Source organism: Saccopteryx leptura, chromosome 3, assembly GCF_036850995.1.
Source record: "Saccopteryx leptura isolate mSacLep1 chromosome 3, mSacLep1_pri_phased_curated, whole genome shotgun sequence".
In the NCBI taxonomy this organism is placed as follows: Eukaryota; Metazoa; Chordata; class Mammalia; order Chiroptera; family Emballonuridae; genus Saccopteryx; species Saccopteryx leptura.
In genome coordinates, this window is record NC_089505.1 from 76481881 (window position 1) to 77632425 (window position 1150545).

A 1150545-nucleotide genomic window follows, 5' to 3' on the forward strand; every position below is an offset into this window, starting at 1 on the left:
ACATACACAGAATGACTAAAATATAAAAGCAGAAACACCAAGTGTTGACATAGATGAAGACTTCCAAAGATCCTCAGACACTACTGATGGGAGTGAAAATTATGTAGCCACTCTGGGAACGTGCTTATTGGTATCTTATAAAAGTGAGCAATTCTGAAACAGCCTTGATATTTAAATTATCCAACATTTGCTGGAAATTCTATCATTTCCGTCTTCGTTTGTCTGGACATCATTTTCAAAACTTACAACTCTATTTGTGTGGGTCTATTTCTAGATCTATATTGTACTACATTAATATATGTGTCTCTCCTTTAGCCAGTCTCAAAGTCCTTTTATTACAAAAAACTTAAGGTAGGATTTGAAACATGAACATAAGAGTCCTCCATTCCCACTCAAGTTTCAGATATTTTTTGGTTCTTTTTCTTTTTTATATAAATTTTACAATCAGTTTTTGAATATTTAAAGCATAAATTTGAGGGCCTTGAATGGTTGTTTGAGTGGTAGAACATCAACCTGGCATGTGGATGTCCCAGGTTCAATTCCTAGTCAGGGCACACAGAAGTGATCATCTGCTTCTTTACCTCTCTCATTGCTTCTCTCTTTTTCCCTCCTGCAGCCATGACTTGGTTGATTTGAGTGTGTTGGCCATGGGTTCTCAGTATGGCTCCTTTGAGCCTCTGCCTCAGGCACTAAAAACAGCTTGGTTGTGAGTGGCCCCAAATGGGCAGAGCATTGGCCTCAGACAGGGGTTGCTAGGTAGATTGTGGTAGGAGCTCATGCAGGAGTTGTCTCTGTATTTCTAATCTTTTCACTTATTTTTAATTTTTTAAATTATTTTATTTATTAATTTTAGAGATAAGAGAAAGAGAGAGGAGGGAGAAGCAGGAAACATCAATTTACAGTAATTGATTCCTGTATGTACCTTGACCAGGCAAGCAAGCCTAGGGTTTTGAACTGGAGACCTCAGCATTCCAGGCTGTGCTATACCCATTGTACCACCACAGGTCAGGCTTCTCACTTATTTTTTATTTTTTTGTATTTTTCTGAAGTTGGAAACGGGAGGCAGACTCCTGCATGCGCCCGACCGGGATCTACCCGGCATGCCCACCAGGGGGTGATGCTCTGCCCATCTGGGGCATTGCTCTGTTGCAACCAGGGCCATTCTAGTGCCTGAGGCAGAGGCCATGGAGCCATCCTCAGCACCTGGGCCAACTCTGCTCCAATGGAGCCTTGGCTGCGGCAGGGGAAGAGAGACAGAGAGGAAGGAGAGGGGGAGGGGTGGAGAAGCAGATGGGCACCTCTCTTGTGTGCCCTGGCCGGGAATCGAATCCGGGACTCCTGCATGCCAGGCCGATGCTCTACCACTGAGCCAACCGGCCAGGGCTTCTCACTTATTTTTAAAATATTTTATTTATTAGAGAAAGAAGAGAGTAAAATGGGTCTAGGAGCAAGAAACATCAACCCATAGTAGTTGCTTTTTGTATATGCCTTGACCAGGCAAGCTCAGGGTTTTCAACCAATGAGCTCACCATTCCAGATCAAGGCTTTATCCACTCTACCACTACCGGTCAGGCTCTTCCTCTAACTTTAAAAAAGAAAAATAAAAAAACAACTTGATATGCTTCAATTTAGTGAAATTTTAAATGTCCCTGCCTGATCAGGCACAGTAGATAGAGTGTTGGCCTGAGATACAAAGGACCCAGGTTTGAGACCCTCAAGTTCACCAGTTTGAGTGTGGGATTATAGACATGACCTTCCTCTCGCTGGCTTGAGGCCCAAGGTCACTGGCTTCTTCTATGGAGTCCCCAGTCAAGAAACATATAAGAAAGCAACCAATGAACAACAATTCTTTGCTGCAACAAAGAATTGATGCATCTCATCTCTCTCCCTTCCTGTATGTGTCTCACTCTGTTTCTCTCCCAAACATAAATAAATAAATAAATAAATAAATAAATAAATAAATAAATAAATAAATTTGTCCCTGAAAAAATTCATTTTGGAAAGTGGGAGTGGCTAACTTTCTATACCCTGGAAATATCAGGATTATTACATCATTATAATTCTCAGGTTCATGCACTCAGATATTCCATCCTACACAAGAGAATTTTACATTCTTAACAGGACAGGTATTATTTCACACATGAATATTTCACCGTTATAGGCTACAACCAGGTATAAATAGAATTTTGTCAGTGGGCTCCATCAGTAGGAGGGCTGGGTCAGCTTAATTTTAGTTTATGTTAGTGGATTTTGTCACACTGAAGAAAAAATGAGGCCTCTTTATGTTTAGATGTGGGCCTGATTTCATCAGTGCCAGGATGACTCTATGGGGCCCTAGAATCAGCACCAGGGACAGGTGTACACAGAGTGTTTTCTCTTTTTCCCCAGCTGAGCTGGGTATCCTCCGTTTTTTCCATATCCTCTCACATTTCCATTAACAGGCACCAATTATCACAGCTGTTTGAGATACAAGAACTCTCCTTGAAATCTCCACCTCTATCTTCAGGGTTTTAAGAAACAAGCTCTGTAAATAATTGGTGTGATGAAGGATAAACTCAGAAAGTAGCAAAGTCTTTTCTTTCCCCCTATTTTTACAGAGACAGAGTTAGAGAGAGGGCTAGACAGGGGCAGACAGGAATGGAGAGAGATGAGAAGCATCAATCACTAGTTTTTCATTGCGCGTTGCAACACCTTAGTTGTTCATTGATTGCTTTCTCATATGTGCCTTGACCGCGGGCCTCCAGCAGACCGAGTAACCCCTTGCTTGAGCCAGCAACCTTGGGTCCAAGATGGTGAGCTTTTTGCTCAAACCAGATGAGCCCGTGCTCAAGCTGGCGACCTCGGGGTCTCGAACCTGGTCTTCCACATCCCAGTCCAACGTTCTATCCACTGCGAACCGCCTGGTCAGGCAGAAAGTAGTAAAGTCTTGGTGGAGTCTGTGTCTTCTCTACACTAAGAGGACCTTGGTCCCAACCAGACATGAAGCTTGTCTATGTGACTGAGGGTCTGCAGACCACAAATACTGCATGACCCTGGAACTAAAGGATGGTGTGGGGCTTTTCCTGCCTGTTCATGCATTTTTTATCCCCATTAATTTTCCTCAAAATTTGCTTCTTCACACTCTTCAGTATCATCACACATCAGCACTGTCAGGACCCCACATTGAATCTCAGGACTGTAGAGAAAGAGTTTTCATTGGTCCCTCCTAAACCTTCTACCTGTGGTTCACATTCCAGGTGGCCAGTGTCACTGAACCCCCCCCCCCCCATGATTCCCCAGGATGCACTGAACATACAGTCTATCATTTATGGACCAGGAATGACCTGTGGCTGAGGATGAGTCCTGTCACCTGTGACTTTGAGATACAGCAAGTCACTGGGGTGTGGCCACCATAGGAGTACAAGCTGGGAGAACCACAGTATCTATAGGCTCCAGTGAGAGAGGCATACATCTCGTGAGCCTGCCATGAAGAGTCCTGCCACGTTCCAACATAAGTACTGGATTCCATGTGTCGGGGCGGGTCAGCTCCTCCTCTCCTTCAACAGATGGAAAGTGCCTGATGTGAACAGTGAGCTACATGGGAGAAACATTCTCTCCGGGGCCACCACAGGGCTTCAGTGAACTGGTTGAGCGCAGACTCAACTGCTTGAGCATGGGATTATCAGCTTGAGCATGGGTCAGACATGACCCTGTGGTCACCTGCTTGAGTACAGAGTCACTGGCTCAGCTGGAGCCCCCAGGTAGAGGCACATATGAGAAAGCAATCAATGAACTAAAGTGTCACAATTATTGAGTTGCTGCCTCTCATTTCTCTCCCTTCCTGTTGTCCCTCTCTGTTTCTCACTTAAAATTAAAAAAGTATATATCCTAGATAAAATGAAGACAGAAGGCACTCTCAACCTAGACACAGAGTCAGCTTTATTTGTTTTCCTAATGAACACAAGAAAAAATACAATATATGAGCAATATGCATCAATACACCTCAATATTCCGCAGCAGACCACCTGAAAATGTAAAAACTTCCAAGCTGAGGACCAGTAATAAAACAAAAATAGACACTGTTGCAGGTAATGAATGCAAGACACAAAACATCAGTTGATACATATAAATATGAACGCTGCACACAGTGAGTCTATACCTATGCCAGGAAGCATGGGAAAGCAGTATTCAGTACCTAGTGTTGATAATGGCTGAGTTGATTTTTCAGGGTAGGTGGCGTACATAGCAACCAATATTGAGTAGTTTATACAGATGCAGGTCAGGACACTGTAAGAACCAATAAACTGTGGTGCTTCTACTTTAAACTCTTCCCAGCTGGAATTCCTGCTAAATGGTGACAATCACTTGAAATACACTCAAGGCACAACAGGTGTCAGTGGACATACCTCTGGCCATGCAGTGAACATAGAAAACTTCGTATTCATACACTTATGAAAATGTTTGGATGGACCAGTGCTAAGTGGATAGTGCAGTGACCTGGGGCTCTGACATCCCTGGTTTGAAATCTCATGGTCACCAGCTGGAGTGCAGGATATGATCCCAAGGTTACTGGCTATAGCAAAGGGTCACTGGCTCAGCTTCAGGCCACGGCCAAGGCACAGGTGAGAAGCAATCAATGAACAACTAAAGATGAAACTAGAAGTTGGTGTTTGTCATCTCTCTTCCTTCAGGTCTCTATTTCAAGAAAGAAAAAGGAAAGAAAGAAAGCAAGAATGAAAGAAAGAAGGGAGGGAGGGAGGGAGGGAGGAAGGAAAGAAGTTAAGGAAGTTGGTGCTTGTCATCTCTCTTCCTTCAGGTCTCTCTTTCAAGAAGAAAGAAAGAAAAAAAGAAGGAAGGAAAGAAGAGAAATAAAAAAAAAAAACTCAATCCAAAAGCTGACATGATCTCAGGATTTCTCTAGAAAAAATGACCAACAGTTTGCTACACTCATGACTGAGAATCAACCCTGTTAAGCTTGTTTGTCCTGATTCCACTTCAGTAAAGCAGCAGGTTGTAATGTAACAGAGAGAAACTACAGGACTCTAATGAAAATCGAGACCAAAAAGATTATGGCAATTTTCAAATACACAAATGCCATTCCATTATTTAACAAAAATCCATGTTCACATTAAAAAAACAAAGCGTTCAGTATGAAAACTAGTTGTGCACTACATACTTTGTGAAATATATAATGTAAAATATTCATGAAATTCTGACGTGTCATTGTATTAGAAAGATTCCAAATTCCAAATAAAAATCTTCAGGTCCTGCATGGCCAGAGAGAGAGAGAGAGAGAGAGAGAGAGAGAGATAAAGCAGTGAGATGCTATAGCCATGGCACTTTAAAGGAAAATGGCTGTTATGTCAGGAGCTGAGAATAAAAATGAAGAATCAGAAAGAAACAGGAAATGGAATATAAAACAAAAAAAATTTACTTTAGAGAATGGGGGAGAGAGAGACAAGCAGGAACATTAATCTGTTCCTGCATGTGCCCTGACCAGGGATTGAACCTTTGTGCTTTGGGACAATGTTCTAAAAAACTGAGCCATCCAGGAAGGAATAAAATAAACTTGGTTTTCCCAAATGGAGCCAGTTGTGCGGCATGGGAACAGGCGTCAGCGCTCCACACGCAGTGTTCAGATCAACTCAGCACCCTGGGTGTTAGTCATCTCCCACCTGGTCCCACAGCCTCACTGCTACTGGGATTAATGCCTCTTCATTACAGAGCATCTGTTAGAACAGGGGTCCCCAAACTTTTTACACAGGGAGCCAGTTCACTGGCCCTCAGACCGTTGGAGGGCCGGACTATAAAAAAAACTATGAACAAATCCCTATGCACACTGCACATATTTTAAAGTAAAAAAACAAAACGGGAACAAATACAATATTTAAAATAAAAAACAAGTACATTTAAATCAAGAAACTGACCAGTATTTCAATGGGAACTATGGGCCTACTTTTGGCTAATGAGATGGTCAATGTGCTCCTTTCATTGACCACCAATGAAAGAGGTGCCCCTTCTGGAAGTGCAGCGGGGGCCAGATAAATGGCCTCAGGGGGCCGCATATGGCCTGCGGGCCGTAGTTTGGGGACCCCTGTGTTAGAGTGACCGCACTGTCCTTTGTGTGCTCACTTCATGTAAATGTCAGAAGAACACAGTGAAATGACAGCACCTAGTATTCAGATGAACACATTGGGATAGATAAGGAACTGACTTGAGTGACATCACTTACAAAAAATGAGAATTTTAATACATTAATATAATAGTGTTATCTCCAATAGAAAAATAGGATATACTAAACAAAATGAAAATTCATGTGATCTTAGTGAAATTACCTGCACTCTCCAGGCGATTTTTCTATGCCACTACATTCCATAGAAACCATTTTTAAAATCTCTGAGCCGGTCATATAAGCAACATTCCATGATCAGTGAAACAAGGAAAAACTATGGTAGGTTTTTTTATTAAACAAAGGAAAGTAAAAGAGATCAGTGCTTGTGAGTTTCTCTAACCAACAGTCATGAGTTTTGGAAAATAATAAATGTAAGGAAATGGAATGTACAGCAAATCATTCCCATTATAAATCTGTGAGATTTCTACTTGGCTAGTAATTCATGGGCTTTGTTAAGTTACCTATGTCAATGCATTATTATTTTCCTATCCTCAAGATGTGCACACATATTTCTCTCTCCTTGTACACCTACATTACATCTTCAGGTTACTAATGTAGTTATTGTGCTTTTATGAAACCATGAAATTTTGTATATTTGGGCTCAGGAAAAGGATATGTGAAATAATATATAAGGCTCAAAAATTAACAAGAATTTCCTAATTATACCATATTGGACTACAAGCCTTGGAGCAAATACACAGCACGCCTGTAGTTAATCACGGAGGCCATGGCAGAATGCCAGCAGAGTGGCAGGGCCAACTGTTGCAAATAAACCAAAAAGTGAGGTTTTGGTAAGTTATGCAGAGACCATTTCTAAGGGTGATACATAGTGAAAACCCAGAACTGTGAGAAATTCTGTTGCTCAGAGGAGTGTTGAATAGGTTTGCATAGTGTGTAAAGCTTTCCCATGTCCTTTATATCTGTTAGTTATCCAGTATTATCAGATGTTGAGTAAGATATAAGTGAGGACAAAGACTTTGGAATATATATTGTATTTATACTGCTAAATTCTCTGATGCTCAATGAGGCTTGAATAAAGGTTCAATGTTTTGCCAAATTACTGATATTTTGACTGGTTCTCTCCATCATGAATTCTGCAATGCTGAGCAAGTTTTGAGCACAGGTGAAAAGCTTTGCCACATACTTTATATTTATTTGCAAGGCGCCTCTCTGGTATTTATCCCCTTATTTAGTAAGATGAGATTGGTCATTAAAGGTTTTGCCACAACTTCCATATTTTTAAGGCTTCTCTTGAAGATGAATTCTTAAATGTGTAGTAAGATTCCTCTGTCAAGCAAAGACTTTACCACACACACTACAAATTCAGGGTTTCTGTCCGGTATGAACTCTCTGAGGGTGAGTCAAGTTTGAGGATTGACAAAAAACCTTCCCACATTCTTTTCATTTGTAAGGCTTCTCTCCAGTATGAACTCTCTGATGTTGAGTAAGAATTGATGAACTTCTAAAGGCTTTGCCACATTCTCTACATTGGTATGGTTTGTCTCCTGTGTGAATTCTTTGATGTATAGTAAGAGTTGAGAACTGGTTAAAGGCTTTGCTACAATCTCTGCATTTGTAAGGTCTCGCTCCAGTATGAATTACCTTATGTGCAGTAAGACCTGAGCGGCAGGTAAAGTTTTTTCCACATGCTTCACATTTGTAAGGCTTCTCTCCTGTATGAATTCTCTGATGTTGAGTAAGGTTTGAGGAACAGTTAAAGGCTTTGCCACATTCTCTACATTGATAGGGCTTCTCTCCTGTATGAACTCTCTGATGTTGAGTAAGGTTTGAGGAAAAGCTAAAGGCTTTCCCACATTCTTTACATTTATAAGGTTTCTCACCAGTATGAATTCTTTGATGTTGAATAAGGTGTGATGACTTGCTAAAGGCTTTGCCACATTCTCTGCATTGGTAAGATCTCTCCACTGTGCGACTGCCTGGTCTGGATTGGTAAGGTCTCGCTCCAGTATGAATTACCTCATGTGCAGTAAGACCTGAACGCCAGGTAAAGTCTTTTCCACATGCTTCACATTTGTAAGGCTTCTCTCCTGTATGAATTCTCTGATGTTGAGTAAGGAATGTCAACTGGTTAAAGGCTTTCCCACATTCTATACATTTATATGGCTTTTCTCCAGTATGAAGTCTCCGATGTTTAATAAGGTTTGAGGAAAAGCTAAAGGTTCTGTCACATTCTCTACATTTATAGGGCTTCTCTCCAGTATGAACTCTCTGATGTTTAGTAAGAATTGACGAACTTCTGAAGGCTTTGCCACATTCTCTACATTGGTATGGTTTGTCTCCTGTGTGAATTCTTTGATGTATACTGAGAGTTGAGAAATGGCTAAAGGCTTTGCTACATGCTCTGCATTGGTAAGGTTTCACTCCAGTATGAATTACCTCATGTGCAGTAAGACCTGAACGGCAGGTAAAGTCTTTACCACATGCTTCACATTTGTAAGGCTTCTCTCCACTGTGAATTCTCTGATGTTGAGTAAGGTGAGATGACATACTAAAAGTTTTGCCACATTCTCTACATTGATATGGCTTGTCTCCAATATGCAGCCTACTATGTTGAGTAAGGTTTGAGGAAACGCTAAAGGCTTTCCCACATTCTCTACATTTATAAGGTTTCTCACCGGTATGAACTCTCTGATGTTTTGTAAGAATTGAAGAACTTCTAAAGGCTTTGCCACATTCTCTACATTTGTATGGTTTCTCTCCTGTGTGAATTCTTTGATGTACAGTAAGAGTTGAGGAATGGCTAAAGGCTTTGTCACATTCTCTGCATTTATAAGGTCTTAGTTGGATGTGAATATTTCTCTCATGTAAATTAAGACCTGAATGCCAATGAAATGTTTTACCACATTCTTTATATTTATAAAGTTTATCTCCAGTATGGACTTTTTTAAGTCTACTTACATTGAACATTTCACTGAAAGCTCTCTTACATGAATTGTAAGTGAAAGCTTCCTGCTCAGTATGAATATTCTTATCTTCAGTATGATTTGAAGATTGCTTAAAAGATTTGACACATTTACTTTTTTCATTAGTTTTCTTCACAACATGAATAACATGATGAATATTAGAATGTGACATTTGGTTAAACACTTCTCCATGTTTATAATGGTTTCCTGGAAACGAAGTTTTCTCATTTTGATTAGGAATTGATTCTTGGTGAAAAATTTCCCAATGTTCATTGCATTGATAACTTCTGTCTCCATTATGTGTACTCTGGTAATCATCGAAGATAAAAAGGTCTTTAGTGAAAGGCATAATTTTATTTAACATATACACTTTTCCTTAATAACCATTATGTGATACCTATTAAACCATGATTTTTATATAAAATATGCTCCACATTTATTAAAATTATACACATTGAAATGAAAAAGGACATTATTTCTTGGTGGAAGAATAAGGATTTCTTGTTAAAGACATTGCCAAATTGATCACATTTAAACTTTACATGTGTATCATAAATCTGTTAGAAACCATTGATTGAAATTTTAAACCAACATTTAAAACAAGTCAAATGATGATTTACTCCACAGATTACACAACTTTCCACCTTTCCAGATTTCCGTTCCAAGTATACATATTAGTAAAAATTTTTTCATCTTCATTTTTATAAAACAATTGATATTCAATGTAACTGACTAAAGAGGGAATTTCCCAAATGTGTAATATTTTTAATCTATTTAGAAAACAAAGATTTAATTATAAGTAATTGTCCTGCCCTGGCCAGGTAGCTCAGTTGGTTGGAGCATCATTCTGAAGCACAGAGGTAACTGGTTCGATTCCTGGTCAGGGCACACACAGGAGCAGATCAATTTCTACCTCTAGATTCAATGGAATAAATTTTTAAATTTTTTTTCTTTTTTGGGAAAGGCAGGGAAAGAGAGACAGGAACACAAGGCCCCTCCTGAGGTGCCCTGACTGGCATATCAAACTGGTAATATCCATGCTGCGAGATGACTCTCCAACCAACTGACCTCTCCAACCAGGGTTTAATTTCTTTTTTTATATTCAGAGAGACAGAGAGAGGAAGAGAGAGAGAGAAAGGAGGAAGAAGGAAAGTACTCATTTGTTATTCCACCCAGATGTCCACTCTTTGTCCTTCATTGGGACTGAGTCCACCACCTTGTCAATCCAGGATGATGCTCGTTACCAACTGAGCTAACTGGCAAGAGTGCAATAAACATTTGAAAAAATAAAAATAAAAACTGTTCACTGTGGCTGAAATGCTTCGTTGGTTACAGTGTCATCCAGTATCCAAAAGTTTCCATCTCATTTTTCTGGTCAGGGCACATACAGAATAAAATCAATAATTCTATCCATCACTGTCTCTTTCTCTCTCTTTCTCCTCCACCTATTCTCTAAATAAATAAATAAAAACAAAAAATAATTGCCTCAAGTTAAATCTGTCTGTATTAACATCCTTTCTTCTCACCAGTCTTCCTAAAATTCCAAGGTTTTTATTAAGTGTACATTATTAAAGCCACACTTTCCATATCTTACCAGTATTATTTTAGAGAAGAAATGTTCCATTCCTGGCTTTTGAAACAAAATCTGGTTGTATTCAGATGGCATAGCTGAAAGATACAAAATTAATATTCACCGTTATGCACAAGGTGAACGTATGTAACACACATTATTGACAAAATTAAATTTCGAATACTCCATAGGCAGGTTAAGAGTTCAAAGCAAGACCACAAAAGGTAACAATAAGGAAAAGTCACAAAAGAAAGAAATAAAAACTTGCTTCCATTTCTGACAGTATCTGCTGAAACACCCTGGTACACAATGACTGTATGGTAAGAAAACTCCCAATTCCCAGTTCTTCTCAGGGGAGACAGAGATGACAGTAATGTTTGATTAATGAACTGTTTGCTGCTTCTTGAGAGACCTGTTTCTGTTTCACGTGACGCAGAGTGCCAAGAGAATGGCAATACAAGGTGAATAGACTGTAATGACTACTTAAATAAAGTGAGAAATTGTTCAAACACACAGAGACTGCAGTACCGAAGACAGATATCAAAAACAGAAAGAGTCTCACCAATGGTGGTGCACAGATAAACTGTCAACCTGGGATGCTGAAATTTCAAGTCTGAAATCTCTAGGTCTCTGGCCTGAGCATGAAGTCATTTGGCTTGCATGCAGGCTCAAAAGTTTAAGAGGAAAGTCATCAGGACTGACCAGGCAGTCATGCAGTGGATATAGCATCAGTGAGGGACACCAAGGACCCAGGTTCAAAATCCCATGGTCTATAGCTTGAGACCAAGGTTGCTATCTCAGCTAGAGCCCTTGGACAAGGCACATTTGAGAAAGCAATCAGTGAACAACTAAGGTGCTGCAACTATGAGTTGATGCTGCTCATCTCTCTCACTTCTGTTCTCTCTCTCTCCCTCTAAATAAATAAATTAATTAATAAAAGTTAAAAAGTCCTCTTGGCCCTGGCCGGTTGGCTCAGTGGTAGAGCGTCGGCCTGGCGTGCGGGGGACTTCTAAAGTGCACCATGTAAAGGAACATGCTGAGAAAGCAAACGAAAAACCTCATCCTTGTTTTTCCCTGAAGTAAACTTGAATTAAAGAGCAAAGCCGCTTCCTAAATATGAAGTGCCCAATAATGCTGTATCCCACTTCTTACCAAAGTAGAACAACTCTGCATGTTGTACCAGCACTTGTGAATCCAAACGCACAAATATGACAAAAATCTCATCAAAAAGTGAAAACAGAAAAGGACACGGTCCCGGGCAGCTCTCAGCTGTGTAAGAGAACTGCAGAATGACAGTGATGACGAAAGCAGGTAACAGTGGATACTTTCCTACCTATTGGGCAATATTCTAAGGTTGCTGGTGGCAGTAACTTACTGAAAAACTCTATGAGATACATAGCAACATGAAATTACTTTAACGTGGTCAATTAGAAAATAGAAACTGAAATTTTTTTTTCTTTTGCAAGTGAGAAAGAAAGATAGACAGACTTCCTGCATGCACATCAACTTCGAACCACCCGCATCACCCATGTTGGGGCCAATGCTCGCAACTGAGCTACTTTTAGCACCTGAGGCAGAGACTCCACAAAGCCATCCTCAGTGCCCAGGGCCAATGCATTCAAACCAATTGAGATATGACTGCCAGATGAAAAAAAAAGAGAGAGAAGGGAGGATAGGGATGGAAAAGCAGATGGTCACTTCCCATGTATGCCCAGACCAAAATTAAACCCAGGACATGAACAAACCTAGCTGATGCTCTACCTGGAAGCCAAATGACCAGGGCCCAGATTGCAATTTTTTTTTTTCTAAATCTTCCTGCATGTTTTTTGTTTTTGAATTATTTTTATTTATTTATTCATTTCAGAGAAGAGAGATAGAGAGACAGAGAGAGAAGGAGGGAGGAGCAGCAAGCATCAACTCCCATATGTGCCTTGACTGGGCAAGCCCAGGGTTTCAAACCGGCGACCTCAGTGTTCCAGGTCGACACTTTTATCTGCTGCGCCACCACAGGTCAGGCGGATTGCAAATTTTTAATGATAGTTCATACTAAGCAAAAAAAAAAAAATCATTTTGAAGTGAAACAGAATTAGATTTTTGCACTTTGGTGAGGTGTCTTGTGCTGTGATAAAGTCAGAGTCTACACTCTGTAGGGTCTCGTGGGAAATTTCCACAGGATTAGAAATGAGAACACCTGAAAACATAACATCTCGCTCGACCAAACGGAAGCTCAGTGGATAGAGCATCGGACTGGGACACAGAGGACCCAGATTCGAAACATCAAGTTCTCCAGCTTGTGCATGGGCTCATCTGGTTTGAGCAAAGCTCACCAGCTTGATCTCAAGGTTGCTGTCTTGAGCAAGGGATCACTCGGTCTGCTGTAGCCCCCCCCCCCCCCCCATCAAGACACATATGAGAAAGTAATCAATGAACAACAACTAAAATGCCACAATAAAAAACTGATGCTTCTCATCTCTCTCCCTTTTGGTCTGCCTGTCCCTATCTGTCCCTCTCTTTGTCTCTCTCTGGCTCTGTCACCAACAAAAAAATACATGACATCTCTATGACCAGGTGGTAGGGCAGTGAATTGAGCATCAGACTGGTTTGCAGAAGACCCAAGTTCAAAACGCCAGGGTCATGGCTTGAATGTGGGGTCACCAGCTAGAGCACAGGATCACTGACCTGAGCATGAAATCATAAACATGACACCATGGTTGCTGGCTTGAGCAAGGGGTCACTCAGCAATCAATGAACAACTAAGGTGCCACAATAAAGAATTGATGCTTCTCATCTCTCTCCTTCCTGTCTGTCTGTCTGTCCCTATCTATTCCTCTCTCTCTTTTGCAAAAATAAACACAAAAAACAAAAAATAATAAACATGACAATTGTTTCCAGGTTTCCTGAAATTTCTGCACCCAATTCCAGGATCTTGACCACTTTGTTCATAAATTCCTACAATAGAAAGAAACAGCTTAGCACACATTCCTCAGCTACCTGCACAGGTTTCCTAGGTCCCCACAGCAATGGAAAAGGAGCCAGATAATGGTGGCCCTCAAAGTCCAAGAGGACTTCGGCCCACACTGCTAATGTGATGACGGAGGTTACTGGAGCAAAATCAGGGTCCAGAGAGCATGCAGGAGGACAGGACGTGTTGAAGAGTCCAGCTGTCCCTCTATGACAGCGACAAAAGTAAACTCACTTCTCACAGCTCTTTCCACTGCAGCAGCTTCCCAACCACAGTGTAAGGTCTGGCCGCCTCCCTGACCTTTAGATCTCTCACCTGTGTCATCTGCATCCTCATCCCACCTACCTGGGCAGAAGGATACCGTTTTTTTTCACATCCCAATGCTCCTACACTTGCTCCAAAAGGAGGGCCAGGACTGACTTACAGAAAGCAAGACATGCTTATTTAAATAGGGAACATGAGTTTTGATATAGATTCTCCAATTTCCAATACATTTTCTGCCCAGATGAGAAGATATGGTAAAATATTACAATGTTCTAGAAAATAACATTCTAAGATACTGGTTTCTGATAGCACCTTAGTTGTTCTAGACAACACGTAAGTTTTCAAACACTGACTTCTGATTAATGTGCATCATGAAGCTTTTGTTTCTACACCAGCAAACCCCCATATTTGTTCCCTGACAGCAGAACTCTAAAATCTACCCTGCAAGGCAGAAACACCCACATGATGTTCCCTAATGAAGGAAACAAAAAGCTGCAGGTAGAGAATAAACTCAGGAAGGAAGTCATCCTCACCCAGGGAGACCAGGTTCCTGTAGTTCTCCAACATCACATCCACGTACAGTTTCCGCTGAGCTGGGTCCAGGCATTCCCACTCCTCCTGAGAGAAATCTACAACCACATCCCTGAAGGTCAAAGTCCCCTGAAAGAAAAGACACATTACCAAAGGTTCATGGTCTGAGATAATAATGCCACCTAAGATAAAAACAGGGTTAGGAGAAGTGATTTTGTTTTAGGGCAGTATCCTAAATTACCTGGTAAGATCATTTTCACTCAACTATATATTATTTGTGTATGTGTGTGTGTGAGAGAGAGACAGAGACAGAGAGAAAAGGACAGACAAGTTGGAGATAGGTGAGAAGCATCAAGTCGTAGTTGTGGCACTTTTAGTTGTTCACTGATTGCTTTATCCTAAGTGCCTTGTCTAGGTGGCTCAGGTTGATCCACTGACCCTGGGCTCAAGCAAGTGACCATGGATGGGGTAGTAACTATTATCTCACGCTCAAACCAGTGATCCTGTGTTCAAGCCGGTGACTTCAGGGCTTTGAATCTGGGTTCCCAGTGTCCCTAGTCGATGCTCTATGCACTGCACTACTACCTAGTCAGGGACCAATATTCTCTTTCAAAAAGAAATTTTGTCTTCTTTTGTTTGTTTTTTTCTTTTTCACATAGTAATATTCTCTAATATATTTTCTAACTCTGAGTAACAAGGATGACACATATCCAAAAATGTACTACACAGAATTGACTTTTCAAGAAGATAAATTTTCAAATTAAGGCATCACCGTGACCTGGTAGGTCAGTTGGTTAGAGAATTCGCCTGACAGCCAATGTTGTGGGTTTGATTCCTGGTCAGGGCACATATAAGAATTAACCAATGAATTCATAAATAAGTGAAACAGCAAATTCATGTTTTATCTCTCTCTCTCTGAAATCAGTCACTAACGTTAAGGCATCAACACAGGTGATGCGATTTTTTCAGTGTCGTGTCTGTATCATTTACAAACAGCTGTATATATTTCTCACTGAAAAAGTCATGCTAAATTGGAAGTTTAAGTACCTCTTAAATTTGGACGTGGACAACAGTGAACTGCAGTGTTCTAAAAATGCTGATTTTCATTTGGGAGTTCTGGGATGGGACCTGTGTTTCCAAATGTTTATAATAAGCTCTCTATTTACCAGTGACATCAATGTTTCTGGTCCATGTGCCATACTTCTGAATAGCACAGAGAAAGAAAACACAGGGAAAAATGCATACGTGAGTTTGAGATGAAATTTTAATGGATTTTTTTGCTCTCATAGAATAGGATGCATAGAAACCACAAAATTACTGTATGTAGTCTTAGAAGAAGATAATTCTTCATTTTTTTGTAATACTGTTTTGTGAATTACACATTGAAGGGTATATCTTGAGTTTTACTTCAAACATAATCTACATTTTTTTTTAAAAAAAGAATACAGGCCAATATTCATAAGAAACCACAAACTTTTACAGAAGTTTCTATACAGAAGAAAAACCAGCTGAAATAAAGTTAACCCATTATGCACAAAGACACACATAGGGAAACTAGGTACAATTTAAAAGTGATAGACAATATAATGAAATCAAGATTATTTTGTGATTCCCTATATGTCATGAATCAGTGTGGACAATATCTGTTTTTCATAAACACAGTAGTGAGAACATCCATAATGACAGAAAAAGTAGTTAGAGCTATTGATTTTCATCTCTAATTTCTTTGAAAAATTTTATACACACTCATGGAGAGCTATCTGCTGTGACATTGTAGGCAAACAACATGAATAAGTAAATTATCTGAAAATGATCACAAAGAATAGTAATTTTTTCAAATGTCCATTCACACATACCCCTCATGATCTGTTCTTTAATACTCCCTTTACATAGCAAGTCCTTCTCAACTACCTAGCGCAGGGGTCGGGAACTTATGGCTCACGAGCCAGATGTGGCTCTTTTGATGGCTGCATCTGGCTCACAGACAAATCTTTAATAAAATAAATAATAACATTAAAAATATAAAACATTCTCATGTATTACAATCCATTCATTTCCTACCGCTCATGTTCATGGTTGCGGGTGGCTGGAGCCAATCACAGCTGTCCTCCAGGACAACACCAAATTTTTATTGGATAATGCGTACCGTACACGGGTCACTGTGTGGCTCTCACAGAATTACATTTTAAAATATGTGGCATTCATGGCTCTCTCAGCCAAAAAGGTTCCCGATCCCTGACCTAGTGAGTAAATCTCTTCTAGCTGCTCTTCTCTGTCAGAACTTCCTCAGTTATTTTGACCGGTAGAAAGTGCATTTCCTTAATCCTGTCCCAGAGAGGTGACGCTGCAGCCACATGAAACTACAGCCTACACTCTCTTCTTCACTGATGCCCGAGCCTCTGACCATCCCCATAAGGATATTGGACTGGAAAGCTAATCTGTCACAAAGAGGATGCTTCTGGTATTTGAAAATGGTGAGAATTACTCATGTCTTCAGAGAGCCTGGGATGGAGAGAAGGCACAGAAGGCTCTGGGACAAAGGAGAGAAGTATATAAGATGGTGACCTTGACAATTAAGAAAAAAAATAAGTAAATAAAAACAACCACACTAGACAGTAACTTCAGAAGTAGAGAATTAAACATTTCAGGTCCTAAATCCACGGAAGTTAGGAGGAAAAGCAAACACCGTCTCTGAGCAGGACACATCGCTTACCTGAGAAGCAGCCATTCTGTCCTGGTCCAGCTCCTGCTTGTTTTTGCAGGTGACAGTATGTTGTCGAGTCAAGTCTGCATTTCGAGAATGTGCTGCCACAGGTGTCCACACAGACTCTTTATCCACTTGCACCACAGTCACAAACAGAAGGACCTGGAAATACTGAAAAGACCACACTCTCTTCCTCACTGGAGTCAGCCAACAGTGCTCCTACAGGGAGACCACACTGTATTATTTTCCTGTCTTCACCTGTCTGTCCTCCCTCAGACGTCCACACATTCCCACAGCAATGAGAACAGGCGCTGCTCTCCTGAACACCCAAACCCAACACAACACCCTGTCACCTCCCCTGACCATCCCTGCTCCCCACTCTCACTAATGCATCCCGGGCGTCCTCTCCTCTCTGGAGAATGTCTGTGCCCCCCACTCACCTTTGCCTGTCTCTATTCTAAGCTCCAAGGTCCTGTTTTGCTTCAGAAACTTGTTGCCTGAGTTCATGTAATGCTGGTGGCTGAGACCAGGCAGGTCCACTTTGGATTTGGGCAGACAGTAGACGAAACTGCTTTAATCTGCTCTTTCTCAGTGATCTTTGTGAGTGCTCCAATCTCCATGCATCTGTTAGACCACGGGTCCCCAAACTACGGCTGGGGGGGCCACAAGTGGCCCCCTGAGGCCATTTATCCGGCCCCCGCGGCACTTCTGGAAGAAGCACCTCTTTCACTGGTGGTCATTGAGAAGAGCACATTGACCATCTCATTAGCCAAAAGCAAACCCATAATTCCCATTGAAATACTGGTCAGTTTGTTGATTTAAATTTACTTGTTCTTTATTTTAAATATTGTATTTGTTCCCGTTTTGTTTTTTTACTTTAAAATAAGATATGTGCAGTGTGCATAGGAATTTGTTCATAGTTTTTTTTATAGTCCGGTCCTCCAACGGTCTGAGGGACAGTGAACTGGCCCCCTGTGTAAAAAGTTTGGGGACCCCTGTGTTAGACTCTTCTCCCAGAGCCTGTGTTCCCTGCTGCCCATTCATTTCTCCTGCCCTCCCTCCCCCCCACCCCGCAGGCTGACTCAGAGCTGTTTGTACCTCTGCTGCCTCATCTCTAAGCCTCCCTTTTTGTCCCTACTCGCTCCCCCAGCTCTCCTCCTCTAAGCCTCTCCCTCCTTCTGAAGTGCCCGGTCCTGCGCCCCCACTTCTGCTCATCTGCCCCCTTCCCGCGCCCTTCTCTCCGGGCCCTTCCCTCTCCTCGAGGTTTCTCCCCTTTCTTCCCCTCGCGCTCCTCTCCCAGGTTACTGTCACTCTCCCTGTCGGGGTCCCGTCCCTCCGCACCTCCACGTTGCCGTCTCTTCATGGCCCCTCACTGACCTCTCCTCCCCTCCCGTGTCTCTCTCCGTCCCCTGACCCCTCCCAGCCCCGCTCTGCGCGTCCCCGGGGCCCCTTCGCTGTCGCCGCTCCCACACAGGACTCCCCGCGCGGGGCCGGGGGCTCTTCTGGGGACCCCGCGTTCTCGCCCCGAATCCCCGCCCCATGGAGAGTGTGCTCTTCCTGGACCCTGGCCACTTATTAAAGACCCCTTAGGGGGGTCTCAGGAGGGGGTCCGCAGGTCTCCAGGCCGGAGGGGGGGCGGTCCAGGCTTTACAGGCCGAGAGAGGCTGGGCAGGGGAGGGGCGCACACTGTCCGTCTCCCGGGACTTTAAACAGCGCGGAGGGAGGGGGGCTGCCTCCCTCGGGACCGAGACAGGAAGCCCCGCGGCACGCCAGACGGCGGGGGACACGGGCGGGGCGGCCTCAGAGTTTCCCCGGAAACCGACGCGGAGCCCCCACCCGGCAGCGAAGCGGGCAGGCTCGGGGCCTCTCACCGGGACTCCGCACTCACCACTGGGGGCTCGGGAGCGGGGCTCTTGGCGGCCGCAGCGACCCTCAGGCTCCCCGCGTGCAGAACTGGGGACGGAGAGGGTCAGGTTTAAACCGGAGACTCTTAAAAGACGCCGTATTACCTCGCTAGAGCCGCTTCCCCGTTGAAAGGAAGCTGCGCGTGCGCAGTGCCTCTAAATCAGGGTGGGTGAAACCGCCGGTTGAGAGCTTCAAGCAGTGGGCGGGGCCTTAATACTGACAAGTCAGGCGTGACTACAGCAGGAAAGTGGGAGGGGCCAACACGGTAGTGTCCAGGGCTTTCCTCCTTCCTTTTTCCACACTGATGCATTTTCTTGGTCATTGAATTTGACTAAGGTAATATTTAGTAAGGCTTAAATATCATTACTCATAAAATTTGTAAGATTTTTTCCCCCAGAGCTCAGTTGGTTAGGGTGTCATCCTGATACAAGAAGGTTGCGGTAACCCCAACAGGGCACATATAGGAAGCAAGCAATGAATGTATAAATGAACACAAATCCATGTTTTTATGTCTCTCACCATCCCCACCTTGCCTTAATATCAATCAATAAAAACATTGAGGAACATTTTGATGACACCACAAGGACTGAATGTTGGATAACAACGTTGATACCCACATTTAAGATTTTTCTTAGATACCCCTGACCAAGTTGCTCAATGGAGAGCATCCTCCCAATATGCCAAAGTTGTGGGTTTGAATCCGAATCAGGGCTCTTAGATGAATCAACCAACGAATGTATAAGTAAATGGAACATCAAGGGATTTCTGTCTCTTTCTCTAAATATAATAAAATTTTGTTTATATTCAAATTTCATTTAAAATGAAGACTTCCTTTGGATGATGCTTAATTTTTTTCTAGTAATGGAGTCTTGATTACACACATTACCTTATTCATTATATTATTTTCCCCATTGGGTATCCCTGATACTGTGTGAAAATTTTTCCTGCTGAAAGTCCTTCCAAACTGATTATATTTCTACTGGTTCTATAACTAGTACAACCATGATGTTTCTTTATTAATGAAGACTTGGACTGATCTATGGTGGCGCAGTGGATAAAGCACTGACCTGGTAATGCTGTGGCTGCCAGCTTAAAACCCTGGGCTTGCCTGGTCAAGGCACATATTAGAGTGGATGCTTCCTGTTCCTCCTTCCATTCTTTCTCTTTCTCTGTCTCTCTCTTTCCCCCTCTGTAAAATGAATAAATAAAATCTAAAAGAAATGAATCAATACTTTCCAACGTCATTGCAAATGTTGGGTTTAATAGAAGAGATTCTTTCCAGTTGTGAAAACAAAGAACTATTTTGAAAGATTTGTAACTTGATTATATATATATATATATATATATATATATTACTTATATTACACATAATAGTTTTAATGTCTATGGTTGATTCCGATAGGACTGAAAGTTCAATGTAATGCTTTTGTCAAATCATTATTTTGTGTTGGTTACTAAATATTTTTAAAAATTATATAACATTGGTAATAGATTTGGGGATCTGTGGAATGCAGGTGATAGAGATCATACAGTGCTGTGTAGTATTTCCATCAGCCATGTTGGCATGAAAGACATTTTAGTTGCACACTCAATGAAAGGCAGAAACCACAAGATGAACTGAAAACATGAGGCTAGTGTGTTTCAAAAGGAAAGTTTATTTTAAAAGTGCCTGATTTCAAGTGGGCTGAGACCAGCAAAGGGTGTCAGACCTGAGCTGTGGAAGGCAGCATTAGATATGGGGGTTACAGCAGGCATTTGCTGGCATGGGGTTGCCTGCACCTGGACGTGCTCAAATGAGCATATCACAGTTTGTGGCCTGGTCACTGAGTTGACAATGAGCAGGAGGGAAATTCTGTTGCAGAAACACAAGTTCATTGTGAGGTAGTAGAGGTTAATGAGAGTGGTCCTTTTTGGTGTCCTGGGAAAATTTTGAAGATAACCAAGAGGTCAGGAATGTCCCAGAAACAGCTGGGACTTGGCATCTCTGAGCCTGTGGCTAGGCTTTTACAAACAACTATAGTGAATTAAACTCCCTTAATGGTCAGGTCCCTCCCCAATGTAAGCTTTCTCTGACATTTCTGCAAAGGTAAACTTTTGCCTACGTCTCAAAGTGAAGGCCAGAAAGGCAGTAAGAGAATAGCAGGCAAATTAACTACAACCTCACAGTGGAGGATGAGAATGTTCTGTTTTGAGCCCTAGTGGGAAGTTGAGTGATGGGAATTTCAGCTTTAAAGGGGCTCTGGATCTAAAGGAGCCAACTTAAAGCTAACACTCATGTTCACAGCAAAGAAATATGGGGCAGCTAGAACACTTTATCAAACTCAAAACATTTGGGGAAAGGCCAATTTACAGTGAAAGCTAAGAATTTATTTTGTTTATGGGAAGTTTTGTCGCTTATAAAATGTAGGGGGGAGTGAAATAAACACATTTACAAGAAAGAAAAGACTAATCAATTTGTGCAAAATTTTGACATATGCCTTCCTCTTTTCTCATTATAAAACAGATGTAAATATTTATATTATAAAAGACTTCAAAATTGGCTCTGGCCAGTTAGCTCAGTACGTTAAGAGTGTCATCCTGAAACAACAAGGTTACAAATTTAATTCCGAGTCAGGTCACACATGGAAAGCAAACAAAAAAAAAATGTACAATTGAATGGAACAATAAATGCATGCTTCCTTTCTCTTTCCCCTTTCCTCTCCCTTCCTCTGTCTCTCTCTAAAAAAAAAAATCAATAAAAATTAATCACTGCTGGGAAAGCTCTGGAACATCTTCCCAGAGTGTGCAGGCTGCTAGTCTGATTTCTCTGTCAAGGCACATACAGGAACAGCTCAATGTTACTGTCCCTCACTGTACCTACCTCTCTCAAAAAACCCCAAAAAATCTCATGGTCACTGGCTTGAGCCAAGGTCACTGGGTTGAAGCCAATGTATGGCACCAATACATACAAAGAATAACTAAAATATAAAAGCAGAAACACCATAGGGGTGTGGACCTAAAGATTCTGAAAAAGAGTTGGAAAGATTGTTGTGGAGGGTAAACTGGAAAAGGGAAGGTGATAGATGTGACACTTCCATGGTGTGTGAAGGGTGAAGGCACATTCCATCTTTCATTGACTGGAGACACCAGGGTGTCCTAAGAAATAGTTAGACAAAGTGTAAGGAAAGACAAGCCTGGCAGGACTGTGCCGTACAACCTGCTCCCATAGGAAAGCTCCGATCTCCCTCCTGGCCCTGGAACACAGGTTCTGCTTCTCACAGTTTCCACCTGACTTTGTGTTTCTGTGAGGAGCAGGGTCTCTCTCCATCTTCTGGGGATAAATCTTTGAGTCATTTCTGCATCCTCAGAGCACTGCATTGCTGGTTGTGGTTCACCGCTTTAAACTGTGAAGACTCTTCAAGATTCAGGTAAAATTAACATTCATCAGAGTTTAGTTAGAAGGCAGTAAAACACCCCTGGTTTTACTATCATTGTGGCACCCCTACATCACAAATAATTGAAAAACATGTGAGAAGCCTATTTCTTCTCAAGGTCACATTTCCCTTATTTGTAGCACAGTCATACCAATGCCACCCCTACAAATTGATAAGAATTCACACTACCTGAGATAGGGAAAAGAGGAATCCAGACATTCTGATGGAGATGGAGATGTTAGAGTTTGAGAAACTAAAAAGCAGAGCTACTTTGTGCAATGGAGCAGAAACAGGAATCCAAACTCGAGACCATTCTCATAGTCACCTGAGTCATGACAGACACTTGCCGTGCAGTGAGGAAATCATGGTTTTCCCATCACATGGTTCTTCACTGGGTGTGTCTATGGGACAAGGTGACCTTTCAGGCCTACTTCACACCATTAACAATAATCAATGTGAGATAACTATGGATTAAAATGTGAAGAGAAAAACAGCTATGGTTTTCATAGCAAAAATGTAGAATAATACTTTTATAGCTCTGTGGAATTATAGGTTCCTTAAATAGATACCAAACCCTGAACTTAGTGAAATAAATTTTAAATTGGAATCCACTAAAATTAAGAACTATTCCTCATGAACACAAGCAGTGTGCAAAAAGAAAACCACACAATGGCACACAGTGGGAGAAGATATTAGTTAATACCAAATAAGACAATGGATTGGTACTGAGAACATTTAAGAAATATATGCAAAATTGTAAAATGACAAAAGAAAAAAATAGAAAAAAGCATAGTCTAACATGCAAATTGCAAATATTGATATACAATGTATATTCGCCTTTCAAATGTTCCTAAACTCCAAAATTCATCAGTCAGTAGACATTAATCCACAGCATGATACCAATAGGTACACAGAATGACTAAAGTATAAAAGGAGAAACGCCAACTATTGACAGGGGTGTGGAGTTCTCATCACACATTTGCGATGATAATGATAATGGTGTGGCCACTCAGGGAAAGTGCTTACTGGAATCTTATAAAATTTAGCAATCCTGAAACAGCCTAAATATCCAAATTCTCTAGCAACATTTGATAGAAAATGTATCTTTCCTTTCTTGGTTTGTCTGGGCACCAATGTCAAAACTCAGTTAACTGTATTTGTGTGGGTCTATTTCTAGATCTCTATTGTAGTACGTTCATCTATGTGTCTATCTATTAGCCAATCCCAAAGTCTCTTTATTACAGGAAACTTATGGTAAGATTTGAAATGTGATCATATAAGTCCTCCATTCCAACTGTTGTTTAAGAATTTTTTTGGCTCCTTAAATTCTTTTGCTTTTTCATATAAATTTTGAAATCAGTTTTTCAATATTTAAAACATAAACTTGAGCCTGACTGGTGGTGCAGTGGATAAAGCATCGACCTGGAATGCTGAGGTTGCCAGTTCAAAACCCTGGGCTTGCCTGGTCAAGGCACTTATGGGAGTTGGTGCTTCCTACTCCTCCTCCCCTCCTCTCTCTCTCTCTCTCTCTCTTTCTCTCTATCTATCTATCTCTCTCCTCTAAAATGAATAAAATCTTTAAAAAAAAAAACATAAACTTGAAATGCTTCAATTTAGCGAAGCTTTAAAATAATCCCTGAAAAATTTACTCTAGAAAGTGGAGTTCAGTGGCTATTTCTACCCTAGAAATATTAGGATTTATTACATCATGATAATTCTAAGGTCCAAGCACTTAAATATTCCATCCTACGAAAGAGAATTTTACATTCATAACAGGAAGGGCATTATTTCACACAGAAATATTTCACCTTTATAGGCTATAACTAGGTATGAACATTCTGTCAATGGGATACATCTGTAGGAGGGTTGGTCCAGCTTAACTTCAACTTAGATTCCCAGTGGATTTTGTCACATTGACACAAAAATGGGAGGCCTCTTTACCTTCAGATGTGGGCCTGTTCCCATTAGTGCCAGCAGGACTCTGCAGGGCCCTAGAATCAAAGCCAGAGAAAGGTGCAGGAAGAGAGACTCCTCCCCCCCCCCCCCCCCACCCAGAGCTAGGCATCCTCTGCTTTTTCCATATCCTCACACATGGTACCAACAGGCATCAATTAACACAACTGTTTGAGATAGAAGTACTCTTCTTTAAATCTCCACCTCTATCTTCAGGATATTTTTTTGAGACAGAGAGACGGACAGATAAGAGACAGACCAGAAGGGAGACAGATGAGAAGCATCAATTCTTTGTTGCAGCACCTTAGTTGTTCATTGATTGCTTTCCCATATATCCCTTGACCAGGGAGGAGGGGGTTACAGCAGACCAAGTGACCCCTTGCTCAAGCCAGCGACCTTGAGATCAAGTTGGTGAGCCTTGCTGAAACCAGATGAGCTTGCTCTCAAGTTGGCGACGTCCGGGTTTCAAACCTGGGTCCCCCACGTTCCAGTCCAATGCTCTATCCACTGTGCCACTGCTTGGTCAAGCTAAAAATTTTTCAAAAAGAGAAAATGTTTTTCCCATGAAACTTACTGTGAAGAGAATTGGGCTCCAGTGAGAGATCTAATCACGGACTGTGTACATATAATAGGTTTGAGATAACCGTGCTCATACTTAACTGACCCATCTGGTATGAGTGACTACTCATGAACTCAAATGGAAAACAGTTTGTTGATACCCAGAAACTTATTGTGGAAGGTTATTGTGCAGGTCAGAGTAGCTTTGATGAGAAACTCCAGTAAAGATGTTTCTCTTTTATGTGAACCACTTAATTATTACTTTATCTTTCTCTTCTGAAAATTTGGAAACCCCTTAAGGTTATGTGAAACACCGGGCCCCCAACCAATCTTCTGCCTCAGAGGCAGAAGAGAACAGGATGTCCTTGGGCAAATGCACCCCTGCATAGTCCACATCTGGGGGGTGTGAGGTGATGAACCTCTTTAATACAGATCTCTCTTCTCCCTTGGGAATATATACTGCACCCTCCCTCACAGTTTTCCAAAGCCTTGCGGGGGCCTCAGGAGAGAACGTATTTCTGCCTTGTAGCTCACTGTTCACATCAGGCACTTTCCATCTGTTGAAGGAGGTGGATCTTACCTGCCCCAGCACATGGAATCCAGTATGTATGCCAGAAGAACGTGGCAGGTCTCTTTTCATGACAGGCTCAAGGGACATGTGCATCTGCCATTGGGGCCGGCGGATACTATGGTTCCCCCAGCTCGTACTCTTATGCGGGTCCCAACCCAAGGACTTGCTGTATCCCGAGATCACAGGTGACAGGACTCATCTTTAGCCTCAGCTCAATTCTGGCCCCAAATTATTGACTTCGACTCTTATGTCCAGTGCATCCCTAAGAATCATGAGGGGTGGGGGCATCAGTGACACTGGCCACCTGGAATGTGAACCACAGGCAAAAGGTTTAGGAGGGACCAGTGAGAATTCTCTCTCTCTGCAGTCCCAGAGTTCAAAGTGGGGTCCTGACAGGGCTGATGTGTGATGTGAAGATACTGAAGAGTGTGAAGGACCAAACTTTGAGAAAAAATAATGGGGATAAAAAACACATGAACAGACAAAGCCCTACACTGTCCTCTGGTTTCAGGGTAATGTAGTAATTGTGGTCTGCAGACCCTCGGTCACACGGACAAGCTTTGTGTCTGCTCGAGACCAATGTTTACTTAGTGTAGACAATACACAGAATCCACCAAGACTTGGTTATTTTCTGAGTTTATTCTTCATCACATTAATTATTTTCAGACAGCTTGTCTTTTAAAACCCTGAAAATAGAGGTGGAGATTTACAGGGGAGTCCTTGTATCTCAAACTATTATATTGGAACAGAGAGAAACAGATATTTGTCACACAATTAAATAGTCAAATTAAGAAGTCTCTATTGCAAAAAGCCTGCGAGAGGGGGAGCCTAGTGAAACATGGTACAAAAGCAATAAAACACAATCATTAATTTTGATAACAAGCTCATTAAATTTTACTGACTTTTTATGTTTATCTATATGATCAATTTAAGGAAAAACATTTCTAAACACTAAGATCATAAGACTGAAGACACAGTAATAAATTTTTGTATACCTAAAAAAAAACCCCATTTCTAAACATTCTAAGATTTATGACCCCTGACACATTTGCAATGTGGCAAAAATAGATCCAAGGACTGAAGTAGGGAGTTTTAGAAAAAGTAAGTTCTGGGGTCACTTAGAGTTCAGTATAGAAATAAGCTAAAATAAAGTTACATATGCTAAGAGCCTTTAAAGTTACCTATGCTAAGAGACTTTCTACATTTCAAAACAACTGTAATAATTGGTGCCTGTCGTGGGAATGTGAGAGCATATGGAAAAAGCAGAGGATGCCCAGCTCAGGTGGGAAAAAAGAGAAGAGTTCCTGCGTGCACCTGTCCCTGGTGCTAATTCTAGGGCCCCATAGAGTCATGCTGCACTAATGAAATCAGGCCCATATATCATATGAAGATAAGAGTAAAGAGGCCTCTCATTTTTGTGTCAGTGTGATAAAATCCACTGGGAAGTGAAGCTGAAGCTTAGTAGGCCCAACCCCATACAGATAGATCCTATTTACAAAATTATATTCATACCTGGTTGTAGTTTATAAAGGTGACATATTCCTGTGTGAAATAAAGCCTGTCAAGAATGTAAAATTCTCACATAGGACGGAATTATCTGAGTGCATGAACCTGAGAGTTATAATGATGTAATAATCCTGGTATTTCCAAGGAAGAAAAAGTGAGCCACTCCCACTTTCCAAAGTGATTCTTTTCAGGAACAATTATTTATTTTTATTTTTACTTTTTTAGGGAGATAAACAGTGACAGAGAGTGAGGCAAAGAGAGGGAGAGATAGAGACAAACATACAGAAAAAGAGAGAAATAAGATGCATCAATTCTTCATTGCAGCACCTTAGTTGGTAATTAATTGTTTTTTTTCTTTAAGATTTTATTTATTTATTTTAGAGAAGAGAAAGAGAGAGAGAAGGGAGAGAGGAGCAGGAAGCATCAACTCCCATTTGTGTCTTGATCAGGAAAGCCCAGGGTTTCAAACAGATGACCTCAGTGTCCCAGAGTGATGCTTTATCAACTGCACCACCACAGGTGAAGCCATTGATTGCTTTATTTATTTTTTTATTGTGACAGAGACAGAGAGAGGAACAGATAGGGAAAGACAGTAAGGGAGAGAGATAAGAAGCATCAATTCTTCATTGTGGCACCTTAGTTGTTCATTCTCATATGTGCCTTGACCGGGGAGCTACAGCAGAGCAAGTGACCCTGCGCTCAAGCTGGTGAGCCTTGCTCAAACCAGATGAGCCTCAAGCTGGAAACCTCAGGGTTTCAAACCTGGGTCCTCCGCATCCCAGGCCAGTGCTTCATCCACTGCGCCACTGCCTGGTCAGGCTGATTGCTTTCTTATATGTGCCTTGACTGAGGGCTCCAACTGAGCCAATGACTATTGGTGCAGTGGATATAGCATCAGCCTGGGATGCAGAACACTCAGGTTTGAAACCCCAAAACTGTCAGCTTGTGTACAAGCTCAACTGGCTTGAGCATGGGCTCACCAGCTTGATCACGAGGTCGCTGGCTTGAGTGTGGGATTATATAGTGTGTCCGTAAAGTCATGGTGCACTTTTGACCAGTCACAGGAAAGCAATAAGATGATAGAAATGTGAAATCTGCACCAAATAAAAGGAAAACCCTCTTAGTTTCTGTAGGATGATGTGGCAGCATGTGCACATGTGCAGATGAGTGTAACACTGTGTATACAGCGGAGCAGCCCACGTCCATGCCAGTTGAGATGTGGATGGTACAGAGGAAAGTTCAGTGTGTTCTGTGGCTCACTAAATTAGAATCTGTAACCAAAGTGCAATGTGAATATTGGTGCGTTTATAACAAAGTGCCACCACATAGGATTATCCCACGAATAACTTGGTGGGATATGCAGTTGAAGGAAACCGGCAGTTTGGTGGAGAAACCCCGTTCTGGCAGGCCATCAGTCAGTGACGAGTCTATAGAGGCTATACGAGATAGCTACCTAAGGAGCCCTAAAAAATCTGTGCATGAGTCCACATCAAACTGCACTGAATAGGTATGAAACTGGGAGAGTTTTCCTTTTATTTGGTGCAAATTTCACATTTCTATCATCTTTTGTTGCTTTCCTGTGACCGGTCAAAAGTGCACCATGACTTTATGGACACACTGTAGATGACACCATGGTCAATGGGTTGAAGCCTAACCATCACTGGCTTGAGCTCAACATTGCTGACTTGAGCAAGGGATCACTCACTCTGCTGTAGCCCCCCCCCCTTTCCATCGAGGCACATATGAGAAAGCAATCAATGAAAAACTAAGATGCTGCAATGAATAATGCTCATCTCTTCCTGTCTGTCTGTCCCTGTCTGTCCTTATCTCTGCCTCTGTCAAAACAAACAAAAAGAAAACATCAGGTCTTGAATGTTCCTTCTTTGGTGACTCAAAAGTAAAAATCTCTTGTACAGGGTGGCCACTGGAAGACGGAATGATATAAAACAAAAAACATTTATTTGGAAATAAATTTTGGGGGATACAATTGATGCTGATATAATTCTCTGGGGTTCTCAGTACCCCCAAAATCTGCTGTTTTGTTTGTTGATAAAAATGAACAAGTTACAACTTTTTGAAACCCTTCAGTCTTTCAGTGGCTATCCTATATAAGCTCCCTGTTTCCCTATGTCCACAGTTAAGAAATATGAACTATCATATTTCTGACCACATGGTGTCATAGTGGACAAAGCACCTGGGATGCTGCAAATCCAGGTTCAAAATCCTGAGGTTGTTGGCTTGAGTGTAGACTCACCAGCTTGAGTACAGAGTCACCACATTGAGTGTGGGATCATAGACATAATCCCATGGTTGTTGACTTGAGCCCAAACGTCAATGGGCTAAAGTACAAGACAGCTGGCTTGAGAGGAAGCTTGCTGACATGAGCAAGGGGTCACTGCCTCAGCTGGAGCCCCCAGACAGGGCACATATGAGAAAGTGATCAATGAGCCGTGGCCGAATAGCTCAGTTGGTTTGAGTGTTGTTCCGGAGCACAGATTGTCAGTTTGATTTCCTGGTCAAGGCACACACAGAAGCAGCTCAATATTTCTGCCTCTCTCTCTTCCTGCCTCTGACCCCTCCCCGGAAAAAAGGAAAGATAAAATTATTTGTACCTCTTTCATTCTCAATTAAATAATTTGAAATCACATACACAAAAAGAAAAACAAAGTAATCAGTGATTAACTAAATCAGCACAACTATGAGTTGATGCTTCTCATTTCATCTCTTTCCTTCCTGTCTCTCTCTTGCTAAAATAAAAAATAGAATTTGATATTGGTAGTGTTCTCTATATGTACTTTAAAATATACTCTAATTTTTATAATACAGGGTTTACTTCACTAACTCAAACTAGTTCCTGTTTATGAAATTTTTGAAATATTCAATCATTTTGAAGTTTTTTTGTTCTTATTTTTTTGCTTTTCCTTTTTATTTTACTTTTTTTTTAGAGAGAGAGTTCTTGAGCTGTTCCTGTGAATGTCCTGACAGGGAAATCAATCTAGCAACCTGCACACTCCAGGAAGATAATCCAGAGCTTTCTTGGCAGTGCTTAACTTTTGATTTTTTAGAGGCAAAAAGAGGAAAGGAGAAGGAAGGGGAAAGAGAAAGAAAGTATTTGTTTGTTCTTCCACTCAGTCATGAATTTTTTTTGGTTGCTTCCCACGTGTGCCCTGACTGGGGATCAAACCTGCAATCTTGTTGTTTTGGGACGACACTCTTCATCAACTGAGCTAACTATTCAGGGCCAATTTAGAAGTCTTTCATAATCTAAATATTTGCATGTTTTATAATGAGAAAAGAGGAAGGCATATGTCAAAATTTTGCACCAATGGATTAAATAGTCTTTTCTCTCTTGTAAATACGTTTATTTCACTTCATATATTTTACAAGCAACAAAACTTCCCATAAACAAATTGACTTTCACTGACAATTGGCCTTTCTCCAATGTCATAAGCACCACTACTCCATTTTTTAATTTCCACTTGTATGAAATAATATTTTTTTCACAAAGGCACAGTGAAAGAAGGAAGGGGGAGGGGTGGAGAAGCAAATGTTTGCTTCTCCTGTGGACCCTGATGGGGAATACAACCTGGGACATCCACACACAGGGCGGATGCTCTACCACTGGACAAACTCGCCAAGGTCTTAATTGAAGCATTTATTTTTATTTTAGATTATTAAAAATTATATAGTCCTTGACATTTTTCAGTATTACAGTCATAGAGTGGTATTTTAACTTCCAAATTACATCAATGGCTAGATTTTCCAGGTAGAAAATCAACAAGAAAAGAAAGGTCTCCAATAACACATCAGACAAGATAAATTTGGGCTTAATCAATATATTTCACCCCAAAGCAGAAGTATATACATTCTAGACAAAATGAAGACAGAATGCTCTCTAAACCTAGAGACAGTGTCAGCTTCATCTGTTTTCCTAATGACCACAGGAAAGAAAATAAATCAATATATAAACAATGTGCATCAATCCACCTCAACATTACACACTAGATTACCTGGAAACTGAACAACTCCCACCAAGCCGAGGCCCTGTAGTTTGTGCTGTAACAAAACAATAATTATAAAGACACTATTGCAGGTACTGAGTGCAAGACACAAAACATCTGTAGATGCAATAAACATGAAAACTGCATACAGTGACTCCATAGCAAGCAGGGAGAGCCGTATTCAATACCTAGTTTCTAAAACGCTGTTGATTTTTAGGGTGGACATGTGCATAGGAACTAATATTGAGTAGCTTGACACTGAAAGAGCCAACAAACTTTGATGCTTTTACTTTCAAATTTTCCTACTAGGAATTCCCAGTAATGGTGACAATCACTTGAAATACACTCAAGGCACAATGGGCACCAATGGATCTACTTCTGGCCATGCAGTGAACATAGACAATAACCTTGCATCTAAACACTAAAGAAAATGGTTTGCCTGACAGTTGCTGGTCAACTGGGTAGGCAGCAACCTGGGAAGCTGAGATTTCAGATTCAAAATTCTGAGGTCAGCCTGACCAGGCGGTGGCGCAGTGGATAGAGCATCGGACTGGGATGCAGAGGACCCAGGTTCGAGACCCCGAGGTTGCCAGCTTGGGCGCAGGCTTATCTGGCTTGAGCAAAAAAGCTCACCCAAGCTTAGACCCAAGGTCGCTGGCTTGAGCAAGGGGTTGCTCAGTCTGCTGAAGGCCCACGGTCAAGGCACATATGAGATAGCAATCAATGAACAACTAAGGTGTCGCAACAAAAAACTAATGATTGATGCTTCTCATCTCTCTCCATTCCTATGTCTGTCGCTATCTATCCCTCTCTGTCCCTGCAAGAAAAAAAAAAAAAATCAAAACCCTGAGGTCACAAACTTGAGCATGGGATCATCAACATAATCCCAAGGTTCCCATGGTCACTGGCTTGAGCAAAAAGTCACTGTATCAGCTCCAACCTCAAAGATCATGACACCTATGAAAAACAATCAATGAGCAACTGAAGTAACACAGCTGTATGTTCATGCTTCTTTGCTTGCCCCCTTCCTGTCCCTTTCAAAAAACAAATAGAATAGTAAGAAAATATTTCAATTCAAAGGCTGCTATGATCTCCAGATTTTTCTAGAAAGAATGATCAACAGTTGGCTACATTCATAACTGAGAATCAAACCTGTTCAACTTGCCCTGGTTTCACTTCAGTAAAGCAGAAAGTAGTAACATAAAACTGGGAAAACCTTCAGAACTCTAATAAAAATTGAGAGCAGGAAGATCATCTCAACACACAAATGCCATTTCATCCTAAAAGTAATATTCATATTCAGAGAGTTCAACATAAAATTATGAGTTGTGGGCTACATACTTTGTGAAATATATAATGTAAAATATTCATAAAATTCTGATGTGTCACTGAAATTAGAAGGACTCCAAATTACAAATCAAAACCCCCAGTGCTGGCATGCCCAGGGCAAGGGAGGGAAAGAAGTGAGATGCTCTGGCCACAGCAGCTCAAAGGAGAATGACTATGATTTCTGCAGCTGAGAACAAAAATAAAGATTCTAAAAGAAACAGAAGTGGAAAATAAACTTGATTTTCCTGACTGGAGCCAGTTGTGCAGGCTGGAAAACAGGTGTCAGCGCTCCACATGCAGTGTTCAGGTCAACTCGGCACCCTGTGTCTTAGTCATCTCCCACCTGGCCCTGCAGCCTCACTGCTACTGGGACTCAGGTCTCTTCCTTACGGAGCCTCTGTTAGAGTGACAGCACTGTCCTGTGTGTGTGCACTTCATGTAAATGTCAGAGAAACAGGGTGACAGTGCATAACCTAGTGTTCAGATGAACACACTGGCACAGACAAGGAAATGACTTGCTGTGCTGTGCAGGAGTTGTGGTACAGTTGCAATTATTTATGGATGGATTAGAGGGGGGGAATTTATTATGATTAATAACAAATTAAGTCAACCTGACCAGGCAGTAGCACAGTAGATAGAGTATCCGACTGGGACACAGAGGACCCAGTTTAAAAAACTGAAGGTCACCGGTTTGAGTGCAGGATCATCCAGCTTGAGCATGGGATCATAGACATGACCCTGTGATTAATGGTTTGAGTCCAAAATCACTGACTTGAGCTCAAGGTCACTGGTTCAACTGTATATACCAGTCAAGGCACAGATCAGAAAGCAATCAATGAACAACTAAAGTGCCACAACAAAAAATTGATGCTTCTCATCTCTCTGCCTTCCTGTCTGCATGTCCCTCTCTTTGTCTCTCTTGTTAAAAAAAAAAAGTCAAAATTAAAGTGGTTTTGAACTTATGCAACCTAAAGTAAAATAAAGAAAAAGAATCAACACACAACAAGCTACACAACATCACCAGATGAAGATGCATCAGCCTGGACTCTAGAGGAACAGCTAGTAAAACAATAGACTAAGAGGATAATGGGTATGTACCATCCTCACCAAACCATGGAGGGACACATTACCAGGACAGAAAGCTTCAGCCTGGGCTCCAGAGTTGCCCACCCACCATGTGCATCAACCAGGAAGAGTTCTCTGGAGCTTCAGGGACTCTACCTATATTTATAGGAAAATTTGGGCTGGAGGTTATTAACCTAGGAGCCCTTCATGCATAACCTCTAGGAAGAAAGAAAGGTCAACACATTCTGAAATAATTAACTTGGGCTGGCAATCAAGTAGTAAGAACATCCTTCCTGGCTTCAGGGAAACCTGTCTTGAGACCATTCTTCCTGGATTCAGGGGAAACTGCAGCAGAAAGTCTTATCCCATCCTGAGTAAATGACAAAGTCATCCCTGCAACCATTTTTTGTGACCCTTTTTGTTCATGTTCAATTGAGTTCAAATTTACAGATATATACTGTTTTTCCACACTTAGATGACATCACTTTCACTTACAAAACGTGACAATAATTTTAAAACATTGAAATACTGTTACTCTCCAATGAAAAAAATGGAATACACTAACCAAAATGAAACTTCGTGAGATCTCTGTGAAATTACCTAAATTTTACAGGTGATTTCTGTATGCCACTACACTCCACACAAACCATTCTTAAAATCTGAACAGATCATATTAGGAACATATCATGACCAATGAAACAAAAGAATACTATGGTAGGTTTTATGTGAAACAAATAAAAGTAAAAAGAATAACTGCATTGAGTTTCCCTAACCAAGATTCATGAGTTTTAAGAAAAAAAAACGTAAAAAAAATGCGATGTACAGAAAATCATTCACATTAGAATTCCAGGAGATGTCTACTTGGCTAGTAACTGATCAGCTTTGTCAAAATTACATGTTGATGCCTTATGTCCCTATCCTTCTGAAGATGTGCACACACAATTTTTATTTTTTAGTCCTTTTATTCTTACAATACATCTTCACGTTACTAATGTACATACTGTATTTTTTGTGTATCAAACTATGTAAATTTGTTTAACTGGGCTTGGTCCTGAAACAGTTATGTGAAATAATATATATATATATAAGGTCAGAAGTTAAAAAGAACTTCCTAATTATAGTAGACTGGAGCTTTTTCAATTAGTAAAACTCGTGAAGCAGAGCAGAGTAATACTGGTGGGTGAGTAGCAGTTACAGAGATTACAAGGGAGATGGAAACAGACACGCTTATAACCTCACAAGACCTGGAAGAAAAAGCCAGAATGCCTGTAGTTACTCGTGGAGGCCACGGCAGAATGCCAGGAGAGTAGCAGAACCAAGAGCACATGCCTTTAACAGGATCCATCTACAGACTCCGCGTGATTCTCAAGCTAACTTTAGATTGTTAAAAAATAAACCAAAAGAGTAAGGATTTGGAAAGCTACACAGAGAAGTTATCTAAGGTGAAACATGGTGAAAGCCCTGAGGAGATTCTGTTGCTCACAGGGTGTTGAGTAAGGTTACCATACTGTGTAAAGCTTTCCCATGTTCTTTATGTCTCCTCCTCTTCTATCCAGTATAAGCAGATGTTGAGTAGAATATGAATAAGGACAAAGACTTTGGAACATAAATTACATTTGAAGGTTTCAATGTCTGATGCTCAGTAAGGCTTGAACAAAGGTTAAATGTTGTGCCAAATTACTGACATTTTTCCTGTTCCTCTCCAACATGAATTCTGCAATGTTCAGCAAGTTTTAAGCACAGATAAAAGGCTTTGTCACATTTGCAAGGTGACTCTCTGGTATGTATTCTCATGATAAGGAAGATGAGAGCAGTCATTTAAGGTTTTCCCACACCTCCATATTCATAAGGCTTCTTTTGAGAATGAATTCTATAATCATTAGTAAGATTCCCCTGCCAAATGAAAACCTTGTTACACTACCTACAAATATAAGGTTTCTATCCAGTATGAATTCTCTGATGTCGAGTAAGGTTTGAGGAGCAATTAAAGGCTGTGCCACATTCTCTACATTGATAGGGCTTCTCTCCAGTGTGAATTCTTCGATGCTGAGCAAGGTGAGATGACATTCTAAAGGCTTTGCCACATTCTCTGCATTTGTATGTTTTCTCTCCTGTGTGACATTTTTGATGTACAGTAAGACTTGAGGATTCTCTGTAGGCTTTGCCGCATTCTCTACATTTGTATGGTTTCTCTCCTGTGTGGATTCTTTGATGTATAGTAAGCTGTGAGTTCCGGATAAAGGCTTTGCCACATTCTCTACATGAGTATGGTTTCTCTCCTGTGTGAATTCTTTGATGTACAATTAGCTTTGAATTCTGCATAAAGGTTTTGCCACATTCAAAACATTTATGAGACCTCTGTCCAGCATGAACTCTCTGATGTTTCTTAAGAACTGAGGAACTTTGAAAGGTTTTGCCACATTGTCTGCATTTACATGGTTTCTCTACTGTGTGAGTTCTATGATGCATAGTAAGACTTGAGGATTTTCTAAATGCTTTGCCACAAAGTCTGCATTTGTATGGTTTCTCTCCTGTGTGAGTTCTGTAATGTATAGTAAGAGTTGAGGAATGACTAAAGGCTTTGCCACATTGTCTGCATTTGTATGGTTTCTCTCCTGTGTGAATTCTTTGATGTACAGTAAGGTTTAATTTCCGGATAAAGGTTTTGCCACATTCTAAACATTTATGAGACCTCTCTCCAGTATGAATTCTTTGATGGTTAGTAAGGGTTGAAGAATGGCTAAAGGCTTTGCCACATTCTTTACATTTGTATGGTTTCTCTCCTGTGTGACTTCTCTGGTGTCTAGCAAGAGTTGAGGATTGGGTAAACGCTTTGCCACATTCTCCACATTTGTATGGCCTCTCTCCTCTGTGAGTTCTTTGATGTCCAGTAAGAGTTGAGGAATAGTTAAAGGCTTTGCCACATTCTCTACATTTGTATGGTTTCTCTCCCGTGTGAATTCTTTGATGTATAGTAAACTGTGACATCCACATAAAGGTCTTGCCACATTCTAAACATTTATGAGACCTCTCTCCAGTATGAATTTTCTGATGGTTATAAAGAGTTGAGGAATGGCTAAAGGCTTTGCCACACTGTCTGCATTTGTAAGGCCTCACTTTGATGTGCATATTTCTCTCATGTAAAGTAAGACATGAATGCCAATTAAATGTCTTTACAGATTTTTCATATTTATCAAGTTTTTCTCTACTATGGACTTTCTTAAGTATATATACATTCAATATTTCACTGAAAGCTCTGGTACATAAATTATAAGTGTAAGCTTCCTCCTCAGGATGAATATTCTCATCTTTACTATGATGGGAAGATTGTTTAATAGATTTGACACACTTCCTTTGTTTGTTTGTTATCTCCACAACATGAACGACCTGATGAATATTAGAATGTGACATCTGGTCAAACACTTCTCCATGTTTATAAAGGTTCTCTGAAAATAAAGTTTTCTCATTTTTATTATGAATCGATTCTTGTTTAAATTTCTTCCAATGTTCATTGCATTGATAACTTCTGTCTCCATTATGTGTACTCTGGTAATCATTGAAAATAAAAAACACTTTAGTAAAAGCTATAATTTTATTTAACATGTATACTTATTCCTGGATATCTAGTCTGTGATACCTATTAACCCATACTGGCTGTATAAAATTTGCTCTGACGTTTATGAAAATTATAGACACTGAAATAAAAAACATTTGAAAAACAAATCCAATGAATATTTACTCTACAGATTACACAAGGCCCTAGCTTTTCTAGATTTCCTTTTTAAAAATATATGATAGTAAAAACTAGTTTCTGATCTTCATTTTTTAATTTTTTATTTTATTGAGAAGGGAGGCAGAGAGACAGAGTCCCACACGAGCTCCAACCAGTATCCACCTGGCAAACCTACCCAGGGCAATGCCCTGCCCATCTGGGGCTGTTGCTCAATTCCTCAGAAATGGAGCCATTTTATTAGTGCCTGGAGCAGAGGCTATGGAGCCATTCTGAGTGCCTGAAACCAATGGGTGGAGAAGCAGATGGTTGTTTCTCTTGTGTGCCCTGACTGGGAATCAAATCTGGGACAACCACATGCTTGGCCACTCTACCACTGAGGAGACCAGCCAGGGCCAATCTTTATTTTTAGAAACTAACTGACCTGCAATGTAGCTCACTTAAAGAGGGAGTTTTGTAAATGTGTAATATTTTTGACAAAGAGTTAATCACAAGTAATAGTCCTTCCCTGAGCAGATAGCTAAGTTGGTTAGAGCATCATCCTGAAGGACAGAGGTTGCTGGTTCAATTATCAGTCAAGGCACATAGAGGAGCAGATAGATGTTCCTGTCTCTCTTCACATTTTCCCCTTCCTCTCTTTCAATAAAATGAATAAAATAAGATTTTTCTCTTTTTTGAGGCAGGGAGAGATAGACAGGAACACTGAGCTACTCCTGTATGAGCCTTGACCGGGGAATCAAACCAGCAATGTCTGTGCTCCAGGACAACTCTCCAACCGACCCACCTATCCGGGGAGGGCTTATTTTCTTTTTACTTTCAAAGAGACAGAGGCAGGGAGAGAGAGAGGAACAAGAAGGGAAGCATTTATTTGTTGCTCTGCCCTATTGTCCACTCACTGGCTTCTCCTGTGTGCCCTTATCAGCAATTAAATCCAAAACCTTGTTTCAGGATGATGCTCTTAAACAAATGAGTGTTTAAAAAACCAAAGGAAATAAACATTTAAAAAAATGAATAATAATAATCTTTCCACCATGGCCAAAACACTCCATTGGTTTCAGTGTCATTCTGGTATGCAAAGATTACAGGCTTAATTTCTGTAAGTACACATACAGGAAAAGATCAATGTTTCTGTCACTCTCTCTTTCTCCCCATTCTTCTCTCTAAATATGTAAATAACAACGAAAAAGAATTGCGGCAGGTTAGTTCTGTCCACATAATATCCTTTCTTCTCAGCACTCTTCCTAAATTTCTGAGGCTTTTATTAAGTTTACATTATCAAAACCACACATTCCATATCTTACCAATATTGCTTTAGAGAAGAAATCTTCTATGCCTGAATTTTGTAACAAGGTCTGGTTGTCTTCAGATGGCACAGCTGAGAGATACAAAATAAATGTTCAGTTATCACACAAGGTAAACGGATATACCAGCAAGAATTGACAAAATTACATTTTAAATCCTCCAAGGGTGGGTTAAGAGTTCAAAGCACAAGACCAAGAATAGTAACAATAAAAAAAGTCACATCAGAGGGGAATGAAAACTTACTTTCATTGCTAACAATATCTGCTGAAACACCCAAGCACACAAGGGCGATATGATAAGAACATTCCCAATTACCAGTTTCTTCTCAAGACACACAGAAATGGTGCTGTATGTTCAGTGAACTGGCTGCTTTGCTGCTTCCTGAGAGACTGTTTCTGCTTTGCATGACTGAGTGCCAAGGGAATGGCAGTACATGGTGACTGCACTGTAAAGACCATTTTTTAAAAAGTGAGTAATTGTTCAAGCACACAGAGACTGCAGTCCTGAAGACATATATCAAAAACAGAAACAGCATGACCAGAGCTGATACAGTGAGTAGAAGTGTCAGCCTGGGATGCTGAGGTACCAGATCTCAATCCCTAAGCTCTCAGGCTTCAGCATGACCTCATTTGTCTTGACTGCAGTCTCAAAAGTTTAAGAGCAAGGACACCAGGCCTGACCAGGTGGTGGCACCATGGATAGAGTTTTGGCTGGGATGTTGAGGACCCAGGTTCAAAACCCCAAGGTCGATGGCTTGAGTGCAGGCACACCAGTTTGATCGTGGAGTCACTGGCTGAAGATTGTGGTCGTAGACATGACCTCATGGCTGCTGGCTTGAGCCCAAGGTCACTGGCTCAGATGCAGCTCCACATCAAGGCACATACGAGAATGCAATCAATGAACAACTGAGAAGCCCCAAGTATGAGTTGATGCTTCTCATCTCTCTTTTCATGACTGCTCTCTCTCATTAAAAGAAAAAAAAATACCAAGTTTGCTAGCTTGAGCATGGGAGCATTATGATTCCATGGTACTAGTTTGAGCCCAAGGTCACAGGCTTGAGCTCAAGGTCACAGGCCTGAAGCCCAATGTTGTTGGCCTGAGCAGGGGTCACTGCCTCAGCTGAAGACCCCAAGTCAAGGCACATATAAGAAGTAGTCAGTGAACTAAAGTGACTCAGCTGCAAGTTGATGCTTGTCATCTCTCTCCCTTGCTCTCTCTCACCCTCAGTTAAAAAACAACAACAACAATAAAAGGTTCAGGGTCATTTTAAAATAAAATTAAAAAAAGATCAAGATGTGAACATAAATGAGAAGAAATAAATGGATGATAAAAAAGAATGAAACCACCTGACCTGTGGTGGTACAGTAAAGTATTGACCTGGAATGCCGAGGTTGCCAGTTCAAAACCCAACGCTTACCCAGTCCAGATATATTGAGAAGCAACTACAAGCTGGTGCTTTCCTCTCAGAATGGTCATGAGATATAAAGTGCAGCATGGGGACTATAGTAAATAATACTGTAATAACTATGCTGGGTCCTGGAAATATGACAGGGAATATTTTCAGATTTTTTAAATTACATTAAGGTTTAACCTCTATCCTGTACATATGAAACTAGTTCAAAATAATACTGAATGAAAAAAAAATGCAAACCAAAAACAGAAAATTGATCTCCAGAAGTTTGAAAATTATATAAAAGTTACAGTGATAAAAAATCCTTCTATATAACTATAATTTATAACGAAGTATACCTACAAACAGCAAAGTTTGCATCATGACATTATATAGCAGAAAAACTTCTTAGATAATGCATTCAAATCTTTCAAAAATAAATTTCAAGTATAATTTTAATAAAAACATTTAAATGACATGAGAATTTTTTTTATGGTTTAATGTATTTCAGCTACTCTTACAAAAATGTGTAAGCTGTAATCCACTTCACCAAAAAAAAGAAACCCCTTTATCACTAAAGAAAGCATGAGAAAGTTGTAGAATATGGAAAGACTAATCTTCAAACATTTCAGATTAAGTACACCATGAGAAAGGAACATGATGATAAAGGAAATGAAAAATCTCACTTTTCCCTGAAGTAAACTTAAATTAAGGAACAAAGCCACTTCCTAAATATGAAGTGCCCAATAATGCTGTATCCCTCTTCTTACCATAAAGGAAAAATCCTGCATGTTGCATCAGCATTTGTGGATCCAAAACCACAAATATGACAAAGATCTCATCAAAAAGTGAAAACAGAAAAGGACACAGTCCCGGGCAGCTCTCAGCTGCACAAGAGAACTGCAGAATGACAGTGATGATGAAAGCAGGTAACAGAGGACACTTTCCTACCTGTTGGGCAATACTCTAAGGTCGCCTATGGCAGTAACTTACTGAAAACTCTGAGATACATAGCGTCATGAAATGACTCTAATGTGGACAATTAAAAAATACTACTTGCAATGTTTTTTTTCTTCTTTTCCAAGTGAGAGGAAGGGATAGAGACAGACTCATACATATGCCCCCATGAGATTCATGTGAAAACCTGATTTGGGGTGATGCTCTACTCATCTGGGGCCATACTTCCAACTGAGCTATTTTTAGTTCCTGGGGTGAAGACACCATAGAGCCATCCTCAGCGCCCAGGGACAGTACAGTGTCAGTAATCGAGCCATGGCTGCACAATGGAAAGAGAGAGAAAGAAAGAGAGAGAAGGGGGAAGGGGAAGGTGTAGAAGCAGATAGTCACTTCCCCTGTATGCCTTGAATGGAATTGAACCCAGGACATCCACATGCCAAACTGATGCTCTTTCACTGAGTAAAGTGGCCAGAGTTAAAACCAGAAATTTTTAATGATAGTTCTTTCTAAGGAAAACAACATTTTGAAGTGAAACAATTAGATCTTTTTACTTTGGGGAGATGCGTTGTGTTATGATGAAATCAATTAGTCTACACTCTGAAGGGTCTAGTGGTAACCTCCACAGGATTAGAAATGATAAACCTGAAAACATGACATCTACCCCCAGGTGTCCTGAAATTTCTGCAGCCAATTCTAGGATCTCAACCACCTCCTTTAAAAACTCCAAATGAGCCTAACCAGGCGGTGGCACAGTAGATAGAGCATCGGACTGGGATGCCAAAAACCCAGGTTTAAGATGCCAAGGTCGCCAGCTTGAGTGCGGGCTCATCTGGTTTGAGCAAAATAAAAAATGCTCACCAGCTTGGACCCAAGGTCGCTGGCTTGAGCAAGGAGTTACTCCGTCTGCTGAAGGCCCGCAGTCAAGGCACATATGAGAAAGCAATCAGTGAACAACTAAGGTGTCGCAATGCACAATGAAAAACTAATGATTGATGCTTCTTATCTCTCTGTTCCTGTCTGTCTGTCCCTGTCTATCCCTCTCTCTGATTCTCTGTCTCTGTGAAAAACAAACAAACAAACAAAAAACTCCAAATGAGCCTGACCAGGCATGTCACATTGGATAGAGTGTCAGACTGGGACAAGGAGGACCCAGGTTTGAAACTCCAAGGTCACCAGCTTGAGTGCAGGCTCATCTAGCTTGAGCACAGGTTCATTATCTTGAGCATGGGATAATAGACATGATGCCATGGTCTCTGGCTTGAGCAAAGGGTCACTCCCTCTGCTGTAGCCCCTTGGTCAAGGCACACAATCAATGAACAACTAAGGAACTGCAAGGAAGAATTGATGCTTCTCATCTCTCTCCCTTTCTGTCTGTCTGTCCCTCTCTCTGTCTCTGTCACACAAACAAAAAATTCCAAATGAGAAAAAAGCCGCTTATCATGTAATTCCTCAGTTCAATGCACAGGTTTCCTAGGTCCTCCAAGTAATGAAATAGAAGCCAGATCACAGTGGCCCTCTTAGTCCAAGTGGAGGACCCCGCCCCCACTGCTAATGTAATGATGGGTCACTGGAACAAAAGCAGAGTCCCGAGAGGATGCAGGAACACGGGACGTGTTGGAGATGAGCTGTCCCTCTATGACAGCAACCAGAATAAACCTGGGCTTCTCACAGCCCTTTCCACTGCAGCAGCTTCCCAACCACATTTTTGGGTCTGGTCTCCTCTGTGACATTCAGGTCTCTCACCTGTGTCATCTGCCTTCTCACCCCACCTACCTGGGTGGAAGGATACTGTCTTTTTCCCTTCATATCCCAGAGCTTCTTCATTTGCTTCAAGAAAAGGGCCAGGACTGACTTACAGAGAGCAAGATATGCTTATTAAAAAAGGGAACATGAGTTTTGATATAGATTCTCCAATTTCCAACTAATTTTGTGCCCAGGTGAGAAGTCATGGTACAATATTACAATGTTCTAGAAAATAACTTTCCAAATACTGTTCTCTGATAGCACCCCAGACAACATATAAGTTTTCATACACACTGAGTTACAATTAATGTGCATCATGAAGCCTTTGTTTCTACACCAGCAAACCCCTGTATTTGTTCACTGACGGCAGAACTCTGAAATCTACCCTGCAAGGCAGAAGCTCCCACATAATGTTCACTCTAATGAAGGAAACAAAACACTGCAGGTGGAGAATAAACTCAGGAAGGAAGTCATCCTCACCCAGGGAGACCAGGTTCCTGTAGTTCTCCAACATCACATCCATGTACAGTTTCTGCTGAGCTGGGTCCAGGCATTCCCACTCCTCCTGAGAGAACTCTACAGCCACATCCCTGAAGGTCACATCCCTGAAGGTCAATGGTTTCTGGAAGAAAAACATAATAACAAAGGTCCACAGTCTGAGTTCATAATGTCACTGAACATGAAAACAGGGTTAGAAGTGGTTTTGTCCTAGGAGAAAATGATCCAGTAAGATGATTTTTCCCAGCGATATATATATTTTTATGTGTGTGGGAGAGAGACAAGGACACACAAACTGTTTTGAGACAGATTAGAAGCATCAGCTCATAGGATATAGCCGTTTCAGGCATTCACTGGTTGTTTTCTCATTTGTACCTTGACCTCAGGGCTCGAACTCAGCCAGTGACCCTTTGCTCAAACCAGAGACCTTGGGCTCATGCCAGTGACCATGGAGTACTGTCTATAAACCCATGCTAAAGTCAGGGACCCCGGATTCAAGCCAGTGACCTCAGGGATTTGAATCTGGGTCCTCAGTGTTCTCAGTCAATCAATGCTTTATCCACTGCACCACCACCTGGTCAAGCAACAATATATTCAATATTTCAAAGAAATTTTTATCATCTTTTGCTTTGTTTTTTAAATCTTTCACACACTAATATTCTCTAATGTATTTGCTAACACTGAGTAACAAGGATGATGAATGTCCACAAATGCATTGCACAGACTTGACTTTTCAAGAAGATGAATTTTAAAATTAAGGCATCACCATGATCTGGTAGCTCAGTCGTTCAAAGCTTTGTCCTATATGCCAAGGTCTCAGGTTGGATTCCTGGTCAGGGAACATACAAGAAATCAACCAATGAATTCATAAATAAGTGAAAAAGCAAATTCATGGTTTTCCCTCTCTCTTTTTCTCTCTCCCTCTCTGAAATCAATCACTAAAATGAAGGCATCAACACAGGCATGTGGATCTGTCAGTGCTGTATCTGCATCACTCATGATCAGTTGTGTGTATTTCTTCTTTTTTTTTTCTTTTTTTTTTTCCCGAAGCTGGAAACAGGGAGGCAGTCAGACAGACTCCTGCATGTGCCGGACTGGGATCCACCCGGCACGCCCACCAGGGGGCGATGCTCTGCCCCTCTGGGGTGTCGCTCTGTTGTCATCCAGAGCCATTCTAGCGCCTGAGGCAGAGGCCACAGTGCTATCCTCAGTGCCCGGGCCATCTTTGCTCCAATGGAGCCTCGGCTGCGGGAGGGGAGACAGAGAGGAAGGAGAGGGGGAGGGGTGGAGAAGCAGATGGGCGCTTCTCTTGTGTGCCCTGGCCGGGAATCGACCTGGGACTCCTGCATGCCAGGCCAACGCTCTACCACTGAGCCAACCGGCCAGGGCCTGTGTGTATTTTTCAGCTGGAAAAGTCATGGCAACTTGAAAGTATAAGTACTTCTTCAATTTTGACGTGTAGAACAGTGAACTGCCATTTTCTAAAAATGCTGATTCTGACTCAGGAGTTCTGGGATGGGGCCTGTGTTTCCACACCTCTACCAAGCTCTCTTTTTATCAGTGACACCAATGTCCCCAGTCCACGTGCCACACTCCTGAATAGCACAGAGAAAGAAAACATGAGAAAAATGCATGCATGACTTTGAACTGAAATTTTAATGGAATTTCTTGTTCTCACGGAATAGGATGCATAGCAACCACTAATTTACCACACATAAACTTAGAACAAGATAATTCTTCCCTGGCTGTGAGACTGCTTTGTAAAACCTACAGTGAAAGGTAGACCTTAAGTTTTACTTCAAATTTAATCTATAATTTTTTTAAAAAAAAAGAACACCGACCAATACAGGAAACCTCATAAACATTTATAGAAGTTTCTGTAACTGAGAATCACAAAAACTTCTTAAGGAAGAAGAAAAAGAGCTCAAAAACGTTAACACATTATGCACAGAGACATACATAGGGGAACTAGGTACAATTTAAAAGTGAAAGAAAATATAATGAAATCAATATTATATTGTGATTATGTAGCTTCATAAATCAGTTGTAAATGATACTTGTTTTTTATAACACAGTAGCAAGAACATCCATAATAATAGAAGTTAGAGCTACTTTCTTTTTGTCTGTAATTTCTTTGAAATTGTTATGCACATTCGTGGAGAGCTATCTGCTGTGACACTGTAGGCAAACAACATGAATAAGGAAATTATCTGAAAATGACTACAAAAAATAGTAATTACTGCAAATGTTCATCCACATGTACCCCCCACATTGTGTTAACACTCCTTTTAAATAGCAGGACTTTCTCATCAATCTAATGACCAAGTCTCTTCTAGCTGCTCTTCTCTGTCAAAACTTCCTCAACTCTTCTGACCCCTAGAAGCAGCAGTTCCTTAATGCTGACCCACAGAACTGATGCTGCAGTGACCCGAATATAAAGCTTACATTCCCTTCTTACTGATGTCCAAGCCTCTGACCCATCCTCATAATAATGTTGGACACAGTTGCCCTCCAGGTTGATGTCACAAAGGGAATGTCTCTAATATTTGAAAGCGATTAGAGAGTAATGGCAGCACGAGATACTCTTGATCTTTCCTGTTGAAATTTTATCAAATTGAACAGTTATTACACAGTGAAGTAACCCCAGCTGGGCTCGTGGGTACGCCTGAAGGATCCTCACACTGAATGGACTGAAGGTGTGCCGGGTTGAAAAGGGGGTACAAGATAAAATGCACTTGCAGCCAGCTCTGAAGAGGAGAGAAGCCAGTGTGACCTTTCTTTTTCTCTGCTGCACTGTGGCAAGGAGGGCCATGCTGCCTGGGTTTCGTTTACTGGAAATGGAGAGTGATGCCTGGAGTGCCTGATCCTCCTTTAGATGGGAGAAGCAGAGACTGAGGGACAGAGGGGAAGATGCTGAACTAAGGAGGCAGGGCTGAGCCCAGGGTTGTGGCCATGGTTCCTGTGGTCTGCCTGCAGCCCACCCCCTACACCGAGACAGAGGAAAACAAAGTAAGCCCCCCAGCCTCCCAGATACCAACTCCTTCTCCTCGAGGGTAGGAAGAGTGGCAGTGGCAGACCCCACAGCTAGCTCTCCAGAGCCACTGTTTCCCCTGAGCAACAGAGGTGCTCCATGCCTAGTTCCCTGGTCTGTTGAGATGCAGGGAGGAGTGCCTGGAGACCTGAAATCACCATTGCTAGAGCCTCAAAGTCACAAAACTCTAAAGCCACAAAGCCATCAAGCCACAGAGCTGAAGCTATAATGCCCTCAATATGTGCCACACCCACCAACAACTGCAGCCCTGAGGACATCATTAACAGGAAGGTCGCAGGGGAGTTCTGCCCAAGAATCTCAGAGCCAGAACTTCCAGTACAGCAACACCTACTGGAAGAAAACAGTAACCTCACAAACCTGAAAAACATTTTTTTTCCCATTTATTTCTTTTTCTCAATTTTCTTTTTTCTTTTTTCCTATTCTTCCCATTTGAATTTCATTATCTTTAACTTTTGTATTTTTTATTCTTATTTTTTGTGGATTATTTCTTTTTTCCCTTTTTTTAGTTTTTGCTTGTTTTCTGTGGTTTTTCTTTTCTAATCCTTATTTTTTAAATTTAATAATTATTGCTTTTTAAAAATTTTTAGTTTTCACTTTTTAGTTCTTTCTTGTTAGCGTTCTTAACAATACCACCTCAAATGCCACAAAGGAAGAAATCAAATACCATGGTAACACAAAAAAGATGCAGTTCAGAAAGAAAAGAAAAAATCTCTAGGAAAAACAGTATCAATTACATGAAAACATTAAAGTTGCCTGACCAGGTTGTGGCGCAGTGGATAGAGCATCAAACTGAGATGCAGAAGACCCAGGTTCGAAACCCCAAGGTCCCTGGCTCATCTGGCTTGAGCGTGGGCTCACCAGCTTCAGCATGAGGTTGCTGGCTTGAGCATGGGATCATAGACATGACCCCATGGTTTCTGGCTTGAGCCCAAAGGACACTCACTGGCTAGAAGCCCAAGGTTGCTGGCTTGAGCCAACAGTCATTCATTCTGCTATAGCCCCTCAGTCAAGGCATATATGAGAAAACAATCAATGAACAACTAAAGAGCTGCAACAAAGAGCCACAACAAAGAATTGATGCTTCTCATCTCTCCCCCTCTCTCCTCTCTGTCTGTTCTTGTCTGTCCCTCTCTCCATCTCTCTCTGTCAAAAGAAAAAAAAAACATTGAAATTAAACTGACAGGGAATTCAAAACTGAAGTTATATAAACACTCAATGAGATGTAAGAAAACACTGATAAGCCAATTTAATGAGCTCAAAAAACAAATTAAGGAACAAAAAGACTACTTCAGCAAGGAGATTGAAACTTTAAAAAAGAACCAAACAGAGATGAAAAACTTAATACATGGAATAAAAAATAAGGCAGCAAGTTTCACTAATACAACAGGCCAGAGAGGGGTGAGAATCAGTTATATCAAAGACAGACAACTAGAGATGCTACAGAGGGAAGACAGGCTCATGAATAAAAAAAACAAGAGTGCCACAGGAACTACCTCCATCAGAAAGAGGAATATAAGAATAATGGGCATATCAGAAGAAGAAGAGAGGGAGAAGGGGATGGAGAGCCTACTCAAACAGATAATGGATGAGAACTTCCCAAGCCTATGGAAAGAGTTAGAGCCTCAAACCCAAGGAACAAACACAACGCCGAGGTACTGCAACCCAAACAGACCCACTCCAAGGCACATCGTTATTAAAATTATCAAAAGTCAATGAGAAAGAAAGAATCCCCAAGGCAGCTAGGGAAAACAACAGCAAATAATAACATATAAATGAAGGCTCATTACATTATCATTGGACTTCTCAGCAGAAACTCTATAAAACAGAAGACAGTGGACCCAAACATTTAAAGTACTGAAACAGAGGAATTACCAGCCAAGAATACTAAATCCACCAAAGCTATCCTCTACACATGAAGGAGAAATAAAGGCTTTTGCAGACATAGAGAAGCTGAGGGAATTTATCACCAGGAAACCCCCACTGCGGGAAATACTCAAGGGGGTTATTTAACCAGATACGAAGAACAAAACAAATCAAAATTACAAGTAAATGCTCCAACAAGGTCAAAATAAAAACAAGGATAATCTGACAACAATAACGTAAAAGGTGAGAAGATAAACATCAGCAGTAGGAAAGGAGGATGGAGTGCAGCATTCAAAAGACAATGTAAATATGATAATTTTCTTGTAAATATGACCATTTTCCTCTTAATAATCTAATGATAGCCTGACCAGGGGGTGACATAGTGGATAGAGCATCAGACTGGGATGCAGAGGACCCAGGTTCAAAACCCCAAGGTCGCCAGCTTGAGCATGGGCTTACCTGGTTTGAGCAAGGCTCATCAGGTTGAGCCCTAGGTCGCTGGCTTGAGCAAGTGGTCACTCGGTCTGCTGAAGCCCCCCCCCCCCCCCAGTCAAGGCACATATGAGAAAGCAATCAATGAACAACTAAGGTGCCACAACGAAGAATTGATGCTTGTCAACTCTGTCCCTATCTGTCCCTCTCTCTGTCTTTCTCTCTCTGTCACAGAAAAAAAAATAACAATCTAATGATAACTATCTAAAAAAATTCCACTACTTAAACAAGTAGCTTAAAAAAAGAAGAAACATGGGATAGAAGTGTGAAATACCACCACACAAAAACTGACAAAAAAAAAGAGAAGAAGAATCAAACAAGACACAAAGCTACCAGAAAGCAAAATCTAAAATGGCTATAGAAAATCTTCAACTGTCAATAATTACCTTAAATGCAAATGGACTGAACTATCCAATAAACAGACACAGAGTACCAGATTGGATCAAAAAGCAAAACCAAAACATATGCTGCCTTCAAGAGACACATCTGTGCTGCAAGGACAAAAGCAGACTCAAATGAAAGGTTGGAAAACGATTCTCCAAGCAAATAACAATAAATGAAAAACAGCAGTAGCCACATTCATATCTGATAATGTTGACTTCAAAACAAAGGTAACCAATACAAAAAAACCAAAAAACAAAAAAAACAAAGGTAACCACAGACATAGATCAACATTTTATAATGATAAATGGGACATAGTATCAAGACATAACAATTCTTAATTTATTCTGCTCACAAAAATTAGGGGATATTTTATTCCTTCATATTCATTTTGAAATATTCTCTAATTTTTGTGAGCAGTATATATGCACTAAATCAGAAAGAACCAAAATATATAACACATCTACTAACTGATCTAAAAAAAGAAACAGAGAAATACACAAAGAATACTTGGAGATCTCAACACATCATTGATGCCTTTTGATAGATCATCCAAACAGAAAATCAGTAAAAAATTATCGGCCCCCAGACCTTTAGTGAGGCAGTGAGGAAAGCATTTGACCTGGCATGCTGAGTTTGCTGGTTCAAAACCTTGGGCTTGCCCAGTCAAGGCACATATGGGAAGACACTACTATGGGTTGATGCTTCCCATGTTTCACCCCTCTTTCTCTGCCTCTCTCCCCTCTATCTAAAATCAATAAATAAAATTTAAAAATAAATAAGTAAAAGGAAATCTCACTAGGCAGGAACATCAGAAGTAGAGAACTATAGGTCATAGGTCGTAAATCCACTGAAGTTAGGAGAAAAAGCAAACAGCCTCTGCCCAGGACACATCACTTACCTGAGAAGCAGCCATTCTGTCCTGGTCCGGCTTCTGCTTGTTTTTTCAGGTGACAGTATATTCAGGAGTCAAGTCTGCATTTTGAGAATGTGCCATCACAGGTGTCCACACAGCCCCTTTATCCACTTCCTCCTCAATCAAAGACAGAGGACCTGGAAATGCTGAAAAGGCCACATACTCTTGTCCTTCCACACTGGAGTCAGGACAAAAGTGCTCCTACAGGGAGAACTAATGCTTCTTATCTCTCTCCCTTCCTGTCTGTTTGTTCCTATCTGTCCCTCCGTCACACACACACAAAAAGAAAACACTGCTGAACATTAGATGAACTCACAACACAAGGTTCTGACTGTTAAGAACAGACGTCCTTATCAAGTGGCACTGAAATAGCCTGATATAGTTTACTAAATACCAAGGGCTGTTTCAACATATGATAGACACTAGAAAGGATGCAGGGCTCAGAATTTAAACTTAACATAATATATGTATTTATAAGGAAAATGATATTGAATGTTTTTTAATGTAATGTATTCTATGGTCAAAGTTTTAAAAAGTTGACACTGCCTGATATTTGGCAAAATATTACAAGCTCTGATTATGGCCATGGTCTGTTGGCTCAGTAGTAGAGCATCCTCCCAACGTGTGGAAGTCCCTGATTTGATTCCTAGTCAGGGCACACAGGAGAAGTGACCATCTGATTCTCCACCCCTTTCTTTCTCCTTCCTATCTCTCTCTTACTCTCTTGCAGCCATGGCTCTGATGGAGCAAGCTGGCCACAGGGCTGAGGATGGCTCCATGGCCTCACTGCAGGCATTAAAATAGCAACAGAGCAACAGTCCCAGATGGGTAGAGCACCGCCCCCTAGTGGGATGGCCAGGTGGATCCTGGTCGCTGGGCAGCAGGAGTCCGTCTCTGTACCTTCTGGCTTCTCACTTAAGGGAGAGGAAAAAAATTTTAAGCTCTGGTTATGAGATATCACCAATGATTATTTCAGAAGTTAATAGCTCCTGCAGGAAAGCAGATATTCAACAGACTAAGATTTACCTCAATAAATTCCTTACTGAATTAAATGTGAGATGTGGAATAAAAGAAGTAAATAAATTGGACACTTCACAAAAAGACTCAATTCTTTCTTCTTTGCCCCCACCCCCACCCCCGCTTCTGCTAATCAACCTCCTCCCTGCGCACCCTTCTCTCTGGACCTCTCCCTCTCCTCGGGGTTTCTCCCCTTTCTTCCCCTCGTGCTCCTTTCCCCGGTTACTGTCACTCTCCCCGTCGCGGTCCCGCCCCCCGCACCCTCACGATGCCGTCTCTTTACGGCAGCCCCGCTCTGCGCGTCCCCGGGGCCCCTTCGCTGTCGCCGCTCCCACACAGCCTCCCCGCGCGGGGCCGGGGGCTCTTCTGGGGACCCCGCCTTCTCGCCCCGAATCCCCGCCCCATGGAGAGTGTGCTCTTCCTGCACCCGGGCCTCTTATTAAATGGGGTGGGGTCTCAGGAGGGGGTCCGCAGGTCCCCAGGCCGGAGGAAGGGCAGTCCGGGCTCTACGGGCCGAGAGAGGTCGGGCAGGGGGAGGGGCGCACACTGTCCGTCTCCCGGAACTTTAAACAGCCTGCGACGGGGGGGTGCCCCCTCGGGACCGAGGCAGGAAACCCCGCGGCAGCGGGGTCCCACTACTAACGGCGGGGGACACGGGGCGGGGCGGCCTCAGAGTTTCCCCGGAAACCGACGCGGAGCCCCCGCCCGGCAGCGAAGCGGTCAGGCTCGGGGCCTCTCTCCGGAACTCCGCACTCACCGCTGGGGGCTCGGGAGCGGGGCTCTCGGCGTCCGCAGCGACCCTCAGACTCCCCGTGTGCGGAAATGGGGACGGGGAGGAGCGGGTTTAAACCGAGAAGACTGTCACCAGATCCCAGACCCTTCCTACTGTCGCTTAAAGCAGGGCGGGGGGGGGGGGGGGGGGGGCGGGCGGAGGGAAGACCTGCGCGTGCGCATTGCCTCTAAACTCTAAAGCCGGTAGAATGGGATCATCTGCTGAGCGCTTCCAGCACCGGGCGTGGCCTTAATACCGACCAATCAGAAGTGGTGATAGCACAAAAATGGGAGATGCCGGAAGGCGGTGTGTCCTGGGTTACCCTCCACCTTGCTCACACTTGCTAATTTTTTGTTGTTCATTGAATTTGATTAAGGTAATATTCAGTCTGACCTGTGGTGGCGTATTGGATAAACCGTTGACGTGGAACGCTGAGGGCCGGTTCGAAACCCTGCACTGTGTGGTCAAGGCACATAGGGGAGTTGATGCTTCCTGCTCTTCTCCATCTCTCTCTCCCTCCCTCCCTCTCTCCCTCCTCTGTAAAATTAGTAAATTTATTTTTTAAAAAAGGTAATGTTCAGTAATGCTTAAGTATCATTACTGATAAAATTTGCATGTTTTTTCCCTCAAGGTGAATATAATGAGTCCCTGGCTGGGTAGTTCAGGTGGATAGAATATTGTCCTGATATACTAAGGTTGCAGTAACCCCTATAGGGCACATACAAGAAGAAAGCTATGAATGCACGAACAAGGGGAACAACAAATCTATGTTTTTCTGTCCCTCGCCCCCACCCCTTACCCCACCTAAAAATCAATCAATAAAAGAAAACAATTAAGGAATATTGTGATGGTTCCCCACGGTTTGAATTTTAGATTACGACTTTTTTTATTTATTATTATTATTTTTGTGACAGAGACAGAGAAAGGCACAGATAGGGAAGACAGGAAGGGAGAGAGATGAAAAACATCAATTCTTCACTATGACCTGACAAGGTTGTGGCGCAGTGGATAGAGTGTAGGACTGGGACACAGAGGACCCAGGTTCAAAACCCCGAGGTCTCTGGCTTGAAAACTGAAAGTTCAACATAATGCTTTCATCAAATCATTTCATGCCTTGGCTCCTAGGTGTCTTTTTAAAACTATATAACGTTGGTAAAAGATTTGAGGATCTGTAGAGTGCAGATTTTAGAGTTCATACAGTGCTGTGTAGTATTTCTATCAGCCATGTTGGTATGCACATTTCAGTGTGCACACTTGTGTTCACAAGCAAATAAATACGGCGCTGCTAGAACATTTCATCAAAGTCAAAACATTTAGAGAAAGGCCAATTGTCGAAAGTCAAGAATTCATTTTGTTTTGGGAAGTTTTGTTGCTTGTAAAATTTAGGAAAGAGTAAAATAACCATATTTCCAAGAGTGAAAAGAATATTTAATCAATTGATGCAAAATTTGGACACTCATATCCTTGTTTTCCCATTATAAAACAGTTGCAAGCCTGACCAGGCATTGGCACAGTGGATAGAGTATCAGAATGGGAAGTGGAAGACCCAGGTTTGAAACCCCTTAGGTGGCCAACTTGAGCATGGTCTCATTGAGCTGGGTTCTCTAGCTTGAGAGTGGGATCACTAGCTTGAGTGTGGGATCACAGACATGACCTCATGGTCTCTGGCTTGAGCCCAAAGGTCACTGGCTTGTGCAAGTGGTCACTTGCTCTGCTGAACCTTTCCCCTGCCCCCTCCCCGTCAAGACACATATGAGAAAGCAGTCAATGAACAACTAAGATGCCGCAATGAACAATTGGTGCTTCTCATTTCTCTCCCTTACTGTCTGTCTGTCCCTATTTGTCCCTCTCTCTGATTCTCTCTCTGTCTCTGTCAAAAAAATAAAATAAAACAGAAGCATATAGATCAAGTAAGACTTCAAAATTGACCCTGCCCAGTTAGCTCACTTGGTGAAAAGCATTATCTGGAAACAAGAAGGTTGCACATTTAATCCCTGCTTTGGACACACATGGGAAGCAACCAAAAAAATACATGACTGAATGGAACAACAAAGGCTTCCCTTCCCCCTCCCATATTTCTCTGTTCCTCTGTCTGTCAAGGCATTTTCTGACAGGGGCACTGGAGGATGGAACCAGTAGAACTTCCCCGAGTAAATACAATCTTGGCAGCTGCTTGGGAAATTTTGTAGTCAGTCCTCCAGGGGTCCTCTGCCTAATTTTAAGGCAAAGAATAGGAAAGAAACAAAATGATAGTTCAGAGGATTGTAACTAAAACATTAATCAGACAATAACAGAGAAAGGTGTAACTTTACTAGTATCTGAGTCTCCTAACCATTCTCAAATTCCATTGTTGCTATAACTAGCATTTCAAGTTGACTATGCTGAGATTTCTCTTTTACCTTCTGCCATGTTGTAAGGTGAGAAGAGGAAATAAAACCCTTTAATCCTTGTTCAAACTGCCTTTTCAAAACTTTACCTAGTTGCTCCCCTATAGCAGAATTAAACATTCTGTATGGCCAATAGCCACAGCCACCATCACAGCCGCCTGGTCAATGCAGGTTTGCATTAGATTCGGACAGATGGTAATGAAACAATGGAGCCAAGAATAGGTGGGCCATTACCTTTAATCCTAGCTTGCACCTGGCGGGCAGGTAAAACACACTGGGCTCCAAAACCCACTCATTCAGTGCTCACAAAGCTACTGACTTACCTGAGTTTCCTAGAATCAAAGGTTTCTAGCTCACTGGCCTTATTCACCTCTGTTCCCCATCTCCTTCTCTCTGCACAAACTCTGCATAAACTGGCTTTTCCTTCAGCACTCTGCCATCTTGGCTGCTTCTCCTCTCCTCCACATGGCCTTACTCTGCACTCCTCCCTGCTCTCCGCCCTCCTCCTAGAATGCAATCACTCTTCTCCTGGAACAACATAATCTCTCTTCCTTTTAAAACCTTTTGGCACGAAAGCCCTCCCCCAACACACATTAATACAATCATGCCCATCCCAAGCAATCACCTGGGTGACGGGCTTCCACGTGGGCAGTGTCATCTTTAACAAAGTGAGCATAATATATTTTATCTGCCCAACACATTTCCTCCTCTGGGATCCCTGAGCATACATCCTGAACATATCACAAAAAGCATTCTCATTGAATAAGCATTTGTACAAAAAGGTCCCTCACTTTTGACCCTGTAACATAATTTATACTTTCCCCCCAAATTTTCTCAACTCACTGTGCACACTTGATAACTTTTGTCATCTGCCTTTAGTTTCATTTTCTCATACCCAGGTCCCTGTTCGAGCGCCACCTGCCACAAACCAGCATAATTTGTAATTGTCCAGGTCCTGAGAGAGAATGGTGCAAAAGAAAGAAATATAGAAAAACGGCACCAAGGAAGATGGCAGCGGAGTAGGCAGACGCACAGACACCCAGCTCTCACCACCAAACTGGAACACAAATCAATTTAGGAAAAATCAGCGTGAAAAACCAACTCTGGACTACAAGAACAGCTCTCAAAAACCAAGGAGCAAAGAAGAAGCCATAACAAACCTGGTAGAGAGCACCTGAATCTCCCCTGCTTACAGGAACAAAGGGGGGGGGTGAGGCTGAGAACCCAGAGTGGATCTCACTCCAGAGAAAAGAGCAGAACATTCTGCTCACAGCCACTTGCCTGGCGACCAGGGAGCGAGGTGTGTTGAAAGAACCGGCTTATCTCCCAAGTGGAAAGGAGAGAGGGACAGACTGTGAGGGGCAAAGGAAGGCAGGAGACAACCTAAAAAGCTGACTCATCTGTGTTGGAGGCGGCCATAGCTGGGGGAGGGACTGATCCTTCCACAAAACAGCACTGAATTACTTCCAGATCACAGATCTCCAGACATCTCTCCAGCTCTAATCAGTGCAACAAGACACAGCTGAAAACAAGAAGTGGGGAGGAGGGGCAGTAACTCAGGTCTCCATGGAGATCTGATATTCATCTCCCCCTACTGAAGCTGAGAAAACACCCTGCCCCCAGAGAGATTAGTTGGTGGAAAAGGCCTTCAGAGTCTCAGGTTACACCCATGGCATTCTTGGATACAGTTTCAAGGAAGCCCCCTGCTGAGATCAGTAAACAAGACTATCACCTGTTAAGAAAACAGACAAATCAAGACTTCAAAGCGGCCCAAATCTGAAAGTGGATTACAAATAATAGCTGATACAAACCCAAGAAGACCTAGAAATAACACAATTGAAAACTGGAGGCAGACAACACCAAGCCTAGACTCAACTAGCTCTACAAACAAAACACCCAAACACAGATAATGAGAAGACAAAGAAGTGCAATCCAAATGAAACCACAAGAGAAACCTTCAGGAGATGAACTGAGTGATATGGAAATAATCAAACTTCCAGATGCGGAGTTCAAAATAATGATAGTAAGGATGCTTAGGAATCTTAGAACAACAATGGATGGTCATTATGAACACCTAAATAAAGAAATAGCAAGTATAAAAAAGGATATTGAAATATTAAAAAAGAGTCAGTCGGAGATTGCTGCGGACCAGCGCAGCTCCAAATAACGGTGGGGAATTGAGGAAACACACTTGTCAAAACAAAACCGATGGAACTGGGAGGACTCTTCAAATTGCCTGGCAGTATCTGAGTGCCTCATAGTCCCAGTTCACTTTATTATATAGACCTATGCAAATCAAGGACCCTGATACAAAGTTGCACATCAAAGGCTAAGACAGGAACTCTCCCAAGGCAAAAACAGGATACATTAGTGAAATTTACAAACATCTGAAACAAACAAAGAGTCAGAGGAAGGGCATGTATATTGCTTCCAGCAACCCAAGGAAGCAAGTAGAGTGGGTGCAAATACTCAGCATCAAGGCCAAATATGGAGATGGAGGGGGGAGAACTTAGCCTTTTGCTAAGCCTCGAATCTATAATGGCTTTTTGCCATTAATGGTCCACAACATATCCCCCTTTTCTTTTTAATATGTGTGCTGAGATTTGCACTCATCTGATTTTCTAATTTGGAGGCAGACAGAAAAAATACAGAACAAACACAAAATTAGTATAGCCAATGCTAACAGATACCCAAAACAAGTATACTAATACATCACAGTGATTAAAGCCTTTAAGCAAACTCTTTAAGCTAATACAATAAGAATCTATAAAAGAGTAATGTCCTTAAAGTGTTCACCAAGTCCAAGTTGGCACCAACACACCATTCCAAATCTCTGCAAATGCAACCCAACCCCAGTTCAGCCCATCAAAAACTGTCACAGGAGCAGGAGTCCAGGGAAAATCTATATGGCACTGGAATTGCCGTCACACTTCCGCACTCTGCAGTTAGTGTCAAAATCCCAATGACCGCTGCTCCCAGCTGACAATGACCCAGGTAGACTGGAAAAGCCATCTGCAGCACACATGAAGACGGAGCTTCCGTTTTCTTTAAACTGGAAAGATGAACCCAGGGGTCCTATACTGGAGCTTTACAGCCATGGGGTGGTGAGGAGAACCTTGGGATACACTAAGCCGGGTGGCAGAGGTAAATTTGTAAGTTGGCAAAAAAGGAAAAAAGGAGCTCTGAATTAGGAGTAGGTCCTAGCCTAAAATATGAGTGGGGCATTGAGGCAGGAGGAATAAAGGAAAGACTATATATTAAAGCAGCAGAAAACAGGACTATCAATACCCACAACAGAGATCTTCGAGGGAAGAATAAAAAACCTGAATATTCAGGCAAGACATAATTAAGTGGCCCTTGTGTAAATGAGACCAGTCTACCGGCTACTTGGAAGAAATACCCCAGGCTTGTCCACAGTGTCCAGTTGGAGTGTTGGAGCCTCTGAGGGCATATGCCAAGAGCTAGTATTTTACCTGATCTCCTTTGGGATTTTTCAGCCTCTTGGTACCTTAAAAGCCATGCTCAGAAGATCTCGCTGAGGGGCTGGAGAGTCCCTATCTGCCTATATATCTGTAGCTATTCGGAAAAGGACAAAACAGTGTTATTAGCTGGAATCAAATAAAAATAAAAAGGGGGGTAGTAGTTTGCAGGACAAAAAAATTTGGCATCTCTTGTACATCAGCATTCAAAAGAAACTGTTTGAAGTAAAAAGCATGACAGGGTAGACCTGCAGGAGCTCCAGGACATGACTCCCCTCCTTTCTTTTTATATTATTTACAATTGAATCTTTAAGCAAATGTTAAGCACGCTTTTCAATATTTTGACTTTAAAGATTGCAAGAAATTCTTGACTTTGTTAACTTTTGACAAAAATAAAATAAATGCACCTTTAAGCAACATCCCCACACTTATCAAAACACCCCCTTAATATTAATTAACAAGCACCTTTAAAGAGTACATATCAAAACTGAAAAATCCCAGTGTGATCTTTATTATTCTCCTATAGTAAAAAAAATCTTTACACTTTTGTTATGTGAATCTATGCTGCTTCAAGCCTTTCACTTGTAGCCTGGAGCAGCCTGGCCAAACCAGGAAGTCTTTTGGATCCAAAATGAGCACGCTTTACTTATTCCAAACAAAATTATATTTATATAGGGAAATGAAATTATCCCCATTTTGTTTTCAATACTAGAGCCGGCACTTCCAAAACTATTATCATTATTACTTTTCATGTAAGGACTTAATTCAAGCCTTATAAACAAAGACACTTAGACATTAAACAAAGACTTCACATACAATCACACAAATCAAGAGTGAAACCTGGGGTTTTAGAGATTAAACTATGGCCTGCTTGGTCTTAAGTAGGGCTACCTTAATAGGAATGTAATAAGGATATATACTAAACAGAGATCTCTCTCGAAAAATCTCAAGACAGCTGTATGAGATTTCTGTTCAGCAACACCCAAATCAGGCCCTCCTTTCACCCCCTTTTCAGGCAATGGAGCAGGAAAGAAATAAAATGATCTAAAACATTAAAAAAATTAGATAATAATAATTGAGAAAGGGAAGAGAGTATAGTAAAATAAGTCTTATGCAATTGCTCTTGTGAAGTGAGTCTCTCATCTAGAATCATGGTGTCTCACCAGTCATTCAGGGATCCACCAAGGAGCTTCAGCAGACCTAGGAAAAACACACACATATCCTCAGCCCCATAAGAGAACAGGGTCTGGCCCTTGCCAGATTCCTGTGAGTGGGTCCCTCCATTGCACTTCAGGGAAGGCCCTTCTCACAGGGTTCCAGAGTCTCTTTGATGCTGAATGACCCTGCACATCAGTATTCAAAAAATTTAAAGTAAAAAGAGCATGACAAAGATTTGCAGGAGTTTCCTAATACTTAAGTTGCTATTTGGCTCCTAACTCTGAACACACCTCACAATGCACTAGCCAAATCAGTAAGACTTAAGAATCTACATTCTATTCTATTTAAATTTAAATGAGTGCTCCTTACAAGTTCTAAAAACATTTTATTTTTTCTAAATATTAGAGCCAGCATTTCCAATTTTTGCATGCAAAAAACCCCTTAATTCAGGCCTTAAAAACAGACACATTTTAGACAACATTAAACAAAGACTAAACAGAGACAAGAATTAGACAAACCAGATAAACCAGAGAGAAACCCGGGATTTCAGAGCACATCCAGACCAGAAAGATGCTTGCCTGATATTAGTCAGGGCATTTTCTGACAGAGAGACTGAAGGATGTGACTAAACAAAATCTCCCCAAGAAAATTTGCTCTCGGCAGCTGCTGGGATATTTTCCATAGTTGGATTCAACACAGGTCCCCTGCCTCAACCTCCAGACAAAGAACAAGAAAGTAACAAAATGATAGTTCAGAAGATTGTAGTTAAAACATTAAAGAAAATCAGATCATGACAGAAAAAGCTGTAACTTTCCTAATACCTGAATCTCCTATCCATTCTCAAATTCTACAGTTGCTGTAACTGGCAGCTCAGGTTGACTGTGCTGAGATTTTTCTCCTACCTCAACAGCCCTTTCATGAAAGTCCAACTTCCACAGCAAATAATTACCACCGAAGAGACAAGCACAATCAATGACCTTCCAGTTATTTGGGGGAAGAGCCTTTGTACTAATATCTGATAAACCAAGTGAAAAGGGGGCAGTAGGCCCATACTGAACACAAGCAAGTTTAAGCTCTTTCAGAGTTCTAAAAGGTACAGGTTCATGTTCTCGCACTAGTCTCCCCATATCATCCTGTATTTCTACAACAGGAAAATGGGTAAAGCCATCATTTATTGTTTCCCCTACATTTCAAGCCTGGTCTATAGATTGTTGGAGAGGGGATTTCCCAGATTTTGAGCTATAGACTTTGCAATCAGCCTGATAAGGGAACGGAGGAGCAGAGGGTTGAATGTAGGAAGAAGCTGAGGGCAGCGGAGGCCCCGCGGCTAAGGCACCCATAGCCGCGGATTTTTCATCCCCTCTGTCATCCTCAGACTCCAAGTTATCCTCATATTTACATCCCTCTGTTTCCAGCTCACCCTGATACTCTTTAGACAATGATTTGTCTTCATATGGAAACATTTCTGCATAAAGGTCCCTTATTTTTTACCCTATCTGTCCCATAATCTTTTACTCCCAACTACACTTTCCCCCAAAACTTTCTTTACTCACTGTGCTCACTTCACTTTGGGGAGTTCTGTCACTTTCCTTCAGTTTTAGTTTCCTCGTACTCATACTCAAGTCATCTGTTCGGGTGCCACCTGCCGCGGACCAGCGCGGCTCCAAATAATGGTGGGGAATTGAGGAAACACACTTGTCAAAACAAAACCGATGGAACCGGGAGGACTCTTCAAACTGCCTGGCAGTATCTGAGTGCCTCATAGTCCCAGTTCACTTTATTATATAGACCTATGCAATCAAGGACCCTGATACAAAGTTGCACATCAAAGGCTAAGACAGGAACTCTCCCAAGGCAAAAACAGGATACATTAGTGAAATTTACAAACATCTGAAACAAACAAAGAGTCAGAGGAAGGGCATGTATATTGCTTCCAGCAACCCAAGGAAGCAAGTGGAGTGGATGCAAATACTCAGCATCAAAGCCAAATATGGAGATGGAGGGGGGAGAACTTAGCCTTTTGCTAAGCCTCAAATTTATATTGGCTTTTTGCCATTAATAGTCCACAACAGGAGATGACAAATACAATATCAGAAATGAAGACTACAATGGAAGGAATTAAAAACAGGATGGATAGAGCTGAGGATCGAATCAGCAAGTTGGAGGACAACTTCAATGAAGGCAAGAAAGCAGAGAAGAAAAAAGAAAAGAGACTCAAAAAGTCTGAGGAAACTCTTAGAGAGCTCTGTGGCAACATGAAGAGAAATAACATCCACATCACAGGGGTTCCTGAAGAAGAAGAGAAAGAACAAGGGATAGAGACTTTGTTCAATCATATCATAGCTGAAAACTTCCCTAAATTAATGTAGGAGAAACTCTCACAAGTTCAAGAAGCACAGAGAACTTCATTAAAGAGAAACCCAAAGAAACCTACACCAAGACACATCATAATTAAAATACCAAAGCTAAGTGATAAAGAGAAAATATTAAAAGCTGCAAGAGAATAAAAAGCTATCACCTACAAAGGAGCCCCCATAAGAATGACATCCAACTTCTCAACAGAAACACTCGAGGCCAGAAGGGAATGGCAAGAAATATTCAAAGTAATGCAGAACAAGAATCTACAACCAAGGCTATTTTATCCAGCAAGGCTATCATTTAAAATCTAAGGAGAAATAAAAAGCTTTCCAGACAAAAAACAACTCAAGGAATTCATTACAACCAAACCAGTGCTGCAGGAAATGTTAAGGGGCTTGTTGTAAATAGATCAAAGTGGGAAAAGAATATAGCAAAAAAGGAATACAGCTTTAAAGAATAAAATGGCAATAAACAACTACATATCAATAATAACTTTATATGTAAATGGATTAAATGATCCAATCAAAAGACATAGGGTAGCTGCATGGATAAGAAAACAGAACCAATACATATGCTGTCTACAAGAGACACACCTTAAAACAAAAGATGCACATAGATTGAAGGTAAAAGGATGGAAAAAACCATTTTATGCAAATGGAAATGAAAAAAAAGCTGGGGTAGCAATACTTATATCAGACAAAATGAACTTTAAAACAAAAGATATAGTAAGAGATAAAGAAGGCCACTACATAATGATAAAAAGAGCAATCCAACAGGAAGATATAACTATTATAAATATCTATGCACCTAATATAGGAGCACCTAAATATATAAAGCAGACTTTGATGGATTTAAAGGGCAAGGTCAACAGCAATACTATAATAGTAGGGGATTAAAATACCCCACTAATATCACTAGATAGATCCTCAAGAAAGAAAATTAACAAAGAAACAGCAGACTTAAAGAACACACTAGATCAACTCGATTTAATAGATATCTTCAGAACCTTTCACAATAAAGCAGCAGATTTACATTCTTTTCAAGTATTCATGGTACATTCTCTAGGAAAGACCACATGTTAGGGCACAAAAGTGGTCTCAACAAATTTAAGAAGATTGAAATCATATCAAGCACTTTCTCTGATCACCATGGCATGAAACTAGAAATGAACCACAACAGAAAAGCTCAAAAATTCTCAAACACATGGAAACTAAATAGCAGGGTGTTAAATAACGAATGGATTAAGAATGAGATTAAAGAAGAAATTTAAAAATTCTTAGAAATAAATGACAATGAGCATACAACAAGTCAAAATTTATGAGACACAGCAAAAGCAGTACTGAGAGGGAAGTTCATAGTACTACAGGCACACCTTAAAAAACTAAAAAAAGCTCAAATAAACAACTTAATCCTGCATCTAAAGGAACTAGAAAAAGAACAGCAAGTAAAGCCCAAATGTAGTAGAAGGAAGGAAATAATAAAGATCAGAGCAGAAATAAATGACATACAGACTAAAGAAACAATACAGAGGATCAATGAAACTAGGAGCTGGTTCTTTGAAAAGGTAAACAAGATTGATGAACCTTTAACTAGACTCACCAAGAAAAAAAGAGGACTCAAATAAATAAAATTAGAAATGAGAGTGGAGAAATAACAACTGACACAACAGAAATACAAAATACTGTAAGAAAATACTATGAAGAACTGTATGCCAAAAAACTAGACAACCTAGATGAAATGGACAAATTCCTTGAAACATACAATCTTCCAAAAATCAATCTGGAAGAATCAGAAAACCTAAACAGACCGATTACACCAAATGAGATAGAAACAGTTATCAAAAAACTCCCAACAAAGAAAAGTTCGGGGCCTGATGGCTTCACAACTGAATTCTACCAAATATTCAAAGAAGAACTAACTCTTATCCTTCTCAAGCTACTTCAAAAAATTCAAGAGGAAGGAAGACTTTCAAGCTCCTTATATGAGGTGAGCATAATTCTGATTCCAAAACCAGGCATACACAACACAAAGAAAGAAAATTATAGGCCAATATCTCTGATGAATATAGATGCTAAAATCCTCAACAAAATATTAGCAAACCGAATCCAACAATATATAAAAAAAATCATACACCATGGTCAAGTGGGATTTATTCTGGGGAGGCAAGGCTGGTACAATATGCATAAATCAATCAATGTGATTCATCACATAAACAAAAAGAAGAAGAAAAACCACATGATAATTTCAATAGATGCAGAAAAAACATTTGATAAAATCCAGCACCTATTCATGATCAAAATTCTCAGCAAAGTGGGAATACAGGGAACATACCTCAACATGATAAAAGCCATCTATGACAAACCCACAGCAAACATCATACTCAAAGGGGAAAAATTAAAAGCAATCCCCTTAAGATCAGGAACAAGGCAGGGGTTCCCCTCTTTCACCACTCTTATTCTACATAGTCCTGGAAGTCCTAGCCACAGCAATCAGATAAGAAGAAGAAATAAAAGGCATTCAAGTTGGAAAAGAAGAAGTAAAACTATCATTATTTGCAGATGATATGATATTGTATATAGAAAATCCTAAATTCTCAGTCAAAAAACTACTAGACCTGATAAATGAATTCAGTGAAGTGGCAGGATATAAAATTAATACTCAGAAATCAGAGGCATTTTTATACGCCAACAATGAACAGTCAGAAAGAAAAATTAAGGAAACAATTGCCTTCACTATTGCAACAAATATAAATAAAGTACCTAAGAGTAAATTTAACCAAGGAGACTAAAGACTTGTACTTAGAAAATTATAAAGCATTGATAAAAGAAATCAAGGAAGATACAAACAAGTGGAAGCATATACCGTGCTCACGGTTAGGAAGAATAAACATCATTAAAATGTCTATATTACCCAAAGCAATCTATAAATTCAATGCAATACCAATTAAAATACCAATGACATACTTCAAAGATATAGATCACATATTCCAAAAATTTATATAGAACCAAAAAAGAACACGAAGAGCCTTAGCAATCTTAAAAAAGAAGTTAAATAAAGCGGGAGGTATCACACTTCCTGATATCAAGTTATACTACATGGCCATTGTACTCAAAACAGCCTGGTACTGGCATAAGAACAGGCATATAGATCAATGGAACAGAACAGAGAACCCAGAAATAAACCCACAGCTCTATGGACAACTAATATTTGACAAATGAGGTAAGGAAATGCAATGGAGTAAAAACAGCCTCATTAACAAATGGTGTTAGGAAAATTTGACAGCTACCTGCAAAAAAAATGAAACTAGACCACCAGCTTACACCATTCACAAAAATAAACTCAAAATGGATAAAAGACTTAAATGTAAGCCATGAAACCATAAGCATCTTAGAAGAAAACATAGGCAGTAAGCTCTCTGACATCTCTCGCAGCAATATATTTGCTGATTTATCTCCACGGGGAAGTGAAATAAAAGACAGGATAAATAAATGGGACTATATCAAACTAAAAAGCTTTTGCACAGCTAAAGACATTAAGAACAGAATAAAAAGACAAACTACACAATGGGAGAACATATTTGACAATACATCTGATAAGGGGTTAATAACCAAAATTTATAAAGAACTTGTAAATCTCAACATCAGGAAGATAAATAATCCAATCAAAAAATGAGAAAAAGAAATGAATAGACACTTCTCCAAAGAGGACATGCAGATGGCCAATAGGCATATGAAAAAATGCTCAACATCACTAATCATTAGAGAAATGCAAATTTAAACCACAATGAGATATCACCTCACACTGGTCCGAATGGCGCTCATCAACAAAAAAACACAGAATAAGTGCTGGCGAGGATGTGGAGAAATGGGAACCCTCCTGCACTGCTGGTGGGAATGCAGACTGGTGCAGCCACTGTGGAAAACAGTATGGAGATTCCTCAAGAAATTAAAAATCGAACTGCTTTTTGACCCAGCTATTACCACTTTTAGGAATATACCCCAAGAACATCATAGAACTGCTCCAAAAAGAGAAATATACCCCCATGTTTGTGGCAGCATTGTTCACAATAGTAAAGATCTGGAAACAGCCCAAGTGTCCATCAGAGGACGAGTGGATTAAAAAGCTTTGGTACATATATACTATGGAATACTACTCAGCCATAAGAAATGATGATGTCGGATCATTTACAATAACATGGATGGACCTTGATAACATTATACGGAGTGAAATAAGTAAATCAGAAAAAATTAAGAACTATATGAATCCATACATAGATGGGACATAAAAATGAGACTCAGGCCCTGGCCGGTTGGCTCAGCGGTAGAGCATCGGCCTGGCATGCGGGGGACCCGGGTTCGATTCCCGGCCAGGGCACATAGGAGAAGTGCCCATTTGCTTCTCCACCCCCAACCCCCTCCCACCCTCAACCCCCTCCTTCCTCTCTGTCTCTCTCTTCCCCCCCTGCATCCAAGGCTCCATTGGAGCAAAGATGGCCCAGGCGCTGGGGATGGCTCCTTGGCCTCTGCCCCAGGTGCTAGAGTGGCTCTGGTCGCAGCAGAGCGACACCCAGGAGGGGCAGAGCATCGCTCCCTGGTGGGCAGAGCGTCACCCCTGGTGGGCGTGCTGGGTGGATCCTGGTCGGGCGCATGCGAGAGTCTGTCTGACTGTCTCTCCCCGTTTCCAGCTTCAGAAAAATACAAAAAAAAAAAAAAAAAAGAGACTCAGAGACATGAACAAGAATGTGATGGTAATGGGGGTGGGGGGGTTGGGGGAGAGGAAATGGGGTAAGGAAGGGGAGAGGGGGTGGGGGAGAGGGAGGGCACAAAGTAAACCAGATAGAAGGTGACGGAAGACAATTTGACTTTGGGTGAGGGGTATGCAGCATAATCAAATGTCAAAATAATCGGGAGATGTTTTCTCTCAACATATGTACCCTGATTTATCAATGTCACTGCATTAAATTTAATTAAAAAATAAATAAATTAAAAAAATAAATATAGAAAAAAGAAGTATGGGATTTGGAGGTCTCTGCAAACTGATGGCAAGTCAGTGCAAAAGCAAAGCTTCTAGTTTGCTTTATTACAGGGGTCCCCAAACTACGGCCCACGGGCCACATGCGGCCCTCTGAGGCCATTTATCCGGCCCCTGCCGCACTTCTAGTAGGGGCACCTCTTTCATTCGTGGTCAGTGAGAGGAGCACAGGATGCAGATGTACTGTATGTGGCGGCCCCGCAAAGCACAGCGTTGCTCACGTACAGCAGTACTTCTGGTGACGCGGGAGGCACGCGTCATGGCTCCAGAAGTGAGTCAGTGACAAATATTAAACCGGACATTGACCATCTCACTAGCCAAAAGCAGGCCCATAGTTCCCATTGAAATACTGGTCAGTTTGTTGATTTAAATTTACTTGTTCTTTATTTTAAATATTGTATTTGTTCCCGTTTTGTTTTTTTACTTTAAAATAAGATATGTGCAGTGTGCAAAGGGATTTGCTCATAGTTTTTTTTTTTTACAGTCCGGCCCTCCAACGGTCTGAGGGACAGTGAACTGTCCCCCTGTGTAAAAAGTTTGGGGACCCCTGCTTTATTATATAATGCAGAGCCATATGCAAATAAGGAAGTCTTCTGATACAAAGTCACATATCTGAGACATAAACAGGAATCCTCTTAAGGCAAAAACAGGAATTCTTTTAATGCGTAAACAGGAATCACCCCACCATACATAACTGAAATCAACCAACATCAGAACAAACAAAGGGTGAGAGAAAGAGCATGTATATTGCCTCTAGCACAGAGGTCGGGAAATATTTTGGCTGAGAGGGCCATAAGCGCTGCATATTTTAAAATGTAATTCCATGAGAGCCATACAATGACCCGTGTACATCACGCATTATCCAATAAAAATTTGGTGTTGTGCCGGAGGACAGCTGTGATTGGCTCCAGCCACATGCAACCATGAACATGAGCGGTAGGAAATGAATAGATTGTATTACATGAGAATGTTTTATATTTTTACGTTATTAGCATCAAAACCAGGATAGATGATGGCATTGTATTGTAAATGCAGAGGGGAAGGAGAGTTGGATTCTCTGACCTCCCCCCACACCTGTGAGGAAGCCAGTGATAGCTAGCCAGGTGCAGGAAGAAAAAAGATTAAATTAAACCTTTTTTTATGTTGATGGACCATTTATAGGCATTTGTCCCCGTGGAAACTACCCCTTCCCTCCTGAAAGCTTGTAGTTAATGTATATATATCTCTGAACAAACGAATGGCAGGTGAACACTAGAAAATATAGGAGTATCTTTTAATACGTAGAATGACATTTTTACTATTGTGTTACCTTGTAAGTTTTAATGTGTAGAAAAGTTTTTTATGAGTCCTATAGACAAATGTTATAAATTTGCTAATGAATTTTGTCCCATCCCCCCTTCACCCTTTTCCCAAACCTGTTTAGGTGAAAACAAAGGTTATAAGCTTATGCCGTGATGTCAGGCTTTTTCCCCGCCCATGTATAATTAAGGGTATATAGCCAACCTCTAGAATATTAATCACACACACGATTTGGGACTGCTGCCCCCTGTAAGATATATGTGGCTGACATATTTAATAAATTTCCTCCTTTAATAAAACTTTTCAAAATTTATCTGGACTTGGTGTCTCTACAAGAACCCGAAGAATTGTGGATTGGGTACTTTACAACAAGCTTAAGCCTTAATATGTGAGGACATTTTCAACTTGCCATCTCCTACAACAGTGTGTGGTGTGTGTGTGTGGAGGGGGACAGAGAAAACGTCAGGTACAAAGGTCCTGAGGCAGGACATGCTTCTTCAGCAAGGTAAGCCATGTGACTAGAGCCAAATGAGCAAGAGATAGTCTGTTAGGATGAGAGTCATCCCTGGCCATATGGCATGGTTGGTTAGAGCATTGTTATGATACACAAAAAGTTGTGGGTTCAATCCCCATTCAGGACACATACAGTAACACACTAAAGTTCCTGGCTTTCTTTCCTTCTGTCTCTTTCTTTCTCTCTCTAAAATTGATGAATAACAGTTAAAATATATATAAATTTATTTTTTAAAAGAGACTCAGAGCCTGACCAGGCGGTGGCGCAGTGGATAGAGCATTGGACTGGGATGCCAAGGACCCAGGTTCAAGACCCCGAGGTCGCCAGCTTGAGCGCGGGCTCATTCGGTTTGAGCAAAAGCTCACCAGCTTGGACCCAGGGTTGCTGGCTCAAGCAAGGGGTTACTCGGTCTGCTGAAGGCCCATGGTCAAGGCACATATGAGAAAGCAATCAATGAACAACTAAGGTGTCGCAATGCGGAACAAAAAACTAATGGTTGATGCTTCTCATCTCTCCATTTTTATCTGTCTGTCCCTGTCTGTCCCTCTCTCTCTGTCTCTGTCAAAAAAATAAAAAATAAATAAAAGAGACTCAGAACTGTAGAAGCATCCAATGCCCCAAGGCTTAGGAAGACCCTGCAAGTTCCATCAGTAGAGCGACCTAATCTGATTTAAAGTTTCACATCATCACTCTGACAACAGGTGGATGATTGACTGGAGTGTCTCACCAGTGGAATCAGGGGACACTGTCTCTGTCTCACTGTCTCTGCAGAAGAACAGGCACGATGAAGTTCTCCAGGGAGTGATACACGCCCAGGTGAACCTCTCAAGGTCAAGTCTCAGGCAGGGAATGGCCACCTCTCCTTCCTGCCTGACAGAAAGATTCATAGAGAAGAAAGACAGACAAGCAGAAGGGGACAGGCAGATGGACAGTCAGGTGGGCCCCTTCTTTCTAGGCCTTCAGGCTCCCCCAACCCCAACCATGTTCCATCCCCTCACACTCCCCCTGCTCCAAGCTGCTGCTATTGTCACCCTCCAGAATGTAACCTACACCCAGCTGATCCACTTGGCCCTGAGATAGAAGACAACACCCCCTTCTTCCCCTTCAGAGGAGCCCCCAATGAGCCCAGCATTTATGCTGCTCTGGCCATCCACCAGCCCAGGGAGGACCCAGACAACACATGCCAAGGAGGGGGCCTGGAGGGACCCCAGAAGTCATGGAAGCTGTGCCCATGGACATTCAGCTAGTGACCCCAGCAGTGTGGACACCTGACATGAACCCCCACCAGCTCCTGGGACCCTCTGGGAGTCACCTGATTCTGCAATTGAAGATAAATAATGTCCCTACATTTTTGAACCAAAGCAACAGACTTCTCAATTAATGTATGAACCAAACCAGATGTGAATGTTTTAGATTAAATGATAATGTAAATATTATACATCAAACTATGAAGTGAAAAGTTTAAAAACCATAAAAGAATATATTAGAAAAGAAAAAGCCTTAAAAGATCAATGGCCTAAGTATTATATCATGAATCTAAAAAAAAAAGATTACATTATATGTTTAGTGTGAGGTTGGTTAGCAATGGGGGAAGGTCATGTGGGAACCAGGGAACTTTGGCTGGAACCACCCACATCCATGCCCACAGAAAGAAATGCCCAGGAGCCCTTTGAAAAAGAACAACTGTCTGTCAGCCAAAGAAATTTTGCCATGTCATATCAACTCACCTTCACCTTACTGACCTTATAAATTACCCCCAAACGGGAGAATCTGTGCTACTTCTCTGGCCCCTGTCTTGTGGACCAGAGAACCCTATCCGAGAAGTGCTCTACTAAATAAAGCTTTTATTATTTCACACTTGGTAAATACATACTTCAGATACCTTACATTTGCTGCCAAACCCGGGAGGAGTTTGAAGTCCGAAAGGGACCACTCCTCTTCCTTTCCTTTCTGAGGAAAAACCAAGATCTCCAACTTCTCACCCACTTCAGCACGTGGTATGATAAGTCCCTTGCCCCCAGCCTTCCCTCAGTTCTCTCCACTGATACTCCCGGTCCGTAATCACAGCTGCATCTGGGACCTCTTATCCATTTTGAGTGTGTGTGTGCTTGTGGAGACGTCCTGGACACACACACTCTACCTAACCGTCCGGTGGCCAGAGCTTGAGTTGCAAGATGCCAATTCTCATCTCTAATCACTTCAAGGGCTGAAGCCACGTAGCCATAGAGGCTCAGGAATCTAAACCTGACTTAAAAACATTCCTGGAGTGCCTTATCTGGAATCTCTCCCTCCCTAAAGAAGAAGAAGCTAAACTTCTCACTGTGGCCGGGCCACAATATCCACTGGATAATAGAACCAGGTGGCCTCCTGAAGGGACTTTTTATTTTAACACCCTCACCAATTTAACTATTGCCGAAGTATTGGGAAATGGTCGAAGATCCCTTACATTCAGGGCTTCTAGTATTTGCGCTCCCAGTATTTGTGCTCCCGTCCTAATCTCTGTGCCTCCTGTTCTATGGTGCAGGCCTTTTTTGGCCAGAGAAACCTCAGCTAAACCCTCCAATCCTGATCTTTCCTCCTTCGCCAACCTCCAACTCTCTTCCCCTCCTGATCGACCCCCCGAGGTGCCCCTCTCTTGTGACCCCTCTCTGATCCCTCTGTGGACCTCTTCCACTCCATCCAGGAGCTCCTCCCTTCTCCATAGTGTTCTTAAACCCCTCCCACATCAGGCCCTCCTCCACTGGCCATTGGCCCTCACCAGGGTTTGCAGGGCTCCTGGCCCCACGGCCCAACTTCAATCTTTTTTTTTTTTTTTTTTTCACAGGGACAGAGAAAAAGTCAGAGAGAGGGATAGATAGGGACAGACAGACAGGAAAAGAGAGAGATGAGAAGCATCAATCATCAGTTTTTGGTTGTGACACCTTAGTTGTTCATTGATTGCTTTCTCATATGTGCCCTGACTGTGGGCCTTCAGCAGACTGAGTAACTCCTTGCTCAAGCCAGCAATCTTGGGTCCAAGCTGGTGAGCTTTTGCTCAAGCCAGCAATCTTGGGTCCAAGCTGGTGAGCTTTTGCTCAAGCCAGATGAGCCCGCGCTCAAGCTGGTGACCTCAGGGTCTTGAACCTGGGTCCTTCCTCATCCCAGTTCGACGCTCTATCCACTGCACCACCACCTGGTCAGGCTTCTTTTTTTTTTTTTACAGAGAGAGAGAAAGAGTAGAGAGAGGGATAGATAGAGACAGATAGACAGGAATGAAGAGAGATGAGAAGCATCAATCATTAGTTTTTTTTTTTTTTAATTTTATTTATTCATTCTTAGAGAAGAGAGAAAGAAAGACAGAGAGGGAGAGAGAGAGAGAGAAGAGGGGGAGGAGCTGGAAGCATCAACTCCCATATGTGCCTTGACCAGGCAAGCCCAGGGTTTCGAACCGGCGACCTCAGCATTTCCAGGTCGACGCTTTATCCACTGTGCCACCAGAGGTCAGGCAATCATTAGTTTTTCATTGCGACACCTTAGTTGTTCATTGATTGTTTTCTCATATGTGCCTTGACCGTGGGGCTGCAGCAGATTGAGTAACCCCTTGCTCGAGCCAGCGACCTTGGGTCCAAGCTGGTGAGCTTTGCTCAAACCAGATAAGCCCGTGCTCAAGCTGGCTGCCTCGGGGTCTTGAACCTGGGTACTCTGCATCCCAGTTTGATGCTCTATTCACTGCGCCACTGCCTGGTCAGGCCCAACCCCAATCTTCTGGCAGGAAGGCCTGGCCCTGTCCTGCCTCTGGCTCCGGCATTTCCTGCTGGATCTGGGTGCCGGGCTCCCCAGGAGCCCCCCTTCTCTTATTCTCAACCCATAACTCCCTATTCAAGACCTGATGAATATGGCATTTAAAATTTTTTAAATTGATTTTAATTAGTTCTGTTTACATAGATTCTAGTGTTGCCCCGAATGCATCCCCTCTCCCCTGTATATGGCATTTAAAGTTTTTAATGGTCGGGAGGAAAAGGCGAGGCTGCTCACCAGAGCTGCATGCAGCAGAAGGTGACACTCTAAACCCAGGCTCTGTGGCAGCCCTGAGGCCGGCAGAGCAACAGGGGCAAGGTACAGGAGGTGCCCAACCCATGTCCAGGCAGCAAAAAGGAACCCCACCAGGAGTTTGCTTTAAATATGGCAAGGAGAGTCACTGGGCCCGGCAGTGACCCTGCCCAAGGCCACCCACTATGCCCTGCCCTAACTACAAGCAGCCCAGTCACTGGCAGAGCGATTGCCCCCTTTGGGCAACAGGCTCTTCCTCAGCACCTGCACATGGAGGACAAGCCACCCAAATGGGAGACCAAGCCATCCAGGCGGGCCCATTGCTCGAATTCCTAGGCCTTATGGACGACTGATGCTGCCCAGACTCAGAGACCCCCATCACCCTTGCCAAACCCAGGGTAATGCTACAGGTAGCGGGTAAGTCCATCTCACTTGTTGTGGACACAGGAGCTGCCTTCTCTGTTTTGCCATCACACTCTGGACCTCTAGTTCCCTCACAGGTCTCAGTTATGGGAGTGGATGGGATCCCCTTCTTTTCCCCTTTGCACACCACTTCTAACATGCAGTTTGGATGTAATCCCCTTTTTCACACTCCTTCAGATTCTTACTATCCTCGATCGCATAGGCTTATTTCGACACTAAATTCCCAATTTTGCTCTCTTAGTCAAAACTCCCTCCTCTTACCACATACCTCCCCTTTCTGTCTTTACTCTGCCATCTTCTCAGGGAACACGCAGACTGACCCTTTCTCCCATAGGGAGTCCAGATGAGGCACAGCCAGCAGTCCCCCTCCAGCCAAGAGACAGGGTTCTTCTGAGAGAGCTCCAGCCCAGCTCCCTACAGCCCAGGTGGACAGGACCCCATACGGTAAAATTGACTACTCCTACTGCAGCCAAGCTCTTAGGGCAAACACCTTGGTACTATGTCTCTCACCTCAAGCTTGCCCCCATACAGGACTGCTGGCAGTCGGAACCACTGGGCCCCACCTGTCTTCAGCTCACCAAAAGTTTGGGCCCTGCAGATCCCCCTAGTGCTCCTGTCCCTCCCACTGGGAACCTGCCGCCAGAGTGAGTTAAAGCAGGGAGCAATGCTGTTCAATGAGACTGGCCTGATGGAAGAAAACATCAAGATCCTCAATCATCTGCTAAAGAAACTGCACAAAAACTTCTCCTTCTACAACCTGCTTAACTACTGATAGCAGCCACCCATCCTCATCTGGACTGCCCCTATCCTAGGTCCTTTTTTTTTTTTTTTTTCTTTTTTCTTTTTCTGAAGCTAGAAACGGGGAGAGACAGTTAGACAGACTCCCGCATGCGCCCGACCGGGATCCACCCAGTATGCCCACCAGGGGGCAACGCTCTGCCCACCAGGGGGCGATGCTCTGCCCCTCCGGGGCATCGCTCTGTTGCGACCAGAGCCACTCTAGCGCCTGGGGCAGAGGCCAAGGAGCCATCCCCAGCGCCCAGGCCATCTTTGCTCCAATGGAGCCTTGCTGCAGGAGGGGAAGAGAGAGACAGAGAGGAAGGAGAGGGGGAAGGGTGGAGAAGCAAATGGGTGCTTCTGCTGTGTGCCTTGGCTGGGAATCGAACCCGGGACTTCTGCACACCAGGCCGACGCTCTACCACTGAGCCAACCAGCTAGGGCTTCCTAGGTCCTCTTTTAATTATTAGCATATTACTCATATTTGCTCCTCTTTTAAAAATTCTTGCAAGGCCGCATCCACAAGATTTCTCAAGTCATGATGAAACAGATGCTCCTATACCCATATATGCGACTCCTCTCAAAGCCACCACCTTCTGACCTCCCTTCCCCACGATGCCCCTAACCAGCAAAAGTAGCCAAATGAATAACGGTGCCCCCATCTAACATAAAAGGTTGGAATATGAGGTCGGTTGGCAATGGCGGAAGGTCACATGGGGAACCAGGCCTGGGAACTTTGGCTGGAACCACCCACATCCGTGCCCACAGAAAGAAATGTCCAAGAGCCCTTTGAAAAAGAATGACTGTCTGTCAGCCAATAAAATTTTGCCATGTCATATCAACTCGCCTTCACCCTACCAACACTATAAATTACCCCCAAATGGGAGAATCTCTGCTACTTCTCTGGCTCCTGTCTTGTGGACCAGAGAACCTCATCTGGGAAGCTTTTATTATTCCACACTTGGTAAATATGCCCTTCTTTCTTCCTCGGCGGGGAAATACCTTACATTTAGATCCACAGATGACTGGGCAAGAAAGTCTTGGCGTGTGTACACAATGGAATATAAATCAGCCACAAAAGAAATGAGATCTTTCCATTTGCAACAATGTGGATGGACCCAGAGGGGCTTATGCTGAGTGAAATAATTCAGACAGAAAAAGATTTCACTTATATCTCATATTTTTAAGATTGTCAAAATAAATAAAACAAGACCTATAGAAATGAAGAGCAGGTCCTGGCTCGTTAGCTCAGTCAGATAAGATTGTCGTCCTGAAGCAACAAGGTTGCAGGTTCAACCCCTTGTCTGGGCACACACGGGAAGCAACCAAAAAAATACACGACTGAGTGGAACAACAAGTACTTCCCTTCCCCTCTCTCTTCCTTCTTCTCTCTGTCTAAGAATCAATCAATAAATCAATATTTACACTCTGGGCAGAGAGCTCAGTTGAGGCATTGTCATGTAGTGCTAAGGTTGCCAGTAAAATTCCCCGGTCAGGGCACATGCAGGAGCAGCTCAATGTTCTCTCCCTGCTGCTCTCTAAAAAAGGAAAGAAAGAAAGAAAGAAAGAAAGAAAGAAAGAAAGAAAGAAAGAAAGAAAGAAAGAAAGAAGGAAGGAAGGAAGGAAGGAAGGAAGGAAGGAAGGAAGGAAGGAAGGAAGGAAGGAAGGAAGGAAGGAAGGAAGGAAAGAAAGAAAGAAAGAAAGAAAGAAAGAAAGAAAGAAAGAAAGAAAGAAAGAAAGAAAGAAAGAAAGAAAGAAAGAGGAAGAAAGAAAGAAAACTGAAAAACAAACTGATGGTTGCCCAAGGGGAGGAGGGAGTGAGGATGGTGAAAAGGGGGAGGGAATATGGTCAATAATGTGTTAAGTCCACAAGACAGATGGTTACTGGGCTCACTGTGAGGAGCGTATAGTAAGATACATAAATATAAATTCAGCCCTGTCTGGTTGGCTCAGTGTTAGAGCGTCGGCCTGATGTGCAGGAGTCCCGGGTTCGATTCCCGGCCAGGGCACACAGAAGCAGCACACATCTGCTTCTCCACCCCTCCCCCTCTCCCTCCTCTCTGTCTCTCTCTTCCCCTCCCGCAGCCAAGACTCCATTGGAGCAAAGTTGGCCTGGGGAATGAGGATGGCTCTGGTTGCAATAGAGCGATGCCCCAGATGGGCAGAGCATCGCCCCCTGGTGGGCATGCTGAGTGGATTCCGGTCGGGCGCATGCGGGAGTCTGTCTGACTACCTCCCTGTTTCCAAGTTCAGAGAAATACAAGGGGAAAAAAAAATCAGTGCTGTACATCTGAAACTAATATAATATTGTTTGTCCACTAGATTAAAAAAAATGTTCCGCCTGACCTGTCGTGGCGCAATGGATAAAGCGTCGACCTGGAAATGCTGAGGTCGCCGGTTCAAAACCCTGGGCTTGCCTGGTCAAGGCACATATGGGAGTTGATGCTTCCAGCTCCTCCCCCCCTTCTCTCTCTGTCTCTCTCTCTCTCTCTCTCTCCTCTCTAAAAATGAATAAATAAAAAAAAATGTTCCATTAAAAATAATTTGTAAAAGAATAAACTGCATTCTTTTTCATTATTTTTTTCTGTTTATTGGGTGTCTAGATACAGAAGACCACTGGGATGTGACCAAATTTTGGGGTAATTGCTGTGACAATCATAATATGTGTAGGCCCTCCCATGGAAAGTACTCACAGGGTCCACAGGAAAAGAGCTTGTGAATCACTAACAATAAAACTTGGATTGTATGTATCTGAGCGAGTCAACTGCTCCTCCTTTAGGAGATAGAAAGTGCCCAATGTGAACAATGAGCTACACAAGAGGAACATGTTCCCTCCTGAGGCCATGTTGGTCAAATAAGTTTTTAAATATGATATATGTTTGCTCGCTTATAGTTTACATTGGATGTGAGGGAAAGGTTGTAAGCAGGCAGGGTGGTTATAACCTAAGGCTTATTTTTAAGACTAAGCTTTTCCCCACACCCTTGACTGACTGCACGATGCAGGGTGGTGCATTCTCATGAATAATCCCATATGCCTCAGATAAGTGACTTTGTATCAGAGACTTCCTTGTTTGTATATTAAAGTAAAGGTTTTGATTTCTACAATATAAACTGGGGCAGACTGGGAACTTTCTCTCGGTTCCTGAGATTAGCATTAGAGAGAGAGCAGAGAAAGGCCACGTGGAGTAGAGGAGAAGCAGCCAAGATGGTGGAGTGCTGAAGGAGAAGCTAGTTTGTGCAGAGTTTGTGCAGAGAGAAGGAGATGGGGAAAAGAGGTGAATAAGACTGGTAGAAACCTTTGATTCTAGAAAACTCGGATAAGTCAGTTGCTTTGGGAGCCCTGAATGGAAAGGGAAGTGTTTTCCCACTGTGTGTATTTCTTGCCCACCGGGTGCAAGCTAGGATTAAAGCTAATGGCCCACCAGTTCTTGGCTCCGTTGTTTCATTACTGTCTGTCCGAATTAAATGCGAACCTGCATGGGCCAGGCGGCTGTGATGATGGCCATGGTTACTGGCTTTACAAGCCACCATAGGGCTTCAGTAAACTGAAAGGGAGAGCACAGCACCCACTCCTGAGGGAGGAGGATCTGTGGTCAGGGGGACAATCACCCCACATGCCCCAGGTGTGGATTGTGAGGGGTGTAGTTCCACTTAGGCAACCCTCTGTTCCCTTCTGCCTCTGAGGAGGAGCCCATCATTGGTTGGAGATCCAGTATCTCACTCACCACCAGGAGGAGAGGGGTCACTATGCGCTGACATGTTCCCAGTGGGGTAATATGCACACTGGTACATCCGTGCATGCTGTGAGCCCTTGGAGTTAATAAGGAAGCTGGTCTTGATGCTGCGGTTCGGTGGGACACTGTTTTTCCAGGGCTTAGTGGTGTTCTCCTTATACAGACTGTAGGCATTAGCCTGCCAGGACCCCTCACACCAGATGGTCACAGGGTTCCCCATGGAGATTATGGGGCCTAGGTCAGTCTAAAAGAGGGGTGTTGGGTAAACAAATGTTTTTTAAGTGTGCTCGCTTCTATTGGGGCAGTGCCAAGTGTGGAAGGCTGTGGGTGTTTGCCCTCAGGGAGGGAGATTGCAAATTGCAGGCTGCCTTCCTGCTCCGGAGGGGCCAGTACTTGCTATTGTTTGCTGGAGAAGGGGTTTTCCCCTAGCCTGATTTGCTGAAGGGTTCAGAGAGAGAGTCGAGAGGGTGATTCTGGAGACTGAGTCCAGGTTGTGGAACCGAAGACCATGTCAAGGCTTGGGAGGGCTGATATCCACCTGGCCTGTTTGGTTGGGGAGTGCTGAGACTGGTGGGACCTGAGATGGGAGAAAGGGAAGCAGTCTTCCCTGTTTGCTCATCAGCAGTTAGAAGATTTTAATAAATGGAATGGCCCACCATCTTCTGCCTCCACAGTTGCTTTACTGTCTGCCCAAATCCAGTGAGAACCATAGTGGCAGCCCCTGGCCCAACAAGCGGTTTGGGGAGGACTGCTGGATGAGAATCAGACCTGAAATGTGAGGGGAGCTCTTCTCCACCTTTGTTTCCTAGATGTCACTCCACAGCCCCTCCCACATTAGTCACCATTAATCTGAAACCTGTGTTTCACCAGCTTCTTAGGAAGGTCACTGTGATGACATGGTGTGCCGCAGACCAGCGGGGCTCATAATTCTGGGTCTTGAGTGAGAATGGTGAAGAATTAAGAAAACAGACTCATTAAGAAAAAAGGATGGAATCAGGAGGCCTCTTCAATGCTGATGGCAATATCCCAGTGCCCCATAGCCCCATTTAAAATTGTTTTATTATATAGCCATATGCAAATAAGAAAGTCTTTGATACAAAGTTACACATCTGAGGCAAAAACAGAAACTCTCCCAAGGCATAAACAGGAATCCTCCCCCCCCCATGCATAAGTGAAATCAACCAACATCTGAACAAACAAAGAGTAAGAGGAAGGGCATGTAAATTGCTTCCAGCAACTTAAGCAAGCAAGTGAAGAGGGTGCAAATACTCAGCATCATAGCCAATATGGAGGTGGAAGGGGGAGAATTTAGCCTTTGCTAAGCTTCAAATTTACAAAGGCTTTTTTCCACTTGCAGTCTACAACAGCGGTGGGTCTGGGGGAGAACTCACCTGCCTGTACCTGGTCCCAATGGCCCTGACACAGCCCTAGAAGAGTCCCTGTGACAACCATCCTTCAATCACATATTTAAGCTCCAGGCCCCTGTACTGGGGTCAAATCTGGGGCTGAGCATATCTATCCTCCCTTTGAAGTCCTGCTCCCACTGAACCTCCTCAGTCCTGGAATCTCTCAGGACCAGGACCTGGAGGGTAGGGGACACCTTCCCTTTGTTAGGTTAAAGCTGCAGCTAACTGGAACTCAGGTCACCTGTCCAAAACCTCTGGCTCGCCCAGTCAAAGCACATATGGGAGTTAATGCTTCTTGTTTCTCCTCCTTCTCTCTCTCTCTCTATCTCTCTCCTCTAAAATAAATAAATAAAATCTTAAAAAAGAAAAAAGAAATAAAACTATATGCCTGACCTGTGGTGGCACAGTGGATAAAGTATCAACCTGGAATGCTGAGGTCGCTGGATCAAATCCCTGGGCTTGCATCCTGCTCCTCCCATCCCCCCTTCTCTCTCTCTTTCCCACCTCTCTAAAATCAATCAATCAATCAATAATTTTTTAAAAAGAGAAAATGTTATTTTTCATGGAATTGATTCTGCAGAGTTGTGCTCTATTGAGAGATATAACTGTGGTAGTGTACGTATAATACATTTGAGATGACCATGCTCATACTCAGCTGACCCATGAAGTATGAGAGAGTATTAATGGAGTCAACTTGGAAAACAGTTTGTAGACAACCAGAAACTCATTGTGAAAGGTTGCTGGGCAGGTCAGAGAAGGTTTGATGGGAAACTCTGGTTAAAATGCTTCTCTTTTAAGTATATCACTTAATTACTGCTTTATTTTCTATTCTGAAAATTTGGAAGTCCTATAAAGGTAAGTGAGATACTAGGTCCCCGTCCAAACTTCTGCCTTAGAGGCAGAAGGGTACAGGTTGTCCTCAGGGCAAAATGTTGCATCCACCGGGTATGAGAACAAATGTCGGAGACTTTCAGGAGTTTAGATGTTACTTTATTGGCCAGTTTAACCTGCACAGGGGTGAACTCCCAAGATGTCTGGAGACACATACAAGATGTCTGGAGATGTACTCACAAGGAACTGCAAACGGGAGTCGTGCCTGGTGCTTACAGCTAGGTCCTTAAATATCCTAAGTGAGCAAGCATTATACAGAAGCAGATGTGGCAGTTAGCTATTCGCTAGGGAGGTCACACACAGCATAGCAACAGGGGCCGACATAGCAACAGGGGCCAGGCTAAGTTTAGTGGCGAATTTCAAACATAAACTTCTTTGTTCTCAGCCTCACAGGGGCCCTATCAGCACTCCCTGTTCCTGCTCTTTCAATAGTTACACTTTGGCAGCTACAGCACACCTCCCTGAATCTAACATTCCCCCATCTCTTTTGGGCATAAATCAAACCCTTGATTCTTCATCAGTGGGGAGACTGGTGTAAGGTTGGGATAGAACTATTAACTTTACTACGTCTACCCTCTCCATCATGAATGTAAGGAGCTTATTAAGGATTATTGGTCCAAAGGTAAGAGCCAATAATAATAATAGGAGGGGTCTAGGCCCTGGCTGGTTGGCTCAGCGGTAGAGCGTCGGCCTAGCGTGCGGAGGACCCGGGTTCGATTCCCGGCCAGGGCACACAGGAGAAGCGCCCATTTGCTTCTCCACCCCTCCGCCGCGCTTTCCTCTCTGTCTCTCTCTTCCCCTCCCACAGCCGAGGCTCCATTGGAGCAAAGATGGCCCGGGCGCTGGGGATGGCTCTGTGGCCTCTGCCTCAGGCGCTAGAGTGGCTCTGGTCGCAACATGGCGACGCCCAGGATGGGCAGAGCATCGCCCCCTGGTGGGCAGAGCGTCGCCCCATGGTGGGCGTGCCGGGTGGATCCCGGTCGGGCGCATGTGGGAGTCTGTCTGACTGTCTCTCCCTGTTTCCAGCTTCAGAAAAATGAAAAAAAAAATAATAAAAAAAAATAATAGGAGGGGTCTAGCAATTGCGGATATGAGGGTAGTTAACCAAGGAGAAGTCTTGAACATAGAGGCATATTAGCTAGGGCTGTCTTCTTCTAGGTTCCTATTCTTTAATCTGTTTGCAAGTATCTTGATATTCTCTCTAATTACTCTAGAGTGGTTAGCGTAAAAACAATATTCTTCTCTTAAAGTAGCACACAGTCCTCCTTGCTCAAGGAGGAGGAGGTCTAGCCCTCTCCTATTTGAAAGGCTACCTCGGCTAGGGAGTCTATCTGCTTCTCGAGGTATATTACCTGGTTTAGGTGGACTCCATTGAAATTTACTGACTAGGGTCTCACAACCCTACTTTTCACAAAAATAATCTGAGTGAGACCCGCATATGCAACGCCATTCGGAAGGGGGTTCAGGGCAAGCATAGTGTGGAGTATACCATAAAGCCCTATTTTTCACATTGAGGTTATACCTATTACCTAAGGTGTATGAGCTAGGCATATCATCAGTGAGAGGGTTCCTGGCTGAATCAGAATGTCTCCAAGCTGCTGGTGAATCACAGAACTTGTCTTCAAAGAACTTTGATAAGTCAGCTTGGAGAGTTATAGGGTTGTTATTATCCTAGGTGTTATTCTGTGCTATAACTGTGCCATCTGCTGTCCTGATTAAAACCCATTCCTGCAACTCTAGTCCTTTACTGGGTAAACAATAAAAAGTCATCAGTCCTAAGAGGAGGAGAAGGTGAGCTTTAGAGGCTCTCTAGGGGTCCGCTTGACTTGCCATCTCCGAAATCCTTCGTCGGGTGGTTGGGCTGGCTTCACATGGGAGAGGTGGAACCAGTAGGGCTTTTCAGCTACCTTAATAGCTGTGGGTGTACTCAGGATCACCTGGAATGGTCTATTCTACCGCGGCTCAAGGTTGCTGTGTCTGAGGTTGAGAATCCATACCCACTGTTCAGGCTCCGGTGGCTCCGGTAGTTGGGAGCTGTGTTTCGCATTCGATTGGGCTGATCTCTGGAGGGCCTGCACCTCACTTCTGATGTGCTGCAGGGCCTGTAAGGACTTGAGGAAATTATGATTAGAAATCTCTAGTTCCCCTCTGGTCAATCAAGGTACAAGGGGCACAGGTTGCCCAAATAAGATTTCATAAGGGGTCCATTTATTGAGATAGGGGGTACATCTGATTCTAAAAAGGGCAAAAGGGAGGAGCACAACCTAGTTTTCGCTGGTCTCCCCTCTTAGCTTAATTATAGTTTCCTTCGGAGTCCTGTTCATTCTTTCTACCTGTCCTGAACTTTGGGGCCTATAAATGCAATGCAATTTCCAATTAATACCTAACTTAGTGGCTAATTCTTGGGATATCCTGGATATGAATGCAGGTCCATTGTCTGATCCTAGGGCTAGGGGAATGACATATCTAGGTATGATTTCCCTTAATAAGACTTTGCAAACTGTGGAAGCAGCCTCTCCTCACGTGGGGAATGCTTCTACCTATCCTGAGAAGGTGTCTACTAATACTAATAGATACTTATAACCTGACTTCCTAGGGGTCATCTCTGTGAAATCTATTTCCTACAGTTCTCCTGGAACTTTTCCCTGGTACCTTACAAAGGGGGGTAGCTTCTTATTCTGCGCATTTACTCTGGCACAGATGCTGTACCTCGAGACAATGGAGTGGACAATATCCCTGATGTTGGGCCCTACATAATACTTCCTAATAAGTTGTTCTAGCTTGTTTTGTCCTAGATGGGTACTAGTATGAATATCTCCTACTATTTCTCTTACTATTCCCTGGGGTAAATAGAGCCGGGAGTCAGGAAGCTCTATCTATCCCTGCTGATTTTTCTTCCCTTTCAACTTCATCCCTTCCTGCTCTTCTTCTGGGGAATATCTAGGATCCGGAGGTAGCGTTGGCTTAAGCAGCAATGGCAGAAGGCTTTCTTGTGGCCCAGTGGCTGCCTCTCTTGCAGCTGAGTCTGCTAGGTTGTTACCCTTTACAATAGGAGAGTCCCCTCTCTGGTGTCCTTTGCAGTGAATGATGGCAACTTTGTGGCGTTTAGGAGGGCAAGAATTTCATTGCGATTTTTAATGTCTTTCCCCCCTGCTGTCAGTAAGCCTCTCTCCTTGTATATGGCTCCGTGGACATGGGCAGTGGTGAATGCATATCGGCTGTCAGTGTAGATGTTGGCAATTTTCCCCTCTGCTATCTGTAAGGCTTGGGTTAGTCCTATTAGCTCTGCCCTTTGTGCAAATGTTCCTGCAGGCAGTGCTTTCTGCCACAGGACCTTATTTTCCATGGTCACTGCTGCCCCTGCATGTCGTTGTTCATCCTTAATAAAACTGCTCCCGTCTGTAAAGAGGGTCAGGTCTGCCTTCCCGTATGCTTGATCCCTTAAGTTCAGGCGGGAGCCAGTCACTGTGTCAAGAATTTGTTTGCAACTGTGGACCAAAGTGGAGTCCCATATTGGCAACAGGGTCACTGGGTTCAGGGCAGCAGTTTTGAGGAACTGAACAGATGGAGGGTTCAGCAGCTGAGCCTGATACTGCGTTAGCCGCACATTAGATAGCTACCTGTCAGGAGGTGCTCGCAGCACTTGCTCTACATAGTGTTCCCTAATGACTTTGATGTCCTGCCCTAAAGTCAATTTACTAGCCTCTTTGACTAGTATGAAGGTGGCAGCAAATGCCCTCAGACATGTTGGCCATCCTGAGGCTACAGGATCAAGTTTCTTGGACAGATAGGCAACAGGCCTCTTCCACGGCCCAAGTTCCTGGCTCAGTACCCCTAAAGCTACCCATCCCTTTTCTGCTATAAATAGTTGAAAGGGTTTGGCCAGATCTGGCAGGGCCAAAGCTGGGGCAGCCACTAGGGCCTCTTTAAGCGCTTGGAACGCTTGCTTCTCTTTATCTGTCCATGTGAACTGCTCTTCCTTACCCCTGGTTAGTTCGTGCAGGGGTTTAGCTAGTTCTGCAAAGCCTAATATCCACAGTCGGCAGTATCCTACTGCACCCAGGGTTTCTTTGGGTTTCTCTTTAATGGAGTTCTCTGTGCTTCTTGAACATGTGAGATGTTTTCTTGCCTTAATTGAGGGAAGTTTTCAGCTATGATATGCTTGAACAAAGTCTCTATCCCTTGTTCTTTCTCTTCTTCTTCAGGAACCCCTATGATGTGGATGTTATTAATCTTCATGTTGTCACAGAGCTCTCTTAGAGTTTTCTCAGACTTTTTGAGTTTCTTTTCTTTTTTCTGCTCTGTTTCTGTGCCTTTATTTACCTTGTCCTCTAACTCGCTGATTCGATTCTCCGCTTCATCCATCCTGCTTTTAATTCCTTCCATTGTGTTATTCATTTCTGATATTGTATTTGTCATTTCTGACTGATTCTTTTTTATTATTTCAATGTCCTTTTTTATATTTGCTATCTCTTTATTTAGGTGTTCGTAATGACCATCTATTGTTGTTCTAATATCTTTGAGCATCGTAACAATCATTATTTTCAACTCTGCATCATCTGGTAATTTGGTTATATCTGATTCATTCAGGTCCTTTTCTGGGGATTTCTCTTGATTCATTTTTGTTGCATTTCTCTGCCTTCTCATTTTCTCTGTGTAAAGGAAGGTTTTGGCCACTGGAGTCCACTGGGTGTGGCCTCTGTTTCCTAGGTATGGTCTGTCTGCAAGCCTGCCACCCCCTCTGCTGTTGCTGCCTAGGACGTTCAGGTATGGGTGTTCCTGGTGCCTGCCCACTGGGGCTGTTGCTGTGGTTTCTGCCTCTCATTCATGGGAGTGGTTGTGATCACATGCTTGGGTGTACAAGCCTTGGTGGCCTTGGCCTTTGCCCCTCCCCCGTGGGTGGCATGATGCTCGGCCCTGAGGGCAGTGGTGAGCACCTTTGCTCAGCTGTGGGTCTCCGCCTATTTCCGGGCTATTGCTCTGCCCTTGCAGGAGGAGCCCGCTCGTGAGATGGCTGCAAGTCTTGGCTCCACAGGCCACGTAGGACTGCGTATCCACGCTCAGTAGTGGAACTCTGCCTGTTCTGGGTTTTTGGCTCCACCCCCAGTGAGATTTCACCATGTCATATTAGCTTGACCACCCTTGGGACCCTTTAATTATTTCCCACACGGGTCACCACTTGCGACTTCCCTGGCCTCCATCTTTCCTCAGGGCCAGGGAACCTCGCCGGGCAGGATGCACTCTGTACTAAATAAAGCCTTTTGTTACTCCACACTTCGTGGCTCCAGCCCCTTCCTTCCTTCTCAGCTGGGAAAAATACCTTACATTTTGGTGCCGAAAACCCGGGAGGAGTTTGAAGTCTGCAAGGACCGCTCCTCTTTCCTTCCCCTCTGAGAAAAAAACTAGAATCTCTGACCTTCCACCCACTTCGGTGCACGGTGCGGTAAGTCCCCTGCTTCCAGCCTTCCCCTCAGTTCTTTCCGCCAAGACTCCCTGTCTGAAACTGTAGCTACGTCAGGGCAGTCTTTCTGTTCCGAGTGCATATGCTTGTGGAGATGTCCCAAGCATATCTTTATTTTGTTTTTGTTTTTTTTTTTGTTTGTTTTTTTTTCAGGCACAGAGAGAGAGAGAGAGTCAGAGAGAGGGATAGATAGGGACAGACAGACAGGAACGGAGGGAGATGAGAAGCATCAATCATCAGTTTTTTGTTGCAAGACCTTAGTTGTTCATTGATTGCTTTCTCATATGTGCCTTGACTGCGGGCCTTCAGCAGACAGAGTAACCCCTTGCTTGATCCAGAGACCTTGGGTCCAAGCTGGTGAGCTTTTGCTCAAACCAGGTGAACCTGTGCTCAAGCTGGTGACCTCGGGGTCTCAAACCTGGATCCTCTGCATCCCAGTCCGATGCTCTATGGTTAGGCCCAGGCATCTTCACTTTACCTTATTTGTCCGTGGCCAGAGCTTGAGTTTTAGGATGCTGATACTCAAATCTGACCACTCTGAGGACTGAGGGCGGCTATGGGGGCACAGGAATCTCCCACCCTAAAGAAGAAGAATCTGTTCTTCTTCTCTGCTGTGACCAGGCCACAGAACCCACTGAATTTGCCTCCTGAAGGGACTTTTGGTGTTAACACCCTCACCAATTTAACTATCACCAAAAAAGCTGGGAACTGATTGGAGATCTCTTACATACATGGCTTCTAATTATTCGTGCACCCATCCTTAATCTCTGTGTTGCCTGTTCCACCGTGCAGGACTTTTTCTGGCCAGAGAAACCTCACCTAAAACCTCCACTCCTGATCTTTCCTTCTCCATGGACTCCCAACTCTCTCTCCCTTCTGTCTGACCCCCGGGGGTGCCCTTCTCTTGGGACTTCTCTGGTCCCTCTGTGGACCTCTTTTGTGCTTGGGTCTCTTTCCTTTGAGAGCCCCCTCCCCTCCCTTTGCAAAATTCTGTTTCTTATTCACCACTACCATCTCTCTTTATTTTCCCCTTCTGGGCAGGGGCCCTTTCCTTCTCCACTGTGTTCTTAAACCCCTCCTCCATCAGGCCATTCTCAGCCTGGCATTGGCTCTTACACCGGTTTTCAGGACGTCCAACCCCAATTTTCTTGCAGGAAGTTATGACCCTGTCCTGCCTTTGGCTCCATATAAGCCCCCCTCCTTTTATTCTCAACCCCCCAAACCCCTATCTGGGACCTGTGAACATGGCATTTAAAGTTTTTAATGGTCCTGGCCCTGGCCGGTTGGCTCAGTGGTAGAGCGTCGGCTTGGCATGCAGAAGTCCCGGGTTCAATTCTCGGCTAGGGCACACAGGAGAAGCGCTCATCTGCTTCTCCACCCCTCCCCCTCTCCTTCTTCTCTGTCTCTCTCTTCCCCTCCCGCAGCCGAGGCTCCATTGGAGCAAAGATGGCCCGGGCGCTGGGGATGGCTCTGTGGCCTCTGCCTCAGGTGCTAGAATGGCTCTGGATGCAACAGAGCGATGCCCCAGAGGGGCAGAGCATCGCCTCCTGGTGGGCATGCCGGGTGGATCCCGGTCGGGCACATGCGGGAGTCTGTCTGACTGCCTCCCTGTTTCCAGCTTCGGAAATATGAAAAAAAAAAGTTTTTAATGGTCCCAACTAGTAGAAACAGGCCAAGGCTGTTTGCCAGGCCCTCATGCAGCAGAAGGTAACACTCCAAACCCCAAACTCTTGTGGCAACCCTGAGACCAGCAGAGCCACCAGCAGCTTGCTTTAAGTGTGGCACACAGGATCATTGGTCCTGGCAGGGCCCTTGCCCACGGCTGCCCACTGAGCCCTGCCCTGACTACAAACAGCCTGGTCACTGGCGAAGTGATTGCCCCTTTGTGCAACAGGCTTTTCCTCGGCGCCTCTACATGGAGGACAAGCCGCCTGAATGGGAAGGCCAATGCAGCCAGGTGGGTGCATTGCTCAAGCTTCTGGGACATGGCCTGGACTCAGAGAACTCAGGGTATGCTGCAACAAGTGGGTAAGTCCATTTCATTTCTTGTGGACATGGGGTTACCTTCTCTGTTTTGCCATCACACTCTGGACCTCTAGTTCCCTCATAGGTCTCGGTTATGGGAATGGATGGGACCCCTTCCTTTCCCTTTTTACGCCACTCCTGACATGCAGTTTTGCCTCAAGCTTGCCTCCTTACAGGACCACTGGCAGTTGGAACCACTGGACTCCATCCATCTCCAGTTCACCAAAAGGCTGGACCCTGCAAATCCCCCTATAACTCCTCTTTTTTTTTAAATCCTTACAGGACCTCACCCATGAAATTTCTCCAGTCACGGCCAAACAGATGTTCCTCCTGACACCCCTCAAAACCACGACCTTCCGATCTCCCCCTTCCCACAATGCCCCTAATCAGCAGGAAGTAGCCAGACAAATAAATGGTGCCCCTTTTCTATTTAACACAAAAGGTCAGAGTGTAAGGTCAGTGGATAATGGGAAAGGTCAGACCTGCGAACTTTGTCTAGGACCGCCCACAACCAAGTGCGCCAAAAGAAACTTCCCAGGAACGCTTTGGAAAAATGAGACCGTCTGCCAGCCAGTGAGATTTCACCACATCATATTAGCTCGACCACCCTAGGGACCCTTTAAATATCTCCCACATGGGTCACCACTTGCGACTTCCTTGGCCTCCATCTTTCCTCGGGGCCAGGGAACCTCTCCCAGTGGGATGTGCTGTGTACTAAATAAAGCCTTTTGTTATTCCACACTTCATGGCTCTGGTCCCTTCCTTCCTTCTCGGCGGGGAAAAATACCTTACAACGACATTTTTGCTGGCTTGAGCCCAAAGGTTGCTGGCTCGAGACAAAGGCTGCTGACTTGGGCAAGGGATCACTAACTCAGCTAGAGACCCTGGGTCAAGGCACACATGAGCAAGCAGTTAATGAACAACTAAAGTGCCACAGCTATGAGTTGATGTTTCTTATTTCATCTCTCTCCCTTCCTGTCTGTCTGTCTCTGTCTCTCCCTTTTTCTCTTTCTTTTGCTTAAAAAAACCCACAATTTTTTTTTTTTTGTATTTTTCTGAAGTTGGAGACGGGGAGGCAGTCAGACAGACTCCCGCATGCGCCCGACCAGGGTCCACCCGGCATGCCCACCAGGGGGCAATGCTCCGTCCATCTGGGGCATTGCTTTGTTGCAACCAGAGCCATTCTAGTGCCTGAGGCAGAGGCCACAGAGCCATCCTCAGCGACCGGACAAAGTTTGCTCCAATGGAGCCTTGGCTGCGGGAGGGGAAGAGAGAGACAGAGAGGAAGGAGAGGGGGAGGGGTGGAGAAGCAGATGGGCACTTCTCCTGTGTGCCCTGGCCAGGAATCGAACCCGGGACTCCTGCATGCCAGGCCGATGCTCTACCACTGAGCCAACTGGCCAGGGACAAACCCCCACAATTTGATAGTGATAAACATTGCGTGTTCTGTGTCCTTAAAAATGTTTTGTCTCTTTTTTTATAATACAGGAATTACTTCACTTACTCACCTAGTTCCTGTGTTTATGAAGTTTTTGAAATCTTCAATAATTTTGAGTCCTTTATTTCTTTCCTTCCTTCCTTCCTTCCTTCCTTCCTTCCTTCCTTCCTTCCTTCCTTCCTTCCTTCTTTCCTTCCTTCTTCCCTTTCTTCCTTCTTTCATTCCTTTCTCTTTTTTTTGAGAAAGAGATGGAGAGAGAGACAGTAAGATACAAGAACATTGAGCTGCCCCTGTCTATTTTCTTACTGGGAAATCAAACTGGCAACCTTCATGCTCCAGGACAATGCTTCAGAGCTTTCTGGCCAGGGATTAATTTTTGTTGCTTTTCGGAGAGACAGAGAGAGGAAGGGAGAATGAGAGGAGGGGATGGGAAGCATTTGTTGTTTCATTCGGTCATGTATTTTTTGGTTTCTTCCCATGTATGCCTGGACCAGGAATTGAACTTGCAAACTTGTTGTTTCAGCACGATGCCCTTAACCAAGTGAGCTAACCAGCTAGAGCCAATTTTGAAGTCTTTCATAATCTAAATATTGGCATCTGTTTTATAATGAGAAAAGAGGAAGACATATGTCAAATATTTTTTCAATTGTTTAAACAGTCTTTTCTCTCTTCTAAATATGTTTATTTCACTCCCTCCTAAATTTTAGAAGCAACAAAACTTCCCAAAACAAAATGAATTCTTGAATTTCATTGACAATTGGCCTTCCTCCAAATGTTTTGAGTTTGATAAAACATTCTAGGAGCCCTGTATTTATTTGCTTGTGAACATGAGTGTGCACATGAAATGTCTTTCATACCAACATGGCTGATGGAAATATTACGCAACAGTGTATGAACTTTATAATCTGCATTTCACAGGTCCCCAAATCTTTTACAAACATCAAATAGATTTAAAAAATATATTTAAGAATCATCACATGAAATGATTTGGTGGAAGCATTACATTGAACTTTCAGTACTATCAGAATCAGCCTAAGAGATGAAAACTATTATGTATATTAGCATAATCAGTTAAAAATCTGTAAAAATTGTTTCTTAGTTTTTACACCTGGAAAGAATCTCTCCTGGTGTCAAACTGAAGCTTTTCAATAAAGATAGGAATCTTTTGATCTATTCTTCATTAATGACAAAATATCACAGTTATACCAGTTAGAGAAAAACTATAGAAATATTCAGTTTGGAAGGACTTTCATTAGGAAGAATTTACACATTGGTTAAATAATAAAATATGATCAATAAGAGGATGTATTTAGTCAAGAGACTAACAAAAAATTATTCAGCATCAGTCAATATACATCATGGAAATATTTTTAAATGAGATTTGAATTAAAAAATATATATTGCATTTACAGAGAGAGGAGAGAGAGAGAGAGAGACATCCACTTGGTCAATTTATTTATGCATTCATTTGTTGATTCTTTTTTTGTTCAGTGACAGAGAGAGACAGGAACAGGTAAGAAGAGAGAGAGATGAGAACTATCAATTATTTGTTGAGCTACCTTAGTTGTTCATTAATTTATTTCTCATATCTGCCATGATGGGAGGGGTGTTTTCCAACTGAGGCAGTGGCCCCTTGCTCAAACCAGAGACCTTAGGGTCAAACCAGCGACCTTTGGGCACAAGCCAGTAACCAGGGGTCATGTCTGTGATCCCATGCTCAAACCTGTGACTCTGTGGTCAATTTAGTGAGCTGCCGGGGTCCAGCCCCGGGGGAAAGGATCCAGGGGTCCCACAGGAAGAGACGGCGTCGGCACGAATCGAGTGAGAGAGCCGAATTCTTTTCTTTCTCTTTATTCTCCAGTTAGCATTTACTGCCAGGCATCTCTCTCAAATGCTGGTCTAGCTTTCCTTTTATGCACACCCACTAAGTTACAATCACATGGTATTCAGAATACATTGATTAATCATTGTTTTTGTTTCACTATGGTTACATTTTCTAGGTAACAGTTAATTCATTTCTATAAACTGTAAGTCATTCAAAGTACAATTATACAATAACTTGAACAGCAATAACAATATTGATACAAACTTCCAAAAGGTCAGTACTGATTAATAACTCTACCTTGTCTAGGATACTATTGTCTAGTCAAATTTTATTTATTACTATATTCATACACTAATTAAGTTCTAACTTTACTTTTCTCAGAGTGTTCCACCACCTGCAGGTCAGGTATGCAAGAAGAATGGAAAGTTTCTTTACTCTACCACATGAGAAGGCTAGGGAGGAAAAGTGATGAATTAAGTGAAGGCTGAAAGGTGCTCTGTGTATAGTTACTGTTTCCTACCTATTCATAAGTCACAATCTATTCTTTCTAACATGATTAATAAGAAGAAATTCTCCTACCAACTTAACCGTTTATGAGGGATATCATAGCCAGCCTCTTATGTCTATGAGCCCAGTTCAAGGGGCTTACAGGCTTTTCTGTGGAACTCACACCCTCTGTCTCATTTCCAAAGAAATTACTATGAATCTACAGGGAAAGCACGGTACTATTATCCCTGTGCCATAAATGATAGCACACACCCAGAAAAGGGGGGATATAAGGCCAGATTAATTCAAAAAAGTCAAAAGGGGGAAGTATCGTTGTGCCTCTCCTCCGCGGTGACTTTGTCAACCCGCAGCTGTTAGTCTTCACTGCGGTGACTTTATTAACCAGCAGCCATTGGTCTTCTTCTGCTGTGACTTTGTCAACCAGCAGTTGTGGATCTTCTTCTGCTGTGACCTTGTTAGCCAGCACTAGTGGATCGGCTCCCGACAGTGAGCCCTCACTCAAGCTGGCAACCTCAAGGTTTTGTACCTTGGTCTTCTGTGACCTAGGATAACACTCAAACCACTTTGCCATTACCTGGTCAGGCCATGGGTTGATTCATGTATGTGCCCTGACCAAGGATCAAACCCACAACCTTTGTGTATTGAGAAGACTCTTTAACCCCCTGAGCAACTGGACCACGGCCATCTAGAAAAATCTTACAAACAATATGTGTGTCAACATTCAATCCTTGGGGCATCATCACAATGTTCCTTAATTTTTTTATTGATTGATTTCTAGGAGGGTGTGTAGAAACACAGATATCTTGTGCTCCTCATTTGTGCTTCACTGCTTGCTTCTTGTATGTGCCCTATCAGAGTTACTGCAACATTGGTGTATCAGGGTGAAATTCTTTCTTTTTCTTTTTCTTTTTTTTTTTTTAATAGAGACAGAGAGAGACAGACAGGAGTGAAGAGAGATGAAAAGCATTAATTTTTCTTTGTGGTTCGCTAGTTGTTTGTTGATTACTTTCTCATGTGTGCCTTGAAGGGGGGGCTACAGTGACCCCTTGCTCAAGCCAGTGATCTTGGGCTTCAAGCCAGTGACCTTTGGGCTCAAGCCAGTGACCATGGGGTCATGTCTATGATCCCATGCTCAAGCTAGTGACCATGTGCTCAAGCTGGTGAACCTGTGCTCAAGCCAGATGAGCCATGATCAAGCTGTCCACCTCGGGGTTGTGAACCTGGGTCCTCTACATCCCAGTCCAGTGCTCTATTGACCGTAGCACTTCTTGGTCAGGCAGAATGACATTCTAACCAACTAAACAACTCAGCCAGTAGCTCATTATTATATTAACTTTGGGGGGGGGGAACCATACAAATTTTATGAGTAATTATATTTAAGTCTTACTGAACATTACCTTATTCAAATTCAATGACCAACAAAGTATTATCACCAGTGAGAAAGGTAAAGAGGAGTTTAGAACAACAGGTGTTTGAGCACCTTTCATTTTTTTTTTTTTTTTTTTTGCTGTCTCCACTCCTGATTGGTCAGTTATAAGACCCTGCCCACTCAGAGGCGAATTAAGGTTGGTTGAGGCCCCAGGACAGAAGAAAATATTGGGCCCCTTAAAAAAAAAGGATAAGTAAAAATACATGTTAACCATATTTTTAAATAAAAACTTATGTACTATTGTTTTATTTCCAATAAAATTTGAACATAATATATAATTAATAATAGCATAATAGTAATCACAAACTTGGTGTCATTAAAAAAAGTGTAAAGATGGGGTTTTACAAGACCCTTCAGAAGTCGGAGTCCAAGCCTGACTAGGGGGTGGGGCAGTGGATAGACTGTCAGATTGGGACGCAGAGGACGAAGGTCGGAGGCTCTGAGGTCATCAGCTTGAGTGTGAACTCATCTGTTTTGATCTGGTTTTAGCAAGGCTCACTAGCTTGAGCTCAAGGTCGCTGGCTTGAGCAAAGGGTCACTTGGTCTGCTGCAGTCCCGCCCCCCAAAGGCACATGAGAAAGCAATCAATGAACAACTAAGGTGCTACAACGAAGACTTGATATTTCTCATGTCTCTCCCTTCCTGTTTGTCCTTATCTGTCCCTCTCTGTCTCAAAACAAACAAAAAAAACTCCAAAAATTAGAGGCTCGGGCCAAGCGCCCAGTGCTCCCACCATAAACCCACCTCTTCGCCCACTATTGGAAGAGCTCAGCTGGCAGACCCTCCCACCGAGTTTTAGAGGTAATGCGCACGCGCAGCCCCCCACCCCCGCCCGCCCGGGTACCGGCTGTAGCTAAAGTATCGCGGGATCTGGAGACATCTTCCAGTTTTAAACCTGACCTTCCGCGTCCCCATTCCTGCACGCGGGGAACTTGAGGATCGCTGTGGACACCGAGAACCCCGCTCCCGAGCCCCCAGCGGTAAGTGCGGAGTCCCGGTGAGAGGCCCCGAGCCTGCCCGCTTCGCTGCCCGTATCCCCCCGCCATCGGGCGTGGGACCCCCTCCCCGCCGCAGGGTTTCCTGCCTCGGTTCCGAGGAGGCAGCCACCCCCTCACCCCCCCACTCCCCTCACCCCCCGGGTCCAGGAAGAGCACACTCTCCATGGCGTGGGGATTCGGGGCGAGAACGCGGGGTCACCAGAAGAGCCCCCGGCCCCGCGCGGGGAGGGCTGTGTGGGAGCGGCGACTGCGAAGGGGCCCTGGGGACGCGCAGAGCGGAGCTGGGAGGGGTCAGGGGACGGAGAGAGACGCGGGAGGGGGAGGAGAGGTCAGTGAGGGGCCATAAAGAGACGGCAACGTGGGGGTGCGGGGGGATGGGACCGCGACGGGGAGAGTGACAGTAACCGGGGAGAGGAGCGCGAGGGGGAGAGAGGAGAGAAACCCCGAGGAGAGGGAGGGGCCTGGAGAGAAGGGCGCAGGGAGGGGGCTGGGGAGCATAAGTGGAGGCGCTGGATGGGGCACTTCAGAAGGAGGGAGTGGCTCAGAGGAGGAGAGTTGGGGGAGCGAGTAGGGACAGAGAGGGGGGTTTAGAGATGAGGGAGCTGTTGGAATCTATGGGAGTCCAAAAAGACCACAGTAACAGGCTTTATTGAAAGGAAGAAAGGAATCCTGCCGGGCACTTCTCCCGGGCAGAAGAGCACCAGTACAAGCTAGGGGAACGAATTTATAGGGTAAAAGGAGAGTCTCGAGCAAGTGGGTGTTGAATCAAAAGTCCTGGTATGTCCAGAATGCTTCTCCTAGGGGCGGCTTGCCAGCTTCTTGGAATTCCTCTGTCTCAGGGGCGAATGTCCAGTAGGGTGAGGTCAGACAGATAAGCAGAACATCAAGAGTGCAGTTTGGAATTTACTATCAGGAGCCGTTGGAGAAACAGCTCTGAGTCAGCCTGCAGGGGAGGCAGACACTGGTGGGGGGTGGAAGGGTGGGGACATGCGTGGAGATGGGAACACTCAGATCAGGGAGAAAGAGCACGTTAAGATGAAATAGGTTTCAACAGTTTCACGAAGCAGGTGTAGGGACAGGAGCAGAGAAAATGGGAGAAAAAATAGCGGAGGGGGTGAGGAAAGACAGGAAAGGACGACGGTGTATAGAAACTGGGAAGACACAGAAACAGATCCACAGACAGAAATATGTAGAAGCAGAAAGAAGAGGAACCGGACCTGCTGAATGGTGAGCCAATGGGGTGTGCATGGTTAAGGTGTGATACACGGGTTTATGGCTTTATAAACTATTCAACAGTTGTTGAATTGTCTTAGTTAAAAAGGTTTGAATGGTCCTGGCCGGTTGGCGCAGTGGTAGAGCGTCGGCCTGGCGTGCAGAAGTCCCGGGTTCGATTTCCAGCCAGGGCACACAGGAGAAGCGCCCATCTGCTTCTCCACCCCTCCCCCTCTCCTTCCTCTCTGTCTCTCTCTTCCCCTCCCGCAGCCTAGGCTCCATTGGAGCAAAGATGGCCCGGGTGCTGGGAATGGCTCCTTGGCCTCTGCCCCAGGCGCTAGAGTGGCTCTGGTCACAACAGAGTGACGCCCCCTGGTGGGCGTGCCGGGGGGGGGGGGGGTCCCCGGTCGGGAGCATGTGGGAGTGTCTGACTGTCTCTCCCCGTTACCAGCTTCAGGGAAAAAAAAAAAAAAGATTTGAATGAGAATTACTAATTTTCAATTTCTAAGGCTTGTGAATTTTACGTTTATTTTCTTCCAGTTGCAGCACTTGATCGCTCAGAGTGGTGACACGTGTCATTCATGGGTCTCTTCGCATTTCCTGGGATGGCAAGAGGGAGGGGACCCGGGACAAGAAATGACTGTTAGGACATGATGCTTTTTCAAGAAATATTAAAAGAATTGATTTCCTTTTTGTCTAGTGGCTTTACTTTTTTCATTCTGCATCTCCCATTTAATTCTTTTTCTCAAAAACTTATTGAGATAAATCTTAGTCTGCAGAATATCTGCTTTTCTGTAAATAGTCATTTCATTAACTTCTGAAATAAGAATTGGTGATATTTCATAATGTTAGAGATGAAATTAAACAAGACTCACGGAGATAAAACACTTCGGCAAGGCAACTTTAATAACTTCTGCACAAGGGCGTGCTGCTGCTCTTGAAAGCCTGACAGCAAGCGCATGGGCAGAGGGCAAACACTGCTTTCATCCATAACACAGGCCCTGGGATGCTGGGTCTTGCTCCATTGGCTGCAGTGTTGGCAGTATAATCTTATTCTTACCCTGATTGGCTAATTTAAAGGCTGCACCAAGGTGGAAGGGAGAGATGTGGAGATCATTAACTAGGTAAGGGGGTTGAGGAATGGTTAGGTAACCTGGTCGAAGGGTGCTGGGGGATTGGTAAAGAAATTAGCTTTTTTCTCATTCTATTCCCAGGTCAGAGGAATTAGAATGAAGGGGGTTTGGAAGTTAGTTGAAAAAAAGAACCCGAGTTAAACATTTCCGTCAATAACCTGTGCTTAATAATCTTTGCCAAATATGAATCAATCTCAACATTTAAAACTTTGACCATAGAAGTCATTACATTAAAAAAGATTTAATATCATTTTCTTTTAAAATATATTGCTTCTAGTTTACATTCTGAGCCCTGCATCCTTTCTAGTGTGTGTCATACATTGCAACAGCCATTGATACTTAGCAAACAATTGTTGGGCAGATAAGTTTTAACAAATGCTTTTTAAGTTTGTTCACTTATATTTTGCACTAGCTGTACCCGGCCACATGTTGCTGTGGCTCAGTCTGGTTAAATGGAAAAGAAAGAAAAGAGAAAGTGCACGTTTCTAATATGTTTAATTTCACAATGCTTGTGGATATACAGTATTTTTTGTTGTTCCATTGTCTGTGCAGATATAGAGAGTATCTGGTTTGCTGACTCTAGAACACGCAACATATAATTGTCCATGTGAGAAGCAATCCATGTCTAGATCTAAACCACACAATTCTAAAGATTGGCCCTTGGCCCTGGCCAGTTGGCTCAGCGGTAGAGCGTTGGCCTGGCGTGTGGGGGACCCGGGTTCGATTCCCGGCCAGGGCACACAGGAGAAGCTTCATTTGCTTCTCCACCCCCCCTCCTTCCTCTCTGTCTCTCTCTTCCCCTCCCGCAGCCAAGGCTCCATTGGAGCAAAGATGGCCCGGGCGCTGGGGATGGCTCCTTGGCCTCTGCCCCAGGCGCTAGAGTGGCTCTGGTCGCAAAAGAGCGACACCCCGGAGGGGCAGAGCATCGCCCCCTGGTAGGCATGCCGGGTGGATCCGGGTCGGGCGCATGCGGGAGTCTGTCTGACTGCCTCTCCCCATTTCCAGCTTCAGAAAAAAAAAAAAAAAAAAAAAAGATTGGCCCTGAGCTATGTTGATGTTGATTGCAAACGTCAATCAAATTGGGAATTACAATCTCTTAAATTGAAATGGTGTATCTGTTGGAATCAGGAATGCGAGGAATGAGGACATCTTCACCCTTGAAAAGTCCTGTCAAGATTGTTGCTTCCACGACGTTGCTCATTAATTTTTGACTGCAAGACCTGTGCCATTGCAAAGCTTTGGCTGGTTGATATTTCACAACATGATAATTGGCATGCCGATTTTCAATTGCAGTATGTATGGTGGCATCCCTGGTAGATCCAATGATTCAAAAATTCTGTTGGATAATTAACCGCTTCATCTGCTTCCACAACAGTGTCGACAGACTTGTGACTGCCTCGCTTTGAATGTTAGACTGAATAATATTGTTAAGTTTGTAGACATCTTTGTTCTTGGCCACAAGAATAGCTCATTCACTCAGCCAATCATGATTCTTATAATTGGTTTGAATATTGGGAAATACTTTTTCAACCAGTTCTTATTTTAACATCACTAAATTGCAGAAGTTATGAGGCAATTAAATTTGTCCTGAGGTCAGATCAACTGGCACCTTTCTGTTCCCAATTTCCAGCAATTGATGTGAGAATATCTCAGCTGATTGATCATTTTGCAGCTGGACATGCATATTTGTAGTTGATTTTAACGTCTTTATGTCTTGCCACAAAGTAGAGTATTTCAGGCAAGGATTTATTCATTCGCTGGTGTCGATTGAGGAATTACAGGTAATGTTTGCCTGAAATCTCCTGCAAGCGATATTAATGCATTCCCAAAGGGTCTGATGTATCCACACAAATCTTGCAATGATTGATCAAGAGCCTTGAGCAATTTATTGTGCACCATTGTGCATTCATCCCAGACAATAAGTTTGCATTTCTGCAATACTTTTCCCATGCTGGATGCTTTGGAAATGTTGAACGTGGAGAGTTTCAATGAATTGCATGTTCAATGGCTATTTCAAAGCGGAATGAGCAGTTCTTCCACCTGGTAGCAATGTTGCAGCTATTCTGGATGACGCAAGAGCTAAGGCTCTGTCATTCTGGGATAAAAACACATGTGTATTTGAATGTAACGTTGTGTCAAAATTTCAAAGCAATTGGTGAAGAACTTTCAGAGATTTAAGATTTTGAACAACTGGCCTGACCAGGCGGTTGCGCAGTGGGTAGAGCGTCAGACTGATATGCGGAGGACCCAGGTTCGAGACCTTGGGGTTGCCAGCTTGAGCGCAGGCTCATATGGCTTGAGCAAAAAAAAAAAAAAAAAAAAGCTCACCAGCTTGGACCCAAGGTCACTGGCTCGAGCAAGGGGTTACTTGGTCTGCTGAAGGTCCGCAGTAAAGGCACATAGGAGAAAGCAATCAATGAACAACTAAGGTGTTGTAACCGAAAACTGATGATTGATGCTTCTCATCTCCTTCTGTTCCTGTCTGTCTGTCCCTATCTATCCCTCTCTCTGACTCTCTCTGTCCCTGTTAAAAAAAAAAAAGAAAAGATTTTGAACAAACGAATATTTACATTTTTATTCATATAGATTGACCTGGGCAGGGCCCTGTATGCATTGTCTGTGGAAGGCTGTCCTATTTACCCTCAGGGCAGCAAATTACAGATTACCTCCCTGCTTAGCAGGAGCTTTTGTATTGCTACTGTTTGCTGGAGAAGGGTTTTTTTTACCCAGCCTGTTTTGCAGAGAGGGCAGAAGGAGTGCAGATGTGGAACTGGAGGTGAGGGGCTTTGGGAGCTCCCCTGAAGCTAGTGGAAGAATGCAACAGGGCTTTGGGAGCTCTGAATGAAAGGGAAGTGATGTGCTCGTCAGCTTGTATGAGACTTTAATAAACAGAATGGCCATTTCTTGGCTCCTCTGTTTCTTTACCGTCTGCCCAAATTCAGTGAGAACCTGCACCTGCATGGCTACGAAGGCAGCAGCCCCTGGCCCTACAACAATATTAGCCTATTTCACTGAGCACTTGGTAAGGATGTCTATGATTTTGTGTTGTGAGTTTGTCTAATGTTCAGCAGATTTTTGATCTTTTTTATGATTTGTTGAATTAGTGACTGTGAGCCACCAAGCAGCTGTTCCTCTCAAGTTTCTCTTGTCCGCTCTGAAAACACTGAAGTGTGGCCAGGATTGAACTGAAACTTGGTTTTTATACAGCGCTTCTATACATTGTTAATTTGATGCACATATTTTCATAACTATTGTTCCATGTTTTCACCCTCAAAACCTATACTCATCATTCTTTGTTTTTAAAATAATTTCTGTAACTTTCTGGAAAAGAAAAAGAAATTGTGCCCAGGGAGCAGGTTCTCACAGTGTCCAGAGATCTGAGGGTGCTGTGTCTGATCCCCGTCAGCCAGTGCTGCTGAAAACAGCTCTGAGGGAGCAGTGCAGGCACCGCAGGGACCTAGATAAAGATGCCCTATCCTGGGCCCCACTGCAGACCTGCAGAACCACAGCCTAGAGTGGGGCCCTCATCCCCAAGGGATCTGCATGCTTATTAAAGCTAAACTGTCCTCTCCTGTTTCAGGTTAGATCACATGAGAAGTTTTAAGGAAGAGCATCACCTGCATTCTTCCCAACAGACTTGGAGAGATGCTCTGAGTAGAGTATCATTGTTGTCTTAATGCGCTGCTCCAGGTGACTCCAAGATGAGCCCAGGGTTGAGCAGAAAGTTTCCTTTCAGAGGCTAAAGAAGGACCCTTAGAGTTTAGGAGACAGAAAGAGAGAGGTAAGTGGGGAGGCACAGACATGCTCCAGAGAGGAAAGAGCACCCCCGGGATGCATTAGTGAGAGTGGGGAGCAGGGATGGTCAGGGGAGGTGACAGGGTGTTGTGTTGGGTTTGGGCGTTCAGGAGAGCAGCGCCCGTTCTCATTGCTGTGGGAATGTGTGGACATCTGAGGGAGGACAGACAGGTGAAGACAGGAAAATAGTACAGTGTGGTCTCCCTGTAGGAGCTCATTTGTCCTGACTATTCTGTGAGGAAGGACAGGCGAGCATGGCTTTTTTTTTGCATTTCCAGGTCCTTCTGTCTGTGAGTGTGGTGGAAGTGGGTGAAGGGGCTGTGTGGACACCTGTGGCGGCACATTCTCCAAATGCAGACTTGACTCCTCAACATACTGTCACCTGAGAAAACAAGCAGGAGCTGGACCAGGACAGAATGGCTGCTTCTCAGGTAAGCGATGTGTCCTGGGCAGAGGCTGTGTTTGCTTTTCCTACCCGCAACCTTTCAATCTCGACTTCTGATGTTCCTGCCTAGTGAAGTTGCTTTCATTTACTTTTTTCTTTTCTTTTTTTCTTAGTGTCAAGGTTAGCAGCTTGTGTACATCCCTCCTTTAGCCTCAAAACCTTCTGTGTCTTCTCTCCATCCAGGCTCCCTGAGGGCATGGACAATTCCCACCATGAATTAATACCCTTCCACTACTGGAAACATCCCCTCTGTGACAGACCAACCTGGGAGGGCACCGTGTCCACCATCCCTGTGGGATGGTCAGAGGCTCGGGCATCAGTGAAGAAGGGAGTGTAGGCCGTAGGTTCATGTGGCTGCAGCGTCAGCTCTGTGGGTCAGGATTAAGGAAATGCACCTTCTATGGGTCAGAATAACTGAGGGAGTTCTGACAGAGAAGAGCAGCTAGAAGAGACTTGCTCACTAGTTTGTTGAGAAAGACTCGCTGTTTAAGGGGAGTGTTAAGGAACAGTACCTGGGGGATACATGGGACGGACATTTGAAAAAATTGTAGTTTACATTTGAAGTGAAACTCAAGGTCTATGGTTCACTGTATGTCTCACAAACAGTCTCACAACAAAGGAAGAGTTATGTAGTTCAAAGATTACATATAGTAAATTTTCAGATAGGATTGTTGTTGCTAATAATTCTATTCTGTGAGAACAATAAATTTCATAAAAAAACTTTCACTTCAAAGTTATGTATCAGTTTTTTCCTGTTTTCTTTTTCTGTGATATTCAGAAGTGTGGCCCTGGGAATAGAAACTGGTAATCAGTGAGCTCATTAAACATATGGAAACACAGGCCCCATCCCAGACCTTCTGAGTAAGAATCGGCACTTTTAGAAAACTGCAGTTCAGCCTGACCGGGCGGTGGTGCAATGGATAGAGCTTCAAACTGAGACTTGGAGGAACCAGTTTGAAACCCTGATGTCACTGGCTTGAGTGCGGGATTATCTGACATGAGCATAGGCTCACCATTTTGACCATCGGGTTGCTGGCTCCAGCATGATGACCCTATGGTCACTGGTTTGAGCCCCAAGGTCGCTGGCTTGAACAAGGGGTCACTTGCTCTGCTGTAGCCTCCTGGTCAAGACACATGAGAAAGCAATCAAGGAAAAACTAAGGTGCTACAACGAAGAATTGATGTTTCTCATCTCCCTTCCTTTTTGTCTGTCCCTATCTGTCCCTCTCTGTATCTATCAAAAAAATAATAATAATAAAATGCAGGTCACTGTTGTCCACATCAAAACTGAAGTATTTACACTTCCCACTGACCCTGACTTTTTCAGCCGAGATGTACACACAACTCATTGTGAATGATACAAATCCTCACACCTGTGTTGATACCTTAATTTTATTGATTGATTTAGAGAGAGAGAAAAACATGAATCTGCTGTTTCACTTGTTTCTGCATTCATTGTTTGATTCTTTTATGTGCCCTGACCATGGATCGAGTCTGTAGCCTGGCATATTAGGATAATGCTCGGACTGAGCTACCCAAACAGTGTGATGCCTTAATTTTAAAATTCATATTCCTAGTCAGTTGGCTCAACCATAGAGCATCTACTCAATATGTGGAAATCCTGGATTCAATTCCTGGTCAAGGCACACTGGAGAAGTGACCATTTGCTTCTCTACCATTCCCCCTTCCTTTTCTGTCTCACTCTCTTTTTCTCTTCCCCTCCTACCACCATGGCTTGAATGGCTCTAGCAAGTTGGGACCGGGTGCTGAGGATGGCTCCATGGCCTTGCTTCAGGTTGCCAACAGCAGAACTGCAGCCCTAGATGGGCAGAAGATTGCCTTGTAGGGGCCTGCCAGATGGATCCCGGTCGAGGCACCTGGGGGAGTCTGGTTCTTTGCCTTTCTGCCTCATTTAATTAAAAAATAAATTTATTATTTTTTTTTACAGAGACAGAGAGAGAGTCAGAGTGAGGGATAGACAGGGACAGACAGACAGGAATGGAGAGATGAGAAGCAGCAATCATTAGTTTTTCGTTGCGTATTGTGACACCTTAGTTGTTCATTGATTGCTTTCTCATAAAATTTCTTTTCTTGAAAAATAAAGTCTGTGTAGTGCATTTGCAGACAGGTGCTATCCTCTTTACTCAGTGTTAGAGTTTGTGTTAAAGAATATTACTGGGTGTAATATTTTGGTGAGAGACATAGAACAACAGATAGGTACAGACAGGAAGGGAGAGAGATGAGAAAAATTAATTCTCTGTTAAGGCTCCTTAGTTGTTCATTGATTGCTTTATCATATATGCCTTGATGGGTGGCTGCAGCAGAGTGAGTGACCCCTTGCTCAAGCCAGCAACCTTTGGGCTCAAGCTAGTGACCCATGGGGTCATGTCTATGATCCCATGCTCAAGCTGGTAAGCTCACACTCAAGCCATATGAGCCCACACTTAAGTTGATGACCTTAGGGTTTCAAACCTGGGTCCTCTGCATCCCATTTTGATACTATCTACTGTGCCACCAGGTCAGGCCAAACAGATACATATTTTATTTTGTTTTTTGTTTTGTTTTTTTTATTATTATTATTTTTAATTTTATTTATTCATTTTAGAAAGGAGAGAGAGAGGGAGAGAGAGAGACAGAAAGAGAGAAGGGGGGAGGAGCTGGAAGCATCAACTCCCATATGTGCCTTGACCAGGCAAGCCCAGGGTTTCGAACCGGCAACCTCAGCATTTCCAGGTCGACGCTTTATCCACTGCGCCACCACAGGTCAGGCCAAACAGATACATATTTAAAAAAAAAAACAGTATAGCCTGACCTGTGGTGGCGCAGTGGATAACGCGTTGACCTGGAGATGCTGAGGTCGCCAGTTCGAAACCCTAGGCTTGCCTAGTCAAGGCACATATGGGAGTTGATGCTTCCAGCTCCTCCCCCCTTCTCTCTTTCTGTCTCCCTCCCTCTCTCTCTCCTTTCTAAAAATGAATAAAGAAAAAAAGAAAAAAAAAAAACAGTTTATACTGGGTGAAAATGATCTTAATGAATAATTCAGGAGTCTATCCTAGGCCAAAACCATCACTCCTGTGTTTTCATGTTTGGTGACATTATGAAAAAAAATTTGGCGATTTTTCTTGTCTTTCAGAAGACTTTGACCTTCAGGGATGTGGCTGTGGATTTCTCTCAGGAGGAGTGGGAATGCCTGGTCCCAGCTCAGCGGAAACTGTACGTGGATGTGATGTTGGAGAACTACAGGAACCTGGTCTCCCTGGGTGAGGATGACTTCCTTCCTGAGCTTATTCTGCACCCACAGGGCTTTGTCTCCTTGATTAGGAGAATGTCTCCTTTTGGCTTCTGCCTTGCATGGCTGATTTCAGAGCTGCCCTCAGGGAACTAATATGGGGGCTTGCTGGTGTAGAAAGAAAGGCTTCAGGCCCTGGCCGGTTGGCTCAGCGGTAGAGCGTCAGCCTAGCGTGCGGAGGACCCGGGTTCGATTCCCGGCCAGGGCACACAGGAGAAGCGCCCATTTGCTTCTCCACCCCTCCGCTGTGCTTTCCTCTCTGTCTCTCTCTTCCCCTCCCGCAGCCAAGGCTCCATTGGAGCAAAGATGGCCCGGGCGCTGGGGATGGCTCTGTGGCCTCTGCCTCAGGCGCTAGAGTGGCTCTGGTTGCAACATGGCGACACCCAGGATGGGCAGAGCATCACCCCCTGGTGGGCAGAGTGTCGCCCCCTGGTGGGCGTGCCGGGTGGATCCCAGTCGGGCGCATGCGGGAGTCTGTCTGACTGTCTCTCCCTGTTTCCAGCTTCAGAAAAATGCAAAAAAAAAAAAAAAAAAGAAAGAAAGAAAGGCTTCATACTGTACATTAATTGGAAAGAAGTCAGTGTCTAAAAAATTCAGTGTTTAGAATAATTAAGGTATAACAGAAAATTGTATTTTAAAAAATTAATTTCTACAATATTTTAATATTCTACCATGTCTTGATACTTGGGCATAAACTGAATTGGAAATTGAAGACTGTCAAAATTAATGTTCCCTTTTTTAATAAGCATGTTTTGCTGTTTATAAGTCAGTTTTGGTTCTCTTTTTTTTTTCTTCCTTGTGACAGAGGAAGTGTCAGAGACAGAGAGTAAGGGAGAAAAGGGAGAAATGTCAACTTACAGTTTTGTCACCATAGTTCTGCATTGGTTGCTTCTCGTATGTGCCTTGACTTGAAGGCTCAAGCCGAACCAAGGACCCCTTGCTCCAACCAGTGACCATGGATTCATGTCATGCTCAGGCCCATGATCTTGTGCTCTAGTTAGTGAGCCTGCACTCAAGCCAGTGACTTCGGGGTTTCGAACTTGGGACGTCCGTGTTCCAGGTCAGCACTCTTCAGTGTGCCGCCATGTGTCAGGCTGTTTTGGTTCTCTTTTTGGAGGAAATGTAGGAGCGCTGGGATCAAAGGAAAAAGGACAGTATCCTTCCACCTGGATAAGTGGGATGAGGCAGATCACCCAGATAGATCTAAATGAAAGAATGGAAGCCAGACCTTACAGTGTGGTTGGGAAGCTGCTGCAGTGGAAAGGGCTGTGAGAGGCCCAGATGTATTCCTGTTGTCATAGAGGGACAGCTGGTCTCCAACATGTCCCGTGCTCCTGCGTCCTCTCGGGACTCTGCTTTTGCTCCAGTGACCTCTGTCATCACATTAGCAGTGGGGGCGGGGTCCTCCCTATGGACTGTGAGGGCCGCTGTGGTCTGGCTCCTCTCCATGGCTTTGGAGACTTGGGTAAACCTGTCCAAGAAGCTGAGGAATTGTATGATAAGCTGTTTTTTTCTCATGTAGGAGTTCATGAAGCAAGTGGTTGAGATCCTGGAATCGGCTGCAGAAATTTCAGGAACCCTGGGGACAGATGTCATGTTTTCAGGTTTATCATTTCTAATCCTGGGGAGGTTTCCCTCAAGACCCTACAGAGTGTAGACTCAGTGGTTTCATCACAGCACAAGGCACCTCCCCAAAGTGCGAAGATTAATTCTCTGTTTCACTTCAAACCATCCTTTTGTTTAGTATGAACTACCATTAAAAATTTCCAGTCTATATTTTCTAATCCTCCATGTTAGAGTGTTTTTATGTCTCTGTGTACCTCATAGAGTTCTTCAATAAGTTACTGCCATAGGTGACCTCAGAGTGTTGCCCAGCAGGTAGGAAAGTGTCCACTGTTACCTGCTTTCGTCATCACTGTCATTCTGTAATTCTCTCCTGTCCAGTCCAGAGCTGCCCAGGTCTGTGTCCTATGTGTTTTTACCTTCTGATTAGATCTTTGTCATAGTTGTGCTTTGGGATTCACAAGTGCTGATACAACATGCTGGAATGTTCTTCTGTGGTAAGAACTGGGTTACAGAATTATTAAACATTTTATATTTAGGAAGAGGCTTTGTTCCTTAATTCAGGTTTACTTCAGGCAAAAGCAATGATGATGTTTCTTATTTGCTTTCTCTGCATGCACCTTTTTAATTTATTTTTTCATGTGACGTGAATTTCAACCAATACATTTTGTATAAGAATATTTGAAATATATTAAGCCTAAAAAAATTTCTTATGTTGTTTAAATGTTACTTTATTACAGTTATTCTTTACAGTTATTTCTGAGTGATTTGACTGCATTGTCTTAAGAAATTTTTATAGGTTGAACTCATATAGTATTCAGAATTCTAGGGATAAATTTTCTATTCTCGTTTTCCATTTAGTAGTATTTTTAATTGATTTCAGATGTACATCGTAGTAGTTAGTCCTTCATATACTTTAGAAAGTCTGAAAGTGTTCCCCGTGATATTTTCTATACTCAGCATAATTGTTACAATATTATTGACTGTATTCCCTATGCTGGACTTAAATCCCATGACCATTCTGTAACTATCACTGTGCTTTCTCTATTGCTTCATCTTTTTGACCCAGTCTCTCAACTCCCCTCCCCGCTGGCAGCCATTACTCTGTACCTGTGAGTCTGTTTGTGGTTTGTATATTCATGTATGTTGTCCTTTATTTATTTCCACATTTTTATAAATTGCTTTTAAGTGAGAGAAAGCAAGATAGAGCGACAGACTCCTGCATGTGCCCTGACAGGCATCCACCCGGCAACCCTAGTCTGGGCTGGATGCTGAAATCAATCCACCAATTTCAGTGCCTGTGGGCGACAATTAGACCTACTGAAACATCGTCAGCACCCAAGGCTGACAACCAAACCAATCTGGCGCCTTGCTAGAAGAGAGAGAAGGGAAAGACTGACGGAAGAGATGCAGATGGTCATTTCTCATGTGTGTTCTGACCCTGGTTCAAACCTGGACTTCTGTGTGCCAGGCCAATACTCTATCCATTTAGCTAGCTAGCCAGGGTTACATTGTTCTTTTTATTCTGTATATAAAAAGCCTCATATAGTATATGTTTTTCTCTGCCTCACTTATTTCACTTAGTACAATGTCTTCTATGTGTATATATGCTTACGGAAATGCTAAGATTTCATTCTTTATTAATCCTTTTTTGTCTTCACATTTTTTTTTAAGTGAGACAAGGGAGAGAGATGAGAAACATCAACTTTTATTTGAGACACTTTTTATTGGTACATTGATTGTTTATTATATGTGCCTTGATGAGGGGCCTCCAGCTGAGCCAGTGGCTTCGTGCTCAAGCCAGTGACCCTGGGCTCAAGTTAGCAACCATGGGTTCAAATAGGTGATCCCACGTTCAAGTCGGAAACCTTGTACACGAGCTGGTAAGCCAGAGCTCAAGCTAGATGAGCTGGCACGGAGGCCACACACCACAGAGTTTCAGATCTGGAACCTCAGCATCCCAGGTTGACAGTCCATCTACTGCACTACCACTAGTCTGGGTCTTCATATTTTTTGTCTGTCTTCAGTGCTTCCATCTCTGTATCTGAACAACTACCACTTATTTAGTAGTCAGTACAGTGCATTTACTGTGCACTGCCATTCTCTGCCATTGTGTGCCAGGGTGTTTGAGCAGCTAATATAAGTAATGAAAGCAATTTTTCATCCCTCTCTGATGTGACGTTTCCTCATTGTTACCTTTCTTGTTCTTGCTTTGGACTCCTAACCTGCCCATGGAGTACTCAAAATGTAATTTGTTCAGTAATTTATGGTATATCCATTTGCCTTTGTGCCATAACTGTTAACATTTATTTTGTCTCGGTCAGCTATGCTATTAGAAGACAACCAAACCGTGTTACAAAAAGAGACCATGTTACAAAGAGCAAGAACAGAAGATTTCTTCTGTAAAACAATACTGGTAAGATATGGAATGTGTGGTTTTGATAATGTACACTTAATAAAAGCTTTGAAATTTTAGTAATAGTGTGGTCAGAACAAAATATGTTAATATAGAAAATACTACCTTGGGGCAACTATTTGTTTCTTCTAGAGAAAAGGGTAGAGGGAGAGACAGAGACAGGATCAGACAGAAACATCGATTTGTTTCTATATGTGCCCTGACCGAAATTGAGCTTGAACACTTTGCATATCATGATAACTCTAACCAACTGAGGTATCTGGCCAGGCCATAACAAATATATTGCTCAGAAAAATTCCTGGATATTTCAAAATGAATAAGAAGCAATAAAATATCCCCTAATTTTTATGAGCAGTATATTTTTAATATCTTGTTTCCTAAAGAAGTCAAAATATTAGATATTTGGGAAACTCTTTAAGTCAGTTACATTGGGTATCAATGTGTTTCTATACATGCAGGTCAAAAACTAGTTTTTACTATTAAATTCTGGAAAGGAAATCTGAAAAACCTAGAAATTTATGTAATCTTTGGTGTGACTTATTATTTGATTTGTTTAAAATGTATAGTTGGATTAAACTTTTTCTGTCAATGATTTCTAATACTTAGAGATTTATAATGACATTTAAAATTCAAATGTGATCTATTTGGCAAGGCCTTTAATAAGGAATCTTTCTTCACCAAGAAATAACATTCTTTTGAGCAATGTCTTTAATTTTCATAAATTTGGCAGCATATTTTATACAACTATCATGGTTTAATAGGTATCACAGTATAGTTATTTGAGAATAAGTGTTCATGTGAAATGAAATTATAGCTTGCACTAAAGGCCTTTCTGTCTTCAATGATTACTAGAGTACACATAATGGAGACAGAAGATATCAATACAATGAAGACTGGAAAAACTTTAACCAAGAATCAATTTCAAATCTAAATGAGAAAATTCCATTTCCAGAGAACCATTATAAACATGGAAAAGTGTTTGACCAAGTGTCACATTCCAGTATCCATCAGGTTATTCATATTGTAAAGAAGACAAATGAACAATGTAAATATGTAGAGTCTTTTAAGGAATTTTCAAGTCATACTGAAAATGAGAATATTCATACTGAGGAGAAAGCTTACAATCATCATTCATGTAAAATAGCATTCAGTGAAATTTTCAATATATATAAACTTAGGAAAGTCCATACTGGAGAAAAACTTTATAAATGTAAAGAATGTGGTAAAACATTTAATTGGCATTCAGGTGTTACTTTACATGAGAGAAATATTCACACTGAAGTGAGACCTTACATATGCAGAGACTATGGCAAAGTCTTCAGCTATTCTTCAGCTGTTAGTAACTATCAGAAAATTCATAATGGAAACAGGTCCCATAAATGCATAGGATGTGACAAAACCTTTAGTTGGAACTCACACCTTACTACTTGTCAAAGAATTCACACAGGAGAGAAACCATATAAATGTGGGCAGTGTGGCAAAGCCTTTATCTATTCCTCAATTCTTACTAACCATCAGAGAATTCATATTGGAGAGAGTTCACATAAATGTTTAGAATGTGGCAAAACCTTTACACTGAAGTCAAACCTTACTGTACATCAAAGAATTCACACAGGAGAGAAACCATACAAATGCAGACAGTGTGGCAAAGCCTTTAGCCATTCCTCAACTCTTACTGTACATCAAAGAATTCACACAGGAGAGAGACCATATGAATGCAGACAATGTGGAAAATCCTTTAACTATTCCTCAGCTCTTAATAGACATCAAATAACTCACACAGGAGAGAAACCATATAAATGCAAACAATGTGGCAAATTCTTTAATTATTCTTCAACTCTTAATAGACATCAAAGGACTCACACAGGACAGAAAACATATGAATGTAGACAATGTGGCAAGGCCTTTAAGGATTCCTCAACTCTTACTAGACATCAAAGAACTCACACAGGAGAAAAACCATACAAATGCAGACAATGTAGCAAAGCATTTAGCCAATCCTCAGCTCTTACTATACATCAGAAAATTCACACAGGAGAGAAACCATACAAATGTAGAGAATGTGGCAAAGCCTTTAGCATTTCTTCATCTCTTTCTCTCCATCAGAGAATTCATACTGGAGAGAGGTCTCATAAATGTTTAGAATGTGGAAAAACTTTTATCCAGAACTCACAGCTTACTGTCCATAAAAGAATTCACACAGGAGAGAAACCATACAAATGTAGAGAATGTGGCAAGGCCTTTACTCAATCCTCAACTCTTACTAAACATCAAAGAAGTCACAGAGGAGAGAAACCATACAAATGCAGACAATGTGGCAAAGCCTTTAGCTGTTCCTCAACTTATACTAAGCATCAAAGAATTCATACTGAAGAGAGGTCATATAAATGTTTAGAATGTGGCAAAACCTTTATCCGGAACTCAAACCTTATTGCGCATCAAAGAATTCACACAGGAGAGAAACCATACAAATGTAGACAATGTGGCAAAACCTTTAGCTTTTCCTCAGCTCTTACTATACATCAAAGATGTCACACAGGAGAGGAAGCATACAAATACAGATAATGTGGCAAAGCCTTTAGAAGTTCGTCACGTCTGACTAAACATCAAAGTTCATACTGAAGAGAGGTCTCATAAATGTTTGGAATGTGATAAAACCTTTAGCAATTTCTCATCTTTTTCTCATCATTAGAGAATTCATACTGGAGAGCAGCCTTATAAATGAAGAGAATGTGGCAAAGCCTTTGGCCAGTCTTGAAACTACTCATCACTGCATAGTTTATACTGTATAGAAACCTTACATGGGTAGGGAATGTAATAAGTAATTTTGCTGGGTAGGGGATCTTACTAAACATTGGAGAATTCATTTTCAAGAGATGCCTTATAAATATGGAGGTGTGGCAAAACCTTAAATGACTGATCTCATCTTCCTATACAAGAGAATATGTACCAGAGGGTCACCTTGCAAATTAAAAGTATGTAGCAAAGGCCTGACCAGGTGGTGGCACAGTGGATAGAGTGAGGGACTGGAATGTGGAGGACCCTGGTTTGAGATCCCAAGGTCTCCAGCTTGAGTGCGGGCTCATCTGGTTTCAGCAAGGCTCACCAGCTTGGACCCAAGGTTGCTGGCTTGAGCAAGGGGTTACTCAGTCTGCTGAAGGCCTGCGGTCAAGGCGCATGAGAAAGCAATCAATGAACAACTAAGGTGTCACAACGAAAAAGTAATGATTGATGTTTCTCATCTCTTTGTTCCTGTCTGTCTGTCCCTATCTATCCCTCTCTCTGACTCTCTGTAAAAAAAAAAAAAGAAGAAAAAAAAAATTATGTAGCAAAGCCTTTTTTTTTTTTACCTGTGCTCAAAACTTGCTCAACATTACAGAATTCATGATGGAGAGAAACAGTAAAAATCAGTAATTTGAAAAAGCATTTAATCTTTGTTTAAGCCTCAATGAGCATCAGACAAGTTGTATAAATGCAATTTATGTTCCAAAGTCTGTCTTTTTTCATATCTTAACATCTGATAACACTTAATAATAGTGGACAAAAGAGTAACATATAAAGAACATGGGAAATCTTTACACACTATGCAAACCTTACTTGACACCCGTTAGAAATAGAATTTCTCACACCTTAGGGTTTTCAACATTTATGTCCTTTAGATATCTCTGCATAACTTATGTAAACCTTGCTCTTTTCGTTTATTTTGAACAATCTAAAGCAGGCGACCCCAAACTGCGGCCCCGAGGCCATTTATCCGGCCCCCGCCGCACTTCTGGAAGGGGCACCTCTTTCATTGGTGGTCAGTGAGAGGAGCACTGTATGTGGCGGCCCTCCAACGGTCTGAGCGACAGTGAACTGGCCCCCTGTGTAAAAATTTGGGGACCCCTGATCTAAAATTAGCTAAAGAACCCTGAGGGGTCTGCAGATGAAGCCTATTAAGTCATGTGTTCTGGGTCCTCCTACTCTTTGTTGGCATTCTGCTATAGCCACTATGAGTAGACTATGGCCCTGCTCTATGGATTGTGAGTTATAAGCATGTCTGTTTTCATTTTCTTTGTGGTGTCTTGTGTAACTGCTGCTTACCCTCTGATATTACCATGTTCTGCTTCACAAATTGTAATAAAAAATTCTAGTCAAGTATAATTAGGGAGTTATTTTTAACTTCTGAGCCTATATTTATTATTTAACATATCCTTTTCCTGATTGAGCCACTTAAACAAATTTACATGTTTTGATGTTCAAAAATACAATAGGTGCATTAATAACCTGAAGATATAATGTAGGAGTAAGAGGACTAAGAAATAGGAAATGTATGTACACATCTTCAGAAACATTGGGAAAGAATGCATCAACGTAGGTAGTTTAAAACTGATGAGTTACTAGTCAAGTAGAAATTTGACAGATTTGTAATGTGAATGATTTTTTGTACATTGCATTTATGTACTTTTTATTTCTTAAAACTCATGACTCTTTTGTTAGAGAAACTCACAATGCAGTTTTCCTTTTTATTTTTTTAATATGAAATCCGCCATAGTAATACCTTGTTTCATTGGATGTGAAGTGTTGCTTATATGTTCTCAGAGATTTAAAGAATAGTTTATGTGGAATGTAGTGGCATAGAGAAACCAGCTGGAAAGTGCAGGTGGTTTCACAGAATCACAGGAAGTTTTATTTTGTTTATATCTCACTTTTCCTTAGAGAATAGCATTATTATTTTTTTTAAAGACTATTCATTAGAGAGTAGAGAGAGAGAGACAGAGACACAGAGACAGAAGGAGGGAGGAACGGGAAGCATCAACTCCCATATGTGCCTTGACCAAGCAAGCCCAGGGTTTCAAAACAGTGACCTCAGCATTCCAGGTCAACGCTTTATCCACTGTGCCACTACAGGTCAGGTGAGAATAGCATTATTATATCAATGCTTTAAAGTTCTTACTACATTTTGTTAGTGATCTCTGCCAATGTGGTCATCTGAATATTAGTTAGCATCCTGTTACTATGTTCTTCTGACATTTCCATACACTGAACACAGCCAGGACAGTGCTGTCACTCTTAACAGAGGCTTTATAATGAAAAGACCTGAATCCCACTAGCAGTGATGCTGTAGTACCAGGTGGGAGATGACTAACACCCAGGAGGCTGAGTGGACATGAATTATAAGTATCTGTTCTCCAGCTCCTGAGTAGACATGAGGTATAAGTAGAGGGCAGATGCCTGTTCCTAGGCTGTTCACTGGCTGAACTCAGGACAATCAATTTTGTTTATTTTTCACTTCCTGTTCATTTTTTGATTCTTCATTATTTTTTAGTATTGAGAGATGAGGCAGAGACAAGACTTCTGCATGTGCCCTGATGGCAATCTATTCAGCAAGCCAACTAGGAGGTGATGCTCTGTCCATCAGGGGCATTGCCCCATTGCTCAGCAACTGAGCTCTTACCACCTGAGGTGGAGGCCATGGAGTCATCCTCAGCACCTCAGGCCAACTTGCTCCAATTGAGCCATGGCTGCAGGAAGGGAAGAGAAGGAGGGTTGGAGAAGCAGGTAGGTACCTGTAAGGCTGGTGGTAGGGGCCATGCAGATTTGCATTGCATTCAGGGACACAGTAAAGGAAATATGGAGCCGAAAATTGGTGAGCCATACCAATTAATTGGAAGCTTGTAAACACAAGCAAGCCAAAAGAAGAAAGAATTAAAAATGAAAACCTGCTTTTTACACTAAAGGACAAGAGAGCAGGAAACAAAACAGCACCACACCATTGAGGGAGCAAGATCTCTTCTAACTGACCCTGAGGAGAAGCAGTTATATCCTTACAATAGTGCTGTCATGAACTCATGCACTAATTGCACAAAGTGCTCAAAGCTGGTAAGTCAGTGAGCAAGCCTAACAGCAGTTTACCCCTGTGTGCTTCTCCTTTGTGCCCTGAATGGGAATCAAACCCAGGACATCAACACACAATATGGACACTCGGCCACTGATCCAACTGGCCAGGGCTGGAACTGAAAACTTAATGTAATGTTTTGTCAAATTGTTCCATGCATTGGTTTCTAAATCTCTTTTTAAAAAATATATATGTATATATAAAATAATATTGGTAATAGATTTGGGGACCCATGGAATACAGATTATGGGGATCATTGAGTGTTGTGTATTTAATCAGCCATATTCATGTGAAAGACATGTAGGTGTGCACACATGTTTACAAGCAAATAAATATGGAGTTGGTAGAACTTTTCATCAAACTCAAAACATTTGGAGAAAGGACAATTGTCAGTGAAAGTCAATTTTTTTTTTTTTTTTTTTTTTTTTGCGGGAAGTTTTGTTGCGTGTAAAATTTCCGATGAAGTGAAACAAGAGAGAAAACATCAATTTATTAAAAATTTGGACATATGTCTTTCTGTTTTCTCAGTATAAAACATGCTAATTTTTAGATTATGAATGATTTCGAAATTTAATGATAATATAGTGTGAATTAGTTTTTAAAAAACCCTATTTAAAAAATAGGCTACATTTGAGAGAAATGGCAGCATGATATTCCCAATCTATCTTCTTAAAATTTCAACAAATTCTGCAACTATACACAGAGGAAAAAAACCAGATGAACCTGAAATATACACAACACCAGATAGACAAAGGTATGACTGCATGAGAAGGCGGGCCAAAGATAAAATCTGCTTGTGGAAGAAATAAGCTGGAGGACAGCTTCTCTCTTTCCTCACTGATCTGAGGGAGGAACAGAGGTGGGTGTAACGGTGGTCACACCAAGTGTGCACCCTGGGCCCGGACTTCTGGAGGGCCCCACACAACCCCAACTTTAAACATTTTTCTAATGACACCAGGTTACGGGGCCCAATATTTTCTTCTGTACCTGGGGTCTCAACCAACCTTAATCCACCTCTGGGGAGGAAGGTTCTTTCAAAGTGGGCTCTTTTGGAGCTTGAGCTGGGAGAAGAGGACTGAGGGGAAGGAGCTGAAATAAAGCCAGCAACCAAAACCAGGAACAGTCCAGTTCCCAGTGTTTACTGTACCTGTTCATGATTGCAGGCACTGGGCATGCACAAAGTCTAGGGTACACTTCAAAGATCTGCACATGAATAGCTTGTGGAGATTGGCCCGTGGGATGCAGAGGCACATTAGAGCTGCCCGTGCTGCCAGTGGAGTTTGCCGTGTGTGGCATGGAGCTGTGTTTTGGCTCCCTGCGACACCTGGAGTTTGGCTTCTGTGGTGCGGAGGCATGCTTGATCTGTGATTTGTGCCTCACTTGCTCCTGAGGCTTGGGTACCAGCTTGATGTGCGCAGCCCCTGCCCTGCCTACCCAGGGCTTCACTTTGAGTGGTATTGGAGGAGGGATCAGGCTGTGTCACCCCAGACTCCTGGGACTGCATTGTCCCCCTACCTGTGATAACTGGTGGTTGGAGATTCCCCTCAGCTGAGTTTCCAGGCTATTCTGTGAGACACAGGGGAGCCCATGTACTGGACACCCTGCTCTACGGGGACATGGAGAGGGGCAGCAGAGGCCCCAGGAGGACCCCAGATAGCCATTGCTATAGAGCCGTAAAATTGTAAATTCCTAACAAGCCCCTCCTAACAACACGTTATGACAGTGATGCTGCAGCAGAACTCCGCTGAAGAATCTTGCAGAGGCAAATCTTGTAGTACAGTGTCCTCAGCCAGAAAAAGGAATGTTAGCTCTCAAAAGTGAAGAAAAAAGTACATTTTTTGCTCTTTCTTATTTTCTTCTTTCCTTTTTCTTCTTTTTTTCCCATTTGAATTTCCTTATCCTTAGTTACACTTTTTATTGGTTTTTGTGAAGGTTTCATTTCTGAAAATTTTTTACTTTTTTTTTTTGCCTTTTCTTGTCCTCTATTCTTTTATTCTTTTTCTTTATTTACTCTCAGCTGAACATCATTTTTCATCAAATGATTATATTTTAGATTCACACTTTTTTGTGGCATTTTGCTCATTTTTGACTTTTCACTTTTTTCATTTTTCTCAGTTCCTGCTTCTTGTTACCTGTAGTTTTTGTTCCACTTATCATTTACAGAATTTTTATTTTTTCACTGTATTTTTGTTTTTTTAAAAATAATTTTTCCTAGTGTTATTAACAATACCACTCTCAAATGCCATCAGGGGAAAAGAAATCAAATACGGATATACAAGATAGAGATGTAGCTCAGATATATAAGAAATGTCCAAAAAAAGAATCTCAATTACATGAAAACCTTGGAACTAAATGACAGAGTATTCAAAATTGAAGTTCTAAAAGTAATAAGATACTAGAAAACACTGAAAGGCAATTTAAAGAGTTCAAAAAACAGCTTAATGAACAAAAAGAGTACTTCACCAAGGAAATTCAAACTATAAAAAAGAACCAAACAGAGATGGAAAAACTCAATACATAAACTGAAAAAATGAGATAACAAGCTTAGCTAATAGAATAGACTAGATAATTAGTGACTTTAAAGACAGGCAACTATAAATACTAGAGCAAGAAGAAGAGAGACTCACGAATTTAAAAATATTAGTCCTTCAAGAATTGTCTGACTTTATCAGAAAAAGCAATATAGTAATGTGTATATTAGAAGAGAGGAAAAAGAGAATGGAGAACACATTGAAACAAATAATTAATGAGAACTTCCCAAGCCTGTAGAAAGAGATAGAGCCTCATATCCAAGAAGCAAACAACACCAAGTTACCTCAACCCAAACAGACCTAATCCAAGGCAAACTGTAATGAAATGATCACTAATCAATGACAAAGAAAGAATCTTTGAGGCAGCTAGGGAGAAGAATATAACATAAAGGAAGGGCCATTAAACTGTCATCAGATTTTTCAGCAGAAACTCTACATGCCAGAAGAGAGTAGACCCCAACAGTTAAAGTACTGAAGGAGAACTACCAGCAAACAATACAATATCCATCAAGTCTATCCTTCAAATATGAACGGAAAATGAGAACATCTATAGACATGTAGAAGCTGAACAGATTTATCACCACAAAACCTCCACTACAGGAAATACTAAAGGGGATTATCTGACCAGATACAAAGAACAAAACAAGACAAAACTACAAGTAAAAGCTCCAACAAGACCACAGTAAAAACAAGGAAAATATGTCACAATAACATAAAAGGAGGATAAAGGTCAGGAGTAGCAAAGGAAGATGGAGTGCAGAAGCACTCATGAGATAATGGACTTTAATAAAAAGATAATTTTTCTTTTAATAACCTAATGGTAACCACCCCTGAAAATGCCACTATTGAAACACATAGCTTAAAAAAAGGAAACAGAATAGAAGTACAGAATTCCACCAAACAAAAACAAATAGCAGAAGAACAAAAAAGAACCAAACAAGACACAGAGCTATCAAAAAACAGTATATAAAATGGCAATAGCAAATCCTCAAGTGTTACCTTAAGGAACTGGAAAAAGAAGAACAAAAACAACCCAAAACCAGCCGAAGAAAGGAGATAATAAAAATCAGTGCAGAAATAAATGAAATAGAGAACAGAAAAATATAGAAAAAATTAATAGAACAAGCAGCTGGTTCTTTGAAAAGATCAACAAAATTGACAAAATCTTGGCAAGACTTACCAAGGAAAAAAGAGAGGACTCATATAAACAAAATCCAAAATGAAAGAGGAGAAATCACCACGGACATCATAGATATACAAAGAATTATTGTAGAATATTATGAAAAACTTTATGCCACTAAATTCAACAATCTAGAAGAAATGGATAAATTCCTAGAACAATACAACCTTCCTAGACTGAGTCAAGAAGAAACAGAAAGCCTAAACAGACCAATTAGTAGGGAAGAAATAGAAAAACTATTAAAATCCTCCCCAGACCCTCGCCGGTTGGCTCAGTGGTAGAGCATCGGCCTGGTGTGCAGAAGTCCCAGGTTCGATTCCCGGCCAGGGCACACAGGAGAAGTGCCCATCTGCTTCTCCACCCCTCCCCCTCTCCTTTCTCTCTGTCTCTCTCTTTTTCTCCCACAGCCAAGGCTCCATTGGAGCAAAGATGGCCCAGGTGCTGGGGATGGCTCCATGGCCTCTGCCTCAGGCGCTAAAATGGCTCTGGTCGCAACAGAGCGACGCCTCAGATGGGCAAAGCATCGCCCCCTGGTGGGTGTGCTGGGTGGATCCCGGTCGGGCACATGTGGGAGTCTGTCTGACTCTCTCCCCGTTTCCAGCTTCAGAAAAATACAAAAAAGAAGAAGAAAGAAACCTCCCTAAAAATAAAAGTCCAGGTCCAGACGGTTATACTAGTGAATTCTATCAAACATTCAAAGAAGACTTGGTTCCTATTCTACTCAAAGTCTTCTAAAAAATTGAAGAAGAAGCAATACTTCCAAACACATTTTATGAGGCCAATATAACCCTCATACCAAAACTGGGCAAGGACAGTACAAAAAAAGAAAACTACAGACCAATATCTCTAATGAATACAGATGCTAAAATACTAAACAAAATACCAGAAAATCGAATACAACAACATAATAAAAAAATAATACATCATGATCAAGTGGGATTTATCCCAGAATCTCAAGGATGGTTCAACATATGTAAAACGGTTAACATAATACACCATATCAACAAAACAAAGAACAAAAACCACATGATCTTATCAATAGATGCAGAAAAGGCATTCGATAAAATACAACACAATTTTATGTTTAAGATTCTCAACAAAATGGGTATAGAAGGAAAATATCTCAACATGATAAAAGGCCATATATGATAAACCATCAGCTAACATCATATTAAATGGCAAAAAACTGGAGGCTTTCCTCCTTTAAATCAGGAACAAGACAGGGTTGTCCACTCCACTCTTATTTAATGTGGTGCTAGAGCAGTGTTTCCCAACCTTTTTGTGCCATGCCCCACCTTAACCCTTCTAAAATTGTTATGTCCCCCCCTATGTAGCATACATAATTTTTAACATTAAAAAATTGATTTGTGTTCAGAGTAATGGCAGGGTAGGAAGCGATACCGATAAATCTCCCCCAAAACTCAACAAGATCTTCAACCAGAAACAGAAAAACCTATACTTGGAGCCTCCAGATGCTTCGCAATACACCCAAAGGTATGGTCGAGTGAAAAATTGGCTAAATATATAACCAAACCCCAAAGGAAATAGGGAGTAAGAAATGCTCCGCCTTCCTCACTAACCTAAACAGGGCGGCTTTCTCTGGTAACTGTGAATATAGAAACTGAGGCGGGCAAAGGGGGTGAATAGATCCAGGCCGCGGCACAAACGGCCGAACCAGGCTGTGGCACGGAGAACCAAGCCGAGGAAAAACTGATCCTGTGGCAACCCGGGCAATACAAGCTAACACTTGCGCCAAACCCAAACAAAGAAAGACAAGCGGGGAGGCCATTTTACCCGGTCTCCTGGTCGGCGTGCGCGCAGTTAGTGGGCGAGAGATTTCTTCCTAGGCCCCGGGAGTGGGTGCCCGTGTTGCCCCACGGAGAGGCAGGGTCAGAGGCCTTTCTGTGGGCCGAGGGCAGAGTCTCTGTGCAGCCCCAGCGCCCTGGGAAAGCCACGCACGGGAGGGAGTGAGAACTAATTCCAACGGTGGAGATTTTCCGTGCTGGAGGGGGTTTCACTCAGAGGGAAACGCGGCCGGCCTCATATCCTGGTTTGTGCATGCAGATAGTGAATGAGAGATTCCTCCGAGTGCCTCGGCAGTGCGCGCCCGTGTTATCACACAGAGGGGCAGAGTCAGGGGCCTTTGTGTGGGCCAAAGCGGAATCTCGGGCCGCCCCAGCGCCTTGCAAAAGCCGCGCACGGGGACGGAGCGAGACTCAATTCCAACGCTCCAACTTTTCCCTGCGGTTGGGGGTTTCACTCAGAGCGTGAGACTGCTGGCCGGATATCCTGGTCTGCGCGCGCAGCCAGTGAGTGAGAGTTTCCTCCAAGCGCCCCGGAAGTGGGCACCCGCCTGTGTTACTGGACAGAGTGGCAGACAGAGCCAGAGGTCTTTGAGTGGGCGGAAAGTCCGCCTGATTATGCTAGCAGCTCTGACTGACTGAGCCTTACCCAGAGCCCTGTGCTGAGTGGAAATAGAGTGGGGAGTTGCCAGCTCTTTGAGCCTCTTACTATCCAGGCAGAGGCAGCAGCAACCTCATAGCTGGATTATCAGGCTACTAATTGAGGAAGGAAAGACTAGGAGAAAGGCTCCAGGAACACGGACTCTCTCACTGTCGGAGCCTATAAATGCTAATGAGCCTCGACTGCCAACGAGACTAAAGCACAATACATGACATTGCCATAGAGACTTATCAACAGCAAACCTCTACCTGAGCCTGCCAAAGGGGCAGAACCCAGGGTACAGAATCACCGATCAGGAAGAGGGAGAGAAAAGAAAAAGCAAGAAGATAACCTCTCAAAATCAAGAATAATCTACAGACTTTATAACCTATCCCATTTTATTATATTTGTTCGTTTGTTTCTCTTATCTTCATTCTTGATACTTTTTTTCCTCCTCCAATTTGGCTAACTCTCTGCCGGTCTTACTCTCTCCTCTCCTTGAACTACGCTACCCATAAGTGTTACATCTCCCATTATCTTTTCTCTTCTCTTCCTTTCTCTCAATGAGGGTTGCACTCCAAAACCCTTAACTCTCTCTCTCTCTCTCTCCTTTCTTTTTTCTTCTTTTAGTGGTTCCCTCTTTTTTTCTCTCTCTCTCTTTCTTTTCTCCCTCTATATTAGTTTCTTCCTTTCTCCTTTACATCTCCTCTCATTCAAACCTCAATAACAAACAAATTATCTTATCTGAAACTCAAACTTATGTTTGTGGCATTTTCGGGGGTTTTTACTTCACCTTTTTAACTCACTAGCAGTGCTCCCATCCCTGGCTCTCCATTTTATCTAGTCCTTGTTCCACTAAATACAATAGTAATTTTTTAATTTATCCCCCCATTTTTCCGTTTTCCTCTTATTCCTCTCATCATAACTCTTAGACAACCAACACCTAAAAGCAAATCATTTTATTCTTGACCCAAATTTTTTCCTTATTTGCTTTTTGTGGGTCCATAGGCTTTTTTTTTTTTTTTTTCGTTTTTCTTTTTTTTTCTTTTTTTTTTTTTTTTTGCCCCTTTATTACTTTTCCCCAATTCAGGCCCTCCATCACAGGCATTGTTTGTTATAATTCACAGTTCACCACAAGATTTTCTCAAGAAAGAGGGGAGAGGAGAGGAGAGGAAAAAAGGAGGGGGGAATAATTTCCTTTTTAAAAAATTTTTATTTTATTTTATTTTTATTTTATTATTAATTTTTTTTTACAAAAACAACTCTTTTCGATTTTTTATTTTTTTATTACTTTTTAAAACTTTTTATTCTTTATTAAATCTCATTAATACTATCAACAAAACCACCCTCAGATGCCATTAAGGAAGAGAAAATCGAATATCATGGATACAAAAGAAAGAGAGGTAACACAGCTAGATGAGGAAAAATCTATGGAGAAAAAATTTAATATATTGGAAACCTTGGAGCTAAATGACAGAGAATTCAAGATAGAAATCCTAAAAATCCTCCGAGATATACAAGAAAACACAGAAAGGCAATTTAGGGAGCTCAGAAAACAACTCAATGAACACAAAGAATATATGTCCAAGGAAATTGAAACTATAAAAACAAATCAAACAGAGATGAAAAACTCAATTCACGAGCTGAAAAACGAAGTAACAAGCTTAACTAATAGAACAGGTCAGATAGAAGAGAGGATTAGTGAAATAGAAGACAAGCAACTTGAGGCACAACAGAGAGAAGAAGAAAGAGACTCAAAAATTTAAAAAAATGAGATAGCCCTACAAGAATTATCTGACTCCATCAAAAAGAATAACATAAGAATAATAGGTATATCAGAGGGAGAAGAGAGAGAAAATGGAATGGAGAACATACTCAAACAAATAATAGATGAGAACTTCCCAAGCCTGTGGAAAGAACTAAAGCCTCAAGTTCAAGAAGCAAACAGAACTCCGAGTTTTCTTAACCCCAACAAACCTACTCCAAGGCATATCATAATGAAATTGACACAAACCAACAGCAAAGAAAAAATTCTCAAGGCAGCCAGGGAAAAGAAGAATACAACATATAAAGGAAGGCCCATTAGATTATCATCAGATTTCTCAGCAGAAACTCTACAAGCTAGAAGAGAGTGGACCCCAATATTTAAAGTCCTGAAAGAGAGGAACTTTCAGCCATGAATACTATACCCATCAAAGCTATCCTTCAAATATGAAGGAGAAATAAAAACATTCACAGATACAGAAAAGATGAGGGAATTTATCATCAGAAAACCCCACTCCAGGAATTACTAAAGGGGGTTCTCCAATCAGATACAAAGAACAAAAAAAAAAAAGAGCCACAAATAAAAGCTCCAAGAAGAACACAATAAAACCAAATTTAAACTGTGACAACAAAAAGAAAGAGGGGGAGAAGATGGAGATTAACAGTAGCAAAGGACGATGGAGTGCAAAAGTACTCACAAAATAGTTCGCTACAATGAACAGGGTAGGGACCCTTTTCATTACTCAAAGGTAACCACCATTGAAAAAACCACCACAGAAGCACATGAGATAAAAAAGATAGCAACAGTGGAAAGATGTATGGAATACAACCAAATAAAAACAAAAGATAGAAAAACAAAAGAGAAGGATCAAACAAGACACAAAACTAACAGAAAGCAAGATATAAAATGGCAATAGGGAACTCACAAGTATCAATAATTACACTAAATGTAAACGGATTAAACTCACCAATAAAAAGGCACAGAGTAGCAGAATGGATTAAAAAAGAAAATCCAACTGTATGCTGCCTACAGGAAACTCATCTAAGTAACAAGGATAAAAATAAATTCAAAGTGAAAGGCTGGAAAACAATACTCCAAGCAAATAACATCCAAAAAAAAGCAGGTGTAGCAATACTCATATCGGATAATGCTGACTACAAGTCAGGAAAAGTACTCAGAGACAAAAATGGCCATTTCATAATGGCTAAGGGGACACTGAATCAAGAAAACATAACAATTCTTAATATATATGCACCAAACTAAGGAGCACCAAAATATATAAGACAACTACTTATTGATCTTAAAACAAGAACTGACAAAAACACAATCATACTTGGAGACCTCAATACACCGCTGACGGCTCTAGATCGGTCATCCAAACAGAGAATCAACAAAGACATAGTGGCCTTAAACAAAACACTAGAGCACCTGGATATGATAGACATCTACAGGACATTTCATCCCAAAGTGACTGAGTATACATTTTTCTCCAGTGTACATGGATCATTCTCAAGAATTGACCATATGTTGGGCCACAAAAACATCAGCAAATTCAGAAAAATCGAAGTTGTACCAAGCATATTTTCTGATCATAAAGCCTTGAAACTAGAATTCAACTGCAAAAAAGAGGAAAAAAATCCCACAAAAATGTGGAAACTAAACAACATACTTTTAAAAAATGAATGGGTCAAAGAAGAAATAAGTGCAGAGATCAAAAGATATATACAGACTAATGAAAATGACAATACGACATATCAGAATCTATGGGATGCAGCAAAAGCAGTGATAAGAGGGAAGTTCATATCACTTCAGGCATATATGAACAAACAAGAGAGAGCCCAAGTGAACCACTTAACTTCCCACCTTAAGGAACTAGAAAAAGAAGAACAAAGACAACCCAAAACCAGCCGAAGAAAGGAGATAATAAAAATCAGAGCAGAAATAAATGAATTAGAGAACAGAAAAACTATAGAAAAAATTAATAGAACAAGGAGCTGGTTCTTTGAAAAGATCAACAAAATTGACAAACCCTTGGCAAGACTTACCAAGGAAAAAAGAGAAAGAACTCATATAAACAAAATCCAAAATGAAAGAGGAGAAATCACCACGGACACCGTAGATATACAAAGAATTATTGTAGAATACTATGAAAAACTTTATGCCACTAAATTCAACAACCTAGAAGAAATGGATAAATTCCTAGAACAATACAACCTTCCTAGACTGAGTCAAGAAGCAGAAAGCCTAAACAGACATATCAGTAGAGAAGAAATAGAAAAAACCATTAAAAACCTCCCCCCAAAAAAAGTCCAGGCCCTGACGGCTATACAAGCGAATTTTATCAAACATTCAATTAAGACTTGGTTCCTATTCTACTCACAGTCTTCCAAAAAATTGAAGAAGAAGCAATACTTCCAAACACATTTTATGAAGCCAATATAACCCTCATACCAAAACCAGGCAAGGATGGCACAAAAAAGGAAAACTACAGACCAATATCTCTAATGAATACAGATGCTAAAATACTAAACAAAATACCAGAAAATCGAATACAACAACATATTAAAAAAATAATACATCATGATCAAGTGGGATTCATCCCAGAATCTCAAAGATGGTTCAACATACGTAAAACGGTTAACGTAATACACCATATCAACAAAACAAAGAACAAAAACCACATGATCTTATCAATAGACGCAGAAAAGGCTTTTGATAAAATACAACACAATTTTATGTTTAAGACTCTCAACAAAATGGGTATAGAAGGAAAAATATCTCAACATGATAAAGGCCATATATGATAAACCATCAGCTAACATCATATTAAATGGCACTAAACTGAAGGCTTTCCCCCTTAAATCAGGAACAAGACAGGGTTGTCCACTCTCTCCACTCTTATTTAATGTGGTACTAGAGGTTCTAACCAGAGCAATCAGACAAGACAAAGAAATAAAAGGCATCCATATCGGAAAAGAAGAAGTAAAGGTATCGCTTTTTGCAGATGATATGATCCTATACATCGAAAACCCCAAAGAATCCACAAAAAGACTACTAGAATCAATACGCCAATACAGTAAGGTCGCAGGATACAAAATTAACATACAGAAGTCAATAGCCTTTCTATATGCCAACAATGAAACAACTGAGAAGGAACTCAAAAGAATAATCCCCTTCATGATTGCAACAAAAAAAATAAAATACTTAGGAATAAACATAACAAAGAATGTAAAGGACTTATATAATGAAAACTATAAACCATTGTTAAGGGAAATCGAAAAAGATATAATGAGATGGAAGAATATACCTTGTTCTTGGCTAGGAAGAATAAATATAATCAAGATGGATATATTACCCAAAGCAATATACAAATTTAATGCAATTCCCATCAAACTTCCAATGACGTTTTTTAAAGAAATAGAGCAAAAAATCATCAGATTTATATGGAACTATAAAAAACCCCAAATAGCCAAAGCAATCCTAAAGAAAAAGAATGAAGCTGGGGGCATTACAATACCTGACTTCAAACTCTATTATAGGGCCACGACAATCAAAACAGCATGGTATTGGCAGAAAAATAGACACTCAGACCAATGGAACAGAATAGAAAGTCCAGAAATAGAACCACATATATATAGTCAAATAATTTTTGATAAAGGGGCCAACAACACACAATGGAGAAAAGAAAGCCTCTTCAATAAATGGTGCTGGGAAAACTGGAAAGCCACATGCAAAAGAATGAAACTGGACTACAGTGTCTCCCCCTGTACAAAAATTAACTCAAAATGGATCAAAGATCTAAACATAAGACCTGAAACAATTAAGTACATGGAAGAAGACATAGGTACTCAACTCATGGACCTGGGTTTTAAAGAGCATTTTATGAATTTGACTCCACAGGCAAGAGAAGTGAAGGCAAAAATTAATGAATGGGACTACATCAGACTAAGAAGTTTTTGCTCAGCAAGAGAAACTGACAACAAAATAAACAGAAAGCCAACTAAATGGGAAATGATATTTTCAAAGAACAGCTCAGATAAGGGCCTAATATCCAAAATATACAAAGAACTCATAAAACTCAACAACAAACAAACAATCCAATAAAAAAATGGGAAGAGGATATGAATAGACACTTCTCCCAGGAAGAAATACAAATGGCCAACAGATATATGAAAAGATGCTCATCTCCTTTAGCTATTAGAGAAATGCAAATCAAAACTGCAATGAGATACCACCTCACACCTGTTCGATTAGCTGTTATTAGCAAGACAGGTAATAGCAAATGTTGGAGAGGCTGTGGAGAAAAAGGAACCCTCATACACTGTTGGTGGGAATGTAAAGTAGTACAACCATTATGGAAGAAAGTATGGTGGTTCCTCAAAAAACTGAAAATAGAACTACCTTATGACCCAGCAATCCCTCTACTGGGTATATATCCCCAAAACTCAGAAACATTGATACGTAAAGACACATGCAGCCCCATGTTTATTGCAGCATTGTTCACAGTGGCCAGGACATGGAAACAACCAAAAAGCCCATCAATAGATGACTGGATAAAGAAGATGTGGCACATATACACTATGGAATACTACTCAGCCATAAGAAATGATGACATCGGGACATTTACAGCAAAATGGTGGGATCTTGATAACATGATACGAAGTGAAATAAGTAAATCAGAAAAAACCAGGAACTGTATTCCATACGTAGGTGGGACATAATAGTGAAACTAAGAGACATTGATAAGAGTGTGGTGGTTACGGGGGGGAGGGGGGAATGGGAGAGGGAAAGGGGGTGGGGAGGGGCACAAAGAAAACAAGATAGAAGGTGACAGAGGACAATCTGACTTTGGGTGGTGGGTATGCAATATAATTGAACGACAAGATAACCTGGACTTGTTATCTTTGAATATATGTATCCTGATTTATTGATGTCACCCCATTAAAAAAATAAAATTATTAAAAAAAATTGATTTGTTCAGTTAATAAACATAAATGATAGGTTCTAGGAAGAAATCATTATGAAATTGTTAACAAAACACATTAAGTAAAATTTCAAAACATATAATGAAAAACAGAAATTTAAATTCCAAATAATTTTAATACAGATTTTTCTATATTAATTTATTATTTTAATTTAGTGTGACCCTTGCACTTGATGCTTGCTGCACAGAGATTTTATATTAGGTTCCAATTTGGTTAGCTTTAGTCTCAAGTCTCCATGTTGTGTTATATCCAGCCAATTTCTTTTTTTTACCAGTAAATCATTTACAGCACTAAATCCACATTCAGCTAAAAATGAAGATGGAAACGGTAGCAATAGTTTTCTTTCACATTTGGTTGAATTTGGGTATTTGATTTCTGTTTCCTCACAAAGCCATGCCATTGCTCCTTTGATATTAAATAAAGCTTTAACTGACTCATCAGTTTGCAATTCTGCGAGTTCTTGATACTGCATATTTGATATATCAGACAAATCCACTAACATTGGCTGCATCATCCATGTTGGGAAATCAATTTGTTTAAAATCAGAAAATCTTTCTTTTAAATCAGCTGATATATTCAAATGATTGACAATAACAAGTAAAGCAGTATCAGTTACTTCACATTTTTGGAGCCAATGAAACTGTTTAAAGTTTTTGTTGTTAATATGTTTCTGACATAACTCAATATTGGTAATGAAACCAAATATCTTTGCTTTTGCATCGACAAGAGTTTTATTTGTTCCTTGAAGTTGCTTATTTAATATATTTAGTTTTTCAAAGATATCAGCTAAATAACGCACACATGCTTTCCCATCTATTGTTAACAGATACTTCATTTCAGGTTTGTCACTTAAAAAATCACTAAGAGTATCAAAGAGTTCCATAAATCTTTTCAAACAGTTTCCTTTAGATAGCCATCTTACTTCAGTATGAAGTAAAAGTCTCACATGGTCTTCATTTTGTTCTTCACAAAATAGCTTGAAAAGATGCTCACATTTGGCACTATCTTTAATAGCATTAACACACTTTATTACTGTATGTAATACTTCATTCAGAACAGGCGAGATGTTTTTAGCTACCAAGTTTTCCCTATGAATAACACAATGCACAAGAATCATTTCTGGATTCGCATCTTTCATCAATTTTAAGCAGCCATTTTTCTTGCCCATCATATTGGGAGCACCATCTGCAGCACAAGATGTTATATTTTTCATTGGTATATCATTGACATCTAAGTGGTTTTTTAGCTTATTATATATATCTTTGGAGGTAGTGGTGCTTTCTAATCTTTTACAGAACATTTCTTCAGCAAAATGTCCTTTATCAATATATCTTACGTAAGTTATCAATACTGCCTCACTGTCTCTCAAAGTTGATTCATCCATTTGCAAGGAGAATTTTCTTGTTTTCAGCTTTTCAATAAGTTGTTTTTCAATATCCTCACTCATTTTATCTATTCTTCTGCTAACAGAATTGTTCCTGAGTGGCATAGATTTTACATCTTTGTCATCTTTTTCAAGAACCGTTTTAAGAAATGCTGATATTGACGGTTTTATTAAATTCTCTCCTATAGTGTGATTTTCTCCAGTTTTAGCGATGAATAAAGAAATTTGATAACTAGCCTCAAGAACACGATTATTAGTTGAAGTATGAGCAGTAAATAGAGACTTTAATGTTCTTTTTTCAAAAATTTTCTTTAAAGTTTTAAAGTAACTCAAATCTGAATTAATATGAGCACTATGTTTCACCTTCAAATGCGCCTCAAGACGACCTCGTTTCATTGATTCGTTGGTCAAGCATTGCTGGCATAAAAGACAAAAAGGAATCCGCTCATCGTGAACAGCGGGTATGAACCCAAATTTTAAATATTCCTCCGAATATTGACGAGTATTTTTCTTGCTTGTACCACTCATTTTACTATGGGCTATAATAAAAATAAGATCAATTAAAAACTAATATTAAAATATGTGTTAAAATATATTCAATGTGACATAGAGTAAACGTGTACTAAAAATTCATATTCATTTAAATGTATATAACACATTTACTACACTACCAGCGCAAATCAAAAGGTATCTATATTTTTTCCACTTGACAAAATTTTCTGGAAAGTTATGCTTCTAAAATTAAAATTGTCGTGCATGCACTATTATAGCCCCAATAATATTTATAAAATATTAGTGCTTTCTAGCCCCGATGCAAGAAGGACTTAATAAAGAGTTTAATATTGATAAAAATAAAATCAAATACTTACCAATTATATCTATACAATATATATATGTATATTTATTAAATCAATGAGCTTTTACAACAGTTTTGACTGACACTTATTTCAAATTAACACCAACTGAATGATGTGAAACACTACAGAAGTTGCAATGGGACAATTAGGTGAGAATACCTGCGTTGTTTAGCGAGTTTTTAAAACGTCTGGGGTTCCCCGTGGCAGACGGCACGCTCCGCGGTGAACCCAGGACGAAGTTTATTTGTTGACACCCATCACCCAGTTGGTATTTTGGTCTCGTCAAACGAAATTATACTTAATAATTATTTACCACAATTATTTAAGAATTGCATTTTTTGTTAAATTTGCCACCGATATCCAGCATTGCATTTAAATGGCCCGGGGTGAAAGAGTTAAAGTCGTGTCGAGTCCATTTTCAAATTGTCCCCCTTAACTATCGAATTGCCTCCCTGTGGGGTGTGGGCCCCACGTTGGAAAACACCGTGCTAGAGGTTCTAGCCAGAGCAATCAGACAAGACAAAGAAATAAAAGGCATCCATATCGAAAAAGAAGAAGGAAAGGTATCACTTTTTCCAGATGATATGATCCTATACATTGAAAACCCCAAAGAATCTACAAAAAGACTACTAGAAACAATAAGCCAATACAGTAAGGTCGCAGGATACAAAATTAACATACAAAAGTCCATAGCCTTTCTATATGCCAACAATGAAACATTTGAGAATGAACTCAAAAAATCTTCACGATTGCAACAACAACAACAAAAATACCTAGGAATAAACATAACAAAGAATGTAAAGGACTTATATAATGAAAAATACAAAGCATTGTTAAGGGAAATCGAAAAAGATACAATGAGATAGAAGAATATTCCTTGTTCTTGGATAGGAAGAATAAATATAATCAAGATGGCCATATTACCCAAAGCTAATATACAAATTTAATGCAATTCCCATCAAAATTCCAATGACATTTTTTAAAGAAATGGAACAAAAAATCATCAGATTTATATGGAACTATAAAAAAAAACCAGATAGCTTAAGCAATCCTAAAGAAGAATAATGAAGCTGGAGACATTACAATACCTTACTTCAAACTATATTATAGAGCCACAACAATCAAAACAGCATGGTATTGGCAGAAAAATAGACAGACCAATGGAACAGAATAGAAAGTCCAGAAATAAAACCACATATATATGGTCAAATAATTTTTAATAAAGGGGCCAACAACACACAATGGAGAAAAGAAAGCCTCTTCAACAAATGGTGCTAGGAAAACTGGAAAGCCACATGCAAAAGAATGAAACTCGACTACAGTTTGTCCCCTTGTACTAAAATTAATTCAAAATGGATCAAAGACCTAAATATAAGACCTGAAACAATAAAATACATAGAAGAAGACATAGGTTCTAAACTCATGGACCTGGGTTTTAAAGAGCGTTTTATGAATTTGACTCCAAAGACAAGGGAAGTGAAGGCAAAAATAAATGACATCAGATTAAGAAGTTTTTGCTCAGCAAGAGAAACTGACAACAAAATAGCCAACTAAATGGGAAATGACATTTTCAAACCACAGCTCAGATAAGGGCCTAATATCCAAAATATACAAAGAGTTCATAAAACTCAACAACAAACAAACAAATAATCCAATAAAAAATGGGAGGAGGACATGAACAGACACTTCTCTCAGGAAGAAATACAAATGGCCAACAGATATATGAAAAGATGCTCATCTTCATTAGTTATTAGAGAAATGCAAATCAAAACTGCAATGAGATACCACCTCACACCTGTTAGATTAGCTATTATTAACAAGGCAGGTAATAGCAAATGTTGAAGAGGCTGTGGAGAAAAAGGGACCCTCATTCACTGTTGGTGGGAATGTAAAGTAGTACAACCATTATGGAAGAAAGTATAGTGGTTCCTCAAAAAACTGATAATAGAACTACCTTATGACCCAGCAGTCCCTCTACTGGGTATATACCCCCAAAACTCAGAAACATTGATAACGTAGACACATGTAGCCCCATGTTCATTGTAGCACTGTTGACAGTGGCCAAGACATGGAAATAACCAAAAAACCCTTCAATAGAAGACTGGATAAAGAAGATGTGGCACATATACACTATGGAATACTACTCAGCCATAAGAAATGATGACATCCGATCATTTACAACAAAATGGTGGGATCTTGATAACATCATACTAAGTGAAATAAGGAAATCAGAAAAAATCAAGAACTGCATTATTCCATATGTAGGTGGGACATAAAAAATGAGACTAAGAGACATTGACAAGAGTGTGGTGGTAACGGGGAGGGGGGAGAGGGAAATTGGGAGGGGGAGGGGCACAAAGAAAAGTAGATAGAAGGTGACGGAGGACAATCTGACTTTGGGTGATGGGTATGCAACATAATTGATTGACAAGGTAACCTGGACATGTTTTCTTTGAACATATGTACCCTGATTTATTGATGTCACCCTAGTAAAATTAATTAAAAAAAAAAGAAAATTCTAAGAATATACATAAAAAATCAGTGATAGCAAATGGCATATAGCACAGAAAGCTGACCTCTCCTGAGACCCAACCAGCCTATGGTCTCATCTTTATGGACAAATTTAAAGACAGACAGATTGCCTGTGAAATCCAGTAATGTAGGCTATTAGTTCATTGTTGTGTGCTATGTTTGAGGATTAACATTATTTGTGGTTTACAAGCTTAGCTTTTATGAGCTCTATGTGTGAGTTTAAATAACCACCTCTCAATAAAGTACTAACTTTAAGAACCATGATTTGCTTTAGGCAGCATTGCTCACCTTATACAGTACATACCTGTACTCTAAAGTGTCTATTTTTTTATGTCTTGGTATATGATTCTGTTCCTATACCAATAAGGCCATAGTTGACTTGTAATTACTGAATGTGTTTCACAAGGTGAGCATTATTTTGTATATTTGAAGTCCTATTATTTTGAATATGTGCTTTTGAGAAAGGGAAGTATTTTGTTCTAAAACTTATCCAATGAACTAGTTTTTATGCATAGATGATGATAATAGTTTAAACTTTTAAACTTTATTCAGTGTTATGCATTTTTCCTGTACCTGTACTAAAAAATATAAGAAAGTACATTCCATATTTATACATTCCAGGGTTCACCTGAAGTCTATTTTATAATTACTATTAGTATATTTTTAATGACAAAACTTGCAATTTATACTCTAGGTGCAAATTCATAAACATTTTTCTCATAAACAATCTTCTTCCCAAAGCACATACCTGGATGTGAATGATCTCATGTGTTGTTGCAGGTATTATAACCAAGCAATTCCAAAACTGTTTTTTGGAATTTATCAAATTCCAAAAATTTGGAATTTGATTTGAATTTGATTTATCAATGTCACTCCATTAAAATTAATTTAAAAAAATCCTCAAGTGCTGATAATTACACTAAATGTAAATGGATTAAACTCACCAATAAAGAGACACAGAGTAGCAGACTGGATCCAGAAGCAAACCCCAATTGTATGCTGTCTTCAAGAGATATATCTAAGCTACAAGAATATAAATAGATTCAAACTGAAAGGTTGGAAAACGATTCTCTAAGCAAATTATATCCAAAGAAAAGTAGATGTAGCCATACTCATGTCTGACAATGCTGACTACAAGACAAAAAACATACCCAGACACAAAAACGGTCATTTCATAATGATAAAGGGGACAGTGTATCAAGAAGACATATACTTCTTAGAATCTATGCACCAAACCAGTGAGCAGCAAAATACATAAGACATCTACTAACTGATCTAAAAGTACAATTATACTTGGAGATCTCAATACACTACTGATGGCTTTAGATCATTCAAACAGAAAGTCAATATAGAAATATTGGCCTTAAATGAAACCCTAGAACAAATGGACATAGTAGACACCTACAGGACAGTTTATCCCAGAACATCAGAATATACATTTTTCTCCAGTGTACATGGAACATTCTCAAGAATAAACCACATGCTGGGCCATAAACCTAACATCAACAAACTCAGATAGATTGAAATTATACCAAGCATATTCTCTGACCATAAGGCTTTGAAACTAGAATTCAACTGCAAAAAACTAAATGCACAAAAATGTGCAAATTAAACATACTTATAAAGAATGATTGAGTCAAAGAAGAAATAAATCAAAAGATATAGAAAGACAAACAAAAATGATAGCACAACTTATCAGAATCTCTCAGATGCAGCAAAAGCAGTAATAAGAGAGCCTGGCCAGGCGATGGCTCAGTGCATAGAGTGTCGGACTTGGATGCAGAGGATGCAGGTTCAAGACCCCGAAGTGGCCAGCTTGAGCACGGGCTTATCTGGTTTGAGCAAAGCTCACCAAATTGATCCCAAGGTCGCTGGCTTGAGCAAGGGGTCAATAGGTCTGCCATAGCCCCCAGTCAAGACACAAATGAGAAAGCAATCAGTGAACAACTGAGGGGCCACAATGAAGAATTGATGCTTCTCATCTCACCCTGTCCATCTGTCCCTACCTGTCCCTCTCTCTGTCTCTGTCACACAAAAAAGGAAATCAAGAAAAATTAAGCCCTGGACTGATAGCTCTGGAGTATCATTCTGGGGCACAGAGGTTGTTGGTTTGATTCTCTGGCCAGGAACTATAGATGGGCAGCTTGATGTTTCTGTCTCTCCTGCCTGTCTCTCAAAAAGAAAGAATAAAGGAGGGAAGGTAGGGAGGAAGAAAAGGAAGGGAGGGAGGGAGGGAGGGAGGGAGGAAGGAAGGAAGGAAGGAAGGAAGGAAGGAAGGAAGGAAGGAAGGAAGGAAGGAAGGAAGGAAGGAAACGTACTTCAAAATTATTGAAGATTTTAAAATTTTTATAAACATAAAGAGGAACTAGATTGAGTTAGCAAAGTAACCTTGTATTAAAAAAAATAGATGATACTTTTTTTAGGACACAATACACAATATTTACCACTCAAATGTTTTTTTTTAATGAAAGAGAAACAGAGACAGACGGACAGGAACAAGAGAGATGAAATGAGAAGCAGCAACTCCCTTTTTTTTCAGCTGTGGGGATATCTAATCCTCACCTGTTTTGTAAGGGTGTACTAAAAGCTATAGTTGGGTCTAGCAAAGAGTTGGTTTTATGGTGGTGTTTGCTTGTTGGGATTTGGTCTCTAGCAGAAGACACTTGGCCTCGATAGTCTGGTGGAAGAAGACTATGGCATACCCAGCTACCCATTTCCTTGCTATTTGTAAAGGCTGCCATGAATAAACCAAGTGTGGTCTGCATTAGGCAGAAATTTTTTTTGTGATGTGGGAGGAAAAAAAACGCTCCAAAAATCAAGAATGTCTGAACATGAATGTGTGATGTCTTGATCAGGCAGAGGCAGGAGTGTGGCAAGATTAAGTTTTGTGCATTTGCCTGACCTGTGGTGGCATAGAGCAGTGGTCCCCAACCTTTTTTGGGCCATGGACCGGTTTAATGTCAGAAAATATTTTCATGGACTGGCCTTTAGGGTGGGACGGATAAATGTATCACTGACCCAGACAAGCATCAAGAGTGAGTCTTAGGCAGATGTATCAGAGGGAATCTGGTCATTTTAAAAAAAATAAAACATCGTTCAGACTTAAATATAAATAAAATGGAAATAATGTAAGTTATTTATTCTTTCTCTGTGGACTGGTACCAAATGGCCCACAGACCGGTACCAGTCTGTGGCCTGGGGGTTTGGGACCACTGGCATAGAGGATAAATCATCCAGCTGGAATGCTGAGGTTTTTGGTTCAAAACCCCAGGCTTGCCTGGTCAAGGCACATATAGAAGGTGATGCTTTATGCGCCTCCCCCCTTCTCTCTAAAATGAATAAAATATTTAACAAGTCTTGTACATTTGGCTGAGGTGACATGTGGAGAGCCTATAAAATTTTTTTGAATTTGGGATGAAGTTTGTGTACCTTTGTAAGTTAGTAAGACAGAAAAATTGTGGGGAAAAAGAACTGCTGTTGGTTTTTCAAGTGAGTTTATTGCTCTTCTGTGAGGAATATGGCTGCTGCTAGAGCCCTTAGGCAAGTTGGCCATTCCTTATTACAGGGGTCCCCAAACTTTTTACACAGGGGGCCAGTTCACTATCCCTCAGACCGTTGGAGGGCCAGACTATAAAAAAAACTATGAACAAATCCCTATGCACACTGCACATATCTTATTTTAAAGTAAAAAAACAAAACGGGAACAAATCCAATATTTAAAATAAAGAACAAGTAAATTTAAATCAACAAACTGACCAGTATTTCAGTGGGAACTATGCTCCTCTCACTGACCACCAATGAAAGAGGTGCCCCTTCCGGAAGTGCAGTGGGGGCCAGATAAATGGCCTCAGGGGGCCACATGTGGCCTGCGGGCCATAGTTTGGGGACCCCTGCCTTAACACATTGTGGAGGTATCACAAGAATTCTGTTTGCTGTTCTAAGGCTTGTGTCCAATCCTGAGAATTCTCAGCTTTTCATTGCTGTCATTTAGAGAAATGTGTAACTTTAAATGCAATGGGTATTTAATTTTAAAGTGTAATTTTAACACTTATGTAAAACCTTTTCTGTTCTCATTCAATAGAGACTTACCTGGTCACTGGGTAAAGCTAGCAATAAAGCTACTGGTCTGTAATGTGTTAACAGGAGTCTTGAGTGGCGTTTTAATAAATAGGCAATAACTTGTAGGTCTGGTCTTTGATCTTGATCTGAATTGCTGACAAGTATACCCTCCCCTTCAGTGGGAGGCTGTCTGTGCCTTACAGTGTGCTCCTACAGGAAAGGTAAGCTCTCCATCCTGACCCTGAAATACAGGCTTTACTTCACACACAGTTTCTACCTGACTTTATGTTTCTGTGAGAAACAGGGTCTCCATCTCTTTTGGGTAAATCTTTTGAGTCATTTCTGCCTCTTCAAAGCACTGAGTTCCTGGCTAAGACTCTCCTCTTTAGATTGTTAAGACTCTTCACAATTCAGATAATTTCTTTTTCATTAATCAAACAAAAATTTGTAAACTATTACAAGACACCGAAATGATTCTTTTCTAAATGTTTTTTAAATGAAATTCTGTATATAGTTATATTCATAAGAATAAGTATACTAATCAAGAGTTATACATTAACAGCAAGTCCAAACAGTAACAAAGATATTGTTCTGCAGTCCATATTTTTTTGAGTATCAAAACCCACCAATCTTTTAGTCCTTTTTTTGTACATTATTCTGTGTACACATTCTCTGCGTCTTATTGTTCCCCTGGGTTTTATTTCATTTTCTCTGTGATAGTCTCCACAAATATATATCATTGATTGCTGTTCTGGGGGTTGGACATCCTCTTGGGTGTCCATTGTTGGTCCCCATGTAACACAAAGAAACTCCTCACACTGCACTTCCAAAACTAGGATTCAGATAAAATTAGCATCCCTCAGTCTAGTTGGAAGGCAATAAAACACCTAGTTTTAGTATCTTTGTGGCACCCCCATATCATATATGGTTGAAGGACACTTGAGAAGTGTAGGAGAGAGGTGCAAGCTGACAAGGTGTGGGGGACAAAATCATAAGCTGACATAGTCCTTCCAGCCCATCGCAGCACCTCACCTGCTTAAGTTGCCAAAGGCAATCTTCTCCTTTGTGAAGTTGCTGGTTGAAATGTTTGGTGAGGAATTTTTTGCACTTTTGGGAGAATTCTTGGTTTACTGTAGAAATGTAACTTGGTATCTGAGACCTATTTGTTTTGCAAAAAACTTTGCTCTCTGCCTATAAAATAGTTTTGGAGATACGTTTACTCTTGTAGATCAGCCTACAGAGACCTCTAGTCCCATTCTTCTGTTCATTTCTTAATCCTGTACTTGCACAATTTTGAATTACACTGGTTTGCAGCAGAAAAGCTGACCTCTTTAAGTTGTATTTCCCTCATTTGTAGTCATACTAACACCACCTCCATTCCACTGAGAATTCACAGTGCCTTAGGGGAAAGAATGAACCAAATATTTGGATGAAGATGTTACAGTTTGAGAAATGAAAAAGCAGATACTTCATGCAATGGAGCAAAAATAATCCAGACTCAGACAACTCACATAGTCACCTGAATCATGACACAGAGAAACTTGCAGTGCAGTAGGGAGATCATGTCTTTATATCATGTGATACTGAATTAGGTTTCAAAGGAACAAGGTTACCTTTCATTCCTACTTTACACCATTAACAATAATCAATGTCAGATAAAACTACAGATCAAAATGTGAAGAGAAAATCAATTACAGTTTTTATAGCAAAAGTGTAGAGTATTTTTAGTTCTTTGGAATCACAGGTTTCCTGAAATGGATACCAAGCCCCAAACTTAGTGAAAAAATTGGTAAATTGGAATCCACTGAAAGTAAGAACTGTTCCTCATGAACACCAGCCGGATTGCAAAAATAAAACCACACAATGGGATACAGTGGGAGAAGATATTTGTTAATCCCAAGTGAGACAATGAATTGGTACCGAGAAAAAATAAATATATACAAAAGTATAAAATGACAAAAGTAGAAAAAAAGCAGTCTAACATGCAACTTGCAAACACTGATATACAATGTACATTTGACTTTGAATGTTCCTCAGCACCACATAATTCATCAGACAGTGGACATTAACCTAAAGTAGGGTGCCAATACTAACACAGAAGGACCTAAATATAAAAAAAGAAACACCAGGTGTTGCCATAGGTGTCTATTTCCCATAATTCTCATACACTGGTAATGGGAGTGAAAACAGTGTGGCCACTATGGGAAAGTGCTTACTGGCATCATGTCAAAGTGATCAATTCTAAAACAGCTTTAATATTCAAATTTTCCAGCAAATTTGATGGAAAGTGTATTGATTTTTCTTTGGTTTGTCTGGGCACCATTGTCAAACTCACTTAACTGTATTTGTCTAGGTCTATTTCTAGATTTCTATTGTACTACATCAATCTGTCTATTTTTAGCCAATCCCAAAGTCCCTTTATTACAGTAAACTTATGGAAGATTTGAAATGTGATCATGAGAGTCCTCCATTCTGTTATGTTTCAGATTCTTTTGGCGCTTTACGTTGTTTTTATATACATTTTAGAACCAGTTTTTCAATATCTAAAGCATATACTTGAGATGCTTCAACATAGTGAAGCTTTACAATTGACCCTGAAAAGACTTACTGTGGAAAGTTAGTACTGAATGGCTATTTTTACCATAGATATATCAGAATTACATTATTTTAATTCAAAGTTTCATGCATCTAAATATTCCATCCTAGGAAAGAGAATTTTACATTCTTACCAGGAGAAGCACTATTTCACACAGAAATATTTCACATTTTCGGGCTATGATTAGGTATATTTTGTCAACGGGTTCCATCTGTAGGAGGGTTGGGCCAGCTAAACTTCAGCTTAGACTTCCGTGGATTTTATCACGCTGACATAAAAATGAGAGGCCTCTCTACCTTCAGATATGGGACTGTTTCCATTAGTGCCAGCAGGACTCTATGGGGCCCTAGAAACAGAGCCAGGGACAGACTTTTTTTTTCTCCTCAGCTGGGCATCCTCCACTATTCCCATATCCTCTCACACAACCACAACAGACACCAGTTATCATAATTGTTTGAGCTATACTCTTTACATCTCGACCTCAATATTCAGGAGTTTAAGAAACAAGCTCTCTGTAAATAATTGTTGCAATGAAGGATAGACTCAAAGTAGCCATCTTGGTGGAGTGTGTCTTTTCTATGCTTAGAGGACTCTGGTCCCAGAAAGACATAAACATTGTTCGTGTAACCAAGGGACTGCAAACCACAAATTCTGTGTGACCCAGAAACCAGAGAAAGATTTGGGTCCCTGCCTGCCCATCCATGTGTTTTTTATCTCCATTAATTGTTCTCAAAGATTGGTCCTTCCCACTCATCAGTATCTTCATATCACACACCAGCAGTGTCAGGACCCCACATTGCACTCTCAGACTACAGAGTTCTTAATGGTGCTTCCTAGGCCATCTGCCTGTGGTTCACATTCCAGGTCAGTATCACTGTTAACCCCCATCCCTGCCCTAATTCCCAGAACTGCATTGGAAATACAGTCTAAGTCAATCACTTAGGGCCGAGGAAGGAGCTGAAGCCAAATATGAGACCCATCACCTCTGACCTCAAGGTGTAGCATGTCTCTGGGGTGTGGCCAGCATGGTAGAACCTGGGAGGACCATCTGTATGCCCCAGTGGGAGAAGCACTTGTTTCATGTGCCTGTTAAGGATAGAGACCTGCCATATCTCAGCAAAAATAGTGGTACCTTGACACATGAGCACTTTAAATCATGAGCAATTTGAGACAAGCACTCCCGGGAATCGTTGCTTTAAGTCACAAGTGGATATTTAAATCACGAGCTTCCGCCACCTTCCATAGATGGCCTGCTGAACATTCTGAGAGGAAGAAACAAACTTCGATGGAAAGGTTTTTCCTGAAATGGCCTCTAAGTGAAAGTGAGGAAAGTGTGGCGAAAAAGCCAAGTCAGTGAAGAAAATGATTAAGCAAAGTAAAAAAATAGTAACTAAGTTTAGTGATAGTTACACGTCATACATAGTGTGTTAAATTTTGCAATTAAATGTAGCATTGTGTGCAAAGAGTAAGTTAAGTGATAGCCCACAAAATGAAATCTTCCTGTGCCAGTCTCCTCCCTCTGCCAGCATCTTCGCCTGACCCTGAAGGTAAATACACTTCATAAGCCTGTTTCTTTCTTTACATTCTATTATGTATATATTATATTATTTATAAAGTATATTTTCTTATTTAAAAGCATATAAAAAATTCATGTGGGTTTGGGGGACTAGAACGGATTAATTGCATTTCCATTAAATGGTGAAATTTTGACACACGAGCAAATTGACACAAGCTTGGCCATGAAATTAATTAAACTCGTGTGTCAAGGTACCACTGTACTAGATTCCATGTGTCAAACCTGGTCAGCTCCCAACCTCCTTCAACAGATGGAAAGTGCCTGATGTGAACAGGAAGTTACACGGGAGAAACACGTTCTGTCCTAAGGCCACCACAAGGCTTTAGTGAACTGAGGGGGTGAGTGCAGCACATACTCCCGAGGAAGAAGGGTAATCTGTGTTAAATGGGACCATTACAACACACACTAGAGGTGTGGACTGTGCACAGTCACCCTAAGGACACCATGTTCCCTTTTGACTTTAAGGCAGAGGTTGGCTGGGTTTATTTCACTTACCTTTATGGAATTCCCAAATTTTCAGAAATGAAAGTAAAGCAATTAAGTAGTTCACATAAAAGGGAAGCATCTTTACTGGAGTTTCCTATCAAGCCTGCTCTAACGTGCCCAACAAGTTTCCAGAATGAGTTTCTGGGTATCTACAAACTGTTCTACATACTGACTCCGTTAACAGTCACCTATAACACATGGGTCAGCTAAGTATGAGCATGGTTATCTCAAACCCATTATATGTACACCATCCATGACTGGATCTCTCACTAGAGCATAATTTTCTGCAGAGCATGTTTCATGTAAAATAACATTTTCTCTTATTTTTAAAATGATTTAGATTGTATTTACTCATTTATACAGAGAAGAGAGAAGGGGGAGGAGCAGGAAGCATCAACTCCTTGTGCCTTCACCAGGGAAGCCCACGGCTTTGAACTGGGGACCTGAGTGTTCCCAGGTCGACACCTTATCCATTGTGCCACCACAGGTCAGGTATATTTTCTCTTCTTTAAATAATATTTTTTAAATATTTATTTTAAAAACAGAGAAAAGTAGACAGAGAAGGGAGAAGGGAAGAGCAGGAAGCATCAACTCCCATAGGTGCCCTGACTAGGCAGAATGCCAGAAGCAGAACCCAGAGCACATGCCTTTTATATAATCCATCAGCAGATTGCTCAGTGCTCTCAAGTTAACACTGGATTGTTAAAAATAAACCAAAAATCAAGGATTTGGTAACTTAGGCAGAGAACTCAGCTAAGAGTGTAATATGGTGAAAGCCCTGAGGTTGGAGAAATTCTACTTCTCACAGGGGTATTAAGTAAGGTTTGCATACTGTGTAAAGCTTTCCAATGATCTTTATGTCTGTTACTCTTCTATCCTGTCTTATATGTTGAATAAGATATAAACCAAGAAAGACTTTGGAACAAAAATTGCATTTTAAGGCTTAATTCTTTGATGCTGAAGGAGGCATGAACAAAGGTCTTGCCAAATTACTGACATTTTTACAGTTTCTGTCTATCATGAATTCTGCAATGTTCAGCAAGTTTTCAATGCAGATAAAACGCTTTGTTACGTACTTTACAATTGTAAGGTGCCTCTCTGGTATGTATTCTCTTGTTCAGAAAGGTGAAAGCAGTCATTTCAGGTTTCCCATGGCTTCCATATTTGCATTGCTTCTCCTGATTATTTACTAAGATTCCCCTACCAAGCAAAAAGCTTATTACACTCCCTACAAATGTAAGGTTTAGGTCCAATATAAGCTTTTTGACCATCAGTGATGTTTTAGGACTGGCCAAAGGTTTTGCCACATTTTCTTCATTTGTAAGGCTTGCCTCCAATATGAATCCTCTGATGTCGAGTAAGGTGTGAAGAGCAATTAAAGGCTGCGCCACATTCTTGACATTGATAGGGCTTCTCACCAGTATGAACTCTGTGATGTTTACTAAGATTTGATGAACTTCTAAAAGGTTTGCCACATTCTCTACATTTGTATGGTTTGTCTCCTGTGTGAATTCTTTGATGCATAGTAAGAGCTGAGGAATGGTTAAAGGCTTTGCCGCACTGTCTGCATTTGTATGGTTTTTCCCCTGTGTGAATTCTTTGATGTACAGTAAGCTGTAAGTTCCAGATAAAGGTTTTGCCACATTCTAAACATTTATGAGTCCTCTCTCCAGTATGCGTTCTCTGATGGTTAGTAAGAGTTGACGAATGGCTAAAAGCTTTGCCACATTCTCTACATTTGTATGGTTTCTCTCCTGTGTGAGTTCTTTGATGTATAATAAGAGTTGTGGATTGCCTGAAGGCTTTGCCACATTCTCTACATTTGTATGGTTCTGCTCCTGTGTGCATTCTTTGATGTGTAGTAAACTGTGACATCCACATAAAGGTTTCGCCACATTCTAAACATTTATGAGTTCTCTCTCCAGTATGAATTTTCTGATGGTTAGCAAGAGTTGAGGATTGGGTAAAGGCTTTGCCACATTCTCTACATTTGTATGGTTTCTCTCCTGTGTGACTTCTCTGATGTATGGTAAGAGTTGAGGATTGGGTAAAAGCTTTGCCACATTCTCTACATTTGTATGGTTTCTCTCCTGTGTGACTTCTTTGATGTACAGTAAGCGCTGAAGACTGCCTAAAGGCTTTGCCACATTCTCTACATTTGTATGGTTTCTCTCCAGTGTGAATTCTTTGATGTATAATAAGCTGTGAGTTCCACTTAAAGATTTTGCCACATTGTAAGCATTTCTGAGAAGTTACTCTTGTATGAACTTTCTGATGGTTAATAAAAGTTGAGGAGTGGCTAAAGGATTTACCACATTCAGTGCATTTGTAAGACCTCACTGCACTGTGAATATTTCTTTCATTTGTAGTAAGGCATGAATGCCAATTAAATGTTTTAGCACATTCTTCATATTCATGTTTTCCTTCATTATGGACTGTCTTAAGTCTATTTACATTAAATATTTCACTGAAAGCTCTTGTACATAAATTATAAGTGTAAGCTACCTCCTCAGGATGAATATTCTCATCTTCAGTATGATCTGAAGATTGCTTAAAAGATTTGACACATTTACTTTGTTCATTTGTTATATCCACAAGATGAATAACCTGATGAATATCAGAATGTGACATTTGGTCAGAAACTTTTCCATGTTCATATTGGTCCTTTGGAAATGAAGTTTTCTCATTTTGGTTTTTCCAGTGTTCATTGCATTGGTAACTTCTGTCTCCATTAGGTGTACTCTGGTAATCATTGAAGACAGAAAGGTCTTTAGTGAAAGGTATAATTTCATTTAACATGAACAACAACTACTTTATGATAACTATTGAACCATTTTAACTGTATACAATTTGCTCCAAAATTTATGAATATTATAGACATTGAAATGAAAAAGAGCATTATTTCCTGATGAAAAAATAAGGATGCCTTCTGAAAGGAATTGCTAAATTGATCACATCATAAATCTGTAAATGTTAGAAGGTATTGATTGAAAGTTCAATCTCAGCATTTAAAACAAATCAAATGATCATTTACTCCACATATTACAGAAGTTCTTAACTTTTTTATATTTCCATTTCAAAAATATGTAATAGTAAAGAATAGGTTTTGATCTTAATTTTTTAAAGTATTTTTTTTTATTTTAGCAAGAGGATGGAAGGCTGAGGAACAGATTTCCACATGTGCACCGACTGGGATCCAGCTGGCAAGCCCACCAGGGGCAATGTGCTGTCCATCTGGGGCCACTTGCTCCAGTGCTCAGCAATGACGTCATTTTTTTAGCACCTGGAGGAGAGGTCATGGAACCATTCTTAGCACTGTAGGCCAACTCAGTCAACCAATAGAGCTACGGTTGTGAAAGGGAGAGTGACAGAGAGAGAAAAAGACAGATGGGGAGAGGTAAAGAAGCAGATAATTTTTCTGCCCTGGCTAGACAGCTCAGTTGGTTAGAGCATCATCCCAAACAGAGAGGTTGCTGGTTTGATTCCCAGTTAGGGCATACACAGCAGTGGATCGATGTTTCTTTCTCTCTCCATCTCTTTCTATTATTCTCTTTTGCTAATTCAATGCAATAAGTGCTCTTTTTCTTTTTTGAGAGAGCCAGGGAGAAAGAGACAGGAACTTTGAGCTGCTCCTGTATGAGCCTTGACCTAGGAATCGAACCAGCAACGTCCGAGCTCTGGGACAACTCTCCAACCAAATGACTTCTCCAGGATGGGCTTAATTTCTTTTTTATTTTCAGAGAGACAAAGAGAGGCAGGGAGAGAGAGAGGAGAAAAAAGGGAAGCATTTCTTTGTTGTTAAACCCTGTCATTCACTTATTGGCTGTTTCTCCTGTGTGCCATTACCAGGAATAAAATCTACAACCTTGTTTCAGTACAATACTCTTTTTTTTTTAAACATTTAATTTTTTATTTTTTATAGTGACAGAGAGAGTCAGAGAGAGGGATAGATAGGGACAGACAGACAGGAACGGAGAGAGATGAGAAGCATCAATTATTAGTTTTTCGTTGCGACACCTTAGTTGTTCATTGATTGCTCTCTCATATGTGCCTTGACCATGGGCCTTCAGCAAACCAAGTAACCCCTTGCTTGAGCCAGTGACCTTGGGTCCAAGCTGGTGAGCTTTTTTGCTCAAGCCAGATGAGCCCGCGCTCAAGCTGGCGACCTCGGGGTCTCAAACCTGGGTCCTCCACATCCCAATCCGATGCTCTATCCACTGCGCCACCACCTGGTCAGTCTCAGTACAACAATCTTAACCAACTGAGTAGTTAACAGGCCAGAGTTGAATAAACATTTAAAAAATTAAAAATAATAATTGTCGCACCGTGACCTAAACCCACCATTGGTTTTACTGTCATCCCAGTATGCAAAGACTGTAGGCTCAATCACCATACAGGAAAAGATTAATGTTTCTTTCTGTCACTCTCATTCTTTCCCCATTCCTTTCTAAATAAATAACAATAAAATATAATTTTCCCAGGTTAGTTCTGTTCATATTAAGATCCTTTCTCCTCATCACTTTTCCAAAAATTCCAAGGCTTTCATTAAGTCTACATTATGAAAACCACACCCTCTATATCTTACCAGAATTATTTCAGAGAAGAAATCTTTTGCTCCTGGCTTTTGTACCAAGGTCTGGTTGTCTTCAGATGGCACAACTGAAAGATACAAAATAAATGTCCAGTTAGGACACAGAATAAATGGACAAACCAGCAGTTATTTACAAAATTACATTTAGGTACTCTGCTGGCAGGTTAAATATTCAAAGCAAGACTAAAAAAGGTAACAATTAAAAAAATCACATCAGAGGGGAATGAAAACTTATACTTTAATTACTGACAATATCTGCTGAAACACCCAAGCACACAATAGTACTATGCTGAAAAAATTCCCAATTACCAGTTTCTTTCCAAGAAACACAGAAATGGTGATGCTGTATGTTCCGTGAACTGCTGCTTCACTTCTCCCTGAAAGACTGTTCGTTTTTGATGACAGTGACAAGGAAATAGCAGTATATGATGAATATATAAAGTACTATAAAGTAAAGACTACTTTAAATAACATAACTGTTCAAACACACAGAGACTGCAGTACTGAAGACAAGGATCAAAAACAGAAACAGCATGACCAGTGGTGGTGCAGTGGACAGAGTGTCAACCTGGGATGCTCAGGTACCAGGTCTGAATCTTTGAGGTCTCTGCCCTTAGCCTGAACTCCTTTGGTTTGAGCACAGGCTCAAAAGTTTAAGAGCAAGGTCACCAAGCCTGACCAGGTGGTGGCACAATGAATAGACTGTCAGCCTGACATTTTGAGTACTAAGGTTCTAAACCCCAATGTCCATTGCTAGGGGACAGCAGGGACACCAGTTTGACCTTGAGGTCACTAGCTTATGAGTGGGGTCATAGACAGGACTCCATGGTCTCCAACTTGAGCCCAAGGTCGGTGGCTTGAGCAAGGAGTCACTGGCTCGCCTGCAGCCCCCTGGTGAAGGTACAGATGAGAAAGCAATCCATGAACTAAGGTGCTGCAACTACAAGTTGATGCTTTTCATCTTTCTCCCTTCCTGACCATCTCTCTCTCTCTGTAGAAACAATGGCCACTGCTATGGCCATGCAGGTTCTCACTGGATGGTAAAGGAACTGTGGAGCCAGAAAATGGTGGGCCATCCTGTTTATTCAAGTCTCATTACGGCGGACGAGCAAACAGGCTGGGAAGACCGCTTCCCTCTCAGGGCTCCCCAGCCCACAGGCCAACAGCCTCAGCAGGGCTCCCAAGGCCCTCAGTGCACTCTCTTGCTCTCTCTCTCTCTCTCTCTCTCTGACTTTCTACCAAAACAAGCTGTAGGAAAAAAATCTTTTTCTAGCAAACAATAGCCCCTCCCAAGCAGGAAGGCAATCCTCAATTTGCAATTGCTGCCCTGAGGGCAAGCACCTCAGCCTTCCATAGACTACACACTTGGTACTATCCCATGCCAATGCAAAATACAAGTGAGCAAACCTAACTCACTTATTTCACACCTGATATATATTGGATTGCCCAACATTCTCCCACTTAAAATAAAAAAGAAAGAAAAAAATAATAATATCAAAGTCACCGGCTAGAGCATGGGATCATAATTACATGATAACTAGCTTGAGCCCAAGGCTGCTGGCTTAAGCAAGGTGTCACTGTCTCGGCTGGAGTCCCCCAGTAAAGCACTTATGAGAACGTCAGAGAACAACTAAAGTGACTCTTCTACGAGTTGATGCTTGTCATCTCTCTTTTTGCTATCACTCTTGGTAAAAAAAAACATAACAAGGTAGAATGTCATCTTATGACAAAGAAAAAAAGATCAGGTTCATCTAAAAACAAAGAAGAAATATCAAAGATGTGAATATAAATGTGAAGAAATAAATAGATGATAAAAAAGAATAAAACTGCAGCATTTGCAGAAACATGGACACAGATAGAAGGTATTGTGCTAAGTGAAATAAGTCTGGCAGAGAAACACATGTACCATCTGATGTCAATTATATTTGGAATCTAAAGAATATGAAAGAAACTCACAGGTACAGAGACTAGAGTGATAGCTGACAGAGGGCAGGGGAGTTGGAAGACTACGTCAAAAAGGTAAAGCAGTTTAAAAGAACACATTTGTAGTTACAGAATGGTCCACGGATGTAAAGTTCAGCATGGGGAATACAGTAAATAACAGTTTAATAACTGTGCTTGGTCCTGGAAATATCACGGGGAATACTTTCAGATTTTGTATAGTATATTAAGGTCTAATCACTATCCTGTACATCTGAAATTAGTTCAAAATAATAAATTATGAATTAAAAAAAATGCAAACCAAGAACATAAAGTTTATCTCCAGAAGTTTGAAAATTATATGAAAGTTTCAGTAATAAAAAGTCCTTCTATATAACTAATTTGTAACTGAGTGTACCCTTAAACATCAAAAAGTTTGCATCATGCATGACCAGGAGGTGGCGCAGTGGATAGACCGCTGGACTGGGATGTGGAGGACCCAGGTTCAAGACCCCAAGGTCGCCAGCTTGAGCGAAAGCTCATCTGGTTTAAGCAAGGTTCACCAGCTTGAGCCCAAGGTCGCTGGCTCAAGCAAGGGGTCACTTGGTTTGCTGTAGCCCCCCAGTAAAGGCATACATTAGAAATCAATCAATGAACAACTGAGAAACCTCAAGGAAGAACTGATGTTTGTCATCTCTCTCCCTTCCTGTCTGTCCCTATCTGTCCCTTGCTCTGACTCTGTCTCTCCCACAAAAAAAAAGTTTGCATCATGACATTATACAACAGAAAAATTCCTTAGATAATGCATTCAGATTATTCAAAATTAATTGTAAAGGGTAATTGTAATAAAGACATTTAAATGACACGAGAAATTTTCCATCTTTCAATGTATTTCAGCTATGCTTACAAAAATGTGTAGGCTGTAATCCACTTAAAAAATTTATTTCTAAATAAACAATTCAAAAGCTGTAAAATAAGGAAAGATTTAATCTTTAAACATTTCAGATTAAGTACACCATGATAAAGAAACATGCTGAGAAAGCAAATAAAAAACCTAACCATTTTTCCCTGAAATAAACTTGAATTAACGAACAAAGCCACTTCCTAAAAATGAAGTGCCCAATAATGCTGTATTCCACTTCTTACCAAAAGAGAACAACCCTGCATGTTGTACCGGCACTTTTGAGTCCAAAAGCATAGATCTGACAAAGAGCTCATCAAAAAGTGAAAACAGAAAAAGACACAGTCCCAGGCAGCTCTCAACTGCACAAAAATTACAGAATGACGATGATGATGAAAGCAGGTAACAGTGGACACTTTCCTACCTGCTGGGCAACACTCTAAGGTGGCTTATGGCAGTAACTTATTGAAGGACTCTATGAGATCCATGGAGACATAAAACCCTTTTAACGCAGACAATTAAAAAGTTCAGATTGGAATATTTTATTCTTTTCAAAGTGAGAGGAAGGGCAATAGAGAAACAGATTCATGCATGTGCCCAGATGACATCCACATAAATATCCCCGTCTGGGATTGAGGCTCTACCGATCTGGGGCCATGCTCCCAAGTGAGCTTACTTTAGCGCCCAAGGTAGAGACGTTACAGAGCCATCCTCAGCACCCAGGGACAAACCACTAGAACTAATTGAGCCCTGGCTGCAGGAGGCAAAGAGAGAGAGAGAAAGAGATGAGTGAAGGGGAGGGTGCAGAAGCTTCCCCTGTATAACCTGAATGGTATCAAACCCAGAACATCAACACACCAAGCCAATGCTCTTCCATTGAGCAAAATTGCCAGGCTCCAGAACAAAAACCTTTAGTGATAGTTTATACTAAGTAAAAGAATATTTTAAAGTAAAAAAAAAAAAAATTAGATCTTTGCAGTTTGCAGAGACGCTTTGTGTTGTGATGAAACCACTGAGTCTACATTCTGTAGGGTCTTGAGTAAAACCTCCACAGGATTAGAAATGACAAACCTGAAAACATGACATCTGTCCCCAGGGTTCCTGAGATTTCTGCACCCAGTTTCAAAATCTCAACCACCTCCTTCAAAAACTCCAAATGAGAATAAACAGCTTATCATGTAATTCCTCAGCTAGGTGCACAGGTTTCCCAGGTCCCCAAAGCAACAGAATAGGAGCCAGACCACAGCGGCCCTCAGAGTCCAAGGGGAGGATTTCAGCCCCCACAGCTAATGTGATGACGGAGGTCACTGGAGCAAATGCAGAGTCCTGAGAGGATGCAGGAGCACGGGACGTGTTGGAGACCAGCTGTCCCTCTATGACAACAGGGATACACCTGGGCCTCTCACAGCCCTTTCCACTGCAGCAGCTTCCCAACCACACTGTAAGGTCTGGCCTCCTCCGTGACCTTTAGATCTCTCACCTGTGTCACCTGCCTCCTCATCCCACCTACCTGGCTGGAAGGATACTGTCTTTTTCAATTTACATCCCAGTACTCCTACATTTGCTTCAAAAAGAGAACCAGGACTGACTTACAGTAAGCAAAACATGTTTATTAAAAAAGGGAACAGCCTGACCAGGTGGTGGCGCAGTGGATAGAACGTCGGACTGGGATGCGGAGGACCCAGGTTCGAGACCCCGAGGTCACCATCTTGAGCGCGGGCTCATCTGGTTTGAGCAAAGCTCACCAGCTTGGACCCGTCGCTGGCTCGAGCAAGGGGTTACTCGGTCTGCTGAAGGCCCGCGGTCAAGGCACATATGAGAAAGCAATCAATGAACAACTAAGGTCTTGCAATGAAAAACTGATGATTGATGCTTCTCATCTCTCTCCGTTCCTGTCTGTCTGTCCCTATCTATCCCTCTCTCTGACTCTCTCTGTCTCTGTAAAAAAGAGAAAAAACAATTAAATAAAAAATCAGTATTTAAAAAAAGGGAACATGAATTTTGAATAGTCTCTACAATTTCGAATTAATTTTGTGCCCAGGTGAGAAGATATGGTACAATGTTCTAGAAAATAACTTTTCAGAATACTGTTTTATGATAGCCCTTAATTATTCTAGACAACATGTAAGTTTTCAAACACTGAATTCTGATTAATGTGCATCATGAAGCCTTTGTTTCTATAACAGCACACCGCCACCATATTTGCTTCCAGAGGGAAAATCTCTGAAATCTATCCTGCAAGGCAGAAGCTTCCACATTTCCCTTAACGAGAAAAAACCCTTAAGGTGAAGAATACACTCAGGAAGGAAGTCATCCTCACCCAGGGAGACCAGGTTCCTGTAGTTCTCCAACATCACATCCACGTACAGTTTCCGCTGAACTGGGTCCAGGCATTCCCACTCCTCCTGAGAGAAATCTATGGCCACATCCCTGAATGTCAATAGTTTCTGAAAGAAAGGACACGTTACCTAAGGTCCACAGTCCTAGTTAATAATGTCATCCAATATGAAAACGGTTAGAAGTGGTTTTGTCCTAGAAGAAAATGTCTAGTAAAATCATTTTCACCCAGCAATATATATTTTTCCTCTGTGTGGGAGAGAAAGCCCGAGACAGACAAACTAGCATGAAAGAAAACAGAAGCATCAACTCACAGTTTTAGTTGAAAACAGAGCATCACTTTTAATTGTTCACTGACTGCTTTCTTATATGTGCCTTGACCAGGGGATTCCACCTGAGCCAGTGACCCTATAGTCAAGCCAGGGACCTTGAGCTCATTCCAGCAACCATGGGGTAATGTCCACAAGCCTCCACAGACGCTGGGGACACCGGATTCAAATCAGTGACCTCAGGGCTTCAAACCTGGGTCTTCAGTGTCCCAGGTCAACACTCTATCCACTGTGTCACCACTTGGTTAGGCAGCAATATTCTTCATCAAAAAAATTTCTGTCATCTTTCGTTTTGTTTTTTTAAATCTTCCACACAGTAATATTCTCTAACATATTTTCTAACACTGAGTAAAGAGGATGACATATGTCCACAAATGCACTACACAGACTTAACTTTTCAAGTAGATGAAGTTTTAAATTAAGGCATTACCATGACCTGGTTGCTCAGCTGATTAGAGCATTATCCTGATATGCCAAAATTGCAGGTTTGATTCCTGGTCAGGGCACATAAGAAATCAATCAATAAATTCATAAATAAGTGAAAAACCAAATTCATGGTTCTCTCTCTCTCTCCCCCCAAAATCAATCACTAAAGTTAAGGCATTAACACAGGCATGTGGGTTTGATAGTGTTGTATTTGTGTCATTCCTGAACAGCTGTGTATTATTTTTCAGCTGGAAAAGTCATTGCAAGTTAGAAGCGTAAGTACTTTTTGAATTTGGACATAGACAACAGTGAACTGCAGTTTTCTAAAAATGCTGATTCTCACTCGGGAGTTCTGGGACGGGGATTGTTTCCACATGTTTATCAAGCTCTCTTTTTACCAATGACTCCAATGTCTCCCCTCCACGTGCCACACTCCTGAATAGAAGAAAAGAAAACACCAGGGAAAAATGCATACATGACTTTGAGTTGAAATTTTAATGGAATTTATTATTCTCATGAAATAAGATGCATAGCAACCCCAAATTTACCATACATCATCTTAGAACAAGATAATTCTTTCCTTGCTGAGAGCTTGCTTTGTGAAACATACAGTGAAGAGCAGACCCTAAGGTTTACTTCAAATGTAACCTACAATTATTTAAAGAAAGAAAAAAAAGAAAGAAAAAAATAGAAACTAATGCTGGCCAATACTCAGAAACTGCATAAACATTTATAGAAGTTTCTGTACCTGATAACAATAAAAACATCTTAAGCGCCTGACCAGGTGGTGGCGCAGTGGATAGAGCGTCAGACTGGGATGCGGAAGGACCCAGGTTCGAGACCCCGAGGTCGCCAGCTTGAGCGCAGGCTCATCTGGCTTGAGCAAAGAGCTCACCAGCTTGGACCCAAGGTCGCTGGCTCCAGCAGGGGGTTACTCGGTCTGCTGAAGGCCCACGGTCAAGGCACATGTAAGAAAGCAATCAATGAACAACTAAGAAGTCGCAACGAGAAACTGATGATTGATGCTTCTCATCTCTCTCCGTTCCTGTCTGTCTGTCCCTGTCTATCTCTTCCTCTGTAAAAAATTTAAAAAAAATAAAAAATAAAAAAAACATCTTAAGCAAGAACAAAAAACAGCTCAGACATACATAAAGAAACTAGGTACAATTTAAAAGCGATAGGAAATATAATGAAATCAAGGTTATATTCGTGGAGGGCTATCTGCTGTGACACTGTAGGCAAACAACATGAATAAGGAAAGTATCTGAAAATGATCATAGAAAAAAAGTAATTTTTGAAAATGTCCAACCACATGTACCCCCCACATTCTATTCCTTAATATTCCCTTTACACAGCAAGTCTTTCTCAGCAACCTAGTAAGTACCTTCTAACTGCTCTTCTCTGTCACAACTTCCTCAGGCATTCTGACCCATAGAAGGTGCATTTCCTAAATCCTGCACCGGAGAGCTGATCCTGCAGCTACAATGAACCTAAAGCCTACATTCCTTTCTTCGCTGATAACTGAGCCTCTAACCCAGCCCCAAAGGGATGTTGGACAGGGTGGCCTCCCAGGTTGACCTGTCATAAAAAGGATGTTTCTCGTATTGAACCTAATTCATGGTGGGAATTGTTCATGCGCTCAGGGAGCCTGGATGAGAGAAGGCACAGAAGGCTCTGCGATAAAGAAGTAAAAATAAGCTACTGATATTGACAATTAAAAAAATGAAATTACCTCACTAGAAGGACCTTCAGAAGTAGAGAATTGAGGTTTCAGGTCCTAAACCCACTGAAGTTAGGAGGAAAAGCAAACACAGCCTCTGCCCAGGACACATCACTGACCTGAGAAGCAGCCATTCTGTCCTGGTCCAGCTCCTGCTTGTTTTCTCAGGCGACAGTATGTTGAGGAGTCAAGTCTGCATTTTGAGAATGTGCCACCACAGGTGTCCACACAGCCCCTCTATCCACTTCCACCTCAGTCACAGACAGAAGGACCTGAAAATGGAGAGAAGTCCACGTTCTCCTGTCCTTCCTCACTGAAGAGACAGGACAAAAGTGCTCCTGCAGGGAGACCACACTGTATTATTTTCCTGTCTTCACCTGTCTGTCCTCCCTCAGATGTCCACACATTTCCACAGCAATGAGAACGGGCGCTGCTCTCCTGAACGCCCAAACCCAACACAACACCCTGTCACCTCCCCTGACCATGCCTGCTCCCCACTCTCACTAATGCATCCCGGGCGCTCTCCTCTCTGGAGCATGTCTGCACCCCACTCTCCTTTGCCTGTCTCTTTCCTAAGCTCCAGGTGCTCCTCTTTTGATTTTGAAACTTCTTCCCTGAATCCACTTCTAGTTCTGTGACTTTTAAATAAACTTTCTCTTCTAGAAAACAAAAAACAAATTCAGGAACTTTCCTGATAATTCCTGGGCTCCCCTTAGAATCACCAGGAACAGCTCATTAAAACAACAATCCTGCTCCACCCAGAGTAGCTCTCCCAGTCTGTGGGAGAGGGCTCAGGTGATGTCCTTCTTTAAAGTCCCTCAAGTGATCTAACCCAAAATAAGTGGAGACAGTTTAGCATAAATAAGCACACAGATCCCTTGGGGTGACGGCTCCACTTGAGGTTGTGGTTCTGCAGGTCTGCAGTGGGGCCCAGGATATGGCATCTTTATCTAGGTCCCTGTGGTGCCTGCATTGCTCCCCCAGAGCTGTTTTCAGCAGCACTGCCTGACGGGTACCTGACCCTGCACACCTCACACTTCTGGATACTGTGAGAGCTTGGGATTAAAACTTATTCTAGAAAGACCTGTTCCCTGGTCACAATTCCTCTTATTTTCCAGGAAATTAAAAGAGTTATTTTAAAAACAGAAGATGGTGAACTCATGTTTGAGGCTGAAAACGTGGAAAAGAAGTTAGCTTATAAAAATATGTGCATCAACTAAAATAATAAAGAAATAGTCTGTGAGCAGGTTTTTGCTGGCTCACAGTCACTAATTCAACAAATCACACTGAAAAACAAAAAAAGCTAAACAGCCTGAACAGGCAGTGGCACAGTGGATAGAGCCCAGGACTAGAACGCGGAAGACCCAGCTTTAAAACCCTGAGGTCACTGCCTTGAGTGTGGGGTCATCCAGCTTGAGCGTGTGCTCATCAGCTTGAGCATGGGTTCAGAGACATGACCCCATGATCACTGGCTTGACCCCAATGGTCACTGGCTTGAGCAAGGGGTCGCTCACCCTGCTGTAGCAATCAATGAACAACTAAGGCTGCACAAGAAAGAACTGATGCTTCTCATGTCCCTCCTTTCCTGTCTGTCTGTTCCCATCTGTCCCTCTTTGGCACTTTCTGTGTTACACACACACAAAAAATAATAATTTCAATGATCAAAGTTATAAAAGATGAATCTGCCTCATATTGGGCAAAGAACACTGGCCTTGGCTAGTAGGCTGAGTGGTAGTGGGTCAGCCCGGTGTGTGGAAGTCCCAGGTTCAATTTTTGGCCAGGGCACACAGGAGAAGTGAGCATCTGCTTCTCCACCCCTCCTCCTTCTCTCTCTCCCTTCCCCTACTGCAGCCATGGCTAAAACAGTTTGAGGAAGTTGGCTGGGAGTGCTGAGGATGGCTCAATGGCCTGGCCTCAGGCGCTAAGAAAGTTCAGGTGCCAAGCAACTGAGCAGTGACCACAGATCCACAGAGTATCACCCCAGGGGCCTTGCCCAGGGGTATCCCTGTTGGGGCTTTGGTAGTAGTCTGTCTTTGCTTCCCCTCTTTCACTTAGTAAAAAATAAATAAATAAAATAAAGAATATTAGATGCTGGTTATAAGATATCATCAATGCTTGTTTCAGAAGTTGGTGAAACAGGAAAGCAGATATTCAACAACCTAAGATTTATCCCAATAAGTTTTTCAGAAAAGGAATTAAATTTGAGATGTTGAATGAAAAAGGTAAATCCACTGGCGGAAAAAGAGATGCAATTCTTTGAATAGTCCTTGAAAAAGCATCACATGTTCACAGTCGTTTCTTGTCCCAGAGATCCTCCCACTTGCCATTCCAGGCGATGAGAAAGACCCATGACCTACAGTAGTCACACACCTCAGAGTGAAGAAGGGCTGCAACTGCAAGCAAACAATCATAAAATTCACTAGCTCTATAAACTGCAAATTTGAATATCTCTTCCAATTCATTTTAAGGAAAACAATTCAACAACCTTTAAATAGATTATAAAGCCACAATCCCATGTATCACAACTTAATCATGCATATACCGTCAGATCACCCTTCAGGTCTGTTTTCCCAATCTTCCTGCTTCTATGTACTTCTGTCTATGGATGTTTGCTTCTTCCCTGCTTCTCAGCACCTTAGTTTTTTCCTTTGCTTCCCTTCCCTCGCCCCTGCTCTTTCTCTTTTCTCTATTCCTGTACCAACATCTGTTCTGAGACTCTACAAACCTATTTCTTCTTCAGATGCTCTATCTCCACAATTTTTCCGACTGCTCCCATTATTATGCATGCATCTTAGCATCTTCCTCCACCCTCCCATGGCTGTTTTTGCAGTTTCCCGTTTATCTTTCCTATACCCCCGACTCCGCCGGCGCCCAAGGCTGACTCTCAAAGCTGTTTCTCCCTCGGATCCCTCATCCCTAAACCCCCATTTCTGTCCCTACTCGCTCCCACAAATTTTCTCCTGAGCCACTCCCTCCTTCTGAAGTGCCCCGTCCTGCGCCCCGACTTCTGCTCACCAACCCCCTCCCTGCGCCTTTCTCTCCGGGCCCCTCTCTCTCCTCGGGGTTTCTCCCCTTTCTCCCCCTCGCGCTCCTCTCCCCGGTTACTGTCACTCTCCCCGTCGCGGACCCGCCCCCCGCCCCCCCACGTTGCCGTCTCTTCACGGACCCTCACTGACCTCTCCTCCCCTCCCGTGTCTCTCTCCGTCCCCTGACCCCTCCCAGCCCCGCTCTGCGCGTCCCCGGGGCCCCTTCGCTGTCGCCGCTCCCACACAGCCTCCCCGCGCGGGGCCGGGGGCTCTTCTGGGGACCCCGCGTTCTCGCCCCGAATCCCCGCCCCAAGGAGAGTGTGCTCTTCCTGGGCCCGAACCTCTTAGTAAATGGAGTGGGGGTCTCGGAGGTGGCTGCCCCCTCGGGACCGAGGAAGAAAACTCCGCGGGGGGACACGGGCGGGGAGGCCTCAGTTTCCCCCGAAACCTACACGGAGCCCCCACACGGCAGCGAAGCGGGCAGGCTCGGGGCCTCTCACCGGGACTCCGCACTCACCGCTGGGGGCTCGCGGCGTCCGCAGCGACCCTCAGGCTCCCCTTGTGCAAGAATAGGGACGGAGAGGGTCCCGTTTAAACAGGGAAGACCGCCTCCAGATCCCGCGCGACCTTCGCTACAGCCGCTACCGGGCCGAAAAAATTAAAACTGCGCGTGCGCATCGCCTGTAAATCTCGGCGGGAGGGACCGCCTGTTGAGCGCTTCCAACAGCCGACCCTTAACTCTGACCAATCAAGATGGGAGATAGTGGGAAAAACCCCTGGAGGTTCCAAAACCTGGCGTGTTCTACGTTCCCCTCCACGTTTTTTACCGGTGATAATTCGTTCTTGGTGTAAAGAGAGTGGCCGCCGCCATTGTGGCCTGCTAGATGCAGGTTCACGTTGGATTAGGGCAGATGGTGAAAGAATTGTGGAACCAGAAAATGGTGGGCCAATCGGATTATTAAACTCTCACAACCACCGATGATCAAACAGGGGGAAGAACACCTCTCTTCCTCTCATCCCAGGATCTTAGCAGTCTCAGCACTCCCCAAAAAGGCTGCGCAGAAATCTCACGGTCCCCAATCCTCTCAGCGCTCCATCTCCCTCTCTCCCCCCTCTCCAACCAGAACAGGCTTGGGGAGAAAAATCGTTTTAAACAGTTGCCTCTCCCCACTTAGGCAGGCAGTGTTCATTTTGCAATCTGCTGCCCTGAGGTCAAACACCTGGATGGAGCCTTCCATACACTGCCCCAATTCAAGCAGGCAACCATAAAAAAAAAAAAAATACAATTGTTTACCCACCAGTTGGTCATTGACTTTGACTAAGCTAATACGCATTAAAACTTAAATATCGTTACTAATAAAACTTGGAAAAACCATACAAACTTTATGACTAACGATATTTAAGCCTTACCGAACATTACCTTAGTCAAATTCAATGAGCAACATAAATTATCTTCTGTAATTAAGGTGGAGGGGAGACAAACCGTGCTTTAGCACGACGCATTATTTCCGCTTCTGATTGGTCAGTTTTAAGGCCCCGCCCACTGCTGGAAGTGTTCTGCATGAGTTAGAGGCAATGCGCTCGCGCAGCTTTTTTTTTTTTCCCCGCCCCGGAAGCGGCTGTAGTGAAGGTCACGCGGGATCTGAAGGTGATCTTCCCGGATTAAACCTGACCCTCCCGGTCCCCATTCCTGCACGCGGTGAGCCTGAGGGTCGCTGCGGACGCCGAGAGCCCCGCTCCCGAGCCCCCAGCGGTTTGTGAGGAGTCCCTGTGAGAGGCCCGGAACCTGCCCACTTCGCTGCCGGGTGGGGGCTCCGCGTCGGTTTCCGGGGAAACTGAGGCCGCCCCGCCCGTGTCACCCCGCCGTCGGGCGTGGGACCCCTCCCTGCCGCGGGGTTTCCTGCCTCGGTCCCGAGCCAAGCAGCTCCCCGCCCCCCTGACCTCGGGACCTGCAGACCCCACCCACCCCGGACCAGCACCCCATTTAATAAGAGGCCTGGGTTCAGGAAGAACAAACTCTCCATGGGGCGGGGATTCAGGGCGAGAACGCGAGGTCCTCAGAAGAGACCCCGGCCCCGCGCGGGGAGGGCTATGTGGGAACGGCGACATATTTTCATAGCTAACATCCAAACCTGTGCTTATTATTTTATTTTTTTTGTGACAAACAGTTATAGAAAGACAGGAAGAGAGAAAGATGAGAAGCATCAATTCTTTGTTGCAGCACCTTAGTCATTGATTGCTTTCACATATGTGCCTTGACCGGGGGCTACAGCAGAACAAGTCACCCCTTGGAATTAAGCTGGTGACCTTGGGTTTCGAACCTGGGTCCTCCGCGTCCACTCCAGTGCTCTGTCCATTGCTTAACCACCTGGTCAGGCCATCATTTTTTGTTTTTAAAATAATTTATGCAATTTCTTGGAAAAGAAGGAGTTGTGCTCAGGGAACAAATTCTAGAAGTTGTAGCCCCAGGCCTTCACATTACCCAGAGATCTGATGGTGCTGGGTCTGATACCCCTCAGTCAGTGCTACTTAGAACAGCTCTCCGCAAGCAATGCAGGCAGAACAGTTTTTCAGGAAGCAGTGAAGCATCCAGTTCATGGAACGTACACTATCATTTCTGTGTTCTGTGAGAAGAAACTGGTAATAGGGAATTTTCTTATCATATCGCCATTGTGTGCTTGAATGTTTCAACAAATATTGTCAGTAATGGACGTAAATTTTCATTCCTCACTGATGTGACATTTTTTCACTGCTACCTTTCTTGGTCTTCCTTTAAAATCTTAACCTGCCTTTTGAGTACTAAAAATGCAATTTTGTCAATACTTGCTGGTACATCCATTTACTTTGTGTCATAACTGTGAACATTTATTTTGTATTTTTCAGCTATGCCATCTGAAGGCAACCAGACCTTGTTACAAATTCCAGGCATAGAAGATTTCTTCTCTAAAACAATACTGGTAAGATTTGGAAGGTGTGATTTTTGATAATGTACCTTTAATGAAAGCCTTGGCATTTTAGGAAGAGTGGTGAGAAGAAAGGATGTTAATATGGACATAACTAACCTGTGGCAATTATTTTTTGTTGTTTTTTATTTAGAGACAGAGGAATGGGGAGGAAGAGAGAGAGAGAGATAGTGACAGATAATAACATTAATCTTTTTCTGTATGTGCCCTTACCAGGGACTGAGCCTGCAAACTTTGCATACTGGGATGACAGTAAAACCAACACAGTTTTGGCTATTGTGGGACAATTATTATTAATCTTTATTATATGCGGCTTAAGTGTCTGTTTGTCGCCGATAGCTTATTGGTTGCTTGCATAACTGTACTAGCCAATGGGGTGAAGTTGCCACAGCTGAACACAAATTGAGCAAGTCAGGGGGAAGGTGAACATTTGTTTGCATTGGCAATCATCTGTTTTACATAAAAACTACGTCTTAACGTAATTTCTTTTAAGAATGCCTCCTAGAAAATACAGCACTGAAGAGGAGAGAAAAGGAGCTAAAGCTGCACAAAAACGGCTTTCTCGACAAAAAGAAACCACTGAGCAGAGAAAGACAAGGCTTGCTTCAGTTGCAGAGCAAATGCATCTTTCTCGGCAAAATGAGACTGATGAGCATAGAGAAACAAGGCTTGCCTCAGATGCAAGACAAAAAAGCCTGTCTTGACAAAATGAGTCCCTTGAACAAAGGCAGGAGAGAAATGCAAAAAAAACAACAGAGTAATGCTGACTGAAACGCAAAAAGGATTAAAACAGTTTGTACAAAGAGATCTTTGACATGTGAATTAACATTTTATTATTTAAATCACCTTTATTTATTGAGCTAGCAGTGGCTCTTAAGAAATGTACCACCAGTGGTTTCCTTCATTGCACTCTACTTTAAGCAATTAAGCAAGTAGAAGGGGGAAACCCCGTGGGGCACTAAGCAAAGGGGCGTCCTCGCCGCCTGCCCTGGGTAATTCAGTTTGAATTAGCAGACACCTTTGCACAAATCATTTTAATTACAATTTATAATATCTAGAACAGCGGTCATTTCGTATGACTGCTGGGCTTTCTAGTTTTTTAAATATTTATTTTACTCTGGCCAGTTAATCACTCAGTTGGTTAAGAACATCCTGAAACAACAAGGTTATGGATCTAATCGCTGGTAAGGGCACGCTGGAGAAGCAGCCAATGAGTTGATGACAGGGTAGAATAACAAATGAATGCTTCCCTTTTTCTTCCTCTCTCTTTCCCTGCCTCTCTCTGTCTCTCTTAAAATAATAAAGAAATTAAGCACTACCTGGTTAGGTAGGTTGGTTGGAGAGTTGTCCCGGAGCACAGACGTTGCTGGTTCAATTCCCTGGTCAAGACTCATACAGGAGTAGCTCAATGTTCCTCTCTTTCTCTTCCTGCCTCTCTCAAAACAAAACAGAAAAACATTAATTTTATTGAAAGAGAGAAAGGAAAAGAGGTCGAAAGAGACAGGAACATCGATCTGCTCTAGTATGTGCACTGACCAGGTATCGAACCAGCAACCTCTGTGATTTGGGATAATGCTCTAATGAACTGACCTGTCTGGCCAGGGCAGGACAATTATTTTTGATTAACTCATTGTTTTTGAAATAGGTAAAAAATACTATAGATTTAGGAAACTCTCAAGTCAGCTACATTGTGTATCAGTTACTTTCTAAAAATGAAGATTGCGCCTGACTAGGCAGTGGTGCAGTGGATAGACTGTTGGACTGGGATGCGGAGGACCCAAGTTCAAGACCCCAAGGTTGCCAGCTTGAACGCGAACTCATCTGGTTTGAGCAAAGCTCACCAGCTTGGACCCAAGATCGCTGGCTCAAGCAAGGGATTACTTGGTCTGCTGAAGGCCCACGGTCAAGGCACATATGAGAAAGCAATCAATGAACAACTAAGGTGTCGCAATGAAAAACTAATCATTGATGCTTCTCGTCTCTCTCCGTTCCTGTCTGACCCTATCTATCCCTCTCTTAGACTCTTTCTCTGTCTCTGTAAAAAATAAAAATAAATAAATAATTAAAAAAAATAAAAATAAATAAATAATTAAAAAAATAAAAATGGGCCCTGGCCAGTTGGCTCAGCGGTAGAGCATCGACCTGGCGTGCGGGGAACCCGGGTTTGATTCCCGGCCAGGGCACACAGGGGAAGCGCCCATTTGCTTCTCCACCCCCACCCCCTCCTTCCTCTCTGTCTCTCTCTTCCCCTCCCGCAGCCGAGGCTCCATTAGAGCAAGGATGTCCTGGGCGCTGGGGATGGCTCCTTGGCCTCTGCCCCAGGCGCTAGAGTGGCTCTGGTCTCGGCAGAGCGGCGCCCCCTGGTGGGCAGAGCTTCGCCCCTGGTGGGCGTGCCGGGTGGATCCCGGTCGGGCGCATGCGGGAGTCTGTCTGACTGTCTCTCCCCGTTTCCAGCTTCAGAAAAATACAAAAAATAAATAAAAATAAAAATGAAGGTTGCTCTGGATGTCTCCTGGGCTATCCGCCCAGTGTGTTTATGTTTTGGGTTTGATTCCTGGTCAGGGCACACAGGAGAAGCAACCTCTGCTTCTCCACCCCTCTCCCTCTTGATTTTCTCTCTCGTCTCTCTTTTCCCCTCCCATAGCCATGTCTGGATTGGTCAAGAAGTTAGCCTCAAGCACCGAGGATGGCTTTGTGACCTCTGCTCCAGGCTCTAAAACAATGGCTCCATAGTTGAGCATTAGAGCAATGTCCCCAGATGGGATAAACATAGACTTCTGGTGGTTTTGCCAGGTGAATCCAAGTCACAGCACATTTGGGACTCACTCTCTCTGCCTCCCATCCTCTCACTAAAATAAAATTTAATTTCAAAAATGAAGATTAAAAACTATTCTTTACTATTACATTTACTATTTATCTTTACTATTGTATTTTTGGGGGAAAAATCTGGAAAAGCTAGAAACATGTAACCTGTGGAGTAAATAATCACTTGATTTGTTTTTCACATGCTGTTTTTCATTTTAATGTCTAGTTTTTATAAACTTCAGAGCAAATTTTATACAGTCAAAATGGTTTAATAGGTATTGCAAAGTAGTTATTTGGAAAAAAGTCTACATATTAAATGAAATTATACCTTTCACTAAAGGCTTTTCTATCTCCAATGATTACCAGAGTACACGTAATGGAGACAGAAGTTATGAATGCAATGACCATTGGAAAAACTTTAAACAAGAATCAATTCCTAATGAAAATGAGAAAACTTCATTTCCAGAAAACCATTATGAACAGGGAAAAGTGTTTGACCAGATGTCACATTTTAATATTCATCAGGTGATTCATATTGTGGAGATAACGAACAAAGTAAATTTTTGTGTCAAATCTTTTAAGAAGTCTTCATATCACACTAAAGATGAGAATATTCATATTGAGGAGAAAGCTTACACTTACAATATACATAAGAGAGCTTTCAGTGAAATATTCAAGGTAAATAAACCCAAGAAAGTCCATAGTGGAGAAAAACTTTATAAATGTAAAGAATGTGGTAAATGATTTAATTGGCATTCATGTCTTACTTTACATGAGAGAAGTAGTCACACAAAAATGAGACCTTACTAATACAGAGAATGTGGCAAAGCCTTTATCCATTCCTCAACTCTTATTAACCATCAGAAAATTCATACTGGAGAGAGGTCTCATGTTTAGAATGTGGCAAAACTTTTAACTGGAACTCAAACCTTACTGAACATCAAAGAACTCACAGGAGAGAAACCATACAAATGCAGACAATGTGGAAAAGCCTTTAGAAGTTCGACAGATCTTACTAAACACCGAGAGTTCATACTGGAGAGAGGCCCTAGGAATGTAGAAAGTGTGGCACAGCCTTTAATTGCTCCTCAAACCTTACTTGACATCAGAGAATTCATGCTGGAGAGAAGCCTTGCAAATGTAGAGAATGTAGTAAAGCCTTTTACTCGCCCTGAAATCTTACACATCACCACAGAGTTCATACTGTTATAAAACCTCACATGTAGGGAGTGTAATAAGGTTTTTGTTTGGTAGGGGAATCTTACTAAGCCTTAGAGAATTCATTCTCAAGAGAAGCCTTACAGATATGGAGGTCATTTCTAAACTTTAAATGACGGCTCTCATCTTTCTAAACAAGAGAATACAGAACAGAATCACCCTGTAAATGTAATATATGTGGCAAAGACTTCTTACCTGTGCAAAAAATGGTTCAACATTGCAGCATTCATGATGGAGAGAAGTCGTAAAAATGTGAGCAATTTGGCAAAACATTTAACCTTGTTCAAACTTCATTAAGCATCGACAATTAAACCTTAAAATGCAACTTATGTTCCAGTGTCTTTGTCTTTATTCATATCTTACTCAACATCCGTTAATACTGGATGGAAGAGGAACAAAGAACATGGGAAAGCGTTACACAGTATAGCAACCTTACTCGACAGCCCTTTGAGCAACAGAATTTCTCACATCGCAGGGCTTTCACCATGTATCAACCTTAGATAAGTTCTCTGCATATCTTACCAGATCCTCACTGTTTTGGTGTATTTGTAAAATTCTAAAGTTAGATTGAGAACCCTCAGGAGTCTGCAGGTGGATCCTAGTGAAAGCATGTGCTCTGGGTCCTGCTACTCTCTTCCAGCATTCTGCTGTGCCCTCTATGAGTTGACTACAGGTGTTCTGTGTAGTTCCTCCCAGTCTTAGTTATGAATGTACCTTCAGTGTATTTCAAGTGATTATACCAATAGTAAGAATTACAGGTGGGAAGAGTTTAAAGTGGAAGCACCAGAGTTTGTTTTTTCTTTCACTGTCCTGTCCTGCATTTCATGAGCTGTTTGATAATGTTTTCTTTGCACGCACACTCCTTGAAAATCAAGAGCATTGTAGAAACTTGATAGTGGATACTGCTCTCCTGTGCTACCTGATTAGCTATAGTCTCACTATATACAGTGTTCACATTTATATACATCTATGTTTTGTGTTTTGCACTCGTTAACTGCAACAGTATATTTGTTTTTTTTGTTGTTTTTGTTCCAGGAAAAATGACAGGGCCTCACCTTGATGGGAGTTGTTCCATTTCCCTGTAGTCTAGTGAGGAATGTTGAGGTGTATTGATGCACATTATCTATAAATTAATTTTTTTGTTCTGGTCATTAGGAAAGGGAATCTGATGTCTGTAGGTTTAAAGGGCTTTCTTGTCTTCATTTTGCCTGGAATGTACGTACTTTTTTTACAGATAGGGACAAATGGAGAGAGATGAGAGGCAGAAACTCATAATTGTGGCACTTTATTTCAATTGCTTTTTCTGTGTGTATGTGTATGTGTGACATACAGAGGGACACATAGGAACAGACAGCAAGGAAGGGAGAGATGAGAAACATCAATTCTTTGTTATGGCACCTTTGTTGTTCATTGATTGCTTTATCATATGTGTCTTGATGGAGCTACCGCAGAGCAAGTTACCCCTTACTCAAGCCAGCAATCTTGGGCTGAAGCCTGTTGCCATGGGCTTCAAGCCACTGACCTTTGGGCTCAAGCCAGCGACCGCGGCTTTAGGTCAGTGATGGGCAATCTTTTGAGCTTGGTGTGTCAAAATTCGCCAAAAAACCAAGCATAACTCGAGTGGTGTGTCACTTCAAGAAAATAACCATAATTTTGTAATATTTATAGTTTAAATAACAAAAATGTATAATTGTAAAATATAACTATTTAATAAACCAAAAACTAGTTATCTAACTTACCTGCTTAGTGGCTTTTTTGTTCATCTGTCAGTCAGTTTCTTTTGTTGGTCTTGATATTATTTAACTTGTGTGAGGTGCCGTGAACTAAAATAAGTGAGGGGGAGGGGAAATTTTTTAACTAACCTGCCTATTAGTGACTTTTTTGTTGCTGAATTTCATTGGCTAAATCTTCAATTGAAGATTGGTATTTTGTACACTTCAAGCCCAAGCAAGCGCTACTAACTTCATCTGTCAATCTGTTTCTTGTTGGTTTTGATATTATTTAACGCTGAGAATAAGGTCTCACAAAAGTACGTAGAGGGAAAAAATGTGAGTAAATCCATTGCTATATTTTTCAAGGTGCTAAAAGTGTCTGGTAATCAGTTCCAGGCACTCCAAATTTCCTGTTTTTAGTGGCATTCCTCTTGATTCTCCAAGCGGCACCTTTCCAGATTCTCAAGCTTTGACCTCAAGGTGACAAACACCTGAGCCCAGATGCTATCTTGAAATTCTGCAAGTTGCATCTTATGTAAATTAAGATGGCTGCTGCTATTTCTAATGGCAGGAAATGGCACCCCTAGCACAGGCCCTCGCCTCTCCCAGCCGCCCCCTCACTTATCTCACTAATCATGGTCAATTAGAAATCCATGACACCCCAGAACAGTAGATTGGATGATGGTTGCTGGTAATGGCGATCATAGGGCCCCCAGAGATGCGTCTCCCTCTGGCATTCTGCTGCTCTTTGCTCTGCTGGCTGGAAGTGAGGCCAATGATCCCTAAAGGCCTAACTGGAAGTCCCAGAACTAGACACTCTGTGCTGGAGTTCTGTTGTTTTGGCCTACAGACCTCCGGCACAGAGTGTGTACACTACAGCAAATGTTTTATCCTCAGCTACTGCACCTGGTCGTGCAGGAGCCAAGGATGAAACGTCCTTCTTGACATGTGGCCGCATACTTCTCTGGTATGCGGCCATGTGTCATCAAAAATGGCTATGCGTGTCAGTGCTAACATGTGTGTCATAGGTTTGCTGTCATGGCTTTAGGTCTATGATACCATGCTCAAGCCAACGATTCTGCACTCAAGCTGGTGAGCCCTCACTCAACCCCACGAACATGGGGTTTCAAACCTGGGTCCTTTTGATCCCAGTTTGACCATCTATCCACTGCACCATCACCTGGTCTGGCATCAATTGTTTTATTATATGGGCCTCCACTGAGGGCCTCCAACTGATCCAGTTACTCCTTGCTAAAGCCAACAACTTTTGGGCTCAAGTCAGCAACCTTGGGCTTCAAGCCAGACACCAGGGATTCATGTCTATGATCCCATGTTCAAACCAGGGAGCCTCTGCTGCATCCAGTGGCATCACTGTTTTTTGTTTTGTGTGTGTGTGACAGAGAGAGAGGGACAGATAGGAACAGACAGGAAGGGAGAGAGATGAGAAGCATCAGTTCTTCATTGTGGCATTTTAGTTGTTCATTGATTGCTTTCTTATATGTGCCCTGATCAGGGGACTACAGCAGACTGAGTGACCCCTTGCTTGAGCCAGGAAACTTGGGCTCAAGCTGGTGAGCCTTGCTCAAACCAGATGAGCCCACACTCAAGTTGGCAACCTTGGGGTCTCAAACCTGGGTCCTCCGCATGCTGGTCCAATGCTCTATCTACTGTGCCACCACCTGGTCAGGTGACATCAGGGTTTCTAACTTGGGTCTTCAGCATCCTAGGTTGAGTATCCACTGTGCAACTTCATGATTAGGCTAAAACATATATAGTTCTGCTTTGGGGTAAAATTCTTTGATGAACCTCAAGTTTATCTTATCTAATGTGTCATTTAAAACCACTCTTTCCTTGTTAATTTTCTGCATGTAAGAGCTAGTTATTTATGATCATCAAAGGTAAAAGTTCTGTTTAATGACTGTATAACTGAATTTAGAAATGGTTGCCATAGCAAGGTAGCTTAGTCAATGAAGAGCCTTGTCCTGATGCAAGGTAGTATGTTGACTCCCATCAGGGAACGTAAAGGAGCAGCCTGATGTTCCTGTCTCTTTCTTTTTGCCTCTTAGAAATACAATAAAGTAATATGGCAATAACTGTATGCTTATAAATTATCACATAAAGTAGAAATAAATGCTTCAATCAAAAGTCACAGATTAGCTGAATGGATATGAGAACCAGACCCATACATATTACTATCTACAAGAGATTCTCTTCATATTAGAATACAGAGTGAAGGTAAAGAGAAAATCTCAGCTTGACCTGTGGTGGTGCAGTGGATAAAACTGGAAAGCTGAGGTCACCAGTTCAAAACTCCAGGCTTGCCTACTCAGGGTACATATGGGAGTTGAAGCTTCCTGCTCCTCCCTCCCCTCTTTTATTCTCTCTCCCTCTCTCACTTCTCTTGAAAATAAATTTAAAATATTTTTAAGTAACTACCATAGTTTCCCATATATAAGACACACCCATTTTTAAAATCTTTGGGGTTTAAAAACAGAGTGCATCTTATTCAGTGGTTGTAGTTTTTTACTTGCATTTCCCTGCTTTTCCACACTTGTTTTTGCACTTGTAGATTTTTTTTACTTGCATTTCCTGCTTTTTTTGTGCTCATCTTTGCACTCAGTTTCATACTTGTCACTGGTATATTATGGTAGGTTACATTTTGTCACGTTCTGCCCTGAAATGGCTCTGAAAAACTTTTTGTATACTACTGAATTCAAGTTAAAAGTGATTCGGTTTGCAGAAGTGAATGGAAATTATGCTGCTGAATGTTAAATTTGATCCTCCTCCAACTGAGAAATCAATCCGAGACTGGATATGGGGAGAAGAAATCCTACTGAAAACGCCATGGCAGAAGAAGGCCATGAGAGACAAGTCAGCAAAATGGCCTGCTTTAGAGTGAGAATTGAAGATATCGATTGAAAAGCAAAGGACAATTGGAATTCCTTTGTCGATAAAGATGGTTCACCATGAGGCAAGACGAATTGGTGATGGAAAAGAAGTTACTGATTTCAAAGGAGGACACAATTGGTGCTTCAGGTTCATGAACTGCATGTGTACACACACCAGATTTGCCCAAAAGATGCCTGAAAGCTATGAGTAGAAGGTCCTTGAAATTCGTTTTATCATTCAATGTCAGAAGACACATCAGTTTGAATTGGGAAAGATTGCAAATATGGATGAAATCCCCTTTATTTTGATGTGTATGTATTGGTTCCATACTTGGGCTTCAACCCAGCGACCTTGGTTCAAGCCAGTAACCATGGGATAATTTTTGAGAGAGAAAGGCAGATAGTGAAAGACAGTAGCATGAGCCACAGTGTATATGCCCTGACAGTAAATCAAACTGGCAACCTGCACACTCTAGGATGGTGTTTCCCAACGTGGGGCCCACGCCCCACAGGGGGGCAATTTGATAGTTAAGGGGGGCAATTTGAAAATGGACTCGACACGACTTTAACTCTTTTGCCCCGGGCCATTTAAATGAAATGCTAGATTTCGGTGCCAAATTTAACAAAAAATGCAATTCTTAAATAATTGCGGTAAATAATTATTAAGTATAATTTCATTTGACGAGACCAAAATATCAACTGGGTGATTGGCGTCGTCAAGTAAACTTCGTCCTGGGTTCACCGCGGAGCATGCCATCTGTCGCGGGGAACCCCGGATGTTTTAAAAACTCGCTAAACAACACAGTTATTCTCACCTAATTGGCCCATCGCAACTTCTGTAGTGTTTCACATCATTCAGTTGGTGTTAATTTGAAATAAATGTCAGTCAAAACTGTTGTAAAAGCTCACTGATTTAATAAATATACATACATATATTGTATAGATATAATTGGTAAGCATTTGATTTTATTTTTATCAATATTAAACTCTTTATTAAGTACTTCTTGCATCGGGGCTAGAAAGCACTAATATTTTATAAATATTATTGGGGCTATAATAGTGCATGCACGACAATTTTAATTTTAGAAGCATAACTTTCCAGAAAATTTTGTCAAGTGAAAAAAATATAGATACCTTTTGATTTGCGGTGGTAGTGTAGTAAATGTGTTATATACATTTAAATGAATATGAATTTTTAGTATACGTTTACTCTATGTCACATTGAATATATTTTAACACATATTTTAATATTAGTTTTTAATTGATCTTATTTTTATTATAGCCCATAGTAAAATGAGTGGTGCAAGCAAGAAAAAAAATCATCAATATTCGGAGGAATAGGCCCTGGCCGGTTGGCTCAGCGGTAGAGCGTCGGCCTGGCATGCGGGGGATCCAGGTTCGATTCCTGGCCAGGGCACATAGGAGAAGCACCCATTTGCTTCTCCACTCCCCCCTCCTTCCTCTCTGTCTCTCTCTTCCCCTCCTGCAGCCAAGGCTCCATTGGAGCAAAGATGGCCCGGGCGCTGGGGATGGCTCCTTGGCCTCTGCCCCAGGCGCTAGAGTGGCTCTGGTCGTGACTGGTGGGCAGAACGTCGCCCCTGGTGGGCGTGCCGGGTGGATCCCGGTCGGGCGCATGCGGGAGTCTGTCTGACTGTCTCTCCTCGTTTCCAGCTTCAAAAGAAATAGGAAAAAAAAATATTCGGAGGAATATTTAAAATTTGGGTTCATACCCGCTGTTCATGATGAGCGGATTCCTTTTTGTCTTTTATGCCAGCAATGCTTGACCAACGAATCAATGAAACGAGGTCGTCTTGAGGCGCATTTGAAGGCGAAACATAGTGCTCATATTAATTCAGATTTGAGTTACTTTAAAACTTTAAAGAAAAATTTTGAAAAAAGAACAACATTAAAGTCTATTTACTGCTCATACTTCAACTAATAATCGTGTTCTTGAGGCTAGTTATCAAATTTATTCATCGCTAAAACTGGAGAAAATCACACTATAGGAGAGAATTTAATAAAACCGTCAATATCAGCATTTCTTAAAAACGGTTCTTGAAAAAGATGACAAAGATGTAAAAGCTATGCCACTCAGTAACAATTCTGTTAGCAGAAGAATAGACGAAATGAGTGAGGATATTGAAAAACAACTTATTGAAAAGCTGAAAACAAGAAAATTCTCCTTGCAAAAGGATGAATCAACTTTGAGAGACAATGAGGCAGTATTGATAACTTACGTAAGATATATTGATAAAAGACGTTTTGCTGAAGAAATGTTGTTCTGTAAAAGATTAGAAAGCACCACTACCTCCAAAGATATATATAATAAGCTAAAAAACTACTTAGATGTCAATGATATATCAATGAAAAATATAACATCTTGTGCTGCAGATGGTGCTCCCAATATGATGGGCAAGAAAAATGGCTGCTTAAAATTGATGAAAGATGCGAATCCAGAAATGATTCTTGTGCATTGTGTTATTCATAGGGAAAACTTGGTAGCTAAAAACATCTCTCCTGTTCTGAATGAAGTATTACATACAGTAATAAAGTGTGTTAATGCTATTAAAGCTAGTGCCAAATGTGAGCGTCTTTTCAAGCTATTTTGTGAAGAACAAAATGAAGACCATGTGAGACTTTTACTTCATACTGAAGTAAGATGGCTATCTAAAGGAAACTGTTTGAAAAGATTTATGGAACTGTATGATACTCTTAGTGATTTTTTAAGCGACAAACCTGAAATGATTTAACAATAGATGGTAAAGCATTTGTGAGTTATTTAGCCGATATCTTTGAAAAACTAAATATATTAAATAAGCAACTTCAAGGAATAAATAAAACTTGTCGATGCAAAAGCAAAGATATTTGGTTTCATTACCAATATTGAGTTATGTCAGAAACATTAACAACAAAAACTTTAAACAGTTTCATTGGCTCCAAAAATGTGAAGTAACTGATACCGCTTTACTTGTTATTGTCAATCATTTGAATATATCGGCTGATTTAAAAGAAAGATTTTCTGATTTTAAACAAATTGATTTCCCAACATGGATGATGCAGCCAATGTTAGTGGATTTGTCTGATATACCAATATGCAGTATCAAGAAGAACTCGCAGAATTGCAAAATGATGAGTCAGTTAAAGCTTTATTTAATATCAAAGGAGCGATGGCATGGCTTTGTGAGGAAACAGAAATCAAATACCCAAATTCAACCAAATGTGCAAGAAAACTATTGCTACCATTTCCATCTTCATTTTTAGCTGAATGTGGATTTAGTGCTGTAAATGATTTACTGGTAAAAAAAAGAAATCAGCTGGATATAACACAACATGGAGACTTGAGACTAAAGCTAAGCAAATTGGAACCTAATATAAAATCTCTGCAGCAAGCATAAAGCGCAAGGATCACACTAAATTAAAATAATAATATAGAAAAATCTGTATTAAAATTATTTGAAATTTAAATTTCTGTTTTTCATTATATGTTTTGAAATTTTACTTACTATGTTTTGTTAACAATTTCATAGTGATTTCTTCCTAGAACCTATCATTTATGTCTATTAAGTGAACAAATCAATTTTTTAATGTTAAAAATTATGTATGTTACATAGGGGGGGACATAAAAATTTTAGAAAGGTTAAGGTGGGGCATGGCAAAAAAAGATTGGGAAACACTGCTCTAGGAAGATAATCCAGAGCTTTCCTGCCGTGTTTAACTTTATTAATTTTTTAGATAGAGAGGAAAAGAGAAGGGGAAAATGAAACATTCATTGGTTATTCCACTCAGTCATGCAATTTCTTTTGGTTGTTTCCCATGTGTGCCCTGACCAGGGATTAAACCTGCAACCTTGTTGTTTAAGGACGACAGTTTTAACCAACTGAGCTAACTATTCATGGCTAGTTTTGAAGTATTTTATAATCTAAATATTTGCATCTGTTTTATAATAAGGAAGACATCTAAAATTTTCACCAATTGATTAAATAGTATTTTCTTTCGTAAATATGTTCATTTTATCTCCTCATACATTTTACAAGGAAAAAAACTTCTCATAAACAATGAATTTTGACTTTCACTGAAAATTTGCTGTGAATGCAAGTGTTAGCTTTAAGTTAGCTCCTTTAAGTCCAGAGCCCCTTTAACGTCAAACTCCCCTCATCCAATTTCCCACTAGGGCTCAAAACAGAACAGTCACATCGCCCACTGTAAGATTATAATTTGCTTCCCCTCCTGCTCATCGTCAAGTCAGTGACAAGGCTACAAACCTTGATATGCTAATCTGGGCATGTTCAGGTGCAGGCAGCCCCATACAAGCAACTGCCTGCTTTAAACCCTATACCTAATGCTCCCTTTTGTGGCTCAGGGCAGACACCCTTTACTGGTCTCAGTCTGCTTGTATCCAGGAACTTAAAAAAAAAAATACTGCTTTTGGAACACTCTAGCCTAGTGTTTTCGGTTTGTTTTATGGTTTCTCCCTTTCAACGAGTGTACACACTGAGATGTCTTCAATGCTATCTTGGCTGATAGAAATATTACACAACACTGTATGATCTCCATAATCTGCATTCCACAGAACTCCTAATTTATTATCAATGTTATGTAATTTTTTTGGTTTTTTTATTATTATTATTTTTTACAGAGACAGTCAGTGAGAGGGATAGACAGGGACAGACAGACAGTAATGGAGAGATGAGAAGCATCAATCAGTTTTTTGTTGTGCATTGCAACACTTTAGTTCATTGATTGCTTTCTCATACGTGCCTTGACCGTGGGGCTACAGCAGACCGAGTAACCCCTTGCACGAGCCAGCAACCTTGGGTCCAAGCTGGTAAGCTTTTGCTCTAACCAGATGAGCCCGTGCTCAAGTTGGCGACCTTGGGGTTTCGAACCCGAGTCCTCCGCATCCCAGTCCAATGCTCTATCCACTGCACCACCGCCTGGTCAGGCAATGTTATATAGTTTTTAAAAATATTTAGGAACCAATGAATAAAATGACTTGACAAAAGCATTACATTGAACATTCAGTCCTATCTTAATCAACCACAGAGATGAAAACTTTCATGTATGACATAAGTATATATATAATCAAGTTAAAAATCTGTCAAAATTTTTTTTGTTATCACAGCTGGAAAGAATCTCTTCTGTATCAAGCACAACTTTTGCAATAAAGATAGGAAAGTATTGATTCATTCTCTTTTTTAGATTTTAATTATTTATTTTATTTTTTTTTACAGAGAGTCAGAGAGAGGGATAGACAGATAGAAACAGAGAGAGAAGAGAAGCATCAATCATCAGTTTTTTGTTGTGACACCTTAATTATTCAATGATTGCTTTCTCATATGTGCCTTGACTGTGAGCCTTCAGCAGACTGAGTAACCCCTTGCTCGAGCCAGCGACCTTGGGTCCAAGCTGGTGAGCTTTGCTCAAACCAGATGAGTCTGCACTCAAGCTGGCGATGTCAGGGGTCTCGAATCTGGGCCCTCTGCATCCCAGTCCGCCACTCTATCCACTGTGCCACTGCTTGGTCAGGCTTAATTATTTATTTTAGAGAGAGGAGAGAAAGAGGGGGAGGAGCAGAATGCATCAACTCCCATATGTGCTTTGACCAGGCAAGCCCAGAGTTTTGAACAGTCAACATCAGCATTCCCAGGCTGACAGTTTATCCACTGCGCTACCAAAGATCAGGCCCATTCTTCATTAGTAACCAGTCATCAGTTATACTACTTAGAGAAAAGCTACAAATATAATCAGTTTGGAACAGCTTTCAGCAGGATAAATTTTCACAGAGTTCTGGAATATCCACTGGGGGAAATAATAAAATATAATGAATAAGGTGATGTATTTAATTAAGACTCCAATACATTACTAAAAAATGTTTAAACAGCTGATGAAAATCTTTACTTTTTATACTTACCTGGCAGGGGAGATACCATGATCACGAAGGTGGTTTTCCCAGGGTGAGGCTTATCCATTGCACTCCGGATGTGCTGACCCCTGTGATTTCCCCAAATGTAGGAAACTCAACTGCATAATTTGTGGTAGTGGGGGACTGCGTTCGCGCTCTCCCCTTTAAGAAAAAAAAATCTTTATTTATTTTTATTTTTTTTATTTTTTTGCATTTTTCTGAAGCTGGAAACAGGGAGAGACAGTCAGACAGACTCCCGCATGCGCCCGACCGGGATCCACCCGGCACGCCCACCAGGGGGCGATGCTCTGCCCATCCTGGGCGTCACCATGTTGTGACCAGAGCCACTCTGGCGCCTGAGGCAGAGGCCACAGAGCCATCCCCAGTGCCCGGGCCATCTTTGCTCCAATGGAGCCTTGGCTGCGGGAGGGGAAGAGAGAGACAGAGAGGAAGGCGTGGTGGAGGGGTGGAGAAGCAAATGGGCGCTTCTCCTGTGTGCCCTGGCTGGGAATCGAACCCGGGTCCTCCACACGCTAGGCCGACGCTCTACCGCTGAGCCAACCAGCCAGGGCAAAATCTTTAAATCAGTGATTTTTAACCTTTTTTGAGCTGCGCCACATTTTTTACATTTACAAAATCCTGGGGCACACCACCTACCAAAATGACACAAAATGACACTCTAACACAGTACATATTATACATATAGTTAATAATATAGTTTCTAAATGTATTTATACTCACTTAGTGTGAAACCTGGGCCTGTTTTGATGAACACAAAAGGGATATCCTGGCAGGAATGGTAGAAAGACACACACGAAACTTCCTCAACAGTTCTCAGTCTCTCTCTGTTTTAGTTTTTATCGCAGTCAAACTTGAGAAGCTCAGTTCACATAGATATGTGGTTGAAAATGGGAGCAATGTCAAAATAGCTTTGTTGGCCAGAATGGGGAACTCCTTGGCAACAGATAACCAGAAACTGTCCAAAGTAAGATCAGCAAACTTTAGCTTTAAAGTTAGATAACATTGTGATGCATTGTGATGCACCCTCTGCGGGGGCCTCTTTTAAAAAGAAAAAGGTCAAATATCTATATACACCATCAGGATAGACATAACCAGCTGAGGCTGAGGCTTCTTCTAGTGGTGGCAACATTTACCTCCAGTCCTGACCAGGATTACAAATCATGACCATGGGGAGGAGTAGCAGCTTCAACTACTCGCTGCAGCCACACAATGACAAGTGTGCCGCAGCCCAATCGGGGACCTTCCTAGGTGTGGATGAGAGGCGGCCTACTATTGGTTCATCGCTAGTGGTCAGGATGAATCCTAGAAAGTGATTGGTCAGTGAGCATTTCCTGTGCCTCCACTCTTCCTGTCACTGATAGCTGGAGGGATTGTGAGGCAAATGTTTATGTTTGGATGGAGGTGGCTGGTGGCGGGCTGGATAAATAGCCTCTGTGGGCCGTATCTGGTACGTGGGCCATAGTTTGGGGACTCATGTTTAATTTCCCCACAGCACACCTGACCATGTCTCACGGCACACTAGTGTGCTGCGGCACACTGGTTGAAAAACACTGCTTTAAATGAATAAAGATATTTGAATATAAACAAAATTTTATTTATTGTGTTTAGAGTGAGGGAGAGAAATCTACTTGATGTCCCATTTATTTATATAGGTATTGATCGACTTATGACCTGTGCAACTTACGACCATTCGACTTTACGACCACAATCGCTAGCCACGACTGCTCCGCGTCTGGCAGCGCAAGCGTTGCCCAGCTGGGCGTACGACAGTGCGGACCAGCTTCTGGCAGCACTACCACCTCTGCGTGCACCATTTCAACTGTTAATTCAGACTCAGTACAGCAATTTGTGTTTTGTGTCTTGGATATTTTTCATCAAATCCTTCCCAAGATGTCTACTGAGAGGAAATTGTCTTTGTCTACACCTCAGCCTACCAAGAAGGAAAGAAAGGCCATAGATCTCGACACGAAAATGAAGGTAAAACTTACTAAAGACCTTTCTTTGGAGTGTGAAATGGAAGATGTCGAAGAGTTGCTAGACAAAGAATCTGGAGAAATTACAAATGAAGAGCTAATCGAACTGGAAGAAGAAAGAGTGGTGGAAGAAGAAAGAAGAGAAGCAGAGAAAGAAGAGAAGCCAGAAAGAAAGTTCACCACTAAGGGATTATCAGAAGGTTTATCTTTATTGAATAAACTTATACATTTCGAAGCAATGGACCCAAACATCGAATGATTTGCAAGGATTGAACGGATGGTGTACGATGTGTTTCGTCCATATTGTGAAATTTATGAAGAATAAAAGAAACATACAATTCAGACAAAGTTCACTATGTTTATGAAAAAATCAACTCCGGTAACCCCAACTGCTGCCTCAGATGATGACATCAATGATCCGCAGCCAAGCACCAGTGGCCAATAAAATGTTTTGTACATGTTTATATATTTTGATATGTTTTGCAATTGAGAAAATGTTTCCTATGGTATTTTTTACACCTGTATTTTTGTATGCACCTGTATTTTGTAATTTTGTATGTTTTGCAAATATTAAACCAGTTGTAATGGTAATGCAGTGATATATTTAAACCTGACAAATGTAAAAATAAGAAACAAATGGTGTAGAGATGATACAAATGGCATAAAATGAACAAAGAAAATTATGCTATATAACAATAATGAAAGAAAATTATGGTAAAATATGACTTAAAGATTTTTATAACATCATTTCACAGTACTGTACATATAGCCTACTCAACTTACGACCAAATTGTGTTACGCCCAGTCTGTCAGAATCAATCGTGGTCGTAAGTCGACCACTAGCTGTACATTCATTGGTTAATTCTTGTATGTGTTCTGACCCTGGTTCAAACCCACAACCTTGGCATATTGGGAGGATGCTCTAACCCACTTAGCAACTCAGTCAAGGGTATCTGAGAAAAATCTTACAGGAAATGTGTGTGTCAAAGTTGATATCCAACATTCAATCCTTGGGATGTCATCGAAATGCACCGTAATATTTTTTATTGATTTATATCAAGGCGAGGTGGGGATGGTGAGAGACGGAAAACATGGATTTGTGTTCCCCTTATTCATACATTGATAGCTTGCTTCCTATATGTGCCCTGTTGGGGTTACTGCAATTTTGTTGTATCAGGATGACACTAACCAACTGAGCTCTGGAGAAATAAATCTTTCAAGTTATATGAGTAATGATATTTAAGCCTTACTAAATATTACTTTAGTCAAATTCAATGACCCACAAAAAAAAACAACAACCCACTGCAGCTGTCAAAAACTTCAATCAGTGAGGAAGGTGTCCCCAGGACACAACTGTTTTGGCTCCTCCCATTTTCCTTCTGTCTCCACTCTAGATTGGTCAGTGTTAGGGGCCCACCCAATTCTGGAAGCACTCAGCTTTTGGTCCCTCCTGTCTGTATTTAGGGGCAATGTGCATACACAGCTCAGCTTCTTTCGAACTGAAAGCAGCTGTAGCGAGTTACAAAGAGCAAAAGTCATAGAAAGCACCACCTGGTGCTTCCTGTAAGTGCAGGAATAAAAGTCATGGGCCCAAAAAGTGCACTAATCCAGCCCACCCCCAAAGCCTTGCTTTCTTTGCAGTGTGCTCCAATGGAAGTCGGACTGTGACTGGAACTCTCTAGGTGAGACCCCATCCCTTCCTAGGCTGGCCGGCCCCTCCTTTCTGGAGCTGATAGGCCTGGCCACTGACAACTGCAGGTGCTTTTATTATCACATCTGAGCCTTGAGGAACCTCGATGGTGGCAGGTAGGTACAATTCTTTTCTCATTGACCCGGGCAACCTACTCTGCTTTGCCTGAATGTAGAGATCCCTTAAGGGACTTGGGTATCTCAATTGTGGGAATTAATGGCCAGGTCTCCCAGCCCGTTCCACTGCTCCTCTGTCCTGCTCTTTGGGGGCCCAGACTTTACCTATGTCTTTGTGATTCTGCCCTCATGTCCCACATAGCTCTTAGTATGAGACATCCAGTCAAAGCTACATGCTACCCTTACTTTCAGTACTAACCCTGGGGACATGCCAGACCCTTCGGGGTCAGCTAAGCGCCTACTCTTAAAAGCAGCTGGGAATCATTTATGTTAACCTTCCCTGCCTTTTCCTAGCTCCCTGGTCACCCCTTCAGTGTGGGGTATCAAAACCCCATCTATAGCCTGTCACCATGCCCCAGTTCAGATTAGGGTTAAGGACCCCAATCAGTTCCCACCCCAGCCCCTGCACAATGAGGGTACAATTATTAGCACTCTCGTGTTTGATAACGGACTCCCCTGCCCCACTAATTCCCCCCCCCTTTTTTTTACAGAGACAGAGAGGGATAGATAGGGACAGACAAGAACAGAGAGAGATGAGAAGCATCAATCATCAGTTTTTCGTTGCAACATCTTAATTGTTCATTGATTGCTTTCTCATATGTGCCTTGACCGCGGGACTTCAGCATACTGAGTAACGCCTTGCTCAAGCCAGCAACCTTGGGTCCCAGCTGGTGAGCCTTGCTCAAACCAGATGAGCCCGCGCTCAAGCTGGCAACCTCGGGGTTTGAACCTGGATTTTCCACATCTCAGTCCGACGCTCCATCCACTGTGCCACCACCTGGTCAGGCTAATTCCCCTTTCAATACCCAAATCCTTCCTGTAAAGAAACCTGATGGGTCCTATCGTTTGGTTCAAGACCTCTGTCTTATCAGTAAAGCAGTGCAACCCTTACACTCGGTTTTTCCAACCCATATACTATTGTCTTCCAAATTCCAGCTGGAACCTCCCACTTTGTGGTACTAGACCTAAAAGATGCTTTCTTTACTGTTCCCTTACACCCTAACTCAATACCTCTGCCTTTACCTGGACTGATCCTGACACACACCTATCCCAGCAACTCACCCGGACAGTCCTACCTCAGGGGTTCCGGGATAGTCCTCACCTTTTTGGACAGGAGGCCCTAATGACCTATTTACGGGTTTTAGATTTAGAACCCTTTACCTTTATACAGTACATTGATGATTTACTCCTCTGTAGCCCCTCAGAACAAGACTCAAATAATAAAACTGTCCACCTTATCAACTGCCTTGCAGAACAGAGTTACAGGGTATCTCCCCAAAAGGCACAACTTTGTACCCCAATAGCCACCTACCTGGGTCTAGCCTTCAACCCCACCTCCCGAGGAATTACCCCGGACTGGCTCTCCCTCATGTCTTCCTTGCCAGTCCCCAAAACAAGAGGTCCCTTTATTGGTCTAGCAGGGTATTTCCAATTACGGATTTTTTTTTTGCACTGTTTGCCAAGCCACCAAGAGAAATCTATCAGAACCCATTGACCCAAGAGCTCCCATCAAGACCCATTTTCTCCAGTTAAGACAGCCCCTTATCTTGGCTCCCACTCTAACTCTACCAGACCTCTCTAAGCTATTCATGTTATACACTGATGAATGGCAGGACACCACTGTCAGTCTCTTGGGACAATTAAAAGGTTCCTCACTACAATAGCAGGTCTTTCTAAACAACTGGACCCTACAGACCTAGGCTGGCCTCCTTGTCCAAGAGCATTAGGGACAGCTGCCATCTTCACCCTAGAGAGCCAGAAATTGTAACTCCATAGCTTATTAACAGTCTATTCTCACAACATAAAGGATATGCTTTCCCAGGACCAGACCCAGAGCCTGTCACCCTCCAGGATCCAGCAGTTACATGTTCTCTTCCTGGATTCCCACAGGTCACCCTTGACATCTGCTCACCACTGAATCCAGACACTCTCCTACCCCTGCCCTCCTGTTCTGATCTCCTCTCTTATTTACCGTTTCCTCATCTGACAGACACCCCTCTAACAGAGGCATGTCAGACTTGGTTCACTGATGGTTGCCAGAGGCTGATTAAGGTTGGTTGAGGCCCCAGACACACAAGAAAATATTGGGCCCCTTAAAAAAACTAGAGATGGGGAAAATAAAATTACATGTTAATTATATTTTTAAATAAAAAAGTATTACATACTATTAATGTTAAAGTTTCACTTATGAAACCAACTTGGTGTCATTAAAAAAAAGTGTAAAGTTGGTGTTTGTGGGGCCCTTCAGAAGTCGGGGCCGAGGGCATGTGCCCTGTGCACCTGCCATTAAATCTGCCTCTGATGGCAGCTCGTACTTACACAAGGGAGAACACCATGCAGTTTAATAGCCTCCAGCACAAAAGTCAATAAAGCTTTCACCCTCCATATTGGCACCACCTCTCAGAAGGCTGAGTTAATGGCCCTCACCAGGGTCCTCACCTTACCAAATAGGAAAAAGGTTAAGATTTATACTGATTCTGAGTATGCCTTCCATATCCTCCATTTAAATGTGGCTATCTGGTCTGAATGTGGCTTCCTAACCATAAAAAAACACTTCTATCATCCATGGAAAATTGCCCAGTTCCTGGCTGGTTGGCTCAGCGGTAGACTGTCAGCCCGGCATTTGGAAGTCCCTGGTTTGATTCACAGCCAGGGCACACAGAAGAAGTGCCCATTTGCTTCTCCAACCTTCCCCCACTCCTTCCTCTCTGTCTCTCTTTCCCTCTCACAGCCAAGGATCCATTGGAGCAAAGCTGGCCTGGGTGCTGAGGACGGCTCTGTGGCCTCTGCCTTAGGCACTAGAATGGCTTCAGTTGCAACGGAGCAACGCTCCAGATTTACATAGCATTACCCCCTAGTGGGTTTGCTGGTGAATCCTATTTTGGTGCATGCAGGAGTCTGTCTCTGCCTCCACACTTCTCACTCCAAAAAATACGATAAATGAACGAATGAATAAAGAGAAAATTGCCCAGTGGCTTAGGTCAGCCCATCTTCCTCAGGCCATGGCTCTTATTCACTGCTGCAGTCAGCAGGCTCCCAGCAACCCCACTGCAGCTGTCAATAACTTCCCTGACAGGAGGGCTTGCAGGCTACCCTCCAGCCACTCCAGGGCTAGTTCCTCTTCCTACCCTCATCTCCCCCTTCCTATATCTCAAAAGAACAAGCAGAATATACTGCAGGAGGCTCACAAAACAGGGTCAATGGTTCCTATGTGAAGGCAGCTTTATTTTACCTGAAGCCCAGGCATGACCTGTGGTGGCGCAGTGGATAAAGCATCAACCTGGAAACACTGAGGTTGCCGGTTCAAAACCCTGGCTTGCCTGGTCAAGGCACATATGGGAGTTGATGCTTCCTGCACCTCCCCCTTCTCTCTCTCTCCCCCCCTCTCTAAAATGAATAAATAAAATAAAATAAAAAATTTACCTGAAGCCCAGGCTACTACTATTTTGCCGTCTCAACATAACTCATTTCCTGTTGGGCAATGTCCCCTCTTGCAGCTCTCACGGCCTTTCCTCATCGGCCAACAGCTTTACAAAGGCTTGTAAAACTTGCTTTTCTGTCTCCCCTCACAGGAAACTCAAATCTCCCCCCTTCCCCACTCATCAGGCTCAAGGACACTTTCCTGGCAAGGACTGGCAAGTTGATTTCACCCACATGCCCCTTGACAAGAAAGTACACTTACTAATTTTTGTTGATACCTTCTCAGGATGGGTTGAGGCCTTTCCAACAGCCTCAGAAGGGGCAGACACAGACACGAAGGCAGTGCTGGAACATATTATCCCCTAATTCGGTCTTCCCAACTCTATCCAATCAGACAATGGACCAGCCTTTGTCAGCCGAATCACTCAACAGGCCTCCCATCAAATAGTTCTTACCCCATATAGGCTTCAATCTTCAGGAATGTAGAGAAGGCTAATTCTGTCATTAAGTCCCAGCTAACTAAACTGTCTCAGGAGACCAAGTCATCCTGCACTACCAATCTACCGATGGCCCTCATGTGAATGAGAGCCTCTCCTAGGGCTTCCACCTTTTACAGCCCCTTTGAACTTATGTAAGGTCATGCCTTCTGCCAGGGCTACCTGCAATCCCTGACACGGATGCATTGGGGGACTACCTTCCTCTTTACCCACGCCCTCCTTCGGGAGGCTGCTGATCAGAGAATGCCATCCCCCACTCCCAATACTTTCTCACGGGACAGCCTTGCTGGCACCCAGGTCTTTGTCATCCAGCTGGGACCCTGAGTTAGACCACAACCCAAGTGACAGGACTGCATACAATCGTTGTCAGTCCACCTTCTGCTGTTCTTGTTCAAAGCCTCCCTCATTGAATCATTGCACACGGGTCAAGGTAGTTCCTCATGAGAGCAAACTCTGGAAGTCTCAGGTTAACTACCAACTTCCATTCTTCTGACCCAAACACATAGAGAAGATTCACCATAACTTGTCCAACCTCAAGGATGCATGAAAACCTTTTCTGGTTGTTGACCTTACTCATCCTTTTCTTCCTTTTTTAAAATTTCTGGTTTGCTAGATCCTGCATATTCCCACGGGGCCTAAATTTTGTTAACCATTGTCCATGGTTTTATTTCATTTTGCTCTTCTCACCCTATCTCTCCTTACCACAAAAGCCTCTAACCTTCCCCAGTGGTTCAAAAACACTACCTATAGGATCACTTGGAGGGTGAACAGCAGTTACACTAGAGACTAGAAGGGAGATGGAAACATACACGCTTATAACTCAGAATCCCTGGAGGAACAACCCAGCATGCCTGTGGTGTACTCAGAGAGGCCACGGTAGAATGCCAGAAGAGAGGAGTAGGACTGAGAGCACTTCTTTAATAGGGTCCATCTGTAGACTTTTTGTGGTTTTCAACCTAAATTTAGATTGTAAAAATAAACCAAAAGAGTGAGGATTTGGTAAGTTACACAGAGAAATTATCTAAAGGGCAAGACATGGTGAAAGCCCTGAGGTGAGAAATTCTGTTCCTCACATGGGCGTCTAGTAAGGTTACCATATTGTGTAAAGCTTTCCTATGTTCTTTATGTCTGTTCCTCCTCTATCCAGTACTACCAGGTGTTGAGTAACATTTCAATAAGGACAAAGACTTTGGAACATAAATTACATTTGAAGGTTTAATTGTCTGATACTCAAATAAGGCTTGAACAAAGATTAAATGTTTCGCCAAATCACTGACATTTTTACTGTTTCCATCATGAATTATGAAACCTTGAGTATGTTTTGAGCACAGGTTAAAAAACTATGTCACATACTTTACATTTGCAAGGTGCCTCTCTCATGTATTCTCTTGATAAGGAAGATGAGAGCAGTCATTTAAGGTTTTGCCACAAATTCCATATTCGTAAGGTTTCTTTTGAAAATAAATTCACTAATGTTAAGTAAGATACCCCTACCAAGCAAATACCTTATTCCACTCCCTATAAATGTAAGGTTTTGGTCCAGTTGGAACTCTCTGGTGATAAGTAAGGTCTCAGGACTGGTCAAAGGCTTTGCCACATTCTCTTCATTTGTAAGGCTTCTCTCCAGTGTGAATCCTCTGATGTCAAGTAAGGTTTGAGGAGCAATGAAAGGCTTTGCTACATTCTCTACATTGATAGAGTTTCTCTCCAGTATAAATTCGGTGATGTTGAGTAAGGTGAAATGACTTTCTAAAGGCTTTTCCACATTGTACGCATTTGTATGGTTTCTCTCCTGTGTGAATTTTTTTATGCGCAGTAAGAGCTGAAGAATCATTAAAGGCTTTGCCACATTCTCTGCCTTTGTATGGGTTCTCTCCTCTCTAAGTTCGTTGATGCAGAGCATGAGCTGAAGAATCACTAAAAGCTTTGCCACGTTGTCATTGTCTGCATTTATATGGTTTCTCTCTCGTGTGAATTCTTTGATGTACAGTAAGGTTTGAGTTTCTGTTAAAGGTTTTGCCACAGTCTAAACATTTGTGAGACTTCTCTCCAGTATGAATTCTTTCATGGTAAGAGTTGAGGAATGGCTAAAGGCTTTGCCACATTCTCTACATTTGTATGGTTTCTCTCCAGTATGACTTCTGTGATGGTTAATAAGAGTTGAGGAACAGCTAAAGGCTTTGCCACATTCTCTACATTTGTATGGTTTCTCTCCTGTGTGACTTCTTTGATGTACAGTAAGAGTTGAGGAACAGCTAAAGGCTTTGCCACATTCTCTACATTTGTATGGTTTCTCTCCTGTGTGACTTTTTGATGTCTAGTAAGAGTTGAGGATTGGGGGCCTGACTTGTGGTGGCGCAGTGGATAAAGCATCGACCTGGAAATGCTGAGGTTGCCGGTTTGAAACCCTGAGCTTGCCTGGTCAAGGCACATATGGGAGTTGATGCTTCCAGCTCCTCCCCCCTTCTCTCTCTCTGTTTCTCTCTCTCCCTCTCTCCTCTCTAAAAATGAATAAATAAAATTTTAAAAAAAGAGTTGAGGATTGGGTAAAGGCTTTGCCACATTCTCTACATTTGGATGGTTTCTGTCCCATGTGAATTCTTTGGTGTACAGTAGAATCTGAGATCCTCATAAAGGTTTTATCACATTCTAAACATTTATAAGACCTCTCTCTAGTATAAATTTTCTTATGGTTAAAAGGAGTTGAGGAATAGCTAAAGGCTTTGCCACAGTCTGCATTTGTGAGGTCTCACTTTAGTATGAATATTTCTCTCATGTAAATTAAGACATGAATGCCAATTAAATGACTTATTACATTTTTTATATTTATAAAGTTTTTCTCCACTATGGACTTTAAGTCTATTTACATTGAATGCTTCACTGAAAGCTCTGGTATAAATTATAAGTGTAAGCTTCCTTCTCAGTATAAATATTCTCATTTTCAGTATGATCTGAAGATTGCTTAAAAAATTTGACACATTTACTTTGTTCATTTGTTATCTCAACAACATGAATAACCTGATGATTATTAGAATGTGATGTCTGGTCATTTTTCTGTGTTCATAATGGTTCTCTGGAAATAAAGTTTTCCCATTTTGATTATGAATTGAATCTTCTTCAAAATTTTTCCAATGTTCATTGTATTGATAACTTCTGTCTTCATTATTTGTACTCTGCTAATCATTGAAGATAGAAAAGCCTTTAGTGAAAGTTATAATTTCATTCAACATGTACACTTATTCCCAAGTTACAACTGTGATACCTTTTTTTTTTTATTATTCATTTTAGAGAGGAGAGACAGAGAGAGACAGAGAGGAGAGAGAGACAGGGGGGAGGAGCTGGAAGCATCAACTCCCATATGTGCCTTGACCAGGCAAGCCCAGGGTTTTGAACCGGCGACCTCAGCATTTCCAGGTCGACGCTTTATCCACTGCGCCACCACAGGTCAGGCTGTGATACCTTTTAAACAATGTTAGTTGTATAAAATTTGCTCCAAAGCTAATGAATATTATAGACACTGAAATGAAAAAGATTTTAAAAATAAATCCAAAGATTATTTACTCCAAAGATTACATAAGTTCCTAGCTTTTCCAGATTTCATTTTTAAAAATATGTAATATTAAAAAAATAGTTTATGATCTTCATTTTTTTAATTAATTTTTTTTTATTTTAGTGAGAGGACGGGAGGCAGAGAGATACTCCCCATGTACCCTGACTGGAATAAACCTGGCAAGCCCACCAAGGGGCAATATTCTGCCCATGTGGGGACATTGATGCATTGCTTCATTGCTGAGAAATGGAGCAATTTTTTTACTGACTGGAGAAGAGACCACAGAGCCATCCTCAGTGCCCCAGGCCAACTCACTCAACCAATCCAGCCATGGCTGTGCTAGTGGAAGAGAGAGAAAAGCAAGAGGGCGGTGAGTAAAGAAGCAGATCCTTGTTTTTCCTGTAGGCCCTGACCCAGAATTGAAGCTGGAACATCCACACTCTTGGCCACTCTACCACTGAGGAAACAGGTCAGAGCCAATCTTCATTGTTAGAAATTCACTGATATGCAATGTAACTGACTTAAAGAGGGAGGTTCACAAATGTGTAGTATTTTTTACCTATTTAAAAAACAAAGATTTAATCACAAATAATATTTCTGCCCTGGCCACATAGCTCAGTTGGTTGGAACATCATCCTGAAGCATAGAGGTTGCTGGTTTGATTTCCATCCAGAGCACATACAGGACAGATTAATGTTCTTGTCTCTCTCCACCATTTCCCCTTCCTCTCTTTCAATAAAATCAATGCAATAAGTTTTTTTTCCTTTTTTTAGAAAAGCAAGGAGAGAAAGACAGGAACATTGAGCTGATCATGTATGAGCCTTGAACAGTGAATCAAACCAGCAGTGTCCATGCTCCAGAATAACTTTCCAACCAACTGACCTATCCAGGCAGGACTCAATTTCTTTTTTATTTTCAGAGAGACAGAGAGAGGCAAGGAGAGAGAGAGATGGAAGAAGGGAAGCATTCATTTATTGCTCAATTCTGTTGTCCTTTCATTGGCTGCTTCTCCTGTGTGCCCTTACCAGTGACTAAATCCACAACCTTGTTGTTTCAGGACAACTTTCTTAACCAACTGAGTTCTTAACAGGCCAGAGTGGAATAAACACTTAATTCATAATAATAATAATAATGGTCCCACCATGGTCCATACAGTCAGTTAGTTTCACTATCATCCCAGTCAGGGCACATACAGGAAAAAACCAATGTTTCTGTCTGTCATTGTCTCATCCTCTCTCTCCCCTTTACTTTCTAAATATATAACTAAAAACAAAAAGCAATTGCAGCAGGTTAGTTCTGTCCATATTAATATCCTTTCTTCTCACCACTCTTCCTAAAATTCTGAAGCTTTTATTAAGTTTATATTATCAAAACCTCACCTTCCATATCTTACCAGTATTATTGTAGAAAAAAAAAATTCTATTCCTAGATTCTGTAACAAGGTCTGGTTGTCTTCAGATGGCACAGCTGAAAGATACAAAATAAATGTTCACAGTTATAACACAAGATAAGTGGTCATACCAGCAAGTATTGATCAAATTACATTTTAAGTAAGCCAAAGGCAGGTTAAGAGTTCAAAGCAAGACCAAGAAAAGTAACAATGAAAAAAGTCACACCTGGGAGGAATAAAAACTTGCATCTATTACTGAGAATATCTGCTGCAACACCCAAGTACACAATGTCAATATGATAAGAAAATTCCCAATTACCAGTTTCCTCTGAAGAAACAAAGAAATGCCTGATCAGGTGGTGGTGCAGTGGATAGAGCGTCAGACTGGGATGCGGAAGAAAACCCATGTTTGAGACCCTGAGGTCACCAGCTTGAGCGCGGGCTCATCTGGTTTGAGCAAAAGCTCATCAGCTTGGACCCAAGGTCGCTGGCTCAAGCAAGGGGTTACTCCATCTGCTGTGGCCCTCCCGTCAAGGCACATACGAGAAAGCAATCAATGAACAACTAAGGTGTCACGACAAAAAAACTGATGATTGATGCTTCTCATCTCTCTCTGTTCTTGTCTGTCTGTCCCTGTCTATCCCTCTCTCAGTCTCTGTAAAGAAAGAAAGAAAGAAAGAGAGAGAGAGAGAGAGAGAGAGAGAGAGAGAAAGAAAGAAAGAAAGAAAGAAAGAAAGAAAGAAAGAAAGAAAGAAAGAAAGAAAGAAAGAAAGAAAAAGAAAGAAAGAAAAGAAAGAAAGAAATGACAGTACTGGATGCTCAATGAACTGGGTGCATCAGTGCTTCCTGAATGATTCTTTCTGTTTTCCATTTCACAGAGTGCCAAGAGAATGGCAGGACATAATAAATGCACTGCAAAAACTACTTGAAAAGAATTGTTCAAACACAGAGAATGCAGTACTGAAGAGATATCAAAAACAGAAACAGCATGACCAGTGGTGGTTCAGTGGATAGAGTGTCAATATGGGATGCTAAGGTACCAGGTTTGAATTCCTGAGGTCTTTGGCCTGACCATGAACTCATTTGCCTTAAGTGCAGGCTCTAAAGTTTAAGAGCAAAGACCATGTGGTGGCATAGTCCATAGAGTAGGGGTCAGGAACATATGGCTCGAGAGCCAGATATGGCTCTTCTGATGGCTGCATCTGGCTCGCAGACAAATCTTTAATAAAAAAAATAATGTTAAAAATATAAAACATTCTCATGTATTACAATCCATTCATTTTCTACCGCTCATGTTCATGGTTGCGGGTGGCTGGAGCCAATCACAGCTGTCCTCTGGGACAACACCAGATTTTTATTGGATAATGCATAATGTACACAGGTCGTTGTGAGGTCAGGAAGTAAACTTCCCTCTTTTTAATCAAGTAGCTCGCTAATTGCAGAAACCCTTTTGATGAAGAAGATGGCTAAAAGGAAAAAAGATGAGGAGTATCATACTTTTCAGCATGAATGGACAGAGGAATTCACCTTTGTGGAGAGAGAAGGTTCTGCAGTGTGTCTAATATGCAATAATAAAATTGCATCGATGAGGCCCTGGCTGGTTGGCTCAGTGGTAGAGCATCGGCCTGGCATGCAGAAGTCCCGGGTTTGATTCCCAGCCAGGGCACACAGGAGAAGCGCCCATCTGCTTCTCCACCCCTCCCCCTCTCCTTCCTCTCTGTCTCTCTCTTCCCCTCCCGCAGCTGAGGCTCCATTGGAGCAAAGATGGCCTGGGCGCTGGGGATGGCTCCTTGGCCTCTGCCCCAGACGCTAGAGTGGCTCTGGTTGCAACAGAGCAATGCCCCGGAGGGGCAGAGCATCGCCCCCTGGTGGGCAGAGCGTCGCCCCCTGATGGGCATGCCGGGTGGATCCCCATCGGGCGCTTGCAGGAGTCTGTCTGACTGTCTCTCCCCATTTCCAGCTTCAGAAAAAAAAAATTGCATCGATGAAATGGTCAAATATAAAGCGGCACTTCGACACATGCCATACTACAATTGCATCGAAATATCCAGTGGGGGACAGCAGGAAGAAAGCATGTCAAGAGCTACTGTGCAGAGTGCAAGCTAGTCAGCAGCAACTCCGTGTTTGGACCCAACAAGGTGACTGGAATTCGGCTAGCTTTGCTGGTACTTTAGCAATTGTGAGAAATGGAAAGCCATTCAGAGATGGGGAGTATGCCAAAACATTCATGCTTAATGTTGCCAGTGAACTTTTTGACGACTTTTCAGATAAAGACAAGATAATCAAATGAATAAAAGACATGCCTCTGTCAGCAAGAACTGTTCACAATCATACCATCATAATGGCAAATCAAATTGAGGCAACACAAGTGAAGGACATAAATGCAGCACCATTCTTTTCTCTTGCTTTGGATGAGTCAACAAACATAAGCCATTTATCCCAGTTCAACGTGATTGCAAGGTATGCTGTTGGTAACACACTACGTGAGGAAAGTCTTGCTGTTTTGCTGATGAAAGAGACAACAAGAGGGAGGATTTATTTAACTCTTTCATGAGTTCGCTAAAGAAAAAAATCTACCAATGGATAAACTTATTTCGGTGTGTACTGATGGTGCTCTGTGCATGGTGTGGAAAAACAGAGGATTCGTAGCCCTTCTTTGTGAACATGAAAAGAAACCCATCCTAAGTTTTCACTGCATCCTACATCAGAAGGTACTTTGTGCTCAGATGTGTGGCGAGCAGCTTGGTGAGGTGATGTCGCTGGTCATTCGGGTGGTCAACTTTATTGTTGCCCGAGCTTTAAATGATTGCCAGTTTAAAACACTGCTGAATGAAGTTGGGAATAATTATCCTGGTCTGTTTCTGCACAGCAGTGTGCATTGGTTGTCAAGAGGGAAGGTGCACAGCCATTTCACAGCTTGTCTGAGTGAAATCCAGACTTTTCTTTTCTTCTTCTTCTTCTTTTTTTTTTTTTTTGTATTTTTCTGAAGCTGGAAACGGGGAAAGACAGTCAGACAGACTCCCGCATGCGCCTGACCGGGATCCACCCGGCACGCCCACCAGGGGCGACGCTCTGCCCACCAGGGGGCGATGCTCTGCCCTTCCAGGGCATCGCTCTGCCATGACCAGAGCCACTCTAGCGCCTGGGGCAGAGGCCAAGGAGCCATCCCCAGCGCCTGGGCCATCTTTGCTCCAATGGAGCCTTGGCTGCGGGAGGGGAAGAGAGAGACAGAGAGGAAGGAGGGGGTGGGGGTGGAGAAGCAAATGGGCACTTCTCCTATGTGCCCTGGCCGGGAATCGAACCCGGGTCCCCCGCACGCCAGGCTGACGCTGTACCGCTGAGTCAACCGGCCAGGGCCCAGACTTTTCTTGAAATGAAAAACGTTGAGCATCCTGAGTTAGCTAACACTGTGTGGCTCCTGAAGTTTTAATATCTCGTGGACATGACTGAACATCTGAACCAGCTCAGTGTGAAAATGAAAGGTGTTGGAAATAGTCTTATCCCTTCAACAAGCAGTATTTGCATTTGAAAATAAGCTGGAACTCTCCATCACTGACACTGAAACAGGTCATTTACTACACTTTGAAAAACTGGGAGAGTTTAAAGATGCATGCACAGCAAGTGACCCTGCTCAACATCTTGATCTCCAGCAGCTAGTGGGCTTCACATCTAATCTTCTGCAGTCATTCAAAGTGCACTTTGGAGAATTTCGTGAGCACATTCATCTTTTTAATTTCATCACCCATCCACATGAGTGTGCAGTGGATAGCACCGACCTGAGTTACATCCCGGGTTTCTCCGTCAGAGATTTTGAGCTACAAGCTGGTGACCTGAAGGCCTCAGACATGTCGGTGAATAAGTTCAAGTCACTGAATGAAGATGTGGAAAGACTTGCACGACAGCAAGCAGAGTTGGTAAGCAAACACAAGTGGGGAGAAATGAAAAACAACCCGTGGACCAGCTGATTGTCAAAACTTGGAACATGCTTCCCATCACATACCACACACTGCAGCATGTGAGTATTGCTGTACTGACAATGTTTGGTTCTGCATATGCATGTGAGCAATATTTCTCACATCTAAAGAATGATAGGACCAATCTATGATCATATTTAATGGATGGAAGTCTCAACACCTGCATGAAGCTTAACCTCACCACGTATCAACCAGACTACAAAGCCATCAGCAAAATCATGCAGCACCAGAAGTCGCATTAATGGTAAGAAGTACTTTATTCATCATTGGTTAGCAACAGCATAATGATGAATTGGTTTATTGATGAACATTATTAAAAAGAATTCAGAGACTTATTGTACTTTAAAAGTGTTGGTCTTGGCCCTGGCCAGTTGGCTCAGTGGTAGAGCGTTGGCCTGGTGTGCAGAAGTCCCGGGTTCGATTCCCGGCCAGGGCACACAGGAGAGACGCCCATCTGCTTCTCCACCCCTCCCCCTCTCCTTCCTCTCTGTCTCTCTCTTCCCCTCCTGCAGCGAGGCTCCATTGGAGCAAAGATGGCCCGGGCACTGGGGATGGCTCCTTGGCCTCTGCCCCAGGCGCTAGAGTGGTTCTGGTCGTAGCGGAGTGACGCCCCGGAGGGGCAGAGCATCGCCCCCTGGTGGGCAGAGCGTCGCCCCCTGGTGGGCGTGCCGGGTGGATCCCCGTCGGGTGCATGCAGGAGTCTGTCTGACTGTCTCTCCCCGTTTCCAGCTTTGGAAAAATACAAAAAAAAATAAATAAATAAAAGTGTTGGTCTTACATAAAATGCACAAATTACTTGTATTTAGTGTTAAACATATTGTATGGCTCTCATGGAATTACATTTTAAAATATGTGGTGTGCCTGACCTGTGGTGGCGCAGTGGATCAAGCATCGACCTGGAATGCTGAGGTCGCTGGTTCAAAACCCTGGGCTTGCCTGGTCAAGGCACATATGAGAGTTGATGCTTCCTGCTCCTCCCCCTCTTCTCTCTCTCTCTCTCTCTCTCTCTCTCTCTCTCACATCTCTAAGATGAATAAATAAATAAAAAAAAGAAAGACTTTTTAAAAATAAAATAAAATAAAATGTGGTGTTCATGGCTCTCTCAGCCAAAAAGCTTCCCAACCCCTGCCATAAAGTGTTGGCTAGGATGTTGTGGACCCAGGTTTAAAATCCCAAAATTGCTGTCTAAATCCAGAGCATACCAGTTTGACACAGGTGTCATTGGCTTAAGAGTGAAGTCATATATGTGACCCCATCACTTCAGCCCAAGGTTGGTGGCTTCAGCAAGGAGTCGGTGGCTCAGATGGAGCTTCTCTTCAAGGCATATATAAGTAGTCACTGCACAACTAACTAAAGTGACTCAACTACGAGATGATGCTTGTCATCCCTCTCCCTTGGTCTCTCTCTCTCTCTCAGTTAAAAAAAAAAACAAATGGGAGAGGGTCTTCTTAAAACAAAGAAAAACGGTCAAAGTAATCTTAAAAATATATATATATATAAAGCATGTGATTATAAATGTTAAATAAATGGATGATAAAAAAAATAATGAAACCAGCATTTACAGAAACATGGACACACATAGAAGGTATTGTGCTAAGGAAATAAGACTGGCAGAGAAACACATGTACCGTATGATATCAATTATATTTGGAATCTAAAGAATAATGTAAATGAATAAAAAACTAGAAAGAGACTCACAGGTACAGTGAACAGTGGGATGGCAGCCAGAGGACAAGGGAATAGGAAGACTGGGACAAAAAGGTGAAGCAGTTGAAAAGAACACATTGGTAGTTACAGGCAATGCATTCAAATCATTCAAAAATAACTGTCAAGTATAATCGTAATAAAAACATATTTAAATGACATGAGAAATTTTTTCCGGTGTAATTCAGATACTCTTACAAAAATGCATTGGCTGTAATCCACTTAAAAATGACCTTCATTTCTAAATTAAAAAAGCATTAGAAAGTTTTAAAATATGGACAGATGAATCCTTAAATATTTCAGGTTAAGCATACCATAAGAAAAAGACATGATGAAAAAGCAATTGAAAAACCTCATCATTGCTTTTGCCTGAAATAAACTTGAATTAGGGAACAAAGTTGTTTCCTAAATATGAAGGGCCCAATAATGTTGTATCCCACTTCTTACCAAAGAACAATTCTCCATGTTGTACCAGCATTTGTGAATCCAAAAGCACAAATATGACAATCTCATCAAAAAGTGAAAACAGAAAAAGACACAGTCCTGGGCAGCTCTCAACTGCACCAGAAAGAATTACAGAATGACAGTGATGATGAAAGCAGGTAACAGTGGACACTTTCCCATCTGCTGGGCAGTACTCTAAGGTCACCTATGGCAGTAATATTGAAGAACTCTGAGACACGTAGAGACATGAAATTATTCTAATATGGTCATTAAAAATACAGACTGAAAATATTTTTCTTCTTTTTTTCCAAGTTAAAGAAGGGGAGATAGATAGACTCATGCATGCACCCCGAAGTGATCTACTTGAATACCTCCATCTGGGACTGATGTTTTATCCATCTGGGGCCATGGTTGCAACTCAGCTATTTTTAGCGCTTGAGGTGCAAACACCACAGAGTTATTGTCAATGCCCAGGGATAATACACTGGAACCAAACAAGACATGGCTTCAGAAGGGAAATAGAGAGAGGGTCACTCACTCTGCTGAAGCCCCACATTAAGACCCATAAAAGAAAGCAATCTAAGGACAACTAAGGAACTGCAATGAAGAAATGATGCTTCTTATCTCTCTCCCTTCCTGTCTGTCTGTACCTGTCTGTCCTCTCTCTGTCTCTGTCAAAAATAGCAAAAATGATACATCTGAAAACATGAGATCTGTACCCAATATTTCTGAAATTTCTGAACCCAATTATAGGATCTCAACCACTTCCATCAAGAACTCCAAATGAGAGGCCTGACCTGTGGTGGCGCAGTGAATCAAGGGTCGACCTGGAATGCTGAGATCACCAGTTAAAAAAATCCTGGGCTTGCCTGGTCAAGGCACATATGGGAGTTGATGCTTCTTGCTCCTCTCCCCTTGTCTCTCTCTCTCTTTTCTAAAATGAATAAAAGTAATTAAAAAAAAGCCTCCCAATGAGAAAAAACAGCTTATCATGTAAATCCTCAGGTATGTGCAGAGATTTTCCCAGGTCCCCAAAGTTATGGACAAGGAGCCAGATCATGGCAGCCCTGAGTCCAATGGGAAGACTTGGACCCACTGCTAATGTAATGATGGAGGTCACAAGAGCATAAGCAGAGTCCCAAAAGGATGCAGGAACACGGGACAATTTAGTGACAAGCTGTCCCTCTGACAGCAACCAGGATAAACCTGGGCCTCTCACAGCCCTTTCCACTGCAGCAGCTTCCCAACCACACTGTAAGGTCTGGCTTCCTCCGTGATCTTCAGGTCTCTTACCTGCCTCATCTGCTCCCTCATCCCACCTACCTGGGTGGAAGGATACTGTCATTTTCCTTCCCAGCTCCAATTTCTAATTCATTTTTTGCCTAGGTGAGAAGACATGGTACAATAATGTAGTGTTCTAGAAAATAACTTGCCAAAATACTGTTTTCTGGTAGCACCTTAATCATTCTAGAAAACATGTAGGTTTTCACACACTGAGTTCTAATTAATGTGTATCATGAAGCCTTTGTTTCTACAATAGCAAACCCCCATATTTTTCCCTGAAAACAGAACTCTAAAATCTACCCTGCAAAGCAGAAGCTCCCATGTGATGTTCCCCCTAATGAAGAAAACAAAAAACTACAGGTAGAGAATAAACTCAGGAAGGAAGTCATCCTCACTCAGGGAGACCAGGTTCCTATAGTTCTCCAACATCACATCCATATACAGTTTCTGTTGAGTTGGGTTCAGGCATTCCCACTCCTCCTGAGAGAAATCTACAGCCACATCCCTGAAGGTCACATCCCTGAAGGTTAGTGGTTTCTGGAAGAAAAGACATATTAATGGAGGTCCATGATGTGAGTTTATAATGCCATCCAACATGAAAACAGAAGTGGTTTTGTCCTAGGAGAAAACAATCCAGTAAGATAATTTTCACCCAGCAATATATATACTTTCTGAGTGTGTTTGAGAGAGAAACAGGGTCACACAAACTGGTTTGAGGGAAATAAGAAGCATCAACACAAGTTGTCGCCCTTTTACATTAGTTCTTCATTGACAGCTTTCTGATATGTGCCTTGACTGTGTGGCTGTAGCTGAGCTAGCGACACGTTGCTCAAACAAGCGACTTTTGGGCTCATGCCAGCAACCATGGGGTACTCTCTATAACCCCACTCTCAAGCAACGGACCTTGGGTTTAAGACAGTAACATATGGAATTTGAATCAGGGTCCTCAGTGGTCCAGGTGAGTGTCTTATCTACTGTGCCACTACTGGGTCAGGCAGCAATATTCTTTTTCAAAAAAATTTTTGTCATCTTTTGTTTTCTTATTCTTTCACACAGTAATATTCTCTAACTTACTTTCTAACACTGAGTAACAAGGTTTAAACACATCCATAAATGCACTACACAGACTTGACTTTCCAAAAAGATGAATTTTAAAATTAAGGCATCACCGTGACCTGGTAGGTCAATTGGAAAGAGCATTCTCCTGATATACCAATGTGGCAGGTTCGATTCCTGCCAAGGCACATGCAAAACATTAACCAATTAATAAATAAGTGAAATAGCAAGTTTATGGCTTTTTCCTCTCTCTCTCTCTCTCTCTCTCTCTCTCTCTCAAATTAATAAGTAAAATTAAGGCATCAACACTGGCATGTGGATTTGTCAGTGCTGTATGTGTATCACTCATCAACAGTTGTATATTTGACAGGTGGAAAAATCACGGCAAGTTAGAAATGTAAGTACTTCTTGTATTTTGACGTGGACAACAGTGAACTGCCATTTTCTACAAATGCTGATTCTCACTCAGGAGTTCTGGGATGGGGCCTGTGTTTCCACACAGCTAACAAGCTTCCTTTTTACCAATGATGACAATGTCTGCAATCCACCTGCCATACTCCTGAATAGCACAGAAAAAGAAAACAGAGAAAATGCACACATACCTTTAAACTAAAATTTAAATGGAATTTCTTGTTCTCAAGGAATAGGATGCATAGCAAACACAAATTTACTACATGTAACCTTAGAACAATATATTTTTTCTGTTGTTGTAAAAGTACTCTTTGAAACATACAATGAAGAGTAGACCTTGAGTTTTACTTCAAAACTAATCTACAATTGTTCAAAAAAAGTATAAACACTGTCCAATACTCATAAGAAACCTCATAAACATCTATCGAAGTCTCTATAACTTATAATAACAAAAACTTCTTAAGCAAGAAGAAAAAATAGCTCAAATAATGTTAACATGTTATGCACACAGACATAAATAGAGGAACTAGGTACAATTTGAAAGTAATGGAGCCTGACCTGTGGTGACACAGTGGATAAAGTGTCAACCTGAAATATTGAGGTTGCTTATTCAAAACCCTGGTCTTCCATGGTCAAGGAATATATGTGAGCTCATGCTTAACCCCCTTCGCTCTCCCTTCTCTTTCAGTCTTGCTCTTTCTCTCTCCTCTCTAAAGTGAATAAAAATCTTAAAATAAAAGTGACAGAAAATAAAATGAAATGAAGATATTGTCATACTGTAGTTTCATAAATAAGTTGTGAATAATACTCATTTTTGTGTGTGTGTGTGACAGAGAGATAGATAGGAAAAGAGAAAGATAAGAAGCCTCAATTCTTCATTACAACACCTTCATTGTTCATTGATTGCTTTCACATATGTGCCTTGACTGGGGGGCTACAGCAGACCAAGTGACCTCCTTGATCAAGTTAGCAACCTTGGGCTCAAGCCAGAAATCTTAGGCTTCAAACCAGAGAACTTTGGGTTTAAGCTAAAGACCATGGGAACATGTCTACGATCCCATGCTAATGACAACAACACCGTGGCTCAAGCCAGTGAGCCTGACCAAGTTCAAGCCAGCCACCTAGAGGTTTTGAACCTGGGTCCTCTGTGTCCCAGTCTGACACTCTATCCACTGCACCACTGCCTGGTCAGGTGATATGATACTCATTTTTATAAACACAATAGGAAGAACATTCATAATAATAGAAAGAATTTGAAGCACCACCCATGAATGCACATATAAGAAAGCAATCAATGAACAACTAAGGAGTCACAACAAAGAATTGATGTTTCTCATCTCTCCCTTCTTGACTGTCTGTCCCTACCTATCCCTCTATCTCCATCACACACACACAAGAAAACCTCCCCAAAAATAAAAGTCCAGGACCAGATGGCTATACTAGTGAATTCTACCAATAATTCAAAGATTTGGTTACTATCCACCTCAAATTCTTCCAAAGAACAGAGGAAGCAATACTTCTTGCACAAGCTAGCAAAGAACATGATCACTCTCCCCAAAATGGCCTTCTACCTCCTACTTTTAAAACCTTTTGGCACAAAATCCCTACTGTTGAGGACCAAAAAGCCAACAGGGTTTTTTCAGTTTAGATTTTTGGGGGAACAGAGGTGTGGGGAACTGGCAGTAAGCTGACAGTCTGCCCAACCCCCCACATCATTTGTTCTGTGAAGTTGCAAAAGGCTGTTAAGCTGTGGTGCTGGATTTTTTATACTCATCCTACCCCCCATGTCCCCTGGAAAGACTGGAGGCAAGATTCTTCTATCCTTTGTTTTGTGTAAAGTTAAGATGTTATGTATGGTGGCAGTTTTCTGCACTTGGTAAAGTTCTTGGATTGCCTAGGAAATATGATCAGAGACCTATCTTATTGATTTTCTAATGGCCTATTTTGCCTGATAAATAAAGCAAGAAGCGGTTGTGGAGCGCACTCTGTTCTTGCTATTAGCAATTGCAAAGCCCTCCTGATCCCATCCTTTATTTCTTTAAGCCTATTTTCTTAATTCTGTGCTGTTCCCACTCAGGACTTGGAATTACTAGCTGCACTGGTTTTCAGCAAGTGACGTTCAAACAGGGACTAAGAAAGGGAAAACTATATTGAAAGCAGGTGATGGAACTCTCCAAATGTGTGCAGTAAGTAAAATTTTTGAGTTTGGGGGGAAGAATATAATTGGGAGTAATAAATTATGGGACAGTTAGGGTCAAAAGTGAGGGACCTTTTTTTTTTGTACAAATGTTTTTATTTGAGGAGAAGATGTTGTTTAATCAGAGTGAGCTAGAAACAGAGGGATGTAAATATGAGAAGATCTTGGAGTCTGAGGATGACTCGGAAGATAATAAGGATGTTGCGGCTATGGCTGCCTTAACCATGACACCTCTGCCACCCTCTACTCTTTCTTATGCTTATTGGGTTGCTCCTATGGTCTTTGTCTCAGACCTTTGGAACTTCCTGCTCCAACAAGCTTTAGATCAGGCTCAAAATATAGGGGATACAATGAATGGCTTTGCCTGTTTTCCTGTTGTAGAAAGACAGGACAATCAAGGGAATGTAGTGTGAGAGCATGAACCTCTACCTTTAAAACTGAAAGAATTTAAACTTGCTTGTGCTCAGTATGGGCCTACTGCCCCCCCTTTACACGTGGTTTATTAGATACTATTAGTGCAAAGGCTCTTCCCTCAAATGACTGGAAGGCGATTGCTCATGCCCCTCTCTCCAGGGGTAATTATTTGTTATGGAAATCAGACTTTTATGAAAAGGCTGCTTAGCAGGATGAGAGAAACCTGCAAGAGTAGGTTGCTGTTACTGCTACTATGTTAACTGGAGAAGAACAATATGCCCCTGTGGCGGCTCAATTAGAGTATCAACTAATTACTTATCAAATGATTACCCACATAGCCACATGAAAATGCCAGCCTACTACAGGGCCAAAATGGAGGAATTGAGCAAAACTAGGCAAGATGCTAATAAGCCATTTCAAGAATTTGTTTCACAGCTGATTCAGACAGTTGAACAAATAGTGGTAGACGAAGTAGGAAGGATTTTAGTAAAACAGCAGACAGTTAGCATATGAAAATGCTAATTTTGTTTGCCAGGCTGCACTTCAGCCTCACTGCAAGAAGGGAGATACAGCCTGACCAGGCAGTGGCACAATGGATAGAGCATCGGACTGGGGTGTGGAGGACCCAGGTTCAAGACCCCGAGGTTGCCAGCTTGAGCACAGGCTCATCTGGCTTGAGCAAAGCTTACCAGCTTGGACCCAAGGTCGCTGGCTCGAGCAAGGGGTTACTTGGTCTGCTGAAGGCCCAAGGTCAAGGCACATATGAGAAAGCAATCAATGAACAACTAAGGTGTTGCAATGAAAAACTGATAATTGATGCTTCTCATCTCTTCATTCCTGTCTGTCTGTCCCTATCTATCCCTCTCTCTAACTTTCTCTCTGTCCCTGTAAAAAAAAAAAAAAGAAAAGAAGAAGAAGGGAGATACAGAGGACTATATCAGAATATGCACTGATGTTGGGACTTTGTACATGCAAGGTCTTGCTATTGCCACAGTACTTAAGGGGAGTATTCCAGGACAATACTTTTATAAAAGGCAAAACAAACAAAAGAAGGAAGGTTAGGGAAGTACTTCTGCCTGTGGATCTTGTTTCCAATGTAGGGGTTTAGAACATTTTGGTAGAAATTGCCCTGCTCCCCCTGGATATCAATGTCAGCCTCTCCTTCAAGGGCAGCCAGCTCTTAAAGCTCTGGATTTCTGCCCACTCTGTGGGTGAGGGAAACATTGGGCAAATGAATGTAAGTCTAAGTATACTGAAGAAGGGCAGGTGATTCAGGGAAATCAACAAGGAAGCCTTCCCCATCCCCATGAACTAAGTTTGCAGCTCAGCTAAAATTGAAGTAGGGAAATCTCAGCATAATCAACCTGAACTGCCAGTTGCAGCAGCAATTAGAATTTGAGAATGAATAGGAGATTCAGGTGTTAGGAAAGTTACAGCTTTTTCTGTTATTGTCTAATTTTCTTCAATGTTTTAGCTACAATCCTCTGATCTATCATTTTATTTCTTTCTTATTCTTTGCCTGGAAATTAAGGCAGGGGAAGCCTGTTGGATCTGACTATACAAAATTTCATGCGGCCACCTAAGATTTTTCTCAAGAAAGTTTTGATTACTCTCATCCATCTCTTGTCCCTCTCAAAAAATGCCCTGACTAAAATCAGGCAGGCAACTTTCTAATCTGATTATGCTCTGAAATCCCAGGTTTCTCTCTGGTTTGTCTGGTTCATCTGATTCTGGTTTCTGTTTAGTTTTTGTTTAATGTTGTTTAAAATGTGTGTCTTTTAAGGCCTGAATTAAGTTCTTGCATGCAAAAATTGGAAATGCCGGCTTTAATATTGAAAAAATAAAATGGTTTCATCCCTACATTTTTCTTAAATTGGAACTTGTAAGGCACCCCCATTTAAATAGAATGGAATGTGAATCTCTAAAGACTTGCTAATTTAGTTGAGCTAATGCATCTGTTATTGCTAAGCAACTTTGGTTTTCTCCTTCTCTCTTGACTCACTCAAAAAGCAGTTGCTAAACTGCAAGCTGCCAGGCTTGAATCAGGGTGGATTTGCCTAAAAATGGTGTAAATTTTTGTTTTACAATGGGAAGATAATGAAAGTCATACTAGATTTTTTCGGCCTTATGTGCTCTTTCAATTACCTGTTAATTAAGGGATAGAAATGTTTTGAAAAATACTGGAGTGTTACTTGGAAAAGCAGTTACTATATTTTGTCAGACTTTTAGAATTAACCTGAGGACAGGTATTTCCTTACAATCCTCAGGGTCAAGGCATTAGAAAGTGTGTCCAGCAAATGCTTAAAGGTCAATTATAAGAAATAAGAAAGGGGGAGTCATAATATGGAACTCCTGCAAATCTTCTTTATCATGCTTTTTACTTTAAAATTTTTTAAAATGCTGATGTACAGGGCCATTCAGCAGCCAAGAGACTCTGAAATCCTACAAGGAAAGCCTTCCCTAAAGTATAATGGAGGGACCTGCTCACAAGAATCTGGCAAGGGCCAGACCCTGTTCTACGGGGCCAATGATACATGTGTGTTTTTCCTAGGCTTGCTGAGGCTCCTCAGTGGGTTCCTGAACCTTTGGTGAGACACCATGAGCCAGAATGAGAAACTCACTTTACAAGAGCAATTATATCAGGCTTATTTTACTATGCTCTCATCCCTTTCTCTGTCAAACCTTTCCATCTATCAAATCTTCTTAGCACAGTTCATTCCTTTTTCTCCTGTAAATCCCTACCCTCCTTTATTTGATCCAGCTGATAATGCTGTCCTGTCTTTATCCAATCAGCTCCAGATATAAGGGAAAAGTTTATATAGTCAAAGGAGGATCCTAAAACCTCTCAATGAGATCTTCTGAGCATGGCTTTTATGGACTATAATGACCAAGAGGAACAGGAAAAGACAAAAAGCACAAAGAGAACAGGCAAAATACCAGCTCTTGGCTTATGCCCTTAAAGGCTCCAATGCTCCTAAGGGGCCTCATAAGACTCCATCAGGTCCCTGCTTCAAGAGTGGAAAGAAAGGACATTGGGCTAAAGTCTGTCAGGCTTCTCAGCCCCCACCAGGGTCATGCCCTTGCTGTGGGAAAAGGGACACTGGAAGATAGGCTTCCCCCTCACTCCTCTAAGGGATGGTTCAGTCTCTTCCAGCCCTACCCCAACCACCTCTGACCTAACCTTGCCCAGCCTGCTGGGAATTGCTACTGAAGACTGAAGGTTCACAGGGCCATTGGCCCTATCTCACATCCCCATGAACAAGGCTAGGGTCATCATCCAAGTACCAGGTGAACCAATCTCATTTCTTATAGACACGAGGGCCACTTACTCTGCCTTGCCTGAATATTCGGGTTCTGCTCATCCCTAAAAGATCTCTGTTGTGGGTGTTGATGGTCTTATTTTCCTCCTCATTTGCCATGGATCCACTGCCTTGTTTAATACATAATGTCTCCTTTGCACATTCTTTTCTCCTCCTCCCTCAATTCCCTATGCCTATTTTAAGCCAGAACCTACTCTCCAAATTCACAGCCTCTCTCTCTCTCTTTCTCCTTTTTGCCCACTTCTGTTACGAATTTACCTCTACCACCCAGCATAGTGTATCCCAAGGTTCTCCTCACCACCCCATGACTGCTAAACTCCAGGGAAAGGCCCCCTGGTTTCATCTATCCAGGTTAAAGAAAACAGAAGCTCTATCTCATGTTTCAGATGGCCCTTCCAGTCTACCTGAATCATTGCCAGAAATCCAGTATTGACATTAAGCTTGAGACAAAAGCTTAATGTGCTAGAAGCCGTGGTCATTAGGACTTGGATGCTAGCTGCAGAGTGGAAAGGTGACAACAGTTCCAGTGCCATGCAAACTTTTCCTAAATGTGTGTGACTCTTGCTCCTTGGGACAGTTCTCAGACTGAAGTGGGGTTGGGTTGCATCTATAGATAATGTCAAGCAGTGATGGTGTCAACATGGACTTGGTGAAATTACATTAATATCTTATGGACATTCAAAGCTGCAAAGATTTTATTTTAGATCCTGCTGTATTAGCTAAGAACTTGCTTGATAATCTAAAAGGTTTTAATCCCTTCATTGCATTAAGACACTTGTTTTGGTATCTGTTAATATTGGCTATTTTAATTTTGTGTTTATTTTATATTTTTTCAGTCTGCTTTGAACATGGGAAATTAGATGATTATGATTCACAGCACATGAATTGAAGTTAAAAAATAGAAAAGGGGAATATGTTGGAAACCGAAAAGGCAACAGGGTTTTTGCAGTTTAGATTTTTGGGGGACAGAGGTTTGGGGAACTGGTAGTAAGCTGACAGTCTGCCCAACCCCCACATCATTTGTTCTGAGCAGTTGCAAAAGGCTGTTAAGCTGTGGTGCTGGATTGTTTATACTCATCCTACCCCTATGTCCCCCAGAAAGACTGGAGGCAAGATTCTTCTATCCTTTGTTTTGTGTAAAGTTAAGATGTTATGTATGTTGGTGTTTTTCCACACTTGATAAAATTCTTGGATTGCCTTGGAAATATGATCAGAGATCTCATTGATTTTCTAATGGCCCACTTTGCCCTATAAATAAAGAAAGAAGAAGTTGTGAAGTGCACTCTGTTCTTGCCATCAGTAATTGCAGAGCCCTCCAACCCTGTCCTTTATTTCTTTAAGCCTACTTTTTAAATTCTGTGCTGTTCCCACTCAGGACCTGGAATTACTAGCCACGCTGGTTCACAGCACACTCCCTCAACACTAATTAGCATAACCATGCTCCTTCCAAGCAAGAAGGGCAACTAGCTATATCACATGAGGGCAGCGGACATTTTAACAATAAGAGTGAGAAAAATAACGTTATCTGCCCAATAGGGAGTTATACCCACAAACTCTTGCAATTTTTTTTTTATTATTCTCTTTTTACTTTAACTTTTTGAATATTAATATACATGGCCATTCAGCGGCCAAGAGATTCTGGAATCCAATAAGGAAAGCCTTCCCTGAAGTGCAATAGAAGGACCTGCTCACAGGAATCTGGCAAGGGCCAGACTCCTGTTCTCCAATGGGGCCAAGGATATGTGTGTGGTTTTCCTAGGTCTGCTGAGGCTCCCCGGTGGGTTCCTGAATGTCTGATGAGACACTATGAATCTAGAGAAAGATTCAGTCCCCAGGGTTCAAAAGTCTTTGCCTCTACCCCAGCCTCTAGGCAAGAAGTACCCACCACCAGCCAACCCCAACCTGGGGACAGCTGAAGAAGCTGAAGTCAGAGGGGAAAGAGATGGTTAGGCAACATGGAAGTGAAATGACTCGAGTCAATTTATTGTTGGCTATGTTAGCTGTGGTGACTTGTCAGTCTGCCTCCAAAACGGAATCTAAAAAGTCAGATGAGGCCCTGGCCGGTTGGCTCAGTGGTAGAGTGTCGGCCTGGCGTGCAGGAGTCCCGGGTTTGATTCCTGGCCAGGGCACACAGGAGAAGCACCCATCTGCTTCTCTCCCCCTCCCCCTCTCCTTTCTCTCTGTCTCTCTCTTCCCCTCCTCAGCCAAGGCTCCATTGGAGCAAAGTTGGCTCGGGCGCTGGGGATGGCTCTATGGCCTTTGCCTCAGGCGCTAGAATGGCTCTAGTTGCAACAGAGCAACGCCCTAAATGGGCAGAGCATCACCCCCTGGTGGGCATGCCGGGTGCATCCCAGTTGGGCACATGCGGGAGTCTATCTGCCTCCCCATTTCCAACTTTAGAAAAATACAAAAAAAAAAAAAGTCAGATGAGTGTAAATCTTAGCACACAAATTGAAATTTTAAAAAATAATAAATAAAGAAGATATGTGGAAAACTAAAAGCTGACAGGGTCCTTGCAGTTTAGATTTTTGGGGGACAGAGGTGTGGGGGGCTGGCAGTGAGCTGACAGTGTCCGTGCTGCCCATTATCCTACCTCACTTGCTTGATTAAGTTTCAATAGGTAAAGCACTTCCCCATAACCTCTGGTGGATTAAGTTGCTAGAAGCAATTTACATGCACTTCCTATCAATCTTTGTTTGTTCAACTGTTGTTTTCAATTATGCATGATTGAGAATTCCTGTTTATGCTTTAAGAGGATTTCTATTTATGCCTAAGATGTGTGACTTTGTATTGGATACTTCCTTATTTGGATATGGCTCTGCACTATATAATAAAGTAGACAGAGGGCTTTGCTCTGCTCTGGCTTGCCATTATCTTGCAGAGGCTTCCCAATCCCATACTTAGTTACTCTAAGTTTAGTTATTTATTTTGCCCCATTCTCACTCATGACCTGGACAATGACTAGCCGCATTGGTCTGCAGCACTTGGCCATACAGAACAATTTATGAATTTGACCCCAATGGCAAGGGAAGTAAAGGCAAAAATAAACAAGTATGACCATATCAAACTAAAAAGTTTCTACACAGCAAAAGAAACTGACAGGAAAGCAAAAAGACAGCCAACTATATAGGAGATTATACTTGCAAGCAACAGCTCCTACTTAGGGATTAACATCCAAAATATATAAAGACCTCACAAAACCCAGAAACAAACAAGCAAACAATCCAATTAAAAAATAGGGAGAGCCTGACCTGTGGTGGCTCACTGGGTAAAGTGTCGGCCTGGAATGCTGAGATCACCGGTTTAAAACCTGGGCCTGCCTGGTCAAGGCACGTATGGAAGTTGATGCTTCCTGCTCCTCCTCCCTTTCTCTCTCTCTCTCTCACTCTGTCTCCTCTCTAAAAAATGAATAAATGAATAAATAAATAAATAAAAAGCAATATGGAAATATCTTAAATAACACTTAAAAAAAATAGGGAGAGTGGCCCTGGTTGGTTTCCTCAGTGGTAGAGCATCGACGCAGTATGTGGAAGTCCTGGGTTCATTTCCCAACCAGGCCACACAGGAGTAGCACCCATTTGCTTCTCCACCCCTCCTTCTCTCCTTTCTTTTTCTCTCTCTTCCCCTCCCACAGCCAAGGATCCAATGTAGCCAATGTTGGACTGGGCGCTGAGGATGGCTCCATGGCCTCCACCTCACCTGCTAGAATGGCTCCAGTTGCAATGGAGCAATGCCCCAGATGGGTAGAGCATGACTCCCTAGTGGGCTTGCCAGGTAGATCCCAGTTGGGTGCATGCGGGAGTCTGTCTTTCTGCCTCCCTGCTTCTCACTTCAAAAAATACAACGAAAAATAAATACAATAGGGAAGAGGAACTGAACATACACTCTTAAGAAGACATACATATTGCCAACAGATATATGAAAAGATGCTCATCTTCACTAGCTATTTGAGAAATGCAAATCAAAACTACCTGACACCTCATACCTGTTAGATTGGCTATGTTAAAAAGGATAGGTAATAAGTAGTATTGGAGAGGCTGTAGAAAAAAATGAACCCTTATTCACTGGTGCAAGGAATGTAAACTGGTACAGCCACTGTGGAAGAAAGTATGGAGATGCTCCAAAACATTAAGAATAGAACTACCATGACCCAACAATCCCTCTGCTGGGTATCTACCCCCCAAACTCAAAAACATTTATACATAAAGACACATACAGCCCCATGTTCATTGCCATGTTAGTCACAGTGACCAAGACATGGAAACCAAAGTGTCCTTTGACAGAGGATAGGATAAAAATGATGTGGTACATATATACAATAGAATACTACTCTGCGATAAGAAATGATGATATAGCATCATTTATGACAACATGAATGGACCCTGCGAACATTATGCTGAGAGAAAAAGTGTATCAGCAAAAGCTAATAACTGTTTCCACACACAGGTGGGATATAAAACTGAGACTCATGGACATAGATAAAAGTGGTTACCATGAGGAGGGGGGTGTGGGGAAGGGTATAAAGAGGAAGGACAAGTATAAGGTGACAGAAAATGACTTGATTTGCTTGACCAGGAAGTGGTGCAGTGGATAGAGCGTCAGACTGGGATGTGGAGGACCCAGGTTCGAGACCCCGAGGTCACCAGCTTGAGCACAGGTCATCTGGTTTGAGCAAAAGCTCACCAGCTTGGACCCAAGGTTGCTGGCTTGAGCAAGGAGTTACTCAGTCTGCTAAAGGCCCATGGTCAAGGCACATATGAGAAAGCAATCAATGAACAACTAAGGTGTCGCAACACGCAACAAAAAACTAATGATTGAAGCTTCTCATCTCTTCGTTCCTGTCTGTCTGTCCCTGTCTATCCCTCTCTCTGACTCTGTCTCTAAAAAAAAAGAAAAAGAAAAAAAGAAAAAGAAAATGACTTGACTCCAGGTGATGGGAATTCAACATAATAAATGGTTCAAATGCTGTGGAGGTGTTTATCTGAAACCTATGCACTCTTTTCTTTTTTTTTTCTTTTGAATTTTTCTAAAGTGAGAAGCGGAAAGGCAGAGACAGACTCCCCCATGAGCCCGACCAGGATCCATCCGGCATGCCCTTTAGGGGGCGATGCTCCACCCATCGGGGGTATTGCTCCTTTGCAACTGGAGCTATTCTCACACCTGAGGCAGAGGCCATGGAGTCATCCTCAGCACCCTGGGTAAACTTTTGCTTCAATAAAGCCTTGGATTTAGGAGGGGAAGAGAGAGAGAGAGAAAAAAAAGAGAGGGGGAATGGTGGAGAAGCAGAAGGGCGCTTCTCCTGTGTGCCCTGGCTGGGAAGTGAACCTGGGATTTCCACACACCAGGCCGAGGCCCTACCACTGAGCCAACTGAGCAAGGTGAAACCAATGTACTCTTGTTGATCAATGTCACCATCTTAAACTTAATTTCCTAAATAATAACTTAAAAAAGTGATTAATTCATGATGGAACTTGTTCATGCTCTCATGGAGCCTAGATGGAGAGAATGCACAGAAGCCTGGGGGCAAAGGAGAGAAGTATATAAGCTGCTGACCCTGATAATTGAGAAAAAGAGCCTGGGCCCTGGCCGGATAGCTCAGTAGGTTAGAGCATGATCTTAAAGTTCATAGGTTGCTGGTTTGATCCCTGACAGGGCGCATACAGGAACAGATCAGTGTTGTTGCCTCTCTCTTGCTTTCACCCTGCCTCTATCTAAAATCAATAAAATAAATATTTTTTTTAAAAAAAGAGCAAAAAAGGAAAGCCTGACTGTGGTGGCAGAGTTAATAAATCATCAACCTGGGATGCTGAGGTTGCTGGTTCAAAACCCAGGGCTTGCTGTATCAAGGCACATATGGGAAGCCACTGCTATGACTTGATGCTCCCCACTTTTCCACTCTCTTCCTCTGTCTCTCTCCCCTCTATCTAAAATCAATAAATGGAATTAGCCTGACCAGACAGTGGCACAGTGGATAGAGCGTTTGACTGGGATGTGGAAGACCCAGGTTTAAGACCCCGATGTTCGCCAGCTTGAGTGTGGGCTCATCTGGTTTGAGCAAAAATTCACCAGCTTGGACCCAAGGTCGCTGGCTCAAGCAAGGGGTTACTTGGTCTGCTAAAGGCCCACAGTCAAGGCACATATGAGAGAGCAATCAATGAATAACTAAGGTGTCGCAATGCGCAATGAAAATCTAATGATTGATGCTTCTCATCTCTCTCCGTTTCTGTCTGTCTGTCCCTGTCTATTCCTCACTCTGACTCTCTCTCTGTCTCTGTAAAAAAAAAAAAAAAAAAAAAAAAAAATATATATATATATATATATATATATATATATGGAATTAAAAAACAGTAAGTGGAAACAACCTCACTAGACAGAAACATCAGAAGTAGAGAACTAAAGTTTGCGGGTCCTGAATCCACTGAAGTTAGGAGGAAAAGCAAACACAGCCTCTGTGCTGCTCTCCTGAACGCCCAAACCCAACACAACACCCTGTCACCTCCCCTGACCATCCCTGCTCCCCACTCTCACTAATGCATCCTGGGAGCTCTCCTCTCTGGGGCATGTCTGTGCCCCCCACTCACCTTTGCCTGTGTCTCTCCTAAGATCAAAGGGCTCCTCTTTTACTTCTGAAACTTGTTCCTTGAATCCACTTCTACTTCTGTGACTTTTAAGTAAACTTTCTGTTCTAAAAAACAAACAAACAAAAAAACCCCAAATGAATCAAGGAAGCTTCCTGCTAATCCCTGGGCTCCCCTTAGAATCACCTGCAGCAGCTAATTAAAACAACAATGTTGTTCTACCCAGAGTAGCTCTCCGTCTCTGGAGGAGGGCTCAAGTAATGTCCTTCCTTAAAACTCCTCAAGTGATCTAGTAAAAAAGTAGTAGTGACAGTTTAGCTTTAATATGCATGCAGATCCCATGGAAATGAGGGCTCCACTCGAAGCTGTGGTTCTGAGGGTCTGCAGTGATACCCATGATACGGCATCTTTATCTAGGACCTAGTGGTGACTGTGTTGCTCCCTCACAGCTGTTTTCAGCTGCACTGGCTGACAAGTACCAGGCCAGCACACCTCACCCTTCTGGATACTATGAGAGACTGGGACCTGCCCTCTGGGGACAATTTCTTCTTCTTTTCCAGGCAATTGCAGAAATTATTTTAAAAACAACAAACAATAAATGCTGAAAACATGGAAAAAAGGTTAGCTATGAAAATATGTGCATCAAATTACACAATGAATACATAGGCTCAATAAGAACTAACATTCAGGTACTTCAGTGTTTTCACAGAGTGGACAGGGCGACTTGGAAACAGCTCCATGGTGGCACATAGTCACTAGTTCAACAAATCACATTAAAGAACAGAAAAAGCTGCTGAACGTTAGCCATGCTCATGACACAAAGTTCTGCCTGTTAAGATCATAGACATCTTTACCAAATGTACAGTGAAAGGCCTAAGATCGTTTACTGAGTATGAATGGATGTTTCAAATATGACAGACAGTAGAAAAAAATGCAGGGCTCAGAATGTAAACTAGACACAATATATTTAAAGAAAAAAATATGGAATCTTATTTTTTACACAACAGACAGACAGACAGAGAGAGGAAGGGACACAAAAGGACAGACAGACAGTAAGGAAAACGGAAGCATCAATTCTTTGTTGCAGCAACTTAGTTGTTTACTGTTTGCTTTCTCATATGTACCTTGATGGGAAAAGGGGAGGAGCCCTTCAGCCAAGTCAGCGACTTTGACCTCAAGTCAGCAACCTTCAGATTCAAGCCAGTGAACTTTGGGCTCAAACCAGTGACCATGGAGTCATGTCTATCATCCCATGCTCTAGCAGGTGAGCCCACAATAATCTGGGGCCCTTGATGTTTTGAACCTGAGTCCTCAGAGCCCCAGGGACTCACTCTATTCACTGTGCCATGACATTGTCAGGTAGTATCTTTCTTAATGTAATAATTTTTATGGTCAAAGTTTTAAAGAGTTGAGTCTACCTCATATTGGGCAAAGAATATTGGCCCTGGCCAGTTGGTTCAGGGATACAGCGTTAGCCCTGTGTGTGGAAGTCCCAGGTTCGATTTCCGATCAAGGCACAAAGGAGAAGCGACCATCTGCTTCTCCACCCCTCTCCCTTTTCTTTCTCTCTTACCCTCCTGCAGCAATGGCTCAAATGCTTTGAGGAAGCTGGTCAGGAGAGCTGAGGATGACTCCATGGCTTCCCTCAGGTGCTAAGACAGGTTGCCAAGCAATGGGGTACAGGCCTCAGATGGGCGAAGCATAGCCCCAGGGAGCTTGCCCAGTGGATCCCTGTTGGGGCACTAGCAGGAACCTGTTTTGGCCTTTGCCTGCCTTCCTCTCACTTAATTAAAAAAAAAAAAAAGAATATTAAACACTGGTTATGTGATATCATCAATGCTTATTTCAGAAGTTAATGACTATTTACAGGAAAGCAAATATTCAACAGACTAAGATTTATCTCAATATCAACAAGTTTTTCAGAAAATGAATTCAATATGAGATATAGAATGAAAAAGGGAAACCCATTGGAGAAAAAAAAGACTCAATTCTTTCAATATTCCTTGAAAAGCTTCACATGTTCACAGTCATTTCTTGTTCCAGATCCCCTCCCTATTGCCATCCCAGGAGATGAGAAGAGACCCATGACCTACAGAGAAAGCTCACCCCTTGGAGTGAACAAGGGCTTGAATTAAAAGCAAATGATCAGCCTGGCCAGGTGGTGGTGCAGTGGATAGAGCGTTGGACTGGGATGCAGAGGACCCAGGTTTGAGACCCCCGAGGTCACCAGCTTGAGCATGGGCTCATCTGGTTTGAGCAAAGCTCACCACCTTGGACCCAAAGTTGCTGGCTTGAGCAAGGGATTACTCTGTCTGCTGTAGCCCCACAGTCAAGGCACATATGAGAAAGTAATCAGTGAACAACTGTGTTGCAACGAAACACTAATGATTGATGCTTCTCATCTCTCTTCGTTCCTGTCTGTCCCTATCTATCCCTCTCTCGACTCTCTCTCTGTCTCTGTAAAAATAAATAAGTAAATAAATAAAAAGGAAATGACCATAAAATTCACAAGCCCTATAAACTAAAAATTTGTAATTCTCTTTCAAATCTTTTTAAGTAAAACAATTCAACAACTGTTAACCAGATTACAAAACCACAGGCTTGGTATATCACAACCAAATCATGCACATCCCATCAGCTCAACATGCAGCAGGTTCATGCTCCCTTTTTCCAGCTTCAAGGTACTTCTGTCTATGGGCCTGTTTGTGGCTCTTTCTGGGTCTTGGCACAGTTCCTATTCTGATTCCCCATCCCCCTCCGCTGCTCTTTCTCCCCTTTTCTCTATTCCTGTCCCAACACCGGTTCCGAGAAACTCTTGAAACTTATTTCTTCTTCAGACGCTCTATCTCCACAATGTTTGTGATTGTTCCCATCACCATGGATGCATGTCAGCATCTTTGTCCCCTCCCCACCTCCGCCAAGCCTGTGTCTCCACTGTTTCCCCTGTTCGTATTTCCCATCCCCCGCCCCCTGCAGGATGCCTCTAAGAGCTGTTTCTCCCTCGGCTCCCTCATCCCTAAACCCCCTTTCTATCCCTACTCGTTCCCCCAGCTCTCCTCCTCTGAGCTACTCGCTCCTTCTGAAGTGCCCCGTCCCGCGCCCCGACTTCTGCTCCCCAGCCCCCTCCCTGCGCCCTTCTCTCCGGGCCCCTCCCTCTCCTCAGGGTTTCTCCCTTTTCTTCCCCTCGCGCTCCTTTCCCCGGTTACTGTCACTCTCCTCGTCGCGGTCCCGTCCCCCCCCCCCCGCACCCCCACGTTGCCGTCTCTTCATGGTCCCTCACTGACCTCTCCTCCCCCTCCCGTGTCTCTCTCCGTCCCCTGACCCCTCCCAGCCCCGCTCTGCGCGTCCCGGGGACCCCTTCGCTGTCCCCACTTCCACACAGCCCTCCCCGCATGGAATCTGGTCATTTTTTAAAAAATAAAACATCATAAAAAAAATAAATTAAAAAAATAAAACATCATTCAGACTTAAATGTAAATAAAACGTAAAAAATGTAAGTTATTTATTCTTTCTCTGTGGACCGGTACCAAATGGTCCCCGGACCGTACTGGTTTGCGACCCGAGGGTTGGGGACCACTGTTCTATAGCATTGATAGCGAAGGCAAGCAAGCATTCCACAAGACCCAGAGAGCCACTGCAGCAGCCAAAGCCAGAAAATTTAATTCTTAGTGAACCACAAGAAGGAGAAGCTCTGGCTCCCCCACCTTACATGTTGGAAGGCTTTACCCTTCCACATCTGGCTCCCCATCCACCTCAGAGACTGCTACTGACTCAGGCCTGTCATCGCCAGGTCTATTAAGCCTCACCTGGGCGGGGGTGCTTCTTACCGCTCTGTATGAACCAGGCCCAGGCTCTTCTCCCCTAGCTGGGGAGGCTGTGCTCAAAGACAGGGCCTGAAGTGCAAATGCCTTTGAGAGGAGTAAGAAACACAGTAAAGTAGCTGACAAAATTTATGTCAACAAAGAGGTTGCAAACGGGCAGGAAGATAAGTGCCGAATAAAGAAAAAGAATTCATAGTGGCAGCCCTTCAACAGAAGGGAAAATGAAAATCTCCCTCGTTCAAAAAAGGGAAGAAGAGAGGCAAGGGCAAGAAAGAGCAGTCAGGCAGAGCTCCCCTGCGACGTGATCAGTGTGCCATCTGCCGGGAACCAGTCTTGGAAAAATGAATGTCCCAACCGGAACTAGGGGAAGGTGTGCTTGCCAGCCACCTCCCAAGGGGAAGGCGCGCTGTTCAACATAGCTGGGGAGTCCTTCTTGGACTGAAGGTGACCAGATTCAGGGGCCCCACTGAGCCTATGGTCTCCATGGTGATAAGGAGCAAACAGATGGACTTCCTGATTGATACAGGCGCTAAACACTCAGTGGTGACTCAGCCAATAGTTCTACTCTCCAACCATAAAGTGGACATTGTAGGAGCCACAGGAAAACAGGCAGAACAGGCATTCCGCCTGCCCCATAAGTGTACAATATAAGGTTATAAAGTTATGCGTCAGTTTTGTACATGCCTGACTGTCCAGCACCTCCGCTGGGGCATGATCTGCTAAGCAAACTGAGAGCTACTATCTGTTTTGCTGACAATGGCTGGCTAGACTTGCAGGTGCCTAAGTCTGGGCTTCTTTTAACTCCAGAGAGGAGGAATGGAGAATTTTTGCTACTGAGCCTGGGAAGCCACCCAGGCAGAGGCTAACCCAGAAATGGCCGAGGATATAGGCAGAAGATAATCCCCCCACACACCGGCTGGCAATAAAGCAAGTGCCAGTGTGGATAGAGTTAAAGCCTGAAGCACTGCCTGTTAGCCAAAAACAATACCTGATTCCTAGGGGGCATTAGAAGGAATCCAGGTGCATTTACAGAGGCTAAAGGAGCATGGCATTATTATCCCAGGCCAGTCACCCTGGAATAATCCCACTCCTCTGCTCCCTGTCAGAAAACCAGGGACCAATGATTATTGGCCATTACAGGACTTGAGGGTCATAAATGAGGCAGCAATGACTGCAGCCAACAGTGCCAAATCTGTACACACTCCTAAGCCTCCTCCTTGCTCAAGGCTCATAGTTCACTTGCTTGGACTTAAAATATGACTTTTTAGTACAAGACTGGCTCCTAGGGCCCAGGAACTGTTTGCCTTCCACTGGGAGGACTCAGCTACAGTGGCAAAGACAGTACTCTTGGACTAGGTTCCCGCAAGGGTTCAAGAACTCCCCTGAAAACCTTGGGGACACCCTTGCTCTTGACCGCCACATTGGGTGTGTTTTACTTCAGTACGTGGATGACCTGTTGTTGGCTCACTAGACTCTCCAAGGATGTGCTCAAGCATAGGCTCCCAGCTTGAGCATGAGATCATAGACATGATCCCCTGGTTGATGACTTAAAGCCCAAGGTCGCTGGGTTGAGCAATGAGTCACTGGCTCAGCTGGAGGCCCCCAGTAGAGGCACATATAAGAAAGCAATCAATAAACAACTAAAGTGCTGCAATTACAGGTTGCTGACTCTCATCTTTCTGTCCCCATCTCTTCCCTCTGTCTTAAAATTTAAAAAGGATGTACATTCTAAACAAAATGAAGACAAAATGCTCTCTAAACCTAGAGGCTATGTCAGATTTGTTTTTCTAATGATCACAAGAAAAAAAATTAATGTATGGATAATGTCCTTCAATACACTTCAACATTTCTCACTAGACTACTGGGAAATGGAACAACTCCCATCAAGGTGAGGGCCTGTAATGAAACAAAAGCCATAAAGACACTGTTGCAAGTAGTGAGTGAAAGACACAAAACATCAGTAGATGCATATAAATATGAACGTTGCACACAGTGAGTCTATAGCTATATCAGTAAGCACAGGAGAGCAGTATTCAATATCTAGTTTCTGCGATTTGTACCGATGCAGGATAGGACACAAGAGCCAATAAATTTTGGTGCTTACACTTTAAACTCCTCACACCTGAAATTTCTACTAATGGTGGTAGATCACTTGAAATACACTCAAGGCACAAGTGCTAATGGACATACCTCTTGCCATTCAGTGAACATAGAAAACGTCATGTCCAAACGTGATGTTTTGCCAGACCAGTGCTGGGCAAGTGGGTAGAGCAGTAACATGGGACACTGAGGTCTCTAATTTGGAATCTCATGGCCGCTGGCTAAAGTACAGGTTCATAAACGTGATCCTAAGGTTACTGGCTAATGCAAGGGGTCACTGGCTTGGCTTCAGCCCCTCAGACTGACACACGTGAGAAGCAATCAATAAACTAAAGTGACACAACTACAAGGTGATGCTTCATATCTCACTTCCTTCATGAGAAAGGATGGGAAAATGTTTCAACCCAAGGCTGCCATGATTTCCAGATTTGGCTAGAAAGAATGACCAACACTTGGCTACATTTATAACTGAGAATCAAACCTGTTAAACTTGTTTTGGTTACACTTAAGTAAAGCAGAAGTCAGTAATGTAACACTGAAAAATTCAGGACTGAAATGAAAATTGAGACCAGGAAGATCATTTTAATTCTCAAATATGCAAATGCCATTTTGTTATTTAAGAAATATCCATCTTCACACTAAAAAACAAAGGGTTCAATGTGAAAACATAACTTGTGGGCTACATACTTTGGGAAATAAATGTAAAATATTCATGTAATTCTGATGTTTCACTGTTAGAAAGATTTCAAATTACAAATTAAAACCCACAGATCTTGGATGGCTAAAGAGGGAGAGAGAAAGCAGTGCGATACTATTGCAACAGAACTTTAATGAAGTGGCTCTGATGTCTAAAGCTGAGAAAAAAAATAAAAATGAAAAGAAACAGGAAATGGAAAACAAATTTAATTGAATTTAGAGAGGGAGGAACTTTAATCTGATGCTGCATATGCCCTGACCAGGCATCAAACCTGCAACCTCTGTGCTGGGATGATGCTCTAACCAAATGAGCTATCCAGGAAGGGATAAAACAAATTTTATTTTCCCAAGTTGAGCCAGTTGTGCAGCCTGGGAACAGGTGTCCTCACTTCACATGCAGAGTTCATGTCAACTTGGCACTCTGGGTGTTCATCATCTCCCACCTGGTCCCACAGCCTCACTGCTACTGGGATTCGGGCCTCTTCATTACAGAGCATCTGTTAGAGTGACAGCACTGTCCTGTGTGTTCACTTCATGTAAATGTCAGAAGAACACAGTGATAGGATGTCAACTAGTACTCAGATAAACCCATTGGCAGAGACCAAAAAATTACCTGGATAACATCACTAACAAAGAGAATAATTTAAAAACATTGATATGTTTTCTCCAATGGAAAAATGAAATAATACTAAACAGAATGAAACTTTGTATAATCTCTGTGAAATTACCTGTAATTTCCAGTTGATTTCTCTACGCTACTACACTCTGCACAGAAAGCATCAACACACTGTTGACCGCTTCAGTTAACCCATGATCTCATGCCCAAATGTTGACTACTCATGAGATAACTAGTGTTTTCATGCCCAAATGTTGTTGACCAGTCACAAGGCAACTCGTGTTTGCACTTTCATTACCTATTTCAATTTTTGAAACTCAGGGTAATATAGCATTATTGTGTTTGTGACTCTTCACCCTGACAGTCGAAGTTCAAAAAACAGCACTCTGTTCTATATTCTCACCCAGATTTTTTTTTTTTTTGTATTTTTCTGAAGTTGGAAATGGGGAGGCAGTCAGACAGACTCCCGCATGCACCCGACCGGGATCCACCTGGCATGCCCACCAGGGGGCGATGCTCTGCCCATCTGGGGCACTGCTATGTTGCAACCAGAGCCATTCTAGTGCCTGAGGCAGAGGCCACAGAGCCATCCTCAGCAACCGGGCCATCTTTGCTCCAATGGAGCCTAGGCTGCGGGAGGGGAAGAGAGACAGAGAGGAAGGAGAGGGGGAGGGGTGGAGAAGCAGATGGGCACTTCTCCTGTGTGCCCTGGCTGGGAATCGAACCCGGGACTCCTGCACGCCAGGCTGATGCTCTACCACTGAGCCAACCGGCCAGGGCCTCACCCAGATTTTTTATCTTCTCACTCCTCCAGGCTTGAGCCTGCAAAACTGAAGGTATGGTAAACAAAAACAATCAGTGTCGCACTGTCTACACTTGGACTATCTTCTAACCGCTCACAGATTGAACATACATATCAAAAATATTGTAAAATCTCTGTCATGTTCAGTTTATTATAGGAAAAGTAACTTTTCTTAATATTTAGGTTTTTATCACAATTATAGTATTGCAAAATTTTCAGCCATGACAGATCGTGAAGGTGAAGAACTTATCAATAAATTATATGGGCACTTTATCTGATTGTCCTAGTGATTTTGAAATATATTGTAGTAATGGAGAAATTGATAGATTATCAGAAGACAGTAATGAGGCAGATAGTCCACAAAAATGACAAAAAGAAATATAATAAAATCTGATAGTAAAAGTGATTTTGAAGAAAAGTGAATTGAAAATTGTATTACACCAACTTTGAAGGATTATTCAAATATTTTGAGTGTAACTGCTGACCTTTGTGATCCACAGAACATAAGTAATGGAATTACCTTTTAGTGACAAGATTTTTGATTTAGTTGTTTCTCAAACCAATTTATACCACCATCAAATGGAACAATTTTACAAAAAAATCTACTAAAACTGTACCATGGTTGAAAGTTACCAATACCAATTTAAAGAAGTTTTCTCGGTTTGTTGATATTGATGAGACAAAACAATCACATTTTACTGGTCAATGGAGCATTTGGTTGAAGCTCCAATATTTCCTAAAACTATGAGCAGAAAAAGGTTCGAGCAAATTCTTACACTTTTTTTATCGTAGTGATAATTCACAAAATATATCTAATGAAGACAGACTGTATAAAATTAGGCCTCTTTTGGATTACTTTCTTCTAAAATTTCAGTCTGCATGTACCTAAGCAGGAATTATGCCTAGGTGGAGCAATGATACCACATGGAGGACATATCACCTTCAGAACATATAATCTGGCAAAAATAATAAAACATGGGATTTTAGTGAGAATGCTTTCTGAAAGTGAGAGCGGATACATTTGCAACTTTGAGATGTATTTGGGTGAAGGCAAAAGGCTGCAAGAAACTATATTATCTGTCTTAGAGCCATAACTTTATTCTTGGCATCATGTATACCAGATAATTACTGCAACAGCGTTTCTACAGCTGAAATGTTATTAGAAAAGAAAACGTTAATTTGTGGCACCATAAGAGAAAACCGTGACTTGCCAAAAGTACTAAAAGAAAAGTCAAAGAATATTCAGACAGGAAAAATGACGTTTTTATGGAAAGAACCCATTGTCCTTATAGCATGGAAAGATAAAAGACTAGTGAATATAATATCAACTATCCACGATGCCTCTATGAAAACAACTGGAAAGCAAAAAAGAAATTCTATGAAAGATATAGTTAAACCTGCGTGCACAGACTACAACAAATCCATGAAAGGAGTCAATTTAGCAGACCAATATTTGGCAAACAGCAGTATATTTTGAAAAAAGTATAAGTGGTCTAAAAAAGTAGCATTCTTTCTGATCAATTGTGCTTTATTCAATGCATTCAAAATTTACTGTGATTACAACAGACAAAATAAAATAAGATACAAAAAGTTTCTACTTGAAGTAGCTAGGGAATGGGTATCTGCTGGTTCAAATGAAGGCTGCTCAGAACCTAACACGTCTTCTGGTACTTCTAGAAAAACTTCTTACATTGATTCACTTTTTAGACTTTCAGGGCAACTAAAACACAACATTTTAGAAAAAATAGTCACTGGTGTGTAAAGTGTGCATTTCAAAATGAAAGCACAGTGAAACCAGATATATTTGCAAAACATGTTGCATGCCATTACACATAATGGAGGCTCCATGGCCTCCACCTCACCTGCTAGAATGGCTCCAGTTGCAATGGAGCAACATCCCAGATGGGCAGAGCATCACTCCCTGGTAGGCATGCTGGGTGGATCCCGGTTCGGTGCATGCGGGAGGCTGTCTCTCTGCCTCCCGCTTCTCACTTCAGAAAAATACAAAAGAAATAAACAAAAACTAAAAGAGCGAGACTTTGTTAAGATATGCAGAGAACTTATTTAAGGGCTATACATGGTGAAAGTTCTGATGTGTGAGAAATTCTGTTGCTACCAGAGTTGGCGAGTAAGGTTTGTATACTGTGTAAAGTTTTCTCATGTTCTTTATGTCTGTTCCTCTTCTATGCAGTATTAGTAGATGTTGAGTAAGATATGAATAAGGACAAAGACTTTGGAATATAAATTGCACTTTAAGGCTTAATTCTGATGCTCAGTGAGTCTTGAACAAAGGTTAAATATTTTGTCAAATTACTGATTTTAACTGGTTCTCTCCATCGTAAATTCTGCAATGTTAAGCAAGTTTTCAGCACAAGTAAAAGGCTTTGTCACATACTTTACAATTGCAAGGTATGTATTTGTCTCACAGGTATGTATTCTGTTGTTCAGAAAGATGAAAGAAGACATTTCAGGTTTTTCCACAAACTCCACATTTGTAAGGCTTCTCTTGCAAATGAATTCTCTAGTGTTTAGTAAGATTCCCCTGTCAAGCAAAAACCTTACTACTCCCTACAAATGTAAGGTTTCTTTCCAGCATAAACTCTCTGACTTTGACTAAGGTTTCAGGACTGGCCAAAGGCTTTGCCACATTCACCACACTTAAAGGGCTTCTCACTTTGTAAACCTTCTGATGCTGAGTAAGATTTGATGACCTTTGAAAGGTTTTGTCACATTCTCTACATTTGTATGATTTCTCTCCCATGTGAATTGTTTGATGTACAATAAGCTGTGACTTCCACATAAAGGTTTTTCCAATTTCTAAACATTAATGAGACCTCTCTCCAGTATAAATTTTCTGATGTTCAGTAAGGGTCCCAGAACAACTAAAAGCTTTGCTGTAGTCTCTGCATTTGTAAGGTCTCACTCCAGTATGTGCAGTAAGACCTGGACAGCAGAAAAAGTCCTTGTCACATGATTCACACTTGTATGACTACTCTCTAGTATGAATACTCTGGTATTCAGTAAGGTGTGAGAAAAAGCTAAACACTTTGCCACATTCTCTACATTTTTACAGTTTTTTTTCTATGTGAATTCTTTGATGTATAATAAGCTTTGAGTTCCATATAAAGGTTTTGCCACATTCTAAACATTTATGAGATCTTTCACCAGTATGAACTCTCTGATGATCTTTAAGAGCTGAGGAACTTGTAAAGGTTTTGTCACATTTCAAACATTTATGACACCTCTGACCAGTATGAACTTTCTGATGTTTATTAAGAGCTGATGAACTTCTAAAGGCTTTGCCACATTCTCTACATTTGTATGGTTTCTCTCCTGTGTGAGTTCTTTGATGAATAGTAAGAGTAGAGGAATGGTTAAAAGCTTTGCCACATTGCCTGCATTGGTATGGTTTCTCTCCTGTGTGAATTCTTTGATGTACAGTAAGGTATAATTTCTGGATAAAGGTTTTACCACATTCTAGGCATTTATGAGACCTCTCTCCAGTATGAATTTTCTGATGGTTAGTCAGAGTTGAAGAATGGCTAAAGGCTTTGCCACATTCTCGACATTTGTATGGTTTCTCTCCTGTGTGACTTTTTTGATGCTTAACAAGAGCTGAGGAATCATTAAAGGCTTTGCCACATTGCATGCAATTGTATGGTTTCTCTCCCAAGTGAATTCTTTGATGTACAGTAAGGTGTAATTTCCGGATAAAGTTTTTGCCACATTCTAAACATTTATGAGACCGTTCTCCAGTATGAATTTTCTGATGGTTAGTAAGAGTTGAAGAATGGCTAAAGGCTTTGCCACATTCTTGACATTTGTATGGTTTCTCTCCTGTGTGACTTTTTTGATGTATAGTAAGAGCTGAGGATTGGTTAAACGCTTTGCTACATTGTCTGCATTTGTATGGTTTCTCTCCTGTGTGAGTTCTTTGATGTATAATAAGAGCTGAGGAATAGTTAAAGGCCTTGCCACATTGTCTGCATTCATATGGTTTCTCTCCTGTGTGAATTCTTTGATGTATAAGAAGCTTTGAGTGCCACATAAAGGTTTTTCCACATTCTGAACATTTATGAGACTTCTGTCCAGTATGAATTCTCTGGTGTTCAGTAAGAGTTATGGAATGGCTAAAGGCTTTCCCACATTCTCGACATTTGTAGGGTTTCTCTCCTGTGTGACTTCTTTGATGTATACTAAGAGTTGAGGAACGACAAAAGGCTTTGCCACATTGTCTGCATTTGAATGGTTTCTCTCCTGTGTGAATTCTTTGATGTATAGTAAGCTGTGAGTTCCGCCTAAAGGTTTTTCCACATTCTAAACATCTAGGAGACCTCTCTCCAGTATGAATTCTCTGATGGTTAGTAAGAGTTGAGGAATGGCTAAAGGCTTTGCCACATTGCCCACATTTGAATGGTTTCTCTCCTGTGTGAGTTCTTTGATGTATAATAAGGTGTGAGTTCCACCTAAAGGTTTTATCACATTGTAAACATTTATGAGACCTCTCTCCAATATGAATTTTCTGATGGTTACTAAGAGCTGTGGAATGACAAAAGTCTTTGCCACATTCTCTGCTTTTGTAAGGTCTTACATCAGTGTGAATATTTTTCTCATGTAAAGTAAGACCTGGATGCCAATTAAATATTTTACTATATTCTTGACATTGATCAATTTTTTCTCCAGTATGGGTTTCTCTAAGTCTATTTATATTAAATTTTTCACTGAAAGCTCTCAAATTATAATTGTAAGCTTTGTCCTCAGTATTAATATTCTCATTTTCAATATGATTTGATGATTTCTTAAAAGATTCAACACATTTACATTGTTCATTTGTCTTCTTTACAATATGAATAACCTGATGGATACTGGAATGTGACGTTTGGTCAAACACTTTTCCATGTTTATAATGGTTCTCTGGAAACAGAGTTTTCTCATTTTGATTAGAAATTGATTCTTGGTTAAAGTTTTTCCAGTGTTCATTGTATTGATAATTTATGTTTCCATTTTGTGTACTCTGGTAATCATTAAAGAGAGAAAGGCCTTTAGTGAAAACTATAATTTCATTTAACATAAATACATATTCCCAAATAACTACTCTGTTAAACCTATTATACCATGATTGTTCTATAAAACATGCTGCCAAGTTTATGAAAATTATAGACATTGATATGAAAAAAATGTTATTTCTTGGTGAAGAAGAATTTCTTGTTAATGGTTTTGCCAAATTGATCATATTTGAATTTTAAATGTCATTATAAATCTCTAAATGTTAGAAATCATTGACAGAATGTTTAATCTCACTATACATTTTAAACAAATTAAATGAGTATTCACACTAAAGATTACATACATTTCTACGTTTTTCAGATTTTCTTTCCGGAATTTAATAGTAGTAAAAACTAGTTTTTGATCTTCACATTTAGAAATACATTGATATGCAATTTAAATAACTAAAAGAGGGGGTTTCAAAAAATGTATAATATTTCTGACCTATTTAAAAAACAAGGTTCTAATTAAAAAATATTTGTCATGCCTAGGCCTGATACCTCAGTTGGTTAGAGAGTTACTGCATTATGGAAAGGTTTTAGTCTCAATTTTTGTCAGGGCGCATAGAGAAATAAATCAGTGTTTCTATCTGCCCGTTTCTGTCTCTATATCTCCTTCTAACCCTTTCTCTATAAAAAACAAATAACTGCCCCCAGGTAGTATTTTCCATATTAACAACCTTTCTTTTCAGAAAATTCTTCCTAAAATTCCAAGGCTTTCATTAAGTATACCTTATCAAAACCACACCTTCCATATCTTACCGGTATTGTTTTACAGAAGAAATCTTCTGTTCTTGCTTTCTCTAACATGGTCTGGTTGTCTTCTAATGGCATAACTGAGAGACACAAAATAAATGTTCACAGTTATGGCACAAAGGTGAGTGAACATACCTAAATTGCTGAACAAATTACATTTTGAGTACTCTACAAGCAGGTTAGGAGTCCAAAGCAAGACCAAGAAAGGTAACAATGAGGAAACTCACATCAGAGAGAGATGAAAAGTTGCTTTCATTCTGACAATCTCTGCTCAAATACCCTAGCTCACAACGGCAATATTATAAGAAAATTCCCAATTCCCAGTGACTTCTTAGAAGAGAAAGATGACAGTATTGTGTGTTCAATGAACTGGCTGCTTTTCTGCTTCTTGAGGGTGTTCTTCATGACACAGAGTGCTAAGAGAATGGCAGTACACAGTGAATGCACTGTACTGACTACTAAAATAAGGAATTGTGCCAACACGCAGACTGCAGTACTGAAGACTGATAAAAATAAAAAATGCCAGACCAGTGGTGATGCAGTAGACCAAAGTGTCAACGTGGGATGCTGAGGTCCCAGGTCTGAAACCCCATAGTCTCTGGCCTGAGTGCCAGCTCATCTACCTCGAGCTCTGCCTCACCAACTTGTCTGCAAGGTCACCAAATTGAAAGTGAGATCATCTCTATGATCCCATGGTTGCTAACTTGAGCCCAGAGTCACAGGGTCACCTAGGAGCTCAGCTGAAGCCCCCAGGTCAAGGCACATATAATAAGCAATCAATGTACCAATAAAAAGTGCCTCAAAAAAACCCAAAAAAACAAAAAAAAAGTGCTTCAAATAGGAGTTGATGCTTCTCATCTCTATCCCTGTTGTCTCATAAAAAAAAATTAAAGGGAGCAAAAAAGAGATAAAAAATGTAAATGATAAATGTGAAGATATAAATGGATTAATAAAGAATGAAATCTTAGCATTTGTAAAAGCATAGACACATATAAAATATATTGTGTTAAGGGATATAAGTCAGGTAAAAATATATATACCCATAATGTCATTTATATATGGAATAAAAACAACAATATAACCCTAGCCAGCTAGCCCTCTCTGTCTCTCTCTTCCCCTCCCACAGCCAAGGCTCCATTGAACTAAAGTTGGCCCGGGTGCTGAGGATGGCTCTATGGCCTCCACCTCAGGCACTAGAATGGCTCTGGTTGCAACAGAGCAACACCCCAGATGGGCAGAGCGTCTCTCCCTCGTGGGCATGCTGGGTTGATCCCGGTCAGTCGCATGCGTGAGTCTGTCTCTCTGCTTCCCCGCTCCTCACTTCAGAAAAAGAATTTTTAAAATAAAAATAAAGAAATAACAACATACATGAATCATCACACCACAAACAGACTCACAGGTACAGAGAACAAAGTGATGGCTGCCAGAGGGCAGGGGACTTGAGAAACTGGTTCAAAAAGATGAAGCAATAAAGAACACATTGGAAGTTACAGAGTGGTTATGGGATTTAAGTCCAGCAATGTAGTCAATAATATTGTAACAATTATGCTGTGTACAGGAAACATCACAGGGAACACTTTCACACTTTCGAAAGTATATTAAGGACTAACCACTATGTTGTAAAGCTGAAAGTAATTAAAGGTACTACTGAGCCTGAACAGGTGGTAATGCAGTAGATAGAGCATTGGACTGGGATGCGGAGGACCCAGGTTTGAAACCCTGAGGCAGCCAGCTTGAACATGGGCTCATTTGGCTTCAGCATAAGATCACCAGCTTGAAAGTGGGGTTTCTGGCTTGAGCATGGAATCATAGACATGATCCCATGGTCATTGGCTTGAGGAAGGGATCATTCGCACTCCTGTAGCCACCTGGTCAAGGCACATATGAGAAAGCAATCAATGAATAACTAAGATGCTGCAAAGAAGAACTGATGTTTCTCATCTCTCTCTTCCTGTCTGTTTTTATCTGTCCCTGTCTCTCACTCTGTTTCTGTAAAACAACAACAAAATAAAGCACTACTGAATAAAAGAAAATAAAAAATGAGATTAGAAAATTTATCCCTAGAATTCTGAATACTATATGAGTTTCACTTATAAAAATTTCTTAGACAATGCAGTCAAATCATTCAAATATAACTGTAAAAGATAACTGTAATAAAGTAACATTTAAATGACATGAGAACCTTTTTCAGGCTTAATGTATTTCAACTACTCTTACACAAAATGTATAGGTTGTAATGCACCTCACAGAAAAAAAATAAATGTTCATTTCTAAGTAAAGAAATTTCTAGAAAGTTGTAAAATATTTTAAAAAAACAACGTAGTCTTTCAAATTAAGTACACCATGATAAAGGTACATGTGGAGAAAGCAAGTGAAAAACCTCATCATTGATATCACCTGAAGTTAATTAAGAAACAAAGCCTCTTTCTAAATATAAAATGCTTAATAACTCTGTAACCCACTTCTTACCCCAAACGAATATTCCAGCATGTCATATCAGCACTTGTGAATCCCAAAGTACAACTATGACAAAGATCTAATCAGAAAGTGAAAATCCAGCTTGACCAGGCAGTGGCGCAGTGGACAGAGCATCAGACTGGGACACGGAGGACCCAGGTTCAAAACCCTGAGGTCACCAGCTTGAGTGCGGGCTCATCTGGTTTGAGCAAGGCTCACCATCTTGAACCCAAGGTTGCTGGCTTGATCAAGGGGTCACCCAGTCTGCTGTAGCCCCTCAGTAAAGGCACATATGAGAAAGCAATCAATGAACAACTAAGGTGCCGCAACAAAGAATTGATGCTTCTCATCTCTCTCCCTTCCTGTCTGTCTGTCTTAAAAAGAAAAGAATAAACACAAAAGGACCCAGTCCTGGGCAGCTCTGGACTGGACAGGAGAGAATTACAGAATGACAGTGATGATGAAATAAGGTAACAGTGAACACTTCCATACCTGCTGGGATAAACTCTAGCAGGCATCCCCAAACTATGGCCCGCGGGCCACATGTGGCCCCCTGAAACCATTTATACAGCTACCGCCACACTTCCGGAAAGGGGCACCTCTTTCACTGGTGGTCAGTGAGAGGAGCACTGTATGTGGCGGCCCCCCAACGGTCTGAGGGACAGTGAACTGGCCCCCTGTGTAAAAAGTTTGGGGACCCCTGCGAGAGTCTAAGGTCACCTATGGCAGTAACTTATTGAAGGGCTCTATGAGACACATAGAGACATGAAATACTCTAACATGAAGAATTACGAAACACAGGCTGGAAATTTTTAATGTTAGTTCATAATAAACAAAAGGACATTTTAAAGTGAAACAGAGAATTAGATCTTTGCACTTTGGGGAAGTGCCTTATGTTGTGATGAAACCACCGAGTCTACACTCTCTAGGGTCTCATGAGAAACCTCTACAAAATTAGAAATGATAAACCTGAAAACATGACATCTGTCCCCAAGGTTCCTGAAATTTCTGCAGCCAATTCCAGGATCTCAACCACTTCCTTCATAAACTCTTACATGAGAAAAAACATCTCATACAGTTCCTCAGCTTCATGCACAGGTTTTCCCAGGTCCTCAAAGCCATGGAAGAGGAGCCAATCACAGCGGCCCTCAATCCAAGGGGAGGACCCCGCCCCCACTGCTAATGTGATGACGGAGGTCACTGAAGCAAAAGCAGAGTCCTGAGAGGACGCAGGAGCACAGGACGTGTTGGAGACCAGCTGTCCCTCTATGACAACAGGGATACACCTGGGCCTCTCACAGCCCTTTCCACTGCAGCAGCTTCCCAACCACACTGTAAGGTCTGCCCTCCTCTGTGACCTTTAGATCTCTCTCCTGTGTCATCTGCCTCCTCATCCCACCTACCTGGCTGGAAGGATACTGTTTTTTTTTTTTTCAATTCACATTGCAGAGCTCTTATATTTCCTCCAAAAAGAGAACTCAAACAGCCTGACACATGGTGGCACACTGAAGAGTGCTGATCTAGAACACTGATGTCCCAAGTTCAAAACCCCAAAGTCACTGGCTTGAGTGCAGGCTCACCAGTAGAGCATGAGATTATGGGACTGAGCATGACATGAATCCATGGTCACTGGCTGGAGCAAGTGGTCAGTGGCTCGGCTAGAGCCCCCAGGTTAAGGCACATATGAGAAGCAACCAGTGAAGAACTATGGTGACAGAACTACAAATTGATGTTTCTCACTTCTCTCCCTTATTCTGTCTCAAGAAAAAAAGAAAAAGAAAAAGGACCAGGACTGACTTACAGACAGCATAACACGTTTATTAAGAATGAAAACATAAGTTCTGACAGTTTCAATTTCCAATTTCGTTTATGCCCAGGTGAGGAGACATGGTTGATTATAACAGTATAGAAATTAATATTCCAAAATACAGTTTTCTGCTACACTTTAATTATTCTAGACAACACAGAAGTTTTCAGACACTGACTTCTGATTTATGTACAGCATGAAGCTTTTCTTTCTACACCAGTAAACCCCCATATTAGTTCCCTGAGGGCAGCTCTGAAATCAGCCATGCAAGGCAGAAGCCCAAAGGAGACATTCTCCTAATCAAGGAGACAAAGCCCTGTGAGTGCAGAATAAGCTCCAGAAGGAAGTCATCCTCACCCAGGGAGACCAGGTTCCTGTAGTTCTCCAACATCACATCCACGTACAGTTTCTGCTGAGCTGGGTCCAGGCATTCCCACTCCTCCTGAGAGAAATCCACAGCCACATCCCTGAAGGTCAAAGTCTCCTGAAAAAAAAAAAAGACACATTGTCAAAAGTCATAAGCAGGGTTCATAATGTCACCCTGTAGTGGAATAACGCATTGCATGGCCTTGGATGGGAACACAGTCAACAAGAAAAGAATGTTTTCCCAAGAAAATTGTTTTGTGACTTGAAGGCGGGTCACTGAAACAGGTCTATGTGACTGAAGGCAGTTGCTGGGCTTTTCTCAGTAAAACATTCTCATAAGATTTCTGTACCTTCCAAGGTTATTCCTTAAGATAAGGAGAGGAATGTTATGGGATCCATAGAAGCAATAGCAATTAATGCCTTCTGATATTATGTTGTTACTAAGCTATCTTGCAGGTGCACTCCATGTATTTTTAAGTAAAAGTTACACTTAATGTTATGCCAATTTCTCAGTAAACAAGCTTTTTGAAGTCTTGTGAATAAAATTAGGACACAGCATGAACTCGGGGCCATTTGCCTGAGCGAGCAGGGGTCCTTTGCTAGTCCTTGATGATTTTGTCTATCTCTCTCTCTGTGCCCCTGACTCACAACAACATTTGGGGCCTACTGTGGGGCCTTAAGAAGAGATTGGGAACAGATGGAACCCCGAAAGAGTAAGTTGGATGTGCTGTGTACATGAAACTTTTGGATAACTAGCAAAGTCATGGGAAATTCCCATTCATTACGGGACAATTACGTATTGTACAAATTTTAAAATCCCTTTTAAAAGGGTCTGGGATTCAGATAAAAGACAAGGTTTTGTTACGTCTTTTAAATATTGAATACTATTCAGAAACATTGTTATTAGTATACTCCTGAACATTGTGATCAATTGAATTTGAATGTTTGGCAACAAGTAGGAAAATCTTTAAGCTGTGTTCATCAGCATAGAGATCCACTTGATGCTAAATGTGGGCTGCTTATAATCTTATTGCTACAGCCCTGGACCTTTGCAATCAGATGGAGATTCTGTTAAAGACTTGAGTGAGGTTATTTTTAATGAGCCTGAAGAATTTGATTCAGCACAGAATGAACAGAATAATGACTTGGACAATACTATCTCTGCTTCTGAAGTTACTGATAATGTTAATGAAATTCAGCCATCCACAGGCTTTCATCCCTCTTTCTTAAAAAATGAGGGAGCCCCTATGGATGATGTTGCCTGTCTAAAACATTTATTAAGTAAAGTACAATTTACACTGGAACAACAGGAGAATGGAAATCAGTATACTGCTTATCCTGTTCAAAAGCAAGATATATGTGAGCCTACGGCTCCTCCAATTCAAGGTAAAAAATTAATTGGTACTGGCAGGGGAAGGATTTTTCAATTCCCTAAAATCTCTGAAATGCAACAGGTACTTATGCATCATGATGATTTAGAATCGAATTCTAGTAATTTTTCTGTATCTATTTTCCCAATTATTAGACAGCCTTTTCCTCTTAATGCTCCAGATCCTGGGGGAGGGCATAATATGCAATTTGAATTTACTTTCTTAAAGCTAGTCAAACAATCTGTTGCTACGTATGGACCTCAGTCCACATATGTTCAAGGTATTATCTCTTCCTATTGTAATAATCATTTAGTGATTCCTTTGGATTGGGATTTACTTGCTAGTACGGTTTTGGAACCAGGACAATATTTACAATTCAAATCTTGGTGGAGAGAGGAGGCTTTTCGAATATCTCCCACAAAGGCCAGGAATAATCCCCCCCAGGAGCTACTTTTGAAATGCTCATCGGTGTTGGCGCTTATGCAGCTATGGGACAACAAACTGGTTATCCTGATGCTGTTATGGCTCAGATTAGATCACTTGTCTTAAAGCCTGGATGCAAATTCATGGAGTTGAAGACAAGGAAGAAAAGCTTAAAACTTTACATCAGTTGGTACAAATTCAATTATTAATAGAATTAGGACATATAGAAGAATCATGAAGTCCTTAGAATTCTCTAGTCTTTGTAATAATAAAATAAAAAAATACTAATTTTCTTTGGTGTTTTAGCTACAATCATCTGAGCTATCGTTTTGTTTCTTTCTTATTCTTTGCCTGGAAACTGAGGCAGGAAACATGTGTTGCATCTGACTATAGAAAATATCCCAGCAGCTGCCAAGAGAATTTTCTTGGGGGAATTTTGTTTAGTCTCATCCATCATCAGTCCCTCTGTCAGAAAATGCCCTGATTAAAATCAGGCAGGCATCTTTCTAGTCTGACTGTGCTCTGAAATCCCGGGTTTCTCTTTGGTTTATCTAGTCTGGTTTGTCTGATTCTAATTTGTTTAGTTTTTGTTTGATGTTGTCTAAAATGTGATTTTTTTTAAATTTTATTTATTCATTTTTATTTTTATTTATTCATTTCTAGAGAGGAGAGAGAGAGAGACAGAGAGAGACAGAGAGGAGAGAGAGACAGGGGGAGGAGCTGAAAGCATCAACTCCCATATGTACCTTGACCAGGCAAGTCCAGGATTTCGAACCGGGGACCTCAGCATTTCCAGGTCGACACTTTATCCACTGCGTCACCACAGGTCAGGCTAAAATGTGATTTTTAAGGCCTGAATTGTGTTTATATACAACAATTAAAAATGCTGGCTTTTATATTGAAAAAAGTTTCATCCATATATTTTTTGCTTTAAAATTAGAAATTATAAGGAGCGCTCATTTAAATTTAAATTGAATAGAATATAGATCCTTAAGACTTGCTAATTTAGTTAATACATTGTAAGGTATATTCAAAGTTTGAAATCAAATAAGAATTCAAGTATTAGGATTAAAGTTATATGTTATACTTGTGTTTCTGTGTTGAAAATTGTCTTGTTTGTATGTAAAATATGCTCAAATTTGTAAAACTAAGGAATGAAACAAAATTAAGTCATTTTAAGAATTTATCTCAAGCTGCTTCAGACAGTTGGCTGCTTGTAAGGCAACATCCTGAAAAAGGAGGCACCGAGGAAAGCGGAAATTTAGTTCCTCTGATGCCCTATAATAGACTTAACAATACAAAAGACTTTTAGATATAGAAGCTAATACATCTCTTATTACTAAGCAACATTAGTTTTCTTTTTAGCCCACTTAGGCAGTAGTCACTAAGCTGCATGGCTTAGGAAAAGTCCCTAACAAAGCTCTAAGATTTCTTTTACAATAGGAAAATAACAAGGATCATTTGGCCTCTGATAAAGAAAAACATTTATCTTATAAATAATTAAAAGAGCAACTTTTTAAATTACATTTTTTATACTCTGACAAGGCATTTTTTATACTCACTATGACCAAATTTCTGTCAAAGCTCTTAAAAGAGTTAAAATCGGCTTGCTCCCAGTATAAAACTAACTGTCTTTATACGCAGGAACTGCTATCCTCCTTCATAGGCTCTGAATGGTTTTTTTTTTTTAATTCATTTTAGAGAGGAGAGGGAGAGACAGAGAGAGAGAGAGAGAGAGGAGAGACAGATAGAGAGAAGGGGGGGAGGAGCTGGAAGCATCAACTCCCATATGTGCCTTGACCAGGCAAGCCCAGGGTTTTGAATCAGCGACCTCAGCATTTCCAGGTCGACGCTTTATCCACTGCGCCACCACAGGTCAGGCGGCTCTGAATGTTTTATTTCAAAAAATTTAGAAATGTTGGCCCTGGCTGGTTGGCTCAACGGTAGAGCGTCGGCCTGGCGTGCGGGGGACCCGGGTTTGATTCCCGGCCAGGGCACATAGAAGAAGCACCCAATTGCTTCTCCACCCCCACCCCCTCCTTCCTCTCTGTCTCTCTCTTCCCCTCCCGCAGCCAAGGCTCCATTGGAGCAGAGATGGCCCGGGCGCTGGGGATGGCTCCTTGGCCTCTGCCCCAGGCGCTAGAGTGGCTCTGGTCGCAACAGAGCGACGCCCCGGAGGGGCAGAGCACCGCCCTCTGGTGGGCAGAGCATCGCCCCTGGTGGGCGTGTCGGGTGGATCCCAGTCAGGTGCATGTGGGAGTCTGTCTGACTGTCTCTCCCCGTTTCCAGCTTCAGAAAAAAAAAATTTTTTTAGAAATGTTAGCTTGGACTGTTCTTTCAAAAGCGAGAATTACAATTTATAACTTAGGAAAATCAAGCTTGTATTAAAGCTAATCAAAATGCTAATGCTAACCCTCTTATTAATATTACACAAGATGAATTTTTAAATAGACAGTTTTCTAATTTACAACAGCAATGTAGACAAAATGTAGGGGTGAGGATTTGCTCTTATTTCCACAGATACGGGACTAGTAGATACCTTCCAGAAAATTGAAGCCTCGGCATAAATTAGAAATAGAAAAAAGGAAAATTTGACAATTAAATAAACTTACCTGGGAGGCAAAAAATTTTTTAATTAAGACTAAGACTTCAAAAAACATCATTGACTGTTTCTAGCAATGCTAGCTGTTGTGTCTATAACAATAAGCATAACTAACTATTCTTACTAAGTTTATATTACTTAAATAAGCAATGTTGAATAGTCAGACACTGTATCAACATTATGTAAATCAACCTTTAAAAAAAATTGTTAAAAATATCCTCAATCTTTAATAATCCATTATATAAATGACATATTAATAGCTTATAAAAATAATACTGAACTTCCAATCATCCTTAAAAATGCTTCTAAAACCTTAAATCAGTATAGTTTGATTGTAGTTAAAGACAAAATTCAAACATCCTGTCCTATTAACATTGTTACTGATTCACAATATGTAGAACATACAATTAAACTTATAGAAACTGTTTATATTTCAAATAATGGTTCTAGATTGCACAAATTATTTCAAGAGTTACAATTTTTATTGTAGGAATGAAATTCACCTGTCTATATAACTCACATTTGTTCTCATACAGCTTTACCAGGACCTATGTCTACTACAGATAATAAAGTTAATCAATTACTCATTAGATCAATAAAAATAACTAAGGTTTATACAAAGACTCATACAAATAAAAAATATTTTATGCAAAAATTTAAAATAACCTAGAAAGGCCCTGGCCGGTTGGCTCAGCGGTAGAGCGTCGGCCTGGCGTGCGGGGGACCGGGGTTTGATTCCTGGCCAGGGCACATAGGAGAGGCGCCCATTTGCTTCTCCACACCCCCCTCCTTCCTCTCTGTCTCTCTCTTCCCCTCCCGCAGCCAAGGCTCCATTGGAGCAAAGATGGCCCCCGCTGGGGATGGCTCCTTGGCCTCTGCCCCAGGCACTAGAGTGGCTCTGGTCGCGGCAGAGCGACACCCCGGAGGGGCAGAGCATCGCCCCTGGTTGGCAGAGCATCGCCCCTGGTGGGCGTGCCGGGTGGATCCCGGTCGGGCGCATGTGGGAGTCTGTCTGTCTCTCCCCGTTTCCAGCTTCAGAAAGATACAAAAAACAAACAAACAAACAAACAAAAAACCCTACTGGCCACATACTGAGTTCCTGAGTTGGCTGGTTAGTAAAAATAAAATAACCTAGAAAAAAGCTTGAAATATTGTTAAAAACTGTCCTCAGTATAGTTTTATAAATACTCCTTTATTATCAAGAAAAATGAATCCTAGAGGACAACACAGTAATAACCTATAACAAATAAATATTACTCATATTTCTTCTTTAAAAAAAACTATCTTATGTATGGTTTTATTAATATTTATTCTTCCTTTCAATAGGCCACACCTTTGCCTAAAGAAAAGGCTAATTGTGTCATTCAACATCTTATTGAAGCTTTTAATGTTATAGGCATTCCTAAAGCAATTAAAACTGACAATAGTCATGCCTATACAGCTACTAAATCTCAACAATTCTTAGCATTTTAGAATATTAAACATACTACTAGAATTCCAGATAATCCACAATAACAAGCAATTATTGAACACAGTAATTGCACTCTGAAAAATATGTTACTTAAACAAAAGGGGGGAGAAGAAAGGAGATTATTCCCTAGAATTATGTTACACAAAGTTTTATTTACTTTAAATTTCTTAAATACAGGAGAAGATAACTTGACTGCTGCAGACGTTAGAAGAAAAGTAACAGTTCTAAGATTAATCAACCTATACACTATAAAAGTGAGTTGAATCAATAGGTACCTAGTGTAGTGCAACATTGGGGAAGAGGGTTTGCTTGTGTCATTGCAGAATCCTGTGAAGTCCTTTGGAGTCCTGCTCGCAGAATTAAACTAACAACATGAATAAGAACAATAGATTCTTTCCATATCTGCCCATTGCTGAGATGGAAGAAATGAATTTCAAAAGAAGAATCTTAAAGGTGCTGCTGCTTGGTATGGAAAAGGCTAAAATACCAAGTTGGGTTCAACTTAAAAAGCTGATCTTTAATGGTAAAAATATGCTACATTAGCATTTAATGGTAAAAAAATGCTACTAACCTGTTTTTAGCAATGATTGCTTTGGTAACAATTCCGGTAAGAAGTAGAGCTGAAAATTTTAGTTATTAGGCATATGTTCCTAATCCTCCATTAAGTAGAGCTATTCATCAGAAAAATAGTGCCTTTCCTTTTTTTGTTAATGACTCTAATTGGCTTCTAGGACCTTTTAATGATAGAGGTCCCTTAGCACCTTCGAAAGAAGGTGTAAAATTAAAAAATCATACAACAGGAGTTGAGGAATTACCTATACGTATAGGACATGAGCCACATTGTTTAAACATAGAAGCTCAAGCTTGGCTCTCTATTGTCAAAGATAACAGTAAAGGAGATAAAAAAAAAGTTTGTTACAAGAATATAAATTTAAAAGTAATACATCTGTACATAAAACGTTATAGATTAAAGCCTTCATAGCTCTGCCCAAGTTAAAGGGCAGGGTGCTGATTTAAGGTGGCATAAGAACAATGGTTTAATTACAGCTGGTGGTCAAAGTAATCATACTATCATATGGCATAGAGGAGGGATGTCACCTCGAGCTCCTCATATAAAATTTGGTCCTATACAATATCATTTATGGAAAGTAGCCGTGGCACTTAAACATATGTCAGTGTAGAAAGAAAAAGTCTGGAGAAATTACCCTTCTAATCATATTATGTTAATCTTTAAGAAGAATGAAACACATTTCATATCTGCTTGTGTTAAATTGCTTTATATATTTGTTATAGGTGAAACCAAATAGACAGCTGAAAATTATTCAATAACTTGCAATAAGTGTGCTTTTTATACATGTATTAACTCTTCTATTCTTTTTAATGAAAATAGTCAAAGTCTTTACATTTTAAGAACCTGATTCCAGTACAGATGCATCGGATGTGGCAGGGTTCCCCTTCCATGATGCTGTTACAACATCTTATTAGGTCCTTGAAGCGAACCAAGAGACTGGTTGGACTGATCATCACCATTATTATGGGACTAAGAGCTGTAACCACCGCGGCTGCTGTATCTGGAGTTACATTACATCAAAGTATACAGACTGTGGACTTTGTGCAAAAATGGCATGAAGATTCTGAACTGTGGACTTCTCAATAACGTATAAATAGTAACATTAATACTAAAGTTAATGATTTAGAACAGACTATGATTGTGTTAAGAGATCAAATTGTTAGCCTGCAAAGACAAATTAAGCTAAGATGTGATTAGAATGTAACTACTTTTTGTGTTACCCCTATTTCTTAAAATCGTACTTATTTCCATTAGGAAAATGTTAAAAAACATTTGTTAAATCATGATAATGTAACTAAAGAAATCATGAAATTACAAAGACATATTCATGCAGCTTTTCAAAGAAAATTAGAAATTCTGACAGGTCAACCTATATTAATGGATAATTTATCGCAATTAAATTCTATTAAATATATTAAAGAATTTTGGGGCTCCACTTTATTTATTATTTATTATTTTTATTTATTATTTATTTTTATAATAATATTAATTCTATGCTTTCTTTTATATGTAGTCTGTCAACAAATCAAAGCAAGAGAAATAAGGGATGAATGACAGAAGGCTGTGTTTTCTGTGGTGCTTCATAACATTCAGCATAAACAAAAAGGGGGAAATGTAGTGCAATAACCCATTGCATGGCCTTGGATGGGAACACAGCCAACAAGAAAAGAATGTTTTGCCAAGGAAATTGTTTTGTGACTTGAAGGTGGGTCACTGAAACAGGTCTATGTGACTGAAGGCAGTTGCTGGGCTTTTCTCAGTAAAATATTCTCATAAGATTTCTGTACTTTCCAAGGTTATCCCTTGAGATAAGAGAGGAATGTTATGGGATGCATAGAAGCAATAGCAATTAATGCCTTCTGATATTATGTTGTTACTAAGCTATCTTGCAGGTGCATTCCATGTATTTTTAAGTAAAAGTTACACTTAATGTTATGCCAATTTCTCAGTAAACAAGCTTTTTGAAGTCTTGTGAATAAAATTAGGACACAGCGTGAACTCGGGGCCATTTGCCTGAGTGAGTGGTGGTCCTTTGCTAGTCCATGATGATTTCGTCTGCTGATCTCTCTCTCTGCACCCCCGACTCACAACAACATCACCCAACATGAAAACACAGGAGAGGCGGTTTTTTACCTAGGACAGAATTCTGAATTATCCAGTAAGATCATTTTCACCTAGTAATATTCTCTTTTCTTAAAAGTTTTTGTTTTTGTTCTTTTACACACAGTAATATTTTTATTTTTTTTATACACAGTAATATTCTTTAACATATATTCTAACACTGAGTAAGGAGGATGACACCTGTCCTCAACTGCACAGACTTTACTTTTCAGGAAAATAAATTTTGTTTTACTAAGTTAAGGCAAGGAGGCAGAACAGGCTCCCACACGTGCCCAACGAAAATCCACCTGACAAGCCCCTACCAGGCAATGTTCTGCCCATCTGGGGCGTCTGCTCCATTGCTCGGCAACAAAGCTATTTTAGCACCTGAGATGAGGCCATGGAGACATCCTCAGCACCTGGAATTACCTTGCTAGAACCATTTGAGCCACAAATGCAGGAAGAGAGAGAGAGAGAGAGAGAGAGAGAAAGAAAGAGAGACAGAAAGAGAAGGGAGGAGGAGCAGTGGAGAAGCATATGGTCACTTTTCCTGTGTGCCCTGACTGGGGATTAAACCCAGGACTTTCACACACCAGGCAGATGTTTTTGCACCAAGCTAACCAGCCAAAAAAATAAAATTTAAAATTACGGCAACACCCTGTCCTGGTATCTCAATCAGTTGGAGCATTATCCTAATATGCCAGGTTGCAAGTTCAATCCCCGATCAAGGCAAATACAACCAATGAATGCATAAAGAAGTGAAACAGCAAATTCATGTTTTTCTCTCTCTCTAAATCAGTCAATCAATCAATCAAACAAACAAATGAAGGTATCAACACAGGCACGTGGATTTGTATCATTCACAAGCAGTTGTGCATATTTCTCAGTTGAAACAGGATGAGGTGGAAATGGAAGTCCTTCAATTCTGACACAGACAACAGTGAACTGCACTTTCTAAAAACACTGACTCTTACTCAGGGGCTCTGGGATGGGGCCTGTCCCACCTGTGTAACATGTTCACTTTGTACCAGTGACACCAGTGTCTCTGGTCCCCGTGCCACACTCTGAATAGCACAGGGGAAGAAAACACGAGGGAAAATGCATACATAATTTTAAGCTGAAAATTTTTTATTAAGTTTATTGTTCTCACAGAATAGGATGCCTAGCAACCACAATCCTATGTGAAAATTTACCATACACAATCTTAGAACTAGATAATTCTTACTTTGCTGTGAGACTATTTTGTGAAACAGAGTAGAGGGTAGACCTTGAGTTTTAATTCAAACGTAATCTACAATTTTTGCAATTGTCCATCCACATGTGTCCTCCCTTGTTCTGTTCTTCAACATTGCCTTTAAACTTTATTTATTCATTTTAGAGAAGAGAGAGAGAGAGAGAGAGAGAGAGAGAGAGAGAGAGAAAGGAGGAGCAGAAAGCATCAACTCCCATATGTGCCTTAACCAGGCAAGCCCAGGGCCTTGAACCAGCGTCCTCAGCGTTCCAGGTCGAAGCTTTATCCACTGCGCCACCACAGGTCAGGCAACATTCCCTTTAAATAGCAAGTCTTTCTCAACAACCTAGTGAGCAAGTCTCTTCTAGCTGCTCTTCTCTGTGGGAACTTCTTCAGCTTTTCCTACCTGCAGTTCCGTAATCCTGACCCACAGAGATGATACTACAGTCACATGAACCTAAAGCCTACATTCCCTTCACTGTTGCCCCAGCCTGGGGCCTGTCCTCATAAGGATGTTCAACACAGGTGCCCTCCCAGGTTGATGTCAGTAGAAGGTCATTAATTCACCATGGGAATTATTCACGCCCTCAGGGAGCCTGGATGGAGAGAAGGCACAGAAGGCTCAGGGACAAAAGAGGGAAGTATACAAGCTGCTCATTTTGACAATTTAAAAAAGGAAAAATGAGTAAATAAAACAAACTTCACTGGGCAGGAACAGGAGAAGTAGGGAATTACAATCTTAAATCCAATGAAGTTAGAAGGAAAAGCAAACACAGCCTCTGCCCAGGACACATCACTTACCTGAGAAGCAGCCATTCTGTCCTGGTCTGGCTCCTGCTTGTTTTTTCAGGTGACAATATGTTGAGGAGTCAAGTCTGCATTTGGAGAATGTGCCGCCACAGGTGTCCACACAGCCCCTCTATCCATTTCCACCTCACTCACAGACAGAAGGACCTGGAAATGTTGGAAAGGCCACACTCTCCTGTCCTTCCTCACTGGAGTCAGACAAAAGCGCTCCTGCAGGGTGACTACACTGTATTATTTTCCTGTCTTCACCTGTCTGTCCTCCCTCAGACGTCCACACACTCCCACAGCAATGAGAACGGGCGCTGCTCTCCTGAACGCCCAAACCCAACACAACACCCTGTCACCTCCCCTGACCATCCCTGCTCCCCACTCTCACTAATGCATTCTGGGTGCTCCCCTCTTACCTTTCCCTGTTTCTCTCCTAAGATTCCAGGGTTCCTCTTTTGCCTCTGAAACTTGTTCCCTAAACCCACTTTTACCTCTATGACATTCTAAATAAACTTTTTTTAAAGAACAAAGAAACAAAAATAAATGAAACCCAAAACCTTCCTGTGACTCCCTGGGCTCACCTTGGAAACCACCTGGAGCAGCTCATGAACACACCAATGCTGCTCCACCCAGAGCAGCTCTCCCAGTCTGTAGGAGAGGTCTCAGGTGATGTCCTTCCTTAACAGTCCTCTCAGTTGGTCTAACCCAGGCATGGCCAACACAGGACCTGCGGCCGGATCCGGCCTGCATAATAAGTTTATGCGGCCCGCGATTAAATTTTTAATATTTTCCGCTACTTTAAAATCTCAGCTACTCAGAAGCGGAAGCATCTTTGATTATTGAAAATCGAGATATTTAAGAAGATAGTGATATGTGGAAAAGAATTCTGCGTGTAACTAACTAGGGTTAACTTCCAATAATTGGTTGAATGAATGTGCGATACTTCATTTTTTAAAAAAATTCCATTATAAAGATTTACAACTTTTATACTCGTCTGTACTCGATATGAACTGTTTGATGTTTAGTGGCGATGTGAAAGCCACATTCTTTTAGGCGGAGTTTGCCAGTGCACACCCAAGGTCAAACAATTTGTTATTTTTGTGGTCAAGTGTGCTGAATCAAGTGGCATTGTTAGCATAGACAATTGCTGCAGTTGATAACTGAAAAACGTGTCCAGGCTGTTTGTAAAATGAAATAATTGTTTTATTTGTGATATAACCCCTTCAAGCTCATTCTACTAATTAAATATTGTTTTGATTGATTGCGATAGTTTGGATATTTATACAGTATGTAATTATATTTTTATTAAAATAATACTGTATATTAAATTTTTTTCACTCACTTATTCATAAACAAGTTACATAATAAAATTTTATTTACTTAAATAAATCATTTTTGTATTTAACATTTTTTAATTTTAATATTTTGTCTAGCCCATGAAAAAAGTTTTCTTTCTAATCTGGCCCAGGGGCAAAAACTGTTGGCCACACCTGATCTAACCTGAAACACGTGGTGGGGGGGCAGTTTAGCTTTAATAAGCATGCAGGTCCCTTGGGAATGAGGGCTCCACTCTAAGTTGTGGTTCTGCAGGTCTGCAGTGGGGCTATGGGTCAAATAAGTTTGCAAATATGATGTATGTTTGCTCGCTTATAGTTTGCATTGTGTGTGAGGAACAGGCTGTACAAAGGCAGGGTCCTTATAGCCTAAGGCTTAGTTTTAAGACTAAGCCTTTCTCACCCTTTTAATACTAAGATTGTCTCAACACTAAGCCTTTCTCCACACCCTTGACTGTTGCATGATGTGGGATGGTGCACTCTTATGAGGAATCCCATTATGCCTCAGTAAGTGGCTTTGTATCAGAGACTTCCTTGTTTGTATATTGGATTAAAGGTTTTAATTTCTACACTATAAAATAAGAGAGACCACAGGCTCTCTCAGTTCCTGAAATGAGCATTGCAAGGAGAAGCAGCCAAGATGGTGGAGTGCTGAAGGAGAAGCCAGTTTGTGCAGAAAGAAGGAGATGAGTAACAGAGGTGAATAAGGCTGGTGAGGTAGAAACCTTTGATTCTAGGAAACTCGGATAAGTCAGTGGCTTTGGGAGCCCTGAATGGAAAGGGGAGTGTTTTCCCACTGTGTGTATTTCTCACCCACCCAGTGCGAGCTAGAATTAAAGCTAATGGCCCACCAGTTCTTGGTTTTGTTGTTTCACTACCGTCTATTTGAATCAAATGCAAACCTGCATGGGCCAGGCAGCTGTGATGGTGGCTATGGCTACTGGCTTTACAAGGGCCTATGATACAGCATCTTTATCTAGGTCCCTGTGGTACCTGCATTGCTCCCTCAGCTGTTTTCAGCAGCACTGGCTGATGGGGATCAGACACAGCACTCTCAGACCTCTGAGTACTGTGAGAGCTTGGGAGTAGAACATCTAGAAAGACCTGTTTCCTGGGCACAATTCCTTTTTCTTTTCCAGAAAATTACTAAAATTATTTTTAAAACCAAAAATGATAAATACAGGTTTTGAGGGTAGAAACATGAAAAAATTGTTAGTTATAAAAATATGCATAATAAATTAATGTATAAAAGGGCTGTATAAGAACTAGGTTTCAGGTCAATCCAGGCTGTCCTTCAGTGTTTTCAGAGAGTGGACAGGAGGGACTGGAGAGGAACAGCTGCTTGGTGGCTCACATTAATTCAACAAATTACAAAAATGATGAAAAATCTGAACATCAGAAGAACTCACGACACAAGGTTATGATTTTTAAGATTGTACACATCCTTACCAAGTGCACACTGACATACCCAAATATTGTTTACTAAGTACCAATAGCTGTTTCAACACATGACAGACACTAGAAAAAATGCAGGGCTCAAAATGTAAACTAGAAGCAATATGTTGAAAAGGAAAATGATATGGAATCCTTTTTAGTGTAATGACTTCTACAGTCAAGTTTTAGAAAGCTGAGACTGCCTCATATTTGGCAAAGAATGTTATGCGCTAGTTATGAGGTATCACCAATGTTTATTTCAGAAGTTAATGACTATTTACAGGAAAGCAAATAGTCAACAGACTAAAATTTATCTTAAGTTAAAAAAAAATTAAATGTGAAATGTAGACTTGAAATAGGTAAATCCACTGCATATTTTAAAAAAGCAAAACAAAAAAGATTTTTTTTAACATATCTTGAAAAAGTATCATGTGCTGACAGTGATTTCTTGACCCAGGTCCCCTACCTCTTGTCCCCAGGAGACACGAAGAGACCCATGACTGACACATGTCATCCCTCTGAGTGAACAAGGGCTGCTACTGGAAGCAAATAAGCATAAAATTCACAAGCTGTCAAACTGAGATTGGTAAGTCTCATTCAAATCTTTTTAACTAAAATAATTTAGCGACTGTTAAATAGATTATAAAGCCAGAAGCCCGTGTATCACACTTTAATCATGCACACCCCATGGGCTCACCATTCAGCAGGTCCGGGTTCCCCTTCTTCCTGCTTCTGTGTATTTCTGTCTGTGGATCTGTTTCTGTCTCTTCCCAGATTCTCTGCACCTTCGTCCTTTCCTGTCTTTCCCCACACCCCTCCCCCGCTCTTTCTCTCATTTTCTCTGTTCCTGTCCCTACACCTGCTTCCTAAAACTCTTGAAACCTATTTCACCTTAACTTGCTTTGTCCCTGATCTGAGTGCTCCCATCTCCACACCTGTCCGCATCTTGCTCCTCTCACCACACCTGTGACTCCTGTGCCTCTGTCACTATTTCTAGTCCCATCCCCCACCCCCCCCCCACCACTGGCTGAGTCAGAGCTGTTTCCCCCTCTGCACACTCACCCCAAAACCACCCTTTCTGTCCCTACTTCCTCCCCAAACTACCCTCCTTTTATTTATTTATTTATTTTTTGGGGAGAAGACACAGAGAGAGTCAGAGAGAGGGACAGATAGGGACAGACAGACAGAAAGAAAGGGAGAGATGAGAAATATCAATTCTTCGTTGCAGCACCTTAGTTGCTCATTGATTGATTTCTCATATGTGCTTTGACTGAAGGGCTACAGCAGACCGAGTGACCCCTTGCTTGAGCCAGCGACCTTGGGTCCAAGCTGGTGAGCCTTGCTCAAACCAGATGAGCCCGCACTCAAGCTGACGACCTCGGGGGTCTCAAACCTGGGACCGCCACATCCCAGTCCAACGCTCTATCCACTGCGCCACCACCTGGTCAGGCCCTTCTTTTAAAAGCACCAGAACTTACTTTCTCTAAAACAAAGAGACTTTAAGCAGAACTTACTTTTTCTAAAAGAGTCCCTACCCCTGGTCCTGAGGCTAGTATTACGTGCTGTGGCCTTGGGCTAGTTTTGCAAGGTGGCAGGTGTTCCCACACAATTCTCCCCGAATTAATCCCACAGATAAACATTTTAAATTAGTTTGTTTCCGTGCTTTGTTTTACTGCTAGGCTTTCCGTCCTCCCTGTACCCCAATCGGTGTATAAGTTTCTCTTTAAAAGCTAATTTCAAACTCTGCCCGAGGCTACATGATCTTAGATCTCTGTGCGGTCACCGGCTTTGACTAAAAATTCATATAAATTTGTACTTTGGTGTGGAGAATGTCTAGATACTCTTGATGGTTTCCCTACAACACTCTGAGCCACTCCCTCCTTCTGAGTGCACCGTCCAGCGCCCCCTCTTCTGCTCCCCAGCCCCCCTCCCTGCACCCTTCTCTCCGGGCCCCTCCCTCTCCTCGGTGTTTCTCCCCTTTCTTCCCCTCACGCTCCCCTTCCCTGTTACTGTCACTCTTCCCATCGTGGTCCCATCTCCCGCACCCCCACGTGGCCGTCTCTTCATGGCCCCTCACTGACCTCTCCTCCCCCTCCCGTGTCTCTCTCCGTCCCCTGACCCCTCCCAGCCCCGCTATGCGCGTCCCCGGGACCCTTTCGCTGTCGCCGCTCCCACACAGTCCTCCCCTCGCGGGGCTGGGGGCTCTTCTGGGGACCCCGCGTTCTCGCCCAGAATCTCCACCCCGTGGAGAGTGTGCTCTTCTTGGATCCCGCCACTTAGTAAATGGGGGTGGGGCCTCAGGAGGGGGTCCGCAGGTCCCCAAGGCGGGAGGGGGGGCAGTCCGGGCTCTACGGCCAAGAGAAGTCGGGCGGGCCGGCGAAGTGGGGGGTGGTCTGCACACTGTCCCTCTCCCAGGACTTTGAACAGCAGGGGTGGGGGTGGGGGGTGGAGGCTGCCCCTCGGGACGAGGCAGGAGGGGGGGGGGGCAGCGGCCTCAGTTTCCCTGGAAACCGACGCGGAGCCCGCACCGGCAGCGAAGCGGGCAGGCTCGGGGCCTCTCACCGGGACTCCGCACTCACCGCTGGGGGCTAGGGAGCGGGGCTCTCAGCGTCGGCAGCGACCCTCAGGCTCCCCGCGTGCAGGAATGGGGGCTGGGACGGTCAGGTTTAAACCGGGAAGACCCTTACAAGATGCCTTGTTACCTTCGCTACAGCTGCCTCCAGTTGATAAACTGCGCCTGCGCAGTGCCTCTAAATCCAGGAGGATAAAACCGCTGGCTAAATTCTTCAAAAAGTGGGTGGGGCATTAACACTGACAAATCAGGGGTGGAGACAACTGGAAAGGGGAAGGGGCCAACACGGTAGTGTCCAGGGCTTTCCTCTTTACTTTTTCCACACTGATTGCAGTTATTTTTAGTCATTGAGTTTGACTAAGGTAATATTTAGTAAGGCTTAAATAGCATTACTCATAAAACTTGTAAGATTTGTTTCTCCAGAGCTCAGTTGGTTAGAGTGTCATCCTGATACAATAAAGCAACAGTAACCCGACAGGGCACATATAGGAAGCAAGGAATGAATGTATAAATGAGGAGAACACAAATCCATGTGTTTCTCTTACCATCCCCACCTTACCTTAATATCAATCAATAAAAACATTGAGGAACATTTTGATAACACCCCAAACATTGAGTGTTGGGTAATAATATTGACACACACATTTCTTGTAAGATTTTTCTTAGATACCCCTGATCAACTTTCTCAATGGGTTAGAGCAGTGGTCCCCAACCTTTTTTGGGCCACGGACCAGTTTAATGTTAGAAAATATTTTCACGGACCGGCCTGTAGGGTGGGACGGATAAATGTATCACGTGACCGAGACAAGCGTCAAGAGTGAGTCTTAGACAGATGTAACAAAGGGAATCTGGTCATTTTTAAAAAATAAAACATTGTTCAGATTTAAATATAAATAAAACGGAAATAATGTAAGTTATTTATTCTTTCTCTGCGGACTGGTACCAAATGGCCAATGGACCACTGGGTTAGAGCATCCTTCCAGTATGCCATGGTTATGGGTTTGAACACTGCTCAGGCTTTGTACAGAATCAACCAACTAATGTATAAGTAAATAAAACATCAAGTGGGTTTCTGTCTCTTCCTCTCTCTAAACAATAAATAAAAATTTGTATATATTCAAATCTCATTTAAAATGAAGACTTTCTTTGGATGATGCTTAATGTTTTTAGTAATATATTTAAGTCTAGATTAAATACATCATCTCATTCATTATATTTTATTATTTTTCCTCAGTTGGTATTTCAGATATTGTGTGCCATTATCTGCAGAAAGTCCTTCCAAACTGGTTAGACTTGTAGTGTTTCTCTACTATAACTGTGATGTCTGATTACTAATGAAGAATTGGACTCATCTGTGGTGGCTCAGCGGATAAAGCATTAACCTGGTAACACTGTGGTAACTAGTTTGAAACCCTAAGCTTTCTTGGACAAGGCACATATCAGAGTGGGTGCTTCCAGTTTCTTCCATTCTCTCTCTCTCTTTCATTGTCTCCCATTAACTACTCTCTAAAATGAATAAATAAAATCTAGAGTACAATTGATCAATACATTCCTATCTTCATTGCAAAGGTTGGGTCTGATACTAGAAGAGATTCTGTCTGGTTGTGAAAACAAAGAACCATTTTAACAGATTTGTAATTTGATTTTATACTTATACATAATAGTTTTAATCTCTATGGTTGATACTTCTAGGACTGAAAGTTCAATGTAATTCTATTCTCAAATAATTTATTGTGGTGGTTTCTAAATATAGTATTATTTATTTTTTTGTGACAGAGAGACAGAGAGAGGGACAGATAGAGACAGGTAGGAACAGAGAGAGATGAGAAGCATCAGTTCTTCATTGTGGGTCCTTATTTGTTTACTGATTTCTTTCGCATATGTGCCTTGACTAGGGGGCCACAGCAGTGAGTCACCCATTGCTCAAACTAGTGACCTTGGGCTCAAGCCAGCGAACATTGCGTCATGTCGATGATCTCACGCTCAATCTGGTGAGCCTGCACTGAAGCCAGATGTGCCTGAGCTCAAGCTGGCGATCCTGGGATTTTGTACCTTGATCTTCCTAGTCCCAGTCCAATGCTATAGTCACTGCACAACCACCTGATCAGGCCCTAACTATCTTTTTAAAACTATATATATTGGTAATCAATATCCGGATCTGTGGAATGTAGATTATGGAGATCATATAGTGCTTTGTAGTATTTCCATCAGCCATGTTGGTATAAAAGACATTTCACTGCGTACACTCGATGAAAGGCTGAATCCACAATATGAATAAAAAACATGAGGCTAGTGTGTTTCAAAAGGAAAGTTTGTTTTAAAAGCACCTGGTTGTAAGCGGGCAGAGACCAGCAAAAGGTGTTAGCCCCGAGCTGCGGGAGGCAGCATTGATATATCAGTTACAGCAGGGGCTTGCTGGCACGGGATTGCCTGCACCTAGACATGCTCAAATTAGCATATCAGGGTTTGTGGCCTGGTTACAGACTTGACAATGAGCAGGAGGAAAATTTTGTGGCAGAAACACAATTTTTTTTTTTTTTTTTACGTAGTATAGGTTAATGAGAGCGGTCCTTTTGGGTGTCCCTGAAAAATTCTGAAGAAAACCAAGAGTTAAGGAATATTCCAGGAACAGTTGGGACCTGGCAACTCTGAGCTCGCAGATAGGCTTTTACAAACAGCTATTGTGAATTAAACTCCCCTAATGGTCAGGTCCCTTTCCAATGCAAGTTCTCCCTGACATTTCGGCAAAGGTAAACTTTTTGCTACAGTTCAGAGCAAAGACCAGAAAAGCAGAAAGAGAATAGCAAGCAAATTAACAACCTCACAGTGGAGGATGAGAATGTTCTGTTTTGAGTCCTAGTGGGAAGTTGGGTGAATGGAATCTGAGCTTTTAAGGGGCTCTCAATCTAACAGAGCCACTGTAAAGTTATCATTCATGTTCACAGCAAAGAAGTATGAGACAACTAGAACACTTTATCAAATTCTAAACATTTGGGGAAAGGCCAATTTTCAACAAAAGCTAAGAATTCATTTTGCTTACGGGAAGTTTTGTTGCTTGTAAAATGTATGAGGGAGTGAAACCAACATATATACGAGAGAAACGACTAATCAATAGGTGCAAAATTTTGACGTCTTTGTCAGACTGGGATGCAGAGGACCCAGATTCAAGACCCCGAGGTCACCAGCTTAAGCACGGGCTCATCTGGTTTGAGCAAAGCTCACCAGCTTGGACCCAAGGTCGCTGGCTTGAGCAAAGAGTCACTCAGTCTGCTGTAGTCCCCTGGTCAAGGCACATATGAGAAAGCAATCAACAAACAACTAAAGTGCCACAACAATGAATTGATGCTTCTCATCTCTCTCCCTTCCTGTCTGTCCCTCTCTCTGACTTTCTCTGTCACAAAATAAATAAAATTAAAATGCTTTAAATAAAAACAAACAAAAAAACCACATGCAAATATTTAGATTATGAAAGACCTCAAAATTGGCTCAGGCTAGTTAGCTCAGTAGGTTAAGAGTGTCATCCTGAAAGAACAAGGTTATAAGTTAAATCCCCAGTCAGGTCACACATGAGAAGCAAACAAAAAAAAATGCACGACTGAATGAAACAACAAATGAATGATTCCTTTCTCTTCCCCCTTTCCTCTCCCTTCCTCTCTCTCTAAAAAATCAATAAAAGTTGAGCACTGCTGGGAAAGCTCTGGATTACCTTCACAGAGTTTGGAGGTTGCTCGTTTGATTTCCATCAGGGAACATACAGGAACAGCCCAATGTTAATCCCTCTCACTGTACCTGCCTTTCTCAAAGAAATCTCATTGTCACTGGCTTGAGCCAAGGTCACTGGGTTAAAGTCAATGAATGAGCACCAAGACATACACAGAACAAACTGAAGTATAAAAGCAGAAACACCATGGGTGAGGACCTAAAGATTCTGAAAGCGAGTTGGAAAGATAGATGTAAAGGTTAAACTGGAAAAGGGAAGGTGATAGATGTGACTACTTTTACTATGTGTGTGAAGGGTGAAGGCATCTTCCATCTTTCAATGACTGAAGACAGCTAGAGACGGTGTAGGAAAAGACCAGCCTGGCAGGACTGTGCCAGACACTCTGCTTCCATACGATAACTCATATCCCCCGTGGCCCTGGAAGGCAGGTTTTACTTCACCGTTTCCACCTGACTTTGTGCTTCTGTGAGGAGCAGGGTCTCTCTTCATCTCCTGGCATAAATCATTGAGTCATTTCTGCATCCTCAGAGCACCGCATTGCTGGTTGTGACTCACCGCTTTAAACTGTGAAGAGTCTTCAAAATTCAGGTAAAACAAACATTCATCAAAGTCTAGTTAGAAGGCAGTAAAACTCACATAGTTTTACTATCATTGTGGCACCCCCACATCACAAATAATTGAAGGACACTTGAGAAGGCTACTTCTTCTCAAGGTCACATTTCCCTCATTTGTAGCACAATGATACCAATGCCACCCCTACAAATTTGTGATAATTCAGCCTACCTGAGACAGGGAAAAGAGCAAACCAGGTATTCTGATGGACATGGAGATGTTAGAGTTTGAGAAACTAAAAAGCAGAGATACTTTGTGAAATGGAGCAGAAAGAAGAATCCAAACTCAGACTCACGTAGTCACTTGAATCATGACAGACACTTGCCATGCAGTGAGGAAAGCATGGTCTTTCTATCACATGGCTCTGCATTGGGTGAATCTATAAATCAAGAAAGTAGCATGACCTTTCATGCCTACTTCGTACCATTAACAATAATCAATGTCAGATAAACTACAGATTAAAATGTGAAGAGAAAAACAACTATGGTTATTATAGAAAAATGTAGAATAGTACTTTTATACCTCTGTGGAATCATGGGTTTCTTTAAATGAATATCAAACCATGAACTTCGTGAAAAAAATGGTAAATTGGAATCCACTGAAATTAAGAACTATTCCTCATGAACACAAGCAGTGCGCAAAAAGAAAAGCACACGAGAGCCCTGGCCGGTTGGCTCAGTGGTAGAGCGTCGGCCTGGCGTGCGGAAGTCCCGGGTTTGATTGCCGGCCAGGGCACACAGGAGAAGTGCCCATCTGCTTCTCCACCCCTCCCCCTCTCCTCCCTTCTGTCTCTCTCTTCCCCTCCCGCAGCCAAAGCTCCATTGGAGCAAAGTTGGCCCGGGCACTGAGGATGGCTTCGTGGCCTCTGCCTCAGGCGCTAGAATGGCTCTGGTTGCGACAGAGTGACGCCCCAGATGGGCAGAGCATCCCCCCCTGGTGGGCGGGCTAGTGGATCCCGGTCGGGCGCATGCGGGAGTCTGTCTGACTGCCTCCCTATTTCCAACTTCAGAAAAAATTTTAAAAATAAATAAATAAATAAAACGAAAATCACACAATGAGACACAGTAGAAGATATTAGATAATTCCAAATGAGACAGTGGATTGGTATTGAGAACATTTTTTTAAAAATGTACAAAATTGTAAAAGGAAAAAAAACAATGGAAAAAAAACATACTCTAACATGCAAATTACAAACATTGATATACAACGTATGTTTGCCTTTGAAATGTTCCTCAGCTCCATAATTCATCAGTCACTGGACATTAACCTACAGCACGGTGTCAATACATACACAGAACAACTAAAATATAAAAGGAGAAACGCCAACTATTAACATGGGTGTAGACTTCCCGTGACACACACTTGTGACGGTAATGATAATGGTGTGGCCACTCAGGAAAAGTGCTTATGGAATCTTATACAACTCAGCAATCCTGAAACAGCCTGAATATACAAATTCTCCAATGACATTTGATAGAAAGTGTATCCTTTCTTTCTTGGTTTGTCTGGGCACTATTTTCAAAACTCAGTCAACTATATTTGTGTGGGCCTATTGCTAGATCTCTACTGTACTACATTAATCCATATGTCTATCTATTAGCCAATCCCCAAATCCCTTTATTACAGACAACTTATGGTAAAATTTGAAATGTGATGAGAGTCCTCCATTCCAACAGTTATGTTTCAGAATATTTTGGTTCTTTAAATTCTTTTGCTTTTTCATATAAATTTTGAATTGTTTTTCAATAATTAAAACATAACCTTGAAATTCTTTAACTTAGTGAAGCTTTAGCATTGTCCCTGAATAAACTTACTCTGAAAAGTAGAAGTTGAGTATCTATTACTGCCCTGCAAATATTAGGATTGTTATATTATTATAATTTTAAAGTTTAAGAACTTACATATTCTATCCTACAAAAGAGAATTTTACTTTCATAACAGGACAGGCATTATTTCACACAGAAATACTTCAGCTTTTCAGGCTATAACTAAGTATGAATATTTTGTTAATGGGATCCATTTGTAGGAGGGTTGGTCCACCTGAACGTTAACTTAAATTCCCAGTGGATTTTATCACACTGACACAAAAATGACAGGCCTCTTTACCTGCAGATGTGGGTCTGTTTCCATTAGTGGCAGGTGGTCCCTATAGGGCATAAAATCAGAACCAGAATAAGGTGCAGGAAGAGAGACTCCTCTTTTCTCCCCCCAGAGCTGGGCATCCTCTGCTTTTTCCATATCCTCACACATGGTAAGAACAGAGAGACAGAAAGGAGAGGGAAAAGCATGGAGAAGCAGATGGGGGCTTCTCTTGGGGGCCCTGACCAGGAATTGAACCCAGGACATACATATGCTGACCTGATGCTCTACCAATGAGCCAAAAGGTCAGGGCCAATAGAGTATCATCTTAACTGGAGTTCCCATCACACCTGCTTTGACCTTCCCAACAACCTCCACAATAATTTCTGGGTATCTAAAAAGTGTTTTCCATGTTGACTGCATTAATAGTCATCTGAACAAAATGGGTCAGGCAAATATGAGCATGGTTATCTCAAACCTATTGTATGTACAGTTTATGATTGGATTCCTCACTAAAGCACAATTCTCTGCATAGTAGGTATCATAAAAAATAACATTTTCACTTTTTTACTCATTTTAATTTTTATAATTCTTAGATATTATATATTTTTAGAGACAGAAGTGAAAACGAAGACAGAAGCAGGAAGCATCAACTCCCACATGTGCCTCATCCAGAAAAGCCCAGGGTTCTGAATCAGTGACTTGAGCATCAATAAATAACTAAAGTGCTACAATTACTAGTTGCTGCCTCTCATCTCCCTTCCTTACAGTCTGTTCCCATCTGTCCCTCTGGCTTAAAAAAGAAATAACATGAATTCTAGACAAAATGAAAACAGAATGCCTTATAAAGGTAGAGATTGTCAGATTCTGTTTCCTAATAGTCACAAGAAAAGATGAATGTAAGGGTAATGTGCATCAATACACCTCCTCTACATCCCTCATTGGATTCCAGGGAAATAAATAACTCCCATTAAGCCGAGGCCCTGTAGTTTTTCCTGTAATAAACCAAAAGCCTTAAAGACACTGTTGCTGGTAAGGAGTGTAAGACATAAAACATCAGTAGGTGCATATAAATATGAACACTGCACAGTGAGACTATGGCTATGACAGGAAGCAGAGGAGAGCAGTATCCAATATCTAGTTTCTCTGATGCTGGTGATTATCAGGGAAGGTGTGTGCACAGGAACTAGTATCAAACAGCTCACACAGATGCAGGACAGGACACTGGAAGAGCCAACAAACTTTGGTGCGTCCACTTTAAACTCTTCCCACTGGGAATTCCTACTAATGATGATGAATCACTTGAAATACACTCAAGGCACTACAGGTGCCAATGGACATACCTCTGGCCCTGCAGTGAACATAGAAAACTTTGCATTCAAACACTAAGGATAATGTTTCACCAGACTGGTGCTGGCAAAGTGGATAGTGCATGAACCTGGGACACTGAGGTCCCCAATTTGAACCTCATGGTCGCTGGCTGAAGCTCAGGATCAAAAACATAATCCCAAGGATAATGGTTCAAAGCTAGGGGTCACTGGTGTGGCTTCAGCCCCTCAGGCCAAGGCACAGGTGACAAGCAATCAATAACTAAAGTAATGCAACTACAAATTGATGCTTCACATCTCACTTCCTTCGTGAGAAAAGGAAAATGTTTCAGACCCCAAAGCTGCCACGATCTCCACATTCCTCTAGAAAGGATGACCAACAGTTGACTATTCATGACTGAGAATCAAACCTATTAAACTTGTCCTGGTTCCACAGGGATGCAGAAGGAACTAACAAAACATTGAAATATACAGGACCCTAATGAAGGGGGGGCCAAAGATAGAATCTGCTCACAGAAGTAAAAAGCCAGAGGACTCAGTTTTTCTCTTTCCTCAGGGACCTGAGGGAGGGAGGCACTGTCAGCGCAGGCTTTGTCTTGGAACCAGGAGAAGAGAGGAGTCTGAGGGAAGGAGCTGAGATGACAACAACCAAGACCAGGAGCAGGCCTGTTTCCTGGCATCTGCCACACCATTTATTGCAGGCGCTGGGTGCCCACAAAGCCTGTGGCGAGCTCTCAAGAACTGCTTGCGAATAGCTTGTGGACATCCGTCCACGTGGTACCTGAGCAAGCTTGATCTGCCCGCGCACCCAGTGGAGTTTAGCGTATGCGGAACGGAGACGCACTTGATCTGCGACCCAACTGCTCCCAAAGTTCGGACACCCGATTGCAGATCGCAGCCCCTGCCCTGCACAGGGCTGTGCTTTGAATGCTTAGTGGTATCGCAGGAGGGGCTAGGCCAGGGGTCTCAAACTCGCGGCCCGCAGACTAATCCACGAAGTTCAAAATATTTTGGATAAAATTAAGTAAGCCTAGGGGCCTACTGGTATTTTTCATTTCTCTAGCATCCTAGCTAGATATTAGCTTAGTTAACAGCAGTTGTGATGCGAACTACAGTTTCTGGTCGTTTTGTGACACTGAGTAAACTGCATGTACGATTGTGCTTGTTGTACTGATTTTTTTTTTGTTTTCAACTGCAGTGAGAAAAGTGTTGCGTAACAGTTGCCTTTTGTAGACCTAGTGCGGCCTGCCGAACGGCTGTGATCTTGCTCTGCGGCCCACATGCTGAGTTGAGTTTGAGACCCCTGGACTAGGCTGTGTTACCCCCACCTCCTAGTCCCACACTGTTCTTCTTACTGTGCAGTGGCAGTGCGGGACCCCCCTCATCTGGGTCTCCAGGCTGCTCTCTCCTGTGAGGTAGGGGTGGCTGGGTGCTTGATCCCCTGCTCTCTAGAGACAGAGGGGGAGGCGCCAGAGGACTCCTAGTCAAGTCACTGCTAGAGCCATAAATTTGCAGAGCCCTACCCAAGCACCTCCTACCAACATGACTGAGGTAGGTAGGTGAATCATTAGGACAACGATGCCTCAGTATTACTCCGCCCAAGAATCTCGCAGAGGCAAACATTGTAGTACAGCGCCTCCACCTGGAAAAGGAAATGTTACCTCTTAACTGGAAAAAAACTTTTTTTGTTTCATCTTTCTTCTTTTTCTTCTTTCTTTTTTCCATGTGAACTTCAATATCCTTAGTTGTTATATTTTTTTATGCTTCATTTCTGCAAGGGTTTAATTTCTGACACTTTCCCTTTTTTTCTCTGCCTCTCCCCACCCCCACCCTTTCCGCCCTCTACTGGGTATATGCCCCCCAAAATCAGAAACATGGGTACGTAAAGACACATGCACACCCATGTTCATCGCAGCATTGTTCATGGTGGCCAAGACATGGATACAATCGAAATGCTGTTCAATAGAAGATTAAATAAAGATGTGGTACATATATACAATGGAATACTACTCAGTTGTAGAAATGTTGACATAGTATCATTTACAACATGGACGGACCTTAATAACATTATACTTAGTGAAATAAGTAAATGAAAGAAGCTAAGAACTGTATTGTTCCATACATAGGTGTGACACAAAATTGAGACTCATGGACACAGAGAAGAGTGCAGTGGTTACTTGGGGAAGGAGGAAAGAAGAGAGCAAGGGAATATGGGGGGAGGGATGTAAAGATAAACAAATATAGGGTGATGGAGGATGATTTGACTTTGGGTGATGCGTATACAGCATAATTGACTGTCCAACTGATGTGGAGATGTTTTCTCTAAATCTATGTACTCTGGTTGACCAACGTCACCCTGTTAAATTTAATCATTTAAAAAGAAAGAAAAATGGAATACACTAAACAAAATGAAACTTCATGTGATCTCTGTGAAATTGCCTGCAATTCCCAGTTGATTTCTCTGTGCCATTACATTCCAAAGAAATCATTTCTTAAATCTCTGAGCAGGTCACATAAGTAACATTCCGTGACCAAAAAAATAAAATAGCACTATAGTAGGTTTTGTATTAAAGTAAGAGATAACTGCATAATGAGTTTCTATAACCTAAATTCATCATAAAAAAAATTAACTGTATAGAAATGCAATGTACAGAGAGTCATTCACATTAGAAATTTCTGACATTTCTTCTTGGCTAGTAACTGATCAGTTTTGTTGAATTACCTATGTTGAAGAATTACTTCCATATCCTTCTGAAGGTGTGCACACACATTACTTTACTCTCAGTCCCCGTTCTCCTACATTACATCTTCAGGTTACAAATGCATGTTATGCATTTTTGTGTATCAAACCATGTCAATTTGTTTACATAGGACTGAAAAAAAAGATATGTGTAATAATACACATATGCTCAAAAGTAAAAAAGAACTTCTGCCTTACCAAGCAGTGGATGGAGCATTGTACTGGGGCACAGAGGACAAAGATTCAAAACCCTGAGGTCACCAGCTTGAGTGTGGGCTCATCTGCTTTGAGTAAGGCTCACCAGCTTGAGCCCAAGGTTGCTGGCTTGATCAAGAGGTCACTCGGTCTGCTGTAGCTTCCCAGTCTAGGCATATATGGGAAAGCAATCAATGAACAACTAAGGTGCCGCAACAAAGAATGCTTCTCATCTCTCTCCCGTCCTGTCCCTTTCTGTCTGTCTTTGTCTCTCTCTCTCTCACACACACACGAACTTCCTAATTATGAGAGTGAGTTTTCTTAATGTAGTAAATTTGTGAACCACTGCAATATTGGAGGATGAGCAACAGTTACTCATGAGACCACAAGGCAGATAAAACCAGACCCAGGGATTACTCACAAGCTGTGGAGGAACAACACAGCATGCCTGAGTCTATTTGTGGAGGCCTCGGCAAAAAGCAAGAAAAAAGCAGAACCCAGAGCACATGCCTTTTGGTTTTTTTCTTTTTTTTGACAGACATAGTTAGAGAGAGGGACAGATAGAAATAGAGAGATGAGAAGCATAAATTCTTCATTGTGTTACCTTAGTTGTTCAATTGCTTTTCCATATGTGCCTTGACTAGAGGGCTATAGAAAAGCGAGTGGCACCTTGCTCAAGCAGTGACCATGGGGTCATGTCTATGGCCCCACACTCAAACCAGCAACCCCACACTTAAAACTGCTGAGCCTGCACTCAAGCTGGTGACCTCAGGGCCTCAAACCCAGGTCTTCCACATGCCAGTTTGATGCGCTATCCACTCCGCAACCACCTGGTCAGGCTGAGCATATGCTTTTAATAGGATCCATTTAGAGAGTCCTCAGGACTCTAGAGATAACTTTAGATTGTTTAAAATAAACTAAAACAGTGAGGTTTTGGTAAGTTATGCAGAAAACTTATCTAAGGTGATACATAGTGAAAGCCCTTAGCGTGAGAAATTCTGTTGCTCACAGTGTTGATGAGTAAGGTTCGCATAGTGTGTAAAGCTTTCCCATGTTCCTTATGTCTGTTCCTCGTCTATCCAGTATTGTCAGATATTCAGTAAGATATGTATAAGGGCAAAGACTTTGTAACATAAATTGCATTTTAAGGCTTAATTCTCTGATCTTCAATGAGGCTTAAACAAAATTTAAAAGTTTTATTAAATTATGAATTTTTACTGTTCATGCCCATATTTAATTCTGCAATATTCACCAAGTTCTCAGCGTAGATAGAAGGCTTTGCAACATACTTTACAATTACGAGGTGTCTCTATGGCTTGTAGTCTTTTGCTCAGAAAGATGAGAAAAGTCATTTCAGGTTTTGCCACACCTCCATATTTGTAAGGCTTCTCTGGAGAATAAAATTTCGAATGTTAAGATTCCTTGCCAACCAAAAACCTTATTACACTCCCTAAAAAGGTAAGATTTCTGTACAGTATGAAATCTCTGATTTTGAGGAAGGTTTCAGGATTGGCCAAAGGCAGTGGCACATTCACTACACTGATAGCACTTATCTCCAATATGAAGTCTCTGATGTTCATTAAAAGCTGAGAAATGGTCAAAGGCTCTGCCAAATTCTCCACATTTAAAGGGTTTCTCAACAGTATGAACCCTATGATGAGTAAGATTTGATGATCCTCGAAAGGCTTTGCCACATTCTCTACATTGGTAAGACCACTTCTTTAGTATGATTTTTCTAATGGTCAGTATGAGCTGGTGAACTTCCACATTGTCTGCATTTATGTGGTTCCTTTCCCGAGTGAATTCTTTGATGTATAGTAAGTTGTGAGTTCAGTATAAAGCTTTTGCCACATTATAAACATTTATGAGACCTCTCTCCAATATGAATTTTCTGATGGTTTGTAAGCTTTGATGAACTTCTAAAGGCTTTGCCACATTGTCTGCATTTGTATGGTTTCTCTCCCGTGTGAATTCTCTGATGGTAGACAAGACTTGAGGAATTTGTAAAGGCTTTGCCACATTCTGTACATTTGTATGGTTTCTCTCCCGTGTGAATTCTCTGATGTACAGTAAGGTATGACTTCTGGACAAAGTTTTTGCCACATTCTAAACATTTATGAGACTTCTCTCCAGTATGAATTTTCTGATGGTTTGTAAGTTTTGATGAACTTCTATAGGCTTTGCCACATTGTCTGCATTTGTATGGTTTTGCTCCTGGGTGAATTCTCTGATGGTAGGCAAGAGCTGAGGATTTGCTAAAGGCTTTACCACATTCTTTACATTTGTATGGTTTCGCTACTGAGTGAACTCTTTGATGTACAGTAAGGTGTGACTTCCGGATAAAGTTTTTGCCACATTCTAAGCATTTATGAGACCTCTCTCCAGTATGAATTTTCTGATGTATTGTAAGCTTTGATGAACTTCTGAAGGCTTTGCCACATTGTCTGCATTTGTATGGTTTCTCTCCCGTATGAATTCTCTGATGGTAGACAAGAGGTGAGGAATCGCTAAAGGCTTTGCCACATTCCCTACACTTATATGGTTTCTCTCCTGTATGAATTCTTTGATGTACAGTAAGGTTTGACTTCCGGATAAAGTTTTTGCCACATTCTAAACATTTATGTATGCTCTCCCTATTATGAATTTTCTGATGGGATGTAAGACTTGATGAACTTCTAAAGGCATTGCCACATTGTCTACATTTGTATGGTTTCTCTCCCGTGTGAATTCTCTGATGGTAGACAAGACTTGAGGATTGGCTAAAGGCTTTGCCACATTCTTGACATTTGTGTGGTTTCTCTATTGAGTGAATTCTTTGATGTACAGTAAGGTGTGATTTCAGGATAAAGTTTTTGCCACAATCTAAACATTTATGAGACCTCTCTCCAGTATGAATTTTCTCATGTTTAGAAAGAGTTGAAGAATGGCTAAAGGCTTTACCACAATGTCTGCATTTGTGAGGTCTCTCTTTGGTGTAAATACTTTTTTCATGTAAATTAAGACATGAATGCCAATTAAATGGCTTTCCAGATTTTTCATGTTTATAATGTTTTTCTCCACTATGGACAACCTTAAGTATATTTATATTAAATATTTCCCTGAAAGCTCTGGTACATAAATTATAAGTATAAGCTTCCTCCTCAGTATGAATATTCTCATCTTCAGTATGATCTAAAAATTGCTTAAAAGATTTGACACATTCACTTTGTTCGTTTGTTATCTCCACAACATGAATAACCTGATGATTATTAGAATGTGACATCTGGTCAAAAACTTTTCCTTGTCCATGATGGTTCAATGGAAATGGAGTTTTCTCATTTTGATTATGAATTGATTCTTCTTTCAAGTTTTTCCAATGTTTCTTGCATTGGTAACATCTGTCTTCATTATGGGTACTCTGGTAATCATCAAAGATACATATGCTTTTAGTGAAAAGTAGAATTTTATTTAATATGTACACTTATTCCCAAATATCTACTCTGTGATACCTATTAAACCATGTTGGCTGTAAAAAATTTGCTCCAAAGTTAATGAATATTATAGACATTGAAATAAAAAACATTTGAAAAACAAATCCAATGATGATTTACTATAAAGATTACATTTGTATGTAATTCAATCCAAAGATTACATAAGTTCCTAGCTTTTCCAGATTTTTGTTCCAAAAATGTGTAATAGTAAAGAATATGTTTTGATATTCATTTTTTAATTATTATTTTTTTCTTAGTGGGCTAATAGGAGGCAGAGAGAGAGTCTCACATGCATCCTGACTAGAATTGACCTGGCAAGCCCAACAAGGGGCATTATTCTGCCCATGTGAAGATTTTGCTCCATTGGTCAGCAATGGATCCATCTTTTTAGTGCCTGGAGAAGAGACCACAGAGCCATCCTCAGTGCCTGAGGTCAGCTCACTCAACCAATCTAGCTATGACTGTGGGTGTAGGAAAAAGAGAGAGAGAAGCAAGAGGGGGACAAGTAAAGAAGCAGATGGTTGCTTTTCCTATAGGCCCTGACCCAGAATTAAACCTGAGACATCCACACTCTTGGCCACTCTATCACTGAGGAAACCGGCCAGAAACAATCTGCATTTTTAGAAACTGGATAGGCAATGTAGCTGACGTAAAGAGGGAGTTTCACAAATGTGTAATATATATTTTTGACCTATTTAGGTCTGTGTTAAGACAAAGACTAAACCACAAATAATAGTCCTGCCCCAGCCAGATAACTTAGTTGGTTGGAGCATCATCCTGAAGCACAGAGGTTACTGGTTCAATTCCCAATCAGGGCATGTACAGGAACAGATGCATGTTTCTGTCTCTCATTCCACCTCTTTCTCTTCCTCTCTTTTGAAATAATCCATGCAATATATATTTTTTATTTTTTGAAAGAGGCTGAGAGAGATAAACAGGAATATTGAGCTGCTCCTGTATGAGCCTTGACTGGGAATCAGACCAAAAATGCCCATGTTCTGGGACAACGCTCTAACTAATTGACATATCCAGGCAGAATTCAGTTTCTTTTTTATTTTGAGAGAGACAGAGACAGTCAAGGAAAGAGAGGAACAAGAAGGGAAGTATTCATTTGTTGCCCAACCCTGTTGTCTATTCATTGGCTGATTCTCCTGTGTGCCCTTACCAGTGATTAAATCCACAACCTTGTTGTTTCAAGTTTGATGCATTCAACCAACTGAATGCTTAACAGGCCCGAGTAGAATAAACACTTAAATAATTAATAATAATAATGGTCCCACCATGGCCGATACCCTCTGTTGGTTTCACTGTCATCCCAGTATGCAAAGGTCTCTGGCTCAATCCCTGGACAGGCCACATATAGGAAAAGGTCAACATTTCTGTCACTATGTCCCTTTCTTTCCCCCATTACTCTTATATAAATAACAACAAAAAACAATTGCAGCAGCTTCGTTCTGTTCATATTAATATTGTTTCTTCTCAGCACTGTTCCTAATTTTTGAGGCTTTCATTAACTTTACATTATCAAAACCACACCTTCCATATCTTACCAGTATTGCTTTAGAGAAGAAATCTTCTATGCCTGGATTTTGTAATAAGCTCTGGTTGTCTTCAGATGGCATAGCTTAAAGATACAAAATAAATGTTCAGTTATGACACAAGGTAAGTGGATATACCAGCAAGTACCGACAAAATTACATTTTATGTACACTAAAGGCAGGTTAAGAGTTCAAAGCAAGACCAAGACAGGTAACAATGAAAAAAGTCACATCAGAGTGGAATAAAAACTTACATGTATTATTAACAATATCTGATAAACACCCAAGCACACAAGGAAGATATGGTAAGAACATTCCCAATTACTAGTTTCTTCTTAAGAAACACAGAAGTGACAGTGTCTTAAGAAACACAGAAGTGACAGTGCTGTATGCTCAAAGAAATGGATGCTTCGCTGCTTCCTGAAAGATCGTTTCTGTTTTGCATGACTGAGTGCCAAGGGAATGGCAGTACATGGGGAATGTACTCTAAAGACCAATTTTTAAAAAGTAATTGTTCAAACACACAAACTGTAGTAATGAAGACAGGTATCAAAAACAGAAACAGTGTGACCAGTGGTGGTACAGTAGACAGACTATCAACCTGGGATGCTGAATTACCAGGTCTCAATCCCTGAGGTCTCTGGCCTCACTGCCTTGAGTGCAGGCTTAAAAGTTTAAGAGCAAGGACAGCAGGCCTGAAAAATTATTAGCATGGTGAATAGAGTGTCAGTTGAAAGGTTGAGGAACCAGGTCCAAGAACCCAAGGTTGATGGCTAAAGTGCGCACATACCAGTTTAATAGTGGGGTCACTGGCTTGAGCACAAGGGTTGATGGCTTGAAGCCCAAGATTGCTGGCTTGAGCAAGGACTTAGTGTCTCAGTTGACCCCTTGGCACATATAAGAAAGCAATCAATGAACAACTAAAGTGCCCCAACTATGAGGTGATGCTTTTCATTTCTGTCTTTTTCTGACTGTCCCTGTCTTCCCTCTCATTTAAAAGAAAAAAAATAATAATAATATCAAGGTCGTCAGCTTGAGTATGGGATCATTATAATTTCATGGTTACTAAGTTGATTCCAGGGTCACTGCCTCAGCTAAAGACCCTCAGTCAAGGCACGTATAAGTAGTAGTCACAGAACAATTAACTTAAGTGATTCAACTACAAGTTGATGATTGTCATCTTCCTTCCTTTCTCTCACTCTTAGTTAAAAAAAAGTGAGGGGGGAGGGTGGTCATCTTAACACAAAGAAAAAAGAAGCAGAGCCATTATAAAATAAAAAAATCAACAATGTGAAGATAAATGTTAAGAAATAAATAGATGATAAAAAAGAATGAGAAGACTTCAAAGCAGCTCTACTAGGGAAGGAGTCCACAACTGAAAGAAGCCTGTAAGTCATACAGAGAATAATGGGAAGGGAGAGAAAAATAAGTCATATGCTTCAACAAGACAAATCCTCAGAAAAAGTCCTGGATGAAACAGAAGAAATCAAATTATTGGATGCAGAGTATAAAATAACGATTGTTAGGATGCTTAAGGATCTCAAAGCTACAATGGATGGACTTAATGAATACCTCAATAGAGATATTGTAAGCACCCAAAAGGACATGGAAATCATAACCAGACAGAAATGACAAACACAATATCAGAAATGAAGACTACACTAGAAGGAACAAAAAGCAGGCTGGATGAAGCAGAGGATCGAATCAGTGACTTAGAGGACAAGATAAGTGAAAGCACAGAAGCAAACCAGCAAAAAGAAAAGATCAAAAAGTCTGAGGAAACTCTAAGAGAGCTCTGTGATAACACAAAGAGAAAAGCATAATAGGGGTTCCTGAAGGAGAAGAAAAAGAACAGGGATTAGAGAAATTCTTTGAAGAAATTATAGCTGAAAATTCCCTAAATTGATGCAGGAAAGAGTCACACAGGTTCAAGAAGCAGAGAGCACTTCATTAAAAAAGAACCCCAAAAACGCACACCAAGACATATCATAATCAACATAATCAAAATAACAAAGCTAAGAGATAAAAAAAAAAGAAAATTAAAAGCTGTAAGAGAAAAATAGTCAATCACCTACAAAGGAACCTGCATAAGGATGACATCTGACTTTTCAACAGAAACACTTGAGGCCAGAAGGGAATGGCAAGAAATATTCAAAGTAATATAGAAGAAGAACCTACAACCAAGACTACTTTATCCAGCAAGACTATCATTTAAAATTGAAGGAGATATAAAAAGCTTCCCAGACAAAAACAAAACAGAACAAAAAACTCAAGGAATTCATCACAACCAAACAAATGCTGCAAGAAATGTTAAGGGGCCTGCTGTAGAAAGAATAAAGCAGGAAAAAATATATATATAGTAAAAGAATAATGTAGATTTAAAGAAAAAAATTGCAAAAACAACTACATATCAATAATAACCTTAAATGTAAATGGATTAAATGTTCCAATCAAAAGATATAAGCTGAATGGATAAGAAAACAGGACCTGTACATATGCTGTCTACAGGAGACCCACCTCAAAACAAAAGATACATATAGAATGAAAGTAAAAAAAAATGGAAAAAAAAATATTGCATGCAAATGGAAATAAAAAAAGCTGGGGTAGCAATACTTATATCTGAAAAAATAGACTTTAAAACAAAGTAAGGGATAAAGAAAATCAGTACATAATGATAAAGGGAGCAATCCAACAGGAAGAGATAACCATTATAATTATCTATGCACCTAATATAGGAGCACCTAAATATATAAAGCCTATTTTGATGGACATAAAGGGAGAGATCCACAGCACTACTACAATAGTAGGAAATTTTTTTTTTTTTTTTCTGAAGCTGGAAACGAGGAGAGACAGTCAGACAGATTCCTGCATGCGCCCAACCAGGATCCACCCGGCACACCCACCAGGGGCGATGCTCTGCCCATCCTGGGTGTCGCTATGTTGTGACCAGAGCCACTCTAGCGTCTGAGGCAGAGGCCACAGAGCCATCCCCAGCGCCCGGGCCATCTTTGCTCCAATGGAGCCTTAGCTGCGGGAGGGGAAGAGAGAGACAGAGAGGAAGGAGAGGGGGAGGGATGGAGAAGCAGATGGGCGCCTCTCCTGTGTGCCCTGGCCGAGAATCGAACCTGGGACTTCTGCACGCCAGGCCGACACTCTACCACTGAGCCAACCGGCCAGGGCAATAGTAGGAAATTTTAATACCCCACTAATATCAATGGATAGATCCTCAAGAAAGAAAATTAACAAAGACACAGCAGAATTAAGGGACACACTAGATCAACTGGATTTAATAGATATCTTCAGAGCCTGACCAGGTGGTGGCACAGTGGATAGAGCGTCAGACTGGGATGCGGAGGACCCAGGTTCGAGACCCCAACGTTGCCAGTTTGAGCGCGGGCTCATCTGGCTTGAGTAAAAAGCTCGCCAGCTTGGACCCAAGGTCGCTGGCTCGAGCAAGGGGTTACTCGGTCTGCTGAAGGCCCGCGGTCAAGGCACATATGAGAAAGCAGTCAATGAACAATTAAGGTGTCGCAACAAAAAACTAATGATTGATGCTTCTCATCTCTCTCCGTTTGTGTCTGTCTGTTCCTATCTATCCCTCTCTCTGACTCTCTGTCCCTGTAAAAAAAAAAAAAAAGTATCTTCAGAACCTTTCACCCTAAAGCAGCGGAATATACATTCTTTTCAAGTGCGCATGCTACATTCACTAGGATAGACCACATATTAGGGCATAAAATGAGTCTAAACAAATATAACAAGATTGAAACCATATCAAGCATCTTCTCTGACCACAAAGGCATGAAACTAGAAATCAACAATAGAAAAACTGAGAAATACTCAAACACTTGGAAACTAAACAGCATGTTATTTAATAACAAATGGGTCAACAATGAGATCAAGGAAGAAATAAAAAATGTCCTTGAAACAAATGAAAATGAGCATACAACAACTCAAAATCTGTGGGACACAGCAAAAGCAGTCCTGAGAGGGAAGTTCATAGCACTACAGGCATACCTTAAGAAGCTAGGAAAAGGTCAAATAAACAACTTGATCCTGCAACTAAAAGAAAAAGAACAGCAAGTAAAGCCTAGAGGAAGTGGAAGAAAATAATAAAGATCAGAGCAGAAATAAATGACATAGAGACTAAAAAACAATACAGAGGATCAATGAAACCAAGAGCTGGTTCTTTCAAAAGGTAAACAAGATTGCTGAACCCTTAGCCAGGCTCAGCAAGAAAAAAAGAGAAAGACTAGCCTGACCTGTGGTGGCACAGTGGATAAAGCGTCGACCTGGAATGCTGAGGTCGCTGGATCAAAACCCTGGGCTTGCCTGGTCAAGGCACATATGGGAGTTGATGCTTCCTGCTCCTCCCCCTTTCTCTATTTCTCCCTCTCTATCTCTCTAATAAAAAGGAATAAATAAAAAAAAATCTAAAAAAAGTAAATAAAAAAAAAGAGAGAAAGACTAAAATAAATAAAATTAGAAATGAGGGTGGAGAAATAACAACTGACACAGCAGAAATACAAAGGATTGTGAGAAAATACTATAAAAATCTGTATGCCAAAAAATTAGACCTCAGTGAAATGGACAAATTCCTTGAAAAATACAATCTTTCCAAAATCAATCTGGAAGAATCAGAAAACCTAAATAGACCGATTAGAACAAATGAGATTGAAACAGTTATCAAAAAACTTCCAACAAACAAAAGCCCTGGGCCAAATGGCTTCACAGGCGAATTCTACCAAAGATTCAAAGAACTAACTCCTATCCTCCTCAAGCTATTTCAAAAAATTCAAGAGGAGGGAAAACTTTCAAGCTCCTTTTATGAGGCGAACACAATTCTGATTCCAAAACTCGGCAAAGACAACACAAAGAAAAAAAACTATAAGCCAATATTCCTGATGAATTTAGATGCTAAAATTCTCAACAACATATTAGCAAACCAGATACAGCAGTACATGAAAAAAAATCATACATCGTGATCAACTGGGATTTATTCTGGGGAGGCAAGGCAATATTTGCAAATCAATCGATGTGATTCATCACATAAACAAAAGGAAGGACAAAAACCACATGATAATATGAATAGATACATAAAAAGCATTCGATAAAATCCAGCACCCATTTATGATCAAAACTCTCAGCAAAGTGGGAATAAAGGGAACATACCTCAACATGACAAAGGCCATCTATGACAGGCCCACAGTCAACATCATACTCAATGGGCAAAAGGTAAAAGCAATCCCCTTAAGATCAGGAACAAGGCAGGGGTGCCCCCTTTCACCACTCTTATTAAATATAGTTTTGGAAGTCCTAGCCACAGCAATCAGACAAGAAGAAATAAAAAGGCATCCAAATTGGAAAAGAAGAAGTAAAACTATCATTATTTGCTGATGATATAATACTGTACAAAGAAAACCCTAAAGTCTCAGTCAAAAAACTACTGGACGTGATAAATAAATTCAGCAAGGTGTCAGGATATACAATTAATACTCAGAAATCACCGGCATTTTTGTACACCAACAATGATCTGATTGAAAGATAAATTAAGAAAACAGTCCCCTTCACTATTCCAACAAAAAAAATAAAGTACCTATAGGAGTAAATTTAACCAAAGAGGTTAAAGACTTGTACTCAGAAAATTATAAAACATTGATAAAAGAAATCAAGGAAGATACAAACAAGTGGAAACATATACCATGTTCATGGTTAGGAAGAATAAACATAATTAAAATGTCCATATTACCCAAAGCAATTTATAAATTCAATGAAATTCCTATTAAAAAACCAAAGACATACTTCAAAGATATAGAACAAATATTCCAAAAATTTATATGGAACCAAAAAAGAACACGAATAGCCTCAGCAATCTTGAAAAAGAAAAAGAAAGTGGATGGTATCACACTTCCAGAAGTCAAGTTATTCTACAAGGCCACTGTACTCAAAACAGCCTGGTACTGGCATAAGAACAGGCATACAGATCAATGGAACAGAACAGAGAACCCAGAAATAAACCCACAGCTCTATGGACAACTGATATTTGACAAAGGAGGTAAGGGCATACAATGGAGTAAAGACAGCCTCTTTAACAAATGGTGTTGGGAAAATTGGTCAGCTACCTGCAAAAAAGTAAAACTAGACCACCAACTTACACCATTCACAAATATAAACTCAAAATGGATAAAAGACTTAAATGTAAGTAATGAAACCATAAGCATCCTAGAGGAAAACATAGGCAATAAGCTCTCCGACATCTCTCGTAGCAATATATTTGCTGATTTATCTCCAAGTGCAAGGGAAATAAAGGACAGGATAAACAAATGGGACTATATCAAACTAAAATGCTTTTGCACAGCTAAAGACAATATGAGCAAAATAAAAAGGCAAACCACACAATGGGAGACCATATTCGACAATATGTCTGATAAGAGGTTAATAACCAAAATTTATAAAGAACTTCTAAAACTCAACACCAGGAAGATAAACAATCCAATCAAAAAATGGGCAAAAGAAATGAATAGACACTTCTCCAAAGAGGACATACAGATGGCCAATAGGCATATGAAAAAATGCTCAACATCATTAATCATTAGAGAAATGCAAATTAAAACCACAATGAGATATCACCTCACACCAGTCAGAATGGCGCTCATCAACAAAACAACACAGAATAAGTGCTGGCGAGGATGTGGAGAAAAGGGAACCCTCCTACACTGCTGGTGGGAATGCAGACTGGTGCAACCATTGTGGAAAACAGTATGGAGATCTTTCAAGAAATTGAAAATCGAGCTGCCTTTTGACCCAGCCATCGCACTTTTAGGAATATACCCCAAGAACACCATAGAACTGTTCCAGAAGGAGAAATGCACCCCCATGTTTATGGCAACATTGTTCACAATAGTGAAGATCTGGAAACAGCCCAGTGTCGTCAGAGGATGAGTGGATTAAAAAGCTTTGGTACATATACACAATGGAATACTATGGGGCCACGAAAAAGAAAATATTAGTTTTTGCAACAACATGGATGGACCTGGAAACTACTATGTGAAGTGAAATAAGCCAAGCAGAGAAAGAAAAATATCATATGACCTCACTCATATGAGGAATCCCACAAACAATATGAACTGAGGAGCAGAATAGAGACAGAGGCGGGATCAAAGGATCCAGACAGAGGGAAAGGGGATGATAGGGTGATAGGATGGGATGAGAGCAGAAAAGCAAATCCTGGAGGAAAGGGGGGAGGGCATTACAGGGAGGGGCACAGAGGGGATGTACTGGGGAACATGGGGGAGGGGAGGATGTATTCAGAAGGACAGTAGAATCAATGTAAACACAATAAATTAAAATAAAAAAAGAAAAGAATGAAACTTTAGCTTTTGCAGAAGAATGGACAGACATACAAGGTATTGTGCTATATGAAATAAGTCTGGCAGAGAAACACATGTATGATATGATGTCAATTATATTTGGAATCTAAAAAACAATATAAATGAATAAACAACCAGAAAGAGACTCACAGGTATAGTGAACAGAGTGATGGCTTCCAGAAGAGAGGGGAGTTGGAAGCCTGGGACAAAAAGTTGAACCACTTGAGTACACATTGGTAGTTACAGAACAGTCATGGGATGTAAAGTACAACATCAGGAATATAGTAAATAATACTATGTTAACTATCCTGGGTCACGGAAATACCATGGAGAATATTTTCAGATTTTGTAAAGTATATAAAGGTCTAACCACTATCCTGTATATCTGAAACTAGTTCAAAATAATACTGAATGAAAAAGAAAATGCAAACTAAGAACAGAAAATTGCTCTGCAGAATTTTGAAAATTATATAAATGATAAATCTGTCCTGATGTGGCTGTGATACCGTGCATAAAATGTCAAATGGGGACACAGAGGACCCACATTCATAACCCCATGGTCGCTGGCTTGAACAAAGGGTCATGGACTCTGCTGTAGCTCCTCATGTAGGTACGTAAAAGAAAGCAATCCATGAACAAGTAAGGTGCCGCAAAAAAGAACTGATGCTTATCTCTCTCTCTTCCTGTCTGTCCCTATCTGTCCATCTTTTAGTATCTGTTTCTGTCAAAAATAAGAAATGAAACATCTGAAAACATGACATCAGTCCCCAACATTTCTGAAATTTTTGCAGCCAATTTGAGGATCTCAACCACTTCCATTAAAAACTCCAAATGAGAAAAAACAGCTTATCATATAATTCCTCAGGAGTATGCACACGTTTTCCATGGTCCCCAAAGCTATGGAAGAGGAGACAGATCATGGCAGCTCAGTCCAAAGGGAAGACTTGGCCCCCACTGTTGATGTGATGATGGAGGTCACTAGAGCAAAAGCAGAGTCCTAAGAGGATGCAGGAGCACGGGATGTGTCAGGGAAGAGCTGTCCCTCTCTGACAGCAACCAGAATAAACCTGGGCCTCTCACAGCCCTTTCCACTGCAGCAGCTTCCCAACCACACTGTAAGGTCTGGCCTCCTCCATGACATTTAGGTCTCTTACCTGCCTCATCTGCTTCCTCATCCCGCCTACCTGGGTGGAAGGACACTGTCATTTTCCTTCCCAGCTCCAATTTCTAATTCACTTTGTGCCCAAGTGAGTAGATACGATACAGTATTACAATGTTCTACAAAATAACTTTCCAAAATACTGTTTTCTGATAGCACCTTAATCATTCTAAACAACATGTAAGTTTTCATATACTGAGTTCTAATTAACATGCATCATGAAGGCTTTTTTCTATACCAGCAAACCCTCATATTTGTTCCCTGACATCAGAACTCTTAAAATCTGCCCTTCAAGGCAGAAACACCCACGTGATGTTCCCTAAAGAAGGAAACAAAACACTGCAGGTGGAGAATAAACTCAGGAAGGAAGTCATCCTCACCCAGGGAGATCAGGTTCCTGTAGTTCTCCAACATCACATCCACGTACAGTTTCCGCTGAGCTGGGTCCACACATTCCCACTCCTCCTGAGAGAAATCCACAGCCACATCCCTGAAGGTCACATCCCTGAAAGTTAATGGTTTCTGGAAGAAGAGACACATTAACAAAGGTCTGAGTTCATAATGCCATCCAACAGGAAAATAGGGTTGGAAGTTGCTTTGTTCTAAGAAAAAATGATCCAGAAAGATCATTTTCGCCCAGCAACATATATTTTTCTTGAGTGTGTGAGAGAAAGAGGGTCACACAAACTAAACTGAGATGAGAAGCATCAACTTAAGCTGTGGGACTTTTAGTTGTTCATTCACTGCTTTCTGATACACACCTTGACCAGGTGCCTCTAATTGAGTCAGTGCTCCATTGCTCAAGCCTGCAACCTTTGGACTCAAGCCAGCAAACATGGGGTACTGTCTATGACCCCACACTCAGGCCAGGGATCCTGGGTTGAAGTCAGTGACCTCAGGGCTTTGAAACTGGGTCCTCAGTGTCTCAGGTCAGTGCCTTATCTACTGTGCCACTACCTGGGTAGGCAGCAATACTCTCTCAAAAAATCTTTTCTCATCTTCTGTTATCTTAATCTTTCACACAGTAATATTCTCTAACTTATTTTCTAACACTGAGTAACGAGGATTATACATGTCCATAAATCCAGTACACAGACTTGACTTTCCCAGAAGATGAATTTTAAAATTAAGACATCACCGTGACCTGGTAGGTCAGTTGAATACAATATTCTCCTGATATGCCAATGTGGCAGGTTTGATTCCTTGTTAAGCACAAAGAAGAAATCAACCAATTGATTAAAAATAAGTGAAACAGTTCATGGCTTTTCCCTCTTTCTCTCTCTAAAATTTATCACTAGAATTAAGGCATCAACAAAGGAATGTGGATTTGTCAGTGCTGTATTTGTATCGCTCATGATCAGTTGTGTATCTCATATTTGTCAGGTGGAAAAGTCAGGAGTTGGTAATGCAGTTTTTCAAATTTGACATGGACAACAGTGAACTGCTGTTTTCTAAGAATGCTGACTCTCACTCAGGAGTTCTGGGGTGGGGCCTGTGTTTCCACACAGCTAACAAGCTCCCTTTTTACCAGTGATACCAATGTCTCCAGTCCATGTGCCATACTCCTGAATAGCACAGAGAAAGAAAATGGGGGAAAATGCATACATGACTGTGAGCTAAAATTTTAATGGAATTTCTTGTTCTCAAGAAATAGGATGCATAGCAACCAAAAATGTACTACACATAATCTTAGAACAAGATATTTCTTCCCTTGCCGTGAGACTGCTTTGTGAAAGATACAGTGAAGGGTAGACCTTGATTTTTACTTCAAATGTGATCTACAATTTTTCAAAAAAAGTACAAACACTGGCCAATACTCATAGGAAACATCATAAACATCTATAGAAGTTTCTATAACAGATAATAAACTTCTGAAGCAAGAAAAAAGATAGCTCAAATAACATATGTTATGCACACAAACATAATAGGAGAACGAGGTAGAATTTGAAAGTTATAGAGCCTGACCTGTGGTGACAGAGTGGATATAGTCAACCAGGAACACTGAGGTTGTCGGTTCAAAACCCTGGGCTTCCCTAATCAAGGTACATATTTGAGTTTATGCTTTCGGCTCCTACTTCCTTCTCTCTCCCTATGTATTGTCTTGCTCTCTCCTCTTCATAATGAATAAAAATCTTTAAAATAAACTAAAATGATAGAATATAAAATGAAATAAATATATTGTGATTCTGTAGTTTTATGAATCACTTATGAATGGTACTCATTTTGTTTCTTTTAATGTGAGAGAAGGAGAGAGAGAGAGAGACAAAGATGAGAAACATCAGTTCTTTGTTGCATCTCCTCAGTTGTTCATTGACTGCTTTCTCATATGTGCATGGACGAGGAGGGCGGAGCTACAGCAGAGTGAGTGACCCCCTTCCTTACCATTTGGAGCAAGCTAGCAACCTTGGGCTTCAAGCCAGAGGAACTTTGGGTTTAAGCAACAGACCATGGGGTGATGTCTATCATTCCACACCCAAGGTAGCGACCTTGAGGGGTTTTTTTTTTCTTTTTAAACTTTTGGTGAGAAGTGGGAAGGCAGGCAGACAGACAGAATCCTGCATTGTGCCCGACCGGGATCCACCTGGTATGCCCACCAGGGGGCAATGTTCTGCCCATCGGGTCCATTCCTCTGATGCAACTGGAGCAATTCTACTGCTAAGATGGAGGCTATAAAGCCTTCCTCAGTGCCCGGGCCAACTTTGCTCCAGTGGAGCTTTGGCTGTGGGAGGGGAAGAGAGAGACAAGAGAAAAAAGAGAGGAGGAAGGGTGGAGAAGCAGATGGGCACTTCTCCTGTGTGCCCTGGCCAGGAATTGAACCCGGGACTTCCACACACCAGGCCGAAACTCGACCACTGAGCCAACTGGCCAGGAACGAACTTGAGATTTTGAACCTGGGTTTTCTGTGTCCTAGTCCTATCCACTGAGCAACTGCATGGTCAGGCGATACCCATTTTTAATAAACACAGTAGCAAGGACATCCATAATAATAGAAAAGAATTTAAAGCAATTGATTGTCTCTAATTTTTTTGAAAATATTTACACATTCGTGGAAAGCTATCTGCTGTGACACTGTAAGCACATAACATGAATAAGCAAATGATCTGAAAATGATCATAAAAGTAATAATTTTCCAAATGTCCATCTACATGTAACCCCCCACGTTCTGTTAACACTCCCTTAAAATACCAAGATATTCTCAGCAATCTAGTGAGCAAATTTTTTCTAGCTTCTCTTCTTGTCAGAACTTCCTCAGTTACTCTGATCCGTAGAAGGTGCATTTTCTTAATCCTGACCCAGAGAGGTGACGCTGCAGCCACATGAAACTAAAGCCTACTTTCCCTTTTTATCGATGCTCAAGCCTCTGACCATACTCATAAGCAGGCGTCCCCAAACTACGGCCCGCGGGCCGCATGCGGCCCCGAGGCCATTTATCCGGCCCCCCACCGCACTTCCGGAAGGGCCACCTCTTTCATTGGTGGTCAGTGAGAGGAGCACTGTATGTGGCGGCCCTCCAACGGTCTGAGGGACAGTGAACTGGCCCCCTGTGTAAAAAGTTTGGGGACCCCTGCTAGGGATGTTGGACACAGTTGTTCTCCCAGGATGATGTCACAAAGGGGATATTCCTTGTATCTGAAAGTGATTAGAGCAGCTGTTCTCAACCTGTGGGTCACGACCCCGGCGGGGGTCGAACGACAGGCGACCCCTGTGTTTTGGTCGTTTGACCCCCGCTGGGGTCGCGACCCACAGGTTGAGAACCGCTGGATTAGAGGATAATGGTGGCACAAGAGATACCCCTTATCTCTCCCTTTGAAATTTCAACAAATTGAACAGTTACAACACAGTGAAGTAACCCCAGCTGAGTTCACAGTGCACCTGAAAGATCCCCACACTGAATCAACTGAAGGTGTGGCTGATTCAAAGGGTGGTGTAAGGCCCTGGCTGGTTGGCTCAGCGGTAGAGCGTCGGCCTGGCATGCGGGGGACCCAGGTTCGATTCCCGGCCAGGGCACATAGGAGAAGCGCCCATTTGCTTCTCCACCCCCCCTTCCTCTCTGTCTCTCTCTTCCCCTGCCGCAGCCAAGGCTCCATTGGAGCAAGGATGGCCCGGGTGCTGGGGATGGCTCCTTGGCCTCTGCCCCAGGCGCTAGATGGCTCTGGTCACGACAGAGCGACGCCCCGGAGGGGCAGAGCATCGCCCCCTGGTGGGCAGAGCGTCGCCCCTGGTGGGCGTGCCTGGTGGATCCCGGTCGGGCGCATGCGGGAGTCTGTCTGATTGTCTCTCCCTGTTTCTGGCTTCAGAAAAATACAAAAATAAATAAATAAAAATTAAAAAAAAAAAAGGGTGGTGTAAGATTAAATGAACTCAGCTCTGAAGAGAAAAACCGCCTGACCAGGTTTTTCTTTCTTTGTCTTTGCTGCTCAGTGGGAAGGAGGAAGGGCCATGCTGCCTGGGTCTTGTTTACTGAGAACTGGAGAGTGAACTCTGCAGTGCCTGAGCCTTCTTCAGATAGGAGGCAGAGAGGCTGAGAGGCAGAGGAGAGGTGCTGAACTAAGGAGGGGCGAGGCGGTGAGCTGAGCTCAGGATCTCGGACACAGTTCCCATTTAATCTCTGCACCCAGACAAAGAAAGTGCGGCCTGCAACCCTCCCAGATGCCAACTCGCTCACCTCACGGGTAGGAAGAGTGGCAGTGGCAGACCCACAACTAGCTCTCCAGAGCCACCCTCTCCCCTGAGAAATTGAGCTTCTCCACTTCCACATCAGGTCTCCCTGGTTTCCTGAGACATGGGGAGGAGCATCCAGAAACCTCAAATTGCCATTGCTAGGACCTTAAAGCCATAGAGCTGTAAAGCCATAAATGTGAAGCTGTAAAACCCTCACTACACACCACACCCCCACTGACTGTGGCCCTGCCTGCATCATTAACAGGAAGGTCGCAGTGGGGTTCTTCCAAAGAATCTCAGAGCCAAAACTTGCAGCACAGCAACACCTCCTGGGAAAATACAGTAGCCTCGCAAACCTGAAAAAAAAAATTCCTTTTATTTCTTTTCATTACATTTACTTTCATTTTTCTTTTGTTTTTTTCCTTTTTTCCATTTGAATTTTATTACCTTGAACTTTTAGATTTTTTTTTTCAGTTTTACATTTCTTTTTTCCATTTTTATGTTTTCCTTCTTTTCTGTGATTCTTCTTTTTGCTTATGTATAAAATTTTTATTTTTTCATAGCTTTTTTACATTTTTATTATTTTTTCATTGTTTCTTGTTAGAGTTCTTAACAATGCCAGTCTCAAATGCCATCAAGGAAGAAGAAATCAAATACCATGGATACACAAGAAAGAAACATAATTTAGATAGATAATAAAAAATCTCCGTGAAGAAATCTCAATTACAAGGAAACCTTGGACATAAAAGAGAGGAAATTTAAAACTGAAGTTATAAAAACTCAGTGAGTTGGGAGAAAACACTGATAGGCAATTTATTGAGCTGAAAAATAAATTAATGAAGAAAAAGAGTACTTCACCAAAAAAATTTAAAGTTTAAAAAAGAACCAAACAGAGATGAAGTACTCAATACATGAACTGAAATATGAGGTAGTAAGTTCAGCAAATAAAACAGGCAAGACAGAAAAAAGTAACATCAAAAACAGACAAGTAGAAATGCTACAGAGAAAAGAGGAGACAAACTCATGAATAAAAAAATGAGAGAGCGCCACAAGAACTAACTGCCTCCATCAGAAAGAGCAATATAAGGTGTGACCAGGTGGAGGTGCAGTGGAGTGTTGGACTGGGACACAGAGGACCCAACTTTGAAACCACGAGGTCGCCAGCTTGAGCACAAGTTTGCTGGCATGAGCATAGATAGGTTCATAGACATCACCCCACAGTCACTGGTCTGAGCCCAAAAACCACTGGCTTGAGGAAGGGATCACTTGCTCTGCTGTCGCTCCCCATTAAGGCACATATCAGAAAGCAACCAATGAACAATGAAGGAGTTGCAACCAAGAACTGATGCTTCTCATCTCTCTCCCTTCCTGCCTGTCTGTCCCTATTTGTCTCTCTCGCTCTCTCTGTAACAACAAAAAAAAGAAAGAGCGCCCTGGCCGGTTGGCTCAGTGGTAGAGCGTCGGCCTGGTGTGCAGAGGTCCCGGGTTCGATTCCTGGCCAGAGCACACAGGAGAAGCACCTAGCTGCTTCTCCACCCCTCCCCCTCTCCTTCCTCTCTGTCTCTCTCTTACCCTCCCGCAGCCAAGGCTCCACTGGAACAAAGATGGCCCGGGTGCTGGGGATGGCTCCTTGGCCACTGCCCCAGGCGCTAAAGTGGCTCTGGTCACAACAGAGCGATGCCCCGGAGGGGCAGAGCATCGCCCCCTGGTGGGCAGAGCGTCGCCCCCTGGTGGGCGTGCCGGGTGGATCCCGGTCGGGCGCATGCAGGAGTCTGTCTGACTGTCTCTCCCCGTTTCCAGCTTCAGAAAAATACAAAAAAAAAAAAAAAAAAGAAAGAGCAATATAAGAATAATGGGCATATCAGAAGAAGAAAAGAGGGAGAAGGGGATGGAGAGCCTGTTCAAACAAATAATGGATGAGAACTTCCCAAACCTATGAAAAGAGAGCTTCAAATCTAAGAAGCAAACACAATGCTGAGTTACCTCAACCGAAACAGACCTACACACAGGAAAAGGGACCATCTGCTTTTCCACCCCTACCTTTCTCCCTTCTTTCTCTCTCCCCCTCTTGCAGTCAAGGCTCCACTCGATCAAGTTGGCCTGAGTACTCAGGATGACACCATGGCCTCGCCTGAGGCGCTAAAATGGCTCCAGTTACAATGGAACAATGGTCCCAGATGAGCAAAACATCATCCCCTAGTGGACTTGCCAGGTGAATCCCGGTCATTCAAATATGGGAGTCTGTCTCTCTGCCTTTTTACTTATCACCTAAGAAAAATACATAAAAAACAAACAAATAAGAAACAGGTGTAGCCATACTCATATCTAACAATGCTGACTTCAAGACAACAAAGGTAACCATACACACAGATAGACATTTCATACTGATACAGGGAAACTGTAACAAGAATACATTACAATTCTTTATATGCACTGAATCAGAAAACACCAGAATATATAAGACATGTACTAACAGATCTAAAAATAAAAGCAGACAAAAACATGGACATACTTGGAGAACTCAACATGCCATTTATACCTTTAGACTGATCATCCAAACAGAAAATCAATAAAGAACTATTGACCACAAATGACACACTGGACCAAATGGAGATAATAAACATTTACAAGCCATTTCATCCCAGTATGGTCTCCTCCAGTGTAATGTAACATTCTCAAGAGTGGATCATATTTTGGGCCTCAAACTATCATCAACACATTCAAGATTGAAATTATATCAAGCATATACTCTGACCATAAGGCTTTGAAATTAGAATTCAGGCTGATCTGTGGTGGCACAGTGGATAAAATGCCGACCTTGAACACTGATGCCGGTTCAATACCCTAGGCTTGCCTCGTCAAGGCATATAAGATAGTTGATGCTTCCTGCTCCTTCCCCGCTTCTATCTCTATCTCTCTTTCCTCTAAAAATAAATAAAAAAAAAAAGGAAATTAGAATTCAACTGAAAAAAGAAAATGAAGAAACCTATAAAAATGTGAAAATTAAACAACATACTTCTAAAAAAATGACTGGGTCAAAGAAAAAATAAAAGCAAAGATCAAAAGGTACATACAGCCTGACCAGGAGGTGGCACAGCAGAGTGTCAGATTGGGATGTGGAGAACCCAGGTTCGAAACACCGAGCTCACCAGATTGAGTAAAGGGTCACTCACTCTGTTCTAGCCCCAGGTCAAGGCAAATAAAAAAAGCAATCAATGAACAACTACGGTGCCGCAAGGAAGAATTGATGCTTCTCATCTCTCTCCATTTCTGCCTGTGTGACTGTCCTTATCTGTCCCTCTCTCTGTCTCTGTCACACACACAAATTAATTGATAATATAGTATCATTTATAACAATATGAATGGACCCTGAAAACGTTATGCTGAGTGAAATAAGTATGGCAAACCTAAGAACTGTTTACACACCTCGTTGGGATATAAAACAGAGGCTCATGGACATAGATAAAAGTGGTTACCTGGAAGAAGGGATGAGGGGAAGAATAATAAGGGGAGGGCTGTGGGAAGGGTATAAAGAAGAGGGACAAATATAAGCTGATAGAAAATAATTTAACTCCGGGTGATGGGAATACAACATAATCAATAGTTCAAATGCTGTGGATATGTTTACCTGAATCCTATGTAATCTTATTGATCAATGTTGCCCTGTTAAATTGTCTAAATAATAGTAAAAAAAAGTGATTAATTCATGGTAGGAATTTTTAATACTCTCAGGGAGCCTGGATGAAGACAAGGCACAGAAGGCTCTGGGACAAAGGAGGGAAGGGAAATATATAAGCCACTAACCCTGACAATTAGGAAAAAGAGCCTGGGCCCTGGACAGATAGCTCAGTAGGTTGGAGCATGGCCTTGAAATGCAGAGGTTGCTGGTTTGATCTCTGCCCAGGGCACATACAGGAACAGGTCAACATTCTTGCCAGACTCTAGCTCTCTCCCTGACTCTATCTAAAATCAATAAAATACTATAAATACTAAAGAAAAAAAAAGGAAAGAAAAAGAGAAAGAGCTAGTCTGGTGGCACAGTCGATAAATCATCAACCTGGGATGTTGAGGTTGCTGGTTCAAAACATGGGCTTACCCAGTCAAGGCACATAAGGGAAGCCCCTACTACAAGTTGATGCTCCCCACTTCTAGCCCCTCTTTCTCTGTCTCCATCTTTCTACTATCTAAAATCAATAAATAAATTTAAAAAATAATAAGTAAATGGAAACAACTTCACTATACAGGAATATCAGAAGAAGAGAAGTAAAGGCTGCAGGTCCTAAATCCACTGAAGTTAGGAGGAAAAGCAAACACAACCTCTGCCCAGGACACATCGCTTACCTGAGAAGCAGCCATTCTGTCCTGGTCCAGATCCTGCTTGTATTCTCAGGAGACAATATGTTGAGAAGTCTGCATTTGGAGAATGTGCCACCACAGGTGTCCACACGGCCCCTCTATCCACTTCCACCACAGTCACAGACAGAAGGACCTGGAAATGCTGAAAAGGCCACACTCTCCTGTCCTTCCTCACTGGAGTCAGCCAAAGTGCTCCTGCAGGAAGACCACACTGTATTATTTTCCTGTCTTCACCTGTCTGTCCTCCCTCAGACGTCCACACATTCCCACAGCAATGAGAATGGGCGCTGCTCTCCTGAACGCCCAAACCCAACACAACACCCTGTCACCTCCCCTGACCCTGTCACATCCCTGCTCCCCACTCTCACTAATGCATCCCGGGCGCTCTCCTCTCTGGAGCATGTCTGTGCCTCCCCACTCACCTTTGCCTGTCTCTCTCTTAAGATTCCAGGGTTCCTCTTTTGCCTCTGAAACTTGTTTCCTGAGACCACTTCTACATCGGTGACTTACTTTTTTCAATGAGACAGAGAGGGGAAGAGACAGGTGCAAACAGACAGTAAAAGACAGATGAGAAGCATCAATTCTTCATTGTGGCTCTCTGGCTGTTCATTTATTGCTTTCTCATATGTGCCTTGATGGGGAAGCGGGGGGCTATAGCAGAGCGAGTGACGCCTTGCTCAACCCAGTGACCCTGGCCTCAACCCAGCAGCCTGACTTTGTGCTCAAACCAGCAACCATGGTGTCATGTCTATGATCCCACTCTAAAGTGGGACCCAGCACTCATGCCAGTGACCTCAGGGTTTTCAACCTGGGTCCTCTGCGTTCCAGTCCAACGTTTTATTACTGCAACACCACCTAAACAGGATACTTCCATGAATTCTAAATAAAATTTGTCGTATAAAAAACAAAAACAGAAAGCAAATGCTTCCAGGATCCTTCCTGCTAATCCCGGGGCTCACCCTGCAATCACTTGGAGCAGCTCATGAAAACAATGCTAACTGACCCGTGGTGGTGCAATGAATAAAGTGTAGACCTGGAACACTGAGCTTGCTGGTTCAAAGCACATATGAGAATTGATGCTTCCTAGTCCTCCTTCCATTCACTCTCTTTCTCACCCTAGCTACTCTCTATGTTGAATAAGTAAAGAACTAAACAAAACAACAATGCTGCTCCACCCAGAGCAGCTCTCAAAGTTTGAGGGGGATGGTGCAGGTGATGTCCTTTAAAATCAAACCATCTAATAGAACCCCAGAGGGGAATGGTTTAGCTTCAATAAGCATGCAGATCCCTTGGGGATGAGGGCTCCACTGGAAGTTGTGGTTCTGCAGGTCTGCAGTGGGGCCCAGGATATGGCATCTTTATCTAGGTCCCTGTGGTGCCTGCATTGCTCTCTCAGAGCTGTTTTCAGCAGCACTGGCTGACAGATATCAGAACCTGCACCTCACAATATTGGATACAACAAGGAGGATGGTTTCACCCTTTAAGGTAGTAATTCAACAAATCACACGAAAATGAGAAAAAGCTGCGGAACATTTGATGAACTCAAGACACAAGGCTCTGACGGCTAAGATCAGACATCCTTACCAAGTGCACAGTGAAATAGCCCAATATACTTTACTAAATACCAATGGCTGTTTCAACATGATAGACACTATAAAGGATGCAGGACTCAGAATTTAAACTTGACACAATATATTTATATTTAAAATGAAAACGATATGGAATTTTTTTTTTGTACTTTTCTGAAGTTGGAAACGGGGAGGCAGTCAGACAGACTCCCGCATGCGCCCGACTGGGATCCACCTGGCATGCCCACCAGTGGGCGACGCTCCACCCATCTGGGGCGTTGCTCTGTTGCAACCAGAGCCATTCTAGCGCCTGAGGCAGAGGCCATGGAGCCATCCTCAGCGCCCGGGCCAACTTTGCTCCAATGGAGCCTTGGCTGCAAGAGGGGAAGAGAGACAGAGAGGAAGGAGAGGGGGAGTTGTGGAGAAGCAGATGGGCGCTTCTACTGTGTGCCCTGGCCAGGAATCGAACCTGGGACTCCTGCATGCCAGGCCGACGCTCTACCACTGACCAACCGACCAGGGCCTGGAATATTTTTTAATGTAACTTCTAGATCAAAGATTTAAAAAGTTGAGACTGCCTCATATTTGGCAAAGAATTATAAGCTCTGGTTATGGCCTTGGCCAGTTGGATCAGCAGTAGAGCGTCAGCACGGTATGTGTCAGTCCTGGGTTGGTTTCCTGGTAAGGGCACACAGACTAAGTGACCACCTGCTTCTGCACTCCTCCTCTCCCTTCAGTTTATGTTTCTTTTCCCCTCCTGCAGCCATGGCTTTATTGAAGCAAGGGCCCCAGGCACTGAGGATGGCTTCATGGCTTCACCTGAGGCGCTAGAATACCTCAAAATTATAATAAATCAACTGCAGAGCAACAGCCCCAGATGTGCAGAGCACCCCTACTGGGCTTCCATGGTAGACCCCTGTGGGGGTGCATGCAGTATTGTCTTTCTGCCTCCCTGCTTCTCACTTAAGGGAGGAAGAAAAAAACAATTATAAGCCATGGTTCTGAGATATCATCAATGCTTTTATTTATTTATTTATTTATTTATTTTTGTATTTTTCTGAAGTTGGAAATGGGGAAGTAGTCAGACTCCCGCTTGCGCACAACCGGGATCCACCCGGCACGCCCACCAGGGGCCACGCTCTGCCCACCAGGGGGCGATGCTCTGCCCATCCTGGGCGTGGCCATGTTGCGACCAGAGCCACTCTAGCGCCTGAGGCAGAGGCCACAGAGCCATCCCCAGCGCCCGGGCCATCTTTGCTCCAATGGAGCTTTGGCTGCGGGAGGGGAAGAGAGAGACAGAGAGGAAGGCGCGGCGGAGGTGTGGAGAAGCAAATGGGCACTTCTCCTGTGTGCCCTGGCCGGGAATCGAACCCAGGTCCTCTGCACGCTAGGCCAAAAAAATTTTTTTCCTTCATCCCCACTTCTGCTCCGCAGCTCCCTCCCTGCGCCCTTCTCTCCGGGCCCCTCCCTCTCCTCGGGGTTTCTCCCCTTTCTTCCCCTCGCGCTCCTTTCCCTGGTTACTGTCACTCTCCCCTTCACGGTCCCGTCCCCCCCGCACCCCCAAGTTGCCAAGTTGTCGTCTTTTTATGGCCCCTCACTGACCTCTCCTCCCCTCCCGTGTCTCTCTCCGTCCCCTGACCCCTCCCAGCCCCGCTCTGCGCGTCCCCGGGGCCCCTTCGCTGTCGCCGCTCCCACACAGCCCTCCCCGCGCGGGGCCGGGGGGCTCTTCTGGGGACCCCGCGTTCTCGCCCCGAATCACCTCCCTATGGAGAATGTGCTCCTCCTGGACCCAGGCCTCTTATTAAATGGGGTGGTGTTTCAGGAGGGGGTCCGCAGGTCCCCGGGCTCTTCGGGTGGAGAGAGTCCACGCGGGGGGGAGGGGCGGACACTGTCTCTGGGAACTTTAAAAAGGGCGAGGAGGGGGGCGGACTGCCCCCTCGGACCGATGCAGGAAACCCCGCGGCAGGGGGTGTCCCAGGCCCGAAGGCGGGGGAACACGGGCGGGACGGCCTCAGAGTTTCCCCGGAAACCGACGCAGAGTCTCCTCCCGGCAGCGAAGCGGGCAGGCTCGCGGCCTCTCACCGGGATTCCGCACTCACCGCTGGGGGCTCGAGAGCGGGGCTCTCGGCGTCCGCAGCGACCCCCACGCGCACCTCGTGCAGGAACGGGGACGGGGAGGGTCAGCTTTAAACCGGGAAGATCACCTTCAGATCCCGCGTGATATTTGTACAGCCGCTTCCGGGTCTGTAACACCCTGCGCGTGCGCAGTGCCTCAAAACCCGGGCTGGAATTCTGCCTGAATGAGCGCTTCTGCAATTGGCGGGTCGTGATAGCAGGCGGGACTATATCTAAAAGCAGAAATGAGAGGGGCGGTTGCCAGGGCGGGGCCTGGCTACATCCTCCTGCTCTCATTGGTTTTAGAATTTTCTTCTGTGTTGAATTTTGTCATTATTCCTAAAATTGAAATATTTTTTTCCAAACTTTATGTGGTAATGACCTTTCACAGATTGAATTATTTTTCTATCAAGTGAGAGGCCGGGAGGTGGAGAGATAGTGCCTGCATGCCCACCCCCCCAACCAGGATCCACTGACAATTCTCTGGGGCTGATGTTCTACCCACCTGAGGCTGCTTGTTGGGCAGACGAGTTTGTAAAATTTGTATTTTTTGAGTTTGCTCACTTTTATTGTTAAAAAATGCTGGGCAGCCACGTGTGGGCCTTCCCTCAGAGCAGGGCAGTTGATTGCAAATTATGGATTGCATTTCTCTTGGGAGGGGCCGTTGTTTTACTAATGTTTGCTATTGTGCTTTGATAGTAACAGAGTGACACTGAGCCTAAAAAAATAATTTATTTTATATGCTTAAACAAAACATTATTGTGCTGGGGGGTGGAGGCAATGACCAAATCTTTTTTTAAAAATTGAGGGCATAAAAAGCATGATTCAATTGTGGCTGCGAGGAACAATAATTTTCATCTTTCCCTTTCTGTTTTTGTAGTTGTAACTTTAGGGTTTTGTTAGCACATTTAATAATAGCTTGTCCTTGTGGGTTATAGGTGATCCCCATTTTATGAAGAATCTATAATGTTGACAAAAGTCGGTAAGAGCTCAACTCGTATAAGTGGGGGCATTGTAAATTTTAATTCAACAGGCTTTCCAAGAGTTGTGAAAGCTGCTAAGCAATGAGCTATAACATGTTTAACACTTTCCCATGTTTGTGCTGTGGCAACAAAAATCTTGAAAATATATCTACACAAACATGTACCCATCTTAGTTTATGGAATAAAGGAATATGGGTCACAGCTGTGAGGTCGGTTGGCAATAGGGGAGGATCATGTGAAGAACCAGGCCCAGGAACTTTGGCTGGAACCGCCCACACGCATGCCCACCAAAAAGAAACAGCCTGGAGCCCATTGAAAAAGAACGTCTGTCTGTCAGCCAATGAAATTTCTCCACGTCATATCAACCCGACCACCCTACCGATACTATAAATTACCCCCATGCGGAAGAATCTGTGCAACTTCTCTGGCCCCTATCTTGCGGACAAGAGAACATCGTCCAGGAAGCACTCTACTAAATAAAGCTTTTGCTATTCCACACTTTGTGGCTATGCCCTTCTTTCTTCCTCAGCAGGGAAAATATCTTACAACAGCCATCTGCCACAGGTGATTAGGACAAAGTTCTCCTGAGTTAATTCTGGTAGAAGAGACTGGGGAGTGGATATGACAATTGGGATTTTGTTTAATGATCAATCAAGCTTGTTCTGAGTAAGACTTAATTCTCTCAAAGGCTGTTAGCCTTCTGATGACGTTGCTGATGGGCTGCTTGTGTTAAAAAGTACCATACCTTAATCCACAGTTTACATAGAGACACTAAGTCCAAATGAATTTTTGAGAAATTTATTAATTACCCGGCTAGCTACATGGGGTGTTATCCCAAATTATGCAGGCTCTCTTACTGTTCTAGACCTTCTTTTATACAGAATCAAGTACTGGTTGGGGTGGGTAAGGAGGGAGCATGGTACAATAGTCAATTACTAACAAGCATGCAACATCTATCTATAGAATCTATTAAAAGGAATAAAAGCATTCCTTCATCACGAGATAACACAGTTGTGACAATTGGTTTACATACCTGTCGCAGTCCAGCCACAAGTCTAATACGGGGTCTTGAATGGGAAAAGGTATGGAATTGAATAAATGATAGATAGAGACATAAAGATATATACATACAGATAGGTTCAGGAGGATGGCATGGAGAACAATCTCTACTGTTCCTGAGCTGTAACATGGCTGCTCCCAAAAGCACACCCATCTTTATTCAGGGAAAAAACGTGGTCCATTAGCAATTCAATTGTTTTTAAGACAACTCAAAGACAACCCCCACCAGATCATTCAAATCTAACTTTACACCAATACAAAACTAGCTTCCAGTCTCTTCTGGAGCATATGGTAGGACAAGCAAGAATCAGGTATAGCTCTTTGTTAACTAGGCAGCTGAGGTAGGGGTTGGGCCCAGCACCTCTGTCCCCTAAACATATCCAGATTGAAAAAAATACACTGTTTATATTTCGGTCCCCAACAGACCACCCTTCTTTATTTTATTAAACTTCAATTTGTGTGCTGTGATTCATACTCATTTGAATTCCCATGTTCTGATTTGGAGGCAGACTGAAAAAAATATAAATTAAACAACAAAATTAAAATAGCCAATGCTAACAGATACTACAAGTGTCCTAATACAATAAACTGATTAAAGCCTATTAGATTATCAAGCAAAGTCTGAACTAAATACAACAGAATCTAAAATAAAATTCTTACACTCTTAAATATCCTTAACATGTTTTGTTTTGTTTTTTTCTGAAGCTGGAAACTGGGAGAGACGGTCAGACAGACTCCCGCATGCGCCCGACTGGGATTCACCTGGCACGCCCACCAGGGGGCAATGCGCTGCCCCTCCGGGGCATTGCTCTGTTGCGACCAGAGCCACTCTAGCACCTGGGGCAGAGGCCAAGGAGCCATCCCCAGCTCCAGGCCATCTTTGCTCCAATGGAGCCTCGCTGCGGGAGGGGAAGAGAGAGACAGAGAGGAAGGAGAGGGGGAGGGGTGGAGAAGCAGATGGGTGCTTCTCCTGTGTGCCCTGGCTGGGAATCGAACCCGGGACTTCTGCACGCCAGGCCGACGCTCTACCACTGAGCCAACCAGCCAGGGCCAACATGTTAATGTAATTTCACCAAGTCCATCTTGACACCATCACTGCTTCACATTATTTGTAAATGTAATCCAACCCCACTTCAGTCTGAGAACTGTCCCAAGGAGCAGGAGTCACACACATTCAGAAAAACTTTACAAGGCATTGGAATTGTGGTCACATTTCCACACTTTGCAGCTAGAGACCAACTCCCAATGACCACTGCTTCTAGCTGGCAATGATTCAGGTAGACTGAAAAAGCCATCTGCAGCATGTATGGAGATGGAGCTTTCGTTTTCTTTAAACTGAATAGATGAACCTAGGGGGCATTTCCCTGGAGCTTTGCAGCCATGGGGTGGTGAAAAAAACCTTGGGCTACACTATGCTGGGTGGCAGAGGTAAATTTGTCTAAATTAGGAGAAGGGACCAGCCTAAAATAGGCACGGAGCATTGAGACAGGAGGAATAAAGGAGACACTATAAATATATATTAAACAAAGCAGCAGAAAGTAAGACTATCAACACCCACAACAGAGATCTTTGAGGGATGAATAAAAACTTGAATATTCAGGAAAGGCATAGTAAGTGGCCCTTGTGTTCATAAGAAACGAGACCAGTTTACCTGCTACTTGGAAGAAATACCCTAGGCTCATCCACAGTGATGTGAGATGGGGCCGACGGCCCTGGGCACCTTTAGCCTTCAGTGGCAAGTCCCAGCAGGCTGGGCAAGGCCAGGTCACTGGTGGCTGGAGCAGGGCTGGAAGAGACTGAACCTTCCCTTAGAGGAGCGAGAGGGCAGCTTACCTTCCAGTGTCCCTTTTTCCCACAGCAAAGGTATGTCCCTGGGGGGGCCGAGAAGTCTGGCAGGCTTTAGCTCAATGACTTTCCTTTCCACTCATGAAGCAGGGCCCTGATGGAGTCCTATAAAGCCCCTTTGGGGCTTTGGAGCCTTTAAGGGTGTATGCCAAGAACTGGTATTTTGCCTGATCTCTTTTGGGCTCTGTCTGCCTTTTCTATTCCTCTTGGTCATTATAGACCTTAAAAGCCATGCTTAGAAGATATCGCTGAGGGGTTTGAGGGTCCTCATCCACCTATATAAACTTTTTCCATATATCTGGAACTATTTGGAAAAAGACAAAATAGCATTGTTAGCAGGATCAAATAAAAGAGGGTAGAAATTTGCAGTAGAAAGAGATTTGGCGTCTCCTGTGCACTAGTATTCAAAGGAAAATTTTTTAAAGTAAAAAGCTTAATAAAATTTTTTTTCAGGAGTTCCAGGATATGACTCTTCCCTTTTTTATATTATTTACAATTAACTTTTAAGCATTTGTTGAGCACACTTTATAATACCTTGACTTCAAAGATTGTAAGAAATACTTGTCTTTATGTTAACTTCTAACAAAATATAGTAAGTGCATTTTCAAGCAATTCCCATACTTATCAAAACATTTCTATCCCATTAATTAACAGACAATTTGAAGAGAAAAAAATTTTCACTTTTGTTAAGTAAATCTACCCTACTTCAAGCTTTGCAGCTTGCAGCTTGGAGCAGTTTGGCCAAATTAGCAAGTCTTTAGGATCCACATTCCATTTTATTTAAATTTAAATGAGCACGCTTTACTTATTCCAATTAAAATTAAAAATTTGTAGGGATAATATAATTTTATTTTTTCAATATTAGAGCCAGCATTTCCAATTTTTGCATGCAAGAACTTAATTCAGGCCTTATAAAATCACATTTAGACAACATTAAACAAAGACTAAACAAAAACAAGAATTACACAAATCAATAGTGAAACCCGGGATTTTAGAGATTAGAACATGGCCTGCTTGATCTTATGAAGGGTTATTTTAAAAAATTTTTTTTAAAGGGACAGATAGAGGGATAGATAGGGACAGACAGACAGGAACGGAGAGAGATGAGAAGCATTAATCATCAGTTTTTCATTGCAACACCATAGTTGTTCATTGATTGCTTTCTCATATGTGCCATGACCACGAGCCTTTAGCAGACTGAGTAACCCCCCGCTCGAGCCAGTGACCTTGGGTCCATGCTAGTGAGCTTTTTTTTTTTTTTGCTCAAGCCAGATGAGCCCGCACTCAAGCTGGCACTCCCGGGGTCTCGAACCTGGGTCCTTCCGCATCCCAGTCTGACACTCTATCCACTGCACCACCACCTGGTCAGGCAAAAGGGCTATTTTTATAGAAATATATATAATAAAAGATAAAATCTAAACAGAACTTTCTCTCAAAAAATTTTGAGTCGGCCACATATGAGATTCTGTTTAGCCATATCCAAATAGGCATCCCCTTCACCTTCTTTCCAGGCATGGTGTTACTAGCTGGATAACAGGTTTGACAGAGAAAGGGATGAGAGCCTAGTAAAATAAGCCTTATACAATTGCTCTTGTGAAGTGAGTCTCTCATCCAGGGTCATGGTGTCTCACCAATCATTCAGGAGCCCACTGAGGAGCTTCAGCAGACCTAGGGAAAACACACACATATGCTCGGCCCCATAAGAGAACAGGGTCTGGCCCTTGCCAGATTCCTGTGAGCAGGTTCCTCCATCGCACTTCAGGGAAGACTTTTCTTGTAGGATTCCAGAGTCTCTGAGCTGCTGAATGACCCTGCACATCAGTATTCAAAAAAATTTAAAGTAAAAAGAGCATGACAAAGAAGATTTGCAGGAGTTTGAGGGTATAATGTCCCCTTTTTTATTTTTTCTAATTGATTTTTAAGCATTTGATGTGCACGCCCTGTAAGGTATTTTTCCCTGCCGAGAAGGAAGGAAGAGGGCCGGAGCCGCAAAGTGTGGAATAATAAACGGCTTTATTGAGTACAGAGTGCACACCCCGCCCGGCAAGGTTCCCTGGCCCTGAGGAAAGAGAAATGGAGGAGAGATGGAGGTGCAAAATGGAGGCTAGGGAAGTTGCAAAGATTAAACCGCGTGCGAGATATTTAAAGGGTCCCTCTAGGGAAGTGGAGCTACTATGACGTGGTGAAATTTCACTGGCTGGCAGACGATCACTTCTTTCCAAATGGTTCCTGGGAAGCTTCCTTTGGCGGGCTTGATTGTGGGCGGTCCTAGCCAAAGTGGGTGGGTCTGAGTCCCTACGTGACCATGCCTCTATCCACCGACCTTACACGCCCTACAATGCCTTGACCCTGGGGATTGTAAGGAATGCCTGTCTTTAGGTCAAATCCAAAAGTCTGACAAAATGTAGTAAATGCTTTTCCTACATATGCAGGAGTATTGTCAGTTTTAATCAGTGAAGTCCAATAATAGAAAATGCATATAAACAATGAGCTATAACAGGGGTCCTCAAACTTTTTATACAGGGGGCCAGTTCACTGTCCCTCAGACCATTGGAGGGCCAGACTATAAAAAAAACTATGAATAAATCCCTATGCACACTGCACATATCTTATTTTAAAGTAAAAAAAAAAAACAAAACAAAACGGGAACAAATACAATATTTAAAATAAAGAACAAGTAAATTTAAATCAACCAACTGACCAGTATTTCAATGGGAACTATGCTCCTCTCACTGACCACCAATGAAAGAGGTGCCCCTTCCGGAAGTGCGGCGGGGGCCGGATAAATGGCCTCAGGGGGCCGCATGTGGCCCGCGGGCCGTAGTTTGGGGACCCCTGAGCTATAACATGCTTAGCAGCCTCTCCTGTTCTGGCAGAGGCTACTATAAATCCAGAATAAGTATCCATTGTAACGTGGACAAAGGACTGTTTTGCCAAATGAAGGTATATGAGTAACATCCATTTGCAAAAGTTGTCCTTATAGGAGTCCTCCAGGGTTAACTCCAAATGAAGGGACAGATTGAAGTATAGGACACCTTGTACAGGACTTAACCATCTGCCATGCTGCTTCTCAAAAAAGTTGAAACTGTTTACACAGGGCTGCAGCGTTCTAGTGATGAATAGTATGAGACTGAATTGCTTGATCTGTCATGGTTGCTCCAATAATTTTCTTTTCGGTGGCTTGATCAACAAGGGCATTCCCTTGTGCTAAAGCTCCAGGGAGCATGGAGTGAGCTCGAATATGTCCTATAAAACATGGAGCTCTATGTTAACATACAAGTCTTTGAAGAAAGAGAAATTGCTAAAATAGTTTCTCATCAGCAGTTGTCCCTAAGACAGCAGTCTCTATAGTGGAAACAACCATAAGTAAATATTTGCTATCTGTGTACAGATTAAAGGAGGAACATGACAAGTGCTGAAAAGCCATGATAATGGCATATAATTCTTCTCTTTGAACTGATTTTAAGTCAACTGTTTCAGTATAAACTTGTCCACTGATTATTAAGCCTGCTATTCCTGAGCTGGAACCATGAGTAAAGACTGTAGGTGCTTTAGGAATGGGCTCATTAACAATTGTCTTAGGAAATACAAATGTAACTATTTTATCAGCTGGGTAGTGAGAATCAATTTGGCCTGTAAAATTTTCAAAAGGAACAACAATAATTTGAGGCTCAAAAACCTATAAGCTGTAAGAGTTGCCTACGCCCCTTGATAATCAAGGAGGCGACAAGATCAAAATACGGAGATAAAACTTTTTTCAGAAGTAACAGCTAAATGAATCCATTTAATAGGACCACAATAGTCCCGTTGGAGTGTAACTCAAGGGACAAATTAGTAAGGCAATTGATTCTTCAGGATTTATGCATTTTAGTTGTGCTTGTTGCAAGGCTTTTTCTACATGTTTTAAAGCTTGCTGTCCCACAGCTGAGGAGAAGCTGATTCAGCCAAGCCTCTAAGGATATCAAAAAGTGGCTTCAGTTCCTCGATAGTTAATTTCAAGAAAGGTCTAAGCCAAGTAATATCTCCTAATAATTTCTAGAAATCGTTTAAAGTTTGCAAATGATCTGTCCTGATTTCTAATTTTTGTGGACGAATTTGTTGTCCTTCAATAATTTATCCTAAATAAGAGAAAGGCAAAGATTGTGATATCTTTTCAGGAGCTATATAGAGTCCTAATTCTTTCAAAAAATATTCTAGTTGTTGCACAATGGTCAGCACAGTGTCTTTATCTGGATTAGCAATAAGAATTACATCCATATAATGAATTATGTACACTTTAGGGTGCTGCCTTTGTACTGGAGAGATAGCTTGAGCAACATATTTTTGGCACAAGGTAGGACTGTTAGCCATACCATGAGGCAAAATTCTCCACTGTTATTGCTCCATGGGAGCCTGGAAATTAAGTGAAGGAACACTAAGTGCAAAATACTTGCAATCATGAGGGCTTAAAGGAATAGTAAAAAAGCAATCCTTCAAGTCATTAATTACAAGGTGAAAATTCCATGAAATGGCAATAGGAGAAGGGAGTCCTAGCTGGAGAGGACCCATAATTTCCATAGCCTTATTTATTTGTCTCAAATCTTGTAATAGCCTCCAGTTTCCTGATTTCTTTTTAATGACAATTATAGGCATATTCCATGGGCTATTAGAAGGTTCAATGTGCCCAAGCTGTAACTGCTCTTGTACCAATTGAGCAGCTGCCTTAAATTTCTGCTGAGAGAGGGGCCATTGGTCTACCCATACAGGATTATCTGATTTCTAAGTAATTGGGTCTGCACAATGCATTATCGGGGTAGCAGGAGCTACCAAGGCCCCTATGCTAAATTTTGATATCCTAATCCACACCTTCTGGTATTGGGTGCCTCTTCTATGGGGGTGAGAATTCCCCACCGTTCTTTCCCTAGTCTCTTAGTGGGCAAAAATCCCTGATCAAGCATTTGACTACTGACTAAACTATTAGGACTGACAAGCAATGCTCCCATATTTTTCAAAACATTTCTACCCCACAAATTAACTGAGAATCCAGGGAGCAAATAATGCTGAAAAAGTCCAGAATGGCATTCTTTATCTTCCCATTGTAAAAAACTAGAGCTTTGTTCAGGGGATTTACTCTGCCCTATACCTTGTAATTCTGTGGCTGCTTCATGAGTAGGCCAGGAAGGAGGGCAATGTAGCTTAGCAACAACAGATACATCAGCTCCAGTATCTAAAAGTCCTCTAAATTTACACCCTTGTATAGTTAGTTCCATTTCAGGCCATTCCTGACCTATTTTTTTGAATCCAATAGGCAACATCAGTGGAGCCAAAACCTCAATTCTCTCAGGGTCCCTTCTGCAGCATTTGGCCTTATCTTAAAAGAGGTAAAAGGATTAATTGAGCAATTTTCATGTCAAGGGAAATAGTGACTATATTCCTCAGGGTGTGAGCCATTACTTTAGTTTCCCCTGTATAATTTGAATCTATTACTTTAGGGAGAACAAAAAATTCTCTCATAGTTAAACTACTTCTGCCTAATAAGAGTCCTACTGTGTTACTGAAAAGTGGCCCAAAAATTCCAGTGGGCATAGCTTGATATCCCATCTCCAGAGTTAATACAAATTAGGAGGTGGGACTGAGGTCCAGTCCTGCACTGCCTGTGGTTGCCCAGGATAGTTGGGCAATGTTTGGCCTGCTGGAATCAGAATTTTCTGAGGAAACACTGACATCACCCCTATTGTTTGATGGGGCCGGGGAGGGCTCCATAGTCTATTTCCCTGAATTACCTGCCCTTCGCTAGTATATCTAGACTTACGCTCATTCGCCCAATGTTTTCCTCTCCTACAATGTGGACAGAGGTCCAGAGTTTTAGGAGCTGGCTGCCCTTAAAGAGGAGGCTGAGACTGATATCCAGGGGGAGTAGGGCAACTTTTAGCAAAATGTCCCACACCCCCGCATTGGAAACAACGTCCATGAGCAGCAGTCCTTTCCTGACCTTCCTTTTTTTTTGTTTAGCCTTTTATCAAAACACTCTGGAGTTCTTGCCTTAATACCTGTGGCAAAAGCAAGACCTTGCATGTATGAAGTCTCAACATTGGCGCATATTCTGATGTAAACTTTTTTTACCACTATTCTTTCAACTTCCAAAATCAGCCATGAAACAAATTCTTGATATTGCTCATCAGGTCCTTGCCTAATATTGCTGAATTCCTCCATTTTTTCCCCTGCATCTCGAGCTTGATCTGTTGTAAAGTACCCAATCCACAATTCCACAGGTTTTTGTAGAGGCACATAGTCCAAATAAGTTTTTGAAAAGTTTTATTAAAGGAGGAAATTTATTAAATATGCTGGCTGCATATCGCTGACACAGGGCAACAGACCCAAATTGTGCAGACCCCCAAAATAGTTCAGGGGCTGTTTATATACTCTTAATTATACATGGGAGGGGGAAAAACCTGACATCACAGCATAAATTTATACCTTTTGTTTAGAGATACATACATTAACTACATGCTTTCAGGAAGGGAGGGGTAGTTTCCATAGAGACAGATGCCTGTAAATGGTTCATCAGTGTAAGAAAAGATTTTAATTTAATCTTTTTCTTCCTGTACCTGGCTAGCTATTCACCCTTCTCCCATAAGTATGGGGGAAGGTCAGAAAATCCAAGTCTCCTTTCTCTTCTGCATTTACAACACAATGCCATTGGCCATCTTGGTTTTATGTTAATCACACATACAAGTATATAGATTATTTTCAAAATCTCCCTTTGCACACTTAGCCCAAATGAATAAAATGTTCTTTAAACTTCCTAAAATATTAATATGTTATATTAATTCTGTAGCTTTTGGCACCTTACAACATTTCCCACTGATTCTATTTCCTAAGTCAAATCTTTGACTTAATTTACTGATTGGCTGTTGTCTAGGAATATTAACTTATAACATGTAACAGATATTTAACAGACAGCATTTATGGCAATACAGTTCATTAAAGAAGCAAATATTACTGATTAATTTCTTATAAACTGCACAAACCTTTTGCAACTTACATAAAACTAGTTGGCTTTTATAATAATTTACTTTTAGTCAGAACTCTTAATTTAAAACCTTTAACCTTTAGTGACAATTAAGTTGGCTTTTGTTTTACCCTAGTTTCCCTTTCCCCCAAAGTCTGATTAAAAAGAGTCCTTAGTTTCATCATATATTTGCCATATGTAGACCAACCAGCTTCCTGTTTGTGGTTGATGCCTTCTATTTTGGCAGTAGTGGGAGTTGTCAGGATCATGGTGTGTGGACTCATCTGTATGGGAGTCAATCCTTGGCTGATGTACTGTATCTGCTGGAAGTGCCTTTGGGCAGTCTTTTGAACCATTTGCTGAATAATCTGTAAATCCTACAAGTACTTAGGAAAGAGTAGTTATGTTTCTTTTATTATTTGATTCATGTAATTTACTTGCCCCGAACCTTTGGGTACCTGTGATACAATGTAACTTTAAATTAGCTTCTAATTAATATTGAGTTCCTTTTCTACTAGCTTTGAGACTGTGGACATGAATGCAGGTCCAATACTAGAATGGGCAAGCTAAACCTGGAAAGAACCATATATATAGTAATTTCCTAACAACTGTCAATTAATTTATTAAAGTCTATTTCTAAATGTTTACCTGAGAAAATTCCTTTTTTCCCTGTTTTTACATTTTTCTAATTGGTTTCAAATAAACCATTGGCAATAAGGGTCCCAAAACCCTACTGATTCTGGGGGGCATCTATTCATTTGAATTACCATGTTCCGATTTTGAGGCAGACTGGAAAAATATACAATTAAAAATAAAATTCAAATAGCTAATGTTAACAAATACTATAACAAGCATCTTAATACAATAAAGTGACTAAAGCCTACTAGATTATTAAACTAAAATAAAATTCTAACTAATATAACAGGATCTAAAATAAAATTCTTACAGCTACAAATGTTCTTAATACATTAACATAATTTCACTAAATCTATGTTGAAACTATTGCAGCTTTATATTATTCACAAATTTAACCTGATTTCTATTTCAGTTTGAGAAATGTCCTAAAGAACAGGAGTTACACACATTCAGGAAAAGTCTACAAGGCACTGGAACCGTGGTCATAGTTCTACACTTTGCAGCTAAAGTTTAAAGCCCTCATGATTATTGCTTTTAATTAGAATTAGGTCAGGTCCCAGCCTACAATAGACATGGGGCATTGAAACAAGAGGAATTAAGGAGACACTATGCATTAAATAAAGCAACAAAAATCAGACTGTTATTACCCCCAGTAAAAATCTTCAAGGGATAAATAAAACTTAAATATTCAGGCAAGGCATAGTAAATGGCCCTCATTTTTACAAAAAAAAAATAAGATCAGTTTTACCTGCTTCTTGGAATAAATTCCCTTAGGCTTATAAATGGCCTTCAATGGCAGGTCCCAATAGTCTGGGCAAGGTCAGGTCACAGATAGCTGGAAAGGGCTAGAAGAGACTGAACCCTCCCTCCATGGAGCAAGAGGGCAGCTTACCTTCTCATATCCCTTTTTCTATAGCAAAGACATGTCCCCTGGTGGAGCTGGGAAGCCTGGTAGGCCTCAGCTCAATGACCTTTCTTTTTCTTTTTTTTTTTTTCCTGAAGCTGGAAACAGGGAGAGACAGTCAGACAGACTCCCGCATGCGCCCGACCGGGATCCACCCGGCACGCCCACCAGGGGCGATGCTCTGCCCACCAGGGGGCGATGCTCTGCCCATCCTGGGCATTGCCATGTTGCGACCAGAGCCACTCTAGCGCCTGAGGCAGAGGCCACAGAGCCATCCCCAGCACCCGGGCCATCTTTGCTCCAATGGAGCCTTGGCTGTGGGAGGGGAAGAGAGAGACAGAGAGGAAGGCGCGGCAGAGGGGTGGAGAAGCAAATGGGCGCTTCTCCTGTGTGCCCTGGCCGGGAATCAAACCCGGGTCCTCCGCACGCTAGGCCGACGCTCTACCGCTGAGCCAACCGGCCAGGGCTCAATGACCTTTCTTTCCACACTTGACACAAGGCCCTGATGAAATCCCATTAAGTCCCTTTGGGGCATTGGAGCCTTTTAAGGGTATATGCCAAAAGCTGGTATTTTCCTGATCTCTTTTGGGCCTATTTGCCTTTTCTGTTTCTATCTTGGTCATTATAAACCTTAAAAGCCATGCTCAGAAGATCTCACTGAGTGGTTTGAGAGCCTTTTTCTGTCTATATAAACTCTTGGAAAAGAACAAAAGCAATGTTATTAGCCGGATTAAATTAAACAGAACAGGTTTTTGGTGCCTCCTTTAGAATTCCAGAGTTTCTTTTCTGTGGAATAACTCAGTACATTAGTATTCAAAATAAATTTCAACAAAAGCATGATAAAATAGATTCACAAGAGTTCCAGGATATGACTTCTTTTTCTTATATTACCTAATATTGTTTCAAAATGATAATAAACTAAACATTATATAAAAAGACATTATTAAAAATTCCTAATATTTAGACTAAGATTCTAATATTATAGGGCTATAAAACAGCAAATAAGCCTGACCAGGTGGTGGCGCAGTGGATAGAGTGTCAGACTGGGACACGGAGGACCCAGGTTTGAGACCCCGAGGTCACCAGCTTGAGTGTGGGCTCATCTGGTTTGAGCAAAGCTCACCACCTTGGACCCAAGGTTGCTGGCTTGAGCAAGGGCTTACTCGGTCTGCCATAGCCCCGCAGTCAAGGAACATATGACAAAGCAATGAATGAACAACGAAAGTGCCACAACGAAAAACTGATGAATAATGCTTCTCAACTCTCTGCGTTCCTGTCTGTCTATCCCTCTCTCTGACTCTCACTCTGTCTCTGTATAAATAAATAAATAAATAAAAATTATTAAAGACATGCTAGGTTTTATTTAAAAAAAAAACCCAGCAAATAAAAAATTAACAAAAGGAATTTAAAATAACGCATACATTTTAACATGGAAAATACTTTTTTACACAATAAGGGGGGGGCAGGGAGACAATAAATCACCACTCCTAACCCAGTGGTTGGAAAACCTATTAGTTAATAGAGCCAATTACTAATAGTACAATAACTAAATTTTCTTTTAAAAGCCAAATTTTAAATTTAAACTATATATGTAGGCACCTTCCCTACTGAGGCAGCACCCACACTTGGCACTCCATTGAAGAGCTATACCTAAGAGGGCAAAAGGCCTTATGTGGCCCAGGAGCTGTTTGTGAATGGCAGTTTGCCGACCAGAGCTCTTAGGAGAGGGGTAAAGGAAGAGACATTCGACGTGTTTGTCCCTCTTTGCACAACTCGAGGGCTGACTTGAACCCTAGCCTGGCCCAGTGGCGAGGCTCCGGGCTCAGTCCCAAAGCAGCACTCTCTTAGGAATGTCTGTTCTTTTCTTTTTTGCCGCTGGATTAGGAACACAGTTGCCATGGGAGAGCTGGCACGGTCGAGCGAGCATTTGGATCAAGCATTTCCAAAAGCTAAGCCGACTTTTATTCCCTCCCCCAGCATTTGTTTAGCTTTATTTCTTACAATAAAAGCAGCAAATGAGATACAATTTTTATAAATTTACTTTCCTAATAATGGACTGCTTTTTAGCCTATATGAGGTTTCCAATCTTTTCTGCAATTCCCTGAAAATTCTTTTTACAGTTTTTACCATTATGGTTAATGCTGTGGGTTTTCCTTATGAATTCCATGTCTTCTACATAACCGAGAGACTTGCAGGAGATTCCACCACCCCTTGGCCCACGAGAGAGTGTTGGAACGTTTTCCTTTATTTTTACACCAGTGGAGGGCAACAAGCCATCATCCCCAACCCACAGAGAGCTTATTTTAAAAAATTTTATCCTGTATAATCCTATTACTCATGCTCTTATCACTCCTTCTGGAGCTGCAATTTAATTTAAGAAACTACCAATTAACTAGGAAGATCCACACCTACGATTTATTAATTCCTAAATTCTTTTTCTCTCCTTTGATTTTCTTTAAAAACAAAGTTCTAATTTTTTAATACTATTTCTACCCTGAATTTTCCAAATAGGCAAAACTTCCTTTGGTCCGCAGGTGGACATTTGAAATCAGTTTCTATTTTATATTTTAGTTATTTTATCCTTTCTCTATTGCTCTTTCTCTGCTGCCCCACACACAGCAAGCTGAACCCTATTCTAGCCATGCGTCTGGAGGTGGCGGTGGGGCTCGCCTTTTGGTGCTCGGCCTTCTGCCTGATGTTTGCCTTCTGCTTGGGTGCGCTGTAATGGCGAGGGCAGGAGCATGGCTAGAGGGGAGGAGGCATGTCCCCGTTCGCCTTTCCGCGGTCGCACCCCCACTCTATCGTTCTGCCAAACTGTGCGTCCCCACTCGGCTTTTCTCTGTTCTCTCATTTAAATCGCTTGCTTGCCAGCCTTTTCTCCTAGAGGCTGGAGAAATACTTTCCTGGCCATATTTCCTATTGCAATATGTACATTGATTTCTTCCTGAGTTCTAATTTTTCTTTCGAATCTCTTTTCTGTCTTAGATATAAGTCTGGCCGGACTAGGAAGACATATCACCCTTTCCATATTGAGCAAGCTTTTAGCCTCTGTGGAGGATCTAATGTTAAATTTAGCCATTGGTCAATGTATGGAAACTGATCAGGGTAGCCTGCGTCCTCAGTTATGATATTCCAGACTTCCTCTACTAGCCGGAGATAAAAAGTTCCAGTTGCTGCCATCCTATTCCTAAAATAGGCCATTCTGATTCATAGAGATAGCATAGCCTTTTCTTGGACCATTTAATTCCGATTTATGGCCATCTCCATAAGCTTCTTGAAACTGCTTTAAAGGAAAACCTAGTGGGGTCTTCTTTGAACTGCCCCTCATCCCATATTTAAAGCCAAGGTTACTGATTACAAAATTAAAACTACTTCAGAAAAATCTAGAAATCAGTGCACCAATAAAAACAAAGGGATAAGACAGGTAATTCTGGTTAACTAGCACCCAGAATAAAAGGTATTTGACTATAGAGGTATTAATTATCACACAAGACAAGTGGAAGAAACCAACTGAAGAGAATAATTCTTTTCAGAGAAGAAACCTGACAGGGCACCCAAAACTAATTTGAGAACAAAGAGAGGACAATGATTCTCCACTTAAGATTGCATTGTAGTCAGAAGCTTCCAGTTTAAGCACAAAAGACTGAAGCCAGTTTTTTGTTTGTTTGTTTGTTTGTTTTACAGAGACAGAGAGTCAGAGAGAGGGATAGACAGGGACAGACAGACAGGAACGGAGAGATGAGAAGCATCAATCATTAATTTTTTGTTGCGTGTTGCAACACCTTAGCTGTTCATTGATTGCTTTCTCATATGTGCCTTGACCACAGGCCTTCAGCAGACTGAGTAACCCCTTGCTCAAGCCAGCGACCTTGGGCTCAAGCCAGTGAGCTTTTGCTGCAACCAGATGAGCCTGCACTCAAGCTGTCAACCTCGGGGTCTCGAACCTGGGTCCTTCCGCATCCCAGTCCAACGCTGTATCCACTGAGCCACCGCCTGGTCAGGCTGAAGCCAGTTTTTAAAACAGACACATTTTATACATTAAACAAAGGACTTACATACAAACACATACGAGCGTGCTTTCATAGACGAGGGGAGGGCTCCCCCTCATGGCCTCTCAGGTGTATGCAGGCTGCATCCTGCAAGGACTAAACCAGGGGCCCCCAAACATTTTACAAAGGGGGCCAGTTCACTGTCCCTCAGACCGTTGGAGGGCTGGACTATAAAAAAAAACAACTATGAACAAATCCCTATGCACACTGCACATATCTTATTTTAAAGTAAAAAAACAAAATGGGAACAAATACAATATTTAAAATAAAGAACAAGTACAATAAATTTAAATCAACAAACTGACCAGTATTTCAATGGGAACTATGCTCCTCTCACTGACCACCAATGAAAGAGGTGCCCCTTCCGAAAGTGCAGCGAGGGCCGGATAAATGGCCTCAGGGGGCCGCATGTGGCCTGTGGGCCATAGTTTGGGGACCCTTGGTAAACTTTAAACCTAGGAATTTTAGAATTTTAAAAGTAAGGAGAACAAAGAAGAATGAGATCTCAATAAATACAAAGGTGTCTTTACTTAGGTTTCTCTGAAAGCATAACACAATTAGCTGCCTCTGGAAGTTCGGATTCTCTACTCAGTCCCCGTTAATTATCTTTCTCAAGAAATATATAAATGTGCAAGCACAAAATCGCGATAGAAGCTGATGGACCTGGTCACTTCCAGCTCCTACTAATTGTCCTTCCAGAGCATAACTAAATGCATCCCAGAGAACCCTAATCAAGACCAACAGCTCTCCTACCAATGTATTGGTCTTTGGAGGGTCCACAACGGGACTAGATTCAGTTCAGTAGTGCCAGAAAGCTGGCATACCTACATACTTCTGAAGTTACAACTCAGCGAAACAAAAGATCTACCTCTCCTACAATTTTTGGAGTTTCAGCTCAGCAAATCAGCTTCGAAGGCCCTACTTACATCACCAAAGTCACAACTCCAGAGTCACAACTCAGCGAGGCCCCCCAAATTACCTACATTCTAGTCCCAAACAAATTTGACCAGTACCAGTCTCAGACAGAAAAGTGAAAGCAAGTATTCAGAGAAAAGCCAGAAAAATTCAGTAAAGCAGAAAAAGTTGCTTTACTTACCTCCTTGATTTCTCTACCAAACAGTTCAAATTGTCAAATTTGGGAACTGGGGGTGTTTACCAGGGAACTGTCCGGACCCAGAGGAAGACCGAGAATCCTGACAACATTTCAGGTGGCGCACCTCTCCTCGGAACTCAAGCAGGACTGGGCAGCCTCCCAGAGAGACCAGCCGATTCAGGGTGTCTCTACCCAGTGACGCGACACACTGTAGGCCCCGTGTGGGCACCAAATTTTGTAAAGTACCCAATCCACAATTCCACGGGTTTTCGTAGAGGCACATAGTCCAAATAAGTTTTTGAAAAGTTTTATTAAAGGAGGAAATTTATTAAATATGCTGGCCGCATATGGCTGATACAGGGCAACAGACCCAAATTGTGCAGACCCCAAAAATAGTCCTGCCGGGGGTGAGGATGACGGAGAGCCAGAGACCCGACTCTGGGGGCCAGGTTCAGTGACGCAGATCCGCTTTATTTAGGAAGTAAGCTAGTTTATATACACAGGTTCAGCCTATAGGGTGTGACAGCGTGTTTTTCAAAGCCAATGGCTGAAAAGGTCAGGGAGCTGCCTGGTTATCACTGAGTCACTTCCTTATAGTGGGTGAGCTCCCTCCTGGGTGTGCCTAGGAGGGTTTCAGGTGCTGGAGTGTTATCACAGCATTGCATCAGCCACAACTGCTAGGAATGCGCTCTGCGCTCTACCTACATTTCTCCCTTCTCTTTTAATTAGGGCCAATTGGACTTGATGAATGACGGCTTGCTGTTGTAGCTTCTGAATACTATGCATTATGCAACGGAACCCTAGTAGTACTAAAACAACTATTATACCTATTATACTATATGCTAATAGATTAGCTAGATTAAACAATGAGGCAAGTTTCTGTAATGTTTGACTAGTTAGGAAATAGAATGGGGGTCTTAAACAGGGGATTCCTCTTAGGGGTCAGAATGTCACTTTCCTCCCATTGTGTTACAGAGACTTTCCAGGTGCCGTTAAACACAGTTCCATTTTGATTGTAAAAAATGAATGTAGGTCACCTGACCAGGCGGTGGTGCAGTGGATAGAGCATCAAACTGGGATATGGAGGACCCAGGTTTGAGACCCTGAGGTCGCCACCTTGAGCACAGGCTCATCTGGTTCAAGCAAGGCTCACCAGCTTGAGCCCAAGGTTGCTGGCTTGAGCAAGGGGTTACTTGGTCTGCTGTAGCCCCACAGTCAAGATACATGTGAGAAATCAATCAATAACAACTAAGGAGCCGCAACAAAGAATTGATGTTTCTCATCTCTCTCCCATCCTGTCTGTCCCTATCTGTCCCTCTCTCTGACTCTCTCTGTCTCTGCCACACAAAAAAAAGAAAAAAGAATTTGAGTCCTTAAAAAAAATGAATGTAGCCTGACCAGGAGGTGGCGCAGTGGATAGAGCATTGGACTGGGATGCAGAGGACCCAGGTTCGAGACCCTGAGGTCGCCAGCTTGAGCGTGGGCTCATCTGGTTTGAGCAGGGGCTTACCAGCTTGGACCCAAGGTTGCTGGCTCAAGCAAGGGGTTGCTCGGTCTGCTGAGGGCCCGTGGTCAGGGCACATGTGAGAGAGCAATCAATGAACAACTAAGGTGTTGCAACGCGCAATGAAAAACTAGTGATTGATGCTTCTCATCTCTCTCTGTTCCTGTCTGTCTGTCCCTGTCTATCCCTCTCTCTCTCTGAAAAAAAAAAAAAAAAAAAAGAATGTAGGTCCATGCACGTCCCCTTCCCACATAGGTCCCAGCGTCCAAACATGAAACGGATGGCTTGCCGCGGGCTGCGTACTGCATATGGTTGCATTCCATCTCTGTTTCCGATGCCAAACTTCGAGGTTGATGGTCTGTGCATCCGGGCCAGAGGCAATGTGGCAGTCTCTCCAGGAAATTTCTCTCGGGAGTGTTTTTAGATGTTCATCACACAGGAATGGGCAAAGAGGTGACCCTGGGAAGGCAAGGTTAGCAGGGCAGGCCCAGCTGTTGGTAGCTAGAGGGAGGAGGGCTTGTAGGCCAAGTACTGAGCCTTGGTTGGTAGTATCGTTTTCAGCAAAGTCCCCCATAGTATGATTTTGAAGGAGGGCCCACCCCTCCGAGGGGACGGTGTTATTAAACTTAAATAGCATTGGGTCACTGAGGTTACCCCATATAGTGCCGTTCCACTGTTGGGATTCCCGGCCACTATTGTCACAAGGGAGACTAAGGGAGCAGTTACTGGAATATACTGCTGGAAACTGTGGGCTATTAACTTCAACAGGCATAATTATGCCAGAGTGGGGAACAGCTACCTAGACGCAAGGATCTCCTTGTGCCTGGGAGTTTGCTGTGATAATGGCACACATGAGGAGGAACAGAGTGCCTGGACCTGGGGGGGTCTGTCAGGGGCTAATCTTTGAGCCTGTTCGGCTAGCGCCTTTATATCTCCCCAGGTTATGGGGTATGCATGCTGGCCACGAGGTCTTCTTCTGGAGTGCTGGGGACCTTCTTCAGGCGGCCATTCATCAAGGCTGAGGCTGGCCATCTCCTGAACCAGAGGGTTCGCAGGTGTTGGAGGCGTCATCAGTGGGGTCATCTTAGGACACCAGGAGTGGCCGTACGTTCCTTCCTGGGATCCAAATTGAATGCGGGCTATTTTCTGGAAAAACACAAGCATAACTTCTTCCTTCCATTAGAAGGGGGTGCGGTCCCTGCCACTGAGGTGTGACTGGGTCCTTCCAGCATACCAATGGTAAAGGGGTTGGGTGGCTACGAAGACTTCCCAATGTTTGTAGGCTAAGGTTATACCATCAGAATCAAAAGTAAAATAATTGAGAGTGAATACAGCACTGAGGAGCACTTCTCCAGGTAAGGCCCAGGGCATATCCCCCCTTTCTTTTTGAATTTGAAGCTTAATGTCTCTGTGTCGCTGTTCTACAATGTTTTGTTCTTGGGGATTATAAGGAATGCCAAGGCGGTGTGTGATTTGCCATTGGGAACAAAAGGCTTTAAGTTGGCTGCTGGTATAACAGGGCCCATTGTCAGTTTTAATTTCCCAAGGTACACCAAGGCAAAACATGGCCTGTCAAAGGGCATGAATTGCATGTGTAGTTTTTTTTCTCCTGCTAGGGCCATGGCCAAGACGGCTCTGGAGAAGGTGTCTACTGCTACGTGTACGTAGCGGAGTTTGCTAAACTGGGGGACATGAGTGATGTCTATTTGCCATACAGCATTAGGCTGTAAGCCTCCAGGGTTGACATCCTGTGGTTGTAGGGGGCCTATGGGTAATAAGGGCCTGCACTGTTTACATACATGAACAAGGTGTTTGCAGGTTGCGTGAGTGAGATGGGGAAAGAGAGATTTGAGAGAATGGGCAGACATATGAAACCGAGCATGAAGTTGTCTGGCTTGCTCAATAGGGGAGACTGTTAAAACTAGACGATCAACTTGTGTGTTGCCTGCCACTAGGGGGCCAGGCAAGCCAGAATGGGAGTGAAGATGCTGAATATACCAAGGGTAATGACACTCCTCTAACAGTTCATTTTTTTTTTTCAGAGACAGAGAGAGAATCAGAGAGAGGGATAGATAGGGACAGACAGACAAGAACAGAGAGAGATAAGAAGCATCAATCATCAGTTTTTCATTGAGATGCCTTAGTTGTTCATTGATTGCTTTCTCATATGTGCCTTGACTATGGGCCTTCAGCAGATGGAGTAACTCCTTGCTCGAGCCAGCAGCCTTGGGTCCATGCTGGTGAGCCTTGCTCAAACCAGATGAGCCCGGGGTCTCAAACCTGGGTCCTTCTGCATCCCAGTCCGATGCTCTATCTACTGTGCTACCGCCTGGTCAGACTCTAACAGTTCTTTACACTGGCTGAGAGCCCTATCTAGTAATGTCTGCTTGGGCTGGAAGGTGGAATGGGCAAGGCCTTTGACTGTTTGTACTGCATAAGCACTATCTGAAAAAATGTTAAGGGGGCCATGTTGCCAAAGGCATAGTGCATAGTAAATTGCTAGTAGTTCACCTACTTGTACGGATCCCTCATAGCTAAATTTGTGGAATTTAGTGCCTTCCATTTGTGCTTTGAACACTATTCCACAATAGGACTGGCTGGCATCTGTAAATGCAAGCATGCTGTGCGGAAGAGGGGTAGATGCTGGATATGAATGGGGGTGGTTTGTAGGGGGATTCTTTGTAGTGTCTGTAAGAGTCCATTGTTAGGGAGGTGATTGTCTACTTGTCCAGTATAGTTAGCTAAGAATGTCTGCATTTCTAAATCATTGGCTAAGAGAAATTGTATATGGTTGAGCACCAGTTGTAGACAAGTCCTGCCGGGGGTGAGGACAATGGAGATGCAGAGACCCGACCCCGGGGGCCATGTTCAGTGACGCAGATCTGCTTTATTCAGGAAGTAAGCTAGCTTATATACACAAGTTCAGCCTATAAGGTGTGACAGCGTGTTTTTCAAAGCCAATGGCTGAAAGGTTAGGGAGCTGCCTGGTTAGCACTGAGTCACTTCCTTATAGTGGACGAGCTCCCTCCTGGGTGTGCCTAGGAGGGTTTCAGGTGCTGGAGTGTTCTCACAGCATTGCATCAGCCACAGCTGCTAGGAATATGCTCTGCGCTCTACCTACACCAGATCTCTTGGCAGTACTGGAATCACCTCTTGGACAGTCTTTTGGACAGTCTGCTGAGTAATTTGTAGACCCTGTAAGTACTTAAAGAAGGAGTGGTTACTTAACTCAGCTTTTATATCTTCTCTGAGTTTTTGGTAGTAAGGGAGGGGTCTCCCAAACATTATTTCAAAAGGAGTGAATCCTTCCCTGTAGGGCATGCACCGTGTCCTAAGGAGGGCTAAGGGGAGTAAGGTGGGCCACTTTTCACCGGTTTCAAAAACAAATTTGGTTAAAGTTTCCTTTAAGATCCAATTCATGCATTCTACTTGCCCTGAACTTTGGGGCCTGTAGGCACAATGTAATTTCTAGTTAATATTGAGTGCCTTTCCTACTAGCTGTGAGATCTTGGATACAAATGCAGGCCCATAATTAGACCCAATATTAATGGGCAAGCTAAATCTGGGAATAATTTTCTTTTTTCTTTTCTTTTCTTTTTTTTTGTATTTTTCTGAAGCTGGAAATGGGGAGAGACAGTGAGACAGACTCCCGCATGGGCTCGACCGGGATCCACCCGGCACGCCCACCAGGGGCAATGCTCTGCCCACCAGGGGGCGATGCTCTGCCCCTCCGGGGCGTCGCTCTGCCATGACCAGAGCCACTCTAGCGCCTGGGGCAGAGGCCAAGGAGCCATCCCCAGTGCCCAGGCCATCTTTGCTCCAATGGAGCCTCACTGCGGGAGGGGAAGAGAGAGACAGAGAGGAAGGGGGGGGTGGAGAAGCAAATGGGCGCTTCTCCTATGTGCCCTGGCCGGGAATTGAACCCGGGTCCCCCACACTCCAGGCCGATGCTCTACCACTGAGCCAACCGGCCAGGGCCAATAATTTTCTTAACAGCTGTTACTGCGATCCTATTTCTAGTAGGAAAAGCTTCTACCTATCCTAGAAAGGTGTCAATTACTTTAGTAAAATCTATTTCTAAATGTTCACTTGGGAAAGTTCCTCTCTTCCTGTTTCTCTTTATAATTTCTTTACTTTGCTTAGTATTTATTTGGGCACAGACTAAACACTCAGACATTATGCCTTCTGCAATAGATTCTAAGTCTGACTTTTCTAATTATTTCTTCTTATTCTTATTTGTCCCTTTCCTGATGGAAAAATCTTTTTCTAATTGGTTGCAAAAAAAAAACAACCCTCTGGCAACAAGGGTTCTAGTAAAGTTACTAAAATTTCCTAAAAACCCCACTGGTTTTAGGGCTACCTTACTGGTAGTATCATCAGCTGCTTTGTTTTTCTTGAGTTTCTATGGAGTTCCCCTCTTTTTGTGCCCTGGACAGTGAATAAAGGCCACTATTTCAGGGAGCAGCCTCCTGCATTGTTGGATTGAGGGTTTGAGCCTCACCTTTGTTAGTTCTTAAGCCTTCTCCTTATGGCCCCTCTTCAACTATGCCTGTCTTAGTTTGTTCCTGCCTTCAGGAATCTTACCCATCTTTGGCTAACCAGCCATCTTAGGGGCCAGAGTTATGTGAGTGAGGGAGGAGCAATGTCCCTCCCAAAATGCTGAGTTTTAAATTTTATTTCTTAGCAGCTGATGTTTCTACTTTTTAAAAAACTTATAATACATTTCCTTTCTAATTTCTAGAGCTGAATGCTATGTAAAGGCTAAGTTGACTGCCTTAGTATCTTCTGGTTCCTCTAGGTCTAGAGGTGCATAGACTCTGTAAGCTTCCCATAGCCTAAGAAAGCTGTGGGGGTCTTCTGAGGATCCTTAATAACTTCTGACACCTTAGACAACTTTATAGTTCTTTTTCTTAGTATCTTTCCTGATCCTGGCTAACAGAAACAGGTGGAAAGTGTCCAAACCTTCCTCACTTGCTTGGTTGTTAGGGTCCCGCTTAGGCTAGGCAACCAGAAACATTTTCTTGACGTGGTCTCGGTTGTCCTAAGTGGGGCAGCATATGTACAGTACAGATTCTAACAGTCCTGTTAGGGCTTGAGGCTTCCTGGAGAAAGGGGATTCTGAGCTTTCTAATTCTATAGGTCACTTGGGAAAAAGGATTTAAACTATTTCCTATTACATTCATACTTCAAATTCTAGAGATCTAGTTAAAAGCACCAACTGAAATGACTAATATTTTATAAAATAAATCTTATACTCTACTTAATCACAAATCCCTTTTACATTCTAAGAAAACATAACTTATTTATGCTGTAATTTTATGCACCCTAACAGATAATGTCTAAAAAGCCTAAGAGAAACAGATTTCTGTTCACATCCTTTAGTCTTTTTAATCTGGGCTCAAAACTTAAATGTTTTCTATTACCACAAGTAGTCATCTATTTTCTATTTTTTCTTTTCCAACTATTATGTTGAGAATTCTACTGTTAAGCCAATCAATAGTAATATTTGTCATTCTGGGTTTGGTGACCTAACATTGAACAATTCTGCTTCAAAAATGACAATAAGCTAAACATTTATACACCATATAAAGAGATATCCTTAATAATCATTACATATCTTCTAATATTTAACCCAAGATTTCAACATTACAGGGCTATGAAATAGCAAATAAAAAGAATTAACAAAAGACTCTTGAAATAACATATACATTTCTAACATAGAAAATATTTTTTCCACAACAATGGATCCTTGGTACAAAAAGGAAGTCTCTGTATTTGGCAGACTATACAATTTTATATGTCTCATTAGTAGTACAAATTTAGTACAATTCACCATAAGAGGATTGTAATCTACTACCCCCAAATGAACTATTGATTTACTGAGAAAAATAACTACCCAGCTGGCAAAGATATGCTAACCTTCTTTTTGACCTAAAGTGCTTTACATTATTAAGTCAATATAAGGGTTGGGGTGCATAAGTGAGTGCAGCGAGGCCCCTGAACACTATAGAGGCAGCACTATGCTTGCTGCCATTTTTTTCCTTTTTGCAAACATGGCATCTTTCTCTGCCTTTTCTCCAGCGGACATTAGCAAAACAATGACCCCTCCCAAGCAGGAATGTAATTCAATCTGACACCTGCAATCAACTGCCTTGCTCTGAGTGGCTGCTCAGTGCTATTTTCAACTATAAAAGTAGCAAACTAAAAAAGCACAAATTTTACAAACTCATTTCCCCAACAGCAGGCTATTCTAGTTCACACAAAGTCCTCAATTTTCCCAGGGACATAGTAACCCCATAATCCCCTGAGAACCCTTTCTTAAAATTCTTGACCATATTGGCTAAAGCAGTGGGTTTTCCCTGTGAATGTCATGCTTCCCACGTCAAACAACAATTATGCCACACAAAGGAATTGGGGAAGGGTAGGGGAAATTTGGAGGAGACCCAACACTTGCTTTGGACCTGTGAGAGAGAATTGGAACCTTCTCCTAGTGTCAGTCTCTTTCATTCCACACTCATTCTCTTTCCCACAACTTCTCACATGTAAAGACCAAGAAAAGATCAGTGTAAAGGCAGTAATCAGGGCCAGGGCCACTATCAGAGCCGCCTGGCCCATGCAGGTTCGCATTGGATTCGGACAGTCGGTAAAGAAACCATGGAGCCAAAAACTGGTGGGCCATAACCTTTAATCCTACCTTGCACCTGGCGGGCAAGTAAAAATACACACTGGGCTCCAAAACCCAGTCACACTCAGTGCTCACAAAGCCACTGACTTATCCGAGTTTCCTAGAATCAAAGGTTTCTAGCTCACCAACCTTATTCTCCTCAGTTCCCCATTTTCTTCCTTATCCCAGATACAAACTCTACACAGACTGGCATCTCACTCAGCACTCCGCCATCTTGGCTGCTTCTCCTGGCCTCCTCCACGTGGCCTCCTCCTGCTGCTGGCTCTACTCTCTCTGCTCTCTCATGCTAATCTCAGGAACCAAGCGGCAAGTTCCCGTTCTACCCCTATTTTATAGTGTAGCTTCACAACCTTTAATCCAATATACAAAATAGGGTAGTCTCTAATACAAAGTCACTTCTCTGAGGCATGATTGGATTGTACCGCCCTACAGCAAAAAGGGTGGGAAAGGCTTAATCCCAAAACCAAGCCCCAGGTTACAACGATCTCCAACACACATTAATATCACCTGGGCGATGGCCTCTTTAACAAAGTGAGCATAATACATTTTATCTGCCCAACAATCAGAATGTTTAAAATAACAGGATGTAGGCAAGGCACTAACAGAACAGGGAACTTAAGTGTACAGGCAGGTCCTGTCCCTGACCGTTAGGAATGCCAAGACCAAGGTTGTTCAAGATACTGACTCACTGATCACACAATAACAGTATACGTGTTTAGACTTGCAGAATTTTGAAAAATTCCATTCCATATTTGGGTTGTTATGCTACATAAGTATGAATTAGCCAATAGCTAACCGCCACATTTGCTTCTATGAACTGCTTGCTTGCTGAGCTTATAAAAAGACTTAGCTGTAAATGCTAGGCGTTATTCCCATTGCAGCTCCTTGTGAGTATGGTGTCTCTGGACCCGTACTCCGGCCCATGCAGGTTCGCATCAGGGAATTCGCCCCTGCGCAGGTTAAACTGGCCAATAAAGAAACATCTATACTCCTGAAAGTCTCCGACGTTTGTTCTCGTATCCGGTGCATGCTACATCACACACCAGTGGAGGGTCACAAGTCACTACTCCTAACCTATGGAAGGCCTGTTTGACTTTCAAGTCTTAGGGAGGAGAATGGGAGAGGCCACTGGAGGGTCTGTCCCTGACAATCCCATCCTCCATAATCCTATCATTCATAATCCCATCACTAATTCTCCTTCCTGGAGCTGTAATTCATTTCAAGGAACTCATAACCAGCAAGGTCCACACCCATGGTTTGTTATTTTCCAAACATTTCCATCTGGCACTGTTTCCTTTTCTTTCTCTAAGATTCTTCTAAAGAAAAGTTCTAATCTTTTCTATTTTTCTTCTTAATACTATTCTTACCCCTTATATTCCAAATGGGTAAAACTTCTTTTGGTTAGTAGGTGGATATATGAAACTAGTTTCTACTCTATACTTCCTCCAGCACTCTCTTAGGTCTTTAGTTAGTTTTTAGCTTTAAGCAATATAATATTTCTATGAATTTTGCTAGTTTTACAATTTGTGGGCTTGTTTACAAATTTCCCTTCACTTTTGCCCTCTGGTTTTTGTAAGAAACCATGGGAGTCCGAAAGACCAGAGTAACAGGCTTTATTGAAAGGAAGAAAGGAACCCTGCCAGGCACTTCTCGGGGGAGAAGAGCACCGGTTACAGACTAGGGGCCAGTTATATAGTGTTTGGGAGAGCCTGAGGGGATACTGAGGCAAAAGTCCTGGTATGTCCAGAATGCTCCTCCTTGGGGGGCTTCGAGCATGTGAGTGTTGAATCAAAAGTCCTGGTGTGTCCGGAGCCCCTCCTTGGGGTGGCTTCTCAGCTTTTTGGAATTCCTCTGTCTCAGGGTCAATAGTCCAGTAAGGGTGAGGTCTGACAGATAAGCGGAACATCAAGAGGGCAGTTTGGAATTTACAAATCTATCAGTTTTAAGCCAGAAATTTCCAACTGAAATCGCCTCTTTAAGGCTAAGTGCCTCACACGAGAAGAGAGATAAGAGCTAACAGAAAAAGCAATTTCCTCTGGGGAAAAGTCGGACAGAGATCCCTGAAACTAGAGGTCTTGGATCTAAGAAAAGAGACCTAGCAAGTCCAAAAATGGTGGTTCAAACCAGAAAATGTCACAAAAGATTTCTCTGATGAACAAAGAGAAACTTCAGAACAGACACATTCACCATGTACATTTACATTTGACTTTTAGACACAGTTCAACAGACAAAGAAAGGGGGTTCCCTTTCAGGGTCCTCTTGGGTGCTCGCCTGGCTGCATCCCTCGCAGGAGCCACAAACTGAAAACTCAGGTGCAGGCACCTGAGATCCCCACTCACACACCAATCACTCAGAGTTTTTTAGACAGAAACAATAAAAGCAAAAAATGAAATCTCAACATGGACAGACAGTGCAAAAGTGTCCCTGGAAGTCTGAGACAGGACTGATCAACTCAGTCCCCACTAATTGTTTTCCTAGAGCACAAACAAATGTCCTCACTAATTGTCATCCTAGAGCACAAACAAATGTCCCTGGAAGTCTGAGGCAGGACTCACTCTCCACCAACATCTCGGTCTTGGAGAGCTTATTGTGTGAGTGTGATTGTGTTTGATTCTCTGCCACAATAGCTTCAAACTGACTAGTTGTTGGGCAGATAAAATATATTATGCTCACTTTGTTAAAGATGGTGCTGCCCACGTGAGGCCATTGCCCAGGTGATATTAATGTGTGTTGAGAATCCTTGTAGCCTGGGGCTTGGTTTTGGGATTAAGCCTTTCCCGCGCTTTTTGATGTGGGGCGGTACAATCCAATCATGCCTCAGAGAAGTGACTTTGTATTAGAGACTTCCCTATTTTGTATATTGGATTAAAGGTTTTGAATCTACACTATAAAATAGGGGCAGAACGGGAGCTTGCTCTTGGTTCCTGAGATTATTATTAGAGGAGGGAGCAGAGCAGAGAGCAGAAAGAGGCCATGTGGCCAGGAGAAGCAGCCAAGATGGCGGAGTGCTGAGTGAGATGCCAGTTTGTGTAGAGAGAAGGAAGGAAATGGGGAACAGAGGTGAATAAGTCTGGTGAGCTAGAAACCTTTGATTCTAGGAAATTCAGATAAGTCAGTAGCTTTGTGAGCACTGAATGTGAGTGGGTTTTGGAGCCCAGTGTGTGTTTTTACTTGCCCGCCGGGTGCAAGCTAGGATTAAAGATGACAGCCCATCAGTTCTTGGCTCCATTGTTTCTTTATCAACTGTCCGAATCTAATGCACACCTGCATGGGCTGGGCTGCTCTGATGGTAGCCACTGGCTTTACACTAGTCACAAATAGAAAAACTAGAATTTAAGGCGGACAAAATGCTAGAATTCAGTAAAGCAAAAGATTTGCCTCACTTACCTTGGAAGGTCAGAATTTACACTCTTTGATTTCTCTGCTGAATTGTCGAATTTAGGGACCAGGGGTATCTGCTGAGAAGTTCTCCAAAACCCACAGAAAAACTGGAGCCCTGGAACATCTCAGGGGGCATCCCTCCTAGAGATCCAGTGATGTCAGGCAACCTTCCAGAGAGGCCAGCCGGTCCAGGTGTCTCTATCCGGTGACACAGAACACTGGCATCCCAGATGTAAAGCCAGTGGCCACGGCCACCATTACAGCAGCCCGGCCCATGCAGGTTCGCATTGGATTCGGACAGTTGGTAAAGAAACAACGGAGCCACAAACTGGTGGGCCATAGTCTTTAATCCTAGCTTGCACCCGGCGGGCAAGTAAAAAATACACACTGGGCTCCAAAACCCACTCACATTCAGTGCTCACAAAGCCACTGACTTGTCCGAGTTTCCTAGAATCAAAGGTTTCTAGCTCACCAGACCCATTCACCTCTGTTCCCCATCTCCTTCCTTCTCCAGCGTCAAACTGCACAAACTGGCCTCTCACTCAACACTCCGCCATCTTGGCTGCTTCTCCTGGCCTCCTCCATGTGGCCTCCTTCTGCTCTCTGCTCTGCTCTCTCCTCTAATGATAATCTCAGGAACCAAGAGAGCAAGCTCCCGCTCCGTCCCCATTTTATAGTGTAGAAATCCAAACCCTTAATCCAATATACAAAATAGGGAAGTCTCTAATACAAAGTCACTTCTCTGAGGCATGATTGGATTGTACCACCCCACATCAAAATGGGTGGGAAAGGCTTAATCCCAAAACCAAGCCCCAGGCTACAGGGATTCTGCCTGCCCACAGAGACACACATTAATATCACCTGGGCAACGGCCTCCACGTGGGCAGCGCCACTTTAACAAAGTGAGCATAATACATTTTATCTGTCCAACACCAGACGAGCCCCCAAATGTTATAAAGTACCATACCTTAATCCACGGGTTACATAGAGACACCAAGTCCAAATGAATTTTTGAGGAATTTATTAATTAACCGGCTAGCTACACAGGGCATGATCCCAAATCATGTAGGCCTTCTTACCATTCTAGACCTTCTTTCATACAAAATCAAGTACTGGTTGTGGTGGGTAAGGAGGGAGCGTGGTACAATATTCAATTGTACCACATGGACTAGCTTATTAGGAAACTTAATAAACTAGCGCCCGCTTGTTTAGTTTACAAGTTTTTATACATATAAAGGATTTTAAGAGGGATGATTATTAGAAAGCATTTAATGCAGGTTTTTTAAGCAGGGGGAGTTGTCTTGTGATCCCTTTGTCTAGGTATACATCACTCTCAGGACTCCAGGAGGGGAGGAAAATTAGAAACATTGTAGGAATTTTAATTAAGATATGCAAACAGCCTGACCAGGCAGTGGTGCAGTGGATAAAGCATCGGACTGGGATGTGGAGGATCCAGGTTCAAGACCCCGAAGTCACCAGCTTGAGCATGAGCTCATCTGGTTTGAGCAAAGCTCACCAGCTTGGACCCAAGGTCGCTGGCTCGAGCAAGGGGTTACTCGGTTTGCTGCAGCCCCATGGTTGAAGCACATATGAAAAAGCAATCAATGAACAACTAAGGTGTCACAAAAAAAAACAACAACAAAAAAGAGATATGCAAACATTGTCTCCTAGGATCTTAAGGAAGGGGAAGAGGGAGTTTCCAGATAAGTTTTATCTTCCTTGTTGTCTAGCAAGTAGTGGCCTCAGTCCTTCCAGAGAACTATAGTTCAACTATGACTAGATGACTCATTTGTCCTTGTAAGTCAGGAAGCTCCTGAATTCTTCTCCCTCCATTCTTCACAGAAAGGAAGGGGCAAGAAGCCTGACTTTTCCTCTTTAAAATGATGTTGCCAATACTAAGTTTTACAGTTCTTTGGCACCTTATCACACCTGAGCCAACTCATTAGGGCTTATAACCTGTACATGGACTACAGGTTGATCAATTTTTGAATTGCCTTCAGATAGAGGTCCTTGAAGACCAGAATGAGACTTTCTGTGTCCAAAAAAACATGGATATTGGCAGGCTTGTATAACCTTCTGAAGCTTTGTAAATAGATGAAAACATTCCTCTGAATGAGTATGGCCCATGGTTGCAGTTTCAATAACTTGGGCTACTCCAACTGTATAGGCACTATCGCTATATACATTAAGGGGCTGAGCAGAAAATTGGGCCAACATTAAAAGCAAAGCATGTAACTCTGCTCTTTGTGCTCTTTGATAAGAAATTTGTTTAACTTCAGCTTTATTTGCATGGTAAAATCCTGCTTTTCCTGAGATGAAACCATCAGTAAATACTCTTAGGGCACTAGTAATAGGCTGTGATAGTGTTGTAAAGTAATTACTTTAACCGTGGGTTACATAGACACCAAGGCAGGATACAGAAGAAATTTTGAGGAATTTATTAATTAACCAGTGTAAAGCCAGTTTCCGCCACAATCACAGCCGTCTGGCCCACACAGGTTCGCATTGGATTTGAACAGACGGTAATGAAACAACAGAGCCACGAACTGGTGGGCCATTGGGGCCATTATCTTTAATCCTAGCTTGCAGCCTGACCAGGCAGTGGCGCAGTGGATAGAGTGTTGGACTGGGATGCGGAGGACCCTGGTTCGAGACTCCGAGGTCGCCAGCTTGAGCATGGGCTCATCTGGTTTGAGCAAAAGTTCACCAGCTTGGACCCAAGGTTGCTGGCTTGAGCAAGGGGTTACTCAGTCTGCTGAAGGCCCACGGTCAAGGCATATATGAGAAAGCAATCAATGAACAACTAAGGTGTCGCAACGCGCAACGAAAAACTAATGATCGATGCTTCTCATCTCTCTATTCCTGTCTGTCTGTCCCTGTCTATCCCTCTCTCTGACTCTCTCTCTCACTGTCTCTGTAAAAAAAAAAAAACAAAAAAAAAACACAAAAACAAACAAACAAATAATCCTAGCTTGCACCCAGTGGGCAAGTAAAAACACACACTGGGCTCCAAAACCCACTCATTCAGTGCTCACAAAGCTACTGATTTATTCGAGTTTCCTAGAATCAAAGGTGTCTATCTCACCAGCCTCATTCTCCTTTGTTCCCCATCTCTTTCTCTCTGCACAAACTCTGCACTAACTGGCTTCTCCGTTAGCACTCCACCATCTTGGCTGCTTCTCCTGGCCTCCTCCACATGGCCTTTCTCTGCTCTTTGCTCTAATGATAATCTCAGAAACCAAGAGAGCAAGCTCCCAGTCTGCCCCACTTTATAGTGCAGAAATGAAAACCTTTAATCCAATATACAAAATAGGGAAGTCTCTAATACAAAGTCACTTATCTGAGGCATGATGGGATTGCACCACCCCTCATCAAAAAGGGTGAGAAAGGCTTAGTCCTAAAACCAAGCCCCAAGCTACAAGGATCCTGCCTGCCCACAACCACCCCCCCAACACACATTAATATCACCTGGGCGACAGGCTTCCACATGAGCAGCGCCATCTTTAACAAAGTGAGCATAATATATTTTATCTGCCCAACAACCAGCTAGCTACACGGAACACAACCCAAATCATGTAGAAAGTCCTTACCATTCTGTGGCTGATTTTATAGAGCAAATCACATTCTGGTTGGGGAGGTTAAGGAGGGGCTTGTGATCCCTTTGTCTAGAGGTATACATTATTCTCATGACTTTAGGGTGAGTCCAAGTATAGGAATTCTTGATTAAGATACATAAACATTGTTTTCTAAGGTTTTTAGATAAATTCTATCTTCTTTGCTCTGTGTGGCAAGTTGCCCCAGGCACCCTTGCAGAGCATTCTAGGAATTAGCCAAACTATGACTAGATGACTCAGTTGTACGTGTAAGTGAGGAAGCTCCTGCATTCTTCTCTTTCCAGTCTCTCCAGAAAGGAGGGTTTAAGAATCCTGACTTTTCCTCTTTAAAATGGTGCTACTAATGCTAAGTTTTACAGTTCCTTGGCTCCTAATCACAATAGTATGATCTCCAGGAATGCAAAACTAGTAGTTAAGGCAAATTAAATAATTTTATTAGCTGGATAGTGATTATCTACCTAACCCAGGTACATGACAAGAGCTATCTGCCAGGAAGTAGAGGCCTGCCAAAGCTAGTTTTGTTGAGAAACTATAAATGGAACAAAGTGATCTCAATGGAGGTGACACTCAGAAAACTGCATTAATGGAGGAACAAAAATTTATTAGTAGCTGACTAATAGAGCAAATGAGGTTAGTAGAACCAAAGCATGAGTTTCCAAAATTAGATTTTCTTACAGGTTATATAGCTTTACAGTTTCCAATAAATGGGTGTATGATTCCTTTCTTTAAGGTTTCTTAGGACTCAAGGATATGGGAGGGAAAGTTTCTGTGATGTCAACAAGGAGGAAGGGGTTCCGAAATCATTGATCATATATACATACAGATCCTGCTTTTCTTGCTTTGTGTTTCAAGGAGCCCTAAGCTAGAGAACTATAGGATGTAGGTACTTTATAACTGGCTGACTCAGTTATCACTGCTGGTTTCCCATGTATTCTTCTGGTTTCTCTCCTCTCAACGTAAAAGCAGAAGGGAGGCTTGCTGCCTCCTCAATTCAAGTTCAAGGTGACCAACTTTCTATCAGATTAGATTTTTAAAAATTTGGCCATGTTAAATATTGTATGTTCCATGTGTGCTTAAAAACAGCCTGTCTTTTTGAGATAGAGTTTAATGTAACAGGTCACACTAGTGCTTTTGCTTTAAAATTTAAAAAAAATTTTGAAGTCTGTAATAATTTTGTTCTCTTTAAAAATCTAACAATTTGCATCTGTTTTATAATGATATTAGAGGGAGATATGTTGGAACTTTTCCTTTAAATGAGAATGTAGCCTTTTTTTCATTTGTGAATATGCTCATTTCACTTGTAAGTTTTACAAGCGACAATGTAGAAGGACAATGTCCGATGAAGACAGACACTCAGATAACTTTATCAGAGGAAAAGAGAATTTATTAAAAGCTGGCAGAGCATAGAAGGCTAGTAGCTCCAAAGGCACGTGCTCCTGAAATTGATTTTCTTTTTTCTTTTTTTTTTTTTTCTTTTTTCTTTTTTGTATTTTTCTGAAGCTGGAAACGGGGAGAGACAGTCAGACAGATTCCCGCATGCGCCCGACCAGGATCCACCTGGCACGCCCACCAGGGGCGACACTCTGCCCACCAGGGGGCGATGCTCTGCCCCTCTGGGGCATCGCTCTGCTGTGACCAGAGCCACTCTAGCGCCTGGGGCAGAGGCCAAGGAGCCATCCCCAGCGCCCGGGCCATCTTTGCTCCAATGGAGCCTTGGCTGCGGGAGGGAAAGAGAGAGACAGAGAGGAAGGAGGGGGTGGGGTAGAGAAGCAAATGGGCGCTTCTCCTATGTGCCCTGGCCGGGAACCGAACCCGGGTCCCCCGCACGCCAGGCCGACGCTCTACCGCTGAGCCAACCAGCCAGGGCGAAATTGATTTTCTTACAGGTTATATGCCTTTACAGTATCTAAAAAATGGGCATGTGATTTCTTGGTTTAAAGTGTGTCAGGATTCAAGGAGAGGGGAGGGCAAGTTTCAGTGGCTTCAGCAAGGGGAAAGGGTGTAAGGTATTTTTCCCTGCCGAGGAAGATGGAAGGGCGTAGCCACAAAGTGTGGAATAGCAAAAGTTTTATTTAGTAAAGCACATCCTGCCCAATGAGGTTCTCTGGTCTGGGAGACAGGGGTCAGAGAAGTCACATGGAGGAAACTGCATGGGGGAAATTTAAAGAGTCATTAGGGTAGTCAAGTTAATATGATGTGGTGGAATTTCATTGGCTGACAGACAGTCCCTCTTTTCCAAAGGACTTCTGGGAAGTTTCTTTTGGTGTGCATGGGTGTCGGTGGTTCCAGCCAAAGTTCTCTGGCCTGGTTCCTCACATGACCTTCCCCCATTGCCCACTGATCTCACATTCCAACCTTTTATGTTAGATAGGGGCACCGCTATTTGTCTGGCTACTTCCTGCTGGTTAGGGGCACTGTGGGGAGGGGAGGTTGGAAGGTGGTGGCTTTGAGGGGAGTCACAAGGAACATCTGTTTGACCGTGACTCAAGAAACTTTGTGGATGCAGTACTGCTAGTTGAAGCATTACTCTGGGTACGGTGAGGATCATGGGTGGTCTCTGAGTCTGGAACATGTCAGTCTCCATGAGGCCTAGGAGTTCGAGCAGTGGGCCCACCTGGCTGGCTTGGCCTCCATTTGGGTGGCTTGTCCTCCACGTAGAGGTGCTGAGTATGAGTCTGTTGCCCAAAAGGCGCAATTTCTCTGCCAGTGACCGGGCTGCTTGCAGGTAGGGCAGGACTTAGTGGGCAGCTGCGGGCAGGGGCACTGTTGGGACCAGTGACCCTCCTTGCCACACTTAAAGCAAGCTCCTGGTGGGATTTCTCTTTGCGGCCCGGTCTTGGGTCAGGCACCTCCTATGCCTTGCCCCTGTTGTTCTGCCGGCCTCAGGGCTGCCACATGAGCCTGGGTTTGAAGTGTTACCTTCTGCTGCATGCGGGCCTGGTGAGCAGCCTCGGCCTTTTCCTACTAGCCGAAACTATTAAAAACTTTATGGGCCCAGCACGCTTCTGCTGCGCTAGTCTGCTAGCAGCAGACCATTAAAAACTTTAAATGCCATGTTCACAGGTCTCAGATTGGGGTTTGGAGGTGAGAATAAAAGGAGAGGGGCTCCTGGGGAGCCCGGCACCCAGATTTGGCTGGAAACTCCAGAGCCAGAGGCAGGACAAGGCCAGGCCTTCCCGCAAAAAGATCGGGGTTGGGCATGGCCTGTGGTGGCACAGTGGATAAAGCATCGACCTGGAACACTGAGGTCGCCGGTTCAAATCCCTAGGCTTACCTGGTCAAGGCACATATGGGAGTTGATGCTTCCTGCTCCTCCCTCCCTTTTCTCTGTCTCTCTTCTCTAAAATGAATAAATTTAAAAAAAATTAAAAAAAAAGATTGGGGTTGGGCCATGGGGTCAGGAGCCCTGCAAACCAGCATGAGGGCCAATTCCTGTTGGAGGAGGGCCTGACAGGGGAGGGGCTTAAGAATGCAGTGGAGAAGGGAGGGGCCCCTGGACAGCAAGGGAGGAGAAAGAGGGACTGGTATTTTTAGGTGAATGAGAAACAGGATTTGGTGAAGGGAGGGGAGGAGTCCAATAGGACGGAGGGAGCTATGCAGGAGGGGAAGAGAATTGGGAGTCAGCTAAGGAGGAAAGATCAGGAGTGGAGGTTTCTCTAGCTAAAAAGGGCCTGCGCCATGTAACAGGTTGCACAGAGATTAGGACGGGAGCGCAACCTGAATGTAAGGGATCTCCAACCAGTTCCCAGTTCTTTTGGCGATAGTTAAATTGGTGAGGATGTTAAAATTGAAAGTCCCTTCAGGAGGTCACCTGGTTCCGTTATCCAGTGGGTTCTGTGAACTGGCCACAGTGGAGAACAAGAATAGTTTCTTCTTCTTTAGGAAGGGAGCGATTTCGGATAAGGTATTCCAGAAGTGTTTTTGAGTCAAATTTAGATTCCTGTGCCTCCCATGGCTTCCCTCAGTTCTTGGAGTGGTCAGAGATGAGAGTTGGTGTCCTGCAACTCAAGCTCTGGCCACCGGATGGTTAGGTAGAGTGGGAGTGACCAGGACATCTCCACAGGCACACATACTCTGGTTTCTCTTCAGATCGCATAAATCTTTCGCCTTTTACAGGCACACATGCACTCGGAACGAAAAAGTGGTCCCTGACACATCTGCGATTACGGACAGGGAGTCTCAGTGGAAAGAGCTGCTGGAGGCAGGGCACTTACCACACCATGTGCTGATGTGGGTGGAAAGTCAGAGATCCTGGTTCTTCCTCAGAAGGGAAGGGGAGAGGAGCAGCCCCAGTGGGTTTCAACTCCTCCCAGGTTTCACACCAAATGTAAGGTAATTTTACCCGCTGAGGAAGAAGGAAGGGTGTAGCCACGAAGTGTGGAATAGCAAAGGATTTATCTAGTACACTGCATCCCACCCAATGAGCTTCTCTGGCCTGGGGGACAGGGGCCAGAGAAGTTGCATGGAGGAAACTGCGTGGGGGAAATTTAAAAGGTCATTAGGGCAGTTGAGTTAATATGATGTGGCAGAATTTCATTGGCTGACAGACAGTCATTCTTTTCCAAAGGACTTCTGGGAAGTTTCTTTTGGGGCGCATGGGTGTCAGTGGTTCCAGCCAAAGTTCCTGGGCGTGGTTTCTCCCTCCCATCCAAGTACTAACCAGGCCTGACCCTGCTTAGCTTCTGAGATCAGACAAGATCGGGCATGTTCAGAGTGGTATGGCCGTAGACCCGGGCCTGGTTTCTCATGTGACCTTCCCCCATTGCCCACTGACCTCACAAAGGGGTTTCCCAATCACTGGGCATAGTATATACAGATCCTGCTATTCTTGCTTTATATTGTAAGTGACTCTAAGCACCCATTTAGAGAACTATGGGATGTAGTTAACTTATTGCTGGATGACTCGGTTACCCCTGCTGGCTCCTTTCCTTTGTATTCTTTTCATTTCTATTTTCTCAGCAAAGAGAAGGCCTGCCCCTCTTTCCTTAACAAAACTTCCAATAAACAAAATAAACTCTTGGCTTTAACCTATAATTTACCAGTCTTCAGGGGTTTTAAATTTGATGAAAGGTTCCACTAGCCATGTATTTATTTGGTTTAATTGGTGTCAACATTGAAATCACTTTTATCCCAACAAGATTTGTTGCAATATTATAGAACAATGTATAATTTCTATAATCTACCTTCCAAATATTCCCAAAATATTCTGAACATTGTATTAAAAACAAACAACAAAGAAAACATGTTCATAAAACAAATTTATAAAAGCTTACACTTTCAGGTACATAAGAGTCAACTGGAGATTAAAACTGAGAAGGCATAAGTGTAATCAAGTTAAGAAATCGATCAAAATGTTTGCGTTTTTTTTAACACTGTGAATGAAAAAGGGGCATGTTGGGCATAAACTTTTGTAAAATAATTTTTTTTAGGTTTGCTCACATATAATTTGCATTGTCTTGGGCAGAGCCATATGTATGTAGTCTGAAAAGCTGCTATGCTTGCCCTCAGGGCAGCAGACTGCAAATTGTGGATTACCCTCCTGCTTGAGAGGGGAAACCTGCTTCAGCCTGGTTTCGCAGACCAGGTAGAAGGAGTGCTGAAGTAGGACCAGAGTAGAAGAGGTTTGATTGCTCCACTGAGGCTGTTGGGGGCCTTTGATTCCAGGAGGAACCAGAGAAGATGTTCCAGGTTGTGGAACCGGAAAATGCATCAGGGCTTTGGGAGCTCTGAATGAGAGGGAAGCGGTTTCCTTGCCTGTTTGCTTGTCTGCTGGTATGAGACTTGAATAAACTGAACGACCTACAATTTTTTGTCTCTACTGTTTACCATCTGCCCAAATCCAATGAGAACATGCATGGCCGCAACTGCTGTGGCCAGTGGCCTTATAGGGTCACCCAATGAACTTGACAAGCTCAGGGGAGATCTGCATGTGTTATAAAGTACCCAATTCACAATTCCATGGGTTTTTTCCATAGAGACACCAAGTCCAAATGAGTTTTGAAGGTTTTTTTTGTTTTTGTTTTTGTTTTTCTTTTTGCATTTTCTGAAGCTGGAAACAGGGAGAGACAGTCAGACAGACTCCCACATGCACCCGACCGGGATCCACCCGGCACACCCACCATGAGGCGACGCTCTGCCCACCAGGGGGCGATGCTCTGCCCATCCTGGGCATCGCCATGTTGCAACCAGAGCCACTCTAGTGCCTGGGGCAGAGGCCACAGAGCCATCCCCAGCACCCGGGCCATCTTTGCTCCAATGGAGCCTTGGCTGTGGGAGGGGAAGAGAGAGACAGAGAGGAAGGCGCGGCGGAGGGGTGGAGAAGCAAATGGGCGCTTCTCCTGTGTGCCCTGGCCGGGAATTGAACCCAGGTCCTCCGCACGCTAGGCTGACGCTCTACCGCTGAGCCAACCGGCCAGGGCTGAAGTTTTATTAAAGGAGGAAATTTATTAAATATGCCGGCTGCATATAGCTTACATGGGGCAGTCTGAAATCGTGCGTCTCTATACTATTCTAGGGGCTGGTTATATACCCTTGATTATACATGGACAGGAAAAAAGCCTGACATCCTGGCATAAGCTTATAAACTTTGTTTTCTCCTATACAGTTTTGGGAAAAGGATGAAGGGAGGGGGCATGAGACACAATTCATTAGCAAGTTTATAACATCTGTCTATAGCAGGAGTCTCAAATTCACGGCCCGCGAGCCGCATGCGGCCCACTGAACAATTTTGTGCAGCCCACAGACTAATCCACGAAGTTCAAAATATTTTGGATAAAATTAAGTAAGCCTACGGGCCTACTTGTATTTTTCATTTCTCTAGCATCCTAGCTAGATATTAGCTTAGTTAACGCAGTTGTGATGCGAACTACAGTTTCTGGTCGTTTTGTGACACTGAGTAAACTGCATGTACGATTGTGCTTGTTGTACTGATTTTTTTTTTGTTTTCAACTGCAGTGAGAAAAGTGTTGCATAACAGTTGCCTTTTGTAGACCTAGTGCGGCCCGCCAAATGGCTGTGATCTTGCTCTGCGGCCCACATGCTGAGTTGAGTTTGAGACCCCTGGTCTATAGTATTCATAAAAAGATGTTTCTTCACATTAAAACTTACAAGGTAACACAATGGTAAAAATATCAATTTACATATTAAAAGCCATTCCTATATTTTCTAGTGTTCATTTGCTATTCCTTTGTCCAGAAATACATACGTTAACTACATGCTTTCAGGAGGTGAGAGGTAGTTTCCATGGGGACAAATACCTATAAATGGCCCATTAATATAAGAAAAGGTTTAATTTAATCTTTCTCTGCCTGCACTTGGCTAGCTATTCACCCATTTCCCCATAGGTATGGGGGAAAGTCAGAGAATTTAAGTCTCCTTCCCCTTTGAATTTACAACACAATGCCATCGGCCATCTTGGTTTTATGCTAATCACACAAGTACAAAGATCATTTACAAAATCTCTGCAAGCCTAGCCCAAATTAATAAAATGTTCTTCAAGCTTCCTAAAATATTAATTTTATATCTTTTGGTCCCTTACAACACACGGTGGCCTTGCAGACTCAGAGACCTAGAGTAACTACACAGGGTGGTATGAAATTAAAACAGTCCATGGTGGGTAGTCATGTCCTAGGGATATAATTTTCTCTGACACTGTCAATGCTTACCTTAATCAAGCCTGTTGTCTTTTCCAGCTACAATAAGATACCTGATAATATGCCTTTGAAATATAAGGGAAATCTACTTTTTCTGTCCCATGCAGGGCAGGCATCTCCGCAGAGCAGAAATCACCACTACTCTTTCATTGTTGATATTGTCATGTTAATTACCTTAACTGATAGAATCAGTTGTAGTCCCAAGACCAGTGTAAATGGCTTTAATGAAAGGAAACATGCCTGGCTGTCTTGTAAGAAAGAGCAGCCCCTAGTTATCTAATAGGTAGGGTTAAATAGAGGATTTGAGGGTGGGGGCTGGTAATCATTAAGGAAAAATGTATCTTTCAGTGATTTATGTAAGATTAATGGTAAATAAGCTAGGGGACCTGCCACACCCAGGTTAGTCACCCGGATGCCTGGGGGAAGATGATCTGGAACATCTAGTTTGTCAATATCCATTAGTCCACTTAAGGGAGGAGGGGATCATGGCCCCTACCTGCAAACCTATCATTAACTATTTTATGCCTGCCTATATAAAAGAAGTTTCAGTATATACATTTTTACTTTTTATCCCATCCCAGGGATTTTTCTCCTTTGCTCTACCCTGGCTCTCTAATCTATCACCAATCAATTTCTTTGTGTGTGTGTGTGTGTGTGTGTGTGTGTGTGTGTGTGTGACAGAGACAGAGAGAGGGACAGATATGGACAGACAGCTTAGAAGTGAGAGACATGAGAAGCATCAATTCTTCGTTTCTGCACCATAGTTCCTCATAGATTGCTTTCTCATATGTGCCTTGACTGGGGGTCTCCAGCAGACCAAGTGACCCCTTGCTCTAGCCAGAAACTTGGGCTCAAGCTGGTGAGCCATGCTCAAACCAGATGGTCCCGCATTCAAGCTGGTGACTGTTGGGCAGATAAAATATATTATGCTCACTTTGTTAAAGATGGCACTACCTACATAAAAGCCCATCACCCAGGTGATATTAATGTGTGTTGGGGGTGGCTGTGGTCAGGCAAGATCCTTGTAGCCTGGGGCTTGGTTTTAGGACTAAGCCTTTTTCACCCCTTTTGATGTGGGGTGGTGCAATCCCACCATGCCTCAAATAAGTGACTTTGTGTTAGAGACATCCCTATTTTGTATATTGGATTAAAGGTTTTCATTTCTGCACTATAAAGAGGGGCAGACTGGGAGCTTGCTCTCTCAGTTCCTGAGATTAGCATTAGAGGAGAGAGTAGAGAGAGGCCACATGGAGGAGGCCAGGAGAAGCAGCCAAGATGGCGGAGTGCTAAAGGAGAAGTTAGTTAGTGCAGAGTTTGTGCAGGGAGGAGTAAGGAGATGGGGAACAGAGGTGAATAAGTCTGGTGAGCTAGAAACTTTTGATTTTAGGAAACTCGGATAAGTCAAAAGCTTTGTGAGCACTGAATGAGTGGGATTTGGAGCCCAGTGTGTGTTTTACTTGCCTGCCAGGTGCAAGCTAGGATTAAAGATGATAGCCCGTCAGCTTTTGGCTCCATTATTTCTTTAATGACTGTCCAAATCCAATGCAAATCTGCATGGGCCAGGCTTCTGTGATGGTGGCTCTGGATACTGGCTTTATAGCAACCATGTGTCCTCCATGTCCCATTACAATGCTCCATTCACTGCTCCATTGCCTGATCAGGCACCAATCAATTTTATGTAACCCTGAACCCATATCTTCCTTCCATGATTCTGATGTACAAAATAAGTGATCAAACTGCATTTCTGGAACACTTTCTCAATTCATTATTTGCTCAACAAGGAGCCTCAAGTGGTTTAAAGCCAGTAGCTATGGCCACCATCATAGCTGCCTGGCCCATGCAGGTTCGCATTTGATTTGGACAAACGGTAATGAAACAACGGAGCCAAGAACTGCTGGGCCATTAGCTTTAATCCTACCTTGCACACGATGGGCAAGAAATACACACAGTGAGAAAACACTTCCCTTTCTATTTAGGGCTCCCAAAGCCACTGATTTATCCAAGTTTCCTAGAATCAAAGGTTTCTACTGTTGGAATTCATGGGAGTCCAAAAAGACCAGAGTAATAGGCTTTATTGAAAGAAACAAAGGAACCCTGCCAGGCACTTCTCCAGGGAGAAGGGCACCAGTTACAGACTCTGAGGTGAATTTTATAGGGTTTGGAAGAGCCTGAGAGGGTACTCAGTCAGAAGTTCTGATATGTTCCTTTTTACAGTTTTATGGTTTCGGCTTCCTGTAATGCTCCTTCCTGAGGTGGTTGATCAGTTTTTGGAACTCTTCTGACTCAGGGGCAATTATCCAGTAAGTCAGAGTGAGGTCTACTAAAGGGCAGTTGGAAGTTCTGGTAAATTCATATATTCATCACATACAAGATAATTTACAGTACAGAAATACAGCTATAACACATAAATCTGATTAATCCTAATACTTCAGTTGTTATTAGCTCTGAACTCTGAAGAGAGCACAGAGCACACCTCACAAAACACAGATTAAATTAGCAAGGTTTTATGATCCAAATTATATTCTATTTACATTTAAATGAGTTCTCTTCAGATGTTCTAATTTTAAAGCAAAAATGTAGGAATGAAACTATTTTATTTTTTACTTCAATATTAGAGCCGGCATTTCCAATTTTTGCATGCAAGAACTTAATTTAGGCCTTCAAAGTGGACACATTTTGGACAAGGTTAGACAAAAACTAAATAGAAACTAGGAACAGATAATCAGAGAGAAACCTGGCATTTCAGAGCACAGTCAGACCAGAAAGATGCCTACCTGATCTTAGGGCATTTTCTGACAGAGGCACTAGAGGATGGAACTAGCAAAATCTCCCTGAGAAAATAGACTCTCAGCAGCTGCGTGGGAGGTTTTGGTAGTCAAATCCACTAGGGGTCCTCTGCCGAATTTCCAGGCAAATAGGAAAGAAACAAATGATAGTTCAGAGGATTATAGATAAAACATCAAAAAAAAAAACAACAAAAAAAAAACCCCCCCACAAACAGACAATAACAGAAAAAGCTGTAACTTTACCTAACTCTTTTATCTATTCTCAAATTTCAGAGTTGCTTTAACTGGCGGCTCAGGTTGACCATGCGAAGACTCCTCATCTACCTCAGTTTTAGCTGAGCAGCAGACTGAGCAGCCGGAGAGAACTAGAAGCATCCACACTGCCCCACGTTCCCCAGGCCCCCAGCCACAGAGTACGGCACCAACTGCCAGAGAGACTGCCACTTTCATTCCTCCTGCCGTAGTCTCCTCACACCACTGCCTTCTCAGAACTTTCCCTACTTGCTCCCCTGTAGCAGAGCTAACCGTTCCTTCCTCTGGGAACCAGGGCACACATCTTGAACATAACGCGAAAAGCTTCCTAGCTGCATAACTATTCTTACAAAAAGGTCCCTTTCTTTTGACCCTGTCTCATAATTTCTTACACTGAAATGCACTCTCCCCGAAAACCTCTTTTACTTATGTGCGCACCCCAGGGAGTCCCCTCACCTGCCTTCTTCAGCTTCAGTCCCGCCTTCCCTGAGGCCCCAGGTTGGTTATCATTTGTTGCAAACCAAGGTGACAAATAATTTTGTGGGTTTCCGGTGTGAATGGTAGAGGATTAGAAAATAAACACAGAAAGATAAAGGCTGGGATCTGGAGGTCTTATGGTGGCTGATGGCCTACCAAAGGCATAGGCACAGGAACTCCCAAAAGCTTTATTGCTATAGTGTAAAGCAAAGTCATTTGCACATCAATGAGAGCTCAGATAAAAAGTGACATTTCATAAGTAAATCAGAAAAAAAACTAAGATGAATCCATACATAGAAGGGACATAACAATGAGACTCAGAGACATGAACAAGAATGTGATGGCAACAGGGGCGGGGGGTTGGGGGAGGGGGGATGGGGTGAAGAAGGAGAGAGGGGTTGGAGGAGGGGAGGGGCACAAGAAAACCAGATAGAAGGTGACAGAAGACTATTTAACTTTGGGGGAGGGGTATACAGCACAATCAAATGTCAAAATAATCTAGAGATATTTTCTCTCAACGTATGTACCCTGATTTATCAATGTCACTGCATTAAATTTAATAAAAAAAAAAGTGACATTTCAGAGGCAAACTAAGAATTCTCTACAGAGCCCCCCAAAAATAATCCCTCCACCATATATAACATCTTAACTTCACAAAACAAAGGGTAAAAACAAAACTGCCTCTAATCTCTCCTAGGGACATGGAGCTATGATAAGTAGAAATACTTCAGCATCACAGCTAACATGGAGGTGTGGGGAAGGGCGTGTAAATTGCCTTTACCAACTTCAACAATCAGTCAGAGGTTGTGGGGAAGAGCTTAGCCTTTAGCAGCTTAATCAGGCAAGTGAGGTGGGGGGATGGGCAGCAAAGACCCTGTCAGTTTACTGCCAGTCGCCCACACCTTTTTGTCCCCCACAAATCTAAATTTCAAAGTCCGTGTCAGCTAGCAGTCTCCAACAGAATGGGTAAAGGGGTAATTTTCTAGATGTAAAGCCAGTATACAAGGCCAGGGCTACCAACACAGCAGCCGCCCGGCCCATGCAGGTTCGCATTGGATTCGGACAGTTGGTAAAGAAACAATGGAGTCAAAAACTGGTGGGCCATAGTCTTTAATCCTAGCTTGCACCCGGCGGGCAAGTAAAAACATACACTGGGCTCCAAAACCCACTCATATTCAGTGCTCACAAAGCCACTGACTTATCCGAGTTTCCTAGAATCAAAGGTTTCTAGCTCACCAGCCTTATTCTCCTCAGTTTCCCATCTCCTTCCTTATCCCAGATACAAACTCTGCACAGACTGGCCTCTCACTCAGCACTCCGCCATCTTGGCTGCTTCTCCTGGCCTACTCCACGTGGCCTCCTTCTGCTCTCTGCTCTGTTCTCTCCTCTAATGATAATCTCAGGAACCAAGAGAGCAAGCTCCCGCTCGGTCCCCGTTTTATATTGTAGCTTCACAACCTCTAATCCAATATACAAAATAGGGAAGTCTCTAATACAAAGTTATTGGGTTGGGGAATAAGTTCGTAGTGTTTTTATATTTTCTTTTATTTTACAACGATTTGTTTGCTGTTTGGCAAAGGGTAAGTATTCATTCGATAAAACTCTTTCTGCTCTACAAAACTATGTTAATTGTATTTTTGAGTTATTTAATTTTTTATTAGTTTTGAGGCTTAGAAATGGAATACCCAGGAGGCAAAAATCAACATTTTCGATACCTGCTCTTCTTTGCTTTTCATTGAGGTCAAAAAGCTGCCGAAGCAGCCCAGGACATTTGCGACGTGTATGGAGAAGGTGTCATAGGCGAGTCTACAGCATGGAAATGGTTTGCAAAGTTCAAAAATGGCGACTTTGACGTCGATGACACGTGCCGCAGCGGAAGGCCTTCTGAATTCGATGAAGAACTGGGAAATGCTCGAAAAGAATGCCACGGTCAACAAGGAGCTCTACATTGCCCAGCTACACCACGTGAATGAGGCTATTCGACTGAAAAGACCTGATCAACATGGTCAAACCATACTCCTTCACGACAACGCCAGGCCCCATGTTGCACAAGTCATCAAAGCCACACTCCAATGGGAGGTCCTTCAGCATCCGCCGTATTCTCCGGACCTTGCACCGACCGATTACCATCTTTCCTGCTCCCTGTCAAACCATATGAAAGGTGTTACCTTCAATAACAAAGAGGTCCTTAAAAACTGGCTCAACAACTTCTTTGACACCAGACCAGGTGATTTTTGGCGGAACGGCATCAACAAATTGGTCGAGAGGTGGGAAGAGGTTGTAAACAGCAACGGCGAATATATAATTGATTAACTTATTGATATAATTATTGTTTTTTGTTTAAATAAAAGTCTTCGGTAAAAATGCTACGAACTTATTCCCCAACCCAATACTTCTCTGAGGCATGATTGGATTGTACCACCCCACATCAAAAAGGGTGGGAAAGGCTTAATCCCAAAACCAAGCCCCAGGCTACAAGGATTCTCAACACACATTAATATCACCTGGGCGATGGCCTCCATCTTTAACAAAGTGAGCATAATACATTTTATCTGCCCAACACTAGACAACAGAGGAATGGGGGAGACCAGTGAGTTGAAGAAAATATGTGCACCTCAATAATCGAGATACAGAAAGAAAACAGGAGTCTGAGGAGCAACTGAACCACTTCACCCACAGGTGTTGTAAGGTACCAAAAACTACAGAATTAATATTAATATTTTAAGAGGCTTGGAGAACATTTTATTAATTTGGGTGAAGGTGTGCAGAGAAATTGTGAGAATAGTCTCTGTACTGTGTGATTGGCATAACCAGGATGGCCCTTGGCATTATATTGTAAATGCAAAGGGGAGGAAAACATGGATTTCCAGACATTCCACAAACCTGTGGGGGAAGGGGTGAATGGCTAGCCAGGTGCAGGAAGAGAAAAGCCAAAATAAACCTTTTCTTATAGCAATGAGCCATTTGCGGGCATTTGTCCCCACCAAAACTACCTCTCCTATGTAAATGCGTGTAGTTAACATGTGTGACTCTGGACAGAGAGATAGCAGATGAACACTAGATAATATGGGAATGCCTTTTAATATGTAAAGAGACATCTTTCTGCCATTGTGTTGACTTGTAAATTTTGTCTTCTCCAAAATAATGTATGGCTTGCAAATTGAGCGTGGTCCTATTATGTTAAAGGACATATGACTATAACCAATAGTGGTAAGGGGCTCCTAATTACAATATTTGCTTCTGTACTTTCCACTTACAAAACTATAAAAACTAAGTAGAACCAAGGGCCAGCACGCGCTCCCTCAGACCACTATTGGAAGAGCCGCCGCTTGACCAAGCTAGACAATAAAGCTTTGGTATGTAATCGATGGACTTTGTTCGTGTCTTCAATGTTTCGGGTCCCTCTGGATTAGTCTTAACAGAGTCCTGAATATTCAAGGAGTGCCAAGTAAGTGGCTTTCTATCTAACAGGGGAGAAATGGCCTTACTGGAAACCTGTAGTTACCCAAGGCTCTGCCATTTAGATGGGGCAGGTGGAGGCCTGTGGCAAGGTCAGGTCCTATCTGTCTTCTTCCCCCAGGATGCTAAGAAGTGCCAGTGCCAGGGAGAGGTTGGGGCAAGAAGGGAGTCTCTCATGCCTTGAGGGGCTCTGGGAGGTCTGAACTCCAATGGCCCACACAACTACAGAGAGGGCAGGGTCTGCCTGGTGGCCTGGGATTGGGACAGAAGCAGTTCCAGTCTACCTCCCATCTGCCCTTAAAGTAGGCCCCTGGCGAAGGCCCGGATAATCCCTGCTGGGATTTGGGGAGACTTTTGTTATTTTACAGCCTGGTGGATCTCCTGCAAACATCTACGGGGTCTGGGCTAGTCTCTCTTCCTCCTCCAATTATTGAGGACTTCTGTATGACCAGTAGTCACAGCCATGGCTGCCATGCAGGTGCAGGTGTCCATAAGATTCAGTCAGATGGTAAAGAAACAGTGGACCCAAAAATGGTGGGCCATTCTTTATTCTAGCTTCGCACTGGCCAGTGAGTAAACACACAGCAGGAAAAAACACTTTCCTTTCACACAAGGCTCTCAAAGCCACTTGCACATTTTCTGGCTCCACAACCAGAAGAATCTTCTCCAGTGTTTCCTAGAATCAAACCTCCCCATCAGTCTCAGTCACCTCTGGTTCCCTATCTGCAAACATGTCTTTTTACTCTGCAAAACTGGCTTCTCTGTCTTTAGCACCCTGACATCCTCCCTTCTACTTCTTCCTTCTTCTCCTGCTCCTTTCTAAACTTTTCAGCACAAAGACCTCTCCTCCAGCATACATTAGCATAACAATGGCTTTTCCCAAGCAGGAAGGTAATTAGCAATTTCACAGACACATATCTGGCTGGCACTGCCCAGAGCCATTTTGTAACAATAAAAGTGAGCAAACTTAAAAAACACAAATTTTACAAACTCATTTGCCTCAGAATCTTAAAGGCCAGGTTTAGTAGTTTCCTTTGAATCTCTTTTTTCTCTATAATATGCAAGTGTTTTCTCTGTTTCCTTTCTTGTTCCTTTCTCTTTCTTTCCTTTCAGCACACACCCTCTACACTACAACCTGCACAAACATTCTGTACATTTCTGTAAAGCCAGAAGCCAAGGCCACTATCACAGCCGCCCGGCCCATGCAGGTTCACATTGGATTCGGACAGTCGGTAAAGAAACAATGGAGCCAAAAACTGGTGGGCCATCACCTTTAATTCTAGCTTGCACCTGGCGGGCAAGTAAAAACACACACTGGGCTCCAAAACCCACTCACATTCAGTGCTCACAAAGCTACTGACTTATCCGAGTTTCCTAGAATCAAAGGTTTCTAGCTCACCAGACTTATTCACCTCTGTTCCCCATCTCCTTCCTTCTCCCTGCACAAACTCTGCACAAACTGGCTTCTTACTCAGCACTCCAACATCTTGGCTGCTTCTCCTGGTCTCCTCCACGTGGCCTCCTTCTGCTCTCTGCTCTGCTCTCTCCTCTAATGATAATCTCAGGAACCAAGAGTGCAAGCTCCCGTTCTGCCCTCATTTTATAGTGTAGAAATCAAAACCTTTAATCCAATATACAAAATAGGGAAGTCTCTAATACAAAGTCACTTATCTGAGGCATGATGGGATTGTACCACCCCACATCAAAAAGGGTGGGAAAGGCTTAATCCCAAAACCAAGCCCCAGGCTCCAAGGATCCTGCCTGCTCACAGCCCACAGAGACACACATTAATATCACCTGGGCAACGGCCTCCACGTGGGCAGCGCCATCTTTAACAAAGTGAGCATAATACATTTTATCCGCCCAACAATTTCATAAACTTTTTTATCCATTCAGAACTAATTTTTAACAAAGTATTTCTATACCATATACCTTTTATTGCTGACACTATATAATTTTTTTCCAATTACTTAAAATTCTCAATTTTCAAAATACCTTAACATTAAGTTAGAACTAAGCCAGTAATGTTAGATCAACCAAAGTGGGACACACAAGCCTGATGAGGTTTATAAGAAGTTTGTTTACACATCTGCAAAAGAGAAGGGCTGAGACCCTGCTGGCAGCAGCAGAGAGCTGCAGGAAATGAGTGGCTGAGAAGGATGGTTGCGGGCATTTGCTGGCATGGGGTTCCGTGCACGTGGACATGCTCAGAATAGCATATCTGCTGTAAAGCCAGGAGGCACGGCCAGGGCCACCATCAAAGCAGCCTAGCCCATGCAGGTTCGCATTGGATTCGGACAGTCAGTAAAGAAACAACGGAGCCAAAAACTGATAGGCCATTTTCTTTAATTCTAGCTTGCACCCGGCAGGCAAGTAAAAACACACACTGGGCTCCAAAACCCACTCACATTCAGTGCTCACAAAGCCACTGACTTATCCGAGTTTCCTAGAATCAAAGGTTTCTAGCTCACCAGCCTTATTCTCCTCAGTTCCCCATCTTCTTCCTTATCCCAGATACAAACTCTGCACAAACTGGCACCTCACTCAGCACTCCGCCATCTTGGCTGCTTCTCCTGGCCACATGGCCTCTTTCTGCTCTCTGCTCTGCTCCCTCTGCTCTCTCATGCTAATCATCCCAGGAACCAAGAGGGCAAACTCTCGTTCTGCCCCCATTTTATATTGTAGCTTCACAATCTCTAATCCAATATACAAAATAGGGAAGTCTCTAATACATAGTCACTTCTCTGAGGCATGATTGGATTATACCACCCCACATCAAAAAGGGTGGGAAAGGCTTAATCTCAAAACCAAGCCCCAGGCTACAAGGATACTCAACAGACATTAATATCACCTGGGCGACGGCCTCACGTGGGCAGCACCATTTTTAACAAAGTGAGCATAATACATTTTATCTGCCCAACATCTGCTTTGCTTCCTTGAGCACAGACTGTCTCCCTTTCTGAACCCTCAGGTCCTTCCCATTGTCCTTGGCCGAAAGACATTTTCCAGAAACTTCCCCAAGTGGGGGGAATATGCTTAAGAGGAGAGGGAGAACGGGTGAGGGAGATACTTACTGTGAGGTCAGTTGGCAATGGGGGAAAGTCACGTGAGGAACCAGGCCCAGGAACTTTGGCTGGAACCACCCACACCCATGACCGCCAAAAGAAATTTCCCAGGAGCCCTTTGAAAAAGATTGACCAACTGTCAGCCAATGAAATTTTGCCATGTCATATCAACTATTCATCACCCTACTGACCCTATAAATTATCCCCCAGCAGAAGAATCTTTGGGACTTCTCTGGCCCGTCTCATCTTATGAACCAGAGAACCTCGTCGGGAAAGTGCTCTACTAAATAAAGCTTTTGCTATTCCACACTTGAGGGCTACACCCTTCTTTCTTCCTCTGCGGGGAAAATACCTTACACTTACTGAAGAAATTGCCCTAGTGGGAAGTTGGGTAAGGGAAATTTGAGTTTTAAAGGGGCTCTAGATTTAAAGAAGCATTGAACCCAAATGTAACATGTTGAGGACTGAAAAGCCAATAGGGTTTTTGCAGTTTTGATTTTTGGGGGACAGAGGTGTGGGGAACTGGCTGTAAGCTGACAGTCTGCCCAATCACCTACCTCATTTGTTCTGTGAACTTGCTAAGGCTGTTAAACTGTGATGCTAAATTGTTTATGTGCATCCTACCCTCCATGTCCTGCAGAAAGACTGGAGACAAGATTCTTCTATCCTTTGTTTTGTGTGAAGTTAAGATGTTATGTATGGTGGGGGTTTTCTGCACTTGATAAAACTCTTGGGTTGCCATGGAAATGTGAACAGAAATCTCTGATTTGCTAATGACCTTACCTTGTCCTATAAATAAAGGAAGAAGTGGTTTTTGAGCATGTTCTGTTCTTGCCAGCAGCAATTGCAGAGCCCTCTCGACCACCTCCTTTTATTCTTTAAGACTATTTTCTTAATTCCTTGCCATTCACACTCAGGAACTGGAATTATTAGCTATGATGGTTCGTGACACCAACAAGTAATTAACAATTTTAGATGGATACTTTTAGGAGCATATTTTTGACTTTCAGAAACAGTTTTTTTATTGGAAACATATTTATATTTATAAAAATTATAACAGAGATAAGAGGAACCTTTTGTAAACTCAGGCAAAACAAACATGTATTTTTGTTAAGAATTTTAAAAGATATTAATTTTAAATCAGTAGTAATATCAACTGCCTTTTTAGACCACCTGGTTAAAAAACATTTGGAATTACTTTATATTCTTATATTTATTTTTTTGTGTGTGACAAGGACAGAGAGAGACTGAAAGGGACAGATAAGAAAAGACAGACGGAAAAGGAGAGAGATGAGAAGCATCAATTTTTCATTACAGTACCTTAGTTTTTTATTCATTGCTTTTGCATATGTGCCTTGACCAGGGGCCTACAACAGACTGAGTGACCCCTAGCTCAAGCCAGCAAACTTGGGCTCAAGCTGGTAAGCCTTGCTCAAACCAGATGATTTCACATTAAAGCCGGCGACCTTGGGGTTTAGAAACTGGGTCCTCAGCATCCCAGTCTAATACTCTATCCACTGTGCAACCTCCTGGTCAGGCTGGAATAACTTTATATTTTTATATATCATGTATGTAAATAGGATTATTAATAGTTGTACAGAAGGCAATACTTCTCACTTGTCTTTGGCAGCCTTCCAGGAAGGCCTAAGTGAAGGGAGGGAGCACACTACTGAGGTGCGTGGGTTTTACAAGTGTCAGTATGCATTCCCTGTATTTTTTTCTTTTTTCTGAGGTTTACTGTCTGGAAATGGAAGTGAGATATTTTCTACTGTGAATTATTATTCTCTTTTTGAATAGAATTTTTAATAATAATATGAAAGCTGGTGCATATCACAATAACCAAAAATACAAATAAAGACAAAGTCAAACAAAAAGGTATTTGTAATCTAAATCCTCCAGAAGGAGGGACAGAGACACTCATCTTTGTTTCACACCAACTTGTACTACAAACAACATTTAAAAGGTCCAGATGATATAAAATCTGAAGGGTAGAGAGAGAATTCCCAGTGTGTATGGGACAGAAAAAATTTTAGTCAGATAGATGAGAGGTCTCAAACTGAAATGGACTACATAGAAACAAGGCAAATATGGTACAGAGACACAAGCATGACACATAAATAAAACCTGATTAAACCAAATAGCACAGTTGTAATCTGGCCCTTCAAGCAGGAGAGAATTAGCACATAGAATAACAATCAACGTGACAAGACCTTACAGAATACAGAAATAAGTTCAGGACATACAATACCATTTAAAGTTAAATGAGAGCCCCTTATATATTCTCATTTTAAAGCAACAATGCCCAGAGTATCTAGACACAGGAAAGAGACAATTGCACAAAGTATATACAAATAGAACAGTAAATTTTAATGCATTGATTTAGTTTAAGTTTTGAGTCGTTTTCTCATTTTGAGAAGGATTTGATAAGTTGAGCAGGACTAATAGAGAGGATCAATAGTGAAAGGTGCAGAAGGCCCACACATAGGGAATTTTTGACCATTTTCCATTGCATTGACAGAGGTTGCTGAGGTTTTGTAAGGTTTTGAAACTGAAAGTGTCATTCTCCCGCCATTGAGAATCAGTGTCTAGTTTATATTGAGGCCAAACTGTGGGGTGCACCTTGACATGCTCAGATTATCATATCTTGAGTTGTTGCCTTGATTATAGACTGTCCCTCTGTCTTTTTAAAAAAGATATTATTTATTTATTTTAGAGAAGAGAGAGAGAGAGAGAGAGAGAAGAGAGGAGCAGGAAGCATTAACTCTCATATGTGCCTTGACCAGTTAAACCCAGGGTTTCAAACTAGCAACCTCTGCATTCACAGGTAAAGGCTTTATCCACTGCCTTTTTTTTTTTACTTTGTTTTATACTGAGAAGTCAGAACGACATATATCCAAATTTTGCACCAATTGATTATTCTTTCTTGTAAATATGTTTATTTCCTTCCCTTGTAAATATTACAAGCAACAAAACTTGCCAAAAGAAAAGGAATTTTTGACTTTTATTGACAATTGACCTTTCTCCAAATGTTTTGAGTTTCGTGAAGCATTTTAGCAGCCCCGTATTTATTTGCTTTGAACACGAGTGTGCACACTGAAATGTCTTTCATGCCAACATGGCTGATGGAAATGCTATACAACACTGTATGATCACTATAATCTGCATTCCACAGATCCCAAAACCTGTTACCAATGTTATATAATTTTAAAAAGATATTTAGGAACCAACACATAGAATGATTAGACAAAAATTTACATTAAACTTTCAGTCTTCTCTGACTCAGCCATAGTGGTTAAAACTTTCATGTATAATTTAAGTATAATCAAGGTTAAAATCTGTTAAAATGGTTTCTCAGTTTTCACAACTTAAGAGAATCTCTGCTGGTATCAAACACAAATATTTAATAAACATAGGAAAGTTTTGATCCATTCTTTATTAATAACAATATCACAGTTATGCTAATTAGAGAAAGAATAATTATAATCAATTTGGGAGGACTTTTGGCAGGATGAATTTTCACAGAGCATCAGGAATGCACACTGGGAAAATAATAAAATACAATGACCACATTGATGTATTTAATCAAGACTGCAATGCGTTATTGAAAAACATTATTAAATGTTGGACAATAGGCCCTGACTCAGTAGTCTCGGCAGTAGAGTGTCGGCACAGCATGTGGAAGTCCCGGGTTGGATTCCCAATCAGGGTACACAGGAGAAGTGAACATCTGCATTTCTACCCTCGCCCCCTGTCTTCTCCTGCAGCCATGGCTCCAATGGTTCCAAGTTGGACACTGATGCTCAGGGTTTCTCCTTGGCTTTCCTCAAGCTCTAAAATAACTCAGTTGCCGAGCAAGGCAGCAGCGGCCCCAGATAAGCAGAGCATTGCCTGGTAAGGGGCTTTCCGGGTGAATCCCCATCAAGACGCTTGCAGGAGTCTGCATCGCTGCCTCCTGGTCTCTCACGTAATAAAAACAACAATAATAATAACAAATAAATATTAGACAATATACACTTAAGGGAAATATTTTTTTAAAATAATATTTCTATTTAAATATTTTTATTCAATTTAGAGATGGGGGAGAGAAACATGCACTTCTTGTCCCACTTATTCATGCATTCATTGTTGATTCTTGCATGTGCTCTGACTGGGGACGAATCCCAAAACCTTGGCATATTGGGAGTCTTCTCTAACCTAGTGAGCATTTAGTCCAAGGCCATGTAAAAAAAATGTTAAAGCCTGACTAGGCAGTGTCAAAGTGGGTAGAGCATAGACCAGTGATGGGCAATCTTTTGAGTTTGGTGTGTCAAAATTTGGCAAAAAAAAAAATAGCATAACTCGGGTGGTGCGTCACTTCGAGAAAAACGGCCTAACCAGAAGTCCCAGAACTAGATGCCCTGTGCCGGAGTTCTGTTGTTTTGGCCTACAGATCTCAGCACAGAGTGTCTACACTACAGCAAATGTTTTATCCTTGGCTACTGCACCTGGTCGTGCAGGAGCCGAGGATCAAAAGTCCTTCTCGCCAACACTGGCATAGACCTGGGATACGAACGACCCAGGTTCAAAACCTGAAGCTTCAGCATGAGGTAGCTGGGTTGAATGTGGTTTCATAGATATGACCCCAAGGTCACTGGCTTGAGCCCAAGGTTGCTGGCTTGAGCAAGGGGTCACTGGATCAGTTGGAGCCCACCACCTCTGGCCCATCCCCTCCCCCCATGCCCATGAAAGCACATATAAGAAACCAATCAATAAATAAAGTATTACAACTACCAGTTGCTGCTTCTCATCTTTCCCTTCCTGTTTGTCCCTCTTTGTCTCTCTCTCGCTAAAAAAAAGAAAATCTCACAAACTGTGTGTGTCAAAATTGCTATCCAGCACTTAATCCCTGAGGTGTCATAATATTCTTGAAAAATTTTTTTTATTGATTTTTAGGCAGGGAAGGCGGGGCTGAGAGAAAGAGAAACATGGATTACTTGTTCCATGCATTTATGCATTCATTGCTTGCTTCTTGTATGTGCTCCGTCCCATTACCCACAGCCCACAGTGGATCACGAGGACACGAACAAACTGAGCAACCCCGCCAGGGACTCGTCATAATATTAAGTCTGGAAGGAAAATCATACACATTTTATTATCTTAGTTCTACAAAACACCAACCCCTGACAAAGGTGGGGTGGACCCCACGACAGAGGCTTTTGGCCCCGCCCATTTATCCAGCTGTCTCGGCTACTGAATTGTCAGTATTAATCCGCCCATCGTGGAAGCACTCATTCAAACGGTAACGCCTATGATCATTTGTGTCGATGCGCACGCGCAGTTTCTTACAGAACCGGAAGTTGCTGTGGAATGGCGTGGTCGCGCGGTTTCTGGTGACGGTCTCCCGGGTTTAAACCTGACCCTCCCCGTCCCCATTCCTGAACGCGGGGAGCCTGAGGGTCGCTGCGGACGCCGAGAGCCCCGCTCCCGAGCCCCCAGCGGTGAGTGCTGAGTCCCGGTGAGAGGCCCCGAGCCTGCCCGCTTCGCTGCCGGGTGGGGGCTCCGCGTCGGTTTCCGGGGAAACTGAGGTGGCCCGGCCTGTGTCCCCCCCGCCATTGGACGTGGGAAACGCCCTGCCGCAGGGTTTTCTGCTTCGGTCCCGAGGGGGCAGGCCCCGCCCCCGCGCTATTTAAAGTCCTGGGAGACGGACAGTGTGCGCCCCTCCCCCGCCCGGTCTCTCTCGGCCCGTAAAGCCCGACTGCCCCCCCTACGCCCCCGCCCCCGGGCCTGGGGACCTGCGGACCCCCTCCTGAGACCCCACCGCATTTAATAAGAGGCCCGGGTCCAGGAAGAGCACACTCACCATGGTGTGGTGATTCGGGGAGAGAACGCAGGGTCCCCAGAAGAGCCCCCGGCCCCGCGCGGGGAGGCTGTGTGGGAGCGGCGACAGCGAAGGGGCCCCGGGGACGCGCAGAGCGGGGCTGGGAGGGATCAGGGGACGGAGAGAGACACGGGAGGGGAGGGGAGGTCAGTGAGGGGCCATGAAGAGACGGCAACGTGGGGGTGCGGGTGGACGGGACCGGACGGGGAGAGTGACAGTAACCGGGGAGAGGAGCGCGAGGGGAAGAAAGGGGAGAAACCCCGAGGAGAGGGAGGGGCCCGGAGAGAAGGGCGCAGGGAGGGGGCTGGGGAGCAGAAGTGGGGGAGGAAAGAAAATTCTTTTTTTTTTTGGCCCAACGGATTTACCTTTTTTATTATACATCTTACATGTAACTTATTAAAAAGGAAAAAACTTATTGAGATGAATCTTTTGATTATCTGCTTTCTTGCAGTAATTAACTTTTTTTTTTTTTTTTGTATTTTCCTGAAGCTGGAAACGGGAAGAGACAGTCAGGCAGACTCCCGCGTGCGCCCCACCGGGATCCAACCTGCACGCCCACCAGGGGGCGATGCTCTGCCCACCAGGGGGCGATGCTCTGCCCCTCCGAGGCATCACTCTGTTGCGACCAGAGCCACTCTAGCGCCTGGGGCAGAGGCCAAGGAGCCATCCCCAGCGCTCCGACCATCTTTGCTCCAATGGAGCCTCGGCTGCGGGAGGGGAAGAGAGAGACAGAGAGGAAGGAGAGGGGGAGGGGTGGAGAAGCAGATGGGTGCTTCTCCCGTGTGCCCTGGCAGGGAATCGAACCCGGGACTTCTGCACGCCAGGCCGACGCTCTACCACTGAGCCAACCAGCCAGGGACTTGTAGTAATTAACTTTTAAAATAAGCATTTGTGATATCTCATAACCACAGCTTGTAATTGTTTTTTCCTCTCTTAAGTGAGAAGCACGTAGGCAATAATACACTACTGCATGCACCCCTACCGGAATTCACCTTGCAAGTCCACTTGGGGCGATGCTCTGCCCATCTGGGGCTGTTGCTCAACAGTCGAGCTATTTTAGTTACTGAAATGAGGCCATGGAGCTATCCTCAGTCCTTGGGTCCACCTAGCACAAAAAACCATGGCTGCAGAAGAGGAAGAGTTAGATAGAGTGAAGGGAGAGGGGGAAGGTTACAGATGCAAATGTTTGCTTAACCTGTGTGCCCTTAACCGGCATCGAACCCAGGACTTCCACATAACCACCCGATGCTCTACTGTTGAGCCAATTTACCAAGGCCATAACTAGAGCTTATAATTCTTTTTTTTTTTAATTTATTCATTTTTTTAGAGAGGAGAGGGAGAGACAGAGGGAGAGACAGAGAGAGAAGAGACAGAGAGAGAAGGGGGGAGGAGCTGGAAGCATCAACTCCCATATGTGCCTTGACCAGGCAAGACCAGGGTTTCGAACCGGTGACCTCAGCATTTCCAGGTCGACGCTTTATCCACTGTGCCACCACAGGTCAGGCCCAGAGCTTATAATTCTTAACGGAGTATGAGGCAGTCTCAAAATTTAAATATTTAATCCTAGAAGTCATCACATTAAAAAAGATTCCATATACTTTTCCTTTTAAATACATTGTATCAAGTTTAAATTCTGAGCCCTGCATCCTTTTTAGCATCCATCATATGTAGAAACAGCCATTGGTATTTAGTAAAGTATATTAGGCTATTTCATTGTGCACTTGGTAAGGATGTCTTATCTTAGCAGTCACAGCCTTGGGTCTTGAGTTCATCAAATCTTCAGAAGCATTTTCTTTTTTTCATGTCATTTGTTGAATGGAATTAGTGACTGAAAAGGTGAAACAGCCCTCACGGTATCGAGAAGTGTGAGGTGTTCTGGGTCTGATCCCCGTCAGCCAGTGCTGCTGAAAACAGCTCTGAGGGAGCAATGCAGGCTCCACAGGGACCTAGATAAAGATGCCATATCCTGGGCCCCACTGCAGACCTGCAGAACCACAACTTAGAGTTTAATAAGCATGCACATCCCCAAGGGATCTGTGTGCTTATTAAAGTTAAACCATTCTCCTCTGGGGTCCTATTAGATGGCTTGATTTTTAAGAAAGGATGTCACCTGCACCATCCCCCTCAAACTTAGAGAGCTGCTCTGGGTGGAGCAGCATTGCTGTTTTGTTTAGTTCTTTATTTTTTCAATTGAGTAGTGAGGAGGGAGAGAGAGAGAGAGAAAGGAGAGAGGAGCAGAAAGCATCAGCTCGCATATGGCCCAATGGATTTACCTTTTTTATTATACATCTTACATGTAATTTATTAAAAAGGAAAAAACCTATTGAGATGAATCTTTTGATTATCTGCTTTCTTACAGTAGTTATTAACTTTTAAAATAAGCATTCGTGATATCTCATAACCACAGCTTGTAATTGTTTTTTCCTCTCTTAAGTGAGAAGCACGTAGGCAGTAATACACTACTACATGCCCAACAGATTTGCTTGATCAGGCAAGCCCAGGGTTTTGAACTAGCAACCTGAGTGTTCTAGATCACCACTTTATCCACTGCACCACCATAGGTCAGGTAGCATTGTTTTCATGAGCTGTTCCAGGTGATTGCAGGGTGAGCCCAGGGATTAGCAGGAAGGATCCTGGAAGCATTTGGTTCTGTTTTTGTTTTTATATGATAAATTTTATTTAGAATTCACAGAAGTATCCTGACCAGGTGGTGTCACGGTGGATAAAACATGGGACTAGGATGAAGATGACCCAGGTTTGAAACCCAAGGTCACTGGCTTGAGCAAGAAGTTACTCGCTCTGCTGTAGTCCCCCCCTTCCCCATCAAGGCACATAGGAGAAAGCAACCAAAGAACAACCAAGGAGCTGCAATGAAGAATTGATCCTTCTCATGTTCCTTTCTTACAGCCTGTCGGTACATATCGGTTCTGCTCTCTGTCTCAACAATAAAAATAAGTCACAGAAGCAGAAGGGGGCTCAAGGAAGAAGTTTCAAAGGCAGAAGAGGAGCCCTCAGAGCTTAGGAGAGAGACAGGGAAAGGTGAGTGGGGAGACACAGACATGCTGCAGAGACGACAGTACCCAGGATGCATTAGTGAGAGTGGGGAGCAGGGATGGCCAGGGGAGGTGACAGGGTGTTGTGTTGGGTTTGGGCGTTCAGGAGAGCAGCGCCCATTTTCATTGCTGTGGGAATGTGTGGACGTCTGAGGGAGGACAGACAGGTGAAGACAGGAAAATAACACAGTGTGGTCTCCCTGTAGGAGCACTGTTGGCTGACTATAGTGAGGACGGACAGGAGAGTGTGGTCTTCTCAGCATTTCCAGGTCCTTCTGTCTGTGACTGAGGTGGGAGTGGACAAAGGGCTGTGTGGACACCTGTGGTGGCACATTCTTGAAGTGCAGACTTGACTCCTCAACATATTGTCACCTGAGGAAAAAAGGCAGAACAGGACCAGGACAGAATGGCTGCTTCTCAGGTAAGCAATGTGTCCTGGGCAGAGGCTATGTTTGCTTTTCCTTCGAACCTCAATGGATTTTGGACCTGCAACCTGTAGTTTTCTATTTCTGATATTGCTGTGTAGTGAGGTTGTTTCCATTTCCTTATTTTTTTTTATATTTTATTTATTGATTTTCAATAGAGGAGAGAGAGAAAGCTGGAGGCCGAGAAGGGGGGATAAGTGGGCCACATCAACTCATAACGGGTCGCTGGCTCAGCTATGGCCACCTGGTCAAGGCTTGTATCAGAACGTAGTTAATGAACAACTAAAAGTGCCACAACATGAATTGATGCTTCTCATCTCTCTCAAACCAGTTTGTGTGACCCTGTTTTTCAGATACACTTAGCCAAAAATATATGTTGTTGGGTGAAAATGATCTTACTTGATCATTTTCTCCTAGGACAGAACCACTTCCAACCGTGTTTTCATGTTGCATGACGTTATAAACTCAGGCTGTGGACTCTCATTAATGTGTCTTTTATTTTAGGAAGCAGTGACCTTCAGGGATGTGACCTTCAGGGATGTGGCTGTGGATTTCTCTCAGGAGGAGTGGGAATGCCTGGACCCAGCTCAGCAGAAACTGTACACGGATGTGATGTTGGAGAACTACAGGAACCTGGTCTCCCTGGGTGAGGATGACTTCCTTCCTGAGTTTATTCTCTACCAGCAGTGTTTTGTTACCTTCATTGGGGGGGACATAATGTGGGAGCTTCTGCTTAGCAGAGTAGATTTTATAGAGTCCTGTCCTTAGGAAACAAATATGTGGATTTGTTGGGTGTAGAAACAAATGCTTCATGATGCACATTAATTAGAACAGTGTATGAAAACTTGCCTGTTTTCTATAATGATTAAGATGCTATCAGAAAACAGTATTTTGGAAAGTTATTTATCATTTACGACAACATGGATGGACCTTGATACATTATACTGAGTAAAATAAGTAAATTGGAAAAAGCTAAGAACTTTATGATTTTATACAGAGGTGGGATACAAAATTAAGACTCATGGACAGAAATAGGAGTGCAGTGGTTACTACGGGGAGGGTGAAGGGGGGATGAGAAAGATTGATAGGAAGGTGGGGAGGGGTAAGGACATAAAGTAGGACAAATATTGATATATAAGTGGATGGAGGTTGATTTGAGTTTGGGTGATGGGTATACAACGTAATTGACTGTTCAAATGATGTGGAGATGTTTGCCCAAAATCTCTGTACTGTAGTGACCAATATCACCCTCTTCAATGTAATCAGCTAAAAAAAAGGGGGGGGGGTGTTATTTTCCACAACATTGTAATATTGTACCATGTCTTCTCACCTGGGCATAAAATGAATTAGAAACTGGAGCTGGGAAGGAAAATGACAGTATCCTTCCACCCAGGTAGGTGGGATGAGGAAGCAGATGAGGCCGGCAAGAGACCCTAAAGGTCCCGGTAGAGGCCAGACTTTACAGTGTGGTTGGGAAGTTGCAGTGGAAAGGGCTGTGAGAGGCCCAGATGTATTCTGTTTGCTGTCATAGAGGGATAGCTCGTCTCCAACATGTCCTGTGTTCCGACATCCTCTCAGGACTCTGCTTTTTTTCCAGTGACCTCCATCATCACATCAGCAGTGGGGGCCAAGTCTTCCCCTTGGACTGAGCTGCCATGATCACTCCTCTTCCATAGCTTTGGGGACCACGAAATACATGTGCACGTACCTGAGGAATTACATGATAAGCTCTTTTTTCTAATATGGAGTTTTTGACAAAAGTGGTTGAGATCCTCGTTGGGTGCAGAAATTTTAGGAATCATCAGGACAGATGTCACATTTTCAGATGTATATTTTCTTTTTTTTTGACAGAGAGACATAGATAGGGACAGACAGACAGGAAGAGAGAGATGAGAAGCATCATTTCTTCGTTGCGGCACCTTATTGTTCATTGATTGCTTTATGTGCCTTCATGGGAGGCTACACCCAAGCGAGTAATGCCATGCTCAAGCCAGTGACCTTTGGGCTCAAGCAGCGACCATGGTGTCGTGTCTATGACCCCATGCTCAAGCCAGCAATTCTGTGCTCAAGCTGGTGAGCCCACGTTCAACTAGCACCATTGGGGTTTTGAACCTGGGTCATCCGTGTCCCAGTCCAATGCTCTATCCACTGCACCACCTCCTGCTCAGGTGGATACATCATTTCTAATCCAATGGAGGTTTCCCACGAGACGCTACAGAGTGTAGACTCTTGAGTTTGTTACAACACAAAGCATCTCCTGAAAGTGTTAAGATCTAATTCTCTGCTTTAATTCAAAATGTTCTTTTGCTTAGTATGAATTATCTTTACATCTCTCAGGTCTGGGCCCTGGCTCTTTGGCTCAGTGGAAAAGTGTCATCTCAGCATGTGGATGTCCTGGGTTAGATTCCACTCAGGGAATACAGGGAAATGACTATCTGCTTCTCCACCCTTCCCCTCCCCCCTTTTTTCTATACCTCTCTCTCTCTCCCTCTCTTTCCTGAAGCCATGGCTCTGTTGGTTCTAGTGCAGGGGTCCCCAAACTTTTTACACAGGGGGCCAGTTCACTGTCCCTCAGACCATTGAAGGGCCGGACTATAAAAAAAACTATGAAGAAATCCCTATGCACACTGCACATACCTTATTTTAAAGTAAAAAAACAAAACAGGAACAAATACAATATTTAAAATAAAGAACAAGTAAATTTAAATCAACAAACTGACCAGTATTTCAATGGGAACTATGCTCCTCTCACTGACCACCAATGAAAGAGGTGCCTCTTCCAGAAGTGCGGCGGGGGCCGGATAAATGGCCTCAGGGGGCTGCATGTGGCCCGCGGGCCGTAGTTTGGGGACCCCTGTTCTAGTGTATTATCCCTGGGCTCTGAGGGTAGCTCTGTGGTGTCTCTGCCTCAAGCGCTAAAAATAGCTCAGCTGTGGCCATCATCCCAGATGAATAAAACAGCCCCAGGTGCGGTTTTCACGTGGATCTCATTGGGGTGCATGCATGAGTTTGTCTATCTCTCCTCCTCTAACTTGGAAAAGAAGAAAAAAATATTCCAGTCTGTATTTTTTAATTGTGCACAGTAATTTCATGTCTTTATGTATCTCAGAATTCTTCCATAATTTACTGTCATAGGTGACCTAAGGTTATTGCCCACCAGGTAGGAAAGTGTCCATTGTTATTTGCTTTTGTCATCACTGTCATTCTGCAGTTCTCTTGTGCTGTTGAGAGCTGTCCAGGACTGTGTTATGTAAATAAGTTTAAAATAGGTGTTTGGTTTGCTCACTTATATTTTGCCTAAGTGTCACAATGGCAGTGGGTATCTCTGTGGGTGCTTGCCCTTAGAGCGGTAGATTGCACATTGTGGATTACTTCCTGCTTGGGAGGGGCTGTTGTAAGGCTAATGCTTACTGAAGAAGGGTTTTGTTGCCCCACCCTGTTTAAGGGAGGGCAGAAAGTATGCAATGGAGTGCAGGCTGCTGAGGAAGAATCCAGAGGGAGAGAGGGAGAGAGAGAGTGCTGAGGTATGTGGTGGGGGCCTTTGATTCCAGGAGAAACCGGAGAATGTGTCAGGGCTTTGGGAGCCACTGAATGAGAGGGAAGAGAGGGTCCTTGTGTGTTTGCTCATCTGCCGGAACGAGCCTTTAATAAACGGAATGGCCCACCAACTTTTAGCTCCACTGATGCTTCACCCTGTGCTGAATTCAGTGGGAATTTGCGTGAACAAGATCCTGGAGGCCAGAGGCCTTACACTGTCATTTCCTGTTTTCCCTTTTTGATGAGATCTTGGTCATATCTGTGGCTTTGGAATGACAAGTGCTGATACAGTATGCATAATTTTTCTTTTGTAGTAAAAGAGGGATACAGCATTATTGGTCGCTTCATATTTAAGAAGTGGCTTTGTTCCTTAATTGTACTTCAGGGAAAAGCAATGTGTGTTTTAATTTGCTTTCACAGCATGTTTTTTTTTTTTTTTTATCATAGTTTGTATTTAATCTGGAATGCTTAAAAGTTCTCTCCATATTTTACAACTTTTGAGTGGTTTTTGTAAGGGTCCTGTTCAGGGCACCTTGATATCCAGAGCCCTCTTTTAAAATTAAAATTCTCATCCCCCACTGTGAGGTTGTTGTTCCCTGTCTTGCTATTCTGTCACTTAATAGCTTCATGGCCTTCATTTTGAAGTGTAGCAAAAAGTTTATCTTTGCAGAAATGTCAGGGAAGCTTACTTTGAAAAGGGACCTGACAATTAGGGGAGTTTATAGCACAATAGTTTGTAAAAGCCTAGCCAGGGGTCCAGAGGCACTATTTTCTGATAGGTCAGCCAGCCTGCATTGGCTTGTTTGAAGCGTTGGCCAGCCTCGTCACCCCGGGCCCTTTTGAACTCGCCCAGAACTCCTTTAGAGAGTTGAGTCGGGAGATAAACAATTTGGAGAAGCTTTGGCAGCACTGTAATCCACATTTGAAAAACTACTACCTTGTTTCTATAGAGTCATGACGTCAGTGGTAGTTTGCAAGACCCCTGACTAAAGTATAAAAACCTGATTCGAACCCTCCCTGTCACCGACATGGCTTTGGTCTGTTCTGGCATACTTGCATCAGGCGTATTAAATAAATTTTCCTTTTGGAATGTACTAAACGTGAGTTTTCGGTTAGGCCTTCCTAGTGCCCACCCATTGACCCAGGTAGGGGTTTAGCCTCTCACTTATCTCACTTGGGTTACGGTGGTCTGGCTGGAGTTCTGTCCAGGTCTGGCCTAGTCAGGGGTTTATATCAACCCACCAGTTTTCAAAGGAGACTGACCTAGGCTTTCCCCTTCCTTAGTGCACTGGCAACCCAGCTTTAACCTTTGTTTCTTTATTTAGAAATGAAGGCCGTATGTGTGTGTGAAGTGGATTACAGCCTACTTCTTTTCAATGTGTTCTCCTCAATTGCTTGTGTGTGTGTGTGTGTGTGTGTGTGTGTGAGTGTGTGAGACAGAGGGATAGACAGACAGTAAGGGAGTGAGATAAGCATCAATTCATTTTTGGGTTTTTTTGTGTGACAGACAGAGGGGCAGATAGGGACAGACAGACAGGAAGAGAGAGATGAGAAGCATCAATTCTTTGTTGTGGCACCCTAACTGCACATTGACTGCTTTCTCATAGGTGCCTTGATGGGGGAGGGAGGGTCCAGGGGTTACAGCAGACCGAGCAACCTCAGCGACCTTGGGTTCAACCTGGTGAGCTTTGCTCAAACCAGATGAGCCCACGCTCAAGCTGGTGACCTTGGGGTCTCGAGGCTGGGTCCTCCGTGTCCCAGTACAACGCTCCATCCACTACGCCACCACCTGTTCAGGCTCAATTCGTTTCTACGGCACCTTTGTTTTTCCTTGATTGCTTTCTCATGTGTATCTTGACCAGGGGGTTACAGCAGAGCGAATGACCCCTACTCAAGCCAGCGACAATGGGGTTATGTCTATGATTTTGTGCTCAATCCCGCAACCTTGGGACTTTGAGCCTGGATCCTCTGTGTTCCAGTCCTACACTATCCACTGCATCACCGCCCACTTAGACTGTTTCATCTGTTTTTTTTATTATTCAGTTTAGAGAGGGGGAGAGAGAGAGAGAGAGAAAGGGGGGGGCAGGCACAGGATGCATCAATTTCCATATGTACCCTGACCAGGAAGCCCAGGGTTTCAATCCGGTGACCTCAGTGTTTCAGGTCAATGTTTTATCCACTGCGCTGCTACAGGTCAAGCTCCTTCATCTTTTGACCCAGTCTTTCAACCTCCCCTGCCTTCTTGTAGCCATCACTTTGTTCACTGTACCTGTGGGTCTGTTTCTGGTTGTTTCTTCATTTATATTGTTCTTTAGATTCCACATATAATTGATATCATATGGTATGTGTGATTCTCTGCCTGACTTATTTCCCTTAGCACAATATTTTCTATGACTGTCCATACTTCTGCAAATGTAAAGATTTCATTCTTTTTTTGCCCATTTATTTCACATTTTTATTCACATTCTTTTTTTTTAGCATTTTAAAAGGTCTCACGTTTATTACTGAACCAGATCCTATTGCAAAAAACTTTATCATAGACAAAACTCATTTTCCCAACAATTTCCCAGTTAAAACACCCAACTTTCCGGACAGCAGTGCTCTTTCCAGTGATTTATGAGATGCAGGCAACATGAATACAGCATCAACGTGAGCCATCTCATGTGTGGTTCCTTATAGACCAACTTTGGTTCTCCTCCAATGTCTCCTCTTAGAGTTGTACCTGATTTTATTACCATTTTTCATCCGAACCCATTGGGGAATGGGTCAATTCTGCTTTTGTTTTTTGGCTAGGAACCTCTCAATGCTGAAAGTCTTGTGAGAAGACATGGCGAGGAAGAAACAACCGTACGCACCACGATGGCGGAGTGCGAACGCTATTCACATTCTTGATGTTTATTTTTTTTAAGATGACACTCTACCTTGTTTTATTTATTTTTTTTTTACCAACAGTGACAGACAGCAAGGGTTAAAGAGATGACAAGATGTAACTTATATCTTAACTTATATTTGAGTCAGTTTAGTTGTTCCTAAAATGATTTTTATATGTGCCTTGACAAGAGGGCTCCAACCTATCCAGGGACTCCGTGCTCAAGTCAGCAACCTTGTGGTTTAAGACAGCAACCATGGGATCATGTCTATAACCCCACTCTTAAGCCCACGAACCCTGTATTTGTCAAACTGGTGTGCCCCCAATTTAGGCACCAATGTTTTTTTTTTCTTTTGTGACAGAGACAGAGAGACAGACAGATAGGTACAGACAGACAGGAAGGGAGAGAGATGAGAGGCATCGATTCTTTGTTCTGGCCCATTAGTTGTTCATTGATTGCTTTCTCTCATGTATCTTGCCTGGGGAGGGGGCTACAGCAAATCAAGTGACCCCTTTCTTTCTCAAACTGGTGAGCCTTGCTCAAACCATATGAGCCCGTGGTCAAGCCAGCAACCTTGGGGTTCTGAACCTGGGTCTTCTGCATCCCAGTCCGACCCTCTGTCCACTTCACCACTGCCTGGTCAGGCCGATGTTGGTGTTTTAAACCTGGGTCCTCAGTGTCCCAGGTCAACACTCTATCCACTGCAGCGCCCCTGGTGTGGTCTAGTGACCTTGCTCTTCAACATGAGAGCCTGCACTCCAGTCAAATGAGCTCACACTGAGACCTTGGGGATTAGACCTGGGACTTCAGCAACCCAGGTTGACAGTCTTCTGTGCACCACTACTGGTCTTGCTTATTTTGTTTTTTATATCTTTTTAAGTACTGTAGTCTCTGTGTGTTTGAACAATTACTCACTTTTTAAAAAATAGTCTAAAATGCATTCACCCTGTACTGCTGTTCTCTTGGCGCCCTGTGTCATGTGGAACAGAAATAGCCTTTCAGGAAGCTGCGAAGCAGCCAGTTCATATCGCCATTGTGTGCCTGGGTGTTTAAGCAGATAATTGTCAGTAATGGAAGCAAGTTTTCGTTCTTCTCTGATGTGACTTCATCAATTTTTCCTTTCTTGGTCTTGCTTTGACCTTCCTTTGGAGTTCTCAAAATGTAATTTTGTCAATAATTGCCAGTAGGTCCATTTATTTTGTATCTTTCAGCTGTGCCATCTGAAGACAACAAGACCTTGTTACAAAAGCCAGGACTAGAAGATTTCTTCTCTAAAACAATACTGGTAAGATATGGAAGGTGTGGTTTTGATACTGTATACTTAATGAAAGCCTTGGAATTTTAGGAAAAGTGGTGAATAGAAAGAATATAAATATGGGCAGAGCTAATCTGGGGCAATTATTTTTCTTGTTATATATTAATTTAGAGAGAGAAGAATGGGGAGGAGCGAGAGAAAGACAGTAACAGACAGAAACATTGATCTATTTGTGCCTGAACAGGGATTGAGCCTGCATCCTGTGCACACTGGGGTTGATAGTAAACCCAACACAGGGTTCTAGCTTCAGTAGTACAAATATTATTATTAATTTTTAAAATGGTTATTGAACTCTGACCTGTTAGTTCAGTTGGGTAAGAGCATCACCCTGAAAACCAGGTTGTGGATTTCATCACTGATATGGGCACACACGATTTAGAGACTGCATGACAGGGTTGAACTCTGGCGTGCCAGACTCCCTCTGACATTCTCCCCGACGCCCTTCACGCATTCATTTGTGTCACTTTCCCTCCCCCTGGCCCTTGCTCATGCTGTCCCCTCAGCCTGCAGAGCCCTCCTCATCCCTGTTTCCCCCTGTCCAAATCCTGTTCAACCTTTAAACCCAACTCAAATGTGAATGCTTCCTTTCTTCCTCCTTTCTTTCTCTCTGCCTCTCTCTGTCTCTCTAAAATAAGAAAACAGGTTAAGGCCTGCTATGTAGGTCGATTGGTTTGTTGAAGTGTTGTCCCGGAGCACAGATTTTGCCAGTTTGATTCCTTGGTCAAGGCTCATATAGGAGCGGCTCAGTATTCTTGTGACTGCCTGCCTCTCTCAAAAAGAAAAAAAAACCATTTATTGCATTGATTTTAGCCAAAGAGACAAAGAGAAAGAAGTCAAGAAAAACAAGAACATCAAGCTGATCCGTGCATGTGCCCTGACTGGCATTTGAACCAGCAACCTCTGTGCTTTGTGATGGTGCTCTAACCAACTGAGTTATCTGGTTAGTGCAAAACAATATTTGTGACTAACTCTTTGTTTTCTAAATAGGTAAAAAATATTGCATGTTTAGAAAATTCCTCTTAAATTCAGTTGTGGTGCATATCAGTTAGTTTCTAAACATAAAGTTCTGTCCTGGCTGGTTTGCTCAGTGATAGATCATTGGTCCCATGTGTGGATGTGCCATGTTTGATTTCTGGTCAGGCCACAGAGGAAAGCTAACCATTTGCTTCTCTACCTCTTTTCCTTCTTTCTCTCTTTCTCTCTCATTTTCCTTCCCACAGCCATGGCTGAAATAGTTGGAGAGTTTGTCTTGGGGCCTGAGGATGGCTCCATGGTCTCTTTCTCAGGTGCTCAAAAAATGGCTGTGGTTGCAGCCCTGGCCAGTTGGCTCAGTGGAAGACCTTTGGCCTTATGTATGGATGTCCCAGGCTTAATTTCCTGTCAGGGCACACAAGAAAAGTGGCCATCTGCTTTTCAAATCCACTCCTTTTCCTTCTATCTCTTTCTTGCCCTCTCGTAGCCAAAGCTCCACTGGAGCAAGTTAGCCTCGGCACTGAGGATGGCTCCATGGCTTTGCTTCAGGTGCTAAAATAGCTTCAGTTAAAATGGAGGAATGACCCCAGATGGGCAGAACATCACTTCCTAGTGGGCTTGCCAGATATCACTCGGGCGCATGTGGGAGTCTGTCTCTCTGCCTCCCTCCTTCTTACTTAAGAAAAATAGGGGGAGGCCCTGGCCGGTTGGCTCAGCGGTAGAGCGTCGGCCTAGCGTGCGGAGGACCCGGGTTCGATTCCCGGCCAGGGCACACAGGAGAAGCGCCCATTTGCTTCTCCACCCCTCCGCCGCGCTTTCCTCTCTGTCTCTCTCTTCCCCTCCCGCAGCCAAGGCTCCACTGGAGCAAAGATGGCCTGGGCGCTGGGGATGGCTCTGTGGCCTCTGCCTCAGGCGCTAGAGTGGCTCTGGTCGCAACATGGCGACGCCCAGGATGGGCAGAGCATCGCCCCTGGTGGGCGTGCCGGGTGGATCCCGGTCGGGTGCATGCAGGAGTCTGTCTGACTGTCTCTCCCTGTTTCCAAGCTTCAGAAAAATGAAAAAAGAAAGAAGAAAAAAAAAAAAAAAAAAAAAAGAAAAATAGGGGGAAAATGGCTGTGTTGCTGAGTAACAGAGCAAGTGCCCCAATGGGGAAAGCATAACCCCCTACTGGGTTTGCCAGGTAGATTCTTCTTGGGGCACATATGGGACTCTGTCTTTCTGTCTCCCATCCTCTCACTCAAATAAATAAAAAAACATCAAAATTTTTTTCCTCTTACATGTTCTTGAAAAGGAAATCTGGAAAGTCTAGGAACTTCTATAATCTGGAGTAAATAATCATTTGATTTGTTTTCAATGTATGGTGAGAAATAACTTTGAATCAATGATTTCTAACATTTAGAGATTTATCATGCACATGTAAAATTATTATGTGATCAATTTATGAATGCCTTTAAAAAGGAATCCTTATTCTTCCACCAAGACATAATATTCTTTAAAATTTTATACAGCCAATATTGTTTAATACTATATGTATCACAGAGTAGTTATTTGGGAATAAGTATATATGTTAAATAAAATTATACCTTTCACTAAAAGCATATCTTTCTTTGACAATTACCAGAATACACATAATGGAGACAGAAGTTATCAGTGCAATGGATATTGGAAAAACTTTAAACAAGAATCAATTTTTCATCAAAATGAGAAAACTCCATTTCCAAAGAACCATTATGAACACGGAAAAGTGTTTGACCACATATCACACTGTAGTAGTGATCAGATTATTCATGTTGTGGACATAAAAAATGAACAAAGTAAATGTATCAAATCTTTTAAGGAATCTTCAAATCCAACTGAAGATGAGAATATTCATACTGAGGAAGAATCCCACACTTATAATTTATGTAAGAGAGCTTTCAATGAAATATCCAGTGTAAATAGACTTATGAAAGTACATACTACAGAAAAAAATTTTAAATATGAAGAATTTGGTAAAATACTTAATTGGCATTCATACCATAGTTTACATGAGACAAATATTAACACTGAAAAGAGACCTTATAAATGTAGAGAATGTAGCAAAGCCTTTACCCTTTCCTCAACTCTTACTGTACATCAAAGAATTCACACGGGAGAAAAACCATATAAATGTAGAGAATGTGGCAAAGCCTTTAGCTGTTCCTCAACTCTTACTGTACATCAAAGAATTCACACGGGAGAGAAACCATATAGATGTAGAGAATGTGGCAAAGACTTCAGAAGTTCATCAGCTCGTACTAAACATCAGAGAGCTCACACTGGAGAGAGGTCTCATAAATGTTTAGAATGTGGCAAAACTTTTATTCAGAAAGAACATCTTACCATACATCAAATAATTCACATGGGAGAGAAACTGTACAATTGCAGCCAATGTGGGAAAGCCTTTAACGTTCCCTCAGCTCTTGCTATACATCAAAGAACTCACACAGGAGAGAAACCATACAAATGTAGTGAATGTGGCAAAGCCTTTAAGGATTCCTCAACTCTTCTTAGACATCAAAGAACTCACACAGGAGAGAAACCATACAAATGCGGACAATGTGGCAAAGCCTTTCATGACCCCTCAAGTTTTACTTTGCATCAAAGAATTCACACAGGAGAGAAACCATACAAATGTAGAGAATGTGGCGAAGCGTTTAGAAGTTCATCAGCTCGTACTAATCATCAGAAAATTCATACTGGAGAGCAGTCCCATAAATGCTTAGAATGTGGCCAAAACTTTACGCGAAAATTACAACTTATCGTACATCAAAGAATTCACTCGGGAGAAACACCATACAAATGCAGTGAATGTGGCAAAGCCTTTAAGGATTCCTCAACTCTTGGTAAACATCAAAGAACACACACAGGAGAGAAACCATACAAATGTGGAGAATGTGGCAAAGCCTTTAACAATTCCTCAACTCTTATTGTACATCAAAGAACACACACTGGAGAGAAACCATACAAATGTGGAGAATGTGGCAAAGCCTTTAACAATTCCTCAACTCTCATTGTACATTTAAGAACTCACTCAGGAGAGAAACCATACAAATGTAGTGAATGTGGCAAAGCTTTCAGCTATTCCTCATCTCTTACTAAGCATCAGAATATTCATTCTGGAGAGCAGTCTCATAAATCTTTGGAATATGGCAGAAACTTGATCCTGAACTCAAACTTTACTGTTCATGAGGGAGTTCACACAGGAGAGAAACAATACACATGTAAGGAATGTGGAAAAGCTTTCAGTCATTTCTCAGATCTTGCTAAACATCATCAAATTCATACTGGAGAGAGGGGTCATAAATGTTTAGAATGTGGCAAAACCTTTATTCTAAAATCACAGCTTACTGTACATCAAAGAATTCACACAGGTGAGACACCATACAAATGCAGAGAGTGTGACAAAGCCTATAGAAATTCATCAAGTCTTACAAAACATCAGAAAAATCATACTGGAGAGAGGCCTCATGAATGTTCAGAATGTGGCAAAAACTTTACCGTAAACTCACATCTTAGAAGACATCAAAGAATTCACACAGGAGAGAAACCATACAGTTGTAGGCAATGTGGCAAAGCCTTTTACCAATCCTATGCTCTGGCTCAGCATGAAAAAACTCACACAGAGGAGAAACCATACAAATGTAGAGACTGTGGCAAAGCCTTTAAAAATTCCTCAACTCTTAGGAGACACCAAAGAACTCAAACAGGAGAGAAACCATACAAATGTGGAGAATGTGGCAAAGCCTTTAAAAATTCCTCAACTCTTATTAGACATCAAATAACTCACTCAGCAGAGAAACCATACAGATGTGGAGAATGTGGCAAAGCCTTTAAAAATTCCTCAACCCTTATTAGACATCAAATAACTCACTCAGGAGAGAAACCATACAGATGTAGTGAATGTGGCAAAGGCTTTAGGCAATCCTCAAGTCTTACCGACCATCAGAGAATTCACACGGGAGAGAAACCGTACAGATGCAGACATTGTGGCAAAGCTGTTAGAACTTCATCAGGTCTTAGTATCCATCAGAAAATTCATACTGGAGAGTGGTCTTATAAATGTTTAGAATGTGGCAAAGGCTTTTTTTGGAAGTCACATTTAATTATACATCAGAGAATTCACATGGGAAAGAAATCATAGAAATGTAAAGAATGTGGCAAAGCCTTTCGAAACTCATCAAAAGTCACTCAGCATAGTGTTTGTACTGGTGAGGAATACTTTAAATGTGGCCAGTGTGGAAAAGCCTAGGTTTTTCTCCAACCTGAACATCGGGGACTTCATACTGGTGAGAAGCCCTTGCAATGAAAGGATATGGCAGAGCCTTTGGCCATTTCTCAATTTTTATTTTATTTTTTTGTATTTTTCTGAAGTTGGAAACGGGGAGGCAGTCAGACACCCGCATGCGCCCGACCAGGATCCAGCCGGCATGCCCACCATGGGGCGGTGCTCTGCCCATCTGGGGCGTTGGTCTGTTGCAACCAGAGCCATTCTAGCACCTGAGGCAGAGGCCATAGAGCCATCCTCAGCCCCCGGGCCAACTTTGCTCCAATGGAGCCTTGGCTGCGGGAGGGGAAGAGAGACAGAGAAGGAGAGGGGGACGGGTGGAGAAGCAGATGGGTGCTTCTCCTGTGTGCCCTGACCCGGAATCGAACCCGGGACTTCTGCACGCCAGGCCGATGCTCTACCACCGGCCTGGGCCCCATTTCTCAATTTTTAATGAACATCAGTGACTTCATATTGGAGAGCAGTGCTGACACTGTAGTGAATATACCACAGACTTTGACCGATCCTGAAACCTTAATTAAGGTAATAGATTTCATACTAGACTGAAATCTTACATTTTTAAAAAGAGTAAATAAGGTTTTTGGTTGGCAGGGGAATTTTAGTCAACATTCAAAAATTTATTCTCAAGGCTTACAAATATGTATGTTGTGACAAAACCTGAAATAACTATTCTGATCCTTCTGAGCAATAGAATAAATACTGGAGAGTCACCTTGTAATTCTATTTTATTTTCTTTTAATTTTTTTTTTTTTTTTTTTTAGAGACAGAGTCAGAGAGACGGATAGACAGGGACATACAGGAATGGAGAGAAATGAGAAGCATCAGTTATTAGTTTTTCGTTGTGACACCTTAGTTCATTGATTGCTTTTTCATATGTGCCTTGACCGTGCACTACAGCAGACCGAGTAACCCCTTGCTCGAGCCACCGACCTTGGTCCAAGCTGGTGAGCTTTGCTCAAACCAGATGAGCCTGCGCTCAAACTGGTGACCTCGGGGTCTTGAACCTTGGTCCCCCGCATCCCAGTCTGATGCTCTATCCATTGCGCCACCGCCTTGTCAGGCTTACTTTGTATTTCTAAAGTATGTTGCAAAGCCTTTCATCTGCGCTGAAAACTTGGTGAACAATGCAGAATTAAGGATGGGCATGAACAGTAAAAATGTCAGTAATTTAACAAAACTTTTAAACTTTGTTCAAGCCTCATTGAGGATCAGAGAATTAAGCCTTAAAATGCAGTTTATGTTAGAAAGTCTTTGCCCTTATACATATGTTGCTCAATATCTGACAATAGTGGATAGAAGAACAAAGAATACTGGAACCTTTACATAGTTTGCGAATCTTACTCGACAACACTGAGCAACAGAGTTTCTCACACTTCGGGGCTTTCACCATGTATCACCTTAGATAAGTTTTCTACATAACTTACTAAAACCTCACTGATTTTTAACAATCCGAAGTTATCTCTAAAATATTGAGGATTCTCTAAATGTATCCTGTTAAAAGCATATGCTCAGCCTGACCAGGTGGTAGTGGATTAGATAGCATATCAAACTGGCTTGTGGAGGACTCAGGTTCAAGGACTTGAGGTTGCTAGCTTGAGTGGGGGCTCACCAGTTGAGCACAGGGTAGCTGGCTTGAGTATGAGACAACAGACATGACCCATGGTTACTGGCTTGAAGCCTAAGATCACTGGCTTGAGCAAGGAGTCAGTAGTTTTTCTGTAGCCCAGTGGTCAAGGTATATATGAAGAAGCAATCAATGAACACTGAAGTGCCGCAGTGAAGAATTGATGCTTTTCTATTGCTTTCAGTCTGTCCCTATCTGACCCTCTCTAATTTTCTCTTTAAAAAAAAAAATGCATGTGTTCTCACTTCTGCTGCTCTCTTCTGGCTTTCTGCGAAGGCCTCCATGGATAGACTCAGGCATGCTGTGTTTGTTCCTCCAGGGCTTGTGACTTATCCACGTGTCTGCTTTTATGTCCCTTGTGGTCTCTTGTGTAACTGCTGCTCACCCTCCAGTATTGCAGTGCTCTGCTTCACAAATTTTACTAAGTGAAGAAAATTCACTCATGTACAATTAGGAAGTTTTTTTGTTTTGTCTTTTTGTGACAGAGACAGAGAGACAGAGACAGACAGATAGGAAGAGAAGGGAAGCATCAGTTTTTCGTTGCGGCAACTTAGTTGTTCATTGATTGCTTTTCCATATGTGCCTTGACCAGGGACTACAACAGACCAAGGAGCCCCTTGCTCAAGCCAATGACCATGGGCTCAAGCTGGTGAGCCTTGCTCATAGCAGCTGAGCTGGTGTTGAAGTTGGCGACTTCATGGTTTTGAGCCTGGGTCCTCCATGTCCCAGTGCGATGTTCCACTGCCATTGCCTGGTCAGACAAAAGTTGTTTTTTTTTTTAACTTTTGAGCCTATATATGTATTACTACACGTTTTTTTTTAACTGCACGTAAACAAATTTACATGGTTTGATACAGAAAAATGCATAATATGCATTTGTAACCTGAAGATGTAATGTAGGAGAACGGGGACTGAGAATAAAGTAATGTGTCTTCAGAAGGATATGGAAGTAATGTTTCAACATCGGTAATTCAACAAAAGTGATCAGTTACTAGCCAAGTAGAAACGTCAGAAATTTCTAATGTGAATGACTTCCTGTACATTGCATTTCTGTACAATTAATGCATTTCCTATCTATGGTGATGAGTTTTGGTTATAGGAACTCATTATACAGTCATCTCTTTTAGTGTAATACAAAACCTATAATGTTTTCTTATTTTGTGGGTCACGGAATGTTGCTTATATGACCTCAGATTTTAAAAAATAATTTTTAAAAAAATATAATGGCATAGAGAAATCAACTGGGAAATGCAAGATATTTCACAGACATCACATGAAATTTCAGTTTCTTTGGTACATTCCAGTTTTTTAAAGACAAAGTTAACAGGGTGACATTGGTCAAGCAGAGTACAAGGATTTAGAGAAAATATCTGTACATCATTTGGACAGTTGATTACGCTGTATACTCATCACCCAAAGTCAAATCATCCTCCGTCACCCTATATTTGTTTCCCTTTATGCCCCTCCCCCTAACCCCTGATAACCACTGCATTCTTACCTATGTTCATGAGTCTCAATTTTGTGTCCCTCCTATGTATGGAACCATACAGTTCTTAGCTTTTTCTAATTATTTCGCTCAGTACAATGTTATTAAAGTCCATACATGGCCTGACCTGTGGTGGCGCAGTGGATAGAGCATCGACCTGGAAATGCTGAGGTTGCCGGTTCGAAACCCTGGGCTTGCCTGGTCAAGGCACGTATGGGAGTTGATGCTTCCAGCTCCTCCCCCCCTTCTCTCTCTCTGTCTCTCCACTCTCTCTCTCTATTTCTCCCTCTCCTCTCTAAAATGAATAAATTAAAAAAAAAAAAAAGTCCATACATGATGTTGGAAATGGTACAATGTCAACATTTCTTATGGTTGAGTAGTTTTCCATTGTATATATGTACTAAATCTTCATTGCAAGTCCTTTATTGAAGAACACTTTAGTTCTTTCCATGTCCAGGCCACTGTGAACAATGGTGATGAATGTGGGGGTACATGTGTCTTTATGTACCCATATTTTTTTTTTTTGTATTTTTCTGAAGTGAGAAGGAGGAGACAGAGACTCATGCATGTGCCCAACTGGGATGCCCCCCACATACCTACTAGGGGGCAATGCTATGCCCAACTTGGGTATTGCTTTGATGCAACTGGAGCCATTCTAGCACCTGAGGTGGAGACCATGGAGCCATTCTCAGTGCACAGGGCCAACTTTGCTCTAATGGAGACTTGGCTATAGAAGGGGAAGAGACAAAGAGGAAGGAGAGGGGGAAGGGTAGAGAAGCAGATGGGTGCATCTCCTGTTTTCCATCTTGGAATTGAACCTGAAACTTGCACGCCTGGCCAATGTTCTACCACTGAACTAATGGGCCAGGGCTATGTATGCATGTTTGTGAGTTTTGTGGGTATATACCCATTAGAGGGAGGAAAGGGCAGGAATGTGGGGAGGGAGAGAGAAAATAAAAGTTTCAGAAATGAAACCCTTGCAAAAATGAAGAATAAAAAATATAACAGTTAAGTATGATGTTCACATGAGAAAATGTGAAAGAATAAAAGGAAAGAAGAATGAGAAGGTAGAGGAAAAAAAATTCAGTTTTCAGAGGTAACATTCCCTTTTCCAGTAAGAGGCACTGTACTATAGGATTTGCCTTTGCGAAATTCTTGGTCAGAATTTTGCTGAGGCGTCACTGTTGCAATTATATAGGCAGGACCACGGTTGTATTGGTAGGAGGGGTTTGTTAGGGCTCTGCAATTTTATGGCTCTAGGAATGGCTGACTAGGGCACCTCTGGTGCCACCCCCCCAACCCTATACAGCAGGGGACCAAGCACTCCGGCACCCCCCGCTACTGACAGGAAAGAGCAGCATGGAGACGCAGCACTACTGTCACTGTTCGCAGAGCAAAGAAGAAATGTGGAAGCAGGAGGCTGGGATAACAGCCTGGTTCTTCTTGAGATACCACTCAAAGCACAGCCCTGAGCAGGGCAGGGGCTGCTTACTGCTATTTGGTGTCCCAGGTTTGGGAGCAGTTGGGGCACAGAACGCAAATCAAGCGCGTCTTGTGCCACACAAGCTAAACACTGCAGGGTGTGCCTGCATATCAAACGTGCCTCAGTTCCTCATGGGCCGATCTTCAGAAGCTATTCCCGCGTTCTTCAGAGCGCGCCACAGGTTTTGTGGGTGGATAATGCCTGCAATAACACGGTGTGGCATATGCCCGGAAACAGCCCTACTCCTGGTCTTGGTTGTCATCCTTAGCTCCTTCCCTCAAACTCCCTTCTCCTCCAGATTCCTAGACAAAGCCTGCGCTACCAGTGCCTCCCTCCCTCCCGTCTGTGAGAATAGAGAAAAACTCAGTACTGTGGCTTTTTTATTCTGTGAGTAGATTCTATTTTTGACCCTTTTTCTTGGGCAATCATGTCTTTGTCTATCTCATGTGTATATATTGCAGGTTCATCTGGGGATTTTTTCCTCTACATATAGTTTTAGAACTTGTTGAAATTTCAAGGGGAGAGATTGAGAGTATCTCTCACACCGCCATTTCTCTAGGTGCAGTGTATATTGCATTTTTCCATTGGAAAATAACCGCATTATATCAATGTTTTAAAATTATTCTTGGCCCTGCCTTCTTGGTTAAGAGGTAGAGCTTCGCCCAGTGTATGGATGTCCTGGGTTTGATTCCTGGTCAGAGCACACAGGAGAAGCCTGCATTTGCTTCTCCACTCCTCCCCCTTTCACTTCACTCTCTTCTTTTTCCTCTCATCCTGCAGCCACCACTCAGAGTATGTTGACCCCGGGTTCTGAAGATGGCTCAATGGCCTTTGCCTCAGGCAGAAAAAAAAAAGGCTTCTGTTGCAATGGAGCAAGGTCCAGATGGGTAGAGCACTGCCCCCTAGTGTGCTTGTGTGGTGGATCCCGGCCTGGGTGTATGTGGGAGTCTTTTTCTGCTTCCATCCTCTCACTAAATTAAAAAATTATTTTCACTATTTGTAAGTGATGTTATCCAAGTCAATTCTTTGTTTCTCCTCATGTTTTCATCCAAATACTAGGTGATGTCTTCTCACTGTGTTCTGATATTAGATGAACACACACAGGACAGAACTGTCACTCTAACAGATGCTTTGTAATAAAGAGACTCGAATCCCTGTAGCAGTGACGGTGTACTAGCAGGTGGGAGATGACTAAGGTCTAGGATGCTGAGATGAGGTGAACGCTTCATGTGGAGCTAGGATATGTGTTCCCATGCTGCACCACTGGCTCAACTCAGGAAAATCAAGTTTGTGTTATCCCTTCCTGGATCACATGATTGGTTAGACTCAGCAGGGGTCCCCAAACTTTTTACACAGGGGGCCAGTTCATTGTCCCTCAGACTGTTGGAGGGCCGCCACATACAGTGCTCCTCTCACTGACCACCAGTTAAAGAGGTGCCCCTTCCAGAAGTGCGGCGAGGGCCAGATAAATGGCCTCAGGGGGCTGCATGCAGCTCCCTGGCTATAGTTTGGGGACGCCTGGTAGGGCATCGTTCCAAAGCCAAAGTTTGCAGGTTTGGTGATGGGTCAGGGCACATGCAGTAGCAGATTAATGTTCCTGTCTCTCTCTAAAATCAATTAAAAAAAATTTGTTACCCATATTCTGTGCCCTTCTGATTTTTTATTTTTATCCTCAGCTACAGAAATCTCAGCTTTTTCCTTTGAAGTTTTATTGCAACGACATCTCACTACTTTCCTTCTTCAGCCACCAAAGACCTGTGAGTTTTTATTTGTAATTTAATCTTTTTAATACATTGACACATATCAGAATTACATGAATATTTTACATTATATATTTCCCAAAGTATGTAATCCCCAACTCATGTTTTAATGCTGTCCCCTGTGTTTTAATGTGAATATGGATTTTTGTTAAATAATGGAATGGCATTTGTATATTTTAAAATTGAAATAATCTTCCTGGTCTCAATTCCAAGTCCTGTACATTTCAGTGTTACGTTATTTCCTTCTGCATCACTTATGTGGAACAAGGACAAGGTTTAATAGGTTTGATTCTCAGACATGAATGTAGCCAGGCATTATCCATGCTTTCCAGAGGAATGTGGTGATCGTGGCAGCTTTGGGGTTGAAACATTTTCCTTTTCTCATGAAAGTGAGATGTGAAATATGAACTTCTGGTTGTATCACTTGAGTTGTTTACTGATTGCTTGTCACATGTGCCTTGGCCTGAGGGGCTGAAGCCAATCCAGTGACTTCTTTCTTTGAGCGAGTAACCGTGGGATTATGTTTCTGATCCTGCGCTTCAGCCAGCGACCATGAGGTTTCAAATTGGGGATCTCGGTGTCCCACGTTTGTGCACTATCCACTTTGCCAGCACCAGTCTGGTAAAACATTATCCTTAGTGTTTGAATGCAAAGTTTTCTATGTTCACTGCATGGCCAGAGGTATGTCCATTGGCACCTGTTGTTCCTTGAGTGTATTTCAACAGATTCATCATCATTAGTAGGAATTCCAGGTGGGAAGTTTAAATTGGAGGCACCAAAGTTTGTTGGCTCTTCCAGTGTCCTGACCTGCATCTGTATGAGATATATTTTTATTTCCTGTGCACACACCTTCCCTGATAATCATCAGCATCACAGAAACTAGACATTGAATGCTGCTCTCCTGTGTTTCCTGTCATAGCCATAGTCTCACTGTGTGCAGTGTTCATATTTATATGCACCTACTGATGTTTTGTGTCTTGCATTTCTTACAGTGTTTTTAAGGCTTTTGGTTTATTACAGGGAAAACTACAGGGCCTCAGCTTAATGGGATTATTTCCATTTCCCAGGAGTCCAATGAGGGATGTCAAGGAGGTGTACTGATGCACATTATCCTTATATTAATCTTTATTCTTATGACTGTTTGGAGACAGAATCAGACTATCTCTATGTTTATAGTGCATTTTGTCTTCATTTAGTCAAGAATTCATGTAATTTTTTTTAAGCCAGAGGGACAGATGAGAATAGACAGTAAGGGATATTAGAAACAGCAACTAGTAATTGTGGCCCTTTGTTTATTGATTCTTTTCTTATATGTGCCTCTACTGGATCCTCCAGCTGAGCCAGTGACCTTTGGGTTCAAGTGAACGACTAGCGGGTCATGTTTATGGTTCCATGCTCAAGCCACTGACCTTGTGCTTAAGCTGTTAAGCCTGTACTCAGGCTGTGGAACTAACGGTTTCTAACCAAGGTCCTCAGCATCCCAGGTCGAAGCTTAATCCACTGTACCTCCCGTGGCCTGGCTAGCATGTATATAGTTCTTTACTGGGGTGAAATACTTTGATAAACCTCAAGTTTATATTATCTAATGTGTCATTTAAAACCACTCTTTGTTTATTATCTGCCTACGAGGTCTAGCTGTTAATGTTAGTTGAAGTTAAAAATTCTGTTTTATGAATGTATAAGTGAATTCTAAAATGGTTCCATAGCCAGTTAGCTCAGTCAGTGAAGAGCCCCATCAAGATGCAAGACGGTGTGTTTCACCCCTGATCAGAGAAGATATAGGAGCAGCTCAATGGTTCTTTCTCTATTTCTGTCTATCAAATGTAAAATAAACAAAGTGTCAAAACCTGTATGCCTATCAATTATCACCTAAAATAAGAATAAATTAAATGCTTCAATCAGAAGTCACAGGTTAGCCCTGGCCGGTTGGCTCAGTGGTAGAGCGTCGGTCTGGCGTGCAGAAGTCCCGGGTTCGATTCCTGGCCAGGGTACACAGGGGAAGTGCCCATCTGCTTCTCCACCCCTCTCTGTCTCTCTCTTCCCCTCCCGCAGCCGAGGCTCCATTGGAGCAAAGATGGCCTGGGCACTGGGGATGGCTCCTTGGCCTCTGCCCCAGGCGCTAGAGTGGCTCTGGTCGCAACAGAGCGACGCCCCGGAGGGGCAGAGCATCGCGCCCTGGTGGGCAGAGAATCGCCCCTGGTGGGCGTGCCGGGTGGATCCCGGTCGGGCACATGCGGGAGTCTGTCTGACTGTCTCTCCCCATTTCCAGCTTCAGAAAAATACAGAAAAAAAAAAAAAAAAGTCACAGGTTAAATGGATATCAGAACATACATATGTTTTCCACAAGAGACCTTCAGATTAGAAGACTGACTGAAGAGATAGAGAAAGTCTCACCCTGACCTGTGGTGGCGCAGTGGATAAAGCATCTACCTGAGAAGCTGAGGTTGCCAGTTAGAAACCCCCAGCTTCCCAAGTCACGGCACATGTGTGAGTTGCTGATTCCTGCTCTTCCCTTCTTCTCTCTCTCCCCCTCTAATTTTTTAAAAATCGTCTTAAAAAGAGAAAATGTGCCTGACATGTGGTGGAACAGTGGATAAGATATCAACCTGGGAATGCTCAAGTCACTGATTCAGAACCCTGGCCTTCCCTGGATGAGGCACATGTGGGAGTTGATGCTCCCTGCTCCTCTCCTCATTTTGTCTCTAAAAATAAATAAAATCTAAAAATTATAATTAAATGGGTAAAAATGTTGTTTTCTATGAAACCTACTGTGCAGACAATTGTGCTTTAGTGAGAGATCCAGTCATGAACTGTACATACAATAGGTTTGAGAGAACTGTGCTCATACTTGCCTGACCCAAATATGGTGACTATTAATGGAGTCAACATGGAAAACAGTTTGTAGATTCCCAGAAACTTATTGTGGAGGTTGTTCAGCAGGTCAGAGCAGGTGTGATGGAAACTCCAGTAAAGATGCTACTCTATTTGCCCTGCCGGTTGACTCAGCGGTAGAGGTTCTGACTGATGGGTGGAAGTCCTCGGTTTGATTCCTGGTGAGGGCACACAGAAGCGCCCATCTGCTTCTCCACCCTTTCCCCTCTCCTTTCTCTCTCTCTCCCCATCCTGCAGCAAGGCTCCATTGGAGCAAAGTTGGATCAGACACTAGGAATGGCTCCATAGTTTCCACTTCAGTCACTAGAATGGCCCCAGTTTCAATGGAGCAACGCCCCAGATGGGCAGAACATCATGCCCTGATAAACATGCCTGGTGGGTCCCAGTCAGGCACATGCTTTTATATGATGTACCACTGTTTTACTTTGACTTTTGAAAATTTGGAAATCACATAAAGATAAGTGAAATGCTGAGTTCCAACCAACATTCTGCCTCAAAATCAATTTGATAATTGTGTCTTTAGTGTTACCACACTGCCAACAGTCCACACCTGTGGCATGTGAAATGATACCCTATAACACAGAGCTCCCTTCTTCCTTTGGAGTATATGCTACACTCTCTTGAGTGAAATCTTGTGGTGGACTCAGGAGAGAACATGTTTCTCCCATTTTGCTCAGTGTTCACATCAGGCACTTTTTATCTGTTGAAGAAGGTGGGGAGTTGACCCACCCAAGACATGGAATCCAGTACTTGTGACAGGATGGGGCAGGTCTCTCTTTGACAGGCTCATGAGACATGTGCTTCTCCCATTGGGCCGTACAGATGGTCTCCCAGCTTCTACTTTTATGGGGACCACACCCCTGCGACTTGCTGCACCTAGAAGGCAGAAGTGCAGGTTTCATCTTCAGCTTCAGCTCTTTCCTAGGCTGTAAATAATTGACTTCGACTGTCCAGTGCTGTTCTGGGCATCATGGCGCAGATGGGGGTTAAGAATGACACTGGTTTCCTGGAATGTGAACCTCAAGCAGATGGCCTAGGAGGGACCAGTGAGAACTCTGCTGACCGAGAGTGCAGTGTGAGATCCTGACACTGCTGGGTGTGTAATGTGAAAATACTGGAGTGTAAAGGAACAATACTTGAACACAATTAATGGGGATAAAAAATACATGAACAAGCAGGGCCAGACCCAAAGTCTCCTCTGGTTCCAGGGTTATGCAGAACTTGTGGTCACAGAGCATTGGTCACAAAGACAAGCTTCATGACTGACTGGGACCAGAATCCTCTTAGCATAGAAAAGGCACAGACCTTGCCAAGACTTTGATACTTTCTGTTTCTCCATCAACACACCAATAATAGAGAGAGCTTGTTTCTTAAAATCCTAAAGATGGAGGTGTTATTTTTTAGTTTTTTTATAGGAACAGAGAGTCAGAGAGAGGGATAGACAGGGACAGACAGACAGGAACAGAGAGAGATGAGAAGCATCAATCATCAGTTTTTCGTTGCGACACCTTAGTTGTTCGATTGCTTCCTCCTATGTGCCTTGACCGTGGGCCTTCAGCAGATCGAGTAACCCCTTGCTTGAGCCATTGACCTTGGGTCAAAGCTGGTGAGTTTTTTGCTCAAGCCAGATGAGCCCACGCTCAAGGTGGTGACCTCAGGGTCTCAAACCTGGCTCCTCTGCATCCCAGTCTGACTGTGCCACCACCTGATCAGGCTGGAGGTGGAGATTTCAAGAAGAGTCCTTGTATCTCAAACATTTGTGATAATTGGTGCCTGTTGTTACCATGTGTGAGGATATGGAAAAAGCAGAGGATGTCCAACTCTGGCGGGAGAAAAGAGAAGTCTCTCGGCACCTTTTTTTGGTTCTGATTCTAGGGCCCCATAGAGACATGCTGATACTAATGGGAACAGACCCACATCTGAAGGTGCAGAAATGAGGCCTCTCATTTTTGTCACCGCGACAAAATCCACTGGGAATTTAAGTTAAAGTTCGTTCAGGTGGACCAACTCTCCTAACAGATGGATCCCATTAACAAAATATTCATATGTAGTTATAGCCTAAAAAGGTGAAATATTTGTGTGAAATGCCTGTCCTGTTATGAATGTAAAAACTTCTCGCACAGGGTAGAGTATTTGAGTGCTTGAACTTTAGAATTATAATGATATAACAATCATAATTTTTCCGGGGCAGAAATAGCCACTCAACTTTCAGTTTACAGAGTAAGTTTTTTCAGGGACAATTTTAAACCTTCACTAAGTTAAAGGATTTAAGTTTTTTATTTTAATTATTGAAAAACTGAACTCAAAATTTGAAAAAGCAGAAGAATTTAAAGAACCAAAAAATTCTGAAACATAACATTTGGAATGGAGGACTCTCATGATCACATTTCAAATGTACCATAAGTTTCCTGTAATAAAGGGACTTTGGGATTGTAATAGATAGACACATAGACTAATGTATTACAATACAGATCTAGAAATAGACCTACACAAATACAGTTGACTGAGTTTCCAAAATAGTGCCCAGACAAACCAAGAGAGAAAGACACACTTTATATCAAATATTGCTGGAGAATTTTATATTTAATGTTTCTGGATTAGTCAGTTTTACGATTTTAGTAAGCACTTTCCCTGAGTGGCCACACCATTATCATTACCATCACAAGTGTATGAGTGTCACAGGAAGTCTACACCCATGTCAATAGTTGGCGTTCTGTGTATAAACTGTCATTCTGTGTATGTATTGACACCGTGCTGTAAGTTAATGTCCAGTGACTGATGAATTATGGAGCTGAGGAACATTTCAAAGGCAAATGTATGTTGTATATTAATGTTTGTAATTTACATGGTAGAATATGCCTTTTTTACATTTTTTTCTTCTGTCATTGTACACTTTTGTACATATTTTTTAAATGTTCTCAGTACTGATCTATTGTCTCATTTGGAATTAATACCTTCTCCCATCAATTCTTTGTTGTGGCACTTTAGTTGTTCATTGATTTTTTACATGTGTCTTTAACGGGGGCTCTATCTAAGCCAGCGACCTTTAATCCCAAACCAGTGACCATAAGGTCATGTCAATAATCTGACACTCATGCTGGTGACCTCAGGGTTTCGAACTGGGGTTCTCCGTATCCGAGGCCATTGCACCATTTACTGTGCCACTGCCCAGTCAGACAGGGAGTATTTTAAAATTTTACTAAGAAGAAGCATGTAAAGTGTGTGCTTTTTTCTTTTTAAGGTAGAGGATGGGCCTGACCTGTAGTGGCAGAGTCAATAAAATGTAAACCTGAAATGCTGATGTCAGTTAAAAACCTGGGCTTGCCATGTCAAGAAAAATCCAAAAAACAACTCATATAAATCGATGCTATCTGATGTAACCCCCATTTCTCTTTTTTCTCTAATTAATACAATATTTACAAAAGAAGTGAGAGCCTGACCTGGCGGTGGTGCAGTGGACAGAGCGACGGACTGGAATGCGAAGAAGCAATGTTGAAGACCCCGAGGTCGCCAGTTTGGACCCAAGGTCGCTGGCTCAAGCAAGGGTTTACTCGGTCTGCTGAAGGCCCGCAGTCAAGGCACATATGAGAAAGCAATCAATGAATTAAGGTGTTGAAATGAAAAACTGATGATTGATGCTTCTCATCTCTCTATGTTCCTGTCTGTCCATCCCTATCTATCCATGTCTCTGACTCTCTTTGTACCTGTAAAAAAAAAAAGAGAGAAACATGACCTATGGTGGTGCAGTATATAGCATCGACCTGGAACACTGAGGTCATCGGTAAGACTCCTTAGGCTTGCTTGGTCAAGTGACATACAGGAAGCAATTAATATAAGTTGATATTTTCTGCTTCTCTCTCCTCTCCCTCCTATCTCTAAAAATGAACAAAAAAAGTTACATATATATATATATATATATATATATATATATATATATATATATATGTTTTATTTAGACAATTTAACAAGGTGACATTGGTCAACCAGAGTATAGCTTTAGAGAACACATCTCCACATCATTTGGACAGTCGTTTATGCTGTATACCCAACACCCAAAGTCAAATCATCCTCCGTCACTCTATATCTGTTCCTCTTTTTACCCTTCCCCTTCACCTCACCCCTCACCCTTTCTTCCCTCTACTGGGTATATACACTAAAAAATGAAAAACAGTGGTATGTAAAGACACTGTACCCCCATGTTCGTCGTAGCACTGTTCATAGTGGTCAAGACATGGAAACAACTGAAATGCCCGTCAGTAGAGGACTGGATAAAGAAGATGTGGTACAAATATAAAATGGAATACTACTCAGCCATAAGAAATGATGAGTATCATTTACGACAACATGGATGGACCTTGATAACATTATACTGAGTGAAATAAGTAAATTAGAAAAAGCTAAGAACTGTATGATTCCATACATACGGAGGACACAACATTGAAACTCATGGACACAGATAAAAATTTTAAAGTAAATTAAAAATAAGTGAAAAAAAACCAGATATAGAGACAAACTACTCCATGAGCTCCAACTGTGATCCAACTAGCAACTCACTTGGGACTAATGCTTTGCCAATCTCGGGGTGCTCACAACCAAGCTATTTCTAGTGATAGAGGCATAAGCTTGAAGAAGCCATACCGAGAACCCAAGGTCAACGTGCTCTTCTCCATCAAGCCATTGCTGCAGGAGAGGAAGAGAAAAAATGGGAGGTGTAGAGAAACAGATGGCCACTTTTCCTGTGTGCCTTGACTGGAAATTGAATGTGGGACAACCACATGCTGAGTTGACATTCTGCCTCTAAGACAACCTTCCAAGGTCCTCAAGTTTATGCTTTAAGTATTGAAAAAATTGATTCTAAAATTTATATGAAAAAGCAAAAGAATTAAAATATTTTTAAAAATTCTGAAGCATGACAGTGGGAATGGAGGAGTTACGTTTGCCTTTCAAATGTTACCTTAAGTTTTTTGTAAGACTCTGAGGTTGGCTAAAGGATAGAGAGTAAATTAATGTAATAAAACAGAGATCTAGGAATAGACCGCACAAATAGTCAACTGAGTTTTGAGAATGGTGTCCAGACAAACCAAGAAATGACACTTTCCATAAAATGTTGTTGGAGAGTTTGAATATGAAGGCTGTTTCAGAATTGCTCACTTTTATAAGATGCCAGTAAGCACTTTCCCAGAGTGGCCACATCATTTCTACTCCCATCAGTAGTGTCTTGAGGTCTTTGGAAGGCAACACCTATGTCAACACTTGGCATTCTGGCTTTTATATTTTAGTCCTTCTGTGTATGTACTGGTACCACACTGTAGGTTAATGCCCACTCACTGATGATTATGTGGCTGGAGGATCATTTGAAAGACAAATGTACACATATGTATATCAATGTATGCAAGTTGCATGTTAGAGTATGCCTTTTTTCTATCATTTTAGTTTTGTGCATATTTCTTTTTATTTATTTATTTTTTGTATTTTTCTGAAGCTGGAAACGGGGAGAGACAGTCAGACAGACTCCCGCATGCGCCCGACCGGGATCCACCCGGCACGCCCACCAGGGGCGATGCTCTGCCCCTCCGGGGCATTGCTCTGTTGCAACCAGAGCCACTCTAGCGCCTGGGACAGAGGCCAAGGAGCCATCCCCAGCACCCGGGCCATCTTTGCTCCAATGGAGCCTCGGCTGCGGGAGGGGAAGAGAGAGACAGAGAGGAAGGAGAGGGGGAGGGGTGGAGAAGCAAATGGGCGCTTCTCCTGTGTGCCCTGGCTGGGAATTGAACCCGGGACTTCTGCACGCCAACCCGATGCTCTACCACTGAGCCAACCGGCCGGGGCCTTGTGCATATTTCTTAAAAGCATTCCATACTGATCTACTGTCTCATTTGGGATTCACAAATACTTCTTCCACTGTGTCGTTTTCTTTTAACACTCTTGCTGGTGTTCATGAGGAACAGTACTCATTTATATTGAATTCCAATTAACCTATTTTTCCACTAAGTTCATGGTTTGGTATTCATTTCATAAAACCTATGATTCCACAGTGCTATAAAAATATTACACTATACTTCTGCTACAAAAACCACAATTTCTTTTTTCTTTACATTTTGGTCTGTAGTGTATCTGCCATCAATTATTGTTAGTGGTGTGAATTAGGCATCAAAGTTCACCTTGTTTCTGAACTCACCCAACGCAGGACCACGTGATGGAAAAACCTTATCCCCCAAGTGCACTGCAAGCATCTCTGTGACTTTACGTCAGGTAACTTTACATCAGCAGTATGAGTCTGGATTCTTTCTTCTCCATTGCACAAAGTATCTTTGCTTTTTCATCTCAAACTGTAACATCTCCATCTCCAGCTGAATGTCTGGTTTCCTCTTCCTCATGTATCAGGTAGCATAACCTCTCACTAATTTATACAAGCAAGGGTGTAGTTGGTATGACTGTGCTACATGAGGGTAACATGACCTGGAAAGTAGTCTCCTTCAACCATTCATGATGTGGGCGTGCCACAATGGTATAAAAATTAGGTGTGTTTTACTGCCTTCTAACTATACTCTGAAGACTATGAATTTTATCTGAATCCTGAAGAGTCTTCACAGTTGAGAGTCAAAACCAGCAACGTGGTGCCTTGAAGAGGCAGAAATTTCTTGAAAGGTTTACCCCAAGGAGATGGAGAGAGAGCCTGCTGCTCACAGAAACATAAAGTCAGGGGGAAACTGAGAGAAGCAGAACCTGTGTTCCAGGGCCAGGAGGGAGAGCTGGGCTTTCCTGTGGGAGCAGAGTGTACGGCACAGTCCTCCCAGGCTCGTCTTCTCCTACACCTGTCTACCTCTCTGAGGGCATCATTGTGTCTCCATTCAACCAAAAATGAAAGGGCGGTCACCCTTCACACACCATGAAAGTGGCCACATCACCTTCTCTTTTCCACCTTCCGTATCAGTCATTCCAACTCCCTTTTGGAATCTGTAGTTCCACACCCATGCCGTTTCTGCTTTTATATTTTACCATTCTGTCTCTGTACTGGTACTGTGCTGTGGCTCCAAACCAGTGATCATGGAATCATGTTTATAATTCCCATGCTCAAGCTGGCGATTCAGTGCACAGAATGGTGAGCCAGTGATCAAGCCAGTTGAACCAGCAATCAATCCGCCTACCTTGTGGTTTCAAACCTGGAACATCCGATTGTCAGCTTGGTGCTCTATGCACTGTATCACCACCAGTGAGGCAACAGGCTGGTTCTGACATAAAGTTGTGAAGACTGATGTGGAGAGTTAACGAGCAGGGAATGAGAAATTTGGAACTCAGGCTCCAAAAAACTGAGTAATATGACTGCTTTTTATTGTGTGAACGGTGACTTCCCATCCCAGCCATGGTTGAGACACCAAGGTTCTGTCAGAGACTAATATCCACATGGTGGGGGGAATCACAGGCTTTCGGGGGCTGTCCATGCCACACACTTCACTTCTTTCTGCTCCCACAGGAATGCTGAGCTCTCTCTCCTGGCGTGAGATGCAGGCTTTATTTCTCACAGTTGTGTCTGACTTTGTTTCTGTGAGCAGGGAGACATTCCTCTATGCAGAAACCAATTGGAATATTAGGAAGTGGGAGAAAACAAAGTAAAAACATAGTTGGGATAGGATAAAATGTAAAAATGTATAGATTCAAACCTCTTTTACACAGACAAGAATAAGATAGGTAACAGTTAATTAATATAACAACCATGAGGGGGTTCCTTGGAGTTTGCCGTGGTGGGGTGATTGTGCCTGGAAGGCACAGGAAAAGATTACTCTTCCATTACAAAGGCATGTTAGCCAATACATTACTGTAGATGCAAAGGTCAAGAGACAGACTCAGTGAAGGTAAGCATGCACTTTTGTTAGCAAACACTGTTGTAGAACAGGACTACTCGCCAGGAACTGCTTTTTAAGTTCTAGTATCAAACCGCCCTGTCTGGTTACTTTATGTCTCTGAGTCTGCAAGGCCACCATGCGGGCCTCCCCTGAGCTTGTCATGTTCACGGTGTGGTCCCTTTGTGTCCACAGTGTTTATAGTTTTAACTTTCCAGCCATAATGACCTCAGATGCTTTACCCACATCACTTCCCACAGTGATCATACAATTGCATTTAAAATTTTCATTTTCCTCTTTCATATTTTTAAAATGCTTTGTTACTTTAGTATTTTGTTCCATTTCACAATCCCCTCACCTTTGGTAGCCCTCAGCTTGTTCTTCGTATCTTTGGGTTAGTGGATAGTTTGGGTTTTTGGGGTTGTTTTCTAGCGCTGTGGACCTATATGGCCAGTAGTCGCTGCCATCGTGACCATGCACAGGTAGGTTCCCACTGCACTCGGGAAGACAGTAAGGAAATGGTGGAACCAAAAGATGGCGAACAGTTCTTTTACTAAAATCTCACACCAGCTGACAACCAAACAGTTGCAAAACAATCCCCTCTGGTTCACAACCAGGAGGATCTTCTCCAGTTCCTACTAGAAACAAAGGACCCAACAGTTTCAACAGAGCCTGCAAAAGCCCCTCACCTGTGGTTCCCCATCTGCACACAGGCTTCCCTCCAGCACTCTGCATTCTCTCTGCTCTCACTCTGCAAACATGGCTTCTCTTTGCCTCTTCTCCTCTTTTAAATATTTCCTGGTGCAAAAACCCGTCCTCCAGCAAACATTAGCAGGACAATGGCCCTTCCAAAGGAGGAAGGTAATTTGCAATTTGACAGATTACATACCTGGCGCTAACCAGCACCATGTTTTCACAGTAAAAGTGAGCAAACTAAAAAAATACAAGTTTTATAAACTCATTTGCCCAACAAGATAATTTTCTGTTAAACAAAACAGCACTTTTTTTGTCTGACCTTCCAGACTCTAGTAGATCTTGTATTCAATGCATTGTTTCTAGAGTTACAATATATTTTTTTACCCTCAGAGTATAGTTTTACGACATTTTGAACATTTATAAGACCTTTCTTCATTATGAATTCTCTGACAGGTAATAAGAGTTAAGAAAAAGTTAAAGATTTTGCCACATTGTCTGCATTTGTATGATTTCTCTCCTGTGTGACTTCTTTCCTGTTTAGTAAGAGTTGAGGGGTGAGTAAAACCTTTGTTACATTGTCTATATTTGTATGGTTTCTCTCTTGTGTGAGTTCCTTGATGTATAGTAAGAGCTGAGGAAAACCTAAAGGCTTTGCCACATTGTCTACATTTTTATGGTTTCTCTCCCATATGAATTCTTTGGTGTAAAATAACGTTTCAGTTCTGGATAAAGGTTTTGCCACATTCTAAGCATTTATACAACCTCTCTGCAGATTGAATTCTTTGATGTATAGTGAGAGGTGAGGGTTGAGTGAAGCTTTGGCACATTATCTGCATTTGTATTGTTTCTCTCCTGTGTGAGTTCTTTGATGTACAGTAAGCTTGTAGTTCCAGGTAAAGGTTTTGCCACATTCTAAACATTTATAAGACTTCTCTCCAGTATGAATTCTCTGATGTTTAGTACGAGTTGAGGAACAGCTAAAGGCTTTGCCACATTCTTTACATTTGTATGGTTTCTCTCCTGTGTGACTTCTTTGATGAATAGTAAGAGTTGAGGGTTGGGTAAAGGCTTTGTCACATTGTCTACATTTGTATGGTTTCTCTCCCGTGTGAATTCTTTGATGTGAAGTAAGGTGTGACTTCCGTATAAATGTTTTGCCACATTCTAAACATTTATATAACTTCTCTCCAGTATGAATTCTTTGATGTTCAGTAAAAGTTGAGGAAGTGTTAAAGGCTTTGCCACATTCTCTACATTTGTATGGTTTTGCTCCCATGTGAATATTTTGATGTGCAATAAGCTTAGAGTTCTCAATAAAGGATTTACCACATTCTAAACATTTATAAGGCCTCTCTCTATTATGAATTCTCTGATGCTTAGCAAGAGTTGAGGAATAGCTAAAAGCTTTCCCACATTCTCTACATTTGTATGGTTTCTCTCCTGTGTGAATTCTTTGATGTATAGTAAAATCTGAGATTCTCATAAAGGTTTTACCACATTCTAAGCATTTATGAGACCTCTTTCCAGTATGAATTTTTTGATGCTCAGTAAGATTTGAGGAACAGCTAAAAGCTTTGCCACATTCTCTACATTTGTATGGTTTCTCTCCTGTGTGAGTTCTCTGATGTTTGGTAAGAGTTGAAGGGTGAGTAAAAGCCTTGTCACATTGTCGGCATTTGTATGGTTTCTCTCCTGTATGAATTCTTTGATGTATAGTAAGATCAGAGGAACAAATAAAGGCTTTGCCACATTGTCTACATTTGTATGGTTTCTCTCCTGTGTGAATCTTTTGATGTTTAGTACAAGTTGAGTAACAGCAAAAGGCTTTCCCACATTCTCTACATTTATATGGTTTCTCTCCAGTGTGAGTTCTTTGATGTCTAGTAAGAGATGAGGAACGGTTAAAGGCTTTGCCACACTGCCTGCAATTGTATGGTCTCTCTCCTGTATGAATTCTTTGATGTAAAATAAGCTTTGATTTCCAGTTAAAGTTTTTGCCACATTCTAAACATTTATGAGATCCCTCTCCAGTATGAACTTTCTGATGCTCAGTAAGAGTTGAAGAACGACTAAAGGCTTTGCCACATTCTCTACATTTGTATGGTTTCTCTCCTGTATGAGTTCTTTGATGTTTGGTAAGAGTTGAAGGGTGAGTAAAAGCCTTGCCACATTGTTGGCATTTGTATGGTTTCTCACCTGTATGAATTCTTTGATGTACAATAAGCTTTGATTTGCAGGTAAAGGTTTTGCCACATTCTAAACATTTATGAGACCTCTTTCCAGTATGAATTTTTTGATGCTCAGTAAGATTTGAGGAACAGCTAAAAGCTTTGCCACATTCTGCACATTTGTATGGTTTCTCTCCTGTGTGAGTTCTTTGATGTATAGTAAGAGTTGAGGAAAAGAGAAAGGCTTTGCCACATTGACTGCATTTGTAGGGTTTCTCTCCTGTGTGAGTTCTTTGATGTACAGTGAGCTTTGATTTCTGGATAAAGGTTTTGCCATGTTTTAAACGTTTATGAGACCCTTCTCCAATATGACTTTTCTGATGGTTAAAAAGAGTTGAGAAATGGCTAAAGGCTTTGCCACACTGTTTGTATTTTTGAGGTATCACTTTGGTATTAATATTTCTCTCATGAAAATTAAGACATGATTTCCAATTAAATATCTTACCAGATTTTTTATATTTATAAAGTTTTTCTCCACTATAGACTTTCTTATGTATATTTAAATTGGATAATTCACTGAAAGTTCTGGTACATAAATTATAAGTTTTCTTCTCAGTATGAATATTCTCCTCTTCAGTATGATCAGAAGATTGTTTAACAGATTTGACACATTTCCTTTGTTCGTTTGTTATCTCCACAACATGAATAACCTGATGAATATTAGAATGTGATATCTGGTCAAACACTTTTTCATGTTTATAATGATTCTCAGGAAATGGAGTTTCTTCATTTTGATTAAGAATTGATTCTTGTTTAAAGTTTTTCCAATGTTCATTGTATTGATAACTTCTGTCTTCATTATGTGTACTCTGGTAATCATCAAAGATAGATATGCTTTTAGTGAAAGGTATAATTTCATCACACATGTACACTTATTCCCAAATAACTACTTTGTCACATCTATTAAACCAGGTTGGCTGTACAAAATTTGCTCCAAAGTTAATGAATATTATAGAAAATGAAATAAAAAAAACATTTGAAAAACAAATCCAATTATTATTTCCTCCAAAGTTTACATAACTTTCTACCTTTTCTAGAATTCCTTTTCAAAAATATGTAATAGTAAAAGAGTATTTTTTTTATCTTGGTGGGCAAACCCATCAAAAGGCAATATTCTGCACATGCGGGGTCATTGCTCCAGTGCTCAGCAATGGAGCCATTTTTTTAGTGCCTGGAGAAGAGACCACAGAGCCATCCTCAGTGCCCAAGGCCAGCTCTACTCGACCAATCCAGCATGGCTGTGGGAGTATAAGAGCGGGACAGAAGCAAGACAGGGTTGGGTTAAGAAGGAAGTGGTTGATTTTCCTGTAGGCTTTGACCCCAAATTGAACCCAGGACATCCACATTCTTTGCCACTCAACCACTGAGGAAACCGTCCAGAGCCGGTTTGCATTTTGAGAAACTAACCAATAGACAATGTAGCTGACTTAAAGAGGGAGTTTCACAAATGTGTAATATTTTTTACCTATTTAGAAAACAAAGAATTAACCACAAATAAGAGTCCTGCCCGGGCCAGATAGCTCAGTTTGCTGGAGCATCATCCTGAAGCACAGAAGCTGCTGCCTCGATTCCCAGCCAGTGCACATACAAGAACAGATAAGATGTTCCTATCTCTCTTCACCTTTTCATCTTCCTCTGTTTTGATAAAATCAATGCCATAAGTTTTTTTTCTTTATTGAGAAAGGCAGGGAGAGGGAGACAAAACATTGTTTTGCCCTTGTATAAACCTTGACCAGGGAATCACACCAGTAATCCATGCACCAGGACAGTTCAGCAACCAACTGACCTATCCAGGCAGGACACAATTTCTTTTTTATTTTCACAAAAAGAGTCAGGCAGGGAGAGAGAGAGGAACAAGAAGGAGAGCATGCATTTGTTTCTCCACCACTGTCCATTCATTGGCTGCTTATCCTGTGTTCCCTTACAGTGATTAAATCTACAGTGTTGTTGTTTTAGGAGAATGCTCTAACCAACTTATGGGTTAAAAAGTAGAGTGGAATAAACACTTAAACTATTAATAATAATAAATGTCCCATCCTGGCCAATACCCTGCTTTGGTTTCATTGTTATCCGGTATGCAAAGGTCGCACGTTCAATCCCTGGTCAGGGGAAATAAAGGAAAACATGAATGTTTCAGAATGTCACTGTCTCCCTCTCTTACTCTTCATACTTCTAAATACAGTGGCACCTTGACACACAAGCACTTTAAATCACGAGCAATTTCAGGGACGAGCAGTCACTCTCAGGATTTTTTGCTTTAAGTCATGAGCAGATATTTAAATCATGAGCTTCTGCCACCCTCCACTAAATGGCCTGCAGAACGTTATGAAAGGGAGGAAGTAACAAACTTCCATGGAAAGGTTTTTGTCGAAATGGCCTCTAAGTGAAAGTGAGGAATGTGTGGCAAAAACCCAAAAAGTCAGTGAAGAAAATGATGACTACTAAGGAGAGTAAAAAAATGGCAGTTAAATTTAGTAATAAGGTAACATATTATATGTGGTGTTTAAGTTAAATTTTGCAATTAAATGTAGCATTAACTGTGTAGAGAAAAAGTTACTTTAAGCAATAGCACAGAAAATGAAAACCTCCTCTGCCAGTCTCCTCCCCCTCCGTCAGCATCTTTGCCTGAATTTGAAGGTATATACACTTCATAAACCAGTTTATTTCCTTACATTCTCTCTTCGTATCTATCTATCTATATATATGTATGTTATTTATAAAGTATATTTTATTATTTAAAAGCATATACTTAAAACAAAAAATTGGTGTGGTTTTTGAGGACCAGAACAGAAGAATTGCATTCCCATTCATTTAAATGGGGAAATTCAATTTGACACACAAGGATCCTGAGTCGTGATCTCAGCAATGAAACAAATTAAACTCGTGTGTCAAAGTACCACTGTATATAAATAACATAAAACAATTGCGGCAGGTTAGTTCTGTCCATGTTAATATCTTTTCTTCTCACCACTCTTCCTAAATTTCTGAGGCTTTTATTAAGTTTACATTATCAAAACCACACCTTCCATATCTTACCAGTATTTTTTTAGAGAAGAAATCTTTGATTCCTGGCTTTTGATATAAGGTCGTGTTGTCTTCAGATGGCATAACTGAAAGATACAAAATATGACAGTTATGACATATGGTAAATGGATATACCAGCAAGGATTGACAAAATTACATTTTAACTACACCAAAGGCATGTTAAGAGTTCAAGGCAAACTCTCGGTTCCTGCTATCACCATTGCAGGGGCCTCCCTGATCCCTTGCCCTCCATGGAAAAAGCAGGTTTTCTGCTTTTCTCTTGGCTTCTCTTGTGCCTTGCCTGTTTTAGTGAGACACCAATAAACAGAATGGCCCACCAAAAAAAAAAAAAAAAAGGAACAATAAAAAAAGTCACATCGGAGAGAAATAAAAACTTACATCTATTACTAAAAATATATGCTGAAACACCCAAGAACACAAGGGTGATATAGTAAGAACATTTCCAATTACCAGTTTCTTCTTAAGACATGAAATAGCAGTACTGTATGTTCAATGAACTGGATGCTTTGCTGCTTCCTGAAAGATCGTTTCTGTTTTGCATGACAGTGCCAAAAGAATGGCAGTGCATGGTGAATGTACTGTAAAGACCACTTTTTAAAAAGTGAGTAATTGTTCAAGTACACAGAGACTGAAGTACTGAAGACAGATATCAAAAACAGAAACAGCATGACCAGAGCTGATGCAGTGGATAGAGTGTCAACCTGGGATGCTGAGGTACCAGGTCTCAATCCCTGAGCTCTCTGGCCTCAGCACAACCTTACTTGCCTTGAGTGCAAGCTCCAAAGTTTAAGAGCAAGGACACCAGGCCTGACCACGTGTTGGCATAGTAAACTGAGTGTCAGCTGAGATGCTTAGGAACCAGGTCCAAAATCCCAAGGTCGCTGGCTAAAGTGTGGGATCACCGGTTTAACAGTAGGGTTACTGGCTTAGGAGTATCTATGCCCAAAGGTAACTGGCATAGATTATGACCCCATGGTTGCTGGCTTGAAGCCCAAGTTCACTGGGTTCAGGAGGCGTCATTGGCTCAGGTGGAGCTCCACATCAAGGCACTTATAAGAAAGCAATCAATAAACAACTAACGTGCCCCAACTATGTGGTGATGCTTTTTTTTTCTCAGTCTGTTTCTGACTGTTCCTCTCTCTCACCAAAATAAATAAATAAAATTAAAAAAAAAAAAAAAAAACAGAAAAAGAAATATAATATCAAGGTTGCCAGCTTGAGCATGGGATCATCATGATTCTATGGTTACTGGCTTGATTCCATGGTCGCTGGCTTGAGCAAGGTGTCACTGCTTCAGCTGAAGACACCCAGTCAAGACACATATAAGAAGTAGTCACTGAACAACTAATTAAAGTGACTGAACTATGAGTTGATGCTTTTCATTTCTTTCCCTTGGTGTCTCTCACTCTCAGTAAAAAATCAAAAACAAAAACAAACAAAAAGGGTGAAGGTCAGCTTAAAACGAAGTAAAAAGGGTCAGGGTCATTGTAAAATAAAAAATATCAAGAATGTGAATACAGGTCCTAGACGGTTGGCTCTACAGTTGGCTCTGCAGTACAGCATTGGCCAGGCATGTGGAATTCTGGGTCAATTCCCAGCCAGGGTATATAATAGAAGCACTCATCTGCTTCTCCACCTTTCCCCTCTCCTTCCTCTTTATATTTCTCTTCCCCACCTACAGCCAAGGCTCCATTGGAGCAAAGTTGGCCCAGGCGCTAAGGATGGCTCCACGGCCTCCGCCTCAGGCACTGGAATGGCTTCCGCCACAACAAAGCAAAACGCCTGATAAGCCAAGCATCGCCCCCTGGTGGGCATGCCAGGTAGATCCTGATTGGGCGCATGCAAGAGTCTGTCTGACTACCTCCCCGCTTCTAACTGTATAGAGGGTATTGTGCTAACTGAAATAAGACTGGCAGAAAAACATATGTACCATATGATGTCAATTATATTTGGAATCTAAAGAACAATATAAATGAATAAGCAAACAGAAAGAGACTTACAGGAACAGTGAACAGAGTGATGGCTGCCAGAGGCCAGGGAAGTTGGAAGACTAGGACAAACATTTGAAACACCTGAGAACACATTGGTAGTTACAGAATGGTCATGGGATGTAAAGTGCAGCAGGGGGAATACAGTACATAGTACTGTATTAACTATGCTGAATCCTGGAAATATCATGGGGAATACTTTCAGATTTTATAAAGTATATTTAAGGTCTAACCTCTAACCACTAACCTGTACATCTGAAACTAGTTCAAAATACTGAATGAAAAAAAAAATGCAAACAAAAAACAAAATTAAACTGCAGAATTTTGAAAATTATACAAAAGTTCCAATGATCAAAAATCCTTCTATATTAACTATAATTTATAACTGAGTATACCCTCAAACAGCAAAAAGGTTGCATCACGACATTATACAGCAGAGAAATTTCTTAGACAATGCATTCAAATCATTAAAAAGTAACTGTCAATGCCTGACCCGTGGTGGCGCAGTGGATAAAACGTCAACCTGGAACACTGAGGTCGCTGGTTCAAAACCCTGCACTTGTCTGGTCTAAAACACATATGGGAGTTGAAACTTTCTGTTCCTCTTCCCTTTCTCTCTCTCTCTCACTCTCTCTCTCCTCTCTAATATGGATAAATAAATTAAAAAAATAATAGAAATTAAATTTTTTTAAAAAAACTGTCAAGAATAATTGTAATAAACATATTTAAATGACATGTGAAACTTTTCCTGGTTTACTATATTTCAGCTACTCTTAAAAAAATGTGTAGGCTGTAATTCACCTAAAAAATAACCTTCATTTCTAAATGAAAAAAGCATTACAAAGTTGTGAAATATGGACAGACTAATCTAATCTTTAAACATCTCAGAAAATGCACACCATAAGAAAGAAATATACTGATAAAGTAAATGAAAAACCACATCACTGCTTTTTCCTGAAATAAACTTGAATTAAGGAAAAAAGCCACTTCCTAAATATGAAGTGCCCAATAATGCTGTATCCTACTTCTTACCAAAGGAGAACAATTCTGCATGTTGTAACAGCACTTGTGAATCCAAAAGCACAAATATGAGAAAAATCTCACGACAAAGTGAAAACAGAAGAAGTCCCAGTCATAGGCAGCTCTCAACTGCACAAGAAAGAATTACAGAATGACAGTGATGCTGAAAGCAGGTAACAGTGGACACTTTCCTACCTGCTGGGCAATACTCTACGGTCGCCTAGGGCAGTAACTTATTGAAGGACTCCATGAGATACACAGAGACATAAAATTACTCTAATGTGGACAATTAAAAAACAGACTGGAAATATTTTTTTCTTCTTTTTCAAGTTAAAGGAGGAAAGATAGACAGACTCGTGCATGTACCTCGATGTGATGCACATGAAACCCCCTGTCTAGGGATGTTGTTTTATCCATCTGGGGACATGGTCACAACTCAGCTATTTTTAATGCTGGAGGTGGAGACACCACAGAGCTGTTCTCAGCACCCAGCCATAATATACTGGAACCAAACGAGACATGACTTCAAGAGGGAAAGAGAGAGAGTGAAAGAGGGAGAAGAGAGAGAAGGGTGAAGACTGGAGAAGCAGATGGTCACTTCCCCTGTATGCCCGAGTAGAATTGATCCCAGGACATGTGTATGCCAAGCTGACGCTCTCCCACTGAGACAAAGGGCCAGGACCCAGGTCAGAATTCAGTAACAATAATTCATACTAAGCAGAAGAACATTTTGAATTAAAACAGAATTAGATTTCACACTTTGGGGAGATGCTTTGTGTTGTGATGAATTCATTGAGTCTTCACTCTGTATGGCCTTCTGGGAAATGTCTATAGGATTATAAATAATCAATCTGGCCAGACCAGGCAGTGGTGCAGTGGAGAGACATCAAATGGGAACACAGAGGACCCATGTTCAAAACCCCTAAGGTTGAGGGCTTGAGCGTGGGCTCATAAACTTGAATACAAGATGGCTGGCTTGCACATAAGATCATAGACATGACCCCATGGTCACTGGCTTGAGCAAGGGATTACTTCCTCTGTTGTAGCCCCCCATCATGGCACATAAAAGAAAGCAATCAATGAACAAGTAAGGTGGCACAATAAGAATTGATGCTTATCTCTCTCTCTTCCTGTCTGTCTGTCCCTCTCTGTGTTTCTTTCACAAAAAAACAAAACAAAACAAACACTCCAAATGAGAAAAAACAGCTTATCATGTAATTCTTCAGGTATGTGCCCATGTTCTTTGTGGTCCCCAAAGCTATGGAAGAGGAGTCATCATGGCAGCTCAGTCCAAGTGGAAGAATTTGACCCCACTGATAATGTGATGATGGAGGTCACCAGAGCAAAAGCAGAGTCCCGAGAGGATGCCGGAACACGGGACATGTCAGAGACGAACTGTCCCTCTCTGACAGCAACAAGAATAAACCTGGGCCTCTAAAACCCATGTCCAGTGCAGCAGCTTCCAAAAACCACACTTTAAAGTCTGGCTTCCTCTGTGACCTTTAAATCTCTTCCCTACGTCATCAGCTTCCTCATCTCACTTACCTGGGTGGAAGGACACTGTCATTTTCCCTCTCAGCTGAAATTTTTAATTCATTTTGTGCCCAAGTGAGAAGACAAAGTACAATATTACAATATTCTAGAAAACAAATTTCCAAAATACTGTTTTCTGAAAACAGCTTAATCATTCCAGACACATGTAAGTTTTCGTACAATGAGTTCTAATCAATGCGCATCATGAAGCCTTTGTTTCTACATCATGGCAGGACTCTAAAATCTACCCAGCAAGGCAGAAGCTCCCACGTGACATTTCCCCCCTAATGAAGAAAACAAAAAGCTGCAGGTAGAGAATAAACTCAGGAAGGAAGTCATCCTCACCCAGGGAGACCAGGTTCCTGTAGTTCTCCAACATCACATCCATGTACAGTTTCCGCTGAGCTGGGTCCAGGCATTCCCACTCCTCCTGAGAGAAATCTACAGCCACATCCCTGAAGGTCACATCCCTGAAGGTCATTGGTTTCTGGAAGAAAAGGCACATAAACAAAGGTCCGTAGTCTGAGTTCATAATGCCATCCTACATGAAAATAGGGTTAGAAGTTGTTTTGTCCTAGGAGAAATGACCCAGTAAGACCATTTTCACCCAGCTATATATATATATATATATTTTTAAGTATGTGTGAGAAAGAGGGTCACACAAACTGGATTGAGAGAGATGAGAAGCATTACTCAAGCTGTGAGATTTTTAGTCATTCATTCACTCCCTTCTGATTCGTGTCTTGACCAGGTGCCTATAGATGAGCCAGTGACCCGTTCATCAAGCCAGCAACATTTGGACTCATGCCAGCATCCATGGGGTACTGTCTAGAATAACCCCACACTCAAGCCAGGGACCCCGGGTTGAAGTCAGTGACTTCAGGGCTTTGAATCTGGGTCCTCAGTGACCCAGGTCAGTGTCTTATCTACCTGGGTTGGTAGTAATACTTTTTCTCAAAAAATTTTTCTCATCTTCTGTTTTCTGAATCTTTCACACAGTAATATTCTTTAATTTATTTTCTAACACTGAGTAACGAGCATTACACATGTCCTAACTGCACTACACAGACTTGATTTTCCAAGAAGATGAATTTTAAAATTAAGGTATCACCGTGACCTGGTAGGTCAGTTGGTTAGAGCATTCTCCTGATATACCAATGTGGGAGGTTTGATTCCTGGTCAAGGCATATAGAAGAAATCAACCAATTTATTAATAAATAAGTGAAACAGCAAGTTCATGGCTATTCCCTTTCTCTCTCTCAAAAATTTATCAATAGAATTAAGGTGTCAACAGAGGCATGTAGATTTGTTAGTGCTATATTTGTATCGCTCATGACCAGTTGTGTATATTTGTCAGGTGGAAAAGTCACAATGAGTTGCAAGTGTAAGTACTTCTTCATTTCTGACATGGACAACAGTGAACTGCTGTTTTCTAAAAATGCTGATTCTTACTCAGGAGTTCTGGGATGGGGCCTGTGTTTCCACAGAGCTGACAAGCTCTCTTTTTACCAGAGACACCAATGTCCCCAGTCCACGTGCCATACTCCTGAATAGCACAGAGAAAGAAAACACGAGGGAAAATGCATACATGAGTTTGAGCTAAAAATTTTTTTTTTTTTTTTTTTACAGAGGCAGAGATAGACAGGGACAGACAGACAGGAACGGAGAGAGATGAGAAGCATCAATCATCAGTTTCTGGTTGCGCGTTGCGACTTCTTAGTTGTTCATTGATTGCTTTCTCACATGTGCCTTGACCGCGGGCCTTCAGCAGACCGAGTAACCCCCTGCTGGAGCCAGCGACCTTGGGTCTAAGCTGGTGAGCTCTTTGCTCAAGCCAGATGAGCCCGCGCTCAAGCTGGTGACCTCGGGGTCTCGAACCTGGGTCCTTCTGCATCCCAGTCCGACGCTCTATCCACTGAGCCACCACCTGGTCAGGCTGAGCTAAAATTTTAATGAAATTTCTTCTTCTCAATAAATAGGATGCATAGCAACCACAAAATTACTTACTATATGTAATCTTAGAACAAGATATTTCTTTCCTTCCTGTGAGACTACTTTGTGAAACAAACATTTAGTGAAGGGTAGATTTTGAGTTTTACTTCAAACGTAATCTATATATAATTTTTCAAAATAATGTACAAACACCAATACTCATAAGAAACCTCATAAACGTCTATACAATTTTCTATAACAGAAAATAAAAACTTCTTAAGAAGAGAAAATATCTCAAATAATGTTAACATATTAGGCACATAGACATACATAATAGGAGAACTATGTACAATTTGAAAGTGATAGAGCCTGACCTGTGGTGGTGAAGTTTAACAAGCGTCAACCAGGAACACTAAGGTTGCCGGTTCAAAACCCTGGGCCTCCCAATCAAGGCACATATTGGAGGTTATGCTTTCTGCTCCTACTCCCTTCTCTCTCCCTACTTAATCTGTCTTGCCTTTCTCTCCTCTTTAAAATGAATTAATAAAAACCTTAAAAATAGGCCCTGGCTGGTTGGCTCAGCGGTAGAGCGTCGGCCTGGTGTGCGGCGGACCCAGGTTCGATTCCTGGCCGGGGCACATAGGAGAGGCGCCCATTTGCTTCTCCACCCCCACCCCCTCTTTCCTCTCTGTCTCTCTCTTCCCCTCCCGCGGCCAAGGCTCCATTGGAGCAGAGATGGCCTGGGCGCTGGGGATGGCTCCTTGGCCTCTGCCCCAGGCGCTAGAGTGGCTCTGGTCACGGCAGGGCAACGCCCCAGAGGGGCAGAGCGTCGCCCCTGGAGGGCGTGCCAGGTGGATCCCGGTCAGGCGCATGTGGGAGTCTGTCTGACTGTCTCTCCCCATTTCCAGCTTCAGAAAGGTGCAAAACAAAACAAACAAAAAAAAACCCCTTAAAAATAAAGAAAAATAAAATAATATTGTGATTTTGTAGTTTCATGAATCACTTGTGAATGATACTCATTTAGTTTTTGTATTTTTGTGACAGAAATAGAGAGACAGAGAGAGGGACTGTCAGGAAAAGAGAGATGGAGAAACATCAGTTCTTAGTTGCATCTCCTTAGTTGTTCATTGATTGCTTTCTGATATGTGCATTGATGAGGGTGGGGGGGACTACAACAGAGCGAGTGACCCCCTTGCTAAACCCTTGGGGCAAGCCAGCAACCTTGGGATTCAACCCAGTGAACTTTGTGTTTAAGCAAATGACAATGGTGTCATGTCCATGATCCCACACTCAAGCTGGTGACCTCAGCGCTTTGAACCGGGTCCTCTGTGTCCCAGATGAAAAATTACCACAGAAGTCATACATATACAAAAGATCACAGTACAATACTATGAAAGAATTTATGCCACCAAGTTTAACAACCTAGATAAAATGAATAAATTCCTACAACTATATAATCTTTCTAGACTGAGTCACAATAAAGTGGAAACACTAAATAGACTCATAGAAAGGAAATATAAAAAGCTATCAAAAACCTCCGAAAAGCCTGACCAGGGGGGCACACTGAATAGAGGGTTGGACTGGGACGCTGAGGACCCAGGTTCAAATGCCTGAGGTCACTGGCTAGAGTGTGAGCTCATCCAATTTGACCAGGAGCTGATGAGCTTGAGCGCAGGGTTACTGGCCCATGCTGGTTGCTAGACATGATCCCATGGTCACTGACTTCACCCCAAAGGTTGCTGGCTTGAGCAAGGAGTCACTTGCTCTGCTCTGGTCTGTTTGGTCAATGCACATTTAGGAATCAATCAATGAACAACTAAAGAGCCACTACAAAGAATTGATGCTTATCTCTCTACCTTCTTGACTGTCTGTTCCTATCTTTCCCTCTCTCCATCTTCATCCCCCCCCCAAAAAAAATCATCCTCCCTAAAAATAAGAGTCCAGGACCAGATGACTACATTAGCAAATTCTACTAATCATTCAAAGATTTGATTCCTATCCAGCTCAAATTCTTCCAAAAAACAGAAGAAAAAGCAATACTCCTTACACACTTTATCCGGTCAACAACATCACGTTACCAAAACCTGACAAGGATAGTACAAAAATAAACAGAAAACAACAGACCAATATCTCTATACTGATGCAAAAGTCCTAAACAAAATACTAGTAACTGTAATACAACAACACATTAAAAAAATAATACATCATGATCAAGTGGGATTCATTCCAGAAGCACAAAGATGGTTTAATATACGTAAGTTGTTTAACATAACACACATAAACAAAATGAAGAAAAATCATATGATCCTGTCAATACATGCAGAAATGCCATTTGGTGAGATACAATCTCCCTTTATGTTTAAAAAACTCAATAAAATTAAAATAGAAGTACTTCAACATAATAACGGCCATATATGACAATCCATCAGCTAATATCATACTAAATGGAGAAAAACTGAAAGCTTTTCACCGAAAAGCAGCAAGAAAAGGCTGCTCAGTCTCTCCACTCTATTCAACATAGTGCTGGAAGTCTTAGCCAGAGCATCAGGCAACAAAAAGAAAGAAAAGGCATTCATACAGGAAAGAAGTAACGGTATCATTTTTCCAGATGATATGATCCTGTCCTGTTGGCTCAGTGGTACAGTGTTCGTCCCGAGTATGAATGCCCTGGGTTCATTTCGCTGTCAGGGCACACAGGAGATGTGCCCATTGCCTCTCCACCCTACTTCCTTTTACTCACCCCTCTTTGCCTCCTGTAGCCATGGCTCGATTGGAGCATGTTGGCACTATGCACTGAAGATGGCTCCATGGTCTCTGCCTCAGGTGCTAAAAAATGGCTCCACTTGCAATGAAACAAGGAACCTAGATGGGCTTGCCAGATGTATCTCCGTCGGGGTATGCGGGAGTCTGTCTCTTCCTGCCCTCCTCTCACTGAAGAAAAAGGAAAGAAAAAAAGAAAACCCAAAAATTCCACCAAAATAAATTTGAAACTATAAACCAATGCAGTAATGTCTTGGGATGCAAAATTAACATACAGAAGTGTATTGTTTCCATATATTCCAACAAACTCCAGAGAATGAACTAAAAAAAAAATCCCCTTTAACAATAGCAAGATAAAATAAAATACCTTGGAATAAACTTAGTAAATGATATAAAGTTTCTATATATAGAAAACTACAAAGTATTATAAAAGGAAATTGAAAATGACACAATGAAATGGAAAAATATTCCATGTTTATGGATTGGAAGGGTCAACATAGTTAAAATGGCCATATTACCCAAAGCAATACACATATTTAATGCAATCCCCAAGACATTTTTTAGAGAGATGAAACAAAAAGATCACCAAATGTGTATGTATTCTTAAAAAACAAATAAACAAATAACAAAAGCAATTCAGAGAAAAAAAATAAATGAAGCCAGAGGTATTACAATACTTGACTTCAAATTATTCTGCCAAGCCATAATAATCAAAACAGATAGTACGGGTAGAAAAAAAGACTCACAGGTCAATGAAAAAGAATAGTGATCCCAGAAATAAAACCACATATATACATACAAACAAATCATCTTTGTCAAAGGAGCCAAAATCATACAATGGGAAAAAGAAAGCCTTTTCAATAAATGGTGCTGGATAAACTGAAATATCATATGCAATAGAATAGAACTTTCTTGTCCTCCTGCACATAAAGTAATTCAGAATAGATCAAAGACCTAATATAAGAGCTGAAATAGTAAATTACATAGAAGAAAACATAGGTACTAAACTCAGAGACCTTGGCCATACAGAGAAGTTTATGAATTTACCATGATGGCAAGAAAAGTAAAGGCAAAAGTAAATGAATAAGACTATATCAAACTAAAAAGCTTCTACACAGCACAAGAAACTAACAACAAAACAAAAACGCAGGAAACTAAATGGGAAATGATACTTACAAACAACAGTTTCTATTAGGGATTAATATCCAAAATAAAGACCTCACAAAGCTCAGAAAGAAAAATGCAAACAATCCAATTAAAAAAATAGGGAGAGGGCCTGAACTGTGATGGCGCAGTGGATAAAGCGTCGACCTGAAAATGCTGAGGTCGCCGGTTTGAAACTCTGGGCTTGCCTAGTCAAGGAACATATGGGAGTTGATGCTTCTTGCTCCTCCCCACCTTCTCTCTCTCTCTCTCTTCTCTCTCTCCTCTCTCTCTCCCTCTCCCTCTCCCTCTCTGTCTCTCTCTCTCCCTTTCTCTCTCCTCTCTAAAATGAATTAAAAAAAATCTTTATAAAAAAAAATAGGGAGAGGACCTGAACATACATTCTTCTTAAAAAGACATATAAATGGCCAGCAGACATATGAAAAGATGTTCATCTTCACTAGCTATTTGAGAAATGCAAATCAAAACTACAATGACATATGACTTCACACCTGTTAGATTGGCTACTATCAAAAAGACAGGTAATAACAAGCATTGGAGAGGCTGTGGAGAAAAAGGATACTTCATTCACTGCTGATAGGAATGTACACTGGTAGAGCCATTGTGAAAGAAAGAATGGAGGGGCTTCAAAACATTAAGAATAGAACTACCATGACCCAGCAATCCCTTTACTGCGTATCTACCCCCAAAACTGAAAACATTCATACGTAAAGACACATGTAGCCCCATGTCAATCCCTGTGAAAGTTACAGCAGCCAGAACTTGGAAAAAAACAAAATGTCCTTCGATAGGATAGGATAAAGATGATGTACAAGGGAATATCAGCCATAAGAAATGATAGTAACCCAAACAGGTGGTGGCACAGTGAAGAGTGTCACAACAGGACGTGGAGGATCGAGATTTGAAAACCTGAGGTCGCCTGCTTATGCACAGGCTCATCTGGTTTGAGCAATGCTCACCACCTTGAGTCCATGTTGGAGACCGAAAAACCAACAAGGTTTTTGGAGTTTAGATTTTTGGGGGATAGAGGTGTGGGGAATTGGCTGTAAGCTGACAGTCTGCCCAACACCCCACCTCACTTGCCTGATTAGGTTGCAAAGGCTGTTGAGCTGTGATGTTTACACTCATCCAACCCCCCTCCCCCAAGTCCCCAGAAAGACTGGAGGCAAGTTTCTTCTATCCTCTGTTTTATGTAAACTTAAGGTGTTAAGTATGGTAGGGATTTTCTACACTTGGTAGAAATTCTTGTGTTGCCTTGGAAACATGATCAGAGATCTCTGACTTGCTAATGGCCTCACTTTGCCCTATAAATAAAGCAAGATGTAGTTTTTGGGTGGTCTGTTTCTGCTATCAGCTTTGCAGAAACAGGCTCAAGTCAGTGACCATGGGATCATGTCTAGCAACCAGCATGAGCCAGTAACCCTGCGCTCAAGCTCATCAGCTCCTGGTCAAAGCTGAACCCATTCTTTTAATTCTTTAAGTGTATTTTCTTAATTCTGCACCGTTGCCACTCAGGACCTGGAATTACTAGTCGCGATGGTTTGCAACAAGTCCAAGGTCGCTGGCTTGAGCAAGGGCTCACTCACTCTGTTGTATCCCCCAGTCAAGGCACATATGAGAAAACAACTAATGAACAATTAAGGTGCCACAACGAAGAACTGATGTTTATCATCTCTCTCCATTCTTGTCTGTCTGTCCCTATCTGTCCCTCTCTCTGTCTGTCACACACACAGAAGAAGAAACGTTTCTAGTGACTTTTATAACAACATGGATGGATCCTGAGAACATTATGCTGAGTGCAATAAGTATATCAAAACTAAGAACTGAACTATTTCCACACATAGTTGGGATGTTAAACTGAGCCTCATGGACATAGATAAAAGTGGTTATCAGGAGGAGAGGACGAGGGGGAGGATAAGGAGAGGGGTGCAGGGAAGGGTATAAAGAGGAAGGACAAATATAAGGTGACAGAAAATAATTTAACTGAGAAAACAACATAATCAATAATTCCAAGTGATGAGAAAACAACATAATAATTCACATGCTGTGGAGGTGTTTACCTGAAACCTATGTCCTCTTATTGATCAATATCACCCTGTTAAATTAAATTGTCTAAATGATAATAAAAAAATGATTAATTCACAGTGGGAACTGTTCATGTCCTCTGAGAGCCTGGATGGAGAGAAGGCAGAGAAGGCTCTGGGACAAGGGAGGGAAGTATATAAGCTGTTGACCCTGACAATTAAGAGCTGGGCCCTGGACAGATAGCTCAGTAGGTTAGAGCACGGTCTTGAAGTGCAGAGGTTGCTGGTTGATCCCTGCCCAGAGCACATACAGGCAAGATAAACGTTCTCTCTTGCTCTCTGACTCACTCTAAAATCAATACAATAAACATTAAAAACAAAGAAAGAAAGAGAAAGAGCTTGACTGGTGGTACAGTCGATAAATCATCAACCTGGGAAGCTGAGGTTGCTGGTTCTAAACCAGGGCTTACGCACTCAAGGCACATAAGGGAAGCCCCTACTACATCTTGATGCCTCTCACTTCTCCCCTCTCTCTCTTTGGCATCTACTTTCTCTCTACTATATAAAATCAGTAAATAAAATAAAATAAAAAATAAGTAAATGGAAACAGCGTCACTAGCAGAAATATCAGAAGTAGAGAAGTAAAAGTTGCAGGTCCTAAACCCACTGAAGTTTGGAGGAAAAGCAAACACAGCCTCTGCCCAGATCACATTGCTTACCTGAGAAGCAGCCATTCTCTTCTGGTCTGGCTCCCCTTCGTTTTCTCAGGTGACAATATGTAAGGAGTCAAGTCTACATTTTGAGAATGTGCCACCACAGGTGTCCACACAGCCCCTCTATCCACTTCCACAGCAGTCACAGACAGAAGGACGTGGAAATGCTGAAAAGTCCATACTTTCCTGTCCTTCCTCACTGGAGTCAGCCACAAGTGCTCCTGCAGGGAGACCACACTGTATTATTTTCCTGTCTTCACCTGTCTGTCCTCCCTCAGACGTCCACACATTCCCACAGCAATGAGAACGGGCGCTGCTCAAACCCAACACAACACCCTGTCACCTCTCCTGATTATCCCTGCGCCCCACTCTCAGAAGTATTATACATAACGGGTGCTCTCCTCTCAGGAGCACATCTTTGCCTCCCCAATTACCGATGCCTGTCTCTCTCCTAAGATCCAGGATTCCTCTTTTGCCTCTGAAACCAGTTCCCTGAGCTCACTTCTACTTCTGTGACTTATTTGTTTATTTTTATTTTTTGATGCAACAGAGAGGCGGACAGATAGGTGCAGACAGGCAGTAAGGGAAAAAGATGAGAAGCATCAATTCTTCATTGTGCTTCTCTGGCTCTTCACTGATTGCTTTCTCAAATGTGCCTTGATGGGCAAGAGGGGACTACAGCAGAGCAAGTGATCCCTTGCTCAAGCCAGTGATCCTGGCCTAAACTCAGCGAACATAGGGTCATGTTTATCATCCCACAATGAGGCTGGTGACTTAGACCTCAAGCCAGTGAACTCAGGGTTTTGAACTTAGGTCCTCTGAGACCCAGTCTGTTTTATCTCCTGTGGCACCTCCTGGTCAGGATACTTCTGTGACTTCTAAATAAAATTTATCATATAAAAAAAAAAAAAGCAAATGCTTCCAGATAATTTCTATTAATCCCTGGGCTCACCCTGGAATCACCTGGAGCAGCTCATGAAAACAACAAAGCTACCTGACCTGTGTTAGGTTCAAGGAAGTGTGCTGTGGCTGCTAGAGTCTAACTCTTAGAAAAACAGGAGCAGGGAAGTGCTGACAAGGTCCCTGTGAGGCCAAGAAAAAAGAGTTCAGCACAAATGTAGACCGAACATTCTGCATTCTGAGTCAGAGACCCTTATCAGAAGTTTATGTTTGAAATTCTCCACTGAGCTATACCTCCTCCCTGTTGCTATGCTGTGCGCGAGCTCCCTAGCGAATAGCTAACTGCCACATCTGCTTCTGTATGCTTGCTCAGCCTAGATAGCCACCCTATAAAAAGGAGCCATTTTAGAAGCTCGGGGCTGCAGTGCTCCCTTGCGTGGGTTGCCTGCAGTCCCTGCGCAGGTTTGCAGGGCTGCAGTGTTCCCTTGCGTGGGTTGCCTGCAGTCCCTGCACAGGTTTGCAGGGCTGCAGTGTTCCCTTGCGTGGGTTGCCTGCAGTCCCTACGCAGGTTTGCAATAAAACTTATAAAATTCACTTTGGGTCTGCTGTAGTCTGTCTCCTGGGATGTAACACATGGAGGCCCCAGCGAGATAGGCCATGTAAGACCCCTCCTCACGGAGTGGGCTGCAGCAGACATTGGTAGCTGGCCAGCCTCCGGCAGTTGCTGTTTGGAAACTGAATTTGGCTGATTCAAAACATTTGGAGTCTCGAGACTGGTAAGGAAGCTTCCTCTTTGAATATTTGGAAACAGAGCTCTGGTTAGAAAAGGGTGTAGTGGAGCAGGCGGGACGCCACCTGATTTCTCCCCACCAGGTCGGCCGGGGAAACGCAGAATGCTGCCTTCTCCCTTTGGTTTTAATTTAGAAGTTTTGTTTGTTTTGTGTGCATATTTGGTTTGTTTATCTGCGTCACCCATTGCTTCCTCACAGGATTCCTTCGAAAGTCAAGGGCCATAGGTCAGGGGCAATCTGCTGCCCTAACACCTCTTCAGTGCTTGCTTGATAACTTTTTTGATTTCTCTCGCAGGGCACGAGACTATGGGACTCCTGTTGATTCCGCCACGTTGCGGACTCTTTGTGAACTAGAATGGCCAACTTAAGAGCAGACTGGCCAAACCAAGGATTGCTAGACCCATAGAAAACATAGAGAGTTTAGCGTACTATCACCAACACCCACCTGCAGGCAGGTGGCACAGTCACTATGCAGCCCAGTATAGCAGCAGAGGTAGAGAAAGAAAAGGCAGCCAGGCTGCAGCTGGCTGCAGGAGAAGTGGCAGAGAAACGGGGGAAAAAAAAGAAAAAGCGGCAGGCTCCTCTCACAGTTTCAGGCACTTGCCCCTCCCCCTTGGGCACTGGGAAACTTTCTTAGCTAAGGGGCTGCGCCACTGCTTAGTCAGGCAAAAGATAACAGTGCAGTAAGCTAGAGGTTATCATCACCTTGCTACAGCCCCTGCCCTCCTCTGCTTTGGCTCTGGGAAATCTCCGCCTCCATGTGGAGCCAGACCAGAGGAGAAGATTTAGGGAGTTATAGGGTTACTATGTCCCTGAGAAAATTGAGGATCTTATGTAAACTAGAATACCCCACTGTTAAGAAAATAAGTTTATAAAATTGTGTGTTTTTTTAGTTTACTACCCCGACCCTTATAATGACTTAATGTTGTAAAGCTCTATAGGTCAAAAAGAGGGTTAGCATCTCTTTGCCACCTGAAAAGACACAAAATAGTAACTACATTTTGACCATTCCTTATTTTTCTCTGAAAATCAGTAGTTCATTAGGAATAGTAGTTTATAATCTCTTATTGTAAATCGTACTAAATTTGTACTAATAGTAAAGCATATGGAATTGTATAGTCTGTCAAATACAAAGACTTCCTTTTTGTACCAAGGATCTGTTGTTGTAAAAAAAAAAATTTTTTTTCTATGTTAGAAATGTATATGTTATTTCAACAGTCTTTTGTTAATTCTCCTTTTCTTTTGCTTCAGTAATTGTTAATTGTTCAATGTTAGGTCACAAAACCCAGAGTAACAAATATTACTATTGATTGGCTTAACAGAAGAATTCTTAATATAATAGGTAGAAAGGAGAACTCTAGAGACATAATCTTGAACCTCCACCTGATTTACCACCACAGATCAAATCTTTTCTTTCCTCGGTCTAATAGGCTTCTTTAAATACAGGATTCTCAATTTTGCTCTCTTAGTCAAGCCCCTCAGTGAGATCTTCTGAGCATGGCTTTTAAGGTCTATAATGACCAAGGAAGTAACAGAAAAGGCAAATAAGGCCCAAAAGAAGTAAGGAAATACCAACTTTTGGCTCCACCGCCCTAAGGCGCTTTATAGCATTTCATCAAGGCCCTGCTCTGGAGTGGAAAGAAAGGTCATTGAACTGAAGCCTGCCAGGCTTCCCGGTCCCACCGGTTGATACACCTGTGCTGTGGAAAGAGGGACATGAGAAGGTAAGCTGCCCCTTGCTCCATGGAGGGAGAGTTCAGTCTCTTCTAGCCCTGCTCCAGCTACCTGTGACCTGACCTTGCCCAGCGTGCTGGGAATTGCCACTGAAGGCCCAAGGACATCGTTCACGAGCCTAAGGTATTACTTCCAAGTAGCAGATAAGCTAATCTCATTTTTTTTTTTTTTTTTGTATTTTTCTGAAGCTGGAAATGGGGAGAGACAGTCAGACAGACATCCGCATGCGCCCGACCAGGATCCACCCGGCACGCCCACCAGGGGCGACGCTCTGCCCACCAGGGGGCGATGCTCTGCCCCTCTGGGGCGTCGCTCTGCCGCGACCAGAGCCACTCTAGCACCTGGAGCAGAGGCCAAGGAGCCATCCCCAGCGCCCGGGCCATCTTTGCTCCAATGGAGCCTTGGCTGCGGGAGGGGAAGAGAGAGACAGAGAGGAAGGAAGGGGGGGGGGTGGAGAAGCAAATGGGCGCTTCTCCTATGTGCCCTGGCCGGGAATCGAACCTGGGTCCCCCGCACGCCAGGCCGACGCTCTACCGCTGAGCCAACCGGCCAGGGCCTAATCTCATTTTTTATAAACACAAGGGCCATCTACTATGCCTTGCTTGAATATTTAAGTTTTATTTATCCCTCAAAGATCTCTACTGTGGGTATTGACAATCTGATTTTATTGCTTTATTTAATGTTTAGTATCTCCTTTATTTCTCTTATCTCAATGCCCCATGCTTATTATAGGCTGGGACCTGCTGCTAATTCCAGCTAGAAGCAGTGGTCACTAGGACTTAAACTCTAACTGCAAAGTGTAGAAATGTAACACCCTTTCCCTAAGTACTTACAGGTTTTATAGGTTACTCAGCAAACTGTTCAAAGACTGTCCAAGAGGCACTTCTAGCAGCACACCACCCAAGGACTGACTCCCACGTAGACGGGTCCACACACCATGATCCTGACCACTCCCACTACTGCCAAGGCAGAAGGCATACCCGCCTGGGTCCACCGCAGCCAGCTGAAGCTTGCAGTCCCAGCAGAGACACCTTTGTGGACAGCGAAGACTGATCCCGCCAACCCTTGTAAGCTGACCCTGAGAAGGACAGCATGCCCTGCTTCAGCCACAAACCAGAAGTTAACTGGTCCATGCATGGCTAATGCCTAGAGAAACTAAGGACCTCCTTTTAATTAGACTTTGGGAGGGAGGGAAACTAAGGTAAAGGAAAGCCAAGTAAGTCATCTTAAGGTTTGATGCATGTACTGCTATGAGTCATACAGAAAGGAGGTGTAGGTCCCTTGGCTAAGAGAGAAGCTACAAGGTAAATGAAAATTATATATGTGCTCATAGCTACCACTATAGAATAACCTATGAATATTGGTCATGTGTCCAATAGGCTACTTAGGAAAAGGACACCTCCAAAAAGCAATCTTTAAAAGAGGATTACTTATTACTAACTTAGTCCTCGCTGAAGATTGAGGTTTTTAGAAATCAAGAGTTCTGACTAGAAAGGAATTGCATAGTTTTAATAATATAAGATGTAGAGGTACTTTTGAAAGGAAAAGGAAAAAGTAAGTTGTTGTGAAAGCTGGTTATATATAAATAGTAAAGAAAGTTCATGAAAGTTGAAGGTTTATGTAAGTTGCAGAAGGTTTGTGCAAGTTGTAAGAAGTTAGTACAGAGAAGAAAAATACAAGGCAGAAAGAAACTAGTATAAGAATTTATTCTCTTCATCCCCTTAGCTCACTACGTTACTTACTACTCTTACCAGACCCCTCATTTGGCTTATAGTAGGGGGGTCACCATTAGTCCGTATATTATCAACTGCCTCACGCAGTATGTACAAAAGAGAATTCAAGCTGTAAAGCTTGTAGTACTAAGGGCACACTATCAGCGTGTCAGCACATACTAGGGTGGACCCCTGACCCAATTAGCTTATAGCTACAGCTAAAGTAGAAAATTCTCATGAGCCCCAGCCTTATACCATTCTCCCCACTGATGAAGGATCAAGGGTTTGATTTATGCCCAAAAGAGATGGGGGAATGTTAGGTTCAAGGAAGTGTGCTGTGGCTGCCAGAGTCTAACTCTTAGAAAAACAGGAGCAGGGAAGTGCTGACAAGGTCCCTGTGAGGCCGAGAAGAGTTCAGCACAAATGTAGACCGAACATTCTGCATTCTATTAGTCAGAGACCCTTATCAGAAGATTATGTTTGAAATTCTCCACTGAGCTATACCCACCCCCTGTTGCTATGCTGCGCGTGAGCTCCCTAGCGAATAGCTAACTGCCACATCTGCTTCTGTATAATGCTTGCTCAGCCTAGATAGCCACCCTATAAAAAGGAGCCATTTTAGAAGCTCGGGGCTGCAGTGCTCCCTTGCGTGGGTTGCCTGCAGTCCCTGCGCAGGTTTGCAGGGCTGCAGTGTTCCCTTGCGTGGGTTGCCTACAGTCCCTGCGCAGGTTTGCAATAAAATTTATAAAATTCACTTTGGGTCTGCTGTAGTCTGTCTCCTGGGATGTAACAACCTGCAGTGGCAAAGAGGATAAAGTGTAAACCTGGAACACTGAGGACACTGGTTCAAAATCTTGGCTTGCGTGATCAAGGCACATATGGGAGTTGATGCTTCCTGCTCCTCACTCCCTTCTCTCTCTCTCTCTCCCTTTCTACTCTCTAAATTGAATGAATAAAGAACTAACAAAGCAACAATGCGGCTCCATCCTAGATGGGCAGATTATCGGCCCCAGTGGGCTTGCAAAGTGGATCCTGGTGGGAGTGCATGCAGTAGTGTCTTTCTGCCTCCCTGCTTCTCACTTAAGGGAAAAAAAAAAAAATTTAAGCTGTGGCTATGAGATCACCAATGCTTATTTTAAATTTAATAAGTACTGCAAGAAAGCAGTCAACATACTAATATTTATCTCAATAGGTTATTTTTAAAATGAATTACATGTGAGATGTTTAATGAAATAGGTAAATCCATTGAGCCCCCAGAAAAAATTATTTTTTCTTCATCCCCACTTCTGCTCCCAGCCCTCTCCCTGCGCGCCCTTCTCTCCAGGCCCCTCCCTCTCCTCGGGGTTTCTCCCGTCTTCCCCTCGCGCTCCTTTCCCCGGTTACTGTCACTCTCCCCGTTGCGGTCCCGCCCCCCCCCCCGCCCCCCCACGTTGCCGTCTCTCCATGGCCCCTCACTGACCTCTCCTCCCCCTCCCTCTCTCCGCCCCTGACTCCCCGCCCCGAGCCCCGCTCTGCGCGTCAAGGCGGGGCCCCTTCGCTGTCGCTGCTCCTACACAGCCTTCCCTGCGCGGGGCCGGGGGCTCTTCTGAGGACCCGACGTTCTCGCCCCGAATCCCCACCCCATGGAGAGTGTGCTCTTCCTGGACTCGGGTTTCTTATTAAAAGGGGTGGGGCCTCAGGAGGGGGTCCGCAGGTCCCCAGGCAGGGGGGGGCAGTCCAGGCTCCACGGGCCAAGAGAGGCTGGGCGGGGGGAGGGGCGCACACTGTCCGTCTCCCACGACTTTAAACAGCGCGGCGGAGCGGGGGGAGCGGGGAAAGGGCTGCCCCCTCGGGACCGAGGCAGAAAACCGCGCGGCACGGGGTGTCCCACTCCCGACGGCGGGGGCACACAGGCGGGGCCGCCTCAGAGTTTTCCCCGGAAACCGACGCGGAGCGCCCACCCGGCAGCGAAGCGGGCAGGCTCGGGGCCTCTCACCGGGACTCCGTACTCACCGCTGGGGGCTCTCAGCGTCCACAACGACCCTCAGGCTCCCCGCATGCAGGAATGGGGATGGGGAGCGCCATGTTTAAACCAGGAAGACCGTCTCCAGATCTCTTGTGTATTGCTACAGCCACCTGTGGGTCTGTAACAACGTGCGCGTGCGCATTGCCTCAAAACCTGGGCGGGACTCTTGCCAGAATTAGCACTTCTGCAATTGGTGGGTGGTGATAAGAGGCGTGTCTATAACTAAAGGCAGAATAGAGAGGGGCGGATTCCGGAGCGGGGTCTGGCTCCATCCACCTGCTCTCATTGGTTATAGCCTTTTCTTGTGTGTTGGGTTGAACTTCGTAATTATTTTTAAAAATGCAAGATTTTTGTCCAAACTCTGTGTCTATATATGTGTTATAATCTCCTTTTACAGATTTTATATATATATAAAAATTTTTTTTAATCGAGTGAGAGGCAGGGGTGAGGGGAGAGATAGTGCCCGCATGCCCAGCCCCCAACCAGAATCCACTGGGAACGACTCTGGGGCTGCTGTTCTACCTGCCTGAGGCTGCTTGTTGTGCAAATGAATTAGTAAAATTTGTATTTTTTTAGTTTGCTCACTTTTATTGTTAAAAAATGGCGATGGTCAGCCACATGTTTGCCTGCCCTCAGAGCCGGGCAGTTGGTTGCAAATTGCAGATTGCAATCTTCTTGGGAGAGGCCATTTACTAATGTTGGCTGGAGTAGCAGTCTTTGTGGGCCCTGTCAGTTTCTGCAGGGAGAGCTGCCTCAACCAGCACGGGGGAGTGAAAACCTGAGTGGGGGCAAATTTTGGTCCTTCTATTTACCCTATGCTCCTGCTGCTATTTTTACTTCAAATATTGTTGTAGTAGGAGGATCTGTAGGATTATAACAGACATAGGGCTGGTTATCCCCTGGGTCACACACAGAATATTGAGTTTGAGTATTGGTTCAGGTCCCTTTCTGAGTTCCCTCACACTCATCAAAGCTATAGAAAAGCAAGGTGGTGGAGACCTTTTGGCCTTCCTTGGTGATACAGATCCACAGTTCTCAGTCATCTGCCCTAGTTCCTCTGTCCCCAGAGTCCAATTATAAGGATTCCCACAGCAAGCTTTCTCATGCTTTGGTTGTACATGGACCAGCCAGCTCCCAGTTTGTGGCTGGAGCAGGGCACATTGTCCTTCTCAGAGTCAACTTACAGGGGTTGGCATGGTCAGTCTCTGCTGTCTATGAAGGTGTCTCTGCTGAGGCTGCAGGCTTCAACTGGCTTTGGTGAATCCAGGTGGGTATGCCTTCTACCTTGGCAGTAGAGAGAGTGATCAGGATCACTGTGTAGGGTCCCTTCTACCTGGGTTGGAGGGGAGCTGGATCCCAATCTTTTACCTACACTTAGTCTCCTGGGAGAAAAGAATGGACAGGGGCAAACTGATTGGAGTTCTATCTAGCACCCACTTGGGTACGGTACTGGCTACCTTGCCCAAAGCTTTTAATTGCCTATGTAGTTCAGTTTTTCCTAATTCTTGGGGAGTCCCTGGCAAGCTATATAATATTAGGGGAGGACTGTTGTATGATGCCTCATAAGGTGAATACCCAGTGTTCTTGGAGTGAGTGCCCTGAAACTTAAACAATATTAGAGGCAAAGCTTGTACCCATTTAAGACCTGACATAATTTGAAAGCCCTAACTTCAGAGTCCTATTCATGCGATTCACCTTTCCTGAGATCTAAGGTCTATATGGTGCGTGAAGCCTCCAGGTGATGTCTAATGCTTGAGCTGTTCCTTGTATTACCTTAGCCACAAAGGCCAGGCCGTTGTCAGAGCCTATCCAAAGTGGCAGTCCAAACCTTGGAATGACTTCTCTGAGCAATGCCCTTGTTACTTCTCTAGCTTTTCTGTTTGGGTGGCATAGGCTTCTGCCCATCCTGAGTAGGTGCATCCTAACACCAACAAACTGGTAACCTTGACTTTTGGGCATCTCAGTGAAGTCAACCTGTATAACCTCAAAGAGGGCTGCCCTGTAGGACTGGATACCTGGGGGCACTGAAGGTCCTTGTTTTGCATTATCCTGATGGCAGGCTGGGCAGCGCAGGCTGACTTTTTTGCCTAGAGTTGCAAAGAGAGGGCTATAGAAGTATCTCTCTAGCAGTTTTTGTTTTTATCTTGTCCCAGATGGGTGGCAACATGGAAAGCTTGGACTACTGCTGACCCCAACAGGTAGGGAATGACAACTCTACCGTCTGGAAGTTGCATCTATTCATCCTTTAACTCTTTGGCTGCTTCTTTCTCCATCTACCTTTTCTCTCCTTCAGAATATCTGGGTACAAGTTCCAGGACCCAGGAGATGAGAGGGGCTATAGTAGCCTAGTGGTAGGGTAGGGTAGAAGCCCTCTTTGTCTCTGCATCTGCTCTGACATTTCCCTGGGCTTCTACTGTTCTTCCCTTCAGGTGTCCCCGGCAGTGTATCACTGCTACTTGTTTTGGCTTCCAGACTGCTTTCAGCACCTAGAGAATTTCTCCCGGATATTTAAGATCTTTATACCCAGCAGTTAAGTGTCCTCTCTCTTTGTAAACTGCCCCATGTACTTGGAGAGTGAGGAAGGCAAAACCGGAATCTGTAAAGATATTTATTCTTTTCATTTCACTGAGCTTTAAGGCTCAAGTCAGGGCAATCAGTTCTTCCAGCTGAGCAGAAGTACCTTGGGGTAGAGGCCACACCTCTGTAGTCTCTGTTAGAGTCACTGCTGCCTACCATGCTTGCCTTTCTCCCCATGAGTTTGAAGGAGCTGCTTCCTTCCACATACAGCTCCCACTTGAGCTCCCTTATGGGTTGATCTAGCAAGTCTGGCTGGCTGTAGTATACTGACTGCAACCAGCACTTCCAAGCAATTGTGTTGCGGCTTTTTCTCATTCACTGGGAGCAGTGTTGCTGGAATTAGAGTGCTATGTACCTCTATTACTAGTCTTGAGTTTTCACATAATTAACTCTGGTACTTAGTGAGGCAGGCATTTGTGAGCCAGTTATGTCGTTAGCATTCATCAGAGTCACTATAGCATGGGGCACCCACACCTTTAGATCTTGTCCTAAAATTAGATAGTCTGCCTCTTGTATCAGCATGGCAGTGACTGCTAGGGCTCTTAGGCATGGAGGCTAGCTCTTTGCAATGCTGTCTGGTTGCTTGGAGATGTAGGCTACCAGTTTTGGCCATGACCCTAAATCCTGGGTTAATACACCCACTGCTCTCTTGCTCCTCTCTGAGACTTACATTACAAAAGGTTTTGCTAGGTTAAGAAGACTTGGTGCTGAGGCAACTTGTTATTCCTTTTTAAGAGTTTGAAAGCACAACCCTGTTCTGGCCCCCAGACCATGGGCTCTTTCCTCAATCCTTTGTGACTTCATAGAGGGGTTTGGCCAGTAGTGCAAAGTTAGGTATTCAAAAATGACAGAATCCTATTGCACTCAGGAACTCTCTAACTTGTCTCCTTGCGGTGAAGGCAGAGATGTTCTGAATAACCTGTTTCTGTTCTACTCCTAGTCTCTTTCCCCCTGTTGGAGAATGAATCCTAAGTATTTTACTTGCCTTTGGCAGATCTGGGCATTCTTCTTCAAGACCTTGTCTCCATTCTTCTCTACATGGCGTAGAAGCTTTTGTGTCCTTCGAGCACATCTTTGGAGAGTCTCATGACCTAGCAACTGGTCATCCATGTACTGAAGGAAGACGCATCCTATGTCCTATGCCGGAAACCTCTGCAGGTCCCGAGCGAGGGCCTCCCCAAAGATGGTAGGGACTTTTTGAACCCTTGTGGCAGCCTAGTCCAGGTGTACTGCACCTTTGCCCCTGTAGACTAGTCCTCCCATTGGAAGGTAAACAGCTTCTGGCTTTCAGGATCCAGTCTTATACTAAGGAAGGCATCTTTTAAGCCCAAGCCAGTGAAACATGAGACCTGAGCAGGGAGGAGGCTTAGGAGTGCATAAGGATTTGATACTTTCATGCACAGAGTCACTGCTGCCTCATTTATGACCCTCAAGTCCTGTACTGGCCGATAATCATTTGTCCCAGTTTTCTGACAGGGACCAAAGCAGTATTCTAGGGTGACTGGTACAGGATAATAATGCTATGCTAATTGAGGCAGTGTACATGCACCAGGATTCCTTCCAAGGCCTCCCTGGGAATTGGGTATTGTTTTAGGGGAACAGGCTGTGCCCCAGGTTTTAACTCTATCTGCACTGGCACTTGGTTTATTGCCAGCCCGCTGGGGGGGGGGGTGTTCTTCAGCCCAGACTTTAGGGTATTTTTGAATTAGAGTTTTTGCTTGGCAGCTTCCCAGAGGGATATCAAATACCTTCTACTCCAGGGTCGGAAACCTATGGCTCACACACCAGATGTGGCTTTTTTGATGGCTGCATCTGTCTCGCAGACAAATCTTTTTTTTTTCTTTTTTTTTTCTCAGACAAATCTTTATTAGAAAAAATAACGTTAAAAATATAAAACATTCTCATGTATTACAATCCATCCATTTCCTACCACTCATGTTCATGGTTGCAGGGGGCTGGAGCCAATCACAGCTGTCCTCCGGACAACACCAAATTTTTATTGAATAATGTGTAACGTACACAGGTCATTGTATGGCTCTCATGGAATTACATTTTAAAATATGTGGTTTTCATGGCTCTCTCAGCCAAAAAGGTTCCCGACCTCTGCTCCACTCCTTCTCTCTGGGAAGAGTTAGAGTTAGAACAAGCCTAGGCTTAGGCACCTGTTTAAACCTCCCAGCTAGAGGAAGAGAGCCTGGGTTTGATTCTGCTGATGCAGTGGGAGTCACCTCCAGCTCAGGCTCAGATGAGCTTATACTGGGACCTGATAGGTCTGGCGATGACGAGCCTGAGTCAGTGGCAGTCTCTGGGATGGACAGAGAGTCAGGCATAGATGGGTAGAACCTCACCAGCACATAAGGTGGAGGAGCTAGAGTTTCTGCTTCTTCTGGTTCACTAGGGGAGAAAATTTCTGGCTTTGGCAGTTGCAGCATCTCTCTGGGTCTTAGTGGAACGCTTCCCTGCCTTAGCTACCAATACTGTAGAAGCCTGAGCTTTAAGTCAAGTGGGTGGGTGCAAAACTAGTATAAGCCAAGTGTTTATGTAGGGAAACTGGTAGGGGTGGGCTGGATTTCTAGTGACTATACCTGTTACATTTTCTGTACAGTAGACTTATACAATGGCCATCTGTTGGCCATTCTACACCAAAAGTGGGCTATTCCTCAATTTCCCTGGAGACATATGATAGTAACCCTGTAATCCTCTGAGAACCTTTTCTTAAAATTCTTGACCATCATGGCTAAAGGGGTGGGTTTTTCCTGTGAACCTCCCATACCTGCCACGACAGACAACAGTCACGCAACAAGAAGGAATAGAGGAAAGAGAGGGGAAACTTGGAGGGGATGCCACTTGCTTCAGCCCTCACCAGTCACTCCCCTCGTGGGAATGGTGGGCCATTTTGGCTTTTGGCAGGCTGATATAAAACATTAGCATGCAATTCTGCCTCTTAGCCATACGAGATGCCCTATAGAACCGCAGTTCAAGACCCAACACTTGCTTCGGCCTTGTGGGGGAGAGTCGGAACCCTCTACCAATGTCCATCTCATTCACTTCACACTCATTCTCTTTCACACAACCTCCCAACCACCAGTGGACTGTGATGAGTTACCACTCCTAACCCCATGTGGCTCATTCCTCCCAACCTGTGGAGGGTGACAAGTCACTACTCCTAGCCCATGGAGGGTGACGAGACACCACTCCTAACCCCGTGGGGCTCGATCTCCACAACACGTGGAGATGGATGAGTCACCACTCCTGTGGGCACCACCCCTCACACCTGTGAAGAGTGCACAGTCACTGCTCCTAAGCTATGGAGGGAAATTAGTGACTCTCTGGAGGGTGATTAAGCCTCTCTTCTGCCCATCGGGGCAGGGCCCTGGCTAGCTTACCTTGCCTGGTTTTCCTTACAGTGGCTCTGACGTTCCTGTGTTTCCTTGTTCCTTAATTTTCTGGTCCTTGCTGGGACCAGAAAAGGGGATCCTCCCCTCCATCCAACAGAGGTGTCCACACAGGGAAATCTCCCATGTACGCTCCGCAAACATGTCTGTAAAGCAGCTCGGGGGCTCCACAATAGGGAGCCTGAAGTCCACCAATTGAGGGCTTCTTTCCTCCCTGGTTCCCAGCCAATGCACCATATACTGCAGGAATCAAAGGTGGACAAAAATTCCCAGACAACTTGATGAAGGAAATAAGATTTATTAAAGCCACCAGAAAACATGGGGTATGTAGCTCCAAAACACGGGCTCCCCAAAGTTGATTATTTTTACAGGTTATATACCTTCACAGAATCTAAGCAATGGGCATGTGATTTCTTTGTTTAAGATTTCCCAGGACTCACCATGGCCGGTTGGCTCAGCAGTAGAGCATCAGCTGGGCATGTGGCAGTCCTGAGCTCAATTCTCAGCCAGGGCACACAGGAGAAGTGCCCAACTGCTTCTCCATCCTTCCCCCTCTCCTTTCTCTTTATCTCACTTTCCCTCCCACAGCCAAGGCTCCACTGGAGCAAAGTTGGCCCGGGTGCTGAGGACGGCTCCATGGCCTCTGCCTCAGGCACTAGAATGGCTCTGGTTGTAATGGAGCAATGCCCCAGATGGGCAGAGCATCACACCTTGTTGGGATGCCAGGTGGATCCCAGTCGGGCGCATGCAGGAGTCTGTCTGACTGCCTCCTCACTTCTAATTTTGGGAAAATACAAATAAAAATTTTCCCAGGACTCAAGGAGAGGAGAGGGAAAGTTTCAGTGAAGTCATCAAGGAGGAAGGAGTTTCCAGACCACTGGTCATAGTTACATACTACAGATTCTGTTGTTCTTGCTTTGTATTGTAACTACTGGATATCATTAATTTATCACTGGATGACTTGGTTACCCCTGCTGGCTTCTTTCCCTTGTATTCTTTTTGTTTCTTCCTCCTGTGGGAAGAGGGACCTGCCCCTCCTTCCTCAGCTGCATGTAGGCTGGCTGCATTCAGTTGTAGTGGCTGAAAGAGAAGCCAGGTTTTGCAGAGAGAGAGGTGTGCAGATGGGGAACCTGAGCTGAGGGGCTTTGTGAGCTCTGCTGAGACTGCTGGGGCCTTTGATTCTAGGAGAAACCAGAGAAATTTCTCCTGGTTGTGGAACTGGAGATTGTGTCAGGGCTTTGGGAGCCCTGAACAAAAGGAAAGTGTTTTCCCTGCCTGTTTTCTTGTCAGCTGTGTGAGACTTTAATAAAGGAATGGCCCACCATATTTTGGCTCCATTGTTTCTTTACTGTCTGTCCAAATTCAGTGAGAACCTGCATATGAATGGCCATGACCACAGCATCCTCTGGCCTTACACTGCTGCTCAGCAGTCTGGCTATTTTAGTGCCTGAGGCCAGGTCAGGATTGATCCTAAGCCTGGGGCCACCTTGCTCATTCAAGCCATGGCTGCCAGAGGAAAAGAGTGGGAGAGGTGTAGAGAATCAGGTAATTTCTTTTTTGTGTTCTGCCTGGGAATCTAACCAGGGACTTCCAAATGCATGATTCATGCTCTACCAATAAGCCAACTGGCAGGGTCCCCATGGATTTAATTTTTAATAAGGTATTTGCCACATAGGTTATATTTAAATTTTTTCTTTGAGACATATGCATTGATGGAAGTTTATTAGTGTTTGACTCTCAGATTTGTTGCTCAACTCAGTATATTTTATCATCTATGTCAAAATAAATATGTGATGCTCAGTGAAAATTTATCCTGGATAAAGTCCTTCTATTGGGCAGATAAAATATATTATGCTCACTTTGTTAAAGATGTTGCCATCGCCCAGGTGATTGCTTGAAACGGCGTGATTGTATTAATGTGTGTTGGGGGCAGGCTATGGGCAGGCAGGATTCTTGTAGCCTCAGGCTTGGTTTTAGGACTAAGCCTTTCCCACCCTTTTTGATATGGGGTGGTGTACTCTCATGAGGAATCCCATTATGCCTCAGATAGGTGACTGTATCAGAGACTCCCTTGTTTGTATATTGTATTAAAGGTTTGGATTTCTACACTATAAATGGGGCAAACCAGGAGCTTGCTCTTGCTCGGTTCCTGAGATTAGCATTACAGGAGAGAGGAGAAAGCAGAGAGCAGAGAAAGGCCATGTGGAGGAGGCCAAGAGAGGCAGCCAAGATGGTGGAGTACTGAGAGAGAAGCCAGTTTGTGCAGAGAGAAGGAGATGGGGAACAGAGGTAAATAAGTCTGGTGAGCTAGAGACCTTTGATTCTAGGAAACTTAAATAAGTCAGTAGCTTTGTGAGCACTGAATGAGTGGGTTTTGGAGCCCAGTGTGTGTTTTTACTTGCCCACTGGTTGTAAGCTAGGATTAAAGATAATGGCCCACCAGTTTGTGGCTCTGTTGTTTCATTACCATCTGTCCGAATCCATTGCGAACCTGCATGGGCCAGGCAGCTGTGATGGTGGCCGTGGATACTGGCTTTACACCTTCCTAATTCATTATATTTGTAGTTTTCTCTAATGAATATAACTGATATTTCTTTATCAATGAACAATGGTTCAATACTGTCCTCTTTTTATGGCAAGATTTCTTTTCACTCTGAAAAGCCAGTGGCCTCTGCTATCATGGCCATGCAGGTTCTCATTAGATTCAGGCCGATAGAAAGAAACAGTGGAGCCAAAAAATGGTGGGCCATTCTGTTAATTAAATTCTCATACAGGCGGGCAAGCAAACATGCAGGGAAGACCTCTTCCCTCTCATTCAGTGGCTCCTATAGCCCTGATGCATTCTCTGTGTCCTCCTGGAGTCAAAGGCCTCCACAAACCTTAGCAGGGCTCCCAAAGCCCCCCTGCACCCTTTTTCTCCCTTTGGATTCTTTCTTAGTACTCTGCATTCTCTCTGCCTTCCCCAGAAAAACAGGCTGTGTGAAAAATACACCTTCTCCAGCAAACGTTAGCAAAAAAAATCACCCCTCCCAAGCAGAAAAGCATTCCTTATTTGCAATCTGCTTCCCTGAGGGCAAGCACCACAACCTTACACAGACTACACCAGTGGTTCTCAAAGTGTGCTCCAGGGCTCACTGATGCGACCTAGAAGATTTCCAGTGCACCCTATGGTATTCCAGAGAAATATGTGCCTGTTGGGGACCAAAAAACCAAGAGGGTTTTTGGAGTTTAGATTTTTGGGACAGAGGTGTGGGGAATTGGCTGTAAACTGACAGTCTGCCCAACCCCCTACCTCACTTGCCTGATTAGGTTGTCAAAGGCTGTTAAGCTGTGGTGCTGGATTGTTTACACTACCCCTCATGTTCCCCAGAAAGACTGGAGGTAAATTTCTTCTATCCTTTGTTTGGTATAAAGTTAAGATAATATGTTGATTTGCTAATGGCCTCACTTTGCCCTACAAATAAAGCAAGATGTGGTTTTGGGCACACTTTGTTCTTCTCTGCGGCAAATACAGAGCCCTCCCTACCTCGTATTTTCCTAATTCTGCGTATTTTCTTAATTCCTCATCCTTCTCACTCGGGACCTGCAATTACTAGCTGTGCTGGTTTACAGCATGTGCCCAGATATAAAAATAAATATTTTTATTCTATTATATCATTTCGTTATGGAAATACCACTCTTTTTGTTAACATATCATTATTATATTTATTATTAACACATCATTATATTATTTTTAGATAAATACACCCAAACAAAATGGATAGATTTCTCAAAAAGAAGCGTGATATTGGAAGCTTAAACCAACTGGCACAGGAGAGACAAGATGACCACGAAGTACACAGATGTTCCAACTCCCACATCCCAGAACCAAAGTGGATTACAACTTAATTTTGAGAACAGTCATCTTGAAAGACCAACTTTGGACTAACCAAAGGCTGTAAGAAGATTCTACAGCCTCCTCCTTCCATCGCCATAGTGAGGATCTATATCCAGACTTTTAATTTATTTTATTTTATTTTGGTTTTTTTCTTCTTTTTCAGCACTCAGAAGGGTGTGCTCTCAGGGATCTAGTGGGTGTGGCCTCTGTGTTCCCAATGTGTGGTCTGTCCACCCGCCCCCCGCCATCACTGTTGCTACCTTGGGCATTTGGGCTCGGGCGCCAGCCAGCCTGTGCAGCTGCTGTGGCTTCCACTGCTCTGGTGGGCCTGCATGTGCCTGCTCGGAATTCCCCCGAGGTTGCCCGGGCACCAGCCGCCACCAAGGTAGGGCTCACAGCGCAGGCTGGATTGCATGCAAGCTTGGACCTCTGCAGCGGCCATGCTGTGGCTTTTGCCTCCACAGGTGGCTCGTGCATGCCATTTGGACCTCTTCCACTGTCGCTTGGGCCTCAGCTACCGCCAGGGGCAGGCCCCAGCTGCAAGTGTGATTGTGCTTGAACTCGGACCTCCGTAGCAGCTGCCACAGCCTCTGCCACTGTGGGAAAGCCCATGCACAGCTGCTTGGACTGCCTCCACTGTCGTCCAGGCTCCCTCCACCTCCAAGAACTGGCTCATGCCGTGGGCTGGATTGCATGCAAGCTCGGACCTCTGTGGCTGCCACAGCTCCTGCCTCTGCCCTCGCCTCTGTGGGTGTGCTTGCGCGCACCTGCTCGGACCACCTCCACAGTCACCTGGGCTCACGCCCCGGGCAGGCCTGCACACTTGCTCCAACCTCTACAGCGGCTGCCATGGCTTTCGCCTTCGCAGGTGGGCCCACACGTGCACGGACCACCCTGGCTCCTGCAGCCACGCCCCACTGCCACTGGCCCGCCTGCCCCCAGCAAGCACTGAGCAGTGTGGGGGGTTGGTGTAGCTCAGACCTCAGCACTTACTACCTGTGTCCGTAATGTGCTGCCTACCTCTAAGTGCCGCTTTGTTCTGACTGGAGCAAGAGAGCCTCCATACTGAGACTGGTAGGAAAGGTGGAAATGTGGAAAGGGCTGCCCGCTACCAGGAGTGGAAACTGGAAGGGGTGAATGGACTGTATTTGGTTGAGAAAGGAGCTTAGATACTGTTTGAGAGAAGGAGACCAAACTCTCAAACCCAGTCTCCAGATTAAAGTGACTGCATGGAGAGCCTCACTCACAGCCACTTTCCCCAGGGCTGTGGGAGCAGGGAGCGCTGGGAGGACTAGAGTTACCAAGGGAGAGTGTGGTCTCAGAACCATGGGGGGAGACACTTTGAGGGATGGACATCCTAATCCCTGGACTGAATCACACCCCAAATCCAAAGTGAACATTTTATTCAGAGCAGCAACACCAACAAAGGGGAGAAATTACCCCGCCCTTGTCAAATGTGACTCATGCTTAAATAATCAGCCAGGTGTTTTTGCAAGGAATAACCAGTTTGAATAACTGAATGATGGAAATAATTTTTAAAAAACTCAAGGATACATATAATGCAGAAGTCAGTTTGTCAACACATTTGTATATTGTAACTTTCTTAGCATGTTAAGCTTTTTATTAATGCCTTTAAAAAATAACTGATAAATTTCTTAAAAAAAAAAAAGTCTGGATATGAAGACACCTGAGGCTAAGGGGCAAGCCACATCCAATACTGTACCTAATCACTGAATTACAGTATTGAGCCCAACAAGTAACCAGCAATAAGAGGCAGCAGATCTCAGGGGAACTTGAACTTTTAAAGAAACTTCCCTCAGGCCAAGAGTAGATAAAAGCTAGCCTAAGAGTGTAGCTGATATTTACAATGGCACCTGGGCCCAGCAGAGGCAGCCACAAGATCTGGATCACCTGTAGCTCCAAAAAGGTTGGTAAGAGCCAGTCATAGGCAGTGACCCCCACTGATCTGCACTAGGCTCTGGCCAGAAAGGTCTAGTGCAGGCACATACAGCACCCAGATACAGAGAGCACCAGTTCAGGACCTAACAACCCTTCTTAGAGTGGTAGCTTAAGGAAGAGCTTCTCACACCTGACCCAGCTAAGACATAGAAAACATCAACACAAATAGCAAAAAGAATAGGCGTAGCAGATAAGTAGTCCACAGCAGATTACAAACAACAGCTGATGCCAACCCAAGAAGACCTAGAAACAACACAACTGAAAATTGGAGGCAGACAATACCAACACTAGACTCTGCTAGCTACATAAACAACACACCCAAAGGAAGAGTGTATACACAAACAAAATGGGAAGACAAAGAAATGCAATCCAAATGAATCAACAAGAGAAATCCCCAGAAAAAGAACTGAGTGAGATGGATATAACCAAATTACCGGATGCAGAGTTTAAAATAATGAATGTTAGGATGCTCAAAGTTTTTACAGCAACAATGGATAGACATAATGAACACCTAAATAAAGACATAACAAGCATCAAAAAGGGCATTAAAATCATAAAAAAGAGCCAGACAGAAATGACAAACACAATATCAGAAATGAAGAATACCCTCAAAGGAATTAAAAGCAGGCTGGATGAAGCAAAGGATCGTATCAGCAAATTAGAGAAGAAGATAAACAAAAGCACAGAAACAGAACAGCAAAAAGAAAAAAGGATCAAAAAGTCTGAGGAAACTCTAAGCTCTGTGACAACATGAAGAGAAACAATATCCACATAATAGGGGTTTCTGAAGGAGAAGAAAAAGAACAAGGGATAGTGAACCTGACTGAAGAAATTATAGCTGAAAATTTTCCTAAATTGATGCAGAAAAGAGTCACACAGGTTCAAGAAACAGAGAGAACACCATTTTTAAAAACCCAAAAAGACACACACATGAAGGCACATCATAATCAAAATACAAAGCTAGGAGAAAAGAGAAAAAGAAAATACTAAAAGCTCCAAGAGAAAAACAATCAACTACAAAGGAACCCCTATAAGGATGACATCTGACTTTTCAACAGAAACACTTGAGCCCAGAAGGGAATGGCAAAAAATATTTAAGTAATGCAGAATAAGAACCTACAACCAAGACTTCTTTATTCAGCAAGGCTATCATTTAAGATTGAATAAAATAAAAGCTTCCCAGACAGAAAAAACCACAAAGAATTCATCACAACCAAACCAGGGCCTGCTGTAGACAGAATAAAGCAGGAAAAAAATCTAGTAAAAGAGGAATGTAGATTTAAAGAAAAAAATGGCAACAAACAACTACATACCAATAATAGCCTTGAATGTAAATGGATTAAATGCTTCAATCAAAAGACATAAGGTAGCTGAATGGATAAGAAAACAAGACCCATACATATGCTGTCTACAGGAGACCTACCTCAAAACAAAAGATACACATAGACTGAAAGTAAAAGGATGGAAAAAATATTTCATGCAAATGGAAATGAAAAAAAATTTGGGGTAACAATACTTCTATCTGACAAAACAGACTTTAAAACAAAGACTATAGTAAGGATAAAGAAAGTCATGACATAATGATAAAGGGAACAATCCAACAGGAAGAGATAACCATTATAAATATCTATGCACTTAATATAGGAGCACCTAAATATATAGAGCAGACTTTGATGGACATAAAATGTGAGATCAACAGCAATACTATAATAGCAGGTGATTTCAATACCCCACTAACATCACTGGATAGATCCTCAAGAAAGAATATTAACAGAGAAACAGCAGAATTAAGGTACACACTAGATCAACTGAATTTAATAGATATCTTCAGAACCTTTCACCCTAAAGCAGCTGAATATACATTCTTTTCAAGGGCTCATGGTACATTCTCTAGGATAGACCAAATATTAGGGCATAAAATGAGGCTCAACAAATTTAAGAAGATTAAAATCATGTCAAGCATCTTCTCTGACCACAATGGCATGAAACTAAAAATCAAATACAATACAAAAATGGAAAAACACTCAAACACTTGGAAACTAAACAGCATGTTATTAAATAATGAATGGATCAACAATAAGATCAAAGAATAAATAAAAAATGTCCTTGAAACAAATGAAAATGAGCATACAACTCAAAATCTATGGGACACAGCAAAAGCAATCCTGAGAGGGAAGTTCATAGCATTACAGGCATACCTTAAGAAGTTAGAAAAAGCCAAAATAAACAACTTAACCCTGCAACTAAAAAAACTAGAAAAAGAACAGCCCAGAAGAAGTAGAAAGAAGGAAATAATAAAGATCAGAGCAGAAATAAATGACATAGAGACTAAAAAACAATACAGAGGATCAATGAAACCAAGAGCTGGTTCTTTGAAAAGGTAAACAAGATCGATACACCCTTAGCCAGACTCACCAAGAAAGAGAGAGGACTCAAATAAATAAAATTAGAAATGAGAGTGGAGAAGTAACAACTGACACAGCAGAAATACAAAGGATCCTAAGAAAATACTATGAAGAACTGTATGCCAAAAAATTAGACAACCTTGGAGAAATAGATAAATTCCTTGAAAAATATAACCTTCCAAAAATCAATCTGGAAGAATCAGAAAACCTAAATAGATCAATTAGAACAAATGAGATTGAAACAGTTATCAAAAACTCCCAACAAAGAAAAGCCCAGGGCCAGATGGCTTCACAAGCAAATTCTACCATTCAAAGAAGAACTAACTCCTATTTTTCTCAAGCTATTTCAAAAAATTCAGGAGGAGGAAAGACTTCCAAGCTCCCTTTATGAGGTGAGCATAATTCTGATTCCAAAACCAGACAAAGAAAACACAAAGAAAGAAAACTATAAGCCAATATCCCTGATGAATTTAGATGCTAAAATTCTCAACAAAATATTAGGAAACTGGATACAGCAGTACATGAAAAAAAATCATACATCATAATCAAGTGAGATTTATTCTGGGGGGGGGGTAAGTCTAGTACAACATTCGCAAATCAATCAATGTGATTCATCACATAAAAAAAAGAAAGAGAGAAACCACAGGATAATATCAATAGATGCAGAAAAAGCATTCGATAAAAATCCAGCACCCGGGCCCTGGCTGGTTGGCTCAGTGGTAGAGCGTCAGCCTGGCGTGCAGGAGTCCCAGGTTCGATTCCCAGCCAGGGCACACAGGAGAAGCACCCATCTGCTTCTCCACCCCTCCCTCTCTCCTTCCTCTCTGTCTCTTTCTTCCCCTCGCGCAGCTGAGGCTCCATTGGAGCAAAGATGGCCCGGGTGCTGGGGATGGCTTCTTGGCCTCTGCCCCAGGCACTAGAGTGGCTCTGATCGCAACAGAGCGACGCCCCGGAGGGGCAGAGCATTGCCCCCTGGTGGGCAGAGCGTCGCCCCTGGTGGGCGTGCCAGGTGGATCCTGGTCAGGCACATGCAGGAGTCTGTCTGACTGTCTCTCCCTGTTAACAGCTTCAGAAAAATACAAAAAAAAAAAAAATCAGCACCCAGGCCCTGGCCGGTTGGCTCAGTGGTAGAGCGTCAGCCTGGCATACAGGAGTCTTGGGTTCAATTCCTGGCCAGGGCACACAGGAGAAATGCCCATCTGCTTCTCCATCCCTCCCCCTCTCCTCCCTCTCTGTTTCTCTTTCCCTCCCGTAGCCAAGGCTCCATTAGAGCAAAGTTGGCCCAGGCGCTGAGGATGGCTCCATGGCCTCTGCCTCAGGTGCTAGAATGGCTCTGGTTGCAACAGAGCAATGCCCCAGATGAGCAGAGCATTGCCCCCTGGTGGGCATGCCGGGTGGATCCCGGTCGGGTGCATGCGGGAGTCTGTCTGACTGCCTCCCTGTTTCCAACTTCAGAAAAATACAAAAAAAAAAAAATACAAAAAAAAATTTAGTACCCATTTATGATCAAAACTCTCAGCAAAGTGGGAAAACATGAAACATACCTCAACATGACAAAAGCCATCTATGACAGACCCACAGCCAACATCATACTCAATGGGCAAAAATTAAAAGCAATCTTCTTAAGATCAGGAACAAGGCAGGGGTGCCCCCTTTCACCACTCTTATTCAACATAGTTCTTGAAGTCCTAGCCACAACAATCAGACAAGAAGAAGAAATAAAAGGCATCCAGATTGGAAAAGAAAAAGTAAAACTATCATTTTCTGATGATATGATACTATACATAGAAAACCCTAAAGTTGCAGTAAAAAAACTACTGAACCTGATAAATGAATTCAGCAAGGTGGCAGGATATAAAATTAATACTTGGAAATCACAGGCATTTTTATACACCAACAATGATCTGTCTGAAAGAGAAATTAAGAAAACAATCCCCTTCACTATTGCAACAAAAATAAATAAAGTACCTAGGAGTAAATTTAACCAAGGAGGTTAAAGACCTGTACCTAGAAAATTATAAAACACTGATAAAAGGAAATCAAGGAAGATACAAACAAGTGGAAGCATATACCATGTTCATGGTTAGAAAGAATAAACATCATTAAAATGTCTATATTACCCAAAGCAATTTATAAATTCAATGTAATTCCTATTAAAATACCAATGACATAATTCAAAGATATAGAACAGTTATTCCAAAAATTCATATGGAACCAAAAAAGAACATAAATCCCCTCAGCAATCTTTAAAAAGTAGAATAAAGTGGGTAGTATAACACTTACTTATATCAAGTTATATTACAAGGCCATTGTATTCAGAACAGCCTGGTACTGGCATAAGAACAAGCATATGGATCAATGAAACAGAACAGAGAACCCAGAAATGAACCCATACCTTTATGAACAATTGATATTTGACAAAGGTGGTAAAGCATACAATAGAGTAAAGACAGTCTCTTTAACAAATGCTGTTGGGAAAATTGGACAGCTACCTGCAAAGAAATGAAACTTACACCATTCACAAAAATAAACTCAAAATGGATAAAAGACTTAAATGTAAGTCATGAAACCATAAGCATCCTAGAGGAAAACATAGGCAATAAGCTCTCTGACATCACTTGCAGCAATATATTTGCTAATTTATCTACACAGGCAAGGGAAATAAAGGACAGGATAAACAAATGGGACTATATCAAACTAAAAAGTTTTTGCACAGCTAAAGACAATATAAACAAAATAAAAAGGCAAACCACACAAAGGGAGAACATATTCGACAAAACATTCGATAAGGGGTTAATAGCCAAATTTATAAAAAACTTGTAAAACTCAACACCAGGAAGATAAAAAAAGCCAATCAAAAAATGGGCAAAAGAAATAAATAGACACTTCTCCAAAGAGGACATACAGAGGGCCAATAGGCAGATGAAAAAAGATCAACATCACTACTCATTAGAGAAATGCAAATTAAAACCACAATGAGATATCACCTCACACCAGTCAGAATGGCGCTCCTCAACAAAACAACACAGAATAAGTGCTGGCAAGGACGTGGAGAAAAGGGAACCCTATTGCATTGCTGGTGGGAATGCAGACTGATGCAGCCACTGTAGAAAACAGTATGGAGATTCCTCAAAAAGTTAAAAATCGAACTGCCTTTGACCCAGCCATCGCACTTTTTTGGAATACCACATCAACGATTTAAAAGGAGAAATGCACCCCCATGTTTATGGCAGAATTGTTTACAATACCCAAGATCTGGAAACAGCCCAAGATTCCATCAGCAGACGAGTAGATTAAAAAGCAGTGGTACATATGCACAATGGAATATTATGGGGCCATGAAAAAGAAGGAAATACTACCTTTTGCGACAACATGGATGGACCTGGAATTTATTATGTTGAGGGAAATAAATCAGGCAGAGAAAGAAAAATATCATATGACTTCACTCATTTGAGGAATCTGATGAACAGTATGAACTGAGGAGCGGAATAGAGACATAGGCAGGATCGAAGGGTCCAGAGGGAAAGCAGACAGAAGGAAAGAGGATGATAGGATGGGATGAGAGCAGAAAAGCAAAACCGGGGGAGGGCATTGAGGGGAGAAGGACAAGGGGAATGTGGTGGGAACTACAGGGGAAGGGTGAGGTATTCGGGAAGACACTAGAATCTATGTACACCCAATAAATTAAGATAAAACAATTTTTTTAAAAAAAGAAGCATTATATTGAAGAATCCAATTCTGGAAGTAAGCAAAAGTTAAGTGTAAATAATATAAGACTTGAAGACTGATGGGAAGAATTTAATTTATAGCATTTTCTATCACTTAACAGTGAACAATACGATTGGATTAGAAACCCATTCCTGGAAGCTTCAAGTGATTTTGGTTTAACATTAACAGGAGAAGAACCGGCAGCTATATCCACTGATCGTGGATTGATGATTAAACATAAGGAATTGCCTTTTGAACCTTTTGAATTTTTATAAAAGAATATGTGGCAATATCTAAAAAAGTTTTGAACATTTTACTACAATTTTCAACATCCTATTTATGTGAATTAGGATTTTCTGCCCTCAACACAATTAAGAGTAAAAAGAGAGGAATTCTTCAACATGTTGATGAGGAAATGAGAGTTTGCCTTTCAAATATATGCCCAAACATTGAAGAAATCACTAGGACACATCAGGCTCATGTTTCTCATAAACACAAGAATAAAAAACCTTAACACATTTGGCCAGGGCATGTCTAACTTATTAAATCTTACAAAGAATGTATCTATATATATAAAAGATAACTTTTTTGTCATGTTTTTATTTTTTAACTTCTCTTTTTTTTTGAATTCTAAAAAGCATAACTCCAAAAATATAACATAAAAATGTTTTTAAATGTCAGAATAAATTTAATTTTGTATTTATTTTATTTAATTACCATAAGAGCACGCTTGGACTTTATATTTTTTTCTTTACTATTTGACTTAATTATTATAACGTATTTCTCAGAAATTTGTATATAGTGCACCTACAATTATTTATAGGATTTTAAATACACCCCAACTTCAAAAAGCTTGAGAACCACTGGACTACATACATGGCACTGCCAAGGCCAACACAAAATACAAATGAGCTGTAAGGTTGGGGGAAGGGGGACATGCGAGTTCATGACAAAAATTTTATAAGGGGGTCATCTGTCGAGCTGACTCCTAACGCGGAGGTCAGCAACCGGTTCTCTAACAGGTAGGATTAAATAGGGGATTCGAGGGCGGGGAAAAAAGTATTGACCATAAGTGAAGTGGGGGACCTTCCACACCTGGGTGAGTCAATCCATATGCCTGGGGGGAAGCGATCTGGAATGTCTAGTTTTGTTTTTTGTCTTTTTGTTTTTTTTTGTGGGTTTTTTTTTGTGGCAGAGACAGAGAGAGGGACAGATAGGGACAGACAGATAGGAAGGAAGAGAGATGAGAAACATCAATTCTTCATTGAGGCACCTTAGTTGTTCATTGATTGCTTTCTCTGTGCCTTGACCGGGAAGCTACAGCAGACCGAGTGACCCCTTGCTCGAGCCAGTGACCTTGGGATCAAACCTGATGAGCCCGCACTCAAGTTGGTGACCTCGGGGTCTCGAACCTGGGTCCTCTGCATCCCAGTCCGATGCTCTATCCAGTGTGTCACCTCCTGGTCAGGCTGGAATGTCTAGTTTCTTAATGTCCCTTCATCTACTTAATAAGAAAGGGAATCATGGCCCCCACCTGCAACCATATCATGAGCAAACTTAAAAACTTGTTACAAACTTATTTGCCCATCACATACTAAGAAAAAGTCTTTCCAACTGTCAATGTAGGAAACTTCCAAACCTGTAAAAAGTTTTTGTGAGTTTATTTGAGCCAAAGCTTTGACAATTGTTGGGAAACAAAGTCTCAACAAACTGAGAAAGTGCTCCAGAAAATAGCGGTTTCTCCACTTATTTTTTTTTATTTTTATTTTTTGTATTTTTCCAAAGCTGGAAACGGGGAGGCAGTCAGACAGACTCCCCCATGAGCCTGACCAGGATCCACCTGGCATGCCCACCAGGGAGCGATGCTTTGCCTATCTGGGGCATTGCTCTGCTGCAACCAGAGCCATTCTAGTGCTTGAGGCAGAGGCCATGGAGCCATCCTTAGTGCCCAGGCCAACTTTGCTCCAATGGAGCCTTGGCTGCAGGAGGGGAAGAGAGAGACAGAGAGGAAGGAGAGGGGGAGGGGTGTAGAAGCAGATGGGCGCTTCTCCTGTGTGCCCTGGCCGGGAATCGAATCTGGGACTCCTGCATGCCAGGCTGATGCTCTACCACTGAGCCAACTGGCCAGGGCCTTACACTTATTTTATACATCAGAATCAAGGGAGGTCAATATGGGGTGGGGGTTACATGAAATTGATTGGTGATAAATTAGGGAGCCAGGAGGAAGCAAAGCAGAAAAATCCCTGCCATGGGATAAAAAGTAAAACTGTATATACTGAAATTTCTTTTACATAGGCTGGCATAAAATAGTTAAGATAATTAACATGATAATTGTTGGACTGAAAAGGAGACTGGCAACCGAAAGGTTTAGAGTAGGGGTAGTCAACCTTTTTATACCTACTGCCCACTTTTGTATCTCTGTTAGTAGTAAAATGTTCTAACTGCCCACTGGTTCCAGAGTAATGGTGATTTATAAAGTAGGGAAGTAACTTTACTTTATAAAATTTATAAAGCAGAGTTACAGCAAGTTAAAGCATATAATAATAATTACTTACTGAGTACTTTATGTCGGATTTTTGCTAAGTTTGGCAGAATAAATCTTTATAAAACAACTTACTATAGTTAAATCTATCTTTTTATTTATACTTTGGTTGCTTCACTACCGCCCACCATGAAAGCTGGAACACCCACTAGTGGGCGGTAGGGACCAGGTTGACTACCACTGGTTTAGAGAATCAGGCTTTATTAGAAAGAAAACCTGTCGTGCTGTCTCAAACAATAAGAGCAGCCGAGGCTACAGTCTTAGACCACGTTTTAAGGGTTAGGTTAGGGATAGGAAGGGTTGCGGGGCATTTGCTGATTGGCTGCCGCTATCGCTGGGCATAAGGGTGCTTTCCCTTAATTAGGGATGTTGGTGCATTTTCAACCATTGGCAGTGTCAACCGTCCATGGCTTCTTGGAATTGTGACATCAGACATTCCTTTGTGGTTGGTCACCTGCCGCAAGCCCTGAAAGGAAACTCATGCCGGCGGGGATGAAGAAATGAAACTAAGATTAATAACAACAATGAGGTGGGAGTGGTGATTTCTGCTCTGCTGGGATACCTGCCTTGAGTGGGATGGGAAAAGTAGTACCCTTACATTTCTAAGGCATGTTATCAGGTACCTTATTGTAGATACAAAAGACAATAGACAGGCTTGATTAAGGTAAGCATTGACAGTGTTAGAGAAAATTACCTTTCTAAGACATGACTACCCACCACGAACTGCTTTTTGTTAGAAAGTTTTAATTTCAGATCATCCTCTGTGTTTTTTTTTTTTTTCCAGAGACAGAGCGAGAGTCAGAGAGAGGGATAGATACGGACAGACAGACAAGAACAAAGAGAGATGAGAAGCATCAATCATCAGTTTTTCATTGCAACACCGTAGTTGTTCATTGATTGCTCTCTCATATGTGCCTTGACTGTGGGCCTTCATCAAACTGAGTAACCCCTTGTTCAAGTCAGCTTAGACCCCTTGCTTGGGTCTAAGCTGGTGACCTTTTTGCTCACACCAGATGAGCCCATGCTCAAGCTGGTAACCTTGGGGTCTTGAACCTGGGTCTTCCGCATCCCAGTCCGATGCTCTATCCACTGCACCACTGCCTGGTTAGGCCCTCTGTGGTTATTTTTAAGGTGACTAACTTTTTTATAATAAAAAGGAGGACAATAATCAATTGAAGAAAACAATATTGTAAAAAAAAGAAACATTATATTCATTGCAACAATAATACACTATAATATGATAAATGCATAATAAAAACATTTGTAATATTTTATATTGTAATTATGCTTACATGCCTATTAATTTTTAATAATAATTGGAAGATAAAGTACTCATTTAGATACAAATACGTCACATCACACGCAATGGATTGACTCTGCATCGATTGAATCCGGACATGTAGAGATTAGTCTTCCAATATCAAAAAGGAGGACATGTAGAAGGACACTTTTCAAAGGAGGATGAAACTTACAAAAGAAGGACTGTCCTCTCTAAAGGAAGACGATTGGTCAGCTTATTACTTTAGGTCTCTGAGTCTGCAAGGCAACCATGCAGGCCTCCCCTGAAGCTTGTCGAGTTCACAGGGTGGCCCTGTAAGGCCACTGGCCGCAGCAGCTGTGGCCATGCAGGTTCTCATTGGATTTGGGCAGATGGTAAACAGTGAAGCCAAAAAATTGTAGGTCATTCAGTTTATTAAAGTCTCGTACCAGCGGACAAGCAAACAGGCAAAGAAGACCACTTCCCTCTCATTCAGAGCTCACAAAGCCCTGATGCATTTTCCAGTTTCACAACCCAGAACATCTTCTCTGGTTCCTCCTGGAATCAAAGGCCCCCACCAGCCTCAGTGTAGCAACCAAACCCCCTCTACTCTGGTTCTACCTCTGCACTCCTTCTACCCTGTCTGCAAAACCAGACTGAGAAATAAATTTTTTTGCCTCTCCCAAGCAGAAACATAACCTGTAATTTGCAATCTGCTGCCTTTAGAGTAAGGACCACAGCCTTTCACAGACTACACACACATGGCGCTGCCCAAGCCGATGCAACATATAAGTGAGCAAACCTGAAAAACACATTTTACAAACTTATTTGCCCAACAGGCTCCTTTTTCATCTACACAGTAATAAAAATTTTTTGATAGATTTCTTAACTTGAATACACTTATGCCTCCTCAGTTTTAATCTCCACAGTTGACTCTTATGTACCTGAAAGCTTAAGCCAGTTCTTTCATCAAATCATTCCATATGTTTGTTTTCTGAACATGTTTTTTGTGTGTTTATTTTTTGTTGTTGTTTTTTAATACAATGTTCAAAACATTTTGGAAATATTTGGAAGGTAGATTATAAAGATTATATATTGTTTCATAATATTGCAACCAATTATGTTGGGATAAAAGTGATTTCAACCTCGACACCAATTAAACGAAATAAATACATGGATGGCTGATAGAACTTTTCATCAAATTAAAAACCACTGGAGACTGGTAAACTATAGGTGAAAACAAAGAGTTTATTTTGTTTATGGGAAGTTTAGTTGAGGAAGGAGTGGCAGGCCCCTCTTTGGTGAGAAAAAAGAAATAAAAAGAATACAAAGAAAAGGAGCCGGAAGGGATAACTGAGTCAGCCAGTGATAAGTTAACTACATCCCATAGTTCTCTAGATGAGAGCTTAAAGTCACTTACAATACAAAGCAAGAATATCAAGATTTGTATGTAGCTATGACCAATGACCTGAAAACCTTTTGTCCCTTACTGACCCCACCAAAACTCCCCCACCCCTTTTTTTGAGTCTAAGAAACCTTAAACAAAGGAATCACATGCCCAATGCTTGGATACTGTAAAGGTATATAACCTGTAAGAAAATCTAATTCTGGAAATTTGGTTCAACTAGCCTCACATGCTCTGCCAGCTACTAATATATTTTTCTTCCTCCATTAATGAACGTGTCTTAGTGTCACCTCCATTGGGATTGCTTCCTACATCAGACTTCTGGTGCATTGGCTTGGAAGCTAGTAATAAGGATGCCAGCATTTGGCAGAGATTGGATGCTCCACTGGGGATTCCCTAAACCACCCTGAAGACACACCTGCTGAGTGTGCACTGGGATTTTCTCTTGTGAACACCTCACAGGATAAAAGGGGAAATTCCATCTGCTGGTCCAAGAAAGGATCAGACATCAGAGGAACAGGAAAACAGGAGCACAGCTACAACCACAGTAAGGCAACAGAGCAGAAGGTAGCTAGCTGAGGTCCTGCACAACTGGGCAGAAGGGAAGCCTGATCACCCTCCGGAGTACTGACTGATCACCCTTCACAGATTAGCAGTGGTGAATTTTCACCCTCCACAGGTGTGGAAAGAAGGACCCACAGGTTAGTGATAGATATATGAATTTACCAGAACTTCCAACTGCCCTTTTGTTGTTCCACCTGGCTGCCTGACCTCAGCCTTACTTACTGGACAATCGCCCCTGAGGCAGAAGAATTCCAGAAAGCTAAAATTATAAAATTGTAAAAGGGAACATACCAGAACTTCTGACTCAGTACCCCCTCAGGCTCTCCCAAACCTGTAGTGGAATAACCCATTGCATGACTTTGGATGGGAACACAGCCAACAAGAAAAGAATGTTTTGCCAAGAGAATTAATTGTTTTGTGACTTGAAGGCGGGTCACTGAAACAGGTCTATGTGACTAAAGGCAGTTGCTGGGCTTTTTCTCAGTAAAACATTCTTGTAAGATTTCTGTTCCTTTCAAGGTTATCCCTTGAGATAAAGAGAGAATGTTGTGGAAACCATAGAAGCAATAGCAATTAATGCCTTTTGATATTATATTGTTATTAAACTATTATGCAGGTGTACTCCATGTATCTTTAAGTAAAAGTTATGCTTGATGTTATGCCAATTTCTCAATAAACAAGCTTTTTGAAGTCTTGTGAATAAAAATAGGACACAGCATGAACTCGGGGCCATTTTCCTGAGCGAGCGGTGGTCCTTTGCTAGTCCATAATGATTTTGTCTGCTGATCTCTCTCTCTCTCTGCACCCCTGACTCACAGCAACATTTGGTGCCTACCGTGGGGCCTTAAGAAGAGATTAGGAACAGGCAGAACTCAGAAAGGGTAAGTTGGAGGAACTGTTATGTGAAACTTTTGGGAAAACTAGCAAAGTCATGGGAAATTCCCATTCATTATTGGACAATTATGTACAAGTTTTAAAATCCCTTTTAAAAGGGTCTGGGATTCAGATAAAAGACAAGGTTTTGTTACGTCTTTTAAATGCTATTCAGAAACATTGTTATTGGTATACTCCTGAGTATCATAATCTATTGAATTTGAATGTTTGGCAACAAGTAGGAAAATCCTTACGCCGTGCTCATCAGCACGGAGATCCACTTGATGCTGAAATGTGGGCTGTTTATAATCTTATGGCTACAGTCCTTGGCCCTTTGCAATCAGATGGAGATTCTGTTAAAGACTTGAGTGAGGTTATTTTTAATGAGCCTGAAGAATTTGATTCAGCACAGAATGAACAGAACAGTGATGTGGACAATACTGTCTCTGATTCTGAAGTTACTGGTAATGTTAATGAAATACAGCCATCCACAGGCTTTCTTCCCTCTTTCTTAAAAAATGAGGGAGCCCCTATGGATGATGTTGCCTGTCTAAAACATTTATTAAATAAACTACAATTTACACTGGAACAACAGGAGATTGAAAATCAGTATACTGCTTATTCTGTTCAAAAGCAAGATATATGTGAGCCTATGGCTCCTCCAATTCAAGGTCAAAAATTAATTGGTACTGGCAGGGGAAGGATTTTTCAATTCTCTGAAATCTCTGAAATGCAACAGGTGCTTGTGTGTCATGATGATTTAGAATATAATTCTAGTAATTTTTCTGTATCTATTTTTCCAATTATTTGACAGCCTTTTCCTCTCAATGCACCAGATCCTGGGAGAGGGCATAATATCCAATTTGACCAATTTGAATTTAATTTCTTAAAGCTAGTAAAACAATCTGTTGCTACATATGGACCTCAGTCCTCATATGTTCAAGGTCTTATCTCTTTCTATTGTAATGATCATTTAATGATTCTTTTGAGTTGGGATTTACTTGCTAGTACAGTTTTGGAACCAAGACAATATTTACAATTCAAATCTTGGTGGAGAGACGAAGCTCTTTTAATATCTCTCATGAACGCCAGAAATAATCCCCTGGGAGCTACTTTTGAAATGCTCATCAGTGTTGGCGCTTATGCAGCTGTAGGACAACAAACTGGTTATACTGATGCTGTTATAGCTCAGATTAAATCTGCTTGTCTTAAAGCCTAGATGCAAATCACTAGAGTTAGAGACAAGGGAAAAAAGCTTGCAGTTTTACATCAGTTGATACAAACTCAATTAGAATTAAGACATATAGAAAAATCATGAAGTCCTTAGAATTCTCTAGTCTCTGTAATAATAAAATAAATAAATACTGATTTTCTTTGGTGTTTTAGCTACAGTCCTCTGAACTATCATTTTGTTTCTTTCTTATTCTTTGCCTGAAAACTGAGGTGGGGGATCTGACTATGAAAAATATCCCACCAGCTGCCAAGAGAATTTTCTTGGGGAAATTTTGTTTAGTCTCATCCATCGTCAGACCCTCTGTCAGAAATTGCCCTCATTAAAATCAGGCAGGCATCTTTCTAGTCTGACTGTACTCTGAAATCCTGGGTTTCTCTTTGGTTTGTCTGGTCTGGTTTGTCTGATTCTAAATTCTGTTTAGTTTTTGTTTGATGTTGTCTAATATGTGATTTTTAAGCCCTGAATTAAGTGTCTACATGCAAAGATTAAAAATGCCGGCTTTTATATTGAAAAAATAGTTTCATCCATATATTTTTTGCTTTAAAATTAGAAATTATAAGGAGCACTCATTTAAATTTAAATTGAGTAGAATATGGATCTTTAAGACTTGTTAATGTGATTAATACATTGTAAGGTATATTCAAAGTTTGAAATCAAATAAGAATTCAGGTATTAGGATTAATTAAAGTTATACATTATACTTATGTTTCTGTGTTGATAATTGTCTTGTTTGTGTGTAAAATATGCTCAAATTCGTAAAACTAAGGAATTAAATAAAATTAATTCATTTTAAGAATTTATCTCAAGCTGCTTCAGACAGTTGACTACTTGTAAGGCCACATCCTGAAAAAGGAGGCACCGAGGAAAGTAGGATTTTAGTTCCTCTGATGACATATAATAGACAACTATATAAAAGACATTTAGATATAGAAGCTGATGCATCTCTTATTACTAAGCAACATTAGTTTTCTTTTTAGCCCACTTAGGCAGTAGTCACTAAGCTGCATGGCTTAGGGAAAGTCCCTAACAAAGCTCTAAGATTTTTTTTACAATAGGAAAATAACAAAGATCATTTGGCCTCTGATAAAGAAAAACATTCATCTTATAAATAATTAAAAGAGCAACTTTTTAAATTACAGTCTAAACTTTCTGACAAGAAGTTTTTTATACTCACTATGACCAAATTTCTGTCAAAGCTCTTAAAGAGTTAAAAACAGTTTGCTCCCAGTATAAAACTGTCTTTAAATGCAGAAACTGCTATCCTTTTTCTTGGACTCTGAATGTTTTATTTCAAAAAAATAAAAAATGTTAGCTTGAACTGTTCTTTCAAAAGCAAAAGAGTTACAATTTATGACTTAGTAGGAGAATCAGGCTTGTATTCAAGCTAATCAAAATGCTAATGCTAACCCTCATTAATATTACACAAGATGAACTTTATAGATAGATTACTAATTTACAACAGCAATGTAGGCAAAATGTAGTCGTGAGGATTTGCTCTTATCTCCACAGATACGGGAGACCAGTAGATACCTTCCAGAAGATTGAAGCCTCGGTACAAGTTGGAAATAGAAAAAAGGGAGATTTGACAATTAAATAAACTTACCCAGGAGGCAAAATTTTTTTGAATTAAGACTAAGACTTCAAAAAACATTTTTGACTCTGTTTCTAGCAATGCTAGCTGTTGTGTCTATAACAATAAGCATAATTAACTATTCTAAGTTTATATTACTTACATAAGCAATGTTGAATAGCCCCAACACTATCAACATTATGTAAATCAACCTTTAGAAAAAATTTGTTAGAAATATCCTCAATCTTTAATAATCCATTATATAAATGACATATTAATAGCTTGTAAAAATAATGCTGAACTTTCAGTCATCCTTAAAAATGCTTCTGAAAACTTAAATCAGTGTAGTTTGATTGTAACTGAAGACAAAATTCAAACATCCTGTCCTATTAACATTGTTACTGATTCACAATATGTAGAACATACAGTTAAACTTATAGAAACTGTTTATATTTCAAATAATAGTTCTAGGTTGCACAAATTATTTCAAGAGTTACAACTTTTATTGTAGAATGAAATTCGCCTGTCTATATAACTCACATTCATTCTCATACAGCTTTACCAGGACTTATGTCTACTACAAATAATAAAATTAATCAATTACTCATTAAATTAATAGAAATAGATACTAAATTTCATACAGAGACTCATACAAATAGAAAAGGTTTAATGCAAAAATTTAGGATAACTAGGCAAGAAGCTCAGAATAATGTTGAAAACTCTCCTCAGTATAGTATTATAAATGCTCCTCCATTACCGAGAGGAATGAATCCTAGAGGGCAACACAGTAATAACCTATAACAAATAAATATTGCTCATATTTCTTCTTTTAGAAAACTATCCTATGTATACTGTTCTATCAATATTTAATCTTCCTTTTGATAGGCTACACCTTTGCCTAGAAAAAAGGCTGATTGTGTCATTCAACATCTTATTGAAGCTTTTAATGTTATAGGCATTCCTAAAGCAATTAAAACTCACAATAGTCTGACCTATACTTCTGCTAAATTTTAACAATTCTTAGCATTTTAGAATATTAAACATACTACTAGAATTCAATATAATCCACAAGGACAAGCGATTATTGAACGCAGTAATTGCACTCTGAAAAATATGTTACTTAAACAAAAAGGAGAGAGAAAGAAGATTATCCCCAGAATTATGTTGCCCAAAGCTTTATTTACTTTAAATTTCTTAAATACAGGAGAAGTTGACTGCTGCAGACAGACATTGGACAAAAAATAACAGTTCTAAGATTAATCAACCTATACCTTATAAAAGTGAGTTGGATCAATAGGTACCTAGTGTAGTGCAACATTGGGGAAGAGGGTTTGCTTGTGTTATTACAGAATCCGGTGAAGTCCTTTAGAGTCCTGCTCACAGAATTAAACTAACAACATGAATAAGAACAATAGATTCTTTCCATATCTGCCCTTTGCTGAGATAGAAGAAATGAATTTCAAAAGAAGAATCTTAAAGGTGCTGCTGCTTGGTATTGAAAAGGCTAAAATACCAAGTTGGGGTCAACTTAAAAAACTGACCTTTAATGGTAAAAAAAAAAAAAAAAGCTACAAGCTACTAGAAAAAAAGAAAATGCTACTAACCTGTTTTTTAGCAATGATTGCTTTGGTAACAATTCTGGTAAATAGAGCTGAAAATTGTAGTTATTAGGCATATGTCCCTAATCCTCCATTAAGTAAAGCTATTCATTAGGAAAATAGTGCCTTTCCTATTTTTGTTAATGACTCTAATTGGCTTCCAGGACCTTTTAATGATAGAGGTCCCTTAGCACCTTTGGAAGAAGGCATGAAATTAGAAAATTATACAACAGGAGTTGAGGGATTATCTATATGTATAGGACATGAGCCACATTGTTTAAAAATAGAAGCTCAAGCTTGGCTCTCTATTGTCAAAAATAACAGTAAAGGAGAAGGAAAAAACCATTTGTTACAAGTATATGGATTTAAAAGTAATACATCTGTACATAAAATGTCACAGATTAAAACCCTCATAGCTCTGCCCAAGTTAAAGGGCAGGGTGCTGATTTAAGGTGGCATAAGAACAATGATTTAATTACAGCTGGTGATCAAAGTAATCATACTACCATATAGCATAGAGAAGGGATGTCACCTCGAGCTCCTCATACAAAATTTGGTCCTATACAATATCATTTGTGGAAAGTAGCCATGGCACTTAAACATATGTCAGTGTAGAAAGAAAAAATCTGGAGAAATTATTGTTCTAATCATATATGTTAATCTTTAAGAAGAATGAAACACATTTTATATCTGCTTGTGTTAGATTGTCTTATATGTTTGTTATAGGTGAAATCAAATAGACAGCTGAAAATTATTCAATAACTTGCAATAAGTGTGCTTTTTATACATGTATTAATTCTTCTATTCTTTTTAATAAAAATAGTCAAAGTCTTTACATTTTAAGAACCTGAACAGGAGTCTAGATCCCAGTACAGATGTATCAGATGTAGCAGGGTTCCCCTTCCATGATGCTGTTACAACATCTTAGTAAGTCCTTGAAATGAACCAAGAGACTGGTTGGACTGATCATTGCCATCATTATATGACTAATAGCTGTAACCACCATGGCTGCTGTATCTGGAGTTACATTACATCAAAGTATACAGATTGTGGACTTTGTACAAAAATGGCATAAAGAATCTGAACAACTGTGGACTTCTCAATAACATATAGATAATAACATTAATACTAAAGTTAATGATTTAGAACAGACTATGATTGTGTTAAGAGATCAAATTGTTAGCTTGCAAAGACAAATTAAGCTAAGGTGTGATTAGAATGTCACTACTTTTTCTGTTACCCCTATTTCTTAAAATCTTACTTATTTCCATTAGGAAAATGTTAAAAAGCATTTGTTAAATCATGATAATGTAACTAAAGAAATCATTAAATTATAAAGACATATTCATGAAGCTTTTCAAAGAAAATTAGAAATTCTAACATGTCAACCTATATTGAAGGGATTAATGGATAATTTATTGCAATTAAATCCTATTGAATATATTAAGGGATTTTGGGGATCCACTGTAAGACTTTTTATAGTAATATTAATTCTATGTTTTCTTTTATATGTAGTCTGTCAATGAATCAAAGCAAGAGAAATAAGAAATGAATGACAGAAGGCTGTGTTTTCTGTGGTTCTTCATAACATTCAGCATAAACAAAAAGGGGGAAATGTAGTGGAATAACCCATTGCATGACCTTGGATGGGAACACAGCCAACAAGAAAAGAATGTTTTGCCAGGAGAATTGTTTTGTGACTTGAAGGCAGGTCACTGAAGGAAGGTCTATGTGACTGAAGGCAGTTGCTGGGCTTTTTACTCAGTAAAACATTCTCATAATATTTCTGTTCCTTTCAAGGTTATCCCTTGAGATAAAGAGAGGAATGTTATGAGAACCATAGAAGCAATAGCAATTAATGCCTTTTGATATTATATTGTTATTAAGCTATCATGCAGGTGTATTCCATGTATCTTTAAGTAAAAATTATGCTTGATGTTATGCCAATTTCTCAGTAAACAAGCTTTTTGAAGTCTTGTGAATAAAAATAGGGCACAGCGTGAACTCGGGGCCATTTTCCTGAGCGAGCGGTGGTCCTTTGCTAGTCCATGATGACTTCATCTGTTTATTTCTCTCTCTGTGCCCTCCAACTCACAACAACACAAACTCTATAAATTTCACCTCATAGTCTGTAACCAGTGCCCTTCTCCCCAGAGAAGTGCCCGGCAGGATTCCTTTCTTCCTTTCAATAAAGCCTGTTACTCTGGTGTTTTGGACTCCCATGGATTCCAACAGTCAGGAGTGATGACTGGTCATCCTCCACAGATTAGGAATGGTGATTTGTCATCCTCTACAGGTTGGGGGAAGTAGTATGAAGGAGAGTGAGTGCAGAGTGAATGAGATGGACACCAGAAAAGGGTTTTGACTCTCCAACAGAGTGAGCGAGTGTTGAGTTCATAACCATGGGTCCACAGGGGACCTCGTAAAACTAAGAGGCAGAATTTCATGATGATTGTTTATAGCAGCCTTCCAATAGTCATGAGGGCCTGCTATCTCTGTGACACATGTGACTGGCTACAGACAAAGAGAGTAGCATTCCCTCCAAGTTTCCCCTAACTTATCCCCAGCCCCTTCTTGTGGCATGACTGGTGTTTGTCTGGGAGACATGGGAGTTTGACAGGAAAAACCTACTCCCCTGGACACAATGATTAAAAACTTTAAGAAAGAGTTCTGAGGGGATAACAGAGTTACTCTATCCCCAAGAATATTAAGGACCTTGTGTGAATGAGAATGGCCAACTTTTGGGGTGCTGTGGCCAGTAGAAGGAAGCTTGGATAAGTCCCTTGTACAGAAAGTGTGGATGGTAGTTACTAGAGAGCCAGGCCACGCCAATTAGTTTTCCTACATAGATACCTGGCTCACACTGGTGTCTTCACCCTCCCTCTTGGCTTAGTGGTCAGGCTTCCACTGTCTTGGGAGCAAAGGCAGGGAGGCATTCCACCAAACCCAGAGAGCCACTGCTTCCACCAGTGCCAGAAACCTTAACCCTGAGCAAACAAGAAGAAGCAAAAACTTTGGCTTCCCCACCATATGTGCCTGCAAGGATTTACCTTTTCATAACTGGATCACCATCTACCACAGAGATTGCTACTGACTCAGGCCTTTCATGACTGGATCTATCAAGTCCCAGCATAAGTTTCCCCAATCTGGAACTGCCTCCCTTTGCCCCTCCAGAACCAGGTCCAGGCTCACCTCCCCTAGCCGGGAGGTTGTGATCAAAGAGTGCAGATGCCTGTGATAGAAGTGAGGAACACAGTGATAAATGATCAGGAGCATATAGTAGAATAGCCGGTGATGGTGTACCAGCATTTCACCACCACCGACCTCCTTAATGGAAAGCACCACACTCCCTCTTACACAGAAAAGCCTCAGGCTGTAATAGATCTCATGCAATAATACATCCCAGTCCTCACCATGAGGAGACAAACAGTGTTTCCCAACCTTTTTGTGCCATGCCCCACCTTAACCTTTCTAAAATTTTTATGTCCCCCCTATGTAACATACATAATTTTTAACATTAAAAAATTGATTTGTTCACTTAATAAACATAAATGATAGGTTCTAGGAAGAAATCACTATGAAATTGTTAACAAAACACAGTAAGTAAAATTTCAAAACATATAATGAAAAACAGAAATTTAAATTCCAAATAATTTTAATACAGATTTTTCTATATTAATTTATTATTTTAATTTAGTGTGATCCTTGCGCTTGATGCTTGCTGCACAGAGATTTTATATTAGGTTCCAATTTGGTTAGCTTTAGTCTCAAGTCTCCACGTTGTGTTATATCCAGCCGATTTCTTTTTTTTACCAGTAAATCATTTACAGCATTAAATCCACATTCAGCTACAAATGAAGATGGAAACGGTAGCAATAGTTTTCTTGCACATTTGGTTGAATTTGGGTATTTGATTTCTGTTTCCTCACAAAGCCATGCCATCGCTCCTTTGATATTAAATAAAGCTTTAACTGACTCATCATTTTGCAATTCTGTGAGTTCTTCTTGATACTGCATATTTGATATATCAGACAAATCCACTAACATTGGCTGCATCATCCATGTTGAGAAATTAATATGAGCACTATGTTTCACCTTCAAATGCGCCTCAAGACGACCTCGTTTCATTGATTCGTTGGTCAAGCATTGCTGGCATAAAAGACAAAAAGGAATCCACTCATCGTGAACAGCGGTATGAACCCAAATTTTAAATATGCCTCTGAATATTGACGAGTTTTTTTCTTGCTTGCACCACTCATTTTACTATGGGCTATAAGAAATAAAAATAAGATCAATTAAAAACTAATATTAAAATATGTGTTAAAATATATTCAATGTGACATAGAGTAAATGTATACTAAAAATTCATATTTATTTAAATGTATATAACACATTTACTACACTACCACCGCAAATCAAAAGGTATCTATATTTTTTCCACTTGACAAAATTTTCTGGAAAGTTATGCTTCTAAAATTAAAATTGTCGTGCATGCACTATTATAGCCCCAATAATATTTATAAAATATTAGTGCTTTTTAGCCCCAATGCAAGAGGTACTTAATAAAGAGTTTAATATTGATAAAAATAAAATCAAATACTTACCAATTATATCTATACAATATATATATGTATATTTATTAAATCAACAAGCTTTTACAACAGTTTTGACTGACACTTATTTCAAATTAACACCAACTGAATGATGTGAAACACTACAGAAGTTGCGATGGGCCAATTAGGTGAGAATAACTGCGTTGTTTAGCGAGTTTTTAAAACGTCCGGGGTTCCCCGCGGCAGACGGCACGCTCCGCGGTGAACCCAGGATGAAGTTTACTTGATGACGCCAATCACCCAGTTGATATTTTGGTCTCGTCAGATGAAATTATACTTAATAATTATTTACCGCAATTATTTAAGAATAGCATTTTTTGTAAAATTTGGCACCGATATCTAGCATTGCATTTAAATGGCCCGGGGCGAAAGAGTTAAAGTCGTGTCGAGTCCATTTTCAAATTGCCCCCCTTAACTATCGAATTGCCCCCCTGTGGGGCGTGGGCCCCACGTTGGGAAACACCGCTCTAGATCAAACTCAGACCTTCCGCAATCTCCAACTACTTTCCACCGCAAATCAAATCTTTTTTTCCCCTCAGTCTAATAGGCTTCTTTAAACACTGGATTATCAATTTTGCTCTCGTAGTCAAGCTCCTCAGTGAGATATTCTGAACATGTCTTTTAAGGTCTATAATAGTCAAGGAAGTAACAGAAAAGGCAAATAAGGCCCAAAAAGAAGTCAGGAAATACCAGCTTTTGGTATATGCTCTTAAAGGCTCCAATGCCCTAAAGGGCTTTATAGGATTCCATCAGGGCTCTGCTTCAAGAGTGGAAAGAAAGATCATTGAACTGAAACCTACAAGGCTTCCTGGTCCCACTGGTTGACACGTCTGTGCTGTGGAAGAGGGACAAGAGAAAGTAAGCTGCCCCCTTGGTCCATGGAGGGAGGGTTCAGTCTCTTCTAGCCCTGCTTCAGCTACTTGTGACCTGACCTTGCTCAGCTTACTAGGAATTGCCACTGAAGGCCCAAGGACATCGTTCATAAGCCTAAGGTATTTCTTCCAAGTAGCAGATAAACTGATCTCATTTCTTGGAAACACAAGGGCCATCTACTATGCCTTGTCTGAATATTTGAATTTTATTTATCCCTCAAAGATCTCTACTGTGGGTATGGACAGTCTGATTTTGTTGCTTTATTTAATGTATAGCATCTTCTTTATTCCTCTTGTCTCAATGCCACATACCTATTGTAGGCTGGGACCTGCTGCTGATTCCAGCTGGAAGCAGAGGTCACTAGGACTTAAACTCTAGCTACAAGGTGTAGAAATGTAACCACTGTTTCCCTAAGTACTTGCAGGATTTACACATTATGCAGCAAACTGTTCAAAGACTGTCCAAGAGGTGCTTCCAGCATTACATCACCCAAGTACTGACTTTCACGTGGACAGGTCCACACACCATGATCCTGACAACTCCCACTGCTGTTAAAGTAGAATAACAGCTTAACACCCACATGTGTCTCCCTACTAATTGGACAGGAACCTGTACCCTAATCTATCTCACTCCAAATATCAACCTAATCCCACCCCATGAGCCTCTTTCAATTCCTAGTACACTACCCATCAATATAAGGACCAAACGAGCTGTACAGTTAATCCTTCTTGTTGCTTTAGGAATCTCTACAAAGTAGGTCTAGGGGCAGGGGGACTGGCCATTGCCCTGTCTTATTCCCACTTTCTCTCTCTTTCTGAAGCCCAGAAAATTCGTAAACATGAAATCAGTTATTTCACACAAACTGGGTGTCTTGACTATTACCTTTCATTGGTCCACTCACTCTCCTATTTATTTTTCTAACTTTTGGACCCTGCTACTTATGTTTGTTCACTAGTTTCTTACAGAACCACATGCAGACCTTCAGAAAATTGGAAAAAACCCTTGTACTTGATGCTAGCACCAATTATAGGACCAATCCTAATTTTGTGTCTAATATTAATGCTCTTCTTTCTTTATCAAGTTCCTGCAGGCTCTAATGAGAGAAATCTCCAGGATTACCTACAATCAAATGCTTTTACAACCCCTACTCCAACTACCTGGGGGGGAGGAGTTCACGAAGGAGGCCCCCAATATGGATAACAGCAGGAAGTAGCTCCAGAAGATGGCTGGTTTGAGACAAACCTCCTTCCTGAACCCCATACCCTTTCCTTCCCCCCACGTCTTTTCCTTTTTATCATACCACAGAGTTGAGAAATGATAGATATATGAATTTACCAGAACTCCAACTGCTCTTTGGCTGTTCTGCCTGGCTGCCTGATCTCACCCTTACTCACTGTATAATGGCCACTGAGGCAGAGGAGTACCAGAAAGCTTATCAACTACCTCAAAAAAGGAGCATTCTGGGAAGCCGAAACTGTAAAACTGTAAAAGGGAACATACCAGAACTTCTGACTCAGTATTTCCTCAGGCTCTCCCAAGCCCTATAAAATCAGCTCATAGTCTGTAACCGGTGCCCTCCTTCCCGGAGAAGTGCCCGGCAGGGTTCCTTTTTCCCTTTCAATAAAGCCTGTTACTCTGGTCTTTTTGGACTCTCATGGATTCCAACAGTTTATGTGTGGAACTGTACTCAGGTCTGTGAAAAAAAGGAATTAAGCAAAATTAGGGAGTGCCCTGATAAGTCATCTCAGCAGTTTGTCTCACCCGCCTACTTCAGGCAGTTGTAAGAATAGTATAAGAATGCAAATTCTGCCTGGCCTGTGATGGCACAGTGGATGAAACATCCTGGAATACTGAGGTCACCAATTTGAAACCCTGGGCTTGCCTGGTCAAGGCACATATGGGAGTTGATGCTTCCAGCTCCTCCCCCTTTCTCTCTCTCTCTCTCTCTCTCTCTCTCTCTCTCTCCTCTCTATAATGAATAAAGAAAATCAATTCTTTTGTTCCTTCCTTTTGTATGCACATTTTTTCTCCCTCAGAATATTTAGGTGTAAAATCCAGTGCCCATGGGATAAGAGGGGTTATAGTAGCCTTGTGGTAGGGCAGAGGAGATGCCCTCTTTGCCTCTGCATCTGCTCTGGCATTTCCTTGGGCTTCTACCATTTCTCCCTTCTGGTATCCTAAGCAGTGGATCACTGCTATTGTTTTGGATTCCTATCTGCTTCCAGAAACTGGAGAATTTCTCCTAGATATTAAAGTTCTTTGCCACCAGCAGTTAAGAGTCCTCTCTCTTTCTAAATTGCCCCATGTACTTGAAGAGTGAAGAGGGCAAAATGAGCATCATTAAAGGTATTACTTTTTTCTTTCCCTGAGCTCCAAGGTTTTAGTCAGGGCAATCAGTTCTGCCTGCTGATCAGAGGTGCCTGAGGTTAGAGGCCACACCTCTATACTCTCTGTTAGAGTCAGTACTGCATACCCTGCTTGCTTTTCTCCCCATGAGTGACAGAGCTGCTTCAGTCCACATACAGCTCTCAATCGTGCTCCCTTAGGGGTTGATCTAGTAAGCCTGGCCATCTGGAGTATACTGAACCAAGCACTTCTAAGTAATTGTGCTGCGGCTTTCCCTCCTTCATTGTGAGCAGTGTTGCTGGATTTAAAGTGGTACACACCTGTTTTACCAGTCTTGGGGTTTCACATAACAAACTCCGGTACTTAATGAGACAGGTATTAGTGAGCCAGTGATGTCCTTTGGCATTCATCAGAGTCACTCAGCATGTGGCACCTGCATCTTTTGGTCTTGCCCCAAGTTAATTTGTCTGCTTCTTGCACCAGCATGGCCATGGCTGCTAGGGCTCTCAATTAATATGGCCAGCCTTTGCAACTCCGTCTAGTTGCTTGGAGGGGTAGGCTACTGGTCTATGCCATGACCCCAAGTCCTAGGTTAATACACCCACTGCTGTGTTGCTCCTCTTGAAGACATACAACACAAAAGGTTTTGCTAGGTTAGGAAGACCTGTTGCTGGGGCAGCTTGCAATTTTATTTTAAGAGTCAGAAAATCACACTTGTTTCCTGACCCACACTCCATGGGCTCTTATTCTATCCCCTTTTTAACTTTATAGAAGGGTTTGGTCAGTACAGCAATGTTGGGGATCCACAAATGGCAGAATCCTACTGCACCCAGGAAGTCTCTAACTCGGTGTTTCCCAACGTGGGGCCCACGCCCCACAGGGGGGCAATTCGATAGTTAAGGGGGGCAATTTGAAAATGGACTCGACACGACTTTAACTCTTTCGCCCCGGGCCATTTAAATGCAATGCTAGATATCGGTGCCAAATTTTACAAAAAATGCTATTCTTAAATAATTGCGGTAAATAATTATTAAGTATAATTTCGTCTGACGAGACCAAAATATCAACTGGGTGATTGGCGTCATCAAGTAAACTTCATCCTGGGTTCACCGCGGAGCGTGCCGTCTGCCGCGGGGAACCCCGGACGTTTTAAAAACTCGCTAAACAACGCAGTTATTCTCACCTAATTGGCCCATCGCAACTTCTGTAGTGTTTCACATCATTCAGTTGGTGTTAATTTGAAATAAGTGTCAGTCAAAACTGTTGTAAAAGCTTGTTGATTTAATAAATATACATATATATATTGTATAGATATAATTGGTAAGTACTTGATTTTATTTTTATCAATATTAAACTCTTTATTAAGTACCTCTTGCATCGGGGCTAAAAAGCACTAATATTTTATAAATATTATTGGGGCTATAATAGTGCATGCACGACAATTTTAATTTTAGAAGCATAACTTTCCAGAAAATTTTGTCAAGTGGAAAAAATATAGATACCTTTTGATTTGCGGTGGTAGTGTAGTAAATGTGTTATATACATTTAAATAAATATGAATTTTTAGTATACGTTTACTCTATGTCACATTGAATATATTTTAACACATATTTTAATATTAGTTTTTAATTGATCTTATTTTTATTTCTTATAGCCCATAGTAAAATGAGTGGTGCAAGCAAGAAAAAAACTCGTCAATATTCGGAGGCATATTTAAAATTTGGGTTCATACCGCTGTTCACGATGAGTGGATTCCTTTTTGTCTTTTATGCCAGCAATGCTTGACCAACGAATCAATGAAACGAGGTCGTCTTGAGGCGCATTTGAAGGCGAAACATAGTGCTCATATTAATTCAGATTTGAGTTACTTTAAAACTTTAAAGAAAAAATTTGAAAAAAGAACAACATTAAAGTCTCTATTTACTGCTCATACTTCAACTAATAATTGTGTTCTTGAGGCTAGTTATCAAATTTCTTTATTCATCGCTAAAACTGGAGAAAATCACACTATAGGAGAGAATTTAATAAAACCGTCAATATCAGCATTTCTTAAAAACAGTTCTTGAAAAAGATGACAAAGATGTAAAAGCTATGCCACTCAGTGACAATACTGTTAGCAGAAGAATAGACGAAATGAGTGAGGATATTGAAAAACAACTTATTGAAAAGCTGAAAACAAGAAAATTCTCCTTGCAAATGGATGAATCAACTTTGAGAGACAGTGAGGCAGTATTGATAACTTACGTAAGATATATTGATAAAGGACATTTTGCTGAAGAAATGTTGTTGTGTAAAAGATTAGAAAGCACCACTACCTCCAAAGATATATATATAATAAGCTAAAAAACTACTTAGATGTCAATGATATACCAATGAAAAATATTACATCTTGTGCTGCAGATGGTGCTCCCAATATGATGGGCAAGAAAAATGGCTGCTTAAAATTGATGAAAGATGCGAATCCAGAAATGATTCTTGTGCATTGTGTTATTCATAGGGAAAACTTGGTAGCTAAAAACATCTCGCCTGTTCTGAATGAAGTATTACATACAGTAATAAAGTGTGTTAATGCTATTAAAGCTAGTGCCAAATGTGAGCGTCTTTTCAAGCTATTTTGTGAAGAACAAAATGAAGACCATGTGAGACTTTTACTTCATACTGAAGTCAGATGGCTATCTAAAGGAAACTGTTTGAAAAGATTTATGGAACTGTTTGATACTCCTAGTGATTTTTTAAGCGACAAACCTGAAATGAAGTATCTGTTAACAACGGATGGGAAAGCATTTGTGAGTTATTTAGCCGATATCTTTGAAAAACTAAATATATTAAATAAGCAACTTCAAGGAACAAATAAAACTCTTGTCGATGCAAAAGCAAAGATATTTGGTTTCATTATCAATATTGAGTTATGTCAGAAACATATTAACAACAAAAACTTTAAACAGTTTCATTGGCTCCAGAAATGTGAAGTAACTGATACTGCTTTACTTGTTACTGTCAATCATTTGAATATTCTATCGGCTGATTTAAAAGAAAGATTTTCTGATTTAAAACAAATTGATTTCTCAACATGGATGATGCAGCCAATGTTAGTGGATTTGTCTGATATATCAAATATGCAGTATCAAGAAGAACTCACAGAATTGCAAAATGATGAGTCAGTTAAAGCTTTATTTAATATCAAAGGAGCGATGGCATGGCTTTGTGAGGAAACAGAAATCAAATACCCAAATTCAACCAAATGTGCAAGAAAACTATTGCTACCGTTTCCATCTTCATTTGTAGCTGAATGTGGATTTAATGCTGTAAATGATTTACTGGTAAAAAAAAGAAATCGGCTGGATATAACACAACGTGGAGACTTGAGACTAAAGCTAACCAAATTGGAACCTAATATAAAATCTCTGTGCAGCAAGCATCAAGCACAAGGATCACACTTAATTAAAATAATAAATTAATATAGAAAAATCTGTATTAAAATTATTTGGAATTTAAATTTCTGTTTTTCATTATATGTTTTGAAATTTTACTTACTGTGTTTTGTTAACAATTTCATAGTGATTTCTTCCTAGAACCTATCATTTATGTTTATTAAGTGAACAAATCAATTTTTTAATGTTAAAAATTATGTATGTTACATAGGGGGGACATAAAAATTTTAGAAAGGTTAAGGTGGGGCATGGCACAAAAATGGTTGGGAAACACTGATCTAGAGTGAGACCTCAAGTGGTGGGGTTAAGGTGATGCCCAGATAGACTACGGACTAGGATTGAAGTTGAACCTTAGCAGAGAAGACACAATATCCCTTCAGGATGAGGAAGTTAAGAAGAGTGGCAGTGTGTCTCCTTGAGGCAGGCAGGGAGGGGCTGCAGAAGAGTAAGTTATTTATATGTTTGTTAGAGAGTACTAGTTTTGAGATGGCATGCTGCTAAATCTTGAGTTAGTACCTGCCCAAACAGGTGTGGGCTGTTTTTGATCCTCTGGGGTAAGACAGTCCATGTAAGTTGCTGGGCTGCATTAGTATCTGGATTAGTCCAAGTGAATGCAAACAGAAAGTAAGTGTCAGGGTGTAGAGGAATGGTAAAGAAGGCATTCTTGAGGTCTATGACAATGAAGTGAGTGGCGTTTAAGGGAATGTGTGACAATAACTTGTAGAGGTTAGGGACTACTGGATGGAGGGGAACTACCACCTCATTGATTAGGTGTAAGTCTTGTAGGAGACGATAAGCCCCTGAAGGTTTTTGAACAGGAAGGATGGGGGTATTGCAGGGAGAGTTTGTGGGGATGAGTAAGCTTTGATTTAAGAGGTGGGTAATTATTGGTTTAAGACCTTAGAAACAGACACAGTTACACATTAAACAAAGACTTCACATACAAATTATGAATTAAGGAATTTAAATGTGTGCACTTTACTTGTTTCAATTAAAGTTATACTAGAGATATTTTCTGACAAACAAAGAGACAAAACCGATTACTTACTCACACAGCTTAATAGAAAATTCTGCTTTTAAGTTGTTTGAGATGGCAGGGAGTTGTCAGCATAGAGGGGAGGAAGAGAGAAAACAGACAGATGGACAGCATGAATAGCTGGATGGAAAGAAGAAGGGTCAGAATCTGCAGAAGGAGGAGGAGGAGATTAAAATGCTGTTGGTGGTGTCACATGGTCAGAGGAGTCAAAAAGATTTGGAGCTGTGAAGAGAGGGGAGAGTATGAGGGAAAGAAGGGCATAGCTGTAGCCGAAGCCAATGGGGTGGGAGGATGGGTAAGATACAGCCAAAGCCGGTGGGGAGAGGGGAATGGGTCATAGAAGAAAAAGAGACAGAGCTGCCCATCTGTAAGGAGGGAGGAGGGGTTTAAGAACACAGTGGAGAAGGGAGAGGCCCCTGGCCTGCAGGAGAGGAGAAAGAGAGAGACTGGTATTTTCAAGTGAGTGAGAAAGAGGATTCAGTCAAGAGAGGGGAGGGGGCTTTTTGGAGGGAAGAGACTGAAGTGAAAGAGATTCACACAGGAACCAGAGAGGGGTCCTGAGAGAGGGGTACCCCGGGGGTCAGGAAGGAGGGGAAGGCAGTTGGGAGTCCATGGAGAAGGAAAGATTAGGAGCAGAGGTTTTAGGTGAGGTTTCTTTGGCCAAAAAAAATGGCCTGCGTGTAGAACAGAAGGCTCAGAAATTAAGGACAGGAGTGAAGGGAGAAGAAGGCCTGCATGAAAGGAATTTCTGATGCCCTTCTGGTCCGGTGGCAGAAATTGTCAAGATCTCTTAGGATATTGTAATGGTACTAGAAATCAACCTGGCTAGGTGCCTAGACTTTCAAGGAAGTCTTTAGAAGCAGGCCACTCATCAAAACCTTCCAAACTGTGAAACTCAGAGAGTAGAGTGAGTCCCAAAGGAGTAGAGGAGTCCTGAAGGAGTAGTCCCAAAATAGTAGAGTAGTCTCTGAGACCTGATATTGGGAGAAGCCCATGTTCCAAAGGGAGTCTGGCTGGACAATTTGAACTGAGAGGAGCCCACAGTAGAGGAGACTGGTGAGAGAAGGGGACATCCCCACCTTCACTCACAGTTCCGAGAGTAGAAAATCTCTGTAGAAAGAGATTCAGAAAAGAGGTTGTCACCCCAAGGCCGAGATCCTGGGATATAGGAGAGTAGCCTGGCTAGGCATGCCTAGACTTTTGTAGTAGTCCAGTAAAGAAGTAGAGGCAAACCACTCGTAGATATGGGGTCCGAAGTCAAAACTATCCGACCAGGAAGGGGTGTTTTTAGAGAGAAATTTGGAGGCCAACAGGAAAGGGGAGGGAGAAACTCCTTACCTTTCTGGTCTGGCAGGGGTTCGAGACAGGGTCAGATTGCCAGCCAATCAACCTACAATTGCTTGTCCAGGCTTCGTTTGGACAGCAAAGAGGGATCATCCAGGTAAAGGGTACCCCATCCCCGATTTTGGCACCAAATGTTGGAATCCATGGGAGTCCAAAAAGACCAGAGTAACAGGCTTTATTGAAAGGAAGAAAGGAACCCTGCTGGGCACCTTTTTGGGGAGAAAGGCACTGGTTACAGACTAAAGGGTGAATTTAATAGGGCTTGGGAGAGCCTGAGGAAATACTGAGTCAGAAGTTCTGGTATGTTCCCTTTTATGGTTTTACAGTTTTAGCTTCCTGGAACGCTCCTTCTTGAGGTGGTTGATCATCTTTCTGGAACTCTTCTGCCTTAGGGGCGATTATCCAGTAAGTCAGAGTGAGGTCAGGCAGTCAGGTAAGACAACAAAAGGGCAGTTGGAAGTTCTGGTAAATTCATATATCTATCACAAACAAGATAATTTACAGTACAGAAATACAGCTATAACACATAAATCTGATTAATCCTAATACTTCAGTTGCTATTAGCTCCCAACTCTGAAGAGAGAACAGAGCACACCTCAAAAAACACAGATTAAATTAGCAAGTTTTTATGATCCAAATTACATTCTATTTACATTTAAATGAGTGCTCTTCAGATGTTCTAATTTTAAAGCAAAAATGTAGGAATGAAACTATTTTATTTTTTACTTCAATATTAGAGCCGGCATTTCCAATTTTTGCATGCAAGAACTTAATTTAGGCCTTCAAAGCAGACACATTTTGGACAAGGTTAGAGAAAAACTACATAGAAACTAGAAACAGAAAAATCAGAGAGAAACCTGGGATTTCAGAGCACAACCAGACCAGAAAGATGCCTGCCCAATCTCAGTCTGGGCATTTTCTGACAGAGGCACTGGAGGATGGAATTAGCAAAACCACCCTAAGAAAATAGACTCTCAGCAGCTGTGTGGGAGATTTTGTAGTCAGATCCACCAGGGGTCCTCTGCCGAATTTCCAGGCAAATAGGAAAGAAACAAATGATAGTTCAGAGGATTGTAGATAAAACATCATAACAAAACCAGATAATAACAGAAAAAGCTGTAACTTTACCTAAGTCTTTTATTTATGTAGGTCGGTAGGCAATAGGGAAAGGTCACGTAGGGAACTCAGGCCTGGGAACTTTGGCTGGGACTGCCCACAACCAAGCGCACCAAAAGAAACTTCCCAGAAACTCTTTGGAGAAGAGCGACACCACCGTCAGCCAGTGATATTTCACCACATCATATTAGCTTGACCACCCTAGGGGCCCTTTAAATATCTGTCACATGGGTCACCCCTTGCAACTTTCCTGGCCTCCGTCTTTCCTCGGGGCCAGGAAACCTTGTTGGGCAGGATGCACTCTATATTCAATAAAGCCTTTTATTATTCCACACTTCATGGCTCCGGTTCCTTCCTTCCTTCTTGGTGGGAAAAAATACCTTACAATCTATTCTCAGATTTCAGAGTTGCTCTAACTGGTGGCTCAGGTTGACCATGCTAAGACTCCTCATCTACTTCAGTTTTAGCTGAGCAGCAGACTGAGCAGCCAGAGAGAACTAGAAGCATCCACACTGCCCCACGTTCCTCGGGCCCCCAGCCACAGAGTACGGCACCAACTGTCAGAGAGACTGCCACTTTCATTCCTCCTGCTGTAGTCTCCTCACACCACTGCCTTCTCAGAACTTAACCTACTTGTTCCCCTGTAGCAGCACTAACCGTTCCCTCCTCCAGGAATCAGGGCACACATCTTGAACATAACGTAAAAAGCTTCCTAGCTGCATAACTATTCTTACAAAAAAGTCCCTTTCTTTTGACTCTGTCTCATAATTTCTTACACCCAAATGTACTCTCCCCAAAAAGCTCTTTTACTTATGCACACAACCCAGGGAGTCCCCTCACCTGCCTTCTTCAGCTTCAGTCCTGCCTTCCCTGAGGCCCCAGGTTGGTTGTCATTTGTTGCAAACCATCGTGACAAATAATTTTGTGGGTTTCCGGTGTGAATGGTAGAGGATTAGAAAATAAACACAGAAAGATAAAGGATGGGATCTGGAGGTCTTATGGTGGCTGATGGCCTATCAAACGCACAGGCACTCCCAAAAGCTTTATTGCTATAGTGTAAAGCAAAGTCATTTGCACATCAATGAGAGCTCAGATAAAAAGTGACATTTCAGAGGCAAACTAAGAATTCTCCACAGAGCCCCTCCCCCAAAAAACCCCTCCATTATACATAATATCTTAACTTCACAAAACAAAGGGTAAAAACAAAACTGCCTCCAGTCTCTCCCAGTGACAGGGGAAATAGGATGAGTAAAAATACTTCGGCATCACAGCTAACATGGAGGTGTGGGGAAGGGCATGTAAATTGCCTTTACCAACTTCAACAATCAGTCAGAGGTTGTGGGGAAGAGCTTAGCCTTTAGCAGCTTAGTCAAGCAAGTGAGGTGGGGGGATAGGCAGCAAAGACCCTGTCAGCTCACTGCCTGTTGCCCACACCTTTTTGTCCCCCACAAATCTAAATTTCAAAGTCCATGTCAGCTTGCAGTCTCCAACAGAATGAGTAAAGGGGTAATTTTCTAGACAACAGAGGAGTGGGGGAGATCAGTGAATTGGAGAGAATACTATGCACCCCAATAATTGAGATAGAGAAAGAAAACAGTAGTTCTGAATATTCAAGGAGTGCCAAGTAAGTGGCCTTATATCTAATAGGGGAGAAATGGCCTTACTGGAAACCTGTAGAGTTACCCAAGGCTCTGCCATTCAGATGGGGCAGGTGGAGGCCTGTGGCGAGGTCAGGTCCCATCAGTCTTCTTTACTCCAGGGTGTCAAGAAGTACTAGTGCCAGGGAGAGGCTGGGGCAAGAAGGGAGGTCTCTCATGCCTTGAGGGGCTCTGGGAGGTCGGAACTCCAATGGCCCACACAACTGTAGAGAGGGCAGGGTCTGCCTAGTGGCCTGGGATTGGGACAGAACAGTTCCAGTCTATCTCCCATCTGTCCTTAAAGTAGGCACCTGGCGAAGGCCCAGATAATCCCTGCTGGGATTTGGGGAGACCTCTTTTATTTTAAAGCCTGGTGGATCCCCTGGCAAACATCTACAGGGTCTGAGCTGGTCTCTGATCCTCCTCCAATTATTGAAGACTTCTGTATGGCCAGTAGTTGCAGCCATGGCTGCCATGCAGGTGCAGGTGTCCATAAGATTCAGTCAGATGGTAAAGAAACAGTGGAGCCTGACCAGGCAGTGGCACAGTGGATAGAGCATTGGACTGGGATGCAAAGGACCCAGGTTCGAGGCCCCGAGGTCGCCAGCTTGAGTGTGGGCTCATCTGGTTTGAGCAAAAAGCCCATTAGCTTGAACCCAAGGTTGCTGGCTCCAGCATGGGGTTACTCAGTCTGCTGAAGGCTCGTGGTCAAGGCACATATGAGAAAGCAATCAATGAACAACAAAGGTGTTGCAATGCGCAATGAAAAACTAATGATTGATGCTTCTCATCTCTCTCTGTTCCTGTCTGTCTATCCCTGTCTATCCCTCTCTGACTCACTCTCTGTCTCTGTAAAAAAAAATAATAAAAAACAAAACAAAAACAAGAAAGAGTGGAGCCAAAAATGGTGGGCCATTGCTTTATTCTAGCCTCGCACTGGCCAGTGAGTAAACACACAGCAGGAAAAACACTTTCCTTTCACACAGGGCTCTCAAAGCCACTTGCACATTCTCTGGCTCCACAACAAGGAGAATCTTCTCCAGTGTTTCCTAGAATCAAACGCCCCCACCAGTCTCAGTCACCTCTGGTTCCCTACCTGCCAACATAGCTTTTTACTCTGCAAAACTGGCTTCTCTGTCTTTAGCACCCTGCCATCCTCGCTTCTACTTCTTCCATCTTCTCCTGCTTCTTTCTAAACCTTTCAGCACAAAGACCTCTCCTCCAGCATATATTAGCATAACAATGGCCTTTCCCAAGCAGGAAGGTTATTAGCAATTTCACAGACACATACCTGGCTGGCACTGCCCAAAGCCATTTTGTAACAATAAAAGTGAGCAAACTTAAAAAACACAAGTTTTACAAACTCATTTGCCTAACAATCTTAAAGGCCAGGTTTAGTATTTTCCTTTGAATCTCTTTATTCTCTATAATATGCAACTGTTTTCTCTTTGTTTCCTTTCTTGTTCCTTTCTCTTTCTTTCCTCTCAGCACACACCCTCTTCAACCTGCACAAACATTCTGCACCTTTTATAAACTTCTTTATCCATTCAGAACTAATTTTTAAGAAACTATTTCTATACCATATACCTTTTATTGCTGACACTATATAATTTCTTTCCAATTACTTAAAATTCTCAATTTTCAAAATACCTTAACATTAAGTGAGAACTAAGCCAGTAATGTTAGTTCGACTGAAGAGGGACACACAGGCCTGATGAGGTTTATAAGAAGTTTATTTATGCATCTGCAAAGGAGACGGGCTGAGATCCTGGCGGTGGCAGCAGAGAGCTTCAGGAAATGAGTGACTTTTAGAAGGATGGTTGTAGGCATTTGCTGGCATGGGGTTGGGTGCACCTGGACATGCTCAGATTAGCATATCTGGTTTGCTGCCTTGAGCACAGACTGTCTCCCTTTCTGAACCCTCAGGTCCCTCCCAATGGCCTTGTCCCAAGGACATTTTCCAGAAACTTCCCAAAGTGGGAGGGAAGATGCTTAAGAGGAGGTGGAGAGAGGGTAAGGGAGATGGTTACTATGAGATTGGTTGGCAATGAGGGAAAGTCACGTGAGGAACTAGGCCTGGGAACTTTGGCTGGAACCGCCCACAGCCATGACCGCCAAAAGAAATTTCCCAGGAGCTTTTTGAAAAAGAATGAGCAACTGTCAGCCAATGAAAATGAACACGTCATATCAACTCGCCATCACCCTACCGACTCTATTAATTACTCCCCAGCAGAAGAGTCTGCACGACTTCTTGCCCCCCCCCCCCTCTTGTTTCGTGGACCAGAGAACCTCGTCCAGAAAGTGCTCTACTAAATAAAGCTTTTGCTATTCCACATTTGATGGCTACACCCTTCTTTCTTCCTCTGCGGGGAAAATACCTTACACTTACTAAAGAAATTGCCCTAGTGGGAAGTTGGGTAAGGGAAATTTGAGTTTTAAAGGGGCTCTGGATTTAAAGAAGTGTTGAACCCAAATATAACATGTTGAGGACTGTGACATCTTAGGACAAGCAGTGCAGGCCACCAGCCATGAAAACTGAGTACATGGCTGGAGGGAAAAAAAAAAAAGATAAACAACCATTAGAAAGAAATGTAGCAATATTTTTCACAGAACTCTATGTACCCAGACCAAGGAAGCCCTACCCTAGAGACTTAGCTAAGAACAAGGTCAGCTAATCACACCTCTCCCGCCCTTGTAAACATTGCTTGCTCGCTCAGCCTAGATAGCCACCCTATAAAAAGGAGCCATTTTATAAGCTCGGGGCTGCAGTGTTCCCTTGCATGGGTTGCCTGCAGTCCCTGCGCAGGTTTGCAATAAAACTTATAAAATTCACTTTGGGTTTGCTGTGGTCTGTCTCCTGGGATGTAACATATGGAGGCCCCAGAGAGATAGGCCGTGTAAGACCCCTCCTCATGGAGTGGGCTGCAGCAGACGTTGGTAGCTGGGCAGCCTCAGGCAGTTGCCGTTTGGAAACTGAATTTGGCTGATTCAAAACATTTGGAGTCTTGAGACTGTTTGGTAAGGAAGCTTCCTCTTTGAATATTTGGAAACAGAGCTCTAGTTAGAAAAGGGTTTAGTGGAGCAGGCGGGACGCCACCTGATTTCTCCCCACCCGGTCGGTCAGGGAACTCAGGATGCTGCCTTCTCCCTTTGGTTTTAGTTTAGAAGTTTTGTTTGTTTTGTGTGCATATTTGGTTTGTTTGTCTGCTTCGCCCATTGCTTCCTCACAGGATTCCTTCGAGAGTCAAGGGCCATGGGTCAGTGGCAATCTGCTGCCCTAATGCCTCTTCAGTACTTACTTGATAGCTTTTCTGATTTCTCTCGCAGGGCACGAGACTATGGGACTCCTGTTGATTCTACCACGTTGCGGACTCTTTGTGAACTAGAATGGCCAACTTAAGAGCAGACTGGCCAAACCAAAGATTGCTAGACTCATAGAAAACATAGAGAGTTTAGTGTACTATCACAAGCACCCACCTGCAGGCAGGTGGCAGAGTTAGTATGCAGTCCAGTACGGCAGCAGAGGTAGAGAAAGAAAAGGCAGCCAGGCTGAAGCTGGCTGCAGGAGAAGTAGCAGAAAGGGGAAAAAAAGAAGAAGCGGCAGGCTCCCCTCACAGTTTCAGGCACTTGCCAGTCCCCCTTGGGCATTGGGAATCCCAGGCACCCTGATTCCCTTTTTTGTATAACAAAGAAACTTCTTTCTTAGCTAAGGGGCTGCGCCACTGCTTAGTCAGACAAAAGATAACAGTGCAGTAAGCTAGAGGTTATCATCACCTTGCTACAGCCCCTGCCCTCCTCTGCTTTGGCTCCGGGAAATCTCCACCTCCATGTGGAGCCAGACCAGAGGAGAAGATTTAGGGAATTATAGGGTTACTATGTCCCTGAGAAAATTGAGGACCTTATGTAAACTAGAATATCCCACTGTTAAGAAAATAAGTTTATAAAACTGTGTGTTTTTTTAGTTTACTACCCCGACCCTTATAATGACTTAATGTAAAGCTCTATAGGTCAAAAAGAGGGTTAGCATCTCTTTGCCAGCTGAAAAGCCACAAAATAGTAACTACATTTTGACCATTCCTTATTTTTCTCTGAAAATCAGTAGTTCATTAGGAATAGTAGTTTATAATCTCTTATTGTAAATCGTACTAAATTTGTACTAAAAGTAAAGCATATGGAATTGTATAGTCTGTCAAATACAAAGACTTCCTTTTTGTACCAAGGATCTGTTGTTGTAAAAACAAAAACAAAAACATTTTCTATGTTAGAAATGTATTTGTTATTTCAACAGTCTTTTGTTAATTCTCCTTTTCATTTGCTATTTCATAGCCTGTGATGTTAAAATTTTAGTTTAAATATTAGGGGATATATAATAATTCAGTAATTGTTAATTGTTCAATGTTAGGTCACAAAACCCAGAGTAACAAATATTACTATTGATTGGCTTAATAGAAGAATTCTTAACATAATAGGTTGAAAGGAGAACTCTAGAGACATAATCCTGAACCGCCACCTGATTTACCACCACAGATCAAATCTTTTCTTTCCTCGGTCTAATAGGTTTCTTTAAATACAGGATTCCCAATTTTGCTCTCTTAGTCAAGCCCCTCAGTGAGATCTTCTGAGCATGGCTTTTAAGGTCTATAATGACCAAGGAAGTAACAGAAAAGGCAAATAAGGTCCAAAAGAAGTCAGGAAATACCAACTTTTGGCTCCACCGCCCTAAGGGGCTTCATAGCATTTCATCAAGGCCCTGCTCCAGAGTGGAAAGAAAGGTCATTGAATTGAAGCCTGTCAGGCTTCCTGGCCCCACCGGTTGACACACCTGTGCTGTGGAAAGAGGGACATGAGAAGGTAAGCTGCCCCCTTGCTCCATGGAGGGAGGGTTCAGTCTCTTCTAGCCCTGCTCCAGCTACCTGTGACCTGACCTTGCCCAGCGTTCTGGGAATTGCCACTGAAGTCCCAAGGACATCGTTCAGGAGCCTAAGGTATTTCTTCCAAGTAGCAGATAAGCTAATCTCATTTCTTGTAAACACAAGGGCCATCTACTATGCCTTGCTTGAATATTTAAGTTTTAATAATCCCTCAAAGGGTACTGACAGTCTGATTTTATTGCTTTATTTAATGTTTAGTATCTCCTTTTTTTCTCTTTTCTCAATGCCCCATGCCTATTATAGGCTGGGACCTGCTGCTAATTCCAGCTAGAAGCAGTGGTCACTAGGACTTAAACTCTAACTGCAAAGTGTAGAAATGTAACACCCTTTCCCTAAGTATTTACAGGTTTTATAGGTTGCTCAGCAAACTGTTCAAAGACTGTCCAAGAGGTACTTCTAGCAGTACACCACCCAAGGACTGACTCCCACGTAGACGGGTCCACACACCATGATCCTGACCACTCCCACTACTGCCAAGGTAGAAGGCATACCCGCCTAGGTCCACCGCAGCTGGCTGAAGCTTGCAGTCCCAGCAGAGACACCTTTGTGGACAGCGAAGACTGACCCCGCCAACCCTTGTAAGCTGACCCTGAGAAGGACAGCATGCCCTGCTTCAGCCACAAACCAGAATTTAACTGGTCCACGCATGGCTAATGCCTAGAGAAAAAAACTAAGAACTCTTTTAATCAGGCTTTAGGAAAAGGGAAACTAGGATAAAAAGAAAATCAACTTAATTGTCACTAAAGGTTAAAGATTTTTAAATCAGGAGTTCTGACTAGAAAGGAATTGTATGGTTTGGTAATAGAAGGTATAAGGTATAGAAATACTTTTGAAAGAAAAAGGAAAAGCAAGTTGTTATGAAGGCCAGTTATTTGTAGATAAGAAAGTGCATCAAAATTAAAGGTTTATGTAAGTTGCAGAAGGTTTGTGCAAGTTGTAAGAAGTTAGTACAGAGAAGAAAATACAAGGCAGGACATGTTCCTTGTGTATCAGCCCTGCAGATATTGCAGGAAAGTAGTTTATTATCTTAAAACAGTGTGTACTTGTGTACTTTTGCAAAAATATTGTACAAACGGGTTGAAAACACTGTAACCTTGTAGGTTTCGCCTATAAATACCCCTCTCCCTCTGAGCTCATCGCTGACCATTGTGAGAGGCGTAGTAGGCTAATCACTGGTCAGTGTATAAAACCCAAATTGATTACATCAGTTTAGGGTCCAGTTCCAGTTTGTTGTGGTTACACCACAGCATTTGTTCAAGAAAGAATAGATACTGTAAGACTTATGGTCTTAGCTCAGCCCTACCAGATTATACCCAGTTCGGATGAACAATATTAAAGTTCAATGATTTGAACTAGTAAGAAGAAAACGGGGGAATGTGACATTTTAGGACAAGCAGTGCAGGCCACCAGCTATGAAAACTGAGTGCATCCAGTACATGGCTGGAGGAAAAAAGAAAGAAAAAAAAAGATAAACAACTATTAGGAAGAAATGTAGCAATATTTTCCACAGAACTCTATGTACCCAGACCAAGGAAGCCCTACCCTAGAGACTTAGCTAAGAACAAAGTCAGCTAATCACACCTCTCCCACCCTTGTAAATGTTGCTTGCTCGCTCAGCCTAGATAGCCACCTTATAAAAAGGAGCCATTTTAGAAGCTCGGGGCTGCAGTGTTCTCTTGCGTGGGTTGCCTGCAGTCCCTGCGGTTTGCAATAAAACTTATAAAATTCACTTTGGGTTTGCTGTGGTCTGTCTCCTGGGATGTAACAAGGACCAAAAAGCCAACGGGGTTTTTGCAGTTTAGATTTTTGAGGGACAGAGGTGTGAGGAACTGGCTGTAAGCTGACAGTCTGCTCAATCACCTACGTCACTTTCTCTGTGAACTTGCTAAAGGCTGTTAAGCTGTGATGCTAAATTGTTTATGCTCATCCTACCCCCTACATCCCACAGAAAGACTGGAGGCAAGATTCTTCTGTCCTTTGTTTTGTGTAGAGTTAAGATGTTATGTATGGTAGGGGGTTTCTGCACTTGGTAAAACTCTTGGGTTGTCATGGAAATGTGATCAGAAATCTCTGATTTGCTAATGACCTTACTTTGCCCTATAAATAAAGGAAGAAGCGGTTTTTGAGCATGCTCTGTTCTTGCCAGCCGCAATTGCAGAGCCCTCTCGACCACCTCCTTTTATTCTTTAAGACTACTTTCTTAATTCCTTGCCATTCACACTTAGGAACTGGAATTACTAGCCATGATGGTTCGTGACACTAACAAGTAATTAGCAATTTTAGATGGATACTTTTATGAGCATATTTTATGACTTTCATGAACAGTTTTTTTTTATTGGAAACATTTATATTTATAGAAATTATAACAGAGACAAGAGGAATCTTTTGTAAACTCAGGCAAAACAAACATGTATTTTTGTTAAGAATTTTAAAAGATATTAATTTTAAACCAGTAGTAATATCAAATGCCTTTTTAGACCACCTGGTTAAAAAACATTTAGAATAACTTATATTTTTATATTTATTTTTTTGTGTGTCACAGAGACTGAGAGGGACAGATAAGGAAAGACAGAAAGGGAGAGAGATGAGAAGCATCAATTTTTCATTACAGTACCTTAGTTTTTTATTGATTGCTTTCTCAGATGTGTCTTGACCAGGGGCCTACAGCAGCCTGAGTGTCCCCTAGCTCAAGCCAGCAAACTTGGACTCAAGCTGGTAAGCCTTGCTCAAACCATATGATTTCACACTAAAGCTGGTGCCCTTGGGGTTTTGAACCTGCGTTCTCAGCATCCCAGTCCAACGCTCTATCCACTGCGGAACCTCCTGGTCAGGCTGGAATAACTTTATATATGTATGAAAATAGTATTCTTAATAGTTGTACAGAAGGCAATACTTATCACTTGTCTTTGGCAGCCTTCCAGGAAGGTCTAAGTGAAGGGAGGGAGCACACTACTCAGGTGCATGGGTTTTACAAGTGTCGATATGCATTCCCTGTCTTTTTTTTTCCTTTTTTTTTTAAGATTTACTGTCTGGAAATGGAAGTGAGATTTTTTCTACTTTGAATTATTATTCTCTTTTTGAATAGAATTTTTAATAATAATATGAAAGCTGGTGCATATCACAATAACCAAAAATACAAATAAAGACAAAGTCAAACAAAAAGGTATTTGTAATCTAAATCCTCCAGAAGGAGGGACAAAGACACTCATCTTTGTTTCACACCAACCTGTACTACAAACAACATTTACAAGGTCCAGATGACATAAAATCTGAAGGGTAGAGAGAGAATTCCCAGTGTGTATGGAACAGCAAAAATTTTAGTCAGACAGATGAGAGGTCTCAAACTAAAATGGACTACATAGAAACAAGGCAATTACAGTACACAGACACAAGCATGACACATAAATAATACCTGATTAAACCAAATAGCACGGTTGTAATCTGGCCCTTCAAGCAGGAGAGAATCAGCACATAGAATAACAATCAACGTGGCAAGACCTTACAGAATACAGAAATAAGTTCAGGACATACAATACCATTTAAAGTTAAATGAGAGCCCCTTATATATTCTCATTTTAAAGCAACAATGCCCAGAGTATCTAGACACAGGAAAGAGACAATTGCACAAAGTATATACAAATAGAACAGTATATTTTAATGCATTGATTTAGTTTAAGTTTTGAGTCATTTCCTCATTTTGAGAAGGATTTGATAAATTGAGCAGGACTAATAGAGAGAGGATCAATAGTGAAAGTGAAGAAGGCCCGCACATAGGGAATTTCTGACCATTTTCCATTGCAGTGACAGAGGTTGCTGAGGTTTTGTAAGGTTTTGAAACTGAAAGTGTCATTCTCCCACCATTGAGAATCAGTGAATAGTTTATATTGAGGCCAAACTGTGGGGTGCACCTTGACATGCTCAGATTATCATATCTTGAGTTGTTGCCTTGATTATAGACTGTCCCTCTGTCTTTTTAAAAAAGATATTATTTATTTATTTTAGAGAAGAGAGAGGAGCAGGAAGGAAGCATTAACTCCCATATGTGCCTTGACCAGGTAAACCCAGGGTTTCAAACTGGCAACCTCAGCATTCACAGGTAAAGGCTTTATCCACTGCCTTTTTTTTTTACTTTGTTTTATACTGAGAAATCAGAACGACATATCCAAATTTTGCACCAATTGATTATTCTTTCTTGTAAATGTTTATTTCCTTCCCTTGTAAATATTACAAGCAACAAAACTTGCCAAAACAGAAGGAATTTTTGACTTTTATTGACAATTGACCTTTCTCCAAATGTTTTGAGTTTTGTGAAGCATTTTAGCAGCCCCGTATTTATTTGCTTTGAACACGAGTGTGCACACTGAAATGTCTTTCATGCCAACATGGCTGATGGAAATGCTATACAACACTGTATGATCTCCATAATCTGCATTCCACAGATCCCAAAACCTGTTATCAACATTATATAATTTTAAAAAAATATTTAGGGACCAACACATAGAATGATTAGACAAAAAATTACATTAAACTTTCAGTCTTCTCTAACTCAGCAATAGTGGTTAAAACTTTTATGTATAATATAAGTATAATCAAGGTTAAAATCTGTTAAAATGGTTTCTTAGTTTTCACAACTCGAGAGAATCTGTCCTGGTATCAAACACAAATTTTGCAATAAACATAGAAAAGTTTTGATCCATTCTTTATTAATAACAATATCACAGTTATGCTAATTAGAGAAAGAATAATTATAATCAATTTGGGAGGACTTTTGGCAGGATGAATTTTCACAGAGCATCAGGAATGCACACTGGGAAAATAATAAAATACAATGACCACATTGATGTATTTAATCAAGACTGCAATGCATTATTGAAAAACATTATTAAATGTTGGACAATAGGCCCTGGCTAGTAGTCTTGGCAGTAGTGTCAACACAGCATGTGGAAGTCCCGGGTTGGATTCCCAATCAGGGTACACAGGAGAAGTGAACATCTGTATTTCTACCCTCGCCCCCTGTCTTCTCCTGCAGCCATGGCTCCAATGGTTCAAGCAGTTTGGACACGGGTGCTAAGGATGGCTCCCTGGCTTTTCTCAAGGTCTAAAATAACTCAGTTGCCGAGCAATGGAGCAATGGCCCCAGAGAAGCAGAACATTGCCTGGTAAGGGGCTTTCCGGGTGAATCCCCATCAAGGCGCTGGCAGACGTCTGCATCTCTGCCTCCCTGCGTCTCACATAATAATAATACCAACAATAATAATACCATATAAATATTAGACAATATACATTTAAGGGAAATATTTTTAAAAAATGAGGTTTCTATTTATATGTTTTTATTCAATTTAGAGATGGGGGAGAGAAACATCCACTTCTTGTTCCACTTATTCATGCATTCATTGTTGATTCTTGCATGTGCTCTGATTAGGTACGAATCCCAAAACCTTGGCATATTGGGAGGCTTCTCTAACCTAGTGAGCATTTAGTCCAAGGCCATGTAAAAAAAATGTTACAGCCTGACTAAGCAGTTGCACAGTGGGTAGAGCATAGATCAGTGATGGGCAATCTTTTGAGCTCGGTGTGTCAAAATTCGCCAAGAAACTGAGCATAAATCGGGTGGTGTGTCACTTCGAGAAAAACGGCCTAACTGGAAGTCCCAGAACTAGACACTCTGTGCTGGAGTTCTGTTGTTTTGGCCTACAGACCTCCGGCACAGAGTGTCTACACTACAGCCAATGTTTTATCCTCGGCTACTGCACCTGGCCGTGCAGGAGCGGAGGATGAAACGTCCTTCTTGGCATGCGGCCCCATACTTCTCTGGTATGTGGCTGCATGCGGCTGTGTGTCATTGAAAATGGCTATGCATGTCAGTGCTGACATGCGTGTCATAGTTTGGTCATCACGGGCATCGACCTAGGATATGGACCACCCAGGTTCAAAACCTGACACTTGAGCACGAGGTAGCTGGCTTGAATGTGGTCTAAGAGACATGACCCCAAGGTCACTGGCTTGAGTCCAAGGTTGCCGGCTTGAGCAAGGGGTCACTGGCTCAGTTGGAGCCCACCCCCTTGGCCCCCCCCCCCCACATGCCCATGAAAGCACATATAAGAAAGCAATCAATGAAAAACTAAAATATCAGAACTACCAGTTGCTGCTTCTCATCTTTCTCTTCCTGTCTGTCCCTCTTTTTCTCTGTCTCGTTAAAAAAAGGGAAAGAAAATCTTACAAACAGTGTGTGTGTCAAAGTTGTTATCCAGCACTTAATCCCTGAGGTGTGATAATATTCTTGAAAGAAATTTTTTTAATGATTTTTAGACAAGGACTGTGGGCCGAGATAAACGGAAACATGGATTACTTGTTCCAGGCGTCTATGCATTCGTTGCTTGCTTCTTGTATGTGCTCCATCCCATTACCCACACCCCATAGTGCAGGGGTCCCCAAACTACGGCCTGCGGACCACATGTGGCCCCCTGAGGCCATTTATCCAGCCCCCACCGCACTTCCAGAAGGGGCACCGGTTTCATTGGTGGTCAGTGAGAGGAGCATAGTTCCCATTGAAATACTGGTCAGTTTGTTGATTTAAATTTACTTGTTCTTGATTTTAAATGTTATATTTGTTCCCGTTTTATTTTTTTACTTTAAAATAAGATATGTGCAGTGTGCATAGGGATTTGTTCATAGCTTTTTTATAGTCCAGCCCTCCAACAGTCTGAGGGACAGTGAACTGGACCCCTGTTTAAAAAGTTTGGGGACCCACAGCCCATAGTGGATCAGGAGAACACTAATAAACTGAGCAACCCAGCCAGGGTCTCTTCATAATATTAAGTTTGGAAGGAAAATCATACACATTTTATTACCTTAGTTCTACAAAAAACTAACCCCTGAAAAGGGGGGGTAGCCAACGACAGGGGCGTTTTGGCCACGCCCATTTATCCCGCTGTCTCTACTCCCGAAAGGTCAGTATTAATAATCCGCCCACCGAGGAAGCGCTCATTGGGACGTAACGCCTCTGAGCATTTGAGTCGATGCGCACGCGCAGTTTCTTACGGAACCGGAAGTTGCTGTGGAATTGTGTGGGCTCGCGGTGTCAGTTGACGGTCTCCCCGGTTTAAACCTGACCCTCTCCGTCCCCATTCCTGCATGCGGGGAGCCTGAGGGTCGCTTCGCACACCGAGAGCCCCGTTCCCCAGCCCCCAGCGGTGAGTGCGGAGTCCCGGTGAGAGGCCCCGAGCCTGCCCGCCTCGCTTCCGGATGGGGGCTCCGCGTCGGCTTCCGGGGAAACTCTGGGGCCGCCCCGCCCGTGTCCCCGCGCCTTCGGGGGTGGGATTACCCTGCCGCGGGGTTTCCTGCCTCGGTCGGGAGGGCGACGCCCCTTCTCACCCCCCCCCCCTTCACCCCGCGCTATTTAAAGTCCCGGGAGACGGACGCGGGCGCCCCTCCCCCGCCCGGCCTCTCTCGGCCGTAGAGCCCGGACTGCCCTACCCGGGCCTGGGGACCTGCGGACCCCCTCCTGAGACCCCACCCCATTTAATAAGAGGCCCGGGTCCAGGAAGAGCACACTCTCCATGGGGTGGGGATTCGGGGCGAGAACGCGGGGTCCCCAGAAGAGCCCCCGGCCCCGCGCGGGAGGGCTGTGTGGGAGCGGCGACAGCGAAGGGGCCCCGGGGACGCGCAGAGCGGGGCTGGGAGGGGTCGGGACGGAGAGAGACACGGGAGGGGAGGAGAGGTCAGTGAGGGGCCATGAAGAGACGGCAACGTGGGGATGCGGGGGGACGGGACCGCGACGGGGAGAGTGACAGTAACCGGGGAGAGGAGCGCGAGGGGAAGAAAGGGGAGAAACCCCGAGGAGAGGGAGGGGCCCGGAGAGAAGGGCGCATGGAGGGGGGCTGGTGAGCAGAAGTGGGGGAGGAAAGAAAAATTTTTTTTGGCCCAACGGATTGACCTTTTTTATTATACGTCTTACATGTAATTTATTAAAAATGAAAAAACCGATCGAGATGAATCGTTTTTGATTATCTGCTTTCTTGCAGTAGTTATTAACTTTTAAAATAAGCATTTGTGATATCTCATAACCACAGCTAATACTTGTTTTTTCCTCTCTTAAGTGAGAAGCACGTAGGCAGTAATACACTACTGCATGCACCCCTACCGGAATTCACCTTGCAAGTCCACTTGGGGCGATGCTCTGCCCATCTTGGGCTGTTGCTCGACAGTAGAGCTATTTTAGTTCCTGAAATGAGGCCATGGTGCTATCCTCAGTCCCTGGGTCCACTTAACACAAAAAAGCCATGACTGCAGAAGGGGAAGAGAAAGATAGAGTGAAGGGAGAGAGGGAAGGTTAGGAGAAGCAAATATTTGCTTAACCTGTGTGCCCTTCCACATAACAACTTGATGCTCTACTGTTGAGCCAATTTACCAAGGCCATAACCAGAGCTTATAATTCTTAACCGAAAATGAGGAAGTCTCAAAATTTAAATATTTAATCTTAGAAGTTGTTACATTAAAAAAGATTCCATATACTTTTCCTTTTTTTTTTTTTACATTTTTATTTATTCAATTTTTTAGAGAGAGGAAACACAGAGAGAGAAAGAGACAGAGAGAGGAAAGAGATAGAAAGAACAGAGGGAGGAGCAGGAAGCATCAACTCCCATATGTGCCTTGACCAGGCAAGCCTGGGGTTTCAAACTGGCGACCTCAGCATTCCAGGTGGACGCTTTTACCCACTGTGCCACCACAGCTCAGGCCATATACTTTTCCTTTTAAATACATTGTGTTAAGTTTAAATTCTGAGTCCTGCATTTCTTTTAGTGTCCGTCATATGTAGGAACAGCCATTGGTATTTAGTAAAGTATATTAGGCTATTTCATTGTGCACTTGGTAAGGATGTCTCATCTTAGCAGTCACATCCTTTTGTCTTGGGTTCATCAAATGTTCAGAAGCATTTTCTTTTTTTCATGTCATTTGTTGAATTGAATTAGTGACTGAAAAGGTGAAACGGCCCTCACGGTATCCAGAAGTGTGAGGTGTGCCGTGTCTGATACCTGTCAGCTAATGCTGCTGAAAACAGCTCTGAGGGAGCAACGCAGGCACCACAGTGACCTAGATAAAGATGCCGTATCCTGGGCCGCACTGCAGACCTGCAGAGCCACAGCTTAGAGTGGAGCCCTCATCCCCAAGGTATCTGTCTGCTTATTAAAGCTACACCATTCCACTCTGGGGTCCTATTAGATGGCTTGATTTTTAAGAAAGGTTGTCTGCACCATCCCCCTAAAACTTAGCTGCTCTGGGTGGAGCAGCATTGTTATTTTCTTTAGTTCTTTATTTTTTCAATTTAAAGAGAAGTGAGGAGGGAGAGAGAGAGAGAGACAAAGGAGGGAGGAGCAGAGCATCAATTCCCATATGTGCCTTGATCAGGCAAGCCCAGGGTTTTGAACTAGCAACCTGAGTGTTCTAGATCACCACTTTATCCACTGCACCACCATAGGTCAGGTAGCATTGTTTTCATGAGCTGTTCCAGGTGATTGCAGGGTGAGCCCAGGGATTAGCAGGAAGGATCCTGGAAGCATTGTAAAAGCTTTTAAAGGATTAGTACTAACTAATAACTCAACTTTACTGTTGTGAGTCAAGGGGCAGAGAGAGATTAACAGACAAAATCATTAAGGACTAGCAAATGACCACCGCTTGCTCAGGCAAATGGCCTTGAGTTTATGCAGTGTCCTAACTTTCCTCACAAGATAACAAAAGGCTTGCTTATTAAGAAATTGTCATAACATCAAGAGTAACTTTTGCTTAAAGATATATAGAGTGCACCTGCAAGATAGCTTAGTAGCAACATAATATCAGAAGGCATTAATTGCTATTGCTTCTATGGATGCCCCCCCCCCCCATACCTCTCATTATCAGAAGAAAGAATTTTTGGGAAAGTACATAAATCTCATGAGAGTGTCTCACTGAGAAAGCCCAGCAACTGCCTTCAGTCATAAAAACAATCTCTTAGCAAAACATTCTTTTCTTGCTGACTGCGTTCCCATCCCAGGCCACGCAACGGGCCATTCCATAACACCTTACCTAAGATTCTATTGTCTAGTCAAACTTTATTTATTTACTATATTCACACACTAGTTTAGTTCTAACTATATTCTTTCTAACATGATTAATAAGAAATTCTCCTACAAACTTAACCCTTTATGAGGGATATCATAGCCAGCCTCTTATGTTTATGAGCCCAGTTCAAGGGGCTTACAGGCTTTTCTGTGGAACTTACACCTTCTGTCTCATTTCCAAAGAAATTACTACAAATCTACAGGAAAGCACGGTACTATTATCCCTGTGCCACAAATAATAGCACACACCCAGAAAAAGGGGGGATATAAGGCCAGATTAATTCAAAAGATTAAAGGGGGAAGTATCGTGCCTTTCCTTGCGGTGACTTTGTCAACCCGCAGCTGTTGGTCTTTACTGCGGTGACTCTATCTTCTTTTGCTGTGACTTTGTCAACCAGCAGTTTTGGATCTTCTTCTGCTGTGACCTAGTTAGCCAGCATTAGTGGATCGGCTCCCGACAGTTCTGTTTTTGTTTTTATATGATAAATTTTATTTAGAATTCACAGAAGTATCCTGACCAGGTGGTGTCACAGTGGATAAAACATGGGACTAGGATGAAGATGACCCAGGTTTGAAACCCAAGGTCACTGGCTTGAGCAAGAGGTTACTCGCTCTGCTGTAGTCCCCCCCTTCCCCATCAAGGCACATATGAGAAAGCAACCAAAGAACAACCAAGGAGCTGCAATGAAGAATTGATGCTTCTCATGTTCCTTCCTTACAGCCTGTCGGTACATATCGGTTTTGCTCTCTGTCTCAACAATAAAAATAAGTCACAGAAGCAGAAGGGGGCTCAAGGAAGAAGTTTCAAAGGCAGAAGAGGAGCCCTCAGAGCTTAGGAGAGAGACAGGGAAAGGTAAGTGGGTGGGAACAGACATGCTCCAGAGAGGAGAGCGCCCAGGATGCATTAGTGAGAGTGGGGAGCAGGGATGATCAGGGGAGGTGACGGTGCTGTGTTGGGTTTGGGCATTCAGGAGAGCAGCGCCCGTTCTCATTGCTGTGGGAATGTGTGGATGTCTGAGGGAGGACAGACAGGTGAAGACAGGAAAATAATACAGTGTGGTCTCCCTGTAGGAGCACTGTTGGCTGACTCCAGTGAGGAAGGACAGGAGAGTGTGGCCTTTTCAGCATTTCCAGATCCTTCTGTCTGTGACTGAGGTGGAAGTGGATAAAGGGGCTGTGTGGACACCTGTGGTGGCACATTCTTGAAGTGCAGACTTGACTCCTCAACATATTGTCACCTGAAAAAACAAGAAGGAGCCGGACCAGGACAGAATGGCTGCTTCTCAGGTAAGCGATGTGTCCTGGGCAGAGGCTGTGTTTGCCTTTCCTCCTAACTTCAGTGGATTTTGGACCTGCAACCTGTAATTCTCTATTTCTTATGTTCCTGCTTAGTGAGGTAGTTCCCAATTCCTTATTTTTTTTAAATTTTATTTATTGATTTTCGATAGAGGAGAGAGAGAAAGCTGGAGGCCGAGAAAGGGGGATAAGTGGGCAACATCAACTCAACGGGTCACTGGCTCAGCTATGGCCACCTGGTCAAGGCTCGTATCAGAATGTAGTTAATGAACAACTAAAAGTGCCACAACATGAATTGATGCTTCTCATCTCTCTCAAACCAGTTTGTGTGACCCTGTTTTTCAGATACATTTAGCCAAAAATATATGTTGCTGGGTGAAAATGATCTTACTTGATCATTTTCTCCTAGGACAGAACCACTTCCAACCGTGTTTTCATGTTGCATGACATTATAAACTCAGGCTGTGGACTCTCATTAATGTGTCTTTTATTTTAGGAAGCAGTGACCTTCAGGGATGTGGCTGTGGATTTCTCTCAGGAGGAGTGGGAATGCCTGGACCCAGCTCAGCAGAAACTGTACACGGATGTGATGTTGGAGAACTACAGGAACCTGGTCTCCCTGGGTGAGGATGACTTCCTTCCTGAGTTTATTCTCTACCAGCAGTGTTTTGTTACCTTCATTGGGGGGGGACATAATGTGGGAGCTTCTGCTTAGCAGAGTAGATTTTATAGAGTCCTGTCCTTAGGAAACAAATATGTGGATTTGTTGGTGTAGAAACAAATGCTTCATGATGCACATTAATTAGAACAGTGTATGAAAACTTGCCTGTTTTCTATAATGATTAAGATGCTATCAGAAAACAGTATTTTGGAAAGTTATTTATCATTTACGACAACATGGATGGACCTTAATAACATTATACTGAGTAAAATAAGTAAATCGGAAAAAGCTAACAACTTTATGATTTTATACAGAGGTGGGATACAAAATTAAGACTCATGGACAGAAATAGGAGTGCAGTGGTTACTACGGGGAGGTGGAAGTGGGGTAATGAGAAAGATTGATAGAAAGGTTAGGGGGGGGGGAGGGGGTAAGGGACATAAAGTAGGACAAATATTTGATATATAAGTGGATGGAGGGTTGATTTGAGTTTGGGTGATGGGTATACATACGTAATGTGACTGTTCAGAATGATGTGGGAGATGTTTGCCCAAAATCTCTGTACTGTAGTGACCAATATCACCCTCTTCAATGTAATCAGCTAAAAAAAAGGGGGGGGGGGTGTTATTTTCCACAACATTGTAATATTGTACCATGTCGTCTCACCTGGGCATAAAATGAATTAGAAACTGGAGCTGGGAAGGAAAATGACAGTATCCTTCCACCCAGGTAGGTGGGATGAGGAAGCAGATGAGGCCAGCAAGAGACCCTAAAGGTCCCGGTGGAGGCCAGACCTTACAGTGTGGTTGGGAAGCTGCTGCAGTGGAAAGGGCTCCGAGAAGCCCAGGTTTATTCTGGTTGCTGTCAGAGAGGGACAGCTGGTCTCCAACACGTGCCGTGCTCCTGCATCCTTGCAGGACTCTGCTTTTGTTCCAGTGACCTCCATCATCACATCAGCAGTGGGGGCCAAGTCTTCCCCTTGGACTGAGCTGCCATGATCACTCCTCTTCCATAGCTTTGGGGACCACGAAATACATGTGCACGTACCTGAGGAATTACATGATAAGCTCTTTTTTCTAATTTGGAGTTTTTGACAAAAGTGGTTGAGATCCTCAAGTTGGGTGCAGAAATTTTAGGAATCATCAGGACAGATGTCACATTTTCAGATGTATATTTTCTTTTTTTTTTGACAGAGACAGAGACATAGATAGGGACAGACAGACAGGAAGAGAGAGATGAGAAGCATCATTTCTTCGTTGCGGCACCTTATTGTTCATTGATTGCTTTATGTGCCTTCATGGGAGGATACACCCAAGCGAGTAACGCCATGCTCAAGCCAGTGACCTTTGGGCTCAAGCCAGCAACCATGTGTCGTGTCTATGACCCCATGCTCAAGCCAGCAATTCTGTGCTCAAGCTGGTGAACCCATGTTCAAGCCAGTGACCTTGGGGTTTTGAACCTGGGTCCTCCGTGTCCCAATCCAATGCTCTATCCACTGCACCACCTCCTGTCAGGTAGATATATCATTTCTAATCCTATGGAGGTTTCCCACAAGACCCTACAGAGTGTACACTCTGAGTTTGTTACAACACAAAGCATCTCCTGAAAGTGTTAAGATCTAATTCTCTGCTTTAATTCAAAATTTTCTTTTGCTTAGTATGATTTATCTTTACAACTCTCAGGTCTGGGCCCTGGCTCTTTGGCTCAGTGGAAAAGTGTCGGCTCAGCATGTGGATGTCCTGGGTTAGATTCCACTCAGGGAATACGGGGAAATGACTATCTGCTTCTCCACCCTTCCCCTCCCCCCTTTTTTCTATTCCTCTCTCTCTCTCTCCCTCTCTTTCCTGAAGCCATGGCTCTATTGGTTCTAGTGTATTATCTCTGGGCTCTGAGGGTAGTTCTGTGGTGTCTCTACCTCAAGCGCTAAAAATAACTCAGTTGTGACCATCATCCCAGATGAATAAAACAGCTCCAGATGCGGTTTTCACGTGGATCTCATTGGGGTGCATGCATGGGTTTGTCTATCTCTCCTCCTCTAACTTGGAAAAGAAGGAAAAAAATATTCCAGTCTGTATTTTTTAATTGTCCACAGTAATTTCTTGTCTTTTATGTATCTCAGAGATCTTCCATAATTTACTGTCATAGGTTATTGCCCAACGGGTAGTAGGAAAGTGTCTATTGTTATTTGCTTTTGTCATCACTGTCATTCTTCAGTTCTCTTGTGCTGTTGAGAGCTGTCCAGGACTGTGTTATGTAAATAAGTTTAAAATAGGTGTTTGGTTTGCTCACTTATATTTTGCCTAAGTGTCGCAATGGCGGTGGGTATCTCTGTGGGTGTTTGCCCTTAGAGCGGTAGATTGCACATTGTGGATTACCTTCCTGCTTGGGAGGGGCTGTTGTAAGGCTAATGCTTACTGAAGAAGGGTGTTGTTGCCCCACCCTGTTTAAGGGAGGGAAGAAAGTATGCAATGGAGTGCAGGCTGCTGAGGAAGAATCCAGAGGGCTAGAGAGAGAGTGCTGAGGTATGTGGTGGGGGCCTTTGATTCCAGGAGAAACCGGAGAATGTGTCAGGGCTTTGGGAGCAACTGAATGAGAGGGAAGAGAGGGTCCTTGTGTGTTTGCTCATCTGCTGGAACGAGCCTTTAGTAAACGGAATGGCCCACCAACTTTTAGCTCCACTGATGCTTCACAGTCTGCGGAATACAGTGGAAACTTGCGTGAACAAGATGCTGGAGGCCAGAGGCCTTACACTGTCATTTCCTGTTTTCCCTTTTTGATGAGATCTTGGTCATATTTGTGGCTTTGGATTGACAAGTGCTGATACAGTATGCAGGATTTTTCTTTTGTAGTAAGAAGAGGGATACAGCATTATTGGTCGCTTCATATTTAAGAAGTGGCTTTGTTCCTTAAGTGTACTTCAGGGAAAAGCAATAAGTGTTTTAATTTGTTTTCTCAGCATGTTCTTTTATCATAGTTTGTATTTAATCTGGAATGCTTAAAGGTTCTCTCCATATTTTACAACTTTTGAATGGTTTTTGTAAGGGTCCTGTTCAGGGCACCTTGATATCCAGAATATTTCTTTAAAATTAAAATTCTCATCCCCCACTGTGAGGTTGTTGTTAATTGTCTTGCTGTTCTGTCACTTAGTAGCTCTTGGCCTTCATTTTGATGTGTAGGAAAAAGTTTATCTTTGCAGCAATGTCAGGAAAGCTTACTTTTAAAAGGGACCTGACAATTAGGGGAGTTTATAGCACAATAATTGTTTATAAAAGCCTAGCCAGGGGTCCAGAAGCGCTATTTTCTGATAGGTCAGCCAGCCTACATTCCAGGGACAGTGTAAACCTGTAGGAGGAGGGGGAGTGGCTTGCTTGAAGCCTTGGCCAGCCTTGTCACCCTGGGACCTTTTGAACTCGCCCAGAACTCCTTTAGAGAGTTGAGTTGGGAGATAAACAATTTGGAGAAGCTTTGGCAGCACTGTAATCCACATTTGAAAAACTACTACCTTGTTTCTATAGAGTCATGACGTCAGTGGTAGTTTGCAAGACCCCTGACTAAAGTATAAAAACCTGATTTGAACCCTCCCTGTCACCGACATGGCTTTGGTCTGTTCTGGCATACTTGCATCAGGCGTATTAAATAAATTTTCCTTTTGGAATGTACTAAACATGAGTTTTCGGTTAGGCCTTCCTAGTGCCCACCCATTGACCCAGGTAGGGGTTTAGCCTCTCACTTATCTCACTTGGGTTACGGTGGTCTGGCTGGAGTTCTGTCCAGGTCTGGCCTAGTCAGGGGTTTATATCAACCCACCAGTTTTCAAAGGAGACTGACCTAGGCTTTCCCCTTCCTTAGTGCACTGGCAACCCAGCTTTAACTTTTGTTTTTTTATTTAGAAATGAAGGCTGTATGTGTGTGTGTGTGAAGTGGATTATAGCCTACTTCTTTTCAATGTGTTTTCCTCAATTGCTTTTGTGTGTGTGTGTGTGTGTGTGTGTGTGTGTGTGAGTGTGTGAGACAGAGGGATAGACAGACAGTAAGGGAGAGAGATAAGCATCAATTCATTTTTGGGTTTTTTTGTGTGTGTGTGACAGACAGAGGAGCAGATAGGGACAGACAGACAGGAAGAGAGAGATGAGAAGCATCAATTCTTTGTTGTGGCACCCTAACTGCACATTGACTGCTTTCTCATATGTGCTTTGATGGGGGAGGGAGGGTCCAGGGGTTACAGCAGACCGAGTGACCCCAGCGACCTTGGGTTCAACCTGGTGAGCCTTGCTCAAACCAGATGAGCCCACGCTCAAGCTGGTGACCTTAGCGTCTTGAGCCTAGGTCCTCCGTGTCCCAGTACAACGCTCCATTCACTGCGCCACCGCCTGCTCAGGCTCAGTTAGTTTTTATGGCACCTTCATTGTTCATTGATTGCTTTGTCATGTGTCTTGACCAGGGGGTTACAGCAGAGTGAGTGACCCCTTGCTCAAGCCAGCAACAATGGGGTTATGTCTATGATTTTGCGCTGAATACCGCAACCTTGGGACTTTGAGCCTGGATCCTCTGCGTTCCAGTCCTACACTATCCACTGCATCACCACCCACTTAGACTGTTTCATCTTTTTTTTAATTATTCAGTTTAGAGAGGGAGAGAGAGAGAGAAAAGGGGGGAACAGGTGCAGGATGCATCAATTTCCATATGTATCCTGACCAGGAAGCCCAGGGTTTCAAACTGGTGACTTCAGTGTTTCAAGTCAATGTTTTATCCACTGTGCTGCTACAGGTCAAGCTCCTTCATCTTTTGACCCAGTCTTTCAACCTCCCCTGCCTTCTTGTAGCCATCACTTTGTTCACTGTACCTGCTGGTCTGTTTCTGGTTGTTTCTTCATTTATATTGTTCTTTAGATTCCACATATAATTGACATCATATGGTATGTGTGATTCTCTGCCTGACTTATTTCCCTTAGCACAATATTTTCTATGTGTGTCCATACTTCTGCAAATGTTAAGATTTCATTTTTTTTATCACCCATTTATTTCACATTTTTATTCACATTCTTTTTTCTTAGCAGTTTAAAAGGTCTCACATTTATTACTGAACCAGATCCTATAGCAAAAGAATTTATCATAGACAAAACTCATTTTCCCAACAATTTCCCAGTTAAAACACCCAACTTTCCCAACAGCAGTGCTCTTTCCAGTGATTTATGAGATGCAGGCAACATGAATACAGCATCAACGTGAGCCATCTCATGTGTGGTTCCTTATAGACCAACTTTGGTTCTCCTCCAATGTCTCCTCTTAGAGTTGTACCTGATTTTTTTTTTTTTTGTATTTTTCTGAAGTTGGAAACGGGGAGGCAGTCAGACAGACACCTGCATGCGCCCGACTGGGATCCACCCGGCACGCCCACCAGGGAGCGATGCTCTGCCCATCTGGGCCGTTGCTCTGCTGCAACCAGAGCCATTCTAGCGCCTGAGGCAGAATGGAGCCATCCTCAGTGCCCAGGCCAACCTTGCTCCACTGGAGCCTTGGCTGCGGGAGGGGAAGAGAGAGTCAGAGAGGAAGGAGAGGGGGAGGGGTGGAGAAGCAGATGGGCGCTTCTCCTGTGTGCCCTGGCCGGGAATCGAACCTGGGACTCCTGCACACCAGGCCGATGCTCTACCACTGAGCCAACCAGCCAGGGCGAGTTGTACCTGATTTTATTACCAGTTTTTATCCGAATCCATTGGGGAATGGGCCGGTTCTGATTTTGTTTTTTGGCTAGGAACCTCTCGATGCTGAAAGTCTTGTGAGAAGTCATGGCGAGGAAGAAACAATCGTACGCACCACGATGGCGGAGAGGGAACGCTATTCACATTCTTGATGTTTATTTTTTTTAAGATGACACTCTACCTTGTTTTATTTTTATTTTTTTTACCAACAGTGACAGACAGCAAGGGTTAAAGAGATGACAAGACGTAACTTATATCTTAACTTATATATGAGTCAGTTTAGTTGTTCCTAGAATGATTTTTATATGTGCCTTGACAAGAGGGCTCCAACATATCCAGGAACTCCGTGCTCAAGTCAGCAACCTTGAGGTTTAAGACAACAACCATGGGATCATCTCTATAACCCCACTCTTAAGCCTATGAACCCTGTATTTGTCAAACTGGTGTGCCCCCAATTTAGCCACCAATGTTGGTATTTTTTTTGTGTGTGTGTGTGACAGAGACAGAGGGAGAGACAGATAGGTACAGACAGACAGGAAGGGAGAGAGATGAGAAGAATCAATTCTTTGTTCTGGCCCAGTAGTTGTTCATTGATTGCTTTCTCTCATGTACCTTGATGTGGGGGGGGGGGGGTTTACAGCAAATCAAGTGACCCCTTCCTTTCTCAAACTGGTGAGCCTTGCTCAAACCATATGAGCCCGTGGTCAAGCCAGCTACCTTGGGGTTCTGAACCTGGGTCTTCTGCATCCTAGTCTGACACTCTATCCACTTCACCACTGCCTGGTCAGGCCAATGTTGGTGTTTTAAACCTGGGTCCTCAGTGTCCCAGGTCAACGCTCTAGCCACTGCACCACCCCTGGTGTGGTCTAGTGACCTTGCTCTTCAACTTGAGAGCCTGCACTCCAGTCAAATGAGCTCACACTGAGACCTTGGGGATTAGACCTGGGACTTCAGCAACCCAGGTTGACAGTCTTATCTATGCACCACTACTGCTCATGTTTATTTTGTGTGTTATATCTGTTTTCATTACTGCAGTCTCTGTGTGTTTGAACAATTACTCACTTTTTAAAAAATAGCCTACAGTGCATTCACCCTGTACTGCCGTTCTCTTGGTGCCCTGTGTCATGCGGAACAGAAATAGCCTTTCAGGAAGCTGCGAAGCAGCCAGTTCATATCGCCATTGTGTGCCTGGGTGTTTCAGCAGATAATTGTCAGTAATGGAAGCAAGTTTTTGTTCCTCTCTGATGTGACTTTTCATCAATTTTTCCTTTCTTGGTCTTGCTTTGACCTTCCTTTGGAGTTCTCAAAATGTAATTTTGTCAATAACTTCCAGTAGATTCATTTATTTTGTATCTTTCAGCTGTGCCATCTGAAGACAACAAGACCTTGTTACAAAAGCCAGGACTAGAAGATTTCTTCTCAAAAACAATACTGGTAAGATATGGAAAATGTTGTTTTGATACTGTACACTTACTGAAAGCCTTGAAATTTTAGGAAAAGTGGTGAATAGAAAGAATATAAATATGGGAAGGGCTAATTTGGGGCAATTATTTTTGTTGTTATATATTAATTAAGAGAGAAAAGAATGGGGAGGGACTGCCGCGGACCAGCGCAGCTCCTAATAACGGTGCATAATTAAGGAAACCAATTCATTAAGAAAAAAGATGGGACTGGGAGGACTCTTCAAATGATGATGGCAATATCTGAGTGACCCATAGCCCCAGTTTGCTTTATTAGATAGCCATATGCAAATCAAGGAAGTACTTAATACAAAGTTATACATCTGAGGCTAAAACAGGAACTTTCCCAAGGTATAAACAGTAATCCCCCCACCATGCTTAAGTGAAATCAACCAACATCTGAACAAACAAAAAGTAAGGAAGGGCATGGAAATTGCTTCCAGCAACTTAAGCAAGCAAGTGAAGTGAGTGCAAATACTCAGCATCATAGCCAACATAAAGATGGAGGGGGGAGAACTTAGCCTTTTGATAAGCCTCAAATCTACAAAGGCTTTTTGCCGTTTATGGTCCACAACAAGAGAGCAAGAGAAAGACAATAACAGAAACACTGATCTTTTTCTATTTGTGCCCGAACAGGGATTGTGCCTGCAAATTGTGCATACTGGGGTTGATAGTAAAACCAACAAAGGGTTCTAGCTTCAGTAGGACAATTATTATTACTAATTTTTTAAATGGTTATTGCAATCTGACCTGTTAGCTCAGTTGGTTAAGAGCATCACCCTGAAAACCAGGTTGTGGATTTCATCACTGATAAGGGCACACACAGTTTAGAGACTGCATGACAGGGTTGAACAACAAGTGAATGCTTCCCTTCTCCTTCCTTTCTTTCTCTCTGCCTCTCTCTGTCTCTCTTACAATAAGAAAATAAATTAAGGCCTGCTATGTAGGTTGATTGGTTTGTTGAAGTGTTGTCCCGCAGCACAGATTTTGCCAGTTTGATTCCTTGGTCAAGGCTCATATACGAGTAGCTCAATATTCTTGTTACTCCCTGCATCTCTCAAAAAGGAAAAAAAACCCACTTACTGCATTGATTTTAGCCAAAGAGACAAAGAGAAAAGGTGGAGAAAGACATGAAAATCAAACTGCTCCATGCATGTACCCTGACTGGGATTTGAACCAGCAACCTCTGGGCTTTGGGATGGTGCTCTAACCAACTGAGTTATATGGTTAGTGCAAGACAATTATTTGTGACTCTTTGTATTCTAAATAGGTAAAAAATATTGCATGTTTAGAAAACTCCTCTTTAATTCAGTTGTGGTGCATATCAGTTAGTTTCTAAACATAAAGCTCTGTCCTGGCTGGTTTCCTCAGTGATAGATCATTGGTCCCATGTGTGGATGTGCCATGTTTGATTCCTGGCCAGGCCACAGAGGTGAGCCAACCATCTGCTTCTCTACCTCTTTTCCTTCTTTCTCTCTTTCTCTCTCATTTTCCTTCCCACAGCCATGGCTGAAATAGTTGGAGACTTTGTCTTGAAGCCTGAGGATGGTTCCATGGTCTCTTTCTCAGGTGCTCAAAAAATGGCTGTGGTTGCAGCCCTGGCCAGTTGGCTCAGTGGAAGATCTCTGGCCTTATGTATGGATGTCCCAGGCTTAATTTCCTGTCAGGGCACACAAGAAAAGTGGCCATCTGCTTTTCAAATCCACTCCTTTTCCTTCTATCTCTTTCTTGCCCTCTCGTAGCCAAAGCTCCACTGGAGCAAGTTAGCCTCAGCACTGAGGATGGCTCCATGGCTTTGCTTCAGGTGCTAAAATAGCTTCAGTTAAAATGGAGGAATGACCCCAGATGGGCAGAACATCATTTCCTAGTGGGCTTGCCAGATGGATACCTTTCGGGCACATGTGGTAGTCTGTCTCTCTGCCTCCCTCCTTCTCACTTAAGAAAAATAGGAAGAAAAAAAAAGGCTGTGTTGCTGAGTAACAGAGCAAGTGCCTCAATGGGGAAAGCATAACCCCCTACTGGGTTTGCCAGGTGGATTCTTGTTGGGGCACATATGGGATTCGGTCTTTCTGTCTCCCATCCTCTCACTCAAATAAATAAATAAAAAACATCAAAAAATTTTCTCTTACATGTTCTTGAAAAGGAAATCTGGAAAGTCTAGGAACTTCTATAATCTGGAGTAAATAATCATTTGATTTGTTTTCAATGTATGTTGAGAATTAACTTTGAATCAATGATTTTTAGCATTTAGAGATTTATCATGCACATATAAAATTATTATATGATCAATTTATGAATGCCTTTAAAAAGGAATCCTTATTCTTCCACTAAGACATAATATTCTTTAAAATTTTATACAGCCAACATTGTTTAATACTATATGTATCACAGAGTAGTTATTTGGGAATAAGTATATATGTTAAATAAAATTATACCTTTCACTAAAAGCATATCTTTCTTTCACAATTACCAGAGTACACATAATGGAGACAGAAGTTATCAGTGCAATGGATATTGGAAAAACGTTAAACAAGAATCAATTTGTCATCAAAATGAGAAAACTTCATTTCCAAAGAACCATTATGAACACAGAAAACTGTTTGACCACATATTATGTTGTAATAGTCATCAGATTATTCATGTTGTGGACATAAAAAATGAACAAAGTAAATGTATCAAATCTTTTAAGGAATCTTCAAATCCTACTGAAGATGAGAATATTCATACTGAAGAAGACTCCTACACTTATAATTTATGTAAGAGAGCTTTCAGTGAAATATCCAGTATAAATAGACTTATGAAAGTACATACTAAAGAAAAAATTTCTAAATATGAAGAATTTGGTAAAATACTTAATTGGCATTCATACCATAGTTTACATGAGACAAATATTAACACTGAAAAGAGACCTTATAAATGTAGAGAATGTAGCAAAGCCTTTACCCTTTCCTCAACTCTTACTGTACATCAAAGAATTCACACGGGAGAAAAACCATATAAATGTAGAGAATGTGGCAAAGCCTTTAGCTGTTCCTCAACTCTTACTGTACATCAAAGAATTCACACGGGAGAGAAACCATATAGATGTAGAGAATGTGGCAAAGACTTCAGAAGTTCATCAGCTCGTACTAAACATCAGAGAGCTCACACTGGAGAGAGGTCTCATAAATGTTTAGAATGTGGCAAAACCTTTATTCAGAAAGAACATCTTACCATACATCAAATAATTCACATGGGAGAGAAACTGTACAATTGCAGCCAATGTGGGAAAGCCTTTAACGTTCCCTCAGCTCTTGCTATACATCAAAGAACTCACACAGGAGAGAAACCATACAAATGTAGTGAATGTGGCAAAGCCTTTAAGGATTCCTCAACTCTTCTTAGACATCAAAGAACTCACACAGGAGAGAAACCATACAAATGCGGACAATGTGGCAAAGCCTTTCATGACCCCTCAAGCTTTACTTTGCATCAAAGAATTCACACAGGAGAGAAACCATACAAATGTAGAGAATGTGGTGAAGCGTTTAGAAGTTCGTCAGCTTGTACTAATCATCAGAAAATTCATACTGGAGAGCAGTCCCATGAATGTTTAGAATGTGGCAAAAACTTTACGCGAAAATTACAACTTACCGTTCATCGAAGAATTCACTCGGGAGAAAAACCGTACAAGTGCAGTGAATGCGACAAAGTCTTTAAGGATTCCTCAACTCTCGGTAAACATCAAAGAACACACACAGGAGAGAAACCATACAAATGTGGAGAATGTGGCAAAGCCTTTAACAATTCCTCAGCTCTTATTGTACATCAAAGAGCACACACAGGGGAGAAACCATACAAATGTGGAGAATGTGGCAAAGCCTTTAACAATTCCTCAACTCTTATTGTACATCTAAGAACTCACTCAGGAGAGAAACCATATAAATGTAGCGAATGTGGCAAAGTTTTCAGCTATTCCTCGTCTCTTACTAAGCATCAGAAAATTCATTCCGGAGAGCAGTCTCATAAAGCTTTAGAATGTGACAGAAATTTTATCCTGAACTTAAACGTTACTGTATGTGAAGGAATTCACACAGGAGAGAAACAATACACATGTAAAGAATGTGGAAAAGCTTTCAGCCATTCCTCAGATCTTGCTAAACATTATCAAATTCATACTGGGGAGAGGTGTCATAAATGTTTAGAATGTGGCAAAACCTTTCTCCTGAAATCACAGCTTACTGTACATCAGAGAACTCACACAGGTGAGACACCATACAAATGCAGAGAGTGTGACAAAGCCTATAGAAATTCATCAAGTCTTACAAAACATCAGAAAACTCATACTGGAGAGAGGCCTCATAAATGTTTAGAATGTGGCAAAAACTTTACCGTAAACTCACATCTTAGAAGACATCAAAGAATTCACACAGGAGAGAAACCATACAGTTGTAGGCAATGTGGCAAAGCCTTTTACCAATCCTATGCTCTGGCTCAGCATGAAAAAACTCACACAGAGGAGAAACCATACAAATGTAGAGACTGTGGCAAAGCCTTTAAAAATTCCTCAACTCTTAGGAGACACCAAAGAACTCAAACAGGAGAGAAACCATACAAATGTGGAGAATGTGGCAAAGCCTTTAAAAATTCCTCAACTCTTATTAGACATCAAATAACTCATTCAGGAGAGAAACCATACAGATGTAGTGAATGTGGCAAAGGCTTTAGCCAATCTTCAAATCTTACCGACCATCAGAGAATTCACACGGGAGAGAAACCGTACAGATGCAGACATTGTGGCAAAGCTGTTAGAACTTCATCAGGTCTTAGTACCCATCAGAAAATTCATACTGGAGAGTGGTCTTATAAATGTTTAGAATGTGGTAAAGGCTTTTTTTGGAAGTCACATTTAATTATACATCAGAGAATTCACATGGGAAAGAAATCATAGAAATATAGAGAATGTGGGCCTGACTTGTGGTGGCGCCAGTGGATAAAGCGTCGACCTGAAATGCTGAGGTCGCCGGTTCGAAACCCTGGGCTTGCCCAGTCAAGGCACATATGGGAGTTGATGCTTCCTGCTCCTCCCCCTTTTCTCTCTTCCCCCTTCTCTAAAATGAATAAAATCTTTTTTTTTTTTAAAGAAATATAGAGAATGTGGCCTTTTGAAGACATCAAATGTCACTCAGCATAGTGTTTGTACTGGTGAGGAATCTTTTAAATGTATCCAATGTGGAAAAGACTAGGTTTTTCTCCAACCTTCTGAACATCAGGGACTTCATACTGGTGAGAAGCCCTTGAAATGAAAGTATATGGCAGAGCCTTTGGCCATTTCTCAGTTTTTAATGAACATCAGTGACTTCATATTGGAGAGCAGTGCTGACACTGTAGTGAATATACCACAGACTTTGACCGATCCTGAAGCCTTACTTAAAATCAGAGATTTTATACTGGACAGAAATCTTACATTTTTTAAAAGTGTAATTAAGGTTTTTGGTTGGCAGGGGAATCTTAGTCAACATTCAAAAATTTATTCTCAAGCCTTATAAATATGGATGTTGTGACAAAACCTGAAATAACTACTCTGGTCTTTCTGAGCAATAGAATACATACCGGAGAGTCACCTTGTAGTCCTATTTCTTTTTAAAAATTTTTTTTTACAGAGACAGAGAGTCAGAGAGAGGCATAGATAGGGACATACAGGAATGGAGAGAAATGAGAAGCATCAATCATTAGTTTTTCCTTGTGCCACCTTAGTTCATTGATTGCTTTCTCATATGTGCCTTGACCATGGGGCTACAGCAGAACAAGTAACCCCTTGCTCAAGCCAGCGACCTTGGGTCCAAGCTGGTGAGCTTTGCTCAAACCAGATGAGCCCGCGTTCAAGCTGGTGACCTCGGGGTCTTGAACCTGGGTGCTCTGCATCCCAGTCTGATGCTCTATCCACTGTGCCACCGCCTGGTCAGGCTCACCTTGTAATTCTAAAGTATGTTGCAAAACCTTTCATCTGCACTGAAAACTTGGTGAACATTGCAGAATTAAGGATGGGCATGAACAGTAAAAATGTCAGTAATTTAACAAAACTTTTAAACTTTGTTCAAGCCTCATTGAGGATCAGAGAATTAAGCCTTAAAATGCAGTTTATATTAGAAAGTCTTTGCCCTTATACATATGTTACTCAATATCTGACAATAGTGGATAGAAGAGGAACCGACAAAGAATATGGGAAGCTTTACACAGTGTGTGAACCTTACTCGACAACACTGAGCAACAGAATTTCTCACACTTTGGGGCTTTCACCATGTATTACCTTAGATAAGTTTTCTGCATAACTTACCAAAACCTCACTGTTTTGGTTTATTTTTAACAATCCAAAGTTATCTCATGAATACTGAGGATTCTCTAAATGTATCCTGTTAAAAGCATATGCTCAGGCTAACCAGGTGGTGGTAGATAGTGTATCAAACTGGCTTGTGGAGGACTCTGGGTTCAAGGACTTGAGGTTGCCAGCTTGAGTGGGGGCTCACCAGTTGAGCACAGGGTAACTGGCTTGAGTATGAGACAACAGACATGACCCATGGTTACTGGCTTGAAGCCCAAGATCACTGGCTTGAGCAAGGAGTCAGTAGTTTTTCTGTAGCCCTGTGGTCAAGGTATATATGAAGAAGCAATCAATGAACACCAAAGTGCTACAGTGAAGAATTGATGCTTTTCTATTTCTTTCAGTTTGTCCCTATCTGTCCCTCTCTAATTTTCTCTTTAAAAAAAAAAAAAGGCATGTGTTCTCACTTCTGCTTCTCTCTTCTGGCTTTCTGCGAAGGCCTCCATGGATAGACTCAGGCAGGCTGTGTTGTTCCTCCAGGTCTTGTGACTTATCCACGTGTCTGCTTTTATGTCCCTGTGGTCTCTTGTGTAACTGCTCACCCTCCAGTATTGCAGTGCTCTGCTTTACAAATTTTACTAAGTGAAGAAAATTCACTCATGTACAATTAGGAAGTTTTTTTGTTTTGTCTTTTTGTGACAAAGACAGGGACAGAGACAGACAGGAAGAGATACAAAGCATCAGTTCTTCGTTGTGACAACTTAGTTCATTGATTGCTTTCCATATGTGCTTTGACGGGGGGGGGGGAATACAACAGACCGAGTGACCCCTTGCTCAAGCCAATGACCTTGGGCTCAAGGTGGTGAGCCTTGCTCATAGCAGCTGAGCCAGTGCTGAAGTTGGTTACTTTGTGGTTTTGAGCTTGGGTCCTCCATGTCTTGGTCCGATGCTCCACTGTGCTATTGCCTGGTCAGACAAAGCTTTTTTTTTTTTTTTTTTTTTTTAACTTTTGAGCCTATATATGTACTACTACACGTAAAATTGACATGGTTTGATACAGTAAAATGGATAACGTGCATTTGTAACCTGAAGATGTAATGTAGGAGAAAGGGGATTGAGAGTAAAGTAATGTGTGCACACGTCTTCAGAAGGATATGGAAGTAATGCTTCAACATAGGTAATTCAACAAAACTGATCAGTTACTAGCCAAGTAGAAATGTCAGAAATTTCTAACATGAACGACTTCCTGTACATCGCATTTCTGTACAATTAGTGCATTTCCTATCTATGGTGATGAGTTTTGGTTATAGAAACTCATTATACAGGCATCTCTTTTAGTTTAATACAAAACCTACTATAATGTTTCTTATTTTGTGAGTCACGGAATGTTGCTTATAGGACCTCAGATTTTAAAAATAATGTTTTTGAATATAGTGGCATAGAGAAATCAACTGGGAAGTGCAAGATATTTCACAGACATCATATGAAATTTCATTTTCTTTGGTACATTCCATTCTTTTTTTAAAGACAAAGTTAATAGGGTGACATTGGTCAAGCAGAGTACAAAGATTTAGAGAAAATATCTGCACATCATTTGGACAGTTGATTGTGCTGTATACCCATCACCCAAAGTCAAATCATCCTCCGTCACCCTATATTTGTTTCTCTCTATACCGTTCCCCGACATTCCTTCCTCTCCTCCCTCTCCTCCCTCCCTCCCTCCCCCTCCGCCTGATAACACTGCACTCTTATCTATGTCCATGAGTCTCAATTTTGTGTCCCTCCTATGTATGGAACCATACAGTTCTTAGCTTTTTCTAATTATTTCGCTCAGTACAATGTTATTAAAGTCCATACATGATGTTATAAATGGTACGATGTCAACATTTCTTATGGTTGAGTAGTATTCCATTGTATATATGTACTAAATCTTCATCGCAAGTCCTTTATTGAAGAGCATTTTAGTTCTTTCCATGTCCAGGCCACCATGAACAATGGTGATGAACAAGGGGGTACATGTATCTTTATGTACCCATGTTTTTTTGTTTTCTATTTTTCTGAAGTGAGAAGGGGGAGGCAGAGAGACAGACTCGTGCATGTGCCCAACTGGGATGCCCCCCACATACCCACTAGGGAGCAATGCTCTGCCCAACTTGGTTGTTGCTTTGATGCAACTGGAGCCATTCTAGCACCTGAGGTGGAGACCAAGGAGCCATTCTCAGTGCACAGGGCCAACTTTGCTCTAATGGAGACTTGGCTGTGGAAGGGGAAAGAGAGGCAGGAGAGGGGGAAGGGTGGAGAAGCAGATGGGCTTGTCTCCTGTTTACCCTGTCTGGGAATTGAACCTGGGAGTTTTACATGCCCGGCCAATGTTCTACTACTGAGCTAACTGACCAGGGCTATGTATGCATGTTTGTGAGTTTTGTGGGTATATACCCAGTAGAGGGAGGAAAGGGCAGGGATGTGGGGAGGGGGAAAGAAAATAAAATAGTGTCAGAAATGAAACCCTTGCAAAAATGAATAAAAAATATATGTTACTTATAATGTTCACATGAGAAAATGTGAAAGAAGAATGAGATAAGGTAGAGAAAAAAATTCAGTTTTGAGAGGTAACATTCCCTTTTCCAGTAAGAGGCGCTGTACTATACGATTTGCCTCTGCGAAATTCTTGGTCAGAATTTTGCTGAGGCGTCACTGTTGTAATTATGTAGGTAGGACCACGGTCGGTCGAATTGGTAGGAGGGGTTTGTTAGGGCTCTGCAATTTTATGGCTCTAGGAATGGCTGACTAGGGCTTCTCTGGTGCCACCCCCCATCCCTATACAGCAGGGGACCAAGCACTCAGGCACCTCTGCTCCTGACAGGAAAGAGCAGCATGGAGACGCAGCTGATAGGGATCCATGACTGTCACTGTTCGCAGAGCAAAGGAAGAAATGTGGGAACAGGAGGTTGGGATAACAGCCTGGTTCCTCTTGAGATACCACTCAAAACAAAGCCCTGGGCTGGGCAGGGGCTGCTTGCTGCTATCTGGTGTCCCAGGTTTGGGAGCAGTTGGGGCACAGAATGCAAATCAAGCACGTCTTGTGCCACACAAGCTAAACACTGCAGTGTGCGCCTGCATATCAAGCGTGCCTCAGTTCCACATGGGCCGATCTTCAGAAGCTATTTGCACGCAGTTCTTCGGAGCATGCCACAGGTTTTGTGGGTGGACAGTGCCTGCAATAACATGGTGTGGCATACGCCAGGAAACAGCCCCGCTCCTAGTCTTGGTTGTCATCCTTAGCTCCTTCCCTCAGACTCCCCTCTTCTCTGGATTCCTAGACAAAGCCTGTGCTAACAGTGCCTCCCTCCCTCACATCTGTGAGAATAGAGAAAAACTCAGTCCTGTGGCCTTTTTATTCTGTGAGTAGATTCTACCTTTGACCCTCCTTTGTGGGCAATCATGTCTTTGTCTATCTCCTGTGTGTATATTGCAAGTTCATCTGGGGTTTTTTCTCTGCATATAGTTGTAGAACTTGTTGAAATTTCAAGGGGAGAGATTGAGAGTATTTCTCATGCCCCATTTCTCTAGGAGCAGTGTACATTCCATTTTTCCATTGGAGAATAACCGCATTATATCAATGTTTTAAAATTATTATTGGCCTTGCCTTCTTGGTTAAGAGGTAGAGCTTTGCCCCAGTGTATGGATGTCCTAAGTTCGATTCCTGGTCAGAGAACACAGGAGAAGCCTGCATTTACTTCTTCACCCCTCCCACTCTCACTTCACTCTCTTCTTTTTCCTCTAATCCTGCAGCCATCGCTCAATTAGAGTATGTTGACCTGGGTCCTGAAGATGGCTCAATGGCTTTTGCCTCAGGCAGAAAAAAATTGGCTTCTGTTGCAATGGAGCAAGGCCCAGATGGGTAGAGCACTGCCCCCTAGTGTGCTTGTGTGGCGGATCCCGGCCTGGGTGTATGCAGGAGTCTGTTTCTGCCTTCTGTCCTCTCACTAAATTAAAAAATTATTTTCATTATTTGTAAGGGATGTTATCCAAGTCAATTCTTTGTTTTTTCTCATGTTTTCATCCAAATACTAGGTAATGTCTTCTCACTGTGTTCTGACATTAGATGAAGTGAACATACACAGGACAGTACTGTCACTCTGACAGATGTTTTGTAGCAGTGATGGTGTACTAGCAGGTAGGAGATGACTAATCCCTGTAGCAGTGACGGTGTACTAGCAGGTAGGAGATGACTAAGGTCCAGGATGCTGAGATGAGGTGAACGCTTCATGTGGAGCTAGGATATGTGTTCCCATGCTGCACCACTGGCTCAACTCAGGAAAATCAAGTTTGTGTTATCCCTTCCTGGAGCGCATGATTGATTAGAGCATCGTTCCAAAAGCCAAAATTTGCAGGTTTGGTGATGGGTCAGGACACATGCAGTAACAGATTAATGTTCCTGACTGTCTCTCTCTGTAAAAAAAAAAAAAAAAAAAAAAAAAATTTGTTACCCATATTCTGTGCCCTTCTGATTTTTTATTTTTATCCTCAGCTACAGAAATCTCAGCCTTTTCCTTTGAAGTTTTATTGTAACAGCATCTCACTACATTCCTTCTTCAGCCACCAAAGACCTGTGATTTTTTTTTTTTTTTTTTTGCATTTTTCTGAAGCTGGAAACAGGGAGAGACAGTCAGACAGACTCCCGCATGCGCCTGACCGGGATCCACCCGGCACGCCCACCAGGGGCGAAGCTCTGCCCACCAGGGGGCGACGCTCCGCCCATCCTGGGCGTCGCCATGTTGCGACCAGAGCCACCCCAGCGCCTGGGGCAGAGGCCACAGAGCCATCCCCAGCGCCCGGGCCATCTTTGCTCCAATGGAGCCTTGGCTGCGGGAGAGGAAGGCGCGGCGGAGGGGTGGAGAAGCAAATATGCGCTTCTCCTGTGTGCCCTGGCCGGGAATCGAACCTGGGTCCTCCGCACGCCAGGCCGACGCTCTACCGCTGAGCCAACCGGCCAGGGCCAAAGACCTGTGATTTTTTATTTGTAATTTAATATCTTTCTAAAAAAATGACACATATCAGAATTACATGAATATTTTACATTATATATTTCCCAAAGTATGTAATCCCCAACTCATGTTTTAATGTGAATATGGATTTTTGTTAAATAATGGAATGGCATTTATGTATTTTAAACCTGAAATCATCCTCCTGGTCTCAATTCCAAGTCCTATATATTTCAGTGTTACGTTACTTCCTTCTGCATCACTTATGTGGAACAAGGACAAGGTTAATAGGTTTGATTCTCAGACATGAATGTAGCCAGGCATTGTCCATGCTTTCCAGAGGAATGTGGTGATCGTGGCAGCTTTGGGGTTGAAACATTTTCCTTTTCTCATGAAAGAAGTGAGATGTGAAATATGAACTTCTGGTTGTATCACTTGAGTTGTTTATTGATTGCTTGTCACATGTGCCTTGGCCTGAGGGGCTGAAGCCAATCCAGTGACTTCTTTCTTTGAGCGAGTAACTGTGGGATTATGTTTCTGATCCTGCGCTTCAGCCAGCGACCATGAGGTTTCAAATTGGGGATCTCGGTGTCCCACGTTTGTGCACTATCCACTTTGCCAGCACCAGTCTGGTAAAACATTATCCTTAGTGTTTGAATGCAAAGTTTTCTATGTTCACTGCATGGCCAGAGGTATGTCCATTGACACCTGTTGTTCCTTGAGTGTATTTCAATAGATTCATCATCATTAGTAGGAATTCCAGGTGGGAAGTTTAAATTGGAGGCACCAAAATTTGTTGGCTCTTCCAGTGTCCTGACCTGCATCTGTATGAGATGTATTTTTATTATTTCCTGTGCACACACCTTCCCTGATAATCACCATCATCACAGAAACTAGACATTGGATGCTGCTCTCCTGTGCTTCCTGTCATAGCCATAATATCACTGTGTAGCATTTATATTTATATGCATCTACTGATGTTTTGTGTCTTGCATTTATTACAGTGTCTTTAAGGCTTTTGGTTTATTACAGGGAAAACTACAGGGCCTCAGCTTAATGGGATTATTTCCATTTCCCAGGAGTCCAATGAGAGATGTCAAGGAGGTGTACTGATGCACATTATCCTTATATTAATTATTTTTCTTATGGCTATTTGGAGACAGACTCAGACTATCTCTATGTTTATAGGGCATTCTGTCTTCATTTTGTCTAGAATTCATGTAATGTTTTTTAAGCCAGAGGGACAGATGAGAATAGACAGTAAGGGATATTAGAGACAGCAACTAGTAATTGTGGCCCTTTGTTTATTGATTCTTTTCTTATATGTGCCTCTACTGGATCCTCCAGCTGAGCCAGTGACCTTTGGGTTCAAGTGAACGACCAGCGTGTCATGTTTATGGTTCCATGCTCAAGCCACTGACCTTGTGCTCAAGCTATTGAGCCTGTACTCAGACTGTGGAACTAATGGTTTCTAACCAAGGTCCTCAGCATTCCAGGTCAAAGCTTAATCCACTGCACTTCCCCTGGTCTGGCTAGCATGTATATAGTTCTTTTCTGGGATGAAATACTTTGATGAACCTCAAGTTTATATTATCCAATGTGTCATTTAAAACCACTCCTTGTTTATTATCTGCCTAGGAGATCTAGCTGTCAATGTTAGTCAAAGTTAAAAATTCTGTTTTATGAATGTATAAGTGAATTCTAAAATGGTTTCATAGCCAGTTAGCTCAGTCAGTGAAGAACCCCATCAAGATGCAAGATGGTGTGTATGACCCCTGATCAGGGAAGATACAGGAGCAGCTCAATGGTTCTTTCTCTATTTCTGCCTATCAAATGTAAAATAAACAAAGTGTCAAAAACTGTATGCCTACCAATTATCACCTAAAATAGGAATAAATTAAATGCTTTAATCAAAAGTCACAGGTTGAATGGATATGAGAACAAGGCCCATACATGTTTTCCACAAGAGACCTTCAGATTAGAAGACGGACTGAAGGGAAAGAGAAAGTCTCACCCTGACCTGTGGTGGTGCAGTGGATAAAGCATCCATCTGAGAAGCTGAGGTTGCCAGTTGGAAACACCCAGCTTTCCAAGTCACGGCACATGTGTGAGTTGATGATTCCTGCTCTTCCCCTCTTCTCTCCCCCTCCCCACGAAGATAAATATTTTTAAAAAGTTGTCTTAAGAAGAGAAAATGTTCCTGACATGCGGTGGAAGAGTGGTTAAGATATCAACCTGGGAATGCTCAAGTCACTGATTCAGAACCCTGGGCTTTCCTGGATGAGGCACATGTGGGAGTTGATGCTTCCTGCTCCTCTCCTCACTTTCTGTCTCTAAAAATAAATATAATCTAAAAATTATAATTAAATGAGTAAAAATGTTATTTTCTATGAAACCTACTGTGCAGACAATTGTGCTTTAGTGAGGGATCCAGTCATGAACTGTACATACAATTGGTTTGAGATAACCGTGCTCATAGTTGCCTGACCCATGTGGTTTAGGTGACTATTAATGGAGTCAACATGAAAAACAGTTTGTAGATACCCAGAAACTTATTGTGGAGTTTGTTGGGCAGGTCAGAGCAGGTGTGATGGGAACTCCAGTAAAAATGCTACTCTATCTACCCTGCTGGTTGGCTCAGCGGTAGAGCATCTGCCTGACATGTGGAAGTCCTGGGTTTGATTCCTGGCCAGGGCACACAGAAGCGCCCATATGCTTTTTCACCCTTTCCCTTCTCCCCCCTCTCTCTCTCTTTCCCCATCTTGCAGCCAAGGCTCCATTGGAGCAAAGTTGGATTGGACATTGAGAATGGCTCCATAGCTTCCACTTCAGGCACTAGAATGGCTCCAGTTTCAATGGAGCAATGCCCCTGATAAACATGCCTGGTGGGTCCCAGTCAGGCACATGCTTTTATATGATGTACCACTATGTTTTACGTTGACTTCTGAAAATTTGGAAATCACATAAAGATAAGTGATTCTGCCGCAAAATCAGTTGATCATTGTCTTTAGTGTTACCATACTGCCAACAGTCCACACCTGTGGCATGTGAAATGATACCCTATAACACAGAGCTCCCTTCTCCCTTTAGAGTATATGCTACCAGGCGTCCCCAAACTACGGCCCGGGGGCCACAATGCGGCCCCCTGAGGCCATTTATCCAGCCCCCACTGCACTTCTGGAAGGGGCACCTCTTTCATTGGTGGTCAGTGAGAGGACCACTGTATTTGGTAGCCCTCCAATGGTCTGAGGGACAGTGAACTGGCCCCCTGTGTAAAAAGTTTGGAGACCCCCGTCTACGCTCTCTTCAGTTTAGTGAAATCTTGTGGTGGACTCAGGAGAGAACATGTTTCTCCCATTTTGCTCAGTGTTCACATCAGGCACTTTTTATCTGTTGAAGAAGGTGGGGAGCTGACCCACCCAAGACATGGAATCCAGTATTTATGATGGGATGGGGCAAGTCTCTTTCCTTGACAGGCTCATGGGACATGTGCTTCTCCCATTGGGCCATACAGATGGTGCTCCCAGCCTCTACTTTATGGTGACCACAGCCCAGCGACTTGCTGCACCTAGAAGGCAGGGATGCAGGTTTCATTCTCAGCTTCAGCTCCTTCCTGGGCCATAAATAATCGACTTCGATTGTCCAGTGCTGTTCTGGGCATCATGGCGCAGATGAAGGTTAAGAGTGACCCTGGTTTCCTGGAATGTGAACCTCAGGCAGATGGCCTAGGAGGGACCAGTGAGAACTCTGCTGACCGAGAGTGCAGTGTGGGATCCTGACACTGCTGGGTGTGTAATGTGAAAATACTGGAGTGTAAAGGAACAATACTTTAACACAATTAATGGGGATAAAAAAACACATGAACAAGCAGGGACAGACCCAAAGTCTCCTCTGGTTCCAGGGTTATGCAGAACTTGTAGTGTCAGAGCATTGGTCACAAAGACAAGCTTCATGTCTGACTGGGACCAGAATCCTCTTAGCATAGAGAAGGCACAGACCTTGCCAAGACTTTGCTACTCTCTCAGTTTATCCATTAACACACCAATAATATAGAGAGCTTATTTCTTAAAATCCTAAAGATGAAAGTGTTTTGTTTTGTTTTGTTTTGTTTTTACAGGGACAGAGAGAAAGAGAGAGAGGGACAGGGACAGACAGGAATGGAGAGAGATGAGAAAAATTAATCATCAGTTTTTTGTTGCGACACCTTAGTTTTTCATTGATTGCTTTCTCATATGTGCCTTAACCACAGGCCTTCAGCAGACCGAGTAACCCCTTGCTTGAGCCAGCGACCTTGGGTCCAAGCTGGTGAGCTTTCTGCTCAAGCCAGATGAGCCCAGGCTCAAGCTGGCGACCTCGGGGTCTCAAACCTGGTCCTTTGCATCCCAGTCTGACTGTGCCACCACCTGATAAGGCTGCAGGTGGAGATTTCAAGAAGAGTCCTTGTATCTTAAACATTTGTGATAATTAGTGCCTGTTGTTACTATGTTTGAGGATATGGAAAAAGCAGAGGATGTCCAGCTCTGGTGGGAGAAAAGAGAAGTCTCTCTGCACTTTTATTTGGTTTTGATTCTAGAGCCCTATAGAGACATGCTGACACTAATGGAAACAGACCCACACCTGTAGGTATAGAAGTGAGGCCTCTCATTTTTGTCATTGAGACAAAATCCACTGGGAATTTTTTTTAAAAATATTTTTCTGAAGTTGGAAATGGAGAGGCAGTCAGACAGACTTCCGCATGAGTCCGACCGGGATCCACCCGGCATGCCCACCATGGAGCGATGCTCCGCTCATCTGGGGCACCGTTCTGTTGCAATCAGAGCCATTCTAGCACCTGAGGCAGAGGCCATAGAGCCATCCTCAGCACCTGGACCAACTTTGTTTCAATGGAGCCTTGGCTGCGGGAGGGGAAGAGAGAGACAGAGAGGAAGGAGAAGGGGAGGGGTGGAGAAGCAGATAGGCGCCTCTTCTGTGTGCCCTGGCTGGGTGGGAATTGAACCCGGGACTCCTGCACACCAGGCCAACGCTCTACCACTGAGCCAACTGGCCAGGGCCTTCCACTGGGAATTTTTTTTTAAATAGGGACTGAGAGAGAGGGAGTCAGGAATATATTTCTCATATGTGCCTTGACTGCAGGCCTTCAGCTGACCGAGTAACTCCTTGCTCAAGCCAGCAACCCTGGGTCCAAGCTGGTGTGCTTTTTGTTTGTTTGTTTGCTCAAGCCTGTTGAGCTTGTACACAAGCTGGCAACCTCAGGGTCTCAAACCTGGGTCCTCAGTATCACAGTCCAACACTCCATCCACTGCACCACTGCCTGGTCAGGGAATCCACTGGGAATTTAAGTTAATGTTCAGGTGGACCAAATCTCCTAAGAGATGGATCCCATTAACAAAATATTCATACTTAGCTATAGACTAAAAAGGTGAAATATTTCTGTGTGAAATAACGCCTGTCCTATTATGAATGTAAAATTCTCTTTCATAGAGTGTAGTATTTGAGTGCTTGAACTTTAGAATAATACTGATATAACAATTATAATATTTCCAGGGCAGAAATAACCACTCAACTTTCAGTTTCCTGAGTAAGTTTTTTCAGGGACAATTTTAAACCTTCACTAAGTTAAAGCATTTCAATTTTATATTTTAATTATTGAAAAACTGAATTCAAAATTTGTCTGAATAAGCAAAAGAATTTAAAGAACCAAAAACTTCTGAAACATAACAGTTGGAATGGAGGACTCTCATGACCACATTACAAATGTACCCTAAGTTTCCTGTAATAAAGGGACTTTGGGGCTGGGTAATAGATAGACACATAGACTAATGTATTACAATACAGATCTAGAAATAGACCCACACAAATACAGTTAACTGAGTTTCCAAAATAGTGCCCAGACAAACCAAGAGAGAAAGATATATTTTATATCAAATATTGCTGGAGAATTTTACATTTAATCTGTTTTAGGATTAGTCAGTTTTATGATTTTAGTAAGCACTTTCCCTGAGTGGCCACACCATTATCATTACCATCGCTAGTGTATGAGTGTCACAGGAAGTCTACACCCATGTCAATAGTTGGTGTTTCTCCTTTTATACTGTGATTCTGTGTATGTATTGACACTGTGCTGTAGGTTAATGTCCAGTGACTGATGAATTATGGAGCTGAGGAACATTTCAAAGGCAAACATACGTTGTATATTAATGTTTGTAATTTACATGGTAGACTATGCCTTTTTTACATTTTTTTCTTCTGTCATTGTACACTTTTGTACATATTTTTAAAATGTTCTCAGTACTGATCTATTGTCTCATTTGGAATTACTATCTTCTCCCATCAATTCTTTGTTGTGGCACTTTAGTTGTTCATTGATTACTTTTTTACATGTGTCTTTAACGGGGGCTCTATCCAAGCCAGTGACCATGAGGCAATGTCTATAATCTGACACTCATGCTGGTGACCTCAGGGTTTTGAACCTGGGTTCTCCGTATCCGAGGCCAATGCACCATTTACTGTGCCACTGCCTAGTCAGACAGGGAGTATTTTAAAATTTTACTAGGTAGAAGCATGTCAAGTGTGTGCTTTTTTCTTTTTAAGGTAGAGGAGGGGCCTGACCTGTAGTAGCAGAGTCGATAAAGTGTAAACCTGAAATGCTGGTGTCAGTTAAAACCCTGCGCTTGCCATGTCAAGGAACATCCAAAAAACAACTCATATAAATTGGTGCTTCCTGATGTAAGCCCTATATCTCTATTTTCTCTAATAAATACAATGTTTACAAAAGAAGTGAAAGCCTGACCAGGCAGTGGCACAGTTGATAGAGTGACAGACTGGGATGGGTAGGACCCAGGTTTAAGACCCCGAGGTCACCAGCTTGAGCGCGGGCTCATCTGGCTTGAGTAAAAAGCTCACCAGCTTGGACCCAAGGTCGCTGGCTGAAGCAAGGGGTTACTTGATATGCTGAAGGCCCATGGTCAAGGCACATATGAGAAAGCAATGAACAAGGTGTTGCAATGAAAAACTGATGACTGATGCTTCTCTTCTCTCTCTGTTCCTGTCTGTCCATCCCTCTCTATCCCTCTCTCTGACTCTCTCTGTCCCTGTAAAAAAAAAAAAAAGAGAGAGAAACATGACCTATGGTGGTGCAGTATATAGCATCAACCTGGAATGCTGAGGTTATCGGTAAGACTCCTTAGGCTTGCTTGGTCAAGTGACATACAGAAACAATTAGTATAAGTTGATATTTTCTGCTTCTCTCTCCTCTCCCTCCTATCTCTAATAATTAACAAATTATATATATATATTATATGTTTTATTTAGACAATTTAACAAGGTGACATTGGTAAACCAGTGTACATAGATTTAGAGAACACATCTCCACATCATTTGGACAGTCAGTTATGCTGTATACCCATCACCCAAAGTCAAATCATCCTCCATCATCCTATATTTTTTTCTCTTTATACCCCTACCCTGCCCTGGCCTGTTGCCTCAGCGGTAGAGCATTGGTCTGGCGTGCAGTAGTCCCGGGTTCAATTCCCAGCCAGGGCACACAGGAGAGGCACCCATCTGCTTCTCCATCCCTCCCCCTCTCCTTCCTCTCTGTCTCTCTCTTCCCCTCCCGCAGCCAAGGCTCCATTGGAGCTAAGATGGCCCGGGCGCTGGGGATGGCTCTGTGGCCTCTGCCTCAGGCGCTAGAATGGCTCTGGACGCAACAGAGCAATGCCCCAGAGGGGCAAAGCATCACCCCCTGGTGGGCATGCCAGGTGGATCCTGGTTGGGTGCATGCGGGAGTCTGTCTGACTGCCTCCCCGTTTCCAGCTTTGGAAAAATGAAAAAATAAAATAAAAATATACCCCTCCCCTTCACCTCACCCTTTACCCTTTCTTCCCTGTGCTAGGTATATACCCTAAAAAATGAAAAACAGTGGTATGTAAAGACACTGTACCCTCATGTTCATCATAGCACTGTTCATAGTGGTCAAGACACGGAAACAACTGAAATGCCCTTCAGTAGAGGACTGGATAAAGAAGATGTGGTACAAATATACAATGGAATACTACTCAGCCATAAGAAATGACATAGTATCACTTACAACAACATGGATGGACCTTGATAACATTATACTGAGTGAAATAAGTAAATTAGAAAAAGCTAAGAACTGTATGATTCCATACATACATAGGACACAACATTGAAACTTATGGACATAGGTAAAAATTTTAAAGTAAATTAAAAATAAGTGAAAAGAGCAAAGATATAGAAATAAACTCCTCCATGAGCTCCAACCGTGATCCAACTAGCAACTCATTTGGGACTAATGCTTTGCCCATCTCAGGGTGCTCACAACCAAGCTATTTCTAGCGATAGAGGCATAAGCTTGAAGGAGCCATACGGAGAACCCAAGGCCAACGTGCTCTTCTCCATCAAGCCATTGCTGCAGGAGAGGAAGAGAAAAAATGGGAGGTGTAGAGAAACAGATGGCCACTTCTCCTGTGTGCCTTGACTGGAAATCGAATGTCAACATGCTGAGTTGACATTCTGCCTCTGAGACAACCATCCAAGGTCCTCAAGTATTGAAAAAACTGATTCTAAAATTTACATGAAAAAGCAAAAGAATTAAAAGATTTAAAGAAATTCTGAAACATGACAGTGGGAATGGAGGACTTATGTTTATCTTTCAAATGTTACCTTAAGTTTTTTGTAAGACTTTGAGGTTGGCTAAAGGATAGAGAGTAAATTAATGTAATAAAACAGAGATCTAGGAATAGACCGCACAAACAGTCAACTGAGTTTTGAGAATGATGTTCAGACAAACCAAGAAAGAAATGACACTTTCCATAAAATGTTGTTGGAGAGTTTGAATATCAAGGCTGTTTCAGAATTGCTCATTTTTATAAGATGCCAGTAAGCACTTTCCCAAGTGGCTACATCATTTTCACTCCCATCAGTAGTGTCTCGGGGTCTTTGGAAGGCAACACCTATGTCAACACTTGGCATTCTGGCTTTTATATTTTAGTCCTTCTGTGTATGTACTGGTACCACACTGTAGGTTAATGTCCACTGACTGATGATTATGTGGCTGAGGATCATTTGAAAGACAAACGTACATTGTATATCAATGTATACAAGTTGCATGTTAGAATATGCCTTTTTTCTATCATTTTTAGTTTTGTGCATATTTCTTAAAAGTATTCAGTACCGATACACTGTCTCACTTGGGATTCACAAATACTTCTTCCATTGTATGCCATTATGTGGTTTTCTTTTAACACTCTTGCTGGTGTTCATGAGGAAGAGTACTTATTTATAGTGAATTTCAATTAACCTTATTTTCCACTAAGTTTATGGTTTGGTATCCATTTCATAAAAGCTATGATTGCACAGTGCTATAAAAATATTATACTATACTTCTGCAAAAAACCCACAATTTCTTTTTTCTTTACATTTTGGTCTGTAGTGTATCTGACATCAATTATTGTTAATGGTGTGAATTAGGTATCAAAGTTCACCTTGTTTCTGAACTCACCCAACCCAGAACCACATAATGGAAAGACCCTGATCCCCCAAGTGCACTGCAAGTATTTCTGTGACTTTACATCAAGTAACTTTACATCAGTGGTATGGGTCTGGATTCTTTCTGCTCTTTTGCACAAAGTATCTTTACTTTTTCATCTCTCAAACTGTAACATCTCCATCTCCAGCTGAATGTCTGGTTTCCTCTTCCTCATGTCTCAGGTAGCATACATTCTCACTAATTTGCACGGGCAAGGGTGTAGTTGGTATGACTATGCTACATGAGGGTAACATGACCTGGAAAGTAGTCTCCTTCAACCATTCACGATGTGGGGGTGCCACAATGGTATAAAAATTAGGTGTGTTTTACTGCCTTCTAACTAGACTCTGAAGACTGTGGATTTTATCTGAATCCTGAAGAGTCTTCATAATTAAAAGAGGAGAGTCACAGCCAGCAACATGGTGCCTTGAAGAGGCAGAAATGACTTGAAACTTTTACCCCAAGGAGATGGCGAGAGACCCTGCTGCTCGCAGAAACGAAGTCGGAAGGAACTGTGAGAAATAGAACCTGTGTTCCAGTGCCAAGAGGGAGAGCTGGTCTTCCTGTGGGAGGAGAGTGTACGGCACAGTCCTCCCAGGCTCGTCTTCTCCTACACCTTGTCTACCTCTCTGAGGTCATCATTGTGTCTCCATTCAACCAAAAATGGAAGGGCGGTCACCCTTCACACACCATGAAAGTGGTCACATGTATCACCTTCCCTTTTCCACGTTCCATATTAGTCATTCCAACTCCCTTTTGGAATCTGTAGTTCCACACCCATGCCGTTTCTGCTTTTATATTTTACCATTCTGTCTCTGTACTGGTACTGTGCTGTGGCTCCAACCCAGCAAAGTTGGCTCAAACCAGTGATCATGGAATCATGTTTATAATTCCCATGCTCAAGCTGGCGATTCAACGCACAGAATGGTGAGCCTGTGCTCAAGCCAGTTGAAACAGCAATCAATCCGCCTACCTTGTGGTTTCAAACCTGGAACATCTGATTGTCAGCTTGGTGCTCTATGCACTGTATCACCACCAGTGAGGCAACAGGCTGGTTCTGACATAAAGTTGTGAAGACTGATGTGGAGAGTTAATGAGCAGGGAATGAGAAATTGGAACTCAGGCTCCAAAAAACTGAGGAATGTGACTGCTTTTTATCGTGTGAACGGTGACTTCCCATCCCTGCCATGGTTGAGACACCAAGGTTCTGTCAGAGACTAATATCCACATGGTGGGGGGAATCACAGGCTTTGGGGGGCTGTCTATGCCACACACTTCACTTCTTTCTGCTCCCACAGGAATGCTGAGCTCTCTCTCCTGGCATGAGATGCAGGCTTTATTTCTCACAGTTGTGTCTCACTTTGTTTCTGTGAGCAGGGAGACATTCCTCTATGCAGAAACCAATTGGAATATTAGGAAGGTGGGAGAAAACAAAGTAAAAACGTAGTTGGGATAGGATAAAATGTAAAAATGTATAGATTCAAACCTCTTTTACACAGACAAGAATAAGATAGGTAATAGTTAATTAATATAACAACCATGAGGGGTTCCTTGGAGTTTGCCCTGGTGGGGTGGTTGTGCCTGGAAGGTGCAGGAAAAGATTACTCTTCCATTACAAAGGCATGTTAGCTGATACATTACTGTAGATGCAAAGGTCAAGAGACAGACTCAGTGAAGGTAAGCATGCACCTTTGTTAGCAAACACTGTTCTAGGACAGGACTACTCGCCAGGAACTAACTGCTTTTAAAGTTCTAGTATCAGACTGCCCTGTGCGGTTACTTTATGTCTCTGAGTCTGCAAGGCCACCATGCAGGCCTCCCCTGAGCTTGTCATGTTCACGGTGTGGTCCCTTTGTGTCCACAGTGTTTATAGTTTTAACTTTCCAGCCATAATGACCTCAGATGCTTTACCCACATCACTTCCCACAGTGATCATACAATTGCATTTAAAATTTTCATTTTCCTCTTTCATATTTTTAAAGTGCTTTGTTATTTTAGTATTTTGTTCCATTTCCCCTCACCTTTGGTAGCCCTTGGCTTGTTCTTCATATCTTTGGGTTAGTGGATGGTTTGGGTTTTTGGGATTGTTTTCTAGCGCTGTGGACCTATATGGCCAGTAGTCGCCACCATCATGACCATGCACAGGTAGGTTCCCACTGCACTCGGAAAGACAGTAAGGAAATGGTGGAACCAAAAGATGGCGAGCCGTTCCTTTATTAAAATCTCACATCGGCTGACGAGCACACAGAAAACAATTCCCTCTGGTTCCACAACCAGAAGGATCTTCTCCAGTTCCTATTAGAATCAAAGTACCCAACAGTTTCAGCGGAGCCTGCAAAGGCCCCTCACCTGTGGTTCCCCATCTGCACACAGGCTTCCCTCCAGCACTCTGCATTCTCTCTGCTCTCACTCTGCAAACATGGCTTCTCTTTGCCTCTTCTCCTCTTTTAAATATTTCCTGGTGCAAAAACCTGTCCTCCAGCAAACATTAGCAGGACAATGGCCCTTCCAAAGGAGGAAGGTAATTTGCAATTTGACAGATTACATACCTGACGCTGCCCGGTGCCATGTTTTAACACTAAAAGTGAGGAAACTAAAAAAATACAAGTTTTATAAACTCATTTGCCCAACAAGACCGTTTTCTGTTAAACAAAACAGCACTTTTTTTGTCTGACCTTTGAGACTCTGGTAGATCTTATATTGAGTGCATTGTTTCTAAAGTTACAATATGTTTTTTTAACCTCAGAGTATAGTTTTATGACATTCTGAACATTTACAAGACTTCTCTTCATTATCAATTCTCTGATGGGTAGTAAGAGTTGAGAAAAAGGTAAAGACTGGCACATTGTCTGCATGGGTATGATTTCTCTCCTGTGTGACTTCTTTCCTGTTTAGTAAGAGGTGAGAAATTAATGGTTTTGCCACATTGTGTAGATTTATTCCTGTGGTTTCTCTCCTGTGTGACTTCTTTGATGTTTGGTAAGAGTTGTAGGGTGAATAAAAAGCCTTGCCACATTGTTGGCATTTGTATGGTTTCTCTCCTGTATGAATTCTTTGATGTATAATAAGCTTTGATTTGCAGGTATAGGTTTTGCCACATTCTAAACATTTACAAGACCCCTGTCCAGTATAATTTCGTGATGCTTAGTAAAAGTTGAGGAATGACTAAAGGTTTTGCCCCACTCCCTGCATTTTTTTTTTTTTGTATTTTTCTGAAGCTGGAAATGGGGAGGCAGTCAGACAGACTCCCGCATTGCGCCCGACCTGGATCCACTCAGCACGCCCACCGGGGGCGATGCTCTGCCCATCTGGGACGTCGCTCTGTTGCGACCAGAGCTACTCTAGCACCTGAGGCAGAGGCCACAGAGCCATCCCCAGCGCCTGGGCCATCTTTGCTCCAATGGAGCCTTGGCTGCGGGAGGGGAAGAGAGAGACAGAGAGGAAGGAGAAGGGGAGGAGTGGAGAAGCAAATGGGTGCTTCTCCTGTGTGCCCTGGCCGGGAATCAAACCCGGGACTTCCACATGCCAGGCCGACGCTCTACCACTGAGCCAACTGGCCAGGGCCATCCCTGCATTTTTGAAGAATCTCTTTGGTGTGAATATTTCTCTCATGCAAATTAAGACAAGATTGCCAATTACTATCTTACCAGATTTTTCATATTTATAAAGCTTTTCTCCACTATTGACTTTCTTAGGTATATTTACATTGGATATTCCACTGAAAGCTCTGGTATATAAATTATAAGTGTAAGTTTTATTCTCAGTATGAACAGTCTCTTCTTCAGTATGATCAGAAGGTTGTTTAAAAGATTTGACACATTTACTTTGTTTGTTTGTTATCTCCACAACATGAATAACCTGTAGAATATTAAAATGTGATATCTGGTCAGACACTTTTCCATGTTCATAATGGTTCTCAGGAAATGAATTTTTCTCATTTTGATTAAGAATTGATTCTTGTTTAAGGTTTTTCCAATGTTCACTGCATTGATAACTTCTGTCTTCATTATGTGTACTCTGGTAATCATCAAAGATAGATATGCTTTTAGTGAAAGGTATAATTTCATCACACATGTACACTTATTCCCAAATAACTACTTTGTCATAACTATTAAACCATGTTGGCTGTACAAAATTTGCTCCAAAGTTAATGAATATTATAGAAAATGAAATAAAAAAACATTTGAAAAACAAATCCAATTATTATTTCCTCCAAAGTTTACATAACTTTCTACCTTTTCCAAAATTTCTTTTAAAAAATATGTAATAGTAAAAGAGTATTATTTTTTACCTTGGTGGGCAAACCCATCAAAAGGCAATATTCTGCACATGCGGGGTCGTTGCTCCAGTGCTCAGCAATGGAGCCATTTTTTTAGTGCCTGGAAAGAGACCACAGAGCCATCCTCAGTGCCCAAGGCCAGCTAACTCCAGCATGGCTGTGGGAGTATAAGAGCGGGACAGAAGCAAGACAGGGTTGGGTTAAGAAGGAAGTGGTTGATTTTCCTGTAGACTCTAACCCTGAATTGAACCCAGGACATCCACATTCTTTGCCACTCAACCACTGAGGAAACCGTCCAGAGCCGGTTTGCATTTTGAAAAACTAACCAATAGACAATGTAGCTGAGTTAAAGAGGGAGTTTCACAAACGTGTAATATTTTTTACATATTTAGAAAACAGAGTTAACCACAAATAAGAGTCCCGCCCAGGCCAGATAGCTCAGTTGGCTGGAGCATCATCCTGAGGCACAGAGGTTGCAGCCTCAATTCCCAGCGAGTGCACATACAAGAACAGATAGACGTTCCTGTCTCTCTTCACCTTTTCATCTTCCTCAGTTTTGATAAAATCAATGCCATGAGTATTTTTTATTTATTGTGAAAGGCAGGGTGAGAGAGACAAAACATTGTTTTGCCTTTGTATGAACCTTGACCAGGGAATCAAACAGTAATCCATGTGCCAGGACAATTCAACAACAGACCTACCTATCCAGGCAGGACACAATTCCTTTTTTATTTTCACAAATAGAGACAGGCAGGGAGAGAGAGAGGAACAAGGAGAGCATGCATTTGTTGCTCCACCCTTTGTCCATTCATTGGCTGCTTGTCCTGTGTTCCCTTACAGTGATTAAATCCAAGTGTTTTTGATTCAGGACAATGCTCTAACCAACTGAGGGGTTAAAAGGCAGAGTGGAATAAACACTTAAACCATTAATAATAATAAATGTCCCACCCTGGTCAATACCCTACATTTGTTTCACCGTCATCCCAGTATACAAAGATTGCACATTCAATCCCTGGTCAGGGGAAATGCAGGAAAACATGAATGTTTCAGAATATCATTGTCTCCCTCTCTTACTCTTCATACTTTTCTCAAAATACAGTGGTACCTTGACACACAAACACTTTAAATCATGAGCAATTTGAGAGATGAACAGTCACTCGTGGGATTTTTTACTTTCAGTCATGAGCAGATATTTAAATCACAAGCTTCCGCCACCCTTCACTAAATGGCCTACCAAACATTCTGAAAGGGAGGAAGAAACAAACTTCCATGGAAAAGTTTTTTTTTTTGAAATGACCTCTAAGTGAAAACAAGGAATGTGTGGCTAAAAAGCCAAAAATTATTGAAGAAAATGACAATTAAGCAAAGTAAAAAAAGTGGCAGTTAAGTTTAGTAATAAGGTAATATAGTATACATAGTGTTTAAGTTAAATTTGCAATTAAATGTAGCATTAAGTGTGTAGAGAGTAAGTTATCTTAAGCAATAGCACAGAAAGTGAAAACCTCCTCCGCCAGGCTCCTCCCCCTCCGCCAGTATCTTTGCCTGAATTTGAAAGTAAATACACTTCATAAACCAGTTTATTTCTTTATATTCTCTCTTAACATCTATATTTATATATAGGTATTTGTTATTTACAAAGTACATTTTATTATTTAAAAGCATATACATAAAACAAAAAATTGGTGTGGTTTTTGGGGACCGGAACAAATTAATTGCATTCCCATTCATTTAAATGTGGAAATTCAATTTGACACACAAGGATACTGAGTCACAAGCTCGGGGATGAAACAAACTCGTGTGTCAAAGTACACAAGTACAAAGTATATAAATACCAAATAAAAATAACAATTGTGGCAGGTTAGTTCTGGCCATATTAATATATTTTCTTCTCACCACTTTTCCTAAATTTCTGAGGCTTTCATTAAGTTTACATTATCAAAACCACACCTTCCATATCTTACCAGTATTGTTTTAGAGAAGCAATCTTTGATTCCTGGCTTTTGTAACAAGGTCTGGTTGTCTTCAGATGGCACAGCTAAAAGATACAAAACATGAGTATGACACACGGTAAATGGATATACCAGCAAGTAATGACAAACTTACATTTTATGTACAACAAAGCAGGTTAAGAGTTTACGGCAAAACCAAGAAAGGTAACAATGAAAAAGTCACATCAGAGAGAAATAAAAACTTACATCTATTACTAATAATATCTGCTGAAATACCCAAGTACACAAGGGAGATATGGTAAGAACATTCCCAATTACCAGTTCCTTCTTAAGAAACACAGGAATGACAGTGCTGTATGCTCAGTGAACTGATTGCTTGCTGCTTGCTGAAAGACTGTTTCTGTTTTGCATGACAGAGTGCCAAGAGAATGGCAGTACATGGTGAATGCACTGTAAAGACCTTTTTTTAAAAAGTGAGTACTTGTTCAAGCACACAGAGACTGCAGTTTTGAAGACAGGTATCAAAAAGAGAAACAGCATGACCAGTGGTGGTGCAGTGGATAGTGTCAGCCTGGGATGCTGAGGTCCCAGGTCTCAATCTCTGAGCTCTTTGGCCTGAGCCTGACCTCATTTGCCTTGAGCGCAGGCTCAAAAGTTTAAGAGCAAGGACACCAGACCTGACCAGGTGGTGGCACAGTAAATTGAGTGTCAGCTGAGATGCTTAGGAACCAGGTCCAAAATCCCAAGGTCACTGGCTAAAGTGTGGGAACACCAGTTTAACAGTGGGGTCACTGGCTTAGGAGTATCCATGCCCAGTAGGTCCCTGACATAGACATGACCCCATGGTCACTAGCTTGAAGCTCAAGTTCACTGGGTTCAGCAAGGGGTCATTGGCTCAGGTGGAGCTCCCCATCAAGGCACATATAAGAAAGCAATCAATGAACAACAAACATGCCCCAACTATGTGGTGATGCTTTTCTTCTCAGTCTGTTTCTGCCTATCCCTCTCTCTCTCTCTCTCTCACTAAAATAAATAAATAAATAAATAAATAAATAAATAAATAAATAAATATAAAGACAGAAAAAGAAAATATAATATCAAGGTCGCCAGCATCATCATGGGATTGTCATGATTCCATGGTTACTGGCTTAATCCCAAGGTCATTGGCTTCAGCAAGGTGTCACTGCCTCAGCTGAAGACACCCAGTCAAGGTACATATAAGAAGTAGTCACTGAACAACTAACTAAAGTGACTGAACTATGAGTTGATGCTTTTCATCTCTTTCTGTTGGTCTCTCAGTAAAAAAACAAAAACAAAAAAGGGGTGAAGGTCAGCTTAAAATGAAGAAAAAAGGATCAAGGTCATTGTAAAATAAAGAAACAATATCAAGAATGTGAATATAGGCCCTGGCCATTTGGCTCAGCAGTACAGCATTGACCTGGAGTGTAGAAGTACCAGGCTCGATTCCTGGCCAGGGCACACAAGAGAACCACCCATCTGCTTCTTCACCCTTTCCTTTCTCCTTCCTCTTTATCTTTCTCTTCTGCTCTTGCAGCCCAGGCTCCATTGGAGCAAAGTTGGCCCAGGTGCTGAAGATGGCTCCATGGCCTCCGCCTCAGATGCTAGAATGACCCCGGCCACAACGGAGCAAAGCTCGTGATGAGCTGAACATCACCCCCTGGTGGGTATGCTGGCTGGATCCTGGTCAGGTGCATGCCAGAGTCTGTTTGACTGCCTCTTTACTTCTAACTTCAGAAGAATACAAAAGAAAATAAAAATAAAAATGAATGTGTATATAAATGTTAAGAAATAAATAGATGATAAAAGAATGAAACCATAGCATTTGCGGAAGCATGGACATACATAAAAGGTATTTTGCTAAGTGAAATAAGACTGGCAGAAAAACGTATGTACCATATGATGTCAATTATATTTGGAATCTAAAGAACAATATAACTGAATAAACAACCAGAAAGAGACTCACAGTAACAGTGAACAGTGTGATGGCTGCCAGAGGCAAGGGGAGTTGGAAGACTGGGACAAAAATTTGAAACACTTGAAAAGAACTCATTAGTAGTTACAGAATGGACATGGGATGTAAATTTCAGCACAGGAAATATAGTACATAATACTGTACTAACTATGCTTAATCCCAGAAATACCATGTGAAATACTTTCAGATTTTATAAAGTATATTAAGGTCTAACTTAATCACTAACCTGTACATCTAAAATTAGTTCAAAATAATACTGAATGAAAAAGAAAATACAAACAAAAAACAAAATTAATCTGCAGGATTTTGAAAATTTCAGTGATCAAAAATCCTTCTATATTAACTATAATTTATAACTGAGTATACCCTCAAACAGCAAAAAGTTTGCATCATGACATTATACAGCAGAGAAATTTCTTAGACAATGCATTCAAATCATTAAAAAGTAACTGTCAATGCCTGACATGTGGTGGCGCAGTGGATAAAACATCAACCTGGAACACTGAGGTCGCCGGTTCAAAACCCTGCACTTTTCTGGTCAAGGCACATATGGGAGTTAAAGCTTCCTGCTCCTCCCCCCTTTCTCTCTCTCTCTCTCTCTCTCTCTCTGTCTCTCTCTCCTCTCAAATGTGAATAAATTTAAAAATATGTAAAAAATAAAAAAAAACTTTTAAAAAACTGTCACGTATAATTGTAATAAACATATTTAAATGACATGTGAAACTTTTTCTGGTTTACTGTATTTCAGCTACTCTTAAAAAAATATGTAGACTGTAATTCACCTCAAAAAATAACCTTCATTTCTAAATGAAAAAAGCATTACAAAGTTGTGAAATATGGACAGACTAATCTAATCTTTAAACATCTCAGATAATGCACACCATAAGAAAGAAACATGCTGAGAAAGTAAATGAAAAACCACATTACTGCTTTTTCCTGAAATAAACTTGAATTAAGGAAAAAAGCCACTTCCTAAATATGATGTGCCCAAAAATGCTGTATCCCACTTTTTACCAAAGGGGAACAATTCTGCATGTTATACCAGCACTTGTGAATCCAAAAGCACAAATATGAGAAAAATCTCACCACAAAGTGAAAACAGAAAAAGTCCCAATCACGGGCAGCTCTCACCTGCACAAGAAAGAATTATAGAATGACAGAGATGATGAAAGCAGATAACGTGAACACCTTCCTACCTGCTGGGCAACACTCTAAAGTCACCTATGGCAGTAAATATTGAAAGAATCTATGAGATACATAGAGACATGAAATTACTCTAACGTGGACAATTAAAAACAGGCTGAGGCCCTGGCTGGTTGGCTCAGTGGTAGAGCGTCGGCCTGGCGTGCAGAAGTCCCGGGTTCGATTCCCGGCCACGGCACACAGGAGAAGCGCCCATCTGCTTCTCCACCCCTCCCCCTCTCCTTCCTCTCTGTCTCTCTCTTCCCCTCCCGCAGCCAAGGCTCCATTGAAGCAAAGATGGCCCGGGCGCTGGGGATGGCTCCTTGGCCTCTGCCCCAGGCCCTAGAGTGGCTCTGGTTGCAGCAGAGCTACGCCCCAGAGGGGCAGAGCATCGCCCCCTGGTGGGCAGAGCATCGCCCCTGGTGGGTGTGCCGGGTGGATCCCTGTCGGGCGCATGCAGGAGCCTATCTGACTGTCTCTCCCGGTTTCCAGCTTCAGAAAAATTAAAAAAAAAAAAATGCTGAAAACCTGACCAGGCAGTGGTGCAGTGGATAGAGCATTGAATTGGGATGTGGAAGACCTAGGTTCGAGACCTCAAAATCTCCAGCTTGAGCGCAGGCTCATCTGGTTTGAGCAAAAGCTCACCAGCTTGGACCCAAGGTCGCTGTCTCGAGCAAGGGGTCACTCGGTCTGCTGAAGGCCCGTGGTCAGGGCACATATGAGAAAGCAATCAATGAACAACTAAGGTGTTGCAACACGCAATGAAAAACTAATGATTGATGCTTTTCATCTTTCCATTTTTGTCTGTCTGTCCCTGTCTATTTCTCTCTCTGACTCTCTCTCTCTCTCTCTCTCTGTCTCTGTAAAAAAAAACCACAAAAAAAAAACCAGACTGAAAATATTTTTTTCTTCTTTTTCAAGTTAAAGGAGGAAAGACAGACTCGTGCATGCACCTGGATGTGATGCACAAGAAGAACCCCATCTGGGGCTGTTGTTTTATCCATCCAGGGCCATAATCACAACTGAGCTATTTTTAATGCTGGAGGTAGAGACCCTACAGAGCTGTCCTCAGCACCCAGCCATAATACACTGGAACCAAATGAGATATGACTTCAGGAGGGAAAGAGAGACAAAGAGTGAAAGAGAGAGGAAAAGAGAGAAAACAGAAGAGTGAAGAAGCAGATGGTCACTTCTCCTGTACGCCCTGAGTGGAATCGATCCCAGGACATCTATATGCCAAGCTGACACTCTCCCACTGAGACAAAGTGTTAGGGCCCAGACCAGAATTCTGTAACAATAATTTATACTAAGCAAAAGAACACTTCGAATTAAAACAGAATTAGATTTTACACTTTGGGGAGATGCTTTGTGCTGTGATGAATTCATTGAGTCTTCACTCTGTACAATCTTCTGGAAAACGTCCATAGGATTAGAAATGATATATCTGGGATGACCAGGCAGTTGTGTAGTGAAGAAACGTCAAATGGGGACAGAGAGGACCCGTGTTCAAAACCCCTAAGGTTGAGCATGGGCTCACAAACTTCAGTAGAGGACTGCTGGCTTGAGCATAAGATCATAGACATGACCCCATGGTCTCTGGTTTGAGCCAGGGATTACTCCCTCTGCCATAGCTCTCCATAAAGGCACATAAAAGAAAGCAATCAATGAACAAGTGAGGCACCACAACAAAGAATTGATGCTTCTTATCTCTCTTTCTGTCTGTCTGTCCCTCTCTATGTTTCTGTCACAAAAAAAACTTTAAAAAACCCCAAAACATTCCAAATGAGGAAAAACAGCTTATCATGTAATTCCTCATGTACATGCACATGTTTTCTGTGGTCCCAAAGCTATGGAAGAGGAGTCATCATGGCAGCTCAGTCCAAGTGGAAGAATTAGACCTCATTCATAATGTGATGATGGAGGTCACTAGAGCAAAAGAGGAGTCGTGAGAGGATGCCAGAACATGGGATATGTGGGAAATAAGCTGTTCCTCTCTGACAGCAACCAGAATAAACCTGGACTTCTCAAACCCCTTTCCACTGCAGCAGCTTCCCAACCACACTTTAAAGTCTCGCTTCCTCCATGACCTTTAGGTCTCTTCCCTGCCTCATCTGCTTACTCATCCAACCTACCTGGGTGGAAGGATACTGTCATTTTCCTTCACAGCTGAAATTTTAAATTCATTTTGTGACTAGGCGAGAAGACATGATACAATATTACAATGTTCTAGAAAATAAATTTTCAAACTAGTGTTTTCTGAAATTTAATCATTCCAGATACATGTAAGTTTTCATCCACTGAGTTCTAATCAATGCACATCATGAAACCTTTGTTTCTACACCACAGCAGAACTCTAAAATTTACCGTGCAAGGCAGAAGCTCCCACCTAATGTTCCCCGTAATGAAGAAAAAAAAGCTGTAGGGAGAGAATAAACTCAGGAAGGAAGTCATCCTCACCCAGGGAGACCAGGTTCCTGTAGTTCTCCAACATCACATCCATGTACAGTTTCCACTGAGCTGGGACCAGACATTCTCACTCCTCCTGAGAGAAATCTACAGCCACATCCCTGAAGGTCAATGGTTTCTGGAAGACAGGGTAACAGAAGTCTGCAGTCTGAGTTCATAACACCATCCCACATGAAAACAGGGTTAGAAGTAGTTTTGTCCTAAGAGAAAATGACCAAGAAAGATCATTTTCACCCAGCAATATATATATATTTTTGAGTGTATGTGAGAGAGTAGAAGGGTCACACAAACTGGATTGATAGATATGAGAAGCATTAACTCAAGCTGTGAGACTTTTTGTTGTTTGTTAACTACTTTCTGATTCGTGTCTTGACCAGGTGGCTGTAGCAGAGCCAGTGACCTGTTGGTGAAGCCTGCAATATTTGGACTCATGCCAGCAAACATGGGGTAATGTCTATAAACCCACACTCAAACCAGGGACCCCGGGTTGAAGTCAGTGACCTTCGCTTTGAATCTGCATCCTCAGTGTCACAGGTCAGTGCCTTATCTCTGGGTTGGTAGTAATACAGGTATTGATCGACTTACGACCTATGCAACTTATGACCATTCCACTTTATGACTACGATTGCTAGCCATGACTGCTCTGCGTCAGGCAGCGCAAGCATTGCCCAGTGGGCGTACGACAGTGCGGACCAGCTTCCGGGAGCACTACCATCTCTGCGTGCACCATTTCAACTGTTATCCCAGACTCAGTATAGCAATTTGTGTTTTGTGTCTTGGATATTTTTCATCAAACCCCTCCCAAGATGTCTACCAAGAGACTATTGTCTTTGTCTACACCTCAGCCTGCCAAGAAGGAAAGAAAGGCCATCAATCTTGACACAAAAATGAAGGTAATTAAGCAGTACAAAGGAGGAAAGAAAGTGAATGTGATCGCACGTGATATGAAGTTATCACACTCGACTGTGTGGACGATTTAGAAAGATAAAGAAAGAATTCATGAAGCTGTGAAAGGTTCTGCGCCATGCGATCAACAGTTATAACAAAGCAACAAAGTGGGCCCATCCACGAAATGGAGAAATTGCTATTTATTTGGATGAAAGATCAAATTTAAAAACAAACACCATTAAGTCTTTTTACTGTGCAGATGAAGGCGAGAAGTCTATTTCAGACTCTGAAAAAGCGTGCTGGGGAAGATTATAATAAAATATGACTTAAAGATTTTTATAACATCATTTCACAGTACTGTACATATAGCCTACTCAACTTACATCCAAATTGTGTTACTACAGGTCTGTCGGAACCAATCATGGTCGTAAGACGAGCACTAGCTGTACTTTATCTCAAAAAAACTTGTTGTCTTCTGTTTTCTTAAACTTTCACACAGTAATATTCTCTAACTTATTTTCTAACACTGAGTACTGAGGATTACACATGTCCATAAATGCACTACACAGACTTGACTTTCCAAGAAGATGAATTTTAAAATTAAAGTATCACCATGACCTGGTAGGTCAATTGGTTAGAGCATTCTCCTGATATACCCATGTGGCAGGTTCAAATACTGGTCAAAGCACATACAAAAAATCAACCAATTAATAAATAAGCGAAATAGCAAGTTCATGGCTATTCCCTCTCTCTCAAAAATTTATCAAAAGAATTAAGATATCAACACAGGCATGTGGATTTCTCAGTGCTGTATGTGTATCACTCATGATCACTTGTGTTTATTTATCAGGTGGAAAAGTCATGAGTTGGAAGTGTAAGTACTTCTTCATTTCTGACGTGGACAACAGTGAACTGCCGTTTTCTACAAATGCTGATTCTCACTCAGGAGTTCTGGGATGGGGCCTGTGTTTTCACATCTAACAAGCTCCCTTTTTATCAGTGACACCAATGTCTCTGGTCCATGTCCCACACTCCTGCATATCACAGAGAAAGAAAACATGAAAAATAATGCATATATGACTTTGAGCTAAAATTTTAATGAAATTTCTTCTCAAAAAATAGGATGCATAGCAACCAGAAATTTACTATACGTAAACTTAGAACAAGATATTTCTTCCCTTCCTGTGAGATTGCATTGTAAAACAAACATTTAGTGAAGGGTAGATCTTCAGTTTTACTTCAAACGTAATCTATAATTTTTCAAAAAAATGTACAAACACTGGCCAATACTCATAAGAAACCTCATAAACATCTATAAAAGTTTCTATAACTGATAACAAAAACTTCTTAAGCACAAAGAAAAAATAGCTCAAATAATGTTAACATGTTAGACACACAGACATAATAGGAGAACTGGGCACAATTTGAAAGTGATAGAGCCTGACCCGTGGTGGTGCAGAGAAACAAGCGTCAACCTGAAACACTAAAGTTGCCAGTTCAAAACCTTGGGTCTCTCTAATCAAGGCACATATTGGAGGTTATGCTTTGTGCTCCTACTCCCTTCTCTCTCCCTACTTATTCTGTCTTGCTCTTACTCTCCTTTTTATTTTTATTTTTTTAATTTTTTTTTTTTTTAATTTTTCTGAAGCTGGAAACAGGGAGAGACAGTCAGACAGACTCCCGCATGCGCCTGACCGGGATCCACCCGGCACGCCCACCAGGGGCGACGCTCTGCCCACCAGGGGGCGATGCTCTGCCCATCCTGGGCGTCGCCATGTTGCGACCAGAGCCACTCTAGCGCCTGGGGCAGAGGCCAAGGAGCCATCCCCAGCGCCCGGGCCATCTTTGCTCCAATGGAGCCTTGGCTGCGGGAGGGGAAGAGAGAGACAGAGAGGAAAGCATGGCGGAGGGGTGGAGAAGCAAATGGGTGCTTCTCCTGTGTGCCCTGGCCGGGAATCGAACCTGGGTCCTCCGCACGCTAGGCCGACGCTCTACGGCTGAGCCAACCGGCCAGGGTCTTACTCTCCTTTTTAAAATTAATAAAAATTTTAAAAATAAACTAAAATAAAATGATAGAAAATAAAATAATATTGTGAGTCTGTAGTTTTATGAATCACTTGTGAATGATACTTATTTTATTTTTGTATTTTTGTTAGAGAGAGAGAGACAGACAGAGAGGAACCCTTAACAGAAGAGAGAAATGAGAAACATCAGTTCTTAGTTGCAACTCCTTAGTTGTACATTGATTGCTTTCCCATATGTGCATTGGTGAGGGTGGGGGGGGGACTACAGCAGAGCGAGTGACCCCCTTGCTTAACCCTTGGGGCAAGCCAGCAACCTTGGGATTCAAGCCAGGAACTTTGAGTTTAAGCAAATGACCATGGGGTCATGTCTATGATCCTACATTCAAGCTGGTGACCTTGGCAGTTTGAACTGGGTCCTCCGTGTCCCAGATGAAAAATTACCACAGAAGTCATACATATACAAAAGTTCATAGTACAATACTATGGAAGAATTTACGCCACCAAATTCAAAAAACTAGATGGAATGAATAAATTTCTACAACTATATAATCTTTCTAGACTGAGTCATAAAAAAGTGTTAAACTAAATAGACCCATAAGCAGAGAGAAAATATAAACAACTATCAAATAAACACCTCCCAAAAGCCTGACCAGGGAGGCACACTGGATAGAGTGTTGGACTGGGATGCAGAGGACTCAGGTTCAAATCCCTGAGGTCACTGGCTTAAATGTGAGCTCATTCAATAAGACCAGGAGCTGATGAGCTTGAGCACGGGATTACTGGCTCATGCTGTTTGCTAGACATGATCCCATGGTCACTGACTTGAGCCCAAAGGTTGCTGTCTTGAGCAAAGGCTCACTTGCTCAGCTCTAGCCTCCTTCATCAATGCACATTTAGAAATCAGTCAATGAACAACTAAGGAGCCACTACAAAAAATTGATGTTTCTTATCTCTCTACCATATTGACTGTCACTATCATTCCCTTTCTCCATCTTCATTTCCCCCCCCCAAATCATCCTCCCTAAAAATAAGAATCCAGGACCAAATGACTACACTAGCAAATTCTACAAAACGTTCAAAGATTTGGTTCTTATTCATCTCAAATTCTTCCAAAAAACAAAAAAAAGCAATACTCTTTAACACATTTTATCTGGTCAACAACATCACGTTACCAAAACCTGGCAAGGATAGTACAAAAATAAACAGAAAACAACAGACCAATATCTCTATACTGATGCAAAAGTCCTAAACAAAATACTAGTAACTGTAATACAACAACACATTAAAAAAATAATACATGATGATCGAGTGGGATTCATTCCAGAAGCACAAAGATGGTTTATTATACATAAGTTGTTTAACATAACACACATCAACAAAATGAAGAAAAATCATATGATCCTGTCAATACATGCAGAAATGCCATTTGGTAAAATACAACCTCCCTTTATGTTTAAAAAACTCAATAAAATTAAAATAGAAGTACTTCAACATAATAGTGGCCATATATGACAATCCCTCAGCTAATATCATACTAAATGGAGAAAAACTGAAAGCTTTTCACCTAAAATCAGCAACAACAAAAGGCCGCCCAGTCTCTGCACTCCTATTCAACATAGTGCTGGAAGTCTTAGCCAGAGCATCAGTGAACGGAAAGAAATAAAAGGCATTTATATGGGAAAGAAGAAGTTACGGTATCATTTTTTCCAGATGATATCATCCTGTATATAGGACACCCATTGCCCTGGCCTATTGACTCAATGTTAGAGTGTTCATCCAGTGTATGGAAGTCCTGGATTTAATTCACTGTCAGGGCACACAGGAGATGCGCCCATTGACTCTCCACCCTATTCCCTCTTACTCACTCCTCTTCGCCTCCTGCAGCCATGGCTCAATTGCAGCAAGTTGTCACTAGGCACTGAGGATGGCTCCATGGTCTCTGCCTCAGGTGCTAAAAAATGGCTCCAGTTGCAATGAAAGAAAAAACCCAGATGGGTTTGCTGGATGTATCTCCATCAGGGTTATGTGGAATCTGTCTCTGCCTCCCTTCCTCTTACTGATAAAGAAGGAAAGAAAGAAATCCTCAAAATTCCACCAAAATAAATTTGAAACTATAAACCAATGCAGTAATATCGTGGGATGCAAAATCAACATACAAAAGTGTATTGTTTTCATATATTCCAAAAATTAAACTCCAGAAAATGAACTAAAAAAAAAAACCTTTACAACTGCAAGATAAAATAAAATAAAATACCTTGGAATAAACTTAATAAATGATGTAAAGTTTCTATATATAGAAAACTACAAATTAGTATAAAATTAAATTGAAAATGACACAATAAAATGAAAAAATATTCCATTTCATGGATTGGAAGGGTCAACATAGTTAAAATGGCCATATTACCCAAAGCAATATACATATTTAATGCAATCCCCATCAACATCCCCAAGACATTTTTTAGAGAAATGAAAAAACAAAACCCCAAATTTGTATGTATCCTTAAAAAAAATAACAAAAGCAATCCAGAAGAAAAAAAATGAAGCCAAAGGTATTACAATACTTGACTTCAAATTATTCTACCAAGCCATGATAATCAAAACAGATAGTATGGGTAGAAAAAAAGACTCACAGACCAAGGGAAAAGAATCGTGAGTCCAGAAATAAAACCACATATATACATATGAACAAATCATCTTCATCAAATGAGCTAAAATCACACAATAAAGAAAAAAGCCTTTTCAATAAATGGCGCTGGGAAAACTGAAATGTCACATGCAATTGAATGGAACATTCTTGAACCCCTGCACATAAAGTAATTCAAAATAGATCAAACACCTAATATAAGAGCTGAAATAGTAAATTACATAGGAGAAAACATAGGTACTAAACTCACAGACCTTGGCCATACAGAGCAGTTTATGAATTTACCATGATGGCAAGAAAAGTAAAGGCAAAAGTAAATGAGTAAAACTACTATCAAACTAAAATACTTCTACACAGCACAACAAACTAACAACAAAACAAATAGGCAGCAAACTAAATGAGAAATGATACTTGAAGACAACTTCTATTAGGGGTTAATATCCAAAATAAAGATCTCACAAAGCTCAGAAACAAAAAAAGCAAACAATCCAATTAAAAAATAGGAAGAGGATCTGAACATACACTCCTCCTAAAAAGACATATAAATGGCCAACAGACATATGAAAAGATGCTCATCTTCACTAGCTATTTGAGAATTGTAAATCAAAACTAAAATGACATATGACCTGACACCTGTTAGATTGGCTACTATCAAAAAGACAAGTAATAATAAAAAGGATCACACATTCACTGCTGATAGGAATGTAAATTGGTAGAGCCATTGTGGAAGTAAGTATGGAGGTACTTCAAAACATTAAGCCTAGAACTACCATCACCCAGCCATCTCTCTACTGGGTATCTACCCAAAACTCAAAAACATTCATATATAAAGACACATGCAGCCGATGACAATCGCTGCATAAGTCACAGTGGCTAATACTTAGATAAAGTATGTGTACAATGGAATACTACTCAGCCATAAGAAATGATAATAACCCAAGCAGGTGGTGGCAGAGTGAATAGAGCATTACAACGAGACACAGAAGACCCAGGTTTGAAAACCTGAGGTCGATGGCTTGAGCACAGGCTCATCTGGTTTGAGCAAGGCTCACCAGCTTGAGTCCATGTTGGGGACTAAAAACCAACAGGGTTTTTGAAGTTTAGATTTTGGGGGAACAGAGGTGTGGGGAACTGGCTGTAAACTGACAGTCTGCCCAAACCCCCACCTCACTTGCCTGATTAGGTTGCAAAGAGGCTGTTAAGCTGTGGTGCTGGATTGTTTATACCAGCGGTCCTCAATCTTTTTTGGGCCACAAACCAGTTTAATGTCAGAAAATATTTTCACAGACCAGCTTTTAGGGTGGGATGGATAAATGTATCATGTGACTGAGACAAGCATCAAGAGTGAGTCTTAGATGGATGTTACAGAGGGAATCTGGTCATTTAAAAAAATAAAATATCGTTCAGACTTAAATATAAATAAAATGGAAATAATGTAAGTTATTTATTCTTTATCTGCAGACCAGTACCAAATGGCCCATGGACCGGTACTGGTCCGCGGCCCAGGGGTTGGGAACCACTGGTTTATACTACCTCCCATGTTCCCCAGAAAGACTGGAGGCAAGTTTCTTCTATCCTCTATTTTGTGTAAACTTAAGATGTTAAGTATGGTAGGGATTTTCTGCACTTGGTAGAAATTCTTGTGTTGCCTTGGAAATGTGATCAGAGATCTCTGATTTCCTAATGGCCTCACTTTGCCCTATAAATAAAGCAAGATGTGGTTTTTGGGCAGTGTGTTTCTGCTATCAGCTTTGAAGAGCCCTCTTGAACCCATTCTTTTAATTCTTTAAGTGTGTTTTCTTAATCTTGTGCTGTTCCCACTCAGGACCTGGAATTACTAGTCACACTGGTTCGCAACAAGTGGTGCCCAAACCAGGGACCTGATAAAGGGAATACTAAACTAAAGGCAGGTGATGGAACTCCCCAAATGTGCACGGTAAGTAAAATTCTTGAGTAGAGTTTTGGGGGAGAGTATAATCAGGAGTAATAAATTATGGAACAGTTAGGGTCAAAAGTGAAGGACCTTTTTCTTTTTGTACAAATGTTTTTAATTTAGGAGAAAATGTTGTTTGACCAGAGTGAAGTAGAAATGGAGGAATGTAAAAATGAGAAGGCCTTGGAGTCTTGAGAATGACTCTAGATAGAATGAGAATTTCATGGCTATAGCCATTTTAATCTTTGCGCCTCCACAGCCCTCTGCTCTTTATGATGCTTATTGGGTTGCTCCCAAGGTCTTTGTCTCAGACCTTTGGAGATTCCTGCTCCAACAAGCTTTAGATCAGGCTCAAGATATAGGGGGTTATATCAGAATATGTGCTGATATTGAGACTTCATACATGAAAGGTCTGGCTATTGCCTCAGTATTTAAGGAAAGGCTTCCAGGATACTTTGATAACAGGCAGAACAAATGAAAGAGGTAAAGTCAAGGAAGTACTTCTGCCCATGGAAATTGTTTCCAATGTGGGGGTTTGGGACATTTTCCTAGAAACTGCCCTGCTCCCTCTCAGATATCAGTCTCGGTCTCTCCCTCAAGGGCAGCCAGCTCTTAAAGCTCTGGACCTCTGTTTATGCTATAGAAGAAGGAAACACTGGGTGAATGAATGTAAGTATAATGCCAAAGGGCAGGTAATTCAGGGAAATGGACAACGAAGCTTTCCCCTCCCCTGTAAGTTTGCCGCTCAGCTAAAACTGAGGTAGAGAAATCTGAGTATAATCAAACTAAACTGCCAGTTGCAGCAGGTATTAGAATCTGAGAATGAATAGAAGACTCAAATGTTAGGAAAGTTGCAGCTTTTTGTTATTGTCTGTTTTTCTTTCATGTTTTAGCTACAATCCTCTGAACTATCACTTTGTATTTTCCTATTCTTTGCCTGGAAATTTGGGTGGGGGACATGAGGTGAGTCAGTCTACAAAGCTTTTTGCTGCCACTGAGATTTTTCTTGAAAAAGTTTTGTTTATCCTCATTCATTTTTTGTTCCTCTCAAAAAAATGCCCTGACTAAAATCAAGCAGGCATCTTTCTAATTTGGTTGCACTCTGAAATCCCAGATTTCTCTGGTTCTTGTTTCTGTTTAGTCTTTGTTTAATGTTGTCTAAAATGTGTCTGTTTTTAAGGCCTGAATTAAGTTCTTGCATATAAAAATCAGAAATGCGGGCTCTAATATTAAAAAAATAAAATGGTATTATCTCTACATTTTTTAAAATGAAAACTTGTAAGGCACGCTCATTTAAATTTAAATAAAATGAAAAATGGATCCTAAAGACTTGCTAATTTGGTTGAGCTAAAGCATCTGCTATTGCTAAGCAACATTGGTTGTTGTTTTTTTTTCTTTTTTCTCTTAACTCACTCGTGAAGCAGTCACAGAACTGCTGCAAGCTGCAAGCTGCAAGGCTTGAGGCACAGTAAATTTCCATAACAAAGGTGTAATTTTTTTTTACAATGGGAAGATAAAAAAAAGTGATATTGAATTTTTCTAGCCTTAATGTGCTCTCTATTAGATTACCTGTTAATTAGTAGGGCAAAATGTTTTGAAAAATATAGGAGTGTTACTTAGAAAAGCATTTACTATTTTTTATTAAACTTTTAGAATTAACATAAGAACAAGTATTTCTTACAATCTTAAAGGTCAAGGCATTATAAAGTGTGCCTAGCAAATAATTAAAGGTCAATTATAAAAAATAAAAAAGGGAGAGTCATATCCTGGAACTCCTGCAAATCTTCTTTATGATACTTTTTACTTAAAAATTTTTTTGAATGCTTATGTACAGGGCCATTCAGCAGCCGAGAGACTCTGGAATCCTACAAGGAAAGCCTTCCCTGAAGTGCGATGGAGGGACCTGCTCACAGGAAACTGACAAGGGCCAGACCTTGTTCTCTTATGGGGCCAAGGATATGTGTGTGTTTTTCCTAGGTCTCCTGAGGCTCTTTGGGGAGTTCCTGAACATTTTTAAGGGACACCATGAGCCAGTAGGAGAGACTCACTTCACAAGAGCAATTGTATATGCTATGTTCTCATCCCTTTTTCTGTCAAATCTTTTCAATCTATCAAATCCTTTTAGTACTCCAAACCTTTCTCCTGCAAATTCCTACCCTCCTTCATTTGATTCAGCTGATAATGCTGTCCAGTCTTTTTCTGAACACCTACAGATATATGGAAAAAGTCTATGTATGCAAAGGAGAATTCTCAAAACCCTCAGCGAAATCTTTTGAGCATGGCTTTTAAGGTCTATAATGACCAAGGAGAACAGAAAAAAGCAGACAGAGCCCAAAGAGATCAGGCAAAACACCAGTTCTTGGCATATACCCTTAAAGGCTCCTACGTCCCTAGGGACCCTCCTAAGCCTCCATCAGGGCCCTGCTTCAAGAGTGGACAAGACGGTCATTGGGCTAAAGCCTGCCTGGCTTCTCAACCCCCATCAGGACCATGCCCTTGCTGTGGGAAAAAGGGACACTGGAAGGTAGGCTGCCCCCTCAATTCTGCAAGAGAGGGTTCAGTCTCTTCCAGCCCTATCTCAGCCACCTGTGACCTAGTTTTGCCCAGCCTGCTGGGACTTGACACTGAAGCCTGAAGGTGCCCAGGGCCATTGGCCCCATCTCACATCATGGTAGATGAGCCTAGGTTAATCATCCAAGTAGCAGGTAAGCTGATCTCATTTCTGATAGACACAAGGGCCACTTACCCTGCCTTGACTGAATATTCGGGTTATGCTCATCCCTCGAAGATCTCTGTTGTGGGTGTTGATGATCTTATTTTCCTCCTTGTTTGCCATGGGTCCACTGCCTTGTTTAATACATAGTGTCAGAGCCTTTCTCTCTCTGTCCTTTTTGACCACTTGTGTTATGAATTTACCTCTACAGCACAGCATAGTGTATCCCAACATTCTCCTCACCACCCCATGGCTGCAAACTCCAAGGAAAGGCCCCCTGGGTTCATCTCTCCAGGTTAAAGAGAACAGAAGCTCCATCTCCATTCATGCTGCAGATGGCCTTTCCAGTCTATCTGAATCATTGCCAGAAATCTAGTATTGACATTAAGCTTGAGACAAAAGCTAAATGTGCTAGAAGCAGTGGTCATTGGGACTTGGGACACTAGCTACAGAGTGTGGAAATGTGACCAGTTCCAGTATCATGTGGACTTTTTCCTGAATGTGTGTGACTCTTGCTCCTTCGGACAGTTCTCAGACTGAAGTGGGGTTGGGTTGCATTTGCAGATAATGTGGAGTGGTGATGGTGTCGACATGGACTGGTGAAATTACATTAATGTGTTAAAGACATTCAAAACTGCAAAGATTTTATTTTAAATCTGGCTGTATTACCTAAGAATTTACTTGATAATATATAAGATTTTAACCCCTTCATTGTATTAAGACACTTGTTTTGGTATCTGTTAGCATTGGCTATTTTAATTTTGTTGTTTATTTATATTTTCCCAGTCTGCCTCCAAACCAGAACATGGTAAATTAGATGAATATACATCACAGCACACGAATGAAGTTAAAAAATATAAAATGGGGATAGATCAGGGACCAAAAAACCAACAAAATTTTTGAAGTTTAGATTTTTGGGGGACAGAGGTGTGGGGAACTGGCTGTAAGCTGACAGTCTGCCCAACCCCCCACCTCACTTTCCTGATTAGGTTGCAAAAGGCTGTTAAGCTGTAATGCTAACACTCATCCTACCTTCATTTCCCCAGAAAGACTGTAAGCAAGTTTCTTCTACCCTCTGTTTTGTGTAAACTTAAGACGTTAAGTATGGTAGGGGTTTTCTGCACTTGGTAAAAAATCTTGTGTTGCCTTGCAAATGTGATCAGAGATCTCTGATTTCCTTATCCATGCAACTACCCTATGCCTTTTGATTGGATCATTAAATCCATTTACATTTAAGGTTATTATTGATATGTAGTTGTTTATTGCCATTTTATTCTTTAAAGCTGTATTCCTCTTTTGCTATATTCTTTTCCCACTTTGATCTGTTTACAGCATGCCCTTAACATTTCCTGCAGCATTGGTTTGGTTGTAATGAATTCCTTGAGTTTTTTTTGTCTGGGAAACTTTTTATTTCTCCTTCAATTTTAAACGATAGCCTTGCTGGTTAAAGTAATCTTGGTTGTAGGTTCTTGTTCTGCATTACTTTGAATATTTCTTGCCATTCCCTTCTGGCCTCAAGTGTTTCTGTTGAGAAGTTGGATGTCATCCTTATGGGGCTCCTTTGTAGGTGATAGCCTTTTTTTCTCTTGCAGCTTTCAATATTTTCTCTTTATCACTTAGCTTTGGTATTTTAATTATGATGTGTCTTGGTGTAGATTTCTTTGGGTTTCTTTTCAGTGGAGTTTTCTGTGCTTCTTGAATTTGTGAGTATTTCTCCTGCATTAACTTAGGGAAGTTTTCAGCTATGATATGATTGAACAAAGCCTCTATCCCTTGTTCTTTCTCTTCTTCTTCAGGAACCCCTATGATGCAGATGTTATTTCTCTTTATGTTGTCACAGAGCTCTCTAAGAGTTTCCTCAGACTTTTTGAGTCTCTTTTCTTTTTTCTTCTCTGCTTTCATGCCTTCATTCCAGTTGTCCTCCAACTCATTGATTCAATCCTCAGCTCTATCCATCCTGTTTTTAATTCCTTCCATTGTGGTCTTCATTTTTGATATTGTATTTGTCATCTCTGACTGATTCTTTTTTAATATTTCAATACCCTTTTTTATACTTGCTATTTCTTTAGGTGTTCATGATGACCATCCATTGTTGTTCTAAGACCCCTAAGCATCCTTACAATCATTATTTTAAACTCCACATCCGGAAGTTTGATTATTTCCATATCACTCAGTTCATCTCCTGAAGGTTTCTCTTGTGGTTTCATTTGGATTGCACTTTTTTGTCTTCTCATTGTGTCTGTGTGTTTTCTTTGTAGAACTGGTTGAGTCTAGGCTTGGTGTTGTCTGCCTCCAGTTTTCACTTGTGTTGTTTCTAGGTCTTCTTGGGTTGGCATGAGCTATTATTTGTAATCTACTTTTGGATTTGGGCTGCTTTGGAGTCTTGATTTGTTTGTTTTCTTAACAGGTGATTGTCTTGTTTGCTGATCTCAGCAAGGTGCTTATTTGAAACTGTATTTAGGAATGCGGTGGGTGTGACCTGAGGCTCTGAAGTCCTCTTCTGCCAGTTAATCTCTCTGGGGGCGGGTTGCGTTCTCAACTTCAGTAGGGGGAGGTGTATCTCAGATCATCATGGAGACCTGAGTTACTGCCCCTCCTCCCCACTTCTTGTTTTCAGCTGTGTCTTGTTGTGCTGATTAGAGTTGGAGAGATGTCTGTATCTCTGTGACCTGGAAGTACTTTTGTATTTTGCTTTGTGGAAGGATCAACCCCTCCCCCAGTTATGGCCGCCTCCAGCACTGAATGAGTCAGCTTTTCATATCATCACCTGTATTCCTCTTCCCCTCACCATCCGTCTCTCTCTCTTTCTCTCCTTTCTTTTTGGAAGACAAGCAGGCCCTTTCAACATACCTCGTTCCCTGGCCGCCAGGCAAGTGGCTGTGAACAGTATTTACTGCTCTTTTCCTGTAAGTTGGGGAGATTCAGGTGCTTCCTACCAGGTTTGTTGTGGCTTTTCCTTTGCTCCTTGGTTTTTGAAAGCTGTTCTTGTAGTCCAGATTTGGTTTTTCATGCTAATTGTTCATAAATTAGTTTATAATCCAGTTCGGTGGTGTGAGCTGGGAGTCTGCGCGTCTGCCTACTCCATTGCCATCTTCAGGTCCTCTGATTTCCTAATGGCCTCACTTTGCCCTATAAATAAAGCAAGATGTGGTTTTGGGGCAGTCTGTTTCTGCTATCAGCTTTGAAGAGCCCTCCTGAACCTATTCTTTTAATTTGTTAAGTGTATTTTCTTAATTCAGCGCCACTCCCACTCAGTACCGGAAATTACTAGTCACACTGGTTTGCAACAAGTCCAAGGTCATTGGCTTGAGCAAGGGGTCACTTGCTCTGTTGTAGCCCCCAGTCAAGGAACATATGAGAAAGCAATCAATGAACAACTAAGGTGCCGCAACGAAGAATTGATGTTTATCACATCTCTCCCTTTCTGTCTCTCTGTTCCTATCTGTCCCTCTCTCTGTCTCTGTCACACACACACACACATACACACACACACACAAGAAAATAAATGATAATCTAGTGACTTTTATAACAACATGGATGGACCCTGAGAACATTATGTTGAGGGCAATAAGTATATCAAAACTAAGATCTGAACTGTTTCCATACATAGTTGGGATGTTAAACGGAGCCTCATGGACATAGATAAAAGTGGTTATCAGGAGCAGGGGATGAGGGGGAGAAGAATAAGGGGAGGGGTGCAAGGAAGGGTATAAAGAAGAAGGACAAATATAAGGTGACAGAAAATAATTTAATTCCAGGTGATGGGAATACAACATAATCAATAGTTCAAATGCTGTGTAGGTGTTTACCTGAAACTTATGTCCTCTTATTGACCAATGTCACCCTGTTAAATTAAATTGCCTAAATCAGTGATTGGCAAACTGCGGCTCACGAACCACATGGGGCTCTTCGGCCCCTTGACTGTGGCTCTTCCACAAAATATGACATGCGGCAGCTACCTTGTTAAGGAATGTATCTACCTATAATTTAAGTTTAAAGAATTTGGCTCTCACCTGACCAGGCGGTGGCACAGTGGGTAGAGCATTGGACTGGGATGCGGAAGGACCCAGGTTCGAGACCCCGAGGTCACCAGCTTGAGGGCGGGCTCATCTGGCTTGAGCAAAAAAAAAAAAAAGTTCACCAGCTTTGCTGGCTCAAGCAAAGGGTTACTCAGTCTGCTGAAGGCCCGTGGTCAAGGCACATATGAGAAAGCAATCAATGAAGAACTAAGGTGTCACAATGAAAAACTATTGATTGATGCTTCTCATCTCTCTCCGTTCCTGTCCCTATCTATCCCTCTCTCTGACTCTCTCTCTGTCCTTGTAAAAAAAAAAAAAACAAACAAAAAAAACAAAAGAAAAACAAAAAACAAACAAAAAAAGAATTTGGCTCTCAGAAGAAATTTCAATCATTGTACTGTTGATATTTGGCTCTGCTGACTAGTGAGTTTGCTGACCACTGGTCTAAATGATAATAAAAACAATGATTAATTCATGGTGGAAACTGTTAATGCCCTCTGAGAGCCTGGATGAAAAGAAGGCAGAAAAGGCTCTGGGACAAAGGAGAGAAGTATATAAGCCATTGATCCTGACAATTAAAAAAGCCTGGGCCCTGGCTGGATAACTCAGTAGGTTAGAGCATGGTCTTGAAGTGTAGAGTTTGCCAGGGCACATACAGGAACAGACAAATGTTCTTTCCTCTCTCTCACTCTCTCCCTGACTCACTCTAACATCAATATAGTAAACATTAAAAAAAAGAAAGAAAAAGAGAAAGAGCTTGACTGGTGGCACAGTCGATAAATCATCAACCTGGGAAGCTGCAGTTGCTGGTTCAAAACCAAGGCTGACCCAGTCAAGGCACATAAGGGAAGGAAGCCCCTACTACAAGTTGGTGCCCCTCACTTCTCCCCTCTCTTTCTCTGGTGTCTACTTTTTCTCTCCTATATAAAATCAGTAAATAAAATAAAATAAAAAATAAGTAAATGGAAACAGTGTCACTAAGCAGAAACATCAGAAGTAGAGAAGTAAAAGTTGCAGGTCCTAAATCCACTGAAGTTAGGAGAAAAAGCAAACACAGCCTCTGCCCAGGACACATCGCTTACCTGAGAAGCAGCCATTCTGTCCTGGTCCTGCTTCTTCTCATTTTCTCAGGTGACAGTATGTTGAGGAGTCAAGTCTGCATTTCAAGAATGTGGCACCACAGGTGTCCACACATCCCCTCTATCCACTTTCACCGCAGTCACAGACAGAAGGACCTGGAAATGCTGAAAAGGCCACATTCTCCTGTCCTTCCTCACTGGAGTCAGCGAAAAGTGCTCCTACAGGGAGACCACACTGTATTATTTTCCTGTCTTCACCTGTCTGTCCTCCCTCAGACGTCCACACATTCCCACAGCAATGAGAACGGGCGCTGCTCTCCTGAACGCCCAAACCCAACACAACACCCTATCACCTCCCCTGACCATCCCTGCTCTGCACTCTCAGAAGTACATACTGGGCGCTCTCCTCTTAGGAGCATGTTTTTGCCTCCCCAACTACCAATGCCTGTCTCTCTCCTAGAGATTCCAGACTCCTCTTTTGCCTCTAAAACCAGTTTCGTTAGCTCAATTCTACTGTGACTTTTTTTTTTTTTTTTGATGCAACAGAGAGGGGGACAGATAGGTGCAGAGAGGCAAAAAGGGAGGGAGATGAGAACCATCAATTCTTCATTGTGGCTCTTTGGCTGTTCATTGATTGCTTTCTCATATGTGCCTTGATGGGGAAGGGGGGGACTACAACAGAGCAAGTGACCCCTTGCTCAAGCCAGTGACCCTGGCCTCAACCCAGCACCCTTGGGCTTCAAGGCAATGAACTTTGTGCTCAACCCAGTGTACATGGGTTCATGTCTATGATCCCACAGTGAAGCTAGTGACTTAGAGCTCAAGCCGGTGACTTCAGGGTTTTAAACCTCAGTCCTGAGTCCCAGTGTGATGTTTTATCTGCTGCAGCAGCTCCTGGTCAGGATAATTCTGTGACTTTTAAATAAAATTTATCATATAAAAAACAGAAAGCAAATGCTTCCAGATACTTCCTACTAATCCCTGGGCTCACCCTGGAATCACCTGGAGTAGCTCATGAAAACAATAATGCTACCTGATACCATACAGTGGATAAAGTGTAGACCTGGAACACTGAGGTTACTAGTTCAAAACCTTGACTTGCCTGATCAAGGCACATATCGGAATTGTTGCTTCCTGTTCCTCATTCCCTTCTCTGTCTCTCCCTTGGTACTCTCTAAATTGAATGAATAAAGAACTAACAAAGCAACACTGCGGCTCCACCCAGAGCAGCTCTCCAAGTTTGAGGGGGATGGTGCAGGTGATGTTCTTTCTTGCAAGTCAAGTCATCTAATAGGACTCCAGAGTGGAACGGTTTAGGATCAATAACAATGCAGGACCCTTGGGGATAAGAGCTCCACTTGAAGTTGTGGTTCTGCAGGTCTGCAGTGGGGCCTATGATATGGCATCTTTATCTAGGTCCCTGTGGTCCCTGCATTGCTCCCCCAGAGCTGTTTTCAGCAGCACTGGCTGAAGGTGATCAGACACTGCACCTCACATTTCTCGATACTATGAGGGCAATTTCAATGTTTCAGTCACTCATTCAACAAATCACATGAAAAAAATAAAAGCTGCTGAACATATGATGAACTCAAGACACAAGGCTCTGACTGCTAAGATCAGACATCCTTACCAAGTGCACAGTGAAATAGCCTAATATACTTTACTAAATACCAATGGCTTTTTCTACATATGATAAACATTAGAAAGGATGCGGGGCTCAGAATTTAAACTTGGCACAATATAGTTAAAAGGAAAACAATATGGAATCTTTTTTAATGTAATGATATCTAGGATCAAAGATTTAAAAAGTTGAGACTGACTCATATTTGGCAAAGAATTATAAGCTCTGGTTATGACCTTGGCCATAACGCTCAACTTTAGAGCATTTGTTTGGTGTGTGAAAGTTCTGAGTTTGATTCCTGATAAGGGCACTTGGGCTAAGTGACCATCTGCTTCTCTACCCCTCTTCCTCTCCCTTTACTCTATCTTTCTATTCCCCTCTGCAGCCAAGGTTTTTTGGAGCAAGGTTGCCCCAGGGACTGAGGAGGGCTCCATGGCCTATTCTCAGGCACTAAAGTAGCTAGACACTAATATAGTTCAACTGCAGAGCAACAGTCCTAGATGGGCAGAGTATCGCCCCTAGTGGGCTTGCAAGGTGCATCCCAGTGGGAGGGCATGCAGTAGTGTTTTTCTGCCTCCCTGCTTCTCACTTAAGGGGGGGGGGGGACAATTTTAAGCTGTGGCTGTGAGATCACCAATGCTTATTTTAAATTTAATAAGTACTGCAAGGAAGCAGATAGTCAACATACTGAGATTTACCTCAATAGGTTATTTTTAAAATGAATTACATGTGAGATGTGTAATAAAATAAGTAAATCCATTGGGCAAAAAAAAAAAATTCTTTTCTTCACCCCCCACTTCTGCTCACCAGCCCCCCTCCCTGTGCGCCCTTCTCTCTGGGCCCCTCCCTCTCCTCGAGGTTTCTCCCCTTTCTTCCCCTCGCGCTCCTTTCCCCGGTTACTGTCACTCTCCCCGTCGCGTCCCTTCCCCCCCCCCAACCCCCACGTTGCCCGTCTCTTCATGGCCCCTCACTGACCTCTCCTCCCCTCCCGTGTCTCTCTCGGTCCCCTGACCCCTCCCAGCCCCGCTCTGCGCGTCCCCGGGGCCCCTTCGCTGTCGCCGCTCCCACACAGCCCTCCCCGCGCGGGGCCGGGGGCTCTTCTGGCCCCGAATCCCACCCCATGGAGAGTGTGTTCTTCCTGTACCCGGGCCTCTTATTAAATGAGGTGTGGTCTCAGGAGGGGGTCTGCAAGTCCCAAGGCCAAGTTCCAACTCCTGACAGCGGGGCAACACCGGCGAGGTGGCCTCAGAGTTTCCCCAGAAACCAACGCAGCGAAGCGGGCAGGCTCGGACCCTCTCACCGGGACTCCGCACTCACCGCTGGGGGCTCGGGAGCGGGGCTCTCAGCATCCACAGCGACCCTCAGGCTCCCAGCGTGGAGGAATAGGGACGGGGAGCGCCATGTTTAAACCGGTAAGACCATCTTCAGATGTCCCAGTAGAGCTCAAGCTCTACATGGATCAGACGTCCTGATTTGACTTCCCCGTGCAGTGGAACACTCCTGCTTATCAGCAGGGCTGGCAGCCTCTTGGAGACTACTCTTGAGGTGGCTATGAGGATGCTACTGTTAAATGCCACCGGAGGAAAGACATGACCAACACACAAATTAGTTGCAATAATCACACAGGCAATTTATTACTCACAAATTCTTTTGATGTGCCTGGGTACAGCTTAAGGGGGCCCCGTCAGCCTGCCCCTCTTGGCTGGCTTTGTTCAAAGCTCAAAGCGGCATGGAGACAGTCCACATCAACGTTGGAGTCTGGGCGACAACTGCAGCAGGGGGCCCCTCAACTTTAGTACCCTTTCTGGCCAATGCCTTCTAACAGGAGTCTATCACCTCAAACCACCTTTTTGGGAGTTCCTCGCAGGGAACCCCCTTTATGTCAATCTACTGAAATGTTTACATTAAACCACTTTTTAAGATGTTCTTATTTTCATTAATTTACAAAGTTAATGTAAATAACACCAAGACACTTCTTATCTATGTATAACTTCACACACATACTAACTGGGCTCTGCTTGTAAGTCAGAGTCTGTTTATCACATTATAGAGTTATGGCACTAAGCCATTATATTAATTCTTATCCAATTGGCATAACTTTACTTAATTTTAATAATTATTTTTAATATCCTTTTAATTAATTTTATATATCTTCTATAGTTTTATATTTCTATATATTTAATTACTATAACCTTATATTACTACAACACCAAATCCCGAGATACCTTCTCTACAGCCGCCTCTGGGTCTGTAATAACTTGCACATGCGTTTTGCCATAAAACCCAGGTGGAACTTTCGCCTGAATTAGCGCTTCTGAAATTGGCGAGTTGTGATAGGAGGCAGGTTATAACTAAAGGGCAGAACGAAGAGGGGCGGGTTCTGAGGCGGGGTCTGCGTCTATTCACCTACTCTCATTGGTTATAGCCTTTTCTTGTGTGTTGCTTTGAACTTGGTAATTACAGTACTCCTAAAATTGGAAGATTTTTGTCCAAACTTTGTGTTATAATCTCCTTTCACAGATTCAATTTTTTTCTTATCAAGTGAGAGGCAGGGAGGCGGGGAGATAGTGCCCGCATGCCCACCCCCCCCCCAACCAGGATCCACTGGAAATGACTCTGTGGCTGATGTTCTACCCACCTGAGGCTTGCTGGGCAAGTGACTTTGTAAAATTTGTATTTTTTTAGTTTGCTCACTTTTATTGTTAAAAAATGGTGGTGGGCAGCCACATATGTGCCTGCCTTCAGAGCAGGGCAGTTGGTTACAAAATGCGGATTGTATTCCTGCTTGGGAGGGGCCATTGTTTTACTAATGTTTGCTAGAGGAGGGGTCTTTGTGGGTGCAGTCAGTTTCTGCAGGAAAAGCTGCCTCAACCAGCGCGGGGGTGTGAAAACCTGAGTTGAGGCTAATTTTGGTCCTTCTATCTATTAACCTTATCCTCCTGCTGCTATTTTACTTCAAATATTGTTGTAGTAGGAGGATCTGTAAGATTATAACAGAAATAGGTCTGGTTATCCCCTGGGTCACACACTGAATATTGAGTCTGAGTATAGGTTCAGGTCCCTTTCTGAGTTCCCTCACACTCATCAAAGCTATAGAAAAGCAAGGTGGTGGAGACCTTTTAGCCTTCCTTGATGATGTGCATACACAATTCTCATTCATCTGCCTTAGTTCCTCTCCCTCCCCAGAGTCCAATTATAAGGAGCCCCACAGTGAGGTTCCTCATGCTTCAGTCATACATTGACCAGCCATCTCCTGGTTTGAGGCTGGAACAGGGCACATTGTCCTTCTCAGGGTCAACTTACAGGGGTTGGCAGGGTCAGACTCTGCTGTTTATGAAGGTGTCTCTGCTGGGGCTGCAGGCTTCAGCTGGCTTTGGTGAATCCAGGTGGGTATGCCTTCTACCTTGGCAGTAGAGAGAATGATCAGGATCACTGTGTAGGGTCCCTTCTACCTGGGTTGGAGGGGAGCTGGATCCCAATCCTTGACCTACACTTAGTTACCTGGGGGAGAAGAATGGACAGGGGTGAACAAACTGATCGAAGCCCTATCTTGCACCCACTTGGATATGATACTAGCTATCTTGCCCAAAGCTTTTAATTGCCTATGTAGTTCTGTTTATCATAATCCTTGGGGAGTCCCTGGCAAGGTACATAATATTATGGGAGGCTGCTTCCATCCACGTACAGCTCCCAGTCTAGTTCCCTTATGGATTGATCTAGTAAGTCCGGCCAGCTGGAGTATACTGCATCCAGCACTTCCAAGCAATTGTGTCGCAGCTTTTTCTCATTCACTGGGAGCAGTGTTGCTGGATTTAGAGTACTATGTACCTCTATTACCAGTCTTGGGTTTTTACATAATTAACTCTGGTGCTTAGTGAGGCAGGCATTTGTGAGCCAGTTATGTCATTGGCATTTATCAGTGTCACTACAGCATGTGGCACTTGCACCTTTAGATCTTGTCCTAAAATTAGTCTGCCTCTTGTATCAGCATTGCAGTGGCTGCTAGGGCTCTTAAGCATGGAGGCTAGATCTTTGCAATGCTGTCTGGTTTCTTGGAGATGTAGGCTACCAGTTTTGGCCATGACCCTAAATCCTGGGTTAATACACCCACTGCTCTCTTTCTCCTCTCTGAGACTTACATTACAAAAGGTTTTGCTAGGTTAAGAAGACTTGGCGCTGAGGCAACTTGTTATTCCTTTTTAAGAGTTTAAAAGGCACAACACTGTTTCTGCCCCAGAACATGGGCTTTGCCCCCCCCCCCCCCGCCTTGTGACTTCGTAGAAAGGATTGGACAGTAGTGCAAAGTTGGGGATTCATAAATGACAGAATCTAACTGCACTCAAGAACTCTCTAACTTGTCTCCTCGTGATGAAGACAAAGTTGTTCCAAATAACCTGTTTCTGTTTTACTCCTAATCTCTTTCCCCCTGTTAGAAAATGAATCCTAAGTATTTTACTTGCCTTTGGAAGATCTGGGCATTCTTCTTCAAGACCTTGTATCCATTATTCTCTACATGGCATAGAAGCTTATGTGTCCTACGAGCACATCTTTGGAGAGTCTCATGACCTAGCAACTGGTCATCCATGTACTGAAGGAAGACACATCCTATGTCCTATGCTGGAAACCTCTGCAGGTCCTGAGCGAGGGCCTCCCCAAAGATGGTGGAGGAGTTCTTGAACACTTGTGGTAGCCTAGTCCAGGTGCACTGCACCTTTGCCCCTGTAGTCTGGTCCTCCCATTGGGAGGCAAACAGCTTCTGGCTTTCAGGAGCCAGTCTTATACTAAGGAAGACATCTTTTAAGACCAAGCAAGTGAACCATGAGATATGAACAGGAAGGAGGCTTAGCAGTGTATAAGAATTTGGTACATTTAGGTGCAGTGTCACTGCTGCCTCATTTACGACCCTCAAGTCTTATACTGGATGATAATGATTTGTCCCCGGTTTTCTGATAGGAAGCAAAGCAGTATTCTAGGGTGACTGGTACAGGATAATAATGCTATGCTCATTGAGGCAGTGTAAATGCAGCAGGATATATTCTAAGGCCTCCCTGGGAATTGGGTATTGTTTCAGGGGAACAGGCAGTGCCCAAGTTTTAACTATATCTGCACTGGCACTTAGTTTATTGCCAGCAGGCGGGGGGTGGGGGGAGTGTTTCTTCAGCCCAGACTTCAGGGTATTTTTGAATTAGATTTTTTGACTGATGGCTTCCCAGATGGGTATCAAATACCCTCTACTCCTTCTCTCTGGAAACAGAGTTAGAACAAGCCTAGGCTTAGGCACCCATTGTAAACTTCCAGCTAGAGGAGGAGAGCCTGGGTTTGATTCTGCTGATGCAGTGGGAGTCACCTCCAGCTCGGGCTCAGGCGAGCTTATACTGGGACCTGATAGGTCTGGCGATGATGAGCCTGAGTCAATGGCAGTCTCAGGGATGGACAGAGAGTCAGGCATAGATGGGTAGAACCTCACCAGCACATAAGGTGGAGGAAGTAGAGTTTCTGCTTTTTCTGGTTCACTAGGGGTGAAAATTTCTGGCTTTGACTGTTGCAGCATCTCTCTGGGTCTTAGTGGAATGCTTCCCTGCCTTAGCTACCAAAACTGTAGAAGCCTGAGCTCCAAGTCAAGTGGGTAGGTGCAAAACTAGTATAAGCCATTTATGTAGGAAAACTGGTAGGGGTGGGCTGGATTTCTAGTGACTATACCTGTTACATTTTCTGTACAGTAGACTTATCCAAGCTTCCATCTGTTGGCCATTCTACCCCAAAAGTGGGCTATTCCTCAACTTCCCTAGGGACATAGTAGCCCTGTAATTCCCTGAGAATCTTTTCTTAAAATTCTTGACCATCATGGCTAAAGGAGTGAGTTTCTCCTGTGAACCTCCCATACCTCCCACGACAGACAACAGTCACGCAATAAGAAGGAATAGGGGAAAGAGAGGGGAATCTTGGAGGGGATGCAACTTACTTCAGCCCTCACCAGTCACTCCCCTCGTGGGAATGGCAGGCCCTCTTAGCTTATGGCAGGCTGATATAAACCATCAGCATGCAATTCTCCCTTTTAGCCATACGAGACACCCTACAGAACCATGGTTCAGGACCCGACACTCGCCTCGGCCTTGTGGGAGAGTCAGAACACTCTACCAATGTCCATCTCATTCACTTCGCACTCAATCTCTTTCACACAACGTCCCAACCACCAGTGGATGGTGACGAGTTACTACTCCTAACCCCATGTGGCTCATTCTTCCCAACCTGTGGAGGATGATGAGTCATTACTCCTAACCCACAGAGGGAGTAGAGTCACCACTCCTAATCCTGTGGGGCTCATTCTCCACAACATGTGGAGATGGATGAATCACCACTCCTGTGGGGCCCATTTCCCACAACCCATGGAGGGCAATATGTCACCACTTTTGTGGGCACCACTCCTTACACCTGTGAAGAGTGCATAGTCACTGTTCCTAAGCTATGGAGGGAAATTAGTGACTCTCCAGAGGGTGATCAAGCCTCTCTTCTGCCCAGTATGGCAGGGCCCTAGCTAGCTTCCCTTGCCTGGCTTTCCTTACAGTGACCCCAATGTGCCTGCGTTTCCTTGTTTCTTCATTTTATGGTCCTTGCTGGGACCAGCAAAGGGGAACCCCCCCCTCCATCTACCAGACATGTCCACATGTGGAAATCTCCAGTGTATGCTCAGCAAGTTTGTCTGTAGAGCAGTTCGGGGGCTCCCCAATAGAGAGCCTGAAGTCCACTAATTGTGGGCTTTTTTCCTACCTGGTTTCTGACCAATGCACCATATATTGCAGGCATCGAAGGGGAACAAAAAGGCCCAACTTGATGAAGAAAATAGGATTTATTAAAGCTACCGGAGCACATGGGAATTTTAGCTCCAAAACACAGGCTCCCCAAAGTTGATTTTCTTACAGGTTATATACCTTTACAGAATATAAGCAATGGGCATGTGATTTCATTATTTAATATTTCCCAGGACTCGCCCTGGACAATTGGCTCAGTGGTAGAGCATTGGCCTAGCATGTGGCAGTCCTGGGTACGATTCTTGGTCAGGACACACAGGGGAAGTGCCCATCTGCTTTTCCCCCCTTCCCCCCTCCGTACTCTCTATCTCTCTCTTCCCCTCCCACAGCCAAGGCTCTATTGGAGCAAAGTTGGCCTGGGCACTGAGGATGGCTCCATGGCCTCTGCCTCAGGCACTAGAATGGCTCTGGTTATAATGGAGCAATGCCCCAGATGGGGAGAGAATCGCCCCTAGTGGGGATGCTGGGTGGATCACAGTTGGATGCATGCAGGAGTCTGTCTGATGGCCTCCTCACTTCTAATTTTGGAAAAATACAAAAAAAAGTTTTTCCAGGACTCAAGAAGAGGGGAAAGAAAGTTTCAGTGAAGTCAGCAAGGAGGAAGGAGTTTAGAGATCACTGGTCATAGTTACCTACAAATTCTGTTATTCTTGCTTTGTATTGTAACTACTGGATATCATTAATTTATCACTGGATGACTTGGTTACCCCTGCTGGCTCCTTTCCCTTGTATTCTTTTTGTTTTTTCCTTCTGTGGGAAAAGGGACCTGCCCCTCCTTCCACAGCTGCATGTAGGCTGGATGCATTCAGTTGCAGTAGCTGAAAGAGAAGCCAGTTTTTGCAGAGAGAGAAGGTGTGCAGATGGGAAACCTGACCTGAGAGGCTTTGTGAGCTCTCCTGAAACTGCTGGGGCTTTTGATTCTAGGAGAAACCAGAGGAATTTCTCCTAGTTGTGGAACTGGAGATTGTGTCAGGGCTTTGGGAGCCCTGAATGAAAGGGAAGTGTTTTCCTGCCTGTTTTCTTGTCAGCTGTGTGAGACTTTAATAAAGAAATGGCCCACCATATTTTGGCTCCATTGTTTCTTTACCATCTGTCCAAATTCAGTGCGAACCTGCATATGAATGGCCATAACCATGACATCCTCTGGCCTTACACTGCTGCTCTCTTGATCAGCAGTCTGGCTATTTTAGTCCCTGAGGTGAGGCCAAGGATCAATCCTAAGCCTGGAGCCACCTTGCTCATTCAAGCCATGGCTGGCAGAGGAAAAGAGTGGAGGAGCTGTGGGGAAACAGATGGTAATTTCTCCTGTGTGTCCTGACTGGGGATCTAACCAGGGACTTCCAAATGCACAGTCGATGCTCTACCAATAAGCCAACTGGCAGTGGCCCCATGGATTCAATTTTTGATAATGTATTTGCCACATAGGTTATATTTAAAATTTTTCTTTAAGACATATGTATTGATGGAAGTTTATTAGTGTTTGACTCTCAGATTTCTTGCTCAATTCAGTATATTTCATCATCTATATCAGAATAAATATCTAATGCTCAGTGAAAATTCATCCTGGCTAAAGTCCTTCCTAATTTATTATATTTGTAGTTTTCTCTAATGAATATAACTGATATTTCTTTATCAATGAACAATGGTTCAATACTGTCCTCTTTTTATGGCAAGATTTCTTTTCACTCTGAAAGACCAGTGGCTGCTGCCATCATGGCCATACGGGTTCTCATTAAATTTAGGCAGACAGTAAAGAAACAGTGGAAACAAAAAATGGTGGGCCATTCTGTTAATTAAATTTTTGTACAGGCGGACAAGAAAACATGCAGGAAAGACCTCTTCCCTCTCATTCAGTGGCTCTATAGACCTGATGTATTCTCTGGGTCCTCCTGGAGTCAAAGGCCTCTATAAGCCTTAGCAGGTTTCCCAAAGGCCCCCTGCACTCTTTCTCTCCCATTGGATTCTTTCTTAGCACTCTGCAATCTCTCTGCCTTCCCCAGCAAAACAGGCTAGGCAAAAAATACACCTTCTCCAGCAAACATTAGCAAAACAATCACCCCTCCCAAGCAGGAAGGCATTCCTTGTTTGCAATCTGCTTCCCTAAGGGCAAGCACCACAGCCTTACACAGACTACACCAGTAGTTCTCAAAGTGTGTGCCAGGGCACACAGGTGCAACCTAGAAGATTTCCAGTGCACCCTATGGTATTCCAGAGAAATACATGCCTGTTGGGGACCAAAAAACCAATAGGGTTTTTGGAGTTTAGATTTTTGGGGGACAGAGGTGTGGGAAATTAGCTGTAAGCTGACAGTCTGCCCAATCCCCCACCTCACTTGCCTGATTAGGTTGCCAAAGGCTTTTAAGCTGTGGTGCTGGTTTGTTTACACTCATTCTACCCTCCCCCCATGTTCCCCAGAAAGACTGGAGGCAAGTTTCTTCTATCCTTTGTTTAGTGTAAAGTTAAGATAATATGATGATTTGCTAATGGCCTCACTTTGCCCTATAAATAAAGCAAGATGTGGTTTTTGGGCACCTTGTTCTTGTCAGCAGAAATTACAGGGCCCTCTCAATGCAGTATTTTTTTAATTCCACATATTTTCTTGATTCCACATCATTCCCACTCATGACCTGGAATTACTAGCTGCACTGCTTTGCAGCATATGACCAGATATAAAAATAAATATAGTTATTCTATTACACCATTTTATTATGGAAATACTGCTCCTTTTGTTACACATCATTATTATATTTATTATTAACACATCATTATATTATTTTTAGATAAATACACTCAAATAAAATGGATAGATTTCTCAAAAAGAAGTGTGGTATTGGAGGCTTAAAAAAACTGCCATAGGAGAGACAAGATGGCCATGAAGTAGGTGAACATTCCAACTCCCACATCCCAGAACCAAAGTGGATTACAACTTAATTTTGAAAACAGTCATGTTGAAAGACCATCTTTAGACTAAACTAAGCAGATTCTATAGCCAAGGACCACCAAAGAACCCACACTGAGACTGGTAGGAAAAGTAGAGATGAGGAAAGGGCTGTCCCACACCCAGCAGTGAGAGGAGGCCCAGAGGGACTCTTGAGGTGGGGAGGATTGCCTGCAGAGTTGTGGGTCTTCAGCCCCAAAACTGGAGTTTCAGCCTAAAATTCTGGAGCATGAAAAGGGAAAATGGACTGTATTTGGATGAGAAAGGAGCCTAGATACTGTTTGATAGAAGAAGACAGAACTCTCAGACACAGGCTCCTTATTAAAGAGATCGCACGAAGAGCCTTGCTCACAGCCACCTGCCTGGGGCTCCGGGAGTTGGGAGCTCTGGGAGGACTGGAGTTGCCAGGGGAGGATGTGGTCTCAGAGGCTCAGGGGGGACACTTCGAGGGATGTACACTGTAAAGTCAGTAGCCAAGGCCACAATCACAGCCGCCTGGCCCATGAGGTTTACATGTGATTTGGTCAGAGAGTAATGAAACAATGGATCCAAGAACTGGTGGGCCATTATCTTTAATCCTAGCTTGCACCCAGCAGGCAAGAAATACACACAGTGGGAAAACATTTCCCTTTCCATTCAGGGTCCCAAAGCCACTGACTAATCTGAGTTTCCTAGAATCAAAGGTTTCTACCAGCTTTATTCACCTCTGTTCCCCATCTCCTTCTCTCTGCACAAACTCTGCACAAACTGGCTTGTTTGGCTGCTTCTCCTGTCCTCCACGTGACCTTTCTCTGCTCTCCTCCAGCATGGGCTCCTTTGCCCCATTTTATAGCATAGAAATAAAAACCTTTAACCCAATATACAAACAAGGAAGTCTCTGATACAAAGTCACTTATCTGAGGCATAAATGGGATTCCTCATGAGAGTGCACCACCCCACATCAAAAAAGGTGGGAAAGGCTTAGTCTTAAAATGAAGCCTTAGGCTATAAGAATCCTGCCTGTTTACAGCTTGTCCCCCACACCCAATGCAAACTATAAGTGAGCAAAAATATATCATATTTACAAACTTATTTGCCCAACAGACACCCTAACCCCTGGGTTGAATCATGCCCCAAAACTAAAGTGAACATTTTTTCTGGGAGCAGCAACACCAGCAAAGAAAATAAATTACCCCACCCACCTGAGTCTCCCCTGATCCAGTCAGAACAAAGAGGCATAGAGGCAGGCAGCACATTAGGGACATAGGTAGTGAGTGCTGAAGTCTGAGCTACACTGCCCCCCCCCCACGCTGCTGAGTGCTCACTGTAGGCAGGCCAACCAGCGGCAGTGGGGTGTGGCTGCAGAAGCCAGGGCCGTCGGAGCTAGCGCGTACGGGACTGCCTGCAAGGGTGAAAGCTGCAGTGGCTGCTGCAAAGGTGGGAGTGAGCATGCAGGGCCTCCTGGGCTATGAGCCTCAGTGACTACGAAGGTAGTCCTTGCAGGTGCACGTGGGCCCACCCACGGAGGCAAGAGCAGAGGCAGGAGCCATGGCAGCTGATGCAGAGGTCCGAGCTTGTGCGAAATCCTGGACAACAGTGGAGGCAGTCCAAGCAGCTGTGTGCGAACCCACCCAGAGAGGCAGAGGCAGTGGCAGCTGCTGTGGAAGTCCAAGCTCTGTGCAATCATGCCTGTGGCGTGGGCCTGCAAATGGCGGTAGCTGAGGCCCAGGTGACAATGGATATGGTGCAAATGAGTGCATGTGGGTCGCCCACAGAGGCAGAATTTGTGGCAGGATGCTGCGGAGGTCCACAGCGTGAGCCCACCCTTGGTGGTGATTGGTGCCTGGGCGACCTCTGGGGTGGTCCAAGCAGGTGCATGCAGGCCCACCAAGGATGGTGAAAGCTGCAGCAGCCTCAGAGGTGGGCTGGAACCAGCAGCGCCAAGTTCAAATGCCCGAGGTGACAAGAGTGGCAGCGGGGGGCCAGCAGACAGACCACATATAGAGAGCACAGAGTCCACATCCACTAGACACCTGAGACCACACCCTTCTGAATGTTGAAAAAGAAGAAAAAAAAAACAAAATAAAATAAAATAAAGTCTGGATAGAAAGTCATCAGAGGCTAAGGGGCAAGACACATCCAATACCGTACCTAATCACTGAATTACAGTACTGAGCCAAGAAGTTGCTAGCAATAAAAGGCAGCAGAAAGCAGATCTCAGGGGAACTTGAACTTTTAAAGGAACTTCCCCCAGGCCTAGGGCAGATAAAAGCTAGCCTAGAGAGCAGCTGATGTTTACAATGGCACTTGGGCCCAGCAGAGGCAGCCACAAGATCTAGATTACCTGTAGCTCTAAAAAGGTGGATAACAGCCAGTCATAGGCAGTGACCCCACTGATCTGTTAGGCTCCAACCAGGGAAGTCCAAGGCAAGCACATACAGCAACCAGATATGGAGAGCATCAGTTCAGGACCTAACAACCCTTCTTAGAGTGGTAGCTTAAGGAAGAGCTCCTCACACCTGACCCAGCTGAGACATAGAAAATGCTGACACAAATAGCAAAAAGAATAGTGATAGCAGATAAGTAGTCCACAGCAGATTACAAACAACAACTGATGCCAACCCAAGAAGACCTAGAAACAACACAACTGAAAATTGGAGGCAGACTATATCAACCCTAGACTCAGCTAGCTACACAAACAACACACCCAAAGGAAGAGTGTAAACACAGACAAAATGGGAAGACAAAGAAATGCAATCCAAATTAATCAACAAGAGAAATCCCCAGAAAAAGAACTGAGATGAAAATAACCAAATTACCAGATGCAGAGTTTAAAATAATGATTGTTAGGATGCTCAAAGATCTTAGAGCAAGAATGGATGAACATAATAAACACCTAAATAAAGAGACTAAAAGCATCAAAAAGGACATTGAAATTATAAAAAAGAACCAGACAGAAGTGACAAACACAATAGCAGAAATAAAGACTACACTAGAAGGAATTAAAAGCAGGCTGGATAAAGCAGAGGATTGAATCAGTAGCTTAGAGGTCAAGGTAAGTAAAAGCACGGAAGCAGAACAGCAAAAAGAAAAAAGGATCAAAAAGTCTGAGGCCCTGGTCACCAAAGTGTGGCTCGTGAGCCACATGCAGCTCTTTGGCCCCTTGAGTGTGGATCGTCCACAAAATACCACATGCAGGCACTACCTTGATAAGGACTGTACCTACTTATATAGTTTAAGTTTAAAAAATTTGGCTCTCAAAAAAAATTTCAATCATTGTACTCTTGATATTTGGCTCTGTTGACTAATGAGTTTGCCAACCACTGGATTCTGAGAGAGCTCTGTGACAACATAAAGAGAAACAATATCTGCATAATAGGGGTTCCTGAAGGAGAAGAAAAAGAAAAAGGGATATAGAGAACCTGATTGAAGAAATTGTAGCTGAAAAATTTACTAAATTGATGCAGGAAAGAGTCACATGTGTTCAAGAATCAGAGAGAACCTCATTAAAAAAGAACCCAAAGAGACCCACACCAAGACACATTAAAATCTAAATACGAAAGCTAAGAGAAAAAGAAAGAATACTAAAAGAGAAAAACAGTAAATTACCTACAATAAAACCCCCATAAGGATGACATCTGACTTTTCAACATAAACACTTGAGGCCAGAGGGAATGGTAAGAAAAATTCACAATAATGCAGAACAAGAACCTATAACCAAGATTTCTTTATCCAGCAAGGCTATCATTTAAGATTGAAGGAGAAATAAAAAGCTTCCCAGACAAAAAACAAAAAACCCAAAAAACTCAAGGAATTCATTACAACTAAACCAATGCTGCAAGAAATGTTAAGGGGCCTGCTGTAGACAGAACAAAGTGGAGGGGAAATATATATATAAAATAAATATAATATGAATAAATAAATAAAATTAAATAAATATAATATAAATATATATTAAAAGAAGAATGAAGATTTAAAGAATAAAATGGCAATAAACAACTACATATCAATAACTTTAAATGTAAATGGATTAAATGCTCCAATCAAAAGACATAAGGTAGCCAAATGAATAAGAAAAGAGGACCTGTACATATGCTGTCTACAAGGGACCCACATCAAAACAAAAGATATATATAGACTGAAAATAAAAGAATTGAAAAAATATTTTATGCAAATGAAAATTAAAAAAAAAAGCTGGGATAGCAATACTCTTATCTGACAAAATAGACTTTAAAACAAAGACTACAGTAAGGGATAAAGAAAATCACTACATAATGATAAAGGGAAAAATCCAACAGAAATAGATAACCATTATAAATATCTATGCACCTAATATAGGAACACCTAAATATATAGAGCAGAGACTTTGATGGACATAAAGTGCGAGATCAACAGCAATACTATAACAGTAGGTGATTTAATACCCCACTAACATCACTGGATAGATTGTCAAGAAAAAAAATTAACAAAGAAACAGCAGAATTAAGGGACACACTAGATCAACTGGATTTAATAGATATCTTTAGAACCTTTCACCCTAAAGGAATATACATTCTGTTCAAGTGCTCATGGTACATTCTCTAGGATAGACCACATGTTAGGACACAAAATGAGTCTCAACTAATTTAAGAAGATTAAAATCATATCAAGCATCTTCTTTGACCACAATGGCATGAAACAAAAAATCAACTACAATAGAAAGCAAAAAACACTCAAACACTTGGAGACTAAACAGCATGTTATTAAATAATGAATGTGTCAACAATGAGATCAACGAAGAAATAAAAAAATTTTTGAAACAAATGAAAATGAGCATAATATAAATCAAAATCTATGGGACACAGCAAAAGCAGTCCTGAGAGGAAAGTACATAGCATTACTGGTATACCTTAAGAAGTTAGAAAAAGCCCAAATAAACAACTTAACCCTGCAACTAAAAGAACTATAAGCCCTGGCCGGTTGGCTCAGTGGTAGAGCGTCAGCCTGGCATGCAGGAGACCTGGGTTTGATTCCCGGCCAGGGTACACAGAAGCACCCATCTTCTTCTCCACCCCTCCTCCTCTCCTTCCTCTCTGTCTCTCTCTTCCCCTCTTGCAGCCAAGGCTCCATTGGAGCAAAGTTGGCCCAGGCGCTGAGGATGGCTCCATGACCTCTGTCTCAGGTGCTAGAATGGCTCTGGTTGGAACAGAGCAACGCACCAGATGGGCAGAGCATCACCCCCTGGTGGGCATGCTGGGTGGATCCCGATTGGGCTCATGCGGGAGTCTGTCTGACTGCCTCCCCACTTCCAACTTCAGAAAAAATAATACAAAAAAAAAAAAGAACTATAAAAGAACAGCAAGTAAAGCCCAGAGGAAATAAAAAGAAGAAAATAATAAAGATCAGAGCAGAAATAAATGACATAAAGACTAAAAAAACAATCCAGAGGATCAATAAAACCAAGAGCTGGTTCTTTGAAAAAGTAAACAAGATCAATGAACCCTTAGCCAGACTCACCAAGAAAAAAAGAGAGAGGACTCAAATAAATGAAATTGAAAATGAGAGTGGAGAAGTAACAACTGACACAGCAGAAATACAAAGGATTGTAAGAAAATACTGTGAGAACTGTATGCCAAAAAATTAGGCAACCTAGGTGAAATGGACAAATTCCTTGAAAAATATAACCTTTCAAAAATCAATCTGGAAGAATCAGAAAACCTAAATAGACCGATTACATCAAATGAGATCGAAACAGTTATCAGAAAACTCCCAACAAACAAAAGCCCTGGGCCAGATGGCTTGACAGGCAAATTCTACCAAATATTCAAAGAAGAACTAACTCCTATTTTTCTCAAGCTATTTAAAAAAATTCAAGAAAAGGGAAAACTTCCAAGATCCTTTTATGAGGCAAGCATAATTCTGATTCCAAAACCAGGCAAAGACAACACAAAGAAAGAAAACTATAGGCCAATATCCCTGATGAATTTAGATGCTAAAATTCTCAACAAAATATTAGCAAACCAGATACAGCAGTACATGAAAAAAATCATACATCATGATCAAGTGGGATTTATTCTGGGGAGGCAAGGCTAGTACAGCATTTGCAAATGAATGTGATTCATCACAGAAACAAAACAAAGGAGAAAAACCACATGATAATATCAATAGATGCAGAAAAATATGTAATAAAATCCAGCGCCCATTTATATTCAAAACTCTCAGCAAAGTGGGAATACAGGGAAAATACCTCAACATGATAAAGGCCATCTATGACAAACCCACAGCCAACATACTCAATGGGCAAAAATGAAAATCAATTCCCTTAAGATCAGGAAAAAGGCAGGGGTGCCCCTTTTCACCACTCTTATTCAACATAGTTCTGGAAGTCCTAGCCACAGCAATCAGACAAGAAGAAATAAAAGACACTCAAATTGGAAAAGAAAAAGTAAAACTATCATTATTTGCTGATGATATGGTACTGTACATAGAAAACCCTAAAGTCACAGTCAAACAACTACTACACATGATAAATGAACTCAGCAAGGTGGCAGGATATAAAATTAATACTCAGAAATCAGAGGCATTTTTATACACCAACAATGATCTGGCTGAAAGAGAAATTAAGAAAACAATCACCTTCACTATTGCAACAACAAAAAAATAAAGTACCTAGGAGTAAATTTAATGATGGATGTTAAAGACTTGTACTCAGAAAATTATAAAACATTGATAAAAAAATCCAGGAAGATACAAACTAGTGGAAGCATATACCATGTTCATGATTAGAAAGAATAAACATCATTAAAATGTATATATTACCCAAAGCAATGTATAAATTTGATACAATTCCTATTAAAATACCAATGATATACTTCAAAGATATAGACCAAATATTTTAAAAATTCATATAAAACCAAAAAAGAACATGAATAGCATCAGCAATCTTGAAAAAGAAGAATAAAGTGGGAGTTATTACACTTCCTGATATCAAATTATACTACAAGGCCATTGTACTCAAAACAGCTTGGTACTGGCATAAGAACAGGCATATAGCCTGACCTGTGGTGGCGTAGTGGATAAAGCGTCAACCTGGAAATGCTGAGGTCGCTGGTTCAAAACCCTGGGCTTGCCTGGTCAAGGCACATATGGGAGTTGATGCTTCCAGCTCCTCCCCACCTTCTCTCTCTGTCTCTCTCTCCCCCTCTGTCTCCCTCTCTGTCTCTCTCTCCCTTTCTCTCTCCTCTCTAAAATGAATAAATAAAATTTTTAAAAAATTAAAAAAAAACAACAACAGGCATACAGCCTGACCAGGTGGTGGAGCAGTGGATAGAGCGTTGGACTGGAATGCGGAAGGACCCAGGTTCAAGACCCCGAGGTCGCCAGCTTAAACGCTGGCTCATCTGGCTTGAGCAAAAAAGCTCACCAGCTTGGACTCAAGGTCACTGCCTCGAGCAAGGGGTTACTTGGTCTGCTGAAGACCCACAGTCAAGGCACATATGAGAAAGCAATTAATGAACAGCTAAGGTGTCACAACGAAAAACTAATGATTGATGCTTCTCATCTCTCTCCATTCCTGTCTGTGTGTTCCTATCTATCCCTCTCTCTATAAATAATAATAATAATAAAAAGAACAGGCATATAGATTGTCGGGAGCCGATCAACGACTGCTGGCTGACAAGGTCACTGCAGGAGAAGACCCACAACTGCTGGCTGACAAGGTCACAGCAGGAGAAGACCCACAACTGCTGGCTGACAAGGTCACAGCAGAAGAAGATCAAAAACTGCTGATTGACAAAGTCACAGCAGAGAAGACCAATGGCTGCTGGTTGACAGAGTCACCGCAGTGAAGACTAATGGCTGCGGGTTGACAAAGTCACCGCAAAGGAAAGGCACAACGATACTTCCCCCTTTGACTTTTTGAATTAATCTGGCCTTATATCCCCCCTTTTCTGGGTGTGTGCTATTATTTATGGTGCAGGGATAATAGTACCGTGCTTTTCCTGTAGATTTGTAGTAATTTCTTTGGAAATGAGACAGAGGGTGTGAGTTCCACAGAAAAGCCTGTAAGTCCCTTGAACTGGGCTCATAAACATAAGAGGCTGGCTATGATATCCCTCATAAAGGGTTAAGTTTGTAGGAGAATTTCTTCTTAATCATGTTATAAAGAATAGATTGTGACTTGTGAATGGGTAGAAGGCAGTGGCTGTGTACAGAGCACCTTTCGGCCTTCACTTAATTCAACATTTTTCCTCCCTAGCCTTTTCATGTGATAGAGTAGAGAAACTTTCCTTTCTTCTTGCTTACCTGACCTGCAGATGGTGAAACACTCTGAGAAGAATATAGTTAGAACTTAACTAGTGTGTGAATATAGTAAATAAATAAAATTTAACTAGACAATAGAATCTTAGGAAAGGAGTATGGAATGGCCCGTTGCATGGCCTGGGATGGGAACGCAGTCAGCAAGAAAAGAATGTTTTGCTAAGAAACTTGTTTTATGATTGAAGGCAGTTGCTGGGCTTTCTCAGTGAGACACTCTCATGAGGTTTGTGTACTTTCCAAGGTTTTTTCTTCAGATAATGAGAGGAATGTGGGGGGATCCACAGAAGCAATAGCAATAAATGTCTTCTGAAATTATGTTGCTACTAAGCTATCTTGCAAGTGCACTCTATATATCTTTAAGTAAAAGTTACTCTTAATGTTATGTCGATTTCTTAATGGGCAAGCCTTTTGTTATCTTGTGAGAAAAGTTAGGACACTGCATAACCTCAAGGCCATTTGCCTGAGCAAGTGGTGGTCCTTTGCTAATCCCTAATGATTTTGTCTGTTAATCTCTCTCTGCCCCTTGACTCACAACAACAGTAAAGTTGAGTTATTAGTTAGTACTAATCCTTTAAAAGCTTTTACCGATGTTGTTATCGCTATTCAAGTTATTTTATAGTTGTACTTTGAGTGAATTGCCACCTGATTTATAGTTTATAGATATAAATTAACTGTTACCTGGAAACATGTAAACATAGTGAAACAGAAGCAATGATTAATACCATGTAATTGTAACTTGGTGTGTGTGTACAAAAAAGGAGCTGTACTAGCATTTGGCGGAGATGCCTGGCAGTAAATGCTAACTAGAGAATAAAGAGAAAGAAAAGAATTCGGCTCTCTCACTCAATTCATGCCGACACTGTTTCCTCCTGTGGGACCCCTGGATTCCCCCTGGGGCTGGACCCCGGCAATAGATCAATGGAAGAGAACAGAGAACCCAGAAATAAACCCATAACTTTATGGACAATTGATATTTGACAAAGGTGGTAAAGCATACAATGGAGTAAAGACAGTCTCTTTAACAAATGCTGTTGGGAAAATTGGACAGCTACCTGCAAAAAAAATGAAACTAAACCACCAACTTAAACCATTCACAAAAATAAACTGGAAATGGATAAAAGACTTAAATGTAAGTCGTGAAACCATAAGCATCCTAGAGGAAAACATAGGCAATAAGCTCTCCAACATCACTTGCAGCAATATATTTGCTGATTTATCTTCACGTGCAAGAGAAATAAAGGACAGGATAAACAAATGGGACTATATCAAACTAAAAAGTTTTTGTACAGCTAAAGGCAATATGAACAAAATAAAAAGGGAAACCACAGAGTGGGAGAACATATTTGACAGTACATCTGATAAGGAGTTAATAACCAAAATTTATAGAGAACTTGTAAAACTCAACACCAGGAAGATAAACAAGTCAATCAAAAATGGGCAAAAAAGTCTGACGAGGCGGTGGCGCAGTGGATAGAGCATCGGACTGGGATGTGGAAGACCCTGGTTCAAGATCCTGAGATCTCCAGCTTGAGCACGGGCTCATCTGGTTTAAGCAAAGCTCACCAGCTTGGACCCAAGGTCACTGGCTCGAGCAAAGGGTTACTTGATCTGCTGTAGCCCCACAGCCAAGGCACATATGAGAAAGCAATCAATGAACAACTAAGCTGTCACAAGAAAAAACCAATGATTGATGCTTCTCATCTCTCTCCGTTTCTGTCTGTCTGTCCCTATCTATCCCTCTCTGATTCTCTGTCTCCATAAAAATATTAATTAAATAAATAAATAAATAAATAAATTTATTTTAAAAAATGGGCAAAAGAAATGAATAGACACTTCTTCAAAGAGGACATACTGATGGCCAATAGGCAGATGAAAAAATGTTCAACATCACTAATCATTAGAGAAATGCAAATTAAAACCACAATGAGATATCACTTCACACTAGTCAGAATGGCGCTCATCAACAAAACAACACATCATAAGGATGTTGAGAAAAGGGAACTTTCCTGCACTGCTGGTGGGAATGCAGAGTGGTGCAGCCACTGTGGAAAACAGTATGGAGATTCCTCAAAAAAATTAAAATAGAACTGCCTTTTGACCCAGCCATCCTACTTTTAGGAATATATCCCAAGAACACCACATCAATTATCAAAAGGAGAAATGCACCCCTATATTTATGGCAGAAGTGTTTATAATACCCAAGATCTGGAAACAGCCCAAGTGTCCATCATCAGACGAGTAGATTAAAAAGCAATGGAATGTACAAATACACAATGGAATACTATGGGGCCATGAAAAGAAGGAAATATTACCTTTTGCAACAACATGGATGGACCTGGAAAGTATAAAGTGAAATAAGCCAGGCAGATAAAGATACCGTATGACTTCACTCATTTGAGGAATCCAATGAACAATATGAACTGAGGAATGGAACAGAGGCAGAGGTGGGATCAAAGGGTCCAGAGGGAAAGCAGACAGAGGGAAAGGGAATGATGGGATGGGATGAGAGCAGAAAAGCAAAACCGGGAGGAGGGCATTGCGGGAAGGAGGACAAAGAGGAATGTGGTGGGAAACACGGGGGAGAGGGGATGTATTCAAGCGGACACTAGAATATTTGTGTACACTCAATAAATTAAAATAAAAGAAAAATAGAAGAAGCATGGTATTGAAGAATCCGATCCTGGAAGTGAGCAAAAGTTAAGTGTAAATATCATAAAATAGGACTTGAAGGCTGATGGGCAGAATTTAATTTATAGCATTTTTCATCACTTAACGGTGAACAATACGAATGGATTAGAAACCCATTCCTGGAATCTTCAAGTGATTTTGGTTTAACATTAACAGAAGAACTAGCAGCTATTGTATATCCACTGATTGTGGATTGATGATTAAACGTAAGGAATTGTCTCTTGAAGCCTTTTGGATTTCTATAAAAGAATGATATGTGGCAATATCTAAAAGAGCTTTGAACATTTTACTGCAATTTTCAACAGCCTATTTATGTGAATTAGGATTTTCTACCCTCAACACAATTAAGAGTAAAAAGAGAGGAATTCTTCAATGTACTGATGAGGAAATGAGAGCTTCCCTTTCAAATATATGCCCAAACATTGAAGAAATTGCTAGGACACATCAGGCTCGTGTTTCATATAAACACAAGAATAAAAAAACTTAACACATTCACACTGGGACCTGCCAAATTCACTAAATCTTACTAAGAATGTATCTATATATATAAAAAAATAAATTTTTGTCATTTTTTTATTTTTTTAACCCTGCTTTTTTTTTTGTATTTTTTTTTTTTTCAGGGACAGAGAGAGAGTCAGAGAGAGGGATAGATATGGAGGGACAGACAGACAGGAACAGAGAGAGATGAGAAGCATCAATCATCAATTATTCATTGTGACACCTTAGTTCATTGATTGCTTTATCATATGTGCCTTAACCGTGGAGCTACAGCAGACTGAGTAACCCCTTGCTTGAGCCAGCAACCTTGGGTTCAAGCTGGTGTGCTTTTTGCTCAAGCCAGATGAGCCCGCGCTCAAGCTAGCGACCTTGGAGTCCCGAACCTGGGTCCTCCGCATCCCAGTCCAATGCTCCATTCACTGTGCCACCGCCTGGTCAGACTACTCCCGCTTTTTTTACTAATTCTAAAAAGCATAACAAAAAATGTAACATAAAAATGTTTTTAATGTCAGAATAAATTTAATTTTTTGTATTTATTTTGTTTAATTACCATAAAAGCATGCTTGGATTTTATATTATTTTCTTTAATATTTGACTTAATTACAATATTATAACATATTTCTCAGAAATTTGTATATAGTGCGCCTACAGTTATTTGTAGGATTTTAAATGCTCCCCAACATCAAAAAGTCTGAGAACCACTGGACAACACACATGGTGCTGCTCAGGCCAACGCAAAATACAAGTGAGCTGCAAGGTCAGGGTAAGGAGGTGTTGGTCAAGTAAATTTTTAAATTGATATATATGTTTGCTCACTTATAGTTTGCATTGTGTGTGAGGGACAGGTTGTAAGCAGGCCTGGGTCATTATAGCCTAAGGCTTAGTTTTAAGACTAAGCTTTTCCCCACACCCTTGACTGATTGTATGATGTGAGGTGGTACACACTCATGAGAAATCCCATTACGCCTCAGATAAGTGACTTTGTATCAGTGACTTCCTTGTTTGTATATGGATTAAAGGTTTGGATTTCTATACTATAAAGTGGGGAAGTCCGGGATCTTTCTCTCAGTTCCTGAGATTAGCATTAGAGGAGAGAGCAGAGAAAGGAAAGCAGAGAAAGGTCACATGGAGGAGGCCAGGAGAAGCAGCCAAATGGCAGAAAGCTGAAAGAGAAGCCAGTTAGTGCAGAGTTTGTGCAGAGAGAAGGAGATGGGGAACAAAGAAGAATGAGGCTGGTGAGGTAGACACCTTTGGTTCTAGGAAACTTGGATAAGTCAGTAGCTTTGTGAGCACTGAATGAGTGGGTTTTGGAGCCCAGTGTGTGTGTTTTACTTGCCCACCAGGCACAAGCTAGGACTAAAGATAATGGCCCACCAGTTTGTGGCTCTGTTATTTCATTCCCATCTGTTCGAATTCAATGCAAACCTGCATGTGAATGGCCACGATGGTGGCTCCTGGCCTTACATTTGGCATAGTCTGTGGCGGGATTCAATACAGATGAGTATGGAACCACCACCACCTTTGAGCAGTGGAGTAGAGGACTGGCTGCTATTATGGTTTCCCATAACTGTCCTTTTGGGGGCCGTAGGATGGCTGACTTTTACAGCCATGCATGAGGAAACCGAGAGCTCTGTGGAAGAGGCTGCCTGGGACCTGCCAACTGAGCAGTGGAACGAGCTGGAGCAAACATGGGAGAAAGAGATACCGACCCTGGAGCTGGAGCAAGCACCAGAGAAGGCCGGTCAGATTCATGAGATTCGCTTGGAAATACAGAAGCTGCTGGAGGAGGAATCACAGGTTCGCGAGTTGCAGATTGCCCTGGATGTTGTGGAGATTTCTGAGAACAGCTGCTGCAGGAGGCCAGGGCTGGGGCTGAGGCTGGGCCTGGAGCAGCAAGGCTGGCGGAAGCGGCCCAGGGCTCAATCTCGGCAGCGGGAGCTGGCGTTTCCAGCTCCTATCTGGAAGATGAGGAGAATTGGGCCAGAGTTGCGATTCACAGACTCCAGAAGGTAAACGGCGGCTGCGGCAGGGGGAGGATGAATGGATGTCCTGGAAGCCAGACTTGCATCACTGAGTGGCCACTGGAATGGCAGGGAGTGCCTGCTAATCTGCTGACATTTTGGGACATAGGGGTTGTTGGGCAGATAAAATATATTATGCTCACTTTGTTAAAGATGGCGCTGCCCACGTGGAATCCCGTCACCCAGGTGATTGCTTGGGATGGGTGTGATTATATTAATGTATGTTGGGGGCAGGCTGTGGGCAGGCAGGTTCTTATATCTTGGGGCTTGGTTTTAGGAATAAGCCTTTCCCACTCTTTTTGATGTAGGGTGGTGCATTCTCATGAGGAATCCCATCATGCCTCAGATAAGTGACTTTGTATTAGAGACTTCCCTATTTGTATATTGAATTAAAGGTTTGGATTTCTACACTATAAAGTGGGATAGACCGGGAGCTTGCTCTCTCTTGGTTCCTGGGTGTTGGGCAGAGAACAAGAACAGCCGCACTGCCCCATGTTCCTCAGGCCCCCAGCCACAGAGTATGGCACCAACTACCAGAGAGACTGCCACTTTCATTCCTCCTGCCTCAGTCTCCTCACACCACTGCCTTTTCAGGGCTTTCCCTACTTGCTTCCCTGTTGCAGAAGTAACCGTTCCATCCTCCAGGAACCAGGGCACACATCTTGAACATATCGCAAAAAGCTTCCTAGCTGTATAACTATTCTTACAAAAAGGTCCCTTTCTTTTGACTCTGTGTCATAATGTATTACTCCCAAATGTACTCTCCCTGAAAACCTCTTTTACTTATGTGTGCACCTCAGGGAGTCCCCTCACCTGCTTTCTTCAGCTTCAGTCCCACCTTACCTGAGGCCCCAGGTTGGTCGTCATTTTTTGCAAACCACTGTGACAAATAATTTTGTGTGTCTCTATTGTGAACAGTAGAGGATTAGAAAATAAACACAGAAAGATAAAGGATGGGATCTGGAGGTTTTGTGGTGGCTGATGGCCCACGAAATGCACAGGCACTTCCAATAGCTTTATTGTTATAGTGTAAAGCAGTGGTAATCAACCTGGTCCCTACCGCTCACTAGTGGGCGTTCCAGTTTTCATGGTGGGCGGAAGCAGAGCAACCAAACGGTGCCATGATTACATACTAATCGACTAACTGTTAACCAGTCAAGATCAGGACAGCGGTCAGACTCTGTTAAAGGGCATTTGTATTGGGACTACACCCGACCTCTTTCACAACCACCTGGCCAGCATCCTCTAGTGGCTAAGTACCTGACCCTGGGTCCACACCCACCACCCAATCCGGTGGGCAGTTTATGACCGCTATTGTTACCCAAAAACTAGCAGTTTGTTGTTTTATTACCCATAGACAAAGAACTCCATGGTTCGACACTTCTTTCTATGACAGAAACTGCCAGACAATGGAGACACCAATTAACTTATATTTTCATCTCAATTTCTGAATTTTAGGGTAGTAGGATAACATTCTAGGGACCCCCCCCCCTTGGACTGCCAAAACTAGCTGATGTCTCGCTACTTCGCCCCGATCTCAAAGAAGTGATGCCATTGGCCAATACCCGCTACATAAAATTTTATAAAATGCACAACCACGGATATTCACTAACTCAGTCTCGTCTCGACAAACTCACTCAACCATGACACTTGTAACGTTGCGACCATGCAACAGACTTCAAGTGCATAAGGTTTGTTCACATTACGTAAGTGAAACTATTGATAAATCATTACATAATTGAAACTAAAGTCAGTGCATAGTTAGATTTCTGAGATCAAGCACGTGCTTACAGCTTCAAACAAAATATTGTGAAATATCATAAGCCAATGTCTCAAAAAAAAATACACATGCGGCTTTTCGCCAGAGTATCTGAAGATGGGTTTTTTAGAATCTGTTGCAAATCAACAACATCCAATGTGTTTATTGTGCCATAAAACATTATCCAATGAGGCAATAAAGCCAAGTCTATTGGAAGAACATCTTTCTACAAAGCATCTAAATGACAAAGACAAGCCCATTGAATATTTTCAGGAAATATATAAAAAATTTCAAAATTGTTCAACTATCGTTGCATCATTTAAGAAACAACATACAACAGGCCCTGGCCAGTTGGCTCAGTGGTAGAGCATCGGCCTGGCATGCAGGAGTCTGGGTTTGATTCCCAGCCAGGGCACAGAGGAGAAGCGCCCATCTGCTTCTCTACCCCTCCCCCTCTCCTTCCTCTCTGTCTCTCTCTTTCCCTCCCACAGTCAAGGCCCCATTGGAGCAAAGTTGGCCCAGCGCTTTGGATGGCTCCATGGCCTCTGCCTCAGGTGCTAGAATGGCCCTGGTTGCAACAGAGCAATGCCCCAGATAGGTAGAGCTTCGCCCCTGGTGGGCATGCCGGGTGGATCCCGGGCAGGCTCATGCAGGAGTCTGTCTGACTGCCTCCCCATTTCCAAGTTCAGGAAAAAGAAACAACATACAACAAATGAAGATGGATTAATTGCCACTTATCACATTTCACAAATAATTGCAAAAAGTGGTAAAAGCTATAATATTGGAGAAACTGTAATAATACCCTCTATAAAAGAATTTATCTCAACAGTAATGCATCAAGATATACCTCAAATTTTAAAAACGTTGCCCCAAGCACAGTAAAGCAACAAATTGATGAAATGGCAGTTAATGTTGAAAACAAACATAAGTATTCTCCAAAACTCTTCATTTTCCATGCAATTGGATGAATCTACCATTGCAGATAATGATGCTTTATTGATGGCATATATACACTATTTTGATGAAAACAATATATTACAAGAAGAAATGCTATTCACAATAAATCTCATCAAAGATACAAAAGGATTATTTATATTTAATACTGTGAGAACATACTTTACAAAAAATAATATTCCTTTAAATAATATTGTTGCATGTGCTACTGATGGAGCACCATCAATGGTAGGTTGCTATCATGGATTTGTTGCTTATTTGAAGCAGGAAGTGCCAAATGTTTTATGTATTCATTGTGTGGTGCACAGACAACATCTTGTAGGAAAACATCTAAGTACAAGTCTCCATTCATCATTAACTATAATAATTCGAGCCATAAACTAGATCAAATCCAATACAACGAATGATAGAATATTTTGGCAGCTTTGCCAGGACAATAATGAAGATTTTATTAAGTTACTTTTGCACACAGAAGTTCAGTGACTGTCAAAGGGTACAACTTTGGCTAGATTTGTAGCATTATATGATAGTGTCATATAATTATTTGAGAGTAATAATGAGACCAATCTGTATCAACAGTTAAAAACAGTAAAGAATGCTGCCTTTTAGTTGGCAGATATTTTCAAGAGATTTAACAATGTCAATTTGCAGCTTCAAGGAGCTAATAAATCTCTTATAGATTGCCAAAGTATTGTGCTATTATTTATTGACAAACTTGAACTACTTTGTCATAAAATACTTTGTCATAATTTCATCAGTTCCAGAGGATATTGACAGAGTCAGTAGCCACCTCAATGAACTTAAATTGGACATAGAAAAATGATTTGAAGATATTTTGAAATTGAAAGTATATGACTGGATGAAAAATCCCTTTACCGCAAATATTGAAGAGGCTGATACAACTTGCCAAGAAGAACTGTTAGAAATTAGATATGATGAAGAAAGTAAACATAAATTCAACAGTGGTGGATATGAATACCTATGGCAAAATAAAAAAATACTGGTCTTATATCCAAATATGTGGAAAATGGTATTCAGTTTATTGATACCTTTCCCTACCTTATATCTTATGGAATCAGGATTTAGAACTGTTAACCATATTATGACAAAAAAAAAAAACCACCTAGATATTTCCAAAAGGGGAGACCTTTGTTTGTTTCTCACAAAAATTGAACCAGATATTCAATATTTAGTTTCCCAGCATCAGCTTCAGGGATCCCACTAATAATTCAATTAACTAGTGTAATTTCTATGTATGCAAAGTATAAATAAAAAGATATATTTAACTATAATAAATTGTTTTATAAAGATTTATTCTGCCAAACAGCAAAAATCTGGCATAAAGTACTTGGTAAGTAATTATTACTATATGCTTTAACTTGCTGTAACTCTGCTTTATAAATTTTATAAAGTAAAGTTACTTCCCTACATTATAAATCACCATTACTGTGGAACCAGTGGGCAGTTAGCAAATTTTACTACTAACAGAGATACAAAAGTGGGCAGTAGGTATTAAAAGGTTGACTACCCCTGGTAAAGCAAAGTCATTTGCACATCAATGAGAGCTCAGATAGAAAGTGACATTTCAGAGGCAAACTAGGAATTCTCCACAGAGTCCAAAAAAACCTTCCACCCACCATACATAACATCTTAACTTCACAAAACAAAGGGTAAAAAGAAAAGTGCCTCCAGTCTCTCTGAGGAACATGAGGGAAACATGAGTAGTAATAATTCAGCATCACAGCTAACATGGAGGTGTGGGGAAGGGCATGTAAATTGCCTTTACCAACTTCAACAATCAGTTAAATTGACTTTACCAAGTTAAACAATCAGTCAGAGGTTGTGGGGAAGAGCTTAGCCTTTAGCAGCTTAATCAGGCAAGTGAGGTGGGGAGATGGGCAGCAAGGACCCTGTCAGCTCACTGCCAGTGCCCCACCCCCCACTACTCTGTCCCCCACAAGTCTAAATTTCAAAGACCCTGTCAGCTTGCAGTCTCCAACAGGGTGGGTAAAGGTCTAATTTTCTAGACAACAGAGGAGTGGGGGAGATCAGTGAGTTGGAGAGAATACTGTGCACCCCAATAATCTAGATAGAGAAAGAAAACAGTAGTCCTGAATATTCAAGGAGTGGCAAGTAAGTGGCCTTCTATCTAATAATAGGGGAGAAATGGCCTTACTGGAAACCTGTAGAGTTACTAAGTGTAAGGCCAGTAGCCACGGCCACCATCACAGCCATCTGGCCCATGCAGGTTCACATTAGATTCAAACAGATGGTAATGAAACAATGGAGCCAAGAACGGGTGGGCCATTAGCTTTAATCCTAGCTTGCACCTGGAGGGCAAGAAATACACACAGTGGGAAATCACTTCTCTTTCCATTCAGGGCTCCCAAAACCACTGACTTATCCAAGTTTCCTAGAATCAAAGGTTTCTACCTCACCAGCCTTATTTACCTCTGTTTCCCATCTCCTTCTCTCTGCACAAACTTTGCACAAACTAGCTTCTCTTTTAGAACTTCACCATCTTGGCTGCTTCTCCTCTCCTCCACATGGCCTTTCTCTGCTCTCCTCCAGCATTGGCTCCTCTGCCCCATTTTATAGTGTAGAAATCAAAACGTTTAATCCAATAAACAAACAGGGAAGTCTCTGATACAAAGTCACTTAGGGTGGGAAAGGCTTAGTCTTAAAACTAAGCTTTAGGTTATAACAACCCTGCCTGCTTACAGCCTGTCCCCCACACCCAATGCAAACTATAAGCGAGCAAACATATATATCATATTTACAAACTTATTCGACCAACACCAAGGCTCTGTCATTCAGATGGTGTAGGTGGAGGTCTGTGGCAAGGTCAGGTCCCATCAGTCTTCTTTACTCCAGGATGTCAAGAAGTGCTGTTGCATCTAGGCCAGTGCCAGGGAGAGGTTGGGGCAAGAAGGGAAGTCTCTCCTGCCTTGAGGGGCTCTGGGAGGTCTGAACTCCAATGGCCCACACAACTACAGAGAGGGCAGGGTCTGCCTGGTGGCCTGGGATTGGGACAGGAGCAGTTCCAGTCTACCTCCCATCTGCCCTTAAAGTAGACCCTGGCAAAGGCCCGGATAATCCTTGCTGGGATTTGGGGAGACCTTTGTTACTTTACAGCCTGGTGGATCTCCTGGCAAACATCTACGAGGCCTAGGTATGGGCTAGTCTCTGTTATTTCTCCAACTATTGAAGACTTCTGTATGGCCAGTAGTCACAGCCATGGCTGCCATGCAGGTGCAGGTGTCCATAGATTTGGGCAGATGGTAAAGAAACAGTGAAGCCAAAAATGGTGAGCCATTCCTTTAATCTATCCTTGCACCAGCCAGTGAGTAAACACACAGCAGGAAAAACACTTTCTTTTCACACAGGGCTCTCAAAGCCACTTAAACATTCTCTAGTTTCACAACCAGGAGAATCTTCTCCAGTTTTTTCTAGAATCAAAGGCCCCATCAGTTTCAGTCACCTCTTGTTTCCTACTTGCCAACATGGCTTTTTACTCTGAAAAACTGGCTTCTTTGTCTTTAGCACCCTGCCATCTTGGCTTCTTCTTTTTCCTTCTTCTTCTGCTCCTTTCTAAACCTTTCTGCACAGACTTCTCCTCCAGCATACATTAGCATAACAATGGTCTTTCCCTAGAGGGAGGTAATTAGCAATTTCACAGACACAGACCTGGCTAGTGCTGCCCAGAGCCATTTTGTAACAATAAAAGTGAGCAAACTTAAAAAACACAAATTTTGCAAACTCATTTGCCTAAAATCTTAAAGGCCAGGTTTAGTAGATATTTTTCTTTGAATCACTCTTTTCTCCATAATATGTGAGTGTTTTCTCTTTGTTTCATTTATCATTCTGTTTTCTTTCTTTCCCTTCAACACAGACCCTCTATAACAGGGGTCCCTAAACTTTTTACACACGGGGCCAGTTCACTGTCCCTCAGACCGTTGGAGGGCTGAACTATAAAAAAACTATGAACAAATTCCTATGCACACTGCACATATCTTATTTTAAAGTAAAAAACAAAATGGGAACAAATACAATATTTAAATTAAAGAACAAGTAAATTTAAATCAACAAACTGACCAGTATTTCAATGGGAACTATGCTCCTCTCACTGACCACCGATGAAAGAGGTGTCCCTTCCAGAAGTGTGGTGGGGGCCGGATAAATGGCCTCAGGGGGCCACATGCGGCCCGCGGGCCGTAGTTTGGGGACCCCTGCTCTATAACCTGTGTTAAGCCTAATCCCGAGGGACCCAAAACATTGAAGACACGAACAAAGTCCGTCAATTACACATCAAAGCTTTATTGTCTAGCTTGGCCAAGTGGCGGCAACTCCAACAGAAATCTGAGGGAGAGCTTGCTGGCCCTTTGTTTTACCTAGTGTAAAGCCAGGAGCCACGGCCACCATCACAGCAGCCTGGCTCATGCAGGTTCGCATTGGATTCGGACAGTCGGTAAAGAAACAACGGAGCCACAAACTGGTGGGCCATAGTCTTTAATCCTAGCTTGCACCCGGCAGGCAAGTAAAAACACACACTGGGCTCCAAAACCCACTCACATTCAGTGCTCACAAAGCCACTGACTTATCCGAGTTTCCTAGAACGAAAGGTTTCTAGCTCACCAGCCTTATTCTCCTCAGTTCCCCATCTCCTTCCTTATCCCAGATACAAACTCTGCACAAACTGGCATCTCATTCAGCACTCCGCCATCTTGGCTGCTTCTCCTGGCCACATGGCCTCTTTCTGCTCTCTGCTCTGCTCCCTCTGCTCTCTCATGCTAATCATCCCAGGAACCAAGAGAGCAAGCTCCCGTTCTGCCCCTATTTTAAAGTGTAGAAATCCAAACCTTTAATCCAATATACAAAATAGGGAAGTCTCTACTACAAAGTCACCTTCTGAGGTGTGATAGGATTGTACCACCCCACATCAAAAAGGGTGAGAAAGGCTTAATCCCAAAACCAAGCCCCAGGCTACAATGATTCTGCCTGCCCCCAATACACATTAATATCACCTGGGCACCTCCACGTGGGCAGCATTATCTTTTACAAAGTGAGCATAATACATTTTATCTGCCTAACACCTAGTTTTTATAGTTTTGTAAGTGGGAAGTACAGAAGCAAAAATTGTAATTAGGAGCCCTTTACCACTATTGGTTATAGTCATATGTCCTTTAACATGATAGGACCATGTTCAATTTGCAAGCCATACATCATTTTGAAGAAAACAAAATTTACAAGTCAACACAATGGTAGAAAGATGTCTTTTTACACATTAAAAGGCATTCCTATATTTTCTAGTGTTTATCCACCATCTCTTTGTCCAGAGTCACACACATTAACTATATGCATTCATATGGGAGAGGTAGTTTCCATGGGGATAAATGCCCCCAATAGCAAATGGCTCATTACTATAAGAAAAGGGTTTTTTTTTTGGCTTTTCTCTTCCTGCACCTGGCTAGCCATTCACCCCTTCCCCCACAGGCATGGTGGAATGTCTGGGAATCCATGTTTTCCTCCTCTTTGCATTTACAATACAATGCCAAGGGCCATCCTGGTCATGCCAATCACACAGTACAGAGACTATTTCTCACAATTTCTCTGCACACTTTAACCCAAATTAATAAAATGTTCTTCAAGCCTCCTAAAATATTAATATTCTGTAGCTTTTGGTACTTTACAACACCTGCGGGTGAGATGGAGCAGTGGCTCCTCACCTGCACAAACATTCTGTACCTTTCATAAACTTTTTTATCTATTCAGAACTAATTTTTAAGAAAGTATTTCTATACGATATACCTTTTATTGCTGACATTATACAATTTCTTTCCAATTACTTAAAATTCTCAATTTTCAAAATACCTTAACTTTAAGTGAGAACTAAGCCAGTAATGTTAGGTCGACCAAAGAGGGACACATAGGCCTGATGAGGTTTATAAGAAGTTTATTTACGCATCTGCAAAGGAGACGGGCTGAGACCCTGGTGGTGGCAGCGGAGAGCTGCAGGAAATGAGTGACTGATAGAAGGATGGTTGCGGGCATTTGCTGGCATGGGGTTGGGTGCACCTGGACATGCTCAGATTAGCATATCTGGTTTGCTGCCTTGAGCACAGACTGTCTCCCTTTCTTAACCCTCAGGTCCCTCCCCATGTCCTTGTCCGAAAGACATTTTTCAGAAACTTCCCTAGGTGGGAGAAAGATGCTTAAGAGGAGGGGGAGAGAGGGTGAGGGAGATGCTTACTGAAGAAATTACCCAAGTGGTAAGCTGGGTGAGGGGAATTTGAGTTTTAAAGGGGCTTTGGATTTAAAGAAGCCCTGATCCCAAACCTAACATGCTGGGGACTAAAAGTCAACAGGGTTTTTGCAGTTTAGATTTTTGGGGAACAGAGGAATGGGAAACTGGCTGTAAGCTGACAGTCTGCCCAACCCCCTACCTCACTTGTTCTATGAAGTTATTAAAGGCTGTTAAGTTGTGATGCTGAATTGTTTATACTCATCCTACCCCTACCCATACCTAAAGACTGGAGGCAAGTTTCTTTTATCTTCTGTTTTGTGTGAAGTTAAGATATTATGTATGGTGGGTGTTGGGCGGATAAAATGTATTATGCTCACTTTGTTAAAGATGGCGCTGCCCACGAGGAGGCCGTTGCCCAGGTGATATTAATGTGTGTTGGGGGTGGGCTAAAGGCAGGCAGAATCCTTGTAGCCTGGGGCTTGGTTTTGGGATTAAGCCTTTCCCACCCGTTTTGATGTGGGGTGGTACAATCTAATCATGCCTCAGAGAAGTGACTTTGTATTAGAGACTTCCCTATTTTGTATATTGGATTAAAGCTTTTGAATCTACACTATAAAATGGGGGCAGAACAGGAGCTTGCTCTTGGTTCCTGGGATGATTAGCATGAGAGAGAGGAGAGAGCAGAGAGAAGAGAGCAGAAAGAGGCCATGTGGCCAGGAGAAGCAGCCAAGATGGTGGAGTATTGAGTGAAAGGCCAGTTTGTGCAGTTTGACGCTGGAGAAGGAAGAAGATGGGGAACAGAGGTGAATAAGTCTGGTGAGCTAGGAACCTTTGATTCTAGGAAACTCGGATAAGTCAGTAGCTTTGTGAGCACTGAATGTGAGTGGGTTTTGGAGCCCAGTGTGTGTTTTACTTGCCTGCCGGGTGCAAGCTAGGATTAAAGACTATGGCCCACCAGTTTTTCGCTCCGTTGTTTCTTTACTGACTGTCTGAATCCAATGTGAACCTGCATGAGCCAGGCTGCTGTGATGGTAGCCGTGGCTTCTGGCTTTACAGTGGGAGTTTTCTGCACTTGGTAAATTTTTTGAGTTGCCATGGAAACGTGATCAGAAATCTCTGATTTGCTAATGGCCTCACTTTGCCCTATAAATAAAGGAGGAAGCGATTTTTGAGCGTGCTCTGTTCTTGCCAGCAGCAATTGCAGAGCCCTTCTGAACCCATCCTTTTATTCTTTAAGCCTATTTTCTTAATTCCATGCCGTTCCCATTCAGGACCTGAAATTACTAATCGTGACACTAACAAGTAATTAGCAATTTTAGATGGATACTTTTATGAGAATATTTTATGACTTTCAGGAACAGTTTTTTTATTGGAAACATATTTATATTTTTAGAAGTTATAACAGATAAGGGGAACCTTTTGTAAACTCAGGCAAAACAAACATATACATATTTTTTGTTAAGAATTTTTAAAAATATTAATTTTAAACGAGTAGTAATATCAAATGCCTTTTTAGACTACCTGTTAAAAAACATTTGTAATAACTTTATATTTTTATATTTATTTTTTTGTGTGACAGAGACAGAGAGAAACATAGTGGAACAGATAGGCAAAGACAGACAGAAAGGGAGAGAGATGAGAAGCATCAATTTTTCATTATACCACCTTAGTTTTTTATTGATTGCTTCCTCATATGTGCCCTGACCAAGGGGATATAGCAGACTGAGTGACCCCTTGCTCAAGCTGGCAACCTTGGGCTCAACCTGGTGAGCCTTGCTCAAACCAGATGAGCCGGCCCTGGCCGGTTGGCTCAGTGGTAGAGCATCGGCCTGGCATGCGGGGGACCCGGGTTCGATTCCCGGCCAGGTCACATAGGAGAAGCGCCCATTTGCTTCTCCACCCCCCCCCTCCTTCCTCTCTGTTTCTCTCTTTCCCTCCCTCAGCCAAGGCTCCATTGGAGCAAAGATGGCCTGGGCTCTGGGGATGGCTCCTTGGCCTCTGCCTCAGGTGCTAGAGTGGCTCTGGTCACGGCAGGGCGACGCCCCGGAGGGGCAGAGCATTGCCCCCTGGTGGGCAGAGCATCGCCCCTGGTGGGCGTGCCAGGTGGATCCCGGTCGGGCGCAGGTGGGAGTCTGTCTGACTGTCTCTCCCCATTTCCAGCTTCAGAAAAATACAAAAAAAACACAAAACAAACAAAAAAAACAGATGAGCCCACACTCCAGCTAGCAACCTCAGAGTTTCAAACCTGGGAACTCCATGTCCCAGTTCAACGTTCTATCCACTGTGCCACCTCCTAGTCAGGCTGAAATAACTTTATATTTTATTACGTATGTAAATAGTATTCTTAATAGTTGTACAGAAGGCAATACTTCTCACTTGTCTTTGGCAGCCTTCCAGGAAGGCCTAAGTGAAGGGAGGGAACACGCTACCTGAGGTAGGTGCATGGGTTTTAAAAGTGTCAATATGAATTCCCTGTTTTTTTTTTCTTTTTTCTGAGATTTACTGTCTGGAAAGGGAAGTGAAGTTTTTTTTACTTTGAATTATTATTCTCTTTTTGAATAGAATTTTTAATAATAATATGAAAGCTGGTGCATATCACAATAAATAAAAATAAAGACAAAGTCAAACAAAAAGGTATTTATAAACTAAATCCTCCAGGAGGAGGGACAGAGACACTCATCTTTGTTTCACACCAACTGGTACCTCAAAGAACATTTTACAAGGTCCAGATGACATAAAACCTGTAAGGTATTTTTCCCCACTGAGAAGGAAGGAACAGGCCAGAGCCACAAAGTATGGAATAGCAAATGGCTTTATTGAGTACAGAGCACGCATCCTGCCCGGCAATGCTCCCTGGCCCTGAAAAAAGAAAGATGGAGGCCAGATGGAGGCCAGGGAAGTTGCACAGATTAAACCACATGGGAAATATTTAAAGGGGTCCCTCTAGGGAAGTCAGGCTAATATGACGTAGAGAAATCCCACTGGCTGGCAGATGGTCGCTTTTTTCCAAGCACCCTCCTTTTGGCATGCTTGGTTGTGGGCGGTCCTAGCCAAAGGTTGCGGGTCTGAGTTCCCCACGTGACCATCCCCCATTATCCACCGACCTTACATTCTGACCTTTTGTGTTAAATAGAAAAAGGGGCACTGTTTATTTGTCTGGCTACTTCCTGCTGAATAGGGGCATCGTGGGGAGGGGGAGATCGGAAGGTGGTGGCTTTGAGGGGTGTCAGGAGGAACATCTGTATGGCTATGATTGGAGAAACTTTGCAAATGCGGTCCTGTAAGGATTTTAAAAAAAGAGGAGTAATAGGGGGATTTGCAAGGTCCAGCCTTTTGGTGAGCTGGAGATGGATGGAGTCCAGTGGTTCCGACTGCCAGTGGTCCTGTAAGGAGGCAAGCTTGAGGCAGAACTGCATGTCAGGAGTGGTGTAAAAGGGGAAAGGAAGGAAGTCCCATCCATTCCCATAACCAAGACCTGTGAGGGAACTAGAGGTCCAGATTGTGATGGCAAAACAGAGAAGGTAGCCCCCATGTCCACAAGAAATGAGATGGACTTACCCACTTGTTGCAGCATACCCTGGGTTCTCTGAGTCCAGGCCGTGTCCTAGGAGTTAAAGTGATGCACTCACCTGGCTGGATTGGCCTTCCCATTCAGGAGGCTAGTCCTCCACGTAGAGGCGCTGAGGAAAAACCTGTTGTCCAAAGGGGCAATCACTCCGCCAGTGACTGGGCTGCTTGCAGTCAGGGCAGGGCTCAGTGGGCAGCCATTGGCAGGGGTCCTTCCAGGACCGGTGGTCCTGCTTGCCACACTTAAAGCAAGCTGCTGGTGGCTCTGCTGCTCTCAGAGTTGCCACAACAGTCGGGGTTTAGAGCATTACCTTCTGCTGCATGTGGGCCTGACAGAACAGCCTTGGCCTGTTTCTACTAGTTGGGACCGTTAAAAACTTTAAATGCCCCAGAGGAGATGACGTCAGAGTAATGGCGTGGTAGGAAGCGATACCGATAAATCTCCCCCAAAACTCAACAAGATCTTCAACCAGAAACAGAAAAACCTATCCTTGGAGCCTCCAGATGTTTCGCAATACACCTGAAGGTATGGTCGAGCGAAAAATTGGCTAAATATATAATCAAACCCCGAAGGAAATAGGGAGTAAGAAATGCTCCACCTTCCTCACTAACCTAAACAGGGCAGCTTTCACTGGGAACTGAGAATATAGAAACTAAGGCGGGCAAAGGGGGTGAATAGATCCAGGCCGTGGCACAAACGGCCAAACCAGGCTGTGGCACAGAGATCCAAGCCGAGGAAAAACTGTTCCTGTGGCAACCCAGGCAATACAAGCTAACACTCGCGCCAAACCCAGACAAAGAAAGACAAGCGGGGCAGCCATTTTCTCCGATCTCCGGGTCGGCGCGTGCAGATAGTGGGCGAGAGATTCCTTCCAAAGCCCCAGAAGTGGATGCCCGTGTTGTCCCACAGAGGGGCAGAGTCAGAGGCCTTTCTGTGGGCTGAAAGCAGAATCTCTGGGCCGCCCCAGTGCCCTGAAAAAGCCGCGCATGGGGAGGGAGCGAGAACTAATTCCAACGCTGGAACTTTTCCGTGCGGGAGGGGGATTCACTCAGAGGGTGAGGTGGCCGGCCTGATATCCTGGTCTGCGCGCACAGATAGTGAGCAAGAGATTCCTCCGAGCACCTCAGGATTGGGCACCCATGTTACCCCACAGAGGGGCAGAGTCAGAGGCCTCTGTGTGGGCCAAAAGTGGAATCTCCGGACTGCCCCAGCACCCTGGGAAAGCCGCACACAGGGAGGAAGCAAGAGCCAATTCCAATGCTGGAACTTTTCTGTGCGGGTGGGGGTTTCACTCAGAAGGTGAGGCGGCCGTCCTGATATCCTGGTCTGCACGCGCAGATAGTGAGTGAGAGATTCCTCTGAGTGCCTCGGCAGTGCCCGCCCGTGTTATCCCACAGAGGGGTAGAGTCAGGGGCCTATGTGTGGGCCAAAAGCAGAATCTTGGGCCGCCCCAGCACCTTGAAAAAGCCGTGCATGGGGACGGAGTGAGAGCCAATTCCAACACTGGAACTTTTCCGTGCAGGTGGGGGTTTCACTCAGAGTGTGAGACTTCCGGCCTGATATCCTGGTCTGCACACTCAGATAGTGGGCGAGAGATTCCTCCAAGTGCCTCTGCAGTGCGCGCCCGTGTTATCCCACAGAGAGGCAGAGCCAGAGGTCTTTGAGTGGGCAGAAGCCCCGCCTGATTATGCTAGCAGCTCTGACTGACTGAGCCTTACCCAGAGCCCTGTGCTGAGTGGAAATAGAGTGGGGAGTTGCCAGCTGGATTATCAGGCTACTAATTGAGGAAGGAAAGACTAGGGGAAAGGCTCCAGGAACACGAACTCTCTCACTGGCGGAGCCTATAAATGCTAATGAGCCTCGACTGCCAACGAGATTGAAGCACAATACACGACATCGCCATAGAGACTTATCAACTGCAAACCTTTACCTGAGCGTGCCAAAGGGGCAGAACCCGGGGTACAGAGTCACCGACCAGGAAGAGGGAGAGAAAGAAAAGGCAAAAAGATAACCTCTCAAAATCAAGAATAATACGCAGACTTTATAACCTATCCCATTTTATTATATTTGTTCGTTTGTTTCTCTTCATTCTTGATATTTTTTTTCCTCCTCCAATTTGGTCGTTTAACTCTCTGCTGGTCTTACTCTCTCCTCTCCTTGAACTACACTACCCATAGGTGTTACATCTCCCATTATCTTTTCTTTCCTCTTCCTTTCTCTCTATGAGTGTTGCACTCCAAAACCCTTAACTCTCTCTCTCTCTCTCTCCTCTTTTTTCTTTTTTCTTCTTTTAGTGGTTTCCTCTTTTTTTTTTCTCTCTCTCTCTTTCTTTTCTCACTCTATATTAGTTTCTTTCTTTCTCCTTTACATCTCCTCTCATTCAAACCTCAATAACGAACAATATCTTATCTGGGACTCAAACTTGTGTTTGTGGCATTTTGGGGGGGTTTTACTTCACCTTTTTAACTCACTAGCAGTGCTCCCATCCCTGGCTCTCCATTTTATCTAGTTCTTGTTCCACTAAATACAATAGTAATTTTTTAATTTGTCCCCCCATTTTCCTGTTTCCCTCTTATTCCTCTCATCAAAACTCTTAGTCAACCAACACCTAAAAGCAAATCATTTTATTCTTGACCCAATTTTTTTTCTTATTTGCTTTTTGTGGGTCCATACGCCCTTTTTTTTTTGCCCCTTTATTACTTCTCCCCAATTCAGGCCCTCTATTACAGGCATTGTTTGTTCTATTTAGTACAATAAAATTCACAGTTCACCACAAGATTTTCTCAAGAAAGAGGGGAGAGGAGAGGAGAGAAAAAAAGGAGTGGGTGGAAATAATTTCCTTTTTTTAAAAAAAATTATTTTATTTTATTTTTCTTTATTTAATTATTAATTTATTTAAAAAAAAACAACTCTTAGATTTTTCATTTTTTTAACTTTTTATTCTTTATTAAATCTCATTAATACTATCAACAAAACCACCCTCAGATGCCATTAAGGAAGAGAAAATCGAATATCATGGATACAAAAGAAAGAGAGTTAACACAGCTAGATGAGGAAAAATCTATGGAGAAAAAATTTAATATATTGGAAACCTTGAAGCTAAATGACAGAGAATTTAAGATAGAAATCCTAAAAATCCTCTGAGATATACAAGAAAACACAGAAAGGCAATTTAGGGAGCTCAGAAAACAACTCAATGAATACAAAGAATATATTTCCAAGGAAATTGAAACTATAAAAACAAATCAAACAGAGATGAAAAACTCAATTTACAAGCTGAAAAATGAGGTAACAAGCTTAACTAATAGAACAGGCCAGATAGAAGACAGGATTAGTGAAATAGAAGACAAGCAACTTGAGGCACAACAGAGAGAAGAAGAAAGAGACTCAAAAATTTTTAAAAAATGAGATAGCCCTACAACAGGGGTCCCCAAACTTTCTACACAGGGGGCCAGTTCACTGTCTCTCAGACCATTGGAGGGCCGGACTATTAAAAAAAACTATGAACAAATTTCTATGCACACTGCACATATCTTATTTTAAAGTAAAAAAACAAAATGGGAACAAATACAATATTTAAAATAAAGAACAAGTAAATTTAAATCAACAAACTGACCAATATTTCAATGGGAACTATGCTCCTCTCACTGACCACCAATGAAAGAGGTACCCTTCCAGAAGTGCCACGGGGGCCGGATAAATGGCCTCAGGGGGCCGCATGTGGCCCACGGGCCGTAGTTTGCGGACCCCTGCCCTACAAGAATTATCTGATTCCATCAAAAAGAATAACATAAGAATCATAGGTATATCAGAGGGAGAAGAGAGAGAAAATGGAATGGAGAACATACTCAAACAAATAATAGATGAGAACTTCCCAAGCCTGTGGAAAGAACTAAAGCCTCAAATTCAAGAAGCAAACAGAACTCCGAGTTTTCTTAACCCCAACAAACCTACTCCAAGGCATATCATAATGAAATTGGCACAAACCAACTGCAAAGAAAAAATTCTCAAGGCAGCCAGGGGAAAAAAGAATACAACATATAAAGGAAGGCCCATTAGATTATCATCAGATTTCTCAGTAGAAACTCTACAAGCTAGAAGAGAGTGGACCCCAATATTTAAAGTCCTGAAAGAGAGGAACTTTCAGCCACGAATACTATACCCATCAAAGCTATCCTTCAAATATGAAGGAGAAATAAAAACATTCACAGATACAGAAAAGATGAGGGAATTTATCATCAGAAAACCCCCAGTCCAGGAATTACTAAAGGGGTTCTCCAGTCAGATACAAAGAACAAAAAAAAAACAAAAACAAAAACACACAAAGCCACAAGTAAAAGCTCCAAGAAGAACACAATAAAACCAAATTTAAACTGTGACAACAACAAAAAGAAAGGGGGGGAGAGGATGGAGATTAACAGTAGCAAAGGACAATGGAGTGCAAAAGTACTCACAAAATAGTGCACTACAATGAACAGGGTAGGAACCCTTTTCATTACTTAAAGGTAACCACCATTGAAAAAACCACCACAGAAGCACATGAGATAAAAAAGATAGCAACAGAGGAAAGATGTATGGAATACAACCAAATAAAAACCAAAGATAGAAAAACAAAAGAGAAGGATCAAACAAGACACAAAACTAACAGAAAGCAATCTATAAAATGGCAATAGGTGCCGGGGTCCATCCCCAGGGGGGATCCAGGGGTCCCACAGGAGGAGACGGCATCAGCGAAAATGGAGTGAGAGAGCCGAATTCTTTTCTTTCTCTTTATTCTCTGGTTAGCATTTACTGCCAGGCATCTCTGCCAAATGCTAGTGTAGCTCCCTTTTTATACACGCACACTGAGTTACAATCACATGGTGTTAATTATTTCTTTTGTTTCACTATGTTTGCATGTTTCCGGATAACAGTTAATTTACATCTATGAGTCACAAATCAGGTAGCAAATCATTCAAAATAACTTGAATAGCGATAACAACATCAGTAAAAGCTTTTAAAGTATTAGTCTGTTGTGAGTTAAGGGGCAGAGAGAGATTTAGCAGACGACTAACAATGGACCACCGCTTGCTCAGGTAAATGGCCTTGAGTTTATGCAGTGTCCTACTTTTTCTCACAAGATTCTGAAAGGCTTGCCTCTAAAGAAATTAACATAACATTAAGAATAGCATTCACCCAAAGATATGCAGAGTGCACTTGCAAGATAGCCCAGCAGCAACACAAGACATTAACTGTTATTACTTCCATGGATCTCCCTACATTTTTCTCATTATTACAGAATTTTGGAAAGTATGTAAATCTCATGAGAACATCTCATTGAGAAAGCCTAGCAATTGCCTTTAGTCAAAAGACAATTCTCTTAGTAAAACATTTTTTCTTGCTGACTACACTCTCATCCTAGGCCACACAATGGGCCATTCTACTATACCTTACCTAAGATACTATTGTCTAGTCAAATATTACTTATTTATTATATTTAAACACTAGTTAAGTTCTGACTCTATTCTTCTCAGAATATACCACTATTTGCAGATCAAATAAGCAAGAAGGAATGTTTCTCTAGTTATCACATGAAAAGGCTAGGGAGGAAAAATGTTAAGTGAAGGCCAAAGGGTGCTCTGTGCACAGCCACTGCCTCCTACCCATTCACAAGTCACAATCTATTCTTTCTAACATGATTAAGAAGGAATTCTCCTACAGATTTAACCCTTTACGAGGGATATCATAGCCAGCCTCTTATGTCTATGAGCCCAGTTCAAGGGGCTTACAGGCTTTTCTGTGGAACTCACACCCTCTGTCTCATTTCCAAAGAAATCACTACGAATCTACAGGGAAAGCACGGTACTATTATCCCTGTGCCATAATTACTAGCACACACCCAGAAAAGGGGGGATATAAGGCCAGATTAATTCAAAAAGTCAAAGGGGGAAGTATCATTGTGCCTTTCCTTTGCGGTGACTTTGTCACCCTGCAGCCATTGGTCTTCACTGCAGTGACTTTGTCACCCCGCAGCCATAGGTCTTCTCTTCTGTGACTTTGTCAATCAGCAGTTTTTGATCTTCTTCTGCTGTGACCTTGTCAGCCAGCACTTGTGGGTCTTCTTCTGCTGTGACCTTGTCAGCCAGCAGTTGTGGGTCTTCTCCTGCTGTGACCTTGTCAGCCAGCAGTTGTGAATCGGCTCCCGACAAATAGGGAACTCACAAGTGTCAATAATTACACTAAATGTAAACGGATTAAACTCACCAATAAAAAGGCACAGAGTAGCAGAATGGATTAAAAAAGAAAATCCAACTGTATGCTGCCTAAAGGAAACTCATCTAAGTAACAAGGATAAAAACAAATTCAAAGTGAAAGGCTGGAAAACAATACTCCAAGCAAATAACATCCAAAAAAAAGCAGGCATAGCAATACTCATATCTGATAATGCTGACTACAAGACAGCAAAAGTACTCAGAGACAAAAATGGCCATTTCATAATGGCTAAGGGGACACTGAATCAAGAAGACATAACAATTCTTAATATATATGAACCAAACCAAGGAGCACCAAAATATATAAGACAGCTACTTATTGACCTTAAAACAAAAACTGACAAAAATACAATCATACTTGGAGACCTCAATACACCGCTGACAGCTCTAGATTGGTCATCCAAACAGAGAATCAACAAAGATATAGTGGCCTTAAACAAAACACTAGAGCACGTGGATATGATAAACTTCTACAGGACATTTCATTCCAAAGTGACTGAGTATACATTTTTCTCCAGTGTACATGGATCATTCTCAACAATTGACCATATGTTGGGCCACAAAAACAACATCAGCAAATTCAGAAAAATCGAAGTTGTACCAAGCATATTTTCTGATCATAAAGCCTTGAAACTAGAATTCAACTGCAAAAAAGAGAAAAAAAATCCCACAAGAATGTGGAAACTAAACAACATACCTTTAAAAAATGAATGGGTCAAAGAAGAAATAAGTGCAGAGATCAAAAGATATATACAGACTAATGAAAATGACAATACGACATATCAGAATCTATGGGATGCAGCAAAAGCAGTGATAAGAGGGAAGTTCATATCACTTCAGGCATATATGAACAAACAAGAGAGAGCCCAAGTGAACCACTTAACTTCACACCTTAAGGAACTAGAAAAAGAAGAACAAAAACAACCCAAAACCAGCCAAAGAAAGGAGATAATAAAAATCAGAGCAGAAATAAACGAAATAGAGAACAGAAAAACTATAGAAAAAATTAATAGAACAAGGAGCTGGTTCTTTGAAAAGATCAACAAAATTGACAAACCCTTGGCAAGACTTACCAAGGAAAAAAGAGAAAGAACTCATATAAACAAAATCCAAAATGAAAGAAGAGAAATCACCACAGACACCGTAGATATACAAAGAATTATTGTAGAATACTATGAAAAACTTTATGCCACTAAATTCAACAACATAGAAGAAATGGATAAATTCCTAGAACAATACAACCTTCCTAGTCTGAGTCAAGAAGAAGCAGAAAGCCTAAACAGACCTATTAGTAGGAAGAAATAGAAAAAACCATTAAAAACCTCCCCAAAAACAAAAGTCCAGGCCCTGACAGCTATACCAGCGAATTTTATCAAACATTCAAAGAAGACTTGGTTCCTATTCTACTGAAAGTCTTCCAAAAAATTGAAGAAGAAACAATACTTCCAAACACATTTTATGAAGCCATCATAACCTTCATACCAAAACCAGGCAAGGATGGCACAAAAAAAGAAAACTACAGACCAATATCTCTAATGAATACAGATGCTAAAATACTAAACAAAATACTAGCAAATCGAATACAACAACATATTAAAAAGATAATACATCCTGATCAAGTGGGATTCATCCCAGAATCTCAAGGATGGTTCAACATACGTAAAACGGTTAACGTAATACACCATATCAACAAAACAAATAACAAAAACCACATGATCTTATCAATAGACGCAGAAAAGGCTTTCTATAAAATACAACACAATTTTACGTTTAAGACTCTCAACAAAATGGATATAGAAGGAAAATATCTCAACATGATAAAGGCCATATATGATAAACCATCAGCTAACATATTAAATGGCACTAAACTGAAGGCTTTCCCCCTTAAATCAGGAACAAGACAAGGTTGTACACTCTCTCCACTCTTATTTAATATGGTACTAGAGGTTCTAGCCAGAGCAATCAGACAAGACAAAGAAATAAAAGGCATCCATATTGGAAAAGAAGAAGTAAAGGTATCACTTTTTGCAGATGATATGATCCTATACATCGAAAACCCCAAAGAATCCACAGAAAGACTACTAGAAACAATAAGCCAATACAGTAAGGTCGCAGGATACAAAATTAACATACAAAAGTCAATAGCCTTTCTATATGCCAACAATGAAACAACTGAGAACGAACTCAAAAGAATAATCCCCTTCATGATTGCAACAAAAAAAATTAAATACCTAGGAATAAACATAACAAAGAATGTAAAGGACTTATATAATGAAAACTATAAATCATTGTTAAGGGAAATCAAAAAAGATATAATGAGATGAAAGAATATACCTTGTTCTTGGTTAGGAAGAATAAATATAATCAAGATGGCCATATTACCCAAAGCAATATACAAATTTAATGCAATTCCCATCAAAATTCCAATGACATTTTTTAAAGAAATGGAACAAAAAATCATCAGATTTATATGGAACTATAAAAAACCCCGAATAGCCAAAGCAATCCTATAGAAAAAAGATGAAGCTGGGGGCATTACAATACCTGACTTCAAACTATATTATAGGGCCACGACAATCAAAACAGCATGGTATTGGCAGAAAAATAGACACTCAGACCAATGGAACAGAATAGAAAGTCCAGAAATAAAACCACATATATATAGTCAAATAATTTTTGATAAAGGGACCAACAACACACAATGGAGAAAAGAAAGCCTCTTCAATAAATGGTGCTGGGAAAACTGGAAAGCCACACGCAAAAGAATGAAACTGGACTACAGTCTGTCCCCCTGTACTAAAATTAACTCAAAATGGATCAAAGATCTAAACATAAGACCTGAAACAATTAAGTACATAGAAGAAGACATAAGTACTAAACTCATGGACCTGGGTTTTAAAGAGCATTTTATGAATTTGACTCCAATGGCAAGAGAAGTGAAGGCAAAAATTAATGAATGGGACTACATCAGACTAAGAAGTTTTTGCTCAGCAAGAGAAACTGATAACAAAATAAACAGACAGCCAACTAAATGGGAAATGCTATTTTCAAACAACAGCTCAGATAAAGGCCTAATATCCAAAATATACAAAGAACTCATAAAACTCAACAACAAACAAACAATCCAATAAAAAAATGGTAAGAGGATATGAAGAGACACTTCTCCCAGGAAGAATTACAAATGGCCAACAGATATATGAAAAGATGCTCATCTTCTTTAGTTACTAGAGAAATGCAAATCAAAACTGCAATGAGATACCACCTCACACCTGTTAGATTAGCTATTATTAACAAGACAGGTAATAGCAAATGTTGGAGAGGCTGTGGAGAAAAAGGAACCCTCATACACTGTTGGTGGGAATGTAAAGTAGTACAACCATTATGGAAGAAAGTATGGTGGTTCCTCAAAAAACTGAAAATGGAACTACCTTATGACCCAGCAATCCCTCTACTGTGTATATACCCCCAAAACTCAGAAACATTGATACGTAAAGACACATGCAGCCCCATGATCATTGCAGCATTGTTCACAGTGGCCAGGACATGGAAACAACCAAAAAGCCCATCAATAGATGACTGGATAAAGAAGATGTGGCACATATACACTATGGAATAGTACTCAGCCAGAAGAAATGATGACATCGGATCATTTACAGCAAAATGGTGGGATCTTGATAACATTATACGAAGTGAAATAAGTAAATCAGAAAAAACCAGGAACTGCATTATTCCATACGTAGGTGGGACATAAAAGTGAAACTAAGAGACATTGATAAGAGTGTGGTGGTTACGGGGGGAGGGGGGAGAGGGAGAGGGAAAGGGGGAGGGGGAGGGGCACAAAGAAAACTAGATAGAAGGTGACAGAGGACAATCTGACATTGAGTGATGGGTATGCAACATAAGTGAACGACAAGATAATCTGGAGTTGTTATCTTTGAATATATGTATCCTGATTTATTGATGTCGCTTCATTAAAAATAAAATTATTAATATATATATATATATATATAAAACTTTAAATACTGTGTTCACAGGTTCTGGATAGGGGTTTGGGGGTTTGGGAATAAGAGGAGGAGGGCTCATGGAAAGCCCGGCACCCAGATCCCACAGGAAATGCTGGAGCCAAAGGCAGGACAGGGCAGAAACTTCCTGCAAGAAAATTGGGGTTGGATGTCCTGAAAACCGGTGTAAGAGCCAATGCCAGGCTGAGAATGGCCTGACGGAGGAGGGGTTAAAGAACACAGTGAAGGGAGGGGCCCCTGGCCAGCAGGGGAGGAGAAAGAGAATGGTAGTGGTGAATAAGAAACAGGTTTTTTCGAAGGGAGGGGAGTGGGTTCTCAGAGGGAAGAGACCCAAGCACAAAAGAGGTCTGCAGAGGGACCAGAGAAAAGTCCCGGGAGAGGGGAGTGAGAGAGAGAAGCACCCCCAGGGGTCAGGCAGGAGGGAAAGAGAGTTGGGAGTCCACAGAGAAGGAAAGATCAGGAGTGGAGGTTTTAGGTGAGGTTTCTCTGGCCAGAAAAAGGCCTGCACGGTGTGGAATAGGTGGCACAGAGATTAAGGACACGCGCGTGATTAGAAGCCATGTATGTAAGAGAGCTCCAATCAGTTCCCCGCTTTTTTGGCGATAGTTAAATTGGTGAGGGTGTTAACACCAAAAGTCCCTTCAGGAGGCTAATTCAGTGGGTTCTGTGGCCTGGCCACAGCGGAGAAGAAGAACAGTTTCTTCTTCTTTAGGGAGGGAGATTTCTGTGCCCCCACAGCCATCCTCAGTCCTTGGAGTGGTCAGTATTGAGTATTAGCATCCTAAAAACTCAAGGTCTGGCCATGGACGGAAAAGGTAAAGTGGATGTGCTTGGGGACAAACACACTCGGATGGATGGATGGAAAAGACTTCTCTGACATAGCTATGGTTTCGGACAGGAAGTCTCAGAGGAAAGAACTGAAAGGAAGGCTGGAGGCAGGGGACTTACCACACCATGCACGAAGTGGGTGGAAGGTCAGAGATCCTGGTTCTTTCTCCTGGTTCTTTCTCAGAGGGAATGAGAAAGAGGAGCGGTCCTTGCGGACTTCTAACTCCTTCTGGGTTTTCGCCAAAATGTAAGGTATTTTTCCCCGCTGAGAAGGAAGGAAGAGGGCTCGGAGCCACCAAGTGTGGAATAGAAAATGGCTTTATTGAGTACAGAGCACGCATCCCACCCAGCAATATTCCCTTTCCCCGAAGAAAGAAAGATGGAGGCCAGATGGAGGCCAGGGAAGTTGCACGGATTAAACCACATGGGAGATATTTAAAGGGGTCCCTCTAGGGAAGTCGGGCTAATATGATGTAGAGAAATCCCACTGGCTGGCAGACGGTCACTTTTTTCCAAACGGTTCTGTGAAACCTCCTTTTGGCGTGCTTGGTTGTGGGCAGTCCTAGCCAAAGTTCGCGGGTCTGAGTTCCCCACGTGACCATCCCCCATTATCCACCGACCTTACAAAACCCAAAGGACAGAGAAAGAGAATTTCCCATGTGTATAGAACAGCAAGCATTTTAGACAGACAGAGGAGAGGTCTCAAACTGAAATGGACTACATAGAAACAAGGCAATTACAGTACACAGACACAAGCATGACACATAAATAAAACCTGATTGAACCAAATAGCAGAGTTGCAACCTGGCCCTTAACACAGGAGGGAATGACACATAGCATAACAATCAACGTGGCAAGACCTTACAGAATACAGAAACAAGTTCAGGACATACAATTCTATTTAAAGTTAAATAAGAGCCCCTATATATTCTCATTTTAAAGCAACAATGCCCAGAGTCTCTAGACACAGGAAAGAGACAATTGCACAAAGTATATACAAATAGAACAGTATATTTTAATGCATTGATTTAGTTTAAGTTTTGAGTCATCGTTTCCTCATTTTGAGAAGGATTTAATAAGTTGAGCAGGACTAATAGGGAGAGAATCAATAGTGAAAGGTGAAGAAGGCCTGCACATAGGGACAGAATCAATTGGAGTCTGAAAGACCAGTGTAACAGGCTTTAATGAAAGGAAGCCTGCCGGGCTGTCTCGTAAGGGAGAGCAGCACCGGTTACAGACTCAGACCATGTTTTAAGGGCTAGGTTTAGGGAAGTAGGAAGAGTAGAGGGGCATTTGCTGATTGGCTGTCGCTATCTCTAAGTGCAGGGGTGCTTTTCACCAATTATGGATGTTGGTGCATTTTCAATTAATTGTCAGCAGTTTCAACAGTCCATGACTTTATTGGAATTGTGACATCGGATATTCCTTTGTGGTTGGTCACCTGCCGCAAGCCCTGAAACAAAACTCGTGCTGGCAGGGTTAAAGAAATGAAACCTAAGATTTCAGACTATTTGATATATTTATATAAAAAGGAAAGAGAATAATTCCTAGAGAGGCTTTAAGGGAAAGGGGATTATGGTCATCATCTTCTGTAACTTCTTCCTGCTGAGTAGGGGCGGTGAGGGGTTATGGCCTCTCTAAGGATTACTCTCAGTTGAGGGTTTATAAGATAGAGAGGTGCATGGATGGCTTCCTGCCTGGTAGGGGTGTGTTTACAGGGTTCCAGATTTTTTTGTTTTGCGGAGGCAGGTTTTGAGGTTGGTGTGTAGGGCTAGGTAGATTTCTCCAATTTTCTGATTGGTGAAGGTCTGCATGCCGTTCTGTAAGAAACTAGTGAACAGATGTAAGAATCAGGGTCTAAAAGCTAGAAAAATAAATAGGAGAGTGAGTGGACCAATGAAAAGCAATAGTCAAGACACCCAGTTTGTGTGAAACCACTGGTTCCATGACTCGGTTTGTTTTTCATAAATTCGCTGGGCTCATTCCTTTAATTTGATTGTCACGTCTCTAACTAGTCCTGATTGATTAAGGTAAAAGCAACACTCTTCTCCTACAAAGACATAAATACCTCCTTTTTCTGCTAGGGAATCAATTTGATCCCAGGGTTTTACTTAGGTGAAGGCAATTTCTTTCAGAGAGCTTTAGAGGTCTTCAGAAAGAGTGGTAATAAGACAGAGCAGTGGCCAGTCCCCTTTCCCCTAGACCTACTCCTGTAGAGATTCCTAAAGTGACAATATGGCTCGTTTGGTTCTTAGATTGATGGGTAGTGTACTAGGAATTGAAAGAGGCTCATGGGGTGGAATTAGGTTGATATTTGGGGTGAGATAGACTAGGGTACAGGTTCCTGTCCAACTAGTAGGGAGACACATATAGGTGTTGGTCCCACACAAGTAGAAAGCCCCTGATTGGGTGAGGCAGGCTGAGAGGTGAATAGAGAATAGATGGACAAGGGGTCATTGTCTTTTCTCTGTTTCTGAGCTCCAGATGGTCAGGGTGGAGGAAGGTGCTGCCCCAATAATTGGAGAGATATGAGTAGAGGATTGTTTTGAGCACTGCAACCGTGTAGAAGGGGTAGTGAGCCAGAGATAGAGTCGTGTGGTGGGATAGGAGCATTTATGAGATTGAGCCATAAGGGTAGGGGGTCCTGTGAATTGAATGGGGTTAGAAAATATTGTTTATTTCTGGAGAGACTTGCTAGTTAACTTGATGGTTCTGATGGTCTTTGGGAAATTGGATAGTTATTGTGCTGTTGCAGAGGTTAGAGGGGAGGTGACCAGCTGGGATGTTACCATGAGCCTTGAAGCATAGGGGAGTAGGTGAAAGGATCGGGGTATTTAAAGTGACTGGTCCTTGAGCAGGAGAGGTTCGGGGTTCTAATTTTCAAGCTGGGAATAGTAGGTTTAGTATAGCTTGTTTGCTCAGTTTACAGCTGAGGTGGGGTAATCTCCTATGAGAGTGCTGGCTCTCTCAGAGAAGGTGGACCCTTTCTGAATCTTGTACAGAAGAGTGGTGTGAAGGAGATTAGTATTAAGAGGAATAGGGAGAGATGAGCTGTGAGAGTTAAGATCATAAGGCTCCCATATTTTGCTTCTTTAAAAAGCCAATAACTTAAGAAAATGTTTTCTCCATAAGAGAAACTTCAAAGATCCGAGCAAATAACACACTAAAAATTATTGAAAGTGGGAAAGACAATATGGCGCTGGAGTAGGCAGACATACCAACATTCACCTCCGAGAACCAAAGTGGATTACAAACTAATTTTAAGAACTATCATGGCCCTGGCCGGTTGGCTCAGCGGTAGAGCATCGGCCTGGTGTGCGGGGGACCCGGGTTCGATTCCCGGCCAGGGCACATAGGAGAAGTGCCCATTTGCTTCTCCACCCCCCCTCCTTCCTCTCTGTCTCTCTCTTCCCCTCCCGCAGCCAAGGCTCCATTGGAGCAAAGATGGCCCGGGTGCTGGGGATGGCTCCTTGGCCTCTGCCCCAGGCACTAGAGTGGCTCTGGTCGTGGCAGAGCGATGCCCCAGAAGGGCAGAGCATCACCCCCTGGTGGGCAGAGCATCGCCCCTGGTGGGCGTGCCGGGTGGATCCCGGTCGGGTGCATGTGGGAGTCTGACTGTCTCTCCCCATTTCCAGCTTCAGAAAAATACAAAAAAAAAAAAAAAGAAGAAGAACTATCATCTGGAAAAACCAACTTTGGACTAAACTAAGAGGACTCTTCAACCAAGGAACACTGAAGAAGCTACACCAAGACTGGTAGGAAAAGCGGAAACGTGGAGAGGGCTGCCCAGCTCCCCGGAGCAAATGGCAGCTGGGAGAAACTCACGTGGCAATAAGTGAGTTTAGCAGAGAGAGGAGGGTCCTGAATCCCAGAAACAAAGCCCCAACCTGCAGCCCCAAAGCCCAGAAGAGGCATAAGGACAGTATTTATCTGGAAACAAGTCAGATGCTGTTTGTGAAAAAGAGTCTGATTTCTCAGACCCAGGATTCTTCTTAAAGGGACCGCACAGAACACCTCTCTCACAACCACTCACCCAGGGCTCTGGGGGGCGGGGAGAGAGGAGAGTACCAGAGTAGCAGGAAGAGAGTGTAATCTAGGAGGCACAGGGAGAAACATTTTGGGAGACAGCCACCCTAACCCCTGGGACAAGTCACTCCCCAAATCTGAAGTGAATATTTCCCCTGGAAACAGCAATACCAGCAAATGGAAGCTGGATACCAGCCAAACAAGCTCTCCTGCAGCACTCAGAGCAGAGTCACTTAAAAGGAGGGAGATTTTGGGTCTACAGTAGTGACTGTTAGGGTCTGAGCTGCAGTGCCCACACCCCACATGGCTGAGAGCTCACCAGAGGGTGGGCAGTGGCGGGACGCGGAAGCGCAGTTCTGTTGGCAAAGGCAGAAGCTGGGTGGCCACCACTGGGCCCAGGTGTGAGCTCAGTCTTACCTGGCGGGGAGGAAGGGACGTGCAAAAGCAGTCAAGCCCAGCTGCCAGCAACCTTTAATCCAGCCTGCAGGAGAAGGGCGGGAACCCTGGAAGGGGTGGAGACCAGCCCTTGAGCAAGGGCGCAGGAGCACAGCCTTGCCCCGCCCGTGGAACCGAGGCTTGTGGCCTGACTTGGGAGCCGACTCCTCGCATGGGGGTGGAGCCAAAAGCCCAGAACAGGCAGAGTTCTGCTACTGAGTTGAGCATGGGTACGCAGTCCTGCCCAGCCGGTAGAGGCAATGCTAGCAGCCGTTCCACAAGCGGGCTTCTCCTGAACGGTGGGGCGAAACCCCGGAAAGAGGCAAAGACCCGCAGCTGAACAAAGGTGCTCACCACTGCCCTCAGGGCCAAGCATAATGCCACCCATAGGGGCAGGGCAAAGGCCAAGGCCACCAAGGCTTGTGCACCCGAGCACGTGATTCACAGCCATCACCGTGAAGGAGAGGTGGAAACCACAGCAACAACCCCAGTGGGCAGGCACCGGCAATGCCCAAACGCAAAAGCCCTAGGCAGCAACAGAAGAGGGGGTGGCGGGCCTGCAGACAGACCATACTTAGGGAACAGAGGCCATACCCAATGGACTCCAGTGGCCAAAACCATCCTTTACACAGAGTAAATGCGAAGGCAGAGAAATGCAACACAAATGAACCAAGAGAAATCCCCAGAAAAGGACCTAAATGAATCAGATATAACCAAATTAGCAGGTGCAGAGTTTAAAATAAAAATTGTTAGGCTGCTCAAAGATATTAGAACAACAATATATAGTCATTATGAAAACCTAAATAAAAAGATAGCAAATATAAAAAAGGACACTGAAATAATAAAAAAGAATCAGTCAGAAATGATAAATACAATATATGAAATAAAAAACACAATGGAAGGAATTGAAAGCAGGATGGATGAAGCAGAGAACTGAATCAGCGAGTTAGAGGACATGATAAATAAAGGCATGGAAGCAGAGCAGAAAAAAGAAAAGAGTCTCAAAAAGTCTGAGGAGGCCCTGGCCGGTTGGCTCAGCGGTAGAGCGTCGGCCTGGCGTGCAGGGGACCCGGGTTCGATTCCCGGCCAGGGCACATAAGGAGAAGCGCCCATTTGCTTCTCCACCCCAACCCCCCTCCTTCCTCTCTGTCTCTCTCTTCCCCTCCCGCAGCCAAGGCTCCATTGGAGCAAAGATGGCCCGGGCGCTGGGGATGGCTCCTTGGCCTCTGCCCCAGGCGCTAGAGTGGCTCTGGTCATGGCAGAGCGACCCCCCAGAGGGGCAGAGCATTGCCCCCTGGTGGGCAGAGCATCGCCCCTGGTGGGCGTCCCAGGTGGATCCTGGTCGGGTGCATGCGGGAGTCTGTCTGACTGTCTCTCCCCATTTCCAGCTTCAGAAAAATACAAAAAAAAAAAAAAAAAAAGTCTGAGGAAACTCTAAGAGAGCTCTGTGACAACATGAAGAGAAATAACATTCACCTCATAGGGGTTCCTGAAGAAGAAGAGAAAGAAAAAAGGATAGAGACTTTGTTCAAGCATATCATAGCTGAAAACTTCCCTCAATTAAGGCAGGAAAACATCTCACATGTTCAGGAAGCACAGAGAACTCCATTAAGGAGAAACATGAAGGAATCAACACCAAGACACATCATAATTAAAATACCAAAGCTAAGTGATAAAGAGAAAATATTAAAAGCTGCTAGAGAAAAAAAGACTATCACCTACAAAGGAGCCCCCAAGAAGGATGACTTCTGACTTCTCAACAGAAACACTTGAGGCCAGAAGGGAATGGCAAGAAGTAGTCAAAGTAAAGCAGAACAACAGCTTACAACCAAGACTTCTTTTTCCAGCAAGATTATTGTTTAAAATTGAAGGAGAAATAAAAAGCTTTACACACAAAAAAAACCCTCAAGGAATTCACTGCAACCAAACCAAGGCTGCAATAAATGCTAAGGGACCTGTTGTAAACAGATCAAAAGAGAAAAAGAATATAGCAAAAGAGGAATACAGTTTTAAAGAATAAAATGGCAATCCACAATTGAATATTAATAATAACCTTAAAAGTAAATGGATTAAATGATCTGATCAAAAGACATAGCGTAGCTGCATGGATAAGAAAACAGGACCCATACATATTCTGTCTACAAGAGACACACATTAAATCAAAAGATGCACATAGACTGAAGATAAAAGGATGGAAAAAAATATTTCACGCAAATGGAAATGAAAAAAAAGCTGGGGTAGCAATACTTATATCAGACAAAATGAACTTTAAAACAAAGACTATAGTAAGAGATAAAGAAGGTCACTACATAATGATAAAGGGAGCAATCCAAGAGGAAGATATAACCGTTATAAATATCTACGCACCTAATATAGGAGCACCTAAATATATAAAGCAGACTTTGATGGATTTAAAGGGCGAGATCAACAGCAATACTATAATAGTAGGGGATTTCAATACCCCATTAACATCATTAGATAGATCCTCAAGAAAGAAAATTAACAAAGAAACAGCAGACTTAAAAGACATTAGATCAACTTGATTTAATAGATATCTTCAGAACCTTTCACCCTAAAACAGCAGAATATACATTCTTTTCAAGCGCTCATGGTACATTCTCTAGAATAGACCACATGTTAGGGCACAAAAGCTGTCTCAACAAATTTAAGAAGATTGAAATCATATCGAGCACTTTCTCTGATCACAATGGCATTAAACTAGAAATCAACCACAACAGAAAAACTAAAAAATACTCAACATTTGGAAACCAAATAGCATGTTATTAAATAATGAATGGGTAAACAATGAGATCAAAGAAGAAATTAAAAAATTTCTAGAAACAAATGATAATGAGCATACATCAACTCAAAATTTATGGGACACAGCAAAAGCAGTCCTGAGAGAGAAGTTTATAGCATTACAGGCATACCTCAAGAAGCTAGAAAAAGCTCAAATAAACAACTTGTCCCTACATCTAAAAGAACTAGAAAAAGAACAGCAACGAAATCCCAGAGCTAGTAGAAGGAAGAAAATAATAAAGATCAAAGCAGAAATAAATGACATAGAGACTAAAGAAACAATACAGAGGATCAATGAAACCAGGAGCTGGTTCTTTGAAAAGGTAAACAAGATCGATGAACCTTTAACCAGACTCACCAATAAAAAAAGAGAGTGGACTCAAATAAATAAAATTAGAAACAAGAGTGGAGAAATAACAAATGACACAACAGAAATACAAAATATTGTAAGAAAATACTATGAAGAACTGTATGCCAAAAAACTAGACAACCTAGATGAAATGGACAAATTCCTTGAAACATATAATCTTCCAAAAATAAATCTGGAAGAATCAGAAAACCTAAACAGACGAATTAAAACAAATGAGATTGAAACAGTTATCAAAAAACTCCCAAAAAAGAAAAGTCCTGGGCCTGATGGCTTCACAAGTGAATTCTACCAAATATTCAAAGAAGAACTCCTATCCTTCTCAAGCTATTTCAAAAAATTCAAGAGGAAGGAAGACTTTCAAGCTCCTTTTATGAGGCAAGCATAATTCTGATTCCAAAACCAGGAAAGGACAACACAAAAAAAGAAAATTATAGGCCAATATCCCTGATGAATTTAGATGTTAAAATCCTCAACAAAATATTAGCAAACCAGATCCAGCAATATATAAAAAAAATCATACATCATGATCAAGTGGGATATATTCTTGGGAGGAAGGCTGGTACAATATTCACAAATCAATCAATGTGATTCATCACATAAACTAAAGGAAGGAGAAAAACCACATGATAATTTCAATAGACGCAGAAAAAGCATTTGATAGAATCCAGCACCCATTTATGATCAAAACTCTCAGCAAAGTGGGAATACAGGAAACATACCTCAACATGATAAAGGCCATCTATGACAAACCCACAGCCAATATCATAGTCAATGGGCAAAAACGAAAAGCAATCTCCTTGAGATCAAGAACAAGGCAGGGGTGCCCCGTTTCACCACTCTTATTCAACATAGTTCTGGAAGTCCTAGCCACAGCAATCAGACAAGAAAAAGAAATAAAAGGCATCCAAATTGGAAAAGAAGAAGTAAAACTATCATTATTTGCAGATGATATGATATTGTATATAGAAAACCCTAAAGTTGCAGTAAAAAAATACTAGACCTGATAAATGAATTCAGCAAGGTGGCAGGATATAAAATTAATACTCAGAAATCAGAGGCATTTTTATACACTAACAATGAACTGTCAGAAAGAAAAATTAAGGAATCAATCCCCTTTACCATTGCAACCAAAAAAATAAAGTACCTAGGAATAAATTTAACCAGGGAGATTAAAGACTTGTACTCGGAATATTATAAAACATTGATAAAAGAAATCAGGGAAGATACAAAGAAGTGGAGTCATATACCATGCTCCTGGTTAGGAAGAATAAACATTATTAAAATGTCTATATTACCCAAAGCAATTTATAAATTCAATGCAATACTGATTAAAATACCAATGACTTACTTCAAAGATATAGAACACATATTCCAAAAATTTATATGAAACCAAAAGAGAACATGAATAGCCTCAGCAATCTTGAAAAGGAGGAATAAAGTGGAAGGTATCACACTTCTGAATATCAAGTTATATTATAAGGCCATTGTACTCAAAACAGCCTGGTACTGGCATAAGAACAGGCATATAGATCAATGGAACAGAACCGAGAACCCAGAAATAAACCCACACTCTTATGGACAACTGATATTTGACAAAGGAGGTAAAAGCATACAGTGGAGTAAAGACAGCCTCTTCAACAAATGGTGTTGGGAAAATTGGACAGCTACCTGCAAAAAAATGAAACTAGACCACCAACTTACACCATTCACAAAAATAAACTCAAAATGGATAAAAGACTTAAATGTCAGCAGTAAAACCATAAGCATCTTAGAAGAAAACACAGGCAGTAAGCTCTCTGACATCTGTCACAGCAATATATTTGCTGATTTGTCTCCACAAGCAAGTGAAATAAAAGACAGGATAAACAAATGGGACTTTATCAAACTAAAAAGCTTCTGCACAGTTAAAGAGAATAAGAACAGAATAAAAAGACAAACTACACAATGGAAGAATATATTTGACAATGCATCTGATAAGAGGTTAATAACCAAAATATACAAAGAACTTGTAAAACTTAATACCAGGAAGACAAACAATCCAATCCAAAAATGGGCAAAAGAAATGAATAGACAGTTCTCAAAAGAGGACACACAGATGGCCAATAGGCACATGAAAAAATGCTCAACATCACTAATCATTAGAGAAATGCAAATTAAAACCACAATGAGATATCACCTCACACCAGTCAGGATGGCGCTCATCAATAAAACAACACAGGCCTTGGCCGGTTAGCTCAGTGGTAGAGCATCGGCCTGGTATGCAGGAGTTCTGGGTTCGATTCCCGGCCAGGGCACGCAGGAGAAGCGCCCATCTGCTTCTCACCCATCCCCCTCTCCTTCCTCGCTGTCTCTCCCTTCCCTTCCCACAGCCAAGGCTCCATTAAAGCAAGGTTTGCCCGGGCGCTGAGCATGGCTCTGTGGCCTCTGCCTCGGGTGCTAGAATGGCCCTGGTTGCAACAGAGCAATGTCCCAGAGGGGCAGAGCATCACCCCCTGGTGGGCATGCTGGGTGGATCCCGGTCACGTGCATGTGGGAGTCTTTCTGACTGCCTCCCCATTTCCAGCTTCAGAAAAATGCAATAAATAAATAAATAAATAAATAAATAAATAAATAAATAAATAACAAAACAACAGAGAATAAGTGCTGGCGAGGATGTGGAGAAAAGGGAGCCCTTTTGCACTGCTGGTGGGCATGGAGACTGGTGCAGCCACTGTGGAAAACAGTATGGAGATTCCTCAAGAAATTAAAAATCGAACTGCCTTTTGACCCAGCTCTACCACTGTTAGGAATATACTCCAAGAACACCATAGCACTGTTTAAAAAGAAGAAATACACCCCTATGTTTATGGCAGCATTGTTCACAATAGCAAAGATCTGGAAACAGCCCAAGTGTCCATCAGAGGACAAGTGGATTAAAAAGCTTTGGTATATATATACTATGGAATACTACTCAGACATAAGAAATGATGACATCAGGTCTTTTACAACAACATGGATGGACCTTGATAACATTATACTAAGTGAAGTAAGTAAATCAGAGAAAACTAAGAACTATATGATTCCATACATAGATGGGATTTAAAAATGAGACTCAGAGACATGGACAACAGTGTTGGGGTTACAGGGTGGGGGATAGGAGGAGAAGGGTGTTGGGGGAGGGGAGGGGCACGAAGAAAACCAGTTAGAAGGTGCCAGAAGACAATTTTATCAATGTCACCCCATTAAAATTAATCAAAAAAAAAAAAAAAAAAAAAAAGAATTTGTCTCACGGCTAATTCAGGCCATTAGAAGAATAGTATAAGGATGCTAATTCTGCTTCTCAGGCTACATCCTGCAAAAGTGATCCCAAGAAAACTGGTGATTTGGCTCCTCTGATTTTGCCAATTGGATTTAAAAAAATAGGTCAGGAATGCCCTGAAATGGAACTAATAATACATGAGCATAAATTTAAAGGACTTTTAGATACTGGAGCTGATGTGTCTGTTATTGCTAAGCTACATTGGCCTCCTTCCTTGCCCACTCATGCAGCAGCCACAGAATTACAAGGTATAGGGCAGAGTAAATCCCCTCAACAAAGTTCTAGTTTTCTACATTGGGAAGATTAAAAAGGTCATTCTAGATTTTTTTTAAGCCTTATATGCTCCCTTGATGGCCAGTTAACTTGTGGGGTAGAGGTGTTTTGAAAAATATGGGAGCGTTGCTTGTCAGTCCTAATGGTTTAGTCAGTACTCAGATGCTTGATCAGGGATTTTTGCCCACCAAGGGAATAGGGAAAGAATAGCGAGGAATTCTCACCCTTACAGAAGTGGCATCCAACACCAGAAGGTATGGATTAGGATATCAAAATTTAGCATAGGGGCCTTGGTAGCTCCTGCTACCTCAATAATGCATTGTGCAGACCCAATTACTTGGAAATCAGATAATCCTGTATGGGTAGACCAATGGCCCCTTTCTCAGGAGAAACTTAGGGCAGCTGCTCAATTGGTACAAGAGCAGCTACAGCTTGGGCATATTGAACCATCTAATAGCTGTTGTTGTGAGTTGGGGGTACAGAGAGAGAGATCAGCAGACAAAATCATCAAGGACTAGCAAAGGACCGCAGCTTGCTCAGGCAAATGGCCCCGAGTTCCTGCTGTGTCCTAATTTTATTCACAAGACTTCAAAAAGCTTGTTTACTGAGAAATTGGCATAACATCAAGTGTAACTTTTATTTAAAGATACATGGAGTGCACCTGCAAGATAGCTTAGTAACAACATAATATCAGAAGGCATTAATTGCTATTGCTTCTATGGATCCCATAACATTCCTCTCCTTATCTTAAGGGATAACCTTGGAAAGTACAGAAATCTTATGAGAATGTTTTACTGAGAAAAGCCCAGCAACTGCCTTCAGTCACATAGACCTGTTTCAGTGACCCTCCTTCAAGTCACAAAACAATTTTCTTGGCAAAACATTCTTTTCTTGTTGGCTGTGTTCCCATCCAAGGCCATGCAATGGGTTATTCCACTACATTTCCCCCATTTTGTTTATGCTGAATGTTATGAAGCACCACAGAAAACACAGCCCTCTGTCATTCATCCCTTATTTCTCTTGCTTTGATTTGTCGACAGACTACATATAAAAGAAAGCATAGAATTAATATTATTATAAAAAGTCCTACAGTGGATCCCTAAAATCCTTTAATATATTCAATAGGATTTAATTGTGATAAATTATTTATTAATCCCTTCAATATAGGTTGACATGTTAGAATTTCTAATTTTCTTTGAAAAGCTTCATGAATATGTCTTTGTAATTTAATGATTTCCTTAGTTACATTATCATGATTTAACAAATGCTTTTTAACATTTTCCTAAGGGAAATAAGTATGATTTTAAGAAATACAGGTAACACAAAAAGTAGTTACATTCTAATTACATCTTAGTTTAATTTGTCTTTGCAGGTTAACAATTTGATCTCTTAAAATAATCATGGTCTGTTCTAAATCATTAACTTTAGTATTAATGTTACTATTTGTATGTTATTGAGAAGTCCACAGTTGTTCAGAATCTTCATGCCATTTTTGCACAAAGTCCACAGTCTGTATACTTTGATATAATGTAACTCCAGATACAGCAGCCATGGTGGTTACAGCTCTTAGTCCCATAAAAAGGGTGATGATCAGTCCAACCAGTCTCTTGGTTCGCTTCAAGGACTTAATAAGATGTTGTAACAGCATCATGGAAGGGGAACCCTGCCACATCCGATGCATCTGTACTGGAATCCAGACTCCTGTTCGGGTTCTTAAAATGTAAAGACTTTGACTATTTTATTAAAAAGAATAGAAGAGTTAATACATGTATAAAAAGCACACTTACTGCAAATTATTGAATAATTTTCAGCTGTCTATTTGGTTTCACCTATAACAAATATATAAAGCAATCTAACATAAGCAGATATAAAATGTGTTTTATTTTTCTTAAAGATTAACATAATATGATTAGAAGGATAATTTCTTCAGATTTTTCCTTTCTACATTGACATATGTTTAAGTGCCATGGCTACTTTCCACAAATGATATTATATAGGACAAATTTTATATAAGAAGCTTGAGGTGACATCCCTCCTCTATGCTATATGATAGTATGATTACTTTGATCACCAGCTGTAATTAAACCATTGTTCTTATGCCACCTTAAATCAGCACCCTGCCCTTTAACTTGGGCAGAGCTATGAGGGCTTTAATCTATAATGCTTTATGTACAGATGTATTCCCATATAGAATATTAAATCTATATTCTTGTAACAAACTTTTTTAAAATCTCCTTTACTGTTATCTTTGACAATAGAGAGCCAAGCTTGAGCTTATATGTTTAAACAATGTGGCTCATGTCCTATACATATAGGTAATTCCTCAACTCCAGTTGTATGATTTTCTAATTTTACGCCTTCTTTCGAAGATGCTAAGGGACCTCTATCATTAAAAGGTCCTGGAAGCCAATTAGAGTCATTACCAAAAATAAGAAAGGCACTATTTTCCTTATGAATAGCTCTACTTAATGGAAAATTGGGGACATATGCCTAATAACTAAAATTTTCAGCTCTACATACCGGAATTGTTACCAAAGCAGTCATTGCTAAAAACAGGTTAGTAGCATTTTCTTTCTAGTAGCTTGTAGCATATTTTTACCATTAAAAGTCAGTTTTTTAAGTTGAACCCAACTTGGTATTTTAGCCTTTTCAATACCAAGCACTAGTACCTTTAAGATTCTTCTTTTGAAATTCATTTCTTCCATCTCAACAATGGGTGGATATGGAAAGAATCTACTGTTCTTATTCATGTTGTTAGTTTAATTCTGTGAGCAGGACTCCAAAGGACTTCACAGGATTCTGCAATGACACAAGCAAACCCTCTTCCCCAATGTTGCACTACACTAGGTACCTATTGATTCAACTCACTTTTATAATGTATAGGTTGATTAATCTTAGAACTGTTACTTTTCATCTAATGTCTGCAGCAGTCAAATTATCTTCTCCTGTATTTAAGAAATTTAAAGTAAATAAAGCTTTGTGTAACACAATTCTAGGATAATCTCCTTTCTTCTCCCCCCTTTTGTTTAAGTAACATATTTTTCAGAGTGCAATTACTGCATTCAATAATTGCTTGTTCTTGTGGATTATATGGAATTCTAGTAGTATGTTTAATATTCTAAAATGCTAAAAATTGTTGAAATTTAGTAGATGTATAGACAGGACTATTGTCAGTTTTAATTGCTTTAGGAATGCCTATAACATTAAAAACTTCAATAAGATGTTAAATGACATAACCAGCATTTTCTTTAGGCAAAGGTGTGGCCTATCGAAAGGAAGAATAAATATTAATAAAATCGTACATAAGATAGTTTTTTTAACGAAGAAATATGAGTAATATTTATTTGTTATAGGTTATTACTATGTTACCCTCTAGGATTCATTCCTCTTGGTAATGGAGGAGCATTTATAATACTATACTGAGGACAGTTTCCAACAATATTCCAAGCTTCTTGCCAGGTTATTTTAAATTTTTGCATAAAATATTTTCTATTTGTATGAGTCTCTGTATGAAATTTAGTAGCTATTTCTATTGATTTAATGAGTAATTGACCAACTTTATTACCTGCAGTAGACATAGGTCCTGGTAAAGCTGCACAAGAATAAATGTGAGTTATATAGACAGGCAAATTTCATTCCTACAATTAAAATTGTAACTCTTGAAACAATTTGTGTAATTCAGAACCATTATTTGAAATGTAAACAGTTTTTATAAGTTTAACTCTATGTTTTACATATTATGAATCAGTAACAATGTTACTAGGATAGGATGTTTGAATTTTGTCTTCAGCAACAATTAAATTACACTGATTTAAGGTTTTAGAAGCATTTTTAAGGATGACTGAAAGTTCAGCATTATTTTTATAAGCTATTAATATGTCATTTATATAATGGATTATTAAAGATTGAGAATATTTTTAACAAATTTTTTCTAAAGTTTGATTTACATAATGTTGATATAGTGTCTGACTATTCAACATTGCTTATTTAAGTAATATAAACTTAGTAAGAATAGTTAGTTATGCTTATTGTTATAGACACAACAGCTAGTATTGCTAGAAACAGAGTCAATAATGTTTTTTGAAGTCTTAGTTTTAATTAAAAATTTTTTTGCCTCCTAGGTAAGTTTATTTCATTGTCAAATTTCCCTCTTTTCTATTTCCAACTTATGCCGGGGCTTCAATTTTCTGGAAGGTATCTACTAGTCCTGTATCTGTGGAGATAAGAGCAAATCCTCACCCCTACATTTTGTCTACATTGCTGTTGTAAATTAGCAAACTGTCCATTTAAAATGTTCATCTTGTGTAATATTAATAAGAGGGCTAGCATTAGCATTTTGATTAGCTTGAATACAAGCTTGATTTTCCTAAGTTATAAATTGTAACTCTTTTGCTTTTGAAAGAACAGTCCAAGCTAACATTTCTAAATTTTTTGAAATAAAACATTCAGAGTCTATGAAGGAGGATAGCAGTTCCTGCGTATAAAGACAGTTAGTTTTATACTGGGAGCAAGCCGTTTTAAACTCTTTAAGAGCTTTGACAGAAATTTGGTCATAGTGAGTATAAAAAACTCCTTGTCAGAAAGTTTAGACTGTAATTTAAAAAGTTGCTCTTTTAATTATTTATAAGATAATTGTTTTTCTTTATCAGAGGCCAAATGACCCTTGTTATTTTTCTATTGTAAAAGAAATTTTAGAGCTTTGTTAGGGACTTCTCCTAAGCCATGCAGCTTAGTGACTACTGCCTAAGTGGGCTAAAAAGAAAACTAATGTTGCTTAGTAATAAGAGATGTATTAGCTTCTATATCTAAAAGTCTTTTGTATTGTTAAGTTTACTATAGGGCATCAGAGAAACTAAATTTCCACTTTCCTCAGTGCCTCCTTTTTCAGGATGTTGCCTTACAAGCAGCCAACTGTCTGAAGCAGCTTGACATAAATTCTTAAAATGACTTAATTTTGTTTAATTCCTTAGTTCTACAAATTTGAGCATATTTTACACACAAACAAGACAATTTTCAACACAGAAACACAAGTATAACATATAACTTTAATCTTAATACTTGATTTCTTATTTGATTTCAAAATTTGAATATACCTTACAGTGTATTAACTAAATTAACAAGTCTTAAGGATCCATATTCTATTCAATTTAAATTTAAATGAGCACTCCTTATAATTTCTAATTTTAAAGCAAAAAATATATGGATGAAAATTTTTTCAATATAAAAGCCGGCATTTTAATCTTTGTATGTAAACAATTCAGGCCTTAAAAATCACATTTAGACAACATCAAACAAAAACTAAACAGAAATTAGAATCAGACAAACCAGACTAGACAAACCAAAGAGAAACCCAGGATTTCAGAGCACAGTCAGACTAGAAAGATGCCTGCCTGATTTTAATCAGGGCATTTTCTGACAGAGGGACTGACGATGGATAAGACTAAACAAAATTTCCCCAAGAAAATTCTCTTGGCAGCTGCTGGGATATTTTCTATAGTCAGATCCAACAGATGTCCCCTGCCTCAGTTTCCAGGCAAAGAATAAGAAAGAAACAAAATGATAGTTCAGAGGACTGTAGCTAAAACACCAAAGAAAATCAGTATTTATTTATTTTATTATTACAAAGACTAGAGAATTCTAAGGACTTCATGATTCTTCTATATGTCCTAATTCTAATTGAATTTGTGCCAACTGATGTAAAGCTGCAAGCTTTTCTTCCTTGTCTCCATCCAGGCTTTAAGACAAGCAATTTAATCTGAGCTATAACAGCATCACTATAATCAGTTTGTTGTCCCACAGCTGCGTAAGCACCAACCCCGATGAGCATTTCAAAAGTAGCTCCCGGGGGATTATTTCTGGCATTCATGTGAGATATTTGAAGAGCCTCCTCTCTCCACCAAGATTTGAATTGTAAATATTATCTTGGTTCCAAAACCATACTAGCAAGTAAATCCCAATCCAAAGGAATCACTAAATGATCATTACAATAGGAAGAGATAAGACCTTGAACATATGAGGACTGAGGTCCATACATAGCAACAGATTATTTGACTAGCTTTAAGAAAGTAAATTCAAATTGGTCAAATTGGATATTATGTCCTCCCCCAGGATCTGGAGCATTAAGAGGAAAAGGTTGTCGAATAATTGGAAAAATAGATACAGAAAAATTACTAGAATTAGATTCTAAATCATCATGACGCATGAGTGCCTGTTGCATTTCAGAGATTTTAGGGAATTGAAAAATCCTTCGCCTGCCAGTACCAATTAATTTTTGACCTTGAATTGGAGGAGCCATAGGCTCATGTATATCTTGCTTTTGAACAGGATAAGCAGTATACTGATTTCCAATTTTTTGTTGTTTCAGTGTAAATTGTAGTTTACTTAATAAATGTTTTAGACAGGCAACATCATCCATAGGGGCTCCCTCATTTTTTAAGAAAGAGGGATGAAAGCCTTTGGATGGCTGAATTTCATTAACATTATCAGTAACTTCAAAAGCAGAGACAGTATTGTCCAAGTCATTATTCTGTTCATTCTGTGCTGAATCAAATTCTTCAGGCTCATTAAAAATAACCTCACTCAAGTCTTTAACAGAATCTCCATCTGATTGCAAAGGTCTAAGGGTTGTAGCAATAAAATTATAAGCAGCTCACATTTCAGCATCAAGTGGATCTCCATGCTGATGAACACAGTGTAAAGATTTTCCTACTTGTTGCCAAACATTCAAATTCAATTGATTACAATGTTCAGGAGTATACCAATAATAGTGTTTCTGAATAGCATTTAAAAGACATAACAAAACCTTGTCTTTTATCTGAATCCCAGGCCCTTTTTTTTTAAAGGGATTTTAAAACTTGTTCATAGCCTGAACTCTGGTGGCGCAGTGGATAAAGCGTCGACCTGGGAACACTGAGATCATCAGTTCAAAACCCTGCACTTGTCTCGTCAAGTCATATATGGGAGTTGAAGCTTCCTGCTCCTCCTCCCTTTCTCTCTTTCTCTCTCTCTCTCTCTCTCCCCTCCCTCCTCTCTAAAATGAATAAATAAATTAAAAAATTTAAAAAAATTAAAAAAAAAACTTGTACATAATTGTCCCGTAATGAGTGGAATTTCCCATGACTTTGCTAGTTACCCGAAAGTTTCGCGTTCACAGCGCATCCAACTTACCCTTTCAAGGTTCCATCTGTTCCCAATCTCTTCTTAAGGCCCCACTGTAGGTGCCAAATATTGTTGTGAGTCGAGGGCACAGAGAGAGAGATCAGCAGACAAAATCATCAAGGACTAGCAAAGGGCCACTGCTCGCTCAGGCAAATGGCCCCGAGTTCACGCTGTGTCCTAATTTTATTCACAAGACTTCAAAAAGCTTGTTTACTGAGAAATTGGCATAACATCAAGTGTAACTTTTACTTAAAGATATATGGAGTGCACCTGCAAGATAGCTTAGTAACAACATAATATCAGAAGGCATTAATTGCTATTGCTTCTATGGATCCCATAACATTCCTCTCCTTATCTTAAGGGATAACCTTGGAAAGTACAGAAATCTTATGAGAATGTTTTACTGAGAAAAGCCCAGCAACTGCCTTCAGTCACATAGACCTGTTTCAGTGACCCTCCTTCAAGTCACAAAACAATTTCCTTGGCAAAACATTCTTTTCTTGTTGGCTGTGTTCCCATCCAAGGCCATGCAATGGGTTATTCCACTACAAATAGCCCATGGAATACACTTCCATATTTTGATCTTGTTGCCTTCTGGATTATCAAGCGACCCTTACAGCTTATAGGTTTTGAGTCTCAAAATTATTGTTGTTCCTTTTTTCAAAGGATCAACAACAATGGCTCTGGGAAACTTCCACTAAATGGCAAATCATTCTTGCAAATCAATGGACAACTTTATACTGAAACTGTCAACTTAAAATCAGCTCAAAGACTAGAATTATATGACATGATCACGGCTTTTCAGCATTTGCCATATTCCCCCTTTAATCTATATACAGACAGCAAATATTTAGTTATGGTGTTTCCACTATAAAGACTGCTGTCTTAGGGACAAATGCTGATGAACTATTTCAGCAGTTCCTCCTTCTTCAAAGACTTGTATGTCAACATAGAGCTCCATGTTTCATAGGACATATTCAAGCTCACTCCATGCTCCCTGGAGCTTTAGCACAAGGGAATGCCCTTGTTGATCAAGCTACCCAAAAGAAAATTATTTGGAGCAACCATGACAGATGGGCAATTCAGTCTCATACTATTCATCACCAAAACGCTGCAGCTCTGTGTAAACAGTTTCAACTTTCTTGGGAAGCAGCACAGCAGATTAGTAAATCCTGTCCAAGGAGTCCTATACTACAATCTGTCCCTTCATTTGGAGTTAACCTTCAAGGACCCCTACCAGGACAACTTTGGCAAATGGATGTTACTCATATACCTTCCTTTGGCAAACAGTCTTATGTCCACGTTACAGTGGATACATATTCTGGATTTATAGTAACCTCTGTCAGAACGGGAGAGGCTGCTAAGCATGTCATAGTTCATTGTATGTATGCATTGTTCTATTATTGGATTTCCCAAACTGGTTAAACTGACAATGCTCCTGCATATGAAGCAAAAGCATTTACTGTATTTTGTCAAACCTTTCGAATTATGTGTATTTCTTACAATCTTTAAAGTCAAGGTATTATTAAAGTGTATCCAGCAAATATTTTAAGGTCAATTTAAAAAATTTTAAAAGGGAAGAGTCATATCCTGGAACTCCTATGGGTCTACCATATCATGCTTTTTACTTAAAATTTTTTTTAATTTCTTTTGAATGCTGATGAACAGGAGACACCAAATCTTTTCTGCCTGCAAACTACTACCTTATTTTATTTGATCCAGCTAATAATACTGTTTTGTCTTTTTCCAAATAGCTCCAGATATATGAAAAAGATTTATATAGGCAGATGGGGATCCTCAAACCCCTCAGCGAGATCTTCTGAGCATGGCTTTTAAGATACCAAGAGGCAGAAAAAGCCCAATAGAGATCAGGTAAACTACCAGCTTTTAGGATACTCCCTTAAATGCTCCAATGCCCCAAAGGGGTCTCATAAGATGCCATCTGGGTCCTGCTTCAATAGTGGAAAGGAAGGTCATTGAGCTAAAGCCTGCCAGACTTACATGCCTCTGCTGTGAGGAAACGGAGACACTGGAAGGTAGGCTTCCCCCTCGCTCCTCTAAGGGAGGGTTCAGTCTCTTCCAGCCCTGCTCCAGCCACCTATGACCTAACCTTGCCCAGAAAGCTGGGGTTTGCCACTGAAGGCTGAAGGTGCCCAGGGCCGTCGGTCCCATCTATGACACTGTGGACGAGCCTAGGGTATTTCTTCCAAGAAGCAGGTAAACTGATCTCATTTGCACAAGGGTCACTTAACTATGTCTTGCCTGAATAGTCAGGTTTTTTATTCTTCCCTCAAAGATCTCTGTTGTGGGTGTTGATAGTCCTATTTTCTGCGGCTTTGTTTAATATATAGTGTTTCCTTTATTCCTCCTACCTCAATGCCCCACTCATATTTCAGGCTGGGACCTAGTCCTAATTTAGAGCTCTCTTTCCCCTTTTGCCAACTTCTATTATGAATCTACCTTTGCCACCCAGCTTAGTGTATCCCAAGGTTCTCTTTACCAAGCCACATTCGCAGAGCTCCAGGGAAAAGCAACCTGGTCTCATCTCTCCAGGCAGAGGAGAACAGAAGCTCCATCTCCACACATGCTGCAGATGGCTTTTCCAGTCTACCTGAATCATTACTAGCTAGAAGCAACGGTCATTGGGACTTGGACATGAACTGCAAAGTATAGAATTGTGACAATTCCAGTGCCATGTGTACTTTTCCTGGACTCCTGGTCCTTGAAACAGCTCCTAACAGACTGAACTGAGGTTGGGTTGCATTTTTCAGGGATTTGTCATGGTGATGGTGCCAACTTGGACTTGGTGAACACGTTAAGGAAACTACTCTTTTATGGATTCTTGCTGTATTGGCCAAGAGTTTGCTTAAAGGCTTTAATCACTGTAAAAAAAAATAGAAGACTGGATAAAGAAGATGTGGCACATACACCATGGTATACTATTCAGCCATAAGAAATAATGACATCGGATAATTTACAACAAAATGGTGGGATCTTGATAACATTATATGGAGTGAAATAAGTAAATCAGAAAAAAAACAAGAACTACAGGGTTCCATACATTGGTGGGACATAAAAATGAGACTAAGAGACATAGACAAGAGTGTGGTGGTTATGGGGGGTGGGGGGAGGGAAGGGGGGAGAGGAGGAGGGGGAGGGGCACAAAGAAAACTAGATAGAAGGTGACGGAGGACAATCTGACATTGGGTGATGGGTATGCAACAGAATGGAATGACAAGATAACCTGGACATGTTTTATTTGAATATATGTACCCTGATTTATTGATGTCACCCCATTAAAATTAATAAAAATTTATTTATAAAAAAAAAGAGGAATAGGGAGAGCTGAGTAAGCTGAAGATGACATGGACAGACATATCCAGCAGTTGGCTGCATAGGAGGAGTTAGTCTTGATTATGAGATTTTAAATAAGATTAAGAGAGCTTTCTATATGAGAGGATTCCAAGAGGGAGGGTATGGGGGCAGAGTATGCCTTTAAGGGTAAGGACATAAGAAAGTATAGAGCAAGCTGGAATCTCCATCTTGGCTGTTATCAGTGGGTATTAATAGTTACTCACTGCTTAGGCCAGGGGTCCCCAAACTATGGCCTGCGGGCCACATGCGGCCCCCTGAGGCCATTTATCCGGCCCCTGCCGCACTTCTGGAAGGGGCACCTCTTTCATTGGTGGTCAGTGAGAGGAACATAGTTCCCATTTAAATACTGGTCAGTTTGTTAATTTAAATTTACTTGTTCTTTATTTTAAATATTGTATTTGTTCCCGTTTTGTTTTTTTTACTTTAAAATAAGATATGTGCAGTGTGCATAGGGATTTGTTCATAGTTTTTTTTATAGTCCGGCCCTCCAATGGTCTGAGGGACAGTAAACTGGCCCCCTGTGTAAAAAGTTTGGGGACCCCTTGCTTAGGCTGTTCTAGTGGGAGTTGAGTGGCTGGCTTTATCTGTCCTGGAAATATGAGGTATATTTGAGCATTCTTGTTTCTCAGGCTCATTCAACCAGTTGTTTTATCCTACTCAGCAGAGTTTTACATTTTTCCTAACAGGACACAGACTGTGACACAGAAATATTTCAACTCTTTATGCTATGACCAATTCCCTTAATGTGTTTCAGATAATTCAAAAAAGAATCACCCCCAGCCATTTATGCATGCTTTTCTCTGACTAGAGTAATGAGTGTGTGGGGGAAAATCCCAACTCCTCAACAAAGGTAATTTACCTTGCTATTGTCTTCAGCTCAATTACTACATTACTTCCAAAGGACTGTGTCCTTGGACCTAAAATGAACTATAAGGTCCTGTTATTTCTTCTAAAACAGGGGTCAGAAACCTATGGCTCATGAGCCAGATGTGGATCTTTTGATGACTGCATCTGGCTCGCAGACAAATCTTTAATAAAAAAAAATAATAACAGTAAAAATATAAAACATTCTCATGTATTACAATGCACTCATTTCCTACCGCTCATGTTCATGGTTGTGGGTGGCTGGAGCCAATTACAGCTGTCCTCTGGGACAACACCAAATTTTTATTGGATAATGCCTAACATACACGGGTTGTTATATGGCTCTCACGGAATTACATTTTAAAATATGTGGCGTTTTCCCTGGCCGGTTGGCTCAGTGGTAGAGCATCGGCCTGGCGTGCAGAAGTCCCGGGTTCGATTCCCGGCCAGGGCACACAGGAGAAGCGCCCATCTGCTTCTCCACCCCTCCCCCTCTCCTTCCTCTCTGTCTCTCTCTTCCCCTCCCGCAGCCAAGGCTCCACTGGAGCAAAGATGGCCCAGGCGCTGGGGATGGCTCCTTGGCCTCTGCCCCAGGCGCTAAAGTGACTCTGGTCGCAACAGAGTGACGCCCCAGAGGGGCAGAGCATCGCCCCCTGGTGGGCGTGCCAGGTGGATCCCGGTCAGGCGCATGCGGGAGTCTGTCTGATGGTCTCTCCCGTTTCCAGCTTCAGAAAAATACAAAATAAATAAATAAATAAAATAAATAAAATAAAATATGTGGCATTTATGGCTCTCTCAGACAAAAAGGTTACCGACCCCTGTTCTAAAACAAGCTCTAGTTTGTTTTGTTGAATGTGTTCTTGGTGCTCAACACATCAAGAGAATAAAATGTCCATACGAAATTAAAATACACTTGTAGTGAATGTAAACACTTTAAAAATATAAATCTAGAGAAGCACGCATCTGCTTCTCCACCCCTCCCCCTCTCCTTCCTCTCTGTCTCTCTGTTCCCCTCCCACAGCCAAGTCTCCATTGGAGCAAAGTTGGCCCGGGCGCTGAGGATGGCTCCATGGCCTCTGCCTCAGGCACTGGAATGGCTCTGGTTGCAACAGAGCGACGCCCCAGATGGGCAGAGCATCGCCCCCGGTGGACATGCCAGATGGTTCCCAGTCGGGCACATGTGGGAGTCTGTCTGACTGCCTCCCCCTTTCCAACTTCAGAAAAATACAAAAAAAAATACAAATCTATAAAATATTTTACATAAAATATATGTAAGTCATATATAATCATATTAATGTGTCCTTTTATAAAAAGTTTCTAAAAATCTAGATTATGGACTGTATTCCCTGTGCTCTATTTTACATCTCCTTGTATACTAGAAACTACTATAATATTCTGTGTCAAGGGTAATTGAAAAATAAAAAAATGATTATATATGCTGTCTACAGCAGTGGTCCCCACCCTTTTTTGGGCCACGGACCAAAAATATTTTCACGGACCAGCCTTTAGGGTGGGATGGATAAATGTATCACATGACCAAGACAAGCTTCAAGAGTGAGTCTTAGACAGATGTAACAGAGGGAATCTGGTCATTTTTAAAAAATAAAGCATTGTTCAGACTTAAATATAAATAAAATGGAAATAATGTAAGTTATTTATTCTTTCTCTGCAGACCGGTATCAAATGGCCCACGAACTGGTACCGGTTCGTGGCCTGGGGGTTGGGGACCACTGGTCTACAGGAGACCCAGTTCAGAATGAAGGGCACACACAGACTAAAAATAAAGGGATGAAAATGGAAAGGAATAAAAGCTGAATAGCAATACTTATATCTGACAAAATAGACTTTAAAACAAAGTTATATAGTAAGAGACACAGAAGAACACTACATAATGATAAATGGAGCAAGCCAAAAACAGAACATAACTCTTGTAAATTTTTAAGCATCTATACATCTAAAGCAAATCTTGATGGACACCAAGGGAGAGATTGACAGCAATATAGTCATAGTAGGGGATTTCAACACCCCATCAACACCAATGGATAGGTCATCCAGACAGAAAATCAACAAGGAAATGGCAGCCTTAAATGACACATTAGAGCAGATAGATTTAATTTAAATCTTTAGAGCATTTTTTATCCCAAATTAACAGAATATACAATCAATCATTCAAGTGCACATAAAACACTTTCTAGTATAGACCACATATTAGGACACAAAACAAATCTTAATAAATTCAAGAAGATTGAAATCACATAAATAGTCTTCTCTGGACAGAATGGTGTGAAAATACAAATCAATCACAAAAACAAAACGAAAAAGCGCACAAATACACGGAGGCTAAACATGTTATTAAACAAAAAATGGGCTAACAATGAGATTGAGAAATAGATAAAAAGATACCCTGGAATAAATTAAAATAAGAACACAACAACCCAAAGTTGATGAGTAATAGAATCAATCGGAGTCTGAAATACCAGTGTAATAGGCTATTATAAAAGAAAACCTGCCAGGCTGTCTTGTAACAGAGAGCAAGAGCAGTTACAGACTCAGACCACGGTGTTTTTTTTTGTTGTTGTTGTTGAAATTTTCTTTTACTTTATTTATTCATTTTTAGAGAGGAGGGACAGAGAGGGAGAGAGAGACAGAGAGAGAGAAGGGGGGAGGAGCTGGAAGCATCAACTCCCATATGTGCCCATATGTGCCTTGACCAGGCAAGCCCAGGGTTTCGAACCGGCGACCTCAGCATTTTCAGGTCGACGCTTTATCCACTGCGCCACCACAGGGCCACCACAGGTCAGACTCAGACCAAGTTTTTTTTTTTTTTTAAAGATTAGTACTTTCTTTTTTTTTTTTTTAAGATTTTATTTTTTATTTATTTTTTATTCATTTTAGAGAGGAGAGACAGAGACAGAGAGGGAGAGAGAGAGGAGAGAGAGACAGAGAGAGGTGGGGAGGAGCTGGAAGCATCAACTCCCATATGTGCCTTGACCAGGCAAGCCCAGGGTTTTTTGAACCGGAGACCTCAGCATTTCCAGGTCGACGCTTTATCCACTGCGCCACCACAGGTCAGGCTCAGACCAAGTTTTAAAGGGTTAGGTTTAGGGAAGTAGGAAGGGTAGCGGGACATTTGCTGATTGGCTGCCGCTATCGCTGGGTGCAGGGGTGCTTTTCACCAATTATGGATGTTGGTGCATTTTCAATCGTCAGCAGTTTCAACAGTCCATGACTTCATTGGAATTGTGACATCGGATATTCCTTTGTGGTTGGTCACCTGCCGCAAGCTCTGAAACGAAACTCATGCCGGCAGGGTTAAAGAAATGAAATGAAACCTAAGACACAGGGAATTTCTATTTTCCATTGCAGTGACAGAGGTTGCTGAGGTTTTGTAAGGGTTTGAATCTGAAAGTGTCATTCTCCAGCCATTGAGAATCAGTGTCTAGTTTATATTGAGGCCAAACTGTGGGGTGCACCTTGACATGCTCAGATTATCATATCTTGAGTTGTTGCCTTGATCATAAACTGTCCCTCTCTCTTTTTAAAATATGATAGTATTCATTTATTTTAGAGAAGAGAGAGAGAGAGAGAGAGAGAAAAGAGGGAGGAGCAGGAAGGAAGCATTAACTCCCATATGTGCCTTGACCAGGTAAACCCAGGGTTTCAAACTGGCAACCTCTGCATTCACAGGTAAAGGCTTTATCCACTGCCTTTTTTTTTTTTACTTTGTTTTATACTGAGAAATCAGAACGACATATATCCAAATTTTTCACCAATCAGTTGATTAGTCTTTACTCTCCTGTAAATATGTTTATTTCCTTCCCTTGTAAATATTACAAGCAACAAAACTTGTCAAAACAAAAGGAATTTTTTTTTAATTTTTTAAAATTTTTTATTTTTTTACAGAGACAGAGAGAGGGATAGACAGGAATGGAGAGAGATGAGAAGCATCAATCATTAGTTTTTCATTGCGCGTTGCAACACCTTAGTTGTTCATTGATTGCTTTCTCATATATGCCTTGACCGTGGGCCTTCAGCAGACCGAGTAACCCCTTGCTGGAGCCAGGAGCCTTGGGTTCAAGCTAGTGGGATTTTGCTCAAACCAGATGAGCCCGCGCTCAAGCTGGCGACCTCAAGGTCTCGAACCTGGGTCCTCCACATCCCAGTCTGATGCTTTATCCACTGCGCCACCGCCTGGTCAGGCACAAAAGGAATTTTTGACTTTTATTGACAATTGACCTTTCTCCAAATGTTTTGAGTTTCGTGAAGCATTTTAGCAGCCCCGTATTTATTTGCTTTGAACATGAGTATGCACACTGAAATGTCTTTCATGCCAACATGGCTGATGGAAATGCTATACAACACTGTATGATCTCCATAATCTGCATTCCACAGATCCCAAAACCTGTTACCAACGTTATATAATTTTAAAAAGATATTTAGGAACCAAAGCATAGAATGATTTGACAAAAAATTCTATTAAACTTTCAGTCTTCTCTGACTCAGTAGTCTCGGCAGTCGAGTGTCGGCACAGCATGTGCAAGTCCCGGGTTGGATTCCCAATCAGGGTACACAGGAGAAGTGAATATCACACCGCCCCCTCTCTTCTCCTGCTGCTATCATGGCTGGAATGGTTCAAACAAGTTGAACACAGGTGCTAAGGATGGCTCCATGGCTTTCCTCAAGCTCTAAAATGGCTCAGTTGCCGAGCAATAGAGCAACGGCCCCAGATAAGCAGAGCATTACCTGGTAAGGGGCTTTCCGGGTGAATCTCCATCAAGGCATTTGCAGAAGCCTGCATCTCTGCCTCCCGGCCTCTCACGTAATAATAAAACCAATAATAATAATAACAAATAAATATCAGACAATATACATTTAAGGGAAATATTTTTAAAAAATGAGATCTCTAAAAAAAATGAGATTTCTATTTAAATGTTTTTACTCAATTTAGAGATGGGGGAGAGAAACATCCACTTCTTGTTCCACTTATTCATGTATTCATTGTTGATTCTTGCATGTGCTCTCTGACCAGGGATCAATCCCACAACCTTGACATATTGGGAGGCTTCTCTAACCCAGTGAGCATTTAGTCCAAGGCCATGTAAAAAAAAATCTTACAGCCTGACCAGGCAGTGACCCAGTGGGTAGAGCATAGAGCTGGGATACTGAGGGCCCAGATTCAAAACCTAGAGCTTGAGCACGAGGTAGCTGGCTTGAATGTGGTCTCATAGACTTGACCCCAAGGTCACTGGCTTGAGCCCGAGGTTGCTAGCTTGAGCTGGATCAGTTGGAGCCCACCCCCTCTCCCCTATCCCCCCCCCCCCCCACGTACCCATGAAAGCACATATAAGAAAGCAATCAATGAATAACTAAAGTATTACAACTACCAGTTGCTGCTTCTCATCTCTTTCCCTTCCTGTCTCTCTCTTGCTAAAAAACGGGAAAGATAATCTTACAGTGTGTGTGTCAAAGTTTTTATCCAGCACTTAATCCCTGAGGTGTCATAATATTCTTGAAAAAGTTTTTTTATTGATTTTTAGGCAGGGTCGGCGGGGCCAAGAGAAACAGAAACATGGATTACTTGTTCCATGCATTTATGCATTCACTGCTTGCTTCTTGTAAGTGCTCCAACCCATTACCCACAGACCACAGTGGATCATGAGGACACGAACAAACTGAGCAACCTGGCCAGGGACTCGTCATAATATTAAGTCTGGAAGGAAAATCATACACATTTTATTACCTTAGTCAATTCCATGCCCTACAAAAAACTTACCCCTGAGAAAATTGGCGGGGACCAAAGGACAAGGGCGTTTTGGCCCCGCCCATTTATCCCGTTGTCTCGACTCCCGAATGGTCAGTATTAATAATCCGCCCACTGTGGAAGCGCTCAATGGGACGGTAACGGCTCTGATCAGTTGAGTCGATGCGCACGCGCAGTTTCTTACAGAACCGGAAGTTGTTGTGGAATTGCGTGGTCTCCCCGTGTCTGGTGACGGTCTCCCCGGTTTAAACCCGCTTTTCCCAGTTCTGCACGCGGGGAGCCTGAGAGTCGCTGCGGACGCCGAGAGCCCCGCTCCCGAGCCCCCAGCGGTGAGTACGGAGTCCCGGTGAGAGGCCCCGAGCCTGCCCGCTTCGCTGCCGGTGGGGGCTCCGCGTCGGTTTCCAGGGAAACTCTGAGGCCGCCCCGCCCGTGTCTCCCCCCCCCCCCCGCCGGGTTTTGGACCCCCCCCTTCCACGGGGTTTCCTGCCTCGGTCCTGAGGAGGCAGCCCCCTCACCCCCGTCGCTGTTTAAAGTCCCGGGAGACGGACGCGGGCGCTGGAGACGGACAGTGTGCGCCCCTCCCCCGCCCGGCCTCTCTCGGCCCGTAGAGCCCGGACTGCTCCTCTCCGGCCTCGGGACCTGCGGACCCCCTCCTGAGACCCCACCCCATTTAATACGAGGCCTGGGTCCAGGAGGCGCACACTCTCCGTGGGGCGGGGATTCGGGGCGAGAACGCGGGGTCCCCAGAAGAGCCCCCGGCCCCGCGCGGGGAGGCTGTGTGGGAGCGGCGACAGCGAAGGGGCCCCGGGGACGCGCAGAGCGGGGCTGGGAGGGGTCAGGGGACGGAGAGAGACACGGGAGGGGAGGAGAGGTCAGTGAGGGGCCATGAAGAGACGGCAACGTGGGGGTGCGGGGAACGGGACCGCGACGGGGAGAGTGACAGTAACCGGGGAGAGGAGCGCGAGGGGAAGAAAGGGGAGAAACCTCGAGGAGAGGGAGGGGCCCGGAGAGAAGGGCGCAGGGAGGGGGCTGGGGAGCAGAAGTGGGAGGTGAAGAAAAAAGAATTCGTTTTTTTCTTGGCTCAATGGACTTAACCTCTTTTATTACACATCTCGTATAATTCATTTAAAAAAGAAACCTATTGAGATATATCTTGGTCTGTTGATTATCTGCTTCTTGCATTAGTTTTTAACTTTTAAAATAAACACTGATGATACCTTATAACCACAGCTGATAACTGTTTTATTTTCCTTTCCTTAAGTGAGAAGCAGGGAGGCAGAAAGACGCTACTGCGTGTGCCCCCACCTGAATCTGCCTTGCAAACCTATTACGGGTGCTCTGCCCATCTTGGGCTGTTACTCGGCAGTCAAACTATCATATTTTAGCGCCTGAGGTGAATGAAGCCATGGAGCCATCTTCAGTGTTTTGTGCCACCTTGCTCTAATAAAGCCATGGCTGCAGGAGGTGAAGAGAAAGATAGAGTAAAGAAGAGGGGGAGGGGTGGAGAAGCAGATGGTCACTTAGCCGGTGTGCCCTGACCAGGAATCAAACCCAGGACTTTCATACACTAAGCTAACGCTCTACTGCTGAGCCAACTGGCCAAGGCCATAATCAGAGCTCATAATTCTTTGCCAAATATGAGGAAGTCTCAACTTTTTAAATATTTGATCCTAGAACTCATTACATTAAAAAAGATTCCGTATTGTTTTCTTTTTAAATATATCGTGTCGAATTTAAATTCTGAGCCCTACATCCTTTCTAGTGTGTTTCATATGTTGAAACAGAAACTGGTATTTAGTAAAGTATGTTAGGCTATTTCATTGTGCAGTTTGGTAAGGATGTCTGATCTTAGCTATCAGAGCCTTGTGTCTTGAGTTCAAATGTTCATCAGCTTTTTCTTTTTTTCATGTGATTTGTTGAATTAGTGACTGAGAGGTTGAAATCACCCTCACAGTATTCAGCAGTGTGAGATGTGCTGTGCAGACCTGTCAGCCAGTGCTGCTGAAAACAGCTCTCAGGGAGCAGTGCAGGCACGGCAGGGATCTAGATAAAGATGTCACACCATGGGCCCCACTGCAGACCTGCAGAACCACAACCTCAAGTGGAGCCCTCATCCCCGAGGAATCTGCATGCTTATTGAAGCTAAACCATTCCCCTCTGGGGTGCTAGTCGATGGCTTGATTTTTAAGAAAGGACATCACCTCCATCATCTCCCTCATACTTGGAGAGCTGCTCTGGGTGGAGCAGCATTGTTTTGTTTTGTTCTTTATTTATTCAATTTAGAGAGTAGTGAGGGAGGGAGGGAGGGAGGAGCAGAAAACATCAACTCCCATATGTGCTACGATTAGGCAAACCCAGGGTTTTGAACCAGCAACTTCAGTGTTCCAGGTAAACATTTTATCCACTGTGGCACCACAGGTCAGGTAGCATTGTGGTTTTCGTAAGCTACCCCAGGTGATTTCAATGTGAGCCCAGGGATTAACAAGAAGGATCCTGGTTGCATTTGCTTTCTGTTTTTCTTTTTAATATGATAAATTTAATTTAGAAGTCACAAAAGTAGGCTGACCAGGTAGTGTCGCAGTGGATGAAACCTCGGACTGGGATGCAGAGGACCTAGGTTCGAAACCCCGAGGTCATCAGCTTGAACCCTGGGTTGCCGGCTTGAGTGTGGGATCATAGACATGACCCTATGGTTGCTGCCTTGAGCCCAAAGTTCATTGCCTTGAAACCCAAGGTCGCTGGCTTGAGCAAGCAGTCAGTCACTACTTCTGCCAGAATTCCCCCTCTTCCCTGTGAAGGCAGATATGAGAAAGCAATCAATGAACAACTAAGGAGTCGCACCAAAGAATTGATGCTTCTCATCTCTCTCCCTTACTGCAAGTCACAGAAGTAGAAGTGGGTTCGAGAAACAGGTTTCAGAGGCAAAAGAGGAACCCTCGAATCTTAGGAGAGAGACAGGAAAAGGTAAGTGGGGAGGCACCGACATGCTCCAGAGAGGAGAGCGCCCAGGATGCATTAGTGAGAGTGGGGAGCAGGGATGGTCAGGGGAGGTGACAGGGTGTTGTGTTGGGTTTGGGTGTTCAAGAGAGCAGCACCCGTTCTCATTGCTGTGGGAATGTGTGGACGTCTGAGGGAGGACAGACAGGTGAACACAGGAAAATAATACAGTGTGGTCTCCCTGTAGGAGCACTGTTGGCTGACTCCCGTGAGGAAGGACAGGAGAGTATGGCCTTTTCAGCATTTCCAGATCCTTCTGTCTGTGAGTGTGGTGGAAGTGGATAAAGGAGCTGTGTGGACACACGTGGCGGCACATTCTAAAAATGTAAATTTGACTCCTGAATATATTGTCACCTGAGAAAACAAGCGGGAGCAGGACCAGGACAGAATGGCTGCTTCTCAGGTAAGCGATGTGTCCTGCTCAGAGGCTGTGTTTGCTTTTCCTCCTAACTTCAGTGGATTTAGGACCTGCAACCTGTAATTCTCTACTTCTGATGTTCCTGCTGAGTGAGGTTGTTTCCATTTACTTATTTTTTTAAATTTTATTTATTGATTTTAGATACAGAGGAAAGAGAAAGCTGGCAGAGAAAGAGGGGGGTTAATTGGGCAGCACCAGCTCATAATGGGTACTGGCTCAGCTAGGGCCACCTGGTCAAAGTATGTATCAAAATATAGTTAATGAAGCCCTGGCCAGTTGGCTCAGTAGTAGAGCGTCAGCCTGGTGTGCAGGAGTCCCGGGTTCGATTCCCGGCCAGGGCACACAGGAGAAGCGTCCATCTGTTCCTCCGCCCCTCCTCCTCTCCTTCCTCTCTGTCTCTCTCTTCCCCTCCCACAGCCAAGGCTCCATTGGAGCAAAGAGTTGGCCTGGGTGCTGAGGATGGCCCCATGACCTCTGCCTCAGGTGCTAGAATGGCTCTGGTTGCAACAGAGCAACACCCCAGGTGGGCAGAGCATCGCCCCCTGGTAGGCATGCCTGGTGGATCCCGGTCGGGCGCATGCGGGAGTCTGTCTGACTGCCACCCCGTTTCCAACTTCAGAAAAATACAAAAAAAAAATTAATATATAGTTAATGAACAATTAAAAGTGCCACAACTTGAGTTGATGCTTATCACCTCTCTCAAACCAGTTTGTGTGACTCTATTTATCTCTCTCACACACACACACTCAGAAAAAATATATATTGTTGTGTGAAAATGATTTTACGAGATTATTTTTTCCTATGACAAAAATACTTCTAAATGTGTTTTAATGTTGGATGACATGAATTCAGACTGTGGACTGTCATTAATGTGTCTTTTTTTTCAGAAACCATTGATCTTCAGGAATGTGACCTTCAGGGATGTGACTGTAGATTTCTCTCAGGAGGAGTGGGAATGCCTGGACCCAGCTCAGCGGAAACTGTTTGTGGATGTGATGTTGGAGAACTACAGGAACCTGGTCTCCCTGGGTGAGGATGACTTCCTTCCTGAGTGTATTCTCTACCTGCTGTGTTTTGTTTCCTTACATAGGAGGAACATAATATGGGAACTTCTGCCTTGCAGGGTAGATTTTAGTTATGCAGTCAGGGAACAAATATGGGGGTTTCCTGGTATAAAAACAAAGGCTTATGATTGACATTAATTAGGACTCAGTGTATGAAAATTTACATGTTGTCTAGAATGATTAAGGTGCTATCAGGAAATAATATTTTGGAAAATTATGTATCACTTATGACAGCATGGCTGGACCTTGATTATATACTGAGTGAAATAAGTAAATTAGAAAAAGCTAAGAACTTTATGATTTTTTTATTTTTATTTTTTCCTGAAGCTAGAAACCGGGAGAGACAGTCAGACAGACTCCCGCATGCGCCCGACCCGACCGGGATCCACCTGGCACGCCCATCAGGGGGCGACGCTCTGCCCCTCCGGGGGCGATGCTCTGTCGCGACCAGAGCCACTCTAGCGCCTGGGGCAGAGGCCAAGGAGCCCTCACCAGCGCTCGGGCCATCTTTGCTCCAATGGAGCCTTGGCTGCGGGAGGGGAAGAGAGAGACAGAGAGGAAGGAGAGGGGCAGGGGTGGAGAAGCAGATGGGCGCTTCCCCTGTGTGCCCTGGCCGGGAATCGAACCCGGGACCTCTGCACGCCAGGCCGATGCTTTACCACTGAGCCAACTGGCCAGGGCTGGAACTTTATGATTTTATACAGAGGTGGGATACAAAATTAAGACTCATGGACAGAAATAGGAGTGCAGTGGTTACTACGGGGACGGTGAAGGGGGAAATGGAGGGGAATGGGGAAGATTGAGAGGAAGGTGGGCTGACCTGTGGTGGCGCAGGGGATAAAGCGTCGACCTGGAAATGCTGAGGTCGCTGGTTTGAAACCCCGGGCTTGCCTGGTCAAGGCACATATGGGAGTTGATGCTTCCAGCTCCTCCCCCCTTCTCTCCCTCTCTAAAAATGAATAAAAAAAAAAATAAAAAAAAAGATGGGAGAGGAAGGTGGGGAGGGGTAAGGACATAAAGTAGGACAAATATATAAGGTGATGGAGGATGATTTCACTTTGGGTGATGGGTATACAACGTAATCGAATGTCCAAATGATGTGGAGATGTTTGCCCAAAATCTCTGTACTCTAGTTGACCAATATCACTCTCTTAAATTTAATAGACTACATGAAAAAAAAAAAAGGAAAAGAAAGTTATTTTCTAGAACACTGTAATACTGTTTCATGTCTTCTCACCTGGGCACAAAATGAATTAGAAATTGGAGCTGTGAAGGAAAATGACAGTATCCTCCACCCAGGTAGGTGGGATGAGGAGCCAGATAACACAGGTGACAGACCTAAAGGTCATGGAGAAGGCCAGACCTTACAGTGTGGTTAGGAAGCTGCTGCAGTGGAAAGGGCTGTGAGAGGCCCAGGTGTATTCCTGTTGTCATAGAGTAGGGGTTGGAAACCTATGGCTCACGAGCCAGATGTGGCTCTTTTGATGGCTGCATCTGGCTCGCAGACAAATCTTTAATAAAAAAAATAATAACGGTAAAAATATAAAACATTCTCATGTATTAAAATCCATTCATTTCCTACTGCTCATGTTCATGGTTGTGGGTGGCTGGAGCCAATCACAGCTATCCTCCGGGACAACACCAAATTTTTATTGGATAATGCTTAACGAACACAGGTCGTTGTATGGCTCTCACAGAATTACATTTTTAAATATGTGGCGTTCATGGCTCTTTCAGCCAAAAAGGTTCCCGACTCCTGTCATAGAGGCACAGCTGGTCTCCAACACAACCTTGCTCCTGCGTCCTGTCGGGACTCTGCTTTTGCTCCAGTGACTTCTGTCATCACATTAACAGTGGGGGCGGGGTCCTTCCCTTGGACTGTGAGGGCCGCCATGATCTGGCTCCTCTTCCACAGTTTTGGGGACCTGGGAAAACCTGTGGTGCACATACCTGAGGAATTACATGATAAGATTTTTTTTTCTAATTTGGAGTTTTGACAGAAGTGTATGAGATCCTCAAATTGGGTGCAGAAATTTCAGGATTCTCAAGACATATGTCATGTTTCAGATGTATCATTTCTTTTTCTTTTTCTTTTTGACAAAGTCAGAGAGAGACAGAGAGAGGGACCAATAGGAACAGTCAGTAAGAGAGAGATAAGAAACACCAATTTTTTGTTGGGGCACCTTTCTTGTTCATTAATTGCTTTGTTTTATGTGCCTTGATGGGGGGCTACAGCACAGTGAGTGATGCCTTGCTCAAGCCAGTGACCTTTGGGCTCAGGGTAGCAACCAAGGAATCATGTTTGTGACCCCTGGCTCAAGCCAGCAATCCTGTACTAAAGCTGGTGAGCCAACGCTCAAGCCGGCAACATAGGGGTTTCCAAATTAGGTCCTCTGTGCCCCAGTCCAATGCTCTATCCAGAGCGCCACTGCCTGGTCAGGCAGATAAATCATTTCTTATCCATGGAGGTTTCTCACAGGACCCTACAGAGTGTGGACTCAGTGATTTCCTCACAACACAAAGCATCTCCTGAAAGTGTAAAGATCTAATTCTCTGCTTTAATTCAAAATGTTCTTTTGCTTAGTATGAATTATCTTTACAACTTTCAGGTCTGGGCCCTGGACCTTTGGTTCAGTTTAAAAGTACTTGCTTGGCATTTGGATGTCCTGGGTTATATTCCACTCGGGGAATACAGAAGAAGTGACCTTCTGCTTCTCCACCCTTTCTCTTCCCCCTTCTCTCTATTCCTCTCTCTCTCTCCCTCTCTCTTCAGCTCTCTCTTGAAGCCATGTGTCAATTGGTTCCTGTGTATTATCCCTGGAAGTTGAGGACGGCTCTGTGGTCTCTCCACCTCCAGTGGCAAAAATAGCTTAGTTGTGACCATCGTCCCAGATGGATAGAACATCCCCAGACAGGGTTATCACGTGGATCTCATCGGGGTGCATGCACGAGTTTGTCTATCCCCTCCTTTAATTTGAAAGAGAAGGAAATAAATACTTCTATTCTGTATTTTTTAATTGTCCACATTAGAGTAATTTCATGTCTCTCTGTATTTCAGAGTCCTTCCATAAGTTAGTGTCATAGGCCACCTCAGGTTATTGCCCAACAGGTAGGAAAGTCCACTGTTACCTGCTTTTGTCATCACTGTCATTCTGCAGTTCTCTTGTGCTATTGACAGCTGTCCAGGACTGTGTCTGTTGGGCAAATAAATTTAAAATAGGTGTTAGGTTTTCTCGCTTATATTTTGCCTTACTGTTACAATGGCCTTTTGTATCTCTCTGGGTACTTGCCCTTAGGGCGGTAGATTGCAAATTGTGGATTAACTTCCTGCTTGAGAGGGGGTGTTGTGATTCTAATGCTTACTGAAGAAGGGTGTTGTTGCCCCTGTCTGTTTAAGGGAGGGCAGAAAGTATGCAATGGAGTGCAGGCTGATGAGGAGGAACCCAGAGGGAGGGAGAGAGTGCTGAGGTATGTGGTGCGGTCCTTTGATTACAGGAAAAATGGCAGAATGCATCTGGGCTTTGGAAGCCACTGAATGACAGGGAAGAGATCTTCCTTGTGTGTTTGCTGTCTGCCAGTATGAGCCTCTTTTCACTTTTTGAGGAGATCTTTGTCATATTTGTGCTTCTGGATTCACAAGTGCTGATGCCATATTGTATGGCCAGTTGCCATGGCCACCATCACAGCCGCCCGGCCATGCAGGTTCGCATTAGATTCAGACAATTGGTAAAGAAACAACGGAGCCAAAAACTGGTGGGCCATCAGCTTTAATCTTAGCTTGCAACTGGCGGGCAAGTAAAACACACACTGGGCTCCAAAACCCACTCATTCGGTGCTCACAAAGCTACTGACTTATCTCAGTTTCCTAGAATCAAAGGTTTCTAGCTCACCAGACTTATTCACCTCTGTTCCCCATCTCCTTCCTTCTCCCTGCACAAACTCTGCACAAGCTGGCTTCTCACTCAGCACTCCACCATCTTGGCTGCTTCTCCTGGCCTCCTCCACACGGCCTTTCTCTGCTCTCCTCTCTAATGTTAATCTCAGGAACTGAGAGAGAGCAAGCTCCCAGCCTGCCCCACTTTAGTGTAGAAATCCAAACCTTTAATCCAATATACAAAATAGGGAAGTCTCTAATACTAAGTCACTTATCTGGGGCATGATGGGATTGCACCACCTCACATCAAAAAGGGTGGGAAAGGCTTAGTTGTAAAACCAAGCCCCAGGCCACAAGGATCCTGCCTGCCCATAGCCCACCCCCAACACATATTTATACAAACACTCCCATCCCAAGCAATTACCTGGGTGTGGGGCTTCCACGTGGGCAGCGCCATCTTTAACAAAGTGAGCATAATATATTTTATCTGCCCAACACATATGCAGGATTTTTCCTTTGTAGTAAGAAGTGGGATACAGCATTGTGCTCTTCATGAGTTTTTAAATTTGCTTTCTCTTTTGTCATGGTATGTGCTTAATCTGGAATGTTTAATGATTATTCATATTTTACAACTTTTGAATGGTTTCTGTAAGGTTCTGGTTCAGGGCATCTTTAAATCCTGAGCTCCTCTTTAAAATTCAGATTCCTGTCACCCAACTTCATACCTGGGCTCAAAAGAGAATATTCTCATCCCCCACTGTGAAGTTATTGTTAACTGTTTTGCTATTCTCTCACTTAATGGCTTCCTGGCCTTCACTTTAGAATATAGCAAGAAGTTTGTCTTTGCAGAAATATCTGGGAAAGTTTTCTTAGAAAAGGGACCTGACAATTAGGGGAGTTTAAACACAATAGTTGTTTGTACAAGAGGCCCAGAGGCGCTATTTTCTGATAGGTCAGCCAGCCTGCATTCCAAGGACAGTGTAAACCTGTAGGAGGAGGGGGAATGGCTTGCTTGAGGCGTTGGCCAGCCTGGTCACCCCGGGACCTTTTGAACTCGCCCAGAGCATCTTTAGACAGTTGAGTTGCAAGATAAACAATTCGCAGAAGCTTTGGCAGCACTGTAATTCGCATATAAAAAATATTACCTTGTTTGTAGAATGAACGACATCAGTGGCATTTTGCAAGACTCCTGACTAAGGGATAAAACCCTGATTCCAACCCTCCCTGTTGCCGACACGGCTTTGGTCCAGGTCTGACCAATTCGGGGGTTCATACTAACCTGCCAGTTGTCAGAGGAGACTGACAAGTATTCCTCTTCCCCAGTGCACTGGCAATCTCACCTTTAACCGTGTTTCTTTATTTAGAAGTGAAGGGTGTGTGTGTGTGTGAAGTGGATTACAGCCTACATCTTTTCAATGTGTTCTCAATTGCTTCCTCTTTTTTTGTGTGACAGAGAGGGAGAAATAGGGACAAACAGATCTGAAGGGAGAGAGAGGAGAAGCATCAGTTCTTCATTGAAGCTCCTTAGTTGTTCATCGATTGCTTTCTCATATGTGCCTTGGCCCTGGGCGGGTTATAGCAGACCACGTGACCCAGCTGAAGCTGGTGAGCCTTGCTCAAACCATATGAGCCTGCGCTCAAGCTGGCGACCTCGGGGTTTTGAACCTGGGTCCTCTGCGTCCCAGTTCGACACTGTATTCACTGCCCACTACCTGGTCATGCTGATGTTGGTGTATTGAACCGGGGTCCTCAGTGTCCCAGGCTGACACTCTATCCACTGCACCACCACCTGGTCTGGTGTGGTTACCTTGCTCTTCAACTTTAGCGCCTGCACTGCAGCCAAATGAGTGTGCACTGAGGCCAGAGACCTTGGGGATTAGACCTGGGACGTCAGCAACCCAGGTTGACAGTCTAACTGTGCCCCACTTCTGGTCATGCTTTTTTTGTTTTTGATACCTGTTTTCAGTACTGCAGTCTCTCTGTGTTTGAACAGTTAAAATAGTCTACAGTGCATTCACCCTGTGCTGCCGTTCTCTTGGCGCCCTGTGTCATGCAGAACAGAAATAGCCTTTCAGGAAGCATCGAAGCAGCCAATTCATATCGCCATTGTGTGCTTGGGTGTTTCTTGGGTAATTTTGTCAATTATTGCTGGTAAGTCCATTTATTTTGTATCTTTTAGCTGTGCCATCTGAAGAAAACAAGACCATGTTACGAAAGCCAGGAATAGAAGATTTCTTCTCTAGAATAATACTGGTAAGATATAGATGTTGTGATTTTGATACTGTACACTTAATGAAAGCCTTAGAATATTAGAAAGAGTGGTGAGATGAAAGGACATTAATATGGACAGAACTAACCTGAAGCAATTATTTTTGTTGTTACTTATTAATTTAGAGAGAGGAATAGGGAGAGAGTGAGAGAGAAAAAGTAACAGACAGAAACATTGATCTTTCCCAGTATGTGCCCTGACCAGAGATTGAGGCTGCAACCTCTGCACACCAGGATGACAGTATAAACAACGGAGGGTTTTAGTCTCGGTGGGACAAGTCTTATTGTTAATTTTTAAACGGTTGTTGCACTCTAGCCTGTTAGCTCAACTGGGTCAGAGCATCACCCTGAAACAACAAGGTTGTGGATTTCATCCCTGGTAAGGCTCACGAAAAGGAGCTAGTGAGTGGATGACAGGGTGGAACAACCAATGAATGCTTCCCCTCTCCCTTGTCTCTCTTTCCCTCCTCTCTCTCCCTATCTCTGTCTATCTCTCTGAAAATAAAAAAATAAATTAAGCCCTGCCCAAAGAGCTTGGTTGGTTATAAAGTTTTCCCAGACCACAGACATTGCCAGTTTGATTCCCTGATAAGGCTCGTATAGGAGCAGCTCAATATTCTTGTATCTCCCTGCCTCTCCCCAAAAAGAAAAAAAACCAAACACTTATTGCATTGATTTTAGCCAGAGACAGAGAGAAAGAGGTGGAGAAAGACAAGAACATCAGGCTGCTCCTGCATGTGCCCTGACTGGGAATTGAACCAGCACCCTCTGTGCTTTGGGATGGTGGGCTAACCAACTGAGGTGTCTGGCCAGTGCACAACAAGTGTTTGTGACTAACTTTTCATTTTCTAAATAGTTAAAAAATATTACACGTTTAGAAAATGCCTCCTTAAGTCAGTTATGCATCATATCAATTAGTTTCTAAAAAATAATGCTCGGCCCTGTCTGGTTTGCTCAGTGATAGAACATTGGTCCCTCGTGTGAATGTGTCATGTGTGTTTCCTGGTCAGGCCACACCAGAGAGGCAACCATCTGCTTCACCTCTCCCTATTCTTTCTCTCTCTCATTCTCTCTCTCTTTCCCTCCCACAGCCATGGCTGGAATAGTTAGAGAGAATTTGCCTTGGGCGCTGAGGATGACTCCAGGACCTCTACCTCAGGATCTAGAAAAATGGCTGTGTTGCTGCCCTGGCCAGTTTGCTCAGTGGTACAACATGGGCCTGGCATGTGGAAGTCCTGGGTTTGATTCCTGGTCAGGGCACATAGAAGCAACCATCTGCTTTTCAACTCCACTACTTTCCCTTCTATTTCTCTCTTTCCCTCTCGTGGCCAAGGCTCCACTGAAGCAAGTTGCCCCAGTGCTGAGGATGGCACCATGGCCTTGGCACAGGTGCTAAATTAGCTTCAGCTGCAATGGAGCAACAGCCCCTGATGGACAAAGCATTGCCCCCTAGTGGGCTTGCCAAGTGGTTCTCAGTCGGACGCATGCAGGAGTCTGACTCTCTGCCTCTTTGCTTCTCAATTAAGAAAAATACAAAGAAAATGGCTGTGTTGCTGTGCAACGTAGCAAGGGCCCCAATGTGGGAAGCATCACCCCCTACTGGGCTTGCCAGTGGATACTGGTCAGGGCGCATTTGGGACGCTGTCTTTCTGCCTCCCATCCTCTCACTAAAGTAAATTTTAAAAAATTAAAAAAAAATTTTTTTTTACTATTATATGTTCTTGAAAAGGAAATCTGGAAAATCAGGAACTTCTATAATCGGTGAAGTAGATAATCATTTAATTTGTTTTAAATGTATGGTGAGATTAAACTTTCAATCAATGATTTTTAACATCTAGAGGTTTTTTTATGTCCATATAAAATTATGGAAACACTTTATCAATGCCTTTAAAAAGGAATCCTTATTCTTCCACCAAGAAATATTTTTTTCATTTTAATGTCTGTAATTTTCATAAACCTCAGAGCAAATTTTATACACCCAATATGGTTTAATACTTATCACAGAGTATTATTTGGGAATAAGTGTACATGTTAAATGAAATACCTTTCACTAAAGGCATATCTATCTTTGATGATTACCAGAGTACACATAATGAAGACAGAAGTTATCAATGCAATGAACATTGGAAGAACTTTAAACAAGAATCAATTCATAATGAAAATGAGAAAACTCCATTTCCAGAGAACCATTATGAACATGGAAAAGCGTTTGATCGGATATCATATTCTGATATTCATCAGGTTATTCATGTTATGGAGATAACAAATGAACAAAGTAAATTTACCAAATCTTTTAAACAATTTTCAGATCATACTGAAGATGAGAATATTCATACTGAGGAGGAATCTTACACTTATAATTTGTGTAAGAGAGCTTTAAGTGAAATATTCAATGTAAACGGAGTTAAGAAAGTACATAGTGAAGAAAATATTTTTAAATATGAAGAATTTGGTAAAACATTTAATTGGCATTTATATCATACTTTACATGAGACAAATATTTACAACGAAATGAGACCTTATAAATGCACAGAATGTAGTAAAGCCTTTACCCATTCCTCAACTCTTACTGTACATCAAAGAATTCACACGGGAGAGAAGCCATATAAATGTAGAGAATGTGGCAGAGCCTTTAGCTGTTCCTCAACTCTCACTGTACATCAAAGAATTCATACGGGAGAGAAACCATATAAATGTAGAGAATGTGACAAAGCATTTAGAAGTTCGTCAGCTCATAGTACACATCAGAGAGCTCATACTGGAGAAAGGTCTCATAAATGTTTAGAATGTGGCAAAACCTTTATCCAGAAAGGATACCTTACTGAACATCAAAGAATTCACTCAGGAGAGAAACCATACAATTGTAAGCAATGTGGCAAATCCTTTAGCCGTTCCTCATGTCTTAATAGACATCAAAAAACTCACACTGGAGAGAAACCATACAAATGTAGACAATGTTGCAAAACCTTTAGAAGTTCAGCAAGTCTTACAAACCATCAGAAATTTCATACTAGAGAGAGGTCTCATAAATGTTTAGAATGTGGCAAAAGCTTTATCCTGATCTCACACCTTACTGTACATCGAAGAATTCACTCGGGAGAGAAACCATACAAATGCAGACAATGTGGCAAAGCGTTTAGAAGTTCATCAAGTCTTACAAACCATCAGAAAATTCATACTGGAGAGAGGTCTCATAAATGTTTTTAATGTGGCAAAAACTTGATACTGAACTCACACCTTACTCTACTGTACATCTAATAACTCACTCGGGAAAGAACCCATACAAATGCAGACAATGTGGCAAAGCCTTTAGAATTTAGAAGTTCACCAGCTCTTACTAATCATTAAAAAAATCATACTGGGCCCTGGCCAGTTGGCTCAGTGGTACAGCGTCGGCCTGGCGTGCAGGAGTCCCGGGTTCGATTCCCGGCCAGGGCACACAGGAGAAGCGCCCATCTGCTTCTCCACCCCCCCTCCTTCCTTTCTGTCTCTCTCTTCCCCTCCTGCAGCCGAGGGTCCATTGGAGCAAAAAGATGGCCCAGGCGCTGGGGATGGCTCCTTGGCCTCTGCCCCAGGCGCTAGAGTGGCTCTGGTCGTGACAGAGCGACGCCCCGGATGGGCAGAGCATCGTCCCCTGGTGGGCGTGCCGGGTGGATCCCGGTCAGGTGCATGCGGGAGTCTGTCTGACTGCCTCCCTGTTTCCAGCTTCAGAAAAAGAAAAAAAAAATCATACTGAAGAGAGGTCTTATAAATGTTTAGAATGTGGCAGTGCCTTTATGTGGAAGTCATAGCTAACTACATCAGAGAATTCACAAAGAGTAATCATACAAATGTAGAGAATGTGGCAAGCCTTTTGAAGATCACCAAATCTTACTCAGCATTGGGTTCACACTTGTCAGAAACCCTTTAAATGTGGAGAATGTGGCAAAGACTTTAGGTTTTCCTTCAACCTTCCTGAACATCGGAGACTTTATACTGTGAGAAGCCTTTTAAATGTAGGGGATGTGGCAGAGCCTTTGGTCATTTCTCAGTTTTTAATAAACATCAGAGACTTCATATTGGAGAGAAGCGCTATCAATGTAGTGAATGTACCACAGCCTTTGACCAATCCTGAAACCTTCCTCAAACTCAGAGATTTCATACTGGACAGAAATCTAACATTTTTATGGAGTGTAATAAGGTTTTTGGTTGGCAGGGGAATCTTAATCAACATTCAAAAATTTATTCTCAAGAGAAACCTTACAAATATGGAGGTTGTGGCAAAACCTGAAATGACTTCTCTCTTCTTTCTGAGCAAAAGACTACATACCAGAGAGTCACCTTGCAGTTGTAAAGTATGTCGCAAAGCCCTTTATCTGCGCTGAAAACTTGCTGAACATTGCAGAATTAAGGATGGACATGAACAGTAAAAATGTCAGTAATTTAACAAAAGTTTTAAACCTTAATGAGTTCAACTTCATTGAGGATCAAAAAATTAAGCCTTAAAATGTAATTTATGTTAGAGAGTCTTTGTTCTTATACATATCTTACTCAATATCTGATAATACTGGGAAGGAAGAGGAATAGACCTAAAGAATATGGGAAGCTTTACACAGTGTGTGAACCTTACTCGACAACACTGCGCAACAGAATTTCTCACACTTCAGGCCTTTCACCATGTATCACCTTAGATAAGTTTTCTGCATAACTCACCAAAACCTCACTGTTTTGGTTTATTTTTTACAACCTAAACTTATGTCTAGAACCCTGAGTATTTAAATGGATGTTATTAAAGACATTTGCTCAGCCTGACCAAGCAGTTGCAGAGTGAATAGCACATCAAACTGGCATGAGGAGGACCCAAGTTTGAGGCACCGAGGTCGCCAGCCTGAGTGCGGGCTCATCAGTTTGAGCACGGGGTTGCTGGTTTGAGTGTGGGACCATAGACATGAACCCATAGTTGCTGGCTTGAAGCCCAAATCCGTGGCTTGAGCAAGGGGTCACTCGCTTTTCTGTAGCTCCCCTGGTCAAGGCACATGAAAATGCAATCAGTGAACAACCAAGGTGCTGCAATGAAGAACTGATGATTCTCATCTCTGTATTTCTGTCTGTCCCTATCTGTCCATCTCTCTAACCCTCTCTTTCTCTGTCAAAAAAGGGAAAAAAGGAATATGCTCTGGGTTCTTATCTCTTCCAGCTTTCTGCTGTGGCCTTCACGAGTTGACGTGGGCATAATGCTTCAACATAGGTAACTCAAAAAAACTGATCAGTTACAAGCCAAGTACAAATCTCAGAAATTTCTAATGTGAATGATTTTCTGTACATTGCATTTCTGTACAATTAACTTTATTCCTATACTGATGAGTTTTGGTTTTGGAAACTCATGATGCAGTTAGCTCTTCTTTAATACAAAACCTACTATAGTGTTTTCTTATTTTGTTGGTCACAAAATGTTGCTTATGTGACGTGCTCAGAGATGTAAAAAATGATTTCTTTGCAATGTAGTGGCACAGAGAAATCAACTGGGAAGTGCATCCATTTCACAGACATCACATGAAGTTTCATTTTGTTTAGTATATTCCATTTTTTCTTTTTTTTAGACAATTAAATTTAACGGTAACATTGGTCAACAGAGTACATAGATTTTTTTTTTAATTTTTTTTTAAATACTCTGAGGGAATGTGATTTTTTTTTATTTTTTATTTATTCATTATAGAGCGGGGAGAGAGAGAGAGTGAGAGAGAGAAGGGGGGAGGAGCAGGAAGCATCAACTCCCATATGTGCCTTGACCAGGCAAGCCCAGGGTTTTGAACTGGCAACCTCAGCGTTTCCTGGTCAACACTTTATCCACTGCGCCACCACAGGTCAGGCAAGAGTACATAGATTTAGAGACAACATCTCCACATCATTTGGACAGTTGATTGTGCTGTATACCCATCACCCAAAGTCAAATCATCCTTCGTGACCCTATATTTGTTTTCCCTTTATCCTCCCCCCCCTCCTCCCACTTCTCTTTCTTTCCTCTCTTCTCTTTCTGGTAACTGCTGCACTCTTATCTATGTCCATGAGTCTCAGTATTGTGTCCCACCTATATATGGAACTGTATAGTTCTTATCTTTTTCTGATCCACTTATTTCACTCACTATGTTATCAGGGTCCATCCACGTTGTTGTAAATGATCCGATGTCATAATTTCTTATGGCTGAGTAGTATTCCAGTGTATATTTGTACCACATCTTTATCCAGTCCTCTGTTGGAGGGCATTTCGGTTGTTTCCATGTCTTGGCCACTGTGAACAGCTTCAATGAGCATGAGGGTGCATGTGTCTTTACATACTCATGTTTTCGAGTTTTTGGGTTATATACCCAGTAGAGGGAGAAAAGGGTGGGGGATGTGGGGAGGGGGAGAAAAAAAATAGAAAGTGTCAAAACCCTTGCAAAAATCAAGAATAAAACAACTAAGAATGATGTTCACGTGAAAAAAGAGAAGAAAAAGGAAAGAAGAAAGAATGAGGTAGAGCAGAAAAAAATATATATTTTTTCCAGTTTTGAGAGGGTTTAACATTCCCTTTTCTGGTAGGTGGTGCTGTACTTCAAGATTTGCCTCTGTGAGATTATTGGGTGGAATTCTGCTGAGGCATCACTGTTGTAATGATGCAGGAGGGGCCACAGTCATATTGGTAAGGAGGGGCTTCTTAGGGCTTTGCAACTTTATGGGTCTAGCAGTGGCCCAGTAGGGGTCCTCTGGTGCTTCACCCTCTTTCCCTATTTTTTTTTTTTTTTTTACTAGTATGAAGGTTTAAAGTACTCAGTGTTAAATGTGAGGGCCATATCAAACTTTTTTTTAATTATTTATTTTTGTATTTTTCTGAAGCTGGAAACGGGGAGAGACAGTCAGACAGACTCCCGCATGCGCCTGACCGGGATCCACCCAGCACGCCCACCAGGGGCAACGCTCTGCCCACCAGGGGGCGATGCTCTGCCCCTCCGGGACGTCTCTCTGCTGCAACCAGAGCCACTCTAGCGCCTGGGGCAGAGGCCAAGGAGCCATCCCCAGCGCCCAGGCCATCTTTGCTCCAATGGAGCCTTGGTTGCGGGAGGGGAAGAGAGAGACAGAGAGGAAGGAGGGAGGGGTGGAGAAGCAAATGGGTGCTTCTCCTATGTTCCCTGGCCAGGAATCAAACCCGGGTCCCCCGCGTGCCAGGCTGACGCTCTACCGCTGAGCCAACCGGCCAGGGCGAATGAAGGATTTTTTTTTTTAATTTACTCATTTTTAGAGAGGAGAGGGAGAGACAGAGAGAGAGAGAGAGAGAGAAGGGGGGAGGAGCTGGAAGCATCAACACCCATATGTGCCTTGACCAGGCAAGTCCAGGGTTTCAAACCGGCGACCTCAGCATTTCCAGGTCGACGCTTTATCCACTGCACCACCACAGGTCAGGCACCCTCTTTCCCTATAAAGAAGAGGATCCAGTGCACTGGCACCCCCGCCCCAGACAGCAGTCTGGAGACCCAGCTGACGGGTGTCCAGCACCATCGCTGTTTGCACAGCAAGGGTAGCTATGTGGGACTAGGTGGCTGGGTAACAGCCTGGTCCTTCCTGCCATACCACTCTAAGCTCTCAAAGCACAGCCATGTCCCAGCAGCTGCTGTGCGCTGCAATCTGGTGTCTAAACTTTGGGAAGAGATGAGGCACAGAACGCAAATCAGGTGTGTCTCTATGCCACACAGGCTAAACTCCGCTGGAGTGCGGGCTAATCAAGCGTGCCTTTGTGCCTCAAGGGCCAATCCCAAGAAGATACTCACACGCAGTTGTTGGGAGTGCACCACTGGCTTTGTGGTCGTCCAGCGTCTGCAATAACAAATGGGTGCGGCAGACGCCAGAAAACGGATGGCTCCTTCCCCTCTTCTCCCGGCTCCTAGACAAAGCCTGCGCTAACCCTCCCTCTCTCATGTCCCTGAGGAAAGAAAATTTCAGTCCTCTGGCTTTTTTTTTCTGTGAGCAGATTTTATTTTTGGCCTGCCTTCTTGGGCAATCATACTTTTGTCTATCTGGTGTGTGTCTATTTCAGGTTCATCTGGGTCTTTTCTCTGGGTATAGTTGTAAAATTTGTTCAAATTTCAAGGAGAGAAATCGGGAGTATCTCTCCACCATTTCTCTAGGTGCAGTGTATATTCCATTTTTCCATTGGAGAGTAACACCATTATATCGATGTTTTAAAATTATTTTTGGCCCTGGCCTGTTGGCTCATAGATAGAGCATCATCCCAGTGTATAGATGTCTGGGATTTGATTCCCGATCAGAGCACACAGGAGAAGCATCCATTTGCTTCTCCGCCCCTCCCCTCTCTTCACTTTGTTTTCCTCTCTTCCTGCAGCCTTGGCTCAATTAGAGTGAGTTGGCCCCCGGTGCTGAGGATGGCTCAATGGCCTTTGCCTCAGCACTAAAAAATGGCTCTGTTGCAATCGAGCAAGGCCTCAGGTGGTAGAGCATTGCCCCCTAGATGGCTTGCCTAGTGGGTCTTGATCCAAGCACATGCAGGAGTCTGTCTCCATCTTTCCTCTTCTCGCTAATTAAAAAAAAAAAATTATTTTCACTATTTGTAAGTGATGTTATTCAAGTCAATTCCTTCTCTCTCCCAGTGTGTTCATACCAATACTAGGTGATGTCTTGTCACTGTTCTTCTGACATCGGATGAAGTGAACACACACAGGACAGTACTGTCACTCTAACAGATGCTCTGTAATAAAGAGATTCGAATCTCAGTAGCAGTGATGATGTACTAGCAGGTGGGAGATGATGTGAATATTTCATGTGGAGCGAGGACATGTGTGCCCATGCTGCACCACTGGCTCAACTCAGGAGGGGACCCGGGTTCGATTCCTGGCCAGGGCACATAGGAGAAGCGCCCATTTGCTTCTCCACCCCTCCCTCCTTCCTCTCTGTCTCTCTCTTCCCCTCCCGCAGCCGAGGCTCCATTGGAGCAGGGATGGCTCCTTGGCCTCTGCCCCAGGCGCTGGAGTGGCTCTGGTCGAGGCGGAGCGACGCCCCGGAGGGGCAGAGCATCGCCCCCTGGTGGGCGTGGCGGGTGGATCCCGGTCGGGCGCATATGGGAGTCTGTCTGACTGTCTCTCCCGTTTCCAGCTTCAGAGGGATACAAAAAAAGAAAAAAAAATGTTCCTGACTGTCTCCTTCTCTCTAAAGTCAATTAAAAATATATTTTTTTGTTTCTGATTTTTTTTTTCTCAGCTACACACATCTCAGCTATTTCCTTTGAAGTTCTATTGCAACAGCATCTCACTACTTTCCCTCTTCAGCCACCAAAGACCTGTGGTTTTTGATTTGTAATCTGAAATCTTTGAAATACAGTGACAGATATAGTTACATAATCACTTTACATTATATATTTCCCAAAGTATGTAATCCCCAACTCATGTTTTAATGCTGTCCTCTGTGTTTTTATGTGAATATGGAGTTTTGTTAAATAATGGAATGGAATTGGTATATTTGAAAATGAAAATGATCTTTCTGGTCTCAATTTGCATTAGATTCCTATATATTTCGGTGTTACATTACTTTTTTTTGCATCACTTATGTGGAACCAGGACATGTTTAATAGGTTTGATTCTCAATTATGAATGTAGCCAACTGTTGGTCAAGCTTTCTGGCAGAATATGGAGATTGTGGGCAGGTTTGGGGTTTGGAACATTTTTCTTATAAGGGAAGTGAGATGTGAAGCTTCAACTTGTAGTTGCATCATGTTAGTTGTTTATTGATTGCTTGTCACCTGTGCCTTGGCCTGAGGGGTGAAGCTAAGGCAGTGACTTCTTGCTTTGAGCCAGTAACCTTGGGATTATGTTTTAGATCCTGTGCTTCAGCCAGCGACCATAAGGTTTCAAATTAGGGACCTCAGTGTCCCAGGTTCATGCACTATCCACTTTGCCAGCCACAATCCGATGAAACATTATCCTTAGTGTTTGAATGCAAAACTTTTCTGTGTTCACTGCATGGACAGCGGTATGTCCGTTGGCACCTGTTGTGCCTTTAGTGTATTTCAAATGATTCATCATTAGTAGGAATTTCAGGTGGGAAGAATAAAAAGTGGAAGCACCAAACTTTGTTGGCTTTTTCAGTGTCCTGACCTGCATCTGTATGAGCTGTTTGATATTAGTTCCTGTGCACGTACCTTCCCTGATAATCACCAGCATCTCAGAAACTAGACATTGGATGCTGCTCTCCTGTGCTTCCTGACATAGCCATAGTCTCACTGTGTGCAGCGTTCATATTTATATGCACCTACTGATGTTTTGTGTCTTGTACATTTTGGGGGGGGGTATTTTTCTAAAGTGAGAAGTGGGGGGAAGGGAGACAGACTCCTGCAAGCACCCAGTTGGGATCCACCTGACAAGCCCACCAAGGGGCAATGCTCTGCTGTAATCAGAGCCATTCTAGCACCTAAGGTGGAGGCCATGGAGCTATCCTCAGTGCTGGGGCCAACTTTGCTTCAATGGAGCCTTGGCTGCAGGAGGGGAAGAGAGAGAGAGAGAGAGAGAGAGAAAGGTGAGGGGGAAGGTGGAAGGAGCAGATGGGCACTTCTCTGTGCCCTGGATGGAAATTGAACCTGGACTTCCACACGCTGGGCTGACACTCTACTGCTGAGCCAACTGGCCAGGGCTCACTTATTAACAGCAACAGTATCTTTAAGACTTTTGGTTTTTTACAAGAAAAGCTACAGGGCCTCAGCTTAATGGGAGTTGTTCTATTACTCAGGAGTCTAATGAGGGATGTTGAGGAGGTATATTGATGCACATTACTGTTATATTAATCTTTTTTTTTCTTGTATTAGGAAACAGAATCTGACAATCTTTATATAGGGCATTCTGTCTTCATTTTGTCTAGAATGCATGTAATTTTTTTTTAAACCAGAGGGAGAGTTGGGAGGCAGCATCTCCTAATTGCAGCACTTTAGTTGTTTATTGATTGCTTTCTTACATATGCCTCTCCTGGGATCCTCCAGTTGAGCCAGTTAATCCGGTCTCAAGCCAGCGGCTGTTGGGCTCAAGCGAGCCACCAATGGGTCATGTATATGTTTCCATGCTCAAGTCGGTGACCTTGCGCTTAAGCTAGTGAGCCCGTACTCAGGCTGGCTAACTCAGGTTTTATAACCTAGGTTGTTGAAGCCTTATCAACTGAGCCTCCCTTGGTCTGGCTAGAATGTATATACAGCAGTTCTACTTTGGGGTGAAATGCTTTGATGAACCTCAAATTTATCTTATCCAATGTGTCATTTAAGAGCACTCTTTCCTTGTTGATTTTCTGCCTAGAAGGTCTAGCTGTTGATGTTAGTTGAAGTTGAAAATTCTGTTTTATAAGTGAATTCTAAAATGGTTCCATAGCCAGTTAGCTCAGTGAAGAGCCTCATCCAAATGCAAGGCGGTGTGTTTGACCCCTGACCAGGGAACATACAGCTCAATGGTCCTTTCTCTATTTCTGCCTATCAAATATAAAATAAAGTGGCAAAAACTGTATGCCTACCAATTATCACCTAAAATAGGAATAAATTAAATGCTTCAATCAAAATCACAGGTCCAATGGATACGAGAACAAGGCCCATACATATGTTGTCCACAACAGACCCGCTTACGATTAGAAGACAGACTGAAGGGAGAGAGAAAGTCTCACCCTGACCTGTGGTGGCACAGTGGATAAAGCATCCACCTGAGAAGCTGTGGAAACCCTCAGCTTTCCAAGTCACGGCACATGTGTGAGTTAATGCTTCCTGCTCTTCCTCTTTTTACTTCTCTCTCTCTCTCTCCTCTCCCCTCTCTAAAATAAAATTTAAAAAATTGTCTTAAAAAGAGAAAATGTGCCTGCAGTGGAACAGTGGATAAGGTATGAATCTGGGAATGCTCAAGTCACCAATTCAGAACCCTGGGCTTTCCTGGACGAGGCACATGTGGGAGTTGATGCTCCCTGCTCCTCTCCTCATTTTCTCTTCTGTCTCTAAAATAAATAAAATCTAAAAATTATAATAATTAAATAAAGAGAGAAAATGTTATTTTTAATGGAACCTACTGTGCAGAGAATTGTGCTTTACTGAGGGATCCAATCATGAATTGTACTTACAGAACACTCTCATCCTCTACTGTGAGGTTGTAGTTAATTCGCTTGCTATTTTTTTCCTGCTTTTCTGGCCTTCACTTTAAAATGTAGCAAAAAGTTTACCTTTGCAGAAATGTCAGGAAAAGCTTGCATTGAGGAGGAACCTGACGATTAGGGGAGTTTAATTCACAATAGTTGTTTGTAAAAGCCCAACCACAGGTCAGAAATGCAAGGTCCCAGCTGTTCCTAGGATATTCCTGACCTGTTGGCTGTCTTCAGAATTTTTCAAGGACACCCAAAAGGACCACTCTCATTAACCTGTACTACATCAAAAAGAGCTTATGTTTCTTCCCTCCAACTCATTGTCAAGTCAGTGACCAGGCCCCAAACCTTGATATGCACATTAGAGCATGTCTAGGTGTAGGGTACGCCATGCCAGCAAGTGCCTGCTGTAACTGATATATCTAATGCTGCCTCCCACAGCTTGGGGTGACACCTTTTGCTGGTCTCCACCCATTTGCAAGGAGGTGCTTTTAAAATAAACTTTCCTTTTGAAACTCACTAGCCTTGTGTTTTTGGTTCATCTTTTGGCTTCTGCCTTTTATCGAGTGTACACACTGAAATGTCTTTTATGCCAACATGGATGATGGAAATACTACAAAGCAATGTATGACCTCCATAATCTGCATCCCAGAAATCCCCAAACCTATTACCAATATATATAGTTTTAAAAAGACAGGGCCTAATCAGGCGGTGGCGCAGTGGCTATAGAGTTGAAATGGGACTAGGAAGATCCAGGTACAAAATCCCGAGGTCGCCAGCTTGAGTACAGGTTCATCTGGCTTGAGGGTGGGTTCACCAGATTGAGCGGGTGATCATACACATGACCCAGTGGTTGCTGGCTTGAGCAATGGGTCATGTACTCTGCTGTGGTCCCCAAATCAAGGCACATATGAAAAGGCAATTATTGAACAAATACGCAGCCACAATGAAGAACTGATGCTTCTCATCTCTCCATTTCTGCCTGTCTGTCCCTACTAGTCCTTCTCTCTGTTTCTTCATCTCTGTCACAAAAAATAAGTAAATGTATATTTAGGAACCAATGCAAGAAATGATTTGAGAATAGAATTACATTTATATTATGTCCTATAAGAATCAACTATATAGATTAAAACTATTATGTATAAGTATATAATCAAGTTACAAATCTGTCAAAATGCTTGTTTTCACAACCAGACAGAATCGCTTCTAGTATCAGACCCAACCTTTACAATGAAGATAAAGTATTAATTCATTGTTCTCTAGATTTTATTTATTGAGTTTAGAAAGAGAAGAGAGACAAAGAACTAGAGAGAGAGAATGGAAGGAGCAGGAAACATCCACTCTCATGTGTTTCGAACAGGCAAGCTCAGGGTTTCAAACTGGCGACCATAGCGTTACCAGGTCAGTGCTATATCCACTGCTCCACCACAGATCAGGCCAATTCTTCATTAATAAACATCACAGTTATACTAGAGAAACACTACAAATATTATAATCAGTTTCGAAGGACTTCCTGCAGGAAATATTTTCACACACTATCCGGAATACCCATTGGGGAAAATAATAAAATATAATGAATGAGGTGATGTAGTTCATCTAGATTTCAATACAGTACTAAAAAAAATTAGGCATCATTTAAGGAAAGTCTTCATTTTCAATGTTATTTGAATATAAACAAAATTTTATTATGTTTCAAGAGAGAGACAAAGAGACAGAAATCCACTTCATGTTCCATTTACTTATACATTTGTTGGTTGATTCTTGTAAGAGCCCTGACCCAGGTTCAAATGCACAACCTTGGCATATTGAGAGGATGCTCTAACCCATTGAGCAACTTGATCAGGGTTATCTATGGAAAATCTTACAAGAAATGTGTATGTCAGTGTTGTTATCCAACATTTAATCTTTGGGGCATCATCAAAATGTTCTTCAATTTTTATTTTTATTTTTGTGACAGAGACAGAGAGAGGGATGGATAGGGACAGACAGGAAGGGAGACAGCTGAGAAACATCAATTCTTCGTTGTGGCTGCTTAGTTGTTCATTGATAGCTTTCTCATATGTGCCTTGACCCGGGACTACAGCAGGCTGAGTGACCCCTTGCTCGAGCCAGCGACCTTGGCCTCAAGCTGGTGAACCTTGATCAAACCAGATGAGCCCGCGCTCAAGCTGGCGACCTGGGGTCTCAAACCTATGTCCTCCGTGTCTCAGTCCGTCGATCTATACGCTGTGCCATCATCTGGTCAGCTGTTGTTTCTTAATGTTTTTATTGATTGATATTAAGGCAAGGTGGGGATGGTGAGAGACAGAAAACATAGATTTGTGTTCCCCTCATTTATACATTCATAGCTTGCTTCCTATGTGTGCCCTGTTAGGGTTACTGCAACTTAGTTGTATCAAAATGACATTCTAACCAACTGAGCTCTGGGGTAATAAATCTTACAAATTTTATCAGTAATGATATTTTAGCCTTACTAAATATTACCTTAGTCAAATTCAATGACTAAGAAAATAATTGCAAACAGTGTGGAACTGGGAAGGAAAAAAGCCCAGAGCACTACCGTTTTGGCCCCTCCCATTTTCCTGCTCTCTCCACTCCCGACTTGTCAGTATTAAGGCCCCGCCCACTGATTGCCGCGCTCAGCCTGCGGTTTTACCTGTCGGGATTTAGAGGCACTGCGCACGCGCAGCTTGCTTTTTAACTGGAAGCGGCTCTAGCGAGGTATCACGGTGTCTTGTAAGGGTCTCTCTGGTTTAAACCAGACCCTCCCCGTCCCCATTCTTGCACGAGGGGAGCCTGAGGGTCACTGCGGACGCCGGGGGCCATGTTCCCGAACCCCCAGCGGTGATTACACAGTCCCGGTGAGATGTTCTGAGCCTGCCCGCTTCGCTGCCGAATGGGGGCTCTGTGTCCGTTTCCGGGGAAACTCTGAGGCCACCCCGCCCGTGTCCCCCCGCCATCGGGTAGGACCCCCCCTGCCACAGGCTTTTCTGCCTCGGTCCTGAGGGGACAGCCCTCCTCCCTCCTGCGCAGTTTAACGTCGCGGGAGACGGAGGCGGGCGCTGGAGACGGACAGTGTGCGCTCCTCCCCCCCGCCCGGTCTCTGCCCCCGCCCTGGGCCTGGGGACCTGCGGACCCCCTCCTGAGACCCCACCCCATTTAATAAGAGGCCCGGGCCCAGAAGAGCACACTCTCCACAGGCGGGGATTCGGGGCGAGAACGCGGGGTCCCCAGAAGAGCCCCTGGCACCGAGCGGGGAAGGCTGTGTGGGAGCGGCGATAGCGAAGGGGCCCCGGGGACGCGCAGAGCGGGGCTGGGAGGGGTCAGGGGACGGAGAGAGACACGGGAGGGGAGGAGAGGTCAGTGAGGGGCCATGAAGAGACGGCAACGTGGGGGTGCGGGGGTGGAGGGGGGACGGGACCGCCACGGTGAGAGTGACAGTAACCGGGGAGAGGAGCGCGAGGGGAAGAAGGGAGAAACCCCGAGGAGAGGGAGGGGCCCGGAGAGAAGGGCGCTCAGGGAGGGGGGGCTGGGGAGCAGAAATGGGGATGAAGAAAAAAAAAATTTTGTAGAACCATTGGATTTACCACTTTAATTACACATCTCACATTTAATTCACTTTTTAGAAAAAGCTGTTGAGATAACTATGAGTCTGTTGACTATCGTCTTTGTTGCGGTAGTTATCTTAAAATTAGCACTAGTGATGTAAAGTCGACAGAAGGAAGACACCTGAGTTCAGGCAAAAAAAGTTTATTAGGGGGTCATTTGCCAGGCTGACTTCTTTATTTGTTTTTTTATTTTTTTTATTATTTTTTTACAGAGACAGAGAGAGAGGGATAGACAGAAGCATCAATCATCAGTTTTTTGTTGTGACAACTTAGTTCATTGATTGCTTTCTCATATGTGCCTTGATGGAGGGGCTACACCAGACCCTGTAACCCAGGGGTCCCCAAACTTTTTACACAAGGGGCCAGTTCACTGTCCCTCAGACCGTTGGAGGGCCAGAGTATAAAAAAAAAACTATGAACAAATCCCTATACACACTGCACATATCTTATTTTAAAGTAAAAAAAAAAACACAAAAAATGGGAACAAATACTATATTTAAAATAAAGAACAAATAAATTTAAATCAACAAACTGACCAGTATTTCAATGGAAACTATGGGCTTGCTTTTGGCTAGTGAGATGGTCAATGTGCTCCTCTCACTGACCACCAGTGAAAGAAGTGCCCCTTCTGGAAGTGCGATGGGGGGGCGGGGCGGCAGATAAATGGCCTCAGGGGCCGTAGTTTGGGGACCCCTGGTGTAACCCCTTGCTCAAGCCTGAGACCTTCTGTCCAAGCTGGTGAGCCCTGCTCAAACCAGATGAGCCAGCACTCAAGCTGGCGAGCCCGGGGTCTTGAACCTGGGTATTCCACATCCCACTCCGACGCTCGATCTACTGTGCCACCGCCTGGTCAGGCTGCCAGGCTGACTTCTAACACACAGGTCAGCAACCGGTTCTCTAACAGGGTTAAATAGAGGATTCGAGTGTGGGAAAAGAGATTGACCTTAAGTAAGCTAGGGGACCTTCCACATCTGGGTGAGTCAATCTGGATGCCTGGGAGTAGTGATCTGGAATGTCCAGTTTTTTAATGTCAGTTTATCTACTTAAGAGAGAAGCAGGTCATGGCCCCCGCCTGCAACTCTATCAGGTGATATCTCATAACCAAATCTTATGATTGTATTTTTTTTCCTCCCTGAAGTGAGAAGCAGGGAGGCAGAAAGACACTATTTCATGTACTCCCATTGGGATCTACCTGGCAAGCCTACTAGGAGGTGATGCTCTGCACATCTGGGGCTGTTGCTCATAAGTTGAGTTATTTTAGCATCTGAGGTGAGGCCATGGAGCCATCCTCAGTGCCTGGGGCCACCTTTCTCCAAGAAAGCTGTGGCTATAGGAGGGGAAGAGAAAGACAGAGTGGACAAGGGGACGAATGGAGGAAATGGTCGCTTAGCCTGTGTACCCTTACTCGGAATTGAACCCAGGAATTCCACACACTGGGCCGATGCTCTTCTGCTGAGCCAACTTGCCAAGACCATAACCAGAGCTTATAATTCTTTGCCAAATATGAGGCAGTCTGAACTTTTTAAATCTTTGATTTTAGATATTATATTAAAATGATTCCATATTGTTTTCTTTTTAAATATATTGTGTCAAGTTTAAATTCCTAGTCCTTCATCCTTTCTAGTGTCTATCATATGTTGAAAGTGCCATTGGTATTGAGTAAACTATGTTAGGCTATTTCATTGTGCACTTGGTAAGTATGTTTGACCTTAGCAGTTAGAACTTGATTATTTATTTTTTTACTTATTTCAGAGAGAAGAGAAAGAGAGAAGGGGGGACAGGAGGTGCAGGAAGCCTCAACTTCCATATGTGCCTTGACCAGGCAAGCCCAGGTTTTCAAACCGGCGACCTCAGTATTCCAGGTTGACGCTTTATCCACTGCACCACCGCAGGTCAGGCAAAACCTTGCCTTGAGTCTTGAGTTCATCAAATACTCAGCTTTTTCTTATTTTCATGTGATTTTTTGAATTAATGACTGAAAGGGTGAAACAGCCCTCATGGTATCCAGAAGTGTGAGGTGTGCTGTGTCTGTTAACTGTCAGCCAGTGCTGCTGAAAACAGCTCTGAAAGAGCAATGCAGGCACCACAGGGACCTAGATAAAGATGCCATATCCTGGGCCCCACTGCAGCCCTGCAGAACCACACCTTCAAGTGGAGCCCTCATCCCCAAGGGATCTGCATGCTTATTGAAGCTAAACGATTCTCCTCTGGGGTCCTATTAGATGGCTTGATTTTTTTTTTTTTTTTTTTGTATTTTTCTGAAGCTGGAAACGGGGAGAGACAGTCAGACTCCCGCATGCACCCGACCAGGATCCACCCGGCACGCCCACCAGGGGCGAAGCTCTGCCCTCCAGGGGGTGATGCTCTGCCCCTCTGGGGCGTCGCTCTGCCACGACCAGAGCCACTCTAGCACCTGGGGCAGAGGCCAAGGAGCCATCCCCAGCGCCCGGGCCATCTTTGCTCCAATGGAGCCCTGGCTGCGGGAGGGGAAGAGAGAGACAGAGAGGAAGGAGGGGGGAGGGGGGGGTGGAGAAGCAAATGGGCGCTTCTCCTGTGTGCCCTGGCCGGAAATCGAACCCGGGTCCCCCGCACGCCAGGCCGACGTTCTACTGCTGAGCCAACCGGCCAGGGCCTTAGATGGCTTGATTTTTAAGAAAGGACATCAACTGCACTGTCCCCCTCAAACTTGGAGAGATGCTCTGGGTGGAGCAGCATAGTTGTTTTGTTTAGTTCTTTATTTACTCAATTTAGAAAGTAGCTAGAGTGAAAGAGAGCGAGAGAGGGAATGGAGGGAGGAGCAGGAAGAATCAATTTCCATATGTACCCTGATCAGGCAAGCCCAGGGTTTTGAACCAGCAACCTCAGTGTTCCAGGTCTACACTTTACCCACTGTGCCACCACAGGTCAGGTATGAAATGTGTCTCATTCTTCTTAAAGATTAACATAATATGATTAGAAGGATAATCTTTCCAGATTTTTCCTTTCCACTATGACATAGGTTTAAGTGCCGTGGCTATTTTCCACAAATGATACTGTATAGGACCATATTTTATATGAGGAGCTTGAGGTGACATCCCTCCTCTATGCTATATGATAGTATGATTACCTTGACCATCAGCAGTAATTGAACTATTGTTCTTATGCCACATTAGATCAGCACCCTGACCTTTTACTCGGGCAGATCCATGAGGGCTCCAATCTATGACGTTTCCAAAAGAAATATTAAGTAAAACCGGAGCAGTTTCTCCTCTGCAATTTTTCCAATGTACCCATTCACTTAGCTGACTAACAATTGCAGTTTGACAGGGTGGTGCATCAGGTGGAGGTTCCGGATCATGTACAGATGTATTACCTTTAAATCCATATCCTTGTAACAATAGCAAACATTTCTTTCCTTCTCCTTTACTATTATTTTTTACAATAGAGAGCCAAACTTGAGCTTCTATTTTTAAACAATGGGGCTCATGTCCTATACATATAGGTAATCCCTCAACTCCCGTTGTGTAATTTTCTAATTTGGTGCCTTCTTCTGAAGGTGCTAAGGGACCTCTATCATCAAAAGGTCCTGGAGCCAATTAGAGTCATTAACAAAAATAGGAACGGCACTATCTTCCCAATGAATAGCCCTACTTAATGGAGGATTAGGGACATATGCCCAGTAACTAAAATTTTCAGCTCTACTTGCCGGAATTGTAACCAAAGCAATCATTGCTATAAACAGGTTAGTAGAATTTTGTTCTTTTCTAGTAGCTTGTAGCACTTTTCTTACCCTCTAGGGTCAGCTTTACCCCAACTTGGTATTTTAGTCTTTTCAATACCAAGCAGCGGCACCTTTAAGGTTCTTGCAAAATTCATTTCTTCCATCTTGGCAATGGGCAAATATGGAAAGAATCTATTTCTTTTATTTATGTTGTTAGTTTAATTCTGAGAGCAGGAATCCAAAGGACTTCACCAGGTTCTATAATGACACAAGCAAACCCTCTTCCCCAATGTTGTACTATACCAGGTACCTATAGATCCAACTCATTTTTATAATGCACAGGTTGATTAATTTTAGAACTATTATTTTTTTTCAATGTTTGTCTGCAGCAGTTAAATTATCTTCTGTACTTAAAAAATTTAAGGTAAATAAAGCTTTATATAACATAAGTTTAGGGGATAGTCTCCTTCCTTCTTTTCCCTTTTGTTTAAGTAACATATTTTTGTAAATTAGTAAACTGTCTTTGTCTAAAAAGATCATCTTGTGTAGTATTAACAGGAAGGTTAGCATTAGCATTCTGATTAGATTGAATGCAAGCCTGATCCTCCTACTGTCATAAATTGTAACTATTTTGCTTTTCAAAGAACAGTCTGAGCTAACATTTCTAAAATTTTTGAGATAAAACATTCAGACTCCATGAAGGAGGATAGCAGTTCCTGCATATAAGGACAGTTCGTTCTATACTGGGAGCAAGCCATTTTTAACTCTTTACGAGTTTTGACAGAAATTCGGTCATAGTGAGTATAAAAAACTCTTTGTTAAAAAGTTTAGACTGTAATTTAAAAGGTTACTTCTTTAATTGTGTAAAAGATAAAAGTTTTTCCTCATCAGAGGCTAAATTCCCAATTTCCTCAGGGCTCCCCCCCTTTTATAGGATGTGGCCTGACAAGTAGCCAGCTGCCTGAAGTAGCTTGAGATAAATTCTTAAAATGACTGAATTTTACTTAATTCCTTTGTTTTACAGATCTGAGCATATCTTTACACACAAACAAGACAATTTTCAGCGTAGAAATATAAACATAACATATAATTTTGATTTTTTTTTTACAAGGACAGAGAGAGAGTCAGAGAGAGGGATAGATAGGGACAGACAGACAGAATGAAGAGAGACGAGAAGCATCAATCATCAGTTTTTTGTTGTGACACCTTAGTTGTTCATTGATTGCTTTTTTTTTTTATTTTGTATTTTTCTGAAGCTGGAAATGGGGAGGCAGTCAGACAGACTCCCGATTGCACCCTACCGGGATCCACCCGGCATGCCCACCAGGGGGTGATGCTCTGCCCATCTGGGGCGTTGCTCTGATGCAACCAGAGCCATTCTAGCACCTGAGGCAGAGGCCATAGAGCCATCCTCAGCACCCGGGCCAATCTTGCTCCAATGGAGCCTTGGCTGCAGAAGGGGAAGAGAGAGACAGAGAGGAAGGAAGGGGAAAGGGTGGAGAAGCAGGGCGCTTCTCCTGTGTGCCCTGGCCTGGAATCGAACCCAGGACTCCTGCACTCCAGGCCGAAACTCTACCACTGAGCCAACCGGCCAGGGCCTGATTGCTTTTTCATATGTGCCTTGACCGCGGGCCTTCAGCAGACGGAATAACCCCTTGCTCGAGCCAGCGACCTTGGGTCCATGCTGGTGAGCTTTTGCTCAAACCAGATGAGCCCATGCTCAAGCTGGCAATCTCGGGGTCTCGAACCTGGGTCCTCAGCATCCCAGTCCGATGCTCTATCCACGGCGCCACCGCCTGGTCAGCCAATTTTATTAATCTTAATACTTGAATTATTATTTGACTTTAAACTTTGAATACACCTTACAATGCATTAACCAAATTAGGAAGTCTTAAGGATCCATATTCTATTTAAATTTAAATGAGTGCTCCATACAATTTCTAATTTTAAAACAAAAAATACATGGATGAAACTATTTTTTCAATATAAGAGCTGGCATTTCCAATTTTTGCATGCAAGAACTTAATTCAGGCCTTAAAAATTACATTTTAGACAACATCAAAAACTAAACATAAACTAGATTTAGACAAATCAGATAAACCAGAGAGAAACCCAGGATTTCATAGCACAATCAGACTAGAAAGATGCCTGCCTGGTTTTAATCAGGGCATTTTCTGACAGAGGGACTGATGATGGATGGGACTAAACAAAATTTCCCCAAGAAAATTTTCTTGGCAGGCGCTAGGATTTTTTTTTTCAGAGACAGAGAGAGAGTCAGAGAGAGGGATAGATAGGGACAGACAGACAGGAATGGAGAGAGATGAGAAGCATCAATCATTAGCTCTTCGTTGTGACACCTTAGTTGTTCATTGATTGCTTTCTCATATGTGCCTTGACCGTGGGGCTACAGCTGACCGAGTAACCCCTTGCTCAAGCCAGCGACCTTGGGTCCAAGCTGGTGAGTCTTGCTCAAACCAGATGAGCCCACACTCAAGCTGGTGACCTCAGGGGTCTCAAACCTGGGTCCTCCGCATCCCAGTTTGATGCTGTATCCACTGCGCTACCGCCTGGCCAGGCTGAGATATTTTCTATAACAAAGTCCAACACATGTCCCCTGCCTCAGTTTCCAGGCAAAGAGTAAGAAAGAAACAAAATAATTGCTGAGAGGATCATAGCTTAAAATCCAAAGAAAATTAGTATTTTTTCATTATTACAAAGACTGGAGAATTCTAAGGACTTCGTGATTCTTCTATATGTTCTAATTCTAATTGAGTTTGTACCAATTGATGTAAAGCTTCAAGCTTCTCTCCTTTTTAAAAAAAATAAATTTATTTATTATTTATTCATTTTAGAGAGGAGAGAGAGAGAAAAGGGGGAGGAGCAGGAAGCATCAACTCCCATATGTGCCTTGACCAGGCAAGCCCAGGGTTTTGACCTGGTGACCTCAGTGTTCCCAGGTTTTATCCACTGTGCCACCACAGGTCAGGCCACACTTCTCTCCTTTTAACAGTTACTGCTCAACCTATATCAATATCAGACTTTATCTGACGAGCTGCAGGCCATGAGGATTCAGAATCAGACTATAATAGCTGAAAAGCTAAAGAAATTAAATTACGGAGACAAGATGGCACTGGAGTAGGCGGACATACCAACATCTACCTCCCAGAACCAAAGTGGATTACAAACTAAATTTATGAACTATCATCTGGAAAAACCAACTTTGGACTAAACTAAGAGGACTCTTCAACCAAGGAACACTGAAGAAGCCACACAGAGACTGGTAGGAAAAGCGGAAACGGGGAAACGTGGAGAGGGATGCCCAGCTCACCTGAGCGAACGGCAGCAGGGAGAGACTCGCGTGGCGGGAAGTGAGTTTAGCAGAGGGGAAAGGGTCCTGAGCCCCAGGAACAAAGCCCCAGCCTGTAGCCCCGGAGCCCAGAAGAGGCATAAGGACAGTATTTAGCTGGAAACAAGTCAGGATACTGTTTTTGAGAAAGAGTCTTATTTCTCAGACCCAGGATCCTTCTTAAAGGGACCGCGCAGAACATCTCTCTCATAACCACCCACCTGGGGCTCCTGGGGACGGGGGGAGAGAGGAGAGGACCAGAGTAACAGGAAGAGAGTGTAATCTAGGAGGCACAGGGAGAAGCATTTTGGGAGATAGGCTTCCTAACCCCTGGGACGAGTCACTCCCCAAAGCGGAAGTGAATATTTCTCCCGGAAACAGCAATACCAGCACAGGGAAGCAGGAGAGCAGCCAAACAAGCTCCCCCACGGCATTCAGAGCAGAGTCGCATAGAAGGAGGGAGCTTTTGGGTCTACAGTAGTGAGTCTTAGGGTCCGAGCTGCAACGCCCCCACCCACGCGGCTGAGGGCTTGCCAGAGGGCGGGCGGCAGCGGGAGACAAAAGCGCGGTTCTGCTGGCAGGGGTGGAAGCCAGCTGGCCACCACTGGGCTCAGGTGTGAGCTCAATCTTGCCCGGCTGGGGAGAAGGGGGCGTGCAAAAGCGGTCAAACTCAGCTGCTGGCAGCCTGTAATCCAGCCTGCGGGGAAAAGGGCAGGAACCCCCGTAAGGGTGGAGACCAGCCCCTGAGCCAGGGCAGAGGAGCACAGCCTTGCCCCGCCCGTGCAACCCAGGCTTGCGGTCTGACTTGGTAGCTGGCTCCTCCCGCAGGGGGTGGAGCCAAAAGCCCAGTAGAAGCGGAGTTCCGCTACTGAGTTGAGCTTGGGAACGCAGTCCTGCCCGGCGGTAGAGCCAAGGCTAGCAGCCGTTCCTCCAGTGGGCTCCTCCTGCAAGGGCAGGGCAAAAGCCCAGAAACAGGCAGAGACCTGCAGCTGAGCAAAGGTGCTCGCCAGTGCCCTCAGGACCGAGAATAACATCACACATGGGGGCGGGGCAAAGGCCAAGGCCACCAATGCTTGTGCACCCGAGCACGTGATCACAGCCACTCCCGTGAAGAGAAAATGCGGAGGCAGAGAAATACAACACAAATAAACCAAGAGAAATCCCCAGAAAAGGACCTAAGTGAATCAGACATAACCAAATTACCAGATGCAGAGTTTAAAATAACGATTGTTAGGATGCTCAAAGATATCAGAACAACCACAGATGGCCACTATGAAAACCAAAATAAAGAGATAACAAATATAAAAAAGGACATTGAAATAATAAAAAAGAATCAGTCAGAAATGACAAATACAATATCTGAAATAAAGAATACAATGGAAGGAATTAAAAGCAGGATGGATGAAGCAGAGAATCGAATCAGTGAATTAGAGGACACAATAAATAAAGGCACGGAAGCAGAGCAGAAAAAAGAAAAGAGACTCAAAAAGTCTGAGGAAACTCTAAGAGAGCTCTGTGACAACATGAAGAGAAATAACATCCACATCATAGCAGTTCCTGAAGAAGAAGTGAAAGAACAAGGGATAGAGACTTTGTTCAAACATATTATAGTGGAAAACTTCCCCCAATTAAGGCAGGAAAACATTTCACATGTTCAGGAAGCACAGAGAACTCCATTAAGGAGAAACCCAAAGAAACCAACACCAAGACACATCACAATTAAAATACCAAAGCTAAATGATAAAGAGAAAATATTAAAAGCTGCTAGAGAAAAAAAGACTATCACCTACAAAGGAGCCCCCATAAGGATGACTTCTGACTTCTCAACAAAAACACTTGAGGCCAGAAGGGAATGGCAAGAAATATTCAAAGTAATGCAGAACAAGAACCTACAACCAAGACTACTTTATCCAGCTATCATTTAAAATTGAAGGAGAAATAAAAGCTTTACAGACAAAAAAAAAAAAAAAAAAACTCAAGGAATTCACTGCAACCAAACCAAGGCTGCAAGAAATGCTAAGGGACCTGTTGTAAACAGATCAAAGGAAAAAAAGAATATAGCAAAAGAGGAATACAGTTTCAAAGAAAAAAAAAATGGCAATAAACAATTACATATCAGTAATAACCTTAAATGTTAATGGATTAAATGATCCGATCAAGAGACATAGGGTAGCTGCGTGGATAAGAAAACAGGACCCATACATATGCTGTCTACAAGAGACACACCTTAAATCAAAAGATGCACACAGACTGAGGATAAAAGGATGGAAAAAAAAATTTCACGCAAATGGAAATGAAAAAAAAGCTGGGGTAGCAATACTTATATCAGACAAAATGGACTTTAAAACAAAGACCATAGTTAGAGATAAAGAAGGTCACTACAAAATGATAAAGGGAGCAATCCAAAAGGAAGATGTAACCATTATAAATATCTACGCACCTAATATAGGAGCTCCTAAATATATAAAATAGACTTTGATGGACTTAAAGGGCGAGATCAACAGCAATACTATAATAGTAGGGGATTTCAATACCCCACTAACATCATTAGATAGATCCTCAAAAAAGAAAATCAACAAAGAAACAGCAGACTTAAAGGACATATTAGATCAACACAATTTAATAGATATCTTCAGAACCTTTCACCCTAAAACAGTAGAATATACATTTTTTTCAAGCGCTCATGGTACATTCTCTAGAAAAGACCACATGTTAGGGCACAAAAGCGGTCTCAACAAATTTAAGAAGATTGAAATCATATCGAGCACTTTCTCTGATCACAATGGCATTAAACTAGAAATCAACCACAATAGAAAAATTGAAAAACATTCAAACACTTGGAAACTACAATAAATAGCATGTTATTAAATAACGAATGGGTTAACATTGAGATCAAAGAAGAAATTTAAAAATTCCTAGAAACAAACGATAATGAGCATACATCAACTCAAAATTTATGGGACACAGCAAAAGCAGTCCTGAGAGGGAAGTTTATAGCATTACAGGCATACCTCAAGAAGCTAGAAAAAGCTCAAATAAACAACTTAACCCTGCATCTAAAAGAACTAGAAAAAGAACAACAAGTAAAGCCCAGAGCTAGTAGAAGGAAGGAATTAGTAAAGATCAGAGCAGAAACAAATGACACAGAGGCTAAAGAAACAATACAGAGGATCAATGAAACCAGGAGCTGGTTCTTTGAAAAGGTAAACAAGATCGATGAACCTTTAACGAGACCAAGAAAAAAAGAGAGGACTCAAATAAAATTAGAAATGAGAGTGGAGAAATAACAACTGACACAACAGAAATACAAAATATTGTAAGAAAATACTATGAAGAACAGTACGCCAAAAAACTAGACAACCTAGATGAAATGGACAAATTACTTGAATCATATAATCTTCCAAAAATCAATCTGGAAGAATCAGAAAACCTAAACAGACCAATTACAACAAATGAGATTGAAACAGCTATCAAAAAACTCCAAAAAAGAAAAGTCCTGGGCCTGATGGCTTCACAAGTGAATTCTACCAAATATTCAAAGAAGAACTAACTCCTATCCTTCTCAAACTATTTCAAAAAATTTAAGAGGAAGGAAGACTTCCAAACTCCTTTTATGAGGCGAGCATAATTCTGATTCCAAAACCAGGCAAAGACAACACAAAAAAAGAAAATTATAGGCCAATATCCCTGATGAACTCAGATGCAAAAATCCTCAACAAAATATTAGCAAACCAGATCCAGCAATATATGGAAAAAAATCATACACCATGATCAAGTGGGATTTATTCTTGGGAGGCAAGGCTGGTACAATATTTGCAAATCAATCAATGTGATTCATCACATAAACAAAAGAAAGGAGAAAAACCACATGATAATTTCAATAGATGCAGAAAAAGCATTTGATAAAGTCCAGCACCCATTCATGATCAAAACTCTCAGCAAAGTGGGAATACAGGAAACATACCTCAACATGATAAAGGCCATCTATGACAAACCCACAGCCAACATCATACTTAATGGGCAAAAATTAAAAGCAATACCCTTAAGATCAGGAACAAGGCAGGGGTGCCTCCTCTCACCACTCTTATTCAACATAGTTCTGGAAGTCCTAGCCACAGCAATCAGACAAGAAAAAGAAATAAAAGGCATGCAAATTGGAAAAGAAGAAGTAAAACTATCATTATTTGCAGATAATATGATATTGTATATAGAAAACCCTAAAGTCTCAGTCAAAAAACTACTAGACCTGATAAATGAATTCGGCAAGGTGGCAGGATATAAAATCAATACTCAGAAATCAGAGGCATTTTTATACACTAATAATGAACTGTCAGAAAGAGAAATCAAGGAATCAATCCCCTTTACCATTGCAACCAAAAAAAATAAAGTACCTAGGAATAAATCTAACCAAGGAGATTAAAGACTTGTACTCGGAAAATTATAAAACATTGATAAAAGAAATCAGGGAAGATACGAATAAGTGGAGGCATATACCGTGCTCTTGGTTAGGAAGAATAAACATCATTAAAATGTCTATATTACCCAAAGCAATTTATAAATTCAATGCAATACCGATTAAAATACCGATGACTTACTTCAAAGATTTAGAACACATATTCCAAAAATTTATATGGAACCAAAAGAGAACACGAATAGCCTCACCAATCTTGAAAAGGAAGAATAAAGCGGGAGGTATCACACTTCCGGATATCAAGTTATATTATAAGGCCATTGTACTCAAAACAGCATGGTACTGGCATAAGAACAGGTACATAGATCAATGGAACAGAACAGAGAACTCAGAAATAAACCCACAGTTCTATGGACAACTGATATTTGACAAAGGAGGTAAGGAAATACAATGGAGTAAAGACAGCCTCTTCAACAAATGGTGTTGGGAAAATTGGACAGCTACCTGCAAAAAAATGAAACTAGACCACCAACTTACACCACTCACAAAAATACACTCAAAATGGATAAAAGACTTGAATGTAAGCCGTGAAACCATAAGCATCTTAGAAGAAAACATAGGCAGTAAGCTCTCTGACATCTCTCGCAGCAATATATTTGCTGATTTTTCTCCACAGACAAGTGAAATAAAAGACAGGATAAACAAATGGGACTTTATCAAACTAAAAAGCTTCTGCACAGCTAAAGACAATAAGAACAGAATAAAAAGACAAACTACACAATGGAAGAATATATTTGACATTGCGTCTGATAAGGGGTTAATAGCCAAAATTTATAAAGAACTTGTAAAACTTAATACCAGGAAGACAAACAATCCAAAAATGGGCAAAAGAAATGAATAGACACTTCTCCAAAGAGGACACACAGATGGCCAATAGGCATATGAAAAAATGTTCAACATCACTAATGATTAGAGAAATGCAAATTAAAGCCACAATGAGATATCACCTCACACCAGTCAGAATGGCGCTCATCAATAAAACAACACAGAATAAGTGCTGGCGAGGATGTGGAGAAAAGGGAACGCTCCTGCACTGCTGGTGGGAATGCAGACTGGTACAGCCACTGTGGAAAACAGTATGGAGATTCCTCAAGAAATTAAAAATTGAACTGCCTTTTGACCCAGCTATACCACTGTTAGGAATATACCCCAAGAACACCATAGCACTGTTTGAAAAGAAGAAATGCACCCCCATGTTTATGGCAGCATTATTCACAATAGCAAAGATCTGGAAACAGCCCAAGTGTCCATCAGAGGACGAGTGGATTAAAAAGCTTTGGTATATATATACTATGGAATACTATTCAGCCATAAGAAATGATGACATAGGATCTTTTACAACAACATGGATGGGCCTTGGTAACATTATACTGAGCGAAAGAAGTAAATCAGAAAAAACTAAGAACTATATGATTCCATACATAGGTGGGACATAAAGATGAGACTCAGAGACATGGACAACAGTGTTGGGGGTACAGGGTGGGGGGAGAAAAGGGGGGGTTGTGGGAGGGGAGGGGCACAAAGATCATGGCTTTTCAGCATTTGCCATATTCCCCCTTTAATCTATAGACAGACAGCAAATATTTACTTATGGTGTTTCCACTATAAAGACTGCTGTCTTAGGGACAAATGCTGATGAACTATTTCAGCAGTTTCTCCTTCTTCAAAGACTTGTCAACATAGAGCTCCATGTTTCATAGGACATACTCAAGCTCACTCCATGCTCCCTGCAGCTTTAACACAAGGGAATGCTCTTTTTTCTCTCTCTCTCTTTTTTCCTATTTTCTTTTTCTTTTCTTTTTTTTTGTTTTGTTGTATTTTTTCTTTTATTTATTTATTTTTTGTATTTTTCTGAGGATGGAAATGGGGAGGCAGTCAGGCAGACTCCTGCATGCGCCTGACTGGGATCCACCTGGCATGCCTACCAGGGGGGGATGCTATGCCCATCTGGGGTGTAGCTCTGTTACAACCAGAGCCATTCTAGCGACTGGGGCAGAGGCCATGGGGCCATCCTTAGTGCCCGGGGTGGCTTTGCTCCGGTGGAGCCTTGGCTGCAGGAGGGGAAGTGAGAGACGGAGAGGAGGGAGGGGAGGGAGAGGGGGAGGGGTGGAGAGGTAGATGGGCACTTCTCCTGTGTGCTCTGGCCAGGAATCGAACCCGGGAATCCTGCACACCAGGCCAATGACTCCTACGGGTCTACCATATCATGCTTTTTACTTAAAAAAAAAAAAAATTTACATTTCTTTTGAAGGCTGATGAACAGGAGACACCAAATCTTTTTTTGCCTGCAAACTATTACCTTCTTTATTAGATACAGCTAATAACACTGTTTTGTCTTTTTCCAAATAGCTCCAGATATATGGGAAAGATTTATATAGGCGGATGGGGATCCTCAAACCCCTCAGCGAGACCTTCTGAGCATGGCTTTTAAGATACCAAGAGGCAGAAAAAGCCCAATAGAGATCAGGGGAACTACCAGCTTTTAGGATACACCCTTAAAGGCACCAACGCCCCAAAGGGGTCTCATAGGATGCCATCTGGGTCCTGCTTTAATAGTGGAAAGGAGGGTCATTGAGCTAAAGCCTGCCAGGCTTACATGCCTCTGCTGTGAGGAAGCAGGGACACTGGAAGGTAGGCTTCCCCCTCACTCTCTAAGGGAGGGTTCAGTCTCTTCCAGCCCTGCTCCAGCCACCTATGACCTAACCTTGCCCAGAAAGCTGGGGTTTGCCACTGAAGGCTGAAGGTGCCCAGGGCCATCGGCCCCATCTATGACACTGTGGACGAGCCTAGGGTATTTCTTCCAAGAAGCAGGTAAACTGATCTCATTTACACAAGGGCCACTTAACTATGTTTTGCCTGAATAGTCAAGTTTTTTATTCTTCCCTCAAAGATCTCTGTTGTGGGTGTTGATAGTCCTATTTTCTGCTGCTTTGCTTAGTATATAGTTTTTCCTTTATCCCTCCTATCTCAAAGCCCCACTCATATGTCAGGCTGGGACCTACTCCTATTGTAGAGCTCTCCTTCCCCCTTTTGCCAACTTGTATTATGAATTTACCTTTGCCACCCAGCTTAGTGTATCCCAAGGTTCTCTTTACCATGCCACAGTCGCAGAGCCCCAGGGAAAAGCAACCTGGTCTCAACTCTCCAGGCAGAGGAGAACAGAAGCTCCATACCCACGCATGCTACAAATGGCTTTTCCAGTCTACCTGAATCATTACCAGCTAGAAGCAGCTGTCATTGGGACTTGGACATGAGCTGCAAAGTATAGAATGGTGACAATTCCAGTGCCATACGGACTTTTCCTGGACTCCTGCTCCCTGTGACAGCTCCTAACAGACTGAACTGTGGTTGGGTTGCTTTTCTCAGGGATTTGGCATGGTGATGGGGCCAAGTTGGACTTGGTGAACATGTTAAGGACACTACTCTTTTATGGATTCTTGCTGTACTGGCCAAGAGTTTGCTTAAAGGCTTTTAATCACTGTAAAAAAAATTGAAGACTGGATAAAGAAGATGGGGCACATATACACCATGGTATACTATTCAGCTAGAAGAAATGATGACATCGGATCACCTACAGCAGAATGGTGGAATCTTGATAACATTATGCAGAGTGAAATAAGCGAATCAGAAAAAAACAAGAACTGCAGGATTCCATACATTGGTGGGACATAAAAGCGAGACTAAGAGACATGGACAGGAGTGTGGTGGTTACGGGGGCTGGGGGGAGGGAAGGAGGGAGAGGGGGAAGGGGAGGGAGAGGGGTACAAAAAAAACTGGGTAGAGGGTGACGGAGGACGATCTCTCTTTTGGTGATAGGTATGCAGCAGAACTGAATGACAAGATAACCTGGAAATGTTTTCTTTGAATATATGTACCCTGATTTATGGATGTTACCCCATTAAAATAAAATTTTATTTATAAAAAAAAAAAGAAAAAAAAGAAATTAAATTACAAAGAGACCAATCAGAAAGAGGAATAGTTTCTCCTTGTTGATGTTCATGCCATAAAGCTCTCATTACTTGGCCTGACCAGGCAGTGGCGCAGTAGATAAAGCATCAGACTGGGATGCAGAAGGACCCAGGTTCGAGACCCTACGGCCACCAGCTTGAGCGTGGGCTCATCTGGTTTGAACAAAAAGCTCACCAGCTTGGACCCAAGGTTGCTGGCTCGAGCAAGGGGTTACTCGGTCTGCTGAAAGACCTCGGTCAAGGCACATATGAGAAAGCAATCAATGAACAACTAAGGTGTCGCAACATGCAACGAAAAACTAATGATTAATTCTTCTCATCTCCGTTCCTGTCTGTCTGTCCCTGTCCATCCCTCTCTCTGACTCTCTGTCTCTGTAAAAAAAAAATTATTGTAAATAAATAAATTTAAAAAACATATTTAAAAAAAAAAGCTCTCATTACTTGGGTTCAGGTTTTTAAACTTACAGCAGCCTTTCCTTGTGGCTGAAACCAGTAACAATGCTTTTTATTTTTTTAAATAATAACAATGTTTTTACTATTTACAGTTACACCATAACCCTGAAACATCTAATAATATTTGCAGTAGTTTAGTGTAATTTGGGGACTTCATTGAGGAATTGGCATAAGAATTCCCCATCACTGTGCCTCCTGAAGGATTCACTTATCTACAGAGTGGTCTTATACCTTCTTTGGTCTGATGTTCCCTAGATGGCAAACTCAGATCTCTTTGAACCGGCATGTCATGGGATTGTGCCCCACGTTGGGTGCCAGATGTTACGAATTTCTTCACGGTTCAGACTCGCAAGGCAAAAGACACACCAGATTTTATATACACCGGGCAGAGGGCTGAAACTCTTACATGGAATCAGCCCCAAGAAACAGCACCACTGCATATTTATTGAGTTCCAAAAACCATAGCTCAGCAATTAAAACTATTATAGAAAGTTACACAAGCCTCCTTTCCCATCTGTTTCATCCCCAACCCTGCACATCTACTGTTTCTTTTCATGAACAAGGACACAAGAAGAGCTTATCAATCACAAAGTCCCCTGGGTCTTGCAGGCATTTCTCCAAGAATCCTGTGCACATGCACTTGAGTAACCCAGGCCAGTGTCTCTCCATGGCCAATATACTCCAAGATCTCTTGTCTCCAATTAACCCTTACTCTGCAGTTAACTGCTGTTGATACTGGTGCAGAGTCGTCTCCTACACCACTATAAATTTTTTTTTCACGCACAGGAGAGACATTCAGATGAACAGACAGAAAGGGAAAGAGATGAGAATCAGTAGCTTGTAGTTGTAATTTAGTTAAGGATGACTTTTTTTTTTTTTCTTTTCTGTGCGTGTGATTTTAAATTATTTAATTGGGAATGAGGTTAGCTACAAATACATTTTTTTTCTTTTCTTTTTGTGGGGAGGGGTCAGAGAGGGAGAAACATTGAACTGCTCCTGTTTGTGCCTGCCTGGAAAAACAATCTAGCAACCACCGTGCTTCAGAATGATGCTCCAGCCAACCGAGCTATCTGGACAGGACTCATTGATTGCTCTGTCATATGTACCTTGTGCAGGGGCTCTGGCTGAGGCAGTGACCTTTTGCTCATGTTAGCAAACTTCCTTTGAAGAAAGCAACCTTGAACTTTAAGCCAGCAACCTTTGGGCTCAAGTCAACAACCATGTGATGATCATCTCTATGATCTCATGCTGAAGGTGGCAAGCCTGCATTCAAACTGGTGAGCCCAAGCTCAAGCCAGCACCCACAAAGTTTTGAACCTAGGTTCTCAGCATCCCAAGTCAATGTTGTTGACTATAACACCATTTGTTAAGGCAACCTACTGTCAAAATTTTTAAACGTGAACATAGAAAGGGACCTTATATAAAAGATTATTTTTTGGTCTTCAAAGAAGGGATACTCAAGGCCTGATAAGATTTATAAAAAAATGTATGCATCTGTAAACATGATCTGAGACGCTAGTTGGTTTGGCAGCCAGTGGAAGAGAAGCCTTAGCCTATACAGGAAGAGGTTTGATAGTGTTAAGTAGCTAGACATGAGCTGGACAGGTAAAGGAGGTGCATTCCTGGTATGCAGGATCTAAGAAACTCTTTAAGCTCCAACAGATTTCTCCACATCGAGATTGGTGGTCTCAAGTTCCCTGATACGTTATCAGCCACAAAGCAATACAATGAAGATAGGTAAATGAGAAGATAAAGCCCATTAATACCTAAATTTTGTAATTAATTGGGGCTGTCAGTCTCACAAGGGAGTTTGCCTGCTCAGGGCTTCCTGAGTATTCCTGCACAGCCAATAAACCCTTGTTTTGCTTGCTCTATTTTTTTTTCTTTTTTAATGAAAGAATGACAGAGAGAGGGATGGACAACAGGGACAGACAGAAAGAGAGAGATATGAGAAGTATCAACTCAGTTGTGGCACCTTAGTTTTTCATTGACTGTTTTCTCATATATGCCTTGATGAGGGGCTCCAGCCAGCAAACTTGGACTTCAATTCAGCGACCTTCAGGCTCAAGCCAGTGACCAAGGGACCATGTCGAGGATCCCACACGCAAATTAGTGAGCCTGCACTCAAGCCGACAATTTGGGGGTTTCAATCAAGCCCTCTGCATCCCAGGCCAATGCTCGATCCACTGCACCGCTGCCTGGTCAGGCTATTTGTCCCTTGATTGAAGTATTTTTCTCCAGCAAGGCAGGAATCAAGGTTTTGTCGCCTCACCAGAAGTAGTAGTATTTTCCGCTGAAGGGCAAAGAGATCTGTTACATGTGTCAGTAAAACAATAGGAGGAGCCTGATGCTCAGTAAGAGAACATTCAGATAAGTGATGAGGGGGTGACTCACTGGCAGGATGTTCGAGGCCCTGAGGGGTGGAGGAGGTAAGATATCACTGGGATTGCTCAGGTGAAGGGTTACAGGATCTGCCCTGCACAGAGTCACCTAAAGTTCAACCCACTAGTGGAGGATTTTGGTAAGGAGCCCTGTAACCAGACCCAACTTTACTCTGAGCGGAAAAAAAATAGTGTAACTCCAGAAACAATGCACTGAATACAAAATCTTCAAGGAACTCAAAGGTCAGACACAAAAAGTGCTTTTTTGTTTTTTAACAGAAAAGACTACAGGACTGGAAAATTTAACCAGAAAACCCAAAACATCTACTAACCCAAAGATAAAAAGAGCAAGTTGAGGGCTACGAAAGGTGAGGGGTTTGTGAACTGGAACAAAAAAACTAAAATAATAAATCATTTTAAAAACAGGAAAGAGGAAAATGAAAATTTTAAATGCAATAGTATGATCCCTGTTGGAAGTGATGTGGGTAAAGCATCTGAGGTCATTATGGCTGGAAAGTTAAAACTCTAGATACTGTGGACAAAAAAGGGGCCACACTGTGAACATGACAAGCTCAGGAGAGGCCTGCATGGTGGCCTTGCAGAGTCAGAGACCTAAAGTAACCAGACAAAATGGTCTGATACTAAAACTTTCTAACTGAAAGCAGTTCATGCTGAGTAGTCCTGTCCAAGAACAGTATTTGCTAAAAAAGATCCATGCTTACCTTAATTGAGACCATCTCTTTTCTTGACATTTTTGCATCTACAATGTCAGCTAACATACCTTTGTATTGTAAGAGTAATCTTTTCCTGCTCCATCCAGGCACAAACACCCCACCAGAGCAAACACCAAGGAACCCCTTGATTGTTATCATATTAATTTTAACTGTTACCTATTTTATCCCGGTCTGTGTAAAAGAAATTTGAGTCTATACATTTTTACTTTTTATCCTATCCCAAAGATTTTTTTACTTTGCTTTCTCCACTTCTCTAATGTACCAGTTGGTTTCTGGGTAGAGAAATGTCCCCTGCTCACAGAAACAAAGTCAGATGCAACTGTGAGAAGTAAAGCCTGCATCCCTTTGTCAGGAGAGAGAGCTAAGCACTCCTGTGAGAGCAGAAGTGAAGTGTATGGCATAGCCAACCCCCAAAGCGTGTGATTCACCCCACCAATTGGGTCTTTGTCTCTGATGAAACCTTGGTGTCTCAACCATGGAAGGGAGGGGAGGTCACCTTTCACACACACCAAAGAAGCAGTCATATTTATCAGTTTTCTGGAGCCTGAATGTTCCACACTCCCTCATTTCCTGCTCCAGTTAACTCTCAACAGAAGTCTTTCAAACTCCATTTGAGAATCAGCCTGTTGCCTGACCAGTCGCTAGAAATAGCTTGGTTGTGAGAAGCCACAGCTGGGCAGATCATCAGCCCCAGACAGGGGTTGCTGGGTGGATCACAGTTGAAGCTCATGGTAGAGTCTGTCTCTGAATCTCTGCTCTTCTCACTTATTTTTAATTTACGTTAAAAATCTTTTTTTGTTAATTTACGTTAAAAATCTTTTTTTGTTAATATGTAGAGGTAAGAGAGAGAGAAGGGAGAACAAAAAGTATCAACTTATACTATTTGCTTCCTGTACGTAACTTGACCAAGCAAGCCCAGGGTTACTTAACAATTATCTCAGTGTTCCAGGTCAATGCTTTATGCACTGCACCACCATAGGACAGGTTTTTCACTTATTTTCTAAAGGTTTTATTTATTAGAAAAAGGAGAGAAATGAGGGAAATGAGAGTTGGAACAGGAAGAATCAACTCATATGAGTTGCTTTTTCTATGTGCCTTGATATGGCAAGCCCAGGTTTTTTAACTGATATCAGCATTTCAGGTTTACACTTTATGTATTCTGCCACTTCAGGTCAAGCCCCTCTTCTATGTTTAAAAAAAAAAAAAAAAAAAAAAAGTACAAACTTGACAAGCTTCAACATAGTAAAATTTTAAAATACTCCCTGCCTGATTAGGTGCAGTGAAAGGAGAGTTGGCCTTGGATACAGAGAACCCAGGTTCGAGACATTGGGGACACTAGCGTGAGTATGAGCTTAGAGACATAAACTCATGGTCGCTGGGTTGAACTTAAAGGTCACTGGTTTGAAGCCCAAGGTAACTGGCTAAAATAGAGCCCCCAGTAAAAATACATATAAGAAAGTACAGTGGTACCTTTAGATACAAATTTAATTCGTTCTGTAACCGAGCTCTTAAGTCAGTCAACTCATATATCAAACTGCCAATACTGGACCCATGCATCAATGTGCCAACTAGCAGCAGCTTCCTGAATCACAACTCATATCTCAGAATTTTGCTCGGATCTCGAACAAAAATACAGACCGAGTCGCAGCTCGTATCTTAAAAAAAAAAATCGTATGTTGGTCTGTTCGTATCTCAAGGTACCACTGTAATAAGTCTGACCAAGGAGTGGCACAGTTGAGAGCGTGAAACAGGAATGCAAAGGACCCAGTTTCAAAACTCTGAGGTTGCCAGCTTCAGCAAGGGCTCATCTGATTTGAACAAGGGTCATCAGCATAAGTCCAAGGTCGCTGGCTTCAGCAAGAGGTCACTTGGTCTGCTATAGCCCTTGAGTCAAGGTAAATATGAGAAAGCAATTAATGAACTAAGATGCCGCATCAAAGAACTGATGCTTCTCATCTCTCTCCCTTCCTTTCTGTCCTTATCTGTCCCTCTCTCTATTTTTCTGTCTCTGTCACAGAAAAAAACAGAATGTGAATATAACTGTGAAGAAATATACGGATTATAAAAAAGAATAAAACCTTAGCATTTGCAGAAGCATGAACACACATAGAGGTATTGTGCTAAGTGCAATAAGTCAGGGAGAGAAAGATATCTACCATTTCATGTCAATTATATGTGTAATCTAAAGAAAAATATACATGAATAAGCAACCAAAAACAGACTCAAAAACAAAAAATAGACTAATGGTTGCAAGAGTGGAGGGGTACTGGGAGACTGGGTCCAAAAAGATGAAGTAATTGAGCGGAACACATTGGTAGTTACAGAACGGTCAGTCATGGAATGTAAAGTGCAGCACAGAAGATAATGTTAATAATCCTGTAATATGGGGAATATCACATAGAAATAGTTCAGACTTTGTAAAGTAAATGAAGGTCTAACCAATATATGGTACAATAAAGTATTTCAAAATAATATTGAATGAAAGAAAATGCAAAAGAATAGAAAATTTATCCCCAGAATTCTGATTATATAAAAGTTCAACTGATAAAAAAATACTACTTTATTAACTATACTTTATGAGTAGACCCTAAAACAGCAAACATTTTGCATGGTGACATGTATTATACAGCAGAAACATTTCTTAGACAATGCATTCAAATCATTCAACAATAAAGTACAATTTTAATAAAGACATATTTAAATAACATGAGGCTTTTTTCTTGTTTAATATATTTCATTAATGCTACAAAAACATGTAGCATATAATTCACCTCACAGAAAAAAAGCAAAACCCTTTATGTCTAAATAAACCATTAGAAAACTATAAAATGTGGAAAGACTATTCTTTAAACATTTCAGACTAAGCTTTGCACAGTGGCAGTATCATAGCCAATGAGCTTTATCTGAGTAGCAATTATTGCTAATTAAAAACTTTTCTTAAACATTTCAGATTAAGTACACCATGTAAAGGAACATGCTAAGAAAGCAAATAAAAAACTTCATCATTTTTCCCTGAAGTAAACTTGAATCAAAGAGTAAAGCCACTGTTTTCTAAATATGAAGTTCCCAATAATGCTGTATCCCACTTCTTACCGAAGAACAATTCTGCATGTTGTACCAGCACTTGTGATTCTCAAAGCACAAATATGACAAAGATCTCATTAAAAAATGAAAACACAAAAGACACAGTCCCGGGCAGCTCTCAGCTGTGTAAGAGAACTGATAAATGACAGTGATGACGAAAGCAGGTAACAGTGGACACTTTCATACCTGCTGGGCAACACTCTCCGGTTGCTGATGGCAGTAACTGACTGAAACTCTCCGATAAAGTCATGAAATTACTGTACTTTAATGTGGCCAATTAGGAAATACAGACTGAAATTTTTTTTCTTCTTTCCCAAGTGAGAGATAGACATTCTTCCCATATGCACCCCAACTGGGATTAACCTGGCAACATCTATCTGGGGCCAATGCACTCAAACAGAGTCATGGCTGTCAGACATAGAGAGAAAGAGAGAGAGAGAGAGAACAGAGATGGGCAGAAAAGCAGATGGTCACTTCCCGTGTATGCCCAGACTGAAATTACACCTAGGACATCAACCTACCATACTGATGATCTAACAGCCAAATGGCCAGGACCCAGATTGAAAATTTTTAATGATAGTTCATACCAAGGAAAAAAACATTTTGAACTGAAACAATTAGATTTTTGGACTTTGGAAAGGTCCCTTTAGCTGAGATGAAATCAGAATCTACACTCTGTAGGGCCTTGTGTAAAATCTCCACAGGATTAAAAATGACAAACCTGAAAACATGACATCTCTCTGACCAGGTGGTGGTGCAGTGGGGAGAGCATCACCCTGCATTGCGGAAGACCCAGGTTCAAAACCCCAGGGTCCTGGCCTGAATGTAGAATCACCAGCTTGAGCGCAGGATTGCTCTCTTGAGAAGAAAATCAAAGACATGACACTGGTTGATAGCTTGAAACCTAAGGTTGCTGGCTTGGGCAAGGGGTCACTCAGTCTACTGTAAGTGCTCCCATCAAGGCATGTATGAGAAAGCAATCAATGAACAACTAAGGGCCTCAATAAACAACTGATGCTTCTCATCTCTCTTCTTTCTGTCTGTCCCTATCTGTTCTCTGTCTCACATAAAAAAACAAAAATAGGCCTGACCTGTGGTGGCGCAGTGGATAAAGCGTCGACCTGGAAATGCTGAGGTCGCTGGTTCGAAACCCTGGGCTTGCCTGGTCAAGGCACATATGGGAGTTGATGCTTCCTGCTCCTCCCCCCTTCTCTCTCTCTCTCTCTCCTCTCTCTGTCTCTCCCTCTCATCTCTAAAATGAATAAAAATAAAAAAAAATTTAAAAAAAGAAAGAAAAAAAAACACAAAAAAAACCCCAAAAATACACGACATGTTCCCAGGTATCTTGAAATGTCTGCATCAAATTATAGATCTCCACCACTTCCTTCATAAACTCCTACATGAAAAAGAAACAGCTTCGCATTCCTCAGATACGTGCACAGGTTTTTCAGGTCCCCGAAGCAATGGAAGAGGACCCTCAAAGCCCAAGGGAGAACTTGTGCAACACTAATGTAATAATGGAGGTCACTGGAGCCAAAGCAGAGTGCCGAGAGGACGCAGGAGCACAGGACGTGTTGGGAGACCAGCTGGCCCTCTATGACAACAGGGATACACCTGGGCCTCTCACAGCCCTTCCCACTGCAGCAGCTTCCCAACCACACTGTAAGGTCTGGCCTCCTCTGTGACCTTTAGATCTCTCACCTGTGTCATCTGCCTCCTCATCCCACCTACCTGGGCGAAGTCTAGTGTCAGTTTTTAAATTCACATTCCAGTGTTCCTACACTTGCACCAGAAAGAAACATGCTTATTTAAAAAGGGAACATGAGTATTGATATAGATTCTACAATTTCCAATGTATTTTGTGCCCAGGTGAATAAACATGGTACAATATTACAATGTTCTAATAAATACAGTTTTTTTTATAGTACCTTTATTGTTCTAAACCCATGGTTGGCAAACTCATTAGTCAACAGACCAAAATATCAACGGTACAATAATTGAAATTTCTTTTGAGGCAAATTTTTTAAACTTAAACTATATAGGTAGGGACATTGTTACTAACTTAATTAGGGTACTCCTAAGCTGCCCAAAGAGTGCATGTGGCTCACTAGCTGCAGTTTGCTGACCATGGTTCTAGACAACACATAGATTTTTTTTTATAGTTTTTCATTTGTTTTAGAGAGGGAGATAGTCAGGTACACTAATGTGTTACTGCATGTGCCGTGACCAGACATCAAACCTGCACACTCTGCTTTGGGACGATGCTCTAACCAACCACGCTATCCAGGAAAGGATAACTCAAACTTCATATTCCCATGTGGAGCCAGTTGTGCAGCATGGAAACAGGTGTCAGGTGTCCTCTCTCCACATGCAGAGTTCACATCAACTCGGCATCCTCGGCGTTCGTCATCTCCCACCTGGTCCTACAGCCTCACTGCTACTGGATTCAGGGTACTTTATTACAAAGCACCTTTTAGAGTGACAGCACTGTCCTGTGAGTGCTCACTTCATGCAATGTCACAGAAACAGAGTGACAGGACATCACCTAATATTCAGATGAACACATTGGCAGAGACAAGGAACTGACTTGAATGACAATAACAAAACATGGGAAAATTTGCCTGACCTGTGCTGGCGCAGTGGATAAAAGCATCAACCTGGAATGCTGACGTGGCCGGTTCAAAACCTAGGGCTTGCTTGGTCAAGGCACATATGGGTGTTGATGTTTCCTGCCCTGCTCCTCCCCCCCTCTCCCTCTCTCTCTCTTTCTCCTCTCTAAAACGAATAAAGTCTTTAAAAAAAAACCTGAGAAAATTTTAATTTAGTGAGAGTGGAGGCACAGAGACTCCAGCAGGTGTCCCGACTGGGATCCACCTGACAAGCACACTAGGGGGTGATGCTCTGCTGGATGAGGGCCCTTGCTCCCTTATAAACAGAGGCATTTTTTTAAAATTTTTATTTATTTATTCATTTTAGAGAGGAGAGGGAGAGACAAAGAGAGAGAGAGGAGAGACAGAGAGAGAGAAGGGAGGGAGGAGCTGGAAGCATCAACTCCCATATGTGCCTTGACCAGGCAAGCCCAGGGTTTCGAACCGGTGACCTCAGCATTTCCAGGTCGACGCTTTATTCACTGTGCCACCACAGGTCAGGTCAGGCTCAGAGGCATTTTTTAACACCTGAACTGGAGGCTAGGGATTCAGCCTAAACACCTGGGATCAGCTTGCTCTAATTGAGGGAGGGCTGCGAGACGAGAAAGTGAGAAAGAGAAACAAGAGGCAGAGAAGTGGAGAAGCAGATGGGCGCTTCTTTCTGTCTTGGCTCGTAATTAAATGCAGGACATTCACATGCCATTATGGTCGACATTCTACCACTGAGACAACAAGTCGGGGCCGAGAATAATTTTGAAACCCTGATGTAATGCTGTTATTCTCCAAAGGAAAAATGAAATACACTAAACAAGATGAAACTTCGTGTGATCTCTGTGAAATGACCTGCATTTTCCAGTTGATTTCTCTATACCACTACATCCCAAAAAGTCGTTCTTAAAATCTCTAAGCAGGTCATATAAGTAACATTTCATGACCATAAAAACAAGAAATAATGATACCAGGTTTTTTATTAAAGTAAAAGAGATAACTGCATAGTTATTTTCTAAAACCAAGAGTCGTGAGTTTAAAGAAAACGTTAAGTGTACAAAAATGCAATGTAGAAAAAAATCATTCACATTAGAAATTTGTGAGAGTTCTACTTGGCAAGTAACTTTATCAGCTTTGTTGAATTACCTATGTTGATACATTATTTCCCTACCTTTGTGAAGACATGCACACACATTTCTTTATTTCTCAGTCCTCTTACTCTTAGATTACATCTTCAGGTTAGTAATGTATAAAATGCATTTTTGTATATCAAACCATGTAAACTTGTTTACATTGAATCAAATAAAAATATACCAAATAATGCACATAGTATCAACATTTAAAAAGAAAATTATACTAGAGTGGATTCTTTTCAATTACTAGAATTTGTGAAGCAGAGCACTGTGATACTGGAGGGTGAGCAGCAGTTACAGAAGAGACCACAAGGTACATAAAACAGACACACGGATGACTCACAAGCCCTGGAGGAACAGCACAGCCTGCCCGAGTCTACCCGTGGAGGCCACGGCAGAATGCCTGAAGAGAGAAGCAGGACTCAGAGCACAAGCCTTTAACAGAATCCATCTGCAGACTCCTCAGCGTTCTCAAGTTAACTTTAGGTTGTTAAAAATAAACCAAAAAAAGCAACGATATGGTAAGTTACACAGAGAACTTATCTAAGGGTGAAACATGGCAACAGCCCTGAAAGGGGAGAAATTCTAATTGCTCATGGAGATGTCAAGTATGGCTGGCATACTCGGTTTTAAGTTTTCCCATGTTTTTTATGTCTTACTCCTCTATCCAGTTTTAGCAGATGTTGTGTAAGATATAAATTAGGTCAAAGACTTTGGAACATAAATTGCATTTTAAGGCTTAATTCTCTGATGCTCAGAGGTTTTAACAAAAGTTAAATATTTTGCCAAATTACTGACATTTTTACTGCTCCTCTCCATCATGAATTCTGCAATGTTCAGCAAGTTTTCAGTGCAGATAAAAGGCTTTGCCACATACTTCACATTTGCAAGGTGCCTCTCTGGTATATATCCTCTTGTTTAGGAAGGTGAAAACAGTCATTTCAGTTTTTGCTACAACCTCCATATTTGTAAGGCTTCTCCTGATAATGAATTCTTGAATGTTTACTAAGATTCCCCTGCCAAGTAAAACCTTAATACTTTCTCTACAAATGTAAAGTTTCTGTCCAGTATGAGGTTTCTTATGAGGAGTGATGTTTTAGGGCTGGCCAAAGGCCTTTCCACATTGTTTTTGTTTGTAAGGCTTCTCTCCAGTATGAGTCCTCTGATGTCGAGTGAGGTGTGAGGAGCAAGTAAAGGCTTTGCAACATTCTGGGCATTTATAGGGCTTCTCTCCAGTATGAAGTCTTTGATGTCTATTAAGACATGATGAAATTCTAAAGGCTTTGCCACATTCCTTACATTTGTATGGTTTCTCTCCTGTGTGAATTCTTTGATGTACAGTCAGTTCTGAGTTCAGAAGAAAGTTTTTGCCACAGTCTAAACACTTTTGAAAGCCTTCTCTAGTATGAATTTTCTGATGCACAGTAAGATTTGAGGAACGACTAAAGGCTTTGCCACATTCTTTACATTTGTAAGGTTTCTCTCCTGTGTGAGTTCTTTGATGTTTAGTAAGAATACAGGAATCATAAAAGGCTTTACCACATTCTTCACATTTGTATGGTTTCTCTCCTGTGTGAGTTCTTTGATGTCTAGTAAGAGTAAAGGAACAGATAAAGGCTTTACCACATTGTCTGCATTTATATGGTTTCTCTCCTGTGTGAATTCTTTGATGTACAGTAAACTTTAATTTATGAATAAAGGTTTTGCCACATTCTAAACATTTATGAGACCCTTCTCCGGTATGAATTTTCTGATGCACAGTAAGATGTGAGGAACGACTAAAGGCTTTGCCACATTCTCTACATTTATATGGTTTTTCTCCTGTGTGAGTTCTTTGATGTACATTGAGAGTGTAGGAATCTCTAAAGGCTTTGCCACATTCTCTACAACTGTATGGTTTCTCTCCTGTGTGATTTCTTTGATGTGTAGTAAGAGCAGAGGAACAGATATAGGCTTTGCCACATTGTCTGCATTTGTATGGTTTCTCGCCTGTGTGAATTCTTTGATGTACATTAAGCTTTGATTTCCGGATAAAGGTTTTGCCACAATCTAAACATTTATGAGACCTCTCTCCAGTATGAATTTTCTGATGGTTATAAAGAGTTGAGGAATGGCTAAAGGCTTTGCCACACTGTTTGCATTTATAAGGTCTGTCTTTGGTATGAATATTTCTCTCATGTAAACTAAGACATGTATGCCAATTAAATGTCTTACCAGATTTTTCATAATTATCAACTTTTTCTTCACTGTGGACTTTTTTAAGTATATTTACATTGAATATTTTACTTAAAGCTCTGGCACACAAGTTATAGGAGTAAGTTTCCTTCTCAGTATGAATATTCTCTTCAGTATGATCTGAAGATTGCTTAAGATATTTGACACATTTACTTTGTTTGTTTGTTATCTCCACAACATGAATAACTTGATGAATATCAGAATGTGGTATCTGGTCAAACACTTTTCCATGTTCATAATGGTTCTTGGGAAATGAAGTTTTCTCATTTTGATTACAAATTGATTCTTGTTTAAAGTTTTCCCCATGTTCATTGCATCGATAACTTCTGTCTTCATTATGCATACTCTGGTAATCATCAAAGATAGATATGCTTTTACTGAAAGTTATTTCACTTAACATGTACACTTATTACAGGATAACTACTCTGTGATACCTATTAAAAACATATTGGCTATACAAAATTTGATCCAAAGTTAACGAATATTATAGACATAAAAGAAAAACATTTGAAAAATAAATCTAATGGTTATTTACTTTACTCCAAAAATTACATAACCTCAAAACTTTTCCAGATTTTCTTTTCAAAAATTTGCAATAGTAAAAGAATAGTTTCTGATCTTGGTGGGCAAGCCCGCCCAGGGGCAATATTCTGCCCATACGGGAACGTTGCTCCATTGCTCAGCAATGGAGCCATTTTTTTACTGCCTGGAGAAGAGAGCACAGAGCCACCCTAAATGCCCGAGGCCAGCTCACTCGACCAATCTAGCCATGGCTGTGGGAGGGGAAGAGAGAGAAAGAGAGAGAGAGAGAGAGAGAGAGAGAAGCAAGAGGGGAAAGGGTAAAGAAGCAGATGGTTGCTATTCCTGTAGGTCCTGACCCAGTATTGAAGCCAGGACATCCACATTCTTAGCCACTCAACAATTGAGGAAATGAGCCAAAGCCAATTTGCATTTTTAGAAACTAACTGACACACAATGTAGCTTAATATTTAAACAGGGAGTTTCACAAATGTTTAATATTTTTGACCTATTTAAAACATAAAAAGTTCACCACAAATAAAAGTCCCATTCTGGCCAGATAGCTCAGTTGATTGGAGCATCATCCTGAAGCACAGAAGTTACGGCCTCAATTCCCAGCCAGGGCACATACAGGAGCAGAGAGATGTTCCCGTGCCTCTCCACCTTTTTCTCCTTACTCTTTTGATAAAAATCAATGCAGCCTTTTTCTTTTTTTGAGAAAGACAGGGAGAGAGAAAGAAAACATTGATTTGCTCCTGTTTCAACCTTGACTGGGAAATCAAATCTGCAATGTGTGCTCCAGGACAATTCTACAACCAACCAAAGTATCAAAGTGGGAATCAACTTCTTTTTTCTGTTCATAGAGACAGAGAGAGGAAGGAGCAAGAAGGGAAGCATATATTTCTTGCTCCACCCTGTTGTCCATTCATAGGGTGCTTATCCTGTGTGTCCTAACCAGTGATTAAATCTACAATGTTGTTTCAGGATGATGCTGTAACCAACTGAGTGGTTAACAGGCTAGAGTGAAATAAATACTTAAACAATTAACAATAATAATTTTCCCATTGTGGCAAACAATCCTCCATTGGTTTCACTGTCATGCCAGTATGCAAAGGTCTCAGGCTCAATCCCTGGTCAGGGCACAGACAGGAAAAGATCAATGTTTCTGACTGTCACTGTCACTCACTCTCTCTCTCTCTCTCCATACCTCTTTCTAAATACAGTGATGCCTTGACACAAGAGCACTTTAAATTGCGAGCAATTTGAGAGACGAGCAGTTACTCGTGGGACTTTTTGCTTTAAGTCACGAGCAAATATTGAAATCACGAGATGCCGCTACTCTCCACTAAATGGCCTGCTAAATGTTCTGAAAGGGAGGAAGAATCAAACTTTACGGAAAGGTTTTTGTTGAAACAGCCTCTAAGTGAAAGTGAAAAAAGTGTAGCAAAAAAGCCAAAAGTCAGTGAAGAAAATGATAATTAAGCAAATTAAAAATATAGCAATTAACTTTAGCAATAGTTACATATCATATGTAGTGTGTAATTTAAACTTTGCAATTAAATGCAATGTTAAGTGTATAGAGAGTAAGTTATCTTAAGCAATAGCGCACAAAATTAAAACCCCCTTCGCCAGTCTCCTTCCAATCCAGAAGCATCTTCGCCTGGCCTTGAAGGTAAATACACTTCATAAACCAGTTTGTTTCTTTACATTCTCTCTTATTATGTATTTATGTATGTATTTGTTCTTTATAAAGTACATTTTCTTCTTTAAAAGCATATATGTAAAACAAAAAATTTGTGTGGTCTTTTGGGCCTGGAACAGATCAATTCCATTCCCATTTATTTAAATGCAAAATTCAATTTGACACAGCAGCAAATTGAGGCACAAGCATGGCCATGAAACAAATTAAACTTGTGTGTCAAGGTACCACTGTATATAAATAACAAAAAAGTGACGGCAGGTTAGTTCTGTCCATATTAATATCCTTTCTTCTCAGCACTCTTCCTAAATTTCTGAGGCTTTCATTAAGTTTACATTATCAAAACCACACCTTCCATATCTTACCAGTATTGTTTTGGAGAAGAAATCTTCTATTCCTGGCTTTCGTAACAAGGTCTGGTTGTCTTCAGATGGCACAGCTGAGAGATACAAAATAAATATTCACAGTTATGACACAAGGTAAATGAATATACCAGCAAGTATTGACAAAATTACATTTTAAGTACAACAAAGGCAGGTTAAGTGTTCAAGGCAAGAACAAGAAAGGTAACAATGAAAAAAGTCACATCAGAGAGGAATAAAAACTTACGTCTATTACTAATAATATCTGCTGAAACACCCAAGCACACAAGGGCCATATGGTAAGAACATTTCCAATTACCAGTTTCTTCTCAAGAAACACAGAAATGGTAGAGCGTCGGCCTGGTGTGCAGGAGTCCCGGGTTCAATTCCCGGCCAGGGCACACAGGAGAAGTGCCCATCTGCTCCTCCACCCCTCCCCCTCTCCTTCCTCTCTATCTCTCTCTTCCCCTCCAGCAGCTGAGGCTCCATTGGAGCAAAGTTGGCCCAGGCGCTGAGGATGGCTCTATGGCCTCTGCCTCAGGTGCTAGAATGGCTCTGGTTGCAACAGAGTGACGCCCCAGATGGGCAGAGCATCGCCCCCTGGTGGGCATGCCGGGTGGATCCCGGTCGGGCGCATACGGGAGTCTGTCTGACTGCCTCCCTCTTTCCAATTTCAGAAAAATACAAAACAAAAACAAACAAACAAAAAAACACAGAAATGACAGTACTGTATGTGCAGTGAACTGGATGCTTTGCTGCTTCCTGAAAGATCATTTCTGTTTGCATAATAGAGTGCCAAGAAAATGGCAGTACATGGTGAATTTACTATAAAGACTATTTTTTAAAAAGTGAGTAATTGTTTAAGTACACAGAGACTGCAGTACTGAAGACAGATATCAAAAACAGAAACAGCATGCTTGGTGGTGCAGTGAATAGAGTATCACCCTGGGATGCTGAGGTACCAGGTATCAATCCCTGAGCTCTCTAGCCTCAGCATGACCTCATTTGCCTTGAGTGCAGACTCCAAAGTTTAAGAGCAAGGACATCAGGCCTGACCACGTGGTGTCACAGTTTATTTGAGTGTCAGCTGAGATGTTGAGGAATCAGGTCCAAAACCCAAGGTTGCCGGCTAAAGTGCAGGCACACCAGTTTCATAGTGGCGTCACTGGCTTGTAGTATCTTTACCCAGTAAATCACTGGCATAGATATGACTCCATATTTGCTGGCTTGAGCCCATGGTCGCTGGCTTGAGCAAGGACTCAATGGCTCAGGTGGAGCTCCACTTCAAGGCAAATATAAGAAAGCAATTCATGCACAACTAATGTTTGCCAAATATCAGTTGATGCTTTTCTTCTCATTCTCTTTCTGACTGTCCCTCTCTCTCACTAAAAAAAAAGACACACAAAATAATAATATTAAGGTCACCAGCTTAAGCATGGGATCATCATATTTCTATGGTTACTAGCTTAATCCCAAGGTCGGTGGCTTGAGCAAGGAGTCACTGCCTCAGCTGAAGATCTCAAGTCAAAGCACATATAAGAAGTAGTCACTGAACAAGTAACTAAAGTGACTCAACTATAAGTTGATACTTCTCATCTCTCTCCCTTGTTCTCTCACTTATAGTTTAAAAAAAAAGGCAGAGGCTCATCATAAAGTGAAAAAAAAATTAGGGTAATTGTAAAATAAGAAAAAATGTGAATATAAATATTAAGTAATAAAAGGATGATAAAAAGGAATGAAACCATAGCATTTGCAGAAGCATGGACAAACATAGAAAATATTGTGCTAAGTGAAATAAGACCTGGAGAGAAATATACATGTACTATATGATGTCAATTACATTTGAAATCTAAACAACAATATAAATGAATAAACAACCAGAAAAAGACTCACAGGAACAGTGTGGTGGCTGCCAGAGAGCAGGGAAGTTGAAAGACTGGGACAAAAAGTTGAATCAATTAAAAACACATTGGTAGTTACAGAACGGTCATGGATGTAAAGTGCAGCATGGGGATTATAGTAAATAATACTGTATTAACTATGCTGGGTTCTGGAAGTATCACGGGAAATACTTTCAGATTTTATAAAGTATATTAAGGTCTATTTATTTTTAAAATTTTATTTTATAGGAGAAAGGGGGAGAGAGAGAGAGAGAGAGAGAGAGAGAGAGAGAGAGAGAGAGAGAAGGTGGGGAGAAGCAGGAAGCATCAACTCCCATATGTGCCTTGACCAGGCAAACCCAGGGTTTTGAACCAGCGACCACAGCATTCCAGGCCGACGCTTTATCCACTGCGCCACCACAGGTCAGGCAAGTATATTAAGGTCTAACCAGGATCCTGTACATCAGAAACTAGTTTAAAATAATACTGATTGAAAAAGAAAATGACAACCAAGAACACAAAATTAATCTGTAGCATTTTAAAAATTATATCAAGTTTCAAGTGATCAAAAATCCTTCTATATTAACTATAATTTGTAACTGAGTGTATCCTCTAACAGCAAAACGTTTGCATCATGACAATATACAGCAGGAAAAATTCTTAGATAAGGTATCCAAATTATTCAAAAATATCAAATATAATTTTACTAAAGATATTTAAATGACATGAGAATTTTTTTCTATTTTTCTGTACTTTAGCTACTCTTACAAAAATGTATAATTTGTAATCTAAAAAATGACCTTCATTTCTAAATAAAAAAAGCATTACAAAGTTGTGATATATATGGACAGACTAATCTTTAAACATTTCAGATTAAGCACACTGTACCAAAGAAAAATGCTAGGAAAGCAAAGAAAAACCTCATCCTTGCTTTTGCCTAAAACAAACTTGAATTAAGGAACAAAGCCACTTCCTAAACATGAAGTGCCCAATAACGCTGTATTCCACTTCTTACGAAAGGAGAATAGTTCTGCATGTTGTACCAGCAACTTGTGAATCCAAAAGCACAAACTATGAGAAAAATCTCATCAAAAAGTGAAAACAGAAAAAGACAGGGTCCCGGGCAGCTCTCAGCTACACAAGAAAGAATTACAGAATGACAGTGATGACAAAGCAGGTAACAGTGGACACTCTTCTACCTGCTGGGCAGTACACTAAGGTCGCCTATGGCAGTAACTACCGAAGGACTCTATAAGATACACAGAGACATGAAATTATTCTAATGCGGGCAATTAAAAAATACAGACTGAAAATATTTTCTTTCTTATTTTTCAAGTTAAAGAAGAAGAGACAGACTCATGCATGCACCTCGATGTGATCCACCCTAAAACCCCCATTTGGGGCTGTTGTTTTATGTATCTGGGGCCATGGTCACAACTGAGCTATTTTTAGTGCTGAAAGTAGAGACACCACAGAGCCATTCTCAGCACCCAAGAATAATACTCTGGAACCAAACAAGACATGGCTTCAGGAGGGAAAGAGAGAGGGAGAGAAAATAAAAGAGAGGAAGAGAGAAAAGGGGGAAGGGGAACAGTAGAGAAGCAGATGGTCACTAACCCTGTATGCCCGAGTGGAATCGATCCCAGGACATGTGTATGCCAAGCTGACGCTCTCCCAGTGAGACAAAGTGCTAGGGCCCAGAACCAGAATTTTCTAAGAATAATTCATACTAAGCAAAAGAACATTTCTAATTAAAACAGAATTAGATCTTCTGTTTGGGGAGATACTTTGTGTTGTGATGAAATCATTGAGTCTTCAGTCTGTATGGTTTTCTGGGAAATGTCTATAGGATTAGAAATGATATATCTGGGATGACCAGGCAGTGGCATAGTGGACAGACATCACTATGGACCCACATTCAAAACCCCTAAGGTTGCTGGCTTGAGCTTGGGCTCTCAAACTTGAGTACAGGATTGGTGGCTTGAGCATTAGATTAATAGACATGACCTCATGGTCACTGGCTTGAGCAAAGTATTACTCCATCTGCTGTAGCTCCTCATCAAGGCACATAAAAGAAAGCAATCAATAAACAAACAAGTAATCCTGACCTGTGGTGGCGTAGTGGGTAAAAGCGTCTACTTGGAATGCTGAGGTTGCCGGTTCAAAACCCTGGGCTTGCCTGGTCAAGGCACATATGGGAGTTGATGCTTTCTGTTCCTCCCCCCTTCTCTCTCTCTCTCTCTCTCTCTCTCTCTCTCTCTCTCTCTGCTCTCTCTAAAATTAATAAATAAAATTTAAAAAAAAACAAGTAAGATACCACAATGAAGAACTAATGCTTCTTATCTCTCTCCCTTCCTGTCTGTCCCTCTCTATATTTTTGTCACAAAAAAATAAAAAAAACATTCCAAATGAAAAAAAAAAGTTTATCATGTAATTCCTCAGGTACGTGCACATCTTCTCTGTGGTCCCCAAAGCTATGGAAGAGGAGTCATCATGGCAGCTCTCAGTTGAAGCGGAAGACTTGGCCCCCACTGCTAATGTGATGATGGAGGTCACTAGAGCAAAAGCAGAGTCCTGAGAGGATGTCAGAACACAGAACGTGTTGGAGACGAGCTGTCCCTCCTATGACAGCAACCAGGAATACACCTGGGCCTCTCACAGCCCTTCCCACTGCAGCAGCTTCCCAACCACACTGTAAGGTCTGGCCTCCTCCATGACCTTCAGGTATCTTACCTGCCTCATCTGCTTCCTCATCCCACCTACCTGGGTGGAACAATAATGTCATTTTCCTTCACAGCTCCAATCTCTAATTCATTTTGTGCCCAGATGAGAAGACACAGTACAATATTACAATGTTCTAGAAAATAATTTTCCAAAATACTGTTTTCTGAAAACACCTTAATCATTCTAGACACATGCAATTTTTAATACACTGAGTTCTAATCAATGTGCATCATGAAGCCTTCGTTTCTACATCGCCAAACCCCCATATTTGGTCCCTGATGGCAGAACTCTGAAATCTACCCTGCAAAGCAATGTTCCCCCTAATGAACGAAACAAAAAGATGCTGGTAGAGAATAAACTCAGGAAGGAAGTCATCCTCACCCAGGGAGACCAGGTTCCTGTAGTTCTCCAACATCACATCCGTGTACAGTTTCCACTGAGCTGGCTCTAGGCATTCCCACTCCTCCTGAGAGAAATCCACAGCCACATCCCTGAAGGTCACATTCCTGAAGGTCAGTGGTTTCTGGAAGAAGAAACGCATTAACAAAGGTCCGCAGTCTGAGTTCATTATGCTATCCAACATGAAAATAGGGTTAGAAGTAGTTTTGTCCTTTTTGTCCTAAGAGAAAATGATCCAGTAAGATGTGTTTTGCTCAGCAATATATATTTTTTCTGGGTGTGTCTCAAAAGAGGGTCACACAAACTGGATTGAGCGAGATGAGAAGCATCCACTCAAGCTGTGGCACTTTTAGTCGTTCATTCATTGCTTTCTAATCTGTGCCTTGACCAGGTGGCTCTAGATGAGCCAGTGACTTGTTGGTCAAAACATCAATCATTGGACTCATGCCAGCAACCATGGGGTACAGTCTATAACCCCATGCTCAAGTTAGGGATCCCAGGTTAAAGTCAGTAATATCAAGGTTTTAAATCTTGAGTCCTCAGTGTCTGAGGTCAGAGCCTTATCTACTGTGCCACTAAGTGGGTAGGCAGTAATATTCTTTTTCAAACCATTTTTTGTCATCTTTTGTTTTCTTAATCTTTCACAGAGTAATATTCTCTAACTTATTTTCTAACACTGAGTAATGAGAATTATACATGTCCATAAATGCAGTACATAGACTTAATTTTCCAAGAAGATAAATTTTAAAATTAAGGCACCACTGTGACCTGGTAGGTCAGGTGGATAGAGCATTCTCCTCATATATCAATGTGGCAGGTTTGATTCCTGGCCAAGGCACATACAAAAAATAAACCAATTAAATAATAAATCAGTGAAACAGCAAGTTCCTGGCATTTCCCTCTCTCTCTCTCTCAAATTAACAATAGAATTAAGTTATGAACACAGGCTTGTGGATCTGTCAGTGCTGTATGTGTATCACTCATGATCAGTAGTGTCTGTTTGTCAGGTGGAAAAGTCACGAGGTAGAAATGTAAGTACTTCTTCAATTCTGATGTGGACACCAGTGAACAGCCGTTTTCTAAAAATGCTGATTCTCACTCAGGAGTTCTGGGATGGGGCCTGTGTTTCCACACCTCTACCAAGCTCTCTTTTTATCAATGACACCAATGTCTCCAGTCCACGTGCCATACTCCTGAATAGCACAGAGAAAACACGAGGGAAATTGTATACATGGCTTTGAACTAAAATTTTAATGGAATTTCTTGTTCTTAAGGAATAGGATGCATAGCAACCACTAATTTACTATATGTAATCTTAGAACTAGGTATTTCTTCCCTGGCTGTGAGACTGCTTTGTGAAACATACAGTGCAGAGTAGACCTTGAGTTTTATTTCAAACAAAATCTAATTTTTCAAATAAAGTACAAACACTAAACAATACTCATAAGAAACCTCATAAACATCTATAGAATTTTCTATAACAGAAAATAAAACCTTCTTAAGCAAAAAAAAAAAGTAACTCCAAATACTGTTAATATGTCAGGCACACAGACATAACAGGAGAACTAGGTACAGTTTGAAAGTGATAGAGCCTGACCTGTGCTGGTGCAGAGGAAAAAGTGTCAACCTGGAACACTAAGGTTGCCAGTTCAAGATCCTAGGCTTCCCTAATCAAGGCACATATTAGAGTTTATGCTTTCTGCTTCTACCCCTTTCTCCCTACTTATTCTGTCTTGCTCTCTCTCTCCTCTTTAAAATGAATGAATAAAAATCTTAAAAATAAAGTAAAATAAAATGATAGAAAATAAAATATTGTGATTCTGTACTCTCATGAATCACTTGTGAATGATACGTATTTTGTATTTTGGTTCTTTTGTGACAAAGAGAGGGACCATTAGGAAAAGGGAGAAATGAGAAACATTAGTTCTTAGGTGTGTCTCCTTAGTTATTCATTGATTGCTTTCTCATATGTGCATTGATGAGGCTGGAGGGGAATTACAGCAAAGCGAGTGACCTCCTTGCTTACCCCCTGGGACAAGCTAGCAATGTTGGACTTCAGGCCAAAGAACTTTCTGTTTATGCAAGAGACCATGGGATTATATGTATGATTGCATGCTCAAGCTGGTGACCTCGGGTTTTGAGCCTCAGTCCTCTGTGTCTCAGTCCAGTGAGCTATCAACTGTGCCACTGCCTGGTCAGGTGATATTCACTTTTAATAAACACAGTAGCAAAAAGTATATCCACAATAATAGAAAAGAATTTAAAGCAACTGATTTTTGTCTCTAATTTCTTTGAAAAAGTTTATACACATTCATGGAGAGTTCTGTTGTGACATTGTAGATACACAATATAAATAAGTAAATTATCTGAAAATGGTCATAAAAATAGTAATTTTTGAAAATGCCTATCAACATGTACCCTCCACGTTCTGTTCCTTAACACTCCCTTAAAATAGCAAGTCTTTCTCAGCAATCTAGTGAGTAGGTCTCTTCTAGCTGCTCTTCTCTGTCAGAACTTCCTCAGCTTTTCTGACCCATAGAAGGTACATTTCCTTAATCCTGTCCCTCAGAGGTGACGCTGCAGCCACATGAAACTACAGCCTACTTTCCCTTCTTACTGATGCCCAAGCCTCTGACCCATCCTCATAAGGACACAGTTGCCCTTTCAGGCTGATGTCACAAAGGAATATTTCTAGTATTTGAAAGTGACTAGAGAGTAATGGCATCTTGAAAGATAATCGGGATCACTCCCTTTAAAATTTCAACAAATTGAACAATTACAACACAGTGCAGAAATCCTAGCTGGGCTCACAGGACACCTGAAAGATCCCCACACCGAATGGCCTGAAGGTGAGGCGGGTTGAAAGGGCGGCGAAAGATAAAACGCACTCACTCAGCTCTGAAGAGGACAGAAACTGGCCTGACTACGTTTTTCTATCATTTTCTTTCCTGCACTGTGGGAAGGAGGAAGGACCATGCTGCCTGGGTCGTTTACCTTGAAATGAAGAATAAAGTCTGCAATCCCTGAGCCTCCGTCAGATAGGAGAAGCGGAGAGGCTGAGGGGCAGAGGAGGGGATGATGAATTAAAGGGGGGGGGGAGAGGGGCAGGCTTAGCTCAGGGTCCCGGCCACACTTCCGTGGTCTACCTGCAGCCACTCTCTGCACCGAGACAAAGTACAGCGCCCCAGCCTCCCAGATGCCAACTCGCTCACCTTGTGAGTGGGAAGAGTGGCAGTGGCAGACCCCACAGTGGCTCTCCAGAGCCACCCTCTCCACTGAGAAAGAGAACTCCTGCAAATCAGTGACTCTGGTCTCTTTAGAGGTAAGAAAGAGTGCAGAGACCTGAACTCTCCACTGCTAGAAACTTAAAGACACAGAGCTGTAAAGCTATAAAGCTGAAGCCCTAAAACCCTCACGACACGCCACACCCACCACTGACTGTGGCCCTGCCTGCATCATTGACAGGAAGGTCGCAGTGGAGTTCTAAGAATCTCAGAGCCAAAACTTGCAGCACAGCAACACCTACTGGAAAAAAAGAGGAACCTCACAAACATGTAAAAAATGTTTCCTTTTATTTTTTTATTTTATTTATTATCATTTTTCTTTTTCCTTTTTTATTTGAATCTTATTATATTTATTTTTTATATCTTTATTTCTTTTGTCTTTGATTTTTTTCCTTTTTCATCTTTTTCCTAATTTTCTGTAATTTTCATTTTACTTATGTATAAAATTTTTATATTTTTCATGACATTTTTTGTTTACTTTTCATTTTTTAGTTGTTTCTTGTTAAAGTTCTTAACAAAACCGCTCTCAAATGCCATTAAGGTAAAAAGAAATCAAATGCCATGAACACACAAAAAAGACAGGTAATTCAGATAGGTAATAAAAAATCTCCATAAACAAATGTCATAGTCACTGGCTTGAGAAAGGGACACTCACTCTGCTGTAGCTCCCCATAAAGGCACATACGAGAAAGCAATCAATGAATAACTAAGGAGCTGCAACAAAGTATTGATGCTGCTCATCTCTCTCCCTTCCTGTCTGTCTGTCCCAATCTGTCCCTCTCTCTGTCTCTGTCACACAACAAAAAAGTAAATGATAATATACTGTCATTTACAGCAACATGGATGGACCCTGAGAACATTCTGCTGAGTGAAATAAGTATATCAAACCTAAGAACTTTTTTATTTTTTCCTTTACAGAGACAGAGAGATAATCAGAGAGAGGGATAGACAGGAACAGACAGACAGGAACGGAGAGATGAGAAGCATCAGTCAGTTTTTTGTTGTGCGTTGCAGTACCTTAGTTGTTCATTGATTGCTTTCTCCTATGTGCCTTGACCGCGGGCCTTCAGCAGACCGAGTAATCCCTTGCTCGAGCCAGCTACCTTGGGCTCAACCTGGTGAGCATCTGCTCAAACCAGATGAGCCCGCGCTCAAGCTGGCGACCTCGGGGTCTCGAACCTGGGTCCTCTGCATCCCAGTCTGACGCTCTATCCACTGCGCCACCTCCTGGTCAGGCAAACCTAAGAACTTTTTACACACATAGTTGGGATGTAAAACAGAGACTCATGGACAGAGATAAAAGTGGTTACCAGGAGAAGGGGATGAGGGGGAGAAGAATAAGGGGAGGGGTGTAGGAAGGGTATGAAGAGGAAAGACAAATATAAGGTGACAAAATAATTTAACTCCGGGATGGGAATACAACATAATCAATAATTTAAATGTTGTGGAGGCGTCTACTTGAATGTTATGCCTTCTTATTGATCAATGTCACCCTGATTAAATTAAATTAATTAAATTCTCTAAATAATAAAAATGTAATTAATTCATGGTGGAAATTGTTCATGCCCTCAGGGAGCCTGGATGGAGAGAAGGCAAAGAAGGTTCTGAAACAAAGTAGGAAAGTATATATAGCCTGACCTGTGGTGGTGCAGTAGATAAAGCGTCAACCTGGAAACACTGAGGTTGCCGGTTCAAAACCTTGGCTTGCCTGGTCAAGGCACATATGGGAGTTGATGCTTCCTGATCCTCCCCCCACTTCTCTCTTTCTCTCTCCCCCCCTCCTCTCTAAAATGAATAAATTAAAAAAAAATACTCAAAAAAAATATTAAAAAAAAAAAAAAGAAAGTATATAAGCCGCTGACCCTGACAATTAAGAAAAAGAGCCTGGGCCCTGGCTGGATAACTCAGTAGGTTAGAGCATGGTCTTGAAGTGCAGAGGTTGCTGGTCTGATCCCTGGACAGGGCACCTAGAGGAACGGATCAATGTTCTCGCCTCTCTGTTGCTTTCCCCTTCCTCTATCTCAAATCAATAAAATAAACATTAAAAAGAAGAAAAAAGAAAGAGCATGACTGGTGGCACAGTCAATAAAAGACCAACCTGGGATGCTGAGGTTGCTGGTTCGAAACCCAGGCTTAGCTAGTCAAGGCACATTAGGGAAGCCCCTACTACAAGTTGATGTTCTTCACTTCTCCCCCCTCTTTCTCTGCCTCCACCTTTCTCTCTGCTATCTAAAATCAATAAATAATATTAAAAAAATAAGTAAATGGAAACAACGTCACTAGGTAGGAACATCAGAAGTAGAATCATAAACCCACTGAAGTTAGGAGGAAAAGCAAACACAGCCTCTGCCCAGGACACATCGCTTACCTGAGAAGCAGCCATTCTGTCCTGGTCCAGCTCCTGCTTGTTTTCTCAGGTGACAATACATTGAGGAGTCAAGTCTGCATTTCGAGAATGTGCCACCACAGGTGTCCTAACAGTTGCTTAATCCACTCCCACCACAGTCACAGACAGAAGGTCCTGGAAATTCTGAAAAGGCCACACCCTCCTGTCCTTCCTCACTGGAGTCAGCCACAAGTGCTCCTACAGGGAGACCACACTGTATTATTTTCCTGTCTTCACCTGTCTGTCCTCCCTCAGACGTCCACACATTCCCACAGCAATGAGAACGGGCACTGCTCTCCTGAACACCCAAACCCAACACAACACCCTGTCACCTCCCCTGACCATCCCTGCTCCCCACTCTCACTAATGCATCCCAGGCGCTCTCCTCTCTGGAGCATGTCTGTGCCCCCCACTCACCTTTCCCTGTCTCTCTCCTAAGATTCCAGAGTTTCTCTTTTGCCTCTGAAACTTGTTTCCTGAGTCCACTTCTGCATCTGTGACTTATTTTTTTCCATTCGACAGAGAGGGGAACTGATAGGTACAGATAGGCAGTAAGGGAGAGAGATGAGAAGCATCAATTCTTCATCGTGGTTCTCTGGCTGTTCAATAATTGATTTCTCATATATGCCCTGATAGGGAAGGGAGAGACTTCAGCACTGTGAGTAACCCCTTGCTCAAGGCAGCAACCGTGGCCTCAACACAACAACCTTGGGCTTCAAGGCAGCAAACTTTGTGCTCAAGGCAGTGACCATGTCTATGATTCCACACTGAAGCTGGCAACCCAGAGCTCAAGCCGGTGACATTAGCGTTTTGAACCTCGGTCCTCTAAGTCCCAGTCCGACGTTTTTATATGATTAGAAACAACCTGGTCAGGATGCATCTGTGACTTCTAAATAAAATTTATTGTATAAAAAACAACAACAAAAAGCAAATGCTTCCAGGATTTTTTGTGCTAATTCCTGGGCTCACCCTGCAGTCGCCTGGAGCAGCTCATGAAAACAATGCTACCTGACGTGCGGTGGCGCAGTGGATAAAGTGTAGACGTGGAACACTGAAGTTGCTGGTTCAAAACGTGGGACTGCCTTATGAAGGCACATATGGGACTTGAAGCTTGCTGCTTCTCCCTCCCATCTCGCTCTCTCTCTCTTACCCTACTCTCTAAATTTAATAAAGAACTAAACAAAACAACAATGCTGCTCCACTCAAAGTAGCTCTCTGAGTTGAGGAGGATGGTGGAGGTGATGCCCTTTCTTAAAAATCTAGCCATCTAATAGGACCCCAGAGGGGAATGGTTTAGCTTCAATAAGCATGCACATCCCTTGGGGATGAGGGCTCCACTTGAAGTTATGGTTCCACACATCTGCAGTGGGGCCCATGATACAGCATCTTTATCTAGGTCCCTGTGGTGCCTGCATTGCTCCCTCAGAGCTGTTTTCAGCAGCACTGGCTGACGGATATCAGACATAGCACAACTCACACTTCTCAATACTATGAGGGCAATTTCACTTTTTCAGTCACTCATTCAACAAATCGCATGAAAAAAATATATAAGCTGCTAAACATTTGATGAACTCAAAACAGAAGGCTCTGACTGCTAAGATCAGACATCATTACCAAGTGCACAGTGAAATAGCCTAATATACTTTACTAAATACCAATGGTGCCTGACCAGGCGGTGGCACAGTGGATAGAGCATCGGACTGGGATGCAGAGGACCCGGGTTCGAGACCACAAGGTTGCCAGCTTGAGTACAGGCTCATTTGGTTTGAGGAAAAGCCCACCAGCTTGAACCCAAGGTCGCTGCCTCCAGCAAGGGGTTACTCGGTCTGCTGAAGGCCCGTGGTCAAGGCACATATGAGAAAGCAATCAATGAACAACTAAGGTGTTGCAACACGCAACGAAAAACTAATGATTGATGCTTCTCATCTCTCTTCGTTCCTGTCTGTCTGTCCCTGTCTATCCCTCTCTCTGACTCACTCTCTGTCTCTGTAAAAAAACAAAACAAAAAAAACACCCAATGGCTGTTTCTACATATGATAAACACTAGACAGGATGCAGGGCTCAGAATTTAAACTTGGCACAATATATTTAAAAAGAAAATGATATGGCCTAACCTGCGGTGGCGCAGTGGGTAAAGCATCAACCTGGGATGCTGAGGTTGCCAGTTTGAAACCCCAGGCTTCCCAGGTCAAGGAGTTGGTGCTTTCTGCTCCTCCCTCCCTTCTCTCTCTCTGTCACTCTCTCTCTCTCTCTCTGTACTCTCTATAAAATGAATAAATAAAAAAATCTAAAATAAATAAATTTTAAAAAACGGTATGGAATCTTTTTAATGCAATGACTTCTGAGATCAAAGATTTAAAAAGTTAAGACTGACTCATATTTGCAAAGATTTATAAGGTCTGCTTATGGCCTTGGCCATTTGGCTCAGCAGTAGAGCACTGGTTTGGTGTGTGAAAGTCCTGGGTTGGATTCCTGATAAGGGCACTCAGGCTAAGTGACCATCTGCTTCTTGTTTCCTCCCCTTCTCGCTTCACTCTATCTTTCTCTTCCCCTCCTGAAGTCAAGGCTTTATTGGAGTAAGGTGGCCCCAGGCACTGAGGATGGCTCCAAGGCCTCTTCTCTGGCAGAAAGTAGCTCAACATTAAAATAGATCAACTGCAGAGCAACAGCCCTAGATGGGCAGAGTATCGACCCTAGTGGGCTTCCAAGGTGGATCCTGGTGGGGGCGCATACAGTAGTATTCTCACTTAAGAGGAAAAGAAAAAACTTCTCACTTAAGAGGAAAAGAAAAAACAATTGTAAGTTGTGGCTAAGAGATATCACCAATGCTTATGTTGAATTTGGAAAGTACTGGAAGAAGCAGATAGTCAACATACTAAGATTTATCTTAGGTTATTTTTAAAATGAATTACATGTGAGATGTCTAATAAAATAGGTAAATCCATTGGGTCAAAAAAAATAATTCTTTTTTCTTCATCCGCACTTCTGCTCACCAGCCCCCGTCCCTGACCGCCTTTCTCTCCGGGCCCCTCCCTCTCCTCGGGGTTTCTCCCCTTTCTTCCCCCTCGCGCTCCTCTCCCCGGTTACTGTCACTCCCCCCGTCGCGGTCCCGTCCCCCCGCACCCCCACGTTGCCGTCTCTTCATGGCCCCTCACTGACCTCTACTCCCCTCCCGTGTCTCTCTCCGTCCCCTGACCCCTCCCAGCCCCTCTCTGCGCGTCCCCGGGGCCCCTTCGCTGTCGCCGCTCCCACACAGCCCTCCCCGCGCGGGGCCGGGGGCTCTTCTGGAGACCCCGCGTTCTCGCCCCGAATCCCTACGCCATGGAGAGTGTGCTCTTCCTGGACCCGGGCCTATGGGGTAGGGTCTGGGGGTGGGGGCGGTCCACAGGTCCCCAGCTGAAAGGTGTGGGCAGAGAGATGCCGGCGTGGGGGAGAAGCGCACACTGTCCGTCTCCCGGGACTTTAAACAGCGCGGGCGGCGGCGGCGGCGGCGGGGGGGGGGGGGGGGGGGGGGGGGCTGCTCTCTCGAGACAGAGGCAGGAAACCCTGCGGCAGGGAGGGGGGTCCTACGCCCGAAGGCGCGGGGACACTGGCGGGGCGGCCTGAGTTTCCCCGGAAACCGACGCGGAGCCCCCTCCCGGCAGCTAAGCGGGCAGGCTCGGGGCCTCTCACCAGGACTCCGCTCTAACCGCTGGGGGCTCGGGAGCGGGGCTCTCGGCGTCCGCAGCGACCCTCAGACTCCCCACGTGCAGGAATAGCGACTAAGAGGGTCACGGTTAGACCGGGAAAAACGTCTCCAGATCCTCCGTGATCCACGCTACAGCCGCTTCCGGGTCTGTAACAACCTGCGCGTGCGCAATGCCTGAAAACCCGGGTGGGACTCTTCCCTGAATGAGCGCTTCTGCAATTGGCTGGGTGTTTCAGGAGGCGGGTCTATAACGAAAGTACAGAATGGAGAGGGGCGGGTTCCAGGGCGGGGTCTGGGTCCATCCACGTGCTCTCATTAGTTATAGCCTCTCCTTCTGTGTTGGTTTGAACTTCGTAATTATTCCTAAAATTGCAAGATATTTGTCCAAACTTTGTAATATAATCTCCTTTCACAGATTCAATTATTATTATTTTTATCAACTGAGAGGCACGGAGGCTGAGAGATAATTCCCGCATATCCCCTCCCAACCAGGCAGCGGTGGTGGCAGCACGGCGTCGGTGGCTGGGCCATTAAGCAGCGTCTGCAGCAGCAGGTTGGGGGGCACGATAAGCTGGGGGCCTCCACCACCCCTCCCCGGAGGTTGGGCAGTCCTGTCACCAGCCCTCTGTGCGTCCCACGCCGAGACACCACCGATGCCGCTGCTGCTGAAGATGAGTTGGGACTCTGGCGGTTCAGCTCCGGGGGCCCCTCCTCCGGTGCCGGCTTGGGGAAACCGTTTAGACTCTCCAGCCCATTGGGCAGCCGCGCAGCGTGGCTGCTGCTTCCCAGGCTCACCGGTGGTGGCGGTTAGAAGCGGCTGCGCTTTTCGGCGGCGGCGGCGGCGGCTGTGCTCAGGCCATAGCGCTCCAGGCCGGACGGGGCCGCCAGCACTGCAGGCTTGCGGGAACCATCGACGTGGTTGAGCTGTTGTTGCTGCTGCTGTGCCGTGGCCGCTGCTTCTGCTGCCACCTCCTTAGCTGACAGGGCCACCGTCTTGACCCCGACCGGCGCCGGCGGCCTGGGGGAATGGCCGTCTTGGAAGCAGCCATGCACCCGCTTCAGCTGGCGCGCGGTCTTGATAACGAACTCAATGTGATCAGCGCCCTCGTAGTTTATGCAACCGCGGCATACGGTTCCGAGAAGTCCCAGATCATGGCTCAGGGCATATGGGGCAGGTCGCATAGGTGGCAAGACTGTCTCCGGGTTTATTGAAAGCGATGGCCACTGTAACCCCTTGGAACGTGATGGAGGCACTCACTTTCCGAGGTAGGTCCCATCAGGGGGTAGGGGCAATTGGGCATTACTATGGACGAATGAGTGACTAACCCTCCTCCCCGGTCCACCATCTGAGCCGTGGTCCAGGGATATCTTTCAGCTTTCCCTGTAGCCCCTTGCATGAAGATTGTGTTCTCGGAGAGGGGCCCCAGGGGTTCTTTCAGAGTGTTCTGCCCCCCCCCCCCCCCGTGTCCACAAGGAAGGATACGGGTTTTCCCCCTACTTGGACTGTGACCAAGGGCTCAAGGGGGTTTAGTGGAATTGAGCCCCGACCCAGTCAGTCCTCTTCCTCAAACAGAAGGGCTTTGGGTTTTTGTCCCTGGCTGCCCGTTCCTTTTCCTTTCAATTTGGGGCAATTACGCTTGAAGTGGCCGCTTTGGCGGCAGTAGACCCATTGATCCTTTCCTAGGGGCTCTCGGCAGCTATGCGGTTTCCCGCGGCTACTCTGCTTTCCATCACCCTGCTTTGTTACAATTCCTTGTTCTTGTAGGGCCATCACTAGGGACTGGCTTATCTCTTTTGCCGCTTTTATTGCTTCAGTGTCCCTATTGTTATACACCCGAGTGGCTATGCTTACTAATTTTTCCCTAGTTTCCTCATCAAATCCCTCTAGTTTCTGTAACTTTTTTCTAATGTCTGGGGCTGACTGGGTAACAAATGCTAGGTTAACCGCACGCCTATTGGGTTCCACATCGGGATCGATGGGGGTCCAGGTGCAGTATGCCTCTAGTAGCTGCTCTAAGAATGCGGCAGGGGATTCCTGCAGTCCCTGCATTACTTCACTTACTTTGGTCAAGTTTGTGGGTTTGCAAGCTGCCGCCCACATCCCGACCAGGAGATACGGGTGGGCGGTAAGTTGTGAGCACATCCCTACCACCTCTGTCGTTAGCATCCCAGTTAGGTCTCTCAGTGGGGAATGCCGTTTCTAGGGCTGCCCGCCCTGCCGGGATGTCTGGGGCTTCCTGGCCCACCAGGAAAGCGTGTCTTGCTTCGACAGGGATACGCTCCCACTGCTCCATTGTGAACAGGACCTGCAACAACCCAAATGTGGGCCATTCGTGTTCGCACAACGTGCGAAGGCGGCCCTTGGAGAATTTCTCCCCGTACACATCCTCCTGTGGAACATAAGCCAGTTTAAAATGAGAAATCATACTTTCAAGGGGGGACTGCAGACCTTTGCTGCTTCTGACACCCATGTCTGGCTGTGGGGAGAATAGGACCAAGACGAATGCAGTGACAAAAACAGACAAACAGCAAAAACAAATAGCAAAAACAAACAAACAGCAAACACAGATAGATAAACAGGCTCCACTCTTCCCTCGAGCTCGGAATATCTAAATTCAAATGAGGTTCCCTAAAAGTGGGATGACCTCCCAAATCTCCCAACCTCACGTCCGAGGGGAGATGGCCACCGGCCCCTTCCCGGCTCATCAGCCAGGGCTTACGTGACAACCAAACGGTCGCGACCGTGTTCTACTTACCCGGGGTTGAACAAGAAAGCTCCGGTATGCAGATCGACGGCGGTCCCTCGATCCCGGATGAGCCCCCAAATGTTAAGCCTAATCCGGAGGGACCCAAAACATTGAAGACTCGAACAAAATCCATCAATTACACACCAAAGCTTTATTGTCTAGCTTGGCCAAGTGGCGGCAACTCCGACAGAAATCTGAGGGAGAGCGCACTGGCCCTTTGTTCTACCTAGTTTTTATAGTTTTGCAAGTGGGAAGTGCAGAAGCAAAAATTGCAATTAGGTGCCTTTTACCACTATTGGTTATAGTTATATGTCCTTTAACATGATAGGGCCATGTTCAATTTGCAAGCCATACATCATTTTGAAGAAAACAAAATTTACAAGTCAACACAATGGTAGAAAGATGTCTCTTTACTTATTAAAAGGCATTCCTATATTCTCTAATGTTTATCCGCCATCTCTGTCCAGAGTCACACACATTAACCACATGCATTCACATAGGAGAGGTAGTTTCCATGGGGACAAATACCCACAAATGGCTCATTGCTATAAGAAAAGGTTTATTTTGACTTTTCTCTTCCTGCACCTGGCTAGCCATTCACCCCTTTCCCCACAGGTGTGGTGGAATGTCTGGGGATCCATGTTCTCCTTCCCTTTGCATTTACAATACAATGCCAAGGGCCATCCTGGTTATGCCAATCACACAGTACAGAGACTATTTCTCACAATTTCTCTGCACACTTTAACCCAAATTAATAAAATGTTCTTCAAGCCTCTTAAAATATTAATATTAATTCTGCAGCTTTTGGTATTTTACAACACCTGTGGATGAAGTGGCGCAGTGGCTCCTCACTAAGCAATGAGCTATAACATGTTTAACACTTCCCTCTGTTTGTATTGTGGCAACAAAAATCAGAAAATGTATCTACACAAATGTACCGGTTGTAAGGTATTTTCCACCGAGGAAGAAAGAAGGACGTAGCCACCAAGTGTGGACAAACAAAAGTTTTATTTGGAGCGCTCTCCGGCGAGGTTCACTGGTCAGCAAGACAGAGGCCAGGGAAGTCGTGCAGCTTCTCCCGCCCAGGGGTAATTTATAGCGTTGTTATGGTGGTGGTGGGGTTATAGGTCATGGCTAAATTTCATTGGACAATTGTTTTTTCAAAGTGCTCCTGGGCCGTTTCTTTTGGTGCTCAATTGAAAATCTCCAGTCCGGTGGAAGGTTCCCGATAGAAAGTCCCTGGACCTGGTTCTCCAAGTGACTTTCCCCCATTGCCAACTGACCTCACATTCCGACCTTTTGTGTTAGATAGGGGCACTGCTATTCATCTGGCTACTTCCTGCTGACCAAGGGCATCGTGGAGAGGGAGGTTGGAAGGTGGTGGCAAATTCCCTGTGGGAGGGACAGGAATAACAGGAGGATTTGCGGGGCCCAACTTTTTAGTGAGCCGGAGATGGGTGGAGCCCAGTGGTTCTGATTGTCAGTGGTCCTGTGTGGGGGCAAGCTTGAGGTGGGAAACATGGTACCAAGGTGTTTGCCCTAGACACTTGGCTGCGGTAGGAGTAGTCAGTATTACCATATGGGGTCCCATCCACCTGGGCTGTAGGGAGCTGGGCTGGAGTTCCCTTAGAAGAACTTTGTCCCCTGGTTGGAGGGGGACTGCTTGATGAGCTTCACTTGGACCCTCTATGGGAGGGAGAGTCCAGTCCCCATTTTCCTAAGAAGATGGCGAAGTAAAGACAGAAAGGGGGGTATGTGGCAAGAGGAGGGGGGTTGACATGTAAGTTGTGATTGATTAGGAATGGTCTACCATAAACCAGCTCAAAGGGGCTGAGTCCAGTGAGGTTTTGCAGGGTTGCCCTGATTCTGGTGAGTGCCAGGGGGAGGAGGTTTGGCCAGGAAAGTCTGGTCTCAATAGAGAGTTTAGTTAGTTAACCCTTCAGGATGCCTTGGGCCCTATCCACCTTACCTGACGATTGAGGGTGATAGGGTATGTGGAGCTTTCAGATGATGTTGAGAGAGGTGGCGACCTGCTGGACTATTTGGGCAGAGAAGGCTGGGCCGTTGTCTGACTGGATGGTAGTAGGCAGTCCAAATTGCGGGATATGTTCAGCGAGAATGGAGACAATGGTGTCTTCCATTTCTCGAGAGGTGGGAAAAGCTTCTATCCACCCTGAAAAGGTATCAACAAAAGTTAGGAGATAGTGGAGTTTTTTATATGGGGCATGTGAGTGAAGTTGATTTGCCAATCTTGGCCCAGTAAGTGCCCCCTCAGTTGATGAGTGGGGAAGAGGGGGTGAAGACCCCCTTGTGTAGAGGCTTTGGAACAGATAGTGTATGCTGTGTGTACCTTTTTAATAGTCTGCTGGAGGCCTGGGAAGAAAAAGAGTGGTTGCAAGAACCGATAGAGAACTTTTGGCCCTATTGTAAGGAACAGTGGATATCAGAAAGGAGAGTTTCAGCCTGTCCTTTTGGTAAGGCAGTCCTATCTCCGAGAAATATCCATCCCTGGTTGCACACGTCTCCACCCTTTCTGAGGAGGGCCTGTTCTTCCTCAGAGTGTAGGAAGGTTTCAAGGAGGTGGAAAGAAACATGAGAGGAGTGGGGGAGGCTCCCAGGGTGAGGTTTCGAGCTGCGGCGTCAGCCTGAGCATTTCCCAGGGCCACCGGGTCTTGAGAGGTTTGATGGCCCTTACAATGTACCACAGCCACCTCAGCGTGAAGCTGTAATGCCTGCAAAAGTTTAGAAATGAGGGTAGCATTGATTATGGGGGAGCCCCTGCTAGTGAGGAAACCCCTTTCCTTCCAGAGGGCAGAGTGTCAGTGGGTGATAAGAAAAGCATATTTAGAGTCAGTATAGGGCAGGGGTCTCAAACTCAACTCAGCATGTGGGCCGCAGAGCAAGATCACAGCCATTTGGCGGGCTGCACTAGGTCTACAAAAGGCAACTGTTACACAACACTTTTCTCACTGCAGTTGAAAACAAAAAAAAAATCAGTACAACAAGCACAATCATACATGCAGTTTACTCAGTGTCACAAAACGACCAGAAACTGTAGTTCGCATCACAACTGCTGTTAACTAAGCTAATATCTAGCTAGGATGCTAGAGAAATGAAAAATACAAGTAGGCCCCTAGGCTTACTTAATTTTATCCAAAATATTTTGAACTTCGTGGATTAGTCTGCGGGCCGCACAAAATTGTTAGGCGGGCCGCGAGTTTGAGACCCCTGGTATAGGGGTTACGTATTTTCCCTGGGCCAGAGTGAGTGCCCGCGTGAGGGCAATCAGCTCTGCTTTCTGGGAGGTGGTGCCCTCTGGCAGCTGTTGTGCTTCTAGGGTGGAGGAGGTGGTGACCATCGGATGGAGGGAAACAACCACCTCATGAATTAGACGTAAATCTTGTACAAGGCGATAGGCCACTGAGGGTTTTCGAACAGGATGGATAGGGGTATTACAGGGGGAGTCTGTAGGGATGAGTAGGCCTTGATTTAAGAGGCGGGTAATTATGGGTTTAATGCCCTGTCGATGATTCACCGAAATGGGGAATTGTGGTCTAGATGGGAATTGGGAGGGATTCTTCAAGTGGATGTGAACCGGTGGGTGTTGGGTAGAAGTGTCCTGGACTTGAGGGTTGACAATATCTGGTGGAATAGGGGGTGTGATCAGGTTAGGGTGATCTGTAGTGGTGGGACAGCCCTCAGTAAGGAGTGGTAGAAGTAAGTGAGAAGGTGTTGTCAGCTGGATAGTTGCTCCGAGACTTTGTAAAATGTCCTAACCCAGGAGGGGTACAGGGCATGAGGGCATAATTAAGAAGGAGTGTGAAAAGGGGAATCCATCTAAACTACATGTCAGGGGTGGTGTGTGAAGGGGAAAAAAGGGGGTCCCATCCACTCCCATAACCGAGACCTGTGAGGGAACTAGAGGTCCAGAGTGTGATAGTAAGACAGAGAAGGTAGCCCCTGTGTCTACAAGAAATGAGATGGACTTACCCACTACCTGTAGCACTACCCTGGGCTCGGCGAGGGTGACGGGGGTCTTCGAGTCTGGGATGCGTCAGTCATCCATGAGACCAAGAAGTTCAAGTGGTGGGCCCGCTTGGCTGGCGTGGCCTCCCATTTGGGTGGCTTGTCCTCTGCGTGGAGATGCCAAGGAAGAGCCTGTTGACCAAAGGGGCAATCGCTCCACCAGTGTCCGGGCTGCTTGCAGTCAGGGCAGGGCTTAATGGGTGGCCTCAGGCAGGGGCACTGCTGGGCCCAGTGACCCTCTTTGCCACATTTAAAGCAAGCTTCTGGTGGGGTTCTTCTTTGCAGCCTGGACTTGAGTCGGGCACCTCCTATGCCTTGCCTCTTGCTCTGCCAGCCTCAGGGCTGCCACAAGAGCCTGGGTTTGGAGTGTCACCTTCTGCTGCATGTGGGCCTGGTGAGCAGCCTCGGCCTTTAATCCCAACCATTAAAAACTTTAAATGCCATGTTCATCAGAGCTCAGATAGGGGTTTGGGGGCCCTCTTCCGCCTTTTTTAGTTTCTTCCGAATGTCCGGGGCCAATTGGGAAATGAAGTGAGTGGCTAATACAGTGGCCCCGGCATTGTAGGTAGGGTCTAAATGAGTATGGAGGACCATAGCATCAATGAGGTGGTTCAAAAAGGGGTCTGGATTTTCCTCAGGCCCCTGAGTGATTTTCGCTCAATTTGTCATAGTTAACTACCTTTTGGGCTGTGCTCTGCATGCCAGCTATGAGACATCCAATCATTTGGTCTTGTCACCTCTTAGCTGTTTGTCCTTTCTGGTAATAATCCCAGTTGGGGTCTGTGTCTGGACCGTCTGGACCCCAACTAGCATTTGGTCGTCTGTGAGGTGAACCTGATCGGCATGAGTCCGTGCCGCCATCGGATTCCGTCCTGTTCGTCAGGGGTAAGGGTAGAAGACATGATAACATAGAGATCATATGCCTGAGTGAGATTTTGGAATTTCTTGGTATAAGCAGTAGGATTAGAAGAATAGGAGCCTAAACACTTTTTTTTTCTTTTCTTTTTTTTTTTTCTTCTTCTGAAGCTGGAAACGGGGAGAGACAGTCAGACAGACTCCCGCATGCGCCCGACCGGGATCCACCTGGCACACCCACTAGAGGCGATGCTCTGCCCACCAGGGGCGATGCTCTGCCCACCAGGGGGCGATGCTCTGCCCCTCCGGGGCCTCGCTCTGCCGCGACCAGAGCCACTCTAGCGCCTGGAGCAGAGGCCAAGGAGCCATCCCCAGCGCCCGGGCCATCTTTGCTCCAATGGAGCCTTGGCTGCGGGAGGGGAAGAGAGAGACAGAGAGGAAGGAGGGGGTGGGGGGTGGAGAAGCAAATGGGCGCTTCTCCTATGTTCCCTGGCCGGGAATCGAACCTGGGTCCCCCGCACGCCAGGCCGATGCTCCTAAACACTTTTCAATTGTAGACAGATCAGAGAGGGAAAAAAGAACATGAACCCGAACAACTCTATCCGCTCTGGCCACCTTGCGGAGAAGGCATAGGAGCGAGATCTGGTGTGAGCACTGACAGGGGAGGAGAGAAAGGGACAGGCAAATGAGAAACAGGATCTGGTGAAGGGAGAGGAGGACCCTGATAGAGCAGAGGGGGTCGAGCAGGAGGGGAGAGAGTTCCTCCAGGGGTTCGGTGAAGGAGGAAAGATCAGGGACGGAGGGTTTAGGTGAGGTTTCTCTGGCTAAAAGGACCTGTGCCGTAGAGCAGGGGGCACAGAGATTAGGACGGGAGTGCAAATACCAGAAGCCCTGAATGTAAGGGGTCTCCAACCATTTCCCAGTTCTCTGGCAATAGTTCTATAAATCGGTGAGGGTGTTATAGTTGAAAGTCCCTTCAGGAGGCCATCTGGTCTGGTTATTCAGTGGGTACTGTGGCCAGGCCACGGTGAAGAAGAAGATCAGTTTCTTCTTCTTTAGGGAGGGGTCAGTGTTTGAGAGATTCCGGATAAGTCACCCTAGGGGTGTTTTTCAGTCAGGTTTAGATTCCTGTGCCCCCGTGGCCGCCCTCAGCCTTGGGGTGATCAGAGATGAGAATTGGCTTCCCGCAACTCAATCTCTGGCCACCGGACAGTCAGGCAGAGTGGGAGTGTCCAGGATGTCTCCACGGGCACACACACACTTGGAAAGGGTAGGAGGTCCCTGACACAGCTGCGATTATGGACAGGGAGTCTCAGAGTTGGAAAGAACTGAGAGGAGGCCAGAGGCAGCGTACTTACCACACCATGTGCCGAAGTGGGTAGGAGGTTGGAGGTCCCTGGTCTTCCTCAGAAGGGAAGGGGAGGGGAGCAGCCCTTGTGGGTTCAAGCTCCTCCCAGATTTTGGCACCAAATATAAGGCATTTTCAGCTGAGGAAGAAAGAAAGATGTAGCCACCAAGTATGGACAAGCAAAAGCTTTATTTGGAGTACTCCTGGGCGAGGTTCATTGGTCCGCAAGACAGGGGCCAGGAAAGTCATGCAGCTTCTCCTGCGGGGGTGGGTGGGGGTGTAATTTATAGCATTGGTAGGTTGGTGGTGTGGTAATGGGTCTTGGTGAAATTTCATTGGACAGTTGTTTTTTTCAAAGCACTCCTGAGCCATTTCTTTTGGCACTCAGTGGAAAATCCCCAGATTCGGTGGAAAGTCCCTGGGCCTGGTTCTCCAAGTGACTTTCCCCCATTGCCAACCTACCCCACACCCATCTGCCGCAGGTAATTAGGACAAAGTCCTGGGGGGGGGGTTAATTCTAGTAGAAGAGACTGGGGAGTGGATTTGACAATTAAGATGTTATTTAATTATAATCAATCAAGCTTGTTTTCAAGTAAGACTGAATTCTCTCCAAAGGCTGTTAGCCTTCTGATGATGGTGCTGATGGGCTGCCTGAGCCATCTCATAAGGGCTTATAGCCTGTACATGGGCTACAAATTGAACAATTTTGAATTGCCTTCAGGTAGAAGTCCTGGATAAGAGGTCCAGAATAAGACCTTATGTGTCCAATAAATCATGGATATTGGCGGGCTTGTATAATCTTCTGAAGCTTTGTAAATAGATAGAAACATTCCTCTGAATGAGTATGGCCCATGGTTGCAGTTTCAAGAACTTGGACTACTTTGACAGTATGTGCACAATTGCAGTATACATTAAGGGGCTGAGCAGAAAATAGGGCCAACACTAAAAGCAAAGTAGCTCTATACTTTGTCCTGATTGATAAGAAGTTTGTTTAACTTGAGTTTTATTTGTGCAGTAAAATCCTGCTTTTTCTGAGTTGGAGCCATCAGTAGATACTGTTAGGGCAGTAGTAATAAGCTGTGATCATAAGATCTCCAGGAACAACAAACTAGTAGTTAAGGCAAATTGAATAATTTTATTAGCTGGATAGTGATTATCTATCAAACCCAGGTATGTGGCAAGAGCAATCTGCCAGGAAGTAGAGGCCTGCCAAAGCCAGTTTTGTTGAGAAATTATAAATAGAACAAAGTGATCCCAATGGAGGTGACACTCAGAAAACTGCAGTAATGGAGGAACAAAAATTTATTAGTAGCTGGTGGCTGGTGGAGCATGTGGAGTTAGTAGAACCAAAGCATGAGATTCCAAAATTAGATTTTCTTACAGGTTATATACCTTTACAGTATCCAAGCAATGGGTGTATGATTTCCTTGTTTAAGGTTTCTTAGGACTCAAGGAGAGGGGATGAAAAGTTTCTGTGATGTCAACAAGGGGCAAAGGGTTTTCCAGATCATTGGTCATAGCTACATACAGAGCCTGCTTTTCTTGCTTTGTGTGGCAAGAGGCTCTAAGCAACCATTTAGAGAACTATAGGATGTAATTACTTTATAACAGGCTGACACAGTTATCACTGCTGGATTCATTTTTTTGTATCCTTCTGGTTTATCTCCTCTCAAAGCCAAAACAGAAGGGAGGTTTGCTGCCTCCTCAATTCACATTCAAAATGACCAACTCTATCAGGTTAAATTTTGAAATATTTGACCATGTTAAATATTGTATGTTCCATGTGTGCTGAAAAACAGCCTGTCATTTTGAGATAGAGTTTAATTCAACAGGTCACACTAGTGCTTGTGTGTTTTAAAATTTTGAAGTCTGTAATAATTTTGCTGTCTTTAATAATCTAAGAATTTGCATCTGTTTCATAGTGATATTACAGTGAGATATGTTGGAACTTTCCATTAAATGTAAATATAGTCTTTTTTCTTTTGTGAATATGTTCATTTCACTTGCAAGTTTTACAAGCAACAATGTAGAAGGAAGTGACCCGATGGAGGACAGACATGCAGATAACTTTATCAGAGGAAAAGAGAATTTATTAAAAGCTGGCAGAGCATAGAAGGCTAGTAGGTCCAAAGACGTGCTCCTCGAAATTTATTTTCTTACAGGTTATATGCCTTTACAGTATCTAAGCAATAGGCATGTGATTTCTTTGTTTAAAGTTTGTCAGGACTCAAGGAGAGGGGAGGGAATGTTTCAATGGGATCAGCAATGGGGAAGGGCTTTCCAGATCACTGGTCATAGTGATATATAGATTCTGCTATTCTTGCTTTATATTGTAAGTAACTTTAAGCATCCATTTAGAGAACTATGGGATGTAGTTAACTTATTACTGGGTTATGACTTGGTTACCCCTGCTCGCTCCTTTCCTTTGTATTCTTTTCATTTCTTTTTTCTCAGCAAAGAGGGGCCTGCCCCTCCTTCTTCAATAAAACTTCCCATAGACAAAATAAACTCTTGGCTTTCACCTATAATTTACCAGTCTCCAGAAGTTTTAAATTTGATGAAAAGTTCACCAGCCACGTATTTATTTGGGTTAATTGGTGTCAACGTTGAAACCACATTTATCCCAACATGATTAGTTGCAATATTATGGAACAACATATAATCTCTATAATCTACCTTCGAAATATTCCTAAAATACTCTGAACATTGAATTAAAACAAACAAACAAACAAAACATGTTCAGAAGATAAGCTTATGGAATGATTTGATGAAAAAAACTGGCTTAAACTTTTAGGTACATAAGCATCAACTGGAGATTAAAACTGAGGAGGCATAAGTGTAATCAAGTTAAGAAATCAATCAAAATGTTTGTGGTTTTTTTTTATAACAGCGTGGGTGAAAAGGGGGCCTGTTGGGCATATATGTTTGTAAAAAATTTTTTTTTAGTTTGCTTGCTTATATTTTGCATTGGCTTGGGCAGCGCCATGTGTATGTAGTCTGTGAAAGGCTACACTGCTTGCTCTCAGAGCAGCAGATTTTAAATTGCTGATTACGTTCCTGCTCTGGAGGGGCTAAAGGAATTTTTTACTCACCTGGTTTTGCAGACAGGATAGAAGGAGTGCAGTGGTAGAACTGGAGTAGAGGGGGTTTGGTTGCTCCACTGAGGCTGATAGGGGCCTTTGATTCCAGGAGGAACCAGAGGAGATGTTCCGGGTTGCGGAATCAGAGAATGGGTCAGGGCTTTGTGATCTCTGAATGAGAGGGAAGCGGTCTTTCTTGCCTGTTTGCTTGTCTGCCGGTAAGACACTTTTAATAAAAGGAACGACCCACCATTTTTTGTCTCCACTGTTTACTGTCTGCGAAAATCCAATGAGAACCTGCACGGCCACAACTGCTGTGGCCACTGGCCTTATAGGGCCACCCAGTGAACTCGACAAGCTCAGGGGAGGCCTGCATGGTGGCCCTGCAAACTCAGAGACCTAGAGTCACCACACAAGATGATCTGAAATTAAAACTTTCTAATAAAAAGCAGTTCGTGGTGGGTAGTCATATTCTAAGGAGGTCATTTTCTCTGACAATGTCAATGCTTACCTTAATCAAGCCTGTCGTCTTTTGCATCTACAAAAAAGTACTTGATAATATGCCTTTGAAATGTAAGGATAATCTACTTTTTCTTACCCATCTAGGGCAGGAATCCCAGCACAGCAGAAATCACCTCTTCTGCCTTATGATTGTTATTATCATGTTAATCACCTTAAATATTTTATTCCTGCCTATGTAAAAGAAATTTCAGTACCTGTACATACATTTTTACTTTTTATCTCATCCCAGGAATTTTTCTATTTTACTTTCTCCTGGCTTCCTAATCTATCATCAATCAATTTCTTTTTTTTTTTTTATGTGTGTGACAGAGACAGAGGAACAGATAGAGACAGACAGATTAGAATGGATTGAGATGAGAAGCATCAATTTTATTTTGCTGCAGTTTAGTTCCTTATTGTTTGCTTTCTCATATGTGCCTTCACCCGGGGTGGGGTAGGGAGTGTGGAAAGCAGCAGCAGACCAAGTGACTCCTTGCTCAAGCCAGCGACCTTGGGCTCAAGCTGGTGAACCCTGCTCAAACCAGATGAGCCTGCGCTCAAGCTGGCCACCTCAGGGATTCGAACCTGGGTCCTCCATGTTCTAGTCCAGGGGTCCCCAAACTTTTTACACAGGGGGCCAGTTCACTGTCCCTCAGACTGTTGGAGGGCCAGACTATAAAAAAAATATGAACAAATCCCTGTGCACATTGCACATATCTTATTTTAAAGTAAAAAAAACAAAACGGGAACAAATACAATATTTAAAATAAAGAACGAGTAAATTTAAATCAACAAACTGACCAGTATTTCAGTGGGAACTAGGCTCCTCTCACTGACCACCAATGAAAGAGGTGCCCCTTCTGGAAGTGAGGTGGGGGCCGGATAAATGGCCTCAGGGGGCCGCAGTTTGGGGACCCCTGTTCTAGTCCAATGCTCTTTTCACTGCGCCACCGCCTGATCAGGCACAAATTCATTTCATATAATCCCCACCCCATATCTTTCTCCCATGATTTTGATGTATAAAGTAAGTGATGAAACCGCTATCATCCAAAGCACTTTCTCAATGCGTTATTTGCCAAATAAGGAGCCTGAGATGGGTAGAAAATCAGCCCCAGAGGGTCATTGCCAGTAAATCCTGGCTGGGCTGTGGGCATGCGGTTATTATGTCTCCGCCTCGCTGCCTCTAACTTGATAAAATAATAATAATAATAATTGAATCTGTGAAAGGTGATTATAACAAAGTTTGGACAAAACACTCCAATTTAGGAATAATGACGAAGTTCAAATCAACACACAAGAAAAGGCCAATGAGAGCACGTGGATGGCCCAGACCCAACCCCAGATCCAGCCCTTCTCCGGTCTGTCCTTCAGCTATAGACCCGCCTCCTATTACGACCAGCCAATTGCAGAAGTGCTCACTAAGGAAATAGTCCCTCGTTGGTTTTCAGGGAACGCGCACGCGCAGGTTGTTACAGATGCGGAAGCAGCCCTAGAGCAAGTATCGCGGAATCGGGAGGCAGTTTTCCCGGTTTAAACCTGACTCTCCCCGTCCCCATTCCTGCACGCGGGGAGCCTGAGGGTAGCTGCGGACGCCGAGAGCCCCGCTCCCGAGTCCCCAGCGGTGAGTGCGGAGTCCCGGTGAGAGGCCCCAAGCCTGCCCGCTTCGCTGCCGGGTGTGCGCTTCCTGTCGGTTTCTGGGGAAACTGAGGCCGCCCCGCCCGTGTTCCCCGCCGTCGGGCGTGGGATCCTCCTGCCGCGGGGTTTTCTGCCTCGGTCCTGAGGGGGCAGCCACCCCCTCCTAAGACCCCACCTCATTTAATAAGAGACCCGGCTCTGGAAGAGCACACTCTCCATGGGGCGGGGATTCGGGGCAAGAATGCGGGGTCCCCAGAAGAGCCCCCGGCCCCGCGCGGGGAGGGCTGTGTGGGAGCGGCGACAGCGAAGGGGCCCCGGGGACGCGCAGAGCGGGGCTGGGAGGGGTCAGGGGACGGAGAGAGACACGGGAGGGGAGGAGAGGTCAGTGAGGGGCCATGAAGAGACGACAACGTGTGAGTGCGCGGGGACGGGACCGCGACGGGGAGAGTGACAGTAACCAGGGAGAGGAGCGCGAGGGGAAGAAAGGGGAGAAACCCCGAGGAGAGGGAGGGGCCCGGAGAGAAGGGCGCAGGGAGGGGGCTGGGGAGCAGAAGGGGAAGAAGAAAAAAAAATTTTTTTTTGAGGGCCCATTGGATTTACTACTTTTATTACACATCTCGCATTTAATTCACTTTTTTAAAAAAGCTATTGAGATAACGTGTCTGTTGACTCGGCTTTCTTGCAGTAGTTATTAACTTTTAAAATTAGCACTGGTGATGTAGAGTTGGCAGAAGGAGGACACCCGAGTTCAGACAAGAGAAGTTTATTATTTTTATATTTTAAAAGGCTTTATTGAGTACAGAGCGCATCCCATCCAACAAGGTTCCCTAGCCCCGGGGAGGCAAGAGAAGTTTATTAGGGGGTCATCTGCCAGGCTGACTCCTAACGCGCAGGTCAGCAACCGGTTCTCTAACAGGTAGGATTAAATAGAGGATTTGAGTGTGGGAAATAAAGATTGACAATAAGTAAGCTAGGGGACCTTCCACACCTAGGTAAGTCAATCCGGATGCCTGGTGGTAACTTGAATGTCCAGTATCTTAATGTCCTTTCATGCTCTTAAGGGAGAGGGGGTCATGGACCCCACTTTCAACCGTATCAGGTGATATAACCATAGCTTATGATTTTTGTTTCTCCCTGAAGTGAGAAGCAGGGAGGCAGAAAGACACTATTGCATATACTCCCCATTGGGTTCTACCTGGCAAGCCCACTAGGGGGTGATGCTCTGCCCATCTAGGGCTGTTGCTCAGCAGTCAAGCTATTTTAGTGCCTGGGCTGAGGCCATGGAGCCACCTTGCTCCAATAAAACCGAGGCTGCAGGAGGGGAGGAGAAAAATAGAGTGAAGGGAGAGGGGGAGTAGTGGAGAGGGACATGGTTGCTTAGTCTGTGCACCCTTCCAGGAATTGAATGCAGGACTTCCAAACACTGGGCTGATGCTCTACTGCTAAGCCAACTTGCCAAAACCAGAACTTACCATTGTTTTTCAAATATGAGGCAGTCTCAATTTCTTAAATCATTGATTTTAGAAGTTGTTACATTAAAAAAGATTCCATATCATTTTCTTTTTAAATATATTGTGTCAAGTTTAAATTCTGAGCCCTGCATCCTTTCTAGTGTCTTATCATATATTGAAACTGCCGTTGGTATTGAGTAAACTAAATTAGGCTATTTCATTGTGCACTTGATAAGGATGTCTGATCTTAGGAGTCAGAACCTGGTCTTTATTTATTTTTTTACTTATTTTAGAGAGAAGAGATAAGAGACAAGGGTGGAGAGGAGGTGCAGGAAGCATCAATTCCCATATGTGCTGAGATGAAATCACTGAGTCTACACTGTTTAGGGTCTTGTGGGAAACCTCCACAGGACTAAAAATGACAAATCTGGAAACATGGTATCTCTCTAACCAAGTGGTGGTGCAGTGGAAAGAACATCACACCGTGTTGCAGAGCACAAAGTTTCAAAACCCAGGGTTCTGGCTTGAATGAGAGATCACCAGCTTGAGCATGAAATCAGACATGAAACTGGTTGGTGGCTTGAAACCTAAGGTTGCGGGCTTGAGCAAAGCGTTACTTACTCTGCTGTAACCATGCCAGTCAAGGCATATATGAGAAAGGAATCAATGAACAACTAAGGGCCGCAATAAAGAATTGTGGCTTTTCATCTCTGTTATTCCTGTCTGTCCTTATCTGTTCTTCTCTCTGTCTTGTCTCTTACATAAAAAAACAAAACACAAAAAGAGTAGACATGAGTAATGTTCCCAGGTATTTTGAAATTTCTGCACCCAACTACAGGATCTCTACCACTTCATTCATAAACTTCTAAGTGAAAAAAACAGCTTAGCACACATAACGTCAGCTACGTGCACAGGTTTCCCAGGTCCCCAAAGCAATAAAAGAGCCAGATAATGGTGACCTTCAAAGTCCAAGGGGAGGACTTCGGCCCACACTGCTAATGTGATGATGGAGGTCACTGGAGTATAATCAGGGTCCAGAAAGAATGCAGGAGCACAAGACTTGCTGAAGAGACCAGCTGTTCCTCTATGACAGCAGGACAAACCCGCTTCTCACAGCTCTTTCCAGTAGCAGCTTATGAAACCACTCTCAGATTCTCACTCTGTGCCAGGTTCCCTGGTGTGCCCTAGAACAGTGGTCCCCAATCTTTTTTGGGCCAGGGACCGGCCTTTAGGGTGGGATGGATAAATGTATCATGTGACCAAGACAAGCGTCAAGAGTGAGTCTTAGATTTAACAGAGGGGAATCTGGTCATTTTTAAAAAATAAAACATCATTCAGACTTAAATATAAATAAAACGGAAATAATGTTATTTATTCTTTCTCTGCAGACTGGTACCAAATGGACCACGGAGCAGTGGTCTGTGGCCTGGGGGTTGGGGACTACTGCCCTAGATTTCCAGGTGCACCCTATGGTATTCTAGAGAAATATGTGCCTGTTGGGGACGAAAAAACCAACAGGTTTTTGGAGTTTAGATTTTTTGGGAAACAGAGGTGTGGGGAATTGGCTGTAAGCTGAGTCTGCCCAACCGCCCCACATCACTTGCATGATTAGGTTGCAAAAAGCTGTTAAGCTGTGGTGGATTCTTTTACACTACACCCCATATTACCTGGAAAGACTGGAGGTACCTTTCTTATATCCTTTGTTTGGTGTAAAGTTAAGACTTGCTAATGGCTTCATTTTGGCCTATAAATAAAGCAAGATGTGGTTTTTGGGTGTGCTTTGTTTTTTTTGTTTTTTTTTTTGAATTTTTCTGAAGCTGGAAACGGGGAGAGACAGACAGACTCCCGCATGGCGATGCTCTGCCCACCAGGGGGCGATGCTCTGCCCCTCCGGGGCATCACTCTGCCGCGACCAGAGCCACTCTAGCGCCTGGGACAGAGGCCAAGGAGCCATCCCCAGCGCCCGGGCCATCTTTGCTCCAATGGAGCCTTGGCTGCGGGAGGGGAAGAGAGAGACAGAGAGGAAGGAGGGGAGAGGGGGTTGAGAAGCAAATGGGTGCTTCTCCTATGTGCCCTGGCCAGGAATCGAACCCGGGTCCCCCGCACGCCAGGCCGACGCTCTACTGCTGAGCCAACCGGCCAGGGCCTGTGCTTTGTTCTTGCCAGCAGCATTTACAGGGCCTTCCTGACCCCGTATTTTCTTAATTCTGCACTGTTCCCATTCGTGACCTGGAATTACGAGCTGAGCTGGTTCATGACGTGCCCAGATACAAAAATATATTCTATTATTCCATTTCATTACGGAAATACTGCTATTTTTGTTAACACATTATATTAATTTTTTTTTAATTTTTTTTTTTTTACTTTTATTAACTTTTAGAGAGGAGAGAGAGTAAGATAGAGAAGGGGGAGGGAGGAGCAGGAAGCATCAACTCCCATATGTGCCTTGACCAGGCAAGCCCAGGGTTTTGAACCGGGGAACTCAGCATTCCAGGTCGACGCTTTATCCACTGCGCCATCACAGGTCAGCACATTATATTAATTTTAGATAAACACATCCAAATAAAATGGATAGATTTCTCAAAAGAAGTGATATTGTAGAATACAATTCTAGGAGTGAGCAAAAGTTAAGTTTAAATAAAATAGGACTTGGAGGCTGACGGACAGAATTTAATTTATAGCATTTTTCATCACTTAACAGTAACAGTACAGTTCTATTAGAAACTCATTCATGGAAGCTTCAAGTGATTTTGGTTTAACATTAACAGAAGAAAAACTGGCAGCTATATCCACTGATCATGGATGACTAAACATAAGGAATTGTCTCGAAGCCTTTTGGATTTCTATAAAAAAAATATTGTGGCAATATCTAAAAAAGCTTTGAACATTTTACAACAACCTTCAACATCCTATTTATGTGAATTAGGATTTTCTACCTTAAACACACACAAAAAAGGAATTCTTTAACGTATTAATGAGGAAATGAGTTTGCCTTGAATTCAAATATATGCCCAAACATTGAAGAAATCACCAGGACACATCAGACTCATGTTTCTCGTAAACACAAGAATGAAAAAACTTAACACATTTGGGCTGGGATCTGAAGTTACTAAATCTTACTAAGAATGAATCCATATATAAAGATAACTTTTTTGTTCATTTTAACCCTTTTTCTTAAAAAGCATAACTGAAAAATGTAACTTTAAAGTCAGAAGTTAATTTTGTTGTATTTCATTTAGTTACCATAAAAACACGCTTGTACTTTATATTTTTCTTTAATACTTGACTTACTACAACGTATTTCTCAGAAATTTGTATATAGTGTGCCTACAATTATTTGTAGGATTTTACATGCGCCCCGATTTTAAAAAGTTTGATAAGCACTGCTCTAAGGTCTGGACTCCCCCGTGACCTTTAGATCTCTCAACTGTGTCGTCTGCCTCCTCATCTCACCTACATGAGTGGAAAGATAGTGTCTTTTTTCCCCCCCTACACTTCAAGTGCTTCTCCCATTGCTCTAGAAAGCGAGACATGCTTATTCAAATAGGGGACATAAGTTTTGATATAGAGTCTCCAATTTCCAATACATTTCGTGCGCAGGTGAAAGACAAGGCACAATATTATAATGTTCTTATAACGTTTCCTGATACCACCTAATTGTTCTAGAGAAAAAATAAGATTCTTTTTGAAATACTTTTTTAAAATTCATTTTAGTGAGAGAGACAGTCAGGCACATTAATGTGTTACTGTATGTGCCCTGACCAGACATCAAACAAGCAAACTGATTTGGGATGATGGTCTAACCAACTGACCTATCCAGGAAGGGATAACACAAATTTAATTTTCCCAAATTGAGCCAGTTTTGCAGCATGAAAACAGGTGTCCACTCTCCAGTGTTCACATCAACTCGGCATCTTGGGTGTTTGTCATCTCCCACCTAGTCCCACAGCCTCACTGCTACTGGGATTCAGGTTTCTTTATTGTGAAGCAACTATTAGAGTGACAGCAGTGTCCTGTGTGTGCTCACTTCATGAAATGTCAGAACAGTGACAGGACACCACCTAGTATTCAGATGAACACATTGGCAGAGATAAGAAACTGACTGATAACATCACTAATAACATGTGAGAAACTTAATTTAGTGAGGAGTGGAAGAACAGAGACTCCAATAGGTGCCACGACTGGGATCCACCTGACAAGCCCATTAAGGGGTCTGCTCCCTTATAATCAGAGCCATTTTTTACCACCTGAAGTGGAGACCAGGGAGTCAGCCTCAGCGCCTGAAGACAGCTCGTTCTAATTGAGCCATGGCTGCATGAGTGAGAAAGGGAGAAACAAGAGGCAGAGGGGTTGAGCAGATAGTCACTTCTTTCTGTACCGACTTGTACATTCTACCACTGAGACAACAAGCCAGGGCCAAGAATAATTTAAAAACCATGATATAATTGTTACTCTTCAATGAAAAACTGAAATACACTAAAGATGAAAGTTTGTGTGACCTCTGTGAAATTACCTGCATTTTCCAGTTGATTTCTCTATGCCATTACATTGCACAGAAGCCATTCTTAAAATCGCTAAGTAGGTCATTAACATAACATTCCATAACCATAAAAAAAAATAACTATACTAGGTTTCCTTTTAAAGTAAAAGAGATAAACTGCATAGTAAGTTTCTAAAACCAAGAGTCATGAGTTTGGGGGGAAAGTTAAGTACAGAAAGTCATTCACATTAGAAATTTATAAGTACTACTTGGAAAATACCAGGTTTGTGAATTACCTTGAGAAACAAAATTTTTGTTGCATCCACAAAAACACTTGCTCTTCCCTAATTCGTGTGCTGATCTCAAATCTGACAGTTTTATTTGTAAGGTACAGTTTCTTTTGCAATTCAAGATTTTAGGTTTTCATCTTACTGTAAAATTTTCAACATTTAGTTTAACATAATGAAGTAGAATGTCTTCTTGGGCATCATCTTTGTGAAAATATAATTTATATAATGCAGTAAATACACTAATACACTAAAAGATATGATTGCATCAGAATTTGTCTACAATTTCAAAATAGAACATATTAAGACACTTATCTTAATCATAAATTTTATGCAAAACTTAAATTCTATTCAGGCAAAAATTTGCATTTGTAGCTTTTGTGTTTGTGTAATTGTTGAAGACAATCTCATTTGATTCTCCAGTAGTACTCTGTTCATCACTAACAGCTCCAAGATTTTCGGGAAACTTATCAAAGTGACTGTTCAGGAAGTGAATCTTAACACTCCTGTTACATCCAATGTTGCAGAAAGCCACCAGCATCCTTTGAACTAGAAGTTCAGTTTTCTGCTTTTTTGTGCCAAGGAAGTTCTTTGTAACTGTCAACCGCCCCCCCCCCCCCAAAAAAAAAAAAAAAACCCTTCCATGCTGCTTTCTCCTCCTTTTTCATCTTCCTGGCAAACTCTTTGTCACGTATGAGGGTTTGAATTTGAGGTCCATTGAATACACCTGCTTTTGTCTTCTCGAAAGACAAGGTAAGAAAAGCAGAAATAATATGTTGAAAGCATTCACTTTCTCTATTCAAAGCCTGAACAAACTGCTTCATTAAGCCAAGTTTGATGTGAAGTGGGAGAAAAAGGATCCTGTCTTGATTAACTACAGGTTCATTCACATACTTTGCATCCCTACTTCCAGAGCTTCATGTTTCGGCCACTCCTTCTGTGTCCAGTGTTTCTCCCAAGCTCGGCTGTCCCACACACAGAAAGCAAGGATCCTTTGTGAAACCTCTCTGTTGTCCTAGCAGGAAATTTAAGATCCACACGAATGATCTAGTTATGCTCCTCATACTTCAGTAAGTCGAGGGCAATTTTTATGTCATTATAATCTTCTCGCAGATGAGTTGAAGAACCAATTGGAACCGCTGCATAAACATTATCATTGTGTAGGAGAACACATTTCAGACTCTGTTTAGAGCTGTCAAGAAATAGCCACCATTCTGTTGGACTGTAGGTGGTAACACCTAGCTGGCTGACAAGACTACTGATATGACAGTAAACAAAGTATTTGTCTTCAGAAAAAAGTACACAAAAATGTTCATGCTTCCTGAAATGGGATACTTTAGCTGACCAGTGAAGTACATTCTTTTCTTGAAGCCTGGAAGCTATTGGGTTGGAGAATAAGTTCGTAGCGTTTTTATATTTTCTTTTATTTTAGAATGATTTGTTTGCTGTTTGGCAAAGGGTAAGTATTCATTTGATAAAACTCTTTCTGCTCTATAAAACTATGTTAATTGTATTTTTGAGTTATTTAATTTTTTATTAGTTTTGAGGCTTAGAAATGGAATACCCAGGAGGCAAAAATCAACATTTTCGACACCTGCTCTTCTTTGCTTTTCATCGAGGTCAAAAGCTGCTGAAGCAGCCTGGGACATTTGCAACGTGTATGGAGAAGGTGTCATAGGCGAGTTTACAGCACAGAAATGGTTTGCAAAGTTCAAAAATGGCGACTTTGACGTCGATGACACGTGCCACAGCGGAAGGCCTTCTGAATTCGATGAAGAACTGGGAAATGCTCGAAAAGAATGCCACAGTCAACAAGGAGCTCTACATTGCCCAGCTACACCGCGTGAATGAGGCTATTCGACTGAAAAGACCTGATCAACATGGTCAAACCATACTACTTCATGACAACGCCAGGCCCCATGTTGCACAAGTCGTCAAAGCCTCACTCCAAGAGCTCGAATGGGAGGTCGTTCAGCATCCGCCGTATTCTCTGGACCTTGCACCGACCGATTACCATCTTTTCTGCTCCCTGTCAAACCATATGAAGGGCATTACCTTCAATAACAAAGAGGTCCTTAAAAACTGGCTCAACTTCTTTGACACCAGACCAGGCGATTTTTGGCAGAACGGCATCAACAAATTGGTCGAGAAGTGGGAAGAGGTTGTAAACAGCAACGGCGAATATATAATTGATTAACTTATTGATATAATTATTGTTTTTGTTTAAATAAGTCTTCGGTAAAAATGCTACGAACTTATTCCCCAACCCAATAATAACTCAGCTGCTTTCTTTGATAGGCCCAAATCTCTTCCTAAGTCATTCAACTTGGTTGGCTAAACTGCTGAGGGGTTAATGACTGCTTGGCATCAGAGGAAGACCCTTCAGATTCTACAACGACCTCCTCATGCATCTTATCAAAATACACTTGATCACCATGTTCACTTTCTTCGTCCTTAGAAGAAATAAAACCACTGAGAACTAGAACCGGGAGTGTCTCAAAGTGTGGGACAGGTCTTATTGCTGAAGGAATATTAGGATATGCGACCATATGCCATTTTTTCTTAGCAGTGCCCTTTGTATGAATCAGACAGAAATAACAGTCACTGCTGTGGTCCTTAGGTTCACACCAAACAGTGGGAATACCAAAAGGCATTCCTTTGCATTTTCCTTTTGTCCAGTCACAGAGCATTTCTTCAAAACTATGACACACAATATGAGGAGCCCAATTCTTGTCTTGATCACCAAGGGGAACTTGAAAATAGGCAATATATGCACGTGTCAGAAATGATGAAATACTGCGCCTTTGATGTTGAAGTGTGTAACAGCTACATATATATATCAGAAAGTGTCAGGACTATTCTTACATTTATATGCCTACTCGAAGAAGCCATGATTCAATCTTAAAATAAGAGGGTGTTTTTATCAAATATTTTTTTACATTTAAAAACTACAATTATGTAAAAGTGATGTTTGGCCTGACCAGGTGGTAGCGCAGTGGATAGATGCAGAGGACCCAGGTTCGAGACCCCAAGGCTGCCACCTTGAGCGTGGGTTCATCTGGTTTGAGCAAAACTCACCAGCTTGGACCCAAGGTCGCTGGCTCAAGCAAGGGATTACTCGGTCTGCTGTAGCCCCATGGTCAAGGCACATGTGAGAAAGCAATCAATGAACAACTAAGGTGTCGCAATGAAAAACGAATGATTGATGGTTCTCATCTCTCCCCATTCCTGTCTGTCTGTCCCTATCTATCCCTCTCTCTGTCTCTGTAAAAAATAAACAAATAAAATGCTTAAAAAAAAACTCAGCAATTAAAGAAATGTAAAAAAAAAAGTGATGTTTGTAAAACATGAATTACCTTGTGGTTATGTTCAATCCACGAGTCATTGCCTTTTAACTCCAGTTTAAAAACCAATGCATGCCATTAACTGTAACAAAAATTAAAATTGCATAAAAACTAGAGCATGAATCAAAAAACGGATGTCAGATTTGGAATCAGCGATGCAGAAATATACAGAAACAGTTCTAAAACCTAATGCAACAAAACGTGGAAAAAACAAATTGTTCCCCAGTGTTATATGTGTGTTGATGCATTATTTCCCTATCCTTATGAAGACATGCACACACATTTATTTTTCAGTCTTACTCCTACATTACATCTTCAGATTACTAATGTACATAATGCACTTTGTGTACCAATGTAATTTGTTTACATTGACTCAAATAAAAAGATATGAAATAAGACACATAGGCTCAACATTTAAAAAGAATTTCCTAATTATACTAGAGTGGATTATTATCAATTACTAGAATTTGTGAAGCAGAGCACTGTGATACAGGAGGGTGAGCAGCAGTTACAGAGCAGACCACAAGGCAGATAAAACAGACACATGTATAACAAGTCCTGGAGGAACAGAACAGCAGGGCTGGTTCTACCTGTGGAGGACACTGCACAATGCTGGAAGAGAGAAGCAGGACCCAGAGCACAAACCTTTAATAGGATCCATCTGCATAATTGTCAGCATTCTAATGTTAAATTCAGCTTGTTGAAATAATACCAAAAAAAGGGAAGAATTTTTTAAGTTACAGAATGAATATAGGTAAGGGTGAAACATGGTGAGAGCCCTGAGGTAGGAGAAATTCTATTACTCACATGGGTCTCAAGTAAGCCTTGCATACGATGTAAAGCTTTCCAATGTTCTTTATGTCTGTTATTCTTCTATCCAGTCTTAGCAGATGTTGAGTAAGACAGAAATCAGGACAAAGACTATGGAACATAAATTGCATTTTATGGCTTAATTCTGTTGCTCAAAGAGGTTTTAAAAAAGGTTAAATATTTTGCAAACTTAATGACATTTTTACTGTTTCTATCCATCATTAATTCTACAATGTTCAGCAAGTTTTCACTGCAGATAAAAGGCTTTAACCACATACTTTACATTTATTTGAAATGTGCCTCTCTAGTATGTTCTCATTTAGGAAGGTGAAAGCAGTCACTTAAAAACCTCCATATTTGCCTGACCAGGCGGTGGCGCAGTGACTACAGTGCCAGACTGGGACACAAAGGACCCATGTTTGAGAACCTGAGGTCACCAGCTTAAGCATAGGCTCATCTGGTTTGAGCAAGACTCACCAGCTTGAGCCCAAGGTCGCTAGCTTGAGGAAGGGATCACTGTCTGCTGTAGCCCCCCACACCATCAAGGCACATATAAGAAAGCAATCAATGAACAATAAAGAAGCCGCAACAAAGAAATGTTTCTCATCTCTCTCCCTTCTTGCCCGTCTCTCTCTCACCACAAACAAAACAAAACCAAAACTTCCATATTTGTAAGGTTTCTCTGGATAATGAATTCTTGAAAGTGTACTAAAATTTCCATGCCAAGCAAAAACCTTATTATACTACCTACAAATGTAACGTTTCTATCCAGTATGAGGTTTCTGATGATTACTGATGTTTCAGGACCGACCCAAAGCTTTTCCATATTCTCTTCGTTTGTAAGGCTTCTCTCCAGTATGAGTCCTCTGATGTCGAGTAAGGTGCGAGGAGCAATTAAATGCTGTGCCACATTTTGGACATTGATAGGGCTTCTCTCCAGTATGAACTCTTTGATGATCCGTAAGACTTGATGAAATTCTAAAGGATTTGCCACATTCCTTACATTTGTATGGTTTTTCTCCTGTGTGAATTCTTTGATGTACAATTAGGTGTGAGTTCAGGAGAAAATTTTTGCCACAATCTAAACATTTGTGAGATCCCTCTCCAGTATGAATTTTCTGATGTAGTGCAAGGTATGAGGAACGACTAAAGGCTTTGCCACATTCTCTACATTTGTATGGTTTCTCTCCTGTGTGAGTTTTTTGATGTCTAGTAACAGAGGAGAAACAAGTAAAGGCCTTGTCACATTCTCTACATTTGTACGGCTTCTCTCCTGTGTGAGTTCTTTGGTGATTAGTAAGATCGTATAAACACCTAAAGGCTTTGCCACATTGTCTGCATTTGTACGGTTTTTCTCCTGTGTGGGTTCTTTGATGTTTAGTAAGACCAAAGTGTTGAGTAAAAGCTTTGCCACATTGCATACATTTGTATGGTTTCTCTCCTGTGTGAATTCTTTGATGTACAGTAAGAGCTGAGGAATGGTTAAAGGCTTTGCCACATTGCCTGCATTTGTATGGTTTCTCTCCTGTGTGAATTCTTTGATGTTCAGTAAGGTGTGATTTACGTATAAAGGTTTTGCTACATTCTAAACATTTATGAGACCTCTCTCCAGTATGAATTTTCTGATGGTAAGTAAGAGTTGAGGTACGACTAAAGGTTTTGCCACATTCTGTACACTTGTATGGTTTCTCTCCCGTTAGAATTTTTTGATGTACAGTCAGTTGTGAGTTCAGGAGAATGTTCTGGCCACAATCTGAACATTTGTGAGACACTTCTCCAGTATAAATCTTCTGATGCTTATTAGTAAGAACTGGCCAGTGGCTAAAGTGTTTGCCACATTCTTTGCATTTGAATGGTTTCTCTCTTGTGTGAGTTCTTTGATGTAGAGTAAGAGATGAGGAACGAATAAAGGCTTTGCCACATTCTCTACAATTGTATGGTTTCTCTCCTGTGTGAGTTCTTTGATGTGTAGTAAGATCAGAGGAATAGCTAAAGGCTTTGCAACATTGTCTGCATTTGTATGGTTTCTCTCCTGTGTCAGTTTCTTGGTATATAGTAAGCTTTGTTTTCTGGATAAAGGTTTTGCCATGTTTTAAACATTTATGAGACCTTTCTCCAATATGACTTTCTGGATGGTTAAAAAGAGTTGAGGAATGGTTAAAGGCTTTGCCACACTGTGGGCATTTGTTAGGCCTCTCTTTGGTGTGAATATTTCTCTCATGTGAATTAAGACATGAATGCCAATTAAATATATTACCAGATTTTTCATAGTTATAAAGTTGTTCTCCAGTATGGAATTTCTTAAGTATATTTACCTTGGATATTTCACTGAAAGCTCTATTACATAAGTTATAAGTGTAAGCTTTCTCCTCAGTAAGAATTTTCTCTTCAGTATGATCGGAAGATAGTTTAAAACATTTGACACATTTACTTTGTTCGTTTGTTATTTTCGCAACATGAATAACTTGATGAATATTAGAATGTGATATCTGGTGAAACACTTTTCCGTGTTCATAATGGTTCTCAGGAAACTGAGTTTTTTCATTTTGATTATGAACTGATTCTTGTTTAACATTTTCCCAATGTTCACTGCATTGATAACTTCTGTCTTCATTATGTGTACTCTGGTAATCATCAAAGATAGATATGGTTATAATAAATGGTATAATTTCATTTAACATGTACACTTATTTTCAAATAATTACTCTATGATACCTATTAAACCATGTTGGCTGTACAAAATTTACTCTAAAGGCAATGATTATAGATAATGAAATTTAAAAAAAATTTTGAAAAATCCAATTACTATTTACTCCAAAGATTAAATAACTTTCTAAGTTTTATAGATTTGCTTTTTAAAAATATGTAATAGTAAGAAATAGTTTTTGATCTTGGTGGGAAACCCCACATAGCAGCAATATTCTGCTCATGTGGGAACGTTGCTCCATTGGTCAGCAATGGAGCCATTTTTCTAGTGCCTGGAGAAGAGACCACAGAGCCATTCTCAGTGCCCAAGGCCAGCTCACTCGACCAATCCAGCCATGGCTGTCAGTTTGGAAGCAAGACAGAGAGAGAGAGAAGAGGAGGAAAAGTAAAGAAGCAGATGGTTGCTATTCCTGTAGGCCTTGACCCAGAATCAAACTTGGGACACCCACACTCTTGGCCATTCTACCACAGAGGAAAACGGCCAGAGCCAACTTGCATGTTTAGAAACCAGCTGATTGGCTATGTAGCTGACTTAAAGAGAGTTTCACAAATGTGTAATATTTTTTACCTATTTAGAAAATAGAGTTTACTACAAATAATAGTCCTACCCTGTCCAGATAGCACAGTTGTTTGGAGCATCATCCTGAAGCACGAAGGTTGCTGCCTCAGTTCTTAGCCTGGGCACATACAGAAGCAGACAGATGTTCCTGTCTCTCTCTACCTTTTTCTCTTCATCTTTTTTTTAAAAAACTTTTTTTTATGATTTTTTAAAAAGATTTTATTCATTTTAGAGAGAGGAGAGAAAGAGATACAGAGAGAGAGAAGGGGGAAGGAGCAGGAAGCATCAATTCCTATATATGCCGTGATCAGGCAAGCCCAGGGTTTTGCACCAGCGACATCAGCGTTCCAGGTGACGCTTTTATCCACTGCGCCACCACAGGTCAAGTTCACTTCCCCTCTTTTGATAAAATCAATGCAGTGTTTTTTTTATCTTTTTTCAGAAAGGCATGGAGAGAGAGACCAAACATTGATTTGCTCTAATATGAACTTTGACCAGGGAATCAAACCAGCATTCCATGCTCCAGGACAATTCTACAACCAACTAACGTATCCAGGTGGGACACAATTTCTTTTCTACTTTCAGAGAGACAGAGGCTGGAAGAGAAGAGCAAGAAGGGAAGCATTCATTGTTGCTCCACTCTGCTTATCCTGTGTGCCCTTACCAGCGATAAAATCTACAATGTTGTTGTTTCAAAATGACATTGTAACCATCTGAGTGGTTAACAGGCCAGAGTGAAATAAACACTGAAACAATAATAATAATTGTCTCACCATGGCAAATACCCTGCATTGGTTTCACTGTTGTCCCTTTATGCAAGGGTTGTAGGCCCAATCCCTGGTCAGGGAACATACAGAAAAAAATCAATGTTTATGTCACTGTCTGTCTCTCTCTCTCTCCATATCTCTCTCTCTAAATACAGTGGTACCTTGACACATGAGCCCTTTAAATCATGAGCAATTTGAGAGACAAGCAGTCATGTGTGGATTTCATGGTTTAACTCAAAAGCAGGTATTTGAATCACCAGCTTCTACCACCCTCTACTACATGGCCTGCCAAACGTTCTGAAAGGAAGAAACAAACTTCCATGAAAAGGTTTCTGTTGAACTGGCCTCTTAAGTGAAAGCGAGGAAAGTGTGGCAAAAAAGCTAAGTCAGTGAAAAGAAGGATAATTAAGTAAAGTAAAAAAATAGCAAATAAGTTTAGCAATAATGTTACATATCATACATAGTGTGTAAGTTAAATTGTCAAATGTAGCGTTAAGTGTGTAGAGTGTTATGTTAAGCAATAGTTCACAAAATGAAATCCTCCTGTGCCAATCTCCTCCCCCTCTGCCAGCATCTTCACCTGAACTTGAAGGTAAATACACTTCATAAACCAGTTATTTCTTTAGATTCTCTTATTATGTATGTGTGTGTATACATATATATACATATATGTATTTCTTACTTATAAAGTAGATTTTATTTAAAACCATATATGTAAAACAAAATTTGTGTGGTTTTTGTGGGCCAGAACGGATTAATTGCATTCCCATTAATTTAAATGGGGAAATTCGATTTGACACATGAGGAAACTGAGTCACGAGAGTGGTCATGAAATGAATTAAACTTATATGTTAGGGTACCACTGTACATAAATAAAATTGCGGCAGGTTAGTTCTGTCCATATTAATGTCCTTTATTCTCACCACTCTTCCTAAATTTCTGAGGCTTTCATTAAGTTTACATTACCAAAACCTCACCTTCCATACCTTACCATTATTCTTTTACAGAAGAAATCTTTGATTCCTGGCTCTTGATACAAGGTCATGTTATCTTCAGACGGCATAGCTAAAAATGCAAAATATGACAGTTTTGAAACAAGGTAAATGGATATACCTGCAAGTATTGACAAAATTACATTTTAAGGCCTGACCAGGCAGTGGCGCAGTGGATAAAGCATCGGACTGGGATGTGAAGGACCCAGGTTCGAGACCCTGAAGTCACCAGCTTGAGCACAGGCTCATCTGGTTTGAGCAAAAGCTCACCAGCTTGGACCCAAGGTCGCTGGCTCGAGCAAGGAGTTACTCAGTCTGCTGAAGGCCCACGGTCAAGGCACATATGAGAAAGCAATCAATGAACAACTAAGGTGTCGCAACAAAAAACTGACAATTGATGCTTCTCATCTCTCTCTATTCCTGTTTGTCCCTGTCTATCTCTCTGACTCTATCTGAAAAAAAAAAATTACATTTTAAGTATGCCAAAGGCAGAACTAAGAGTTAAAAGCAACACCAAGAAAGGTAACAATGAAAAAAGTCACATCAGGAACAAAACATCTGTTACTAACAGTATCTGCTGAAACACCCAAGCACAGAAGGGCGATACGGTAAGAATATTTCTAATTACCAATTTCTTCTTAAGAAACACAGAAATGACAGTACTGTATGTTCAGTGAACTGGATGCTTTGCTACCTGAAAGACTGTTTCTGTTTTGTATAACAGAATGCCAAGGGAATTGCAGTACATGGGGAATGTACCATACTTTTTGTTGTTTTTTTTACACGGACAGAGAGTGAGCCAGAAAGAGAGATAGATAGGGACAGACAGACAGGAGCGGAGAGAGATGAGAAGCATCAATCATCAGTTTTTCATTGGGACACCTTAGTTGTTCACCGATTGCTTTCTCATATGTGCCTTGACCACAGGCCTTCAGACCGAGTAACCCCTTGCTCGAGCCAGCGACCTTGGGTCCAAGCTGGTGAGCTTTCTCTTTTTTTTTGCTTAAGCCAGATGAGCCCATGCTCAAGCTGACGACCTCAGAGTCTTGAACCTGGGTCCTCTGCATCCCAGTCCGATGCTCTATCCACTGCACCACCGCCTGGTTAGGCTAAAGACCATTTTTTAAAAAGTGAGTAATCATTCAAACACACAGAGACAACAGTACTGAAGACAGATATCGAAAACAGAAACAACATGACCAGTGGCGGCGCAGGGATAGAGTGTCAGCCTGGGATGCTGAGGTAACAGGTGTCAATCCCTGAGGTCTCTGGCCTGAGCATGACCTCATTCGCCTTGAGTGGAGGCTCAAATGTTTAAGAGCAAGGACACCAGTCCTGACCAGAGTGTGGTATAGTAAATTCAGTATCAGCTGAGATGTTGAGGAAACAGGTCCCAAATTCCAAGGTTGGTGACTACAGTGTGGGCACACTATTTTAACAGTGGGGTCACTGGCATAGATATGACCCATGGTTGCTAATTGAAGCTCAAGGTCACTGGCCTGAGCAGGGGGTTTGTGGCTCAGGTAGAGCTCCCCGTCAAGCACATATAAGAAAGCAATCAATGAACAACTAATGTGCTCCAATGATGAGTTGATGCTTTTCTTCTCATTCTCTGATTGTCCCTCTCTCCTCAATAGAAAACAGAAAAGAAAAAAATTATCAAAGTTGCCAGCTTGAGCATGGGATCGTCATGATTCCACGGTTACGAGCCTGATCCTAAGGTCGCTGGCTTGAGCAAGGGGTCACTCAGTCTGCTGTAGCCCACTGGTTAAGGCACATATGAGAAAGCAATCAATGAACAACTAAGGTGCCGCAACAAAGAATCGATGCTTCTCATCTCTCCCTTCCTATCTGTCTATCCCTCTCTGTGTCTCTTTGTCTTTGTCTCTCTCTCTCTCTCACACACAAACACAAAATCAAGAATGTGAATATAAATGTTAAGAAATAAAAGGATAAAAAAATGAAATCTTAGCGTTTGCAGAAGCATGGACACAGATAGAAGCTATTGTGCTAAGTGAAATAAGACTGGCAGAGAAACACATGTACCATATGATGTTAAGTATATTTGGCATCTAAAGAATAATATAAATGAATAAATCACCAGAAACAGACTGACAGGTACAGTGTGATGGCAGGTAGCGGGCAAGGGAGTTGGAAGACTGGAACAAAAAGTTAAAGCAGCCTGACCAGGTGGTGGCGCAGTGGATAGAGCGTCGGACTAGGATGCGGAAGGACCCAGGTCTGAGACCCCGAGGTCGCCAGCTTGAGCACGGGCTCATCTGGCTTGAGCAAAAAGCTCACCAGCTTGGACCCAAGGTCGCTGGCTCCAGCAAAGGGTTACTCGGTCTGCTGAAGGCCCGCGGTCAAGGCACATATGAGAAAGCAATCAATGAACAACTAAGAAGTCGCAACGCGCAACAAAAAAACTAATGATTGATGCTTCTCATCTCTCTCTCCGTTCCTGTCTGTCTGTCCCTGTCTATCTCTGCCTATGTAAAAAAAAAAAAAAGAGTTCAAAAAGTTAAAGCACTTGAGAAGTACACATTGGTAGTTACAAAACAGTCATGGGATGTAAAGTGCAGCATGGGGACTATAGTAAACAAAACTGTATTAACTATGCTGGGTCCCAGAAATACCATGGAGAACACTTTCAGATGTTATAATGTGTATTAATGTCTAACCAGTATTCTGTACATCTGAAACTAGTTTAAAATAATACTGAATGAAAAAGAAAATGCAAATCAAGGAGAAAAAATTAGTCTGTAGAATTTTGAAAATTATATAATAAAAGTTCCAGTGATCAAAAATCCTTCTATGTTAACTATAATTTATAACTGAGTGTACACTCAAACAGTACAAATTTGTAACATGATATTATACAGCAGAAAGATTTATTACACAAGGCTTCAAATCATTCAAAAACAACTATCAAATATAATTGAAATAAAGATATTTAAATGACATGAGAAAGTTTTTCTGGTTTCCTGTATTTCAGCTATTCTGACAAAAATCTGTAGGGTGTAATGCACCTAAAAAAAATTAACCTTCATTTCCAAATAAAGGAAGCATTACAAAGTTGTGAAATATGGACAGACTAATCTAATACTTAAACATTTCAGATTAAGCACATAATAAGAAAGAAACATGCTGACAAAGCAAATGAAAAACCGCATCATTGCTTTTGCCTGAAATAAACTTGAATTAAGGGACAAAGCCGCTTTCTAAATATGAAGTGCCCAATAATGCTGTATCCTACTTCTTACCAAAGGAGAACAATTCTGCATGTTTACCTGGACTTGGGAATCCAAAATCACAAATATGACAAAGATCTCATCAAAAAGTAAAAAACCATAGCACAGAGTCCCAAGGCAGCACTCCTCTGCACTACAAAAAAAATTATAGAAGGATGGTGATGATGAAAGCACCTTCCTACCTGCTGGGCAATACTCTAAGGTCGCCTATGGCAGTAAGTATTGAAGGACTCCATGAGCTATGTAGAGACATGAAATTACTCTAATGTAAACAATTAAAAATTACATGCTGGAAACATTTTTTTCTTCTTTTTCAAGTTAAAAGAGGGGAAATAGACTCATGCATGCACCTCGATGTGATGCATACGAAACCCCCATCCATGGTTGTTATTTTATCCATCTGGGGCCATGGTCACAACTGAGCTATTTTTAGTGCTGGACACAGAGACACCACAGAGCTGTCCTCAGTACCCATGGATAATACACTGGAACCAAATGAGACATGGCTTCAGGAAGAGGAGAGAGAGAGAGAGAGAGAGGGAGAGAGAGAGAGAGAGAGAAGGGCGAAGACTGGAGTAGGTGAGGGTGACACTTCCCCTGTATGGATTGAGTGGAATTGATCCCAGGACATCTATATTCCAAGCTGTTGCTCTCCCACTGAGACAAAGTGCTAGGGTCCAGACCAGAAATTTGCAACAATAATTCATACTAAGCAAAATAACACTTTCAATTAAAACAGATCTTTTCACTTTAGGGAGATACTTTCTGTTGTGATAAAATAATTGAATCTACACTGTGTACGGTCTTGTGGCAAACGTCCATAAGATTAGAAATGAAGTATCTGGCCTGACCAGGAAGTGGCATAATGGATAGACATCAAATGGAGACACAGAGGACACCCACGTTCAACACCCCAAAGTTGCCAGGTTGATCATGGAATCACAAGCATGACTATGGGATTGCTGGCATGAGCATAAGATCATAGACATGACCCCATGGGCACTGGCGTAGGAAGAATTACTCCCTCTGCTATAGCCCCCCATCAAGGCACATAAAAAAAGCAATCAATGAACAAGTAAGGTACTGCAACAAAATAATTGATGCTTATTTCTCTCCCTTCCTGTCTCTCTCCTCTGTTTCTGCTATAAAACAAAACAAAATAAAACACTCCAAATGAGAAAACACAGCTTATCATGTAATTCCTCAGGTACGTGCACATGTTTTCCGTGGTCCCCAAAGCTATGAAAGAGGAGTCATCAGTCCACAGGGAAGACTTGGACCCCACTGCTAATGTGACGATGGAGGTCACTAGAGCAAAAGCAGAGTCCTGAGATGGTGTCAGACCACGGAACATGTGGGAAACGAGCGGTCCCTCTACGACAGCAACCAGAATACACCTGGGCCTCTCACAGCCTTTTCCACTGCAACAGCTTCCCAACCACACTGTAAAGTCTGGCTTCCTCCCTGACCATCTCTTACTTGCCTCATCTTCTTCATCCCACCTACCTGTGTGGAAGGATACTGTCATTTTCCTTCAGTTTCAATTTCTAATTTATTTTGTGCCCATGTAAGTAGATATGATACAATATTACAATGTTCTAGAAAATAACTTCCCAAAATACTGTTTTCTGATAGCACCTTAATCATTCTAAACAACATGTAAGTTTTCATACACTGAGTTAAATCAATGTGCACCATGAAGGCTTTGTTTCTACACCATAGCAGAACTCTAAAATCTACCCTGCAAGGCAGAAGCTCCCATGTGATGTTCCCCCTGATGAGAAAACAAAAAGCTGCAGAAAGAGAATAAACTAAGGAAGGAAGTCGTCCTCACCCAGGGAGACCAGGTTCCTGTAGTTCTCCAACATCACATCCGTGTACAGTTTCCGCTGAGCTGGGTCCAGGCATTCCCACTCCTCCTGAGAGAAATCTACAGCCACATCCCTGAAGGTCACATCCCTGAAGATCAATGGTTTCTGTTAGAAAAGACACATTAATGAAGGTTCACAGTCTCAGTTCATCATGCCATCCAACATGAAAACAGGGTTAGAAGTAGTTTTTTCCTAAGAGGAAATGATCCAGTAAGATCATGCTCACCCAGCAATATATAATTTTTTCTGAGTGTGTGTGAGAGAGAAAGAGGTCAAACAAACTAGTTAAGAGAGAGATGAGAAGCATCAACTCAAGCTATGGGATTTTTACTTCTTCATTCACTGCTTTCTGATATATGCCTTGACCTCATAACAGCAAACGTGGTTCTGAAAAAAAAAAAAACCCATGCTTAAGCCAGGGACCCCGGATTGAAGTTAGTGACCTCTGGGCTTTGAATCTGGGTCCTCAGTGTCCCAGGTCAGTGCCTTATCTACTGTGTTACTACCTGGTCAGGGAAAAATACTCTTTCTCAGAAAATTTTTGTCCTCTAGTAAATAAGTGAAACAGCAAGTTCATGGTTTTTTTTTCTTCTCTCTCTAAGGTTTATCAATAGAATTAAGATATCAACACAGGCATGTGAATTTATCAGTACTGTATTTGTATCACTGATGATCAGTTGTGTATATTTGTCAGGTGGAAAAGTCACAAGTTGGAAGAGTAAGTGCTTTTTCAATTTTGACGTGGACAACCCTGAACTCCCATTTTCTAAAAATGCTGAATCTCACTCAGGAGTTCTGGGATGGGGCCTGTGTTCCCACACAGCTAACAAGCTCTCTTTCTACCAGCGACACCAATGTCTCCAGTCCATGAGTCATACTCCTAAATTGCACAGAGAAAGGAAACATGAAGTAAAAGGCATAGATGACGTTGAGCTAAAATCTTAATGGAATTTCTTGTTCTCAAGGGATAGGATTCACAGCAACCCCAAATTTACTATACGTAATCTTAGAACAAGTTATTTCATTCCTTGCTGTGAGACTGTTTTGTGAAACATACAATGAATGGTAGACCTTGAGTTTTACTTCAAACATAATCTACAATTAAAAAAAAAAAGTATTAACCCAGGCCAATACTCATAAGAAACCTCATAAACATCTGTAGAAGTTTGCATAACTGATAATAACAAAAACTTCTTAAGCAGAGAAAACATAGCTCTAATAATGTTAGCATGTCATGCACACAAACATAACAGGAGAACTAGGTACAATTTGAAAGTGATAGAGCCTGACCTGTGCTGGTGCAGTGGAAAAAGTGTCAAGCTGGAACACTTGAGGTTGCCGGTTCAAAACCCTGGGCTTCCCTAATCAAGGCACATATTGGAGTTTATGCTTTATGCTTTTACCCCTTCTCTCTCCCTACTTAATCTGTCTTGCTTGCTCTCTCCTCTATAAAATAAATAAAAATCTTAAAAATAAACTAAAACAAAATGATAGAAAATAAAATGAAAGAGATTGTGATTCTGTAATTTCATGAATCACTTGTGAATAATACTCATTTTGTTTCTCTTTTTTTGTGACAGAGAGACATCAGGAAAAGAGGCAAGAAACATTAGTTCTTAATCACATCTACTTAGTTGTTCATTGAAAATTTTCTCATATGTGCATTGATAAGGTTGGGGGGGAACTACAGCACAGCTAGTGACCGCCTTGGCTTACCCTTTGCGACAAGCCAGCAACCTTGGGCTTCAGGCCAAAAAACTTTGTGTTTAAGCAAGTGACCAGGGGTCATGTCTGTGGTCCAACGCTTAAGCTGGTGACCTCGGGGTATTGAACCTGGGTCCTCTGTTTTCCAGTCCAATGCTCTATCCACTGTTTCACCACCTGGTCAGGTGAAACTCACTTTTAATAAACACAGTAGCAAGAAGAACATCCACAGTAATAGAAAAGAATTTGAAGCAACTGATTATTTCATTCTCATTTCTTTGAAAATTTTTATACACATTCATGGACAGCTCTGTTGTGACATTGTAGGCACAGAATATGAATAAGAAAATTATCTGAAAATGGTCATAAAAATAGTAATTTTTAAAAATGTCTATCGACATGTACCCTCCATGTCCTTTTCCTTAACACTCTCTTAAAATAGAAAGAATTTCTCAGCAATCTAATGAGCAGGTCTCTTCTACCTGCTCTTCTCTGTCAGAACTTCCAGAGAGGTGACACTGCAGCCACATGAAACTACATTCCCTTCTTATTAATGCTGGAGCCTCTGACCCATTCATAAGGATGTTGGACACAGTTGCCCTTCCAGGTTGATGTCATAAAGGGGATATTTCTAGTATTTGAAAGTGATTAGAGTAATGGCGGCATGAGAGATACCCCCGATCTCTCCCTTTGAAATTTTAACAAATTGAACAGTTATAACACACTGCAGTAACTCCAGCTGGACTCATAGGGCACCTGAAAGATCCACACAGCGAATGCACTGATGAGGCAGGTTGAAAGGGCATGGAAGATAAAACACACTCACAGTCAGCTCTGAAGAGGAGAGAAACCACCCTGATCAGGTTTGTCTTTCTGTTTCTTTGCTTCTCTGTGGAAAGGAGGAAGGGCCATGCTGCCTGGGTCTTGTTTACTATGAAATCAAGAGTCAAATCCACAGTACCTGAGCCTCCTTCAGATAGGAGAGGCGAGGAAGGGCTGGAGGCAGAGGAGGAGGTGCTGAGCTAAGGGGGGAGCAAAAGGGGGCTGAGCTCAGGGTCTCAGCCACACTGCCCATGGTCTGCCTGTGGCCCTTTCTCTGCACTGACACAAAGTGCAGGCCCCCAGCCTCCCTGATGTCAACTTGCTCATGTCGCGGGTAGGAAGAGTGGCAGTGGGAGACTCCACAGCTAGCTCTGCAGAGCCACTCTCTCTCCTGAGAAATACAGCTACTCCATCTCAGGTCTCCTGGTTCCCTGAGACCAAATCTCTATTGCTAGAACATTAAATCCACAGACCCAGAAAGTCCTAAAGCTGAAGCTATAAAACCCTCACAAAAAGCCAAACCCACCAATGACTGTGGCACTGCCTGCATCATTAACAGGAAGGTCACAGTGGAGTTCCTTCCAAGAATCTTCAAGCCAAAACTTGTAGTACAGCAACACCTACTGAAAATATAGTAAGCTAAGATACCTGAAAAAATTTTTCTTTTTATTTCTTTTCCTCATTTTATTTACTTTCATATTTCTTTTAATATTTTGTTTTTTTATTTGAATTTTATTATCTTTAATTTTTATATTATTATTTTTAGGGTGTAATTTCTTTTTTCCTTTTTTATGTTTTCCCTACTTTTCTGTAGTTTTTCATTTTAATTATTATGTATAAAATTTTTATATTTTTTATGACTTTTTTCTTTTTCATATTTTTGTTATTTCTTGATAGAGATCTTAACAATAGCACTCTCAAATGCCATCAAGGTAGAAGAAATCAAATATCCTAGATACACAAGAAAGAGATGTAATTCAGATCATAAAAAATTTTCATAAATCTCAACTACATGGAAACCTTGGACATAAAAGACAGAATTTTTTTTTTTTTTTTTTTTTTTTAGAGAGGAGAGAGAAAGGGTGAGAGAGAGATAGAGAGAAGGAGGGAGGAGCTGGAAGCATCAACTCCCATATGTGCCTTGACCAGGCAAGCCCAGGGTTTCGAACCGGTGACCTCAGCATTTTCAGGTCGACGCTCTATCCACTGCGCCACCACAGGTCAGGCTAAAAGACAGAATTTAAAAATGAAGTTACAAAAAAAACTCAGTAAGTTGTGAGGAAACAGTGATACACTTTTTATTGAGCTGAAAAATTATGGAGCAAAAAGAGCACTACAAGAAGGAGATTTAAACTTTAAAGAGAACCAGACAGAGTTGAAGAACTCAATACATGAACTGAAAAATGAGGTAGCAAGTTTAGCTAATAAAACAGTCCAGACAAAATAATCAGTAACCCCAAAAACAGGCAACTATGGATTCTAAAGAAAAAAGAGAAGACAGACTCAAGAATAAAAAAAATGAAAGAGCACCACAAGAATTTGCCTCCATGAGAAAGACCTATATAACGTGTGACTAGGCAGTGGCGCAATGGATAGAGAGTTGGACTGGGACACAGAGGATCCAGGTTTCTAACACCATGGTTGCTGGCTTGAGTGTAGGTTTGCTGGCTTGAACATTTATGTGATCACAGACATGACCCCAAAAACCACTGGCTTGAGGAAGGGGTCACTCGTTCTGCTGTAGCTCGCCATCAAAACATGTATTACAAAGCAATCAATGAGCAACTAAGGAGCTGCAAGACAACTGATGCTTCTCATCTCTCTCTTTCTGTCTATCTGTCCCTATCTGTCTCTCTCCCTGTGTGTAATTAAAAAAAAAAAAGCAATATAAGAATGGGTATATCAGAATAAGAGGAAGAAGGGGACAAAGAGCTTATTCAAACATATAATGAAGGTAAACTTCTTAAGCCTATGAAAACAGAGCCTCGAATCTAAGAAGCAAACACAATGCTGAGTTATCTCAACCCAAACAGACCTACACATAGGAAAAACGACCATCTGCTTCTCCACCCCTACCCCTCTCCCAGAATCTCTCTCTCTCTCCCCCTCTTGCAGCAAAGGCTCCACTAGATGAAGTTGGTCTGGGCGCTGACGATGGCTGAATGACCTCACCTCAGGTGCTAAAATGGCTCCAGTTACAACAGAGCAATGGCTCCAGTTGAGCAAAGCATCATCCCTTAGTGGACTTGCCAGGTGAATCTTGGTCATGCGAATGTGGGAGTCTCTCTCTGTCTTTTTACTTATCACCTAAGAAAAATACATAAAAACAAACAAACTGAAAGCAGGTGTAGCCATACCCATGTCTAACAAGGTTGACTAAAAGACAACAAAGGTAACCATACACACAGATAGACATTTCATAATGATAGAGGGGACATTGTATAAAGAAAGCATAATAATTCTTTATATGCTCTAAATCAGAAAGCACCAGTATATAAATGACATCTACTAACTAATCTAAAAATAGAAGCAGTAAAAAATACACACATATGATACTTGGAGATCTCAACACACCATTGACACCTTTAGATAGATCATCCAAACAGAAAATCAATAAAGAGCCTGACCTGCGGTGGCACAGTGGGTAAAAGCATTGACCTAGAACACTGAGGTCGCCGGTTCGAAACCCCGAGCTTTCCTGGTCAAGGCACATATGGGAGTTGATGCTTTCTGCTCCTCCCTCCCTTCTCTCTCTGTCTCTCTCTGTCTCCTCTCTCTAAAATGAATAAATAAAAGTCTAAAAATAAATAAAAATAATTAAAAAAAAAAAAAAGGAAAATCAATAAAGAAATATTGACTTCAAATGACACACTGGACCAAATGATATAATACACATTTACATAACATTTTGTCCCAAAATATCAGATTATATCTACATTCTTCTGTAGTGTGCACGTAACGTTCTCAAGAATAAACTATATGTTGGGTCTCAAAACTAACATCAAAAAATTCAAGATTGAAATTATACCAAGCATATACTCTGACCATAAGGCTTGGCAATTAGATTCAGCCTGACCTGTGGTGGCAAAATGGATAAAGCATTTACCTGAAACGCTGAAGTCACTGGTTCTAAACCCTAGCCTTCCCTGGTCAAGCCAAATGAGGCAGTTGATGCTTCCTGCTCCTTACCCCCTTCTCTCTCTATTTCTCTCTCCTCTAAAAATAAACTTTTTAAAAAGAGAAATTAGAATTCACCTGCAAAAAGAAAGTAAGGAAACCTACAAAAATGTGAGAATTAAACTATACTTTTAAAAAATGACTGGGTCAAAGAAAAAATAAAAGCAGAGATCAAAAGTTACATACACCCTGACCAGGCAGGTGGTGGCGCAGCGGATAGAGCGTTGGACCAGAATGCAGAGAACCCAGGTTCAAAATTCTTGAGGTCGCTGGCTTGAGCAAGGGGTCACTTCGTTTTTTGTAGCTCCCTAGTCAAGGCACATATGATAAAGCAATCAATGAACAACTAAGGTGCCGCAACGAAAAATTGATGCTTCTCATCTGTCTCCCTTTCTGTCTGGTTGTCCCTATCTGTCCCTCTCTCAGTCTCTCTCTCTCTCTCTGCTTCTGTCACAAAAAAAATAATGAAGTATTAGTTAACAGGAAAGTTCATATCATTACAGGCTTATATCAAGAAACATAAAAGATCCCAAGTAGACAATCTAACATCATACCTTGATTATCTAGAAAAAGCAGAACAAAAAAACCCAAAAGTCAGTGGAAGAAGTAAATAGTATAATTTAAAGCAGAATTATAAAAAATATAGAACATAAAAAGTATAGAAAATATAAATACAACAAACAGCTGATTTTGAAAAATCGATAAAACTGACAAACCACTGGCTACCAGGGGTCCCCAAACTTTTTACACAGGGGGCCAGTTCACTGTCCCTCAGACCATTGGAGGGCTGGACTATAAAAAAAAACTATGAACAAATTTCTATGCATATCTTACATAATAATACTGTACATATCTTATTTTAAAGTAAAAAAACGGGAACAAATACAATATTTAAAATAAAGAACAAGTAAATTTAAATCAACAAACTGAGTGGTATTTCAATGGGAACTATGCTCCTCTCATTGACCACCAATGAAAGAGGTGCCCCTTCCGGAAGTGCGGCGGGGGCCGGATAAATAGCCTCAGGGGGTCGCATGCCGCGGGCCGTAGTTTGGGGACCCCTGGCTAGACTCATGAAGGTAAATAGAGAAAGGACTCACATTAAACAATTCTAAAATGAAACATGAGAAATTATCAGAGAAGTCATACATGTACAAAAGATCATAGTATAATACTATGAAAGATTTTTATGCCACAAAATTCAACAACTTAGATGAAATGGATAAATTGCTACAACTGTATAATCTTCCTAGACCAGGGGTAGGGAACCTATGGCTCGTGAGCCAGATGTGGCTCTTTTGATGGCTGCATCTGGCTTACAGACAAATCTTTAATAAAAAAAAATGTTAAAAATATAAAACATTCTCATGTATTACAATCCATTTCCTACCACTCATGTTGATGGTTGTGGGTGGCTGGAGCCAATCACAGCTGTCCTCCGGGACAACACCAAATTTTTACTGGATAATGCATAACGTACACAGGTTGTTGTATGGCTCTCATGGAATTACATTTTAAAATATGTGGCGTTCATGGCTCTCTCAGCCAAAAAGTTTCCCGATCCCTGTCCTAGACAAGTCAAAAAAAGGGAAAACCTGAATAGACCCATGAGCAGAACAAAAAATATATAAACAACTACCAAAAAGCTCCCAAAAGCCTGACCAGAATGGCACACTGGATAGAGGGTTGGACTGGGATGTAGAGGACCCAGGTTTAAATCTCAGGGGTCACTGGTTTGAGCGTGGGCTCATCTAACTTGACCAGGAGATGACGAGCTTGAGTGCAGGGTTACTGGCTCATGCTGGTTGCTAGACATGATCCCATGGTCGCTGGCTCGAGCCCAAAGGTTGCTGGCTTGAGTAAGGGGCCACTTGCTCTGATCTAGCCCCCCTGGTCAATGCACATATGAGAAAGCAATCAATGAACCACAACAAATGATGCTTCTTATCTCTCTTCCCTCCTGAAAGTCTGTCCCTCTCTCTGTCCTTGTCCACACCCCCCAAAAAAATCACCCTTCCCAAAAATAAAATTCCAGGACCAGATGACTACACTAGGAATTCTACCAAACATTCAAAGATGTGGTTCTTATGCATCTCAAATTCTTCCAAAGAAAAGAAACAATACTTCTTAACACATTTCATGTGGTCAACATCATGTTACCAAAAGATGGCAAGGGTAGTACAAAAATAAACAGAAAACAATGGACCAATATCTCTAAGGAATACTGATGCAAAACTCCTAAAGGAAGTGCTAGCAACTCAAATACAACCATTAAAAAAATAATACACTATGATCAATTGGAATTCATTCCAGGTGCACAAAGATGGTTTAATATACATAAGTTGTTTAACATAACACACATCAACAAAACAAAGAAAAATCATAATCCTATCAATAGATGAAGAAATGCCCATCAGTAAGATACAACATTCCTTTATGTTTAAAACACTCAATAAAATTGGAATATAAGTACCTCAACATAATAATGGCCCTATATATGACAAACCATCAGCTAATATACTAAATGAAGAAAAACTGAAAGCTTTTCCACTAAAATCAGGAACAACAAAAGGCTGTCAGTCTCTTCACTTCTATTCAACATAGTGCTGTAAGTTTTAGCCAGAGCATCAGGCAAAAGAAAGAAAAAGTATTTATATCGGGAAAGAATTAATGATATCATTTTTCCAGATGATATGATCCTATATATAGCACACCCCATGCCCTGGCGAGTAGGCTCAGTGGTAGAGAGTTCATCCAATATATGGATGTCCTGGGTACAATTCCCTGTCAGGGCACACAGGAGATGCGCCTATCTGCTTCTCCACTCTACTTCCTCTCACTTGCTCCTCTATGTCTCCTGCAGCCATGGCTCGATTGGAGTGACTTGGCACTAGGCACTGAGGATGGCTCCATGGTCTCCACCTCAAGTGCTAAATAATGGTTCGAGGTGCAAAGGAGCAAGGACCCCAAATGAGCAGAGCATCGCCCTATAGTGGGCTTGCCAGGTGGATCCAAGTCGGGGCACGTGGGAGTCTGTCTCTGCTTACGCTCCTCTCACTGAAGAAACAAGAAAGAATGAAAGCACCAAAAATTCTACTAAAATAAATTAAAAACTATAAACCAATGCAGTGAAGTCGCAGGATACAAAATCAACATATAAAAATGTATTTCTTTCATATATGCCAACACTGAAACTTTAGAAAATGAACTAAAAAAAAAATTCCCTTGACAATTTAAAGAATAAAAGAAAATACATTGGAATAAACTTAATAAACAATGTAAAGTATCTATATATAGAAAACTAAAAAGCATTATTAAAAAGAAATTGAAAAGTAAACAATGAAATATAAAAATATATCGTGTTTATGTGTTAGGGACCAAAAAACCAACAGGGTTTTTGCAGTTTAAATTTCGGGGAGGACAAAGGTGTGGGGAACTGGCTGTAAACTGACAGTCTGCCTAACCCTCAACCTCGCCTGCCTGATTAAGTTGCAAAAGGCTAAGCCCTTCCCCACACCTCCATATTAGCTGTGATACTAATGCTACGCCCCATGTCCTCTGGAAAGACTGGAGGCAAGTTTCTTCTATCTGTTGTTTTGTGTCAAGTTAAGATGTTATAAATGGTGGGGGCTTTCTGCACTTGGTAAAAATTCCTGGGTTGCCTTGGAAAGGTGATCAAAAATCTCATTGATTTGCTAATGGCCCGCTTCGCCCTATAAATAAAGCAAGATGCAGTTTTTGGGGGTGGGCTGCTTCTACTGTCAGCTTTGCAGAGCACTCCCGTACCCATTCTTTAATTCTTTAAGTGTATTTTCTTAATTTCGCACCGTTCCCACTCAGGACCTGGACCTGGAATTACTAGTCTCGCTGGTTCGCGATGTTCATGGATTAGAAGGGTCAACATAGTTAAAATGGCCATATTACCCAAAGCAATATACATATTTAATGCAATCTCCATCAAAATCCCCAAGTCATTTTTTAAAGAAATGAAACAAAAAATCACCAAGTTTGTATTTACCCTTAAAAAAACAACAACCCTAGTAACAAAAGCAATCCTGAAGAAAAAAAAAGAATGAAACCAGAATTACATTACTTGACTTCAAATTATACCACTGAGCCTGACCAGGCAGTGGCACAGTGGATGGAGCGTAGGACTGGGATGCGGAAGACCTGGGTTTGAGACCCCAGGGTCGCCAAATTGAGCACGGGCTCATCTGATTAGAGCTAAAGCTCACCAGCTTGGACCCAAGGTTGCTGGCTCGAGCAAGGGGTTACTCAGTCTGCTGTAGCCCCACGGTCAAGGCACATATGAGAGAGCAATCAATGAACAACTGAAGTGTCGCAATGTGCAATGAAAAACTGATAATTGATGCTTCTCATCTCTCCGCTCCTGTCTGTCTGTCCCTGTCTATCCCTCTCACTTTCTCCCTGTCTCTGTAAAATAAATAAAGAAATAAATAAAAATTGTAAAAAAAAAAATATATATATATACCACTGAGCCATGATAATCAAAACAGATAGTATGGGTAGAAATATAGACTCACAGATCAATGGTAAAGAATCAGGAGCCCAGAAATAAAACCACAATATAAATATGGACAAATCTTCATCAAAGGAGCCAAAAAGCCAAACAAACAATGGAGAAAAGAAACTCTTTCCAATTAATGGTGCTGGGAAAACTGAAAACTCACATGCAATACAATGAAACTTTGTTGTCCCCCTGCACATAAAGCAATTCAAAAAGAGATCAAAGGCCTTAATGTAAGAGCTGAAACAGTAAATTACATAGAAGAAAACATAGGTACTAAACTCACAGACCTTGGCCATACATGGCCATTTATGGATTTGACCCCAATGGCAAGGGAAGTAAAGGCAAAAATATATCAAACTAAAAAGCTTCTAAACAGCAAAAGAAACTGACAACAAAACAAATAGGCAGTCAATTAAATGGGAGATTATTCTTGCAAACAACAGCTCCTATTAGGGGTTAATATCCAAAATAAATAAAGACTTCACAAAGCTCAGAAACAAAAAAAAGCAAACAATCCAATTAAAAAATAGATGACGTGAACATACACTCCTCCTAAAAAGACATACAAATGGCCAACAGATATATGAAAAGATGCTCATCTTCACTAGCTGGTTTAGAAATGAAACTCAGAACTACAATGACATACCACCTCACACCTGTTAGATTGGCTACTGTCAATAAGACAGGTAATAACAAGTATTGGAGACAATGTATAGAAAAAGGAACCCTCATTCACTGCTGATAGGAATGGAAACTGTTAGAGCCATTGTGGAAGAAAGTATGGAGATGCTTCAAAACATTAAGAATGGAACTACCGCCTGACCTGTGGTGGCGCAGTGGATAAAGCGTCGACCTGGAAATGCTGAGGTCGCCGGTTCGAAACCCTGGGCTTGCCTGGTCAAGGCACATATGGGAGTTGATGCTTCCAGCTCCTCCCCCCTTCTCTCTCTGTCTCTTTCTCCTCTCTCTCCCTCTCTGTCTCTCTCCTCTCTAAAAATGAATAAATGAAATAAAGAAAAATTAAAAAAAAAATCTTACCATCTCTCCTGAACCAATCAAGACCAATATTCTTCACCAGTGAAATAAGTCTTTAATATTATTTTTAATTAAAGAATGGAACTACCATGACCCAGCAATCCCTCTACTGGGTATCTACCCCCAAATACAAAAGTATTCATAAAGACACATGCAACCCCATGTCAATCACTGTGGAAGTCACAGTGGCCAAGGCATGGAAACAACTAAAGTGTCCTTCAATAGAGGATAGAGTCAGGTGATGTACAATGGAATACTACTCAGCCATAAGAAATGATGATAGTCTGAACATGCAGTGACACAGAGGATAGAGAACCGCAATGGGGTGTGGAGGACCCAGGTTCTAAGTCGCCGGCTTCAGCACAGGCTCATCTGGTTTGAGCAAGGATAACCAACTTGTACCCAAGTTCCCTGCCTCGAGCAAGGGGTCACTCGCTCTGCTGTAGCCCCCCAGTCAAGGCACATATGAGAAAGGAATCAATGAACAAGTGTGGTGTTGTAAGAAAGAACTGATGCTTCTCATCTCTCTGCCTTATTTGTCCCTATCTGTCTCTGTCACTCACGCACACACATAAAATTAAATGATAATAAAGTGTCATTTATAACAATGTGGATGGACCTTGATAACATTATACGAAGTGAAATACGTATATTAAACCCAAGAACTGTCTACACACATAGTTGGGATGTAAAACTGAGACTCGTGGACATAGACAAAAGTGGTTACCAGAGGAGGGGATGCAGGGGAGAAGAATAAGAGGAGGGGTGTGGGGCAGGGTATAGAGGAAGGACAAATATAAAGTGACAGGAAATAATTTAACTTCGGGTGATGGGAATACAACATAATCAGTAGTTCAAATGCTGTGGAGGTGTTTACCTGAAACCTGTCCTCTTAGTGATCAATGTCACCCTGTTAAATTAAATTGTCTAAATAATAAATAAACTGATTAATTCATGGTGGAAATTTTTCATGCCCTTAGGGAACCTGGATGAAGAAAAGACACAGAAGGCTCTGGGACAAAAAAGGGAAGAATATAAGCCTCTGACCCTGACAATTAAGAAAAAGAGCCTGGGCCCTGATAGCTCAGTAGGTTAGAGCAGTGGTCCCCAAGCAGTGGACCGGGACCAGTCCATGGGCCATTTGGTACCAGTCCGCAGAGAAAGAATAAATAACTTACATTATTTTCATTTTATTTATATTTAAGTCTGAACAATGTTTTATTTTTTAAAAATTACCAGATTCCCTCTGTTACATCCGTCTAAGACTCACTCTTGACTCTCGTCTCGGTCACGTCTCGGTCACGTGATACATTTGTCCCACCCTATAGGCTGATCCATGAAAATATTTTCTGACATTAAACCGGTCCGTGGCCCAAAAAAGAACCCAGGGGACCACTGGGTTAGAGCATGGTCTTGAAGTGCAGAGGTTGCTGGTTTGATCCCTGCCCAGGGCACATACAGGAACAGATCAACATTCTTGCTGTCTCCCTGACTATCTAAAATCAATAAAATAAACAATAAAAAAGAGAAAGAAAAAGAGAAAGAGCTTGACTGTTGGCAGTTTATGAATCCTCAACCTGGGATGTTGATGTTGCTAGTTCGAAGCCCAGGGATTACCAAGTCAAGGAACATAAGGGAAGCCCCTATTACAAGTTGAGGCTCCCTACTTCTCCCCCCTCTATCTCTGCCTCCATCTTTCTCTCTACTATCTAAAATCAATAAATGAAATAAAAAAATAAGTAAATGAAAACAGCATCACTAGGCAGGGACATCAGAAGTACAGAAATAAAGGTTGAAAGTCCTAAATCCACTGAAGTTAGGAGGAAAAGCAAACACAGCCTCTGCCCAGGACACATCGCTTACCTGAGAAGCAGCCATTCTGTCCTGGTCCGGCTCCTGCTTGTTTACTCAGGCAACAATATGTTGAGGAGTCAAGTCTGTATTTTGAAAATGTGCTGCCACAGGTGTCCACACAGCCCCTCTATCCACTTCCACTGCAGTCACAGACAGAAGGATCTGGAAATGCTGAAAAGGACACACTCTCCTGTCCATCCTCACTGGAGTCACCCAAAAGTGCTCCTACAGGGAGACCACACTGTATTATTTTCCTATCTTCACCTGTCTGTCCTCCCTCAGATGTTCACATTCCCACAGCAATGAGAACGGGCGCTGCTCTACTGAATGCCCAAACCCAACACAGCACCCTGTCACCTCCCCTGACAGTCCCTGCTCCCCACTCTCACGTATCTTGGGTGCTCTCCTCCCTGGAACATGTCTGTGCCTCCCCACCCACCTTTCTCTGTCTCTCTCCTAAGAGTTAAGGGCTCCTCTTTTGCCTCTGAAACCTGTTTCCTGAGCCCACTTCTACATCTGTGACATTTAATTTGATGCGATAGAGAAAGGGACTGATAGGAACAGACAGGAAGGAAGAAAGATGAGAAGCATCAATTCATCATTGTGGCTCTTTGGCTGTTCCTTGATTGCTTTCTCATATGTGCCTTGATGAAGGAGAGCAGAAGGCTACAGCCATTGGTTTTTGAAGCAAGGTGGCCCCAGGCACAGGGCATGGCTCCATGGCCTCAACTCAGACAGTAAAATAGCTCAATGATAAAATGGCTCGACTGCTGAGCAACAGCCCAAGATGGGCAGAGCATTGCGCCCCCCGGTGGACTTGCAGGTTGGGTTCTGGTGGGGGCGCATGCAGTAGTGTCTTCCTGCACCACCACTTCTCACTTATGGGTGGGAAAAAAATTTATAAGCTTTGGTTATGAGATATAACAAATGCTTATTTAAAATTTAGTAACTACTGCAAGAAAGGAAATATTCAATAAAGTAAGATTAGCTCAATAACTTCTTTTTAAATGAATTAAATGTGAGATGTGTAAGAGGGCAATCCATTGGGCCAAAAAAAAAATAAATTATTTTCTCTTCATCCGCACTTCTGCTCGGCAGCCCACCTCCCTGCGCCCTTCTCTCCGGGCCCCTCCCTCTCCTCGGGGTGTCTCCCCTTTCTTTCCCTCGCGCTCCTCTCCCCGGTTACTGTCACTCTCCCCGTCGCGGTCCCGTCCCCCCGCACCCCCACGTGGCCGTCTCTTCATGGCCCCTCACTGACCTCTCCTCCCCTCCCGTGTCTCTCTCCGTCCCGACCCCTCCCAGCCCCGCTCTGCGCGTCCCCGGGGCCCCCTCGCTGTCGCCGCTCCCACACAGTCCTCCCCGCGCGCGGCCGGAGGCTCTTCTGGGGACCCCGCGTTCTCGCCCCGAATCCCCACCCCATGAAGAGTGTGCTCTTCCTGGACCTGGGCCTCTTATTAAATGGGGTGGGGTCTCAGGAGGGGGTCCACGGGTCCCCAGGCCCGGGGGGGGGGGCAGTCCAGGTTCTACCGGCCGAGAGAGGCCGGGCAGGGCGAGGGGCGCACACTGTCCGTCTCCAGCGCCCGCGTCCGACTCCCGGGATTTTAAACAGCGAGGGGGGGGGGGGGCTGCCCTCTCGGGACCGAGGCAGGAAACCCCGTGGCAGGGGGTGTCCCACGCCCAACGGCGGGGAGACACGGCGGGCGGCCTCAGAAATTCCGCAGAAACCGACGCGGAGCCCCCACCTGGCAGCGAAGCGGGCAGGCTCGGGGCCTCTCACCGGGACTCCGCACTCACCGCTCGGGGCTCTGGGAGTACACAGCGACCCTCAGGTTCACTGCATTCAGGAATGTGAACGGGGAGGTTCGGGTTTAAACCGTGAAGGCCGTTTCCATATCCCGCGAGACCTTCGGTACTGTCGCTTCCGGGTCTGTAACAACCAGCGCGTGCGCATTACCTCTAATCTCGGGCGGGATTGCGAGTCTATAATTCAAGGACAGAATGGAAAGGGGTGAGTGCTGGGGCGGGGCCTTGTTCCAACCACGTGCCTCATTGCTTATATATAGCCTTTTCATTTTTGTTGGTTTGAACTTTGTAATTATTCCTAAAATTGAAAGATTTTTTTCCCCAAACTTTATTTGATAATGACCTTTTACAGATTGAATTATTATTTTTTATGAAGTTAGAGGCAGAGAGGCGGAGAGATAGTGCCCGCATGCCCACCCCCCAACCAAGATCCGCTATCAGTGATCCTCTTTGGCTGATATTCTATCCACCTGAGGCTGCTTGCTCGGCAAATGACTTTGTAAAATTTTTATTTTTTGTTTGCTCACTTTTATTGTTAAGAAATGGTGCTGGGCAGCCACGTGTGTGCCCGCCCTCAGTGCAGGGCAGTTGATTGCAAATTGTGCATTGAATTCCTGTTTGGGAGGGGCCATTGTTTTACTAATGTTTGCTATTGTGCTTTGATGGAGACACAATGATACTGAGTCTGGAAAACCCATTTATTTTATATGCTTAAACAAAGGGGTATTGTGCTGGGGGTGGAAGCAATGACCTCAAATCTATTAAAAATACTGAGGGTAAAAAGTACATGATTCAATTGTGACCGCGGGGAGCAATAATATCCTTTACCCCCTTTCCGTTTTTCGTAGTTGAAACTTTAGGGTTTTGTTAGCACGTTCAAAAATAGCTTGTCCCTGGGGGTTATAGGGGATCCCCATTTTATGGAGAATTTGATAATGTTGACAAAAGTCGTTAAAAGCTCAACTAGTATTGTTGTAAAGTACCGTACCCCAGATGCTGAAAAGTACCATACCTCACTTCTGCGGTTTACATAGAGTCACCAAATCCAGATAAGTTTTGAAGGGTTTTATTAAAGAAGGAGATTTATTAAATATGCCGGCCACATATGGCCAACACGGGCCATATGCAGACCCAAATCGTGAGCCCTAAATACATCTCATGTTGTAAGGTGCCTGTTGGGCAGATAAAATATATTATGCTCACTTTGTTAAAGATGGCGCTGCCCACGTGGAAGCCTGTCGCCCAGGTGATATTAATGTGTGTTGGGGGCAGGCTGTGGGCAGGTAGGATCCTTGTAGCCTGGGGCTTGGCTTTAGGACTAAGCCTTTCCCAGCCTTTTTTTTTTTTATTTTTTTTTATTTTTAGAGAGGAGAGAGAGACAGAGAGGGAGAGAGAGGAGAGAGAGGGACAGAGAGAGAGAGAGAAGGGGGGAGGAGCAGGAAGCATCAACTCCCATATGTGCCTTGACCAGGCAAGCCCAGGGTTTCGAACCTGCGACCTCAGCATTTCCAGGTCAACGCTTTATCCACTGTGCCACCACAGGTCAGGCCTTTCCCAGCCTTTTTGATGTGGGGTGGTACATCCCATCATGCCTCAGATAAGTGACTTTGTATTAAAGACTTTCCTATTTTGTATATTGGATTAAAGGTTTTGATTTCTGCACTATAAATTGGAACAGATGGGGAGCTTGCTCTCTAGGTTCCTGAGATTAGCATTAGAGGAGAGAGCAGAGAGGAGAGCAGAGAGAGGCCAAGTGGAGTAGGCCAGCAGAAGCAGCCAAGATGGCAGAGTGCTGAAGGAAAAGCCAGTTTGTGCAGAGTTTGTGCAGGGAGAAGGAAGGTGATGGGGAACAGAAATGAATAAGTCTGGTGAGCTAGAAACCTTTGATTCTAGGAAACTCGGACAAGTCAGTAGCTTTGTGTAAAGCCAGCGGCCAAGGCTAGGGCCACCATCACAGCAGCCGCCCAGCCCATGCAGGTTCGCATTGGATTTGGACACTCGGTAAAGAAACAACGGAGCCACAAACTGGTGGGCCATAGTCTTTAATTCTAACTTGCACCCAGCGGGCAAGTAAAAACACACACTGGGCTCCAAAACCCACTCACATTCAGTGCTCACAAAGCCACTGACTTATCCGAGTTTCCTAGAACCAAAGGTTTCTAGCTCACCAGCCTTATTCTCTTCAGTTCCCCATCTCCTTCCTTCTCCAGCGTCAAACTGCACAAACTGGCCTCTCACTCAATACTCTGCCATCTTGGCTGCCTCTCCTGGCCACATGGCCTCTTTCTGCTCTCTGCTCTGCTCCCTCTGTTCTCTCATGCTAATCATCCCAGGAACCAAGAGAGCAAGCTCTCATTCTGCCCCCATTTTATAGTGTAGATTCCAAACCTTTAATCCAATATACAAAATAGGGAAGTCTCTACTACAAAGACACTTCTCTGAGGCATGATTGGATTGTACCACCCCACATCAAAATGGCTGGGAAAGGCTTAATCCCAAAACCAAGCACCAGGCTACAAGGATTCTACCTGCCCACAGAGACACACATTAATATCACCTGGGCGACGGCCTCCTCATGGGCAGCGCCGTCTTTAACAAAGTGAGCATAATATATTTTATCTGCCCAACACTTTGTGAGCACTGAATGAGTGGGTTTTGGAGCTCAGTGTGTGTTTTTACTTGCCCGCCGGGTGCACGCTAGGATTAAAGATAATGGCCCACCAGTTTTCGGCTCTGTTGTTTCTTTATTGACTGTCCGAATCCAATGTGAATCTGCATGGGCTAGGCTGCTGTGATGGTGTCCATGTAAAATGGCTTTACAGTGCCAATAGCTACAGAATTAATGTCAATCCAGTAGCCATGGCCTTTAATATAATTATGCCCATTCCAAGCATAAAGGCAACTAATATCACCTGGGCCACGGGCTTCCACGTGGGCAGCACCATCTTTAACAAGGTGACCATAATATATTTTATCTGCCCAACAATTAATATTAATATTTTAAAAAGTTTAAAAAACATTTTATTAGTTTGGGCTAGGCATGCAGAAAGATTTTGTAAGTGTGATTTCTATGCTTGTGTGATTAGCATAAGACCAAGATGGCATTGTGTTGTAAATGCAGAAAGAGGAAGAAGACTTGGATTCCGTGACCTTCCCCCATACCTATGGGGGAAGGGTCAATGACTAGCCAGGTGTAGGGAGAAAAGAATTAAATCTTTTCTTAGGCTGTTGGATCATTTGCAGGCATTTATTCCCATGGAAACCACTCCTCCCCTCCTGAAAGCATGTAATTAATGTATGTATCTCTAAACAAAAGGTATAAACTTATGCCGTAATGTCAGGTTTTCTTCCCTCCCATGTATGATTAGGAATATAAAAACAGCCCCGGAACTGTTTTGGGGGGCTTCACAATTTAGGTTTGTTGCCCTGTGTCAGCCATATGTGGTCAGCATTTTTAATAAATTGTCTCCTTTAATAAAACTTTTCAAAAACTTATTTGGACTATGTGCCTCTACAAACACCCGCAGATTTGTGGATTTAGTTACTTTACAACATTTGGCGCCCAACGTGGGGTCTATGGTGTTTCTTGTCACCGGGTAGAGGCACCCTGAATAGAGCAGACTCTAGGGGAAGCTGCCTGGGGCCCACTTGAGAGCCAAGGAGAAGTGCCACCTGAAACTTCCAGGGCTCCCGGTCATCCTGTGGGGTTCAGACAGTTCCCCAGTAGATGCCTTCCGGTTCCAAAATTTGAGAGTTTGGACTATTTGGCAGAGAAATAAAGGAGGTAAGAAAAACAACTCTTCCTGCTCTGCTGAATTTTTCTGACTTTCCTCTGAATACTTGCTTTTGCTTTTTGTCTGAGACTGGTACTGATCAAATTTGGGACTAGAATGTAAGTAATTTAGGAAGCTTTGTTAATTTGTGACTCTGGAAATGTGAAACCTTGGTAAGGTAAGTAAAACCTTCAAAACTGCTTTACTGATGAGAGTAAAGCCAGTGTTCTGACATTACCGAGTTGAATCTAGTCCTGTTGTGGACTCTCCAAAGACCGAGATGTCAGTAGGAGATCCAGTTGGTCTTAATTAGGATTCTCTGGGATGCATTTAGTTATACTCTGACAGGACAATTTGTAGGAGCTGAAAGTGACCAAGTCCATCAGCTTCTATCATGATTTTGTGCTTGCACATTTATATATTTCTCAAAAAATAATTAAAGGGGACTGAGTAAAAACCCTGAACTTCTAGAGGCAGTTAATTGTGTTATGCTCTCAAAGAAACCTGAATAAAGACACCTACCTAAAGTCCCTACAGAATGTGGCCTGAGTACACCTGAGGCCATGAGGGAAGCCCTTTCCTCATCTATGAAAACGTGCTTGTGTGTAGTTGTGTGTAAGTCTTTTGTTTAGTGTCTAAATATGTGTTTTAAAGTTTGGCTTTGGCCTTTTGTATTAAAACTGGAAGCTTCTGACTAAAAAACAATCTTAAGTAGTGAACTATTATTCTCTTTGTTCTCAAACTAGCTTTGGGGTGCCCTGCTAGGTTTCTCCCCTTGTCTTGTGTAATAATATCTCAATAGTCAAACACTTTTATTCTGGGTGCTAATTATCTGTGTGGGTAGAGCTCAGAGTGCATTCCTAACAGCTGTGGTTGATGCAATGCTGTGAGAACACTCCAGCACCTGAAACCCTCCTAGGCACATCCAGGAAGGAGCTCACCCGCTATAAGGAAGTGACTCAGTGCCAACCACGCCGCTCCCTGATCTTTTCAGCCATTGGCTATGAAGGACATGCTATAACACCCTATAGGCTGAACCTGTGTATATAAGCTAACTTACTTCCTGAATAAAGCGGATCTGTGTCCCTGAACCTGGTCCCCAGAGTTGGGTCTCTGTGTCCTCATTGCCCTCACCCCCGGTGGGCCTTGTCCACATAATGGCGCCTCAAACAGGGACCTAACTGGCATCTAAGGGATGGGTGAGTGACCCTCTGCAATGGGAACCCCCCTTACTCCTGAGCCCCACAGGCATGAGCCCTGCATGCCTTATTGCAGAGTAGGCAAGTTAAAGTTAGGAAAAAGAAAGTTAGTAAAAAGAATCTTTGTACTTACTGGGAAATCCTGTCTGGTTTCGGTCCATGGCTTGGGGATGCTCCTCTCTGGGACCCAGATGCTTGGGCCCGGGCTCTCCGATGCATTCGTTAGGCCAGGGTGCATGGGGGCGGACCTTCCCTCTTGGCCTCACTCCTGCCCTGTTGGCGGTGCATGCCTGTCTAGCCAGTGCTCCTACTGGGGACCCTCCGCTGGTTCTGGGATCCTGTGGGCTGCTCCTCTTTCGTGGGGGGCGGAGGGGACTGGCTTCCTGTTTGCCTCCCTCTTCAGAGGAGGAGGGTGGTTGGGCCACTGGGTTTGGTGGGCTCGCGGCTGAGTGCACAGAGACTCCAGCTGGGTTGGTGGCTGTGCTGTCGGCTCCACCTCCCGAAGAAGCGGACGTCACTGCTTCCACAATCCCTGCCGGGGCTGCATGCTCCACCCTTCCCAGCTACTAGCCAATCCCCCCAATCCTAAAAGCCACTGCCCAACTTAAGCCCCTGTATCCAGTCATTCTTGCGTGTGATGCTGACCAACCAATGTGGGTTGAGCAGTGGCCATTGACAGCATCTTAGATTGGGAGGGTTGCACAGGCTAGTACAGCAACAGCTGGAAATCGGACATGTTGGGCCTTCCACCAGTCCTCATAGTTCGTCTGTTTTTGTGATGCAGAGGAGGGTATCCAGAGGGTGGAGGCTCCTCCACAATTTGGGGGCAATTAGGGAGCATATGGCAAAGGTAGGTACTTTGTAGCCAGGCTTGCCACATCCCTCTGCAGTGCCGCAGGTGGCCTGTGTCCATCCGGAAGACAAGCCTTATTCTGCTTTTATGGTGCCCTCCACCAACCACGCCCTTCCAGCGCAGCAGTATCAATAGACAGTCCTGCCTCAAGGCATGAAAAACAGCCCCACCCTGAATGCCATTGGACTTTTCATCCATTATGCCCTGCACCTCTGGCAACAGGCTCCTCTCAATATCTTCTCAGATAGTGCCTATGCCATACAAACAGTTAAAGGTCTTGCTCATTCCACCTTCTGACCCAAGCAGACTTTACTTGATACGGCCCTCAGCCAGCTTAAAGAACTATTAGAGGAGCATCAACACCCTTGGTATATTCAACATCTTTGCTCTCACTCAAGCTTACCTGGTCCTCTTACAGCAGGCAAATCACAGGTGAATTGCCTAGTTTTAAAACTTTCCCCTATTGAGCAAGCTAGACAACTTCATGCCCAGTTTCATATGTATGCCCATTCTCTCAAATCTCTCTTTTCCCATCTCATTCACGCAACCCGCAAACACCTTGTTCGTGTATGTAAACAGTGTGGGCCCTTACTACCTTTAGGCCCCCTACAACCACAGGGTGTCAACCCTCGAGGCTTACAGGGAAATATGCCCTGGGCTTCACCCAGAGAAGTGCTTACCAGTGTTGTCTTTACCCTTAATTATTTAACTTTTGATTCTGATAGTATAACCCCAGCCTGCAAACATTGGGGAGACCTTTGTAGCCACCTAACCCCTTTACCGTTGGTATGCTGGAAGGACCCAGCCACAGCTCAGTGGTGGGGACCATACCCTCCTCTAACACAGGGAGAAGTTATGCTTGTTTTTTTCCAGAAAATAGCCTGCATTCAATTTGGATCCCAGGAAGGAACATATGACCACTCCCAGGGTCCCAAGATGACCCCACCAATGACACCTCCAACACCTGTGAACCCTCCGGTTCAGGAGATGGCCAGCCTCAGCCTTGATGAACGGCCACCTGGAGGAAGTCCTCAGTGCTCCAGAAGAAGATCTCGTGGAAGAAGACCTCGCGGCCAGCATGCGCACCCCATCACCTGGGGGGATGTAGAGGCTTTGGCGGGGTGGGCCCAGAGAATTGCCCCTGATGGGCCCCCAGGCCCTGGTACTCTGTTCCTGCTTATGTGTGATATCCCCACATCTGGGCTGACTCCCAGACGCAGGTGGCTTTTCCCCATCCTGGCATTATCCTGCCCATAGAGACAACAACAGTAAGCTGTCATTCATCAAGTCCAATTGGCCCTAATTAAAAGAGAAGGGGGAAATGTAGGTAGAACTCAGAGTGCATTCCTAACAGCTGTAGCTGATGCAATGCTGTGAGAACACCCCAGCACCTGAAACCCTCCTAGGCACACCCAGGAGGGAGCTCACCCACTATAAGAAAGTGACTCAGCGCCAACCACGCAGCTCCCTGATCTTTTCAGCCATTGGTTATGAAGGACACACTGTAACACCCTATAGGCTGAACCTGTGTATATAAGCTAACTTACTTCCTGAATAAAGCGGATCTGCGTCCCTGAACCTGGTCCCTGGAGTCAGGTCTCTTGTATCTCCATCGTCCTCACCCCCAGTGGGCCTTGTCCACAATCTGTCTTATCCTTTTGTTTTTATTGGTACACTGATTTCTGGATTTTTCTGAAACAGTCTTAATTCTATAATTGGTAATCTTAGCTAATAAATATGGGGAAAAGAGCCAGTTCACAGAAGACCCCTTTAGGTTGTCTTTTAAAACACTTTCATGAAGCTTATGAAGACAGCCATAAATACAAAATTAAATGGTCCAAGAAAAGGCTACGCTATCTCTGTAAATCAGAATGGCCGATTTTGGGAATAGGATGGTCGGCAATTGGGTGTTTTAATCTCCAGCTAGTAGAAGAAGTCTGGAATATAGTAACTAAAAATTCAGGTTACCCTGATCAGTTTCCATACATTGATCAATGGCTAAATTTAACATTAGATCCGCCACAATGGTTAAAAGCTTGCTCAATATAGAAAGGGTGATACATCTTCCTAGTCCAGCCAGACTTATATCTAAAACAGAAAAGAGATTCAAAAGAAAAAAATTAGAACTCAATTTAAAAAATCAATTTACGTATTGCCATAGGGAATACGGCTGGGAAAGTATTTCTCCAACCTCTAGGAGAAAAGCCTGGCAAGTAAGCGATTTAGGTGAAAGAGAAAAAAGAAGCTGAGTGGGGATGTGCGGTGTGTGAAATGGTGGAGTGCGGGTGCGGCCAAGGAAAGGCGAACGTAGACATGCCTTCTCCCCCCTTTGCCTCGCTCCTGCCATTGCCACCACAGTGCACCCAAACAGAAGGCAGAGCACTAAAAGGCGATCCCCACCACCACCTTCAGGCGCATGCTGAGGTTAGGATTCAGCCTGCTGTGTGTAGAGCAACAAAAAAACACAACGAAGTAAGAATAAAATAACTAAAATATAAAATAAGAATTAGTTTCAAGCCTGACTTGTGGTGGTGCAGTGGATAAAGTGTCGACCTGGAAATGCTGAGGTCGCCGGTTCAAAACCCTGGGCTTGCCTGGTCAAGGCACATATGGGAGATGATGCTTCCTGCTCCTCCCCCCTTCTCTCTCTCCTCTCTCTCCCCCTCTCTCTCTCCTTTCTAAAAAAAAGAATAAAAAAAAAGAATTAGTTTCAAATGTCCTGCTACTGACCAAAAGAGGTTTTGCCCATTTAAAAATTACAAGGTAGGAATAATATTAAAATTTAAAACTTTGCTTTAAAAAAATCATAAAAAAAGAAAAGGAATTTAGAAATTAACAAACCATAGGTGTGGACCATGCTAGTTAATTGACAATTTCTTTAAAATTAAAAATAAGCCCTCTGTGAGTTTGGAAATGTGGCTTGTTGTCCTCCACTGGTATAAAAATGAGAAAAAATTCCAACACTCTTCCGTGGCGGAGAGGGTGTTGGGTCTTCTATAAGCCTCTCAGTTAGATAGAAGACATAGAATTCATGAGGAAGATCCACAACATTAACTATAATGGTAAAAACTGTAAAAAAAATTTTCAGGGAATTGCTGGAAAAATTGGAAACCTCATATGGGCTAAAAACAGCCCATTATTAGGAAGATAAATTTATAAAAATTATATTTTATTTGCTGCTTTTATTATAAGAAATTAAGCTAAACAAATGCTGGGGAGGGAATAAAAGTCGGCTTGGCTTTTGGAAATGCTAAGTCCAAACGCCCGTCTGTCAGTCAGGGCCACCTCTCCCATTACAAACCTGTCTCTAATTTGGCAACAAAGGAGAAGGGAACAGAAGTCCTGAGAGAGTGCCGCTTTGGAACTGAGCCCGGAGCCTCACTGCTGGGCCAGGCTGGGGTTCAAGTCAGCCCTCAAATTGTGCAAAGAGGGCCTGAGCAGGCGTTGGCGCAGTGGAAAGAGCGTCGGACTGGGATGCAGAGGACCCAGGTTCGAGACCCCGAGGTCGCCAGCTTGAGTGCGGGCTCATCTGGTTTGAGCAAAAGCCCACCAGCTTGGACCCCAGGGGCTACTCGGTATGCTGAAGGCCTGCGGTCAAGGCGCATATGAGAAAGCAATCAATGAACAACTAAGGTGTTGCAACACACAATGAAAAACTAATGATTGATGCTTCTCATCTCTCTCTGTCCCTGTCTATCCCTCTCTCTGACTCACTCTCTGTCTCTGTAAAAAAAAAAAAAAAAAAAAAAAAAAAATGGGCCTGACCTGTGGTGGCGCAGTGGATAAAGCGTCAACCTGGAAATGCTGAGGTCGCCGGTTCAAAACCCTGGGCTTGCCTGGTCAAGGCACATATGGGAGTTGATGCTTCCAGCTCCTCCCCCCTGTCTCTCTCTCCTCTCTGTCTCTCTCTCTCCCTCTCTCTCTCCTCTCTAAAATGAATAAATAAATTAAAAAAAAAAAAAAAAAGATAGTAAATGTGCTTTTCTTAAAAAAAAAAAAAAAAAAAAATGTGCAAAGAGGGACAAACACATCAAATGTCTCTTCCTTTTCCCCTCTCCTAAGAACATTGGCCGGCAAGCTGCCATTCACAAACAGCTCGTGGGCCACAAAAGGCTTTATTTTGCCCTCTTAGGTATAGCTCTCCAATGAAGTGCCAAGTGTGGACACTGCCTCAGTAGGGAAGGTACCTACATATATAGTTGAAATTTAAAAATTAGCTCTTAAAAAGAATTTAGTTATTGTACTGTTAGTAATTGGCTCTATTAACTAATAGGTTTTCTGACCACTGGGTTAGAAGTAATGACTTATTGTTTCCCCACTGTTAGGTAAAAAAAAAAAAAAAAAAAAAGGTATAAAAAACCAAGCTCACAGTTGTTGGAGTCTGCTTTTCCCTCAGGCATCCACCCCGCCCCTCATGCAAAAGGAAGTTAATATCTCTTTGCCAGCTAAGTAGTTTATACCAAGAATCCCTTATTGTATAAAATATTTTCCATATTAAAAAATATATATTATTTTAAAGACCTTTTGTTAATTCTTTTATTTGCTGGTTGTTGTGCAGATAAAATATATTATGCTCACTTTGGTAAAGATGGCGCTGCCCACGTGGATGCCCATCACCCAGGTGATATTAACATGTGTTGAGGGTGGGCTGTGGGCAGGCAGGATCCTTGTATCCTGGGGCTTGGTGTTAGGACTTAGCTTTTCCCACCCTTTTTGATGTAGAGTGGTGCACTCTCATGAGGAATCCCATTATGCCTCAGATAAGTGACTTTGTATCAGAGACTTTCTTGTTTGTATATTGGATTAAAGCAGGGGTCTCAAACTCGTGGCCTGCGGGCCACATGCGGCCCTCTGAACAATTTTGTGCAGCCCACAGACTAATCCACGAAGTTCAAAATATTTTGGATAAAATTAAGTAAGCCTAGGGGCCTACTTGTATTTTTCATTTCTCTAGCATCCTAGCTAGATATTAGCTTAGTTAACAGCAGTTGTGATGCGAACTACAGTTTCTGGTCATTTTGTGACACTGAAATGTGTTGCGTAACAGTTGCCTTTTGTAGACCTAGTGCGGCCTGCCTAACGGCTGTGATCTTGCTCTGTGGCCCACATGCTGAGTTGAGTTTGAGACCCCTGGATTAAAGGTTTTGATTTCTGCATTATAAAGTGGGGCAGACTGGAAGCTTGCTCTCTCTTGGTTCCTGAGATTAGCATTAGAGGAGAGAGCAGAGAGGAGAGCAGAAAGAGGCCAGGAGGAGTAGGCCAGGAGAAGTAGCCAAGATGGCAGAGTGCTGAAGGAAAAGCCAGTTTGTGCAGAGTTTGTTCAGGGAGAAGGAAGGAGATGGGGAACAGAGGTGAATGAGACTGGTAAGGTTAGAAACCTTTGATTCTAGGAAACTCGGATAAGTCAGTATCTTTGTAAACACTGAATTAGTGGGTTTTGGAGCCCAGTGTGTGTTTTTACTTGCCCACTGGGTGCAAGCTAGGATTAAAGATGATGGTCCAACAGTTTTTGGCTCCGTTCTTTCATTACCGTCTGTCCGAATCTACTGCAAACCTGCATGGGCCAGGCGACTGTGATGGTAGCCGTGGCTATTGGCTTTATACTGGTTTATAACCTTATAATATTGAAATCTTAATTTAAATATTAAAAATTTTAATATTTTTATGTAGTGTTTAATTTATTATAATTTTACAACAATATTGTTTTATACTAGATAATATAAAAAAAGTCATATCTTAAAACTCCTACTAATCTATTTTATCATACTTTTGTTAAAATTTATTTTAAATACTAATGTACTGAATTTTTCAGCAGCAAAAAACTCTGGAGTTCTAAAGGAGTCACTAAAAACTTGTTTTTATTGATTTAATCTAGCTACTAATGCTGTTTTGTCCTTTTCCAGGAGTTTATATAGACAAAAAGGGCTCTCAAGCCCCTCAATGAAATCTTCTGAGCATGGCTTTTACAGGGGTCCCCAAACTTTTTACACAGAGGGCCAGTTCACTGTCCCTCAGACCGTTGGAGGGCCGCCACATACAGTGCTCCTCTCACTGACCACCAATGAAAGAGGTGCCCCTTCCAGAAGTGCGGCGGGGGGCCAGATAAATGGCCTCAGGGGGCCTCATGCGGCCCACGGGCCGTAGTTTGGGGATGCCTGGACTCTATAATAACCAAAGTAGTAACAGAAAAGGCAAATAAAGCCCGAAAGAGGTCAGGAAATACCAGCTTTTGGCATATGCTCTAAAGCAGGCATCCCCAAACTTCGGCCCGCGGGCCACATGCGGCCCCCTGAGGCCATTTATCTGGCCCCCTGCTGCACTTCCGAAAGGGGCACCTCTTTCATTGATGGTCAGTGAGAGGAGCACTGTATGTGGTGGCCCTCCAACGGTCTGAGGGACAGTGAACTGGCCCCCTGTGTAAAAAGTTTGGGGACCCCTGCTCTAAAGGCTCCAATGCTCAGAAAAGGCTTCATAGGATTCCAACAGGGCCTTGCATCAAGTGTGGAAAGAAAGGTCATTAAATTAAAGCCTGCCAGGCTTCCCGGCCCCACCGGTTAACACGTTTGCTGTGGAAAAGGGACATGAGAATTGAAGCTGCCCCCTTGCTGCATGGAGGGAGGGTTCATTGTCTTCTAGCTCTGCTCCAGCTACCTGTGACCTGACCTTGCCCAACATACTGGGATTTGCCACTCAAGGCTAAAAGGTGCCAAAGCTGGCCATTGGCTGCATCTCAGAACATCGTCCATGAGGCTAAGGTATTTCTTCCAAGTAGCAGGTGAACTGATCTCATTTCTTGGAAACATGAAGGCCATTTACTATGCCTTGCCTGAATATTTGAGTTTTATTTATCCCTTAAAGATCTCTACTGTGGGTATTGACAGTCTAATTTTATTGCTTTATTTAATATATAGTGTCTTCTTTATTCCTCTTGTCTCAATGCCCCATGCCTATTGTAGGTTGGGACCTGCTCCTAATTCCAGCTAGAAGCAATGATCATTAGAACTTAAACTCTAGCTGCAAAGTGTAGAATGTGACCACAACTCCAATACATTGTGGACTTTTCCAAAATATGTGTAACTCCTATTTTTTAGGACATTTCTTAGACTGAAGTGAAATTAAGTTACATTGACAAATAATATAAAACAATGAGAATATCAACATAGACTTAGTAAAATTACATTAACATATTAAAAACAGTTGTGACTATGAAAATTTTATTTTAAATCCTATTGTATTAGTTAAAATTTTACTTTTGTTTAATAATCTAGTAAGCTTTAGTCATTTTATTACATTAAAACACTTGTTATAGTATTTACTAACATTAACTATTTGAATTTTATTATTAACTATATATTCTTCCAGTCTGCCTCAAAATCAGAACATAGTAATTCAAATGAATAAATGCCACCTGGAATCAGTGGGGTTTTGGGACCCTTATTGCCAAAGGTTTATTTGAAACCAATTAGAAAATATTTAAAAATAAGGAAGAAAAGAATTTAATCAAATAAACATTTAGAAATAGACTTTAATAAATTAATTAACAATTGTTAGGAAATTGCTATAAATGCTTCTTCAAAAATTAGCTTGCCCATTCTAGTATTGGACCTATATTTGTGTTCACAGTCTCAAAGCTAGTAGGAAAGGAACTCAATATTAATCAAAAGCTAATTTGAAATTATGTTGTGCCTACAGGCACCCAAAAGATTCAGAGCAAATAAAATACATGAATTAAATAGTAAAAAAAGACACATAACTACTATTTTCTAAGTACTTACAGGATTTACAGGTTATTCAGGAAACTGTTCAAAGGACTGTCCAAAGGTGCTTCCAACAGATTCAGTACATCACCCAAGGACTGACTCCCACGTGGACAGGCCTACACACCGTGATCCTAACTCCCACTGCTGCCAAGGTAGAGGGCATGCCCGCCTGGGTCCATTATAGCCAGTTGAAGCCTACAAACCCAGCAAAGACAGAAGACACCATTGTGAGGACAAAGACTGACCCCACCAACCCTTGCAAGTTAACCCTAAGAAGGACAATGAATATATAAAAAACTTACTAAGGACTTGTTGGGCAGATAAAATGTTATGCTCACTTTGTTAAAGATGGCACTGCCCACGTAGAAGCCCGTCACCCAGGTGATATTAATGTGTGTTAGGGGTGGGCTGTGGGCAGGCTGGATACTTGTTGCCCGGGGCTTGCTTTTAGGACTAAGCCTTTCCCACCCTTTTTGATGTGAGGTAGTGCAATCCCATCATGCCTCAGATAAGTGACTTTGTATTAAAGACTTCCCTATTTTGTATATTGAATTAAAGGTTGTGATTTCTACACTATAAAGTGGGGCAGACTGGAAGCTTGCTCTCTTGGTTCCTGAGATTAGCATTAGAGGAGAGAGCAGAGAGGAGAGGAGAGAGAGGCCACGTGGAGGAGGCCAGGAGAGGCAGCCAAGATGGTGGAGTGCTAAGAAAGAAGCCAGTTTGTGCAGAGTTTGTGCAGGGAGAAGGAGATGGGGAACAGAGGTGAATAAAGTCTGGTGAGCTAGAAACCTTTGATTCTAGGAAACTCAGACAAGTCAGTATCTTTGTGAGCACTGAATTAGTGGGTTTTGGAGCCCAGTGTGTGTTTTACTTGCCCACCGGGTGCAAGCTAGTATTCAAGATGATGGCTGTAAAGCCAGAAGCCAGGGCCACTATCACAGCAGCCACCTGGCCCATGCAGGTTCGCATTGGATTCGGACAGTCGGTAAAGAAACAACGAAGCCACAAACTGGTGGGCCATAGTCTTTAATCCTAGCTTGCACCCGGCGGGCAAGTAAAAACACACACTGGGCTCCAAAACCCAATCACATTCAGTGCTCACAAAGCCACTGACTTATCCGAGTTTCCTAGAATCAAAGGTTTCTAGCTCACCAGCCTTATTCTCCTCAGTTCCCCATCTCCTTCCTTATCCCAGATACAAACTGTAGAAACTGGCATCTCACTCAGCACTCCGCCATCTTGGCTGCTTTTCCTGGCCACATGGCCTTTCTCCACTGCTGGCTCTACTCTCTCTGCTCTCTCATGCTAACCTCAGGAACCAAGAGCGCCAACTCCTGTTCTGCCCCCACTTTATATTGTAGCTTCACAACCTCTAATCCAATATACAAAATAGGGAAGTCTCTAATACAAAGTCACTTCTCTGAGGCATGATTGGATTGTACCACCCCACATCAAAAAGGGCGGGAAAGGCTTAATCCCAAAACCAAGCCTCAGGCTACAATGATCCTGCCTGCCCCCAACACACATTAATATCATCTGGGCAACGGCCTCCACGTGGGTAACGTCATCTTTAACAAAGTAAGCATAATACATTTTATCTGCCCAACAATGGCCAACCAGTTTCTGGCTCCGCTGTTTCTGTTGGAATCCATGGGAGTCCATAGACCAGAGTAACAGGCTTTATTGAAAGGAAGAAAGGAACCCTGCTGGGCACTTCTCTGGGGGAGAAGGGCACCAGTTACAGACTAGGGGTGAGTTATATAGTGTTTGGGAGAGCCTGAGGGGATACTGAGGCAAAAGTCCTGGTATGTATGGAATGCTCCTCCTTGGGGGGCTTCGAGCATGTAGGTGTTGAATCAAAAGTCCTGGTATGTCTGGAGCCCCTTCTTGGGGCGGCTTGTCAGCTTTTTGGAATTCCTCTGTCTCAGGGGAGATAGTCCAGTAAGGGTGAGTTCTGACAGATAAGCGGAACATCAAGAGGGCACTTTGGAATTCACGTATCTATCAGTTTCATTACCATCTGTCCGAATCTAATGCAAACCTGCATGGGCCAGGCAGCTGTAATGGTGGCCCTGGCTACTGGCTTTACAGGACTCTTTTTAATCAGACTTTAGGGGGGAAAAAAAACTAAGGTAAAACAAAAATCAACTTAATTGTCACTAAAAAGTATAAATTAAAAATTCTCACTAAAAATAAATTATTATTGATAGATTTGTAAATTCCAAACTGCCCTCTTGATGTTCCACTTATCTGTCAGACCTCCACCCTTACTGGACAATTGCCCCTGAGACAGGGGAATTCCAAAAAGCTGACAAGCCCCCCAAGGAGGGGCTCTGGACATACCAGGACATTTGAATCAACATGTACATGCTTGAAATTCTTCTTGACCCCATATAATTTGCCCCCCTAGCTTGTACTGGTGCTCTTCTCCCAGGGAGAAGTGCCCAGCAGGGTTCCTTTCTTCCTTTCAATAAAGCCTGTTACTCTGGTCATTTGGACTCCCATGGATTTCAACATTTGGTGCCGAAATCCAGGACAGGGTACTAACTGCCTGGACGATCCCTCTTTGCCATCCAAACTTACAACCAGGACAGCAATGGGCAGCCGCAGCTCTTCCTGGGCTTACTATCTGATTCTGTTTGGACCAGTAATTGTAGGTTGATTGGCCGGCATTCTAATCCTGTCCTGAACCCCTGCTGGACCAGAAAGATAAGGAGATTCTCCCTTACCCTTCCCCGGTTGGCCTCCAAATTTCTCTCTAAAAACACCCCTTTCTGGTTGGATGGTTTTCTCTGGCACACCTCACATTTTGAGGGGTTTGACTTTCAGACTCAGTGGACTGCACGGAAGACTAGACGGCTAGCCAAACCTCTCCACTCTCTCGGACTTCTCATCCTTGGAGCTCCCTGACAGGTGTTGACAACCTCTATCAGGGATGACTCCCTCACATGGAGATCCTCTCCTCTTGAGACAGTGACAAAAGGCGGGGACACCCCCTCTTGCTCACCTGTCTCCATGGCTCTTCAGAGTCTAAACCTTCTGACCAGACCCCTCTAGGATGTCTCATAAAAAACCTCACCAAACTCAGTCTTTCAGACCTCAAACCGAAGAAATTAAACTTCTTCTGTAACATGGCATGGCCTCTTCCATTGGCCTGAAAATGGGTCATTCAATTATAATATCCTAAGAGATATTGACAATTTCTGCCACCAGACAGGGAGGGCATCAGAGATTCCTTATGTGTGGGCTTTTCTTCTCCCTTCTCTCCTGTCCTTAATTTCTGTGCCTTCTGTTCTACACACAGGCCGTTTTGGCCAAAGAAACCTCACATAAAACCTCTGCTCCTAATCTCTCCTTCTCTGCGGACTCCCAACTCTCTCCCACCTGCCTGATCCCCGAGGAAACCCCTCTCTTGGGACCGCTCTCTGTTTCCTCTGCAAATCTTTTCCACTCGAGTCTCTTCCCTCCAAGTACCCCCTCCCTTCTTCATTGTGTTCTTCATCCTCTCCCCCTTCCTTAGAAGCTGTGGCTCTGGCTGCAGTGCCTGTCTCTTCTCTGGCCCCTCCTCCCTCCTTACAAATAGCAGTTCTGCCTGTCTCTTCTCTGACTCTTCCTCTCTCCTTACAAACTGTGACTGTGCCTTTTTCCTCTTTGCCCTCTCCCCTCTCCTCAGAGCTCTAAATATTTTTTTACTCCTCTGACCTCGTTCGTGATGCTTTAATCTCCTCCTCCTCCTCTTGCAGATTCTGACCCTCCTCTTTTCCATCCAGCTCCTCACACTGTCCATCCATCTGCTTTCTCTCTGCCTCCCCACTCTGCTGGCAACTCCCTGTCACCTTGAAAAACTTTTAAAAAAGCACAATTTTATATTAAGCTATGTGAGTAAGTAATCCGTCTTGTTTCTTTGTTTGTCAGAAAATATCTCTAGTATAATTTGATTTGAAACAAGTAAAGAGCACTCATTTCAATTCCTTAATTCATAATGTGTATCTGAAGTCTTTGTTTAATGTGTAACTGTGTCTGTTTCTAAAGCCTTAAACCAATAATTACCCACCTCTTAAACCAGGCTTATTCATCCCCACAGACTCTCCCTGCAATACCCCAACCCTTCCTGCTCAAAAACCTTCAGGGGCTTATCGCCTCATACAAGACTTATGCCTAATCAATGAGGCAGTAATTCCCCTCCATCCAGTAGTCCCTAATCTCTACAAGTTACTGTCACACATTTTTTCAAACACCACTCACTTCAGGTCCTAGACCTCAAAAATGCCTTCTTTACCATTCCTCTACACTCTGACTCTTACTCTCTGTTTGCCTTTACTTGGACTGACCTGAACACTAATGCAGCCCAGCAATTTATGTGGATTGTCTTATCCCAGGGGTTCAAAAACAGCCCACACCTGTTTGGGCAGGCACTAGCTCAGGATTTAGCAGCATGCAATATCAAAACTAGTACTCTCTTACAATATGTAAATAACCTACTCCTCTGAAGCCCCTCCCTGCCTGCCTCAAGGAGACACACCACCACCCTTCTTTACTTCCTCACTATGAAGTGATATCCTGTCTTCTCTGCTATGGCTGAATTTTATTCTCAGTCCCTAGTCTATCTAGGCATTTCCTTAACCCCCACCTCCTGAAGTCTGACCCTAGATCAAACTCAGACCCTCCACAGTCTCCAACCACCTAACACCACAAACCAAATCCTTTCTCTCCTCAGTCTAATAGGTTTTTTTTTTTTTGTATATTTCTGAAGTTGGAAATGAGGAGGCAGTCAGAGAGACTCCTGCATGTGCCCAACCGAGATCCACCTGGCATGCCCATCAGGGGGTGATGCTGTGCCCATCTGGGGCGTTGCTCTGTTGCAACAAGAGCCATTCTAGTGCCTGAGGCAGAAGCTACAGAGCCATCCTCAACGCCCGGGCCAACATTGCTCCAATTGAGCCTTGGCTGCAGGAGGGGAAGAGAGAGACAGAGAGGAAGGAGAGGGGGAGCGGTGGAGAAGCAGATGGGCACTTCTCCTGTGTGCCCTGGCTGGGAATCGAACCCAGGACTCCTGCATGCCAGGCTGATGCTCTACCACTGAGCCAACCGGCCAGGGCCCTAATAGGCTTTTTTAAACACTGGATTCCCAATTTTGCTCTCTTAGTCAAGCTCCTCAGTGAGATCTTCTGTGCATGGCTTTTAAGGTCGATAGTGGCCAAGGAAGTAACAGAAAAGGCAAATAAGGCCCAAAAGAAGTCAGGAAATACCAGATTTTGGCTCCAGTGCCCTAAAGGGCTTCATAGAATTCCATTAGGGCTCTGCTCCAGAGTGGAAAGGTCATTGAACTGAAGCCTGCCAGGCTTCCTGGCCCCATCAAGGGACACACCTCTGCTGTGGAAAGAGGGACACTAGAAGGTAAGCTGCCCCCTTGCTCCATAGAGGGAGAGTTCAGTCTCTTCTAGCCCTGCTCCAGCTACCTGTGACCTGACCTTGCCCAGCATGCTGGGAATTGCCACTGAAGGCCCAAGGACATTGTTCACGAGCCTAAGGTATTTCTCCCAAGTATCAGATAAACTGATCTCATTTCTTGTAAACACAAGGGACATCTACTATGCCTTGCTTGAATATTTAAGTTCTATTTAACCCTCAAAGATCTCTACTGTAGGTATTGAAAGTCTGATTTTGCTACTTTATTTAATGTATAATATCTCCTTTATTTCTCTTGTCTCAATGCCCCATGCCTATTAGCAGCAGGCTGGGACCTGCTGCTAATTCTAGCTAGAAGCAGTGGCACTAGGACTTAAACTCTAACTGCAAAGTGTAAAAATGTAACCACCCTTTCCCTAAGTACTTGCAGGATTTATAGGTTACTCAGCAAACTGTTTAAAGACTGTCCAAGAGACGCTTCCAGCATTACATCACCCAGGAACTGACTTTCATGTGGAAAGGTCCACACACCGTAATCCTGACAACTCCCACTGCTGCTAAAATAGAAAAATAGCATGCCTTACTCCAACCACAAACCAGAAGCTGGTTGGTCTAGTTATGGCAAATATATGAAAAAACTAAGGATTCTTTTAATCAAACTTTGGGAAAAGGGAAACTAGGGTAAAAAGAAAGTCAACTTAATTATCACTAAAGGTTAAAGATTTTTAAATCAAGAGTTCTGACTAGAAAGGAATTGTATGGTTTTGACAATAGAAGGTATAAGGTATGGAAATACTTTTGAAAGAAAAAGGAAAAGCAAGTTGTTATGAAGGCCAGTTATTGCTGAATAAGATAGTACGTGAAAGCTAAAGGTTTATGTAAGGTGTAGAAGGTTTGTGCAGGTTGTAGGAGGTTTGTACCGAGAAAAAAATTTGTACAGTCAGAAAACTGGTTTTCATAGAATGTTTAATCAGTCACCCTAGCTAACAATCCTCTACTCTCCCCACTTATTAGGACGACTCTTTCCTTTACCCTGACCATCTGGAGCTCAGAAACAGAGAAACAAAACAGACCCTTTGTCCTTCTATTCTCTATTCACCTCTCAGCCTACCTCACCCAATCAAAAGCTTTCTACTTGTGTGGGACCAACACTTATATGTGTCTCTTTACTAAGTGGACAGAAACCTGTACCCTAATCTATCTCACCCCAAATATCAACCTAATCCCACCCCATGAGCCTTTTTCAATTCCTAGTACACTACCCATCAATCTAAGAACCAAACGAGCTGTACAAGTAATCCCTATTCTTTTTTATTTTTATTTTTATTTATTTATTCATTTTAGAGGAGAGAGGGGGGGAGGAGCAGGAAGCATCAACTCCCATATGTGCCTTGACCAGGCAAGCCCAGGGTTTTGAACCGGCGACCTCAGCATTCCAGGTCAACGTTTTATCCACTGTGCCACCAAAGGTCAGGCGTAATATCTCTTCTTAATGCTTTAGAAATCTCTACAAAAGTAGGTCTAGGGGCAAGGGGACTGGCCACTTCCCTGTCTTATTCTTATTCACTCTCTCTCTCTCTCTCTCTGAAGCCCAGCGAATTCGTAAACATGGAATCAGTGGTTTCACACAAACTGGGTGTCTTGACTATTGCATTTCATTAGTCCACTCACTCTCCTATTTATTTTTCTAACTTTTAAACCCTGCCTCTTACATTTTTTCACTAGTTTTTTACAGAACCATATGTAGACCTTTGCCAATCAGAAAATTGATAAAATCTACCTAACCCTACACACCAACTCTGAAACCTGCCCTCTCGAAATAGAAAAATCTGAAACCCTATATCAGCAAACCTCCCAAATCCGATCTTTCAACCCTTACAGGTCCCCTAACCCTAAAGCTCTCCCATATCTCTGAAGAACTAGAAGAATACATAGCATTCACCTCTTAATGCCTCTCAATCTTTTTACCCTTCACATAGTAAGGGGACAAGATCGCTGGGTCTTCTTGGCTGAAGAAGAGCCTACAAATGGACATGAAACATTTTCTTTTAACTTAAGCTAACTGCTCTCTCCAAGGCTGCCAGGAAAAAATATCTCTGACTTTACCATAGAAGAACTTTCACACACACACACCCCCTGCTATATAACCCTCCTTATCTCTGCATTCCTAATCTCCAAATACTTGCCTCTTTCTTTATCAAGTTCCTACAGGCCCAGATGAGAGAAATCTCTAGGATTACCTACAGTCAAATTCTCCTACACTCCTATTCTTTAATACCCCAAGGAGAACTTCATGAGGGTAATATCAAATAGGTAGGGATGACAGCAGGAAGAAGCCATCCTTCAGCCCGAGAAGTTCCCTCCTGAATGTTCTCCCAACCTTCTTCCTTTTTAACCACACATATTCAGTCCCTCTAAAAACTTACGCCAACAGGTTCTCTGTCTCTAAAAATCTCTACATGTCCTCCCATTCGAGAGGAACCATACCAGCACATCTCATGAGGCTCATCCAGGAGGCCATGTATCACCATGTCACCCTGTTCAATCAGCACTCGCAGCGAGCAACTAACAATTATTACATTACAATTTTTTTTTACTTCCTCACTCAGATTTTCAGAGAAATTGCCTGGTTCAGACCTTACAGCATGGAAATTGATGACCTCCTCAACTGGATGAGAGACTTGGGTTGGCAAGGTTCCCTTCTTGAGTTCTGTCCAGAAGAAGCAATAATTTTCCAATTTCTTTCTCCTCTTTGTAAGGTATTTTTCCTTGCCGAAAAGGAAGGAAGAGGTCGGAGCCATGAAGTGTGGAATAACAAAAGGCTTTATTGAGTACAGAGCATGCATCCCTGCCCGGCAAGGTTCCCTGGCCCCAAGGAAAGATGGAGGCCAGGGAAGTCGCAAGTGGTGACCTGGGAGGGAGATATTTAAAGGGTCCCTAGGGTGGTCGAGCTAATATGACGTGGTGAAATCTCACTGGCTAGCAGATGGTCGCTGTTTTCCAAAGGGCTCCAGGGAAGTTTCTTTTGGCGCGCTTGGTTGTGGGCGGTCCTAGCCAAAGTTCGTGGGTCTGACCTTTCCCACTATCCACCGACCTTACATTCTGACCTTTTGTGTTAAATAGAAAAGGGGCACTGTTTATTCATCTGGCTACTTCCTGCTGATTAAGGGCATCGTGGGGAGGGGGAGATTGGAAGGAGGTGGCTTTGAGGGCTGTCAGGAGGAACATCTGTGTGGCCGTGAGTTGAGAAATTTCACGGATGTGGTACTGTAAGGATTTTTAAAAAAGAGGAATAATAGGGGATTTGTAGGGTCCAGCCTTTTGGTGAGCTGGAGATGGATGGAGTCCAGTGGTTCCGACTGCCAGTGGTCCTGTAAGGAGGCAAGCTTGAGGCAAAACTGCATGTCAGGAGTGGCATAAAAAGGGGAAAGGAAGGAGTCCCATCCATTCCCATAACCAAGACCTGTGAGGGAACTAGAGGTCCAGAGTGTGATGGCACAACAGAGAAGGTAGCCGTTATGTCCACAAGAAATGAGATGGACTTACCCACTCGTTGCAGCATACCCTGGGTTCTCCATGTCCTAGGAGTTTGAACGATGCACCCACCTGGCTGGATTGACCTTCCCATTCGGGCGGCTTGTCCTCCACATAGAGGCACCAAGGAAAAGCCTGTTGCCCAAAGGGGCAATTGCTCCACCAGTGACTGGGCTGCTTGCAGTCGGGGCAGGACTCAGTGGGCAACCGCCAACAGGGGCCCTGTCAGGACCAGTGGTCCTGCTTGCCACACTTAATTCAAGCTGCTGGTGTGGTTTCTCTTTGTGGCTTGGATTTGGGTCTAGCACTTCCTGTGTCTTGCCTCTGTTGTTCTACTGGCCTCAGGGTTGCCACAGGAGCTGGGGTTTGGAGCATTACCTTCTGCTGCATGCGGGCCTGGTGAACAGCCTTGGCCTGTTTCTACTAGTTGAGATCATTAAAAACTTTAAATGCTGTGTTCACAGGTCCCGGATAAGGGTTTGGAGGGGTGAGAATAAGAGCAGCAGTGTTCGTGCGGAGCCCTGCACCCAGATCCTGCTGGAAACACTGGAGCCAAAGGGAGGACAGGGCCAGAATTTCCTGCAAGAAAATTGGGGTTGGACATCCTGAAAACCGGTGTAAGTGCCAATGCCAGGCTGAGAATGGCCTGAAGGAGGATGGGTTTAAGAACACAGTGGAGAAAGGAAGGGCCCCTGGCTAGCAGGGGAGGAGAAAGAGAGATGGTAGTGGTGAATAAGAAACAGGATTTTTTGAAGGGAGGGGTGGGGGCTCTTGGAGGGAAGAGACCTGAGCACAAAAGAGGTCTGCAGAGGGATCAGAGAAAAGTCCTGAGAGAGAGGCGACCCTGGGGGTCAGACAGGAGGGAGAGAGAGTTGGGAGTCCATGGAGAAGGAAAGATCAGGAGTGGAGGTTTTAGGTGAGGTTTCTCTGGCCAGAAAAAGGCCTGCACAGTGAAACAGGTGGCACAGAGATTAAGGACGGGTGCGCAAATAATTAGAAGCCGTGTATGTAAAAGATCTCCAATCAGTTCCTAGCTTTTTTGGTGATAGTTAAATTGGTGAGGGTGTTAACACCGAAAGTCCCTTCAGGAGGCTAATTCAGTGGGTTCTGTGGCCTGGCCACAGTAGAGAAGAAGAACAGTTTCTTCTTCTTTAGGGAGGGAGATTCCTGTGCCCCCACAGCCGCCCTCAGTCCTCAGAGTGGTCAGATTTGAGTACCAGCGTCCTAAAACTCAAGGTCTGGCCATGGACGGAAAAGGTAAAGTGGATATGCTTGGGACATCTCTGCAAGCACACGCACTCAGAACAGAAAGATTTCCCTGACGTAGCTACGGTTTTGGACAGGGAGTCTCGGCAGAAAGAACTGAGGGGAAGGCTGGAGGCAGGGGACTTACTGCACTGTGCACTGAAGTGGGCGGAAGGTCAGAGGTCCTGTTTTTTTCTCGGAGGGGATGGGGAAGAGGAGTGGTCCTTGCGGATTTCAACTCCTCCCGGGTTTTCAGCACCAAAATGTAAGGTATTTTTCCCCGCTGAAAAGGAAGAAAGAGGCAGGATCCACGAAGTGTGGAATAACAAAAGGCTTTATTGAGTGCAGAGCACACATCCCCCCTGGCAAGGTTCCCTGGCCCTGAGGAAAGATGGAGGCCAAGGAAGTCGCAAGTGGTGACCATGTGGAAGATATTTAAGGGGTCCTTAGAGTGGTAGAGCTAATATGACGTGGTGAAATCTCACTGGCTGGCAAACGGTCGCTTTTTTCCAAAGGGTTCCTGGGAAGTTTCTTTTGGCATGCTTGGTTGTGGGCGATCCTAGCCAAAGTTCACGGGTCTGAAATTTCCCACTATCCACTGACCTTACACTCTTTCTCCTCATCACCCCTCACCATATATTATAAAATTAGTAACTGCCTTTCTTTTATATGTAACCACAGAGTTGAGAAATGATAGCTATGTGTATTCCAAACTGCCCTCTTGATGTTCCGCTTATCTGTCAGACCTCACCCTTACTGGACTATCACCCCTGAGACAGAGGAATTCCAAAAAGCTGACAAGCCTCCCCAAGGAGGGGCTCCAGACATACCAGGCCTTTTTTTTTTTTTTTTTTTGCATTTTTCTGAAGCTGGAAACAGGGAGAGACAGTCAGACAGACTCCCGCATGCGCCCGACCAGGATCCACCCGGCACGCCCACCATGGGGCGATGCTCTGCTCACCAGGGGGCGATGCTCTGCCCATCCTGGGCGTCGCCATGTTGCGACCATCCTGGGCATCGCCATGTTGCGACCAGAGCCACTCTAGCACCTGGGGCAGAGGCCACAGAGCCATCCCCAGCACCCGGGCCATCTTTGCTCCAATGGAGCCTTGGCTGCGGGAGGGGAAGAGAGAAACAGAGAGGAAGGCGCGGCAGAGGGGTGGAGAAGCAAATGGGCGCTTCTCCTATGGGCCCTGGCCAGGAATCGAACCTGGGTCCTCCACACACTAGGCCGACGCTCTACTGCTGAGCCAACCGGCCAGGGCCCATACCAGGACTTTTGATTCAACACCCACATGCTCAAAATTCTTCTGGACCCCATATAATTTGTCCCCCTAGCTTGTACTGGTGCTCTTCTCCCCCGGAGAAGTGCCCGGCAGGGTTCCTTTCTTCTTTTCAATAAAGCCTGTTACTCTGGTCTTTCAGACTCCCATGGATTCCAACAATTATAAAAACCAATTAGTTTTATGTAAATTACAAAAAGTTTATAGTTTATAAAAAATTAATCAATGACATTTGTTTCTTTAAATAAAGTATATTACTATTAATTCTGTTTGTTAAAATGTGTGTTATATATTATAAGTTAATATTTGTGAACACACAAATATTATGTGTGTTCATCACATAAATTAAGTGCTCATCAATAAATTAAGTCATAAGTTTGCCTTAGAAAATAGAATCAATGGGGAATGTTATAAAGTGCCAAAAGCTACAAAATTAATATTAATATTTTAAAAAGTTTAAAAAACATTTTATTAGTTTGCGCTATGGATACAGAAAAGTTTTGTAAGTATAATTTCTATGCTTGTGTGATTAGCATAAGACCAAGATGTCATTGTGTTGTAAATGCAAAAAAAGAAGACTTGGATTCCCTGATCTTCCCCCATACCTATGGGGGAAGGGTCAGTGGCTAGCCAGGTGTAGGGAGAAAAGAATTAAATCTTTTCTTAGGCTGTTGGATCATTTCCAGGCATTTGTTCCCACAGAAACTACCCCTCCCCTCCTGAAAGCATGTAGTTAATGTATGTATCTCTAAACGAAAGGCATAAACTTATGCCGTAATGTCAGGTTTTCTCCCCTCCCATGTATGATTAGGAGTATATAAACAGCTCCGGAACTGTTTTTTGGGGCTTCACAATTTAGGTCTGTTGCTCTGTGTTAGCCATATGTGGCCAGCATATTAAATAAATTTCTCCTTTAATAAAACTTTTCAAAAACTTATTTGGACTATGTGCCCCTACAAACACCCACGAATTTGTGGATTTAGTTACTTTACAATATTCAGAGGCTGGTTATATACTCTTGATCACATACCGACTGGAGGAAACATGACATCATGGCATAAGCTTAAAACATTTGTATAGGGAATCCACAGAAACATTAAGACTTTCAAGGTATTACAATAAAAGATATTTACAATCTGTTAGGGTTCATCTTCCCTCCTTTGCCTAGAGGTATATTACTTTCAAGATTCCAGAAATGGAGGAGGAACCACAATCAATGTAGGGTGGTATGTAAATTCTGTCTCTTATTGAAAGATATGAAGTTCTTCAGTTAACCTTTATTCAGGATTTAAAACTAAATGACCCATTGTCCTTGCAAGCCAGAAACTTCTACATTCTTCTCCCTCCCCTCCCCAAAAGAAGGATGAGACAGGAAAGCCTGACCTTTCCTCCTAGAATATCATATTAATTTTGCAGCTTTTTGATACCTTACTACAGTATAAGAGAGGAAATTGTCAATTTTTAATTCAACACACTTTCCAAGAGTTGAGAAAGCTGCTAAGTAATGAGCTACAACATGGTTAATGGTTTGTTGATCAAATAAGTTTGTAAATATGATATATATGTTTGCTTGCTTATAGTTTGCATTGTGTGAGGGGGACAGGTTGTAAGCAGGCAGAGTTGTTATAGCCCAAGTGACTTTGTATCAGAGACTTCCTTGTTTGTATATTGGATTAAAGGTTTCTATTTCTACACTATAAAGTGGGGCAGACCAGGAGCTTGCTCTCTCTCGATTCCTGAGATTAGCATTAGAGAACAGAGCAGAGAAAGGCCATGTGGAGGAGAGGAGAAGCAGCCAAGATGGCAGAGTGCTGAAGGAGAAGCCTGTTTATGCAGAGTTTGTGCAGAGAGAAGGAGATGGGGAGCAGAGGTGAATAAGGCTGGTGCTATAGAAACCTTTAAAAAATTTTTTTTTATTTTTTATTTGTTCATTTTAGAGAGGAGAGAGAGACAGAGAGAGAGAAGGGGGGAGGAGCTGGAAGCATCAACTCTCATATGTGCCTTGGCCAGGCAAGCCCAGGGTTTCGAACCGGCGACCTCAGCATTTCCAGGTCGATGCTTTATCCACTGTGCCACCACATGTCAGGCCAGATAGAAACCTTTTATTCTAGGAAACTCGGATGAGTCAGTGGCTTTGGGAGCCCTGAATGGAAAGGGAAGTCTTTTCCCACTGTGTGTATTTCTTGCCTGACAGGTGCAAGCTAGGATTAAAAGGTAATGGCCCACCAGTTCTTGGCTCCATTGTTTCATTACCGTCTGTCCAAATCAAATGTGAAGCTGCATTGGCCAGGCGGCTGTATTGGTGGCCATGGCTTCTGGCTTTACACAGTATCCCCTGTTTGTGCTGTGGCAAAGAAAAATCTAGAAAATGTACCCATCTTAGTTTATTAAATGAAGGAATCTGGGTCACACCCATTTGCCACATGTGATTAGGACAAAGTCCTCCAGCGTTAATTTTGGTAGAAGAGACTGGGAAGTAGATTTGACAATAGAGATGTTGTTTAGTAATCAATTGAGCTTGTTCTCGAGTAAGACTGAGTTCTCCCCAAAAGCTGTTAGCATTCTGATGACGTTGATGATGGGCTGCCTGAGCCATCTCATAAGGGCTTATAGCCTGTACATTGGCTACAAGGTGATCAATTTTTGAATTGCCTTTGGATAGAGCTACTGGAAACCCAGAATGAGACCTTATATGTCCAATAAAACATGGATGTTGACGGTCTTGTATAACCTTCTAAAGCTTTGTAAATAGATGGAAACATTCCTCTGAATGAGTATGTCCCATGATAGCAGTTTCAATAACCTGGACTACTCTGACCGTATATGCACAATCACTGTATATATTAAGGGGCTGAGCAGAAAACAGGGCCAACACTAAAAGCAAAGCATGTAACTTCATGCTTTGTGCTGTTTGATAAAATGTTTGTTTAACTTGAGTTTCTTTGCACAGTGTGGGTCAAATAAGTTTGCAAATATGATGTATATGTTTGCTCATTTATAGTTTGCATTGGGTGTGGGGGACAGACTGTAAGTAGGCAGGATCCTTATAGCCTAAAGTTTAGTTTTAAGACTAAGTCTTTCCCACTCTTTTAATACTAAGATTTTCTCAACACTAAGCTTTTTCCACACCCTTGAGTGTTGCATGATTTGGGGTAGTGCACTCCTATGAGGAATCTGATTTAGCCTCAGATAAGTGACTTTGTATCAGAGACTTCCTTATTTGTATATTGGCTTTAAGGTTTTGATTTCTACACTACAAAATAGGGCAGACATGGGGCTTGTGCTTTCTTGGTTCCTAAAATTAGTATTGCAGAGGAGAAGTGGCCAAGATGGCAGAGTGCTGAAGGAGAAGCCAGTTTGTGCCTAGTTTGTGCAGAGAGAAAGAGATGGGCAACATAGGTGAATAAGGCTGGTGAGGTAGACACCTTTGATCCTTGGAAATTCAGAGGAGTCTGTGGTTTTGGGAGCCCTGAATGGAAAGGGAAGTGTTTTTCCACTGTGTGTTTTTCTCACCCACCAGGTGCAAGCTAAGATTAAATGTAATGGCCCACCAGTTCTTGGATCCATTGTTTCATTACTATCTGTCCTTATCAAATGAGAACCTGCATGGGTCAGGTGGCTGTGATGGTGACCATGGCTACTGGCCTTACACATGGTAAAATCCTGCTTCTCCTGAGTTGGAGCCATCAGTAAATACTGTTAGGGCAGCAGTAATAGGCTGTGATAATATGATCTCCAGGAACACAAAACTAGTAATTAAGGCAAATTGAATAAGTTAATTAGCTGGACAGTGATTATCTATCTAACCTGGGTACATTGCAAGAGTTTTCTGCCAGGTAGTAAAGGCCTGCCACAGCCAGTTTGTTGAGAAACTGTAAAGGGAACAAAGTGTTCTCAATAGAAGTGACACTCAGAAATCTGCAGTAATGAAGAAACAAAAATTTATTAGTAGCTGGCAGAGCACGTTTGGTTAGTAGAACCAAAGCATGAGTTTCTAAAATTAGATTTTCTTACAGGTTATATACCTTTACAGCATCACAATGGGCTTGTGATTCTTTTGTTTAAGGTTTCTTAAGACTCAAGGAGAGGGGAGAGAAAGTATCTGTGTGGTCAACAAGGGGTAAAGAGTTTCCAAATCATTAGTCATAGTTACATACAGATCCTGCTTTTCTTGTTTTGTGAGGCAAGGTGCTCTAAGTAACCATTTAGAGAACTATAAAATATAGTTACTTTATAACTGGCTGACTCAGTTATCCCTGCAGGCTTCTTTCCCTTGTATTCTTCTGGTTTCTCTCCTCTCAAAGTAAAAGCAGAAGAAAGGCTTGCTGCCTCCTCAACTCATGTTCAAAGTGACCAATTTTCTATTAGGTTACATTTTGAAATATTTGACTGTGTTAAATATTGTATGTTCCGTGTGTGCTTAAAAACAGTCTGTCTTTTTGAGATAGAGTTTAATTCAACAGGTCACACTAGTGCTTCTGTGTTTTAAATTTTTGAAGTCTGTTATAATTTTGTTGTCTTTAATAATCTAACAATTTGCATCTGTTTTATAATGATATTACAAGGAGATATGTTGGAACTTTTCATTAAATGAGAACAGTCTTTTTCCTTTTGTGAATATGTTCATTTCATTTGTAACTTTTATAGGCAAAAGTATAGAAGGAAGCAACCTGATGGAGGATAGACACTCAGATAACTTTATTAGAGGAAAAGAGAATTCATTAAAAGCTGGTAGAGTATGTGGGTCTAGTAGCTCCAAAGATATGTGTTCCAAAATTGATTATTTTACAGTTTATATACCTTTATAGCATCTAAGCAATGGGCATGTGATTTCTTTGTTTAAGGTTTCCCAGAACTCAAGGAGAGGGGAGTGAAAGTTTCAGTGGTGTCAGCAAGGGGAAAGGGTTTCCAGATCAGTGGTCATAGTTACATAACAGATCCTGGTATTTTTGCTTTGTATTGTAAGACAGTTTAAGAACCCATTTAGATAACTATGGGATATAGTTAATTTATCACTTGCTGACTTGGTTACTCCTGCTGGCTCCTTTCCCTTGTATTCTTTTTATTTCTTCCTTCTCAGGAAAAAGGGGGCTTGCTTCTCCTTCCTAAACAAGAGTTAAAAAGAAATAAACTCTTAGCTGTCACCTATAATTTACCAGTCTCCTGGGGTTTTAAATTTGATGAAAACTTCTTCCAGCCATGTATTTATTTGTTTTAATTGGCGTCAAGGTTGAAGTCACTTTTATTTCAACATGATAGGATGCAATATTACAGAACAATATATATAATCTCTATAATCTACCTTCCACATATTCCCAAAATATTCTGAACATTGTATTTAAAAAACAAACATGTTCATGAAACCAATTTATGGAATTGTCACAGTCCAGCCACGATGAGTTTATTATGGGGTCTTTGAATGGGAAATGGTATGAAATTGAATAAATTATAGACAGAGATTTAAAGAAATATACATATAGATGGGTTCAGGAGGATGGCATGGAGAATAGTCTCTACTGTTCCTGAGCTGTAACATGGCTGCTCCCAGAAGCACATCTGTCTTTATTCAGGGAAAAAAACGTGATCCATTAGCAACTCAGTTGTTTCCCAGACAACTCAAAGACAACCCCCGCCATACCATTCAAATCTAAGTTTACACCAATAAGAAACTAGCTTCCAGCCTCTTCTGGAGAACATGGGTGGGACAAGCGAGAATCAGGTATAGCTCTTTGTTAACTAGGCAGGTGAGGTGGGGGTTGAGCCCAGCACCTCTGTCCCCTAGACATATCCAGATTGTAAAAATACCCTGTTTATATTTCGACCCCCAACATGGAATGATTTGATAAAAAAAATTGGCTTACACTTTCAGGTACATAAGAGTCAGCTATGAAGATTAAAAATAAGCAGAAAAAAAAAAAGAAAAGAAAATGCCCTGGCCTGTTGGCTCAGTGGTAGAGCGTCAGCCTGGTGTGCAGAGGTCCCAGGTTCGATTCCCGGCCAGGGCACACAGGGGAAGCGCTCATCTGCTTCTCCACCTGTTGGGCAGATAAAATGTATTATGCTCACTTTGTAAAAGATAACGTTGCCCACGTGGAGGCCGTTGCCCAGGTGATATTAATGTGTGTTGGGGGCAGGCAGGATCGTTGTAGCCTGGGGCTTGGTTTTGGGATTAAGCCTTTCCCACCCTTTATGATGTGGGGCGGTACAATCCAATCATGCCTCAGAGAAGTGACTTTGTATTAGAGACTTCCCTATTTTGTATATTGGATTAAAGGTTTGGATTTCTACACTATAAAAAAGGGGCAGAACGGGAGCTTGCCCTCTCTTGGCTCCTGAGATTATCATTAGAGGAGAGAGCAGAGCAGAGAGCAGAAGGAGGCCACGTGGAGGAGGCCAGGAGAAGCAGCCAAGATGGCGGAGTGCTGAGTGAGATGCCAGTTTGTGTAGAATTTGTATCTGGGATAAGGAAGGAGATGGGGAACTGAGGAGAATAAGGCTGTTGAGCTAGAAACCTTTGATTCTAGGAAACTCGGATAAGTCAGTCGCTTTGTGAGCACTGAATGTGAGTGGGTTTTGGAGCCCAGTGTGTGTTTTTACTTGCCCGCCGGGTGCAAGCTAGAATTAAAGACTATGGCCCACCAGTTTGTGGCTCCGTTGTTTCTTTACCGACTGTCTGAATCCAATGCGAACCTGCATGGGTCGGGCTGCTGTGATGGTGGCAGCCCTGGCCACTGGCTTTACACCACCCCTCCCCCTCTCCTTCCTCTTGTCTCTCTCTTCCCCTTCTGCAGCCGAGGCTCCATTGGTGCAAAGATGGCCCGGGCGCTGGGAAGGGCTCCTTGGCCTCTGCCCCAGGCGCTAGAGTGGCTCTGGTCATGACAGAGTGATGCTCCGGAGGGGCAGAGCATCGCCCCCTGGTGGGCGTGCTGGGTGGATCCCGGTCGGGCACATGTGGGAGTCTGTCGGACTGTCTCTCCCCGTTTCCAGCTTCAGAAAAAAAAATAATAATAATAATATTTTTTTTTTCTCTCATATTTTGCATTGGCTTGGGCAATGTCAGGTGTGTATAGTCTGTGAAAGGCTACACTACTTGCCTTCAGGGCAGCTGTAAAGCCAGTAGGCAGGGCCAGGGCTACTATCACAGCAGCCTTCTGGCCCATGCAGGTTCGCATTGGATTCGGACAGTCGGTAAAGAAACAGCGGAACCAAAAGCTGGTGGGCCATAGTCTTTAATCCTAGTTTGCACCCGGCGGGCAAGTAAAAATACACACTGGGCTCCAAAACCCACTCACATTCAGTGCTCACAAAGCTACTGATTTATCCGAGTTTCCTAGAATCAAAGGTTTCTAGCTCACCAGACTTATTCTCCTCAGTTCCCCATCTCCTTCCTTCTCCAGCGTCAAACTGCACAAACTGGCATCTCACTCAGCACTCCGCCATCTTGGCTGCTTCTCCTGGCCTCCTCCACGTGGCCTCCTCCTGCTGCTGGCTCTACTCTCTCTGCTCTCTCATGCTAATCTCAGGAACCAAGCGTCAAGTCCCGTTCTGCCCCCATTTTATAGTGTAGCGTCACAACCTTTAATCCAATATACAAAATAGGGTAGTCTCTAATACAAAGTCACTTCTCTGAGGCATGATTGGATTGTACCGCCCTACAGCAAAAAGGGTGGGAAAGGCTTAATCCCAAAACCAAGCCCCAGGTTACAACGATCTCCAACACACATTAATATCACCTGGGCGATGGCCTCTTTAACAAAGTGAGCATAATACATTTTATCTGCCCAACAGCAGCAGATTGCAAATTGCTTACTACCTTCCTGCTTGAGAGGGGCTAAAGGGATTTCTTACTCAGCCTGGTTTTGTAAAGAGGGTAGAAGGGGTTCAGTGGTAGAACCGGAGTAGAGGGGGATTGGTTGACTCTACTGAGGTTAATCAGGGTTGACTCTGTTGTAAGGTACCAAAAAGCTGCAAATTAATATTAATATTCTGGGAGAAAAGGTCAGGCTTTCCTGTCCTTTCCTTGGAAAATGGAGTAAAAGAAATGTAAAAGTCTCCTGACTTACAAGGACGACTAGGGCCATTTGGTTTTAAGTTCTCCAAAAGGATTAAGGTTATCTGAAGAACTCCCTTTCTCTTTCAATAAGAGAAAAAATTACCACCCTACACTGATCCTAGCTCTCCCTCTCGGAGTCTGAAATTAACATGTACCTCTAGGCAAAGGAGGAGAGATAGATACTAAAGGAATTTGTGAATGACTTTGATTGTATTACCTTGAAAGTTTTAACGTTTCTTGTAAATCCCCTAGACAAATGTTTATCTTGTTAATGTAACATAAATTTTGTCAAATGTTATAATCTTGTTAATGATTGTGTCATGCTGTCATGCCCCCCAACCTGTATATGGTCAAAGGGTATATAATCAGCCCTGAAATATACTTGGCGTGCACAATTTGGGCCTGCTATGCCCCGTGTCAGCCATATGCGGCTGGCATATTTAACAAATTTCCTCCTTCAATAAAACTCTTCAAAATTCATCTAGACTAGGTGTCTCTAAGTGGACTTGATAAAGTGAGGTACAGTGCCTTTCAGAATCTGGGGTACAGTACTTTATAACAACTCCACTGAGGCTGTTGGGGACCTTTGATTCCAGGAGGAACCAGAGAAGATGTTCCAGGTTATGGAACCAAAAAATGCATCAGGGCTTTGGGAGCCCTGAATGAGAGGGAAGCTGTCTTCCTTGCCTGTTTGCTTGTCTGCCGGTATGAGGCTTTAATAAGAGGAACTGTGATAAGGTGCCAAAAAATTATAAAAATTAACATTAGTATTTAAAAGTAAGAGTCAGGCCCTCTTACCACTCCTTTCTGAAAAGAAAAAAAAAAAAACAGAGAAAGAGATTAAAGGGGCAAATTTAATAACTAATTATAGTTTAACTATAGTTCCCTGGAAGAACTAAGGTCACTTTCTAGACAGCAAAAAAGATAAAGATTATCTGAAAACTTCCTCTTCCCTTTCAATAAGATCCTTTAGAAGACAATGTTTATATATCCTACACTGATTTTAACTCTTCCACCCCTCCTGGAGTCCTGAGAATGACATATAGTATACCTCTAGACAAAGAGATCACGAGGCCTCTCCCCTTGCCTGAAAAACCTAAATATGCTTTCTAATAATCCCTTTTGAAGTCCTTTACATGTATAAAACTTGTAAACTAAAGCTAGCCTCAATACTTTTAGCAAAGGTAATTTCCTATTTCCTTATCCTAAGCTAAAACTTTTCACTGTTGTGGCAATGACCCTAGAAAATTTGGGAATGTCATTTATATGTAAAATGACATTTATCACTATTGTGTTACCTTGTAAGTTTTAATGTATAGAAATATTTTTTCCTTTTAATAGATCCTATAGATAAATGTTGTAAGCTTGTTAATGATTGACTATTGTGTCATGCTCCCCCTCTTTTCCCCTCAACCTGTATGTGATCAAGTCTATATAACTAGCCTCAGAGCTATATTTGAGGCTGCATGATTTGGGTTACATATACCCCATGTAAGTCATATGTGATAGATATGTAAATTCCAAACTGCCCTTTTGATCTCACCCTAGATCAAACTCAGACCCTCCACAGGTCAGGGTGTATGTACCTTTTGATCTCTGCTTTTATTTTTTCTTTCACCCAGTCACTTTTTAGAAGTATGTTGTTCAATTTCCACACTTTTGTAGGTTTCTTTATTTTCTTTTTCTTTTTTTAAAAAAATTATATTTAGGCCCTGGCCGGTTGGCTCAGTGGTAGAGTGTTGGCCTGGCGTGCAGGAGTCCCAGGTTCAATTCCCGGCCAGGGCACACAGGAGAAGCTCACATCTGCTTCTCCACCCTTCCCCCTCTCCTTCCTCTCTGTCTCTCTCTTCCCCTCCCACAGCTGAAGCTCCATTGGAGCAAAGATGGCCCGGGCGCTGAGGATGGCTCTGGATGCAACAGAGCGACGCCCCAGAGGGGCAGAGCATCGCTCCCTGGTGGGCATGCCGGGTGGATCCCGGTCGGGTGCATGCAGGAGTCTGTCTGACTGCCTCCCCATTTCCAGCTTTGGAAAAAATGAAAAAAAATTATATTTAGAGGAAGGAGAGATAAAGAAGGAAGGAAGGTGCAGGAAGAATCAACTGCCTTATATGCTTTGACTAGCTAAGGGTAGGGTTTTGAACTAGTGACATCAGCATTCCAGGTCGATGCTTTATCTACTGCACCATTAGAATCAGGCTGAATTCTAATTACAAAGTCTTATGGTCAGAGTATATGGTTGGTATAATTTCAGTCTCAAATTTGTTGATTTTAGTTTGAGGCTCAACATATGGTTTATTCTTAAGAATGTTACATGCACACTGGAGAAAAACTTATAATCTGATATTTTGGAATGAAATGTCCTGTAAATGTTTATTATCTCCATTGGTCCAGTGTGTCATTGGAGGTCAATATTTTTTTTATTGATTTTCTGTTTGGATGATCGATCTAAAGCTTCAATGGTGTGTTGAAATCTTCAAGTAAGGCTGTGTTTTTGTCTGTTTCCATTTTTAGATGAGTTAGTAGATGTCTTTTTTTTAAAGAATTTTATTATTTATTTATTTTTGTGGCAGAGACAGAGTCAGAGAGAGGGACAGATAGGGACAGACAGACAGGAAGGGAGAGAGATGAGAAGCATCAATTCTTCGTTGCGGCTCCTTAGTTGTTCATTGATTGATTTCTCTTATGTGCGTTGACCGGGGGCTACAGCAGATCGAGTGACCCCTTGTTCGAGCCAGATACCTTGGGCTCAAGCTGGTGAGCTTTTGCTCAAACCAGATGAGCCCTTGCTCAAGCCGGTGACCTCGTGGTCTTGAACTTGAGTCTTCCGTATCCTAGTCCGACACTCTATACACTGCGCCACCACCTGCTGTGAGCTCAGTCTTGCCCAGCTGGGGCAGAGGGGATGTGCGAAAGTATTCAAGTCCAGCTGTGAGCTGTGTGCAATCCAGCCTGTGGGGGAAGGGCAGGAGCCCTGGAAGGGGCAGAGACCTGCCCTTAAGCAAGGGCACAGGAGTGCAGCGTCACCCAGCCTGCAGAACTGAGGCTTGCGGACTGACGCGGGACCTGGGTCCTCCCATGGGGATGGAGCAAAAGACCAGAACAGGTGGAGTCCTGCAACTGAGCATGGACACGCAGCTTCACCCGACCATGGAGCCAAGGCTTGCAGCCCAGGCATGGCGCATAACCCCACCCATGGGGGCAGGGTGAAGGCCAAGGCCACCGAGGCTTGTACACCCGAGCACGTGATCACAGCCCCTCCCATGAAGGAGAGGTGGAAACCACAGCAACAGCCCCAGTGGGCTCGCACCAGCAATGCCCAAACCCAAATGACCTAGGCAGCAGCAGCAGAGGGGGTGGCAGGCCTGCAGACAGACCACACCTCGGGAACACAGAGGCCACACCCAGTGGACCCCAGTGGCCAAAACCTTCTTTTACACAGACAAAATGAGAAGGCAGAGAAATGCAACACAAATGAATCAAGAGAAATCCCCAGAAAAGGACCTGAATAAATCACATATAACCCAATTACCAGAAGCAGAGTTTAAAATAACGATTGTTAGGATGCTCAAAGATCTTAGAACAATAATAGATGGTCATTACAAACACCTAAGTAAAGAGAGCAAATATAAAAAAGGACATTGAAATAAAAAAGAATCAGTCAGAAATGACAAATACAATATCAGAAATAAAGAACACAATGAAAGGAATTAAAAGCAGAATGGATGAAGCTGAAAATCAAACAGTGACTTAGAGGACAAGATAAATGAAGGCACAGAAGCAGAGCAGAGAAAAGAAAAGAGACTCAAAAAGTCTGAGGAAACTCTAAGGGAGCTCTGTGACAACATGAAGAGAAATAACACCCACATCATAGGGGTTCCTGAAGAAGAAGAGAAAGAACAAGGGATAGAGACTTTGTTCAAACATATCATAGCTGAAAACTTCCCTAAATTGAGACAGGAAAACATCTCATAAGATCAAGAAGCACAGAGAACTCCATTAAAGAGAAACCCAAAGAAATCTACACTAAGACATATCATAATTAAAATACCAGAGCTAAGTGATAAAGAGAAAATATTAAAAGCTGCTAGAGAAAAAAAGACCATCACCTACAAAGGAGCCCCCATAAGGATGACTTCCGACTTCTCAACAGAAACACTTGAGGCCAGAAGGGAATGGCAAGAAATATTCAAAGTAATGCAGAACAAGAGCCTACAACCAAGAATCCTTTATCCAGCAAGGCTATCATTTAAAATTGAAAGACAAATGAAAAGCTTTCCAGACCAAAAAAACACACAAAAAACTCAAGGAATTCACTACAACCAAACCAATGCTGCAAGAAATGCTAAGGGGCCTGTTGTAAACAGATCAAAGGGGAAAAAGAATGTAACAAAAGAAAAATACAGGTTTTTAAAATTTATTTAATTTATTGTTATTAATTTTAATGGGGTGACATTGATAAATCATGGTACATATATTCAGAAAAAATATTTCCAGGTTATTTTGACATTTGATTATGTTGCATACCCATCACCCAAAGTCAAATTGTCTTCTGTCACCTTCTAGCTGGCTATCTTTGTGCCCCTCCCCTCCCCCATCCTCCCCCCTCTTTGGAGGAATACAGTTTTAAAGAATAAAATGGCAATAAACAACTACATATCAATAATAACCTTAAATGTAAATGGATTAAATTATCTGATCAAAAGACAGGGTAGCTGCATGGATAAGAAAACAGGACCCATACAAATGCTGTCTACAAAAAACACACCTTAAAACAAAAGATGCATATCAACTGAAAATAAAAGGATGGAAAAAAAGATTTCACACAAATGGAAATGAAAGAAAATTAGGGTAGCAATACTTATATCAGACAAAATGGACTTTAAAACAAAGGATAAATTAAGAGATAAAGAAGGCCACTACATAATGATAAAGGGAGCAATCCAACGGGAAGATATAGCCGTTATAAATAGCTACACACCTAATATAGGAGCACCTAAATATATAGAGCAGAGTTTGTTAGAATTAAAGGTCGATATCAACAGCAATAATATAATAGTAGGGGATTTCAATACCCCACTAACATCACTAGATAGATCCTCAAAAAAGAAAATTAACAAAGAAACAGCAGACTTAAAGGACACACTAGATCAACTTGATTTAACAGATATCTTCAGAACCTTTCACCCTAAAGCAGCAGAATATACATTCTTTTCAAGTATCCACAGTACATTCTCTAAGATAGACCACATGTTAGGGCAAAAAAGCAGTCTCAACAAATTTAAGAAGATTGAAATCATATCGAGCACTTTCTCTGATCACAATGGCATGACACTAGAAATCAACCTCAACAGAAAAAATGAAAAATACTCAAACACTTGGAAACTAAATAGCATGTTATTAAATAACAAATGAGTTAACAATGAGATCAAAGAAGAATAAAAGAATTCCTAGAAATGAACAATAATGAACATACATCAACTCAAAATTTATGGGACACAGCAAAAGCAGTCCTGAGAGGGAAGTTCATAGCATTACAGGCATACCTTAAGAAGCTCAAATAAACAACTTGACCCTGCATCTAAAAGAACTAGAAAAAGAACAGCAAATAAATCCCAGAGGTAGTAGAAGGAAAAAAATAAAAAGATCAGAGCAGAAATAAATGACATAGAGGCTAAAGAAACAATACAGAGGATCAATGAAACCAGGAGCTGGTTCTTTGAAAAGGTAAACAAGATCGATGAACCTTTAACCAGACTCACCAAGAAAAAAAGAGAGGACTCAAATAAATAAAATTAGAAATAAGAGTGAAGAAATAACAACTGACACAACAGAAATACAAAATATTGTAAGAAAATACTATGAAGAACTGTATGCCAAAAAACTAGACAACCTAGATGAAATGGACAAATTCCTTGAAACATACAATCTCCCAAAAATGAATCTGGAAGAATCAGGAAACCTAAACACACCGATTACAACAAATGAGATCAAAACAATTATCAAAAAACTTCCAAAAAAGAAAGGTCCTGGGCCTGATGGCTTCACAAGTTAATTCTACCAAATATTCAAAGAAGAACTAACTCCTATCCTTCTCAAGCTATTTCAACAAATTCAAGAGGAAGGAAGACTTCCAAACTCCTTTTATGAGGTGAGCATAATTCTAATTCCAAAACCAGGCAAAGGCAAAGACAACACAAAGAAAGAAAAAGTATAGGCCAATATCTCTGATGAATTTAGATGCTAAAATCTTCAACAAAATATTAGCAAACCAGATCCAGCAATATATGAAAAAAATTATACACCAGGATCAAGTGGGATTTATTCTTGGGAGGCAAGGCTGGTACAATATTCGCAAATCAATCAATGTGATTCATCACATAAACAAAAGGAAGGAGAAAAACCACATGATAATTTCAATAGATGCAGAAAAAATAATGTGATAAAATCCAGCACCCATTCATGATCAAAACTCTCAGCAAAGTGGAAATACAGGGAACATACCTCAACATGATAAAGGCCATCTATGACATATCCACAACTAACATCATACTCAATGGGCAAAAATTAAAAGCAATCCCCTTAAGATCAGGAACAAGGCAGGGGTTCCCTCTTTCATCACTCTTATTCAACATAGTTCTGGAAGTCCTAGCCACAGCAATCAGACAAGAAAAAGAAATAAAAGGCATCCAAATTGGAAAAGAAGAAGTAAAATTATCATTATTTGCAGATGATATGATATTGTATATAGAAAACTCTAAAGTCTCAGTCAAAAAATTACTGGACCTGATAAATGAATTCAGCAAAGTGCACAGGATATAAAATTAATATTCAGAAATTAGAGGTATTTTTATACACTAACAATGAACTGTCAGAAAGAGAAATTAAGGAAGCAATCCCCTTCACCATTGCAACCAGAAAAATAAAGTACCTAGGAATAAATTTAACCAGAGAGATTAAAGACTTGTACTTAGAAAATTATAAAACATTGATTAAAGAAATCAAGGAAGATATAAAGAAGTGTGAACATATACCGTGCTCATGATTAGAAAGAATAAACATCATTAAAATGTCTATATTACCCAAAGCAATTTATAAATTCAATGCAATACCAATTAAAATACCAATAAAACACTTCAAAGATATAGAACACATATTCCAAAAATGTATATGGAACCAAAAGAGAACACGAATAGCCTCAGCTTGAAAAGAAAAAATAAAGTGGGAGGTATAACACTTTCAGATATCAAGTTATACTACACGGCCATTGTACTCAAAACAGCCTGGTACTTCCATAAGAACAGGCATTTAGATCAATGGAACAGAACAGAAAACCCAGAAATAAACCCACAGCTTTATGGACAGCTGATATTTGACAAAGGAGGTAAGAGCATAGAATGGAGTAAAGACAGCCTCTTTAATAAATGGTGTTGGAAAAATTAGACATCTACCTGCAAAAAAATGAAACTAGACCATTAACTTATACCATTCACAAAAATAAACTCAAAATGGATAAAAGACTTAAATGTAAGCTGTAAAACCATAACCATCTTAGAAGAAAATATAGGCAGTAAGCTCTCTGACATCTCTCACAGCAATATATTTGCCGATTTATCTCCATGGGCAAGTGAAATAAAAGACAGGATAAACAAATGAGACTATATCAAACTAAAAAGCTTTTGCGCAGCTAAAGACAATAAGAACAGAATAAAAAGAGAAACTACACAAATGGAGAACATATTCAACAATACATATGATAAGGGGTTAATAACCAAAATTTATAAAGAACTTGTAAAACTCAATACCAGGAAGACAAACAATCCAATAAAAAAATGGGCGAAAGAAATGAATAGACACTTCTCCAAAGAGGACATATAGATGGCCAATAGGCATATGAAAAAATGCTCAACATCACTAATCATTAGAAAAATGCAAATTAAAACCACAATGAGATATCATCTCACACTAGTCAGAATGGTACTCATCAACAAAACAACACAGAATAAATGCTGGCGAGAATGTGGAGAAAAGGGAACCCTCCTGCACTGCTGGTGGGAATGCAGACTGGTGCAGCCACTGTGGAAAGCAGTATGGAGATTCCTCAAAAAATTAAAAATCAAACTGCCTTTTGACCCAGACATCCCACTTTTAGGAATATACCCCAAGAACACCATAGTACTGTTTCAAAAGAAGAAATGCACCCCTATGTTTATGGCAGCATTGTTCACAACAACAAAGATCTGGAAACAGTCCAAGTGTCTGTCAGTGGATGGGTGGATTAAAAAGCTTTGGTACATATGTACTATGGAATACTACTCAGCCATAAGAAATGATAACATAGGATAATTTACAACAACATGGATGGACCTTGATATCATTATACCGAGCGAAATGAGTAAATCAGAAAAAACTAAGAACTATATGATCTTATACATAGGTGGTACATAAAAATGAGACTCAGAGACATGGACAAGAGTGTGGGGGTTACGGGGTGTGGGAAGGAGACTGAGGGGGTTGGGGCAGGAGAGGGGCACAAAGAAAACCAGTTAGAAGGTGACGGAAGACAATTGGACTTTGGGTGATGGGACTGTAGCATAATCAAATGTCAAAATAACCTGGAGATGTTTTCTCTGAACATATGTACCCTGATTTATCAATGTCACCCCATTAAAATTAATTTTTAAAAATCTAAAAAAAAGTTTCAGTGATCAAAAATCCTTCTATATTAACTATAATTTATAACTGAGTGTACCCTTAAACAGTGAAAATTTTGCATCATGACATTTTACAGCAGAAAAATTTCTTAAACAAGTCATTCAAATCATTCTAAAATAACTATAAAGTATAATTGAAATAAAGATATTTAAATGACATGAGAAATTTTTTCTGGTTTCTTGTATTTCAGCTACTCTTACAAAAATATGTAGGCTGTAATCCACATAAAAATACTTAATTTCTAAATAAAGAAAGCATTACAAAGTTGTGAAATATGGACAGACTAGTCTAATCTTTAAACATTTCAGATTAAGCACATAATAACAAAGAAAGATGCCAAAAAAGCAAATGAAAAATCACATCATTGCTTTTGCCTGAAATAAACTTGAATTAAGGAACAAAGCTGTTTCCAAATATGAAGTGTCCAATAATGCTGTATCCCAGTTCTTACCAAAGGAGAAAAATCCTGCATGTTGTACCAGCATTTGTGAATCCAAAAGCACAAATATGACAAAATTCTCATCAAAAAGAGAAAACAGAAAAATGCAGTCCCAATTATCTTCCAACTGTGCAAAAAAGAATTACAGAATTAGTGTGATGATGAAAGCAGGGAACAGTGAATATTTCCCCACCTGCTGGACAATATTCTCAGGTCACCTATGGCAGTAACTATTGAAGGACTCCATGAGATACATAGAGACGTGAAATTACTCTAATGTGCAGAATTTAAAAATACAGACTGAAAATATTTTTTTCTTCCTTTTCAAGTTAAAGGATGAGAGATAGTCTCATCCATGCACCTCCATGTGATCCACCTAAGAACCCTCATCTGGGCTGTTGTTTTATCCATCTGGGGCCATGGTCATAACTCAGCTATTTTTAGTGCTGGAGGTACAGACACCACAAAGACATTCTCAGCACCCAGGTATAATACACTGGAACCAAACAAGACATGGCTTGAGGAGGAAAAGGGAGAGAGAGTAAAAGATGAAGAAGAAGAGAGAGAAGGGCAAAGAGTGAATAATCTGATGGTCACTTCCCCTGTATGCCCTGAGTGGAATCGATCCCAGGACATGTATATTCCAAGCCGACGCTCTCTCACTGAGACAAAGTGCTAGGGAACTTGTAACAATAATTCATACTAAACAAAAAACCATTTTGAATTAAAACATAATTAGATCTTCCTACTTTGGGGAGATACTTTGTGTTGTAATGAAATCATTGAGTCTTCAGTCTGTATGGGAAATGTGTATAGGATTAGAAATGATAAATTTGGCCTGTCAAGGAAGTGGCGCAGTGGATAGACATCAAATGGTGACAGAGAGGACCCACGTGCAACACCCCAAGGTTGCCAGGCTTGAGCATGGGCTCACAAGCTTTAGTACAGGATTGCTGGCTTGAGCAGGGGATTACTCCCTCTGCTGTAGCTCCCCATTAAGGCACATAAAAAGAGCAACAATCAATGAGCAAGTAAGGTTCCACAGAAAAGAATTGATGCTTTTTTATCTCTCTCACTTTCTGTCTGTCTGTCCCTCCCTATGTTTCTGTAATAAATCGAAACAAAAAAAAACACTCCAAATGAGAAAACACAGCTTATCATGTAATTCCTCAGGTACATGCACATGTTTTCCATGGTGCTGAAAGCTATGGAAGAGGAATCATCATGGCAGCTCTCAGTCCAAGAGGAAGACTTGGACCCCACTGCTGATGTTATGATGGAGTTCACAAGAGCAAAAGCCGAGTCCTGTGAACATGCTGGAATATGGGACATGTTGGAGACCAGCTGTCCCTCTATGACAACAGGAATACACCTGGGCTTCTCACAGCCCTTTCCACTGCAGCAGCTTCCCAACCACACTGTAAGGTCTGGCCTCCTTCATGACCTTTAGACCTCTCACCTCTGTCATCTGCTTCCTCATCCCACCTAGGTGAAAGGATACTGTAATTTTCCTTCACAGCTCCAACTTCTAATTCGTTTTGTGACCAGGTGAGAAGACATCATATAAAATTACAATCTTCTAGGAAATAACTTCCTAAAATACTGTTTTTAGAAAACACCTTAATCATTCTAGACACATGTAGTTTTCATACCCAGAGTTCTAATCAGTGTGTATCATGAAGCCTTTGTCTACACCATAGCAGGACTCTAAAATCTACCCTGCAAGGCAGAAGCTCCCACATGATGTTCCCTTTAATGAAGAAAACAAAAGCTGTAGTTCTCCAACATCACATCCATGTACAGTTTCTGCTGAGCTGAGTCCAGGCATTCCCACTCCTTCTGAAAGAAATCTACAGCCACATTTCTGAAGGTGACATCCCTGAAGGTCAATGGTTTCTGGAAGAAAAGACACATTAACAGAGGTCTGCAATCTGTGTTCATAATGGCATCCAACATGAAAACAGACTTAGAAGTGGTTTTGTTCTAAGAGAAAATGATTCAGTAAGATCATTTTCAGCCAGCAATATATATTTTTCTGGGTGTGTGTGAGAGAGAAACAGGGTTATACAAACTGAATTGGGAGAGATGAGAAGCATCAATTCAAGCTGTGGTACTTTTAGTTGTTCTTTTTTTTTTAGACAGAGAGAATCAGAGAGAGAGACAGATAGGAACAGACAGATAGAATGGAAGAGAGATGAGAAACGTCAATTCTTTGTTGCAGCTCCTTAGTTGTTCATTGGTTGCTTTCTCATATATGCCTTGACCGCAGGCTACAGCAGACTGAGTGACTCCTTGCTTGAGCCAGTGACTTGGGCTCAAGCTGATAAGCCTTGCTTAAACCAGATGAGCCTGCCCTCAAGCTGGTGACCTCGGGGTCTCGAATCTGGGTCCTTCACATTCCAGTCCGATGCTCTATCTACTGCGCCACCACCTGGTCAGGCCATTCACTGCTTTCTGATCTGTTCCTTGACCAGGTAGCTCTAGCTGAGCCAGTGACCCATTGGTTAAGCCAGAAACATTTGGAATCATGCCAGGAACCACGGGGTAATGTGTATAAAGCCATACTCAAGCCAGGGGACCTGAGTTGAAGTCAGTCACCTCAGGGCTTTGAATCTGGGTCCTCAGTGTCCCAGGTCAGTGTCTTATCTACTTTGCCACTACCTGGGTAGGCAGCAATACTCTTTCTCAAAAAATTTTTGTCATCTTTTGTTTTCTTAATCTTTCACACAGTAATATTTTCTAACTTATTTTCTAACACTGAGTAAGGAGGATTACACATGTCCATAAATGCAATACACAGACTTGACTTTCAAAGATGATGAATTTTAAAATTAAGGCATCACCATGACCTGGTAGGTCAGATGAATAGAACATTCTTTTGATATACCAATGTGGTAGGTTCAATTACTGGGCAAGGCACATAGAAGAAATCAACCAATTATTTAACAATTAAATAAAACAGCAAGTTCATGGCTTCCCCCAACCCTGTATAATTTATCAATAGAATTCACTTATCAACATAGGCATGTGAATTTGTCAGTGCTGTATTTGTATTGCTCATGATCAGTTGTGTATATTTGTCAGGTGGAAAAGTCATGAGGTGGAAGTTTAAGTACTTCTTCAATTCTGACGTGGACAACAGTGAACTACTGTTCTCTACAAATGCTGATTCTCACTCAGGAGTTTTGGAATGCGGTTTGTGTTTCCACACATCTAACAAGCTCTCTTTTTATCAGTGACACAAATGTCTCAAGTCCACATGCCACACTCCTGAATAGCATAGAAGAAGAGAACATGAAAGAAAATGCATACATAATTTTAAGCTAAAATTTTAATGTAATTTCTTGTTCTCAAGGAATAGGATGCATAGCAACCACAAAATTATTATATGTAATCTTAGAACAAGATATTTTTTCCTTGCTGTGAGACTGCTTTGTGAAACAAACATACAGTGAAGGAAAGACCTTGAGTTTTACTTCAAACATAATCTATAATTTTTCAAAAAATGTTCAGGCCCTGGCTGGTTGGCTCAGTGGTAGAGCGTCGGCCTGGTGTGCAGAAGTCCTGGGTTCGATTTCCGGCCAGGGCACACAGGAGAAGCGCCCATCTGCTTCTCCACCCCTCCCCCTCTTCTTCCTCTCTGTCTCTCTCTTCCCCTCCCGCAGCAAGGCTCCATTGGAGCAAAGATGGCCGGGGCGCTGGGGATGGCTCCTTGGCCTCTGCCCCAGGCGCTAGAGTGGCTCTGGTCGTGACAGAGCGACGCCCCGGAGGGGCAGAGCATCGCCCTGTGGTGGGCAGATCGTCGCCCCCTGGTGGGCGTGCCGGGTGGATCCCGGTCGGGCGCATGCGGGAGTCTGTCTGACTGTCTCTCCCCGTTTCCAGCTTCAGAAACACACACACACACACACACACACACACACACACACACACACACACACACACACAATGTTCAAACACTGGCCAGTACTTGTAAAAAACCTCATAAACTTCTATAAAATTTTCTATAACTGATAGTAACAAAAATGTCTTAAGCAAGAAGAAAAAATAGCTCAAATAATGTTAACATTTTAGGCACACAGACATAATAGGAGAACTAGGTACAATCTCAAAGTGATATAGCCTGACCTGTGGTGGTGCAGTGGAACAAGCATCAACCTGCACTACTGAGGTTGCTGGTTCAAAACTTTGGACTTCCCTAATCAAGGCATATATTGGAGATTATGCTTTCTCCTCCTACCCTTTCTCTCTTCCTACTTATTTTGTCTTGCTCTTTCTCTCCTCTTTAAAATGAATTAATAAAAATCTTAAAAATAATGAAATAAAATAATAAAAAATAAAATTAAAGGTATTGTGATTCTGTAGCTTCATGAATCACTTATGAATGATATTCATTTTGTTTTGTATTTTTGTGACAGAGATAGAGAAACAGAGAGAGGGACCGTCAGAAAAAGAGAGAGATGAGAAACATCAGTTCTTAGTTGCATCTCTTTAGTTGTTTACTGTTTGTTTTCTCATATGTGCATTGATGAGGGTGGGGAGGAACTACAGCAGAGCGAGTTACCCCCTTGCTTATTCTTTGGAACAAGCCAGCAACCTTGAGCTTCAAGCTAAAGAAATTTGTGTTTAAGGAAGTGACCATGGGGTCATGTCTATAATCCCACGCTCAAGCTGGTGACCTCGGGGGTTTGAACCTGGGTCTTCTCTGTTCAGAGTCCAATGCTGTATCCACTGTGCCATCACCAGGTAAGGTGATACTCATTTTTAATAAACACAGTAGCAAGAAGTACATCCACAATAATAAAAAAAATTTAAAGCATTTTATTTTTTGTCCTAATTTCTTAGAAAAACTTTATGCACATTTGTGGAGAGCTCTGTTTTGACATTGTAGGCACACAATATAAATAGAAAATTATCTTAAAATGACCATAAAAATAGTAAGTTTTGAAAATGTCCATTGACATGTACCCTCCACGTTCTGTTTCTTAACACTCCCTTAAAATAGCAAGACTTTTTCAGCAATCTAGTAAGCAAGTTTCTTCTAGCTGCTCTTCTCTGTCAGAACTTCCTCAGTTATTCTGATTCATAGAAAGTGCATTTCCTTAATCCTGTCACACAGAGGTGACACTGCAGCCACATGAAACTAAAGCCTACCTTCCCTTTTTATTGATGCTCAAGCCTCTGACCCATTCATAAGGAGGTTGGACACAGTTGCCCTCCCAGGTTGATCTATCACAAAGAGGATATTTCTAGTATTTGAAAGTTATTAGAGAGTAATGGCAGCATGAGAGATACCCCTGATCTCTTAGTTTGATATTTCAACAAATTGCACAATTACAACACAGTGAAGTAACCCCAGCTGAGCTTACAGTGCACCTGAAAGATTCCCCACACCGAATGGACTGAAGGTCTGGTGGTTTAAAAGGGTGGCTGCTCTGTTGGAAGGAGGAAGGACCATGCTGCCTGAGTTTTGTTTATTGTTAAATGGACAGTGAAGTCCAGAGTTCCTGAGCCTTTTTCAGATAGGAGAAGCAGAGAGGCTGAGGGACAGAGGAGGAGGTGCTAAAATACGGGGGGGTGGGGTGAGGGGAGGCCATCTGAGCTCAGGCACCCGGCCACGGTCCCCTGGTCTGCCTGCAGCCCACTCTCTTCACTGAAAGAAAGTGGATTGCCACAACCTCCTAGATTCCATCTCGCTCACCTTGTGGGTAGAAAGATTGGCAATGGGAGATCCCACAACTAGCTCTCCAGAGCCACTCTCTCCCCTAAGAAATAGAGCTACTCCACATTGGGTCCCCTGGTTTCTTGAGATGTGGGGAGTGCCCAGAGATCTTAAATCACCATTGCTAGGGCATTAAAGCCACAAAACCATAAAGCCATAAAGCTGAAGCTGTTAAACTTTTAGTGCACACCACACTCACCAATGACTGTGGCCCTGCCTGCATCATTAACAGGAAGGTCCCAGGAGAGTTTTTCCCAAGAATCTCAGCACAAAAACTTGCAGTACAGCAACACCTACTTAAAATATACTAACCTCACAATCCTAAAAAAAATGAACTTTTATTCCTTTTCTCATTTTATTTACTTTATTTTTTCTTTTTCTTCTTTTCCTCATTTAAATTTCATTATCTTTAATTTTTATATTTTTTATTATCCTTTTGTTTTTTATTTTTTTCCTTTTTTGTTTTTCTTCCTTTCCTATAGTTTTTCATGTTTCTCATCGTTATGCATAAAATTTTTATATTTTTCATGACTTTTATTTCAGTTTTTATTTTTCATTTTTTAGTTTATTCTTCTTTGAGTTCTTAAGAATACCACTATCAAGTGCCATATGGTAGAAAAAATCAAATACCATAGATATACAAAAAAGAGATGTAATTCAGATAGATAATAAAAATTCTCCATAAAGAAATCTCAACTACATAGAAATTTTGAACACAAAAGACAGAGAATTTAAAATGAAAGTAATAAAAAAACAAAATAAGTTTTGAGAAAATGATGATGGCTATCTATTGAGCTGAAAAAGAAAATAATGAACAAAAACAGTACTTCACCAAAGAGATTTAAATTTAAAAAAAGAACCAAATGATGATGAAGAATTCAATACATGAACTGAAAAATGAGGTAACAAGTTTAGCTAATAAAACAGGCCAGACAAAAAATAGAATTAGTAACACTGAAAACAGGCAACTAGAGATAATACAAAGAAAAAAAAAGACAAACTCATGAATAAAAATATGAGAGAACACCACAAGAATTGACTGCTTCCATCAGAAATACCAGTGTAAGGTGTGTTCAGGCAATGACACAGTGGATAGAGTTGGATTGAAATGTAGAAGACTCAGGTTTGAAACACCGAGGTTGCCAGCTGGAGTGAAGGTTCCTGGCTTGAGCATGGATGGGATCATAGACATGACCTCATAGTGTCTGGCTTGAGGAAGGGGTCACTCGCTCTGCTGTAGCTCTCCATCAAGACACATATGAGAATGCAATCAATAAACAACTAAGAAGCTGCAACAAAGATTTGATGCCTTTCATCTCTCTCTCTTCCTGTCTGTCTATCCCTGTCTCTCTGTAACAAAATAAAAGAGCAATATAAGAATCATGGTATATCCAGAGTAGAATAGAGAGAGAAAGAAAGGGAGAGCCTATTCAAGCAAATCATGAACGAGAACTTCTCAATCCTATGAAAAGAAAGCCTTGGCCTAACCAGGCGGTGGCGCAGTGGATCAAGCGTCAGACTGAGATGCAGAGGACCCAGGTTCGAGACCCCGAGGTCACCAGCTTTAGCGTGGGCTCATCTGGTTTGAGCAAAAGCCCACCAGCTTGAACCCAAGGTCACTGGCTCCAGCAAGTGGTTACTCGGCCTGCTGAAGGCCCATGGTCAAGGCACATATGAGAAAGCAATCAATGAACAACTAAGGTGTTGCAACGTGCAATGAAAAACTAATGATTGATGCTTCTCTTCTCTCTCCGTTCCTGTCTGTCTGTCCCTGTCTATCCCTCTCTCTGACTCACTCTCTCTCTGTAAATAAATAAATAAATAAATAAATAAATAAATAAATAAATAAATAAATAAATAAAAAAGAAAGCCTCGAATCTAAGAAGCAAATGCAATGCTGAGTTATGTCAACCCAAACAGAGCTACACACTGGAAAAGCAATCAACTGCTTCTCCACCCGTACATCATTCCTCTCTCTCTCTCTCTCCCTCCTGCAGCAAAGGCTCCACTCAATCAACTTAGCCTGGGCTCTGAGGATGGCTCCATGGCCTTGCCTGAGGTGATAAAATGGCTTCAGTTACAATGGAGCAATGGTCCTAGAAGAGCAAAGCATCATCCCCTAGTGGATTTGGCAGGTGAATCTCAGTCATGTGTATGCAGGAGTCTGTCTCTCTGTCTTTTTACTTATTACCTATGAAAAATACATATAAAACAAACAAACAAGAAACAGATGTAGACATACTCATATCTAACGATGCTGACTTCAAGACAACAAAGGTAACCATACACACTCATGGACATTTAAAAAAATTTTTTTTTAAAAGAGACAGAGAGAGAGTCAGAGAGAGGGATAGACAGGGACAGACAGACAGGAATGGAGAGATGAGAAGCATCAATCATTAGTTTTTTGTTATGGCATTGCAACACCTTAGTTGTTCATTGATTGCTTTCTCATATGTGCCTTGACCAGGGGCCTTCAGCAGACTGAGTAACCCCTTGCTCGAGCCAGCGACCTTGGGTCCAAGCTGGTGAGCTTTTGCTCAAACCAGATAAGCCCGTGTTCAAGCTGGTGACCTTGGGGTCTCAAACCTGGGTCCTCCACATCCCAGTCAGATGCTCTATCCACTGCGCCACCACCTGGTCAGGCTGATGGACATTTCATAATGATACAGGGGACACTATATCAAGAAGACATAACAATTCTTTATATGCACTGAATCAGAAAGCACCAGAATATATAAGACATCTATTAACTGATCTAAAAATAGAAGCAGACAAAAACACATACATGGAGATCTCAACACACCATTGACAGCTTTAAGATAGCTCATCCAAACAGAAAATCAGTAAAGAACTTTTGACCTCAAATGGCACACTGGACCACAAATGGAGATAATAAACATTTACAGGACATTTTATCCCAAAATATCAGATTATAAGCTCTTCTCCAGTGAGCATGTAATGTTCTCAAAAATAAACCATATTTTGGATCTCAAACTAACATCAACACATTCAAGATTGAAATTATAGCAAGCATATACTCTGACCATAAGGCTTTGAAATTAGTATTCACCCAGACCTGTGGTGGCACAGGGGATAAAGCATCGACCTAGACCACTGATGTCACCATTTCAAAACCCTAGGCTTTCCTGGTCAAGGCATATAAGATAGTTGATGCTTCCTGCTCCTTTCCCCCACTCTCTCTATCTCTCTCTCCTCTAAAAAGAAATTTCAAAAAAATTAGAATTCACCTGCAAGAAAAATAAACCTAAAAATGTGGAAATTAAACAATAAACTTCTAAAAAAATGCCTGGATCAAAAAATAAAAGCAAAGATCAAAGGTACATACAGCCTGACCAGGAGGTGGCACAGTAGATAGAGCATTGGACTGGGATGTGGAGAACCCAGGTTTGAAATCCCGAGGTTGCCAGCTTGAGTAAGGTGTCAGTTGCTCTGTGGTACCCTTTTAGTAAAGGAACATATAAGAAAGCAATAAATGAAAAACTAAGGTGCTGCAATGAAGAATTGATGATTCTCATCTTTCCTTTTTCTGTCTGTCTGTCCCTATCTATCCCTCTCTCTGTCTCTCTTATTCTGTTGAAAAAAAAGTATAACTAACAGAAAAATTTATATTATTACAGGCTTATATCAAGAAATATAAAAAATTCCAAGTAGGCAACCTAACATCAAACCTTAAGTAACTAGGAAAAGCAAAACAAAAAAACCCCAAAGTCAGTGGATAAGTAGAATAGTATCAATTAAAACAGAACTAAAAGAAATATAGAAAAGAAAAAGTATAGAAAATACAAATGCAACAAACACCTGGTTTTTTAAAAGATCAATAAAATTGACAAACCACTCGCTAGACCCATGAAGAAAAAAAGAGAAAGGACTCATATTAAACAAATCTGAAATGAAAAATAAGAAATTACCACAGAAGTCATAGATATACAAAAGATCATAGTATAATACTAGAAAAGATTTTATGCCACCAAATTCAACAATCTAGATGAAATGAATAAATTCCTACAACCATACAATCTTCCTAGATTGAGTCACAAAAAAAAGTGGAAAACTGAAATAGACCCAAATGCAGGGAGGAAATATAAATAACTATCAAAAACCTCCCAAAATTTTGACAGGGGTGGCACACTGTTTGGAGTGTTAGACGGGGACATAGAGGACCCATATTTGAATTCCTGAGGTCACGGGCTTGAGCGTAGGCTCATTCAAATTGACCAGGAGCTGCTGAGCTTGAGCATGAGGTAGTTGAGTCATGCTGGTTGCTAGACATAATCCCATGGTCACTGGCTTGAGCCCAAAGGTCACTGGCTCGAGCAGGAGGTCATGTGCTCCGCTCTAGCCCCCTGATCAATGCACATTTGAGAAAGTAATCAATGAAAAACTAAGGAGTTGTAACAAAAATTGATGCTTCTTATCACTCTCCCTTCCTTACTGTCTGCCCCTATCTATCCTTCTCTCCATCTTTGTCCCCCACAAAAAATAACCATCCTCCTTAAAAATAAAAGTCCAGGGCCAGATGACTACTCTAGCAAATTCTATCAAACATTCAAAGATTTGGTTCCAATCCATCTCAAATTTTTCCAAAGAACAGAAGAAGAAGCAACACTTCTTAACACATTTTATGAGGTCAACAACATCATGTTACCAAAACCTGGCAAGGATAGTACAAAAATAAATAGAAAACAACAGACCAATATCTCTAATGAATACTGACGCAAACATTCTAAAGAAAATACTAGCAACTCGACTACAACAACACATTAAAAAAACATACATCATGATCAAATGGGATTAATTTCAGAAGCACAAAGATGGTTTAATATATGTAAGTTGTTTAACATAACACACATCAACAAAACAAAAAAAATTATATGATCCTATTAATAGATGCAGAAATGCCATTCAGTAAGATACAACATCCCTTTATGCTTAAAACACTCAATAAAATTAGAATAGAAGTACCTCAACATAATAAAAACCATATATGACAAACCATCAGCTAATATCATACTAAATGGAGAAAAACTGAAAGCTTTTCCACTAAATCAGGAACAACCCAAGGCTGCCCAGTCTCTCCAGTCCTATGCAAAATAGTGCTGGAAGTTTTAGCCAGAGCATCAGAAAACAGAAGAAAAAAAGGCATTCATATCGGGAAAGAAGAAGTAATGTTATTATTTTTCCAAATGATATGATCCTGTATATAGGACACCCAATGCCCTGGCCAGTTGGCTCAGTGGTAGAGTATCCACCCAGCGTATAGATGTCCTGGGTTTAATTTCCAGTTAGGGCACACAGGAGATGTGCCCATCAGCTTCTCCACTCTACCCCCTCTCACTTGCTCCTCTATGCCTCCTACAGCCATGGCTCAATTGGAGCGAGTTGGTACTAGGCATTGAGGATGGCTCCATGGTCTCTGCCTCAGGTGCTAAAAAATTGCTTCAGTTGCAATGCAGCAAGGACCCTAGATGGGCTGAGCATCGCCCCTTAGTGGGCTTGCTGGGTGTATCCTTGTTGGATGAATGCAGGAGTCTGTCTCTACCTCCCCACCTCTCAATGAAAATAAAAGAAAGAAAAAAAGAAAACCCCCAAAACTCCACCAAAAACATATTAGAAACCATAAACCAATGCAGTAAAGTTGAAGGATACAAAATCAACATACCAAAGTGTATTGTTCTCATATATGCCAACAATTAAACTCCAGAAAATGAACTAAAAAAAATCCCCTTTACAATTACAACAAAAAATAAAATAAAATAAAATATCTTGGAATAATCTTTTTAAAAAAGATTTTATTTATTCATTTTAGAGAGATGAGAGAGAAGGGGGGACCAGGAAGCATCAATTCGTAGTTGTTTCTCATATGTGCCTTGACCAGGCAAGCCCAGGGCTTCAAACTGGTGACATTAGTGTTCCAGGTTGATGCTTTACTTACTGCACCACCACAGGTCAGTCTACCTTGCAATAATCTTAATAAACAATGTAAAGTTTCTACATATATACAAAAGTACAAAACATTATAAAAAGAAATTGAAAAGGACACCATGAAATGAAAAAATATTCCATGTTCATGAATTGAAAGGGTCAACATAGTTAAAATGGTCATAATTACCCAAAGCAATATACATATTTAATGTAATCCCCATTAACATCCCCAAGTCATTAAAGAAATGAAACAAAAAATATCCAAGTTTGTATGTACCCTTAAAAAAAACCCAAATAACAAAAGCAATCCTGAGGAAAAAAAGAACTAAGCCAGAGGTACTACAATACTTGACTTCAAGTTATACTACAGAGCCATGATAATCAAACAGATAGTATGGGTAGAAATATAGACTCATAGAAAAATGGAAAAAAATTATGAGCCCAGAAATAAAACCACATATATACGTATGAACAAATTATCTTCATCAAAGAAGCCAAAAACACACAATAGAGAAAAGAAAGCCTTTTCAATAAATGGTGCTGGGGCCTGACCTGTGGTGGTGCAGTGGATAAAGCGTCAACCTGGAAATGCTGAGGTCGCCGGTTTGAAACCCTGGGCTTGCCTGGTCAAGGCACATATGGGAGTTGATGCTTCCAGCTCTTACCCCCTTCTCTCTCTCTGTCTCTCTCTCCTCTCTCTCCCTTTCTGTCTCTCTCTTCTCTCTAAAAATAAATAAATAAAATTTTAAAAATAAATGGTGCTGGGAAAACTGAAAAGCCACAAGCAATAGAATGAAACTTTTTTGTACCTCCACACATAAATTAATTCAAAATAGGTCAAAGAACTAAATATAAGATCTGAAACAGTAAATTACATAGAACAAAATATAGGTACTAAACTGAGACCTTGACCATATAGAACAATTTATGAATTTGACCCCAATGGCAATGGAAGGGAAAAATAAATGAGTAAGACTGTATCAAATGAAAAAACTTCTACAGCATATGTACGGGTTCTGTTTTATTACCCATTCAGCTACCCTATGTCTTTTGATTGGAGCATTTAATCCAGGGGTCCCCAAACTATGGCCCGTGGGCCACATGCAGCCCCCTGAGGCCATTTATCCGGCCCCCACTGCACTTCTGGAAGGGTACCTCTTTCATTGGTGGTCAGTGAGAGGAGCATAGTTCCCACTGAAATATTGGTCAGTTTGTTGATTTAAATTTACTTGTTCTTTATTTTAAATATTGTATTTGTTCCCATTTTGTTTTTTTACTTTAAAATAAGATATGTGCAGTGTGCATAGGAATTTGTTCATAGTTTTTTTTATAGTCCGGCCCTCCAACAGTCTGAGGGACAGTGAACTGGTCCCCTGTGTAAAAAGTTTGGGGACCCCTGATTTAATCCATTGACATTTAAGGTTACTATTGATATGTAGTTGTATAATGCCATTTTTTAAAACTCTACATTCCTCTTTACTATATATTTCCCCCCTGTTTTGTTCTGTCTATAGCAGGCCACTTAACATTTCTTGCATCATTGGTTTGATTGTAATGAATTTCTTGTTGTTGTTTTTGGGGTTTTTTGTCTAAGAAGCTTTTTATTTTTCCTTCAAATTTAAACAATAATCTTGCTGGATAAAGAAGTCTTGGTTGTAGGTACTTGTTCTGCATTACTTTGACTATTTCTTGCCATTCCCTTCTGGACTCAAGTGTTTCTATTGAAAAGTCAGATGTCATCCTTATGGGGGTTTCTTTGTAGGTGATTGACTGTTTTTCTCTTACAGCTTTTAATATTTTTACTTTATCTCTGAGGTTTAGTATTTTGATTATGATATGTCTTGGTGTGGGTCTCTTTGGGTTCTTTTTTAATGGGTCTCTTTGGCTTCTTGAACCCATGTGACTCTTTCCTGCATCAATTTAGGCAAATTTTAAGCTATAATTTCTTCAGTTTCTCTATTCCTCTTTCTCTTCTCCTTCAGGAACCCCTATATTAAATATTGTTTCTCTTCATATTGTCACAGAGCTCTCTTAGAGTTTCCTCAGACTTTTTTATCCTCTTTTTTTTTTGCTGTTCTGCTTCTGTGCTTTCACTTATCTTGTCATCTAAATCGCTGATTTGATCCTCTGCTTCATCCAGCCTGCTTTTAATTCCTTCTAGTGTAGTCTTCATTTCTGATATTGTGTTTGTAATTTCTGCCTGGTTCTTCTTTATGATTTCCGTGTCCTTTTTGATGTTTACAATTTCTTTATTGGGGTGTTAAGTCCATCCATTGTAGCTTTGAGATCCTTAAGCATCCTAACAATCATTATTTTATACTCTGCATCCGGTAATTTGATTATTTCCATTTTATCTAGAACTTTTTGTGAGGATTTGTTTTGTTGTAGCATATGACTTATGTTTCTCTGCCTTCCCATTGTTCTATGTATGGCTTGTAGGCTTTTTTTTTTTTAAATAAATTTTTATTTTAATGGGTGACATCAATAAATCAGGGTACATACATTCAAAGAAAACATTTCCAGGTTATCTTGTCATTTAGTTCTGTTGCATACCCATCACCCGAAGAGAGATCGTCCTCCGCCACCCTCCATCCAGTTCTCTCTGTACCCCTCCCCCTTCCCCTCCCCCTCTCCCTCCTTCCCTCCTCCCACCCCGCATAGCCACCACACTCCTATCCATGCCTCTTAGTCTCGCTTTTATGTCCCACCAATGTATGGAATCCTGCAGTTCCTGTTTTTTTCTGATTCGCTTATTTCACCCCGCACAATGTTACCAAGACTCCACCATTCCTCTATAAGTGATCCGATGTCACCATCTCTCCTAGCTGAATAATATACCATGGTGTATATGTGCCCCATCTTCTTCATCCAGTCCTCTATTTTTTTTACAGTGATTAAAAGCCTTTAAGCAAACTCTTGGCCAATACAGCAAGAATCCCTAAAAGAGTAGTGTCCTTAACATGTTCCCCAAGTCCAAGTTGGCCCCATCACCATGCCAAATCCCTGAAAAATGCAACCCAACCACAGTTCAGTCTGTTAGGAGCTGTCACAGGGAGCAGGAGTCCAGGAAAGTTCCCCACAGGAGAAGTCCGCATGGCACTGGAATTGTTGTCACCATTCTATACTTTGCAGCTCATGTCCAAGTCCCAATGACCACTGCTTCTAGCTGGTAATGATTCAGGTAGACTGGAAAAAGCCATTTGCAGCATGCGTGGATATGAAGCTTCTGTTCTCCTCTGCCTGGAGAGTTGAGACCAGGTTGCTTTTTCCTGGAGCTCTGTGGCTGTGGCCTGGTAAAGAGAACCTTGGGATACACTAAGCTGGGTGGCAAAGGTAAATTCATAATACAAGTTAGCAAAAGGAGGAAAGAGAGCTCTAAATTAGGAGTAGGTCCCAGCCTGAAATATGAGTGGGACATTGAGGTAGGAGGGATAAAGGAAACACTATATATTAAGCAAAGCAGCAGAAAATAGGACTATCAACACCCACAACAGAGATCTTTGAGGGAAGAATAAAAAACCTGACTATTCAGGCAAAACATAGTTAAGTGGCCCTTGTGCGAATGAGATCAGTTTACCTGCTTCTTGGAAGAAATACCCTAGGCTCGTCCACAGTGTCGTAGATGGGGCCGACGGCCCTGGGCACCTTCAGCCTTCAGTGGCAAACCCCAGCTTTCTGGGCAAGGTTAGGTCATAGGTGGCTGGAGCAGGACTGGAAGAGACTGAACCCTCCCTTAGAGGAGCGAGGGGGAAGCCCACCTTCCAGTGTCCCTGTTTCCTCACAGCAGAGGCGTGTAGGCCTGGCAGGCTTTAGCTCAATGACCTTCCTTTCCACTATTGAAGCAGGACCCAGATGGCATCCTATGAGACCCCTTTGGGGTGTTGGAGCCTTTAAGGGTGTATCCTAAAAGCTGGTAGTTCCCCTGATCTCTATTGGGCTTTTTCTGCCTCTAGGTATCTTAAAAGCCATTCTCAGAAGATCTCGCTGAGGGGTTTGAGGATCCCCATCCGCCTATATAAATCTTTTCCATATATCTGGAGCTGTTTGGAAAAAAGACAGAACAGTGTTATTAGCTAGATCTAATAAAGAAGGTAGTAGTTTGCAGACGAAAAAGATTTGGTGTCTCCTGTTCATCAGCATTCAAAAGAAATGTAAATTTTTTTTTTTTAAGTAAAAAGCATGATATGGTAGACCCGTCGGAGTCATTGGTCTGGTGTGCAGGATTCCCGGGTTTGATTCCTGGCCAGATCACACAGGAGAAGTGCCCATCTGACTCTCCACTCCTCCCTCTCTCCTTCCTCTTCGTTTCTCTCCTCCCGCCCACAGCCAAGGCTCCACCAGAGCAAATCCACCCTGGGCACTAAGGATGGCCCCACGGCCTCTGCCCCAGTTGCTAGAATGGCTTGGGTTGTAACAGAGCAACATCCCAGATGGGCAGAGCATTCCCACCGGTAGGCATGCCAGGTGGATCCCAGTCAGGCGCATGCAGGAGTCTGTCTGACTGCCTCCCCATCCCCATCCTCAGAACTATACAAAAAATAAATAAATAAAAGAAAAAATACTAAAAAAATAAAATAAAATAAAATAAAAATAAATAAAAATTTAAAAAAAATTAAAAAAAAAAAAAAAAGGGAGGGGGCATTCCCTTGTGCTAAAGCTCCAGGGAGCATGGAGTGAGCTTGAGTATGTCCTATGAAACATGGAGCTCTATGTTTACATATAAGTCTTTGAAGAAGGAGGAACTGCTGAAGTAGTTTATCAGTATTTGTCCCTAAGACAGCAGTCTTTGTAGTGGCAACACCATACGTAAATATTTGCTGTCTGTCTATAGATTAAGGGGGGAATATGGCAAATGCTGAAAAGCCATGATCTTTGTGACTCTCTCCTCCCCCCACCCTGTAACCCCAGCACTGTTGTTCATGTCTCTGAGTCTCATCTTTATGTCCCACCTATGTATGGAAACATATAGTTCTTAGTTTTTTCTGATTTACTTCTTTCACTCAGTATAATGTTATCAAGGTCCATCCATGTTGTTGTAAAAGATCCTATGTCATCATTTCTTATGGCTGAGTAGTATTCCATAGTATATATATACCAAAGTTTTTTAATCCACTCGTCCTCTGATGGACACTTGGGCTGTTTCCAAATCTTTGCTATTGTGAACAATGCTGCCATAAACATGGGGGTGCATTTCTTCTTTTCAAACAGTGCTATGGTGTTCTTGGGGTATATTTCTAACAGTGGTATAGCTGGGTCAAAAGGCAGTTCGATTTTTAATTTCTTGAGGAATCTCCATACTGTTTTCCACAGTGGCTGCACCAGTCTGCATTCCCACCAGCAGTGCAGGAGGGTTCCCTTTTCTCCACATCCTCGCCAGCACTTATTCTGTGTTGTTTTATTGATGAGCACCATTCTGACTGGTGTGAGGTGATATCTCATTGTGGTTTTAATTTGCATTTCTCTAATCATTAGTGATGTTGAACATTTTTTCATATGCCTATTGGCCATCTGTGTGTCCTCTTTGGAGAAGTGTCTATTCATTTCTTTTGCCCATTTTTGGATTGGATTGTTTGTCTTCCTGGTATTAAGTTTTACAAGTTATTTATAAATTTTGGTTATTAACCCCTTGCCAGACGCTATGTCAAATATATTCTCCCATTGTGTAGTTTGTCTTTTTATTCTGTTCTTATTGTCTTTAGCTGTGCAGAAGCTTTTTAGTTTGATAAAGTCCCATTTGTTTATCCTGTCTTTTATTTCACTTGCCTGTGGAGACAAATCAGCAAATATATTGCTGCGATAGATGTCAGAGAGCTTACTGCCTATGTTTTCTTCTAAGATGCTTATGGTTTCACGGCTTACATTCAAGTCTTTTATCCATTTTGAGTTTATTTTTGTGAGTGGTGTAAGTTGGTGGTCTAGTTTCATTTTTTTGCAGGTAGCTGTCCAATTTTCCCAACACCATTTGTTGAAGAGGCTGTCTTTACTCCATTGTATTGTCTTACCTCCTTTGTCAAATATCAGTTGTCCATAGAGCTGTGGGTTTATTTCTGAGTTCTCTGTTCTGTTCCATTGATCTATGTGCCTGTTCTTATGCCAGTACCATGCTGTTTTGAGTACAATGGCCTTATAATATAACTTGATATCTGGAAGTGTGATACCTCCTGCTTTTTTCTTCCTTTTCAGGATTGCTGAGGCTATTCGTGTTCTTTTTTGGTTCCATATAAATTTTTGGAATATGTGTTCTATGTCTTTGAAGTAAGTCATCGGTATTTTCATTGGTATTGCATTGAATTTATAAATTGCTTTGGGTAATATAGACATTTTAATGATGTTTATTCTTCCTAACCATGAGCACGGTATATGCCTCCACTTATTCGTATCTTCCCTGATTTCTTTTATCAATGTTTTATAATTTTCCGAGTACAAGTCTTTAATCTCCTTGGTTAGATTTATTCCTAGGTACTTTATTTTTTTGGTTGCAATGGTAAAGGGGATTGATTCCCTGATTTCTCTTTCTGACAGTTCATTATTAGTGTATAAAAATGCCTCTGATTTCTGAGTGTTGATTTTATATCCTGCCACCTTGCCAAATTCTTTGATCAGGTCTAGTAGTTTTTTGACTGAGACTTTAGGGTTTTCTATATACAATATCATGTCATCTGCAAATAATGATAGTTTTACTTCTTCTTTTCCAATTTGGATGCCTTTTATTTCTTTTTCTTGTCTGATTGCTGTGGCAAGGACTTCCAGAACTATGTTGAATAAGAGTGGTGAAAGGGGGAACCCCTGCCTTGTTCCTGATCTTAAGGGGATTGCTTTTAATTTTTGCCCATTGAGTATGATGTTGGCTGTGGGTTTGTCATAGATGGCCTTTATCATGTTGAGGTATGTTCCCTGTATTCCCACTTTGCTGAGAGTTTTGATCATGAATGGGTGCTGGACTTTATCAAATGCCTTTTCTGCATCTATTGAAATTATCATGTGGTTTTTCTCCTTTCTTTTGTTTATGTGTTGAATCACATTGATTGATTTGCGAATATTGTACCAGCCTTGCCTCCCAAGAATAAATCCTACTTGATCATTGTGTATGATTTTTTCCATATATTGCTGGATCCGGTTTGCTAATATTTTGTTGAGGATTTTTGCATCTAAGTTCATCAGGGATATTGGCCTATAATTTTCTTTTTTTGTGTTGTCTTTGCCTGGTTTTGGAATCAGAATTATGCTCGCCTCATAAAAGGAATTTGGAAGTCTTCCTTCCTCTTGAATTTTTTGAAATAGCTTGAGAAGGATAGGAGTTAGTTCTTTTTTGAATATTTGGTAGAATTCACTTGTGAAGCCATCAGGCCCAGGACTTTTCTTTTTTGGGAGTTTTTTGATAGCTGTTTCAATCTCATTTGTTGTAATTGGTCTGTTTAGGTTTTCTGATTCTTCCAGATTGATTTTTGGAAGATTATATGATTCAAGGAATTTGTCCATTTCATCTAGGTTGTCTAGTTTTTTGGCGTACAGTTCTTCATAGTATTTTCTTACAATATTTTGTATTTCTGTTGTGTCAGTTGTTATTTCTTCACTCTCGTTTCTAATTTTATTTATTTGAGTCCTCTCTCTTTTTTTCTTGGTGAGTCTTGTTAAAGGTTCATCGATCTTGTTTACCTTTTCAAAGAACCAGCTCCTGGTTTCATTGATTCTCTGTATTGTTTCTTTAGCCTCTATGTCATTTATTTCTGCTCTGATCTTTATTATTTCCTTCCTTCTACTAGCTCTGGGCTTTACTTGCTGTTCTTTTTCTAGTTCTTTTAGATGCAGGGTTAAGTTGTTTATTTGAGCTTTTTCTAGCTTCTTGAGGTATGCCTGTAATGCTATAAACTTCCCTCTCAGGACTGCTTTTGCTGTGTCCCATAAATTTTGAGTTGATGTATGCTCATTATCGTTTGTTTCTAGGAATTTTTTAATTTCTTCTTTGATCTCAATGTTAACCCATTCATTGTTTAATAACGTGCTATTTAGTTTCCAAGTATTTGAATGTTTTTCAATTTTTCTATTGTGGTTGATTTCTAGTTTAATGCCATTGTGATCAGAGAAAGTGCTCGATATGATTTCAATCTTCTTAAATTTGTTGAGCCCGCTTTTGTGCCCTAACATGTGGTCTATTCTAGAGAATGTACCATGAGCGCTTGAAAAGAATGTATATTCTGCTGCTTTAGGATGAAAGGTTCTGAAGATATCTATTAAATCGAGTTGATCTAATATGTCCTTTAAGTCTGCTGTTTCTTTGTTAATTTTCTTTCTTGAGGATCTATCTAATGATGTTAATGGGGTATTGAAATCTCCTACTAGTATAGTATTGCTGTTGATCTCGCCCTTTAAGTCTATCGAAGTCTGCTTTATATATTTAGGTGCTCCTATATTAGGTGCGTAGATATTTATAATGGTTATATCTTCCTTTTGGATTGCTCCCTTTATCATTATGTAGTGACCTTCTTTATCTCTAACTATGGTCTTTGTTCTAAAGTCCATTTTGTCTGATATAAGTATTGCTACCCCAGCTTTTTTTTCATTTCCATTTGCGTGAAATATTTTTTTCCATCCTTTTATCTTCAGTCTGTGTGCATCTTTTGATTTAAGGTGTGTCTCTTGTAGACAGCATATGTATGGGTCCTGTTTTCTTATCCACGCAGCTACCCTATGTCTCTTGATCGGATTGTTTAATCCATTAACATTTAAGGTTATTACTGATATGTAATTGTTTATTGCCATTTTTTTCTTTAAAACTGTTTTTCTCTTTTGCTATATTCTTTTTTTCCTTTGACCTGTTTACAACAGGTCCCTTAGCATTTCTTGCAGCCTTGATTTGGTTGCAGTGAAATCCTTGAGTTTTTTTTTTGTCTGTAAAGCTTTTTATTTCTCCTTCAATTTTAAATGATAGCCTTGCTGGATAAAGTAGTCTTGGTTGTAGGTTCTTGTTCTGCATTACTTTGAATATTTCTTGCCATTCCCTTCTGGCCTCAAGTGTTTCTGTTGAGAAGTCGGAAATCATCCTTATGGGGGCTCCTTTGTAGGTGATAGTCTTTTTTTCTCTCGCAGCTTTTAGTATTTTCTCTTTATCATTTAGCTTGGTAATTTAATTATGATGTGTCTTGGTGTTGGTTTCTTTGGGTTTCTCCTTAATGGAGTTCTCTGTGCTTCCTGCACATGTGAAATGTTTTCCTGCCTTAATTGGGGGAAGTTTTCCGCTATAATATGTTTGAACAAAGTCTCTATCCCTTGTTCTTTCTCTTTGTCTTCAGGAACCCCTATGATGCGGATGTTATTTCTCTTCATGTTGTCACAGAGCTCTCTTAGAGTTTCCTCAGACTTTTTGAATCTCTTTTCTTTTTTCTGCTCTGCTTCCGTGCCTTTATTTATTGTGTCCTCTAACTCACTGATTCGATTTTCTGCTTCATCCATCCTGCTTTTAATTCCTTCCATTGTATTCTTTATTTCATATATTGTATTTGTCATTTCTGTCTGATTCCTTTTTATTATTTCAATGTCCTTTTTTATATTTGTTATCTCTTTATTTTGGTTTTCGTAATGGCCATCTATGGTGGTTCTAATATCTTTGAGCATCCTAACAATCGTTATTTTAAACTCTGCATCTGGTAATTTGGTTATATCTGATTCACTTAGGTCCTTTTCTGGGGATTTCTCTTGGTTTATTTGTGTTGTATTTCTCTGCCTCCGCATTTTCTCTTCACGGGAGTGGCTGTGATCACGTGCTCGGGTGCACAAGGTTTGGTGGCCTTGGCCTTTGCCCCGCCCTTGTGTGTGATGTTATGCTCGGTCCTGAGGGCACTGGCGAGCACCTTTGCTCAGCTGCGGGTCTCCGCCTGTTTCCGAGCTTTCGCCCTGCCTTTGCAGGGTGATCCCACTCAAGGAACAGCTGCTAGCCTTGGCTCTACCACCAGTCAGGGCTGCGTGCCCAAGCTCAGCTCCATAGCGGAACTCCACCTCTTCTGGGCTTTTGGCTCCACCCCCACGGGACGAGCCGGCTACCAAGTCAGACCGCAAGCCTGAGTTGCACGGGTGGGGCAGGGATGTGCTCCTCTGCCCTTGCTCCGGGACTGGTTTCTACCCTTTCCGGGTTTCCCGCCCTTCTCCCAGAGGCTGGATTACAGGCTGCCGGCAGCTGAGCTTGGCCGCTTTTGCACGCCCCCTTCTCCCTAGACGGGCAAGATTGAGCTCACACCTGAGCCCAGTGGTGGCCAGCCAGCTTCCAACTCTGCCAGCAGAACCACGCTTTTGTCTCCCGCTGCCGCCCGCCCTCCGGCTCGCCCTCAGCCGCGTGTGTGGGGGCGTTGCAGCTCGGACCCTAAGACTCACTACTGTAGACCCGAAAGCTCCCTCCTTCTATGCGATTCTGCTCTGAATGCTGCGGGGGAGCTTGTTTGGCTGCTCTCCTGCTTCCCTTTGCTGGTATTGCTGTTTCCGGGGGAAATATTCACTTCAGCTTTGGGGAGTGACTCGTCCCAGGGGTTAGGGTGGGTATCTCCCAAAATGTTTCTCCCTGTGCCTCCTAGATTATACTCTCTTCCTGTTACTGTGGTTCTCTCCCCTCTCCCTCCGTCTCCAGGAGCCCCGGGTGAGTGTTTGTGAGAGAGATGTTCTGCGTGGTCCCTTTAAGAAGGATCCTGGGTCTGAGAAATCCGACTCTCTCACAAACAGTATCCTGACTTGTTTCCGGCTAAATACTGTCCTTACGCCTCTTCTGGGGTCTGGGGCTGCAGGCTGGGGCTTTGTTCCTGGGGTTCAGGACCCTTTCCCCTCTGCTAAACTCACTTCCCGCTACGCGAGTTTCTCCCTGCTGCCGTTCGCTCCGAGGAGCTGGGCAACCCTCTCCGCGTTTCCGCTTTTCCTACCAGTCTCTGTGTGGCTTCTTCAGCGTTCCTTGGTTGAAGAGTCCTTTTCTTTTAGTTTAGTCCAATTTGGTTTTTCCAGCTGATAGTTCATAAAATTAGTTTGTAATCCACTTTTGTTCTGGGAGGTAGATGCTGGTACGTCCGCCTACTCCAGCGCCATCTTGTCTCTTCCCCAGCTTGTAGGCTTTTTCCAGTTGTGGTCTCCTTACCTAGTAGAGCCGCTTTGGAGTCTTTTTTTTCTTTTTATAGAGACAGAGAGAGAGTCAGAGAGAGGGATAGATAGGAGAGACAGACAGGAACAGAGAGAGATGAGAAGCAATCAATCAGTTTTTTGTTGCAACACCTTAGTTGTTCATTGATTGCTTTTTCATATGTGCCTTGACCACAGGCCTTCAGCAGACCAAGTAACCCCTTGCTTGAGCCCACAACCTTGGGTCCAAGGTTGATCTTTTTTGCCCAAGCCAGATGAGCCCAAGCTCAAGCTGACAACCTCAGGGTCTCAAACCTGGGTCCTCCGCATCCCAGTCCAAATGCTCTATCCACTTTGCCACCACATGGTCAGGTCACTTTGAAGTCTTGATTTGTTTGTTTCCTTCTCAGTTTTCTTAACTCAGTGGTAATCTTGTTTACTGATCTCAGAATGGGGCTTATCTGCAATGGTATCCAGGAATGCGGTGGGTGTAACCTCTGTGAATCTGAAGAGTGTTTTGCCAGCTGCTCTCTGGGGGTGGGGCAATTTCTCAGCTTCAGTAGGGGGAGGTGTACCTCAGATCTTACTGGAGACCTGAGATACTGCCCATCCTCCCCACTTTCTGTTTTCAGCTGTGTCTTTTGCGCTGATTGAAAGTGGAGAGCTTTCTTGAGGTGGGTCACCTGGAACCACTTTAGGCTTGTGCTGTGTGGAGGAATCAACCCCTCCCCCAGCTATGGCCACCTCTGCAATGGGTGATTCAGCTTCTCAAGTCATCCCAGGCATTCCTCTCCTTGTCACCCTCTGTCTTGCTCTCCCCACTTTCCTTTTGGAAGACAAGCCAGTCCTCTTAGCACTCCTTGTTCCCAGGGCCCCAGGCAAGTGGCTGTGAGTGATATTTTCTGCTCTGTGACTTTAAGGCACCCCCACCTCTTCCCACTTACAGATCTTTGCTCTTCTACCCTCTTAATGCTTTCCATCTGTCTCCTCCAGTCTCTGGATTTCTAGGCTGAGGGCCTCCATGTCTCAGGGTCTCTCTCCTTGTAATGAGAGTCCTTTTGGGCTCTCAGCCTCAACCCCCCTTTGCTCCTGGAAGCAGGGGAGTGTCCTCTGTGCCTCTGCACTCCCTACCAGGCTTGGTGTGTCTTCTTCTTTGCTCCTTGGTTTTTAACACCTATTCTTTTAGTCCAAAGTTAGTTTTTCACGCTGATGGTTCCTAAATTAATTTGTAATCCAGTTTGGTGGTGTGAACTGGGGTTATGTGCATCTGCCTACTCTGCTTCAATCTTCTCTCCTCAAATAAAAAATCTTCTACACAGCAAAATAAACTGACAACAAAACAAATAGGCAGCCAACTGACTGGGAGATGATACTTGCAAACAACCACTCTTATTAAGGGTTAATATCCAAAATAAGTAAAGACCTCACAAAGCTCAGAAGCAAAAAAGCAAACAATCCAATTAAAAAATAGGGAGAGGACCTGAACATACACTTCTAAAAAGACATACAAATGGCCAACAGATATATTAAAAGTAGCTCATCTTCACTAGGTAGTTGAGAAATGCAAATCAAAACTATAATGAGAGCCTGACCTGTGGTGGCACAGTGGGTAAAGTGTCAACCTGAAATGCTGAGGTCGCCGGTTCAAAACCCAAGGCTTGCTTGGTCAAAGAACATATTGGAGTTGATGCTTCCTGCTCATCCCCCTTTTTTCTCTGTCTCTTTTTTCTTTCTAAAATGAATAAATAAAAATCTTAAAAAGGGGGGGAGAATGTTTAAACAAACAATAAAAAACTAAAATGTATTACGACCTCACACCTGTTATATTGGCTACTGTCAACAAGACAAGTAATAACAGGTACTGGAGAGGCTGTGGAGAAAAAGGCACCCTTATTAACTGCTGATAGGAATGGAAACTGTTACAGCCATTGTGGAAGAAGGTATGGAGGGCTTCAAAACATTAAGAATATAACTACCATGACTCAGCAATCCTTCTACCGGGTATCTACCCCCAAATTAAAAAATATTCATACATAAAGACACATGCAGACCCATGTCAATTGCTGTGGAAGTCATGAAAACAACCAAAATGTCCTTCAATAGAAGATAGGGTCAGATGATGTACAATGGAATATGACTCAGCCACAAGAAATGATAATAATTTGCCTGACCAGGTGGTGGTGCAGTGGATAGAGTGTCAAACTGGAATGTGGAGGACCCAGGTTTGAGACCCTGAGGTCACCAGCTTGAGCACAGGCTGATCTGGTTTGAGCAGAGCTCACCAGCTTGGAGCCAGGGTCATTGGCTTGAGCAAGGGGTTACTCGGTCTGCTGAAGGCCCACGGTCAAGGCACATATGAGAACACAATCAATGAACAAGTAAGGTATTGCAAGGAAAAACTGATGATTGATGCTTTTTATCTGTCTCTGTTCCTGTCTGTCTATCCTTATCTTTCCCTCTCTCTGACTCTCTCTCTGTCTCTGTAAAAAAAAAAAAAAAAAAAGAAAAGAAATGATAACAGTTTAAAAGAGTGGTGGTGCAGAGGATAGTGTCACAATGGGATGCAGAGGACCCAGGTTCAAAAACCTGAGGTCGCCAGCTTAAGCACAGGCTCATCTGGTTTGAGCAAGACTCACAAGCTTGTTCCCAAGTTCCCTGGCTTGAGCATTGGGTCACTCGTTCTGAGGTAGCACCCTGATCAAGGCACATATGAGGAAGCAGTCTATAAACAACTATGGTGCCACAAGGAAAAACTGATGTTTCTCATCTCTCTCCCAGCCTGTGTGTCTGTTTCTATCTGTCCCTCTCTCTGTATCTGTCACACACAAAAAAATTAAATAATAAACTGTCATTTTTAACAACATTGATGGACCCTGAGAACATTATGCTGAGTGAAATACGTATATCAGTGAAAGCTAAGAACTGTTTTCACACATAGATGGGATGTAAAACTGAGATCCATGGACACAGATAGATAAATGTGGTTATCTGGAGGAGGGGAAGTGAGGAGAATAATAAGGGGAGGGGTGTGGGAAGGGTATAAAGAGGAAGGACAAATATAAGGTGACAGGAAATAATTTAACCCTGGGTGATGGGAATACAACATAATTAATAGTTCAAATGCTGTGGAGGTGTTTACCTGAATCCTGTTAAATTGTCTAAATAATAAAAAAGTGATTAATTCATGGTGGGAATTGTTCATGCCCTCAGGGAGCCCAGAAGAAGACAAGGCACAGAAGGCTCTGAGAGGAAAAGGGGAAGAATATAAGCCGCTGACCCTGACAATTAAGAAAAAGAGCCTGGGCCCTGGCTGGATAGCTCAGTAGGTTAGAGCATGGTCTTGAAGTGCAGAGGTTGCTGGTTTGATCCCTGCTCAGGGCACATACAGGAAGAAATCAACATTCTCGCCTCTCTCCAGCTCTCACCCTGACTCTCTCTGAAGTCAATAAAATAAACATTTAAAAAAAAGGAAGAAAAAAAGCATGATTGGTGGCACAGTCAATACATCGTCAACCTGCCATGTTGAGGTTGCTGGTCAGAAACCCAGGGCTTACCCAGACAAGGCACATAAGGAAAGCCCCTACTATGAGTTGATGCTGTCCACTTCTCCCCCTTCTTTCTCTGCCTTCATCTTTCTTTATACTATCTAAAATCAATAATTGAAATAAAAAATATGTAAATAAAAACAGCATCACTAGGCAGAAACATCAGAAGTGGAGAACTAAAGTTTAAGAGCGCTAAATCCAGTGAAGTTAGGAGGAGAAGCAAACACAGCCAGTGCACAGGAAACATCGTTTACCTAAGAAGCAGTCATTCTGTCCTGGTCCAGCTCCTGTTTGTTTTCTTAGGTGACAATATAATGTGGAGTCAAGTCTGCTTTTCAAGAATGTGACACCACAGGTGTCCACACAGCCCTTCTATCCACTTCCACCACACTCACAGACAGAGTAACTGGAAATGCTGAAAAAAAGCCACACTCTCCTATCCTTCCTCACTGGAGTCACCCAAATTGGTCCTACAGAAAGACCACACTGTATTATTTTCCTGACTTCACCTGTCGTCTGTCCTCCCTCAGACGTCCACACATTCCCACAGCAATGAGAACGGGTGCTACTCTCCTGAACACCCAAACCCAACACAGCACCCTGTCACCTCCCCTGACCATCCCTACTCCCCACTCTCACAAATTCATCCTGGGTTCTCTCTCCTCCCTGGGTCATGTCTGTGTCTCCCAACTTACCTTTCTCTGTCTCTCTCCTAAGATTCCAGAGTTCCTCTTTTGCCTCTGAAACCTGTTCCTGAACCAACTTCCACATCTGTGACCTATTTTACTTGATGTGACAGTAAGGGAGACAGATAGGTCCAGACAGACAGAAAGGGAGAGAGATGAGAAGCATCAATTCTTCATTGTGGCTCTTTGGCTGTTAATTGATTGTTTTCTCATATGTGCATTGATGGTGAAGGGGGGTTACAGCAGAGTAAGTGACCCCTTGCTCAATTCAGTGCCCTTGGGCTTCAAGGCAGTGCACTTTATGGGTCAAGCCAGCGACCATGGGGTCAGGTCTATGATCACAGACAAATGCCAGTGACCCAGCACTCAGGCTGGAAACCTCAGAGTTTTAACCTGAGTCCACTGCATTCCAGTCCAACGTTTTATCTACTGCAACACCATCTGGTCAGGATACTTCTGTGACTTCTAAAAATTTATCATATAAAACACTAAAACAGGAAGCAAATGCTTCCAGTATCATTCCTGCTATTCCTTGGGCTCACCCTGGAATCACCTGGAGCAGTAGTGAAAAGAACAATGCTACCTGACCTGTGATGGTGCAGTAGATAAAATCTTGACCTCAAACACTGAGGTTGCTGGTTCAAAACCACATATGGGAGTTGATGTTTTCTGTTTCTCTCTCCTTTCATTTTTCTCTCTCTCTTGCCCTAGGTACTCTCTAAATTGAATAAATAAAGAACTAAACAAAACAACAATGCTGCTCCACTCAGAGCGCTCTCCAAGTTTGAGGGGAATGGTACAGATGATGTCCTTTCTTAAAAATCAAGCCATCTCATAGGACCCCAGAAAGGAATGGTTTAGCTTCAATAAACATGCAGATCCCTTGGGGATGAAGGCCCCACTCTAAGTTGTGGTTCTGCAGGTCTGCAGTAGGGCCCAGGATATGGCATCTTTATCTAGGTCCCTGTGGTGCCTGCATTGCTCCCCCAGAGCTGTTTTCAGCAGCACTGACTGACAGGTTATCAGACAGCACACCTCTCACTTCTGGATACTGTGAGGGTGGTTTCACCCTTTAAGTCACTAATTCAACAAATCACACGAAAAAAAGAAAAAGCTGCTGAACATTTGATGAACTCAAGACACAAGACTCTGACTGTTAAGATCAGACATCCTTACCAAGTGCACAATGAAATAGCGTAATATACTTTACAAAATACAATAGCTGTTTCAACATGTGATAGACACATGAATTTAAACTTGACACAATATATTGAAAAGGAAAATGATATACCTTTTTTAATGTAACAACTTCTAGGATCACAGATTTTAAAGGTTGAGACTGCGCATATTTGGGAAAGAATTATAAGCTCTGGTTATGGCCTTGGCCATCTGGATCAGCAGTAGAGCGTAGGCTTGGTGTGTAAAAGTCTTGGGTACTTTCCTGGTAAGGGCACATAGGCTAAGTGACCATCAGCTTCCCCACCCACCCTTTCCCTCTCCCTTCATTCTATCTTTCTCTTCTCCTCCTGCAGCAGTAGTTTTATTGGATGGAGCAAGGTGGCCCCAGGCACTGAGAATGGCTTCATGGCTTCACCTCAGGCACTAAAATAGCTCAAAGCTAAAATAGCTTGACTAGAGCAACAGCCAGAGATGGGTTAGACAGAGCATCACCCCCAAGTGGGCTTGTAATATGGATCCTGGTGGGGGTGCATAGAGTAGTGTATTTCTGCCTCCCTGCTTCTCACTTAAGGAAGGAAGAAAAAAAAATTTATAAGCTCTGGTTATGAGATATCATCAATGCTTATTTTAAAAGGTAATAACTTGCCGGGGTCCAGCCCCGGGGGGAATCCAGGGGTCCCACAGGAGGAGACGGCGTTGGCGCAAGTCGAGTGAGAGAGCCAAATTCTTTTCTTTCTCTTTATTCTCTGGTTAGTATTTACTGCCAGGCATCTCTGCCAAATGCTAGTATAGCTCCCTTTTTATACACACACACTGAGTTACAATTACATGGTATTAATCATTGCTTCTGTTTCACTATGTTTACATGTTTCCGGATAACAGTTAATTTATATCTATAAATTACAAACCAGGTAGCAAATCATTCAAAGTATAAAATAACTTGAATAGCGATAACAACATCGGTAAAAGCTTTTAAAGTATTAGTACTAATAGTTAACTCAACTTTACTGCTGTTGTGAGTCAAGGGGCAGAGAGAGATTAGCAGATGAAATCATTAAGGACTAACAATGGACCACCGCTTGCTCAGGTAAATGGCCTTGAGTTTATGCAATGTCCTACTTTTTCTCACAAGATTCTAAAAGGCTTGCCTATAAAGAAATTGACATAACATTAAGAGTAACTTTCACCCAAAGATATACATAGTGCACTTGAAAGATAGCCTAGTTGCAACATATTTTCAGAAGACATTAGCTGTTATTACTTCTATGGATTCCCCTACATTCCTCTCATTATCAAAGAATTTTGGAAAGTATATAAATCTCATGAGAACATCTCATTGAGAAAGCCTAGCAATTGCCTTTAGTCAAAAGACAATTCTCTTAGTAGAACATTCTTTTCTTGCTGACTGTGCTTTCATCCTAGGCCACACAATGGGCCATTCTACTATACCTTACCTAAGATACTATTGTCTAGTCAAATATTACTTATTTATTATATTTAAACACTAGTTAAGTTCTAACTCTATTCTTCTCAGAATGTACCACTATCTGCAGATCAAATAAGCAAGAAGAAAGGAATTTTTCTCTACTCTATCACATGAAAAGGCTAGGGAGGAAAAATGTTGAATTAAGTGAAGGCCGAAAGGCGCTCTGTGCACAGCCACTGCCTCCTACCCATTCACAAGTCACAATCTATTCTTTCTAACATGATTAAAAAGGAATTCTCCTACAGACTTAACCCTTTACGAGGGATATCATAGCCAGCCTCTTATGTCTATGAGCCCAGCTCAATGGGCCCACAGGCTTTTCTGTGGAACTCACACCCTCTGTCTCATTTCCAAAGAAATTACTACGAATCTACAGGGAAAGCACGGTACTATTATCCCTGTGCCATAAATAATAGCACACACCCAGAACAGGGGGGATATAAGGCCAGATTAATTCAAAAAGTCAAAGGGGGAAGTATCGTTGTGTCTCTCCTTTGGGTGACTTTGTCAACCCGCAGCCATTGGTCTTCTCTGCTGTGACTTTGTCAATCAGCAGTTTTTGATCTTCTTCTGCTGTGACCTTGTCAGCCAGCAGTTGTGGGTCTTCTCCTGTTATGACCTTGTCAGCCAGCAGTTGTGGGTCTTCTCCTGCTGTGACCTTGTCAGCCAGCAGTTGTTGATCGGCACCTGACAATAACTACTGCAAGAAAGCAGATAGTCAACATACTGAGATTTATCTTAATAGGTTATTTTAGAAATGAGTTACATGTGAGATGTGTAATAGGTAAATCCATTGGGTAAATAAAATAATAATTCTTTTTTCTTCATCCGCACTTCTGCTCACCAGACCCCATCCCTGAGCGCCCTCTCTCCAGGTCCCTCCCTCCCCTCGCGGTTTCTCCTCTTTCTTCCCCTTGCGCTCCTTTCCCCGGTTATAGTCACTCTCCCTGTCGCTGTCCCGTTCCCCGTACACCCACGTGGCCATCTCTTTATGGCCCCTCACTGATCTCTCCTCCCTGTCCCGTTTTCCTCTCGGTCCCCTGACTACCTCCCAGCCCCGCTCTGCACGTCCCCGGGGACCCTTTGTTGTCGCCGCTCCCACACAGCCCTCCCCACGCGGGACTGGGGTCTGTTCTGCAGACCCCGCGTTCTCGCCCCGAATCCCTGCCCCATGGAGAGCGTGCTCTTCCTACACCCGGGCCTTTTATTAAATGTGGTGGGGTCTCAGGAGGGGTCCGCAGGTCCCCAGGTCGGGATTGGGGTGGCAGTCCGGACTCTACGGGTCAAGAGAGGCTGGGCGGGGGCAGGGGCGCACACTGTCTCCAGCGTGTGCATCCATCTCCCGGGACTTTAAACAGCTCGGAGAGGGGGTGAGCAGCCTTCTCCTGACCCAGGCAGGAAACCAACTGCAGGGGATGTCCCTCTCCCCACAGCGGTGTGACAGGGGCAGGACGGCCTCCATTTCCCTGGAAACCAACGCGGAGCCTCTACTCAAAGTAAAGTTTAAACCAGAAAGACCATCTCCAGATCCCACGTGATATTCAAATATCCATTTCCGGATCTGTAACACCCTGCGTTTAGGCATTGCCTCATAACCCCCGCGGGACTCTTGCCTGGGGTGGCTTCTGGGGCGGGGCCTGGTTCTATCCACCTACTCTCATTGGTTATAGCCTTTTCTTCTTTGTTGGTTTGAACTTCATCATTATTCCTAAAATTGAGAAATTCTTTTCCAAACTTTATTGTTGGAATCCATGGGAGTCCGAGAAGACCAGAGTAATAGGCTTTAGTTAAAGGAAGAAAGAAACCCTGCTGGGCACTTCTCTGGGGAAAACAGTGCCAGTTACAGACCATGGGTGAATTATATAGTGTTTGGGAGAACCTGAGGGGATACTGAGTCAAAAGTTCTGGTATGTTCCCTTTTACGGTTTTAAGATATCAGCTTTCTGGAATGCTCCTTCTTGGGGCAGGTTGACCAGCTTCTTGGAATTCCTCTTCCTCAGGGGCGATAGTCCAGTAAGGGTGAGATCAGACAGCCAGGTGGAATAACAAAAGGACAGTTGGAATTTCATATATCTATCATTTCTCAACTCTGGGGTATGATAAAAAAAAGAAAAGAGGTGGGTGTAGAAGAGCATATTGGGTTCAGGGAGGTTTGTCTTGGACCAGCCATCTTCTGGAGCTACTTTCTGCTGTTATCCCTATTAGGGGCCTCCTTAGTGAACCCCCGCCCCTGGGGTAGTTGTAGTAGGGGTTTTAAAAGCATTTGATTGTAGGCAATCCTGGAGATTTCTCTCATTTGAGCCTGTAGGAACATTGTTCAGAGTAGGGGTGTATTTATAGGGTTTCAGATTTTTCTGTTTCGTGAGGGCAGGTTTTAGTGTTGGTGTGTAGGGTTAGGTAGATTTTTCCAATTTTCTGATTGGTGAAGGTCTGCAAGCGGTTCTGTAAGAAACTAGTGAATAAATGTAAAAGGCAGGTTTCAAAAGTTAGAAAAATAAATAGGAGAGTGAGTGGACCAATGAAAGACAATAGTCAAGACACTTAGTTTGTGTGAAACCACTGATTCCATGTTTACAAATTCTCTGGGTTTCAGAGAGAGAGAGAGAGAGAGAGAGAGAGAGAGAGAGTAGGAATAAGACAGAAAAGTGGTCAGTCCCCCTGTCCCTAGACCCAGTTTTATAGAAATTCTTAAAGCAACAACAAGAGGAATTACCTGTATAACTCATTTGGTCCTTAGATTGATGGGTAGTGTACTAGGAATTGAAAAAGGCTCATAGGGTGCGATTAGGTTGATATTTGGGGTGAGATAGACTAAGGTACAGGTTTTTGTACAATTAATAGGGAGACACATATAGGTGTTAGTTTCATACAAGTAAAAAGCCCCTGATTGGTTGAGGCAGGTTGAGAGGTGAATAGAGAATAGAAGGACAAGGGGTCGGTTTTGTTTCTCTGTTTCTGAGCTCCAGATGGTCAGGGTGGAGGAAAGAGTCACACTTAGCAGCAGTGGGAGTTGTCAGGATCATGGTGTGTGGACCTGTCCACATGAAAGTCAGTCCTTGGATGATGTAATGCTGGAAGCATTGTTGGACAGTCTTTGAACAGTTTGCTGAGTAACCTGTAAACCCTGCAAGTACTTAGAGAAAGAGTGGTTACATTTATACTCTTTGCAGCTAAAGTTTAAGTCTCAGTGACCACTGCTTCTAGCTGGAAATAGGAGCAGGTCCCAGCCTACAATTGGCATGGGGCATTGATATAAGAGGAATAAAGGAGTAAATAAAGCAACAAAGTCAGACTGTCAATACCCATAGTAGAGATCATCAAGGGATAAATGAAATTCAAATATTCAGGCAAGGCATAGTAGATGGCCCTTGTGTTTACAAGAAATGAGATCAGTTTATCTGCTACTTGGAATAAATACCTTAGGCTCATGAACAATGTCCTTGAGTCTTCAGTGGCAATTCCCAGCATGCTGGGCAAGGTCAGGTCACAGGTAGCTGGAGCAGGGCTAGAAGAGACTGAACCCTCCCTCCATGGAGCAAGGTGGCAGCTTATGTTCTCTGTCCCTCTTCCACAGTACAGACGTGTCAACTGGTGGGGCTGAGAAGCCTCACAGGCTTCAGTTCAATGACCTTTCTTTGCACTCTGGAGCAGGGCTGTGATGGAATTCTATGAAGCCCTTTAGGGCACTGGAGCCTTTAAGAGTGTATGCCAATAGCTAGTATTTCCTGACTTCTTTTGGGCCTTATTTGCCTTTTCTGTTACTTCCTCAGCCACTATAGACCTTAAAAGCCATGCTCAGAAGATCTCACTGAGGGGCTTGACTAAGAGAGCAAATTTGGGAATCCAGTGTTTAAAGAAGCCTATTAGACTGAGGAAAGAAAGGATTTGATTTGCAGTGGTAGGTGATTAGAGACTGCGGAGGGTCTGAGTTAGATCTAGGGTAAGACCTCAGGTGGTGGGGGTTAAGGTGATGCCTAGATAGACTACAGACTGAGAATGAAATTGAGCCTTAGCAGAGAATACGTGATATCCCTTCATGGTGAGGAAGTTAAGAAGGATAGTGGTGTGTCTCCTTGAGACAGAGCTGCTCATCTGTAAGGAGGGAGGAGGGGTTTAAGAACACTGTGGAGATAGGAAAGGCCCTTGGCCAGCAGGGGAGGAGAAAAATTGGCATTTGCAGGTGAATGAGAAAGAGGTTTCTGTGAAGAGAGGGGGCTCTTGGAGAAAAGAGACTCAAATGAAAGAGATTTGCAGAGGGACCAGAGAGGGGTCTTGAGAGAGGGGTGCCCCCGGGGGTCAAGCAGGAGGGAAAGAGTGTTGGGAGTCTGCAGAGAAGGAAAGATTAGAAGTGGAGGTTTTAGGTGAAGTTTTTTTGGCCAAAAATGGCCTGCATGTAGAACAAGCGGCACAGAAATTAAGAACAGGAGAGAAGGTAGAAGGAAGCCTGCATGTAAAAAATTTCAGAAGCTTTCCCAGTCCGGTAGCAAAAGTTGTCAAGGTCTTTCAGAATATTGTAATTGAATGTCCTGTTTTCAGGCCAATGGGAGTCATTGTCTAGTTTATATTGTGGCCAGGCAGTATGGCAAAAGAAAATGAGAAGATAGCCCAACGAGGTTTAGTCAGATGGCTTTGACTCCAAAGAGCCCAATGTGGAGATTAGTGATCTAGAGAGGGCATCCCCGCCTCCAATCACAATCTCAAAGGAGAAAGCTCTCCTGGGAATGTGGAGTCATACTGCTTAGGCATTGTCACCACCTAAGAAGGAGCTCAAAGAGAATGTGGAGGGATTTGGCTAAGGGCTTTGACTTTTGGAATGTGCTGTCTCTGGGACAGAAAAACGGCAAACCCCTCAAAATGTGAGGCTGACCGGAGAAAGCCATTTGATGATGGATTAGGGATTTATGGGTCAAATTAGAGCCAACAGGGAGAGAGAAGGAAGACACTCCTTATCTTTCTGATCTGGCAGGGGTTCAGGACAGGGCTAAACTGCCAGCCAATCAACCTATTGTACAATTACACGTTCAAACAAAATCAAGGTGTAAGCCCTGGATGAGCTACCGCTGCCCATAGCTTTCCTGGTTGTAAGTTTGGAGGGCAAAGAGGGATCATCCAGGCAGTTTGTACCCTGTTCTGGGTTTCAGTACCAAATGTTGAAATCCATGGGAGTCTGAGAAGATCAGAGTAACCGGTTTTATTAAAAGGAAAAAGGAGTGCCTGGCCTGTGGTGGCGCAGTGGATAAAGCATCGACCTGGAAATGCTGAGTTCGCCGGTTCGAAACCCTGGGCTTGCCTGGTCAAGGCACATATGGGAGTTGATGCTTCCAGCTCCTCCCCCCCTTCTCTCTCTCTGTCTCTCCCTCTCCTCTCTAAAAATGAATAAAAAAATAAATAAATAATTTAAAAAAAATAAAAAAAGGAAAAAGGAGCCCTGGCCGGTTGGCTCAGTGGTAGAGCGTCGGCCTGGTGTGCAGAAGTCCCGGGTTTGATTCCTGGCCAGGGCACATAGGAGAAGCGCCCATCTGCTTCTCCACCCCTCCCACTCTCCTTCCTCTCTGTCTCTCTCTTCCCCTCCCGCAGCCAAGGCTCCATTGGAGCAAAGATGACCCGGGCGCTGGGGATGGCTCCTTGGCCTCTGCCCCAGGCGCTAGAGTGGCTCTGGTCGCAACAGAGCAACGCCCCGGAGGGGCAGAGCATTGCCCCCTGGTGGGCAGAGCTTTGCCCCTGATGGGGGTGCCAGGTGGATCCCGGTGGGGCGCATGTGGGAGTCTGCCTGACTGTCTCTCCCCGTTTCCAGCTTCAGAAAAATACAAAAAAAAACCTCACAAAAAACAAAAAAAAAAAAAAAAAGGAAAAAGAAAACCTGCTGGGCACTTCTCCGGGGAGAAGAGCACCAGTTACAGACCACGGGCGAATTATATAGTGTTTGGGAGAGCCTGAGGGGATACTGAGGCAAAAGTTCTGGTATGTTCCCTTTTACGGTTTTAGGATTTCAGCTTTCTGGAATGCTCCTTCTTGGGGCAGGTTGACTAGCTTCTTGGAATTCCTCTGTCTCAGGGGCAATAGTCCAGTAAGTGTGAGCTCAAGCAGCCAGGTGGAACAACAAAAGGGCTATTGGAGTTTTATATATCTATCATTTATGTGATAATGACCTTTCACAGATTGAATTTTTATTATTATTTTTTTATCAAGTGAGAGGCAGCGAGGTAGAGAGATAATATCCTCATGCCCCCTCCTAACTAGAATCCACTGGTAATGACACGGGCTGATCTACTACACATCTGAGGCTGCTTGTTCAGCAAATGAGTTTGTAAAATTTGTATTTTTTCAGTTAGCTCACTTATATTGTTAAAAAATGATTCTGGGCAGCCAACTGTGTTCCTACCCTCAGAGTAGGGCAGTTGATTGCAAATTATGGTGTTATAAAGTACCATACTCCATATTTTGAAAGGCACCGCACCTCACTCCATCAGATTTATGTAGAAACACCCAGTCCAGATAAATTTTGAAGAGTTTTATTAAGAAGGAGATTTGTTAAATATACAGGCCACATATGGCTGTGAAGCCAGTAGCCACCATCGTGGCCGCTCACATGCAGGTTCGCATTGGATTTGGACAGATGGTAATGAAACAACAGAGCCACAAACTGGTGGGCTCTTTAATCCTAGCTTGCACCTGGCAGGCAAGTAAAAGCACACACTGGGCTCCAAAACCCACTCACATTCAGTGCTCACAAAGCTACTGACTTATTTGAGTTTCCTCGAATCAAAGGTTTCTAGCTCACTAGACTTACTCATCTCTGTTCTCCAACTCCTTCCTTCTCCCTGCACAAACTCTGCACAAACTGGCTTCTTCTTCAACACTCCCCCATCTTGACTACTTCTCCTGGCCTCCTCCATTTGGCCTCTCTCTACTCTCCTCTCTGCTCTCTCTTCTAGTGCTAATCTCAGGAACCGAGAGAGCAAGCTCCCATTCTGCCCCCATTTTATAATGTAGAAATCAAACCTTTTAATCCAATATACAAAAATAGGGAAGTCTCTAATACAAAGTCACTTATCTGGGGCATGATGGGATTGCACCACCCCACATCAAAAAGGGTAGGAAAGCCTTAGTCCTAAAACCAAGCCCCAGGCTACAAGCATCTTGCCTGCCCACAGCCTGCCCCCAACACACATTAATATCACCTGGGCAATGGGCTTCCATGTGGGCAGCGCCATCTTTTTTTTTTTTTTTTTGACCAGAGTAACAGGCTTTATTGAAAGGAAGAAAGGAACACTGCCGGGCACTTCTCCAGGAAGAAGGGCACCGGCTACAGACTATGAGGTGAATTTTATAGGGTTTGGGAGAACCTGAGGAGGTACTGAATCAGAAGTTCTGGTATGTTCCCTTCTGTGGTTTTAGGATTTCAGCTTTCTGGAATGCTCCTCCTTGGGCAGTTGATCAGCTTTCTGGAACTTTTCTGCCTCAGGGGCGATTGTCCAGTAAGGGTGAGGTCAGGCAGCCAGGTGGAACAATGTTGGGCAGATAAAATGTATTATGCTCACTTTGTTAGAAAAGGCGCTGCCCACGTGAGGCCATCGCCCAGGTGATATTAATGTGTGTTGGGGGTGGGCTAAAGGCAGGCAGAATCCTTGTAGCCTGGGGCTTGGTTTTGGGATTAAGCCTTTCCTACCCTTTTTGATGTGGGGTGGTACAATCCAGTCATGCCTCAGAAAGTGACTTTGTATTAGAGACTACCCTATTTTGTATATTGGATTAAGGGTTTGGATTTCTACACTATAAAATGGGGACGGAGCGGGAGCTTGCTCTCTTGGTTCCTGGATGATTAGCATGAGAGAGGAGAGGGAGCAGAGCAGAGAGCAGAAGGAGGCCACGTGGAGGAGGCCAGGAGAAGCAGCCAAGATGGCGGAGTGCTGAGTGAGATGCCAGTTTGTGTAGAGTTTGTATCTGGATTAACGAAGGAGATGGGGAACTGAGGAGAATAAGGCTGGTGAACTAGAAACCTTTGATTCTAGGAAACTCGGATAAGTCAGTGGCTTTGTGAGCACTGAATGTGAGTGGGTTTTGGAGCCCAGTGTGTGTTTTTACTTGCCCGCCGGGTGCAAGCTAGAATTAAAGACTATGGCCCACCAGTTTTTGGCTCCATTGTTTCTTTGCCGACTGTCTGAATCCAATGCGAACCCGCATAGGCCAGGCTGCTTTGATAGTGGCCCTGGCTGTGGCTTCTGGCTTTACAAACAACAAAAGGACAGTTGAAATTTTATATATCTATCATTTCTCAACTCTGTGGTATGATAAAAAAGGAAAAGAGGTGGGGGAAGGAGAGGGTATGGAGTTCAGGAAAGAGGTTTGTCTTGAACCAGCCATCTTCTGGAGCTACTTCCTGCTGTTATCCCTATTGGGGCCTCCTTCGTGAACCTCTCCCTGGGGCAGTTGGAGTAGGGGTGTAAAAGCATTTGATTGTAGGTGATCCTGGAGATTTCTCTCATTCAGGCCTGCAGGAACTTTCTGGTCTGGCAGGGGTTCAGGATAGGGTTAGACTGCTGGCCCATCAACCTACAATTACACGTCCAAACAGAATCAGGGAGTAAGCCCGGGACAAGCTGCTACTGCCCATTGCTTCCCTGGTTGTAAGTTTGGACAGCAAAAAGGGATCATCAAGGAAGTTAGTACCCTGTCCCAGGTTTCAGCACCAAATGTTGGAATCCATGGGAGTCCGAAAAGACCAGAGTAACAGGCTTTATTGAGAGGAAGAAAGAAACCCTGCTGGGCACTTCTCTGGGGAGAAGGGCCGGCAGCGCCATCTTTAACAAAGTGCAAAGACATTCATAAACCTTTTAGTGTCTATCTCTCCTCCTTTGCCTAGAGATACATGTTAATCTCAAATTTCAGGAAGGAAGGGAGAGCTGAGATCAGTGTAGGGTGGTATGTAAATTTTGCCTCTTATTGACAGTGAAAGGGAGTTCTTCAGATAATCTTAATCCTTTCAGAGAATTTAAAACCAAATGACTCTAGTTGTCCTTGTAAGTCAGGAGACTTCTATATTATTTTTCTTCCATTTCCCAAAGAAAGGACAAGACAGAAAGCCTGACTTTTCCTCTTTAAAATGGCATTGCCAATACTAAGTTTTACAGTTCCCTGGCACCTTACCACAATAAATTGCATTCCTGCCTGGTAGGGGCCATTATTTTACTCATGTTTGCTATTGTGTTTTGATTGAGACACAGTGACGCGGAACCTGAAAAACCCACTTATTTTATATGCTTAAACAAAAGTGTTTTGTGCTGGGGGGTGGAGGTGATGACCTCAAATCTATTTAAAAATTTGAGGGTAAAAAGAGCATGATTCATTTGTGTCTGCGGGGAACAATAATATCAATCTCCCTCTTTCTGTTTTTGTCATTGTAACTTTAGGGTTTTGATAGCACGTTTAATAATAGCTTGTTCTCGAAGGTTATAGGGGATTCCCATTTCATGAAGAATTTGAAAATGTTTACAAAAGTCAGTAAAAGCTCAACTAGTATAAGTGGGGGTGTAAGGCCAGTAGCCATGGCCATAATGACAGCAGCCTGGCCTATGCAGGTTTGCATTTGATCCAGACAGACAGTAATGAAACAATGAAGCCAAGAACTGTTGGGCTGTTAGCTTTAATCCTAGCTTGCACCCAGTGGGCAAGAAATACATGCAGTGGGAAAAGACTTCCCTTTCTGTTGGTCAAATAAGTTTGTAAATATGATATATATGTTTGCTCGCTTGTGACTTATATTGGGTGTGGGGGACAGGCTATAAGCAGGCCAGGTCGTTGTAGCCTAGGGTTTGGTTTTGGGACTAAGCTTTACCCCACACCCTTGACTGATTGTATGATCTGGGTGGTGCACTCTCATGAGGAATCCAATTATGCCTTGGATAAGTGACTTTGTATCGGAGACTTCCTTGTTTGTATATTGGATTAAGGGATTTTGGTTTTCTACACTATGAAGTGGGACAGACCAGGAGCTTGGACACAGTTCCTGCTATCACGATTGCAGGGGCTTCCCTGATCCCTTGCCCTTCATGGGAAGAGCTGGTTTTCTGCTTTTCCCTTGTCTTCTTTTGTGGTTTGCCTGTCTTGGTGAGACACCAATAAATAGGATGGCCCACCATCCTCCGTCTCCGCCGTTTCTTTACCATCTGCCCGAATCCAATGGGAACCTGCATGGGCCAGGCGGCTGCTTTGATAGTGACAGCCATGGCTCCTGGCCATATCACTGGCATAGTTTGCGGCAGGATTCAGAGATTGGTATGGGGCCATGTAAAGCCAGAAGCCACGGCCAGAGCCAGCATCAGAGCAGCCAGGCCCATGCAGGTTCGCATTGGATTCGGACAGTCGGTAAAGAAACAATGGAGCCAAAAACTGATGGGCCATAGCCTTTAATCCTAGCTTGCACCCGGCGGGCAAGTAAAAATACACACTGGGCTCCAAAACCCAGTCACACTCAGTGCTCACAAAGCCACTGACTTATCCGAGTTTCCTAGAATCAAAGGTTTCTAGCTCACCAGCCTTATTCTCTTCAGTTCCCCATCTCCTTCGTTAATCCAGATACAAACTCTACACAAACTGGCATCTCACTCAGCATTCCGCCATCTTGGCTGCTTCTCCTGGCCTACTCCACGTGGCCTTCTTCTGCTCTCCTCTGCTCTCTCTTCTAATGATGATCTCAGGAACCAAGAGAGCAAACTCTCGTCCCGCCCCCATTTTATATATTAGCTTCACAACCTAGTCTAATCCAATATACAAAATAGGGAAATCTCTAATACAAAGTCACTTCTCTGAGGCATGATTGGATTGTACCGCCCCACATCAAAAAGGGTGGAAAAGGCTTAATCCAAAAAACCAAGCCCCAGGCTACAACGATCCCCAACTCACATCAATATCACCTGGGCGATGGCCTCACGTGGGCAGCGACATTTTTAACAAAGTGAGCATAATACATTTTATCTGCCCAACAGGCCACCACCCTTGATGGGTGGCATAGAGTACTGGTTGCTGCTCTGGTTCCCCATGGCTGTCCTTTTAGGGGCCATGGTCTATGTGTTTTTTACTCAAGAGGAAACCAGGAGTTCTGTGCAAGAAGCTGCCCGAGGTCAAAAGCTTCAGTGTGAATTGCAAATAGAACGGCAGAAAAGGCTGGAATTGGAGCGAGCACTGGAGAAGGAATTACGGGTTCACGAGTTGCAGTTTACCCTGGAAGCTGAACGTTTTCACCGGCAGTTGTTGGACAAACAACTGCGGATTCAAGAGCTCGAGTCTCAGCTTCTGGCCAAAAGCCAGCAGCCACAGGATCCTAAACGGTCACCAAAGGAGCAGCAGCATCCGTGCTGGTGGATTGGCTTTGAGTCAGCGGGAGCAGGCGCATGCGACTCCTCTTCTGAGGATGAGAAGGCTCAGGCTGAAGCTGCCATACGCACACTGAGAGCCCGAGCAGTTGTCGCCAAAAAGGTAAAAACCCAGCAGCAAAGAGTCCCTCAGGGGCAGCCACAGCCTCCTGCCCAGGTAATGGAACACTCTGTGGTCCGGCCCTATACCCAGGCAGAGCTGATGGAGTTGGGGGCACAATTTAGACAGAAACCTACTGAATCCCTGGTAGCCTGGTTACTACGATTATGGGATATAGGGGTGGATGGCATCATGCTGTCCAGAACAGAGATGGAGAAATTGGCCGCCATTACCACACACTCTTCCTTGAGGCAGTGTCTTCAGAACTGCCATGGCAATCCAGGAGACCATACCCTATTAGAATGGATGATGGCTGCCATTCGTATGGTCTGGCAGAATGCTGGAGAATTGCCGGGGGCAATGAGTCGGTGGCAGTGCTACAGTGAGTTAGTAAAGGTCCTTCGGGAACTAGGTATGAAGGATGCTGTTTTCAACCCTGGGTCTCGTGGGCCAGACGAGGAAGTGTATACGGCAAAAATGAGGGAATTTGTCCTTGCTAGCGCCCCGTCAGCCCTTTTTGGGTCACTTGTGGCTATACTGGGCCCCTATGTGGGGCAGCCCATCAATGCAGTCACACAGATGGTAGCAGATTTGGGAGAGCTGGAGGCCACTCGGGATCATAAAGCAGTGAGGGCTGCTGCCTATGTTGCCCCCCCAACTAGCAAGGGAAACGGGCCTGTAAAGGTTACCTGAACGCAGATGTGGGTAGATTTGATTGCAGCTGGAGCAGATAAGGGGAAATTGGATGGCCAATCTAATAAAATTCTTTTGGAGCTTTGGCAGCAGCTTAAACCAGAACAGAAGTTCCAGCCACTGAGACGAAAGGCCCCAGCAGCTACCAATAAAACGTTTGGTGCACGCACAGCTCGGTTACAAGATTATATGATAGAGGCGGCTGAGGGAGAGGAGAACTCCCAAGACCCATTGTACCAGTTTGAATAGGAAAAGGGCCGAGGGACCCGTCTAATGGGGGTGGGCGGGGACCGGAGGCCACATGTGGAACTGGCTATCCACTGGTCCCCTTCCAATGTGCAACGGGTGTTGGCCTTGGTGGATACAGGTGCAGAATGTTCCCTCCTCTATGGGAACCCAGAGCGGTTCGCTGGGACCCCAGTGGACATTGACGGTTATGGGGGACAAACTGTTCAAGTGAAGCCAATAACTATTCCATTGGGGATAGGAAGACTGCCTCCTAATTCATATAAGGTGTATGTATCTCCTATTCCTGAATATATTTTGGGGGTAGATGTCTTGCAAGGACTGTGGTTGGAAACTACAGCTGGGGAGTTTCGGCTGCAGATCAGGATCATGAAGGCAGTATTGCGGGGACATGCATCACATTCCCCTTTGCAATTACCCGTCCCTCGGCATGTGACTAACACCAAGCAGTACCGCCTGCCAGGTGGTTATGAAGAAGTCACAGGGACAATCCTCGAATTAGAAAAGGTAGGGATCATCCGGCCAGCACACAGTCCTTACAACTCCCCGGTATGGCCTGTGCGCAAAGCAGATGGAACCTGGAGAATGACAGTAGATTACAGGGAACTTAATAAAGTTGTTCCCCCTTTGCACGCTGCTGTTCCCTCGATAGCTAACATGATGGATCGGCTAAGCCATGAGTTGGGGACATACCACTTTGTGGCAGACTTGGCCAATGCTTTTTTCTCTATTGATATAGCCGCAGAGAGTCAAGACCAATTTGCCTTCAGTTGGGAAGGGAGACAAAGGACCTTCACAGTGTTACCCCAGGGCTATTTGCATAGCCCCACCTTGTGCCATGGGCTGGTGGCTGCTGACCTGGCTAAATGGAAACAGCCAGAGGTAGTTCACATGTACCATTATATTGATGATATTATGCTAACTAGTGATTCTCTTCCAGAATTGGAGCAAGCAGTCCCTACCCTGCTATCCCATTTGAAAGCATGTGGCTGGGCAGTCAACAAGAACAAATTACAAGGACCTGGGTTATCTGTTAAATTCTTGGGAGTTGTCTGGTCAGGTAAGACAAAAGTTATCCCTGACGCAGTTATAGATAAGATTCAAGCATACCCCGTGCCCACTACGGTAAAACAGTTACAGGAATTCTTAGGTTTGTTGGGGTATTGGCGAGCATTTATACCACATTTGGCTCAGTTACTACGCCCCCTGTACAACCTTATTCGAAAGGGGGTTCATTGGGATTGGACTGAGCAGGCGCAAAGTTCATTTGCACCTGCTAAGAGAGCTGTCAAGGTGGCACAGGCCTTGAATGTGTTTGATCCTGCCAGGCCCTGTGAGCTGGATGTTCATGTAACCTCAGAGGGGTTTGGATGGGGCTTGTGGCAGCAGACAGAGCGCCTACGGCAACCTATTGGGTTTTGGTCCCAATTGTGGAAAGGTGCTGAAGTTCGTTACTCATTAGTAGAGAAGCAGCTGGCAGCTGTATGTGGTGCCCTCCTGGCAACTGAGAGTATTACAACCACAACACCAGTTACAGTCAAGACAACATACCCTATTGCTGGATGGGTGAGAGATTGGGCAACTAAACCACGCAGTGGTATGGCCCAAATGTCCACCCTGGCCAAGTGGGGTGCCTACCTGCAGCAACGCTGTGCTCTTAGCACCAGCCCATTGAGGGCAGAACTGCAGGAAGTCTTGGGTCCAGTCACCTATGCGACCTTAGAGTCAGGTGCAACTGGGGCTCAGGAGGGGGGCACCGGCTCTCTTACTGCAGAACCTGATGTCAGTCCCTACCAGGAGGGGCGGGTGCCCATCCCCGAGGATGCCTGGTATACTGATGGTTCCAGCAGGGGCCAACCTGCCAAATGAACAGCTATAGCCTTCCATCCGGCCACTGAGACTATTTGGATGGACACGGGTATAGGCCAAAGCAGCCAATGGGCAGAATTAAGAGCTGTTTGGCTAGTTGCCCATAATGAAACTTCACCTCTGGTAATCTGTACTGACAGCTGGGCTGTCTATCGTGGACTTACCCTTTGGATTGCTACTTGGCACATTAACCAGTGGATGGTAATGCACCGTCCACTATGGGGTCAGGCTATGTGGCAGGACTTATGGGAAATAGGACACCAGAAGCAGGTGACAGTATATCATGTCACAGGGCATGCCCCTCTAGCCCATCCTGGGAATGATGAGGCAGACACGTTGGCAAGGGTGCGATGGTTGGAGACTGCCCCTGCAGGTGATGTGGCACAGTGGCTCCACTGGCGCCTGCTCCATGTAGGACAGAAAACTATGTGGGCTACGGTTAAGGCTTGGAACTTGCCTGTGTCCTATGCAGAGGTACTTGCAGCCTGTGAGCAATGTGCAATATGTTCTAAGGAACACCCTCGGAGACCACTGGTGTCGCCTGCACAGATTCAGAGGGGTCATGTTCCACTGACACGATGGCAGATAGACATTATTGGACCCTTACCAAAGTCAGAAGGGTACCAGTATGCAGTCACTTGTGTAGATACTGCCACCGGGCTGCTTGCTGCTTACCCTGCTCGTAACCCTGACCAGAGGGCAGTCATACAGGCTCTGGACCGCCTGAGTGCTGCATACGGGCGACCGCTGGTCCTTGAAAGTGACAATGGTACCCACTTCACTGGTTCAATGGTGAGGCAATGGGCTCAAAAGCTGGGGGTGGACTGGAAGTACCATGTTCCCTACCACCCCCAGGCTGCTGGTATCATTGAGCGGTATAATGGACTTTTAAAGCAGGGACTGTGACAGGAGGGGGGCACCGGCTCTCTTACTGGATGGACACGCTGCTTATGGACAGTACTCCGGATTTTGAATGAGTGACCTCAACGGGGGAGCCCAGCTCCAGTAGAGGCCCTCCTGCATCGGACAGCTGCCCGCATTCAGTTGCAGATACGCACCAAGGACATTTTACTCAAGCCAGGTTTCGGACAGCAGGGCAACGTGTTCTTACCTGCTCCAACAGCCCTTCTTAAAGGACAACGGCTTCAATGGACTTGGCCCTGGACTGTACAGGCCCCCCATCTGAGATGGGGGGCCTTGTTGCACCATGGGGAAAGGGGCTAGAGGTGGACCTCCAGTTAACTCCTTGGGCAACCAGCACCTGGCCACCTAAGGTAGAAGTGTATTATCCCTTGAGTGCTCAAGGGGACAGCATTTTGAAGGGCACCTTTGTAATTTCTTTATGGCCAATAATGAGTTCTCCTATTTTACTACACATAGAACCAGCAGATGCTGGTGTATTGGCCAATAAGGTTTGGTATGCCCGCTCAGGGCGGCCTCTGGTGCCAGCTACGGTGCTGTCTGCAGACAAAACTCTGGCCTGTATTCTGCCAGAGGGAAAGGATTTGCCTCTCTTGGTGCCACTGACAGCTCTCTCATTTCGCCCATAGTTTTTGATCTGTTAATCCTATTGCTGTAGTTGGTACTATTTCTGTTTATGCAATGTATCCCACTCCTTGCACAGTGACCATCATGGAAGATGCCTGTGGTTTAGATTGTAAAGCGAGCAAAAGGGGTGGAATGTTGGTCAAATAAGTTTGTAAATATGATATATATGTTTGTTCGCTTGTGACTTATATTGGGTGTGGGGGACAGGCTATAAGCAGGCCAGGTCATTGTAGCCTAGGGTTTGGTTTTGGGACTAAGCTTTTCCCCACACCCTTGACTGATTGTATGATCTGGGTGGTGCACTCTCATGAGGAATCCAATTATGCCTTGGATAAGTGACTTTGTATCGGAGACTTCCTTGTTTGTATATTGGATTAAGGGATTTTGGTTTTCTACACTATAAAGTGGGACAGACCAGGAGCTTGCTGACACAGTTCCTGCTATCACGATTGCAGGGGCTTCCCTGATCCCTTGCCCTTCATGGGAAGAGCTGGTTTTCTGCTTTTCCCTTGTCTTCTTTTGTGGTTTGCCTGTCTTGGTGAGACACCAATAAATAGGATGGCCCACCATCCTCCGTCTCCGCCGTTTCTTTACCATCTGCCCGAATCCAATGGGAACCTGCATGGGCCAGGCAGCTGCTTTGATAGTGACAGCCATGGCTCCTGGCCATACACTTTCCATTCAGGGCTCCCAAAGTCACTGACTCATCTGAGTTTTCTAGAATCAAAGGTTCCTACCTCACTAGCCTTATTCACCTCTGTTCCCCATCTCCTTCTTTCTGCACAAACTGGCTTCTCCTTCAGCACTGCCATCTTGGTTGCTTCTCCTCTCCCCCATGTGGCCTTTCTCTGCTCCTCTCCTGCATGGTCTCTTTTGCCCCATTTTATAGTGTAGAAATCAAAACCTTTAATCCAATATACAAACAAGGAAGTCTCTGATACAAAGTCACTTATCAGAGGCATAATGGGGTTCCTCATGAGAGCGCACCACCCACATCATGTAACAGTCAAGGGTGTGGGGGAAAACTTAGTCTTAAAACTAAGCCTTAGGCTCTAATGACCCTGCTTGCTTAGAGCCTGTTCCCCACAACCAATGCAAACTATAAGCGAGCAAACATATATATTATATTTGCAAACTTATTTGACTAACAGGGGGCATTTTCTTTTTTTTTTTTTTTTTTTTGTATTTTTCTGAAGCGGGAAATGGGGAGGCAGTCAGACAGACTCCCGCATGCTCTGCCCATCCGGGGCGTCACTCTGTCATGACCAGAGCCACTCTAGCACCTGGGGCAGAGGCCAAGGAGCCATCCCCAGCACCCGAGCCTTGACTGCGGGAGGGGAAGAGAGAGACAGAGAGGGTTAAGGGTGGAGAAGCAGATGGGCGCCTCTCCTGTGTGCCCTGGCTGGGAATCAAACCCGGGACTTCCGCACACCAGGCCAATGCTCTACCACTGATCCAACCGGCCAGGGCTGCATTGTCATTTTTTAATTCAACAGGCTTTCTGAGAGTTGAGAAAGCCACTAAGCAATGAACTATAACATGTTTAACACTTTCCCCTGTTTGTGCTTTGGCAACAAAAATCTAAAAAATGTATCTACACAAACATGTACCCATCTTAGTTTACCGAATGAACGAATATGGGTCACACCCATCTGTCACATGTGATTAGGACAAAGCCCTCGGCGTTAATTCTCATAGAAGAGACTGAGGAGTAGATTTGATTGTAGTAGGGTACCAAAAAGCTGAAAAATTAACATTGATATTCTAGGAGGAAAGGTCAGGCTTTCTTGTCCTGTCCTTTCTTTGGGGAGGGGAGGGAGAAGAACGTATAAGTTTCTGGCTTGCAAGAACAATGGGTCATTTAGTTTTAAATCTAAAATAAAGGTTAACTGAGGAACTTCTTCTCTTTCAATAAGAGACAGAATTTACATACCAACCTACAATGATAGTGGTTCCTTTTCCCTTCCTGAAATCCTGAGAGTAATATAGGCAAAGGAAGAGAGATAGACACTGAAAGATTTGTAAATGTCTTTGATTGTATTACCATGAAAGTTTTAATATCTCTATGGATCCCCTAAACATATGTTGTAAGTTTACTAATAATTCTGTTATGATGTCATGCTCTCCCCCAGCCTGTATGTGATCAAGCATATATAACTAGCCTCTAAGATATATTTGACGCACAAGATTTGGGTCTGCAAATGCCCTCGTGTCAGCCATATGGGGCTGGCATATTTAATAAATCTCCTCCTTTAATAAAACCTTTCAAAATTCATCTGGACTTAGTGTCTCTATATAAACCCATGGAAGTGAGGTACAGTACTTTACAACTTGACAATTGAGGTGTTTTTTAATAATCAATCAAGCTTGTTCTTGGGTAATACTGAATTCTCTTCAAAGGCTGTCAGCCTTCTGATGATGTTGCTGATGGGCTGCCTGAGTCATCACATAAGGGCTTATAGCCTATAGATGGGCTACAACTTGATCAATTTTTGAATTGCCTTTGGATAGAGGTCCTGCGAGACCAGAATGAGACCTTATGTGTTCAATAAAACATGGATATAGGTGAGCTTGTATAACCTTCTAAAGTTTGTAAATAGATGAAAACGTTCCTCTGAATTAGTATGGTCAATGTTTGCAGTTTAAATAACTTGGGCTACTCCTACTGTATACGCAGAATGCTGTCAGTCAGCCAAAGTCCCCCAGTAGGAGTATGAGTGGTAGGAAATATAAGGACAGTGACAGTTTTGTGGGATAAAGGCAAGTAAATTGAGCTTGCATGATGGCATTTTCTACTAAATATAAGGTTTCTTTTGCTGAAAGAGTTAATGTCCTAATAGAAGAAAGATACTGATAGATACATAAATTTACCAGAACTTCAAACTGCCCTTTGGTTGTTCCACCTGATGGCCTGAACTCACCCTTACTTACTGGATAATTGCCCCTGAGGCAGATGAGTTCCAGAAAGCTGATCAACCACCTCAAGAAAGAGCGTTCCGGGAAGCCGAAACCATAAAACCATAAAAGGGAACATACCAGAACTTCTGACTCAATACCCCCTCAGGCTCTCCCAAACCCTATAAAATTCTCCTCATAGTATGTACTTCCCCGAAGAAGTGCCCAGCAGAGTTCCTTTCTTCCTTTCAATAAAGCCTGTTACTCTGGTCTTTTCAGACTCCCATGGATTCCAACATTTGGTACTGAAACCTGGGACAGGGTACTGCCTGGACAATCCCTCTTTACCGTCCAAATTTACAACCAAGGATGCAATGGGCAGTGGTAGCTCATCCCGGGCTTAGTCCCTGATTCTGTTTGGATGTGTAATTGTAGATTGATTGGCCAGCGATCTGTCCCTGTCCTGAACTCCTGCTGAAAAAGAAAGGTAAGGAGTTTCTCCCTCCCCTTCCCTAGTTGACCTCCAAATTTCTCTCTAAAAACACCCCTTCCTGGTGGGAAGGTTTTGACTTCAGATCCCATATCTATGAGTGGTCTGCCTCTACTCCTTTACTGGACTTCTATGAAAATCTAGGCGCACCTAGCCATGCCCCTCTCTTATGTCCCAGGATCTTGGCCTTGGGGTGACAACCTCTTGTCTGAGACTCTCTTTCTATGGAGCTTCTCTCCTCTCAGAACTGTGACTGAAGGCAGGGATGCCTCATTCTTTCACCAGTCTCCTCTACTGTGGGCTCCTCTCAGTCCAAACCATCCAGCCAAACTCCCCCTGGCTGTGTACTACTCCTTCAGGACTACTCCTTTGAGATGCCTCTTAAAAAATCTGACCACAAGACAAAAAAAAAATAACCAAAAAAAAAATCCTAATACCTCCTGGCCACAATATAAATTAGACAATGACTTCTATTGGCCAGAGAATGGAATCTTTGACTACAATATCCTAAAAAAATTCTCAATAATTTCTGCCACCAGAGAAACCTCACCTAAAACCTCTGCTCCTGGCCCTGGCCGGTTTGCTCAGTGGTAGAGCGTCGGCCTGGTGTGCAGGAGTCCCGGGTTTGATTCCTGGCCAGGGCACACAGGAGAAGCACCCATCTGCTTCTCCACCCCTCCCCCTCTCCTTCCTCTCTGTCTCTCTCTTCTCCTCCCACAGCCAAGGCTCCATTGGAGCAAAGTTGGCCCGGGCGCTGAGGATGGCTCCATGGCCTCTCCCTAGGCACTAGAATGGTGCTGGTTGCAACAGAGCAACGCCCCAGATGGGCAGAGCATCGCCCCCTGGTGGGCATTCTGAGTGGATCCTGGTCGGGATCCCCATTTCCAACTTCAGAAAAATACAAAAAAACAAAACAAAAACAAAACTAAAAACCTCTGCTCCTAATCTTTTCTTCTCCACAGACTCCAACTCTCTCCCCTCCTGCCTGACCCCCAGGAGTGTCCCTCTCTCGGGATCCTTCTCTGGTCCCTCTGCAAATTTCTTCGACTTGAGTCTCTTCCCTCCAGAAAGCACCCTCCCTTTGCAGGATTCTGTTTCTCATTCACTTGCAAATACCACTCTCTCTTTCTCCTCCCCTGCTGGCCAGGGGCCCCTCCCTTCTCCACTGTGTTCTTAAATCCCTCCTCCCTCCTTACAGAAGGTTGGCTCTGTCTCTTTATCTTCTTTGACCCATTCCCCCATCCCCACTGGCTTCGGCTATAGCTATGCCCTTCTCCCCCTCATCCTCTCCCCTCTCTTCAGAGCTCCAAATCTTTTTTACTCCTCTGAGCACATGGCTCCACCACCAGCACTTTAATCTCCTGCTTCTCCTCCTGCGGATTCTGACCATCCTTCTTTCCATCCAGCTGTTCACACTGTCCATCCATCTGCTTTCTCTCTTCCTCCCCTCTATGCTGACAGCTCCTTGCCATCTCAAAAAGCTTAACAAAGCAAAGTTGTCTATTAAGCTGTATGAATAAGTAATCTGTCTTGTCTCTTTTTTTGTCAAAAAATATCTCTAGTATAATTGTAATTGAAACAAGTAAAGCACGCTCATTTAAATTTCTTAATTCATAATTTGTATGTAAAGTCTTTGTTTAATGTGTAACTGTGTCTGTTTCTAAGGCCTTAAACCAATAATTACCCACCTCTTAAATCAAGGCTTACTCATCCCCATGGACTCTCCCTGCAATACTCCCATTCTTCCTATTCAAAAACCTTCAGGGGCTTATCGTCTTGTATAAGACTTACTCCTAATCAATGAGGTGGAATTTCCCCTCCATCCAGTAATCCCTAATCTCTACAGGTTACTGTCATGCATTCCCTCAAACACCATGCACTTCACGGTCCTAGACCCTTTACCATTCCTACACCCTGACTCTTACTTTCTGTTTGCATTCACTTGGACTGACCCGGACACTAAAGCAGCCCAGCAACTTACATGGACTGTTTTACTCCAGGAGATCAAAAACAGCCCACACCTGTTTGGGCAGGCACTAGTTTAGGATTTAAAACCATGCAATCTCAAAACTACTACAGCTAGTGCTCGACTTATGACCACAATTGGTTCCAGCAGACCAGTCATAACACAATTTGGTCGTAAGTTAAGTAGGCTATATGTACAGTACTATGAAATGATGTTATAAAATTTTTTAAGTCATATTTTATCATAATTTGTTTCATTATTGTTATATATCATAATTTTCTTTGTTCATTTTATGCCATTTGTATAATCTCTACACCATTTAGTTTCTTATTTTTACATTTGTCAGATTTAAGTAAAACACTGCATTACCAGTACAACTGGTTTAATATTTGCAAAGACAATTTCCTCTTGGTAGACATCTTAGGAGAGGTTTGATAAAAAATATCCAAGACACAAAACACAAATTGCTGTACTGGGTCTGGGATAACAGTTGAAATGGTGCACGCAAAGATGGTAGTGCTGCCGGAAGCTGGTCCACACTGTCGTTCACCCAGCTGGGCAACACTTGTGCTGCCAGACCTGGAGCAGTTGTGGCTAGCAATTGTGGTCATAAAGTCGAATGGTTGTAAGTTGCATAGGTCGTAAGTCGATCAATATTTGTACTCTCTTACAATATGTAAATAACCTACTCCTCTGCAGCCCCTCCCTGCCTGCCTCAAGGAGACACACTGCCACCCTTCTTAACTTCCTCACCATGAAGGGTTATAGTGTCTTCTCTGCTAAGGCTCAGCTTCACTCCTAGTTTGTAGTCTATCTGGGCATCACCTTAACCCCCACCACCTGAGGTCTCACCTTCGATTGAACTCTGACCCTCTGCAGTCTCCAACCACCTACCACCGCAGATCAAATCCTTTCTTTTTTTGGTCTAATAGACTTCTTTAAACACTGAATTCCCAAATTTGCTCTCTTAGTCAAGCCCCTCACTTAGATCTTCTGAGCATGGCTTTTAAGGTCTATAATGGCCAAGGAAGTAACACAAAAGGCAAATAAGGCCCAAAAGAGGTTAGGAAATACCAGCTTTTGGCATACGTTCTTAAAGGCTCCAGCACCCTAAAGGGCTTCATAGATTCCATCAGGGCCCTGCTTCAGAGTGGAAAGAAAGGTCATTGAATGAAAGCCTGCCAGGCTTCCTGGCCCCATGTCTTTGCTGTGGAAAGAGGGACACGACCTGTGTTCTGACCTTGCCCAGCATACTCGAAATTGCCACTGAAGGCCCAAGGACATTGTTCACGAGCCTAAGGTATTGCTTCCAAGTATCAGATAAGCTTATCTCATTTCTTGGAAACACAAGGACCATATACTATGCCTTGCCTGAATATTTGAGTTTTATTTATCCCTCAAAGATCTCTACTGTGGGTGTTGACAGTCTTATTTTGTTGTTTTATTTAATGTATAGTTTCTCCTTTATTCCTCTTGTCTCAATGCCCCACTGTAGGCTGGAAACTGCTGCTAATTCCAGGTAGAAGTAGTGGTCACTAGGACTTAAACTCTAACTACAGAGTATAGAAATGTAACCACCCTTTCCCTAAGTACTTGAAAGATTTACAGGTTACTCAACAAACTGTTCAAAGACTGTTCAAGAGGCGCTTCCAGCATTACATCACCCAAGGACTGACTTTCATGTAGACAGGTCCACACACCATGATTCTGACAACTCCCACTACTGCTAAAGTAGAAAAACGGTGTGCCTTACTCCAACCACAAACTGAAAGCTGGTTGGTCTACATATGGCGAATATATGAAAAACTAAAGACTCTTTTAATCAGACTTTGGAAAAAGGAAAACTTGAGCAGCTCTTTCCTCCACCCTGAGCATCTGGAGCTCAGAAACAGAGAAACAAAACCAACCCCTAGTCCTTCTATTCTCTATTCACCTCTCAGTCTGCCTCACCCAATCAGGGGCTTTATACTCATGTGGGACCAAGACCTATATGTGTCTCCCTACTAATTGGACAAATACCTGTACCCTAATCTATCATACCCCAAATATCAACCTAATTCCACCTCACGAGCCTCTTCCAGTTTCTAGTACACTACCCGTCAATATAAGGACCAAACGAGCTATACAAGTAATTCCTCTTCTTGTTGCTTTAAAAATTTCTATAAAAATAGGTCTAGATTCAGGGGGACTTGCCACTGCCCTATCTTATTCCCACTCTTTCTGTCTCTCTCTCTGAAGCCCAGCAAATTTGTAAACATGGAATCAGTAGTTTCACACAAACTGAGTGTCTTGACTATTGCCTTTCATTGATCCACTCACTCTCCTATTTATTTTTCTAACTTTTGGACTCTGCCTCTTAAGTTTGTTCACTAGTTTCTTATAGAACCACATGCCAACCTTCGCCAATCATAAAATTGGAAAAACCCCTTGTTCTTGATGCTAACACCAATTATAGAACCAATCCTAATTTTGTGCCTAATTTTAATGCTTGCCTCTTTTTTAAAAAATCAAGTTCCTGCAGGCTCGAATGAGGGAAATCTCCAGGATTACCTACAATCAAATGCTTTTACAACCCCTACTCCAACTACCCCAGGGGTGGGTTCATGAAGGAGGTCTCCAATAAGGATAACAGCAGGAAGGAGCTCCAGAAGATGGCTGGTCTAAGACAAACCTCCTTCCTGAACCCCATACCTTTTCCTTCCCCCCACCTCTTTTCCTTTTTCTTATACAACAGAGTTGAGAAATGATAGATATATGAATTTACCAGAACTTCCAACTGCCCTTTGGTTGTTCCACCTGACTTCACCCTTACTTACTGGATAATCACCCCTGAGGCAGAAGAGTTCCAAAAAGTTGATCAACTGCCCCAAGGAGGAGCATTTCGAGAAGCCAAAACCGTAAAACAGTAAAAGGGAACATACCAAAACTTCTGAATCAGTACCCCCTCAGGCTCTTCCAAACCCTATAAAATTCGCCTCATAGTATGTACTGATGTTGTTGTCCCCGGAAAAGTGCCAGGCAGGGTCCCTTTCTTTTTTTAATAAAACCTGTTACTCTAATCTTTTCAAACTCCCATGGATTCCAACGGATACAGTCACCTTTAAGCAACAAAAATCAAGGTTTTAATTGTTCTCTGGTTAATTTTTAAGAAAGAATGTATCCAATTAATGTCCCCTAACAATTTTTAAAAATTAAGGTTTTCTTTTTCTTTCTTTTTTTTACAGATACAGAAAGAGATTCAGAGAGAGGGATAGATAGAGACAGACAGACAGGAACGAAGAGAGATGAGAAGCATCAATCATCAATTTTTTTGTTGTGGTGCTTTAGTTGTTCATTGATTGCTTTCTCATATGTGCCTTGACCATGGGGCTACAGCAGACTGAGTAACCCTCTGCTCAAGCCAGCGACCTTGGGTCCAAGCTGGTGAGCTTTGCTCAAACCAGATGAGCCCACGCTCAAGCTGGCGACCTTGGGGTCTCGAACCTGGGTCCTTCGCATCTCAGTCCAATCCTCTATCCACTTACCCCCACCTGGTCAGGCTAAAATTATCTAAGGTTTTTGATGTTTCTACCCTCAATTGCACCTTTTGAGGCCGGATAGTTCTACCTTCTATTATATGCCCTAAATAGAAAAAGGGAGAAGTCTTTTGTATTTTTTTAGGTTTGACCTCTTCTCTAGCTTTCATAAGAGTATCTTGTAGGTCTAGAAAAGCTAATGTAAGGTAGACTCCTGGGAATGGCTAATTAAAATATCATCTATAGAATTAATGATGTGAGCCTGAAGGTATGTGATTCTTAGGGGTGGAATAGCTTCTGCCACAAATTATTGACATAAAGTAGGACTATTTGCCATACTCTGAGGCAAAACCTTCCATTGGAATTTCTACATTGGCTCTGCAAAATTAAAGCTGGGAAGGTAAATGCAAAACGTTTGCAATCCTCTGGGTGTAAGGGTATTTGAGACTGAAAAATAAACAGGGTGTTTTGCAGTTTGGATTCTGGGAGATAAAGGGGCTGGGAGCTGACTGTAAGCTGACAGTCTGCCCAACCCCCCACCTCACCTGCCTGATTAAGTTGCAAAGGGCTGTGCTTCAGTACTTGTCCTGCCCGTCCATATTTTTTGGAAGGACTAGAAGCTAGTTACTTCTTTGTGTATGTTAAGATGGTGGGGTTTTTTCTGCACCTGGTTGTTTTCTTGTGTTGTCTTGTAAATGTGATTAATTTGATAATGGTCCACCTTGTCCAGTAAATAAAGAAGGATGTTTTCTGAGGGTGGCCATATTTTTTGAGGCTCAGCCAGGGTGGTAAGAAGCTGTGGCTTTCTCCTGAAACCCATCCTATAGATGTCTTTAAGTCTCTGTTTATTTCTCATTTAATTTCATACCATTCCCGCTCGAGATCCTGGAATAGACTCCTCGCGCAGGTCACGGCGGTTGGCGCCCAACGTGGGGCTCAAGAAAGTGAAAACAAAAGTAGTGAAGGTAACAAAACTCTCCCAAGAGGTGTGCATGCAACGTAATAAAAGCTTTTGAGAAGTAAAGCTTGAAAACAGTTTGGGAAAAAGTATAATAGTATAATTCGGGAGTAAAAAAATTATGGAACAGTTATAGTCAAAAGTGAGAGACCTTTTTCTTTTTGTACAAGTGTTTTTATTTGAGGAGAAGAAGTTGTTTAACCAGAATGAGGTAGAAATAGAGAAATGTAAATATGTGAAGAACTTGGAGTCTGAGAATAACTCGGGGAATGAGAATATCAAGGCTGTGGCCATTTTAAACTTTGCGGCTCTGCAGCCCTCTGATTGGGCTGCTCCCAAACTCTTTGTCTCAAACCCTTAGAGATCCCAGCTCTGGTGGGCTTTGGATCAGGCTCAAGATACAGGGGAATAAACCGTAGAATTCAGCAAAATTAGGCAAGGTGTTGGTAAGCCATTTTAAGGATTTGTTTCACAGCTGATAGTAGTAGACAAAGAAGTAGAAAAGATTTTAGAAAAGCAGTTAGTGCATGAGAATGCTAATTCAGCTTCTCAGGCTGCACTTCGGCCTCACCACAAGAAGGGAGATACAGCGGACTATATAAAAATATGCGCCGATGTTGGGACTTCATATATGCAAAATCTTGCTTTTGACACAGCCCTTAAGGTGAAGATTCCAGGATATTTTGATAATAGGAAGGACAAACAAAAGAAAGAAGGTCAGGAAGATACTTCTGCCTGTGAATCTTGTTTCCAATGTGGTGGTTGATTTGGGCTCGGATGGGCGGAGGCTGCAGTATAGGAAAAGGTAAAGCAGGAAGGCAATCAGGGAAGCCTTCCCCACCTGCCTGGGTAAACTAGGCCTACCATTTAGCTGGGGTTGAGATAGAGGCTTTCAGTGGCCCACAGCTCAGCATGATTAGTCTAGACTGCCGGTTGCAGCAGCTATTAGAATTTGAGAATGATTAGAAAACTCAGCTACTTTTTAAAGTTACAGCTTATTATTGCCTAATTAATGTTTTAGCTACAATCCTCTGAACTACTACTTTGTTTTTTCCTATTCTTTGCCTGAAAATTGGGTCAGGGAGCACACTTTTGGGTATAGCTAAACAGAATCTCATATGGCTGCCTTGAGATTTTTTGAGAGAGAATTCTGTTTGCTTAATGTTGTCTAAATGTAATTGTTTAAGGCTGAATTAAGTTCTTGCATGCAAAAATTAAAAATGCCGGCTCTAATATTGAAAAAATAAAATGGTTTTATTCCTAAAATTTTTTAAATTTTAATTGAAACTTATAAATAATGCTCATTTAAATTTAAATAGAATGAAATATGGATCCTAAAAACTTGCTAATTTTGACCACACTGCTCCAAGCTAAAGCTGCAAACTGCAGCTGGGAAGCTTGAGGCAGGGTGGATTTGCTTAACAAATGTGTAAATATTTTTAATATAGGAAAATAATGAAAGTCATACTGGGTTTTTCCAGCTTTAATATACTCCTTAAATTACCTGTTAATTAATGGGGTAGAAATGTTTTGATAAGTATGGGAATGTTACTTGAAAAAGTATTTTACTATATTTTGATAGAATTAACCTGGGAACAGGTATTTTTTACAATCCTTAGGGTCAAGGTATTATAAAGTGTGCCCACCAAATACTTAAAGGTCAATTGTAAATAATATAAAAAAGGGGGAAGTCATGCCTGGAACTCCTGAAAATCCTCTTTATCATGCTTTTTACTTAAAAAAATTATTTTTGAATGCTGATGTAGAGGGTCATTCAGCAGCCCAGAGACTCTGGAATCCTACAAGAGAAGCCAAACCTCTTTCTCCTGCAAACTTCTACCCTCTTTTATTTGATTCAGCTAATAACACTGTTCTGTTTCTTTTTCCAATCAGTTCCAGATATACAGAAAAAGTTTATATAGGCAGATGAGGGCCCTCAATACCCTCAGCTAGATCATCTGGACATGGCTTTTAAGGTCTACAATGAACAAGACAGGACATAAAAAGGCAGACAGAGCCCAAAAAGAGATCAGGCGAAATACAAGATCTTGGCATACTCCCTTAAAGGCTCCAATGCCCCTGAGGGGCCTCATAAGCCTCCATCAGGGCCCTGCTTCAAGAGTGAAAAGGAAGGTCATTGGGCTAAAGCCTGCTTGGCTTCTTGGCCCCTGCCAGGGCCATGCCTTTACTGTGGAAAAAAGAAACACTGGAAGATAAGCTGCTTCCTTGCTCCTTCAAGGGTTCAGTCTCTTCCAGCCCTACTCCAGCCACCTGTGACCTAACCTTGCCCAGCCTGCTGGGACTTGCCACTGAAAGCTAAAGGTGCCCAGGGCCGTCGGTCTCATCTCATGTCACTGTGGACGAGCCTAGGGTATTTCTTCCAAGTAGCAGGTAAACTGATTTTATTTCTTAATATTTTGGTTCTGTTCATCCCTCAAAAATCTCTATTATGGTTGTTGATAGTCTTATTTTCCGCTGCTTTGTTTAATATATAGTGTCTCCTTTACTCCTCCTGCCTCAATGCCCTATGCCTATTTTATGCTGGGACCTCCTCTCTCTCTCTCTCTCTTTTTCTCACTTCTGTTACAAATTTACCTTTGCCACCCAGCATAGTGTATCACAAGGTTCTTCTCACCACCCTACAGCTGCAAAGCCCCAGAGAAAAGCCCCATGGGTTCATCTCTCCAGTTTAAAGGAAACAGAAGCTCCATCTCCATACATACTGCAGATGGCCCTTCTAGTCTACCTGAATCATTGCCAGCTAGAAGCACTGGTCATTGAGACTTGGACTCTAGCTGCAAAGTGTGGAAAAGTGACCACAATTCCAGTGCCTTGAGGACTTTTCCTAAATGTGTGTGACTTCTGCTCTTTGGGACAGTTCTCAGACTGAAGTGGGGTTGGGTTTAAGGACATTCAAAACTGCAAAGATTTTATTTTAGATCCTGCTGTATTAGTTAAGACTTTGCTTGATAATGTAATAGGCTTTTATCACTTCATTGTATTAAGACACTTGTTTTGATATCTGTTAGCATTGGCTATTTTAATTTTGTTGTTTATTTTATATTTTTCCAGTCTGCCTCCAAATTGAAATATGGGAAACCAGATGAGTATAAACCACAGCACATGAATTGAAGTTTAAAAAATATAAAAGGGGACCACAATGAGATATCATCTCACACCAGTCAGAATGGAACTCAATTACAAAACAAAACATGATAGGTGCTGGCAAGGATGTGGAGAAAGGGGAGCCCTCCTGCACTGCTGGTGGGAATGCAGACTGGTGCAGCCCTTGTGGAAAGCAGTATGGAGATTCCTCAAAAAACTAAAAATGGACCTGCTTTTGACCCAGCCATCCCACTTTTAGGAATATATCTCAAGAACACCAAATCACCTACTGAAAAAAAGAAATGCACCCCCATGTTTATGGCAGCATTGTCCATCAGTGGACAAGTGGATTAAAAAGCTGTGGTATAGGCCCTGGCCGGTTGGCTCAGTGGTAGAGCATCGGCCTGGCGTGCAGAAGTCCCAGGTTCGATTCCTGGCCAGGGCACACAGGAGAAGCGCCCATCTGCTTCTCCACCCCTCCCCCTCTCCTTCCTCTCTGTCTCTCTCTTCCCCTCCCGCAGCCGAGGCTCCATTGGAGCAAAGATGGTCCGGGCGCTGGGGATGGCACCTTGGCCTCTTCCCCAGGCACTAGAGTGGCTCTGGTCACAACAGAGCGATGCCCCAAAGGGGCAGAGCATCGCCCCTTGGTGGGCAGAGCGTCGCCCCCTGGTGGGCGTGCTGGGTGGATCCTGGTCGGGTGCATACGGGAGTCTGTCTGACTGTCTCTCCCTGTTTCCAGCTTCAGAAAAATAAAACAAAAACAAACAAAAAAAAAACCGGTGGTATATATATACAATAGAATACTATGGGGCCATGAAAAAGAAGGAAATATCACCTTTTGCAACAACATGAATAGACCTGGAAACTATTATGTTAAGTGAAATAAGCCAGGCAGAGAAAGAAAAATATCATATGACCTCACTCATTTGAGGAATCCAAGGAACCATGAGAACTGAGGAATGAAATTGAGTCAGAGGAGGAATTGAAGGGACCAGAGGAAAAGAGGACAGAGGGAAAGGGGATGATAAGATGAGATAAACCTGATGGGAAGGGGGAAGGGCACTGTTGGGTGGGGAGCAAGGGAGATGTTGAAGGGAATAAGGGGGAGGGGGATGCATTCGGAGTGACACTAGAATCATGTAAACACAATTAAATAAATAAATATATATATAAGGGGGATGTGTTGGGGACTGAAAAATAAACAGAGTATTTTGCAGTTTGGATTCTGGGAGATAAAGGTGCTGGGAGCTGACTGTAAGCTGACAGTCTGCCCAAACCCCACCTCACCTGCCTGATTAAGTTTCAAAGGGCTGTGCTTTAATACTCGTCCTGCACGCTCATGTTCCCCAGAAGGACCGGAAGCTAGTTACTTCTTTGTGTATGTTAAGATGGTGGAGGTTTTTCTGCACCTGGTTGTTTTTTTGTGTTGCCTTGGGAATGTGATTAATTGGCTAATGGCCCACCTCATCCAGTAAATAAAAAAAGAATGTTTTCTGAAGGTGGCCATGTTTTTGCAGCTCGGCCAGGGAGGTAAATTTTACTACTGGCAAGAAGCCGTGGCTTTCTCCTGAAACCCATCCTATATATGTCTTTAAGTCTCTGTCTATTTTTCATTCAATTTTGTACCATTTCTGCTCAAGACCCTGGAATAGATGTGTCGCTAGGGTCGTGACATAAGGGAATGGTAAAAAGCAATTCTTCAAGTCCAGCACAATAAGACAGTGAGACCATGGAATTGCCATGGGGAAAGGTAATCCAGGTGGCAATACTTTCATAACTTTCATGGATATAATAATTTCTCTTAGATTTTTGTACTAATTGCCATTTCCCTTACTTCTTAATAACAAAGATAGGAGTATTCCAAGGGCTATTTATAGATTCAATATGTTCTGCTTGTAACTGAGCCTGTACTAAGACTCTGGCACCTGTTAAGTTTTCCACTACTAGGGCCATTGATCAATCCAGTTAGGAGTCTCGGATAGCCAAGTTATTTTTGCTGCTGTTTACTGGGTTGAGAAAGTGCCCAAGGCACCTACAGAAAAGGCTGGTGTGATATTCGGTGATATCCTACTCCATGACGTGCTTGAGGCTTTTGAGGAACAATGGGCTCAGTACAACCATGCTGATTTTTTTCCTAATCCTTTTGTGGGTATAAACCCTTGATTTAACATTTGAGGTGTAACTATAGAATTATGGCTCATTAATAATAATTTCATTTCAGATTAGATATCTTGCCCCCATAGATTAACTTGGGATAGGACAACACATAAAGTTTGAAATGACCCATGTTCCCATCCATATCTTCTCATCTTAACAAAGAGGTGCTCTGTTGAGGGCCCTGAATACTTCTAATTCCTTGCAAATCAGCTGTAGCTACATGAGTGGGCCATGAAGAAGGCCAATGAATGGAAGCAATTACAGATACATCTGCTCTAATGTCAATAATTTTTTTGAATAGCTTACCGTTAACTTTTTAAAATTAATTTTAATTTATTTTGTTAATATGGATTCAAATGTGCCACTGAATATAACACCCTCACCCCCACCCTCATGTCTCTATTTACACTCCTTTCCCCCCCCCCCTCTAACTCCCTCCTCTCTTCCCTCTGGAATTTGCTGTCCTGTTATCTGTATCTTTCTGTTATGTATATATAATTTCACGAATTCCTCCATGTTGTCTGATCGCATCTCCTCATCCCCTCCCTCTGACAGCTGTCCCTCTGGTCCCTGTGACCCCACCTCTGCCTCTATTCCGTTTCTCAGTTTACTTTGTTCATTAGATTCCACATATAAGTAAAATCAAATGATATTTGTCTTTCTCTGCCTGTCTTATTTCACTTAGTGTAATAGTCTCCAGGTCCATCCATACTGTTGCAAGCAGTAAGATTTCCTTTTTCATGGCTGGGTAGTATTCTATTGTGTATATGTATCAAACGTTTTAATCCACTTATCCACTGATGGACACTTGGGCTTTTTCCAGATTTTGGTTTGAATAGGTTACCATTAACTTTTAATTCTAGCTCTGATACATTGTAAAATGACAAACGAGTTCCACAAAACACCAAGTCCAGATGAATTTTTGAAAAGTTTATTGGCCGGCAACTACAGGGGGCTAGAATAAACCCAAACCCTGCAGCCCCTCAAACAGCTCTGAAGACCCCTTTTAAAGACTAAATTACACACTGGCTGGGCTTGGGAGGAGGGGGAGCATTATACAAAAGTAATACATTTTATTAACTAGCTCATTAAATTTTACTGCTTTGTTACAACGTTTATCTATAGGATCTATCAAAAGGAGAACATTGCTATATGCTAAAGGCTTTTAAGAAAAGAGAAGTGAAGGGATTCTTGGATAAGTTCTATCTTCCTTGCTCTATAGTTAAATTATTACTTAACTGAACTAGTTGCCCTTGCAAGATCTTCCACCTGCATTCTTCTCTTTTCTTTCTTTACAGAAAGGAGGGGTATGAGGCCTGACTTTTCCTCTTTAAAATGGTGTTGCTAATGCTAAGTTTTATACTTTCTTGGCACCTTATCACATTCCCCACTGGTTTATATCATGAGTCAAATCATTGGCTCATTTTAAGGAGGTGCATGAGGCTGTTAAGTAGACAGGGGCCTAAAGTTAAGGTTAGGATTAGTGATCTGCAGACCTTGTAATTAGGAATATTAAACTATAACATGTAAATGAAAGGTGATGCCATTTGTATGTATTTAACAGATAGATAGACTTGATTTATTATTAACAGCAATATAATCTATTGAAGAAATTAATGCAACTGATTAACTTCCTATAACCTGTACAAACCTTCTGCAACTTATATAAACCCTTAACTTTAATAAACTTTAAATAACTAGCTTTTATAACAACTTTTTTTATTTTAAAAGAATCTCTATACTTTATACCTTTTATTATTGAAACTATACAATTTCTTTTTAATTAGAACTCTTAATTTTAAAAATCTTAACCTTCAGTGGCAACCAAGCTGGCAATAAATAATTTTTAAAAAATATACTTCTTTTTGGAGGTGTTCTCCCTCTAAGTAGCTAATATTTATAGGTTACTTTGTAAGGGTAGTTATAAGCACAAATATACTTTTCATTTACCTTATAGCTTTCCATCCTGCAATAAGACTTATATCTCCCTTCTGTATGACCTACAGTAGCACATGCATCAAACCTTAAGATGACTTGCTCTGGCCTTTCCCATATTATAGTTTTCTTCCCTTCTGAAAATTCAATTATAAGAAGTCCCACAGTGAGGTTCCTCAGCTTCTTTAGTACATAGACCAGCCAGCTTCTGGTTTGTGGCTGGAGCAGGGCATGTCGTCCTTTTCAGGGTCAACTTACAGGGGTTGGTGGGATCCATTTGCGCCATCTCTGAGGGGGTCTCCAAGAAAGCTCAGGGAAAAAGCATGTCACTCTGCCTAATACAATATTTATTTGGGCACAGACTAAACACTCGGACATTATGCCCTCTGAAATAGAGTCTAAGTCAGGCTTTTCTAATTATTTCTTCTTATTTTTAGTCATCCTTTTCCTGTTGGAAAAATCTTTTTCTAATTGGTTGCAAAAAAACCTTTGGCAACAAGCCTTGTAATAAAGTTACTAAGATATCTGAAGGCCCCACTGGTTTTAGGGCTACTTCTATGGCAGTAGCATTAGCTAAACTTCCTAAAAGCCCTACTGGTTTTAGGGCTATCTTATCGGTAGTATCATCAGCTGCTTGGTTTTTCTTGAGTTTCCAGGGAATTCCCCCTCTTTTGGTGTCCTGGACAGTGGATGAAGGTCACTATTTCAGGGGAGCAGGCTCCTGCATTGTTGGGGTGAGCATTTGAGCCTCATTTTTGTTCATTTTTAAGCTTTCTCCTGATGGCCCCTCTTTAACTATACCTGTCTTAGGTTGTTCCCGACTTCAAGAATCTTACCCGTCTTTGACTAACCAGACATCTTAGAGGCCAAACAGAGTTATGTGAGTGAGGAAGGAGTAATGTCCCTTCTGAAATGCTTAGTTTTTTAGTAGCTGATGTTTCTACCTTTTAAAAAAACTAATCTCGAGAAAGTTTTCTAATTTTTGTAGTACATTTTTTTTCTAATTTTTGAAGTTGAATGCTATGTAAAGGTTAAGTTGATTGCCTTAGTATTTTCTCGCACCTCTGGCTCTAGAGGTGCATAGACTCTGTAAGCTTTCCATAGTCAAAGAAAGCTGCAGGTGTCTTCTGAGGATCCTGAATAACTTCTGACACCTTAGACAAATTTATGGTTCTTCTTAGTATCTTCCCTGATCCTGGCTAATAGAAACTGTTGGAAAGTGTCCAAAATTTTCTCTCTTGCCTGGGTGTTAAGATCCCACTTAGGCCAGGCAACTAGAAACATTTTCTTGAGGTGGTCTTTGTTGTCCTAAGTGGGGTGGCATATGTACACATTCTAACAGTCCTGTTAGGGCTTGAGGTTTCCCTGAGAAATGGGATTCTGAGCTTGCTAATTCTATAGGTCACTTGGAAAAAAAGGGATTTAAACTATGTCCTATTACATCAATGCCTCAAATTCTAAAGATCTAGTTGAAAGCACCAACTGAAATGACCAATACTTCATAAAATAAATCTTATACTCTACTTAATCATAAATCCCTTTTACATTCTAAGAAAACACACCTTATTTATGTTGTAACTTTATGCACCCTGAAAGATAGTGTCTAAAAAGCTCAAGAGGAACAGATTTCTGTTCACATCCTTTAGCCCTTTTATTCTGGGCACAAAACTTAAATGTTTTCTACTACCACAATTAGTCATCTATTTTCTCTTTTCCACCTACTATGTTGAGAATTCTACCACTAAGCTAATCAACAGTATTATTTGTCACTCTGGGTTTGCTGACTTAACATTGAACAATACTGCTTCTATGGTCCACATGCTCATGAGCAGACTGGACTTTACTACTTTAACTCCTTCAAAAATGGTAATAAGCTGAACATTTATACACCATATAAAAATATATCACTAATAATTATTACATATCTCCTTAATATTTAAACCAAGATTTCAACATCACAGGGCTTAGAAATTGCAATTAAAAAGGAGAATTAACAAAAGATTCTTGAAACAACATATACATTTCTAACATAGAAAATAGTTTTTCCAGCCTAACCTGTGATGGCACAGTGGATAGAGTGTTGACCTGGAATGCTGAGGTTGCTAGTTCAAAACCCCGGGCTTGCCCAGTCAAGGCACATATGGGAAGCAACTACTGTACTGAGTTGATGCTCTCCCCTATTTCCCCTTCTCCTTCTCTCTCTAAAATTAATTAAAAAATGATAATAAATTTAAAAAAAGAAAATAGTTTTTCCACAACAACGGATCCTTGGTACAAAAGGAAGTCTTCATATTTGGCAGATGATACAATTTTATATGCCTCATCATTAGTACAAATTTAGCACAATTTTAAGGCGACCAACTGTTTTACAATGAAATGGAGGACAAAAGTAAATAGAAAAAAACAATGTCATAAATAAAATAAATATTTTATTCATTATAACAATAATACACTATAATATAATAAATGCATAATAAAACATTTGTTATATTTTATATTGTAATTATGCTTACATGCCTATTAATTTTTAATAATTGTATGAAAAATAATAATCATTTAGTTACAAATAAGTCACATCACACACAATGGATTGACTCTGCACTGATCAAATATGAACATTTACAGATAAGTCTTTCAATATCAAAAAGGAGGATATGTAGGAGGATACTTTTCAAGGGAGGATGGAACTTACTAAAGAAGGATGTTTGGTCACCTTAACAATTACAATAAGAGGATTGGAAACTACTACCTCCCAATGAACCACTAATTTACTGAGAAAAATAAGGAACGGTCAGAATGCACTTACTATTTCATAGCTATCCAGCTGGCATTAGAGATGCTACTCCTCTTTTTGACCTACAGTGCTTTACACCATCAAGTCAATATAAAGGAATTGGTCAAGGTGCCTGGGATTCCTGGTGCCTAAGGGGGGGGAGCATAAATAAGTGCAGCAGGGGTCCCTAAACACTATGGAGTTGGCACTATTCCTGCAGCCACTTTTTCCCTTTTTTTCTTTTTGCAAAGATGGCTTCTTTTTCTGCCTCTTTTCCAGCAAACATTAGCAAAACAATGATCTCTCCCAAGCAGGAATGCAGTCCAATGTGCCATTTGCAATCAACTGCCCTGCTCTGAGGGCAAGCACACATGTGGCTGCCCAGCACCATTTTTAACAATAAGAATAGCAAACTCCAAAAAACACAAATTTTACAAACTCATTTGCCCAACAGTGGGCTATTTTAGTTCTCATAAGGTCCTCAATTTCTCCGGGGACATAGTAACTTTGTAATCCCCTGAGAACCCTTTCTTAAAATTCTTGACCATCATGGTTAAAGCAGTGGCTTTTCCCTGTGAAACTCATGCCTCCCACACCAGACAATTACACCACACAAAGGAATTGGGGAAGAGTAGGGGAAATTTGGAGGGGACCCAACACTCACTTTGGCTCTGTAGGAGAGAATCAGAACCCTCTTCCAGTGTCAGTCTTGTTAAGTCCACACTCATTCACTTATACACGACTTCCTACACACTAGTGGAGGGCGACAAGTCACTACTCCTAACCTATGGAGGGCCTACATGACTTTCATGTCTTAGGGAGGGGAAGGGGAAAGACAGCCGGAGGGTCTGTTCTTGATAATCCCATTGCCAATAATCCCACTGATCATGATCCTATTGCTCATTCTCTTTCCTGGGCTGCAGTTCATTTTAAGCAACTGATAACCAGCAATGTCCACACCCGACATTTGTTATTTTCCAAACATTTCTGTCTGGCCTTGTTCCCTCAGTCAAGAACACTGATGTCACAGGCTGGAGTGTAAGACCCCAGACATTGCAGGCCTCTCAGTCCTCTGCATTTTTCTGGTAAAGCAATTCTTGATTTGGCCAATCTGCTCTAAAAGTTGGCCACTTTCATTCACAGAGAGCTTTCAATGTATCTTTACACAATTTTTACATTATAATTATTGGAAAATCTAAACTTGAAGTTCTTAAGCATACACTTTAGTGGGGTTTGGTTTCTACTTTACCTATTGATAGATACGTGAATTCCAAACTGCCCTCTTGATGTTCCGCTTATCTGTCAGACCTCACCCTTACTGGACTATTGACCCTGAGACAGAGGAATTCCAAAAGGCTGAGAAGCTTCCCCAAGGAGGGGCTCCGGACACACCAGGACTTTTGATTCAACACCCACATGCTCGAAGCCCCCCAAGGAGGAGCATTCCGGACATACCAGGACTTTTGTCTCAGTATCCCCTCAGGCTCTCCCAAACACTACATAACTCGCCCCTAGTCTGTAACCGGTGCTCTTCTCTCCCAGGAGAAGTGCCCGGCAGGGTTCCTTTCTTCCTTTCAAGAAAGCCTGTTACTCTGGTCTTTTGGACACCCATGGATTCCAACATTAGGTGCCGAAACCCGGGACAGGGTACTAACTGCCTGGACGATCCCTCTTTGCCGTTCAAACTTACAACCAGGGAAGCAATGGGCAGCGGCAGCTCGTCCCGAGCTTACTCCCTGATTCTGTTTGGATGTGTAATTGTGGGTTGATTGGCCGGCAGTCTAACCCTGTCCTGAACCCCTGCTGGACCAGAAGGTAAGGAGTTTCTCCCTTCCCCTTCCCTGGTTGGCCTCTAAATTTCTCTAAAAATACCCCTTTCTGGTCGGACGGTTTTCTCTGATATGCCTCACGTTTTGAGGGGTTTGACTCAGTCTCAGTGGACTGCACGGAAGACTAGGCGCCTAGCCAAACCTCTCCACTCTCTTGGACTTCTCGTCCTCGGAGCTCCCTGACAGGTGGTGACGACCTCTATCAGGGACGACTCCCCCACACGGAGATTCTCTCCTCTTGAGACAGTGACAAAAGGCGGGGACGCCCCCTCTTGCTCACCTGTCTCCACTCTGGGCTCTTCAGGGTCTAAGCCTTCCAACCAGACCCCTCTAGGATGTCTCATAAAAAACCTCACCAAACTCGGTCTCTCAGACCTCAAACCGAAGAAATTAACCTTCTTCTCTAACACGGCATGGCCTCAGTACAGTCTCCCATTGGCCTGAAAACAGGACATTCGATTATAATATCCTAAGAGATCTTGACAATTTCTGCCACCGGACGGGGAGGGCATCAGAAATTCCTTACGTGCAGGCTTTCTTCTCCTTTCTCTCCTGTCCTTAATTTCTGTACTTTCTGTTCTACACGCAGGCCGGTTTTGGCCAAAGAAACCTCACCTAAAACCTCTGCTCCTAATCTTTCCTTCTCCGCGGACTCTAAAACTCTCTCCTTCTCCTGCCTGACCCCCGGGGCACCCCTCTCTTGGGACCCCTCTCTAGTCTCTCAGCAAATCTTTTTGCTGGAGTCTCTTCCCTCCACTGAATCCTGTTTTCTCATTTCACCAGTCTCTTTCTCCTCCCCTGCTGGCCAGGGGCCTCTCCCTTCTCCACTGTGTTCTTTGTCCCCTCCCCCCTCCTTAGAAGCTGTGCCTGTCTCATCTCTGACCTCTCTTCCCTCCTTACAAACTGCAGTTCTGTCTCCTCTCCGACCACTCCTCCTTCCTTACAAACTGTGACGTGCCTCTTTCCTCCTCACCCTCTCCTCTCTCCTCAGAGCTCTAAATCCTTTTGACTCCTCTGACCATGTGGCGCCACACCAATACTTTAACCTCCTTCTCTCCTCCTGCAGAATCTGACTCTCCTTCTTTCCATCCAGCTGCTCACACTGTCCATCTGTCTGCTTTCTCTCTTCCTCCCCTCTTTGCTGGCAACTCTCTGCCATCTCGAAAAACTTAAAAAACAGAATTGTATATAAAGCTATGTGAGTAAGTAATCTGTCTTGTCTCATTGTTTGTCAAAAAATATTTCTAATGAATTGAAACAAGTAAAGCGCGCTCATTTAAATTCCTTTATTCATAATATGTGAAGTCTTTGTTTAATGTGTAACTGTGTCTGTTTCTAAGGCCTTAAACCAGTAATTACCCACCTGATAAACCAGGTTTACTCATCCCCATGAAATCTCCCTGCAATACCTCCATCTTTCCTGTTCGAAAACCTTCAGGAGCTTATCACCTCATACAAGCCTTACACCTAATCAATGAGGCAGTAATTCCCCTCCATCCAGTGGTCCCTAATCTCTAAAAGTTACTGTCACACATTTTCTCAAACACCACTCACTTCAGGGTTCTAGCCCTCAAGAATGCCTTCTTTACCATTCCTCTACAACTTGACTCTTACTTTCTGTTTGCCTTTACCTGGACACTAATGCAGCCCAGCAGTTTACCTGGATTGTCTTACCCCAGGGGATCAGAAACAGCCCACACCTGTTTCAGCAGGCACTAGCTCAGGATTTAGCAGCATGCAATCTCAAAACTAGTACTCTCTTACAATATGTAGATAACCTACTCCTCTGCAGCCCCTCCCTGCCTGCCTCAAGGAGACTCACCACCACCCTTCTTAACTTCCTCGCTATGAAGTGTTATCCTGTCTTCTCTGCTAAGGCTCAACTTTATTCTCAGTCCCTAGTCTTTCTAGGCATTACTTTAACCCCCACCACCTGAAGTCTCACCCTAGATCAAACTCAGACCCTCCACAGTCTCCAACCACCTACCACAACAGATCAAATCTTTTTTTTCCTCAGTCTAATAGGCTTCTTTATTCTTTTTTTTTTTTTTTTTTTTTTTTTTCATTTTTCTGAAGCTGGAAACAGGGAGAGACAGTCAGACAGACTCCCGCATGCGCCCGACCGGGATCCACCCGGCACGCCCACCAGGGGCGGTGCTCTGCCCCCCAGGGGGCGATGCTCTGCCCATCCTGGGCGTCGCCATATTGCGACCAGAGCCACTCTAGCGCCTGAGGCAGAGGCCACAGAGCCATGCCCAGCGCCCGGGCCATCTTTGCTCCAATGGAGCCTTGGCTGCGGGAGGGGAAGAGAGAGACAGAGAGGAAAGCGTGGCGGAGGGGTGGAGAAGCAAATGGGCGCTTCTCCTATGTGCCCTGGCCGGGAATCGAACCCGGGTCCTCCGCACGCTAGGCCGACGAATAGGCTTCTTTAAACACTGAATTCCCAATTTTGCTCTTAGTCAAGCCCCTCAGTGAGATCTTCTGAGCATGGCTTTTAAGGTCTATAATGACCAAAGAAGTAACAGAAAAGGCAAATAAGGCCCAAAAGAAGTCAGGAAATACCAGCTTTTGGCTCCAGCGCCCTAAGGGGTTTCATAGCATTCCATCAGCGCCCTACTCCAGAGTGGAAAGAAAGGTCATTGAACTGAAGCCTGCCAGGCTTCCCGGCCCCACCGGTGACACACCTGTGCTGTGGAAAGAGGGACATGAGAAGGTAAGCTGCCCCCTTTCTCCATGGAGGGAGGGTTCAGTCTCTTCTAGCCCTGCTCCAGCTACCTGTGACCTGACCTTGCCCAGCATGCTGGGAATTGCCACTGAAGGCCCAAGGACATCGTTCGTTCACGAGCCTAAGGTATTTCTTCCAAGTAGCAGATAAACTAATCTCATTTCTTGTAAACACAAGGGCTATCTACTATGCCTTGCTTGAATATTTAAGTTTTATTTATCCCTCAAAGATCTCTACTGTGGGTATTGACAGTCTGATTTTATTGCTTTATTTAATGTTTAGTATCTCCTTTGTTCCTCCTATCTCAATGCCCCATGCCTATTATAGGCTGGGACCTGCTGGTAATTCCAGCTAGAAGCAGTGGTCACTAGGACTTAAACTCTAACTGCAAAGTGTAGAAATGTAACACCCTTTCCCTAAGTACTTGCAGGTTTTATAGGTCACTCAGCAAACTGTTCAAACACTGTCCGAGAGGCACTTCCAGCATTACATCACCCAAGGACTGACTTTCACATGGACAGGTCCACACACCATGATCCTGACAACTCCCACTGCTGCTAAAATAGAAAAACAGAATGCCTTACTCCAATCACAAACCTGAAGCTGGTTGGTCTATGTATGGCAAATATATGAAAAAACTAAGGACTCTTTTAGTCAGGCTTTGGGAAAAGGGAAACTAGAATAAAAAGAAAGTCAACTTAATTGCCACTGGGGGTTAAAGATTTTTAAATCAAGAGTTCTGACTAGAAAGGAATTGTATGGTTTTGATAATAGAAGGTATAAGGTATGGAAATACTTTTGAAAGAAAAAGGAAAAGCAAGCTGTTATGAAGGCCAGTTATTTCTGGATAAGAAAGTGCATGAAAGTTGAAGGTTTATGTAAGTTGTAGAAGGTTTGTGCAGGTTGTAGGAGATTTGTACCGAGAAAAAAGAATTTTTTTGGTTTTCAAAGAATGTTTAATCTGTCACCCTAGCTAACAATCCTCTACCCTCCCCACTTATTAGGACGACTTTTTCCTCCACCCTGACCATCTGAAGCTCAGAAACAGAGAAACAAAACTGACCCCTTGTCCTTCTATTCTCTATTCACCTCTCAGCCTGCCTCACCAAATCAGGAACTTTCTACTCGTGTGGGACCAACACCTATCTGTGTCTCCATACTAATTAGACAAAAACCTGTACCCTAATCTATCTCACCCTAAATATCAACCTAATCCCACCCCATGAGCCTCTTCCAGTTCCTAATATACTATCCATCAATGTAAGGACCAAACAAGCTATACAGGTAATTTCTCTTCTTATAGCTTTAGAAATCTCTACAAAAGTAGATCTAGGGACAAGAGGACTAGCCACACTGCCCTGTCTTATTCCTATTTACTCTCTCTCTCTCTCTCTCTCTGAAGCCCAGTGAATTCGTAAACATGGAATCAGTGGTTTCACACAAACTGGGCATCTTACTATTGCCTTTCATTAGTCCACTCTCCTATTTACTTTTCTAACTTTTAAACCCTGCCTCTTACATTTGTTTACTAGTTTCTTACAGAACTGCATGCAGACCTTCGCCAATCAGACAACTGGAAAAATCTACCTAACCCTACACATCAACCCTGAAACCTGCCCTCATGAAACAGAAAAATCTGAAACCCTGTATCAGCAGACCTCCTAAATTCTATCTTTCAACCTCTACAGGTCCCCTAACCCTAAAGCTCTCCCATATTCCTGAAGAACTAGGAGAATGAATAGCATTCACCTCTTAATGCTTTTCAGTCTTTTTACCTTTCACATAGTAAAAGGACAAGATCACTGGGTCTTCTTGGAGCCTACAAACGGACATGAAACATTTCTTTTAATTCAAGCTAACTGCTCTCTCCAGGTCTGCCAGGAAAAAATATCTCTAATTTTACCATGGAAGAACTTTCACACACACACCCCTATACAACCCTCCTTATCTCTGCATTGCTAATCTCCAAATACTTGCCTCTTTCTTTATTAAGTTCCTACAGGCTGGGATGAGAGAAATCTCTAGGATTACCTACAATCAAATGCTCCTACACTCCTATTCCCCAGTACCCCAAGGACAACTTCATGAGGGAAATATCAAATAGGTAGGGATGACAGCAGGAAGAAGCCGCCCCTCAGCCCGAGAATTTCCCTCCTGAATGTTCTCCAAACCCTCTTCCTTTTTAACCACACATATTCAGTTCTTCTAAAAATTTACACCAACAGGTTCCCTGTCTCTTAAAATCTCCACATGTCCTCTCATTTGAGAGGAACCAGACCAGCATGTCTCATGAGGCTCATCCAGAGACCATGGATCACCATGTCACTCTGTCCACTCGGCACTCGCAGCAGGCAACTGACAATTATTACCTCGCAAAATTTTTGTTTACTTCCTCACTCAGGTTTTCAGAAACATCGCCTGGTTCAGACCTCACAGCATGGAAATTGACGACCTCCTTAACTGGATGAGGGACTTGGCTTGACAAGGTTCCCTTCTCGAGTTCTGTCCAGAAGAAGCAATAATTTTCTAATTTTTTCTCCTCTTTCTCCTCATCACCCCTCACCATATATTATAAAATTAATAACTGCCTTTCTTTTATATGTAACCACAGAGTCGAGAAATGATAGATACGTGAATTCCAAACTGCCCTCTTGATGTTCCGCTTATCTGTCAGACCTCACCCTTACTGGACTATTGACCCTGAGACAGAAGAATTCCAAAAAGCTGAGAAGCTTCCCCAAGGAGGGGCTCCGGACACACCAGGACTTTTGATTCAACACCCACATGCTCGAAGCCCCCCAAGGAGGAGAATTCCAGACATACCAGGACTTTTGCCTCAGTATCCCCTCAGGCTCTCCCAAACACTACATAACTCGCCCCTAGTCTGTAACCGGTGCTCTTCTCTCCCAGGAGAAGTGCCCGGCAGGGTTCCTTTCTTCCTTTCAAGAAAGCCTGTTACTCTGGTCTTTTGGACTCCCATGAATTCCAATACCTATTTCCTATTGTTAAAAACATTATTAGCACAAATGAGTTTCCTAGGTGTAAAGCCAGGGGCCACAGCCAGTGCCACCATCAGAGCAGCCCGGCCCATGCAGGTTCGCATTGGATTCGGACAGTCGGTAAAGAAACAACGGAGCCAAAAACTGATGGGCCATAGTCTTTAATTCTAGCTTGCACCCGGCGGGCAAGAAAAAATACACACTGGACTCCAAAACCCAGTCACATTCAGTGCTCACAAAGTGACTGACTTATCCGAGTGTAAAGCCAGGAGGCACGGCCAGGGACACTATCAAAACAGCCCAACTCATGCAGGTTCGCATTGGATTTGGACAGTCGGTAAAGAAACAGCGGAGCCAAAAACTGATGGGCCATAGTCTTTAATTCTAGTTTGCACCCGGCGGGCAAGTAAAAATACACACTGGGCTCCAAAACCCACTCACATTCAGTGCTCACAAAGCCACTGACTTATCCGAGTTTCCTAGAATCAAAGGTTTCTAGCTCACCAGACTTATTCACCTCTGTTCCCCATCTCCTTCCTTATCCCAAATACAAACTCTACACAAACTGGCATCTCACTCAGCACTCCACCATCTTGGCTGCTTCTCCTGGCCTCCTCCACGTGACCTTTCTCTGCTCTCCTCTGCTCTCTCTTCTAATGATAATCTCAGGAACCAAGAGCGCAAGTTCCTGTTCTACCCCTATTTTATAGTGTAGCTTCACAACCTCTAATCCAATATACAAAATAGGGAAGTCTCTAATACAAAGTCACTTCTCTGAGGCATAATTGGATTGTACCACCCCACATCAAAAAGGGTGGGAAAGGCTTAATCCCAAAACCAAGCCCCAGGCTACAATGATCCTGCCTGCCCCCAACACACATTAATATCACCTGGGCGATGGCATCTTTAACAAAGTGAGCATAATACATTTTATCCGCCCAACACCGAGTTTCCTAGAATCAAAGGTTTCTAGCTCACCAGCCTTATTCTCCTCAGTTCCCCATCTCCTTCCTTATCCCAGATACAAACTCTACACAAACTGGCATCTCACCCAGCACTCCGCCATCTTGGCTGCTTCTCTTGGCCTACTCCACGTGGCCTTTCTCTGCTCTCCTCTCTAATGATAATCTCAGGAACCAAGAGCCCAGTCCCGTTCTGCCCCCATTTTATAGTGTAGCTTCACAACCTTTAATCCAATATACAAAATAGGGAAGTCTCTAACACAAAGTCACTTCTCTGAGGCATGATTGGATTGTACCACCCGACATCAAAAAGGGTGGGAAAGGCTTAATCCCAAAACCAAGCCCCAAGCTACAAACACATTAATATCACCTGGGCAACGGCCTCCTCATGTTATCTTTAACAAAGTGAGCATAATACATTTTATCTGCCCAACAATCCACCCCTATGCTCACTTTACTACCCACAATCTATACCATCGGCATCCCTGTGCAAGGAAATTAGAACATTACACAAGTTACAACAGCAAATATAATACAATTTCAACAATTACAAAGGTACACTTCACCAGTCTCTGAGCACTTTGCCCAAAGCGCAAAATGTCCTCGGCCTTCTTTCTAGCCACGGGAAAGGCTTCCCGGGGTAGGGGAGTGCTTCCAGCAAAGCCACCCTCCACCCCCATCAGGGTATTTCACATTGTCCAAAATCCGTAATCCGTAAGTCCATCCAATAAAGGAGCCAATGCCCACTCCGGTCGTAGTCCAGGAAATCAGTCCAAGCACATGGGGCGTCAGCCACCCCCCTCATTCTTGCCGTCCTGGCAGGTCTTACACTGTCCCAACGAGGGGCACGTGGCAATGGCAGTCAGCATTTCCATCTTGGCTCTGGAGAGCATGATAGCGTCCATCCTATGTCCCCAAAATCGCAGACCTACCAGGGCTGTAGTAGGTGCTCCTGCTGCCGGGCTCAAACCCCGGGCCGCTGCCACCTTCTGCTCCGCAGACCCTGCAGCTCCAGACCTGGCCTCAGCTTCAGCCTCAGACTCAGCCTCAGCCCCAGCCTCAGCCCCAGCCTCCTGCCGCTGCTGGCTCTCTGCAACATCCAGGGCAAGCTGCAACTCACGAACCTCTGAATCCTCCTCCAGCGTTTGCTCCATTTCCAGGCGAATCTCGAACACCTGGTTGGCCTCCTCCTCCAACATTTCCTCCAGCTCCAGGGTCAGCATCGGTTTCTCCTGCATTTGCTCCATCTCCTTCCACTGCTTGGTTTGCAGGTCCCAGGCAGCCTCTTCGACAGAGCTCTCAATTTCCTCACACATGGCTGTAAAAGTCAGCCAGCCTACAATCCCCAAAAGGACAGCCATGGGGAACCCTAACACTAGCCAGTCCTCTACTCCACCGCTCAAAGGCTCCTTGCTGATCTGTATCGAATCCTGCCACAGACTACGCCAAATGTAAAGCCAGGAGCCGCCATCGTGGCCATTCACATGCAGGTTTGCATTGGATTCGGACAGTCGGTAAAGAAACAATGGAGCCAAAAACTGATGGTCCATAGTCTTTAATTCTAGCTTGCACCTGGCGGGCAAGTAAAAATACACACTGGGCTCCAAAACCCACTCACATTCAGTGCTCACAAAGCGACTGACTTATCCGAGTTTCCTAGAATCAAAGGTTTCTAGCTCAACAGCCTTATTCTCCTCAGTTCCCCATCTCCTTCCTTATCCCAGATACAAACTCTACACAAACTGGCATCTCACCCAGCACTCTGCCATCTTGGCTGCTTCTCCTGGCCTACTCCATGTGGCCTTTCTCTGCTCTCCTCTCTAATGATAATCTCAGGAACCAAGAGCCCAGTCCCGTTCTGCCCCCATTTTATAGTGTAGCTTCACAACCTTTAATCCAATATACAAAATAGGGAAGTCTCTAATACAAAGTCACTTCTCTGAGGCATGATTGGATTGTACCACCCCACATCAAAACGGGTGGGGAAGGCTTAATCCCAAAACCGAGCCCCAAGCTACAAACACGTTAATATCACCTGGGCAACGGCCTCCTCATGTTGTCTTTAACAAAGTGAGCATAATACATTTTATCTGCCCAACACTAGGGTAACCAAAAGGACTAAGAACCGAGGTTTGTACCAACTCTTTAAAATGTCCTCCTTTGAGTTGTTGCAGGAAGCTACCCAATGGAGGATAGACACTCAGATAATCAATAAAGAAGGGAGAATTTCTTAAGTCAGCAGAGCACATGGGGTTTGTAGCTCCAAAGCATGGGCTCCCTAATGTTGATTTTCTTATAGGTGATATACCTTTACAGTAGCTAAGCAATGGGTATGTGATTTCTTTTCTTTGTTTTTTTGTTGTTTTTTGGTTTTTGTTTTTGTTTTGACAGAGACAGAGTCAGAGAGAGGGACAGATAGGGATAGACAAATAGGAAGAGAGAGAGATGAGAAGCATCAATTTTTTTTTGTTGCGGCACTTTATTTTCTTTATTTATTTATTTTCAGAGACAGAGAGTCAGAGAGAGGGATAGATAGGGACAGACAGACAGGAACGGAGAGAGATGAGAAGCATCAATCATTAGTTTTTTGTTGTGACACTTCAGTTGTTTATTGATTGCTTTCTCATATGTGCCTTGACCGTGGGGCTACAGCAGACCAAGTAACCCCTTGCTGAAGCCAGTGACCTTGAGTCCAAGCTGGTGAACTTTTGCTCAAACCAGATGAGCCCGTGCTCAAGCTGGCGACCTCGGGGTCTTGAACCTGGGTCCTCCACATCCCAGTTTGACGCTCTATCCACTGCACCACCGTCTGGTCAGGTCTGTTGTGGCACTTTAGTTGTTCACTGATTGCTTTCTCATATGTGCTTTGACTGTGGGGCTACAGCAGACCAAGCAACCCCTTGCTCAAGCCAGCAACCTTGGGCTCAAGCTGGTGATTTTTGCTCAAACCCGATGAACCCGTGCTCAAGCTGGTGACCTTGGGGTCTCAAACCCGGGTCCTCTGCATCCCAGTTTGATGCTCTATCCACTGCACCACCGCCTGGTCAGGCTGATTTTTTTGTTTAAGGTTTCCCAGGACCAACGGAGAAGGGAGGGAAAGTTTCAGCTTGGTAAACAAAGTGGAAGGGGTTTCCCGATCACTGGCCATAGTTACATAGAGATCTTGCTGTTCTTGTTTTGTATTGTAACTATGGAATATAGATAATTTATCACTGGCTGACTCAGTTATCCCAGCTGGCTCTTTCCCCTTGTATTCTTTTTGTTTCTTTCTTATAAGCCAAGAGGGGGCTTTCCCCTTCTTCTACACTCTCCCCCTTTGAGATTCCAGAATTTATTTTATACTGAAGTCTCACATTCTTCATCTGATTCCAAGGGGGAGGCCTGATAGTGGTGGGTAAATCATACATGGGCTGTGGTTTGTTGCTCTCCTGTGGCCTTTATCATGTTTCTTATGCTGTTCATTAATAATGGCAACAAACATGGGTCTATTAAGCAAACTCCTAGGAGTAGTAAGACTGTGCCTATTAGGGTTTTAAACCCACCAAAGGCTGAGAACCATCCCTTTAAAAGTCTATTAGGGGCCCTGGCTGGTTGGCTCAGTGGTAGAGCGTCGGCCTGGCGTGCGGGGGAACTGGGTTCGATTTCCGGCCAGGGCACATAGGAGAAGCACCCATTTGCTTCTCCACCCCCCCTCCTTCCTCTCTGTCTCTCTCTTCCCCTCCCGCAGCCAAGGCTCCATTGGAGCAAAGATGGCCCAGGCGCTGGGGATGACTCCTTGGCCTCTGCCCCAGGTGCTCGAGTGGCTCTGGTCACGGCAGAGCATCGTCCCCTGGTGGGCAGAGCGTCGCCCCTGGTGGGCATGCCGGGTGGATCCCGGTCGGGCGCATGCAGGAGTCTGTCTGACTGTCTCTCCCCATTTCCAGCTTCATAAAAATACAAAAAAAAAATTAAAAGGCTATTAGGGTTCCATCCATGCCAAACTTGCATGGGCATGTGTGCAAGTTTTGTCATCTTCTTGACAAGGTCCACAACTGCCTGGGCCTGGTCACCTATTTGCAGGCAGCAATTAGTGAGATTGAATTTCCTACATACTCCTCCTTCTGCTGCTAGCAGATAATCTAGTGCCAATCTGTTTTGGTAGATGGCATTTCTCATCTGAGTTTGCTGATGTGCAAGGAGGGTTAGGACTCTCCCAGTCTCATTGGTAATTATATCTAAAACTGCCTGCAATGAGATAATCTGGTTTTACATATAAATGGGTGTGTGGTACCCTCAAGATTTATGGATCTGCCCAGGTGGCAGGTCCATAGTATTATATTATCGGCTCTGGGGGCCGCTCATCATCTTTCCAGTCTTCTATCGGGAGTTCTCTTTTTACTCACTGTAAGGGCAGTGGAGCTGGGTAGCCAAGCAGTCCCTCTATTTCCAAAGGTCAGAAGAAAAAGGAGAGCTTTATCCTACCTATTACACAGCTTCCTTCCCAAGTCTTCTTTTTTATATATATTAATTTTAATGGGGTGACATTGATAAATCAGGGTACATATGTTCAGAGAAAACATCTCTAGGTTATTTTGACATTTGATTATGCTGCATTCCCATCACCCAAAGTCCAATTGTCTTCTATCACCTTCTAACTGGTTTTCTTTGTGCCCCTCCCCTCCCCAACCCCCTCTCTCTCCTCCCCCCACCCCGTAACCCCCACACTCTTGTCCATGTCTCTGAGTCTCATTTTTATGTCCCACCTATGTATGGAATCATATAGTTCTTAGTTCTTTCTGATTTACTTATTTCGCTCAGTATAATGTTATCAAGGTTCATCCATGTTGTTGTAAATGATCCGATGTCATCATTTCTTATGGCTGAGTAGTATTCCACAGTATATATGTACCATAGCTTTTTAATCCACTCGTCCACTGATGGACACTTGGGCTGTTTCCAGATCTTCACTATTGTGAACAATGCTGCCATAAACATGGGGGTGTATTTCTTCTTTTGAAACAGTGCTATGGTGTTCTTGGGGTATATTCCTAACAGTGATATAGATGGGTCAAAGGCAGTTCGATTTTTAATTTCTTGAGGAATCTCCATACTGTTTTCCACAGTGGCTGCACTAGTCTGCATTCCCACCAGCAGTGCAGGAGGGTTCCCTTTTCTACACATCCTTGCCAGCACTTATTTTGTGTTGTTTTGTTGATGAGCACCATTCCGACTGGTGTGAGATGATATCTCATTGTGGTTTTAATTTGCATTTCTCTAATGATTAGTGATGTTGAGCATTTTTTCATATGCCTATTGGCCATCTGTATGTCCTCTTTGGAGAAGTGTCTATCCATTTCTTTCACTCATTTTTTTATTGGATTGTTTGTCTTCCTGGTATTGAGTTTTACAAGTTATTTATAAATTTTGGTTATTAACCCCTTATCAGATGTATTGTCAAATATGTTCTCCCATTGTGTATTTTGTCTTTTTATTCTGTTCTTATTGTCTTTAGCTGTGCAAAAGCTTTTTAGTTTGATATAGTTCCATTTGTTTATCCTGTCTTCTATTTCACTTGCCTGTGGAGATAAGTCGGCAAATATATTGCTGCAAGAGATGTCAGAGAGCTTACTGCCTATGTTTCCTTCTAAGATGCTTATGGTTTTACTGCTTACATTTAAGTCTTTTATCCATTTTGAGTTGATTTTTGTGAATGGTGTAAGTTGGTGGTCTGGTTTCATTTTTTTGCAGGTAGCTGTCCAATTTTCCCAACACCATTTGTTGAAGAGGCTGTCTTTACCCCAATGTATGCTCTTACGTCCTTTGTCAAATATCAGTTGTCAATAGAGCTGTGTGTTTATTTCTGGGTTCTCAGTTCTGTTCCATTGATCTATATGCCTGTTCTTATGCCAGTACCAGGCTGTTTTGAGTACAATGACCTTGTAGTATAACTTGATATCCAGAAGTGTGATACCTCCCTCTTTATTCTTTCTTTTCAAGATTGCTGAGGCTATTCATGTTCTCTTTTGGTTCCATATAAATTTTTGGAATATGTGTTCTATATCTTTAATTTTTTTTTTTTGTATTTTTTTTCTGAAGCTGGAAATGGGGAGAGACAGTCAGAAATCAGAGGCATTTTTATACACTAACAATGAACTGTCCGAAAGAGAAATTAAGGAAGCAATCCCCTTCACAATTGCACCAAAAAAATGAAGTACCTCCTGCATGTTCTCGACTGGGATCCACCCGGCACGCCCACCAGGGGCGATGCTCTGCCCACCAGGGGGCGATGCTCTGCCCCTCTGGGGTGTTGCTCTGCTGCGACCAGAGCCACTCTAGCACCTGGGGCAGAGGCCAAGGAGCCATCCCCAGCGCCCAGGCCATCTTTGCTCCAATGGAGCCTTGGCTGCGGGAGGGGAAGAGAGAGACAGAGAGGAAGAAGGGGGTGGGGGTGGAGAAGCAAATGGGCACTTCTCCTATGTGCCCTGGCCAGGAATCGAACCCGGGTCCCCCGCACGCCAGGCCTACACTCTACTGCTGAGCCAACCGGCCAGGGCCTGTGTTCTATATCTTTGAAGTAAGTCATTGGTTTTTTAATTGGTATTGCATTGAATTTATAAATTGCTTTGGGGTAATATAGACATTTTAATGATGTTTATTTTTCCTAACCATGAGCACGGTATATGCTTCCACTTGTTTGTATCTTCCCTGATTTTTTTTATTAATTTTTTTAAATTTTTATTTTATTTTATTTTTTTACAGAAACAGAGTGAGTCAGAGAGAGAGATAGACAGGGACAGACAGACAGGAACGGAGAGATGAGAAGCATCAATCATTAGTTTTTCATTGCACGTTGCAACACCTAGTTGTTCACTGATTGCTTTCTCATATGTGCCTTGACTGAGGGCCTTCAGCAAACCGAGTAACCCCTTGCTGGAGCCAGTGACCTTGGGTTCAAGGTGGTGGGCTTTTGCTCAAACCAGATGAGCCTGTGCTCAAGCTGGTGACCTCGGGGTCTCGAACCTGGGTACTCTGCATCCCAGTCTGATGCTCTATCCACTGTGCCACTGCCTGGTCAGGCTCTTTTATCAAAGTTTTATAATTTTCCAAGTACAAGTCTTTAATCTCCCTAGTTAAATTTATTCCTAGGTACTTTATTTTTTTGGTGCAATTGTGAAGGGGATTGCTTCCTTAATTTCTCTTTCGGACAGTTCATTGTTAGTGTATAAAAATGCCTCTGATTTCTGAGTATTGATTTTATATCCTGCCACCTTGCTGAATTCATTTATCAGGTCTAGTAGTTTTTTGACTGAGACTTTAGGGTTTTCTATATACAATATCATATCATCTGCAAATAATGATAATTTTACTTCTTCTTTTCCAATTTGGATGCCTTTTATTTCTTTTTCTTGTCTGATTGCTGTGGCTAGGACTTTCAGAACTATGTTGAATAAGAGTGGTGAAAGGGGGCACCCCTGCCCTGTTCCTGATCTTAAGGGGATTGCTTTTAATTTTTGCCCATTGAGTATGATGTTGGCTGTGGGTTTGTTATATCGATAAATGGTCTTTATCATGTTGAGGTATGTTCCCTGTATTCCTACTTTGCTGAGAATTTTGATCATGAATGGGTGCTGCATTTTATCAAATTCTTTTTCTGCATCTATTGAAATTATCATGTGGTTTTTCTCCTTCCTTTTGTTTATGTGGTGAATCACATTGATTGATTTGCGAATATTGTACCAGCCTTGCCTCCCAAGATTAAATCCCACTTGATCATGGTGTATGATTTTTCTCATATATTGCTGGATCCGGTTTGCTAATATTTTGTTGAGAATTTTAGCATCTAAATTCATCAGGGATATTGGGCTATAATTATCTTTCTTTGTGTTGTCTTTGCCTGGTTTTGAAATCAGAATTATACTTGCCTCATAAAAGGAGCTTGGAAGTCTTCCTTCCTCTTGAATTTTTTGAAATAGCTTGAGAAGGTAGGAGTTAGTTCTTCCTTCCCAATTCTTGGGGAGATGAGTATAAGCCCTCCTCCCACAGATCCAGTAAAGTCCAGGTGGTGCTATACATTCTCTAGCATTGCCTGGGTCCTGTCAGGCTCTAGTTAGCTCAGGGAATCTGGCCAACAGATTTCTCTCCATCTGGTTTCCCCATCACACACTTTGCTTGGAGGTGGCAGTATAATACTGTTGCCCAAGGCAAGTCAGTTCCCACACTGATTCAGTCAGATCTCCTCCTCCTCTGGATAAGCAGTATTGCCCTATGATACTATGTTTTGAAATCCATTGGCTGTCATCAGAGATGCAGGGGGTCATTACATTTGGCCTGGCCTCTGTGGGAACCAGTTCTTTAGCTGTCCATGACCATCTGTCCCCTGTTAGATTTCCCCTACATACATAGCAAGAGGTGATATTTAGGGAATTGGCTATTCCCTCAGCCATTCTGAGAAACAAGTTCTTAGTTGTTGGCAGGAGTGGCAGTAGGGGTCTAATTGCTTCTTTATAAAAAGATTTATATACTTGGAAGGCTCAAGCCAGGTGGTTCTGTATCTGGCCCCAGATGATGAGTTGAGTATAGGGGTTTAACCAAGCTCTATTAATGCCAAGGTTTAATAGCTCATTTTTCTTCTAGCAGAGATCCAGAGGATTGGTTATAACTATATCTAAGGGATTTCACTCATAGCTAGTACAATTTGACAAGGCTGCTTCTTTTCTCAGGCATGCTTCCCTTTTCTCGGAACTATCTTTTTTCTAGGTAGCCCATATGACAAATGACCATTGTACACAGCTGGTTTCACAGGTGAAACTTAGTATATATACTTTTCTTTTACCCTGTAGCTTCTCTCCCAGCAGAGAGACCAACATGTCCTTCCCTCTGCCCATGGTACCTGGCTTACGGCTGCACATGCATCAAACCTCAGTGTAACTTGTCTGAGGTTTCCTTTAACTTTGGTGTGGGCTATCGATCCTTCTATCCATTTCTCCCATCCTCCTGCTGCTATTGTTATTTGAAATATTGTTGTAGTAGGAGAATCTGTAGGATTATAACAGAAATAGGGCTGGTTATCCCCTGGGTCATATACTGAATATTGAGTCTGATTATAGGTACAAATCCCTTTGTGAGTTCCCTCACACTCATAGAAGCTATAGAAAAACAAGATGGTGGAGACCTTTTGGCCTTCCTCGGTGACATGGATGCACAGTTCACAGTCCTCTGCCCTAGTTCTGCTCCCTCCCCAGAATCCAATTATAAGGAGCCCCATGATGACATTCCTCAGGCTTCAGATGTGCTTCGACCAGCCAGCTCCTGGTTTGAGGCTGGAGCAGGGCATGTTGTCCTTCTCAGGATCAACTTACAGGGGTTGGCAGGGTCAGTCTCTGCTGTCTATGAAGGTGTCTCCACTGGGGCTGCAGACTTCAGCTGGCTGTGGTGAATCCAGGAGGGTTTGCCTTCTATTTTGGCAGCAGTGGGAGTGGTCAGGATTATGATGTAGGGTCCCTTCCACCAGGTTCGGAGGAGAGCTGGATTCAAATCTTTGACCCACACCTGGTCTCCTGAGTAAAAAGAACAGACAGGGGCAATCAAACTGATCAGAGCCCTATGTAGCACCCAATTGAATATGGTATAGGCCACCTTGCCTAAAGCTTCTAATTGCATATGTAGTTCTGTTTTTCCTAATTCCTGGGGAGCCCCTGGCAAACTACATAATATTGGGGGAAGCCTATTGTATAATACCTCATAAGGTGAATACCCAGTGTACTTGAAAGGGGTGAACCAAACCTTAAACAATATTAGAGGCAAAGCTTGTACCCATTTAAGACCTGTTTCCTGAGATAATTTCCTAAACACTAACTTCAGAGTCCTATTCACATGTTCAATCTTTCCTGAGATCTGAAGTCTGTATGCCATGTGAAGCCTCCAGGTGATGTTCAATGCTTGAGCTGTTCCTTGTACTACCTTAGCCACAAAGGCTGGGCCGTTGTCAGGGCCTATCCAAAGTGGCAGTCCAAACCTTGGAATGACTTCTCTGAGCAATGCCCTTGTTACTTCTCAAGCCTTTTTAGTCAGGTGGGGTAGCCTTCTACCCATCCTGAGTAGGTTCTTAGAGCATCGACCTGGCGTGCAGGAGTCCCTGGTTCGATTCCCAGCCAGGGTACACAGGAGAAGCACCCATCTGCTTCTCCACCCATCCCCCTCTCCTTCCTCTCTGTCTCTCTCTTCCCCTCCTACAGCCATGACTGGTAACCATGACTTTTGGGCATCTTGGTGAAGTCCACCTGTATATCTTCAAAAGGGGCTGCCCCATAGGGCTGGATACTGGGCAGTACTGAAGGTCCTTGTTCGCATTATTCTGATGACCGGTTGAGCAGTACAGGTTTACTTTCTTGACTATAGTTTCCAAGAGAGAAATATAAAAATATCTTCCTAGCAGGTTTTCTGTCTTTTCTTGTCTCAGATGGGTGGCAGTATAAAAAGGCCTGGACTACTGCTGGCCGCAACAGGTGGGGAATGACAGCTCTACCATCCAGCAGTTATATCCAGCATCCTTTAATTCTTTTGCCCCTTCTTTCTCTGTCCACCTTTTCTCTCTCTTGAAATATCTGGGTGCCCATTCCAGGGCCCATGGGATAAGAGGGACTATAGTGTGCTTGTGGTAAGGCAGGGTAGAAGCCTTTTTTTCCTCTGTATCTGCTCTTGCATTTCTCTGGGCTCCTACAGTTCCTCTCTTCTGGTATCCTCAGCAGTGGGTCACTGCTACTTGTTTAGATGTCCAGATTGCTTCCAGCAGCTTAAGAATTTCTCCTGGATATTTAAGATCTTTTCCCCCAGCAGTTAAGAGTCCTCTCTCTTTGTAAATTGATCCATGTACTTGGAGAGTGAGAAAGGCAAAACCAGAATCTGTAAAGATTTTTTTTTTTTTTGTATTTTTATGAAGCTGGAAACGGGGAGGCAGTCAGACAGACTCCCACATGCACCCGACCAGGATCCACCCGGCATGCCCACCAGGGAGTGATGCTCTGCCCATCGGGGGCATCGCTCTGTTGCAACCAGAGCCATTCTAGCACCTGAGGCAGAGGCCACGGAGCCATCCTCAGTGCCCGGGCCATCCTTGCTCCAATGGAGCCTTGGCTGTGGGAGGGGAAGAGAGAGACAGAGAGGAAGGAGAGGAGGAGGGGTGGAGAAGCACTTGGGCGCTTCTCCTGTGTACCCTGGCCGGGAATCGAACCTGGGACTCCTGCATGCCAGGCCGATGCTCTACCACTGAGCCAACTGGCCAGGGCCTGTAAAGATATTTATTCTTTTACATTCACTGAGCTCTAAGATTTGAGTCAGGACAATCAGTTCTGCTCGCTGAGGAGAAGTACCTTGGGGTAGAGGTCATACCTCTATATCTGTTAGAGTCAGTACTGCATACCTTGTCTGCCTTTCTTCCCTTGAGTGACAGAGCTGCTTCCATCCACATACAGGTCCCAGTCGGGCTCCCTTAAGGGTTGATCTAGTAAGCCTGGCCGTCTCGAGTATACTGAACCAAGCACTTCTAAGTTATTATGCTGCAGCTTTCCCTCATTCACTGGGAGCAGTGTCACTGGATTTAGAATGGTTAACACCTCTATTACTAGTCTTGGGTTTTCACATAATAAACTCTGGTATTTAGTGAGATGGGCATTTGTGAGCCAGTGATGTCCTTTGGAATTCATCAGAGTCACTATTGCCTGTGGCACCCGCACTTTTAGGTCTTGTCCTAAAGTTGTTTGTCTGCCTTTTGTACCAGCATAACTGTGGCTTCTAGGACTCTAAGCATGGTGGATAGTCCTTTGCAACTCTGTCTAGTTGCTTGGAGAAGTAGGCTACCAGTCTAAGCCATGACCCCAAATGCTCAGTTAATACAACCACTGCCGCCTTGCTCCTCTCTGAGACATACAGCACAAAAGGTTTTGATAAGTTAGGAAAAACCAGCACTGGGGCAATTTGTAATTCCTTTTTAAGAGTCTGAAAGGTAGAGTCCTGTTCTAGCCCCCAGTCCATGGGTTCTTTTCCTCCCCACAGTTTCGACTTCATAGATGGTTTTGGCCAGTACTGTAAAGTTGTGGATCCACAAACAGCAGAATCCTACTGCACCCAGGAACTCTCTAAGTTCTCTCCTAATGGAGGAGACTGGGATGTTCTGAATAACCTGTTTCCATTCTACTCCTAGCCTCCTTTCCCCCTGTTGGAGAATGAATCCCAGGTATTTTACTTGCCTTTGGGAAATCTGGGTCTTCTTCTTCGAGATCTTGTATCCATTCTTCTCTAGATTACCTAGAAGCTCATCTGTTCTTCAAGTACATCCTTGGAGTCTTGTGACTTATTAACAGGTCATCCATGTACTGAAGAAGGACGTATCCTTTGCTGGAAACCTTTTGTGATCCCAAGTGAGGGTCTCCCCAAACATGGTAGGGGAGTTCTTGAACACTTGTGGCAGCCTAGTCCAGGTGTACTGCACCTTTGCTTCTGTAGATGGGTCCTCCCATTGGAAGGCAAAGAGCTTCTGGATTTCAGGAGCTAGTCTTATACTAAAGAAGGCATCTTTTTGTTGTAAGGTACCAAAAAGCTGCAAATTAATATTGATATTCTAGTAAGAAAAAGTCAGGCTTTCCTGTCCTTTCCTTGGAAAATGGAAGAAAAGGAATGTAGAAATCTCCTGACTTAAAAAAATGACTAGGGTCACTTGGTCTTAAATTCTCTGAAAGGATTAAGGTTAACTGAGAAACTTCTTCCCTTTCAATAAAAGGCAGAATTTACATACCACCTTGCATTGATTGTAGTTCCTCCCTTTCCTGGAATCCTGAGAGTAAAATAACTCTAGGCTAGTGAGGGAAGAGGAACCCTGAAAATTTTGTAAATATTTTTGATTGTGTTACCTTGAAAGTCTTAATGTTTCTGTGTATTCCCTACAAATGGTATAATCTTGTTAATGATTGTGCCATAATGTCATGCTCTCCCCTGCTCTGTGTGATCAAGGGTATATAAACAGCCCCTGAACTATTTTTGGGGCTGCATGATTTGGGCCTGCAGATGCCCCATGTCAGCCATATGCAGCCAGCATATTAAAATTTCCTCCTTTAATAAAAGTCTTCAAAATTTATCTTGACTGGGTGTCTCTACATGAACTCAATGAGGTGAGGTACAGTGCCTTTCAGATTCTGGGGTGCAGTACTTTATAACATTTTAAGTTCAAGAGAGTGAATCATGAGACTTGAGCAGGAAGAAGGTTTAGGAGTATATAATAATTTGGTACCTTTGCTTTAGGAGTCAGCCTGGCAGATGACCCTCTAGTAAACGTTTCTTGCTGTTGGGCAGATAAAATGTATTATGCTCACTTTGTTAAAAATGGCGCTGCCCACGTGAGGCTGTTGCCCAGGTGATATTAATGTGTGTTAAGAATCCTTGTAGCCTGGGGCTTGGTTTTGGGATTAAGCCTTTCCCACCCTTTTTGATGTGGGGCGGTACAATTCAATCATGCCTCAGAGAAATGACTGTATTAGAGACTTCCCTATTTTGTATATTGGATTAAAGGTTTGGATTTCTACACTATAAAATAGGGGCAGAATAGGAGCTTGCGCTCTTGGTTCCTGAGATTAGCATGAGAGAGCAGAGGAGAGCAGAGAAAGGCCACGTGGAGTAGGCCAGGAGAAGCAGCCAAGATGGCGGAGTGCTGAGTGAGACGCCAGTTTGTGCAGAGTTTGTATCTGGGATAAGGAAGGAGATGGGGAACTGAGGAGAATAAGGCTGGTGAGCTAGAAACCTTTGATTCTAGGAAACTCAGATAAGTCAGTAGCTTTGTGAGCACTGAATGTGAGTGGGTTTTGGAGCCCAGTGTGTGTTTTTACTTGCCCGCCGGGTGCAAGCTAGAATTAAAGATGACAGCCCATCAGTTTTTGGCTCCGTTGTTTCTTTACCGACTGTCCGAATCCAATGCGAACCTGCATGAGCCGGGCAGCTGCTTTGATAGTGGTGGCCCTGGCCTTGGCCCTGGCTACTGGCTTTACACTTGCCTTAACTCAGGGATCCCCCTTAGCTGACCTTCCAGCTCCCTTATATATTGCATTGGCATGGGCGGTGCTATGTGTGTGCAGTCTGTGGAAAGCTGCAGTGTTTATCCTCAGGGAAGGTGAATGCAAATGTGGATTGGTTTCCTAGTTGGGAGGGGCAATTGTTTTGTTAATATTTGCTGGAGAAGTAGTGTTTTTCCCCCAGCCTGTTTTTCTGGGGAAGGCAGAGAGAATGCAGAGTGCTGAGGAAGACTCCAAAAAGAAAGTGCTGAGGGACTTTGGAAGCCCTGCTGAGGCTGTGGAGGCCTTTGATAGTAGGAGGAACTGGAGAATGTGTCAGGGATTTGGGATTGTAAAGCCAGTGGCCAGGGCCACAATCACAGCAGCCCGGCCCATGCAGGTTCGCACTGGATTCGGACAGTCGGTAAAGAAACAATGGAGCCAAAAACTGGTGGGCCATCATCTTTAATCCTAGCTTGCACCTGGTGGGCAAGTAAAAACACACACTGGGCTCCAAAACCCACTCATTCAGTGCTCACAAAGCTACTGACTTATCCGAGTTTTCTAGAATCAAAGGTTTCTAGCTCACCAGACTTATTCACCTCTGTTCCCCATCTCCTTCCTTCTCCCTGCACAAACTCTGCACAAACTGGCTTTTCCTTCAGCACTTTGCCATCTTGGCTGCTTCTGCTGGCCTACTCCACTTGGCCTCTCTCTGCTCTCCTCTCTGCTCTCTCCTCTAATGCTAATCTCAGGAACCGAGAGAGCAAGCTCCCGTTCTGCCCCCATTTTATAGTGTAGATTCATAACCTTTAATCCAATATACAAAATAGGGGAAGTTTCTAATACAAAGTCACTTCTCTGAGGCATGATGGGATTGCACCACCTCACATCAAAAAGGATGGGAAAGGCTTAGTCCTAAAACCAAGCCCCAGGCTACAAAGATCCTGCCTGCCCACAGCTTGCCCCCAACACACATTATTATCACCTGGGTGATGGCCTCTACGTGGGCAGTGCCATCTTTAACAAAGTGAGCATAATATATTTTATCTGCCCAACAGGGATCATATTTCCTGATTTGCTGGTACGAGATTTTATTAAACGGAAGGAATGGCCAAACATTTTTTGTCTCCTCTGTTCCTTTACCAACTGGCTGAATCCATGAGGACCTTCACAGCCATGACTGTGGCCATCACTGGCCTTTCAGTGTGAAAAGCAAATTTTGCCATGTGATAAGGTGCCAAGGAATTGCAAAAATTGTTAACATTAGTATTTTAAATTCTTTTTATTTATTTATTTTAGAGAGGAGAGGGGGGAGAGAGAGGAGGGGGGAGGAGCAGGAAGCATCAGGAAGCATCAACTCCCATATGTGCCTTGACCAGGCAAGCCCAGAGTTTTGAACTGGTGACCTCAGCCTTTCCAGGTCGACGCTTTATCCACTGTGCCACCACAGGTCAGGCAACATTAGTATTTTAAAATGAAGAGTCAGGCCTCCTTACCTCTCCTCTCTGAAAAGAAATAAACCCAGAGAAAGAGATTAAAGGAGCAAAAGTTAGTAACTAATCATAGTTTTCTGGAAGGATAAAACTTATCTGGAAACTCCCTCTTCCCCTTTCTTAAGATCCTTTAGAAGACAATGTATACATATCTTAATTAAAAATTCCTACACTGATTCTAACTCTTCCTCCCCTTCTGGAATCCTGAGAGTGTCCTTTACCTCTAAACAAAGAGATTACGGGACCACTCCCCTTGGTTGAAAAACCTGCATTTTGTAACATTTTATATGCTTTCTAATAATCACCTGTGAAGCCAGTAGCCACGGCCACCATCATAGCAGCCCAGCCCATGCAGGTTCACATTGGATTCCGACAGTCAGTAAAGAAACAACGGAGCCAAAAACTGATGGGCTGTCATCTTTAATTCTAGCTTGCACCCGGTGGACAAGTAAAAACACACACTGGGCTCCAAAACCCACTCACATTCAGTGCTCACAAAGCTACTGACTTATCCGAGTTTCCTAGAGTCAAAGGTTTCTAACTCACCAGACTTATTCACCTCTGTTCCCCATCCCCTTCCTTCTCCCTGCACAAACTCTGCACAAACTGGCCTTTCACTCAATACTCTGCCATCTTGGCTGCTTCTCCTGGCCTCCTCCATGTGGCCTTTCTCTGCTCTCCTCTCTGCTCTCTCCTCTCTCTAATGCTAATCTCAGGAACCAACAGTGCAAGCTCCTGTTCTGCCCCCATTTTATAGTGTAGAAATCAAAACCTTTAATCCAATATACAAAATAGGGAAGTCTCTAATACAAAGTCACTTATCTGAGGCATGATGGGATTGTACCACCCCACATCAAAAAGGGTGGGAAAGGCTTAGTCCTAAAACCAAGCCCCAGGCTACAAGGATCCTGCCTGCCCACAGCCCACCCCCAACACACATTAATATCACTTGGGTGACGAGCTCCCATGTGGGTAGCGCCATCTTTAACAAAGTGAGCATAATATATTTTATTTGCCCAACATCATCCCTTTTGATATCCTTTAAATGTATAAAAACTTGTAAACTAAACAAGTGGGTATGAGGTCAGTTGGCAATGGGGGAAGGTCACATGAGCAACCAGTCTGGGAACTTTAGCTGGAACCACCTACATCCATGCCCACCAAAAGAAACAGCCCCAGAGCCCTTTGAAAAAGAACAACTGTCAGCCAATGAAATTTCTCCACATCATATCAACCCACCACCACCATACTGACATTATAAATTACCCCCAGGCGGGGGAGGCTGTGCGACTTCTCTGGCCCATCTTGCAGACCAGAGAACTTCGCCCAGGAAGCACTCTGAATAAAGCTTTTGCTATTACACACTTGGTAAATATACCCTTTTTTCTCCCTCAGTGGGGAAATACCTTACATTGGGGACTAGCTTATTAGGAAACCTAACAAGCTAACCCCAACACTTTTAGCAAAGGTATTTTTATTTAGCCTTTCTCCTTATTCTAAGCTAACCATTTTGTTGTAGCAACAGGAATGGGGCATAGACACTAGAAGATTTGGGAATGTCTTTGCTGGATATGTAAAACAGTTATCACTACTGTGTTATCTTGTGGTGTAAGAATGCTTTTTCCTTTTAATAGATCCTATAGATAGATGTTGTAAGCTTGTTAGTAACTGACTATTGTACCACGCTCCCTCCTTACCCAACCCAACCAGTACTTGATTTTGTATAAAAGGTCTAAAACAGTAAGAGGGCCTACATGATTTGGGATTGTGCCCCATGTAGCTAGCTGACTAATTAATAAACTCAAATTTCTTCTGTAACCTGCCTGGTGTCTCTATGTAACCTGTGGATTGCAGTACTTTACAACAGCCATAAAAAGAGGACAGTTTTAGACCATTGTTTATTAATAAACAAATATTGCCTGACCTGTGGTGTCGCAGTGGATAAAGTGTCAACCTGGAAACGCTGAGGTTGCCGGTTCAAAACCCTGGGCTTGCCTGGTCAAGGCACATATGGGAGTTGATGCTTTCTTCTCCTCCCCCCTTCTCTCTCTCTCTCTGCCCTCTCTATAATGAATAAATAAAAATAAAATCTTAAAAAAAAAGTATATTTAAAAAAAAATTAAAAATAAACAAATATCAGTTATATTCATTAGAGATAACTAAAAATATAATGAATTTGGAAGGACTTTAGCCAGGATGAATTTTAACTGAGCATCAGATATTTATTTTTACATAGATGATAAAATATACTGACTTGGGCCCTGGCCAGTTTGCTCAGTGGTAGAGCATTGGCAAGTGTGTGGTTGTTTTGGGTTTGATTCCTGGCCAGAGCACACAGGAGAAGTGCCCATCTGCTTCTCCACCCTTCCCCCTTTCCTTTCTCTATGTCTCTCTCTTTTCCTCCCACATCCAAGGCTCCATTAGAGCAAGTGTTGGTCAAATAAGTTTTTAAATATATATATGTTTGCTCGCATATAGTAGTTTGCACTGGGTGTGGAAGACAGGCTGTAAGTCAGCAAAGTCATTATAGCCTAAGATTTAGTTTTAAGACTAAGACTTTCCCACCATTTTAATACTAAGATCTTTTCAAAACTAAGCTTCTCCCTACACACTTGACTGGTGCATGATGTGTGGTGGGCCACTCTTATGAGGAATTCCATTTATGCCTCAGATAAGTGACTTTGTATAAGAGATTTCCTTATTAATATATTGGTTTAAAGGTTTTGATTTCTACACTATAAAATGGGGCAGACTGAGGGGGCTCGCTCAGTTCCTGAAATTAGCATTATAAGGAGAAGCAGCCAAGATGGTGGAGTACTGAGGGAGAAGCCAGTTTGTGCAGAGAGAAGGAGATGGGGAACAGAGGTGAATAAGGCTGGTGAAGTTAGAAACCTTTGATTCTAGGAAACTCGGATGAGTCAGTGGCTTTGGGAGCCCTGAATGGAAAGGGAAGTGTTTTCCCACTGTGTGTATTTCTTGCCCACTGGGTGCAAGCTAGGATTAAAGGTAAATGGCCCACCAGTTCTTGGCTCTGTTGTTTCATTACCATTTGTCCAAATCAAATGAAAACTTGCACAGGCCAGGTGACTGTGATGGTGGCCGTGGCTACTGGCTTTACAGCAAGGTTGGTTTGGGCATTGAGGATGCCTCCATGGCCTTCACCTACGGTGCTAGTATAGCTCCAGTTGCAACAAACCAATGCCCCAATGGGCAGAGTATCACCTCCTGGTGCACTTGCAAACTGGACCCCAGTTGGGCGCATGTGGGAGTGTAAGGCCAGTAGTCACGGCCAGGGCCACTATCACAGCAGCCAGTTGGCCCATGCAGGTTCGCATTGGATTCGGACAGATGGTAAAGAAACGGCGGAGTCAAAAACTGATAGGCCATTTTCTTTAATCCTAGCTTGCACCTGGCGGGCAAGTAAAAACACACACTGGGCTCCAAAACCCACTCACATTCAGTGCTCACAAAGCTACTGACTTATCCGAGTTTCCTAGAATCAAAGGTTTCTAGCTCACCAGCCTTATTCTCCTCAGTTCCCCATCTCCTTCTGTTGGGCAGATAAAATGTACTATGCTCACTTTGTTAAAGATTACGCTGCCCACGAGGAGGCCATCGCCCAGGTGATATTAATGTGTGTTGGGGTGGGCTAAAGGCAGGCAGAATCCTTGTAGCCTGGGGCTTGGTTTTGGGATTAAGCCTTTCCTACCCTTTTTTGATGTGGGGTGGTACAATCCAATCATGCCTCAGAGAAGTGACTCTACTAGAGACTTCCCTATTTTGTATATTGGATTAGAGGTTGTGAAGCTACAATATAAAATGGGGCCAGAACAGAGCTTGCGCTCTTGGTTCCTGAGATTATCATTAGAGGAGAGCAGAAAGAGGCCATGTGGCCAGGAGAAGCAGCCAAGATGGTGGAGTGCTGAGTGATATGCCAGTTTTTGCAGAGTTTGTATCTGGCATAAGGAAGGAGATGGGGAACTGAGGAGAATAAGGCTGGTGAGCTAGAAACCTTTGATTCTAGGAAACTCGGATAAGTCAGTGGCTTTGTGAGCACTGAATGTGAGTGGGTTTTGGAGCTCAGTGTATGTTTTTACTTGCCCACCGCGTGCAAGCTAGGATTAAAGACTATGGCCCACCAGTTTGTGGCTCCGTTGTTTCTTTACCGACTGTCCGAATCCAATGTGAACCTGCATGGGCCAGGTGGCCGCTGTGATGGCAGCCCTGTCTTCTGGCTTTACACCTTCCTTATCCCAGATACAAACTCTGCACAAACTGGCATCTCACTCAGCACTCCGCCATCTTGGCTGCTTCTCCTGGCCACATGGCCTCTTTCCGCTGCTCTCTGCTCTGCTCCCTCTGCTCTCTCATGCTAATTATCCCAGGAACCAAGAGAGCAAGCTCTCATTCTGCCCCCATTTTATAGTGTAGATTCCAAACCTTTAATCCAATATACAAAATAGGGAAGTCTCTAATACAAAGACACTTCTCTGAGGCATGATTGGATTGTACCACCCCACATCAAAAAAGATGGGAAAGGCTTAATCCCAAAACCAAGCCTCAGGCTACTATGATCCTGCCTGCCCCCAACATACATTAATATCACCTGGGCAACGGCCTTCTCATGGGCAGCATCATATTTAACAAAGTGAGCATAATATACTTTATCTGCCCAACAGGGAGTCTCTCTGCCTCCCCACTTCTCACATGAGAAAAATACAAAAAAACCCAGAAAACAAACAAACACAAAAACCTTCTAAAAAAATAAAAGAATGTATACTGACTTGGGCAATAAATCTGAGAGTTAAACACTAATAAACTTCCATCAATATATACGTCTCAAGCCCTGGCCGGTTGGCTCAGCGGTAGAGCATCGGCCTGGCGTGTGGGGGACCCGGGTTCGATTCCTGGCCAGGGCACATAGGAGAAGCGCCCATTTGCTTCTCCACCCCCACCCCCTCCTTCCTCTCTGTCTCTCTCTTCCCCTCCCGCAGCCAAGGCTCCATTGGAGCAAAGATGGCCCGGGTGCTGGGGATGGCTCCTTGGCCTCTGCCCCAGGCGCTAGAGTGGCTCTGGTCGCAGCAAAGCGACGCCCCAGAGGGGCAGAGCATCGCCCCCTGGTGGGCAGAGCGTTGCCCCTGGTGGGCGTGCCGGGTGGATCCCGGTTGGGCGCATGTGGGAGTCTGTCTGACTGTCTCTCCCCGTTTCCAGCTTCAGAAAAGAAAAGAAAAAATATATATATATACTTCTCAAAAAAATTAAAAAGTATAACTTATGTAGCAAATATCAAAATTTGAATGCAAGGGGCCCTGGCCAGTTGGCTTACTGATAGAGCATCGGCCCTGCATGTGGAAGTCCTATTTAGATTCCCAGTCAGAGCCCACAGGAAAAGCAACCATCCTCTTCTCCACACCTCTTCCTTCTCTTTTCCTCCAGTAGCTGTGGCTGGAATGAGCAAGGTGGCCCCAGGCTTAGGATGGATCCATAGCCTTGCCTCAGGCACTAAAATAGCCAGACTGCTGAGCAAGGGAGGAGCATTGTAAGGTCAGTGGCCTCCACAGTCATGGCCATTAACATGCAGGTTCTCGCCTGACCTGTGGTGGCGCAGTGGATAAAGCGTCAACCTGGAAACACTGAGGTTGCCGGTTCAAAACCCTGGCTTGCCTGGTCAAGGCACATATGGGAGTTGATGCTTCCTGCTCCTCCCCCTTCTCTCTCTCTCTCTCTCTCCCCCTCCCCCTAAAATGAATAAATAAATAATTAATTAATTAAAAAAAAAAAACAAAACAAAACATGCAGGTTCTCACTGAATTTGGACAGACAATAAAGAGACAACGGAGCCAAAAAATGGTGGGCCATTCGTTTATTAAAATCTCACACCGGCCGACAAGCAAACAGACAGGGAAAACACTTCTTTTTCATTCAGGGCTCCTAAAGCCTTGATGCATTCTCCAGTTCCACAACCAGAAGAATTTTCTCTGGTTCCTCCTAGATTTAAATGCCCCACCAGTCTCAGTGGAGCTTGTAAAGTCCATCCACTCAGGTACCCCAACTTTACACCTTCTCTCTCTGCAAAAACTGGCTTCTTCTTCAGCACTTTGCATTCTCTCTGCTCTCTGTAGAGAGACACTGCATCTGAATGCATCCAGCCTAAGTGCAGCTGAGAGCAGAGGGAGGGCCCTCCTCGACCTTGAGAGACCTGGCAAGGCAAGGTCACTGAAATAACTTGAAGGCTGTTCCTGACATTGACCCCAAAAGCAGGGCGGCAAGCACACAGTGCTACCTCAGGCTCAGGATGTCCCGGTATGCTTGTAAGACAGAACGTCAAGTAGTTTTAGATTTGAAGTCATTTCTTTTGGGCCAATATGTTACCCTTTTGTTTAAGCATATAAAATAAACAGGGTTTCCAGGCTCAGCATCATTGTGTTTCTATCAGAGCACAATATCCCACCTGGCCCAAATTTGATGTACGTCTCTGTTTTTTCCTTCATCCTCCCTTGTAGGCACTCAAGTCTTCACTTCCCCAGGCTGGTTGAGGCAGCTCTCCTGCAAAAACTAGAGGGCCCACAAAGACCCCTCCTCTGGCAAACATTAGCAAAACAACGGCTCCTCCCAAGTAGGAATACAATCTGCAATTTGCAATCAACCGCCTTGCTTTGAGGGGAGGCACACACATGGGTGCACAGCACAATTTCTTAACAATATATGTGAGCAAACCCAAAAATACAATGTTTACAAACATATTGGCCCAACCAGCAGCCTCAGTTGGGCAGAACATCAACCCCAGACAGTCGTTGCCAGGGGATCCTGGTTAGGGAGGAGGGTCATGAAGGCACTATCTCTCCCCATCCCTGCCTCTCACTTGATTAAAAAAATTTTTAATCTATGGAAGGTCATCATGATATGGAGTTCGGAAAAAAATATTTCAATTTAAGGAATAGGCCCTGGCCGGCTGGGAATAATGTGGAAGATCAAACCAACAAATAAGATCAGGCTATAACGAATGAGAGCAGGTGGATGGACCCAGGCCCGCCCCTGCACGCGCCCCTCTACCATTTTTTATTTACATGCAGACCCGCCTCGTAACACACTCGGCCAATTGCAGAAGGGTTCATTCGGGCATTGATTCCGCCTAGGTTTTGAGGCAATGCGCACGCGCGGGTTGTCACAGACCCGGAAGCGGCTGTACGAATATCTCGCGAAACCTGGAACCGGTCTCCCTGGTTTAAAGCTGACCCTCACCGTCTCTACTCCTGCACGCGGGGAGCCTGAGGGTCGCTGCGGACGCCGAAAGCCCCGCTCCCGAGCCCCCAGCAGTGAGTGCGGAGTCCCGGTGAGAGGCTCCAAGCCTGCCCGCTTCGCTGCCGGGTGGGGACTCCGCGTCGGTTTCCGGGGAAACTCTGAGGACGTCCCGCCTTTGTCCCCCCACCATCGGGCGTAGAACCCCCCTGACGCGGGGCTTTCTGCCTTGGCCCCGAGGGGGCAGCACCCCTCCTGAGACCCCACCCCATTTAATAAGAGGCCCAGGTCCAGGAAGAGCACACTCTCCATGGGGCGGGGATTCGGGGCGAGAACGCGGGGTCCCCAGAAGAGCCCCCGGCCCCGCGCGGGGAGGGCTGTGTGGGAGCGGCGACAGCGAAGGGGCTCCGGGGACGCGCAGAGCGGAGCTGGGAGGGGTCAGGGGACGGAGAGAGACACGGGAGGGGAGGGGAGGTCAGTGAGGGGCCGTAAAGAGACGGCAACGTGGGGGTGGGGGGCGGGGGACGGGGCCGCGACGGGGAGAGTGACAGTAACCGGGGAAAGGAGCGCGAGGGGCAGGGGAGAAACCGTGAGCAGAAGTGGGGATGAAGAAAAAAACAATTTTTCTTCTGGCCCAATGGATTTACGTATTTTATTAGACATCTTACATTTAATTCATTTGAAAAAAACCTATTGAGATAAATCTTTATCTGCTTTCTTGCAGTAGTAATTAACTTTTAAAATAAGCATTGCTGATATCTCATAACCACAGCTTATAATTGTTTTTTTTCCCCCTGTCTTCAGTGACAGGCAGGTAGGCAGAAAGAACTTCTACTTGCACCCCTACCGGGATCGACCTTGAAAGCCCACTAGAGGGCGATGCTCTGTCCATCTGGGGCTGTTGCTTGGCAGTCAAGCTATTTTTGCACCAGTGATGAGGCCATGGACCCCTCCTCAGTGCCAAGGGCCACCTTGCTCCAATAGAGTCATGGCTGCAGGAGGAGAAGAGAAAGATAGAGTGAAGGGAGAGGGGGTGAGATAGAGAAACAGATGGTCGGTTAGCCAGTGTGCCCTTCCCAGGCATCAAACTCAGGACTTCCACACACCAGGCTGATGCTCTACTGCTTAGCCAACTTGCCGAGGCAATAACCAGAGCTTTTAATTCTTTGCAAAATATGAGGCCATCTCAACTTTTTAAATCTTTGATTCTAGAAGTCGTTACATTAAAAAAAACATCCATATTATTTTCCTTTTAAATATATTGTGTCAAGTTTAAATTCTGAGCCCTGCATTCTTTGTAGTGTCTACAATATGTTGAAACAGCCATTGGTATTTAGTAAAGTGTATTAGGCTATTTCACTGTGCACTTGGTAAGGATGTCTGATCTTAGCAGTCAGAGCCTTGTGTCTTGAGTTCATCAAATGTTCAGCAGCATTTTCATGTGATTTATTGAACTAGTGACTGAAAGGTTGAAACTGCCCTCAAAGTATCTAGAAGTGTGAGTTGTGCTGGGTCTGATCCCCGTCAGCCAGTGCTGCTGAAAACAGCTCTGAGGGATCAGTGCAGGCACTGCAGGGACCTAGATAAAGATGCCATATCCTGGGCCCCACTGCAGACCTGCAGAACCACAACTTCCAGTGGAGCCCTCATCCCCAAGGGATCTGCATTCTCGTTAAAGCTAAAGCATTCTTCTCTGGGGTCCTATTGGTGGTTTGATTTTTAAGAAAGGACTTAACCTCCATCATCTCCCTCAAACTTGGAGAGCCGCTCTGGGTGGAGCAATATTTTTGTTTTGTTTAGTTCTTTATTCAATTTAGAGAGTAGCAAAGGGGGGTGGGAGGAGGAGAGAAAAGGGAGGGAGGAGCAGGAAGCCTAAACTCCCATATGTGCCTTGATCAGGCGAGCCTACTGTTTTGAACCAGCGACCTTAGTGTTCCAGGCCAACCCTTTATCCACTTCACTGCCACAGGTCAGGTAGCATTTTTGTTTTCATGAGCTGTTCCAGGTTATTCCAAGGTGAGCCCAGGGATTAGCAGGAAAAGTCCTGGATGCATTTGCTTTCTGTTTAGTTTTTACGTTTAGTTTTTCTGTTTAGTTTTATACGATAAATTTTATTTAGAAGTCATGGAGTTTGCTTGACCAGGTGGTGTCACACTGGATAAAACCTCAGACTGGGTCACAGAGGACCCAGTTTCAAAACCCTGAGGCCACCGGCTTGAGTGCTGGGTTGCTAGCTTTACTGTGAGATCATAGACATGACACCATGGACTCTGGCTTGAGCCCAGAGTTTGCTGCCTTGAAGCCCAAGGTTGCAGGGTTGAGGCCAAGGTCTCTGGCTTGAGCAAGGGGCCACTCACACTGCTGTAGTCCCACCCCTCCCATCAAGGCACATATGAGAAAGCAATCAATGAACAGCCGAAGAGCTGCAACAAAGAATTGATGCTTCTCATCTCTCTCCCTTCCTGTCTGTCTGCACCTATCTGTCCCCCTCTCTGTCACATCAAAAAAAATAAGTCACAGATGTAGAAGTGGGCTCAGGGTACAGGTTTCAGAGGAGAAAGATGAATCCTGGAATAGAAAGAGATAGGCAAAGGTAAGTTGGGAGGTGCAGACATGCTCTAGAAAGAAGAGCATCCGGGATGCGTTAGTGAGAGTGGGGAGCAGGGATGGTCAGGGGAGGTGACAGGGTGTTGTGTTGGGTTTGGGCGTTCAGGAGAGCAGCGCCCGTTCTCATTGCTGTGGGAATGTGTGGACGTCTGAGGGAGGACAGACAGGTGAAGACAGGAAAATAATACAGTGTGGTCTCCTTGCAGGAGCACTTTTGGCTGATTCCAGTGAATAAGGACAGGAGAGTGTGACCTTTAGCATTTCCAGGTTCTTCTGTTTGTGTGGTGGAAGTGGATAGAGGGGCTGTGTGGACACCTCTGGTGGCGTATGTTTGAACTGCAGACTTGACTCAACATACTGTCACCTGAGAAAACGAGCAGGAGCAGGACCAGGACAGAATGACTGCTTCTCAGGTAAGCGATGTGTCCTGTGCAGAGACTGTGTTTGTTTGCTTTTTCTCCTAACTTTAGTGGATTTAGGATCTTCAATGTTAAATTCTCTATTTCTGATGTTCCTGCTTAGTGAAATGTTTCCATTAACTTATTTTTTTTAATTTTATGTATTGATTTTAGATAGTGGAGATAAAGATGGAGGCAGAGAAAGACAGTGGAGATGTGGGGAGCTCTAACTTGTAGTAGGGGCTTCCCCTATGTGCCTTGCCTAGATAAGCCCTGGGTTTTGAACCAGCAACCTCAGCATTCCAGTTTGATGATTTATTGACTGTGCCACCAGTCAAGTTCTGTCCCTTTTTCTTTTTTTTTTTAATTTAAAAAATTTTTTATTTTATTGATTTTAGAGAGAGGTGAGAACGTTAATTTATTTTTGTATGTGCCCTGGGCAGGGATCAAGCTAGCAACCTCTGCACTTCAAGACCATTTTCTAACCTACTGAGCTATCTGGCCGGGCTCAGACTCTTTTAATTGTCAGGGTCAGCGGCTTATATACTTCCCTCCTTTGTCTCAGAGCCTTCTGTGCCTTCTCTCCATCCAGGTTCCCAGAGGGCATGAACAATTCCTACCATGAATTAATCACTTTTTTTTATTATTATTTAGAAAAATTTTAATAGGGTGACATTGATCAACAAAAGTACATAGGTTGCCTGACCAGGCGGTGGTGCAGTGGATAGGGTGTTGGACTGGGATGCAGAGGACCTAGGTTCGAGACCCCGAGGTCGCCGGCTTGAGCGTGGGCTCATCTGGTTTGACCCAAGGCCCTTGGCTTGAGCAAGGGGTTACTCGGTCTGCTGAAGGCCCACGTTCAAGGCACATATGAGAAAGCAATCAATGAACAACTAAGGTGTCGCAAGAAAAAACTGATGATTGATGCTTCTCATCTCTCTCCGTTCCTGTCTGTCTGTCCCTATCTATATCTATCCCTCTCTGTGACCCTCTGTCTCTGAAAAAAAAAAAAAAAAGTACATAGGTTTCAGGTAAACACCTCCACAGCAATTGAACTGTTGATTATGTTGTATTTCTATCATCTGGAGTCAAATCATTTTCTGTCACCTTATATTTTTCCTTCCTCTTTATACCCTTCCCCACACCCCTCCCTTTATTCTTGTCCCCTTCATCCCCCTCCTCCTGGTAACCACTTTTATCTATGTCCATGAGTCTCAGTTTTACATCCCACCTATCTGTGGAAACAGTTCTTATCTTTTGCAGGTATACTTATTTCACTCAGCATCATGTTCTCAGGGTCCATCCATGTTGTCATAAGTGACACTATATAATCATTTCTTTTTTTTTTTTTTTATGTAGCTTTTCTTTTTAATTTTTATTTTATTTATTCATTTTAGAGAAAGAGAGAGAGAGAGACATGGGGGAGGAGCAGGAAGCATCAACTCCCATATGTGCCTTGACCAGGCAAGCCCAGGGTTTTGAACCGGCGACCTCAGCATTTCCAGGTCGACGCTTTATCCACTGCGCCACCACAGGTCAGGCTATATAATCATTTCTTATGGCTGAGTAGTATTCCATTGTACATCATTTTTATCCTATTCTCTATTGAAGGACATTTTGGTTGTTTCTATATCTTGGCCACCATGATTTACACAGCGATGGACACAGGGCTGCATGTGTCTTTACGTATGAATATATTTGAGTTTTGGGGTAGATACCCTGTAGAGGGATTGCTGGGTCATGGTAGTTCTGTTCTTAATGTTTTGAAGCACCTCCATACTTTCTTCCACACTGGCTGTATCAATTTACATTCCTATCAGCAGTGAATGAAGGTTCCTTTTTCTCTACAACCTCTTCAATACTTGTTATTACCTGTTTTGTTGACAGTAGGCAATCTAACAGGTATGAGGTGGTATGTCATTGTAGTTTTTTGTTTGTTTAAATGTTCTTTTTTTTTAGATTTCTATTTATTAATTTAAGAGGGGGGAAAGAGAGTGAGAAGGGTGGAGGAGCAGGAAGCATCAACTCCTATATGTTTCTTGATCGAGCAAGTCCAGGGTTTTGAACTGGCGACCTAGCATTCCAGGTTGATGCTTTATCCGCTGAGCTTCCATAGGTCAGGTTGTTATTGTAGTTTTGCTTTGCATTTCTCAACTAGCTACCAAAGATGAGCATTTTTTTATATATCTGTTGGCTATTTGTATGTCTTTTTAGGAGGTGTATATGTTCAGGTCCTCTCTCTATTCCTTAATTGGATTGTTTGCTTCTTTGTTTCTGAGCTTTGTGAGGACTTTATTTTGGATATTAACCCCTAATAGGAGCTGTTCTTTGCAAGTATCATCTCCCATTGAGTTGGCTGCCTTTTTGTTTTGTTGTCAGTTTCTTTTGCTGTGTAGAAGCTTTTTAATTTGAGATAGTCTTACTCATTTATTTTTGCCTTTACTTCCCTTGCCATTGGGGTCAAATTCATAAATTACTCTGTATGGCCAAGGTCTGTGAGTGTAGTACCTATGTTTTCTTCTATGTAATTTTCTGTTTCAGCTCTCATATTTAGGTCTTTGATCTATTTAGAATTACTTTTTGTTCAGGGGAACAAAAATGTTTCAGTTTTTTTCATGTAGTATTTCAGTTTTCCCAGCATTATTTATTGAAAAGGCTTTCTTTTCTTCATTGTTTGTTTTCGGTTCCTTTGACGAACATAATCTTTCTCTCTATATAATATATTTGATTTTATTTCTGGGCTCTTGATTTCTTTCCATTGGTTTGTAGGGTTATTTTTCTACCCATACTATCTGTTTTGATTATCATGCCTCTATAGCTGCCTTAAGGATTCTTTCTTTGTTGTTGAGTTTTGATAATATTTTTATGACGTGCCTTGGAGTAGGTCTGTTTGGGTTGAGGTAACTCAACATTTTGTTTGCTTCTTGGATTCAAAGCACTAACTCTTTTTATAGTTTTGGGAAATTCTCATCCATTATTTGTTTGAATAGGTTCTCCATCCCCTTCTCTCTCTCTCTTCTCCTTATATACCCATTCTTTTTTTTTTTTTTTTTTTTTTTACAGAGACAGAGAATCAGAGAGAGGGATAGACAAGGACAGACAGACAGGAATGGAGAGAGATGAGAAGCATCAATCATTAGTTTTTCATTGCGACATCTTAGTTGTTCATTGATTGCTTTCTCATATGTGCCTTGACTGTGGAGCTACAGCAGACCGAGTAACCCCTTGCTCAAGCCAGCGACCTTGGGTCCAAGCTGGTGAGCTTTGCTCAAACCAGATGTTTGAGCAACCTCGGGGTCTCGATCCTGGGTCCTCCACATCCCAGTGTAACGCTCTATCCACTGTGCCACTGACTGGTCAGGCCCCATTATTTTTATGTTGCTTTTTCTTTTTATTATTTTTTTTTATTTTGTGACAGAGACAGAGAGAGACAGACAGAGAGGGAGACAGATAGGGACAGACAGATAGGAAGGGAGAGAAATGAGAGAAGCATCAATTCTTCATTGCAGCTCCTTAGTTGTTCATTGATTGCTTTCTCATATGTGCCTTGACGAGGAGTGGCAGTTACAGCAGAGCCAGTGACCCCTTGCTCAAGTCAGCAACCTTGGGCTTCCAGCCAGTGACTTTTGGGCTCAAGCCAGCGACTATGTGGTTATATCTATGATCGCACTCTTAATCCATCTAACCCATGTTCAAGCTGGTGAGCCCGTGCCCAAGTCGGCTAACTCAGTGTTTCGAGCCTGCATTCTCTGTATTCCAGTCTGACTCTCCGTACACTGGACCATTGCCTGGTCAGGGCTTATATTGCTCTTTCTGATTGGAGGCAGTTAGTTCTTGTGGTGCTCTCTCATTTTTTTTTTATTCTTGGGTCTATCTTCTGTTCTCTCTGTAGCATCTCTTGTTGCCTGTTTTTGATGTTACTGATTCTCTCCTCTGTCTGGCCATTTGTATTAGCTAAACTTACTACCTCTTTTGTTATTTCATCTATTGAGTTCTTAGTCTTTCATTGCTTCTTTTTTAAAGTTTAAATCTCTTTGGTGAAATACTCTTTTTGTTCATTAATTTGTTTTTTTTAGCTCAATAAATTGCCTATTCGTGTTTTCTTGCAACTCATTAAGTTTTTTAATAACTTAAATTTTGATTTCTCTGTCTTTTAACTCCAAGGTTTCCATGTAGTTGAGATATTTTTTCTGAAGACTTTTTATTATCCATCTGAATGACATCTCTTTTTTGTGTATTTATGGTATTTTGTTTTTTCTTCCCTGATCATATTTGATAGTAGTGTTAAGAACTCTCACAAGAAACAACCAAAAAATGAAAAAAATATTTAAAAAAGTGATAAGAAATATAAAAAATTTAAATATAAGTAAAATGAAAAACTACAGAAAAGGAGCAAAAACAAAAAAAGAAAGAAGAACTCAATAACTGGAAAGAAAAAAATTTAAAAATTAAAGATAATTAAATTGAAATGAAAAATAAAGAAAAAAAGAATTAAATAAAGTGTAAAAAGTTTGCCGGGTTTGATTCCCGGCCAGGGCACACAGGAGAAGCGCCCATTTGCTTCTCCACCCCTCCGCCGCGCCTTCCTCTCTGTCTCTCTCTTCCCCTCCCGCAGCCAAGGCTCCATTGGAGCAAAGATGGCCCGGGCGCTGGGGATGGCTCTGTGGCCTCTGCCTCAGGCGCTAGAGTGGCTCTGGTCGCAACATGGCGACGCCCAGTATGGGCAGAGCATCGCCCCCTGGTGGGCAGAGCATCGCCCCATGGCGGGCGTGCCTGGTGGATCCCGGTCGGGCGCATGCGGGAGTCTGTCTGACTGTCTCTCCCCGTTTCCAGCTTCAGAAAAATGAAAAAAAAAAAAAAAAAAAAGTTTGTACAGTTTTCTGAAGTTACTGTTTTCTTCTAGTAGGTGTCACTGTACTGCAAGTTTTGGCTCCGAAATTCTTGGACAGAACTCCACTGTGACCTTTCTATTAATGATGTAGGCAGTGCCACAGTCATTGGTGGGTGTGGCTTGTAGTGAGGCTTTTACATCTTCAGCTCTATGGCTTTACGACTTGGTGGCTATAAAGTTCTAGCATTTGTGATTTCAGGTCTCTGGGCACTCCTTCCCATGTCTCAAGAAACGGGGACCTGATGTGGAGTAGCTGTATTTCTCAGGGGAGAGAGTTGCTCTAGAGACTAGCTGTGGGGTCTGCCCCTGCTACTCTTCCTACCCGCGAGGTGTGCGAGTTGGTATCTTGGAGTTTGGGGGTTCACATTTTCTCTGACTCCATGCAGAGATTTGGCTACAGGCAGAACACAGCAACTGTGGCTGGAACCCTGAGCTCAGCCCCACTCCCAGTTCAGCACCTCCTCCTCTGCCCTTTAGCCTTTCCACTTTTCCCATCTGAAGGAGGCTCAGGCACGACGGACACAAAGTTCTCTGGCTTGAAGCCCAAGATCGCTGTCTTGAGCGAGGAGGTCAATCACTCTGCTGTAACACCCCTCTGGGTAAAGGCACATATGAGAAAGCAGTCAATGAACAATGAAAGGGCTGCAAGAAAGCATTGACGCTTCTTATCTCTCCCTTTTCCTATTAGTTCCTCTCTCTTTCTCCCTCTCTCTGTCACAAAAAAGAAACAAGTATTATTCACAACTGATTCATGAAACTACAGAATGACCATGTCTTGCTTTCATTTTATTTTCTATCACTTTTAAATTGTACCTAGTTCCCGTGTATGTCAATGTGCGTAACATGTTAATGTTATTTGAGCTATTTTTTCTTCTTGCTTATAATGTTTTCATTATTATCAGTTATAGAAACATATATAGATGTTTATGAGGTTTCTTATGACTATTGGCTAGGGTTTGCTTGGTTGTTGTTTTTTTTTGAAAAATTGTAGACAGCCTGACCAGGCCACAGCACAGTGGATAGTGTGTCAGACTGGGATGCAGAGGATCCAGGTTTGAGACCCCGAGGTCGCCAGCTTGAGTGTGGGCTTATCTGGTTTGAGCAAGGGATGGACCCAAGGCTCACCAGCTTGGACCCAAGGTTGCTGGCTCGAGCAAGGGATTACTCGGTCTACTGAAGGCCCACAGTAAAGGAACATATGAGAAAGCAAGCAATGAACAACTAAGTTGTCGCAATGAAAAACTGATGATTGATGCTTCTCATCTCTCCATTCCTGTTTTTCTGTCCCTGTCTATTCTTTTCTCTGACTCTCTCTCTCTCTCTGTCTCTGTTAAAAAAAGAAAGAGAAAAATTGTAGATTATTTTTGAAGTAAAACTCAAGGTCTCTCTTTCACTGCATGTTTCACAAAGCAGTCTCACAGCAAGGGAAGAAATATTTTGTTCTAAAGTTATGTATAGTAAATTTGTGGATGCTATGCATCCGATTCCTTGAGAACAAGAATTTCCATTAAAATTTCAGCTCAAAATCATGTATGTAATTTTACCTGTGTTTTCTTACTCTGTGCTATTCAGGAGTATGGCATGTGGACTGGAGACATTGGTGTCACTGGTAAAAATAGAGCTTGTTAGATATGTGGAAACACAGGCCCCATTCCAGAACTCCTGAGTGAGAATCAGCATTTTTAGAAAATGGCAGTTCATTGTTGTCCACGTCAAAATTGAAGAAGTACTTACACTTCCAACTCACTGTGACTCTTCCACCTGACAAGTGTACATGAGTGATCATGAGCAATACAAATACACACTGATAAATTTACACACTTGTGTTGATGCCTTAATTCTATTGATTAATTTGAGAGAGAGAGAGAGAGAGAGAGAGAGGAAAAAGCCATGAACTTGCTGTTTCACATTTATTAATTATTTGCTTAATTTCTTGAATGTGCCTTGACCAGGAATCAAACTGCCACATTGGTATATCAGGAGAATGCTCTATCCAACTGACCTACCAAGTAACAGTGGTACATTAATTTTAAAATTTATTTTCTTGAAAAGTCAAGTTTGTGTAGTGCATTTATGGACATATGTAATCCTCGTTACTCAGTGTTAGAAAATACATTAGAGAATGTCACTATGTGAAAGATTAAGAAAACAAAAGACAAAAATTTTTTTGAGAAAGATTATTGTTGCCTACCCAGGTAGTGGCACAGTAGATAAGGCACTGACCTGGGACACTGGGGACTGAGATTCAAAGCCATGAGGTCACTGACTTCAACCTGGGGTCCCTGGCTGGAGTGTGGGGTTATAGACAGTACCCCATGGTTGCTGTTATGAGTCCGAAGGTTGCTGGCTTGAGCAACAGGTCACTGGCTCAGCTAGGGATATCTGGTCAAGGCATGTATGAGAAAGTAGTTAGGAACAACTAAAAGTGCTACAGCTTGAGTTGTTGCTTCTAATCTCTCTCAAACCAGTTTGTGTGACCCTGTTTTTCTCTCACACGCACACAGAAAATATATATGTATTGCTGGGAAAATATTACTTTACTGGATTATTTTCTCTTAGGACAAAACCACTTCTAACCCTGTTTTCATGATGAAAGAAATTATGAACTCAGATTGCAGACCTCTGCTAATGTGTCTTTTCTTCCAGAAACCATTGACCTTCAGGGATGTGGCTGTATATTTCTCTGGGGAGGAATGGGAATGCCTGGACCCAGCTCAGCGGAAACTGTACATGGATGTGATGTTAGAGAACTACAGGAACCTGGTCTCCCTGGGTGAGGATGAGGGACAAATATATAAGGTGATGGAGGATGATTTGACTTTGTGTGATGGGTATACAACATAATCAACTGTCCAAATGATGTAGAGATGTTTGCCCAAAATCTCTGTACTCCAGTTGACCAGTGTCACTTTTTTAAATTTAATCGACTAAGTTAAAAAAAAAAAAAAAAAAAGGGAAAGTTATTTTCTAGAACATTGTAATATTGTACCATTTCTTCTCACCTTGACACAAAATGAATTAGGAATTGGAGCTGGGAAGGAAAATGACAGTATCCTTCCACCCAGGTAGGTGGGATGAGGAAGCAGATGAGGCAGGTAAAAGATCTAAAGATCATGGATGAAGCCTGACTTTACAGTGTGGTTGGGAAGCTGCTTCAGTGGAAAGGGCTGTGAGAGGCCCAGGTTTATCCTGGTTGCTGACAGACAGGGACAGCTCGTCTCCAACATGTCCTGTGTTCCCACATCCTCTCAGGACTCTGCTTTTGCTCTAGTGACCTCTCTCATTGCATTAGCAGTGGGGGGCTAAGTCTTTCCCTTGGACTGAGGGCTGCTATGATCTGGCTCCTCTTCCATAGCTTTGGGGACCTGGAAAAAATATTCATGTACCTGAGGAATTACATGATAAGCTGTTTTTTATAATTTGGAGGGTTTTTTGGGGTTTTTTTTTATTACTTTTTAAAAGATTTTCTTTATTCATTGTAGAGAGGGAGAGAGAGAGAAAGAGAGAAGGAAAGGGGGGAGGAGCAGGAACCATCAACTCCCATATGTGTCTTGACCAGAGAAGCCCAGGGTTTTGAACTGGCGACCTCAGCATTCCAGGTCAACGTTTTATCCACTGTGCCACCACAGGCCAGGCTAATTTGGAGTTTTTGATAATAGTTGAGATCCTGAAATTAGGGGCAGAAATTTCAGGAATGCTGGGGACAGATGCCATGCTTTCAGATGTATCATTTTTTTTTCTTTTTTATTATTGACAGAGACTGATAGGGAAAAATATGGATAGATGGGGAAGAAGAGAGATAAGTGTTAGAATCCATCAGAGTCTGAAAAAAACAGTGTAACAGGCTTTATTGAAAGGAAGAAAGGAACCTTGCTGGGCTGACTCATAGGGAGAGTCATGCGCCAGGCACAGCCTAGGACGTGCATTAAGGGTTTAGGGGAGTGGGAGTGGGAAGGGTCATGTGGCATTTGCCGATTGGCTGCTGGACAAAAAATTGTCTTTTATGGAAGTTTTAGTCTGCTTAACCTCTAGCGGTCTCCAATCATCCCGGACTTCTGGATTGTGACATCAGACATTCCTTCGTGGTTGGTCATTTGCTGCAAGCCCTGAAACGAGACTTACTGGCAGGGTTAAAGAAATGAAACCTAACATTCCTAATTATTTGAAATATAAAAAAAAAAAAGGAAAGAGAGTGGTTCCTAGAGAGGCCTCAAGGGAAAAGGGATGGAGGTCATTATCTTCTGTAACTTCTTCCTGCTGAGTAGGGGCGGTGAGGGGTTATGGCCTCTATATAGATTACTCTCAGTGAGGGGTAGAGAGGTGCAGTGATGGCTTCTTGTTGGGTAGGGGTGTATTTATAGGGTTCCAGATTTTTCTGTTTTGCGAGGGCAGGTTTTAGGGTTGGTGTGTAGGGTTAGGTAGATTTTTTCCAATTTTCTGATTAGTGAAGGTCTGCATGCGATTCTGTAAGAAACTAGTGAACAAACATAAGAGGTAGGGTCCAGAAGTTAGAAAAATAAATAGGAGAGTGAGTGGACCAATGAAAGGCAATAATCAAGACACCCAGTTTGTGCAAAACCACTGATTCCATGACTCGGTTTGTTTTTTACGAATTTGCTGGGCTTCAGAGAGAGAGAGAGAGAGAGAGAGAGAGAGAAGAAATAACACAGGGAAATGACCAGTCCCCTGCCCCTAGACTGATTTTTATAGAAATTCTTAAAGCAACAAGAAGAGGAATTACCTGTATAGCTCATTTGGTCCTTAGATTGATGGGTAGTGTACTAGAATTGAAACAGGCTCATGGAGTGGGATAAGGTTGATATTTGGGGTGAGATAGATTAGGGTACATGTTTCTGTCCAGTTAGGGAGACACATATAGGTGTTGGTCCCACACAAGTAGAAAGCCCCTGATTGGGTGATACAGGATGAGAGGTGGGTAGAGAATTGATGGACAAGGGGTTGGTTTTGTTTCTCTGTTTCTGAGCTCCAGATGGTCAGGGTAGAGGAAAGAGTCACCCCAATAAGTGGGGAGAGTAGAGAATTGTTAGCTAGGGTGACTAATTAAACATTCTTCAAAAACCAGTTTTCTGATTATTCAAATTCTTTCTTCTCTGTACAAATCTCCTACAACCTGCCCAAACCTTCTACAACTTACATAAACCCTCAGCTTTCATGAACTTTCTTATCCAGAAATAACTGGCTTTCATAGCAACTTGCTTTTTCCTTTTTCTTTCAAAAGTATTTCCATACCTTATACCTTCTATTATCAAAACCATGCAATTCCTTTCTAGTCAGAACTTTTGACTTAAAAATCTTTAATCTTTAGTGACAATTAAGTTGACTTTCTTTTTACCCTAGTTTCCCTTTTTCCAAAGTCTGATTGAAAGAGTCCTTAGTCTCTTCATATATTCACCATACATAGACCAACCAGCTTCTGGTTTGTGGTTGGAGTAAGGCATGCCATTTTTCTACTTTAGCAGCAGTGGGAGTTTTCAGGATCACGGTGTGTGGACCTATCCATGTGAAAGTCAGTCCTTGGGTGATGTAATGCTGGAAGTGCCTCTTGTACAGTCTTTGAACAGTTTGCCAAGTAACCTATAAATCCTGCAAGTACTTAGGGAAAGGGTGGTTACATTTCTACATTTTGCAGCTAGAGTTTAAGTCTTAGTGACCACTGCTTCTAGCTGAAATTAGCAGCAGGTCCCAGCCTACAATAGGCATGGGGCATTGAGACAAGAGGAATAAAGGAGATACTATACATTAAATAAAGTAACAAAATCAGACTGTCAATACCCACAGTAGAGATCTTCGAGGGATAAATACAACTCAAATATTCAGGCAAGGCATAGTAGATGCCCCTTGTGTTAACAAGAAATGAGATAATTTTATCTGCTTCTTGGAAGGAATACCTTAGGCTCGTGAACAATGTCCTTGGGCCTTCAGTGGCAATTCCCAGCACGCTGTGCAAGGTCAGGTCACAGGTAGCTGGAGCAGGGCTAGAAGAGACTGAGCCCTCCCTCCATAGAGCAAGGGGGCAGCTTACCTTCTCGTGTCCCTCCTTCCACAGCAAAGATGTGTCCTTTGGTGGGGCTAAGAAGCCTCACAGGCTTCAGTTCAATGACCTTCCTTTCCACTCTTGAAGGAGGGCCCTGATGGAATCCTATGAAGCCCTTTAGGGCACTGGAGCCTTTAAGAGCGTTTGCCAAAACCTGATATTTCCTGACCTCGTTTGGGCCTTATTTGCCTTTTCTGTTACTTCCTCAGCCATTATAGACCTTAAAAGCCATGCTCAGAAGATCTCACTGAGGGGCTTGACTAAGAGAGCAAAATTGGGAATCTAGTGTTTAAAGAAGCCTATTAGACCAAGGAAAGAAAGGATTTGATTTGTGATGGTAGGTGGTTGGAGACTGAGGAGGGTCTGAGTTCGATCTAGGGTGAGACCTCAGGTGGTGGGGGTTAAGGCGATGCCCAGATAGACTCTGAACTAAGAGTGTAGTTGAGCCTTAGCAGAAAAGACACGATATCCCTTCATGGTGAGGAAGTTAAGAAGGGTGGCGGTGTGTCTCCTTGAGGCAGGCAGGGAGGGGTTGCAGAGGAGTAAGTTATTTACATATTGTAAGAGAGTACTAGTTTCAAGATTGCATGCTGTTAAATCCTAAGCTAGTGCCTGCCCAAACAGGTGTGGGCTGTTTTTGAATCCCTGGGGTAAGACAGTCCACGTAAGTTGCTGGGCTGCATTAGTGTCCGGGTCAGTCGAAGTAAAGACAAACAGAAAGTAAGAGTCAGAGTGTAGAGGAATGGTAAAGAAGGCATTCTTGAGGCCTAGGATCAGGAAGTGAGTGGTGTTTAAGGGAATGTGTGACAGTAACTTGTAGAGATTAGGGACTACTGGATGGAGGAGAATTACCACCTCATTGATTAGGCATAAGTCTTGTACAAGGCGGTAAACCCCTGAAGGTTTTTGAACAGGAAATATGGGGGTATTGCAGGGAGAGTTCATGGGGATGAGTAAGCCTTGATTCAAGAGGCGGGTTAATAGACAACTCTGCCTTTTTAAGCTTTTTGAGATGGCAGGGAGTTTTTAGCATAGAGGGGAGGAAGAGAGAAAGCAGATGGATGGACATCGTGAACAGCTGGATGAAAAGAAGGAGGGTCAGAATCTGCAGGAGGAGGAGGAGTAGGTTGAAGTGCTTGGGTGGTGCCACGTGGTCAGAGGAGTTAAAAAGATTAGAGCCTTTGAGGAGAAGGGAGGGAGTGAAAGGCACAGTAGCAGTCTCTGAGGAGGGGGAAGGGGGAGGATGGGTTGAAGAAGAGAAATGGCAGCGAAGCCAGTGGGGAGGGGGATGGATCAAAGAAGAAAAAGGGACAGTTGAAGTCAGTGGGGTGGGAGGATGGGTCGAAGAAGGGAAAGGTAGAGCTGCAGTCTATAAGGAGGGATGAGGGTTTGGAGAAGAGAGAGGCAGAGCTGCAGTCTGTAAGGAGTGGGGAGGGGACGAAGGAGAGACAGGCATAGCTGTAGCCTGTGAGGAGAGGGTTTGGGACGAGGAGAAGAAAGGCAGAGCCAGAAACACAGCAAAAGGCAAGAGTGAAGGTAGAAGAAAGCCTGCACGTAAGGAATTTCTGAGGCCTTTCCCAGTCTGGTGGCAGAAATTATCTAGGTCCCGGACGATGTTAATATCAAAAGTTCCATTTTGGGGCAAGTGGGAGCCATTATCTAGTCTGTACTGAGGCCATGCTCTGTTACTAAAGAAGTTACGAGGCATCCGAAAGGAGTAGTCTCTGAGGGTCGGGACTGGGAGGAGCCCATGTGGGGTGAGAATAGAGAAAGAAAAGAGCATCCTCTGACTCTTTCAACTATTCTTTATACTGAACGTAAAAAAATGAGGTCTATTGTCACCGGGAATCTTACTTTCAAAAGAGAGTGGAGCAGCCTGGCTAGGCGCCTAGACTTTCGAGGAAGTCCATGTGAACAGGCTGCCTGCCCGGAGTAGAGACCTCCCAATCAGCGACCCCGAGAGGAGAGAGAGTGCAGGTGAGGGACGAATAGGGGCCTACTGGAGATGGGAAAGAGCAGAAATTCCTTACCTTCTGGTCCAGCAGGGGTTCAAGACAGGGTCGGGTAGCCGACCAATCAACCTACGTTCACACAGCCAAACAGAATTAGGGAGTAAGCCTAGGCTGAGCTGCTGTTGCCCACTGCTTCTCTGGTAGTAAGTTTGGCTGGTGAAGGGGATCGTCCAGGCGCCCAGTACCCTGTCCCAGGTTTCAGCACCAAATGTTAGAATCCATTGGAGTCCGAGAAGACTAGTGTAACAGGCTATATTAAAAGGAAGAAAGGAACCTTGCCGGGCTGACTCATAAGGGATAGTTGTGTGCCAGGCACAGGCTAACAGGGGTTCCCAAACTTTTTACACAGGGGGCCAGTTCACTGTCCCTCAGACCATTGGAGGGCCGCCACATACAGTGCTCCTCTCACCACCAATGAAAGAGGTGCCCCTTCCGGAAGTGTGGCAGAGGGCCAGATAAATGGCCTCAGGGGGCCGCAGTTTGGGGACACCTGGCCTAGGATGTGCTTTAAGGGTTTAGGGGCGGGGGAGTGGGAAGGGTCGTGTGGCATTTGCCGATTGGCTGCTGGACAAAGGATTGTCTTTTCTGGAAGTTTTAGTCTGCTTAACTTCTAGTGGTCTTCAATCATCCAGGACTTCTGGATTGTGACATCAGACATTCCTTCGTGGTTGGTCATCTGCTGCGAGCCCTGAAACAAGACTTACTGGCAGGGTTAAAGAAATGAAACCTAAGAATAAGAGGCATCAATTCTTTGTTGAGGCACCTTACTTGTTCATTGATTGCTTTCTCATTTGTGCCTTGGCCAGGGGGTCCACAGCAGACTAAGTGACTCCTTGCTCAAACCAGTGACTTTGGACTGAAGCTGGTGAGCCTTGCTCAAACCAGATGAGCCTGCATCCCAGTATGATGCTTTAGCCAGTATGCCATTGCCTTGTCAGGCCAGATTTATCATTTCTAATACTATAGAGGTTTCCTACAGGACTCTGCAGAGTGGAGACTCAGTAATTTCCTCACTACACAGAGCATCTTCTGAAAGTATGAAGATCTAATTCTCTGCTTTAATTCAAAATGTTTTATTGCTTAGTAAGAATTATCTTTACAACTTTGAGGTCTAAGCCCTGGCCCTTTAGCTCAGTGGAAGAGGGTCTGCTTGGCATGTGGATTTCCTGGGTTAGAGTCCACTCAGGGCATTCAGGGGAAATGACTATCAGCTTCTCTAGCCTTCCTATTTTCCCTTGTATTTCTTTCTTTCTCTCTCTCTCTCCGTCTCTTTTATGAAATCGTGTCTTGATTGGTTCCACTGTATTATCATCCCCTGGGTGCTGAGGATGACACTGTGTTGTCTCCACCTCAAGCACTAAAAATAGCTCGGTTTTAACCCTGGTCCCAGATGGTTCAACCAGCCCCAGATGGGGTTTTTAGGTGGATCTCATCGGACTGCGTGCATGAATCTGTCTATCTGCCCTCCTTTAACTTGAAAAAGAAGAAAATAATATTTCCAGTCTGTATTTTTAATTGTCCACATTAGAGTAATTTCATGTTTTTATGTATCTCAGAGTCCTTCAATAAATTACTGTCATAGGTGACCTTTGAGTATTGCTTAACTGATAGGAATGTGTCCTCTGTTACCTGCTTTTGTCATCACTGTCATTCTGCAGTACTCTTGTGCTGTTGAGAGCTGTCCAGGACTGTGTCTGTCAGGCAGATAAGTTTAAAATAGGTGTTTATTAGGTTTGCTCACTTATATTTTGCCTTACTGTTGCAATGGTGAAGGGTAACTCTGTGGATTCTTGCCCTCAGGGCAGTAGATTGCAAACTGTGGATTACCTTCCTGCTTGGGAGGGGCCGTTGTAAGGCTAATGCTTACTGAAGTAGGGTGTTGTTGCCCCTGTCTGTTTAAGGAAGGGCAGAAGGTATGCTATGGAGTGCAGGCTGCTGAGGAGGAATCCAGAGGGAGAGAGAGAGTGCTGAGGTATGTGGTGGGGGCCTTTGATTCCAGGAGAAACCAGAGAATGTGTCAGGGCTTTGGGAGCCACTGAATGAGAGGGAAGAGAGGGTCCTTGTGTGTTTGCTTGTCTGCCGAAACGAGCCTTTAGTAAACGGAATGGCCCACCAACTTTTAGCTCCACTGATGCTTCACAGTCTGTGTCGAATAGTGGGAACTTGCATGGCCACCATGGTGGAGGCAGAGGCCTTACACTGTCCTTTTCTGTTTTCCCTTTTTGATGAGATCTTGGTCATATTTGTGGTTTGGGATTCACAAGTGCTGATGCAACATGCAGGATTTTTCCTTTGTAGTATGAAGAGGGATTACAGCATTATTGGGCACTTCATATTTAGAAAGAGGCTTTTTTCCTTAATTTAAGTGTACTTCAGGATAAAGCAATGAGTTTTTTTATTTACTTTCTCAGCATGTTCTTTTTTCATGGTGTGTCCTTAATCTGGGATGTTTAAAGATTATTCTCTCTTTATTTTACAACTTTTGAATGGTTTCTATAAGGTTCTGGTTCAAGCACCTTTAAATCCAGAGCCATCCTTTAAAATTCAAATTCCCCTCACCAAACTTTATACCTGGGCTCAAAAGAGAACATTCTCATCCTCCACTGTGAGGTTGTTGTTAATTGTCTTGCTATTCACTCACTTAAAGGCTTTCTGGTCTTCCTTTTGAAAGGTAGCAAGATGTTTATCTTTGCAGAAATGTCAGGGAAGCTTACTTTGAAAAGAGACCTGACAATTAGGGGTGTTTAAAACACAATAGTTGTTTGTAAAAACCTAGCCAGAGGCCCAGAGGCGCTATTTTCTGATAGGTCAGCCTGCCTGCATTCCTGTGTATACCTGTAGAAGGAGGGCGAATGGCTTGCTTGAAGCCTTAGCCAGCCTGTCTCCCCGGGACCTTTTGAACTCACCCAGAACTCCTTTAAACAGTTGAGTTTGGAGATAAACAATTTGGAAAAGCTTTGGCAGCACTGTAATTCACATAAGAAAAAATATTACCTTGTTTCTATACAGTCAATGATGTCAGTGGCATTTTGCAAGACTACTGACTAATGTATTAAAACATGATTCCAACCCTTTCCGTCACTGACACAGCTTTGGTCTGTCTTGACATGCTCGCACCCAGGCATATTAAATAAATTTTGCTTTTGGAATGTACCAGACTTGAGTGTTAGATTCGGCTCTCCTAGTGCCTACCCACTGACCCAGGCAGGGGTTTAGCCTCTCAGTTATCTCATTTGGGTTAAGGTGGTCCAGCTGGATTTTTCTCCAGGTCTGACCAAGTCAGGGTTTATATCAACCTGCCAGTTGTCAAAGGAGACTGACCATAGGCTTTCTTTTTCCCCATTGGACTGAAACCCCAGCTTTAACCTTTCACTTTCTTTTTATAGAAATGAAAGTTTTTTTCTGTGTGTTTGTGTGTGTGTGTTTGTATGTAGTGGATTACAGCCTACATCTTTTAAATGTGCTCTTAATTGCTTTATCTTTTTTGTGTTTGTCAGAGAGGGACAGGCAGACATGAAGGGAGAGAGACAAAAAGCATCAGTTCTTTGGGAAGCTTCATTGTTCATTGATTGCTTTCTCATATGTGTCTTGACCAGGGAGCTACAGCAGAATTAGTGAACCCTTGCTCAAGCCAACGACCCTTGGGTCATGTTTGTGATCCTGCACTTAATCTCAGAACCTCAGGACTTTGAACCTGGTTCCTCTGCATCCCAGTCCTATGCTCTGTCCATTGCATTACTACCTGATTAGGCCATTTCATCTTTATTTTTTATTCTTTTTTTTTTTATTCATTTTTTGAGAAGGGGAGGCAGGAGCATTAAGCATCAGCTCCCTATGTACCTTGACCAGGAAAGTCTAGGGTTTCAGTTTAGTGACGTGTTTCAGGTCGTTTTATCTATTGTGCTGCTACAGGTCAAGCTGCTTCATTTTTTTAACCCAGACTTTCAACTCCCCTGCCTTCTTACAGTCATCACTTTATTCACTGTACCTGTTGGTCTGTTTCTGGTTGTTTATTCATTTATATTGTTTTTTTAGATTGCACAGATAATTGACATCAAATGGTACATGTGTTTTTCTGCCTGACTTATTTCACTTAGCACAATATTTTCTATGTGTGTCCATACTTCTACAAAAGCTAATATTTCATTCTTTTTTATCATCCATTTATTTCTTCACATTTATACTCGCATTCTTGATCTTTTTTTTTTAGATGATACTCTACCTTGTTTTGTTTTTTTACTGAGAGTGATAGACAGCAAGGGAGAGAGAGATGACAAGTGTTATCTCTTAGTTTAGTCACTTTAGTTGTTCACTGAATGGTTTTCATATGTGCCTTGACAAGAGGGCTTCTACTGAGCCAGTGTCTTCTTGCTCAAGTCAGCAACCTTGAGGTTTTAGCCAGCAATCCTTGTGCTTAAGTCAGCAACCATGGGGTCATGTCTATAACCCCACTCTTAAGCCTGTGACCTTTATATTTGTCCAACTTGAGTGCCCATGCTCTAGCTAGTGATGTGGATTTTTATTTTGTTTTGTTTTGTTTTTGTGACAGAGAGAGGGACAGATAGAAACAGACAAACAGGAAGGGAGAGAGATGAGAAGCACCAATTCCTTGTTCTGGCATCTTAGTTGTTCATTGATTGCTTTCTCATATGTGCCTTGAACAGGGGTCTACAGCAGACCCAGTGATCCTTTTCTTGCTCAAGCCAGTGACCAAGCCAGTGACCTTGGGCTAAAGCTGGTGAACCTTGCTCAAGCCAGATGAGCCTGAGTTCAAGCCATCAACTTCAGGGTTTTTGTTTTTATTTTATTTTATTATTATTTTTTTTAATTTATTCATTTTAGAAAGGAGAGAGAAAGGAATAGGAGAGAGAGACAGAGAGAGAGAAAGGGGGAGGAGCAGGAAGCATCAACTCCCATATGTGCCTTGACCAGGCAAGCCCAGGATTTCGAACTAGCGACCTCAGCATTTCCAGGTCGACGCTTTATCCACTGTGCCACCACAGGTCAGGCCAACTTCGGGGTTTTTAACCTGGGTCCTCCGTGTCCTAGTCCAATGTGCTATCTACTGTACCACCACCTGGTCTGGTCTGGTGACCTTGCTGTTCAGCTTTAGAGCCTGCACTCCAGTCAAATGAGCTCACACTCAGGCCAGAGATCTTGGGGATTCAGACCTGGGACTTCAGCAACCAGGTTGACAGTCTATCTGTGCACCACTACTGGTCATGCTTTTTTGTTTTTGATATCTGTTTTCAGTACTGCAGTCTCTGTGTGTTTCAACAATTAAAATAGTCTACAGTGCATTCACCCTGTGCTGCTGTTCTCTTGGCGCCCTGTGTCATGCAGAACAGAAATAGTCTTTCAGGAAGCTGCGAAGCAGCCAGTTCATATCGCCATTGTGTGCCTGGGTGTTTCAGCAGATAATTGTCAGTAATGGAAGGAAATATTCATTCTTCTCTCATGTGACTTTTTGTCATTGTTACTTTTATTGGTCTTGCTTTGAACTTCCTTTGGAGTTCTCAAAATGTAATTATGTCCATCATTGCTGGTAAGTCCATTTATTTTGTGTCTTTTAGCTGAGCCATCTGAAGACAACAAGGCCTTGTTACAAAAGCCAGGAATAGAAGATTTCTTCTCCAAAACAATACTGGTAAGATATGAAAGGTGTGGTTTTGATAATGCACACTTAATGAAAGCCTTGGGATTTTAGGAAGAGTAGTAAGTAGAAACAATATAAATACAAACAAAGCTAACCTAAGGCAATTATTTTTGTTGTTATTAATTAATTTACAGAAAAAATAATGGGGAGAGCCTGACCAGGCGGTGGCACAGTGGATAGAGTGTCGGACTGGGGTGCAGAGGACCCAGGTTCGAGACCCTGAAGTTGCCAGCTTGTGCACAGGCTCATCTGGTTTGAGCAAAAGCTCATCAGCTTGGACCCAAGGTCGCTGGCTTGAGCAAGGGTTACTCAGTTTGCTGAAGGCCTGCGGTCAAGGCACAGATGAGATAACAATCAATGAACAACTAAGGTGTCAAAATGAAAAACTGATTGATGCTTCTCTTATTTCTCCATTCCTGTCTGTCTATCCCTATCTATCCCTCTCTCTGACTCTCTCTCTGTCTCTGAAAAAGAAAATAATAATGGGGAGAGAGTGAGAGAAAAACCATGACAGACCAGAACATTGATCTTTCCTTATATGTGCCCGACCAGGGATTGAGCCTACAACCTCTGCATACTGAGATGATAGAAAAACCAAGGGAGAGTTTTGGCTTCAGTGGGACAATTATTATTATTAATTTTTAAAATAGTTATTGTACTCTAGCCTGTTCACTCAAATGGTTAAAAGCATCATTCTGAAACAAGTTTGTGGATTCCATCACTGTTGAAGGCACCCACGGGAAAGAGCTAGTGAGTGGACGACAGGCTGAAACAACAAATGATTGATCCTTTTCTCCCTCATCTCTCTCTCCCTGTCTCTCTCTATCTCTCTAAAAATAAAAAAAATAAATTAAGACCTGCCAGGATAGGTTGATTGGTTGGCGAGTTGTCCTGGAGCACAGATGTTACTGTTTTGATTTCCTGGTCAAGGCTCATATAGGAGCAGCTCAATATTCTTGTGACACCCACCTCTCAAAAAAGAAAAAAAACTCATCGCATTGATTTTAACAAAAGAGATGAAGAGAAAGAGGTGGAGAGAGACAGAAACATCAAGCTGCTTCTGCATGTGCCCTGACTGGGAATGGAACAAGCAACCTCTCTGCTTTGGGATGGTGTGCTAACCAACTGAGGTATCTGGTTAGTACAAGACAATTATTTGTGACTCTTTGTTTTCTAAATAGGTAAAAAATATTTCACGTTTAGAAAACTTCTATTTAAGTTATGTTGCATATCAATTAGTTTCTAAACATAAAGCTCAGCCCTGGCCAGTTTGCTCAGTGATAGAGCATTGGTCCCTCGTCTGGATGTGCCATGTTCGATTTCTGGTCAGGCCACACAGAAGAGGCAACCATCTGCTTCTCCACCTCTGCTCTTTCTTACTCTCTCTCTTTCTCTCTCTCTTCCCCTCAAACAGCCATGTCTAGAATGGTTAGAGTTTGCCTTGGGTGCTGAGGATGCCTCCATGGCCTCTCTCTCAGGTGCTCAAAGAATGGCTGTGTTGCAGCCCTGGCCACTTGGTTCAGTGGTAAAGCAATGGCCCAGCGTGTGGATGTACCAGGTTTGATTCCCAGTCAGGGCACACAGGAAAAGCACCCATCTACTTCTCCACCCCTCCCCCTCTTTTCTGTCTCTCTCTTTCCCTCTTGCAGCCAAGGCTCCACTGAAGCAAGTTGGCCCCTGCACTGAGGATGGCACCATGGCCTCATCTCAGATCTAAAAGAGCTTTGGTTGCAATGGAGCAACGGCCCCTGAAGGGCAAAGCATTGCCCCCTAGTGGGCTTCCTGTGTGGATCCCAGTTGGGCACATGAGGGACTCTGTTTCTCTGACTCCCATCCTCTCACTAAAATAAATAAATTTAAAAACAGATCAAAAAATTTTTTTTTACTATTGCATGTTCTTGGAAAAGAAATCTGGAAAATCTAAAAACTTTTATAATCTGTGGAGTAGATAATCTTTTGATTTGTTTTAAATGTATGATGAGATTAAACTTTCAATCAATGATTTCTAACATTTAGAGATTTATCATGCACATGTAAAATTACTATGTGATCAGTTTATCAATGCCTTTAAAAAGGAATCCTTGTTCTTCCACCAAGAAATTATATTTTTCTTTTTAATGTCTATAATTCTTACAAACTTCAAAGCAAATTTTATACAGCCAACATGGTTTAATACTTATCACAGAGTAGTTATTTGGGAATAAGTATACATGTTAAATGAAATTATACCTTTCACTAAAAACATATCTATCTTTGATGATTACCAGAGTACACATAATGGAGACAGAAGATATCAATGCAATGAACATTGGGAAAACTTTAAACAAGAATCAATTCATAATCAAAGTGAGAAGACTCCATTTCCAGAGAACCATTATGAACACAGAAAAATGTTCGACCAAATGTCATATTCTAATAATCATCAGGTTATTCATGTTCTGGAGATAACAAATGAACAAAGTAAATTTATCAAGGCTTTTCAGCAATCTTCAAATCACACTGAAGATAAGAATATTTATAATGAGGAGGAATGTTACACTTATAATTTATGTAAGAGGCCTTTCAGTGAAATATTCTGTGTAAATAGACTTAAGAAAGTATGTAGAGAAGAAAAAATTTCTAAATATGAAGAATTTGATGAAACAGTTAATTGGCATTTATGTCATGCTTTACATGAGACAAATATTCACAATGAATTGAGACCTTATAAATGCAGAGAATGTGCCGAAGCCTTTACCCATTTCTCAACTCTTACTGTACATCAAAGAATTCACACGGGAGAGAAACCATATAAATGTAGAGAATGTGGCAAAGCCTTTAGAAGTTCATCAGCTTGTACGAAACATCAGAGAGCTCATACTGGAGAGAGGACCCATAAATGTTTAGAATGTGGCAAAACCTTTATCCAGAAAGGACACCTTACTGGACATCAAAGAACTCACACAGGAGAGAAACCATACAAATGCAAACAATGCAGTAAAGCGTTTAGCTGTTCCTCAACTCTTAATAGGCATCAAAGAACTCACACAGGAGAGAAACCATACAAATGCAGGCAATGTGACAAAGCCTTTTATGATTCCTCAACTCTTACTGAGCATCAAAGAATTCACACAGGTGAGAAACCATACAAATGTAGAGAATGTGACAAAGCCTTTAGAAGGTCATCAGCTCTTATTGATCATCACAAAATTCATACTGGAGAACGGTCTCATAAATGTTTAGAATGTGGCAAAAACTTTATCCTGAACTCACACCTTACTGTACATCAAAGAATTCACAGTGGAGAGAAACCATACAAATGTCAAGAATGTGGCAAAGCCTTTAATGTTTCCTCAACTCTTAATAAACATCAAAGAATTCACACAGGAGAGAAACCATACAAATGTCGAGAATGTGGCAAAGCCTTTAATGTTTCCTCAACTCTTAATAAACATCAAAGAATTCACACAAGAGAAAAACCATAGAAATGTTATGAATATGGCAAAGCCTTTAGAAGTTCATTAGCTCTTACTATTAGAAAATTTACATTGGAGAGTGGTCTTATATTGTAAATGTTTAGAATGTGGCAAAGCTTTGATGTGACAGTCACAGCTAACTACATCAGAAAAATCAAAAGACTAATCATACAAATGTAGAAAATGTGGCAAAGCCTTTGGAATATCATGAAATTGTACTCAGCATTGGGTTCATAATGGTGACAAGCCCTTTAAATGTGAAGAATGTGTCAAAGACTTTAGGTTTTCCTCTAAACTTACTGAACATCAGAGACTTCATACTGATGAGAAGCCCTTTAAATATAGAAGATGTGGCAGAGCCTTTGGCCAATCCTGAAACCTTATTCAAAATAACAGATTTCATATTGGACAGAAATCTTACATTTTTAGGGAGTATAAGAAGGTTTTTGGTTGGCAGGGGAATCTTACCTTCAAAAATTGATTCTCAAGAGAAGCCTTACAAATACAGAGGTTGTGGCAAAACCTGAAATGACTTCTCTCATCTTTCTGAGCAATAGACTACATACCAGAGATACACCTTGTAATTGTAAAGTATGTTGCAAAGCCATTTATTTGTGCTGAAAACTTGGCAAACATTGCAGAATTAAAATTATTTTTTTATTTTTTTATTTTAGAGGAGAGAGAGAGAGAGAGAGAGAAGGGGGGAGGAGCAGGAAGCTTCAACTCCCATATGTACCTTGACCAGACAGGCCCAGGGTTTTGGACCGACGACCTCAGCATTTCCAGGTTGAGGCTTTATCCACTGCGCCACCACAGGTCAGGCCCACATTGCAGAATTAAGGATGGACATGTACAGTAAAAATGTCAATAATTTAACAAAAGTTTTAAACTTTGTTTAAGCCACATTGACAATCAGAGAATTAAGCCTTAAAATGCAATTTATGTTAGAAAGTATTTGTCTTTATACATATCTTACTGAGTATCTGACAATACTGGATAGAAGAGGAACAGACATAAAGAATATGGGAAAGCTTTACACAGTATACAGATTTAGAAAAAATATCTCCCCATCATTTGGTCAGTCGATTATGCTGTATACCCAACACCCAGTCAAAGCATCCTCCATCACCCTATATTTGTTTCCTTTTATGTCCCTCCCTCTAGCCCCTTCCTCTCTTCTGTTTCCCTCCCCCTGGTAACCACTGCAGTCTTATCTAAGTCCATGAGTCTCGATTTTTTGTCCCACCTATGTATGCAACCATACAGTTCTTAGCTTTTTCTGATTTACTTATTTCACTCAGTATAATGTTATCAAGGTGTAAGATAATTTTTCCCTCCAAGGAAGAAGGAAGGGCATAGCCACGAAGTGTGGATAAGCAAAAGCTTTATTTAGTACAGTGCTTCCCGGACGATGTTCTCTGGTCCAAGGGGACAGGGGCCAGAGAAGTCACATGGGGGAAATTTATAGGGTTGTCTAGGGTGGAGGCGAGTTGATATGACGTGGCAAAATCTCACTGGCTGGCAGACAGTTGCTCTTTTCTAAAGGACTTTTGGGAAGTTTCTTTTGGCGCATGTGGGTGTGGACAGTTCCAGCCAGAGTTCTTGGGTCTGGTTCCTCACGTGACCTTCCCCCATTGCCCACTGACCTTACCCAAGGTCCGTCTATGTTGTAAATGATCCTATGTCAACATTTCTTATGGCTGAGTAGTATTTCATTGTAAATATGTACCACATCTTTACTCAATCCTGGAGTAAAGGCATTTTGGTTGGAGGGCATTTTGGTTATTTCCATGTCTTGGCCACAATGCTGCAATGAGCATGAGGGTGCATGTGTCTACCTACCCTTGTTTTTTGGTTTTGGGGGTATATACCCAATAGGAGAGGAAAGGGTGGGGGTGGAGGTGGGGGTGGGAGAAAGAAAATAAAAAGTGTCAGAAATGAAACCATTGCAAAAATAAAAAATATTACTAAGGGTAATGAAGTTCACATGGGAAAAAGAGAAAAGAAAAAGGAAAAAAGAAAGATAATGCAGAAAAAATTTTTTTCCTTTTTGAGATGTCATTTATTCACTTTTCCAGTAGGGGTCGCTGTACTTCAAGATTTGCCTCAGTGATATTCTTGAGCAGAATTCTGCTGAGGCATCGCTGTTGTAATGCTGCTGCAGGGCCACAGTCATGTTGGTCAAAGAGGCTTGTTAGGAATTTTCAATTTTATGGCTCTAGCATTGGCCAACTAGGTGTCCTCTGGTACCCCTCCACCTTAGATCCTATAGAGCAGGGGGTCAAGTGCCTGGCACCCCAACTTCTCACAAGAGTGTGCAGCCTAGAGGCCCAGCTGACAAAGGCCCACCACCGCCACTGTTCTCACAGCAAAGAGAGCAATGTGGGAGCAGGAGGCTGGGGTAACACAGCCTCGTCCCTCCTGTGATACTCCACAAAGCACAGCTCTGGGCAGGGCAGGGGCCTGCGCACTGCAATCCAGTGTCTGAGCTTCAGGAGCAGGTGGGGTGTGGAATGCAAATCAAGCTCCTCTGTGCCACACAAGCTAAACACCGCAGGGTTCCTGGGCCCATCAAGTGTGCCTCATTGCCCCATAGGCTAATTCCACCAGTTATTTGCATGCAGTTCTTCAGAGTGCGCCACAGGTTTTGTGGTCGCCCAGCACCTGCAATAACAAATAGTGCGGCACAGGCCAGAAAACTGCCCTGCTTAGTCTTGGTTGGCGCCCTTATCGCAGCTGCTTCCCCTTAGACTCCCCTCTTCTCCCGGCTCCTAGACAAAGCCTGCACTAACAGTGCCTCCCTCCCTCACATCTGTGAGGAAAGAAAATCTCAGTCCTCTGGCTTTTTTCTTCTGTGAGCAGATTTTATCTTTCACCTGCGTTCTCGGGCAATCATACTTTTGTCTATCTGGTGTGTGTATATTTTCAGGTTCATCTGTGTATTTTTCTCTGCAGATAGTTGAAAAAGGTGTTGAAATTTCAAGGGGAGTATCTCATGCCACCATTTCTCTAGGTGCAGTGTGTATTTCATTTTTCAATTGGAAAATAACAGTATTATATCAACAATTTTTAATTATTCTTGGCCCTGGCCTGTTAGCTCAGAGGTAGAGTGACACTCTGGTGTATGGATGTCTTAGGTTCAATTCCCAGTTACAACACACAGGAGAACCCATTTGCTTCTCCATCCCTGCCCCTCTCACTTCACTCTCCAATCCTCTCCTCCTGCAGCCATGGCTCAATTAAAGTGAGTTGGCCCCAGGTGCTGAGGATGGCTCTATGACCTTTGCCTTAGGCACTAAAAAATGCCTTCTGTTGCAAGGGAGCAAGGCCATACATGGCTAGATCATCACCCCCTAGTGGGCTTGCCTGGTAGATCTCAGTCTGGGCACATGTGAGAGTCTGTCTCCGCCTTTCCTCCTCTCACTAAATTAAAAAATTATTTTCAGTTTTTGTAAGTGATGTTATCCAAATCAGTTCCTCATCTCTTCCAATGTGTTCATCTGAATACTAGGTGATGTTCTGTCACTGTGTTCTGACATTGGATAAAGTGAACACACACAGGACAGTACTGTCACTCAACAGATGCTCTGTAATAAAGAGACTCGAATCCCTGTAGCAGTGATGGTGTACTAACAGGTGGGAGATGGCTAACACCCAGGATGCCAAGATGAGGTGAACACTTCATGTGGAGTGAGGATGTGTTCCCATGCTGCACCACTGGCTCAACTCAGGAAAATCAAGTTTGTGTTATCCCTTCCTGGATAGCTCAGTTGGTTAGAACATCATCTCAAAGGCCATAGGCTGCAGCTTTGATACCTGATCAAGGCACATGAAGTAACAGTTTAATGTTCCAGACTGGCTCCCTCTCTCTAAAATTAATAAAATATTTTTTTGTTTCTCATTTTCTATTTTTTTCTGATTTTTTATTTTTATTCTCAGCTACAAAAATCTCAGCTATTTCCTTTGAAGTTCTATTGCAACAGCATCACACTATTGTACTTTCCCTCGTCAGCCACCCAAAACCTGCAGTTTTTGATTTATAATTTGAAATCTAATACCATGACACATGTCATAACTACATGATCATTCTGCATTATATATTTCCCAAAGTATGTAGCCCCCAACTCATGTTTTAATGCTGTCCCCTGTGTTTTAATGTGAATATAGATTTTTGTTAAATAATGGAAGGAATTTGTGTATTTGAAAATTGAAATGGTCTTCCTGGTCTTAATTTGCATTAAAGTCCTATATATTTCAGTGTTACGTTACTTCCTTCTGCATCACTTACATGGAACCAGGACAAGTTTAAAAGGTTTCTCAGTTATAAATGTAGCCAACTGTTGGTCATTCCTTTTAGTGGAATCTGGAGATCATAATTGCTTTGGGGTTGAAACATTTTTCTTTTCTCAGGAAGGAAGTGAGATGCAAAGCTTCAACTTCTAGTTGCATTATTTTAGTTGTTTATTGATTTCTTGTCACATGTGTCTTGGCCTGAGGGGCTGAAGCCAATCCAGTGACCCCTGGCTTTGAGCCAGTAACCTTGGGATTATGTTTTTGATCCGGCACTTCAGCCAGCGACCATGAGGTTTCAAATTAGGGACCTCAGTGTCCCGGATTCGTGCACTATCCACTTTGGCAGCACCAGTCTGGTGAAACATTATCCTTAGTGTTTGAATGCAAAGTTTTCTATGTTCACTGCATGTCCAGAGGTATGTCCATTGGCACCTGTTGTGCCTTGAGTGTATTTCAAGTGACTCATCATCATTAGTCAGAATTTCAGGTGGGAAGAATTAAAAGTGGAAGCATCAAATTTTGTTGGCTCTTCCAGTGTCTTGACCTGCATCTGTATGAGCTGTTTGGTATTAGTTCCTGTGCACACACCTTCCCTGATAATCACCAGCCTCACAGAAATTACATATTGGATGCTGCTTTTCTGTTCCTGACAGCTATAGTCTCTCTGTATGCAGTGTCATATTTATATGCATCTACTGATGTTTTGTGTCTTGCACTTATTAACAGCAACAGTGTCTTTAAAGCTTTGGGTTTTTTACAAGAAAAACTACAGGGCCTCAGCTTAATAGGAGTTGTTCCATTTCCCAGGAGTCCAATGAGGGATGTTGAGGTGTATTGATACACATTATTCTTATATTGTCTTTTTTGTGTGTGACTATTAGGAAACAGAATCTGACAATCTCTATGTTTATAGGGCATTCTGTCTTCATTAGGTCTAGAATGCATGCAATTGTTTTTAAGCTGAGGGAGAGATGGGAATAGACAGTAGGGAAGAGAGATGAGAGGCAGCATCTTGTAATTGCAGCACTTTAGCTGATTGATTTCTTTCTTATATTTACCTCTCCTGGGATCCTCCAGCTGAACCAGTGATTCCTGTCTCAAGCCAGTGGCTGTTGGGCTTAAGTGAGTGACCAGTGGGTCATGTATATGTTCCCATGCTCAAGCCAGTGACCTTGCGCTCAAGCTGGTGAGCCTGTACTCAGGCTGGCGAACTCAGGTTTTCTAATCTAGGTTGTCAGCATCTCGGGTCAAAGCTATATCCACTGTGCCTCCCCTGGTCTGGCTAAAATATATATACAGTAGTTCTACTTTGGGGTGAAATGCTTTGATGAACCTCAAGTTTATCTTTTCCAATGTGTCATTTAAGATCACTCTATCCTTGTTGACTTTCTGCCTAAAAGGTCTCGCTGTTGATGTTAATTGAAGTTAAAAATTTTGTTTTATGAAGGTATAAGTGAATTCTAAAATGGTTCCATAGCCAGTTAGCTCAGTGAAGAGCCTCATCCAGATGCAAGGCAGTGTGTTTGACCCCCGACCAGGGAACATATAGCTCAATGGACCTTTCTCTATTTCTGCCTATCAAATATAAAATAAAGTGGCAAAAATTATATGCTTACCAATTACTACCTAAAATAGAAATAAATGTTTCAATCGAAAGTCACAGGTTGAATGGATATGAGAACAAGGCCCATACATATGTTGTCCACAAGAGACCCTCTTCAGATTAGAGGACAGACTGAAGGGAAAGAGAAAGTCTCACCCTGACCTGTGGTGGCGCAGTGGATAAAGCATCCACCTGAGAAGCTGAGGTCGCCAGTTAGAAACCCCCAGCTTTCCAAGTCACTGCACGTGTGTGAGTTGATGATTTCTGCTCTTCCCCCTTTTCACTTCTCTCTCTCTCCTCCTCTAAGATAAAATTTTAAAACATTGTTTTAAAAAGAGAAAATGTGCCTGACCTGCGGTGGAACAGTGGATAAGGTATGAATCTGGGAATGCTCAAGTCACCGATTCAGAACCCTGGGCTTTCCTGGATGAGGCACATGTGAGAGTTGATGCTTCCTACTCCTCCTCATTTTCTCTTCTGTCTCTAAAAATAAATAAAATCTAAAAATTATAATTAAATTTTTAAAAATGTTATTTTCTATGGAACCTGCTGTGCAGAGAATTGTGCTTTAGTGAGGGATCCAATCATGAACTGTACATACAAAAGTTTTGGGGTAACAGTACTCATACTTAGCTCACCCAAGTGGTTCAGGTGACTATTAGTGGAGTCAACATGGAAAACAGTTTTTAGATACCCGGAAATTCATTGAGTTTGTTGGGCAGGTCAGAGCAGGTTTGATGGGAACTCCACTAAAGATGCTTCTCTATCGGCCCTGGCCAGTTGGCTTAGTAGTAGAGCATTGGCTCAGCGTATGTATGTGCTGGATTTGATTCCTGGTCAGAGCTCACAGGAGAAGTGCCCTTCTGCATCTCCAACCTTCCCCCTCTCCTATCTCTCTTCCCCTTCTGCAGCCAAGGCTCCACTGGAGGAAAGTTGGCTCAGGCGCTGATGATGGCTCCATGGCCTTTACCTCAGGCACTAGAATGGCTCTGGTTGCAAACGAGAAACACCCCAGATGGGCAGAGCATTGCCCCATAGTGGACTTGCTGGGTGGATTCCAGTTGGGCACATATGGGAGTCTGTCTCACTTCTTCGCTTCTCAATACAGAAAAATACAAAAAAGAAATGTTTCTATTATTTTTATTTATTTATTCATTTTTTTTAGAGGGGGGAGAGAGAAAGAGAAGGGGGGGAGGAGCAGGAAGCTTCAACTCCCATATGTGCCTTGACCAGGCAAGCCCAGGGTTTTGAACCAGCAACCTCAGCATTCCAGGTCGATGCTTTATCCACTGCGCCACCACAGGTCAGGCAAAAAAGAAATGTTTCTATATAATGTGTTCCACTTACTGCTTTACTTTGACTTCTGAAAATTTGAAAATCTCATAAAGGTAAGTGAATTACCGAGATCCAACCAACTTTCTGGCTCAAAGGCTGAGGATAACAGTGTCATTAGTATTATCGCACCGCCAACTGCCCACACCTGTGGTATATGAAACGATAATTCCCTTTAACACAGAGTTCCCTCTCCCTCTGGGGTATGTGCTACACCCTCCCTCTCAGTTCAGCAAAATCTTTTGGTGGCCTCAGGAGAGAACGTGTTTCTCCCATGTTGCTCACTGTTCACATCAGGCACTTTCCATCTGTTCAAGAAGGTGGTGGGGCTGGGACCCGCCCTGACTCATGGAATCAGTACTTGTGATGGGATGGGGCAGGTCTCTCCTTGACAGGCTCATGGGACATGTGCTTCTCCCACTGGGCCTTACAGATAGTGCTCCCAGCTTCTACTTTTATGGGGACCACACCCCTGCAACTTGCTGCACCTAGAAGGCAGAGGTGCAGGTTTCATCCTCAGCTTCAGCTCCTTCCTGGGTCATAAATAATTGACTTCGACTGAACAGTGCTGTTCTGGGCATCATGCCGCAGATGGGGGTTAAGAGTGACCCTGGTTTCCTGGAATGTGAACCTCAGGCAGATGGCCTAGGAGGGACCAGTGAGAACACTGCAGTCTGAGAGTGCAGTGTGGGATCCTGACACTGCTGCATATGTAATGTGAAAATACTGGAGTTTAGAGGAACTATATTTGAGCACAATTAATGGGGATAAAACACGCATGAACAAGCAGGCACAGACCCACATCTTCCTCTGGTTCCAGGATTATGCAGAACTCGTCGCAGACCCTTGGTCACAAAGACAAGCTTTATGACTGGGACCAGAATCCTCTTAGCATAGAGAAGGCACAGACTTCACCAAGACCCTACTACTTTATGAGTTTATCACATCAACACACCAATTATTTATAGAGAGCTTGTTTCTTAAAATTCTGAAGATTGTGGTGGAGATTTCAAGAAGAGCCCTAGTGTCTCAAACATTTGTGATAATTGGTGCCTGTTGTTACCATGTGTGAAGATATGGAAAAAGCAGAGGATTTCCAGCTCTGGTGGGAGAAAAGAGGAGTCTCTATTTCTGCACCTTTCCCTGGGTCTGATTCTAGGGCTCCATAGGCATGTGCTGGCACTAATGGAAACAGACCCACATCTGAAGATAGAGTAAAAAGCATCTTATTTTTGTGTCAGTGTGATAATATCACTGGGGAACAATTTTTTTTTCATCTTCTGTTGCATAAGGTTTTAGAACATTTTCTATATCTGCACCGCTGAAACATCTAGTTTTTATGCAATTTTCTTTTCTTTTTTTTAGTTAATGGTATGCATTGGCTTTTAAATTGGAGTTAAAGGGCAACGACTCTTGCATTGAACATAACCACAAGGCAATTTATGTTTTACAAACATCACTTTTACATAATTGTACCTGTTTTAAAATGCAAAAAAATATTATCTGATAAAAAACACCCTCTTATTTTGTTTTAAGATTGAATCATGACTTCTTCGAGTAGGTGTAAATGTAAGAATAGTCCTGACACCTTCTTTTATATATGTGGCTGTTACACACTTCAAAGTCAAAGATGCAATATTCCATCATTTGTGACACATGCACATATTGCCAATTTTCAAGTTCCCCTTGGTGATCAAGACAAGAATTGGGCTCCTCATATTGTGTGTCATAATTGTGAGAAAATGCTTCGTGACTGACCAAAAGGTAAATGCAAAGGGATGCCTTTTGGTATTCCCATGGTTTAGCATGAACCTAAGGACCACAGCAGTGACTGTTATTTCTGTCTCATCCATACAAAGGGCATTGGCAAGAAAAAATGGCATATGATCGCATATCCTAATATTCCTTCAGCAATACGACCTATCCCACACTCTGAGACACTCCCTGTTCTAGTTTTCAATGGTTTTATTTCTTCTAAGGATGAAGTAAGTGAACATGGTGATCAAGTATATTTTGATAAGATGCATAAGGAAATGGTTGCAGAATCTGAAGAGTCTTCTTCTGATGCCAAGCAGTCATTAACCCCTCAGCAGTGTAGCCAACCCAAATTGAATGACTTAGGAAGAGATTTGGGCCTATCAAAGAAAGCAGCTGAGTTATTAGCCTCCAGGCTTCAAGAAAAAAATGTACTTCACCGGTCAGCTAAAGTATCACATTTCAAAAAGCGTGAACAAATTTTTTGTGGACTTTATTTCTGAAGACAAACACTTTGTTTACTGTCATGATATCAGTAGTCTTCTCAGCCAGCTAGGTGTTACCACTTACAGTCCAACAGAATGGCGGCGATTTTTAAAAAAAAAATTTTATTATAGAGACAGAGAGAGGGATAGATAGGGACAGACAGACAGGAATGGACAGAGATGAGAAGCATCAATCATTAGTTTTTGTTGCAACACCTTAGTTGTTCATTGATTCTTTTCTCATATGTGTCTTGACTGTGGGGCTACAGTAGACTGAGTAACCCCTTGCTCAAGTTAGCAACCTTGGGTCCAAGCTGGTGAGCTTTGCTCAAACCAGATGAGCTCGTGCTCGAGCTGGTGACCTCAGAGTCTTGAACCTGGGTCCTCTGCATCCCAGTCTGATGCTCTATCCACTGTCACCACCTGGTCAGGCTATTTCTTGACAGCTCTAAATGGAATCTGAAATGTGTTCTCCTACACAATGGTAATGTTTATGCAGTGGTTCCAATTGGTTAGTCAACTCATCTGCCAGAAGGTTATAAAGACATAAAAATTGTCCTTGACTTATTGAAGTATGAGGAGCATAACTGGATCATTTGTGTGGATCTTAAAATGGTAAATTTCCTGCTAGGACAACAGAGAGGTTTCACGAAGTATCCTTGCTTTCTGTGTTTGTGGGACAGCTGAACTTGGAAGAAACACTGGATACAGAAGGAGTGGCCAAAACATGAAGCTCTGGAAGTAGGGATGCAAAATATTGTGAATGAACCTTTACTTAATCGAGACAGGATTATTTTTCCCCACTTCACATCAAACTTGGCTTAATGAAGCAGTTTGTTCAGGCTTTAAATAGAGAAAGGGAATGATTTAAACATATTATTTCTGCTTTTCCTGCTTTGTCTTTTGAGAAGATAAAAGCAGGTATATTCAATGGACATCAAATTCGAACAATCATACGTGACAAAGAATTTGCCAGGAAGATGAATAAGGAGGAGAAAGCAGCATGGCAGTCTTTTGTGGCAGTTACAAAGAACTTTCTTGGCTACAAAAAAGCAGAAAACTATGAACTTCTGGCTCAAAGGATGCTGTTGGCATTCCACGACATTGGATGTAACATGAGCATTAAGATTCACTTCCTGAACAGTCACCTTGATAAGTTTCCCAAAAATCTTGAAGCTGTTAGTGATGATCAGACTACTGCTGGAGCATCAAACGAGATTGTCCTCAACAAGTACACAAATGCAAGAGCTACAAATGCAAATTTTTCCCTGAATAGAATTTAAATAAGTTTTGCACAAATTTTATGATTAAAATAAGTGTTTTAATATATTCTATTTCAAAATTTTAGACAAATTTTGATGTGATTATATCTTTTATTATATTAATGTATTTATTGCATTATATAAATTATTATATTTTCAAAAGATGATGCCCAAGAAGACATTCTACTTCATTATGTTAAACTAAATGTTGAAAATTTTACAATAAGATGAAAACCTAAAATCTTGAATTGCAAAAAACTGTAGCTGACAGAGAAAAACTAATGTCAGATTTGAGATCAGCACACTTGAATTAGGTAAGAACAAGTGTTTTTGTGTATGCAACAAAAATTTTGTTCCCCAGTGTATACAGTGGAAATTTAAGTTAATGTTCAGTAGGACCAACCCTTCTACAGATGGATCTGATCAACAAAATATTCATACTTAGTTATAGCCTAAAAAGGTGAAATACTTCTGTGAGAAGTAATGCCTGTCCTCTTATGAATGTAAAATTCTTTTTCCTAAAATAAAATATTTAGGTGCTTGAAATTTAGAATTTTTTTTTTACAGAGACAGAGAGAGAGTCAGAGAGAGGGATAGATAGGGACAGACAGACAGAAATGGAGAGAGATGAGAAGCATCAATCATCAGTTTTTTGTTGTGGCACTTTAGTTGTTCATTGATTGCTTTCTCATATGTGCCTTGACCACGGGCCTTCAACAGGCTGAGTAACCCCTTGCTTAAGCCAGCGACCTTGGGTCCAAGCTGGTGAGCTTTTTGCTCAAACTAGATGAGCTTTTGCTGAAGCTGGTGACCTCGGGGTCTCGAATCTGGGTCCTCCACATCCCAGTTTTGACACTCTATCCACTGTGCCACAGCCTGGTCAGGCTTGAATTTTAGAATTATAATAATATAACAGTCCTAATATTTCCAGGGAAGATACAGTCAACCACTAAATCTCCACTTTCCAGAGTAAGTTTTTCAGGGACAATTTTAAAGCATCACTAAGTTAAAGAACTTTAAGTTTAAGTTTTGTTTTTGTTTTTAAGTTTTAATTATTGAAAAGCAATTTAAAATTTATATGAATAAGCCAGAAGAATTTAAAGAACCAATAAATTCTGAAACATAATAGTTAGAGTGGAGGACTCTCATGATCACATTTCAAATATTACCATAAGTTTTCTGTAATAAAGGGACTTTGGAATTGCCTAAAAGATAGACACATACCTTAATGTACAATAGAGATCTAGAAATAGACCTACAAAAATACAGTTAACTGAGTTTTGACAATAGTGTCCATACAAACTAAGAAATAGGATACACTTTCTATCAAATGTTGCTAGAGAATTTGCATGTTTAAGCTGTTTCTGGATTGCTCAGTTTTATAAGATTCCAGTTAAGTACTTTCCCTGAATGGCCACACCATTATCATTACCATCGCAAGCATATGAGTGTCACGGGAAGTCTACACCCATGTCAATAGTTGGTGTTTCTCCTTTTATATTTTACTCATTCTGTGTACGTATTGGTAGCATGCTGTAGGTTAATATCAACTGACTGATGAATTATGGAGCTGAGGAACATTTCAAAGGCAAAGGTACATTGTATATCAATGTGTGTAATTTGCATGTTAGAGTATGCTTTTTTCCATTTTTTCTTCTCTCATTTTATAATTTTTGTACCTATTTTAAAAATATTCTCAGTACTGATCTATCATTCCATTTGGAAATATCTAATATCTTCTCCCTCTGTGTCTCATTGGGTGGTTTTCATTTTGCACACTGTTTGCTTTTATGAAAAATTGTTCTTAATTTCAATGGACTCCAATTTACCATTTTATTTCACTAAGTTCATGGTTTGATATCCATTTAAAGAAACCCATGATTCCACAGAGCTATCAAAATGTTATTCTACATGTTTGCTATAAAAACATAGTTGTTTTTGTCTTCACATTTTAACCTGTAGTTTATCTGACATCGATTATTGTTAATGGTGTGAAGTAGGCATGAAAGGTCACCTTGATTTATAGACTCACCCAGTGCAGAGCTACATGATGGGAAGATCATAATTTCCTCACTGCACGGCAAGTGTCTGTCATGATTCAAGTGACTACGTGAGTCTGTTTGGATTCTTCTTTCTGCTTCATTTCACAAAGTATTTCTGGTTTTTAGTTTCTCAAACATTTCTTGTGCTCTGGGTCCTGATCCTCTCTTCCAGCATCCTACTGAGGCCTCCACGGGTAGACTCAAGCAGGCTGTGCTGTTCCTCCAGGGCTTGTTAGTTATACATGTGTCTGTTTTATCTGCCTTGTGGTCTCTTCTGTAACTGCTGCTCAGCCTCCAATATCACAGTGCTCTGCTTCACAAATTCTAGTAATTATAAATAATCCACTCTAGTATAATTAGGATGTTCTTTTATTCTGTTGAGCCTGTGTGTATTATTTCATGTCTTTTTTTGAGTCAACCTAAACAAATTTCCACAATTTGAAACTCAAAAATCGATTGCATATATTAGTAACCTGAAGATGTAATGTAGGAGTAAGAGGACTGAGAAATAAAGAAATGTGTGTGCATGTCTTTATGAGGATATGTAAATAGTGCATCGACATAGGTAATTCAACAAAGCTAATAAAGATACTTGCCAAGTAGAAATCTGACAAATTTCTAGTGTATGTTATTTTCTGTACATTGCATTTCTGTACACTTTTTTTTTCCAAAGTCTTGACTCTTGATTATAGAAACTCACTAGGCAGTTATCTCTTTTACTTTAATAATAAAGCCACTATCATTATTTCTTTTTTTTTATGGTCATGGACTGTTATTTATATAACCTTAGAGATTTTAAGAATGGCTTTTAGGGGATGTAGTAGCATAGAGAAATCAAATGAAAAATGCTGGAAATTTTACAGAAATCTCACAAAGTTTCATCTTCTTTAGTGTATTTCATTTTATTATTGGACAATAACAGCATTATATCAAAGTTTTAAAATTATTCTTGGCCCTGGCTCAGTGGTGGGATTTGGCCCAGCATGTGGATATCCCAGGTTTGATTATGAGTTGGAACACAAAAGAGAAGCGCCCATCTGCTTCTACACCCCTCTGCTTCTTGTTTTTCCTCTTTCTTACTCTCTACTTCCCCAACCATGACTCAATTAGAGCGAGTTGGCCCCATGTGCTGAAGCTTGCTCCATGTCCTCTGCTTCAGGTGGTAAAAAATGGCTCTGGTTGCAGGGGAGCAAGGGCCCCCATTGGGCAGAGCATTGCTCCCTAGTGGGCTTGTCAGGTGGATCCCAGTCAAGGCACCTGCTGGAGTCTGTCTCTGCCTCCACTCCTCTCACTAAATTAAAAGTTTCTGACTTTTTATTAGTGATGTCATCTAACAGCCCTTTGGAATACCATAAGGCACATCTAAGTTCCTTGTCTCTGCCAATGTATTTATCTGAATACTAGGTGATGTCCTGTCACTGTTCTTCTGACATTGCATGAAGTGAACACACACAGGACAGTGCTGGATGCTTTGTAATAAAGAAACCTGAATCCCAGTAGCAGTGAGGCTGTGGGACCAGGTGGGAGATGACAAACACCCAAGTTGCCAAGTTGATGTAAATGCTGTGTGTGGAGAGAGGACACCTGTGCCCATGCTACACAACTGGCTCAACTCAGGAAAATGAAGTTTGTTTTATCTCTTCCTGCATAGCTCGATTGATTAGAGTATCATCCCCAAGCACAGAGTGTGCAGGTTCAATGTCTGGTCAGAACACATGCAATAAAAGATTAATATACCAGACTCCCTCTTTAAAATGAATAAAAAATATATTTTAAAAAACTTAGGTGTTGTCTACAACAATTAAAGTGCTATCCGAAAACAGTATTACAACATTGTGATATTGTACTGTGTCTTTTCACCTGGGTACAAAATGTATTGGAAATTGTAAAATCTATATCAGAACTCATGATCTTTTTTAAAATAAGCATGTCTTGCTTTCTGAAGCAAATGTAGGAGCACTGGAATGTGAAAAAGAAAGACACTATTTTTCCACCCAGGTAGGTGAGATGAGGAGGCAGATGACACAGGTGAGAGATCTAAAGGTTGGAGGAGGACAGACCTTAGAGCAGTGGTTGTCAAACTTTTTGAAGTCAGAGCGCATTTAAAATCCTACAAATAATTGTAGGCACAGTATATACAAATTTCTGAGAAATATGTTAATTAAGTCAAATAAAGAAAACAATATAAAGTCCAAGCGTACTTTTATGGTAATTAAATACAAAAAAATTAAATTCATTCTGACATTAAAAACATGTTTATGTTACATTTTTTGAGTTATGCTTTCTACAATTATAAAAAAGGAGTTAAAAAATGACAAAACGTTATATTTTTATATATATAAATACATTCTTAGTAATATTTAGTAAATTTGGCAGGTCTCTGTGTGAATGTGTTTTTTCATTTTTGTGTTTATGAGACACATGAGCCTGATCTTTCCTAGCAATTTCTTCAATGTTTGGGCATATATTTAAAAGGCAAACTCTCTGTACATTGAAGAATTTCTCTCCTTTTACTCTTAATTGTGTAGCGGGTAGAAAATCCTAATTCACATAAATAGGATGTTGAAAATTATAGTAAAATGTTCAAAGGTTTTTAGATAGTCACATATTTTATAGAAATCCAAAAGGCTTCAAAAGACAATTCCTTATGTTTAATCATCAGTCCAAAACCCCCACCATACATATCATCTTAACTTTACACCAAACAAAGGCTAGAAGAAAGTTGCCTCCAGTCTTTCCCGGGAACATGGTGGGGTGTAGTGTAAACAATCCAGCAGCACAGCTTAACAGCCCTTTGCAATCTAGTCAGACAAGTGAGGTGGGGGGTTGAGCAGACTGTCAGCTTACAGCCAATTCCCCACAGCTCTCTCCTCCAAAAATCTAAACTTCAAAAACTGTTGCTTTTCTGGTCCCCAACAGGTACATATTTCTCTGGAATACCATAAGGCGCACCTGGAAATCTAAGGTGCACCAGAGTGCCCTGGCACACACTTTGAGAACCACTGCCTTAGAGTGTGGTTTGGAAAGCTGCTACAGTGGAAAGAACTTTGAGAATCCTGGGTTTATTCCTGTTGTCAGAGGGACAGCTGATCTCCAACACGTCCCATGCTCCTGCATTTTTTCTGTTTCCTGATTTCACTCCAGTAATGCTCGTCATCACAGCAGTATGTGCCAAAGTCCTCCTCTTGGACTTTGAGGGTCAGCATTATCTGGCTGCCCTTCTATTGCTGTGGGGACCTGGGAAACCTGTGCACGTAGCTGAGGTATGTGTGCTAAGCTAAGCTGTTTCTTTTTCATGTAGGAGTTTAGGAAGGAACTGGTACAGATCCTGTAATTGGGTGCAGAAATTTTAAAATACATGTTGTTGTTGTGAGTAGGGGATGCACAGAGAGAGATCAGCAGATGAAATCATCATGGACTAGTAAATGATCACCGCTCACTCAGGAAAATTGCCCCAAGTTCAAGCTGTGTCCTATTTTTATTCACAAGACTTCAAAAAACTTGTTTACTGAGAAATTGGCATAAAATCAAGCATAACTTTACTTAAAGATACATGAAGTACACCTGCATGGTAGCTTAATAACAATATAATATCAAAAGGCATTAATTGCTATTGCTTCTATGGTTCCCACAACATTCCTCTCCTTATCTTAAGGGATAACCTTGGAAGGAACAGAAATCTTATGAGAATGTTTTACTGAGAAAAAGCCCAGCAACTGCCTTCAGTCACATAGACCTGTTTCAGTGACCCGCCTTCAAGTCACAAAACAATTCTCTTGGCAAAACATTCTTTTCTTGTTGGCTGTGTTCCCATCCAAGGCCATGTAATGGGTTATTCCACTATAACCTGGGAACATATATCATGTTTACTTTTTGTTTTTTGATGTAAGAGAGACAGGGAGAGAAACAGATAGAGACAGACATACAGGAAGGAGAGAAGCATCAATTCTTTATTGCGGTCCTTAGTTGTTCATTGATTGCTTTGTTATCTGTGCATCGACTACAGCCACTTACAGTATACTGAGTGACTTGATGCTCAAGCCAGCAACCACAATGTCATGTCTATAATTTCATTCTCAAGCCAACTATCCTGTGCTCAAGCTGGTGACACCACATTCAAGCCATGACCCTGGGGTTTTGAACTTGGGTCCTCTGCAATGGAGAGTGATGCTCTCTCCACTGCTCCACCACCTGGTCAGAGAGTTGTCATGTTTAAGGTTTGTCACTTTTAATCCTGTGGAGATTTCCCACGAGACCCTACAGAGTGCAGACTCAGTGACTTCATCTCAGCACAAGGCACCTCCCCAATGTGCAAAAATCAAATTCTCTTTCATTTCAAAATGTTTTCTTGCTTAGTATAAACTATCACTAAAAATGTCCAATATGGCCTGATCAGGTGGTGGTGCAGTGGATAGAGCATCGGAGGACCCAGGTTCAAGACCCGGAGGTTGCCAGCTTGAGCATGGGCTCATCTGGTTTAAGCAAAGCTCACCAGCTTGGACCCAAGGTCGCTGGCTCGAGCAAGGGGTTACTCGGTCTGCTGAAGGCCTGCGGTTAAGGCACATATGAGAAAGCAACCAATGAACAACTAAGGTGTCGCAACGAAAAACTAATGATTGATGCTTCTGATCTCTCTCCGTTCCTGTCTATCTGTCCCTGTCTATTTCTCTCTCTGTCTCTGTAAAAAAAAAAAAAAAAAAGTCCAATATGGCCCCTGGCCATTTGCCTGAGTGGTAGAGCATCAGCATGATATGTTGATGTGCTGGGTTTAATTTCAGTCTGGACATACATGGGAAGTGAACATCTGCTTTTCCACCCATCTCCATCTCCCTTCTCTTTCCGTATGTCTGGCAGCCATGGCTCAATTGGCTTGAGTTCACTGGCCCTGGATGTGTGTTGCCAGGTGAATTCCAATTGGGGTGCATGTGGGAAGAATGTCTATCTCCCTCATTTAGAAAAGAAGAAAAAATTTTTCAGTTTATTTCCTAATTGACCACATTAATTTCATGACTCTGTATCTCAGAGTTTTTCACCAAGTCACTGCCCACAGGTAGGAAAGTGTCCACTGTTACCTGCTTTCATCATCACTGTCATTCTGTCATTCTGCAGTTCTTTTACATAGCCAAAAGCTGCCCAGGACTTTGTCTTTTGTGTTTTCACTTTTTGATGAGATCTTTATGTATTTGTGTTTTTGAATCACAAATGATGATAAAACATCCAGGATTGTTCTCCTTTGGTGAGAATAGAGATACAGCATTATTTAACCATTCATATTTAGAAAACAGCTTTGCTTCAGGGAAAAAAGTTTACTTCAGGGAAAAACAATGATGAGGTTTTTCATTTGTTATCTCAGCATGTTCCTTTATATGGTGTACTTAATCTGAAATGTTTAAGAAAAGGTTTCAATTAGCAATAATTTATCCTCTGATAAACCTCATTGGCTATGATACTGCCACTGCACAAAGCTTAATCTGTAATGTTTAAAGAATAGTTTTCTCTCCATATTTTAGAGCTTTCTAAAGGTTTCTTTATTTAGAAATAAAGGGTTTTGCTTTTTTTTTTTTTTTTTTTTTTTTTTTCAGAGACAGAGAGAGAGTCAGAGAGAGGAATAGACAGCGACAGACAGACAGGAACAGAGATGAGAAGCATCAATCATTAGTTTTTCGTTGCGTATTGTGACACATTAGTTGTTCATTGATTGCTTTTCTCATATGTGCCTTGACCGCGGGCCTTCAGCAGACTGAGTAACCCCTTGTTTCAGCCAGCGACCTTGGGTCCAAGCTGGTGAGCTTTTGCTCAAACAAGATGAACCTGCACTCAAGCTGGCAACCTCAGGGTCTCAAACCTGGTTCCTCAGCATCCCAGTCAGATGCTCTATCCACTGCGCCACCACCTGGTCAGGCGGGTTTTGCTTTTTTACTTTTTTTATTTTAAGCTTTAAGATTTTTTTAAATTTATTTTTTAGAGAGAGAAAACAGAAAAAGAGAGAGACAGAGAGAGAGAGAAGGGGGAAGGAGCAGAAAGCATTAACTCCCATATGTGCCTTGACCAGGCAAGCCTGGGGTTTTAAACCAGTGACCTCAGTGTTCCAGGTCAATGCTTTTACCCTCTGCACTACCACAGGTCAGGCAGGTTTTGCTTTTTTAATGAGGTGGATTATAGTCTACACATTTTTGTAGCAAGAGCTTAAATATATTAAACAAGAAAATAATCCTCATGTCATTTAAATGTCTTTATTAAAATTGTAGTTTACAGTTATTGTTGAATGATTTTAATGCATTGTCTAAGAAATGTCTTTGCTGTATAATACGTGTCACGATGCAAAATGTTTGCTGTTTCAGGGTCTACCCATTTATAAAGGTTATAAGGAAGGATTTTATTATGTGTTGAGCTTTTAGGTAATCAGAATTCTGGGAATAAATTTTCTATTCTTCATTTGTGTTTTCTTTCAATATTTGGAACTAGTTTCAGCTGTACCATATAGTGGTTAGATCTTCATATACTTTAGAAATTCTGAACTATTTCCATGCCATATTTCTAATACCCAGCATAGTTAATACAATATTATTTATACTATCTCCTGTGCTAAACTTTACATCCCATGACTGTTCTGTAACTACCAAAGTGTTCAATTACTTTATCCGTTGGACCCAGTCTCCCAACTCCACTCCCCTCTTGCAACCATCAGTCTGTTCTCTATTTTTGAGTGTGTTTCTGGTTGCTTATTCAGGTATATTGTTTTTTAGATTACACATATCACTGACATGAAATGGTACAAGACTTTCTCTCCCTGACTTATTGCACTTAGCACAACACTTTCTATGTGTGTCCATGCTACTGAAAATGCTCAGGTTTTAATTCTTTTTTTGTAATCCATATATTTCTTCACATTTCTATTCATATTCATTTTTTTGTGTGTGACAGGGACAGAGAGAGCCACTGATAGGGACAGACAGGAAGGGAGAAAGATGAGAAGCATCAATTTTTTGTTGTGGTATCTTAGTTGTTCATTGATTGCTTTCTCATATGTGCTTTGATTGGGGGGCTACAGCAGACTGAGTGGCACCTTGCTTAAGCCACCAACCTTGGGCTCCAGCTGGTGACCTTTGCTCAAACCAGATGAGCCCGAGCTGAACCTGGCAACCTCGGGATTTGGAATCTGGGTCCTCCTTGTCCCAGTCTGATGTTCTATCCAATCTGTCAATACATGGTCAGGCTATATTCACATTTGAAACATTTTTTAAGGGGACCCTTTAACTTTTATATTTGTATTTATTTATTTTGAGGCAGAGAGGGGGACAGAGACAACAAAAGTGAGAGATGAGAAGCATTAACTCATAGTTGCAGAACGTTTGTTGTTCACTGATTGCTTTCCCAAATGAACCTTCTTGGGGGGAGGGGCTCTAGCTGAGATTGCAACCGTGGGCTTAACTTAGCAACCATGGGGTAATGTTTATGATCCTGGGCTTAAACTGGTGAGCTCACACTCAAACTGTCTACCATGGGGTTTTAAATCTGGGTTCTCAGTGTTCCTGGCTGATGCTCCACCCACTGCTCCACTGCCTGGTCAGTCCTGGTGACCTTGCTCTTAAACTTTTGAGCCTGCATTCAAGCCAAATGAGGTCATACTCAGGCCAGAAACCTCAGGGTTTCAGACTAGAAACCTCAACATCCCAGGTTCACACTCCATTGCACCACCACTGGTCAGATTGGGTTTTTTTTTTGTTGTTATTTTTTAAAATTATTTTAGAGAGAGAGAAAGGGAGGAGCAGAAAGTTTCAACTCCCATATGTGCCTTGACCAGACAAGTGCAGGGTTTCAAACTGGGTATTGCAGCATTCCAGGCCGATGTATTATCTACTGCGCCACCACAGGTCAGGCTCTTTCTGATATCTGTCTTTTGTTGTTGTGAGTTGGGTGCACAGAGAGAGAGATCAGCAGACAAAATCATTGTGAACTAGCAAAGGACCACTACTTGCTCAGGCAAAGGTTGCTGAGTTCATGTTGTGTCCTATTTTTATTCACAAGATTTCAAAAAGCTTGTTTACTTAGAAATTGGCATAGCATCAAGCATAACCTTTACTTAAAGATACATGGAATACATCTGCATGATAGCTTAATAACAATATAATATCAAAAGGCATTAATTTCTATTGCTTTTATGGTTCCCACAACATTCCTCTCTTTATCTCAAGAGATAACCTTGAAAGGAACAGAAATCTTATGAGAATGTTTTATAAGAAGAGTCTAGTAACCGCTTTCGGTCACATACACTTGTTTCAGTGACTCACCTTCAAATCACAAAACAATTCTCTTGGCAAAACATTCTTTTCTTGTTGGCTGTGTTCCCATCCAAGGTCATGCAGTGGGTTATTCCACTACATTTTCCCTTTTTTGTTTATGCTGAATGTTATGAATCACCACAGAAAACGCAGTCTTATGTCATTCATCCCTTATTTCTCTTGCTTTGATTTGTGGACAGACTATATAAAAGAAAACATAGAATTAATACTATTATAAAAAGTCCCACGGTGGATCCCAAAAATTCTTTAATATGTTCAATATGATTTGATTGTGATAAATTATCTATTAATCCTTTCAATATAGGTTATTTGTTAGAATTTCTAATTTTCTTTGAAAAGCTTCATGAATATGTCTTTGTAATTTAATGACTTCTTTAGTTATATTATCATGATTTAAAAAATGCTTTTTAACATTTTCCTAAAAGAATTAAGTATGATTTTAAGGAAGAAGGGTAACACAAAAAGTAGTTACATTCTAATCACATCTTAGCTTAATTTGTCTTTGCAGGCTAACAATTTGATCTCTTAACATAATCATAGTCTGTTCTAAATCATTAGCTTTAGTATTAATGTTACTCTCTATATGTTATTGAGAAGTCCACAATTGTTTAGAATCTTCATGCCAATTTTGTACAAAGTCCACAGTCTGTACACTTTGATGTAATGTAACTCCAGATACAGCAGCCACAGTGGTTACAGCTATTAGTCCCATAATAATGGCGACAATCAGTCCAAGTAGTCTCTTGGTTTGCTTCAAGGACTTAATAAGATGTTGTAACAGCATCATGGAAAGGAAACTCTGCCACATCCGATGCATCTCTACTGGAATCCAGACTCCTGTTTGAGTTCTTAAAATGTAAAGTCTTTGACTATTTTCATTAAAAAGAATAGAAGAGTTAATACATGTATAAAAAGCACACTTATTTCAAGTTCATGAATAATTTTCAGCTATCCATTTGGTTTCACTTATAATAAACATATAAGGCAATCTAACACAGGCAGATATAAAATGTGTTTCATTTTTCTTAGAGATTAACATAATATTAGAAGGATAATTTATCCAGATTTTTCCTTTCTACAGACATATGTTTAAGTGCCATGGCTACTTTCCACAGATGATATTGTATAGAAGCAAATTTTATATGTGAAGAGCTCGAGGTAACATCCCTTCTCTATGCTATATGATAGTATGATTACTTTGACCACCAGCTGTAATTAAACCATTGTTCTTATGCCACCTTAAATCAGCACCCTACCCTTTAACTCGGGCAGAACCATGAGGGCTTTAATCTATGATGTTTCATGTACAGATGTATTACTTTTAAATCTGTATTCTTGTAACAAACTTTTTTTTCCTTCTCCTTTACTGTTATCTTTGACAATAGAGAGCCAAGCTTGAGCTTCCATTTTTATTTTTTTATTTTTATTTATTTATTTTTTTTTTTCTGTATTTTTCTTGAAGCCGGAAACAGGGAGAGACAGTCAGACAGACTCCCGCATGCGCCCAACCGGGATCCACCCGACACTCCCACCAGGGGGCGACGCTCTGCCCACCAGGGGGCGATGCTCTGCCCCTCTGGGGCGTCGCTCCATTGCGACCAGAGCCACTCCAGCACCTGGGGCAGAGGCCGAGGAGCCATCCCCAGCACCCGGGCCATCTTTGCTCCAGTGGAGCCTCGGCTGCGGGAGGGGAAGAGAGAGACAGAGAGGAAGGAGAGGGGAAAGGGTGGAGAAGCAGATGGGTGCCTCTCCTGTGTGCCCTGGCTGGGAATCGAACCCAGGACCTCTGCACGCCAGGCCGATGCTCTACCACTGAGCCAACCAGCCAGGGCCGAGCTTCCATTTTTAAAGTGTGGCTCATGTCCTATACATATAGGTAATCCCTCAACTCCTGTTGTATAATTTTCTAATTTTATGCCTTCTTCCAAAGGTGCTAAGGGACCTCTATCATTCAAAGGTCCTGGAAGCCAATTAGAGTCATTAACAAAAATAAGAAAGGCACTATTTTCCTAATGAATAGCTCTACTTAATGGAGGATTAGGGACATATGCCTAATAACTAAAATTTTTAGCTCTACTTACCAGAATTGTTACCAAAGCAAATATTGCTATAAACAGGTTAGTGGCATTATCTTCTTTTCTAGTACTTTGTAGCATTTTTTTACTACAGTGTGTCTGTAAAGTCATGGTGCACTCTTGACTGGTCACAGGAAAGCAACAAAAGATGATAGAAATGTGAAATCTGCACCAAATAAAAGGAAAACTCTCCCAGTTTTATACCTATTCAGTGCAGTTCAATATGGGCTCACACACAGATTTTTTAGGGCTCCGTAGGTAGCTATCCCATATAGCCTCTGCAGACTCATCATTGACTGATGGCCTACCAGAACAGAGTTTCTCCACCAAACTGCCGGTTTCGTTCAACTGTTTATCCCACCGAGTAATGTTATTCCTATGTGGTGGCGCTTTGTTATAAATGCGCTGATATTCACGTTGCATTTTGGTCACGGATTCGAATTTAGTGAGCCTCAGAACACACTGAACTTTCCTCTGTACTGTCCACATCTTGACTGGCATGGCTGTGGGCTGCTCCACTGTATACATGGTGTTACATCATCATCTGCACATGCGCACGTGCTGCCACATCATCCTACAGAAACTGGAAGGGTTTTCCTTTGATTTGGTGATTTCACATTTCTATCATCTTTTGTTGCTTTCCTGTGACTGGTCAAAAGTGCACTGTGACTTTACGGACACACTGTATTAAAGGTCAGCTTTTTACGTTGACCCCAACTTGGTATTTTAGCCTGTCAATAACAAACAGCAGCACCTTTAAGATTCTTCTTTCAAAATTCATTTCTTCCATCTCAGCAATGGGCAGATATGGAAAGACTCTACTGTTCTTATTCATGTTGTTAGTTTAATTCTGTGAGCAGGAATCCAAAGGACTTCATTGGATTCTGCAATGACACAAGCAAACCCTCTTCCCCAATGTTGCACTAGGTACCTATTGATCCAACTCATTTTTATAATGCACAGGTTGATTAATCTTAGATCTGTTATTTTTTGCCCATCTGTCTGTAGCAGTCAAATTATCTTCTCCTGTATTTAAGAAATTTAAAGTAAATAAAGCTATGTGTAACATAAGTCTAAGGCAGGGGTCTCAAACTCGTGGCCCGCCGAACAATTTTGTGTGGCCCGCAGACTAATCCACGAACTACAGTTTCTGGTCGTTTTGTGACACTGAAAAGTGTTGCATAACAGTTGCCTTTTGTAGAGCTAGTGCGGCCCGCCGAATGGCTGTGATCTTGCTCTGCGGCCCACATGCTGAGTTGAGTTTGAGACCTCTGGTCTAAGGGATAATCTTCCTTCTCTCTCTTTTTGTTTAAGCAACTTATTTTTCAGAGTGCAATTACTGTGTTCAATAATCGCTGGTCCTTGTGGATTATATGAAATTCTAGTAGTATGTTTAATATTCTAAAATGCTAAGAATTGTTGAAATTTAGTAGATGTAAAGGCAGGACTATTGTCAGTTTTAATTGCTGTAGGAATGCTTATAACATGAAAAGCTTCAATAAGATGTTGAATGACACAATCAGCCTTTTCTCTAGGCAAAGGTGTGGCCTATCAAAAGGAAGAATAAATATCAATAAAACTGTATATAAGATAGTTTTCTAAAAGAAGAAATATGTGTAATATCTATTTGCTATAAGTTATTACTGTGTTGTCCTCTAAAATTCATTCCTCTCGGTAATGGAGGAGCATTTATAATACTATACTGAGGATAGCTTCTAATAATATTCCAATCTTCTTGCCTGGTCATTTTAAATTTTTGTATTAAACCTTTTCTATTTGTATGAGTCACTGTATGAAATTCAGTAGCTATTTCTATTGATCTAATGAGTAATTCATTAACTTTATTATTATAGTAGACACAGGTCTTGGTAAAGCTGTATTAGAACAAATGTGAGTTATACAGACAGACAAATTTCGTTTTTACAATAAAAGTTCTAACTCTTGAAACAATTTGTGCAATCTAGAACTATCATTTGAAATATAAAGTTTCTATAAGTTTAACTATATGTTCTATATATTGTGAATCAGTAACGATGTTAATAAAACAGAATGTTTGAATTTTGCATTCAGCTATAATTAAACTATACTGATTTAAGGTTTCAGAAGTATCTTTAAGGATGACTGAAAGTTCAGCATTATTTCCACAAGCTATTAATATGTCATCTATATAATAGATTATTAAAGATTGAGGATATTTCTGACAAATTTTTCTAAAGGTTGATTTACATAATGTTGATACAGTGTCAGGCTATTCAACATTGCTTGTGGAAGTAATATACAGCTAGCATTGTTAGAAAGAGTCAAAGGTGTTTTTGAAATTTCAGTCTCAATTAAGACATTTTTTGCTTTCTGGGTAAGTTTATTTAATTGTCAAATCTCCCTTTCTTCTATTTTCGACTCATGCCGAGGCTTCAATCTTCTGGAAGGTATCTACTAGTCCTGTATCTGTGGAGATAAGAGTAAATCCTCACCCCTACATTTTGCCTACATTGCTGTTGTAAATTAGCAAACTGTCCATCTAAAAAGTTCATCTTGTGTAATACTAATAAGAGGGTTAGCATTAGCTTTTTGATTAGCTTGAATACAAGCCTAATTCTCCTACTAAGTTATGAATTGTAACTCTTTCACTTTTGAAAGAACAGTCCAAGATAACATTTCTAAATTTTTTGAGACAAAACATTCAGAGTCTGTGGAGGAGGATAGCAGCTCCTGTGTATAAAGACAGTTCTATACTGGGAGCAAGTCATTTTAAGAGCTTTGACAGAAATTTGGTCATAGTGAGTATAAAAAATTCCTTGTCAGAAAGTTTAGACTGTAATTTAAAAAGTTGTTCTTTTAATTATTTATAAGATACATTTTTTTCTTTATTTGAGGCCAAATGACCCTTGTTATTTTCCTATTGTAAAAAGAAAATCTTAGAGCTTTGCAGCTTAGTGAGTACTGCCTAAGTGGGCTAAAAAGAAAACTAATGTTGCTTAGTAATAAGAAATGCATCAGCTTCTATATCTAAGTCTTTTATATTGTTAAGTCTATTATAGAGCATCAGAGGAACTAAATTCCCACTTTCCTCGATGTCTCCTTTCTCAGAATGTGGCCTTACAAGCAGCCAACTGCCAGAAACAGCTAGAGATAAATTCTTAAAGTGACTTAATTTTACTTAATTCCTTCATTTTACAGATTTGAGCATATTTTTACACACAAACAAGACAATTTTCAAAATAGAAACACAAGTCTAACATATAACTTTAATTAATCCTAATACTTGAATTCTTATTTGATTTCAAACTTCGAATACACCTTACAATGTATTAACTAAATTAGCAAGTCTTAAGGATCCATATTCTATTTAATTTAAATTTAAATGAGCACTCCTTATAATTTCTAATTTTAAAAGTAAAAAATATATAGATTAAACTATTTTTTCAATATAAAAGCCGGCATTTTTAATTTTTGCATGTAAACAATTCAGGCCTTAAAAATCACATTTTAGACAACATTAAACAAAAACTAAACAAAAATTAGAATCAGACAAACCAGACCAGACAAACCAAAGAGAAACCCGGGATTTCAGAGCACAGTCAGACTAGAAAGATGCCTGATTTTAATCAGGGCATTTTCTGACTGAGGGACTGACGATGGATGAGACTAAACAAAATTTCCCCAAGAAAATTCTCTTGGCAGCTGCTGGGTGTTTTCTCTAGTCAGATCCAACACACGTCCCTTGCCTCAGTTTCCAGGCAAAGAATAAGAGAAAAAATTATAGCTCAGAAGATTGTAGCTAAAACACCAAAGAAAATCAGTATTATTTTTTAATTATTAAAAAGACTAGAAAATTCTAAGGACTTCATGATTCTTCTATATGTCCTAATGCTAATTGAGTTTGTACCAACTGATGTAAAAGCTTCAAGCTTTTCTCCCTTGTCTCCAACTCTAGTGATTTGCATCCAGGCTTTAAGATAAGCAGATCTAATCTGAGGTATAACAGCATCAGTATAACCAGTTTGTTGTCCCACAGCTGCATAAGCACCAATTCCGATGAGCATTTCAAAAGTAACTCCCAGAGGATTATTTCTGGCATTTATGTGAGATATCCCACAAGCCTCCTCTCTCCACCAAGATTTGAATTGTAAATATTGTCCCAGTTTCAAAACCATACTAGCAAATAAATGCCAATCCAAAGGAATGATTAAATGATCATTACAATAGGAAGAGATAAGACCTTGAACATATGCGGACTGAGGTCCATACGTAGCAACAGATTGTTTGACTAGCTTTAAGAAAGTAAATTCAATTTGGTCAAATTGAACATTATACCCTCCCCCAGGTTGTTGAGCATTAGGAGGAAAAGGCTATCAAATAATTGGAAAAATAGATGCAGAAAAATTACTAGAATTAGATTCTAAATCATCATGACGCATAAATGCCTGTTGCATTTCAGAGATTTTAGGGAATTGAAAAATCCTTCCCCTGCCAGTACCAATTAATTCTTGACCTTGAATTGGAGGAGCCGTAGGCTGACATGTATTTTGCTTTTGAACAGGATAAGCAGTATACTGATTTCCAATCTCCTGTTGTTCTAGTGTAAGTTGTAATTTATTTAAGAAATGTTTTAGACAGGCAACATCATCCATAGGGGCTCCCTCATTTTTTGGGAAAGAGGGATGAAAGCCTGTGGATGGCTGAATTTCATTAAGATTATCAGTAACCTGCCTGACCCAGCAGTGGCGCAGTGGGTAGAGCGTCGGACTGGGATGCGGAATACCCAGGTTTGAGACCCCGAGGTCGCCAGCTTGAGCTCTGGTTTGAGCAAAAGCACACCAGATTGAGCCCAAGGTCGCTGGCTAAAGCAAGGAGTTACTCGGTCTGCTGAAGGCCTGCAGTCAAGGCACATATGAGAAGGCAATCAATGAACAATTAAGGTGTTGCAATGTGCAACAAAAAACTAATGATTGATGCTTCTCTTCTCTCCGTTCCTGTCTGTCCCTGTCTATCCCTCTCTCTGACCCTCTCTCTGTCTCTGAAAAAAAAAAAAAAAAGATTATCAGTAAACTCAGAAGCAGAGACAGTATTGTCCAAATCATTATTTTGTTCATTCTGTGCTGAATCAAGTCCTTCAGGCTCATTATAAATAACCTTACTCAAGTTTTTAACAGGATCTCCATCTAATTGCAAAGAGCCAAGGGCTGTAGCAATACGATTATAAGCAGCCCACACTTCAGCATCAAGTGGATCTCCATGCTGATGAGCATGACATAAAGATTTTTCTACTTGTTGCCAAACATTCAAATTCAGTTGATTACAATGTTCAGGAGTATACCAATAACAATGTCTCTGAATAGCATTAAAAAGACGTAACAAAATCTTGTCTTTTATCTGAATCCCAAATTCCTTTAAAAGGGATTTTAAAACTTGTACATAGTCATCTAATAATAAATGGGAATTCCCCATGACTTTGCTAGTTATTCCCGAAAGTTACACATACACAGCGCATCCAACTTACCCTTTCAGTTTCGCCCATTCCTAATCTCTTCTTAAGGCCCCCACAGTGGGTGACAAATGTTATGAGTCAGGGGCACAGAGAGAGAAATCAGCAGACAAAATTATTGTGAACTAGCAAAGGGCCACTGCTCGCTCAGCAGAGGTCACCGAGTTTGTGCTGTGTCCTATTTTTATTCACAAGATTTCAAAAAGCTTGTTTACTTAGAAATTGGCATAACCTTTACTAAAGATACATGGAATACATCTGCATGATAGCTTAATAACAATACAATATCAAAAGGCATTAACTGTTATTGCTTCTATGATTCCCACAACATTCCTTTCTTTTTTCTCAAGGAATAGACTTGAAGAGAGTGGTAAAATCTTATGAGAATGTTTTAGTGAGAAGAGAGTCTAGCAACCACTTTCGGTCACATAGACCTGTTTCAGTGACTCACCTTCGAATCACAAAAGAATTCTCTTGGCAAAACATTTTCTCTTGTTGACTGTGTTCCCAACCAAGGTCATGCAATGAATTATTCCACTAGTCTTTGGTACTGCACTCTCTGTGTTTGAGCAATTCCTTGCTTTATTTCAGTAGTCATTACAGTGTATTCACCATGTACTGCCATTCTCTTGGCACTGTGTCATGCAGAACACAAACAGTTCTCTCAAGAAGCAGCAAAGCAGTCAGTTCATTCATCAAACTGTACTGTCATCTATGTTTCTCTTGAGAAGAACTGAAAATTGAAAGTTTTATTATCATATGGCCATTGTGTGCCAGGGTGTTTCAGTAGATACTGTCAATAACGGAAGCAAGTTTTCATTCCTCTCTGTTGCGACATTTCCTCATTATGACCTTTCTTGGTCTTGCTTTGTGCTCTCATCCTGCCTCTGATGTACTCAAAATGTAACTTTCTCAAAAATTGGTGTTACGTCATTCACCTTGTGTCATAACTGTGAACATTTGTATATTTCAGCTGTGCCATCTAAACACAACCAGATCTTGTTTCAAAAGCTAGGAATGGAATATTTATTTCTAAAATAATACTAGCAAGATATGAAAGTTGTTGCTTTAAAAAATGTACACTTAATGAAAACCTTGAAATTTTAGGAAGAGTGATGGGAAGAAAGAATGTTAATACAGACAAAACTAACCTGAGGCTATTATTTTTTGTTGTTGTTATTTATTTATTTAGAGACTAAGGGGAAGAGAGACAGTGACAGACAAAATCATTTATTTTATATTATATGTGCCCTAACCAGACAATGTGATGGAAACCTTTGGAAGTTCAGCTGGCCCAGCTGCCCTACAGATAGAGCCTATTGACAAAACTATATTCATACCTACTTATAGCCTATAAAGGTGAAATATTTGTTTGAAATATGCCTGTCATGTTAAGAATGTAAAATTCTCTTGTGTAGGATGGAATATCTGGGTGCATACTCTTAAGAATTTTAATGATGTAATAATCCTGATATTTCCAGGGTATAGAAAGTTTGCCACTCCCACTTTTCAAAGTGATTACTTTTAGGGACAAATTTATTTTTATTTTTTTAGCGAGAGAAACAGAGACAGGGTGAGACAAAGAGAGGGAGAGATAGGGGCAGACATATAGAGAGATGAGAGTCGTCAATTCTTCATGTGGCACTTTAGTTGTTCATTGATTGCTTTTATATACATGTTTTTACTGGGGGCTCTATCTGAGCCAGTGACCTTAGTTTTCAAACTAACGACCTTTAATCTCAATCCAGTGACCATAATGTCATATCTTTAATCTCACACTCAAGCTGGTGACGTCAGGGTCTCGAACCTGGGCCCTGTGTATCCAAGGCCAACGCTCTATTTACTGCACCACTGCCTAGTCAGGTAAGAAATATTTTAAAATTTTACTATATTGAAGGATGTCAAGTTTGTGCTTTTTTTTCCTTTTAACATAGAAGAGGGGCCTGACCTGTAGTGCCAGAGTGGATAAAGTGTAAACCTGAAATGCTGACATCAGGTAAAAACCCTGGGCTTGCCGTGTCCAGGCACATCCCAAAAGCAACCCGTATGAGTTGATTCTTTCTGCTTTCTCATTTCTCTCCTTTCTCTAATAAATAAAATCTTTAGAAAATAAGTGAGAATCATGACCTATGGTGGCACAGTGAATATAGCTTTGATCTGGAACACTGAGATCATCAGTAAAACTCCCGGGTCTTGCTCGGTCAAGTTCCATACAGGAAGCAATTATTACAAGTTGCTATTTTCTGCTTCTCTCTGCTCTCTCTCCTATCTCTAAAAATTAACAAATAAAAAAATTTTCTATCTATTTTAAATTTAGACAATTAATTTAACAGGGTGATATTGGTCAACCAGAGTACATAGATTTAAGGAAAACATCTCCAAACCATTTGGACAGTCAAATATGCTGTATATACCCAAAGTCAAATCATCCTCCATCACCTTATATTTGTTTCTCTTTATGACCCTTCCCTTTCCTCCACTCCCTGCCTTTTTCTCCCTCTACCCGATATATACCCCCAAAACTCAAAAACATTGGTACATAAAGACACTGTACCCCCATGTTCATTGTAGCACTGTTCTTGATGGTCAAGACATGGAAACAACTGAAATGCCCTACAATAGAGGATTGGATAAAGATGTGGTACATATATACAATGGAATACTACTCAGACATAAGAAATGATGATATAGTATAATTTATGACAATATGGATGTACCTTGATAATATTATAGTGAAATAACTAAATGAGAAAAAGCTAAAAACTGTATGATTCCATACATAGGTGAGGCACAAAATAGAAACTCATGGGCATAGATAAAAAAATTTTCTTTTAATTAAAAAAAAAGTGAGAAGAGCAGAGATACAGAGACAGACTGACCCATGAGCTCCAACCATGATTCACCTAGCAACCCCTGTCTGGGACTGATGCTTTGCCTATCTGTGGCTGCTCACAACCAAGCTATATCCAGTAACTGAGGCTTGAAGGAACCCTACTCAGAACCCAAGGCTGATGTGTTTAAATCAGTCAAGCCATGGCTACAGGAAAGGTAGAGAAGAAATGGGAGGGGTAGACAAACAGATGGTCGCTTCTCCTGTGTGCTCTGACTGGGAATCGAACCTGGGACATCCACATGCTGAGTTGATGTTCTGCCTCTCAAACAACCATCCTTGGCCTTTAAGTTTATGCTTTAAATATTAAAAAAAGATTCTAAAGTTTATATGAAAAACCAAAAGAATCAAAAGATTCAAAAAATTTTTGAAACTTAACAGTGTGAATGGAGGGCTCACATGTTCACCTTTCAAATCTTACCTTGGTCCACCACACCCTCTTTGCTGACATCATGCTCTAATTCCTGCTTGGATTTACTTTTGGCAACCCAGTTGGAATGTATCTGGCTCAGAATTATGACATACCCAACCTGGCTAAAAAACTTGACATGGACAACAGTGAACTGCTGTTTTTAAAAAATGCTGATTCTCACTCAGGAGTTTTGGGATGTTCCCACACATCTATCAAGCTGTATTTTGTACTGGTGACACCAATGTCTTCAGTCCACATGCCACACTCCTGAATAGCACAGAGAAAGAAAACAGAGAGGAAAATGCATACAGGAGTTTGAGCTGATATTTTGATGGAATTTCTTGTTCTCAAAGAACAGGATGTATAACAACCACAAATTTACTCTACATAACCTTAGAACAAAATACTTTTTACCTTGCTTTAAGACTACTTTGTGAAACATACAGTGAAGGGTAGACCTTGAGTTTTACTTCAAATGTAATCTACAATTTTTCAAAAAAGAACAAACACTGGCCCATACTCATAAGAAACCTCATAAACATCTATAGAAGTTTCTATAACTGATAATAACAAACTTGTTCAGCAATTAGAAAAGATAGCTCAAATAATGTTAACATGTTATGCACACAGACATAATAGGAGAACTGGGTAAAATTTGAAAGTGATAGAGCCTGACCTTTGGTGGTGCAGTGAAAAAAGCATCAACCTGGAACAGTGAAGTCATGGGTCTAAAACCCTGGGCTTCCCTAATCAAGGCACATACAGGAGCTAATGCTACACCACCTTCTCTCTCCATACTCTTTCTGTCTTGCTCTCTCTTTGCCCTTTAAAATGAATAAAAATCTTAAAAATAAAATACAATGATAGAAAATAACATGAAGTAAAGATATTATGATTCTGTACTTTCATGAATCACTTGTGAATAAAACTCAATTTTTTTTTGTTTGTTTGTTTGTTTGTTTGTTTTTTTGCATTTTTCTGAAGCTGGAAACAGGGAGAGACAGACAGACTCCCGCATGCGCCCGACCGGGATCCACCCGGCACGCCCACCATGGGGTGACGCTCTGCCCACCAGGGGGCGATGCTCTGCCCCTCTGGGGCGTCGCTCTGCTGTGACCAGAGCCACTCTAGCGCCTGGGGCAGAGGCCAAGGAGCCATCCCCAGCGCCCGGGCCATCTTTGCTCCAATGGAGCCTTGGCTGCGGGAGGGGAAGAGAGAGACAGAGAGGAAGGCGTGGCGGAGGGGTGGAGAAGCAAATGGGCGCTTCTCCTGTGTGCCCTGGCCGGGAATCGAACCCGGGTCCTCCGCACGCTAGGCCGACGCTCTACCGCTGAGCCAACCGGCCAGGGCCTCAATTTGTTTTTTTGAAAGAGAGAAAGAAAGAGACAGAGAGCCAGAAAAAAAAGAGAGATGAGAAACATCAGTTCTTTGTGGCATCTTAGTTGTTCCTTAATTGCTTCCTCATAAGTGCATTGATGAGGGTGGGAGAAAACTACATCAGAGCGAGGGACCCCCTTGCTTACTCTTTAGAGCAAACCAGCAACCTTGAGATTCAGCCAGAGAACTTTGGGTTTAAGCAAGTGAACATGGGGTTATGTCTATGATCCCATGCTCAAGACAGTGACAACATGGCTCGAGCTTGTGAGCCTGTGCTGAATTCAGTCACCTCAAGGTTTCAAACCTTGGTCCTCTGAGTCTCAGTTTAAAGCTCTATCCACTGCACCACTGCCTGATCAGGCTATATTCATTTTCCATAAATATAGCAGCAAGAAAAACATCTATAATAAAAAAAATTTTAAGTAATTAATTTAATTTTTTATACACATTCATGTAGACCTATCTGCTGTGACATTGTAGGCATACAACATAAAAAAATGATCTGGTCTGACCAGGCAGTGGTGTAGTGGATAGAGCATTTGACTGGAATGCGGAGGACCCAGGTTCGAGATCCCAAGGTCCCCAGCTTGAGCGTGGGCTTATCTGGTTTGAGCAAAGCTCACCAGCTTAGACCCAAGGTCGCTGGCTTGAGCAAGGGGTTACTTGGTCTGCTGAAGGCCCGCAGTCAAGGCACATATGAGAAAGCAATCAATGAACTAAGGTGTTGCAACAAAAAACTGATGATTGATGCTTCTCAACTCTCTCCATTCCTGTCTGTCTGTCCACGCCTATTGCTCTCTGACACTCTTTCTGTCTCTGTAAAAAAAAAAAAAATCTGAAAATGATCATAAAAAGAGTAATTTTTGCAAATGTTATTCCACATGTATCCCCCACATTTTAACACTACCTTAAAATATGAAAACATTCTCAGAAATCTAGTGAGCAAGTCCCTTCTAGTTGCTCTTCTCTGTCAGAACTTCCTCAGTTTTTCTGACCCTTAGAAGGTGCATTTCCCTAATTGTGATCCAGAGGTGAAGCTGCAGCCCCATGAACCTAAACCCTACATTCCCTTCCTCACTGACACCCGAGCCTCTGATCATCCTCATAAGGAGGTTGGACACAGTTACCCTCCCATGTTGCTGTCACAAAGGGGATATTTCTAGTATTTGAAAGTGATTAGAGGATAATGGTGGCATGAGAGATAACCCTAATCTCTTCCTTTGAAATTTCAACAAATTGAACAGTTACAACACAGTGAAGTAACCCCAGCTGGGCTCACAGTGCACCTGAATGATCCCCACACCGAATGAACTGAGTGAATAATGCACTGAAAATGGGAGTGGAAGATATAATGCCCTCAAGGTCAGCTCTGAAGAGGAGAAAAACCAGCCTAACCAAGTTTTTCTATTTTTTTTTTCTTTGCTGCTCTGTGGGAAGAAATAAGGGCCATGCTGCCTGGGTCTTGTTTACTGTGAAATGAAGAATAAAGTCCACAGTGCCTGAGCCTCCCTCAGATGGTAGAAGCAGAGAGGCTGAGGGGCGGAGGGTGAGGTGCTGAACTAAGGAGTGGGGACTAAAAGCAGGATCCAGACCAAGGTTCCCGTGGTCTGCCTGCAGCCCACTCTCTGCACTGAGACAAAGTGCAGTACCCCAGTTTCCCAGATGACAACTCGCTCACCTCACAGGTAAGAACAGTGGCAGTGGCTGACCTCAGAGCTAGCTCTCCAGAGCCACCCTCTCCAATGAGAAATAGAGCTATTCCACATCAGGTCCCCTGAATTTTTGCAAAGTTTGGAGTAAAAACAAAAGACCTCAAATCAGCACTGCAAGAACCTTAAAGCCACCAAGCCACCAAGCCATGAAGCTGATCCTGTAAACCGGTGTTTCCTAACGTGGGGCCCACACTCCACAGGGGGGCAATTTGATAGTTAAGGGGGGCAATTTGAAAATGGACTTGACATGACTTTAACTCTTTCGCCTCGGGCCATTTAAATGCAATGCTAGATATTGGTGCCAAATTTAACAAAAAATGCAATTCTTAAATAATTGCGGTAAATAATTATTAAGTATAATTTTGTTTGATGAGACCAAAATATCAACTGGGTGATTGGCGTCGTCAAGTAAACTTCATCCTGGGTTCACTGCGGAGCGTGCTGTCTGCCGCGGGGAACCCCGGACATTTTAAAAACTCGCTAAACAACGCAGTTATTCTCACCTAATTGGCCCATCGCAACTTCTGTAGTGTTTCACATCATTCAGTTGGTGTTAATTTGAAATAAGTGTCAGTCAAAACTGTTGTAAAAGCTCGTTGATTTAATAAATATACATATATGTATATGTTGTATAGATATAATTGGTAAGTATTTGATTTTATTTTTATCAATATTAAACTCTTTATTAAGTACTTCTTGCATCGGGGCTAGAAAGCAATAATATTTTATAAATATTATTGGGGCTATAATAGTGCATGCATGACAATTTTAATTTTAGAAGCATAACTTTCCAGAAAATTTTGTCAAGTGGAAAAAATATAGATACCTTTTGATTTGCAGTGGTAGTGTAGTAAATGTGTTATATACATTTAAATAAATATGAATTTTTAGTATATGTTTACTCTATGTCACATTGAATATATTTTAACACATATTTTAATATTAGTTTTTAATTGATCTTATTTTTATTATAGCCCATAGTAAAATGAGTGGTGCAAGCAAGAAAAAAAACTCGTCAATATTCGGAGGAATATTTAAAATTTGGGTTCATACCCGCTGTTCACAATGAGCGGATTCCTTTTTGTCTTTTATGCCAGCAATGCTTGACCAACGAATCAATGAAACGAGGTTGTCTTGAGGCGCATTTGAAGGCGAAACATAGTGCTCATATTAATTCAGATTTGAGTTACTTTAAAACTTTAAAGAAAAATTTTGAAAAAAGAACAACATTAAAGTCTCTATTTACTGCTCATACTTCAACTAATAATCGTGTTCTTGAGGCTAGTTATCAAATTTCTTTATTCATTGCTAAAACTGGAGAAAATCACACTATAGGAGAGAATTTAATAAAACCATCAATATCAGCATTTCTTAAAATGGTTCTTGAAAAAGATGACAAAGATGTAAAAGCTATGCCACTCAGTAACACTTCTGTTAGCAGAAGAATAGACAAAATGAGTGAGGATATTGAAAAACAACTTATTGAAAAGCTGAAAACAAGAAAATTCTCCTTGCAAATAGATGAATCAACTTTGAGAGACAGTGAGGCAGTATTGATAACTTATGTGAAATATATTGATAAAGGACATTATGCTGAAGAAATGTTGTTCTGTAAAAGATTAGAAAGCACCACTACCTCCAAAGATATATATAATAAGCTAAAAAACTACTTAGATGTCAATAATATACCAATGAAAAATATAACATTTTGTGCTGCAGATGGTGCTCCCAATATGATGGGCAAGAAAAATGGCTGCTTAAAATTGATGAAAGATGCGAATCCAGAAATGATTCTTGTGCATTATGTTATTCATAGGGAAATCTTGGTAGCTAAACACATCTCACCTGTTCTGAATGAAGTATTACATACAGTAATAAAGTGTGTTTAATGCTATTAAAGCTAGTGCCAAATGTGAGTGTCTTTTCAAGCTATTTTGTGAAGAACAAAATGAAGACCATGTGAGACTTTTACTTCATACTGAAGTAAGATGGCTATCTAAAGGAAACTGTTTGAAAAGATTTATGGAACTGTTTGATACTCTTAGTGATTTTTTAAGCGACAAACCTGAAATGAAGTATCTGTCAACAATAGATGGTAAAGTATTTGTGAGTTAACCTGAAATGAAGTATCTGTTAACAATAGATGGTAAAGCATTTGTGAGTTATTTAGCTGATATCTTTGAAAAACTAAATATATTAAATAAGCAACTTCAAGGAACAAATAAAACTCTTGTCGATGCAAAAGCAAAGGTATTTGGTTTCATTACCAATATTGAGTTATGTCAGAAACATATTAACAACAAAAACTTTAAACAGTTTCATTGGCTCCAAAAATGTGAAGCAACTGATACCGCTTTACATGTTATTGTCAATCATTTGAATATTCTATCGGCTGATTTAAAAGAAAGATTTTCTGATTTAAAACAAATTGATTTCCCAACATGGATGATGCAGCCAATGTTAGTGGATTTGTCTGATATATCAAATATGCAGTATCAAGAAGAACTCAGGCCCTGGCCGGCTGGCTCAGTGGTAGAGCATCGGTCTGGTGTGCAGAAGTCCCAGGTTCGATTCCCGGCCAGGGCACACAGGAAAAGCGCCCATTTGCTTCTCCACCCCTCCCCCTCTCCTTCCTCTCTGTCTCTCTCTTCCCCTCCCGCAGCCAAGGCTCCATTGGAGCAAAGATGGCCTGGGCGCTGGGGATGGCTCCTTGGCCTCTGCCCCAGGCGCTAGAGTGGCTCTGGTTGCAACAGAGCGATGCCCCGGAGGGGCAGAGCATCGCTCCCTGGTGGGCAGAGCGTTGCCCCTGGTGGGTGTGCTGGGTGGATCCCAGTCAGGCGCATGCAGGAGTCTGTCTGACTGTCTCTCCCTGTTTCCAGCTTCAGAAAAATACAAAAATTAAAAATTAAAAAATTAAAAAAAATAAGAACTCGCAGAATTGCAAAATGATGAGTCAGTTAAAGCTTTATTTAATATCAAAGGAGCGATGGCATGGCTTTGTGAGGAAACAGAAATCAAATACCCAAATTCAACCAAATGTGCAAGAAAACTATTGCTACCGTTTCCTTCTTCATTTTTAGCTGAATGTGGATTTAGTGCTGTAAATGATTTACTGGTAAAAAAAAAAAAAAAAAGAAATTGGCTGGATATAACACAATGTGGAGACTTGAGACTAAAGCTAACCAAATTGGAACCTAATATAAAATCTCTGTGCAGCAAGGATCACATTAAATTAAAATAATAAATTAATATAGAAAAATCTGTATTAAAATTATTTGGAATTTAAATTTCTGTTTTTCATTATATGTTTTGAAATTTTACTTACTGTGTTTTGTTAACAATTTCATAGTGATTTCTTCCTAGAACCTATCATTTATGTTTATTAAGTGAACAAATCAATTTTTTAATGTTAAAAATCATGTATGTTACATAGGGGGGACATAAAAATTTTAGAAAGGTTAAGGTGGGGCATGGCACAAAAAAGGTTGGGAAACACTGCTGTAAACCCTCACTATATGCCACACCCACCACTAACTGTGGACCTGCCTACATAATTAACAGGAAGGTCACAGGAGTTCTTCCTAAGAATCTCAGAGCCAAAACTTGCAGCACAGAAATGCCTACTAGAAAAAACAGTAACCTCACAAACCTGATAATAAATTTTCCTTTTATTTCTTTTCCTCTTCTGTGGTTTTTCATTTTACTTATTATGTATAAAATTTTTACATTTTCATAACTTCCTTATCAGTTTTTATTTTTCATTTTTTAATTGTTTCTTGTTAAAGTTCTTAAAAATACTGCTCTCAAATGCCATCGCAAAAGAAGAAATCAAATACCAAGGATACACAAGAAAGAAACGTAATTCATATAGATAATAAACAATCTCCATAAAAACATCTCAAGTACAAGTAAACCTTGGACATAAAAAAAAGCAAAGTTAAAACTGAAGTTATTAAAAAAAACAAATGAGTTGCCAAATATACTACTGAGCCATAAGACATGATATAGTGCCATTCATGACAATATGGGTGGACTCTGAGAACATTATCAGCAAAAGGTAAGAACTGTTTTCACACATAGGTGGGACATAAAACTGAGGCTCATGGACATCGAAAAAAGTGGTTATCAGAAGGAGGGCATGATGAGGAGAACAATAAAGGTTGGGATACGGGGAAAAGTATAAGAAGGAAGGACAAATATAAGGTGACAGAAAATGATTTGACTCTGAGTGATGGGAATACAACATAATAGCATAAATGCTATGAAAGTGTCAACCTAACACCTATATACTCTTGTTAATCAATGTCACCCTATTAAATTTAATTTTCTAAATAAAAAAAAGTGATTAATTCATGGTGAGAATTGTTCATGCCCTCAGGGAGCCTGGATGGAAAGAAGGCACAGAAGGCTCTGGGACAAAGAAAAAGTGTATAAGCTGCTGACCCTGACAATTAAATGAGCCTGCCCCCGGCTGGATGGCTCAGTAGGTTACAGCACAGTCTTGAAGTGCAGAAGTTGCTGGTTTGATCTCTGGCCAAGGCACATACAGTAAGAGATCAATGTTCTCGCCTCTCTCACTCTCTCCGTGCCTCTCTCTAAAATCAATAAAATAAACATTAAAGAAAAGAAAGAAAAAGAGAACTAGGCTGACCATGGTGGCACAGTCAATAAATCGTCAACCTGGGATGCTGAGGTTGCTGCTTTGAAACCGATGGCTTACCCAGTAAAGGCACATATGGGACGTCCCTACTACAAGTTGATGCTCCTTACTTCTTCCCCCTTTCTCTGTCTTCATATTTCTACTATCTAAAATAAATAAATCGGGCCTGACCTGTGGTGGTGCAGTGGATAAAGCATCGACCTGGAAATGCTGAGGTCGCCGGTTCAAAACCCTGGGCTTGCCTGGTCAAGGCACATATGGGAGTTGATGCTTCCAGCTCCTCTCCCTTCTCTCTCTCTCTCTGCCTCTCTCCCCTCTCACCCTCTCTATCTCTCTCTCTCCCTCTCTCTGTCCTCTCTAAAAATGAATAAAAAAATAAATAAAAAATAAAATAAATAAATCAATAAATAAAATTAACCAAATGGACACAACATCACTAGGCAGGAACATTAGTAGAGAATTAAAGGTTGTGGGTCCTAAATCCACTAAAATTAGGAGGAAAAGCAAACACAGCTTCTGAGCAGGACACATCACTTACCTGAGAAGCAGCCATTCTGTCCTGGTCTGGCTTCTGCTTGTTTTCTCAGGGGACAATATGTTGAGGAGTCAAGTCTGCATTTCGAGAATGTGCCACCACAGGTGTCCACACAGCCCCTCTATCCACTTCCACCGCAATCACAGACACAAGGATCTGCAAATGCTGAAAAGGCCACACTCTCCTGTCCTTCCTCACTGGAGTCAGCCAACAGTGCTCCTACAGGGAGACCACACTGTATTATTTTCGTGTCTTCACCTGTCTGTCCTCCCTCAGACGTCCACACATTCCCACAGCAATGAGAACAGGCGCTGCTCTCCTGAATGCTCAAACCCAACACAACACCCTGTCACCTCCCCTGGCCATCCCTGCTCCCCACTCTCACTAATGCATCCCGGGCGCTCTCCTCTCTGGAGCATGTCTGTGCCCCCCTAAGTCACCTTTTCCTGTTTCTCTCCTAAGATTCCAGGGTTCCTCATTTGACCCTGAAACTTGTTCCCTGAGCCCACTTCTACTTCTGTGACTTATTTTTTCTGATGCAACAGTAAGGAGGCCAGATAGGGAAAGACAGACAGATAGGGAGACACATGAGAAGCATCATTTCTTCATTGTGGCTCCTTGGCTGTTCATTGATGGCTTTCTCATGTCTTTAAATGAGGAATGGGGGGCTACAGCAGAGTGAGTAACCTCTTGCTCAAGACAACAACTCTGGTCTCAACCTGGCAACATTGGGCTTCAAGGCAATGATCTTTGTGCTCAAGCCACAAGCCTGGGTTTATTTCTATGATCCCACACTGAAGCCAGCAACCCAGCACTCAAGTTGGGGACCTCAGGATATCAAACATGGGTCCTCTGTGTCCCAGTCTAATGTTTTATACACAGCAACACCACCTGGTCAGGATACTTCTGTGACTTCTAAATAAAATTTATCGTATGAAAAACAAAAACAGAACACAAATGCATCTAGAATTTTTCCTGTTAATCCCTGGGCTCACCCTGGAATCACCTAGAGCAGCTCATGAAAACAACAGTGGTACCTGACATGCAGTGGTGCAGTGGATAAAGTGTAGACCTGAAACACTGAGGTTGCTGGTTCAAAATCCTGGGCTTGCCTGATCAAGGCACATATGGGAGTTGATGCTTCCTGCTTCTCTGTCCCTTCTCCCTCTCTCTCTCTCTTGCTACTCTCTAAATTAAATAAAGAACAAAACAAAAATGCTGCTCCATCCAGAAGACCTCTCAAAGTTTCAGGGGGATGGTGGTGGTGGGGCCCCTTCTTTAAAATCAAGTCATCGCCCTGGCCGGTTGGCTCAGCGGTAGAGCGTCGGCCTGGCGTGCGGGGGACCCGGGTTCGATTCCCGGCCAGGGCACATAGGAGAAGCACCCATTTGCTTCTCCACCCCCACCCCCTCCTTCCTCTCTGTCTCTCTCTTCCCCTCCCGCAGCCAAGGCTCCATTGGAGCAAAGATGGCCCGGGTGCTGGGGATGGCTCCTTGGCCTCTGCACCAGGTGCTAGAGTGGCTCTGGTCGCGGCAGAGCGACGCCCCGGAGGGGCAGAGCATCACCCCCTGGTGGGCAGAGCGTCGCCCCTGGTGGGCGTGCCGGGTAGATCCCGGTCGGGCACATGCGGGAATCTGTCTGACTGTCTCTCCCCATTTCCAGCTTCAGAAAAATACAAAAAAAATTAAAAAATAAATAAAATCAAGTCATCAGCCCCTGGCCGGTTGGCTCAGCGATAGAGCGTCGGCCTGGCATGCGGAGGACCCGAGTTCGATTCCCAGCCAGGGCACATGGGAGAAGCGCCCATTTGCTTCTCCACCACCCCCCTCCTTCCTCTCTGTCTCTCTCTTCCCCTCCCGCAGCCAAGGCTCCATTGGAGCAAAGATGGCCTGGGCGCACTGGGGATGGCTCCTTGGCCTCTGCCCCAGGCGCTAGAGTGGCTCTGGTCGTGGCATAGTGACGCCCCCAGAGGGGCAGAGCATCACCCAATGGTGGGCAGAGCGTAGCCCCTGTTGGGCATGCCGGGTGGATCCCGATAGGGTGCATGTGGGAGTCTGTCTGACTGTCTCTCCTCGTTTCCAGCTTCAGAAAAATACAAAAAAAGAAAAAAATCAAGTCATCAATAGAACCCTAAAGGGAAATGGCTTAACTTTAATAAGCATGCAGATCCCTTGGTGATGAAGGCTTCACTTGAAGTTGTGGTTCTGCAGGTCTGCAGTGGGGCCCAGGATATGACATCTTTATCTAGGTCCCTGTGGTGTCTGCATTGCTCCCTCAGAGCTGTTTTCAGCAGCACTGGCTGACGGGGATCAGACACAGCACACCTCACATTTCTGAATACTATGAGGGTGGTTCCAACCTTTCAGTCACTAATTCAACAAATCACATGAAAAAAAGAAAAAGCTGCTGAACATTTGATAAACTCAAGACACAAGGCTCATCCTTACCAAGTGCACAATAAAATAGCCTAACATGCTTTGTTAAATACCAATGGCTGTTTCAACATATGATAGACACTAGAAAGGATGCAGGGCTCAGAATTTCAACTTGACACAATACATTTAAAAGGAAAATTATATGGAATCTTTTTTAATGTAACAACTTCTAGCATCAAAGATTTAAAAAGTTGGTACTGCATCATATTTGACAAAGAATTATAAGCTCTGGTTATGGCCTTGACTAGTTGCCTCAGCTGTAGAGTGTCAGCACGGTGTGTGGAAATCTTGGGTTTGAGTCCTGGAAAAGGCACATAAGCTAAGCGACCATCTTCTCCACTCCTACCCCTTTCCCTTCACTCTTTCTCTGCCCCTCCTGCAGCCATGGATTTATTGGAGCAAGGTGGCACCCTGGTCACCAAGGATGTCTCTACAGCCTCACCTCAGGCGCTGGTATAGCTCAGTGCTAAAATAGCTTAACTTCAGAACAACAGCCCCAGAGGGGCAGAGAATCACTAGTGGGGTTTCCAAGGTGGATGCTTCCCAGTGGGGGTGCATGCAATAATGTCTTTCTCCCTCCCTGCTTATCACTTAAGGGAGGAAAAATACAACAATTATAAGCTGTGGTTTTGAGATATCACCAATGCTTATTTTTAAAGTTAATAAATACTGCAAGAAAGCAGACATTCAACAGATTAAGATTGTTCTCAATAGGTGTTTTTTAAAAATGAATTAAGTGTAGATGTGTAATAAAAGAGGGAAATTTATTGTTAAAAAAAATTTTTTTTTCTTCATCCCCACTGTGGGGTGGTCAGCAATGGTGGTCACGTGAGGAACCCAGATCCTGGAAATTAGCTAGAATCGCCCACAGCCAAGCCTGCCAAAAGAAAGTTCCCAGGAGCCCTTTGGAAAAAAAGCGACTGTCGATCAGCCAGTGAGATTTCACTACATCATATTAGCTCGACCACCTTAGAGAATCTTTAAATATCTCCTATGCGGATCACCCCATGAGACTTTTCTAGCCCCTGTCCCTGGGACTAGGGATCCTCTCCACACTTCGTGGCTAAGGCCCCTTCCTTCTTCCTGGGCAGGGAAAAATACCTTACACCCACTTCTGCTCACCAGCTCCCTCCCTGCACCCTTCTCTCCGGGCCCCCTCTCTCTCTGCTCAGGATTTCTCCCCTTTCTTCCTCTCGTGCTTCTTTCTTCTGTTACTGTCACTCTCCCAGTCGCGGTCCCCGCAGCCCCACGTTGCCGTCTCTTCATGGCCCCTCACTGACCTCTCCTCCCCTCCCGTGTCTCTCTCCGTCCCCTGACCCCTCCCAGCCCCGCTCTGCGCGTCCCCGGGGCCCCTTCGCTGTCGCCGCTCCCACACAGCCCTCCCTGCCTGGGGCCGGGGGCTCTTCTGGGGACCCCGCGCTCTCGCCACGAATCCCCGCCCCATGGTTAGTGTGCTCTTCCTGAACCCCGACCTCCTATTAACTGGAAGGGGGTTTCAGGAGGGGGTTCGAAGGTCCCCAGGCCGGGGTGGCAGTTGGGTGGCTGTGGGGGGGCAGTCTGGGCTCTATGGGTGGAAAGAGGCCGGGCGGGGAAGGGGCGCACACTGTCTTTCTCCAACACCCTTGTCCGTCTCCCGGGACTAAACTCCGTGGCGGGGTGGGGGGTGGGGGTGGGGGCGGGGCTGCGCTGCCCCCTCGGGACCGAGGCAGGAAACCCCGCGGCAGGGGGGGTCCCACGCCCCACGGCGGGAGTACACAGGCGGGCAGCCTCAGAGTTTCCCTGGAAACGATGCGGAGCCCCCACTGGCAGCGAAGGGGCAGGCTCGGGGCCTCTCAACGGAACTCCGCACTCACCGCTGGGGGCTTGAGAGCGGGGCTCGAGAGCGGGGCTCTCGGCATCTGCAGCGACCCTCAGGTTCCCCACATGCAGGAATGGGGACAGGGGGGGGTCGGGTTTAGACCGGTAAAACCTCCTCCAGATCCCACCTGAATTCCCTCTACTGCCACTTCCTTGTCTAACAACCTACGCATGCGCATTGCCTCAAAACCCAGGCGGGATTATTTTCTAAATGAGCGCTTCTGCAATGGTGGGTCGTGATAAGAGGCGGGTCTATATCTAAAGGACAAAATAGAGAGGGGCTATCAGGCCGGACTTTTCTTTGTTGGGAGTTTTTTGATAGCTGTTTCTATCTCATTTGGTGTAATCGGTCTGTTTAGGTTTTCTGATTCTTCCAGATTGATTTTGGAAGATTGTATGTTTCAAGGAATTTGTCCATTTCATCTAGGTTGTCTAGTTTTTTGGCATACAGTTCTTCATAGTATTTTCTTACAATATTTTGTATTTCTGTTGTGTCAGTTATTTCTCCTCTCTCATTTCCAATTTTATTTATTTGAGTCCTCTCTCTCTTTTTCTTGGTGAGTCTAGTTAAAGGTTCATCAATCTTGTTTACCTTTTCAAAAAACCAGCTCCTAGTTTCATTGATCCTCTGTATTGTTTCTTTAGCCTCTATGTCATTTATTTCTGCTCTGACCTTTATTATTTCCTTCCTTCTATTACATTTGGGCTTTACTTGCTGTTCTTTTTCTAGTTCTTTTAGATGCAGGGTTAAGTTGTTTATTTGAGCTTTTTTCTAGCTTCTGAAAGTGTGCCTGTAGTGCTATGAACTTCCCTCTCAGTACTGCTTTTGCTGTGTCCCATAAATTTTGAGTTGTTGTATGCTCATTGTCATTCGTTTCTAGGAATTTTTTTATTTTTTCTTTGATCTCATTCTTAATCCATTCATTATTTAACAACCTGCTATTTAGTTTGATAAGAGGTTAATAACCAAAATTTATAAAGAACTTGTAAATCTCAACACCAGGAAGACAAACAATCCAATCCAAAAATGGGCAAAAGAGATGAATAGACAATTCTCCAAAGAGGACATAGAGATGGCCAATAGGCATATGAAAAAATGCTCAACATCACTAATCATTAGAGAAATGCAAATTAAACCACAATGAGATATCACCTCACACCAGCCAGAATGGCGCTCATCAACAAAACAACACAGAATAAGTGCTGGCGAGGATGTGGAGAAAAGGGAACCCTTCTGCACTGCTGGTGGGAATGCAGACTGGTGCAGCCACTGTGGAAAACAGTATGGAGATTCCTCAAAAAACTGAAAATCGAACTGCCTTTTGACCCAGCTATCCCACTTTTAGGAATGTACCCCAAGGACACCATAGAATGGCTCCAAAAGGAGAAATGCACCCCCATGTTTGTGGCAGCATTGTTCACAATAGCAAAGATCTGGAAACAGCCCAAGTGTCCATCAGAGGACGAGTGGATTAAAAGCTTTGGTACATATATACTATGTAATACTACTTAGCCATAAGAAATGATGACATAGGATCATTTACAATAACATGGATGGACCTTGATAACATTATACAGAGTGAAATAAGTTAATCAGAAAAAAACTAAAAACTATATGAATCCATACATAGAAGGGCATTAAAAATGAGACTCAGAGACATGAACAAGAATGTGAAGGCAACAGAGGTGGGGGGTGGGGGGAGGGGGGATGAGGCAAAGAAGGAGAGAGGGGTTGGGGGAGGGGAGGGGCATAAGAAAACCAGATAGAAGGTGACAGAAGACAATTTAACTTTGGGGGAGGGGTACACAGCACAAACAAATGTCAAAATAATCTAGAGATGTTTTCTTTCAACATATGTACCCTGATTTATCAATGTCACTGCATTAAATTTAATAAATAAATTTTTTAAAAATAGAGAGGGGCTGGTGGAGGGGCGGGGCTTGGGTCTATCCACCTGCTCTCAACTGGGTATAGGTTTTATTAGAAAATGGACAGAGAGAGAGAAGGGAAGGGGTGGAAAGCATCATCTCCCATATCTGCCTTGACCAGGGAAGCCCAGGGTTTTGAACCAGCAATCTCAGCGTTCCGGTTGCTTTACCCACTGTGCCACAGCAATTCAGGTGGTTATAGGCTTTTCTTGTGTGTTGGTTTGCACTTCATAATTACTCCAAAAATTGAAAGGTTTTTGCCCAAACTTTATGTGATAATCACCTTTCAGATTCCACCAGCCATATATTTATTTAGTTTAATTGGTGTTGACATTGAAATCGATAGATACATGAATTTACCAAAACTTCCAAACTGCCCTTTTGCTGTTCTGCTTGGCTATCTGACCCCACATTTACTGGACTATCGCCCTTGAAACAGAAAAGTTCTAGGAAGCTGGTCAACCACCCCGAGGAGAAGCGTTCCAAGAAGCCGATATTATAAAACTATAGAAGGGAGCATACCAGAATTGCTGACGCAACACACACTTGCTCAAAGCTCTCCCTTAACCCTATAAAGATTTTGCCTCAGAATCTGTTTGGGTGCACTTCTCCTGGAGGAGTGCCCCAGCAGGTCTTTCTCCTCTAATAAAGCCTGCATACCTGGTGTTCGAGTGCCATCTCATTCTTACATCTGGTGCCAAAACCCGGGACAGGGTACTAACTGCCTGGCCGATCCCTCTTTGCCGTCCAAACTTACAACCAGGGAAGCAATGGGCAGTGGCAGCTCATCCTGGGCTTACTCCCTGATTCTGTTTGGACGTGTAATTGTAGGTTGATTGGCTGGCAGTCTAACCCTGTCCTGAACCCCTGCTGGACCAGAAAGGTAAGGAGTTTCTCCCTTCCCCTTTCCCGGTTGGCCTCCAAATTTCTCTCTAAAAACACCCCTTCCTGGTTGGGTGGTTTTCTCTGACACGCCTCACGTTTTGAGGGGTTTGACTTTCAGTCTCAGTGAACTGCATGGAAGACTAGGCACCTAGCCAAACCTCTCTACTTTCTCGGACTTCTCGTCCTCGGAGCTCCCTGACAGATGGTGACGACCTCTATCAGGGATGACTCCCCCACATGGAGATTTTCTCCTCTTGGGACAGTGACAAAAGGCGGGGACACCCCCTCTTGCTCACCTGTCTCCACTATGGGCTCTTCAGAGTCTAAGCCTTCTGACCAGACCCCTCTAAAATGTCTCATAAAAAACCTCATCAAACTCGGTCTCTCAGACCTCAAACCGAAGAAATTAATCTTCTGTAACATGGCATGCCTTAGTACAGACTAGAAAATGACTTCCATTGGCCCGAGAACAAGATATTTGATTACAATATCCTAAGAGATCTTGACAATTTCTGCCACCAGATGGGGAGGGCATCAGAAATTCCTTACGAGCAGGCTTTCTTCTCCCTTCTCTTCTTCTTTTTTTTTTTTTTTTTTTGTATTTTTCTGAAGCTGGAAACGGGGAGAGACAGTCAGACAGACTCCTGCATGTGCCTGACCGGGATCCACCCGGCACGCCCACCAGGGGCGACGCTCTGCCCACCAGGGGGCAATGCTCTGCCCCTCCAGTGCGTCGCTCTGCTACGACCAGAGCCACTCTAGCGCCTGGGGCAGAGGCCAAGAAGCCATCCCCAGCACCCGGGCCATCTTTGCTCCAATGGAGCCTTGGCTGTGGGAGGGGAAGAGAGAGACAGAGAGGAAGGAGGGGGGTGGAGAAGCAAATGGGTGCTTCTCCTGTGTGCCCTGGCCGGGAATCGAACCCGGGTCCCCCGCATGCCAGGCCGACGCTCTACCACTGAGCCAACCGGCCAGGGCTCTCCCTTCTCTTCTGTCCTTAATTTCTGTGCCTTCTGTTCTACATGCAGGCCGGTTTTGGCCAAAGAAACCTCACCTAAAACCTCTGCTCCTAATCTTTCCTTCTCCGTGGACTCCCAACTCTCTCCCTCCTGCCTGACCACCCGGGGGCACCCCTCTCTCAGGACTCCTCTCTACTCCCTCAGCAAATCTTTTTTGCTGGAGTCTCTTCCCTCCAGAAAGCCCCCTCCTTTCACTAAATCCTGTTTTCTCATTCACCAGTCTCTCTTTCTCCTCCCCTGCTGGCCGGGGGCCTCTTCCTTCACTGTGTTCTTCATCCCCTCCCCCCTCCTTAGAAGCTGTGGCTCTGGCTGTGGTGCCTGTCTCATCTCTGACCTCTCTTCCTTCCTTACAAACTGCAGTTCTGTCTGTTTCCTCTCTGACCCCTCCTCCTTCCTTACAAACTGTGACTGTGCCTCTTTCCTCCTCACCCTCTCCCCTCTCCTCAGAGCTCTAAATCTTTTTTCACTCCTGACCATGTGGTGCCACACCAATACTTTAACCTCCTTCTCCTCCTCCTACAGATTCTAACCCTCCTCCTTTTCCATCCAGCTGCTCACACTGTCCATCCATCTGCTTTCTCTCTTCCTCCTCTCTTTGCTGGCAACTCCCTGCCATCTCAAAAAACTTTAAAAAACAGAATTGTCTATTAAGCTTTCTAAGTAATCCATCTTGTCTCTGTGTCAGAAAATATCTCTAGTATAATTTGAATTGAAACAAGTAAAGTGTGCTCATTTAAATTCCTTAATTCATAACTTTTATGTAAAGTCTTTGTTTAATGTGTAACTGTGTCTGTTTCTAAGGCCTTAAACCAATAATTGCCCACCTCTTAAACCAGGCTTACTCATCCCCATGAACTCTCTCTGCAATACCCCCACCCTTCCTGTTCGAAAACCTTCAGGGGCTTATCATCTCATACAAGACTTACACCTAATCAATGAGGCAGTAATTCCCCTCCCAGTGGACCCTAATTTCTACAAGTTAGTGTCACACATTTTCTCAAACACCACTCATTCACCATCCTAGACCTTAAGAATGCCTTCTTTACCATTCCTCTACACCCTGACTCCTACTTTCTGTTTGCATTCACCTGGACTGATTCGAACACTAATGCAGCCCAGCAATTTACATAGACTGTTTTACCCCAGGGGATCAAAAACAGCCCACACCTGTTTGGGCAGGCACTAACTCAGGATTTAACAGCATGCAGTCTTAAAACTAGTGCTCTCTTATAATATATAAATAACCTGCTCTTCTGCAACCCCTCCCTGCCTGCCTCAAGGAGGCACACCTCCAACCTTTCTTACCTTCCTCACCATGAAGGGATATCCTGTCTTCTCTGCTAAGGCTCAACTTCACTCTCAGTATGTACTTTATCTAGGCATCACCTTAATCCCCACCACCTGAAGTCTCACCCTAAATCTAACTCAGACCCTCCGCAGTCTCCAACCACCTACCACTGCAAATCAAATCTTTTCTTTCCTCAGTCTAATAGGCTTCTTTAAACACTGAATTCCCAATTTTGCTCTTAGTCAAGCCCCTCAGTGAGATCTTCTGAGCATGGCTTTTAAGGTCTAGAATGACCAAGGAAGTAACAGAAAAGGCAAACAAGGCCCAAAAGAAGTCAGAAAATACCAGCTTTTGGCTCCAGCACCCTAAAGGGCTTCATAGGATTCCATCAGGGCCCTGCTTCAAGAGTGGAAGAAAGGTCATTGAACTGAAGCCTGCCAGGCTTCCTGGCCCCATCAAGGGACACACCTCTGCTGTGGAAAGAGGGACATGAGAAGGTATGCTGCCCCCTTGCTCCATGGAGGGAGGGTTCAGTCTCTTCTTGCCCTGCTCCAGCTACCTGTGACCTGAACTTGCCCAGCATGCTGGGAAATGCCACTGAAGGCCCAAGGACATCATTCACGAGCCTAAGGTATTTCTTCCAAATAGCAGATAAGCTAATCTCATTTCTTATAAACATAAGGGCCATCTACTATGCCTTGCTTGAATATTTAAGTTTTATTTATCCCTCAGAAATCTCTACTGTGGGTATTGACAGTCTGATTTTGTTGCTTTATTTAATGTATAGTATCTCCTTTGTTCCTGTTATCTCAATGCCCCATGCCTATTATAGGCTGGGACCAGCTGTTAATTCCAGCTAGAAGCAGTGGTCAGTAGGACTTTAACTGCAAAGTATAGAAATGTAACCACCCCTTCCCTAAATACTTTCAGAATTTACAGGTTACTCATCAAACTGTTCAAGGACTATCCAAGAGACGCTTTCAGCATTATATCACCCAAGGACTGACTTTCACATGGACAGGTCCACACACCGTGATCCTGACAACTTCCACTGCTACTAAAATAGAAAAACGGCATGCCTTACTCCAACCACAAACCTGAAGCTGATTGGTCTACATATAGTGAATATATGATAAAATTTAGTACTCTTTTAATCAGGTTTTGGAAAAAGTGAAACTAGAACAAAAAGAAAGTAAACTTAATTGTCACTAAAGGTTAAAAATTTTAGTTCTGACTAGAAAGGAATTGTATGGTTTTAATAATAGAAGGTATAAGATATAGAAATACTTTTGAAAAAAAAAGGAAAAGCAAGCTGTTATGAAGGCCAGTTGTTTCTGGATAAGAAAGTGCATGAAACCTGAAGGTTTAAGTAAGTTGTAGAAGGTTTGTGTAGGTTGTAGGAGATTTGTACCAAGATAAAAGAATTAGTACAGTCAGAAAACTGGTTTTCAAAGAATGTTTAATCAGTCACCCTTGCTAATAATCCTCTACTCTCCCCACTTATTGAGATGACTCTTTCCTCTACCCTGACCATCTGGAGCTCAGAAACAGAGAAACAAAACTGACCCCTTGTCCTTCCATTCTCTATTCACCTCTCAACCTGCCTTAACCGATCAGGTGCTTTCTACTCGTGTGGGACCACAAGTATATGTATCTCCCTACTACTTGAACAGAAACCTGTACCATAATCTATTTCACCCCAAATATCAACCTAATCCCACCCCATGAGCCTCTTTCAGATCCTAGTACACTACTGTTCAATCTAAGGATCAAACGAGCTATACAGGTAATCTCTCTTCTTGTTGCTTTAGAAGTCTCTACAAAAGTAAGACTAGGGACAGGGGGACTGGCCACTTCCCTGTCTTATTCCTACTCTCTCTCTCTCTCTCTCTCTCTCTCTCTCTCTCTCAAGCCCAGCGAATTTGTAAACATAGAAGCAGTGGTTTCACACAAACTGGGTGTCTTCACTATTGCCTTTCATGAGTCCACTCACTCTGCTATTTATTTTTCTAACTTTAAAACCCTGCCTGAGAGACAAGATGGTGCTGGAGTAGGCGGACATAGAAACATCTACCTCCCAGAACCAAAGTGGATTAAAAACTAATTTTAAGAACTATCATCTGGAAAAACCAACTTTGAACTAAACTAAGAGGACTCTTCAACCAAGGAACATTGAAGAAGCCACACTGAGACTGGTAGGAAAAGCGGAAATGCAGAGAGGGCTTCCCAGCTTCCTGGAGCAAATGGCAGCAGGGAGAGACTCGTGTGGCAAGAAGTGAGTTTAGCAGAGGAGGAAGGGTCCTGAGCCCCAGGAACAAAGCCCCAGCCTGCAGCCCCAGAGCCCAGAAGAGGGGTAAGTACAGTATTTAGCTGGAAACAAGACAGGATACTGTTTGTGAGAAAGAGTCTGATTTCTCAGACCCAGGATCCTTCTTAAAGGGACCGCACAGAACATCTCTCTCACAACCACTCACCCAGGGCTCCTGGGGATGGGGAGAGAGGAGAGGACCAGAGTAACAGGAAGAGAGTGTAATCTAGGAGGCACAGGGAGAAACATTTTGGGAGATAGCCACCCTAACCCCTGGGATGAGTCACTCCCCAAAGCTGAAGTGAATATTTCCCCCAGAAACAGCAATACCAGCAGAGGGAAGCAGGAGAGCAGCTAAACAAGCTCCCCTGCAGCATTTAGAGCAGAGTTGCATAGAAGGAGGGAGCTTTTGGGTCTACAGTACTGAGTCTTAGGGTCCGAGCTGCAATGCTCCCACCCATGTGGCTGAGGGCTCCCAGAGGGCGGGTAGCAGCAGGAGACAAAAGCGCAGTTCTGCTGGCAGGGGTGGAAGCCAGCTGGCCACCACTGGGCTCAGGTGTGAGCTCAATCTTGCCCGGCTGGGGAGAAGGGGGCATGCAAAAGAAGTCAAGCCCAGCTGATGGCACCCTGTAATCCAGCCTGTGGGAGAAGGGTGGGAACCCCAAAAAGGGTGGAGACCGGCCCCTGAGCAAGGGCACAGGAGCACAGCCTTGCCCTTCCCATGGAACCCAGGCTTGCAGTCTGACTTGGTAGCCGGCTCCTCCCATGGGGGGTGGAGCCAAAACCCCAGAAGAGGCGGAGTTCTGCTACTGAGCTGAGCTTGGGCACGCAGTCCTGCCCGGCGGAAGAGCCAAGGCTAGCAGCCATTCCTCGAGCGGGCTCCTCCTGCAAGGGCAGGGGGAAAGCCCGGAAACAGGGGGAGACCCACAGCTGAGCAAAGGTGCTTGCCAGTGCCCTCAGGACCGAGCATAACGTCACACATGGGGGCAGGGCAAAGGCCAAGGCCACCAACTCTTCTGCACCCGAGCGCATGATCACAGCCACTCCCATGAAGAGAAAATGCAGAGGCAGAGAAATACAACACAAAAAAATCAAGAGAAATCCCCAGAAAAGGACCTAAGTGAATCAGATATAACCAAATTACCAGATGTAGAGTTTAAAATAGCAGTTGTTAGGATGCTCAAAGATATTAGAAGAACCATAGATGGCCATTACGAAAACCTAAAAGAGATAACAAATATAAAAAAGGACATTGAAATAATAAAAAAGAATCAGTCAGAAATGACAAATACAATATCTGAAATAAAGAATACAATGGAAGGAATTAAAAGCAGGATGGATGAAGCAGAGAATCGAATCAGCGAGTTAGAGGACACGAAAAATAAAGGTGCGGAAGCAGAGCAGAAAAAAGAAAAGAGACTCAAAAAGTCTGAGGAAACTCTAAGAGAGCTCTGTGACAACATGAAGAGAAATAACAGCCGCATCATAGGGGTTCCTGAAGAAGAAGAGAAAGAAAAAGGTATAGAGACTTTGTTCAAACATATCATAGCGGAAAACTTCCCCCAATTAAGGCAGGAAAACATTTCACATGTTCAGGAAGCACAGAGAACTCCATTAAGGAGAAACCCAAAGAAACCAACACCAAGACACATCATAATTAAAATACCAAAGCTAAATGATAAAGAGAAAATATTAAAAGCCGCTAGAGAAAAAAAGACTATCACCTACAAAGGAGCCCCCATAAGGATGACTTCTGACTTCTCAACAGAAACACTTGAGGCCAGAAGGGAATGGCAAGAAATATTCAAAGTAATGCAGAACAAGAACCTACAACCAAGACTACTTTATCCAGCAAGGCTATCATTTAAACTTGAAGGAAAAATAAAAAGCTTTACAGACAAAAAAAAAAAAAAACACCTCAAGGAATTCACTGCAACCAAATCAAGGCTGCAAGAAATGCTAAGGGACCTATTCTAAACAGATCAAAGGAAAAAAAGAATATAGCAAAAGAGGAATACAGTTTCAAAGAAAAAAATGGCAATAAATAATTACATATCAGTAATAACCTTAAATGTTAATGGATTAAATAATTCGATCAAGAGACATAGGGTAGTTGCATGGATAAGAAAACAGGACCCATACATATGCTGTCTACAAGAGATACACCTTAAATTAAAAGATGCACACAGACTGAAGATAAAAGGATGGAAAAAAATATTTCACGCAAATGGAAATGAAAAAAAAGCTGGGGTAGCAATACTTATATCAGACAAAATGGACTTTAAAACAAAGACCATAGTTAGAGATAAAGAAGGTCATTACATAATGATAAAGGGAGCAATCCAAAAGGAAGATATAACCATTATAAATATCTACGCACCTAATATAGGAACACCTAAATATATAAAGCAGACTTTGATGGACTTAAAGGGCGAGATCAACAGCAATACTACAATAGTAGGGGATTTCAATACCTCATTAACATCATTAGATAGATCCTCAAGAAAAAAAAATTAACAAAGAAACAGCAGACTTAAAGGACATATTAGATCAACTCGATTTAATAGATATCTTCAGAACATTTCACCATAAAACAGCAGAATATACATTCTTTTCAAGCGCTCATGGTACATTCTCTAGAATAGACCACATGTTAGGGCACAAAAGTTGTCTCAAGAAATTTAAGAAGATTGAAATTATATCGAGCACTTTCTCTGATCACAATGGCATTAAACTAGAAATCAACCACAATAGAAAAATTAAAAAAACATTCAAACACTTGGAAACTAAATAGCATGTTATTTAATAACGAATGGGTTAACATTGAGATTAAAGAAGAAATTAAAAAATTCATAGAAACAAATGATAATGAGCATACATCAACTCAAAATTTATGGGACACAGCAAAAGCAGTCCTGAGAGGGAAGTTAATAGCATTACAGGCATACCTCAAGAAGCTAGAAAAAGCTCAAATAAACAACTTAACCCTGCATCTAAAAGAACTAGAAAAAGAACAGCAAGTAAATCCCAGAGCTAGTAGAAGGAAGGAAATAATAAAGATCAGAGCAGAAATAAATGACATAGAGGCTAAAGAAACAATACAGAGGATCAATGAAACCAGGAGCTGGTTCTTTGTAAAGGTAAACAATATCGGTGAACCTTTAACGAGACTCACCAAGAAAAAAGAGAGAGGACTCAAATAAATAAAATTAGAAACGAGAGTGGAGAAATAACAACTGACATAACAGAAATACAAAATATTGTAAGAAAATACTATGAAGAAATGTACGCCTAAAAACTAGACAACCTAGATCAAATGGACAAATTTCTTGAATCATATAATCTTCCAAAAATCAATCTGGAAGAATCAGAAAACCTAAACAGACCAATTACAACAAATGAGATTGAAACAGCTATCAAAAAACTCCCAAAAAAGAAAAGTCCTGGGCCTGATGGATTCACAAGTGAATTCTACCAAATATTCAAAGAAGAACTAACTCCTATCCTTCTCAAGCTATTTCAAAAAATTCAAGAGGAAGGAAGACTTCCAAATTCCTTTTATGAGGCGAGCATAATACTGATTCCCAAACCAGGCAAAGACAACACAAAAAAAGAAAATTATAGGCCAATATTCCTGATGAACTTAGATGCAAAAATCCCCAACAAAATATTAGCAAACTGGATCCAGCAATATATGAAAAAAATTATATACCATGATCAAGTGGGATTTATTCCTGGGAGGCAAGGCTGGTACAATATTCGCAAATGAATCAATGTGATTCATCACATAAACAAAAGAAAGGAGAAAAACCACATGATAATTTCAATAGATGCAGAAAACGCATTTGATAAAATCCAGCACCCATTCATGATCAAAACTCTCAGCAAAGTGGGAAGACAGGGAACATACCTCAACATGATAAAGGCCATCTATGACAAACCCACAGCCAACATCATACTCAATGGGCAAAAATTAAAAGCAATCCCCTTAAGATCAGGAAAAAGTCAGGGGTGCCCCCTTTCACCACTTTTATTCAACATAGTTCTGGAAGTCCTAGCCATAGCAATCAGACAAGAAAAAGAAATAAAATGCATCCGAATTGGAAAAGAAGAAGTAAAACTATCATTATTTGCAGATGATATGATATTATATATAGAAAACCCTAAAGTCTCCATCAAAAAACTACTAGACCTGATAAATGAATTCAGCAAGGTGGCAGGATATAAAATCAATACTCAGAAATCAGAGGCATTTTTATACACTAATAATGAACTGTCAGAAAGAGAAATCAAGGAATCAATCCCCTTTACCATTGCAACCAAAAAAATAAACTACCTAGGAATAAATCTAACCAAGGAGATTAAAGACTTGTACTCGGAAAATTATAAAACATTGATAAAAGAAATCAGGGAAGATACGAACAAGTGGAGGCATATACCGTGCTCATGGTTAGGAAGAATAAACATCATTAAAATGTCTATATTACCCAAAGCAATTTAAAAATTCAATGCAATACCGATTAAAATACCAATGACTTACTTCAAAGATATAGAACACATATTCCAAAAATTTATATGGAACCAAAAGAGAACACGAATAGCCTCAGCAATCTTGAAAAGAAAAAATAAAGTGGGAGGTATCACACTTCCAGATATCAAGTTATATTATAAGGCCATTGTACTCAAAACAGCCTGGTACTGGCATAAGAACAGGCACATAGATCACTGGAACAGAACAGAGAACCCAAAAATAAACCCACAGCTCTATGGACAACTGATATTTGACAAAGGAGGTAAGGAAATACAATGGAGTCAAGACAGCCTGTTCAACAAATGGTGTTGGGAAAATTGGACAGCTACCTGCAAAAAAATGAAACTAGACCACCAACTTACACCACTCACCAAAATAAACTCAAAATGAATAAAAGACTTAAATGTAAGCTGTGAAACCATAAGCATCTTAGAAGAAAACATAGGCAGTAAGCTCTCTGACATCTCTCGCAGCAATATATTTGCTGATTTGTCTCCAAGTGAAATAAAAGACAGGATAAACAAATGGGACTTTATCAAACTAAAAAGCTTCTGCACAGCTAAAGACAATAAGAACAGAATAAAAAGACAAACTACACAATGGGAGAATATATTTGACATTGCGTCTGATAAGGGGTTAATAACCAAAATTTATAAAGAACTTGTAAAGCTTAACACCAGGAAGACAAACAATCCAATCCAAAAATGGGCAAAATAAATGAATAGACACTTCTCCAAAGAGGAAACACAGATGGCCAATAGGCATATGAAAAAATGTTCAACGTCATTAATGATTAGAGAAATGCAAATTAAAACCACAATGAGATATCACCTCACACCAGTCAGAATGGCGCTCATCAACAAAACAACACAGAATAAGTGCTGGCAAGAATGTGGAGAAAAGGGAACCCTCCTGCACTGCTGGTGGGAATGCAGACTGGTGCAGCCACTGTGGAAAACAGTATGGAGATTCCTCAAGAAATTAAAAATCGAACTGTCTTTTGACCCAGCTATTCCACTGTTAGGAATATACCCCAAGAACACCATAGCACTGTTTGAAAAGAAGAAATGCACCCCCATGTTTATGGCAGCATTGTCCACAATAGCAAAGATCTGGAAACAGCCCAAGTGTCCATCAGAGGATGAAAAAACTTTGGTATATATATATACTATGTAATACTACTCAGCCATAAGAAATGATGACATCGGATCTTTTACAACAACATGGATGGGCCTTGATAACATTATACTGAGCTAAAGAAGTAATTCAGAAAAAACTAAGAACTATATGATTCCATACATAGGTGGGACATAAAGATGAGACTCAGAGACATGGACAACAGTGTTGGGGTTACAGAGTGGGGGGAGGAGAGAGAGGGGTTTGGGAGAGGGGAGGGGCACAAAGATTATGGCTTTTCAGCATTTGCCATATTCCTTCTTTAATCTATAGACAGACAGCAAATATTTACTTATTGTGTTTCCACTGTAAAGACTACTGTCTTAGGGATAAATGCTGATGAACTATTTCAGCAGTTCCTCCTTCTTCAAAGACTTGTATGTCAACACAGAGCTCCATGTTTCATAGGACATACTCAAGCTCACTCCATGCTCCCTGGAGCTTTAGCACAAGGAAATGCCCTTTTTTTTTTCTTCTCTCTTTTCTTTTTTTTTTTGTTTGTTTGGGGGGTTTTTTGGTTGTATTTTTTCTTTTATTTACTTATTTTTTGTATTTTTCTGAAGATGGAAATGGAAAGGCAGTCAGACAGACTCCCGCATGCACCTGACCGGGATCCACCCGGCATGCCTACCAGGGGGGAATGTTCTGCCCATCTGGGGTGTTGCTCTGTAGCAACCAGAGCCATTCTAGCACCTGAGGCAGAGGCCATGGGCCCATCCTTAGCGCCCAGGTTGGCTTTGCTCCGGTGGAGCCCTGGCTGCGGGAGGGGAAGAGAGAGACAGAGAGGAAGGAGAGGGGTAGGGGTGGAGAAGTAGATGGGCACTTTTGCTGTGTGCTCTGACTGGGAATCAAACCCAGGAATCCTGTACACCAGGCCAATGCTCTACCACTGAGCCAACCAGCCAGGGCCTAGGAATGCCCTTGTTGATCAAGCTACCCAAAAGAATATTATATGGAGCAACCATGACAGACCGAGCAAGTCAGTCTCATGCTATTCATCACCAGAACGCTGCAGCCCATTGTAAACAGTTTCAACTTTCCCAGGAAGCAGCTCGGCAGATTGGAAAATCCTGTCCAAGGGGTCCTATACTGCCCCTTCATTTGGAGTTAACCTTCAAGGACCACTACCAGGACAACTTTGGCAGATGGATGTTACTCATATACCTTCATTTGGCAAACCGTCGTATGTCCACATTACAGTGGATACATATTCCGGATCTATAGTAACCACTGTCAGAACAGGAGAGGCTGCTAAGCATGTTATAACTAATTGTCTGTATGCATTGTTCTATTATTGGATTTCCTAAACTGGCTAAAATGAAAATGCTCCTGCTTATGGAGCAAAAGCATTTACTGTATTTTGTCATGCTTACAATCTTTAAAGTTAAGGTATTATTAAAGTGTACTCAGCAAACATTTTAAGATCAATTAAAAAAAAAATTTAAGAGGGGGTAGTCATATCCTGGAACTCCTATGGGTCTACCATATTATGCTTTTTACTTAAAAAAATTTACATTTCTTTGGAATGCTGATGAACAGGAGACACCAAGTCTTTTTCGCCTGCAAACTACTACCTTCTTTATTAGATACAGCTAATAACACTGTTTTGTCTTTTTCCAAATAGCTCCAGGTATATGGAAAAGATTTATATAGGCGGATGGGGAACCTCAAACCCCTCAGCGAGATCTTCTGAGCATGGCTTTTAAGATACCTAGAGGCAGAAAAAGCCCAATAGCGATCAGGGGAACTACCAGCTTTTAGGATACACCCTTAAAGGCTCCAATGCCCCAAAGGGCTCTCATAGGATGCCATCTGGGTCCTGCTTCAATAGTGGAAAGGAAGGTCATTGAGCTAAAGCCTGCCAAACTTACATGCCTCTGCTGTGAGGAAACAGGGACACTGGAAGGTAGGCTTCCCCCTCGCTCCTCTAAGGGAGGGTTCAGTTTCTTCTAGCCCTGCTCCAGCCACCTATGACCTAACCTTGCCCAGAAAGCTGGGGTTTGCCACTGAAGGCTGAAGGTGCCCAGGGCCGTCAGCCCCATCTATGACACTGTGGACGAGCCTAGGGTATTTCTTCTAAGAAGCAGGTAAACTGATCTCATTTGCACAAGGGCCACTTAACTATGTTTTGCCTGAATAGTCAGGTTTTTTATTCTTCCCTCAAAGATCTCTGTTGTGGGTGTTGATATCCCTATTTTCTGCTGCTTTGCTTAATATATAGTGTTTCTTTTATCTCTCCTACCTCAATACCCCACTCATATTTCAGGCTGGGACCTACTCCTAATTTAGAGCTCTCTTTCCTCTTTTGCCAATTTCTATTATGAATCTACCTTTGCCACCCAGCTTAGTGTATCCCAAGGTTCTCTTTACCATGCCACAGTCACAGAGCTCCAGGGAAAAGCAACCTGGTCTCATCTCTCCAGGCAGACGAGAACAGAAGCTCCATATCCACACATGCTGCAAATGGCTTTTCCAGTCTACCTGAACCATTACCAGCTAGAAGCAGCAGTCATTGGTACTTGGACATGAGCTGCAAGGTATAGAATGGTGACAACAATTCCAGTGCCATGCGGACTTTTCCTGGATGTGGACTTTTCCTGGACTCCTGCTCCCTGTGACAGCTCCTAACAGACTGAACTGTGGTTGGGTTGCATTTTTCAGGGATTTGACATGGTGTTGGGGCCAACTTGGACTTGGTAAACATGTTAAGGACACTACTCTTTTATGTATTCTTGCTGTATTGGCCAAGAGTTTGCTTAAAGGCTTTTAATCACTGTAAAAATAATAGAAGACTGGATAAAGAAGATGGGACACATATACACCATGGTATACTATTCAGCTAGAAGAAATGATGACATCGGATCACTTACAGCAGAATGGTGGAATCTTGATAATATTATGCGGAGTGAAATAAGTGAATCTGAAAAAAACAAGAACTGCAGGATTACATACATTGGTGGGACATAAAAGCGAGACTCCCTGGCCAGTTGGCTCAGTGGTAGAGCATCAGCCTGGCAGGGTTCCCGGGTTCGATTCCCAGCCAGGGCACACAGGAGAGGCACCCATCTGCTTCTCTACCCCTCCCCCTCTCCTTCCTCTCTGTCTCTCTCCTCCCCTCCCTCAGCCGAGGCTCCATTGGAGCAAAGATGGCCCGGGTGCTGGGGATGGCTCCTTGGCCTCTGCCCCAGGCTCTAGAGTGGCTCTGGTCGTGACAGAGCGATGCCCCAGAGGGGCAGAGCATCGCCCCCTGGTGGGCAGAGCGTTGCCCCCTGGTGGGCGTGCCCCGTGGATCCCAGTTGGGTGCATGTGGGAGTGTGTCTGATTGTCTCTCCCCGTTTCTAGCTTCAGAAAAATACAAAAAAAAAAAAAAAAGCGAGACTAAGAGACATGGACAGTAGTGTGGTGGTTATGGGGGGTGGGGGGAGGGAAGGAGGGAGAGGGAGGAGGGTGAGGGGTACAGAGAGAACTGGATAGAGGGTGATGGAGGGCGATCTCTCTTTGGGTGATGGGTATGCAACAGAACTAAATGACAAGATAGCCTGGAAATGTTTTCTTTGAGTATATGTACCCTGATTTATTGATGTCACCCCATTAAAATAAAAATTTATTTATAAAAAACAAACAAACAAAAAAACACCCTGCCTTTTACATTTGTTCACTAGTTTCTTACAGAACCGCATGCAGACCTTTGCCAATCAGAAAATTGGAAAAATCTACCTAACCTATTTACCAACCTTGAAACCTGCGAAACAGAAAAATCTGAAACCCTATATCAGCAAACCTCCTAAATCTTATCTTTCAACCCCTACAGGTACCCTAACCCTAAAGCTCTCCTATATCCCTGAAGAACTAGGAGAATGAGTAGCATTCATATCTTAACACTTCTCAGTCTTTTTACCCTTCACATGGCAAGGGGACAAGATCACTGGGTTATCTTGGCTGAAGAAGAGCCTACAAATGGACATGAAACATTTCTTTTAGCTCAAACTAACTGATCTCTCCAGAGCTTCCAGGAAAAATATCTCTACCTTTACCATGAAAGAACTTTCACCCCCTGCTATACAACCCTTCTTATCTCTGCATTCCTGATCTCCAAATACTTGCCCCCTTCTTTATCAAATTCCTCCAGGCCCAGATGAGAGTAATCTCCAGGATTGCCTACAATCAGATGCTTTTGCAACCCCTACTCCAACTGCCCCAGGGAGAGGTCCACGAAGGAGGCCCCAATAGGGATGGATATCAGCAGGAAGTAGACAGAAGATAGCCAGACAATGTTGTGGACCATTAATGGCAAAAAGCCATTATAGATTCAAGGCTTAGCAAAAGGCTAAGTTCTACCCCCTCCATCTCCATATTTGGCTTTGATGCTGAGTATTTGCACCCACTCCACTTGCTTCCTTGGGCTGCTGGAAGCAATATACATGCCCTTCCTCTGACTCTTTGTTTCAGATGTTTGTAGATTTCACTAATGTATCCTGTTTTTGCCTTGGGAGAGTTCCTGTCTTAGCCTTTGATGTGCAACTTTGTATCAGGGTCCTTGATTTGCATATGTCTATATAATAAAGTGAACTGGGGCTATGAGGCACTCAGATACTGCCAGGCAGTTTGAGGAGTCCTCCCGGTCCCATCGTTTTTTGTTTTGATAAGTGTGTTTCCTTAATTTCGCACCGTTATTAGGAGCCGCACTGGTCCGTGGCCAGCCAAGACAAACCTCCTTCCTGGACCTCATATCCCCTTATTTTTCTATTTTTCTTTTCTTCCCCTCACCTCTTTTTCTTTTATCATACCACAGAGTTGAGAAATAATAGATACATGAATTTACCAAAACTTCCAAACTGCCCTTTTGCTGTTCTGCTTGGCTATCTGACCCCACCCTTACTGGACTATCGCCCATGAAACAGAAAAGTTCTAGGAAGTTGGTCAGCCACCGTGAGGAGAAGCATTCCAAGAAGCCGATATCATAAAACTACAGAAGGGAGCATACCAGAATTGCTGACGCAACACACACTTGCTCAAAGCTCTCCCTTAATGCTATAAAAAATTTGCCTCAGAATCTGTTTGGGTGCACTTCTCCCAGAGGAGTGCCCCGGCAGGTCTTTCTCCTCTAATAAACCCTGCACACCTGGTGTTCCAGTGCCGTCTCATTCTTACAGACATCACTTTTATCCCAACATGATTAGTTGCAATATAATCTCTATAATCTACCTTCCAAATATTCTCCAAATATTCTGAACATTGCATTAAACAAAACAAAACAAAACAAAAAACAAAAAGAAATAGCAGAAAACAACCTTATGGAATAATTTGATGAAAGTATTGGCTTAAACTTTCAGGTACATAAGAGTCAACTGGAGATTAAAACTGAGGAGGCATAAGTGTATTCAAGTTAAGAAATCAATCAAAATGTGTGTGAGTGTGTGTGTGTGTGTGTGTGTGTGTGTGTGTGTGTGTGTTTATAACAGTGTGGATAAAAAAAAGAACCTGTTGGGCAGATACATCTGTTAAAAAAATTTTTTTAGTTTGCTTGCTTATATTTTGCATTGGCTTGGGCAGCACCATGTGTATATAGTCTGTAAAAGGCTACACTACTTGCTCTCAGGGCAGTAGATGGCAAATTGCTAATTACCTTCCTGCTGTGGAAGGGCTAATGGGATTTCTTACTCAGACTGGTTTTGCAGAGAGGGTAGAAGGAGTGCAGAGGTAGAACCGGAGTAGAGGGGGTTTGGTTGACTCCACTGAGGCTGGTGGGGGCCTTTGATTCCAGGAGGAACCAGAGAAGATGTTCTGGGTTATGGAACTGGAAAATGCACCACGGCTTTGGGAGCTCTGAATGAGAGAGAAGCAGTCTTCCTTGCTTTTTTGCTTGTCTGCCGGTAAGAGATTTTAATAAATGAAACAACCTACCATTTTTTGGCTCCAATGTTTACTGTCTGCCCAAATCCTATGAGAACCTGCATGGCTACAATTGCTGTGGCCACTGGCCTTATAGGGCCACCCAGTGAACTTGACAAGCTCAGGGAAGACCTGCATGGTGGTCCTGGAAATTCAGAGACCTAGAGTACCCACACAGGATGATCTGAAAATAAAACTTTCTATCAAAAAGCAGTTCGTGGCCCTGGCCGGTTAGCTCAGTGGTAGAGCGTCGGCCTGGCGCGCGGGGGACCCGGGTTCAATTCCCGGCCAGGGCACATAGGAGAAGTGCCCATTTGCTTCTCCACTCCCCCTCCTTCCTCTCTGTCTCTCTCTTCCCCTCCTGCAGCCAAGGCTCCATTGGAGCAAAGATGGCCCGGGCGCTGGGGATGGCTCCTTGGCCTCTGCCCCAGGCGCTAGAGTGGCTCTGGTCATGGCAGAACGATGCCCCGGAGGGGCAGAGCGTTGCCCCCTGGTAGGCGTACCGGGTGGATCCCAGTCGGGCGCATGCAGGAGTCTGTCTGACTGTCTCTCCCCATTTCCAGCTTCAGAAAAATAAAAAATAAAAAAATAAAAAAAAAGCAGTTGGCCCTGGCCGGTTGGCTCAGCGGTAGAGCGTCGGCCTGGCGTGCAGGGGACCTGGGTTCAATTCCCGCCCAGGGCACATAGGAGAAGCGCCCATTTGCTTCTCTACCCCCCCCCCTTCCTCTCTGTCTCTTTCTTCCCCTCCTGCAGCCAAGGCTCCATTGGAGCAGAGATGGCCCGGGCGCTGGGGATGGCTCCTAGGCCTCTGCCCCAGGTGCTAGAGTGGCTCTGGTCGAGGCAGAGTGACGCCCCGGAGGGGCAGAGCATCGCCCCCTGGTGGGCAGAGCGTCGCCCCTGGTGGGCGTGCCGGGTGGATCCCGGTCGGGCGCGTGCGGGAGTCTGTCTGACTGTCTCTCCCCATTTCCAGCTTCAGAAAAATAAAAAAAATAAAAAAAAAAGCAGTTCGTGGTGGGCACTCATATTCTAGGGATGTAATTTTCCCTGACACCATCAGTGCTTCCCTTAATCAAGCCTGTCTGTTGTCTTTTGCATCTACAATAATGTACCTGATAATATGCCTTTGAAATGTAAAGGTAATCTACTTTTTTCTGCCCATGCAGGGCAGAAATCCCAGGACACCGGAAATCACCTCTTCTTCCTTGTTATTATCATGTTAATTACCTTAACTACTTTATTCCTGCCTATGTAAAAGAAATTTCAGTATATACATTTTTACCTTTTATTCAATTTCAGGGATTTTTCTGCTTTGCATTCTCCTGGATCCCTAATCTATCATCAATCAACTTTTTTTTCTTTCTTTTTTTTTAACGTATGTGACAGAGAAAAAGAGGAACAGATAGAGACAGACAGACTAGAATGTAGAGAGATGAGAAGCATCAGTTTTTCTTTGCTGCACCTTAGGTCCTTATTGATTGCTTTCTCATCATATGTGCCTTCACGGGGGGGGGGGGGAGTGGGGGAAGTAACAGCAGACTGAGTGACCCCTTGCTCAAGCCAGTGACCTTTGCTGTACAGTACTTAATCCACAATTCTGCGGGTTTTTCATAGAAACACCAAGTCTAAATGAGTTATGAAGAGTTTTATTAATGGAGGAAATTTATTAAATATGCCAGCTACATATAGCTTACATGGGACAGTCCCAAATCATGTGCAAGCCCCAAAATAGTTTAGGGGCTGTTTATATACCCTTAATTATACATAGGTGGGAAAAAGTTTGAAATCACATCATAAGTTTATACCTTTTGTTTTCTCCTATACAGGTTTGGAAAAAGGATGACGGGAAGGGGGATGGGGCACAATTCATTCTCAAGTTTATAACATTCATCTATAGGGTTTACAAAAAGACATTTCTACATATTAAAACTTACAAGGCCACACAATGGTAAAAATGTCACTTGACATATTAAAAGACATTCCTATATTTTCTAGTGTTCATTTGCTATTCCTTTGTCCAGAGATCTAAACAGTAACTACATTCTTTCAGGAGGGGAGAGGTAGTTTCCATGGAGACAAATGCCTGTATATGGTCCATTAGTATAAGAAAAGGTTTATTTTAATTTTCCTGTCCCTATACCAGGCTAGCTATTCACTCGCTTCCTTATATGTGTGGCGAAAGGTCAGAGAATCCAAATCTCCATCCCCTTTGAATTTACAGCACAATGCCATCAGCCATCTTGGTTTTATGCTAATCACACAAGTACAAAGATCATTTACAAAATCTCTCTGCATGCCTAGCCCAAATTAATAAAATGTTCTTTAAGCTTCCTAAAATATTAATATTAATTTTGTAGCTTTTAGTACCTTATAACAATCCCCACTGGTTCTATTTTCTGAGTCAAATTCTTGACTTAATTTACTGATGAGCATAAGGCTGTTGTCTAGGAATATTAACTTATAACATGTAACAGATATTTAACAAACAGCATTAATAGTTCACTAAAGAAATATTACTGATTGATTTCCTATAAACTGCACAAACATTTTTCAATTTACATAAAACTAACTGGCTTTTATAATAATTTACCTTTATTCAGAACTCTTAATTTTAAAACCTTTAATTTTTAGTGACAAGTTGACTTTCTTTCTACCCTAGTTTCCCTTTTCTCAAAGTCTGATTAAAAAGAGTCCTTAGTTTCTTCATACATTTGCTGTACATAGATCAACCAGCTTCCGGTTTGTGGTTGGAGTAAGACATGCCTCCTATTTTGGCAGCAGTGAAAGTTGTCAGGATCATGGTATGTGGACCCGTCCACGTGAGAATCAGTCCTTGGGTGATTTACTTGATCTCCTAATAACACTGGAAGTGCTTCTTGGACAGTCTTTTGAACAGTTTGCTGAGTAATCTGTAAATCCTGCAATTACTTAGGAAGGGGTGGTTACATTTCTTTTACTATTTGATTCATGTCATTTACTTGCCCTGAACTTTTGGGTACCTGAGATACAATGTAACTTAAAATTAGTTTCTAATCAATATTGGGTTCATTTCCTACTAGCTTTTAGACTGTGGACACAAATGCAGGTCCAATAGTAGAATGGGCAAGCTAAACCTGGAAAGAACCATATATAGTAATTTCCTAACAATTGTCAATTATTTCATTAAAGTCTATTTCTAAATATTCCTAAATGTTTATCTAAGAAAATTTCTTTCTTCCCTGTTTTTAAGTCTTTTCTAATTGGTTTTGAATAAACCTTTGACAATAAGGGTCCCAAAACCCCACTGGTTCTGGGTGGCATCTATTCAATTGAATTACTATGTTCCAATTTTGAGGCAGACTGGAAGAATATACAATTAACAATAAAATTTAAATAGCTAATGTTAACAAATACTATAACAAGTGTCCTAATACAAAAAAATAACTAAAGCCTACTAGATTATTAATCAAAAATAAAATTCTAACTAATATAACAGGATCCAAAATAAAATCTTATAGTCACAAATGTTCTTAACATGTTAACATAATTTCACTATATTTATGTTGACACCATTGCTGCTTTATATTATTCACAAATGTGAATAAATTCAAAAATGTGAATATTAACAATTTCTATTTCAGTCTGAGAAATGTCCTAAAGAGCATGAGTCATACATATTCAGGAAAAGTCTACAAGGCACTGGAACACATTTCTACACTTTGCAGCTAGAATTTAAGTCCTAATGATCATTGCTTCTAGTTGGAAATAGGAGCAGGTCCCAGCTTACAATAGGCATGGGGCATTTAGACAAGAGGAATAACGGAGACACTATACATTAAATCAGGGGTCTCCAAACTTTGTTCACAGGGGGCCAGTTCACTGTCCCTCAGACCATTGGAGGGCTGCCAAATACAGTGGTTCCCTCACTGACCACCAATGAAAGAGGTGCCCCTTCCAGAAGTGCAGTGGGGGCTGGATAAATGGCCTCAGGGGGCCGCACTGCAGCCCGCGGGCCGTAGTTTGGGGATGCCTGCATTAAATAAAGCAACAGAAAATAAGACTATCAACACCCACAAAAGAAATCTTCGAGGGATAAATAAAACAAATACTAGGCAAGACATAGTGAATGGCCCTTGTGTTTACAAGAAAGAGATCAGTTTTACCTGCTACTTGGAAGAAATACCTTAGGCTTGTAAACAGTGTTGTGAGATAGGGGCCAACCTTTAGTCCTTCAGTGGTAAGTCCCAACAGGCTAGGCAAGGTCAGGTCACAGGTAGCTGGAAAGGGCTGGAAGAGACTGAACCCTCCCTCCGTGGAACAAGGGGGTAGCTTACCTTCTCGTGTCCTTTTTTCTTTTCACAGCAAAAGCATGTCCCCTGGTGGGGCCAAGAAGCCTGGCAGGCCTCAGCTCAATGACCTATCTTTCTACTCTTGAAGCAGGGCCCTGATGGCATCTCATGAAGCCCCTTCGAGGTGCTGGAGCCTTTAAGGATATATGCCAAAAGTTGATATTTTCCTGATTTCTTTTGGGTCTTATTTGCCTTTTCTGTTTCTATCTTGGTCATTACAGACCTTAAAAGCCATGTTTAGAAGATCTTGCTGAGGGGCTTGAGAGCCCTTTTCCGTCTATATAAACTCTTGGAAAAAGACAAAAGCTGTGTTATTAGCTGGATTAAATCAAGAAAAACAGGGTTTTTTTGTGTGTGTGTCTGTGTGTCTCCTTTAGAATTTCAGAGTCTCTTCACTGCTGAATAATTCAGTACATTAATATTCAAAATAAATTTCAAACAAAGAGCATGATAAAATAGATTTGCAGGAGTTCCAGGATATGACTCCCTTTTTCTTGTATTACCTAGCTTTGAACAATATTGTTGCAAAATGATAATAAACTAAACATTACATAAAAAGACATTATTAATAATTTCTAATGTTTAAAATAAGATTCCAATATCACAAGGCTATAAAACAGTAAATAAAAGAATTAACCTAAGGCCTTTAAAATAACACATACATTTTAACATGGAAAATATATACTTTTTTACACAATAATGGGAGGACAATAAGTCACCACTCCTAACCCAGTGGTTGGAAAACTTATTAGTTAATAAAGCCAAATTAACAGCGCAATAACTGAATTTTTTTAAGAGCCCATTTTAAATTTAAACTATATATGTAGGCACCTTCCTTATTGAGGCAGCACCTACACTTGGCACTCCATTGGAGAGCTATACCTAAAAGGGCAAAAAGGCCTTTTGTGGCCCGCGAGCTGTTTGCGAATGGCCGTTTGCTGACCAGAGTTCTTAAGAGAGGGGGAAAAGGAAGAGGCATTTGATGTGTCTGTCCCTCTTTGCATAACTCGAGGGCTAAATAAACCCTAGCCTGGCCAAGTGCAGATGGCAGCAGCAGCAAGGCTCCGGGCTCAATCCCAAAGTGGCACTTTCGCAGGGCTCCCTTATGAACTCCATGCCTTCTACGTAACTGAGAGACTTGGAGAGACTCTAACATCCCCTTGCCCTTTCAGTCCTCAAGATTTAGAGCCTTAGAACTTGCTTTAGCTGCTTGTAACCTGGGACAATTCATTTCCAATGTCCTTTTTCACAATAAGCACATTGATTTTTCCCAATAGAGCCCTATTCCCTTTTGAATTGCGTCTTTCCTCCCTTGAGGGCTCCTTATCCTTAAAAGAGTTTGACTCTTGGAGCGCTGCTACTACTACTTCAGCTATTCTTTTCTCTTGTTTTACTGCAATTGTCTCCCTATTATAAAAAACTTTCTGAGCTATTAAAATTAACTGGGACTTATGCCCTCAAACCCTTCTAGCTTTTGAAGTTTCTTTTTTAATATCTGGGGCTGACTGAGTTATGAAAGCCAAATTAATATTTATGCTGTTTTTCGGTAGCATCCAGGTCTATGGGGGTATACAACCAGTATGCTTCACAAAGACATTTGAAAAATGCGGCAGGGGATTCCTGCGGATCCTGGATAATTCCAGCAACCTTTGAGAGGTTGGTGGGTTTTGGGGCTGCAGCCTTTAGTCCCATTAAGAGATACTGGTGAAAAGCTAGCCTCTAATGAGGCTTTTCCCTCCTGGGAGTTGTGACCCCATTTAGGTCTAGTGGAGGGGAAGGCTGCCTCGAAACATTCCCTATTTTCCTCTATTGATCCCCCTCCAGGCCCTAGGACTGCCTTTTCACCTTCCTGTCTAATTCTATTTCTCTCTTCTGAAGTGAAGAGGGTATTTAATATTTAAAAGTTGCTGGCAGTCTTCCCAGGTGGGTCTATAAGTTTGTAGGACAGATTCTATAAGCTTTATCAAAGCTTGAGGCATCTCCAAGAATGGAGGATTTTGGCTTTTCCAATTATATAGATCACTGGTGGAGAATGGGATATACACAAGGAAGGGCCATTCCTCATCGTTGGAATTATTTCCCAAAGTGTGTGTGGGGGGGTTCCCTGAGTGGCAAGATGGGATCCCTTCCCTGCCCATGCTCTGATCCACTTCAAGTGTGGGGAGGGGATGTAGCAGTGGGTGTTATAGCCTCCTTCTGTAGCTGCTGTGTAGACTCAGGGGCTCCAGTATTTTACCTAACTAAGGGTGGCAACTCAGTTTCCTCAGGAGACTCTGTGAGAACAGGAGGTCCTGTGGCACTCCTTATATTCCCTTTTTGCTTTTGACTCAAATCTGGCCTGACTAGGAAGATGTGGTACCCTCTCTGCATTGAGCAAGCTTTTAGACATTGAGGCAGTTTTAATGTTAAATTTAGCCATTGATCAATGTATAAAAACTGATCAGGACAGGCTGGATTCCCAGTTAATATATTCTAGACTAATTTTACTATCTGGGGATTAAAAGTCCCAGCTTTCAGCCATTTAACCCCAAAAGTTGGCCATTCTGATTCACAGAGAGTACAAAGCCTTCTCTTAGACCAGAGGTCGGGAAAATTTTTGGCTGAGAGAGTCATGAATGCCACATATTTTAAAATGTAATTCCATGAGAGCCATACGACAACCTGTGTACATTAGGTATTATCCAATAAAAATTTGGTGTTGTCCAAGAGGACAGCTGTGATTGGCTCCAGCCACCCGCAACCATAAACATGAGTGATAGGAAATGAATGGATTGTAATACATGAGAATGTTTTATATTTTTAATGTTATTATTATTTTTATTAAAGATTTGTCTGCAAGCCAGATGCAGCCATCAAAAGAGCCACATCTGGCTCGTGAGCCATAGGTTCCCGACCCCTGTCTTAGACCATTTAATTCCATACCCATGTTTGTCTTCATAAGCTTCTTGGAAGTGCTTTAAAAGACAACTTAGGCCTGACTTGTGATGGCGCAGTGGATAAAGCGTCGACCTGGAAATGCTGAGGTTGCTGGTTCGAAACCCTGGGCTTGCCTGGTCAAGGCACATATGGAAGTTGATGCTTCCAGCTCCTCCCCCCCTTCTCTCTCTGTGTCTCTCCCTCTCCTCTCTGAAATGAATAAATAAAAAAAATTTTTTTAAAAAGACAACTTAATGGGGTATTCTGTGAACTGGCCCCTCCTCCCATATTTAATAGTCAAGGTTACTAATTAAAATTTAGAACTACTTTAGAAAAATCCAGAAATTAGTGCACCAATAAAAACAAAAAGATAAGACAGATAATTTACTAGCACCCAGAATGAAAGGTGTTTTACTACAGAGATATTAATTATTACACAAGACAAGGTGAAGAAGCCAATAGAAGAGAATAATTTCCTTCAGAGGAAAAACCTGACAATGCCTGAAGCTAATTTGAGAACAAAGAGAGGACAACGATTCTACACTTAAGATTGCTTTTTAGTCAGAAGCTTCCAATTTTGATACAAAAGACTCAAAAAGACATATTTAAGTTTAGTTTTGTTTTGTTTTTGTTTTTTGTTTCTTTTTTTTTTTTTGTACTTTTCTGAAGCTGGAAACGGGGAGAAACAGTCAGACAGACTCCCGCATGCGCCCAACCGAGATCCACCCAGCACGCCCACCAGGGGCGATGCTCTGCCCACCAGGGGGCGATGCTCTGCCTCTCCAGGGCGCCGCTCTGCCACGACCAGAGCCACTCTAGCGCCTGGGGCAGAGGCCAAGGAGCCATCCCCAGTGCCCGGGCCATCCCCGCTCCAATGGAGCCCTGGCTGTGGGAGGGGAAGAAAGAGACAGAGAGGAAGGAGGGGGGGTGGAGAAGCAAATGGGCGCCTCTCCTATGTGCCCTGGCCGGGAATCAAACCCGGGTCCCCCGCATGCCAGGCCGACGCTCTACTGCTGAGCCAACCATCCAGGGCCTCAAAAAGACATATTTAGACATTGAACAAAAACTTATACACAAACACACATGAGCGCGCTTTCATAGACAAGGGAAAGGCTCCCCCTCTTGGCCTCTCAGGTGTAATGCAGGCTGTGTCCCTGCAAGGACTTTAGACTTTAAACCCAGAATTTTTTTTTTTTTTAGACAGAAGTAAGGAGAACTAAGAAGAATGAGATCTCAATAAATACAAAGGTGTCTCAACTCAAGTTTTTCTTTTTTCTTTCTTTATTTATTTATTTTTTAAGATTTTATTTATTCATTATAGAGAGGAGAGAGAGAGAGAGAGAAGGGGGGAGGAGCAGGAAGCATCAACTCCCATATGTGCCTTGACCAGGCAGGCCCAGGGTTTTGAACTGGCAACCTCAGCGTTTCCAGGTTGATGCTTTATCCACTGCACCACCACAGGTCAGGCTCAACTCAAGTTTTTCTTTGAGAGCATAATACAACTAGCTGCCCCTGGAAGTTTGTGGTCTCTACTCAGTCCCCTTTAATTATCTTTCCATAGACAACTAAATGCATCCCAGAGAATCCTAATTAAGAACAATGGATCTCCTACTGATGTCTCGGTCTTTGAAGGTTCCACAACAGAACTAGATTAAACTCAGTAATGCCAGAAAGCTGGCTTTACCTGCATACCTCTGAAGTTACAACTCAGCAATGTAGACAATCTGTTTTACCTACACATCTCTGGAGTTACAACTCAGTAAAAGCAATGGCTTTGCTTTGCCTACAAAATTCCAGAGCTACAACTCAGCAAAACAAAAGATCTACCTCATGATAGAATCAATCGGAGTCCAAAAGACCAGTGTAACAGGCTTTAATGAAAGGAAACCTGCCAGGCTGTCTTATAAGGGAGAGCAGCCCCCAGTTCTCTAATAGGTAGGGTTAAATAGAAGATTTGAGGGTGGGGGCTGGTGGTCATTAAGAAAAAATGCAGCTTTCAGCGATTTATGTAAGATTAACTGTAAATAAGCTAGGGGACCTTCCACACCTGGGTTAGTCACACAGATGCCTGGGGGAAGGTGATCTGGAACATCTAGTTTGTCAATGTCCCTTTGTCCACGATGAGGGGGTCATGGCCCCCACCTGCAACCCTATCATCTCACCTACAATTTTTTGGAGTTTCAGCTCAGCAAAGCTGCTTTGAAGGCCCTACTTACATCACTGGAGTCACAAGTCCAGAGTCACAACTCAGTGAAGCCCTGAAATTACCTACATCCTAGTCCCAAACAAATTTGACCAGTATCAGTCTCAGACAGAAAAGCAAAAGCAAGAGTATAGAGGAAAGCCAAAAAATTTAGTAAAGCAAAAAGAGTTGCTTTACCTACCTCCTCGAGTTCTCTGCTGAATTATCCAAATTGTTGAATTTTGGAACCAAGAGGCGTATACTGGAAGACTATCTGGACCCACAGGAAGACTGGGGGCCCTGAAAACATTTCAGGTGGTGCGCCTCTCTTTGGGACTCAAGTGGGACCGGGCAGCCTCCCGGAGAGACCAGCCTATTTGGGTGCCTCTACCCAGTGTGAAACACTGTAGGCCCCATGTGGGCGCCAAATGTTGTAAAGTACCCAATCCATAATTCCACGGGTTTTTCATAGAGACACCAAGTCCAAATGAGTTTTGAAGAGTTTTATTAAAGGAGAAAATTTATTAAATATGTTGGCCTCATATAGCTTACACGGGGCAGTCTCAAGTCATGTGTGAGCCCCCAAAATAATTCAGAGGCTGTTTATATACCCTTAATTATACATGGGCAGGGAAAAAGCCTGACATCACAACATAAGTTTATACCTTTTGCCTTTTGTTTTCTTCTATACAGGTTTGGGAAAAGAATGAAGGGAGGGGGGATGGGACACAATTCATTTGCAAGTTTATAACATTTGTCTATAGGGTTCACAAAAAAACATTTCTACATATTAAAACTTACAATGTGACACAATGGTTAAAATGTCACTTTACATATTAAAAGACATTCCTATATTTTCTAGTGTTCATTTGCTATTCCTTTGTCCAGAGATACATACAGTAACTACATGCTTTCAGGAGGGAGAGGTAGTTTCCACGGGGACAAATACCTGTAAATGGTCCATTAGTATAAGAAAAGGTTTATTTTAATTTTTCTCTCCCTACACCTGGCTAGCTATTCACTCGCTTCCTTATATGTGTGGGGAAGGGTCAGAGAATCCAAATCTTCTTCCCCTTTGAATTTACAGCACAATGCCATCGGCCATCTTGGTTTTATGCTAATCACACAAGTACAGAGATCATTTACAAAATCTCTCTGCATGCCTAGCCCAAATTAATAAAATGTTCTTTAAGCTTCCTAAAACATTAATATTAATTTTGTAGCTTTTGGTACTTTACAGCATCTTGGGCTCAAGCTGGTGAGCCTTGCTCAAACCACATGAACCTGCACTCAAGCTGGAGACTTCGGGGATTCGAACCTGGATCCTCCATGTCCTAGTCTGATGCTCTATTCACTGTGCAACCGCTTGATCAGGGAAAAATCAATTTAATGTAACCCCCACCCCATATATTCCTCCCTTGATTCTGATGTATATAATAAGTGGTGAAATCGCTATTTTTCTGGAGCACTTTCTCAATTTGTTATTTTCCCAACAAGCACCCTCAGGTGGGTAGAACATCAGCCCCAGAAGGTACTTGTCAGTGAATCTTGGTTGGGAGGCGACATGTAGGTATTATCTCTAGACCACGATGCCTATAACTTGATAAAATAATAATAATAATAATAATAATAATAATAATAATAATAATAATTGAATCCGTGAAAGGTGATTATACCAAAGTTTGGACAAAAATCTTTCCATTTTAGGAATAATTACGAAGTTCAAACCAACAGACAAGAAATGGCTATAACCAATGACAGCACGTGGACGAACCTAGGCCCCACCCCCGCACCCGGTCCTCTCCTTCTGCTCTTTAGTTATGGACCCGCCTCCCATCACGACCCGCCAATTGCAGCAGCGCTCATTCATTCAATAGTCCCGCTCTGGTTTTGAGGCAATGCGCACGCGCAGGTTGTTACAGATCCGGAAGCAGCTGTAGAGAAAGTATCGCGGGATCTATAGAAGATCTTTTCGGTTTAAACTGGACCCTCCCCGTCCCCATTCCTGCACGCAGGGAGCCTGAGGGTCGCTGGGGACGCGGAGAGCCCCACTCCCGAGCCCCCAGCGGTGAGTACAGAATCCTGGTGAGAGGCCTCGAGCCTGCCCGCTTCGCTGCCGGGTGAGGGCTCCGTGTCGGTTTCCGGAAAAACTCTGAGGCTGCCACTCCGGTGTACCCCGCTGTCGGGTGTGGAACCCCCCCTACCGCGGGGTTTCCTGCCTGGGTCCCGAGAACACCCCCACCACCCCCCCCACCCCACCCCCCCCCCCCGCGCGCGCTGTTTAACGTCCTGGGAGACAAACGCGGGTGCTGGAGACAGTGTTGGTCCCTCACCCCCGCCCCGCCTCTCTCGCCCCGTAGAGTCCGGACTGCCCCCTCCACCCCCGCCCCCCCCCCCCGGGGCCTGGGGACCTGCGGACCCCCTCCTGAGACCCCATCCTATTTAATACGGGGCCCGAGTCCAGGAAGAGCACACTCTCCATGGGCGCGGGGTTTCGGGGCGAGAACGCGGGGTCCCCAGAAGGGCCTCCGGCCCCGCGCGGGGAGGGCTGTGTGGGAGCGGCGACAGCGAAGGGGCCCCGGGGACGCGCAGAGCGGGGTTGGGAGGGGTCAGGGGACGGAGAGAGACACGGGAGGGGGAGGAGAGGTCAGTGAGGGGCCGTAAAGAGACGGCCACGTGGGGGTGCGGGGGGGACGGGACCGCGACGGGGAGAGTGACAGTAACCGGGGAAAGGAGCCCGAGGGGAAGAAAGGGGAGAAACCCCGAGGAGAGAGAGGGACCCGGAGAGAAGGGCGCTCAGGGAGGGGGGCTGGTGAGCAGAAGTGGGGATGAAGAAAAAAAAATTTTTTTTGGCCTAGTGTATTTACCTTTTTTATTACACATCTCACATGTAGTTCATTTAAAAAGAAAACATTGATATAAATCTTAGTGTGTTGACTATCTGCTTTCTTGCAGTAGTTATTAACTTTAAAAATAAGCATTGATGATACATCATAACCACAAAAATATAACCACTTAAAATTTTTTTTTCCTCTCTTAAGTGAGAAGCACGTAGGCAGTAATAGACTACTGCATGCACCCTTACCGGAATCCACCTTGCAAGCCCAATAGGGGCAATGCTCTGCACATCTTGGGCTGTTTCTCAGCAGTTGAGCTATTATAGTGTCTGAGGAGTGTTCATAGAGACTTCCTCAGTGATTGGGGCCCCCTTGGACAAAAAAGCCATAGCTGCAGGAAGGGAAGAGAATGATAGCGTGAAGGGGGAGGGGTGGAGAAACAGATCTTTGCTTTTCCTGCGTGCCCTAACCAGGCATCAAACCGAGGACTTCCACATAACAACCCCATGCTCTACTGTTGAGTCAACTTGCCAAGTCCATAACCAGAGCTTATAATTTTTTGCCAAATATGAGGCAGTCTCAAATTTTTATTTTATTTTTTTATTTTTATTTTTTACAGAGACAGAGTCTGAGAGAGGGATAGACAGGGACAGACAGACAGGAAACGGAGAGATGAGAAGCATCAATCATTAGTTTTTCTTTGCGCGTTGCAACACCTTAATTGTTCATTGATTGCTTTCTCATACGTGCCTTAACCGCAGGCCTTCAGCAGACCGAGTAACCCCTTGCTCAAGCCAGCGACCTTAGGCTCAAGCTGGTGAGCTTTTGCCTTTGCTCAAGCAGGCAACCTCGGGGTCTCGAACCTGGGTCTTTCGCATCCCAGTCCGACTCTCTATCCACTGCGCCACCGCCCGGTCAGGCTCAAATTTAAATTTTTTTTTTTATTCATTTTAGAGAGGAGAGGGAGAGACAGAGAGGAGAGACAGAGAGAGAGAAGTGGGGGAGGAGCAGGAAGCATCAACTCCCATATGTGCCTTGACCAGGCAAGCCCAGGGTTTCGAACCGGCGACCTCAGCGTTTCCAGGTCGACACTTTATCCACTGTGCCACCACAGGTCAGGCACCAAATTTTAAATTTTTGATCCTAGAAGTTGTTACATTAAAGAACATTCCATATAGTTTTCCTTTTAAATATATTGTATCAAGTTTACATTCTGAGCCCTGCATTCTTTCTAGTGTCTATCATATTCGTTGAAACAGCCATTCGTATTTAATAAAGTATATTAGGCTATTTCACTGTGTACTTGGTAAGGATGTCTTTCTTGTCTTAGCAGTCAGAGCTTTGTGTCTTAAGTTCATCAAATGTTCAGTAGCTTTTTTTCTTGTGATCTGTTGAATTAGTGACAGAAAAGATTAAACCACCCTCACAGTACCTAGAAGTGTGAGGTGTGCTGAGTCTGATCCCCGTCAGCCAGTGTGCTGCTGAAAACAGCTCTGAGGTAGCAATGCAGGCACCACAGGGACCTAGATAAAGATGCCATATCCTGGGCCCCACTGCAGACCTGCAGGACAACTTAGAGTGGAGCTCTCATCCCCAAGGGATCCCCATGCTTATTGAAGCTAAACTATTTCCCACTGGTGTTCTATAAGATGGCTTGATTTTTAAGAAAGGACATCACCTGCACCATCTCCCTGAAACTTGAAGATCTGCTCTGGGTGGAGCAGCATTGTTTTTTTTGTTTATTCATTTATTCATTCATTCATTCATTCATTCATTCATTCAGTTTAGAGAGTAGCAAGGCAGAGAGACAGAAGAGAGGGAGGAACAGGAAGCATCAACTCCCATATGTGCCTTGATCAGTGAAGCCCAGGATTCTGAACCAGCGACCTCAGTGTTTCAGGTTGACACTTTATCCACTGTGCCATCACAGGTGAGGTAGCATTGTGGTTTTCATGAGCTGTTCCAGGTGATACAAGGTGAGCCCAGGGATTAGCAGCAAGGACCCTGGAAGCACTTGCTTCCTATTTTTGTTTTTTATACGATAAATTTCATTTAGAATTCATGGAAGTATCCTGACCAGGTAGTGTCACAGTGGGTAAAACATCGGACTAGGTTGAAGATGACCCATGTTCAAAACCCTAAGGTCACTGGCTTGAGTGCTGAGTCACTTGCTTGAATGTGGGATCATATATATGACCCCATGGTCTCTGCCTTGGGCTCATATTTCACTGTCTTGAAACCCAAGTTGCTGGCTTGAACAAGGAATCACTCACTCTGCTGTAGTCGCCCCATTCCTCATCAAGGCACATGAGAGAAAGCAACCAAAGAACAACTAAGGAGCTGCAATGAAGAATTGATGCTTCTCATCCTTCTTTGTTACAGCCTGTCAGTACCTATCAGTTCCCCTCTCTGTCTTAATGATAAAAATAAGTCACAGAAGTAGAAGTGGGCTCAAGGAACAAGTTTCAGAGGCAAAAGAATGCCATGGGCCAGCTGTGATGAGTATATTCCAGGGTCTCAAGTGGGAAATGGTACGAAATTGAATTACAGATAGACAGAGACTTAAAGATATATATACAGGATGAGTTCGGGAGGATGCTACAGCATTGCCAACAGTCACTACTGTTTTGAGCTGCAAAACATAGCTGCTCCCAGAAAGACATCCTTCTTTATTGGGTAACGTGGGCCATTAGCAATTAAATTAAGTTTCCAAGGCAACTCAAGAAAACCACCAGGTGCAGAAAAACCCCCACCATCTTAACTTTTAAACAAAGAAGTAACTAGCTTCCAAGCCTTCCTGGAAACAAGGGCTGGCAGAAAAAGCAGAGAAGCACAACCCTTTGTTAACTTAATTAGGCAGGTGAGGTGGGGGATTGGGCACACTGCCAGCCCACAGCACCCCTGTCCCCAAAATCCAAACTGCAAAATACCGTTTATTTTTTGTTCCTTGACAAAAGAGGAATTCTCAAATCTTAAGAGAGAGACAGGGAAAGGTGAGTGGAGAGGTGTAGACATTCTACAGAGAGGAGAGCGCCCCCGGGATGCATTAGTGAGAGTGGGGAGCAGGGATGGTCAGAGGAGGTGACAGGGTGTTGTGTTGGGTTTGGGCGTTCAGGAGAGCAGCGCCCGTTCTCATTGCTGTGGGAATGTGTGGACGTCTGAGGGAGGAGACAGGTGAAGACAGGAAAATAATACAGTGTGGTCTCCCTGTAGGAGCACTTTTGTCTGACTCCAGTGAGGAAGGACAGGAGAGTGTGGCCTTTTCAGCGTTTCCAGGTCCTGTCTGTGACTGTGGTGGAAGTGGATAGAGGGGCTGTGTGGACACCTGTGAGGCACATTCTGGAAATGATGACTTGACTCCTCAACATATTGTCACCTGGGAAAACAAGCAGGAGCCAAACAGGACAGAATGACTGCTTCTCAGGTAAGCGATGTGTCCTGGGCAGAAGTGGTGTTTTCTTTTCCTCCTAACTTCAGTGGATTTAGGAACTGCAGCCTTTGATTCTGTACTTCTGATGTTCCTGCCTATGAGGCATGAACAATTCCCACCATGAATTAATGCCCTTCCACTACTGGAAACATCCCCTTTGTGACAGATCAGCCTGGGAGGGCACCTGTGTCAAACTTCCTTATGGGGACAGGTCAGAGGCTCAGGGTATCAGTGAAGCAGGGAATGTAGTCTGTAGGTTCCTGTGGCTGCAGGGTCAGGTCCTCAGGTCAGGGGTAAGGAACTGCACCTTCTATGGCTCAACACTTGAGTAAGTTCAGACAGAGAAGAGCAGCTAGAAGAGACATGGTCACGAGATTGCTGCAACAGACTTGCTATTTAAAGGGAGTGTTAAAAACAGAACCGAGAGGGATACACCGGATAGACCATTGCAAAAATTGTAGATTACATTTATAGATAGTAAATTTTCAGATAAAATTGTGGTTGCTATGCATACTGTTCTGTGAGAACAATACATTGTTTGATTCTTGGATGTGCCCTGACCAGGGGTCGGATCTGCAGCCTGGCATATCAGGATAATGCTCTAACTGACTGAGCTACCCAAACCGGATGATGCCTTAATTTTAAACTTTATATTCCTGGCCAGTGGGCTCCGCCATAGAGCATCTGCCCAGCGTGTGGAAATCCTGGGTTTAATTCTTGGTCAGGGCACACAAGAGAAGCGACCATCTGCTTCTCTACCACTCCCCTTCCTTTTCTCACTCACTATCTTTTTCTCTCTCTCTTTCTCTTCCCTTTCTGTCACCATGGCTCAAGTGATTTAAGCAAGTTGACCCTGGGTGCTGAGGATGTCTCCACAGCCTTGCCTCAGCTGCTAAAATGGCTTGGTTGCCGAGCAATGAAGCAGTGGCCCCAGATGGGCAAAACATTGCTTGGTAGGGAGCTTCCCAGGTGGATCCTGGTTGAGGTGCACGTGGGAGTCAGGTTCTCTGCCTCCCTGCCTCTCACTTAATAAAACTAAATAAATAAAATTTATTTTTCTGAAAAGTAAAATCTTCATAGTGTATTTGTAGAGGGGTGTTATCCTCTTTATTCAGTGTTGGAATTTATGTTAAAGAATATTACTGGATGTAAAAGAAAAAAACAAAAAACTTTTTTTTTGGTGAGAGACAGACAGGTAGATAGAGACAGATAGGGAAGGAGAGAGATGAGAATCATCAATCTTTTGTTAAGACTCCTTAGTTGTTCATTGATGGCTTTCTCATACCTGCCTTGTGGGGGGTCTACAGCAGACCGAGAGACCTTGTGCTCAAACCAGCGACCAGGTCATGTCTATGATCCCATGCTCAAGTCAGTGATGCCACACTCAAGCTGAATGAGCCAGTGCTCAATCCAGCAACCTCAGGATCTTGAACCTAAGTCATCTGCATCCTTGTCTGCTCTATCTACTGCGCCACCACCAGATCAAGCCAGAAAAAACACATTTAAAAAAATAGTACTAGGTGAAAATGATATTACCGGATAATTCAGGATTCTTTTCTAGGTCAAAATTACCTCTCCTGTGTTTTCCAGTTGGGTGACATTATGAACCCTGTCCATGACCTATGGCAATGTGTCCTTTCTTTCAGGGGACTTTGACCTTCAGGGATGTGGCTGTGGATTTTTCTCAGGAGGAGTGGGAATGCCTGGACCCAGCTCAGCGGAAACTGTACTTGGATGTGATGTTGGAGAACTACAGGAACCTGGTCTCCCTGGGTGAGGATGACTTCCTTCCTGAGCTTATTCTACGTCCGCAGGGTTTTGTTTCCTTCCTTAGGACAACATCTTTTGAGCTTCTGCCTTGAATGGCTGATTTCAGAGCTGCCCTCAGGGAACTAATATGGGGGTTTGCTGGTGTAGGAAGAAAGGCTTCATGCTGTACCTTAATCAGAAGTCAGTGTCTGCAAACTTTTGTGTTGTCTAGAATAATTAAGATGTAACAGAAAACAGTGTTTTGGAAATCAATTTCTGTAATATTCTGCATGTCTTCTCAAATGGGGATAAACTGGATTAGAATTGAAGACTCCGTCAAAACTTAATGTTTCCTTTTTTAATATGTGTGTTTTGCTGTCAGCCCTGGTCCTTTTTTTTTCTTTTTCTTTTTTACCCTTGAGACAGGGTGAGACAGAGTATGGGAGAGAAGTGAGAAACATCAACTTGTAGTTCTGTCACTAGCTTTTCACTGGTTTCTTCTCATATGTGTCCTGACCTCAGGGCTCAAGTCATGCCAGTGAACTTTTAATTATTTTTATTCATTTTAGAGAGGAGAGAGAGAGAGAGAGAAAGGGGGAGGAAAACGAAGCATCAATTTCCATATGTGCCTTAACCAGACAAGCGCAGGGTTTCTAAGCAGCAACCTCAGTGTTCCAGGTTGACACTTTATCCACAGCACCACCACAGGGCAGGTGCCAGTGACCTTTGCTCAAGCCAGTCACCATGGAATCATGTCATGCTCAAGCTGCTGATCTTGTGCTGTAGCTGGTGAGCCTGCACTCAAGCCAGTTTCAAACTTGGGACGTCAGTGTTCCAGGTCAGTACCCTTTTCAGTGTGTGCCACCATGTATCAGGCTGTCCTAGTTCTTTTTTTGAGCAAATATAATAGTAGACTGTGGAGAAAAATGACAATATCCTTCCACCCAGGTAGGTGAGATGAGGAGGCAGATGACACAAGTGACAGACCTAAAGGTCACGGAGGAGGCCAGACCTTACAGTGTGGTTGGGAAGCTGCTGCAGTGGGAAGGGCTGTGAGAGGCCCAGGTGTATCCCTGTTGTCATAGAGGGATAGCTCGTCTCCAACATGTCCCATGCTCCTGTGTCCTCTCGGGACTCTGCTTTTGCTCCAGTGACCTCCGTCATCACATTAGCAGTGGGGACTGAAATCCTCCTCTTGGACTGTGAGGGCCACTGTGGTCTGGCTCCTATTCCATTGCTTTGGGGTCCTGGGAAAAACCTGTGCATGTAGCTGAGTAATTGTATGATAAGATGTTTTTTCTCATTTGGAGTTTATGAAGGAAGTGGTTAAGATCCTGAAACTGGGTGCAGAAATTTCAGGAACCCTGGGGACAGATGTCATGTTTTCAGGTTTATCATTTCTAATCCTGTGGAGGTTTCCCTCGAGACCCTACAGAGTGTAGACTCAGTGGTTTCATCACAGCACAGGGCACCTCCACAATGTGCAGAGACCTAATTCTCTGTTTCACTTCCCAAGGTCCTTTTGTTTAGTATGAACTGTCATTAAAAATTTCCAGTCTGTATTTCATAATTCTCCACATTAGAGTGATTTCATGTCTCTATGTACATACTTCATTCAGTTCTTCAATAAGTTACTGCCATAGACAACTTCAGAGTATTGCCCAGCAGGTAGGAAAGTGTGCGTGTTACCTGCTTTCGTCATCACTGTCATTCTGTAATTCTCTCCTGTCCAGTCCGGAGCTGCCTGGACTGTGTCCTCTGTGTTTTCACTTTCTGATTAGATTTTTGTCATAGTTGTGCTTTGAGATCCAGAAGAGCTGATACAATGTGCTAGAATGTGCATTTTTGGTAAGAAATGAGTTACAGACTTATAAGCCTTTTAAATTTAGAAAGAGGTTTGTTCCTTAATTCAGGTTTACTTCAGGCAGAAGCAATGATAAGGTTTTTTATTTGTTTTCTCAGCATTCACCTTTAGCATGGTGTACTTAATCTGGAATGTTTAAAGATTTTTTTTAAATATTTTACAAATTTCTAATGATTTCTTTATTTAGAAATGAACATTTACTTATTTCTTTTTTGTTCTGAGGTGCATTATAGCCTATACATTTTGTGTAAGAGTAGTTGAAATACAGTGTGTCCGTAAAGTCATGGTGCACTTTTGACTGCTTACAGGAAAGCAACAAAAGACAATAGAAATGTGAAATCTGCACCAAATAAAAGGAAAACCCTCCCAGTTTCTGTAGGATGATGTGGCAGCATGTGTACATGCGCAGATCATGACGTAACACCGTGTATTCAGCGGAGCAGCCCACCACCATGCCAGTCGAGATGTGGACGGTACAGAGGAAAGTTCAGTGTGTTCTGTGGCTCGCTAAATTCGAATCCGTGACCAAAGTGTAACATGAATATCGGCGTGTTTATAATGAAGCGCCACCACATAGGAATAACATTACTCGGTGGGATAAGCAGTTGAAGGTAACCGGCAGTTTGGTGGAGAAATCCCGTTCTGGTAGGCCATCAGTCAGTGACAAGTCTGTAGAGGCTATACGGGATAGCTACCTAAGGAGCCCTAAAAAATCTGTGCATGAGCCCACATTGAACTGCACTAAATAGGTATGAAACTGGGAGAGTTTTCCTTTTATTTGGTGCAGATTTCACATTTCTATCATCTTTTGTTGCTTTCCTGTGACCGGTCAAAAGTGCACCATGACTTTATGGACACACTGTATATTAAACCTGAAAAATATTTCCCATGTCAATAAAATTTCACTGTATTACAATTATGCTTTACAGTTATTTTTTAAATTATTTTTTAATTTTTTTTATTTTTACAAGGACAGAGAGAGTCAGAGGGATAGACAGGGACAGACAGGAACAGAGAGAGATGACAAGCATCAATTATCAGTTTTTCGTTGCAACACCTTAGTTGTTCATTGATTGCTTTCTCATATGTGCCTTGACCATAGACCTTCAGCAGACCAAGTAACCCCTTGCTCGAGCCAGCGACCTTGGGTCCAAGCTGGTGAGTTTTTTGCTCAAGCCATGTGAGCCCGCACTTAAGTTGGTGACCTCTGGGTTTCGAACCTGGGTCTTCTGCATCCCAGTTTGACTCTCTATCCACTGTGCCACTGCCTGATCAGGCTACAGTTATTTTTGAATGATTTGATTGCATTGTTTAAGAAGGTTTTTTTGCTGTATATTATCTCTCCTAATGCAAACTATTTGCTGTTTTAAGGTACACTTATAAATTTAATTATATAGAATGACTTTTTATAAGTGAAACTTTTATATAATATTCAGAATTCTGGGGATAAATTTATTATTTTTCTTTTGCATTTGTTTTAATTCAGTATTATTTTTAATTAGTTTCAGCTTTATTACATAATGGTTAAACCTTCATATACTTTAGAGTCTGAAAGTGTCCTCCATGATATTTCTGGGACCCAGCATAGTTAATACAGTATTGTTTACTATAGTCCCCATGCTGCACTTTACATCCCATGACCATTCTGTAACTACCACTGTGTTTTTCTCTATTGCTTCATCTTTTTGACCTAGTCTCTCAATTCCCCTCCCCTCTGGCAGCCATCACTCTATTCTCTGTACCTGTGAGTCTCTTTGTGGTTTCTTTATTCATGTATGTTGTTCTTTATTTCTTTATTTTCATTTTTATAAATAAATTTTTGTGAGAAGAAGGGAGATAGAGTGACAGACTCCTGCATGATACCAAAGGGTATCAACCTAGCAACTGTAATCTGGGCCAGATGCTCAAATCACCAGGCAAACTTCAGTGCCTGAGGGTGACACTTGGACCTACTGAGCCATCATCATCACCCAGTGCCAATAGTCAAACCAGTCTGGCCCCTTCCTGCAGGAGGGGAAGGGAGAGAGAAGGGGAAGACTGAGGGAAGGGAAGCAGATGGTCACTGCTCATGTTTTTCCTGACCAGGATTTGAGCCAAAAGCTTCTGCACACTAGGCCAACTCTATCTACTGAATCTGCTGGCCAGGGTTATATTGTTCTTTATATTCCATATATGTGTCATTTATATATGGAATATAAATGCATACATGTCATGCAGTGCATGTCTGTATTTGCCTGAGTTATTTAACTTAGCATAATTCGTCCATATGTGCTTACACTTTTGCAAATGCTATGATTTCATTCTTTATTAATACATTTATTTATTTACATTTATCATTACTTCTTCTTTGCTCCTTTTAACAATTTTTTTGTGTGAGACAGGAAGGGAGAGAGATTAGAAGCATCAACTCCTATTTGAGGCAGTTTTAGTGGTTAATTGATTGCTTTTTCTATGTGCCTTGACCAGAGGGCTCCAGCTGAGCAAATGACCCCTTTCTCAAGCCAGCAACTTTGTGCTCAAGCCAGTGAACTTAGGCTCAAGTTAGCAACTATGGAATCATGTAGATGATTCCATGTTCAAGTTGGTGACCTTGCGCACAAGCTGATGAGCCAGAGTTCAATCCTGGTGAGCTGGCTCTCAGAAAAGAGACCTCAAGGTTTCAGACCTGGGACCTCAGCATCTCAAAGTGACACTGCATTGCACCATCACCAGTCAGTCTCTTTCTGTTTTTGATATGGGTTTTCAGTACTGCAGCCTCTGTGTGTTTGATAAATTACTCACTTTTTTTTAGTAGTCAGTACAGTGCTTTGCCCATGTACTGCCATTTTCTTAGCACTCTGTGTCATGTAGAACAGAAACAGCTCTCCAAAGAAGCAGCAAAGCAGCTGGTTCATTGAACACAGAGTATTGTCATCTCTGTTTCTCCTGAGAAGTGACTGAGAATTGGGAATGTTTCTTATACTCTTGCCATTGTGTGCCAGTACGTTTGAGCAGCTATTGTCAGTAATGAAAGCAAATATACATCCCTCTTTGATGTGACATGGTATGTCCATTCACCTATGTTTCATAACTGCAAACATTTATTTTGTCTCTTTCAGCTATGCCATTAGAAGAGAGTCAGTCCTCAACTCTTACTATACATCAAAGAACTCACTCTGGAGAGACACCATACAAATGTAGAGAATGTGGCAAGGCCTTTATCCACTCTTCGACTCTTACTGACCATCAGAAAGTTTATACTGGAGAGGCATCTCATAAATGTTTAGAATGTGGCAAAACTCTTATCCAAAAATTACAACTTATTTTACATCAAAGAATTCACACAGGAGAGAAACCATACACTTGTGGACAATGTGGCAAAGCCCTTAAGGATTCCTCAGCTCTTACTGTGCATCAAAGAATTCACACAGGAGAGAAACTTTACAAATGTAGAAAATGTGGCAAATCCTTTAGCCGTTCCTCAGTTCTTACTAGACATCAAAGAATTCACACAGGAGAGAAACCATACAAATGTAGAGAATGTAGTAAAGCCTTTAGTTGTTCCTCAACTCTAACTATGCATCAAAGAACTCACACAGGAGAGAAACCATACAAATGTAGAGAATGTGGCAAAGCCTTTATACGATCCTCAACTCTTACTGACCATCAGAAAATTCATACTGGAGAGAGGTCACACAAATGTTTAGAATGTGGCAAGACCTTTATCCGGAAATTACACCTTACTGTACATCAAAGAATTCACACGGGAGAGAAACCATACAATTGCAGACAATGTGGAAAAGCATTTAATGATTCCTCTACTCTTATTATACATCAAAGAACTCACACAGGAGAGAAACCATACAAATGTACACAATGTAGCAAAGCCTTTAGCCAATCCTCATCTCTTTATGTACATCAAAGAACTCACACAGGAGAGAAACCATACAAATGTACACAATGTAGCAAAGCCTTTAGTAAATCCTCAGGTCTTACTGTGCATCAAAGAACTCACACAGGAGAGAAACCATACAAATGTGGACAGTGTAGCAAAGCATTTAGCCATTCGTCAGCTCTTATTGTGCATCAAAGAATGCACACAGGAGAGAAGCCATACAAATGCAGAGAATGTGGCAAAGCCTTTACGGATTGCTCAGGTCTTAGTATGCATCGAAAAAGTCACACAGGAGAGAAACCATACAAATGTAAGGAATGTGGCAAAGCCTTTAGTTACTCCTCAGTTCTTACTGACCATCAGAAAATTCATACTGGAGAGAGGTCTCATAAATGTTTAGAATGTGGCAAAACCTTTATTCAGAAATCAAATCTTACACAACATCAAAGAATTCACACAGGAGAGAGGCCATAGAATTGCAGGCAATGTGGCAAAGTCTTCAGTGGTTTCTCATCTCTTACTGTACATCAAAGAGTTCACACATGAGAGAATCATACAAATGTAAAGAATGTAGCAAAGGCTTCACCATTTTTCACCTCTTACTATGCATCAGAAAATTCATCCTGGAGAGTAGTCTCACAATTGCTTAGATTGTGGCAAAACTTTCTTCTGAACTCACACCTTACTATACATCAAAGATTTCACATGGGTTAGAAACCATAGAATTGCAGGCAATGTCGTTAGGCTTTAATCATACCTCAGCTCTTGCTAAGCATTGAAAAACACACAGGATAGACACGATACAAATGTATAAAATGCGGCAGTGCTTTTGGCCATTTTCAGCTCTTGCTAAATGGCAGAAAATTCATACTTAAGAGAGGTCTCATAAATGTTTAAAATGTGGCAAAACAACCCAGAAATTAGTTTATTGTACATTAAAGAAATCACACTGGAGAGAAACTATACAAATGCAGACAATGTGGCAATGCTTTTTGAAATTCATCAGCTCTTAACCATCAGAAAATTTATACTGGAGAGAGGTCTTGTTGGCTAAATATTGGGTTGGGGAATAAGTTCGTAGCATTTTTATATTTTCTTTTACAACGATTTGTTTGCTGTTTGGCAAAGGGTAAGCATTCGATAAAACTCTTTCTGCTCTACAAAACTATGTTAATTGTATTTTTGAGTTATTTAGTTTTTTATTAGTTTTGAGGCTTAGAAATGGAATACCCAGGAGGCAAAAATCAACATTTTCGACACCTGCTCTTCTTTGCTTTTCATCGAGGTCAAAAAGCTGCCGAAGCAGCCCAGGACATTTGCGACGTGTATGGAGAAGGTGTCATAGGCGAGTCTACAGCACGGAAATGGTTTGCAAAGTTCAAAAATGGCAACTTTGACGTTGATGACACGTCCCGCAGTGGAAGGCCTTCTGAATTCGATGAAGAACGTCTCAAATCACTTTTGAAGGAGAACGGTCGCCAAGCCAGTCGTGAATTGGCGAAAAAAATGAACTGTGATCATAAAACGATTCTCAATCACCTTCATTCAATGGGATTTACCGAAAAATTGGGAGCCTGGGTGCCTCACGAGCTCAACGAATAAAACAAAGAAAGTCGCCTTCAAATTGCTTCTCAGCATCTCGCTCGCCATCGAGCAACACGCGGTCATAAACAGCGCTTTTTGTACCGAATCATAACGGGAGATGAGAAATGGTGCCTATACATCAATATGAAGCAAAGAAAGGAGTGGGTGGCTCCAGGAGATACGCCAAAGCCGAGAGTCAAGCCGGACCTTCATCCAAAGAAGATCATGATATGTGTTTGGCGGGACTGGGAGGGCATGGTGCACTGGGAAATGCTTGAAAAGAATGCCACGGTCAACAAGGAGCTCTACATTGCCCAGCTACACTGCGTGAATGAGGCTATTCGACTGAAAAGACCTGATCGACATGGTCAAACCATACTCCTTCATGACAACGCCAGGCCCCATGTTGCACAAGTCATCAAAGCCGCACTCCAAGAGCTTGAATGGGAGGTCCTTCAGCATCTGCCGTATTCTCCGGACCTTGCACCCACCGATTACCATCTTTTCCGCTCCCTGTCAAACCATATGAAGGGCGTTACCTTCAATAACAAAGAGGTCCTTAAAAACTGGCTCCACAACTTCTTTGACACCAGACCAGGTGATTTTTGGTGGAATGGCATCAACAAATTGGTCGAGAGGTGGGAAGAGGTTGTAAACAGCAATGGCGAATATATAATTGATTAACTTATTGATATAATGATTGTTTTTTGTTTAAATAAAAGTCTTTGGTTAAAACGCTACGAACCTATTCCCCAACCCAATACGTTTGTAAAATCTGTATTTTCTGATTTTGTTCAGTTTTTTTGTTAAAATGGTGCTCATGTGAATGACCGTCACCCAAGTGATACGGCTAATTTTAATACTTTCTTGCTTGGGAATGGGCTTGGTTATGGTAATGTGTGCTGGCACAGGGATTGTTGCACCAAAAAGTTTTAATATGAGGAGCTAGGAGGCCTTTTTAGAGGAGACCACGATATTGCAGGGCTGGGAGGCCACGTGGTAGTTGGATAGAAAGCAGCAAGATGAAGGCTTGCTGACAGCAAACAAATGAGAGGTTTTTTAAGTTCCACTGACCTGGTGATGGCCTTTGATTCTAGGAAAACTATGATGTGTCAGTAGCTTTGTGAGCGCTGAATGAGTGGCTTTTGTTTTCCAAATGTGTTTTTACTCATTGGCCAAGTGCGATGCTAGAAATAAAGAAAATGGCTCACTAATTCTTAGCCCATTGTTTCATTATCATCTATCTGAATGTAATGTGAACCTGCACAGGCATGGTGGTGGCTGTGATACCTACAACTACTGGACTTACAGGTCTCATAAATGTTTAGAAGGTGGTGAAGCCTGTATGTGGAAGTCATAGTTAACTATACATCAGAGGATTAACATGGGAGAGTAATCATACAAATATAGAGACTGGTAAAGCCTTTTGAAGATCATCAAATCTTACTAAGCATCAAAGGTGCATACTGGTGAGAAGACACATAAAGGTGAAGAATGTGGCAAAGCCATTAGGTTTTCCTCCAACCTTACTGAACATTGGAGACTTCATACTGGTGAAAAACCCTTTATTTTTTATTTATCTTTTTGGTATTTTTATGAAGTGAGAAGCAGGAAGACAGAGATGGACTCCCACATATGCCCACTGGATCCACCCGGCATGCCCACTAGGGTGCAATCCTCTGCTCATCCTTGGCTTTGCCCCATTGCAACTGAAACCATTCTAGCACCTGAGGCTGGGGCCATGGAGTCATCCTCAGAGCCTGGGCCAACTTTGCTCCAGTGGAACCTTGGCTGTGGAAGGGGTAATGCGAGACAGAAAGGAGATCAGAAAGGGTGGAGAAGCAGGTGGGCAGTCCTGTGTTTCCTGTGAATTGAACCTGAGGCTTTCATTCACCAGGCCAATGCTCAAGTGCCCAACCAACCAACAATGCCCAGCAAGTCCTTCAAATGTAGAGAATGTGGCAAAGCGATTGGCCATTAAGTTTTTAATGAACATCAAACACTTCATATTGTAGAGAAGCTCTATCATTGTCGATGTGGCACAGTCTTTCATTCAGTCATGCATTTCTTTGTTTGCTTCCTGTGTGTGACCTGCCTGGGGATCAAAGTTGTCACCTTGTTTCAGAAGGACACTTTTTTTTCAAAGACAGAGAGTCAGAGCGAGATAAGGACAGACCATACAGAAATGGAGAGAGATGAGAAGCATCAATCATCAGTTTTTTGTTGCGACACCTTAGTTCAGGAGTTGGGAATCTTTTTGGCTGAGAGCGCCATGAATGCCACATATTTTAAAATTAATTCTGTGAGAGCCATACAACAACCTGTGTTATGTTACACATTATCCAACCTGGAGGACAGCTGTGATTGGCTCCAGCTACCCACAACCATGAACATGAGCGGTAGGAAATAAATGGATTGTAATACATGAGAATGTTTTATATTTTTAACATTTTAATTTTTTTTGTTAAAGATTTGTCTGCGAGCCAGATGCAGCCATCAAAAGAGCCACATCGCCTGACCTGTGGTGGCGCAGTGGAATAAAGCGTTGGCCTGGAACACTGAGGTTGCCGGTTCGAAACCCTGGGCTTGCCTGGTCAAGGCACATATGGGAGTTGATGCTTCCTGCTCCTCCACCTTCTTTCTCTCTCTCTCTCTCCCTCTTTCCCTCTCTTTCCCCTCTCTGAAAATTGAATAAAGTCTTTAAAAAAAATACCACAGTTTAAAAAAAAACCACATCTGGCTCGTTAGCAGTAGGTTCCAGACCCCTGCCTTAGTTGTTCATTGATTGCTTTCTCATATGTGCCTTGACCATGGGCCTTCAGCAGACCAAGTAACCCCTTGCTCAAGCCAGCGACCTTGGGTCCAAGCTGGTGCGCTTTGCTCAAACCAGATGAGACTGCGCTAAAGCTGGCGACCTTGGGTCTCGAACCTGGGCCCTCCGCATCCCAGTCCAATGCTCTATCCACTATACCACTGCCTGGTCAGGCCAGGAGGACACTCTTAACAAACTGAGCTAAGTAGCCATAGTCAATCTTGAAGTCTTTCATAATCTAAATATTTGCATTTGGTTTATAATGAGAAAAGAGAAAGACGTCAAAATTTTGAAACAATTAAATACAGTAATACTTTGGTTTTCTTTTACTTCGGTTATCATTGGTTTAGGTTTCTGTCCGTTTCTTCTGTGAAAAGTTTGTCTCGGTTATTGTTGACATGCCCAAATGATCTCACTGTTAATTTTGTGAAAACAAAGGTCCAGCTAAGCTTTCTCCTGCGCAGTGTGGCATTGTTTTTCATTGTGTGAGCATCATCCTACATGAATAGTCAAGCAGTTCCATTGCTTTCCAGTGTTTTTTGTGTTTTTAAAATCAATTTTGGGTACTAATTCTACAATTACATATATGTAGTTACTGTGTACAGTAATTGCTTTTACATTGATTTATGTGGAAATAATTGCCTTGGGTTTCATCAGTTTTGGATTTCATTGATTGTTTTCAGATGAAATATTGACAAAAACTGAGGTATCACTGTAGTCTTTTCTCTCTTGTAAATGTTTCTTTCACTCCCTCATACATTTTACAAACAACAAAACTTCCCAAAAACAAAATGAATTCTTAGCTTTCACTGAAAATTGGCCTTTCCCCAAACGTTTTGAGCTTGATAAAGTGTTCTAGGTGCCCCGTATTTCTTTGCTGTTAACATGAATGTTAGCTTTAAGTTGGCTACTACAGATCCAGAGCTCCTTTAAAGCTCAAATTCCCATCCCCCATCTTCTCACTGGGGATCAAAACAGAACATTCTCATCCGTCCTCCACTGGGAGGTTGTAGCTAATTTCCTGCTAGTCTCTTACTGCCTTTCTGGCCTTCACTTTGAAATGATGGAAAATATTTAACTTTGAAGAAATGTCACAGAAAGCTTATATTAGGGACCTGACCATTAAGAAAGTTTAATTCATTATAGTTCTTTTTAAAAGCTTAGCCTCAGACTCCGAATTGCCGAGTCTCAGCTGTTCCTGGGACATTCCTGACCTCTTGGCTTATCTTCAATGTTTTCCCAGGACACTAAAAAGGACCACTCTTGTTTACCTGTAGTACATCACAAAGAAATTGTTTCTGAAACAGAATTTCCCTCCTGCTTTTTGTCAAATCATTTACCGGCCCACAAATCCTGATATGCTAATTTGGGCATGTCCCAGTGCAGGCAACCTCATACCAGCAAATGCCCCCTGCAACTCCTATATCTAATGCTGCCTCCTGCATCTCGGGTCTGACACCCTTTGTTGGTCTCTGCCTGCTTGCATCCAGGCACTTTTAAAGTACACTTTTCTCTTGATACTCTTGTTTCTCTTCATATCATATAAATCTTTCGCCTTTTTCACTTTTCTCTTGAAACACACTAGCCTCAAGTTTTTGGTTCATCTTGTGGTTTCTGCCTTTTGACTGTACACACTGAAATGTCTTTTATGCCAACATGGCTGATTAAAATACTATAGTCCTGTATGATCTCTATAATCTGCATTACACAGATCCCCAAATCTATAACCAACTGCACATATTTTTAAAAAGATACTTGGGAACCAAAACAAGAAATGATTTGACAAAAGCATTACATTGAACTTTCAGTCCTATCAGAATCGACCATAGAAATTAAAACTATTATGTATAATATAAGTATATAATCATGTTATAAATCTGTAAAAAGTGGTTCTTTGTTTCAACATCTGGAAAGAATCTCTTCAAGTATGAAACCCAACCTTCGCAATGAACATAAAAATATTGATCTATTTTTTCTAGATTTTATTTATTCATTTTAGAAAGAGGACAGTGAGAGAACAAGAGAAAGAGAGAATGGAATGAGAAGCACATAGCATCCACTCCAATACGTGCCTTGACCAGGAAGCTCAGGGTTTCGAACTAGCTACCATAGCGTTACCAGGTTAATGCTTTATCCACTGCCCCACCACAGATGAGTCCAATTCTTTATTAATAACCAAACACCACAGTTATACTAGTTAGAGAAACACTACAAATATAATCAGTTTGGAAGGACTTTCAGCAGAATATATTTTGACACAATATCGGAAACACCCATGGGAGAATATTATTAAATGTAATAAATGAGGTGATGTATTTCATCTAGATTTAAATACATTACTAAAAAAAAGTATCTGAAGTATTTTAAATGAGATTTGAATATAATCAAATATTTAGAGAGAAAGAGACAAAAATCCATTTGATATTCAATTTACTTAAACTTTCATTGGTTGATTCTTGTGCGATGCCTGATAAGTGTTCAAACCCACAACCTTGGCATATTGAGAGGATGCTCTAACCCAGTGGTCTCCAACCTTTTTTGGGCCACGGACCGGTTTAATGTCAGAAAATATTTTCACGGACCGCCCTTTAGGATGGGACGGATAAATGTATCACGTGACTGAGACAAGCGTCAAGAGTGAGTCTTAGACGGATGTAACAGAGGGAATCTGGTCATTTTTAAAAAATAAAACATTGTTTAGACTTAAATATAAATAAAACAGAAATAATGTAAGTTATTAATTCTTTCTCTGTGGACCAGTACAAAATGGCCCATGACCAGTACCAGTCCGCGGCCCTGGGGGTTGGGGACCACTGCTCTAACCCATTGAGCTACTAGATCAGGGGTGTCTAAGAAAAATGTTACAACAAATGTGTCAATGTTGTTATTCAACATTGAATCTTTGGGTCATCAAAATGTTCCTCAGTGTATTTATTGATTAATGTTAAGGCGAGGTGGGGATGGTGAGACACAGAAAAACATGGATTTGTGTTCCCCTCATTTATACATTCATAGCTTGCTTCCTGTATGTGCCCTGTCCAGTTACTGAAACTTTGTTGTATCAGGATGACACCCTAACCAACTGAGCTCTGGGGAAAGAAATCTTACAAGTAATCTGAGTAATGATATTTAAGTCTTACTAAAAATTACCTTAGTTAAACTCAATGACCAAGAAAATAACTGCAATCAATGGGGAGCAAGGAAAAAGGATTCCAAGACAATTGTCTTGGCCCCTCCCACTTTCCTGCAATCTCCACTCCTGACTTGTCCTGTATTAAGGCCCCGCCCACTGCTTGAAGAGCTCAGCCAGCTGTTTGACCTGCCCGGATTTAGAGGCACTGCGCAAGCACAGCTTCCTATCAACTGGAAGCGTTTCTAGCGAGGTCACACAGGATCTCCTAAGAGTCTTCCCTGTTTAAACCTGACCTTCCCCGTACCCATTCCTCCATGCAGGGAGCTTGAGGGTCGCTGTGGACATCGAGAGCCCGGCTCCTGAGCCCCCAGCGGTGAGTGCGGAGTCCTGGAGAGAGGCCCCAAGCCTGCCCGCTACGCTGCAGAGTAGAGGCTCCGCGTTAGTTTCACGGGAAACTCAGAGGCCACCCCGCTGTGTCCCCATGCCATTGGTCGTGGGACGCCCCCTGCCACAGGGTTTTCTTCCTTGGTCCTGAGGGGGCAGCACCCCTCGTGAGACCCCACCCCATTTAATAAGAGGCCCGAGTCCAGGAAAAGCTCACTCTCCATGGGTTGGGGATTCGGGGCGAGAATGCGGGGGCCCCCAGAAGAGACCCCGCCCCGCACGGGAGGGCTGTGTGGGAGCAGCAACAGCGAAGGGGCCCTGGGGATGCGCAAAGTGAGGCTGGGAGGGGTCGGGATGGAGAGAAATACGGGAATGGGGAGAAAATGTCAGTGAGGGGTCATAAAGAGACAGCCATGTGGGGGTGTTGGAGAATGGGACAGCGACAGGGAGAGTGACAGTAACTGGGGAAAGGAGCACGAGGGGAAGAAAGGGGAGAAACCCCGAGGAGAGGCGCCCGGAGAGAAGGGCGCTAAGGAAGGGGGGGCTGGTGAGCAGAAGTGGGGGTGCAGGGCGGGGCCCTTCAGAAGGAAGGAGTGGTTCAGAGTCTTGTAGCAAAACCAGCAAGAGTATATAAATGTTCTCCACACCAAAGTACAAATTTGTAGTCAAAACCGGTGACCGCACAGAGATCTATGTCAGTCAGATCATGTAGCCCTGAATACAGTTTGAAGTTAGCTTTTAAAGACAAAATCACATACTGATTTGGGTATGAGGAGGAAGGAAAACCTAGCAGTAAAACAAAGCACGGAGACAAACTCATTTAGTATTTATCTGTGGGATTAAATTGGGGAGAATCATTCTGGGAACATCTGCAACCTTGCAAAACTAGCCCAAGGCCACAGCGTGTAATACTAGTCTCAGGACCAGGGGTATCTCTACCTTTTAGGAAAAGTAAGTTCTGCTGAAACTCTCTTCGTTTTAGAGAAAGTAAGTTCTGCTGCTTCATTTTAAGAAGAGGATAGTTTGGGGAGAAAGTAAGGACAGAATGAGGGGTTTAGGGATGAGGGAGCTAAGGGGAAACAGCTGTGAGTTAGCCTGTGGTGGGTGTAGGGGTTGGAACTAGAAAGAGTAACAGAGGCAGCAAAAGTCACAGGTAAGGGGAAAAGAGAAAGACCTGGACAGGTGTGGAGATGGGAGTACTCAGATCAAGGAGAAAGCAAGTACCTGTAAAGTGAAATAGGTTTCAAGAGTTTCACGAAGCAGATGTAGGGACAGGAACAGAAAATGGGAGAAAGCAGCAGAAGGTGTGAGGAAAGACAGGAAAGAATGATGATGCATAGAAGCTGGGAAGAGACAAAAACAGTTCTATAGACCAGGGATCCCCAAACTTTTTACACAGGGGGCCAGTTCACTGTCCCTCAGACCATTGGAGGGCCGGATTATAAAAAATACTATGAACAAATCCCTATGCACACTGCACATACCTTATTTTAAAGTAAAAAAAAACAAAATGACAAACTGGCCAGTATTTCAATGGGAACTATGCTCCTCTCACAGATCACCAATGAAAGAGGTGCCCCTTCCAGGAGTGCGGCGGGGTCCAGATAAATGGCTTCAGGGGGCCGCATGCAGCCCACTGGCCATAGTTTGGGGACCCCTGCTATAGAAATACTTAGAAGCAGGAAGAAGGGGAATCAGGACCTGCTGATGGTGAGCCCATGGGGTGTGCACAATTAAGCTATGATACATGAGCTTTTGGCTTTATAATCTATTTAACAGTTGCTGAATTGTTTTAGTTAAAATGATTTGAAAGAGAATTACCCATCTCCAGTATGAAGGTTTGTAAATTTTACAATTATTTGCTTCCAGTTGCTGCCCTTGTACACTCACAGGGATGAAACTTACAGTCATGGGTCTCTTCATTCTCCTGGGATGGCAAGACATAGGAAAACTGGGACAAGAAATGACTGTAAACATGTGATGCTTTTTCAAAGAATATTAAAAAAAAAATTTTTTTTTTTGTTTTGCTTTTTTTAAAATGCCCTGTGGATTTACCTTTTTCAAGTCTACATTTCACATTTAATTCTGTATTTGAAAAACTTATGAAGATAAATCTTAGTCTGTTGACTATTTGCTTTTCTGTAAATAGTCATTAACTTCTGAAATAAGCATGGGTGATATCTCACAACCAGGGCTTAACATTCTTTGCCAAACATGAATTAGTCTTAACTTTTTAATTTGACTACAGAAGTTATTACATTAAAGGATTTCATTATCATTTTCCTTTACAACATATTGGTTTTAGTTTGTATTTTGAGCCCTGCATCATTTATAGTGTCATGTGTTGAAACAGCTATTGGTACTTAATAAACAATATTGGGCTGTGTCAGTGTGCACTTGGTAAGGATGTCTATGATCTTAACAGTCATAACCTAGTGTTGTTAGTCTAATGTTCAGGTTTTTCATCATTTTTGTAATTTGTTGAATTAGTGAGTGTGAGCCACCAAGCAGTTGTTCCCCTCAAGTCCTTCTTGTCCGCTCTCTGAATACACTGAAGGATGGCCTGCATTGACCTGAAACTTGATTCTTATACAACCAAAGCTACTGACACATCTGGATTTTCCTAGAATCAAAGGCCCCCACCAGTCTTATTCACCTGATTCCACATCTTCTCTCTGCAGAAACTCTGCAAAAACATGGCTTCTGCCATCTTGGCTTTCTTCTCTGAAAAATGGCCTCCTTCTTCTTCCTTCTTCTCTCAAATCTTTTTGGTGCAAAAACCCCTCCTCCAGCACGCATTAGCATAACAAAGGCACCTGCCAACCAGGAAGGTAATTGGCAGTTTCACTTGCCAGTGCAATCCACATGGCCAGTGGCCATTTTTAACAATAAAAGTAAGCAAACCCCCAAAATACAGGTTTCACAAACTTATTTGCCCAACATTCTACCCATTTTGCTCACTTTGCATTCCACAATCCACACCACAGGCATTTCTATGCACAGAATTAGGCACATCACACAAATTACAGCAACATCACAAGTCATACAATTACAACAATTACAAAGATGCCTTTTACCAGTCCCTCTGAGCATTTAGCCCAAAGTGCAAAATGTCCTTGGAGCTTCTCTCCAACTGAATGAAAAGCTTCCCGGTACAGAGGGCCTCCACCAGACTTGCTCCTCTTTCATCAGGGTTTTTCATGTTGTCCAAAAGCTGTATGTCCATCCAACAAGGGAGCCAGTGCCTCCTCTGGTCACAGTCCAGGAATCAGTCCATGGACATGGGGCCTCAGGCCTCCCCCCTCATCCCTGTTGTCTTGGCAGCTCTTAAGAAGCTGTCCCAAAGAGAAGCATGTGTTAATGGCATCCAGAATTTCCACCTTTACTCCAGACAGCATGCTGCCATCCACCCGTTTCAAAACCGCAGCAAACCTACTAGGGGTATAGTAGGAACTCCTTCCTGCTGTGCTATTATAACCTTTTGAAGTCTGCAGATGGCAACTCCAGTCTGATTCTCCTCATCCTCAGAAGAGGAGCTGGAAACATCTACTCCCACTGACTCAGATCCACTCTGCCAGCACATCTCAATCTTAGGCTCCCATGGCTCCTGGCTCTCGGCAACTTTCAGGCCAAACTGCAACTCGCGAATGTGTAATTCCTTCTCAAGAGACTGCTCCATTTCCAGGCACAACTAACAAACCTGGTCAGCCTCTGTCTCCACCTCCAGGATCTGCATCTCTTCCGTCTGTGGCCATTCCAACTCCTTCTGCTGCTCAGTTTGCAGGCCTCCAGCTGCCTCTTCCACACAGCTCTTAGTTTCAACTTGCAGGGCTGTAGAAATCAGCTAGCCTACGGTCATAACAATAGCCATGGGGATCCATAACAACCAGTTCTCTACCCCACCCCTCAAGGGTGATGGCAGCTCCATACCAACCTGATGAGAATCCTGCTGTGAACTACGCCAAATGTATGGCCAGTAGTCATGGCCAACATGGCCAGGCACATGCAGGTTCACATTAGATTCTGTCAGATGGTAGAGAAACTGGAGCAAAAAACTGGTGTGCCATACCTTTATTCTAGCCTCGTACCCAGCCGGAGAGTAAACACAAACACACAGGGCTCCAAAACCCATTTATTCAGCACTCACAAAGTTACTGACACATCTGGGTTTTCCTAGATTCAAAGGCCCCCACCAGTCTTATTCACCTCTGATTCCACATCTGCTTCTCTTTGCAGAAACTCTGCAAAAATATGGCTTTTCCTTCAGCACCCTGACATCTTGGCTTTCTTCTCTGAAAATACAGCCTCCTTCTTCCTCTTTCTTCTCTTAAAATGTTTTGGTGTGAAAACCTCTCCTCCAGCGCACATTAGCATAACAAGCACTTTCCAAGCAGGAAGGTAATTGGCAGTTTCACCTGGCAGTGCCATTCACGTGGGCAGCGGCCATTTATAACAATAAATGTGAGCAAACCCCAAAAATACAGATTTCACAAACTGTGAAATCTTATTTTCCTAATGGGGCCAGTTAATATATCCCACTATAACATGAGAGACTTAGGCCATTGCTCAATTGGAGTAAAATGCCTCTCAGCTACAGTAAGTCCTGAGGAGAAAATGTTTAAAAACTTTTTTAAAGTAAAATAAGCCTTATATAGTTGCTCTTATCAGTGAGTCTCTCCTACTGACACATGATGTCTTACCAAACTTTCAGAAACCAACTGAGGAGCCTTAGCAGACCTAGGCAAAACACACTTATCCTTCGCCTCACAAAAAAACAGGGTCTGGCCCTTGCCTTATTCCTGTGAGTGGATCCCTCCATTGCACTCAGGGAAGGCTTTCCTTGTTGGATTCTAGAGTCTCTGTGCCGCTGAATGGCCTTGTACACTAGCATTCAAAGAATTTTTTTTTTGTATTTTTCTGAAGCTGGAAACGGGGAGAGACAGTCAGACTCCCGCATGCGCCCGACCGGGATCCAGCCGGCACGCCCACCAGGGGCGACACTCTGCCCACCAGGGGGCGATGCTCTGCCCCTCCGGGGCATCGCTCTGCCACAACCAGAGCCACTCTAGCGCCTGGGGCAGAGGCCAAGGAGCCATCCCCAGCGCCCGAGCCATCTTTGCTCCAATGGAGCCTTGGCTGCAGGAGGGGAAGAGAGAGACAGAGAGGAAGGAGGGGGGGGGGGTGGAGAAGCAAATGGGCGCCTCTCCTGTGTGCCGTGGCCGGGAATCGAACCCGGGTCCCCCGCACGCCAGGCCAATGCTCTACCGCTGAGCCAACCGGCCAGGGCCAAAAGAATTTTTTAAAGTAAAAAGCATGATAAGTAAGATCTGCAGGAATTCCAGGGCAGGACTCCCACATTTTAATTTTTTTAAATTGAACTTTAAGCATTTGCTGGGCACGCTCTCCAATGTCTTGACCTTGAGGATTGTAAGGAATACCTGTCCTCACGTTAATTCCAAAAGTCTGACAAAATATGTAAATGATTTTACAAGTAAATGCTCCCATAGTTTTCAAAACATTTTATCCTACTAATTAACAGGCAATTTACAGAGCACATAAGGCTAAAAACATCCAGTATGACCTTCTTTTTTTTTTTCACAGAGGCAGAGATAGACAGGGACAGACAGACAGGAACGGAGAGAGATGAGAAGCTTCAATCATCAGTTTCTCGTTGTGCGTTGCAACTTCTTAATTGTTCATTGATTGCTTTCTCACATGTGCCTTGACCACGGGCCTTCAGCAGACCAAGTAACCCCCTGCTGGAGCCAGCGACTTTGGGTCCAAGCTGGTGAGCTCTTTGCTTAAGCCAGATGAGCCCGCGCTCAAGCTGGCGACCTCGGGGTCTCGAACCTGGGTCCTTCCGCATCCCAGTCCAATGCTCTATCCACTGCGCCACCACTTGGTCAGGCCAGTATGGCCTTCTTTATCTTCCCATTGTAAAAAACTTAGGGCTTTGTTAGGGAAATTAACTTTGCCCTAAGCTGCGCAGCTCAGTGACCACTGCATAAGTGAGCCAGAAAGAAGGCAAATGTTGCTCAGCAATAACAGATACATCAGCTCCTGTATCTAAAAGTCTTTTGTATTGTTAAGTCTATTTCAGGGCATCAGAGGAGCCAAATTCTCAATTTAATCAGAGCCTCTTTTGCAGGATGTGGCCTGACAAGCAGCCAACGGCCTGAAGCTGCTTGAGACAAATTCTTGAAATGACTTATCAAGCCCTGCTTAATTTTGCTTAATTTCTTTGTTTCACAGACCTGAGTACAATTTAACACAAACAAGACAATTTACATCACAGAAACACAGGTTTAAATTAATAAATCTGATGAATCTTAATACCTGAGTTACTATTCGGATCTTAATTCTGAAGACAACATAGAACACTCTTTACAATGCACCAACCAAATTAGCAAGTCTTAAGGATCCACATTCCATTCTATTTAAATTTCAATGAGCGCTCCTTACAAGTTCCAATTTTAAAGCAAAAATCTTAGGGATGAAACTTTTATTTTTTAAATATTAGAGCCAGCTTTTCCAAATTTTTTGCATGCAAGAACTTAATCCAGGCCTTAAAAAAATCATATTTTCGACAACACCAGACAAAGACTAAACAAAAACAAAAATCAGACAAACCAGAGAAAAACCCTGGATTTCAGAGCACAACAGACTAGAAAGATGCCTGCCTGATCTCAGTCAGGGCATTTTCTAACAGAGGGACTGATGATAGATGGGCTAAATAAAATCTCCATGAGAAAAAAAATTGTCAGCTGCTATGAGATTTTGTAGTCAAATACACCATGGGTTCCTTGCCTAAATTTCTGACAACCTTTGTGCTCCAGAACAATGCTGCAATCAACCAAGATATCTGAACAGGGGTCATTGATTGCTTTCTCATATCTGCCTTATCCAGGGGCTCTAAGTGAGGCAGTGACCACTTGCTTATGTCAGGAAACTTCCTCTCAAGCCAGCGACTTTGGATTTTAAGCCAGTGACATTTGGGCTCAGTCAACAACCATAGGAAAATGTCTATGATCTCATGTTCAAGGTGGTGACCCAGCTTTCAAGGTGGTGAACTCAAGCTCAACCCAACACCCTCCCCAGTTCAATGCTCTGTCAACTATGACACCATTTGATAAGGCAATCTTTGTCAAATTTTTAAAATGTGGACATAGAAAGGGACCTTATCCAAAATATTATTGTTGGGTTGCCAAAGAAGGAACACTCAAGGCATGATGAGATTTTTAAGGAATTTATGCATCTGTGAAGAGATGGGCAGAGATCCTAGTGGCTTTGGCACCAGTGGAAGAGAAGTCTTAGCCTATACAGGACAGGGTTTGGTAGAGTTAGGTTAGGTAGCTAGTTAGACATGAGCTGGACAGGTAAAGGAGGTGCATTCCTGGTATACAGGATCTAAGAAACTCTTTAAGCTAGAACAGACTTTACCGTATCGAGATTGGTGGTCTTGAATTTCCTGATATGGTATCAGCCACATAGCAATACAATGAAAATAGGTAAATGAGAAGATAAAACACATAAATACCTAAACTCTGTATATAATCAAGTCCCTCATTCTCGCAGGTGAGTTTATTCAGGCCTTCCTGTGTATTGCTGCACAGCCAATAAAGTCTTGTTTTGCATGCTTTATTAGTCTTGTCTTTTTTCTTTTTTTAGTGAGAGAATGACAGTGATGGATGAACAGGGACAGACAGACAGGAAGAGAGAGATATAAGAAGCATCAACTCAGTTGTGGCACCTTAGTTTTTCATTGACTGCTTTCTCATATGGGGGCTATAGCCAAGCCAGTACGCCTTGCTCAAGCCAGTGACCCTGGGCTTAAGACAGTAAACTTGGACTACTGCCAGCGATGTTCAGGCTCAAGCCAGTGATCATGAGATCATGATGATCCCACGCTCAAGCTGGTGAGCCTGCACTCAAGCCAAAAATTTTGGTTTCAAACTTGAGCCCTCTGCATCCCAGGTTGATGCTCTATCCACTGCAACACCACCCAGTCAGGCTATTTTTGTCCCTTGATTGGGTTATTTTTCTGCAGCAAGGCAATAATCAAGGTTTTGTTGCCTCACCAGCAGTTGTAGTATTTCACACCGCAAGGCAAAATGTTCTGTTACCTGAGTCAGTAAAACAATGGGAGGAGGCTGGTGGTGCTAAGAAAATGTTCAGTTAAGTCAGGGGTCCCTAAACTTTTTACACAGGGGGCCAGTTCACTGGCCCTCAGACCGTTGGAGGGCCGGACTAAAAAAACTATGAAAATCTCTATGCATACCGCACATATCTTATTTTAAAGTAAAAAAACAAAACAGAAACAAATACAATATTTAAAATAAAGAACAAGTAAATTTTAATCAACAAACTTACCAACATTTCAATGGGAACTATGGGCTTGCTTTTGGCTAATCAAATAGTCAATGTCCGGTTCTATATTTGTCACTGCTAGCCGCAACAAATGATGCAAGTGTTCATCGGTTAGTCTAGATCGGGTTGGACATTTTAAATTTTTCATCCTAGAAAATGTCTGTTCACAGACATAAGTGCTGCCAAAAATTGTTGACATTTTAAGAGCATGGTTCCTGATATTAGGATATGTCTCTGATGAGAGAGAGGCATAGAAATTAGGCAAGTTGTTTGACTTGAATGCATCTTTCAGAGAGTCACAATTCTGCAGTTCAGCCAGTTCCATTTGGTAAATTGAATCTACATTTTCAATGTCAATAGAAAATGGGTTGTGGAAAAGCTGAATGTCCTGTTCATGGAGATGAAGCTCTTTAAATCTAAATTGGAACTCCTTTTGCAACTTTTCCAGTGAATCCACACATACTTCTTTTGGGAATGCAATCAAGGGTTTTTCCGCTAACAGATTTTGAGTTAAGGGGAGATGGCAGAAATTTTCCTCCTTCACTTGTTTAATAAGGAGGCCTAATTTTACTTCAAATGCTTTTACATGTGATTGCATATCACAGATGAGCTTCCCTTTTCCTTGAAGTTGCACATTGAAACTGTTGAGTAGCTCTGTTACATCTGTCAGAAAGGCGAGGTGCCATTTCCATTCTGCATCATTGAGCTCTGGTTACTTCTTTGTTTTTTGAAAGCATAAAAGCTGTAGTCTGTGGAAGTAAGTCATAGAAATGTCTCAAAACTCTCCCTTGACTCAGCCAACGGACTTTGGTGTAGCACAGAACATCTTCATAGGCCACATTTAGCTCAGACAGAAATTCCTGAAATTGCCTGTGGTTTAGTGCATTAGTTCTAATGAAGTTAACACAACGTATCACAATTTTCATAACAGAGTCCCACTTCAGTGATTTACTACATAACGCTTGTTGGTGGATGAGGCAGTATATAGCTATTGGATGAGAATGGTTAAGTTTGTCCATCTCTAGGTTAATGCGAGCAATTACTCCTTTCTTAGGCCCCACCATACTAGGCGCACCATCAGTTGTCACACTGGATAGTTTAGCCCAGTCCAGCTCCAAATCCTTCACAGTTTGGGAAACCTTTTCATAGATATCGTCTCTCGTAGTTGTTCCTTTGATGCTTTGCAGTGCAGCAAGCTCTTCTGTGACTTCGAAATTGTCATTCATCCCATGAATAAAAATTAGAAGTTGTGCAGAATCACGAACATCATTGCTCTCGTCGAGTGCCAAGGAAAAATAAGAAAGTTTTCTCGCAGAGTTTTGCAAATGCTGATGCAAATTGTCCCCCATTTCTTCAATCCTTCGTGTTATTGTAGATCCTGAAAAACTAACTGTACTAAATAAGTCTGCCTTTTCTGGACACATCTCTTTGGCAACAGAAAGAAGGCACTCTTTAACAAACTCACCCTCCATGAATGGTCTGCCAGCGCACGCTATTAGCTTGGCAACTTGAAAACTTGCTCGCAGTGATGAAATATTTAGCTGCTTCTGCTTCACAAAAGTATTTTGCTGAGTTAACAATGAATTTTTCAGTTTTAATATTTTATCTTTTCTCACATCTCCAACCAAACAATCATATTTATCTTTATGTTGAGTTTGATAGTGTTGACACAAATTATACTCTTTGAACACAGACACTATATTCTGACATATCAAACACACAGCTCTTTCCTTGTACTGCATGAAAAAGTAATCATAAGTCCACTGTTCTTTGAATATCCTACACTGAGTCAATTTTTCTCTTTCTTGACATCATTGTTTCCTAGGGATTCCAAATTGATAATAGTTAAATACCAATATATATATGCTCTCTGCCCCTCCATATAGGTCCCATGCTCTCTGCCCTTCATGTAGGTCCAGGTTTCTGCCTACAATGTAGGTCCATGCCCTCTGCCCCCCCCCCATGTAGGCCCATGCCCTCTGCCCCCCATGTAGGTCCAGGTCTCTGCCCTCATGTAGATCCAGGTCTCTGCCTCCCATGTAGGTCCATGCCCTCTGCCCCTCATGTAGGTCCATGCCCTCTGCCCCCTATGTAGGTCCATGCCCTCTGTCCCCATATAGGTCCAGGTCTCTGCCCCCCCATGTAGATCTAGGTCTCTGCCCCTCATGTAGGTCCAGTTCTCTGCCTCCCATGTAGGGAAGCGCCAGAGCGCTTACAATTGAAATGAATCAGGGAACCAGCTGAATCTCTGTAAGTGCGATGGGGGCCAGGTAAAAGGCCGTCACGGGTCGCATACGGCCCGCGGGCCATAGTTTGGGGACCCCTGTCCTAAACCCACTGAAGTTAGGAGGAAAAGCAAACACAGCCTCTGAGCAGGACATATCACTTACCTGAGAAGCAGCCATTCTGTCCTGGTCCAGCTCCTGCTTGTTTTCTCAGGTTACAATATGTTGAGGAGTCAAGTCTGCATTTGGAGAATGAGCCACAACAGGTGTCCACACAGCCCTTCTATCCACTTCCACCACACTCGCAGACAGAAGGATCTGGAAATGCTAAGAAAACCACATTCTCCTGTCCTTCCTCACTGGAGAGTCAGAAAAAATGAGCTCCTACAGGGAGACCACACTGTATTATTTTCCTGCCTTCACCTGTCTGTCCTCCCTCAGATGTCCACACATTCCCACAGCAATGAGAATGGGCGCTGCTCTCCTGAACGCCCAAACCCAACACAACACCGTTATCTCCCCTGACCATCCCTGCTCCCCACTCTCACAAATACATCCTGGGCGCTCTCCTCTCTGGAGCATGTCTGTATCTCCCCACTCACCCTTGCCTGTCTCTCCTCTAAGATTCAAGGGTTCCTATTTTGCCTCTGAAACTTGTTCCACGAGCCCATTCTACTTCGGTGACTTATTTTTTTTGATAGGACAGAGAGGGGGACAGATAGGTGCAGACATGCTGTCAGGGAGAGAAATGAGAAGCATCAATTCTTCATTATGGCTCTTTGGCTGTTCATTGATTGCTTTCTCATATGTGCCTTGATGGGAAGGGGGGGATACTACAGCAGAGTGACCCCTTGCTCAAGCCAGCAACCCTGGCCTCAACCCAGTAACCTTGGGCTTCAAGGCAGCAAACTTTTGGCTCAAGCCAGCGACCATAGTGTCATGTCTATGATCCCGCACTGAAGCCAGCAACCCAGTGCTCAAGCCAGTGACCTCAGGATTTCAAGCCTGGGTCCTCTTCACCCCAGTCTGACTTTTATGCACTGCGACACCACTTGCATAGACTACTTCTGTGACTTCTAAATAAAATTTATTGTATCAAAAACAAAAACAGAAAGCAAATTCTTCCGGGATCCTTCCTGCTAATCCCTGAGCTCACCCTGCAATCACCTGGATCACCTTATGAAAACAATACTGCTAATTGACTCGTGGTGGCGCAGTGGATAAAGTGTCTACCTGGAACACTGAGGCTGCTGGTTCAAAACCTGGGCTTGCCTGATCAAGGCACATATGGGAGTTGATGCTTCCTGCTCCTCCCTCCATTCTCTCTCTCTCTCTTGCCCTAGCTACTCTCTAAATTGAATAAAGAACTAAACAAAACAACAATGCTGCTCCATCCAGAGCAGCTCTCCAAGTTTCAGGGGGATGGTGCAGGTGATGTCCTTTCTTTAAAATCTAGCCATCTAATAAGAAACCAGAGGAAAATGGTTTAGCTTTAATAAGCATGCAGATCCCTTGGGGATGACGGCTCCACTCTAGGTTGTGGTTCTGCAGGTCTGCAGGGTCAGAATTTAAACTTAATACAATATATTAAAAAGGAAAATGATATGAAATCTTTTTTGATGTAAAGACTTCTAGGATCAAAGATTTAAAAAGTTGAGACTGACTTATATTGAGCAAAGAATAATAACCTCTGGTTATGGCCCTGTCCAGTTTGCTCAGCAGTAGAGCGTCAGTTAGGTGTGTGAAAGTCCTGGGTTCAATTCCTGGTCAGGGCACTCAGGCTAAGCAACCATCTGCTTCTCCACCCCACCTCCTCTTCTTTCATTCTATCTTTTTCTTCCCTTCCTACAGCCAAGGCTTTATTGAAGCAAGGTGGCCCAAGGCAATGAGGATGGCTCCATGGCTAAAATAACTGGACTGCTGAGCAACAGCCCCAGATGGCCAGAACACCCCTAGTGGGCTTGCAAGGTGGATCCCGGTGGGGGCGCACGCAGTATTGTCTTTCTGCCTCCTTGCTTCTCATGTAAGGGAGGAATAATAAAACAATTATTGGCTGTGGTTCTGAGATATTTTCAATGCTTCTTTGAAAATTTAATAGCTCATGCAAGAAAGCAGATAGTCAACAGACTAAGAGTTATCTCAATAGATTTTTTTTTAATGAATTAAATGTAAGATGTGTAATAAAAAAGGTAAATACATTGGGTAAAAAAAAAATTATTTTTCTCTCCCTTCTGCACTTCGCTCACCAGTCCCCCTCCCTGAGCGCCTTCTCTCTGAGTCCCTCCCTCGAGGCTTCTCCCCTTTATTCCGCTCGCGTTCCTTTCCCCGTTACTGTCACTCTCCCCGTCGCGGTCCCATCCTCCCGCCCCCACCCCCACGTTGCCGTCTCTTCACGGCCCCTCACTAACCTCTACAACCCCCTCCCGTGTCTCTCTCCGTCCCCGACCCCTCCCAGCCCCGCTCTGCGCGTCCCCAGGGCCCCTTCGCTGTCGCCGCTCCCACACAGCCCTCCCCAGGCGGGACAGGGGGCTCTTCTGGGGACTCCACGTTCTCGCCCCAAATCCATGCCCCATGGAGAGTGTGCTCTTCCTGGACCCGTGCCTCTTATTAAATGGGTGGGGTCTCAGGAGGGGGTCCGCAGGTCCCCAGGCCGGGGGGGGGGGCAGTCCGGACTCTACGGGCCGAGAGAGGCCGGGCGGGGGGAGGAGCGCACACGGTCCGTCTCCAGCGCCCGCGTCCGTCTCCCGGGACGTTAAACAGCGCGGGAGGGACGGGGGAGGGGGGCTGCCCCCTCGGGACCGAGGCAGGAAACCCCGCTGCAGGGGGGGTCCCACGCCCGACGGCGGGGGGACACGGGCGGGGCGGCCTCAGAGTTTTCCTGGAAACCGACACGGAGCTCCCACCCGGCAGCGAAGCAGGCAGCCTCCGGGCCTCTCACCGGGATTCCGCACTCACCGCTGGGGGCTCGGGAGCGGGGCTCTCGGTGTCCGCAGCGACCGTCAGGCTCCTCACGTACAGAAAAGGGGACTGGCAGGTTCAGGTTTGAACCCGGAAGACCTTCACCAGACACCGCGCGACCACGCAATTCCACAACAACTTCCGGTTCTGTAAAAAACTGCGCGTGCGCATCGACTCAAAATCCCCAGCGGGTTTCCGCCCAACTGAGCGCTTCCATCCTTCTATCAGTCACTCATTTCCTGCAGCTCTCTGCTGCTACCACCAGGTTCTCAGCCCATCTCTTTTGCAGATGCGTAAATAAACTTAATAACGTTATCAGGCCAGTGTGTCCCTCTTCGGTCGAACTAACATTACTTACTGGCGTAGTTCTCACTTAAAGTTAAGGTTTTTGAAAATTGAGAATTGTAATCAATTGGAAAAAAATTGTATAGTTTAGCAATAAAAGGTATACGGTATAGAAATACTATTTTTTTTAAAGATTTTATTTATTCATTATAGAGAGGAGAGAGAGAGAGGGAGAGAGAGAGAGAGAGAGAGAGAGAGAGAGAGAGAGAGAAGGGGGAGGAGCAGGAAGTATCAACTCCCATATGTGCCTTGACCAGGCAAGCCCAGGGTTTTGAACCAGCAACCTCAGCATTTCCAGGTTGATGCTTTATCCACTGCGCCACCACAGGTCAGGCTAGAAATACTTTTTAAGAAATTCTAAAATTGCCTAACCAGGCGGTGGCACAGTGGATAGAGCATCGGACTAGGATGCAGAGGACCCAGGTTCAAGACCCCAAGGTCGCCAGCTTGAGTGCGGGCTCATCTGGTTTGAGCAAAAGCCCACCAGCTTGAACCCAAGGTCGCTGGCTCCAGCAAGGGGTTACTCGGTCTGCTGAAGGCCTGCGGTCAAGGCACATATGAGAAGGCAATCAATGAACAACTAAGGTGTTGCAACGCGCAATGAAAAACTAATGATTGATGCTTCTCATCTCTCTCCGTCCCTGTCTATCCCTCTCTCTGACTCACTCTCTGTCTCCATAAAAAATAAATAAATAAAGTAATTAATTAATTAATTTAAAAAAAGAAATTCTAAATCAAAAAATTTATGAAAGAGGCCCTGGCCGGTTGGCTCAGTGGTAGAGCGTCGGCCTGGCGTACAGAGGTCCAGGGTTCGATTCCCGGCCAGGGCACACAGGAGAGGCGCCCATCTGCTTCTCCCCCCTCCCTCTCTCCTTCCTCTCTGTCTCTCTCTTCCCCTCCCGCAGCGAGGCTCCATTGGAGCAAAGATGGCCGGGGCACTGGGGATGGCTCCTTGGCCTCTGCCCCAGGCGCTAGAGTGGCTCTGGTCCCAACAGAGCGACGCCCAGGAGGGACAGAGCATCGCCCCCTGGTGGGCAGAGCGTGGCCCCCTGGTGGGCGTGCCAGGTGGATCCCGGTCAGGCACATGCTGGAGTCTGTCTGACTGTCCCTGTTTCCAGCTTCAGAAAAATACAAAAAAAAAAAAAAATTTATGAAAGATGCAGAATATTTATGCAGGTTGTAGAGGGTTTGTGCAGAGGGGTTAAAGAGAGAAAGGAATGAGAAAGGAAACAAAGGGAAAAACACATACATATTATAGAAAAAATAGAGACATTAAAAAAAATTTTAAACCTAGCTTTTAAGGTCTTCAATAATTGGAGGAGGAACAAAGACTAGCCCTTACCCAGGCTTTAAAGATGTTTGCTAGGGGATCCACCAGGCTGTAAAATAACAAAAAGTCTCCCCAAATCCCAGCAGGGATTTTCTGGCCTTTCCCAATGGATCTCCTTTAAGGGCAGATGGGAGGTAGACTGGAACTGCTCCTGTCCCAATCCCAGGCCAGCAGGCAGACCCTGCCCTCTCTGTAGTTGTGTGGGCCATTGGAGTTCAGACTTCCCAGAGCCCCTCAAGGCATGAGAGACTCCCTTCTTGCCCCAACCTCTCCCTGGCACTGGCCTGGATGCCACAGCACTTCTTGACAACCTGGGGGAAAGAAGACTGATGGGACCTGACCTTGCCACAGACCTCCACCAGCCCCATCTGAAAGGCAGGGCCTTGGATAACTCTACAGGTTTCCAGTAAGGCCATTTCTCCCCTATTAGATAGAAGGCCACTTACTTGGCACTCCTTGAACATTCAGGACTCCTGTTTTCTTTCTCTATCTCCATCATTGGGATGCATAGTATTCTCTCCAACTCACTGATCTCCCCCACTCCTTTGCTGTCTAGAAAATTACCTCTTTACCCACTCTGTTGGAGACTGCAAGCTGACAGGGTCTTTGAAATTTAGATTTGGGGGGAACAGATAAGCAGGGGTGGGGGGGTGGGGGTAACTGGCAGTAAGCTAACAGGGTTCTTGCTGCCTATCTCCCCACCTCACTTGCCTGATTAAGCTGCTAAAGGCTTCCCCACAGCCTCTGACTGATTGTTGATGTTGGTAAAGGCAATTTACACGCCCTTCCCCAAACCTCCATGTTAGCTGTGAAGCTGAAATATTTCTACTCATCCTATCCTCCCTGTCCCTCGGAAAGACAGGAGGCAGTATTCTTTTTCCTGAAGTTAAGATGTTATATATGGTACAGGGTTTTTTTGGGCTCTGTGAAGAATTCTTAGTTTGCCTCTAAAATGTGATTTTCTCTTTCTTTCTTTCTCTCTCTCTCTCTCTCTCTCTCTTTCTTTCTCTTTCTTTCTTTCTTTCTTTCTTTCTTTCTTTCTTTCTTTCTTTCTTTCTTTCTTCTTTCCAGTTATAGAAAGAGAGTCAGAGAGAGGCATAGATAGGGACAGATAGACAGGAACAGAGAGAGATGAGAAGCATCAATCATCAGTTTTTCATTGCGACACCTTAGTTGTGCATTGATTGCTTTCTCATATGTGCCTTGACCGCAGGCTTTCAGCATACTGAGTAACCCCTTGCTCAAGCCAGCAACCTTGGGTCCAATCTGGTGAGCTTTTTGCTCAAGCCAGATGAGCCCGTGCTCAAGCTAGAGACTTCAGAGCCTTGAACCTGGGTCCACCGCATCCCAGTCCGATGCTCTATCCACTGCACCATCACCTGGTCAGGCTGAAATGTGACTTTCTTTCTGAGCTCCCATTGATGTGCAAATGACTTTGCTTTACACTATAAAAATAAAGCTTTTGGGAGTGTGGGCACTTTTGGTAGGCCATCAGCCACCATAAGACCTCTCAATCCCATCTTTTTTCTTTCTGTGTTTATTTTCTAATCCTCTACCGTTCCCACCCCAGACCCACAAAATTTTTTGTCACGATGGTTTGCAACAAATGATGGCCAACCTGGGGCCTCAGGAAAGGTGGGAATGAAGCTGAAGAATGCAGATGAAGGGACTCCCTGAGGCGCACATATAAGTAAAAGCGGTTTTCAGGGGGAGTACATTCGGGAGCAATATTTACCCTGGGGAACAAAATTTTTGTTGCATCCACAAAAACACTTGTTCTTACCTAAATCAAGTGTGCTGATTTCAAATATGACACTAGTTTTTCTCTGTAAGCTACAGATTTTTTGCTATTCAAGATTTTAGGTTTTCACCTTGTAAAATTTTTAACATTTAGTTTAACATAATGAAGTAGATTTTCTTCTTGGGAATCATCTTTGTGAAAATATAATAATTTATATAATGCAGTAAATACACTAATACAATAAAAGACATGATTGCATCAGAATTTGTCTACAAGTTTGAAATAGAACATATTAAAACACTTATTTTAATCATAAAATTTGCTCAAAACTTATTTAAATTTGATTCAGGCAAAAATTTGCCTTTGTAGCTCTTGCATTTGTGTGCTTGTTGAGGACAATCTCATTTGATGCTCCAGCAGTAGTCTGATTATTACTAACAGCTCCAAGATTTTAGGAAACTTATCAAGATGACTGTTCAGGAAGTGAATCTTAATGCTCATTTTATATCCAAGTTGCAGAAAACCAACAGCATCCTTTGAACCAGAAGTTCATAATTTTCTGGTTTTTTGTTGCCAGGGAAGTTCTTTGTAACTGCCACAAAAGACTGCCATGCTGCTTTCTCCTCCTTATTCATCTTCCTGGCAAATTCTTTATCACGTATGAGGGTTCGATTTTGAGGTCCATCAAATACACCTGCTTTTATCTTCTTGAAAGACAAGGCAGGAAAACCAGAAATAATATGTTGAAAACATTCACTTTCTCTATTCAAAGCCTGAACAAACGGCTTCATTAAACCAAGTTTGATGTGAAATGGGGGGAAAATGATCCTGTCTCAATTAACTACAGGTTCATTCACAATATTTTGCATTCCTACTTCCAGAGCTTCATATTTTGGCCACTACTTCGGTGGCCGGTGTTTCTTCCAAGCTCGGCTGTCTCATAAACACAGAAAGCAAGGATACTTCATGAAATCTCTCTCTTGTCCTAGCAGGAAATTTACAATTTTAAGATCCACACAAATGATCCAGGTATGCTCTTCATATGTCAGTAAGTCAAGGACAATTTTTATATCATTATAATCTTCTCGCAGATGAGTTGAATAACCAATTGGAACCACTGCATAAACATTACTGTTGTGTAGGAGAACACATTTCAGACTCCATTTAGAGCTGTCAAGGAACAGTTGCCATTCTGTTGGACTGTAAGTGGTAATACCTAGCTGGCTGAGAAGACTACTGATATCATGACAGTAAACAAAGTGTTCGTCTTCAGAAAAAAAGTCCACAAAAATTTGTCACACTTCCTGAAATGGGATACTTTTCAGTGATTTTCTTTTTTTTTGTTTGTTTGTTTGTTTTTGTTTTTGTATTTTTCTGAAGGTGGAAATGGGGAGAGACAGTCAGACAGACTCCCGCATGCGCCTGACCGGATGCGCCGACCCGGCACGCCCACCAGGGGCGACGCTCTGCCACCAGGGGCGATGCTCTGCCACCAGGGAGTGATGCTCTGCCCCTCCGGGGCATCGCTCTGTTGCGACCAGAGCCACTCTAGCACCTGGGGCAGAGGCCAAGGAGCCATCTCCAGCGCCCGGGCCATCTTTGCTCCAATGGAGCCTCAGCTGCAGGAGGGGAAGAGAGAGACAGAGAGGAAGGAGAGGGGGACGGGTGGAGAAGCAGATGGGCGCTTCTCCTGTGTGCCCTGGATGGGAATCGAACCCGGGACCTCTGCACGCCAGCTGACGCTCTACCACTGAGCCAACTGGCCAGGGCTTTTCAGTGATTTTCAACCTTTTTTGAGCCATGGCACATTTTTTACATTTACAAAATCCTGGGGCACACCACCTACCAAAATGACACTCTAACATAGTACATATTATACATATAGTTAATAATATAGTTTCTAAATGTATTTATACTCACACCTGACCATGTCTCACGGCACACTAGTGTGCCGTGGCACACTGGTTGAAAAACACTGCTTTAGCTGAAGGGTGAAGCACATTCTCTTCTTGAAGCCTGGAGGCTAATAACTCAGCTGCTTTCTTTGATAGGCCCAAATCTCTTCCTAAGTCATTCAATTTGGGTTGGCTAAACTGCTGAGGGGTTAATGACTGCTTGGCATCAGAACCCTTCAGATTCTATAACCGTTTCCTCATGCATCTTATCAAAATACACTTGATCGCCTGACCTGTGGTGGCGCAGTGGATAAAGCGTCGACCTGGAAATGCTGAGGTCGCCGGTTTGAAACCCTGGGCTTGCCTGGTCAAGGCACATATGGGAGTTGATGCTTCCAGCTCCTCCTCCCCTTCTCTCTCTCTGTCTCTCCTCTCTCTCTCTCTCTCTCTCTCTCTCTGTCTCTCCCTCTCCTCTCTAAAATGAATAAATAAAAAAAAAACAACCCAAACCAGATGAGCCTGTGCTCAAGCAAAAAAAAAAAAAAAAAAAAAAATACACTTGATCACCATGTTCACTTTCTTTGTCCTTAGAAGAAATAAAACCATTGAAAACTGGAACCGGGAGTGTCTCAGTGTGGGATAGGTCATATTGCTGAAGGAATATTAGGATATGTGATCATATGCCGTTTTTTTTTGCTGATGCCCTTTGTATGAATCAGACAGAAATAACAGTCACTGGTGTAGTTCTTAGGTTCACGCTAAACCATGGGAATAACAAAAGGAATTCCTTTGCGTTTACCTTTTGTCCAGTCATGAAGCATTTCCTCATAATTATGACACCCAATATGAGGAGTCCAATTCTTGTCTTGATCGCCAAGGGGAACTTGAAAATAGGCAATATATGCATGTGTCACAAATGATAAAATATTGCGCCTTTGACGTTGAAATGTGTACCAGCCACATATATAACAGAAGGTGTCAGGACTCTTCTTACATTTACGCCTACTCGAAGAAGCCATGATTCAATCTTAAAACAAAATAAGAGGGTGTTTTTTATCAGATAATAATTTTTTACATTTAAAAATAACTACAATTATGTAAAAGTGATGTTTGTAAAACATAAATTGCCTTGTGGTTATGTTCAATTCAAGAGTTGTTGCCCTTTAACTCCAATTTAAAAACCAATGCATGCCATTAAGTGTAACAAAAAAAATTTTTTAATTGCATTAAAACTAGAGCATGCACCAAAAAATGGATTTCAGATTTGGAGTCAGCAATGCCGAAATATATAGAAAAAGTTCTAGAACCTCATGCAACAAAAAATGAAAAAAAAAAATTGTTCCCAAGTGTTATTGTTAATAGTGTGAAGTAGGCATGAAAAGTCACTTTGATTTATAGACTCTCTCAATGCAGAGCCATGTGATGGGAAGACCATGATTTCCTCACTGCAAAGCAAGTGTCTGTCATGATTCAAGTGACTATGTGAGAGGTCTCAGTTTGGATTCTTCTTTCTATTCTATTGCACAAAGTATCTCTACTTTTTAGTTTCTCAAACTCTAACATCTCTATTTCCATCAGATTGTCTGGTTTCCTCTTTTTTTTTTTTTTTTTTGTCTTAGGTAGAGTGAATTATCACCAATTTGTAGAAGTGGAATTGGTATGACTATGCTACAAATGAGGGAAGTGTGACCTTGAGAAGAAGTAGGCTTCTCAAGTGTCTTTCAATTATTTGTGATGTGGGGTTGCTACAATAATAGTAAAATGACATGTGTTTTTACTAGCTTCTAACTAAACTCTGATGAATGTTAATTTTTCCTGAATCCTGAAAAGTCTTCACAGTTTAAGGTGGAGAGTCACAACCAGCAATGCGGTGCTCTGAGGATACAGAAATGACTCAATGATTTATGCCCAGGAGATGAAGAGAGACCCTGCTCCTCACAGAAGCATAAAGTCAGGTGAAAACTGTGAGAAGTAAAACCTGCCTTCCAGGGCCACGGGGGATATGAGTTATCCTATGGAAGCCGAGTGTCTGGCACAGTCCTGCCAGGCTTGTCTTTTCCTACACCTTCTCTACTCTCTCTTGGAAAACCTTGGAATCCCCAGTCAATAAAAGATGGAAGATGTCTTCACCCTTCACACACATCATGAAAGGTCACATGTATCACTTTCCCTTTTCCAGTTTAACCTTCACATCTTTCCAACTCCCTTTCAGAATCTTTAGGTCCAAACCCATGATGTTTCTTCTTTTATACTTTAGTTGTTCTGTGTATATCTTGGTGCCATACATTGGCTTCAACACAACAACCTTGGCTCATGCCAGTGACCATGAATTTTTTTTCTTTGAGAAAGGCAGGTATAGTGAGAGAGATTAACAGTGGGCTGTTCCTGTATGTTCCATGACGGAAATCAAATGAGCAACCTCTAAAATCTGGGAAGATGTTCCAGAGCTTTCCCAGCAGTGCTCAACTTTAATTGATTTTTTATAGAGAGAGGAAGGGAGATTAAAGGGAGAAAAGGAAGAAAGCATTCATATGCTCTTTCATTCAGTCATGCATTTTTTTGGTTTGCTTTTCATGTGTGACCTGACTGGGGATTTAACTTGTAACTTTGTTCATTCAGGATGACACTCTTACCCAAATGAGCTAACTAGCCCGAGCCAATTTTGACATCTTTTATAATCTAAATATTTTCAGGTGTTTTATAATGAGAAAAGACAAAAACATGTCTAAATTTTGCACCTATTGATTAAATAGTCATTTCTCTCTTGTATATATGTTTGCTTCACTCCCTCATACATTTGTAAGCGACAAAACTTCCCATAAACAAATTGAATTCTTAGCTTTTGTTGAAAATTGGCTCTTCCCCAAATGTTTTGAGTTTGATAAAGTGTTCTAGCTGCCTCGTATTTCTTTGCTGTGAACACAAATGTTAGCTTTAAGTTGGATATTTTAGATTCAGAGCCCCTTTAAAGCTCAAATTCCCATCACTCAACTTCCCACTGGGGCTCAAAACATAACACTCTTGGCCTCCACAGTGAGGTTGTCCTAAACTTGCTTGTTATTCCTTTCCAGCTTTTCTAGTACTTTGAAATGTAGCAAAAAGTTTACCTTTGCAGAAATATCAGGAAAAGCTTTCATTGGGGAGGGACCTTGCATTTAGTGGAGTTTAATTCACAATAGTTGTTTGTAAAAGCCTAGCCACAGGTCAGAGATGTAAAGTACTAGCTGCTCCTGGCATATTCCTGAGCTCTTGGTTATCTTCATAATTTTTCAAGGACACCCAAAAGGACCACTCTCACTAACCTGTACTTTATCAAAAAGAACTTCTGCACCAGAATTTTCCTCCTGCTCATTGTCATGTCTGTAAACAGGCCCCAAACCTTGATATGCTAATTTGAGCATGTCTAAGTGCAGGTAACCCCATGCCAGCAAGTGCCTGCTGTAACCCCTATATCTAATGCTGTCAGCTTGGGGCTGACACCTTTTTTTGGTCTTTGTCCACTTACAACCAGGTGCTTTTAAAATAATATTTCCTTTTGAAACTCACTAGCCTGGTGTTTTTGGTTCATATTGTGGTTTTTGCCTTTCATGGAGTGTACACACTGAAATGTCTTTTATGCCAACATGGCTGATGGAAATACTACACAGCTCTGTATGATCTCCATAATCTGCATTTCACAGATCCCCTAATTTATTACCAATACATATATTTTTAAAAAGATTGTTAGGGCCCAAACTGGTGGTGGCACAGTGGCTATAGCATTGGACTGGGACTAGCAAGATCCAGGTACAAAATCCCAGGGTCACCAGCTTGAGCACAGGCACATCTGGCTTCAGTGCAGGCTCACCAGATTGAGCGTGAGATCACAGACATGATCCAATGGTCACTGGCTTGATCTGAAAAGTCATTGGCTTGAGCCCAAGGTCACTTGCTTGAGCTACGGGTCACTCACTCTGCTGTGTTCCCCCAGTCAAGGCACATATGTGAAAGAAATCAATGAACAAATAAGGAGCCACATGAAGAACTAATGCTTTTTATCTCTCTGTTACTGCCAGTCTGTCTCTATCTGTCCCTCTGTCTGTCTCTCCATCGCTGTTGTTAATCCAAATTCGGAGGAACCCGAAATATGGAAGACAGGAGCAAAGTCCGTCGTTTACACATTAAAGTTTTATTGTCTAGCTTGGCCAAGCCGCGGGAACTCCAACAGAAATCTGACGGAGAGCGCGCCGGCCCTTTGTTCTACTTAGTTTTTATAGTTTTGTAGGTGGGAAGTACAGAAGCAAAAATTGCAATTAGGAGCCCCTTACTGCTATTGGTTATAGTCATATGTCCTTTAACATGATAGGACCACGTTCAATTTGCAAGCCATACATCATTTTGGAGAAAACAAAATTTACAAGTAAACACAATGGTAGAAAAGATATCTCTTTACATATTAAAAGGCCTTCCTATATTTTCTAGTGTTCATCCACCATCTCTCTGTCCAGAGTCAGAGGTATTAACCACATGCATTTACATAAGAGAGGTAGTTTCCGTGGGGACAAATGCCCACAAATGGCTCATAGTTATAAGAAAAGGTTTATTTTGGCTTTTCCCTTCCTGCACCTGGCTAGCCATTCACTCCTTTCCCCACAGGTGTGGTGGAATGTCAGGGAATCTATGCTTTCCTTCCCTTTTCATTTACAATACAATGGCAAGATCCATCCTGGTTATGCCAATCACACAGTACCGAGACTATTCTCACAATTTCTCTTCACACCTTAACCCAAATTAATAAAATGTCCTCCAAGCCTCCTAAAATATTAATATTAATTCTGTAGCCTTTGGTACTTTACAACACCTGCGGGTGAAATGGCTCAGTGGCTCCTCACTGTCACAAAAAAATAAAATAATAAGATATTAGAAATAACCACAAGAAATGATTTGTGAATAGCATTACATTGAACTTTTAGTCCTATGAGTGTCAACCATAGAGATTAAAACTATTATGTATAAGTATAAAATCACTAGAAAGCCCGGCGGTCATACGAAATGACCGCTGTTCTAGATATTATAAATTGTAATTAAAATGATTTGTGCAAAGGTGTCTGCTAATTCACACTGAGTTACCTAGGGCAGGCGGCAAGGACGCCCCTTTGCTTACTGCCCCATGGGGTTTCCCCCTTCTACTTGCTTAATTGCTTAGACAGCAATGAAGGAAACCACTGGCGGTACATTTCTTAAGAGCCACTGCTAGCTCAATAAATAAAGGTGATTTAAATAATAAAATGTTAATTCACATGTCAAAGATCTCTTTGTACACAACATTTCTTGTGTAGATCTTTCCATCATTTTTAAGCTCGCCTTGCAGAGGACCATCAATTATTTTTAATTTTATGTCCGTCCTTTCACGAACTCTTGAAAAGGCAACATAAAGTTGACTGTGTCCAAATGCAGGCTCAGGTAAAGAAATGCCAACACGCTTAAGCGTTTGGCCCTGAGACTTATTGAAGGTCATAGCAAAGGCAAGTTTTACAGGAAATTGTCTATGTCTCAATTGAAATGGCAACCCTGTTTGAGACGGAGCCAAATCAATTCTTGGAATGACATGTATTTCACCTTTAGAGGAGCCAGTCAAAGACTTAGCTATTATGACATTATTTTTCAATTGGAGAACCTCTAGTCTTGTTCCATTGCAAAGACCCCTTCTGGTGTTAATATTTCTTTTTTTTTTTTTTTTTTGTATTTTTCTGAAGCCGGAAACAGGGAGAGACAGTCAGATAGACTCCCGCATGCGCCCGACTGGGATCCACCCGGCACGCCCACCAGGGGGCGATGCTCTGCCCCTCCGGGGCGTCGCTCTGCGCGACCAAAGCCACTCTAGCGCCTGGGGCAGAGGCCAAGGAGCCATCCCCAGCGCCCGGGCCATCCTTGCTCCAATGGAGCCCTGGCTGCTGGAGGGGAAGAGAGAGACAGAGAGGAAGGAGGGGGGGTGGAGAAGCAAATGGGCGCTTCCCCCTATGTGCCCTGGCCGGGAATCGAACCCGGGTCCCCCGCACGCCAGGCTGACGCTCTACCGCTGAGCCAACCGGCCAGGGCCGTGTTAATATTTCTTAACAGCATAATAATTGCTCCTATCTTTAACCTCAGTTTGTGAGGTGGCATGCCAGAAGGCGGGACTATTTGAATGCTGTGGCAACTTCACCCCATTGGCTAGTACAGTTACGCAAGCAACCAATAAGCTATCGGTGACAAACACTTAAGCCGCATATAATAAAGTTACAAATCTGTTAAAATGGTTCTTTGTTTTCACAACCAGACAGAATCTCTTCTAGTATCAGACCCAACCTTTGCAATGAAGATAGGAATGTACTGATCCATTGTACTCTAGATTATATTTGTACATTATATTTATTTATTTTTTACAGAGACAGAGAGAGAGTCAGAGAGAGGGATAGATAGGGACAGACAGACAAGAATGGTTAGAGATGAGAAGTATCAATCATTAGTTTTTTGTTGTGACACCTTAGTTGTTCATTGATTGCTTTCTCATATGTGCCTTGACCATGGCTCTACAGTAGACTGAGTAACCCCTTGCTTGAGCCAGCAACCTTGGGTCCAAGCTTTTGAGCTTTGTTTAAACCAGATGAGCCCGCGCTCAAGCTGTTGACCTCGGGGTCTTGAACCTATGTCCTTCACATTCCAGTCTGACACTCTATCCACTGCACCACCGCCTAGTCAGGCTATATTTATACATTTTAGAGAGAGGAGAGAGGCAGAGAAAGAGAGAATGAATGGAGAAGCAGGAAGCATCCACTTTTATGTGTGCCTTCTCCATGCAAGCTCAGCCTTTGAAACTGGAGACCGTAGCATTAGTAGGTCAGTGCTTTATCCATGGCACCACCATTGATTGGATCAATTCTTCATTAATAATCAAATATCACAGTTATACTAGGTAGAGAAACACTACAAATATAATCAATTTGGAATGATATTCTGCAGGAAATATTGTCACACACTATCCGGAATATCCACTGGGAAAAATAATAAAGTATAATGAATGAGGTGATGCATTTAATATAGATTCCAAAACATCAGTGGTTCTCAAAGTGTGTGCCAGGGTGCAGTGGTGTGCCCTAGAAAATTTCCAGGTGTGCCCTATGGTATTCCAGAGAAATATGTGCCTGTTGGGGAGCAAAAATCCAACAGGGATTTTGAAGTTTACATTTTTGGGAGACAGAGGTGTGGGAAATTGGCTGTAAGCTGACAGTCTGCCCAACCCCCCATCTCACTTGCCTGATTAGGTTGTAAAAGGCTGTTAAGCTGTGGTGCTGGATTGTTTACACTCATCCTACCCCCCACGTTCCCTGGAAAGTCTGGAGGCAAGTTTTTCTATCCTTTGTTTGGTGTAAAGTTAAGATGTTATGTTTGGTGGGGCTTTTCTGCACTTGGTAAAATTCTTGGGTTGCCTTGGAAACGTGATCAGAGAACTTTGATTTGCTAATGGCTTCACTTTGCCCTATAAATAAAGCAAGGTGCAGTGTTTGGGTGTGCTTTGTTCTTCCCAACAGCAATTACAGGGCCCTCCTGACCCCATTATTTATTTAAGTGTATTTTCTTAATTTCATGTATTTTCTTTTTTTTTTTTTTTTTTTTTTTTTTTTTTTTTTTTTTTTTTTTTTTTTCATTTTTCTGAAGCTGGAAACGGGGAGAGACAGTCAGACAGACTCCCGCATGCGCCCGACCGGGATCCACCCGGCACGCCCACCATGGGGCGACGCTCTGCCCACCAGGGGGCGATGCTCTGCCCATCCTGGGCGTCGCCATATTGCGACCAGAGCCACTCTAGCGCCTGAGGCAGAGGCCAAGGAGCCATCCCCAGCGCCCGGGCCATCTTTGCTCCAATGGAGCCTTGGCTGCGGGAGGGGAAGAGAGAGACAGAGAGGAAAGTGCGGCGGAGGGGTGGAGAAGCAAATGGGCGCTTCTCCTGTGTGCCCTGGCCGGGAATCGAACCCGGGTCCTCCGCACGCTAGGCCGACGCTCTACCGCTGAGCCAACCGGCCAGGGCTTCATGTATTTTCTTAATTCTGCACCATTCCCACTTGAGACCTGAAATTACTAGCTGTGCTGATTTGTGGCATGTGCCCAGATATAAAAATAAATATAGTTACTCTATTATACCATTTCATTACAGAAATACCGCTCTTTTTGTTAACACATGATTAATATATTTATTATTAACACATCATTATAATACTTATGTTTACCATAAACACAAGAATGAAAGTACTTAACACATTCGTGCCAGTACTTGCTGAATTTACCAAATCTTACTAAGAATGTATAAATATATATATAAATATAACTTGTTTGTCTTTTTTTATTTTTTAACTCCTTTTTTTTTATAAATTCTAAAAAGCATAACTCAAAAAATGCAACATAAAAATATTTTACAGGCCCTGGCCGGTTGGCTCAGTGGTAGAGCGTCAGCCTGGCGTGCGGAAGTCCCGGGTTCGATTCCCGGCCAGGGCACACAGGAGAAGCGCCCATCTGCTTCTCCACCCCTCCCCCTCTCCTTCCTCTCTGTCTCTCTCTTCCCCTCCCGCAGCGAGGCTCCATTGGAGCAAAGATGGCCTGGGCGCTGGAGATGGCTCCTTGGCCTCTGCCCCAGGCGCTAGGGTGGCTCTGGTCACAACAGAGCGATGCCCTGGAGGGGCAGAGCGTCGCCTCCTGGTGGGTGTGCCGGGTGGATCCCGGTTGGGCACATGCGGGAGTCTGTCTGACTGTCTCTCCCCGTTTCCAGCTTCGGAGAGATACAAAAAAAAAATGTTTTATAATGTCAGAATAAATTTAATTTTGTCATATTTATTCTGTTTAATTACCAAAAAAGCATGCTTGGACTTTATATATATAATTTTTAATATTTGACTTAATTATTATAATGTATTTCTCAGAATTTTGAATATAGTGCACCTACAATTATTTGTAGAATTTAAAATGCGCCCCAACTTCAAAAAGTTTGAGAACTACTGCAATACATCACTAAAAAAATTAAGCCTCATTCAAGTAAAGGCTTCATTTAAATTATATTTGAATATAAACAAAATTTTATTTATTATGTTTAGAGAATAGAAAAAAGAGACAAAAATCCATTTGATGTCCATTTATGCATACATTTGTTGGTTGATTCTTGTAAGAGCCCTGACTCAGGTTTAAACCCACAACCTTGGCATATTGGAAGGATGCTCTAACTCACTAAGCAACTTGACCAGGGGTATCTAAGAACAATTTTAAAAGAAATGCATATGTTAACGTTATTATCCAACATTCAATCTTTGGGGCATCATCAAAACATTCCTTGCCTGACCAGGCGGTGGTGCAGTGGATAAAGCGTTGGACTGGGATGTGGAGGACGCAGGTTCAAGACCCCGAGGTCATCAGCTTGAGCGCCTGCTCATCTGGCTTGAGCAAAAAGCTCACTAGTTGGACCCAAGGTCGCTGGCTCGAGCAAGGGGTTACTCAGTCTGCTGAAGGCCCATGGTCAAGGCACATATGAGAAAGCATCAATGAACAACTAAGGTGTTGCAACAAAAAACTGATGATTGATGCTTCTCATCTCTCACCATTCCTGTCTGTCCCTATCTATCCCTCTCTCTGACTCTCTCTCTGTCCCTGTAAAAAAAAAAAAAAATTCCTCATTGTTTTAAATGATTGATATTAAGGCAAGGTAGGGTTGCTGAGAGACATAAAACATGGATTTGTGTTCCCTCTCATTTATAAATTCATAGCTTGCTTCCTATATGTATCCTATCGGGGTTACTGTAACTTTGTTGTATCAGGATGACACTCTAACCCAGGCATGGCCAACATACAGCCCACAGGCCAAATCCGGCCCACGTAATGAGTTTATGCGGCCCACGATTACATTTTTAATATTCTTCGCTGCTTTAAAATCTCAGCTACTCAGAAGCGGAAGCGTCTTTGATCATTGGAAATCAAGATATTTAATAAGATAGTGATATGCGAAAAAGAATTCCGGGTGTGACTAATCTAGGGTTAACTTCCAATAATTGGTCCAATGGATTCGCGATAATTCTTTATTTAAAAAAAAATTCCATCCCTGGCCAGTTGGCTCAGTGGTAGAGCATCGGCCTGGCGTGCAGGAGTCCTGGGTTCGATTCCCGGCCAGGGCACACAGGAGAGGCGCCTGTTTGCTTCTCTACTCCTCCCCCTCTCCTTCCTCTCTGTCTCTTCCCCTCCTGCAGTGAGGCTCCATTGGAGCAAAGATGGCGGGGCTCTGGGGATGGCTCTGTGGCCTCTGCCTCAGGCGCTGGAGTGGCTCTGGATGCGACAGAGCGATGCCCCAGAGGGGCAAAGCATCGCCCCCTGGTGGGCATGCCGGATGGATCCTGGTCGGGCGCATGCGGGAATCTGTCTGACTGCCTCCCCATTTCCAGCTTCAGAAAAAAAAAAAATTCCATTATAAAGATTTACAACTTTTGTACTTGTCTGTACTCGATATGAACTGTTTGACATTAAACGGCGATGTGAAACCCACATTCTTTTAGGCGAAGTTTGCCAGTGTGCAACCAAGGTAAAAAAATTCGTTATTTTTGTGGTCAAGTGTGCTGAATTAAGTGGCATTGCAGCATAGACAATAGCTGCAGTTGATAACTGAAAACATGTCCAGGCTCTTTGTAAAATGAAATAATTGTTTTATTTGCGATATAACCCCTTCAAGCTCATTCTATTAATTAAATATTGTTTCGATTGATTATGATATAGTTTGGATATTTATATGGTATGTAATTATATTTTTATTAAAATATATTTTTATTAAAATAATATTGTATATTAAAATTTTTTCACTCACATTACAATTATGTAAACAAATTACATAATAAAATTTTGTTTACTTAAATGAATCGTTTTTGTATTTAACATTTTTTAATTTTAATATTTCATCTGTCCCGTGAAAAAGGTTTTCTAACTAATCTGGCCCAGGGGCAAAATCTGTTGGTCATGCCTGCACCAAATGAGAAAAAAATTTTACAAATATTATGAGTAATGATATTTAAGCCTTAGTAAATATTGCCTTAGTCAAATTCAATAACCAAGAAAATAACTGCAATCACTGCAGAAGAAGGCAGGAGGAAAGCCCAGGACACTACTGTTTTGGTCCCTCCAATTTTCCGTTGTTTCTATTGTACTACTGATTTGTCAGTATTAAGGCCCCGCCCACTGCTTGAAGTGCTCAGCCCGCGAATTTAAACGCCCGGAGTTAGAGGCACTGCGCACGCGCGATAAATTAAACTCTTCCACGGGAGCGACTGTAGAGAAGGTATCGCGAGATCTCGTGCTGGGTTTCCGGGTTTAAAGTTGACACTCCTCGTCCCCATACCTGCATGCAGGCTCCTGAGGTTCGCTGAGGGCGCTGAAGTTTGCTGCAGACGCCGGGAGCGCTGCTCCCAAATACCCAGCGGTGAGTGCGGAGTCCCGGTGAGAGGCCCCGAGCCTGTCCGCTTCGCTGCCGGGTAGGGGCTCCGCGTCGGTATCCGGGGAAACTGAGGCCGCCCCGCCCTTGTCCCCCCCGCCGTGGGGTGTGGGTCGCCCCCTGCCGCGGGGTTTCCTGCCTCGGTCCCGAGGGGTCAGCCCCCCCCCCCAACGCTGTTTAAAGTCCCGGGAGACGGACGCGGGCGCTGGAGACGAACAGTGTGCGCCCCTCCGCCCGCCCGGCCTCTCTCGCCCCGTAGAGCCCGGACTGCCCCCACCCGCGGCCTGGGTAGCTGCGGACCCTTTCCTGAGACCCCACCTCCATTTAATAAGAGGCCTGGGCCTAGGAAGATCACACTCTCCGTGGGGCGAGGATTCGGGGGGAGAACACGGGGTCCCCAGAAGACCCCCGGCCCCGCGCGGGGAGGGCTGTGTGGGAGCGGTGACAACGAAGGGGCCCCGGGGCGCGCAGAGCGGTGCTGGGAGGGGTCAGGGTATGGAGAGAGACACGGGAGGGGGAGGAGAGGTCAGTGAGGGGCCATAAAGAGACGGAAATGTGGGGGGTGCGCGGGGTGCGACTGGACGAGTGACAGTAACAGGGGAATGGAGCTCGAGGAGAGGGGGAGAAGGGAAGAAACCTCGAGGAGAGGGAGGGGCCCGGAGAGAAGGGCGCGCAGGGAGGGGGCTGGTGAGCAGAAGTAGGGGAGGAAATAATTTTTTTTTTCTCAATGAATTTACCTCTTTTATTACGCATTTGACATTTAGTTCAATTAAAAAAAAACCTATTGAGATAAATCTTAGCCTGTTGAATGCTTGCTTTCTTGCAGTAGTTATTAACTTTAAAAATAAGCATTGGTGATATCTCAAAACCACAACTTATAATTGTTTTATTTTTCCTCTCTTAATTGAGAAGCAGGGAGGAAGAAAGACACTACTGCATGCGCCCCCACCGGTGTCCACCCACCTTGCAAGCCTACTAGAGGTGCTCTGCCCATCTGGGACTATTGTTCTGCAGTGCACCTGTTTTAGTGTTTAGCTTTTATACCGCTTGAGGTGAGGCCATGGAGCCATCATCCTCAGCGCCTTGGGCCACCTTGCTCCAGTAAAGAACTGGCTGCAGGAGACAACGAGAAAGATCTAGTGAAGGGAGAGGGGGAGGGGTGGAGAAGGAAATGAACACTGAGCCTGTGTGCTCTGACAAGGAATCAAACCAAGGATTTCCACACAGTGCCAACGCTCTATCGCTGAGCCTACTGGCCAAGGCCATAACCATAACATATTTTTTTTGCCAATTATGAGGCAGTCTCAACTTTTAAAACCTTTGATTCTAGACGTCCTTACATTAAAAAAGATTCCATATCATTTTTCTTTCAAATATATTGTGTCAAGTTTTAATTCTGAGCCCTATCCATTCTAGTGTTTATCATATGTTGAAACAGCCATTTCTATTTAGTAAAGTATATTAGGCTATTTCACTGTGCACTTGGTAAGGATATCTGATCTTAGCCGTCAGAGCCTGTATCTTGAGTTCATCAAATGTTCATCAGTTTTTTCTTTTTTTCATGTGATTTGTTGAATTAGTAACTGAAAGTGTGAAATTGCCCTCATAGTATCCAGAAGTGTGAGGTGTGCTGTGTCTGATACCCGTCAGCCATGCTGCTGTAAACAGCTCTGAGGGAGCAGTGCAGGCACCACAGGGACCTAGATAAAGATGCCGTATCATGGGCCAGCAGACCTGCAGAACCACACCTTCAAGTAGAGTGCTCATCCCCAAGGGATCTGCATGCTTGTTGAAGCTAAACCATTCCTTTCTGGGGTCTTATTGATGGCTTGATTTTTAAGAAAGGACATCACCTTCACCATCCCACTCAAACTTGGAGAGGTGCTTTGGGTAGAGCAGCATTGTTGTTTTGTTTAGTTCTTTATTCAATTTAGAACATAGCTAGGGCAAGAGAGAGAAAGAGAAGAAAGGGAGGAGTAGGAAGCATCAACTCCCATATGTGTCTTGATCAGGTAAGCCTGGAGTTTTGAACCAGTGACTTCAGTGTTCCAGGTTGACAGTTTATCCACTGCGCCACCACAGGTCAGGTAGCACTGTTGTTTTTATGAGCTGCTCTAGGTGATTCCAGGATGAGGCCAGGGATTAGCAGGAAAAATCCTGGAAGCATTTGCTTTCTGTTTTTGTTTTTCATACTATAAATTTTATTTAGAATTCACAGAAGTATCCTGACCAGGTGGTGTCACAGTGGATAAAACGTTGGACTGGGATTCAGAGGACTCATGTTTGAAATCCTGAGGTCACCAGCTTGAGTGTGAGATCATAGAAATGACCCCTTGGTCATGGCTTGAGCACAAAGATCACTGCCTTGGAGGCCAAGGTCGCTGACTTGAGGCCGTGGTCTGTGGCTTGAGCAAAGGGTCACTGGCTCTGCTTATAGCTTCCCCCCTGCCCCATCAAGGCACATATGAGAAAGCAATCAATGAACAGCAAAAGAGCCACAATGAAGAATTGATGCTTCTCATCTCTCTCTTCCTGTCAGTCCCCCTTACATTTACAAAAAACAAGTCACAGAGGTAGAAGTGGATTCAGAAAACAGGTTTCAGAAGCAAAAGAGGAACCCTTGAATCTTAGAAGAGAGACAGGCAGGGGTGAGTGGGGAAGCACAGACATGCTCCAGAGAGGAGAGCGCCCGGGATGCATTAGTGAGAGTGGGGAGCAGGTACTGTCAGGGGAGGTGACAGGGTGCTGTGTAGTGTTTGGGCGTTCAGGAGAGCAGCGCCTGTTCTCATTGCTGTGGGAATGTGTGGACGTCTGAGGGAGGACAGACAGGTGAAGACAGGAAAATAATACAGTGTGGTCTCCCTGCAGGAGCACTTGTGGCTGACTCCAGTGAGGAAGGACAGGAGAGTGTGGCCTTTTCAGCATTTCCAGGTCCTTCTGTCTGTGACTGTGGTGGAAGTGGATAGAGGGGTTCTGTGGACACCTGTGGCGCCACATTCTCCAAATGAAGACTTGACTCCTCAACATATTGTCACCTGAGACACAAGCAGGAGCTGGACGAGGACAGAATGGCTGCTTCTCAGGTAAGTGATGTGTCCTGCTGAGAAGCTGTGTTTGCTTTTCCTCCTAACTTTAGTGGATTTAGGACCCATAACCTTTAATTCTCTACTTCTGATGTTCTTGCCTAGTGAAGTTGTGTCCATTTGGTTATATTTATTTATTTATTCATCTATTTATTTATTTACTTTAGATAGTAGAAAGATGGAGGCAGAGAAATGGGGAAGAAGTGGAGAGCATCAGCTTGTAGGGAATATGTGTCTCGACTAGGTAAGCCCTGGTTTTCAAATCAGCAACCTCAGCATCCCAGGTTGACGATTTATTGACTGTGCCACCACGGTCAGTCTATTTCTCTTTTTCTTTCTTTTTTTTTTTCTTTTTTTTTTTTCCATGTTTATTGATTTTAGAGAGAGGCAGGGAGAGAGTGAGAGAGGCGAGAATGTTGATCTCTTACTATATGTGCCTTGGCCAGAGATCAAACCAGCAACCTCTGTACTTCAAGACCATGCTCTAACCCAGGAGTCCCCAAACTACGGCCCGTGGGCCGCATGCGGCCCCCTGAGGCCATTTATCCGGCCCCTGCCACACTTCTGGAAGGGGACCTCTTTCATTGATGGTCAGTGAGAGGAGCATAGTTCCCATTGAAATACTGGTCAGTTTGTTGATTTAAATTTACTTGTTCTTTATTTTAAATATTGTATTTGTTCCTGTTTTGTTTTTTTACTTTAAAATAAGATATGTGCAGTGTGCATAGGGATTTGTTCATAGTTTTTTTTTTATAGTCCGGCCCTCCAACAGTCTGAGGGACAGTGAACTGGCCCCCTGTGTAAAAAGTTTGGGGACCCCTGCTCTAACCTATTGAACCATCTGCCGGGACCCAGGCTCTTTTTTTTTTTTTTTTTTCATTTTTCTGAAGCTGGAAACAGGGAGAGACAGTCAGACAGACTCCCGCATGCGCCCGACCGGATCCACCCGGCACGCCCACCAGGGGCGACGCTCTGCCCACCAGGGGGCGATGCTCTGCCCCTCCGGGGCGTCGCCATGTTGGGACCAGAGCCACTCTAGCGCCTGGGGCAGAAGCCACAGAGCCATCCCCAGCGCCCGGGCCATCTTTGCTCCAGTGGAGCCTTGGCTGCGGGAGGGGAAGAGAGAGACAGAGAGGAAAGCGCGGCGGAGGGGTGGAAAAGCAAATGGGCGCTTCTCCTATGTGCCCTGGCCGGGAATCGAACCCGGGTCCTCCGCACGCTAGGCTGACGCTCTACCGCTGAGCCAACTGGCCAGGGCCAACCCAGGCTCTTTTAATGTCAGGGTCAGCAGCTTATATACTTCTTTTATTTTTCCCAGAGCCTTCTGTGCCTTCTCTCCATCCAGGCTCCCTGAGGGCATGAACAATTCTCACTGTGAATTAACACTTTTTTTTATTATTTAGAAAATTAAATTTAACAGGATGACATTGATTAACAAGAGTGTATAGGTGTTAGGTTGACACTTTCATAGTATTTATGCTATTATGTTGTATTCCCATGACTTGGAGTCAAAACATTTTCTGTCACCTTGTATTTGTCCTTCCTTTTTATACCTTTCCCTGCACTCCTACATTTATTGTTCTTCCCCTCATTACCTCTTCCTGGTAACCACTTTTTTCGATGTCCCTGAGCCTCCGTTTTATGTCCCACCTATGTGTGGAAACAGTTCTTACCTTTTGCTGATAATGTTCTCAGAGTCCACCCATATTGTCATGAATGGCACTATATCATGTCTTATGGCTCAGTAGTATATTTGGCAACTCATTGATTTTTTTTTAATAACTTCAGTTTTAACTTTGCTTTCTTTTATGTCCAAGGTTTACTTGTAGGTGAGATGTATTTACGGAGATTGTTTATTATCTATATGAATTACGTCTCTTTCTTGTGTATCCTTGGTATTTGATTTCTTCTTTTGTGATGGCATTTGAGAGTGGTATTTTTAAGAACTCTAACAAGAAACAACTAAAAAATGAAAAATAAAAACTGATAAAAAAAAAACTGATAAGAAAGTCATCAAAAATGTAAAAATTTTATACATAATAAGTAAAATGAAAAAGCACAGAAGAGGAAAAGAAGTAAAAGGAAAATTTATTATCAGGTTTGTGAGGTTACTGTTTTTTCCAGTAGGCGTTTCTGTGCTGCAAGTTTTGGCTCTGAGATTCTTGGGAAGAACTCCTGTGACCTTCCTGTTAGTGATGCAGGCAGGGCCGCAGTCAGTGGTGGGTGTGGCGTATAGTGAGGGTTTACAGGTTCAGCTGTATGGCTCGGTGGCTTGGTGGCTTTAAGGTTCTTGCAATGGTGATTTGAGGTCTCTGGGTGCTCCTCCCAACTTTGCAAAAATTCACGGGACCTAATGTGGAATAGCTCTGTTTCTCAGGGGAGAGAGTGGCTCTGGAGAGCTAGCTGTGGGGTCAGCCACTGCCACTCTTCCTACCTGCAAGGTGAGCAAGTTGGCATCTGGGAGGCTGGGGCGCTGCACTTTGCCTCAGTGCAGAGAGTGGGCTGCAGGCAGACCCCTGGAACCTTGGTCTGGACCCTGCGCTCAGTCCCCACTCCTTAGTTCAGCACCTCACCCTCCGCCCCTCAGCCTCTCTGCTTCTCCCATCTGAAGGAGGCTCAGGCACTGTGGAGTTTATTCTTTATTTCACAGTAAACAAGACCCAGGCAGCATGGCCCTTCCTCCTTCCCACAGTGCAGCAAAGAAAAAGAAAGAAAAACTTGGTTAGGCTGGTTTCTCTCCTCTTCAGAGCTGATCTTGAGGGCATTATATCTTCCATTTCTATTTTCAATGTGTCATTCACTCAGTTTATTCGGTGTGAGGATCTTTCAGGTGCACTGTGAGCCCAGCTGGGGTTACTTCACTGTGTTGTAACTGTTCAATTTGTTGAAATTTCAAAGGAAGAGATTAGGGGTATCTCTCGTGCCACCATTATCCTCTAATCACTTTCAAATAATAGAAATATCCCCTTTGTGACAGCAACATAGGGTAACTGTGTCCAACATCCTTATGAAGACTGGTCAGAGGCTTGGGTGTCAGTGAAGAAGGGAATGTAGGGTTTAGGTTCATGTGGCTGCAGTGTCTCCACTGTGCGTCACAATTCGGAAAATGCACCTTCTAAGGGTCCGAAAAACTGGGGAAGGTCTGACAAAGAAGAGCAGATAGAAGAGAATTGCTCACTAGATTGCTGAGAATGTCTTCCTATTTTAAGGCAGTGTTAAACAAAATGTGGGGGTTACATGTGGATAGATATTTGCAAAAATTCCTCTTTTTTATGATCATTTTCAGGTAATTTCTTTATGTTGTATGCCTACAATGTCAGAGCAGATAGCTTTACATGAATGTGTATAAAAAATCAATTGCTTAAAATTTTTTTCTAGTATTATGGATTTTCTTCTTGCTGCTATATTTATTAAAAATGAGTATCGCCTGATCAGGCAGTGGTGCAGTGGATAGAGCATTGAACTGAGACTCAGAGGACCAAGGTTTGAAACCTTGAGGTCACTGAATTCAGCGCAGGCTCACCAGCCTGAGCCATGTAGTCACTGTCTTTAGCATGGGATCATAGACCTAACCCATGGTCTCTTGCTTAAACCCAAAATTCTCTGGCTTGAATCCCAAGGATGCTGGTTTGCTCTAAAGGGTAAGTAAGGGGGCCCCTCGTTCTGCTGTATTCTCCCACCCTCGTCAATGCGCTTAAGAGGAAGCAATTAAGGAACAACTAAGATGCCACAAAGAACTGATGTTTCTCATCTCTCTTTTTTTCTGGCTCTCTGTCTCTTTCTTTCTCTCTGTTTCCAAAAAACGAATTGAGTTTTAGTCACAAGTGATTCATGAAAGTACAGAATCATAAAATCTATATTTCCTGTTATTTTCTATCATTGTATTTTATTTTTAAGATTTTTATTCATTTTTAAGGGCAAAGGCTCCCGTATGTGCCTTGATTAGGGAAGCCCAGGGTTTTAGACCCGCAACTTCACTGTTCCAGGTTGATGCTTTTTTCACTGCACCACCAAAGGTCAGGCGCTATCACTTTCAAATTGTACCCAGTTCTCCTATCATATCTGTGTGCATAACATGTTAACATTATTTGAGATATTTTTTCTAATTGCTTAAGAAGTTTGTTATTATCAGTTACAGAAACTTCTATAGATGTTTATGAGGTTTCTTATGAGTATGGGCCAGTGTTTGTACTGTTTTTTGAAAAATTGTAGGTTATGTTTGAAGTAAAATTCAAGGTCTACCCTTCACTGTATGTTTCACAAAGTAGTCTCACAGAAAGGAAAGAAGTATCTTGTTCTAAGGTTACATATAGTAAATTTGTGGTTGTTATACATGCTGTTCTTTGAGAAGTAGAAATTCCATTAAAATGTCAGCGCAAACTCATGTATGCGTTTTTCCCTCTGTTTTCTTTCTCTGTGCTATTCAGGAGTGTGGCACGTGGACTGGAGACATTGGTGTCACTGGTAAAATGAGAGCTTGTTAGAGGTGTGGAAACACAGGCCCCATCCCAGAACTCCTGAGTGAGAATCAGCATTTTTTAAAAACAGCAGTTCACTGTTTTCCATGTCAAAATTGAAGAAGTAGTGATATTTACAACTCGTGACTTTTCCACCTGACAAATATACACAACTGATAGTGAGCGATACAAATACAGCACTGACAAATGCACATGCCTGTGTTGATACCTTAATTCTTTTGATAAATTTTACAGGGAGAGAGAGGAGAAGCCATGAACTTGCTGATTCGCTTATTTATTAATTAATTGGTTGATATTTTGTATGTGCCTTGACCAGTAATCAAACTTGCCACATTGGTATATCAGGAGGATGCTCTATTCAACTGACGTACCAGGTCATGGTGATGCCTTAGTTTTAAAACTCTCTTCTTTGAAAGTCTAGTCTGTGTAAGTGTATTTATAGACATGTGTAATCCTCGTTACTCAGTGTTAGAAAATAAGTTAAGGAGTAATACTGTATAAAAGATTAAGAAAACAAAAGATGACAAAAAATTTTTTGAGAAAGAGTATTGTTGCCTGCCCAGGTAGTGGCACAGTATATAAGGCACTGAACTGGGATGTTGAAGACCCACATTCATTCTTTTTTTTTTTTTAATGTTTAATTTAAATTCAGACTGAGATGATTAGTTTTTGTTGTTGTTGTTGTTTGTGATAGAGACAGAGTCAGAGAGAGGGACAGAAAGACAGGAGGGGAGAAAGATGAGAAGCATCAATTCCTTGTTGCAGCACCTTAGTTGTTCATTGATCACTCACCCATATGTGCCCTGACCGGGGGGCTACAGCAGACTGAGTAACCCCTTGCTCAAACCATCGACTCTCGGCTCAAGCTGGTGAGCTCTGCTTCAAACCGGATGAGCCCACGCTCAAGCCGGCAACCTTGGGTTCTCGAGCCTGGGTCCTTCGCATTTCAGTCCAACGCTCTATCCACTGTGCCACTGCCCGGTCAGGCTGACGACCCACATTCAAAGCTCCGAGGTCACTGGCTTGAGCGTGGGGTCATAGACAGTACCCCATGGTTGCTGGCATGAGTCTAAATGTTGCAGGCTTGAGCAACAGGTCACTGACTCAGCTAGAGCCTCCTGGTCAAGACACATATCAGAAAGCAGTCAGTGAACAACTTAAAGTCACACAGCTTGAGTTGATGCTTCTCATCTCTCTCAAACCAGTTTTTGTGACCTCCTTTCTCTCTCACACACACTCAGGAAATATATCTATTGCTGGGCGAAAATGATCTTACTGAATCATTTTCTCTCAGGACAGAACCTCTTCTAACCCTGTTTTCATGATAAAAGGATTTATGAACTCAGACTGTGGACTTTCGTTAATGTGTCTTTTCTTCTAGAAACCATTGACCTTCAGGAATGTGACCTTCAGGGATGTGGCTGTGTATTTCTCTCAGGAGGAGTGGGAATACCTGGACACAGCCCAGCAGAAATTGTACAAGGATGTGATGTTAGAGAACTACAGGAACCTGGTCTTCCTGGGTGAGGATGACTTCCTTCCTGAGTGTATTCTCTACCTGCAGCGTTTTGTTTCCTTCGTTAGGGGGAACATCACATGGGAGCTTCTGCCTTGCAGGGTAGATTTTAGAGTTCTGCTATGAGGGAACAAATATGGGTTTTGCTGGTGTAGAAACAAAGTCTCCATGATGTACATTAATTAGAACTCAGTGTATGAAAACTTATATGTTGTCTAGAATGATTAAGGTGCTATCACAAAACAGTATTTTGGAAAGTTATTCTCTAGAACATTGTAATATTGTACCATGTCTTCTCACCTGGGCACAAAATGAATTAGAAATTGGAGCTGGGAAGGAAAATGACTGTATCCTTCCACCGAGGTAGGTGGGATGAGGAAGCAGATGAGGCAGGGAAGAGATCTAAAGGTCACAGAGGAGGCCAGACTTTGAAGTGTGGTTGGGAAGCTGCTGCAGTGGGAAGGGCTGTGAGAGGCCCAGGTTTATTCTGGTTGCTGTCAGAGAGCGACAGCTGGTCTCCAACACGTCCTGTGCTCCTGCATCCTCTCAGGACTCTGCTTTTGCTCTAGTGACCTCTGTCATCACATTAGCAGGGGGGCCAAGTCTAAACCTTGGACTGAGAGCTGCCATGATGAGTCCTCTTCCAAAGCTTTGGGCGCCACGGAAAAAATGTGCACATACCTGAGGAATTACATGATGAGCCATTTTTTCTCTCATTTGGAGTTTTTAATGAAAGTGGTTGAGATCCTCAAATTAGTTGCAGAAGTTTCAGGAATCCTGCGGACTGATGTTGTGTTTTCAGATGTTTCCTTCCTTTTTTCCTTCCTTCCTTGTTTCCTTCCTTCCTTGTTTCCTTCTTTCCTTCCTTCCTTCCTTCCTTCCTTCCTTCCTTCCTTCCTTCCTTCCTTCCTTCCTTCCTTCCTTCCTTCCTTCCTTCCTTCCTTCCTTCCTTCCTTCCTTCCTTCCTTCCTTCCTTCCTTCCTTCCTTCCTTCCTTCCTTCTTACCAAAGAAAGGATGATAAGAAGCATTAGTACTTTTCTGCAGCAACATATTTGTTCATTGATTGGTTTTTTAATGTGCCTTGATGTGGGGATACAGCACAGTGAAAGACCCCTTGCTCAGGCCAGCGACCATGGAGTCATGTCTATAATTTCACGCTCAAGCTAGCAATCTTGTGCTTAAGTTGGTGAGCCCACACTCAAGCTGGTGACCTTGGGGGTTCAAACATGGATACTCCGTATCACCGTTCCACATTCTATGCACTGTTCCATTGCCTGGTCAGGCCAGATTTATCATTTCTAATTCTATGGGTGAGTCACACAAGACCCTACATAATATACACTCAGTGATTTCATTACAACACAAAGCATCTCCCCAAAGTATAAAGATCTAATTCTGTTTTAATTCAAAATGTTCTTTTCCTTAGTATGAATTATCATTATAAATTTCTGGTCTAGGCCTTGGCCATTTGGCCCACTTGGAGAGTGTTGGCTTGGCATATAGATGTCCTCAGGTCGATTCCACTCAGCATATAGGGAAAGTGACCATCTGCTTCTCCACCCTTTCTCTTCCCCCTTCTTTCTCTTCTTTCCCTCTTTCACTCTCTCTCTCCCTCATTAAGCCGTATGTTGTTTGGTTCCACTGTATTATACCTGGGTGCTGAGGATGGCTCTATGGTGTTTCTAACTCAAGCACTAAAAATAGATCAATTGCGACCATGGCCCCAGATGCATAAATAACCGCTTCTGATAGGAGTTTTTAGTTGGATCACTTCGAAGTGCATGCATAATTCTCTCTATCTTCCCCTTTTTAGCTTGGAAAAGAAGAAAAAATATTTCCAGTCTGTATTTTTTAATTGTCCACATTAATTTTATGTCTCTACTTATCTTATGAAGTCCTTCAATAGCTACTGTCATAGTGTAGTAAAAGTACCTGTATCTCAATTCCACAGGTTTACATAGAAGACACCAAGTTCAAGTGAATTTTGAAGAGTTTTATTAAAGGAGGAGATTTATTAAAAATACCGGCCACATACAGTCGACAAGGGCAGTCTGGAAACCCAAATCATGTGCTCCCCAAACATTTCAGGGGCTGTTTATATGCCCTTGATTACACATGGGTGGGGGAGAGCATGACATCATGGCACTAGCTTACAACATTTGTTTAGGGGATACACAGAAACATTAAGATTTTCAAGGTAACGCCTTACCTGGCGGTAGTGCAGTGGATAGAGCATCGGACTAGGATTCAGAAGGACCCAGGTTTGAGACCCTGCGGTCACCAGCTTGAGCGCAGGCTCATCTGGTTTGAGCAAAGCACACCAGCTTGGACCCAAGGTCACTGGCTTGAGCAAGGGGTTACTTGGTCAGCTGAAGGCCTGCAGTCAAGGCACATGTGAGAAAGCCATCAACTGATGATTATGCTTCTCATCTCTCTGTTCCTGTCTGTCCCTCTCTGACTCTCCCTCTGTGTAAAAAAAAAAAAAAAGAGAGAGAGACTTTTAAGGTAACATAATCAAAGATGTTTACAAATATTTTAGGTTTCCTCTTCCCATTTTTGCCTAGAGGAATGTTACTCTCAGGATTCCAGGAAGGGGGAGGAACAACAATCAATGTAGGGAAATATTTAAATTATGTCTCCCTTTGACAGGGAAGGAGTTCCTCAGTTAACCTGTATTTTAGATTTAAAACTAAATGACCCATTGTTCTTGCAAGCCAGAAACTTCTACATTCTTCTCTCTCCCCTCCCTAAGGGAAAGACAGGACAGGAAAGCCTGACCTTTTCTCCTAGAATATTAATATTGCAGCTTTTTGGTACCTTACAACAATAGGTGACCTTGGAGTATTGCCCAGCAGGTGGGAAAGTGTCCACTGTTACCTGCTTTCATCATCACTGTCATTCTGTAATTCTTTCATGTGCAGTTGAGAGCTGTTGAGGACTGTGTCTTTTTTGTTTTCACTTTTGATGAAATCTTTGTCATATTTGTGCTTTTGTTTTGGGGACCGAAAAAGAAACAGGGTATTTTGCAATTTGGAGACTGGGAGACAGAGGTGCTGTGAGCTCACTGTAAGCTGACAGTCTGTCCATCCCCCCACCTCACCTAAGTTGCAAAAGGCTGTGTTGCTTGTCCTGCCCCCCATGTTCCCCGGAAGGACTGGAAGGAAGTAACTTCTTTATGTTTGTTAAGTAATGTGTGGGAGGTTTCCTACATGTGTGGAGTTCTTGGATTGCCTTGGAAACATCACTGAATTGCTGATTTCCACTTTGCCCAGGATAATAAAGAAGGATGTGGCTAGGGCAGTGGCTATGTTTTTGCTGCTGGGCTAGGGTGGTAATTTTACTGCTGGCAAGAAGCTGTGGCTTCCTACTAAAATGCATCTTATATATATATGTCTTTAGTTCTTTGTCTGTTTTTATTTAATTTCCTACCATTCCCGCTCGAAAGCCTGGAATATACTTGTTACGCGATGGCGACACTTTTGGATTCACAAGTGCTGATACAACGCAGAATTGTTCTCCTTTGAGCGGCTGGATAAGGAGTGGGATAAAAGTGTTCTCCTTTTAGAAGTGCGATACTGCATTATGGGGCACTTCCTATTTAGGAAGCGGCTTTGTCCCTTAATTCAAGTTTATTCTAGGCAAAAGCAATGATAAGCTTTTTTATTTGCTTTGTCTGAATGTTTTTTTCTTATGGTGTGCTTAATCTTAAATGTTTACACATTAGTCTGTGTATGGCAAATAACCATGGCCACCATCATAGCTGCCTGGCCAGTGCAGGTTTGCATTTGATTCAGACAGACAGTAATGAAACAATGGAGCCAAGAACTGGTGGGCCATTAGCTTTAATCCTAGCTTGCACCTGGTGGGGAAGAAATACACACAGTGGGAAAACACTTCCCTTTCCATTCAGGGCTCCCAAAACCACTGACTTATCTGAGTTTCCTAGAGTCAAAGGTTTCTAACCTCACCAGCCTTATTCACCTCTGTTCCCCATCTCCTCTCTGCAAATACTGCACAACTGGCTTTTCCTTCAGAACTCTACCATCTTGGCTTCTTCTCCTCTCCTCCACGTGGCCTTTCTCTGCTCTCTCTATCATGGGCTCCTCTGCCCCATTTTATATTGTAGAAATCAAAAACCTTTAATCCAATATACAAATAAGGAAGTCTCTGATACAAAGTCACTTATCTGAGGCATAAATGGGATTCCTCATAAGAGTGCACCACCCCATATCATCCAATAGTCAAGGATGTGAGGAAAAGCCTAGTCTTAAAACTAAGCCTTAGGTTATAATGTCTTTGCTGGCTCACAGCCTGTCTCCCACACCCAATGCAAACTATAAGTGAGCAAACATATCATATTTACAAACTAATTTGACTAACATTCCACCCCTTTTGCTCACTTAACATCTAAAGCACAGGTATTTCTGCACAAGGAAATTAGGCACATTACACAAATTACAAAAACATGACAAAATTGCCTGACCAGGCGGTGGCGCAGTGGATAGAGCATCAGACTGGGATGCAGATGACCCAGGTTTGAGACCCCGAGGTCGCCAGCTTGAGCGCGGGCTCATCTGGTTTGAGCAAAAAGCCCACCAGCTTGAACCCAAGGTCGCTGGCTCCAGCAGGGGGTTACTCCGTCTGCTGAAGGCCCGCGGTCAAGGCACATATGGGAGGGCAGTCAATGAACAACTGAGGTGTTGCAACGCGCAATGAAGAACTAATGATTGATGCTTCTCGTCTCTCTCCGTTCCTGTCTGTCTGTCCCTGTCTATCCCTCTCTCTGACTCACTCTGTCTCTGTAAAAAATAAATAAATAAATAAATAAATGACAAATCATACAATTTCAACAAATACAAAGATACACTTCACCAGTCTCTGAGCACTTTGCCAAAAGTGCCAAATGTCCTCTGACTTCTTTCTAGCCATGGGGAAAGCTTCCCAGGGCAGGGGAGTGCTTCCAGCAAAGCTGTTCCCCACCCCTATTAGGGTATTTCACATTGTCCAAAATCTGTAAGTCCATCCAACAAAGGAGCCAGTGCTCAATCTGGTCATAGTCCAGGAAATCAGTCCTCGCACATGGGGCCTCAGCCGCCCCCCTAATCCCTGCCGTTCTGGCAGGTCTTACACTGTCCAAGGAGGAGCACATGGCAATGGCAGTCAGCATTTCCATCTCTACTCCAGAGACCATAATGGCAGCCACCCCTATGTCCCAAAATCGCAGGCCTACCAGGGATGTAGTAGGTACTCCTTGCTGTTGGGCTCTCACCTTCTGGAGAGTTTGGATTGCAACTCCAGCCCGATTCTTATCCTCCAAAGAGGAACTGAAAACACCAGCTCACACAGCCAGGCTTGAGCTCCGGGCCGCTGCTGCCTTCTGCGCTGCGGGCCTTGCAGCTCCGGCCCCGGCCTCCTGCCACTCCTGGCTCTCCACAACATCCAGGGCAATGTCCAAGTGAATCTTGTGAACCAGGTCAGCCTCCTCCCATGCTTGCTGCAGCTCCAGGGCCAGCATCTTTTTTTTTTGTTTTTTTTTTTGTATTTTTCTGAAGCTGGAAACGGGGAGAGACAGACAGACTCCTGCATGCGCCCGACCGGGATCCACCCAGCAAGCCCACCAGGGGTGACGCTCTGCCCACCAGGGGGCGATGCTCTGCCCCTCCGGGGCGTTGCTCTGCTGCGACCAGAGCCACTCTAGTGCCTGGGGCAGAGGCCAAGGAGCTATCCCCAGCGCCCGGGCCATCTTTGCTCCAATGGAGCCTTGGCTGCGGGAGGGGAAGATAGAGACAGAGAGGAAAGAGGGGAGGAGGTGGAGAAGCAAATGGGTGCTTCTCCTGTGTGCCCTGGCCGGGAATCGAACCCGGGTCCCCCGCACGCCAGGCCGACGCTCTACCACTGAGCCAACCGGCCAGGGCCTTGGCCTCAGGGCCAGCATCTCTTTATCCCACATTTGCTCCAGCTCCTTCTACTGCTTATGTTTGCAGGTCCCAGTCAGCCTCTTCCACAGAGTTCTTGGTTTCCTCACGCATGGCTGTAAAACTCAGCTAGCTTACGGTCCTCAAAAGGACAGCCATGGGTAACCATAACAGCAGCCAGTCCTCTATTCCACTGCTCAAAGGTGGTGGTGACTCCATACTGAACTGTATCAAATCCTGCCACAGACTACACCAAATATAAAACCAGTAGCTGCGGGCACCAACACAGCCACCTGGCCAGTGCAGGTTCACATTTGATTCGGACAGACAGTAATGAAAAAACGGAGCCAGAACTGGTGGGCCATTAGCTTTAATCCCAGCTTGCACCTGGTGGGCAAGAAATACACAGTGGGAGAACACTTCCTTTTCCATTCAGGGCTCCCAAAGCCACTGACTTATCCGAGTTTCCTAGAGTCAAAGGTTTCTAACCTCACCAGCCTTATTCACCTCTGATCCCCATCTCCTTCTCTCTGCACAAACTGGCTTCTCCCTCAGCACTCCACCATCTTGGCTGCTTCTCTCCTCCACGTGGCCTTTCTCTGCTCTCTTCCTGCATGAGCTCCTCTGCCCCATTTTATAGTGTAGAAATCAAAAACCTTTAATCCAATATACAAATACAGATGTCTCTGATACAAAGTCACTTATCTGAGGCATAAATGGGATTCCTCATGAGAGTGCATCACCCCCTATCATCCAACAGTCAAGGGTGTGGGGAAAAGCCTAGGCTTAAAACTAAGCCTTAGGTTATGATGTCTTTGCTGGCTCACAGCCTGTCTCCCACACCCAATGCAAACTATAAGCAAGCAAGTATATATATATAATATTTACAAACTTATTTTGACCAACAGTCTGTTTGAAATTTACAACTTTGTAATGCTTTTTTAATTTAGAAATGTTATTTTTTTGAGGTGGATTACAGCCTTATTTTTATAAGATTATGTGAAATACAGTATACCAGAAAAAATTTCTGTCATTTGAATATCCTTATTACAATTACACTTGACAGTTATTTTTGAATGATTTAAATGCATTGTCTAAGAAATTTTCTACTGTATAATGTCATGATGCAAACTTTTTGCTTTTTGAGGGTACACTCAGTTATAAATTATAGTTAATATAGAAGAATTTTTGATCACTGGAATGATTATGTAGTTTTAAATTCTGCAGATTAATTTTAACTACTTTCAAATGTACAGCATAGCGGCTAGACCTTAATATACTGTACAAACTCTAAAATTATTTCCCATGATATTTTCAAGACCCAGCATAGTTAATACAGTATTATTTACTATATACCTCATGCTGCACTTTACATCCCATGACCGTTCTGTAACTACCACTGTGTTCTTCTCAAGTGCTTTAACTTTTTGTCTCAGTCTCCCAACTCCCCTGCCCTCTGGCAGTCATCAGTCTGTTCACTGTACTTGTGAGTCTGCTTCTGGTTGTTTATTTATTTATATTCTTTAGATTCCAAATATTATTGACATATGGTACATGTGTTTCTCTGCCAGACATATTTCACTTTGCACAGTACCTTCTATGTGTGTCCATGCTTCTGCAAATGCTATAGTTTCATTTGTTTCTATAGTTTTGTTTCTTAACATTTATATTCACATTGTTGATTTTTTTTGTTTACAATGACCCTGATTCTTTTTTCTTCATTTTAAGATGACTCCCCCTATACATTTTTTTTAACTGAGAGTGAGAGAAAGCAAGGGGCATCACAAGCATCAACTCGTAGTTGAGTCAGTTTAGTTGTTCAGTGACTACTTTTTATATGTGTCTTGACTGCATGTCTTCAGCTGAGGCAGTGATGCCTTGTCCAAGCCAGGACGTTGGGATCAAGTGAGTAACCATGGAATCATGACGATCCCGTGCTCAAGCTGGCGAACTTGATATTATTTTTTCCTTTTGTGTTTTTTTTAAATTTTTTTCTTTGCTTTTTTCAGTGAGTGAGAGAGAGATAAGGTCAGTCAGAAAGGGACAGAGATGAAAAGCATCATGTCATAGTTGGGGAACCTTATTAGTTCATTGATTTTTTTCTTATATGTGCCTTGATGTGGAGCTTCACCAGAGACAATGACTTCTTGCTCAAGTTAGCAATTTTGGGCATGAAGCCACCAACCCTAGTGCTCAAGCCAGTGACCCCACTGTTAAACTGGTATGCCTGCACTTGAGCCAGCGACCTTGGGATCTTGGACCTGGATCCTCAACATTTTGGCAGACGTTCTATTATTTGTGCCACCATATGGTCAGACCTGCTATCCGTGCTCTTAAACTTTTGAGCCTACACTCAAAGTACATGAAATCACATTCAGACCAGAGAGCTCAGGGATTGAGATGGGTACCTCAGTATCCCAGGTTGACACACTACCCATTGCATCATCACGGTCATGCTCTTTCTGTTATTAATCTTTCTTCAGTAATGCAGTCTCTGTGTGCTTGAACATTTACTTTTTAAAAATTGGTCTTTACAGTACATTCACCATGTACTGCCATTGTCTTGGCACTCTGTCATGCAAAACAGAAATGATCTTTCAGAAAGCAGTAAAGCATCCAGTTCATTGAGCGTACAGCCCTGCCATTTCTGTGTTTTGTTGAGAAGAAACTGGTAATTGGGAATGTTCTTACCATATCGCCCTGGTGTGCTTTGGTGTTTCAGCAGATATTTTTTATAATGGATATAAGTTTTTATTTTTCTCTAATGTGATTTTTTTCATTGTTATCTCTCTTGGTCTTGCTTTGAACTCTTAACCTGCCTTTGGCATACTTAAAATGTAATTTTGTCAGTAGTTGCTGGTATGACCATTTACCTTGTGTCATAACTGAATATTTATTTTGTATCTTTCAGCTATGCCATCTGAAGACAACCAGAGCTTGTTACAAAATCAAGGCACAGATTTGTTCTCTAAAACACTATTGGTAAGTTATTGAAGGTGTGATTTTGGTAATGTAAACTTAATGAAAACCTTAGAAATTAAGGAAGAGTGCTGACAAGAAAGGATATTAATATGGACAGAACTAACCTGCCTCAATTATAATTTGTTGTTATATTTATATACAGTGTGTCTGTAAAGTCATGGTGCACTTTTGACCGGGTCAGGAAAGCAATAAAAGATGATAGAAATGTGAAATCTGCACCAAATAAAAGGAAAACTCTCCTAGTTTCATACCTATTCATTGCAGTTCGATGTGGGCTCACGCACAGATTTTTTAGGGCTCTTTAGGTAGCTATCCCGTATAGCCTGTACAGACTCGTCACTGACTGATGGCCTACCAAAACGGGGTTTCTCCACCAAACTGCCGGTTTCCTTCAACTGCTTATCTCACTGAGTAATGTTATTCCTATGTGGTGACGCTTTATTATAAACATGCCGATATTCACATTGCACTTTGGTCACAGATTTGAATTTAGCAAGCCACAGAATACACTGAACTTTCCTCTGTACCGTCCACATCTCGACTGGCATGGCTGTGGGCTGCTCCACTGTATATATGGTGTTACATCATCATCTGCACATGCACACGTGCTGCCACATCATCCTAGAAAAACTGGGAAAGTTTTCTTTTTATTTGGTGCAGATTTCACATTTCTATCTTTTGTTGCTTTCCTGTGACCGGTCAAAAGTGCACCATGACTTTACAGACACACTGTATAGAGAGGAATGGGATAGAGAGGGAGATTGTGACAGAAACGTTGATCTTTTCCTGTATGTGCCCTGACTAGTCTTTGAACCTGAGACCTTTGTGTACTGGGATGACAGTGAAACCAATGGAAGGTTTTGGCCATGGTGGGACCATTAATATCATCAATTATTTAAGTGTTTATTGCATTCTGGCCTGTTAAGCAGTCTGTTGGTTAAAAGCATCATATAGAAACAATGAGGTTGTGGAGGCCCTGGCCGGTTGGCTCAGTGGTAGAGCATTGGCCTGACATACAGGAGTCTCAGGTTCGATTCCTGGCCAGGGCACACAGGAGAAGCGCCCATCTGCGCTTCCTATTCCAATAGGAATAACATTACTCAGTGAGATAAGCAGTTGAAGGAAACCGGCAGTTTGGTGGAGAAACCCCGTTTTGGTAGGCCATTCCTTTCTGCCCCTTTGGTAGGCCATTCCTCTCACCCCCTTGCCTTCCTCTCTGTCTCTCTCTTCCCCTCCCGCAGCCAAGGCTCCATTGGAGCAAAGTTGGCCCGGGCAATGAGGATGGCTCTGTGCCCTCTGCCTTAGGCGCTAGAATGGCTCTGGTTGCAACAGAGCGACGCCCCAGATGGGCGGAGCATCGCCACCTGGTGGGCATGCCGGGTGGATCCCGGTCGGGTGCATGCAGGAGTCTGTCTGACTGCCTCCCCATTTCCAACTTCAGAAAAATACAAAAAAAAAAAAAAAAAGAAAGAAACAACGAGGTTGTGGATTTAATCGCTGGTAAGGGCACACAGGAGAAGCAGTCAATAAATGGACAACAGGGTGGGGCTACAAATGAATGCTTCCCTTCTTGTCCCCTTCTCTCTCCCTGCTCCTCTCTGTCTCTCTAAAAATAAAAAACTGAGTTCTGCCTGGATAGGTCGGTAAGTTGCAGAGTTGTCCAACAGCAGGGACATTGCTGGGCTGATTCCCCAGTCAAGGCTCATACAAGAGCAACTCAATGATCCTATCTCTCTTTGCCACTTTAAAAAATATCATAAAAATAAAACTTATTGCATTGATTATGTCAAAAGAAAGGAAGGGAAAAGGTTGAAGAGTCAGTAAAGTACATCTATTTCTGTATATGCCCTGGCTGGGAATCAAACCAGCAGTCTCTGTGCTTCGTGATGATCCTCCAACCAAGTGAGCTATCTGGGAAGATCGGAACTGTTATTTGTGAATAACTGTTTTCTAAGTAGGTCAAAATATTACACATTTGTTAAATTCCCTCTTTAAGTCAGCTACATTGCCTATCAGTAGTTTCTAACAATGCAGATTGGTTCTGGCCGGTTTCCTCAGTGGTACAGTGACCAAGAGTGTGGATGTTCCAGGTTTGATTCTGGGTCAGGAACTACAGGAAAATTAACCATTGGCTTATTTTCCCATCACCCTGTTGCTTCTGCTTTTCTCTCTTCCACTCCCACAGCCATGACTGTATTGCTTAAAGAGTTGGCCTTGGACACTGCAGATGGCTCTGTGGTCTCTTGTCCAGGCACTAGAAAAGTGGCTCCATTGCTGAAGAATTGAGAAACATCACACATGGGCAGAACATTACCCCTTGGTGGGCTTGCCAGGTTGATTCTAGTCAGAGTGCATGTGGGACTCTCTCTGCCTCCTTTTCTTCTACTAAAAAAAAAAAAAAAAAAAAAAAGTGAAGATCAAAAACTACTCTTAGCCCTGGCCGGTTGGCTCAGTGGTAGAGCGTCGGCCTGGCGTGCAGAAGTTCTGGGTTCGATTCCTGGCCAGGGCACACAGGAGAAGCGCCCATCTGCTTCTCCACCCCACCCCCTCTCCTTCCTCTCTGTCTCTCTCTTCCCCTCCCGCAGCCGAGGCTCCACTGGAGCAAAGATGGCCCGGGCGCTGAGGATGGCTTCTCGGCCTCTGCCCCGGGCGCTAGAGTGGCTCTGGTCACAACAGACTGACGCCCCAGAGGGGCAGAGCATCGCCCCCTGGTGGGCTTGCCGGGTGGATCCCGGTCGGGCGCATACGGGAGTCTGTCTGACTGTCTCTCTCTGTTTCCGGCTTCAGAAAAATACAGAAAAAAAACCCCACAAAAAAACCCTACTCTTTACTATTACATATTTTTGGAAGGTAATCTGGAAAAGCTAGGAACTTATGTAAATTTGAAGGAAATAATCATTGGATTTGTTTTTCAAATGTTTTTCATTTCATTATCTATACTATTCATTAACTTTAAAGCAAATTTTATACAGCCAACATGGTTTAATAGGTATTACAAAGTAGATATTTGGGAATAAGTGTACATATTAAATGAAATTATAACTTTCACTAAAAGCATATGTATCTTTTATGATTACCAGAGTACACATAATGAAGAGAGATGTTACCAATTCAATGAACATTGGACAAACTTTAAAGAAGCAACAATCCATAATCAACATGAGAAAACTTTGTTTCCAGAGAACCATTATGAACAAGGAAAAGTGTTTGACCAGGTGTCACATTCTAATATTCATCAGGATATTCATGTGGTGGAGATAACAAAGGAACAAAGTAAAAGGGTCAAATCTTTTAAGCAATCTTCAGATTATACTGAAAATGAGAATATTCATACTGAGGAGGAAGTTTACACGTACAATTTATGTACCAGAACTTTCAATGAAATATTCCATGTAAATATACTTAAGGAAGTCCATAGTGGAGAAAAACTTGATAAATATGAAAAATCTGGAGAGACATTTAATTGGCATTCATATCTTAATTTACATGAGAGAAATATTCACACCAAAGAGCAAATACACAAATGTATACATTGCGGCAAAGCCTTTAGCTTTTCTTCAGCTCTTATTAGACATAAAGTAACTCACACAGGAGAGAAACCATACAAATGCACACAATGTGGCAAAAGCTTTAGCTATTTCTCAACTCTTACTGTACATCAAAGAATTCACACAGGAGAGAAACCATACAAATGCCGACAATGTGGCAAAGCTTTTACTCAATCCTCCAGTCTTACTGTACATCAAAGAACTCACACTGGAGAGAAACCATACAAATGCAGAAAATATTGCAAAACCTTTAGCTGTTCCTCACCTTGTACTAAACATCAAACAACTCATGCTGAAGAGATATCTAATAAATATTTAGAATGTGGCAAAACCTTTATATGGAAGTCACAGCTTACTGCTCATCAAAGAATTCACATGGAAGAGAAACCATTTAAATGCAGAGAATGTGGCAAAGCCTTTACCCAACCCTCAACTCTTACTAGACATCAAAGAACTCACACAGGAGAGAAACCGTATAAATGTAAAGAATGTGGCAATGTCTTTAGTGATCTTACAACTCTTACTAACCATCGGAGAATTCACACTGGAGAGAGACCTTATAAATGTTTAGAATGTGGCAAAACCTTTATCCAGAACTCACACCTTACTGCACATCAAAGAATTCACACGGGAGAGAAACCATTCAAATGCAAACAATGTGGCAAAGCCTTTAATAGTTCATCAAATCTTAGAAAACATCAGAAACTTCATACTGGAGAGAGGTCTTATAAATGTTTAGAATGTGGCAAAACCTTTATCCTGAACTCATACCTTACTGTACATCAAAGAATTCACTTGGTAGAGAAACCATACAAATGTACAGAATGTGGCAAAACCTTTAGACAATCTTCAACTCTTGCCTCCCATCAGAGAATTCACACGGGAGAGAAACCATACAAATGCAGACAATGTGGCAAAGACTTTAGAAGCTCATCAAGTCTTATAAACCATCAGAAAATTCATACTGGAGAGAGGTGTCATAAATGTTTAAAATGTGGCAAAAACTTTATCCGGAAGTCACACCTTACTATACATCAAAGAATTCACTCAAGAGAGAAATCATAAAAATTTAGAGAATGTGGCAAAACCTTTTGAAGATCATCAAATTTTAATCAGCATAGGGTTCATACTGGTCAGAAACTGTTTAAATGTGGAGAAAGTGGTAAAGACTAAAGGTTTTTCTCCAACCTTCCTGAACATCAGAGACTTCATACTGGTCAGAAGCCTTTTAAATGTAGGGAATATGGAAGAGCCTTTGGCCATTTCTCAGTTTTTAATGAACATCAGAGACTTCATAATGCAGAGGAGCGCTATCAATGTAGACAATGTGCCACAGCCTTTGGCCAATCCTGAAGCCTTACTCAAAATCAGAAATTGCATACTGGACAGAGATATTACATTTTAGGGAGTGTAATAAGGTTTTTGTTTGGTAGGGGAATTTTTTTGTTTTATATTTTTCTGAAGCTGGAAACAGGGAGGCAGTCAGACAGACTCCCGCATGCACCCGACCGGGATCCACCTGGCACGCCCACCAGGGGGCGATGCTCTGCCCATCCGGGGCGCTGCTCTGTTGCGACCAGAGCCACTCTAGCTCCTGAGGCAGAGGCCATGGAGCCATCCCCAGTGCCTGGGCCATCTTTGCTCCAATGGAGCCTCGGCTGCGGAAGGGGAAGAGAGAGACAGAGAGGAAGGAGAGGGGGAGGGGTGGAGAAGCAGATGGGCACTTCTCCTGTGTGCCCTGGCCGGGAATCGAACCCGGGACTTCCACACACCAGGCCAACGCTCTACCACTGAGCCAACCGGCCAGGGCTGGTATGGGAATTTTAACATTCAAACATTTATTCTCAAGAGAAGCCTTACAGATAACGGAGGTTGTGACAAAACTTGAAATGACTTCTCTTTCTGAGCAGTAGACTACATACCAGAGAGATACCTTGTAATTGTAAAGTATGTTAAAAGCCCTTTATCTGCACTGTAAACATTGCAGAATTAAGGATGGATATGAACAGTAAAAATGTCAGTAATTTAATGAAACTTTTAAGCTTTGTTCAACATCATTGAAGATCAGAGAAGCCTTAAAATTCAATTTTTGTTAGACAATTTTTGTCCTTATACATGTCTTATTCAATCTGACAATACTGGATAGAAAAGGAACAGACATAAAGAATATGGGAAGCTTTAGACAGTATGTGAACCTTTCTCGACAACACTGTGAGCAACAGAATTTCTCACACTTCGGAGCTTTTACCATGTATCACCTTAGATAATTTCTCGTCCTAACTTACCAAAACCTTGCTGTTGTGGTTTATTTTTTACAATCTAAAGTTATTTCTAGAACCCTGAGCGTTCTCCAGATGGAATTATATTAAAAGCATATGCTCAGCCTGATCAGGCGGTAGCAAAGTGCAGTGGATAGTACATCAAACTGGCATGTGGAGGACCTGGTTCAAGGCCCTGTGGTCACTGGCTTTAATGCGAGCTCACCAGTTTGAGCACGAAGTTGTTGGCTTGAGTGTGGGATCATAAACATGACACCATGGTTGCTGGCTTGAAACCCAAAATCAATGGCTTGAGCAAGGAATGACTCGCTTTTTTGTAGCCCCTGGTCAAGGCAGATATGAGCAAGGAATCAATAAACAACTAAGGTGCTGTAATAAAGAATTGATGATTCTCCTCTCCTTTTTTGTCTATATCTGTCCCTCTCTGTGCTTTTATCACACACACAAAAAATAAATGATAATATGTTTCTCATGAACACTAGCAAGAGTGCAAAAAGAAAATCACACAATGATTTACATTGGACAAAGATATTTGTTAATCCCAAATGAGACCATAAACCAGTACTGAGAACATTTAAGAAATATGTACAAAACTGTAGAATGACAGAAAACAAAAGTGGAGAAAAAGCAAATACTCTAATTTGCAACTTGCAGACATTGACACAGTGTATGTTTCTCTTTCAAATGATCTTGAGCTCTATATTTTACCAGACAATGGACATTAACCTACAGTATGATAGCAATACATACAATGACTAAAATATAAAAGCTGAAATGCCTCATGTTGACATAGGTGTTGACTTCTAAAGACCCACAGACACTACTGATGGGAGTGAAACTGATGTAGCCACTCTGGGAAAAATGTTTACTGGCATCTTATGAAAGTGAGCAGTTCTGAAACAGACTTCATATTCAAAGTCTCCAACAACATTTTATGAAAAGTATCATTTCTTGTTTGGTTTTTCTGGACACCATTATCAACATTCAGTTGAATCTTTGTGTGGTCTATTCCTAGAGCTCTATTTTACTACATTAATTTACTCTATCCTTCAGCCAATCTCAAAGTCCCTTTATTACAGATCACTTAAGGTAAGATTTTTTTTTTTTAATTCAAACATTTCCGTTTAATTTTTAAAAATGGACTCATCATACATTTGACAACCAGGTTGCCAAAGTAAATCCAAGCAGGAATTGGAGCATGATGTCAGCAAAGAGGGTGCAGTGGACTAAGGTAAGATTTGAAAGATGAACATGTGAGCCCTCCATTTGCACTGTTTCAGAATTTTTTTTGAATTTTTTGATTCTTTTGGTTTTTCATATAAACTTTAGAATCATTTTTTTAATACTTAAAGCAGAAACTTAAAGGCCAAGGATGGTTGGTTGAGAGGCAGAACATCAACTCAGCATGTGGATGTCCCAGGTTTGATTCCTAGTGATGGCACACAGGAGAAGCTACCATCTGTTTGTCTACCCCTTCCGCTTTTCTCCCTTTCCTGCAGCCATGGCTTGGCTGATTTAAACACATCAGCCTTGGGTTCTGAGTAGGGCTCCTTCAAGCCTCAGTCACTGGAAATAGCTTGGTTGTGAGCAGCCACAGATAGGCAAAGCATCAGCCTCAGACGGGTTGCTAGGTGGATCACGGTTGGAGCTTGTGGGTCAGTCTGTCTCTGTATCTCTGCTCTTCTCACTTTTTTAGTTAAAAGAAAATTTTTTATCTATGTCCATCAGTTTCCATTTTGTGTCTCAACTATGTATAGAATCATACAGTTCTTAGCTTTTTCTCATTTAGTTATTTCACTGTAATGATCAAGGCATTTCCATATTGTCGTAAATTATACTATATCATCATTTCTTATTCCGAGTAATATTCCATTGTATATTTGTACCACATCTTTATCCAGTCCTCTATTGAAGGGCATTTTGGTTGTTTCCATGTCTTGACCACCAAGAACAATGCTACGATGAACATGGGGGTACAGTATCTTTATGTACCAATGTTTTTGAGTTTTGGGGGTATATATTGGGTAGAGAGAGAAAAAGGCAGAGAGTGGGAAAAAGGGGAGGGACATAAAGAGAAACAAATATAGGGTGACGGAGGATGATTTGACTGTGTATACAGCATATTCGACTGTTCAAATGGTGTGGAGATGTTTTTTCTAATCTATGTACTCTGGTTGACCTATATCACCCTGTTAAATTTCATTGTCTAAATTTAAATATATATAGATACAAAAATTATTTTATTAATTTTTAAAGATAGAGCAGAGAGAAGCAGAAAATAGCAACTTACAATAATTGCTGCTTGTATGGTCCTTGACCAAGCAAGACCAGGGAGTTTTACCAATGACCTCAGTGTTCCAAATCAATGCTATATGCACTGTTCCACCATAGATCATGTTTCTCATTTATTTTCTAAAGATTTTATTTATTAGAGAAAGGAGAGAAATGAGAGAGCAGAAAGAATCAACTCATATGAGTTGCTTTTGGGATGTGCCTTGACACGACAAGCCCAGGGTTCTTACCTGATGTCAGCATTTCAGGTTTAGACTTTATCCACTTTGGCACTACAGGTCAGGCCCCTCCTCTATGTTAAAAGAAAAAAAAAAATCACAAACTTGACATCCTTCAACGTAGTAAAATTTTAAAATATCCTTTACCTGACTTGCTGGTGGTGCAGTAAATAGAGCGTTGGCCTCAGATACAGAGGACCCAGGTTTGAGACGCTGAAGTTACCAGCTTGAGTGTGAGATTAAAGATATGATGTGCCCTGGCCGGTTGGCTCAGAAGTAGAGCGTCGGCCTGGCGTGCAGGAGTCCCAGGTTCAGTTCCTGGGCAGGGCACACAGGAGAAGCGCCCATTTGCTTCTCCACCCCCCCTCCTTCCTCTCTGTCTCTTCCCCTCCCGCAGCCGAGGCTCCATTGGAGCAAAGATGGCCCGGGCGCTGGGGATGGCTCCTTGGCCTCTACCCCAGGCGCTAGAGTGGCTCTGGTCATGGCAGAGCGATGCCCCGGAGGGGCAGAACATCGCCCCCTGGTGGGCAGAGCGTCGCCCCCTGGTGGGTGTGCCGGGTGGATCCCGGTTGGGCTCATGCGGGAGTCTGTCTCTCCCCATTTCTAGCTTCGGAAAAATACACACACACACAAACACACACAAAAGATATGACGTTATGGTCACTGGATTGAGATTAAAGGTCGTTAGTTTGAAAACCAAGGTCGCTGGCTCAGATAGAGCCCCCAGGAAAAGCACGTATATGAAAGTAATCACTGAACAACTAAATTGCCACAACGAAGAATTGATGATTCTCATCTCTTTTTCTTCCTATGTCTATCCCTATCTCTCCCTTTGTCTCACCCTGTTTCTCTCAAAAAATAAAAATAAATTTGTATCTAAAAGTAATATTCAATTTAAAAAGTGGGAGTGGCAAACTTTCTATACCCTGGAAATACCAGGATTATTACATCATTGTAATTCTCAAGTTTATGCACCCAGATATTCCATCCTACACAAGAGAATTTTACATTCTTAACCTGACAGGCATATTTCAAACAAATATTTCACCTTTATAGGCTATTAGTAGGTATGAGTATAGTTTTGTCAATAGGCTCTATCTATAGGGCGGCTGGGCCAGCTGAACTTCCAAAGGTTTCCATCACATTTTCTGGTTAGGGCACATATAAAACAAAATGAATGATTCTGTCACTGTCTATCTTCCCTTAGTCTCTAAGTAAATAAATAAAAAGTAGCCTAAGGTTAGTTTTATCTGTATTAACATTCTTCCCACCACTCTAAAATTCCAAGGTTTTCAGTAAGTGTACATTTTTAAGGTGACATATCTTGCTAATATTATTTTAGAGAAGAAATATTCCATTCTTAGCTTTTGAAACAAGATCTGGTTGTGTTCAGATGGCACAGCTGAAAGATACAAAGATAATGTTCACAGTTATGACACAAGATGAACTATGTACACCAATTTTTGAGAAAGTTACATTTTGAGTACATCATAGGCAGGATGAGAGCTCAAAGCAAGACCAAGAAATGTCATAATGAGGAAATGTCACAACAGAGAGGAATCAAAACTTGCTTCCATTACTGACAGTATCTACTGAAACACCTTGGCACACAATGGCCATATAATAAAACTTCCAATTTTCAGTTCTTCTCAAGAGACATAGATGACAGTACAGTTTGATGAGTGAACTGACTGCTTTGCTGCTTGAGAGACCTGTTTTCGTTCTGCATGACACAGTGCCAAGAGGATGGCAGTACATGGTGAATGCACTATAATGACTACTGAAATGAAGTGAGGAATTCTTCAAACACAGAGAGTGCAGTACTGAAGACAGGCATCAGGAAGTGCCTGACCTGTGGTAGCACAGTCGATAATATGTCAACCTGGAACACTGAGGTACCAACTTCGAAAACCTGCACTTGTCTGGTTAAGGTACATATGGGAGTTGCAGCTTTCTGCTCCTCCCTTTCTCGCTCTAAAATGAACTTTTAAAAAACCAAAAGAAAAGAAACACGAAACTGACCAGTGGTGGTGCAATGGAATGTCAACTTGAGATTTTGAGGTTTCAAGTCTGAAACCCTGAGGTCTGTGGCTTGAGCATGACCTAATTTGGCTTGAGTACAGGCTAAAAAGTTTAAGAGCAACGTCACCAAAACTGACCAGGCAGTGGTGCAATTCAGTGGGTAGAGCATCAGCCAGGGACACTGAGAACCCAGGTTCAAAACCCAATTGTGGCCAGTTTGAGTGTGAGCTCACCAGTTTGAGCCCAGGATCATAAACATTACCTCATGGTTGCTATCTCAGCTAGAGCCCCTCAAGAAGGCATATTTGAGAAAGCAATCAGTGAACAACAAAGGTTCTGCAACTATGAATTCCTGCTTCTTATCTCACTTCTGTTGTCTGTCCCTCTCTCTGCCTCAAAATAAATAGAGACATAAAAGTTAAAGGGTCCCCTTAAAAAATGTTTCAAATGTGAATATAGCCTGACCAGGTGTTGACAGATTGGATAGAACATCAGACTGAGACAAGGAGGACCCAAGTTCCAAATCCCGAGGTTGCCAGCTTGAGCTCGGGCTCATCTGGTTTGAGCAAAGGTCACCAGCTGGAGCCCAAGGTCAGTGGCTTAAGCAAGGTGCCCCTCAGTCTGCTGTAGCCCCCCAATCAAAGTACATATGAGAAAGCAATCAATGAACAACTAAGATGCCACAACAAAAAATTGATGCTTCTCATCTTCTTTCCTGTCTGTCCCTATCAATTGCTCTCTCTGTCCCTGTCACACACAAAAAATGAATGTGAATAGAAATGTGAAGAAATATATGGATTACAAAAAAAGAATTAAAACCTGAGCATTTTCAGAAGCATGGACACACATAGAAGGTATTGTGCTAAGTGCAATAAGTCAGGGAGAGAAAGATGCACCATTTCACGTCAGTTATATGTGTAATCTAAAAAACAATATACTTAAATAAGCAACCAGAAACACATTCAAAGATAGAGAACAGACTGATGTTTGCAAAAGGGAAGTGGAGTTGGGAGACTGGGTCCAATGGATAAAGTAATTAAACACTGGTAGTTGCAGAACAGTCATGGGATGTAACGTTCAGCACAGGAGATAGTGTAAATAATACTGTATTAACTATGCTGGGTATTAGAAATATGGCATGGAAATAGTTCAGAATTTCTAAAGTATATGAAGATCTAACCACTATAAGGTACAGCTGAAACTAGTTCGAAATATTGAAAGAAAACACAAATGAAGAATAGAAAATTTATTCCCAGAATTCTGATTACATAAAAGCTCAATACATAATAAAATCCTTTTTATAACCTTTATAAATGGATAGACCCTGAAACAGCAAACGTTTTGCATTGTGACATGTATTATACAGCAGAAACATTATTTAGACAATGCATTAAAATCATTCAACAATAACTGTAAACTACAATTTTAATAAAGACATTTAAATGACATGATTTTCTTATTTAATATATTTCAGCTAATGCTACAAAAATGTGTAGACTATAGTCCACCTCATTAAAAAAAAAAAAGCAAAACCCTTTACTTCTAAATAAAGAAATCAGTAGAAAGCTATAAAATATGGAGAGAAAACTATTCTTTAAACATTTCAGATTAAGCTTTGCGCAGTGGCAGTATCATAGCCAATGAGGTTTATCAGAATGAAATTAAAACCGAGGACATCAGCATACCATGCTGATGCTCTACCACTCAGCCAAATGGCCAGGGACTATATTGGACGTTTTTAGTGATAATTTATACTAAGCAAGAAAACGTTTTGAAGTGAAACAGAATTAGATTTTTGCACGTGGGGAGGTGCCTTGTGCCGAGATGAAATCACTGAGTCTGCACTCTGTAGGGTCATGTGAGAAATCTCCACAGGATTAAAAATGACAAACCTGAAACATGACATCTCTCTGATCAGGTGGTGGAGCAGTAGAGAGAGCATCACCCTGCATTGCAGAGGACTCAGTTCAAAACCCCAGTGTCATGGCTTGAATGTGGTGTTACCAGCTTGAGCGCAGGATAGCTGGCTTGACAATGAAATTATAGACATGACATTGTGGTTGCTGGCTTGAACATCAAGTCACTCAGTATACTGTAAGTGCTGTAGTCGATGCACAAATGACAAAGCAATCAATGAACAACTAAGGACCGCAATAAAAAATTGATGCCTCTCTCCTTCGTGTCTGTCCCTGTTTCTCTCCGTCTCTCTTACATCAAAAAACAAAAAATAAATGAGATATGTTCCCAGGTATATAGAAATTTCTGCACCCTATTACAGGATCTGTACCACATTCTTTCTAAACTCCTATAAGAAAAAGAAACAGCTTTAGCACACGTACCTCAGCTATGTGCGCAGGTTTTCCAGGTCCCCACAGCAATGGAAGGGCAGCCAGATAATGCTGGCCCTCAAAGTCTAAGGGGAGGACTTTGGCACATACTGCTGTGATGACGGACGTTACTGGAGCAAAATCAGGATAGAGAAAAAATGGAGGATCATGGGACATGTTTAAGATCAGCTGTTCCTCTGACAACAGGAATAAACCCAGGATTCTCACAAAGTTTTTTCCACTGTAGCAGCTTCCCAAACCACACTCTAAGGCAGTGGTTCTCAAAGTGTGTGCCAAGGCACTCTGGTGTGCCTTAGATTTCCAGGTGCACCTTATGATATTCCAGAGAAATATATGCCTGTTGGGGACCAAAAAAGCAAGAGTTTTGGAGTTTAGATTTTTTTGGAGGACAGAGGTGTGGGGAATTAGCTGAAAGCTGACAGTCTGCCCAAACCCCCACCTCACTTGCCTGAATAGGTTGCAAAGGCTGTTAAGCTGTGCTGCTGAACTGTTTACACACACCCCATGTTCCCCGGAAAGAGGCGGCAAGTTTCTTCCAGCCTTTGTTTGGTGTAAAGTTAAGATGATATGTATGGTGGGGGGTTGGACTGATGATTAAACAGAAGGAATTGTCTTTTGAAGCCTTTTGGATTTTTATAAAAGAATATATGACAATATCTTAAAAAGCTTTGAAAAATTTTACTACAGTTTTCTACATCCTTTTTATATGAATTAGGATTTTCTACCCTTAACAAATTAACAGTAAAAAGAGAGAAATTCTTCAATGTATTGATAAGGAAATGAGAGTTTGCCTTTCAAATATATGACCAAAAATTGATGAAATTCCTAGGACACATCAGGCTTATGTTTCTTATAAACACAAGAATGAAAAAACACATTCGCGCTGAGACCTGCTGAATTTACTAAATCTTACTAAGAATGTATTTATATATATAAAAAGATAACTTTTGTCATTTTTAAATTTTTAACCCATTCTTTACTTATTCTAAAAAGCATAACTCAAAAATGTAACATAAAAATGTTTTTAATGTTAGAATGAACTTCATTTTGTTGTATTAATTTTTTTTTTATTCTGAAGCTGGAAACGGAGAGAGACAGTCAGACAGACTCCCGCATGCGCCCGACTGGGATCCACCCGGCACGCCCACCAGGGGCGAAGCTCTGCCCACCAGGAGGCGATGCTCTTCCCCTCTGGGGCGTCGCTCTGCCACGACCAGAGCCACTCTAGCGCCTAGGGCAGAGGCCAAGGAGCCATCCCCAGCGCCCGGGCCATCCTTGCTCCAATGGAGCCTTGGCTGCGGGAGGGGAAGAGAGAGAAAGATAGAAAGGAGGGGGTGGGGGTGCAGAAGCAAATGGGCGCTTCTCCTATGTGCCCTGGCCGGGAATCGAACCCGGGTCCTCCACACGCCAGGCCAACGCTCTACCGCTGAGCCAACCGGCCAGGGCCTGTTGTATTAATTTTAATTACCATGAAAGTATGCTTCAACTTTATATTTTTTCTTTAATATTTGACTTAATTATTATAACATATTTCTCAGAAATTTATATATACTGCGCCTACAATTATTTGTAGGATTTTAAATGCGCCTGACTTCAAAAACTTTGAAAACCACTGCTCTTATGTCTGTCCTCCTCTATAACCTTTAGATCTCTCACCGGTGTCATCTGCCTCCTTATCCCACCTACCTTGGGAGGATAGTTTCTATTTTTTTTTACATTCCAGTGCTCCTACAGTTGCTCCAGAAAGCAAGACATGCTTATTTAAAAAAAAGATCATGAGTTCTGATATAGATTTTACAATTTCCAATACATTTTGTGCCCAGGTCAAAAAACATGGTACAATATCACAATGTTCTAATAAATATTGTTTTTGAATAGCACTTTAATTGTAGACAACACATAAGGTTTTTTTAATATATACATTTTAGAGAGGGAGACAGGTACATTAATCTTTTATTGCATGTGTTCTGGCCAGACATTGAACCTGCACACTCTGTGCTTGGGGATGATACTGACACAATGATAGTCAACCTTGGTCCCTACTGCCCGCTAGTGGGCATTCCAGCTTTGTGGGTGGTAGCACAGCAACCAAAGTATAAATAAAAAGATAGATTTAATTATATTTAGTTGTTTTATAAAGATTTATTCTGCCAAACATAGCAAAAATCTGACATAAAGTACTTGGTAAGCAATTATTATTATATGCTTTACATGCTGTAACTTTGCTTTAAATTTTATAATGTTACTTCTCTACTTTATAAATCACCATTTCTTTGGAACCTGTAGGTGGTTGGAAAATTTTACTACTAACAGAGATACAAAAGTGGGCAGTAGGTATAAAAAGGTTGACTACCCCTGCTCCAACCAATTTAGCTATGCAGGAAGAGATAAAACAAATTTCATTTTCTTGAGTTAAGCCAGTTGTGCAGCATGGGCACAGTGTCCTCTCTCCACATACAGCGTTCACATCAACTCAGCATCTTGGGTGTTCATCATCTCCCATCTGGTCCAACAGCCTCACTGCTCCTGGGATTTATGTTTCTTTATTATGAAGCATTTGTTAGAGTGACAGCAATGTCCTGTGTGTTCACTTCATGTAATGTCAGAAGAACACAGTGACAGGATATCACCTAATATTCAGATAAACACACTGACAGAGACAAGGAACTGACTTAGATGACATCACTAATAAAAAGTCAGAAGCTTTTAATTTAGTGAGAGGAGTGGAGGCAGAGACAGGCTCCAGCAGGTGCCCTGACTTGGATCCACCTGACAAGCCCACTAGGGAGCGGTGCTCTGCCCGATGGGGGCCTTTGGTACCTTGTAACCAGAGCCGTTTTTTTACCACCTGAAGCAGACATGGAGTCAGCTTCAGCACATGGGGCCAACTCGCTCTAATTGAGTCATGGTTGTGGAAGGGAGTGAGAAAGAGAAAAACAAGAGGCAGAGGGGTGTAGAAGCAGATGGGCAGTTTCCTCTCTGTTCCAAGTCATAATCAAACCTGGGATATCCACATTCTGGGCTAAAATCCTACCACTGAGGCAACAAGCCAGGGCTAAGAATAATTTTAAAACCTTGATATAACATTTACTCTCCAATAAAAAAATGAAATACACTAAACAAGATGAAACTATGTGTGATTTCTGTACAATTACCAGCATTTTCTATTTGATTTCTCTATGCCACTACATCCCCTAAAAGCCATCCTTAAAGTCTCTAAGAAGGTCATATAAGTAACATTCAATGACCATAAAAAAAAAGAAATAACTATAGTGGCTTTATTATTAAAGTAAAAGATAACTGCAGTGAATTCTATAATCAAGAGTCAAGAGTTTGTGGAAAAAGTTAAGTGTACAGAAATGCAATGTACAGAAAATAATATACCCTAGAAATTTGTAGGATTTCTACGTGGCAAGTAACTTTATCAGCTTTGTTGAATTACCTATGTTGATGCACTATTTATGTATCCTTATGAGAACATGAACACACATTTCTTTATTTCTCAGTCCTCTTACTCCTTATTAGGTTACTGATATACACAATCTATTTTTAAGTATCAAACCATGGAAATTTGTTTATGTTCTCCCAAATAAAAAAAGATATATGAAATAATACACATAAGCTCAACAGGATAAAAGAACATCCTAATTATACTAGAGTGGATTATTTATAATTACTACAATTTGTGAAGCAGAGCACTGTGATACTGGAGGGTGAGCAGCAGTTACAGAAGAGACCACAAGGCAGATAAAACAGACACATGGATGACTCACAAGCCCTGGAGGAACAGCACAGCCTGCCCGAGTCTACCTGTGGAGGCCTCAGCAGAATGCTGAAGAGAGAAGCAGGACCCAGAGCCCAAGCCTTTAGTAGGATCCATCTGCAGACTCCTCAGTGTTCTCAAGTTAAATTTAGCTGATTAAAAATAAACCAAAATAAAAAGCAAGGATTTGGTAAGTTACACAAAGAACATAGCTAAGGGTGAAACACGGTGACAGCTCTGAGGTGGGAGAAATTCTATCACTCACAGGTGTGCAGTAAGGCTTGCATACCATGTAAAGCTTTCCCATGTTCTTTATGTCTGTTACTCTTCTATCCAGTCTCAGCAGATGTTGAGTAAGATATAAATCAGAATAAAGACTTTGGGACATAAGTTGCAATTTAAGGCTTAATTCTCTCATTCTCAAAGATGTTTTAACAAAGGTTAAATGTTTTGCCAAATTAGACATTTTTAGTGTTCCTCTCCATCATGATTTCTACAATGTTCAGCAGGATTTCAGCGCAGATAAAAGGCTTTGCCACATTCTTTACATTTCCAAGGTGCCTCTGTTAGTATTCTCTTGTTTAGAAAGGTGAAAGCAGTCATTACAGGCTTTGCCACATTCAGTTCTTTTGTAAGGCTTCTCTTCAGTATGAATCCTGTTTAGTAGAACTTATTGAACTTAAGGTTTTCCCACATTTTCTACATTTGTATGTTTTCTCTCCTGTGTGAGTTCTTTCATATCTAGTAAGTGTTGAGGTGTAAAAGCTTTGTCACATTGTCTGCATTTGTATGGTTTCTATCCTGTGTGAATTCTTAGATATACAGTAAGACCTGCCAATTGAGTAAAAGCTTTGCCACATTGTGTTCATTTGTATGGCTTCTCTCCCTTCTGTGTGTAGTAGAATAATCCATTGCATGACCTTGGATGGGAAGACAGCCAACAAGAGAAGAATGTTTTGCCAAGAAAACTGTTTAGTGACTTGAAGGTGGGTCACTGAAACAGGTCTATGTGATGGAGGGCAGTTGCTGGGCCTTTTTCTCAGTAAAACATTCTCATAAGATTTCTGTACCTTCCAAGGTTATTCCTTGAGATAAAGAGAGGAATGTTGTGGAAACCATAGAAGCAATAGCAATTAATGCCTTTTGATATTATATTGTTATTAAGCTATCATGCAGATGTACTCCATGGATCTTTAAGTAAAAGTTACACTTGATGTTATGCCAATTTCTCAGTAAACAAGCTTTTTGAAGTCTTGTGAATAAAAATAAGACACAGTGTGAACTCGGGGCCATTTGCCTGAGCGAGAGGTGGTCCTTTGCTAGTCCTTGATGATTTCGTCTGCTGATCTCTCTCTTTGTGCCCCGACTCACAACAACATTTGGCGCCCAATGTGGGGCCTTAAAAAGAGATTGGGAACAGGCGGAACCCTGAAAGGGTAAGTTGGACAGGCTGTGTATGTGAGAAGTCATGGGAAATTCCCATTCATTATTAGACAATTATGTACAAGTTTTAAAATCCCTCTCAAGAGGATCAGGGATTCAGATAAAAGACAAGGTTTTGTTACATCTTTTAAATACTATTCAGAAACACTGTTATTGGTATACTCCTGAGCATCATAATCTATTGAATTTGAATATTTGGCAACAAGTAGGAAAATCTTTATACCATGTTCATCAGCACGAAGATCTGCTTGATGCTGAAATGCGGGCTGCTTATAATCTTAATGCTACAGCCCTTAGCCCTTTGCCATCAGATGGAGATTCTGTTAAAGACTTGAGTGAGGTTATTTATAGTAAGCCTGAAAATTTTGACTCAGCACAGAATGAACAGAATAATGATTTGGACAATACTGTCTCTGCTTCTGAAGTTACTGATACTGTTAATGAAATGCAGCTGTCCTCAGGCTTTTATCCCTCTTTCTTAAAAAATGAAGGAGCCCCTATGGATGATGTTGCCTGTCTAAAACATTTATTAAATAAATTACAACTTACACTGGAACAACAAGAAATTGGAAATCAGTATACTGCTTATCCTGTTCAAAAGCAAGATATATGTGAGCATACAGCTCCTCCAATTCAAGGTAAAAAATTAATTGGTACTGGCAGGGGAAGTGTTGTGGACCATTAATGGCAAAAAGCCACTCTAGATTCGAGGCTTGGAAGGGGGCTAAGTTCTCCCCCCTCCATCTCCATATTTGGCTTTGATGCTGAGTGTTTGCACCCACTCCACTTGTTTCCTTGAGTTGCAGGAAGCAATATACATGCCCTTCCTCTGACTCTTTGTTTATTTCAGATGTTTGTAAATTTCACTAATGTATCCTGTTTTTGCCTTGGGAGAGTTCCTGTCTTAGCCTTTGACGTGCAACTTTGTATCAGGGTCCTTGATTTGCATAGGTCTATATAATAAAGTGAACTAGGGCTGTGAGGCACTCAGATACTGCCAGGCAGTTTGAGGAGTCCTCCCAGTCCCATCGTTTTTGTTTTGACAAAGTGTGTTTCCTCAATTTTGCACTGTTATTAGGAGCCGCGCTGGTCCAGGGCAAGTGGCACCTGAACAGAAGACTTGAGTATGAGTACAAGGAAACTAAAACTGAAGGAAGGTGACGGAACTCCCCAAAGTGAAGTGTGCACAGTGAGTAAAGAAAGTTTTTGGGGAAAGTGTAGTTGGGAGTAAAAGATTATGGGACAGATCGGATAAAAAATAAGGAACCTTTATGTAGAAATGTTTCTGTATGAAGACAAATTGTTGTCTGAAGAGTATCAGGGTGAGCTGGAAACAGAAGGATGTGAATACAAGAATAACTTGGAGTCTGAGAATGACAGGGGGGATGAAAAATCCGTGGCTATGGCTGCCTTAGCCGTGGGGCCTCCGCTGCCCTCAGCTCCTTCCTACATTCAACCCTCTGCTCCTCCGTTCCCTTATCAGGCTGATTACCAGGCTCGAGATATAGGGGAAACAATAAATGATGACTTTACCCATTTTCCTGTTGTAGAAATACAGGATGATATGGGGAGACTAGTGCGAGAACATGAACCTGTACCTTTTAAAACTCTGAAAGAGCTTAAACTTGTTTGTGTTCAGTATGGGCCTACTGCCCCTTTTTCACTTGGTTTATTAGATACTACTAGGGCAAAGGCTCTTCCCCCAAATGACTGGAAGGTGATTGCTTGTGCTTGTCTCTCTGGGGTTGATTATTTGCTGTGGAAGTTGGACTTTCATGAAGGGGCTGTTGAGGTAGGAGAAAAATCTCAGCATAGTCAACCTGAGCTACCGGTTACTGCAACTATAGAATTTGAGAATGGATAGGAGATTCAGGTATTAGGAAAATTACAGCTTTTCCTGTCCTGATCTGATTTTATTTAATGTTTTAACTATGATCTTCTGAACTATCATTTTGTTTCTTTCTTGTTCTTTGCCTGGAGGTTGAGGCAGGGGACCTGTGTTGGATCTGACTATGGAAAATATCCCAGCAGCTGCCAAGAGCAAATTTTCTCGGGAAGATTTTGTTTAGTCACATCCTTCAGTCCCTCTGTCAGAAAATGCCCTGACTAATATCAGGCAGGCATCTTTCTAATCTGTGCTCTGAAATCCCGGGTTTCTCTCTGGTTTGTCTGGTTCGTCAAATTCTTGTTTCTGTTTAGTCTTTGTTTAATGTTGTCAAAATGTGTCTGTTTTTAAGGCCTGAATTAAGTTTGTTTTGCATGCAAAAATTGGAAATGCTGACTCTAATGTTTAGAAAAAATAAAATGTTTTTAGAACTTGTAAGGAGCACTCATTTAAATTTAAATAGAATAGAATGTAGATCCTTAAGTCTTACTGATTTGGCTAGTGCATTGTGAGGTGTGTTCAGAGTTAGGAGCCAAATAGCAACTTAAGTATTAGGAAACTCCTGCAAAACTTCTTTGTCATGCTCTTTTTACTTTAAATTTTTTGAATACTGACATACAGGGTCATTCAGCAGCAGAGAGACTCTGGAACCCTGCAAGGAAAGCCTTCCCTGAAGTGCGATGGAGGGACCTGCTCACAGGAATCTGGCAAGGGCCAGACCCTGTTCTCTTATGGGGCCGAGGATATGTGTGTGTTTTTCCTAGGTCTGCTGAAGCTCCTCGGTGGATCCCTGAATGACTGGTGAGACACCATGATTATAGATGAGAGACTCACTTCACAAGAGCAATTGTATGAGGCTTATTTTACTATGCTCTCTTCCCTTTCTCAATTATTATTATCTAATTTTTTAATGTTTTAGATCATTTTATTTTCCTGCTCCATTGCTTGAAAAGAGGGCAAAAGGGGGGCCTGATTTGGGTGTTGCTGAACAGAAATCTCATACGGCCATCTTGAGATTTTTCAAGAGAGATCTCTGTTTAGTATACATCCTTATTATGTTCCTATTAAGGTAGCCCTACTTAAGATCAAGCAGGCCATAGTTTAACCTCTAAAACCCCGGGTTTCACTCTTGATTTGTGTGATTGTATGTGAAGTCTTTGTATAATGTCTAAGTGTTTTTGTTTATAAGGTCTGAATTAAGTCCTTACATGAAAAGTAATGATGATAATAGTTTTGGAAGTGCTGGCTCTAGTATTGAAAACAAAATGGGGATAATTTCATTTTCCTATATAAATATAATTTTGTTTGGAACAAGTAAAGCGTGCTCATTTTGGATCCAAAAGACTTGCTGGTTTGGCCAGGCTGCTCCAGGCCGCAAGTGGAAGGCTTGGGGCAGCATAAATTTACATAATAAAAGTGTAAAGATTTTTTTTTACTATAGGAGAATAATGAAGATCACACTGGGATTTTTCAGTTTTGATATATACTCTTTAAGGTACCTGTTAATTAATATTAAGGGGGTGTTTTGATAAGTGTGGGAATGTTGCTTGAAGGTACATTTACTCTATTTTTGTTAAAAGTTAACAAAGTCAAGAATTTCTTGCAATCTTTGAAGTCAAAATATTGTAAAGTATGCTTAACATTTGCTTGAAGATCAATTGTAAATAATATAAAAAGAAAGGGGGGGAGTCATATCCTGGAACTCCTGCAGGTCTACCCTGTCATGCTTTTTACTTCAAACAGTTTCTTTTGAATGCTGAGGTACGAGAGATGCCAAATTTTTTTGTCCTGCAAACTACTACCCCTTTTTATTTTTATTTTTATTTGATTCCAGCTAATAACACTGTTTTGTTCTTTTCTGAATAGCTCCATATATATAGGCAGATAGGGACTCTCAAGCCCCTCAGCGAGATCTTCTGAGCATGGCTTTTAAGGTACAAGAGGCTGAAAAAGCCCAAAGGAGATCAGGTAAAATACTAGCTCTTGGCATACGCCCTCAGAGGCTCCATCACTCCAACTGGAACTTCATCAGGGCCCTGCTTCAATAGTGGAAAGGATGGTCATTTGAGCCAAAGCCTGCCAGGCTTACATGCTTTTGCTGTGAGGAAGAAGGGACACATTGGAAGATAGGCTTCCCCCTCGCACCTCTAAGGGAGGGTTCAGTCTCTTCCAGCCCTGCTCCAGCCACCTGTGACCTAACCTTGCCCAGAATACTGGGATTTGCCACTGAAGGCTGAAAGGTGCCCAGGGCCATCGGCCCCATCTATGGCACTGTGGACGAGCCTGGGGTATTTCTTCCAAGTAGCCGGTAGACTGGTCTCATTTACACAAGGGCCATTTAACTAGGTCTTGCCTGAATATTCAGGTTTTTTATTCTTCCCTCGAAGATCTCTGTTGTGGGTATTGATAGTCCTGTTTTCTGCTGCTTTGATTAATATATAGTCTTTCATATTCCTCCTGCCTCAATGCCTCACTCATAGTTTAGGCTAGGACCTACTCCTAATTCAGAGCTCCTTTTTTCCTTTTTTGCCAACTTACAAATTTACCTCTGCCACCCAGCTTAGTGTATCCCAAGGTTCTCCTCACCACCCCATGGCTGTAAAGCTGCAATATAGGACCCCTGGGTTCATCTTTCCAGTTTAAAGAAAACGGAAGCTCCATCTTCATGCGTGCTGCAGATGGCTTTTCCAGTCTACCTGGGTCATTGCCAGCTGGGAGCAGCGATTATTGGGACTTTGATGCTAACTGCAGAGTGTGGGAGTGTGACGGCAATTCCAGTGCCATGAGGACTTCTCCTGAATGTGGACTTTTCCTGGACTTCTGCTCCTTTGACAGTTTTTGATGGACTGAACTGGAGTTGGGTTGCATTTGCAGAGATTTGGAATGGTGTTGGTGCCAACTTGGACTTGGTGAACACTTTAAGGACATTACTCTTTTATAGATTCTTGTTGTATTAGCTTAAAGAGTTTGCTTAAGGGCTTTGATCACTGTGATGTATTGGTATACTTGTTTTGGGTATCTGTTAGCATTGGCTATACTAATTTTGTGTTTGTTTTGTTTTTTTCCCATCTGCCTTCAAATTAGAAAATCAGATGAGTGCAAATCTCAGCACACAAATTAAAAAGAAAAGGGGGATATGTTGTGGACCATTAATGGCAAAAAGCCACTATAGATTCGAGGCTTGGCAGGGGGCTAAGTTCTCCCCCCTCCATCTCCATATTTGGCTTTGATGCTGAGTGTTTGCACCCACTCCACTTGTTTCCTTGGGTTGCAGGAAGCAATATACATGCCCTTCCTCTGACTTTGTTTATTTCAGATGTTTGTAAATTTCACTAATGTATCCTGTTTTTGCCTTGGGAGAGTTCCTGTCTTAGCCTTTGACATGCAACTTTGTATCAGGGTCCTTGATTTGCATAGGTCTATATAATAAAGTGAACTGGGGCTGTGAGGCACTCAGATACTGCCAGGCAGTTTGAGGAGTCCTCCCGGTCCCATCGTTTTTGTTTTTTTTTTTTGTTTGTTTTTGTTTTGTTTTTTTTAATTTCTTATTTTTTTATTGATTTAAATTTATTGTGTTTACATAGATTCAAGTGTCCCACCGAATACATCCTCCCGCACCCCCGAATTCCCCTCAACATCCTTCTTGCCCCCTCCCCCAAAATCCTCCCCGCTTTCCTCCAGGATTTGCTCTTCTGCTCTCTATAATGCTGTTATATATATATATGTGTATGTATAATTTCACCAAGCTCTTTCCTTTCTCTGATCTCATCCTCTCATCCCCTTTCCCTCTGTCCGCTTGCCCACTGGTCCCTTTGATCCCTCCTCTGCCTCTATTCTGTTCCACAGTTCACACTGTACATTGGATTCCTCATATGAGTGAAGTCACATAATATTTGTATTTCTTGTCTGGCTTATGTCACTTAACATAATAGTTTCCAGGTCCATCCTTGTTGTTGCAAAAGGTATTTTCTTCTTTTTCATGGCCCCATAGTACTCCATGTGTATATGTAGTACAGCTTTTTAATCCACTCGTCCACTGAAGGACACTTGGGGCTGTATCCAGATCTTCATTATTGTAAACAATGCTGCCATAAACATGGGGATGCATTTCTTCTTTTGAACCAGTGATTTGGTGTACTTGGGATATATTCCTATAATAAAAGTGGGATGGCTGGGTCAAAAGGCAGTTCCATTTTTAATTTTTTGAGGAATCTCCATACCATTTTCCACGGTGGTTGCACCAGTCTGCATTCCCACCAGCAGTGCAGGAGGATTCCCTTTACTCCACATCCTCACCAGCACTTATTGTTTTGTTAATGTGTCATTCTGACTGGTGTGAGGTGATATCTCATTGTGGTTTTAATTTGTATTTCTCTAATGATTAGTGATGTTGAACATTTTTTCTTTTGCCTATTGGCCATCTGAATGTCCTCTTTGAAGTGTCTATTCATTTCTTTTGCCTATTTTTGATTTGATTATGTTCCTTGATTTCTCTTATCGATGTTTTATAATTTTCTGAGTACAAGTCTTTAACCTCCTTGGATAAATTTACAGTTAGGTACTTTCTTTGTTGTTGTTGCAGTAGTGAAGGGGATTGTTTTCTTAATTTCTCTTTTGGACAGTTCATTGTTGGTGTATAAAAATGCCACTGGTTTTTGAATATTAATTTTATATCCTGCCACCTTGCTGAATTCATTTATTAGGTCCACTAGTTATTTTACTGAGACTTTAGGGTTTTCTATGTACAATATCATATCATCAGCAAATAATGATAGTTTTACTTCTTCTTTTTCAATTTGGATGCATTTCTAAAACCTTAAATTTACATTCTTCTTTACCCTTGTTCTGTTTACAACAGGACCGTTAACACTTCTTACATCATTGGTTTGGTTATAATAAATTCCTTGAGGGTTTTTTTTTATTTTTGTATGGGAAGCTTTTTATTTCTCCTTCTATTTTAAAAGATAGCCTTGATGGATAAAGAAGTCTTGGTTGTAGGAAACTGTTCTGCATTAATTTGAATATCTCTTGCCATTCCCTTCTTGCCTCAAGTGTTTTTGTTGAGAAGTTGGATGTCATCCTTTTGGGGTCTCCTTTGTAGATGATTGACTGCTTTTCTCTTGCAGCTTTTAGTATTCTTTCTTTATTTCTTAGCTTTGGTTTTTTAATTATGATGTGTCTTCGTTTAGGTTTATTTGGGTTCCTTTTTAATGGGATTCTCTGTGCTTCTTGAACTTGTGTGACTTTTTCCTGCATCAATTCGGGGACATTTTCAGCTATGATTTCTTCAATCAAGTTCTCTATCCCTTGTTCTTTCTCTTCTCCTTCAGGAACCCCTATGATGCAGATGTTGTTTCTCTTCCGATTGTAACAGAACTCTCTTCGAGTTTTCTCAGACATTTTGATCCTCTTTTTCTTTTGCTGTTCTGCTTCCGTGCTTCTGCTTATCTTGTCCTCTAAATTGCTGATTCGATCCTCTTTTTCATCCCGCGTGCTTTTCATTCCTTGTAGTGTAGTCTTCATTTCTGCCATTGTGTTTATCATTTCTGTCTGATCCTTTTTTATGATTTCAATGTCCTTTTTAATGCCAGATATCTCATTGTTTAGGTGCTCATGTTGTCTATCTATGGTTCCTCTAAGATCCTTGAGCATCCTCACAATCATTATTCTAAACTCTGCATCCGGCATTTTAGTTATTTCCATTTCATTCAATTCTTTTTCTGGGAATTCCTCTAGTTGATTCATTTGAATTGCACTTCCCTGTCTTCCCATTTTGTCTCAATATAGACTGCTTCTTCAAATATGTTGTTTGTGTAGTTGAGTATAGGGTTGGTGTTGTCTGACTCCAGCTTTCAGTTGTGTAATTTCTAAATCTTCCTGGGATGGCTTCAGCTGTTTGTAATCCGCTGTAGGCTACTTGTCTATGACGTTTTCTTTGCCTTAGCTGGGTCAGGTGTGAGGAGCCTTTCCTTAAGATACCACTCTAACTATGGTTGTTAGGTCTTGAGCTGATGCTCTGTATCTGGCCGCTGGATGTACCGGCCCTGGAACTCACAGGCCGGAAACTGGCGAAGACCAATGGGAGTCACCGTTTTTGACTGGCCCTCAGCAACCTTCTTGGAGCTACAGGCGATCCAGAATCTTCTTCTCCTCATCCGACACCCGATCCTCCAAGTCGGCCATCTTGGGCTGCTCTCTCCCATCGTTTTTGTTTTGACAAAGTGTGTTTCCTCAATTTCGCACCGTTATTAGGAGCCGCGCTGGTCCGCGGCAGGGAAGGATTTTTCAATTCCCTGAAATCTCTGAAATATAACAGGTGCTATGCATCATGATGATTTAGAATCTAATTCTAGTAATTTTTCTGCATCTATTTTTTTCAATTATTCAACAGCCTTTTCCTCTTAATGCTCCAGATCCTGGGGGAGGGCATAATATCCAATTTGAATTTACTTTCTTAAAGCTAGTCAAACAATCTGTTGCTATGTATGGACCTCAGTCCTCATATGTTCAAGGTCTTATCTCTTCCTGTTATAATAATCATTTAATAATTCCTTTGGATTGGGATTTATGTGCTAGTACGGTTTTGGAACCAGGACAATATGTACAATTCAAATCGTGGTGGAGAGAGGAGGAGGCTTTTCGAATATCTCGCATGAATGCCATAAATAATCCCCCAGGAGCTACTTTTGAAATGCTCATGGGCATTGGTGCTTATGCAGCTGTGGGACAATAAACTGGTTATACTGATGCTGTTATACTTCAGATTAAATCACTTGTCTTAAAGCCTGGATACAAATCACTGGAAATAGAGACAAGGGAAAAAAAGCTTGCAGCTTTACATCAGTTGATACAAACTCAATTAGATTTAGGACATATAGAAGAATCATGAAGTCTTTAGAATTCTCTAGTCTTTGTAATAATAATATAAATACTGATTTTCTTTGGTGTTTTAGCTATGGTTCTCTAAACTATCATTTTGTTTCTTTCTTATTCTTTGCCTGGAAACTGAGGCAGGGGACATGTGTTGGATATGACTATAGAAAATGTCCCAGCAGCTGCCAGAAGAATTTTCTTGGGGAAATTTTGTTTAGTCTCATCCATCATCAGTCCCTCTGTCAGAAAATGCCCTGATTAAAATCAGGCAGGTATCTTTCTAGTCTGACTGTGCTCTGAAATCCAGGGTTTCTCTTTGGTTTGTCTGGTGTGGTTTGTCTAATTTTAATTTCTGTTTAGTTTTTGTTTAATCTTGTCTAAAATGTGATTTTTAAGGCCTGAATTGTATTTATATACAAAGATTAAAAATGCCGGCTTTTATATTAAAAAAAATTTTCATCCATATATTTTTTGCTTTAAAATTAGAAATTATAAGAAGTGCTCATTTAAATTTAAATTAAATAGAATATGGATCCTTAAGACTTGTTAATTTGGTTAATACAATACATTGTAAGGTATATTCAAAGTTTGAAATCAAATAAGAATTCAAGTATTAGGATTAATTAAAGTTATATGTTATACTTGTGTTTCTGTGTTGAAAATTGTCTTGTTTGTGTGTAAAATATGCTCAAATTTATAAAACTAAGGAATTAAATAAAATTAAGTCATTTTAAGAATTTATCTCAAGCTGCTTCAGACAGTTGACTGCTTGTAAGGCCACATCCTGAAAAAGGAGGCATGAGGAATGTGGGAATTTAGTTCCTCTGATGCCCTATAATAGACTTAACAATACAAAAGACTTTTAGATATAGAAGCTGATGCATCTCTTATTACTAAGCAATGCTAGTTTTCTTTTTAGCCCACTTAGAAAGTAGTCACTAAGCTGCATGGCTTACGGAAAGTCCCTAACAAAGCTCTAAGATTTTTTTTTTTTTACAATAGAAAAATAACAAGGGTTATTTGGCCTCTGAAAAAGAAAAACATTTATTTTACAAATAATTAAAAGGGCAACTTTTTAAGTTACAGTCTAAACTTTCTGGCAAGGAGTTTTTTATACTCACTATAACCAAATTTCTGTCAAAGCTCTTAAAGAGTTAAAAACAGCTTGCTCCCAGTATAGAATTAACTGTCTTTATACTCAGACACTGCTATCCTTCCTTCATGGACTCTGAATGTTTTATTTCAAAAAATTTAGAAATGTTAGCTTGGACTGTTCTTTCAAAAGTGAAAGAGTTACAATTTATGACTTAGTAGGAGAATCAAGCTTGTATTCAAGCTAATCAAAATGCTAATGGTAACCCTCTTATTGATATTACACAAGATGAACTTTTTAAGTGGACAGTTTGCTAATTTACAACAGCAATGTAGACAAAATGTAGGAGTGAGAATTTGCTTTTATCTCCACAAATACAGGACTAGTAATACCTTCCAGAAGATTGAAGCCTCGGCACAATTTGGAAATAAGAAAAAAGGAAATTTGACAATAAACTTACCCAGAAGGTAAAAAATGTTTTAATTAAGAGTAAGACTTCAAAAAACATCATTGACTGTGTTTCTAGCAATGCTAGCTGTTGTGTCTATAACAATAAGCATAACTATTCTTACTAAGTTTATATTACTTAAATAAGCAATGTTGAATAGTCAGACACTGTATCAACATTATGTAAAGCAACCTTTAGAAAAAAATTTGTTAAAAATATCCTCAATCTTTAATAATCCATTATATAAATGACATGTTAATAGCTTATAAAAACAATGCTGAACTTTCAGTCATCCTTAAAAATGCTTCTAAAACCTTAAATCAGTGTAGTTTGATTGTAGTTGAAGACAAAATTCAAATGTCCTGTCCTATTAACATTGTTACTAATTCACAATATGTAGAACATAAAGTTAAACTTATAAAAAACTGTTTGTATTTCAAATAATAGTTCTAGATTGCACAAATTGTTTCAAGAGTTACAACTTTTATTGTAAAAATGAAATTCACCTGTCTGTATAACTCACATTCATTCTCATACAGCTTTACCAGGACCTATGTCTACTACAAATAATAAAGTTAATCAATTACTCATTAAATCAATAAAAATAGCTAAGTTTTATACAAAGACTCATACAAATAAAAAATTTTATGCAAAAATTTAAAATAACCTGGCAAAAAGCTTAGAATATTGTTAGAAACTGTTCTCAATATAGTATTATAAAGACTCCTCTATTACCAAGAAGAATGAATCCTAGAGGCAACACAGTAATAACCTATAACAAATATTACTCATATTTTTTTTAAAAAAACTGTCTTATATATGGTTTTATTAATATTTATTCTTCCTTTCAATGGGCCACACCTTTGCCTAAAGAAAAAGCTAATTGTGTCATTCTACATCTTATTGAAGCTTTTAATGTTATAGGCATTCCTAAAGCAATGAAAACTGACAATAGTCCAGCCTAGACATCTACTAAATTTCAACAATTCCTAGCATTTTAAAATATTAAACATACTACTAGAATTCCATATAATCCACGAGAACAAGCAATTATTGAATGCAGTAATTGCACTCTGAAAAATATGTTACTTAAACAAAAGGGGGGAGAAGAAACGAGATTATTCCCTAGAATTATGTTACACAAAGCTTTATTTACTTTAAATTTCTTAAATACAGGAGAAGATAATTTGACTGCAGACATTAGACGAAAAGTAACAGTTCTAAAATTAATCAACCCATACATTAGAAAAGTGAGTTGAATCAATAGGTACCTAGTGTAGTGCAACATTGGGGAAGAGGGTTTGCTTGTGTCATTGCAGAATCCAGTGAAGTCCTTTGGAGTCCTGCTCGCAGAATTAAACTAACAACATGAATAAGAACAATAGATTCCACATCTGCCCATTGCTGAGATAGAAGAAATAAATTTCAAAGAAGAATCTTAAAGGTACTAGTGTGTGGTATTGAAAAAGCTAAAATACTAAGTTGGGGTCCACTTAAAAAACTGACCTTTAATGGTAAAAAAAATGGTACAAACTACTAAAAAAGAAGAAAATGCTACTAACCTGTTTTTAGCAATGATTGCTTTGGTAACAATTCTGGTAAGTAGAGCTGAAAATTTTAGTTATTAGGCATATGTCCCTAGTCCTCCATTAAGTAAAGCTATTCATTAGGACCTTTTAATGATAGAGGCCCCTTAGCACCTTCAGAAGAAGGCATGAAATTAGAAAATTATACAACAGGAGTTGAGGGATTACCTATATGTATAGCACCTGAGCCACACTGTTTAAACATAAAAGCTCAAGCTTGGCTCTCTATTGTCAAAGATAACAGTAAAGGAGATGAAAAAAAAAGTTTATTACAAGGATATAGATTTAAAAGTAATACATCTGTACATAAAACGTCATAGGTTAAAGCCCTCATAACTTCTCCCGAGTTAGTTGCCCTGGCCGGTTGGCTCAGCGGTAGAGCGTCGGCCTAGCGTGCGGAGGACCCGGGTTTGATTCCCGGCCAGGGCACATAGGAGAAGTGCCCATTTGCTTCTCCACCCCTCCGCCGCGCCTTCCTCTCTGTCTCTCTCTTCCCCTCCCGCAGCCGAGGCTCCATTGGAGCAAAGATGGCCCGGGCGCTGGGGATGGCTCTGTGGCCTCTGCCCCAGGCGCTAGAGTGGCTCTGGTCGCAACATGGCGACGCCCAGGAGGGTCGCAACATGGCGACGCCCAGGATGGGCAGAGCATCGCCCCCTGGTGGACAGAGCATCGCCCCTGGTGGGCGTGCCGGGTGGATCCCGGTCGGGCGCATGCGGGAGTCTGTCTGACTGTCTCTCCCTGTTTCCAGCTTCAGAAAAATGCAAAAAAAAAACAAACAAACAAAAAAAAAAAACTTCTCCCGAGTTAAAAGGGCAGGGTGCTGATTTAAGGTGGCATAAGAACAATGGTTTAATTACAGCTGATGATCAAAGTAATCATACTGTCATATAGCATAGAGGAGGGATGTCACTTCAAGCTCCTCATATAAAATTTGGCCCTATACAATATCATTTGTGGAAAGTAGCCATGGCACTTAAACATATGTCAGTGTAGAAAGGAAAAATATGGAAAAATTATCCTTCTAATAATATTATGTTAATCTTTAAGAAAAATAAAACAGATTTCATATCTGCTTGTTAGATTACCTTATATGTTTGTTATAGGTGAAACCAAATAGCTGAAAATTATTTAATAACTTGCAATAAGTGTGCTTTTTATATGTTAACTCTTCTATTCTTTTTAATAAAAATAGTCAAAGTCTTTACATTTTAAGAACCTGAACAGGAGTCTAGATTCCAGTACAGATTCATTGAGTGTAGCAGGGTTCCCCTTCCATGATGCTGTTACAACATCTTATTAAGTCCTTGAAGTGAACCAAGAGACTAGCTGGACTAATCATCACCCTTATTATGGGACTAAGAGCTGTAACCACCGCGGCTGCTGTATCTGGAGTTGCATTACATCAAAGTATACAGACTGTGCACTTTGTGCAAAAATGGCATGAAGATTCTGAACAACTGTGGACTTCTCAATAATGTATAAATAGTAACATTAATACTAAAGTTAATGATTTAGGACAGACTATGATTACGTTAAGAGATCAAATTGTTAGCCTGCAAAGACAAATTAAGCTAAGATGTGATTAGAATGTAACTACTTTTTGTGTTACCCCTATTTCTTAAAATCGTACTTATTTCCATTAGGAAAATGTTAAAAAGCATTTCTTAAATCATGATAATGTAACTAAAGAAATCATTAAATTATAAAGACATATTCATGAAGCTTTTCAAAGAAAATTAGAAATTCTAACATGTCAACCTATATCGAAGGGATTAATAATTTATCACAATTAAATCCTATTAACTATATTAAAGGATTTTGGGGATCCATTGTAGGACTTTTTATAATAGTATTAATTCTATGTTTTCTTTTATGTGTAGTCTGTTGACAAATCAAAGCAAGAGAAATAAGGGATGAATGACAGAAGGCTGTTTTCTGTGGTGCTTCATAACATTCAGCATAAACAAAAAGGGGGAAATGTAGTAGAATAATCCATTGCATGACCTTTGATGGGAACACAGCCAACAAGAAAAGAATTTTTTGCCAAGAAAATTGTTTTGTGACTTGAAGGTGGGTCACTGAAACAGGTCTATGTGACTGAAGGCAGTTGCTGGGCTTTTTCTCAGTAAAACATTCTCATAACATTTCTATACCTTCCAAGGTTATCCCTTGAGATAAAGAGAGGAATGTTTGGAAACCAAAGAAGCAATAGCAATTAATGCCTTTTGATATTATATTGTTATTAAGCTATCATGCAGGTGTACTTCATGGATCTTTAAGTAAAAGCTATGCTTGATGTTATGCCAATTTCTCAGTAAACAAGCTTTTTGAAGTCTTGTGAATAAAAATAAGACACAGCAAAAACTCGGGGCCATTTGCCTGAGCGAGAGGTGGTCCTTTGCTAGTCCTTGATGATTTCGTCTGCTGATCTCTCACTGTGCCCCCGACTCACAACAACATCTGTTTAATTTCTTTGATGTTGAGTAAGATTTGAGGAACAGCTAAAGGATTTGTCACATTGTCTGCATTTCTATGGTTTCTCTCCAGTGTGAGTTCTTTCTTTTTTTTTTTTTTATAAATTTTTATTAATGTTGATGGGATGACAATAATTCAGGGTATATATATTCAAAGAAAACATGTCTAGGTTATCTTGTCATTAAATTATGTTGCATATCCCTCACCCAGAGTCAGATTGTCCTCCGTCACCCTCTGTCTAGTTTTCTCTGTGCCCCTCCCCCTCCCCCTAACTCTCTCTCTCCCTCCCTCCTGCGTCCTCCCTCCCCCCACCCCTGGTAACCACCACTCTCTTGTCCATGTCTCTTAGTCTCGTTTTTATGTTCCACCAATGTATGGAATCATGTAGTTCTTGTTTTTTTCTGATTTACTTATTTCACTCCGTATAATGTTATCAAGATCCCACCATTTTGCTGTAAATGATCTGATGTCATCATTTCTTATGGCTGAGTAGTATTCCATAGTGTATATGTGCCACATCTTCTTTATCCAGTCTTCTATTGAAGGGTTTTTTGGTTGTTTCCATGTCTTGGCCACTGTGAACAGTGCTGCAATGAACATGGGGCTACATGTGTCTTTACGTATCAATGATTCTGAGGTTTTGGGGTATATACCCAGTAGAGGGATTGCTGGGTCAAAAGGTAGTTCTATTTTCAGTTTTTTGAGGAACCACCATACTTTCCTCCATAATGGTTGTACTACTTTACATTCCCACCAACAGTGTATGAGGGTTCCTTTTTCTCCACAGCCTCTCCAACATTTGCTACTACCCGTCTTGTTGATAATAGCTAATCTAACAGGGGTGAGATGGTATCTCATTGTAGTTTTGATTTGCATTTCTCTAATAACTAATGAAGCTGAGCATCTTTTCATATATCTGTTGGCCATTTGTATTTCCTGGGAGAAGTGTCTGTTCATGTCCTCTTCCCATTTTGTTATTGGATTGTTTGTTTGTTTGTTGTTGAGTTTTATGAGTTCTTTGTAAATTTTGGATATTAGGCCCTTATCTGAGCTGTTGTTTGAAAATATCATTTCCCATTTAGTTGGCTGTCTGTTTATTTTTATATCAGTTTCTCTTGCTGAGCAAAAACTTTTTATTCTGATGTAGTCCCATTCATTTATCTTTGCCTTCACTTCTCTTACCATTGGGGTGAAGTTCATAAAATGTTCTTTAAAACCCAGGTCCATGAGTTTAGTGCCTATGTCTTCTTCTATGTACTTTATTGTTTCAGATCTTATATTTAGGTCTTTGATCCATTTTGAATTAATTTTAGTACACGGGGACAGGCTGTAGTCGAGTTTCATTCTTTTGCATGTGGCTTTCCAGTTTTCCCAACACCATTTGTTGAAGAGGCTTTCTTTTCTCCATTTTGTGTTGTTGGCCCCTTTATCAAAGATTATTTGACTATATATATGTGGTTTTATTTCTGGGCTTTCTATTCTGTTCCATTGGTCTGAGTGTCTATTTTTCTGCCAATACCATACAGTTTTGATTATTGTGGCCCTATAATATAGTTTAAAGTCAGGTATTGTAATGCCGCCAGCTTCATTCTTTTTCCTTAGGATTGCTTTGGCTATTCGGGGTTTTTTATAGTTCCATATAAATCTTATGATTTTTTGTTCCATTTCTTTAAAAAATGTCATAGGAATTTTGATGGGAATTGCATTAAATTTATATATTACTTTGGGTAATATGGCCATTTTAATTATATTTATTCTTCCTATCCAAGAACAAGGAATATTTTTCCATCTCATTGTGTCTTTTTCTATTTCTCTTAGCAATGCCTTGTAGTTTTCGTTATATAGGTCCTTTACATTCTTTGTTATGCTTATTCCTAGGTATTTTTTGTTGTTGTTGTTGCAATCGTGAAGGGGATTATTTTTTTGAGTTCGTTTTCTAATATTTCATTGTTGGCATATAGAAAGGCTATGGACTTTTGTATGTTAATTTTGTATCCTGTGACCTTACTGTATTGGTTTATTGTTTCTAGTAATCTTTTTGTGGAGTCCTTTGGGTTTTCGATGTATAGGATCATATCATCAGCAAAAAGTGATACCTTTACTTCTTCTTTTCCAATATGGATGCCTTTTATTTCTTTGTCTTGTCTGATTGCTCTGGCCAGAATTTCTAGCACCACGTTAAATAAGAGTGGAGATAGTGGACAACCCTGTCGTGTTCCTGATTTAAGGTGGAAAGTCCTCAGTTTTACGCCATTTAATATGATGTTGGCTGATGGTTTATCATATATGGCCTTTATCATGTTGAGATATTTTCCTTCTATACCCATTTTGTTGAGAGTCTTAAACATAAAATTGTGTTGTATTTTATCGAAAGCCTTTTCTGCATCTATTGATAAGATCATGTGGTTTTTGTTCTTTGTTTTGTTGATATGGTGTATTACGTTAACCGTTTTACGTATGTTGAACCATCCTTGAGATTCTGGGATGAATCCCACTTGATCAGGATGTATTATTTTTTTAATATGTTATTGTATTCGATTTGCCAGTATTTTGTTTAGTATTTTAGCATCTGTATTCATTAGAGATATTGGTCTGTAGTTTTCTTTCTTTGTGCCATCCTTGCCTGGTTTTGGTATGAGGGTTATGTTGGCCTCATAAAATGTGTTTGGAAGTATTGCTTCTTCTTCAATTTTTTGGAAGACTTTGAGTAGAATAGGAACCAAATCTTCTTTGAATGTTTGATAGAATTCACTAGTATAACCGTCTGGGCCTGGACTTTTATTTTTGGGGAGGTTTTTAAGTTTTTTCTATTTCTTCCCTGCTGATTGGTCTGTTTAGTCTTTCTGCTTCTTCATGACTTAGTTTAGGAAGGTTGTATTGTTCTAGGAATTTATCCATTTCTTCTAGATTGTTGTATTTGGTGGCATATAGTTTTTCATAGTATTCTACAATAATTCTTTGTATATCTATGATGTCTGTGGTGATTTCTCCTCTTTCATTTTGGATTTTATTTATTTGAGTCCTGTGTCTTTTTTCCTTGGTGAGTCTTGCCAAGGGTTTGTCGATTTTGTTGATCTTTTCAAAGAACCAGCTCCTTGTTTTATTGATTTTTTTCTATAGTTTTTCTGTTCTCTATTTTGTTTATTTCTGCTCTGATTTTTATTATCTCCTTTCTTCGGCTGGTTTTGGGTTGTCTTTGTTCTTCTTTTTCTAGCTCCTTAAGGTGTGAAGTTAAGTGGTTTACTTCGGCTCTCTCTTGTTTGTTCATATAGGCCTGAAGTGATATGAACTTTCCTCTTATTACTGCTTTTGCTGCATCCCAGAGATTCTGATATGTCGTATTTTCATTTTCATTTGTCTGTATATATCTTTTGATCTCTGCGCTTATTTCTTCTTTGACCCATTCATTTTTTAGAAGTATGTTGTTTAGTTTCCACAATTTTGTGGGTTTTCCCCCCTCTTTTTTACAGTTGAATTCTAGTTTCAAGGCTTTATGATCAGAGAATATACTTGGTACAATTTCAATTTTTCTAAATTTGCTGATATTGTCTTTGTGGCCCAACATATGGTCAATTCTTGAGAATGTTCCATGTACACTAGAGAAAAATGTATACTCTGTCCTTTGGGATGAAGTGTCCTGTAGATGTCTATCATATCCAGGTATTTCAGTATTTCGTTTAAGGCCACTATATCTTTATTGATTCTCTCTTTGGATGACCGATCTAGAGCCGTCAGCGGTGTATTGAGGTCTCCAAGTATGATTGTATTTTTGTTTTAAGGTCAATAAGTAGCTGTATTATATATTTTGGTGCTCCTTGGTTTGGTGCATATATATTAAGGATTGTTATGTCTTCTTGATTCAGTGTCCCCTTAATCATTATGAAATGACCATTTTTGTCTCTGAGTACTTTTTCTGTCTTGTAGTCAGCATTATCAGATATGAGTATTGCTACACCTGCTTTTTTTTGGGTGTTGTTTGCTTGGAGTATTGTTTTCCAGCCTTTCACTTTGAATTTGTTTTTATCCTTGATGCTTAGATGAGTTTCTTGTAGGCAGCATACAGTTGGATTTTCTTTTTTAATCCATTCTGCTACTCTGTGTCTTTTTATTGGTAAGTTTAATCCATTTACATTTAGTGTAATTATTGACACTTGTGGGTTCCCTATTGCCATTTTATAAATTGCTTTCTGTTAGTTTTGTATCTTGTTTGATTCTTCTCTTTTGTTTTTCTATTGTTTGTTTTTGTTTGTTTGTATTCCATACTTCTTTCTTCTGTTGCTACCTTTTTTAAGTCAAGTGTTTTTGTGGTGGTTTTTTCAAGGGTGGTTACCATTAAGTAATGAAAAGGGTATCTACCATATTCATTGTAGTACCCTTTCTTATGAGTATTTCTACGCTTCATCATCCTTTGCTACTGTTAATCTTCATCTTTTCTCCCCCCCCCTTTTTTTTCTTTTGTTGTCACAGTTTAAGTTTGGTTTTATTGTTTTCTTGGTGGAGCTGTTACTTGTGGTTTTGTTTATTTTTGTTCTTTGAATCTGGTTGGAAAACCCCCTTTAGTATTTCCTGGAGTGGGGGCTTTATGATGATAAATTCTCTCATCTTTTCTGTATTTGTGAATGTTTTTATATCTCCTTCGTACTTGAAGGATAGCTTTGATGGGTATAGTATTCTTGGCTGAAAGTTTCTCTCTTTCAGGGCTTTGAATATTGGGGTCCACTCTCTTCTAGCTTGTAGAGTTTCTGCTGAGAAATCTGATGATAATCTAATAGGTCTTCCTTTATATGTTGTATTCTTCTTTTCCCTGGCTGCCTTGAGAATTTTTTCTTTGTCATTGGTTTGTGTCATCTTCATTATGATGTGCCTTGGAGTGGGTTTGTTGGGGTTAAGAAAACTCGGTGTTCTGTTTGCTTCTTGAATTTAAGGCTTTAGTTCTTTCCACAGGCTTGGGAAGTTCTCATCTATTATTTGTTTGAGTATATTCTCCACTCCATTTTCTTTCTCTTCTCCCTCTGATATACCTATTATTCTTATGTTATTCTTTCTGATGGAGTCCGACAATTTCTGTAGGGCTTTCTCATTCTTTATTATTTTTGAGTCTCTTTCTTCTTCTCTCTGTTGTGCCTCAAGTTGCTTGTCTTCTATTTTACTAATCTTATCTTCTATCTGGGCTGTTCTATTAGCTAAGCTTGTTATTTCGTTTTTCAGTTCGTGAATTGAGTTTTTCATCTCTGTTTGATTTGTTTTTATAGTTTCAATTTCCTTGGTAATATATTCTTTGTGATCATTGAGTTGTTTTCTGAGCTCCCTAAATTGCCTTTCTGTGTTTTCTTGTATATCTCTGAGTATTTTTAATATTTCTATTTTAAATTCTCTGTCATTTGGCTCCAAGGCTTCCAATATGTTAAATCTTTTCTCCATAGATTTTTCCACATCTATTTGTGTTACCTCTCTATCTTTTGTATCCATAATATTCAATTTCCTTTTTCTTATTGGCATCTGAAGGTGGTCTCGTTGATAGTGTTAATTAGAATTAAAAAAGAATAAAAAGCGGAAAAAAAAGAAAAAAAAAAAAAGGAAAACACTCCACACACAAAAAAAGTAATAATTTATTATTTCCGCCTTCTTTCTTTCTTCTCCTCCCCTCCTCTCACCTCTTTAGGGAAATATCGTGATGACCTGTGAATTATATTATGCTAAATGGAACAAAAACTGCCTATAACGGAGGGCCTGATTTGGGGTGAAGAGTTCAAGGAGCAAAAAAGGGAGTAGGGACCTACTAAATGCAAAAACAAACAAACAAACAAACAAAAAAACAAAAACAAAACAAAAACAAAAAAAGGGAGAATATCTTAGACAAGCATAAAATGATTTGCTTGTAAGTGATGGTCGACTAAGAGATATAATGAGAGGGATAAGAGGGAAACAGAAAAAAAGGAGAGAAAAAAATAATATTTAAAGAAGAAAAAATAAAAATAATAAGTAAAAATCTGTTGTATTAAGTGGAGCGAAGACTAAATACAATGGAGACTTTGGGTTGGGAGGAAGGCTAGTGAGTTTAAAAGCAATGTAAAAAGTACCCCAAATGCCACAAAAACAAACAAATAAAGGAAAACCAAGAACAAAAGCAGAAAAGAAAAAAAAAAAAAAGAACAGCAACAAAAAAAAAACTTGAGTCCCAAATTAAATAATTTGTTCGTGATTGAGGATTAACTGGGAGGAAAAGTAAAAGGAGAAAAGAAGAAATGAATAGAAAGGAAAAAATAAGAAAAAGAGAAACAAAGGATGAAAAAAAAGGAAAGGGAAAAAAAACAAAAAGAAAACAAAAGGGGAGAGAGTGAGAGTTAAGGGTTTTGGAGTGTAACCCTAAAGGATAGTAAGGATGAAGAAAAGAAATAAAATGTAACACTCATGGGTAGTATAGTTCAAGAAAAGGGTAGCATAAGATGGGCAGAGAATAAAAGGACCGAGGTGGAGGAAATACAAATATTAAAGGCAATAAGTAAGAAGAAAGAAACAACAACAAAGAATTAGTGGAACAAGTTATAAAGTCTGTGGATTTTTCTTGATTTTGAGAGGTTAACTTCTTCCTTTTTCTTTTCTCTCCGTCTTCCTGGTCGGTGACTCTGTACCCCAGGTTCTGCCCCTGTGTCACGCTTAGGTAGGGATTTGCAGTTGATGGGATTCTATGGCAATGTCATATAATTGACTTTAGTCTCGCTGGTAGTCAAGGCTTGTTGGCGTTTGCAGAGTCCAACAATGAGAGAGTTTGCTTTCCTGGAGTCTCTCCCGTAGTCTCCCCTTCCTGAATTAGCAGCCTGGTAATCCAGCTATGAGGCTGCCACTGCTTCTGTCTGGGGAGTAAGAGGCTCAAAGAGCTGGGAAATCCCCACTCTATCCTCACTCAGCGCAAGGCTCTGGGTAAGGCTCTGGCAGTCAGAGCCTCCAGCGTAAGCAGGTGGGGCTGGGAGTCAATTGTTGTCAAGGTGACTGTTCAGCGCCTTCCATTCAGTTGGACCACTCAACCCAGGCTTTCCACACTTTGTAGCCTGTTTTGGCTGGGAAGAAGATGCACTATTCGCTGCTTGCTGTATAGATCTTAATATCTACCAAGTCCGTCTTGTTAGGTATATCCCTGAATATGGAGGCTCTGTCAATCAGAAGTTGCCCCCGCCCCTTTAGCGAACGGCACTGAAAAATATTATGCCTCTTGTCTTGGATCACTGAACTGGGAGAGGTCTTATCAATTAGAACCCCGTGTGTGCGCAGATTTCGTGGGTTAAGATAATTTCAGTGATTGGATCCGCAGCTGTGCTCCAGAGAGTATTTCAGGCTGCCTGCGCCGCCCCTCCCCCAACGCTTGATTGTTAGCTTGAATAGCTGGGTGAGGTGCCCCACCCGCGGAGAGAATCTCCTGACTAGGAAAGACAGATTTGGCGCCCCTCCCGGACTGCGGCACAGGGGTGCGCGTGGCTTCTCAGCGCACGCCGGTAGCCGGGACTCCCAGACCGCGGCACGGGGTGCGCGCGCGGCTTCTCAGCGCATGCCAGTAGCCGGGACTCCCGGATGCCGTAGCCGGGACTCCCGGACAGCGGCACGGGGCACGCGTGCGGCTTCTTAGCGCACGCCGGTAGCCGGGACTCCGGACCGCAGCACGGGTAGCTGCACGTGTGGGTTGACTCACCACAGGCGTATTCCCTTCTCGGCAACAATCCTTTCGCTTTCTGTGTGTGTGTGTGGAACTCCGGGATGCTCCGAGGATATATTTTTCTATTTCTAGTTGATAAATTTGTTGAGATTTTGGGGAGATCTGTCGGACGTGCTGCTCACGGCGCCCTTTCCGTGACGTCACTCCAAGTTCTTTCATGTATAGTTAATTCAGAGGAGAAATTAAAGGCTTTGCCACATTGTTTGCATTTGTATGTTTCTCTACATATGTATGATTTCTCTCCTATGTGAGTTCTTTGATGTATAGAAAAATTGGAGGAATTGTTAAAGGTTTTGCCAGATTCTCTACATTTATATGGTTTCTATATTGTGTGCATTCTTTGATATCCAGTAAGAGATGAGGAACCAGTAAATGCTTTGCCACATTCTGTACATTTATATGGTTTCTCTCCTGTGTGACTTCTTTGATGTCTAGTAAGAGTTGAGGGGTGAGTAAGCTTTGCCACACTGTCTGCATTTGTAAGGTCTCTCTTTGTTGTTAATATTTCTCTCATGTAAATTAAGACATAAATACCAATTAAATTTCTTACCAAATTTTTTATATTTATATAGTTTTTCTCTGCTATGGACTTAAAGTGTATTTACATTCAATATCTCACTGAAAGCTCTGGTACATAAATTGTTAGTATAAATTTCCTCCTTAGTATGAATATTCTCTTCTTTAGTATATTCAGAAGATTATTGAAAAGATATCTGTCTCTCTCCATCTTTTACTCCTTTCTTGTGATAAAATCAATGCAAAAAGGTTTTATTTCTTTTATTAGAAAGGCATGAATTTACTCTTTTATGTACAATAATTTACTCTTAGATGAACCTTGACCAGAAAATCAAACCAGCAATCCATGCTCCAGGATAATGCTACAACCAAGCAACCTACCCAGGCGGGATACAATTTCTTCTTTATTTTCAGAGAGGCACAGAGAGAGAGAGGAGCAAGAAAGGAAGCATTTATTTGTAGCTCCACCCTGTTGTTCATTCATTTGCTGCTTATCCTGTGTGCCCTTATCAGAAATTAAATCCACAGTGTTGTTTGAGGATGACACTCAAACCAACTGAGTGGTGAACAGGCCAAAGTGGAATGAACACTTAAAACTTAATAATTATAATGGTCCCATCATGGCTAATACCCTCCATTTGTTCCACTCTCATCCCAGTATGCAAAGGTCACAGGCTAAATCCCTGGTCTGGGCACATACAAAAATATATCAGTGTTACTGTTACTGTCTCTCTCTCTATGAAAAAAGTGGTAATTTTGACACATGAGCATTTTATATCACAAGCAATTTGAGAGACAAACAGTCACTCATGGCATTTTGTGCTTTTTAGTAATGAGCAAATATTTGAATCATGTGCTACTAGATGGCCTCCCAAGTGTTCTGAAAGGGAGCAAGAAACAAATTTCCATGGAAAGGTTTTTGTTAAAATGGCCTCTAAGGGAAAGCAAATTGTGGCAAAAAATCCAAAAGCCAGTGAAGAACATGATGATGATCAAGCAAAGTAAAGAAATGGCAATTAAGTTTATCAATGAAGTTACATATCATACACAATGAGTAAGTTAAATTTAGCAACTAAATGTAGTGTTAAGTGTGTGGGAGTAAGTTATGTTAAACAATAGTGCACAAAATGAAAACCTCCTCCACCAGTCTCTTCCCCTCCACAAGCAACGTCGCCTGAACTTGAAGGTAAATACACTTCATAAACCAGTTTACTTCTTTTGATTCTTTCTTTGTTATGTGTGTGTGTGTATACATATATGCATTTGTTATTTATAAAGTACATTTTATTTAAAAGCATATATGTAAAACAAAAAAATCATGTTTTAGGGGACCAGAATGAATTAATTGCATTCCCATTCATTTAAATGGGGAAATTCAATGTGACACACAAGGATATTGAGTCACAAGCTCAGCCATGAAACAAATTGAACTCGTGTGTCAAGGTACCACTGTATATAAATGACAACAAAAACAATTGTGGCAAGATAGTTCTGTCCATATTAATATCCTTTCTTCTAACCACTCTTCCTAAATTCCTGAGGCTTTAAGTTTACATTATCAAAACCACACCTTCCATATCTTACCAGTATTGGTTTAGAGAAGAAATCTTCAATTCCTGGCTTTTGTAACAAGGTCTGGTTGTCTTCAGATGACAAAGATGAAAAATATAAAATGTGACAGTTATGACACAAGGTAAAAAAATATACCAGCAAGTATTGACAAAATTACATTTTAAGTACACCAAAGGCAGGTTAAAAATTCAAGGAAAGACTGCCTGATCAGGTGGTGGTGCAGTGGATACAGTGTCAGACTGGGAAGCGGAAGACCCAGGTTCGACACCCTCAGATCGCCAGCTTGAGCGCGGGCTCATCTGGTTTGAGCAAAGCTCAACAGCTTGGACCCAAGGTCGCTGGTTCGAGCAAGGTGTTACTTGGTCTGCTGAAGGCCCACAGTCACGTCATGTGTGAGAGGGCAATTAATGAACAACTAAGGTTTTGCAACAAAAAACTGATGATTGATGCTTCTTGTCTCTCTCTGTTCCTGTCTGTCCCTGTCTATTCCTCTCTCTGTCTCTGCCACAAAAAAACCCTCAAAACAAACAAACAAAAAACACAGTCCATGGGAAAGGGAAAAAAAGACAGGATAAACAAATGAAACTATATCCAACTAAAAAGCTTTTGTACAACTAAAGACAATATGAACAAAATAAAAAGACAAACCACACAATGGGAGAACATATTAGACAACACGTCTGATAAGGGGTTAATAATCAAAATTTATAAAGAACTTGTAAAACTCAACACCAGGAAGATAATCCAATCAAAAATGGGTAAAAAAAAGTGAATAGATACTTTTCCAAAGAGGACATACAGATGGCCAATAGGCACATAAAAAAATGCTCAATATTACTAGTCATTAGAAAAATGCAAATTAAAACCATAATGAGTAATCACCTCATACCAGTCAGAATGGCACTTATTAACAAAACAACACATAATAAGTGCTAACCAGGATGTGGATAAAAGGGAACCCTCCTGCATTGCTAGAGGGAATGCAGACTGGTGCAACCACTGTGGAAAACAGTATGGAGATTCCTCAAAAAATTAACAATGGAACTACCTTTTGACCCAGCCATCCCACTCTTAGGAATATATCCCCAGAACACCACATCAATGATTAAAAAGGAGAAATTCTCCATGTTTATGGCAGCATTGTTTACAATAGCCAAGATCTGGAAACAGCCCAAGTGTCCATCAGTGGATGAGTGGATTAAAAAGCTGTGGTACATATACACAATGGAATACTATGGGGCTATAACAAAGAAGGAAATGTTACCTTTTACAACAACATGGATGGACCTGGAAACTATTAAGTGAAATAAGCCAAGTAGAGAAAAAAAATATGACCTCACTCATTTGAAAATTCAATGAACAATATGAACTGAGGAATGGAACAGAGACAGAGGCGGGATCAACGGTCCAGAGGGAAAGGGGATGGTAGGAAGGGATCAGAAAAGGGAAAGAGATTGGTGAAATTATACACACAGAAGACAACATTATAGAGAGGAGAAAAGCAGATTATGGAGGTAAAGGGGAGGGTGTGGTGGGAAGGTGGGTAATGGGAATGTTGTGGGGAACACAAGGGAGGGTGGATGCATTCAGGGGGGACACTAAAATCTATGTAAACACAATCAATTAAAATTAAATATATATATATATAAATCAAAAAAACAAAAACAGAAACAGCATGACCAGTGGTGGTGCAGTGGATGGAGTGTCAAGCTGGGATGCTGAGGTACCAGGTCTCAATCCCTGAAGTCTCTGGCCTGAGCATGAGCTCATTTGCCTTGAGTACAGTCTTAAAAGTTTAAGAGCAAGGACACCAGGCCTGACAAGGTGGTGGCACAGTGAATAAAGTGTCGGCTGAGATGTTGAGAGACAAGGTCGAAAATCCCAAGGTTGCTGGCTAAAGTGTGGGAAGACAGTAAAACAACGGAATCACTGGCTTAGGACTCTCAACAACACAAGAAAGAATTACAGAATGACAGTGATGATGAAAGCAGGTAACAGTGGACACTTTCCCACCTGCTGGGCAATACTCTAAGGTTGTCTATGGCAGTAACTATTGAAGGACTCTATGGGATACATAGAGACATGAAATTAACGTGGACAGTTAAAAATTACAGACTGCAAGTATTTTTTTTTCTTTTCTAAGTTAAAGGAGGGGAGATAGACTTGTGCATGCATCTCAATGTGATCCACTTAGAAACGCCCATCTGGGATTGTTGTTTTATCCATCTGGGGCCATGGTCACAACTGAGCTATTTTTAGAGCTTGAGATAGAGACACCACAGAACCATCCTCAGCTCTAAGGGATAATACACTGGAAACAAACAAGACATGGTTTCATGAAAGAAAGAGAGAGAGAGAGCAAAAGCGAGAGAAGAAGAGAGAGAAGGGTTAATAGTGGAGAAGCAGATGGTCACTTCCCCTGTATGCCCTGAGTGGAATCGATTCTGGGACATGTGTATGCCAAGCTGATGCTTTCCCACTGAGACAAAATGCTAGGGCCCAGACCAGAGATTTGTAACAATAATTCATCCTAAGCAGAAAACATTTTGAAATAAAACACAACTAGATCTTCACACTTTGGGAAGAAGCTTTGTTCTGTGATGAAATCATTGAGTCTACACTCTTTATAGTCTTTCTGGAAATATCCATAGGATTAGAAATGATGTTATCTGGCTTAACCAAACAGTGGCACAGTGGAAAGACATCAAAAAAAGACAGAGAGGACCCACGTTCAAAACCCCAATGTTGCCAGCTTGAGCACAGAATTGCTGGCTTGACCATAAGATCATAGACATAATTCCAAGGTCGCTGGCTTAAGCAAGGGATTGCTCCCTCTGATGTAGCCCCTCATCAAGGCACATAAAAAAAAGCAATGAATGAACAAGTCAGGTGCCGCAACAAAAAATTGATGCTTATTTCTCTCATTTCCTGTCTCTGTGTCCCTCTGTCTGTTTCTGTCAGAAAAAATAAACCAGAAAAACAACAACACTCTAAGTGAGAAAAAACAGCTTTTCTTGTAATTCATTAGGTATGTGCATATGATTTCCGTGTTCACCAAAGAAGCTATGGAAGAGGAGTCATCATGGCAACCCTGAGTCCAAGAGGAAGATTTGGACCCCACTGCTAATGTGATGATGGAGGTCACTAGAGCAAAAGCAGAGTCATGAGAAGATGCCAGAACATGGGACGCGTTGGAGACAAGCTGTCCCTCTCTGACAGCAACCAGAATACACCTGGGCTTCTCACAGCCCTTTTCACTGCAGCAGCTTCCCAACCACACTTCAAAGTTTGGCTTTCTACGTGAACTTTAGGTCTCTTACCTGCCTCATCTGCTTCCTCATCCCACCTACCTGGGTGGAAGGATACTGTCATTTTCCTTCACAGCTCCAATTTCTAAATCTTTTTTTTTTTTTTTTTCCCAGGTGAGAGGACATAGTACAATATTACAATGTTCTAAAAAATCTTTCCATAATATTTTTTCTAAAACCTTAATCATTCTATACACGTGTAAGTTTTCACACACTGAGTTCTAATCAATGTGCATCATGAAGCCTTTGTTTTTACACCACCAAAATCCCATATTCGTTCCCTGATGGCAGAACTCTAAAATCTACCCTGCAAGGCAGAAGGCCTCACATGATGTTCCTCCTAATGAAGAAAACAAAATGCTGCAGGTAGAGAATACACTCAGGAAGGAAGTCATCCTCACCCAGGGAGACCAGGTTCCTGTAGTTCTCCAACATCACATCCACGTACAGTTTCCGCTGAGCTGGGTCCAAGGCATTCTCACTCCTCCTGAGAGAAATCTACAGCCACATCCCTGAAGGTCACATCCCTGAACATCAGTGGTTTCTGGAAGAAAAGACACATTAACAAAAGTATGCAGTCTGAGTTCATAATGCCATCCTACATGAAAACTGGGTTAGAAGTGGTTTTGTCCTAAGAGAAAATGATCCAGTAAGATTATTTTCACCCAGAAATATATATTTTTTCTGTGTGTTTGTGAGAGAAAAAGAGGGTCACAGAAACTGGTTTGAGAGAGATGAGAAGCATCAACTTAATCTGTGGATCTTTTAGTTGTTCATTGTCTGCTTTCTAATATGTGCCTTGACCACATGGCTCTAGCTGAGCCAGTGACCTATTGCTCAAGCCACCAACCTTTGAACTCATACCAGCAACAATGGAGTAATGTCTATAAACCCATGCTTAAGCCAAAGACACTGGGCTGAAGTCAGTAATCTCAGGACTTTGAATCTGAGTCCTCAGTGTCCCAGGTCAGTGTCTTTTCTACTGTGCCACTACCTGGTCAGGCAGCAATACTCTTTCTCAAAAAAATTTTTTTCATCTTTGGTTTTCTTAACCTTCCACACAGTAATATTCCCTAACATTTTCTAACACTGAAAAAGGAGGATTACATATGTCCATAAATGCACTACACAGACTTGGCTTTCAAAGAAAGAATATTTTAAAATTAAGTTATCACTGTGACCTGATAGGTCAGCCAGTTAAAGCATTCTCCAGAAATACCAATGTGGCAGGTTCAATTTCTGGTCAAGGCACATACAAGAAATCAACCAATTAATTAATAAATAAGTGAAACTGCAAGATCATGGCTTTCCCTTCTCTGTCTGTAAAAGTAATCAATAGTATTAATGCATTAACATAGGGAGGCATGTTGATTTGTCAGTGCTGTATTTTATCTTTAATGATCAGTTGTGTATATTTGTCATGTGAGAAAGTCACGATGAGTTGGAACTCTAAGTACTACTTTAATTTTGATGTGGACAACAGTGAACTGCATTTTCTAAAAATGCTGATTCTCACTCAGGAGTTCTGGGATGGGGCCTGTGTTCCCACAACTCTAACAAAGCTCTCTTTTTACCAGTGACACCAATGTCCCCAGCCCATGTGCCACACTCCTGAATAGCACAGAGAAAGAAAACACAAGGGAAAATACATACATGACTTTGACCTAAAATTTTAATGGAATTTCTTGTTCTCAAAGAATAGGATGCATAACAACCACAAATTTACTCTACATAACCGTAGAACAAGATATTTGTTCCTGTGCTCTGAGACTGCTTTGTAAAACATATAGTGAAGGTTAGACCTAGAGATTTCCTTCAAACAAAATCTACAGTTTTTCAAAAAAAGTACAAACACTGACCAATACTTATAAGAAACCTCATGAAATCTATAGAAGTTTTTATAAATGATAGTAACAAAATCTTCTTAAGCAAGAAAAAAAGTATCACAAATAATGTTAACATGTTATGCACACAGACATAACGGAGAACTAGGTACAACTTGAAAGTGATAGAGCCTGACCTGTGCTGGTGCAGAGGAAAAAGCATCAACCGGTACCACTGGGATTGCTGGTCAAAAACCCTGGGCTTTTCTAATCAAGTCATATATGGGAGTTCATGCTACACTCCTCTCTCCCTACTCTTTCTGTCTTGCTCTCTCTTTCCTCTTTAAAATGAAACTTAAAAGTAAAATACAATAATAGAAAATAAAATAAAATAATGATACTGTGATTCTGTAGTTTCGTAAATCACTTGTGAATGATAAATGTTTAGTTTATTTTGTGGCAGAGAGAAAGAGAGAAAAAAAGAGAGATGAGACACCTCAGTTCTTTGTTGTGTCTCCTTAGTTGTTCCTTGATTGCTTTCTCATCTGTGCACTGATGAGGGTGGGAGGGAACTACAGCAGAGAGAGTGACAGCCTTGCTTACCCTTTAGGGCAAGCCAGCAACCTTGGGCTTCAAGCCAGAGAAATTTGGATTAAGTAAGAGATCATAGGGTTATGTCTATGATTCTATGCTCAAGCCAGTGACTACACGGCTCAACCCAGTGAGTCTGCACTGAATTCAGCGACCTCAAGATTCTGAACCATAATCTTCTGTGTCTCATTTCAATGCTTTATTCACTCGGCCAATACCTGGTCAGGCGATACTCCATTTTAATAAATATAGCATCAAGAACAACTTACAAAATTATAGAAAAAAATTCAAAGCAATTGATTTAATTTCTTTGAAAATTTTTATATGCATTTGTGGAGAACTATCTACTGTGATATTATAGGCACACAATATGAATGAGGATATTATCTGAAAATGATCATAAAAAATAGAAATTTTTGCAAATGTCCATCCACATGTATCCCCCATATTGTTTTTTAACACTCCCTTAACATAGCAAGAAATTCTCAACAATCTAGTAAGCAAGTGTCTGCTCTTCTTTGTCAGAACTTCCTCAGTTATTCTGACCCAAATAAGGTGCATTTCTTTAATCCTGTCCCTCAGAGCTAAAGCTGCAGCCACATGAACCTAAAGCCTACATTCCCTTCTTCACTGACATCTGAGCCTCTGACCCATTCTCATAAGGATTTTAGACAAAGTTACCCTCCCAGGTTGATTTCACAAAGGAATATTTCTAGTAATTGAAAGTTGTTAGAGAATAATAGTTGTGCGAGAGATTCCCCTGATCTCTCCTTTTGAAATTTCTACAAATTGAACAATTAAAACACAGTGAAGTAACCCCTGCTGGGCTCACAGTGCACCTGAAAGATCCCCACAGCAAATGGACTGAAGGTGTGGCGGGTTGAAAAGGGGGCAGAAGATAACAGGCACTCACTGTCAGCTCTGAAGAGGAGAGAAACTGGCCTGACCAGGGTTTTCTTTCTTTTTCTTTGCTGCTCTGTGGGAAGGAGGAAGGGCAATGCTGCCTGGGTCTTGTTTATCATGAAATGAAGAATAAAGTCCATAGTGCCTCAGCCTCCTTCAGATGGGAGAAGCAGAGAGGCTGAGGTGAAGAAGGCAAAAAGACTGGGCACAGGGACCAGACCAAGTTTCCGGTGGTCTGCCTGCAGCCCACTCTCTGCACCGAGACAAAGTGCAGTGCCCCAGCCTACCAGATGTTAATTTACTCACCTTGCAGGTATGAAGAGTAGCAGTGGCAGACCCGACAGGTAGCACTCCAGAGCCACTCTCCAATGAGAAATAGAGCTACTCTACAACAGGTCCCCTGGATTTTTTTTAATATTAATTTTAATGGAGTGACATTGATAAATCAGGGTACATGTGTTCAGAGAAAATATCTCTAGGTTATTTTGACATTTGATTATGCTGCATTCCCATCACCCAAAGTCCAATAGTCTTCCATTACCTTCAAACTGGTTTTCTTTGAGCCCCTCCACTCCAACCCCCTCCCTATCCTCCCCCCTACCCCATAACCCCCACAATCTTGTCCATGTCTCTGAGTCTCATTTTTATGTCCCACATATGTGTGGAATCATATAGTTCTTAGTTTTTTTCTGATTTACTTATTTTGCTCAGTATAATGTTTTCAAGGTCCATCCATGTTGTTTTAAATGATCCGATGTCATCATTTTTTATGGCTGAGTAGTATTCCATAGTATATATGTACCACTGCTTTTTAATCCACTCCTCCACTGACGGATACTTGGGCTTTTTCCAGATCTTCGCTATTGTGAACAATGCTGCCATAAACGTGGGGGTGCATTTCTTCTTTCAAACAGTGCTATGGTGTTCTTGGGGTATATTCCTAAAAGTGGGATAGCTGGGTCAAAAGGCAGTTTGATTTTTAATTTTTTGAGGAATCTCCATACTGTTTTCCACAGTGGCTGCACCAGTCTGCATTCCCACCAGCAGTGCAGGAGGGTTCCCTTTTCTCCACATCCTCGCCAGCACTTAGTCTGTGTTGTTTTGTTGATGAGCGCATTCTGACTGGTTTGAGATGATAATTCATTGTGGTTTTAATTTGCATTTTTATAATGATTAGTGATGTTGAGCATTTTTTCATATGCCTATTGGCCATCTGTATGTCTTCTTTGGAGAAGTATCTATTCATTTCTTTTGCCCACTTTTTGATTGGATTGTTTGTCTTCCAGGTGTTGAGTTTTACAAGTTCTTTATAAATTTTGGTTATTAACCCCTTATCAGACGTATTGTCAAATATATTCTCCCATTGTGTAGTTTGTTTTTTTATTCTGTTCTTATTGTCTTTAGATGTGTAAAAGCTTTTCAGTTTGATATAGTCCCATTTGTTCATCCTGTTGTTCATTTCACTTGCCCGTGGAGATAAATCGGCAAATATATTGCTGTGAGAGATGTCAGAGAGCTTACTGCCTATGTTTTCTTCTAAGATACTTATTGTTTCACAGCTTACATTTAAGTCTTTTATCCATTTTGAGTTGATTTTTGTGAATGGTGTAAGTTAGTGGTCTAGTTTCATTTTTTTGCAGGTAGCTGTCCAAGTTTCCCAACACCATTTGTTGAAGAGGCTGTCTTTACTCCAATGTATGCTCTTATCTCCTTTGTCAAATATCAGTTATCCATAAAAGTGTGGGTTTATTTCTGGGTTCTCAGTTCTGTTTCATTGATCTATATACCTGTTCTTATGCCAGTACCAGGCTGTTTTGAGTACAATGGCCTTGTAATATAACTTGATATCCAGAAGTGTGCTACCTACCACTTTATTCTTCCTTTTCAAGATTGCTGAGGCTATTTGTGTTCTCTTATGGTTCCATATAAAATTTTGGAATATGTGTTCTATATCTTTGAAGTAAGTCATTGGTATTTTAATCGGCATTGCATTGAATTTATAAATTGCTTTCAGTAATATAGACATTTTTTTTTTCATTTTTCTGAAGCTGGAAACAGGGAGAGACAGTCAGACAGACTCCCGCATGCGCCCGACCAGGATCCACCCGGCACGCCCACCAGGGGCGACGCTCTGCCCACCAGGGGGTGATGCTCTGCCCATGGGCATCGCCATATTGTGACCAGAGCCACTCTAGCGCCTGAGGCAGAGGCCACAGAGCCATCCCCAGTGCCCGGGCCATCTTTGCTCCAATGGAGCCTTGGCTGCGGGAGGGGAAGAGAGAGACAGAGAGGAAAGCGTGGTGGAGGGGTGGAGAAGCAAATGGGCGCTTCTCCTGTGTGCCCTGGCCGGGAATCGAACCCGGGTCCTCCGCACGCTAGGCCGACGCAATATAGACATTTTAATGATGTTTATTCTTCCTAACCATGAGCATGGTATATGCCTCCACTTGTTTGTATCTTCCCCGATTTCTTTTATCAATGTTTTATAATTTTCTGAGTACAGATCTTTAATCTCCCTGGTTAAATTTATTCCTAGGTACTTTTATTTTTTTGGTTGCAATGGTGAAGGGGATTGATTCCTTAATTTCCCTTTCTGACAGTTCATTGTTAGTGTATAAAAATGCCTCTGATTTCTAATTAATTTTATATTCTGCCACATTGCTGAATTCATTTATCAGGTCCAGTAGTTTTTTGACTGAGACTTTAGGGTTTTCTTTATACAATATCATATCATCTGTAAATAATGATAGTTTTACTTCTTTTCCAATTTGGATGCCTTTTACTTCTTTTTCTTGTCTGAATATTGTGGCTAGGACTTCCAGAACTATGTTGAATAAGAGTGGTAAGAGGGGGCACCCCTGCCTTGTTCCTGATCTTAAGGGGATTGCTTTTAATTTTTGCCCATTGAGTATGATGTTGGCTGTGGGTTTCTCATAGATGGCCTTTATCATGTTGAGGTATGTTCCCTGTATTCCCACTTTGCTGAGAGTTTTGATCATGAATGGGTGCTGGATTTTATCAAATGCTTTTTCTGCATCTATTGAAATTATCATGTGGTTTTTCTCTTCCTTTTGTTTATATGATGAATCAAATTGATTGATTTGTGAACATTGTACCAGCCTTGCCTCCCAAGAATAAATCCCACTTGATCATGGTGTATGATTTTTTTCATATATTGCTGGATCCGGTTTGCTAATATTTTGTTGAAGATTTTAGCATCTAAATTCATCAGGGATATTGGCCTATAATTTTCTTTCTTTGTGTTGTCTTTGCTTGGTTTTGGAATCAGAATTATGTTCACCTCATAAAAGGAGCTTGGAAGTCTTCCTTCCTCTTGAATTTTTTTGAAATAGCTTGAGAAGGATAGGAGTTAGTTCTTCTTTGAATATTTGGTAGAATTCACTTGTGAAGCCATCAGGCCCAGGACTTTTCTTTTCTGGGAGTTTTTTGATAACTGTTTCAATCTCATTTGTTGTAATTGGTTTGTTGAGGTTTTCTGATTCTTCCAGATTAATTTTTGGAAGATTATATGTTTCAAGGAATTTGTCTATTTCATCTAGGTTGTCTAGTTTCTTGGCATACAGTTCTTCATAGTATTTACTTATAATATTTTGTATTTCTGTTGTGTCAGTTGTTATTTCTCCTCTCTCGTTTCTAATTTTATTTATTGGAGTCCTCTCTCTTTTTTTCTTGGTGAGTCTGGTTAAAGATTCATCAATCTTGTTTACCTTTTCAAAGAACCAACTCCTGGTTTCATTGATCCTCTGTATTGTTTCTTTAGACTCTATGTCATTTATTTCTTCTCTGATCTTTATTATTTCCTTCCTTCTACTACCTCTGGGATTTACTTGCTTTTCTTTTCCTAGTTCTTTTTAGATGCAGGGTCAAGTTGTTTATTTGAGCTTTTTCTAGCTTCTTGAGGTATGCCTGTAATGCTATGAACTTCCCTCCCAGGACTGCTTTTGCTGTTTCTCATGAATTTTGAGTTGATGTATGTTCATTATTGTTTCTAGAAATTTTTTAATTTCTTCTTTGATCTTATTGTGAACCCATTCATTATTTAATAACATGCTATTTAGTTTCCAAGTGTTTGAGTATTTTTTAGTTTTTCTGTTGTGGTTGATTTTTAGTTTTATGCCATTGTAATCAGAGAAAGTGCTCGATATGATTTCAATCTTCTTAAATTTCTTGAGACAGCTTTTGTGCCCTAACATGTGCTCTATCCTAGAGAATGTACCATGAGCACTTGAAAAGAATGTATATTCTGCTGCTTTAGGGTGAATGGTTCTGAAGATATCTATTAAATCGAGTTGATCTAGTATGTCCTTTAAGTCTGCTGTATCTTTGTTAATTTTCTTTCTTGAGGATCTATCTAGTGATGTTAGTGGGGTATTGAAATCCCCTAATATTATAGTATTGCTGTTGATCTTGCCCTTTAAATCCATCAAGGTCTGCTTTATATATTTAGGTGCTCCTATATTAGCTGTGTAGATATTTATAATGGTTATATCTTCCTGTTGGATTGCTCCCTTTAACATTATATAGTGACTTTCTTTATCTATAACTATGGTCTTTGTTTTAAAGTCCGTTTTGTCTGAATAAGTATTGCTACCCCAGCTTTTTTTCATTTCCATTTGAGTGAAATATTTTTTTCTATCCTTTTATCTTCAGTCTATGTGCATCTTTTGTTTTAAGGTGTGTCTCTTGTAGACAGCATATGTATGGGTCCTGTTTTCTTTTTTTTTTTTTTTTTTTTTGCATTTTTCTGAAGCTGGAAACAGGGAGAGACAGACAGACTCCCGCATGTGCCCGACCGGGATCCACCCGGCACACCCACCAGGGGCGACGCTCTGCCCACCAGGAGGCGATGCTCTGCCCATCCTGGGCGTCACCATGTTGTGGCCAGAGCCACTCTAGCGCCTGAGGCAGAGGCCACAGAGCCATTCCCAGCACCCGGGCCATCTTTGCTCCAATGGAGCCTTGGCTGCAGGAGGGGAAGAGAGAGACAGAGAGGAAGGCGCGGCAGAGGGGTGGAGAAGCAAATGGGCGCTTCTCCTGTGTGCCCTGGCCGGGAATCCAACCCAGGTCCTCCGCACGCTAGGCCGATGTTCTACCGCTGAGCCAACCGGCCAGGGCCTGGGTCCTGTTTTCTTATCCATGCAGCCACCCTATGTCTTTTGATCAGATCATTTAATCCATTTACATTTAAGTTTATTGATATGTAGTTGTTTATTGCTATTTTATTCTTTAAAACTCTATTCCTCTTTTGCTATATTCTTTTTCTCCTTTGATCTGTTTACAACAGGCCCCTTAGCATTTCTTGCAGCCTTGGTTTGGTTGGAGTGAATTTCTTCAGTTTTTTTTTTTGTGTTTTTTCTTTGGTCTGGAAAGCTTTTTATTTCTCCTTCAATTTTAAACAATAGCCTTGCTGGATAAAGTAGTCTTGGTTGTAGGCTCTTGTTCTGCATTACTTTGAATATTTCTTGTCATTCCCTTCTGGCCTCAAGTGTTTCTGTTGAGAAGTCGGAAGTCATCCTTATGGGGGCTCCTTTGTAGGTGATAGTCTTTTTTTCTCTAGCAGCTTTTAATATTTTCTCTTTATTACTTAGCTTTGGTGTTTTAATTATGATGTTTCTTGGTGTAGATTTTTTTGGCTTTCTCTTTAATGGAGTTCTCTGTGCTTCTTGAAATTGTGAGATGTTTTCCTGCTTAATTGAGGGAAGTTTTCTGCTATGATATGTTTGAACAAAGTCTCTATCCCTTGTACTTTCTCTTCTTCTTCTGGAACCTTTATGATGCAGATGTTATTCCCCTGGATTCTTGAGAAGTGGGGAGTTATGCTCAGAGACCTCAAATCACCATTGCAAGAACCTTAAAGCCACCAAGTCATAAAGCCATAAAGCTGAACCTGTAAACCCTCACTATACACCACACTCACCAATGACTGCGGCCCTGCCTACATAATTAACAGGAAGGTCACAGTAGAGTTCTTCCCAGAAATCTCAGAGCCAAAACTTGCAGTATAATAACATCTACTGAAAAAAACAGTAACCTCACAAACTTGTAAAAACATTTTATTTTATTTCTTTTCCTGCTTTTCTGTAGTTTTTCATTTTACTTATGTATAAAGTTTTTACATTTTCATGACTTTTTTATTAGTTTTTATTTTTCATTTTTTAGTTGTTCCTTGTGAGAGTTCTTAACAACACCATTCTCAAATGCCATCATGGAAGAAGAAATCAAATACCATGGATACACAAGAAAGAGACATAATTCAGAGAGATAAAAAACCTCCATAAAGAAATCTCAACTACATGGAAACCTTAGATATTAAAAAGAGTGAATTTAAAACTGAAGTTATAAAAAACTTAATGGGTTGAGAGAAATACTACTCAGTCATAAGAAATGATGATATAATGCCATTCATGACAATATGGATGGACCCTGAGAACATTATGCTGAATGAAATAAGTATATCAGCGAAAGCTAAGAATTGTTTTTATACATAGGGGGGATATAAAACTGAGGCTCATAAACATACATAAATGTGGTTACCAGGAAGAGGGTGATGAGGAGGAAAAGAATAAGGGGAGGGGTGCTGGGAAGTATATAAAGTAAAAGGTTAAACAGAAAGTGACAGAAAATAATTTGACTACATGTGATAGGTATGCAACATTATCGATAGTTCAAATGCTGCAGAGGTATTAACCAAAAACATAATATAATCTTTTAATCAATGTCACATGTTAAATTTAAATTTCAAATTAATAATAAAAAGTGATTAATTCATTATGGGAATTGTTCATGCCCTCAGGGAGACTGAATGGATAGAAGGCACAGAAGGCTCTGGGACAAGAGGGAAGTATGTAAGCCACTGACCCTGACAATTAAAGAGCCTGGTCCCTGGCCAGATAGCTCAGTAGGTTAGGGCATGGTCTTGAAGTGTAGAGGTTGCTGGTTTGATCCCTGCCCAGGGCACATAGAGGAACAGATCAATGTTCTCACCTCTGTCACTCTCTTCCTGCCTCTCTAAAAATCAATAAAATAAATATTAAAAAAAATAAAAGAAAAAGAGAAAAAGGCTGACTGTGGTGGCACAGTTGATAAATTGTCATCCTGGCATGCTGAGGTTGCTGATTTGAAACCCAGGGCTGACCAAGTCAAGGCACATAAGGGAACTCCCTATGTATAAGTAAATGGAACATCAAGTGGATTTCTGTCTCTTTCTCTCTCTAAACATAATACATAAAAATTTGTATATATTCAAATCTCATTTAAAATGAATACTTCCTTTGCATGATGCTTAATTTTTTTTGTGTGTGTGTGTATTTTTCTGAAGTTGGAAAAAGGGAGACAGTCAGACTCCTGCATGTGCCCTACTGGGATCCACCCAGCACGCCCACCAGGGTGCGATGCTCTGCCCATCTGGGACATCGCTGTGTTGTGACCAGAGCCATTCTAACGCCTGAGGCAGAGGCCACAGAGCCATCCTCAGTGCCTGGGCCAACTTTGCTCCAATGAAGCCTTGGCTGCAGGAGGAGAAGAAAGAGACAGAGAGGAAGGAGAGGGGGAAGGGTGGAGAAGCAGATGGGCGCTTCTTCTGTGTGCCCTGGCCAAGAATCAAACCCAGGACTCCTGCACGCCAGGCCAACACTCTACCACTGAGCCAACCAGCCAGGGATTAATTTTTTTTAGTAATATATTTAAATCTAAATTAAATACATCACCTCATTCATTATATTTTATTATTTTTCCTCAATTGATATTTCAGATATTGTGTGCCAATATTATCTGCAGAAAGTTCTTCCAAATTGGTTATACTTGTAGTGTTTCTCTAACTACTATAACTGTGATGTTTGGTTATTAAGGAAGAATTGGACTCATTTGTGGTGGCGCAATGGATAAAGCATTAACCTGGTCAAGCTATGGTAGCTAGTTTGAAACCCTGAGCTTGCCTGGACAAGGCACATATCAGAGTGGATGCTTCCTGCATCTTCCATTCTCTCTCTCTCTTTCATTGTCTCCCATTATTCACTCTCTAAACTGAATAAATAAAATATAGAGAACAATAGATCAATACTTTCCTATCTTCATTGCAAAAGTCTGTCTGGTTGTGAAAGCAAGGAACAATTTAAACAGATTTTTAACTTGATTTTATACTTATATTATACAGAATAGTTTTAATCTCTATGGTTGATACTTATAGGACTGAAAGTTCAATGTAATTCTATTCTCAAATCATTTTTTGTGGTGGTTTATAAATATCTTATTATTTTATTTATTTTTTGTGACAGAGATGGAGAGACAGAGAGAGGGACAGATAAGAGACAAACAGGCAGGAACAGAAAGAGATGAGAAGCATCAGTTCTTTGTTGTGGCTTCTGATTTGTTCACTGATTTCTTTCGCATATGTGCCTTGACTAGGGTTCAACAGCAGTATGTGACCCGTTGCTCAAGCCAACGACCTTTGGGCTCAAGCCAGCAATTATTGCATCACGTCTATGATCTCATGCTCAATCTGGTGAGCCTGCACTGAAGCCAGATGTGCCTGTGTTCAAACTGGTGACCTTGGGATTTTGTACTTGGATCTTCCCAGTCCCAGTCCAATGCTATAGCCACTGTGCAACCGCCTGATCAGGCCCTATCTTTTTTAAACTATATATATTGGTAATAAATTTTGGGTTCTGTGAAATACAGATTATAGAGATCATACAGTGCTGTGTAGTATTTCCATCAGCTATGTTGGCATAAAAGACATTTCAGTGTGTATACTCGATGAAAGGCTGAAACCACAAGGTGAACCAAAAACATGAGGCTGGTGTGTTTCAGAAGGAAAGTTTGTTTTAAAAGCACCTGGTTGTAAGCGGGCAGAGACCAGCAAAAGGTGTCAGCCCCAAGCTGTGGGAGGCACCATTAGATATTGGAGTTACAGCAGGCACTTGCTGACATGGGATTGCCTGTAACTAGTCATGCTCAAATTAGCATATCAGGGTTTGTGGCCTGATTACTGACTTGACAATGAGCAGGATGAAAATTTTGTGGCAGAAACACAATTTTTTTTGATGTAATATAGGTTAATGAGATTGGTCCTTTTGGGTGTCCCTGGAAAATTTGAAAGAAGCCAAATTTTCAGAAATATTCCAGGGGCAGTTTGGACCAGGCAACTCTGAGCTTGTGAATAAGCTTTTACAAACAACTATTGTGAATTAAACTCCCCTAGCGGTCAGGTCTCTTTCCAATGCAAGCTCTCCCTGACATTTCTGCAAAGGTAAACTTTTTGCTACATTTTAAAGTGAAGGCCAGAAAAACAGAAAGAGAATAGCAGGCAAATTAACTACAACCTCACAGTGGAGGATTAGAATGTTCTGTTTTGAGCCCCAGTGGAAAGTTGGGTGATGACAATTTGAGCTTTTAAGGAGCTCTGGATCTATAGGAGCCAACATAAAGCTAACACTCCTGTTCACAGCAAAGAAATACAGGGCAGCTAGAACACTTTATCAAACTCAAAACATTTGGGGAAAGGCCAATTTTCAGTGAAAGCTAACAACTCATTTTGCTTATGTAAAATTTTATTGCTTGTCAAATGTATGAATGAGTGAAACAAACATATATACAAGATAAAACTAACATTTAATCAACAGGTGCAAACTTTTGACATGTCTTTGTCTTTTCTCATTATAAAACACATGCAAATATTTAGATTATAAAAGACCTCAAAATTGGCTCAGGCTCGTTAGCTCAATTGGTTAAGAGTGTCATCCTGAATGAACAATGTTAAAAGTTAAAGCCCCGGTCAGGTCACACTTGAGAATCAAACAAAAAAAATGCACAACTGAATAAAACAACAAATGAGTAATTTCTTCCTCTTTGCCCTCTCCTCTCCCTTCTTCTCTCTCTCTCTAGAAAAGCAATAAAAATTCAGCACTGCTGGAAAAGCTCTGAAATATCTTCCTAGATTTTGGAGGTTGCTCACTTGATTTCCATCAGGGAACATACAGAAACAGCCCGATATTAATGCCTCTCACTGTATCTGCCTCCCTCAAAGAAAAAATCTTATGGTCACTGGCTTGAGCCAAGGTTAGATATGACTACTTTCATGGTGTGTGTGAAGAGTAAAGGCAACTTTCATCTTTCATTAATTGGAGATACCAGGGTGTCCTAAGAGAAAGCTAGAGAAGGTGTAGAAAAAGACGAGCCTGGCAGGACTGTGCCATACAATCTGCTTCCATAGGATAACTCAGACATCCCCCGTGGCCCTGGAAGGCAGGTTTTACTTCACACAGTTTCCACCTGACTTTATGTTTCTGTGAGGAGTGAAATCTCTCTCCATCTCCTGGCATAAATCTTTGAGTCATTTCTGCATCCTCAGAGCATCGCATTACTGGTTGTGACTCGCCACTTTGAACTGTGAAGAGTCTTCATGATTTAGGTAAAATGAAGATTTATCAGAGTCTAGTTAGAAGGCAAGAAAACTCATGTAGTTTTACTATCGTTGTGGCACCCCCACAGCACAAATAATTAAAGGACACTTAAGAAGCCTACTTCTTCTCAAGGTCATATTTTCCTCATTTGTAGCACAATTATACCAATACCACCCCTACAAATTGGTGATAATTCACCCTACCTGAGACAGGGAAAAAGGGAGAGCAGATATTCTGATGGAGAAGAAAATGTTAGAGTTTGAGAGACTAAAAAGCAGAGATACATTGTGCAATGGAGTAGAAAGAGTCCAAACTCAGAGCACTCATGTAGTCACTTGAATCATGACAGACACTTGCCATGCAGTGAGGAAATGATGGTCTTTCCATCATGTGGCTCTGCAGTGGGTGAATCTATAAATCAAGGTGACCTTTCATGCCTACTTCATACCATTAACAATAATCAATGTCAGATAAACTACAGATTAAAATGTGAACAGAAAAACAACTATGGATTTTATAGCAAAAATGTAGAATAATACTTTTATACCTCTGTGGAATCATGGGTTTCTTTAAATGGATATCAAACCATAAACTTAGTGAAAAAAATGGTAAATTGGAATTCACTGAAATTAATAACTATTCCTCATAAACACAAGCAGTGCGCAAAAAGAAAACCACACAAAGAGACATGGTAGAAGATATTAGATGATTCCAAATGAGACAATGGATTGGTATTGAGAACAGTTAAAAATATATATACAAAATTATAAAATGAGCAAGGAAGAAAATGGAAAAAAGCATACTCTAAGATGCAAATTACAAACATTGATATACAATGTATGTTTGCCTTTGAAATGTTCCTCAGCTCCATAATTCAGCAGTCAGTGGGCATTAACCTACAGCACGGTGTCAATACATACACAGAATAACTAAAATATAAAGGGAGAAACGCCAACTATTAACATGTGTAGACTTCTCCTGTGACTCATATACACTTGTGATGGTAATGATAATGATGTGGGCCATTCAGGGAAAGTGCTTATTGAAATCTTATAAATCTCAGCAATCCTGAAACAGCCTGAATATACAAATTCTTCAACATTTGATATAAAGTTTATTCTTTCTTTCTTGGTTTGTCTGGGCACTATTTTCAAAACTCAGTTAATTGTATTTTTCTGGTTCTTTCAATTTCTATATCTCTACTGTACTACATTAATCTATGTGTCTATTTTTTAGGCAATCAAAAATTTCCTTTATTATAGAAAACTTATGGTAAGATTTGAAATACGACCATGAGAGTCATTTATTCCAATGGTTATGTTTCAGAATATTTTGGTTCTTTAAATTCTTTTCCTTTTTCATATAAATTTTGAATTCAGTTTTTCAATAATTGAAACATAAACTTGAAATTCTTTAACTCACTGAAGCTTTAAAATTGTCCCTGAATAAACTTACTCTGGAAAGTTGAAGTTGAGTAGCTATTACTGCCCTGGAAATATTAGGATTGTTATATCATTATAATTTTAAAGTTCAAGAACTTACATATTCTACCCTACAAAAGAGAGTTTTACATTTATAACAACAGACATTATTTTACACAAAAATATATCACCTTTTCAGGCTATAACTACATATGAGTATTTTGTTAATGGGAACCTTCTGTAGGATGGTTTCTCCACCTGAATGTGAACTTAAATTCCCAGTGGATTTTATCACACTGACAGAAAAATGAGGCCTTATTACTCTACCTCAGATGTGCATCTGTTTGCATTAGTGCCAGCACATCCCTACAGGGCATAGAATCAGACCCAGGGAAAGGTGCAGGAAGAGAGACTTCTCTGTTCTCCCACCTGAGCTGGGCATCCTCCACCTTTTCCATATATCTCACGTTTCCACAACAGGCACCAATTATCACAAATGTTTGAGATACAAGGACTCTCCTTTAAATCTCCTCCTCTATCTTCAGGATTTTAAGTAACAAGCTCTCTGAAAATAATCGTTGTGTTGATGGATAAAGTCAGAAAGTAGAAAAGTGTTGGTGGAGTGGGTGCATTCTCTATGCTAAGAGGATTCTGGTCCCAGTCAGTCATGAAACTTTTCTTTGCGACCAAGGGTCTGTGACCACAAATTTTGCATAACCCTGGAACCAGAGAAGAATGTAGGTCTGTGCCTGCTTCTTCATGTGTTTTTTATCCCCATTAATTGTGCTCAAGTATTGTTCCTTTACACTCCAGTATTTTCACATTACACACCCAGCAGTGTCAGGATCCCACACTGCTCTCTCGGACTGCAGAGTTCTCACTGGTCCCTCCTAGCCCATCTGCCTGAGGTTCACATTCCAGGAAACCTGTCCTAGGCAGAGGCTGTGTTTGCTTTTCCTCTTAACTTTAGTGGATTTAGTGCCCTCAACCTTTAGTTCAGTTTTCAACTTCTGATGTTCCTACCTAGTGATACGGTTTTCATTTACATATTTCCTTTATTTCCTTTATTGATTTTAGATGGTATAAAGAAAGATGAAGCCCTGGCCGGTTGGCTCAGTGGTGGAGCATCGGCCTGGCGTGCGGGGGACCCGGGTTCGATTCCCGGCCAGGGCACACAGGAGAAGCGCCCATTTGCTTCTCCACTCCTCCCTCCTTCCTCTCTGTCTCTCTCTTCCCCTCCCGCAGCTGAGGCTCCATTGGAGCAAAGATGGCCCAGCCACTGGGGATGGCTCCTTGGCCTCTGCCCCAGGCGCTGGAGTGGCTCTGGTCGCCGCAGAGCAATGCCCCGGAGGGGCAGAGCATCACCCCTGGTGGGCGTGCAGGGTGGATCCCGGTCGGGACCATGCGGGAGTCTGTCTGACTGTCTTTCCCAGTTTCCAGCTTCAGAAAAATACAAAAAAAAAAAAAAAAAAAAAAAGAAAGAAAGAAAGATGAAGGCAGAGAAAGGGGGGAGAAGTGGGGAGAATCAACTTGTATTAGGGTATACTCTTATGTTCCTTGACTGGGTAAGCCGTGGGTTTGCAACCAGCAATCTCAACATCTCAGGTTGATGATTTATCGACTGTTCCACCAGTCATGCTCTTTCTCTTTTTCTTTCTTTTTTTAATGCTTATTTTATTGATTTTAGAGAGAGGTAAGGAGAGAGCTAGAGAGAGGTGAGAACATTGATCTGTTCCAGTATGTGCCCTGGGCAGGGATCAAACCAACAACCTCTGCACTTCAAGACCATGCTCTAACCTACTGAGTTATCTGGCCAGGGCCCAGGTTCTTTTAATTGTCAGGATCAGAGGCTTATATACTTAGAGCCTTCTGTGCCTTCTCTCCATCTAGGCTTTCTGAGGGCATAAAAAGTTCACACCATGAATTAATCACTTTTTAATTATTGTTTAGGCAATTTAATTTAACAGGGTGACATTGATTACTAAGAGAACATAGGATTCAGGTAAAGACCTCCAAAGCATTTGAACTATTGATTATGTTGTATTTCCATCACCTGGAGTTAAATTACTTTCTGTCACCTTATATTTGTCCTTCCTGTTTATACCCTTTCCATCCCCACCTCTTATTCTTCTCCCCCTCATCCCCACCTCCTGGTAACCACTTTTATCTATATTTCCAGGAGTCTCATTTTTCATCTCAACTATGCGTGTAATCAGTTCTTAGATTTGATATACTTATTTCACTTAGCATAATGTTCTCAGGGTCCATCCATGTTGTTATAAATGACACTTTATTATTTAATTCTTTGTGTGTGTGACAGAGACAAAGAGAGGGACAGATAGGGGCAGACACACAGGAAGGGAGAGAGATGAATAGCATCATTTCTTTCTTACAACACCATAGTTGTTCATTGACTGCTTTCTCATATGTACCTTGATGGGGTGGGGTTGGGGCTGCTGCATAGCAAGTGACCCCTTGCTCAAACTTGGAACAAGCTGGTGAGCCTTGCTCAAACCAGATGAGCCTGTGCTCAAACCAGAGACCTCAGGTTTTTGAACCTGGGTCCTCTGCTTCCTAGTCTGATGCTGTATCCACTGAGCCATGCCTGTTCAAACTATTATCATTTCTTATGGCTGAGTAGTATTCCATTGTACATCATCTTTATTCTATCCTCCATTGAAGGACATTTTGGTTGTTTTCATGCCTTGGCCACTATGACTTACACAGCAATTGACATGGGGCTGCATATGACTTTATGTATGAATATTTTTGAGTTTTGGGATAGATACCCAGTAGAGGGATTGCTGGGTAATGTTAGTTCTATTTTAATGTTTTAAAGCTCTCCATATCTTCTTCCATAATGGCTGTAACAGTTTCCACTCCTATCAGCAGTGAATGAGGGTTCCTTTGTCTCCACAGTCTCTCCAGTACTTGTTATTACCTGTCTTGTTGACAGTAGGAAGTCTAACAGGTGTGAGGTTTAATGTCATTGTAGTTTTGATTTGCATTTCTCAACTAGCTAGTAAAGATGAGCATCTTTTCATATATCTGTTGGCCATTTGCATTTCTTTTTAAAAAGAGTGTATGTTCAGATCCTCTCCCTATTTTTTAATTGGATTGTGTGCTCTTTTGTTTCTGAGCTTTATGAGGTCTTTATTTATTTTGGATATTAACCCCTAATAGGAGCTTTATGCAAATATTATCTCCAATTTAGATGGCTGCCTATTTGTTTTGTCGTCAGTTTCTTCTACTGTGTAGAAGCTTTTTAGTTTGATATAGTTGTACTCATTTGTTTTTGCCTTTACTTCCCTTGCCATTAAGGTCAAATCCATAAATTGCTGTGTATGGCCAAGGTTTGGGAGTTTAGTACCTAATTTTCTTCTATGTAATTTACTATTTCAGCTTTTATATTTGGGTCTTTGATCTATTTTGAATTTCTTCATGTGTGGGGGACAACAAAGTTTCATTGTATTTCATGTAACTTTTTAGTTTTCCAAGCACCATTAATTGGAAAGGGTTTTTTCTCCATTGTGTGTTTTTGGCTCCTTTGATGAAGATGATTTTTCCATACGTATATTGTGGTTTTATTTCTTGGCTCCTGATTCCTTTGCATTGGTCTGTGCGTCTTATTTTTCTACCCATACTTTCTTTTTGATAATCATGGCTCGGTAGTATAATTTGAAGTCAAATAATGTAATACCTCTGGCTTTGTTCTTTTTTTCCTCAGGATTGCTTTTGTTATTCAGGTTTTTTAAAGGATACATACAATCTTGACAATTTTTTTATTTATTTCTTTGTAAAATGACTTGGGGATGTTGATGGGGATTGCATAAAGTTTGTACAGTGGTACCTTGAGATACAACTTTAATTTGTTCTGTAACAAATATTGTAAGTCAGTCAACTCATATATCAAACAAATTTCTTCCATTTAAAATAGCTGAAATAGATTTAATCAGTTCCAGCCCTGTGAAACATCCCCAAACAATCCTAAATTATGAAAAAGACGTTTTTAATTAAGAAACACACATTTATACTTTACCAATGCATAACAAAATATATGGAATAAAAGAAGTGTTATTTAGTACTATATTCTAACCTTGGAAACAGACAAGAGTGGCTAATGGAGATAAATGGCGGAGGAGGAGGAAGGGAGGAAGGGATGCAGGCATTGTAGACACGTAAACTAAAACTGCACTTTCTTAACGGTAAATTTAACTAAAACTGCATTTTTTTTACTTTAAACAAAACTAAAACTGCACTTTCTTTACTTAAAATAAACCACAAAAACTTAGTTGTAAAAAAAATGCACTTTCTTAACTTTGAACTTAACCTAAGCTTTACGTTACGTATTTTTTATTTAATCATCACCAGTTTTTGCCTTTTGGCTGCACTTTTGGCACTTTCACTTGAAGGTCTTTTGAATAAAAATTTATCCAAAGATTTGCTTTTGCTTGCCTTTTAAAATGTTATGGAAATGTGACAAGCATGTGTCATTAAAAAGTACTGAAGCACGACCAGTTGAAACTTTTTCTGGCTGTTTCTTTTCAATGAAACTTGAAAGCTTCTCCCACATTGCCAGCATGTCTTTAATTTCTCTTGGAGAAATTATTTCCTCCGACTCTACCTCCTCATCACTATTAATCTCTTGCAGAAGCTCAGTATGTTGCATCATCTGTAGCTCCTTCAACTCTTCAGTTGAGAGTTCCTCCTCATGTTCCTCAATGAGCTCATTTACATCTACCTCCAGACCCATCGACTTTTCGAGGGACACAGTCTCCTCCAACACTTCTATCTCGGTCTCTGTCTCCGGTTTGAATCCTTTGAAGTCCCTGTCTGCAACAACATCAGGCCATAACTTTTCCCATGCCGAGTTCAATGTTTTTCTTGTAACTTCTTGCCATGCCAAGTCAATAATGTGCAAACATGTCACGCTGTTGTAGTGATCTTTCCAAAACTCTTGAAGAGATACATTTGTATTCTCAATCAACTAAAAGCAGCGGTGGAACAAATGCTTTGTGTAAAGCTTTTTAAAGTTGGAAATGACCTGCTGATCTATAGGTTGCAAGATTGAAGTCGTGTTGGGTAGGAGGTAGAGGACTTACACGAATTTGAACTTGTCAAGAATGTCATCTACAAGACCAGGTGGATGGGGTGAAGCATTATCAAGGATTAGTAATGCTTTCATTGGGAGTTTACTTCCTTGAAGATATTTCTTCACTGCAGGACCAAAGATGAGATTTACTCATTCAATAAAAAAGTGCCACGTAACCCATGCCCTAGCATTAGCACACCACATAACCTGCAGTTTTCCTTTAAGAATCTTATAAGTCTTAAAGGCTTGAGGATTTTTGGAATGATACACTAGCAGTGGCTTTACTTTACTTTACAGTCACCACTAGCATTTGCACACAATGCAAGGGTCAGACAGTTTTTTATGGGTTTATGGCCTGGAAGCTTCTTCTTCTCTGTGGTGATAAAAGTCCTTCAAGGCATTTTTTTCCAAAACAATTCTGTCTCATCACAGATGAATACTTGTTGGGGGATGTAGCCTTCCTTTGCAATAAGCACAGCAAAACGTGCGATGTACTCCTCAGCTGCCTTAACGTCAGCACTTGCAGGTTCATTATGCCTCACCACCGAGTGGATGGCATATCTCTTTGAAATTTTCAAACCAGCTGTGACTTGCCTTAAGTGTATCTTCTGCTGCCTCTTTTGAGGTTGATGGTTCTTTCTTCTTCAAGTTCCCATAAATAATACATGCCTTTTCACATATTACAGTCTCCATCACTGTATCTCCTGCCAGCGCTTTCTCTTTCACCCACACCAGCAGAAGCTTCTTCATTTCTTCATTGATATTTGTACTTAACTGAAACAGAATTGTTGTTCCTTTCACTTGCTTTTTTTTTTTTAAGAATTTTAAAGATTTTTTAAAAATTTTATTTATTCATTAGAGAGAGAGAGAGAAGGGGGGAGGAGCAGGAAGCATCAACTCCCCATATGTGCCTTGACCAGGCAAGCCCAAGGTTTTGAACTGGCAACCTCAGCATTTCCAGGTTGACGTTTTATCCACTGCGCCACCACAGGTCAGGCTTGGTTTGTGCTTTTGATGGCATCCTTTTGTTTAAGGATGATACAAATTGTAGATGTATTGCAGACGTACAGCCTTGCCAGTTCAATCACTCGTACACCATGCTCAGGTTTTTCTATTATTTCTTGCTTTACTTCTATCGACATCATTCTCTTCTTTTCTCACCACTGTCCTTTATACTCACTTTCTTTGGCCCACAAAAAAAGTTAGTAAAAAATAGCACACAAGAAAAGTTAGTAAAAAATGCAAAAATGATGCAAGAGCAGCGCATGAGATTGGACTTGACTCTGTGGGTAACATGTGAGAAAGAATGAGATGCTGGTGTTGTGCTGCCAATACTGGACCCATGCACCAATGCACCAACTAGCGGCAGCTTCCTGAATCATGACTCGTATGGTGGAATTTTGTTTGGATCTCAAACAAAAATACCGACCAAGTCACAGCTCATATCTTAAAATATTTGTATGTTGGTCTGCTTGTGTCTCAAGGTACCACTGTATATTGCTTTGGGTGATATGGCCATTTTAACATGTTGACCCTTCCAATCCATGAACATGGAATATTTTTCCATTTCATTGTGTCCATTTTGATTTCTTTTAAGAATACTTTTTAGTTTTCTATATATAGATACTTTATTAAGTTTATTCCAATGTATTTTATTTTATACTTTCCTGCTATTGTAAGGAAAAATTCTTTTCCTTACAATAGCAGGAATTTTAGTTCATTTTCTGGAATTTTATTATTAGCATATATGAAAGGAATACATTTTTAGATGTCGATTTTGTATTCTGTGACTTTACTGCATTGATTTTTAGTTTCTAATTTATTTTGGTGGAGTTTGGGGGTTTTCCTTCTCTCTTTTTTTCTTCAGTGAGAGGAAGTGAGGGTGACACAGAATCCCGCATGCACCCGATAGGGATCCACTCAGCAAGACCAGTAGGGAATGATGCTCTTCCCATCTGGGGTCCTTGCTTCATTGCCCCTGGAGCCATTTTTTAGCACCTGAAGCAGAGACCATGGAGCCATCCTCAGTGTCTAGTGCCAACTCACTCCAAGCCATGGCTGCAGGAGGTGAAGAGGGCCGACTGAGAGGACATAGGGTGGAGAAGCAGATAGGTGTATCTCATGTGTGCCCTGACAGGGAATTGAACCCAGGGCTTTTATACACTGGACAAATGGTCTGCCACTGAACCAACTGGCCAGGGCTTTGGGTGTCCTATATACAGAATCATATAATCTAAAATATGATATTATTAATTCTTCTTTTTCGATATGAATGCCTTTTTTTTTTTTTTCTGTTGCCTGATTCTCTGACTAAAATTTCCAGCCTATGTTGAATAGGAGTGAAGAGATTGAAAGCCTTGATTTCTTCCTGATTTTAATGTAAAAGCTTTCAGTTTTTTTTCATTTAGTATGATATTAGCTGATGGTTTGTCATATATGGCCATTATTATGTTGAGGTATTTCTATTCCAATTTTACTGAGTGTTTTAAACATATAAACTGATGTTGTATCTTACTGAATGTCATTTCTGAATCTATTGATAGGATCATATAATTTGTCTTTTTTTTTTTTTGACGTGTGTTAGGTTAAATGACTTATGTATATTAAGTTATTTTTGTGCACCTGGAATAAATCCGACTTAATCATGATGTATTATTTTTTAATGTGTTGTTGTATTCTAGTTGCTAGTATTTTGTTTAGGGTTTTTGCATCAGTATTAATTCAAGATATTGGTCTGTTATTTTCTGTTTATTTTTGTACTATCTTTGCCAGGTTTTGGTAACATGATGTTGTTAACCACATAAAATGCTGCTTCTTCTCTTCTTTGGATGAGTTTGAGATGCATAGTAATCACATCTTTGAATGTCTGGTAGAATTTGCTAGTGTAGTCAGCTAGTCCTGGACTTTTATTTTTAGGGAGGATTTTTTGGGGGGGTAGATGAAGACAAAGAGGGACAGATAGAGATAGACAAGAAAGGAGGGAGATATGAAGCATCAATTTTTTTTTTATATATAATTTTATTTTTTTAATGGGGTGACATCAATAAATCAGGATACATATATTCAAAGATAACAAGTCCAGGTTATCTTGTCATTCAATTATGTTGCATACCCACCACCCAAAGTCAGATTGTCCTCTGTCACCTTCTATCTTGTTTTCTTTGTGCCCCTCCCCACCCCCTATCCCTCTCCCATTCCCCCCTCCCCCCCGTAACCACCACACTCTTATAAATGTCTCTTAGTTTCACTATTATGTCCCACCTACGTATGGAATAATACAGTTCCTGTTTTTTTCTGATTTACTTATTTCGCTTCGTATCATGTTATCAAGATCCCACCATTTTGCTGTAAATGTTCCGATGTCATCATTTCTTATGGCTGAGTAGTATTCCATAGTGTATATGTGCCACATCTTCTTTATCCAGTCATCTATTGATGGGCTTTTTGGTTGTTTCCATGTCCTGGCCACTGTGAACAATGCTGCAATAAACATGGGGCTGCATGTGTCTTTACGTATCAATGTTTCTGAGTTTTTGGGATACATACCCAGTAGAGGGATTGCTGGGTCATAAGGTAGTTCTATTTTCAGTTTTTTGAGGAACCACCATACTTTCTTCCATAATGGTTGTACTACTTTACATTCCCACCAACAGTGTATGAGGGTTCCTTTTTCTCCACAGCCTCTCCAACATTTGCTGTTACCTGACTTGCTAATAACAGCTAATCGAACAGGTGTGAGGTGGTATCTCATTGCCGTTTTGATTTGCATTTCTCTAATAGCTAAATGAAGCATCAATTTTTGTTGAGGCTTTTTAGTTGTTCATTGATTGCTTTCTTCAGTGTGCATTGACCAGGGGTTTTACAGCAGAGTGAGTGACCCCTTGTTCAAGCTAGCGACCTTTGAGCTCAAGCCAGCAACTATGGGATTATGTCTAGCAACCAGCATGAGCCAGTAACCCCACTATCAAGCTAATCAGCTCCTGGTCAAGTCAGATGAGCCCACACTCAAGCCAGTGACCTCAGGGATTTAAACTTGGGTCCTCTGCATCCCGGTTCAACTCTCTATCCAGTATGCCACCCTTGACAGGCTTTTGGGAGGTTTTTGTTTTTTTTATTATTATTATTTTTTACAGAGAGTCAGAGAGAGGGATAGATAGGGACAGACAGACAGGAATGGAAAGAGATGAGAAGCATCAATCATTAATTTTTTTTGTTGCCACACCTTAGTTGTTCATTGATTGCTTTCTCATATGTGCCTTGACCGTGGGGCTACAGCAGACCACATAACCCCTTACTCAAGTCAGAGAACATGAGTCCAAGCTGGTGAGCTTTGCTCAAACCAGATGAGTCTACACTCAAACTGGCAAGCTTGGGGTCTCAAACCTAGGTCCTCTGCATCCCAGTCTGACACTCTATTTACTGCGACACTGCCTGGTCAGGCTTTTGGGAGGTTTTTGATAGTTGTTTATATTTCCTTCCTGCTTTCGGGTCTATTTAGGTTTTCCACTTTTTTTATGACTTACTCTAGGAAGATTGTACAGTGTAGAAATTTATCCATTTCATCTAGGTTGTTGAATTTGGTGGCATAAAGTCTTTCATGGCATTATACTATGATCTTTTGTATATCTATGACTTCTGTGGTAATTTCTCATCTTTCATTTCAGACTTGTTTTATATGAGTTCTTTCTCTTTTTACCTTCGTGAGTCTAGCCAGTGGCTTATCAATTTTATTGATCTTTTAAAAACTCAGCTGTTTGTTGTATGTATATTTTCTATACTTTTTTTGTTCTATACTTATTTTAGTTCTGCTTTAAAATATACTATTTTAATTCTGTTGACTTTGGGTTTTTTGTTCTGCTTTTTGTGCTTACTTAAGGTGTGATGTTAGGTTGTCCACTTGGGATCTTTTATGTTTCTTGATAGAAGCCTGTAATGATATGAACCTTTCTGTTACTTATACTTTATTTTTTAATTTTTAGTGACAGAGACAGGGGAGAGAGACAGAGAGAGGGATAGATTGGGACAGACAGACAGAAAGGGAGAGAGATGAGAAGCATTAATTCTTTGTTGTGACACCTTAGTTATTTGTCGATTGCTTTGTCATATGTTCCTTGACTGGGGAGCTACAACAGACCCCTTGCTCAAGCCAGCCACCTTGGGTTCAAGCTGGTTGCCATCCTGGTAGCCATGCTCACACTAAAGGACCCTATGCTCAAAACAGTGACCTCAGAGTTTTGAACCTGGGTCCTCTGCATTTCAGTCAGATGCTCTATCCTCTGGAACACCACCTGGTCAGGCCTTTTTCCACTACTTTTGCAGCATCTTTTAAATTTTTATATGTCAATTGTCACTTTCTTTTGTCAGTATGTACCATTTTCTTGTGTGTGTGTGTGTGTGTGTGTGTGTGTGTGTGTGTGATAGAGAGAGAGACAGAGAGGAACAAATAGTGAAAGACAGACAGAAAGGGAGAAAGATGAGTAACATCAATTATTCATTGCAGCGCCTTGTTCATTAATTGCTTTTTCATATATGCCTTGACCAGGGGGGCTACAGCAGAGCGAGTGACCCCTTACTGAAGCCAGCAAACTTGAGATTTCAAACCTGGGTTTTTCATGTCCCATCCTGACACTCTATCCACTGCACCACCACCTAGTCAGAATGTATGTACCTTTTGATCTCTGCTTTTATTTTTTCTTTTACCCAGTCATTTTTTAGAAGTATGTTGGTCAATTTCCACATTTTTGTAGGTTTCTTTACTTTCATTTTGCAGATGAGTTCTAATTTTTCTTTTTTTTTTTAAATTATTTTTAGAGGAGGGAGAGATAGAGAAGGAAGGAAGGTGCAGGAAACATAAACTGCCTTATATGCCTTGACTAGCCAAGCGTAAGGTTTTGAACTGGTGACATCAACATTCCAGGTTGACGCTTTATCCACTTTATCCACAGGTCAGGCTGAATTCTAATTTTAAAGCCTTATGCTCAGAGTATATGCTTGATATAATTTCAGTCTCAAATTTTTTTATTTTAGTTTGAGGCCCAACATATGGTTTATTCTTGAGAATGTTACATGCACACTGGAGAAGAACATGTAATCTGATATTTTGAGATAAAATGTCCTGTAAATGTTTATTATCTCCATTTGGTACAGTGTGTCATTTGAGGTCAATATTTCTTTATTGATTTTCTGTTTAAATGATTGATCTAAAGGTGTCAGTGGTGTGTTGAGGTCTCCAAATATGGTTGTGTTTTTGTCTGTTTTTATTTTAGATGAGTTAGTAGATGTCTTACATATTCTGGTTCTTTATGATTTGGTGCATATAAAGAATTGTTATGTCTTTTTGATACAGTGTCCACTCTATCATTATAAAATGTCCATTTGTGTCTATGTTTACCTTTGTTGTCTTAAAGTCGGCATACTTAGATATGAGTATGGCTAAACCTGTTGTTTGTTTGTTTTTATGTATTTTCCTCAGATGATAAGTAAGAAGGTTGAGAGACAGACTTCCGCATGTGCATGACTCAGATTCACCTGGCAAGTCTGCTAAAGGATGATACTTTGCTCATCTGGGGCCATTTTTCCTTTGTAACTGGAGCCATTTTAGCACCTCAGACAGGCTGTGGAGCCATCCTCAGCACCCAAGCCAACTTTATCCAGAAGAGCCTTGGCTGTGGGAGGAGTAGAGAGAGAGAGAGAGAGAGAAAGACAGAGAGAGAGAGAGAGAGAGAGAGAGAAGAGAGGGGGTAGGAGTGGAGAAGCATATGGTCGCTTTTCCTGGGTTTAGGTCTGTTTAGGTTGAGGTAACGTGACATTGTGTTTGCTTCTTAGATTTGAGGCTTTAACTCTTTTCATAAGCTTGGGAAGTTCTCATCTATTATTTGTTTGAATAGGCTCTCTATCCCCTTCTCCCTCTCTTTTTCTTTTGATATAGCCATTATTTTTATATTGCTCTTTCTTTTCTTTTCTTTTGTTACAGAGACAGAGACTGATAGGGACACACACACAGGAAGGGAGAGAGATGAGAAGCATCAATTTTTTGTTGCTGCACCTTAGTTGTTTATTTATTGCTTTCTCATATGTGCCTTTATGGGGAGCTACAGCAGCATGAGTGACCCTTTCCTCAAGCCAGTGAGTTTTGGGCTCAAGGCAGTTGGGGTCATGTCTATGATTCCATCAATGCTCTAGCTAGCAACCCCTGTTCATGCCAACTACTTCTGTGTTTCAATCCTGGGTTCTCTGTGTCCCATTCCAACTCTCTTTTTACTGTACTACCACCTGGTCACACCTTATATTGGTCTTTCTGATGGAGGCAGTCAATTCTTGTGGTGCTCTATCATTTTCTTTTATTTGTGAGTTTGTCTTGTCTCTGTAGCATCTCTAGTGGCCTGTTTTTGATGTTACTGAATCTCTTTTTTGTCTGGCCTGTTTTATTAGCTAAACTTTCTACGTAATTTTTTAGTTCATCTATGTTTGGTTCTCTTTTAAATTTTAAATCCTTTTCTTGAAGTACTCTTTTTGTTCTTTAATTTGTTTTTCAGTTCAATAAATAGTCTATCAGTATTTTCTTCTAATTTTTTGGAGTTTTTTTATGATTTCAGTTTTAAATTCTCTGTCTCTTTTGTTCAAGGTTTCCATGTAGCAGAGATTTTTTTATTATTTATCTATCTGAATTACGTCTCTTTCTTGTGTATCTAGGGCATTTGATTTTTTCTACCTTGATGGCATTTGAGAGCACTATCCTTAAGAACTCTAACAGAAAAAAACTAAAAACTAAAAAATAAATTTAAAAAGTCATGAAAAGTATAAAAATTTTATCCATAATAATAAGTAAAATGAAAAACTACATGCCTGACCAGGCAGTGCCACAGTGGATAGAGCATCACACTGGAATGCAGAGGACCCAGGTTTGAGACCCTGAGGTCTCCAGCTTGAGAGCAGGCTCATTTGGTTTGAGCAAAGCTCACCAGCTTGGACCTAAGGTTGCTGGCTCAAGCAAGGGGTTACTCAGTCTGCTGAAGGCCCACGGTCAAGGCACATAGGAGAAAGCAATCAATGAACAACTAAGGTGTTGCAACAAAAAACTGATGATTGATGGTTCTCATCTCTCTCTGTTTCTGTCTGTCTGTTCCTGTCTATCCCTCTCTTTGACTCTCTCTCCCTGTCAAAAAAAATAAAAAGAAAAGAAAAACTACAGGAAATTAGGAAAAACATGAAAAAGAAAGAAATAAAAATATATTAAAATTAAAGATAAAATTCAAAAAAAGAAAAAAAAGAAGAATGAAAGTAAATAAAATAAAAAAAAATAAAAGGAAATATTTTTTTTTTCACATTAGTGAGGTTATAAATTTTTTCAGTAAGTGTTGTTGTACTGCAAGTTTTGGCTGTGAAATTTATAGAGAGAACTCCACTGTGGAACTTCTTATTAGTGATGCAGGCAAGGCCACAGTCATTGGTGGGTGTGGCTTGTAGTGAGATTTTTACAGCTTTAGCTTTATAGCTTTACAGCTCTGTTGTTTTAAGATCCTACCAATGGATATTTCAGGTCTCTGGGTGCTCCTTCCCATGACTCTTAGAACCAGGGGACTTGATGTGGAGTAGCTCTATTTCTCAGGGAAGGGAGTGGCTCTGGAGAGCTAGGTGTGGGGTTTGCCACTGCTACTCTTTCTACCCACGAATTGAGCAAGTTGGCACCTGGGAGGCTGGGGTGCTGCACTTTGTCTCAGTGCAGAGAGTGGGCTGCAGGCAGACCACAGGAAGTGTGGCCAGGACCCTGAGCTCAGTCTGTCCGTTCTCCCCACCTTAGTTCAGCACCTCCCCTCTGCCTCCCAGCCTCTCTGCCTCTCTTATCTGAAAGAGGCTCAGTCATGGGGGACTTCACTCTTCATTTCAGAGTAAGCAAAACACAGAAAGCATAGCCTTTCCTCCTTCCCACAGAACAGCAAAGAAAAAGAAAAAAAAATCTAGTCAAACTGGTTTCTCTTCTCTTCAGAGCTGACTTTGAGCGCATTTTATTTTCCACTGCTCTTCAACACACCACATCTTCAGTCCATTCAGTGTGGGGATCTTTCAGATGCACTGTGAGCACAGCTGGGGTTACTTCACTGTGTTGTAATTGTTCAATTTGTTGAAATTTCAAAGGGACAGATCACAGGTATCCCTCATGCCACCATTATTCTTTAATTATTTTCAAGTACTAGAAATATCTTTTGTGACATCACCTGGGAGGGCAGCTGTGTCCAACATCTTTATGAGGATGAGTCAGAGGCTCAGGGTATTATTAAAGAAGGGATTGTAGGCTTTAGGTTCATGTGGCTGCAGCATCACCTCTTTGAATGAGGATTAAGGAAATACACCTTCTACAGGTCAGAATAACTGAGGAAGTTCTGACAGAGAATAGCAGCTAGAAGAGACTTGCTCACTAGATTGCTGAGAACAGTTTCCTATTTTAAGGGAGTGTTGCCTGACTTGTGGTGGCACAGTGGATAAAGCGTCGACCTGGAAATGCTGAGGTCTAGGCTTGCCTGGTCAAGGCACATATGGGAGTTGATGCTTCCAGCTCCTCCCTCCTTCTTTCTCTCTGTTTCTCTCTCCCTCTTTCTCTCCTCTCTAAAAATGAATAAATAAATAAAAAAAATTAAAAAAAGAGAGTGTTAAAGAACAGAATGTGGGGGTACATGTTGATGGACATTTGCAAAAATTTCTATTTTTTATAGTTATTTTCAGATAATTTTCTTATGTTTTGTGCCTACAATATCACAGCAGATAGCTTTCCAAGAATGTGTACAAAAATTTTCAAAGGAATTAGATCAATTGCTTTAAATTATTTTCTATTATTATGGATGTTCTTCTGGCTGCTATATTTATTTAAAATGAGTATTATCTGACCAGGTGGTCATGGAGTGGATAGAGCATCAAACTGAGATACAGAACCCAGCTTCAAAATTTTGAGGTCATTGAATTCAGTGCAGGCTCACTGGCTTGAGCATGTAGTCGCTGGCTTAAGCATGGGGTCATAAACATAACCCCATGGTCTCTTGCTTAAACCCAAAGTTCTCTGGCTTAAAGCCCAAGGTTGCTGGCTTGCCTTAAAGGGTAAGCAAGGCACTCACTTGCTCTGCTGTAGTTCCCCTCCCATTCTCATCAATGCAAGTATGAGAAAGCAATCAAGGAACAACTAAGGCATGCATGGCCAACATACAAACCATGGGCCAGATATGGCCCACATAATGAGTTTATGTGGCCTCCGATTAAAATTTTAATGTTCTCCGCTACTTTAAAATCTCAGCTACTCAGAAGTGGAAACGTCTTTTATTATTGGAAATTGAGATATTTAAGAAGATAGTAATACATGAAAAATAATTCCGCATGTGACTAATCTAGGGTTAACTTCCAATAATTGGTTAAATAGATTCAGAATACTTCTTTATTTTTTAAAAAATTCCATTATAAAAATTTACAACTTTTGTACTTGTCTGTACTCAATATGAAGTGTGTGACATTTAGTGGGGATGTGAAACCCACATCCTTTTAGGCGGAGTTTGCCAGTGTGCACCCAAGGTCAAACAATTTGTTATTTTTGTGGTCAAGTGTGCTGAATCAAGTGGCATTGTAGCATAGACAATAACTGCAGTTGAACTGAAAACATGTCCAGGCTGTTTGTAAAATGAAATAATTGTTTTATTTGCAAAATAACCCCTTCAAGCTTATTCTATTAATTAAATATTGTTTCAATTGATTACAATACAGTTTGGATATTTATATGGTATGTAATTATATTTTTACTAAAATAATAATGTATATTAATTTTTTTTACTCACCTTTATTCATAAACAAATTACATAATAAAATTTTATTTACTTAAATGAATCATTTTTGTATTTAACATTTAAAAATTTTAATATTTTGTCTGTCCTTTGAAAAAGTTTTCTTTCTAATCTGGCCTGGGGGCAAAAACTGTTGGCCATGCCTGAACTAAGGAGTCACAAGAAAGAACTGATGTTTCTCATCTCTCTTTTCCCCTCTCTCTCTTTCTGTCACACAAAAAAAATCCCAAAATGAGTATCATTCACAAGTGATTCATAAAACTACAAAACCACAATATCTTTCTTTCATTTTATTTTCTATCATATTTTATTTTTAAGGTTTTTAATGATTCATTTTAAAGAGGAAAGAGAGAGCAAGAACAGAAAGACTAGAAGCATGAACTCATAAATGTGCCACCTTGATTAGGAAGCTTAGGGTTTGGGACCAGTGACCTCAGAGTTCCAGGTTGATGCTTTTTCCTCTGCACCACCATGGGTCAGGCTCTAATCCAGTGGTTCTCAACCTTTCTAATGCCGTGACCCCGCAATACAGTTCCTCATGTTGTGGTGACCCCAAACCAAAAAATAATTTTGGTGGCTACTTCATAACTGTAATTTTGCTACAGTTATGATTCGGAATGTAAATACCTGATATGCATTATGTATTTTCCGATGGCTTTCCAACCCCCGGCGGGGTCGCAACCCACAGGTTGAGAACCGCTGCTCTAATCACTTTCAAATTGTACCTAGTTTTGGCCTGACCTGTGGTGGCGCAGTGGATAAAGCATCGACCTGGAAATGCTGAGGTCGCCGGTTCGAAACCCTGGGCTTGCCTAGTCAAGGCACATATGGGAGTTGATGCTTCCTGCTCCTCCCCCTTCTCTCTCTCCCCCCCTCTCTCCCCTTTCTAAAATGAATAAATAAAAAAAAATTGTACCTAGTTCTCCTATAATATGTGTATGCATAATATGTTATCAGTATTTGAGCTGTTTTTCCTACTTGCTTAAAAAGTTTTTTGTTATAAAAAGTTGAATAGATTTTTATGAGGTTTCTTTTTTCTTTTTTCTTTTTTTGCATTTTTCTGAAGCTGGAAACAGGGAGAGACAGTCAGACAGACTCCCGCATGTGCCCGACCAGGATCCACCGGGCACGCTCACCATTGGGCGATGCTCTGTCCACCAGGGGGCAATGCTCTGCCCATCCTGGGCATCGCCGTGTTGCGATCAGAGCCACTCTAGCACCTGAGGCAGAGGCCACAGAGCCATCCCCAGCACCCGGGCCATCTTTGCTCCAATGGAGCCTTGGCTGCGGGAGGGGAAGAGAGAGACAGAGAGGAAGGTGCGGCGGAGGGGTGGAGAAGCAAATGGGCGCTTCTCCTGTGTGCCCTGGCCGGGAATCAAACCTGGGTCCTCCACACGCTAGGCTGACGCTCTACCGCTGAGCCAACCGGACAGGGCTATGAGGTTTCTTATGAGTATTGGTTAGTGTTTGTATTTTTTTTGAAAAATTGTAGATTATGTTTGAAGTAAAACTCAAGGTCTTCCCTTCACTGTATGTTTCACAAAGAAGTCTCACAGCAAGGGAAGAAATATCTTATTTTAAAATTATATATAGTAAATTTGTGGATGCTATGCATCCTATTTCTTTTTTTTTTTAAGATTTTATTTATTCACTTTTTAGAGAGAGAGTAGAGAGAGAGAGAGATAGAAGGGGGGAAAGCAGGAAGCATCAACTTCTATACGTGCATTGACCCAGCAAGCCCAAGGTTTCAAATGGGCAACCTTAGCATTCCAAGTAAATGCTTCATCCACTGCAACACCACAGGTCAGGCCACATGCTCTTTCTTGAGAACAAAAAATTTCATTAAAATGTCAGCTCAAAGTCATATATGCATTTTCCTCCATGTTTTCTTTGTCTGTGCTATTCAGGAGTATGGCATGTGGGCTGCATACATTGGTGTCACTGTTAAAGAGATCTTGTTAGATATGTGAAAACAGAGGCCCCATTCCAGAATGCCTAAGTGAAAATGTGCATTTTTTGAAAATGGTAGTTCATTGTTGTGCATGCCAAAATTGAAGAAATACTTACACTTTCAACTCTGTGACTTTTCTACCTGACAATTATACACAACTGATCGTGAATGTTGCAAATATAGCACTGACAAATCTACATGCCTGTGTTAATGCCTTAATTCTTTTGATAAATTTTAGAGAGAGAGAGGGAGAAGCAATGAACTTACTGTTTCACTTATTTCTTAATTGGTTGATTTCTTGTATGTGCCTTGACTAGAAATTGAACCTGCCACATTGGTATATCAGGAGAATGCTCTATCCACCTGACCTACTAGGTCAGTGGTCGGCAAACTGTGGCTAGTGAGCCACATGCAGTTCTTTGGCCCTTTGAGTGCGGCTCTTTGGCCAGCTTAGGAGTACCCTAATTAAGTTAATAACAATGTACCTACCTATATAGTTTAAGTTTAAAAAATTTGGCTCTCAGAAGAAATTTCAATCATTGTACTATTGATATATGGCTCTGTTGACTAATAAGTTTGCCAACCATGGTACTAGGTCATAGTGATGCCTTAATTTTATTTATTTATTTATTTATTTATTTATTTATTTATTTATTTATTGTATTTTTTTCTGAAGAGAGGAGCAGGGAGGCAGAGAGACAGACTCCCACATGCAGCCAACCGGAATTCACCTGACAAGCCCACTAAGGGCATCTGCCCATCTGGGGCATTGTTCATTGAAACCAGAGCCATTCTAGCACCTGAGGCAGAAGCCATGGGGCAATTCTCAGTGCCTGGGCCAACTTTTACTCCAATGAAGCATTGGCTGTGGGAAGAGAAGACAAAGAGAAAGAAGAGGAGGAAGGGTATAGAAGCAGATGGGCACTTCTCCTGTGTGTCCTGGCTGGAAATCAAACCCAGGACTTTTACATGCTAGGCCTATGCTCTACTGCTGAGCTAGCTGGCCAGGGCCTTAACTTTAAAATTCATCTTCTTAGAAAGTCAAGTCAGTGTAGTGCATTTATGGACATGTGTAATTCTTGTTTCTCAGTGTTAAAAAATAAGTTAGAAAATATTACTTTGTGAAAGATTAAGATAACAGAAGATGACAAAAAGCTTTTTGAGAAAGAGTATTGCTTCCTGACCAGGTAGTGGCACAGTAGATAAGGCACTGACCTGGGAAACTGAAAACCCAGATTCAAAGCGCCACGGTCACTGACTTCAACCCGAGGTCTCTGGCTTGAGTGTGGGGTTATAGACAGTACCCCATGGTTGCTGGCATGAGCCAAAAGATTGCTGGCTTGACCAATGGGTCACTGGCTCAGATAGAGGCATCTGGTCAAGGCATGTATCAGAAAGCAGTGAATGAACAATTAAAAGTCTCAAAGCTTGAGTTGATGCTTCTCATCTCTCTCAAACCAGTTTGTGTGACCCTCTTTCTCTCACACACACTCAGAGAAAATATATAGTGCTGGGTGAAAATGATCTTACTGGATCATTTTCTCTTAGGACAAAACCACTTCTAACCCTGTTTTCATGTTGGATGGCATTATGAACTGAGACTGAGAACCTCTGTTCATGTGTATTTTCTTTCAGAAACCATTGACCTTCAGGGATGTGGCTGTAGATTTCTCTCAGGAGGAGTGGGAATGCCTGGTCCCAGCTCAGTGGAAACTGTACGTGGACGTGATGTTGAAGAACTGAAGGAACCTGGTCTCCCTGGGTGAGGATGACTTCCTTCCTGAGTTTATTCTCTACATGCAGCTTTTTGTTTCCTTCGGGAAACATCACATGGGAGCTTCTGCTTGCAGGGTAGATTTTAGAGTTCTGCTGTCAAGGGTCAAATATGGGGTTTTGCTGGAGTAGAAACAAAGGCTTCATGATGCATGTTAATTAGAACTCAGTGTATGAAAACTTACATGTTTAGAATGATTAAGGTGCTATCAGAAAACAGTATTTTGGAAGTTATTTTCTAGAACATTTTATTTTTGTACCATGTCTTCTCACCTTGAGAAAAATGTATTGAAAATTAAAGCTGTGAAAGAAAATGACAGTATTTTTCCACCCAGGTAGGTGGGATGAAGAAGCAGATGAGGCAAAGAAGAGATCTAAAGGTCATGGAGGAAGCCAGACTTGAAAGCAGGGGTCTTCAAACTATGGCCCATGGGCTGCATGTGCCCCCCTGAGCCCATTTATCCAGCCCCCACTGCACTTCCAGAAGGGGCACCTCTTTAATTGGTGGTCAGTGAGAGGAGCACAGGATGTAGATGCACAAAGCATACTCACATACAGTACTACTTCCGGTGATGTGGGATGCACGCGTCATGGCTCCGGAAGTGCGTCATATCAATTGTTATGGCTAGCAGTGACAAATATGGAAATGGACATTGACCATCTCATTAGCCAAAAGCAGGCCCATAGTTCCCATTGAAATACTGGTTAGTTTGTTGATTTAAATTTACTTGTTCTTTATTTTAAATATTGTATTTGTTCCCATTTTGTTTTTTTTCTTTAAAATATGTGCAGTGTGCATAGGTATTTGTTCATAGTTTTTTTTTGTGTGTGTTTTTTTGTGGCAGAGACAGAGTCAGAGGAGGCACAGACAGAGAGGAAGGGAGAGAAATAAGAGGCATTTTTTTGTGTGTGCAGCACCTAATTTGTTCATGGATTGCTTTCTTTTATGTGCCTACATGAGGGGCTACAGCAGAGTGCATGACCCCTTGCTCAAGCTGGCAACCATGGAGTCATGTCTACAATTTCACAGTCAATCTAGAAATTTCTTGCTCAAGCTGGTGAGCCCACACTCAAGCCGGCAACCTTGGTGTTTTGAACATGGGTTCTCTGTGTCCCCATTTGATGTTCTATGCACAGTGTCACTACCACGTCAGGCCAGATTTATTATTTCTTGTTCTATGGAGGATTCCCACAAGACACTAAAAAGTGTAGACTGAATGATTTCATCACAGTGCAAAGCATTTCCCAAAGTGTGAAGCTCTAATTTTGTTTTAATTCAAAATGTTCTTTTGCTTAGTATGAATTATTGTTACAAATTTCTGGTCTGGGCCCTGGCTCTTTGTCTCAGTGGGAGAGTGTCAGCTTGGCATATACATGTCCTGGGATCGATTCTTCTCAGGGCATACAGGGGAAGTCACCATCTGCTTCTCCACTCTTTAACCATCACTCTCTTTTCTTTCTTTTATCTCTCTCTCTTTCCTCCTTAAGTCATGCCTTGTTTGGTTCCAGTGTATTATCCTTGGATGCTGAGAATGTCTCTGTGGTGTCTCCACATCAAGCACTAAAAATAGCTCTGTTGTGACCATGACCCAGATGGATAAAACAACAGCCCCAAATGGGTGTTTTCTGTTGGATCACATTGAGGTGCATGCATGAGTCTCTTTACTATCCGTTAACTCAGAAATAAAAAAAAGTATTTTCAATGTGTAATTTTTAATTGTCCACATTAGAGTAATTTTATATCTCTCTGTATCTCATGAAGTCCTTCAATAGTTACTGCCATAAGTGATCTTAGTATTGCCCAGCAGGTAGGAAAGTGTCCACTGTTACCTGCTTCTTTTGTCACCATCATTCTGTAAATTCTTTCTTGTGTAGTTCAGAATTGCCCGGGACTGAAACATTTTTCGCTTTTACTTTCTTATGAGATTTTTGTCATATTTGTGCTTTAGGATTCACAACTGCTTGTATAACATGCACAATTGTTCTCCTTTGGTAAGAAGTGGGATACAGCATTATTGGGCACTTCATATTTAAGAAGCAGCTTTGTTCCTCAATTCAAGTTTATTTCAGGCAAACATAATGATGAGGTTTTTCATTTGCTTTGTCAGCATATTTCTTTCTCATGGTGTGCCTTATCTGAAATATTTATAGATTAGCCTGACCATATTTTACAACAGTGATTTTCAACCTTTTTTTTCCCATGGCACAAACACACACTAATTACTAAGGTCAGTGCCCCTGACTAAATACAACCATTTTCATCTCATGGCACAAATAAATTAGTTACTAAGGGAAAAGAGGTCAGGGCCCCTTTTTCTTTAGTAATTAGTTTATGAGTGCGTGAGAAACAAAGGTTGAAAATCACTGTTTTAAAACTTTCTAATACTTATTTTATTTAGAAATAAAGGGGGTTTTTTCAAGTTGATTAAAGCCTACACATTTTTGTCAATTAGGTAAAATACAGTATACCAGTAAAAATTTGTCATGTCATTTAAATATCTTTATTGCAATTATACTTGACAATTTTTTTGAATGATTTGAATGCATTGTCTAAGAAATTGTTCTGCCATATAATGTCATGATGCAAACTTTTTGCTGTTTGAGGATACACTCAGTTATAAATTATAGTCGATATAGAAGGATTTTTGATCTCTGGAATGTTTATATAATTTTCAAAATTCTGCAGATTAATTTTTTGTCCTTGGTTTGCATTTTTTTATTCTGTATTGTTTTGAAATACTTTCAGATGTCTAGGCTAGTGGTTAGACCTTCATATACTGTACAAAATCTGAAAGTATTTCTTGTGGTATTTGCAAGACCCACTATAGTTAATCCATGCTGCACTTTACATCCTATGACCGTTCTGTAACTACCAATGTGTTCTCTATTGCTTCAAGTTTTTGTCCCAGTTTCCCAACTCCCCTGCCCTCTGGCAGCTATCACTCTCTTCACTGTATCTTTCAGTCTCTTTTCTGGTTGTTTATTCATTTATATTCTTCTTTAGATTTCAAATATAATTGACATCATATTGCACATGTGTTTCTGTGCTAGAATTATTTCCTATAGTATAACATCTTCTATGTGTGTCCATGCTTCTGCAAATGCTATCTCAAATAAGGTTTCATTATCTCAAAAAAGGTTTCATTCTTTTTTATCATCCATTTATTTCTTAACATTTATATTCACATTGTTGATTTTTTTATTTTATAATGACCTCAATTTATTTTCTTCATTTTAATATGACCCTCCTTCCCCATTTTTTTAACTGAAAGTGAGAGAAAGCAAAAAATATGACACACATCAACTCATAGTTGAGTCACTTATGTAGTTGTTTAGTGACTACTTCTTATATGTGCCTTGACTGGGGGTCTTCAGCTGAGGCAGTGATGCCATGCTCAAGCCAGCAACCTTGGAATCAAGTTAGTAACCATAGAATTATGATGATCCCATGTTTAAGCTGGCAACCTTGATTTTATTTTTTTAATTTTTATTTATTTATTTGTTTGTTTTTACTGGGATAGAAAGAAGGACAATCAGAATGGGACAGAGATGAAAAGCATCACCTCATATTTGGGGCACCTTAGTTTTTCATTGATTGCTTTCTTATATGAGCCAAGAAGTAATCTGAAACACTGATTCCTTGCTCAAGCCAACAACTATGGGCTTCAAGCCACCAACCCTTGTGCTCAAGCCAGTGACCCTGCTGTTAAACTGGTATGCCTGCACTTTAGCCATTGATCTTGGGTTCTTGTATCTGGTTTCTCAACCATTCAGCTGAAACTGTATTAACTGTGCCAACACTTGGTCAGGTCTGCTGTCCTGGCTTTTAAACATTTGAGACTGCACTCAAGGCAAATGTGGTCATGCTAAGGCCAGAGAACTCAGGGATTGAGACCTGGTGCTTCAGCATTCCGCGTTAACACTCCATCCACTGCACCACCACACACATGCTGTTTCTGTTATTGATATCTGTGTTCAATACTGCAGTCTCTGTGTGTTTGAACAATTACTTTTAAAAGATTGGTCTTTATAGTACATTCACCATGTACTATATTCTCTTGGCACTCAATTATGCAAAACAGAAATGATCTTTCAGGAAACAGTGAAGCAAACAGTTCATTGAGCATACAGTTCCAATATTTCTGTGTTTCTTGAGAAGAAATTGGTAATTGGGAATGTTTTTTATCATATTGCCCTTGTGTGCTTGGGCGTTTCAGCAGATGTTGTTAATAATGGAAGTAAGTTTTTATTCCTCTCTGATGTGACTTTTTTTATTGTTACCTTTCTTGCACTTGCTTTGAACTCTTACCTCGCCTTTGGCATATTTAAAATGTAATTTTGTGAAAACTTGCTGGTATATCCATTTACCTTCTGTCATACTGTGAGCATTTATTCTGTATCTTTAAGCTATGCCATCTGAGCACAACCAGAGCTTGTTCCAAACTCCAGGTATAGAAGATTTTTTTCTCTAAAACAATACTGGTAAAATGTGAAAGGTGTGGTTTTGATAATGTAAACTTAATGAAAGCCTCAGAAAATATGGAACAGTACTGACAAGAGAGAATATTAATATGGAGAGAACTAATCTGCTGCAATTGTTTTTTGTAGTTATTTATATATTTAGAGAAAGAGAAATGGGGAGAGAGAGGGAAAAGTGACAGAAACATTGACTTTTTTCTGAATGTGCCCTGACCAGAGAATGAGCCTGAGACCTTTGCATACTGGGATAACAGTAAAACAAACAGAGAGTATCAGCCATGGTGGGACCATTATTATTAATTAGTTAAGTGTTTGTTCCACTTTGGCCTATTAAGCACTCAGTTGGCTAAAGGCATCATACTGAAACAACAAGGTTGTAGATTTAATCACTGGTAAGGGCACATGCAATAAGCAGCCAAGGGCACATGCAATAAGCAGCCAATAAATAGACAACAGGGATGGGCAAAAAATGAATGTTTTTCTTCTTGTTCCTCTCTCTCTCTCCCTGCCAATCTCTTTTTCTAAAAATAAAGAAGCAAAGAAGACAAGATGGCGCTGAAGTAGGCAGACATACCAACATGTATCTCCCAGAACCAAAGTGGATTACAAACTAATTTTAAGAACTATCATCTGGAAAAACCAACTTTGGACTAAACTAAGAGGACTCTTCAACCAAGGAACACTGAAGAAACCACACCGAGACTGGTAGGAAAAGCGGAAATGTGGAGAGGGCTGCCCAGTTCCCCGGAGTGAATGGCAGCCAGGAGAGACTCGCGTGGCGAGAAGTGAGTTTAGCAGAGAGGGGAGGGTCCTGAGCCCCAGGAACAAAGCCCTAGCCTGCAGCCCCAGAGCCCAGAAGAGGCGTAAGGACAGTATTTAGCTGGAAACAAGTCAGGATACTGTTTGTGAGAAAGAGTCTGATTTCTTAGACCCATGATTCTTCTTAAAGGAACCGCACAGAACACCTCTCTCACAACCACTCACCCGGGGCTCTGGGGGTCAGGGAGAGAGGAGACTACCAGAGTAACAGGAAGAAAGTGTAATCTAAGAGTCACAGGGAGAAACATTTTGGGAGATAGCCACCCTAACCCCTGGGACAAGTCATTCCCCAAATCTGAAGTGAATATTTCCTCTGGAAACAGCAATACCAGCAAAGGGAAGCAGGACACCAGCCAAACAAGCTCCCCCCACGGCACTCAGAGCAGGTTGCTTAGAAGGAGGGAGCTTTCGGGTCTACAGTAGTGAGTGTTAGGGTCTGAGCTACAGTGCCCGCACCCACGCGGCTGAGGGCTCGCCGGAGGGCGGGCGACAGCAGGAGACAGAAGCACGGTTCTATTGGCAGGGGTGGAAGCCGGCTGGCCACCACTGGGCTCAGATGTGAGCTCAGTCTTGCCCAGCTGGGGAGGAGGGGGCGTGCAAAAGCAGTCAAGACCAGCTGCCGGCAGCCTGTAATCCATCCTGTGGGCAAAGGGCGGGAACCCCAGAAAAGGTGGAGTCCAGCCCCTGAGCAAGGGTGCAAGAGCACAGCCTTGCCCTGCCCGTGCAACCCAGGATTGTGGTCTGACTTGGGAGCCGGCTCCTCCTGTGGGGGTGGAGCCAAAAGCCCAGAACAAGAGGAGTTCCGCTACTGAGCTGAGCATGGGCACGCAGTCCTGCCCAGGTGGTAGAGCCAAGGCTAGCAGCCATTCCACAAGCAGGCTCCTCCTGCAAGGGTGGGGCAAAAGCCCGAAACAGGCGGAGACCCGCAGCTGAGCAAAGGTGCTCGCCAGTGTCCTCAGGACCGAGCATAACATCATCCACGGGGGCAGGGCAAAGGCCAAGGCCACCAAGGCTTGTGCACCCGAGCACATGATCACAGCCACTCCTGTGAAGAGAAAATGCAGAGGCAGCGAAATGCAACACAAATGAACCAAGAGAAATCCCCAGAAAAGGACCAAAATGAATCAGATATAACCAAATTACCAGATGCAGATTTTAAAATAATGATTGTTAAGATGCTCAAGATATTAGAACAACAATAGATGGTCATTACGAAAACCTAAATAAAGAGATATCAAATATAAAAAATGGCATTGAAATAATAAAAAAGAATCAGTCAGAAATGAAAAATACAATATCTGAAATAAAGAATACAATGGAAGGAATTAAAAGCAGGATGGGTAAGCAGAGAATCGAATCAGTGAGTTAGAGGACATGATAAATAAAGGCACGGAAGCAGAGCAGAAAATAAAGACTCAAAAAGTCTGAGGAAACTCTAAGAGAGCTCTGTGACAACATGAAGAGAAATAACATCCGCATCATAGGGGTTTCTGAAGAAGAAGAGAAAGAACAAAGAATAGAGACTTTGTTCAAACATATCATAGCTGAAAACTTCCCTCAATTAAGGCAGGAAAACATCTCACATGTTCAGGAAGCACAGAGAACTCCATTAAGGAGAAACCCAAAGAAATCAATACCAAGACACATTATAATTAAAATACCAAAGCTAAGTGATAACAAGAAAATATTAAAAGCTGCTAGAGAAAAAAAGACTATCACCTACAAAGGAGCCCCCATAAGGATGACTTCTGACTTCTCAACAGAAACACTTGAGGCCAGAGGGAATGGCAATAAATATTCAAAGTAATGCAGAACAAGAGCCTACAACCAAGACTACTTTATCCAGCAAGGCTATCATTTAAAATTGAAGGAGAAATAAAAAGCTTTACAGACACACACAAAAAAACCTCAAGGAATTCACTGCAACCAAACCAAGGCTGCAAGAAATGCTAAGGGGCCTGTTGTAATCAGATCAAAGGAGAAAAAGAATATAGCAAAAGAGAAATACAGTTTTAAAGAATAAAATAGCAATAAACAATTACATATCAATAATAACCTTAAATGTAAATGGTTTAAATGACCCAATCAAAAGACATAGGGTAGCTGCATGGATAAAAAAACAGGACCCATGCATATGCTGTCTACAAGAGACACACCTTAAATCAAAAGATGCACATAGGCTGAAGATAAAAGGATGAGAAAAAATATTTCACGCAAACGGAAATAAAAAAAAAGCTGGGGTAGCAATATTTATATCAGACAAAATGGACTTTAAAACAAAGACCATAGTTATAGATAAAGAAGGTCACTACATAATGTTAAAGCGAGCAATCCAAAAGGAAGATATAACCATTATAAATATCTATGCACCTAATATAGGAGCACCTAAATATATAAAGCAGACTTTGATGGACTTAAAGGGCAAGATCAACAGCAATACTATAATAGTAAGGGATTTTAATACCCCATTAACATCATTAAATAGATCCTCAAGAAAGAAAATTAACAAAGAAACAGCAGACTTAAAGGACATATTAGATAAACTTGATTTAATAGACATCTTCAGAACCTTTCAGCCTAAAACAGCAGAATATACATTCTTTACAAGCACTCATGGTACATTCTCTAGAATAGACCACATGTTAGGGCACAAAGTGGTCTCAACAAATTTAAGAAGATTGAAATCATATCAAGCACTTTCTCTGATCACAATGACATTAAACTAGAAATAAACCACAACAGAAAAACTGAAAAACATTCAAACAATTGGAAACTAAATAGCATGTTTTTAAATAATGAATCGGTTAACAATGAGATCAAAGAAGAAATTTAAAAATTTTTAGAAACACACGATAATGAGCATACATCAACTCAAAATTCATGGGACACAGCAAAAGCAGTCCTGAGAGGGAAGTTAATAGCATTACAGGCATACCTCAAGAAGCTAGAAAAAGCTCAAATAAATAATTTGACCCTTCATCTAAAAGAACTAGAAAAAGAAGAGCAAGTAAAGCCCAGAGGTAGTAGAAGGAAGGAAATAATAAAGATCAGAGCAGAAATAAATGACATAGAGTCTAAAGAAACAATACAGAGGATCAATGAAAGAGGAGCTGGTTCTTTGAAAAGGTAAACAAGATCGGTGAACTTTTAACCAGACTCACCAAGAAAAAAAGAGAGAGGACTCAAATAAAATTAGAAACAAGAGTGGAGAAATAACAACTGACACAACAGAAATACAAAATATTGTAAGTAAATACTATGAAGAACTGTATGCCAAAAAACTAGACAACCTAGATGAAATGGACAAATTCCTTGAAACATAATCTTCCAAAAATCAATCTGGAAGAATCAGAAAACCTAAACCGACCAATTACAATGAATGAGATTGAAACAGCTATCAAAAAACTTTCAAAAAAGAAAAGTCCTGGGCCTGATGGCTTCACAAATGAATTCTACCAAATATTCAAAGAAGAACTAACTCCTATCCTTCTCAAGCTATTTCAAAAAATTCAAGAGGAAGGAAGACTTCCAAACTCCTTTTATGAGGTGAGTATAATTCTGATTCCCAAACCAGGCAAAGACAACACAAAAAAAGAAAATTATAGGCCAATATCCCTGATGAATTTAGATGCAAAAATCCTCAACAAAATATTAGCAAACCGGATCCAGCAATATATGAACAAAATCATACACCATAATCAAATAGGATTTATTCTTGGGAGGCAAGGCTGGTACAATATTCACAAATCAATCAATGTGATTCATCACATAAACAAAAGGAAGGAGAAAAACCACATGATAATTTCAATAGATGCAGAAAAAGCATTTGATAAAATCCAGCACCCATTCATGATCAAAACTCTCAGCAAAGTGGGAATACAGGGAACATAACTCAACATGATAAAGGCCATCTATGACAAACCCACAGCCAATATAATACTCAATGAGCAAAAATTAAAAGCAATCCCCTTAAGATCAGGAACAAGGCAGGGGTGCCTCCTTTCACCACTCTTATTGAACATAGTTCTGAAAGTCCTAGCCACAGTAATCAGACAAGAAAAAGAAATAAAAGGCATCCAAATTGGAAAAGAAGAAGTAAAACTATCATTTTTTGCAGACGATATGATATTGTATATAGAAAACCCTAAAGTCTCAATCAAAAAACTACTAGACCTGATAAATGAATTTGGCAAGGTGGCAGGATATAAAATCAATACTCAGAAATCAGAGGCATTTTTATACACTAACAGTAAACTGTCAGAAAGAGAAATCAAGGAATCAATCCCCTTTACCACTGCAACCAAAAAAATAAAATACCTAGGAATAAATTTAACCAGGGAGATTAAAGATTTGTACTTGGAATATTATAAAACATTGATAAAAGAAATGAGGGAAGATATGAACAAGTGGAGGCATATACCATGCTCATGGTTAGGAAGAATAAACATCATTAAAATGTCTATATTACTGAAAGCAATTTATAAATTCAATGCAATGCCGATTAAAATACCAATGACTTACTTCAAAGATATAGAACACATATTCCAAAAATTTATATGGAACCAAAAGAGAACACAAATAGCCTCAGCAATCTTGAAAAGGAAGAATAAAGTGGGAGGTATTACACTTCTGGATATCAAGTTATATTATAAGGCCATTGTACTCAAAACAGCATGGTACTGGCATAAGAACAGGCATATAGATCAATGGAACAGAACTGAGAACCCAGAAATAAACCCACACTTTTATCAACAACTGATATTTGACAAAGGAGATAAGAGCATACATTGGAGTAAAGACAGCCTCTTCAGCAAATGGTGTTGGGAAAATTGGATAGCTATGTGCAAAAAAATGAAACTAGACCACCAACTTACACCACTCACAAAAATAAACTCAAAGTGGATAAAAGACTTAAATGTAAGCCATGAAACCATAAGTATCTTAGAAGAAAACATAGGCAGTAAGCTCTCTGACATCTCTCGCAGCAATATATTTGCTGATTTGTCTCCACAGGCAAGTGAAATAAAAGACAGGATAAACAAATGGGACTTTATCAAACTAAAAAGCTTCTGCACAGCTAAAGACAATAAGAACAGAGTAAAAAGACAAACTACACGATGGGAGAATATATTTGACAATGCGTCTGATAAGGGGTTAATAACCAAAATTTATAAAAAACTTGTAAAACTTAATACCAGGAAGACAAACAATCCAAAAATGGGCAAAAGAAATGAATAGACACTTCTCCAAAGAGGACACACAGATGGCCAATAGACATATGGAAAAATGCTCAACATCACTAATGATTAGAGAAATGCAAATTAAAACCACAATGAGATATCACCTCACACCAGTCAGAATGGCGCTCATCAATAAAACAACACAGAATAAGTGCTGGCGAGGATGTGGAGAAAAGGGAATTCTCCTGCTCTGCTGTTGGGAATGCAGACTGGTGCAGTCACTGTGGAAAACAGTATGGAGATTCCTCAAGAAATTAAAAATTGAACTGCCTTTTGTCCCAGCTATACCACTGTTAGGAATATACCCCAAGAACACCATAGCACTGTTTGAAAAGAAGAAAGCATCCCCATGTTTCTGGCAGCATTGTTCACAATAGCAAAGATCTGGAAATAGCCCAAGTGGCCATCAGAGGATGAGTGGATTAAAAAGATTTGATATATATATATATATATATATATATATATATATATATATATATATATATATTCACACATATATATACATATATATATGTATATATATGTATATACACACACACACACACACACACACACACTATGGAATACTACTCAGCCATAAGAAATGATGACATCAGATCTTTTACAACTACATGGATGGGCCTTGATAACATTATACTGAGCGAAATAAGTAAATCAGAAAGAACTAAGAACTATATGATTCCATATATAGGTGGGACATAAAAATGAGACTCAGAGAAATGGACAACAGTGTTGGGGTTACAGGGTGGGGGGGAGGAGAAGGAGGGGGCTGGGTGAGGGGAGGGGCACAAAGAAAACCAGTTAGAAGGTGACAGAAGACAATTTTATCAATGTCACCCCATCAAAATTAATCAAAAAAAAAAAAAAAAAAAGAATGTGTCTCATGGCTAATTTAGACAGTTAGAAGAATAGTATAAGGATGCTAATTCTGCTTCTCAGGCCACATCCTGCAAAAGTGACCCCAAGAAAATTGGTGATTTGGCTCCTTTGATTTTGCCAATTGGATATTTAAAAAAAAAAAAAAAAAAGGTCAGGAACACCCTGAAATGGAACTAATGATACATGAGCATAAATTTAAAGGACTTTTAGATACTGGAGCTGATGTATCTGTTATTGCTAAGCTACATTGGCCTCCTTCCTGGCCCACTCATGTAGCAGCCACAGAATTACAAGGTATAGGGCAGAGTAAATCCTCTCAACAAAGTTCTAGTTTTCTACATTGGGAAGATTAAGAAGATCATTCTGGATTTTTTAAGCCTTATGTGCTCCCTGGATGGCCAATTAATTTTTGAGGTAGAGATGTTTTGAAAAATACAGGAGTGTTGCTTGTCAGTCCTAATGGTTTAGTCAGTATTCAGATGCTTGATCGGGGATTTTTGCCCACCAAGGGTCTAGGGAAAGAACAGCGAGGAATTCTCACCCCCATAGAAGTGGCACCCAATACCAGAAGGTGTGGATTAGGATATCAAAATTTAGCATAGGGGCCTTGGTAGCTCCTGCTACCTCAATAATGCATTGTGAAGACCCAATTACTTGGAAATCAGATAATCCTGTATGGGTAGACCAATGGCCCCTTTCTCAGGAGAAACTTAGGGCAGCTGCTCAATTGGTACAACAGCAGCTACAGCTTGGGTACATTGAACCATCTAATAGCCCATGGAATACACTTCCATATTTTGATCTTGTTGCCTCCTGGATCATCAAGGGGCATAAGCGACCCTTACAGCTTATAGTTTTTGAGCCTCAAAATTATTGTTCCTTTTTTCAAAAGGATCAGCAACAATGGCTCTGGGAAACTTCCACTGAATGGGAAATCGCTCTTTCAAATTAATGGACAACTTTATACTAAAACTGTCAACTTAAAATCAGCTCAAAGTCTAGAATTATATGCCATTATCATGGCTTTTCAGCATTTGCTATATTCCCCCTTTAATCTATATACAGACAGCAAATATTTACTTACGGTGTTTCCACTATAAAGACTGCTGTTTTAGGGACAAATGCTGATGAACTATTTCAGCAGTTCCTCCTTTTTCAAAGACTTGTATGTCAACATAGAGCTACATGTTTCATAGGAGATACTCGAGCTCACTCCATGCTCCCTGGAGCTTTAGCACAAGGAATGCCTTTTTTTTTTCTTTTTTTCTTTTTCTTTTGTTTGTATTTTTCTGAAGTTGGAAATGGGGAGGCAGTCAGATAGACTCCCGCATGCACCCGACCAGGATCCACCCAGCACGCCTACCAGGGGGGAATGCTCTGCCCATCTGGGGTGTTACTCCATTCTAGTGCCTGAGGCAGAGATCTCGGGGCCATCCTTAGTGTCCGGGGTGGCTTTGCTCCGGTGGAGCCTTGGCTGCGGGAGGGGAAGAGAGAGACAGAGAGGAAGGAGAGGGGGAGGGGTGGAGAGGCAGATGGGCGCTTCTTCTGTGTGCTCTGGCCAGGAATCGAACCCGGGAATCCTGCACACCAGGCTGATGCTCTACCACTGAGACAACTGGCCGGGGCCTAGGAATGCCCTTGTTGATCAAGCTACCCGAAAGAAAATTATTTGGAGCAACCATGACAGATCAAGCAATTCAGTATCATACTATTCATCACCAGAACGCTGCAGCCCTGTGTAAACAGTTTCAACTTTCTCAGGAAGCAGCATGGCAGATTGGGAAATCCTGTCCAAGGGGTCCTATACTACAATCTGCCCCTTCATTTGGAGTTAACCCTCAAGGACCACTACCAGAACAACTTTGGCAAATGGATGTTACTCATATACCTTCGTTTGGCAAACAGTCCTATGTCCACGTTACAGTGGATACATATTCTGGATTTATAATAACCTCTGTAAGAACAGGAGAGGTTGCTAAACATGTTATAACTAATTGTCTATATGCATTGTTCTATTATTGGATTTCCTAAACTGGTTAAACTGAAAATGCTCCTGTATATGGAGCAAAAGCATTTACTGTATTTTGTCATTCTTACAATCTTTAAAGTTAAGGTATTATTAAAGAGTACCGAGAAAATATTTTAAGGTCAATTTTAAAAAAAATTAAAAGGGGGTAGTCATATCCTGGAACTCCTATGGGTCAACCATATCATGCTTTTTACTTAAAAAAAATTTAAGTTTCTTTTGAATGCTGATGAACTGGAGATGCCAAATCTTTTTTGCCTGCAAACTACTACCTTCTTTATTTGATCCAGCTAATAACACTGTTTTGTCTTTTTCCAAATAGCTCCAGATATATGGAAAAGATTTATATAGGCAGATGGGGATCCTCAAACCCCTCAGTGAGATCTTCTGAGCATAGCTTTTAAGATACCTAGAGGCAGAAAAAGCCCAATAGAGATCAGGGGAACTACCAGCTTTTAGGATACACCCTTAAAGGCTCCAACGCCCCAAAGGGGTCTCATAGGATGCCATCGGGGTCTTGCTTCAATAGTGGAAAGGAAGGTCATTGAGCTAAAGCCTGCCAGACTTACATGCCTCTGCTGTGAGGAAAGAGGGACACTTAAAGGTAGGCTTCCCCCTCGCTCCTCTAAGGGAGGGTTCAGTCTCTTCCAGCCCTGCTCCAGCTACCTATGACCTAACCTTGCCCAGAATGCTGGGGTTTGCCACTGAAGGCTGAAGGTGCCCAGGGCCGTCAGCCCCATCTATGACACTGTGGACGAGCCTAGGGTATTTCTTCCAAGAAGCAGGTAAACTGATCTCATTTGCACAAGGGCCACTTAACTGTGTCTTGCCTGAATAGTCAGGTTTTTTATTCTTCCCTCAAAGATCTCTGTTATGAGTGTTGATAGTCCTATTTTCTGTGGCTTTGTTTACTATATAGTGTTTCCTTTATTCCTCCTACCTCAATGCCCACTCATATTTTAGGCTGGGACCTACTCCTAATTTAGAGCTCTCTTTCTCCCTTTTGCCAACTTCTATTATGAATCTACCTTTGCCACCCAGCTTAGTGTATCCCAAGGTTCTCTTTACCAAGCCACAGTTGCAGAGCTCCAGGGAAAAGCAACCTGGTCTCATCTCTCCAGGCAGAGGAGAACATAAGCTCCATATCCACACATGCTGCAGATGGCTTTTCCAGTCTACCCGAATCATTACCAGCTAGAAGCAGTGGTCATTGGGACTTGGACGTGAACTGCAAAGTATAGAATTGTGACAACAATTCCAGTGCCATGCGGACTTTGCCTGGATGTGGACTTTTCCTGGACTTCTGCTCCTTGTGACAGCTCCTAACAGACTGAATTAGGGTTGGGTTGCATTTTTCAGTGATTTGGCATGGCGTTGGGGCCAACTTGGGCTTGGTGAACATGTTAAGGACACTACTATTTTATGGATTCTAGCTGTATTTGCCAAGAGTTTGCTTAAAGGCTTTAATCAATGTAAAAAAAAAAAAAAAAAAAAAAAAAAAAAAAAAAAAAAAAAAAAAAAAAAAAGAAGAAGAAGACTAGATAAAGAAGATGTGGCACAGATACACCATGGTATACTATTCAGCCATAAGAAATTATGACATCGGATCACTTACAACAAAATGTTGGGATCCTGATAACATTATATGGAGTGAAATAAGTAAATCAGAAAAAAACAAGAACTGCAGGATTCCATACATTGGTGGGACATAAAAATGAGACTAAGAGACATGGACAAGAGTGTGGTGGTTACAGGGGATGGGGGGAGGGAAGGAGGGAGAGGGGGAGGGGGAGGGGGAGAGGTACAAAGAAAACTAGATAGAAGGTGACAGAGGACAATCTGACTTTGGGTGATGGGTATGCAACAGAATTGAATGACAAGATAACCTGGACATGTTTTCTCTGAATACATGTACCCTGATTTATTGATGTCACCCCATTAAAATAAAAATTTATTTATAAATAAAAAAATAAAAATATAGAAGCAACTGTGTTCTGCCTGGATATGTTTGTTAGTTTCAGAGTCTTTTGGAGCATGGACATTGCTGGTCTGATTCCCCAGTCAAGTCTCATACAGGAGCAGCTCAATGTTCCTGTCTATCTCTCCCTGCCTCTTTCAAAAATAAAATTATTACATAGATTATATCAAAATAGAGGAAGAGAAACATGTGGAGAGAGAAACAAGAACATATATCTATTCCTGTATGTGGTTCAAGATGATGCTCTAAACAACTGAGCTATCTGGCCAGGGCAGAACTATTATTTGAGGTTAAGTCTTTGCTTCCTAAATAGTTCAAAAATATTATGCATTTGTTAAACTCTTTCTTTAAGTCAGCTACATTGCCTATCAATTAGTTTCTAAAACCGTAGATTGTTTCTGGCCAGTTTCCTCAGTGGTAGAGTGGCCAAGAGTGTGGCTGTCCATCCCCTTCTTGCTTCTCTCTCTCTTTCTTCCACTCCCACAAACATAGCTGGATTGGTTGAGCAATCTGCCCTTAGGCACTGAGGATGCCTCTGTGGTCTCTTCTCCAGGCACTAAAAGGATGCATCCATTGCTGACCAATGGAGCAACATCCCCACATGGACAGAACATTGCCCCTTGGTGGGCTTGCCAGTTTGAATACGATCAGGGTGCATGTGGGACTCTCTCTCTACTTCCTATTCTTCCACTAAAATAAAAGTAATAATTAAAAAATGAAGATCAAAAACTATTCTTTACTATTACGCATTTTTGGAAAGGAAATCTGGAAAAGCTAGGAACTTATATAAACTTTGGAGTAAATAATCATTGGATTTATTTTTCAAATATTTTTTACTTCAATGTCTATAATATTTATTTACTTTTGAGCAAATTTTGTATAGCCAACATGATTTAATAGGTATCACAGAGTACATATTTGGGAATAAGTGTACATATTAAATGAAATTATACCTTTCACTAAAACCATATGTATCTTTGATGATTACCAGAGTACACATAATGAAGACTGATGTTACCAATGCAATCAATGAACATTGAGAAAACTTAAAACAAAAATCAATTATAAATCAAAATGAGAAAACTCCATTTCCAGAGAACCATCATGAACAAGGAAAAGTTTTTGACCAAATGTCATATTCTAATAATCATCAGGTTATTCATGTTGTGGAGATAACAAACAAATGAAGAAAATGTGTCAAATCTTTTAAGCAATTTTCATATCATACTGAAGATGAGAATATTCATACTGAGGAGAAAGCTTACAATTATAATTTTTTTTTTTTTACAGAGGCAGAGATAGACAGGGACAGACAGACAGGAATGGAGAGAGATGAGAAGCATCAATTATCAGTTTCTCGTTGCGTGTTGTGACTTCTTAGTTGTTCATTGATTGCTTTCTCACATGTGCCTTGACCGCGGGCCTTCAGCAGACCGAGTAACCCCCTGCTGGAGTCAGCAACCTTGGGTCCAAGCTGGTGAGCTCTTTGCTCAAGCCAGATGAGCCCGCGCTCAAGCTGGTGACCTCGGGGTCTCAAACCTGGGTCTTTCTGCATCCTAGTCCAATGCTCTATCCACTACGCCACCACCTGGTCAGGCCAATTATAATTTTTGTACTAGAGTTTTCAGTGAAATATTCAATATAAATATACTTAAGAAAGTCCATAGTGGAAAAAATATATATTAATAAATATGAAAAAATCTGGAAATACATTTAATTGGCATTCATGTCTTAATTTACATGAGAGAAGTATTCACAGCATAGAGAGACCTCACAAATGCAGACAGTGTGGCAAAGCATTTAGCCATTCCTCAACTCTTTTTAAACATGAGAAAATTCAAATGGGACAGAGGTCTCATAAATGATTAGAATGTGGCAAAAACTTTATCCTGAAGTTACACCTTACTGTACATCAAAGAATTCAATTGGTGGAGAAATCATACAACTGTAGACAAAGTGGCAAAGCCTTTAGAAGTTCATCAAGTCTTACTGTACATCAGAAAAGTCATACTGGAGAGAGGCTTCATAAATGTTTAGAATGTGGCAAAAACTTTATCTGGAAGTCACATCTTACTGTATATCAAAGAATTCACTCAGGAGAGAAATCATCAAAATTTAGAGAATGTGGCAAAGCCTTTTGAAGATCATCAAATCTTAATCAGCATAGGGTTCATACTGATCAGAAACTGTTTAAATGTGGAAAAAGTGGTAAAGTCTAAAGGTTTTCCTCCAATCTTCCTGAACATCAGAGACTTCATACTGGTGAGAAGCCTTTTAAATGTAGGGGATATGGAAGAGCCTTTGGCCATTTCTCAGTTTTTAATGAACCTTTAGAAGTTCATTAAGTCTTATAAAACATCACAAACTTGATACTAAAGAGAGGTCTCATAAATGTTTAGAATGTGGCAAAAACTTTACCTGGAAGTTCTACTTTACTGTACATCAGAGAATTCACATGAGAGAGAAACCATACAAAAGTAGAGAATGTGGTAAAGACTTTAGCAATTCCTCAACTCTTGTCTACCATCAAAGAATTCACATGGGAGAGAAACCATACAAATGTAGACAATGTAGCAATGCATTCAGAAGTTCATTAAAGCTTACAAGTCATCAGAAAATTTATACTGGAGAGAGGTCTCATAAATGTTTAGAATGTGGCCAAAACTTTATACTGAACTCACAACTTACTGTACATCAAAGATTTTACTCAGGAAAGAAACCATAGAAATGCAGACAATGTGGGAAAGCCTTTAGGAGTTTACCAGCTCATACTGACCATTAGAAAAATCATACTAAAGAAGTGGTCTTACAAATGTTTAAAATATGGCAATGCCTTTATATGGAAGTCACAGCTAACAATACATCAGAGAATTCACAAGGGAGAGTAAACATACAAATGTAGAAAATATGGCAAAACCTTTTGAAGATCATCAAATCTTACTCAGCATCAAGTCCATACTGTTCAGAAACCCTTTAAATGTGGAAAATGTGGCAAAGACTTTTGGTTTTTCTCCAATCTTCCTGAACATCGGAGACTTTATACTGGTAAGAAGCCTTTTAAATGTAGAGGATGTGGTAGAGCCTTTGGCCATTTCTCAGTTTTTAGTGAACATCAGAGAGTTCATATTGGAGAGAAGAGCTATCAATGTAGTGAATGTGCCACAGCCCTTGGCCAATCCTGAAACCTTACCCCAAATCAGAGATTTCATACTGGACAGAAATCTTAAATTTTTATGGAGTGTAATAAGGTTTTTGGTTGGTAGGGGAATCTTAATCAACATTTGAAAATTTATTCTCAAAAGAAGCCTTACAAATATGGAGGTTGTGACAAAACCTGAAATGACTTCTCTCATCTTTCTCAGCAATATAGACTACATACCAGAGAGTCACCTTGTAATTGTAAAGTATGTCGCAAAGCCTTTTATCTGCGCTGAAAACTTGGTGAACATTGTAGAATTAACGATGGACATGTGCAGTAAAAATGTCAGTAATTTAACAAAACTTTTAAATTTTGTTCAAGCTTTATTGAGGATCAGAGAATTTAGCCTTAAAATGCAATTTATGTTAGAAAGTCTTTGTCCTTATACATATCTTACACAATATCTGACAATACTGGATAGATGAGAAACAGACATGAAGAACATGGGAAAGCTTTACACCAGTGGTAGTCAACCTGGTCCCTACTGCCCACTAGTGGGCATTCCAGCTTTCATGGTGGGTGGTAGCGGAGCAACCAAAGTATAAATAAAAAGATAGATTTAACTATAATAAGTTGTTCTATAAAGATTTATTCTGCCAAACTTAGCAAAAATATGACATAAAGTACTTGGTAAGTCATTATTATTATATGTATGCTTTAACTTGCTGTAACTCTGTTTTATAATTTTATAAAGTAAAGTTACTTCCCTACTTTATAAATTACCATTACTGTGGAACCAGTGGGTGGTTAGAAAATTTTACTACTAACGAAGATACAAAAGTGGGCAGTAGGTATAAAAAGATTGACTACCCGTGCTTTACACAGTGTGCAAACCTTACTCGACAACACTGAGCAACAGAATTTCTCACACTTCCAGGCTTTCACCATGTATTACCCTTAGATAAGTTTTCTGCATAACTTACCACAACCTCACTGTTTTGGTTTATTTTTAACAATCTAAAGTTATCTCTAGAACCCTGAGGATTCTCTAAATTAAACCTATTAAAATCATATGCTCAGCCTAACCAGGCAGTTGCGGAGTGGATAGCACATCAAACTGAAATGTGGAGTGCTCAAGTTCGAGTCCCTGAGGTCACCGGCTTGAGTGAGAGCTCACCCATTTAAGTGTGAGGTTGCTGGCTTGAGTGTGGAATCATAGACATGACCCCATGGTCTCTGGCTTGAAACTCAGCATCATTGGCTTGAGCAAGGAGCCACTAGCTTTTCTATAGCCCCCCAGTCAAGACACATATGAGAAAACAATCAATGAACAACTAAGGTGACACAGTGAAAAATTGATGCTGCTCATCTCTCTATTTCTATCTGTCTGCTCCTATCTGTCCCTCACTCTAACTTTCTGTCTCTGTCAAAAAAACAAACAAACAAACAAACAAAGAAAAAAAAAACAATGGAAAAAACAAGGCATGTGCTCTGGGTTCTGCTTCTTTCTTCTGGCTTTCTGCCAAGGCCTCCATGAATACATTCGGGCAGGCTGTGTTGTTCCTCCAGGGCTTGTGAGTAATCCCTGGGTCTTGTTTTATCTGCCTTGTGGTCTCCTGTGTAACTGCTGCTCCTCCTCTAATGTTGCAGTGCTCCTCTAATGTTGCAGTGCTCTGCTTCAGAAATTTTACTACATGCATAAAATCCACTTTTATATAATTAGGAAGGTTTTGTGTGTGTGTGTGTGTGTGTGTGTGTGTGTGTGTGTGTGTGAATGAGAGAGAGAGAGAGACAGACAGACAGACAGTCACAAAGAGACAGAGAGACAGAGACACAGAGAGGAATGAGAAGGGATAGAGATGAGAAGCATCAGTTCCTCATTGTGCACCCTAGTTGCTCATTGATTGCTTTCTCATATGTATCTTGACTGGAGGTCTACAGCAGACTGAGTGACCCCTTGATAAAGCCAGCAAACTTGGGCTCAACCTGGTGAGAGTTGCTCAAACCAGATGAGCCCACACTCAAGCTGGTGACTTTGAGGTTTTGAACCTGTGTCCTCTGCGTTTCAGTACGATGCTCCATCCTCTGAGAAAATGCTTAGTCAGGCAGAAGTTCTTCTTAGCTTTTGAGCCTATATGTATTATTACACATATCTTTTTTTTTTACAAGCCCACATAAACAAATTTACATGGTTTGATACACAAAAATGCATAACATGCATTTGTAACCTGAAGATGTAATGTAGGAGAACGGGGACTGAGAATAAAGTAATGTGTGTGCACATCTTCAGAAGGATATGGAAGTAATGCTTCAACATAGGTAATTCAACAAAACTGATCAGTTACTGGCCAAGTAGAAATGTCAGAAATTTCTAATGTGAAAGACTTTCTGTACATTGCATTCCTGTACAATTAATTTTTTTTCTATGATGATGAGTTTTGGTTATAAAAACTCATTATGCAGTAATCTTTTTTTTCATACAAAACCTACTATAATGTTTTCTTATTTTGTTGGTCACAGAATGTTGCTTATATGATCTGCTCAGAGATTTTAAAAATGTTTTCTTTAGAATATAGTGACATGAAGAAGTCAACTGGAAGTGCAGGATATTTCACAGAGATCAAATGAAATTTTGTTTTCCTTGGTATATCCAGGGTTTTTTTAAACAATTAAAGTTAACAGGGTGACATTGGTCAACCAGAGTACAAAGATTTAGAGAAAACATCACATCATTTGAACAGTTGATTATACTGTATTCCTGTCACCCAAAGTCAAATCATCCTATGTCATCCTATATTTGTTTCCTTTTGTGCCCCTCCTTCTCCTCTCATGCCCCTTTCTCTTCTCCCTCCCCCTCCCCCTGGTAACCCCTGCACTCTTATTTATATCCATGACTCAATTTTGTGTTCCTGCTATGTATGGAACCATACAGTATTTAGCTTTTTCTGATTTACTTATTTCACTGCTTGTTGTAAGATAGAAACAGACAGATATAAATAGAGAGATAAGCAGCATCAATTCTTCACTGTGTCACCTTAGTTGTTCATTGATTATTTTCTCATATGTGTCTTGACTGGGGGGCTATAGAAAAGCTAGTGACTCCTTGCTCACTGTTGTAAATGATACTATGTCAACATTTCATATTACTGAGTGATATTCCATTGTATATATGTACTAAATTTTCTTTCTCAAATCCTTTATTTATTTTTTATTTATTTTTTTTTTATTTTTATTTATTTTTATTTTTTTTTTTAAATAAATTTTTATTAATGGTAATGGGATGACATTAATAAATCAGGGTACATATATTCAAAGAAAACATGTCTAGGTTATTTTGTCATTAAATTATGTTGCATACCCCTCGCCCAAAGTCAGATTGTCCTTCGCCACCCTCTATCTAGTTCTCTGTGCCCCTCCCCCTCCCCCTAACTCTCCCCCTGTCCTCCCTCCCCCCACCCCTGGTAACCACCACACTCTTGTCCATGTCTCTTAGTCTCATTTTTATGTTCCACCAATGTATGGAATCATGTAGTTCTTGTTTTTTTCTGATTTACTTATTTCACTCCTTATAATGTTATCAAGATCCCACCATTTTGCTGTAAATGATCTGATGTCATCGTTTCTTATGGCTGAGTAGTATTCCATAGTGTATATGTGCCACATCTTCTTTATCCAGTCTTCTATTGAAGGGCTTTTTGGTTGTTTCCATGTCTTGGCCACTGTGAACAGTGCTGCAATGAACATGGGGCTACATGTGTCTTCACGTATCAATGTTTCTGAGTTTTGGGGGTATATACCCAGTAGAGGGATTGCTGGGTCATAAGGTAGTTCTATTTGCAGTTTTTTGAGGAACCACCATACTTTCCTCCATAATGGTTGTACTACCTTACAGTCCCACCAACAGTGAATGAGGGTTCCTTTTTCTCCACAGCCTCTCCAACATTTGCTATTACCCGTCTTGTTGATCATAGCTAATCTAACAGGTGTGAGGTGGTATCTCATTGTAGTTTTGATTTGCATTTCCCTAATAACTAATGAAGCTGAGCATTTTTTCATATATCTGTTGGCCATTTGTATCTCTTCCTGGGAGAAGTGTCTATTCATGTCTTCTTCCCATTTTTTTATTGGATTGTTTGTTTGTTTGTTGTTGAGTTTTATGAGTTCTTTGTAAATTTTGGAAATTAGGCCCTTATCTGAGCTGTTGTTTGAAAATATCATTTCCCATTTAGTTGGCTGTCTGTTTATTTTTATATCAGTTTCTCTTGCTGAGCAAAAACTTTTTATTCTGATGTAGTCCCATTCATTTATCTTTGCCTTCACTTCTCTTGCCATTGGAGTCAAGTTCATAAAATGTTCTTTAAAACCTAGGTCCATGAGTTTAGTACCTATGTCTTCTTCTATGTACTTTATTGTTTCAGGTCTTATATTTAGGTCTTTGATCCATTTTGAATTAATTTTAGTACACGGGGACAGGCTGTAGTCGAGTTTCATTCTTTTGCATGTGGCTTTCCAGTTTTCCCAACACCATTTGTTGAAGAGGCTTTCTTTTCTCCATTGTGTGTTGTTGGCCCCTTTATCAAAGATTATTTGACCATATATATGTGGTTTTATTTCTGGGCTTTCTATTCTGTTCCATTGGTCTGAGTGTCTATTTTTCTGCCAATACCATGCTGTTTTGATTATTGTGGCCCTATAATATAGTTTAAAGTCAGGTATTGTAATGCCCCCAGCTTCATTCTTTTTCCTTAGGATTGTTTTGGCTATTCGGGGTTTTTTATAGTTCCATATAAATCTGATGATTTTTTGTTCCATTTCTTTAAAAAATCTCATAGGAATTTTGATGGGAATTGCATTAAATTTGTATATTGCTTTGGGTAATATGGCCATTTTGATTATATTTATTCTTCCTATCCAAGAGCAAGGAATATTTTTCCATCTCATTGTATCTTTTTCGATTTCCCTTAACAATGCTTTGTAATTTTCATTATATAGGTCCTTTACATTCTTTGTTATGTTTATTCCTAGGTATTTTATTTTTTTTTTGTTGCAATCGTGAAGGGGATTATTTTTTTGAGTTCGTTTTCTAATATTTCATTGTTGGCATAGAGAAAGGCTATGGACTTCTGTATGTTAATTTTGTATCCTGCGACCTTACTGTATTGGTTTATTGTTTCTAATAATCTTTTTGTGGAGTCCTTCGGGTTTTCGATGTATAGGATCATATCATCAGCAAAAAGTGATACCTTTACTTCTTCTTTTCCAATATGGATGCCTTTTATTTCTTTGTCTTGTCTGATTGCTCTGGCCAGAACTTCTAGCACCACGTTAAATAAGAGTGGAGAGAGTGGACAACCCTGTCTTGTTCCTGATTTAAGGGGGAAAGCCTTCAGTTTAGTGCCATTTAATATGATGTTAGCTGATGGTTTATCATATATGGCCTTTATCATGTTGAGATATTTTCCTTCTATACCCATTTTGTTGAGAGTCTTAAACATAAAATTGTGTTGTATTTTATCAAAAGCCTTTTCTGCATCTATTGATAAGATCATGTGGTTTTTGTTCTTTGTTTTGTTGATATGGTGTATTACGTTAACCGTTTTGCGTATGTTGAACCATCCTTGAGATTCTGGGATGAATCCCACTTGATCATGATGTATTATTTTTTTAATATGTTGTTGTATTCGGTTTGCCAGTATTTTGTTTAGAATTTTAGCATCTGTATTCATAAGAGATATTGGTCTGTAGTTTTCTTTCTTTGTGCCATCCTTGCCAGGTTTTGGTATGAGGGTTATGTTGGCCTCATAAAATGTGTTCGGAAGTATTGCTTCTTCTTCAATTTTTTGGAAGACTTTGAGTAGAATAGGAACCAAGTCTTCTTTGAATGTTTGATAGAATTCACTAGTATAACCGTCTGGGCCTGGACTTTTATTTTTGGGGAGGTTTTTAATAGTTTTTTCTATTTCCTCCCTGCTGATTTGTCTGTTTAGGCTTTCTGCTTCTTCATGACTCAGTCTAGGAAGGTTGTATTGTTCTAGGAATTTATCCATTTCTTCTAGATTGTTGTATTTGGTGGCATATAATTTTTCATAGTATTCTACAATAATTCTTTGTATATCTATGATGTCTGTGGTGATCTCTCCTCTTTCATTTTGGATTTTATTTATTTGAGTCCTGTGCCTTTTTTCCTTGGTGAGTCTTGCCAAGGGTTTGTCAATTTTGTTGACCTTTTCAAAGAACCAGCTCCTTGTTTTATTGATTTTTTCTATAGTTTTTCTGTTCTCTATTTCATTTATTTCTGCTCTGATTTTTATTATCTCCTTTCTTTGGCTGGTTTTGGGTTGTCTTTGTTCTTCTTTTTCTAGTTCCTTAAGGTGTGAAGTTAAGTGGTTTACTTCGGCTCTCTCTTGTTTGTTCATATAGGCCTGAAGTGATATGAACTTTCCTCTTATTACTGCTTTTGCTGCATCCCAGAGATTCTGATATGTCGTATTTTCATTTTCATTTGTCTGTATGTATCTTTTGATCTCTGCGCTTATTTCTTCTTTGACCCATTCATTTTTTAGAAGTATGTTGTTTAGTTTCCACATTTTTGTGGGTTTTTCCCCCTCTTTTTTGCCGTTGAATTCTAGTTTCAAGGCTTTATGATCAGAAAATATGCTTGGTACAATTTCAATTTTTCTAAATTTGCTGATATTGTCTTTGTGGCCCAACATATGGTCAATTCTTGAGAATGTTCCATGTACACTAGAGAAAAATGTATACTCTGTCGCTTTGGGATGAAGTGTCCTGTAGATGTCTATCATATCCAGGTGTTCTAGTATTTCGTTCAAGGCCACTATATCTTTATTGATTCTCTGTTTGGATGACCGATCTAGAGCCGTCAGCGGAGTATTGAGGTCTCCAAGTATGATTGTATTTTTGTTAGTTTTTGTTTTAAGATCAATAAGTAGCTGTCTTATATATTTTGGTGCTCCTTGGTTTGGTGCATATATATTAAGGATTGTTATGTCTTCTTGATTCAGTGTCCCCTTAATCATTATGAAGTGACCATTTTTGTCTCTGAGTACTTTTTCTGTCTTGTAGTCAGCATTATCAGATATGAGTATTGCTACACCTGCTTTTTTTTGGGTGTTGTTTGCTTGGAGTATTGTTTTCCAGCCTTTCACTTTGAATTTGTTTTTATCCTTGTTGCTTAGATGTGTTTCTTGTAGGCAGCATATAGTTGGATTTTCTTTTTTAATCCATTCTGCTACTCTGTGTCTTTTTATTGGTAAGTTTAATCCATTTACATTTAGTGTAATTATTGACACTTGTGGGTTCCCTACTACCATTTTATAAATTGCTTTCTGTTAGTTTTGTATCTAGTTTGATTCTTCTCTTTTGTTTTTCTATCATTTGTTTCTGTTTGTTTGTGTTCCATACTTCTTTCCTCTGTTGCTACCTTTTTTAAGTCATGTGTTTTTGTGGTGGTTTTTTCAAGGGTGGTTACCATTAAGTAATGAAAAGAGTACCTACCATATTTATTGTAGTACCCTATCTTATAAGTATTTCTGCACTTCATCGTCCTTTGCTACTGTTTATCTCCATTCTCTCCCCCCCCTTTTTTTTCCTTTGTTGTCACAGTTTAAGTTTGGTTTTATTGTGTTCTTGGTGGAGCTGTTACTTGTGGTGTTGTTTTCTTTTGTTCTTTGAATCTGGTTGGAAAATCCCCTTTAGTATTTCCTGGAGTGGGGGCTTTCTCGTGATAAATTCTCTCATCTTTTCTGTATTTGTGAATGTTTTTATATCTCCTTCATACTTGAAGGATAGCTTTGATGGGTATAGTATTCTTGGCTGAAAGTTCCTCTCTTTCAGGGCCTTAAATATTGGGGTCCACTCTCTTCTAGCTTGTAGAGTTTCTGCTGAGAAATCTGATGATAATCTAATAGGCCTTCCTTTATATGTTGTACTCTTCTTTTCCCTGGCTGCCTTGAGAATTTTTTCTTTGTCATTGGTTTGTGTCATCTTTATTATGATGTGCCTTGGAGTGGGTTTGTTGGGGTTAAGAAAACTCGGTGTTCTGTTTGCTTCTTGAACTTGAGGCTTTAGTTCTTTCCACAGGCTTGGGAAGTTCTCGTCTATTATTTGTTTGAGTATATTCTCCATTCCATTTTCTTTCTCTTCTCCCTCTGATATACCTATTATTCTTATGTTATTCTTTCTGATGGAGTCAGATAATTCCTGTAGGGCTTTCTCGTTTTTTATTATTTTTGAGTCTCTTTCTTCTTCTCTCTGTTGTGCCTCAAGTTGCTTGTCTTCTATTTCACTAATCCTATCTTCAATCTGGGTTGTTCTGCTAGCTAAGCTTGTTACCTCGTTTTTCAGCTCGTGAATTGAGTTTTTCATTTCTGTTTGATTTGTTTTTATAGTTTCAATTTCCTTGGTAATATATTCTTTGTGTTCATTGAGTTGTTTTCTGATCTCCCTATATTGCCTTTCCGTGTTTTCTTGTATATCTCTGAGTATTTTTAAGATTTCTATTTTAAATTCTCTGTCATTTAGCTCCAAGGCTTCCAATATGTTAAGTCTTTTCTCCATAGATTTTTCCACATCTATTTGTGTTACCTCTCTTTCTTTTGTATCCATAATATTCGATTTCCTCTTTCTTATTGGCATCTGCGGGTGGTCTTGTTGATAGCACTAATTAGAATTAATAAAGAGTAAAAAGTAAAAAACAAAAACAAAAACAAAAACAAAAACAAAAACAAAAAAAAATAAAACAAAGTGTAAAACACCCCACAAAAAAAAAAAAAAAAGCAGTAATAATTTATTATTTCCCCCTTTTTTTTTCTTTGTTCTCCTTCCCTCCTCTCCCCTCCTCAGGGAAATATCGTGCCTATAATGGAGGGCCTGGTTTGCGGTGAAGAGTTCAAGGGGGCAAAAAAAATAAATAAATAAATAAAATAAAAAAATAAAAAAAAAAATAAAAAAAAAAGGGAAGAAAATCTTAGACAAGTATAAGTTGATCTGCCTGCGGGTGACGGTCAACCAAGAGATATAATGAGAGGGACAAGAGGGAACCAGAAAAAAGGACAAAAAAAAAAGGAATAATCAAGAAGAAAAAATAAAAATAATAAGTAAAAATACGTTGTATTAAGTTGAGCAAAGACCAAATACAATGGAGACCTTGGGTTGGGAGGACCCAAAATGCCACTAAAACAAACCAACCAGAAAAAAACAAAAACAAAACCGAAAAAGAAAAACAAAGCCAAAAAAAAGACCTTGAGTCCCAAATTAACTAATTTGTTCGTGATTGAGGATTAAATGGGAGGAAAGTAAAACGAGAAAAGAAAAAACGAATAGAAAGGAAAAAATAAGAAAAAGTGAAAAACGAAGGAAGAAATAAAAAAGGAAGAGAAAAAAACAAAATAAGGCAAAAAAAAACAAAAGAGGAGAGAGTGAGAATTAAGTGTCCTGGAGTATAACCCCAAAGGAGGGTGAGGATGAAGGAGAGAAATAAAATGTAACACTTATGGGTAGTGTAGTTCAAGAAAAGGGAAGCATAAGATGGGCAGAGAATAGAAGGGCTGAGGTGGAGGAAATAAAGGCAATAAGATAGAAGGAACAAACAACAACAACTACAAAAAAAACAACAACCAACAAACAGTGGAACAAGCTGCAAAGTCTGTGGATTTTTCCTGATTTTGAGATGTCAACCTCTTCCTCCTTCTCCTCTCTCCCTCTTCCCGGTCGGCGACTCTGCACCCCAGGCCCTGTCCCTGCGCCACACCCAGGCAGGGACTTGCAGTTGATGGGGTTCTATGGCAATGTCACACAATTGGCTTTATTCTTGTTGGTAGTCAAGGCCTGCCGGCGTCTGCAGGGTCTAACGACGAGAGAGTTCGCCTTCGTGGATTCTCTCTCCCAGTCCCCCCCTCCTGAACCAGCAGCCTGGCGATCCAGCCCCAAGGCTGCCACTGCTTCTGCCTGGGGAGTAAGCGGCTCAAAGAGCTGGGAAATCCCCACTCTATCCCCACTCAGTGCAAGGCTCTGGGAAGGGCTCTGACAGTCAGGGCCTCCAGTGTAATCAGGCGGGGGTGGGAGTCAATTGTTGTCAAGGTGATTGTTCAACACCTAGCATTCCGTTGGACCTCTCAACCCAGGCTTTCCACACTTTGTAGCCTGTTTTGGCCGGTAAAAAGAGGCACTAGTCTCTGCTTGCGACTAGTGTGGTATAGATCTTATTATCTGCCAAGTCCTTCTTGTTAGCGTTTATCCCTAAATATGGAGGCTCTATCAATCAGAAGTTGCCCCCGCCCCTTTAGCGAGAGGCACCAAAAAATATCACGCCTCTTGTCTTGGGTCGGTGAACTGAGAGAGATCTTATCAATTAGAACCGAGGGTGCGCAGATTTCACGGGTTAAGTTAATTTTAGTAATTGGGTCGCAGCTGTGCTCCCGAAGGTATTTCAGGCTGCCTGCGTGCGCCCCTCCCCCAACGCTTGATTGTTAGCTTGAATGGCTGGGTGAGGTGCCCCGCCCGCGGAGAGAATCTCCCAAGTAGGGAATACCGCCCTGGGGCCTCTCCCGCTCCCCGTGCGCGGGCCGCTGGGAACGTTAGCGGTGCTCGGTCTGCAATGCTCGGTCTGCAATCAGACCGGGAGCGCGCCAGCGGCTGTTTGCCGCTGGCTCTGCAACCGACCCACCGCTCGCGGCGGCGGCGGCGGCGGTGGCGGCGGCGGCGGCGCGGCGGCGGTTTCCGAGTGCGGGATGACTTACCACCGGCGCACTTTCTCGCGGCTTGAATGAACGTCCCTGCGGTAGCTTCCTCCACACCCTCGTCTCTCAGATTCGAGTGATAACAGTCCTTTTGCTTTCAGTTTGCTCCGAAGATAAATTTTCCTGTTTCTAGTTGATAAATTTGTTGTGATTTTGGGGAGATCTGTCGGACGCGCTGCTCACGGCGCCATTTCCGTGACGTCACTTCCCTCAAATCCTTTATTAAAGAGCATTTTGATTTTATCTATGTCTATGCCACTGTGAACAATGAGGCAATGAACATGGGGGTGCATGTGTCTTTATGTACCCATGTTTTTCTGTTTTGTATTTTTCTGAAGTGAGAAGCAGGAAGGCAAAGAGACAGACTCTGCATGTGCCCAACCGGTATTCCCCCAGCATGCACACGAGGTGGTGATGCTCTTCCCATCTTGGGTGTGCTTTGATGCATCTGGAGCCATTCTACTGCCTGAGGCAGAGGCCATGGAGCCATCCTCAGCTCCCCAGCCAACTTTGCTCCAATGGAGCCTTGGCTGCAGGAGGAAAAGAGAGAGATAAAATAGAGGGGGAAAAGTATTGAAGCAGATGGGCACATCTCCTGTGTGCCCTGGCTAGGAATTGAACCTGGGAGTTCCACATGCCCAGCCAATGCTCTGCCACTGATCCAACTGGCCAGGGCTATGTACCTATGTTCATGAGTTTTGGGGGTATATACCCAGTAGAGGGAGGAAAGAGCAGGAATGGGGGGAGGAAGAGAGAAAATAAAATAGAAAGTGTCAGAAATAAAATTATTTTAAAAATCAAGAATAAAAATATAACAACTCAGGATAATCATGTTCAGATGATAAAAAAAAAAAGAAGAAAGTGAGATAAAGTAGAAAAATACTTTTTTTCAGTTTTGAGAGGTAACATTCCCTTTTCCAGTAGGAGGCGCTGCACTACAGGATTTGCCTCTGTGAAATTCTTGGTTGGAACTCTGCTGAGGCATCACTGTTTTAATTATTCAGGCAGGGTTACAGTCGTATTGATACGAGGGGTTTGTTGTCAGGGTTATGCAATTTTATAGCTCCAGGAATGGCTGACTAGGGGTACTCTGGTTCCCCCTACCCCTATAGGGCAAGGGACCAAGCACACGAGCACCCCTGTCTCTGACATGAGAACAGCCTGGAGATCCAGCTAATGAGGATCCTCCACTGTCACTGTTCGCACAGCAAGGAAAGCAATGTGGGACTAGGTGGCTGGGGTAACACAGCCTGGTCCCTCTTACAATATCATTCTAAGCTCTCAAAGCACAGCTGTTGCGGTCCAGCCACGAGTCTATTATGAGGGCTTTGAACAGGAAAAGGTATAAAATTGAATAAATAATGAGACTTAAAGATATATACATACAGATGGGTTCAAGAGGACAGCATGGCAAACAGTCTCTACTGCTCCTAAGCCAATGCAATGGCCACCCCCAGAAGCACATCCATCTTTATTCAGGAAAAAAGTGGTCCATTAGCAATTCAATTGTTTCCAAGACAACTCAAAGACAACCCTCACCATAACATTCAAACCTAACTTTACACCAATAAGAAAATAGCTTCCAACCTCTTCCAAAGAACATGGGTGGGACAAATGAGAATTAAGAGTAGCTCTTTGTTAACTAGGCAGGTGAGGTGGGCAGTTGGGCCCAACACCTCTGTCCCCTAGACATATCCAGATTGCAAAAATACCCTGTTTATATTTTGGTCCCCAACAGATCCCCCTTTTGTATTTTTTAAAACTTCAATTTGTGTGCTGTGATTCATACTCATCTGAATTCCCATGTTCTGATTTGGAGGCAGACTGGAAAAATATAAAATAAACAACAAAATTAAAATACCCAATGCTAACAGATACTGTAACAAGTGTTCTAATATAATGTAGTGATTAAAGCCTATTAGATCATTAAGCAAAGTCTTAACTAATACAGCAAGATCTAAAATAAAATTCTTACACTCTTAAATGTCCTTAATATGTTCATGTAATTTCACCAAGTCCATGTTGACACCATCACCACTTCATATTATTTGTAACTGTAACCCAACCCCACTTCAGTCTGAGAACTGTCCCAAGGAGCAGGAGTCACATACATTCAGGAAAAGTTTACAAGGCACTGAAGTGTGGTCACATTTCCACACTTTACAGCTAGAGTCCAAGTCCCAATGACCATTGCTTCTAGCTGGTAATGATTTAGGTAGGCTGGAAAAGCCATCTGCAGCATGTATGGAGATGGAGCTTTCATTTTCCTTAAACTGGAGAGATCAACCCAGGGGACCTTTCCCTGAAGCTTTGCAGCCATGGCGTGATGAAGAGAACCTTGGGATACACTATGCTGGTGGCAGAGGTAAATTCGTCTAAACTAGAAGCAGGTCCCAGCCTAAAATTAGCATGGGGCACTGAGGCAAGAGGAATAAAGGAGATACTATATATTAAACAAAGCAGCAGAAAATAAGACTATCAACACCCACAACAGAGATTTTCAAGGGATGCATAAAAACTTGAATATTCAGGCAAGGCATGGTAAGTCGCCCTTGTGTCCATAAGAAATGAGATCAGTTTACCTGCTACTTGGAAGAAATAACCTAGGCTTGTCCACAGTGACATGAGATGGAGGTCGACGGCCCTGGGCACCTTTAGCCTGCAGTGGCAAGTGTCAGCAGGCTAGGCAAGGTTAGGTCATAGGTGGCTGGAGCAGAGCTGGAAGAGACAGAACCCGTTCTTAGAGGAGCAAGGGGGCAGCTTACCTTCCAGTGTTCCTTTTTTCCACAGCAAAGGCATGGTACTGGTGGGGGCCGAGAAGCCTGGAAGGCTTTAGCTCAATGACTTTCTTTCCACTCTTGAAGAAGGGCCCTGATGGAGTCCTATGGGGCCCCTTCATGGTGTTGGAGCCTTTAAGGGCATATGCCAAGGGCTGGTATTTTGCCTGATTTCTTTTGGACTCTGCCTGCCTTTTCTGTTTCTTTTTGTCATTATAGACCTTAAAAACCATGCTCAGAAGATCTCGCTGAGGGGTTTGAGGGTCCTCTTCCACCTATATAAACTTTTTCCACATATCTGGAGCAATTTGGGAGAAGACAAAACAGTGTTATTAGCTGGATCAAATAAAAGAGTGTAGAAGTTTGCAAGAAAAAGAGGTTTGGCATCATTTGTAGGATTCAAGAGTCTCTCCACTGCTGAATAACCCTGAACATCAGCATTCAAAAGAAATTTTTTAAAGTAAAAAGCATAATAAAACAGATTTGCAGGAGATCCATGATAGGACTCCTCCCTTTTCTTATATTATTTACAATTGACCTTTAAGCATTTGTTGAGCACACTTTATGATACCTTGACTTCAAAAATTGTAAGAAATACTTACAATTTTTTGTTATGTTAACTTCTAACAAAATGTAGTAAATGCATTTTCAGGTAATATTTCTATACTTATAAAAACATTTCTACCCCATTAATTAACAGGCAAATTAAAGAGCACATTAAAGCTGGAAAATTCCAGTGTGGCTTTCATTATTTTCCTATACTAAGCAAATTCACCCTGCTTCAAGATTTGCAGCTTGCAGCTTGCAGCAGTTAGGCCAAATTAGCAAGTCTCTAGGATCCACATTTTACCTCTTTTGCTTTCTTACAATCTAAAGCACAAGTATTCCTGTACAAGGAAATTAGGCACATTACATGAATTACAACAACATAACAAATCATACAATTTCAACAATTACAAAGATAAACTTTACCAGTCTCTGAGCACTTTGCCAAAAGTGCAAAATGTCCTCAGACTTCTTTATAGCCTTGGGAAAAGCTTCCCAGGGCAGGGGGAGGGCCTCCAGCAAAGCCGCCCCCCGCCCCCATTACAGTATTTTACATTGTCTAAAATCCATAAGTCCATGCAACAAAGGAGCCAGTGCCCACTCTGGTCATAGTCCAGAAATCAGTCCATGCGCATTGGGCTTCAGCCACCCCCCTAATCCCTGCTGTCCTGGCAGGTCTTAGGAGGAGAACGTGGCAATGGCAGTCAGCATTTCCATCTCTGCTCCAGAGAGCATGATGGCATCCACCCTTATGACCCAAAATCGTAGACATACCAGGGGTATAGTAGGTAATCCTTGCTGCTGTGCTCTCACATTTTGGAGACTGCAGATCGCAACTCCAGCCTGATTCTCCTGATCCTCCAAAGAGGAACTGGAAATGCCAGTTCTCGCTGCCAGGCTTGAGCCCTGCGCTGCCACCGCCTTCTGCTCTGCAGGCCTTGCAGCCCTGGCCTCAGCCCCAGCCCCAACCACCCACTGCTGCTGACTCTCTACAATGTCTAAAGCAATCTGTAATTCACAAAACTGTGATTTCTTCTCCAGCAGTTGCTCCATTTCCAGGCAAATCTCGCTAAATGGGACAGCCTCCTCTAGTGCTTGCGCCAGCTCCAGGGTTGACATCTCTTTCTCCCATATTTGCTATAGCTCCTTCCACTGCTCGGTTTGTGGGTCCCAGGCAACCTCTTCCACAGAGCTCTCAGTTTCCTCATGGATGGCTGTAAAAGTCAGCTAGCCTATGGTCCCCAAAAGGACAGCTATGGGGAACCATAACAGCAGCTAATCCTCTACTCCATCGCTCAAGGGTGGTGGTGGCTTCAAACTGATCTGATTCGAATCCTGCCACAGACTACACCAAATGTCAGGCCAGTAGCCATGGTTTCCATCACAGCCCACTGGCCCATACAGATTCACATTTGATTCAGACAGATGGTAATGAAACAATGGAGCCAAGAACTGGTGGGCCATTAGCTTCAATCCTAGCCTGCACCTGGTGGCAAGAAACACACAGTGGGAAAACACCTTCTTCTCTATTCAGGGCTCCCAAAGCCACTGACCCATCTGAGCTTCTCAGAATCAAAGGTTTCTACCTCACCAGCCCTACTCACCTCTGTGAGGTCAGTTGGAAATGGGGGAGGGTCACATGAGAAGCCACCCACACCCATGATGCCAAAAGAAATGGCCCAGGAACATTTTGAAAAATTCTGTCAGCCAATGAAATTTTGCCATGACCTATCACACCACCACCACCCTACCAAAGCTATAAATTACCCTCAGGTGGGAGAAGCTGTGTGAATTCTTTGGCCCCTGTCTTGTGGACCACTGAACCTCGGCCGAGAGCTCTCTAAGTAAAGCTTTTGCTTGTCCACACTTGGTGGCCATGTCCTTCTTTCTTCTTTGGCAGAAAATACCTTACATTTGGTGCCAAAACACGGGAGGAGCTTGAACTCGCAAAGGCTGCTCCTCTCCCCTGCCCTTCCAAGGAAAACCAGGGACCTTCAACCTCCCACCCACTTTGGCACATGGTGCAAAAAGTTCCCTGCCTCTGGCCTCCCCTCAGTTCTTTCTGACTCCAAGATTCCCTGTCCATGATTGCAGCTGCATCAGGGACCTCCTACACTTTCTGAGTGCGTGTGTACCCATGGAGACATCCAGAATACTCCCACTCTGCCTGACTACCCGGTGGCCAGAGATTGAGTTGAGGGATGCCAATTCTCATTTCTGATTACCTCAAGACTGAGGGTGGCCATGGGGGCACAGGAATCTAAACCTGACTCAAAAACACTCCTAAGGTGCCTTATCCAGAATCTCTCAAACAGATCCCTCCCTAAAGAAGAAGAAACTGGTCTTCTTCTCCACTGTGGCCTGGCCACAGTATCCACTGGATAACCAGACCAGGTGGCCTCCTGAAGGGACTTTCGACTATAACACCCTCACCAATTTACAGAACTATTGCCAGAGAACTGGGAAATGCTTGGAGACCCCTTACATTCAGGGCTTCTGGTATTTGCACTCCCATCCTAGTCTCTGTGCCGCCTGCTCTACAGCACAGGTTCTTTCAGCCAGAGAAACCTCAGCTAAAACCCTCAGCCCAACAATGCAGGAGCCAGCTCCCCTAAAATAGTGGCCTTTATTTACTGTCCAGGGCACCAAAACAGGGGGACTCCCTAGAAACTCAAGAAAAACCAAGCAGCTGATGATACTATCAATACAGTAGCCCTAAAACCAGTGGAGTTTTTAGAAAATTTTAGTGACTTTACTAGAACCCTTGTTGCTAAAGGTCTATTCACAACAAATTAGAAAAAGATTTTACCTTAGAAAAGGGAGAACTTGCCTCTTCCTGCAGGAGCAATGCTGTTACTATATCAATGAGTCTGCCCTGGTGGAAGAAAACATTAATGTCCTCAACTGTCTGCAAGAAAAACTGGGCAAGGTTCTCTCTTCCTACAACCTGCTTAACTCCTGGTGGCAGTCACACATCCTCACCCGGGTTGCCCCTATCCTAGGTTCTCTTCAAACAGTAAATATGTCAGTAAGTTGGCAAAACATTTAACTTTTTTTAAAACCTCTTTGAGCATCAGAAAATTAAGCCATAAGATGCAATTTATGTTCCAAAGTCTTTGTCCTGATTTATAACTTACTCAATATCTTCTAAGACTGGATAGAAGAGTAACAGACATAAAGAACATTGGAAAACTTTACATTGTATGCAAGCCTTCCTGACACCCCTGTGAGCAATAGAATTTCTCCTATCTCAGTGCTGTCACCATGTTTCACACTTAGCTATATTTTTTCTGCAACTTATAAAATCCTTCCCCTTTTTTGGTATACTTTCAACAAGCTAAATTTAACATGAGAATGCTGAGGAGTCTGCAGATGGATCCTATTAAAGATTTGTGCTCTGGGTCCTGCTTCTGTCTTCCAGCATTGTGCTGAGTCCTCCACAGGTAGACTCAGGCAGGCTGTGCTGTTCCTCCAGGGCTTGTTAGTTATACATGTGTCTGTTTTATCTGCCTTGTGGTCTCTTCTGTAACTGCTGCTCACCCTCCAGTATCACAGTGCTCTGCTTCACAAATTCTAGTAATTAAAAATAATCCACTCTAGTATAATTAGGAAGTTCTTTTAGAATGTTGAGCCTATGTGTATTATTTCATATATTTTTATTTAAGTCAATGTAAACAAATTTACAAGATTTGGTACACAAAAAATGTATTACATACATTAGTAACCTGAAGATGTAATGTAGGAATAAGAGGATTGAGAAATAAAGAAATGTGTGTGCATGTCTTCATAAGGGTAGGGTAATAATGCATCAACATAGGTAATTCAACAAAGCTGATAAAGTTATTTTCCAAGTAAAACTCTCACAAAGTTTTAATGTGAATGATTTTCTGTACAGTTAACTTTTCCCCCAAACTCATGACTCTTGGTTTTAGAAACTCACTATGCAGTTACCTTTTACTTTAATAGAAAACCTACTATACTTGTCACTTCTTTTTTATGGTCATGGAATGTTATGTTAATGACCTGCTTAGAGATATTAAGGATGGCTTCTGTGCAATGTATTGGCATAGAGAAATCAGTTGGAAAATACAGGTAATTTTACAAAGGTCACACAAACTTTCATCTTGTTTAGTGTATTCATTTTTATTGAAAAATAACAGCATTATATCATGGTTTCAAAATTATTCTTGGCCCTAGCCTGTTGTCTCAGTGGTAGAATGTCGGCCCAGCATGTGAATGTCCTGGGTTTGATTATGAGTTGGGAAAGAAAGGAGAAGTGATGATCTCTTTCCTTGAATGTCCCTGTCTCTCTAAAAATAAAAAAGAAACTGAATTCTGCCTGGATATGTTGGTTAGTTAGAGAGTTGTCCCAGAGCATAGACATTTCTGGTCTGATTCTCCAGTCAAGGCTCATACAGGAGCAGCTCAATATTCCTGTCTATTTCTCTTGGCATCTTTCAAAAATAATTATTGCATGGATTATATCAAAAGAGAGAAAGAGGTGGAAAGAGAGACAGGAACATATCTCTTATTTCTGTATGTGCCCTGACTCCCTGACTGGGAATAGAACCAGCAACCTCTGTGCTTCAGGATGATGCTCCAACCAACTGAGCTATCTGGCTGGGGCAGAACTATTAATTGGGGTTAAATTTTTGTCTTCTAAATAAGTCAAAATATTACACATTTGTAAAACTCCCTCTTTAAGTCAGCTACATTGCCTATCAGTTAGTTTCTAAAAATGCAGATTGTCTTTGGCTGGTTTCCTCAGTGATAGAGTGGCCAAGAGTATGGATGTCCCAGGTTTGATTCTGGGTCAAGGCCTACAGGAAAAGCAACCATCTGCTTCTTTACTTGTTCCCCTCTTGCTTCTCTCTCTTTTTCCACACCCATAGTCATGACTGGAGTGAGCTAACCTCGGGCACTAAGGATGGTTCTTGGTCTCTTCTCCAGGCACTAAAAAGATAAGTCCATTGCTGACCAATGGAGCAACATCTTAACATGGACAGAATAATGCCCCTTGTTGGGCTTGCCAGGTCGATTCTGGCCACGGTGCATGTGGGACTCTCTGCCTCCTATTAGCCCACTAAGAAAAAAAATAATTTAAAAATGAAGATCAAAATATATTCTTTACTATTATACATTTTTGGAACAAAAATCTGGAAAAGCTAGAAACTAGTGTGTAGTCTTTGGATTGGATTACATACAAATGTAATCTTTAGAGTAAATAATCATTGCATTTGTTTTTCAAATGTTTTTTTATTTCAATGTGTATGATATTCATTAACTTTGGAGCAAATTTTTTACAGACAATATGATTTAATACATATCACAGAGTAGATATTTGAGAATAAGTGTACATATTAAATGAAATTGTACCTTTCACTAAAACCATATGTATCTTTGATAATTACCAGAGTACACATAATAAAGACAGATGTTACCAATACAAGAACCATTGGAAAAACTTGAAAGAAAAAATAATTTATTATCAAAATAAGAAAACTCCATTTCCATTGAACCATCATAGACAAGGAAAAGTTTTTGACCAGATGTCACATTTTAATAATCATCAGGTTATTCATGTTGTGAAGATAACAAATGAACAAAGTAAATGTGTCAAATCTTTTAAGCAATCTTTAGATCAGGGGTCCCTAAACTATGGCCCACGGGCCACATGCGGCCCCCTGAGGCCATTTATCCGTCCCCCGCCACACTTCCGGAAGGGGCACCTCTTTCATTGGTGGTCAGTGAGAGGAGCATAGTTCCCATTGAAATACTGGTCAGTTTGTTGATTTAAATTTACTTGGTCTTTATTTTAAATATTGTATTTGTTCCTGTTTTTGTTTTTGTTTTTACTTTAAAATAAGATATGTGCAGTGTGCATAGGGATTTATTTATAGTTTTTTTTTTATAGTCTAGCCCTCCAACAGTCTGAGGGACAGTGAACTGGCCCCCTGTGTAAAAAGTTTGGGGACCCCTGCTTTAGATCATACTGAAGAAGAGAATATTCATACTGAGAAGGAAGCTTACACTTAAAATATAATTTATGTACCAGCACTTTCAGGGAAATATTTAATATAAATATACTTAAAGATGTCCATAGTGGAGAAAAACATTATAAATATGAAAAATCTGGCCTGACCAGGTGGTGGCACAGTGAATAGAGCATTGGACTGGGATGCAGAGGACCCAGGTTCAAGACCCCAAGGTCACCAGCTTGAGCATGAGCTCATCTGGTTTGAGCAAAGCTCAACATCTTGGACCCAAGGTCACTGGCTTGAGCAAGAGGTTACTTGGTCTGCTGAAGGCCCATGGTCAAGCACATATGAGAAAGCAATCAATGAACAACTAAGGTGTCACAACAAAAGACTGATGATTGATGCTTCTCATCTCTCTCTGTTCCTGTCTGTTTGTCCCTATCTATCCCCCTCTCTGACTCTCTCTATCTCTGTAAAAATAAATAAATAAATAAATAAATAAATAAATAAATAAATAAGAAAAATCTGGAAAGCTGTTTATTTGGCATTCATGTCTTAATTTACATGAGAGAAATATTCACACCAAAGAGAGACCTCACAAATGCAGATATTGTGGTAAAGCCTTTAGCTATTTTTCAACTTTTTCTAAACATGAGAAAATTCATACTGGAGAGAGGTCTAATAATGTTTAAACTCTGGCAAAAACTTTATCCTGAAATTACACTTTACTGTATAGCAAAGAATTCACTCGGTCGAGAAACCATACAAAGTGGCAAAGCCTTTAGAAGTTCATCAAGTCTTACAAAACATCAGAAAACTTATACTGGAGAGAGGTCTCATAAATGTTTAGAATGTGAGAAAAACTTTATCCAGAAGTCACACCTTACTGTACATTTAAGAATTCACACAGGAGAGAAACCATACAAATGTACAGAATATGGCAAAGCCTTTACAAATTCCTCAAGTCTTGTCTACCATCAGAGAATTCACATGGGAGAAAAACCATACAAATGTAGACAATGTGGCAAAGCCTTTAGAAGTTCATCAAAGCTTACAAATCATCAGGAAATTCATACTGGAGAGAGGTCTCATAAATGTTTAGAATGCAGCAAAAGCTTTATACTGAACTCAACATATTATACATCAAAGAATTCACTCGGGAAAAGAACCACAGAAATGCAGACAATGTGGAAGTTCACCAGCTCTTACTAACCATTAGAAAAATCATACTAAAGAAGTGGTCTTACAAATGTAGAGAATGTGGCAAAGCCTTTTGAAGATTATCAAATCATACTCATCATAGGATTTATACTGGTGAGAAACCCTTTAAATGTGGGGAATGTAACAGAAACTTTGGCCATTTCTCAGTTTTGTTTTGTTTTGTTTTGTTTTACAGAGAGAGAGAGAGTCAGAGAGAGGGATAGACAGGGACAGACAGAGAGGAACGAAGAGATGAGAAGCATCAATCATTAGTTTTTCATTGCACATTGAAACATTTTAATTGTTCATTGATTGCTTTCTCATATGTGCCTTGACCACGGGCCTTCAGCAGACCGAGTAACCCTCTGCTTGAGCCAGCAACCTTTGGTCCAAGCTGATGAGCTTTTGCTCAAACCAGATGAGGCCACACTCGAGCTGGCGACCTTGGGGTCTTGAACCTGGGTCCTTGGTGTCCCTGTTTGACACTCTATCCACTGCGCCATCACCTGGTCAGGCTCTCAGTTTTTAATGAATATCAGAAACTTCATATTAGAGAGAAGAGCTACACTGGGGAACAAAATTTTTGTTTCATCCACAGAAACACTTGTTCTTACCTAATTCGAGTGTGCTGATCTCAAATGTGACATTAGTTTTTCTCTGTAAGCTACAGTTTTCTTGCAATTGAAGATTTTAAGTTTTAATCTTATTGTAAAATTTTTAACATTTAGTTTAACATAATAAAGTAGAATGTCTTCTTGGGCATCACCTTTCTGAAAATATAATAATTTATATAATGCAGTAAATACAGTAAAACATATAATTGCATCAGAATTTGTCTACAATTTCAAAATAGGACATATTAAAACACTTATTTTAATCATAAAATTTGCGCAAAACTTACTTAAATTTTATTCAGGCAAAAATTTGTGTTTGTAGCTTTTGTGTTTGTGTACTTGTTGAGGACAATCTCATTTGATGCTCCAGCAGTAGTCTGCCATCATATTTCTGTCCCATCACCCCTGATAATGCTCTTCCATCGTCTTCAGATCTTGATGAAAGCATTCTCCCTGCTCATCACTAACAGCTCCAAGATTTTCAGGAAACTTATCAAGGTGACTGTTCAGAAAGTGAATCTTAATGCTCATGTTACATTCTATGTCGCAGAAAGCCAACAACATTCTTTGAACCAGAATTCATAGTTTTCTGTTTTTTTGTTGCCAAGAAAGTTTTTGTAACTGCCACAAAAGACTGCCATGCTGCTTTTTCCTCCTTATTTATCTTGCTGGCAAATTCTTCATCACGTATGAGGGTTCAAATTTGAAGTCTATTGAATACACCTGCTTTTATCTTCTCAAAAGACAAGGCAGGAATAATATCATGTATTGAAAGAATTTACTTTCTCTATTTGAAGCCTGAACCAACTGCTTCATTAAGCCAAGTTTGATGTGAAGTGGGGGGAAAATAACCCTGTCTCAATTAACTACAGGTTCATTTACAATATTTTGTATCCCTACTTCCAGAGCTTCATGTTTTGGCCACTCCTTCAGTGTCCAGTGTTTCTCCTGAGCTCTGCTGTCCCACAAACATAGAAAGCAAGGATACTTCGTGAAACCTCTCTGTTGTCTTAGCAGGAAATTTACCATTTTAAGATCCACACAAATGATGCAATTATGCTCCTCATACTTCAGAAAATTGAGAATAATTTTTATGTCATTATAATATTCTCACAGATGAGTTGAATAACCAGTTGAAACCACTGCATAAACATTACTGTTGTGTAAGAGAACACATTTTAGACTCCATTTAGAGCTGTCAAGAAATAGCTGTCATTCTGTTGGACTGTAAGTGGTAACACTTAGCTGGCTGAGAAGACTACTAATATCATGACAGTAAACAAAGTGTTTGTCTTCAGAAAAAAAATCCACAAAAATTTGTTCATGCTTCCTGAAATGGGATACTTTAGCTGCCTGGTGAAGTACATTCTTTTCTTGAAGCCTGGAGGCTAATAACAACTCAGCTGCCCTCTTTGATAGGCCCAAATCTCTTACTAAGTCATTCAATTTGGGTTGGCTAAACTGCTGAGGGGTTAATGACTACTTGGCATCAGAAGAAGACCCTTCAGCTTCTACAACCATTTCCTCATGCATCTTATCAAAATACACTTGATCACCATGTTCACTTTCTTTTTTCTTAGAAGAAATAAAACCATTGAAAACTGGAACCAGGAGTGTCTCAGTGTATGGGATAGGTAGTATTGCTGAAGGAATATTAGGATATGCGATCATATGCCATTTTTTCTTGCCGATGCCCTTTGTATGGATCAGACAGAAATAACAGTCACTGGTGTGTTCCTTAGGTTTACACCAAACCATGGAAATACCAAAAGGCATTCCTTTGCATTTTCCTTTTGTCCAGTCATGAAGCATTTTCTCACAATTATGACACACAATATGAGGAGCCAATTCTTGTTTTGATTGCCAAGGGGAACTTGAAAATAGGCATTATATGCATGTGTCACAAATGATAAAATATTGCACCTTTGACATTGAAGTATGTAACAGCCACATATATAACAGAAGGTGTCAGGACTCTTCTTACATTTACACCTACTCAAAGAAGCCATGATTCAATCTTAAAACAAAATAAGAGGGTGTTTTTATCAGATAATAATTCTTTACATTTAAAAACAACTACAATTATGTAAAAGTAATGTTTGTAAAACATGAATTGCCTTGTGGTTGTGTTCAATCCAAGAGTCATTGCCCTTTAACCTCAATTTAAGAACCAATGCATGCCATTAACTGTATCAAGATGAAATTAAAATTGCATAAAAACTAAAGCATGCACCAAAAACAGATTTCAGATTTGGAATCAGTGATGCAGAAATGTATAGAACAAGATCTAAAACCTCATGCAACAGAAAATGGGAAAAAAAATGCTCCTCAGAGCTATCAGTGTAGTGAATGTGCCACTGCCTTTGGCCAATCCTGAAACCTTACTCAAAATCAGAGATTTCATACTGGACAGAAATCTTACCTTTTTAGGGAGTGTAATAAGGTTTTTGGTTAGCAGGGGAATCTTAATCAACATTTGAAAATTTATTTTCCGGAAAAGCCTTACAAATATGGAGGTTGTGGCAAAACCTGAAATGACTTCTCTCATCTTTCTGAGCAAAAGACTACAAGCCATAGACACACCTCATAATTGTAAAGTATGTTGCAAAGCCTTCTATCTGCGCTGAGAACTTGGTGAGCATTGAAGAATTAAATATGGGCATGAACGAATAAAAATATCCGTAATTTAATAAAACTTTTAAATTTTGTTCAAGCCTCATTGAGATCAGACAATTAAGCCTTAAAATGCAATTTATGTTAGAAATTCTTTGCCCATAACATATCTTACTCAATATCTGACAATACTGGATAGACGAGGAACAGACATAAGGAACATAGGAAAGCTTTGCACATTATGCGAACCTTACTTGTCAACACTGTGAGCAACAGAATTTCTCACACTTCAAGACTTTTACCATTTATCACCTTAGATAAATTTTCTGCATAACTTACCAAAACCTCGCTGTTTTATTTTATTTTTAACAATCTAAAGTTATCTCTAGAACTTTGATGATTCTCTAAATGGATCCTATTAAAAGCACATGCTCAGCCTGACCAGGTGGTTGTGGAGTGGGTAGCGCATCAAACTGGCATGTGAAGGACCCGGGCTTGAGGCCCTGAGGTCACCAGCTTGAGTGTGGGCTCAGCAGTTTAAGTGTGGGGTTGCTGGTTTGAGTGTGGGGCCATAGACATCATGACCCCATGGTCACTGGTTTGAAGCCCAAGATCACTGGCTTGAGCAAGGTGCCACTCACTTTTCTATAGCCCTCTGATCAAGGCACATATGAGAAAGCAATCAATGAACAACTAAGGTAACACAATGAAGAGTTGATGCTTCTCATTTCTTTATTTTTATCTGTCCCTGTCTGTTCCTCTCTCTAACTCTCTGTCTCTGTCAAAAAAAAACAAGAAAAAAAAAAGGCATGTGCTCTGGGTTCTGCCTTTTTCTGGCTTTCTGCCAAGGCCTCCACAAATAGACTCAGGCATGCTGTGTTGTTCCTCCACAGCTTGTGAGTAATCACTGGGTCTGGTTTTATCTGCCTTGTGGTCTCCTGTATAACTGCTGCTCACCTCCAATGTTGCAGTGCTCTGGTTCACAAATTTACTAAATGAAGAAAATCCACTCTCCTATAATTAGGAATTTCTTTTGTGTGTCTGTGAGAAAGAGAGAAAGGGACAGAAAGGGAGAGGGATGAGAAGCATCAATTCTTCATTGTGGCACCTTAGTTGTTCTTTCATTGCCTTCCCGTATGTGCCTTGGCTGGGGGGCTACACCAGACCTAGTGACCCCTTGATCAAGCCAGCAACCTTGGGCCCAACTGGTGAGCCTTGCTCAAACCAGATGAGCCTGTGCTCAAGATGGTGACCCCAGAGTTTCGAACTTTTTTCCTCTGTGCCCCAGTACGATGCTCTATCCACTGCGCCACTGTTTGGTAAGGCAGAAGTTCTTTTTTTTTTTTTTTTTGAGTGTATGTATTATTACACATATCTTTTTTTTCAATTCCACGTAAACAAATTGACTCGGTTTTATACACAAAAATGCATAACATGCATTTTTAACCTGAAGATGTAATGTAAAAGAAAGGGGACTGAGAATTAAGTAATGTGTGTGCACGTCTTCAGAAGGATATGGAAGTAATGCTTCAACATTGGTTATTCAACAAAACTGATCAGTTACTAGCCAAGTAGAAACGTCAGAAATTTCTAATGTGAATGACTTTCTGTACATTGCATTTCTGTACAATCAACTTTTTTCCTATGATGATGAATGTTTGTTATAGAAACTCTTTATGCAGTTATCTCTTACTTTAATACAAAACCTACTATAGTGTCTTTTTATTTTGTTGTTCACGGAATGTTACTTATGTGACCTGCTCAGAGATTTAAGAAATGATTTTTTTGGAATGTAGCGGCACAGAGAAATCAACTGGGAATTGCAGGCAGTTTTACAGAGATCACATGAAGTTTCATTTTGTTTAGTATATTCCATTTTTCTTTCTTTTTAAATAATTAAATTTAACAGGGTGACATTGGTCAACCAGAGTACATAGCTTTAGAGAACATATCTCCACATCATTTGGACAGTCGCTTATGCTGTATACCCAACACCCAAAGTCAAATCCTCCTCCATCACCCTATATTTGTTTATCTTTATGCCCCTTCCCCAGGTAACCACTGCACTCTTCTCTGTGTCCATGAGTCTCAATTTTGTGTCACACCTATGTATGGAACCATACAGTTCTTAGCATTTTCTGATTTACTTATTTCACTAAGTATAATGTTATCAAGGTCGATCCATGTCATTGTAAATGATACTATGTCAACATTTCTACAACTGAGTAGTATTCCATTGTATATATGTACCACATCTTCTTTATCTAATCTTCTATTGAATGGCATTTTGATTGTATCCATGTCTTGGCCACCATGAGCAATGCTGCAATGAACATGGGTATGCATGTGTCTTTATGTACCCATGTTTTTTATTTTGAGGGGTATATACCCCGTAGAGGGTGGAAAAGGCATGGGTGGAAAGAGAAAAAACTGGCTTCTCACTCAACACTCCACTATCTTGGCTGCTTCTCCTGGCCTACTCCACGTGGCCTCTTTCTGTTCTCCTCTCTGCTCTCTAATGATAATCTCAGGAACCAAGAGCGCAAGCTCCCATTCTGCCCCTATTTTATAGTGTAGAAATCCAAACCTTTAATCCAATATACAAAATAGGGAAGTCTCTAATACAAAGTCACTTATCTGGGGCATGATGGGATTGTACCACCCCACATCAAAGAGGGTGGGAAAGGCTTAGTCCTAAAACCAAGCTCCAGGCTACAAGGATTCTGCCTGCCTACAGCCCGCCCCCAACACACATTAATATCACCTGGGGCAATGGCCTTCATGTGGGCAGCGCCATCTTTAAAAAGTGAGCATAATACATTTTATCTGCCCAACATCAGGGAAATGGCAAATATTACTAAATCTAAGAGAAATATATTCATGGAAGTTATGAGAGCATTGCAAACTGGATTACCTTCCCCCATGGCAGTTCCATGGTTTTACCTTCTTATTGTGCTGGACTTGAAGAATTGCTTTTTACCATTCTCTTATACCCAGAGGATTGCAAATGTTTTGCATTTAGCTTTCCCAGCCTTAATTTTGCAGAACCAATGCAGAGATTCCAATGGGAAGTTTTGCCTCAGGGTATGGCAAATAGTCCTACTTTTTGTCAACAATTTGAAGCAGAAGCTATTTCACCCCTAAAAATCACATACCCTCAGGCTCACATCACTCATTCTATGGATGATATTTTAATTAGCCACTCCTAGGAGTCTGCCTTACACCAGCTGTTTCTAGACCTACAAGATGCTGTTATGAAAGCTGGAGTAAGGTTGCACCTGAAAAAGTACAAAAGACTTCTCCCTTTTTCTATTTAAGGCATATAATAGAGGGCAGAACTATCTGGCCTCAAAAAGTTGTAATTAAGGCTAGAAACATTAAAAACCTTAAATGATTTTCAAAAATTGTTAGGGGACATTGATTGGATACGTCTTTCCTTAAAATTAACTACAGCACAATTAAGACCTTTATTTTTGTTGCTAAAGGTGACTCTATCTTTCTTCTATTAGGACATTAACTCCTTTAGCAAAAGTAACCTTATCTTTAGTAGAAAATGCCATCACAAAGGCTCAGTTTACTTGCCTTTATCCCACAAAGCCTGTCACTGTCCTTATACTTCCCACCACACTTTCTCCTACTGTGAGACTTTGGCAGCCTAAAGGCATTTTAGAATGCCCATATTTAACACATACTTTTATAAAACCTTTAACTCAGAGGTCTCAAACTCAACTCAGCATGTGGGCCACAGAGCGAGATCACAGCCCTTAGGCGGGCCGCACTAGGTCTACGAAAGGCAACTGTTACACAACACTTTTCTCACTGCAGTTGAAAACAAAAAAAAAAATCAGTACAACAAGCACAATCGTACGTGCAGTTTACTCAGTGTCACAAAACGACCAGAAACTGTAGTTCGCATCACAACTGCTGTTAACTAAGCTAATATCTAGCTAGGATGCTAGAGAAATGAAAAATACAAGTAGGCCCCTAGGCTTACTTAATTTTATCCAAAATATTTTGAACTTCGTGGATTAGTCTGCAGGCCCCACAAAATTGTTCGGCGGGCTGCATGCGGCCCGTGGGCCACGAGTTTGAGACCCCTGCTTTAACTCCATTTCCTGACCTCGATGACAGGACTAATTATCAAGGCCAGGTTTTGCCTTGGGCAGTTAGTGGCCAAGAGCGCATGGCCATTGTTGTTCCCTTTACAGTTTCTCAACAAAACTGACTTTGGTCGGCATCTACTCCCTGTGATAGCCCTTGTCACATACTCAGGTTAGATAGATAATTGATAAACACTATCCAGCTGAAAAACTTGTTCAATTTGCCTTAACTACTAGTTTTGTGTTTCTGGAGATCATACTATCACAGCCTATTACTAGTGCCCTAACAGTATTTATTGACAGCTCCAACTCTGGTAAAGCAGGATTTTACCATGCAAAAAAAACTCAAGTTAAACAAATATCAGTCAGCACAAAGTGCGGAGTTACATGCTTTGCTTTTAGTGTTGGCCCAATTTTCTGCTCAGCCCCTTAATGTATACATGATAGTGCCTATACAGTTGGAGTAGACCAAGGTATTGAAACTGCAACCATGGGCCATACTCATTCAGAGGAATGTTTTCATCTATTTACAAAGCTTCAGAAGGTTATACAAGCCTGCCAATATCCATAATATCCATGATTTATTGGACACATAAGGTCTCATTCTGGTCTTCCAGAACATCTATCCAAAGACAATTCAAAAATTCATCACCTTGTGTGATAAGGTGCCAAAGAACTGTAAAACTTAGTTGGGGCAACGCCATTTTAATTTTAATTTTTTTTTTTTACAAGGACAGAGAGAGAGAGGGATAGACAGGAACGGAGAGAGATGAGAAGCATCAATCATCAGTTTCTCATTGCGACACCTTAGTTGTTCATTGATTGCTTTCTCATATGTGCCTTGCTCAAACCAGATGAGCCCGTGCTCAAGCTGGCGACTTTGGGGTCTCGAACCTGGGTCTTCCACATCCCGGTCTGACACTCTATCCACTGTGCCACCACCTGGTCAGGCTTGGCAATGCCATTTTAAAGAGGAAAAGTCAGGCTTCTTGCCCCCTCCTTTCTTTAGAGAATGGAGGGAGAATAATGCAGGAGCTTCCTAGCTTATGAGGAAAACTGGGTCATCTAGTCGTAGTTTAACTATAGTTCCCTGAAAGAATAAAGATTATCTGAAGAACTTCCTTTCCCTTTCATTAAGACACAATATTTACATATCCTACACAGATTTTGGCTCTTCCTCCTTCCCCCAGTCCTGAGAGTGACTATACCCTAGACAAAGGAATCACGAGACCACTCCTCCTTGCTTGAAAAACTTGATTCTGTAACATTTTATATGCTTTCTAATAATCATTGTAAGGTATTTTCTGCCGAGGAAGAAAGCAGGGTGTAGCCACCAAGTGTGGACAAGCAAAAGCTTTATTTAGAGCAGAACCCCAGATGAAGTTCACTGGTCTGGGAGACAGGGGCCAGAGAAATCACGCAGCCTCCCCTGCTGGGGGGTAATTTATAGCATTGGTATGGTGGTGGCGGGTTGCTATGATGAGACAAAATTTCATTGGCTGATAGTCATTCTTTTTCAAAGTGCTCTTGGGCGGGTTTTTTTGGTGGGCATGGATATGGGCGGTTCCAGCCAAAGTCCCCGGACCTGGTTCCTCATGTGACCTTCTCACATTGCCAACTGACTTCACAATCATCCCTTTTTGAAATCCTTTATATATACAGTGTGTCCGTAAAGTCATGGTGCACTTTTGACCGGTCACAGGAAAGCAACAAAAGATGATAGAAATGTGAAATTCGTACCAAATAAAAGGAAAACTCTCCCAGTTTCATACCTATTTAGTGCAGTTCGGTGTGGGCTCATGCACAGATTTTTTTAGGGCTCCTTAGGTAGCTATCCTGTAGCCTCTACAGACTAGTCACTGACTGATGGCCTACCAGAACAAGTTTCTTCACCAAACTGCCGGTTTCCTTCAACTGCTTATCCCACCGAGTAATGTTATTTCTATGTGGTGGCATTTCGTTATAAACATGATGATATTCACGTTGCACTTTGGTCATGGATTCAAATTTAGCAAGCCACAGAACACACTGAACTTTCCTCTGTACCATCCACATCTTGACTGGCATGGCCGTGGGCTGCTCCACTGTATACACGGTGTTACGTCATCATCTGCGCATGTGCACATGCTGCCACATCATCCTACAGAAACTGGGAGGGTTTTCCTTTTATTTGGTGCAGATTTCACATTTCTATCATCTTTTGTTGCTTTCCTGTGACCGGTCAAAGTGCACCATAACTTGGCGGACATACTGTATATAGAAATTTGTAAACTAAACAAGCAGAGACTAGCTTACTAGGAAAGCTAATAAGCTATCCCCCACACTGTTAGCAAGGGTATTTATCATTTGACCTTTGTTCTTATCCTAAGCTTACCATTTCTCTGTTGTGACAGGGATGGGGTGTAGACACTAGAAGATTTGGGAATGTCTTTTGATATGTAAAATGACATTTATTGCTACTCTGTTGATATGTAAAATGACATTTTTCACTATTCTGTTACATTGTAAGTTTTAATATGTAGGAATGTTTTTTTTTTCCTTTCAATAGATCCTATAGATGAATGTTGTAAGCTTTTTAATGATTGACTATTGTGTCATGCTCCCCCTCCTGTATGTGATCAAGTCTATATAACTAGCCTCAGAGCGATATTCGAGGCTACACAATTTGGGTTAGCTATACCCTGTGTAAGTCATATGTAGCCAGCTTATTAATAAATATCTTCCTAAAAATTCTTCTGTATCCTGCTCTGGTGTCTCTATGTATCCTGCAGAATTAAAATATGCTACTTTATAACACTTGTAGCCCATGTATAGGCTATAAGCCCTTATGAGATGGCTCTGGCAGCCCATCAGCAATGTAATCAGAAGGCTAGCAGCCTTTGGAGAGAATTCAGTCTTACTCGAGAACAAGCTGGATTGATTAAACAACATCCCAATTCTCAAATCCACTCCCCAGTCTCTTCTACCAGAATTAACCCCGAGGAGTTTGTCCTGATCACCTGTGGCAGATGGGTGTGACCCAGATTCCTTCATTTGGTAAACTAAGATGGGTACATGTTTCTGTAGATACATTTTCTGATTTTTGTTGTCACAGCACAAACGGGAAAGTGTTAAACATGTTTATAGCTCATTGCTTAGTGGCCTTCTCAACTCTTGGAAAGCCTGTTGCTTTAAAAATTGACAATGCCCCTGCTTATACTAGTTGAGCTTTTACCAACTTTTGTCAACATCATCAAATTCTCCATAAAATGGGGATCACCTATAACCCACTAGGACAAGTTATTATTATTATTATTTTTTACAGAGACAGAGAGTGAGTCAGAGAGAGGGATAGACAAGGACAGACAGACAGGAACGAAGAGAGATGAGAAACATCAATCATTAGTTTTTCATTACATGTTGCAACATCTTAGTTTTTCATTGATTGCTTTCTCATATGTGCCTTGACCTCGAGCCTTCAGCAGACTGAGTAGCCCCTTGCTGGAGCCAGCGACCTTGGGTTCAAGCTGGTGGGCTTTTGCTCAAACCAGATGAGCCCACGTTCAAGCTGGCGACCTCGGGGTCTCGAACTTGGGTCCTCTGCATCCCAGTCCGATGCTCTAGCCACTGCACCACCGCCTGGTCAGGCGACAAGCTATTATTGAATGTGCTAACAAAACCCTAAAGTTACAACTACAAAAACAGAAAGAGAGAGATGCTCCCCGCAGGCACAATTGCATCATGCTCTTTTACCCTCAATTATTTTAATAGGTTTGAGGTCATTGCTTTGACCCCCCCAGCACAATACCCTTTTGTTTAGGCATATAAAATTAATGGGTTTTAGGCTCTGGCCGGTTGGCTCAGTGATAGAGTGTCGGCCTGGTGTGCTGGAGTCCCGGGTTTGATTCCTAGCCAGGACACACAGGAGAAGCGCCCATCTGTTTCTCCACCCCTCCCCCTCTACTTCCTCTTTGTCTCTCTCTTCCCGTCCTGCAGCCAAGGTTCCATTGGAGCAAAGTTGGCCCAGGCACTGAGGATGGCTCTATGGCCTCTGCCTCAGGTGCTAGAATGGTTCTGGTTGCAGCAGAGCAATGCCCCAAGATGGGCAGAGCATCGCCCCCTTGTGGGCATGCCAGGTGGATCCCGGTCGGGCACATGCGGGAGTCTGTCTGACTCCCTCCCCATTTCCAACTTCAGAAAAATACTAAAAAAAAAAAAAAAGGAAAAAAAATTAATGGGTTTTCCAGGCCCCATGTCAGTGTGTCTCAATGAAAGCATGATAACAAACATTAGTAAAACAATGGCCCCTCCCAAGCAGGAATGCAATCCACAATTTGCAGTCCACTGCCCTGCTCTGAGGGCAGGCACACACTTGGCTGCCCAGCACCATTTGTGTGTGTGTGTGTGTGTGTGTGTGTGTGTGTGTGTGTGTGTATTTTTCCGAAGCTGGAAACTGGGAGGCAGTCAGACAGACTCCCGCATGCGCCCGACCGGGATCCACCTGGCATGCCCACCAGGGGGCGATGCTCTGCCCATCTCGGGGCATCTCTCTGCTGCAATCAGAGCCATTCTAGCGCCTGAGGCAGAGGCCATAGAGCCATCCTCAGTGCCTGGGCCAACTTTGCTCCAGTGGAACCTTGGCTGCGGGAGGGGAAGAGAGAGACAGAGAGGAAGGAGAGGGGGAGGGGTGAAGAAGCAGATGGACGCTTCTCCTGTGTGCCCTGGCCGGGAATCGAACCCAGGACTCCTGCACGCCAGGCCGACGCTCTACCACTGAGCCAACTGGTCAGGGCCTCAGCACAATTTTTTAACAATAAAAGTGAGCAAACTGAAAAAATACAAATTTTACAAACTCATTGGCTCAACAAGGAGCCGCAAGTTGGTAGAACATCAGCCCCAGAGTTTGTGCCAGTGAATCCTGGTTGAAAAGGGGCATGTGGGTATTATCTCTTTGCCTCACTGCCTCTCACTTGATAATAATAACAATAATACTGGGGAACAAAATTTTTGTTGCACCCAGAAAAACACTTGTTCTTACCTAACTTGAGTGTGCTGATCTCAAATCTGACATTAGTTTTTCTCTGTAAGCTACAGTTTTCTTGCAATTCAAGATTTTAGGTTTTCATCTTATAAAATTTTCAACATTTAGTTTAACACAATGAAGTAGAATGTCTTCCTTGGCATCATCTTTGTGAAAATTTAATAATTTATATAGCCTGACCAGATGGTGGTACAGTGGATAGAGTGTCGGACTGGGATGCAGAAGACCCAGGTTTAAGACCCTGAGGTCGCCAGCTTGAGCACAGGCTCATCTGGTTTAAGCAAAGCTCACCAGCTTGGACCCAGCATTGCTGGCTGGAGCAAGGGATTTCTCAGTCTGCCGAAGGCCCGCAGTCAGGTCACATACGAGAAAGCAATCAATGAACAACTGAGGTGTCACTACAAAAAACTGATGATTGATGCTTCTCATCTCTCTCCATTACAGTCTGTCTGTCCCTATCTATCCCTCTCTCTGACTCTCTGTCCCTGTAAAAAAATAAACAATAATAATAGTTTATATAATGCAGTAAGTACACTAAAACATATGATTGCACCAGAATTTGTCTACAATTTCAAAATAGAACATATTAAAACACTTATTTTAATCATAAAATTTGCACAAAACGTATTTAAATTCTATTCAGGCAAAAATTTGCATTTGTAGCTCTTGCGTTTGTGTACTTGTTGAGGACAATCTTGTTTGATGCTCCAGTAGTAGTCTGCTATCACTAACAGCTCCAAGATTTTTGGGAAACTTATCAAGGTGACTTTTTAGGAAGTGAATCTCAGTGCTCATGTTACATCCAATGTCATGGAAAACCAACAGCATCCTTTGAACTAGAAGTTCATAGTTTTCTGCTTTTTTGTTGCCAAGGAAGATCTTTGTAACTGCCACAAAAGACTTCCATGCTGCTTTCTCCTCCTTACTCATCTTCCTTGCAAATTCTTCATCACATATGAGGGTTCAAATTTGAGGTGCATCGAATACATCTGCTTTTATTTTCTGGAAAGACAAGGCAGGAAAAGCAGAAATAGTATGTTGAAAACATTCACTTTCTCTATTCAAAGCCTAAACAAACTGCTTCATTAAGCCAAGTTTGATGTGAAGTGGGGGGGGGGGGGGATGATCCTGTCTCGATTAACCAAAGGTTTATTCACAATATTTTGCATTTCTACTTCCAGAGCTTCATGTTTCAGCCACTCCTTCTGTGTCCAGTGTTTCTCCCAAGATCAGCTGTCCCACAAACACAGAAAGCAAGGATACTTCATGAAACCTCTCTGTTGTCCTAGCAGGAAATTTACCATTTTAAGATCCACACAAATGATCCAGTTATGCTTCTCATACTTCAGTAAGTGAAGAACAATTTTTATGTCATTATAATCTTCTCGCAGATGAGTTGAATAACCAATTGGAAACACTGCATAAACATTACCATTGTGTAGGAGAACACATTTCAGACTCCATTTAGAGCTGTCAAGAAATAGCCGCCATTCTGTTGGACTATAAGTGGTAACACCTAGCTGGCTGAGAAGACTACTGATATCATGATAGTAAACAAAGTGTTTCTCTTCAGAAAAAAAAATCCACAAAAATTTGTTCATGCTTCCTGAAATGGGATACTTTAGCTGACCGGTGAAGTACATTCTTTTCTTGAAGCCTGGAGGCTAATAACTCAGCTGCTTTCTTTGACAGGCCCAAATCTCTTACTAAGTCATTCAGTTCGGGTTGGCTAAACTGCTGAGGGGTTAATGACTGCTTGGCATCAGAAGAAGACCCTTCAGATTCTACAACCATTTCCTCATGCATCTCATCAAAATACACTTGATCACCATGTTCACTTTCTTTATCCTTAGAATAAATAAAACCATTGAAAACTGGAAGTGGGAGTGTCTCAGAGTGTGGGATAAGTCGTATTGCTGAAGGAATATTAGGATATGCAATCATATACTGTTTTGTTCTTGTCAATGCCCTTTGTATGGATCAGACAGAAATAACAGGGGAATTTGAAAATAGGCAATATATGCACGTGTCACAAATGATGAAATATCACGTCTTTGATGTTGAAGTGTGTAACAGCCACATATATAATGGATGATGTCAGGACTATTCTTACATTTACAGCTACTTGAAGAAGCCATGATTCAATCTTAAAACAAAATAAGAGGGTGTTTTATCAGATAATAACTTTTACATTTTAAAACAACTACAGCGTGCGGAGGACCCGGGTTCGATTCCCGGCCAGGGCACACAGGAGAAGTGCCCATTTGCTTCTCCACCCCTCCGCCGCGCTTTCCTCTCTGTCTCTCTCTTCCCCTCCCGCAGCCAAGGCTCCATTGGAGCAAAGATGGCCCGGGCGCTGGGGATGGCTCTGTGGCCTCTGCCTCAGGCGCTAGAGTGGCTCTGGTCGCAATATGGCGACGCCCAGGAGGGGCAGAGCATCGCCCCCTGGTGGGCAGAGCGTCGCCCCATGGTGGGCGTGCCGGGTGGATCCCGGTCGGGCGCATGCGGGAGTCTGTCTGACTGTCTCTCCCCGTTTCCAGCTTCAGAAAAATGAAAAAAAAAAACCAAAAAAAAAAAACCAACAACTACAATTATGTAAAAGCGATGTTTGTAAAACATTAATTGTCTTGTGATTATGTTCAATCTAAGAGTCGTTGCCCTTTAACTCCAATTTAAAAACCAATGCATGCCATTAACTGTAACAATAAGAAATTAAATTTGCATAAAAACCAGAGCATGCACCAAAAAACGGATGTTAGATTTGGGTCAGTGATGCAGAAATATATAGAAAAAGTTCTAAAGCCTCATGTATCAGAAAATGAGAAAAAAAATTTTAATTCAATCTGTGAAAGGTTATTATGGCATAAAGTTTGGAAAAAAATCTTTCAATTTTAGGAATTCGGGTATTGATCGACTTACGACCTATGCTACTTAAGATCATTCGACTTTATGACCACA

The 1150545-nt window shown here is 42.0% G+C and overlaps 14 protein-coding genes, 3 long non-coding RNA genes, 2 other non-coding genes and 4 pseudogenes across 31 annotated transcripts; 9 read left to right on the top strand and 14 right to left on the bottom strand.

The window, feature by feature from the left end:
- Nucleotides 1-4939: 4939 nt before the first annotated feature.
- LOC136399339 (zinc finger protein 420-like) lies at nt 4940-46373 on the bottom strand. Its single transcript, XM_066374417.1, has 4 exons — nt 46313-46373; nt 43010-43151; nt 10670-10743; nt 4940-9382 (listed from the first exon to the last, which is right to left on the bottom strand). Exons 1-4 carry the CDS (start codon nt 46337-46339, stop codon nt 7553-7555), a joined length of 2073 nt encoding a protein of 690 aa, XP_066230514.1. The 5' UTR covers nt 46340-46373; the 3' UTR covers nt 4940-7552.
- LOC136399383 (uncharacterized) lies at nt 16544-17669 on the bottom strand. Its single transcript, XR_010750146.1, has 3 exons — nt 17547-17669; nt 17116-17325; nt 16544-16932 (listed from the first exon to the last, which is right to left on the bottom strand). It is a non-coding gene; the product is annotated as an uncharacterized lncRNA (long non-coding RNA).
- A 46188-nt stretch (nt 46374-92561) lies between the features above and the next one.
- LOC136399340 (zinc finger protein 420-like) lies at nt 92562-109652 on the top strand. The gene is made up of 6 exons (XM_066374418.1): nt 92562-92671; nt 98615-98815; nt 99108-99260; nt 102408-102534; nt 106451-106542; nt 107395-109652. Exons 3-6 carry the CDS (start codon nt 99246-99248, stop codon nt 109105-109107), a joined length of 1947 nt encoding a protein of 648 aa, XP_066230515.1. The 5' UTR covers nt 92562-92671; nt 98615-98815; nt 99108-99245; the 3' UTR covers nt 109108-109652.
- Nucleotides 92608-467765, top strand: LOC136399327 (zinc finger protein 420-like). Of its 5 annotated transcripts, XM_066374375.1 has the most exons (7): nt 450394-450515; nt 452295-452493; nt 454141-454272; nt 454491-454706; nt 455212-455338; nt 462435-462508; nt 465008-467765. In XM_066374375.1, the coding sequence occupies exons 4-7, from the start codon at nt 454692-454694 to the stop codon at nt 467462-467464; spliced, it is 2673 nt and encodes an 890-aa protein (XP_066230472.1). In that variant the 5' UTR covers nt 450394-450515; nt 452295-452493; nt 454141-454272; nt 454491-454691; the 3' UTR covers nt 467465-467765. The 5 variants fall into 5 exon arrangements, with proteins under 5 accessions (XP_066230475.1, XP_066230471.1, XP_066230473.1 ...); XM_066374376.1 differs by lacking the exon at nt 452295-452493 and having other exon boundaries at nt 450386-450515; XM_066374378.1 differs by lacking the exons at nt 450394-450515; nt 452295-452493; nt 454141-454272 and adding an exon at nt 92608-92671.
- On the bottom strand, nt 134704-135087 carry LOC136398229 (DNA-directed RNA polymerases I, II, and III subunit RPABC4 pseudogene; annotated as a pseudogene).
- On the bottom strand, nt 139986-154711 carry LOC136399350 (zinc finger protein 85-like). The gene is made up of 6 exons (XM_066374432.1): nt 154581-154711; nt 151157-151309; nt 149661-149752; nt 148546-148672; nt 143399-143472; nt 139986-141555 (listed from the first exon to the last, which is right to left on the bottom strand). The coding sequence occupies exons 3-6, from the start codon at nt 149691-149693 to the stop codon at nt 140128-140130; spliced, it is 1662 nt and encodes a 553-aa protein (XP_066230529.1). The 5' UTR covers nt 149694-149752; nt 151157-151309; nt 154581-154711; the 3' UTR covers nt 139986-140127.
- LOC136401704 (U1 spliceosomal RNA) lies at nt 171553-171716 on the top strand. Its single transcript, XR_010750710.1, has one exon. It is a non-coding gene; the product is annotated as a U1 spliceosomal RNA (small nuclear RNA).
- LOC136398230 (zinc finger protein 626-like) lies at nt 180531-191704 on the bottom strand (annotated as a pseudogene).
- Nucleotides 215188-224141, bottom strand: LOC136398231 (zinc finger protein 665-like). The gene is given in 3 exon segments (XM_066372595.1): nt 215188-218699; nt 219493-219566; nt 224108-224141. Coding segments are annotated over 3 exon segments (2133 nt in total). The 3' UTR covers nt 215188-216674.
- LOC136399342 (zinc finger protein 420-like) lies at nt 250653-277048 on the bottom strand. The gene is given in 5 exon segments (XM_066374420.1): nt 250653-254091; nt 255715-255788; nt 264609-264750; nt 273232-273441; nt 276897-277048. Coding segments are annotated over 4 exon segments (1893 nt in total). The 5' UTR covers nt 273247-273441; nt 276897-277048; the 3' UTR covers nt 250653-252429.
- LOC136399325 (zinc finger protein 420-like) lies at nt 332706-467789 on the top strand. 2 transcript variants are annotated; one of them, XR_010750138.1, is made up of 7 exons: nt 332706-332841; nt 336129-336260; nt 336481-336695; nt 337204-337345; nt 344318-344391; nt 347015-349663; nt 467760-467789. XR_010750138.1 is itself a non-coding variant. In XM_066374371.1 (6 exons), the coding sequence occupies exons 3-6, from the start codon at nt 336681-336683 to the stop codon at nt 349553-349555; spliced, it is 2772 nt and encodes a 923-aa protein (XP_066230468.1). In that variant the 5' UTR covers nt 332706-332841; nt 336129-336260; nt 336481-336680; the 3' UTR covers nt 349556-351244. The 2 variants fall into 2 exon arrangements, 1 of the variants encoding a protein (XP_066230468.1); XM_066374371.1 differs by lacking the exon at nt 467760-467789 and having other exon boundaries at nt 347015-351244.
- LOC136399375 (large ribosomal subunit protein eL39-like) lies at nt 342711-344354 on the bottom strand (annotated as a pseudogene).
- Nucleotides 366573-655156, bottom strand: LOC136399324 (zinc finger protein 420-like). The gene is made up of 7 exons (XM_066374370.1): nt 655088-655156; nt 654369-654498; nt 649429-649570; nt 489608-489681; nt 377641-377782; nt 372746-372819; nt 366573-370518 (listed from the first exon to the last, which is right to left on the bottom strand). Exons 1-7 carry the CDS (start codon nt 655111-655113, stop codon nt 368308-368310), a joined length of 2799 nt encoding a protein of 932 aa, XP_066230467.1. The 5' UTR covers nt 655114-655156; the 3' UTR covers nt 366573-368307.
- LOC136399377 (large ribosomal subunit protein eL39-like) lies at nt 460625-461270 on the bottom strand. The gene is made up of 2 exons (XM_066374463.1): nt 461057-461270; nt 460625-460673 (listed from the first exon to the last, which is right to left on the bottom strand). Exons 1-2 carry the CDS (start codon nt 461161-461163, stop codon nt 460625-460627), a joined length of 156 nt encoding a protein of 51 aa, XP_066230560.1. The 5' UTR covers nt 461164-461270.
- LOC136399358 (zinc finger protein 98-like) lies at nt 587568-655865 on the top strand. 8 transcript variants are annotated; one of them, XM_066374448.1, is made up of 5 exons: nt 587568-587702; nt 590558-590773; nt 591676-591817; nt 597906-597979; nt 655753-655865. In XM_066374448.1, the coding sequence occupies exons 2-5, from the start codon at nt 590759-590761 to the stop codon at nt 655780-655782; spliced, it is 261 nt and encodes an 86-aa protein (XP_066230545.1). In that variant the 5' UTR covers nt 587568-587702; nt 590558-590758; the 3' UTR covers nt 655783-655865. The 8 variants fall into 8 exon arrangements, with proteins under 8 accessions (XP_066230545.1, XP_066230543.1, XP_066230544.1 ...); XM_066374446.1 differs by lacking the exon at nt 655753-655865 and adding an exon at nt 648766-649112; XM_066374447.1 differs by lacking the exon at nt 655753-655865 and adding an exon at nt 615475-615962.
- LOC136399347 (zinc finger protein 420-like) lies at nt 640476-644520 on the bottom strand. The gene is given in 2 exon segments (XM_066374428.1): nt 640476-642209; nt 644447-644520. A coding segment is annotated over 1 exon segment (1731 nt). The 5' UTR covers nt 642207-642209; nt 644447-644520.
- A 16970-nt stretch (nt 655866-672835) lies between the features above and the next one.
- On the top strand, nt 672836-675159 carry LOC136399381 (uncharacterized). Its single transcript, XR_010750144.1, has 2 exons — nt 672836-672982; nt 674741-675159. It is a non-coding gene; the product is annotated as an uncharacterized lncRNA (long non-coding RNA).
- An 8877-nt stretch (nt 675160-684036) lies between these two features.
- Nucleotides 684037-708536, bottom strand: LOC136399335 (zinc finger protein 420-like). The gene is made up of 6 exons (XM_066374401.1): nt 708432-708536; nt 706647-706862; nt 698213-698347; nt 693478-693619; nt 688392-688465; nt 684037-685992 (listed from the first exon to the last, which is right to left on the bottom strand). Exons 2-6 carry the CDS (start codon nt 706659-706661, stop codon nt 684169-684171), a joined length of 2190 nt encoding a protein of 729 aa, XP_066230498.1. The 5' UTR covers nt 706662-706862; nt 708432-708536; the 3' UTR covers nt 684037-684168.
- Nucleotides 708537-847172: 138636 nt separating this feature from the next.
- Nucleotides 847173-874173, top strand: LOC136399363 (zinc finger protein 429-like; annotated as a pseudogene).
- Nucleotides 874174-890405: 16232 nt separating this feature from the next.
- On the bottom strand, nt 890406-890552 carry LOC136401844 (U4 spliceosomal RNA). Its single transcript, XR_010750776.1, has one exon. It is a non-coding gene; the product is annotated as a U4 spliceosomal RNA (small nuclear RNA).
- A 56661-nt stretch (nt 890553-947213) lies between these two features.
- Nucleotides 947214-961826, top strand: LOC136399357 (zinc finger protein 420-like). Its single transcript, XM_066374441.1, has 4 exons — nt 947214-947342; nt 951325-951535; nt 953188-953314; nt 958253-961826. Exons 2-4 carry the CDS (start codon nt 951521-951523, stop codon nt 959500-959502), a joined length of 1392 nt encoding a protein of 463 aa, XP_066230538.1. The 5' UTR covers nt 947214-947342; nt 951325-951520; the 3' UTR covers nt 959503-961826.
- Nucleotides 961827-968981: 7155 nt separating this feature from the next.
- Nucleotides 968982-980611, bottom strand: LOC136399379 (uncharacterized). Its single transcript, XR_010750142.1, has 4 exons — nt 980489-980611; nt 977699-977917; nt 975312-977129; nt 968982-970790 (listed from the first exon to the last, which is right to left on the bottom strand). It is a non-coding gene; the product is annotated as an uncharacterized lncRNA (long non-coding RNA).
- Nucleotides 980612-997138: 16527 nt separating this feature from the next.
- Nucleotides 997139-1021467, top strand: LOC136399345 (zinc finger protein 420-like). Its single transcript, XM_066374424.1, has 5 exons — nt 997139-997263; nt 1000144-1000358; nt 1006218-1006359; nt 1015180-1015250; nt 1018331-1021467. Exons 2-5 carry the CDS (start codon nt 1000344-1000346, stop codon nt 1019861-1019863), a joined length of 1761 nt encoding a protein of 586 aa, XP_066230521.1. The 5' UTR covers nt 997139-997263; nt 1000144-1000343; the 3' UTR covers nt 1019864-1021467.
- The last annotated feature ends 129078 nt before the right edge of the window (nt 1021468-1150545 follow it).

What these genes read in the sequence shown, in the direction of transcription:
- LOC136399339 (XM_066374417.1), bottom strand. Translation starts at nt 46,339, where the DNA reads ATGATGTCCTCAGGGCTGCAGTTGTTG. An exon ending in CAGGAACCTGGTCTCCCTGG is followed by an intron (nt 10,744 to 43,009) that starts GTGAGGATGACT and finishes TGTATCTTTCAG; the next exon opens with CTATGCCATCTGAATACAAC. An exon ending in TCTTCTCTAAAATAATACTG is followed by an intron (nt 9,383 to 10,669) that starts GTAAGATATGGA and finishes GATGATTACCAG; the next exon opens with AGTACACATAATGGAGACAG.
- LOC136399340 (XM_066374418.1), top strand. An exon ending in CAGGAACCTGGTCTCCCTGG is followed by an intron (nt 102,535 to 106,450) that starts GTGAGGATGACT and finishes TGTCTCGGTCAG; the next exon opens with CTATGCTATTAGAAGACAAC. An exon ending in TCTTCTGTAAAACAATACTG is followed by an intron (nt 106,543 to 107,394) that starts GTAAGATATGGA and finishes AATGATTACTAG; the next exon opens with AGTACACATAATGGAGACAG.
- LOC136399350 (XM_066374432.1), bottom strand. Translation starts at nt 149,693, where the DNA reads ATGTGGAAACAATCCCCGTCCCAGAACTCCCGA. An exon ending in CCCCGTCCCAGAACTCCCGA is followed by an intron (nt 148,673 to 149,660) that starts GTGAGAATCAGC and finishes CCTTTCTTTCAG; the next exon opens with AAACTATTGACATTCAGGGA. An exon ending in CAGGAACCTGGTCTCCCTGG is followed by an intron (nt 143,473 to 148,545) that starts GTGAGGATGACT and finishes TGTATCTTTCAG; the next exon opens with TTGTGCCATCTGAAGACAAC.
- LOC136399325 (XM_066374371.1), top strand. An exon ending in CAGGAACCTGGTCTCCCTGG is followed by an intron (nt 337,346 to 344,317) that starts GTGAGGATGACT and finishes TGTATCTTTCAG; the next exon opens with CTGTGCCATCTGAAGACAAC. An exon ending in TCTTCTCTAAAACAATACTG is followed by an intron (nt 344,392 to 347,014) that starts GTAAGATATGGA and finishes GACAATTACCAG; the next exon opens with AATACACATAATGGAGACAG.
- LOC136399327 (XM_066374378.1), top strand. An exon ending in CAGGAACCTGGTCTCCCTGG is followed by an intron (nt 455,339 to 462,434) that starts GTGAGGATGACT and finishes TGTATCTTTCAG; the next exon opens with CTGTGCCATCTGAAGACAAC. An exon ending in TCTTCTCAAAAACAATACTG is followed by an intron (nt 462,509 to 465,007) that starts GTAAGATATGGA and finishes CACAATTACCAG; the next exon opens with AGTACACATAATGGAGACAG.
- LOC136399377 (XM_066374463.1), bottom strand. Translation starts at nt 461,163, where the DNA reads ATGACTTCTCACAAGACTTTCAGCATCGAGAGGTTCCTAGCCAAAAAA. An exon ending in AAAACTGGTAATAAAATCAG is followed by an intron (nt 460,674 to 461,056) that starts GTACAACTCGCC and finishes AAAAAAAATCAG; the next exon opens with GTACAACTCTAAGAGGAGAC.
- LOC136399358 (XM_066374442.1), top strand. An exon ending in CAGGAACCTGGTCTCCCTGG is followed by an intron (nt 591,818 to 597,905) that starts GTGAGGATGACT and finishes TGTATCTTTTAG; the next exon opens with CTGTGCCATCTGAAGAAAAC. An exon ending in TCTTCTCTAGAATAATACTG is followed by an intron (nt 597,980 to 600,076) that starts GTAAGATATAGA and finishes GATGATTACCAG; the next exon opens with AGTACACATAATGAAGACAG.
- LOC136399324 (XM_066374370.1), bottom strand. Translation starts at nt 655,113, where the DNA reads ATGGCTGCTTCTCAGGTAAGCGATGT. An exon ending in CAGGAACCTGGTCTCCCTGG is followed by an intron (nt 489,682 to 649,428) that starts GTGAGGATGACT and finishes TGTATCTTTTAG; the next exon opens with CTGTGCCATCTGAAGACAAC. An exon ending in CAGGAACCTGGTCTCCCTGG is followed by an intron (nt 372,820 to 377,640) that starts GTGAGGATGACT and finishes TGTATCTTTCAG; the next exon opens with TTATGCCATCTGAAGACAAC.
- LOC136399335 (XM_066374401.1), bottom strand. An exon ending in GAGCCATTTTAGCACCTGAG is followed by an intron (nt 693,620 to 698,212) that starts GTGAGGTCATTC and finishes CTTTTCTAACAG; the next exon opens with AAACCATTGATCTTCAGGGA. An exon ending in CAGGAACCTGGTCTCCCTGG is followed by an intron (nt 688,466 to 693,477) that starts GTGAGGACGACT and finishes TTGCATTTTTAG; the next exon opens with CTATGCCGTCTGAAGATAAC.
- LOC136399357 (XM_066374441.1), top strand. An exon ending in CAGGAACCTGGTCTCCCTGG is followed by an intron (nt 953,315 to 958,252) that starts GTGAGGATGACT and finishes TGTCTCTTTCAG; the next exon opens with CTATGCCATTAGAAGAGAGT.
- LOC136399345 (XM_066374424.1), top strand. An exon ending in CAGGAACCTGGTCTTCCTGG is followed by an intron (nt 1,006,360 to 1,015,179) that starts GTGAGGATGACT and finishes TGTATCTTTCAG; the next exon opens with CTATGCCATCTGAAGACAAC. An exon ending in TGTTCTCTAAAACACTATTG is followed by an intron (nt 1,015,251 to 1,018,330) that starts GTAAGTTATTGA and finishes TATGATTACCAG; the next exon opens with AGTACACATAATGAAGAGAG.